The sequence below is a fragment of the Desmodus rotundus genome, chromosome 6 (genome assembly GCF_022682495.2).
Source record: "Desmodus rotundus isolate HL8 chromosome 6, HLdesRot8A.1, whole genome shotgun sequence".
Lineage (NCBI taxonomy): Eukaryota > Metazoa > Chordata > Mammalia > Chiroptera > Phyllostomidae > Desmodus > Desmodus rotundus.
In genome coordinates, this window is record NC_071392.1 from 45,064,970 (window position 1) to 46,037,525 (window position 972,556).

General features: G+C 37.5%; 2 protein-coding genes, 1 long non-coding RNA gene and 2 pseudogenes across 6 annotated transcripts; 1 reads left to right on the forward strand and 4 right to left on the reverse strand.

Moving 5' to 3' along the window:
* Positions 1–408: 408 nt before the first annotated feature.
* RELN (reelin) lies at positions 409–581,905 on the reverse strand. The gene is made up of 64 exons (XM_024557430.3): positions 581,437–581,905; positions 495,214–495,324; positions 387,288–387,423; positions 327,059–327,129; positions 302,343–302,375; positions 299,608–299,683; positions 280,434–280,530; positions 274,473–274,524; positions 245,223–245,319; positions 242,524–242,764; positions 224,619–224,764; positions 202,747–202,898; positions 186,333–186,445; positions 184,806–185,014; positions 183,955–184,083; positions 182,688–182,797; positions 179,971–180,037; positions 168,663–168,896; positions 167,823–167,984; positions 163,114–163,350; positions 149,494–149,686; positions 148,610–148,722; positions 132,287–132,424; positions 131,220–131,406; positions 120,994–121,199; positions 117,988–118,159; positions 117,333–117,533; positions 111,068–111,300; positions 104,657–104,814; positions 103,317–103,524; positions 101,437–101,513; positions 95,578–95,736; positions 95,204–95,392; positions 94,389–94,662; positions 91,770–91,910; positions 91,487–91,664; positions 80,387–80,471; positions 79,433–79,615; positions 77,187–77,358; positions 76,981–77,083; positions 75,073–75,302; positions 69,648–69,868; positions 67,744–67,891; positions 65,229–65,487; positions 64,131–64,380; positions 56,530–56,698; positions 41,178–41,318; positions 39,757–39,934; positions 38,230–38,423; positions 36,460–36,716; positions 33,454–33,608; positions 32,213–32,427; positions 29,523–29,700; positions 26,473–26,648; positions 26,215–26,321; positions 23,577–23,819; positions 22,811–22,986; positions 18,748–18,821; positions 17,481–17,642; positions 16,581–16,738; positions 13,601–13,820; positions 11,343–11,540; positions 10,255–10,353; positions 409–1,510 (listed from the first exon to the last, which is right to left on the reverse strand). The coding sequence occupies exons 1-64, from the start codon at positions 581,660–581,662 to the stop codon at positions 1,414–1,416; spliced, it is 10,374 nt and encodes a 3,457-aa protein (XP_024413198.2). The 5' UTR covers positions 581,663–581,905; the 3' UTR covers positions 409–1,413.
* Positions 581,906–582,070: 165 nt separating this feature from the next.
* On the forward strand, positions 582,071–583,723 carry LOC139441012 (uncharacterized). Its single transcript, XR_011651385.1, has 3 exons — positions 582,071–582,178; positions 582,516–582,771; positions 583,475–583,723. It is a non-coding gene; the product is annotated as an uncharacterized lncRNA (long non-coding RNA).
* Positions 583,724–720,588: 136,865 nt separating this feature from the next.
* Positions 720,589–725,222, reverse strand: LOC112302384 (large ribosomal subunit protein eL34-like; annotated as a pseudogene).
* A 40,227-nt stretch (positions 725,223–765,449) lies between these two features.
* Positions 765,450–861,606, reverse strand: ORC5 (origin recognition complex subunit 5). 4 transcript variants are annotated; one of them, XM_045193795.2, is made up of 15 exons: positions 861,422–861,499; positions 859,069–859,149; positions 857,504–857,596; positions 854,359–854,559; positions 841,474–841,548; positions 838,397–838,508; positions 832,987–833,117; positions 822,719–822,767; positions 822,543–822,633; positions 810,498–810,550; positions 805,334–805,446; positions 804,343–804,390; positions 799,085–799,195; positions 774,605–774,717; positions 765,450–766,225 (listed from the first exon to the last, which is right to left on the reverse strand). In XM_045193795.2, exons 2-15 carry the CDS (start codon positions 859,084–859,086, stop codon positions 766,180–766,182), a joined length of 1,254 nt encoding a protein of 417 aa, XP_045049730.2. In that variant the 5' UTR covers positions 859,087–859,149; positions 861,422–861,499; the 3' UTR covers positions 765,450–766,179. The 4 variants fall into 4 exon arrangements, 3 of the variants coding, with proteins under 3 accessions (XP_045049730.2, XP_024414580.2, XP_045049733.2); XM_024558812.3 differs by lacking the exon at positions 859,069–859,149 and having other exon boundaries at positions 861,422–861,606; XR_008427091.1 differs by lacking the exons at positions 765,450–766,225; positions 859,069–859,149 and adding an exon at positions 784,353–787,264 and having other exon boundaries at positions 861,422–861,606.
* A 106,276-nt stretch (positions 861,607–967,882) lies between these two features.
* On the reverse strand, positions 967,883–968,553 carry LOC112302374 (large ribosomal subunit protein bL9m pseudogene; annotated as a pseudogene).
* Between the last annotated feature and the right edge of the window lie 4,003 nt (positions 968,554–972,556).

Here is a 972,556-nt window from a genome sequence, read left to right on the forward strand (position 1 = left end):
TTTATTTTGTAGATGCTAAAAACAAAGAGGGAGAATGTCTCAGTCACTATTTTTATCCTCAGCACTTAGCACAGTGCCTTGCACAGAGCAAGCACTCAGTGGACATCTGCCGAATGAGTGCACAAGCGCTTATTAAGACCTGGGCACTGCATTAGCAGCTAACGAGGTCCTCAGGAGTTAAGTAAGGTTTTCAACTCTCTGTTGGCTTTTCTTACTGTAATTACAGGTACTGAGTGATTAATAGAAAACCTGAATAGGGGAAAATGGCTAAATTGAAAGTTATAATTGTTATTCCCAGTGATAAAACACCAGTAAATATATTTGACACTGCTGTTTGCACACCTGACCAGGCTTACAAACCCTACACAAAATTTAATATAGAATGAAGAAAGACAAATGAGCTTCAAATGACTTATGGACATAATTTTTATTTAAGCATGGGCTTTAGCTTGGTTCACCCTAGAGTGCAACCTTTTAGTTAAGTTAATAAAGAGTTCAGGGCTACAGGTCCATTATAATGTTGCTGGTGTTGGTACAACTTCATCAGAAAGTATGAATATGACCTGCAGGAAAAAACAATCCACAAAGAGAACACAATGAAAACATCCACTGTTTTACAAATCACTCTGTTACCACAGACACAGGATGGCAGTTACTGTTAGTAAATCAGCCACAGAACACTTGAAAAAAATCTCCAGACAAGGAAATGGGAACTCCTTGGTGGGAGACAGGGTTTTTATCCACAATTTTTAAGTAGAAAATATTTCAAGGTCGAGCATTTTTCTTATCCACAAAACAACGCTAAACCAACATACATTTTAAGGAGTATATTAAAGCAGATACAATATCTTTACAACTATCTTCTTGAGTAGGTATTTCAATGAATTTTCTGTAGAATATAAGTAGCCTGAAATTCAGCAGCAAATATTGCAACATAACAAGTAAATACAGCGTCGATGTGTTATATTGTAGAAGAGAATACACAAAAGGACATTGATAATTTAATCATATAAAACATGACAGATAGCTGAAATACAGTCCACTTAAATAGCTTTGTGACCACGAATGTTAAATACTGCTAAATGCCATTTTAAACATAAAATCTCTTACATTTTTGTGCTTGAACTTTTTTCTGTTAAACTATCTCTTATTTTCAATACTGCCACTGTAACTGATATTACAACAGATCACAATTTTCACAGACACATCAACATGAAGACATTTACTAGTGAGAAAATAAGTCACTTATTAGTTCACAGTGTGGGAAAGTGGTGTACACTTGGTCGTGGGAAGGGCTTTCAGTTAATTGCTAAGTCCTCCACAGAAATTTCCTGATATCAGATGCAGTGAGAGATTTAAAAGAACAAAAATCAACACATCACATGTTGAGAGGAAAAATAACATTTTGATTCTTCATGGGTATCGTCTAAGTGACCTTCGTCTTCTGTTGTAGAAGTGCCTGAGCCCATGTTGCCGTGAAAAATTCATCATGTAATTTTGTTTGCGGGTGCTGTTAAAATCAGAAAGGACAGAGGCAGAGAGGGGAAGGAGAGAGAGCACGTAAGTCCAATCATTGAAAGTACAATCTAATCCAAGTCCTAAGAAACCCTGATATTTATTTGAAAATTTTCAAGGTTAACAGGTTGTACGGACAGTTCTATCCCAGGACAGAAGGTTGACAGTTGTATTCACTGCTTTGGGCCTTGAAGAAATCCCCTTTGATTCATGTGTGAGCTCCAAACGAGAAAAAAAAGGCAAATTCTCTTTATTCATAGTGAAAGTGGACTGAAATTGTTCTGGGATTTTTAACTTTATTCTTGAGCCTCTTCTGAAAACACTTACTTGGGTGAATGTCACTTGAGAGACAACGTGTGCTGTTACCCATTACTTCATGTAAATACATCTTTAACAGGTAGGAAACATAATTTGATTCCTTTAGTAAACATTTTTACTGAAAACTTAAAAAGCAAAAAGAAACAAAGGAAAAACAAACTTGTTAGCTGAATCAGCTTGACATTCCTATTGTACGCAGTCTCGAGGCAAATGAAGAAATGAGTTTTTTCCTGATTGTTGGATTCCACCGCCTCCCTCAAGCAAGTATCAGGAGTAAGAATCCTGTTCCCTCTTTAGTCACAAAATATTCGGACTAGCACTGGCTGTCCTCCTGCCAGCCCCATAGGTCGCCTGTGGGCCTTTCCCTGAACTCTTACAGAGGCCCCTAAACTAGCCTCCTTATTCTCCCCCCTTATGAAACACCACTGCAAAGAAACGACAACATACTAAGACATGTAGTTGTATCTGTGTGTGTGTGTGTCTTCCCACATACACATGCAGTGGATTTTTAAAAATTGGCTAATGTTCTACTGATTTGTAGGAATGCAGAGTGTGCCAGGAGGTTGGAGAGCAGGTGCCCATTGGTCCAATCTTTCTGAAATGCTGCTCAGCAGGACCTCCCAAATGTCTTTTTCTTTTAAAAAATTTTTCAATTATAGTTGACACCCAATGTTATATTAGTTTCAGGTGTACACAATAGTGGTTAGACATGTATATAACTTATGAAGTAATCATCCTTATGAGTCTAGTACCCACCTGGCACCATTCATAGTTATTGCAATATTACTGACTGTATTCCCTATGCTGTACTACTCATCCCTGTGACTATTTTGTAATTGCAAATTCATGTAGTGGGCTTTGGCACACAAGTTTCAGTAACTTTCCCTCAAATCCTGGCTTTACCTTGTTAAAAAGCCATTCATAATCCTCTTGTCTGCGGAACAACATCTAAGTCAATTTAGCCAGATATTTCAAGTCCTCTACACATTTAATCCTATTCTCTTTTTCCAGTCTTTCTTCCACTGATCTCTACACAGAATGCTCTATCCACATTCACCTTGAACTTCTTTCATCTGCCTCATCTGCCAATCCCCAACATCACTTTCTGAATTTATACTATTTTTTCAAGTATTACTTTTATTTATTGCTCACGTCCTCCAGAATCAATTTCCCCTCTACCTTGAACTCTCAATAGTGCTTATTTTCTGCTTTGAATGGAGACTATTTGTGGTCACATCTTGGCTCCCCATGACTAAACTTCTGTAGCAGCCTGTCTCCCAACTCCCCACCCCCACACCACAACCCTGAGCCTCCTGCCTCACCAGTGGGTGGTCAAGGCATGTTTGTTGAACTTTTGATGACTTACTGATTGGATTCCTGTTGTAAATCATTACTCTTTAACTATAAAGAATAATTGCAAAGTTAAAGCAATGAAAATTATTCTGTTGCAAACATGTTTAAAGATAAAAGGTACTCAAAGAGAATTTAAAACAGTTAAAATATTTTACATGAAAAAAGATAAACTCAGAACACTCAAGATATTTAGTTATATCAATGAAACAAAAGAACATTTAATTTAAATAAAAATTGATGTGCATGTTTAATGGCTTTAAGGGAACTTCTCCATATAACTATTTATTATGGATTGATTTAAATTTTCCATTTTTATATGTGAGAAAATACATATTAACAGGTTTTACATTATTAATACCTTGCCCAGTATGGAAGCTTATATCTAATTTAGGGGCATTTTGATTTACTGGATACCTTTTAATTTTAAATAAATTTATATATCAGCAGCATATCTTTAGACCTTTGTGAATGTTGGTATGCACACAGCATCTGCTGTAGATGTTTGCAATGGATGCCTGGTGTTTATGTAGTCACATTAAAAATGGCCACATTTTCAAAGCATCCTTAAAGTTGACTAGTGATTTCTCATGTAAAACATAAATATCTTCGGAGTCAGGTTGGAATCTAATGAAGCAGCCTTTTCCAGTTCATAAGCTTTTTAAAATCAAGTTCTGTGGCAAGCTGTACCACAATGCCGCTCTGCCTGTAGGGCCGTTTAACAAACTGACGAGGTTGTTAAATGATGATTGTGGCTTCTAAACTGTCCAACTTACACAGTTGGGAACTAGGAAGATTTTAAATAAGTCTGAAGATATCATGTTTATTTTCTGTGTGGAGCAGATGTGTGAGCCTATTTTTGTTTTTGATACATATAGATGAATATAGATGGATAGTTATAGATAATGTTGTAACCAAAATAGTAGTAAGTTTGATAGAATTTTAAAGAATTATTTCTTCACCACAATTATTGGGAAAGTAATTGTTATCAGTCTAATGAAAGCAGATAATTTTCATCCCAATGCATATCAATTATGCTACTTGACATGAATTTGCTTTGGCTCTGGATAGAACTAGGCCTATTTAAAAATTCTCTCATTAAGAGTAAGTCATTGAAAGAAGGGAGAATGAACACCAATGGCTTCTTGGAAATGCTAACTTAGATTTCTGTGACCAAGTAGGGAGGTTGGGAACTTGGCATATGAAATGATAAAATCCTTGTCTTTTTCTGCATAGGAAATATGGGTATTGCCAGATCTTTTAAGAACTAGTGACTCTGTGCTCTTTTGAACTGTTACTCTTCACTGGAGCCACTATCTTAAGTCATTTATTATTATGAAAAATTCAATTAATTTTTAATATATTCTATAGGAAATGGGAGAGTCTTGGGAGACATAATTTGAACTCATAGAAATTTAGGCATTTTTACTAATTAGTAACTAATTCATTTATCATCAAAGCATATGATCCAATAAATAACATTGTATATAAATGCAGACACAGGAATCCAGAAGACTGTCTTTCAGGTAAAGACTGGTGACTGCAGGATGGAACGCTGCTATTCGAGCTCATCCGTGCGACTTGCCTGCAGAGAGGACGCCGCATACTTTACTTTCAGGGCCATGCATTTTCAGGAAGAGGACAGGTAAATGGGTGTGGGCTCACATAGCTCACAAATTTAAAGATTTCATATTCCTTTCTTCTGCTAAATGAGAAGAATATCTAATAATGCATACCTCAGGGAGTTGTAAGGATTAAATGAAAACATAGCATAATATGCAAATGTTTAATAAGTGATAACCATTTTACCTTCTTTCCTAAGTATCTCCATTAGGTAACAAATGTAAATATATGTTAAAGAAAGCCAATCGTACCTAAGGATAAAATCTAGAACTCACAAATATTATAGATAAATCCACTCCCTTCTGCCAATTCATTTATTAACTTTGAATAGAATTGAGAAGTAAGGCACCCTTCCACATCTGCAGCAAGTCGATCTTTTAAAAGACGTCACATTTAATCAGACACCTAGCTCCTTTGCACACATTCCTGTTTTCACTTTGCCCTCGTTACAACTGTATAAACTGTGACCACTTCAAGAGCACCTAATACAGTCCCAGGCACAGAGTCAAGTTGTTTCCCACTGAAGGAATGCTGACTAGCACTCCTGTCTACACTGCTGTGCCCAATATCGTGTACAACTGAGAAGTGTCACAGTTTGGCTGAACTCTGCATTTACATGATACAGGTTTCAAACACTCCTGCATATCTCGATATCATCTATAACTTTGTTTTCATAGTTTTTTCAACTGCAAAGGTCTTCAACAAAACTTCTTAGTTAATGCAGGTACGGTGAGGAAACTATTAGTAAACATACCTCAGAATTAGTAAGAGGACTTACCTTACTCTAGTGGAAAACCAATGACAGCAAATAATGAAATATAACACAAGTTAAAAAATGCCTTTCAATACATGCAGCACTGTGATTAGTCATAAAAGTCTGATCAGGTTTAGACGCAATATAGGACTTTTCATCTCTTTTGAAAATAAAAATTAAAGATGTTATTCCTTATTCTTCTATACCTAATATATACAGATACTTTACTTTTTAATGTAATGCAACATGCAATATTTGCTCATAACCATATGTCAAGGTACATGTAGCTATAGTACTATATTTGGCATAAATGTTGCATACAAAGTATAAATATAAAATTACTGGCTTAATAACTACCATTAATTTTATTATCTGATTTTTAAATTATTTACATTTTAGAAAATACTTATTCCTGAATATATTAAGGAATGGGATTTTAAGAATATAGAAGTCCTCTATATTAGATAACAAATTTAATAAAGGACAAATATGCTTTGCAACAAATGTAATCTCCTCATCTCCATAAATCATTTGTGCCAAAAATGTGACAGTATCTTGATAATGAATAGCTTAAAGAGATGGTCATGATGGAACACATATAATTAAAATCTGATAAATGCATTTAAGGTCATAGTTAGCAACATATTGGTTTTCAATTTCCAGTAAATGTGGTAATAATTTACTTTTTTGTAAATCAATTCACACAGGCTCTTTACTGAGCAATTTGCTTTCAAGGTACACATGCAAAAATTGGCCCACTCCATTATACACACGACAGCGTGTGACTTAGACACGTACACAGGAAATGTGATGTGGAAATGAAATGCATAGTTTGGTGAAGGAGATTCTTAGGATAGAAGTATGAGTGCCCAATAAAAGAAATGAAGACAAAGAAGTCTCTTTTATCCTAAGAAGAACCTCACCAGCATGGATCTTGTGAGGGATCTGCCCAAATGTATTCACAACATTTACTGAAAAACATATGTTCTGTACTAGCAAATGAATTCCGAGAAATTGGTTTCTGACACTTGTCAATGATTGTGTTATGCTACATCATTCAGACTTTGCAGAATGAGGACTTTTTGGTAAGCTAGTGAGGCTGGAAAAAAGTGATCTGTCAGTTTAGTTCATCTGTTCTATGGCAGATTAGGAGGGCTTAATCATCATGAAATGCTTTTCACGGGCAGGTTTTATTGAAGAACATCAGAGTGGGAAGATTACACTCTCAAACAAGCATGAGACATAAGTGACTTCGCTTGTTAAATGCTAAATGGTGGTTTTTATCTCTATGGGGGGGGGCTTGTCATTCTGTATATCCATATTTATGAAACTCAAATCCTTTTGCAGAGAGTATTTTAAAATTAAGCCATTAAATTAAAAACATTTTATGTATCTTGTTCATTTAGGATGAATTCCTAAACCTTGAAATACTTACAAAAGTGCTAAATTTGTTCTCACCAAATTCATGTATCTTCTCAGTTAAGCTAATACGGGCAGTGCTGAGGTTAAATCCAAGATACCATGCGTGACCAGTCTTTCCTGCTGGGGATTTTTAGCATGTGTCCTGAGTGCACGTGCACAAAAGTGACACTGTGGCAGTACAGCTAGGTTAGGGCCAGTCTCCACGCAGAAAAGGAAATACATTTTAAAAATGTATACCCCCAACCATTAGTTGCAAAAACATATCAGTATGTTCAATTAGGTAGGGCTTGTATCTCTTTAGATAGGGACCTCAGTCTCCTCCTCTCCCCTCCACACCTGAGAAGTTAACATTACTAGTTTATATAACTAAATGTTATCATATAAAAGTATAGTGAATGGAGATGATGTTTTGAATTAATAGGAATTTCTGGAGTATTCGCCTTTCTATTTCTAAATACACACCTGTAGTAGCAAAGCTCTGATTAGTAATGTTGTGAACCGTGACATGAACCTCGGCTAGCTTCTCTGTGCCTCATTTGGGTGAAAGACACTCTGGAAAATGATTATATATATTTTTTCTAAATTCTCTGGAATTTTCATACTTTTAAGCTCATAAAGCGATGAATTAGAGCAATTCATCGTATAGAGTGATTATTATGTATAATAATTAGAATGATTATTTTGTATAGCTACCAAGGGCACATTAATTAGTGAATGCCTTAAAACTTTTTGTGACTCTTCTGAAAAGAAATACTTTGAAAGGGTACAGTGGCATAAAAATGTTAACTCCTAAGGCAAGAGCAAAACATCAAAAACATATTTCTGAAAATATGTATTCTTTGTATTGAATTTTTTAAAGAATTCATTTATTGAACTCAGCTTCGTGAAGTATTTCTCTCCAAAAAGAAAAAAAAATAAAGTCCTTTAATTTTAACAAATTTTTGACTTGTCATTAAAGAATAGTATCTACTCTTAAAGTTATGTGAGTAATATGTAAATAAAATTATATGATTTAAAATTATACAAAATTACATTTTGTATAAAATTATACAAAATTACAGTATCTACATTGTTCACTGAAAGAAGATACTGACTACGACTCTCATCATGCAGCAGTGATGTGTGGCGGTGCTCTTTTATCATGTGAAATGTTTTCATGTCCTGACAGTTTGAGACAATAATGTAGAATAAAAGCAGAGAGGTGCCTGTTAAGTTATAAATTCTTCAGAGTATTAAAATTCTGGAGCTGGATAAAAGTGAAGTCTTTACAAATACAGATTGCCCCAGAAAAATACCAGAAACAACAGGTATAATCAATGTGATAGATTTCATATCATCTGAACTTGATTTTTGTACTAATATCATGATGCTGGTAGCTGCTTATAAAAATTAATAGCAACACCAGGTATTCCATAAGGCTTCTCTGGGAGTTGCACGGTGAAGTGGTGTTCTGAGGGCCTCAGGGGTAGCAGGTCAACAGGGAGCAGAGAACACAGTTCTGCTTCTTAGTTGTGAAGAAGTTATTTCACACCAGCAGAGTATATTTGCACTTCTGACCCCACCTACTCTTTAACTGTAGTCCAGGGGAGGGACTTATGGTGATGATACACCTCTGAAGTTCTAACTAGATAACTGCAGTTGCTCGGCTGGGTGGCAGGCGAAGAAATGTCTGCTCAAACATATGCTATACTAAGCATTGTTATGTCCAGCACGGGGCAGTATTAGCATTCTGACTTCATCTGAGGACTGTTAGTGTTGAAGTTTCCATACGAGGTGGCAATGCTTTGTCTGGCACAGGAGCCCACTAATGTAAACTGTCTTAGCAAGAGACTTGAAAGATATAAAGTGATGTAAAATTTGATTCTCAACCAGTTTATCAGTATCACCCGAGGTGCTTTAAAAAAGACTGATGCTCAGGTCCCACTCCAAATCAATTTAAATCAAGTCATCTGTAGGGGTGGGCCTGGGCCTTGGGACATTAGCGATGTTTCCAAAAGCTCCTGAGGGATTCAACCAAATTGAGAAGTTCTGCTCTAAAGAAAAAGCAGCCAGGGCAGAATGGCTCTAGGGATGGTTTTTGGATTATTTGAATATCTCACTCTGGTCTTACCATATATTTATTCATTTTAGAAACCAGGTTATTCCATTCTCCTGGATTAATGTAGCCTGAGGAAATCAATATCAAAGTAAAACATCAGCCTCATATATAGATTCAAGTGAGTCTGGACTTTTATTTTAAACTTCAACTATGTCTTGTGGAGGCAGAGCCCAGCAAGTTGTCCAAAGCAGCAGAGCGCACAGTGGGGGCTTGTGTAGGGACCGGGTTGCTCTTGGATTTGGGATTGATATGGATGCCATGCAAGCAGGTGCCTCAGTGAAACTAAGACAAGGGCCAACTCAAGACTGAAAAATTCAGCTCATGGCTATGACCGAAAGAAAACAAAGCTGGTAGTTTTCCTACCAATTAATTGTTTAAATTTGCTTTCAAAATGACTGAAATCAGCCAAGGGACTGATTTCATTTTCGATTTGGTAAACAAAATGAACATTTGAACCTATCTACCGAGAAGATTCGCCTCTCCTTGCCAACCACTTGGAGCCACCAGTCCGAACCCGTCGAGACATAAGCATTCCAGTTCTACAGGAACTAGATTGTTAGAGAAAAAGCAAGTCATCTCTTTGTGGAACAGTCAACCCAGCTAGGTGAGGGTGGTGCCAACCTTATCGTATGGGAGAAACCAAAGGGGAGCGCCCTTTACTTGTTAGGTGCTGGGACTGGTCAGGAGGAATCTGAAACTTCAAATTCTTTGTTCTAGTTGCAAGCATGTCATTAATGGAAGAATGCCTCAGGCATCTGTGGCTGAAACAGGTGTTTGTAATTAGGCACATTAACTAGTAATACTCTGCAGATTAACCAATACAGACCATTTCCCTTTTCAGGATGTCATTCCATTTTATAAGGCAACCAGCTCTGGCAAAGGCATTGTTTTCCATTTATCTGGAGCCATTTGTTTGATCCAATTTAACTAATATTGTCAAATCCTTAAATAAATCTTTTGCTAATTGAGTTTTCTAAGGTACATCAAATTACATTCAGGGCTTTATTACTTCACATCGACTTGAGTAATAGATTGCAGTTGCCAAAGAGTATAAGCCAAAGTCCCGAGGGCATTTCTTCAGGAACAGTTCTTACTGAATTAAGGAGCATGCCATATCAAAGGAACTTCAAACCTTTCTAAAATGAACATGGGGGGCTATGAATCAGATACTCACAGGACGACCTCCACATGGTCCAAAGCCCATTGATCATGACCTGTTCCATTGTGGCGTGGTTGCCACCAGCGCAATAAAACTCCTTTCATCCGTGCCTCCCTAGGTCACAGATAGAAGGACAAGGAAGGTAAACAGCAGAAGACAGAGAGCTTTCTGGTATATGACTTCCAGACTTCAAATATTATAGGTTAATCTAAATCAGCACAACTTTGGGTATGGAATTCAGGTTTGCTTAGGTCATAGTACTCTCCTGAGCAGCATTAAATTTATTGGCTACTCAAGGACTTGGGATACTCGTACATCTCTCTCCCTATTCCCCTCGCTACACTAGTACTGGGAAGAGCCACACTTTCAGCCAACAAACATGGTGTGCCTCCTGTGTGGGCATCGTGCTAGAAGCTAGGGGTACAAAAGTGACAAAAAACTAAGTGAAAATGACATAAGTGCCTATCTTCACAAAATTTTACATAAGCATACCCAGCAGAAAATTTAGAATGCTGTTTTCAATCCCCCACCGCCCTTGACATCACCACACTGTTGTCTGTGTCTGTGGGTCATGTATGTTCTTTGGCTAATTCTTTCACCTTGTTTCATCCCGTCCCCCCTTCTGCCTCCCCTCTGACCGCTGTCAGTCTGTTTCATAAGTTCATGCCTCTGTTTCTATTCTGTTCATCAGTTTATTTGTTCACTAGATTCCACATATAAGTGAAATCATATGGTATTTGTCTTTCTCTGACTGGCTTATTTAACTTTACATAATAATCTCCTGGTCCTTCCATACGGTCACAAAAGGAGACACCTGTAATAATGTTAGCAATAAAAAATAAAGAAAAAAAAATTTTTTGCTCCTCCCCCAAAAATAAAAATAAGAAATGTTGGTTTCTAAATGACGAGAAATACTGGTGAGAGTATTTTGCCTGTTGTTCTCATAGGAAACAGTAACACGACTTTGGAGATCAGGGCTACTCTTGGTTCTGCCACTACCTACGATTGTAGTGTAGATCCAGCAACTTCACCAAACGTCTAGCTCAAACTCTGATTCTCAGGGATCTCCTGTGAGGCAACCCCTCTCTACTCGGGCCACTTACAGGGGGACGTTGTAAGACACTCTCTGAGCCTGCAAGAAGTCCTTGGGCTGGTGCTGCGCGATGACGTGCCAGGTGATCCCGTTGTTGACGCTGTACTGCAGCAGCACGGCCTTGTCCACTGCGTGGGGGCCGCTCAGGTCACTGTTGCAGCTGTCTGTCTGAGAAGTGCTCCCAATTTGCAACACAAACATGATTTTGCTGGAAAACACAGGGAGAATTATCTTTAAACAAGAGTCTGGAAGTATTAAAGGAGTTATACTTTCTAATTTAAATATAATTCTTGTTCCTAAAGTCCATAATTCCCTAGTTTATAATATAGTATGAACAGAAGCATTCAGCCTAATGACTAAATCACATTAGTAGTAAAACATGTTTATATTATATTTTATAGTATACATATGAAAAATAACCCCCAAAATGCTGGTTTTCTTTATTTTCTAAATTTTATTTTTGTTCTTAGAGAGAGGGGAAGTGAGGGAGAAAGCGAGGGAGAGAAACATTGATGTGGGAGAGAACATTGATGAGTTGCCAGACACATGTCCCAACCAGGAACTGAACCGGTGACCTTTTGATTTGCATGATGATACCTACCCAACTGAGCCACATCAGCCGGGTGCAAAGGCTGGTTGTCTACACAAAGAAAACAATTCTGACTTTCAAAAGTCTGTCCTCTTTTTCATGATGTTAGAAATCTTGTTAGAGTATTTCACCTGAAACACCTTCTATTCTCTGAAAAGTATTATAGGCCAATGGGCAGCAGAGGACATGAGAGAACAAGGAGTTGAGCCACAATATTTATGCTACATAGTTTTTTACAAATACAATGGCTCCAAGGTGGATAGCATCTACACAGGTGCTCCAATGGGTAAGTCATCATGCCTATTTTAGGAAAGGGTGCCTGGAGAGCAGAGCAGAGGGAACAGTGAGTTGGACGTACAGGCTCTGGACTACGCCTGCTCTTTTTTGACCTGTCCTTTTGCTCTTCACAGGCATTCTCGCCTGTAGAAGACATAGTTTTAAACATAGGAGATTTAGCCTCAGTGATGAATAGAGTAACCCCACTTAGGGTAGGTGGTCAAATAAAGCACTAGACTTAAAATTTGTAAGTGCATAAATTAATTTAAAACAAAGTTACTTATACAAGATGATGTGTAGTGTTAACTAAGCAGCTAGTGTAGCTCTATATGGGATCAAGGAGAACGTTAAGTTGTCTCTAAGCACATCTTTTTGGTAGGGAAAAAAGGGATGGAGGGACACATCTTTTGGCATCCCCATGGTTACCATATAAGAATTAATTTTACTATATTTTAATTGTTTATCATATTGAAGACCTCCAAACCTGCCTTTCTGCCTCTGAAAATATATTACTAATATTTTCCAAAGAAAACATCTACATTTTTATTAACCAAATACCTAATTCTCAAGTATATTTATAGCTACTGAACACTTTTCAACATTCAGGTAATATTCTAACCCAGTACTTTGCAACCTTCAAAGAACCTTGGAATCTCCTCTTGAATTCTATAGACAAAAAGCTGTGCGTTGCACTGGCTGAGTGGCCGAGCTGGGTAGGGCAGGGAGGGGCACGTAGAAATCCAACCTTCCTGGGGTCTCTTTTTCTTTGTCACTTTCCTAGTTGATGTATGGTCTCTGTTCACTATATTCTGCATTCACATGCAGCTCCTACAGCATGCAGATTTTTAAAGTTCTCATCCATCATCCATGTTCCATTTCTGTCCATTGTATCCAGCATTGTAACTACATATGCTGGATACAGATCCATGTTTGTGTGACCACAAATCTACCTCTCATACACATTTACATTTATATGCTTGCAAATGGTCAGTATTAATTATCTATATAGATCATCCATAGCCACCTCATTATTTTACTTATTTTTCAACTTTATTGAGATATAATTGACATAAAACATTGTGTAAGTTTAAGGTGTACAATGGGTTGATTTGACATACTTATCAACTTTTTATATTTGGTCATTTCTCTAGGCTTATGCCTATGTCACCACTACTAAGTATATGTGAAGAAATATAAGGTTATGCTGTAATAAATGGAAACAAAGCATAATTCTGGGTTGTGAAAACATACTGCTTCCTCATACCAAATTCAAATGACAGTTAGGTTTCCACTGCTCAGTAATGCCTGTGCATTAAGTTCATGGTCGCATCTGACAGAGAGTGGACAATGACCAGTCGTGCGACTGATTCTATGTCTGAACTATGCCACAGGAGTGGTGTTACCTTGCGCGAGTAAGATCCAGAGGTTTGGTGGCAGCCTGCCTTATCTGACAGCCATTGAAATAGAGCGAGTCTCCGTGTGCGTAGGGTGCCAGCTGCCCACAGCCACTTCCTATCACTCCACCTTGGATGGTCTCCCAGTTTGCCTCAGTGACTCTTGCTGACTCAAAATTATCCTTAATATAACTGGGAAGGTCGTGACTAAAAATGGAGCAATCATCACCTAGAGGGAAGGAAATAACCACACAGATTAGCCACAATGAGCAGAACCATCCAGCAGAATCATTAAGAACAAGTGTTCGATTTCAGATTTAATCCATTGTTGTAACTGCAAGAATGACAAAATACCAAGCAGGTATAAACTCCTTGAAATAAATGTTTTTCTTTATTTTAGCAATTATTGGCTAACATTGTTGAAATAAATCCCATTATCTCTGACTCGGTGTTTGCTAAAAAATGTAGTTGCTAAATACTTCTTACTCATGTAAATCTGTTACTTAAATGCCACAGCATCTGGCCGGGACTGCATGTTTACCAATGATAGGTCTCAGTAGGGAGCTCTCACCCTGGCATGAGAAGCCAACCTAATATCTTTTCCCCTAGCATGATTTTGTAGCAGAAAATAAGACAAATCATGTTCTTGTTCTTCTAGCTCTATACTTGAGGATTCTTGAGAGCAGAATCTGTATTTTGTTCCTTATTGGACTCTAGCACCTAGCACAATACTTAGCACATATGATATTCAGTAATGAAGATGGGATAAATAAATGCATAATGAATAAACTGGAAGCATCTCTCAGAGACTACTGAGCTGAAATGCTGGCATTTAAGTAAGATGCTACATTAGCAAATGCGTGTATGCTTGTGTTTCCCCTTGATTTATTTGAATAGCCAACTTTCCTGAATGTCCACAATAGTTTAAAATCATAAGGTTATAACAAATTAACAAACAAATGTTGGAGAGGATGCGGAGAAAAGGGAACCCTAGTACATTGTTGGTGGATATGCAGACTGGTGAGGCCACTGTGGAAAACAGTTTGGAATTTCCTCAGAAAACTAAAAATGGAACTGCCCTTTGACCCAGCAATTCCACTGCTGGGATTATACCCTAAGAGCCCTGAAACCCCAATCCAAAAGAACCTATACACCCCAATGTTCTTAGCAGCACAATTTACAATAGCCAAGTACTGGAAGCAACCTAAGTGCCCATCAGCAAATGGGTGGATTAAAAAACTATGGTACATTTACACAATAGAATTCTACGCAGTAGAGAGAAAGAATGAGCTTATACCCTTTGCAACAGCATGGATGGAACTGGAGAGCATTATGCTAAGTGAAATAAGCTAGGTGGTGAGGGACAAATACCATATGATCTCACCTTTAACTGGTACATAATCAACAGAAGAAAAAAGGAAACAAAATATAACCAGAGACATTGAAGTTAAGAACAATCTAACAATAGCCAGAGGGGAGGGGGGAAGGGATAGTGGGGAGAAGGGTTTTCAGGAACTACTATAAAAGGACACATGGACAAAACCAAGGGGGAGGGTGGAAGCAGGGGAGGGAGGTGGGTTTGGTGAGGGTAGGGTATAGGGGTGGGGAGAATATGCAGACAACTGTAATTGAACAACAGTAAAATAATTAAAAAAAAAATAAAATCATAAGGTTATAGAGGTCTGCTGGATCAGGGAGAGGGAAAATTCCAGACATCTAGGACTCCTTGTGAGACATCTGATTTGTTCATTTGCCTAAAGATCAAATTCTCCAGCTGATATACAGACGGACCAAGTCAGTCTCAGCAGTAATGAGACCAGGGGAAAAAGATGACCATTAGGTAATTTCTAAAATCAGAGATATGCAGCAGTCTACATTAATCACACTCATTTCATTTGCAGGAAAGGAAGTAGCATCAACCAAGAAATATAACCAGATTCTGCTCCAGAACACAAATATAAGGATTCTTTCATTGTATACTTGGGAAGTTGCATAATTCTGTCCCCTTTGGATAAGTCACAGAACTATGAGAGACAGCGAGGCTGATGGGAAAGAACCACCTGAGCACCAATCTTCATTCTGACACTTACTCTCTGTGATCTTAGGCAAGCCACTTAACCTCCCTGTCTCAGTTTTTTTTTTACCTGGAAAGTGGGAATAATTATATTAGCTAATTTACGGGAATACCATAAACAGTAAATGACTCTGCTGAATGATTGGTAGATACTGTGTAAATAGTAAAGCATAAGACAATGTAAGAATTCATTCAAAAGAGATTTGTTGGGCATTGCTATATGCCAAGAGGTAGGCTCTAATAGTCTGAGAATATAATAGTAATTACATAAAGTGAACTTTGTAACAATAGAAGCAGAAACCTGTTAGAAACATTGCATCAGAGGAAAGCAGGGCTGCAGGCCTCCTGACAGGCTGACAGAGCAATTTCAGGAGTGGAGCAGATTCTCTGTCCTAACTATACATAGCTCCTAGAAATGCAAGCACTAAAAACTTTCTTCTTTTTCTTTTTTTTTTTTGAGTCATGAAGGGCTTTTTGGTGATAGAGTGACTTGGGAAACAGAACATCTTGAGTTGTCAGCTACATCTTGGGATGGCAGTGGCAGCTGCTGTTGGGAGAGTCTCTGGGAGAGAAGGAGTGCTGGCAGCTAGGCCAGGAAGGAGAGAGGCCCAGGAGTGGAAGTATGGGGATCAGGGGTGCGGGCAGGGAGTTATATGGAAGATGGGAAATATGAGGGACTACAGAATTCCTGAGTAGATAAAATCTGCATTAAAAATACCTCAAGGAACTTGGCATTAAATTGTCCTTGAAAATTCATTCCAAAGGTAAATAACTTTGTGATCAAAGAATATGTCATCTATCCCAAATCCCTCAGGCTGGGGTTTCTATCCATTGCCTAGTGGCCTTTGCATTCACATTGAGATAAGGAGAACCTCATGGTCTCCTGTATTAGAAATGGCAGTCTGGGATCCAGACCTTGGAAACTCTCATCACAGATGCAGATGGCGCCCGTGGTGCAGTATCCGTGTCCACTGCAGAGCTTGGGGCAAGCCTCTCCGATGTACACATGGTCAATCGCCCAGCTTTGCTTCTCGGTTTCTTCCCCCTTCTGGATCCAGCGGAACTGCGTTGCACTGAAAGTCCCACAGAGAGCAAGAGAGATTCAGTAGGTTGTTATTTCCCACGGCTGTGTCCAGCCTCTAGCCCTGGGAATGGGGACTATTTCTGGGAAAAGGGCTTCCCAAACTTTTCCTTCAAGCACTGACTGGCAGAGGAGAATGAATGTGTACTCCTTAGGCTTGGGGAGTACACTGCAAAATGCTATTCTGGAAGCTTGTGGCTTCCCTGAAAATTTTATGTGATTTCCTGTGTTGTTCTGTAATTAATCTGGGCCCATTTTTCCTACAGTGATATATCATTTTCTAAATCTTTCAGTAAAATGAATGCTGTTCTAGAAGACTGCACTCCATTATGTTTACCCTGCATCTTTTCATAACCCAACCGACGCTGCACACCCCAGAGGGCATTTGTGTCTGGCATGAGTGCAGCCCTCGGGATCACAGAACACTGGGGCGGATATGGTGCCAGCTCCAGGTCTTTGGGGATCTGTGATTTGGGGCCTGTGATTGAGTTTGGCATGTCCTGTGGTATTTAGTCAAAAGAAAATTTGAGATCTGTGAGTCATTTACAAATGTGACTCTATTTCTTCCTCTTTCTTCTGGGGACACGATGAGAGGAAGAACAGAAGAGGGGACATGGTACTAGGGTTGCAACTAAAACTCCAGCCTCATTTTATCAGTTGTTCTCAGGTCACTGTATGAGCTCTATAGAGTTTGCCAGAAAAGTCTGCAAAGTTTACCTTAGGGTGCACCCTACCTGGAGGAGACATGATCAGGCAGTTGAATGGTGATTCTCTTCCAGCTCGAGCTGTTGACAGCATTGTAGATGGTGGCTTCATGGAACTGGAAGGGGGAACAGCCGATGCTGTTTGAAGAGGAGGGGAGGCATTGGCTCTGAACAAGCTGCCAGGAATCAGACCTGAAGAAACCGAAGAGGTTATAACAAATAAATAAATGACCTGATAAATATATGACCTGTCTAATGTGAACATAATGTTTTGTGTTTGTGTTAAATAAAGATTTTTTTAAATATTTTGTTTTCTTCTTAGTTTTTGTTAATTATGTATAACAATATTGGTTACTTATAGAATGACCATCCTTAAAATAAAGATATTTTAATGTGACTTCCCTATTTCCTATACATATTTATAGTTATAGGCAATAAAAATAAAACTTGAAAATAATTTCACACAGATATATTCTAACTCTTTACAAGTACGTGAATACATTCACAGGCAATAGAATAGAGCAGTAGCATTCATGGTGCTGTGTTCTAATGACTTCCTCCTACTGATGCTGTTATCAGAAACATACCTGCGGTCAACCGACAGAATTCTCTGTCTTACCAAACTTAACTCACTATAACTCACTTCTAAAAGTGGTGGTGGTAGACGGGCCTATCAACATCATAAGAAAGTAACTGAATTGTGTCCGACTTTCTTTGACGTCACTATTATGTTTAAGAGATGTGACCCTGGCTGAAGCGTATTCAGATCTTTCGTTGACTTAAATTTTCATGCAGCGTGGTTGGAAATGAGTAAGATGAATAAAAGAGAGTTCTACTTTGATGACAAAGTGTAGTGTCTACTTATTTTAAAATGTAAAGTTTGTAAGAAAATCAATTTTTCTTGGTTTAAAGAAAAAAATTGAAAATAAGACGCATAGATTTTATGTGAATGAAATTTGTACATGTGAAATATACATGAACTGACTTTTTAAAAATTCTCGCCTGAGGATATTTTCTATTATTAATTTTACAGAGGGGTAGAGAGATAGAGGAACATAGATCTGAAAGAGAAACATTGATTGGTTGCCTCCCATATGTGACCTGTCCAGGGATCAAACCTGGAACCTTTTGGGACAGGTTTGGGACAACCCTTCACCCAACTGAGTCACCCAGCCAGGGATGAACGGACATTTTTAATACAAAATATTGTTCCTTTGTAAACAGTTGCCTTAAAAGTAGACAACCATTCAAAGTATGCATTCAACTTTGGAGGACATGTAAAAATTTTTTCACGAACCTTGCATCCTTAGTGTACTCCAGCAGTACGGAATGAGGGTCACCACAAGCTGTGGCTTCACAGCCCACTACAATCTAAAACGAACATAAACAATCAGTATGTATCAGGCAGATTAAATAATGTCTATCATTAATTGTGGGGGGGGGCTCTACCCACAGCCCCCCCCCCCCCCACCAAGGATGAGAGAGACTAAGTCTATGAACACATGATCTGCTTGGGGAGGAAAGGTGGCTGATCTCTCAAAGGAGAAGGGCCAGGAGCCTGCTCCTCAATGGGCTTTTATTGGGTTTAACTTGCATAGGAATACAGGGCGTGTATATATATGTAAAGCTCATCAATCATTGTCAGGCAGTAATGATCAAACAATAGACAACATTCACAGAACTCCCAGGGCTTATTCTGAGTCAGGGTCAGAGAGCTAAAGGGCCATAAAACTTTGAGGAACAAACTCATTTCATGCTTGGACCCTTATCATTTAAATTGAGGGTGTTAGCAAAGTAGGTTTCATAGGATTTTATGCATTCTTTCTTAGGCCTGATCGCCCTAGGGAACCTGCCCTTTCCAGCACAGGGCCGTACCTACCTCTGGCATTGTTTTAGGCTTAAGGCATTGTTTCAGGCTTAAGTCAAGCAGGGGAAGTAAGGCAGCCAAGAGATTAGGAGACTTCTTGCAGACAGAATGAGGACTCAGGCTATGTCAAAGCTGAGGGGCGAGGGTCCATCACCCCCTTTTTCTATAGCCCCTCAAGTCCTTCCCTGAAGGCTCCTTCATGACCGTGCCTGTTTTAGGTCATCCCTCCCTTGAGGAATCTTACCCGTCATTGGCTAACCAGTCATCCACCTGGGGCCAAGAAGGGTGAAGTAAAAGGGGACAGAGGTGGCACCCCTGCCAGGATGATAAGTTTTGTCTCCTAAGTGGCTTATGGTCCCAAGGTCTTTTTACTCAGCCTTAGCCATGAGGGGTTACAGTTTCTGAAACCAGGCAGGGTGGTTTCCAACAATTAATTAGAAATCCCATCTGTCTTCATGATGACTCTGATCAATAGTCAAAAATATTCACAGAAGCATTTACAAAGCGGCCTTCCAGACACCATTCTTTTGACTTCAGCTAAAGACGTGCAATTTTGCATGAAGGTGAGAATTAAGGTTAAAAAAGTATTATTCCTATTTACTTAATTAGTATAACACATTAATCATAAATTTGGAGAATGTAAGTTAGCCAAAAGGAAAGTAACATTTGGAGAATTAATGGATTAATGGAAAGAAACTCAAAGTATTACAGGTTCAAAACATTTTCATTGATACCCTAATCCTTGATGCTACTATTTTTATTTGTAATTAAAAATAGCAATTTTAAATGACTTAATATTTATTCTTTGGGTCCTTTTATCTCCAAATGAATAAAAGCTTTCCATATGATATGTGATTAACTATTTGAATAATCAATAATGCACAAATACTATAATAATTTGGTGATTCAAACTCAAGTCCTAATCACCTACTTAATTAATAAGTCCTATTTTAGGGTTGATACTGGAGAAGGTGAGTGATAAAAATTTCAGGCCATACACTCATGAATAAAACAACTCTGGCTTCAGAGAGAGAATATGAAGCATATTCTAATAATGGAAATAGAAATCATAAAAAATTACAAATAAAATGCTGTGCTGTTTCATAAGAAGGAGAGATTGTGTTTAAGAAATGATAATTATGTGACATGCTAGAGGTGCTGGCTATTGCTATAGTGGAAATCACATTACAGTATATAAATGTATGAAGTATATAAATCTATCAATGTATCATGTAATGTAACTTTACATGTTATATGTCAAATACATTTTAATTTAAAAATTCCTCAAGTAGGGTACATGTGAGCTGCTCCTGAAGCATGGGCAGAGTGAGAGAGGTAGAGATAGGAGAGAAACATTTAAGTAGAAGAAGGACTGAGCTTGGTAAACCATGAGGTGTAATCTAAGGTGTTCGGCCTTTATTTGGTAGGCAAGGAGGAGTCATTAAAGACTATGAGCAGTGGAATGATGTGCTCAGAGCTGTGCTTTCTGAAGATAAACCTGACTGTGCTGCTGAAGACAGGTGGGAGAGGAAGAGAGGATGCGGAAAGGCTAGTTAATGGACTATTGATTTTTTATGGCCAGAATGGAGGTGGTAACAGTGCAAACAGAGAAGATGGCATGGGTACCAGGAACATTGAAAATTCAAATTAAAAGGATGCAGTGAATGATTAGATGTGAAAAGTGAAAAACTAAAGACTTCTTAACATTTAGAGTTGGTGAATATGTGGAAGGTAGTGCCATTAATAAAAACAGGAAAATCGGAAAGAGGAGTTGGTATAGGTAGGGAGATATAAAGTTCACTGTTAGGCTGAGTTGAGACGTCAGTAAGACAAAGATGTGGAAATGTACACAAGCTGTTAAAATACTGAATTAATTGTGGTGACCAAGTCAAGGTTGGCTATGACAATTTGAGAGATGGTCTTAAAGATATGATATCTGAAGCCAGGGATGAATGTCTATGGTGGGAGAAGAAAGTCGAGGAAAAGTACTGAGAAATCTGACATTTAGAAGGTTGAAGTGAGAGCAGCCAAAAAGGAGAGAGAAGTAGATACAAAGAAGATAAGAGGAGAACTGTCAAGAACCCAGAAGCTAAAGGGAAAGAGAATGTCATGCATGGGCTGGAGAGGGCAAGGACAACAGTATCAAGTGGTACAGAGAGAAAAGGAAAGGTGAGGAATGGATGAAAGTTGTTGGACATAACAGTATTTAGAAAGTCTATGGTGACTTTAAAAAATGTGGTTTTAGTGATACTTCATTAAATTTCTGGAGACAAACTTTTTAAAACATATTGATTTGCTTAGAGAAGAAAATGTCAGTCTCTTTAGGTTAAGGTTGATAGAGGCAGAAAAAGAGGAGGCCCCAGTCAACTTAATCAAATACGATGACTTTGATATGGGCCACAGCATGGATGCAGTGAGGGAGAGCCTTCACTCTTAAAGGATGTGGGTTAGAATGACGGATGGGAGAACACTGGTATGATATATGACCTTGAACATCTCTTATGCCAGTAGGTTAAAGACAGGGACTTTCACCTGAGGGACTGGTATTATTTGGGGATCTTGCTCACCCTTCAGTCTCTGAAGGAGAATTTAACATAGAGCTGAATAAAAAGAGCGAATACTGTTTCTCCAACAGATCTGAAGAGTTTTTCCATCTTAAAAAACTGGAACTGTGTACCCATTAAACAATAACAACTCATTTCTCCTACCAACTGTCAATACATTTTTATTCCTTCTAATAAGGATTCTTTCTATTAACCATCATTGTAGCACATCTTTTTAAATAAGGGCATTAGAACAGCTGATGTTTGTCTTTAAAGTGATCTAGTAATGGAGTGCATTTCTGTAATGCCCTTTCTTTTAGTGTGTTTCACAATGATAAAGACATCAATTGACAATTGCCTTATCTTTCTCTCTATGTTACTATTAATTACTGAGTATGTCTTCCTTTGTGTCCATCTATATGAATACATATTCACCTAAAAGGCCTGAGAGTACTTTTAAAATCTTTGAGGATTTGGGAGTTCCAACTGGCGTAACATACAGGTTTGTGTTTGGAAATTAGAGATGAAGGAAAATGAAAAGACATAATAAAAATGGATAAACAAAGAAGCTAAGTGGCTTGATATATGAAATAGATATAGAATAAGAGAAAGGGGGGGTAGATAGACAGACAGACAGAGACAGAGACATGCAGAGGCATGTATTTGAGCTTTTGATTTCTAAGCTTTGAGAAAGTGAACTTCAGATTACATATCAGAGGCATAAAAATAGTTATATTTCTTGCTATGTCCCAATATACTTATATTTTATTATGCTCAAATAATCCTACCTGATAAAGGCCTTTGTGAAAGATTATTTCTTTTACTCATAAGATAGTCTCTTTTAATAAATGAAATCAATCATTTCCTTATTCTTGAACAAACAGACATTCTCTCCCACCCTCTCCCCCAAACAAGGCCATCCTCTGTTCGGAAGAGCCACTTCCCCTTACCTTAAACTGCATCATATACCCGGGCTGTATAATGAGTTCTCTGGAGGAGAGCACATTGTGGGTCTTGTCTTTCTTTTTATTTGGCCAGTAGAGGTGGAAGGATGGATTGCCACAGAATCCTGCTGTCCTTACTGCATTAGGGTAAAAACTCCAGTTTTCTTCATGGGAAGTGCCTTCTGTTAAGGTAAATTGGAAGTAATACAGTATGCTATTCTTTTGAACTCACTGGCTTATGGCTGAATTACTTGAATACCTATGCTCTAGCTTTTTGCTTACCCTTTAGGATTTATTCTTATTTTATTTAATTGGTATAAATATAAATCCAAGATAAGAAAATCAAATCTAGAAAAGATTATTAAGTGCTAGTACTATAATTATTCTCCAACTTTTAAAATGTAATTGCTAGTCTGTATAATTTTCACCATTGCAAAATTATTCTTGGTCTGCTTCTAAACCAATGCAATGCATATCTTTGCAGTACAGAAATTCCTAAAGAAACTAAAATTATTTGGGTATTGAAATTTCAAATCATATTTACAGCTAGACATTTTGTCTTTAACAGGGTTTATTACATTCTCAGTTGACACTTCAACAAGCCGCCAACCTTGAAGATTTATAAACCACTGGGCAAAACAATAGGTAACATTTGTTAAGCACTCAGTATATGCTAGGCACTCTTCTAAAGACTTTTCATGTAGTAATTCATCCAAAGACATAAATAGACAAATGACTCACAGGAAAGACTGTTCAAGGTCTTATTTCTTACCATCATCAAAAGTGTCGACCAGTTGACTGGGATTAATTTCTGCTCCGCCAATCAAAATGTTGTCTAGTGCCCACTGAGCACGCTCCACCCCGGAGACCACAAGTCCATTGCTGATCACAAAAGGCTGCCACCAGCGAAGTCGAGTTGTATTGGTGAGGGCATCCTCGGGAAGAAGTATGTAGTCGTGTCTAACAGAAATGTATTTCTGATAATCCATCTCATGGAGCAAAGTCCAAGTAATTCCTATAATAACAAATCAACAGAGTAACACATCTGGGGAAAAAATCCCACAGCTACTGCAAGCTCCCCCCTGCCCCCAATCTTCAACCAGATAATGAGAATTGATTTTACTGACTTTATCATTTTTATTATTATTTTATTTTTAAGTATATGTTATTGATTATGTTATTACAGTTGTCCCAATTTTTCTCCGTCTGCCCCTCCATCCCATATACCCCTTCCCTCCAGCTCTTGTCCCCTTAGGTCATGTCCATAGATCATGCATGCAAGTTCTTTGGCTTCTCCATTTCTTATACTATTTTTAACACCCCCCTGTCTATTTTGTACCTATCATTTATGCTTCTTATTCCCTGTACCTTTTCCCCATTACCCCCTTCCCCCTCCTGGCTGATAACCTTCCAAATGATCTCTATACCTATGATTCTGTTCATATCCTGGTTGTTTGCTTAGTTTGTTTTTTTTAGATTGTTGATAGGTGTGAATTTGTTGCATTTTTTAATGCTCATAGTTTTGATCTTCTTTTTCTTAAATAAGTCCCTTTAACATTTCATGTAATAATGGCTTGGTGATGATGAACTCCTTTAGCTGTACCTTGTTTGGAAAGCATTTTGTCTGTCCTTCCATTCTAAATGATAGCTTTGCTGGATAGAATAAACTAGGTTTTAAGTCCTTGCTTTTCATCACAGAATACTTCTTGCCAGTCCCTTCTTGCCTGCAAAATTTCTTTTGAGAAATCAGCTGATAGTCTTAAGGGAACTCCTTTGTAGGTGACTTTCTGCTTTTCTCTTGTGGCTTTTAAGATTCTCTCTTTATCTTTAACCTTTGACATTTTGATTACGATGTGTCTTGGCTTTAATGTAAATGCTCAATACTTATATTGTTGCAAAATGAGACTGATGTTATGAGGGGAAGGATATTAAGAAGTACTTGGCCAAAAATAAAAACTTTAAATAAAATTTATATATTTTCTGCTGTTAAAATTTTGTTCTAGATTCCTATATGCAATATTTCTCATGAATGATGAGAAACACCCAGGTCTTTCTGTTTCTAGACAAGAACTTGTATTTTAAAATATAGCTATTCTAGACGGAATTGCAGAGCATTATGCTTAGTGAAGTAAGCCAGGCAGTGAAAGACAAATACCATATGATCTCACCTATAAGTGGAACCTAATCAACAAAACAAAAAGGTGAGCAAAATAGAACCAGAGACCTGGAAATAAAGAACAAACTGACAGTGACCAGAGGGGAGGTGGGAGGGGATAATGGGGAAAGAAGGGCAAGAGTCATCAAGGAGCATGTATAAAGGACCCATGGACAAAGACAATGGGGGTGGGGGGGAGGGAGGATTCAATGTGGGAGGTGAGAGTGGGTAGGGCAGAGGAGAGTAATGAGGGGAAAATGGGGACAACTGTAACTGAACAATAAAAAAAAGAAAAAAGCCAAGAAATATAGCTATTATAATACTATGCAATTTGTGGCTCTTTGGACTGATAAGAAGTTTCCCTCTTAACAACTGATAAGAGTGTAAGTGGTATGTTTAAATAACTTAAGAAACACCTTTTGAATAGCATAAAATAGTTAGGGCCATCTATTTGCTAGTTATTAAGGATATCTATCTGCTAAAGCTGATTTTCTAAAGACCTCGTGGTTTTATGGTATTACTTCTGGTTTCAGGTACTTCAAAGTTACGAAACAGAATTTGGTGAAAATAGTGCATGACACTCACAAATTCAGACTATCTTCTTTCACAATTAATAAAGTTTTCTTGAAGATTCTCTTAGCATTTATTATATGCTTGTTCACATGAAAGCTTTTTAAAATACTTTAAAAGCCTCATTTTGTAACAATATCAGTGATGAGCATTTTTAAATTTATATTTTACTTGGAAAAGTATACAAAAAGTTACTAAAATTATTTTTAAATTGCATCGTTTATAATCTAGCTTCAGTTAAGCATAAAGATTATTTTCTTTGTTCATAAACTTTGGAGCTTATTTATTTATTTTAACATTTTATTTTATTTTTCTTTAATTTTTAAAATTTTAAAATTACAGTTGCCATGCAATATTATATTGATTTCAGGTATACAGCACAGTTGTTAGCCATTTATATAACTTACAAAGTGATCTTTAGATAAGTCTACTCCCTAATGCCATACAATTTTTTAAAGGTGATTTCTCTCTTGTCCCCACCTTTTTTTTTTTTTTTTGGTAGATTTTGCTAACACAGAAGTTACATGTATGGCATGTATAACGCAACTAACATGCTCAACTTTCTCTTTTTAACTTTCACTATTAGCATTGCAACATCAGCAAAGCTTTGCAGAGACTTTTCTGAGGGGTACTGGATGGAATTTGGGAACCTGCTGCAAGGTATGGCTTTCACCCTGAAACGTGCCTCCATCAGTAGAGTAGTCCAACAGCACACCTTCCTTCCGGCAGACGGGCCGATGGCAGGAGGTCATGTTGTTCTCACTGCCAATGCGCCCCCAGTATTGCAGGAATCTGAATGTAAGCACATATTATACATCAGAATAGTTATATAGAACAAGCAGTCTGTCTACTGAAGTCCTGGATAAAAACTTCTTCCACATGTGTTCCTTGCTTTGGGGCCAGTTTGCTAAATTGTGATGAAAATAACCCCAAATTGACTTACTTTGCCCCTCGGAGATCCAAATCTTGAGTAATAGCTTGTCTCACAGTAGATCCCCCAAAATAGAGTGCAGTGTCCTCGGCAAGAATCCCACACTCGGTACAAGTACTCCCACCTTCTAAGGACATCCATAAATCAGGCTTGATCTCTTCACTGTCAAAGCGTTCCTTCAGAAAAGTCTGGAAAAAATAAGTGGCATGTCATTAAAAATAACAATTTCAGATAATCATTTCAGATAACAGCTATGTATAGACAATACAGAATTACATCTTGGACTTTAAAAAGTTAGATCTGGTTTTAAATGCTTTTCCAAAGATATTTTAAAAAAGGATAGCTTCACCATGTTCTTTTCCATCATTGAGTAAAGATAATTTAAACTTAAATAATGTTGAATAATTAGAATTTAATATCCAGAGAGAATCTTAAAATAATTAGAAGGTTGAGTAGGTAATACTCCTGTTTGTAAAAAGTTACTTAAGCATACATATGAGGTCTGTCGAAAAAAAGTCCAACCATTGTTAATTTAATTGGCCATTGTCCAGCCAGTGCGATGCTGATGTAACCTGGCAGCCAAAAAGAGTGGACTGGAATGAGCATGTGTGAACAATGATGACTTCCTTGAAGTAGTCAGTGGGGGCAGTAGGCCCTGTTGAGTGAGCATGTGTACTGTGTGGCTGTTGCATTCATTCAAAATGACTGAGAGAGCAGAGCAACGAATCTGCATCAAATTTTGCACTAAGCTTGAACATTCCTCCATGGAAACTATTTGGATGATTCAGAAGGCTGTAGCTATGGGCAACTGCTGACTGGCAGCTTCATCAGACAACACGCCTGCTTACACATCACATCTGTTTGGCAGAATTTTTTTGCCAAACATCAAATCACCAGGTGACTCAACCCCACTACAACCCAGATTTGGCACCCTGTGTCTTCTGGCTTTTTGTAAAACTAAAATCACCTTTGAAAGGGAAGAGATTTCAGACTGTTAATGAGATTCAGGAAAATATGATGGAACAGCTGATGACTACTGGGAGAGTTGTGCGAGGTCCCAACATATCTATTTTGAAGGGGACTGAGGCGTCATTGTCCTATGTACAATGTTTCTTGTATCTTGTATCTTCTTCAATAAATGTTTTTATTTTTCAAATTACATGGCTGGATATTTTCTGAACATACTCGTACTCCCAAATTATGTTTGTTTATTTACATGGTATATAAAAGTACTCTTGTAATTTATTACAATATTATGAAATGCACAATAAATGAAAATTCAAAGAAATAAGATAAAGCATAACAAATGTGCTAGCACTTTTCCCCCTGGAGTGTGTGGCCTCACATTGGAGACCCCTTTAGGCTACCATGACCTTCAGTTTGCAGCACAGAGCAAACTCTGAATGCCTATGAGATTCAGTAAGGGTATTTGAAACCAGACTTTTCCATATGAAGTCAAAAGAAGACCAACCTTGGGAGGCATTTTGAAAGACTTTTCATATATTTTTCAGGGCCAAGGTTCAGGACAATGGGGAGAAGTACTCAAAGTCCAGAATAAAGTACTTTCCCTGAGTCTCCAGTTTATCCTTTTAACTAAGAATAACCAAAAACCAGGAATAGTCTGTTTTCCAAAGTGAGTAGATAATTAAATATTAGGGCTCATTACAGCTACACATTCTGTGTAAAATTACTTCATCCCCTCACATCACAGCAAGATACTGATTACTCATTTTCCCCATAGTATACTCATTTTGTCCACAATACAGTTTGCATCAGGTTGAGGCGCCCAGTGTTTTTTAATGGTGTAACTATATCATGAAAATGATTTGTAAGAGTTGTAATTGCAGTAATTACATAGAAAATCTGTATACTTCTTCACTTACCTAAGAGAGTTATCTAGTTGCTATCTTACTGTGTAGTTAAAATGATTTAAACAGGCCCTCTTCAGTCTCAGAACATCACCACCTCTACGGTCAAAGACATGTAGTCATGTGTGAATCTCACCTTATCTCACTGATGGTAGCAAATAGGTGCAATTTAAAAAAAGTTTTACATGTAAGAACACTAGAGTCAGAAGACATGGATCACTAACCATGTAAACTCTCATTAGAACAATTTGAGTAAGTGCTTAATTTAGATTGTACAATTTCTAATCCAACTGAGGAATGCTAATGAAATTTGAATGCTGTGAAAGAAACTAGATTTTTTCTTAGTTTATTCATTACTTGTGACTATGTTTCTTATGTTATGATCTCATTTAACAACAAATAGACTAAAAGCTTCAGATGCAAGTGAGCATTGGTCGACTTTTATTTATTTATTTTTAATTTAGCAGTTCCAAAGTTGTTGAAATGTTATGGAAAAAAATCAACAGAACAGGTTTTGTTTACATTGTTTGGTCCTTATGTGTTTGATTTCAATCATTGTGCTTTTTTAGTGCAGACATTTTTCTGTTATTGGAATGACAAATGCACTGTATTTATTCACAGAAATAGAATGCACATATGGCAAATGTGTTGGGCAACTGTATGTGCTTTGCATATTAAATAATAATATAACAGTTAAAGTCCCCAAAAATGACCCCTCTATTCCTAATAGACAACCATATTTCAGCAGTTACCAAGTCAGAACTCTGAATTTTCTGAACAAAAATTTAGGTACTGCTTAGTCCTTTTTGAAATTTTTTTTGTGATAATGTTATTTGCTTTATTGCATAGCAACAACGGTATTCTCCTTCAACCTTGCATCTCCTGAAAATGTGATGTAAAGAATGCTCAAAACTGACTTTAAATAAAGACTCTGCTAAAAATAAACAGTATTTATGTTCTTTAATCCATATAGTTTGGTGTATTTGTGAATTAGTTAAACTGTGCTAGAACCTATCCTAATATTCTTGTATCTAAGAAACCTAAGAAATTTTTTTTTAGTTTCCATCCAAAGAATTTGTTTACTTGGGGGCTCCAGAGAACATTGTTATAAATGATTAGTCTCCCACTTAAGTTGGTTCTTAAGGCAGGACCTAGAATTCGAGTAAATGCCTTCCGTCGGGGCTTTACCATTACCTTCAGAGTGTGAGTCAGGTAGCAATTGGGCCCAAAGTACCCTGGATCACAGATGCACTGTTCCTTTAAGCAATCTCCATGGCCTCTGCAGTTGTCCAAGCATCCAGGGCCCAGGTAGAAGTTATCGATTGCCCATTGCATGTCTGAGTACTTTTGATAGAACCTAAATCTTACTGGGCTATTCGCAACACAAAAGCAAAGGGATGAAAAACAGAAGTTAACTTCGTTCAGGTTCATTTTCCTGTGTGTGCATTCATCATGTGCAAGAAAAAAACATTTAAGACAGTCTGAAAGGATGAAACGGATTAATAAAACATGTTTTCTGACTGCCATTATTTTTCCATTTCTAGTCATTGAACTTTAGAGCCAGTTTCATTTTAATTTTATAACACGTGAGCAAACTTGTAAAACACAATGAAAACACAGTGAAATCTCTATTTCAAACAATGAGAACATTTTAAAACACAAAATTATCATAAATCATGTTGCATATGAACTGGAATCCAGTGATTGCCTCGCAATTTAGATTCATTAATTGAAATTCTGAAATTGTACAGAAGGGGAGTGAATCCTTTGACAGAGCCTTGTTAGCATGCACCCAGCCCTCAGGTGGTTGGGAAACAGAAACTTTTGAATTCTCCAAAGATAATCAATATTCTCAGAGTAACTATGCTAATTAGAAAACAAATTTGAAAGGGTTATATTAAAGGATATTTCTCTGAGATTTTAATTTCATCATTGTTCTTCTCTGCCTTCTGGGGAAAACACAAACCTCATAATTAACCTTATATTAAAATATTCCACACCATGTTGGTATAAAGAGTCCAAAGTCCATGAGGGAACTTAACAGGGTGATAAAATGTTCTGTATCTTGTTTCATGTGGTGGTTACATGCATTACACAATGGTAAGAGCTCATTGCAATAAACAATTAAGAAATGTGCATTTTACTGAATGTAAATTATACTTCACTATAAAAAAGAAAAGAGAGAACAGGACGGGGAAAATGAAGCAAGGACATCGTGGTGGCTCCCCAGCATGCATTTTACCCCACATGAGTCATATGAGGTAATCATCATGATATAACTCCCTTAACTACTGACTGAGTCAGGAAAGGGCATTCTTGAGTTAATTTGTACCAAGGGGATGCAAGAAGGTGCTTGCTCTGGCTCTCTTTGAAAGAAAAGCAACTCTTTCTCTCCCATGAATGTAGGTAAGAATGCATTCTGGGCCAGGTTTCTGAAAGTCATCGATGTTCAGGGGACCCAGCCTGAAGTCTGAGTGTGGCCCAGGTGTGGACCGTGGAAAAAAGGGTTAACGATGTCCTTGAAGACACTGTTGAGCTTAGAGGAAATCAACTAATCCAAGAATCCATTTATCTTTGCATTTTTTCATTATAGGTATAATAAATTTCATTTTTTATTGATGTTCAAATACAGTTGTCTCCATTTTCCCACTACCACTTTCCCCCACCCTACCCTCCCCCACCTCCCACCCTCAATCCTACCCCCTTTTGGCTTTGTCCATGGGTCCTTTATACACAGCTAGTCTGAACTGGGTTTTCTGTTACTGCAGCTGAAAGCATCTTGATGTAGCTTCCTAGCAGATTAACAGACTAACCCCTTTAGGTTTGTTCCAGAAAACTGTGAATGCTGATATGGTAAATGACATCTATGGGACCCTGGAAAGCTGTGTGGGAGCTCCTCATTCAAAGGCTCTGTGTGTTCTGGTCATGTATCACAATTCTGTTTTACAAGAAGGTTTTTCATTTAGCCACACTCTATGATTCATATGGTGGAGGCTCACCTATCATTTTCATTAATGTATCTTTTTTCCTAATTTTACAGCCAAAGAGAAATCTTTTGGAATTGCTTTAAATTAACTCATCCACAGGCTTTTCAGAGTATAATTTAATCATTTTGGCTCACATTGCTCCAAACTAATTACTTATCACTGCAGGTGCCGAACATAAGGCTCTGATAAGAGAAAAATGAAACCTACAAAACATACTTGTACAAAAAGTATGAAGAGTTAAGATTTGTACAAACAGCAAGATGAGTTAGGATTTTGCTCCTGGCTCCGTGTATCATGGATTGACAAGGCCTTATGTGAAAAGCATATGGTGTGTGGTACTCCACAATCTACAAGTCCCATAAGGTAACATACATCTTTTCACCTGGCTCCATGGCCATCATTCTTGCTCTGTGCCCATTCGCAGATACTGGAGTATGGAACATGAAAGGGCCTGCCTAGGCCCATCTTGACAAATCTGAGAATAACAACCTGAGGTCTCCTTGAGTTAGCTCATCATGGAGCTCACGAATAGAGAGCCTTTAGAGTTAGGGAGGAAGACAGCATTTTATCCACAATTACACAGAATTTCAGGCTCAACTACAGTGTCCTTAATCTGGATTGGAGCCAGGCTTTATTTTATTTTTTTAAAGATTTTATTTATTTTACTTTATTTTTAGACAGAAGGGAAGGGAGGGAGAAAGAGAAGGAGAGAAACATTAATGTGTGATTGCCTCTTGTGCTCCCCTACAAGGCACCTGGCCCACAACCCAGGCACATGCTTTGACTGGGAATCAAACCAGCAACCCTGTGGTCCACAGGCCAGCGCTCTATCCACTGAGCCACATCAGCCAGGGCATGGACGATTGGAACCATGCTTTATTTTAATTTTCTACTTACTTTCCTACTAAACTTTCAGGGAGTGGGTAGGTGATCCTTTTCCATCCTTTAGTTGGAAAGAATACAGATGGCTGAGAAACACTTCCAGAGCATTTTGGGTCTGCAGGTAAGCATTGAGGGACCAGATAATTCCAGCTCACACCAAAGTCAGTAGAATACTGTACATGAATTTGATTCTGGGCAACTTTTTCAGACACTTTACATCCAACAGAGATCTAATAAGCAGAAAAGCAAGATTATTATTATGTTAAACCCTATTACATTTCTATTCTAAGCACCTGGCACACGAAAGTTGCTGATCACTTGATAGACACTGCACCGCATCTATTCTGTATTTTCAGGTTCATTATTTGTTCTGCTGATGGGTAGGAAAGTTGCTCATGGTGACAAATTATAGAAAGTGCCAAATGTATTTTGCAGGGAGTTTGGAAAGAAGCTGAAACCTATGCTTTTGCCATGGCTGGCTGATTGCCTTGGAAGGCCTGGGCTGTCGCTTACAAATTGTTTGTTGTGCTAATGGTTTGACACTTCTATTTGGCACAATGCTGACCAAGAAGGATTGCTAACAGCTTTCCCAAGTTTACTATTTGTCCTACAATTTATGACTCTCAATAAATCACTTTCTACTATATGTAAGACACAAAGAAGTAATAACAGAGGTAATTTTAATAAGGCCCAGCAGCCTTTGTTGATGGAGGTAACCATAATGCCACATTTATTGCTAATGCAGTGGGACTAAGGTAGACAGAATGAATTGGTTGACATAAAATCTTGGCTAAAGTTGACATTAGCATTAATGCTATTCATGCCTTTGTTTTCCATAATTTTATTTCTTCAGAAACATTAAAATGATCTGGTAAAGAAAAAAGTAGATATAATCATAATAGCTTTATTCTTCTCTTAAAAGACTGTGTAAGCTGTATAATGATTTAACTCAGGGAATTGGAATCAGTACCCTACATATTTATTATCAATATTTGTTCTATCAGAATTTAACCCTGAGCAGAAAGACATTATTCTTATGAAAGGTTAACCTTGAAATAGTTCAGAAATAAAATACTTTAAATCATTAAGTTATATAGTGTCAAGTTCTATATTACCTGAATATTAAATTTTGCTTTCCAAAGTACATATTAAGTCAATGAAATACAGTATTAGAGGATTTTTGTCTCTACAATTATTTTTCATTTTTATATGCTAGTATGTGGTTATTTGTGCAGTCAAGACTATAACATTTTCACCTTGAACTGCATGATCCAGCCCTCAGTGGGAGTCAAGTCGTGAGTTACAGCGTACACTTCTCTTCCATCGTGACTGCCGCAAAGCATGACACCATCAGGGGAGTCACAGAATCTTTCCACTGTACAATCATCATGGAAGAGCCAATGCTCACTCACTTAAGAAAATAAAAGACAAAAATTTTATTACAAAAATACTTGAGGCAAAATTTCACTTTAAGCAAGATCTAGAATTAAGTACAAATCTCTGTGATATATATCACATACAATCCACAGACAAAACATGAATGTAAGCACATTGTTTTTGGAATACTTCCTTCCAGCCCCTTCTTGCCTGTAAGGTTTCTTTTGAGAAATCAGCTGATAGTCTAATTAGAACTCCTTTGTAGGTAACTGTCTCCTTTTCTCTTCCTGCTTTTAAGATTCTCTCCTTATTTTTAATCTTGGGCAATGTAATTATGATGTGCCTTGGTGTGTACTTCCCAACTGCTTTGGGACTCTCTGAGCTTTCTGGACTTCCTGGAAGTCTATTTCCTTTGCCAAATTGGGGAAATTCTCCTTCATTATTTGTTCAAATAAGTTTTCAATTTCTTGCTCTTGTTCTTCTCCTTCTGGCACCCCTATGAGTAGTACGTTGGAATGTTTAAAGATGTCCTGGAAGTCCCTAAGCCTCTCCTCATTTTTTCGAATTCTTGTTTCTTCATTCTGTTCTGGTTGAATGTTTATTTTTTCCTTCTGCTCCAAACTGTTGATTTGAGTCCTGGTTTCCTTCCTGTCACTGTTGGTTCCCTGTAGATTTTTCTTTATTTCACATAATGCAATCTTTGTTGCTGCCTGGGTCTTTTTTATGCTGTTGAAGTACCCAGGGAGTTCCTGGAGCATCCTGAAAACCAGTGTTTTAAAAAACTGTGTATCTGATAGGTTGGCTATCTCTTCATCGTTTAGTTGTATTTTTATTAGAGCTTTGAATTGTTCTTTCATTTGGGCCTTTGTTGTTGTTGTTGTTGTCTCAGTGTGCCTGTTACTTAGTAAGGGGCAGAGCCTTAGGTGTTCACCAGGCTGGGGCAACCCATGTGGCTATGTTGTGATGCTGTATGTGAGGGAGGGGTCTGAGAGGGAACAGTGATGCTTGCTCTTCTCTTTGCCAGTTTTCAGTCACTTCCCCTACTTCCCACAGTCAAATTGGGCCTTTCTGGTGCTGATTCCTGGTGAGTGGGTTTGTGTATGTTCTAGGACCCTGTGGGTCTCTCCAATTAACTCTCCTGTGAGGCTGGGAGTTTCTCCAGTGGCCACCTCAACCCCCACAAGTGTTTTCAGTCAGAGGTTTTGAAGCTTTATTTCCCTGTCCTGGAGCCCTGGGTTGTCCCCTGGGTGGTCTGTCTTGCTCCCTAGTTGTTCCTCCTGGTTTATCTGCATGTGAATGTGGGACCGCCCAGTCTGCAAGCCACCACCTTGCCTGCCCCAGTCCTCCAGCTGCCACCTCGCTGCTAGTCTTCTCCACCTGATTGCCCATCTCCACCCCTCCTACTGGTCTGAATGAATGTTTCTTCTTTAACTCCTTGGTTGTCAGACTTCCATACAGTTTTATTTTCTGTCAGGTCTGGTTGTTTTTTTGTTTTTAAATTTGTTGTCCTTCTTTTGGTTGTGCGAGGAGGCACAGTATGTCTACCTACACCTCCATCTTGGCTGGAAGTTCAATTTTGTTTATTAATTAATTTACTCATTAAAAATATCCAAATGTCTTCTGAATATAAGGGACTCATCCTAGGCCTTTTTTCATAATAATTGCTGATAATTATGCTTTGATCAGCACCCTGCTGAAGTGGACAGAGTTTAGTTGACCCTGGCAGGACTCAAGTGTGAAGTACCAGCAGTCAAAATGATATTTTCAAAGATACTTAAGGACATGGGAAAGTGATCAGAATTTAATTCTAAATGAAGAAAAGTAGGATCCAAAACATGTGTAATTTATGATTATAATTTTGTTAAAAATATCTTTATATAAAGGCATACAAAAAAGAATCTAAGAAAAATACCAAAATATTGATGATGATTATCCTCTTGGGTGATTTTTATTTTCATCCTCATTGTATTTTCTCAATTTCATACTCTGAATATGTATTGCTTTTATAATAAAACATTAATAATTAAGTATTCTAAATGATTAAAATTCCTCAAATTTCAAAAAATTTTAAGCATATGTTTCATCCCTCTGAAAGGTTCTTATCAGTCTCATTATTGTAAAATATATCTACTTTTCTATGCAAGAGTCTAGAATCAAGTTGCATGTGATACAGTCTCACCATCTCATGAATGTATGGTGAATATTCTATCTATTTTCACTGTTTGGGTAAATCTTGCAGTGTTGGTGAGATGTACAGTTAAACATGTCTACTTGACCTGAAGATACTATGGAGTGTAACCACGGATATGGCATGACAAAGCCACATACTTAATATAAGACACAACTTTAAAAAAAGGTGACCAAGATAGTGTTATGAAATGCAAAGAAAGCAATACATTGATGATAAGAATAGCATGAAGAGATCCTTGCTAGTTCACCAGGATCACTGTGCCGTGAGCATGAAGAGTAATCAGCAAGACCTTGGACGCTCTGAAACTGCAAGTGCCATCACAAATGCATCCAACAGGCACGATAGCTAACAAAACACCTGTCTTCTGATACTAAAACAAATGACCAGCAAGTGTTGGCTTTCTACCCAAAGTAGAAAATGGAAACAGAAATGGAGAATTTTCTAACAAAATAAAATACTCCTGTTAACAAAATTATAGAATGTTATTTATTAAAAACATAGTTGATAGCTTTAGAGAAAGAAAATAGTTATAATGTAAACTAACAAGGATGAGAAAAACAAAAGGGTGACCCCTTACTTTCACTGCTCCTGTATCATTTGAGAATCTGTAAAAGGTTTCACATTCCACTCTTTTGTAAAGAGCCAAATCCAAACTGCATTTCCACTGGATTTTTATTTGTTATGAAAAATTTACCTGCAGTTTTATCCTCCATAAACATGTCAAAAGCGATTCTCCCGACAGGGCCGGCATCTGCAGGCGAGCGCTCATGCTGGGGCACGGGGGCACTGCTGAAAGTGTCCAGCATGACAGTCCTCTGGTCGGCAGAGCCTGAGATGAGGACATTGTCGATGGCCCAGTCATTCTGATCTGGGCCGTCATGTCTTGGCTGCCACCAGCGGAAGCGAGTACCAATCTCTTTAGCATCAGGGGGGAGAAGGATATTCACGAACCTGTGAGAAAATGATGGTGGGGCAGGGGAAGTCTTGTCAAATGTCTCACGTAAGTAAATGATTTATAACCATGTCACAGGGTGAGTGAGGAGAGGACATTGACTAAGATAATCTTTAAAAACCATGATGAACTGGCTTGATCTTATGAAGTCTCTCAAGTCACTAAACTGGGGAAATATAAAGTAAACAATTTAAGTGTCCAGGAATTACCAACTTACTCAATGACCCCTGGGTAGCTTCAGATGAACTCCACAGTTTTCTACTTGCCTGGGCTGCCTTCAGATCTGTAGGCCTAGAGTAAATGTGTATGCACTTGGGTAGATATAACCAACTGACATTTTTTTGGTCACCTTGGAGTTAGTTCATTTGTTTCTTTCTCCTGGCTCCATGATTTCAGTCTACTCCCAATGAGTTCCAGCAATTTCCTCGAAATATGCACACTAGATTGTGGCAGGATGTTTGGACGCTCCTGTGTTGATCATGGCAGTAGAACAAGGTGGAAGGAACCTGGGTCTCTATGCTTTTGTGCAACCACTGGAGTAGCCCTGGGCTATTTACATAAGAGGGGAAAAACCCCTTTTGTTTACATCATTTTGGGTTTTCTGTCATTCACAGCTGAACCTATTCTTAACTAATATGTTGAATTTAAACGATCATTTACAATATTTTAAAAGTTTTTATTTTACCTAATTTGTAGCCTATACCTGGTCTTCCATGCACTGAGGTATTATCTACATATCTATGTTTTCTCTCCTCCTCTTCCTTATTTTTTTTTTTCCCCAGTGCTTTTCCTTATTCTTGATTGGGCTGAATTTACCTGTCCCCCCCTTCCTCATCTTTCCCCTCCTTTCCTCTCTGCTCTCCAGTCCTCCAACTTTCTCCTTTTCTTTTCTCGCTTGTCTTACCCTCCTTTTCCCTCTTCTCCTCCTACTTTAATAAATATGCTCTCTTCCTTTTTTACAAACTATTTGACTTTCCTAATTAGGAACATTGATTGCTTTCTGCCCTTCAAGAATATATATTTTTAAAAATGATCCATGCACTGGGTTTATTCAGGATTTTTAAATAAGGAATTTAAAACTAGACTCTAGGATCCTTATGGATATTTATATTTTATTGTGTTTATTTTCTAGCCCTCAATTCTTTAAAATGGAATGAACACTATATAAATAAATATATATATTTTTTAACATTTTCCCAAAATGTTGTTGAACTAAATTATCACAGTGTCATGAATTTATATGGGTTTTTGTACTGGATATATTCATTACTGGCATTGTGATAGTGTATGTTACCTTATTCTGAATTTGAAAACTAATTGGTCTTAAAAACCCAAACCAGCTGTTTATCCATCTCAAAAACGTTATCTTCATGTCAGTCTTGGAAGCATCCTTTACTGATGAGTAAGGTCGAGGTCCCCTTTGGTCCCTGTGATAGATTAACTGGCAGGTCTGACCAAGAATCTTTGATAATCATACTAGTTAATAGAGATAAGATAAAGTAGAATACAAACCCAGGTTTACTGTACTGGTCATAGAAAATTTCCATGAGCAGATTCCAGGTAATGCCTCCATTGACAGAATATTCCAAGAGAACACCTTGGTTACGGTTGTTTGGTGTAATCAGGCATCCATACATGAAGTAAAACTGGATAAACTCAGCATTAGTGAGGTTTAGATCCACGGTGACTAATAGTCGACTGCAACCCTAAGGAAAAGCAGAATGCAACAGACAGTGGTTAGGAATTGGGATTGCAGGTTATAGGTTTTCTCTGGCTTCCATCCTTTTTGTTTTCCCTTTGTAATACAAGTCACACAGTATTATAATACTCATTTTCTTATCATCTCTCCTGTTATACTCACTCCTAACATGGCCTCTGGCATAGAGTAGTTACTCAGCAAATATTTGCTGAATTTTGACATTTCAGTATTCTTACTTACTTACAAGGGCAATGTATTTTATTCAAGGAGATTCTCTTCTATTTTCCTATAAGCAAGATAAGAGCTGGAATTAAAGTAACTGTTCTGTTTTTACTAAACTATTCCCAGTTATTCACAGGCATTTATTATAACTAGAGATGATAGTTATAATGCTTTTTATTTAAACTTTTATAGTTGATTTTAATGTCACTAGCATTAATTAATTAATGTAGGTAGGTAGAGATTTCTTGGTTGAACATAGGAGGAAAACTAGGCCTCTTTAGAGTTCCACCTAAGCTAAGCAGAGTATTATGAACAAACACTGTGCTCTTAGTCAGAGTTGCTGATTACAAAATCTTATACACTGTATGTTCTCTTCTTACTCTTGGGCCTAAAACACTGGATATAAGTAATATACTTCGTTGGCACGAATGTGAACACTAAGGTGGGCATGATAGGGAAATAAAGAGCTGACAGTGAATTTATAATTTTTAAAAATTAAATTGCCTATGAAGGGTATTTAACTATGGTATTGGAGAAATGCTATTTTTAAACAAGTCATTTTTGGCAGCAATGTAGAATGAGTATAAATTTCTGAAAAAATTTCTAACATTCACAAAATAATTTGGTATAAATATAAGTATCTAGTAATTACTGACAATTATTCTTTCATTAGTAATTTACAGAAAGGATTAATTGTTATTAATTCAGGAAACAGTGAAGCGCATTTTTCAGATTTTGGTTCTGTAAATCCAAAGTCTGTTGCAAGCTCGAGAGTTTTCAATTACAGCACCATCAAGATGGAGGACTCTCACATATTGTGCAAAAGCACTCTCTCCCAGGATGGAAATTCATTTATGTCCTAAAAATGTGTACTTAAATATGCATCATCCAGGCACTACCCTGCATAATTAAATTGTCTCAACTGATTTGTGATAGGAAAATGAGGCAAATAATCAGTGTTTTCTGATGCATATAAAGTTGCAAGTTCAGATTTGGGTTGTGTGTTTAGAATGTGTAACTCTGCATCTCAATCTGCCAGTTAAACTTCAAAAGAGACTCAGCCATTTGGGGAAAACTCAGAGGATGAAGAAATGAATAACCAGTAGCCAAACACTTACCCCACTGAAATGGAGAGCCATTCCTGAAGCCACAGCTCCACACACGGTACTTAATTTTCCTCCGTTCACAGTAAGCCAGTTCTGGTTGGATGGGGCTCGATTGAAGTTGTCTTTGAGCTGAGTTGGAAGGGAGGTCTCGGGCTCATCACAGTACAGTCCACCCCACTGCTCATCACAGCTGGGTATGGAGAAAGAGAAAGGAAAAGTCAATATCAAACAAAGCCCCCACACATGTGTTCTCAAATCAGTAAAGCCAAGTTTTTCCTAGTTCATGATGATGACAGGTGACTTATCTTCACAGAGTTTGCCAGAATTCTCCTGCTCTTCTTAAGAGGGCTTTAGGTTAAAAATAAACTGTGAATTGAATGCCTCTGGACTTTCTGAAAGTAGTGGTGTGGGTTTAAATGGGGAGAGAGGGAAGCAACTTCAAGAAATTTACTGAAGCCCTGTCTCTATATGACACAGCTCTGGATGGGTGACAAACAATTGCAGCTGCCAAACTAAATCGGTAGGCCCTAATAACTTATGAAATTGGTCTTTTTAATAGAGCCTTTGGGCCATTTGGGAATCCAAGAAGCCACGTTCAAAACAGCACAAGGTACTTTGGATAGCATCTGCCATCTCTGACCAAAGAACTGACTTTTTTGTTGGATGTGAGAGTGAATATATGAACACAGAACTGGAAGGCTCTAGAGTCTCAGAGATCATCCTGGATATGGGCTAGAGTCATTGAACAAAAGAAAGACTCCCCAGGTGTGTAGAGATTAGTGAAGAAGGGGCTATGAATTCTCTTTCAGCATCTTCATTTATACCACTTCACTGAACAGCATCATCTTTGAAAATAAAGCAAGAGGCCTGTAGTACACAACACATTGACACATACCTTATTTAGATCCTTCCAAAGATGCCAAGGATCTCTAAAAGTAAAATACTAGGCCTCTCCATCCAATATGCCTGGTAAATTGATCAGGCATTTATATACTTTCTTATGCAAACAACAGGGGAATATCAATTAAGCCAAAGAACGTATATCATTACATACGAGTATATTTAGACCTATGTGAGGAAAATACTAATGTATTATTTTTGGTCAGAACATACTGAACTCCTGAACCTCTCTCTTCTACTGTCCACTTCATGGTTCTGGTATATCATAGAAACACAGAAGGAAATAAAATACAGTCAATTATATATAATTCAGTCTTCTCCTGACAAGGTGGTCATTGTTCAGTTCCTAATCTTCAAGCAAGGATGAAGATATAACCGCCATAAATTCCATAGTTTGCTCAATATCAGATTTTAGGAAAAATGTATAACCTAAGGTAGCTTGGAAGTGATTAATAAACCAGTTTCAGAAAAGTCTGCTGGCTGGAATGTGAACCAGGAACTTCCTGCAGAAGCAAGAAAACAAGTCTACTCACACACAGTTCCCTTGCATGCACCGTCCATGGCCACTGCACATGTCTACACAGCCATCCCCGATATAGACGTTATCTATCGCCCATGTCTGCTGCTTGTCAAAAGGAGCTGGCTGATGCCAACGGAAACGAGTGGCTTGGGACCTTGTAAGAAAAAGAGAATTACAATAAAGGATGTGGCGAAAAAGAAGAGGTGTTCTGGTATGTTTGAGCAAGTGGATGGAGGAGTGTTAACACAAATGCATGGACATCCCCATTTGTATTCTGCAAAGAGCATTCATTACTGCAATATTCTCTGCAAAACTTTGATGAAAAAACCAAACCTAACTGAATGGAAGTAGCTTGAGAATGTATTTCGGGCCAATGATCTTTCTGAGCCTTGTAAAAACAACAGACTTAAACAGAAACTAAAACTAATTCTAAAACCAGTAGCTTCAGGACAACAATGAACACTCAGTTTTGTGTGGGAACCACTGACTAGGGGCTGCCACTAACTTATATTTGCAAATTAGGAGAAGATGCTGGTCCTGGAGCAGTCACATCCCCTCTGCATTTGACTTGGAAGGAGGACATAGGTTGGATTTCAACTCCTACTTGCTCCCTAAGCCAGACACTTTTCTGCAATGGACATGCTGGTCTACCTCACGTGGCATTTGTGAGGACTTTTCACAATGAAAGCCGTAAAAAGACAATAGGAGTGCAAATCAGAGGAATCAGTGAAACCCTAGATAAGTGGACATATATAAGAGAGAGGGTTATAAATAAGAGTAATTTTATATCAAGTTAAGTGCAATATAACTAAAACCAGAACAGACATTCTTGCATTCCAGAAGCAGAAGTGTATTTGCTCAGTTGTACAGTTTCAGGGAGTGTCTTGTTCAGAAACACAAATAAATTTATGTTTTCAGAGACACTAGATGGCAGTAAAATCCAAAAAATGCCTGAGGCTCAAGCAAGTTTGCATATTCAAGATTCATAGAGAAACTAATCAGCCAGAACCAGTTTTGTTTTGTGGACTCATATATGTTTGCCATTAACAGGTTGTTAAATACTTGACTAAGATAGATCTGTTTCAGGCAGGGCAAAAGACCACACAACAGCAAGGTTTTCATACTTTCTAACTGAAGACATTTCTATTAAATCTAGGAAATAGAAAAGAAACAGATCAAAATCAAAATCTTCACACTGAAAATAAATAGTTCAGGTAGATATTTGTTACTGTGCACTGACAGATTTCTCCACAATCCCTCTTGCTCACCAGCCTTCGTGTTACTCCCAGTACAGACATATCTACCTAACTCCCTCCTATCACACTCTACTGCATATAACTTCCACCCCAAACTCGTGGGCTCCTTGGCCCACGAAACTCTGAATGTGGTGGGTCCCTTGCTCTAGTCCCTCCTCCTGGCTACTCACTTCTGGAGCACTGCCCCTCCTCTCCATCCCCAAAGCTCACAAACCTTCTGCCTGCATAGTTTTCCTCTATTGGCCTGATTAATCCCGTGTGTCCTTCAGGTCTGAGAGGAAATGCCAGGTACTCGTAGAGAAATTTTCTTTCTGATCCCTTTCAAAATTACATTTCTTCCTAGCAAACTATTCTTTTCCTTGTATAGTATTGAGCACAACTGTAGTCATATATGTATTTGCATATGTATTTCTTAAATGTCTGTCTGGTCCTCAGAAGGGTAAGTTTTAAGGGAGCAGGGTTAATCTCTTTTGTTCAACATTATATATCAGTGCACAGTGCACAGCACTTAGTAGGTGCAGGAGTTGGTATCCAGGGGCCACCATTCTCACAGGAAATTATGTGAAGAAGGCCCCTGGAATTGTGCAATTCAGTGGCTCTGCTGATCACTTAACTTTTAGTGACTAAGGTTATGAATAGCTATGGCTATTTATGCTCAGCAATGTCTTATGAATAACATAATGGACTATCATACTTCCATAGCACATCGTCACTTGGATTCTTACAACAAATCAAACTTATATATTTCTTCTGTGCTTCTTTAGACCATAAGCTTCTGAAGTGGAGGGAATATCTCTGTATTCCTTCAGGGAATACAGTTTTATATCTTTAGTGCTTATAGATAGTGGGCAAGTAATAAAATTTCCTTGTTCCCCTAATGTTTTATACATGCTCCATTAAAGGCATATCACCTTGTATGAAAAGTATCTATTTATGTGTAATTTCCTTTGTTAGATTATTCTCCTTATTTATCATTTTATTGGTGGTGACACCTATAGACTGGGCTTCATAAACATTTACTGAAAGAATATTAATTTAACAGCAATAAAGATGACCAGGAAGAATAAAATAAGAGATGTCTTATAGACGGGTGGGCAGGGGCTGGCAGTCACTGTGGAAGGGACTGTGACCTGATGTTAAACGGGAGGGAGGACTTCTTTGCCATTGGGAGGTGACATGGGCTGCCAAGCAGGTGGTGGCTTTCTAATCATTGGTTGTGTTTAATCACATTGGGCAGCCACTTAACAGAGAGCTTGTACAGAAGATTTAAAAGCCAGATGCACTGTTGGGGTTGATAGCTTTTACGGAGACTTCTAGCCATGACATTTTCTTTTTTAAAAAATATATTTTATTGATTATACTATTAAAGTCCCATTTTTTCTCCACTTTATTCCCTCTGCCCTGCACTCCCACCAGCATTCCCCCAACTTAGTTCATGTCCATGGGTCGTACATATAAGTTCTTTGTCTCCTACATTTCCTATACTATTCTTAACCTCCCCGTCTATTTTGTACCTACCATTTATGCTTCTTATTCCCTGTATCTTTTCCCCTATTCTCCCCTCTCCACCTTCCTGCTGATAACCCTCCATGTGATCTCCACTTCTGTGACTCTGTTCCTGTTCCAGTTGTTTGTTTAGTTTGTTTGTTTTTTTTAGGTTCAGTTGTTGATAGTTGTGAGTTTGTTGCCATTTCACTGTTGATATTTTTTATGATCTTGGTTTTCTTAGGTAACTCCCTTTAACATTCCATATAATAAGGGTTTGGTGATGATGAACTCGTTTAACTTGACCTTATCTGGGAAGCACTATATCTGCCCTTCCATTCTAAATGATAGCTTTGCTGGATAGAGCAATCTTGGATGTAGGTCTTTGCCTTTCATGACTTTGAATACTTCTTTCCAGCCCCTTCTTGCCTGCATGGTTTCCTTTGAGAATTTAGCTGATAGTCTAATGGGAACTCCTTTGTAGGTAAGTGTCTCCTTTCCTCTTTCTGCTTTTAAGATTCTCTCCTTCTCTTTAATCTTGGGTAATGTAACTGTGATGTGCCTTGGTGTGTGCTTCCTTGGGTCCAACTGCTTTGGGACTCTCTGAGCTTACAGGACTTCCTGGAAGTCTATTTCCTTTGCCAGATTTGGGAAGTTCTACTTCATTATGTTTTCAAATAAGTTTTTGGTTTCTTGCTCTTCCTCTTCTCCTTATGGCACTCCTATGACTCAGATGTTAGAATGTTTAAAGTCCTAGAGGTTCCTAAGCCACTCATTTTTTTTGAATTCTTATTTCTTTATTCTGTTCTGGTGGAATGTTTATTTATTCCTTCTGCTCCAAATCCTTGATTTGAATCCCAGTTTCCTTCCCTTCACTATTGGTTCCCTGTATATTTTTCTTTATTTCACTTTGAATAGCCTTCACATTTTCCTCTATTTTGTGACCATACTCAACCATTTCTATGAGCATCTTGATTACCAGTGTTTTGAGCTCTGCATCTGATAGGTTGGCAATCTCTTCATCGCTTAGTTGTTTCTGTGTCACTTTGATCTGTTCTTTCATTTGGGCTATATTTCTGTCTCAACACACCTGTTACATTAAGGTATTTGCCAGGGTGGGATAATCCATGTCACTGTGTTGTGGTGCTGTATGTGGGGCAGGGGTTTGAGAGGGAACAATGCTGCTTGCTCAGCTCTGGGCCAGCTTTCAGTCACTTCTTCCACTACCCACAAGGAAATTGGGATCTTCTGGTGCTGATTCCTGGGTGGGTGCGTTTGTGTACATTCTAGGACCCTGTGGTTCTCTTCAATGAAATCTCCTGTGAGGCTGGGAGTTTTTCCCAGTGCTGCAACCCCCACAGATTTTTACAGGCAGAGGTTTTGAGACTTTCTTTTCCCTTGCTGGAACCCTGGGTTTTGTGGTCTGCCTCACTTCCCAGTTGTTCCTCCTGGTTTATCTGCACACAAATGTGGCACTGCCTGGTCCTCCAGTTGCTGCTTTGCCATGTGACCTCTCTGCCCTGGCTGCCCATGTCCTCCCCTGCTACTGGTCTGAATGAATGTTTCTTCTTTGACTCCTTGGTTGCCGGACTTCCATACAGTTCAATTTTCTGGCAGTTCTGGTTATTTTTTGTTTTAAAATTCATTGTTGTCCTTCTTTTGGTTGTGCAAGGAGGCAAAGTATATTTACCTATGACTCCATATTGGCTGGAAGTCCCTCATGACATTTTCAAATAAGGGCTCTGACCTATACTCTGATACTTGGTAATTCTATGTTCATGGTGAGTAACTTAACATATATAATGAGAGGGTTAAATTAGATGATTTTTAAGGCCTCATCTCAAATGTGATGATTTTATATCCTTGGGAATAACTATAGCCGGTAATTATATACCCATAAAACAGGAGTACATATGCTACCCAGTATTATTATATAAGAAAAGGAAACACTTTCACTAAGAGGATGAATTGGAATAGAAATTAAAAATGAATGTCTGAGAGTGCATTTTGCCTTTCCACTGAAGACTGTCTCTTCCTCCTTGGCTGAGCTAAAACACCAAAGATGCCTCCCTGGAGCACAGAGTGCAGACCACTGAGGAACAGAGCAGAGCTGTCTAGCTGGAGAGGGTCCTGGCTCCTGGGCTACCTCTCAACTGTGCTGTATCACAACTGAGCAGTTCTCCAGCAGTGCGGCTGTGAAAAAGAAAATCAGGTTTGGAGGTTGAAATGCCAGGACATATTCTTCCCAGCCCTGTGACAATTTCACTGTGTAAAGGGGCCAAATCACTTATGTTTATGTGCTGACACTTCCCCATTCATAAACCTAGGAAAATGCTATTTCCCATCTCACAAGAGTGTTGTGATAATTAATTAGTTCATGTTTTCCATGACCTGTGAGTATCTGAAGTCCCTTGGCAGGTGTCATCATTTATCCTGAAGCTTCCTTATAATGATGCCACCACCAGCTGCTGCTTCTTGGGAGTTGGGAGGAAAATGATCTTGGAACAGATTTCTCCGTTTTTTCATATCCTTGAAATGTCTCGCCTTGGTTCTTTTCTGAGTTTATATCATTTCCTCTCCAACTACAGCACATAGCAAGTGCTCCTAAGTGTTGTTTAATAATTATACACTCATTTGTAAGCAGTTTAAAAATGTCTCTGTAAACAGTGTGGTTTCTACCACTACCCTCCCTGGGAACCTTTCCTCTACACCTTTTAAGGTTTTGAAACACATTCACATTGCAGCCCGAATCTTTCTATGAAGTCCTTGTTGTCATCATCATCAGCAGCAGCAGTAGCAGCAGAAAAGCCCTTGATAGGGAACCATATGTATATTTTTTAACCTTTTCCCTATTCCTTGATATTTCCTTTACTCTCAAAGAGATACGTAAAATACTTAGAAAATATTGCCCAACACTCCCCCTCTACCAAAGAAGAAGCTGAGGCCCAGTGCCCTCAGTTACACAGATTCACTCACAAAACTGAGGCAAGGCAAGGATTTCTTGGTTCATTAATAGTTTGCATTCTCATTCAGTAAATCCTTCAGAACTCCATCTCCATCTCTACAGAACAATCCTACAGCTATCACAACTCCTAAATATGAGCAGTTGTTTAGCTACAGAAGGCTGCGTGCCCTGCTGCTGTGTGTACGCACATGTCTATTTATCTTGACTTCTGCAAGTCAATGTCATGGCCGAAGCCTGTGAACCTCTGTTTTTGAGTTACAGGCTCTGCTCTGTCTGTTCCATTTCAAAATGTGTCCTATATTTGCCTTATCCAAGATGCTGCCTTTATATATTGACATAAAATATCTGCAATTATCCTATTTCTTTCTGTTAAACAAAGTGGAGAATATTCCAAAGAAGATATATAAATGATCAATAAATGCATGAAAAGACGCTCAACATCATTAGTCACTAGAGAAATTGAAATGAAAACCACATGAGACACAACTGCATAACCTCTAGGATTGCTATGATAAAAAAAAAAAAAGAGCAATAACAAGTGTTGGCAAGGATATGCAGAAATCTGAACCCAAATACACTGTTGGTGGGAATGTAACATGGTGTAGTTGTTGTCAGTTTCTCAAACTGTTGAACATAGAACTACCACCATATGATCCAGGAATTCGACTCATAGGCATATACCTGAGAAAAAGCATAGGTCAGATCAATTGAACAGAGGGTCACAGCCCATGACTTACAGACAAGAGGTAGAGAAAAAGCAGGCTCTAGAAAGGAAGCATGAACTTTGGCACCAGGAGTGTGAAAGAAGTACTTATACTGAAAGGTGGGACACCTGACAAAGGACACAGAGTCCCTGCTGTGGGGGAGATTTTTATGAAGAAGACACTGAGCTATGAACAGAAGAAGGAAGCCACACTTTGGGGTTGAGGATGACTCTTAGAAACTGTTTGGTACAATGGACTCATTTCACAGGTGTTAGGAATGCCAGTCCAGTAAGGGGGCATGTACAGTTTTTTAGTTTAGAACTGAATCCAGACCCCACTATCTCCTGACTGAGCACACTATTGCAGTAGTTGATGTTTTACTGAGAAATCTGGTTGTCCTGGATGGAGGCAAAGCCTGGAAGACCATAGATTTGGCAACTAGCAGGGAACACTTAATTTAGGCATTTGAGATCTTTGGGTAGAAAATTATCTTAGTGATTATAGTATGTTACCACTTAATTTTCCTTTCACTTAAATGTCTTATTAAATACAATGAGGTCTGAAAACTGGCACGAGAGGAGAAAGTGTTTGGACTACAGGTTATGACGCCAGACATATGGTAAAGGTCAGGCACCCTCATAAGGTGACCTAGATCCTTCATGATATCTCTCTGGGACCAGGGTGGAAAGCACATCAGAGTTAGCAGTAGAAGAATGTAAACAAGCCACCGCACGTGGCTTTTCATTCTTCCTTCACTGAGAACAAGTGGGGAATGTGGCTATAATCCTCCTTTGGCCACTGTCTGTATGTCTGTGGGGAAAATCACATAACTTTCCTGTGTCTTATTCTGCATCTTAAAAGGTAGGCAGGGGAACCTCCAAGTTAAAGGAGACTTAAGAGACATATCAACCAATTATATCAATCTGGATCCTAATTTGAAAAAAATGTAACACATTTTATGAGATAAACAGGGGAATTTGAATGTTGAATACTAAGTATTGAATAAAAATGATTAACTTTTAGGTGTGATGTTTATATCAGTTATTTTTTTAAAAAATCATTTTTAGAGATATTCTAAAATATTTAAAGTTGAAATGATACAATGTCTGGTATTTGCTTGAAGATGGGGGTAGGAGTGAGTGGTGCTATTAATAAAACAAGGATGGTCTTGAATTGATAATTGTTGAAGCTGGGTGATGATTAAATGAAAGTATAGTTTACTATTCTCTTTAATTTTGTATTTTCGGATGTAAAACAGATAAATGTGAGCCAAAAATAATCTGTGGTCACTTCATACTCACTATAAAACTTTGATTTGAGGATTTTAATAAGAGAATGGCTATCTTTTTTAGTAAAATAAGGTTTTATTATTTTTGCTGATAGTTATAGTCAGTAATGATAATAAAAACTAGTGTTCTGAATAAGCCCACTGAGGCATCGAATACACTGGCCCATTCTTTAAATAACGGGAATTTCCTATAACTTACAAAATACATTATCAATGGAGAATTACTTTTACTTAATTATTAAAACAATCTTAAGAATTCTTAATAATCCATACATAGCAATATGTACTAAGAAAGCAAATCTCAAATTCTCAAAAACTTTGGCAACAAGGTTGACAACTGATAAAGCCTAGAGGTAATGCAGAATTTCTGGAAATAGTTTTAGTTTTTGCTGTAGTAGGATGGAAACAGATTTAATTTGTTTTAATATAATTCCAAAATATGTGAAAATCAATGGTACAATGGTTTATACCAGAAAAAATTATTTTATGTTCTGCAGTCCTAAATGACTAGCAGAAATTTGGTAAAGTTATAGCAGTAATGCTCAAAGTATCAAAATAATGCATGAACAGATGGATATGTAAGAGAATTCTGAGACTTCTGGCAAAGATGGAGGTGTAGGTAGAGACACTGTGCCTCCTCACACAAATAAAAGAAGGACAACAACAAGTTTAAAAACAAAAAACCAACAGAACTGACAAAATCGAACTGTCTGGAAGTCCGACAACCAAGGAGTTAAAGGAGAAACCCTTCATCCAGACCAGTATGAGGGGCAGAGACAGGCAGATGGGCAGAGAGGACTCCTGGCAAGGCAGTGGTTAGAGGAAGGGGCAGGTAAGGTGGCAGCTGGTGGACTCTGTGAGGTGGTGGATTGCGGACTGGGCAGTCCCACATTTGTGTGCAGATAAACCGGGAGGAACAACTTTATATATGAAAAGTGAAATAAAGGAAAATGTACAGGGGCCAACAGGGAAGGAAACTGGGACTCAAAATCAATGGTTTGGACCAGAAGGAAGAAAGAAACATTCAAGCAGAACAGAATGAAGAAACAAGAATTCAAAAAAGTAAGGAGAGGCTTAGGAACCTCTAGGACATCTTTAAATGTTCCAACATACAACTCACAGGGGTGCCAGAAGGAGAAGAACAAGAGCAAGAAATTGAAAACTTATTTGAACAAATAATGAAGGAGAACTTCCCCAATTTGGCAAAGGAAATAGACTTCCAGGAAGACCTGGAAGCTCAGAGAGTCCCAAAGAAGTTGGACCCAAAGAGGAACACACCAAGGCACATCATAATTACATTGCCCAAGATTAAAGATAAGGAGAGAATCTTAGAAGCAGCAAGAGGAAAGGAGACAGTTACCTACAAAGGGGTGCCCATAAGACTATCAGCTGATTTCTCAAAAGAAACCTTGCAGGCAAGAAGGGGCTGGAGAGAAGTATTTGAAGTCATGAAAGGCAAGGACCTACGTCCCAGATTACTCTATCCAGCAAAGCTATCATTTAGAATAGAAGGGCAGATATACTGCTTCCCAGATAAGGTCAAGTTAAAGGAGTTCATCATCACCAAGCCCTTATTATATGAAATGTTAAAGAAAAAGAAAAAAAATATGAACAGTAAAATGACAACAAACTCACAACTATCAACAAGTGAACCTAAAACAAAAACAAAAACAAAAACAAACTAAGCCAACAACTAGAACAGGGTCAGAGTCACAGAAATGGAGATCACATGGGGGGTTATCATTGGGGAGGGGTTTGAAGGAGAATGGGGGAAAAAGGTATAGGGAATAAGAAGCATAAATGGTAGGTACAAAATAGACAGGGGGAGGTTAAGAATAGTATAGGAAATGTAGGAGACAAAGAACTTATATGTATGACCCATGGACATGAACTAAAGGGGGGGAATGAGGGTGGGGGGGTGTGCAGGGTGGAGGGGAATAAAGGGGGGAGTGAGACAACATAATAGCATAATCAATGAAATATATTTAAAAAAATAAATAAAGAGAATTCCAAGGCTTCCTTGACTGGATTGAAAAATTAACAAGATAATCAGTAATGTGAATGCTTGTAAAAAGATACTGTTAAGTTGAACATAACAATGGAGAGAAAAAAAATATCAGAACAAGTTTAAGGAATCTTTCCATCAAAAAATAAACTTGTAATTCCCTTGAATATTTCTCCGTGATGAGCTGAGAAAATATTGTGCTTAGTTATTTGGTTTTTCCAAATAAGACTTTTTCTTTGTTTGCAGTTATAGTCGATGGAAATATCATTGAAAAATATTCTCCCCCCTAAATTTGTTTACCTACAAAAAGCTATAGTTTCCTCCACCCCCATCCCACCACCCCAGTTGCTCTGCAGTCTTCTTGCCCTTTTATGTGCTTATCACCCTTAGACTTCCTGCAAACAGTAAGTATGTTACATGCTGTGGTTAAAACCACCTGGCTTCCAAAATGTTGTAGTTTATCTTTAAAGACTGTGGTATCAGCTAGGTCATTAGGGATAGTAGAAGGGAATGGATCATGTTCAAAGAGCGACTTAAAATAGCCAAGTCACACCTGAGCCTTCCAGTAGCAGCTCCCCCCTCTACCTTTCTGGGTGGATTTGAGTTACCTGCCCTTCCAATGACTTACCCTGGTTATCAGGTGACACTTCAAAAACCCATGCCACTTGAGCCACCTGTTATTTTTAGCCCGGGGTTAGTAAAGAAGAATAGGCAGATTCAGATTAAGGCCTATGAAATTGATTTTGACATCCTCCTATCTTCCTTTCAGCCTCTCTCAAGTGTTCCTAGCATTCTCCCTTCCTATGTCTCCTAGGACCATATCTCTAGGCAAGCAATAAGTAGTTATAATACTAATATAGTGGTTAAGCCTATGGGCTCTGGGGCCAGATGAGCTGTATTTATTTTCAGTATCTTACTGACACTGTTCTTTTGAAGGTCACTATTTCCTTAAAAAATTCTAGTAAATTTATTGTGAAACATTTTTCCTCATGATTCTCTGTAGCATTTGTCACTGATGACCACCTCTTCCTGTCTGACAGCCTCTTTTTACCTGGCCTTTGGATACCATGTTATTCTGATTCTTCTTCTACCCCTCTGACTGCATCCTCTCAATTTCTTTAATAGTTATTTCCACTCATTCTATTAAATTTAGAGATCTTTCTTTTCTTTTTAAATGCTCTCCTGTGGAGAGCTGATACAATTTTATAGTATTGCATATCATCTCTATGCTCATGCCTCCAAAGTTTATCTTTCCTTGTTTCCAATCTTCGTATCTCTGTCAAATGGATATTGGCATTTTTGCATTTGTATTTCCAGCCATTGTATTCAATTCAGCATCAATTGATTAAATTTGCCATATTGTCCCTCCTGGAATCAACTTTAACTCTCTTCTCACTCCTCACCACTCTGTCAGGTTTCAAACTGTAGAGTCACTTCTTGATGTGTACAGTAGAGAAGAAACTGTTACTTCTCTTGAGTTCTATCAAATCTTTCTTTGAAATGTCCTGTAGTATCCTCCTCATCCCCTCCATGTTGTCTGTAGCACAGACCCTTGTTATTTCATGTATAGTCATTATCACAATGCCTTTGCCACTTTCCTCTTACTTGAGTCTCTCTGTTCTCCCCATTTTTTTTTCTTGGAAGAATATTCTCGGTTTAAAAATCCACCATAGTTCATTTTTCCTGCGAAGTCTAAACTCCTCTGCCTTGCATCAAACTTGCTATAAGTTAACCCAACTCCATTAACAACTTTCCACAGATTGCAGATATGCACCCTCTGCTTCTATCAGCAGTTCCTATGCTGTACCTAAGACCATGTGCCCTGTTCACACTGTTCCTCTTATTTAGAATGTTCTTCTCTCTACCCACCGAATTCTTAGCCATCCTTTGATGGCCCATTTCTTCCACAAGAGAGTGAGGTTTACCTCTCTAACTCTGGCATTTAACACTGTCTTCTATTTCTTAATACCTACAGCATTTCTAGCCTATTCCTTAGTGAAGCTCTAAATTACATACATTGTGTGTTATTTTTAAGTTGTTTCTTTGGTATACTTCTCATTTCCCCCAATCATATTCTAACCTCCTACAGAGCAGAAACTTAATATAAGGTCCCACCATTACCATGGGCTCACTCTGGTTAAGCTAGTTTAGGAAGACTTCCTAATCTGACTAAAGTTTAAGTCTGATAATAAACTAGATTGTGTGGTTAACTTATAAAAATTAAAATGCTATACATTTTAGTAAATGTTTATAATGTCCCAAACACTTCCATGCACATTTACTCAATTATCTTATGGGAAAAGTATCTCCATCTTTCAGGTAGGGAAACTGAAGCTTTGGGATATGAGATGATGTGCGTAAAAGCTTACTGTGCTGAAAAGCTAGAACCCTCCACTAAAGTACAATGCTTTATGTTCATTTTTTTTCCTTCCAGGAAGATCTAACTTAACCAGTGTATGTGGGAAGGAATACATGCCATGATTCCATCTTCCCAATTTATTTAGGTTTTAATATAATAGTGTTTGGAGTAGAGTGTGATGTATCTTGTGTTTAGTCTCAGTGTTCCCTTCCCTGCGAAAAGCACTAGCATGCATTCAGTTTCACAGTTCAGAAACCAGGGAGTCATCTTCAACAATGCCCTTTCCCTTACCCTTCCACATCCATTTCATCATTAAGCTCAGTCAATTTTATTGCTATTATTCTTCAGTTTCTCCACTCTGTTCATGTCTGCTGCACCTTAGTCCAAGCTCCTAGCACTTACTGAAGGTTAAGAGTCTCCTCATATCTACGCTTAGCCTCCTCAATTTATTCTCCAGTTAGAATAAGCTTTTCTGAGTGCAAATCTGATCATGGCTCCCTGTTTCCAAGCACTTTAGCCGGCTTTTCATTGTTCATATAACAAATTCCCAAATCTTCAATACAACTTACAGTGATCTTCATGGTCTCACCATCTCACACCTCACTCCACTCTTTCTCTTTGTCTCTGATCCATCTTCCAGTATCTCAAATACCTGTTTCCTCCTACATAGGCTGTTATCCTTGCCTCCAACTCTCTTCTCCTTTCTTTTTACCTACTTAACTCCCATGCATTCTTCATATCTTATCTCAATGACCTTTGCTCAAGAAAGCATTCCTTGACTTTCTTGCCTACTGTAAACCTACCTATGACATACAATGTCTTAGCATCATGCGACTGTCCTCCATCTCTCATCACAGCTGAATTTTATATTTACTTGGTGATTAATGGGGATTTCCGTCTCCCACTAGACTAAAAGCTCCTTGAGGCAGGAATAAGTTCAGCCTCTCACATGAAACTAGCACATAATTAAACATTTCAAAAATATTTGTTTAATGAATGACTAAATGGTTGAATAATCACTACTGATGACTACTGGCCATTTTGGTTTGGCTAATGGTTTGATATTAATCTGTGGACCACCAACCTCAGTTAACTTGTCACCATTGTACCAATAATACTGGGATCCTAGCTTGTGGTTGCAAGTGAGTGATTGGACAGACCTACAAGTGGCACATTGTCACACCCTATTTAGCACATGGCTTTAAGTTGTCAGATCATGTTTGTTCATAGGGAAGAGCAACAAACGAAAATTCTCAGTTCTGTCCTGGTGGGTAACATAAACAGTGATGTCTCAACACTTCACAGATGTTGAGGCAGTAAGTTCAACTCAAAACAAGGAAACACCACATTTAAAAAGTAAGTGAATATAAGAGCAGATATAGTATAGATATGCTAATTTGCATTGGAGAAAAAGTACTCTTAGGCTGGTGCATTGTTCTACTCTTTGGCATGTGGAAGAGCATGATAAGAAGTGGGTCTGGCTTGAGCTCCACCCATACACATTTCTTTCTGAATTATCCAAAGGGCATTGTTAATTTTGAAATCATTGTACAACATGAGCTTTGAGGGTAGTATAATAAATGAACTGCACATTTTCAATATAATAGCAAGAGAAAATAAATGTTCATCATATTTTTCAAATATCATTTGAAAGAGTCAAAATTCTTGCAGGTATGTATAAAAGACAATTAAAAATAGACTAGAAGATGAGGAATAATTACTTTTCTTGAGTAAAAGATGTAAGGGGATATGACTAGCAGCAGTAAATCTTAGGATGTTTCTTATTTGCAAAATGCTACCAAGTAGCTCGGTAATAATTCACAGAATGCATAAAGACTTAAAAGACTGCTGCCTTAATGGAGGTTTATTTTTCTATTTTACTTATTAAGATCATCTCAATAATTCATGCATGGCAATACCTTTAATGAGCAACAAAATCTCACGTATCTCATTTAAACTTGGCAACTGTGCTGACAGTTAATATAGCCTCGCACCTCTGAGCCAGCAATTGTGGAGCAGCCCTGGGCCGTTAGTAACTGAAACCATCCCATTTTTGATAATCCTAAGAACCATTATGTCATTAGGTGAATGGTTGAATTTTATGGTCATTTTCTAGGAAAATTTATTCATTATTCATTTGTGGGGAGGCGAGAGAACAATAATGAGCCCACACTGTAACTTCTGTTGGTCATACTGAATCGGTTGCTTTGCTTCTTTTGTGAGGGCAGCAACTGATTACCATTATCTCGGAGGGAACAGGAATTCCTATAAAGATTTTACAACTTTCCTATGCTTAGCACCTACTCAGGTGATGAAAAGTAGGATAGTGACACTATCCTACTAGACGAGGTGAATTCTCTGCTTTACTCAGACAGTTGCAAGTACACAGATAATGAGACTTCTTACCTGCATTTACCAGGCACTTTTATTAAGCCACCATCATATCTTTTCTTTTTCATTTGTCTTTTTACTATTCCTCTGAAGCAAAGCCACCATTATTTCTTACAGATACAATAAATAAAGTATTTACAATCATTTTTCACATAAAAATGCTCCAGGTGATAATTTTCAAGATACTGTTTGAAGTAAATTTTCAAAAGCCGAGACTAATTTTAATACACATTTATGATAGTAAATGTTTCATTTATATGACACCACTCACTGCTGTATTTACAGTAGTCTGACTGATACAAAAAGATTCCATTTAAATCCATTTTGTATCCAATGTGCCTGTTTTAAATTTGAGACTTGTTCTTGCCCTGGATGGCGTGGTTCAGTTGGAGCGTTGACTGGTAGACCAAAAGGTCATGGGTTCCATTCCTGGTCAGGGCATGTACCCAGGTTGCAATTTGATCCCTGCTTGGGGTATGTACTCCACTACAGGTACCAATTGATGTTTCTTTCTCACATCAATGTTTCTCTCCCTCTTGCTCCCTTCTCCTCTCTCTAGAAAGCAATAAAAATATGTCCTTGAGTGAGGATAAAAAGAAAGGGCTTGTTCTTGCCATAGTGAATTAAATTGGAGAAGCTCACTGATCCAGGCACTAGTTTCTTGCATATGCCATTCTTTAAAAATATTAGAGTTAAAAGTCAGTAAAAGCCTGCATTTGGGGAAAAGAAAGAACATATCAGTATAAAAACTAGCTTCTATTTTACATATTAAGATCACCTTAATAATTCATGTGTGGCAATGTCATCAACAGGTAACAAAATCTCATGTATCTCATTTAAACTTGCTGTGCTGAAATCTGACATGCGAAATTGCATTACATTTGGGTTTGCTACATGCAGAAGCATCCATACCTGATATAAGGAGGGAGAGGCAGAGTGATTCTGGTCCACTTGTTGAAAGTGTCTGACACCAGGACCCGCTGCAGGTGATAACGACTGCATTCGACATTGGTAGGCAGACAATCCCTTACCAATGGATGCCACGATAATCCAAGATCTACTGAGTATTCTAATTCAATAGCTGAAATAGGAAGAATTATTCTGATTAGAAATACATATCTATAGACTCAGGAACCATACTTACTTATGTTTTCATTTCAATCAAATGTCAATTTGATTTTTCCCCCATGCAATGTTTCCTAGTTTGAGATGTCTCCAGGTTTGATTTTTCCCTCTGTACATTACTAGCTATTATTTTTGACTTTCCATATTAAAATAATTTCTTTTAAAGGGATATAACCAAATAAAATGAAATGTAAGTAAATTTTACTGAATCATTCCTTATACTGAGCAACTTTAAGAACAACCATAACAAAGCTATTGCTTGATATACAATTAAAGCAATAGTCATAATAGTTATAAGTTATGTATATTTGTGATTTAATCTAATAGTTATTCAATACATATTACGTAAGTACATCTTTCTCTGCTGTGCGATGGATACACAGGGACTCAGAGAGGCGCAGGAGGTAGCTGAGAGCCATGCAGTTTGGGCCGAAACATGCAGTCAGCTTTGGGGCTTTGGAAAGATATTTCTTTTCTTTCTCTTCTCCTGAAACATTCAACTTATACTCCCTATTTTATATTTTTCTCTCCCTATTCCCTTTTTGAGGCTTTAAAAACTGCTTTAACCCTCACCTCCCTACTGAAATTACTTTCTTTAAGGCTGTGATTCTCAATCTTGGCCACACACTGAAATCAGTGGTTACCTGTAGAAACTACTGATGTCAGGGTCCTCCCCTCAGTGATTGTGATTTCACTCCTCTGGGGCATGGCCAATGAGGCAGGAGCTTTAACGCTCCCCAGGTGATTCTCAGGTACAGCCAGCATGGGATCACTCACTACCCTAAACAATAGCCTGTCTCAGTCTTCACTGTACTTGTGCTCCCCACAGCATTGGACATTATTGATCAAGCCCTGAGTCTTTAAACGTCCTTTTCTTTGGGGAGATATTATTCTGAATCAGCTGTCTTACTTTCCCTCTGACTCCTGTGCTAACTAATGCAGCTATGGGCATTCTTCCAGATTCCAGTTCTGGTCTTCTATTCTATGTGTCTACTCTTAGGGCTTCAATTATTACTTCTCTGACAAGTTTTATGTCTCAGAATTGAGTTTACTTATTCAACAAATGTTCATTGAGCTTGGCATGGCGCTGGGTGCTGGCATATCGTCATGCACAGTATAGACAAAGTCCCCACTGTCCATGGAGGATGGAAAGTCCTCCTCCCTAAGGAATATCTTCACTCCACATGACTTTTACCCAATAAAAGAGACAGTCATCATTTCCCCTCATAAGTAAACATCTTTTAAACTACTAAATTCTTACAATAACAATACTTTTGCACTAGTTTTCTAGGTTCAAAATTTAGATATTATTAAAAAAATTTACTTTTCTCTTTACCCTGTTCAACTTGCCACCTGGTTTTGAGATCTGCTGATTCTTTCATTTTTGTCTGCATTGTCTTGCATCAATTTTATCCATTCCATTTCTCTCCATGCCACACAGGGCAGGTCTCCATTGCCTCCCACGGAGATTACCACTGAGGCTTATTCACTGGGACTCTTCCTTACCCACCTTCCCCAGACCCTGAGTGAATATCTCTAAAACATACCATGGTACTCCTCAGCACTTGTGCCCCCTTACTCATGACCTTGTTAAGCACAAATTCCCGTGACTATTTTTTAAGGACACTGTTGCCAACTGTGCTCATCCACTCTCCTCTTTCATTTTATTATTCAGTTCAACCTCTCTTAAAAGATTGTACCAAACTACAGTAGAAAGTACACATGGCTGAGCTTATAGGGCTGAATGTCAGTTCTGGTGCTGCTGTGGGCTGACCTTGTCATACATTACCTCCTTGAGTTCTCATTAACCTCCTATGCTATAAGGGAGTAGGTCTCTTGGACCTTAAGGTCCTTTCCTGTTTTCAAATTCAGCACTCTGCTCTCTCCTCCATTAGATGCAAATATTACCTGTTCAAGAAGGTCTGCTCAGTTTTCCCCATAGAATAGGAGAGCTCCCACCTCTGTGTCTTTGCTTATACTGCCAGAGAACATGGGGTGTTCTCTCCTCTCCATTCACCCTTCAAATCTACTTTAACAATCAATGCCATTTGAGACTTAGCTCCTCTGTGAAATCTCACCAAACTCCTTGAATTGACCATTCATTGGTCATCTCTCTCTCCTTTGAACTCCCATCGCATTTTGCATCAGTACCCCTCCATGAAGCATTTGACTTAGTCATTTCTTGGACTCTTCACTTTTTTGAAGTATCCCCTTGACTAGACTGTATCTACTGAAGACAGGGTGTGTACCTTATACTTTTCCAAGTTCCACTACTACTGTGGGATTCCCCCTAAGATATGTGCATTAACTTTAAACTAATGAAAATATGAAAAATCTGGATTTTGCAGGGCCTTGGAAGTAACCAAATTCCTCAGAGTTTGGTGCCCCAAGAATCTAAAACAGAACAAGGTCTTTGTGAACATTCCAGTTTGAATCTCTTGGAAGCAGAGTGACATGGGGTGGTGAAAGACTAGGAGGCCCCCAGAACCCTGATAAGTTTGCAAATTCTGATAGGTCTCCAAGAATTTAATGTTTTTATTTCTCCTAAGATAAGACCATGAGTGTGCGTGTAGGGTATGTGTAAGTGTGCGTGTGTGTGTGTGCATCACAACTTAGAAGACACAAGCTGGTCACCATTAATGACTGTGGCTTAGAATATGCTATAACTCAGGATGGCAAAGAGTAAATGAGACTCTTGCCATCATGAGTCTTTGGCTAAATGAGAACCATATTTTATGATTCCTGGGGAGAAGTACAGGAAATAATAACTGGATCAATCTAAAGCCCCATGAGTTGAAACTCATGTATATATAGATTTATGTGAAAATCCTACTGCTTATTCTGGCATTCTCTATGTGTTTAGATTCCTTTACTCCATATTTCTGATACTAAAAAAATCTGAATTTATAAAAAGTTATAAATTGGGGGTTATTATTTATATATAAAAGAAGTCTATATACATACGCTTAAAAATAAGTTCAACATTCTTGTGCTTTAAAAAGTAAACTTCTAGATACACTTTGCCTCCTCATACAACCAAAAGAAGGACAATGACAAATTGAAAAACAAAAAACAACCATAACTGCCAGAAAATCAAACTGTATGGAAGTCTGACAACCAAGAAGTTAACATAGAAACATTCATCCAGACTGGTAGGAGGAGCAGAGATAGGCAGCCAGGCAGAGAGGACTCTCAGCAAGGCAGTGGCTGAAGGACTAGGTGGGTGAGGCAGCAGCTGGCAGACTGAGGTAGGCAAGACAGCAGCTGGCAGATCAGGTGGTCCCACATTCATGTGGATAAACTGAGAGGAGCAACTGGGGAGCCAGACAGACCACAAAACCCAGGGTTCCAGGGCAGGGAAATAAAGCCTCAAAACCTCTGGCTGTAAAAACCTGTGGGTGTGGCAGTGGCGGGAGAGACTCCCAGCCTCACAGGAGAATTCATTGGAGAGATCCACAGGGTCCTAGAATGTGCACAAACCCACCCACCCAGGAATCAGCACCAGAAGGGCCCAATTTCCTTGTGGGTAGTGGGGGAAGTGACTGAAAGCCAGCTGAGAGCTGAGCAAGTGGCATTGTTCCCTCTTGTATCTATCCCCCACATATAGTGCCACAATGCATTGACATGGGTTTCCCCACCCTGGCAAATACCTTACAATGTAACAGGTGCTCCGAGAGAGAGATGAAAGAACCCAAAATGAAAGAACAGATCAAAATGACACAGAAACAACTAAGCAATGAAGAGCTAGCCAACCTAACAGATGCACAGTTCAAAACACTGCTAATCAGCATGCTCACAGAAATGCTTGAGTATGGTCACAAAATAGAGGAAAAAGTGAAAGCTATTCAAAGTGAAATAAAGAAAAATATACAGGGAACCAACAGTGAAGGGAAGGAAACTGGGATTGAAATCAATGATTTGGAGCAGAAGGAAGAAATAAACATCAACTGGAACAGAAGAAACAAGAATTCAAAAAAATGAGAAGCTTAGGAACCTTCAGGACAACTTTAAATGTTCCAACATCTGAATCATAGGGGTGCCAGAAGGAGACGGGGAAGAGCAAGAAATGGAAAAGTTATTTGAAAAAATAATGGAGAACTTCCCCAATCTGGCAAAGGAAATAGACTTCCAGGAAGTCCAGGAAGCTCAGAGAGTCCCAAAGAAGCTGGACCCAAGGAAGCACACACCAAGGCACATCATAATCACATTACGCAAGAGTAAAGATAAGGAGGGAATCTTAAAAGTAACAAGAGAAAGGGAGACAGTTACCTGCAAATGAGACTATCAGCTAAATTCTGAAAAGAAACCTTGCAGCCAAAAGGGGGCTGGAAGGAAGTATTCAAAGTCATGAAAGGCAAGATTACTGGACCTACATCCCAGATTACTCTATCCAGCAAAGCTGTCATTTAGGATGGAAGGGCAGATATAGTGCTTCCCAGATAAGATAAAGTTAAAGGAGTATATCATCACCAAGCCCTTATCATATGAAATATTTAAGGGACTTAGGTAAGGAAAAGAAGATCAAAAATATGAACAGTGAAATGACAACAAACTCACAACTATCAACAACTGAACCAAAAAAAGCAAAACCAAAAACAAACTAAGCAAACAACTAGAACAGGAACAGATTAATAGAAATGGATATCACATGGAGGTTTACTGATGGGGAGGAGGAGGGAGGAGAATGGGGGAAAAGGCACAGGGAATAAGAAGCATACATGATAGGTACAAAATAGACAGGGGGAGGTTAAGAATAGTATAGGAAATGGAGAAGCCAAAGAACCTATATGTATGACCCATGGACATAACCTAAGGAGTGGGGGGAGTCTGGTGGGAGGGCAGTTGCAGGGTGGAGGGGAATAAAGGGGAGGAAAAAAGTGGGACAACTATAATAGTATAATCACTAAAATATACTTAAAAATAAAAAAATAAACATCTAGACATCAATATTATGACTAAACCGAAGAACAACCATCATTTAGAACCACTTGAAATCTAGCTGAATGGAAATCCTACAACTACAGAATTAAAGAAGCCACAGTGGGATTGGTAGGAGGGAGCAGAGATGCAAAACAGGCTGGTCCCACACCGATGTGTGGTAGATAAAGATTGGAAGAGATATCTAAGCTGCAGAGGTACTCTGTGAGGAGGAAGGGGTCCCAGCCCCACAGCAGTTCCTCCAGCCCAGGGTTCCAGGGCCAGGAAAAGTCTCTGTAACTTCTGGCTGTGAAACTGGGGGATTGTGTCTGAGTAAGACTGAGGGCTTCTGGAGTTCCAAGCAGTTCCTCTTAAAAGGCCTGGGCATGAACTTACTCAGAGTCTGAGCTCCAACACTGGGGCAGCAGATTAATGGAATCAGATACATACAGGGAGGAAGTGAGTTGACTGGCATCAGGGTGAGAGATGGGGACACAGCTTTCTGCCAGACAAAAGTGCCAGCATAAGCCATTGTCCCTTTACCCTTTATCCACAGAGCCAGCAGTGGGTGCCATGTCTGAGACTCCATCAACCTGGCTCACACTATTTGTCCCACCCTAGTGATTCCCTGAGACCTTGCCCCACCCAACTTGTGGGTCCACCCAAGCTGTTTCCAGTGGCTTATCCAGGCAAATGGCCTATCTTGGCTCATGCTTCAGATTTTCCTAAAAATCCCTCAAACAAGCAGCATCTGGCTTCGGTGTGCCCCACACCTCTTGCTAAGTGGCCCCAGGCCTGGCCCTTGTGGCAGTCAGCCTTGGTTCAAATCTTGGCTTCACCTGGGCACCTCCAAGCCCGGAACAACTAGCAGCCATCTGCAGATCACTTTGTAGCCCATGCCAGTAGCCCTAGGCAGAACACAGGCAGGGCTGACCTTGGCTGGTACCTCCCAGGAGGCTCCAGAGACAGCACACGTAGTGAACAGCTTCAGACTATATCCAAGTACCACCTCCAAAAGTGACACACTCAAGGGTGGACTCAATGGGCACCAGAGCCTGACCAAAGTAAGTTCTGCTCTGTGGGGTGGGGCCCTGCAGAGTGGATCCTCCACAGTGGTTGGAGGTTGTGTTCGGTGGTTGCAGTCAGTACTTGCAGCTGATCCACCTGGGGGTAAATCCTTCCCATTGATGTGCCAACAGTAATCAAGGCTCAACTACAACAGGAGGGTATACACAGCCCACATGGGGGTTGGGAGGTCGGGGTACACCTGGAGTTCCCAGCTTGGGTGATCGAGGAGGCTGTGCCACTTGACCCTACAGTACACCTACTAAATTAGGCCACTTTACCAAGCCCATAAGACATAGCAGCTCTAGCTAATACACAGAAACAAACACAGGGAGGCTGCCAAAATGAGGAGACAAAGAAACATGACACAAATGAAAGAACAGATCAAAACTCCAGGGAAAGAACTGAATAAGATGGAGACAAGCAATCTATTAGATGCAGAGTTCAAAACACTGGTTATAAGGATGCTAAATGAACTTAGTGAGAACTTCAATAAAGAAATAGTAAGCATAAAAAAGGTATGCAAACCAAACAAGAACCAGTCAGAAATAAAGACTACATTAACTGAAATGAAGAATAATTTACAGGGAATCAACAGTTGAGTAGATGAAGCTGAGAATCATATCAATGATTTGGGATATAAAGAAGCAAAAAACACCCAACCAGAACAGGAAAAAGAATCCTAAAAAATGAAGATAATGTGAGAAGCCTCTGGGACAACTTCAAGTGTACCAATATTTGTATCATGGTGGTGCTGGAAGGAGAAGAGAAAGCAAGAAATTACCTATTTGAAAAAATATTGACAGAAAACTTCCCTAATCTGCTGAAGGAGATAGACATAAAAGTCCAGGAAGCACAGAGAGTCCCAAAGAAGATGAACCCAAAGATACGCCCACCAAAGCACATGATAATAAAAATGCCAAAGGTTAAAGACAAAAAGAATATTAAAAACAGCAAGAGAAAAGCAGTTAGTAACTACAAGGAAGCTCCCATAAGACTTTCAGATGATTTCTCAACATGAATGAAAAAGGTGAAGTTATTAAGAAGTACAAATTGGTTGTTTCAGAATAGTCATGGGGATATAAAGTACAGCCTAGGGAATATAGACAATAATATTCTACTAATTATGTATGTTGTCCAATGGGTGCACAAGATTTATCGAGATGATCACATAGTAAGTTATATAATGTCTAATCACTAGTGTATACACCTGAAAGTAATATAATATTGTATGTCAACCGTAACTGAAAAGGAAGATTAAAAAATAAACTTCTAAAACTCAGTTTACATACATTTTTCAAGACTGCAGTTATGGTTTGGTTTAGAGGGCACCTGTGTTTTTTTACAGACTTATCAGAGACTCCCATTTACATACCTCTGTCCCTATCTGGATATGGAATACTTACCGTAACAAGAGTCTGTGACTGAGCAGGAGGCGGCAAAATCTAGCTGCAGAAATGAGTCCTCATTCACAGCAATGTCTGTGGTGACTACATAACGGGTGCTGGCCTTTTCGATGAAGACCAGGGCATCTCCGGTAGAGCCACATACAGGCATCTTGGTGCCTCCGGGGTGAAGTAGCCATTTCCTACTATCCAGAGTTGTAAAATCATCCTCCAAGACTGTATTACCAGAAATATTTCCTCCAATAAGAATCTGGAATGTATTTTAAGAAACCCACAAATTTTTAACTTGGTTTTAAGATATAAGAAACTACAGTCTTTTTTGTTTGTTTTTAGCTGTTAGAACAGAACTGGCATTATACAGCAAACACAACTTTAGGGGCCCTTTCAGAATGCTCTTGTTTATGTGATCTGCTTGCCCATCTGGCAAGAAGCTACAGAAAACAAATCGAAGGATTGACAAAACCATTCACAGCCTTCGTGAGCCAAATAGTGCCTTTGGAAACTACATGTGCCCAAGCTGGGAAAGCAAAATTTGGCTAACGTGATTATTTTCCATGTAAAATTTCTATTTAAGGACAGTTGTATCCTAAGGCATTTAATTTTAATTCTTTGTATGGATTCTACTGTTCGTTAACAGATTCTATTTGATATGCATTTTATTATGTATGAAGATCCTTTAGAGTTGTCCATAGGATGTTAGGGAGATTTATTATTTTTTTCTTCAAAGGCTAGGGAAGAGGATTTGGGAGTTATTGCATGTGGCACCAATGCTAATTTGCACATTTTCCTTTTCAGAGAATTATAACCTTGTCTCACGCTTGATAAAGTCCTTCTATCTATCCATATGGCAGAATCCTCTCTGAGCAGGAACTAGGCCCTCTTTTGTGTCCTTTATTTTTGTAGGCCCAGGCAATTGGAGGAAAAGAGAATGAAAGGAAGTTAAATGCCATATCTAATTTAGTTGTGTGCCATGGGGCTAGTCACTCAACTGTCTGTCCTGGGCTTCCTCTACTGAACTAAGGGGTTGGACTAAGCGCTATCTAAGGCCACATTCAGCTCCAGTGACAAAATTATAGCAGTTACCCTAAAGGGACTGACCTGGTCGATAACCCAGGGACTGTAGAAGTGCCCATTTTCAGATGGTTGCCACCAGCGAAGGCGAGTGGAAGCAGAACGGGCTTTCATGGGTATCTCCAGAGCGATGTACCTGCCCACGTTGCTGGAGTTGCTGAAAAGGAACTCTTGAAAGAGACTCCACGAGAGGCCGCCGTTGAGAGAATATTGCAGAAGCACAGGTTGGCTCCTGGGATCTGGAACACCTTTACCGCATCCCAGTCTCATGAAGAACTGCACAAATCTGACATGAGTAAATTTACTGTAGATATCTACTTCAGCGAGAAATTCACACCATTAGCAAAAGACAAGCACACAGGGTAATCAGGGAATGCATGGCTTACTGAATATAATGAATGAATGAATGTCCAAGGAAATAATTTCAAAGCCCGATTTTCCTTTTTAACATGAAAAGTAGTTAATAAAATGTGAAATCTGAAAAAAGGCAATTCTTCACCGGCATTTACATTTTTGCGCCCCTCCATAGAGGTAAGTCTGAGGAAAGGAGCATTCACTGTACCTTTTGGCTATTCTATAAGTAGATGGGAGGGGTTCAGCAAGTTTGGGAGTATGCATTGCTATCTACTTAAGATAAATTTGGATTCTTGTCCTTAGTATCTTAAACTGGGAGAATATAATCAATGCAGTTTATATCATTTATTGGCAAAATTGTTCATTTTCAGGTTATACAAGTAGTTTTTTAGATTGTACATTATTTGTTTTGGGAGACACATTTAAATTCACCAGTTGTTAATGCCTCTTTGTAAAAAGTCAGGCATCTTTTGTCAAGAGGTGTGTGAAGCTTGGGCCTGTTTTCTGCCTTTTTTTTTTTTTGGCCAGGGGCAGAGGAGCATGAGTGTGGAGTGGTGGTGACAGTGGGCCGTGCCAACTTCTGACTACTGCTGGGTCTGCGATGCATGGTACTGGCCATCAAGAACTGTGGCGACCAGCCAGTGAAGGCTGTCCAGCTGGCAGGGAGGTAGACAGAGTGGCAGCAAGCAGCTGGGGTGCCAATAAAAACTAGCTCACATGTTATCACTGTCAGGCAAGCGGCTGGTGCCTGGTCTGGCTGCTGTGCTACCTGGTAATGCAGAATAAATTTCATGTGTAACCCAACACACACACCCTGTTAGGTATGCAGGTCATGCATATGAAATATATTGGGGCTTATAACAAAGGTTATAGTTCCATATAAAGCCATGCATTCTTTATGGGTTCCTCCTCTCCCCTATCTCCATTTATTGGGTATTCATTTATCATAACCTGAGAAAATTGGGATTTTACATGGAGCATTCTGAGGTTAATATATGCAAATCCTACACAGCATGCTACAGAGATGAGATAAATAATGGAGCTTTTAACATTGGATTAATAAAAAAAAACATGGTTAGTGCCTAGTGATGTTTATATCTATAAAAATAATAATCATTCACAGAGAAAAACTTTTAGCCAATTCTCTACTTGTATTGGGAAAATGTTTATATTAATTTAGTCATAGATAAACCATGTAAAATTATTTAGAAAAACCTAATAATTTTTAAATTAGACAACTCAGCTGCCAAAGATAAATCTGAAATAAAGACCATCAAATTAAATCATATGCACTAAAGTAGGATGGTGATAAATAAAATCTTGCTTCTTCTAACTGTAAAATTATTATCTCACAGATAGAATTGTATTTTCTATGAAGCATAATCAAATTTATAAATCCAATAAATAAAGATTTAGGAGGAAGAGAAGGATAATATGTTATGATGTATTTTTATTTACTCTGAAATGTTTCAAAAAACATCAGTTTTTTGTTCACTTGCAAAAATAGGTCAGGGTTCCATTTTAAACATGTAAATTCTTTTTTTTTTTAATTTTCCTGGTTAAGTGTTTGGTGCATCAAATGGTCAAAGGATATACATTTTGACAGGACATAATCCTCTGAGTGAGTTTAAAATGTTTGTTGCTGAGTGACTGTGCTCAGCTTAGAAAATGAGTGCTTAGTATGTATGAGTGAACCATTGGAAAGAAATGTTTTTAAAAAGTAAGGCCACAGTTCAAATGCTCTTAAATTGCTAATGGATGTAAATTAATTGTGAGTAATTTGAGGATGTATTATATTTCAATTAGGCTTTCTACTAAGCATGGCGTAAATAATTTCTACACAGTCCAAGTGTTAATGAAAAATATTCTATAGAAGATGGATAAAGATGTAACATTATTTTTCTGAAGTTAAAGTTAAATATTGTCATTTCCTAGTCACCATCTTGAAAAACACCAGATATTAACTTTGTTTATTTGTATTTCATTTCTGATCTAGTTATTGCACAAAGCTCTCCCAGTTTTAGAATGAAAATTGTGTAAATTGTGTTTTAATGGAGTTTTTGATAAGAGAAAAAAAGCATTTCCAATGGAAGACCTTGTCTTTGAGATCTCTGCTTCTTTCTGATTCAATTATTTTCTGCCATTGTACATTATATGTAATTTCCCAACAGCATTCAAAAGTGATTACCTAGCATGTGACAAATCCAGATCTCGTGTCATCAACATGCGCAAGCCCTCTTCATTGAAAAAGAGGTTGTTTCCACTGGAAAGGATTCCACACTTCCGAGATGGCTTTCCACCACTCATTAATAAGAATCTATCAGATTCTAGCTGACCTGAAAAAGGTGAAATATATGGTTTACCTATGACTCCAATTACAGTCATATTATTTTTAAGGAATATAAGTGCTTTGTATAGTTTTAAAATATGAAGTCATAAATATCAAAGTCATAGAGTTTGGGATAAGAGGTCTCTTCAAGATTTAAGCATATTTGAATTGTTTAACCTTGGCTTTATAATTCAAGGGTTCACCTGACAAAAGGAGGGGGCCCTTTCCTGGGTATCTATGGTCCAGCCAGATGGGCCCCTCCTTTCTGTGTCTCTACACCTCAGAAAAAGACACTGGCTCATCAGTGAATGAGGGAGTGTAATGTGGCCTTTCCACAGGCTTCACTGTGTCCCTGCTACTGTGAGGGCAGACAAGTGTTACATAAAATAAAGAACAAACTGACAGTGACCAGAGGGGCAGGGGAGGGGGATAAGAGGGGAAAGAAGGGGAAGGGTCAAGTCAAGGAACATGTATATAAAGGACCTACAGAGAAGAAGAACGGGGGTGAGGCGGATTGAATGTGGGAGATGGGGATTGGGCAGGGCAGGAGAGAGCAATGGGGGGAAAATGGGGATTATTATAATTGAACAACAATACAAAAATTTTAAAAACCCCACAGTTTTAATGGGAGAAATTTTAGTATAATTTAATATTTTCAATTAAACAATATCTTTCAAAACTAGCTCTCAGATCACCTCAGATATTCATCTTAGATCTACTTCAGTTTTTTGATTATGGTAAAATGCACATAACAGAATTTACCATTTTCATCATTTAAAAATGAACAATGCATCCCCAGTGTTGTGTAACGATCACAGCTACCTAGTTCCAGAAATTTATCAGCATCTGTAAAGAAAACCTTGTCCCATTAGGCAGTCACTCCTCATTTTCTTCTTACCCAGTCCCTGGTAACCAGTAATCTGCTTTCTGTATCTATAGATTTGTCTATTTTCAATGATTCATAAAAATGGAATCATACAATGTATGGCCTTTTGTATGTGACTTCTTCATCTGCATGATGTTGTCAAGGTTCATCCACATTGTAGTAAGTACCAGCATTTAATTCCTTTTTATGGCTAAATAATGTATTGATATATCTAAATATAATGTTAGAATGTTCCTTAAAACCATAAATATAACAATTTTATACACTACTTGGGAAAAAGAAAAAATCTTTAATCCCACTATCTTAGCATAGATAGTTATAACATTTAAGACTCTTTTATGAGGATATTTCCACATAGTTTTATCAGAGTGCATATCCAAAGAATATATAATTGAGAATAATTTCAATTATTACATCATATACATTTTTTTATGTTTTAGCCTTATCTTCACATATAATGACATTAGATTCTAGGTATAACTGAGATACAGAAAGTGGTAAGAGGCTACTTAATGGGTTGATGATGAAGCAATTAAAGGAATTTATACTCTGGAAACTTGTTCCCTTCACCCAAGAAGATTAGCCCTCCATAGAAATCTTATAAAATCAACATTAATGAGAAATTACATGTGAAAGAAAGAGTGATGAAAATAACCTTAGTTTTTCTCAATTATGTTCTTGTTCACTCACAATGGCCATTGTTTAAAAAATGGAACCCTATAAAATTCAGAACTAAATGAAGACTTGGGTAGTTTCAATTGTAGAGATAAATAATGAAATATTAGAGTAGAACTTAATGATTGCTTCTATATTACAACTTATGTTTAATATGTAAATTCCTTCACAAAGCTACATATAATTTATAAGAAAAGATAACCTTCAAAATCATCCTTGAGAAAATCAGGATTTTTGGTGCTTATTTTACAGGTTGGACCTGAGTAGCCAGGATCACATATGCACTTGGTTCCATTGATACAACTCCCATGTCCATTACACATCTCTTCACACTGGGGACCGATGTAGACATTATCAATGGCCCATGTCACTGGCTGAGAGCCAGCAGGGTAAAATCCTTGGTACCATCTGAAACGCACAGATCTGGAAAAGAGGTACAAGTCTTTCAAAATCTAATCAACAGAACAACATACCTTTGAAGTAAGCACATCTGATCAACGAGTAGTCAGCAGTTACTACCACTGCACCACACTCAAGACAGAGAAAACGTAATTCAACGTGTCAGGGACACCAACTCCATTCCTCAGTGGGATTTTGCCAATAAGGTTCTTGCTTCCAGTAAGCTCTTCCCAATTCTATCACTATGTCAAAATTCCAACTTTTTCAATATTGACTTTTCTGGGTGAAGCTTTCTCCATCCTACTATCTACACTCTGCATACTTATCTTTTATTTTAATTGAGGTAAAATTCACATAACGCAAAGTAACCATTAACTATTTAAAGTATATAATTTGGAGGCATTTAGCAGATTCACAGTGCTGGCCAACTATCACCTCTATAGAGTCCCAAGACATTTTCATCACCCTAAAAGGAAACGCTGTGCGCCTTAAGCAGTCCCCCTACTCCCTGCCTCTGGAAACCACTAATTTACTCTCTGTCTCTATGGATTTACCTATTCTGGGTATGAACTCATACAATATGTGACCTTTAGTGTATGGCTTTGTTCACTTAGCAAGATGTTTTCAAGGTTCATCGATGTTGTAGCAAATATCAGAATTTCACTCCTTTTTTTGACCAAATAATATTCCATTGTGTGAATATATTGTTGGTAACTGCCCTGCTTGGTTTCAGAAGCTGTAACCCCCCATGGCTAAGGCTGAGTAAAGGACCTTGGGAACATAAACCACTAAGGAGACAAAGCTTATCTCCCTGGCAGGGGCGCCACCTCTGCCCCCTTTTACTTCACTCTTCTTGGCCCCAGGTGGATGACTAGTTAGCCAATAACAGGTAAGATTCCTCAAGGGAGGGATGACCTAAAACAGGCACGGTCATGAAGGGGACCTCAGGGAAGGACTTGGGGGGCTATAGAAAAAGGGGGTGATGGACCCTTACCCCTTGGCTTTGACATAGTTGAATCCTCATTCTGTCTGTAAGAAGTCTCCTAATCTCTTGGCTGCCTTACTTCCCTTGCCTGACTTAAGCCTGAAACAATGCTAAATGGTAGTGCAGCCCTGGGCAGAAACAGGTGGTTTCTTGGAGCGATCAGGCCTAAGAAAGAATGCATAAAATAGTGCTTCTGGGAACATTCATGAGTGAGTATTTGCTTAAATACTGGTTTTCAATTCTTTTGGGTAAAGTAGTAAAATTGCTGGGTCATATAGCAAATAACTAATCACTTAATCAGTCTCTCTTGTTCTCTCTCTTCCATAATTTTGATGAAATTTCCATTATTATAGTTACCACAGGTGCATGTATTTAAAAGCATACCTATTTTTCTTATTGGCTGTGAACTCTTAGGGGCCAATCTCCACACCTTTTTCTTCTTTGCACCTTCCATGGTGCCCCGTACAGTGTGTCAGATTCACTGGGTGCTCAATAAATCTTTGTTATGTCATTTGTTATGAAAAGCCTTAACAGCCAAACTAAGGTGTTTTGGATTTTATTCTACTGGCAAGAGAGAGCCCCAAAAGATTATTTTAAAGAGAGGAGTAACAAAATCAGATTTATTATAGACAGATGTCTCTTATTTCTTAATTTCTTTTTGGATCAAAGGTAATTTTTCTTTCTATTTGCAAGTGAATTGTCTTATATTATTGATGATAACTTAGCCCTTTGGAAATAATCTACATACTTAGGTAGAAGCCCAGAAATAGTTTAGCATATTTTATTATGTACAAAACTCAGTTCAGAGAAGAAGGATTTACTTTAGAGGGGTCAGATGTAGAGATGACATGTATATTCATTTTGGAACCCTGTGAATCTGTCCAATTTTCAATTATTATAGAAACCAAATACAGAATAAATTTTAAAACAGAAATTAGAAGTCAGTATTAGAAGACTTTATTAGATTTCTAAGGTTTAGTAGAGAGTAAAGCAGAAGGAGTCAAGTTCTCCCATATAATTTTAACCCTCCTTTCACTGTTTATAGCAAGACTCTAACTATATTAAGCTGCCCCCAAAATGCCAGTTCATAATTAAATTTTACTTTCAAATACTTATCAGAGTTTAGTCTTGGCAAGAAGATTTTCCTACCTTTTGAACTTTCAGACTGCTGAGTTGAGGGAAATGGCTGGAGTTTTCCTTTGAACAAAAGCCTGCATGGACTTTTTAAAAACTTCTTATTTATTCAAATGTTCTGAATACAAATGAGCCACCTTGGTTGGATATTTATTATCGTTCACCTGCTTTGACACAGAAACTGCAAGTGCTATGATAAACGGGCTGAAAGGTCTGGTCTCACCGTGGTTGCCTTCTGCTGAAATCTTATTTTGAAAATTTCTCACTGCCACCCTCCCTGCCGAATGTCAGCATCTGTTCTCCTAAGCCAGTGATATTCAAAAGGATCTGTTCTTTAAATGTAAACTTAAAGTTTCAAGCACACAACAGTGCTTTCATTAAATAGGGATTTTGGTTGGCTCATTATGAAGCTGTATAAAGCAAAAGCAATTAGGAGTTTTAAAGAAAAAACACTCCAGACAAAAAGGACACAAAGGGGATGTGAATAAAATTCAATGGAAGCTCAAAACTTATACTTCAAATGTGAATTGACTGCATATGGAGGCAAAAATGGCATTTCTGAACATGATAACATTTAAAATACTTTTTATGGTGCCCATTGTCCAATAAATGCACAGAAAGGGGTACTTTAAACATGGGTTGTACATATTTTTTTTTTAGCATCTAGCACTTGTTCCATTATTATGTACCATGCTGAATACGAAACAAGGGATGGTTCACTGAGTTGGAGAAAATTTAACTTCTGCCTTCCAGCAATTCATGCCTGTGTGGGTTTTAAGAAGAGTGTTAATTCTTTTCCTGAAACAAGGGCTAGACAACATTATGGAGGCAAGTTCTTCCTTGCAGAAATGGTTGAAGGCAGTTTGAAAGATAGCTTTATACCATTGTGAGAGTGGGCATGCCTCCTTAACAGATTTACTTTCTTTTCATAGAAATAGAAATGACATGGAATACAAATAATATGATGGTCTAAGTTCTGTGCCTTTATAATTGGGGGAGGTATTTTTTAAACTGACACCCTGTACCAGTCAGTGAAAATACGGATCTCTGCATTGCTCTTGTTCAAATTGCCAAATTACATCACCATGCTTTATGAGCAAACATAGCCTGGTGGACATAACCAAATGCTGAGTGAGGGAGGCTCCATGACATCAGGGCACTGTCCTGGAATGGGTCTCTTCACTCAGAACCTCTGATTGGCAGATCTTTGTGACCTTATTTCCTGTTCTTTTAAATAGTATTATTTCCATATGGGAACTTACTGAAGCAAGTCTCAGTTGTCAAAACAATCTATAACCCATACATAGGATTGTTTCCTATTTAATGTAATGCTTAGCTGGGCAATTAAAAGAAATTAGAGGTCCATTGAATTAAAAACTTAGAGCTTCTCATACTATAATGGTCATAGTATTGGTCATAGGTGCCCAAGTGATTGGCTCTCCAGGCTTTTTCCTGCCTACACTGCCCATAAGCAGGGATTCGGGGCGGCCATCGTTCTGTTGCAATACTTGGCTTTCTGGCCATAGCTGACTGGTTCAGATTTTCTTTTCTAGAAGTGTGGAATCATGAGTTCCAGAAAATGAGAGCTGTGGTTGTGAATGATGTTAATATCAGCGTGATAAAAACGAGTATCACTTTTGTTGCTGATGGCCTCATACTTCCTGAGTGGAGTTGATATTATTACCCCCTAGCATGTTTCAAATAAATTCTTCCACTTTTTACTATGCCTCTCTATATTTCTTGTAACATATCATATTGAATAATACAACTGATTTTGGATGAAAAGTTTTTCCTGAGTTGCCCATGCCCAATTTTTTTTATAGACAAGCTTATCCTCCCACCCCTATAGCAGTTTTCTGGTTGTGCTGGCTGAGTCCACAGCTCCACCTATTCTTATGGTCTCCAGAGACTCTCCTTGCCTCCTCAGCTCCCACTTTTAAAGATCCTTGAGGACATTTTTCTTAGTATTGCTTTTTCAAAAAAACAGGTCATCTCTTAGAATAATATTCTGCTGCAAATAGCGAGAATTAATAAATAATATATTCAACAACACAAAATATTAAAGCCCTTTACAATTAAATTATAAAAATTATGCTGATTATATGAAATGTAAATAGATTTAAGTTAAAAAAAAACTTCAGACTTTTGAAAATTCCCTTTGGCCCTTTTGGAAAAGTACTAGCAGTTTTGCTTGAAGACCCAAGACTTCTAATCATGTTGTTTCATACTAGGAATGTAAATCTATTTCCATCTTGAGGGTATGATATTAATACTTTCTTCTTTTTTTGACATACCCTGAAATTATAAGTTCTTTATTCTGAGGGCAAAGACAAATTTTTGGCAGGCTGCTTTATTGACTTCCTCTCTTTATTCACTTATACTATTAGTTTCATTTTTTTGAACTATCATTTTCATTTCATTTCTGTTAGAATTGAAGTCTTTCATCTCCAAATAGATTTTCAACAGAAGAGTCAAATACCGGATGGGGCAGAAGTAGGTTTACAGTTGTTCATATAGAAAATTATATAATAATTAATAACAATACAAAAATAAACTGTTTCATGTACTCATAACTGTAAGCTTATGTTTGCCCACCCTGTATATGTAACAAGAATGCTGAGAGAGGTTGAAAAACTAGAAATGCCAGGGGGAAGAATGCTAACAATTTTTTATGAGACACTGGAATATTCTGTGGGCTTCTATTCTCCACGTGTGTCTTCTCCTGGGGTGAGAAACATAGGTAGGTATTTGAAAGTCATACAATTCTAACTGCATTTATATTGTGAAGGAGAAGGGAGTGGGGAAGGGTTACAGCATTAGGGGAAAACCATCTTTCTGTTGCTTCCTAATTTATCTAATAAAGACCCATGGGGACATGAACCCCCTGACAGAATACAATCCCCGTGCGCTCTTTTAAATCTATCTCCAAACTATTCGTTAGTAGTGTGTTAGCTCAATGTCCTATGTTTTAAACATACATCGGTCTGTTTTAAGTGGAGAACTGAAACAGAAATGTAAGGTGGAGATTTCCCCCTGATAAAGTCAATGATGATGTCAGGAAAAAACTGTCAATGAAAAATAAATTTGGCACGAAGCAGCGGGTCCTTACCCACAAAGGTGCAGTTTCCCGAAGTGCACAACCTCTCTCCTCCAGCCCTGGGTGGTCCCCGCGTAGTAGGTGCTGCTTGGGTGGTGCTCAGTGGAGCACAAGGAGCTGACGTGGCTGCTGCTGTGGTAGCAGAGAGGGAGTAGCAAGTGCCAGGTTGCCCCAAAGTCCCTTGAAAATTCCAATCTTACTGGATCAGCAGATGAGCTATCAGTTGAGCACCCAACATTGATCTTGGGGAAAAAGAAAAAATGATATAGATTACCTCAAAGCAACAAGCCTTGAAATGATTCACCATTTCATTACTTCTTGAGTCCATTTTCCTGGGAACTGTCTTGCTGAAATAGTTAACACTATGAGATTCTGTTTTGCTTGTATAATATAATATATTACCTTTAAATAATACTTTTTCATAAAGAACCTCAACAGGTCTCATGAAAAATTTATTTCCCTCATTTTATAAAAAAACTAGAAAGTGGGTAAGGCAGAGGCTGGCACTGAATTCCAAATCTTACCTTTGGCCTACTTTCATAGCCAAGCCAAGCAAATAGTTATGAAAAGACTATTTCCCTAATTCTAACCATGAGGTTTTTTGAGTCTGCTAGACAGGAAGACTTTCTATTTTCATTCTGGTGACAACTTCAGAATACATGTAATCCCACTTTTGTACAAGGAGAATCTTCAACATGTCTTTAATATTAAAATGCCATTTCTCTGGCATGGGGAGAGCATCCTCAGAAAGACCTTTTTCACCATGGAGGAAATAACCATTCCATTCCATTTCTCATGTAAATTAAACTAAAACTTAATTAAATAAATGCATGTGACTTTGTCTATGAAATGTTTTCCTCTACGCATTCGGTTTAACATTTTCTTGCTTATCATAGCAACCAGATCAGACATATTTATATCTATATTTATATAACATTAATTGTTGTTGATTGTCCTCTTACTTTCTGGTGAGTAAACTGTTGAGATTTGATAACTTTTTCAACTATAGGCATTGGTTTCTCCCTGCATTCTTTAGATAACAGGACCCTTAAGGACCATAGGTGCTACTTTTTACTAATATTGAAAGCATAACTAGAAAATATAACAGAAAGTTATACAAGTACGATAATAAAATCAGAAAATATAACAGAAAATTTAGAATAGATACAGAATAATTTCTTTGCTAAGGCATCATTTGGTCCCTGACTTTTAAGATGAAAGAGACAACTCTAATTTAGAGAATACAGAGAGGTAATCTAAAGTAAGTATTTAAACCTGTGTCGAAGCCATTAGACACTATGTTAAGTCTGCCAAATGGCTGATATGACACAAGTATCTCTGGGAGTTAATACTATTGAACATTGGTGTAATGCACCTTGGGTTTTGCTGCTTTTATCTAAGATTTTGAAATACACAAAGGGTTTTCAATACACTATTAATTTGCTTTCTTGAAAAATATAGTTCATAAATATTAATGAAATAAACAGAAATTATAAAAACAGCACAGCATTATTTTATCAGTAAAATTCATGACACCATGGTAAACATTAAATGCACGTGTTGGCATAATATAGACTATACTTACATTGACTTGGGTCCTAAATAACACATAAAATTATGAAAATAATAATACTAAAATAGTGTAGTTCTTTTTATAAGGTTTAAAATAATTTATTTCAACAACTTCCCATTATAGTACATGGGGAGATTGTGTCATAAATAAAGGAAAAAAATTAAAAAATAAACCTTACAATGATAATTGGTTCTGCTAATAAAAATGAATTATGATATAAAACCTCTTTAGTCCTTATATAAAAACAGAAAGCCATGATGCACGAAATTATATGAGATTTCCCTCCTCTTTCCTAGGTTTGTACAAGATAAAATTTAAAGCATTTCTGTTGGAACAAAGCCACATACCTCAAACTGTATGATGGTGTTCTCATTTACACTGAGGTCCCGAGTGGTAATGGAATGCTCACCCACTTCATTTGAGACAAACACCATGGCTGAATCTTCCTCGCTGTTATACAAAAGAAAACAACAAGGAATCCCTTTCGGTAAGAGTTTATTGTGATTTGTATGGAGCAGGGGTTTCATTTTTAGTTTCTGCATTCAATACTTACGGTGCTCCCTTTGAAGAATATGGGCAATAGAGACCAATGTTACCACCAGGGTAGAAAAACCAATTGTCTTCTCTGGGCCCAAAGTCAAAGGTATCCAGAAGCATTACAGGGTTGTTTAAATTATTCCCATCAATAATGAAGTCATCAATGATCCAGATTTCTTCTTTCTTACCTAAGGCATTTTTGGATAAAGCAAGTTTTTTCAATGGTGAAAATCAGATGGACATTTTTTTCATTGGAAGAAAGTAAAGAACAGAAGGAACTCAGTAACAACAGGTTAAACATATGCCTCTACACAAAGAAATACTAACTATATTACAGTGTATTTACAGTGATTATACTAACAGTGTGAAACAAATTAAGCTTTCAATCATATTAAGTTGAAAGAATGGAGCAGCCTTTTAAAAATTATTTTATTTATTTATTTCTAGAAAGAGGGGAAGGGAGGGAGAGAAACATCAATGTGTGCTTGCCTCTCATGCGCCCCCAAGTGGGGGCCTGGCCTGCAACCCAGGCATGTGCCCTGACTGGGAATTGAACCTGCATCCTGGTGTTTTGCAGGCTGGTACTCAATCCACTGAGCCACACCAGTCAGGGCAGTATGGAGCAGCCTTATTGATTCAAGAAAGATGTGACAAACAGCTTGTGAAAGTACGCTGTCTTTTTTGTCATAGTAGTGCTACGGACCCTCCCACTGGCAAGAGTGAGCTTTGAGTTTGTTTTCATGCTTTGGGGGAATATATAAGACATCTGGATCTGTGAGCATGGGCAGTCAGCCTGCAGGCTTAGAACAGGAGGTACACTACCTAGTCTGTTCAAGGAGCAACTTATGACTTTTTAGAGTTAACCTATGGTTTAACATCATACTTTTGTCACGCTAAGGACCATGGTTATTAAAACACTGCCTAATGCATAATTTTATTTAATTATTAAAAAAGACACAGAATAAAATACTCTGTTATATATCTTATTTTTTCTTAATGCTTTTCAAAACATCTATGTTTATTTAAAGATATGTAGAATATACAGAAAACTAGAATTTGATTCTGTGACTTAGGCTGGGTGTTTAAGGAAGATATTACTAAATAGATAAGAAAGGCAAATCCAAGCCGCTTTTGTAAAAAACAAAACAAAACAGTATTTACATTGAACTGGAAATAAGGTGATAAGACCATGCCAGGCAGAAACCTCAAGATTTCCCAATGTTGGTTTTTCACTGATTCCTACTTTTAGTACAATTCTTACAAAATATAAAAAAAGATCTGTAAACAGGAGCCTGTGGAAAGAACTTGATGATTTAAATGGTCATTTCTCTCTCTCTCCATATATATATGTTTTGAAAGCAGTTGGTGAAAACAATAAAGAAAAATCAGATAAATTTTCAAACATAACACAAAGACAAAATCTTCTGGATTGTGAAAGTGGTTATATTCTTTTTAGGATTTTTATTTGGTCTAAATATAAATATAAAAGGTACAAAACATAAAAGATTATGCTATCTACTCACAAGAAGTTAAAAACACTTATTTTGACTTATTAGTTATAAAGGAAATACTCAGGTTAAATTTTAGAGAAGGCAGCACATTGTTCTTATTTATTTCTGTGTTACCTCTGCAAAGAATCTACTTAATGTGGTACCTCCATGCTTATACAGGCCATTAATGCATAATTTGGTAGAGTCTGGTCCTTCATAAAAATATAGGATGTGATAAACATTAAAAATTTGTGAAATCATTTTCTTTAACCATTTCAAAATGCTATTAAATTATATATACCCTTTGACCTATGAACTGAAACAAATATATATGATAAAATATTTCATCCTTCTGCATTATCTACTTGGGGTAAATCCCTCTCACATTGTCATAGCAATTTGTTATAATATTCTATCTCACTAATAAAATCCCACACTCAAAGAACTATGTATTCCTAAGTGATTTCAGCAAAAATGTAGTTACAGTTGATGAGGGCCTAATGGTAATGCTGGATTACTTTTTAGAAACCTTAGATCTGTGACAAGATTCACCTATATTTACATCATCAAGAGAACTTATGAGTCAAATATGAAGAGATGATAAAGATACACACAAAGCTAAATATTCTTTGGGACTTCTAAAAAGTGAAGCATGTAAAATGTGTGTGATGAATAGCTAAACTACTCAGTTGATACATACTTCCTCCCACCGTAGAAACAAACTTGTTAACATGCCAAAGTTTTCATCATAAGAGAACATATGCATTTTTACCATTATTATAAGGTTGCCAGAGCCTGAATCTTGTAGCATTGGTTTGGGCAGTGTATGGCAAAGGAACATTAATGAAAAGTATGTTGGTCATTTGAGGGAAATAAAATTCATCCATCAGGTGCCAAGTGATGCCCCCATTGACAGAAAATTGTAATAGAATAGAGTGCGACCTCTCTGGAGTACCTAGGAATAAGATAACAAAAGTATAAAATAAATTGTGCTAAAAATGGGAAAACAGTATGCTCTTAGACTATTCTTTTGGTATCAATGCATAAGCTAACTTATATTCACATAGAGGTTGTATAGTCCAAACACGTAAGAGGCAACTTAAAATGATGACAGGTTAAATTTTCTGTATGAATATATCTCAAAAAACAAACCAAATCTTGGATTTTCACACAATAGTATCTCCCTCTTTCCAGCTATAAACACACATCTTTCTGTGTTTTATTTAGGAAATATTACACAAAAGATTTTTGATTCTATAGGCACCACAACTTTACAAAGGGTCAAACATTTAAAGATCAGGATACAATAAAAAATCTACTTGAAAATTTATGTTAAAAAGTTATATTAGTTTTTATAACATAATTTTTATAAGTTAAAAAATTTTAAGTTGTATAATTTTTAACTTAATTCTTACAGCTAGAAAGTAGTGGTAGAAAAAGACTCAGGGACATGATGATAAATTTAACTACCACAGAACTAGCATGATTACTATAGCTATATGAAGTTATTATAAAATCACTAATTTTACCCTTACATTAAGATGAATTTTATTATAGAAAAACATTTGTGAATACTTCTGTATTCAAATTTGTTAGCTTTTCCATGTAACAAAATTGATGGACCCCAAATACATTATTTTTTTTCTGGATGAGGAATTGCACATGCATGCATGGGGGAGTTTTCTTGAAGGGAAATAATAAAATCATACCCTTAGAAGTGACTTACCTTTTGCTATAAATCTAAGTGAAAACTGGACATACATGGTATTGGTACAGTCTAGATCTCTTGAAATAAGCATCCTTAGTCCTTCCTGAAAGCAAAAGCATGTATGTTAAGTAATCTTATTTCATTTGAAAAATTATTTTCCTTTAATTTTTCCACGCCTAACTTGGATCGGCTAAATAACTGACATGTAACGATTAAGAAGCCATATTTGGTCCAGTTTAAAAAGAAAAATGGATTGGGAGATGTGGACAGCTACATACAAAAAATGAAACTTGACCACTGACGTACACTATACACAAAAGTAAACTCAAGATGGATGAAAGAAATATAAGTCACAACACAATAAAAGTCCTAGAAAAGAACATAGGAAAATTTCAGATATTCCACGCAGCAATATTTTCAGTGATATGTCCCCTAGAGCAAGGGATATAAAGGAAAGAATAAACAAATGAGACTACATCAAATTAAAAAGCTTCTGAACAGCTAAAGAAAACATCAGTAAAGTGAAAAGAGAACCAACCATATGGGAAAATATGTTTGCCAATGATACAAGGGTTAGATCTCCAAAACACATAAAGAACTCACACAATTGCACACCAGGAAGACAAATAATCCAATTAAAAATGGGCAAAGGACCTGAACAGACACTTCTCCAAGGAGGACATACAAAAGGCCCAGAGACATATGAAAGGATGCTCAGCATTAGTAGCCATCAGAGAGATGCAAATTAAAACCACAATGAGATACCACTTCACACTGGTCAGAATGGCCACCATCCAAACAACATACATACATACAATCAACAAACAACAAGTGCTGGCAAGGCTGTGGAGAAAAGGGAACCCTAGTACACTGTTGTTGGGAATGCAGACTGGTGCAGCCACTGTGGGAAACAGTATGGAATTTCCTCAAAAAACTAAAATCTGAACTGCATTTTGACCCACAACTCCACTGCTGGGATCATACCCTAACAAACCTGAAACACCAATTCAAAAGAACCTATGCACCCCAATGTTCATAGCAGTGTTATTTATAATGGCCAAGTGCTGGAAACAGCCTAAGTGCCCATCAGTAAATGAATGGATGAAAAAAACTGTGATACATTTAGAATTCAGGCCAAGATGGAGGCATAGGTAAAAACACTTTGCTTCCTCTCACAATCAAAAGAAGGATAACAACCAATTTAAAACAAAAATCAACCAGAACTGCTAGAGAATCAAAATGCATGGAAGTCAGACAACCAAGCAGTTAAAGAAAAGTTCATCCAGACTGGTAGGAGTGATGGAGACGGGCAGCCAGGGCAGAGAGGACTAGTGGCAAGGCGGTGGACCACGTTGGCAAGTCAGGGGCTGACTGACTGGGAGGTCCCACATTGCACATGGATAAGCCGGGAGGAACAACTAGGGAGAAAGACAGACCATGAAACCCAGGAATTCAGCAGCAGAAACTAAAGACTCAAAACCTCTGGCTGTAAAAACTTGTGGGGGTTGTGGCAATGGGATAAACTCCCAGTCTCACAGGAAAGTCCGTTGGAGAGGCCCACAGGGTCCTACAATGTTCACAAACCCAGCCACCCAGGAATCAGCATTGGAAGGGCCCAATTTGCTTGTGGGTAGCAGTGGAAGGGCCAGAAAGTATGGCGAGAGCTGAGCAAGTGGCATTGTTCCCTCCCTGACCCTTCCCCCACATACAGCACCACAATGCAGTGATGTGGGTTGCCCTGTACTGGTGATTACTTAAGGTTCTGCCCCTCAAGACTTAACAGGTGCACCAAGACAAAGAAATATGGCCAAAATGAAAGAACAGATCAAAACTCCAGAAAAAGAACTAAGTGACGAGTAGATAGCCCATCTATCAGATGCAGAGTTCAAAACACTGGTAGTCAGGCTGCTCATAAAAGTGGTTGAGTATGGTCACAAAATCAAGGAAGAAGTGAAAAAGTAAGCTAAAGAAAAATATACAGGGAACCAAGAGTGAAGGGGAGGAAACCAGGACTCAAACCAAGGATTTGGAACAGAAGGAAGAAATAAACATTCAACTGGAACAGAATGAAGAAACAAGAATTCAAAAAAATGAGGAGAGGCTTAGGAACCTCTGGGATAACTTAAAACTTTCCATTATCCCAATCATAGGGGTGCCAGAAGGAGAAGAGGAAGAGCAAGAAATTGAAAAATTACTTGAAAAAATAATGAAGGAAAATTCCCCAATCTAGCAAAGGAAATAGACTTCCAGGAAGTTCAAGAAGCTCAGAGAGTCCCAAAGAAATTGGACCCAAGGAAGCACACACCAAGGCACATCATAATTACATTACTCAAGATTAAAGATAAGGAGAGAATCTGAAAAGCCACAGAGGAAAGGAGAGAGTTACCTACAAAGGAGTTCCCATAAGACTGTCAGCTGATTTTTCAAAAGAAACCTTACAGGCAAGAAGGAGTTGGAAAGAAGTATTCAAAGTCATTAAAAGCAAGGACCTACATCCAAGATTACTCTATCCAGCAAAGCTATCATTTAGAATGGAAGGGCAGATAAAGTGCTTCCCAGATAAGGTCAAGTTAAAGGAGTTCATCACCAAGCCCTTAATATATGAAATTTTAATATAGAATAATATAAAAACTATGAACAGTAAAATGACAATAAACTCACAACTACCAACAACTGAACCTAAAAAACAAAAACAAAAAGTAAGCAAACAACTAGAACAGGAACAGAATCACAGAAATGGAGATCACATGGAGGGTTATCAGTGGGGAAGGGGAGAATGGGAGGAAAAGGCACAGGGAATAAGAAGCATAGCAGGGAGGCACAAAATAATCAGGGGGAGGTTAAGAATAATATAGGAAATGGATAAGCCAAGGAACTTATATGTACAACCTATGGACATGAACTAAGGCAAAGGGAATGCTGGAGGTTGGCGGTTGTAGGGTGGAGGGGTATAAAGGGGAGAAAAAAATTGGGACAACTGTGACAGCATAATCGATAAAATATACTTAAAAAAACAAACAAAACTGTGTTACATTTACACAATGGAATACTATGCAGCAGAAAGAAAGAAGGAACTCCTATTCTTCATGATAACATGGAAGGAACTGGAGAGTATTATGCTAAGTGAAATAAGCCAGGCGGTGAAAGACAAATACCATATGATTTCACCTATAAGTAGAACCTAATCAACAAAACAAACAAGCGAGCAAAATAGGACCAGAAACATGGAAATCAAAAACAAATTGACAGTGGTCAGAGGGGATGGGGAAGGGGAATAATGGGGGAAAGAAGGAGAAGGGTCAAGTCAAGGAACATGTAATGAGGACCCATGGAGAAGACAAGGGGGGATTGAATGTGGGAGGTGGGATGTGGGTACGGCAGGGGAGAACAATGGGGGGAAAGGTGGACAACTGTAATTGAACAATTAAAAGAAAGGAAAAAAAAGAAAAATGGACAGTTTCCACTTTCTTAAAGGCTTTCCTTTCCTATGCCTGAATGCACACAATTTCATTATCTCAACTCTTAATCACACTTTGCTGTGACTATAAAAAGCAGTGCAAAAAACCCAGATAATATTACATATCTGCAGACCTTTTTATTTTTTATTTTATTCTAGTGAGTGGGTTATTTATTTATTTATTTATTTTTTCCATGACCGTATATCCCCCATTTACCCTCTTCCACCTCCACCCACCTCTTCCCCCTGCAATTACCCCACAGTTGTCTGTGCCCGTAAGTTCTCTCTCTCTCTTTTTTTTTTTTTTTAAATAGCCTCCTCTGATCACAGCATGCCTTGAGAGGACTAACGAGGAAACATGAAAAATGTGCTAAGTGCTCCTGCTGGAAGCTGGGAACTAATAGGTAACTTTTTCAGGGTTCCAAGGAGTCTTAGGAACTTATTACCCCTTTGCACACTCTGACAACCCCAGGAGCTCTCATTCAGGCTGTCACAACCCCCTCCAGTTGGTCAAGTTAAATAAGGCATAACTAAGCAAGTCCTTGTACCTTGCTTGTAATTGCTCATGCAGAGAAACCAAAGGAGGAGGAAAATGATCACATTAGCTTTTGTAATTTTTTCTGCTAATTAACTATTTCTGGTTGCCTGGGATTGAGAGCTCCATAGCTTGTTTTCTCCATGCATACACAGGATTGCTGTGACATCCAGTAAAATAAAATTTCACTATGCAAATGTCCTATGGTCCAAACGGGCCTTTAGTTTCTCATCTGTGACTTCTGCATGAAGTGACTCCTCAGTGGTGGAGGGCTGTGTGATACTGAATGGACACTGCCAACTGATTTCTTCATTATCAATTAACAAATGCCAAGTGCAGTTTTAGCTAGGCAATGCAAATTCTTCCTCTTCATAACATTTACTATAGAGCACATTCCTCAATAGCTGACAAATTTTTTTTAATATATTTATTGATTATGCCATTACAGTTGTCCCATTTCCCGCCCCCCTCACTCCACTCATCCGGCGCACCCCCTCCCTCCCACATTCCCCCCTATAGTTACCCTCCCCCTGTCTATTTTCCACCTATCATCTATGCTACTTATTCTCTGTACCTTTCCCCCCCTCTCCCTCTCCCACTCCCCTATTGACAACCCTCCATGTGATCTCCATCTCTATGGTTCTGTTTCTGTTCTAGTTGTTTGCCTAGTTTGCTCTTGTTTTTGTTTTAGGTATGGTCATTAATAACTGTGAGTTTGCTGTCATTTTTACTGTTCATATTCTTTATCTTCTTTTTCTTAGGTAACTCCCTTCAACATTTCATATAATAAGGGCTTGGTGATGATGAACTTCTTTAACTTGACCTTATCTGAGAAGCACTTTATCTGCCCTTCCATTCTAAATGATAGCTTTGCTGGATACAGTAATCTTGGATGTAGGTCCTTGCCTTTCATGACTTGGAATACTTCTTGCCAGCCCCTTCTTGCCTGTAAGGTCTCTTTGGAGAAATCAGCTGACAGTCTTATGGGAAGTCCTTTGTAGGTAACTGTCTCCTTTTCTCTTGCTGCTTCTAAGATTCTCTCCTGTTTAATCTTAGGTAATGTAATGATGATGTGCCTTGGTGTGTTCCTCCTTGGGTCCAGCTTCTTTGGGACTCTCTGAGCTTCCTGGACTTCCTGGAAGTCTATTTCCTTTGCCAGATGAGGGAAGTGCTCCTTCATTATTTGTTCAAATAAGTTTTCAATTTTTTGTTCTTCCTCTTCTCCTTCTGGCACCCCTATAATTTGGATGTTGGAACGTTTCAAGATGTCCCGGAGGTTCCTAAGCCTCTCCTCATTTTTCTGAATTCTTGTTTCTTCCTTCTTTTCTGGTTGGATGTTTATTTCTTCCTTCCTTCTGGTCCACACCGTTGATTTGAGTCCCAGTTTCCTTCGCATCATGATTGGTTCCCTGTACATTTTCCTTTGTTTCTGTTAGCATAGGCTTCATTTTTTCATCTGGTTTTCGAACAAATTCAACCAATTCTGTGAGCGTCTTGATAACCAGTGTTTTGAACTGTGCATCCGATAGGTTGGCTATCTCTTCCTCGCTTAGTTGTATTTTTTCTGGAGCTTTGAAGTGTTCTGTCATTTGGGCCATTTTTTTTTTTTTTTGTCTTGGCGCAGCTGTTACTTAAAGGGGTGGAGCCTTAGGTGTTCTGGGGTGGGGCGGGGTAATGCTGGTCGCTGTGCTGTGATGCTGTACATGGAGGAGGGGCCGAGAGGGAGCAATGGCGCCCACTCCCCTCTCCACCGGATTTCAGTCTTACACTCTGCTACCCACAATCAAACTGGGCCCCTCTGGTGCTGGTTCCCGAGTGGGTGGGCTTGTGCATGCTCCAGGCCCCTGTGGGTCTCTCCAACGACCTCTCCTGTGAGGCTGGGAGTCTCTTCTGCTGCCGCCCCAACCCCCACGGGCATTTTCAATCAGAGGTTTGAGGCTATATTCCCCCCCCCCCCACCGCGCTGTAGCCCTGGGTTGCGCAGTCTGCTTTGCTCCCCGCCGTTTGTCCGGTTTATCTGTGCACAGATGTGGAGACGCGGGGTGCTACCAGCCACTCTGCCTGCCCCGTTCTCCGCCGCTCTGAGTCTGGCCCTCTCAGTTTATCTGCACGAATGTGGGGCTGCAGGGTCTGCCAGTGGTCATACTGCCTGCCCTGCTCCTCTCACACTCCGCCAGTCTCGGTCCCGCCATGGCCATGAGAGTCCTCTCCGTCCAGGCTGCCCAACTCCACCCCTCCTACTGGTCTGGATGAATGTTTATTTTTTATTTCCTTGGTGTCGGACTTCCTTCCAGTTCGAATTTCTGTCAGTTCTGGTTGTGTGAGGAGGCGCAGTGTGTCTACCTATGCTGCCATCTTGGTTCTCCCCTACCTGACAAATTTTAAATAGAACTGATTTTGTAATAGCAACCATATATTGTCCATAACATGCTATGTTCTAAAATTGACACTCACTTCAAGCACCTAGCCCTCCTAAGGGGAAGGTATTATTATCATCACGCTGCAGGTAAGAAAACTGACACTCAGAGGGAAAATAACAGTTTATAAGTGTGATGGCAGGATTTGAACCTAGACATGTCAGATTCTGAAACTTATCCTCCATCCTTTATAGTATCAGCATTTTGTTTATTAAATCATTTCTTTTGGTTTTAGAAGAAGACATCCACATAGCATTAAATTTAGATTTTGATAATTATTTGATATTATATGAGAAAGCAATGCATTTAAACCCACCCCTAAATTTCACAAAGCATAAATTCAATCTTCCAGGATTGAAGGTTGTCATGTAAAGAGCCTTAGATTTCCAGTCTGTTTTTCTTTTATCCCAATAACTCATTGTCTACTGTCTATGACACCTAATCAATGCCTGTTCTTCATGTCAGTGTCATCACAATCTCCCTCATATGCTTACAAGCACTGAGCCCTGGAGGTTTTTACAGCTTGTTTCCATGTGGAGGTTGAGGTTATGGAGAAAGTTGGCTTCTTCAGCTTCTAAGGAAAAAGCTTTGAGGTGGTTAGTTGATAAATCCAACTAATAAACCTTCCTTGCTAATATCAAGATAAAGGAATATGAGTGCCCTTCTCCTTTGATTACAGAATGTGAGTATAAGTTGATCCTTAAAAGGACCTATTTTACACTACATTTTGTAGAAAGTGGGTATGATCTATCAATAGATGCAGAAAAAGCATTTGATAAGGTACAGCACCCATTTCTGATAAAAACACTCAGCAAAGTGGGAATAGAGGGAGCATTCCTCAACATAATAAAGGCCATATATGAGAGACCTACAGCCAACATCATACTCAATGGACAAAAACTTAGAGCTTTCCCACTAAGATCAGGAACAAGACAAGGAAGCCCTCTCTCACCACTCCTATTCAACATAGTATTGGAAGTCCTAGCCGCAGCAATCAGACAAGAAAAAGCAATAAAAGGCATCCAAATTGGAAAGGAGGAAATGAAACTGTCACTGTTTGCAGATGACATGATAGTGTACATGGAAAATCCTATAGACTCCACCAAAAGACTACTCGACCTAATAAATGAATTTGGCAAAACAGCTGGATACAAAGTCAATGCTCAGAAATCAAAGGCATTCCTGTACACCAACAATGAAACTGCAGAAACAGAAATCAGGAAAAAAATCCCATTTGATATAGCAACAAGAAAAATAAAGTACCTAGGAATAAACCTAACCAAGGAGGTAAAAGACCTGTACTCGGAAAACTACACAACATTGAAGAAAGAAATTAAGGAAGACACAAACAAATGGAAGCATGTGCCATGCTCATGGATTGGAAGAATTAACATCATCAAAATGGCCATACTACCCAAAGCAATTTATAGATTCAATGCAATCCCTATTAGAGTACCCATGACATATTTCACAGATATAGAACGAACATTTCAGAAATTTATAGGGAACCATAAACGACCCCGAATAGCTGCAGCAATTTTGAGGAAGAAGAACAAAGCAGGAGGGATCACAATACCTGATATCAAACTGTATTACAAGGCCACTGTAATCAAAACAGCCTGGTACTGGCATAAAAACAGGCACATAGACCAATGGAACAGAACAGAGAGCCCAGAAATAAACTCAAATCTATACAGTCAATTAATATTTGACAAAGGAGGCAGGAGCATAAAATGGAGCAAAAACAGCCTCTTCAACAGATGGTGTTGGGAGATCTGGACAGCTACGTGCAAAAAAATGAAACTTGATCACCAACTTACACCATACACAAAAATAAACTCAAGATGGATAAAAGACTTAAACATAAGTTGTAACACCATAAAAGTCCTAGAGGAAAACATTGGCAGGAAAATCTCAGACATTCCACGCAGCAACATCCTCACAGACATGTCCCCTAAAGCAAGGGACATAAAGGAAAGAACAAACAAATGGGACCTCATCAAAATAAAAAGCTTCTGCAAGGCTAAAGAAAATAGCACCAAATTACAAAGAGAACCAACAGTATGGGAAAACATATTTGCCAATGATACCTCAGACAAGGGCCTGATCTCCAAAATATATAAAGAACTCACACGACTCCACTCCAGGAAGACAAACAACCCAATTAAAAAATGGGCAAAGGACTTCAACAGACACTTCTCCAAGGAAGACATACAGAGGGCCCAGAGACATATGAAAAGATGCTCAGCATCACTAGCCATCAAGAGATGCAAATTAAAACCACAATGAGGTACCATCTCACACCAGTCAGAGTGGCCAGCATAAACAAATCCACAAACAAATGTTGGAGAGGATGCGGAGAAAAGGGAACCCTAGTGCACTGTTGGTGGGAATGCAGACTGGTGAGGTCACTGTGGAAAACAGTATGGAATTTCCTCAGAAAACTAAAAATGGAACTGCCCTTTGATCCAGCAATTCCACTGCTGGGATTATACCCTAAGAACCCTGAAACACCAATCCAAAAGAACCTATGACCCCAATGTTTATAGCAGCACAATTTACAATAGCCAAGTACTGGAAGCAACCTAAGTGCCCATCAGCAAACGAGTGGATCCAAAAACTATGGTATATTTACACAGTGGAATTCTACACGGCAGAGAGAAAGAAGGAGCTTATACCCTTTGCAACAGCATGGATGAAACTGGAGAGCATTATGCTAAGTGAAATAAGCCAGGTGGTGAGGGACAAATACCATATGATCTCACCTTTAACTGGAACATAATCAACAAAAGAAAAAAGCAAACAAAATACAACCAGAGACATTGAGGGGCGGAACAGTCTAGCAGTGGCCAGGGGGCAGTGGGGCGGGGACAGTGGGTAGAGGGGATTCCAGGAACTATTATAAAGGACACATGGACAAAATCGGGGGCGATGGTGGGGGTGGGGGAGGGAGGTGGGTTCAGCTGGGGTGGGGGGGAGGGAAGGGGAGAAAAGGCATACAACTGTAATTGAATAACAATAAAAATTAAAAAAAAAAGAAAGTGGGTATGATCTACAACATGAAAGTATCTTTCCTTTATATTTGCAATATTTGTTTATACTTCAGTACTTGACATTGATAATTACATGGTAAATCTCTCAGGCCCTGCTTCTACCTATATTCTAGTTCATGTAGGTATGTTTCCTCTTTCATTCTTTTTCCAGGTTGACTAATGCATTTGTGCTAAATGTGAGGAATTCTTTCTTGTTTAAACCAGTAAGATTTTTTTCATTGGTTTGAGAGAGAGGAAGGGAGGGAGGGAAGGAGGGAAAACCAGAGAGACAGAGAGAGAGAGAGAGAAAGAGAGAGAGAGAGAGAGAGATTTGTTGTTTCACTTATTTATGCATTCATTGGTTGAAAACTGTGAGGAATTCTTTTGCATCCAATAAGCTATTTTAACTGATACTATTCCTGAATCTGTAAACATTAAAAAGAGACTATCATTTCATTTTTCATGAAAGAATGCCTTTTTAGGTCAAACTCAGCCTACTGAATGGCACACACTGAGCCCTCTCTACATCTTGCAGAGCTGATGGATAATATGTCTAAGACGTATAATGCTTGGCTGCCCTTGCATTTGGATGGCTAAAGGGGAATATAAAAGACTGTGTCTTCCTTGTTTATAAGATCTAGGTTAATTCAACTGTTTAAAATTTTATCAGGGAAAGGTATTTGAATTATGAAAATTCACAGGGCTTCTCCTTTATGGTCTTATCAACTGCTTCAAGCATATCAGAATTGAGCTAGTGGTAATGATAGCTAAAGCCTCAGACAAGACTAAAAACCGAACATACCAGTCACAAACAATACAACAGCGATAACAAAACCCCAGTTCTTCCCACTCTGAAATGTTCTATCTCCATTTCCTTGGTTCCTTTGTAACACTTAGGGACTTGTAAATCTCTTAGACTCCTTAAGCATTTTTTCTTTCTCATCCCAAACTTAAGAAAACTCTGAATTTAAATAAGGCTGATAGGCATCATCTATTAACTATAATTGAAAAGGTTCCAGGGTGTCTAATTTTCAAGTGTTAGGTGTTAATCATTAAGTTGCACAGAAACCTGTGCTGAGTTTCGTTAAAGATTTCATTTGCACACCTAGATTAGCTGATCTTCCCATGCTGAGCGAGACTTGATACAGCATGTATCTACATCTGAAGATGTGCCAGCTCAGCAAAGGGTATCACCCAATTGCTTGTTATTTCTCTAACCAGATATCTAGGATGAAATACAAAAAATACTGACAATGCTTGAGAATACTGTCTAACTTGATTTAAATCTTTGGTTTTCAAGGTCACAAAATTGTTCTATAAAGAGAGCAAAGACCTTTCATAAAGCCACTTAAAATATTGCAAGTTAAATATTCAATAACACATAAAGTATTATATCCCAGAAGTGAAAATTCTAGAAATTGCATCTGCATAATTTTTATATCTATAATTCAAGAAGAAAGTAAAGAAGTCTGATTATCAAAGCAGAGGAAAAATTTTATGCCTAACCAATCATAAATAATGCACTGAATAGAAGAGGAAAAACGGTTTGGGCTAGAAGACAATAATTATGTATAAAATAATACATCATCTGAACAGATTCAGAAATGCATCTGTGTGGAGGAAAGACTGGAGAAAGGAATTTTAGTAGTTGTTTAGAGAAGTAGAATCTTGTCTGACCCCTTTAAAAATGAGAGATGTTCCAGATTTGATGGTTTCACCATTTAGATTCCCCCGCTCTGCACCATATACTTCGGGCCAAAGGTCAGGATGCAAGTTCCCATTGAAATCATCTTTAAGAATCGAGGGAAGAGGAATGACAGGAACACAGTAGGCTCCACCAAAGCCCTGGTCACACCTAAGGAAAAAGTGAGTGGAGAAAAGGCATTATTTGTGCTGAGTTCAAGAAGCCATTTTTATTTTTGCATTATAAAAAAAGAAATTGCCAGTTTTATTCACTTACACACAGCGTCCAGCATCACAAATCCCTCGTCCTGAGCACATCCAAGGGCACCCTGAGGACAGTACAACATTATCAACAGCCCAGGTGTCGGCTCCCACAGTGTAGTTGGCCTGAATCCATCTGAACCGGGTCCTGGGAGATCTAACCAAGGAAAACACACTGAGTTTGACAAGAAACCTTGAAAGCATGAGATCATTTATTTTTACTCCTTTTGTTTTCAAGTGCCCTCCTCCAGGTTCCAGTTCCCTCTTATTTAAGAGATTTGATTTTTGTACCAAGTATTGGATGCTGTTTCCTCTTACATCACAAACAAGAGAGTAAAAACAGACTTTTAAAATATTTCACCATTTCTTTCATATAAGAGCCTCCAGACACATGTGTCAGGTGGGGAAGTTACTTTGAACTATCGATTTGTTGTGTGTTGGAACTACATACAGAACTTTAGCTTTTGCTTTCAGGCTTTCACTGCTATTCAGAATTGGGAAAGAGACTCAGGATGATGAACATGAGGAAAAGTTGAGACCCTATAAGGTTCTTGCCATGAGGTCCCTGTTCTACTGCCCCTAAATGGTTTGTGAGAGAGTAAATGGAAGTCCTATTGGACTTCCACCTCTGATTTGCTCCCTAAAGGTGAGGACTGGAATGATGTGTTACAATAGAATATCTCCTATTATACTTGCAACCAGTTATTTGGAATATACTGTCAGAAGACCACTTTATCCAGAAATGCATATGGCCTAACCAAACAGCAGTAGCAGCCTCTCATTTAGGAACAGATTATACAGCAGAGTCTTAGTCATTTGGAATTTGGAACACAGTCTGCTTTGAGTAGAATTTCAATAGTAACTGTTCAAGTGCTATCGCTTCCCCTACAAAAGTTCTTCAGTGCAACAGAGCTGCTAGCACAGTGGCTCTAAAATGGAAATCTAATCACGTCACCCCTCTGCTTAACACCTCTCAAATTGTTGCCCAACACATGCAATGTTAAGGCCAAACTGCTTCAGAAGACACACATGGTCCCTTCTTCATCTGCCTTCTTCCCTCACAATTATACTCTGACAGCAAGGAATCCTTGAACTTCCCCATGAACTCATGATTTTTTTCTGGTCCCTCCTATGAGCCCTCTTTGCTTGGGGCTCTACTCAATAAGCTCTACTAAATAAGCTCTACTCACTTATTTATACTCAGCTGAGACATCAGTTCCTCTGGGAAGCTCTCTCCACTCTCCCAAACTGAGTTGGGTAGCACCCTTCTATTTTAATATTATCCCTGACTATTTACCTGTTATCATTTAATATCATAAACAACTGCTTAGATGTCTGTTATCCTAAATAATATATTGTGTCCTGGCATCAGCTTATTTGTGTTGTATCAGAAGTTGAAAACACAATAAAGCTTTAATAAATGTTTGTTGAATAAAAATAAAGTGAATAAATCAGCTACCTTTAAAGGAAGCATCCTTTAAAGCTCTGGGGTCCATAGAAAACTATATTAGGTTAAATTTTAAATGCTTTGGTTTCATGTATTTTTTTTCTGACATTTGGTTGTGCTTCTCTGAATCAAAATTCAACCAGGAAAACAAGAAACACTGTAACTATTTAATACAGAGAGAATTTGATGCAAAGATTGTATGCACAGTTAGTGTCAGAACTGAGAAGCCAAGAAGCCAACAGGGTCAGTGAGGAAATCAGAGTTTATCAAAGTCAGGTAGCCACTACAAGTACAAAGTTGGAGGGATGGAGGGAGGAGACGTTGCTGCTGTCCAGGGGTCAAGGTCACATGAAGGGCCATCTGCAGGGAGTTGGAGCCACTGAAGTTGGCCAACATGCATTGAGACACAAAAGAAGAGGGAGGAATATCCTGGTTTATCTCTACTTCCACCCTCCAATCTCTTGACAGTTTCTGCCACTGTCTAAATCTATCAGGAAGTCAGCAGATAGAGGAGGCTGGCAAATGCAGCCTGCAGAGGCCAACCTGCTTGCAATTCAGAACAGAACAGAGGAGGGGAAAGGCAGGGGCCTGGGGGAGCAGTCCTGGATGGCACAATGTCCAACCAGCCACCATAGTACACCTTAGTGCCTAGAAAGATCCTAAAATATCCAAATGCCCAAACTACAAAAGTAAGAACCTGCTACAGGCCCTAGTACCACTCTTGAATGTGATCTGAAATGCTGGTGAGGGGCAGAAAGAGGTAAAACAATATGAACATTCCCAAAGAACCAACCTTTTATTCTTATTGCAATACTGAGAGTTCAAATAAACGGACAAAAAACTGAAGATACTTTTCTATATGTGATGATTTCACATACTGTTTAGTGTGCATAAGTATTTGTCTGCTTATGGGGAAGATACTTGTGTTTATAATAGTTTAAAAATGAAATCTAGTAGGCAGGCTTCATGTTGCTGATGAAGAGCAAAGTTCAGCCTTGAAAAACTTTTAGAACTCCTAACCATATTTAAAAATTGCAACCTAAAGCACCTTGCACTTTTTTTTCCTGGCACATTCTGTGCATAATTTTCATGAGGAAATAATAGAATTGCCAAGTGGAATCACAATTATTTTTAAATTAGGTGACAGAAACCTAAAGTTCTGACATGTAGCCAAATGACAATTCTCACATGGTGGAGGGTGGAAGGTAGACAGTGATCCGCTTCCAATTCTGGAATCTTTCCGAGGTGTAAATTGAACTTTCTGTGTAGTGCAGACAGCCAATGGTTGGAGGAACACACTCTTCGGTGACAAGATGCCAGTCCCTGCCATTGTTCAGAGAATACTGGAGCTGTATGCTGTGGGAGTCACTGAAGGGCTTGCTACAGCCCATGCTCATTTCAAACTGCAAGAAGGTCGATGCTGACACGTGAAAGTCCCAGGTCTCAGCATAACGAGGTTTTCCTACAAAAGGGAAAAATTTAATGGGCAGTGTATAATTGTGCTCTCTTTTCTTATTTAGCATTTGTGCTTGTCATGGACACTTTCAGTAGCAAATGAAAATCATGTCTTATTAATGCCTCATATGTGCTTTGGCTTTATGTCTTATGGTAAATATTTTTATTTGGTTGGCATAGACTTGAAAATATGGAAGGCGGCTAACTGCAAACACTTTACTACCCTGAGAAGGGCTAACATGGAATCTCAAGTCTGTAATTCTGCAAATTAGGAAACACATGAATGTTTCCAGATAGACATATTTTGCTCTTCTTTTAAGAAACCTCAGTGACATTATGCATGCTCTGTGAAAGACACTTCCAGTGAAAACTGTCATTGGGCACACCGAGTTATATTAGAGGCCAATACACTTTCTCCCCTTCACAAGCCTCCCTCAGCACAGGCAGTTATGCACGCAGTTCTGCATTAGAGAATCTCCTCTTGGGTTTTAGTTAATTTAGTCCTTTAGTTAATTAAATATTCTCCCTTATCTAGTGAAAATACATACCCATGTTTTCAGTGAATATCAGAGCAGTATCCATAGAGAGACAGTCAATGCCGACTTGACCTCCTTGGATTCGATACCAGTTGGCCTGCAAATCTATAGAGCCATCAAATTTGTCTTGAAACCCAGTTTGAGAGCTGTCATTCATTCCTATAAGGACATCATCCAAGGCCCACTGGGCTGAATGCTTCCCTGAAATCAGATGAAGAAAGGTAGTTAGAGAAAGTTCATTATATACTATAGATGTATCTTTATGACCGAGCTTTAAAAACAAATTGTTTAGAAATTGATAGCAAATTAAGAAACACATAAGGCAATGTAGCTTTAACTATATAACCTAAATGGTATCAGGAAAGTTGGGGTGAGCAGTAACTTGCCATGTTGGGGTTGCCACCATCGAAAAGCCGTTGCGGGTGTCTTAGCCTCCCGTGGCAGGTCAATGGAAATGATCTGTGGTTCCAGAAAGGACATGAAGTCCAACTCTCGAAGCAAATGCCAGACTATTCCATTGTCGTGTGAATACTGAACAATAAGCCCTGAGTTAAAAGACATAAATCCAGTTACTTGGACAGCTTTCCTAGAGGCAAAAAAGGCAACGAACAGTATTTTCTAAATGGCAAGACTGCAGCAGAAACTTCAAATTGCATCTCATAGAACAAGGACACATTCATCTAAGTTCCAAGGAATGAATTAGTAGACCTGAAGGCTCATCAATTTCCTGACAGTTTCTAAGGCACCACCTCCGAGCAAATGGAGAAAAAAAATACATATGCTCTTTTAAAGATCACTCAGCTTTGTATGAGCAATGAGTAGGTTGGTAAGGGGAACATAAAAATCTACTCTAGATCGTGTATTTGAATTTTAGATTCTGTCCTGATTATTACAGACTCATATCCTTATTATATACTCAGAGGAAATATCTCAATCTCCCCAGCACAAAATCTAGTAGTGCTGTTTTCTGCCAAAGCCCCAGATAGTAAGCGAGGCCAGATTTGAAATTCTATTACACAGAAGGATCCTTTGCTGGCATTTCACACTTTGTCAGACCTTGGCCACTGAAGTCTGAACGAAGCCAAATTATTAAACTGCAAAACAGAAGACCACACTTGTCTGTGTTACCCTTTCCCCTTTCAATTACCCCCTCCAGCCAACGTCCTTCTGCCCATCACCAGAGTGACATGATTTAGGGACCTGCACATTAAAGTTTATGGGACCTCATGTGCTACCCCTGCTACTTCTCCTGGAAATATTTTGATTTTAAAAAAGAACATAGGGAAAGGGTAATGTTGAATGCAAAGGAAAAGTTGCTAATGATGAAACAGTGAGAATCAACAGGAGATATATAAATATATATATAGATTTGACATCTATGTGATTGCCTATTCTATAAGTGATCCTGAAGTAGACACTCCATATTAATAATTATGATGGGATACTAAAGTAATTTCTGAGTATTCACAGAAGTTGTGTTTAGTAAAGTTGTATTTGTTATATTAACTTTATTATATTCTAATCTTTTTTTGAAAATGTTTAATTATTCATGGTGCATACAATAACTTTTTAATTCCCTCATTATTAACTAACCAGAATATTTCAATCCTTTATCATGATGGATAACAAAGGGTTTACTAAAATTAAACTTAAAGAAATATTATAATAAAATATAAACAAAGCCCTTTAAGGCTAATCGATAGCACATGGGATTATTTTCACCCTATCCAACAAGAGACGAATGCAGGAACAATAATGCCCAATATGCAAAAAATTAGAAATCTCAGGAGAATCAATTCTGTCATATTTAATATAGGAGAAATCATCATTTTTAGTGAGAGGATAAAAAGAGCTCAAAGAATAGGAACTCTTGGGGAGACAGTATGCCATATACAGGTGTAGAGATGGGCAGGTAACACTTCACTGGGTGGAGGTAAGACCCATGCGCTGGAGAAGGGAGAGAGTTATATCGAGGATCTTGAAGAAAATGGAAGTTAGGCTGCTTCTAGTGTTTATTCTTGTTAAGTTGAGGAGAGTCTGACAAAACTCCAATCTCCAACCCTTGATGCTTGCTCAAAATATGTCCTATGTGTTTTTAATATGATTTTCGGTGGCTGAAAGAGCAGGTACTTTAAAATTTAGTTTTACTTGTGGCTATCAATTTGTGTGGCTATGGTTTATATTTAATAAGGTGAGAGGGGGAGAGAATAATTTAGTTATCTGGGTGATCTATTCAGGAGGTAGACTATAGTACCAGAAATTAAGCAACATGACAATAAAATCCTTTTTAATACCTTCTACCTGAAAGTATTGTCCAAGGACCAGAACCTGCAGCACCTGGGAACAGGCCCTACCTGTGGTGGTTTTAAAACATGTCCTCAAATTCTTTGACACTCCTCCTTTCAGGAAGTGGAGCTTAATTCTCCTCTTTTTGAGTGAGGCTAGATATAGTAACTTGCTTCTAATAAACAGACTATGGCAGGGATGACAGCATGAGACTTTTGAGACTAGGCCATAAAAGGCATTGTACTTTCTTCCTGGCTCTCTCTCATGATCTCTCACTCTGAGGAAAGCCAGCTGAGAGGTAATAAGGACACTCAAGCAGCCTATGGACAGGTTCACACAGTGAGATACTGAGGCCTCTTGCCAACAGCCATGTGAGTCATCTTGGGAATATTGCAGATCCTCCTGCCCTAGCTGAGTGTGCAGATGACTGCGCCCCGTCTGGCCTTTCTCTTGTGTGCAACCTCATGAGAAATCCTGAGCCAGAACCGCCCAGCTAAGCTGCTCCCGAATTCCTGACTCACAGAAATTGGAAGATAACAAATGTATGTTGCTTTCAGCTGCTCAGTTTTGAAGTAATTCGTTATGTAGCACACCAGCCCAGTCCTAAGGAATCAGAATCTGTATTTGAACAGGACTCTGAAGGGACTCAGATGTACATTAACATATGAGAAGTATGGCTCATGAGGTTGGTACTCCATTTGGTTGGTTTGTTGCCTTTTCCTCATTACTTTTTTTAGGAGAGTCACAGACACCTTCAGGCAGTAATACAGTCTGCAGCGATGAGGACCCCCAATTCCAAAGGACAATAAAGAAATGCCTCCCTGATAAGTACAAGAGTGGAGAAGTGAAATAAGGGGAAACAGCAATCAATATCCATATTTTATGTCGATTGCTGAGCCTCATTAGCTGTGTCATCTAACACTGCACATCTGACCAAGCCAAGCTATTTTAGCTCATCTACTGAGAGTCATGCAAAACATTTCTCTTTTAAAATTACAACTCCATCTGCATTCTTCCCAGTCTTACTGAAAATAGCCTAATTTTGACTTTAATTCCAAATATGTAAATTGAGACTTCAGCTTGAGTAAGTAAAAAATCTTTACTTTTATCACTGAAAAAGATTTGTTCAAGGATTTAAAAAGAGTTACATTTTAAGAATGAGTATTTAAAAAAAAATTTCAAAGATTTTTATTTATTTATTTTTAGAGAGAGGAAACAGGAAGGAGAAAGAGGGAAACATCAATATGTGGTTGCCTCTCACATGACCCCTACTGGGGACTTGGCCCACAACCCAGGCATGTGCCCTGACTGGGAATTCAACCAGTGACCCTTTGGTTTGCAGGCCTGTGCTCAATCCACTGAGCTATACCATCCAGGGCTTAACAACTGGTTTTTAATAAAAGGCTAAAAAATACCCGTGGGATGTGAATTATATGGCTAGCAGTAAGTTCAAGAAAATGACTCAAGAGTAGCTGAGCAAAAGTGTCTTTTTCCTAAAGGGATCCTAAGGGACTTCCCGCCAAAGGGCATGTAACAACACCATAATCAGACATTAAGTAGGAAGGAGAGCCTTATACCCATGAAGAGTAGATGCTTCCTGTTACATTTTGCTCAGAGGTCTTGTTTGTTTGTAGCTCATATACAAATGAGGGTATGGATTTGTAATTTTCAGAAGAGTTATACACACAGTTGCTTCACTATCCCAACCACAAACTATTTTAAAATAGTAATTTCACTAGAGGGGTTAAAGAAAACATCAAAATACTCTACTGATCAGGAAACAAGGTCCTGAGGACAGGACTCTGTCCTGTTTTGCACTCCTCACAGCTCCTGTCTCTGCATGGGCAAAGTATGTGCTTGAGAAATAGTCATTTGTTCAAACTTCGTATACTTTGTGTAGGGTAGTCTTGTAAAAACTTACCATGGTATATTGCTGGCTGGCCTAAAAACCTTCAGTTGGTTTCCACACACATGGATTCACACCCCGTCTCCTTACCACGTCCAGCAAGACCCTGCATGGCTCAGCTCCTGTCTGCCCCTTATACAGACCACTCTTACAGACCAACCTCTTTGAGGGGCAAGCCACATTGGCCTTCTTTCTGTTTCTCCAACACCACAGTTCTTTTCCACCTCCTGGCTTTGCTGTTTCTTCTGCCTGGAAAATTTCCCTTGAGCTGTGCTGGCTCCTTCTCATCCTTTAGATTTCTATTTAACTGTTACCTCCTCAGAAAGCCCCCATCCCAGACCATTCTATCTAAATCAACATCTCCCCCTGTATAAGTTTACTTTCCATCTCATCAATTTATTTATTTTCATCTAGCCCATCGATCTAACTCCTGCTTATTTCTTTTCTTTATTGTTTATTTCTAACTCCTCTCACTAGAAATCCCCCTCCTTAATGGCAGGAGTTTTGTCTGCTGTGGTCAGTAGTGCCACATTGGTTCTTCCCGTTCTGGCACATGGTAGCTTGCACTTCTTCTCCCTGTCAACACACTCTCTCTTTCCATTTGCTACATGGCTGACAATATCCAGAATCTACCCGGCAGCTGCTTCATTACTCTGGGTGCTGCAATGAGGACCTCAGATGACCCATGATGAAAACACAATGAAAAGGAAAAATCTTTTCATTTTTGTTTTAATCCACTGAGATTTATTTAGAGGGCTGTTTGTTATTGCAGCACAACCTAACTTGTCATGACCGATGCATCAGTGTTTGGTGACACTGTATCTGCAGCACACTAGAACAGTGTCTGGCTTAGAGCAGCTTCTTAATAAATAATTGTTGAAGAGATTAGAGAACACAGAATGGTCTATAAAAGTTTCTAGACTGCTGCTTCAGTAAACGAATGATCTGGATAATTACTAGACTAAAAGTACTGGGATACTCAGAAAAAGTCATGAAAGCTTTCAGTTAGTGCTGATATGGCCAAGGACGTTTCGAATGGATGAACAGAGCTATCAGTAGCTTTACTGGCTAACAGGTACTGCTTAAGCCAATATGTTTTACAAAGTCATGCCTGAAAGAATAACAAAGTTGGGAGCTGAAAAACTCTTCACATGCCATCTATGAGATCAAGGTTTGGAGGAGGACCCATCTGAGGGGCCGATGGATTTTGTGCTAGGAGCCGATTCACATTCAGAGTCCTTTAAGAAACCTTATCATATTTGTAGAGCTCCTGAAGGCCACTTTGTATGCTTCCAGCCTTCTGTATTTCTTTCAGAACTGACTCATTGAGGCAGAAGATGGTATGGATGCCTAGAGAGAGTAGAGGCCTGGGTAAAGAGAGAGGCAGTATAGCATGGTGGTTAAGTCATGGAGCTAGTGTGAGTGGTTTGAATCCCTGTTCATCCACTTACTAACTGCATGATCTTAGCTTACTTGATGTCCCTGTGCCTTAGTTTATACATCTGTAAAATAGGACTATTAATAGTACTTATAGCAAAAGGGTATGATAGAGATGAAATGAATTGGCACAGAAAAAAACACTTGGAACAGTGCTTTGCATAAAACACATGCTCAGTTAAAGTTAATGTCTGTTATTACCAAAAATTGCTCCTTCTACCCAAGGATTCTAGTAGCCCTAGGATGTTTATGGGCAGAAAGTAGCATTTCATTTGCATTCAGTAATGCACTATACAAACAAGTTTGTAGCCCCCATGCCACATGTAAAAGTCTCTGCTATTCTTTTCTCTCTGTAGAAAGTTATAACTGATCAGTGTTTCCTAAAACAAATGTACTTTGACCCAGGACAGATATGATGCTTTTCAGGCTTAAGGATCTGGATGAGAAATCTTGGAGACCATGACTCCATGCAGCTACCAATTCAATGATGAGGGAGCGAAAAGAAGGAATAACTCAGGGGAGGGGATCAGTTTGCAAAATCCTGGCCCAAACTTGGGAGGAAAAAGAATTAATTTGCCATTAGAGGCTGTAATTTCTATCACATATAGCAGCTTACCTTCATTTCTAGCTCTTGGTTTGATGCAGGTAATGCCTGAAGTTTTGCTTCCAATTTGTATATAAAACTGAATGAGTCTGGCAGGGAAAAAAATCTAGTTTACTTACAAATAGGTGAATTTATGAGAGATTTAACCTTTTGTATTTTGACACACATAAAAAATCCTATAATTCTTATTAAGCATTACGTTTAAACATAAAGGGCATACGACCTGCAGAAACAAGAGAGATTATATAGTAAGTTATTCTGTAACCATTAAAAATAATTCATATGAACATTAATTTTTATTTTGTAATAATGATTTTAACAATAGGAAACAATTTAACCCCACTTCATTTCAACAGTCTGATATAATTAAATGAAATCACTGAAATGGGAATTCCTTAAGTCAAGATAACACCATTGTTGGAAATTGAGGATGAAGAAAAAATCTAACATTAAGAAGATGAGCTCTTTGGTCTGGGCCGCAGAGGCAGGGTGAGGAAGGGATCGTCACCGTTGTGCGAGCCCTGCAGCACGACGCACAAGCTGTGCCGCTGCTGTGGCTCCAAGGCCGCTCACCTGCTGCAAGTGCAGTGACCCCAGCAGTGGAAGAGGAGGTGCAACTGGAGTGCCACGGCTAAAGGAGGAAACACCACTGAGACTGGTCTGATGAGGTACCCCAAAACTGTGTACTGCAGATGCAGATTCAGGCATGGATTCCCTGCAGGAACAACACCTAAGCCCAAGAGGGCAGCATCCAGTCCATCTTAAGAATTCCAATGATTGATTAGTCGTGAAATAACCGTTCAGGGTTTTTTTTTTTCCATTTTTTTAAAAGAAGAAGCTGAATGCTGCATTTGTTTAAGGACAGGTAGTTACTCATATTACTGATTAGACTGAGATGGACTCTGTGTGAATAAAATTATGCCTCAGTCCCCGGTTAAACCAACAGAGTGCCTGCGGGACAGGCACCCTTCTGAGAGGAGGATTCAGAAGGAAGGGCAAAGCTGGAAAGCGGAAAATATGACACAGAACCCTAGATTTTAGTGAGAATAAGGTCTTAAGGTTTCCAACATTTATTTACTTTCATTTCTCCATTTCTCAAATAATTTAATTGTCTTTTAAAAAAAAAGCACAGTTTTATTTTAGGTGTGCTACTATTATTTCATTTGACCTTAAAACCAAGCAGTTATTTATTTTACCAGTAGGTGTCAGTGTAGGTATTTTAAATTTCTGGAGCAGTTTTTATTATGTGAATACAAATAAACTTAAGTCAACAGGATGCATCATTTTCAGACAAAAAATGTAAAGTTGAAAAAAAATCGTTGTCTTGCCTGGCATTAAAAATAATATTAAATTGTCTTCATAATAATGCAGAACTTTAGAAAACCAAGGCAACACAAGCCTATGTGATGAATATATACTGACTACTGAATTGTGGAATAAATTTTGCAGAAATTACCTATTTTATTACAGACTTGAAGTTATGCTTCATTTTTATTTATTGGCATCTACATAGAGAAACATTATCATGTAAATCCTCAATAGCAGAACAGAGTGCTTTAGGTTACATGCCTGATTTTCAACCTTTGTCATCTCACGGCACACATAAACTAATTACTAACATTCTGCAGCACACCAAAAAAAAACCTTTTTGGTGATCTGACAAAAAATACGTATAATTTTGATTCATTCACACTAGAGTTCTATTGTGTTGGCTATGCTCATTTTTTAAAATTTGACAATCTAAGGGAAAAGAGCTCAGTGCCCCTGACTAAATAGCCCAGTATTACACATTTTAGAAATTCTTACAGCATACCTGTTGAAAATTGCTGGGTTAGACCATATGGTGTGGTAAATACAATGCTCATGGAGAAGTGTACTAATTAACTATTTACCTGATATTCCTGGTGTCCAGAGGGACGGTCTGCGCTTCCCTTTTCCCTGGGCCATTGAAGTAGAGGGATCTGCCATCGTTAAGTGTTCCACAGCCGGTTCCAACCTGGCCCCCCGTTATCTTATACCACAGAGGGCTGAGCTTCCCCTCAAACCTATCGAACATCTCACTGTGATTAGGCACATTAGACACACAGGTTCCTTGTGCGGCTTCCGAGAAAAGAAATACATAGAAGAGAGGCTTTGTTGAAATCCTTAACCATTATAATATACACTTGAAAGAAACCACATGAAAATTTGTATCTCACAACTGTCTGTCTGAAATGCAGCCATCACTGTGATCATCCAAACACTACTCTGCCTCTATATTGTTTATTTTTTAATAGGGAGACATTGGGAACCCCACATTTCCACGCCTCTTGCTACACAGAGATTTCTACAAACTGAGAAATAGATTGTGTCCAAAGTAGTTGGTGTGTGTGCTGTCCTTCTACTGGAGGGCCAACAGGGGGACTTAACCCTCGGTTTACAAAACCCACCCTGGACCCCAAGTGGCAGCACTCTGCACAGAAGGCCTGAGACAACACTTGTCTCTGGTCGCGCTCCACAAGGGCAGGCACTGAAAAGCTGGGAAGGATTCTTCTGAAGTTGCTTCCAGGAAGATTATAAAAAAGATTTTGAAGCTTATAATACTTTAATTTTACTTTTGCTTATAACAACATAGAGGTTGACTATGGTCAGAAAATACTTTTCTTTTAAAGTTTTCCTTGGTCATCTTGAATTTATCATTTCCTCAGCTGGTTTTTACTTTAAAGGTATAAAATTACATTTCTTATAAAAAGCAATGTATAGAGCACAGGCAGCCCTTACAGCCAAGTGAGTAAAAGCTTGGGCTTGGGTTTTAGAAAATGACTACACGGGTTTGAAGCCTAGCTCCAGCAAGTCCTAGCTGTGTGGCCTGGTCAGAGTTACTAAATCTCTCTGTGCCTCAGGTTCCTCAAATGTAAACAAGGACAATAACAGTACTATTGCTAGCACGGGGTTATTGTTAAAATTAAATGAGGTGAAATAAAAGGCACTTACTATAGTGCATAGCGTGAAGTAGGAACTCAAACAATGTTTATTATTATTACTAATAAAAATGTGTGTTATGTTTTTCTTCCTTAGGAAGCTTAAAACTACAAAATACTTTAGTACCTCGTGGGCTTAGGTTGCAAATTCTTACAACTAGGACTTAAAGAAGAATAAACTTAGAATCTATTTCCTTGGAAGAAGTGACATGAGATGTAGTGACTGAAGATACATATTTTACAAACAATCAGACACATGTCTGAGGCCTTACCAGTGTACCCCAGGTCACAGAAACACACTCCTGAAACACAGTCCCCATGGCCACTGCAGTAACTGGGACAAGGCTCGGATATGTACACTCCATCCAAACCAAAGGGAGGGACATTCTTCTGGGAGCTGCTCTCCTGGATCCATCGGAATCTGATCTTACTGCTGGGAAAGACAACAAGTGTTTCTTGTACCAACATCTCATAGCTAAGCACTTGATACAACAGTTACAAGAACTCAAGAGAGATTAAATATTTACTTGCAATATTACTGTGATTGATTGAACATTTAACCTTTATAAGGTGTCTCAGATCTTTCTCAAAACTTCTTGATTTCTTCTTCAGCATAAATGTTTCAATATCACGATGTCAGGTGCAAAAGATTTTTGATGTCCAGGAACATATCATAGCTTTTTACTTCTATATTCTTAAGAGGCTATTTGGAAATTTTTGCAGCCTCTGGATAGAATGTTCTTTGCTAGGACATACAAGGGTGCTCTGGCTATTTGCCAGTGGCATGATTCTGGTAGGAAAGAGTGAAGTTTGTGTTGACAGCTTTATTCCCACCTGTTGCCTTCCTCTTCACTTTTCATCTTCAAATCTCCAAGAAGCTCATTCTATGAATACTTGGCAACCAGCTGGGCTGCCAGTGGACACTGGTAACTGCCAAGGAACAAAGGAGGGACCTGGGACCAGTGCTTCGAAACCCTGGAACACCATGGGCTGGGCTGCTGCCCAGTCCTTCTCCCCCCACAACAGCTCTGAGGCTGCCAAACTAATACTTGCCCTACTTGCTTTCCAATCTTTTCAACCCTTTCAATATATCCCTTCTCTTTTTCAATATATGGAAACCTGCACACATATATAATTTTATACCAGGAAAATACATTGTCTTCTTCAGCTCTACTCATATCAAAGAGGGAAGATGGGCTATGCTATCTACATTTCAATTAATTTTGCTGCCAATATTTACAGACTTTGGAGTGAATCATTAAACAAGAGTAAAGAATCTTAAAAATTTATGAAGATTGTCAAAGACAACTATAGGCAAAGACGTTTCCTTCTCTCTCTTTTATTGTGAAAATAATATGTCAGTATTTGAACACATTTCTTTTAGCCTTTTCAAACAGCTTTGGTAATTTGGCAACAATGAACTATAACTATGGCTTTTTCTTCATTGTTTTAAGTTACTTGCTTTTAGCAAATTTGCAAAATGTAACCGACAGTGTTGTTACCTAGGAGTAAAGTGTTCAGAGATTATTCATCTATTAACACAAAGTCTTAACAAATATTCTCAGTATGTTAAGAGGAAGGTGAACACATTTCTTATTTTCTTGGGAGCTAATTCAAAATACATTGGTCTTATTTTTAAAGGCAAAAGACAGTTGAATTAAATATTAGAAAAACAAAAACAAAAAAAAAGCACAGAAAAGAAAAAAGGAAATACAGTTGTAAAGTCATGGACCTTGGGAAAATTCCTTCCATTGGGATTATAATGTTATTTACCCTGTGAGGATATTTTTCCTCTCAAAAGAAGTAAATGGAATTGATGAACAGTAGCTTCTGCCAATTTCTCTTAAGGAAAATGATAAGGCCTGTGTCCCTTCCAAAATATAGGCTGCGTATCTATAATACAAGAGGAAAACACACTAGTTCCCTGATATAAGTCTTATTTGATTAGAACACATATGTGCCTTTTCTTTTTATTTTTCTATAATAGAACCTAGAGAAACATGGGTCCACAACTTCTACCCTATGGAAAGTTAAAAACAAAAGAGGTAGGAACAACTTCTTTTCTCCATGCAAGCTCTCCCACCTGGGCAAGATGACGGCATCTCTCCATCAACTACCCTGCTTCATGGAAGGAGCAGCCTCAGATGGAGGCCCAGACGCATTCAGAAGACTGAAGAATCCTACCTTTAGGTAGAATTCTAGAAGCTTTAGAAATTTGATAGTGGATGAAGGGCAAGTGAAACCCTTTGACCTATCTCTGATTCTTGGGGCCTATAATTTTCATTATAACAACAAAAAAACCAAGGTCTAATTTGGCCAGAGAGAAGGTGACACCCCTGTTTGTAGACCCTAAGGCTACTACAGAACCAAGAAACACAGAGTGCTGTTAGATATTTGAGAAGGTGCAGAACCTCAGGAGCTCAGTATTAATGAGTCCGTATTTAGATATTTAAAACAAAATAATTAATCATTTTGTTAATAGGGTGAGTCCAGGCAGGACATGGCGAATCAGAGCTGAGAGTCCTTGCTGGAAACCTATATTCCAGAGTGAAAGGGCAAGAGTTGGTACCTCTTCCCCTTCTTTTCATCTTTGCTAGTTGCTTTTTAGTGGGAAGGTGCAAATCAAAGCAACAGAGGTTACACTGATCACAACTTAAGCAAGATTTACTTCATTGAAATTTCTCTAAGTTGTGTCCGGTTCCTATGCCTATTGCTATTCTGTTCTTTCAGTAGCACAATCTTGGAATTGAGCGAGAGTAATTTAGCAACCTCTGGGTTGCTGAAATAAAAGGAAGAGTTAGTAAGAATTTACTAAAAAATATAATCATAGAGAGAAGAAGGAAGGAAATAAGTCAGCCAAAGTTAAGCTAATAAGTATGTCTAGGTTCCACATAGTTTGCCTTTTTTTCTTTTATTGTTGTTCAAGCACAGTTGTCTCCATTTCCCCCACCACACCCCCAGTTTGCCTTTAAAAAAACAGAGGAAATATTGCTTTGAAATTATGAATATTATTAATGTGTGGGTGCACATGTGTACATGTGCTTTTGTGCCTTTTCAGAGACACAGTAGACTTCAGGACAATGACTTCTTGCTGAATAGCATTAAATTTCTTTTGGAAAACATACTTTTAAAAGGAGGTGTCTCCAATGTGGCTAATCACTGATTGCTGTCCTTATTCCTCATTCATCATCCCTCCATTCAACCAACATTTACCAAGTGCCTACAACATGACAAGCACAGTGCCAGGGCTATGCGTACAACGGGAAGCAGAACTCCTACGTGGTTCCTGTCGTCATGCAGCCCACAGTTGAGTGAAGAGACACACTTGATCAAACCCCTGCACGAAGAAATGTAAATGTGCAGCTCTGATAACTATCACCATTAAGCAGGACACAGAGCTGTGACAGTATGTAACAGAGGTCTTTGACCTGACAGGAAGGTCTGGAAGGGATTTGAAGGAAATGATGATTGAGGAAAAGACAAAATTTTATCTTACTAGCAATAAACTATGGTGTGGTTTAACTTTTCAAATTATTGAAAAAAATTTCCCCTTTTTCCTGCATGTCTCAGATAAAGAAGAAATAAAAGATGAGACTCGAGCTTTGTTCCCTTCACCAATTACCTTTGTTCAGAGGATGCCTGAGTGACCCAAAGAATTGGCATTACACTACCCTCTTCACCACCACACTACTGAGAAGTGATACGTTGGCATCTCAAACAAGGAAGGTTCCTGTGCAGAAGTGCACAGGTGATGGATGGTAGTGGAGGGGACATTCTGCAGATTACTAAGTAAAGGTGTTTTTAGCCCTCCCCAGAGATACCAACATTTTACATTCTGCATAAAGAACCTAGAGCAGGCTGTATGGCACACTGTATGGTTGGGGGTGCTGCTGAGAGTCAGGAGGGATGAATCAGCTTATATTTCCCACCACTGATGTCTCTCTTCTGTGAGCAAGAGCCAAGAAAATTAATATGAGCAGACACTGTTCCTTTGAGAATTCAGCTTAGAATTATTTGTGAAAAAGCAATGTTCTAGGCAACTACTATAAGCATGTTGCTTTGTGGCAAAATAGCTCCAACTTCTGACAATTTTCACACTTAGAATTCTCAGCTTTCCAACATTTAATTTAGAGAAATCTGAGTTTAACACACTGTAGAAGGAACAACAACAGCTCATTTACTTGGGTTAAAGTAGAAACATATTTACTATTCTTCAACATATTGCCCTTCTTCAGGAATGCCATTAAGCAATAAGCCAGATGTTATTCAAATTAACCAAGAAGCTTGATTCTAATGGAGAATATTTCTTCTACCAAAAGCTGAGGTCCAAGAAAATATTGATACATTGGTAGCCTCACAATATTGGCTCACTTTGTGATTTTAAGGACAAGTTCCTCTTATTTCTCACATGTTGCTTTATCATTCGCGTTATTATATCCAACATCAAACAAACTACAACTTCAGGTTCTCACATCTGGCTTTGGGGACTCAAATGAGATGTGTTTTCTGGCTCTTGGTTCTGTTAACCCTTTTTGTAGTGATGTCTTCCAGCACCCTGATATTCTAGTCACTGTAGCAAAGGTGTACCCCTGATGCTCCCAACTTCACGGTGTGCTGTGCCTATCTATTTGGAAGAGTTGTGATTGGGCCAGTTTCAGAAAAACAAGTGGAGAGGAAGGCAGTGATGGAGGTGAGGAATGCAAAGGCTGCATGTCCAGCTCCAGATGTGCAGAAAGCAGGATGAGATGGCTATTTAGTTGCAAACATAGATATGAATTTGTGGAAAAGGAAAGGCATTTCAGAGGGTGAAGCCTAGAAAGTAGAACCAACAACTGAGAAGAACAATAGATTGGGGAGCAGAACTCTCTTACTTGAGGAAACTTTCCTGTTCTGGACATTATTTCATGGAAGAGGGGGTCACTAGTAACAAGTATTTTGCTGGCTTTCAGAATTCCTATAGCCAGTGGCTGCTATGTGCTTCCCATTCTTACTTACTTTTTTTTAGTGGGAATGTCTATTGTGGTTATCCTGTCATGGTCTCACCAATGTTGGATATGGGCGGGGTAGGTAACTTGTCTTTTTAGTTTACAGGCCTATGGATCCAGAGGAGCCATATCCAGGGAGCCATGTCCACACCCTGACTTGATGCAGATCATGAGATTGGCAACTTAGTGCTGATGCTGTGATGGCAAGTTTGTCTACTGAAGCCTGTGGTGTAAAGTTTTGAGGGATGCACATCTAAGTAACAAGGGAGGCAGAGAACACAACCAACTTGTCTAGCTAGATGATGCACAGCAATTTGATGATCAATTTGGTGGAAGAGTCACAAACACAATGGTCTCCAAGAACTTTATGAATAAGCCACTCTTACAGATCACTAAATTTTTATCATTGCATCAGTCAGGATGAGATAAGTTATGCTGTGGTAACAAACAGTGCCCAATCTCAATGGCTTAACCCAACAAAAGCTTATTTCTTGATTATGCTGTATGTCCAGTGGAGGCTAGCAAGTAGAGGTCTGCTTCTTGTAGACACTCAGACACCCAGATTAATGTACGCTTCATCATAAAACATGTTTTTATGAAGCAGTGAACATGACAAAATGCACATGGGCTCTTAAAGTCACATGCTTCATTTTCACTCATATTTCATTAGGCGATGTCAATCTTTGAAGGGAGTGGGGATAGAAGAATCCAACAATATTCTAGGAAGGAAGCAAACTAAATATATTGCTAAATGGCATTAATGAGTATGCCAATCACATAGTGAGTTAAATCTACAGAAAGCCACGCAAATACACTTACTGCATTATGTTAGCTCTACACAGAAATGCCTTGATTGAATCACAATTTAATGTTACATTCTATGATTTAATTAAAAAGTATCCACATGAAAAATGTTCCTTTATCTTTCATAAAGTGACAGTTAAAAATACTGATCTATGTGTTACCTACTCTACCTGGCATAAGGATACATATACATACTATATATTTATTCTACAATATTGAGCATGGAAAAAACTGTATCTTTCTAAAAATCAGAATGTATACATTTTGTTTATTTTTACCCAACAATGAGCACTAAATGATCATATATTTTCCCTCTTTGTCCTAACTGCCAGGAAACTAAGGGTTAAATTTATTGCCTTATTAATGAAACAAATTCATTTTAAGTTCTTGATCCATTTATTTCATTCCTCTGTCAACTGAATTTTAATCTTTCTCACTATTGTTTTAATATTTATTGTAAGGGTCATTTAAAGGGATCTTTTATATTATGAGATATTTCAAATTGTCTATACAGGGAGGCACTAATTTATCAAAAATCTATGTAAAGTGTAAACTTATATAAAATGTCATAATTCGTTTAGCCTTTAACATCTTCTGTTCACAGCTGTACTTCCAGTGCCCAGAACAGTGCTCAATGTGCATTTCCTGAACAGATGAATAAATGAGTGAATTTGTTTCACAAGAATAAATGTGCATGTGTACACACACACACACACACACACTCTGGGAATTTTGTTCCAGCGTTCTTTTCCTCGACAGTTATTACTTGAATAGATAAAGCTAGATTATACAAATTCTTTTAGGTTATTAAGATGCATGAAATAAAGATATTGAGATAAATTTATGCTCCCAAGAAACAGCAGCTATGGCACATAATAAGAAAGATGACTGTACCTGGCTGCAAGGGACCTTGGAATAACAATGGTGATTCTTGTCCATTCTTCAAAGTCTCCGGTGTGATACACTGTGGGATCACTCAGTTCTCGGGAGTTTCCTTCACATCCTTTGCCTGCAGAAGCTGGGTAACAGCCTTCTTTCACCAGAAACCAGGACATACCAGCATCATGAGAGTACTGAAGAAGAACTGGGGCAGCACTGCTGAACTGACTGGCACACCCTATGTTTAGCTATAAAAGGAAAGCCAGAAATATACAAGATTTTAGATCCAAGACATCATTTAACAAATTAAGCGCTACAGCAACCAGGGCCCTTTCTACTGAGACTGCATTACACTGACAATGATGAGACCTGAAGCTCAGTTTCAATCAAGACCCTTCCATAGGTTCTGGTAATCTTTGTTTAGGCAAGCAATAGGTGCTTTTTAATAGAAAGCTGGACCAATTGCCTATTTTGTGATTTTTTTTTGGTATTATAGGGGGAAAGAGAGAAGCACAGTATCTGTGATATTGGAACCTTGGACAAAAGCCAAGAAGCCAAGAAATGTTTTCTCCTCCTTTCCCAGATGGTATAAACAGAGGGAAGCAGAAGATGAAAAGCTGCCCTCTTCAGAACATGAAGGTTACCTGAAGAGAGGGCTGTCCTCTCTGCTTTAGTGGAACAAACATCTTTATTCAATTCTGTTGCCAAAGCTCAGTAAGAAATCACTGTCAACTTACATGAAAGAGCTTAGTTTTTGATACAGCATCAAATAAGCAAAATAATTCAGAAATAAAACTGTTATCACTCTGTGCACTTATGTAGAGGAATATCATCATAAGATTAATGACATAAAAAATTAAAAATGCAACCTAAATCCCAATGTCCTAGCAAAAATATTTTATTTATCTATTTTTTAATCTTCTAATCTTCATAAAGAAGTATGATTTTGGTCATATACTCAAAGTTATCACATTTCTAGAACTTTCTTCCTATTTTCTATTTAATATATTGTTTTATTATTATATGCAGCATTGCAAAGAATGTATCTTTTTTCTTCAATTAATTTATTATCACTAGATAAATTCCTAGGTACAGTATTACTAAGTCAAATATAGACACTTTTTAAATTTTCTATTTATATGTGTTCACTGTTAATTGGTTTCAAATGAGTCAGTTTTACCGTAACACTAAGTATTATACTAGTCAAGACAGTTTCTTTCTAATTTAATAAATGTATAAATTATGTTATGTCTTTTGATAATTATAAATGTTAAGTCTTTTTCATGATATTTATTTAATTAGATGTTATCTTATATAAATGGTCTATTCATATCTTATTTCATTTGTTACTGGGAGCTACCATAGAATTTTACCTTATAAGACTACAAAAAAAGAACTAAAATTTTATAGAAAAAATTAAAGTAAGGACTCAAAACAACACAATAATTATCAAAGAATAAAGGATGAAAGAAAGGTAGGGCCATAGGCAAATGATATTGGACTAGAACTCTAAGGCCAACCAGTTCCTCCTTATGATTATCAGTAGCGGACTCAGTCTTTCAAAAGAAGATTCCATACTTTCCTTACTTCCATTGTCAGACCTGGAAGCATCTCTCAGAAGGATTTACAATTTGGCTAGTAAAAATTTTATTGTGATCCATAAATCCAAATTTATATGATGGGGGACCTAAAAAACCCCTGGAATTATCTTCTAGAGGGTGGGCTCCTTGTAATACAGGCTTCCCTCACTAGGTGAGTGTTCTAGGAACCCATCTGTATCAGTGTACCAGCTGGTGGTGTTGTGAGAGGCTGCCTTCGGCTTCAGTGATTTTTTTGAAGACTCTTTCAACACATTTTCCCATTTCATGATGGGTGATTTATGATTTATGAGTGTACTTGCCACAACACACTGAGCGTTCAGCAGTTTTGGACCAAAAATGGCATGAGCCCCCTGCCCCACCCTCCCTATTCACCCCATCTCACCCTGAGTGACTTTTTTTTTTGTTTCCCTAGATGAAAAAACCCTCAAAGGGAAATGTTTTTCCGATGTGGAAGAGATGAAACAAACAAAATGGCAGAAGATCTAAAGGGTATCAAAATCAATGAATTCAAATCTGTTTTGAGCAGTGGAAAAAATGTGTCAATAGCTGTATTGCATCAAATGGAGAGTACGTTGAAGCTGACTGAAGTTTAAACATGTCAGAATAAATACACAATTTTTAATAAATTTTGGGTTTTTTGGGTCCCCCCTCATATAGTTAAAAGTCAAGAATATCAGTAAAGATTTGGCACTTTCAGATGTGTGATTCAACTCTTCTAATACAAATTCCTTTTAATATATTACCCATTAGTAAGCACAGCCTTTGGTTGCCATGTGGTGTGAACAGTCACACTGGGCACAACACATAGCATTCTGTCTTACACTTACTACAAATGCCATTGTGTCTAATGTAGGCAAGTCAATGGAACTTACAGTTCTGTAACAAGTTGGTGTTTTTTAAAATTGATCATTTAGCCTGCCTCTTAGCTGTTGATGTTTTGTAGGATTCAATTGTTCCTATCTTTTTACTCTATACATGCTCATAACCTCACTCACAATCATAATTTCAAATTCCACCTGAATACCAATGACTTGCAGATACAGTCTCTCTCCAGCTCTTGGACAATGTCCATTACTGCTTCCTGTGCCTTCCCATTTCAACAGTTCACAGGCAACCATAGTTCCACAAGTCCACACCTGTTCTCAGCATCCACCACCCAAATGCTCTTCTTCCAGTATGAGGAGGAACCCCCAAAACAGGAATCTATAAAAAACTGTGTGTTTATTTGTACATGTTTAAACTTCAGTCACCTTCAAAGTACTCTCCATGTGATGCAATATACCTATCAAGGCATTTTTTCTACTGTTCAAAATAGTTTTTGAACTCTTTGATTTTGATGCCAGTTAGTGCTTCTGCCATTTTTTTTTGTTTCACTTCTTCCACATTGGCAAAATGTTTCCCTTTGAGGGTGTTTTTCATCCACAGAAACAAAAAAAAAGTCACTTGGAGAGAGATTTGGTGAATAGGGAGGGTGGGGCACGGGGATCATGCCATTTTGGTCAAAAACTGCTGAACACTCAGCCCAGTGTGGGCAGGTGTGCTCATAAATCACCCATCATGAAATGTGCAAACGCTGGAAGAGTCTTAAGAAAAAATTCACTGAAGCTGAATGCAGCCTCTTACAATATCACCTGGTACACTGATACAGATGGGTTCCTAGAACACTCACCTGTATTACAAGGGATTTTAATCTTTCCTTGTATACCTGTATTACAAGGAAGCCTGTATTACAAGGGGTGCACCCTCCAAAAGATAACTCCAGTTTATTTTTAGGTCCCCCCTCATATTTCCAGTTTTAGTGACTGGAGCCAAAAATGTGGGAGTCATTCTAGAATCCATTTTATCACCCAATAGGTGACCAATAAATCACTTGTTGAATAGACTCCTTTAACATCTCTCAGATCCACTTACTTATCTTTACAACCTTATGCTATGTCTTCACCTGGATTCTTATTTCTTACATTGATGGCTGCCCTTGCATTCTACTTTATTCAAAATAACTCATAGTCTGAGCACTTTTCTCTGCCTCTTCCACGATCACACACATCCAAGTTTTCATCATTTTTTACTTGGATCATTGCAACAGTAGCCCACACAGCCTTTCTGTCTCTGACCTTGCCTCTGCCATCGTACCCCTAGCACAGTCTGCCAGAGTCATTCTTTAAAAGCCTAAGTCAGGGTAGGTCATGCTTCCATTAGCCGTTTTATTCACAGCAGAAGTCAAAGACTGGCCTTATTTTCCCTATCTGTCTTCCTTTTCTCACTGTCTTTGCTATAGCCACAAAGGTGTCCTTATGATTTCTTGAACTTTTCCAAGCACACTCTTATTTGAAGGACTTTGTGCTTTTCGTTCCCTGTGTCTGGAATGCTCTTTCCCAGATAGTTGCATGACTCACTCCTTTACTTTTTATAAGCCTCAGCTGAAAGTAATTTAATCAGTGAGGCTAACCTGACAATGGTAACCACCCTCTAACACTCTAGTTCACACTCCCTATTCCTCTCCATAGCCTAGAACAGACTCTGGTACATAGTAGAGGCTTTATAAATATTTGCTGAATAAATGAATGAATCAATGTACTTGCTGATTCCAGTTTCCCCTTCTGTTAACCCCATACTGCTGCCAGAATGATCTTTCTGAAATACACATCTGATCTTGTATTCCATGACTTATTGCTCTTGGGTTAATGTCCCACTGGCTGAATGTGTCATATAAAGTCAATTAGGATCAACTTTGTCACCTGTGTGGTACACTTGGCAAACTCTTTAAAGTGTCCAACTTTTCCATTCTCGTTTGCACTTTCATTTATTTTCATATATTTGCACAATCTCTTCCCTCTAACTGGAATTCTGCCCCCTCCATTGTTCAGCTGGCTAAGTCTCTGTATTTCCAGAGATTTCCAATTTCAATCCTTCCTTCCTTCCTTCCTTCCTTCCTTCCTTCCTTCCTTCCTTCCTTCCTTCCTTCCTTCCATCCATCCACCCACCCATCCATCTACCCATTTGTTCAACTAACACATTTTTGGAGCACCTGCCACATGCCAGGCACTATGCTAGGTACTCTTGTAGCATCCAGAGCCATTTTCTACAACAATACCGGTACTACTGTGACTGTGTTGTGACTATTCACTTTTCTGGCTCACTTACTTGTTTCTGAGACCCTTGAGGGATAGGGCCATATTGTTCTAGCACCTAGGGTTTAACATGCACATAAAAGGTACCAGCACTGAATGTTTTTGTATAAATGACACCAAGTTCTTCTTACAGATGTCAAATATATATTAATTGTCAATCCCCAAATGACCCATATTACATATCTGTTATTAACTAGCAGCCACAAATCAATAGTCTGCTGGTGTGATTCGAGAATTGAGATTTTTCCTAGGCATTATTCATTCTTACTGGTTGTTTAAATACTTGAAACATTTAATAATGTTTTCTTTATTTAGATTTTGTAAACTTTAGAATACTATCTTGCAGAATTTAACACCTATGCCACCTTGATTTTATGACTTACTAAATAAAAGAAGGTGTCAAATGAGAAACAGCAGAGTATTCTGGAAATGTATTTGCTATTGCTGTAACTTTGTTGGCACTTTAGGCAGTACCAACATATTAATATAGAGTCATATATTGTTATTAATGGCTTTTCCATTGCAGTTTAGCATCACGATCTAGACAGAGGAAAACAGTTCACTAATCAACTTCCTTGTTTACAAACCTGTGGAAACTATATTTGAAGAGCTGCCTATATACATCTGATCTCTTTAATAATTCCATTTGTAAATTATTTAGCATCTGCACCCTGCTGTATGTAAGGACATGTAGTTGTGCTAGCTCATTAATACTGCATTACTTCTTACCCCAGAATTCACCAATGGGATTTTATCATAAACACAATGAAATTTTGATTAGGCTTCTGAAAACAAGACCTTGTCAAAGTAAACCTTGCTATACATGTTGACATGTTATCACAGTGCTGAAAAACAATAAGCTTTTAAGAGAACAATAATAATTAAAGTAAAAATTGACAGATCAAAGGAAGAGAAATTGTTTGATAATGCTGTGGTACAAACATAAAATAACTCACAAGTCCTAAAAGCACTAGTAAGCTGAAGGAGAACTTACCTATTACCATTAGCATGGAATTCATTAAGTCACAGATTGAAATCCTAAGAGTCAATTTTCTTTTTAATTCTAGTGCAGTTCCATGAGCACTTGAAATACAATGACATAGCTATAATTTCTAGGGCTCATTAAAAAGTGATAAGCTGTTTCCTTATGAGCAGAGCTAAAAAATGGCCATTTAAAAATATTGAAACTTTGTTTTAGTCCCTCCTTTAATAGCATATAAAAATTTGCATCCTTTGTCAATTTCACTTTTTTTTAGATCATTTCTTGGTTAAGATTTTATTTATTTATTTTTAGAGAGAGGAGAAGGGAGGGAGGAGAGAAGGAGAGAAACATCAATGTGTGGTTGCCTTTCATGTGTCCCCCACCGGAGATCTAGCCTGCAGCCTAGGCCTGTGCCCTGACTGGGAATTGAACCAGCTATTCTTTGGTTCTCAGGCCGGTGCTCAATCCACTGAGCCATACCAGCCAGGGCTATCAATTTCACTTTTTAAATATGGAAGCCGTTTTGCTCCTTGACCTGCCCTGGGAAGAAGTTTGTGCATAAATACCTTGAACTGTAGCACATATCCAGGTTTCAGAGTCAAATCTCGAGTTACTGCAAATCGATCCCCATCTGATTTTCCAAATACCATGGCTGATGGCGTGGCAGAGCAGAAAGTTTCATTTTTAACCATTCCTTCATTAGCCAACATCAACCACACGCTCATCTGGTTCATAGGGTAATCAAAAACTGGCTTCTCATAAAAGTTCTAATAGAAACAACACAAACAACACAGAAGGGTAATTTGATAGCTTTGAAAACAAGAAAGAAATGTTCAGTTCATGACATGCAGAACCATGTGCCATTTGTATTTCTAAGAAAATACAGCATGATCTCTAATTTAACTAATATTTTATTGCGATGAATTTCTTCTTCTGATGATATAATAACTGAAAATATTTTGCCACTGCACATCTAATTTTATAATCACACTAATAATCATGTTGATGACTTGGCCAGACTTCATAGGTTTTTTATTTCTTACTGGGAACTAGTAGCTTAAAGAAGTAACAAAAATTAAGTGCAAACAAAAAGAAATTAAGTGCAAACACAGAAAATTTGTATCACATGTTCAAGCACTAAATCCTTGGGGAAGTAAGAAGTTCTTTAATCCCATCCACTTTGATAATTCTCTTCTTGGAGTTCAGACATGGAGAAAATACCTGGGGTAAAGTTGGGTTGACAACTGGGATGATCTGCTTTTGCTTTTCTGACAGAATGATGATGTCATCGACTGCCCACTGGTCATAGTCCTCCCCAGAGAACACAGGCTGCCACCAGCGGAACCTGGTGCAAGGGGTCTTGGCAGCAGCTGGAAGCTCCAGATAGACAAATCTGCATAGAAACAAATCACTTATGGTTAGGAAAGGAAAGCTGTGTCTTTCTTAGCAGCTGTTACAATCACAAGAGCGGCAATAAGAGCAAGTTTAGTTTTGTTTGATCTCTTGATATTTTTGAAACATTTCTAAGTTTAATAGATCAGACAAGAGGTTTAAAGTTGTAGGCTGCTTTAGTTCTCGTCATGTTTATTCCATTTGCCACTGTATTTTCGGAGGTGATATTTTAGCTGTTTTTGATTCACTAAACAATGTCTTTTGACTACCATGGTAATGGTCATAACATTTTCAAGAAATACCTGGGAAAAAACTGTTCCTTTGTATATTACTACATTAAAATAGCATTCAAAAATTTTCAAAGCCATTGATACTTATTGTGGGAAAACATAAATATGCACTAAAATGAAACATAACTCACCCATAATCTACTGTATGGGGTTGGCCTCTGTTAAAATTTTGATGCATAAAGCTTTATCTATACTTCAGTTTATTTCTTAAGGTAAGATTCCTAGAAACAGAATTACCAGGTCAAATAAACTGTCCATGTTTAAGGCCGTTGATTTTTCCCAACTCCTTTCTGGAAGGGTCGTAACAGTGTGCAGGATGACGTGAGAGTGCCTGCCTTGCTGCTCCCACGTGCAGAAAGCACTTGGCATTATCTTTTAAAAATGACCATTTTACTGTTGAAAATGATGTTTCTTATTGCAAAAGATGTTGGATATTATTGATGTTTTATTATACATCTGTTTCCTCTTCTGTAACATCTACTCATTCCTTTTACCCATTTTTCTGTTGGGACCTTAGTGTTTTTTGGTAATTTGTAGAAGCTCTTTACAGCAACATTGGCCCTCTGTTCCTCATAACAGTTGCAAATAATGTCTCGGTTTGTTACATCTGTTTTTGAGCTGTGACATCTCTTTTTCATATATACATTCTTATATATCTGAGTCAATTTCTGGGTCATCAGTTTGGCTTCATTGTCTGTTCTATCCATGAATCACTATATTCTATTTTAATTATATTTATATTCTAATTATAATTATATTCTATTTAATTTAAGTTATATAACATATTCTAACAACGTGTAGGGCATCCCTCTATTTCTTTCCCCAAAAGTTTAAGACAGTTTTGCCAGTTTGTATTTCTAGATATATAGTTCCAAAAAAACATGCCTCCAGGATTTTGATTGGGCGGCATTAAATGTAAACTAAAAGATATTCATATCACAATATTAAGTTTTCCTGTCTAGGGATGCTGTATAATTTTTCCATTTATTATTTTTTTAAATCTCTGAAGGTAGTTTTGAACTTTTCTTTACAGGATTCTTAGAGTTGTTAAAGTTATTTTTATACTTATTTATGTATTTTCCACCAATAATGGGGGCTTTTTCTGCTGCCTTCCACCTCAGAGTTTCTCAGCCATTTCAGTGTCATAAAATCCTTGAAAATCTGGTGAAATATACTGACCCTAAAGACAAATCCTCAGAAAAATAAAGCTCAATATTTTTGGAACTTGAAAAAGCTATTACATTTTTGTTTATTTATACTGTAATCTAGTCATTTTATTGAACTCTTAATAATCTCCAGATTGATAATGATGTTACTTGGAAAAATAATTTAAATTATTTTAAAACCAGTTTGGCACCATTATGGTTTCCTCTCTACTGTGCTGGGGGAATCTCATCCGCATCCACCTCCCACTCACCATTCCTGACTTTCTCCTTGGATGTTGTGTTTTGTGTTTTACCCAGTTGCCTCTCCTCTGGCTGCTCCCTCTTGCATATGTCCTTAGAAAAAATGCTTTTGGTTGGTCTGTCTGTATGTCTATTTCCATTACGTTATAGAAAGTCATGTCACCTTTAAACTACTCAATGTTTTAAAACAATAAACATATAAACCTTCAGTCTACAAAATAGCTATGTTATAAGTATGCATTTAAAAATATATTTAATTTATAAAAATTGAATCTAATAATGTTTTTTTTCAATAAACCAAGGTTCAGTTGTAAAATGTAAAACAGGGACAATTTTAGTATGTGAAAATTCAATAATGATTGGTCAATGTACATAAAGACAAATTTTTATCTTTGTGTGAAAGTGCAAATACAGAGATTATAAAAAGGAATACTCTAAAAGTACAAATACAGAATTTCAAAATACTACATCATAACTGCAAAAAAAATCCCAATTTAAATATAGATAAATATACTGATTGCCTGGCACAAATATTAGCATTTTCCTGAACTCCTTAACAGTCATTACTTAGGATATTTCATTAAATATATTCCCCATCCATCAAAATAAAGACAGGGATGGACCAGTGAACAATTTCAGAAAATGCAAGCTCCACAGAGTGATTCATATGTTGTCCAGGACTAGCACTAGGTGCAGCCACATGAAGAGGTTTGACAAAGTCCGTCTTGCTGTTAAATCTAACAGATGAACATATTTCATGTGTGTATTAAAAAAATCCCAGAAATGCTTGGAATATCCCTATGTCACCGAGTTTCTTTGGGAAAACAATGGTCAGTTGTCTCACTTTTCTCTAGTCACATTTTTTCTCAAATTCTTAAAAAATTCAAATATGAATACAAGTGCTTTCTAATGGCTGGGGTGGAGGAGAGAGGTGGAGAGAAAAGGCAGACAACTGTACTTGAACAATAAAAAAAACCTTAAATGAGATGAAATGTTTATATATTAGGCTATCATTCATGCCAGATATTTACGAGTTTGCCTATTTTTGCAACAGTTAACAACATGTTAGAAACACCTCAAGAACAGTGTAATCCTTACCATTCCTGGAAATCACTGGAAGACCATCAGGGTTTGGTTACCTGGGTTTGCTGAAGTCTGAGAAGTACATCTCTGCCAGCAGGTGCCACTGGATGCCCCCGTTGTTGCTGTACTGAAGGAGGACGCCCTCCTCTCTGCTGTCGGGCTTGTTGCATGCAGCACTCTCTCCGCCTATCTGGATGTAGAACTGGACAAAGTCCACCCAAGAGGTGTCCAGGTCCCAGCTCACCAGCTGTCTTTTCCCAGCCTTTCCAAAGGACAGAAACACCACAGATTCAATCATCTGGGGGCTCTCAGGCCTTTGTTGTTTCAGTTACAAATTCATATGAGCATCCTAGCACTATGTGGAGATGGTTGTGTCCCATTTATTGTTTTTTTATTTTTTTGATTTAATCTTTATTGTATTTTTTCATTACCATTTATTATTGGGAGGAGCAAGCTATGCCATTTAATTGTCTCTGCTTTGGTTATGGTAACTGTTCCTGGACACATTCGATTAGTCTGCGTTACTGATTGCCAGATTTGGTCATGAGATCCTTGGGAACTGTTAATCACACCAAAGAGTATTCAAAGGTCTTTAAAAGTAAAATAAAATTAATTTAAATTAAAACACTTCCAATGTTTGCTTTGTGAATCTCCTCTAGGCAGAGTAAAGGAGAATCTGAAAGACCATGTAGTGGAGATCAGCTGGAGCTGGGTTTGAATCTCAGACCATTATTCATGCTGTTTAGCTGTGTGAGCTTTCTGAGATTTTATCTTCCTCAAAGGTACAATATGGGTAATAACGCCTTCCTTACAGGGTGTTGTGATAATTACATGAAATAACATTTTGCATGAAACTTGCTTAGCACACTGAATGTCTTCCTGAGAGGTACCCTTGGACCCCCTCCTCCGTGGGAATGAAAATAAAACAGGTTTAAGATAGAAACTTGACACAAAGAAAGAGTGTTTGAGTATTAGGCTCCTAGTCAGTGTGTCTGTCTCTGTCTGTTGGCCTCTCTCTTGGAAACAGAGAGATTGGGAGGGATCATTTAAATAAGTTTTTGCTACCACTACATGGTCTCTTTGTGTCTTAAAAATTCCATCAAATCCAGCAACTTGCTTCCTTTGCTTAGTGTATCCTGTGCTTGTCACAGTCCTGTTGGGCACTGTTAGATACAAATTGACAAGGTTTGTCATGATTCCTTTTGTGTATAAATAGTTTCAGGCTAATGAGATTGAAAAAAGGTTTGAGCATGAGATTCTTCCACTCAGAGTCTGCCCAACCTAATGCATGATCTGCTCTGAACCCGTCTTGGAGAGCTCCCAAGAACTTTAATAAAAGTTGGGAAGAAAAACTATGATAGGATAACCAATTTAGAGAAAAACACCTCTCAGACTTACAGTTTAAACCCTACACAAATTCACCAAGTTAATTAAGAAAGGGTTTCTGTTATAAGTCACAGGGGAAATACTTGGGGCTAATTAAAAGGGTACTGAAAAATCTAAAGCCAATTAAGAGATTTCCACCTCCTCTCGTTCCCACAAAACAGGGTTCCAGTGAAATGAGAACTGAAATTAATCCTGACACAGGAATTTATTCTTGAGAACTCTCAATTTTAAGTATGTATTTGAGGAAATCTTAAAAGTAATATGCATTTTCAGTGTGTTATATGTGCTTTCGATTTTTCTTGTTAATTTGAAATAGTGCAAGTGTGAAATCCCTCAGAGATTATTATAATCTGGCCCAGGATCGTTACAGGAAGAATGATTCTGAGAAAAGAACCATAGAACCTAGCTGCTTAGTTCCAATCCAGCAAACTCCTATGAAAAACTTGACATGTGGAACTAAGCCAGAAGGATAAAGATCTAAGGTGAGGAGAATTACAAAAATCCAATTACCCCAATTAGCTGGTGGAATGATTGGTTTACTGTGAAATTCATTGAGCAGTGTTATTTTTCCAGGAGATGATGGTGTTGGTCATCAGAGGCTTTGGAAGGCTGTTTTGTGGGATTTTTGTAAATGGTGGAAAATACCATACAAATGTTTGCTTTGGCACTGAAGATATTTTTTCCTGGAGAATAGCATAAGTCGTTTTCTTTTGTTTAGTGACCTGAAACGCTGAGTATTATTTTAAAGGAAGAAAAAAGGAAAAAGGAAATGGCTCATGACAAGCTTTTTGTTAGAATTTAGAATTTGATGTGACACGTGCTTTGCAGTTTTTCTATTACACTCTGATGGGTGCACCTGCGTGTGCGGACATCAGCACACACAGTGTGTGCGTGCATGCATTGGAGTAATAGGTTAAGGATCTCCTCGCTCCTGGAGTGTGGAAAATACCTTCCAATTTCCCTCCAGCATTCTAGGCTAAAATGGCTTACTGTTTCAAGGATTTAGATAAAAGAACACAAATTTTAAAGGAAATGCCTTTAGACTTTGGAGCCTTTAAAGCAAAACTTCTAAAACACTTCATAAAACTTCACCTTTTATCTCCAATTAAAGCCTTTTTAAATCAAATGCCAGTAGAAAAAAATTCTACTATATTTATTTAAAAATAACCATTTCTTTAGACCCTTCTGCTGTTTTTCAATACTCATTCGTTCATTCATTCATTCATTCCTTTCTTCAACAAATATTATTGGGCACCAATTTTATCAGGTATAATACCATGTGTTAGGAGAACAAACCTAAAACAAGAATTCACAGATATGTGTGTGCGGTGTCAGTAGTGACAACTTCGGGCTGCAGGCCAAGTTCTATTCATTCTTGATCTCATTTAGTCCCATGGTCATTTATCAATTCTCCAATCTTTTCAGTCTCAAGAGTATTTATTGATATGTAAATGCCTAGCACACGGCATGCATTCTGAATTGTGCACCTTATCTAGAGTTGGCTCAGGTAGTAGGACTTGCATCTTCCTGGTTACTAACAGAATAAAAATATAACTCTCTTTGTATAGAACACAGATAAGAGAGAAATTCAAAAAAAGAAGATATTAGTGTAGTTTGCCATGGTTCCAGAAAGCTCCGTGGAAGCAGCAGGATTTGATCAGGGTGCTGCAAGGTTTAATGGATGCAGAGACTATGGAAGGCAGAATGGTAGGCAGTGGACACTAAGCAAAGACAGGGAGATTGGAAAAACCTGGAATGAGGAGGAGAGTTTCTTTGGGGGGGCAAAGGGCTTATGTTTAGAAAAAGAAAATAAGTTATATAGTTAAGGCAGTAGTACTGGAGACCATCCTGAATGTTTGCACTGGAAAAGGGACAGGATAGAATAATGTTTCCAGATAAATTAATCTAGGGCAGTTACCTTTGGGTTACTGACCCTTCTCTATTCCAATCACGCTGGCTGGTGGGGGTTGCTGAACTGTGTATCCCATCTTTGCCAAAGCAGTGAGGCTATGCAAATCACAGCCCACCATTCCCCAGGACACTGTGACTGGCCAATCAGAAACCTTCCCCAGAATTTTCTGTGGTGCTGCTTAGAAAGCTCTGTGGCCATAATTCCAATCTCATAATGACCCCTGCCTTGAATTGAAAATAGAGTACTCTCAAGAGAGCTCTCGGGCATCTGAGTGTCAGGTTCCAGATATCTCTGAGGTCAGTTCTGACTACGGCATTCCTGTGTTTTTCAAAAAATATATTTTACTGATTATGATATTACAGTTGTTCCAATTTCCCCCCCTTTGGCTCCCTCTACCCAGTACCTCCTATTCCCTCTGGCAATCTCCCCCTTAGTAGTTCATGTCCATGGGTCATGCATATACATTTTTTGGCTACTCCCTTTCCTATACTGTTCTTAATATCCTCCAGCCTATTTCGAACCTACCAATTTGTACTTCTTAATTTCTTCAGTTTTTCCCCTATTCTCCCCCTTGCCCCTCCCAACTGGTAACTATTCAAATGCTGTCCATATCTATGATTCTGTTTCTGTTCTGCTTGTTTGCTTAGCTTGGTTGTTAGATTCAATTTTTGATAGTTGTGAATTTATTGCCATTTTAATTTTCATAGTTAAGTCCCTTAAGCATTTCATATAATAATGTCTTGGTGATGATGAACTTCTTGAGCTTTACATTCTCTGGGGAGCATTTTCTCTGCCTTTTCATTTTAAACGATAGCTTTGCTGGATGGTTGTAGGTCCTTGCTTTTCATCACTTTGAATATCTCTGGCCAGTCCCTTCTAGCCTGCAAAGTTTCTTTGGAGAAATCAGCTGGCAGTCTTATGGGAACTCCTTTGTAGGTATCTCTCTGCTTTTCTCTTGCTGCTTTTAAGATTCTCTCTTTAACCTTTGGCATTTTAATTTTGATGTGTCTTGTTATGGTCTTCTTTGCGTCCATCTTATTTGGGACTCTCTGTGCTTCCTGGACTTCTATGTCTATTTCCTTCACTAAATTAGGGAAGTTTTCTTTCATTATTTTTTCAAATAAGTTTTCAAGTTTTTGCTTTTTCTGTTCTCCTTCCAGCACCACTATGATTCAAATGTTGGTATATATTTGAAGTTGTCCCAGAGGTTCCTTATCTTTTTTATTTTTAATTCGTTTTTCTTCCTGCTGTTCTGATTGATTTTTTTTTCTTCCTTGTGTTCCAGATTGTTGACTTGATTCTCAGCTTCATCCACTCCCCTGTTGATTCCTTGGACATTTTTCTTTTTTTAATATATTTTATTGATTTATACTATTAAAGTTGTCCCATTTCTCCCCCTTTATTCCCCTCTGCCCTGCACACCCCCTTCCTCCTCTTTAGTTCATGTCCATGGGTCGTACATACAAGTTCTTTGGCTTCTCTATTTCCTATACTATTCTTAACCTCCCCTGTCTATTTTCTACCTACCATTTATGCTTCTTTGGGTTCACAGGCCAGTGCTCAATCCACTGAGCCATGCCAGCCAGGGCCTCATTTATGCTTCTTATTCCCTGTACCTTTTACCCCATTCTCTCCCCTCCCTCTCCCCTCTGATAACCCTCCATGTGATCTCCATTTCTGTGATTCTGTTCCGGTTCCGGTTGTTTGCTTAGTTTGTTTTTATTTTAGGTTTGGTTACTGATAGTTGTGAATTTGTTGTCATTTTACTACTCATTTTTGATTATCTTTTTCTTAGATAAGTCCCTTTAACATTTGATATAATAAGGACTTGGTGATTATGAACTCCTTTAACTTGACCTTATCTGGGAAGCACTTTACCTGCCCTTGCATTCTAAATGATAGCTTTGCTGGATAGAGTAATCTTGGATGTGGGTCCTTGCTTTTCATGACTTTGAATACTTCTTTCCAGCCCCTTCTTGCCTGTAAGATTTCTTTTGAGAATTAAGGTGACAGTCTTATGGGAACTCCTGTGTAGGTAAGTGTCTCCTTTCCTCTTGCTGCTTTTAAGATTCTCTCTTTATCTTTAATCTTGAGTAATGTAATTATGACATGCCTTGGTGTGTGCTTCCTTGAGTCCAACTTCTTTGGGACTCTCTGGGCTTTCTGGAATTCTATTTCCTTTGCCAGATTGGGGAAGTTGTCCATTATTTTTTTCAAATAATTTTTCAGTTTCTTGTTTTTCCTCTTCTCATTCTGGCACCACTATGATTCAGATGTTGGAATGTTTAAAGTTCCAACATTTAAACATGGAGGTTTAAACTGGAGGTTCCTAAGCCTCTCCTCATTTTTTTGAATTCTTGATCCTTCATCCTGTTCCAGTTGATGTTTATTTCTTCCTTCTGCTATAAATCCTTGAATTGAGTCCTGGTTTCCTTCCTGTCATTGTTGGTTCCCTGTATATTTTCCTTTATTTTGCTTTGAATAGCCTTCACTTTTTCCTCTATTTTGTGACCATACTCAACCAATTCTGTGAATATCCTGATTACCAGTGTTTTGAACTGTGCATCTGATAGGTTGGCTATCTCTTCATTGCTTAGTTGTATTTTTGCTGTAGCTCTGACCTGTTCTTTCATTTGGGCCATTTTTTTGTCTTGGCACACCTGTTACATATAAAGGGTGGAGCCTAAGGTATTGACCAAGGCAGGGCAACCCAGGTCACTGTGTTTTGGCACTTTATGTGGGGGAGGGGTCCAAGAGGGAACATTGCTGCTTGGTCAGCTCTCTGTCCACTTTTAGTCACTTCCACTGCTACTCACAAGCAAATTGGGCCCCTCTGGTGCTCATTCCCCAGTGGGTGGTTTTGTGTACATTCTAGGACCTTGTGGGTCTCTCTAAGGAACTCTCCTGTGAGGCTGGGAGTTTCTCCTGTCACCTCAACCCTCACAGGTTTTTTTAGTCAGAGGTTTTCAGGCTTTATTTCCCCACACTGGAACCCTGAGTTGCGTGGTCTGTCTTGTTCCCCAATTGTTCCTCCTGGTTTATCTACATGCAAATGTGGGACTGCCTGCTCCACCAACTGACGCCTTGCCCAGTCCACCAGCTGCCACCTCTCCTGGTCTGCCAGCCTCCTGTCTTGCCCACTCCCATCCTCCAGCCACCACCTTGCTGTGAGTCCTCTCTGCCCAGCTGCCTGTCTCCACCCCTCCTACTGGTCTGGATGAATATTTCTTCTTTAACTCCTTGGTTGTCAGACTTCCATACAGTTCAATTTTCTGGCAGTTCGGTTGTTTCTTGTTTTTAAATTTGTTGTTGTTCTTCTTTTGGTTGTGTGAGGAGGCACAATGTGTTTACCTATGCCTCCATCTTGCCTGGAAGTCTGTAAATATTTGTTTATTTCACTTAGTGTAACCTTCATTTCTTTCTGGGTCTTTTTCATGCTGTTGAAGTACCCAGTGAGTTCCCTGCATATCCTAACAACCAGTTTTTTGAACTCATCTGATAGGTTGCTTATCTCCATTTTATTTAGTTCTTTTTCTAGAGTTTTGTTCTGTTCTTTCATTTGGGCCATATTTCTTTGTCTACTCATTTTGGCAGCCTCCCTGTATTTGTTTCTATGTATTAGGTAGAGCTGCTTTGACTCTTTGGCCTAGTAGCATGGTCTATTTTAGAAAAGCACACCCATAAGTTGGATGGGGCAGAGTCATGGGTATTTGCTAGGGTGGGGAAACCCATGTGAACTAGGTTGATGGTATCTCAGATATAGTGCAGTAGCTCTGTGGCTCTTTGTAGGGGGGGGTTCACAAAAGGGACAATGGGTGCTGCCTGGCTCCTGGAGTTTTGTCTGGGAGGAAGCTGTTCACTGGTACTTGCCCTGATGCCAGACACTTTGGTTTCTCCCATATGCCACTGGAGGCCTTCCAGCTGCTGCCCCAGTGTTGGAGCCCAGAGGGAGTGAGTCTGCGTAAGTCCTAAGTCCATTGTGGGCCCTTTAAGAGGAGATGCCTGAGAATCCCACAGTTTATTCTGCTGTCTCAACCCCCACTGAATTTTATAGCCAGAAGTTATGGGGACTTATCATCTTGGCACTGGAACCCTGGGCTGGGTGGTCTGGTATGGGGGTGGGATCCTTTGCTCCTGAGAAACATCCCTCCCAATTTTTATCCACCACACATGGGTGTGGAATGGTCCCAGTGGCATCTCAGTGTTTCCATGTCTCTGTGTCTCTGTCCCTTCTACCTGTCTGAATGAATGTGATGTCTTTAATTCCTTGGTTGTCAGACTTCCACACAGCTCAATTTTCTTACAATTTTTGGTGATAGTTATTTTGTAATTTAGCTGTCATTTTTGCTGTAGATGTATGAGTAGGTGAGTCATGTTTACCTACGCCTCCATCCTGACCAGAAGTCTATCCCTGTGTTTTGATTACATAAAAAAATTTTCCTCCTTCTTTGTTTAAGCTAGTTTCTCTCACTTAGAATTTGAAACAGATTTGACTGATACAAGAGAAAAAAGTAAAAAAAGGTGATCCTCAGATATTTTGATAAAAATTTAGGGAGAAAGCTGGGTTGAGCTGAGAGGAGAATCATTTTACTTTTGAAATGCTGATTTTAAGTTAGTGGCAGGGCATGTATAGGGAAATATTCAATGATAACAATTTGTAATTTAGTCTCATAAGATGTGATTATGTTAGCTAACACTTATTGAGCTATTTCTATTTATTCTTTACCTGCATTAACTCAGTTAATCCTCCCAACATCCCACTTTATAGTTGAGAAAACTGAGATACATAAAGATGTTATAACTCTGTAAGGTGAAGCAATTATTGAGGTTTAGAGCCCAAGTACAAACCCAAGTGTAAGAAAGAGTGATTATAACTTTATATGTTCAAAATATCTCTGTGTGTGTACATACACATGTTTATTGGTGTGTTTGGGTACACATTGGTTAAGAATTCATAATCTTGCTTTAAAATTGAAACTTAAGGGAGACACAATCTTCCCATTTCTGCCCAATTATACAGTACATCTGGATCTATGCAATATATACGGTCACTTACTAACTGTTATCTCTCACAATAAGATCCTGGGGATTTTCAATGCCAATGGATAGGAAATATTATCAAATGGAATCCATTCCTGATTTTCTATAATTCTCTATCTTGTTTACTTGCTGATTCTTTCTTCTGCACCTGCATCAAAACAAAACCTGTACCTATTTTTGCATATGCATAAATTAATTTGTTTTGGATTTCTGCCCAAATTCCTCAACATATCAGCCTTATGGTACAATACTCACACCTATGTGCTTCTTATATGATGAAGAGTGACACATTTCCAATTGTCCTAGAATTGGTGGTTGTAGTCCTTGCTGGAAAGAAGTGGTGGTAAGTACCCCACATTCTAAAGAGAGCTGCCAATAATTGGGCTTGGACACATTGCTCAGGTTGGAGAATGGGAATTGCTTCCCCTCCAGTCCTTTTGCAGATGATATGAAGAGATGAATTGGAGGAGGAAGGAAGAAAAGAATGTCGTGTCTAGACTGTAGCAAGAGAGGTGGTTCCCTCTCCCTTATCCCTAACCAAACAACATGTGTTGGAGGTGTTCCTAGATAATTAGTCTTAGAGATTCAGGCTGACACCTCAGCCCCTAGTTGGTGTATGTTGACCTGCCTGCCTAACCTGGTACTGCCACTGGGGAAGTTGAACACCGCAAGAAAAACTTCTGTGCAGGTCTCTGCTATGTACTTCATGTTTGTGCACCCCAAATTCATATTTTGAAAGCCTAACTGCCAAAAGGATGGTATTAGGAGGTGTGGGGCCTTTGGCAAGTAATTGGGTTTTAAGGGTGGAGTCCTCATGTTGGGATTAGCGCCCTCATAAGAAGAGACATAGGAGAGCCTGCTTTCTCTCTCTCTGTTATCTCCACCATGTGAGGACACAGAGAAGACAGCATCTCTGAACTAGGAAGTAGATCCTCAACAGACATCAAATCTACTGTGTTTTTATCTTCTCAGCTTTCAGAACTGAGAGAGACAAATGTATGCTGTTTAAGCCGCCCAATGGTATTTTTTATGGTATTTTTGTATGTTGTATTTTTGTTTTAGTAACTTGAGTTGACTAAGATCCAAATCAGCAGATGCCAGCAGCAGCCACCAAACTGAGCCAAAATCAGACTAAAGATGTTTGCTCACCATGAAGAGCTGATTGGTTCCCTAGGAACAGCTCTGCACACTTACCATTACTCCTCCTTCCAATCATACTCTTGAGGTTAATAGATTGATAAATTTAATAAACACTTATAGAAGTGCTTTCTATGTATTAGGCACTGTCCCATATGATTACAAGTATATCAATGCATTAATCTGCCCAATGACCCTAATGGGGAAGATATTCTTATTATCTCTACTTTATAGATGAGGAAGCCAAGTCAGAGAGAGGTTAAGGGATTTGCTCAAAGTCACACAGCTAGGAAGTAGTGAAATCAGATTGAAGCAGGCAGTCTGGTTCCAAAGTCACTGCTCTTAACCTCTAAACTCCACCACCTCCACCACTACTTACACCCTCACCTACAGGCCTCCATGTTCACACACCCTTCAAAGGCTGGGGTGAGAAGTGACCAGGACCCTGCCCACTCAAAGACTCCCACGACACAAGGCTGGCTGGCTCTGGAGGAAAGGAAAGCAATGAGATTTAAATCAGGTATAAGAGGGGCAGGATTTTTAAACTGGCCTATCCTGGATTTTTAGTAACCAAAAACAACCAGAAAACTATCAAAGTTTCCCAGATGTAGTTAAGGGATAGGAATTTGACAAAGGCCAGTAAAAAGCAGGGAATGTGGGAAAAAATAAAACCTTCTCGTATTTATACCTTCTGAATTCAGACTGCTCCATAAATCAGCCACATACTGCAACAGCCATTGCCCTGACCATTATTTCCATGCTTTAGTCATGACTCAGCCATCACTGCTTCTCAGCCCTAAGTCATACCTTGCTGAAATACAGAGATGATCCAGAAGATACGACCCCACACCCTTGTTCTGGTGTTACAACTTCTCCCCCAATAACTTCTTGCCAGTCAGACTCCCAACCATTCTGGTTCTCAAAATCTGACATAATTGTAGACGGAAGAGCAGCTTCTGGGTGGCATTCAGTGCCTTGATACCCCTGGTCACACCTAGAGAGAGAGAGGGCCACATAAACAAGTCATAGTTTCATCTGTGATTGTCACAGCTGTGTGACATGGAACATTTCCTATGTCTCACTTTTGCTTTGGTCTCAGCATTCACACTAGATTTTTCTCTACAGTGTAAATCTGTATAAGTGATAGTAACAACCTTCAATTACTCACACTGCAAAAAAATGAATAGAATCCTTTCTTAAAAAAATAGTGCTGTAACAGTAGAATTGCGGCATCACATAGTAATGAAGAAGGATATGGGTGTGTGTTTGTGTGGGTGTGTGTGTTGGGCAGGAGGATAGAGGGATTTTCCTGTAGCCTTAAAAAGTCACATATAAATGCTTGCTCCACCAACATGTAACTCTGGCCATGATTTATAGTTGTTCCTTCTCATTAAATTACATCTCTGTTCGAGTCTTTAAGTATTCAAGTGTGTTCCTATTTCACCCTCATTAGCTATAATCACCAACTCCCCTTGTATGCAACCTTGAGCTTCTGGTGAAGTGGGGTAGGTAGGACAGCCTGTAGCAGCTGTTTGACTGGTGCTTTAAGACTGTCAGGGGAAAAGAAGGGAAGTCATCGAAAGGCTCTTTTAACACCAAAGAGAACTTTGGAGTTAATTAATAAACTCTGAAATTTAAACCCAAGAGGCCTGTTTGAAGTTAGATTTTGAAGTTTAGAATATATGGCTTTATACTAATTTAAATGTAACAATGTCTTCTACATCTACAATAAGAACAGAAGGGAGGTCATTCTCTCTTGGCTACTTCATTATCTGTCAGTCTATCCATTCAACTCTGATGCCAACGGCTGTAGCATCCCTGTAAACACAAATCCTGAGAAGCAGAGGATCTGTCACACTTTCTGATGCATGTACCTGCACATGCCATGGTCACAGGAGCCATGTCCGTTGCACATGTTTGGGCACTGCTGGCCGATGTAGATGCCGTCTAAAGCCCACTCATCTTGGGCGGTGTAATAGCTCTGACTCCACCGGAAGCGGGTGGCACTGGACCTAGAAACAGGTACAGTAATAAAAACAGTATTTTAACTGACACATGGTAATATAGGCAAAGAATGTTTGAGTTCAGATAACCAACTTTCTGGAACTTGTATTTAGCTGCCAATCATTTTTCTGTAGCAGTTTAATTTCCATTCAATTACTACCCAATTCAACAACTCTATCATGAAGGAAAGTTAAAAATCTTCTTATTTTGTATATACCCCATTTTAGTTTAATTTGAGACATTTTAAAGAAAACTAATTTTTTCATATTTTTTATTGTAGTTGCACAGAGATTTGACGCTAGGAAAACAAACAAAATAAGAAAGAATATTTAAGCAAAATAAAGATATATACTAAAAAACCTGTTTCATAAATGAAAATGTTAAGTGTTTAACTTAGAGTAGCACAATTTCTTATAATAAACACATTAGTAGTTATTGGAAGACTTTATATTGAGTTACCTCTCAATATAAAACTAAAGTTTTGTTTGGGGGTATTGTTTTGGGGGTGAGGGAACATGCTACAATATTGCAAGTATGAACATCTGGGTGTTAAATTCTGCTTATTATTTCTGACACATTAATGTGCTTAGCTTTCATGGACAAGCTGATGTTAAGTAAAGGTAAGTTGAACATCCATTACACATAGAGAAACACTAGGGACCTTAATTCATTTAGCCCAGATATAAACTCTAAAAAAAGAGAATATTTTGAGAGCAATATCCAGGTTTTTCTTTGTGAATGATCACAAAAATTTTTAAAAAAATTACATCACATTTTTCAGTTATGGACATTTTCAGGGATCCATGATTACTTCTTTTTGGTCAAAGGGAAAAACAAAGAACCCCCCTCCCCCAAGAAAAAATGTGGAATTAATGTGAGTGCTCAGTTTCATTGATTAAACCTTCCCCAAGCACACCATCTACAGATACACTTGATCTTGACAAATGTGAATCACCCGTTAAGGTCTACTGCATCAATTTCCCACATATTAAATACTCCCTAGGTACACACCAGACTGCTAAAATCCAGACTAAGTCCTTACTGTTTATTTTACCAATGATCTGTGACTAATAGGTTGCATTTTCTTTCCTAGTAGGGTATTTCCGTATTCACTAAGTGCTCCTAGTTGACACAGGTTTGCTGCATTTCAGAGCTCATAATCAGATGCAATTCCTTTATGGAAACAGCTTATATTTGTAACCTAACAGCCATCACAATTTTCACAGTCCCATTAAAAAATGGCTTTTAGAAAAGCCTACTATAAATATAGGTACATTGTCTTACAGCATAGAGCCCTACAGAAGAGAAGTAAATTCAGACTTGTGCACCGGTGTCATGAAAAGGAGAGACGGCTATATTCTTTTAAGACTCATAATCTGAGTCAGGTCTAGGGCCACAGGTGACTGACTAGGCTGTGAGCTCTTTTGGGGACAGAGATATCTTTTGTCTCAATAGTTTGCACGGGAACAGAAAAAAATTGTTGTACAAAAAATTCTGCTAAAAAAATGAGTCAATGAGTAAAGTGACAGGCCAAGAAAGGGCAGTCTATTTCTGACTTCTGGTAGGTAACGAAGTGAAGAATGTTCTAGGAGTTAGGGGACCTGACCCAGACGTTGGCTCTGCAATTTATCATCTGTGTGACCTTTAGTGAGAAATGTAAGCCTTGAGGGGCTACTCGTTCCTCACCTCTCAAATAAAGGGATTGGGCAAACCGATTTTTAGGATCCCTTCCAGCTCACAAATGTAATGATTGCTTTGGTGGTTTGTTGACCAAGGTGACAGTTTATTTCCTTTATAGTCACATGCCTGCATAAAACCCACAGCACACATTATTTTGAAGTTTTGATATTTCAACATTAAAATGCAGTTGGAGGGTTTTAGCAACCTGTCTTAGATCTCTCAGTCTATTTATGCTTCTGAACAGTCACACATGGACACATTCTAAATTCTTTTTCTGAGTAAACTGATCGTTACAATGTCTTATAAACTCTTGAAAAAGATAATATTTTCTCAAAATAAGAAGCTTAAAGTGGATTACTTCATTTAAAATTATAATCTACAGTTTAGTATATTATGTTAATTAACAGAAAAGGAAGCAAAAAGAGGTAGAATATTGGCTTCATATTTAGTGAGAAAAAAATTAGTCATGTGAGCAACCTCCAGCAGGTCACACGTGAGAATACGTGGTGTGATGTCACTGGTTTGTAGCTGCATCACTGATAAATATTTCCCTCAATACAAATATTTAATTTGCCAATCCTCTCTCTCTCTCGGTCACATTCTTAGGAGAAAAATCTTATGCATTTAAAAAAGTGGATAATGTTTTAATTGTTTTAGGTAAATTTTTTACTGGAGTCAGGTTGACTGGACTTCACAACCATCTAAGGACACTTCTCGTACCAACACTTTTTAGTGCTAACTAGCTCAGTTCCACTTCTTCAGAAATATACTTAGCCATCAACTGGAAAGCCACTGTCTAAAAATGTAGTACTATGTGTGGAAATAACTCATAGAACTTCTTTCACATCTCTTCCATATATACCTGTTAATAAAGGTACTCTTCCTTGAAGGATCTTAAACTTCAAACCAGAAGTCTTTTTATGAAGTCAGCTTCCATGGAATGATCAAGCCTCATAAAAGTCACTGACAGTGTAGACATTTTCACAACCAGCACAGAACTGAAGTTTTTATAAGATTGTTTTAAAGATGCAGATGCAAATGTCTGTACTTATGAAAAGAGCATTATAGAGAAAAAGGCATTTTAAGGGGATGGTACCAGCCTTTTGCACTTTGGACTGAGTCTGAAAGTGGGAATACTGAATCGTGAAATGAAGTTGACTTGCATTTAATGGATTCCCAAAAGCAACAAATCTTGACAGTCCTTTCTTCATTTGATCTCCTGCCCACCCAGTATAAACTTCCACACTAAAATAACATAAAACTGAGTCATCTCTTGATAGGTAACCTAAGGAATCAAAGTAAATGAGACTGACCAGGTATTGTATTTTCTACCTTCAGAGTTACTGTAATTCAATTTACCCAATTATTCTGAAACTCATTCAGTCTTTAAGTGTTGATTTGTTTATAGAGACAGCAACTAACAGCTGTTTCTGTCCCATTAGAGCCTGTTCTTATGTAAATGTCTCTCATAAAAACAAAATTAATTTTCATTGGGTAACAAATGCTCAGTCATATACAATAAATTTCTCTGAGCAGGTGTATACATATTAAATATTTCCACTCTAAGATGCCCTGTCTGGAATATTTTCTGAAGTTAACAGATCTATGATGATGCAGAGACCACATTTGCTTGTATGCATTCAATTTATAGTTGCATATGCTTACAACACAGTAGAACTAAGTGTTGCCAAAGGGAATAGAGCTTCAAACTAAACTTCACTCTCTTTCCCCAGTGTGTGAGGAAAACATGCTATTTGCATAAGTTTGAAATGAATATAATAAATAAAATTATCAAGAATGCCAAGGAGAATAAATGTACTTTATCCTTATAGCAGAGCTTTTAAACATAGATCCAAAACAATGATAATAACCAGTTGAAAACTATTTTTTTGAAACATAGTGATAATGTTTAGTTTAAGTACTAGTCAGTAGGAATGTTCAAATAAATATCCTATAAGGTTTTTTGTTTTAAAAAATATTTTGACATTCTTCACACAGGGATTGGAAAGATATTTGGAAAACATGATTCAATTATTTACCTACATGTATTTTAAGGCAAACAGTTGGAGGAATAATCTAGTCAATTTATTTTCTGTTTGCAAAAAGAGATACCTTATAATGAAACAACTCTTTAGTTCATTTAGACTTACAGAATTATAATTCTATTTAATTTTCCAACATTTAATGAGCACCCCAACTATGCATATAACAAAACAGCTTAAGAGTCAATTAATATATTTCCTTGCAAGTGTCTAATAAACATTGATGAGAACTGATCACCAAATCATTCAACTCAGTGAAAATAATAATGCAATATACAATCTGAGTGTAAAATAATCTGCAAAGATTTTTGGATAAATAATATTTTTGGATATAGCTTAAACTACATAAATTAGGAATAATGGTTTATGAAATAACGTCAGAAGAATGGAGGTTCCTCTGGTCTCTCCCCTTGAAGTTGTAACAAGTTGAACTGCTACAATTCAATAAGGGATTCCCTGCTGGAAATCTGTGCACTGGAACATCTCACAGAGGATGAATTATAGCGATGGGGGAGGAGGGAAGGGAGAAGAGCAGATACCAGTGCCTTGAAGGCAGCTGGGAGCTCGCGGTGGGTCTGAGAGAGGGGAGGAATAAGGTTGTAGCCTGCACTTCCTGCTGCCCCAAGAACAGAGAGATACAGGGAGTATTCCCGCTCCAGTGATGGGTACGCGCTGTGGCTGAGCCCAGTGAGAACGAGGAGGTGCCCTGGGGTTGTCTGGTGGCCTCCCCTGCCAGGCAGAAAAATAAAAGCCTAGAGCGTGGCTGCCTCTCCTCACCCTCCCAGAGAGAGCAGCAGGGCCCCAGAAGAAGCTGTTTTGGTGAGTGTTGGGCTATAGGGCACATTATCTGCAGCCCTGAGAAATGGAGAGGCAGAAGCATTTTTCCCTGAGTGGCAGGCACACGCTGTGGCTAACACCAGCGACGGGGGTGGGGATACAGGTGAGGCAGCTGAGGTCTGGCTGTCGTCATTACTGGGAGCAGAACAAAGCCACAAATGCACCTGTTGGCCTTATACAACCCAACTCACCGCAACCCAAAAGGGCTGTACTGCCAGCAGGGCCTGGTCGGAGGGGACGGAAATGAGATTAGAACCGCATCACCTACCACATTCCCTCATGGGGGTGGTGCCCTGAGACTGAGACGATCTGGTTACAGAGGAGACACCCACCTTCCCAAGTAACATTAGGCGTTTTCCACCACCTGGCAAAGATCTCAAAAGCCGGAACAGTGCACAAGAAACTAAAAATCTTGCGCTTTAGTGCCACCTTCTGGTTAACAGAGAAAGACTTCTTATCAGCACACTGGGGAAGTACCACACTTAAAAAAAAAAGGGCTTATTTCATTCTCATAGATGCTCAATCTATCCATCAAATACCATGAATAACCAAGGTAATGAGGCAGATCAGAAAGGAAGTAAAAAATCTCCAGAAAATAAACTTAAAGACATGGAAGACTGCAATTTAAATGACAGAGAATTCAAGATTGCAGTTCTGAAAAAACTCAATGAACACAGAGGGGAGGTTTAATGAACTCAGAAATAAAATCAATGAACAAAAGGACTACTTTGTGAAAGAGATTGAAACTTTAAAAAAACAAAAAGAATTTCTGGAGATGAACAACTCATTTAAAGAGATGGAGAATTAACTAGTGAGCTTAGGAAATAGAGCTGACCAGATGGAGGAAAGAATTAGTGATATTGAAGATAGAAATCTAAAAATGATGTAAATGGAAGAGAGATTTGAGAGTAAAACAATGAAATAACTCTACTATCTAGAGAACTACTTGACTCCAAATGAGGGAGCAATGTAAGAATAATGGGTATACCTGAAGGAGAAGAGAAAGTGAAGGAAACAGCCTATTCAAATGAATAGTTGATGAGAACTCCCAAATCTATGGAAAGAGATGAATCCTTGATTCTAAGAAGTGAACAGAACATCTAATTATCTCAATCCAAAAAGGCCTCTCTAATGTACATTATATTAAAACAGTCAAAATTAATGACAAAGAAAGAATTCTTAAGGCAGCCAGGGAAAGGAAGATGGTAATTTATAAAGAAATGCCATTAGATTATCACTGGATTGCTCAACAGTCACTCTACAAGCTAACAGAGAGTGGAATCAAATATTTAAACTATTAAAATAGAGAAATCACCATCCAAGAATACTATATCCAGCAAAGATTTCCTTTAGATATGAAGGAGAAATGAAGACTTTTCCAGGAAAAACCACAAACATGTGGAAATTAAACAGCATGCTACTAAAAAAACAACTGGATCAAAGGAGAAATAAAAGGAGAGATCAAAAGAGAAATAGAAAGAAATGAGAATGGCAATATGACATATCAACACTCCTGGGATGCAGCAAAAGCAGCAATAAGAAGGAAGTTTACATCCTTACAGGTCTATCTGAAGAAACAATAAAAATCCCAAATGAAGAACGTAACATTACATCTTAAGGAATTAGAAAAAGAAGAACAAATGAATCCCAAAGTCAGCAGAAGGAAGAAAATTAAAAAAAAATTAGATTAGAATGAAATGAAATAAAGAACAGAAAGACTATACAAAAAAAAAATAATGCAACAAAGAGCTAACCCCCTGGCTGGACTAACTAAGGAAAAAAGATAAAACACATATATAAACAAAATCAAATTAAAAAAGAGAAGAAATAAGAGAGAAGTTGCGACAGACACCTCAGAGATGCAAAGGATCATGCGAGAATACTATGAAAGATTATACACCACCAAATTCAATAACATAGGAGAAATGGACAAGCTCTCAGAAATATATAACCTTCCTAGACTGGAAAATGTAAATAGACTGATCAACAGTAAGTAAATTGAAACAATTATCAAAAACCTGCCCAAAAAGTAAAAGTCCAGGACCAGAGGGCTTCACTAGTGCATTTTACCAAACATTCAGAGATTTAATTCCTATCCTTCTCAAGCTCTTTTGAAAAGTTGGCCCTGGCTGTCGTGGCTCAGTTGACTGGAGTGTCGTCCCATAGACTGAAAGGTCACAGTTTTGATTCCCTATCAGGGCACAGGCCCAGGTTGCAGGTTTGGTCCCTGGTTGGGGTGTGTAAGAGAAGGCAACCAATTGATGTTTCTCTCTCACATCAATGTTTCTCTCTCTTTCTCCCCAACTTCCTCTTTCTCTAAAATAAATTTTTAAAAAAGTCCTTGGGTAAGCATAAGAAGAAAAAAGAAAAAATTCTTCCACAAAATTGAAGAAGAGGCAATACTTCCTAATGCATTATATGAGGCCAATGTTACCCTGGTACCAAAACCTGGCAAGGATAACACGAAAAAAGAAAAATACAGACCAATGTGTCTGATGAATACAGATGTAAAAATCCTAAACAAAATACTAGCAAATCAAATACAACAATACATTAAAAAATAATACATCAGGATCAAGTGGGGTTCATCAGGGGGCACAAAGAGGGTTGAAGATATGCAAATCGATCAATGTGAAACACCACACTAACAAAATGAAAGAAAAAAAATCACACGATCACATCAATATATACAGAAAAAACATTTGACAAGATACGAGATCAATTTATCATTAAAGCACTCAATAAAATGGGTATAGAAATAAAATACTTCAACATAATAAAGGCCATATACGACACACCCTCAGCTAATATCATACTCAATAATGAAAACCTGAAAGCTTTCCTTCTAAGATCAGAAACAAGATACAGATGCCCACCCTCACCACTCTTATTCAGCATAATATGAAAGTCCTGCCTAGAGCAATCAGGCAAGAGAAAGAAATAAAAGGCATCCAAATTGGAAAGGAAAAAGTAAAATAGTCGCTTTTTGTAGGTTACATCATTCTTTCTATAGAAAACCTTTAAGACTCTACCAAAAACTATTAAAAGCAATAAACAAATACAGCAAAGTTGCAGGATACAAAACCAATGTACCCAAATTCATTGCATTCCTACATACTAACAATGAAATGTCAGAAAAGAAATAAAAAACATCTTTTTAAATTAAAAAAACAAACAAAAACCCATCTCCTTTTAAAATTGACACACACAAAAAATAAAATACCTAGGAATAAAGTTAACAAAAAATGTGAAGAACCTATACACTGAAAACTACAAGATATTATTAAGAGAAATTGAAGAATACACAAAGAAAAAAAGATATTTTGTGTACATGGATTGGAAGAATCAACAGTTAATATGGCCATATGATCCAAGGCAATACACAGACTTAACAATCCCCATGAAAATCCCAATGATATTTTTTAAAGAAATAGAAGAAAAAATCATCAGATTTGCACAGAACCACAAAAGACTCCGAATAGCCAAAGTAATCTTGTGAAAAAAGAATGAAGCTGGAGGCATCAAACTCCCTCATTTCAAATTATCCTACAAAGCAACAATAATCCAAATGGTATTGGCAGAAAAACAGACACACAGACTAATGGAACAGAACCGAGAGCTCAGAAATAAACCCACATGTTTATGGGCAAATAATTTTTGACAAAGGAGCCAAAAACCCACAATAGAGAAAAGAAAACCTCTTCAATAAGTGGTGGTGGGAAAATTTGAAAGCCACATGCAAAAGAATAAAACTAGACTACAGTTTGTTCCTATGTACAAAAATTAATTCAAAATGGATCAAAGACCTAAATATAAGATCTGAAACAATAAATTACATAGAAGAAAACATAGGCACTAAACTCATGGATCTTGGGTGTAAAGAAGATTTTATGAATTTGACTTCAAAGGCAAGGGAAGTAAAAGCAAAATTAAATAAGTGGGAGTACAAAAAACTAAAAAGCTTCTGCCCAGCAGAAGAAACCGCCTCAAAACAAAAAGGCAACCAACCAAATTGGAGATGATATTTGAAAACAGCCCATCTGATAAAGGGTGAATATCCAAAATTTATAAAGAACTCATACAACTCAACACCAAAAAAATAAACACTCCATTTAGAATATGGGCAGAGGACCTGAACAGACACTTCTCCCAGGAAGGCATACCAATGGCCAACAGATACAAGAAAAGATGCTTAACCTCACTAGCTATTAGCGAAATGCAAATCAAACTACAGTGAGATACCATCTGTTAAAATAGGTATTATAAACAAGACAAGTAAGTGTTGGAGAGGTTGTGGAGAAAAAGGAACCCTCATTCACTGCTGGTGGGAATGTAAACTGGTAGAGACACAATGGAAAATAGTACAGAGGTTACACACACACACACACACACACACCTTAGCAGAGTGATTACCAGAGGGAAAAGGGGGTGGGGGAAGGTAGAAGAGGGTAAAAAAGTAACAAATGGTCATGGAAGGAGACTTGATTTGGGTGGTGAACACATAATACAATATACAGATAATGTATTGTAGAATGGTACACTTAAAACCTACATAATTTATTAACCAATGTCACTCCAACAAATTTAATATGAAATTTTAAAAAGGAGTCCAAAAAAGTCATTTAACAATAGAATTACCATATGACCCAGCAACTCTTCTTCTCAGTATCTACCTGAAAAATTTGCAAACATTTATTGGTAAAGATATATGTACCTCTATGTTCATTGCAGTGTTATTCATGGTGGCCAAGACACGGAAATAACCTGTGTCCTGTGATAGAGGATTAGATAAAGCAGATGTGGCACATATATACAATGGAATACTACTTAGCCATTAGAAAAGATGAAATACTGCCATTTGCGACAACAAGGATAGATCTTGAGAGTATCATGTTAAGTGAAATAAGTCAGTCAGAAAAAGCCAAGAATCATATGATTTCACTCACATGTGGGATATAAAACTGAAAGTAACAGATGAACAAGCAAACACAAACTCAGACACAGACAATAGTATGGTTACCAGAGGGCTGGGGGCTGGGAGGAGGTAGAAAAGGATAAAGGGGGTCAAATATATGGTAATGAAAGAAGAGTTGACTTTGGGTGGTGAACACACAATGTAATACACAGAAGATGTATTACAGAATTGTACACTTGAACCCTATATAATTTTATTAAACAATATCACTCCAATAAATTTAATTAAAAATAATAGTTTGTATCATTTCCAGGGATGAAAAGATACCTCTAAAATATACTACCAATATTATCTTACCATCATAATTTTGAAATAGTACCCACATGTCAATGAACAAAAATCAGCATATTTTAAATAATGAGGGTAATATACCTAATGGTGAAATAATGAAAAAAATAAATCTTAGTAGCTTTGTAGCAAGTTTGACCAGTATTTCAACATTTTGATGTGTTGTTTTGTATCTTGATAGATGTACTTGTAATATCATTGAAATTAAATATGTCTTGATTATATTCCCAGCAGGAGACATAAAAAAATAGGATGTTACAGAAAGTGGCTATTTATTATACAAAGCATGAACAGAGTATCCAGAAGATGGCTCACAGTTGGATATAAAAAATCTGTGGAAATAAAATTTCAAGCAGACAACTGACATAATAATCAATCCTTAAAAATCATCATGAAGGCATTCTTCTATAATGCAATAATTCAATCTTCAACTAAGGGAGGTATAATAATTCTAAGTTATTATTTAATCATTTTAGTGTAGAGCCTAACCTTTATATAATCTAAGAAGAACTTGGAAGGCAGATACCTTAGAAAATATTATTCTTGTCTCTTTTATGCTTTTTCTATTACACAGATCACAGAATCTTAGAGTTCCAGAACTGTAGGGACCTTTAAGATCAACCAATGAAACACCTTTATTATACTGATAAGGAATCAATCTTGAAAAGGTGAACAATTAAAGTCATGTGGTTAATTGATCATTGGCAGAGACATACTGAGAATTCAGGCCTTCTAATTTCTAGTCCAAAGCTCTTTCCTAGGCAAGCTCAACCTGTCTCAGGACTTTCAACAGTATTCTGAGTGTTTAACTCTTCAGCCCAAACCTCTTTACTGAGCTCCAGATTCATAAGTACAATTGGCTTCTTGACAGTTCTGCTTGGAAGATAATTATCTCAAACTTCACATCACTTAAAAAAAATTAAAGTATAGCTGACAATAATGATATATTAGCTTCAAGTGTTGTATAACATAGTGATTCCACATTTATATATCTAATGTGATCACCACAATAAATCTAGTAACCATGTCACTATGCAAAGTTTTCATGCTATTATTGACTACATACCCCTTCATCTTTTTAAAAATTGTATTTTATTGTCTATGCTATTACAGTTATCCCAAATTTTTCCCCCTTGTCCCCCTCCTTCCGGCCCCCTCACTCCCTCAGGCAATCCCCACACTGTTGTCCATGTCTATGGATCATGCATATGTGTTCTTTTGGTACTCTGTTTTCTCTGCTGTACTCCGCATCCCCATGGCTATTCTGTAACTACCAATTTGCATTTCTTAAAATCTTCCATTTTCACCCACCACCCCCGTGACCCAGCTTCCCATCTGAAAACCATCAAAATCTCTGCACATATGATTCTGTTTCTGTTCTCCTTGTTTGTTTGTTTTTTAGATTAAATTGTTGATAAATATGTATTTATTGCTATTTATTGTTCACATTTTTGATCTTCTTGTTCTTCTTCTTAAAGAAGATGCTTTAGATTTCCAGCCAAGACGGAGGCATAGGTAGACACACTGTGCCTCCTCGCACAACCACAAGAAGGACGACAACAAATTTAAAAACAAAGAACAAGCAGAACTTCCAGAAAATTGAACTGTATGGAAGTCATACAACTAAAAAGTTAAAGAAGAAACATTCACCCAGACTGGTAGGAGGGGCAGGGACAGGCAGCCATGGGGGAAAGGGTATGCGGCAAGGCAGCAGCTGGAGGACAGAGTGGCTGGCAGTGGCTGGTGGATGGGGCAGTCCCACATTTGCATGTGGATAAACCGAGAGGAACAACTGGGGAGCAAGACAGACCACACAACCCAGGGTTCCAGCACAGGGAAATAAAGCCTCAAAACCTCTGGCTGTGAAAATCTGTGGGAATTGTGGTGGAGGAGGAAACTCCCAGCCCCAACAAAACAGGAGAGTTCGTTGGAGAGACCCAGAGGATCCTAGAACATACACAAGCCCACACCCGGGAATCAGTACCAGAAGGGCCCAATTTGCTTGTGGGAAGCAGGGGAAGTGACTGAAAGCCACCCAAGACCAGAGCAAGTAGCATTGTTCCCTCTCTGACCCCTTCCCCAAATTCAGCACCACAATGCATTGATGTGGGTTGCCTGGGGATTACCTAAGGCTCTGCCCCTTACTACTTAACATGTGTGCCATGACAAAAAAATGGCCCAAATGAAAGAAGAGATCAAAGTTACAGAAAAAATACAACTAAGCAACAAAGAGATCCAACCTATCAAACGCAGAGTTCAAAACACTGGTAATCAGAATTCTCACAGAAATGGTTCACTATGGTCACAAAATAGAGGAAAAAATGAAGGCTATGAAAAGTGAAATAAAGGAAAATGTACAGGGAACCAACAATGAAGGGAAGGAAATCAGGACTCAATTTAATGATTTGGACCAGAAGGAGAAATAAACATTCAGCTGGAACAGAATGAAGAAACAACAATTCAAAAAAAATGAGGAGAGGCTTAGGAACCTCTGGGACAATTTTAAATGTTCCAACATCTGAATCATAGGGGTGCCAGAAGGAGAAGAGGAAGAACAAGAAACTGAAAAATTATTTGAAAAAAATAATGGACAACTTCCCCAATCTGGCAAAGGAAATAGAATTCCAGGAAGCTCAGAGAGTCCCAAAGAGGTTGGACCTAAGGAAGCACACACCAAGGCACATCATAATTAAATTACTCAAGATTAAAGGTAAAGAGAAAATCTTAAAAGCAGCAAGAGAAAAGGAGGCACTTACCTACACAGGAGTTCCCATATTACTAGCAGCTGATTTCTCAAAAAGAAAAAAACCTTACAGGCAAGAAAGGGCTGGAAAGAAGTATTCCAAGTCATGAAAGGCAAGGACCTACATCCAAGATTGCTCTATCCAGCAAAGCTGTCATTTAGAATGGAAGGGCAGATAAAGTGCTTCCCAGATAAGGTCAAGTTAAAGGAGTTCATCATCGCCAAGCCCTTATCATATGAAATGTTAAAGGGACTTACCTAAGAAATAGAAGAAGATCAAAAACTATGAACAGTAACATGACAACAAACTCACAACTATCAACAACTGAACATAAAAAACAGAAACAAAAACAAACTAAGCAAACAACTAGAACAGGAACAGAATCACAGAAATAGAGATCACATGGAGGGTTATCAGCAAGGAGGGGGAGTGGAGAGAATGGGGGGAAAGGTTTAGGGAATAAGAAGCATAGATGGTAGGTACAAAATAGACAGGGAGAGGTTAAGAATAGTATAGGAAATGGAGAAACCAAAGAACCTGTTGTATGGCCTATGGACATGAACTAAGGTGGGGGAATGTGGGTGTAGGGGGGTACAGGGTGAAGGGAGTAAAGAGGAGAAAAAAGGGACAACTGTAATAATAGCATAATCAATAAAATATATTAAAAAAACAAGACCCTTTAACATTTCATATATACTGGCTTGGTGGTGACAAACTCCCTTAGCTTTTTCTTGTTTGGGAAGCTCTTTATCTGTCCTTTGATTTTAAATCATAGCTCTGCTGGGTAGAGTAATCTTGGTTATAGGTCCTCACTTTTCATGACTTGGAATACTTCTTTACAGCCCCTTCTAGCCTGCAATGTACTTTTGAGAAATCAGCTCATAATCTTATGGGAGTTCCCCTGTAGGCAACTAAGTGCTTTTCTCTTGCTGCTTTTAAGATTCTTTCTTTGTCTTTAACCTTAGGCATTTTAATTATGTTATGTCCTGGTGGCCCTGGTGGGCCTCTTTGGGTTCATCTTGTTTGGGACTATCTCTGCTTCCTGGACTTGCATGTCTATTTTCTTCACCAAATTAGGGAAGTTTTCTTTCATTGTTTTTTCAAATAGATTTCCGATTTCTTGCTCTTTTCTCCTCTTTCTGGCACCCCCATGATGTGAAGGTTGGAATGCTTGAAGATGTCTCTGAGGTTCCTTTCATTATCATCATTTTTTGGATTGTTTTTTCTTCTTCTTGTTCTGATTGGTTGTTTTTTGCTTCCTTATGTTCCCAATGATTGATTTTACTCTCAGCTTCATCCACTCTACTGTTGTTTCCCTGTAAATTGTTCTTTATTTCAATTAGATATCCTTAGTTTCTGACTGGATCATTTTATGCTGTTAAGGTCCTCACTAAGTTCCCTGAGCATCCTTATAAACAGTGCTTTGAATTTGCTTCTTATAGATTGCTTATCTCCATTTTGTTCAATTATTTTTCTGGAATTTTGTTCTGTTCTTTCTTTTTAAATTTTTTTCATTTATTTTGTTCTTTGTTTTGGCCCATGTTTCTTTGTCTCCTAATTTTGGCAGCCTCCCTGTGTTTGCTTCTATGTATTAGTTAGAGTTACTACATTTTCTAGGCTTGACAGAGTGGCCTAATGTAGTAGGTGTTCTATAGGGTCAAGTGGCACTGTATCCCCTGTCAGCCAACCTGGGTACTCAAGGTGCACCTTCCATGTGAGCTGTGTATACCCTCCTCTGACTGCTGTTGGCACATCCAAGGTTAGCCACCACCTGTGTTCTGTCTTGGGTGACAGAGCATAAGCTACAAAGTGATATGCAGATGGCTGCTACTTGTGCTGGGATAGAGGTGCCAGGAGAGGCCAAGCTGTGAACCAAGGCCAGCTGCTGCTAGTTCCAGGCCTGGGGCAACTTTGCAAGTGGTACAGGGCTCACTGAAGCAAGTGCTGCTTGTTTGAGAGAATTTAGGAAAATCTGCAACATGGGCCAAGAGAAGCCATTTGTATGGAAAAGCCATTTGAAACAGCCTTGGTGGGCCTGAATTTTGGGTGGGCTAGGGCCTCAGTGAATCACAAGAGTGGGGAAAACAGTATGAGCCAGGTTGACAGAGTCTCAGAAATGGTGACTGCCTGCTGGGTCTGTGGCTCTGTGGCTCTGTGCAGGGAGGGTTCAGAAAAGGAACAAAGGTCTCTGCCAGCACTTCTGTCTGGTAGAAAGCTGCCCCCTCCCCCCAGGTCTTGCCTTGATGTCAGACAATTCAGCTTATCCTTGTATGTCTCTGATGTCTTCTCATCTGCTGTCACAGTGCTGGATCTCAGGAGGAGTGAGTTTGAGTAAGTCTGTGTGTGGACCCCTTAAGAGGAACTGCCTGGGATTCCAGCAGTTTCTGTCTCCTACAGTCTCAATCCCAGCTGGTTTTTATAGTCAGAAATTATAGAGACGTATCTTCCTGGCACTGGAACCCTGGGCTGGGCAGCCTGGTGTGGGACTGGTATGCCCAGCTCCTGAGATATCCCTCTGATTTTCATCTGCCACCCACGGGTGTGGGACCAGTCCATTCCACATCTCTGCCCCTCCTACCAGTCTCAATGTGGTGTCTTCTTTAATTCCGTAGTTGTAGGGCTTTCATTCAGCTCAATTTCTGATGGTTCTGTATGATGGTTCTATAGTTTAGTTGTAGTTTTGATGTGGTTGTTCAAGGAGGTGAGCCATGTTTACCTATGTCACCATCTTGACTGGAGACCCCCTTCACCTTTTTTTTATCCATCAAAAATAGTACTCTTAGTTTCCTGCTCTAAATCTATTCCTTCTTCAGTCTTCTCATTTCAGTCAGTGGTACTGCCATCCAATAATTTTCCCAGGTCCAGAATTTTGAAATTGTTTTTGATTCTTTCCTTTCTACAATAGACCCCATCAAGTTTATCAGCAAACCCTATTTAATTAATGTATATTTCATGAATGATGGCTCCTTCCATGTCTGCTACAGTCATATTCCAAGCCACCTAAACATCAAATGCCTGAAATACCCTAACAGTTCTCCCTGTCTTCACTTTTCTCCTGTCATCTCTTCTTCATATGGTGCCCAGAGTAATGAATCTAAAATGAAAGGATCGAAATTTTGTGGTAAAAAAGTGCTTTTCTCTTTCACATTACCAAATGTTTAACTTTCTTCCTAGTTACTTAAGTTTCTGCTTCCTGGGAGATGATTTTTATTGTTGCTGAAACAAATACGAATAGAGAAAAAATATATTTTGAGCTTTTGAAATAAAAAGTAGGGTTTTACAATAAGAAAACAGCTTTGCAACCAAAACTATCTTGACATAGAAGTTTTCAGATTCCTATATCATTCCCTTGGATATGTCAAACCTAAAGGAAAAGGCTCATAGAGTTCTCCCATAGAAAGAACAGTTGTGATAAAATAGGACGGAAAAGCTATGATGGTTTGAAAATCAAATTTTCATTAGCTCTATTTTTTAAATATCCTCAGGATAAAAGAAAGATCAGAGACTTTCTATGACAAAAATATGAATGCATCTCGCCATTGTGCTTAACCTTTCTTCATATTCAAGCCATGCTAACAGAGATAATAAAAGTTAATGTGACAGCCATGTTCAGAAATGTTGTCTCACCAAGTTTTCTGGGGAAGAAGCACTATGACTCTTCTCCACTGTGTGAACTCACTGGCATGGTAGATACTTGACGATGTAAATTCCTGACAACTCGGCATACTTGGGAGGCATTCCTAGAAGAGAATCAGGCAAAAATTAAACAGCCTCTATTTCCTCCTGGGGCAATATGTTTACTTGATCCTCATAAGTGAAAAAGACCTGAAAGAAATCTAATGTCATATTAACCATTTGCAATGTGATGCAATCCATGATTTTTCCTTCTGTGAAGATAAAATATTTGGGAAATGATTAAAATGAGATGCCACAATGGAATTAAATGTCTTTGAAGTCTCACATGTAAAAACAGAAATGGATTAGGATCCATTTTTTTGACCTGTTATTATAACACTGGATTTTGTACAATTATTCTATTTACTATGATATTTATGCAATTTTTCAATGTCAGATTATCAGTGTAAAACAAAGAAGTACATTTGATTCTAAGAAAGTGAATCTATGTATTTCTTTTAGGCAAGAGAAACCATGTTCTTTATAAGATCTATATACAGGTAAAGAGACTTAGAACAGATGAAGACAAGCTATCAGGAAAGAAGAGAGACATGTTTACAGAAGAAGAGGGTTGGAGAAAATAATATTCAAAACACCATGATAGAGTATCTAGTCCTGAAGTTATTCCCATTTTTTTTTCATTTTCAATTACCCTTTAGTATCTGATAGTGCAGAATGAGGCATCCTTATAATTTGCTGCTGACTTTATGTCAATTCTGTAATAAATAACATTGTTCCTTTTCAACCACACCTAAATTTTTAGAATTGTAATTCTTTGCTTCCTGTGCAAAAAGGAAGAGGCTACCTATCACCAGCTTTACAGAAAATAAACTTACCTCTTGGACAAGGTGCCAGGTAAGGCCATGGTTGGTTGAATACTCCAATTTCACCTGGTTGTCCATATGTGGAGTGTATTTCTGGCCACAGCCCATCACCAAGCTGAACTGAATCATATAGGATGCTCCTATCTGCATTGATTGGGTTTCCACATAGCGCATACTTGAGGCAAGTTTAGAATCTCCTGTAAAACTGAAAGACAGAGATAGAAATCAGAAAATTAAAAGCAGCAATGGATTAGGGAAAAATTAAGCTCTTCACTTCCTATCATATACCAAAATAGTTTCATTTTACTTACTTGAACCTTATAAGTTCTAGAATATATTTCAGTTAATAAATTCAACTTAAAACAACCTATTAAAGGTACTATATATATATAGGTAGATAGATAGACATAGATATAAATAGTTAATACCTAGAGTTGTCAAATGTACTTGAAAATGGGTACTCAATTCACTGACATATTGTTCATGAATATAAACCTTTTGACTTATTAATCTCACTTCTCAGAATCTATACTAGGAAATAAGCCTAAATTCAAAGTCAATTTTATAAAATATGATGAACATTGCTGGTTTGCTGATAGTAGTAATTTGTAACCATTTCAATGTCAAACTATAGGGAAAATGGAATGCTTAAGGAAACTGGTATAGCCACTTGACAGATTATCTGTATTTCAAATATTTATGAAGGTAATTAATCAAATTAACATGCATATGATAAATTAAGTATAAAAAATCCACAAAATTGCGCATAAAGAAAATTCACCAGAATATTTTCAGTGGCTGTGTTCAATGGTGGAACACATTTTCACTGTAGTTAACGCATCATGTGCAATTTTTAGCAATATTACAAAATAAAAGAAATCAACATAGAACAAAAATGCTTTTAAGCTATACAGGCACAAACTTTCTATACTTTCAAGTCAGCAAAAAATCCTGACTGCTTCTCATTGTGAGAAAGCAATGCTTTTTTTAGCTTCAAGGGTTAAATACTGTTTCTCATACCCTTTTAGAATGATAATTAGAGGCAGCAAACTAGGCTTCATTTGATTTGTTTAAAAAATAATTATTTTCACAATTAGCCCCTTGTAAATTCCTCCCTGCTGAGATGTTTAGTGCCCTCTAAATTCTATAGAGACAGAAAGAAATGTTGTATTTTATAAATATTGCCTGCACCTGACTTTTGCATGGTAACAAATTAACAACTTGGTTGAAGGGAAGAAGTACTCAAACCTGAGGAAAAGTGTGTTCTCTATGAGCTATCCTGAGATTTAAAGGTGCCAAGATACCAAGCAAGGAACAAGATAAAAATTACATAAAAGGACAAGAGGTGAAATGAGAACAACTAAATAGTGACATTTTTTTTACTTAGCACGAATGTCTCCATTGGCACTTGTGGCATATATTGTTGGGTAGGGGGATCCGGCTGCCATCCATGGTCTCTTTCCTCCTCATTTACCACCTAGGGCTGGTCTACATCCACAATGAGTTCTCACGAATGGGACATAAGTAAAAGAAGCTAGGTGGATTCACTCATTCAGCTTTAATATAAGCCTTTTAAAAGACACAGATGGACTTGGATGGCATGCTGTTTGCCTGTTGCCCTTAATGTCTTCCTTCCTACCTATTAGGCCACAGGCAGCTTGTGACAATAGTGGTACAGCATTCAGATGACGTCTCTCAACTGAGGAGGCAGAGCAGAGAGCCTGGTTCCCTGACAGCCTCGTTAACCTGCTTCCCAGACCTGGACCACATATCCTACAACTGCTCATTACAAATGAGAGATGAGCCTCTTTACTTGGGTTTTTGCCATGGTCAGTCTTTTCTGGTTGTTTTTGTTGTCTCAGAGCTGAATTTGTTTCTAACTGCTATACCTGCCATACATCATGGTACTGCATGATACCTGTCCTGATGTCTTAATATGAAGCGAAATGACACATGAAAAGCACAGACGTCAATGCCTTAAAATCTTGACCATTCATAGTATAAATTCACTTGGCTGTTTAGGATTTATTTAACACTGGCTGAAAGCCAGTGATATTGGAGCTATTTTTTTTTTCTTTGAGAACTCTGAAGCTCAAACTCAGTTGGAGTTTTAGGGGAGAGAATCTCATAGACTGCTATCTTTTAATTGACAAAACTGCCTCTCTTTGCTGCTTGTCTAAATAATGGTATATTTATAAAGGCAAAAATAAAGCTGAACTTCTTATCTTTTATAATCATAAAAATAAAAAAAGAATAGTTCACATCCACATTCTGGGAAAAAGTTCTGGAGACAGAATGCTTTGGGAATTATGCAGCTTAGTTTTAGTAACGTTGATTTCCAAGATAAAAAAAATAAAGGAACAGTTAAAAAGCTCCTGCATCTAATTACAAAATTTAATGAGAGAATGAGAATAACTGTTCCCTCTAGGACAAGGGCATTTTCACTTCCACCTTCCAGTGTCTTCACATTTCCGCCTCCAACAAGGCCAGCAGGCTCTCTGTTATGACCTTGGTAAAACGGATACTTAGCCCACAGTGCAGCTCCTGCACCTCCCTCTCCCTCGCTTCTTTTCACGTATTGCTGAGGATCTGCTTTCCTGACCAGGTCGGAAGCCTCTCACATGCAGAGATCACATCTCGTTTATCTCTGCATCCCCTAAAGCACTCAGAACCTTGTGATGGTGGATGCAGGACATTATGATTTTCCAACAGCTGGATTACCTCGTTTGATCTTTGAGTCAAGACCATTTGGAAGACATCAGAGATCCTTAACATCATGTTATGGAGAAGGAAGACTGAGAGGCTGAGTTGCTGGCCCCAGGGTCACACACAGACTGAAAACCTGGAAACTAGGCCTTCTGATTTCTACTTTGATATCCTTTCCACCATGCCAAGCCTATGAAGGGCACTTAAAGAATGTTAAATAAAATGAGCACATGAGGGAGGTCTCTCAATTGGGAAAAATGCAAGTTTTACAAAACGATAGTTATGCTGTAATGAACAGAGACCAAGTTTTGAGGTTATCCTCACCCTTTCTGCATTTCCCTAGAGCCTCTTTGCCATCTCTAGAAAAAAGGCTCTTTTACATGAAAGGCGGCTACACATAACCAAAGTGAGTGGGAGTATGAACTCTGCAGAGCTCATTTCCAGAGAAAGAGAAGAGCAACACAAAGCTGTTCTTGGTTTGGTGCCATTCAGAAAGTTCATCTGCAGAAGGACATGTGAATAAATCTAAGCATCTCTAAGGTCATCTTTTGGGGAATTCTGTTCTTGTTTTGATCATTAAAGAAGTATTTCTTAGAGTTGATAGAAACATTTGTTGATATGGTATTAAAGGTGGCATTTTAACTCATTTGTTAATTATATAATATTATATATCAAAACGGAAATAAACATAATTTTAGTAGAATATATAAATTTTACTTTTATTGGAAAAAACAATCTGACAACATAGAAGCGTTTTTTAAAGTAAAAAAGTCTGCAATTCTCCTACATAGAGATGACTGCTGCTAAAATTTTGGTATAAATACTTTCAGACTTTCTTATGCTCACACACAAATATACACACATACACACTCACTTTTCTTTCTTTAAAAATAATTATAAAATCATCAACCTTCTCTATTTTTTCTTTTAAAAAATTTTTATTGTTATTCAATTACAGTTGTCTGCATTTTCTCCCCATCCCTCCACCCCACCCCAGCCAAACCTACCTCCCTCCCCCGCCTCCACCCTCCCCCTTGGTTTTGTCCATGTCTATTTTCTCTTTAAAACTATTTTATTGCTGTCTTTCCATATGGAAAAAATATGGCGAGGCACTGTCAGTTTTAAGAAAGAAGGCCAATCTCCAGTTATGGAAATCTTTGGAGGTTGTTTCCATCTTTCACTGTTATAACCAATGCTTCTATAATATACATCTTTGTATATCTTGTATGTTTGTCCAATTATTTCCTTAGGATAAATTCCTAGAAGCATAACTGTTTACTCAAAGAAAATTTTTAAAATGAACACACTGCCAAGTTGTCCTCCAAAAATCTTGTACCAACTTACATTTACCAAGAACATTACCAATGACTGAGTTTCCAATTCCTACCACTTGTCAATACTAAACATTGATGATATTTTCATTTTAGTTATTCTATGCATATAGTATTTTACTATACATTTCTTTGATTATTAAAGAATTTAAAATGCTGCTCATGTTTATTGGTTATTTGTAGTATGTGTGTTTTATTATGTGTAGTCTTTTCATGTACTTAGCCCATTTTTTAAATTGAGATTTATCTTTTTCTTACTTATCTGTAAGAGTGTTTCACATATTGGCATAAAGTCATATAGTCTGTCATATATGTTGCAAATATTCCCCTGCTCCCAATTTGTTATCATATTTTGTTTTCAGGAAGCCCCTGCACTCCAATATAATTAAAAAAATTTAAGTGGTGGCCCTGACCACTGTGGCTCAGTTGGCTGGGTGTTGTCCAGAAAAGCGAAAGGTTGCCAGTTCAATTCCCAGTCAGGGCCCGTGCCTTGATTGCAGGTTTGGTCCCCAGTCAGGGTGCATACAAGGCAACCAATCAATGTTTCTCTCCCTCCCTTTCTCCCTCCCTCCTCCTCTCTCTAAATATAAAGAAAATCTTTAAAAAATTAGAAAAAATAAAAAAATTAAGTGGTGGAATACCTGACTTTTATGGTCCCTGCTTTTGGTGCCATGTTTTATTGGTATCTATTGAGATTGCCTCTGAGTCGAGTTCATAAACATTTTTTGCAAATATCCAATGGACATTGAAAGGAATATATATGTATATATATGTGTATATATATATGTATGTGTATGTATGTATTTTTTTTTACCTGTAGGATACAATTTTTTTTTATATATTAGATCATCCTGGTTAATTACCTCCATACTTTTGTCTAGTTCCTCACTTGTTTTTGGTTTGCTTGATCTATCAGGAACTTAAACAAAATATTAAAGTCATACTCTGAATTATGGATGTTGTAATCTTCCTTCTGTAATTCTAACTGGTTTTGCACTATGCTTCCGGTTCTACAGCTTTCAGTGTTTCAAGGACCATGCCTGTTCATCTTTCTATGGACCTCTGAGCCCCATGGTACCACCTCTCTTACTGGTTTCTAGCCCCAGCTTCAGACTAGAAGAGTTTAGTGGGGCCGGGGGTAAGGGAGCCACTTAACTTTCACTCATTCTACTGTCATCAACATATTTTCCTCCAATGCCAATTCTTTTAGAAGCTTATTAAAGTTTTAATTTCCAAAAATGGCGTTTTCTCTGTTGTATTGCCTGGATCACCTAAGTAAAACACATGGGTTTAACATATCTTCTATGAAAAGTTGATATATTAATTTCCCCCTTGTTTTTTATTTTTTACTATATTATCTGAAGCAGTATCTCAACTGAACTATCTATATAAGAACTTTCCAGGTACCAAATTAATTTTATTAAAACCATTTTTACTCACTTCATTCAATCTACAGCTTCAAACAAATTGGAATTTCTGCACATATTGCTTTGTCATGTATTTATTCAATGCTTCATTTAAAAAGTCCTTATGGATTTCTAAGTGCTAGACTAGTCTTTGTTGAGTTGGCAATTGAAGGTATTTTGGAATACATGTCCTAGTTGACATGTATTTTAGGTTCCTTTTATATGTTTGTCCCCAGCACCTGCTTCATTTTGCTTATCTTTGCCATTACTAGTTAAAGTACATAGTTTATGTTTTTAGGTTCTTCATTCTCATTTCCATTTTCTCAGTTTAGAAATTTATACATAATTCTTCAAGTCAGGAATAGAATCTTACTTTAAGGTAGATAAACTCTTAGGTGATTAAGAAGCATAAGTTGAGCTGCTTGGCTGCTGTTGATTCAGCTTTGACAGAATGCAGCCTCTTTGCAAACAAAACTCATCATAAAATTGGGCACTTAGCAGTTTTCTCTGATGGGTCAGATAACTCCACATGTGAGAGATAGAATTTGGTGTAATCTGTCCCCTAAGTTAGAGACTCAGGCTGTTAGTACACAATGGCCATGTCCCAAAATGAGCACTGTCTTCTCTTTCTTAAGCGGCTATCAGGTCAGGTGGGCGGACCAGACTCCTGGCTCTTCCATCCTTCGTTAGGAGCCCATATGTGAACCTGCAGCTGCCACCAGCCTTTGTCTCCTGTGGAAATAGCCCAATTCTCCTGAAGTCTTGATGCCAGCAGCTAATTCCAATAACTTCATCAAAAACTTTATTAAGTTTGTAAAAATTTGTTGGCAAGACATGACTATTTAAAAGACTCCTCTCGAGTTTCAGTTGAATCTTCATTTGCCCACTTAACAACATTTTAAGGAAATGTTCAGTAGCTGGAGTAAACTATATATATATTTTTAAAGGGTAAACTCTGCTGGGTAAAAGTCTGAGTGGGGAGTTGGCACAAAGCAGTCAGGCCTGTGGTCGCCAAGGAGAGATGAAGGGAAAAGGAAGTCTGCAGGGCACAGAGGGGACCTACTGTCAGAGAGTGCAGAGTGTAAGGACCCAGGGGAAAATAACTTCTTTCAACTCTGTGGAGCCTGCCAGTCTCTTGTCAGGAACCTGTGGGTGTGAGTGAGTAGTTAAGTTGTCGGGGCCCTTTCACGAACAATACTTGCCTGTTACTTAGGAGGAGAAGAATCAGCAGAGCTTTAGTTGTTTCTGTAAAAACTTCAGATCATCTCAGATTTTTGGTTTTCCAGAACCTCCTTACTCCTGTTATTCTTACTTTGCATCCATATTAATTCCAGAATCAACTGTGGTTGACATAGACTTGCTCAGACCACATTTACACTATATATAATTAGAACTTGCCTTTTCAACATACTCCTGTTGTCTTACTCCTCACTAGGCCATGTAGTTAGGCCTGGTAGCCCTGACTGAAATGTTTAGCATGGAGGGAAGAGGTGAGGTGAGAGAAAAACCTTGAGGAATCTTTGAAATTCTCTTTTTCTTTATCCTTCTAACTATGTGCAGTCATGTTTATTTTTTTGGCACATACTCAAGCAGGGCCATTTAAAGTCCTTTTATAGGACCTTGATACTTTTAATTTTAGGAACTCTATTCATACTGTAACAGGGTGCAGCCAAGGCAGGGAGCCAACTGGGATTTGTAATAGGGTCCAGAACTCAGGGTATCCAGGAAATATTAGAAAAAAAATTATAGGATATCTTCACCCCCACAAGTCTGAGCTAGGGGATGGGACGCATGAAGCAGGGCCATTGAGAGCCGTTTTGAATAACAACCGTTTTGCAGCTAACCTCTAGAATGGTCATTTAACATATCTATAACCTCTAACTGGTTTCACAGATATGTTAAATAGCTGTGCCCATGCTTTGAGCCAGGGGGATGGGAGTGACTTCAACCCATGATGCAACTAGGAGGCAACTCCCCCTGGTTATAGCGCCTGTGCGAAAGCTTGGAGAAGGTTGGCTCCACACCATGGAGCCACGCCTGCCTGGACTTACTATGGCAGCCCAGTAAAGCTGGAAGAATATGGGAATGCTGGCAGGTGTAACTGATTGTGGGAGGAGTTGGAAATGGTGCTGCAGAGGAAGATGGAAATGGGATTTAAACCCAGACGAGGCAGCCATGCTGGGGATTTTTGGGGCCACGCAGGTTTGGCGAAAGTTGGGATTGTGCAGCTTTAGGGTGCTCCCTTTTTGCCACATGCCTTAGGAAGCAGGAGAGACTTTGCCTGGAAGAAAAGGGGTGAAAGGAGTCTTGCTGGTGGGCCATGAGAAGGTGCCACATGGTTTTGGATTAACTGGAGATCATGGCAGTGACACAGCTGCCTGAACCATGGACTTCTACTGCTTTTCCTGAGATGGTACCCTGGACTGGGCAAAGGGGAGAAGGAAGGACTGTGCATCTGTGGGTATTCTAAAGACTTTAGTATTTTTAATGAAGATATTAAGTCATTACTCTAAGTCTGTATAACTTTTTAAATAAATAATCCCTTTCCTTTTTACCAATCTCTGGCATTGAGAGACATTTTCCCTGGTGGTGGGCAAGGTGAACCTAGTACAGGGTGGGGACCCCTGGAGCACAAGGGTGGGTCCATTCGGTAATAGTATATCATTCGGCCCCCACCCTCGGTCTGTTCTGTAACAATACATCATAGCAAACATATTGAAATGCACTCACATCCCACATTAAATATGTACTTTTTGTTGCAAAAACTTTCAAGTGGATCTTATAATATTGTCTTTAAATTTTATTTGGTTTCTAGTAATGCATATATTATACATTTGGCTGTGATTCCTCAGCATACTCCAAAAATTCTTTTCAATAACATAAAATTTGTGAATATTTAGATTTAGCAATTATTGAAGCTGATTATGTTTTATAAATATCAAATTATCATTTATTAATTTTACTTTTGCAATTTTCTTATGATTTTTGAGACAGTATTCATTTTTCTAGTCCTTGGATTTTTCCAGTCTCCTGGAAAGCTTATATGCCCTGGCACTTTCCCAAAATGACTACTGAAAGGACTTTCTAGGAAGAAGCATAGTGAATGCAAAGGTACTGACAGAGGAAAAAACTTGGCTTGTTGGAGTAGTGAGAAGGAAGACCAATGTGGTTGGAGTAGACTGCATAAAAGGCAGGAGGCAAGAGAGGCCAACCAGGCCAGATGACTCATGGCCTGCCATGGAGATTTTGTGGATTACTCTCCATAGAAAGTAACTGTCTCAGCCACACATACCACATACCATGACTCTAAATAGTGAAACGTGGATTCCTCTTATTGATTTGCTTAATGGTATGTTCTCTTACTTCTGAGATATCACTTAGCTACTTAGTTCAAAGGGAGATTTTAGGGAAATATAACTTTGGAGAAATAAATGACTCAAAAGTCAACTGTCTGGATATCAGCAGGCTATTCATCTTAGAACATAGCCATTTTTATCCATTCATTTGGAAGACCTAAGACTTTGTCCACCAATATATATCTTTAAGTAGCCTATTTCTCCACTGCCATCATCCTATTCCTAGCACCATTACAAGCACATGCAGGTGGCACCACTAGCCTCTGAGCTGAGCTCTTTCTACTGCATCTCCCATTACCTTCTACCATCTGTTCTCTACATAGCAGCTAAAATTACTCTTAAAATATGTGTGATCACATCACTCCTTTGTTCCAAATTATCCACTGGGGTCTCATAGCACTTAGAATAAGATCCAAAATCTTTATGTTGCTCTATAAGGCCCTAACATAACAATGTTCATTGCTTACCTCAGGGTCTTTGTTCTTGCTGTTCTCTCTGCCCGCAATACTTCCCTTGCACACTTTTACCTGGTTGGCTATCACCATTCTGGTCTTTACACTTATGCCTCCCAGGAGGGCTTCCCTGACCATCTTACCAAAAATAGTCTCACTCGACTTCTGCCACCCAACACTCCATTCCCTTATCTTCACAGCACTTACCAAAGCCTGAAATATTATTATGAATTTCCTTACTTGTTTACTGTTGTTATTCCCTGCTAGAATGTAACCTCCACAAAAGACTTTTCTATCTTCATCTAACACCAACTGCTACACCTCCAGCACAAATAGTACCTATAGTGAAATTAATAAACAGTTTGATATATAAATTAGTTTATAAATGAATAAAGAATTTCAGGTGATAAAATCCTCATGATGAAAAAGCCTAATAAATAGGCTCTATTTTAGAAAGTCATTTATCAACCTATTTGGGGTTATTCCATTGTATTTCCAATTTTATAAAGGACTGGATACTGAAAAAACTTTAAAAAAATTATTTATCTCTCTTTTTTTGCTGTTGTTCAAGTACAATTGTCTCCATTTTCCCCCCACCACTCCCACCCACCCCCGCCATCCCCACCTCCCACCCTCAATCCTATTCCCCTTTAGCTTTGTCCATGTGTCCTTTATAAATGTTCCTTGATGACCTTTCCTCCCAGCCCCCCATTTATCCCCTCCTATTTCCCCTCTGGTTACTGTCAGTTTGTTCTTTATTTCAATGTCTCTGGTTATATTTTGCTTGCTTGCTTGTTTTTTTGATTAGGTTCCACTTATAGGTGAGATCATATGGTATTTGTCTTTCACTGCCTGGCTTATTTCACTTAGCATAATGCTCTCCAGTTCCATCCATGCTGTTGCGAAGGGTAAGAGCTCTTTTTTTTCTTTCTGCTGCATATGGTACATTTACACAATGAAAATACTCTTTTAATAGTTGTTGAAAATAATAGTAAGTGACTTTTCAGTTTGTCACTCAATATAGGTACATTACTCATCTGCTAAGCTTCCTAGAATGATCACCTATTGAGAAACAGTAGCTGAAATGGCTTTTGGGAGCCAGCTCACCCCAACTGACATCCTATAGCAGCACAATTTAAGTTGACTTACTGTTTTTTTAAGAGTCCTTGTAAAAATAAAATCCCAAGAATAGTCTAGGTTTACTTATAAATTATTTAAAACAACAAAATTTCTATGTAAGTTATAGATGAAAAATCTTAAATTTACTTGGATATTTTTTTTCTACAGGTAGGTTCATCTTATAAAGAGATAGTCAGGAATTTGTTTTTCTGGAACCTAAGGGATCAGGATTGTTTAAAATTTCAGCTGGTCACTAACCCAACCTGTTTACCAATGACATATCCCTTATATTATTATCAGGCAAATTCCTTGACTAGTTTCATAAGAATAGTGCAGAGCAATAAAGATTTGCATGTTGTAAAGACTCTTGACTCTTAACGCCTTCAAACACACATTCCTATTTTAAAAATTAACCAAAAAGTAGCAGAAGGTAAGGTAGACCGTCATGAAAAAATGTTTGGCCTGTTGCTTGCTAAATGTGTATTAGATCTTCCTGTGGGCCTGCAAGTTCCCACTGGTGCATGTTAGGTCTATGCAAGCATGAGCTCTGAAGGTTTTCTCCAGAGCAACCAGAAATCTTTTTGTGTTATCCATTACTACATATTATTGACTCCCCACGGTTCTTATAACCTAGTAGTGCCTAGGTCATAGACCCTCCTGTCTATCTTCAAACACTTTTCCACTCATTATTTAGTTCTGCTGTGTTATTATATAACTATTATATAACACTAAATTATTGGTTTTCTTTATTTGTTAATAGAGTCACAGTACTATTTTCTATCTCTTATTGCAAGCGAACTGTATTTAATTTATATTATGAAATAAACAGCATTTAAGATTTTTATTTTGCCTGGGTGACTCTTGCTTCTCATAAAATATACAAATTATTTTTCCCTGTCCATGCTTATAGATGCCCCATGAAATATGGACATATACTTTTTGAATATCCTGAACACATAGTCATTTGTCCACTTCCTCTGACTTGGGCCACCCACTTTGCAGCTGTGCTCCTCTTATACCTCTACTTTCCTATATCTGCTGAGCTGACAATGCCCATTGGGTGCAATGCCCATGTCCTTATTAAAGCAGTTAGTGTCTTTCTCTAGTCTCATTACCACTGCCAGAGTGCTCTCTCTGTTGTTTCATAACCAGGACAATTCCTTTTCATTTCAGAGAAGATCAGAAAGTCAAATCTGATTGCTCACATGTGGTTGTTAATAAAACTCCTATTGTGCTGCTCAAGGTACCCATGGGGGTTGTACAGTTATTTATATTTTCAGATAGTTTTCTGTAATTATTGTGATTGTACTTTCACAAAGTAAGTGTATCTCCACCAATTAAAGCGGTGGTGGGTTAAGAATATTCATCAGACTATGTGAAAGGAAAGGGTTTTTTATCAAAGCGCAGAAATTAAATTGCTGTTACCATGCATTCAGCCCAAGTGTTAAATTAAAATGCTCAGCAACTTTGGAGTTTATTCAAGCAGATGTTAACTGTTTTTGAAAATAAACATGACACAGGACTTCCATTCATGACATGATTCTTTGTTGTATTAAAAGTGCTGAAAAAAACAACTACATAATTTGAAGGGATACGGTTTATGGTATATGACCAATTTGATTACTATTAATCCAGGTCAGCTCAAAATTTCAATCACAAAATTCCAAAAAAAATCTTATTTTGGTTTATATCTTTGTATATTCTTTGATTCACCCCTTTATTTTCTTTGAAGGCTCCAGGACTAAGAGAGAATATCCATGAAAAGAAGCATCTGAGGCTATCAAGTAGAGAAAACATACTTTGTTATATAGAAATTTCATTGTAGCTAGTTTGACAGTGCTTGTAGCAAAAGTGATCAGCTTTACTTCCATTCCATTAGCTGTCATCCTGATGCTAGACTTTTAGCCTGCTGTGTGTGAGATGTGACTGTCGTGCACAATTCCCATCAAAGGTAATTTTCTGTGCAATGGTGTGTAAAATTTACCTCTAATTATGATAAGATCACTGATGGGTCACTTATGATATGCTCTCTGGAGACAAGAATAGCTTTTGGCAAGATTCATCTGGAGAAATTAAATTGGTTTGACCATGACTCAATAGAAAATAAAAGTCTCTTAGAAAATTATTCCTCAATCATATTCAAAGTCCTAAAGAAATCCAGAGATGGGGGCAGTATGCACAGTGGTGAAGGCTATGGGTTTTAAATTTATGCAGACTTGAGTTTTAATCCAGGATTGCTGAGCCTAGAGGGCCCTACATGATCTGGCCTCTGCACATCTCTTGGCTTCTCTTCCTGACATTTGCTACCTGGGCTCCATCACAACTGGTGTCCTTCCTGGCCCTTGAACATGCCATGACCACTCTTGTTTTGGGGAGTTTTTGACCACAAAGTTTCCTATTGTTGGATTGCTGTCCCTTCAGATCTTCATGTGGCTGGGACTTCCTTGTTCTTTCACTTTCCAATCAGTGGAATGTATCATATCCACTATTTGAACTATCTGAAGATAGCTTCTTCCTCTCTACTTAAAGTGGCCAACCCCCGACTCAATCACTATTGTGGCATCCCAATGCTGTTCTTGAAGTACTAATCATAGTATTAAATTATTTATTTACTGCTTAATGTATTATACAAGTAAGTTTGTTCAATGTATAATTAAGTTTGCATATGGCCACAGTGGGGAAAATATCTCAGAATGGAAAGTATCTCGATGGGGATATCCCAAAATCTTGCAACCCCACTGACATTAGCTAGCTGAGTCACTGATCCAAAACTGCTGAACAATGGATTAAAAAGGAGATCCTCATCAACAAGTTAGGGATGGAAGAACTTCGTGGACTTTATGTAAAACAGCATCAAAACAGAATTAATTATTAGAAAAGAGCACTAGTTATTATTTCACTAAAATAGCATTAGTGATTCCACATTTCACTATGACCATGGAGGGTCTCCCTGAAGGGAGCATATGTTATTCACTTTAGTTATTAATACTTTTTGGGTAGAGTTTTTATATGTAATGGTAGTAAATAAAAATTAGATTAAAAATATGGTGAAATTTTGTATTTATTTAAATCTATCAGTATTTTTTTTAGTCTTCCTTCCCAAGATACCATACTTGTAGACATAATAACAACTTTTCAAATGGTTCATGTGCAGTAAATATTTGTCAACAAGTGACTAAGTGCTCAATGCACTGGAAGATCCTACTTGTGTTCTAATCCTCAGTGCAAACTGTAACAACAACAAGGAAGATAAAATCCTTACCACAGGGTCCAGTCATGGCCACAGTAAGGCTGTACATTTCCAAGGTAGAATCCCAGAGACTGAGTGACCTCCACAAGATTGGTAAAGTCAAGGCTAATGCTGTTGAAAAGGATGGATGTCATGATGATCTCATCAATGGCCCATACATCTTCTCCCTGGGAAGAATGGTATGGTTGCCACCACCTGAACTGAATCCCAAACTGTCTTGCGTCATCTGGTAATTCTACGGAGATTATTCTAAAGGAGAAAAAAATAGAAATTCAGATTACTTTGACATCTTAAAATACAGTTACAGCAGGGTTTTCTTCTGCTCTATAGTACTTAAAAAAGTAGTTCTCCCACTATTACATTCTTCTGAGATTTCCAATTTCCTGTTTGACTCCAACAAAGTCTTCCAAACACATCTAAAAATGTGACTTTGCTTTCCCTCATCTGCTCTCAGAAAAGCTAACTCAGTAAAATACAGTTCTCAAAGTGGTAGGATTTGTGTCGGTCTGGTAAAGGATCTTTGGCAGCTTGTTACACAAATTAGAGTTTGGGGCTAGTTGGAATCGTGGCCCTTCCTTATTCCCATGAGTTTAGCATAGTGTGCAAGGTCACTTGCTGTGTCATGCAACTATGACAACAAACCTTTATCTGACAAATGGGGAAGAAAATTAAGAATAATATCTAATTCCCCAGAGCAATTATTGTACACAGCAGCAGAAACCATACATTAATTGTCACTGCAATGACATCTGCTTGAAAGCTCCATAAATCACAGTAGCATGCTGCTCACACCCATACACAAGGTTAGATGTGAAGCAAATAACAAATGCAACATTTGTCTCCATCAGTATGCAATTAAAGACCAGGAGAGGTGTTTGCAGTAAATGCACACTGAAGGGGCTGAATCTTTTTCTAGTGAGCAAGGAAAAACTCTCAAGACAGGTGACTAGTTGGATAGTTTAGAAATAAATTATTTTAAAAGTGTAATGTCTAAGGATGATTTACTAAGAAATTACATTAATTTTAATATTTGCATTATATTATCTTTAGTTATTGTGTAAAGAAATGTTAAATCATATTTGGAAATATAATTTTTATACACTGAAAGTTATTAAAATATTTATTTTCTCTTTAAATAATTTGTACATGAAAATATGGATATAATAACATGACTATTACCATTGATTATACAAACTACTAGTAAGAAACTAATAGAACTTTTTGCAATATGAGAAAACATACTTTATAAATAATAAAGATATCAATATTCAAATAGAAAAATATAAATTAAAAAACAGTTCTCAATTTTTAGCTTGAGAACATAGCTATAATATGTTTATGGTTTTTAAATACTTTTCATGTCTGCTGAATTGTTTACCAATGTGAATTTGTTAAAAGAGTAAAATTTATTTAAGTATTTTAATAATTTTCACCTTAATTTTTCTAAATATTAACTTGTTTATTAAATATTAAATGAGCATATTATTAATATTAACATCAAACATATAGAATAAAACAAACTATACTTAAATTGGCTCAACAATGGAAATATACATTCATTTAATAATTTAATTTATCATTATTAAAAATTATAATTTTCCTTTATATTGATAAGAGCAGTAACTATTTTGTCTGGTTAAAATATAATTTTTAAAAATAATTGAAAAGTAGAATTTCTTGGGTGACTTTATAGGAAAATAAAGTGCATACATACATATGACAACAGTAATTGAAAATACCAATATTTTCCCTGGCAGAGATATTAAGACTGTGGGTCTGTAACCAGACTCTTGGGTAGAGTCCCTGCTCTGACACCTAATGGTTAATAACTTTGCAGCTGCAAGGAAGGTACTTAACATCTGTGTGCTTCAGCATCTTCATCTGTGAAACTGGGATAATATCCTTATGGCAAAGCCAGAGACTTTTTTCAGTTTCTCACTATTCTGTCTTAGCACCTAGAACAGTACCTGGCACACAATAACTTAACAAATAACAAATTCTTGCTGCATGAATGAACTACTATTATGAGTGCCCCCTTTTAGAGATTTTAAAAATATGAAGGCAGCTTTTCAGTGACAGTGCCAGGATCTAGACTTTAGCAGCATGGCTGTCAAGCCTGTGCTCCTGACCTTCACTCCATGTCTTGAGGCGGAGTGGCAGTTTTCTTTCACCACTCTATGCATATTACAGTGGCTGGTTAGAATAGCTAGGGAACCAATGCTAAGAAAATCCCTAGACGAGAACCCAGGGTCTTAGGTCAACTGTCTGTATCAACCTTCCTTTTTAAGGTAGGTACTAAACTCATATACTTCTTGTTATCAAACACAATAATCAAAACAAAAATAAAACATAATTAGGCTTCATAATAATTTTAGAAAATAAAAATCCCCTATAATTAAGAAAAATCTAGAATAATTTTAGTCTCATCAGTGATACAAAGTTTTATATTAATAGAAATACCAATTACTTCATGACATTTTAATCAGTTTGAATTAAAAGATTAACTTAAATATATTCACAGACTTCAAACTTTATAAATAAGAAGCACATAGAGTTCTTTTATTTACTGATTGAATCATAGGCAAGCAAATTATTAGAAACTGGCTAGAAGAAAATAATGGCTAGCCAATTAGCATATCTAATTTATGGATCACAGTTCATTTTTAAACAACCGTGACAGAAAGGAACAATATGGAATTCATAGCAATTACAGGCAGAACTTTATGCTGAAGAAAATACAGCAAATGGCTAAAGGCATCAAGATATATTTAGCTCTCCTATAAAGAATTTACATGGTTTATATTATTTATCATATAAAATATAATTTAGTATGTAGAATATATCAAATCCCACTTTTGTCAATCACTTTTTATTAATATCTGTAAGAGATAGGGAGGGCAGAAGATTATCAGGGGCAGAGGTACATATATAGAAAATGAAAGTGTTATTCCCACTTCTTTAAAGAAAAAAATCTGCACTCTGATCTTAATCTTTCAAGCTATGCACATACCTAAAGCTGAAAAGCCACTTTGATCCTGCTTAGAAGAAAAATGTTATTGTCAAATGGCAGGCAAGATTAAACACACCTTTCTAATACCACGTTAAATGTGTAATTATTTTTCATATCAACAAAAATTAATTAAGTATCATGAGATAGACTGATTACTGAATTTTGGAGCTATCCATCCTTGTTAGAAGAAATTGTGTCTTAGACCCAGTTAACTTAGGATGGGGATATTTTCTTCATGTTTTCATCATTATTATTATCACCTTTATTTTTCTTTCATTTTCTTTTAATGTTCATTATCGAGAGCCTATGAAACATTTCTTTAGGATTCATATGTCTCTATTGAGTGAGAAAGTTGAGTTTAGCCTTACATTTACCTTTAAGGAAAAATACTCCATACATCTGGTGTGTTCTTAAAATCTGATAAAGTATAGTGTTTATAACTCATAATAGTTGTTAACTATAATCTGTTACATTATTTTCTGTGAAAATGACAGTTCTCATCAATTTGTAAATACTTAAATCCAGGGACAGCGTCAGGAAAAATGCTAAGCTGTGTCAAGTCTATCAGCAGTGCCCCTGCCTGTCTGCCATGGTGCCAACGCAAACCTCAGCACCCAAAGCCCTCAGTCTTCACATGTCCCCATGATCAACAGGTACTTCCAGGAAGGCAAGTAGCGTTAGTTCTTTACATCAGACTGGGAATGTTAGCCACAATGTTAACTCCTCCAATGGTATTTTCACTTTTCCAGTCTCCTCTTTTCTTGATATTTTAAAGGATTTTCAGTGAGCAGATCAATAATGTTCTAAAAGGGGTAAGGATGCTTTGGATACTTCTGAAATTATACCATTGTTTGTGATTACTACTCTGCCGACATTGAAGGGTAGCCCTGCTTTAAGTGAAACTTAAATCTCATGACTGTGACTATAGATTATGAAATAAGTAAGCTAAAGAAAAATAGAAGGGGCCTGAATAAAGGACTTGAAATATATCCTCACACTCCACCTTTGCCAGGGACTCTATATATGCTAGAAAAATTTCTTTGTATTCATTACTTAATTATTTCATGAAAACTTTATTAATTATCAGATTTTATAAGTTACTATCTCATATAACTTATTATAACATATTATAATACTATACTGCTAAAATATTCAGTAATAGCAGTTATAATTTACTATTATATTAAAATCACATCTAAGAGTTTGCACTATAGTTAGATAAGAAAAATAGTAATAAGTATTTTTATCTTTCCTAGGCATCAAAATATTTCCTGCCCTGGCTGGTGTGGCTCAGTGTATTGAGCGCCAGCCTGTGAACTGAAAGGTCACTGGATGATTCCCAGTCAGGGCACATGCCTGGGTTGTGGGCCAGGTCCCCAAGTTGGGGGTGCATGAGACGCAATTGATTGATGTTTCTTTCCCTCTCTCTCTCCGTCCACACTCCTCTCTCTAAAAATAAATAAATAAAATCTTTAAAAAGTATTTCCTTACATGCACATTTCAAAATATGAAACTAAACTTCTTCAAATTATCATAAGTCAATAAAGCAAATGGATTAGAATAATATGGCTTGCTAATTTTTCATTGCAAGACACATCAATCTTTGTCTTCACCAACTTTCAATGGAAAAATATCTGGAATCTTACACCATTTGAATTTCCCCAGGAAAGAGATACCATTCTAACCATTTTCCAAATGATTTCCAACATACCTGGGCTCATGATAGTTGAGATATGAATAGTGCTCCAAGAGTTTCCAAGTTATGCCATTATCATAAGAATAATGCAATAAAACTCCTTCTCCAGGCTGGTCAGGGGCTCTGCACGTGCTCAGAACAGACTTGCTTCCCAGCCTCAATGTGAACTGGAGAAACCTAGACATGAATTGTCTATAATTAGTGTGTGCATAAACATTTTAAATCATACTGTTAATTTTGTTTTTTAAAGAAATTCAAACAAGTTTAAATGAACTACCCAAAAGCTGTAGATCTCCACCAATCCCTCTTTTATAAAATGTAAATAATTTCACTGTGAGGTGTATGAATACGTGTAGAAGATGTGGTCAATGCACCTCTTTAACATACAGATGCATCCATACAAATATAACTATATATTTACACATATTTGTATACTATGACTTACGTATGTACACTTAAAATGCCAATCATTCCTTTACTGCATTATTTATTAGGTGCTGGGAGTAGGGAAGATGTAGGGTAAATCTAATCAGCCTCTGCAAGCTGTCAAATAAATAAAACTACATAAATAATTAATTAGCCCTTGGCTTGAGAACACAGTTTTGATGCTAACATTTCATATTTTTAAAACTCTAGTCAGTCATTAGTATCTTAAAGTCATCAGGGAGCTTTTTAATTTATTAAAAATTAGGACACATTAACACTCTATAAACTATAAGCTCCCTCTCATCCTGGTTAAAAATGGGAATATGTATATATCATGAAAAAAAAAGAAAAGAAAAAAGAAAATTAATAGATCTAAATTCAATCATTATTATCTGATTTCAGTATGTATTCCACCTTGCCTTCACTCACCTGGATTGTGAGCTGTCAAGGAAAGATGTAATTAGCTGACGCCTCCCATCTTTGTTGAAAACCAGGGCCTTACCACTGGCCAACACACCACAGCCAAAGCTGACTTCAGCACCACGGATAGAGTAAAAGTTATGGTAAGAGGAGAGCCTGGAACTGCCAAAGCTTTCAGAAATAAACATTGGGAATGTCTGGGATGCCATCTCACAAGCTGGGCCGGAAAATCCAGGGTCACACCTGAAAGACATCCCATGAAATTAAATCTTAAACTGATAGTCCTTTCAGAGTTTCCTGAATCTACTCTGGGGAGGAGGAAGTCCAGAGGTTAGGATCTGATTGAATGGTAAACAAGACTCATTAATCTTTGGAGAATTCTGAATCTGAAAACTTGGTAAGGGAGAACTAATTGTGAATATTCTAGAAGAACACAATCTTTGCATACGTCTGCTGCAAAAAGCTTATGATTAAAACAGTAATTCACTACTCACCTTCAACCAATGCCAGTGATTTACCTGCAAATAGATCTATGTTCATGTACATTTCCAACTTAAAATCATTGTAAAAGGTATATAATTTTATTCATAACTATGATCATTAAGTTTGTAAAAGAAACAATATAAAATGTTTCTATAAGATAACTAAAAATATAAGCTATATTTGTGATTGGAGTTACTTGAAATATTTGAAAAAGTTTGAGAAATAAATTTATCCTTAACTATTGCAAACTTAGATTGGCATTTTAAAGGAAATGCTTATGCCCTTGTCTTAGATAGATGTCCTTAACAGAACTGTGTTGCCTCTCAGTGGAATCCACAATTAGTAGTGCTCAAGAAAAAGAAAAAAAGAAACCCACATAACGACTTGCCTGCTGCCATGTAAGAACACACTGTATTCATGTTAGCTGACTAGAACATATGAAGGACTCCTTGAGTCTTCTGTCAGTCAAAAAATCTCACCACAGAAAACTCAATAATTGAATTATCAGGTCCTTCCTATATTTAAAGAAGTTTATTCATCAAGAGTTAGTTTCAAATTCCTTAATTTTATTGTACTGTTTCTCTCTCCCTATATTTACTATCTTGCTCACTACAAAATTAAATTAAACTGGCATTTTTGGGGGTGGCATGGGGGTTCTCATCAAAACATTCAAAACTTCCTAGAGTCTGAAACAAGCCTTTTATCATAATTTCATAATTCAGAAGGCTATTCTTTACCAGTAGTGCTGAAACTAGGATTTATGCTGGCATCAGAGAGGGTTTAAGGAATGTGTGAATGTACTGAAATCAAATGCCAAATGTTACGTGTACGGGATATTCTGAGGGAGAAATCTTATAGTAATCATCTGATTATCAAAGAAGTTGGACTCTAAGTTGCCAAGAACTACTTTAGAGTGAAGTTTGAGGGTTGTCTGGCATTAGAGATGGAAGTGGGAAATAAAAGCAGTATTTCACAGAGCATGTAAAATGAGCCTCACAGTTTGCTTCTTTCACATGTTATCTCACTGACTTAGTCAGACTTCAATTAGCCAAATAGTTTCCAAAAAGGATTTAAAAATTAGCTAAAGAGGACACATTTTTTTTACATCAGGAAACTGAATATGGCAACCAATTGGAATTAGTGTCCATCCCCCTCTCCCACAAGACTGTCTATTGCCAGAGTGTATTTCAGGGCAAATGAGTCTTTGTGTATCTTAAATATGTCTTCACAGAGCTAGCGAATGGGAGAAATTGGTGACCATTTAGAGATGACTCACACTGGAATCAGTTCCCATTTACTGGTGTTGAAAGTGTACTTTTAATCCAAACTTACACAATTGGGATAGGATGACAATAAGGATTTCCCCTCATATATTAAGAAGCTTTTGGTTTTTTTGTTTTTGTAGCTTTTGTTTTGCAGAACAGAAGGGTAGCAAATACTGGTGATTTCCGGAGTAACCTGAAGCTCTCTTGCCTCCAAATATGTCCCCCTACTAGTTCAATTACTGGTCCTTAAATGCAATATTTCCCAATCAGAAAAACTAACAAACAAAAAACTCTCCCCCTCTTAAGATACATGGCCGACACTTGCGAAGAAAGGTTTATAAGCTCTCTGTCCTCATTAGCATCTCTAACATCTCTAACAGGGAGCTTATCAGGATAGTGAGTTGTCAGTTTAGATGCCCCGGCCAGAGGATTATACACAGGCAAGAAAGTGTTAGGGAGCAAGAGAGGTGGAATCCTGGTAGCAAATAATGGTAGTGATGAGGGGAGGAAACTGGGGAGAAATACACAAAGCTGCAGAGCCCCCAAACTCGAGGATTTGTTTAAAGGAAATAAGTGTTATTGAATATGAATTTCTTTTCCATGCAATTTTGTTCAAACTAGAGAAGGTGCATATTGCTGGAAAAGAATGCGGTGGCCAAACCTTTAGCTCAGCCACAAGTGAACAAAGCCAATGAATATTACATAAAATATTATCAGTAATAATAAAATAACTAAATTTCCAACTTGTGAAAATATTCTGTAAAACTTCAGAAGCAGGTGAAGGATGTGCTTATTCAGCGTAACATATAATGCCAGAAGAGAATGATGCCCAACGACATAAAATTGCCGTTCAGATTTCTGTTTGCATCCATCATGAGTAACAGAGATGGCTGCCATAATAAAACTATTGAATGCTAAGAGGGATATTGTGCACAATAAATAAAGTATAACTATTGTAATTGTACATAGGTCTTTTAGAAATGGCACTTTCTATTTTTATTAATAAAAGCAGCTGTCATTTTAGATAAGTTATTTTCAAAACATTTTAGGAAAACTTTGGGAATTACAAAAATGTCTGGGCTCCTTGGGTTAATATTTTCTGAAATGCATTAGACAAGAGGATGTTTGGTTATGGAAAATGAATAAAGATAACCACTTGAAGAAAATACAAGTCAATGTTTCACAGATCTAGAGTCAGTGTTTCTGAGTGGGAGTTGGTGGTTTTATTAAAAGCACAGAAATGCATATTAAGTTTTAAAATATGAGTAGGAATTTTTCAATTCTTTATGTATTTAATAAAATATTTCTATTGTGCAGAGAGAGTTCTGTTAATGAAATTCATTGAAATATAGTTAGAAAGTTAACCTGACACTAATCTCAGTACTGCCAAGTGTCTTGCATCTTAATATAATTCACAAATGATAAGTTCAAAGGTCTTTATGAGTTCTCCATTAATGAAGTAATTGGCTAATTATAATTACTGTTTGAAGACAAAAACAGACTATTAACCTTTTGTTGGAAACTTATCTGTATAACAAAGATTGTCTGTGGTTTCAGGAATTTCCAGGATATTTTACAATTAAATATTTAGATGAGAATGACATAAATATGAATATCTATCCTTGTTATAAACATAACACAATGCTCCAGCGGTACCTAGATATTACATAATTTATGTATAATTTTACACTAATATCCAACATCATTATTATGTAAAATACTTTATATTTCATTCTGAAGACATTTTATTTATTTATTTTTCTTTTATTATTGTCATTCAATTAAGTTGTCCCTATTTTTCCCCCATTACTCTCTCTTGCGGTACTCACCACCACCTCCCACATTGAATCCTCATCCCCAACCCTGTTGTCTTTGTCCATGAGTCCTTTATATGTTTCCTTGACTTGACCCTTCTCCTTCTTTCCCCTGTTATCCCACTCCCTCCTTGTCACTGTCAGTTTGTTTGTTATTTCTATGTCTCTGGTTCTATTTTGCTCACTTGTTTGTTCTGCTGACTAGGTTCCACTTATATGTGAGATCACATGTCTTTCACCACCTGGCTTATTTCCCTTAGCATAATGCTCTCTAGTTCCATCCATGCTGTCCCAAAAGATAAGAATTCCTTCTTTCTTTCTGCTGTGTAGTATCCCATTGTGTAAATGCACCACCGTTTTTTGATCTACTCATTTATTGATGGGCACTTAGGCTGTTCCCAGCACTTGGCTATTGTAAATAATGCTGCTATGAACACTGGGTGCATAGGTTCTTTTGAATCGGTGCTTCAGGATTCTTAGGGTATAATCCCAGCAGTGGAGTTGTGGGTCCAAAGGCAGTTTGATTTTTAATTTTTTGAGGAAATTCCATACTGTTTTCCACAGTGGCTGTACCACTCTGCATTCCCACCAACAGTGAACTAGGGTTCTCTTTTCTTCACAATCTTGCCTGCTCTTGTTGTTTGTTGATTTGTCATTCTGATGACAAATCATCAGAATGGTCATTCTGAACAGTGTGAAGTGCTATGTCATTGAGGTTTTAATTTGTATGTCTCTGGTGGCTAGTGATGCTGAACATGTGAACAGAGGGCTCACATGTCTGTGGGCCCTCTGTATGTCTTCCTTAGAGAAGTGTCTGTTTAGGTCCTTTGCCCATTTTTTAATTGGATTATTTGTCTTCCGGTGTGGAGTTGTGTGAGTTCTTTATATATTTTGGAGATTAAACTCTTGTCCAAGGTATCACTGTCAAACATATCTTCCCATAAGGTTGGTTCCCTTTTCATTTTGGTGATATTTTCTTTAGCCAGGCAGAAGCTTTTTAAATTGATGTAGTCCCATTTGTTTTTTCTTTCCTTTACATCCCTTGCTCTAGGGGACATATTGGTGAAAATATTGCTATGTGGAATATCTGAAATTTTCCTGCCTAAGTTCTCCTCTAGGACTCTTATGGTAGCACAACTTATATTTAAGTCTTTTATCCACCTTGAGTTTATTTTTGTGTATGGTGTAAGGTGGTGGTCAAGTTTCATTTTTTTGCACGTAGCTGTCCAGATCTCCCAACACCGTTTGTTGAAGAGGCCATTTTTACTCCATTTTTATGCCCCTGCCCCCTTTGTCAAATATTAATTGACCATAGAGACATGGGTTTATTTCTGGGCTCTCCATTCTGTTCCATTCTGTCTATTCTTATGCCAGTACCAGACTGTTTTGATTGCAGTGGCCTTGTAATACAGTTTGATATCAGGTATTGTGATCCCTCTTATTTTGTTCTTCTTTCTCAAAGTTGCTGAGGTTATTCAGTCATTTATAGTTCCATATAAATTTTTGAAATATTTGTTCTATATCTCTGAAATACGCCATTGGTACTTTAATAGGGATTGTGTTGAATCTATAAATTGCTTTGGGTAGTATGGACATTTTGGTGATGTTAATTTTTCCAATCCATGAGCATGGTACATGCTTCCATTTATTTGTGTCTTCCTTAGTTTCTTTCTTCAGTGTTCTGTAGTTTTCTGAGTACAGGTCTTTTACCTCCTTGGTTAGCTTTATTCCTACATACTTTATTTTTCTTGTAGCTATAGCAAATGGGATTTTTTCCTAATTTCTGTTTCTGATTTTTCATTGTTGTTGTACAAAAATGCCTTCAATTTCTGAATATTGACTTTGTATCCTGCTGTTTTGCCAAATTCATTTTGCCTAAGAGGTTGAGTAGTTTTTTGGTGGAGTCTATAGGATTTTCCATGTACACTATCATGTCATCTGCAAACAATGACAGTTTTGCTTCCTCCTTTCCAACTTGGATGCCTTTTATTTCTTTTCCTTGTCTGATTGCTATGGCTAGGACTTCCAATACTATGTTGAATAGAAGTGGTGAAAGTGGACATCTTCATTTTGTTCCTGATCTTAGTGGGAAAGCTTTAAGTATTTGCCCATTGAGTATGATATTGGATGTAGGATTCTCATACATGGCCTTTATTATGTTGATGTATGCTCCCTCTAGTCTCACTTTGCTCATTGTTTTTATCATAAAAAGCTTATCAAATGCTTTTTCCACATATATTGATATGATCATGTAATTTTTGTCTTTCCTTTTGTTTATGTGATGTATTACATTTATTGATTTACAAACATTGTACCATCCTTGCATCTCTGGGATGAATCCTACTTGATGGTGATATATGATCTTTTTAATGTATTGCTGGATGCAGTTTGCCAATATTTTGTTGAGGATTTTAGTGTCTATGTTCATCAGCAATATTGATCTGTAGTTTTCTTTCTTTGTTGTGTCTTTATCTGGTTTTGGATTAGAGTGATACCAAACTCAGAAAAAGAGTTTGGGAATCTTCCCTCTTCGTAGATTTTTTTTTGGAATAGTTTGAGAAGGATAAGAGTTAGCTCTTCCTTCAATGTTTTGTAAAATTTTTCTGTGAAACCGTCCGATCCAGGGCTTTTGTGTGTTGACAGTTTTCTGATTACTGCTTCAATTTCATAGCTGCTATCAGTCTGTTCAGGCTTGCTACTTCTTCTTGATTCAGTTTTGGAAGATTATATGTTCCTGTAAATTTGTCCATTTAATGCAGGTTTTCAAATTTCTTGGAATATAATTGTTTATAGTAATTCCTTACAATCCTTTGTATTTCTGTGGTATCAGTTGTAATTTCTCATTTTCTTGATGAGTCAGGGTAAAGGCTTATTGATTTTATTTATCTTTTCAAAGAACAAACTCCTGGATTTATTGATCTTTTGAATTACTCTTTTAGTCTCTATGTCATTTAATTCTGTTCTGATCTTAACCATTTCCATCCTTCTACTTGCTCTGGGCTTTGTTTGTTGTTGTTCCTCCAGTTCTTGTAGATGTAGCATTAGCTGGTTTATTTGAAATGTTTCTGTGTTTTAAGGTAGGCCTGTATCATTATGAACTTCCCTCTCAGGACCGCCTTCACTTTGTCCCATAGGTTTTAGGCTGTTGTGTGTTAATTTTCATTTGTTTCCAGAAACTTTTTGACTTCTTCCTTGATCTCATTATTAATCCACACATTGTTTATGCTGTTCAGTCTCCATGAATATGAATGTTTTTGAGTTTTTTCCATGAGGTTGGTTTCCAGTTTCATTCCCTTGTGGTTGGAGAAAATGCTTGATATGATTTTAATTTTCTTGAATTTGTTGAGGCTTGTTTTGTGTCCTATCATGTGGCCTATCTTTGAAAATGTTCCATGTACATTTGAAAAGAATGTGTATTTTGCTTCTGTGGGATGAAATGTCCTGTATATATAAGTCCATTTGATTTAGTATGTTATTCAGTGCCACAATATCCTTGTTGATGTTTTGTTTGGAAGATCAATCTATTTTTGACAGTGGGGTGTTAAAATCCCTTACTATAATTGTGTTGCTGTTACCATCTTGAAGTCCTCCAAGATTTCCTTATATATTTGGGTGCTCCCATGTTGGGTGTACATATGTTTACAATGTTTATGACTTCTTGATGGATTCTTCCCTTGAGTATTATGAAGTGTCCTTCTGTGTCTCTTTCTATGGCCTTTATTTTTTAAGTCTATTTTGTCTGATATAAGTATTGCTACCCCAGCTTTTTTTTACTTGTCCATTTGCTTGGAATATTTTTTTCCAACCTTTCACTTTCAGTCTGTGTAGGTCTTTTGTTCTGATGTAGTTCTTTTGTAGGTGACATGTGTGGGTCATATTTTCTTATCCATTCAGCTACCCTATGTCTTCTGATTGAACACTTAATCCATTTACATTTGAGGTTATTATTGATAGGTACTTATTCATTGCCATTTCCCCCTTTGTACCTGTGTTTTTCTTTCTCTCACTCTTTTTCTTCATCTTCTTAAAGCAGTCCCTTTAGCATGTGTTGAAATGTTGGCTCTGTGGAGGTGTTTTCTTTTAGCCTTTTGTCTGGGAAACCCCTTATTTCACCTTCCATTTTAAATGAGAGCCTATGTGGGTAGAGTAGTCTTAGTTGCAGGCCTTTGCTTTTCATCACTTGGAATATTTCTTGCCATTCCCTTCTGGCTTGTAGTGTTTCTGTTGAGAAGTCAGCTGATATCCTTATCTGAGCTCTCCTGTATGTAATTTCCTGTTTCTCCCTTGTTGCCTTTTAGATTTTCTCTTTGTCTTTGAATTTTGCCATTTTAATTATGATGTGCCTTGGAGCGGGCCTATTGGGGTTCATCTTGATTGGGACCCTTTGTGCTTCCTGGAATTGTGTGACTTTTTCTCTCATCTAATTAGGGAAATTTTCCATCATTACTTTTTCAAACAGGTTTTCTATCCCTTGCTCCTCTCCTTCTGGTATCCCTATTATACAGATTTTATTATGTTTTGTGTTTTCCTGCAGTTCCCTTAACCTTTCTTCATTCTTTTAAAGTCTTTTTTCCTTTTCTTGGTCTTTCTAGGAATCTTTTTCTACCTTGTACTCTAGCTCACTGAATCAAACCTCTGCTTCATGTAGCCTGCTTTTGATTGCTTCTACTATGTTCTTCAATTCAGATATTGTATTCTTCATTTCCTCCTGGCTCTTATTGATAGTTTGTATGTCCCTTTTCATGCTGATGTAATTCACAGTAAGTTCCTTGTAGCCTCCCTGTAGTTTTCACAATTCTCACTGAGCTCATTGATCTTCCTTATAACCATTGTTTTGAACTCAGTAGCTGAGAGTTTACTTGTCTTTACTTCATTTAGCACTATTTCTGATGATTCCTCCTTTCCTTTTAATTGGGGGTTGTTTCTTTGTCTCCCTATTTTAGGGGAGACTCTTTTATTTGCTCCTGCTTCTTAAATTGATCTGCTTTGACTCCTTGTCTTTGTAGTCTGAACTTCTATGGTGGGAGACCTGTGAGATTCAGTGGTGTAGTCTCCTTGATCCCTGAACTTGATGTTCTTGGGATGTCCTTTATGACATTTATGTTGGCTCTCAGATGTAACTGGGTTTTTGTTGTTGTTGGATGATTCTTTGGTGGGTCCTCCCCTCCAGCTTGTTGACTGAGCATCACTCCACTCTACTCCAAGATATCTTGTATGCTGTTATGCAGATGCTGTCAGAATAAAACCACAAAGCCAAGGAAACAAACCCACACCCACAAAAATCACTCCCATCTGCAATCTCAGTGTCAACAGGAAATGAACCAATATCAATAAGGGTGTAAAATGATTAAGAACATTATAAGAAAGGAGAGTGAATATGAGATAACCTATTGAAAGAAAAATTATTTTGAGAGGGTAGATGGTGGAGCACTAATAAGAGTAGGGAAACAGAGTAATGCAAAGAGAGAAAATAAAATTTACATCATAAATAAAAAAGGGGAATGAAAAAGGTGGAATGGAGTAAGAGAAGTATTTATATTATTAGGTTTAAGTAGAAATTTAAAAAAAATAAAATAAAGTGAGAGAGAAAAAGAAAAAAGAAAAAAAGTAAATAAAAAATTAGGGACCAAATTGTAGAAAAAGATCGATCATAGTACTATCAACACCACATGGGCTAAAATCAATATAGGTGGGATAGGAATAAGGGAGAATAAAGAAATAAAGAAAAGCTTAAGTGATGTCTAGAAGAAAGGGAAGTAAGTTTGAGGTTATAGAGGTACAAGGGGATACTAAGAGTGAGGAATGAAAACCAGGCTAAGACAGGGAAAAATGAAAATTTGAGATGAAAAGAAAAAGAAAAAAGATAGGATGAAAGAGAAAAAAGAAAAAACAACAGGCTAATACAGGGATAAATTAAAATTTGAGATGAAAAAAAGGGTAGGAGAGGGGAACAGAAAAATTTGAGATTTGAAATACAAAAATAGTGAAGATCTAGACACAAAATTGAAAAAATACAATAACTACCCTATCCACAACCAATGAGCAAAGATTGTTAAAGGTGGAGAGAGAATGCAGGTATTTTAAGAATGGGAAAAAGAATGTGAGATGACCATTGACAAGAAAATTGTTTTTGAGAGGCTGGATGGGGTAGAAATAGTAAGAGTGCAGAATAGAAACAAATTGTAGCAAGAGAGATAACAAAATTTAAAACAAAAATAATAAGAGGAAAGAAGAAGATAAAATGGAGTAAGAGAAGGGAGGAGTAAAATATGTGAACTGAAATAAACTATAATATAAAATCTAGTGCCTTAATATGCAGAAACTTGAAGAACAAGAAATTAATGTTAAAAAGCTATACAGGAAAGGAAACATCACAAAACATGTAGAAGACCACAGCGGATTTCTTCTTGTAGTATTTAGTATTTACCACTGTTTTTTCTTTCTGGATCTGCCTCTGGTGATGGCAGATGTTGACCCCATCTGGCCTTAGGCAGCAGGTTCCATACTTCCAGAGATCTACTGTCTGTGGCTGACTTTTCAGTTGATAATCTAGTCACTATGCACTTAGCAGTCAGGCTTAAGTTCCACAGGGTGGGACTCTCCTGGGGGCAGGGCTATTTCTTCCCCTCAGGCTGTTGCTATGTGGAGGGGAGTGGTCTGCCTGACCAAGATGGCTCCTGTAGTATGGGGAATGACTCAGCACAGGGAACCCTTCTACTCTCTCAGTTCTCTCCCCAAAGCCTCCATCCCCAGTCTGTCCTCAAGTGTCTCCAGTCCACTCTGCCCCCACACTTTGCCAGAGCCCAGGGTAAGTGGTTGCAAATGAAAATTTATGTGTTGGCCCTTTAAATGGCTCTTTGCAGTTGCAGCCATCTGTCTCTAGCAGAGAAAAATCCTGCCACTTTTTACACCTGGAAGTTATCTGTGTATTGTTTGGGCTCTGGTGCTCTAAGGTGGTTTAGACCCCATACTTCTCTGGGGGATTCAACCGGCCACTTAATTATTCCTCTGGTAATTCAGCTGCTGCCTGTGGGTGCCCAGCCAGCCCTCTCACGGCTCCACTGCACTCTCTACCAGTCACCTTGTGCCAAATCTGCGTCTTCTGTCTGTCTGTGGTGATAAGGCTTCTTTCTCACTGTTATTCAGTTGTTTGTTCTGGATGATTTCTCCACAATCTAGTTGTGATTCCAGATTGGTCCTGGGAGGAGGTTAGTATAACTTCCACTCACTCTTCTGCCATCTTTTACCTCCCACAAAGTTATTTTAAAGTAGTATTTTCTAGTCAAATTTGATAAATTTGGCTCACTCAGTTTCCTTTAGCATTGGGTCTATGGGTCAGTATGGATTTTTGTAACTCATTTACAAAGTATGCTAGGAATTAAAAATATGACTCATGGACACTAGAACAAGTTTATGGAAAAATAACATTAAAGAATGTAACTAAAGACAAAAAAGGAAGTCATCAAGCTATGAGGAATTCAAGTTTGTTCACAAATTTATATGAGGTATGCTCAATATATTCACAATTTATCTTAGTAGAAAATTAATTTATCCATCAATTTCAACTTACAAAATATACTTAATATTCTATTACACTTAAATTCCATTTGGGGTATCCTATTTTTGGTCTTAGAAGACCTCAAAACTCTAAAATGGAAATTAAAACAAATTAAAATGACTTGTGACTTCAACATACAAAGTACATATCAAAAAAGAGAGAAGTGAGGAGTGTAAGTATTATTTTAAAATGCTTACTTGCAACCATGTCGAGTGCACTGTCCTCTGCCAGAACAGAATCTGAGACACGAAGGACCGATGTAAACTGCAGGGCAGAAAATAGCATGTTCAAATGGCATACGAATTGGAAAAACCAACAATACCACCAGCATATAAAACAATTTTGTGAAGCAATGCCCATGAAATCTAGCCCACTGTATATACATTGTGCACTGGAGTCCAGTGTGACATATGGAATTGCTGTGTGACAAGGTAGTGCTTAGTTACAAGTCTACTGTTTTAACTTAATGCTTTCAAGATTTTAATGTTTCATAGCAACAAAAGTAAAACATGTGATTTGGGTTCCTTAATAGAGTTTTGAGCTAAAATGATTTCAGGAAGAATATTAATGCTTTTGTCTTGAATTTTATACATAGTTTAAAATTCATAGTTTAATTTCTTTAGGTAGTAATAAAGAATTTATGAAGGATCAATTTGCTATATCATGAAACAGAGGGTTATAATTTAATTTAAAACTATAAAAAAATAACTATAATTTCCATTCTTATCTGGGAATATAACATTGAAGATGATTGTTATGTATATTTCTAAATATTAATTACCCTTCTTTTAATAAGGAGTTAAAAATCTGTTGTTGAGCATAACATTTTCTCTATAATGCAGATCTTTTCCTAAATAATTGGCTTGACTGATAATGATATTATAAACCTAAATTGTAATTTTTGGAATGCTGGGGAAAAGGGCTCCTGATTTACAGTGAACCTGTGCATAGTAAATGAGGACCATCCTCAATGTAATGTGCCCAGAAAAGCAATAAAAGCCTGTCCAGGCAGGGGTCGGTTCTCTCTCTTGGGCTCTCTCTAGTTCTCTTGCCCTCTTTCATTTAGAGAGTGGCCATGCCGTCCCTTTTTCTCCTCAGGATTTCTGTAGTCCATGTGTATTTGTCTACTGCTGCCACAACACAGGATCCTGCTGGCCAGGAACATCACTGATTGTTGAATGGTACGTTCTGAGATACTCAGGCTCAAATACATTTAAGATATTAAGCCGTTTGATAATTAGCACAATCAATCACACCAAATAGTGTAAAAGTGGAACAAAACCAATAAGGAATTAGAGATGCAATGGTTGTTAAGGCATCACATATTCAATTTCAGGCAAAAACAAACTTAACCACCCATGATCATTTTCTTCTCTGCTGTGCAATCACATCAAAATTAAATGATTTTATTTTAAAATAAACTTTCCTGTGGCCTGTGCTCCTAAAAGCACTTGCTCTCTGGAGCCAATGAACAGGTACAGTAACTCAAACGTGATGCAAAGTGGGCCAGGAAAAACCTGCTGGAGGAAACTGATAGTTGTATATATATATATATAAATATAAATAATGAAATATAATAATATATATCATTATATATTATATATATTATACATATATATAATATATATAATGAAATATAATATATAATGAAATATAAGTTCATTATAGGACCTTTGAAAAGTAGGACAGCAGGCAAAAGTTATCCATATCCCACTATGTAGAGGCACATACTTACTCCCTAGAGCTAATTAACAACTGTAGTAATTAAAATACTATGCAAAACGTCCTCCAATGGAAAAACTCCATTTTAACAAGCTCATCTTTAGATGTTTTGCAAGTGCACTGTCTATGTCCATATAACTCAGGTGGTCTTTGCAGTCTGGAACTTTTATTGGTCTTTGAATACAGATTATTTAAAGACTATATTGCCTCGTTAACAAAGTATCTTCCCTGAAGTTATTTCTGAGTTTTAAGAATCTATTTAATTAATTGTATATCAATTTCTAAATTATTAAAAAAATAGCAAAAAGATGAAGACATGGAAGATCAGCATTAAACAACAGTGTAGGCTTTTCCTACTTTGTAAAATCTACCACAAGTCAGTGGCTCCACTGAATTTGCTTAAGTATTGACATTTTGTTCCTCCCTTATTCCATCCCTGTCTACTTCATCGTAGTATAACTCTTTTATACAACAAATTTACATAATCTCTGAAAATAGGAAATCTCTAAATCTGCCTATAATTAGAATTATTAAAAACCAGAGAGTTGCCTATTAAAAACAAATATAAGAAGTTTATGGCCATGCAACACAAAATATCTTTTCTCATGTGCATTTATCATGTGATAAAATTAAACAAAAATTAATAATTCACTTAAAAATGAAACATAACTATTTTATGTATATCTAAATTTTTCTTTTATACTCTTTTGTGAAAAAAGAGGTAGAAGTTTTACTTCATAAGTTTCATTTTAGAGATGATGTTTCCTTATATGTGCTGTCTGCATCTAAAAGATAATCATTCCAGATGTTGTCGTAGTTACTAAGAGAAGAATGGGCTTTATTTTAATACATGCAGTATGGTAAGTATTTATGCTAATTTTGTATAAAACATCCAAAGAAAATGTTAGAATATCTCTTGTCATCAATGTGAATTTGAGTTTCAGGGCTTTATGCATTTTAAAATTATGTATGTTGAAACATTCTAGCATCTAATATTGCTGACTGCATTGCCTTATTTTTTCTGATTGTGCATCCTTGGGCTTCTAATGAAATGCAAAGGAGAAAGGGAAGAAAGGGTGTTTAATGAATCACAAGACCATGACTTAGAAATGTGATTAAGTCTGTGCTGATGAACAAAAGCACAGGAAGACTCTCCATCAATGGCATGTGATTAAGACAGGCATAAACTAACCATTATCAATTGCCCACATGTTTCCAAGGATTGGTCCTGTTTGTCTCCAGCGAATTCTGGTGTCCCGGGTTAGTGCTGCGTTAGGAAGGGGAATCGTTATTCGGTTCCACCTGCAAGAAATTTAGCACAAAACAGCTCCACAACACTGTTTAGATTTATTTTACATGCTTTTGATATTCTAGTCTCTGTGTGCTTGGGGTGGCACTAAAGTTTGGTAATAAACTTTTTAATTCACTTGTAGACTTTATTTGTTTATAGTTTTAAAACAAACATGTCACTTTTAAAAACATCTATATCACACTAGAATAGTGGGTTTGTTCTTAGTAGCAAATAATATTTATTTTGTTTTTAGACATTCTGTTTAGAATTTTTTTTGCATTAACACTCAGAGGTTAGATAGTAATCTATGATAAGCATCTGTGCAGAGATGGGTACTAATTAACACTGATTACTTTTCTTTTGCTATCCCATATCTTAGATATGTTGGGTTGGCAAAAACGTCTGTTTAGTTTCTTCCATAAAATAAAAGACACATTTTTCATTTTCACCAATAACTTCATTGATTTGGATATTTTGAGTATGTTGGCTACCTCTTGTGTGGTTTAACATTGATTGCTCTCAATTAATATCTCAAATGTTCTCTATCATCTTCTACTGTGGAGCATTGTCCAGAGAGAAATCTCCAGCACAAAACTTTGCAAGTCACTTTTGAGATATTTGATCAATTACAGCACCTTCTTCATATACTGCACAGGTCTTTTTTGCATTTCAGTAATGTTTTTACCTTTCTTGAAATAATAAAACATAATATGCTGAAAATGTTGCATATTCTCTTCCATCTTCAGTATTAAAATAGCTACACAAAAATTCAACAGTTTTGGTAAGTTTTTTTTAAATGCACACTGATATGACAGCTGTCACAATACAATCTAAAACAATTGTTTTAAATGAAGTTGAAGACAACTAAGCGTTACTAGAGCCATCTTATGGAAAAAAACAAATGAACGTTTTGGTCAACCCAATAGCAGAGTTAGTCTTTTTTTTTCTTTTTTTCTTTCCTTCCTCCTCCCTCCCTCCCTCCCTCCCTTCCTTCCTTGCTTGCTTTCTTACTTTTTTTTTTTTTAAACAAGATCACTTCTAAATTAGCTGAAAAAGAGAGGGCAACTTCCTTGCCTATTAAGCCAAAAAATACTAGTCTCAGGCTAACTCATTGATTTTTGGTCTGAAACATGGATTAAAATCTCTTGATGTCTCAGAATTTACTCACCCACTGTAGTTTTCAGAGGAGTAGATAGTGCTGTGGGGAAGGTGTGGTCCGGCACAGATCTCAGGTAAACATTCAGTGTGGAGGAGGGACCAGGAACGTCCATGGTTGGTAGAAAACTCTAAGCTAACACTGATAACACAGAAACAAGCACAACATGAGAGAAGCAAATATAAAAAATAAAATGTAATTACTCATTTCTTGCTAAGTACATTAAACACCTGTAGAACTAGGAGAAGATATTTTAAGATGCTGTTTCTGAAATGATTGTGTATCACTTCCAGTAAAGTCTGACAAGCTCTCAAAAGGGCAAACAGTTAAATTAGTGACAGAAACAAACTCTGTTTTAAAGACAGTAAATGGTAACTTGACTTTGGGCTCCTGTGTTTGATAGATGGCAAGGCAATTACCATGTCTCACACTGCCACTGCATCCTGTGACTGTGAATGACAAAGTTTTTAGAAAGGACAAGAGCAACACTTCAAGTGAAACTGAGAAATCATAGCTGTTGAAGTGCTAATTGATTCCTGTTCCTATTATTAGGGGGTCACTAGCCAAGATGAGTTCAAGCTTTTTTCAATTGTTTTTTCTTTTCTCAGCAATCTGTCGGAATGGATGGCTGCCACAGTGCGTGCAAACACCTCTGATACCGAAGACCAACCTCTTACAATATAGTCATTTCTACTTAAAATCTATCCAATCATGCTCTGCATGTTAACTGAAAGTGTGTATTTTATTAATGGGTCATTTATTAAAAATCCAGCTAAAACCTACTGAGATGTTGCTCTGATTTAATAACCAAGACAATGTGTTCTTTTTAAATTAGTTCACAAACTCAAAACAGGGCTTCCTACCTGTTACCAGGTTGATGTGTTCCACATCCCAGATTAATTGAAAACTGTATCATGTGTGACATTGTAGAAGGGAGAACAGGTAAGACATGGAAAAAATCTACAGCCCAGACATTTGTATTATGTCCTTGATGATTCTTTTGCTTGAGACAAAATTTGGTAGCAGGAGTCTGAAGTTCAGGATTGATGACTACTGAAACCAAAGATGGAACCTTCAAAACAAAGGAAACCAAAATCACTCGTAATTCTCTATATGTGAGTCCGTGTGAATTTTCCTAGATTCAGTCTTGCAACTACAGTGTACATTCTGCCATTTTAAGCACCAGGCAATGTCCTGTGTGTTCCATTTGTTATTTCATGTAGAAAATGCTGTCCTCAGAGAGTCATTCACTTTAGTCACACAGACTGCCTCCTTTGCAGACACCTAGAACTCTCTGTGTGTGACTGATCATGCCCTCTCTTCCTGAAGATAAGTTGGTGTAAGGTCTTTAAAAGTTATTAAACCATATGTACCCATTTTATATACCTTAGCATAAGACAAAGGCAACTTGACATTCACACTTATCATCAGTCCCCTTTTAAACTGAATTTAGTATAGTACTAATAATGGTGTGCCAAAGTAGGTATTCTGAAAACAGGACTGTGAGCAGAAACAGCCAGAGCCAATGAGTGAATCCATGATGACTTACACAATTGATGTGGTATGAGTCATGCAGATGTACATAGCAGGTGGAGCCCTACTGAGTCACACCTAGAAAAGTAGTCCACCATTAAATACTGAGTGGTGAAACTTGGGTGACCCTACCATGTGATAGTTCCCTATTCTATACTCAGTGTTTATTTGCTGTCTTCCTAACTGAAACTGTGAGATGCTAGATGCTGGCTGTGTTCAAGCTCTTTAAATTATCTAGGATACCATCAATGTGGAGAGGAGGCTAACTAATAATGAATGTGTGAGTTTAGTCTCAGTACACATAAATCTACTATTAAAAAAGAGTAATTCTATACCTTACAACAAGCATCACACATAATTCTGAAGATGTTTGTAAATACTAGTGCCAACCCCTGTTCTAATCCAGAGGGCAAAGAAAAAAGGTCAAGTTCAGTGGCTCTAATTAGCAAAGAAAAAAAGCAGAGGCAATAAAAATCTTTACTTTTTAATGTCTTCTTTCTAGGAAATTTCAAAGTGCTGTATAAAAATTCATTATGCCTGATAGCAAGACTGAGAGGCTAAATAATTAGAGACACTTTCAGGGCTTCCTTGGAAACAAGAGTAACTGTCAATTCATGTATTGGACTCCGCCTTATTGTCTCTGATGGGCTATAATTCATTCATCCTCATTAAACTTCATTTTTCATTTGTATCAGGAAAAAAATGTATGTTAAAATGACCATGCCACTTTTAAAGAAATCTGATAACTTTCAGCATTGCTAGAAGAGAAAGTGATTCTCTGTATCTAGCTTGGTCTTAGTGAGTTTGAACTTGACCTCTAGGATGGGGCCATTTGGTGCATGCATTGTCATGTGTACCTTATATGAAGAGTAGGAAAGGGTATCCAGAGTAATGTGTTCTTTTCTTCCTTCAGTCTTTGCATACAGGATGATATCATTTTCATGAGAATCTCCAGGGTCACAAATTCCTCCTGCACAAAATAAACATTTTAAATTGTTAGTACCAACTTATACCCATAAACATGTCAAATATATTGTTAAACTTCAGAATATAAGTATAGAACCCAGATGTTATTTAAGAATAAACCTAAACAAAGATAACCAGACCTAAGGAAAAAAATATGAAGAGAGTTCAGATAGGCCATGCTAAAGATAAGGACATTTGTGAAAACCAAAGTAAATATCTGCTTGATGACATTACTCAAATAATATTCTGCAACAAGCTATGACCACATATCCATATTTGAACCATTACTTCCTTTTATTTAAGGTCTTTATGGCCAGAGTTCAGAAGCTATTGATTATGGTTTAAAAAAAAGAGTGGTGACTCACTGAATCAAAGATTTCTAAAGTAGCATTATTTAAATTGTTGCATGTAGTATCTTTAATATTTTAACACATATTAGATATTTGTGTTTTAAATGTACTTCTTTCACATTTTTTATTTTTACTTTTGGTACCTCATGTAATTGTTGTGCACAGAGTAGTTTATTGCTTATCACTTCTCTTTAGGGTCATAGAAAATGACTGAACATTAGAACTGAGAGGTAATTCAGAGCATCCTGATGATAAAACTGATAATAGAGCAGGTACCTGAAACTAAAGATCATTAACTAGTGGAAAAGCCACAATTCAATCTTATGTCATTTAGCCCTTGACCCTCTAATCTTCTTATTACTGCATTCAGCCAATAATCATTACTATTTGTGTCTTCTATCAACTGTCTGCATAACCTGTATTTGAAAGAATTGTACATCTAAGTAGAAGTCTCTCACCACCACTATTATCCTTCATTACAGAACCAACCATAATAGCAGGAATATAGGTATGTACATGGATTTCCTGGCAAATATTCTATCCCTAAGGTCCAAAACTTATAACACTAATTTTTTTATATTGTCTTTCAAAAAAAAAATTCTTCCAATCACCATCAATGTTAATTTTTATCTATAAGCAATTTCTATTGTTAACAATCTATAGTAACAGTAAGGCCACCTCAAATCTCTAAAATAAGGTTACCATATGAGAGTTAATGTAGTGAAATCAACCAATAACCATAGAAATTCACCATCTATATAAGAAAGCAAGTAAGTAAATAAATAAATAGTCAATTATCATAAATGTCTGGATAAATCTCAACCTCGGTAATTGGGGCCTATCTTAGGGAAATGTCACTGATATATAATGCTAAGTAAGAAAGCTAGAATCTAATCAGTACAAGAAAGATCATAGTAACAGAAGTAACTTGGGCTTCTGGCCAAGATGTAGGCATTGGTAGACACACTGTGCCTCCTTGCACAACCAAAAGAAGGACAACAACAATTTAAAAACAAAAAACAACCAGAACTGATGGGAAATCAAACTGTATGGAAGTCCAGCAACCAAGGAGATAAAGGAGAAACATTCAGGGCTTTTGGGGAAGATGGCGGCAACATAGGTGGGAGCGGAGTCCACTTCCCCTCAACGCCAGGGAAATACCTAGCTGATCTGAGGAGCAGAGCGAACAGCCAACAGTATTCCAGCATATACGAAGATCAGAGACCAAAGATAGAGGACACTGAAAGATCTGACGGTAAGAAGAGTGCTGAAGGACAATAAGGTCCACGGGACCCAGGACCGCGCGGTACAAGGGCGGCAGAAGCGCCAGCCCTGGCGCAGGGGCTGCGGCAGGAGTCTTGGGAGAGGGCCAGGCTGCGCTGTGAGCAGCCAGGTGCTTGATTAGACCAGGGGGGCTTGAAAAGGAGGAATTTCTCAAAAAGAAAAAGAAAATAGAGACACTCGGGGGCTAATTAGAGAACTCTCGGTAGTAGCCGAGGCCCCTGGCGCCCCTCCCCCTCCACCCCTGGACTGCGATGCTCACCTGAGGTCCGGTTGCGCGAGCGAGCAGATTAGCGAACGGGACCCACACTTGAAACCCCGGAGGGGTGCCCACACCTGAAACCTCCGAGATAATTTGGACCAGAGTCTAGCTGCTCCACCCACAGGCCCAAAACCTCGGAACCGAGTGCCGCGTGATTCAGTCCCAGGGCGGCCCCGCCCGCCCGAGAGACTCAAGCCCAGGGAGGCTGGATCGGGCCCCCAAGCACAGAGCCTGTGGCTCAGCGGGCTGCGCGCGCTCACCAAGCACAGGGCCGGCTGGGTGCCTGTTTTCTAAATACAAAGCTGCTGGCGAGTGTCCTAACCCCAAGGCGGCTGAATCCGCCACCTGCGCGCCAGCGTTCCAAGCCCTGGCGGCTCTATTGGTCCGCCGGCTGCGCGCTCAGGGAACAAAATAACGTCACAGACCCAAAGCGGCTGGATTCCCCTGCTGCGTGCGCACGCGTCACAAGCCAAAGCAGCTGGATTGGCTGATCAACGGACTGATTGACTGCCAGGGACCACACTTACAAAACAGCGAAGAGTGTGACCCAGGAAGAGAGAAAAGTGAAACCAATCCTTCCAAACACCCCCTCCCGTTGCACAGACAGGACACCAGCAGAAATAACCTGACCGGTTTAAAGCCAACAGAAGGTTTTTTTTTTTTTTTTTTTTTTTTTATCCTTTTTCTTTTTTTTTCCTTTCCCCCTGAATTCCTTCTTCCTCTCTCTTTTTTTCTTTTTTTTCATTCCTTCTTCCTCCCATCCTTTACCATTTTTATGTCTTCTTCCTGCCTTCTTTTATCTATTTCTATGTTTTAATTTTTGCTAAAATTCCTTCTTATCTTGCCTCCGATCTTTCTTTATTCCTTCTTCCCTCCTTCCTTCCTTTCCTCCTTTCCTATTTCCTTTTTCCCTCCTTCCCATCTTTCTTTTGGTTTGTTGTGTGTGTGTGTGTGTGTGTTTTTTTTTTCTTTTCTTTCGCCCCCCCTTTCTCTTTCCCACAGGTGAGACAACAAAACCTGGAGTGCTGAAAAGACTAGAGTTAGACCGTGTTAAACACATAAACGTCAGCTCAAGACCAGTGAGCACAGGAGAGTAAGGAGACAGCACCACCGAATCCCATTGGCATTCTACCATAGAAGTTCATATCATAAATCCAGGGAGTCAGAACAAAGCAATTTAAGACACAGAGGCCAACAAGAAGAACCTCACAAACAATGGGAAGACAAAGAAACAATTCCCAAATGAAAGGAAAGGAGGAAGTCTCAGAAAGAATACTAACCGAAAAAGAGGCAAGTCAACTATCAGATACTGAGTTCAAAGCAATGGTCATCAGGAAACTCACTGAGCTCTCTGAGCTCAAAGAGAACTACCAGAAACTACAAGGAAACTACAATGAACTCACTGCAAACTATATCAACATGAAAAAGGAAATAGAAAATATCGAGAACCAAGATGGCGGCGTAGGTAGACACACTGCGCCTCCTCGCACAACCAGAACTGACAGAGAATCGAACAGCAAGGGGGACCAACACCAAGAAAATAGAAAATAACCATTCATCCAGACTGGTAGGAGGGGCGGAGACGGGCACCGGGGTGGAGAGGACTCGCGTGGCTGTGGCGGGACTGAGACTGGCGGAGTGTGGGACAAATGGTGCAGGCAGTCCGAGCACTAGCAGACCCTGCGGCCCCACATTTGCACAGATAAACCCAGAGGGCCGGACTCAGAGTGGCGGAGAGTGGGGCAGGCAGAGCAGCGGGTAGCACCCTGCGGCACCAAATTCGCCCACAGATAAACCTGACGAACGGCAGGCAACGAAGCAGACTGTGCAACCCAGGGCTCCAGCTCCGGGAAATAAAGCCTCAAACCTCTGATTGAAAGCACCCCTGGGGCGGCAGCAGGAGAGACTCCCAGCCTCACAGAAGAGGTTGTTGGAGAGACCCACAGGGGCCTAGAGTGTGCACAGGCCCACTTACTCGGGAACCAGCACCAGAGGGGCCCAGTTTGATTGTGGGTAACGGAGTGAAAGATTGAAATCCGGAGGACAGTGAGGCGGGCGCCATTGCTCCCACTCGGCCCCTCCCCCTCGTACAGCGTCACAGCTCAGCGACCAGCGTTACCCCGCCCTGGTGAACACCTAAGGCTCCGCCCCTTAAAGTAACAGACGCGCCAAGACAAAAAAAAAAAAAAAAAATGGCCCAAGTGACAGAACACTTCAAAGCTCCAGAAAAAATACAACTAAGCGAGGAAGAGATAGCCAACCTATCGGATGCACAGTTCAAAGCACTGGTTATCAATATGCTCACAGACTTGGTTGAATCTATTTGAAAAACAGATGAAAAAATGAAGCCTATGCTAAGAGAAACAAAGGAAAATGTACAGGGAACCAATAGTGATGAGAAGGAAACTGGGACTCAAATCAATGGTGTGGACCAGAAGGAAGAAACAAACATCCAACCAGAAAAGAATGAAGAAACAAGAACTTGGAAAAATGAGGAGAGGCTTAGGAACCTCCCAGACGCCTTGAAACGTTCCCACATCCGAATTATAGGGGTGCCAGAAGGAGAAGAGGAAGAACAAAAAATTGAAAACTTATTTGAACAAATAATGAAGGAGAACTTCCCTAATCTGGCAAAGGAAATAGACTTCCGGGAAGTCCAGGAAGCTCAGAGAGTCCCAAAGAAGCTGGACCCAAGGAGGAACACACCAAGGCACATCATAATTACATTACCCAAGATTAAACGCAAGGACCTACATCCAAGATTACTGTATCCAGCAAAGCTATCACTTAGAATGGAAGGGAAGATAAAGTGCTTCTCAGATAAGGTCAAGTTAAAGAAGCTCATCATCACCAAGCCCTTATTATATGAAATGTTAAAGGGAGTTACCTAAGAAAAAGAAGATCAAAAATTGGAACAGTAAAAATGACAGCAAACTCACAGTTATTAACGGCCACACATAAAACAAAAACGAGAGCAAACTAGGCAAACAACTAGAACATGAGGGTTGTCATTAAAGGAGTGGGAGGGGGAGAGAGGGGGAAAGGTACAGAGAATAAGTAGCATAGATGATAGGTGGAAAATAGACAGGGGGAGGGTAAAAATAGTGTAGGAAATGTAGAAGCCAAAGAACTTATAAGTATGACCCATGGACATGAACTATGGGGGGGAATATGGGAGGGAGGGGGGTGGGCAGGATGGAGTGGAGTGGGGGGGGAATGGGACAACTGTAATAACATAATCAATAAATATATTAAAAAAAAAAGCAAATATCAACAAGAGCCAAGTGGAAATGAAGAATACAATTTCTGAATTGAAGAACACAGTAGAAGGAATTAAAAGCAGACTTGATGAAGCAGAGGATCGGATCAGCGAGCTGGAGGATAAAGTAGAAAAAAACACCCAGAAGGAGCAAGAAAAGGAAAAGAGGCTCAGAAAGAATGAAGAGGCAATAAGGGAAATGCAGGACAACATGAAACGTAACAATATCCGTATAATAGGAATACCAGAAGGAGAAGAAGAAGAGCAAGGGATAGAAAACCTGTTTGAAAAAGTAATGATGGAAAATTTCCCTAATCTGAGGAGAGAAAAAGTCACCCAAATCCAGGAAACACAGAGAGTCCCAAGCAAGAGGAACCCAAAGAGACCCACTGCAAGACACATCATAATTAAAATGGCAAATTTCCAAGACAAAGAGAGGATCTTAAAGGCAGCAAGGGAGAAAAAGGAAGTAATATACAAGGGAGCCCCAATAAGGTTAGCAACTGACTTCTCAATGGAAACGCTCCAAGCCAGAAGAGAATGGCAAAAAATATTCCAAGTACTGAGAACCAGAGGCCTGCAACCAAGACTACTTTACCCAGCAAGGCTCTCAATCAAGATAGAAGACCAAATAAAGAGTTTCCCAGACAAAAAAATTCTAAAAGAATACAGCTCCATCAAACCAGCTCTGCAAGAGATGCTAAAGGGACTGCTTTAAGGAAAGGAAGGAAAAGAGAAAGACAGAGGAACACAGGTAGGAAATAATGGCAATGAATAACTACCTATCGATAATAACCTTAAACGTAAATGGATTAAATGCTCCAATCAAAAGACATAGAACAGCTGAATGGATAAGAAAACATGACCCACACATATGCTGCCTACAAGAAACCCATCTCAGGACAAAAGACTTACACAGACTGAAAGTGAAGGGCTGGAAACAAATTTCCCAAGCAAACGGACAGGAAAAAAAAGCAGGGGTAGCAATACTCATATCTGACAAAATAGACTTCCAAAGAAGGGCCATAAAGAGAGACCCAGAAGGTCACTTCATAATACTCAAAGGAAGAATCCACCAAGAAGACATAAACATTGTAAATATATATGCACCCAACATAGGAGCACCCAAATACATAAAGAAAATATTGGAGGATTTCAAGAAAGATATTGACAGCAACACAATTATAGTAGGGGATTTTAACACCCCACTATCAAAAATGGACAGGTCTTCCAAACAAAAGATCAACAAAGATATTGTGTCACTTAACAATACCTTAGAGGAAATGGACTTAACTGATATATACAGAGCTTTTCATCCCAAAGAAGCAAAATACACGTTCTTTTCAAGTGTCCATGGAACTTTTTCAAAGATAGACCACATGATAGGACACAAAGCAAGCCTCAACAAATTCAAGAAAATTGAAATCATATCAAGCATCTTCTCTGACCACAAGGGTCTGAAACTAGAAACCAACGCCAAGGGTAAAAACCCAAAACACTCAAAAGCATGGAGACTGAATAGCATGCTATTAAACAATGAATGGGTCAAGAACGAGATTAGGGAAGAAATCAAAAACTTCCTGGAAACAAATGAAAACGAACTCACAACAACCCAAAACCTATGGGACACAGCAAAGGCAGTCCTGAGAGGGAAGTTCATAGCAATACAGGCCTACCTTAAGAAGTTAGAAACAGTTCAAACAAACAACCTAACCCTATGCCTACAAGAACTGGAGGAACAACAACAAAGACAGCCCAGAGCAAGCAGAAGGAAGGAAATAACCAAGATCAGAGCAGAACTAAATGACATAGAGACTAAAAGCACAATTGTAAGGATCAATGAATCCAGGAGCTGGTTCTTTGAAAAGATAAACAAAATCGACAAGCCTTTAAGTAGGCTCATCAAAAAGAAAAGAGAGAGGATCCAAATAAACAGAATTAGAAATGAAAGTGGAGAGATTACAACTGATACCACAGAAATACAAAGGATCGTAAGAAATTACTATGAAGACCTGTATGCTAAGAAATTTGAAAACCTAGATGAAATGGACACATTTCTAGAAAAATATAATCTTCCAAAACTGAATGAAGAAGAAGCAGAAAACCTGAACAGACCAATATCAGCAAAGGAAATTGAAGCAGTCATCAAGAAACTCCCATCACACAAAAGCCCTGGACCAGATGGTTTCACAGGAGATTTCTACAAAGCATTTAAGGAAGAACTAACCCCTATCCTTCACAGACTATTCGAAAAAATCCAAACTGATGGAAGACTCCCAAACTCTTTTTATGAAGCCAACATCATCCTAATCCCAAAACCAGATAAAGACACAACAAAGAAAGAAAACTTCAGGCCAATATCGCTGATGAACATAGACGCTAAAATTCTCAACAAAATATTAGCAAACCGCATCCAGCAATATATTAAAAAGATCATCCACCATGACCAAGTGGGATTCATCCCAGGGATGCAAGGATGGTACAATATTCGCAAATCAATAAACATAATACATCACATCAACAACAGCAAAGACAAAAATCACATGATCATATCAATAGATGCGGAAAAAGCATTTGATAAGATACAGCACCCATTTCTGATAAAAACACTCAGCAAAGTGGGAATAAAGGGAGCAGTCCTCAACATAATTAAGGCCATATATGAGAGACCTACAGCCAACATCACACTCAATGGACAAAAACTTAGAGCTTTCCCACTAAGATCAGGAACTAGACAAGGATGCCCTCTCTCACCACTCCTATTCAACATAGTATTGGAAGTCCTAGCCACAGCAATCAGACAAGAAAAAGCAATAAAAGGCATCCAAATTGGAAAGGAGGAAATGAACTGTCACTGTTTGCAGACGACATGATAGTGTACATGGAAAACCCTATAGACTCCACTCAAAAACTACTCGACCTAATAAATGAATTTGGCAAAACAGCTGGATACAGAGTCAATACCCAGAAATCAAAGGCATTCCTGTACACCAGCAACGAAACTGCAGAAACAGAAATCAGGAAAAAAATCCCATTCGATATAGCAACAAGAAAAATAAAGTACCTAGGAATAAACCTAACCAAGGAGGTAAAAGACCTGTACTCGGAAAACTACACAACACTGAAGAAAGAAATTAAGGAAGATACAAACAAATGGAAGCATGTACCATGTTCATGGATTGGAAGAATCAACATTATCAAAATGGCCATACTACCCAAAGCAATTTATAGATTCAATGCAATCCCTATTAGAGTACCCATGACATATTTCACAGATATAGAACAAACATTGCAGAAATTCATATAGAACCATAAACGACCTCGAATAGCTGCAGCAATTTTGAGAAAGAAAAACAAAGCAGGAGGGATCACAATACCTGATATCAAACTGTATTACAAGGCCACTGTAATCAAAACAGCCTGGTACTGGCATAAAAACAGGCACATAGACCAATGGAACAGAATAGAGAGCCCAGAAATAAACTCAAGTCTATACGATCAATTAATATTTGACAAAGGAGGCAGGAGCATAAAATGGAGCAAAAACAGCCTCTTCAACAGATGGTGTTGGGAGATCTGGACAGCTACGTGCAAAAAAATGAAACTCGATCACCAACTTACGCCATACACGAAAATAAACTCAAGATGGATAAAAGACTTAAATATAAGCCGTAACACCATAAAAGTCCTTGAGGAAAACATTGGCAGGAAAATCTCAGACATTCCACGCAGCAACATCCTCACAGACACATCCCCTAAAGCAAGGGACATAAAGGAAAGAATAAACAAATGGGACCTCATCAAAATAAAAAGCTTCTGCATGGCTAAAGAAAACAGCACCAAATTACAAAGAGTACCAACAGTATGGGAAAACATATTTGCCAACGATACCTCAGACAAGGGCCTGATCTCCAAAATATATAAAGAACTCACTCGACTCCACTCCAGGAAGACAAACAACCCAATTAAAAAATGGGCAAAGGACTTGAACAGACACTTCTCCAAGGAAGACATACAGAGGGCCCAGAGACATATGAAAAGATGCTCAGCATCACTAGCCATCAGAGAGATGCAAATTAAAACCACAATGAGGTATCATCTCACACCAGTCAGAATGGCCAACATAAACAAATCCACAAACAAATGTTGGAGAGGATGTGGAGAAAAGGGAACCCTTGTGCACTGTTGGTGGGAATGCAGACTGGTGAGGCCACTGTGGAAAACAATATGGAATTTCCTCAGAAAACTAAAAATGGAACTGCCCTTTGACCCAGTAATTCCGCTGCTGGGATTATACCCTGAGAACACTGAAACACCAATCCAAAAGAATCTGTGCACCCCAATGTTCATAGCAGCACAATTTACAATAGCCAAGTACTGGAAGCAACCGAAGTGCCCATCAGCAAACGAGTGGATCCAAAAACTATGGTATATTTACACAATGGAATTCTACGCAGCAGAGAGAAAGAAGGAGCTTATACCCTTTGCAACAGCATGGATGAAACTGGAGAGCATTATGCTAAGTGAAACAAGCCAGGAAGTGAGGGACAAGTACCATATGATCTCACCTAAAAAAGCAAACAAAATATAACCAGAGACATTGAAGTTAAGAACAATCTAACAATAGCCAGGGCGGGGGTGGGGGGTGGGGGCGGGGATAGTGGGAAGAGGGTATTACAGGAACTACTATAAAGGACACATGGACAAAACCAAGGGGGAGGGTGGAGAGGGGGGAGGGAGGTGGGTTCACCTGGGGTGGGGTAGAGGGATGGGGAGAAAAGGCATACAACTGTAATTGCATAACAATAAAAAAAAAAAAAAAAAAAAAAAAAAAAGAAGAAACATTCATCCAGACCAGTAAGAGGGGCGGAAAGGACTTGCAGCAAGGCGGCGGCTGGCAGACCTAGTGAGGTGGTGGATTGTGGAACGGGGCAGGCCAGGCTTCAGCTAGCAGACCCCACAAGGTGGTGGATGACAGACCCTGCAGCCCCACATTTGTGCATAGATAAACCGGGAGGAAGATGGGGGAGCGAAACAGACTGAGCAACCCAGGGCTCCAGCTCAGGGAAATAAAGCATCAAACCTCTGATTGAAAACACCCGTGGGGGTTGAGGCGGCAGCAGGAGAAACTCCCAGCCTCACAGGAGAGTTCCTTGGAGCGACCCACAGGGGCCTAGAGTATGTACAAGCCCACCCACTTGGGAATCAGCACCAGAGGGGCCCAATTTGATTGTGGGTAGTGGAGGGAGTGACTGAAATCCTGCAGAGAGTGGAGCAAGTGCCATTGCTCCCTCTCAGCCCCTCCCCCATGTATAGCGTCACTGCGCAGTGACCAGAGTTACCCTGCCCTGGTGAACACCTAAGGCTCCACCCCCCTTTACGTAATAGGCACGCCAAGACAAAAAAAAAAAAAATGGCCCAAATGACAGAACACTTCAAAGCTCCAGAAAAAATACAACTAAGCAACAAAGAGATAGCCAACCTATCAGATGCACAATTCAAAACACTGGTAATTAGGACGCTCACAGAATTGGTTCAATTTGGTCGCAAATTAGATGAAAAAATGAAGGCTATGCTAAGAGAAACAAAGGAAAATGTACAGGGAACCAATAGCAATGGGAAGGAAACTAGGACTCAAATCAATGGTGTGGACCAGAAGGAAGAAAGAAATATCCAACCAGAAAAGAATGAAGAAACAAGAATTCAGAAAAATGAGGAGAGGCTTAGGAACCTCCAGGACATCTTGAAACGTTCCAACATCCAAATTATAGGGGTACCAGAAGGAGAAGAGGAAGAGCAAGAAATTGAAAACTTATTTGAACAAATAATGAAGGAGAACTTCCCCAATCTGGCAAAGGAAATAGACTTCCAGGAAGTCCAGGAAGCTCAGAGAGTCGCAAAGAAGCTGGACCCAAGGAGGAACAAACACACCAAGGCACATCATAATTACATTATCTAAGATTAAAGGTAAGGAGAAAATCTTAGAAGCAGCAAGAGAAAAGGAGACACTTACCTACAAAGGGGTTCCCATAAGACTGTCAGCTGATTTCTCAAAAGAGACCTTATAGGCAAGAAGGGGCTCAAAAGAAGTATTTGAAGTCATGAAAGGCAAGGACCTACATCCAAGATTATTGTATCCAGCAAAGCTATCATTTAGAATGGAGGGGAAGATAAAGTACTTCTCAGATAAGGTCAAGTTAAAGGAGTTCATCATCACCAAGCCCTTATTATATGAAATGTAAAGGGACTTATTTAAGAAAAAGAAGATAAAAAATATGAACAGTAAAAATGACAGCAAACTCACAGTTATTAATAACCACACCTAAAACCAAAACAAAAGAAAACTAAGCAAACAACTAGAACAGGAACAGAACCACATAAATGGAGATCACATGGAGGGTTATCAACAGGGAGTGGGAGGGGGAGAGAGGGGGGAAAGGTACAGAGAATAAGTAGCATAAATGGTAGGTAGAAAATAGACAGGGGGACGTTAAGAATAGTATAGGAAATGTAGAAGCCAAAGAACTTATATGTATGACCCATGGACATGAACTATAGGGGGGGAACGTGGGAGGGAGGTGGTGGGCAGGACGGAATGGAGTGAAGGGGGGGAAATGGGAAAACTGTAATAGCATAATCAATAAATCTTTTAAAAAAAAGAAGTAACTTGGTGGTTTTTGTGAAGCATTAAAATCTGGTATGTTACACTGCTAGACATGTATAACTTGGCATACAACAAAAATTTACTGATTTAAGTAATCTGAACTGAGAACAGAGAAGCCATGTACGGTGACAATGTAGACCTCATCCTGTAGAGAAAATATTATGATTTTGACATCTGATATCATATTTTTTAGCATTTCATTACACACTTTTATGTTGTAGAGAATGTAACTAGTTAATTCTCCAATGGCAGTCTGTTGGAGAAAGATCTACATGAAAACTAAATTTCCATTTAAAAAATGTAACTTCCATATGGGGTACATATTAAAGATTTACCAAAAAGAACAATACGATGTGAGAGGTTACAGGCATTGTAGGTTTAAAGCACCACACCCAAAGACATAGGAAGTGAACCCTCAGTTCTCTCTAATTTAATTAATTGGTTCCTTATAAATCTTGTCTGCTGTCTTAAGAACAAACAGTTTGTGTACTGCACCTGCCTTTCAGAGAGAACTGAAGCACAAGTGGGAGCTCATTCAGCCCAGAATGACAGAATAAGAAAGTCCGAAAGGAGCCAAGACTTTAAAATGATGACAGACTTTATCTGAAAGATTCCCTCTGGGGGCAATTTATCAATTCTGTGAAGTTTCAGTGACAGCAGCTCCTACAGAAAGATATGGATTCTTCAGCTTCGTATGTTTTGATGTATTGTAGAAAGGTATGACTCAAGGGGCATTTTACACAGCAATTAAAGTACAGAAAATTTCAATAAAAACTAGATGGGCAGTCAATTTAAAAATATTTAAAACCATGTTTTAAGTAGCTTTTAAGGCATTTGTACTAGGAAAGTTATTTTCTTATTTACTATGTGCAGGGTATTGGGTTAGAAGGGGAAATACGTCCTGACCACAAAAAGTTTGTAAGACTGATACACATGAAAGAATGTAAATTGTGTTGTGCTGTCTTAATTGAGGTTAAAATTCGAAGAAAAGAGACATAAGTGTTGGCTTAAAGAGCTGGGCATACAGGAGATGCTCAATAAATATTTGTTGATGAAATAATAAAGGAATGATGGGTATTAGGTTATTTTTGTCTTCACTGCATCTGGCTCTAAGAACAGTGCTGGACACTGGCCTTCAATGAATTTGTGTTGAATAAGTGAATATACAGATGAAGGAAATAGACCTTGAACCAAATTTTGAAAGTTGAGCACATTTTCCAGAAGTGGTAGCCACAGTAGAAATTTGGAAGAACAAATAGGCAGGGCCTAAAAAGGAGGATTGTAATCTGATATAAATAATCAGCCACTAATTTTCTAAGGAGTCATAATTAATGAAGGATCACTTATAAATTGTCTAGCATACCTTAAATCTCTTCCCATATTGCTTTCTTCTGCATCAGCTACTAAAGTTTTAAAGTCTTTTCTATAGGTCCAGTCTTATCTTACCCTACTGTCCTGCTTTCTCCTCAAGATCCATACCCTACTCTTCTGTTTACTGATGCACTTCTTGAAGGCACAGTCCTCTTTCAGTGACATGTGTCTTTATTTCTTTTTAACTCTATGGCCTTTGGCTTCTGAGGCACCATACCATGGGGCATCACTGGTGGGCTCTTATCCCTCCTCCAGGTTGACCTCTCTCTGTGGTGAACACCTCCCTATCACCTTACCCCTGAACAATGTTCTCCCCTTTCTCCTTTAGGGGAGAATGACACCTTCCTCCTGCATTTCTTCATGTCCATTCTGTGTTCTTTGTCTACTCTTTTCCTTCCATGTACACCTAGATGAGTGTCCTCCCTAAGAATTTTTCACGTCCTTTGCTTACTTTGCCTTCTGTTTGGGAGAACACAGAGACTCCAGGGGCTCCACTTATCACCTGTATCAGACTTTCAAATCTGATTCAGATCCTCAGTAGAATCTCTACCTGTATATGGCCTTTCAGAAGCCTCTACCTCAATATATGTAATATAATAAAAAACCTACTCCACACTTTCTCTTTATTTATTTACATTTTGGACATTTTCTATTTGGGGAATAACCGCATTCTTCTAGTCATCTAGGAGAGAAATCTGTGTCCTCTCCAATACTGATGCCATAATCCCACAGTCAATTGGGTGTGAACCACAGTTGGTTCCTTTTCTTCAATTATTTATTCTTTACCCCCTTCTTCACATTGTTACCACCATCAGTGCCATAATTCCTTTGTTTCTTGAACTAGTTCAGTACCCTCCTAACTTTGGGATGTCAGAAAAAAATACATTGCATGAACAGTACGTAATACAAAAATTATTCACTGTTTATCTGAAATTCTAACTTAAATAGGCTCTCCTCCAAATCTGGCAACCCTACCCTGACTGGTCTCTTGTCTTCTAATTTCTCATTGTTTCAGTCTTTATTACATACTCCTAGAATTATCTATCTAAAACACAGATAAGAATATGTTACAGAACTGACAGGGGTCATCTGATGGCTCCATGTTACCCAGAAGGAGAGAACCCAAACTCCTTGGTGTGACATTAAAGAAAATCACTTCTCTGGCTCTAGTTCGCTTCTCTACCTCCATTATGTATCTTTCCATTCATCTACATTGGGAAAATCACCCAGCTCCAAACAAATGATATACTTTTATACTTGTGGTTTTTCTCAAAATGCTGGTTTAGATTCTAACTTCTCTCTTTAAATTTAACTCATGTCCATCCTTCATGACCAAGTTCAAATGCTAGCTCCATGAGGCTTTACCCTAATCCCTCCACTTCAATTACCCAGAGCTTTTTCTGCACTTTCACAGCATTTTCATTCCATTACAGCCTATTGCATTCTCCCTTATAGTCCAGATGTTACCTGTGGGTAAGAAATCTGTCTATAGCTTTTATAATAATAAACCAAAGGTATAGTGAGTCTTAACTATTTATTAGTTACTGCTTTGAGGACTTCTTATGTATTGACTCACTATTCAACAACTCTGATTTAGGTACCATTTTCCCCAACTGTGTCCTCCATATATCCTAGTTCAGTGCTCTATAAATTCAATAGGAATTCATTAATTTTTAAAATTGAAAGAAGATACTTTTATTTGGGATAATGTACCTTGGGCTCATTCAAATGAACTTTTACTTCACAGTCAATATTATTTCATTGATTCATTAATAATCTGCTTTTTTACCAGAAAGAATTAAAGATGACTTAATCTCATATAAAGATGACAATATCTTATTGTAAAGGCACTGAATTGAGTTGATATACTATAATTCATTATGAAAACAAAAATCAAGAATTCAAATACATTATGTCAAAATGTTTAAAAGGGAAAATACTTAAATTAGGCTGGCATATTAAATGTTTATTAAAATTTTTTGGCAGGGGGAAGGCTTAAGGTTTCCCAGGAATCACTCTTAATAAAATGAGAGCCACTTTGAATTCTAATTATTTAAAGGAAATGAGCTCTAGGTCTTTAAATACACAAATCATTTCAGAATCAAGGTGAGGATATCCTCATGGTAGGAAGATTACATTTTATACTTTGTATAATTTCCCTATTGTCAAAGAGATTATTGGATATGAGGAAGCATCACAAAGGTAATGTGTCTGAGAGCACTATACACTCTGAAGTTCACCATGCTGCTCAGAGCTGTAGGAAGTAAGGAATGTGAGAGCAAGTAACAGCCAGTGCTCAAGCTAGCACTCAGGAGGCCTGTTTGTCCTGATGAACTGACATCTATACCAGTAAGATCAAAGGTTGACAATGTTTATTTCCTGTTTAACTTCCAGGTGTTGCCTGTGCTTTTCCAGTCACTCAATAAAAGAAGGCATGTGACAGCTACTCACAGTTCTGGAACGACATTCAGTGAAAGAATTTGTAACTGTGCTCTTGTTGACTAAAATGATAAATTTGAAAGGTCAAAAATTTCAACCCCTTAAATCCTCCTTGAATATTTTTTCCAAATTTCTAACTCTTTATTTGCTCTACATAATTTGAAGAAAAACCTACATGTCTTATGAACACTTGTTTTTCTTTATGTGTTGGCCAATCTATTAGAAAGTAGATAATATTATTAAAGTACTATGAAGTATTATAAACCTTTTTCTTTCTTAGCTTCCCATAACAAAAGAATTATGCCCCATGAAAACAAATGACTCACCTGGAGGACTGGTTTTTGGAAGCTAGGACATTGGACAGGGGAGTTACTTTGTTCTCAGTTCTTTTCCATTGTCTTTTCAGCTATGACCACAAAGGAAGTGATGAGGAAGGGGTTATGGCATTTTGTCTTCAGGCCTAGTCATGGCATGCCAAAACTAGCTCTCTTACAGGAAGGTTCCAGCAGGGTTCATCTGAAGCAGGTGTGAGCACCACAGGCTTTTGCTCAACAGTAGAACTCATATTTCCTGAATTTTCATTTTATATTGTAGATGACAAACAATTTTACTTCCTCAGGAATAGGTGCTGGCCTAGAATTTGCCCTAGGTCAACGAAATTTGTTCAAAATGTACCTACCCATAACAAAGTAAAACCTCAGGTTCCCGTAACCAGTAGTGTCCATGTATGGAGTACATAATTTCCTCTCTCCATCTTTGGGGAAGACCATTGATAAACCGGATTCTATTGTTCCACATTCTGTACCAATGACAGCTCCCAAGATGTCCCATCTTAAAAAAAATGAGAATCATTAAGAATTAGAATATTATGTCAAATCCTCAAAAAGTATAATTTTTATTTTAATAAAGAACAGAGTATTGAGTAATTCTGAAACAAAAATATGGAACTGCAGATTTTAGGTAATGAACAAAGTTTTAAACATACTCTATTCACAATTATGTTCTTTTCCATAAAAAGATAAATTTAATCAACACATTGTATATAGTGTTCAATAATAGTGTTAATTCTCAAAGTACTTACCATTGAGGTGGGAAATAAAAAAAGAAAACAGGAAACCATAAAAAAGCAGTATCATAATGTCATAAGTACTCATGTGATGTTTTGCACATTAAAAAAATACCTGCAGAATGAAAAGGTATAAAAGCTGGCAAAAAAAAAAAAAAAAGACTACGGAATTTAAACTGGGTCTTGTCAAATAGGTATTTGTATATGTAGAGAGAATAAAATATTTACTATTTAAAAATCTTATTTCTCCTTAGTATTTATTTCTGGTCATGTCTAATGTGGCCATTGTTAGTCGTACAAGTAACTTGCCTACAGAAGGAGAAAACTGGGACATACTGAGATAAGTGACTTGCCTAAGGCTAACCACCTATTTGACTCTAAAACTAAGATCTTCTGAGTCTCAGTTTTCTCTTAGTTTATTTATTTATTTATTTTTCACATTTTTTATTGTTGTGCAAGTATAATTGTCTCTGTTTTCTCCCGACCACTCCCCAAACTGCTGTTAGTTTAGTAGTTACATTTCTAAAGAGGGTAGTATGTCAGGATGATTATGTTGAAGTATTCCAGTTTATAATAGATTTGTGACCAAAGTGTTTACAAAATGCCTACTATTTTATATTTTAATAGATTATATCAATCATTCAGGAGCACCATAAATAACTTTTTTTGAGGAAGCTCTTAATAGTACTGGCCAATTGTAAATTAATCAGGAAGCTCTCTTGACTCATACAAGAAAATTTCACACTGGTTCATTGATCTTTTACTTGGTCCATTATTCCAATTAAACCACTCAGCCTGCTGATCCACAAAACAAGTTAAGGTTATAAATGATGCATATGATGACTGCTTTTAGTCATCTATATATTTTAGGCCATTTATAAAGTTAAACATTAAATTAAAAAGATGGAATTGTCACGGGCTAAAAGAACCTTCTATTCAAGTGAGAAATGAGATCAATAGTCTTTTTCTCTTAATTATTAGTTGTAAGTGAATAACTCCTCTAGATTAATCAAATAAATTATTTTCATGACCTCTACCACAGAATTGTGTCAGATATAATTCAGACTGTATAGTTCTTTTCAATCTTTACTTCAAAGTCCAACATATTCTAATTTTACTCTACATTGGCCTTTACTTCTCTGCTATTTATTGGAAGATTACCAAATGAAGTTACTTTCTTTAGAAACCCAAATATTTAAAATCAAGTGAAATGAAAAGCTTAGTTCATTTTGAAGAGAAAGAAACAGAGAGAAGTCTGAAAATCATTTTGTATAAGTCTCATCACCTTGAATAAATTATCTTATACTTATTAAAAATTCAGTAGGAGCCTGTTGTAGCACAAGCTCATTCATTTATAAATTTGTAGAAGCGCTGGCTTGAGCTCAGCTAAAGGCAAAGTATCCTAAAGGGGATCTCAGATCTCCATCAACTACTGAGGGGCTTGGGGAGGGCCTTTCACTCCTGGACTTTACAGTTCTGATCCCTAAGGTTGCAAAATTGTGGTTAATTCCAGTTATAAAATGATATGATCTCTGTCTCTCTCCTAATATAACAATGACATGAAGTAAAATTATAACTAAACCTTTGAGGCCAGCAGTGGTAATGGAGGAGCTTTACAATGCTAGCAATATCTAGGATGACATGGCGATTTCTCTGAAAAGAATGTTAGTTCTCTACGATTTAAATTATGTTTTCTCCAAGGAAATGTGGTTCTATGTGAACTGCATTTGAAGAAACGTCTGCCTATGGGAGAGAGAGCTCAGTACAACATAGCAATGTATATTTATTCTTTGATGACTAATTCTAAAAATAAAGACCCCAAATTATTTATTATAAATACAGTGGTAGCTATTATTTATTATAGAGTGGGATAAGTTGGAATACAAAAAATGTTTAATAATCAATAAAATGCCTTAAGGCAACTTTTTCCCTTAGAGGTAGCAAGATCACAATAATATTTAATTTATATATTTAAAATACAACTTTCTACTTTTTATGTCAAGAAAAATAAATGTTTTTTGCAAACAAAAATAATTTAAAGAAATTTCTTCACTGGAAAAATTTTTTTTTTTTCTTCACTGGAAAATTGATGGTTCCCCTACCAGCTGTTTTGGTTTGAGAATAAAATTGTTTTAATTGGATCAAACTTTATTCCTTTTAAGAATGATATTAGAGAATAGGACTTAAATGTTATTAACAAAAAAAAGACAGAGATAAATATGTCAGGCAATGATGTGTCAATAAATGGAGGAAATTCTTTCACAATATATACATATACCAAATCACCGTGATGTACACTTTAAAGAGTTTACAATTTTAAATTTCTCAATAAAATACAAATAAGGGAGACTTCCGGCCAAGAGGTAGGCATAGCTAGATATACTTTGCCTCCTCCCACAACCAAAGGAAGGACAACTACCAATTTAAAAGCAAAAAACCCCCCAGAACTGCCAGAAAATCAAACTGTATGGAAGTCTGACAACCAAGTCATTAAAGAAGACACATTCATCCAAACTGGTAGGAGGGGCAGAATCAGGCTAGGCAGTGACTGGCAGTCCCACACTTGTGTGCGGATAAACCAGGAGGAACAACTGCGGAGTGAGACAGTGAAACCCAGGTTTCCAGCATGGGGAAATAAAACCTTAAAACCCCTGACTGAAAAAAACCTGTGGCAGTTGTGGCAGCAGGAGAAACTCCTAGCCTCAAAGGAGAGTTCTTGGAGAGACCTATGGATTCCTAGAATGTACAAAAACCCACCCACCTGAGAATCAGTAACAGGAGGGCCCAATTTGCTTGTGGGTAGTGGGGGGAAGTGACTGAAAGCAGGGCGAGAGCTGAGCAAGTGGCATTGTTTCCTCTCTGACCCCTCCCCCACATACAGCATCACAACACAGTGCAGTGGGTTACCCTGCCCTGGGGAATAATATATAAGGCTCCACCCTTTACATGTAATAGGTATGCTGAGACAAAGAAATATGGCCCAAATGAAAGAACAGATCAAAGCTCCAGAAAATGAACTAATCAATGAGAAAATAGCCAACTTATCAGATGCAGAGTTCAAAAGACTGGTAATCAGGATGCTCACAGAATTGGTTGAGTACAGTTGCAAAATAGAGGAAGAAGTGAAGGCTATGCAGAGTGAAATAAAGAAAAATACACAGGTAATCAAAAGTGAAGGAAAGGAAACTGGGACTTAAGTCAATGATTTGGAGCAGAAGGAAAAAATAAACATTCAACTGGAAGAGAATGAAGAAACAAGAACTCAAAAAAATGAGGAGAGGCTTAGGAACCCCCAGGACAACTTTATACATTCCAACATCCGAATCATAGGGGTACCAGAAGGAGAAGAGGAAGAAATTGAAAAGGTATTTGAAAAAAATAATGAAGAACTTCCCCAATCTGGCAAAGGAAATAGACTTCCAGGAAGTCCAGGAAGCTCAGAGAGTCCCAAAGAAGTTGGACTCAAGGAAGCACACACCAAGGCACATCCATATTAAGTTACCCAAGATTAAAGATAAGGAGAGAATCTTAAAAGCAGCAAGAGAAAAGGAGACAGTTACCTACTAAGGAGTTCTCATAAGACTATCAGTTGATTTCTCAAAAGAGACCTTACAGGCAAGAAGGGGCTCAAAAGAAGTATTCAAAGTCGTCAAAGGCAAGGACCTATATCCAAGATTACTCTATTCAGCAAAGCTATCAATTAGAATGGAAGGGCAGATAAAGTGCTTCCCAGATAAGGTCAAGTTAAAGGAGTTCATTATCACCAAGCCCTTATTATATGAAATGTTAAAGGGATTTATCTAAGAAGAATAAGATAAAAAAATATGAAGAGTAAAATGACAACAAACTCACAACTATCAACATCTGAACCTAAAAACAAACAAACAAACAAACAAAAAATTAGCAAACAACTAGAACAGGAACAGAAATGGAGATCACATGGAGGTGTGGCAGTGGGGAGGGGAAGAATGGGGGAGAAGTACAGGGAATAAGAAGCATAAATGGTAGATACAAAATAGACAAAGGGAGGTTAAGAATAATATAACAAATGGAGAAACCAAAGAACTTGTATGTACAACCCATGGATATGAACTAAGGGGGAGGGGGAGAAGTACTGATGGGAGGGGGTGCAAGGTGGAGGGATATAAAGGGGAGAAAAAAATGGGACAACTGTAATAGCATAATAGAATATTTTTTAAAAATAAAAAATAAATCATATGTCAATTTGAATTATATCAATAAAGCTAAAATTAAACAAAAAATTTCCTTCATGAGCTTAAAATAAGTATTGTATATATTCTTTGAAGGGAAACTTGGCAGTGACTACCAAAATAAAGATTACATATATGCATATATATGTATATGTATGCATACACATCTGACTCTTCAAATTTCCTTTTAGAAATTTATCTTTCAGAAATACTTTAACAACTATGCAAAATATTTTATTACAATGTTCTTTGTCTATTAATAGGGGTTGATATATATATAAAATTGATATATATACACGAACGCTTTAACAGTAGGAAATGAGATTCGCATAGGGATTTTGATTTTTATTTTAAACATTTGCTTTGAAATAATAAAATAATATTCAAGTAAAAAGAATTTTAAAAGGCATTTAATTTATATGTATCATAATTCAGAATGAAAACCTAAATGATCTCATTATAGTTTGATGAAAATACTAAGAATGTTAACATAGGCAATAAAGGTTTTATATTTAATCAGATTATTTCTTACCATTATCGGCATAAAAAGTTGTGAAGGTAATGGAACATTTTCCATTACCTATGAAAAACTGTTTTATTATAAATTCCAGAATATATTAAACCAATTGGCAACCTTAGGTTTGAACTAAAATATAGAAGAAAGCCTGGCTATAAGATCCTGCATTTGCCAAATTCATAGATTTTTAATCTACTATGAATTCTCTGAGATTAAGTAAATTCATTATTTCCATAAGGTCCCTATTTGGGATGAATTTTCTGATATTTAATAAGGGATGTACTAGAGGTAAAAACCCTTCCTCATTAATTTATATTCATGAGGTTCATCACCAGTATGAGTCCTGTGATGTCTAGCCAGGTGTGTACATTGACTGAAGGCTTCTCCACATCCATTACATTTACAGGTTTTCCCTCTATCAGGACAGCTTAGGGGAAGGTAAAGGATGAGCTCTGTTTGAAAGCTTCCCTGAATGTACTGATTGCATTACAAAAAGTGATGTTCTTCATTTGGTTCTACTGTAGTTCACTTAATTTTATTTTAGGGTTTTTATTACACATGTTTCTTACGCTCTCTTTGGATTAACATTAATAAAAATATTGGTTTTAGAATGGTAAACAGCATTCAGCTTTCTTACCAATAAGACAGAAATATGACCTACTCCGGAGAATGTTGACAGAAAATAATGTATTGCTTGGGACATTATACTATCAATCAACGTTAGTTTCCTTTTCTCCCTCTCTATAAACTGTAGTGCTATTTTCAAAAAATATTATAAATGAAAGTAGAAATTAAGATGAATTTCTAAGATATAATAAGTGTATATTTTTCATACTAGAATGAGCAGAGAAACAACCCTGGACAAAGTTGCAGTACAGTATGTAAGGTGTTTTTCCTTAAATATCTTTAAGCAAAGAGATACTTAGCTGAAAGCTTGCATTTTATCTATCTGTGGGTCTGCTGTATTGAGATTTTGGTCCCAATCTACCTGAGCCCCTGTTAACTGCCTGTCAAAGTGGGTTTTGCTTTAATAAAAATAAACATGCCTATTAAAAATAAGACCCATTTAATACAATGTTAATTTAGACTGGCAATCTATTTTCAATTTACTTACCCTGAATTATAAGCTTAAATAAAATCCCTCTTTAGCTTTATAAGGATTTTGTAAAAAGTATTCTAATCAGGGGTAACATAATTCTGGGTAGGACAGAGGGAGTAATTTATAGAAAATAAGAAGAAGATGCTCAAACTGTTCTAAAGAGTTCTAAACTTAAAGCCTATTTTTAATAAAATAATCAACTTACATTGAAAAGGCTATAATGGAGCTACTTTCTTTGGTCTATATGCAGTTTTAATTTTCAATGGTTATATGTAAGATTCTTTGGTACAATCTCTCTAGAACAAGGAATACAATATAAAATCATTTTATATTACTTTTTTCTTAATTTTATTAGAGAGCATTCAATTTTAAGAAAGACATTTTGTCCCACTTTGCAAGCAATGTCTTTAAAATATATAACTAATATTTGCATTTTGGTCTCTTTATTAAATCACCTATCAGACACTAAGTTATGGTTGACCTGAGGAAACCATTGTCTGTGCTAAAATTTTTTCCATAATTTTAGTTTAGTTATTTTTAAATATATTTCTTGAAAGAGCCTCTTCAGAGAAAATTTATAAAGCAGTTATCTTAATAGAGTGTAGATGGTAGTAGAATGGGACTATTAGACCGGGAGTTGGAGGGAATTGGAAATAAGTTAGCAGTTCAGAGATTACTCTCTCTGACCATTTGAAAAGAGTCAGCAAGGCCAAAGATGAGAAAGGACATTTGGTCCTAGGATAAATCATGTTTCTCCTCTGGCATCTTTTCTATGTCTTGCTGGTGCGTTAAAATTCTAGGTATTCTTTCACATGTGGAAAGTATTTGCCACTACTAGCTTTTTATTTTTATTTTTTATTTAGGGAAAGACTTCATAGAAGTGATGGCTATGGCCTGAGAAAAGACACTTGCATAAGTCATTCTAAAAAAGTACAATTAGAAATATTTTTTGAAGTTTATTTATTATTATTTGATTAAGTATATTTTATTGATTATGGTAGTATGATTGTCCTACTTGTTTTCCCCTTTTCCTTCTTTCCCTGGATACCCCCATTCCCTCCATTAATTCCCCCCCTTAGTTCATGTCCATGGGTCATACATATAAGTTATTTGGCTTCTCCATTTCCTATACTATTCTTAACACTCCTCTGTTTATTATTATTATTTTTTAATTGTCACCCAAGGATATGTCTTTAAAAAACTGATTGGAGAGAGAGAGAGAGAGAGAGAGAGAGAGAGAGAGAGAGAGAGAGAGGAAGAAACACCAATGTGAGACAGAAACATCACATTCATCTGTTACCTCCCACACTCATGATGATTGGAGATCGAACCCCCAACCTAGGTATATGTCCTGACTGGGAATTGAACCTACAAACTTTTGGTGTATGGGATGACACTCCAACCAACTGAGACACCCAGACAGGGCTTTTTGAAGTTTAAAGAAAGAAATTCTATTTGTTTTTTATTATGATAACAATATTCTCAATATTGAAAAATTGGGAAATAAAAAGACCAGAAGAAAAACATCGCCCATAATCACACTATTCCAGAGACAAAAACAAATAATATTTTAGTATATTTGCTTCTTATACTTTTACACATATATTTCTAGAGAGTTGTAATAATACTGTACAAATGTTTTTGTGTTGTGCCCTTTTTCACTTACATTAATAATGCACACATTTTCCAGGTTATTATTAACACCTTGTAACAGGCCATATAATATTTTATTATATACATGACAAGCTATAGTTTTCATTATTCTATTATTGAATTTCAAAATATAGTAATAGATAATTGAATTATTTAGCCTACTTTGTGGGCCGGAGGAATTAAATTTTCAGTTTCCTAATGCTCCTGGATATGTTTTAGAGTACAGACAACCCCAAGCTATTCTTCCTAAGACATCAGAGTTTTGTTCTTCACATAAACTCTTGCATATTCAGGATTGTCTTGTGGCCTGTGTTGATCAGGTGAACAACCAAGGAAGGAATATGGAAAACAAAGACATATTGAAGAAGTGGGCATATGGACATTTTGGTGCCAGCAACCTACTCTGATATTTTCAACAGAAAAATCCTATCACTGGCTGATGTTGTCCTAGGATGTCAGGAATCAAATCATTTAAGAAGAATTCAGATTTCATCCTCCTTTTCCATATGACTTCAGTAAAGAAGGTCCTCCCAGATAGGGAGCCAGTGGCTATATTTTGGATGCTCATTTGGACAGCTGGTTTGTAGAGGGGAAAGGGGCCACTAACCAATTCAAGAATGGCAGCGCCAAGGGCAAACATGTTGTGTAAATGTGCTGCAAATTAAAAAAGGGTTTAGAATTCATATGAAGGAGTTCCAGAATAATTTTAGCACATCTAACTAATCATATAGAACTTTTTTTAAATTTGAAAACAAACACTTTATATTTTTTAAAGATAAAAATAATTTGCTTAAATAGAAAGCAATGTTAAAGAGGGGTTCCAAGATGGCTGCAGGGTAGCTGGAAGTTCTGTCCACTTGCTCCCAGTCCTGGATTGGTCTTGCAGCTAAACTACAGAGCAATCAATTCAAAAGTCCACTTGAGTGTGAGTGAGGGCAGGAGTGAGTGAGTGTGAGCACGGAGTGTGTGGGTGTGTGTGTGAGTATGTATGTGTCTGCCTGCCTGCAAGGGCACGCAGGGGCAGGTGGCTTGGGCTCTTCTGGTGGAGTGGCTGCCGCTGCTGCCCAGCCTAGTGTATCTGGCTATGCAGATTTGGAGCAGGAGCCAATTTGAGGAAATTACAATATCCTCCTAGGGAAAAAGCCACCACAGTGGCCACACCTTGGTGCCTAAACTTGTCTCTGTGCCCTCTGCCCTGGGCAGGGCCTTGCACCCTGATGGCCACTGGGAGCCAGGGTCTGTGGGCTGCGGTACAAGCCAGGGAGGGGGCTATTACCTTTCAGGACATGGGAGCTGCGGGAGTTGTGAATGAGGCAGAATATGAATGAGGAGGCTGTGGTTTGGCTGAGGAGCTGCGAGCACTGGGGGAAGAGAAAGGTGGCTGGGGTGGCACTGGCTGCAGAGACCACGGTGGAAGAGCAGCAGCGGGAGCCCAAGATTGAGACTCACTGGAGGGAGTGACATGAGGGCCCTGCCACCAACTAGTCTTACAATTTTGCTGCTGGACACTTCCTTCCTTCCCCCACCCTATCAAGAAGATATGAGACTTAAAAGAAGATGATGTATACAGGATATAATCTATGGATTTGAGAGAGAGGGGGGGAAGCATTGGTGTAAGATAGAAGCATCGAGGGGGGGTGGGCAGGGCAGGGGAGAGCAATGGAGGAAAAATGGGGACAACTGTGATTGAACAACAATAAAAAAATTTAAAAAAGAGAAGCATCAATAGGTGGCCTCCTGTATGTGCCCTGATGGGATTCCAGCCACACCTAGAAGCCAATTCAAGGCAGAGGTGGTCCTGGTAGGGGTTGAGCCCCTTAGCCAGACCGGGAAAAGTTCCCATCAATGAATGGATGAACAAAAATCAGGACTCAAATATAATAGGGGGGTCCACAAAATCCACACAAGGGACATCCCTAGAACATCCAGATCAGAAGATCAAGGATTCTGACCATGGGTACTCTCTGCTCTGCAGAGAGACGAAAAATGCTGGAGAAAAATGCACTACCTCTTTTTTAAATTCCTTTTTTCCTTTTCCTCAAAGGGGCAAATCATAGGCTTTGTGTTTGTGGCTACCCACCTTGGACCCTAGCAAGGGGAGGGTGGTGTGGACTGGAGCTGTGTGAGGCGAGTCTGGAGTGGGAGGCACTGGGGAGAGTCTTGGTGGAGCAGCTGTGGGATTTGGGGGCCCCAATATACCTGAGCTCCACAGCAGCCATTTTTCTTGAGAAGACTTAGTTCTTCCCAGGGGAAAATTAATTACCTTACTGTGTGGGAAATTGCTCCCCACACTCCCCGGAAATCCCCTTGCCACAACCTCTGAAATCCTGTCAGCAACTTTTTTTTGGTATTTTAAAAAGTTTTGTTTGTTCTTTTCTTTCTTTTTTTTCTTCCACCCTACATTCTAACCTGTGCTGAGGAGACAGCACAGGCTCAGGGTCATCGGAGACTGGCGGAAGGTGCAGCCAATCCATACACTATCCTGGGAAACAGACTGGTGCTTTCCCCTCATGGGAATGCCACAGAAACACTCTTCTGGCATGCGGAAGACCCAAAATCTGTGATCTGGAAGCCTACCTACTAGGGGCCCTGCCCTACCAAGTACAGGGAAATATCCCAGACAGACTCAAACTAGTGGCTCAGAAGAAGGGGAACACACACACCATCTTGCCTGAAGTCTGAAAGGCACCTGCTGTGGGAGATCCAGAAATCAGCTCCCTGTTTCCACCAAAAGCTCTCTCAGAAATAGTTAGGTCTGTAACTAGTCTAAGATTGACAGCAAGCCAGCAGGCAGAGACAGGCAGAGGTGGATCCTGTGGTGACTTGGGACATTTGCTGACACACCCCTGGCTCCAGTGCTGATAAATGCTAGCTTTTCAGAGCAGCTTGGCCCACCCTGGGAGCAGCCACACCCGGAGGAATCAGCCACAAACAGTGGATCGCCTGCAGATTTGAAAAGACAGCCAAGGGCCAGATGTGGACATCATCTGACACTGGCTTATAGCAGACTCACACATCAGAGTGATACATTAAAGAAATAAAATTACAGGACAATATCTCTGATGAACAAATGCTAAAATCCTCAACAAAAAACTTGCCAACTGGATCCAACAACACATAAAAAACATCATACACCATGAACAAATGGGATTTATTCCATAGATGCAAGGATGGTACAATATTTGAGAATCAATAAATGTGATACATCACATAAACAAAATGAAAGACAAAAGTCACATGATTTTATCAGTGGATGCAGAAAAGATATTTGAAAAAATCCAGCACCCATTTATGATAAAAAGAATCAGCAAAGTGGGAGCAGAGAAAGCATACTTCAATACAATAAAGGTCATATATGAAAAACTTACTGACAACATCATACTCGATGGGCAAAATCTAAAAGCATTTCCCTTAAGATCAGGAATAGGACAAAGGTGCCTGCTTTCATCAATCTTACTCAACATAGTACCAGAGGTCCTAGCCCCAGTGATCAGACAAGATGAAGAAATAAAAGGCATCCAGATTCAAAAGGAGGAAGTAAAACTGTAATTATTTGAAGATGACATGATAGTATACATAGAAAACCCTATTAACTCCACCAAAAAACTACTCGACCTGATAAGTGAATTCCACAAAGTAGCAGGATACAAAGTAAATTATTCAGAAATTAATGGCATTTTTGTATAACAAAGATGAACTATCAGAGAGAGAAAAATAAGAAAAAATCCTATTTACAACTGCAACAAAAAAATAAAGTACCTAGCAATAAATTTAGTCAACAAGGTAAAAGACCTGTGCTTGGATAACTATAGAACAGTGAAGAAAGAAATTGAGGAAGATACAAATAAATAGAAGCATATACCCTGTTCATGCACTGGAAGAATAACGTCATTAAAGTGTCCATACTATCCAAAGCAATTTATGGATTCAATGCAATTCATATTAAAATGATGTTAATCATTAACCAATGGCATATTTCACAGATTTAGAACAAATACTTCAAAAATTTATATGGAACCAAAAAAGACCATGAAAAGCCACAGCAATCATGAGAAAGAAGGTCAAAGTTAGAGGGCTCACAATACCTGATAACAAATGATACTACAAGGCCACTGTAATAAAAACATTCTGGTACTGGCATAAGAACAGGTTCATAGATCAATGGAACCAAACAGAGAGCCCAGAAATGAACCCATGTCTCTATGGTCAATTAATATTTGACAAATGGGGCACAGGCATACAATGGAGTAAATATAGCCTCTTCAATAAATGGTGTTGGAGAACTGAACTAGCACATGAAAGAAAAATGAAACTAGACCACCAACTTATACCATATACCAGAATAAACTCAAACTGGATAAAAAACTTGAACATAAGTCATCACACCATAAAAGTCCTAGAGGAGAACATAGGCAGTGAAATTTAGGATACCCCATGTAGCAATATTTTTGTCACTATATCTCCTAGGACAAGGGGAATAGAGGGGAAAAAAAACCCTAAACAAATGGGACTACATCAAATTAAAAGCTTTTGCATGGCTAAAGAAACCATAAGCAAAATGAAAAGGGAAATAACCATATAGGAGGACATATTTGCCAATGATACATCAGATAAGGGTTTAATCTACAGAATATATAAAGAACTCATATGACTCAACACCAGGAAGACAAACAATCCAATTAAAAAATGGGAAAAGGACTTGAACAGACACTTCTCCAAGGGGGACATACAGAGGGCTCATAGGCATATGAAAAAATGCTCAACATCACTAGCCATCAGAGAGATGCAAATTAAAACCACAATGAGATATCACCTCATACCTGTTGGAATGGCTATCATTCATAAATCAACAATGAGTACTGGTGAGGATGAGGAGAAAAGGGAACCCTAGTGCACTGTTCATGGGAATGTAGACTGGTGCAGCCACTGTGGAAAACAGTATGGAATTTCCTCAAAAAATTAAAAATGGAACTGCCTTTTGACCCAGTAGTTCCACTGCTGGGACTATACCCTCAGAATCCTGAAACACCAATTCAAAAGAATTTATGCACCCCTATGGTCACAGCAGCACAATTTACAATAGCCAAGTGTTGGAAACAGCCTAAATGTCCATCAGTAGATGAACAGATTAAAAAACTGCAGTACTTTTACACAGTGGAATACTATCCAGCAATAAAGAAGATGGAATTCCTACTCTTTGTGACAGTGTGGATGGAACTGAAGACTGTTATGCTAAGTGAAATAACCCAGTTGGCGAAAGAAAAATACCTTAAGATCTCACTTACATGAGCAATCTAATGAACACAATAAACTAATGAGTCAAACAGAACCAGAGACATGGAAACAGGGACAGACTGACAGCTGCCAGAGGAAAGGGAGTGGGAAAGATTGGTGGAAGGAAGGGGCAGGGATTAGTCAGAGAACATGTATGAATGACCCATGGGCATGGACAACAGTGTGGGGATGGACTGTGGGAGCGGTGATGGGGGTTGGGACTAGACAGAGGAAGGCAAAGGGGGAAAATTGAGACAACTGTAATAGAATAAACAAGAATAAAAAGATACATAATAAAAAAGGAAAAGTAAAAAAATAAAGCAATGTTAGAACCCAGGTCAAAAGCAAAACAGAACAAGTAAGAAGTAGTATGTGTCTTTTAACAGCTTGCAACAAGTTTACTCTGATCCAGTTTAGCACTTTCATGGTTTTAATAGATACCCACTTATCATTTTAACTAGCATAATTGTCTTTTTTTCCTTAATGACATTTAGGGATTTCATTGGCCCATTTAATTTTGTTTGTGTTTCTTTTATATCTCATTAGAAAATGAGCAAAGTTTCTTGAGCACTTTTCTGGTCATGTCCCATTACTGATAGTAATTAGAGTTGGAATAACAACTAATGTTTAAGTTTTTTTTTTTTTGCTAGCTTATTATGTGCCATGTGTTGTGCAAAGTGCTATAATATATTGTTGCATAGAATGCCCCTTTATATGGGATACATTTTATTTAATCTGATTTAAATATCTGATTTTAATATGCCTCCTTGCTTCTTTTATTGAATTTGCTTAGTATATTAGTTTCTCTTCTTTGACTTTCAACTTCTTGTGTTATTTTAGTTTGGGTCTCTCATAAGTGGAGTATATACAGCTGATTTAAAAAAAACTTACTGTGAGAATCTCATTTAGTAAATGAATACAAGTCACACAAATGTATCATTACTGATATGTTTACACTGATTCCTGCCAAATTGTTCTGCTTCCTATTCACTGTGTTATTTATTCACTTTGTTTCACTTTCCTGAAATTTGCTGGACTAAGTCCTCTGTTCTGAGTTAACCTAATGTTTTTGAAGTTCTATAACCTGTGTTGACTTACCTGATTTTTTAACATACATATTTACATTTACAGTTTTGTATTAACATTACAAATTAACCAAGATGTCTGTCCTCACTCCAGGCAAGTTAAGAACTTTGGCAGTATTTTATTTCCTTATTCTCCCTCTCTTTTTGTCAACTTCTCTTTGTACCTCTCAACTGGGCTTAATTCCAAATTTTTATTAAAATTTTTTACTAACAAGAAGGTGAAGGGATTAACCAAAAAAACACTCACACATAGCACACAGACACAGAGAGCAGTGTGGTGACAGCTGGAGTGAGGGGGTGAAGGGTGGGTGGAGGTGGGCAAAGGGGGAGAAGCTGTGGTGGGGGGGATGGAAAATCTTTGCTTGGGGCAATGGGCACACGATGCAGTGTGCACATGATATTTTGTTGAGTTATACACTTGAAGCCTGTATGGAACCAATGTCTCCCCAATAAATTCAATTCACAAAAACAAACAACCCCCCCCCACCCGCAAATGTTTATTTAGACTGAACTACAAACTTAATTTTTTACTTGGTCATTACTCTTTGTTTGACTCTCCCATCTTCCTCTTGGGTTAAACTTCCAGGCATACACACATCTTCTAGCAATTCTCCCACAGGGTAAACTTTCTGAACCTTGCACCTCTGAAAAGGCTTTTATTTTCCATGGAAAGAAAGACATTTTTCCAGAGAATTTTATGTTCCAAATAATTCCTTTCAGAAATTAAAATAACTACTTCATTTTTTAAAACTTATGCTTAGTGCTACAAAGGAAAGTACAATGAATTTCAAGTAGAAGCTTTCAGAATTTCCTCTGTTAGTTTCTCCCAGATGCTCGAGGACTGGGAATTTCTCCACTCGTTTTGCTAAATGTTTTGATTCAGAGGTCTTTTCTTTCTTCTTCTTTTGTAAATTTCAGGAACTTTTCTTTAATAATAAATATTCTTTGAGTATTTCATTCAATATATTCCCTCTGACCTTTCCTTCTGGAAGTCTTATTATTTCTAATGTTAAAAGTCCTATTATTTTAATGTTTAATTCACCCACCCATCATTTATATCTCTTTCTTACATCTAATGACCTTAGTTTTGGAAATATATCAAGACTCAAATGTCCAGCTCGTTAATTTGTTCTTCACTTATGCCTATACTGATACTTAGGGGGAGAAAATTCTTCAAGTTTGTTTTCTCACATATTTTTTATTTCATTACAAAATCTGTTTTAACTTCATAAACACTGTATGCTCTCTGATTCCTCTGAGGATATTAATTATCCTCCTCATAAAGTCTCCATTTGTTAAGTCTGTTACTTCCATTTCCTCAGCTCTCAGTTTTTTAGTTTGATGTTTATTATGGAGTTCATTTTACTCAGATTTGATGATTCTAGATCATTTTTTAAAATTTGTTTCTACTATTCTCTCTGTTTGGGTACATAAATGGCTACCGATGGGGGTGGGGTAAGATGAGCCCTTGGCTGTGGACGACCTCGGTGGCTCCTCATCCCTTTGAGGTTTCCAGTTTCCTAGCATTGCCCTGCTTCTCCTTTCCAAGTGTCCACATTCACTGCTTGTTCCTGGGGACAGACCTCTGCTGGGAGGTGGGTGTAGGGAGGGCCCATCTACTTGGCAGGGCCTACAGCAGCACCTCAGGGTGCCATCCTGTTCTGCGTCCAGCATCGCTGATCTGGAGCAGCACCGGGACATGTTTTCTGTGTCTTATTCAATGCGTTTTGGGCTACAGATTCCTCCTTCCATCAAATTCCTTACTCTTCTGTATTTCTTTTTTGTGTAACCCTTAATTTCTGATCCAATTTGGCAACACTTTCTTGCTTTATAGAGTTGTTACAAATTAATTTGCTCATTTTCTGTAATTTCTAAGCATTGGGGCAGGTGGGGAAGACTGGAACACGCTGTCTTTATTCAAAAACTCTAATATCCATTGCACCTGTGGAGTTGTTCTTTAACATGAATACTCTGGTGACAGCAATAAAAAAGATATTTTAAAAAGGAATCTGAATAGTAAAAACATATAATGTTTCCATTGGAACTGAATGACTATAAAAATTCCATATTACAGCAATGCATTTTTCTTTATTTTATTTTTCTAAATATATTTTATTGATTAGGCTATTGAAGTTGTCCCATATTCCCCTCTGCCCTGCATACCATCTCCCACCTGCATCATCCTTCACCCCCTTAGTTCATGTCCATGGGTTGTTGATATAAGTTCTTTAGCTTCCACATTTCCTATACTATTGTTAACCTCCCCCTGCCTATTTTCTACCTACCATTTATGCTACTCACTCCCTGTACCTTTTCCCTCATTACCCACCCCCTTCCCCACTGATAACCCTCCCTGTGATCTCCATTTCTGCGATTCTGTTCCTGTTCTAGTTGCTTGTTTTCTTTTTTTTTTTTTTTTTAGGTTTGGTTGTTGAGAGTTGTTAATGTGTTGTCATTTTACTGTTCATAGTTTTTATCTTCTTTTTCTTAGATAAGTACCTTTAACATTTCATATGATAAGGGCTTGGTGATGATGAACTCCTTTAACTTGACCTTATCTGGGAAGCGCTTTATCTGCCCTCCCATTCTAAATGATAGCTTTCAAGGATAGAGTAATCTTGGATGTAGGTCCTTGCCTTTCATGACTTTGAATACTTCTTTCCAGCCCCTTCTTGCCTGCAAGGTTTCTTTTGAGAAATCAGCTGATAGTGTAATGAGAACTCCTTTGTAGGTAAGTGTCTCCTTTTCTCTGGCTGCTTTTAAGATTCTCTCCTTATCTTTAATTTTAGGTAATGTAATTATGATGTGCCTTGGTGTGTGCTTCCTGGGGTCAACTTCTTTAGAACTCTCTGAGCTTCCTGGACTTCCTGGAAGTCTTTTTCCTTTGACAGATTGAGGAAGTTCTCCTTCATTATTTTTTCAAAAAAGTTTTCAATTTCTTTGTCTTCCTCTTCTCTTTCTGGCACCTCTATGATTCGGATGTTGGAACATTTAAAGTTGTCTCAGAGGTTCCTAAGCCTCTCCTTATCTTTTGGAATTCTTGTTTCCTCATTGTGTTCTGCCTGAATGTTTATTTCTTCCTTTTGCTCCAAATCATTGATTTGAGTCCCTGTTTCCTTCACTTCACTGTTGGTTCCCTGTGTATTTTGCTTTATTTCAGTTTGCATAGCCTTCATTTTTTCCTCTATTTTGCAACCATATTCAACCATTTCAATGAGCATCCTGATTACCAGTGTTTTGAACTCTACATCTGATAAGTTGACTATCTCTTCATTGCTTTTTTGTATTTTTGGAATTTTGATCTGTTCTTTCATTTGGGCCATATTTCTTTGTCTTGGTGCACCTGGCACATTGTAAGGGGTGGGGGCTTAGGTATTCGCCAAGGTGGGGCAACCCAGATTGCTGTATTGTGGCACTGTATGTGGGGGAGGGGAAAGAGAGGGAACAAGGCTGCTTGCTTGGCTCTTGGCTGGCTTTCAGTCACTTTGCCTGCTACCCACAAACAAACTGGGCCCTTCTGGTGCTGATTCCCATGTGGGTGGGTTTGTGTACATTCTAGGACCCTGTGGGTCTCTCCAATGAACACTCCTGTGAGGCTGGGAGTTTCTCCCATCCCCTCAACCCTCACAGGTTTTTTCAGTCAGAGGTTTTGAGGCTTTATTTCCGTGCTGGAATCCTGGGTTGCGCGGTTTGTCTTGCTCCCAATTAATCCACACACAAGTGTTCCTCCCAGTTAATCCGCACACAAATGGGGTACTGCCTGTTTCACCAGCCACCATCTATCTACCTATGCCGCCATCTTGGCTGGAAGCTAATTGCAATGCATTTTCCTACAAAGCCCCCTCCCACCTAAAGACAACCTCAGCTAGGTGTGAGATACAGTAGTTGTTAATTAAATGATGTGTTTGTAAGGTTAAGCCAAAATTCAGAGTCACATAAATTAGCAGTGTATCTATTAAAGTTTCTCTCTTGCAGAAGTAACAGATGTGGCTTCTTTAGGAAAAAGAAGAAAGGCTTTAAAATCCCACTTCAGAAGACTAAACCTATCAATATTTGATTTGGGACAGTGTTATGACATGAAAGGCAAAATACTCTGATTCAATGGTAGGAAAACAAGGATATTTGAAAAGGTGGGTTTAAAAAAATGTCATAATGTCTTACTGGCTTTCTTTTTTCTTGCTATTCAAATGAAATGTTTTGAAAATATTATTAGAGAGGACTGCATATTCTATTTTCTCTCTCACATTTCTTATGAGAGGAAAACATAGTTAAATTGTTTTTAAAAACTGACCTCGAAGCTATAGAATTCAATCAATTCCATTGGTCACTCATGAATATCATCTGTTTTCTGTTTTAGCCTATAATGATAAATTATCTGTGTGGGTGGTGATGGCCAAGGAGAAGAGTGAGACAAATATTCTGTAAACCTGGTTGAGAAAACAAAACACATCAAGAATTTCAGTATGAGATTCCTAATGTGTTTTTCTTTGTCAGCTTTTACCGAAGGAAAAAGTTCTTCACATTGATTTGGTTTTGTGACAGAATTTTCCTTCTGAAGTTGTGATAGAAAATTATTATACAGCATTCTTTCCAATAAAGCAGCATTTGGGACTGGGTGGGTGTGGGGAGGGGACACACATATACACACATACTACTACAGACTAAACCAGCATTTTTATCATCACCCCAATTGCCGAAAATACTGGGTCCTATCATTATCCTTTTATACCTTTAGAATATAATGTTAGCTTAATAACTGAGCCAACAGATGGGAGCATAAGTGAGGTAATTCTGGGGGGTGTGGCCTGATATCCTAGGGGAAGAGCAGTAAGTAAACCAAGGTGTGGTTGCTAGAATAAACTACCTTTAGAACTTAGATGAATTAATTAATGCATAATGAATGTATACCAATTAGAGTGGCACAGGTGTTTTTGTCAAGCACATTACCCTATGTTATTGGAACAGAAACCTGCTGACAATGCCGTAGCCTGAAAGTATCAGCCTCTTCACTGTGACTGAGCCCTGAAACATCCTTAGTCCAGAGAAATGGCCAAAGAGCCTAACTGAAACCACCTGAGTCACGGAGTGGCTGGCATTTGCTCTGATGTTCCTCTCTGTCCACATTGATTTTAGCTCTTTCTTTTTTAGGCACAAATACTTTCAATTCTTTTCTTGTTTGTGTGTTTTGAGTTGAAAGATGAATGATTTGGTTTAAGCATAAATTATCTTCTATCATTAGTGCTCTGTGAAAATGAAATGTCTAGTCTGTTAATTGAAATAGATATATAGTCAGCTGTTTCTGGACTAGTACATTAATTTTCTAAAATATGTTTAATTTCTTCTTTATCAACTCAACTGCTTTCTAAGCTTAATTCAGGAATGAGTTTTGTGTGTTTGTCTCTGCTGTTACTAGCATAGAGGATTTCTTCTGTTCTTTTTTAAAAAGAGGAAGAGGGCATTCTGGGAGAGGAAATAGGTGAAAATAAATTTTCTCTGTCCTCAAAAGAAAAAGAATAAATGGCACTGAAGACTAAGTTTTCCTGGAGAGAGAGGGAGAGGACGTGAGAGAGAGAGAGAGAAAGACAGAGAGAGATAGGTTGATGTGAAATGATACTACTGGAGGTGAAAAACCTGTGTTTCTCTCTCTGCCTCAGAAGGATGAGGGCAGATCATCTGAGTCCCCAAAAATGCAGGTCTCACTGAAGAGGATGATTTTTCACTACTGCATGGATGATATGAGCTTGGAGAAATGAAGGGGTGGTCTCAACAAATCTCTTCTATTTCAAAGTGTGGGACCCTCTCATAGGTAAGCTACATAATCAAGAAGGGTATTTGAATTGGGGTCAGAAAGAAAGAACTGATTTGCTAGTGATGGATCCTTTATCTCCAGAAGATAGGTGAACAAACCTTGTGTATGTTGTCAGAGTTCTGGACCCATCAAAGCCCTTTCATCTGTGAGTTGAGTAGAATGAACCCTGTGTATTGTAAGGGTTACCAAAAAAGCAGCCTAATGCCTGTGTTGATCCTGAGGTGAAAAAGAGAAACAGCGGTTGCTGGTTCCCCAAGGAGATGTGGAGAAATACTGGGTACTTCAGGGGTGATAGGAGCCTAAGAGAAAGACTGTGGACTGAAGGGCCTGAGCATCGGTGCTAGGCCCAGAGAGGTCAATGGTAGGCCCTGGGAGGGTGGGGACCCTCAAAGTGTCACCTGCCTTCAGAAGCCATAGTGGCCAGTGCCACAGTCTGGACCTGATAGACATCCCTGGGGCAAGGAGGAGCAGAGCTGTCAGCCACAGCGGAAATCTAGCTTTTAGCAGAGAAAGACCCCCATGTGGCTGCAAGGGGTAATAGCAGTGGCAGCTCAGGCTGCAGGTCAGACCTCCCTCTTACTGAATACGAGTGCACTTCCTGGGCAATGCCAGGAAGTGGGGAGCCCAAGAGAACAATATTCACCTTGCCACTCGGGCAGAGAAGTTCCATCCTGTTTTGATTTAATTTGTTGTGATCAGAGAGACATACCTATATCTCAAATGTGTTATGGAAAAGTTTCTCACAATTAACAGTAAAATTACTGCTATTTCATATTCATTATGAAATTATATTTAATTTTATTTCATTCATCCTCATTGTAATATTAGAAACCATATAGTAAACAATAGGACCTGGTGTTCTGAGTACATGTATTTACTGCAAAAAGAAAACCAAGTAAGAACCAAGACATTTCTAGAATTTTTCCCCCCTTATACTACCCTATGAATTTTGATTTTCTGAACCTATTAATATTTTTAATTTGAACTTATGAAAGTGCTACTTGATTAATAGAACATATCTTAGGGACATAGGACCCAGAAGAAAGCACACAGCTCAGAACGGCCAGAAAATACTACCACCAAACCGTTCTCATTGCTTCGGATCTCTTGTACTGTAATCTCAGTCCCATATTTCTCTTTTAAAAATATTTCAAAGATAGGCACTGGCTAGTGTGGCTAAGTAGATTGAGTGCTGGCCTGCGAACCAAAGGGTCACAGGTTCGATTCCCAGTCAGGGAACATTCCTGGGTTGTGGACCAGGTCCACATGTGAGAGGCATGTGAGAGACAACCACACATTGATGTTCCTCTCCTTTTCTTTCTCCCTCCCTTCCCCTCTCTAAAATAAATAAATAAATCATAAAAAATTTAAAAAATCCCTTTCCTTAAAAAAAATCTCAAAGATAAATTTTATCCCCTAAACAACTTTTAAAGATCAGAACCACATTCCACTGAAAATCAGATAATCGATAGCTAAATCTCAGATTCCAGGGAGACAACTGAAAGTCTCAATGTAATAGTAGTGAAAAGATTTCATATTCTATATAGTTTGAAAAAAAAAAGCTTTCTCCCAGTAAAAGCTGAATAAACAAAAATGAGATAGAAGTGATTGAACTGAAGATAAAAGGTATTTACAATCACAAATGTTTAATATGCATAAAATGGTTGATTACTAATAAAGAATGTTTAGGTTAAGTGTAACACTTTTGGCTTTTCTATTCTAAGAATCATCAGTATTGATTTATCTATGCTTTGCTATATAACAATATGCATTTAAAATATGTCCAGTGGAATAAATGTAAGTGCTATACACAGCATGGGAGATAACAATTACTTACCCTGTAGGCTGGCTCTCAAATTCTTCTGACCATTGCTCTTGAATATCCTCTGTAGAAAGATCTACATCCTGGGTGGTGGCAAAATTAAACTCACTGCCTTCATTTCCATGGAAATAAATGGAGTTCCCATCTGACTGACAGCTATGCTGTAGATAAAAAGAGAGCATGGGGTGGCTGTTGAATTGGTTCTGTAGCTGTAGCTGTCTTACTCATGTATAATTAGAATTTTTAGAAAAGTCATTATATTATTCCTTCTAAGATGGAGTCTCAAGTCAAAAGAGCTTGTTACCTCTTTTTTTGTCTTAATTCAATTACAATTTCTAATTTATTAAGTTATTATAAAAAAGAAGTCAAGAGGCCATTTGAGCTTTGCCATCTCAGCCTTCAGTATGAAACAAGAATATTTTAATTAGAGTAATTTCCCATCTTGAACATAGTCCTTGTTTTAGGAATTAGATAATGACTTGTCATATATTTTCAATACTGCAGTTATGGGCTAAATTGCACTGACCTTTTCAATATTCCATATATTTCTAGATCGTCATTCAAGCCTTTCACAAAGCTTGTAAATGGGATATGAGTAGAATAGCCAGCTAATCAAAACATGGAATACAGAAAAGGTCAAAGCAATCCCTGATATGATCATATATTCTCAGCTACCTTTTGAGTAAAAGTTTCTGACCATACCTAAGAAGTGCATGATATCCCCAATGAGGAGCTGAGAAATCACAAGCTTTGTTATTCTCCAAAGGAAAACGAGTTTTGTAAAAATTTTTTTAAAATTTCTTGTAATAATTTTTAACCTATATATTTTTCAGCTTAAAGTGGATAGTCTAAGACAAGAGCAAACTGCGAAGCTGAGTAAACTGAGTTCTTTAAAAAAATATGATAAGTTTTCATTAGTCATTTTTTGGTTATAAGTCATCTATAAAGAAATGCTAATAAATGAAAGATCAAACATCCTTTTAAGATACATACTTTTAGAATGAAATAGATATGAAGTGAAATAGTTGGGCAGAAAATATCAGTTAGGCCCAGTGACTGTAAGTTCTGTAGGGCAGGGGCCACGTCCATTTTATTCTGCATTGTAGTCCAGGTTCTGGCACAGTGCTTGCCATATAGTAGGAATTCAAATATATTCTTCGAGTAATTCAATAAATTAATGAATGAATAATACAGTTATGCCTTTTCAAATAGTCAGTCTTTACGGAGAGCTCATTATGTGGAAAGCATTAGGGAAGGTACTGGGAGGAAGGGGTTTATAACGAAGTATAATAATATATAATCTTTGCCCTCAAAAAAAATCCCAGTCTAGCTGAGATATATCAAAGATAGGTCTCCATCCTAGGCAACATATGGTAAGTGCTGATGAGTGAGAGAGACTAGAAGTCACTGTGTCCAGGGCTGATCTAGGTGAGAAGTTTCCATAAATGAGCAGGACTTTAACAGGCTTTAAAATAAAAAATAAAAATCCAAGTTCGATGACAAATATGAATAAATGACAAAGGTGATAAGTAGGCTTGATTTTCAGAATTAGACTGTAGACTTGATAGTCTATAGTCTAATGGATCTTAAATGGTAGTCTAAGAGATCTCTACAATATCCTTGGCATTGTATACTAGAATGGAGGAAAGATGTATGCAAGAAAATGCTTTATGACAATTAAGCTGGTAAAATTAATTGGGGAGGAATCGGAGTACTACAATGAAAGAGTAAATAAAGCTTTCAGAAATTCCTGTACATTCAGGTCAAAGTATATTATCTTCAGGGACTCATTTCACAGCATTAAGATGTTAGCTATGTTAGCATTAAAATATGTTAATGCTATTTTGCAGCATTAAGATATGTTAGCATATCAAGTGGGCCTATATCATCTTAGATATACTGTAGTTTGTGGCATGTATCATCTGCCTGAGAAACTTCTTCACACCACAATGAATACAGGTTACTTATGGATGTGAAACTGAGCTCATTATATGTACTCTTTAACCCATACACCTTGATCAAAACTAGGATTCAATTTTACTTAATAGTAAATAGAAACTGTCAAGTTATGAAAATGCAAGTATCCTCTATTACTGTGCATCCTTTAAAGATAATAAATGCTAAGTAGAATAATACAGATAACTTTCTTAATAATAAATCCACTGAGCTGTAAATTTCACAATTATCTTCACATTCTGGAATCCTGAACAACTGTGGCCTGTGTCTGGAAGAAATATAAGGACTCTGATGTCAATGCAAACAATGCATTATCAGTATCCCAGGAAATGGCACACATGAAAGACTTATGCATGTGAACACAGTATAACTTATATTATAATTTAGAAGGGTATATTTGTGTAATAAAAATAATGACTAAGTTAACATGAAACCTTGGTTATTTCTGGCTAAACATCAATTTAATTATTTCAATTTTGATTCCATTTACTTTAGAATTGTGTAGTATTTTAAGACTGTGTGATACATAATTATGTTTCACTACTCCTCCAAAATTAATATTATTAACATATCTGATACATATTTTAATTTAGTTGAGATTGAAATTTTATGTAAAAGACCAAATCATTATAAAACTGGATAGCACATTGTTATACTTGCTTCACAAAATTAAAATGTCTTGATGATTCAGAAAACTAAAACTATATTTTAAATGATATTTATATTAGTTACTTTGCTGCTACAAAACACATTTGGTAGTTGAATAAAACATTTGTAATTGTCCTATTGAAAATTATCTATTAAATATACACTTTTGTCACTATAACTGCAATAGCGCCAGCATAGGAAGCACAAGTAATATTTACCATTCCAAGTATGAAGAGAGCAACCTGGAAAAATTTAACACTCACTTTGAGTATTAACTAATTTTCATACTAACAGTGTCTAAAAATTAGTAGGATCTGTCTTTGGCAAGTTTCCACGAAGGATAAATGGTTTACTTTTGTGGTTTTATTATTTTTATAGGGAAGAAACTGCTCTTTACCAATCTGTAGTAAAAGAACCATACTCAATACCAAATCTACATTCAAATGAACAGGGCAGTGGTTTATACCAGTGTTCATTTTGCACTGAAAACATCTTAATACTACCTGTCAAGTTTAAGGGCAGACTTATAGTTAGCTTTATTATCCATCCTCATCTAGACCCAACGTCCTTTGGGTGTCAAGGGAGAGAAGTATTGCTCTTTGAATATTCTCGTCTTCTTCACAGTCTTTGTGCAATGCCGCATTATCAAAGTCGTGACGCCCAAAGTAAACAGCCACAGTTCAGGAGGAGGTGGCTCAACATTTTCTGTCTCATAGTAAGATAGGGCTGTCATTATCTGGGTAGCAGGACGTGGAGATGAACAAAACCTACACCCAGGGGGCTTGCTCTGCTCCCCACCACACTGAGATCAGGTAGGATTTCTGTCTCAGCCATTCTAAGTAAAAGTCAATGTTTTCAAGTTTGAAATAAGGGTAATGTGAAGCAGCAGGGTAATATTAGGACTACAAAATAGGGAACAGTCTGTGAAACTGGTGAATTCCTAAGACATCTGATCAGGAATGGGCCAACTGAGAAGCTCACTGTATATAGCACTTGTACTCAAGAATTTTGTGAAGGGTAGGGGACAGTTCAGGGTTCTCATTCTGATGGTTCGTTCATAAAATCATTACAAGGCAAGTTAGAGATTCATATTAATTCTATTTGAGGGTGGGTCACAGGGGGCTTAATGTTTTAGAAATGGCTGGTCTCCCAGATCTCCCCAAACTAAGAATTTACGTCTGAATGCATTTGGATTGAGATGGAGTCCCTAGGTCTCAGCTTGCTTGATATTGCCTCTCTGCATCTGAATGGGAATCATGGCCTGCTTGGTTAGGTAGGGGTTATTTGAACTTTCTCCTAGAATCTACCTCAATTAATTCAGTACTTACATGAATCAAGCTGATAAAGACTGGGAAAGAACAAAATGCTAGAAAACCAAAACAATCAAGATAACAAAGAATGAAAACTCACTCACTATCCACAAGGAGTTTGGGGATTGGAATCAAAAGGCATGTTCCAGTACTTTTTTCTGCTTAATGGCTACATGATTTTGTACAAGTCATTTACTCCTCTAGGTCTGTTCCCAGGCTGTAGAATGGGACCAATGATATCTATTCCCTAGAGATGGTGTTAGAAGAACAAACAATATTATATGTGGAAGTGTTTTTTTGAAACTTCTAAGTGTTATAATTGTTATTTTATTTCTGAATATGTGCATTTTTTTCCAAAAATAAGCTATTATATTCCAAACTCTTAGCAGTAGGCAATAGAGAAATTGAAGGCTATTTAAATCTATTTTTATTTGTGTTTATCATTAGAATAGTCATTAAAATTCTTCAGATCAACTTAAAACCTTTAGTGAAATGTAAAAGAATATTTTCCACATTACAATACAGTAAACATACTGCATACACTCATTCATTTTCTGTGCAGCTAGACCATCAATTAGAAATCTAAAAGCTCTTCAAATTTTGGCAGATTACCAAACTTTCTCCTAAGATAGGAAAACTTAATAATGCAACATGTCTGTTGTCACTTCTCTTACTGATGCATTGTCTAACATCAGTGTACTATGTTGAAAATCCAAACAAAATGTGCATTGAAAGTATGAAAAGAATTTCAGAAAATTGCTCTCGGTAATTTTACTACCCAGATGTTTTTGTTCGGCATTTATGCATGCTCATGTCATTTACAGGCGATGACAATCAAAATCTAAACAACTTCAAAAGACAGTTAAATGAGCTCTTGCTATGAAAAAAAGTGAGAATATTTTGAAATTGAGGACTATTTTATTTTGAGTACAGTAAAAATTATCTACCGGTCTCCTTGAGAAAATTATTATAAACAGCACGTGACTTCCTGAGTCATAGCTTTTGATGGACTTGTGGTGAGTATATAATAGGTAACTAGCATTTATACTGGGTAAAGTGAAAGTATAAATCCTATAGATGGCTCTAAATATTTCTATTTCTAGACCTCCTAATGTACATTAATTATAATTATTTTTACTTTGTTGCATTATTCTAGCATTGATCAATGACATACAAGTACTGAAGTTGCCCAATTATTAAAATCCCTCAAATATAGTCTTTATTTGTTTCTATTTGTTAATCAAAAATATTTTCCTAGTTTGTTGTTTGTGGGTTTCCTTTACTTGAAAAGCAGAACACAGTGTAACTAAGTGACAAGAATTTGCCATTCAGAAAAGCATCAACAGGAAACATCAGTGCAAATTCCTCAATATAACAAGTCCTTGGCTGCGATTCAGGATAGCATTTTTCTAAGGTTGTTCCCTATACTCTGCTGAAAATGTTAATGACTTCACCTCTGTACTTGTAAAAGTACTTGCAGTCACCTCCACCATAGCTTAATTAGGTTTTCATCAAAGATGAACACTAAGGCACCTCTTAATATTATCTCCCTAGGGTATTAATGGCCCTGATGATTCTTTCAAGCATCTGTAGCCTTGCGATTTATTTTTCTACAATATCCTTTTTTGTTGAAGTGAGTATATTGGGCATTGGGCAATGCCAGGTTGCAGAGAGCTGGTGGCAGATGGAATGAAATCTGCCTGGTATGCTTTCCCCTCCACATGAGCAGAGCGCCATCCATTTCCTCCATTAAGGAGTTGTCACTCAGCCCACCCAGCTGGAAGACCGTTTTTGATAGCCAAGCTGGCTGGTGGCAGACAATTCAAATACAAAGTGCACTTTAAAAGGAAGCTAAAACATCATTTGTAGGAAAATTGAAAATGCATGGCTTCCACCACAGCCAATTTTTTAATGACTGTAATACTTTAAGTGATTATTTTTGCCACTTCAGATTCCTCCTTAGAGAGGAGAGGTTTTTTTTTTTTTAATTAAAATCTAGGCAATGCAAACAGATGAGATATGAGGAGCAGAGAAAAGAGAAATAAGATAAATAAAATTAATTAAAACAGCATTGTTGGCAGAGCCATAAATTAGCCACTATCTCACTGGAACTAAACTCGTATATTGGTATATGAATTTCTGGATTCAAGTGAGATGTGAGATTGAGTGACTGGAAATTCACTGACTGACAGCCTACCTATCATTGTGTTTCCCAAGCCTTTCACTATGCTATGTAGATTTACCGTGTGGAAATACATATCTCCTCTTTCCCTGTTCAATGGTCTTTAAAGGTATAGACTTTCGTACTATTAAAAAGACCAAAATAGGAGGAGAATGATTTCCTTCATGAGGTAAAATGAATTTCTGTCATTTTTCATATTTAATTTCTAGGAAATGTAATGCTGTTTAAATAACTGAAAACTTGGCTATGAACACAGTGCAGGGGCAGGTGCTGAAGTGCATTTTCTCTGGTCAACACACTAGATCAATCATGGTGCGTGAAATTTGGGGCCTAAAGAATATTTTTTCTTATTATTTCTGGATTCATTAAACATTCACATTTGAACCACTTTATACTGAGATTTATAAAGATTCAATTTATAATATATTTTGTGACAAGTGTATAATTACTTGGCAATAGTTATGACAACTCTAAAATAGCAATAGTGACAGATTTAAATTGGAGTAATGAGAGGAAGAATAACAATGTAAAACTCCATAGGGCAGTTGTTAACCTTGTCGATGGGGATCAACTTGATTTTCACCATGTCCTAGGTTTTCAGACTTGCCTTCTCAAATTAAGGCCAAGCATGCCAAGCACAACATGGAAGGCTGCAACATACTGAAGAATAAAAGGACCTGCTTTGTAGTAAATATATTTGTCTATGAAAATGAAAGCTGTTTGATCTTGAGGAAGCTACTTGATCTCTCTGAGCCTGTTTTTCCATCTGTGAAATGGGGGCAATTGTGAGAATTAGATGAGATATTGTGGGGAACATGCCTACTAAAGATTGGCAAATCTTAGGAAATCATTCAATGTTAATCCCTCCTGTGTTTTGCTCCATCTTCATTCATGCATTTAACAAACCTTACTTTAATGAGTGTCACTATGCAAGTTATTGCTCTGCGTGCTGTCTAGGTGCAAAGCTGATGGAAAATGTTACTGTGTTTTTGATGTTCATATAGAATAAAATAAATTTCACTTACTGATTATTTTATTAACTTTAGTGATTATGTCAGTTTCAAATAAAAAACAAACAAAACTGGGTACATTAGGTAGAGAGGCTCTTGGGACTTGTTTGAATAGTTATTTTTAACAGAATTTATCAAATGTATTTGTTTCTGTATTATTGCCACTCATGTCATGGTGATTTGGCTCCATTCCATGCATGTTCCACTAATGCTATTCTACATTAATTACTGCACAAATAGGTTGCATTGGGGGGACTTGTGAAAAACATCCTACTTACATTTAACCCTTCATCCCCAAAGTACTCTTATTAGTTTAACAAATTATATTCTGGCTCGTTCTACAATGTTGTGTACCCAGCTCTTGGGGGAAACATGACAATAACAGTAATGTGATCCAAAGTGAAGAACATCCCAGGCAAAGGGAATTTAGGTAGACAGCATGCAATTAACCACGCTGGAATCTGGCCAGAAAACCATAGTTAACATTCCGATTCTTAATGGAAAAAGACATGGGAACATGGGCTAGCTACAAGTCTTACTGAGCTCAGGTTTATCCTCATTACAAAGACAGGACTCAAATCCCTCAAGTTACAGACCAGATAGTTTCCAGTACAATGATTTGCAAAGAACATTCCTGAAAGCATATCTGATTTCCTCCTGTTTGTCCTTACATTCTAAAAGCATCATAAAATAAATTGTTGAAACCATTTTCTGGGGTGATTAATTTCTGAGCATTATAGTGGGTAGATATCACTCTGCCAGGGGATTATATTCCAAAACAGCATGTTTAAAAATGAATTCTGCTTTGAGTGTGATTATCTCTTTCACTATCTGCCTTAGATTTTTTTCATTAGCCTCAACTTGCACTAAGTTATTTATGTTTTCATAATTTAGATGTATTGACCTTTATTCTCCACTAATGATTAAATAATTTGTGGCAATAGTATTAGACAGGTGGCAGCAGAAACCCAGATTGAAAGATTCGATTCTTATTTAGGACTGGAGATCCACCTAGTGTCCTCTGGGACCATGAATTTGGCAAATGCATAATGTATACGAGCTATAAGAAAATTAATAAACTCTCCTGTTCTAACTAAATGCTTCTTCTTAATGGGTTGTTGATTTACCTAATAGCTGTTGTCTTAATTAGAGCCTTCAGTGTTTGTTAAAATAGGAAATTTGTCATTATTGGATATTTATCAACAATAAATGTAGGAAAGAGAAAGCAGCCTGTTTAACTGAAAGTATAGTTGTAGAGAGAAGGTTAAGATATGATCCTTCTAAATTCTGTATACTTAATTACTCCAAATTCTTGGCATAAATTTGCAAAATTTAATAAATTACTTTTTTAAGCAGACTACTTTTAAATACATGTGATCAAATCATAGCCTATTGTAAAGGTAAACCTTTATAACAGAATCTGTAACATTTAGCACTGATTCACTTCTCCACACAAGTTGACATACATGTGTAGAAGGTATAATCTGGAATTCTTTGCTATTAACACAATGAACTAGGATAATAAAAAAGAAAAGATTAGCACATACAGGCACAGCAATCAGAGTGGAAAGATTTCTTAAAAATAAAAAAAATATGAGTAACAGCACCTATCTCAAAGTTATCTGCATTTAATCTGTGGGTCAATTGCAGAGTTAACAGAAGCCAGTGGTTTACGCCTTCACAAGCTGAGAGTAACCAGGGTAGCTGAGCAGATATAAACATGTATTAATGGTGAGTGAGCAAAGCACTCTCTCTCTCCCTTACACACACAGGCACACACAAACAGATACCAAGGAGTCATAGATCATTCATGCTTGCAAAATACAGATTTTGGCTACCACTAAAGATGAGAATGAACAAAGAAACAAAAATAAAGCAGCTACTTGCCAATATTCACCTCCGTGGCATACCAATCCATTTGGAAACTGCTTCATGGGGTACTACTATTAAAGGATGAGGGTGAAAAACCCACAAACTAAAGTCTGCTCACAGCTCTTTCCTAATCATTTATCCCTGGGTTCTCTTCTTTTTCTTCTTCTTCTTCTTCTTCTTTTTTTTACAGGAGGCAATAGTATATTGATTTTAATAAGGATAATGTTTTCATGTGAACCAATAAATGAATGGTAAATGTTTTATCCAGTTCATCATACAATGATTGAATACATGAAGAAAAGTTCTTGTCTGAAGTAGAAATTATTTGGCTGCAAGTAGCATATCAAATGAGATCTAGCATAAGCAAATAAGGGAATTTATTGGAAAGCCAGAATATCTTGTCTCAGAGAGAAGTAGAAGTGAAAGAGATTAGACATTAAGCCAAGTTTCTCCCAGAATTTCACTTTCTGCTCAAAGGTTTTTTGTTTTTTGTTTTTTAAACTTGCTGCCCAAATTATAAACTCTACCAAGAACAAAATTAGCTTCCCTCAAAATGTTTGTCAGTTACTTCAGAAGTATTGAGTTGAGGTTTAGGGTTTAGCAGCATGTGAAGGGCCACCTTCATGCTTTTGCACTGTTGCTCTAGCTTCTTGGGCCCCATGCAAAATGAGAACAGCACTGTCCTGCACAGTTCTTTGGCTTGGATGTATGGCAGCTTTGCTTGGCTCAGAGTTTTACTAGACCTCTTGGGAATTATTCCTCAGCTTCAATAATTATGCAGAATTCTAGGTTTCTCCTAAAATTTCATCTTGAAATCCAATGAGCTCATGGCAAGTCCAAGCAAACCAGAAACCTTCCCATCCCTTTAATATTCTACTTTTCTAGGCGCTTTACCCTCCTCCTATCAAAGATCCTGTGAACTCTTGTTGTAAGCAGGTTGTAGGTAAGGAGCCAATCATACATGCATGCGCTTTGACTCTAGGAAGTAAGTCATTGTTACTGAGAAAAGATCTTTCCTGTTGGATAAGAGAAAACTTCAAAATGCAGGTCTCCTTTCCTAGACAGTAGTGCTCTTGCCCTTATTAGTGTCACTTGCTCCTTACACAGAAGTTGGCAAGGCAATCAGTTATGCTAAGTCCTGACTTCTAAATCCTGACACTCAGAATGGGACTGACAGTTGCCTCAGTCAGAACACCTTCTTAGTGCGTTTTCATCAGTGGTTGGTGGGTGATCTGCGGATTAATTCTGATCAATGTCCTGGATAAACGTATACTTGATTATTGATCATTTCTCTGACTGATAGGTTCTTAAATCATTTGATTTTCATGATGTACATTTCATTGAACAATGTCTTAGATCAAATGAACTTAACTGAAATATATAGAGCCTTTCATCCCAAAGAGGCAAAATATACATTCTTTTCAATGTACATGGAACATTTTCAAAGGTAGACCACATGATAGGCCACAAAACAAGCCTCAACCAATTCAAGAAAACTGAAATCATATCAAGCATTTTCTCTGATCACAAGGGACTGAAGCTAGAAATGAATCTCAAGGAAAAAACTAAAAGCACTCAAACTCATGGAGATTGAATAGCATGCTATTAAACAATGAAGTGGTCAAGAATGAGATCAAGGAGGAAATCAGAAAGTTTCTGGAAACAAATGAAAATGAACTCACAACAACCCAAAATTTATAGGACACAGCAAAGGCATTCCTGAGAGGGAAGTTCATAGTGATACAGGCCTACCTAAAAAAAAAAATAAAAACATTTCAAATAAACAACCTAACCTACACCTACAAGATCTCAAAGAACAACAGCAAAGACAGCCCAGAGCAAGTAGAAGGAGGGAAATAACCAAGATCAGAGCAGAATTAAACAACATAGAGACTAAAAGAACAATTCTGAGGATCAATGAATCCAGGAGCTGGTTCTTTGAAAAGATAAACAAAATTGACAAGGCTTTAAGCAGGCTCGCCAAGAAAAAAGGAGAGAGAGCACCCAAATAGACACAATCAGAAATGAAAGAGGAGAGATTACAACTGATACCACAGAAATACAAAGGATTGTAAGAAATTACTATGAAGAACTACATGCCGAGAAATTTGAAAACCTAGATGAAGTGGACAAATTTCTGGGTTCTCTTCTGAGTATTTCACTGATTTCTGTAGCTCTTCTCTTTGATGGTGAGTCATAGAAAGTAGGCAGCTGCAGCAGCTCCAGGCTGATCCTTCAAAAACCTACATTTAGTGTTTTCCCTGAACTTCAAATTAAGGATATTCTCAGACTGCAGGACGTGTCTGAACAGTTGGAAAAAGATGACTTTGATGAACTTGTCCAGATGTTTCAAGAGTGACTAAGGAAAATGAAGCAATAAACATCCAGAGACCTAACAGATACCCAATGTTCATCTACTATAGATAAACCTTGAATGACAGGGTCTTTCTCATTGTACTGGCATCTAGAAAGCAGTCATGAAATGCCATCATGACTACTATTCACATTATTATTATCACTATGATTACTATTATTGTTATTATTATTATTTTTATCATCCAGTATCCATGCTACTGAAAGTATCATTCCTGGCTATGAGAATCCTACCCAAGGTGAAATGTTGATTTTTGATTTTATATGTCTTAAATGGAAGGGCCCAAAATATCAGTTCATTTCCTTTAAACTCTGATGGCAAAACCAAGACCACTGTCAGTGAGTTGGAGCACCAGAACTTGCCCTGAGATTATTCATTGTCCCACTTCAGGCAGGAAGAATATGCCTCCCATTCTTTTTTTCCCCTAGGACACTGAATTGGAAGCTCTCTTCACCAAAACTTTTTCTTTCTTTGTTTTCCTTTATTTTTTTATTTAAATAATTTTTATTTTTAAATTATAGTTGACATAAAATATTATATCAGTTTCAGGTTATGCAGCAGTGATAAGATTACTCTACCCAGCAAAGCAATCATTTAGAATCAAAGGACAGATAAAGAGCTTCCAAGACAAGAAAAATCTGAAGGAGTTCATCACCACCAAACCAGCATTATATGAAATGTTAAAGGGTTTTTTAAGAAGAAGGAGGAGGAAGAGGAGGAGGGAGAGGAGGGGGAGAATAAGGAAAATATGAACAATAAAAAGGCAATAAACACATATCTATAAACAATTGAATCTAAAAAACAAAACAAACAAGCAGAACTGAAACCAACTGATAGAACATTTTCACGGCTGCCAGATTAGAGGGGGGTTGGGGACATGGGTGAAAAAGGTGAAGGGATTAAGAAGCACAGATTGGTTGTTACAGAATAGTCACAGGGATGTAAAGTACAGCATAGGGAATATAGTCGATAATATTGCACTATGTATGGTGTCAGCTGGATACAAAATTTATAGGATGGTCACTTATTGAGTTATATAGTGCCTCCTAGTCTACAATGTGGCACCAATGTTCCCAGCCATCTGACACAGAGAGGTACTGCCAGGGATGGTAGCCAACGTAGCAAAAGCTACTCTCACAAGGCAAATGAATGGGCAGAAACCATATTGAAAAGTTAAAAATGAAGAAATATTCTGTAAAAGAAGGCAAAATCATCACACCAATAATTAATAGAGCTGGTTCAATATCAAGAGGCTTTCAGGCTCCTTGCCTGCAGAGTCCATGATCTGCTTACTCTGGGAGACTGCTAATGAGGGCGGTGCTCTGGGGAGCTTTATGACTTGCAGCACTCTATTTATTGGCATTTAGAGCCCCGCCTACTTGGTCATGAACAAAGGGCTGCTTAGGGATTTGTGGGAAATGAAAAATCATGACGGTAATTAGAAGCATAAAAGTGTGGTGTGCCTTTTCTTCCATGTGGGCAAGTTCTGTGAAAAAACATCGGAAGACGAGTCAGGCAAAGCCACAAATTTGTGAGGAGAATGGAGGAGAAATGCAGATGGCTGTATAGGAAGAATATATTACTTCTTTAACCTTTACAGTCCTCCAAAATAAAAAAAGTACAACAAATATAAGGCCAGGTCCAGTGTTAGAAACTGTTGCTGTTATACATCTATTTTGTATTAATTACTAAAGAGCCAACAGATGGTAACGGCCTTCTACTGATCCAGGGCAGCTTTAAACTGATGACCTATAATTGCAATTCCCCAGATCACATAAACTCCGTAAGTTAATTACTCTATTTGGTATTATATCATTCTGCCCTACTTGACATAAACAAGGATAGGCTTAGATGAAATGGATTAAATATTCCCAAGAAAACTGAAAAAGAAATGTAAAAAAGACAAGGAGAAATATGAACTCTGAATACCAGTGACTCACTTGTATCTTATTTTACTTGACATTCTCAAACATTATTTTCAAACTCATCAGCTAGACAGTTTACATACTCACTACTCTCTATTCTCTTGTTTTATAAATAGTAGAACTTAAAATCATTTGTTGTTTATAACAAAAACTACTAATATTAATAATTCAAATTATGAGCATGGCATTGAAACAATTCCAATGGAAATTATTTATTTTTATTGCCAAAGATTACAAATATGGGCAATAGTTGTGTCCAGGGTTTTCAATTTAGTGCATTTCATTTTGATGTTACTTTAATGGCATGTAAGGGTGACATAATTTGTGAAGTCTGTATTTTCTGTACCCTGTTAATTTCCCCTTCCTCATATTAGGGGCTGTCAGCTTAATCCTTTGTCTTCTATTCATTTTCCTCTGTATTAACTTCCTTGTGAAACTTACTTGTTCCTAAAGTTTTCAGTTAAAAGGACATGTATTTATTAAGTCCTTTCTACATGCCAGATACTATCTTAAGGGTTTTATATGTATTTTTGATTTAATTATCATGACATTAGTTGCATACTGTTATTAGTCCTGTTATGGGTGAGGGCACTGAGGAATTGAGAGTTTAAATAACTTGCCCAGGACCACGTGGCTAAAACTTGTAAATGGTGAAGCCAAGATATGCACCCCTAGGGTTATGTCAATTTTCTTAATACTTATGCTATATCCAGTCCTATTCACAATATTTCTAGCTGCCTTCAAGTCATCACTGAATGTGAAATTCATTTTCTTCCCCATAAACTAGGTTGTCTTCTTATTTTTTCCAACTTTTCATCCAAGTCAATTAACACCTAATAGTCTAGCATGTGCTACACACTGGGATTCAACAATGGTTTGGAATAGTTCCTGAGCTTAAGAAGCTAACATTTTAACCAGGAGAAGAGAAACATAAATAAAAAATAAAGCAATGTTATAAATGCTCTCATACAGGTGTATGTACAGTATAACAAAATGTTGAAATGGAACTAATTTTGCTTCGGTTTTGGTTGAGGCTCCAAGAAAATAGGTGACAACTCTTCCACATTCCTAAGTGAGGTGATGGATTACATATAAGGATCTAGCAAAAGAGGTGGTAAAAGGGCTCAGTTATCACTCACATTGAAGGTATGCAAGCTTGCAGATGATGGGAGTAGGCATCTGGACAATAGAGAGATGACTTCTTTAGAAGGTGTTGGTGAGCTATGAGTCCCATCCATGCCCATGTCAGGGGAGGAGGGTACCTTTTCCACAACTTATGCCTGGTGTATAGAACTTCAAGAATCCCACCTGGAGGCCATGCTGCTTGGACTAGTGCCTGGAGCTTCCTGGCAGGTGGTTAGTTAGGAAGAGGGCTGGCTGCATTTAAAAGTAACTACTCTCCTCCCAATGACAGATCCAAGATGACTGTTCACCATAGACTAGGCTTAGGCCTGTGCACACAAGAGACAACCTAGTTTGTCTAAGACCCTGTCCCCAAAGCACTTCTTGAGGGGGTAAGGAGCCCTCAGCAGAAAAAGCTTGCAATTAGCCAGAGGTCCCAGTGGATAAGAGTAGAAGCATACAAGAGAGATGCATGGGAGGACTGCAATCCAGGCTTCGCAAGGAGTGGGGAGATTTCCAAAGAGCCTATTGGTAGGTTCAACAGCCAGCCAGTTTTGACCACTTGCCAGGATGAAGGATCAATACTTTTGGCTTACAACAATATCTCCATCTTGTCTCTTCCTTGGAGGGCTCAGAGGATGAAACTCGTGGGGGTTGGTGAAAAAAGAGATTACCACTGTCTGCATTCCCAAAGCAGCAGACCTAAGTGGGATTACTACAGTGAACTGGTCATATTTGTTATTAAACCAAGACTGTTTAGAAGACTGAAGTTATTGGATAACATTTTTGGTCTACCAGCTATTTTAGGACAGGCCTTAGTTTTTGTGCAAAGAAGGCAGAGATGAATTTGAATGGTCACTTGGGAAGAAGAATGGACCTCTTTTCTACAGTCAAACCCCACCCCCAAGTCCAGTTTGTTCAATCTAATGGTTACACCAGCACAGAGAGGAGGAAGACATTAAATATAGAAAACTTCACATGGACAGACATTTAAACTGGGCCCTAAAGGATTATGTGGAATTGCTAGGCAGAGAAAAAAGAAAGGTGGGAAAGCATGTATAAAGGGGTGGGGAGTGTGAACTTCTGTGCTGTATTTGTGACACTGGAGCAGAGTGGGGCAGATGAAGATGAAGAGTTAGGTTGGGCCTGGACTGAAAATGGCCTTGAGTTCCATGCCAGGGAGTTTGTCTTATATCTTTCAGGCCTACACAGGAAGCCATCAAAGGTCTTGAGTATAGAGGGAGCATAATGGAATTTCTACTAAGGAATGAGGCTGGAGTTTTGTTGGTGGCACCCCTTTGTATGGGCCTTGGCTTTTAACATCCTTGTCAGAGGCAGTCTGCTACCACTAGACTGCTGATTTCTCTTTCTTTAGTGTCTCCCCATTCTCACTCTATTTCACCTCCCAGGCAGGTTACTTAAAATGTCTCCTGCCTCCATAAGGGGAATATTTTAATAGTCCTATCTCAAGTTCACTTTAGATTAGAAGTCAGTACTTGAGATGGACCAGTAACTAGGATCAGCTGTGGAAACAAAATCAGCTGTGGAAGAGAAGGAGACTAGAGTTTGATCTGAACTTACTAAATTCTAATGTATAAAAATCAGATCAAGAAATATGAGAAAAACAAGAATCTTTTCACTTAGAACCAGAAAGTGATGGGGAAAAAAATGAGCAGATAATTAACAAATGGATGGATGTTGAGAAGAAACAGGAGAAACAGAAGCACATCAGTGTTTATTTACTACTTATAAGAGCAAAGTCATGTGGTGGCTAAGATCAAGACCAAGTCAGTTTCCTGTATTTGAATCCTGGCTCTGCCACTGGTGAGAGGTATATTTTGGACAAGTTATGCAACACTTTTATGTCCACTTTCAACATCTGTAAAATGGAGTTAATATAGCACCTTCCTTGTACGTTTATAAGGACCAAATGATATGAGATGGTATATATTGGATTGGCTAAAAAGTCCATTTAGTTTTTTCTGTAAAATAAAAGATACATTTTTCATTTTCACCAATAACTTTATTTATTTGTATATTTTGAGTATGTTGGCTACCTCCTACTATTGGCTTCTAGTGGGTAGAGGCCAAGGGTGCTGCTAAACATCTTCCAGTGTGTAAGACAGGCCTACAGCAAAGAATTATTTGGCCAAAATGTCAATAGTACCAAGAAGCTTTGTAAACCACTTTTGACATTTTCCAACAGTCACAGCACTTTCTCCATACACTACACTGCACAAATCATTTTTCCATTTCAGTTGAGTTTTTACCTTTCTTGAAATAATAAAGCATAATATGCCTTAAATGTCGCATATCTTCTTCTGTCTTAAATGTTAAAGTGAATGTACAAAAATTCACCAATTTTGATTTTTTTAAATGTATGCTGATATGCCATTATAAATAATTCAACAAACAACAAGTGCTGGCAAGGTTGTGGAGAAAAGGGAACTCTAGTACACTACTGGTGGGAATGCAGACTGGTGCAGTCACTGTGGAAAACAGTATGGAATTTCCTCAGAAAACTAAAAATGGAACTGCCTTTTGACCCAGCATTTCCACTGCTGGGATTATTTCCTAAGAATCCTGAAACACCAATTCAAAAGAACCTATGCAACCCAATGTTCATAGCAGTGTTTTTTACAATACCCAAGTGCTGAAAGCAACCTAAGTAGCAACCTTTACTAATGGACTAAATGTCCATTAGTAAATGAGTGGATCAAAAAACTATGGTACATTTACACAATGGAATACTATACAGCAGAAAGAAAGAAGGAGCTCCTACCCTTTGCAACAGCATGGATGGAACTGGAGAGCATTATGCTAAGTGAAATATGCCAGGTGGTGAAAGACAAATAAATACTATATGATCTCACCTGTAAGTGGAACCTAATCAACGAACCAAACAAGCATGCAAAATAGAACCAGAGACATTGAAATAAAGAACAGACAGTAACCAGAGGGGAGGGGGTAGGGAATAACAGGGGGGAAAAGAGGAAGGGTTGTCAAGGAACATGTATAAAGGACACACGGAAAAAGCCAAAGGGGTGTAGGGTCAAGGGTGGGAAGTGGGGGTGAGTGGGGTGGGAGGTTGAGTGGTGGGGTTAAAATGCAGACAACTGTACTTGAACAACAATAAAAAAATATGCTAATATGACAGCTGTCACAATACAATCTAACGAAATTGTTTCGAATGAAGTTAAAGACAACTAAGCACTACTAGAGCCATCTTACCAAAAAAACTAAAGGAATTTTTACATTAAAGGGAGAAATATATCTGCTTTTTTTGTGGTTATGTTCTCTAGATTCAGTCCGGCACAGTAGCTCCTCAAAAATACTTGTTAAATGGATGAACAAATGTTTTTGTAACAGTGACTTGCTATCCTTAAAGGAGAAGGTAACATAAAAAGAACATTGCCTATTCCTTTATTAGTAGGTTTAGTAAGAATAGTTATCTTAAAACAAATTGGTTTATTGAGCTTTAGGTATTAGATGAGAGAGAAGGAACAAAAGAGAAATCAAACCTTAACTGTAGCTCCTGGGAAGAAAAGCCAGTTGCCCGTGTCCACTGGATCAAGACTGTCTTCTAAAATGACTTGTCTGTGAGCTGAGTTGATGATCAGGATGTTATCTAAGGCCCAGCAGGCTTCATACACTTCACCTACATGAAGATTTTCCTGCTTCCACTGAAACTGGACGTTCTCCCCCTTGGCATCTTCAGGAAGGTAGAGGATGTGGATGATTGTGCTGACATTGGAAGGGGCTCTGGAACATATCATGAGATGAGAATTACAGTCACAGTTAAAGAACTTCAGATTCATTTTGTTTCTTAATTAAGACTGTAGTTTTATTAACTTAAAAATAGTATATACATTACAGATTAAATACAATTCCATGGTCCTTCAATCTTTTAGTATATACTGACTATTAAGATGCTCAGATTAAGTGATGACAGTTTAAATATTAAATATCTTCAATAAGTTTACCTTCAACACAAGGCAAGCACTAAGCTAGTAAAGGAAAAGTTGAAGAGAAAGTATCAGACACTTTCATGGTGCTTGTAGAAAATCACAGTGTATCCAGCACAGTTTTTTAATTTGATACTAAGAAGAAAAAAAGGAGAAAAACTATAAAATTATCTTAATTTTGGCTCTTACTTTGAAATTTGGATCTATTAGAGACAATTGTTTGCTATGATTCATAATCAGTCTTTATGTGATATTTTATTTCTACTAACCTGATACCTTTTTGTTTTGTTTATATGAGATGTGAGATTTGCCATGAGAATTAAGTGCTCTATAATTATTTACAATTTGATGAAGATCAATGTTTTAAAATTTGATATAATTTAACATTATTTTTATATTGAGTGTGTTAGAATCTAGGCCTTTCTGCTATATAATAATGTATTTTTATTAAACATTTCATTCTATCAACATAGAAACCTGTTATAGTAAATATTACTGGTTTAGCCAAGATTAAAAGTGGTACTAAATGCAAACTAGTAGCACTCTTGGCTTACTATAAATCTGTTTTGAAAGGAGTGCAGAAAAGACATTTTTCATTTGCCAGCGAAGCACATATATATCTGTAGAATTGTCAGTATAGATTATAGATGGGGTACCTTACCTTTAGGGGTAATCAATTTCCCCTTGTTTTAAAATATTTCATAATGAATATGTCTTTGGCTTCAAAAGAATTTAAAATGATGAAAATAATATGTTTTACTTTTCAGAAGGGATTGAAAATACATTCATTCTGGTCACTAAATGGTAAGGAAAATTTGCATATAGTAGTTTTCATGACCTAAACTTGAAAATCTCATATAGTAAAAAACCACATGAAACCAGCTGAATGTGACCTTCATATGTTTTAATTAAATGTATGTGTACATTCATTATTTTTTATATCAAATCATTCAGTTCTTTTTTAGCGAGAATTTCAGCTACTACAATTTATCTAAATTATGATATACAGCTATTAGAAAGAAAATGGAGGTCTGGGTAAAATTTCCAATATTTATGGTGCTTTGCTAATGCCATTCATACAAATAAGTGTTTAATATCAATGTATTTTCATAACCACTAAAAATAGAAAGAATAGCAAAATGTTCTGTTATAAAATTGGCACATCATATCATAGCTTGGTTTATACCAGGTATCTATAAATTTTATGTTATCCTGGTACAAAGGAAGAAAATCTATTAAAATCCATGAATTGGAATCACTTTTCTCAGTTTTTGGTTAGACTACAACTTAGATTTATAAAAATTTTTGTATTATAAATACAACTGAAAACTTTGGATGGGATGATTTGGTGTTAAAGACTAAGAACCTAATATTTGTTGTTCCCCCTACATAAATCATTTTCTCAATATGGAACTATAGTATGGAAAATAACATGTGAAAAAAGAAAACTACAAAACTTACAGAAAATGTTCTACTTGTGTTATACTAACTTGAGAACTAAACCAATCAGAATAACTAATTTATAAAAGTTCAAGGTATCTTTTTCCTTTTTATATCTTACCATACTTGAAATAAAACATCCACTATGAATTTTGATTTATGATTTAATCTATGCAGAAGTAGTAAACATAATTTGATTCTTGCTAATTTAACCACATTTTTTCAACTTGAATGAACTTCTTCAAGCATCCTACTTCCTCTTCTTATTGAAGGTTTTTTTTTAAATAAAGAAAATATAATAAATGATTACAAGTTGCATCATAATTATGATGATAGAGTTTTAGAACTGGCCTTAGGGAAGTTAGAGGGAAAATGACAGAACTGGGTATTAGATGCCAAATGTCCAGTGGCTACTAACTCACTATCACCACAGACTAGAAGGAGGTTAGGTAGGATCTGACAAAATCCTAGGCCTATAAACAGGCCATAGTCAGGCCACCTAGAGAAATGGGTGATGTAATTTTGTGGAGGACTCCATCATAAAGGTTATTATCCCAAATATGTTTTTACCAGAAAATAAATAACTTGTTAGAGCTACTACTGAACAATGGGAAGTTCCAAATGGAAAAAGGACAGTTTTAACAATACATCTTCAAATAGGGTATATCATGATACGTGTGCATCCACGCCATTTAACATAACAATCAGAGTACATTTAACCATGAAGAATAAAGTCAGTGGTAGAATGAAGGCAAGCAGGGAAGGAGAAACCCACCTATGTCAGAATTTATGAAATACTTTAAATGATAACAAACCTAATTGTCTCAAGCTGAATCCAGTCTGCAGTATTATTCTTGGCATATGATACGATGATGTTGGGGTCTGAATAACTAAAGCGACATGAACCTGAACCTGTAAACAGCAATACATTTCACAGTTAAAAAAAACAGTGTAATTACATATTATCCATAAATATTTAGATGATTTTACAACCATTTGGATATTTATCTAATTGTTTCCTCATTCCTTCTAACTACGCTAAACAGTTCTGATGAATATTATTTGATAAATAATTTTAGGAATCAGAAAGAAGAACAAGGTGAGTTGCAGATTTACTTAGAAACACACAAACTTCTAAATTAAGTTATAAAATAAGCACTTAATCCATGTGTCCTTTATACATGTTCCTTGACAACCCTTCCTCTTTTTCCCCCTGTTATTCCCTACCCCCTCCCCTCTGGTTGCTGTCAGTGTTCTTTATTTCAATGTCTCAGGTTGTATTTTGCTTGCTTGTTTAAGGGTGGGAGGTGAGGATGGGTGGGGTGGGGGTGTGGTGGGGTGAAAATGGAGACAACTGTACTTGAACAACAATAACAAAATAAATAAAATATATAAGCACGTAAGCTCTATGCCAAGTATCTAAATCTTATAGAAAGGTTAGTGTATTATAGTTCTAGCAAGTTCATATAATTACCATATTTTGCCATGTATAATGTGCATTTTTTTGCCCAAGTTTTTGAGGAAAAAATAAGGATGCACGTTATACATGGGTAGTACTAATTCCATAGCTATATAAATGTTTTTAATTCTTTTAATTATGCTTATGTGTTAAAAGTGTAACTCTAGAAAGCAATAAAGATATCTGTATGCAAAATAATTCCCTGGAATATGATAATTGGTGTTAAAAAACAAGTATCTAAATATAAATAAATAAATACTTGAATTAAAAAATTAAAATGAAAGATTTTTTCCTGAAAGTTTGAGCCCAAAACATGGGTATACATTATATATGGCAAAAATACAGGTAATAGTGATTGCATTAAATGGTACATAAGTTGTTACATTGAATGAGGAATAAAAACATCCTCTACTGTGTGTGTGTTATTTAAGTGATGAGATAGTATGTGAGAAACTAAAGTATTGTAAAGAAAATTCACGTACTAAATGAATGAGAGCTATGGAAGATATGACATATTATTCTACTATAGTCCAACATTAAAGATTTAAAAGAGAAACATTGTGACCTGTTGTGACGATTTGGTGATTATTTCCCATTTCTATTTTCAATATTGGAAATATTAACACCAAGAAAGTTTCAAAACTCGGCTAAAAATTTGTTTCTACATGTTTAATGAATTCATATAATAAGACATAGTATGAGTGTAATTTCAAAGACCTTTGGGTACCCCAAACAGTCATGAAACATATGCCGAAAGTCTATTGTCATTGAGTACAGCGGCATTTTAAATACTATATTAAAAACAAATGAACCAAAAGAAAAAGACGTGGTGCAATTTATGTCAACCTTCACCCATCTGCTAGAGGAGCCTCAGCTTCAGCAAATGGCATCTGCTGAGTTTTTATATTTGTAGCACTCAAGAGTTTCAAGCTTTAATCAGACTCATTTTATTTCAGTGGTGTTTAGTACAACACCAGTTAGTTTGCAATCACCAAAGCTGGCAATGTGCTTAAAGGCCAAACAAGTTTTCCTAGATTTATTCTCACAGCCAAAACATAGGTAAAAAAGCATGAAAGGAAAAGTATTCAAAGGAAAGCTGCCCAGCAACCCTGAGCTCAAACAGAAACCCACCTTATACCATTTTGATCATTGCTAAATTCTACCGTTCATAAGCAGCTGCTTAAAATAAATATCAAACTGTGGGACTCGAAATGGAAACTGCCAGGATTATGTGGGACAAACTTCAACACAAACAAGAATAAGGTCTGGCAGACAATCTGTTTAATTCAAAAGAAAATTCAAATTAGCCTAAGAATTCAAATGGCATTTATGTGCTTCCTTTACGCTGCATACACTGTAAGTACTCAAAAGCAAATGTATAAGGTGAATCCCTGAAAAAGGAAAGGATAAAACAAATGATAACTAAAAATGTTCCTTACAGAATTCAATTCCTTGTAAACTGTTTACAAATTGAGAAAAGAGAAGGAAAGCTGGTAAATATCAAAGTAAAAATGTGTCCGGAGATGACCTTGTTAGGTCATCTCTCCTATCTATTTTCTTGTGCTACTCTCTCAGTGTTGCAAGATTAAATTGACTATGAACCCATAAAACAAAAAGGAGCCTAGGAGGCGTCTCACCTTTCCTTAGTCACTTAGTCATTACATCTTTCATATCTAAAATAGTAACACCTTTTGCACCCATCTCCTCCTCACCACTGTCAATGAACCTCATTAGATCTTGCCAGGACTTTGCAGTAGTTGGTGTCCCAGTAGTTGGTGTCCCAGTCTCTAGCCTCACTTGTCCTTATTCAGCCACACTGTTGCTAGTACTCTTCCTACAACAGAACTGAAATCATGTTACCTCCCTGCTTATAATTTATCCTTCAACAGTTACTCAGGATAAAAGCTTTATCCCTCAGGACAAAGCTGCACTTCCACCCCCAGTGGGACAAAGGTGCACAGTTCCTAGAGATCAAATGCGCACCCTGGGAAACAGAACTAGCCCAGGGTTACCTTAAAGTATTCCCATGTGAAGAGACGGTCAACAGGACAAAGGGACTCTGACATAGGGATAGACACCTGGAAGACCAGGGCTGGGGTACAGTGTATAAATGGCTAGTCGGTGAACTGAAGTGGCAGGTTCCAGCTGGAAGCAGCACCACTCAACAGAAACAGTGAGCTTTGGATATCTGCCTCACTCTGAGGCAGCTCCCACCAAACTACCTTTCCAAATGGCACCAGTCCAGTGAATAAATGATTCCCCACACCCACTCCAATTGTAGCTGTTCTACATAAACTAGGAGAATTTTTTCTTCACATAAACCCTCCTGAATCACAACCACGCTGTCACATAGACTTCAGTGTGCAAAATAAGATTGTCCTGGCTTAGCTGACAATGGTTACTTGACTCTGAGATGAGGGGATGTCCATGGGCCCAGGTGACTAATGCCACGCCAACTCCCTGCTCTCAGATGCTACGGTGTAGAGCTCTCACATCCCTCAAAGCACCTCATATGCAGTGAGGGGACAATAACCAGGTGCCATGTGCAATAGCTACCTCTTTCATTCCCCTCTTAAATCAAGGCTCTTTAATTGCTAAAGCTGATATTTAAAATCAGAAAGGAAAGAGAAACCCAATGTCAGATGCAAAATACCCCCCATTTTTGCAGATCCATTTTCTCCCCTTCATATAACTTCCAATGTAAGCTTGCACTCTAAAGCAGCAATTTTGCAGAGATTTAAAGAATTGCTGAAGGAGAAAAGATAATTTAGAATCATGGGTATACAAGCCTGGTCTGAGAGCCACTGATGGACTTAAATTGATCTAAAAATTCAAACACTCTCTTTAGTTCTTACATACATATGAGGATTTTCATTTTTACCACTAGCAAGAGTACAAGTAATCTACAAAGTGATTAAGGATTCCTAAAGTTTGATCCATAAATAAAATAAGTGAAATTCTAAAACTTACTGAGGACCCCAATCCAACAGACTATGAAATATATATGGCTGTCATATGTAGAGCTACACATACAAAGGTTACTGAAATATCCACAGTTTGGGAAGAATGTGATATTTTGTGTTAAAAGTGCCTCCTCAGTACTGATTCCAGTTGGTCTTTATTGTCAAATCTTGATTTTATATTGATGAATAAACTAATAAATGATAAAGATAAACATATAGCTATTAAAGTAACTACCATTTACATTATTATTGGTTATTTAGTCAACCCCATAGTATATAATGATGCACATTTTTAATATAATACAATATTTGTAAATAAATGCATTGTAATATAAATACAAGTCATCTCTACTCCTATGCTAAGGCAGATATCTACAAAATACCCTGAAACTATCCTGAAACAAATTGTTTTGGTGCTTTTCTCTTCTCTTATCTACATTGCCTCCTTTGGGGATCTTACTCAATTTTAAGACTTTAAATAACATCTATAACATATACTACCCAAGATTACATCTCCCATGAGATTTACACTTATAATATCTGGTACTTGCCATCTCTCATCAAAGTCACTAAGTCAACATTACAAGTATTAGGAGATACAAGATAATGGCAGAATAGGTGGATGTTACACTCCCCTCCTTCCAGTCCAAACTGGAAGTACAACTACAACATAGAGTAATTGACCTGATGTTCATAGCAGCACAATTTACAATTTCCAGCCAAGTGCTGGAAGCAACCTAAGTGCCCATCAGTAAATGAGTGAATCAAAAAACTATGGTCATTTACACAATGGAAATGAAAGAAAGAAGGAGCTCCTACCCTTCCTGACAGCATGGATGGAACTGGAGAGCATTATGCTAAGTGAAATAAGCCAGGCAGTGAGGGAAAAATACCATAGGATCTCACCTGTAAGTGGAACCTAATCAACAAAACAAATAAGCAAGCAAACTAGAACCAGAGACATTGAAATAAAGAACAAACTGACAGTAACCAGAGGGTAGGAGGGATGGGGATAATGGGGGAAAGAAGGGGAAGAGTTGTCAAGGGACATGTATAAAGGAACTATGGACAAAGCCAAACTGGGGTAGGATTGAGGGTGGGAGGTTGGGGTGGGTGGGGCAGGGGAAAGTGGTGGTGGGAAAATGGATACAACTGTACTTGAACTACAATAAAAAAACAATTGACCTGAATAACTAACTGAAGACTAGCTGATCAGAAGTCTTACAACCAAGGATTTACAGAAAAAGACACATTCAGACAGGTAGGAAGGGCAGAGACATGAAAAGAGCTAGTGCTGCTCCCATAACAGGCTGGCAGCTGAGATCCTTAGGTATCTGTGCAAATATCACCTCCTCAAAGAAGCCTTCCCTGAGCACTCAATCTAAAGAAGTCTATCCAAAATCTCCAATCACCTTCCATTTTATCACTCATTTTTATGTTATTCATAGTACTTAGCATTTAAATTTATCATATTTACTCGTGTACTTGCCCATTGTCCATCTCCTGTTAGGATACAAGCTCCATCAGAATAGAAACTGTATGTTTTGTTCACTAATTGTATCTTCAGTACCCAGAACAGTGCTTGGTACACAGCAGAAACTCACTACACTCTGGATGGATTATAAATAAACTTGCTGCAGTTTGTTTATTTTAAATTCTCCATTTCTTTGTTTTTACTGAGTTATGTTTCTACTAAAAGGGGAACTATAGTAGTAGATAGAACTTGAGGACTTTTGACTGGCCTGAGGAGTCAAGGTGATGTAAAACTCTGACAGCCAAGCTTTAGAATATGTGAACTGCATGTATCCTTACCACACATTAATTTTGGTACCATTTGGTATAGTCAACAGGGCAATAATTCCTCCAGGTTAATTAAAAATGCCTTAGATAGTTACATAATCTAGTTTGCCTTTGGAATAAAAATATCATAGACAAATTACATGAGTAATTTTGGTACATTTTTATCAGTCTGATAAAGTAATGTGAGGAATAATGATATCCAGATGAATTATTTTACTTAATAGTAAAGTCTTATTAGAATGGCCCAGCATAATTGAAAATAAGCAATCTGCAAAGTAATTCAAAGTAGCCATAAGCCACACAGAATATCATCTCCAAGGCACAAGTTCTGACCTCTCCATCAGGAATCATTTTCTACTGCATTAAAAAGTTTCTCAAATGTAATATCTTCTTGATCCTAAGACATTATCTTGTCTCTTTAAGTTGACTTATTTTATTTGTTTAAATACTTTATTAGATTAACACACTGCTCTTATGGAAAAAAAAATACCCACTTGTAAGTTTAGAAAGAAACCTAATAAAATTGTAATGTTAGAAAAATGTAACTTTAAATTGTAATATTATGGATTAATGAAAAAATCATGGATGGTAGGTACATCTTATAATGTATCATATATCCTCAAACAGATCATATTTCATTTTTATCTTATGAGGCAACTCTATATAATAAATTCAAGGCTTGTTAGCACTACTGATAATTCTATATAAAATTTTTCCTTCACTTTTTAGACTGAAACTTCCTCTGATGTAAGTAAGCTATCTCCCAGAGAGAAAGCATCTGAGGATTCAGGAGAGTGAACAGTGGAGGCAGGCTGCCAGGGTTGCAATCTGGGCTTTGACACTTCTTAGCTGTATGACCCTGGGCAAGTCACTTACTTTTTCTGTGCACAATTTACACATTTGTAAAAAGTGAATAATAATCTCTTTATAGAACTGTTGTAAAGATTGAGAAGTTAATACATGAAAAATGCCTAGAAAAATTTTTAGCCCATATTATTTAATAGATTTCAGCTATGATTCAATATTTTTGTTTCATTTCATAAATTCATTTACCCTGGAAAAAGAAGCAAATTTCTAACTGTACTTAATCATGGGCTAAATACTAAATTTAATTACTGCTTATCAAAGAACTATAGCATGTTTTTTTCTCTATAGTTTCTTTTACTTTGGGCCATTTCTTGACTCTTTAATGCAAATGCTGTAAGTTAAACATTGAAATGAAAACTGAAACCTGAATGAGTTATCTGTTAACAACACTGGTAATTGTGTGAGTGGGGCAGAGATGGGTTTCCTTGGTAAGAAAAAGAAGGTGTTCTGAAAGTAGGATAACAAGACAAATTAGTGTAGAGATACATTTCATAAGGTCCATACAATTGCTAGAGTGAAGCTGAAAATTTGATTTTGCAGTTCCTGGCATCCAAAAAACCCCCAGAAAATCTGATTAGTTATTGTTTTAATAGCACCCATAAAGAAAAAAAATCCAGTAACTCAAAGGAACAATTATGGTTGCTATGAATAGGTCTATGTGCATGCCCACTTTACAAGTAAGGAAAGAAACAGCGGCAAAAAGAAGTTAAGAAATTTACTCAGGGACGAATGGGATTTAGAACTGGACAGACCAGAGAGAAGTCATGTTTTTCACCACTTCACTATACTGCTTCTGGGGCACAAAGCACATTTATTTTTTTCTAAATAGTGCTACATTTTCACATGGTCAGAATATGCTGGGACAAGGTTTTGTGCCATTACTTCTACTCAGGTTCATGATTTGTAATAGCTGTAATAGATGCTGTAACAGCCCTGTTTTAGTAAAGAAAAACCTAAAGGACTGAACCCCTCTCCCCTGTATACCCTGCTAGTCATCATCTCAGCTCTCTCTCAGGTTTTACTGTTGGACAAGATCACAGTAATTATGGTCTACTCGGGCATCACCTTCTCTGCTCACTCTTCTCCTTTGCTTGCCCTAGCAGCCAGCCACCCAAACCTGTGGACCCTCCTCCTGCATATTCATTAAATCTATACTTTTCCTTTACCGTCACCACCACCCCTTCAGACCATGTGTCATCCAGATCAATGTGATAATCCCTAACAGGACCCTCAGAACAAACACAAAAGGTTAACCTTCTAAAAAATTTCTTTGTCATTTGCTTAAGAAATCTATAGAATGGCATTTTAAAAGAGATTTTAAAAATTAGTTGCATTCCAAATAAAGCAATATTCTATTTCCTGACTCAATTTTAATTGTGTGAAAAGTTTTAACCTGATGTAATATTACAATCAGGGTTAAATTTAAGATACCAATGGAGTCCACATTTGTATTTTAAATAACAAATTCAGTAAGAGCTTATAAATCTGTTTCTGAAACAATCATTTTACTATAGAGAAACAATAATATTTAAAAGTATAAAACAAACCTGTTACTTTTTATTTGAAAATAAAGTAATAAAAAGAATGAAAAAGCTTATTTCTATCTTGTTGCTTTCTTTTATTGTCAGAGTCTGATCACTATAATTCTAATAAATATTTTATTGCAACATTTTAATATTGGTCTATGAACTAGTCTACTGAATTTAAAATTACAATTGGAATTGGTATAAACTTTTATCCCTGGTTATATTTAAATAGTACTATCCCTAGTATGATTTAGAAAAAATATAGATAAATAACTTTTTACTTTTGTTATAGGGAGTTAAGCCAAGATGACTGATGTATCATTCAACCAATTAATCAATAAGACAACCAATTATTAAAAATATTGCTTATGTCAGCAGTACATGTGAGCTTGAAAGCCTAGTTACTTTCTTGTGATTCAGTCCAACTTCTCTTTGGCTTATCATCCAGGAAAAACCAGGAAATGCATACCCTTTGAATAGCTTTTCCCACTTAAGAAGTAAAACATCATTTAGTATTGACATTTACATGAGGCTCCTCTGGAGAAACAATGTCCGTCCAGTCTGCATGGTTCTTATGTTGGCTGTATCTTCTGCCAACCCAACTCTCTTACACAATTCAGGCCTCTGCTCAATGGCTACAGCTTCCCCTGACTACCTTCAATACAATATTACCTTCACTTGCTGACTCCTGATTTATTTTCTTCATTTCATGTATTACTCGCTGACATATTCATTTGTTTGGTGGTTGCCTCCTCCCATCAGAATATTGGCTCCAACAGGGCAAAGATTTGTTTCACAAATCCTGTCTCCCCAGTGCTTTGAGAGCTGCTTCACATAGAAGGGGAGCTCAGTAAATAGGTGCTGAATGAATGAATAAAATAAATCTAGAAAAGACTTAGTTAAAAGTCTAGGAAGTGGGTCTTTTGGAAATACAATAATACCATTGTTGTTACTATCTCTTTTGTACACTGCTTTTCAGCAGGATATGCTGGTGGACCTAGAGCCTCTGTCCACCAGCATAGAGATGTATGCTCTTCTAGAAAGATCCAGAGGATAGCACATTCAATCTCTCATGCTGAATATTGTTTGAGGAACAACATTACCTGGCTCAGCTGATGCTGTATTTCTGTTCCTCTATTTTGTATATTTCCCTGGTGACAGAGCAAGCTATTAAGTATAAATTTAATTACAATTGGTTGAATAAAGATATGGCACTTTGATATTTCTTGCAGGCACTGCCTTAACTCAACAGACAATATCATAACCATGATTTCAAATAAAATGTATTCCTGGTGAACTCATAGTTCATTCTTATTACCCAAGTTCTATGATTTAAGACCACAGTGGGAAGACATTTAAGAGATAATGAAGATGAACACTCTCACTTTACAAATGAGTTGCCAGAGGTTCAGACAGGCTCTACCACTTAGCCAAGGTTATGAAGCAAGGAAAATTGGCAGAGAAAGAACTATATGGCTTGACTCCCAATCCAGTGCTCCTTTCCCTTCCCTGTTTATACTAAGAACAAAAGTTTGTTAAAAAAAATCAGAATGACATAGAAACATTCTGAATGTAAAAAAATACATGATGGAAAATATATGAAAATACATGATTGAAAAAGGTATCATTTTCCATTAATGAGTCTTATTTATTGGGAATCAGAACACTAGCTGCAGCAGTATATCAAAATCTCTTGATCCCTACATACGACTACTGAAGTAGGCAAAAGCAATAGAGTATTAATAAAGAGAAGGTGATAGAAGTGACTGGTATTTGGAAGGAAAAGATGAAGGAACTTGTAGGAGGATATGAAATAAGTTTGGAAATGACAATAAGTTTATCAAATGTAAACACATGCATCAATACAACATATATAAATGTAATGTGCAATTCTAACATGTTATTGTAGACAGCAGACAGTGTAGACAGAAGCAGATTCACCATAAAGCAGATGAAACATAAGCTTCAGGACCTCTCCCTTGGATGAGCACCTTCCAAAGCTCTGGGAGGATCTCTAGTAATGTGTTCATGGACCATGTTTATATAACATTTGCAACTGGTTAAAACCACTGTTTCCTTTCTGACTACTCCCTCACCATATTCCCTTCATGTTAGGTGATGTTGGAGTGGCCATGCTGCTTTGAGATCCAGCTGAGGAGACGTTGAGTTGTAAATACATTATTTTCGGTTAGTGTGTTATGTAGGTCACTTTTATTTTATAGTGTAGTGTTCTCAGTGTAAAAAGAGATTCCAGGAACACTTATACCTGCCACTGTGCTGACACACCTGGCATCATGACTCAAGGACAATGATGATAAACTGTTTAATGAGTGATGTCAATTGAAAGGGTAGTTAAGATTAGTCACTGCACAAGAAGTTAAAATAACCTGAAATCTTATAGTTCCTATTTGAAAGAAGTAGATTTTTCAATTTGATGATGATCCTAAGCATTTAAATGACACTATCAATAAGGATTTGTGAATGTAATATATTAACTTAAAAAGCCAAAACTTTGATCCACCAAGCTAGAAGCAGAATTATATTTCTATTCTTTCTATAGAAAATATTATAACATTGTCGTATGAAGAGGTTATTTAAGAATATGCAGCCAAAAATTATAAAGAAAATTTATTAGAAAGCATCTTGGTTTAGTTAATTAAGATGTTATACTATATTTCTGGATTTTTAGATGTTTGTGGTATCATTAGCTTTTAAAAATCTGTAATCTGTTGTGATTTCTTTTCTCACTGTAAATATTCACATTTTACCTAATTTTGAATATGTTTTTTTTCCTTAAAGAGACCATAGCTTTTAGCCAAATTGTATGAGCTTCAAATATGGACCCACAAAACCTGGAGCAAGCATATACTGTGTGTACATTCTTGCATTTCACAGATGTCCCCCATTTTCCATCCCTTTGCCCCCTCCATGCAGCTCCCACCCTCTGGCCTTCACCACATTGTTGTCTGTGTCCATGGGCTATGCTTGTATGCATATATGTCCTTTGGCTAATCTCTTCAAGTCTCCTCCTACCTCCTCCCCTCTGGGTACTGTCAGTCTGTTTCATGTATCCATGCCTCCGGTTTTATTTTGTTCATCAGTTTATTTTGTTTATTACAGTGTACATATGAGATCAGAGGGTATTTGCCTTTTTCTGACCAGATTATTTTACTTAGCATAATGTTCTCCAGGTCCATCCATGCTGTCTCAAAGGGTAAGAGTTCCTCGTTTTTAAAAATATCCTCACCTGAGGACAGGGCCACTGATTAGAGAGAGAGGAAGGGAGGGAGGGAGAGGGAGAGAAACATCTATCAGTTGCCTGTCACATGTATATGCCCTGACCAGGAACGGAACCCTCAACCTTTTGGTTAATGATGATGCTCCAACCAACTGAGCCACACTGGCCAGGGTGAGTTCATTCTTTTTTACAGTCACATAGTATTCCATTGTGTAAATGTACCACATCTTTTTTATCCACTCATCTACTGATGGGCACTTGGGCTGCTTCCAGATCTTGGCTATTGTAACTATTGCTGCTATGAACACAGGGGTGCATATATTATTTCTGCATGGTGTTTTGGGATTCTTAGGATATATTCTCCAAAATGGGATCACTGGGTCAAACAGCATGTCTTAAATCACAGGTCCTGAAACATGAAGTTCAGATTACATAGTTCATTTTCCAATTTCCTTAGCATGGTACATTCAAGTGATAAATGTATTTTAATGCAGGACAACATAAAAAAGAGAATAAAAAGTTGTAATTTCCTTCTCTATTACTTAAAGCAGATTTGGCTCAATTAAAATATTCTTAAAAGGAAATAATCACATTACAACTGAATTAACATTGATGAAATGACTTTTAAGTAATTGCTTGCGTACACTAGAAACATGTTGTTCATTTTTGGACTACATTGGAGATGAGCCTGAATGAAAACTACATTGACCCTCACAACCCTCAGGGACTCAACAAAAGTCAGAGAGAACCTGTAATTTCTGAGACTTGCTAGCTGGAGTGCTTCTGTGCAGTGCTGGTTGGAAGAATCATAAAGGGCTGTTATAATTTATAATGCAAAAATATACAAGCACATGAACAAGTAGCGATTATGTGCAAGTCAATGAAGCCTGTAATAAGTACAATGAAAACCTGTTCATTGTGCAACAGCCTATTACCATAATATGCATGTATGGAGATTATAAGTACCTGCTAGGTAGAAGTTTCTAAAAACTCACAAATAAACTTCTTCCTTTATCCCCATCGCTCTTGGGTAGTTGCTATAAAAACTAACAACTTAAAGAATAGCTTGATTTGGTGTAATATCAAGGCCATTTAAAAAATAGAAATATTACTAATTTTTTTTATTAATAATTCAAGACTTACTCCCTTCCCCAGAACAATGGCCGAACAGGTTAATAATCCTTTGGGTGAAATCAATTACAGGATCAAAATTATTGACTTAGTTAAAAAATTTCAGAAAGGTAATATGTAACAGATACCATATAGTATGCAACAACACTCTATAATTATATACAATGTTTCTGCAGTGAAATGCAGAAAGATTCACATAAGTAGTACAAATAAAGATTATAAATAGCCTTAAATCATTTCAAGTCATTTCTTTCAGCCAAATGAATTCAGTTCACGTAAGGCTTTGCCATCACATAAATGAAAAAAATGAAAAGGTTTGTTGCTTTCTGAGTTTTTTTTTGTAATAAGGAATTACAGATTAGGAATCGTGAGCCTCTATCTCCAGTAGTTCTCTCTGTTTCTTTTTACTTTCATAGTAGAAGGATTAAATCATATGGTTTTAGTCTCCCAAGGCCTGGGTAGTTTTATTTTTATCTGGTTATGCCCTTCTCCAGCAAGCCCAGGACTTTTCAAAGTAAATCGGAACAGAAACAATAGAAGGAGCTACTGTCCTCCTGGGGGTTCAGCAGTGGTTGCCGGTAGAAGCCTCTTTCCTTAAAGCCCTGCTTGAAAAACAAGCTGCCTTTTTAAATGTTCCACAGGGCCACGAAGGAGGAGAGAACTGATTGTGCAGAATTTATAGATGGGGAAAAGTGCTGCCTGAAATCATGCCTCTAGATTGCAGAGCAGGGTCCATAAATACTGAAGGCTGAGGAGTGTCTAGACAGACCCCTGCTGAGGATTCTGGCAGCTCAAGGGCTGCCACTACTCAAAAGTAGCCATTACTCAAAAGTCAGACCTCAGGGACAAGCAGGGTTCCAGGAGCTGCGTGGAAACAACAATATTTGATACAGAAAAATCATCAAGTTATGAAATGCATGTAATGTGGCTACCTAGAGCTCCCTGCTGTGACTGGTGCAAATTTTAGCAGGATCAACACATCTTTTTATCTTTTCAAGGCAGATAACTGGAGAACAGGACCATTAACTGGACACTGTAGTGAATGGAAAGAACACTGAATGGCGAACTTTTAGAGACGCTTCTAAAAATTTAGACACTTTCACTCCTTGGGGATATTAGGTTAGTGCACTCAAGAAAGAGACTCGTCTCATTCTAAATTGTGAAAAAGATGATGAACAACATGAAGATATTGGTAAAATAAGCAGTTCTGGCAATTATTTTGGAGGATAGTACTATTCAATAAGGAGAAAATAATTTCTTTGAACCCAAAAGCATCAAGAAACACAATGTTTATTTGCTATTTGCAATTCTTTTTCTTCAAAATAATTCTGCTACAGCAAGTCATGGACTATCATTAGACAGACGATCAATGTTTTTCTAGTTTTACAAACTTCTGTTCAAATATTTCATTGGAAGCAGCTGTGCATGTTTACTTTCCAGTAACAACAATGGTGTTGAACAATGATTGTATTATACTTAGATTTTTATTTCCTTTGTTACTGAGTTTGCCAGAAAAATGCTAAGGGCATTAACTCATGGCATCAAAGAAATCTACTCTAACAAGAACAACATTTTGATTGTATGGCAAGTATAGAAGTACCACCACCTGATGAACAACACCTAAGTTTAAACTATATCATGCTGTAATTTACAGGATAACTGGTTTAGTGTGTTTCTTAGTTTTCATGTTTATTTTATTCCTCTCCTAGTTCAAAACCTAAACTTTGTAAGATTTTATACATCCATACATAGTGTTTTATAATGTGGCATATCTATATAAACTTGTTCCATTGGTTTGTAAATTTAAAAAATATAATCAAGTGCATATTCTTTTTTTTATTATTATTCAAGTACAGTTGTCTCCTAATAGTGAGCTAGCTTCTTGCCTGATATACTTTGAAGCAAATTGTTTTTGGTACTTATTACTCTCCTGTACATCAGTTATCTCTGGAGTAATTTGGAATGTAGGCTTCAAGGAAAATGGAGAAAACATCTACCTAGGAAGATGAGAATTTGGCCCCATGTGGGCTATTTACCAACTCTCAGAGCATGGCTGAAATAAATGCGTGAGGAATGGCTGAACAGGGAATGGCGCTCTGGGCTGAGCCCACAGTCTCCCCCAGCCCCCTGTAGGCATTCCCTGAGCTGTTAGCCCCATGTCTGATCGTGCCTACACATCCTGTCATGAGCTGCTTCAGGGTCTCATAAAGTACAGGTTCAAGTCACCCGGCCTGCGCCTGCACAGAGACAGCAGCTCATGCCTTGTTCAAAGTTCAGGAGCTGTAACCAAAGGGACAGCAGTCTGATTCATTCGTAAGAGGCAGGGAAGGAATAAGTGGTTACTGTATCAGACAATGCTTTGTGGCAGCCTGGGCAGAAAGCATCCTGGGGCTTCTGAGTCCCAAATGACAGGGATGGGAATTGTGACTGAAAGGAGCCCACAGATGTGAGTTTAATTTAGGACAGTTCCATTCCCCACAAGAGGAAATCCTCAAATTGCTCTTGGATCTGTCAAGGGCAAATTAATACAATTTTGGTAAAATATGATGACTGAAATTGAGATGGATAAATATTTTATCAATGAAAATTGTCAGCTTACAGACATCAACATGCACAATATCTTTGTCCTAAGAGATCAACTAACCAATTATTTGAATATGGAAATCTAGGGTTTATGTCTATACCTCTGTTTTGCCCACTATAAAAATACCCTTGGGAGAATTTGGCATATTTGTAACTGAAGAAACAGATTTCAAAGACAGTGTTGTAAGAAGAACCACTATATGGAAGTAAAATTTCCATGTTAAGCATTTGCTAAAAACTGATGAATAAGGAGTAAGAGAGGTCAAACAAAAGAGAACATTAAAAGTCCTCAAAAATGTTCTATACTTACACTAAAAACATACTTCCTTTAAACTTGAAAGACCTCTTTCATAGAAATGGAGAAAGAGCTGGGTTTTAAAAGCAATAGCTTTTCACTTTCTGTTTTGCATTTGTTTATTTAAAAATGAGGCTACTAGTAATAATTTCTGTTTTGACTTACTTTATTAGTAAATACGTTATTGGATTTGCAAAGCTTTCTGAAAAAATATGACAGTATGTGATTTATTATACTTAATATTTTGTCCCTTTAGTGACTTCCTTGGCTGAAATTCCCAGACCTCATTAGGTGACTCCTTCCAGTTTATGGCAGATGGACAATGACCACAGGATATAAAGTGAACAGCTGTCCTCCTCCCCTTTTGTACCTTTCTCCCTTTCAGTCCTATCCCTATTCCCTCACTTTCAAAATATTTGTATTTCTTCCTTTTCATTGCCACTCCTATCACAAGAAAGAAAGGGACCAATTCTGTTTCAATTTATGCAATGCCATGCATTTCCCGCCACTTTCAGGTGCCCAAACTTTGCAACTCTCCTTCCAAGCCACAGCATAGAACTTTTATTAGAACCTAAGCTGGGAGAAACAAACACAAGGGAAAAAATGCAAAATGTGCAGGCTTTGCCAGATTCCCTGCCAAGCAGCCCTCCTATACCCAGGACCAAGGCCATATAACCCAATCTCAGGGTTCATGCTTGACCAATTTTCTAGGAGGGCCAATTCCCAACTTAGGCAGCAGGTGTTAAGTACAGCCCCTCCCCATCCCCTGCAATTCGGAGACTTAGCATTACTACTCTTATTGCTGGTCTGGCTCTGACCTTGGTCTCAAGGCCTGGAGTGGCCCCTGCCTTGTCTCCCTACAGAGTGCCATCTGCCTAATCTTTGCTGTGATGCTGACCCTGTGGAGGGGTACCTGCTCTTGTCAATCTCTCTCCCAAATGATGAAGTCCTGCCATTGGAACTCCTTTATTCCTGGACATTCCAATAAGCTGTGCTCTCACTCTCTCTTATTTGCACACTTAATTAGCCTTCCTCATATTTTTTTCCACATGTGAACATTTTTCATGACCTATTGATAATAAACTCCTTGAAGATTGGGCAGTGTCTTAGGTTTTGCTTTTTCCCACAGTGGATGCAGGGACATCATGATATATATGGCATATTCTTTTTTTAAGTTTTATTTATTATTATTGCCTTTTCTTGTATTTTTATCCACTAACATTTATCCCCCCATACCCTCTCCATCTCTACATATACCCATCTCCCTGCAATCACCACACTGTTGTTTCTGACCATCAGCTATTTTTGTTTTGCTCCATCTCTCCACTCCTCCCAACCCCCTCAGAGCTGTCAGCATGTTCTCTATCTAGGAGTCTGACTCTATTTTGCTTGTTAGTTCAGTTTGTTCATCAGATTCCACATATGAGTGAAATCATATGGTATTTGTCTTTCTCTGGCTGGCTTGTTTCACTTAGCATAATGTTCTCCAGGTTCATCCACGGACACTTGGGCTGCTTCCAAATCTTGGCTATTGTAAATAACACTGCAGTAAATGTAAAGGTGCATATATTCTTTCAAATTTAGTGTTTCAGGTTTCTTTGGATATATTCCCAGAAGTGGAAATTCTGGGTCATAGCGCAGTTTCATTTTTAATTTTTTGAGTCAACTCCACACTGCTTTCCACAGTGGCTGCACCAGTCTGCATTCCCACCAACAGTGCAGAAGGGGTCCCCTTTCTCCACATCCTCACCAACATTTGTTGTTTATTGATTATTTGATCATAGACATTCAAAGGTGTGAGGTAATATCTCATTGTGGTTTTAATTTGCATTCCTCTGACGATTAGTGACATTGAGCATCTTTACATGCGTCTATTTGCCATCTGTGTGCCCTCTTTGGAGAAGTCTTATTCAGGTCCTTTGCCCATTTTTAAAATTGGATTGTGTATTTTTTAAATGTATTTTATTGATTATACTATTACAGTTGACCTTTTTCTTTTGCCACTTTATTCCCCTTTGCCCTGCACCCCTCCTCCCACCCACATTTCCCTACCCTCCTTAGTTCATGTCCATGGGTTGTTCAAATAAGTTCTTCAGCTTCTACATTCCTTATACTATTCTTAACCTCCCCCTGTCTATTTTGTACCTACCATTTATGCTACTTATTCCCTGTACCTTTTCTTCCATCCCCTCCCCTCTTTCTCCCCACTGATAACCTCCATGTTATCTCCATTTCTGTGATTCTGTTCCTGTTCTAGTTGTTTGCTTCATTTGTTTTTGGTTTTGTTTTTTTAGGTTTGGTTGTTGATAGTTGTGGGTTTGTTGTCATTTTCACATTCATAGTTTTGATATTCTTCTATCTCTTAGGTCAGTCCCTTTAACATTTCACATAATAAGGGCTTGGTGATGATGAATTCCTTTAACTTGACCTTATCTGGGAAACACTTTATCTGTCCTTCCATTCTAAATGATAACTTTGCTGGATAGAGTCATCTTGGATGTAGGTCCTTGCCTTTCAGGACTTTGAATACTTTTCTCCAGCCCTTTCTTGCCTGTAAGGTTTTTTTCTTTTTGAGAAATCAGCTGACAGTCTTATGGGAACTCCTTTGTAGGTAACTGTCTCCTTTTCTCTTGTTGCTTTAAGATTCTCTCCTTATCTTTAATCTTGGGTAACTTAATAATGATGTGCCTTGGTGTGTGCTTCCTTGGGTCAAACTTGTTTGGGACTCTCTGAGCTTCCTGGACTTCCTGGAAGTCTATTTCCTTTGCCAGATTGGGGAAGTTCTCCTTCATTATTTGTTCAAATAAATTTTCAATTTCTTGCTCTTCCTCTTCTTCTTCTGGTACCCCTATAATTCGGATGTTGGAACATTTAAAGTTGTCCCAGAGATTCCTAAGCCTCTCCTCATTTTTTAAAATTCTTGTTTCTTCATTCTGTTCTGGTCGAATGTTTATTTCTTCTTCCTGGTCCAAACCGTTGCTTTGAGTCCTGGTTTCCTTCCCTTCAGTGTTGGTTCCCTGTACATTTTCCTTTATTTCACTTTGCATAGCTTTCACTTTTTCCTCTATTTTTCGACCAGACTCAACCATTTCTGTGAGCATCTTCATTACCAATGTTTTGAACTGTGCATCTGATAGGTTGACTATCTCTTCACTGCTTAGTTGTATTTTTTCTGGAGCTTTGATCTGTTCTTTCATTTGGGCCATTTTTTTTTTTTTTTGGTCTGGGCACACCTGTTATCTGTAAGGGGCAGAGTCTTAGGTATTAGCCATGGTGGGGCAACCCACATCACTATGTTGTGGAGCTTTATGTGGGGGAGGGAGCTGAGTTGGAACAATGCCACTTGCTGGCCTCTGGGCTGGCTTTAAGTCACTAACTCCACCACCTATAAGCAAATTGGGCCCCTCTGGTGCTGATTCCTAGGTGGGCGGGTTGTGTATGCCATAGGTCTCTGTAGTTCTCTCCAATGAATGCTCCTGTGAGGCTGGGAGTTTCTCCCACCACCGCAACCTCCACAGGTTTTTTCAGTCAGAGATTTTGAGGCTTTATTTCCCAGCTGTGGAACCTTGGGTTCTCTGTCTATCTTGCTCCCCAATTGTTCTTCCCAGCTTGTCTGCACGCAGATGTGGGACTGCCCACTCTCCACCAGCCATGGCCTTGCCTAGTCTGCCAGCTGCCGCTTTGCCACGTGCCCCCTTGCTGCACACCTCCTTGCCCGGCTACCTGTCTCCTCCTCTCCTACCAGTGTGAATGAATGTTTCTTCTTTAACTCCTTGGTTGCTGGACTTCCATACAGTTTGATTTTCTGGCAGTTCTGGTTGTTTTTTGTTTTTAAATTTGTTGTTGTCCTTCTTTTGGTTGTGTGAGGAGGCACAATGTATCTACCTATGCCTCCATCTTGGCCGGAAGTCAGATTGTTTGTGTTTTTCTGGTGTTAAGTTCTTTATAAATTCTGGATATTAATTAACCTCTTATTAGGTGTATTGGCAAATATGTTCTCTTATTCAGTGGTTTGTGTATAATTTCTTTTTTTGTGTGTCTTTATCTGGTTTTGGAAATAGGATAATGCTGGTCTTGTAAAATGAATTGGGAGTCTTCCCTCCTTTTGAATTATTTGGAATAGTTTGAGATGGAGAGGTGGCAGTTCTCTGAATGTCTGGTAAAATTTTCCTCTTGAGCCATCTAGTCCAGGATTTTTGTTTGTTGTAAGTTTTTTGAATACGGCTTCAATTTCACTAGTTGTAATCTGTCTATTCAGATTCTCTAATTCTTCCTGATTTAGTTTTGGAAGAATATGTTTCTAGGAATTTATCCTTTTTGTCTAGGTTGTGCAATTTGTTGGCATATAGTTGTTTGTAATATTTTCTTACAATCATTTGTATTGCTTTGGTGTCAGTTATTTCTTTTCTTTCACTTCTGATTTTATTTATTGTATCCTCTTTTTTTTCTTGATGAGTCTGGTTAAAGGTTTGTCAATCTTGTTGATCTTTTCAAAGAACCAGCTCTTGGATTCATTGATCTTTTATATTGTTTTTTTCAGACTTTATTTCATTTACTTCTGCTCTGTTCTTTATTATTTCTTTCTATTCACTTTGGGCTTTGTTTGTTCTTTTTCTAGTTCTTTACTTAAAAGAAATAATGACACTTAATAAAGATAGATTGTTTATTTGAGCTTTTCTCTTGTTTCTTGAGAAAGGACTGAAATGCTATAAATTTCCCTCTTAGGATTCCTTTCCTTGTGTCCCACAGATTTTGGGTTGTTGTGTTCTCAATTTCATTTGTTTCAAGATATCTTTTGATTTCTTCTTTGATCTTGTTGTTAACCTATTCACTGTTTACTAACATGTTATTTAGCTTCCATGTCCTTGTGTATTTTTCAGTTTTCTTTTTGTAATTGATTTCTAGTTCCATAGCATTATGGTTAGAGAAGATGCTTGATATGATTTTGATCTTTTTTTAAAAGAGTTTTATTTATGTACTTCTAGAGAGGGGAAGGGAGGGAGAAAGAGAGGGAGAGAAACATCAATGTGTGGTTGTCTCTCGTGTGCCCCCTACTGGGGCCTAGACACAAGCCAGGCATGTGCCCTAGACTGGGAATTGAATTGGCAACTCTTTGGTTCTCAGGCTGGCATTCAATCCACTGAGCTACACAGCCAGGGCATGATTTTGATCTTCTTAAATGTACTGTGACTTGTTTTGTCTCCTAACATGTGGTGTATCCTAGGAAATGTTCCTTGTGCACTGGAAAAAATGTATATTCTGCGGATTTGGGGTGAAATGCTCTGAAGATATCAATTAAATCCATTTGATATAATGTATCATTTAAAGCAACTGTCTCATTATTGATTTTCTGTCTGGAAGATCTATCCATTGAAGTCAATGGGGTGTTAAATTTTCCTACTTTGACTGTATTTCTGTCCATCCCTTCCTTTATGTCCATCAAGATTTACTTCACATATTTAGGTGCTCCTATGTTGGGTGCATAATATGTACTAGGTTATATCTACTTGTTGGATTGTTCCATTTATCTTTATGTAGTATTCTCTTTGCTTCCTAATATAGCCTTGGCTTTAAAGTCTATTTTGTCAGTTATTAGTATTTCTACCTGATCTTTTTTTCCTTTCCATTTGCATAAAGTAAAGGGATGGACTTGTGTGTCTTTTTCCTTTACCAGGTGAGGGTGGTTTTTGATCATTATTTCTTCAAATAGTTTCTCAATTCCTTGTTCTCTCTCTTCCCCTTCTGGTATCCCTACAATGTGAATGTTGTTATGCTGTTGTCATGTTTTCTCAAAGGTCTCTTAAACTCTCCTCATTTTTTAAAATTCTTTTTTCTTGTTGCTGCTCTGATTTGGTGTTTTTTCCCAGCCTGTTTTCCAAATCACTGATTTGATCCTGTGCTTTATCTAAGCTACTGCTTATTCCTTCCAGTGCATTATTTATTTCAGATATTGCATTCTTTATTTCTGACTGATCCTTTTTATGGTTTCTATGTCTTTTTTAATGCTGTTGAACATCCTTATTATCATTAGTTTGAACTCTCTATCTGATAAATTGCTTGCCTCCATTTCATTTAGCTCTTCTTCTGGATAATTATCTTGTTCTGTCATTTGTGGCCTGTTTTTTTTCCTATTTTGGTAGCCTCTTGTGTTTGTTTCTATGTATTAGGTAGATCTGCAAAGATTCTGGAGCAAGCCTATGTTAAATGCTGCCTGACTAGCCTTGGGCAACCTGTTTTGAGCTATCAGCTTGTGGCTTCTCTGCTGGGTCTGGGTGCATGGTGAAAGAACCAAGTGCATACCAAGTCCAGCTTTTACCATCATCAAGTTGGGGGCAGTCAGCTAAAGTCTCAAAGCACTCAGAGATCCATCTCTGCCTTAGGCTGTCTGTTAGGCTCAGTCAATTAAAGAGCCTCCAATTGTACTCCTGAGCAGGCTGAAGCTCCACAGGGTGGGGAGAGGGGGTTTCCTATGGGTGGGGCTATTACTTCCATCCAGGTTGATATCTCATGGCGGCGAGTGTTCTGTCCAAGAAAGATGACTTCTGCTGTATGGGGAATGACTGAACACAGGGATCCTGACTGCTGACTCTTCAGCTCTCTCCCCATCCTCCAGCTCTGCTCCCCAGCAGCCTAGCTTAAGCTCCACAGGGTGGGGAGAGAGGGATGGCTATTGCTTTCCTCCAGGCTGACGCTGCATGGAGGGGAGTGCTCTGCCAGAGAAGACAGCTTTTGCTGTATGGGGAATTACTGAGCACAGGGATCCTGATGGTAGGCCTTTCGGTTCTCTCCCCAGAGCCATTAACACAAGACTCTTCTCACATGGCTCTAGTTTGCTCTGCTCTCCCTCTGCCAGAGCCCAGGGAAAGTGGCTGCAAATGAAATTTTGTGCATTGGCCCTTTAAGAGAGTGGCTATGTCTCTAGCCATCTCACCCTGGCAGACAGAAACCCACAGCTTTTCATAGCGAGATATATGTTAGGTGCCTTTCCCAGTTCTGGTGCTCTAGGTTTGGGAACACAGCTTGGAGTTTAGATCCCACACTTTTCAGGGGGAACCCCCCTGGCTGATGAACTATTCCTCTGGAACTTCAGCTGCTGCCTGTGGGAGCCCAACCAGTCCTGCTGTGCCTCCACACTTCCTACTAGTCTTGATATGGTGATGTGGTTTCTTCTATAAGTCTTTGGTTATCATACTTCTTTCAGCTAGTCTTCAGTTGGTCATTCAGGATGATTTTACTATAATTTATTTGTAATTATGGTTTGGTCCTAGGAGGAGGTTAGTGTAGCTTCCACCTACTCCACTGCCATCTTGGATCAACCTCTGATTTTAAAAGGACATTCATGAAGATGAAGGCAGGGATGTAAAACAAAAGGAAATGAATACAGATCAACACAGATAACTGTATATAGCATATTGTAACGATCTCTCTGATAGAAGAATCCCTGAATAAGAGTCCTTAGCTGATAAGTAAAAACTGCTGCCTCAGATCAAGTTCTGATATTACCCGTTGAGCTCATTCAGCACACTCCTTGTCTTAGCAGTCAACAATAAGTATAGTATTGACCACCAATTTGAAACATCTCTAAATCCCTTTCTTGACCTATGACGTTCATTAAATTCAGTTCATATTTATTTAGTTATATTTATAAGGAAAATTCTGCCCTATTTATGGAAAGGAATATGTGTATACTCCTTAGCCCAAGGAAACATTTGAGCTTGAAAGTGGATATGCAAAAATGACCATTGTATAAATAAAAGCAGAGTGAAATAAGTGCCATAAAATACGTACAGAAAAAGTAGGAATTCAGAGATACCAGGTTGGGGTAATGGGATGAGTTTTTATGGAGGAGAAACCATTTAGTCTACATCAATAATCAATTTCTTCTCATTGTATGGTTCACTGCTATGTCCCTTCTATAAGATATATACATATCATAACATATTTATGAGTGAATTACTGACAATTCTTTAAGTTTCCTCAAAATGAGTGATAATGAATTAAATATTTCAAAAGAGAAAGGTCATAGTATCTATTTTCAATTTTATTTTAATTCATGTAAAGATAGCTATTATCAGTTTTAACAATTTAAGAAACCTGAAATAAATCTCAATAATCTTTTTTTCCTTTTTATTGAATTTATTGGGGTGAAACTGGTTAACAAAATTATATAGGTTTCAGGTTCACCCTTCTATAATACATTTGTACACAATATTGTATGCTCACCACCCCAACTCAAGTCTCTGTCCATTATCATTTATTCTCCTTATACACTCCTCCACTTCTCCCCACTTTCCTCCCCTCCAGCAATCACCACACTGTCGTCCATATCCATGAGTTTTTTCACTCTCTCTTTTTTCCTTTTCTGCTTATTATTTACAATAGCTAAGATTTGGAAGCAGCCCATGTGTCCATCAGTAGATGAGAGGATAAAAAACCAGTGGTACATTTACACAGTGAACTACTACTTGGCCATAAAAAAGGAAGGACATTTTACCCTTTGTGACAGCAGGGATGAACCTGGGAAGAATTATGCTAAGCGGAATAAGCCAGTCAGAGAAAGACAAGTGCCATATGACTTCACTCATAGGTAGAATCTAATGAACAAAACCTCAGTAATATTTTACAGAAGCTTATGCTTAGAATTTTACAATATTTCAGAATATTCCCTTTTATTACTTAAAATAGGACTTAAGAACTTGGGGGTGAGGTGGATTTGAAAGCACCCCAGTTCGTTTAAACTGGTCTCTTAAAATATACATTCCTTAAAAAAGGAATAGGTGAACTTTAAGATCAAGCAGGGAAGCCTGAATTATAACCACTTCCCAACCTTTATTTATTAAATTCAGATAATATAGAAATGTTCTATATATAAATATTTCAGTTTTGTGCTAATATAGATCTTTGAGAATCTAAGAATAATCATAAGCAAAACTTATTATAATATCTCATATCCAAGAATCTTACATTCAAATAAAACATATATTTAACCTTATAAAACATATGTATTAAGTTAATTTTATAATTAAAATGTTCTAAGTTCTGTTTTTTTATATTTGTTTTGAGTCCAAGTCACCAGAGATTTTGCTAGTCTCATACTGGAGATTTTCATGTTTCCAGAAGAAGTTTTCACTATTTCATAACAAATTCCCCAAGGCCTTACTTACCTAATAGAGTGACTCCTGAAAACAACAAGAGTCTGGCTTAGAAATACATTTCTTAAGTTCACGGAGGAAATGAGCAATAATTCACATGAAGATATGGAGGGATCAATTTCTCCTCCCTCTGAATTAGCTGTTCTAGTAGAGTTGAGGGAGAGTTTACTGAATCAATTCTGAATAATTAAGAAGTATATGAATTAGGTTTGAGGGGAAAACCTGCTTCCCTTTTGCTGAATGCAATATAATTACTGTTACAAGTGGCATTTTATTTATTATATCTCTTTGAGAAAAAATAATGCCAGATTTTTTACAAATCAATCTTTCAATTTATCAATAAGAACATCTTTTACCTTTTATAATTTTATAATTTTAATTTTTCCAAATATATTCACACAAAATGAGTAGCTCAGACTCTGCAGCATGTATAGTACATAAGAGAATTCAGGCCTAAGAATATTTTCACATCTTAATCTGTAAATATAAAACATCTATTATTTAATAAATTTTTTCTGTCTTAAGATGATTGAAAACAAACAAAACAGTAAAAAAAATAAATATACATATATATATAAAACCCCAAATCTTGAGGATATTCATAAGTAAAACCAAAGAAAAAAGTACTAATTTTATAAATTATGGACAAGTAACAGATCCTAGCTAGTTCGGTAATAACAAGGTGCTAAACACATGGATATATATTTTTGTATACTGGCTTCACCAAAGGCATTTTTTTGATGATTATCCATTTCCTCCTGAGTCATTTTTTGCCTTGATTAAGGTCCTCAGATCACCTCCCCTAAATCCTCTCTTGGCACAGAATGTCTGCTTCACACCAATTCAGCACTTGGTTACATGCTATTATGAATGTCTCTGTAATAGCTATTTATCACTCAGGCAAGAAATACTTATGTGCAACTAGTTATTTTGAGTCCCTTGGCTAGGGGCTGAGGACACCATGATGGACAACACAGATTTGCCTCCTAAGCCAAACTGTTCTTCCTGGCATATGTTTTTAAACGCTTTACCTTTAATCCTCATTTTGCTGATGAATTCTGTTAATCTGGACAAAGAGTTGGGCTATATTGAATAAGCATAAATTTATTTATTGCTCAAGAGAGAAAGAAGCCATTTATGACCTCTATTGCCTGTTAAAGAAGTATAAAAACCCAGCTGATGCAGATTAACTCTTCAGACAGACACAATTTTATCTGACATTGCTTGTAGCTATCCCTGGCCAGTCCTGCTGCTCTGCAGTGCATGTGCATTCCAGTCTTATACCTTGCTTATGTCACTCAGTCCCTCACCTGGAACACTTGTCCTTTCCAGTGACTCACGTTGTGGGCTTTCAGAGATTCTTTTTTTTAATGCTGTAACACTGATAATTATATTGAATGGAACTGTTACTCTTGACAAATAGATATATAGTCTATGGCACGGTGCTAAAGATAATAGCCTACAGATTTGAGTGGTTGGTAAAAGTCTCCCTTACCTGAGAATTCCCAGGTATCCGTAGGCAACATCTACCATTTAAGGAAAAAGAGGCCTCCCTGGATTGCTGAATTCTGCAAGAACTAGCTGCAACCTCTCACCATGGGGACCTGTACACAGGCCCATCTTTGCTTGTAACAATCTGGTAGTTCTCTAGAGGGTTCATGCTCTGTACACATCCTGAACCTTCTACCACAGTGCGAGGTACTGTAAACGTGTTTTGTTTGCCCTTCTCTTGTGTCTTTTCATAGTTCAAGTTAGCTCAGGGCAATGCTGGACACACAGCAAATACTCAGTGAGTTCTTGTTAAGCGAGTGACAGATACAAAGCACTACCAGCACTTCCCTGGGACACAGTACCCTGCCTGGGAAAGAGGATTTGGAGGCATCTGTAAGATAATGGTTTGCAAGGGCGTCATCTCAATCTTTCTTCCTATCCCAGAGGAAATCTAAAGGAAATGAGTAGTTGCCCCTGAGGCTACAACCATAAATTCCACAACTTGAATCTAATGAATCAAGTGAGGCTTGTAAGAGATCAATGCCTCAGCACAGAAATAGATATGAGATCTTTCATTGGAATGGAAAAATGAAAAGTTCTAAGATTATTTTAGAATACTTTTTAAGATGATTTAGATGTTGATAACATGATTGCATTTTTAGGATGCTTTAATTTTAAAACTCATTTAGATCAGGTAGTCTGTATATTTATATGTATCTATATATGTATGTGTGCATCCATATATTATTTTATACACACACAGAAGAGTTGGGAGGGCTTTGCTGCATTGAGACAATAGAGTTAATTGTGTCACTCCTTAGTAATTCAAAAAATTTCTGTACACTTATCTCTGAGGTACTTGGGGCTCTTGGGTAATGCTTATCATGTAGTTGAAAATGTTTACAAGAGTAATATAAAAACATTAGGGCAATAGTTTATTCAATTGTGGTTATATATGCATAATTATAAACATAATTCACCATTGAAGCCATAAATAATGATAGAATTCCATAGAAAATTCCCATGTTAAGTCTAAATTATCACATCAAACAGCGAACATTGAACATCCTAAAGGACTTTGTGAAGAGTGATACTAAATCTGACCGACCATATTTAACCACATTCCTTCTACAGATTCGGAGAATTCCACAATACATAAGTAAACATAAAATGTTGAACTGTTTTTTATAACACACTCAATATAATTTTCTAAACTGACTGTAAATACAATGGCTACTTGACTGTGGTTGCTATTTTGTTATTTGGTTATTGTAGGGCTTGCAAAGCTCAGGATGAACACACATGACACTACATGTCTAAAATTCGTGTCTGTGCTCCAGTCTGGCCTTCACAGCATCCATGGAAACACAATAATGTCACTCCAAGCACTCATAATGAGATACACAAAACTATTGCTGCAACGTTCTCCCTACTGTACTCTCTTTACCATTCAACACCACACACACACAGCTGATGGGCTGCCACTACGTTGTTTCTTAGACATCCTAATCTGTTTAGTTCCCAAGAATTTTTATTCTCAAAATTCAGTAAGCAAATTTCCTAATGAAGTCTCTAAGCAATAAATTATATATATTTTTCTAAATATTTTCTGTTGCATCCCAAAGAATGACTATTGAATTTCACCTTTGATTCTAAAACTGACACTCAAATTTTTTTTCTAAGTTTATTTTTTAGTTATAAACGGCCTATCTACCCCTCCCACTAACCCCCTACCCCCTCTGCTTTTCGTCTTCCCTGATTCTATTTCTCTTCCAGTCTTCTCACCTAAAATTCAAACCCATGCTTTAAGTAACACAAGCAAATCTGTCCTGGTAGACTGCAGTAAGCACTCTGGCTTGTGTGGGAATCAAAGGCTCTTGCTAGTGCCCCATTTGGGTCTAGTTTCAAGACCTTGGGAATGGTATTTATTCTGAGTTTTGGCTCTCAGATGCCAAACACTGCATTATCTCAGTAACTCCCTTTCTTAACCCTTTTTCATTTATTTCTATTGTTCATAGTAGGGTCACTACAGTATATTCGTTACTATTCACAAAAGTAGACCTTTGTATTTCCTTTAAGGAAGAATAATTTAATTGATGCTGAATCTCTCTAACAATGACTAAAATTAAAATAGTAACAGAATTATGAGGAATTCATTTTAAAGTGAATTATTTTGTATTGTTTAATTGCTAAAGGATAATATTTGAAATTAATATTCATTGCTTTAGCAAAAAGGAAGAATACTCAGAATACAGATAAATAGGAAAACATTACTCAGCTTATTATTTATATTAATAGCATAATGAATTTGAATGTATTTGTTCTGGTTAAGAACTTCTAAGTTACTTGCCGGTCAAGCTAGAGTTTTAAAATTTTGTTTTTGTAGTACTAGAACTTTTAAAAAATGAACTTTATTTTTTCTGATTATAAGTGTATTATATATACACTCATTACAGAAAGCTTACTAATAATAGATCAGAGAAGACACTCAAACAAACTCATTATTTTGTTTTTACTAATGCTTTTTCTCCTGACCACGTATGAACTTCTGAATAGTATGTGCATTGTTGTAGGTGATGTCACCAATGTGAGAAGAAAATAACCGGAACTGTAACCAAGCAAGTCTCACATGATACATACAGAAACTGAAGCGAGGTGCGCTGACAAAAAAGTGACAACTAAATGCCTTGAAGAAAATTGCTCTTAGGTGCAAAAGCCACAGCAGGTTCCTGGCTGTGAGAACACTGGTGTGAGACTAGGACTAGGAGGCCATCGAGGAGGGGCGGATGGTAGAAATTTGAGGGTGCTGTCCCAGTCCTTGCATCAGGAAGAGGTTTTCATGTTATGGCTCCAAAATCAGTGAAGCTAGCCTCCACCTAAAAGGCATTATCTTTCTTTCCCTAAAACATTCCCTTTGGAGACATATACAGGTAATTTATTACTATACGCCTATGAAAATCAGAATGGAAAGTAATATGATACGTAGTGAAACTATAAACATGTGATCAAAAGATACTTTATTTTACTAAATCTTTGGGTAGGAATTTTTAGTTTTAATGCAAAAGCACTTTAAAAAAATATTGCCAGATACAGTTATTTTTAATTATCCACATCTGAGTTAAACATAGATTATTTATGTCAAACATGAAGCCCTAAATGGTTTCTCTCAGCCACCAATAACTATCTCTTTCATTACTAGTCAGTAAGAGTGCAGGAAATTTAATAATTTCAATTTTAATCTGAGCAAAACATAATTAGTAAGGTAATTCTGGTGTAACAGAATAATCCAATACATTTTAAATCCATATGAAAATCCCTTTAAAATATTTTGGATTATTGGTATTATTTTTAAATATCACTTGCTGTAGGAGAGAAGTGGGAACAGAAAATAACATTTAAACATTATTTATTTCACTTTAAAAATGTTTTAAATTATTTACTGCAAGTTGAGACTTACTTTTCTCTAAATTTAAAAGCATTTGGCGCTATAATCCTGAGGGTACATATGAGTAAAACAAACATTTCCAAGTTAAATTGCTATAATTGCTAAAAACACTTACCAATGGAAAATTGGAGTACAGAGGCTGTTGTTGTATTAAGGACTCTGGTGATCTAGAAAAAGGAATATACCAAAATAAGACAAGATAGAGAGGAAGAGAAAGAGGTAAAAGACATCCAGAGGAGGGAAGAGAAAAAAACAGGAAAGGAAGAAGTCATAAACAGAGGTTGTATTTATCCGGTGGTTAGCTTATTTTTATTGGTATGTCTGAACACATACATTTTGTTTCTCTATGGGGAGCAAAGCTGTGAGATCCCGACTGAGGCACTCTTACGATATTTCTTACTGTATGTGGAAAACTGCTTGCAGGGCAATCTTGATCTTGTGAGGGCACTAACCCAGCCCCTCGACTCACACTATCTCCTCCCCTCCATCCTACAGCAACAGATCCGGGACCCAAAGCAAATGTCAGAAAAAGGTTAACAACCAAAAACTGGGAGGTAAATTAAAAACAAATGGTGAAAATAAGATTATTTTGAAAAGTAAATAGCATTATAGCAACTAATAGTACAGGATTTCTTTGGGGGTAATGAAATGTTCTAATATTGATTGTGGCAATGGCTGTATATTTTTATGAATAAACTAAAAACCATGAACTGTATGCTTTAAAACAGTGAATTGTAGAATATGTGGATTATTTCTCAGTAAAACTGTTATTCCCCTTCAAAAAAAGTAATCATGTTATGGGCCTAGATATATCCTTCCCATATATTTGTTATTTTCCCTTAGTTTCATGAAGAAGCATGCTTAAATAATTCCCCCCTTTCTCATAAGAAATGATACCTTGATTTTAAAACAATTTAACTTAAAAAATTTTACTTATATATTCCTTAGAGCACTGACTTTGATCCACACCAGCTCAAATAAGATGAGAATTAAGGTTCTCATTTTCAATGACTCTCTTGTTGGGTTCCTGACCCTGTAAGCTAAAATACGGGATACTTCCCATCACTGTACTCTGTACAACTGAAAGCGTATAACTGTGTTTTCACCTTGGCAGAAGCAGTAGGCTGTCTTGCTTTCACTTCTTGTATACCACAATGACATCCTTAGCCTTATCCCTGTACTTTGTTAGTTCCCATGTGGTTAAGTCCACAACTGCAGAAGCGTCAAGAGATACCCAGTGCATGAATTGTGGTAGGAATTAGTGGAAAAATGAGTGAGCAAGCCTCTTGTTCTGCCACATTCAGCTGAGATTCGAATATCAAAGGATCCTGCTTGGCAAGATGACTGAGCACGTGCTTTAAATACGTGGATTCAAAATTAATGAGGAAGCAAGAAAGGTAATACAAGAGAAAGCAAGAGGGGCATTTTACAAGTTGTCCAGGTATCAATAGAGGTATCGGCTTCTAAATGATTCGAACCATTGCAAAAATCACTGCTGTGCAGGTAGAAGAGGAAATTCTTTAATCGAAATCTTTCATTATGACAGATTACCTGCTCAAAGAAAACTGGCCCATCATGCCCAGAACTCATTTCCTGCTCCCTTCCCCTCACCAGAGTCGTTGGAGTAAAATGCACTGATGGAATTTTCTTTTAGTAACTAGCTCCTTTTCAAAATTCCTTTAAAATAAATCTATTTTTTTCCCCCCAAAGCTTTTAGAATATGCTCAACTATTTGTCCTCATGAGCTTCCACTTGGATAACTTGATGTTAAGTCCAAAGAGTACATGGAAATTTAAAACTTTTTCACATAATCTGAATGAAGACTCTTTCATTCTCTGATTTTATGTAACTGAGGAGATTCCTGGATGAATCACGAAACACTCCCGGATATAGGTTCTCTGAAACAATGGTAGTACATGAGTTAAAAGCATGATGGTTATTACTACTGTTAGTGCGTTAAATATATAGAGTCCTATCCTGGTGGTGTAACAAATGAAGCTTGTGTCACTTACATGATCAGGTTCCACAGCTGTGGCCTCTGCTAGCAAACAGCAGGTTGCTTGAAATACTGCCAAATTTAAAGTTACATGTGCTGAGGGTGACCCTAGACTTTGATTAGTCATTGATTCTACTTTTTTTTTTTTTCTTCACCAGGAAAGTTGAGAACTGGTATAGTGGTTGACTCTCATTTCTGTACATTTACCCATTTAGTTTATTAGTAAAATTGTCAGCTACAAGAAAGAATAGGAAAAATGAAGAGGAAAAATAATGAGAAGCATTGCCTATAAAATCTAAGCATCTATATTTTCATTTGGGTGTTATAAATTATTTATTATTCTTGAGTTCAGATTCATAATTTTAGTCTGCAAAGTTATTAAGCCTTTATATCTGACATTCTGAAAACTAAAGGGCCTCTTAAAGAGCTTTTGATAAATAATACAGCAACTTTGAATGTCTGGCAGAGAATTTTTTTTCTACCAAATCTCAGTGCTCTTAAATGATCAAATAGATTCCAAACTATAGAAAATTAATATGATCACTAGAATGAATCTGAATAATTCTCTACAGGCTGAGGGTGTTCATTCTGCCCATCTTTCTTGCAAATTTTTATTGAATTTGATCCCATTTTAGCCCAAACTCATCCTTGTACCTAAAATATATTTCCAAATATGTAAGAATAATTCAATAGATATGAGGGGGGAATTCCCCAAAACCCAGAATTATCTTCTGCAGGGTGGGACCCTTGTTGTATGGGCTTTCCCCACTGGGTGAGTGTTCTAGGAACCCATCTGTATCAGTGTACCGACTGGTGGTGTTGTGAGAGGCTGCATTTGGTTTGGTGAGTTCTTTTTGAAGAGTCTCTCAGTGTTTGCCCATTTTATACCGGGTGATTTACGAGTGCACCTGTCTACACTATGCTGTGTGTTGAGCAATTTTTTTACCAAAACCAGAATGACCCCCATGCTCCACCCTCTCTATTCACCTGATTTCAGCCCAAATGACTTTTTGTTTTCTTTTCCTCGATGAAAAAAAACTCCTCAAAGGGAAATGTTTTCCCAATGTGGAAGAGGTGAAACAAAAAATGGCAGAAACACTAAAAGGCGTCAAAATCAATGAGTTCATAAACTGTTTTGAGCAGTGGAAAAACATCATGATCGGTGTATTGCATCAAATGGAGAGTAGTTTGAAGGTGACTAAAATTTAAACATGTAAGAACAAATACACAATTTTTTGTAAACAAATTCTGGGGTTCTTTTGGGTCCTCCCTCGTACTTTTTTTTAAATGGATGTAACATAACTAATTTTGTTTTAAGCTCTCAGAGGGCACATTTTCTCTTAGAGGAGTGGGTAAATGCATTCCTCATTAATTTGGTTTCAGACTAGCAACGTGAATAAAGTTAAGTGCCACTACCTGAAATGTGGAGACTTCACTAAGTTAAATAAAATTTGTGAGGGCCACATATCACAGCAGCAGTGGAAACTAATACATGATGTGCCTCTGTGAGAGCAGATGCCATCTCTCACTGACTTCAACTGAAAAGTAATGAAATGGGCCATTTGCGTAACTTCACAAAACGGAGATGCTGTTTTTCATTAAAAAAAATAAAGTGTCAGCCTAGTAAGGGTCTTGGCCTATGGTTCTTTGTTTCACCACTTCATTAAGAATTAGATTTATAAAAAATAAGAAGACATATTTCTTTTTTCTTTTTATTTTTTAAAGATTTTATTTATTTTATTTTTAGACAGAGGGGAAGGGAGGGAGAAAGAGAGGGAGAGAAACATCAATGTGTGGTTGCTTCTTTACGTGCCCCCTACTGGAGACCTGGCCCGCAACCCAGGCATGAGCCCGGACTGGGAAATGAACCTGCGACCCTTTGGTTTGCAGGCCAGTGTTCAATCCACTGAGCCACACCAGCCAGGGTGGCATATTTGTTTTTTAAAGAAGTTTAAGTGCTAATAATTTTCCTCAGTTCTCATTCACAAGTTTTGACTGGATTCAGTTCTGAGTTCCACGCAAATATTTGAATTTTGGCAAACATAGTAGCATGTTAACAGGAATTCCTCACTTTTTATTTGGTTGATCTGTCTTCTTTTAAACACAACTTGGATAAAAAATATATTTTTGCTCCTCGGACACCAATACAGTATAACAATTATTAAAAATTAAAGTTGCTACGGTGTAAAATGTGACTGCTGTCCCTATCTTTGTTAATACGTCTTCATTGTATTCCCTTGGAGTCTGCAACACAATGTATCTTAGGGAAGTACTTATGATGGCAATATATTATAAATCTGCATATGCTTTTTTTCTTTCTCAGATGAAGATAGTTATCTTGAACATTTTCCTTTTTAGTTTGAAGGCTTATCTCACATCAATTATGTAATACAAGTCAAGATTAGCCTATTGGAGGTATAAACTCTAATGTTAAATAAACTAGGATATAGTGAAACAGTCAGGATTAAATACACATGGGATCAAATAAAGTAGATACTTCAGTTTTTATGCAATAGAAATAGGAATTTTGCATTATATTCTTAGGTATGTTTACTTCCTATTAATAAGTATAAACAAAAATGAGTTTGCCAGGCATTTCCAGAAATATTACTGAATGGGAGAACATTCTAAAACAGGCAATTATTCTAAGCTCGATTAACTACCGTAAAAATTTAATTTTGTTTTAAGGCTTATAGAAAATTAACTCAGTCATGGTACATTGTTTTAAATGTACTAGCACATCTACTTTTTCAAGAAGAACTACACTATCGGAATCGTATTTGTCTGCAGGAATATTGTAACACCTTGTGAGACTTGACTTATGAGCACCTATTATTTTAATTTACATCCAATTAATTCTGTTTGTGTTCTAAATTTCAACTAAAAACTCTTCAATTTATCAATGTTCTGAAGCTTGTATCTTTAATAAATTAAATGTATCCATTGCCATAAAAGGTGTATTCAAGCAGCATAAAATAAGAACCATGTTATAAAAATTAATTGACTTTCACATTTTGATAACTAAATCTTCTTTTAATTGCCTAGCTAAGTGTCCCCCCCTTTATAGTATGGAAGCAAGTCATTTGACCACTTTTAAAGTTAATGAATTTGAAATACAATGTGTGACATAGGAATGAAAAATATAACCTGTTACTCAAAACCCCAAGATAAGGAAGATGTGGGAGAGAAAAGGAGAAGCATTGTAGGTCAAGTCAAAAGCAGAAAAACAAACCATAACAAATGTTGTGAGAAGAGTATTAGGTGCAAAGAAATTGGGCCCGAATAATAATTGCTCTATATCCATTTTCAAGAATGTGAAATGAATGGGCTCTTAATGCCAGAAAGAAGTACCAAGTAACAGCAAAAGGCCCATTAGCCACATGCTGATGGCTAGTGGTTTCACTGTTTTCAATTTAGAATGCTCATTTCATTTTACATATGAGTATAATTCAAGAATGTGTCTTTGGCAAGCAAAGTCTAATCAGTCTAAATTAAAGGAAAGTAACCTGCTGCTGAACAATTTGGCAACAAAACTTTAAAAACTGGTTTATTCAGTATGCTCTTTCACTTACAAATCATTAAAGTTAGGAAACAACTTTAATGTGACAAAATTGCTCATTTAACATTTCTTGCTTGCAAGGAGAAAACAACTTTAGCACTGAAGTTTTATACAAGAACTTATAAAGTCATTAATGATTTATGACATATGTGACACATATATCTATATATTTAAATAGTATATGTTTAAGGAATGTGTATAATATGTCTGACATGTCATGTTGCACAGGTCAGTGCGTATCATATCCATATTTTTAAAAAGCCATCTAATCATAATGATATACCATGTTTAATGAGATCACTGATGCTTCCAATTTTATTACTGAATTCTTAATTTTTGCATTTGAAAATAAATCATAAAATCATTGCCCCCAATTTTCAGATTTTGTAACAAGACTCATCATATAAATAATACTGCAAATTTTCATCTGAACTATAAAAGCATAAGAGAACCTTTTGTTGGCGTAAAGCTCAGTAAAGACAATGTATTTGGAATAATGTACATAAACAGCACACACTTACCAATTCTCTTGGACCATATGGCTCGCAGAAGGTGACAGCACTGCCATGCATGATCGCACCACACTGTTCTCCAGTCTCACAGTTGCTACATTCAACCCTGTGGGAACACAGAATGCAACCCCAGTCTGAAAACTAAGTAGCACACAGTGGTTTATTGCTCAGGTAAGGAAAGATGTAATAGTTATGGTTGTTCATGTCAAATCAACATTTTAAGGAAAATAATGGTATTTTTGTATTGTGATATGTTCTTTAACATGTCACCAGAAAGACAAACTTAAATCCCAGTTCTTTCAGTTACTTGCAGTGGTGGGTAAGTTACTTAACCTCCCAAAGTTTCAGTTTTCTTACCTGTAAAATGAGGATATAATATGGACCTAAACTCACATAGTTATTGTGCAGATTACATGAGAGAGTGTATATAAAACCAGGAGTACAGAAGCAATCCCATAGTAGGCAGATGGAATTATTATCAATAAATATGTATAATGTATACATCCAATAAAGGACATTTAGCAAACATTAAAAATAAGCAAAGTAATATACTAATATAATGAACTAAAAACCTGTATCTCTGAAATCAAGTTGTTTTATAAATTTTAAATATCTTTTGAGATATAATTAGTATAACTGTTTAAAATTGTTGTTCTCAAATAAATTTTGCATATCTACAAAATATACCATGCTAAAAGTAATGGAATCAGATTATATTTAATCCATGTATGAATATAAAATATACACATATTCTAATTCAAGCAAAGTTTGGATACTGGGTTAATACATTAACTTTGCAAATAATTTAATTAGCTGCTTTCTTTATTACTGAAAATGAAGTGGTTAATAAATAATTATGACAGGATTTCAAAAATAAGCTTATCCATGTTTTCAGTAGAAAATGAATTTATATATATTCAGGATTTGACTTTGCATATTTATAGCAACAGTTACAATGCTCTGCATCAGGACATTTCAACCTACGACCATTACCTACCTAACATGCAGAAAGATAGATCTGCTTCCTCTGTCTGAACCTCAAACACCATAGGAGCTGTATTTCATGCAGAAAGAATGTTTTCAAAGGCTTTCACATTCCAGGTGGCAAACACTGTGGAAAGAGCACAGTGTCCATTGTTTTGGAGATCACTGCACTGTGCCCTTTCAGTAGTTTGCTAATTTTAGAGAAAGAAGTAGGAACACCCATTCAAATAGGAAGATTGGGAGAACCAAGATGGAGGCGTAGACAGACACACTGCGCCTCCTCGCACAACCAGAACTGACAGAAAATCTAACCACAAGGAAGTCCTACACCAAGGAGATAAAAAAGAAACTTTCATCCAGACCGGTAGGAGGGGCGGAGACAGGCAGGCAGGGTGGAGAGGACTCCCGTGGCCATGGCGGGACTGAGACTGGCAGAGTGTGGGACAAACAGGGCAGTTATTCCGACCACCAGCAGACCCTGCGGCCCCACATTCACACACAGATAAACCAGGAGGAACAGCGGGGAGCAAAGACTGCACAACCCAGGGCTCCAGCATAGGGAAATAAAGCCTCAAACCTCTGATTGAAAACACCTGTGGGGGTTGGGGGGGCCAGCAGGAGAAATTCCCAGCCTCACGGGAGAGGTTGTTGGAGAGACCCACAGGGGCCTGGAGCATGCACAAGCCCACCCACTCGGGAACCAGCATCGGAGGGGCCCGATTTGATTGTGGGTAGTGGAGGGAGTGACTAAAATCTGGTGGAGAGTGGAGCAAGAGCCATTGCTTCCTCTCGGCCCCTCCCCCATGTACAGCATCACAGCCTAGCGACCAGCATTACCCCGCCCCGGGGAACACCTAAGGCTCCGCTCCTTCCTGTAACAGACGCACCACAGCAAAAAAACCCAAAACCAAAACCAAAAACAAAAAAAGGCCCAAATGACAGAACACTTCAAAGCCCCAGAAATAATTCAACTAAGCAGTGAACAGAGAGCCAACCTATCAGATGCACAGTTCAAACCACTGGTAATTAGGACGCTCACAGAATTGGTTGAATTTGGTCGAAAACTAGATGAAAAAATGAAGGCTATGCTGAGTGAAATAAAGGAAAATGTACAGGGAACCAATAGTGATGGGAAGGAAACTGGGACTCAAATCAACGGTGTGGACCAGAAGGAAGAAAGAAACATCCAACCAGAAAAGAATGAAGAAACAAGAATTTGGAAAAATGAGGAGAGGCTTAGGAACCTCCAGGACATTTTTAAATGTTCCAACATCTGAATTATAGGGGTTCCAGAAGGAGAAGAGGAAGAGCAAGAAATTGAAAACTTATTTGAACAAATAATGGAGAACTTCCCTAATCTGGCAAAGGAAATAGACTTCCAGGAAGTCCAGGAAGCTCAGAGAGCCCCAAAGAAGCTGGACCCAAGGAGGAACACACCAAGGCACATCATGATTACATTACCTAAGATTAAGGAGAAGGAGAGAATCTTAGAAGCAGCAAGAGAAAAGAACACAGTTATCTACAAAGGAGTTCCCATAAGACTGTCAGCTGATTTTTCCAGAGAACTTACAGGCAAGAAGGGGCTGGAAAGAAGTATTCCAAGTCATGAAAAGCAAGGGCCTACATCCAAGATTACTGTATCCAGCAAAGCTATCATTTAGAATGGAAGGGCAGATAAAGTGCTTCTCAGATAAGGTCAAGTTAAAGAAGTTCATCATCATCAAGCCCTTATTATATGAAATGTTAAAGGGACTTATCTAAGAAAAAGAAGGTAAAAAATATGAAGAGTATAAAGGACAGCAAACTCACAGTTATTAACAACCACACCTAAAACCAAAACAAAAGCAAACTAAGTAAACTACCAGAACAGGAACAGAACCACAGAAATGGAGATCCCATGGAGGGTTATCAGTAGGGGAGTGGGAGGGGGAGAGTGGGGGAAAGGTACAGAGAATAAGTAGCATAAATGATAGGTGGAAAATAGACAGGGGGAGGGTAAGAATAGTGTAGGAAATGTAGAAGCCAAAGAACTTATAAGTATGACCCGTGGACATGAACTATAGGGGGGGAATGTGGGAGGGAGGGGGTGGGCAGAATGGAGTGGAGTGAGGGGGGGAAATGGGACAACTGTAATAGCATAATCAATAAATATATTTTAAAAAAAAGAAAAAAAATAGGAAGATTAAAGTGTGAAAAGATGTCAGGTAGCCCTTAAAACCTAGAAGCAGAAGCACAATATGTAAAAACTGGCAAATAATTGCATTTCCTACATGTATATTACATGGAATGAATGTTATCCTTCCAATCTTTTGAGCTGTGTTCCTACACCAGGAGATACCAATGGTCAAGAACCTTTGATTTTTTTGTAGAATAAACAGGGAACAATTTGTGATGCTACTGTCACTAATATCAGTAGCGGATTTAAATCTTCTCTTGATTACTGTGAAGCAACCTTTTTAACATTAGAAGAGATAGAGTAGTAGCTTCATAAGGAAAACAAACATGTCTCTTGTTCACCATTTTATGCCTTGCATATTGTATTCTGTAAAATTTGTTGAATGAAGGAATGAATATAAGACAATTTCATAAATATAACTATTATTAAGGCCTGAGTTCCAAAGCTCTTAGAATAGCAAGAACAATGTGTTAGTGTGTGAGTTATTATTATTATTGATTTCAACCATTTTTATCCAGAACTCATATATTAGTTCTTTCCCCCTTCAGAGAACCTATTACATGAACTTTTTACTACTGTTTTTCTATTCTTTAAACTGCACATTATTTTTTTTCAAGGATTTGTGATTGTAATAAAAGTACAGAGAAGGAGTACAAAAATTATAGTGGTATTCTCACTTAGTGATTGATGAGGATTATTTGGCCTCTAGGTCATTGTAAAATGGCTTAAGAAAAACATCAATGTTGACAAAAAAATATTAAAAGAATTTTCAAACCTCACAATAGCTATCTGCCATTTCCCCCCAATAACTCTAAACTAAATGCATCATTGTTGATGTGTAGTCCAAGGCCTGATGTTGAAATTCCCATAGCAATAATCCCATCTATAAATATTGATTAGCAGTCCCCAAATCAACTATATATCAGAAAAATAATATCTGTATAAAATATATGAATTACAGTCCTCCTTCCCCCACTGTTTTGATTAAATAGGATTCAGGTGAATCCTAGATACCTGTATATTGTTTAAAGGTGACTCTAACATAGGAGGTCAATAGTCTGGCATTGGGAACCAGAGAATAGATATCAGATGTTTGATGTGTTTGGAGAACCACTTCTATTTTGTGGAATAACAGGAGTTAAAACACCAGTAAAAAAAAAAAAAGCAAACAGATATAGTCTTGCTCCCCATTTGGCTCAACAATCCCTCTAGATCTTCTCTTCTTCATTGTGTTTTATAGCTCCAGAAACTTAAAATAAAATTTCTAAAGGCATTAGTACCATCTTGAAAGTTAGGGATTTAGAATTAGCAGTATTTAGAATTACTCACTGGGTTGTTGTTACTTGGAGGTACAATGGCTTCACCATGGATTGATGGAACAAATCCATCAGCTTCCTGCCAAGGTCTTTTTTGTCCTTAACTTGAATTTCTCACAGTCTGACTGGGTTTGTCAACATAATTTATTATAATTTAAATCTGAATGCTCATCCATCTGGATGGTCAAATAAGCCCACTCGTAGCTGCCAATGGTGTTATTTATTCATTCATCATTCATTAATTCATTTTTGAAATTAACAAACTGGGTTGAGAACCCATAGACACTGTGGTGAGCGTTAGTGGTACAAAGCAGCATCATTTTCTTCCAGGAATTTATACTCCAGAAGGAAAGGCAGAGAAACAAGCACACAATTGCAATGTAGGGTGCCAGAGCAATGATAGCTATTTGTTGTATTCAGTGACGTGCCAGACACTCCAAAGCCCATTAAAATATCTCAGCCACTCTGTAAGACAGTTATCAGCACCCTCATTTTACTAATAAGAAAATGAGCTTCAGAGAACTTAAGCATTTACTCAAGTCAGACAGCTGTGAAGTTGATAGCTGCTATTTGGACCCAGGACTTACTAATAATTCCAACAACTATCATATTTTCCGTAGCTCCCCATCCCTTATAACAGGAGTACTCTGGTTGTGATGGTACCTAAGTCAGACTGAGGAAGAGAAAATACCTAAAGGAGGAAGTCCCAGACTAGTCCTGAATGAGAAATAGGAGTTATTCAAGCAAGGAAGAAAGGTGTGGTTGTAATAGGGCACAAAAGATGCAGAGATTACAACACAAGTAGAAATGCTACTTCAGTGCATTAGTATGGTTGGAACCATACTGGTACATGGAAGAAGGGTGGCAAAGGATGGGGCTGGAAAGTGGGAACCAGTACATTAAAGGTTTAAAGGTTTCACGTACCACTTACCATGTAATATGTACTGTACTAGAAACTCTGCAACTAATGCCTCAATTAATTTATGTAAAACTCCCCCCTCTATTTTCATCCCCATTTAGAGGGTGTTAAAACTGAGATTTAGAGATATTAAATGATTGCCCAAGGTTACACAAGTTGAAGCTACAGACTGGGATTCAAACTACCATTATCAGCCATGATACAAATCCAACTTTTAGGGAAATTACTTTAGCAAATGATGGATTGGAAGTAGAAAAGACAGGACTATTGATGAAACCCAAGTAAGACATGATAGTGCCTGAAATAAAATGGAGGTGGAGAGAATTTGGCACACTCTAGATTACTGCTATTCAATAGAAATGTAATATGAGCCACATGTAATTTCCAACTTGCTAATGGTTATATTAACAATGATAAAGGAACAGGTGAAATTAATTTAATAATATTTTATTTAATGCAAATTATATTTTAACATTTAATTAATATAAAGTTATTAATGACATAGTTTATATTCTCTGTTCACAATAAGTCTTTTCAAATTGTGGGGTGTATTTTACCCTAAAAGCACACTTCAATTCTGACTAGCCACATTTCAAGTGCTCAACAGCCATGTGACTAGCGACCACCATATTGGACAGCATGACTCTATGGAATTACAGGGCTTGGAAACCGACTGCTCTCTGGTTATGCTGACAACTGGTGATGACATGCTGACAACTAGAGATGACCAGCTCACAATGATTATATGTATCTGAACTTCAGAAAAAGGAGAACAGAACTGGCTTGACAGTTTAAGATATGGTTTAAATCATAGGAGTGCATATTATTGGGGCTCATGGAGAAGGGAAGATATACAAAGTGAGAAAAGGAGCAGTTCCAAAATGGACTTCTGGGAGAAATCATATTGTCAATAGTCTGGTTTCTGGAAAGCTCTAACTGTTATCATGAGTCTTCAGTGCATATCAATCTGCGCCTATTTCCACTTACTTTCCCAGGATTGTTGGTAGTGGATTAATTTTTATTCATGCTCCTCACAATCTGTGCTTCTCATCAAGGTGACTTTCTTAATAGTGACTCTACAAGATGACCTTCCTAATATTTTTTCTATCATTAAATTTAACTATTGTACAACTATACACACTTATACTATTATCATAATGGAAAAGATAAATCGTAATATCATGATGAACACAATTATCTTCATGGAGACAAGATCATAAAATGGGCAACTAGCGGTCATGACTTTGCAGAAGAAAATGGTGATCCATGTCAGAAAGACAAGGTGAGTTTTAAAAACCTACAGATGTAAATAAACATCCATATTCCAAGAAAAGTAATTTCCCAGAATTTAAAACAATGCCTAAGTGTTAGTAAAGTCCTATGCTCCTCTCTTCTTCAAATTGCCTCTGGGTCTAACAATTTAACTTGGTTGAGTAGAGCTAGGTACTTAATTCCAATGGGTGCTCTCTGTGACTAGTAGTATTATGAAATCCCACTCTTTCCTTAGGGAAAATTTCTATGAGTTCCTAAGAACTGGGGTTCAGTTTGCTGAATGATGAGAAGTACAATATTTTCAGGCTCAGAGAAATAAAATGCTGATTTTCCCTAACATTTAAACTGTGGCCTCACAATAGAATTTTCTCAGGAAAATGATGAGCTTTGTAAAGTTAGATAATATATTCTTCAGACATTGGTAGAAAGAAGGAAATTTTAAATATTCCCAGTTGTACAAACTTTTGTTTTTCAATTTAAAAAGGAATAAGACCTCCCAGGTTAAGGTCTGCTTCATAGGAAAAGTAATACTGAATATTACTTTAATCTAAATAAATATATGCTTTCTCCTTCTTTTTCTTTTTACTGGTAGAAAAAACAGAACCTAAGAATCTGATAAATACCATGGCTCATCATAGAAATCACCCACCTCAAAATATATTCTGCCATGAGCAGTATGATTAAAAGACATTTTAAGTGAAATGCTTGCTGTCCCCAAAGACCATGCAAAGCCTGAATTTATTAAACTCTTGCCGAACCTATTTATCACACACTTAGGTTCCACATGAAGCTTATCTATTACTAGAGTTCACAGATCATTGCACGTTTGAGATAGAGGGCACCTAAAATATCACTGAGTCTCATCACCCCCTCATTTTACAAATGATGGAACAAGACTAAAATTCAGGTTCATTGGCTCCTTGTACAATATTCTTTCCAGTCCACTGTAAAGCAGCCAGTAAGAGAAAGGAACACTGATTCTGTAAAAACAAAGTGCATTTCAGAGAGCGTTTGTCATCTTTTTACTGTTAGAGTTTATTTTGAAAAGCTAAAATGACTTTTCTTAAAATTTTTCTCTTTTATAGAAGGATCTTGTTTTGCTAGTAAAAATGTACAAGAAAGAGAAAAATGTTATGGACTTTACAGAAAATGTTAAGAATGAATTCGCTGAACTGTAGGACATAATCAAATTCAATATTCCTTTTCTTATGTACCACCTTAGATAACTCATTACTATTTTATACATATACTACAACATTATCATTTTTTCATTAGCAAAAACATAAAAGAATCAGTAAATATAAAGGCAGGTACTTGTTGACCAAGAGAACTAGGATCAAACCTTAAACATAAAAGAAAAAGAAATGCTTTCAACCAAAGTTTTGTTTTTCACTATTACAAGCTCCTTGGCAGTTTGAAAATTGTTATTTTGGTGTCAATTTTCTATCTTTGTTTTTATTTTTTAGGTGGCTGGGTTTCTTTTTTTTTTGATGTGGGATAAAGAAATATATGTGATGTACATTTGTGCTGTAGAGATTACACTTCTGAAGGTATAATTATATTTTTAATCCAGATTTTTAAATTATTAAGCTGGAAAACATGCCAAAGCACCCACTCAGAATGCACAGAGGAAGATAAAGTGAAATGTCCCTGGAGTCCAGGGGCCCCACATATTGAAGTGACTCATGCAGGAATTTCAGGATTCAGGAAAGAGGAGGAGAATTAGTAAGAAAATTGGGCACCTTCTCACAAATGGAGATTTATGAATCGTTGGTGGTGACATCATCCTGATAACAATAAATAAATAACAAATATTATTTTCTCAAGAGCAGTCTAATTACATGGGTCATTCTTATTAGATCACTGGGAAATCACTCAGCCTTTAGTCAGGCACTCTGCTGAAACAAGTTAATCACCTGGAAACTCACTGACAATCACTTACTACCAAATTCTCATTTGAGATGCATGCCATTTGTCCCCAAGACTGAGGACATTGTATTACTTGTTCATAATTTATTGCCTCTGAAGGAGTCAGTGTCTGGGGCTCAGCCTCAGAAGAAGCAATCTAGCATTCTATGAGCCAGACTTGTCTATTCACCAGCATTTCTGAATAGAGATATTGAAATAACTTCAATATTTTTTCTGATTATAAAAAGAACTTTAAAATGGAAAAAAAAAAGGAAAGGAAAAATATCTTGTAATTTCCTGACCGAAGGAAAACTCGTTTCTTTCCCCACATGCTGACATTGCATATGCTGGCAAAATCTGATGTGTGAGTTTGTAAAACCAGGATAGACCAGGGGCAGTGAACCCCCAAAGGAAATGGGGCCCTGCCAGCCATTTCGTAGTAGGGCATTCAGCTGACTTCTGGAGACCACCTGAGCTCCTTGTACCTTTCCATTCAAACCTCAATGACCAGAACACTCAACTTCATCCCATAAAGAGATAGTTTTATGAAAAAGAGGCATGACTATTTACTTGTAAAAGATCAAGCTTTTTTTTTTTGGTCTGCATTTTATTTTAAATTTTTCTTTCTTTCTTTCTTTTTCCTTTCTTTTTTATTGTTGTTCAGTTACAGTTGTCTGCATTTTCCCCCCACCCCTCCACCCCACCCCAGCCAAAACCACCTCCCTCCCCCACCTCCACCCTCCTCCTTGGTTTTGTCCACATGTCCTTTATAGTAGTTCCTGAAAACCCCTCTCCCCACTATCCCCTCCCCACTCCCCTCTGGCTATTGTTAGCTTTAACTTCAATGTCTCTAGTTATATTTTGTTTGTTTTATTCTTTTGTTGATTATGTTCCAGTTAAAGGTGAGATCCTATGGTATTTTTCCCTCACCACCTGGCTTATTTCACTTAGCATAATGCTCTCCAGTTCCATCCATGCTGTTGCAGAGGGTATAAACTCCTTGTTTCTCTCTGCTGTGTAGAATTCCATTGTGTAAATGTAGCATAGTTTTTTGGTCCACTCATTTGCTGATGGGCAATTAGGTTGCTTCCAGTACTTGGCTATTGTAAATTGTGCTGCTATGAACATTGGGGTGCACAGGTTCTTTTGGATTGGTGTTTCAGGGTTCTTAGGGTATAATCCCAGCAGCAGAATTGCTGGGTCAAAGGGCAGTTCCATTTTTAGTTTTCTGAGGAAATTCCACAGTGTTTTCCACAGTGGCTGCACCAGTCGCATTCTCCCCAACAATGTACTTGGGTTCCCTTTTCTCCGCATCCTCTCCAACATTTGTTTGTTGATTTGTTTATGTTGGCCACTCTGACTGGTGTGAGATGGTACCTCACTGTGGTTTTAATTTGCATTTCTCTGATGGCTACTGATACTGAGCAAAAGATCAAGCTTTTAAAAAAGTCTCATAAAAATCCTCTTTGTAAATGTGAAATATTTTTTTTATGTTTAAGTATATTTTATTGATTATGCTATTATAGTTGTCCCATTTTCTTCCCCTTTCCCCCCTCCACCCTGCACCTCCCTCCCTCCAGCATCTGCCACCCTCCCCCCACCTCCCACCCCCTTAGTTCATGTTCATGGATTGTACATATAAGTTCTTTGGCTTCTCTATGTCCTATACTATTCTTAACCTCCCCCTGCCTATTTTATGCCTACCAATTGTGCTTCTTATTCCCTGTACCTTTCCCTCCCATTCTTGCCATCCCTCTTGCCTCTGATAACCCTCTATGTGGTCTCCATTTATGTGATCCTGATCCTATTCTAGTTGTTTGCTTAGTTTTGTTTTTGTTTTTTTAGGCTCAGTTGTTCATAGTTGTGAATTTGTTGTCATTTTATTGTTCATGGTTTTTTTTATTGTTGTTCAAGTATAGTTGTCTCCATTTTCCCCCCACAACATCTCCCACCCCACTCATCCCCACATTCATAGTTTTTTTCTTCTTCTTTTTATTGGATAAATACCTTTACCATTTCATGTAATAAGGTCTTGGTGATGATGAACTCCTTTAACTTGACCTTATCTGGGAAGCATTTTATCTGCCCTTCCATTCTAAATGACAGCTTTGCTGATTAGAATGATCTTGGTTGTAGTTCCTTGCTTTTCATGATTTTGAATACTTCTTTCCAGCCCCTTCTTGCCTGCAATATTTCATTTGAGAAATCAGCTGATAGTCTTATGGGAACTCGTTTGTAGGTAACTGCCTTCTCTTGCAGCTTTTAAGATTCTCTCCTTATCTTTAATTTTGGATAACTTAATTATGATGTGTCTTGGTGTGTTTCTTCTTGGATCTAACTTCTTTGGGACTCTCTGAGCATCCTGGACTTGCATGTATAGTTCCTTCGCCAGACTGGGGACATTTTCCTTCACTATTTTTTCAAATAAGTTTTCAATTTCTTGCTCTTCCTCTTCTTTTTTTGGAATGTTTAATGAGGAGAGGCTGAGGAACCTCTGGGACAACTTTAGACATTCTGACATCTGAATCATAGGGGTAAATGTAGAATATCTTTGTAAAAAAATAGCAAGGAAAGTTCCCTCTATGAGACTGAGAAAAATATCACCTTCAATGATGCCATTACTTATTTCTATGGAGTTAAAATGTGGTCTAAACTTGAAAATGACAAACTCCATTTATAGCTCATCCTTTCTCATTATTTCTCACTAGGAAGGTAAGAAAACTCTTCTTATTTCACTAGGGAGTTTTAAAATTTGATCTCTCCTTTGTTAACAGGTACAATGACAAATATTATTTGGATTAAAATAAATCTTCTGATGTGCTGCTACTGCACACAATATTCTGACCCACTACTATGGTGAACTCTACTAATGCTGCTTGAAGAAATATTTTCTCACTTGTTTCAAATGTGTTTGACATTTAATTCCGCTGGGTGAGTTCTTGTTTCTGTCATCTAAAACAGAGATTAAAGAAGGAAGTAATATGCCTCCAGATTCACACCTTATTTTATTAGTGGGCCACATCCTGGATAACTTTTCTATTGTAAATAAAGCTTTACCCCAGAGCAATTACATCATGGTAAGAAAAGTAAGAAAAGCAAGAGAGGAAGGTTAGAGGAGAGTTTTATAATAAGAGAATACAATTATTAACAAAAGAGCAAAGGATGATATATGGTGGAACAAAAGCAAGGAAGTAAGAGAAGTAGAGAAAGATGAAAATACAATCAGAATGTTGGACCATCAAACCCAATACATCAAATTATAATTCCACAACCTCAAAATGTGCATAAATATTACAGGTTCTAGAAAAGATATGTCATCAGAGAAAACATTTTAGCTTGCCTGATTTTCCTTATTCACAATCTCCTTTGGTTACCTGCTCTTGAAAAAAATGTAAGGTTTATGCTCCATGTTCCATGTAGAAAGCTTATTGTCATATGTCTTCTAAGTGATCATCAGTACAAAAAAATCCCTTGGAGACCCCTCAGCAGTGGTGTGGAGACTGTGGTGTCCACGGCTAGTGCTTCCCTTCAACCAGCAGTGTCTTCCAGGCTTACTGCTTATGTGCCTGCTGGACACTGAGCAAAGTGCATGCACTTTTATCCAGTTTCCTTCTCAGGGGCGTTACCCATCACTCTTACTTTCTCTGATTACTTGGAAACTGCACTTAATTGTGATTCTCATATTTGGCTAGTAAATTGAGTCCCCTCTGTTTTTGTTATTTGTGGGTGATCCAAGGCACTAAAGAACTATGAGGTAGTTTTACTGCATGCTTGTCTTCTTTTCTTTTCTCTTATGGACTGTTCTGTCAGTCACTGAATAAAACTCCAGCTAGAATAACTCAACCCCCATACTAAAATCTCAGTCGTTTCATATCCTTTGTTGAGACAATTATTTTTTGTCAAAGAAAATGAACTGTAATAAGGTGAATCACCAATCTTTTTGCTCCATTTCAGAATAACTACTCCAATAAATTATTATTTTCAAGAAAATACAAAATGTAGCCGTCTGTAATCTCTATTTCCCTGATCCTGTAGTTTCATCTTTTACATGCAAAAATGGAAATGTTCCAGTCTTTTCTCCACACCCTCCCTCAGTCTTTTCTTGATTTAAGCAATACTATGCAATGCCAGCCATGGCTTTAGCTTTCTTAGCTGTAAATTGTGGGCTTTTTGAATGATAAGCCGACTGACAATTCACAGTGGTCTTCGCATCCCATAGGATCAGAAACAACTTCACTTGTGTCTTTCTCCTTGATGTCTCATATCCCTATTGGCATCACAACTTACTTATCTAAGATGCTTCTTCTGAGGAGTGATTCCTGTTCTTCCCTGATCTCTGCTGAATAGGACATCTCTGCTATTATTATTGTGCTGGAGGGGAAACATCTGTTGTCATCTAGTTGCCATTTATCATCATGTTTTCTAGTAGTCCCAAGTTTCCCACTAGAACATCAGAGCCTAGTGATGTTATAACTCTGGATACCTTCTGTGATCTTCAGAAAACAAGCATTAAAGGGATAATCTGCTAAGCACAACAAAGATTTCTTCCTGATTTTATACTTGCTTGGAGGATAAAGGCAATTTTTAAGAAAACAAATTGTTTTTAAAGTATTTATTCACTTTTTAGTTCCTTTAATTATCTCTCTCTCTCAACTTCAAGCTACAAATCAGAAATGTCTCCTATTTCATATTTTTCTCATTGTTAAATTTTTTAATGTATTGATTTTAGATAGAGAGAGGAAGGGAAAGTGAGAGAGGGAAAAAGAGACAGGGAGGGGAAGGAGAGAGAGAGAGAGAGAATAGTAATTTGTTGTTCCAATTATTTATGCACTCATTGGTTGATTCCTGTATGAGCCCTAACCAAAGACTGAACTTGCAACCTTGGTGTATTGGGACAACACCCTAACCAACTGAGCTATCCAGCCAGGGCTTATTGTTGAAAAATTTTATTGAGTAAATTTGCACACAGTGAAATACACAGATCTTAACTTTTGAGAAATGCGTACATCTATGTAACCTATGCCCTCTGAAGATATATAATATGTTCATTACCCCCAAAAGTTCCTCATACCACTTTCTAGTCAATCCCCCATCCCTGAAATAACTACTGATCTAATTTCTATCACCTTAGGTAAGTTTGCCTAATCTAGATGTCATATCAATGAAACCACACAGTAAAAACTACTTTGGGCTTGGCTTCTTTTATGCCACATAATAATTTTGAGATTCAGCCATGTTGTTTCCATTATCAATAATTCATTCCTTTTTATTGCTGAGTAGAATGCCTTTGTATGGGTGTATCACTGTTTATCCATTATTTTGTTGATGGATGCCCAAGATATTGCCAGTTTTTGGCTACCGGGTATATTTATTTTTAATAAAAAATTATTTATCTGCATTTATATGAAATACTGGCAGTGTTTATATCACACTAAAATAGTTTAATTCATAAAAAGAAACTCTGAAAGTATGGTTAGTATACAAGTAGTAGATGCTTAAGTGAAATGTTAATGAGATAAAGCATACTTATAAGTCCTTATATTCCATCTAAATTTAGTTACAAGAGGTTTTTCTTCCCACTTTTTTTTTTTTTTGGTTAGGGTGTTGTCTCCATATGAATAAGACTCCACTGATTGTCTACATCATCAATAGTACAATTGTACTGAACACACTTGATAATTGGGATTTGTCAGCAGTAATGATAAATTGGTGTTGTTCCATCCATATTCTCTCTAACCCTCTGGTATTTAATGGTACATTTGAAGTGATGAAGTTACTCTTGTTGTCCACAGGTATAACTGTGTGCATCTGAGCATCGGGGCAAAGTCAGAGTGAAGAAGCCTCACTCTCACCAAGCCTGAGCCAACACTGTATTTCCATGAAGGGTTTTTGTTCTTTTTACTTGTAACTTCTCATCTCTCATTCAAACACAGAATCAGACCCCCCCTGAGAGAGTAGGAAGATAAAGGGCCACTCCTTAGCAACACCCAGAGAAACTGGGTTGGGGGGGGAGTTGCAAAGAGCAGAAGAAGAACTCTATGCTCTACATTTCAGGAGGCAGAAGGACCACAGCTCCATGATAGCACACCAGAGCACAGCATCACACAGATGCCCATGGCCTAGGTCCAGGAGCAGCGGAACAGCTTCCATGCCTTTAAACAGGGCTTAAAACAGAGCCACTGCCCTGAAGGAGTGGTTAGCAGAGGGATGAAGACTGTCTGTGTGGACCAGTCACCAAAGACTAGGTGAGCTAGGGAGGACTCAGTGAGTAGCTACAGGAACAGATGATGGCGGGACCAGAGAAACATCCTCCCCAGCCTCCTGCTTTTGCACTAAGTCATCTGAAACTTAGATACATCAGAAAAATTGGAGAGGGAAAGCCAAAGTTGACTGAAATTAAGGTTCTATCCCTGGCAGAAAGAGGACAATAAAAAGAAATTAAGGTAGGTTATGAAAGAATAAAGAACATTTTATTTCTCTGATACCCAAGTTTGTGAACAGAATTCATAACTGTTAGACTGTGTCTGCATAAACAATTTTGGAAGGACCGGCAGAAATGGTTAATGGTGTTGCCTCTGGAGGAAGGGTATATGGGTCTAGTGTGGGAGTAAGGCTTACTTTTATTATTTTATTATTATCTTGGACTTTTCACTATATACATTTACTAATTTTTGCATCAAATTGAATATTTAAATTAAATAGATAGTACATTCAATACTGAGTTGATGTAAAAAAGTTTCTTGTTTCTATTACAACTGCTGTCACAAACTTGGAATAGTAACTTGGCTGTTATGCTCATTCATAATAGTAGTAACATCATTTTGTGTTCCTTATTTTTACTCATAGTCACTTGTACATGATGTCAGAAACTTGGATATTAAGAATTACATGAAATGGAGTGAAAGTTGATTTCATTGCCTAAAGTTAATGGAAGCAAATGTTGTAAGTGATTAGCTTTTAAACTGATCTACCTCTCCATCATTGTATAGACATAACTTTGGTATCTTAATTTCTTTTTGCTTGTCCTTAAAAACTAAAAATTAAATAAGGTATATGATGCTTTTTGAACCCTATGGAAGAAATATGGTCATAAAAACAGCACATTTTTCTCTTGCGGAAAATAATTTGGTGATGCATTTAGTCATGGGAATTTGGCCAAAAGCAGCACACCAAGGGCTTTGTTTCTACCTGGTGGGTGGCAGCAGCACAGTCGTGGTGCTGGCAGCAAGGATCCTCCTTCCACATGGCCACAAAGTTGCCCAGTGGTTTCTAACTCAGATGAGTAAAGGGAATTAAAGTCAATATCATAAAGACAAAATTCACATGCCAATATGTGTACCAAGAAAACAGAGATTTCAAGAAAGTGAAGACTGTCTATAAAATTATAAAACATAGTTGGCTTTGTTACTATTGAAAATATTTCCTGAGATACCTGATTTTACTGGGTTCTGGTTTCTGACTTTAGGAAGTTTATGTCTATTTTTCAGGGGGGTTAATGTGGGGAACTGTTCCAAGCATGGGAAATGTGGCTCAGCCCCCACTCTGAAAAGCCAGTGGGGAGCGAGGTTGGTGGGCAGGACCCACGTCCATGGATAGGTTCTCCAGTGGGAAATCAGGCCTGCGTTGTACATAGGCTGCTATGATACTTGCTCTTGCTAAAACTCCCTCACCCTGAATTGAGGCAGCAAATGTTTACTGAGTATCTTCATCTTCCTAAAGTCTGTGCTAAACCACCCAAGTATGGAGTGTGAGCAACTTCCCCCTTAAGCTGTAACATCCTTCTCTTTGAAGTAATTAGCAGTGTCCTGTCCTTTGTCCTCCTTAAAAGGTAATCACCTGTGGTGAATCTGTGCATGGTAAATGAAGATCGCCCTCAATATAACGTGCAGAGAAAAACAATAAAAGCCTGTCCAGGTGGGGAGGGGAGTGGTCAAAGGCCCTCTATTTAACTTGGAGAGTGGCCACGCAGCCCCTTTTTCTCCACAGGATTTCTGTAGTCCGTGTGTATGTGTATTTGAATACTGCAACCTCAACAACAGATCTTGCTGGCTGAGATCTGTGTCAGTTTAAGGCATCCAATATCCTCTTTTCCCCCTTCTCTATGATTCTGCTATATTTTCATTATATTCCAAATGTTATATAATACAGATATATTTCATTTGATGTCTGTTTTTCATCCAACTGCAATGATGGAACATTTGGAGACTCATTTAAATAAACTTGCTGAAGATTATTTTAATAATAATGTTTTTTTGTTCATATCTGAGCTTACAGGAGATAAGAAGACCAATGTGCAAATACACCAGAGGATGAAGAAAGAAACGAAGGGAAGGAAGAAGGATGGGGAAAAAGTGAAGAAAGAGAAAGGGAAAGATAGAATAAGCAAGGGAGGATGGGGGTGAAAGAAAGAAATGTAGGAAAGGAGAGAGAGAGAGAGAGAGAACGAGGGAGGGAACTAACTTACGTTGAGCACCTATGGTGCCAGATCTTTTCAGACTTATCAAACTTTAAAACATGTGTAAGGGTAGTATTAGTCTTACTTTTACTGACAAGACAATGGGGCTCAGAGAGGTGAGGCAAACTTTTTGCTTTTCTCAAGGTACCTAGCTGGCAAGGGCCTAGTTCAAGAGTCAAAGCAGACTGGCTGGACCTCAGAAGCCCTGCCACCTTCTGTTCAGCAAAGCCATCTCTCAGATGATGAGAGTTTCATGTTTTGTTTTGTTTTTTAAATATTAAAGAGGCTAGATGAAAGAGCTGGTTGGCAATGAGGGATAAAGTAAATTTACTCTGAAGCATATTTGATAGAAGACAGAAATACATGGGTTTTAAAGTTTTTTTTTAAGCAGGAAAAACCATACCTTAAGTAAAAGAGACACAAAATCCATAGCTTTGTTCAAGAAAGCATAGATCAGTCATAAAGATGGGTGAAGCAAAATCAATCACATTTTATTGATTTTAAAAACAACAAAATTTGAACCACATAAAAGTCACATTTTGTATATGTCAAGAAAACTCACCAAAGAAAATGAATTAGCTTGATAGAAATGAACTTGCCTTGAAAGAAACAAATCATCCAATACCATCTACATTAATGGAATATAAAAATGCCAAATGTCAAGAGTAGTAGAGAATTTTTCCTGGGTAAAGGCAGTGCTTAGAAAGTGGGGTTTTTTTTTTGCCTTTTTTAATAAAAATTTCAATGTATTTTAAGAAATTTATATTTATGTTCATAGGAAAGTAAAGTTTTGTTGGTAAGTTATTTCTTTAAATGGCATATAAATTATGTGACTTTATGACTCTGTCTAGTCTGATTTTGTGTATTTACACATATAATATCTAGATCTCTACTTCTTTCTAGAAAAGACATAAAAAGTTCCCCTCTAGTATTTAAGCACCAATACTCTCTATATGACAAAGGCCATTTTTTTCCAAGAAACTCCCACAACGGTCATCTCTCCTTTTTTGGAACTAGTAAGTTTATATATCTCTAATCCAGGATTTGTATCCTGGATTATAAACTTTTAAAAAATGTTTTTCGTTTTCCTATACTAAACTACAAACTACTTGAGAGAAGAAACAATATCTGCTTTTAATTTACTATATAAATAAAATAATTATTGTTTAATATTTGTTGAACAATAAAAATAAACAAAAAACAGAAATGGATATCAAATGCTGACATTTGAGGATAAAATGGTTATTCTCTTTCTAGTCTCGAGTATTGGGTGATTTTGGTTGCAACTTGAAAGTTTACATTAGAACTTCCTCTATTTTATCTTGAACTCTCAATGGTGTGGAGAAAACCATTTAGTATCACAGAAAACCCACATTCAGATATTCTCTCAAATTGCGCAGACTGATTGTAGCCCTGGTTTAACAGGCCTATTTCTCCAAAGTCAGCAAAAATACAATTGCCAACAAATTCATGCATCCATTTATGTATTCAGTTTTTAACAAATGAGTTTTGGTACATCATTTCTTTGCCTTCAAAAATCTCATGAAATTGCACATAAATAACCTTTGAAGAAGTGACTGGAGTACAATAATGAGGTGACCTAAAGACTTAGAAGTTATTTAGAAGTATGATTCAAACCATCTGTCATTTCAGATAAATCATTTCCCTTTTTCACGTGGCATAAGTGCAATAATTAGACATATTAAAACTTTATGTGGTTTGGACGTTCAGACATGAAAGGGATCAGTTACTAGTAAGCTTGTTTTTTTTTGTTTTTGTCTTTGCAATAATACAGATATTCTCAGAGGACTTCAACCCTGTGTATGACTAAAGAGGTATAAGATTCCATACAATTATTTAAGGTTTATTTTTATCTCATTAAAAAATCATTGATGTTTTCTGTGTTAAAACTTAAATAACTGGGGAAAAAACCCCATCTAGCCACACCCATGGATTTGAGGAGTACCTAGGTTTCAGTTCACGAAATAGACAACACACCATCTACATTAAGCCCAGGTCCCTAGTAAACAATTCTCACTGATACCTTAGTGCTATAGAACAATTTAATTTTATATAACTGCTTCAAGGGAACATAAACATCATATCTTTTTTGCACTAAAAAAACCTAAGTGGGACATATTCCTGTAACTTACCATATATTTGGATTCAATTCCAGTTGGTAGGAATCAAAGTCATCTCGCAGGATAATACTGTCGCTATGTATTTCAGCTAAAAGAAAAAAAGTATTTAGAAAAAATTATACCAAACAATAGATTTAGCTACAGAAAAGAGTCAATGTGCTACATTTATGAGAAATAATAGTGTTTTAAAAAAAGTTAAAACTGAATTTTAAATGGGCAGCTGATTATATTTATTTTGTCCCTAAACTACTAAGGGAAAAAAGTAAAGACTCTGTTCTTTAGATACATCTGGAAACCAGAGCCCCCAAAGGGAAACCAAAGTGTCACCAGACAGGAAAGGCAGAAAGGCCAAGGTCAGCACTAACCTATAGGGAGAGGTCACACAAGACTTGCCTTTCATAGCTCCACATGCCCAGGAGAGACTCAGTGTCTAGCTCACTTTAAAGTATAGACAGAACAGAACATTCTATTTGTTATCAGCTAACATTAGTGGTATTTACTAACCCATTTTATCTTTCCTACACTATCCCTCTTGCCCTAGCTTTCTTTCTCTCATTTCCTATATTCACTCATTTTTTATTTAATGTGTCTCAAATTAACTTCCCTCCCCCCACTCAGAGCTGCGTAGGAGAAATCATTGACATGAATAAGTAAAACTTCCAAATAAAGTCATTTTAGGAGTCAGAAGGAATACCAGGGAACCATCCATAGTTTTCATTGTATTATCACTACACTAGAGATTATATCAAACATGCATTTTTTAAGCTCTAGAACTTTGGGCCCACTAAGGGCAAACAATATTTTCATAGCTATATAGTATGTGATATTTCCACTGAATAGAGGGTGAGTGAGTAAAAACAATTTCATGTCCAGATAAAATGTAAGTGGACTGATTTTTAAGGTTGTGTGAGAAACAATAATTATTTCTACTCAAGGTATAAAAAATGAATTTTGTGCTTATAAACTCACTCATATGCTTCCCATGATTTGCTTGAGAAGTTTGTCTCAGCTAATGTAAATTCTCTGAGCTTATAACAATTTTGTCTGAACTAGTTTACATATGCTTTTGGAAAAGTTAAAATCATTTGATCTAATCAACAAAAAATAACTACCCTAGTTTTTTTCCAAAGATGATATTTTACCTTGTCTGGGGGGTGGGAGGCTCATTAAACTCACTGAATAATTAAATTCAACTCCAAATATCCGAAAGCACACTTGTAAATTCTCTTTGGTGGTATCACCATCTATAGCCATCCTCACCCTCTTTATATCAGGTATGTCAGCAGGTAAGCAGATAACAAAGTCTGGGAAACCAGTGAATCAGCATGTATTGAGAGGAATGGCTTTAGATTCAAAGCCTTAGGATGATAACAGGGAGAATATGGATTTACACTGGAGAGAACACTGTGATGTATTCTGTGCATGGGAGTGATTTAATGATTCCTCTGAGCAATTAGACACAGTGCCTGAAATGCCTACAGGGTACAGCTCTCTCAAATACCCAAGGTGACTGAGACTTGAGACTCGGCTGGGCCACTGTGAGTCACCAGCCTGCCTCTGCTGCCAGAAGGCACACTTCTAAGTGCTTATGTTTGTCTGCCAAAGAGGAGCAGCCCCAAGCTGCAGCATTACATAAAAGTAGAGGTTCTCGAGGCAGATTTTCCAAAGAGAAAAATAAATTAATTGGGATTATAGGTTGAAAGGAAAAGCCCAAGAGACAAACCACTGACCCATCTGCAAGTCCTATAGTGAGAGACATCTGAAAAGGCTAGAGTCAGTTAGAATGACTTCTTTCCATTCTTATTAAATAGTGCAGGGTAAGAAATTGCTTTTAAAACAAGCCTTCACTGAAAAAGAACGAGAAATTTAACTCTTAAAGATCTTTTGTTTCATACAGAATTTTTTACAAAGGCATGAGAAAGCCTCAATGGTGACGTGCTCATGTATTTACTCCAACAGCGTTATATCATTGACTGTATACTGTACAAATGTGAATTCAGTTCAACCTCTTAACAGCCCTAGGAGGTAGGTACTATTATTACTTCCACTTTACAAATGTGGAAACTGAGGCACAGAGAGGTTAACTTGCTCGATGTTACATGGCTAGAAAGTGGTGAATGTGAGACTAGGCAGTTTGGCTCTGGAATCTGTAGTCCTAACCACTACATAATTCTGCCTCAAGAATGGTGGCCCATGACGTGACTGGCACTATGGAAAGATCACGAGAAAAACGAGAGTGGTGGTAATGTTACATGGTGACATTAAACAAAGCAGACAATTATTTAAACAGTCTTGTTCAAGTTTTTGAAGAAATGACCAAATTACTTCTCTTTTTACAACGCAGGACTAATCTGAGCAGAAATCTCAAATCTGAAATGATATAAATTTCTCCAAGTTCATAGCTCCTTAACCATTGCTTCTGTGTTGTGTTTACAATGGGTAGGAGATCTAGGGAAAATTCAGCATAAGAATACTCTGACAAATGGCCACACGCAACAGGATCCTAAGGATGAATGTGCTAACAGGTTTGAAAGTCCTCTCATTAGCCCTCAGCTGGGCTCCTTGGTGAGTTGCTATGTTCAAGCATAATTTGGACCTGACTCTAATTACAGTGAATCATCAGTAAATCAGAGAAGGCAGAGAGTTTCCTCACCTCTGTATCACCTGCCCACATAGCCAGAAGAGTGAGACAAGTATTTAATAGATTGAGTAGTAAGGTTAGTGACATCAGGGTCTTAAACACTTACCCAGATGTAGGTGCATAGTGGCCTCTGTGGGAGCTGAACGGAAAGAGAGAAAGGGAAAGATGATTGATCAGCAACAAAAGCAAAATGCAGTAATAAATGATCACAAATGCAATTATAAAACTTAGGTCATGTAAAAATAAAATGGTGAGAAGCTTTTTAAAGGAGTAAGAAGAAAGTGCCAATAAACATCATAAAATAAGACATCTAATTCTCTAGCTATATTTAAAAGTAACACATTACTCTTAAAGTGTAGAACACAGGACACATTTATTATTCAAGTTTAGTCAGGCATCCCTTGAAAGACACAATATAAATGTGATATGATAGTAGTTCAGGAATATGCCAAAAACCTTTCTGAGCACTTATTACTTGCCAGGGGCTATTCTGGGTGTTAGGAAAATAAAGGAAAAAAGCACCATCCTTGCCCTCAAATAGTTTCTCATCTGGTGGAGGCAACTACAATATACAATGGAGTAGGTGCTATGTAGAGTGTCCAGGGAGGCTCAGTTGAGAAGCAGGGGAAGGGGGGGATGACCAAGAGAAGGGGATGCCAGGGGATGCTTTCCAGAGAAGATGATTTCTGTGCTGAGTTTGACTACTAGGAGTAAGAGGTATGGGGGGAGGAAGAGGAGAGATGCTCTTCTTCTGGAGTAAAAGGAATGGCACAGAGAAGTAAGAGAAAATGGCCAATTTGGGAGAACTACAAGTTTAGCATGACTGGATGAATGTTTAAGAGGAGGGCATAGAAAAGGGGAAGTTGAGAAGACTGAGAAGAGAAGATCATGAAACTGAATTTTGGACTTTACCATGAAAGCTTAATGATCTGAACATTGATGAGCAACGGAATGAATGTTCAAATACACATTTCAAGAAAGGACACTCTAACAAGAGTTTGAAAATAAGGGACACTGCCCAATCAATACTTTGGTTATATTTTTCTCAAAAGACTTCCAAATTTATGAAAAAAATTTTTTTTAATTCACTATCTAAAAATCAGAACTCATGGAATAATTTTACAATCTTTTATATCAGTTAAAGAAGAATTTCAGTTAGATATGAAAACATTTGTTTCTATCATAATAGTCTGTGCTTCAGCTATGTTAGATGAAAAATCCAGACTTGACAGCATTTTTTTTTGAAATAAAAATTAATGTTATTCAATTACAGTTGTATGCCTTTTCTCCCCATCCCTCCACCCACCCCAACTGAACCCACCTCCCTCCCCCACCCCCACCCTCCCCCTTGATTTTGTCCATGTGTCCTTTATAGTAGTTCCTGAAAACCCCTCTCCCCACTATCCCCTCTCCACTCCCCCCTGACTATTGTTAGATTTTTCTTAACTTCAATGTCTCTGGTTATATTTCGTTTCCTTTTTTCTTCTCTTGATTATGTTCCAGTTAAAGGTGAGATCATATGGTATTTGTGCCTCACCGTCTGGCTTATTTCACTTAGCATAATGCTCTCCAGTTCCATCCATGCTGTTGCAAAGGGTATAAGCTCCTTCTTTCTCTCTGCTGCATAGAATTCCATTGTGTAAATATACCATAATTTTTGGATCCACTCATTTGCTGATGGGCACTTAGGTTGCCTCCAGTACTTGGCTATTGTAAATTGTGCTGCTATGAACATTGGGGTGCATAGGTTCTTTTGGATTGGTGTTTCAGTGTTCTTAGGGTATAATCACAGCAGTGGAATTGCTGGGTCAAAGGGCAGTTCCATTTTTAGTTTTCTGAGGAAATTCTATACTGTTTTCCACAGTGGTCTCACCAGTCCGCATTCCCACCAACAGTGCACTAGGGTTCCTTTTTCTCCGCATCCTCTCCAACATTTGTATGTTGATTTGTTTATGCTGGCCACTCTAACCGGTGTGAGATGGTACCTCACTGTGGTTTTAATTTGCATCTCTCCGATGGCTAGTGATGCTGAGCATCTTTTCATATCAGACTTGACAGAATTTTAAGACTATAGAAACTGATGTTTGTTGTATTACTTCATACCAACATATTATACACATTGAACATGCCTGTGCTCAATCATTTGAAACAGACTCTATGGAGAGTGTCATGAATACAGTTCAGTATATATCTGGAATATATGTGCAAATGCTCTGAATCATCACCAGCTTATGGAAGTCTTCAGGAACACAGAAGAAAAATTTAATAATCTTGTGCTTTGTGTCAATGCTTATTGGTCAAGCTGTAGAATCTTTTGTTTTACAAAGATTCACTGAATTGTTACCTCTAATTTAAGATTTTCTGGAAACAAAAGGAGTAATTGCCAATTATCCAATAATCAATGACAAAAACATGGCACAACGATGTACAATATGTTCCCTCAATATTGCACTGCATATGAATGAGTTCTATTTGTAGTTTTGAAACTGATATGCTTTTGTATCGAGTGAAATCAGCTCTTCTAAAAGAAGATGAACAGATTTTGTCCAGGTGCATGTAGATATTAAAGGAAAATAAGTTTTTGATATTTGATTCAGTTACTGGAAGACAATTAAGTACTAGGTATAGGACACTTGAATATGTAAATCTAGTTTTCAACTGTAAATTTTATGAAATCTTAAAACAGACTAAGTACTCCAATACTTAAGATGTGCTGTAAGTATAATATATACACCAAATTTCAGATACTTAGTACAAAATGTAAAATATCTCAATCATAATCATAAATATCTCATGATTTTATGTTGACTGTATTATATTGAAATGTTTGGTATTTTATATATTCTGTGTTAAGTAAAATACATTATTAAGTTAATCTATTTCTTTTTGCTTTTTAAATGTGGCTACTAGGTATTTAAAACTGTACCTGTGGCTCTCATTATACTTCTATGGGACAACGCTGAACAAGAGCTAGGAGGGAGATCTGTACTGAATATCAGTTAGGGAATCCTTATCACACAGCGGGTGGTGGAGTCATGGAAGAAGACTGAGTCACTTAGAGAAAACAAAGTGTATAAAGGTAGTAAAATGAAGGTGTGAATGTGCATATAAGGGACATTCTGATAGAAGAGGAGCTATCACAGGAGACTGAGAAACAGTGTGTTTCATATGGAAATAAGGAAAAGAGAGTTTTAAGAGAGAAGAGGGTTGAAGGAGAAATTAAAGTCATCCTAATACATCTGATATCTATTGAGAACATCTGTTATCAAGGCACTGCGTTAAGCAGGGACTGTACGTGAACCCAGAGAATGGCCTCGGAGGCCATGCTTTCAACTACTGTACAGACTGCTCTTTCAAGAAAGTTCACTGCAAAGACAAGATATGAGATTTTGTAGCACCTAATGAAGATAAAGTACCAAGGGGATTTTTTTTGTTTGCTTTTTCTTAAGATATTATGATAGCTTACCATGTCCAATATTATCTGCCTTACAAAAGTAGCTCTTTGTATTCATGACATAAATTTGTTAAGAGGTGGGAAAGTAACACTTATGTATATATTTATATAATACATAGAGAGAATAATAATTTCAAAAAGCTGGGAAATGTTAGTTAAATTATATGTAAAATTTATGGCAAATATCAATTAGAAATATTTACTAGTCAATACAATGATTAGATAAGTATAACAAAATAACTGCAGAGACAGCAATTAAATTACCTATTTTATTTACTTATTTTGCTTTTAAATTACAGTTTATATTCAATATTATTCTGTATTAGTTTCAGATGTATAGCAAAGAGGTTAGAAAATCATGTACTTTACAAAGTGGTTACGTACTTGATTTTAAATAACTCTGATTAGGGCCTGGACCCAATAAAGAGAAAAAGTTATAAGACATTTTACTCTACTTTAAGGAGTCTATCCAAATTGATACTAATTTTTAAAAATTATTTTGGCACGTAGCATCTTTCACTGAACCACCTACAACATAACCAGGGGAGAGCCATTGAAAAAAGACCCATGGAATTAACATCTCTGGGAATGCATGCTCAGAATTTGTATTTTTAAAAACCTCCCCAGGTGATTCTGATAGAAAGCCGAATTTTAAAACCACTAGCCTTAATCATATAATCCAACCCTCGCAGGGGTGTCCAACCTTTTGGTGTCTCTGCACCACTCTGGAAGAAGAGTCGTCTTGGGCCACACATTAAATACATTGTGACACATAATCACAAAAAACCTCTAATGTTTAAGTAAATTTACTATTTTGTGTTGTGCCATATTCACAGCCATCCTCATACACATGCAGCCCATGGGCCACAGGTTGGACACCCCTGTAGCATTCAGAACTGTTCTCTGTATTAAGTGTATGTTTTTTCTCTGAAGAAAAAATAAGTCCCTCAAAGAAAGAAAATATGTCCACACAAAACACCAACCTAACCTAGTAATAGATTTTCAGTAAATACTGAAGTGAATTGAAAGCTCATTCTTAGTGGTAACATATTTTATGATATTTTGGAAAATAAATAATTAAAGATCCAAACTCTTGAAAAATGTCAAAACATACCCACAGCTTTGTCAAAAGGTCCTTTAAAATAAATAGTTTGGGTAGTTAAAACACCTAGTAAATGTCTACCTAGATTTAACTAAACATTTAAATCATATTTTAATCACTAGTTAGGAAAACTCAATTCGATATTTTTAACAAAAATATCCAGTGCCTGAGATAATTAAACATTATTTCCTCAATAAAAGGGAATGCACTTTGTACATTAAACATGATAAAAGGAAAAGTGCAGATTTCCTTGAAAACAGGTATGGTGTAAAGATAGTCAAAAATCTAGTAAAGTACTGGCCCTGGGAAACTTATTTTAATCATTTCTCACCAAGTGGCTACATCAATCTAGTTTTATGTAGTAAAACAAAATTTTCTAAGCTTATAGAAAGTTTACCATCTTTTTCACATTTATCAGGGTAAATATACCACAGAAAAATTAGAATAAATAGCCTGAAGAAGTATAATATAGTTCAACATCATTTATTACACTCCCACTTGGATAGTACCTGCTTTGCCTCATAGTACTAACATGGATGAATTACTAAATTCCTGAATTATGTAAATTTGAAAAAAGTTCTTTTCCTTTATTAAATATAAAATGCATACTCCAGAGAGGTCTTTATGTGTCATGTAATACCTACTGGCATCCTCCAAGTATACCTTTCCTGCTCCTTTGCCATTAAACTAGATGTGACTCACCTTTCTAGATTGCTTTAATGTTTTTATCTCAACTTTTTGTTGATCTGTTGCTGATTTACTGCCTCTTTTCAGGACTTCTCCACCCCGCCCCACCCACCTGGATCCAACTTCCCAGTTTCTTTGAATCAGAAATTGCATAAACCAACTCTAGCTACCCCATAAAACTGCTTAAATGGCTTATACTGGGGAGTTTTGGTTCTAAGAATGAGAAAACAAAAATGTTCCTAGAGAAGTAGGCTTTGGCTTTGAAGAAAACAGGATAGAACACATCTTTAACAGAAGTGTAAAGGACATCTCACTTTCTTCCAGGTGTCTCTTCATTGTGATAAAAAGACCAGGTCAGATGCTGACTATGGATATACACAGGGGGATATACTGTGGGTGGTGGCCCTGCTAGTTGTCAGTGCAGATTGAGTTGGAGAGAGTGAGTAAGGCAGCCTGGAGTGGCCTCTACCCAGAGAAGCCACTGTGGGAGAAGGCACATAAAATGGTCTTTATTTAACTTCATCGATGAGCTCCATGAGACTATACATAAAGGACAGACAAAACTTTACACTATGAGGAACTCACTTTGTATCCTAACACAGAAATGTTCACAAATGTGGACATTCCTAGATTTACAAAAATGGATAAATGTACATCCTATACTATGGAAATAATTAATTCTGAGGATACCAAGAGTTCACTTTAGTTTACAGAAAAGTATTCATTCTATTACTTAATAAATCATTTACTTTCCCATAAATGTAGAGGCAATTCAGCTTAACATGAAGTTTCTGCCAATAAATTGTAAACTCTTATAAACCGTGCAATAGTTAGAGGCCAAACTTTCAATGGTGTTTTTCAATTAAAATACAGTGATCATGATATACATATCCTGCATCTGGGTTTTATGGATCACTCCAAGGAGATCCATAAACACTGGCAATGCATAAATAAACCCGACTTATAATTCTGAAGATCTATTAGTTTGTCACTAGTCCTAGGCAAGATTACAACACTGCTTTCGGTGTTAATAGAACACATGAAGGGTAAATGAATTTGCATTTCAATGAACTCTAGATTGCACTCAGAATAAGCACACATTTCTGTAATCTTCACTCACAAGCGTAATGTCATTGAGATCCACAGAAACTATGTTCTTTGTAAACCTTGGTCATGTTCAAGTAATTTGACTGAACTGGAAATTGAACTTAATTATATCCTGATAACTTAAGTAGTATGTCAAATATCATCAAAAGGGATCAACTTAGTAAAAACCACATATAAAATATGAAATGATAAACAGGCAAGTTAAAATAAAGATTCTACCTGAAAAAGGTAAAAGCGAGGCAACAGAAGGTAAAAATCATGATAAGAGTCTCATTAAAGCTTCCATGTTTTTTAAAAACCCTGTTCCCAGCAAGAAGTGAGGATGAAAGCCTGGCATATTTTGAAGTGTTTTTAGTTAAAAAAGCCAAAGACCTTTAAAATTTAAAAATTATCAGCAAAATTGGTAGCAACTGTACCAGGAAAGTCTTAATAAATGAAGGTCTAAGTAATATTGTTAGTCAAATGTCTCCTGAGCGAGTAGGTGAACAAGAAAAAAATGGGAAACTTTAAAAGTTTTAAGCATAATAAAATCGTTTCATACTAGATAGGTAATAAATTGTTCTTAAAGAGTGTCAAAGTCACTCATAAATGTGCCCTTTAGTTTATTTTACAGATTTCTCTTGATGTTTTTGATAGTGCCACTTCAAAGTTATTTGTCCTCCAAATTCTCCAGCAGAAGTAGAATACAAAGCTTTAGATCAATAATGAAATTCAGTGATATTCTAGATCTTTGCTTAGCCAAAGATTTTGTTAGATAGTATGGAACAATTAAGTGATCTGAAGATTAGGTATATAATTTTACTAATATTTCATTGAACATGTAAAAAGTACAGGAATAAAGTTTTTAAGTTGATAAGCTAATATAGTTCAAAAAAAAGAAACTTGAATCATTGTTTTTATAATATACTCCAAAATTTGTTTGAAAAAATATATACCCATTGTAGAGCTTCCTTTTTATTCAGCTGTGCTATTCTTGCAATGGTTTACTAATCTTCATTAGCTACCATAAGAAAAAGACTAGAACTGTCTTGATTGACTACAAGAAATCCATACTAATGCAAATTTGATAAAAACAATTATGCCAGGAACACTGAAGGTGAATGATTATTATGTGACACAGTTGTAAAGAGACCCAATTCACGTCAAGACAGGCAATTCACATCACAAAGATTAAGTAGGCACAATGTGAAAATGAGTAAATTCTGTACCAAATGTTCTAAGAAAAACATGTTTCTTGGTCTCTTTAAACAAAGTTAGTATTTATTTGTTTAAAATAAAAGTAGGAAAGCATGCACTCACACTTTTTTGAATAAATGAAAAAAACACTTATGCCATATATGTAAAGACACGTGTGTTGGTGCTGGGTCTAGATTCACAGAGTAGCAGGTCCCTTTCTAAGGAATATTTTTATTTTGGGGAGTGAGATTTTTTTAAATAGCTTATTATTTTCCACTCAGTGTGAGTTAATCTGACCACTATTATGTTAAAATAACTACTTACCAACACCTTTCCAAACTTTTATTTTTTCTTTTCTTTTCTTGTTTTTTATTGTTGTTCAATTACAGTTGTCCCCATTTCCCCCCCCATTACTCTCCCCTGCCCTACCCACCCCCTCCCACATTCAACCTTTCTCCCTGCCCCTTATATTTGTCCTTGGGTCCTTTATACATGTTCCTTGACTTGACCCTTCTCCTTCTTTCCCTCCTGTTACCTTCCTCCCTCCTCTCCTCTGGTTACTGTCCATTTGTTCTTTATTTCCATGTACACAAATAATGTTAAATATCTATTATTGTTTGGCATTAGACAGAGTTACTCTGTGAACATTACCTTTCATTTACTAACTATATTTTCTCTATTATCTAGAGTATCTCACAGGATTTAATTAATAATTTCTTTTTATGACACTGGCAACAGAGCACTGGCTGAGTTTTGCAGATAGAAATTAAAGATCAGTTTCTGTATACTGAAACAGGAAGCAAACACCTCCAATTCCACATTAGCCTTTATGATATCATTTGGATCCTAGAGCCCGCAATCATGTTTTTCTTAATTACATTCTAATAGCATAAATCTTTGTGTGATTTTTAGCAAATATCATAAACATGGATCATTATATGGTTTCTCAATGTTAAACTGAAGTAGGAATTCTTCATTCATCAACTGAATTTGTCCAAGATACAAATTACATGCTGAAAGTAAAGAAAAGCTTCATTTTTAAAAAAGCATTTCTGTGTTTATGCTCTTTCAGAAGTTGAGCTCACCAGCACCTCATAAGGACACATTAGAATGAATGAGGTCATGTTGCATTCCCCTAAAGGTTGTTATTTTGACAAAAATGTTTGTTAAACTGACTACTGACTTATATTGGAAAGAAACTTTTAAGTAATCATGTAACTTTAAAATATATTTCAGCCAACTTGTTCAACAAATTAGTCAGTACAAATGGTGGAAATTTCAATATGCTGGGCAGAAAAAAAGGGATGTCTAAAAAACAAATTGAGGAAGTGGTTAATGAACTTTGTGTTAATATTATTGGTTACTCAAAATTAAAAAAAAATCCTTTGAGTCAGACAAGCACTATATATACACACACACTAGATAGATAGATAGATAGATAAATAGATGCTTCTTACAAATAAAGGTATTATATTATGGGAACTATAGTTCCTGAATTGTTTTAGAATTCAAAGGCCCTAGGTAGTTTTGCCTCAGGTATTCCTTCACCTAATTTGAAATTCAAATGTATAAAACTTCTGAAGCTAAATATGACAAATTAGACATGATTCGTGAAGTTACCATTTAATGAGCTATGAACCTAGATTTTCATCTCCCCAGGAATAATTTCTTTATTACTTTTTGTATTTTATTGCAATAAAGTACCATTTGACCTTCAAGTATGATAATTAAGCTTCTAAAAATGTTATAAATTTAGAGTGAAAATAGTTCTCCCTGCATACAGTAATATACTTATGGTCAGTATAAAAGATTACTTAATATTTAAAGACAGTTAAATTATACACAGAACCAGCAATATTAGGAAGTATTTTTCCTCTTCCCTTCCTCCCCTATTTCCCATTCCAATTTGATTTGTGTCTCATAACAACTTATCATCTTTCACATTATAAAATAAATGAAATAGGAGCAAAACTAAAATATATCTTTATAATCTACAAACGGGGAACAGTGAACTCCTTCAGGTAAGATTTATTCTACTATGAGCTGTCAATAATGATATCTTAAGCACTAAAACTTATGACTCATGCTCATGCCCTCACCTTTTCTGGAGTGATACCTACCTATATTTCAAAACTTTGCCTATGATACAAATAAAAGTTTTAAGTGAAAAATCAGAATACAAAATAATATATTATTTGAATTGATGATGAATTGTTATTTTTTAAAATATGACTGTGTAGCAATTTTTAAAAAATCTTAGACCTTTGAGAAGTTCAAGAGATGAAATTCATAGATGAAGTAGAAGAGAGGAAGTACAGCTATAAACTGACCAATAGCCTGAGAATATATACATAACTTTTAAATAGCATTTAGAAGTATGAAGGAAAATCAGGATCATCATCATCATCATCAAATAATAATAATAAAAATAATACTAATACTACTATTTCTAATAAGAACAAGAAAAATCCTTGTTGCCAATGTTAGCAGAAATTTGTTAGAGGTCTATGAATACCTGTTCTCCCCTTCTTTATTTTAACTGGACTGGGGCTCCCAGTTAGAAGAATATTTCTCAGTATCCCGTGCAGCTTCCTGCAGCAAAGGAATTAAGTTCTGTCCATAGAAAGGTGAGGATAAGTGACCTGGGTAACTTTCAGGACTGTGTCATGCCCTGCAAAAAATGGGCATGCTGTTCTGGCCTTTTACCCTTCCTGCTGCTAGAACATGTCAGTGCTGGAGCATCCAGCTTGGCCCCTGGATATGGAAGCTGTGTGTTGTACATAGTAGAGCCACTCCACAAACCTTGGACCACCTACCTCTAGACTGGTTTATGACTGAGAAATACACTTCTATTGCTTACAGAAGCTTAGTCTATACTCTAGAAGATGGTGAACACACAATACAGTATACAGATGATGTATTGTAGAATTGTGCACCTGAAACCTGTATAATTTTGCTAAAAAGTGTCACTGAAATAAATACAATTAAAAATAAAATAAATAAAATAATTTCCTGTTGTCTGGGGAAGAGGTTCCTTTTGGGGAATGGGATCCTCTCTGTATCTCAGTCACAAACCTAAAGGGCAGAATGGAAATTAGAGCTGATTAGACTGTGACTAGAGACTCTATGTTGTATATCTCTACACCCCTATGCCTAGCACAATGTCTAGCACATAGTTGCTCCAAAAATGTTAGATGATTGGGTACCAATAACTTCAGCAAGACATACTGCTAAAACCATTGTAATTAGAAAATTTGAATGTTCTAATGTTCTCTTCTGTTCTCTCCTTTCTTAGTCACTGCTACACAAGCTATTATCTTCATTTTTTTTCACTTTCCTTTACCCACCTAAGAATAAATTGTACAATTTGTCTTGTTCTAAAATAGATATGAGGCAGCTTACAAAAAGGGCAAACAATTGAACAAGACAATAAAGAGGAAAAGCAAAGACGATGACAAATGAGGGACAGAAAAATGCATCCAGTTGAGATAAGTATGCAACACGAATGCAATGACATCTCAAGTTTGGTCCGAAGCTATAAAGCTACAGAAATCAAAGAGTTCATAACATGAAAGAACACACATTGCTCAGGAGAAGGGTGGCTATTATACAGAGACTTGAGAAAAGCTTCTCCTGTGATTTCTTAGAAAGGGGACACTGAGCAATGCAATAAACATCATTTGAAATAACATCTATCCAACTGTGAATCTTGTAGGGCTACTCCTAATAAAGTCCGTCAATGCAGAAGGAAAGAGTACATAATGATTAAATGCAATTATAAAAAACAGTTCTTGGGGCACAAGAGGTGTACATTAGCTTTCAATTAAAGAAATAATAGTAATTAGACAATTTTGGAAAGGTATGTCTGCTATATGTGGTTCATTCATTCCCTCAGCTAATATTTGAGTGCCAGGTACTATGTCTGGCACTGGGAACATAAAAATGACCCAATCTCTGCTGGATCAAGGGGTTCAAACTGCAGTGGGAAATACATGTAGAAGTTAACACGTGACAATGCAATGTGGTAAATTAAATTCAATTAGTAAGTATAAGGTGGAATAATGATAAAAATAAAGATGAGAAGGGGAAGGGTCATTAAGGAACATGTGTAAAGAACCCATGGACAAACCAAAGGGGGTTAGGATTGAGGGTGGGAGATGGGGGTCAGTGGGGCAAGGGAGAGCAGTGGGGGGAAAATGGAGACAACTGTACTTGAACAACAATAAAAAAATAAAGATGATAGAGGAGGAGAGATTTGAGCGGGATCTTTAAGTATAAGTACAACTTCATGGGTAAGACACAGGAGGGGGTAATAAGGACAGTATTCCAGGGAACGGAATTGAAATATATATAAGCTACAGAGGTAGGGGCCATAGTGACATACTTACTGAAATCAGTGCTAATTACAGCTGAAGTAGAAAACCTGGTATTAGGTGAGGGTGGGCAGTGTGGAGAGAGCCTAAGTGCAGAAATGAGGTTGGAGAGAGAGGCAGCGTCAGATCACAGAGGGCACTGAAAGCCAGGCTGAACAGGGCAAATGACTGTAGTTATGGCATTTGAGGCTGGCAGTTAAAAAATGAGGTTTGTGTTTAAGAACACTGATATGTGTGGAAGGCCTGAAACAAAGAAATGGCTGTAGGTGTGGGAAGAACAGTAATGGTCTAAGAAATATTAAGAAGATAATATAAATTGGTCTTAGACACATTGGCTATATATGTGGACAAAAGAAAGGAATAAAGAAAGTAATGTTTACCTGTTTCCATTTACTGACTGGGTTGATTAAATCACTAATCAGAATTTCAATAAAAGAGTCCAGATTTTGGGAAAAGTTAAGTTCAGTTTTAAATATATCGTGTTCAAGGTACCTAAATGACATCCAAATGTAAATGTGTAGTAATAATGATGATAACTAATACTTATAGGGTAGTTAGTTACGTGCAAGCCAATATCCCAAGAACATCATTATTACATTTAATTCTCACAATTTTACTATGTTCCTTCTGGGCACAGAATATTGTGCTGGCATGGGCAAAGCCAAAGTGGGTAGGTTCAAGGGTGAGAAGCAGGGATGGGTGGGGTAAAAATGGAGACAATTGTACTTGAACAACAATAAAAAAAAAAGAGAGAGAATATTGTGCTTGGCTCTTGGAAATGGTAAGAGACAACCAAAAAGGTAGCTAATATTATTTTTGCCAATTTACAGTAAAAATAAAATAGAAATTACATAGCTAGAAAATTCCAGAACAGAAGTTCAAATCCAAAAGTAGATGGCTCCAAAGTCCATGCTCTTAGCCACTTTGCATTCCTGACTCTCTGAGAGCAGGGGATGGTGAAGAGGAAGAAGTGATGATTTGAAAAAGAGAGGTCAAAACTGTAGAGCAAGTCCTCAGAGGAGATGGCAGGACTGCCAGTCCATTGAGTTTACATTTTTCTATAAATGTGCTTTTTGGTCTTTCTCTTCTAGATCTGCACTAGAATATCTATATTATAAGCTATTTAAGAAAAGGTTGTGAAATGGCTTTATTTGCCACACAACTATCGTATATCTGGTCCAGTGTTCCACATATTTCCCCTGGGAACATGGCACAATATGTGTTGACTGATATTAATGAATTCCAACTCTTAAGAACATGATTGTGAAAATCTGTATTAATTACTATATTAAACAACTGAATCTTCAAGTATAAAAATAAGGTTGGATTAATAGGTTTGTGGAGAGCAGGACTGAACTAAGATGGTGTCAATCCTGTCAACTAAGAAGCCAGGTTTAGGGCATGCGCAGTAGAGCAATGACTCAGAGGGACGATGCAACCCCTTGAGCATGGGCAGTACATTGTGGTACACAACATGTGCTTACCTGAGGGGTAACACCACCCTCTCAGAGGATGTGCAGCAGAGCGACATAATCAATGTGCTTATTGAGGTGGCACAAAACAAAACAAAACGTGTTGATCAATGGTTGATGCAACATTGTATCATACTAGAATATGAAAGCAAAAGCCTTCAAACAGACAGCTGAGACAACTGAGAGGAGCTGAGATGGCTGAGAGATGTTCCACTGCTCTGATCAACCCTGCTCGAGCCTGACTCTGAAGCCACCACAGACTCTGCCTTGCAAGATGCTGACTGGCTGCTTCCCAGATTGGATGTGATCTTGACTCTTGAGACTCGGGTTCATTATCCCCCAATTCTCTTGTGTGATGTTATTGCTGATTGTTTCTGAGTAATTATTATTGTTATTGGGTTATTATAGATTTGGACTGAACCTGCATTAATAAAAACTGACTGAATAGCATAGTCACCTGTGTTGACTCATTGTCATTCTTTGGTGCTAGTGTTGCCTGTAGGGCTGTTGGCAGTATATGTGGCCCAGCACCTCCAGTCCCTGACAAAGCCTGGAAGCTGGCTTACAGGAAAGACTATAGTGTGGATACTTGTATAGTTAGAGAATCATTCATGACATAGGTTGCATGAAATAATATTTCACAAGCCAAAATAAAATAATAATTTAATGTGTTTAACCACAGCTTTCTTGCCCTTCTCCAAGTAATTATATAGATCCAAATTTAGACTTTGTCCTTCAAAATATGGCAGAATCCAGCAGATTACATAGCAGCTTGAGTAGAAAGCATACTTCTATGGACATCCAAAAGAACTAAATGTCAAATTCAAGCAGGCATAATTCTTGATGTTTTGACACTGGACTAGATAAAACTGTCAAGTAGAAATGCATATAGCCCTAACAACTGAAAAAAAAAGCTATTTAAATCTATTGTGTTCAATTATCTCAGGGAAAACAACACCAATCCAAACCACTGATCTTGAGAAAATTTAAAAAGTAGTCAGACCCACTTAGAGCCAGCCAGTAGCAAGACATTTTACTGTGGCCCCAGGGAGTCACCTCTTTTTCATTCCCCTTAATCTGTCTGTTGTAAGGATCACTTAGGGACACTTTTTGCCAGCCACTGGCCTAGGAGAGCTGCAGTTCCTTCCCCTGTAGGGTAGTTTGTGAGACCATGAAGCAGGACTGAGGTCTCCTGGAAGGTTTTACCTGAGCCTCCTAATTCAGCTCCCTTTGATTATAAATTACAAAGTTCAGTGATGTCGGGACTGGTAATGTAACTGCTAAACTGGAATGTAAACTGCAAAATATAGCCATGGGGAAAACACATGTCTTTGACTAGCAAAAGTTTGAACATTGGGCAAATTCAAGTGAAATGCTTCTTTCATTATTTTTCACTTCAACCATTAAAGTAGAATAGTAAAACCCAATTCTGACTGGTTTATTAGTCAATTCTGACATGTTTAGTCTGAATTAATTTAAAAAATGCATTTTAATGAAAAATTGTATTTGGAAAGACACTGAGATAAGCTACTGAGATCTAATCTACAATTCATACAATACTTGGGTATAAAAGCTATCCCCCTTCCAGCGATATTGAGATATAACTGAAAAATAAAAATTGTTAAGGTATACAACTTGATGGGTTTTTTTTTTTTTATTGCTGTTCAAGTACAGTTGTCTCCATTTTCCCACCACCACTTTCCCTCACCCCTCCCACCCTCAATCCTTCCCCCTTTGGCTTTGTCCATGGGTCCTTTATACATGTTCCTTGAAGACCCTTTCCCTTCTTTCCCCTGTTATCCTCCTCCTCCACCCCTCTGGTTACTGTCAGTTTGTTCTTTATTTCAGTGTTTCTGGTTCTATTTTGCTTGCTTGTTTGTTTTGTTGATTAGGTTCCACATATAGGTGAGATCATATGGTATTTGTCTTTCACTGCCTGGCTTACTTCACTTAGCATAATGCTCTTCAATCCATCCATGATGTCTTGAAGGGTGATGTTTTGATATATGTCTACATTGTGAAATAATCACCACTCCCAAGCTAATTAACATATCAATCATCTTACATTAAAAGGTATTCTTAAAGTACTAAAAAATATCAAGGTAGGTTAAACACCTCATTCACTTTATAGATTTATTTATTGAACTTTTTATCTCCCTCCATCTCACAGTTTAAATAAAATTTCACCAATTCTTATTATAAAAGGATTAAAATATTCCAAAGACTTTGGGGACTGAATGACAGAAATACACTGCCTACTACCATGATCCTATGGCCATTAGAGAGCATAGCCACACTTTCTACCACTCACTGTTCCAAGGGTGATGACCAGCAGAAAAACTGATGAGCCTGGCAGAAAGCAGCCAAGGTTTCCTGCTCCAGCTGTGAGCCTGACCCCTTTCCTCCTGACATAAAACATTTGCCTCTAGTTATACCCACTTCCATCATCCCAACAACAGAGAATTCCAGCATGGTTTATAAATGGCATGTACTCTTTCGGGGCACTCTCGGGCATGACCGCTGTTGGCTGCTAAGCCTGCCATCTGGCCTTGCTAAATAATCAATGTACGTGTTTGAAGAGGGCATGCCAAGAAGCTCAGAGGCCAGTAAATATACACACAAGCCATTATTCTCCCTGCCCCAGCCTCCACCATGATGTATGCACACTGGTGGACCAGCAGCAGCCATGCTGATGTTCAAGGGGAGACCCCCCAAAACCTGGCATTTATTTATAAAATATTGTGTGTTTATTCTGACATGTTTAAACTTCAGTCACCTTCAAGGTACTCTCCATTTGATACAATACACCTATCAGGATGTTTTTTTTTCCACTACTCAGTTTGTGAACTCGTCAATTTTGATGCCTTTTAGTGCTTCTGCTGTTTTTTGTTTCACTTCTTCCACATTGGCAAAATGTTTCCCCTTGAATCCTTTTTTCATCCGGGGAAACAAAAACAAGTTACTCAGGGAGAGACTGGGTGAACAGGGAGGGTGGGGCATGGGAGTCATGCCGTTTTGGTCAAAAACTGATGAACATTCAGCATGGTGTAGGCAGGTCCACTTGTAAATCACCCATCATGAATGGGCAAACTTGAGTCTTTAAAAAAATTCACTGAAGCCGAACACAGCCTCTCAAAACAATACCAGCTGGCACAATGATACAGATGGGTTCCTGGAACACTCACCTAGAGAGGGAAACCTGTAGTACAAGGGGCCCACCCTCCAGAAGATAATATTTTTTTCTTTTGAGGTCCCCACTCATCAGCTTTACACTTGTGACTTTTGTTTTACAAGAGCTCCAAAAGTTCACACAAAACACGAAGTTTTTTCTTGTATTATTATTTGTTAACTATTATTTTATTTTCAACACATACAACTGAAACCTACTTTTGCCCCACTCTATATATAACAAACTCATATTAACATTTTCAACATTCACAACTTTTTATGTGATTCTGAGGAATATGGATTAGGTGTATAGCTTTCTCTAGATTGTTCAATAATAATTCCTGAAAAAGACTGATTTCCTCTAGTTCCATTTGGATTTTCAGTCTATTCTGAAATCTCCTCTATCCTTTGCTTTGATCACCTCCAACAGTAGTTCACACAACACTACCACATTTCCCTTTAAAATCACTTTATGACATCCTGGACAGTCCCACAGACAGCAGCTTGGATAACTCCCTTAGTCTTCCTTGGTTTTTGCTCTGGTGTCACCTCCGTGAGGCCTGCTTATCTTACCTGCTACCTTATTTAAAATTGCAATCTGCCTCTTCCCCTGCCACACAACCACACAGTCCTAGCTATTTAGTTTTTATCTTTTCCTACAGTATTTGCCAACTTCCATCATGGTATCACATTTAATCTTTTGTTGTATCTCATTTATTGTCTCCTTTCCACTGGAATGTAGGATACCGTAGGGCAGGGATCTTTGCTCTGTTCATGTATCCCAAGATCTAGCCTAGAACAGTGCCTGGCCCATGCTGGGCATTCAATAATCCTTGTAAAGTACTGAATGTTAAATAAATCAACTTCTTTATTTTCTACTGCTGGTGAAAAAACCTAGCACCTTCCACATTTCACAACAATTAGGAGTATACAACCTAGTACCTTCCCACCCCACCCCACCCCAGACTTGAAAGGAGAATACCTTGGTTCCTCCTCTGTACATGTCAACAGAACTCAGCTGGAGATGTGTTTACAATTACTTAGGAACTCAGAATTCAAAGCGAAGAGCTAAAATCCCTGAATCTGGTTTATATTCTAGGAGCACTGAGGGGATTCATTAGTGTTTAGATAGTGAACAACTTTCAGATTTCTTAGCATGACGGTTCATACATTTTCAGCCTGAGGTCAGTGTTAGGAATGTTGCTTTGGTAATAGCCACACAGTCTCATGGTGTTGCACAGCAAGTTTCGGGGTTAAAGAAGGTTTTTTAGAAAGGGCAGTGATTCTTCAATAGTAAAGTGTTTAAGGTAAATATTCAAACAACATTTATAAGAGTGTCTGCATTATGGCAAACATTGTTGGATGTTATGAACAAAACATTAATCATAGTTCATGCCTTCAAGAAGCTTGCAGTTGGGGAACATGAGTAATTGAACAAATAATTATGACACAGCCAAGATCAATCATATTAAGAGATCAGGGAAATCCTTACACAGGAGGAAACAGGGAACTGTTACTGAGAATTTACCTTCAGTTCTTACAAGTCATTTATTCCACCTGCCTCAGTAGAGTTGTCCCATCTCCTTCATAACTATAACCCTGTACTTGTTATTTTGAGGGGAAGCTTGCATTTATTCTTTATAACCCAAATAATAGAAATTCACTATAAAAATAGAAAATACAGAAAATTTTAAAGAAAATAATTAAGCAACCACAATATCACCACACTGATCTACTTAGGCCTTTTATTTCATACTCTTTGACCTTGATTATTAAAACTTTGCTCCAGGAAGATCCCTTCTTTTTATCATTTACTGAGCCTGTACTTTGTGCTGGTGGCTTGAGAGTAAGGTCACACAGAGCCTGGAGCCAGGCCTACTTTCTCCGGAACACAATGTCTACTTTCTCTATGATTCCAAAGTCCCCATGAATCCAAAAGTCAATGACTGCGCACTAGCATCCTTTCCTTAGCCTCAAGAGAGGAATCCAGGAACGGGCCTGGCATGTACAGCAGGGCCTCCTTGTTCTCCTGCTGAACATAAATGATTTCATAGATCATCAACTTCAGACAAAGCCACTCTGTGATTGAGATGGATCAAGACAGGACCACTTGGTAATCATGTCTGAACATAGGTACAACCTGCACATTGCCCAGCTCACAAAAGGCCAGGCATCCCCCTCTCCTGGCTGCTGGGAGTAGCTGCTCCTTCTTTGCCAATTACAGTTCTAGCCTCACTCTAGTCTGCTTTCTCTCTAGATAAGTTATTGAGATCCCTAACCATAGTTTCATCCCCACTTTCTGACAGCATCCAATGCAGAGCAAAGCCCCAATTCCTTAAACCCTAGTTTAAATCATGAAATACAGGCCCAAATCTCATAATCCTTTTGTAATATCCACTTATTGAGATGCCCCACAGTTTTCCATGATGTGCATTCTCTCATACTGGATCAAGTTCTGAACTTAACCTGCCAACTACAGGTGTGTTCCTGGTGGTCTTTGGCTGCAAGGCATTGAAAGCCTATAAATACATTCTGATTTTTGAGAGAGGGAGGGTGGGAGGGAGGGAAGGAATGAGAGAGAGAGAATGAGCCCATTCATTCTTCCTCTGAGGCTGCTTTCACCTCTGGTTGCCTGCCCCCCTCTCCTCTTGTCTTTAACCCTAGGTTTTATTTCAAAGCCTCAACTTTAAATACTGCTTTACTTTTACTCTTCAACTTACAATAATCTCCCTTTCTTTGACTCCAAAGCCTGGGCAAGAATTTTCCATACTACAAGGCAGCCTCAAATGGTCTGGCCTCTCCTAAAACCATCCTAATTTATAGTCAAAGTGCCAATTATGTTCCAAATGCAAAGTCCTAAAGCCTGTTTTCATACTTCATCCTCTGCCTTTTCTCAGAAGCCTTTGTCACTGTTGAACAACTCTTCCATGTTGAAGTGTCTTCTCAGAGTTCACCCCACCTCTGAAGCTCACCCCTTCTCCAGAATTCCCTCTTCCTCCTTCTCCTGTACAATGCCTGGCATTCCACACTCAGACCTTCTCTCTTGTTCCAGGGCTCTCCCTGGATGAACACATTCCCTCTTCAGAATCAATATGCTGATGGCTCTCAAATCTGCCTCTCTTCTCAGAAGGCTGCTGGAGAGCTCTCTGGGACTGAAAGCAACTTTGCCAGAGCCAATTATGTCAAAGTCCAATTTATTATCTTTTCTTTCAAACATCTCTAACATTTTCTTCACTTCTTCATTCAGTTCCTGGCATCATCAACCACCCAGTCATCAAGGCCAGAAACCACAGAGTCACCCTGGATTCTCTCCCCAGCTCATACTCCACATGATACCTCTCTTGTTTCTTTAACATATCTGCTTCTTTCTGGTCTCCAAGATCTAATTTTAATTTACCTTAAAATTCAGTTCTCATCAGGATGACTACACTATCCTGCTACTGTGTTTAGCTGTCTCTAATTCCTAACCTCGGTAACCTGTTCTACCCCTATCCCCAGTTTTCTTTCTAAAACACAAATTGTTCATGTCACTCTCCGGATTCTCACTGCTTACAGAACAATGTTCAAGCTCCCAAGCACAGGGCCCTTTATACCAGCTCCACTTAGCCTCCAAGCCTCATGGCTTAGCTGTAATGAGTTGTCAGTAGCTTCCTCTTTCCTACATCTATCAAACTAATTACTTCAATTGTTCCTTCATTCATCCAGTACACATTTACTGAGTGCATACTATGCAACAGACACGTAAGAGGCTTTATAAATTCAGTAATAAAAAGCACAGTCCCTACCCTAAGAAACCGATATCTAATGGCAGATAAGGCACATGTAATGATACTCTTATTACAACATGCCTTAATAGTTGTTAAATGAACAAACAGATGATCAAATAAGAGACTTTGAAAGGCATTGTAATTGGATGGCTATACCAGGAGCCACTGGACAAACTGCCTTTGCTCCAATCCAGCTCTACCAGTTTCTATTTGTGTGACCTTAAAAAAGTTATTCTCACTGTACCTTTGTTTCCTCATCTATAAAGTGGGGATCATAATAGTTCCTTCTTTAGAGGGATGTTGTAAAGATTCAATGAGTTCATGCTTGTAGAGTGCTTAGAATAGAGTCTGGCACATAATAGTGCTCACAGTGTTTCCATTTGTGTTACTGCTGTGACTTGAGAGTTATGTCACCATGTTTGAGAGTTGCCAAGACCAGATTGAGCAGCTTGAGGGGGATCAGAGATATTTTTCTTAGAAGGAGTTAATACCTAAGCAGTATCTGAAAGCCTGACTTGGCCCAGTGAAGAAGACCTAAAAGAGTCATCCAGGTAAAGAAAACAGGGACGGTATGGAGTGCAAATAACACTTGGGTGATCAAGTAAGGTGCATTCCAGGAAATCTAAGGAGAATGAGAGGATGACAAAAATGAGGCGAGGAGGAAAATTAGGCCATATGGTAAAAAATTTTCCTTGTATGCTGTAATAAGCAGTAGGGATTACTCTGAAGATAAATTATTACCTCCAAGTGAAACACTGAAGGGTTTTAAGCAGGAAATGATAGAATCCTATTTCCATTTTACAAAGCTCATTATACAGAGCTTTATGAGGTGTAGAGGAAGCAGGAGCAAGAAAACAGGCAGGATGCATTTAAGTAATTCCCAAAGGAAGTGATGGCACATGGTCTAAGGCAAGTCAGTGGGAATGTGAATAGGAGAGAGGTGGAATGTTCCTTCCTTTTTCCTTAAATTGCTGCTGACCCTTCAGGACTTGCCCCCTTGGATGCCTTTCCTGAGAACCACAGGCAAATTTAGCTACCTCTGTGATCCAGTGACCTGCCATTTATATCCTAGCCTTCAAGAATAGGAAGAGGGTTTTCACTATTATATCAATATTTAGCACTATGAGTTAGGACAGGGTCTTCCGGGTGATGGTACATGTTTGCAGAATAAAATCCTTCAGTGAATGTCTTTTAAGGAAAGGGATCAAGATTGCAGACTATCTAAGACATTGCTAGTATGTTCTCTGATCCTTTCACTTTTCCAATATGCCTAGCTAACAATATAGTCTTGTAATAAAATAGCTGTCCTCCAGCTCCACAAAGGAAAATTTGCTTTATTTAAATTGCTTAATTTGATTAAAATCAACAAATGTACTGAGTGTGTTATAATTGAAAGGCATTGTGTGTGGTATATAGAGACTGTCATATTTTTCTCTCTAACATATGTATATATTGGATAATCCTCATCTAATGCAAAAAATTACTACATGTTAAATTTATATTATTTTTTGAAGTGATAATTAATGTGTTAATTAAAAGTAGATAGGGTCAAAATAAATATGTGGTTTATACCACCAATTGCTTCCCTTATTATTCCTGACAGCAGGAAGCCATCACTCTTGTTAATATTCTTTCCCCGTCCTATCTTGGGTCAATTGATATGATTTCAGTTGTGTAGTTGATATTGAAAAGCTCAGTGTTTTCCTTTGGTTCTGGGCTGAAGAGCATTTTTAATAACATCCATGTCTACCATCATGTAAATCATGTTCTTATGCAACACTTTTTTTCTCACTGGTTGAGAACTTTTTCCCAGTGATTTTTTTTGGCTTTTTCTTTTTCTATTTTTTTAAACATTTTGTTTTATTGTTGTTCAAGTACAGCTGTCTTCATTTTCACTCCAACAAAGCCCCCTGCCCCACCCATCCCTGCCTTCCACCCTCAAACCTACCCCCTTTGGCTTTGTCCATGCGTCCTTTATACATGTTCCTTCATGGACCTTCCCCTATCTTCCCCCATTATCCATTTCCCTCCTCCTCTCTGGTTACTGTCTGTTCTTTATTTCAATGTTTCTGGTTATATTTTGCTTGCTTATTTGTTCTGTTGATTAGGTTCCACTTATAGGTGAGATCATATGGTATTTGTCTTTCACTGCCTGGCTTATTTCACTTAGCATAATGCTCTCCAGTTCCATCCATGCTGTTGTGAAGGGTAGGAACATCTGCCTTCCTGCTGCGTAGTATTCCATTGCATAAATGTACCATAGTTTTGGGGAGCTTTTTCTTTTCATTTTAAATAAACCAATCTCAACAATTCATTTACAATACAAATGATTAAAAGGTCTCAAGCTTACAAGATCAACTTTTAGATAATAACAAATGTTATTAAATTTAGACATGTGTTTCTAACACAATGTAGTTTTGGAGATATTAATGTTCACTGCTATATGGTGTTATATATTTTCAATAATGTGAACATTTTCATAGTCTGAAAGTTTATTTACCTTATGATAGATTTCTTGAGCCTGCTATAAAGGCAATGACATTTTTTCATTCTCAGAAGTCACAGAATAAAAATCTGCCTAATGCACAAATACTGAGTGATTATAAGGTTGAAACTCTAATTAGAATGGGGTTTTCTCATTCAAGATTTATGTATGTAAACTAGTAGCAGTTTGCCAGTAATAATTATCAAGTGTCACAATTACTTGTGACAACTGATGATGTATATATTACTACAAATAATAAATGATATTTTCTTAGGCCTTTCAAAACCAATATGATTTTTCTTCATTCTCTCCCAAGTCCATTAGACTGTCTTTAGCAGTGTGATAGCTATTACAAATTTCTTTTAAATTCAATACTGTAATTCCTACATTAATAAATCTCTCCAAAACTTATCTCTGTAAACAAAAAATGATAATATGTCTATGCTGATGATGTAAAGGGCATGACATTGATAAAAACTGGCTTCAAATATATTCATTGTCAAGGTGCTTAAAAAGCCAAATCAGAGAAAGACAAATACCATATGATTTAACTTAGATGTGGCATCTAGTGAACAAAATAAACTAACAAACAAAATAGAAACAGACTTATAGATAGAAGGGACAGACTGATAGCTGTCAGAGGGAAGGGGGTAGAGGGGGCTGGGTTAAAAAGGTAAAAGGATTAAGAAAAAACAAAACAAACAGACAAACAAACAAACAGAAAAACTGCATAGACAAACAGTATGGTGATTACCAGAGGAAAAGGGGAATGGGGGAGGTAGAAGAGGATAAAGGGAGGATAAAAGGTGGTGGAAAGAAGCTTGACTTGGGGTGGTGAAAACACAATACAATATACAGATGATGTATTATAGACTTATACACCTGAAACCTATATAATTTTATTAACCAATGTCAATACAATACATTCAATAAAAAAGAAATAGGTGTATGGCTTAGCAAAACTCATATTTAATCCATCAACATTTTTTCTGAGTGTCTGTTGTATGCCAGTCACTGTGCCAGGTTCTGAGGAACCAAAGAGCACTCGAGAAGCTCAGTTTCTCAAAAGTGGCATGCATCACTTTTCAGAAGAAAATTATGTGAAGTGGGAAATGCTACATGAACATACAAGTTGGGTGGAAGCTCAAGAGGTAGAGGGACTGGATTTGTGTGAAGACATGGATCCTGGTCTTTACTTTTTCAGTGTGCATGTGTGTGTGCACACGTGTGTGTATACCTATGTGTATGTGCATCTGTCAGAGTTTGGTGTGGGTGAGGGCTTGGACATACATGAGGCAATCACAAAGCAGAAGTCCTTTAATGTGAGTACTTATGTATACTTAATCTATCTAAAATAATGCAGTATCTGCCACAAGTCTAAAATTAATAGTGTATACAGCTGTAAAGGCAATAACATATAACATGATCAAATATTAAAAGTAATAAATCAAGTTGATAGAAAATTTAAGTGGTAAATTAAGCAGATATGGTTTGGCAGCATTAAGTGTTTTTGCAGAATTCTAAAATTACTGAGATCTACATGTATATTTCCAGTACAACTAAATGTAATTTGAGAAAAAAATTATGAAAAGAAGATACATTTTTTTTGTTCATACTTAGTATTTTCAGAAGTCTACAGATATTTATCAGTAATTGCTAAGGAATTGTTAGGGGTATGAAAGGGTCAGTAATTCAATTTTTAAAAAATCCTCACCAGACGATATGTTAATTGATGAGAGAGAGAGAGAGAGGGAGAAAGAGAGATCTCAACTGGTTGTCTCCCAGACACACCATGACCAGGGATAAAACCAGCAGCCTAGGTATGTGCCCTGACCGAAAATCAAACTGGCAAATTTTGGTGTATGGGAGGGTACTCCAACCAATGGATCCACCTGGCCAGGGCAGTAATTCCATTTTTAAAGCATCATGGTCAAGTAAGATTAATGAAATGCTTACTCAGCACATAGTATGTAAGACCTACCATAAGTAATTTTGACACACAAACATGCAGAAATCAAAGATAATTCTTACCTCCTTGTTCACACAACTGCTGGGCTAAAGCATCTTTGAAAATAATCTGGCCCCTGTGTGTTGCTGTAGCCCTGGAAATGAATAGGAAAATGTTATTCAAATCTTACAATAGGTTCGGTGATAACTTACATATTTTTTAACTTTTTAAAAGCCTCATTTTAAAACATTATTGTGTGGACTTGATTTTAAAAAATGGCCCTGGCTGGTGTGGGTCAGTGGATTGAGTTCCGGCCTGTGAACCAAAGGGTCACCAGTTCAACTCCCAATCAGGGCACATGCCTGGGTTGTGGGCCAGGTCCCCAGTAGGGAGTGTGCAAGAGACAATCACACATAGATGTTTCTCTCCCTCTCTTTCTCCTTCCCTTTCCCTTTCTCTAAAATAAATAAATAAAATCTTTTCAAAAATGAGTACATCTGAACACTGAAAAAATTCACAATAGAGTCAAGGCTTAAACCAAGGCACCTGGGTTATGAATTATCTTTTGGTTTTAGTTTGAAAAAATATTGTGATGTTTGTGGACCTATTCTGAAAACTGCAGATGTGAGCAAATCCTGAACAGAAGAAAAAAGCATGGAAAGGATGCTTTTAAAAATTTCTTCTTTCAGGAGGTCTTGATATATAATGTTTTGTGGAGCAATAATGAAATTTGCACTGGAGAAGGATGCTCTTCATGTACTTTTTTTCTGAAATCAATATTCACCATAACACAAAGAGAGGTGAGACAGAGAAATACATTTAAAAGTATTTCTTTTTTAAAAAGAGGGCTATTCAAAGCTTTAATAATTATACAATCTGTCATAAAATGTACCTTTCCTCCCCGCCAGGTCTAATTCACCATTTACAGGAGATATGTATCTTTTACCTCTTCTAATCAGGGCTGTGCACATGGAACAATGAAAAAAATAACATCCTCGCAGCAGGTGTATTATTCCATGTCTATAATAGAAACTGCCTTAATACCAGAAGAATTATTTATGCTTTATATTTGAAGAGTTTTTCCTAAAAAAGGATTTTTCTGGCACAAAATGTATTACTAAACAAATTTAAAGCAGAAAATCATGTCTCTTTAAGAAACCTTATTTTTGAAATAAGCTATACAAAATCTTTTTTAATAACTAAAGAAATATTAACATTAGATCTCAACTTTAGCTCTAGACAAAACTACCATAAGGCAAAAGTAATTTGGTTCATCATTTACTGAAGATGGATTATGTATAATGCACTGTGCTTAGTCACAAGAGAACAAAGTTTGGCCTCTGCATTTTTCCTCCACATGTGAACCCCTTGGTCAACATCTTGTTCTTTGTGGGGTCCAATAGGAGCTCGTGGCTCCCAACAGCCCCCCTCTAGTCTCCATGTGGATGTACCTTCCTCCTCCAGGCTGCAGACCTTTCTGATATCTATCCCCCATGGAGTTATTGCTGTCACTAGTATCAGTCCCCAAGGACCCAACTATGAAAGTAATCTGATAAACTTTGCCATGTTAAACTGTTAATGGGTGATGTTGCTCCAAACTAACATATTTCAGCAATGACACTGAAAATATACTTTAGTGCACACACACACAGTGGCACAATAGTGAGAGCTTTGAATGGTGGAAAAGAGATATAATTGGAGAGAAAAATCTTCGGCAGCATTCACATACCATATGTGAAGTACATAAGGGTAATGAGCCCTTCTTCTTAAATATTAATCATTATCAAAATTACAGATAAACAGATGCTACCAGTCTGTCTACATTCACATGTGTTTATAGGTTTCCCTTTGCTCTTAGCAAGCTGAAAATGAGGAGGTATAAACATAGGGACATCTAAGCCATAAACATGGCCTACAGACTTACTAATCAATTATAGGTTTTATGTCCACAGGGAACATGTTAACTTGATTTATGTAAACGCAGTTAATTGTTCAAATCTCAAGCATGTTCGAGAGCTTCTGAATTCACATACACTTCTAACAGTAGTATAGCAAACAGAAATGTAGAATTTTAATTTGACATTTTCTTTGGAAGGGACATATTTTCTTCTCCCCCCTCCATGCCCCCCACCCCCGGCCCAGAGGGTGTATTGTTTTGCTTTAGTTTGGTATTGCTTAGTAAAGACCACTGGCTTTGGAATTAGATCTGGGTTGAAATCCTTAATCTTCCATTTAGCAATTGTGTGGCTGTGGACTACTTATTTCAATTTTCTAAGCCTTAATTTCTCATAATATTAAAACAAACATGCTCATATGTGATTATTATAAGGATCAAATGAGAAAATGATAAGGACTTAGCTAAATGGCCAGTCCACAGTTAGTGCTAAATAAATAGTATCTATGATTATTATCAAGGTGGATGTTGTGGACTTTATTTATTCATTTATTCACCCATTTATCCAGTTATTATATTGTACAAATTACAGCAAAGCTATTTCCCTAGGCACTATGGGGAAACAAAAATGATTGAGACACCCTCTCTGCTTTTACTAAATGAACATATGTGTGTGTGAGATTACTTATAGTGTTTTATTTTTAATTTTTAAATTTTTTAAAGTTTAATATCAACAATTTATTTTTATTATATTTTTTCCATTACCATTTATCCTCTTCAAAACTCTTCTACCTCCACCAACCCCCTCCTCCCCACAATCACCACACAGTTGTCCATGTCCATGAGTTTTTTCTTTTTTGCTCCATCCCTCCACCCTCAACTTTGTCCCCCCAGAGCAGTCAGTGGATTTTCTCTCTCTGAGTCTGTCTCTATTTTTACTGTGAGTTCAGTTTGTTCATTAGATTCCATATATGAGTGGAACCATGTGGTATTTGTCTTTCTGTCACTGGCTTATTTCACTTAGCATAATGTTCTCCAGGTCCATCCATGCTGTTGCAAATAGTAACATTTTCTTCTTTTTTAGGGCAAAGTAGTATTCCATTGTGTATCCACTCATCTACTGATGGACACTTGGGCTGCTTCTAAATCATGGACCTTGGAAATAATGCTGAAATGAACATAGGGGTCCTTATATTCTTTCGAATTAGTGTTTCAGGTTTCTTCAGATAAATTCCCAGAAGTAATAAGGCAGTTACATTTTACATTTTTGTCACAAGTCCATACTGCTTTCCACAGTGGCTGCATCAGTCTTCATTCCCACCAACAGCACAAAAGGATTCCCCTTTTTCCATATCCTTGGCAGAACTTATTGTTTGCTGATTTATTGATAAAGCCACTCTGACAACTGTGAGGTGATATTTCATTGAGGTTCTAATTTGCGTTTCTCTAATGATTAGTGACATTGAGCAAATACAATCATAATAGGGAATTTTGACACTCCACCGGCTTCAATGGATAGATCTTCCAGACAGAAAATCAAAAAGGAGACAGGAGCCTTAAATGAACACTAGATCAAATGGATTTAATTGATATCTTTAGAGCATTTCACCCAAAGGAACAGAATATACAAGAAAAAAACTAGAAAACACACAAAGACATGGAAGCTAAATAACATTTTTAATTATTTAATTATTTAATTGTTTATTTATTTCTTTATTGTTGTTCAAGTACAGTTGTCTGTATTTTCATCCTACCATGTCCCGCACCCCATCTATCCCCACCTCCCACCTTTGAACCCACTCTCCTTAGCTTTGCCCATGTGTCCTTTACACATGTTCCTTGATGGCTCCTCCCCTATTATTCTCCAGAGGGATAAATAACATATTAGTAAACAATGAATCGGTCAACAAGAAAATCAAGGAAGAAATCAAAAGATACATAGAAACAAATGAAAGTGAGAACACAACAACCCAAAATCTGTGGGACACTGGGAAAGCAATCCTAAGAGGGAAATTCATAGAATTACAGGCCTATCCCAAGAAACAGGAAAATCTCAAATAAACAATCGAGCTTTACATGTACTTAAAGGAACTTGAAAATGAACAAAAAACAAAACCCAAAGTGAGTACAAGGAAGGAAATAATAAAGATCAGATTAATAAATCCAAGAATTGGTTCTTTAAAATGATAAACAAACCTTTAACCAGACTCATAAAGGAAAAAGAAGAGAGGACCCAATAAATAAATTCAGAAATGAAAGAAAAGAAATGAAAACTGACACTAAAGGAATACAAAGGATTGTAAGAAAATATTATGAACATCTAAATGCCAACAAATTGGACAACCTGGATGAAATGGATAAATTCCTAGAAACATACAATCTTTCAAAACTAAATCAGGAAGAATCAGAGAATCTGAAGAGACAGATTACAATTAGTGAAACTGAAGCAATAATAATAATAAGAAGAAGAAGAATAAGAATAAGAATACAAATTCCAACACACAAAAGTGGTGGACCAGATGGCTTCACAGGTGAATTTTACAAAACATTCAAAGAAGAACTAATACCTCTATTTCTCAAAAAATTCCAAAAAAATTCAAGAAGAGGGAAGACTCCCTAGCTCATTTTATGAGGCCATCATTATCCTAATTCCGAAACCAGAGAAGGACATTACAAAAAAAAGAAAATTATAGGCTAATATTCCTGATGAACATAGATGGTAAAATCCTCAACAAAATATTAGCAAACCGAATACAGCAATACATCAAAAAGATCAAACACCATGATCAAGTGAGCTTTATTCCAGGGTTGCAGTGTTGGTACAACATTTGCAAATCAATAAATGTGATCCACCACATAAACAAAATGAAGGATGAAAATTACATCATATCAACAGACACAGAAAAATAATTTGATAAAATCCAGCATGAATTTATGATGAAACTCTCAGCAAAGTGGGAATATAGGAAATATATCTAAACATAATGGAGCCCATATATGATAAACACACTGCCTGTGTATTTTTAAAAAAACTTTTCTACATACTTAACTAAGCAAACCATGGTGATATAATAATTTAATGGCAGAATCCATGCTATTTTTCTTTTCACTGAATTTATTGGGGTGACATTGGTTAAGAAAATTTACAGGTTTTAGGTGCACAATTCTACAACACATCTGTACACTGCATTGTGTATTCACCACCACAAGTCGAGTCTCTGTCCATCACCATTTACCCCCACCCATGAACTCCTCCACCTCCCCCACCTCCTTCCCTTCAGCAACCATCACCCTGTTTTCTGTCCATGAGGTTTTTCTTTTTTGTTCAATCCTTCCATCCTCCAACCTAGCCCTGCATCCTGACAACTATCAACCTACTCTGTATCTATCAGTCTGCCTCTATATTTCTTTTTTTTCAGAGGTTTCATGTATTACCTTTTTATTATTTTTTTATTGTTGTTCAAGTATAGTTGTCTCCATATTTCCCCCACCACACCCACCCACTCCAGCCATCCCCCACCTCCCACCCTCAATCCTACCCTCTTTTGGCTTTGTCCATGTATACTTTATATATGTTCCTTGAAAACTCTTCCCCCTTTTCCTCCCATTATCCTCTTCCACTTCCCCTCTGGTTGCTGTCAGTTTGTTCTTAATTTCAATGTCTCTGGTTCTATTTTGCTCATTTGTTCTTTACATTAGGTTCCACTTATAGGTGAGATCATATGGTATTTGTCTTTCATCGCCTAGCTTATTTCACTTAGCACAATACTCTCCAGTTCCTATCATGCCCTCTCGAAGGGTGGGAACACCTTTCTTTCTGCTGTGTAGTATTCGCTTGTGTAAATGTACCACAGTTTTTTGATCCACTCATTTACTGCTGGGCACTTAGGCTGTTTCCAGCACTTGGCTATTGTAAACAACACTTTTATGAACATTGGGGTGCATAGGTTCTTTTGAATGGGTGTTCAAGGATTCTTAGGGTACAATCCGAGCAATGGAATCACTGGATCAAAAGGTAGCTCCATCTTTAGTTTTTTTGAAGAAATTGAAAACTCAGTTTGCTTTTGTTTTGGTTTTTTTAGGTTCAGTGCCTGATAGTTGTGAGTTTGTTGTCATTTTATTGTTCATAGTTTTTATCACCTTCTTTTTCTTAGATAAGTCCCTTTAACATTTTATATAATAAGGACTTGGTGATGATGAACTCTTTTAACTTCACCTTATATGGGAAGCACTTTAGCTGCCCTTCCATTCCAAATGATAGCTTTGCTGGATACAGTAATCTTGGATGTAGGTCCTTGCCTTTCATGACTTGGGATACTTCTTTTCAGCCCCTTCTTGCCTGCAAGGTTTCTTTTGAGAAATCAGCTGACAATCTTATGGGCACTCCTTTGTAGGTAACTGTCTCCTTTTCTTTTGCTGCTTTCAAGATTCTCTCCTTATCTTTAATCTTGGGTAACTTCATTATGATGTGCCTTGGTGTGTGCTTCCTTGAGTCCAACTGCTTTGGGACTCTGAGCTTCCTGGACTTCCTGGAAGTCATTTTCCTTTGCCAGATTGGGGAAATTCTCCTCCATTAGTTTTTCAGAAAGTTTTCAATTTCTTGCTCTTGTTCTCTCCTTCTGGCACCCCTGTGATTTGGATGTTGGAATGCTTCAAGCTGCCCCAGAGGTTCCTAAGCCTCTCCTCATTTTTTTTGAATTATTCTTTCTTCATTCTGTTCTGGTTGAATATTTATTTCTTCCTTCTGCTCCAAATCATTGATATCAGTCCTTGTTTCCTTCCCTTCACTGTAGGTTCCCTGTATGTTTTTCTTTTTTCACTTTGCATAGCCTTCACTTCTTCCTCTATTTTGTGACAATGCTCAAGCATTTCTGTGAGCATCCTTATTACCAGTGTTTTGAACTTGGCATCTGATAGGATGGCTATCTCTTCATCACTTTGTTCTATTTTTGGAGCTTTGATCTGTGCTTTTATTGGGCCACATTTTTTTTTTTGTCTAGGTGTCCCTGTTACATTATAAGGGATGGAGCTTTAGGTATTTGCCAGGGTAGGACAACCTATCTCACCACTCTGTGGCACCCTATGTGGAGGAGGGGTCCAAAAGGGAACAATGGCATTTGCTAGGCTCCCCTCCAGATTTCAGTCACTTCCCCTGTGTCCCCCAAGCAAATTGGGCCCTTCTGGAGCATATTCCCAGATGTGTTGGCTTGTGTACATTCTAGGATTCTGTGGGCCACTCCAACACTCTCCTGTGAGGCTGTAAGTTTCTCCCACATCCCCAATTCCTACAGGTTTTTACAGCCAAATATGTTGTTGTTGTTGTTGTTGTTGCTGTTGTTCAAATACAGTTGTTTCCATTTCCTGCCCACTACTCCCTTGCACCCAAGCCATACCCATCTCCCATACTGGATCCTACCCCCTTGGCTTTGTCCATGTAACCTTTAACATATTCCTGACAACCCTTCCCCCTTTTCCACCCATTAGTCCCACCCACCACCCCTCTGGTTACTGTCAGTTTGTTCTTAATTTCAATGTCTCTGGTTATATTTTGCTTGCTTATTTGTTTTCTTGATATGATTCCACTTATAGGTGAGACCATAAGGTATTTGTCTTTCACCATCTGGCTTATTTCACTTAGCATAATACTCTCCAGTTTCATCCATGCTCTTTCGAAGGGTAGGAGCTCCTTCTTTCTTACTTATGTATACTATTCCCTTGTGTAATGTACCACAGTTTTTTGATCCACTTGTTTACTGCTGGGCACTTAGGCTATTTCCAGCACTTGGCTATTGTAAATAACACTGCTATGAACATTGGGGTGCACAGGTTCTTTTAAATTGCTGTTTCAGGATTCTTACAGATTAGTCCCAGTAGTAGAATTGCCAGGTCATGAGGCACTTCCATTTTAGTTTTCTGAGGAAATTCCATACTGTTTTCCACAGTGGCTGCACCAGTCTGCATTCCCACCAACAGTGTACTAGGGTCGTCTTTTCTCCACAACCTTACCAGCCCTTGTTTATTAATTTGGTTATGATGCCCACTCTGAATGTGAAGTAGTATCTCATTGTGGTTTTAATTTTAATCTTTCTGATGGCTAGTGATGCTGAGCATCCTTTCACATGTCTCTGGCCTTTCTGTATGTCCTCCAAGAAGAAGTGTCTGTTCAAGTCCTTTGCCTATTTTTTTAAATTAGGTTGTTTGTCTTCCTAGAGTAGAGTCATGTGAGTTCTTTATATATTTTGGAGTCAAACCCTTGTTAAAGATATCATTTGCAAATACATTTTCATATATGGTTGGTTCCCTTTCCATTTTGCTAATGTTTTCTTTAGCCATGCAGAAGCTTTTTATGTTGATGAAGTCCCATTTGTTTATTCTTTCCTTTATAGGGGACATATCAGTGAAAATACTGCTGTGTGGAATATCTGAGATTTTCCTGCCAGTGTTCTCCTCTAGGACTTTTATTTTTAAGTCTTTTATCCATTTCAAGTTTATTTTTGTGTATGGTGTAAGTTGGTGGTTGAGTTTCATTTTTTTGCATGTAGCTGTCGAGATCTCCAACACCATTTGCTGAAGAGGCTATTTTTACACCATTTTATGCTTCTTCTCCCTTTGTCAAATATTAATTGATCACAGAGACTCGGGTTTATTTCTGGGCTCTCTATTCTATTCCATTGGTCTATGTGTCTGTTCTTATGCCAGTACCACACTGTTTTGATCATAGTGGCCTTGTAATACAGTTTGCCATCAGGTATTGTGATCCCTCCTACTTTGCTCTCCTTTCTCAAAATTGGCGCAGCTATTCAGGGTCATTTATGGTTCCATATACATTTTTGAAATGTTTGTTTTATATCTCTGAAATATGTCATTGGTATTTTCATAGGGATTGCATTAAATCTATAAATTGCTTTGGGTAGTATGGACATTTTGATGATGTTAATTCTTCCAATCCATGAGGATAGCACATGCTTCCATTTGTTTGTGTTTTCTTTAATTTCTTTCTTCAGGGCTGTGTAGTTTTCTGAGTATGAGTCTTTTACTTCCTTGGTTAGGTTTATTCCTAGGTAACTTACCTTTCTTGTTGCTACATCAAATGGGATTTTTTTCCAGATTTCTGCTTCTGATATTTCATTGTTGGGTACAAAATGCCTTTGATTTCTTAATATTGACTTAGTATCCTGCTGTTTTGCTAAATTCACTTCTTAGATCAAGTAGTTCTTTGATGGAGTTTATAGGACTTTCTATGTACACTATCATGTCATCTGCAAACAATGACAGTTTTTTTTCCTCCTTTCTAATTTGGATGTCTTTTTTTTTTTCTTGTCTGCTTCCTGTGGCTAGGACTTCCAATACTATGTTGAACAGAAGTGGTGAAAGCAGGCATTCTCATCTTGATCTTAGCGAGAAAGCTTTTAGTTTTTGTCCATTGAGTATGATGTTGGCTGTAGGTTTCTCATGTATGTCCTTTGTTATGTTGATGTATGCTCCCTTTACTCCCAAGTTGCTGAGTGTTTTTACCATAAATGGTGTTGTACCTTATCAAATGCTTTTTGTGCATCTACTGATATGATCATGCAATTTTTGTCTTTCCTTTTGTTTATGTGATGTATTACTACTATTGATTTGCAAATATTTTACCATCCTTGCATCCCTGGGATGAATCCCACTTGATCATGGTGTATAGTCTTTTTAATGTATTGCTGCATGGAGTTTGCCAATATTTTGTTGAGGATTTCAGTGTCTATGTTCATCAACTATATTGGACTGAAGTTTTCTTTCTTTGTTGTATCTTTATCTGGTTTTGGGATTAGGATGATGCTGGCTTCGTAAAAAGAGTTTGGCAATCTTCCATCTTCTTGGATTTTTTGGCATAGGCTGTGAAGGATAGGGGTTAACACTTAAATATTTTATAAAATTCTCCAGTCAAGGGCTTTTGTGTGCTAGGAGTTTTTTGATTACTGCTTCTATTTTGTCACTTATTAGTCTGTTCAGGCTTTTTGCTTGTTCTTCATTGAGTTTTGGAAGATTATCGTTTTCTAGAAATTTGTCCATTTCACTTAGGTTTTCAGATTTCTTGGAATATAGTTGTTTATAGTAATTTCTTACAGTCCTTTGTATTTCTGTGGTATCAGTTGTAGTCTCTCCTCTTTCATTTCTGACTGTGTTTATTTGGGTCCTCTCCCTTTTTTTCTTGATGAGTCTGCTTTAAGGGTTGTCAATTTTGTTTATCTTTTCAGAATCACCTCCTGGATTTATTGATCCTTAGAATTTCTCTTTTAGTCTCTATGTTGTTTAATTCTGCTCTGATCTTGGTTATCTCCCTCCTTCTACTTGCTCTGGGCTGTCTTTGTTGTTGTTCCTTGAGTTCTTGTAGATGTAGGGTTAGGTTGTTTATTTGAAATGTTTTTATATTTTTTAGGTAGGCCTGTATTGCTATGAACTTCCCTCTCAGGACTGCCTTCACAGTGTCTCATAAGTTTTTGGTTGTTCTGAGTTCATTTTCATTTGTTTCCAGAAATTTTTTGGTTTCTTCTTTGATCACATTCTTGACCCATTCATTGTTTCATAGCATGCTATTCAATCTCCATGAATTTGAGATCTTTTAAGTTTTTTCCTTAAGGTTGGTTTCTAGTTTCAGTCCCTTCTGGTCAGAGAAAATGCTTGATATGATTTCAATTTTCTTGACTATGTGTATTTGAAAAGAATGTGTATTTTGCTTCTTTGGGATGAAAGGTTCTACATATATCTGTTAAGTCCTTTTGATATAGGGCATTGTCCAATGCCACAATATCCTTGTTGATATTTTGTTTGGAAACCTACTCATTTTTGACAGGAGGGTGTTAAAATCCCCTTGTATAAGTGTGTATCTGTTATATCTTTCTTGAAGTCCTCTAAGATTTTCCTCAGATATTTGGGTGCATATATGTTTACAATGTTTATGTCTTCCTGATGGATTCTTCCTTTATGTGTTATGAAGTGTCCTTCTAGGTCTCTTTTTATGGCCTTTGTTTTGAAGTCTATTTTGTCTGATATAAGTATTGCTACCCTGGGTTTTGTGTGTTTGTGTGTGTGTTCATTTGCTTGGAATATTTTTTCCAATCCTTCACTTTCAGTCTGTGTAGGTCTTTTGTTCTGAGGTGGGTGTCTTTTAGGCAGCATATGTGTGGGTCATGTTTTATTATCCATTCAGCTACTCTATATCTTTTGATTGGAACATGTAATCCATTTATGTTTAAGGTTATTATTGATAGGTACTTACTCATTGTCACTTTACTCACTTGTTGCCTGTGTTTCTCTCTCTCTCATTCTTTTTCTTCCTTTTCTTAAAGCAGTCCCTTTAGCCTTTCTTGCAAAGCTGGTTTGGTGGAGGTGTATTCTTTGAGGCTTCTTTTGTCTGGTAAGGTCCTTATTTGGCCTTCCATTTAATTGAGAGCCTTGCTGGATAGAGTAGTCTTGGTTGTAGGCCTTTGTTTTTCATTACTTGGAATATTTCTTGCCATTCCCTCTGGCTTATATTGTTTCCATTGAGAAATCAGGTGCTAGTCTTATCGAGGCTCTCTTGTATGTTACTTCCTGCTTCTCCCTTGTTGCCTTTAAGATTCTCTCTTTCTCTTGGACTTTTGCCATTTTAATTATGATGTGTCTTGGAGTGGGTCTCTTTGGGTTCCTCTTGATTGGGATCTTCTGTGCATCCTGAATTTGTGTGACTTTTTTCTCATCAAATTAGGGAAGTTTTCCATCATTACTTTTTCAAACAGGTTTTCTGTCCCTTGCTCTTCTTCTCCTTCTGGTGTCCCTATTATACAGATATTATTATGTTTCATGTTCTCTTGCAGTCCCCTTAACTCCTGTTCATTCTTTTTGAGTCTTTTTTCCTTTTCTTGCTCTTCCTGGGAGTTTTTTTTTCCCTACCTTGTCCTCCAGCTCACTGATTTGATCCTCTGCTTCATTTAGCCTGCTTTTGATTCCTCCTACTGTGTTCTTCAGCTCAGAAACTGTATTCTTCATTTCTTCCTGGCTCTTTTTGACAGTTTCTATTTTCTTTTTCATGTTGATATAGTTTGCAGTGAATTCCTCATAGTTTCCTTGTAGTTTTTGGTAATTCCCAGTGAGCTCATTGAGCTTCCTTATAACCATTGTTTTGAACTTAATTGCTGATTCTTTTGTCTGTCCAAAGTTATAAGGCTTCTCTTTTGCTATTGTTCAATTGTTTGTTCTGGGTGATTTCTCCACAATTTTTTCCAGTTCCAGATTTGTCCTGGAAGGAGGTTAGTGTGGCTTCCATTCATTCCTCTGCCATCTTGCCATCCTACAGCCAGGGTTTTGAGGCTTTATTTCCCTGTGCTGGAACACTGAGTTGTTCAGTCTGTCCCCAGTTGTTCCTCCTGGTTTATCCACATGCAAATGTGGGACTGCCTGGTTCTCCAGGAGCTGCCTTTCCACGCATCCTCTCCACCCCAGCTGCCCATCTCCACCCCTCCTAGCAGTCTGGATAAATGTTTCTTCTTTAACTCCTTAGTTGTCTGACTTATATACAGTTCAATTTTCTGGCAGTTCATATTGTTTTTTGTTCTGAAATTTGCTGTTGTCCTTCTTTTGTTTATGGGAGGAGGAAAAGTGTGCACCTATGGCTCCATCTTGGCTGGAAGTAGGTGACATGTTATTCCTAGAAAATACTAAGGAATCTACAGGAAAGTTATTGAAATTGATAAGTACAACAAGATTCTAGAATACAAGACTAGTATATAACAATAATTTTTTTAATATACAACTTATAAATAACCTACTTATACAATTTTAAAAGCAATAGCATTCACAATAGAATAAAAATGAATAATATACTAGGAATAAATTTAGCAAAATAAATATAAGATTTATACATGAAAAACTACAAAACATTGTAGAAAATGACTTAGGAAGATCTGAATACAAGAAAAAAATGTCAATGTTCATGGATCAGAAGACTTAATATTGTTTAGATGCCAATAATATACAAACAGATCTATATATTCAACACCACACCTATCAAAATCCTAACTGTATGTTTAGGAACTTTTAAGTTGACCCTAGAGTTCAAATGGAAATACAAGGGACTCAGAGTCACAATAATCTTGATAATGAAGAACAGAGTTGAAGGACTTGAACTTCCCAATTTCAAAACTTACTGTAGGCTTACAATGATTAAGACACTGTGATATTGCCATAAGAACAGAAATACAGATCAATGGGAGAGAGTTGAGAGTTCAAAAATGAACTTTCATAGAAATAAAATTTGGTCAGAAATGAACTTATGGTCAATTCATCTTTGACAAAGGAGTCAGCACAATTCAATGAGGAAAGAGGTGTTTTCAATAAATGGTGTTCAGTCAACTGGATATTCTCATGTAAAAGAATAAAGTTGGACCACTACCTCATACCAAAAATTACCTCAAAATGAACAGAGAGTTAAATGTAATAGGTAAAACTCTTAAAAGAAAACATAGAGATACATTTTTATGACTTTAGTAATACTTTCTTACATATAAAAAGCATAAGCAAAGGAAGAAAAATAGATAAATTGGACTTCATCAAAATTAAAATTTTTTCTGCAAAAGACACCCTCAATAAAGTAAAAAGACAACACAGAGAAAGAGTGAAAGTATTTGCAAATCATATATCTGATGACACTTGTATCCAGTGTACATATAAAAACTGCTGTAACTCAATAAATGGGAAGTAACCTAGTTTAAAAATGAGCAAGGGATTTGAAGAAACATTTATCCAAAGCAGACTTACAAATGGCCAATAAGCACTCAAAAAGATGTTCAACATCATACTAGGGAAATGCAAATAAAAACAAAAATGAGATAACACTAGACCCCCAGTAGCATGCTAAACTAAAAAAAAGACAATAATAAGTATTAGTGAGGATGTGGAGACCTCATATATTGCTGGTAAGAAAGTAATATGCAGTGGCTGCTTTGGAAACAGTTTGGCAATTTCTCACAATGTTAAACACTGACCCAGTAATTCCACTTGTAAGTGGAGAACTGAAAATATATGTTCACACACAAAAATATGAATACATGTGTTCCTAGGACATTATTCCTAACAGGCAAAAGTGAAGACAACCCAAATGTCCATCATGAACAGGTGGCTGAATAAAATATGGCATGCCATACAATGGAATATCATTCAGCCATAAATGGGAATGAAGTAGTGTTTATCTATAACATGAAACTTGAAAACATGCTAAGTATAAAAAGCCAGCCACAAAGGCCTACATGTTGTATGATTCCACTTTCATGAAATCTCCAGAATAGGCAAATCCATAGAGGTAAGAAGTAGCTTAGTCATTGTCAGGGGTTGGGGAAATGGGAGGTGACTATTAATGGGTGCAGGGTGTCATTTTAGGGTGATGAAAATGTTCTGACATTTTTGGTGATGATTATACAATTCTGTGAATATACTAAATATCACTTATTGTGTACTTGTGGTATGTGAGTATCTCAGTGAAGCTGTTATTAAAAATAAAATTGAAATATATTCTAGAAGGTGATATATAAGCTAATATTAAATAGACTTATAATCATTATTAAGGTATGTTTTGGGTATATCTTTTTTCTTGAGGCTAAAGCTAAAATAGACAAAAGTGTTCTGTTACTTGTACTATCCAGAAAACAGAACCAAATTAGTATTTTTTTAATGCTGTTATCCTTCAATGCTTTATTAAAAATAATGCAGTAGGTGGCCCAAGGAAACTATAAAGCCTCAAACTGCAACCAAATTTCAATTAAACCAAAGTTTAATTTCTTCATATTACATGCAACTTTAAGCCCAGGGAGAGAGTAATTTTTCTTCTGCAATGTGTAAGTAGTGCTTCTTCTACCTGCCTAAGGGCACATTTAGATGAAAGGAAACACATTAAATTATTGATGTAATGATTAATTGAAAGTCCCCTTAATTATCTAGCATACTTGTAGTATAACCATTTGGTCCTGTGCAGGCAAAACTACAACTCTTACAAGTACATTCAAAAGCAGTCGTGTGTGCCACTTTGGTTTTGATAAATTACGGTGTTGAAGTAACCAGGATGAATTCTTAGGATGTTATCTACATGAAAGCTGATCTTTTTTTCCTGTGCACTCCTCACCTAGAAACACACTTCCTTAAGTTAACACAGAACCATACCAGGACTGGATCTCCTCAGTACTTCCAGTGCTGTCGTGTTGCTAGGTAAAGTGTCCAGGTGGGATTCCTGGTGATATCACTAGTTCTGTCATTAGTGAGTCTGATTTTGGAATAGCAGAAGTCTAATAAGAACCATTTGCTAGCCTAATAAAAAACAGACAGTGGTCCCAATGAGAAATATAAAATTCATGCAAGTGCATTTTCAGGGAAAGTGAAGGGAATGTGATAGGAAAACAGGCAAGAAGAGTGGCAGAGGTCATCGTGGGTAGGACAAATAAACATGTTAGATAGCTAATATGTTTTGTTACAAGAGTGTTTAAAATGCTGATTCTAAACCATCTAGACTAGTGATTCTAGAAATGGGAAGCTTTAAAAAATATACAGAGTTTCAGGCCACATTCTCAATCAATTTATTCAGAATCTTTGGGCACTGGGATCAGGTACATGAGATTCTATTTGTAGTCAGCCTTGAAAACTACTGATTTGAACAGATACACTGTATTTATTTCCCTATGAGTCAGAAAGTTTCACCCTCCCTCTTGGTAACATCTTTCATTCTGGTTACAAGTTGTTTCATTCCTTCTTTCTTCAATCAAGGGCCTTTGGTAAAAATGAAAGTTTATTCTGTTGGTCTTGGCAGAATATTGTCCCTCACTTCTGCTTGATTTGACACTGTATTTAGTATATAAGAATAACGTGTATATTTAACTCACAACAACAGAAAAAAACCCAGAAAAAGTAATTCTTCAATGAGGTGGGATTCCCTTATTAACCTGAAGGGATGCTGTATGACAAAATGCATTTAGAGAGCTGGTCTGGTATAGTCATTCACAAGCTGGTGTGTAGGCAAGATTTCTCAACCTCAGCACTAATGATCCTTGAGCTGGATAATTCTTTGCTATAGGGGGCTGTCTTGTGCATTACAGAATGTTTAGCAGCATCCCTGGTCTCTAACTGCTAGCTGTCAAGTATGACAACAAAAAATGGCTCCAGACATTGTCAAATGTCCCCTGGGAATATAGGCAAAATTGACCCTTGTTGAGAATTACTGGTGTATATAGCTTTGTAAGAACTCAGTGCATATCAAAATTATAATATTTGCACTGAACTTTCTTTTTCCCACATTGAATACCACACTTATGCTATGAAAAATATTTCAAATTTGGTTCATACGTAGAAGTTTATATATAATACCTCCTAATGCCAACAACATTTCCTATTGAAGTCAGTTTCTTTGGATCAGTCATAACCAGCTTCCTGTATCACTTTGGGCAAAAGAGAAAAGATCCCCTCACACACATTCTGTAGTAGATATCTGTATGCATGGTCTCTGCTGACTCAGGCTAAATCTCAGCTTTAGAAAAGTTGTTTTGTCTGACTCACATGTTTTTTGTGTGTGTTTACTCTTTGACTAACAAGCCCTTGGGGCTGGGAAGTTGAAGTATGTAGTGTTTTTATTTAAAAGGCCTTCCCTGGAATTCAACACAATATTATTAGAGAAAAGCCATTGTGGATAAATGGGAGTTGATGAAAGTATAAGATATAAATATCCAAGTTCAAAGTGAAGAATTTACCACAAAGATCAGGGATTCCCTAACAGAGCAAAGAAGATTACATCAATTGATCCTAAAATTAGATATTAAAAAAAAATCTCACCCAAGGACAATTTTTTGTTGCATAAAATTAAGTATTTTAGTTGAATTATATGCTTGATTTTCTCTCCCTTTTGCTGGGAAGAAATGAAAAATTCATCCAATTTCAGGAACTTAGCTAAAAGAAAGCTTTTATTGCAAACAAAGACAGAGAGACAGTGTAGTTAAGAGTAAAAAGTCAGTCATGGAAAATGAATATTTTAAAATTCCTTGGGAATGACAAGGCACAGCCCCATGACTAATAGCACGAAATGATGGCCCATCTTTGCAGTTTTGCCCCAGTAAACATGCACTGTTTGAATTACATTCTGGATACATGAGGTACAAGGAATGCCATTTGACCAAGCTTGGGCTCTTAAAATGTCATTCTCTGCCCACGAATATTGCATTTTTGTATAAGGCTAAAGAAATCACATTTTCATTTTTCTGTAGTTCATTATGGCTCATTGCTGTAGCAACTGCCAAACCAGTCAGTCTGTATAAATAATAGAACAAGCTTCTACTGTCTCTCATCTGACACAGTGCCAACTGGTTGGTCTACCTTTTCCAACAGGAAAATCATGTTTTTAAACTCTTTATCTAATTTTAATGTTTCTGGGTTATACACAGTAAATTATTTTGGAACACTGAACTGAGTGTATATACTCAAGCACTTATTCCTTTAAATTATTTATATAAAGACTACTGATTTCCATGTTGCCATTAAACAACAAACTGAGTATATTTGAAAGCCCAAGTGAATCTGTTTTCCTTCTGCTATTTTAAAATGTCAATTTAGTGATTTAGTTTTTTCTAAATTACTCATCTCCCAGCACATCAATTAATATATGCCTAATTCAGATTTCTAGAAACAATCACCTTTTCCTAAAGAGGAAGAAAAATGGCTGCGTGCTTCTTGATTTGTAACTTTAATTCTCAGCATGCTTTTGTCTTTCAGCATCCTATACTGCAATGAGAAGAATAGGTACAATCTTTTTACCCTGGGTACAATATATACCATCCAAAATTTACAAAAAGAAATATTTGCTGGTTAAATATGCTAAGGGCGTGTAGAAAGTAAATGGGTATATAGCCATAGGGTCATCCTTACATACCTATATGGTATGACCCACATGCCTGAAATTCTTAATTAGAGATTTATTCCTTTGAATGGAAGCTGATCTATTTTTAAGACCTTTTTGCTACTTTAAACATTTTACTTGGGGATAATTTTAGGTTTATGGAAAATTTGCCAAGATGATACAAGAGAGTTCTCATATACCCTCCATTCAAATTTCTCTAATGGTTACTCTTCATGTAAACATGGCACATTTGTCAATACTAAGAAATTAACAGTCAGATTTTACTAGTTTTTCAGATAATGTTCTCTCCCTGACCCGTAAGATCCAATCCAGGATACCATGTCACATTTAGCAAGACCCCTTTAGTAAATACAAAAATTTCCAGGCAGTGTAATTTATTAAATTACCAACCAACCCTATTATGAACTCATTTATTATATCAATTTTCTTCTGGGAGGAAAAGATAAGGGCAGCAGAAAAAGCCTGGGCATGTGAGGGTCTATAAAGGAATTGTGAAGGGAAGAAAATGCTGCCAAGAAAGGAGGTAACAAATCAAAGCCAAAGACATCCCATTTTGCCTGGAGCAGGCCCTGTGCAGCTATGTGTAATTAGCTTCCTTAATTACTAATCTGACAAACTAATTTTCATTTGAGAGGAAACAACAAATCATTAATTATGCTAATAAGACATGGATTAAAATCTATGATTCTACATGCACTGTGATTTGTGCCCTTGGTCAGCCACCGTTCTGCTTTCTCAGCCTTTCCAGCTCCTCACTCCTGGGAGTCCTGTGTGAAGACATGTCTGATTGCCCAGCCCTGGGCAACACTACTCACTGCCTCTGCAGAACCAGTTCTGAACCAGCTCTGCTATTGGATACACCTCTTTGTGATGCCTTTAGTAGCTTACTGTCACGTTCTGATAGCTACTTGAAAGCAGTTTCATTTTTAACCAGAGACACTGAAATTAAGAACAAACTGACAACCAGCAGAAGGGAGGTGGGAGAGGATAATGGAGGGGAAAGGGGGAAGGGATGTCAAGCAACATATAAAGGACACACAGACAAAGCCAAAGAGGGGTAGGATCGAGAGTGGGAGTTGGGGATGGCTGGGGTGGCGGGGAGTGGTGGGAAAGGGAGACACCTGTACTTGAACAACAATAAAAAAAATAAAAAAGAAAGCAAAGGTGTATTTTAAGAAGCTACAAAGTATCGTGACTAAGAGCATGAGCTTTGTAGACAAAACTGGGTTCAAATCTTAGCTACCACTTAATAGTCTTGACCTTGGGCATATTAACCACTCCAAGCTTCAGTTTATTCATGTGTAAAACAGGCAATAATAGGGATTAGATATTTTTGTTGGGGGGACAAGATGAGATGATTCTCATGAATATGTGCTTGGCATACAGTCATCCCTGGCACCCATCATGTCAATTTTATCTCTGTTATTAAACCAATCCCAGAATTAGGAAGGACAAAGGACATAATGTCAGCCCTGTCATCCAGGGAGGTTTAGAATACAGCTATGTCAACTGTGGACTGTGATCTCAGTGATCAACCATGATTCTTGAGAACCTATGTTGTTCTTTATCTCCTTCACTACTAGGCAGATCTGGGAACTTTTCCCCACATGGACATCCTTTTTATGCCTTCCACATTGTCTTGATGGATTTCAGACTTCTACCTAGGTATCTGCTCCCAAGACTCCCAGTTATAATGCCAGGCATTACTCTAGGCACTGGGGCAAAGCAGCAAGTGAAAAATGTTTTATACCCTCAAGAAGTTTATACCATAGTCATCCACAACTAGAGTTCCAAACCAAACCACCCTGTCTTTGGTTCCCAGCGTTGGCTAACCAGATCAGTCACTGGGCTCCAATTAAGAAAAATTACAATGTCAGTGCACCTGGCCTATGCTGCCCTCTGTCAGGCCCAGAACCTATAGTCATTCTCTGCCATTCTCAGTTTCCTGAGCATTAATGTCAGACCTATTTCCTCTTTCTACTTGCCTTTCACATATCATGGGTTGCCATGACCACCACACCTAGTAACAGAGTTGCAATTTAAAAGAGCAATAAAATCATCCATGAGTTACAACATTAATAGTAGTAATAAACTGAAACTGTGTCAAAATTATTCACCTGAAGTAACTGGTTTATAGATTCAAATACTTTGTAGCTCTGGGTCTCTTCAGTCTTTTTTTTTAATCCTCACCCGAGGATATATTTATTGCTTTTGGAGAGAGACAAGGGAGGGGAAGAGGGAGAAGGAAGAGGGGGAGGGGGAGGAGGAGGGAAAGGGAGAGGGAGAGAGAGAGAGAGAGAGAGAAAGAGAGAGGGAGAGAGACATGGATGTGAGAGAGAAATATTAATTGGTTGCCTCCTGTGTGGGATTGAATGCGCAACCTTTTGCTGTATGGGAGGATGCTCCAACCAACTGAGCAACTTGGCCAGGGCTCTCGTCAATCTTGAGTGGGAAACACACAGGGAATCACACGGCTAGTGATATTTCTAGTTTCAAATCACACATTGTCTATCAATAACTTGTATTTTTATATAAATAAATCTGGTCACACAGGAAGCAACTACATTTAGAACAATGGCAAAGTTCTAATGTTCAACAAATTACGCCTCGGTGGGGAGAGAGCAGTGCTTGATAGTGCATGCTGTTGTGCCAGTTTTCTCTCATTAACCTACCATGTTTACAGCCTAAGGCCTACTTTCAATTTCCCTAGCAATCTAACCATTTCCTACCTCAGGACATGTGCATGTGCTGAGCAATTATTTTTGTGGTGATTCTCTACCATAGACCAACTCCTAGTAATCCCTAGGCATCTTCTTAAATGTCTTCCTCAGCGAGGCCTTCATTATCTTCTAGACTAAATCAAATTCCTTGTTATATTTGTTCATTATAGCTTTTGCTTCTCCTTCATGGCATTTGTCACAACTATTATTATTTTATCTGTGGGAAGTATAGTAGAGAGATCAAGATTGTGAGCTCTGGGATATGAGTACCTGACTTTAAATCTACTTATTACAATAAATCACATGAATAAATGGCTTAATTTCTGTGTACCTCACCAATTATAGAACCTACTTCACAGGGTTATGGTGAGAATTTAAAGAAATTATCCACATAAAACACTAAGCCTGGTATACAGTAATCTCTCAGTAAATGTCAGCCACAATATTTATTATTATTATTAATAATAATAATAATAATAATAATACAAGTTCTATGGCAGGGACCACTTCTATTTTTTTTACCAATGCATATTTCTAGGACTTGGCCATCGCACATAGTAGATGGTCAATATATCTGCAGAATTACTTAATGAGCAAGAAACAAAGTAAATACAGATCAGGTTTCCTTTTGGTCAGATTTTACAGTTTAGAGGCAAAAGTTGTTTGTGTGTGACATTAAGTAAAAACACAAAGGCAAGAGCAATATGAGAGATGAATAACTTTCACAAATTTAGGAGGGAAAAAATAAAATAAATAATTTATCAAAAACAAACTTTAGCCACCAATTCTTGAAAAACTTTGTATAGCGGAAAAACCCCAAAATGACTATGTACTAAAAATTATCATTTCCAGTAGCAAAATATAATTAAGATATGACTAAATAAACAAAAGCAAAATTGACAATTGCCTTTAACACATGCTGTGCACACATTCCTGCAAAGGTACATGATGGCATTCATATAGTAAACGCACAGAGGGAGGTTGCTGGTTACAGAACTACGATTGTGAGAGAAATCACAAACCTCTAACTGGTCTTTTTCTATAAACTTGGATTTTCACATATTGGATTTAGTTTTAGACCAAGGTTCATCAGAATTTAAACTAATTTAAATATAGACATGCTATAAAAGTCACATAAATTCAAAATACACAAATGTGAAATCCAGAGAAGTATTTTGTTTAGCAGTAAAGGATAATATTAGCACCGTGCATTAAATCCCTAGGAAAAGAAGTAGGCTTCTAAGTACCAATATAATTGCCAGTCTCCTTATGAAATCAGAGTGCCAGTCCCATTTAAAGGCTTGGATTGGCTCCAGGGAAAAAGTGTATAACTACATCTGAAATATCCAAGCAAGGACTTAAAAAGTATACCTTTCATATAAAGTGTAGAAACAAGAATTCCAGCAACGTTTGTTTTACTGACTAAAACAAAGACAAGTGATCATAATCACAATGTAAAACTATTTTAAGAATGCTGGCACTTTCTGAAGTGAAGTAAACCAACAGCATTTGTTTCATAAGGTGATACATCCTACAAGGTGTTATGTTCATATTTCCAATTGCTACGTGAGATGAACATTCCCAGGCCCTATTTCTAAGTGAATTTCAATTTGGGTCAAAATGGAATTACTCAATAGGTAAATAAAAACCAAAGTTTTGAGTCTCTTTAGTGAGTCAAGAATAAATCCTTCCCCGCTTCATGATTGCAGTAGTAAAATACTCCATCTTTATTTCTACCTACTCAAACTCACATTGTGTGAACAGATTCCCAATTGTTGTTTTACATCTGCCATTTCACTAAAGGCATTTCATCTTTTGTTCATACTAATGTACTCACAATAATGATTAAACCACTTTAATATATCTAGCACTGTCAAATACATATTAACTCTTATTTAATTCATATCTTCATTTAATGTTTCTTCATATGCTAGGTGTATTTAATATACTTAATGGTCTTTCTTTATATAATACACTCTGAGAGGTTGGGGACCAGGTGATTAACAGTATCAGATAATAAAAGACACCTGAATGAAGTCATAGTAATTGAAACTTTATATGACTAACTCCATAATTTTGCCTAGCACTCCAATGATTGATTCAAGAAATACTCTTTTTTATATAATTTATTTTTTATTGTTATTCAATTAAGAAATACTCTTTAGCACTTACTAAGTATAAGGCTTCATGCTATGTTCTGTGTGGGATAGATACCTAAACCTGTTATCAAATTGCTTAGAGACTGCAGTTCGATATCTAGCTTCTAAGGCCAGAATAAACTTAGAGGCACATAAAATTTTCCAGGCACTTCTGCAAATTATAATGGCTGAAGATCATTATGAGACTTGATGACAACCTTGACTCTTGCATTTCCAGGACAACAGGAATTGTCACGGTTACAGATCCTAGGATGCTGTCATTTTTTCCTTCTGCTCCTCTCCTAGCAACAGATGCAGTTACAGAAAATGTTTTAGAAATTGGGGTTCATTACCTATTTTAAAAGGTGTAAATTTTTATAAAAGATGAAAATTGTACCCAAAAATATCTCAAGGCTATGAAAACCACTGAGAATCTTTGAGTTGTCTGTTTAAGATCTTCAAATGAGGTGCAATCGGAAAGGAGAACTCCATCATGTAATTGGCTTCACCTTCACTCCTGCGGAGGCAGATGGAGTCTATCACATCCATTTATTTCCCCTCTTGTAGGGGAAAAATTCCTACCATTGGTCTAGTTTTAAAGTGTTCACATCATATCTTTGAGGCTTGTATTTGTTTATTGACAATTTTACAAAAATTTGAGGTTAGGAACAAGATTATTTCAAAGACATAAAAATTATTTGATTCATTTGGGGTTAACAGAAAGGTTATTTCAAGGACACACAAGACTTTTTCTCAATTATGTCCAACTTAACCATCTTGATTGATAACAAAGCCAAAATGTGAATGAGGAGAAACCTCGAATTTCATCTTAAGTTGCTCGACATCTTTTCTATATAAAATAGAATGGCACTGAATACTAGTCTGAAAAGAAATCTGTAATTTATGCTCTGAATCTCTGACAAATTAGGAATAATGTCTGTTACACTATGCAGGTCACAGCCTGTCAGGTAAGCATTTCTTACTGTGTGGCAGAGACAAAGCATATATTAGCTATGTAAATGTGAATTCTACACATGATTTCCAGGTTAGAATAAATTTAAAGAATATGATTATAAATAATGTGTAGTAATACCAAGCTTGATTCTGCAATATCTGGGCATCCACAAATTAATTTATAAGGAATACAAACAAATCTTTTAAGTAGAGTTAATAAAGTAATACATGATATCACTATGAAATAATGCAGAACATAGTAATAGGTTATCTCTTGCTAACAAATGAAACTCCTAAATCTTAGTTGCAAAAAATGAGTTAGAAAACAGCTTCCTCAAATTATTCAAAGCAGCGTGTCTTTTCATGATGTGCTTTTTCCCCTTTTTCTACTACATATGACATCCAGCCAACATATTTTTAATTTGGGGAACAAATAAATGACCCTGGATGAATGATGTGCAACTGTCGCCGATCAGCAAACACAGCAGGGACTTGCTTTTCATGAAAGAATTTAAAAGTGCTAACCATGTATCTAATGTATATTTTTTCAGGTTAAATGAAAAAACAAAAAGCAAAACCTCTCCCAATCAAGAAGTAATTCACGGTCTAAGAAAGACAACTAGCCTCTACTCTCAACTTTGCCACTAACAGTCTGGGTGAATGAAGCTGATCGACTACTATAACTTGCCTAAGAACTACATTTTTCAATCTGCAAAATGGGAACAATCCTAGCAATGGAATTGCCGGGTCAAAAGGCAGATCCATTTTTTGTTTTCTGAGGAAATACCATACTGTTTTCCATAGTGGTTGCACTAGTCTGCAATCCCAGCAACAGTGCAGTAGGGTTCCCTTTTCTCCACAAACTCTCCAACACTTGTTGTTTGTTGATTTGTTTATGATGGCCATTCTCACAAGTGTGATGTGGTATCTCATTGTGGTTTTAATTTGCATCTCTCCGATAGCTAGCCATACCGAGCATCTTTTCATATGTCTCTGGACCCTCTGTATGTCCTTGGATAAGTGTCTGTTCAAGTCCTTTGCCCATTTTTTAATTGGGTTGCTTGTCTTCTTAGAGTGGAGTCATGTGACTTCTCTATATATTTTGGAGATTAAACCCTCGTCTGAGGTATCACTGGCAAATATGTTTTTCCACACAGTAGAAACACCAAACCAAAAGAACCTATGTACTCCAATGTTCATAGCAGCACAATTCCCAATAGCCAAATTCTGGAAGCAACCTAGGTGCCCATCAGTAAATAAGTGGATCAAAAAACTGTGGTACATTTACACAATGGAATTCTTTTTTTTTTTTTTGGTTTTATTTTATTTTATTTTTTAATTTTTATTTATTTATTTATTTTTTAATTGTTATTCAATTACAGTTGTATGCCTTTTCTCCCCATCCCTCCACCCCACCCCATGTGAACCCACCTCCCTCCCCCCTCTCCACCCTCCCCCTTGGTTTTGTCCATGTGTCCTTTATAGTAGTTCCTGTAACCCCCTCTACCCACTGTCCCCGCCCCCACCCCCCACCCCCGCCCTGGCTATTGTTAGATTGTTCTTAACTTCAATGTCTCTGGTTATATTTTGTTTGCTTTTTCCTTCTATTGCTTATGTTCCAGTTAAAGGTGAGATCATATGGTATTTGTCCCTCACTTCCTGGCTTATTTCACTTAGCATAATGCTCTCCAGTTTCATCCATGCTGTTGCAAAGGGTATAAGCTCCTTCTTTCTCTCTGCTGCGTAAAATTCCATTGTGTAAATATACCATAGTTTTTGGATCCACTCGTTTGCTGATGGGCACTTCGGTTGCTTCCAGTACTTGGCTATTGTAAATTGTGCTGCTATGAACATTGGGGTGCACAGATTCTTTTGGATTGGTGTTTCAGTGTTCTTAGGGTATAATCCCAGCAGCGGAATTACTGGGTCAAAGGGCAGTTCCATTTTTAGTTTTCTGAGGAAATTCCATATTGTTTTCCACAGTGGCCTCACCAGTCTGCATTCCCACCAACAGTGCACGAGGGTTCCCTTTTCTCCACATCCTCTCCAACATTTGTTTGTGGATTTGTTTATGTTGGCCATTCTGACTGGTGTGAGATGATACCTCATTTTGGTTTTAATTTGCATCTCTCTGATGGCTAGTGATGCTGAGCATCTTTTCATATGTCTCTGGGCCCTCTGTATGTCTTCCTTGGAGAAGTGTCTGTTCAAGTCCTTTGCCCATTTTTTAATTGGGTTGTTTGTCTTCCTGGAGTGGAGTCGTGTGAGTTCTTTATATATTTTGGAGATCAGGCCCTTGTCTGAGGTATCATTGGCAAATATGTTTTCCCATACTGTTGGTTCTCTTTGTAATTTGGTGCTGTTTTCTTTAGCCATGCAGAAGCTTTTTATTTTGATGAGGTCCCATTTGTTTATTCTTTCCTTTATGTCCCTTGCTTTACGGGATGTGTCTGTGAGGATGTTGCTGCGTGGAATGTCTGAGATTTTCCTGCCAATGTTTTCCTCAAGGACTTTTGTGGTGTTACGACTTATATTTAAGTCTTTTATCCATCTTGAGTTTATTTTCGTGTATGGCGTAAGTTGGTGATCGAGTTTCATTTTTTTGCACGTAGCTGTCCAGATCTCCCAACACCATCTGTTAAAGAGACTGTTTTTGCTCCATTTTATGCTCCTGCCTCCTTTGTCAAATATTAATTGATCGTATAGCTTTGAGTTTATTTCTGGGCTCTCTATTCTGTTCCATTGGTCTATGTACCTGTTTTTATGCCAGTACCAGGCTGTTTTGATTACAGTGGCTTTGTAATACAGTTTGATATCAGGTTACACAATGGAATTCTATGCAGCAGAAAGAAAGAAGGAACTCCTACCCTTTGTGACAGAATGGATGGAACTGGACAGCATTATGCTAAGCAAAATAATCCAGGTGGTGAAAGACAAATACCATATGATCTCACCTTTAACAGGAACCTAATCAACAAAACAAACAAACAAGCAAAATATAACAAAAGGCACTGAAAATGAGAGTGGGCATTCTCCCATTCTCAGTGACTGGAGGGGAAAGGGGAGGGAATTTCAGGAGAAAGGGGTGAAGGGTTTGCAGGAGCAATTATGGGGGACACATGGAGAATAACCGGGGGGGTGGAGATGGGAGGGAGGTGGGGAGGGCTAGGGGGGAAGGCATAAAACTGTACTTGAACAACAACAATAATAAATAAATAAATAAACAAATAAATAAAATGGGAACAATAGCTGGTCTGCCTAGCTCATAGGTTGGCATGAGGATCAAATAAGGCAACAGACATGAAACTGTTTTGTAAGCCATAGAAGACTCAATACAGGGAGAGAATGAAAATCTGATTTCCCAAGAATTGATGCTTTTTAAAACAATTTTAGATATATGAATGTGTGTGGCATGTGAATCCTATGTGTAAGCACATACATGTGTAAAAGCATACAAAAGGCAGTTGTATGTGTTGCCAGCTTTCAAATTTGTAAGTCTTTCATCAATATTTGACCTCTGTACTCATTTTTGATGTTCTCTTCCTCTGGTCTCAATATTTAAAAGAATGTACCAGCGTGTGTATTAGAGGAAGGAGTGGGTACAACTATAAGTCCTCTCGAATACTCCAGTCAGCTTGTAGCTAACTGGATTTTAATCTAAGGGTTCTTCTATTAGCCATTGATCTGATGGCTTAATCTTCAGTGTTGGGAAGATTGTTCACATTTCCCTGGGTCATGTGCTCTTTCAATTTATCAAAGTGTGCTTTAATTGGTCACATAGCCATTTTAAAAATGAAGAATAAGCCAAATTGGTTGGCTTTTACTTAAGGGACATGCGAACATGATCACAGTAGTGTCTAGAAAAATGCTGGATCAGTAAGGAGAGACAGAAGAGAGACTGGAATACTTTCCCAAGGGTCTTTCTCATCAGCTATTCCATGGGAATAAATACTGACCCACTATGATGTATAAAACTTTTTTTCAGCTCAAAAGAGAAAATATGTGGAAGAGAACATGTGTATTTTGAGTTCCTAAGTAATGAGAAATCAGAGTTTTACATCTGCAAGGGTTTTTTATCCATCTTGAAGAAAAATGCTCTACCTATTGCTAAGGAAAATATAGTATATATCTTTTAACATTTTAAAATAAAGCCATGCTTAATTTTTCAGGTGAGAAGGGCACAATACTATAAGAGAAAGAATCAAACATTTCACTAACATCTTAAATAAGTGCTAGATAACTGGGGTATCTAAAATTAGTAGAGAGAGGAAAGAGAGGATTTCAGTTTAGTGTATGATTAAAGTAATTATCCTTAGTATTAAGAGGGAATGGCGTTCCCTGTAAGTACTTTCTTGTAATCACAAAATATAATTTACCTCTTTTATGTTTTTAAAAAAGAACAAAAAGACCCCTAAGAATTGAATAACCATCAAAAGAATCTGCAAAATGAATTATATCTCTTTAAAAAAAACAAAAACAAATTTATCTTTTTCTTGGCTTTAAAAATCAAGTAGCACTGCAACTGAGAGTCAGTATAATCTTTTTAGAATAGATTAAGTCAAGAAAAGTGTCTCTTCCTCAGTATCCTAAAATCAATGCTCATTCATTATTTTCTGGCTCCTACTATGTTAGGGACTTCTTGCAAGTGCTAGAGATACTAGGACAAATAATACATAGCTTTCAAGTGAATGACTTCACAGAATAATAGTGAGAGACACATGAAATGACAATGACAATGGAATGAGATAAATGCAATGGCAGCACAAATAAAGGACACATAATCTGACCGAGGAGACTGAGGGGCAGTATCTGAGCTGAGTTCCAATTGGTAACTGAGAAGTTCTCCGGGTTTAAAGATGGTGGAATGAATGCAAACATCAACTTCCACTCCTTCCTGAAACTTCACTAAAATACAATAAAGGGTCTTTTTAAAGGGCATAAACCCAAAGAGCCAAGAAGACAGAGAGATGACAACATCAAAATTTAGGAAAATGGAAAGCAGATGGAGGAACTGCAACTACCCTAGTAACACACCAAAACACTGAATCCTGAGTCAGAGTGGAGTAAGCTGAACAGTCTCAGAAATTCGTTGTGCATGGTGCTTTCTGAAGTTAGGGTGGAGATGAGACTGAAAACAGAGATTCTTTGTTGAAGTTTATTTAAGAAGCTTTCGTTACTTCTATGGAGCTCATCACAGGCAAGGCTGGAGGTTTTATTCTCCAAAGACACCAGGCACGTTTGTGGGTAGGGCACCATGCTGAAAGCAGGGATAAATGAAAGTTTACACACTTATTAAGACTCCTCCCCAGCTTTCTTTCTTTTATTGGCTTGCATATGGCTGGTAACTAGGTGTATACCCTCTCTCAAGGGATTGGAACATCCTTTTTGGAAACTGACCTCCCTCAGGGAGAAATCTAAAGATGCTAAAATCTAAGACCCTCAGGGAATTAGCCAAGCCAGATCAATCCAAGGTGAAGACAACCACAACCAACCTCTCTCATCACCCGCCACACTAACTCCACAGAACTTCTGGGTAAGTTTGTAGGGTCCTACAGCCCAAGTTCACTCTACCTTTAAGGAAACTGTCTATTATGAAAGAGAGAATAAAACAAATAGGAAGGAAAAATATAAAGGAAATCAAGTTACACATGGGTACAGAGAAAAATGATGATGTTAAAATATTTCTATAAAAACATTCAAAAGGAAAAATGTATTGGAAGTCTGAGATATTATAGCAAGCTGAAAGACCAGTGAAAGATTTGGAAGATAAACCTGAGGAAATCACTCAGGAGGTAAAACCAAAAGACAAAGAGATAGAAAATAAGAAAGAAAGAAAGGAAAAGAGAAGGAAAAAAACTGGAGGATCTGTCCAGAATGTCTAATGGCATGATAGAGGCATTCCCAAAAGAGACTAGAGAACATAGGCATGGAAATGGAATGCATTCTCAGTGACATAATTCAATAAAATTTCTTAGACCAAAAGAATACCAGTTGCCAGTGAAAGAACTCAATGAGGTTCTAGCAGAAAACAATGTATATATCATCATGAAATTCCACAAATCTACAAATTTGTAAAGAACAAAATTTTCCTGTAAAGGGTGAAGCATTAGAATGGCCTTGGTCTTGTCATGTTTCACTGGGTGCTAGAGGGCACTGGGGCATTGCCTTCTAGTTCTGTGGAAAATTATATCGAACTTAAGTTTCTATATACAATCAACCTATCAATCAAGAGGGTAGAATTAAGACATTTTCAGACTAACACATTTTCAGACTAACAAAGTCTCAAAACTTTTTTTCTACTCAGGAAATTATTCGAGGATGCTCTCTTTCAAACAAGAATGACAAAAGCTGAGGACGGGTTCAGGGAGACATTAAGAAAGAAGAATATGTAAAATAAAGGAAGCTGGAGAATCAAAGCAAGAACCAGAAAAAGGGAGATCCTAGGGACTACAGAGCAGCCAGTCCAGATTAGAACAGGCCAGAGGCTCCAGGAAATATTTCCATATAAATTTTAAACTGATGGAAAACCTAAAGGGTTTGAATGTGTTGAAAGAAGGTTTAGATGATTAGGGGAGGAACACAGAATAGAAAGCAAATGAAAAAGCAAAGCAATTATTAATTCCAGGGAAAACAAAAACTTAGTCTGGAAAGGAAAAGAAATTATGGTACAGTATGTGACTCAGCTATGAATGGTGTTTACATAATCAATACTATAAACCATTAATACTGATCCAACCAAAATCACAAAAGAACAATTTAGTCTTCCATTGTGGAAAGTCAAGATATAAGGCCTAAAATAGGAAATCCAAGAACTGGCATGTTATGTAAAGATATGAAAAATTCTGAAAAAATCAGCTAAAACAGGATCCCTGTTGTGACCACGAACAGCAGACACCCACACGACAGGGTGATGTGCTTTAATTGGGCACATAGCCATTTTTAAAATAAAGAATAAGCCCAAATGGTTGGTTTATACATAAGATACATTAATGACTTCTTGGGGGAGCAAAAACAGATTTATATTTTTTTAAGTCACTGAAACTTAAGTTTTCTCTTGTGTGTAATGGAATCCTACTCCTAAATGATACAAATTCCAGGAAGTAGATTTTCTGGTTGATATTGTTTACAGAAATTCTCTACTTTTATAAATTTTTAATCTCACAATTCATACCAAAAGGAACTAATCATTTATCCTGCTGTTACCAACCACCCTTCTTTAGTGATTTTTCCCCTCTGAGGAACCCTGTTCCCCAACACTCATGTGCTTACTTCCTTTCTCCTCTGCTGACATGCCTGGGGCTTCCTCTGCTCTCATGCGTACATTTACTCTGCCCTTTGCCCCAAGCGTTATGAAATCAATTACTTATTACACTGCTAAGTAATGTCATTTCCTCTCATCCTTTTGTCACTTGGGCTTTGAAAGCAATAGCTCATCCATCTTCTTTTCAGACCAACGCACAAGTAAGTGGGTCTTAAAATCATCATGACCTCAAGTTAGGTCTAATAAGTTGGAACCAGAGGAAGGAGGAGAAGACATTTGTGTCGGTTCCTTGCATATGTTGGAATTATTTTCTTTGGCAGAAACATGTCACATTCTTTCTTTGTGACAGTCAGCAGAGCTGATCACAGGACTACACAGGGGGCCAGTGACTGAGCAGGAGACCCCGGCAATCTCACCATTATCCCAGCGCCCCTGGTCACACTGCTGGAGCCAGATTACCCTTCTCTCCAGGAGAAAAACTCACATCTTCTGCATGGATTACAGTGCACTCGCAGTGTTTGGTTCAAAGAATAAATATTGGGCATTGTGGCAAAAATGCTAGAGAAATTCTCATGACACTAAGAGTGTTAATTTTTTTCTCCCCGTTTTTAGGAAACTGACATATAAATATATTGTGATTTCTGTTTTCTGTATAATTTTTTATTTCCAAACAATTAACGGACTGACTTTCCTTGCTATATATTAAACTATCATATTTTCCTTTTCTCGAACTAGACTAACAAGGAAAGATAACCAAGCCCATTCTCCCAAGTTAGTTATTTTTAAAGTTATTACTGAAAATAAACTATTTTGACTCAGTATAAATGTTCAATTACTCTATTTTTAAAACCATATGTGTTAAAATAAAAAAACATGTTAAAATAAATTGTAGTTATTAATTCATATTTACTTAAGGAACATACAAGAATTATGAACTTAAAGTAACTGTTTTTTCATTATTCCTCTCTGTGTTATTGTCTAAAATATATCCCACTTGTGGGGCAACAAAAGAAACCAATCATACTTAAATTAAAAAAACTGCATTTATCTGAAAAATGGCATAGTGTAGAGCAACCTATTATTTTTACTTGGTGCATAGAGTTGCACGGAAGGGCCTGAGTTTAATCACAAGAGGTACTGTAAAACACATCTGTGACATCCTCTAACCTAACTCACGCCTACATGAGAGATTGGTACATCTTATGAATTAAACATAAGTCCTGATTTATGTTCGGTTATCCCTCATATCAAAAACTACAGTAGCAGAGCTGTGTCACTGTGAATTCATTTAATGATATTGATGAGACAGCCAGCACAGAGACTGCAAAGTAACTGCCAGTGCATAGCACGAACCTATAAATCACTTCTGCAGAGTGGTTCAGCAATAAATAACAAGTCATTAATTCACGGTAAGTTATGCTAAGAAGCTCAAACTACATATGTACCAGACTGTAAATAAATGCCTCTGATACAATATTCGAAACAGGAAATGTTTGGCATTAAAACAATTTTATAAGAACAAAAATTCATCGAGCAGAATTAATTCATTGTGGAATTCCCTTGGCAGACATAAATCAACAGAATTTTTTAGAAAATTGACCCCAAAACTTCCTCCATCAGAAGGAATTTTTTGTGTCCAAATTATGAACCCAGCCAGTGAGTGATACAATGGTCCTATCATAAGCCCTTAAATAAGTTAATAGCATTCCTATAAATAAGCTGGTGAGAATGAGGCTAGCTTTTCAAACGTTTTTGTCTTGTTGCAGCCGTAGGACCTGTAGGATAATAGGTAGCTGTGGCCACAGCCACTTTGCTTTTTCATGTTAATCAGAAAACAGTTGAGTTCAAGTGACTTTCACTAATCTCCTCCTTCGCAAGCAGTTACTGCCTACTAAGCGTTCCCTAACTACCCTGTCTCCAGAGGCCCTCAGAAATGAGTCTCTCAAGCTGCCTAAGGTGACACCGTCTGGCCCCACCTGGCCCTGCTGACCCTTGTGTAGATCCCACGCCATGCATTCATCTGTCCTGCCTCTACTACTCCCAGTCCTGCCTCTGCCACAGGACTGCTAAAGTCTTCCAAATAAATTCATTTCCATATTTAGTCTTCACAGGTAATCAGTGGATAATTTAGTGGGAACAGTTGGAATAGCAATGTAACTGAAAGTGGCGATTCTAAAGATAAGGACCTCATGCACTGTGCTTCAGATGGTAAGGGGCATATTTTGAGGAAAAGGGAGCTTTTTGTTATTGTTGCTTGCAGCTGGCTAGCACTGAATTTTCCCAGGATGTAGAGTATTTGTATACCTATGACAAAGACTAATCTTTTCTTTTTCTTACTCCTTTGTAATCTGTAAACAAGGAACTCAAAATGAGGTCTCATCAGCAGAGTCTTTATCTGATCCTTTATGTAGAATCTGCATACAAGGGTTCTAAATACAGTAGTATTTTAACTATATTATATTTCAAGCTTATATTTCATTTTCTGCTTCATATCATCTTGAAGTTTCTTTTGTCATTACTGAATTCTAATTCTACCTTATCTAATACCAGTGTTTAAAATTACTTCATCTCTAGATAAATTTACTTGCATTTTTAAGCTTCAATTTTGTTATTGCCTATCTTTAACATTCTCTAGGAACTTTTTGAATTTTGTCTTGTTCACCACTTCACTGGTATTTAGTAACAAACACCTCTCCATTTAACATCATCTGAGAATTTAATTAATTAGCTGTTTTCCCTTGTTTAAGGTCAATAACGAGTATGTTAAAGTAGATGTGACATTAGTCTCCCTGAAAAGTCACTGGAAACTTTTTCTCTTGCTACATGAATGGCCAGTTATCTTATATGATAAGTGTTTTCTTTTGTTTTATTTCCTATTATGGGTAACATCCACATCCCTATCAATTTGAAGTTTCTCAGTAAACTGCATGGGAATTAAGAAAAGATAACAGACAAGAAACAATGCTTTGTTTCTTTACAGATACTGACACCCAGGAATATCAAGAAGCCACACATGCACGGAGGCAATTCTTTAAGATTTTCTTCTAAATAAAAGTAACTTTATTGTCATATGGGGAGACTGAGGCAGAGAAGACAATAACATCAGAACTTTAACAAGCCAACCCTTATTTTAAGGGGAAGATACATACTATTTTTAAAAGTCACTGTATATACACATACAGACAAAATAATGCTTCATTATCTGGATATAGTTGGGAAATTGGATTTCCACATAAGCAAATTTTCCAGATTAGTCCAAAAACATGAAGCTTAGGCCATGAACATAGTAAGAAAATGCTAAACTTGGAGTATAAGTAATATATCAGGAAGAAGGTCTTTAATAAAAGAGAAAAGGCTTGAGGATCTCTGTGTTCTGTATTTTTCTCATCTTTATTTTCTCTGTTTTTCTACTGTAACATGCCAGTTTTGACTCCTTTGATAGATCAGAAGACCATGTTTTTCTCTTTTCTTTAAAATTTTTAATTTCTCTTTCCCCCTCAATATTGTTTTTTTCTAAACACTCAAAACAATGCTTATGAATCACTATTTCTATATAAGTAGACTTTAAGATATAACATTTAAAATAAGAGTTTCTTGTTTTTCTTGTGTTCTTGTTCCACCTTTACATATAGTAGTAATCAACTTTGTGTGGTTATTGGAGAAGCATTGATTAAAAACCCAAATTGGGAGCAGGGGGCGAGTGGGGCAGGGGAGAGCAATGGGGGAAAATGGAGACAACTGTAATAGAACAACAATTAAAAAAATTAAAAAATAAAAACCCAAATTGGCCCAGGCTAAGCCTAAGCTACATTGAGGCCTCTACTAGGAATATAAACTAGCTGTATAATGAGCAGCTGTTTAAGTGTTCAAGTCTCTGATTCTTCATCTGTAAAATGGGGATGATAATTGCTTATTTCATAAGACTTTTGTAAAAGTAAATAAGAATAATGAGATGAAGCACCTAGCATAGTCGATGGCACACCAAAAAATTCTTGAGGAATCATATATTCTTAAATAAGGATGGATAATCTGGCAGAAGTTATTTTTCTGATTTGGGAGTTTGTCCTGATTGACTTATAAACAAATGAAGGTTGAATTTTATATTTACTAGTTAGTTCTACACATTTAACAAATGACCTTATTGGAAAGAATATAGTTACCTGAACTTGAGCCTTTCCAGAAAACCCAGAATATGTCTATGTAGCTCAATAAATCCAAGTAAAATATTCCCATTTTCATCAGCAATCAAGGCTCAGTATTATGATATTTAAGTGTAACACTTCACTGTCTTTGCTGCATTATTAACATGTGAAGGATAGATAGAAAGCAGAAGGGTGGAACTCAGCTGACAACACCCTCTGAGGCCCCAGACAACCAATGAGCTGAAGGATCAGCTTAGTGTGGTGAGGAGGGAAGTAGCAGACTTGGATTCTTCTGTGAACTTTTACCATTTAGCTCGGTAACACTGAATTAACATCTCTGGGTCTCAGTTTCCTCATCCTTAAAATTAAATATTGGGTCCTTCTGGCTACTTTTAGAACTTAAAGTTATACCATGCTAAGAAAACTTTGCTTTTATCATTACACCTATGTGACAATGTTTCCAAAAATGTAGCATTATCCAAATTAATTTATATGTCTTTGACTGTCCACAGGAATGGCTACTTGCAAAGGCAATTAAGGATGGAAGTATAGAAAAAACATAAGCAATATTTATGATAAAATACATAATATATGTTGGGATCTATCCATTATCAAATTTCAGTTGTCCAATTGTTATATATTATGCAATTTAGTATACTGAAAAGATTTGTTAATGAAAGTAAATGAATTTGTGGAACCACAAATACTACATTAGTACTATTTATGAGTTGAATTTCCTATGGATTCCCCCCCCATTTTCATATATTTGAGAAATTCAACCCTCAGCCATACAATCACATTTTGGTAACTATTTGACACTGTAAACCTTACACATTTGATGTTATCGTACAAAATTTTTACTCTTTCCAGGGAAAGAAAGCAAATCTTTCCCCATGTGTTGAAGTTTCTAAGACTGGCAGCTGGGTAGATGTCCGTAAGATGTAATTTTCTTCAGATTTAAAGTAAAATCATGAGTTTGACTTGAGATATCAAGTGAAAAGTAAGTTATCTATGAAAGTTTAAGCATATGAATATGATTATTATTTTTATGAATATGGTTATTATATTAACTACAGCTTTATTAATTTAAACATTTGATTTGCCAGTGATTCATATTTCTTGATCAAATACTGTTATTGGACATTGTGATAATTTTATACTTAAAAATAAAACTTCTATTGTAGATTAGCATTATGGGTTGTGAGAAGTCATACCTGTGAACTGGCAGAAATGCAACAAATGTGCTATAATAATAACAGCTTTGGTAGTTCCTTTTTAAGTCAAATGTATAAACCCAAAACCTTTTTTTAAAATGGCACATCAAAGTATTTTACTTTGAAAATCTCCACAAGAACGCAGCATTTTCCACACATACTTATTATTCAAGTTCATCCTCATCCCTGATGTTGTTATGATGGAAAGCTCTATGTAAATGGATTTGAAGCAACAAAAAAATATATTTCAAAGGTATTTTTATACTTAAATCCTGATTAAATCTTTCACAAAAATTTACATTTTTAAGTTCCCATGTATAAATGTCCTTTAAGTTGAACTGTTATATGTCAAATCCTCTTTTAAAAAATGACTAGCATAGAATCAGAAAGATAGAAACATGGAACAGACTGACAGCTGTAAGAGAGGTGGAGGAAGGTGGGGACTGGTTGAAAGAAGGTGAAGGGATTAGTCAAAGAAAATAGATGCATGGCCCATGGACATAGACAATGCTGAGGGGAATGACTACAGGAATGGAGGGTAGGATGGGTGAAGTGGGGGCAAAAGGGTAAAAATATTGGGACAGCTAGAACAACATGAAGAATAAAATATTTAAAAGGAAAAAATGGTACTTCTGTGTGCTCTAAATTTTCATCTTCATATTTTCAATGTAGAATTAGCAAAAAGGGACTACATAGCTTTCAGATAGGCATCATCACACATAAAATCAAGAAAATATAAATAATCTTTTAATTTGCATAAATATATAAAAAGATCCTATGCAGGAAGTTATCCCCAAAAAGAAAACAAAGTGATTTACAGTGGTTATCCAGCACTTCTTTCTCTGGAAATGCAGACACACACAAACACTTTCCAGGTCTTTCTTTAGCACTGATACATTATAGACTCAACTCAAACGTAAAATTTTAAAGTATATTTTATTGATTATGCTACTATAGTTTTCCCAATTTTTTCTCCCCTTAATCCCCCTCTGCCCAGCACCCACCACCCTCCAGCATTCCCCCCACCCTTAGTTAATGTTCATGGGTTGTACATATAAGTTCTTTGGCTTCTCCATTTCCTATAGTATTCTTAACCTCCCCCTATCTATTTTATGCCTACTAATTATGCTTCTTATTCCCTATACCTCTTCCCCCCATTCTCCCCCTCCCCCTACCCACTGATAACCCTCCATGTGATCTCCATTTCTGTGATTCTGTTCCTGTTCTAGTTGTTTGCTTAGTTTGTTTTTGTTTTTCTTGGTTCAGTTGTTGATAGTTGTTGTCATTTTACTGTTCATAGTTTTTCGTTCATAGTTTTTGGTTTATAGTTTTTGTTCATAGTTTTTAGGTTCAGTTGTTGATAGCTGTCATTTTACTGTTCATAGTCTTTGATCTTCTTCTTTTTCTTAGATAAGTCCCTCTAACATTTCATATAATAAGGACTTGGTGATGATGAACTCTTTTAACTTCACCTTATCTGGAAAGCACTTTAGCTGCCCTTCCATTCTAAATGAAAGCTTTGCTGGATACAGTAATCTTGGATGTAGGTCCTTGCCTTTCATGGCTTGGGATACTTCTTTTCAGCCCCTTCTTGCCTGTAAGGTTTCTTTTGAGAAATCAGCTGACAGTCTTATGGAAACTCCTTTGTAGGTAACTGTGTCCTTTTCTCTTGCTGCTTTTAAGATTCTCTTCTTATCTTTAATCTTGGGTAACTTAATTATGATGTGCCTTGGTATGTTTCTTCTCGGATCCAACTTCTTTGGGACTTGGAGCTTCCTAGAAGTCTATTTCCTTTACCAGATTGGGGAAGTTTTCAAATTATTTTTTCAAATAAGTTTTCAATTTCTTGCTCTTGTTCTTCTCCTTCTGGCACCCCTATGATTCAGATGTTGGAGCACTTAAAGTTGTCTCAAAGGTTCCTCAGCCTCTCCTCATTTTTTAAAATTCTTGTTTCTTCATTCTGTTCTGGTTGGATGTTTATTTCTTCCTTTTGTTCCAAATTGTTGATTTGAGTCCCGGTTTCCTTCCCTTCACTGTTGGTTCCCTGTATATTTTCCTTTATTTCACTTTGTATAGCCTTCATTTCTTCCTTCATTTTGTGACTGAGCTCAGTCATTTCTGTGAGCATCCTGATTACCAGTGTTTTGAACTGTGCCTCTGATAGGTTGGCTATCTCTTTATTGCTTAGTTCTATTTTTGGAGCTTTGATCTGTTCTTTTATTTGGGCCATATATCTTCATCTTGGTGTATCTGTTATGTTTTAAGGGGTGGAGCCTTAGGTAATCACCAGGGCGGGCAACCCTCTTTGTTGTGTTATGGTGTTGTCTGTGTGGGAGGGGTCAGAGATGGAACAATGCCATTTCTTTGGCTCTTGCCCCACTTTTTGTCACTTCCCTCTCTTCCTTCAAGTGGATTGTGCTGCTTCAGGTGCTGATTCCCAGGTGGATGGGTTTCTGTATGTTCTAGGACCTCATGGGTCTCTCCCACGGACTCTCCTGTGAGATTGGGAGTTTCTCCCACCTTCATAACTCCCACAGAATTTTACAGCCAACAGTTTTGAATCTTTAGTTTCCCACACTAAAATCCTGGGTTTTGCAGTCTGTCTTGCTCCCCTCTTGTTCCTCCGGTTTACCCATATGAATTTGGAAGCATCTGGTCCACCAGTCCCCATCTCGCCAGCGTGGTTTGCTGCTTTGCAGCAGGTCCTCTCCACCCAGCTGCTTATCTTCACATCTCCTACCAGGCTGGATGAATGTTTCTTTATTTCCTTGGTTGTCAGAGTTCCATGAGGTTTGATTTTCTGGCAGTTCTGGTTGTTGTTTGCATTGGTTGTTATCCTCCTTTTGGTAATGCGAAGAAGCAAAGCTTTTCTACCTATGCCTCCATTGTGGCCAGAACTCCCAACATAAATATAATTTTATCTAATGTTCTACCACTATTCTAGAGATTATTGCCTTTGAGACCATCATTGTCTCTTCTCTTTCCAAAGACCCTTGAAAGCATTCTCAGGATTTGTGGGGATCATGTAAGCCACAAAAACACTTTCTGGTTTCTTCAAGGTATAATCCATAATTGCTCTTTGAGTCTTCCTCTTAGTATAGAACTGATAACTAACTCGTAGACTGTTATTTTCTAATAACAGCTCAAGTTATTTTTCCTTGCTTATATTTCTCTAAATTGGTCTATATATTGATACTGAATTTCCCTCTCTTCTGCTTATTCATGTACCTAATATCATCCTACTACTTATTTACATCTAGTTAGCATTTCCCTCCCTGAAAATCTAGTGTTACTCATAAACTCGAATATTTCACTGTGAATTCTCACTTCTAGGTGTTTTATAAATCAATGATATGAGACTAAGGCCAGACAGATATTCAAAGCAGCAGGCCAAGGTTCTAAATATGTGGCCAGGCCCTCTCTATTTGAGGTCATACCCTTTTTTTTAATGTAGCAGAAATAGAGATAAAGGTGAAAAAATACTTTTTACCCAGGTGAAAAGGACATTAGCTTAAAGATTCTACAGGGTTAAAGTGGTCAATATTAACCACACTCATTTGTGTTTGTACAATAAACCTTAAGAATGTAATCTTAAGAATTAGTCAGTATGATTTCCTTTGGCAAAACCTTAAGGATGTTTATATAAGAATTTACTTTCCCAATAAAACTAAGTAGAATATGAAAGAATGGATAAACAATGACAATGCCATAATAAAACAGCATTAATAGAAACATATGTATGTTATCACTTCTGATAATTTTAAAAACTATAACCATTAAATAATTAAGAATTTAGAAAGTGAATATTTATATAATATACTAAAGCCAACTTTCATTTACTAGTGAAATTTATATTCTCTCTTTTCCTTACAAAATATAGAATAAAACTGTTACATTCAAATTTTACATTTGAAATGGCAATTATTATTTTTAAAACATAAACATTAGACCAGGAGGCTTACTCACTACTGGTTACTCAGGTGAAAGACTGTATTCCAGGGAGCATGGGGAAAGGGACAGAATGTGTTGCTTTTCCATTGAATTGGTTTGCCTTATAAAACTGACATTAAAAAGACATTTATTAAAATTTAACAATAGGACAATTTAACAATAGAACAAAAAATTTTGTAAAGTGAGAGATGTTTTCTTAAAGCAATGAGTGGGTAATTAGAACACTGACAAGGAAACTGGCATTTATCTTAACCTGTGAATAACTATCAAGCAATATTTTACAGAACCATTATTGTTGAAAAGTTAACTTCTATTAGTCTTTGAGATGTTAGCCTTAGCACAAAAATTATAATATAATTTTATTTTAATTTGATTGACTGCATAGCTTAGCTTTTCATTTTAATCAGGTTGACTTCACAATTAACTCTACTATGACAATAATATATTTTCATAATTAAGAGTGTGCAAAAAGCATTAGCTCTCAGGTTGTTTATCATAAAGCTGTTACAATAGTGAACATTGGAAACAAGCAAAATATCCATAAATAAGGGATTGATTAAATACACTATAGTGCAACGATATAATAGAATACTATCCAGATGATATTGTAGGTGAATTTTATTATAATGACATTGATAATGTAATGTTAGGTTTAAAAAATGCTAGATTAGAAAATAGACTGTATGGTAGAACCCCAATTTTATAAAAAATAAAATTGAACAAATAGGGTGGGACAAAGTAGGATTCCATTGTTTGTATGAAAAATACAATATTTAATAAATAGTAATACAAGAATAAACTCCGTGTTTTATATACTGACAACCATAAAGCCACTTTTCCCCACCCTGTATACCCACACCGAGAGAAACATACACCGAGATACTTGGTTTCTTGTTTCTGGGAGAGCGGGAACGTGCATGGCTGTGTGCATGCAGGGGTGCAAGTGTGACTGCAGATGCGCGCGCGTGTGTGTGTGTTTTCTTCAATAAATGAGACTACTTGCACAATCATAAAATACAATTATTTTAAAACATTTAAAAAAGAAGTAGTATTTACTGTTAAATTTAAATGTAAACAGCAATGCCTTTTTGAGGCATATATTTGTTTACTGTAATTCTTTTAAATTTGTAAATCCAAGTTAAGGAATTTTACATTCTGATCCAAGCATGAAACATAGAAAGCCAGAAATGATGACATTTTTACAAAAAAAAATCTCAGAAAGAGAATGTCCGAAACAAACAGCAGGAAAAAAGTGTATGTTCCAAGTAGAAACTTTGAATTAAAAAATATAATATGTATTTTTTCAAAGTCTTATTTGGAGTTATCTAAGTGCAATATGGAATTACAGAATAAACACCCCTTGAGAGAAAACTCTGATTCCCTTTGAACTTAGAAGAGGTCATCTCATCTTTCTCCAAGTGAGCTGTTTAGAAATCTCCCCTTGCTATTTATTTGTATGGGATATCTGTACAACATAATTAAGATCCATTTTAGGAAATAAAGAAGCCTATGTTTTAGTTGCAAAATATAAAATTGAAAAATCAGGAATTATTCTCCTTGCACTGATGACTTAGCACAGTTATTTATACTCTCAGCTTTTTCTAATAGGTTTTTATTTTCTTTTAAATCCATAAATATTGCCTTAATTCCTATATACAAGATATTTAAATAGAAACAAACACCAAACCAATTCTTTTATGTATAAGTCCTGATGATAAATAATAAAGATTCAATTGTTCATTTACAATATACACAACACAATAATCTCAGTAAAACTATCCATTTCAACCTATTTAAAAAAAATCTACAATGTGGCATTTATTGTAAATTAGAAAGTCCAAAAGATATCAAATATTTTATTTAATTTTTAGAGTCAAATGCAACCATTCAAAATGTCCTAAGATACATTTACTTAGATTTCTCTACCAAAGTATAAAAATACTAATAGTATTTTATTTTAACACTAGAAAATAATGAATATCATAGTTGATACAGTATTTGAAAGACAATGTTTTCACCTAATTTGATTGTAGGTACATTTTTCTGTTCCATCTTTTCCTCCCCGACACAAAATGATTCCATGCCAAATCCCTTAAATTCCTCCTTTGAAGTTTAAAATTAAATCCCATGGTGGCACTTCTATAATCCCCCATCTTTTAAAATATGCAAAATATGCTTATACTATTTGAGAAATCAGATGAAATCCCAAATATCCTATATAAGTATGTGCTATGCCTTTAAAAATAAAAGCCACATTCATTCTCAAAAATATTATTCATCAAGGAGTCTAATTCTATAATTAATATGAACAAGGTAACAGTTTCTTTGTGTCCATTCATAATGTTAAATCAATGTTAGATTCTTAAAAACTTCCATGGAAATACACAAGACATGCACGTTGATTTTGATGAAATTCATTATGAGCAATTCTATTATACTGAAGGCAAATGAATTCTTATCAACTCGGCACCTGATGCAGAACTGGGGTTGAGAAGAACACCACTTAGCTTTACTTTCTGATAATATTATAGCAAGTAACTGATGAAGCACATATATTTTTCAACTTGGAAGGAAAGATTGAAAAGAAATGGAAACCAAACCTTTTTAATATAGTCTGTTTCCTGTACAGACTTGTCAAAGGTTTTGCTCTTTTGTAAGCTCACTTTGCCCTCACCATCAGAAGTCCATAACAGATGCTGGAATAATTAAAAACCTATCACTATAGACCCTTCCATCATACTACAGACTAGGAAATGAACGCAGTTATAGGTGTCCTTGTGTCACTTTATCCATCTCTCCGGGTTAACATGTAGGCTTTAATGTGCATCCTTGCACCTCTCCTCCAGCATAAAGCCTGTCTCTGGGGATCACTTGCAGAAAATAGGACATTGAGTCCATAATTAAAGTAATCTCTTTCCAGGCAGATGCTGCAGTTGGCTCTGTTATCAGGTATTACAAAAGGCATCTTGAGAGTTATAAAATGTGCAGCAAATAGCTTTGCAGATGAAAAACAGCAATTTTTCATCTAATTTTGATCCATAGACATGTAAGTACTGTATTGCCACTTTTTTGGTTTTGAGCCAAATAACTATTATGGTGCTGAGATGAGCCAGGCAGTAACCAAAATTAAAGAATACTTTAGCTTTTATCCTCAAAGTGAGAAAAGCTCTTTTGTAACCATTTTTTGTGCTTAGCAAATAAGGATGCCATCTCAAATCTGAGCATTAACGCCTGCAGGCAGAGTTAGAAGAAAGGCTTATGCAGCTTAGCCTTACAGCCATACTTTCAATATATTTGCTTAAGTTAAAACCAGGGGTTGATTAAGGGACCAACCATCTTAGCTCCTTTGCAAGTACAGTGTACATTTTTAATCTGAAGCAATTCTACTGTTTTATCTTCTGTATACTATTTAAGGATATTTCTCTTTGAAATATGTCAGCTGAGATAACTAATATGCCCATATTATTCATAATCCCTTCTATAAATGCTAGTAGTGGAAACAAATGCAGATATGACTAACACATTTCTGTTTCCAGCCTAGAACTTGTCAACGTGATAACCAAAACCTGACCTCGATTTTGTGAATTGCCAAAATGGAGAAGGAAATGATTTTAATATTTATTTTTTAGTACTAAATAAGACAACATCTGAATATGAACTGATTCATTTTTAAAGAGGTTATCTTAGAATTCCAGAAAATATGTGCTTTAAATATTTTATTTCCTCAAAATGTATTTTTTAAATTTTAACAATGAAGTTTTGCATAGACTTGGGCCTTTCAATTTAAAAATTACCATTAGTAATATTAACCTTTACATTTTACATTAGTCTAAATAAAATTCAAAATAAGAAAAATCTTGCTTAATCTAATTGACACTAGGAATGTTTGTATTCCAGCTGTTTAAGCTTTCAGAAATATTAATTAAAAGAGGCATTTACATAATAATACTTTAATTATTAGATAAGAACAAACTACAAATCAAAGTTTTAAATTATTGATAAAATTTTGCTAAGTGACCAAATTGGTATTTACAGAGCAGCTAAAATATTATAAAGTAGGGTGTCACCAGTACATGCCTGGAAGTTTAAATAGCATAGTTCAAACCCTAATTCTCTAACACAATCTTCTGGTATATTCATGCATTCACACATTTTTTCACTCATGTATTCATTTATACATTCATCTATTCAGCCAATAGAGAATTTTTGTCCAAATACTACATGTATTTAAAATATTAGAAAATATATACTCAGTATTCTGCCACCACAAAGGTGGTTTTCAATTTTGCATGTTTCTTTTAGCTGTCTGTATGCACATTATTTTGCTAGCTAATTATACTTTATCCCAAATATTACTAATTTTTATTTGTTTTGTCTGATATTATTATAGTGACGTAAATATTCTTTTGGTTAGCATTTGCCCAGTATGTCTTTTTCCTCTCTCAACTTTAAATGTTTTTATGGTATTATGTTTAGGTTTGTCTTTTGGAAGCAATATATTGCTGGGTTTTTGAATTTGCAGTATGAAAGTAACAGTATTTTAACTGGTAAATGTAACCTGGTTACATTTATTGTAAATATATGTATGTATTTATATGATATTTTATATTCCTATGCCTTTTATATTTGCCTTTTCTCCTTCTAATGAATTAATTTTTGTTTAATCTTTTTACTATCCCCTCCTGTATTTTAAAAGTTATACTTTATTTCTGTTCTATACATTTAACTTTTTTTTAATATATTTATTGATTATGCTATTACAGTTGTCCCATTTCCCCCCCCACTCCACTCCATCCTTCCCACCCCCCTCCCTCCCACATTCCCCCCTATAGTTCATGTGCATAGGTCATACTTATAAGTTCTTTGGCTTCTACATTTCCTACACTATTTTTACCCTCCCCCTGTCTATTTTCCACCTATCATCTATGCTACTTATTCTCTGTACCTTTCCCCCTCTCTCCCCCTCCCACTCCCTTAATGACAACCCTCATGTTCTAGTTGTTTGCCTAGTTTGCTCTCGTTTTTGTTTTATGTGTGGCCGTTAATAACTGTGAGTTTGCTGTCATTTTTACTGTTCCTATTTTTGATCTTCTTTTTCTTAGGTAACTCCCTTTAACATTTCATATAATAAGGGCTTGGTGATGATGAACTTCTTTAACTTGACCTTATCTGAGAAGCACTTTATCTTCCCTTCCATTCTAAGTGATAGCTTTGCTGGATACAGTAATCTTGGATGTAGGTCCTTGCATTTAATCTTGGGTAATGTAATTATGATGTGCCTTGGTGTGTTCCTCCTTGGGTCCAGCTTCTTTGGGACTCTCTGAGCTTCCTGGACTTCCCGGAAGTCTATTTCCTTTGCCAGATTAGGGAAGTTCTCCTTCATTATTTGTTCAAATAAGTTTTCAATTTTTTGTTCTTCCTCTTCTCCTTCTGGCACCCCTATAATTCGGATGTTGGAACGTTTCAAGGCGTCCGGGAGGTTCCTAAGCCTCTCCTCATTTTTCCAAGTTCTTGTTTCTTCATTCTTTTCTGGTTGGATGTTTCTTTCTTCCTTCTGGTCCACACCATTGATTTGAGTCCCAGTTTCCTTCTCATCACTATTGGTTCCCTGTACATTTTCCTTTGTTTCTCTTAGCATAGGCTTCATTTTTTCATCTGTTTTTCGAATAGATTCAACCAAGTCTGTGAGCATATTGATAACCAGTGCTTTGAACTGTGCATCCGATAGGTTGGCTATCTCTTCCTCACTTAGTTGTATTTTTTCTGGAGCTTTGAAGTGTTCTGTCATTTGGGCCTTTTTTTTCTTTTTTTTTTTTTTGTCTTGGTGCATCTGTTACTTTAAGGGGCGGAGCCTTAGGTGTTCACCAGGGCGGGGCAATGCTGGTCGTTGCGCTGTGACGCTGTACATGGGGGAGGGGCCGAGAGGGAGCAATGGCGCCCGCCTCGCTCTCCTCCGGATTTCAATCTTTCACTCCGCTACCCACAATCAAACTGGGCCACTCTGGTGCTGGTTCCCGAGTAAGTGGGCCTGTGCACAGTCTAGGCCCCTGTGGGTCTCTCCAACAACCTCTCCTGTAAGGCTGGGAGTCTCTCCTGCTGCCGCCCCAACCCCCACGGGCGTTTTCAATCAGAGGTTTGAGGCTTTATTTCCCTGAGCTGGAGCCCTGGGTTACGTGGTCTGCTTCGCTCCCTGCCGTTTGTCCGGTTTATCTGTGGGCGAATGTGGTGCAGCGGGGTGCTACCCGCTGCTCTGCCTGCCCCACTCTCCGCCACTCTGAGTCCGGCCCTCTGGGTTTATCTGCGCAAATGTATGGTCGCAGGGTCTGCTAGTGCTCAGACTGCCTGCGCCATTTGTCCCACACTCCGCCAGTCTCAGTCCCGCCACAGCCACGTGAGTCCTCTCCACCCCGGTGCCCGTCTCTGCCCCTCCTACCAGTCTGGATGAATGGTTATTTTCTATTTTCTTGGTGTTGGTTCCCCTTGCTGTTTGATTCTCTGTCAGTTCTGGTTGTACGAGGAGGCGCAGTAAGTCTACCTACGCCGCCATCTTGGTTCTCCTCTACATTTAACTTTTTAACAATCATATTTAACTAAGCCAACGATGTTCTTCCAGAACAATTGGAGGACCACAGAAAACTTTAATACCAATTTCCCTACAATTTACCTACTGAAGTTTCTTATTATTGTAGTTATTCTTTGCCTTAAAATTCTATCCTAAAATAGATATTGGTGTATAGTTCATAAATAAATAATTTGTGTTTTCAGTTCCTAGAGTTTCTAATGCGCTTACTGATTATTATTATTGTTAATTATTACAACAAAATTTCACACCGTAATTTCATTTATCCTACATATTTCTTCTGAGTTTTGTTTTTTTTACTGAAGTACATTCTTTAAAAACTTGCTTTAAAATGATGTATGTACAGTAAAAATAAGCAACCCTATTTTTTGAAAGTGTCTTTTTTTTCTTAAACTGATAACTTATCTACGTACACAATTCTAAAATGACAATTACATTCCTTCCCAAATTTGAAGATTTATTTAATTGTCATCTGACATATCTTGTTGCTGATGAGAAGATGACACCAAATTTAACTTACAGGTAATTTGTCTTTCCTCTTTGGTTGCCTTTGAGATTTTGTTCTCACTGTCTTTGATATTCTGAAGGTTACTATGATCTATATCAGTGCTAATTTATTTTATTTATCTTTTTTAGCTAGCAAAGACTGTTTCAGTCCACTCTCCTTGGCTGCCAGGTTACATACATCAGTTCTCATTATATTAACAGTGGCTGTACTTTTCTGGGCACACTATATATACATTTTTTTCTCATTTTAGTTAAAGGTTCACAGGTTCTATGTGATTTCATTGGAAAGAATTTCTGCCATGCCAACTCAGTCTTCAGTGATGCCAGAAGTCCTCTGGAAAATTAATTCTGATGTGTTTGAAGTTGCAGAAATGAGTTTATGCTTTTGTCACTTAATATTGCAGACATCTCCCAAATTGCAATACTATCATAATTATGATTTTAAAAGTGACATAGAATGGTAATAAGGATAATAGTTAAAAGGACACATTTTGGGTCCAACCAGACCTAGTTCTGTGACTTCTTTAAGCTCTTCCTTTAGTAATAGTGATTCTGGGAACATAGAGGAATTAGTAGGTGGCTTAGTACACAGGTGCTCAATAAATGGAAGTTGTATTTTTTACTACTACTATCATCATCGTCATCAAATGTTTTTCTAAATTCCATTATCACTCATTTTCTTTTTTTAAAAATTTTTATTGTTATTCAATTACAGTTGTCTGCATTTTCTCCCCATCCCTCCACCCCACCCCAGCTGAACCCACCTCTCTCCCCCACCTCCACCCTCCCCCTTGATTTTGTCCATATGTCCTTTATAGTAGTTCCTGTAATCCCCTCTCCTCACTGTCCCCTCCCCACTCCCCCCTGATGATTGTTAGATTGTTCTTAACTTCAATGTCTCTGGTTATATTTGTTTCCTTTTTTCTTCTGTTGATTATGTTCCAGTTAAAGGTATCACTCCTTTTCATAATAATGATTAGCTTTCTAGCCAGGTAACTAAATATTAGGCACGTGGTGGCAAATTTTCATGGGGTAAGAGCGTAACTGTAAATGCCCTGAATTTAAAGCATTGTGGCAGGGAGTAGAAGGGGGATTGGCGGGGTGGGAGCAGGGACCGTGACCCAAGGGTAGGGGCAGGGATAGGAAAGGTGCTTTAGCCAGGGGAAGTCAAAGAGCAGCACTAAGCCTTGAGCACTCTATGGGAAAATAGCCAGAGGGAATCCTCACCTGTCACCTATGATTGCCCGTAAAGATAAGGACCAGAGAGGTTGCTACACTGACAAACAACATTAAAATGAAAAGTTAGGTAACTAGCTTTTACATAAAACTGCCCTACTGGCCAAATTAGCAAGATGCATGTTAACAGGACAATTGCAATATACTAAGATTTACTCTATTTCTTCTATATGTCTTTTAAAGTACATGGTTACATTTTGTAAATGTGAAGGTTACACTAGAGAAAAAGATAATCCCTTGGATTTTCTAAAACAGTACGACATGCTAGACCTTTCTATAATAGAAATATTCTAGATTTATGTTGTCCAATATAATAGTAACTAGATACATGTAGATATTGAGAACTTGAAATGTGGTTAGTGTCGTGGAAGAATGGAATTTTTAACTTTATTTTACTTTAATTAATTTAAATTTAAATAGCTACACTTGTGTTTTATAGCTACCATGTTAGAGAGTACAGTTCTAAACAACTTTAGAATATCTGTTTGTGTACATATGCATATACATCTGTGTGTGCCTTCTTTATATCCTTATAGAACTTCTATTCAGGTAGTTTCAGGAAGTTTTGAAGGATGGTTGTTTTGTAGATTAGTTGTAATTCTGATGTGGTTGTGGGGGGATGCATATACCTCATTTACCTAGTCCACCGTCTTGACTGGAACTTCTCAGTTTTGAGGGAGTTTATTCAGGTTAAATTGTCACTAATTTGGGCACAAATTTGATCCTCTATGTTGCATTTTATTCTAATAATATGCTAGCATATCTGTCTTAGTGGTTAAACCTAAATCTAACGGTGATAAATTTTGCCTTCAATTCACACATTCCTTCCCTATCTAGAATTCTCTTGTGACAAAGAATGACATATCATCAGCATTCAATGAATGGATCTACATCATACATATCAAGATGAAACACATGTTTCATCTAATGTGTTTTCCATATTTCAGAAGTGTAGATCAGTGCCTCTCGATATTTGAATGAGGATAGGAAACATAAAGGCACTTTAAAAAGTGGAGAGATTTTGATACCACAATGCAAACTCAATTAATTTTCACTGTATCAATATCATGGGTATTTTACCCCAATAAAACAGGTAAGTGATCACTTTAGAGGTAATTGCAGTGAAGTGGCAAAAATCACCTGCTTGAAACTGGACTGTCTTCTGAATCCAGGCTGCCATTCACTAGGCGAATTACATTAGGAAATTATTTAACATTACTGTACTTCAATTTCCTCATCTGTAAACTGAGATAATAACAGCACCTACTTTATAGAAATTACTATGAGAATAAAATGGATCAAAAGATGTAAATTTAGAACAGTGGCTGACACATGGTAAATTTTTATAAATATTATTAATAAATGTTGCAATTGGTATTTTACAACCCCCTTTTACTGGCAGCTTCTCACTAATATTTAGGGTTGGACGACTTGGGTATTTTCTTCATTCCTTCCTTACCTCCCTCATCCCCTTGCCATGTCCCTACCCTTTTGCCTCCTCTCCTCCTTCTCTTCTTACTTTTCTTCCTCCTTCTCTTCTACTTCTTTCTCCTCTGACCTTCCTCCTTTCCCTCCTCTTCCTCTTTCTCATCTTCATCCTCCTCCCCCTCTTCTTCCTCCACCTCTTTTCTGCATACCCCCTCTTCACCACTAGGATTTTGGATGGCAATATACATCCAAGAAGTTTGGATAATTAAGGGCCTGTTTTAACTTGAGGCTTACTAGTCACTAGAGACTAATCAAATATAAAAGTAAAAACAAACTATACTGTTATAAGATCTGTATACTAAGCAGATCTCTGAGTGAAATTACCACTTGAAATGTTATCAACAGGTGTCATGAAACTAATGACAAAAATAATTGTAGTTACTTATCCATTTTAAACATCTGTACCAGTACAGCCAGCAGGTTTACCCTCAGGTTATCCTTTCCTCTATATCTCTCACTTGATTATTTTTAACGAGAAAGGCAGTAAAAAAAAAGATGGCCCAAATTACTATGTGGCTAAGTGGTTTAGCAATAAAACCTGGTCTATTCATACGGTGTGCTCTTCTTTGGGAATGGCACACACAGCACATTATGTAATTGTTTGGGATTTCAGTTCAAATGTTCCATTATTCTTATTATGAGACTTTTAAAAGGATTTAAGTAGATAAGTTGGTTTTAAGATCACGGAGTTTGCATCATACACTGGCTGTTCTAATATGAGATTACAGAATTAGGGACAGTGTCAATTCAACTGACACTCTAGGGAGACCACACATGGTAAATAACAGATATTAGTTGCTGAATTTCTTCAAATCCAAGACACTATCAATGGTAAGACATTAAAAAATAAAGTAAATGCTGCCAATTATAAGATGCAACTCTACTTTAGAGATATGAAAATATTTAAAAAATCTGTATCACAGAATCAATGAAATATGATATAATTATGAGCTATTAAAATTTTTATTGAGGACCTTCTATTGTCTGTCATTCAGTATTAGGAACTATTAGGTATGAAAACACCTAACATGACCTTGGAGGATTTAAAATCAGTTAAAAAAGAAAACTCATATATGAAAAATTAAATAATGATATGACAAGTAACAACAAGAAAAAGTTATACAAAATATATGACAAAGGTATAAAAAATGGCTGGAGTTCAATTTCTAAATAGCATTTCTTCCTATTTAAAGAGTGAAAGCTTTAATTTTTGAGGTTAACCCTAAAAGAGAGAATCATGATATATTAACTTTCAAATGCCATAGGTTTATAGGTTATTTTATTTTGGTTTGATGCTTAAAATTAATGTCGACAGATCCAAGATGGCAGAGGAGTAAGTAAGCAGAAGCTATGCTAACTTCCTCCCAGGATCAATCTGGAATTACAATTAAATTGTAGAGAAATCATTGGGAATAACCAACTGAAGATGAGCTGGGGAGAAGCCTTATAACCAAGGACAGACAGAAAACCACTTCATCTCAATGAGACTGGCAGGGAGGGCAGAGGAGGCACAAGAGGGCTGGCTGGGCTCCCATGAATGGCAGTTGAAGTTCCAGAGGGCTATTTCAGTGGCCAGGTGGTTCACCCTGAGACGTGTGGGGTCTAAACCCCAAACTGGGCACTCCAGCCTACAGCATCAGAGTCTGAAAGGAACCCAGATAATACTCAGCTGTGAAAAGCAGCAGGGGTTCTGTCTGCCAGGAAGATACAGCTGGAGACTCAGAGAGCCTCTTAAAGGGCCAATGCACAACACTTTGTTTGTAGCCACTTTCACAGGCTCCAGCAGAGGAAGGACAGAGGGGATTAGAGACACTTGAGGAGAGGCTAGGGTTGGTGGCTCTGGGGAGAAAACTAAAGAAACAGCTGCCAGGATCCCCATGCTCAGTCATTCCCCAAACTGCAGAAGCCATTTTTTCTCAAGCAGAACACTCCTCTCTAAATTGAATCAGCTTGGGGGGAAGCAATAGGTCTGTCCATAGAAATTACTCTGCCCTACTCTGTAGAGCTTAACTCAGGCTGCAGATTACAGCCAGAGGCTATATCATTGATTAGTTTAAAAACTAAAGCTGATCTCTGGGAGCTCTATGAGACATCAGCTGACCCTCTCCAATGCCCTGTGTTGATAAAAGCTAGCCTTGGTGCACAGCCTGGTTCTTTCTGCACACAAACAGGCCCAGCATAGGGAAACACATGCTGTGGGTCACTGACAGCTCCAAACAGGTTGCCCAAGGCCAGTCACAAGCAGTATCTGACAAAGGCCTACACCAGACTCTTTGCAGATCTACCTAATACATAGAAACATATACAAAGAAACAGCCAAAATGGGAAGACAAAGAAATAGACCCTGAATGAAAGAAAAAGAGAATTCTCAGAAGAAGAATTCAATGAAATACAGGCAAGCAATTTATCAGATAGACACATTAGAGTAATGATTATAAGGATACTCAACAGGATTAAAAAAGATATAAAAACCATAAAAAAGGACCAGTCATAAATAAAGAATGTAATATCTGAAATAAATAATACACTGAAAGAAATACACAGTAGGTTAGATGAAACAGGGGACTGAATCAGTGATTTGGAAGAGAGGGTAGAAAAAACACCCAGGCAGAGCAGCAAAAAGAAAAATGAATTCTAAAAATTGAGGTGAGATTAAGAAACATATTGGACAATGTGAAGCATAATAACGTCCATATCATGGGAATACCAGAAGGAGAAGAGAATGAGCAGGGATTGAGAACCTATTGAAGCAACAATGACTGAAAACTTCCATAATCTGGTGATGGAAAAAGACACACAAGTCCAGGAAGCTCAGAGAGTCCCACAAAAGTTGGACCCAAAGATGCCTACTTTAATTATGATGAGACACATCATAATGAACATTTCAAGGCTTAAAGACAAGGAGAGAATCCTAAAAGCCACAAGAGAAAAGCAGGTAGTTACCTACAAGGGAGCACCAATTAGACTGTCATCTGATTTCTCAACAGAAATATTTCAGGCCAGAAGGGAGTGATGTGAAATATTCAAGGTGATGAAAAGCAAGGACCTACAACCAAGGCTACTTTACCTGACAAGGCTTCCCTTAAAATTGAAGGGAAGTATAAGGTGCTTCCCAGACAAGAAAAAGCTAAAGGAGTTTGTTAATACCAAACCAACGCTTCAACAAATGTTAAAGGACTTGCTTTAAGAAGAAGAAGAAGAGAAAAAAAAAAAGAAAGGAAAAAAGCCAGAGGAAAATAGTCTAACAATAAAATAGCACCATTTACATATCTATCAATAATCACCCTAAATGTAAATGTCTTAAATGCTCCCGCCAAAATACATAGGGTAGCTGAATGGATAAGGAAACAGGACACATCTCTAGCTGTTCCCAAGAGACCCACTTCAGACTGAAAGATACACACAGACTAAAAGTAAAGGGATGGAAGAAGATATCTCATGCAAATGGAAAGGAAAAAAAGCTGGGGTAGGTATTTATATCTGACAAAACAGACTTTAAAACCAAAGCTATAGTAAGAGACAAAGAAGGATACTATATAACGATAAGGGGAACAATCCAACAAGGGGATACAACCCTAATAAACATTTACAAACCCAACATAGGAGCATCTAAATATGTGAAGTAAATCTTGGTGGACATAAGGGAGAGATTGACAGAAATACAGTCAATGGATAGATCTTCCAGACAGAAAATCAACAAGGAGACAGTGGTCTTAAACAACATGGTAGATCAAATGGATTTGATTGATATCTTCAGAGCATTTCACCCCAATGCAGCAGAATATGCATACTTTTCAAGTGCCCATGGAATGTTTTCTAGGATAGACCACATGTTAAGACACAAAACAAGTCTCAATAAATTTAATAAGACTGCAATAATACTAAGCACCTTTTCCAACCACAATGCTTTGATACTAAAAATCAATCACAAGAAGAACACTGAAAAACACTCAAAGACATGGAAGCTAAGTAACATGTTATTAAACAACAAATGGGTCAACAAGATCAAGGAAGAAATCAAAAAATATCTTGAAACAAATGAAAATGAGGACAAAACAACTCAAAATCTGTGAGACACTGGGAAAGCAATCATAATATGGAAATTCATAGCATTACAGGCATATCTCAAAAACAAGAAAAAGTTCAAATAAACAATCTAAATTCATACTCAAAGGAACTTGAAAAAGAACAACAAACAAAGCCCAAAGTAAGTAGAAGAAGGAAATAATAAAGATCAGAAAAGAAATAAACAATATAGAGGCTTAAAAAATGATAAAAGATCAATGAATCTAAGAGCTGGTTCTTTGAAAAGACAAACCAGAATGATAAACCAGATTGACAAACCTTTAACCAAATCATCAAGAAAACAAGAGGGAGGACCCAAATAAATAAAATCTGAAATGAAAGAGGAATAAAAACCCATGACACCACAGAATAAAAAGGATTGTAAGGAAATACTACAAACAACTATATGCCATCATACCAGACAACTTGGAAGAAATGGATACATTTCTGGAAACATACAATCTTCCAAAACTAGATCAGAAAGAATCAGAGAATCCAAATAGATAACACCTAGTGAAATTGATGCAGTAATCTAAAAACTTCCAACAAACAAAAGCCCTGGACTGGATGGTGAATTTTACCAAACATTCCAAGAAGATCTAATATCTCTCCTGTTCAAACTATTTCATAAAATTCTAGAGGAGGAAAGGCCCCCAAACCCATTTTTATGAGGCTAGAATTATCTTAATTCTAAAACCAGTTAAAGACACTACAAAAAAAGAAAATTATAGGCCACTATCCCTGATGAACATAGACACCAATGTCCTCAACAAAATATTAGCAAACCAAATATAGCAATTCATCAAAAAGATCATACATCATGATCAAGTGGGATTTATTACAGGAATTCAAGTTTGGTACAACATTCACAAATCAATAAATGTGATTACCCATATAAACAAAATGAAGGATAAAAACCACACAATCATATCAATAGATGCAGAAAAAGTTCTGGATAAAAATCAGCACACATTTATGATAAATACTCTCAGCAAAGTGGGTTTAATTGGAACATACAGAAACATAAAAGGTCATATATGAAAACCCAGTGCTAGCATCATACTCAATGGTCAAAAATCACAAGCATTCCCCTTGAGACTGGGACCAAGACAGGGATGTCCCCTTTTGCCTCTCTTCAACATAGTACTGAAAGTCCTGGACACAACCATCAGAAAAGAAGAAGAAATAAAAGGTATCCAAGTTAGAAGGGAAGAAGTAAAACTGTCTTTATTTTCAGATGATGTGATATTGTACATAGAGAAGCCCAAAGATTCCACCAAGAAACTACTAGAACTGAAACACGAAGTCAGCAAAGTATCAGGATACAAAATTAATACCCAGAAATCAGTTGCATTTTCTATGCCAATAATGAACTAATAGAAAGGGAAATTAAGAAAACAATGCCATTTACAATTGCTACAAAAAATAAAATACCTTGGAATTAACCTTACCAAGGATATACAAGACCTGTACTAGGAAAATTATAAGACATTGAAGAAAGAAATTGAAAATACAAATAAGTAGAAGCACATACCATTTATAGATGGGAAGAATTCACATCATTAAAATGTCCAGTCTACCTGAAGCACTCTATAGGTTCAATGCAATTCCTATCAAGATTCTAATGACATATTTCACCAGTCTAGAACAAATATTTCAAAAATTTATATGGAACCACAAAAGGCCCCACATACCAGTAGCAATCCTGAAAAAGAAGAATAAAATTGGAAGAATCACACTATCTAATATCAAACTATATTATAAGGCCATAGTAATCAAAACAGCATGGTACTGGCATAAAAACAAACACATAGATCAATGGAACAGAATACAGAGTCCAGAAATACCCACACCTTTATATTCAATTAATATTCAACAGAGAAAGCAAGCACATACAATAGTCTATAGATAGTTTATTAATAAATGGTGTTGGCAATATTGGACAGATATGTACAAAAAAATGAAAGTAGACCACCTTTTTTAAAAAAAATATTTTATTGTTGTTCAATTACAGTTGTCTGTATTTTCTCCCCAGCCCTCTCCCCCACACCAGCCAAACCCACCTCCCTCCCTTGCTTTCACCCTCCCCCTTGGTTTTGTCCATGTGTCCTTTATAGTAGTTCCTGAAAACCCTTCCTCCCACTGTCCCCTCCCCTCTCCCCTCTGGCTATTGTTAGATTGCTCTTAATTTCAATGACTTTGGTTATATTTTGTTTGCTTTTTTCTTTTGTTGATTATGTTCCAGTTAAAGGTGAGATCATATGGTATTTGTCCCTCACTGCTTGGCTTATTTCACTTAGCATAATGTTCTCCAGTTCCATCTACCTTCTTACACCACACACAAGAATAAATTCAAATTGGATCAAAGACTTAAATGTTAGAACAAAACCATAAAAATCCTAGAAGAAAACATTGGCAGCAAAATCTCAGACATTGCTTATAGCAATATTTTATTGGATATATCTCCCCAGGCAAGAGAAACAAAAAAATAAATAAATGAAACTAAAAAATTTTTGCACAGCAAAGGAAATCACCAACAAAATAAAAATACAACCAACAGAATGGGAGAACATATTAGCCAATATATCTGATAAGGGCTTAATATCCAAAATTTATAAAGAACTTAAAAACTCAAAACCAAAAACACAAACAGCCCAATTAAAAAATTGGCAAAGACCTGAATAGACACTTCTCTGAAGAGGACATACAGATGACCAATGCGCATATGAAAAGATGTCCAATGTCACTAATCATCAGAGAAATGCAAATGAAAATCACAATGAGATATCATTTCGTACCTGTCAGAATGATCATCATCAATAAATCAACAAACAACAAGTGCTGATGAGGATGTGGAGAAATGGAAACCCTTTTGTACTGTTGGTGGGAATGCATATTGGTGCATCCACAGTGGAAAGCAGAAGGGAGATATCTCAAAAATTAAAAATGGATCTGCCTTTCAACCCAGTAATCACACTTCTGGGAATATATCCCAAGGAATCCAAAACACTAATTTGAAAGAGCATAAGCACCCCAAGTTCATTGTAGAATTATTTACAATTGCTAAGTTATGGAAGCAGCCCAAGTGTCCATCAATAGATGAGTAGATAAAACAACTGTGGGTCACCTACACAGTGAAATACTACTTGGTCATAAAAAAGAAGAAAATTTTACCCTTTGCGACAGTCTGGATGGACATGGAGAACATTATGCTAAGTGACATAATCCAGTCAGAGAAAGGCAAATACCATATGGTTTTACTCATATGTAGAATCTAATGAACAAACTGAAGTAACAAGGAAAATACGGACAGACTCAGATGGGGAGCAGGATGACAGCTGGGTGGGGGAGGCTAGGGATTGGAGGGATTAAGCAAAATAGAAAAAGGACTCATGGACACAAACAACAGTGTGGTGATTGCTGGGGGAAAGGGGTATAAGGGGACTAAATGGTAATAGAAAAAGTAGAATAAAGATTAAATTAAAAAATAAAATAAATTTAATGTTGAACATTAGCAATCCTCTTCAAGTATTGCTGGGCACATATGAATTACAGATGCTAACTCTATATAGCTCTACTGAACACATAATAAATAGTGTAGTAAGGAACAAAGGTAAGAAATTGTAAGACTTTATTTCAGAAAATTTGAAATAAGTTACTTAGTGGTCCGTGTTCAAACTTCAGTTTTCCTGTCCTTTGTCACATACTAATTAGCAAATGAAATCAGCCAAAGCATCTTGCCCACATAAGAAGCAGCTACTCTAAGCAACATAGTCATGGATTATGTTAGCAGAGACTTAATGTTATTAAGAATGCTAAAACATGCAAATTCCATCATCAAAATTTTATTGGGAAATGTGAATGAGGGTGTATAAACTTCTTTGCAGTCTGCAAAAGCTAATTCTGACCACACTGTACTTTTTTGACCAACTGCTAAGAAAATATTCCTTGAGGTTAAGACTTAAAATACCTAAGTTATTTCTCATCAGAAAATAGAGTTTGATGTCCGAGGAAAAGTGAGGCCATATGCCATCAAATATCATTTTTAAATAGAGTCAATGAAAAGCAATATTATTTGGAAGTAGGTAGTTCTATATTGTTGACATAAATTTATTACTTTGTGTTCTTCCAAAAAATAATTCTTGTTTTGAATTAAAAAGTTATGCATGAGAAGAATTTAAATTATCCTTCTAAGTGCCAACATGAGTAAAATAAGAATGCAAAGAGAGTCAGGGATTACTATTCAACTAAAGGAAAAGACAGCGCTGAACACCATATAATTCAAGGTGCATTTTCCATGATTTCTCTGTTTGAGGTATTGTACCAACTGTGGAGGAATCACAAAGCAATAAGCAGTTGTCCCTGTCCAATCTAATCTAACAGAAAAGGCAAGAAATTAACTCAAATAAGTATACAGTAAAATATAATCAGCACTATAATCGAGTTACAAGCAAAATGTGACATTACACATCACTGCAGTTATTGAGGTCTTGGAAATCATTATGGAAGAGTTAGCATTTTATTTATTTATTTATTTATTTTTAAATTACTTTATTGTTGTTCAGTTACAGTTGTCTGCATTTTTTCCCCACCACTCTCCTCCTCCTCAGCCAGTGGGGGGAAGGGTTTTCAGGAACTACTATAAAGGACACATGGGCAAAAACCAAGGGGGAGGGTGGAAGCAGGGGAGAGTTAGCATTTTAAACAGTTCTTAAAGAATGGGTAGGATTTAAACAACTGGAATTGAGAGAGAAAAAAGCATTCTGGGCTAAGGAAAAAGGATGGGAAGAGAAAGAATATCACAAAATGTTTAGGAAATTGTAGGAAGCCTCATCATCAATTAGTGTCCTATCAGGAGGTACATGCTATGGGAGATAAGAGAAGACAATAAACATCCAGACTGGGAAGAGCCTATCGAAAGGATAGCCTTCAGATGGAAATTTGGGAGCAAACAAGTTTTGAGTGGTGAAGGTTTTACCTTAGGAACATTAGTTGGATGACAATGTTCAGGATGGACTGGGGGAAAAATAGGCTAGAAGTGAACTGATCAGTTAGGAAGATATTGCAATCAATAATCTTAGCAAGAGGTACTGGAATGAATGAGTTCAAGTATGACAAACATCCTGAGGGAGAAAATGATGGGATTATATGTCAACCAGATGGGTGGGATGAATCTGATGTTTGCATTCCCTAACCCAGAGGATAGGCAGAAGGAGTATATAATCAGTGATGTGGGAGCCATAGGAACGCTTGACTCTGAACTGTATGCTATTAAAGGAGAAGTAAAGTTAGTGGTGAATTTTGGAGTATGAATATTTTATGGGATTTTGTTGTCTGAACAGAAGGTTGGAATAGAAAACCATTTCGATAAGCCATCCAGCTCTTTTACCTGACTGCCATAGAATGCTGTTTCTGAATTGCCTTTGACCTTGTTCCATTAGCCTATTTATTCATTCAGTAATATTTAGTGAATGCTTAATGTATATCAGGGACTTGTTTAGACAGTTGGGGCAAATCCGTGAACAAAACAGAAAAGAAACTTCTTGCCTTCAAGAAATTTGCATTTCAGCAGAAAGAGACAATGAATATGCATAATTAAATATATATTATATCATATGTTAGAAGTGAAAAAGTGATATAAAAAAAGATGACTAATGAAGACAAGGAGTGGTGATTCTGGGGCAGTGGTAGGGGTATAATCTATGTTGAGAGATGTCATAAGTCACAGCCTTTGAGCCATAGTGCAGTGTTTATCTAAGGATGCTATTGAAGCATTACTCATTACATTTCCATTTCCTCTCAATGAAAGCACATGAGAGAGTTATTAAGTTTCTACAGAGTCCCTGACTTCTCATCATCACGAATCTCTTAACCAATCACATTCCCTCTTAATTGTCAGAAAACAGAAAGCTAATTTTGTGGTCTTCTTCCAAAATGTATATGAAGCCTCATGGCATTTTTTAATACTTGTTTTCAACTTATTTTGTAAACAAAAATTTCATATGGCATTTATTTCTTCACATATTTTGATCTTATTGTGTATTTTTGTCAGCTAAAATTTAATTTAGAACTCTTGAGATATTAATAAATATTAAAAAATAAAGTTACTTTTTAAAAGTTTTCATCTTTTTTTTGACACCAAAATTAATTGCTTTATAGTCAAACTTGTTAAAGTAATACATTTAAATAGTTAGCCAGTATGTAACCCAATGAGAGGCATATTTGCCTTCCGCGCTGGTCTCAGACACTGTGGGTACTTACATGAAATTCACACAGCCTGTGCCAGCAGGTGGAGCAATCCAGACAAAGCTGAGGTTGGTTGTGGGCAGATGACTCACATGAGAGGCCACCACGCTGCACATAAACTGGTTACCAAACTGGTGGTCAGACATGATCCCTGAGAGACAGAAAGGAAGGGAAGTTTGTGATTAAAACAACAAAATGAATTATTTCTTATTGTGGTATAACAATATTTTCTGAACATTTTTCTTTTATATTAAGATTCATCATGCTGTTGGGCTTCTCTGTAAATTGTGCAACTTTCTACTTTCTATTGTTAGAAGCAAATTAATCATTTAAAGCATTATTGTTAAGAAATAAACTAATAAATCCATTGCTACAGTATTGGCTTTGCTTTGATTTTGTTGATTGGTCTTGTACATCACCAAAGACCACGAGGATCCCACCTGCAGTTGGATTTACTGGAAGTGTTTACAGTAAAGGAGAACAAATTTCATCACAAACTGGAAGGTATCTCAGAGAGAGGATGTTAGGAGGGGCTTGTTAAAATATCTTGGCTTCTGTTACATTATTTTAGAGAATAGGGTGATCAGGTTGGCCTCAGAATTTCCCAAGTTTGGTACTGAAAGTCCTGAATCTTGGGAACACCCCACCCATCTCTTGCCCAGTCCTGTTGGGGAAGTTACAGGGAAAGATGGCTTCACTTCTGGATGTGGTGCTACCAGAAAGTGAGGGCAATTTTATCACTAAGTACCTTAATTTTTATTAGGACATATGAGGAATTAAGTAGGGCTAAATCTGTGATTGAAAAAGAGCAGCAACAGTTATGTTAGCATGAAGAGGAAAATGGTCATTTTGGTAGTTTGTGCCAGGTCCTTGCTTTTGTCTATGTTCAAGCATGACTACAAGGTGGTCTCATTTTTATACCAAATCATCACAGTTTCAGAGTGATTTTGTCTGGTGTTGATGCTCTGAAATTGCTTGTGTTCAACACTGAAACCATGATGCCTCCCAGCTAAGCTATCAAGAGATGCTTTTTCCCTCTTTTCAGTAAGGTGACTGCCTCACGTTTACCTCAGATACAAATGACAATACTAAGAAAATAACTCAACATTTAAAAATGGGCAGAAGATCTGAATAGACACCTCAACCAAAAAGACACACAGATGGCAAATAAGCATATAAATAATGTTCAACATTTTATATCATTAGAGAATTACAAGTTGAAACAGCAATGAAATGTCACTACATACTTATTATGGCCAAAGTTCAAAACACTGACAACATCAAATGCTGGCTAGGATGTGAGGCAACAAGAAAACTTATTTGTTGCTGGTGGGAATGAAAAATGGTATAACCACTTTGGAAGACAGTTTGACATTTTCTTACAAAAGTACCGTATTTTGCCATGTATAATGCGCACGTTTTTGTCCAAATTTTTGAAGGAAAAATAAGGGTGTGCATTATACATGGGTAGTACTAATTCCATATCTATATAAATGTTTTTAATTCTTTTATTTATGCTTATGCATTGAAAGTGTGACTCTCAAAAGCAACAATGGTATTCATATGCAAAATAATAGAACACGATAATTAGTTTTGTTTCTAAATATAAACAAAAAATTGAATTAAAAAATTAAAATGAAACACCTCTTTTCCTGAAAGTTTGGGCCAAAAATGTGGGTGTGCATTATACACGGGAGCACATTATACATGGCAAAATATGGTAAATATACTCTTACCATATGATCCAGTAATCACACTCTTTACTATTTGTCCAAAGAAACTGAAAATTTATGTCCACACAAAAACCTGCCTAGGGATATCTATACTAGTTTTATTCATAATTATCAAAACTTGGAAGCACCCAAAATCTCCTTCAGTAAGTTAATGGATAAATGAACTGTGGTAGAGCCAAAAAATGGACTCAGAGCTAAATAGAGATGAACTATCATGCCATGAAAACACAGGGAAAAAAATAAAATAGATATTACTAAATGAAAGAAGCCAGTCCCAAATGGCATAATACTGTATAGTTCCAACTATATAACATTCTGAAAAAGGTAAAGCTATGGAGACAGTAAAATGATCCATGTTTGCCAGGGGTTAGGAGTGAGAGACAGATGAACAAGTGGAGCACAGAGAATTTTTAGGGCAGTTAAATGAATTTGTATAATACTACAATTGGGGAAACATGTCATTATGTATTTTTCAAAACTCACAGAATGTACAATACAAGTGAACCCTAACGTAAACTATGGACTTTGAGTGATAATGATGAGTCAATATAGGTTCATCTGTTGTGATGAGTGTATTGCTGTGGTGTAGGATGGTGATGGTATGGGAGATCGTATGTGGGGGTGGGGATGAGGGTATATGGGAAATCTCTGTTCTTTCCACTCAATTTTGCTATGAACTGAAACTGCTCTAAAAATAAAATGTATTAATAAAAATAGTATTAAAAACATTGCCAGTAATGGGCAGTTAAATAAAACATCCATTTAATGGTTTTGTGAAGTGGGCAAATGACTTATTCTCTCTGAGATCCTGTTTTCTTGCCTGTAAAAATGGAACACCATGCCCCTTGTGTCCTGAAGTTATAGTGAGAATTAAAAGGTTCAATGCATATGACAGTTTGTAGTTGAGTAGCCCCATGTTTGGATAGATGCCCATGTTGTCATAGCAGTTCATACAATGCATTCTTCCATCATTGCACAAGAAGCCTGTGATGGACTAGGTCTTTTATCTTTATATTCCAAGCAACTATCACAGTACCTGACACATCACAGATAGCCAAGAAATGTTTTCTCAGTAACTACAAGAATAATATAACTATAAAAATAAAAGATGGGAATTGTAACAAATATGTTACATTAACTAGTGAAATAGATCTTCTAGAATAGGAAGTTGTTCAGAATAGTAGGTCATATTGGCCAAAAAAAGAAAAAAAGAAAAATAAGTCTTTATTTTTATATTGCATAAAAATGCTCTTCTTCTCATTCAAGAATTTATTTCTTTTAAAGCTGCATCTTGAGAAAAAATTCTTCAAGCCAGAGAAAGTACAAGGTTAGAAAGGATAAGAGATTCCCAGGGAAATCACACAGTGCTGAAGGTGACTCAGGAATTGCCACTCCCCTCTGGTCAGGTATAAATCAGAGAACCAGTGTGTAGAAAATGACACATCTGTAGGAGTCAGCCTGGCCAAAAAGGAAAACACAAGTTCCAGCCACAATCACTGTGGGAAGGGAAATGAAACAAACAAAATAAGGTTTCAGGGTCTCAGAGCCTTGGTAAGAGGATTCACATTCAAGTATCTCCTCATTCCTCAAAACTCTTAGAAAACAAGTCAATGTCTAGGCTGCATATTACATGACAGAATTTTATAAGGTAGCTATATTGTCATAATTACCATATGCCATACCCTGGATAAATGTGTCACCAAACAACAGTCCTGCAGCCTAACAGGCTGGCACAGTAATTCCCCAACATGGAACTACTGAAGAGACACCTGAGGAGACAATAAATATTGGTGCCAGAGATTCCGAGATAACTGGTTGGGGTAAAGCCTGGGTAATGAACGTTTTTTGTTGTTGTTGTTGTTGTTTTTTTAAAGCTCAACAAGCACCCTGGTTGGTATGGCTGAGTGGATTGAGCACCAGACTGTGAACCAAAGGTTTGCAGGTTCGATTCCCAGTCAGTGCACACGCCTGGGTTGCCAGCCAGGTCCTAGTGGGGGTTGCTCAAGAGGCAAGCACACATTGATGTTTCTCTCCATTTTTCTCCCTTCCCCTGTTTAAAAAATAAATAAAATCTAAAAAAAAAAAACCCTTCACCAAGCAATTCTTATTTGTAGCCAAGAACATGCACTAAAAATATGTCTGAGTAGGCAAATGTGGGAGAAAAAACCAAGATGGAGGCGCAGCACAACCAAAAGAAGGACAACAACAATTTAAAAACAAAAAACAACCAGAACTGACAGAATATCGAACCACATGGAAGTCCGACAACCAAGGAGTTAAAGAAGAAACATTCATCCAGACAGGTAGGAGGGGCAGAGACGGGCAGCTGGGGCGGGGGACTCTCGTTACCATGGCCAGACTCAGAGACATGGCGGATTGTGGAATGAACGGGGCAGGCAGTGTGACCGCTAGCAGATACCCGGGGTCCCACATTCGCACATAGATAAACCAAGAGGAATGGTGGGGGAGCGAAACAGACTGCACAACCCAGGGCTCCAGCTCGGGAAAATAAAGCCTCAAACCTTTGAGTGAAACACCTGTTGGGATTGAGGTGGCAGCGGGAGTAACGCCCAGCATCACAGGAGAGTTCACTGGAGAGACCCACAGGGGCCTAGAGTGTGCACAAGCCCACTCACATGGGAATCAGCACCAGAGGGGCCCAATTTGATTGTGGGTAGCAGAGGGAGTGACTAAAATCCAGGGGAGAGTGGAGCAAGCACCAACGCTCCCTCTTGGCCCCTCCCCCATGTACAGCCTCACAGCTGCAGCGACCAGCGTTACCCCGCCCCTGAGGAACACCTAAGGTTCCGCCCCTTCATGTAACAGGCTAGCTGAGACAAAAAAAAAAATGGCCCAAATGAAAGTACAGATCAAAGCCCCAGAAATAATTCAACTAAGCTGTGAACAGATAGCCAACCTATCAGATGCACAGTTCAAAACACTGGTAATTAGGATGCTCACAGAATTGGTTGAATTTGGTCACAAATTAGATGAAAAATGAAGGCTATGCTAAGAGAAACAAAGGAAAATGTACAGGGAACCAATAGTGATGGGAAGGAAACTGGGACTCAAATCAATGGTGTGGACCAGAAGGAAGAAAGAAACATCCAACCAGAAAAGAACGAAGCAACAAGGATTCAGAAAAATGAGGAGAGGCTTAGGAACCTCCAGGACATCTTGAAACGTTCCAACATCCGAATTATAGGGGTGCCAGAAGGAGAAGAGGAAGAACAAAAAATTGAAAACTTATTTGAACAAATAATGAAGGAGAACTTCCCTCATCTGGCAAAGGAAATAGACTTCTGGGAAGTCCAGGAGGCTCAGAGAGTCCCAAAGAAGCTGGACCCAAGGAGGAACACACCAAGGCACATCATCATTACATTACCTAAGATTAAGCAGAAGGAGAGAATCTTAGAAGCAGCAATAGAAAAGAACACAGTTATCTACAAAGGAGTTCCCAGAAGACTGTCAGCTGATTTCTCCAAAGAGAGCTTGCAGGCAAGAAGGGGCTGGCAAGAAGTATTCCAAGTCATGAAAGGCAAGGACCTACATCCAAGATTGCTTTATCCAGCAAAGCTATCATTTAGAATGGAAGGGAAGATAAAGTGCTTGTCAGATAAGGTCAAGTTAAAGGAGTTCATCATCACCAAGCCCTTATTATATGAAATGTTAAAGGGATTTATCTAAGAAAAAGAAGACAAAAAATATGAACAGTCAAAATAACAGCAAACTCACAGTTATTAACAACCACACCTAAAACAAAAACTAAAGCAAACTAAGCAAACAACTAGAACAGGAACAGAACCACAGAAATGGAGATGACATGAAGGGTTATCAATAGGGGAGTGGGGGGGGAGAGAGGGGGGAAAGGTACAGAGAATAAGTAGCATAAACAATAGGTGGAAAATAGACAGGGGGAAGGTAAGAATAATGTAGGAAATGTAGAAGCCAAAGAACTTATTAGTATGACCCATGGACATGAACTATAGGTGGGGAATATGGGAGGGAGGGGGTGGGCAGGATGGAGTGGAGTGAAGGAGTGGAAATGGGACAACTGTAATAGCATAATCAATAAATATATTTTAAAAAATAAAATAAAAATAAAAATGCAAAAAAAATGTGTCTGAGTAAAGTGCTGTCCAGAATTCAGGGCTTAGAATAATATCACTAGGGTATCAATACACAATTTGAAAGTATCTAGTAGTGTCTTACATAATTACTCTGGCAATAACACAAAATATCCTATCTTCTTATCCACTACTCCTAAAACCACCCTAAGTATGTATTCTGGGGATTTTTTAATGTACCTTCAAATACTCTTGAGTAGGTAGTGGTCTTTGCTTTTTTTATTTTTTAAACAGAGCACTAGCATATTATACTGCTATCATATTTTAATTGGCATTTTTTTAGATCTTCTAAAAGCTTGCCAGAATTGCAATTATTAGAAATCTATCTATCTTATCAACCAGCAGGGAAAAAAGAACCAGTATTTACAGAGTCCTTATTTTACATCAAACACTGTATTAGGCCCTATGGAGGTACACAGAAGAAATACAGAACACAGTCCCTACCCTGAAATGACTTGAGCTGGGAAGAGAAAACTGGAGTAAACTAACATTCTAAATAAAACAGCTAGAAAATAATGCTAACTTAGTGCATCCATGAAATTATAAAATAGGAAAGAGTGATTAACATGGACAATTATAGTAACTAATGCTTGTTGAACACTTATATGACCTTGCATTATTCTAAGTGACTTGTGAATATTAACTTTTTCAAGGCTCTTAACAACCCTATGAGGTAGGAGCTATTATTTTCTCCATTTTACCAAATAGGACCCTAAGATAATGGAGATAAAAGAACTCATTTATGGTCACAGAGCAAGTAGGCAGTATAGCCTACATTTGAACCAGTGCCTTTGCTACATAGTCAGAAATGACTTTATTGACGTGGGAGACTGAGACTGAGTCTTGAGGGAAAAGCTAAAATTTCCCACACTTTCTTTTTTTTGTTTACATGTGGGAGCAGGACATAATCGAGAGACTGTTCCCTCTCTCTGCCCCAGACTGCTGTATGACTTTGTCTGGGCGCCCTCTTTCAAGCTTCAGTTCTAACATCTGTAAGCTGCATGTCCATAATCACTAAGTTCCACAGCTGAGTACAATATAAATGAACAGGAGAAAGATGGGAGGACATTACACAGAGGCAGACACAATGAGCAGAGGTGCACATGTAAAGTGAGAACTAGGAAAATTAGAGTAGGCAGAATCAGCTTCTAGTGTTCTCTGAAAACAATTTACTGCATCAGCCATGGTGATCTTCTTAGTGGCTTTTGTGTCAGGGAAGACATATATATATACTATCTGATAAATATGTATGATTTGGAAACTTATTTTTGTAATAACTAAAACTTGTTTGAGAATGAATTTAAATTTATGATGGTATTTTCTCTGCTGCATGCTGGATAATACTACATATTGAATTTTTAATATAACTTAAAAAAGGGATAATAGGATCTATAATAAAAGAATTTAATTACACTTCATATTTCAGGGAAATGCATTTAAAACATATGTGTGTATAATAAAGTAACAGAGGAAGATTTGTTTTGGGGTGGTAGGCACACATTGCAATTTATAGATAATGTATCATACAATTGCACACTTAAAACCTTTATAATCTTACCATTGTAACCCCAATGAATTTAATTTTTTGTAAAAAGATTTTATTTTCATTGTTATGTGGGATTTCTTCCCCAGAGAAAGAAGCTATATTTTTCCCAAGATAATTGACTATGTAAGTAAGCACTTCAAAGAAATATGGCTCTTCGACCTACTTTTGGTCAAAGAAAGTAAAGTATATCCTGCAAACTCTTAAGTTTCACAAGATTGATAACTGTCTTGATTTTAGCTAGATTTTAAAGCATACATGTTATTAATGCCTTTTCTTTTGAATACTATGTACACACATTTGAGAATCAGAATATTCATATTCTAAGTATAATTTTGACATCAAAAAAATCAATATAACTCTTTAAAACAATGATTCTTTTGACAAACTATGGGTGTTTGGAATTCATTAAGTCATTCAATCCATTGGATATGTAGTTAAAAATATATAATATTTATTTTCTTAATCAAAGTTGTGGTCAAAAAATAGGTATCTGTATCAGAGTTTTTTTTACCGACCTTATACTTCTGTAAAATTAGGCTCACAATGTCTTTAATTGTTCTAAAGTTGCTTCCATGATCCGTTTTAAGACAGTGATACACATATCTGCGCCTTCTGGGATGTCATTTTCCTTGACAAGTCTTCAGTTATTTTAGGTTTGTGATTAAACCTTGTATGAACTCCACTTTCCCTCAGGAATACTCTCTATGCTTTTAGTGTGCATACCTCGGGTCTTCAAACTGTAACTAGAACTTCTTTGATCCCCATCTTTAAAATAAAATGTATATATCTTCATAAAAATGTAGAACATTCACTTCCAAGACACACAGTGAAGATTTTATTACTTAGAATAACCAAAGTGGTGGGAAAATTATACATTCATGTTGGGTTTATTCTATATTTTGTAGATTAAAGATGTGAATGACTCAAATCTGTTTAGTTTGTAATTTGCCATGGTTAGTGTTAATGTGGGTAGAAGATAGTTTATTTTTCATGGATTTCAAAAACTAAGACATCTATGGATGGGATATCACCAAAGGGGTAGTACATTAATATTTTTGTTTGTAAAACATGTAACCTTCATATTTTAAAATGATGAAACCTTAGAGTAAATACTATTTGATTACTTCAAACATTTTCAGAAAGTTTGAAAGAATGTTTTGTGTGGAAGTTTAATAAATGTATTCATTTATGTCTACATAAGAAATTTAAGATAAGACAAATATTTAAAATGATTTCTATTTCCTTTTATTTTTATCAATTGCTTTTTCATTAAAAGTGATATCTAAAGGCTTTCATTCATTTAAAAATGGACTGTTCTGAAAATCTAGTTTAGAAAGTTAGTGTTATAATGTAAATGAAGAGAGAAAATGAATTATGGAGTTTCTTTTTTGTCATTGTTTAATCTTTTCATTTGATTCAAATATGAGTAACTGTTTACTTACAGAATTTGATTTGTCTATTATTTGTCTTCTTTGCAAGGTCGATGTACTCAAATGTTTCAACAAGGCTAGACATGATTTTATTTGCTGAAAAGTAATCGCAGAACTTCCTGAAAACATCCTTATTGCAGCTTATCTGTGAAGCGCAAGCCTGATGAAAATGGATATGAAAAGACTCTCAAGTAGTGCTACAAGATAATGAATTGTATGTGTACACATTCACATATATCCACTGGGTATGTTTAATTTTTAAAGCACTTATGTGAAGGCATTTGGTTTCATATTTAAGTTAGAAGTAAAAAAAATACTAAAACCCCTTTTAAAATCATTCTGGAATTGTATATCTATGGGCATAAGTTAGAAAATGTATGAGGGTCCATGCTATTTCCACACCTTTTGTTGGGTATGTTAAAAAAAAAAAAAGAAACCTATTCAACCTGATTCTTTCCTCACTCAATGCAGGTACGAAGATGAGAATTCTTGCTGTTCCCTTGCCTCTCCATTTCTCTACCAGCACTACCAATTACCAAATAGCTCCCTGTAATAAGTGTTTTCCCATATTATTATCTTACTACTATGGGAAAGGCAGTAGAAGAAGAAGGTTGAGAACAGATCCTGGAGGCAGTCTGCCTGGGTTCAGATCCTTGCTCCACTACCAAGGAGTTGTGAACTGTTGGGCAGGTTACTCACTCTGTCCCTCAATTTCCTTCCCAAGAAAGCAGAGATGATAATAATAGGATGGCTGTAAAGAATAAATGAGTATATGACATATATTGGCACTACATGTGTTAGTGATTATTGTCACTCCCATTACAGAGTTAAAGCGTAATTATCAAGAACCAGAGAGTCTGAGTGACATGCCAAAGATAAGAGAGCTAGTGAATAGCAACTTAAACACAGGTCCATCTTCCATCTTAGACCGTCCACTGGCCTCTTCCCTCCTTGTATCCTTAAGTGACAGTACCTCAATTATGAGACAGACCCTTGTCATGAACAATAGAAATCCTCCCCACATACAGTCTTAGAATACAAAGTGAGCAGGTGAGAGTAAGCAGGAAGAGGGCCCTTCCTCTAGGCACAGGCTCTGGTCTTCTCTTCCTCTCTCTCTCTCCTCCCTTTCCCCCTTCCTCTCTACACTTCTTAATTTCTTATCATACAGTTACTAGATGCCATTTGTCATCTTGGTACACATAACTTTGTATAAGATACAGATTTAGTGAGACATCTTTAGGTCAAAAGTGCTCCCCTAAGGGGCAAAGCCATCTAGTTACACTTAGGTATTTGTGGCCACTGAGTTTCACAGAGCAGAATCCTGTCCACAGAGCTGAGTCTGTACTGTCTTTAACTGAAGCTCTCTGATACACTGTTTTTTCCCCTCCTAACACTCTCTTAACAGCTGCCGGGTGGTAGATAATCACTACACATTCTGCCTCCAGCCTTTCCAAACTAGCCACACCATGCCGGGTTCAGGACTATATTTTGCTTCAGTACCAGGTGCCTGCTGCTTTGACTTGTCCTGGTGTGTGTTAGATTCACAGCACAACTTCTAGTTTAGAAGCTGGATTTTACTCATATGTAGGCTAAAGAAATCCAAAGAGGAGAAGGCTTTAGAGATATAAACCCAGCCAACATAGGAGGCTGAAAGATCTTCATCAAAGCTTTATTTAAGAAATAAAACATCTTTCACTGCTTTCACTATGTCAGTGTATGGGAGAACATTTTCACCGATGATTTATCTGACAAGGGTTTACTCTCCAAAATATACAAAGAACTAATACAACTCAACACCAGGAAGACAAACAACACAATTAAGAAATGGGCAAAAGACCCAAGACCCACTTCTCTAAAGAGGACATACTGAGGGTCTGTAGACATATGAAAAAATGTTCAACATCATTAATCATCAGAGAAATGCAAATTAAAACCTCAATGAGATATCATCTTATACCTCTCAGAATTGATATAAATCAACAGACAGCAAGTGTTGGTGAGGCTGGTGGGAATGCAGATTGGTGCAGCCACTATGGAAAAAAATATGGAGTCTCATTTAAAAATTAAAGATGGAATTACTTTTTGTTATTGTTCAGTTATAGTTGTCCCCATTCCCCGCCCATTGCTCTCCCCTGCCCAAGCAATTCCACTTCTGGGAATATACCCCAAAGATCCTGAAACATCAATCCAAAAAAATATGCACCCCTATGTTTATAGCAGTGCTATACTTACGATAGCCAAGATTTGGAAACAGCCTAAGTGCCCATCAGTGGATGAATGGATTAAAAAGCTGTGCTACATTTATACAATGAAATTTTATGCAGCAGTAAAAAAGAAGAAACTTACATTTTGCAACAGCATGGGTGGACCTAAAGAAAATTATGCTAAGAGAATTAAACCAGTCAGTGAAAAAAAAATTCCACATGATTTCACTTACATGTGGAATCTGATGAACACATTAAACTAATGAACAAGATATTAACAGAAGCTCAGATAGAACAGACCGACAGCTGCTGTAAACGGGGTGGGGGAAAGGATGAAAGATGGTGAAGGGATTAACCAAAGAACATTCATGCATAGTCTATGGACAAGGACAACATTGTGGGGGTGGCTTGGGGTGGGGAGAGGATGGTCATGGGTGAGGGACGGGAAGGGGAGAAAAGTGGGAACAACTGTAACAGCTTAAACAATAGTAAAAAAAAAAAATCTTGCATAAATGAAACTATATCCATTAAAAGCAACCCTTCATTTCTCCCTCCCCTACAGTCCTGGCAACCACCATTCTATTCTCTGCTTCCATGAGTTTGACTATTTTAAACACCTCATGTAAATATTGGGTTGGCTAAAACGTTCATTTAGTGTTTTCCACAAAAATGAAGATATATTTTTTATTTTCACCAATAACTACTGATTTGGATATTTTGAGTATGTTGGCTATCTTCTGCATGGTATAATGTTGATTGTTTTCCATTAATGTCTCAATTTAATTGCAATCAACTTCAATGGATCTACCCAACCATGGAGCATTGTCCAGTGAGAAATCTCTGGCATGAAACTTCACAAACCACTTTTGACACATTTGACCAGTCATAGCACCTTCTTCATACACTGCACAAATCTTTTTTTGCATTTCATTTGCGTTTTACCTTTCTTGAAATAGCAAAGCATAATATGCTGAAAATGTTGCATTTTTCCTCCATCTTCAATATTACAATGGCTACACAAAAATTCACCAAGTTTGATGTTTTTTAAAATGCATGCTTATATAACAACTGTCACAATACAATCTAACAAAATTGTTTTTTTAATATATTTATTGATTATGCTATTACAGTTGTCCCATTTACCCCCCCACTCCACTCCATCCTGCCCACCCCCCTCCCTCCCACATTCCCCCCCACAGTTCATGTCCATGGGTCATACTTATAAGTTCTTTGGCTTCTACATTTCCTACACTATTTTTACCCTCCCCCTGTCTATTTTCCACCTATCATCTATGCTACTTATTCTCTGTACCTTTATCCCCCTCTCCCCCTCCCACTCCCTTATTGACAACCCTCATGTTCTAGTTGTTTGCCTAGTTTGCTCTCGTTTTTGTTTTATGTGTGGCCATTAATATCTGTGAGTTTGCTGTCATTTTTACTGTTCCTATTTTTGATCTTCTTTTTCTTAGGTAACTCCCTTTAACATTTCATATAATAAGAGCTTGGTGATGATGAGCTTCTTTAACTTGACCTTATCTGAGAAGCACTTTATCTTCCCTTCCCTTCTAAATGATAGCTTTGCTGGATACAGTAATCTTGGATGTAGATCCTTGCGTTTAATCTTGGGTAATGTAATTATGATGTGCCTTGTTGTGTTCCTCCTTGGGTCCAGCTTCTTTGAGACTCTCTGAGCTTCCTGGACTTCCCAGAAGTCTATTTCCTTTGCCAGATTGGGGAAGTTCTCCATTATTTGTTCAAATAAGTTTTCAATTTTTTGTTCTTCCTCTTCTCCTTCTGGCATCCCTATAATTCGGATGTTGGAACGTTTCAAGGTGTCCTGGAGGTTCCTAAGCCTCTCCTCATTTTTCCAAGTTCTTGTTTCTTCATTCTTTTCTGGTTGGATGTTTCTTTCTTCCTTCTGGTCCATACCATTGATTTGAGTCCCAGTTTCCTTCTCATCACTATTGGTTCCCTGTACATTTTCCTTTGTTTCTCTTAGCATAGGCTTCATTTTTTCATCTGTTTTTCTAACAGATTCAACCAAGTCTGTGAGCATATTGATAACCAGTGCTTTGAACTGTGCATCCGATAGGTTGGCTATCTCTTCGTCGCTTAGTTGTATTTTTTCTGGAGCTTTGAAGTGTTCTGTCGTTTGGGCCATTTTTTTGTTTGTTTGTCTTGGCGCGTCTGTTACTTTAAGGGGCGGAGCCTTAGGTGTTCACCGGGGAGGGGTAATGCTGGTCGTTGCGCTGTGACGCTGTACGTGGGGGAGGGGCCGAGTGGGAGCAATGGTGCCCGCCTCACTCTCCTCCGGATTTCAATCTTCCACTCCGATACCCACGATCAAACTGGGCCACTCTGTTGCTGGTTCCGGAGTAAGTGGGCCTGTGCACACTCCAGGCCCCTGTGGGTCTCTCCAACAACCTCTCCTGTGAGGCTGGGAGTCTCTCCTGCCGCCCCAACCCCCAGGGCCGCTTTCAATCAGAGGTTTGAGGCTTTATTTCCCTGAGCTGGAGCCCTGGGTTGCGGAGCGGTCTGCTTCGCTGCCCGCCGTTTGTCCGGTTTATCTGTGGGCGAATGTGGTGCCGCAAGGTGCTACCCGCCACTCTGAGTCCGGCCCTCTGGGTTTATCTGTGCAAATGTGGGACCGCAGGGTCTGCTAGTGCTCGGACTGCCTGCGCCATTTGTCCCACACTCCGCCAGTCTCAGTCCCGCCACAGCCACAGGAGTCCTCTCCACCCCGGTGCCCGTCTCCGCCCCTCCTACCAGTCTGGATGAATGATTATTTTCTGTTTCCTTGGTGTCAGTCCCCCTTGCTGTTCGATTCTCTGTCAGTTCTGGTTGTGCGAGGAGGCGCAGTGTGTCTACCTACGCCGCCATCTTCCGATCTCCAACAAAATTGTTTTGAATGGAGTTAAAGACAGCTAAGTGCCACTAGAGCCATCTCATGGAAGAAACCAAACATACTTTTTGGCCAACCCAATAGAATCATGCAGCGTATGTCCTTCTGTGACTGGTTTATGGCACTTGGCATACTGTCCTCCAGGATCACACATGTTGTCACATATGGCAGGATTGCCTTATTTTAAAAGGCTGAATAATATTCCATTGTATGTATATATCACATCTTCTTTATCCATTCATCCACTGATGGACATTTATATATCTTGGCTATCGTGAATAATGCTGCAATAAACTCTCTGCAATTCTAATTTCAATTCTTTTGGAAAAATGCCCATAAGTGTGATTTGCTGGATCATATACTACTTCTATTTTTAATTTTCTGAGGAAACTCTAAATTGTTTTCCATAGTGGCTACACCTTTTTACATTCCCACCCAAAATGCATAAGGGTTCCAAGGTCTCCACATCCTTGACACCAGTTATCTTAAAAAAAAAATCCACCCTAACAGGTATGAGATTGTATTTCATTGTGGTTTTTATTTGCATTTCCTTTATGATTAATGACATTCAGCATCTTTTCATATACCTTTGGTCATTGATACATTGTCTTTGGAGAATTATCTATTCAAGACCCTTGCCAATTTTTAATCAGGTTATTTGTTTCTATACTATTGAGTTTTAAGAGTTGCCATTCAACAGATATAAAATTTCGGTTGTGCAGGATGAATAAGTTCTAAGAGTTCTGGTATATAACAATGTGCTATAGTTAACACTGTATTGTGCACTTAAAAATGTATTGAAAGTAGATCTATGTTAAGTATCCTTAACACAATAAATAAGTGAATGAGTTTTAAAAATGAATAAATAACAAAAGTAAACACTGTTGCTTTGTTGGAATACCTCCAGGCCCCAAAAGCCACCTCCAATGTTTTTCAGGCCATTTCTCATCTTCTTTCCTCATTGACAAAGAATTGCTCAGTAGACCTGTATAGGACATTTAATGCAATGCCAGAATTACTATCCCGTATCCTAGGTCAGACTTCTGCCTATCTTAGTGTTTTTTTTTTTTTTTAAAGAAGAAAAAGAGAAGACCCTGGAGAGGATAATAGCTAATATTTTCTGAGTATTTGACGATGCAGAGTTCTGAGTGATTGCAAAGCTTAACTCATTTATTTATTAAAATAATGAGAATTATTTCTATTCACATTTTATAGATGAGAAAACTGAAGCTTAAAGAAATTAAGTAAGTTTTCTAAGTCACTAGTCCCTGGAGAGACCACAAGTCACTTGAGATCCAGTCCTGTCACTTTGTGATGGTGCAATCTTGAGCAAGCTACTTAAATTAATTGTTAAGATTATTCTTATATAATATGTAAGTAATAATATCTACTTAATAGACTGTGGAAATGATTAAGTAATAATTCATATTATGAAAATTAAATGTTAAATTGCATGTGAACTGACTATGAGAGTGTTCAGTAAATATTGAAATTTTATTTGCATATTTAAGTCCTTTTGTTTCTACTACACTACACAAAACTCCCCTTTAAATAATTAAATGAACTGCAGATCACCCAGGCTTAGCATAAATCTCAGGCCAAAGCTACCAACAGGAACATGGTAACACTTGGCTAACCCCATTAAAGTGTCTGCATATAAAAATAAGATCTGACTAACTATCCCAAGATTTGCTGTCCTAAAAGAATTGTCTATAGTAAGGCTATCTGTAAATAACTAGAGACTGTTGACATATATATAGCTCCAGGTCCCATAGTCTTCAAGCTTCAAATGCCCACCATCTTAAAGTAAGAGTGAATCCTTCCCTCTTCTTCCCTATCTTGACCATCAAAGCCCACACTGTCACTGTAATATCTGTGAATTGACCTTGTTGCCCATTTAGTCTATGATAGTATTTCTCAACTTTTTAATTTTTAATCACTCCTCTAAGAAACTTTTTAACACATTTTCCCCATCCCCTGAAATTTTATGTAAAATGTAATATTATATAACTGAAGCCCTGGGTACATCTATTGATGTTCTCAGTTACAAACCATAGAATACAATCTAGTGAATTAAAACAATTTTTAGAAATATTAGGCAATTTCTCTGGGGGGCACATACAGAGACATAAACTTGCATACTGCACAACAAGGAGTGATGTCCACCACACCACTGGACTGGCGCAACATAAAAACAACAGCTGCTACCATCCACTCCTTGACATCAACTACCTTTGGAGTGAAATCACAAAACTCCACCTCAGCTATTCCAAAGAAATATAATGTTTCCACTACTTTGTTTGATTGAATATGGGTTTTCCCATCAGTCCCCACCTCATAATTCACTCTTCTACACCCGAGTCTCGTGAGGGTGAGTCTCATGGGTAGAAACTAAATTACATGCCTTCACCCTAGAGAGGAAGTATGAAAATTCTATTTGGGGATAGTGGTACTCACAATGTGGGAAACTATATAAAAAATGTTTGGCAATCATAGATGGTATATGTCTACTATAAAGGGGCAAGTTCAAAATCTATAAAGTCCTGGATTTCTTGATCCAAAAATAGCTAAAATAACCCATAGTCTTAAAATGTCATGGCTTTTAGGACTATTTCCATGAACCTATATATTGAGTTCCTTATCCCGTACCTTGAATGGGTATCTGCCACAGATAAGCTATTACTTGTAGCAGTAAGTCTATTTGATGGACAACAGCAAAAACTCCCCATACTCTTCCTGGATGGCATAACAGATTTCCCAAAAAGCTACATCAGGATAGAAGATGGGCCTCTGCTTTCTGACTCCAGATGGTATAAATCTGGAACAAATGGCAGAGATCCTTTAAATAATCAGTGTTCCTGCTAAAGGAGAAACATCAATGAGTTAGCATAATAATTATTGTCATAATTAAAGAACACTATGTAGTCCTGTAGTAATTATTGACCACTATCCCCATTCCAGTAAATCAATCATTAAGTCCTCCTGATATTTTAGCTGTGCTCCCTCTTCCCTACCCCTTCCACTATGGACTTATTTCAGGCTGCTCCCTCTTCCCTACCCATTCCACTATGGCCTTATTTCAGGCTGCTCCCTCTTCCCTACCCATTCCACTATGGCCTTATTTCAGGCTTTCATCTTCTGTTTTTTGACCAGTGCAAACAGTTCCCTAATTGGTCTCTTGGAGTTAACTTTTGCTTTCTCAGATTAATTCTCAATATGGCCATCTTTCTAAAATGTAAATCTGATTTTATCATTCTATTGACTTAAGTCTTTCAACAACAATCTATACTTATAGAAGTAGCCCTGAGTTCCTCAACATGACATTCTGCATTTTTTCTCTCTCTCTGGGCTCATTTATCATGACCCTTAATCAAAATTTATACTCTGTTGTGACCAAATTGTATATAGTTTCATGTATACATCTGTGGTTTTTGTCTTATCTTCTCTGCCTAGACCAGCAATCAGCAAACTATGGCCCTTATGTTAAATCTTGACCATGGCCTGTTTTTGTACAATCATCAAAAAGATGTAAAACAAAAAGAATGTGCAGTAGAAATTTACTCTTACAATCTGAAAAGCCTAAAATATTTACCTGTCCATTTATAAAAAGTTTGCTGACCCCTTTATTCCTCTGGCTTGGCTAAACACTTACTCATCACTTACTGCACAAACAAGATTATAAACCATCCCCTTCAGGAAATTTTCTGTATAAATCCTTCCTGTATCCAAGGTTATGTTAGGAACATCTTCATGCTCTCAATACCCAGAGAATAGTTCTGTTGTTGAACCTACTCATTGCTTTATAGAGTTAATCTGCCTTCCCCATTGGACAGTTATGTGTAATGAATTTTTTCATCCATAAAAATCTGTAATAGGCACATAATAAATGTTTATGGAATGAACTGTTGCTGAATAAAGGCATTACAATTGACATATGGTATCAAAGTATTTAAATTATAGGAGCTCTCTGTAGTACTTAAGAGAGACTGCTCCTTCCTATGGGATGCACAGAACCTTATGTTTTGTTTCTCATTTACCTTCACCATACTCTATCATGACTTCATTAATTTTTCTGCTACTTTGTAGTCAATTTCCCATAGAGTCGGTTTCTTACTCTTTTTCAACTCTATTCTGCTTCAATTTACTGTACATATGCCCCCCCCATACTTTCTATCCTCTTTGCAGTTCAAGGGGACCATGTGAATAATTTTGAGGATATGAGCAGAAATAAAGTATACTATTTCCTAGTTGGAGCACAGAATAGAGGATGTGAGTCCTCTAGGTTTCTTTATGTCCTTGTCTTGATGGCAATGGAAGCCACACACAAAGATAGCATAGCTATTATATGGAAATATATATTTTTTACAGATTTTATTTATTTAGTTGTAGAGAGAGGGGAAGGGAGGAAGAAAGAAAGGGGGGGAATATCAACATGGCCCGCAACCCAGGCATATGCCCTGACTGGGAATTGAACCGGTGACCCTTTGCTACACAGCCGGAACTCAATCCACTGAGCTACACCAGCCAGGGCCCTTTAATAGAAACTTTATCATAGTTTGCTTACTTCTATTTTCTTTATTAGATTGTTTCTTTTTGTAAAATACTATTTTTACTTTTTTACTTAACCTTTATTATATATTTTTTCATTACCATTTAGTCCCTTGACACCCCCTCCCACAGCAATCATCACAATGTTGTCCATGTTCATGAGTCCTTTTCCTTTTTATGCTCAGTCCCTCCGCACCCTAACTTCCCCACTAGCTGTCACCTTGCTCTCTATCTATGAGTCTGTCCCCTTTTGCTTTGTTAGTTCCATTTGTTCATTAGATTCCACATATGAGTGAAATCATCTGGTATTTTTCTTTTTGACTGATTGATTTCACTTAGCATTATGTTCTCCGGGTCCACCCATACTATCGCAAAGGATAAAGTTTTCTTCTTTTTTACAGCCCACCAGTATTCCATTGTGTAAATGACCCATTGTTGTTTTAACCACTCATCTATGATGGACACTTGGGCTGATTCCATATCTTGGCTATTGTAAATAACACAGCAATGGGAGAACCAAGATGGCGGCGTAGGTAGACACACTGCACCTCCTTATACTGACAGAAAATCGAACAGCAAGGGGGTCTGACACCAAGGAAATAAAAAATAAACATTCATCCAGACCAGTAGGAGGGGTGGAGACGGGCACCTGGGTGGAGAGGACTCGCGTGGCTGTGGCGGGACTGAGACTGGCGGAGTGTGGGACGAACGGCGCAGGCAGTCCAACCACTGGCAGACCATGTGGCCCCACATTGGCGCACAGATAAGCCCAGAGGGCCGGACTCAGAGTGGTGGAGAACAGGGCAGGCAGAGCAGCGGGTAGCACCCCGCAGCACCACATTTGCACATAGATAAACCGGACAAACCGCTGGGAGTGAAGCAGACTGCACAACCCAGGGCTCCAGCTCGGGGAAATAAAGCCTCAAACCTCTGATTAAAAACGCCCGTGGGGGTTGGGGCAGCAGCAGGAGAGACTCCCAGCCTCACAGGAGAGGTCGTTGGAGAGACCCACAGGGGCCTGGAGTGTGCACAGGCCCACCCACTCAGGAACCAGCACCAGAGGGGCCCAGTTTGATTGTGGGTATCGGAGTGAAAGATTGAAAGCCGGAGGAGAGTGAAGCGGGCGCCATTGCTCCCTCTCGGCCCCTCCCCCACATACAGCATCACAGCGCAACAACCAGCATTGCCCCCGCCAGGGAACACCTAAAGCTCCGCCCCTTTAAGTAACAGATGCTCCAAGACAACAACAACAAAAAATGGCACAAACGACAGAACACTTCAAAGCCCCAGAAATAATTCAACTAAGCTGTGAACAGATAGTCAACCTATCAGATGCACAGTTCAAAACACTGGTAATTAGGATGCTCACAGAATTGGTTGAATTTGGTCACAAATTAGATGAAAAATGAAGGCTATGCTAAGAGAAGCAAAGGAAAATGTACAGGGAACCAATAGTGATGGGAAGGAAACTGGGACTCAAATCAATGGTGTGGACCAGAAGGAAGAAAGAAACATCCAACCAGAAAAGAATGAAGAAACAAGGATTCAGAAAAATGAGCAGAGGCTTAGGAACCTCCAGGACATCTTGAAATGTTCCAACATCCGAATTATAGGGGTGCCAGAAGGAGAAGAGGAAGAACAAAAAATTGAAAACTTATTTGAACAAATAATGAAGGAGAACTTCCCTAATCTGGCAAAGGAAATAGACTTCCAGGAAGTCCAGGAAGCTCAGAGAGCCCCAAAGAAGCTGGACCCAAGGAGGAACACACCAAGGCACATCATAATTACATTACCCAAGATTAAACGCAAGGACCTACATCCAAGATTACTGTATCCAGCAAAGCTATCATTTAGAAGGGAAGGGAAGATAAAGTGCTTCTCAGATAAGGTCAAGTTAAAGGAGTTCATCATCACGAAGCCCTTATTATATGAAATGTTAAAGGGAGTTACCTAAAAAAAAGATCAAAAATAGGAACAGTAAAAATGACAGCAAACTCACAGTTATTAACGACCACACATAAAACAAAAACGAGAGCAAACTAGGCAAACAACTAGAAAAGGAACCATAGAGATGGAGATCACATGAGGGTTGTCAATAGGGGAGTGGGACGGGGAGAGGGGGGGAAAGGTACAGAGAATAAGTAGCATAAGTGGTAGGTAGAAAATAGATGGGGGGAGGGTAAGAATAGTATAGGAAATGTAGAAGCCAAAGAGCTTATATGTATGACCCATGGACATGAACTATATAGGGGGGGAATGTGGGAGGGAGAGGGTGGACAGGATGGAGTGGAGTGTGGGGGGGAAATGGGACAACTGTAATAGCATAATCAATAAATATATTAAAAAAAGAAAACAAAATTAAGTTTGCCATTTTAAGTAGAGACCAGAATGGCAGAAATACTACAAAACAAAGAACGAGGAAAAAAAACTGACTCACTAATTAACACTGACAATTTATCACAGTGAACTAATGCAACAAGATCCACCCCATGTGCCAGACATAGCAATCTGTGCTCCAAAAAAAAATAACAATAATGATAACAAAGAACAAAGCATTATGAATTTAGAAAAAATAATACAAGAAAAATTAAACAACCTATTTACTTTTTTAAAAAAGTACAGAGCTGGTGGTAAATTTAAGGTCATTAAAGAAATAAACAATATGAGAAATAAACTTAAAAAAATAACACAGCAATGAACATAGGGGTGCTTATGTTCTTTCCCAATAGTGCTTTGGGTTCCTTTGGATATAGTCCCAGAAGTGGGATAGCTGGGTTGAAAGGCAGAGAAGTGATTTGATCTTGTTAATTTTCCACCCCCTCACTCAGTACTTATTTCCTGAGTGAATGAACAGACTTCAAAGTCCATTTTCCTCTTTTTCATGTTTCCTACTCTCAAAAGGAACAACAATGTTTATTTTACAGCAAAAAATTGTGATGAGTGTAGACTGTATAGTAACAGTCAACAGCAAACACTCAAGAGCCAAACTGTCTGTCTAGGTGAACATCCCAGGTCTTTTTAAAAAAAATTTTTTTTTATTATTTTTGTAATTGTTGTTCAATTACAGTTGTCTGCATTTTCTCCCCATCCCTCCACCCCAACCCAGCCACAACCTTCTCCCTCCCCTGTCTCCACCCTCCCCCTTGGTTTTCTCCATGTGTCCTTTATAGTAGTTCCTGAAAACACCTCTCCCCACTATCCCCTCCCCACTCCCCTCTGGCTATTGTTACATTGTTCTGAGCTTCAATGTCTCTGGTAATATTTTGTTTACTTTTTTCTTTTGTTGATTATGTTCCAGTTAAAGGTGAGATCATATGGTATTTGTCCCTCACTTCCTGGCTTATTTCACTTAGCATAATGCTCTCCAGTTCCATCCATGTTGTTGCAGAGGGTATAAGCTCCTTCTTTCTCTCTGCTGCGTAGAATTCCATTGTGTAAATGTACCATAATTTTTTGATCCACTCATTTGCTGATGGGCGCTTAGGTTGCTTGCAGTACTTGGCTATTGTAAATTGTGCTGCTATGAACATTGGGGTACACAGGTTCTTTTGGATTGGTGTTTCAGGGCTCTTAGGGTATAATCCCAGCAGTGGAATTGCTGGGTCAAAAGGCAGTTCCATTTTTAGTTTTCTGAGGAAATTCCATACTGTTTTCCACAGTGGCTGCACCAGTCTGCATTCCCACCAACAATGTATTAGGGTTCCCTTTTCTCCGCATCCTCTCCAACATTTGTTTGTGGATTTGTTTATGTTGGCCACTCTGACCAGTGTGAGATGATACCCCATTGTGGTTTTAATTTACATCTCTCTGATGGCAAGTGATGCTGAGTATCTTTTCATATGTCTCTGGGCCCTCTGTATGTCTTCCTTGGAGAATTGTCTGTTCAAGCCCTTTGCCCATTTTTCAATTGGGTTGTTCGTCTTCCTGGAATGGAGTCATGTAAGTTCTTTATATATTTTGGAGATTAGACCCTTGTCTGAGGTATCATTGGCAAATATGTTTTCCCATACTGTTGGTTCTCTTTGTAATTTGGTGCTGTTTTCTTTATCTATGCAGAATCTTTTTATTTTGATGAGGTCCCATTTGTTTATTCTTTCCTTTATGTCCCTTGCTTTAGGAGGCATGTCTGTGAGGATGTTGCTGCGTGGAATGGCTGAGATTTTCCTGCCAATGTTTTCCTCGAGGACTTTTATGGTGTTACAACTTATATTTAGGTCTTTTACCCACCTTGCATTTATTTTTGTGTATGGTGTAATTTGGTGATCAAGTTTAATTTTTTTGCACGTAGCTGTCCAGATCTCCCAACATCATTTGTTAAAGAGGCTGTTTTTGCTCCATTTTATGCTCCTGCCTCCTTTGTCAAATATTAATTGACAGTAAAGCCTTGGGTTTATTTCTGAGCTCTCTGTTCTGTTCCATTGGTCTATGTGCCTGTTTTTATGCAAGTGCCAGGCTGTTTTGATGACAGTGGCCTTGTAGTACAGTTTGATATCAGGTATTGTGATCCCTCCTGCTTTGTTCTTCTTTCTCAAAATTGCTGCAGTTATTCGGGGTTGTTTATGGTTCCACATAAATTTCTGAAATGTTTGTTCTATATCTGTGAGATATGTCATGGGTACTTTAATAGGGATTGCATTGAATCTATAAATCACTTTGGGTAGTATGGCCATTTTGATGATGTTAATTCTTCCAATCCATGAGCATGGTACATGCTTCCATTTGTTTGTGTCTTCCTTAATTTCTTTCTTCAGTGTTGTGTAGTTTTCTGAGTACAGGTCTTTTACCTCCTTGGTTAGGTTTATTCCTAGGTACTTTATTTTTCTTGCCGTTATATCAAATGGGATTTTTTTCCTGATTTCTGTTTCTGATGTTTCATTGTTGGTGTGCAAGAATGCCTTTGATTTCTGAGTATTGACTTTGTATCCAGCTGTTTTGCCAAATTCATTTATTAGGTCGAGTAGTTTTCTGGTGGAGTCTATAGGAATTTCCATGTACACTATCATGTCATCTGCAAACAGTGACAGTTTTGGTTCCTCCTTTCCAATTTGGATGCCTTTTATTTCTTTTTCTTGTCTGATTGCTGTGGCTGGGACTTCCATTACTATGTTGAATAGGATTGGTGAGAGAGGGCTTCCTTGTCTTGTTCCTGATCTTAGTGGGAAAGCTCTAAGGTTTTGTCCATTGAGTATGACATTGGCTGTAGGTCTCTCATATATGGCCTTTATTATGTCGAAGAATGCTCCCTCTAGTCCCACTTTGCTGAGTGTTTTTATCATAAATGGGTGCTGTACCTTATCAGATGTTTTTTTCCACATCTACTGATATGATCATGTGGTTTTTGTCTTTGCTTTTGTTTATGTGGTGTATTATGTTTATTGATTTCCAAATAATGTACCATCCTTGCATCCGTGGGATGAATCCCACTTGATCATGGTGTATGATCTTTTTAACATATTGCTGGATGTGGTTTGCCAATATTTTGTTGAGGATTTTACCATCTATGTTCATCAGTGATATTGGCCTGAAGTTTTCTTCCTTTGTTATGTCTTTATCTGGTTTTGGGATTAGGATGATGTTGGCTTCATAAAACGAGTTAGAGAGTCTTCCATCTTCCTGAATTTTTTGAAATAATCTGTGGAGGATGGGGGCTAGCTCTCCCTTAAATGCTCTGTAGAATTCTGCTGTGAAACTGTCTGGTCCAGGGCTTTTGTGTGTCAGAAGCTCTTTGATTACTGTTTCAATTTCATCAAGTGTTATTGGTCTGTTCAGGCTTTCTGCTTCTTCTTCATTGAGTTTTGGAAGGTTATATTTTTCTACAAAAATGTCCATTTCATCTAGTTTTTCACATTTCTTGGCATATAGTTCTTCATAGTAATTTCTTACAATCCTTTGTATTTCTGTGGTATCAGTTGTAGTCTCTCCTCTTTCATTTCTGATTGTGTTTATTTGGGTCCTCTCTCTTTTTTTCTTGATGAGCCTGCTTAAGGGCTTGTCGATTTTGTTTATCTTTTCAAAGGACCAGCTCCTGGATTAGTTGTTCCTTACTATTGTGCTTTTAGTCTTTATGTCATTTAATTCTACACTGATCTTGGTTATTTCCTTCCTTGTACTTGCTCTGGGTTGTCTTTGTTGTTGTTCCTCTAGTTCTTGTAGGTGTAGGGTTAGGCTGTTTATTTGAAATGTTCTGCTCATAGCTGTATCGCTATGAACTTCCCTCTCAGGACTGCCTTTGCTGTGTCCTATAAGTTTTGCATTGTTGTGAGTTCATTTTCATTTGTTTCCAGAAAGTTTTGATTTCTTCCCTAATCTCATTCTTCAGCCATTAATTGTTTGATAGCATGCTATTCAATCTCCATGTTTTTGAGTTGTTTGGGGTTTTTTCTTGAGGTTTGTTTCTGGTTTCAGTCCCTTGTGGTCAGAGAAAATGCTTGATATGATTTCAATTTTCTTGAACTTGTTGAGGCTTGCTTTGTGTCCTATCATGTGGTCTATCTTTGAAAATGTTCCATGTACACTTGAAAAGAGTGTGTATTTTGCTTCTTTGGGATGAAAGTCTTTATTTATATCAATTAAGTCCATTTCATCTAGGGCATTGTTCAATGCCACAGTATCTTTGTTGATATTTTGCTTGGAAGATCTGTCCATCTTTGACAGTGGGGTGTTAAAATCCCCTACTATAATTGTGTTGCTGTCAAAATCTTTCTTGAAGTCCTCCAAGATTTTCTTTATGTATTTCAGTGCTCCTATGTTGGGTGCATATATATTTACAATGTTTATGTCTTCTTGGTGGATTCTTCCTGTGAGTATTATGAAGTGACCTTCTGGGTCTCTCTTTATAGCACTTTTTTTGATGTCTATTTTGTCCGATATGAGTATTGCTAACCCTGCTTTTTTTTTTCTTGTCTATTTGCTTGGAATAATTTGTTTCCAGGTCTTCACTTTCAGTCTGTGCAGGTCTTCTGTCCTGAGGTGGGTCTCTTGTAGGCAGCATATGTGTGGGTCATGCTTTCTTATCCATTCAGCTACTCTATGTCTTTTGACTGGAACATTTAATCCATTTACATTTAAGGTTATTATTGATAGGTACTTATTCATTGCCCATTTTTTCGTACCTGTGTTCCTCCCTCTCTCACTCTTTTCCTTCTTTTTCTTAAAGCAGTCCCTTTAGCATCTCCTGCAGAGCTGGCTTGGTGGAGGTGTATTCTTTTAGACTTCTTTTGTCTGGGAAGCTCCTAATTTGGCCTTTTGTCTTGATTGAGAGCCTTGCTGGGTGGAGTAATCTTGTTTGCAGGCCTTTGGCTTTCATTACTTGGAGTATTTCTTGCCATTCTCTTCTGGCTTGGAGTGTTTCCATTGAGAAATCAGCTGCAAGCCTTATTGGGGCTCCCTTGTATGTTATTTCCTGTTTCTCCCTTGCTGCCGTTAACATTCTGTCTTTGTCTTAGAATTTTGCCATTTTAATTACAATGTATCTTGAAGTGGGCCTCCTTGGTTTCCTCTTGATTGGGACTCTCTGTGTTTCCTGGATTTGTGTGACTTTTTCTCTCATCAAATTAGAGAAGTTTTCCATTATCACTTTTTCAAACAGGTTTTCTATTCCTTGCTCTTCTTCTTGTCCTTCTGGTATCCCTATTATATGGATATTGTTATGCTTCATGTTGTCTTGCAGTTCCCTTACCACCTGTTCGTTCTTTGAGTCTCTCTTCTTTTTTTGTTGTATATGGGAGTTTTTGTCTACCTTATCCTCCAACTGACTGATTCGATCCTCTGCTTCATCAAGCCTGCTTTTGATTCCTTCTACTGTGTTCTTCAGTTCTGAAATTGTAATCTTCATTTCCTCTTGACCCTTGTTGATAGTTTGTATTCTTTTTTCATGTTGATATAGTTTGAAGTGAATTCATTGTAGTTTCCCTGTAGTTTTTGGTAATTCTGTGTGAGCTCATTAAGCTTCCTTATAACCAATTCTTTGAACTCACTATCTGATAGTTGACTTGCCTCTTTTTCATTTAGCATTGTTTCTGAAAGTTCCTCCTTTTCTTTCATTTGAGGATTGTTTCTTTGTCTTCCCATTGTTTGTGAGACTCTTCATGTTAGCCTCTGCTTCTTAAGTTGCTCTATTCTGACCCCCTGGGTTTATGGTGTAAACTTCTGTGGTAGCATACCTGTGAGATTCAGTGGCACAGTCGCCTTGATCTCCCGATCTTACTGATCTTGGGCTGTGGTTTATGTTGGCTCTGTGTATGTCTTTGGTTTTTCGTTCTTGTTGGGTCTGTCTTTGGTGGGTCTTTCCCACCAGCTGGTTATCTGAGGGTCAGTCTGTCTCTCACTTCTTGTTTTCTGTTGTGCAGATGTGTGCGGGTTGTGTTGGAGCTGCTTCTTCCGTGTGTACAAGGTTTTGAGGCTTTTCTCTTGCTCTTTGAACATCCCAGTTCTGACATACACCAGCTATGCCCTCAGCAAATTATACGTAAACTCTCTGTGCCACAGTTTCCTTATATGTGAAATGTGGAAAACAATAGTATCTTCTTCATTGGGTTACATGTAGAGTATTCAGAATAATTCCTAGCACATAATAAATACTATATAAATGTTGACTGTTACTACAGCATTAAAACTTATTTTTAGCAATCCTACATTTCTATCCATGTCCCTAATGACTTTCAAAATCAATAATACTGTTTTCTCGTAAAGGTACTTCATTCACTAACTCCTGACTTTGTTTCCTTATATAATCAATAAAGTAAAGAATATTTAATCACATGTGGTATGAAAAAATTATAGTTTAAATATGTATAATATGACAATAATTACAAGTACTTTATCTATTTACGTAATGGAGCAGCTTATAAAACCATAAGAAACCAATGAAAGTTAATGAAAGAATTCTGATGATGAAATAGATTTCATTATGTTTTCAGTTCATCTGATTCCAAATCAGATAAAAAGAAATATCAATACATTTTTAAAGACAAATCACAGGGAAAATGTTTTCAAATATGATGCATACTACTTTCATGTAAATTTTATTAAAAGTCACACTTAACTGGGGCAATAATTTGAATATAAGATCGGAAAAATGAATGTTTCATACTCCTTGAGGCTAAATGATTACAAAATAGTCTTAGAAATTCTTCAATTCCTTTCATATTTAAAACACATTAGGAATTCTACACAGTCAAAATGGCAGTGTAGGTAAACACAGCAAGCCTGTCCTATAACAACATCAAAATTACAAATAAGCTTTGGAACAACCATCATTCGGAACCACCTGATCTCCAGCTGAACAGGTCTCACAACTAAATGAAGAGGCCTCATCAAGATTGGTAAAAGGGACAGGGATGTAGAGCCAGCTAATCTGACACTCACATGTGGCTGATAAAAATCAGGAGAATTATTTTGGCTGCAGAGGTCCCTTCCACCACTGAGTTAAGGGTCCCAGTCCCACACCAGGCCACTCAGTCCAGGGTTCAAGTGCCAGGAACAGAAGTTCCCATTATTCCTGGCTGTAAAAACCAGTGGAGATTGTGGCTGAGTGATACAGAGGGCTTGTAGAGTCCTGGGCACTTCCTCTTAGAGGGCCTGTGCATGGACTTACTTGGATTCACTCCCACTGAGCTTCAGCACTGGAGCAGTAGCTTGAAAGGCACCAGAGACATATGGGGAGCAGCTGAATTGTCTGGCATCAGGGCAAGAGCTGGAGGGTCAGCTTTCTCCCAGACGAAAGTGCTTGCAGAAGCCATTGTTCCTTTGATGAGGCTTCCCCTCACAGAGCCAACAGGCAGGCACCACATTCCAGTCTCCATCAACATGGCTATCACTGTTTGTGTCACCCTGATGATTCCCTGAGACCACACCCCTCCCAGCTTTTAGGCCCAATATGAATGGCCTATCTTGACTCATGCTTCAGACTTTAATCTGTCAAACAAGCAGCTTCAGTGTGCCCTGTACCACTTGCTTAGTGGCCCCAAGCCCAGCACTAGCCAGCAGCCAGCCTTGGTTGACAGCTTGGCCTCTCCTCAGCTCCTCCAAGCCCAACACTATAGCCATTTGCAGATCACTTTTTAGCTCATACTGGGTGGCCCTGGGTGGAACATAGGTAGTGACTGACCTTGGCCTATAACTCCTGGGAGGCCCCAGAGCCAGTGCACCCAGTGGACTACTTCAGATCATACCAAAGAGCCAGCCAACCACCTTCACTAGCAACATACTCAAGGGGCAGACTCAGCAGGCATCAGAGGCCAGCTGAAGTAAGTCCTGCTCTGTGGGGTAGACTCTTGCACAGCTGATACTCCACAGTGGTTGAAGCCAGTTCTTACAGCTGATCAGCCTGGGGCTAAATCCCTCCCATGGATGTGCCAACAGCAATCTAGGCTCAACTACAAGAGGAGGATGTACACAGCCACATGTTGGGGAGGCATCTGGTGTGTTCAGTTTGGGTGATTGGGGAGGTTGTGCCACTGGACCCTGCAGAATGTCTACTATATCGGGCCACTCTACCAGGCCCCAGAGATATGGCAGCTCTACCCAATATGTAGAAACAAAAACAGGGAGGCTGCCAAAATGAGGAGACAAAGAAACATGCCCTAAAATAAAGAACAGAACAAAACTCCAGAAAAAGAACTAAACAAAATGGAGACAAGCAATCTAGTAGATGCAGAGTTCAAATCACTGGTTATAAGGATGGTCAATGAACTTAGGGGAAGAGTAGAAGAACTTAGAATTATAACAGCATAAAAAAGGACATGGAAACCATAAAAAAGAACCAGTCAGACATGAAAAATGCACTAAATGAAATGAAAAATAATTTATAGGGAATCAACAGTGAAATAAATGAAGCCAAGAATCAAATCAGCAATTTGGAATATAAGGAAGAAAAAACACCCAATCAGAACAGAAGGAAGAAAAAAAATAAAAATAAAGATAGTGTGAAGGACCCTCTGGGACAACTTCAAGTGTACCAATATTTGCATGATGGGGATGCTGGAAGGAAAAGAGAGAGAACAACAAATTGAAAACCAATTTGAATAAATAACCTGGTGAAGGAAATAGACATACCAGCCCAGAAGCTCAGAAAGTTCCAAACAAGATGTACCCAAAGAGTCCCACACCAGAACACATCATATTTAAAATGCCAATGGTTAAAGACAAAGAGAGAACCTTAAAAGCAGTGAGAGAAAAGCAGTTACTTACAAGGGAGCTCCCATAAGACTGTCAGCTGATTTCTCAACAGAAACATTACAGGCCAGAAGGGACTGGCAAGAAATATTCAAAGTGATGAAAAGAAAGGACCTACAACCAAGATCACTTTGTCCAACAAAGCTAACATTTAGAATCGAAGAACATATAAAGTGCTTCCCAAACAAGAAAAATTTAAAAGTTCACCACCACCAAACCAGCATAACATGAAATGTTAAATAGTCTTCTTAAGAAGGAAAAAATCAAAAACATGAACAATAAAATGGCAATAAATACATATCTATCAACAATTGAATGCAAAAAAATAAAAAAGCAGAACAGAAACAGACTCATAGATACAGAGAACATTTTGATGGTTGTCAGATGGGAGGAAGGTTGTGGAGTTGGGTGAAAGAGGTGAAGGGATGAAGAAATAAGTTGGTAGTTATATTATAGTCATGGGAATTTAAAGAGCAGCATAGGGTCAATAATATCCTAATAGCTATGTATCATGTCAGATGGGTATGAGGTTTATTGAGATGATCACTTAGTAGTTGTACAATATTTAATCACTGGGGTATACACTAATGAAACTAATATAATATTGTATGTCAACTGTAACTGAAAAATAAAAAAATGACTTAAAGTAGATAAGGAAAAGAAAAATAGACAAAATACAGCTATTTTTAAATTGTTATAATCTTTCAACTTTAAGCAGATCATACTGATTTGACTAAAGAGTGATACTGAAATTATCTGAATTCACACTCACTTTAATGATCACAAAAAGGTTCTTAATAAAGCAAGTTATTTGTTAAAGGCAAACTTAATGTTGTTTCTCCCCTGTAGTTTTAATTTCTTTATAATTAATCATGGCTGTTTGAACCCTTTGATGTTTCTTCTTTTTCATTCAAATCTATCATTCCAAGCATGAACCTGAGTGTTTATATTCTTATTTTATAGCTTTCCTAGACTTTATATATAACACATTATCTTTAATGTGAACTTATAAATATATATTAGTTTTTATATTATTGGTAAAATTTACATCATTTCCAGTATGGATTCTTTCAGGAAAGCAAGTTTAATTTAGATTTAGAATAAGTTTACCTACACTTTCTAATTGAAAAGGCAATCACCCAAACATTTTTTAAAAACTCATTTATATACCTCTATTTATCATTGGAAAGAAAATATTAGAATTCTCATACTTTAATGTCAAGTTTATATGTCCTACAATATATTGCAAAACAAAGTATATAAGTATAGGAGTATGTATACATTTATAAATTAAAATGAAATACATAAATATACAATTATACATGTATGCTTTTACTATACATATATGTATATACACAATTATATATTGTTTAGAATATATTGTTTTATTTTACTTGATATTGAATTTTATTTTAAAAGTGTCATTCTATATGTAATCTCCTTCCACTCAATTTTATATTGTTTAGATGCATCAATATTATTTTGATACTTTAATATTATAAAACAAAAAACTTTTATTTATAGAGAAATCCAGTTAAAAATAATTGCTACATTTGGTTTAGAGAATTTCACTAGGTCAAGGAGGAAATTCATAGATTAAGAGATATGGTGTGAAAAATCATTTCCCTTGTGACTTTCTAAGATGAGCAAATTATCAAATTTTCAACTTATCTTCCAATGGTCAGTAAGAAGATACCTATAGCGAAGGGAATAAGATCAGAAAAGGCTTTTACTGGAGTCTATTGCTGTATTCTTCAAGGGAAGGAAGGGGAGCATGCTAGGATGAGCACAGCAGAAGCCTGAAGTCAGCAGAGTGTGTTTCTGGTTGGTCATTTATGGAATTAAGATCTATCCAGAGGATGCAGGAATTCTGACAAAGGCTCAAGATGCCTTGAGGGCTTAATACAGTGGAAGATTTCTGCACAGATACTGATAATGCAAAGCAGTTACTCTAAGTACCATAAAAGAAGTATACATTATTTTGTGAGCCCATAGAGATAGCAAATGCATCTATTTAGGACAGAAAGTCAAACAATTATAGCTGCATTTGAGACTGGTTTCAAAGGGAACATAATCAACAAAAGAAAAAAAACAAACAAAATATAACCAGACTCATTGAAGTCAAGAACAATCTAACCATAGCCAGGGGGGAGGGGGGAGGGGACAGTGGGAAGAAGGGTTTTCAAGAACCAATGTAAAGGACACATGGACAAAACCAAGAGGGGGGGGTGGAAGCAAGGGAGGGAGGTGGGTTTGGATGGGGTGGAGGGGAGGGGCGGGGAGAAAATACAGACAACTGTAATTGAACAATAAAATAATTTTAAAAACAAGTAAATAATTTAAAATAGCAATAAAATAATTTTACATTAAAAAAAGGAAGTAAAAATTTTGGGGGGGGGTTGCATAAGGAAAAACATGCTCTAAGTGGAAAAGTTCTTGTCACACTAAGAGAACTATCGAGAAGTGAGCATCTAGAATATAATGGTATGCACAGCAGGCACAAGGGAGAAAAGGACTGGAAAGGCAAAAAAAGGCAATAGAAGGCCCTTGAATGCTTCACTCAATTTGTACTGCTGCAGGCACAATGGTGAGTGATCATTAGAAGTTTGTGTAAATAGAAGAAAATAGTAATGTGGTAGTGGTGTACAAAATGAATGGGTGCAGACCAAAGAGCATCAAGGATGCTGGAAAATTGCTGCAAGAGACAAGGTAAGGCATGAGATGGGTTGGAATTCTAGTGTTAGGAGAAGGGTTTTTTTCTTTTAATTCATTGCTTTATGACTCATTAGTTTTTCTAGGATTGTGATAACAAAGTATCATAAGTTGGGTGGCTTAAAACATAATTTATTGTCTCAAAATTCTGGAGACTAAAAGTCCAAAATCAAGGTGTCATCAGCAGGTTGGTTTCTACTGAGGACTGTGAGGGAAATCTGTTCCATGCTTCTCTCCGAGCTTCTGGTGGCCCTAGGCATCCCTTAGCTTATAGGTACATCATTCCTATATTCCATCTTCACATGGCATTCTCCCTGTGCCTCTGTGTCTTCATATGGCTGTCTTCTTATAAGACCACCAGTCATATTGGATTAGGAGCCAACCCTACCATGACCTCACCTATACTTAATTATATATTCGGTGACCTTATTTTTAAATAAGGTCACCTTCTCAAGTATTGGGGGTTAAAACTTCAATATATCTTTTGAAGAGACACAATTCAACCAATAATATGCCTCAAGGGAATGAAGAGAAACATGAGGAGCTGCAGCCTTCTGTTGGCCATTATGAAATTGTGGATGGTATTCTGTGACTTGGAAAGACAGAAAGGCTATGCTTTGTTAATATTCTATAAAATAAAAGTAACACACTTTCTACAATTGATTTTACAATTCAAACTTGCCTAAAATACAAAATAAAACAAAATAGAACATGACATAAAATAATGGGATAGTGAGAAGAGTGAGCAGCAGGAGAGGGAGAGATAATTTACATTAAAAAAAGGTTGACAAAAACTTATAGAAAAATTCCTAGCTTTCAATTAGAAATTGCATGCAGGAGTCCACATGACTTTTTGAAATTAATATGCATCTTTAAAGAGAGGGAGCTCATTGTCACCCATACTTTTTTAATATTGAAAATCACTGGCTAATGTAAACTCTAAACTCTAAAAGAACATATAAACAGTGACAGTATAATGGTCATTAAATTTTTCATTAAAGACCTTCAAATAGGAAAAAGTCAATGTACCAAGCAAAAGTTATTAGTAAAAACTATCCTAGTTTATTTGCCAAGGCAATTAACCACCCCCTCCCTGTCCAACATATGTTATCAATGAGAGACAGGCAGAGTTTAGGCTTACATTATAATAATGTGGTTCCTTATAAAGATGTCACAAGAGGTGGCATCAAGATCTCTTTCCAAAGACTGAATGGCTGGAAAATACAGCTAATTAACTATCATTAAATGTAGATTGTACAATTTTTTTTAAGAAATAAGGAGCACTCCATAAAAGACTGATTGCATTTCCTGAAAGAATATATAATTGCAAAAAGCCCACCCACACACAATTTTTCTTTCAGAGAAATTGGACTTTCTCTGAAAGTCCAATTTTCAGAGAAATTTAATCTGGCCTATTTTAGCAGATTGTTTTTTTCTTCCATCCAATGTACAGGGTTGTAATTTAGTCTCACCTGGGTGAAACTAAAAACAATTCCAATTACAAAGAACAGGATTTGCACACATAACAGCCTGCCCAGATTGCTACAAATTCACCTTCTAATTTGCAGTGTTGCCTACAGATGCTGAGGATTCTGCCCACATATGGTGAGTGCCTGGAAGCCTATGCCCAGTGCACCAGGTGGGAAGTACTGGAGCTCACAGTCAGGGAGGCTGAGCAGATGATTTACAGCTGATGTCTAAGAGCTCCGTAGAGAACCGCCAAGCACTGTACTAAATGCTACCAATCAGGCAAATCCAGTCATGGTTAACAGACTTGGCATTAACAACAGAAATAAAATATGCTAATCAGTTGTTCTAACTCCAGGAAAACAAGTCATCGGGGAGGAAGGAGGGGGTAGAATCCACATCTTTAAGGCTTTGCAGAGGGTTTTGGTTAAATCTCTGCATTTGCCTCTATGACTTCACTAATACTCCTATTCGATTTACAACACAGTAGTTGAAACCTTCAATTCCCATCTATGCTTCCCTGAGTTAACTATAGCATTTAAATATATATATATATATATATATATATATATATATAATATATCACATCTGCTTTATTTTCAGATATTCTCTGTAGGATGCAGTTAAGTACAACAGGGCTGGTGGTAGACAAGCTAAATTCAAATCCTTCTGCTGCCGTTAAATAGCTGTGTGAACTTGGCCAACTTTAATTCTCTAGGGCACCATTCCCTCACCTATTAAATGGGACTATAACAACACCTGATTTTTAGAATTGTTGGAAGAATTAAATGAACTAATATAAGCAAAACTCTTAGAACAGTACCTGGCACATAGTTAGTGCTCAATAAATGTTAGCTACTGTAATTCAATAGACTATCTGTTGACCTTTCACATAATTGCATTCTTAATAAATATAACATTTTAAAATTTGAGTAACCATACCAAATACTTTCATGGTTTTTAATGAGGGCTAGGAATTAGAAATACTCAGAAATAAGATATTTTTCAGGGAAGGTTAAAGGGTTGTCTTGGGGGTTGTTTAATTATGAGTTGTAAGTATACAGTTACAAATCCTAAACATCATGAAAAAAAGTATTTGATTACATTTAGCTTATTCACAAGAGACTTTCTTTTCTGACCTTCACCAACACTGTCATTAGTGTATCCCTTACTATACATCCTATTTCATCACCTTGTTTGTCTGATGCTTTAATAAACAAAACACAAAGATACTCCAACAATGTAGCAATGGTGCTCCAACAGCTTTTATTCTTTGTTAAAGAAAATGTTAATGAAGTAATGCATATTTTATTTGTTAATTAATCAATCCAACTGGCCCAAGAAATAAATAGTAGCCCTACACAGAAAAAGAATCCCTGTGCATTTTGTCACCCATTATAAAGATGTGAGCCGAGGCTCACCTAGAAGACACAGAAAATAGAAGAGTGACGATAAAAGAACTCAACTTATATTTTCAAGTCTTTATGACTGAGGGCCAGTCACTAGAGAATGTGGCAATTATTTGATCCTTTTAGCTTTAAGACTGGAAGGGTAAAAAAAAAGGTCAGGTGAATGGGTTGAAAGAAGCAGATTACAGAAATTATCAGATTAGCTTTAGTCTAAAAACAATGCTTGTTTTGTGCACTTTTCGAATGTGTAGATAACTCTGATATTAATACTACTCAAAACAAATGCCCACTTCAATTTCACCATAATAGTGCTCTGCACGGTTGGTATCTTTAAAGATTCCATATTTAATCTTAGAAGTACTAGAGTAAATATAACGTAAGTGTAATATTAATTGAATTTTTATTTGGTTGGCCAAAAAGTTTGTTTTTTTCTGTAAGATGGCTCTAGTAGAGCTTAGTTGTTTTTAACTTCATTCAGAACAATTTTGTTAGATTGTATTGTGACAGCTGTCATATCAGAGTGCATTTTTAAAAAACCTATCAAAATTGGTGAATTTTTGTGTAACAATTTTCATATTGAAGGTGTAAGAAAATCCACAACATTTTCAGCATATTATAATTTATTATTTCAATAAAGGTAAAAACGCAACTGAAATGCAAAAAAAGATTTGTGCAGTGTATGGAGAAGGTGCTGTGACTGATTGAATATGTCAAAAGTGGTTTGTGAAATTTTGTGATGGAGATTTCTCACTGGAAGATGCTCCAAAGTCAGGTAGACCAGTGAAAGTTGACAGCGATCAAATTGAGACATCAATTGAGAACAATCAATGTTATACCATGCAAGAGATAGCCAACATACTCAAAAGATCCAAATCAATAACGTTATTGGTGAAAATGAAAAACGTGTCTTTTATTTTATGGAAAAAATCATACAGACTTTTTGCCCAACCCAATAACAACATGGCACACAATCTATTCAATTCCATGTGACTCCCTGGTGAAATAACAATTGCTCTTGAAGTTTTTCTCACAAAACCTAGAGTTCTAAGCTTGATTTTGTTTTTGTGACAAATCTTTAGCAAGTTTCCAAAAATCTGAACAAATGGAGCACAGGGGTTTCAGAATTTGTTTGTCTTGCCCTCAGCTCACTGAGACAGGGTTACATAGGGAAGAGAAATTACCCAATTCAAGACACTGAAACCACTTCCAATGTTCTTTCAAATGTGCACAATGGCAACAATTAACATTCTTCAAATCCCCAAGAACAAAATGTCAAAGCAATGTAAGTAAACTAGTGCTACACCCTTTAAAGACATTAGTGCAATTATTTGCTTTATTGGCTTTAAACATTCAAACCAAACCACAATAAACAGAATGGGGCATATGTTGTTCCTTATATCATTAGTATAAATCAAAATTTTTAATATTGTCCCAGATATTTCTATCAATAGCAGGAGGTAATTAATGATGAAAGACTAAAAACCCCAACTCTGAATAAGTTTATTCTCAACACTGAAAACACTTAATATTCATAATATTATGAAATCTGTGAGGCAAATACATGAACACTTCTTCACTATATTCCCTAAGGGATCAAATTTTAAGTTTTTATTTTAATTATAATGTGTAGTAAGCCAATTACATGGAGTAAGTCAGTGAATTGGATCACACTGCTTTATGGGTCTTCTGGTAGTGCTGAGCACTGAATGTTTAGATGCAGAAAAACATGTAATGAGGAAGAACTTGTGGAAGGACTCCCTCAAGTGAGAATGAAGTCTAATTAGCCTAGAAATAATAACAGTAAGAGCTACCATTTATTGATGTTTACTATATAACCTACACTCTTTTTTCCCCTATAAGTCCATACTACAGACCTATGAAATAGCAGCAGTAGTATAGTAGGGCTAGCTTATACTGGCTAGAGAATGCTTATTGTACATACCTCTTCCCAACTTTTCCCAATTCAGTGACATCACATTAGTAACTTGAAATTGGCCATAACATGAGTATTTACATCACATAAATTAGCACACACTACAAATCAGGCTTTGTCCCCACCCAAGAGCTGGTTCTTAAATATTTACCAGCATACCACTGAAAATAGGTACAGTTATTTGCACACTATAGAGGAGGTAACTGATACTTAGCAAGATTAAGTGATTTCATCAAGGTCACAAAATTCAAGCCTGACATTTTGCCTCAATCAATCCAAAGGAGAAAAGAAATATGGAGAATGATACACATAAAAGAAGATTGGCTCTGAGTTGAGGATTGTTGAAACTGGGTGATAGATGCATGGAGTTCATTGAGCTATTATGTCTAGTTTTACATGATTAAAATTCCATAAGTAATTTAAACACACATACATATGCACCCACACACATAACATTGACACTTGGATAAAAAAATCAATCCAACATAATAAAGACCCACTGACTCAGGAATCAAAGATGTAGGGATCAGTAAATTTTTTAAATGCTAAAAGAAGATAACCAATACTCTACACAACTATTCTTTATAGGTTAAAAAACCTACCAAAAAAAAAAAACAAAACTAAAGCAACCAAAATGGTCATTAATAAAGAGTGATAAATAAATATAGGACACACAATAAAGTACTATGCAGCTATAAAAATATAATAGAAATATGTCTACAAGCTACTATTGATTGGTTTCCTAGAAATGTTAAAATTTTCAAAAAAAAGCAACAGAGATATATAAACTATATAGGTTAGAGCTATTCATCTTATATATATCTGCTATAAAAGGTTACTGCTATTTATATCTGTTATTAAGATATATAAATATAGATAATGATGTAAATATAGATATATACAAATATAAATACATTTGCTTATATTACAAAACAATGGGAAGATAAACCATAATTTTTAAAATCCTCACACAAAGATATGTTTATTGATTTTAGAGAGAGAAGAAGGGAGAGAGTAAAGTTGATGTGAGAGAGAAATACCAATGGGTTGCCTCCCATATGTGCCCCAACCAGGGATTGAACACACAACTAAGTACTATATGTCCTGACAGGGAACCGAAACCGCAAACTTTTAGTTTATTGGGATGATGCTTTAACCAACTGAGCCACCTGCCAGGGCTGAACCATAATTTTTTAAATGGTTATGTGGAGGGAGTGGTATGAAATAGGGTAGAGATATAAGGAGAGAAAATAGATCTCTTAGAATAAATATTGTTTTGTGAATTTTATGGACACTCTGCAGTCATTAAATTATTTACCTAATTCTGAAACAAATTTAAATAAAAAGCAGTCCCTAATAATTGGAAGTAAAATTAAGCAAGTTAACTCAATTGTATGTCTACCTGGTGTTACAATTACAGAGAATTCTTCTTCTACATTAATCCAAATATGATAGTTTGATTCTACATCCTTAGTGATTTAAAAGGTTTAAATCAACAATAATGGAGTCATTTATACCACAAAAAATTGGCAAACACTACAAATCAGGATACCTGCCCATCACCACTGCAGAACAGTTACTAATACTGAATTAAAGTAGAGAACTAAAATAAGTAGAAAAGTTGTAAGCCTAAATTTGAAATGGAAGTATCAGTAAGAACTTATGATACATTTTACCTTATACACACACACACACACACACACCCCAACACTTAATCTTAGCCAAAAGGCCAAGAAGTACTACACGTGTAGTCCTGAGCTCTGTTTACTGAAAAGGCCTAGAAACAATAATCAACCCTGAAGCAACACCCAAACAGTATTGTCAAACAGCATTTCCAATGAAAAGAAAACAGAGTTTCTAGAGAACAAAGGTCTAGATGAGCCTGGAACATTTTGTCATACCAGAAAGCAAGCAAGTTACCAAGGATGCACGGCTCAACTTGAATAGACTTTCACTCACCAAAAATGAGACAATTTGAGCATCAGTTAAAACAATGACCTCAGTTGACGGAAACACAGTAAATATGTGTGTGTGTATATATATATTTTTTTTTGTAGGCACTACAATTTATTTATTTTTTAAAATTAGTTTATTGTTGTTCAATTACAGTTGTCGCATTTTCTCTCCACCACTCCCCCCAACCCCAGCCAAACCCACCTCCCTCCCTTGCTTCCACCCTTCCCCTAAGTATATTTAAATCATGCTTAAAATAATACTTTAAAAACATACAAAAATAAATTGGACATTACTGGAAACTACAGGAAACTAATTCATTCCTGAAAACTGGAAATAATATTGCTTTTCATATTGTCAACTCTACCTCAGAGTAACCGAATAGTTGATGAGGGGTTAAAAATGTTTAAGAAATTATTCTAATTAATAAATTATAAAGGAATAAAAGAATAAAAGAAAAAGAAAAGAATTTTATAACCCATAATGAATTAATGGAACTAGGCAATAATCAATAATCATCATGTCTACTAATATCACAAAAAGAGAGAAGCAAACATTACATACTTCCTGATGGAAATTCCCAACACCACTTATGAAGATGTTTTGCCAAACAATGTCAATGCCATTCAAGCTTCCAGATCTAACAAAAAATACAGGAGTAAGAGGAACACAACAGATGAAAGAAAACCACAAGGATATAGTTAGCATACTCCAAGACAAAAATATGGTTTCTTCAACAACAATAACAACAAAGCAAGAGGAAACAAAAAATGAAGGAATAGTCTGTAATTAAAAAGAGATTTGAGACATCATCTGTATATTGTATTGTGTGTTCACTACCCCATGTCAAGTTTCCTTCCATCACCAGTTATCCCCCCTTTACCCTCTTCTATCTCCCCCTCCCTCTGGTAGTCACCATATTGTAGTCTGTGTCTATGAGTTTGGGTTTTTTTTTTGCTTAATTCCTTCACCTTTTTCACCCAGCTCTGCAACACCCCTCCCCTCTGACAGCTGTCAGTTGGTTCTCTATCTATGAGTCTGTTTCTATTTTGTTTGTTAGCTCATTCTGTTCATTATAATCTGAACAGAATTCAGATTTCATACAGTATTTCTTCTCTGACTGGCTTATTTCACTTAGCATAATACCCTCCGGGTCCATCCATGCTGTGCAAAGGGTAAGATTCCCTTCTTTTTTGTGGCTGAGTAGTAGTCCATTGTGTAAATGTACCAAAGCTTTTTTTATCCACTCATCTACTGATGGACACATGAGCTGCTTCCAAGTCTTGGCTATTGGAAACAACACTGCAAGAAACACAGGGGTGCATATATTCTTTTGAATTAGTATTTCAGTTTGCTTCAGATATATTCCAAGAAGTGGAATTGCTGTCTCATAAGGTAGTTACATTTCTAATTTTTTAAATTTATTTTTTACTGTTGTTCAAGTACAGTTTTCTGCCTTTTCCCCTACCCCAGCCCAACACCCCAGCCCTTCCCTCCTCCCTCCCCTGTTTCCAACCCTCCCCCCTGTTATTATTGTCCATGTGTCCTTTATATTTGTTCCTGCAAACTCTTCCCCCTTTTAGAAGACACAGCAACTGGAAAAGAAACCTAAGAGCACTAATTACATTGGAGGCATACATAGAAATCTAAAATCTTCCTCATATTTCTTTTTTTGTCTTTTTCAAGAGCTTTGAGATATAATTTACATGCCATAAAATTCAGCTATGTTAAATGCAAAATTCAGTAATTCTTAATTTTACAGAGTGGTGCAACCATCACCAAAATCCACTTTTAAAATATATCCATCACCCCCAAAAGTTCTCATGTCCATCTTTCTTCTGATTTCTATACAAGTTCCTTTTAAAAGTGAAAATGCAGAAAGAACCAACACTGGGCCTTTGTTCTATTATTTGTATCTATATTTTTCTAGTCAAAGCAACCCATGGGCTCATTTCCAGAACAGACTTAAGATCTATTTTAGGGATTATAGGCTATAAATAAGCCCCAGTATCTCACAATAGCAATTAAAATTCTTAGGAATTCCTAAAAATTCTAATTTCAGGATAGTTAAATATTTCGTGGAAAATGCACCAATCATAATTCTAAAACAAACAAAAAACATCATAACAAGGCCATATAAAAACACTAAAATGCAGTGGTTATTATTTTAATTATTATTGAAATGATAAATGATTTACTGACTCTTTACCAACACCCTTAAAATAAGCAAAAGCATGTCATTGATGTGAAAATTTTGTAACACCCTAGGGTTAATTCTACCATGTGTTTAGCATGGTGAAAACTAATATCGATGATATAGATATAAAATACAAAGCTCCGGATAACAAAGATCTTATACCTTAAATGAGGAGATGAACAAACATTAAAGCACCAGACACAAGATGAGAGTTAAGTTATAAATGCTCAAGTAATGTCAGAGTAGGAGGTATTCTCTTCTTTTGCATAAAGGGCGGAGGGACTGCTTAAAAAATACTTTTTCCTGATGTACAGCGTTGACTGAAGGTGCTTTAAGATTTCTAAAAGCTGGTGTTAGAACATGCTTTCAGTTTTCTGGAGACTCCTTTATCTCAAGCAACCACACATATTATCCAAGTTAAAAAAACAATCGTCCTAAATCCTTAGCATGCACTTGGGGTTCACCTTTAGGAAAGAATACAGGGTATTACAAATGAGTACACTGTTATCAGCCCAAGAAGGGAAAGGGAAGAAGTGGGATTTAAACCTGGAGGTTGGCAGAATCTAGGCCATGAGTTATAATATTTGCAAATAGGTATGTTTTAGTTGTCTTGGTGAAAGATTTTTTTTAGTAAGTGGCACTCTGTCTGACTGCATTTTAGATAACATATGGTTTCTGTAGTAAGACTGGTCATAAACAGTTATAGAAACTCCTGCTCACTAATAAGAAAACCTGTTTATGTTCCACAGCAAAAAAAAAAAAAAAGAAAAGTTTTAGATATAGAGAGTGACCAACAGTGTCAAATACTGACAGGAGACCTGGAAAGATGAGATTAAAAATTGGTCATTGGATTTGACTAAGAATGTCAATGTTGACTTTTATGAAAGTAAAATCAGTAGTAATATGGGCAAAAGAAAGCTCTACAATAAAGTATTGAGTGGTGAGTAGGAGGTGAAGAAATGAAATTAGTAGTAGAGTGCTTTTATATGAAGTTTAGCAAGGAAGGAAAGTTGGGAGTTATGATGATACTTTGAGGGGGAAGTAAGATCAGTCTTTTGAGCATGTTTGTAAGCTGAAAAAAAGGCAGAGAGAGACTGAAAATAAAAAGATGGAAGTATGCTAACTACTCTTAGGGCTCTTCCACAGAGTCACAAGAAAAGGATTTTGGGGACCCAAACAAGGGAGGATGAGATGTAGTGGTAAGATTTATTGAAATAAAACCAAAGGTGCCCAGTATCTCATCCACAACCAGGTGGCTTAGCTACAGTTATGGAAGAAGTCCAACCTTGTCTTCACCAAGCCCAGAAGAAGGGCCAAGGTCTAAAGCTGTGCTATTACCTGATATTGACAGGGAATCCAAAACTCGTAGTTCAGTTTAGTCCATGCCAAAACTTAGTCCTGCCCAGTCTCTGACCCAGTCCTGCTAGCTTAGTCTCTGTTCCCTGCTGTGCCCAGGCCAGGGCTGCACTGCTGCACCCAGACCTGCACTGGGAGCCTGACTGAACTTGGGTCCTCACAGCTGCAATAAGACAGAATACACAAATGAATGAATGTGTGCCACTGAGATGGGCCTTTGTTAATGCTTGATTACATTACCTCAGGCTTGGGAAGAGATAACCTTTCTTCCAAACTAAACAATCTGTTTTCCTGGCATTTTGAGGACTTGTGTTGGGTCCTCCCCCAATCCAATCCCTTTCCTAGGCCTTCCAGGGTTTCATTCCCTCATCTAATCTGATGTTCTTCCCAGGCTGGAGACGTCCCCTTTATGGTCATCATCTTGGCTTCTACTGCAAATGTGCCAGCAGAGGAATTTTCCCTTTCCTGTTTATTTTCCCTCCGTAGTCCAGGCAAGTGGACCCATTGCACACTGGGGAGATTGGAAAGCTGGTCCTTCCTCCCTACACAGGAGGGAAAGAGAGGTGTTAATCCCCTTGGTAGGAATTTGGCTATCCCCTGGGGTATCTGAAGCTATAACTTCCAGACTTCAGCCTGATTAATTGTAACTTCCAGCTCAATCGTGGCCAGCCAGTCTAGCTCCCTTCTCTTTTATTAATTCCTGGTTGCCTATGTTAACAGTGGTATTAATTCCAGTGGAGGGCGGGGGGGGGGGGGGGGGGGGGAGTAGGGATTTCCCCAAACATCCAAGCAATTCTCCAGACTCCAGATGAGTATAATTTAACTCATTTCCCACAGATTAAGGGTTCATTCCTACAAGACTGCTCTCCTAACCCCACTTCAGCTATCAGTCATAGGACCAGGTTATGAGCTTCTGGGAGACCAGCTATAGATTGGAGGTTCCAATGTCCCCCTATCCTTGGACTTCAGCCACTAGTTTTGAGTCTAGGTTGTTACCTGTACTTTTGACCAACTGATATAAATCAGAGATTTCTATCACCCACTCCACGGGTTTGATTAATTTGGTAGAGCAGCTCACAGAACTCAGAGAAACATATCTCTGAGATCACTAGATCACCAACTCATTGTAAAAGGATAATACTCAGAAAGAGCCACACCGAAGAGATGCAGTGAGCAAGGTTTGGGGAAAGGTCACAGAGCTTCCATGCTCTCTGACATGTTCATCAACACAGAAACCCTCTGAAACTTTTGGGTTTATATGGAACCTTCATTGCATAGTCATTATTGATGGAATCATTGGTAATTGGTGATTGAGTCAACCTCCAGCCCCTTTTCCCTCCCAGGAGGTTGGTCAGAGGAGGAGGATACTGACAGTTCCAACCCTCTAATCACGTGCTTGGTTCCCCTGGTAACAAATCCCCACCCTTACTACCTACCAGCTTTCTAAAGTCATTAATTAACATAACAAAAAACACCTTTATAGTTCTTACCATAGGAAATTTCAATGATTTTAGGAGCTTTGTGCCAAAAACTAGTTCAAAGACCAACTATATATTTCTTATTATATATCACAATACCACATATGCAAAAATAAAGTCTGACTTTGACAGTGAGGGACTCATGAATTAATTCAGTGGCTGTCCATCATGTACAGTTTACTGTGGTTATAATTTTAACTGCCTTTGATGAGGCCTAGATGTATGGAATCCAGGAAGCAGAATGGAATAAAATAAGTACAAATTTTATCACTAAAGAAGGAAACACTGATTTTTCAGGCAGTGCAGAATGGCTGATCCTTTGGTATATGTATCTGAAAGTGCTCGGCCGTCAGTGAATTTGAAATATTGCTGCGTTGTCTGAAAATTTGTATGTGATTGGGTTGATATATAGTTCAGAAGGATAAAAGGCAGTGTTATAGTTCAGAAAGATAAAAGACTGTGTTAACTGAAAATTAATTTCTAATTATAATATTAGCCATACTATTGTGGCACTGGTCTCCTCTACTTTTGCCTTTATCTATTCATCTATTTATCTATGTATCTATGTCATGTCTCAACCTCTTTCTCTCTGTCTTGTCTACCCCCAATTCCTACCCTGTCTCTCAGTCTTTCTGTCCCTTTCACTTCCATGCCTCTTTCTCTTATTTGTTTTCCCATTTTTCTTTAGCATTTCCACCTTTCTGGTTTTCTAACTTATAGCTCCTATTTTCAAAGCATGATACATGATAGGTCCTCACTACATTCTACTGAAATAAAGAACTCAAATTATACTCTATGAACTCTTTATTTAAAGTCAAGCATGTTATAACTTCTAGACAATGGTCCTGGAATGAAGGGATATGACTGAAAGGCAGAAAGGTCAGGAGTTGAAATATAAAGGTGAGAAGAAAAGAAATCTAAGCCTTGAGCAACCACAGGCATCCATGATGCTATATTCCAGCAGATAGGTGGCAAAAACCTTTAATCTGATCCAAAACAAGCAGGAAATAAGATAACAGCCATGGCTATTCCCCCTAATTAAGGAATGTAAGGATTTACTTTGGGAGAGCCACATATTTAAGAGTAAATATCTAATCAAGTTCATATCAATACTTACTGAGGGTGAGAATGTCCAACAGGCTAAGCAACTAGAGACTTGAAACAGCCTGAACACAAAGAGGGTAAAAGGAAGTAGAGCTTTAAGAACTCAGCCATCTACTACTCAAATAATAATGCCCAGCAAAAGAAACTGGAAGAATAGGTGGCAACGTGGGTAACCAGTAATGAGCACCTTGGCAACTATAAAAAAAGAGATGGGTCATTTTATATGAAGGTGTAATTATGAATCAAAGAGGAAAAGACATAATGCATAAAAACAGAACAAATATTTATGATCATTATAGTCTCTACCCAAAAGACAACTGTGACACTGAACTATATGAGGGAATCATAGAATGTTAGAGCTGAAAGGGGCCCTGGAAGCATCTGACTTAATCTCCTCCTTTTACAGATGAGGAAACTGGGGGTCAGTTGAAGTGATTTGTTCAAGAACATAGAAGTCATTAGTGAGAGAGTTGAGATTAGAACACAGCTTTGAGAGGTGCAGGCTGCCGTTGTCAAAACCCTGCACCCCTGTAAAGGGGGCGGTTTTTTCAATGGTTTCAATTAGTGTTTTCTTCAACCCACTGGACACTAATTCTGGGAGTTTCAAGGAATATTTTTATTAAAAAACTATGGAAAGGGGCTTAAAGTGGAAGCATCTGGAGGACCAAGTTGAATTATGGAATACAAAGAGTGGCAGATTTTGCCCAATGGGATTAGACCAAATAAAACATCCAATGTCCTATATCTGTATAGTGATTTTTCATGATGCTCCTCTGTACATGTCTGCATTTCCTCCGTCATTGATAACATGGACATTATTAGCCCCATTCCACAGGCAAGAAAATTTTACTCTAGATGAAGATTTCACACTATTGGAGTCACACAAGAACACAGACAAACGGAAGCAACAGCAGATTCACATCCTGCATTTCACCTTCCCTCAGAGGTGTGTGCTTTTTGGATAGGAAGAGAGAAGGGGTCACTTGCACCATTTATTTTTATTCTTCTTTCTGCCTCCCTCAAATTGTCATAACTTAAACACATATATGACACAACTCTAAGAGGCTAGCCAAGGTCACAAAACTAGTTACTGTCATTTCAGGCCTTTATGTATATGGTATCATGAAAAGTTAATGAAATGTGTTTATTTTGAAAGGCAGACCATGAAAATCCGTGAACTTGGAGTTAAGCACCTGATTTAGCATCAACACCTGATGTTTGAAAACCATGGAATCTTGACCAATTTATCCAACCACTTGATTTTAGTTTCTCTACCTGCAACATGAGATTGATATTATCAATCTTTTATTTATAGTATGCTATGTAGATCAAATGGACCAATGCTAGTAGGAATATTATGTAAACTGGAAAGCCATAACAAATGCAAGAATTATTGGCATTTAAAAATATCAGTTGTTATCTTTGGAATTGGTCTTAGAAATGTGATAAACTCTGTCTATTACTAGAAGCAAGCAATGAGTTCTATTTCACATAAAAGAGCACTATAGCTTAAAAAAAAAAAAACCCTTAAACCCTGATTAAAGTTGGGAGAAAAAAATCAAAACAGATTTGTTTTGCCTCAATGGTTTTTCCAAACAGAGTCAAGGTGTGTTTTAAAACTCCACATTAGGACATGTTTGACAGCAGATGTGAGCTTGCTCCTTTTTAGGGATGGCTGTAGCAAGGAGAACTCCATCTATTAAATGCATACTTGATTATATTTTTTAAAAATTGTATATTTGTAATTATACCCCTGAAATCTTTTAGACCCCAGTAAATCATTTAGGTAACCAAAATAGATCATTTACAAAGTAGTTATTTTTCTCCTATTTTCATATTTTAAGTGAAAAGGAAAGATGTTGTGATTAGATCAAAAATTAATCATCACTATCAAATATTTTTGGGACTGTATCCCAGTATGTATATCTTTATTTTATAAAACATATACACTTTTTACTATACTCTTATATTATACACAGTATAAAATATACCCTAAGTTAGAAACTGCAGGACAGGACAAAGATAAAAGAAATAATATAAAAATAGAAGCTCTCATATTTTCTTCACATCATCCAATGGATCATCCTGTCTCTATGACATATGGACAGCCTCCCCATCCCCTGGCACACACACACTTTAAAGACATAGAACTAGGTGGTTCTTTGTTCACTAATTAATTAGAGAAGAAATTATTACTATTCCTAATTACCACAACAATAAGTAAATATATTTCCCCTATTAAACACAACCAGGTGATACATAAAATATAATCATATAGTTTAAATTAACCCTAACCAAAAATGAGAACTGGTAACACTGAAATTAGATTGCTTCAAACACACAACTATAACTGGATAGATTTTACATAAGTTCTGCAACAGCTAAATAAGTGACAGTTAATATTTACTTGAAGCAATTTAAACATTTCTGTGTGGATCTTGTCATAAAATATATCATTTCTGTACTCTTATTGTTGCACATTGCCTTCAAACCATGAGGCAGTACCTTCATTTAAAAAAGAAACTCGATGAACCAGACCATTTATATTTCCCAGTTTGATAATAGTATCCCTAAATGTCAACCATTAAGAGAAAGATTAGTTCATTATATTGCCTTACTGAAAAAAAAATACCCACAGACAGGTTTGTTATGTGTCCTTTGGGCACAAAAATATGAAGTTACTGAAGATTCTGTGCTACTTTTTGTTTTGGAATATATAAACCACTTAAAATGTGCTGGATCAAAGTTGCTGAGCTTTCTATGCAGCTATTATATGTAAATAAGAAAATTTAAAAAATTAACTAAGAATATCCAAGAACATTTCCTAGAAGAAAAATCAGTATTTCTTTAACTGTTAATTTTTGGCTCAGAATTCTTACCTTTAAATATGCTATTTAAAAAAAATATTTGGTGTTGCTCCTGATTTAGCATATTTTCCTCTCTGTCATCCTGAAATTCAATCTCCTCTTGACTGCAGGAGGCTACAAATGTTTAGTAACTATATAAGCAGATATACTCCTGATTTCACTTTACAGAATAGTAACTTGGGGTGGGGGGGGGTTACCAATTTTCTTTGTGTGATAAAACAGTGTGTACCAATCACAAACTGCCTAATTCATATTCCAAACCAGAGTAGACCCCAGGCAACGCTGTGAAGTCAGCCAAATTTGTCCACTGTGTCTTCCCACCTCCTTTTTCAATGCCTTTTTTCCTCCTGGCGCCAAGTGCCCTCCTGCTCTGTCCAAGTACTTGACAAAATTCAAAGTGCTATTTTTTTAAATTGGCCCTACCCAAAGGCACCCCTAAAGCCACCTCCATGCATAAGTGGGATGGTGCTCCATATGGACACAAATACAAAGACAGCGCCTGAATTTTCACAATGAAATATCCACCTACATCTCCATAACCTAAAGTCCATGGATTTCTTTTTAATGAGTAAAGCAGGATATCAGGAACCAATTTGAAAACTCAGCCTCAGACTAATGAAGCTAAATGCTTGGTTAAACCATCAGATATCCAAAGAAAGCTTCTAAGGTCATGTTAATATTTTTAGCTTTCCTAAATTCTATTTCTGTATTGAAATAAATAAGTCTAAAAAGGCAAAATAATGTTATCAAAACCTATCTCCGTAACAAGGTGCAGCCAAGAGGGGGAGGCCCAAATAGGAATTTGTAATGGGGTCCAGAACTTGGTATCCAACAGATATTAGAAAAATATATATATAGGATGTCCTCACCCCACAAGTCTGAGCTGGGAGATGGGACACATGAAGCAGGATCATCCAGAGTTGTTTTGAAAAGCAACAGTTTTGCAGATAACCCCTAGAACGTTCGTTTAACATATCTATAACCTTTAACTGGTTTCAAAGATATGTTAAACAGCTATGGCCATGCTTTGAGCCAGGGGGATGGGAGTGACTTCAAACCATGATGTAACTGGGAGGCAACTCCCCCTGGTTACAGAGCTTGCATAAGAGCTTGGAGATGATTGGCTCCACACCACAGGGCCACACCTGCCTGGACTTACTACAGCAGTCCAGTAAAGCTGGAAAAATATGGGAATGCTGGCAGCTGTGGCCAATTGTGGGAGGAGTCGGAAATGGTGCTGCAAAGAAGATTGGGATTTAAATGCAGGTGCTGCAGCCATGTGGCGTCTGTTTGGGACCACGGGGCTTAGGCAGAGAAGAACCACGGACTTCTACTTCTTATTCTGAGACACGGCACCCCAGACTGGGCAGAGGGGGAAGGAAGGACTGTGCGTTTGTGGGTATTCTAAAGGACTTTGGGGTCCCAATGAAGACATTAATTTATTACTCTTAAGTTTGCATAACTCTTTAAATAAATAATCCCTTTCCTTTTCACCAATCTCTGGAATTGAGAGACGTCTTTCCCTGGTGGCGGGCAAGGTGAACCTAGTGCAGAGTGGGGGACCCTCGGAGAACAAGGGTGGGTCCATTCGGAAATAGTATATCGTTCACCCCCACCCCCCAGGTCTGTTCTGTAACATCTCCATACAGAAATCAATTCAATCTATTATTAAATTTCATTTATAGAAAATGTAAAATAAGAAACTCCATTTGAATATTGTTTTATGTTATTTCAGAACTTTAACCTACTAAGAAGGTATCCTTAGTTTAATATCTATGTCATAAATCCTCCATCCCCAGAACTTAGTGCTGGAAAAAGTCCATCCATCCACATCACTTCCCACTAATCAGACAGAAGTAGATGACAATTATGTTTCCCTTTCTGTTTGGTATGCTGTGGAACTCAGAGTTAAATTTTAAATCTTTCACTATGATTTTGGATTCATCTATTTCTTCCTTAGTTCTTTTAGTTTTGCTAATGAATTTTGAGGCTCCGTTGAGCCTTGAACAACAAGGGTTTGAACAATGAGGTCCACTTACATGCAGGTTTTTTTCAACTATAAATGCATTTTCTCTTCCTTACGACTTTTAATAACATTTTCTTTTCTCTATCTTTACAGTAAGTATATAATTCATGTAACATACAAAACTGTGTTAATCGACCATTTATTTCAACAGTAAGGTTTCTCGTCAACAGTAGGCTATTACAAGTTAAATTTTAGGGGGGTGAAAAGTTGTATGTGGATTTCTGACTGCGTAGGGAGACAATGCCGCTAACCCCAGCTTTGTTCAAGGGTCAACTTTATACGTATTTAAGATTATGATGACTTCTTATGAATTGCACCTTTTACCTAATTAAATGTTCCTCCTTATCTTTGCTTTGCTATTTTGTCTCATATTAATATAGCCACGCCAGCTTTTTACATGTATTGTTTGCATGGCTATATTTTTTCCATCCATTTACTTTTAATCCATTTATATTTTTCTATTTAAACTGCCCCTGTTGTGACAGAATACATGTAGATCTTGATTTTAACATTCAGTCTTACAATCTCTGCCTTTTATGCCATATTTTGCACATTATACATGTGCACTTTTTGCCAAAATTTTTGAGGGAAAAATAAGGGTGCACATTATAAATGGGTAGTACCTGAAATACCTTGTATCTGTTCTTGTGTTTGTAATTAGTTATATAAAATTTCTTATACTATAATATATTAAAAAAATAAATGCTAAAATTCCTCTATAATACAAAAACCAAGAATCAAAATATAAATAAATAATTGAATTAAAAAATTAAAACAGAATTTTTTTTCCTGAAAGTCTGGGCCAAAAATGTGGGTGTGCATTATACACAGCAAAATATAGTAATTAAGTGTTTATTTATTTTCTTTGTGATTAGTGATATCCTTAGGTTTAAGCCCATCACTTTTTCAACTGTCCCTTCTGTGCACAAAGGTTCAGAAGCAAGTAATAACTTTATACATTTTTTAAGGTGTGGAATGGGAAGCTTAAAGATAATAAGTTGAAAATGTGAATAAGGCTATATAAGGGTCATATGTGAAGTGGTATAATAAATGGGCATTTTAAACCCCACATTTTAATATTATTGTTTCTTCTTGCTTTTTTAAAATATATATTTATTGATTATGCTATTACAGTTGTCCCATTTCCACTCCTTCACTCCACTCCATCCTGCCCACCCCCTCCCTCCCACATTCCCCGCCTATAGTTCATGTCCATGGGTCATACTTATAAGTTCTTTGGCTTCTACATTTCCTACACTATTCTTACCCTCCCCCTGTCTATTTTCCAGCTATCATTTATGCTATTTATTCTCTGTACCTTCCCGCCCTCTCCCCCTCCCACTCCCCTGTTGATAACCCTCCATGTGATCTCCATTTCTGTGGTTCCCTTCCTGTTCTAGTTGTTTGCTTAGTTTGCTTTAGTTTTCGTTTTAGGTGTGGTTGTTAATAACTGTGAGTTTGTTGTCATTTTTACTGTTCCTATTTTTGATCTTCTTTTTCTTAGGTAAGTCCCTTTAACATTTCATATAATAATGGCTTGGTGATGATGAACTCCTTTAACTTGACCTTATCTGAGAAGCACTTTATCTGCCCTTCCATTCTAAATGATAGCTTTGCTGGATACAGTAATCTTGGATGTAGGTCCTTGCCTTTCATGACTTGGAATACTTCTTGCCAGCCCCTTCTTGCCTGTAAGGTCTCTTTTGAGAAATCAGGTGACAGTCTTATGGGAACTCCTTTGTAGGTAACTGTGTCCTTTTCTCTTGCTGCTTCTAAGATTCTCTCCTTATCTTTAATCTTGGGTAATGTAATGATGATGTGCCTTGGTGTGTTCCTCCTTGGGTCCAGCTTCTTTGGGACTCTCTGAGCTTCCTGGACTTCCTGGAAGTCTATTTCCTTCGCCAGATAAGGGAAGTTCTCCTTCATTGTTTGTTCAAATAAGTTTTCAATTTTTTGCTCTTCCTCTTCTTCTGGCACCCCTATAATTCGGATGTTGGAACGTTTTAAGATGTCCTGGAGGTTCCTAAGCCTCTCCTCATTTTTCCGAATTCTTGTTTCTTCATTCTTTTCTGGTTGGATGTTTCTTTCTTCCTTCTGGTCCACACCGTTGATTTGAGTCCCAGTTTCCTTCGCCTCACTATTGGTTCCCTGTACATTTTCCTTTGTCTCTCTTAGCATAGCCTTCATTTTTTCATCTAGTCTTCAACCAAATTCAATCAATTCTGTGAGCTTCTTGATTACCAGTGTTTTGAACTGTGCATCTGATAGGTTGGCTATCTGTTCGCTGCTTAGTTGAATTATTTCTGGAGCTTTGAAGTGTTCTGTCATTTGGGCCATTTCTTTTTGTCTTGGTGCTTCTGTTACTTTAAAGGGGTGGAGCCTTAGGTGTTCCCCGGGGCAGGGTAATGCTGGTTGCCGCAGCTGTGATGCTGTACATGGGGGAGGGGCCAAGAGGGAATAATGGCACCCGCTCCACTCTGCCGGATTTCAGTCACTCCCTCTGCTACCCACAATCAAACTGGGCCCTTCTGGTGCTGACTCCCGAGTGGGTGGGCTTGTGCACGCCCTAGGCCCCTGTGGGTCTCTCCAACGACCTCTCCTGTGAGGCTGGGAGTCTCTCCTGCTGCCACCCCAACCCCCACAGGCGTTCCCAATCAGAGGTTTGAGGCTTTATGTCCCCAGCTGGAGCCCTGGGTTATGCGGTCTGCTTCGCTGTTCGTCCCGGTTTATCTGTGCTCGAATGTGGGGCCGTGGGGTGCTACCCTCCGCTCTACCTGCCCTGTTCTCCGCCACTCTGAGTCCGCCCTCTTGGTTTGTCTGTGTGCGAATGTAGGGCTGCAGGGTCTGCTAGTTGTCAGACTGCCTACCCCATTCGTCCCACACTCCGCCAGTCTCGGTCCGCCCTGGCCACGAGAGTCCTCTCTGCCCCAGCTGCCTGTCTCCGTCCCTCCTACCGGCCTGGATGAAGGTTTATTTTTTATCTCCTTGGTGTCAGACTTCCTTGCTGTTCGATTTTCTGTCAGTTCTGGTTGTGCGAGGAGGTGCAGTGTGTCTACCTATGCCACCATCTTGGTTCTTCTCCCTTCTTGCTTTTCTTTTAAGAGGTTACAAAATGAAAAAAAAAAATTCCACCATGTCTTATATTCACCCACTTTCATACCATTTTCAGTGCTCTTCTTTACCCCTTTGTTACTGTATGTGGATCCAACTTACCAGCTGCCATTATTTCCCCTTAACTGAAATAATGTCTTTTAGAATTGCCTGTAGTGCAGATCTGATGATATTGAATTATTTCACCTGACGCTTAACTGAAAATATCTTTTTCAAATTTATTTGGAGGATTGTCTATGCTTGATATAGAATACTGGACTGACAGATGATGTTTTTTATTCTTCACATCAGTGAGTCCTTTCAAGACCCTGACTTTCACAGTTTCTGGTAAGAAGCAAGAAGTTGCTTACTTAAGTGTAAGAATCTTCTTTCTCTGGCTGCATTAAAGTTTTTCTTTTGACCTTCGGTTTTTAGCTGTTTGACTATAGTGTGCTAAGGTATGACTTTCTTTTTATTTATACTGCTTGGGATTTGTTGAGCTTACCAAATATATAAATTAATGTATTTTTCATTTATCAGATTGAAGGCCACTATTTCTTTAAATATTTTTATGCCCAACTCTCTCTTCCTCTAAAATCCTGTGATTCTTATTTTAAACTACTGGCCTATAGGCACCTGAAGTTTTTCTTCACACTTTGTCCTATTTGATCTTCAGATCGAACAATTTCTATTAATTTGTCTTGATGTTCACTGACTCTTCTGCCTTCTCTAATATGCTGTTAAGTTCATTCAAAGAACTTTAAATTTCAATTGTACTTCTTAATTCTAGAATTTCCATTGGCTCTTTTATTATAGCTTCTCTCTGTTAAAGTTCTCTCCATATTAAACTCACTAAGACTATGTTTTCATTTAATGCTTTGATTTGAACATATTTTCCTTTAGTTCTTTGTACATTTTCATAATAGCTGCTTTAAAGTCTTTGTTAAATCCAACATCTGGGCCATCTCAGGATTGGTGTCCACTGACTGCTTTTTTTCTTAACCATGAGTCCCATTTTCCTATGTATTTACATATATTCATTATTAATGACACCATGTAGAAACTCTGAATTTTGTTATTTTCCTCTGAAGAGTTTTGATTATTGTTCTTGTAGACAGTTCAATTATTTACTGATCATCTTAAGTTGTGGAAGCTTTATATTATAAAGCTTTATTAAGCCCTGGCTGGTATGGCTCAGTGGACGGAGTGCCAGCCTGTGAACCAAAGGGTTGCTGGTTTGATTCCCAAAGGCACATGCCTGGGTTCCAGACCAGGGCCCAGTGTTGGGGGAGCATGAGAGGTCACCACAAACTGATGTTTCTCTTTCTCCCTCCCTTCCCCTCTCTAAAAATATACAAATAAATAAAAAAAATTTAAAAGCTTTGTTAGGACAGATCTATAGATTGCCCAAATGAATTCCTCAAGTCCCTGTAACTTGACAGGATTCAGCATCCAAACTCTATTATCCTTGAGGATCTTTGTCAAGGACTGGTGATTCTAGAGGACCTCTTTCTCTAGGTCTTGTCTTTGCTCTTAAGGAATGTCCTCTCTGGCCTTTCTGGTATCTCAGCTGGATGCCAAGAGTGTTTTAAAGGTATTAACATGAGCTCTCCATTCTGGCTCAGCTGGACCTTCAAAGTCCTCCGGCACTACACACCCTCTCTTATTTCTATTCTGTTCTCATCCCTGTATGAGCCTCTGTCAGGCAAGCATCATGAGGGCTCATCCTGTACTTGTGCAGCCTAGTCACCAGCTCATGAGCAATCTTCAAAAGACCTTAGGGCCCTCCTTCTGAATAGTTCCCTCCCAGTGTCCTAGCCCACAGATACATGCTCATTTACTGGCCGGAAACTCTGATCTCTGCTTCCTCATCTAAGCAGGACCACCTCCTGAGACCACCTGCTGCTTGGACTCCAGTTTACTAATCCATAGTTAGGAAACTGACTGTAGGCAGAAAGCTGGGGCAATCATTAGGCTCATCTCTGTTTTACGCTTCTCATTGTTCATTAAATAAAAACAGGCTCTGCACATAATTTGTCCAGTTTTAAGATTAACTGTAGTGGGTCAGCTACCAGTATGAGACCTCCATTATGGCTGAGGTGGAAATGCCTCAGAGTTAACTTGCGTACTCAACTAAAGTAAGTAACTCAAGAATCAGGGAGTTATCTATATTCTAAGTGGTTTCTTGCCATTTTTTACCTTGTAAATTCCTTTTTGTAACCCAATGTTACAAAAAGGAACTTAATGTAATGTAACTTAATGTTTTAAGTCATCTAAAATTATTTTCATAAATAGGTAGTTGTATATCACAAATAAATAAAAAGAACCAAACATATTTTTATTACTAATCACACCAACTCTTTTTAGTAATATACAGAAAACACACACCAGACAATTTCTAACTACCAGGAACTTATTTCCAAAGCAAAAGGCTATATTTACCATATTAATATAGAGCAGTCAGATTTTTAGCACTATGGTCTAGTGATTTGCTCTGTTTATTGACTTACTATAGACTGTGCAGTGAAGGGGTGGAGGGCAGCAGTGAGTGAGCTCGCCCATCAAGGGGGACAACACCAATGGGGCATGGAGAAATCTTGTGTAGGGAATATTTTTACTTTAGGTATCAGGCATAAAGTAAGAATAAACTAGAATTGAGTGGAAGAAGAGAAGAGCAAAACATTGTAGCAGCCACTATGTCACTATGATAATATCAGCTCATCTGTGGACGGGAGGGCAATCCCAGCTTTATAGCCTGGCTTACTCATTTATTTCAACATTACTATATTGCAAGATGTGGGGAGTGGCAAGAGGCTTTAAATATTAGAATCTATATTAGACATACTATATCCATTTGTACTAGTATTAGAAATTAAACCAATGAGATATAATGCTAATTCAATAATTTATTATTTATATTTCTAAAAATATATAAACATATTTTTGAATAAAAATTTCAAATGTCTTAAAAGACCACATTTTGAAATATTATCTAAATATTAAATATAGGTTGGTACAATATTTAATAAAGATTTAATGTGTAATCACCCTCCCCCCAAAATGCTAGATATTAACTAAGCAAACTTACAATGTCTTGTTAAACTTAAAAAGTAAATATGCTCTCTCTGGGTGGCTTAGTTGGTTGGAGCATTGTTCCATACACCAAAAGGTTGCAGGTTCAATCCCCGGTCAGGGCAGATATCTAGGTTGCAGGTTTGATTGGTTGCATATGGAAGGCAATTGATTGATGCTCTTTCACATTGACATTTCTGTCTCTCTCCCCCCACCCCAAATTTCTCTCTCTCTCTAAAATCAATAAATATATCCTCAGGTGAAGATTTTAAAAAAATTATAAAGTGTATCTAAATCTATGACTTACTTAGTGAAGACCAAAAGAATTAAAATAATACACAAGACTTAGAAATTTTTCCAACATAATGTGGAAGTGTCAAAGATCACAAACAGTTAAAATTCAAAACCTTGAATATCTCCTTCATAACTGGTGAATGGAAATCACCTCAGGTCCTAAATAAAATTTCCTTTCACTATGATGATCCTAAAGAGATTGAAAAGGCTTAAGGCATAATTCATATTTTAGATACATATGAGAGGCAACCCCCAGAGTCAATGAAACAGCACATAAAAACCACTTTCTAGCCAAAGAAGCATTCTAAAGACAACATAACAACATGAATTTCCACAGTAACTGAGATGTTCTTATTTCAGGACAGCCATTTCTTTGATTTTGTACTCATAAGGGACTATTGATTTTGATTTCTGTCTTTCACTTTCTTTAACAATTTGCCAATATTGATACTTTTTTAGGATTAACTTGTATAGAAAGGCTGAAAGAAAAGCATTTCATTAGGGATTCAATTAAGATGAAATGTCAGAATATATCTTTTTTATGCCCCCCATACATGTTTGCTTCATCCTCTGAATACATATATATATCTGTGAAAAGTTGTGTGCAAGGGTAAGCTAACACAAGACAAAGATGTGGAGCATTAAATTTTGGATTTACCATATTGTAGAAAGCTCTGAACACAAATAATGTACTGTTTTCCTAAATCACCATTATCTACTGTATCTCAAAGTATTTATTAAATTACAAGATTTTTCATGCTTAAACGTAAGTATATAAAAGTACAAAATTATACCAAATATAACTTATTGCTATTATTTTTATTGCTTTTGTACTCTCTATTGACATTAGTAATACCTTACATTAAATTTCACTGAGTATTAACAGAATATAGCCAGATGCATGGTTATATTTTCATTGTGTAAACTAATCTGTCTAAAAAGTTTAACAATGTATACTTTTTTCAGAAATATACCATATGATACTTAATGTTACCTGAAAACCTTTTGATTTAAAATATGAAAAAATTATCAAATTTTTACATGCTAAAATTTCTGCTATTAAAATAGTCTCCCTGGTTGAAAACCAACATTTCAGGCTTCAAAATAGAAAAACAATTTTAAAGCAGTTACATTTACTTATTATTTTAGCACTTGAGAAATTTCTAGACATAGACGGTCTAACTCAACATCATCACTATCTCTGCCCTGCTAAACCTTATGGGCACTTTTCAGGTTTTACTTCACTTGACTTCTCCACAGTTTTGACCTGCTGACATGCTCAAACCTTCTGGAATGCTTTCTTCCATTGACCACTGGGGTACTCACCCACCTGATGCCTCCTAACTCTTCCCATCTCTTCTTAGGGTATCTTGTATGTTCCTTTTTTGCCCCTCTCATAAATATTAGTATACCTCAGAGTTTAATCTGTTCCTCCCTTCTCCCTTCCCTCTGCTAGGGAAGATCTCAACCACTCTTATGGCTTCAACTGCCATCGATAGAAAATAGACCATTTCCAATTTTTGTCTCAAGCCCAAACTTCCCATTAGCTCCTTATTGTTGCATACTGGACAGTTCTGTTTGAACATGTCTGACTCAGCTCATCATCTTCAATGTGTTCCCTGTCAGAATGGAAACCATCACCTTCTACCCAGGTCAATAACCTGAGTGTTATCATTGACATGTGTCTCTCCTTCAACTCCAACTTCCAAACCTGTAGATTCTATTTCTCTAATATCTCATAAACAGATGCACTGCTCTCCATTCCCTCCATCATCACCTCTGCTTTGCTCGCATCATTTCTCTCCTAGATTACTATCAAGTGTATCCTTCCTCCATTCCTGCCCTTCTTGAATTGATTCTCCAGATCCTGTGTCCAGTGATCTTTCTAAAATGCAAATTGGTCATATGACTGCTCTGATGAAATATCCTCAACTCCAGACTCCCTAGTATGGCCTCTATGACCCTTGGGGTCTGACTCCAGCTTTCTTCCCATGTTCTCATTTTTCATTTCTCTAGTCACACTAAATTTCTTCCAGTTATTCAAAAATGCCATATTCCCTCCTACCTCCAGGCCTTACCATATACTGGGCCCCCATTCTGGAATATCTCCCTTCTTCCTAGATCCTTCAGTTTCATACACATAATTAAGCATCATCATGCCTCATCATCATGAAGAAGACATTTTGCCTCACTTATAAGCTCCCTTAGTGTTATACTTAGCCCAAACTTTGTAACTATAGCACAGTCAGTTTACCCTCAGACTAGGATTGTGATTCATTCAATACTGCATTTCTAGTGTTTACTTCAGTAAATATTTATCAAATTGTTGGTGTTTGCCCCCATCTTCTTTCAACTTTTGGGTACACACATCTTAGAGCTGTTCCTGAGAAATGACTCATCCACTAATGTGACAGAGATGTCTCTGCCTACTCTGAAAATAAGAGTAGGTGGAGATCATTAGAGACTCGACCCTAATGGCTGCCTAGAGGTGGTGAATGGGACACCCCCCGCTGCAGGGCCTGGCACACTAATGGAAATGCATGACAAAATTTCCTGCTTCAAAAGTTTTGCTCTAACTAATCATAAAAACTGCACAAACGTTTGTGCCCAGGACCAAGGTGGGATGTTAATGTACTAGAACTCAGTAAAGAAATAATGCTGAATTTATATTCCTGTCTTCATGTAAGATAGATTCACAAAGCCCTTTTTAAAAATATCTGTCCAAATGTTTGTCTCCAACAGAATATATGCTTCTGACTACTGACCAAACCCAGATTGCTTTTTTATTATTTATGTCTTTCCCCACAGGTGGGCAGATGATTGGGGTTTGACTCTACTCTTGGTAAATTTTCAAACATGAGGCTTGGAGTCAAGTCATAACTCAAGTCAAAGTGTACCTCAGGCTGAGACCCTAATGCTCAGTAAGTCAAGGGGTAATAGACATGTCTAACCTATCTTGAATTTCAAGCCATCTGTAAAATATCACCAACCATATCTTCTTTTGACATGAAAAAGCATATAATTTTATGATTAAGAGGTGAGCTCTGCAGTTAGACTGACCCAGATTCTGTTCTCAGTATTGCCTGTACAACTTTGGGCAAATCACTGAAATTTTCCTCCTTTAATTTCCACACAGATTACATGCTTTTCAAAGCATTTTAAATAGAATTGAGCTAATATATGCAAAGAGCTTAACACAATGTCTGACACAAATAAGTATTAGCAATCTTTAATAATATTGCTGCCATTCCTTCCTCTTCTGTTTTACAAGTCAGGCAGAGATCATGGGAGCTAGCAAGGAAGGGGAAAGGGAGAATATCTCTTGGTTTTACATGAGCTAATGTTTGTTTTAAATGTTATAAGATTGCCCATTCCAGTGACAGAACCACACCATACTGCCTTATTCCATTGGGAGGATGGTGTATCATATGCAGGCCTCTAATGCCAAAACTTCTGTTTCATTTTGATTCAGATGGAAGAGAATGAGTTGCCAAAGCACCAACAACTATCCGTCCTGAAACACATGAATTTCTGTGATAGGTGTCTCGATTCCAAATACTGACCAGGCCAACACTAACTAGAACAGATGGCCCAGTTGGCGACATAGGCATTTTCATCATTTTGCAGTTTCTCACAGGTGCTAGGAGTGGGTGGTATAACTCAGTGTTTTCTAATGTTTTGATAACCTTGCTTGCTCTCTTTCCCATGGGCCAATTTTGTTCTGAACATATTTCTCATTTTTATTTATTGACAACTGAAGACATCAATAGGAAAAATAAAAATGCTTTTCTAAAAACTGATCTTCCACACATATAATCATATGTCTGACTCCCTCCCAAACATTATTAATTTTCTTTCCCTTGAGCCATTTTACTCACCAATATATCATTGCAATGTTTGTCAAAATATCAGAAAAAACTGCTTGTAAGCATTTTCCACAAGCAGGAGTTTAATACTGTAGTGTATTTAAATTAAAAAAAATTTGTCCTTTTCTGAAATGAAAAACTACAAAAATATAATTATTTTTCCCAACAGTAGCCAAGGCCAAGCCCAGTCATTTTTCATTTATGTTACCTGTAGACTACAAACAGATGGCTGATTTAAGAAGCAGGCAATTTTAACATCTACAATCACAAGCAGACAGGTGCCATAGCACATCTAAGAAGAAAATCTTACACATCCTAGGTGTAATTTTTTGTAGGTGTAATTTATAAGTAACTTTTATATAGAACTTGAAAAAAGTAAAACACATAATAGATTTTTATATACACAAGTACTTTACATCTTTTTAAAGCTATTTTTAGCTATTTTATTTTTAGCTCTGTTGTGAAGTAGACCATGAATCATTACCATGATGAAGTAACTATTTCAAATGTAAGAAAATTAAGGCACCAATAATTGTATAAGTGCATATATACAATGTCCACTTCATTAGTTAAAATTCAGTGGAAATATCCCTCCTTTACCATAATCATTATCATTGTCATTATCATTATCATTGTATATAGTGGTTAAGAGCACAATGGTTAAGAATATGAGTTCTGGAAAGTGAGCAATAGGTTCAAATCCCTGCTCCTTCCCCCCTTCAGAGCCATACAACCTAGAACAAGTTGCTTAATTTAGCTGAGCTTCCATGTCTTTATCCAGGGACATAAAATGCAACCAATAAATGTATTTTTTCTGTTATTTACCAGTTACTTTTCATAGTATACCAAGGCCTTTCCCATCTTAAACAACCAAACCAATTCTCTTCATTCCCTTTTCCCTTTGGCTGCTGTCCTCTTTCACCTCCCTTCCATCTCCTTACTTCCTATTAAGTGCTCAACTCATTATAATTTGGTTTCTGCTTCTACTAAAACTGGTTTTACTGAGGCCAACAACCACTATTTCTTTTTGCTAAATCTAACAGACACTTCTTATTTGTCCTCATCTTCCTTGACCTCTCTATAGTATTTGATCTGTTGATCATGTTCTTTAAATTCTCCCCTGTTTTGATTTTGATTTCTGTGATAACATTCTCTCTTGGTTTTGTTTCCTACCTCTGCCTGCTCCTTCTGATTTCCTGTAAACTCATCTTCCTCAGTAGACCCTTAACTGTTGGCATCATCAACATCCTCTGTTTAGGTTCTTCCTTGTTTGACAAATATGATCCTTGTGATCTATCCCTGCTTACTCCTGTAGCCTTAGTTCCTACAATTAACTACATATTCCTTTTTCTGTTCCCCTTCTTCTGGCTCCTTCCTGCATTCACCTACTCAAAGTTCTCTGAATGCATCATATTAAATATATTTCTCAGTCTTCCATATATCATTTCTTCCTTTTTTTTAAAGTCCTTTCTCCTCCCTCCCCTTGTCCTGCATATTTCTCCTTTAAAACTCAGCTCAAGTATCACCTCATTCTCCAGACATCCCAGCTTAGTCACCATATTTTTGAGCAAAAAAGTCAACTTGGATGTTTCATCCTCAGAAGTGCCTTGTTAATAAGAGATAAATTTCCCCCATGAAACTAGCTAAATTACAGAATCATGAACAAATAAATGATTGCTTTTGCTTTAAGCAACTATGTTTTGGGTAGTTTATTAGACAACAATAGATATACAAAATACAGCCCACTAGATTTTACTTTCCTCAAAGGCAAAATCATGTCTTATTGAATACAGTATTCAAACCAACATATTCCCTGGTCCACCAAGTTTCCATGAATGAATTAATGAATGAATCAATCAATTAACCAACAAACCAATCAGCAAGTCCATCAATAAAAGGTCCCTAAATTTAGTATTTTTCCCTTGTTTAATTAAAAGTTTTTATTTGCCCAAGAAAGCCAACAAAGTGGGGGATGGGAAAGACAGATGAAAAGAACTAATGCTACTTAGTTAAATTCATGTCCTTGGAGGGACCTCCAATCTAAAGCTCTAGCTCTGATCTGCTTCCGCAGTCTTACTTCTAGTTGCTACTGCATATTTCCAATCAGGTCTGTCCCCTCTTTTCCCTCTGTGAAGATAAATAAACAGAAATCACATTTAAATTGGAGTTGGGAAGATCTATAGGGGGAGCTCTCATGCCCTACCACTCATCATCAATTACCCTAAACAGGAAGAGTGGACTTTCCATCGCCAACAGGAAGATGTTTTCCTATGCTACTACCCCAGCAGAAAAAAGGAGTATTTTCTCCTTGCCACTAACCACTCAGCCAATGAAAAGCCACTACGCTTCAAACTCCCAGTTTCTTCCAATGGACTCTTTGTTTACAACAGGCCCTCTGAACTTCCCCTTTCCTCTATAAAAGAACATTCCTTTCCTTTGTTCTTTGGACTTGCATGTGCTTCATCATCAGAGAGCATGTCCCAAATTGCAATTCATTCTTGCTCCCTAATAAACCCATTTTGCCGGGGAAATATCCAGCTGTCTGTTGATGGTCAACATCTCAAACTGAACTTTTACAAACCCTCCAAACCAGGGCCCCATTTGATCATTCTGGCTATATTATTATCATTGTTAATGATCTAAATCCCACAGTTATCTTTGACTCCTCCCTTCATATCCCCATCAATATATCTAGTCTGTAGTTCCCACTAATTTGGTTTGGCTACTTTTTTTTTTTAATTCATCACATCTTTTTAAATTGTTCTGTCTTCAGCCTTTTTCAGATGCTCACCACCCCACCCTTGTATTACTTTAATAGCTTTCTAAATGTGTGTTTGTAATTTTTAAATGTCTTACAATAAAATACATTGAGAACCTTATAGTTCCATTTCCAAGTCACAGGTGTGTCCAACCTGAAGCTTTTTTTATAAAATGAACATTTACTGTCAGGCTAATTAGGTTTTTTGTTTTTTTAGGGAAAAAAATGGTGATTATTTCAATAGCCATTATGCTCTTCCAAAAAGAAATTATGTTATTTTTAAGGATGGACATAAATAGATCTTAAATATAATTTCTGTAAAGTAAATAAATATTAGAGCTTATTATTCAATGAGTTTTATCAATGAGCAATGCCATAGAATAGGTGATAGATGATGCTTGCAGTAAGAAAGCAATTTACTCTTGCTTTTATCTTAAAACCAAAATGAAATAAATGGGCAAAAGAAAAGGAAAAAACACAAGTTGGAATTCCATTTGTTTGGCATACATGAGTTCGACCTCTGTTAATAGGATAGGGAATTCATTATCCATATTAAGAGGAAATGGACAAACATTTTATGCCTGATAAGATTTTTTTCTTTATGCATCAAATACTTTAAAAGATATCCAACAGAAAGATATTTTTCATCATAGGAAGCTTGAAGAAGGGATTTATCTATATGCTAAACTCTATGAAAGCTATTTCCTGAGCCTGTACTAACAGAAGCTAACCCCAATTAGCCTTTTTCAATCAAGGGATTATCTTTCATGTACAAATTAATGCACATCTTGATTTTAAGCTATGATGAATTATTTGTTTTGTGGGAACATGAAAGTCATTTTGATATTCAGAATGGAAAAAAAACTAATTCTAATTAAGCAAATCCCATAATGTTATAATCTTATCTAGAAACAGCTGTACTAAGGATAACTGTTTATGAACTAACAATTGTGATAACAATTAAGGTCACTTAAACTTACCACTCCCTAATGAAATGTCATATTTTTCCACCATCATAATGAATGTATCTTGTCACCAATAATAATTTATACCCACAACATAGCTGTCTTCATATTAGGTACTATGGAGTTTATACTAGTCAGCTGCCACCCTTGAACTCATTTGCTAACAGTCTAGTAGAAATATAAAGTGGACAAGGAATTAAGAACAGGAAGAAATAAATAATGTAACAAAATAATGTACAAATTAAGGCAAAACAATGAAGAGAATAATATGAAGACTAGTACAAGATGATTTCTGTGTCCCATGCAATTGTTATATATATCTAGATTACTTTTGAGGGGTCTTTATTAATTAATAAATATTTCCTCCAAAACCTCTGCTTGTTCCTATCCCAGGATCCTGGCAATGATTTAATTGTCAGAAAAAAAGCGTGTCAGTTGTGATATAGGTAAACTGCTGAAGAGCTAAATGGAGGTTGGGGGAATTCAGAATCTACTTCCTCTTCCAACTTCAATATTTGGCACCCTAGAAAACATCACTGTTTACATACCAATATTGGTATTGGCTGACTAACAGTTATACAGAAGTGAGAGTTAGCAGAATACCCTATGATGGGTCTTAGGTGGATCTAGGTGAAAAGAAGAATGTTGCTTAGCCATCACACCCAAAAGTGTGCAGAATAGAAGAGTTTTGTCCTGATGCAATGAACAAGAACAAACCAAATGTCAGTTGCAGGAGAGAGGTGAAGCTTGTGTGGACAGGAGGATACCAACCCAAATGTTAACAACTAGAAGGGAAATTATGTAAAGAAGAGCCAAATTGCTAAAAGAGGACTGGGTACCCTATGCAAAAATAAGTCAAAAGAAAAATGAATGGAGGGTATAGCATGATCAAGCTTGTGGTCTACTCTGGCTGTGGAGGTTGGGATGGGGGGAAGGGATGGAGAACTAAGAGTTGGATGTTATATGATTAAGAGGTTTCTGTGGTCAGACATGAGATCAACACAGTCTAGACAAGAAGGACATTCATGGACTGTCATGTGGAGAAGATGTGCTGTGTCTTTGCTCTAATTAAAGTGTTTTGGTGTGTACAGGGTAGAAAGAGATGGATGGTTGTATTTAATGAAGAAGCACCAGTATTAGAAAAAAATTATTTCCCTATTTTTGCCTTAGACATTCTCAGAGAGTTCTAGGAAGAATATGGTCATCTCTCATCATATACACAGACATAAAATGGCAAAATAACTAGGAATGAACTAGCTCACAGGGTTCTGGAGAAAACTCTCAGTGGCATGGATCAACTGTGCTCCTTTTGTTCCAGAAGCTACCAGTAAAACAGTGACTAGTTTCAGATCTCCAGCATTTTCAATGCTTTATCCTGCTGTGTTGGCATCTTCTATGTTGGCTTCTATGGCATCTGAGGACATCATGAAAGTTCTAAGCTCCCCTTCTGATCTGTCCCAAAATCTCACACACATTTTCTTTCCCCAAAATAAAATCCCCTGGTCTTCCAAACGGACATCTGGACCTGAGCTCTCATCTACCAACTTATCTAAGAAAAGGAAACAATAACTTGAGAATGTGAAAGCAAATAAGTATTTATGACATGAAGGTATAGAGAGACCTAAAGAGGAATCACATGGAATTGCTGCTGCTCTCCCCACCTCACCAGGGATCTATCTTCATAGCTTCTTCCCATAGATAAAACTGGGACCAGGACCTCTGAGATTGGCCGCTGAAAAACATAGAGACTCCCAAAAGCTGAAGCAAAAATTGCTTTAGGGTTTAAATTTTCTTGATGTTAGTACATTAACAATATTTGGCATTGCATAATCCTATCTACACACTTAAATTTTCTAACAACCAGTTATTATTTTTTTTTATTTTTTTTTAATTGTTATTCAATTACAGTTGTGTGCCTTTTCTCCCCATCCCTCCACCCCACCCCAGCTGAACCCACCTCCCTCCCCCCTCTCCACCCTCCCCCTTGGTTTTGTCCATGTGTCCTTTATAGTAGTTCCTATAATCCCCTCTACCCACTATCCCCGCCCCCACCCCCCACCCCCGCCCTGGCTATTGTTAGATTGTTCTTAACTTCAATGACTCTGGTTATAATTTGTTTGCTTTTTCCTTCTATTGCTTATGTTCCAGTTAAAGGTGAGATCATATGGTATTTGTCCCTCACTTCCTGGCTTGTTTCACTTAGCATAATGCTCTCCAGTTTCATCCATGCTGTTGCAAAGGGTATAAGCTCCTTCTTTCTCTCTACTGCGTAGAATTCCATTGTGTAAATATACCATAGTTTTTGGATCCACTCGTTTGCTGATGGGCACTTCGGTTGCTTCCAGTACTTGGCTATTGTAAATTGTGCTGCTATGAACATTGGGGTGCACAGCTTCTTTTGGATTGGTGTTTCAGTGTTCTTAGGGTATAATCCCAGCAGCGGAATGACTGGGTCAAAGGGCAGTTCCATTTTTAGTTTTCTGAGGAAATTCCATACTGTTTTCCACAGTGGCCTCACCAGTCTGCATTCCCACCAACAATGTACTAGAGTTCCCCTTTCTCCGCATCCTCTCCAACATTTGTTTGTGGATTTGTTTATGTTGGCCATTCTGACTGGTGTGAGATGGTACCTCATTGTGGTTTTAATTTGCATCTCTCTGATGGCTAGTGATGCTGAGCATCTTTTCATATGTCTCTGGGCCCTCTGTATGTCTTCCTTGGAGAAGTGTCTGTTCAAGTCCTTTGCCCATTTTTTAATTGGGTTGTTTGTCTTCCTGGAGTGGAGTCGTGTGAGTTCTTTATATATTTTGGAGATCAGGCCCTTGTCTGAGGTATCGTTGGCAAATATGTTTTCCCATACTGTTGGTTCTCTTTGTAATTTGGTGCTGTTTTCTTTAGCCCTGCAGAAGCTTTTTATTTTGATGAGGTCCCATTTGTTTATTCTTTCCTTTATGTCCCTTGCTTTAGGGGATGTGTCTGTGAGGATGTTGCTGCGTGGAATGTCTGAGATTTTCCTGCCAATGTTTTCCTCAAGGACTTTTATGGTAACAACCAGTTATTTAACATCATGCTAAAGAGATGGCCTCATTGTCTTTATCTACTCATTCACTGGTGGAAACTTAGGGTGTTTCCATGCCTTGGCTATTGTGAATAATGCAATGAACATGCTACTATAGATATCTCTTGGAGATCCAGATCTGAATTACTTTAGCTATCTACCCAGAAGTAGTATTGCTGGATTGAATTATCACTATAATTTTAATTTTTTGAGAAATCTCATATTGTTTTCCATTGTGGCTGCACAAATTTACATTCCCATCAACAATATATAGGGTCTGGTAGAAGTAATTCCTGCTCAAGCATGGTTGGTAGGGTAATAATATGGTTGTAACTTAGAGTTTTAATTTGAACATTTCATCTAAAATATAATATGGTGTGCTTCAGTGTGATATTGTTATGTTACAGAATTACATGCTTATGATTTTGTAATAAGAGATTTCATAATAAAAAGGGTATTATTTGTGTTGGACCTTGTACCTGGGTTCATTTTTCTCCACATCCTCACCAATACTTGTCTTTTACTTTTTTATTAATAGACATATTGACAAGCATGTAGTGATATTTCATCATAGTATTGAATAGCAGTCCCCTGATGATTAGTAACATTGAGCACTTTTTCATAAAATGTAGTATTATTTAGCCTTAAAAAGAAGGAAATCATTTCATTTGTGTCAACAGGGAGTGACTGGGCAGACATTATGCTAAGTGAAATAAATAAGACACAGAGACAAATACTCCATGATATCATTTATATGTGGAATCTAAAATAGTCAAACACACAGAAGCAGAGAATAGAGTGGTAGTAGAGTCCGGGTGGAAGGGAAATGAGGTGGTGGGGATAGAGTGCAAAGTTTCAGTTATACAAAATAAATTCTGGAACTCGGCTGTAAAAAAGAAGAAAATTTTACCCTTTGCAACAGTATAGAGGGACCTGTAGAGCATTATGCTAAGTCAAATGAGCTACTCAGAGAAAGAAAAATACCATATGATTTCACTCATATGTGGAATCTGATGAACAAATTGAACTAAGCAAAATAGAGACAGACTCATAAATAAAGAGAATAGGCTGACAGCTGTTTGGGAGGTGGGAAGGGGACCTGGGGAGGTGGGTGGGGATTGAACAAAAAAGAAAATAAAAGAAAAAGAACTCATGGACACAACAACATGGTGATTGCTGGGGATGGGGGAGTAGGTGGAGGTGGATGGAGGAGGGTATAAGAAGTATAAATGATGATAGAGGGAGATGAGCTGGGGTGGTGAACATACAATACAGTGTACAGATGTGTTTCAGAACTGTACACCTGAAACCTGTATAATTTTATTAACCAGTGTCACCACAATAAATTCAATAAAAAGGAAGAAAAAAGAGCTTTCTCTGGAAACTCTGATTATTTTTAGATGAAGCCAAATGACCTTGATCTATTTTCACAGAAATCTATTTGTCTTTACATGGACCTTTTTGGTATTAAAATTAACAATGATTATTAATAAATTTTTATAGACCCTATCAAGACAGAAATACTTGAACTGTCTTTCATGTAAACTCTTTTGGGATAAATTTGAAATGAACCTTTGATACATGATAACAAAGATTCTCTCCTTGATCAGTCTCCCCTGAACTTTTCAACAAAACCTCAACTTTTGGATTTCTGTGTTTGTCTCTTGAATGCCCAATTTTAGCAAGAATCTTGCTAAATCAGTTTAGCCATAATCCCTGCCCCACCTCTATATCTGATCACCCTTGACATCTAATCAGGTTCCTCACTGTTCACCACCCCCTCAGGTAATGTCTGATCACCTTGGCCAGCCTTCAGTAAGGATCCTATTAGGTTGGTTTGACCAGAATGCCCCGTAACCCTGATGTTTCCTTTCAGTAATTTTCCATCCACTGACCCCTCATCCTGAGCCTTGGCTAAAAAATCCCACTTTTTGCTGTTGAATTCATTGTTGAATCTAATATCTCTCCCCCATTGCCAGACCCCATTGCAGTGGCCTGTATGTTTATGGCCATGCCTCAAACCCCTGAATAAAGTATTCCTTACTGCGCTCAAAAATAAATGCATAAATCAATCAATTAATTATGGAGATTTACTGTAAAAAAAAGATGGCTTCAAATTATACTACGAAAATTCTCTGGCAGAGCCACTGCTAGCCTATCCTTGGTCTCTGCAGAAAACAGAAAGACACATCCTCTGGATGGATGAAGCCCAGTGGTCCCACAGCTTGGTAATCCATGAGTGCTTTCTTTTGGAAAACACAGTGCTGCACCAAAGTACAAGACTTGATGAGCGTAACATAAGCCAGGTTTTAGCCTCCCTTGCCAAGGGGCTTTGTGTAAAGTAAAAATTGCACAGCCGTTCACAGCAGCTCTGTTGCCCAGATTCCAGCAACTTGTCTGCATCTTTGGATGGCTCTTACTGACTCACCCTTATCATTCTGGTTTTCTGGTTCTCAGATCCTGGGAGTGCTCTGACAGTCTCACTTTCTCTCTAGGCCATTGACCCACAAGCCATGACCTCAATATGCCAAAGACTCAGGAGTTGCAACTCCTTGTTCTGATCCCTTGTCACCTGGCTCTGATTATGACAAAAAAAGAAAATACAGAAGCCAAACAGCCTATTTTGTAGGCAATAGTGTCAAGAGTGGAGTAATATAGTTTACACCATCTTTTAACTATTCCAAGGACTAAGATCCCAGATTGCTTTAGAAGGTGAAAACAATCTGTACTTTATGTAATGTAAGTAAACTATACTTGCTTTCCTGATATTACATCTTTAGGAGGTAGTTTTGTGGAGCTACATGGGCATTTTGGTAGAAAGAAGGCATCTGGTTCTACCCATTGAAAACACTGACCTCAGAGGACTGAGGGTCTGTTGTCCTTATTTCTCTTTTGAGAATGCTACCAAGAATTTAATGTGTAACATATGAGCTAATGTACACAACTCATAGAAAGTGTGAAAAGCCATATAAAATGTTATTCTTAGAGACAGAAGGGTTAGTGAGCATAGGCCTGATGGAAGGTTTTTGAAGGAGAACCTTATGCTTTTCCCACTCTTTAGTCACTATCAATAGGACGAGGCTGAGATAGAGCCAGAGTCTCCTCCAGAAGATTCTACTTCTTTTCAGGGATTACCTTATTCTTTCCACATGGCAGAAACGGATTGAGAGAGAAAGAGAGGCAGACAGACAGAGGGCAGGCAGAAGAAACACTGAAATTACAAGTGGGGATGATGTTGTAAAAATTGGTGAAGGTTCTGTGAAATGGGTAAATTTTCCACAGTTATTTACAAAGATCCAAACACTTCCATGCTAGAAAAGAATACAGCACTAATTAGATGCACCAACCTAAAATCCTTGTCAACAGGCTGGCACAAGAAACATTTTCCCAGCCTCCTCCAAGTAGGTAGCACAACACAGAAATTGTGCCAGCTAAAAACGTGACCTTTGCAACACTGATTTAGCTGGCACTTGTAGTGTGGACTTTGCAAAGCAGTGGCCAACTAGTTACCACCAATTCAATTCTTTTTTTCAATTCAATGACCTTTTTGTTAATGCACTTCTCAATTCTCTTATGTTTCCTTGACTTCACTCCAGTTCTTCCCATGGCACCTCTGGCAATAGATTTTGTACTCTGTTGGTCACTGCCTCTGATTTCCCTCTTCCTGTGTCTTTTACATACTGCAACTGTACCTATGTCTTTATATCTGCTTAGACATAGTGGGTAACACTCAAAACTTTTTAAAAAAGGTTTCTATTTCTACTTAAACAAGACTGTGTCATTTTATCTCATTGCAGCTTTAGAGCAATGTGTGTAACAAACTGTAGGAGACTGTCTTTGGGATTCACACTGTGAAACTCTATTAGAAGGGACATGAAGCCCCTTTTGGTATTTGAGCAATCAAGCTCCCTATATAAAAAACAAAGCACTACCAAAAGTGTATGATATTTGAGTCCCATTCATTCTCTGAAGAAGTGGGCAGTAGCAACTGAAAGTGGAATTCCATAAAAGTCTTTATCTTCTTGTGAAGAAATTAGTAACTGATCTAACTTGGTCATCCTTCATTTATCTCTAAAAATCTTCCTTAGCCACTCTGCCTGAGCTAGAATAATAAACTCCTTTTCATCTTGAAAACAATGCTGTGTTCAGTTTAGGCACTTTAAGGCTTACATTAGTGGGATTATATGCACAAGAAAGGTTTGTAAATTGTAGCATATCATACAAATGTGCTGGTTAGGGTGGTGATTCTCATCTGATTGTGCTATATGTGGTAATTAATGTTGATGGTGAGACCCAATGACTTAGCAGCATCAGACCAGTAGTCTCCTCTCTAACACAGCCCCTGACATAATTGTGAGTGTGTTTAATGTTTACATAGATGACTCCTCTTACAGCCTTTCCTTCCAGCTATAAGGCAAATTCAATGCCAGTTACCATCTCCTCCTCTCCACTTCAGCAACAACTCAAAGGCCACACTGGACCTTTTCCTCACCTGGAATTATTCCACTTGTGAAGTATTAGTTCCCTACATCTCAACTCTGACCAAATGGTCCTATTCTTTCAGTTCTTACTACCTTATGCCTACCTCATTGTTCATTCATTATTCACTTATTCAACTAGTATCTACTGCCTTTAGAAACCCAATGAGCCCTCTGATTCCTTTACTTCTCTTGTTAATTCCAATTTCTAGGACCCTTCAGGCATCAGTTCCTTTCCCAATGAGTTCAGAGAGTGCATAACATCACATACACATGGACACTCTTTTGCCAGCATCCTAGATTCCTTTACTTAAGACAAGGGAAATAGAATGAACAAGAGAAGGGAAGAATATAGCATGCTGGGAGAGAGGAAGTATGTATCAAAGGCAGCTCACTGTCCACCAAATGTCATGCCCCCTGACAGAGAACAGAATTGTTGCTCTCATAGCAGAGCCTCTTTCAGTCACTTAATTCCTGAATGGCACTGAGCAAAGCCTCCATGCCAACCAGACACACCTACAGTGGGGCTGATATACAAGTGAAGAAAGAAATTCTATATTTTTAAGCCACTTAAATTTTGCAGGTATGTATAACAGCATCTAGCAATTCATTAGCAAATTTAAAGGGTGAAAGCCGAGACATGAAAACAATAACTGAGAGCACATGTTGTATGCCAGGTAATTTTTCTCTATAATTACATCCAATTCTTACCACAGCCATGTGAAGCTATGTCTATTTTATAGACATGTATTAGGAAACTCGGGCAACTTTTCTAAGATCACAACCAACCCTGCTCAGGTTTGTTTTGAAGTCCTTAAGAATTTTACAGGACTAATACATTTGTGATATTTGTACTTTGAAATGTTTGAAACAAAAGTTATGAACAGGGAGTATAAAACCTTAATCATTTTAAATATGCTTTAAAATACTTTAAAATATACCTTTTATAGCCCTAGCTGGTGTGGCTCAGTGGATTGAGTGCTGGCCTGCGAATCACAGGGTCACCACTTTGATTCCCAGTCAGGGCACATGCCTGGGTTGCAGGCCAGGTCCCCAGTAGGGGGCGTGCTAGAGGCAAGCACACATTGCTGTTTCTCTCCCTCTCTCCCTCCCCCCTCTAAAATAAGTAAATAAAATCTTTAAAAAATATTTAAAAAATAAAATATACCTTTTATAATGTTTTTTATTTCAACACATTTAAGTATATTTATAAATTTGTTTTATATAAATAAACATTTTTTTTCACCTGACAATGCCTCACAATTTTAGTCTTTCACCTAGGGCTACCATTTCTCAGCAAACCGCTTGATGTACCTTCATAAGTCTGCTCTGCTCCTGACATAACGTAAACACAGGACATGCTTTCCTTGAGTATATAAAATATGAGAGGAACTTAAATAGTATCACTCTGCATCATCAAGTGAGAAAATGTTGTTACATAATGAGTGAGGGAAGGGATTAGGGGACAGAGTAGAAAGTGAACTTAGGCCAGCAGAAAAAATACACTAAAGAGAGAAGAGGAAAAGTGGGAACAGGGACAATAGACAAGAGAAATATAGGATCAAAGGAAGGATAAAAACTAACAGGGAATTGAAATAAATGAGTAACCACCTAGAAGGAGAGGGAGGGAATATAAGTAAAAGCACTGAAGGGAAGACTAAATGGAAATCAACAATATGAAAAGGCCATCTACTGAATGGAGGAAAATATTTGCAAATCATTTATCTAATTAGGGGTTTATATCCAAAATCTGTAAAAAGCTCATACAATTCAACACACACAAAATAAAAAACCCAATCTGACTTAACCAATTGGCAGAGGATTTTTGCAAAGAATATATACAGATGACCAGCAGGTACATGAAAAGATGCTTAATATCATTAATCATCAGGGAAATGCAAATCAAAACCACAATGAGATATCACCTTATGCCTGTTTGAATGGCCATCACCAATAAGTCAACAAACAACAAGTGTCATAAGGATGTGGAGAAAAGGGGACCCTCATGCACTGTTGATAGGAAGGCAGACTGGTACAGCCACTGTGGAAACCAGTATGGGGGTTCCTCAAAAAATTAAAAATAGAACTAGGATATGATTCAGCAATTCTACTCCTGGGTATTTATCCAGGAAATGAAAACACTACTTGAAAAGATATACATACCCCTTTGTTTCACTGTGACATCATTTACAATAGTTAAGAAAACAACCTAAGTATCCCTAAATGAATGAATGGATGAAGGAAATGTGGAAGATATATTCAATGAAATACTAGTCATAAAAAAGAATGAAATCTTGTCATTTGCAACAACATGGGTGGACCTTAAGGGCATTATACTAAGTAAAATAAATCAGGGAGAGAAAGACAAATACCATATGATCTCACATATATACAACCTAAAAACCAACCAAACACATCATGCTCCTATATACAGAAAATACACTGGTGGTTGCCAGAGGTGGGGGCTGTAGGGGTACAAAATGGGTGAAAGGTACAAACTTCCAGTTATAAAATAAATGTCATAGGGATGTATGGCACAGCATGTTGACTGTAGTTAATAATACTATATAGTATATTTGAAAGTTTCTCAGAGTACATCTTAAAAGTTCTCATCAGAAGAAAAAAATTGGGTGACAACTGTTAACTAGACTTAATTGTGGTTATCATTTTACAACATATATAAATATCAAATTGTCAAGTTAAAGACTTGAAATTAATATAATGTTATATGTCAGTTATACCTCAATAACATATTTTAATAAAAAGAAAAGAAAAAAGAAATGAGCAACCACCAAAAGCAAAGGGAGAGAGAGTAAATGAAAGCACTGAGAGGGACTATAAAAAGGAGTTTAAAAAAGAAGACAGAAAAGCCAAAATCAGTAAGACAGGGCAGAAATTTGAAATGAAAGAGAAGAAAAGAAAAGAAAAGAAAAGAATAAAGAGTACCAGTAAAAGTCATCATGCCTCTCACAAGCCTGGTGTAATCCTTTCACCAGCTATGAGACATCCTCCTCTCCCTCCACCGTCCCTCCTCACTGCCCCAGTGCCCTGTCTCTTCTCCAGGGATCTGTCTTATGTGGAAACTCTGAGGGGAATGTCAATATATCCATCTCTGAGACAGTCCTTTTCCCTATAGAAAAATTGTATTACTATGTGTTTCAATTATCCATAAGATAATTAAAAATGTGAATTTTAAAAAATTTCGGGGACCAAACCACTTTTTAAAAATTTAAGTTTAGTCACATATTCAGTTTTTTTAAATGAGTTCAGTTCAACAAATCAATGCAGCCTTCAAGACTGTAATTCACTTTGCTAATTTTTTTCATGCCCTAGCACACAAGTTAGTGTCTAGTTTAAAACTAAAATCACTATGTCTTGCCAGCATAATAATGACTTTTCATCTTATCATTCTGAAAGTAGGATTGCTTTAGGAAATTCGTATATGTCCATAGGAAATGACATAGTTCAGAATATACCTGCAATCAACCATTAATCTGTATGTTAAATGTATAACAGGAAAACTGATGGCTTAGTCATAGGGGTCTTTAGTTCTGAGTCCATCATGGGAGTTTCCAAAGAGAAGAGACAATTTGGGGCAGATTTCAGTGACTGGCCATGTAGAAATGACCTTGGAGGGAAGGCAGAAAAATCTCTCTGCACAGCTCAAGTGCAAGGGCAGAGCAGGGAAACATGCCACACAGGCAGCGGGGAGGGGGAAAGAAATTAGTTTCCCTCTTGGGCTCCCAAAAGTTGTGTCCACAGGTGACTCCATGTGAGGATGGAATATAGGGATGCTAGCACTCAGCTAGAGATGAGCAAGCCTCCCCAGAGATTCCTACATGATGCAGAAACCCCAAGTGGGACCCATAAGGTTAGAACCCCAGGAATGTGAGCATCAGGCCAAGACTCTTCTCTTTCCCTTCATGTTCATCTCTAGCTCTAACAGTTATGGTAATTTTTACAAAGAAATAAAAGTTCTTATCACTTCCATATGCATAAGAACAATGAGAAACACAAAAAATGCATTGAAATATGGATACTGAGTGGTTACTCACCAAGTCGTGAAATGTGTATCATTCAGTTTTGTGCTTTAGCTGAACAACAATTATTACATGATCTTGTTCTATCATGAGGCTTACTAATCAATGATACTACAAATGTTAAATTTTATATGCTGAACATCTAATGCACATGCACTGCAGCAACCACACAGTGGTACAGGGACCTTGTAAAGCAATGAAAGCAGTGAAGGCTTTTCAAAATTTTGGTCTTATCACAACCTAGCAGAGAATATACTTTTAACTTCATAACCAGGGACACATAAATATACACTCAGACACCCACAAATAAAAAAAATCATGAAACGATGTGTATCTCTGTCATGATATGTTGAAACATTAATTAAAGAATATAACGTATCTCAATGCTGAGGATCATTAAGATATGGGGATGTATATAAAAAAAAGTAAATTGGTTAAATGATTCACTATCATAAAAAGAGCAGACTAATGAAAATGAGGTAAAACGAGCACACTGCACTGATTCTCCTTTTTACATTTTTTAAAGACAGACTACTCTTGGGTATGGCTGAAGTCTGAATATAAGGGAATAAATTATAACATTAAAATTCCTACTTCAATAATGTTTCCCAAACTTTCAAGATATTAAGTGGAAGTGTGTGTACAAGGGTTAAAATGTTCCTACTACAAAGTTTTCTTTACTCACTTTCATTTACTTCAAAAGAAATTAACAAAAACATTCATTTCCACCATAATCCATGAAGCCATAGATTTACCAAGTGTTATATTACTTTCTTATCTTTTGAACAAGTCAGTATTTTATTATTTACAGAACTTTAAAATTCTACAAGATTTTTTAACCTATAATGCACTCTTCACTTCAGTAAGAACTTTGCAAAAAGTTTTAATAAAAAATATACATTCATTAAGAAATCATTCAATTTTTATTTTTGGCCCAGTGATTAAAAGACTCCCAAACAAATGAAATTTTAAAACATTTAAATCTTTGAACAGTGTGTATTAAGTGCTTGTCATTAACCAATCATTCATTAGCCTAAATGAAAAAAATTAAAAATAGATTTAAAAGCATGCTATTCTTTAATGAAAATGTTAACTTTTTAAAAAATGTCTTAGTGTATGTGTTTTCCAATATTTTTGAAGAACAATATAACGGTAACTCCTACATTAACAAAAACAAAGGAAATTGGCAGTCAAGTGAAGTTTTTATTCTCTTCTTTGTGAATCTCCAGCTACCCATTTCACACACTCAAGTCTAACTCTAATAAGCAGAAAAACACAGAGGAGGATGTGCCCAATTTCATGAGGATATTTTAAGGCTGAGAAAGCCCATGCAATTATTAGGATCAAGAGAAAAGCAAATTAATGAAGCCTCATATCTTAGGTGTAAGCAGAAGAGTAGCAACCATCAATTGGTGGTGTTGATATTTATTTAGAGCCAAAGAAACACTAATTCTTTCTTGTAATGACCATCTGCCTTGAGCACTGTAATGCTAAGCCTAGGTCACACAGTCTTTACTCTACCCATGCTCTGCTCTGGCTCAGTGATGTGATTTTACATATTTCTTTCTTTGTTTTACAAGAGAACTTCATCTGTAAACTTTTTAAACCATCATTAACTTGCACCAACTCATCAGTTAATTAACTGTTAACAAATTCTTCTAGCTATGATTGCTACACAGATATTTTATCTTGTTGTTAATTAGTAATTATGCACTGGCAAGAAAAACAGTGTTTCATTCCAATTACCCCAGAACTCAGTGATTATTTAAACTTGGCTAATTAGCATTACAGCACTATACATCTTCTGGGCAAATTGTGTTTGATAATCCCTATTAAAATATACATGGTGGTTGTTGACTTGTAACAAGAAAAAAAAAGTGGCAGTTCAAAGGGTATTAGATAGAGAACGAGGCAAATGGGGGCCCATTAAAATTTCCCCAACTGCTCTAATGAGAATGCCGAGGGTCATTTCTGCCTAGTTCACCATCTGTTTGACTTCTGGCATGTGTCTTTGGTATGGAAGGAGTGTCCTGAAGCCCATTTGGCTTATCACAAAGTAATCCAGGAGTCTGAAGCAATTTCAGTCCTTTTTAAAGTGGCACATTAAAATCAGGAGCTTACACATGTGGAATAAAAAACTTTTAAGTGTAAAAATGATACCACATAATGGAAAATGCCCTGACATTTTTTAGAAACAAGATGGTAATGCTTAATGAGAAACTTTTAGAATATTGTTTATGAATTTTAGTATGTGCTTTCTACTCACCCAATGGCTGTGAAGATTGAAAAATACCTACATACTAGGCCCCATCACCTAGAGTACACACTAAAAAAATTGTATGTGCATTAAGGTAGTTAATGTCTTCCAAGATAGAACTCAGACAGCAATAAACATAAAAAGAAAAAAAATGATAAGTTAGAGTTCATCAAAATTTAAAACATCTATGCATTATAAGAATCCATTGGGAAAAAGAAGAGGCAAGCTATGAATGGGAGAACAGATTCACAAAACCTACATCTGACAATGTACTAATATCTAAAACTCCTATAACTCAACAGTAAGACAATTCAATTTTTTTAAATAGGCATAGTATTTGAACAGACATTTGACAAAAGTGACCAATAAGCACATGAAAAGGTGCTTAACATCATTAGCTATATGGGCAATGGAAATTAAAACCACAGTAAGGTACCACCAAATACCCACCAAAACAGGTAAAATTAACAACACTGACAACACCAATTGTGGTGAGGATTCAGAGCAATTGCAACTCCAACAGTGTGTTGCTGAGAGGGCATAAAGGTGCAACCATTTTGGAAAAAGGTCCAGCAGCTTCATATAAAACAATACCTAGCAATGTCACTAATAAGTATTACCTAATAAAAATGAAAACATATATAGTTGTCCCTTGAAGAACATGGGTTTGAAGTGCATGGGTCCACTTATCCACAAGTTTTTTCAATAAATACCTGTACTATTTTTGATCCATGATTGAGAGTCCAAAGATGCAAAGGGATGACTGTATGTATTGATCTATATACCATTTAATAATAGGGAATTGAGTATCTGTGGATTTTGGTACCTGTGGGGTCCTGGAACCAATCCATTATGGATACCAAGGGACAATTAAGTTTTGGGGAAGTTAAAGTTACACAACGATTTTCAACTGTGCAGGGGTCAGTGCCCCCCACTTGTTCAAAGGTCAACTGTAGTCACAAAAAGACCTATACAGTATGTTCACAGCAGCTGTTCATGCATAATAAATAAAAACTAAAAATAATGCAGGTGTCTAATAATGGGGGAAAGAAGGGGAAGGGTCAAGTCAAGGGACATGTATAAAGGACCAATGGACAAAGACAATGGGGGGAGGATTGACTGTGGAAGGTGGGGGTTGAGCAGGGTAGAGGAGAGTAATGGTGGAAAAATGGGGGCAACTATAACTGAACAACAATTTAAAAAAAGGAAAAACGAGGGAATGCTACTAAGCAATAAAAAGAACAAACTACTGATACACATAACATGGGTAATTCTCAGATATATTATGCTGAGTGGAAGTCTTACACAAGAGTACATACTAAATGATTGCATTTATACAGTTCTAGAGCAGACAAAACTGACCTATGGTGGAATAAAATGAAAACAGTGGTCACCTCTGGGAAGAGGGAGTGAGAGTTGGTGGAGGAGAGGCATGAGGGAAATTTCTGGCATTAAGGTTCTATATTTTGATATATTTTGAGAGGGGTTTGGGTTACACAGATGTGTACATTTATCAAATTGCATGTTTTATATCCTTAAGATTTGTGTATTTTATTATTAAAAATTTTACCTAGATGGTGGGTCTTCCCTGCAAAAATTCTTGCAACTTTAATGTATGTTTAAAATTTTTCTTTTTTTAAAAAATTTTAAGTATAGTTTATTGATTATGCTATTACAGTTGACCCAGTTTTTTCTTCCCCTTTTTTCCCCTCTGCCTTGTCCCCACCTCCAACAAGCACTACCCCCACTTAGTTCATGTCCATGGGCCGTATATATAAGTTCTGTGGCTTCTCCATTCCCACATTATTTTTAACCTCCCCCTGTCTATTTTGTACCTACCAATTATGTTTCTTATTCCCTGCACCTTTTCCCCCATTCTCCTCCTCCCTCACCATCAATAACCTGCTATGTGATCTCCATTTCTGTGATTCTGTTCCTGTTCTAGTTGTTTGCTTAGTTTGTTTTTGTTTGTGTTTTTTAGGTTCAGTTGTTGATAGTTGTGGGTTTGTTGTCATTTTACTGTTTATAGTTTTGATCTTCTTTTTCTTAGATAAGTCCCTTCAACATTTTATACAAAAGGGCCTGGTGATGATGAACATCTTTAATTTGACCTTATCTGGGAAGCACTTTATCTGCCTTTCCATTCTACGTGATAGCTTTTCCAGATAAAGCAATCTTGGGTGTAGGTCCTTGTCTTTCATGTCTTTGAATACTTTTCAGCCTCTTCCTGCCTGTAAGGTTTCTTCTGAGCAATCAGCTGATAGTCTTATAGGAACTTCTTTTTAGGTAACTCTCTCCTTTTCTCTTCCTGATTTTAATTATCTCCTTATCTTTAATCTTGGATAATTTAATTATTATGTGCCTTGGTGGGTTCTTTCTTGGGTCCAATTTCTTTGGGACTCTCTGGGCATCCTGAACTTCCTGGAAATCTATTTCCTTCAGCAGATTGGGGAAGTTCTCCTTCATTATTTTTTCAAATAAGGTTTCAATTTCTTATTCTTCCAATTCTCCTTCTGGCATGCCTATAATTCAGATGCTAGAATGTTTAAAGTTTTCCTGGAGGTTCCTAAGCCTCTCCTCATTTTCTTTTTTCTTTTTTTTTTTTTTTCAATTCTTCATTCTGTTCTGGTTGAATGTTTATTTATTCTGTTCCAAATCATCAATTTGAGTCCTGGTTTCCTTTCCTTCATTGTTGATTCCCCATATATTTTTCTTTACTTCACTTTGCATAGCTTTCACTTCTTCTTCTATTTTGTGACTGTACTCAATCACTTCTATAAGCATCCTGATTACCAGTGTTTTGAACTCTGCATCTGACAGGTCGGCTATCTCCTCATCGCTTAGTTCTTTTTCTGGAGTTTTGATCTGTTCTTTCATTTAGGCTATATTTCTTTGTCTTGGCACACCTGTTGTGTTATAATGGGCAGAACCTTTGGTATTCACCAGGGCAACCCATGTTGCTGCATTGCGGTGCTGTTGTGGGGGGTAGTCAGACAGGGAACAATGCTGCTTGCTCTGCTCTCATCCCACTTTTAGTCACTTCTCCTGCTACCCACAAGCAAATTGGGCCCTTCTGATCCTGATTCCCAGGTTTGTGGGTTTGTGTATGTTCTAGAACCCCGTGGGTATCTCCAACAGTCTCTTCTGTGAAGCTGGGAGTTTCTCTCGCTACTGCAACCCCCCCAACAGATTTTTACAGTCAGAGGTTTTGAGGCTTTCTTTTCCTGTGCTGGAACCCAGGGTTGTGCAGTCTATCTAGTTCCCCAGTTGTTCCTCCCAGCTTATCCACATGCAAATGTGGAATTGCCCAGTCTGCCAGCTGCCACTTTGCCTGCCTGGTCCTCCAGCCCCATCTGCCTGGTCTACTGCCTTGTTGTGCATCCTCTGCACCCTGGCTGCCTGTCTCCGCCCCTCCTACTGGTCTGGAGGAATGTTTCTACCTTAACTCCTTGGTTATTGCACTTCCATACAGTTCAATTTTCTGGCAATCCTGGTGTTTTTTGTTTTTAAATTTGATAAAATTTAAAACAAAATTTAAATTTTGTCCTTTTGTCCTTCTTTTGGTTGTCCTCCTTTTCATTGTGTGAAGAGGCAAAGCACTGAAAATTTTCATATCAAAATGTTAAAAAGTAGATTGAGATTATTTCAACTCCTTATCAAATTACTTTAAAAAATAACTTCAGCCCTGGTTGCTGTGGCTCAGTGGATTGAGCACCAACTTGAGATCAAAAGGGTCGCTGGTTTGATTCCCAGGCAGGGCACATGCCTGGGTTGTGGGCCAGGTCAGGTCCCCGGTAGGGGGTGCACAAGAAGCAACCACACATTGATATTTCTCTCCTTCTCTTTCTCCCTTCCTTCCCCTCTGTCTAAAATAAATAAATAAAATCTTTAAATAATAACTTCAGTTCATTAGATGAGTAACATAACATAAAACCATGTAAACGTAACTGTGATTGCATGTCTTTCACCAATTCATTTGGTCATATCCACCTTGTACATGGGGAAGGAGGTGCCACTGCTTTTCTGTTTGATTTTGTGCTTCCAGAAGCGTGCTTATCTGGTGTGTCTTTATACATGTGTTTATGCAGTGTGTGCCCCCAAATCTGTTTATTCTACTTGAATCTGTTATTATCATAACAGAATTTCATGAAATGCTATATAAACTAATGAGAAGTGAATACTCCTAAGAAAGAGATATGTTGTGTATATACAAACTAAGTTGAATTCTATGTACAGACTTGATAAAAAGAGGCTAAAAGTAATTCTGTTTTTAGGTAATAGTAGAAAATATACCTGTAAAAGATTAGAAAGCAAAATCATAAATATCTAGAAACTTGCACTCAGACTTATTCACAAGTTTGTTATGTTCTTGCTGCATTTTTTTTCATTTTTAGTATTTATTTTTTAACACCCAGAAGGTTATTATGATATATTTAGACCCATGGGATGCAAGAATGCCTTCATTTTGCAAAAGAATATACTGAGGCTGGAAACAGAAGTGTGCAAAAGATAAATTGTGCATATGTACATCAGGTCATTAAATCTGGGGGGAAATTAGAGAGAAATTCAGGGAAAAGTGTTAATCATAACATCATTCATAAGTATTTCGAATATGGACACATTAGTGGTGTTTTTCTGCTAGTCTTATTTTATATGCAATTACTTTTTAAATTTATGGTGTTTTTTGCACTTGTACTGTTTCCGCATACTGTGTGAATTCTTACACTTTTAGATGATGTAAAAAACAAATTTTATATAAATTACTTATTTTGACAATAAAATATTTTCATGAATGAACATGCCCTCATTTGATAAATGATTTTCCTGATTTTTCACTTTTAGATGGTTTCTAGTGTCACACTAACATAATGAATCGTTCTGTGTTCAAATCTTTGCATTTGTTTTTGTTTTTAAAAAATTGGTTAGTCCTGTCCAGGCAGTTGAGTTGGTTTTGAGCATTGTCCCATTCACCAAAAGATTGCAGGTCTATGCCTGGCCAGGCCACATACCTAGGTTGCAGGTTTGACCCTGGTCAGAGCACATACAGGAGGCAACTGATCAATGTTGTTCTCTCACGTTGATGTTTCTCTGTCTTGCTCTTTCTCCCTTCCTCTCTCTCTCTCTCTCAAATCAATAAAAACATCCTCAAGTGAGGATTAAATAAATAAAGTGAAAAATAATAAAAATACTAAATACAACCAATGCTCTGGAGAACTTTTAGATTAAGATTTGTAAACAATATTTGAAAGTTATTTTTTTAATGTGTTGCATGAAAATTCTGTTTCTTTTTTCTTAATTAATTAATTTATTTTTATTCAGTTACAATTGTCTGCATTTTCTCCCCTTCCCTCCACCCCACCCCAGCCAGTCCCACCTCCCTCCCCCACCTCTACCCTCCCCCTTGATTTTGTCCTTGTGTCCTTTATAGTAGCTCCTATAGACCCCTTTCCCCACTATCCCCTCCCCACTCCCCTGTGGCTATTGTTACAATGTTCTTAATTTCAATGTCTCTGGTTATATTTTGTTTGGACAAATACCATATGATCTTGCTGCATTTTAAAGAAAGCAAACTGGAAATGTTTTTTTGTAAAAAAAAATAAATAAATAAAACAAACCCCCAAAACTAAAACTTCAACCAGTGGATCCAAATTTACACACAGCCTTTAGCTGACACCTGAAAATATAAAAATTTAAATTTTCAACTTAAAAATTTATTATCTGATCATTGCATTTAATATCAAAATTCACACAAGTACTCTCAGTTACCCACTCCCTAGATTGACTGTTTTTAAACAAATTATGTTAGTCATTCATAGAAAATAAACAATAAAAATTTCTAACCAATTTTTTAAACTGAATTAATACCAGTACTGGTCATGTCAAATATTAGGGTTTCTATAGTTTTCTCAGTATGTGAGCATGGATGAATAAGTATTTGTGAAAGCAAGATGAATTTCTGTAAACTACATGTGTGTGTATAGTTTCCTGTGGATATATCTGTTATACTGTAACCATTTTCACATGCCATTAAATATTATTCACAAATACAATTTTAGGACTTCCAGTCAAGATGGAGGCATATGTAAACACTGCTCACCTTCTCACACAACCACAGAAAAAAATTACAAGTAAACCACAAAACAACTATCATCCACAATGATCAGAAAATCAAGCTGTATGGAAGTCCAACAAGAAAGGAATTACAAAAGTCACATTCATCCAGACAGGTAGGAGAGGCAGAGATGTGAAGATGTGAAGACACAGAACAGGCAGTGTCACACTCATGAGTGGTGGATAAAGATCAAGGGGGACATCTTGGGAGTGAGGGACCCCAGCCCCACACCAGATCACCCAGCCCAGGTTTCCAGTGCCAGAAAGATAAGTCCCCATAACTTCTGGCTGTGAAAACCAGTGGGGTTTGGGGTGATGGAAGAAACTGCAGGATTCTCAGGTGTCTCTTCATAAAGGGCCCACAATGGACTTAGGACTTATGCAGACTCACTTCCTCTGGGCTCCAGCACTGGGGCAGCAGCTGGAAGGGCACCAGTGGCATAAAGTCAGAAACTGAATTATCTGGCATTAGAGCAAGTGCTGGGGGACAGCTTCCTCCTGAACAAAACTCCAGAGGCCAGGCAGTGGCTATTGTCTCTTTCCTGAACCCTCCCTCGTACAGAGCCACAGAACCACACCATATCTAAGACTCCCTCAACCTGGTTCACACAGGTTGCCCCACCAGGTGATTACCTAAGCCTCTGTATCATCCAACTTACTAGTGCACTTTCCTACAATAGGCCATGCTACTAAGACAGGTAGTCAAAGCAACTCTACCTAATACATGGAAACAACACAGGAAGGCTGCCAAAACTCCAGAAAAAGAATGAAAAAAAAATGGAGATAAGCAATCTGTAAGATGCAGAGGTTAAAATATTAGTTATTAGGATGCTAAGGAACTCATTGGGTACTTCAACAGCATAAAAAAAGACCAAGGCCAAAATGAAGGTTACACTAAGTAAAATGAAAAATTTACAGGGAGTCAATAGTGGAGTAGATGAAGATGGGGATCAAATCAGTGATTTGTAACACAAGGAAGAAAAAAAAAACCATTCAATCAGAACAGCAAGAAGAAAAAAGAATCCAAAAAAATGAGGAGCCTCTGGGACAATTTTAAATGTACCAACATTTGAATCATATAGGTGCCAGAAGAAGAGAAAGAGCAAGAAATTTAAAACTTATTTGAAAAAATAATGAAGGAGAACTTCCCTAATTGGGTGAAGGAAACAGACATACAAGTCCAGGAAACACAGAGCCCCAACAAGATAGACACAAAGGGGTCCCAACAACACACATCATAATTAAAATATCAAAGGTTAAAGGTAAAGAGAGAATCTTAAAAGCAACAAGAGAAAATTAGAGAGTTACCTACAAAAGAGTTCCCACAAGACTGTCAGCTGAATTTGCAAATGAAACTACAGGCTAGAAGGGATTGGCAAGAAGTATTCAAAGTGATGAAAAGCAAGGACCTACATCCTAGATTATTTTATCCAGCAAAGTTATCATTTAGAATGGAAGGGCAGATAAAGTACTTCCCAGATAAGGTCAAGTTAAAGGAGTTCATCATCACTAAACCATTATTACATGGAATACTAAAGGGACTTATCTAAGAAAAAGAAGATAAAAAATATGAACAGTAAAAATGACAGCAAACTCATAGTTATTAACAACCATACCTAAAACAAAAACAAAAGCAAACTAAGCCAACAAGTAGAACAGGAACAGAACCACATAAATGGAGATCACATGGAGGGTTATCAACAGGGGAGTGGGAGGGGGAGGGAGGGGAAAGGTACAGAGAATAAGTAGCATAAATGATAGGTGGAAAATAGACAGGGGGAGAGTAACAATAGTGTAGGAAATGTAGAAGCCAAAGAACTTATAAGTATGACCCATGGACATGAACTATAGGGGGGAATGTGGGAGGGAGGGGGTGAGCAGGATGAAGCGGAGTGAGGGGGGAAAATGGGACAACTGTAATAGCATAATCAATAAATCTATTAAAAAATAAAAAAGTATGAAACTAGAAGCCAATCACAAGAAAAAATGTGGAAAACAATTGAGAAACATTGGAAGACATGAAGGCTAAATAACATGTTACTTAACAATGAATGAGTTAAGAATGACATCAAAGAAGACATCAAAAGATAACTTGAAAAAAATAAAAATGAGAACACAACAACCCAAAATCTATAGGACACTGCAAAAGCAGTCACAAGAGGAAGATTCATAACATTATAGTGTCATCTCAGGAAAAAAGAAACATCTCAAAAAAACAATCTAACTCTATATTTAGAGGAACTTGAAAAAAACATAAACAAAGTGAGTACAAAGAAGGAAATAGCAAAGATCAGAGCGGAAATAAAAATGAAGTCTTAAAAAGCAATACAAAAGACCACTTAAACAAAGGAATGATTCTTTTTAAACATGAACAAGATTGGCAAACTTTTAACCAGACTAATCAAAAAAAAAAAAAGATAGGACCCAATAAGTAAAACCAGAAATAAAAGAGGAGACATAACAACTAACTCCACAGAAATCCAAAAATTGTACAAAATTATTACAAACAACTATATGTCAACAAATTGGACAACCTGGAAGAATTGGACAAATCCCTACAAATGTATAATATTCCAAAACTTAATTGGAAAGAATCAGAGAATCTGAATAGACATATTACCACTTGTGAAAAAGCAGTAATCAAAAAACTGTGGTAAAAACTGCAGTAACCAACAAACAGAAGTCCTGGACCTTCACAAGTGATTTTTACCAAACATTAAAATTATCGTACTCAAATTAGTTTTTAAAATTCAAGAGCTGGGAAGATTCCCAAGACCATTTTACAGGACTTGTTTTATCCTTATTCCACAATCAGATATGGACACTACAAAGAAAGAAAATTATAGGCCAATATCTCAGATGAACATAAATGCTAAAATACTTAATGAAATATTAGCAAACCAGCTCCAATAATACATTGAAAAGATCATACACCATGATCAAGAAGGACTTAGTCCTGGAATAATTGAGTGAAGAAAAATGTGGTTTATTCTAAAATGTTTATTTTAAACATTTATAGAATGGAGTACTACTTAGCCATAAGAAGGAAATCTTATCCTTTGAGACAGCATGGACGGACCTGTAGAGCTTTTTGCTAAGTGAAATAAGCCTGTCAGAGAAAGAAAAGTATGATTTCACTTATATGTGGAATCTAATGAATAAAATAAACTAACAAACGAAATAGAAACATACCCATACATACAGAGAACAGATGGACAGCTGTAAGAAAGGAGGGTGATTGCAGGGCTGCATGAAATAGTGAAGGGATTAAGCAAAAAGAATTTCAAAAAAAACTCAAACCCCCTACCCTGCAAAAATCTCAACAATATGGTAATCACTAAAGGGAAAGGCGGATTGGAGGTAGGTAGAAGAGACTAAAAGTGGGATAACTGGTAATGGAAAGAGTCTTGACTTGGGGTGGTAAACACGCAATACAGTATATAGATGATGTATTATAGAATTGTACACCTGAAAACTATATAATTCTATTAACCAATGTCACCCCAGTAAAATCAATAACAGAAAAAGTAAATGTTATGTTATAGGAATTATATCTCAAAAAGAAAAACAAAAAGAGCATATTAAAGTCTCTAAGAAGTACTGTTTAACTTTGTTTAACTAGCATATTCCAAGCTTTATGCTACTGTAATACTCTTTTTCTGTTTTTAATTTTTTTTAAATTTTTATTGTTATTCAATTACAGTTGTCTGCATTTTCTCCCCATCCCTCCACCCCATATAAAACTTATTAACACTCTTGAGACACTAATGTTTGCAAGAAGCGGTGTGGGAAAAGCTGTTATTAACACAATATTTTAAAAGTCACTCTAAGAGGTGGCTAATAACAGCTCCTTATTGAAGATGAGACAAGAAGAGAGAGAAGGGGTGTGCTAGGGGCTTGAAAGATAAACTTTATCAACCTCACAATTATTCAGTGAGCTGCTCACTTGTATGATTCTCTGGAAACAGAAAGCCAAACCCCTGCTGAGTTCTTCATTTTATAACAGATTTTTCTCGATTTTTGTTCTTATTATTAGAGATGTTATCAGATCATATAGGTTAAAGTCAGATTTAAAAAATTCTCATAATGAAAATAATTATTTTAAAAAGAAAAAAATTAAGGATAAACTGAACATCTCCCCAGAATATGATCTGATATAGCTCCATTTACTTTACGTTTAACTTGCTATTTGCCAGAGTTCACGTGGAGAGGAACTCTTCTGAAAGAGACCCAGAATCAACACAGTTAATTAGGTGATAACACATGGTTCTGATGTATGAAAACATGTAGGAGGAAAAGCAGGAGGGAGCTCAGTCTGAACTTTTACCAAAATATTAACAATTTTTGCTATTCTGTTTTCTAAAATGGCAACACCCACACTATCAAATATCTTTCCATTCAGACATTCAGAGTCCTGAAAACAGTAATTTACTTGTGTGCTTGCCTCAGAGAGCAGCCTACATGTCTATTTGGCTACATGCACAGACACTCAGCATCAGAGGGTTGAATACAAACAAAAGAACAGAAGACAAGAGTGGAAACAGAACTGGCATGTGGTGAAATGTCTTTTTTGGACTCCTACATCCATTTTCAAATTCATATGTTGCATCCAGATCTATTTTCTAGGAGATGTCAAGAATTACTCTCACTCTTTTTAAAGACTATTTCAAAGATAATTTATTAGAATTACTTTTAGGAAGTAATGACATTATAAAATTATTTTAAGTTGTCGGATTTAACTGCCAGGAAAGATGCCAACTTTATCCAAGAGTATTTATAAATCAATTATCATGAACATGGAACATAAACTCATTTATCATTATCTGGATATCCAATAAAGAAGACTAGAAAACCTCAAAAGTACACCACATTAGAAGCAAAACGACTGCTGAATCAGAGTCAGTCTTTGAAGTTTATTCTTTTAAGCATATACTTCGATCTTATCTGCTGTTAAAATGGATACTCTGGCATTGTCTATAAAGTGACACTTCTTTTTTTAGATTCAGTTGTTGATAGTTGTGAGTTCGTTGTCATTTTAATCTTCATGGTTTTCATCTTCTTCTTTTTCTTAAATAAGTCCCTTTAACATTTCATGTAATAATGGCTTGGTGGTGGTGAACTCCTTTAGCTTTAATTGTCTGGGAAGAATTTTATCTGCTGTTCCATTCTAAATGATAGCTTTGCTGGATACTAAGCAAACAACCAGAACAGAAACAGAATCATAGATATGGAGATCATTTGGAGGGTTATCAGGAGGGGTAAGGGGAAGAATGGGGGAAAAGGTACAGGGATTGAGAAGCATAATTGGTAGGTACAAAACAGACTGGAGGATGTAATGAATACTACAGGGAATGGAGAAGCCAAAGAACTTCTATGCACTACCCATGGACAAGAACTAACAGGGTTGTATTTCTGGAGCAAAGGGGGATGCTGGGTGGAGGGGTCAAAGGGGAGAAATTGGGATAACTGTAATAGCATAATCAATTAATATACTTTAAAAGTGACACTCATCTACAAAACAGTATTTCTTATCAGCAAAGGCCCACAATTGCTAATTGGATTTTTATTTATTTTTTATTTTTTTATTTATATATTTTTTGCTCAGGGGCAAAATAATTGGATTTTTAAATTATTGTTTAAGAAAGAGAGAGAATGTATTCTCAATTCTGTTTTTATCTAGTGAGGGATAAGACCTCATTTACAGAAAAATATTTTCCAGAATTCTTAAAATCTCTGGCATATGAAAAAGTACCCACAAACAAGATGACCTAGTGCTCTACCCTTGTTTGTTTGGAGCTAGTCTTGGGAGCAAGTATTTTTTAAAATAACAGAAGTAAGGTTTATATTTGCCAAGGCACAATAGATTCTTCAGAAACAATTTTTAACATTGACAAGCAAAATTAAAAAAATAATAATTTCAAAAACCATATATTAGATAATATAATGGCAACTTCCATTAGAATCTGCTCTAAAAATGTGGATTTCCTGATGTTCTTGTTTATGAATAACCAGTGTGCTGTGATTCGGAGAACATAGATCTGAGCAGGAATAAGGAAGAGAAAGGAATTAGAAGAAATCTACTTCCTATTACATTTTTTAAGTACTTAAAGTGGTTTCTAGGCACATATCTTATCAGGGCTAAATTTCACTATCTAGAATCTGTGGAGTGTCCAGGGAACATTAACAAATAATTTATTAAGATGCTATGCTATAAGTCATGATACAATAAAAGTCCTAGAGGAGAACATAGGCAGGAAAATCTCAGATATTCCATGCAGCAATATTTTTACCAATATGTCCCCTAGAGCAAGGGACATAAAGGAAAGAATAAACAAATGGGACATCAAAATAAAAAGCTTCTGCATGGCTAAAGAAAACCTGAGCACAATGAACAGGGAACCAACCACATGGGAAAATATATTTGCCAATGATATCTCGAACAAGGGTTTGATCTCCAAAATATATACAGAACTCACATGACTCCACTCCAGAAAGACAAACAATCCCTATTAAAAAATGGGCAAAAGACCTGAACAGGCACTTCTCCAAGGAGGACATACAAAGGGCCCAGAGACATATGAAAGGATGCTCAGCATCACTAGCCATAATGCAAATTAAAACCACAATGTGATACCACTACACATGGGTCAGAATGGACATCATAAACAAATAAACAAACAACAAGTGCTGGCAAGGTTGTAGAGAAAAGGGAACCCTAGTACATTGTTTTTGGGAATGCAGACTGGGGCAGCCAATGTAGAAAACAGTATGGAATTTCCTCAGAAAACTAAAAATGGAACTGGCCTTTGACCTGGCAATTCCACTGCTGGGATTATACCCTAAGAACTCTGAAACACTAATTCAAAAGAACCTATGTACCCCAATGTTCATAGCAGCACGATTTACAATAGCCAAGTACTGGAAGCAACCTAAGTGCCCATCAGCAAAATGAGTGGATCGAAAAACTATGGTACATTTACACAATGGAATATTATGCAGCAGAAAGAAAGAAGGAGCTCCTACCCTTCCTGACAGCATGGATGGAACTGGAGAGCATTATGCTAAGCGAAATAAGCCAGGCAGTGAAAGACAAATACCATATGATCTCACCTGTAAGTGGAACCTAATCAACAAAACAAACAAACAAGCAAATATAACTAGAGACATTGAAATACAGAACAAACTGACAGTAACAAGAAGGGAGAGGGGAGAGGGAAGAGGGAAGAGAGATAATGGGGGAAAGAAGGGGAAGGGTCATCAAAGAACATGCATAAAGGACACATGGACAAAGCCAAAAGGGGAAGGACTGAGGGTGGGAAGGAAAGTGGTGGTGGGAAAATGGAGACAACTGTACATGAACAACATTAAAAAAAAAAAAGATGATATGAGATGGATTCTTACGTAGTGTTTTTTTTTAATTTTTGGATTTATTTTTGGCATAAAGGAAAGAAAAATAGTGGCAATTACTTTATAACAAACATTTACCATGTTCAATTATATAAGAAATTATATGAGAAAAGCATTGTAGTTAAAGCAAGACATTACATATATGTACCAGAAAATCTTCCTTAATGATCTCACTTCATGTAATCTTAGAATATGTTCCCAAGAAATTATAGAGTGCTCATTTTTTAAAAAACATAAGAAATAAAATAAGAACTTAACCTCATGTATCATTAAGACATCAACCTACCCTAAGATACCAGGCTGTACTGAACGATCTTGTTCTTTCTATGCTCTTGATTGTGAAGAAGGCACTTAAGTCAATCACTCTCCTATCTGAAGGCACTGGTGCCTGCCACCTCCATGAGAGAAAGGGACAAAATGATAGGCAAGATACATTTCCCCAGGATCTCTGATGATAAAGTTTACATATGTTTGTATTGTTTTAAATGTATGTATTGATGTATGTATGCACATAGATTCAGAAATATCCTTGAACTTAGATAGTAATACTCTCTCTCTTATCCATACCAGCACACTTGTGCACAAACATGAATTTATCAACACCAACTCTAGTAGTAAAATACTCTATGAATCTTCAAAGATTTTTTATTGTTTTTTATTCAATAAATATTTATTGAGCACTTGTTATATGCCATGACAGTGAAGGTAACTAGACTACCTGTTATTTTTAAAGAGGTATAAAAGTTTTTAAACAAGTAAATTCAATAGATTGTTCGAGATGACTTGTAGAGGTCAGAGAAGAGAGTGAAGCATGGAGGAGGGAGTAGAGAGTTCCATGGAGGTGGGGGCCAGGGAGAAGCAAAGAGGAGAAGTCGTAAAGGCTTAATAGAGGAGGTGAGTCAGGATAGAGGCACTAAAAGATGGCTGGATGTTTACCTAACTGACAGGGCCAGAACGAATTCCAAGCACTTACAAACAAAAGCATAGAGATCTTAAGCAGCAATGATTTTGGAACTGAGTATGGGTTATTAAGATTTGTGTATGGGTATAGATGTGTGCATGTGGTATGAGTAGGTTACTGAAAAAAAATTTTTTTCAGTATCACCAAGCCCTTATTATATGAAATGTTAAAGGGACTTATGTAAGAAAAAGAAGATAAAAAATATGAACAGTCAAAATGACAGCAAACTCAGTTATTAACAACCACACCTAAAACAAAAACAAAAGCAAACTAAGCAAACAACTAGAACAGGAACAGAACCACAGAAATGGAGATCACATGGAGGGTTATCAATAGGGGAGTAGGAGGGGGAGAGAGGGGGGATAAGTACAGAGAATAAATAGCATAAATGATAGGTGGAAAATAGACAGGGGGAGGGTAAGAATAGTGTAGGAAATGTAGAAGCCAAAGAACTTATAAGTATGACCCATGGACATGAACTATAGGGGGGAATGTGGGAAGGAGGGGGTGGGCAGGATGGAGTTGAGTGAAGGGGCAGAAATGGGACAACTGTAATAGCATAATCAATAAATATATTTAAAAAATATATAAGGAGGCTGGAAGAGATGAGGGGAGGGACAGACAGGGAAAGAGCACAGAGGGCCTTTTTTAGTCGAGGTTCTTTTGGTTGTAATAGGAACTAACTCAAGCTGTCTTGGGCTGTAATGGGGAGCTTATGAGAGGCTACTGAGGCAGGATTGAATTATGGCTTTGCAACTCCCTTCATGTGACTGTAGATAAATTACTCTCTCTCTGTGCCTCGGATTATTTATCTACAAAATGAAGATAATTATAGTAGGATTTTTATTAGGATCAAAAGAATTAATACCTGCAACACACTTAGCACATAGAGAGTGCTTGATAAATGTTGGTTATTTTTCTTTTTGTTTCTTAGAACTGGAGACTATCTGAGCCTGGTGGAAATGAATCCTAAACAGTAGGGTAAGCTCTAGTACCTCAGGCAGCATTCTGCCCCTCTCTCCTTCTCTTCATCATGCAGGACATCCTCTGAGCCATTGTGGAGGATGCTGCCCAGAGCTCCTAAATGTTTACATGTGCTTTTATCCAGCTCATGAATATTGGACTGGGACTGATGAGTCTTGATTCCAAATTGCTGTACTAGTAAATTACATCAACTCAGCTTTGCCTGTGTATCTCATGGTCTAAATTGAGGCCAAAAGGTTAGAGTAAAAACATGCCACAGTGGCCTACTTCTTGAATGGCAAAAAGGAAGGCAGAGGAGTAATTTGTCTTGATTTCTAATTTTAACCATTTTCAGGTTTCAGCCATAGAATAGGCTAAGCAATTAGGATCTTCAGAGGTTTTAGAGTTACTGATGAAAACTTTAGGAATTTGGTGGTCCCAATGCTTTACAGCCCCCTTAAACTTTTCCCCCCATTTGCTCAGACCTAACTTCTTTAAGTACCTTGGAGCTGCCAAATGTCCCTCCACTAAACCAAATCTCATATATCCATAATGGAAAATTATTTAGCTATAAAAAGGAACAGAGTACTGATACATGCTACACTATGGGTGCCCTTTGAAAACATTATGTTAAGTAAAAGGAACCAGCCACAAAAGGCTATATATTGCATGATTTTATTTACATGAAATGTCCCAAATAGTCAAATCCATAGAAAGTACATTGGTGGTTGTCAGGGACTGGGGTGGGAGGGTGAGAAGAGGGGTTGGGGAGTGACTGCTAACGGACATGGAATTTCTTTTGGAAGGGATGAAATGTTCTGGAATTAGATAGTGCTGTTGGTTTCACAACCTTGTAAATATACTGAAAGTCACTAACATGTAAACTTTAAAATGGTCAATTTTATGGTATGTGAATTGTATGTTTTTAAAGTATCAGAATATGATCTCAGAACTGGTTTTAGTTCTCATGTTTCCATTATGTTATGATAAGCCACCACTTGCTCATTCTAAGCCTTGCTCCCTTACCTATACACTGGGACAGGACTGAACCAGGCTGTACTAAAGGTCCATTTCTGCTGGGCACATTGCCCCCCTCCAATTTAGAATCAACCTCCCTCTCAAACCTCTGCCACTTGGCCCATTTTCTTAATTGTGTTTCACATTTCAAAGAAAAAACTCTCATTTCTGAGTCTATATATAATACCTATTAGGAGCATATATACTAGGCACTTGAATAGATCATATCATTTTAGCCAACAACTTTGTGAACTAGGCACCATTGTTAGCACCCTCATCTTACAAAAGCAGACACTGAGGCTGAGGGAAGGAAAGTACATGGCCCAATTTAGCAAGGAGCAGAGCCAGACATGAAACCTGAGCTGGCTAACTCCAGAGGTCATGTAATGAATGACTGCATTGAGCTGCCTTCCTCCACTAACTCTTTCACTTGGCCCAAATCTCATGCCCCTCAACATCTGCTTTAGCAATTTGTTGATTAATTTAACAGCTTTACATTCATCATGCCCACTATTCTTTTCAAGCTAGTTATTTAGGAATTGGAAAATATCCCTAAGGTCTTTGTCAAATGACTGATACAACCAAGATAATACTATTTCCTAATGAAGATAATGCTGATATATCCAAATGGAATGAATAAACACCAAATTAGGGTAATTCCTTGTAAATAGGATAAATTAATATAAATTTCATCTCTTGTCAGCTATATCCCCTGTACCACTGCTAGAGTAATCTGTTTAATTAACCTAGAGTCTTCTTGTTATAGATCATTTATGATACCCAATAAAAGGACATGCCTTTGTACCTCTCGATATGTTTAAATTTCCTCAAGTACATTAAAAAGCATTTATTTGTAAAGAGACAGGAAAAATAATTTAGCAAGATCATTCTGAGTAACTTAGCTTAATTTAGGCTAGTAAGTAAATACCACTACTATATAGGACCCTACAATAAAATTGTTAGTGGCGGGCCCCTCTTTACAAATGTTAAGTCTTACATATGTGCATGTATTCATTATCACAAGTGCGTGTCTCTTAGTCACACAGACAGAACACCTAAGATTGAACTGCAGCTCATACTTAGGGATGTGGGGGTCCTGGTGATAATTAGTAAAGTTGCAAAAGGTTCTACTTAGTCTTAGGCTCTACTTAGTTTAAAGTTTAAAAGGTTCTACAAAGGTAGCTTAAATACACACTATATTTTTATTTTTAGTGACAATTTCAAAAAGTAGTAGAAAAATCTTTCATCCAGGCAATGCAAGATTAACATGCTATCTAAATCTAATAGTAAAGTACATGTTTCTACTAAGTAGTGACCAATATAAGATTTAGTAAGATTTGAAGTCTTTTATAAAATATTCAAATAATTTGTTTTATAAATGTATTTCTATTCATCTGAAGTTAGAATATCAAATCACACTGGAAAAAATCCAACCATTAAGTTAAAAAATTATAATACAATGCTTTAAATGTAATATTGAAAACATTAAATTTTTATATTAGTCACTTATTCTCTACTTAAAATATGATATGATTAACTGGATATTAGGGAGAAAGGATTAAAAGGAAAAAATCTTAGATCTATTCATAATGCTTTCCCCCAAACCTGGATTTCATCAAATCTTGCCATCTTAAGAGTTGTATAATTTAACAAGTGATTGGATTGAGGATGCCTAATTATTATAGAAAAATAATAAATGAAACACATAGGAAATTACAAATAAGCAAAAAAACTGCTAAAATGGTTGCTGTATTAGCTGAGTAAAATTAGCCCAGAACTGCAAAGCACAAAAGTTTAATTTATGCAAGCTCTAACAATTTGAAGTGTGACTGCTACTAATCAGACCTGCAAATGCAATTCTCAGGTTTTAGAGCCAGAATATCAAGAATGTAGTAAAATGCTTTTAGGGCCAGAATACTAAATATTGAGTAAAATGCATTTCAGCCTCTGAAAAATGAACGATTTTGTATGAAAGAATATTCAAATATCCCTTTATTGAGCAACCACAATGAGCCTTGAAGATTTACATGATTGAACTGGAATTCAATGCCAAAGACAAGAGGGAAGTATTTTTTTTTTCCTGGGATGCACAAAGAGATATCCATAATTAAACATCACACTTCCCTAGGGCAGCATGATTTCTTATATTGACAAGCAAAATGAGGTATTTCAAATCACACTTTGCTGGCATACAGTCATCTTTTGCATAACTATTGTTTTAATGTATTTCTGGCTATTAGGCATTTGTCTGTATTTGGTCAGTGAGGCATGCATTTTAAAGACTGTTGGTTTTGCATAAAAGGTTGTAGTTGTTAGTGGAATTACATTTATGCAACAGTATCTTAAGAATAATTATGGCCTTATTTTGGTTCATCATACACATATTTTATATTGAAAGGAGTGTGGCTATAACTTCAGTGAAATTAGTACATTAAAATTAACTCGAAGTGGAAAAACTTTCAGAAGTACCTTTTTAGATTCATCTCTATGCTTTTTTACTTTGCCTTATTTGTCACAGCTACTTAAACACATTAACATCACGCACTAATCCTATGATGTGTTGGGAAAATGCCAAACAAATCATGTTTGCTTTACATTCCATTAAAGTCAGAGCCTAATGATAGATTATTCAATAACTCTTTTGTTCTAGATCAAAGAATGCCACATTATTTCAGCCTGACCCTACTACAACTACTGAAACTACCAAAGAACAGCATACTTTGACATTTTACCTTCTTAAGAGTTTCCTTTACTTTCTCACCAGCACCTAATCAAATTATATCTTTTCATTTTGTTCTTAAATTGTAAAGAATGTATTAAACTTAAATCAAATACCAAAAAATCAATGTGCATTTGTTCCAAAAAATGACCATTTATCTAAAAAGACATTTTCCCTCCTGCTAGTTTTTGGGTGGGGAGATGCATTCTTTCTTCTTTTATAAAAGGTGGTTAAGAAGAGGCTTGCTGACATGCATTTGTGCAGAAACCTTGAGAAAGAATGCATAAGAGTACATTTTTTGAGACCTTACATGCACTGAGGCCTTGCATGTTTACTTTAATATTTAATATTTAGTTCATCTTGGAATAGAATTTTTTCCATTACCATGTATCCCCCTTATATCCTCTTCCAACTCCACCCACCCCCTTCCTCCCTCAATCACCACACTGTTGTTCATGTCCATGAGTCCTTTCTCTTTTTTGCACAATCCCTCCACACCTCAACCTCCCCTCTGGACCCAGAGCTGTCAACCTGCTTTCTATCTATGAGTCTGACTCTGTGTTGCTTGTTAGTTCAATTTGTTCATTAGATTCCACATATGAGTGGAATCATATGGTATTTGTCTTTCTCTGACTCACTTACTTCACTTAGCATAATGTTCTCCAGGTCCATCCATACTGTTGCAAAGGGTAAAATTTTCTTCTTTTTTATGGATGATGGCATTTCATTGTGTAAATGTACCATGGTTGTTTTATATACTCATCAAAAACATTATCTATGAATATGCAGACACGGTTCACCTTCTCATGCAACCACAGAGAGACTTACAACTATTCCTCAAAACAAATAACAACCAGAAGCATCAGAAAATTGAGCTGTATGAAGTCCCACAACCAAGGATTTAAAAAAGCCATATACATCCACACAGGTAGGAGGGGTGGGGTCGTAGAGACAGATGGAAAAGCACAGAGATCTAGTGTGGTGTGGAGGGGTGGCTACAGTGGTGGTAGAATGGGCAAGCCCACATTCATGTGTGGTGGATAAGAATCAGGGGGAATACCTTTGGGGAGCAAGCAACCCCAGACCTAGGCCAGACTGCAGAGTCCAGGGCTCCAGAACCAGAAAGATAAATCCTAATAAATTTTGGCTGTAAAAATCAGCGGAGGTTGGGGTGGTGGAAGAAACTGCTGGATTTTCAGGAGAGTCCTTTTAAAAGGCCCACATAGAGTTAGAATGTATGAAAACCCACCCACTCTGGGATTCACCTGTGCAACATCTGGAAGGGCACAAGTCACATAAAGGAAGTGGGTGAAATGACTGGAAATAGAGCAAGTTCTGGGAAAACCTCAAGAAGCCAGGCAGCAGCATTGTCCCCTCTCTGAGCCTTCCCCCAAAATATAGTCACAACGTGGTGAAGTGAGTTGCCCCACCATGGCAATTACCTAAGGCACTGTCTCACAGAATTTACAAGTATCTTTTACAGAGAGTCAATGCAGCTCTACCTAACACACTGAAACAAGCACAGGGAGGCTGCTGAGTTGAGGAGACAAAGAAATATGGCTCAAATGAAAGAACAGAACAAAACCCCAGAAAAAGAACTAAACAAAATGGAGATAACCAACCTATCAGATGCAGATTTCAAAACACTGGTGATCAGGATGCTCAAAGAGTTCATTGAGTACAGCAAAAACATAAGGGAAGAAATGAAGGTTATGCTAAGTGAAATAAAACCTACAGGATACCAAGAGCACCATAGAATCAAACCAACAGTTTTGGAACACAAGGAAGGAAAAAGCATTCAATCAGAACAACAGGAAGAGATAATAATTCTAAAAAATGAGGATAGGCTTAGGAACCTATGGGACTTTAAACATACCAACATCTGAATCATAAGGATGCCAGAAGGAGAAGAGGAAGAGCAAGAAATTGAAAACTTATTTGAAAAAATAATGAAAGAAAACTTCCTTAATTTGGTGAAGGAAATAGACATACAAGTCCAGGAAGCACAGAGAATCCCAAACAAGTTGGACCCAAAGAGGACCACAACAAGACACATCATAATTAAAATGCCAAAGGTTAAAGATAAGGAGAGAATCTTAAAAGCAGCAAGAGAAAAGCAGAGGGTTACCTACAAACACTACCAATTGATTTCTCAAAAGAAACTTTGCAGGCAAGAAGGGACTGGCAAGAAGTATTCAATGTGATGAAAAGCAAGGACCTACCACCTAGATTACTCCATCTAGCAAAGTTATCATTTAGAATGAAAGGGCACATAAAGTGCTTCCCAGACAGGGTAAAGCTAAAGGATTTCATCATCACCAAACCATTATTACATGAAATATTGAAAGGACTTATTTAAGAAAAAGAAGATCAAAACGATGAGCATTAAAAGGGCAACAAATTCAAAACTATCAACAACTGAATCTAAAAAAAAACACCAACAAACTAAGCAAACACCAGAATAGGAACAGAATCATTGATATGGAGATCACATGGAGGGTTATCATGTGGGGAGGAGGGGAGAGAATGGGGGGAAAGGAGCAGGGATTAAGAAGTATAATTGGTAGGTACAAAATAGGGAGGGGGAAGTTAAGAATAGTATAGGAGATGGAGAAGCCAAAGAATTTATATGTATGACCCATGGACATAAACTAAGTGGGGGAATTGATGGAGGGAAGGGGGATACCAGGTAGAGGGAGGCAAAGGGGTAAAAATTGGGACAACTGTAATAACATAATCAATAAAATATATTTAAAAGCATTATTTATGAAGATTAACTGTTTAATAATATTCAGGTATTTATTAAATTTATTTTTTATTTTTATATTTTTAATATTTTTATATTTTTTATTTCTTTTCACCTTAAAATTTTTTTCACATTTTTTTATTGTTGTTCAAGTACAATTGTCTCCATTTGCCCTCACCAATCCCCCCACCCCAGGTATCCCCACTTCCCACCCTTGATCCTATCCCATTTTGGTTTTGTCCATGTGTCCTTTATACATGTTCCTGAAAACCCTTCCACCTTTCCCCCCCATTATCCCCTCCCACATCCCCTCTGGTTACTGTCAGTTTGTTCTTAATTTCAATGTCTCTGGTTATATTTTGCTTGATTGTTTGTTTTGTTGATTAGGTTCCACTTATAGGTGAGATCATATGGTATTTGTCCCTCACCGCCTGGCTTATTTCACTTAGCATAATGCTCTCCAGTTCCATCCATGCTGTCGCAAAGGGTAGGAGCTCCTTCTTTCTTTCTGCTGTATAGAATTCCATTGTGTAAATTCACCATAGCTTTTTGATCCACTCATTCACTGATAAGCACTTAAGTTGCTTCCAACACTTGGCTATTGTAAATTGTGCTGCTATGAACATTGGGTGCATAGGTTCTTTTGAATTGGTGTTTCAGGGTTCTTGGGGTATAATCCCAGCAGCGGAATTGCCAGGTCAAAAGGCAGTTCCATTTTCAGTTTCCTGAGGAAATTCCATACTGTTTTCCACAGTGGCTGAACCAGTCTGCATTCCCACCAACAGTGCACTGGGGTTCCCTTTTCTCCACATCTTCTCCAACACTTGTTGTTTGTTGATTTGTTTATGATGGCCATTATTACCAGTGTGAAATGCTATCTCATTGTGCTTTTAATTTCATTATCAAGGTAATTTAGCACTATCATGTTAATACACAGTTATTTGGATATCACTGAAACTTTAAAAAGGTCTCATGTATCTATCCATCCACATAAAAATCATGTCCTATAAAAATGGCAAGTGACCATATAAAAATGGAAGGACACCTGAACATTTGATTATGGAAGTCAGACCACCATCAAGGAGCTTCAAACTCAGAACCCTCTTCAGACCATCTCAATAACCAATGATGGGAAGACTGTTTAAAATTTAAGCTAATCAGAATACATTCTAACTGAAGTGAAACTGCCTTTATAGCTTTCAGAGTCACCACCACACAAAGTATCTTAAAGCCTGGGTGTCCTAAATAATTTCTAACATTTCAATCTTAGGTTTTTGTTTGGCTTAACTAGCTGAAATCTGAGGCAATGTGATACATTTATTTCATATGTTCTTCCAAATGTGATTACAACATGCTTATGAATGATATTTAATGATTTTTCTTACTTAAAGCATCCATTTTGACAAATGATAGTTACTTCATTTGGCCAAGTCTTCTCAAAACATATGGATCTGTAAACTCCAGATTAATTCCACCTGAGAACATTTCTTTTTCCTCAAAGAAAGAATATAAAAGTTCTGGACTGGGAAAATCAGCTGCTTTGGTTATCAAGATTTATAATTTTGGAATACTGAGTTTTACTGAGTGGTTTCTATGTGCTAGGGCTTTATATAAACCAACTCCTTTAATCCTCATGACTACTCAACATGTTATGAAGCAGGTGCCATTATCATCACCTTTTCACAGATGAGGAAATTAAGCTTAGAGAAGTTAAGCAATTTGGCTGAGGCACAGGGCTAAAATAATTGGGGACTGAATCTTCAAGCAGGTTTGTATGACTCCACAGCCCAGACTTTACCCTTCCATATACCGTTCCTTCTTATTGCCAATGCCAGCCTCCACTTGGACTCCTCACATACCCTACCACATCAGAACCATTCACCACATCAGTCTTTTTGCATTCATTCATGGACCCTACAGCCTTCAGTTTGTTCTCCATGCTGACCTCAGAGTGATAGTTTTAAGATGAAAACCTGCCCAAGTCACTTCTCAGGCTAAAGTCCTCAATAGCTTCCCTTTCTCAAGATTCTGAATGGTCTGGCTCTGGCCTCCTATCCAGCCTTATCACTTCCCTCTTGATGCCTGACCCAGTTTGAACATAGCTAGTCTCTTCCTACCCTGAGACCTTTAGATCTACTCTTCCCTCCTTCAGGTATCCTGTGCATCAACTTCCACAGACTTTTAGCTAACTAATTCCTACTCATTCTTCACATCTCACCTCAATACCACTTCTTCAGTAAAGCTTTTACTAACTACACCCCATTTTAGCCCAGGTTAGATCAGTTTCTCTGTCCTACCCTTTCCCAGCATTCAGTACTTCTCCTAGCTACTTAGCCTTTAGCAAGATTTACTATTATATATTTACATGGTCATTTAAATATTATAAATATATTATATATTTATACATATATATAAAATTCAAATTTAACTGGATGTCTAGTAAATTTTTGTTAAATCTGGCAATCCTACTAGTGGGTCCTGTTGTAACACAAGAGGTAGTAGTATGTTATATACAGGGTAGGACAAAAGTAGGTTTACAGTTGTGAGTACAAGAAATAAAGTTTATTCTTGTATTATTATTTATGATTTACTATATTATTTTCCATATAAACAACTGTAAATTATGTACCTATTTTCCCACCCTGCATATTACTTACCTATATAATCATAACTGAACTTTCACCTCTGCATAGCACAAAAAGAGTGGGGCTAAAAAAGTGGAATTTTTAAACCTAAGAAGAATTTTTCTTATTATTTTTTTGTTATTTTATTACAGTTGTCCCAATTTTTCCCCCTTTGCTCTCCTCCGTCCATCCCACATCCCTGCTCCTGCAGTCAATTACCATACTGTTGTCCATGTCTGTGGGTCATTCATATGTGTTCTTTGAATAGTCCCTTCCCCTTCTTTCCACCACTATCCCCCTCCCCCCTCCCCTCTAGCCACTGTCAGTCTGTTCCATGTTTCCATGCCTGTGGTTCTATTTTGTTCATCAGTTTATTTTGTTGATTAGATTCCTCTTATAGGTGAGATCATATGGTATTTGTCTTTCACCATCGGACTTATTTCACTTAGCATAATATTCTCCAGTTCCATCCATGCTGTCACAAAAGGTAGGAGTTCCTTCTTTCTTCCTGCTGCATAGTATTCTATTGTGCAGATGTACCACAGTTCTTTGATCCATTCATTTACCAATGGGCACTTAGGCTGTTTCCAGCACTTGGCTATTGTAAATAATTCTGCTATGAATATAGGGGTGCATAAGTTCTTTAGAATGGTTATTCGGGATTCTTAGGGTATATTCCCAGCAGGAAAATCACTGGGTCAAATGGCAGTTCCCTTTTAAATTTTTTGAGGAAATTCCATACTGTTTTCCACAGTGACTGCACAAGTCTGCATTCCCACCAACAGTGCACTAGGGTTCCCTTTTCTTTACATCCTCACCGGTGTTTGTTTCTTGATTTGTTAATGATAGCCATTCTGACCAGTGTGAGGAGATACCTCATTTTGTGGTTTTAATTTGCATCTCTCTGATGGCTAGTGATGTTGAGTATCTTTTCGTATGTCTCTGGGCCCTCTGAATGTCCTCCTTGGAGAAATGTCTATTCAGGTCCTTTGCCAATGTTTTAATTGGATTGTTTATCTCCCTGATGTTGAGTCATGTGAGTTCTTTATATATTTTGGAGATTAAACCTTTATCCAGTGTATCATTGACAAGTATGTTATTCCATATGGTCAGTTCCCTTTTTATTTTGACAATGGTTTCTTTAGTCATGCAGAATCTTTTTAATTTGATGTTGTTCCATTTGTTTATTTTTTCCTTTATTTCCCTTGCCCTAGGAGATATATCAGCAAATATATTGATACATGGGGTATCTGAAATTTTCCTGCCTATGTTTTACTCTATGACTTTTATGGTATCGTGATTTATATTTAAGTTTTGTATCCATTTTGAGTTTATTCTGGTGTATGGTGTAAGTTAGTATTCTAGGGGGTTTTTGTTTGTTTGTTTGTTTTTACATGTACCAGTCTAGTTCTCCCAACACCATTTATTAAAGAGGATATTTTTATTCCATTGGATGCTCCTTCCCTATTTGTCGAATATTAATTGAACATAGAGTCATGGGTCTATTTTTGAGCTCTCTATTCCATTCCATTGATCTATGTGTCCATTCTTATACCAGTACCAGACTGTTTTGATTACAGTGGCCTTATAGTAGAGTTTCATATCAGGTATTGTGATCCCTCCTACTTTTTCTTCTTTCTCAAGATTGCTGAGGGTATTTGGGGTCTTTTTTGGTTCCATATAAATTTTTGAAATATTTGTTCTAGATCTGTGAAATATGCCACTGATATTTTAAAAGGAATTGCATTGAATCTATAGATTGCTTTGGGTAGTATGGACATTTTAATGATGTTAATTCTTCCAATCCATGAACACAGTATGTACTTCCATTTATTTGTGTCTTCCTTCATTTCTTTCTTCAGTGTTCTGTAGTTTTTCTGAGTACAGTTTTTACCTCCTTGGTTAAATTTATTCCTAGGTACTTCATTTTTCTTGTTGCTATAGTAAATGGGATATTTTTCTTAGTTTCTCCTTCTGATGTTTCATTGCTGGTATATAAAAATGCCATCAATTTCTGAATATTGACCTTGTATCCCACTATTTTGCCAAATTCACTTATTATGTCTAGTTTTTTTGTAGAGACAATAGGATTTTCTATGTACACTATCATGTCATCTGAAAATAATGACAGTTTTACTTCCTGTTTTCTAATTTGAATGCCTTTTCTTTTTCTTGTCAGATCACTGTGGCTAAAACTTCCAGTACTATGTTGAATAAGAGTGGTGAAAGTGAACACCCATGTATTGTTCCTGATCTTAGGGGGAAAGCTTTTATTTTTTGCCCATTGAGTATAATGTTAGCTGTAGGTTTCTTGTATATGGTTTTTATTATGTTGAGGTATCCTCCCTCTATTCCCACTTTTCTTAGTGCTTTTATTGTAACTGCATGCTGGAGAAGCTTTTTTTCTCGAGGATTAGACCATAGAAGTAGTTACCAATAGACTGTACATCTTACATGGGAGTTTTTTAAAATAAGGCAAATTCTCAATGTCAAGTAATTTAGCATGATGAATAAATGACTTACAGATTCCTTTAAGCCCTAAGCTATGGAGTTCATCTTGGGCCAGCAGACTGACAATGCAGCATCAACATTATTACTCTGGCATAACTGGAACTGACACACACAGAAGAGGTACTCTTTCATGTATCAAAAGTAGTATAAATTATTTATTTAATAAATACCCCAGAAAAAATAAAACTTTGAACATATGACCACCTTTGAAAATGCAATTCTTTCTTCTCACATCAATGTAGGAAGTCTTGTAAAGCTTTCCAATATTAGAGTAAGATCAGGGATTTCATGTCTTATATAGAGTAATACAGTAAATTTCCATTTTTATGCTTAATAGGGTTTGTTTGTCATGTTTACAGGTATTACAGATTATGAGTAAAGTAAAGATTTCCAAATTGAAAAATCAATAACCATTGTATAGCGTCCAGTCTCTCCACATAAAGTAACCTACTGGAGAGTTGTGGCCAAAATGGAGGTGTAGGTAGAAACCCTTCACTTATTTGCACAACCAAAAGGAGGATAACAACCAATTTAAAATCAAGAAACAACCAAAAGCACTAGAAAATCAAACTGCATGGAACTCTGACAACCAAGGAATTAAAGACAAAATCACCACAGCAACCAAATGGGTAAGGTGCAGACCGAGTGGGCCAACTCAGAAATACCTCCATTACGGGTGGACTGTGAGGGCGGGGCTGGCTGCTGAGCTGGGTGGCCTGTGTGGGAGGGCTTGACTTAAGGGGAAAACTGAGACCCAGAGCTGACTATGGGCTACAGCTGGGGATGCTGCACTGGGGGTTCTCCCAGTCTCACTTGAGAGTTCATTGAAAAGTGCGCTAGAGATGAGCAGGCAGGCAGGCCGCACTGTTCCCTCTCTGCGCACCCCCCACCTACCCCGCAATGCTGTAGCTAGCAAAGTGGGTTGCTCTGCCTGGGTGAATACCTAAAGCCCCACCCCCGTACAATTTAACCAGTGCCCTAACAAAGAAATAGGGTCCAAATGAAAGAACAGAGCATAACCTCAGAAAGACAACTAAGCAAGGAGGAGATCGCCAACCTATCTGATGGAGAATTTAAAGCCATGGTAACCAAAATGCTCACAGATCTGATTGAGCTTGGTTGAAAAATGAAAGAACAAATGAAAGAAACCCAAAATGAAATAAAGCAAAATATTCAGGGAACGAACAGTGACAGGAAGGAAATCAGGACTCAAAGCAACAATTTGGAACAAAAAGAAGAAATAAATATCCAACCAGATTGGAATGAAGAAACAAGAATCCAAAAAAATGAAGAGAGGCTGAGGAATCTCTGGGACAACTTGAAGCATTCCAATATCTGAATTATAGGGGTGCCAGAAGGAGAAGAACAAGAAATTGAAAACTTATTTGAACAAATAATGAAGGAAAACTTCCCCAATCTGGTGAAGGAAATAGACTTCCAGGAAGTCCAGGAAACCCAGAGAGTTCCAAAGAAGTGGGACCCAAAGAAGAACACACCAAGGGACACACCAAGGGACACACCAAGGCATATCATCATTAAGTTACCCAAGATTAAAAACAAAGAGAAAATCCTAAAGGAAGCAAGGGGAAAGGAAAGAGTTACCTACAAAGGGGTATGAATTAGGATATCAGCTGATTTCTCAAAAGAATCCTTGCAGGCAAGAAGGGGCTAGAAAGAAGTATTTGAAGTCATGAAAGGCAAGGACCTACATCCAAGATTACTCTATCCAGCAAACCTTTCATTTAAAATGGAAGTGCAGGTAAAGTTTCCTGCACTTCCCAGATAAGTGCAGCTTCCCACATAAGGTCAAGCTGGAGGAGTTCATCAGCACCAAGCCATTATTATATGAAATGTTAAAAGGACTTATCTAAGAAAAAGAAGATAAAAATATGAACAGTAAAATGAAAACAAATTCACAACTATCAGCAAATGAACCTAAAGGGAAAGGAAAACGATGAAAACAAAAACTAAGCAAAGAACCAGAACAGGAACAGAATCAGAGAAATTGATATCACATCAATGGTTTTCAGTGGGGAAGAAGAAGGGAGGAATAGGGGGGGAAATGTACAGGGAAGAAGAAGCATAATTAGTAGGCATAAAATAGATGGGGAGAGATAAAAAAAAAAAAGGTATAGGAAACAGAGGACTCAAAGAACTTATATGTACAACCCATGACATGAACTAAGGGGTGGAGGGAATGCTGGAAGGTTGGGGAAGCAGGGTGGAGGGGGAAAAGGAGAAAAATTGGGAAAACTGTAATAGCATAATCAATAAAAAATACTTTAAAAAAAGTAATCTACCATGCCTCTGATTTAAGGACAATGGCTCCATATAAATGCCTTAAATATTAAATCACATTCTTTTATGAATACTCATGGAATTCAATTATTTAAATAATTATTACTATCTTCTATGTGTAATACTGAATGCTTACTTGCCAAACTTAACACAACACTTTTCACCCACTCCAGGATTTTAGGAACTATTTATAAAAATAGGATACTGAATAATTGCATGGGCATCAGAGTGAATTCCAATTCTAGCAACCTGAATGACAGCACAGAGAATATTCCATGAACCCACAGGGCCAAGGGTAATAGTGGCAGAGGAGGGAGAGTGGGATCTAGATGGTCACACCAAGATCATGCATGGTTGGCTGCACATTTACGTGGCTTATTTCAAGTCACCCAACTTCAAAAGCAAACACAAAAAAATCACTTCAGATTATTTTCTCTAAAATAATAAATTCATAATATTTTTAAACAGATTATTTCAAAAATAAGATGTCTAACTGTATAAAATATTGATTATTGATTTCTTATATCAGGATAGCTTACCAAATCCAAAAGCATTGGAACCTCCGATGCTCTGTGAAGCCTGCACACTTGTAGATGTGTATAGTCCTGTCACCAGCAAGCCATCAAAAAAGGTGCTTGTTGAAATAGTCACTGAAATACAGGGGGAAAAGAAAAGAAACCTCAATTAATACAGTCAGAATAATGAGATACATTTCTGAAGTGTTAGACATTGTCAAAATTTTTACTCATATTAATTTTTATGCTACCACTAATTAGTATTTTCTTTCCGCATATTACAAATTACAGAAGAGCAAGATTAAGCTCAGAACTCCATGTCTATAATTGCTAGTCCTAAATTTAGTACATCAGTCTTATCTGCATTCATTTGCACTTTTCCTAGCTATGTGCAAAATCATCTAAAAATAATGGAGTATTGAATAGCTAGTTTCCCCACCTCCACCAACACCCCTAAAGGCAGTCAAAGACATTGCTGAAGTTTTGGCATTGTGATGAAACACTTTTTGTTTTAAGTATTCTATACTGTGGGAAACAATCTTACATCAGCTGAAAGAAGATCAGTAAGATGCACTTATTGAGAGTCCACATTTCATAGATGAGTCCCTGCAACTTTTTGACAAAAGCAGACTAATTTGCATAAAGACGACCGGCCCTTTTCCTTATCAAAACAAGAGAGAAAGACCCCTATATTTTTTAAGTTTTATGCCAAAGTCTACAAAATGAGTCCACGAGGATTCATAACCAGAAAATAAGGGTGTTCCTGGGAAGAAAAGGTTTAAATTAAATGTATCTGTATGATACTCAGGTTGGATTTTAAAGATTTTATCTTGCTTACCACCCTAAAAAATTGATCATATTTTCCTCTTTGACATAATATTTTCTCCTGCATTGGTTTTATAAGACCAAGATGATGCCATTTGTAGGAAGCAGCTGCGAGAGAGTAATATTATTTTGGTAGTACACAGTTCAAGGCTATCATCAATGCTTGGTGGTGATAAGAAGAGTCACATTAACTTTGATGAGAATGTTTAAATTAAACTCCAAGAAATCTAGTGAGTACAGCTGAACGGTCTGAAACATCCATATTATGAAGAATAAAACAAGACACATATATCATTAGAATAGCCTGACCTCATGCTATCTCCAAAATGACATTGGATGTTGGAGTAAATCACCTTCATGTCCTTTAATAATAGCTAGTATTTTGAGTGCTGGCATGTTAAACTACAAGTAAACCACTCAGCTAGGCCTGGAGCTGAGTAGTTAACATGCATTATCTCATTTCATTATTGAAACATCTTTATAAAGGGGGTACTATTGTTATTCCCAGGATACAAATGAGGAATTTGTGGCACAAAACAATTAAGAACCTGTCCAGGGCCATCTGATACTATCTAAAATGGTATCTAAAAAATTTCTGATGCTGTTAACTTGTCTTCTCTCCCATTTCCTCTCTGTGTCCCCCAGATCCCAAAGGGGCAAAGTGGCTGCGGCCAAACCCTTATTTAATAACTTCTTTCCCAGATTATTGACATTCATGAGGATTATTTGAAGAAAAGGAAAGTGAAAACAATAAGAGTTAATATCACCATTATCAGAGAGAAAGAGGACCACGGACGGATGGCCAGGAGGTGACCCCATGTCATGGTGTACAAAGCCCTAGGGTGGGTAAGAGATGAATCTGCACACTGGGCATTCATCTGCTGCCACACGTTCTTGAGCAAAATTGCTTCATCTCTCAGAGTGTAAATCTCATCTACAGAATCACACCCTAATCATCAGCCCTCTGATTTGTTTACCCCAGATTCGCACAACTGGTCTACTGATGCCTTCATCCTTTGGTTCAGTGAGTTCACCTTGACTTAGGTAAAAAGAGTTTAAACTGTTTCTGTGCCCCATCTAAGGGTGTTAGAACCAAGTCACTTCCTGTTAAAGACTTCTGGACTCTAATCATAGCAGGTCAGACTCAATCTGCAGTTTCTCACTATGGACACATGGGACTCTGCTTTTACCCACGTCCTTTCCACTCCACTCTAGTCCAGTAAGATGGCAGCCACCATGTACTAATGTACAAGCACAGCCCTTGTGGACTCCTCTCCATTTCTGTATGCTTCTACTGTGGTTCTTATTTCCAAATCTGAAAAGTGTAAGGGTTTTGTGGGTTTATTTTATTTTATTTCTTTAAATTACTTTACTGTCAATTACGTTGTTTCTATTTTCCAATCCCACCTCCCTTCCCTGCTTCTATCCTCCCCCTTAGTTTTCTCCATGTGTCCTTTATAGTAGTTCCTGAAAACCCTTCCCCCTAATGTTCCCTCCCCCCTCCCCTCTGGCTATTGTTAGATTGTTCTTAATTTCAATGCCTCTGGTCATATTTTGTTTGCTTTTTTTGTTTGGTGGGTTTAGAAGTGAAGCAAACCTAACTTCAGTCTTATCCCCCTCTACCTCTGATCAGTGTGTGACCATGGGGCAAGTCTAAGATTCCTCATTTACAAAAGGGAATGATAATACTTTCAGATTTATTGTAAGAATGAAAAGAAACATATCCATCATCCCTCTATAAATGTGTCTACCTACTTAACATACTATCATGAATATAGCAACTAATCAATGGAAGTTAGTTCCCTTCCCCTGCCTTTCTCTTCCCTTCCTGAGACGAGGAATCCTTGACTGAACTCCTGACATCTGCCCCACCAGATGCCTGCACATACGCAATCACTGCACTGCCCACACCTGAGTTCTGCTGCCTGCCAGGATTCTCCACCTACCCCCAGTCCCCACTTGCACTGCTTCATTCTGACCACAGTCCACACCGAGCCTGAGCTGTGATCTCAGCGGGCCCAAGACAAGTGGCAAAGTGGCATCCCCAGCTTGTTATTAATTTGTGCACCCATCTTCTCAGTATCAATTTAAAACAGAGGCTAAATACTCTTGGAGAAAAGGCTGAGAAAAAAAAAAGAAGCATGTGTGGCAGCTCTCGGTCTTTCCTAACAGTTATTCAGTTCTCGTCTCAAACAGCTATTCTCTTCACAGCAAAACAAAACCCCTGCCATTCTACCATAACAACTGATAAATTCAAGTTATTGATGGCTTGCATATCTAGTGACGTTTCACCTAGGAAGAGATGTGCACCTAGGAAGCTGTCAGCATGGCCTGTAACTCACTTGGGTACTGAGCACATTTGGGTCTGCTGTGCCCCTAACATGTCCATCCAGGCCACTAATCCCTTGCCTGACCTCCCCTCTCATCTGCCACCCAATAGACCTCCAGACCCAGAGGATGAAGCAAACTCTGATCTTAACTCCTCCACACACCACAATGCCTGTTTCAGATCAGTGCTCTTCTTTACGTAGATGTTTGAGTGCTGAAGCACCAAGGTCTAGTGAAAATATCTCAGGAATAAGAAGACTGGATTTTATTTCCAATATTATCAATTTGCTAGGTCAGTTTGGGCAAGTTTTTCTCTCTGCTTGGTTCTATTCCTAGCAGTACAATTATTTGCTAACCTCATGACAAGGTGAGCTTAAATATGTGAGAAATAATGTTTAAACATTGACTGGCTTGGAAAAATGTAATTACTAAGAAAAAACACATTAATTTTAGTTTCTTTGCTTTAAATACCATCCATAAGCTGACTACTCCCAAATTTCAATCCCTAGTCCAGATCTCATCATATATCTGCTCCTCAACATCTCCACTTGGATGTCCAAGGAGACATCTCAACCTCAGCATAACCAACACTGAACACCCACCCCCTTCCTCAAGCCTGCTTTTGCTGTGGCCTTCCCTAACTCAGCTGATGGCATCACCAGCTTTCCTGCTGCTCAGACTAAAAACCTGAGCCAACTTTGGAATCACCTTCTCCCATACCCTACCTAAATCTAGTCCATCAGTGAATCCTGTTGGCTCTGCCTTTAGGTCATATCCAGAATCTCACCACTTATACCATGTTGTGAGCTACCAACATCTCTCCCATGGATTATTGCATTAGACATCAATGTGGTCTTCCTGGTTCTACTCTCCTCTCTCCACAGCCTATTTTCAGTATAAGAGTCAGAGAATGGGGGAAAAGGTACAGGGAATAAGAAGCATAAATGGTAGGTACAAAATAGACAGAGGGAGGTTAAGAATAGTATGGGAAATGAAGAAGCCAAAGAACTTATATGCACGACCCATGGACATGAACTAAGGGGTGGGGGGGAATGCTGGTGGGAGGAGGAGTGCAAGGTGGTGGGAAATAAAGGGGGGGGGAATGGGACAACTGTAATAGTATAACCAATAAAATACATTTTTAAAAGAGTCAGAGGAATTCTTTTAAAATATGTGTCAGATCATGTCACTCCTCTGCTTACAACTTTCTAATGCTCTAAGTCAAAGTCTTTACAGTCGCCTACATGGTCCTATGTGATGGGCCTCCATTCCTTCTTTGTTCTCATCTCCTTCTGCCCTCCTCCTGGCTCACTCCACTCCAGCCACATTAGCCTCTGTGGTGTAGCTCAGATAAGCCAAGTCTTCACAGTAGTCCTTTCCTCTGCATTGGACTCTCACCCTTCACATACCTAAGTGCCAATTCCCTTACCTTCAAGTCTCAGCTTAAGCCTTAACCACACTATTTATAACTGCAAATAACCCCCTGTCTCCCTGCCCCCACAATCCCTACATTCCCAAAGTCCCATATTTGGTTCTACTTCACCCTTTTGTTTCTGTAATTATTACCTTTAACACATTATACTGATTTACTTGCAATGGGTTTTGTTTTTATATTTATTGTCAGTCTCATTCTGCAGAATGTAAACTCCACCAAGGCAGATAGCTTAAGTGTCTGGAACAATTTGTGACAATTTTGGGTGTTCAAAAATATGTATTAAAATGTTTATTAAGGAATAACTCATTCTTACAAAAGTGTACAAGTTTGTCTTATATACCACTAATTTCCAGAGGAAAAATATGTTCTGAATCCTAGACTTTATATGTCACATGAATCCCACTTGGAAAAGCCACATGGAAAGAAAAGAAGACAGAGGGAAGTTGGTTATTTATATGTTTAAAATGTTTTCCAGAATGCAAGACGAATCAATGCAGAGACCAAGAGACAGCCAAGGAAATCTGCAAAAACAGCAGAGCAACTTAAGTACTTGTGTACATGTTCTCACATGCTGTATGTTTATACAAACCATCCAGAGAAAAGATTCCCTGTTAGAAACTGATTATAATCTATTTCTGGACCTGCTAGAGTTGAGAATTCAATGTATTTTGAAGGAAAAGTTATGTTTGCATTTGGAAAATGGTTGCTCTGTTGACACTGTGGAACAGCATCCCTTTCCCCCCTGTATATGGAAGTAATGCATAATCCATATGTGAACTGGTAATGAGTATCTTTTCACTAAGGAAGAGTCAATGTTGCCCAGACTCATAAGATGCAAGACATTACCTTCTAATCACCAGGTTTTCTTTTACTCAAAAAGAGAATGGGTCCAATTTCTGTATTTTAAAAACACCTGACATAGATTGGATTCCATGCTAGTTTGTAGGAAACTCCAGGAGATCTGAAGCCCATATATTTTTTTGAGGGTTTTATCAGGAAATATTTATTCAAATTTGAAATACATACAGCTTTTGATCTATTAATCTCCCTCTGGAAAGCCCATTCCCATGAAAAGAAAACTATTAGTATTTAAGGTTATAGGCACAATGATGACTATTTCAACATTGTTTCCAATAACAAATTTTGTTTTGTTTTTTTAAAACATTTTTTATTGTTGTTCAAGTATAGTTTTCTGCCTTCCCCCCCTCCCCACCACCCCAGCCCTCCCCACCTCCTGCCCCTGTTTCCACCCCCACCTCGTTATTGTACATATGTCCTTTATAGTTGTTCCTACAAACCCTTCACCTTTTCCCCCATTATCCCCTCCCTTCTCCCCTCTGGTCACTGTCAGCCTGTTCTCAATTTCAATGTCTTTGGCTATACTTTGCTTGCTTGTTCCTTTTGTTGATTAGGTTCCTGTTAATGGTGAGATCATATGGTGTTTGTCTTTCACTGCCTTGAAGCCCACATTTTTTTATTGACTGGAGCACTAGTAGTGAACACATGAGCAATCTGAGCAAGAGTTTATGCCAAGGATACTCTGACTTTGAAACTGTCAGGAGCACCCTTCTCTCTGCTTTTCTCTTTCGCTTTAACAAATGCTTCCACTTACCTCTATTTGCTGCCTCTGGTTAGTCTGTCAGGGTTTAAAAAGAAAAAAAAAGCCCCATAAAAACAAGTCATTGTTTCAGGTTTTGGGGCTGCTCTGGCTAGCTCTCCTTACCAAGTAATTCTGCATCATCAACTCCTGCCAGTTCTAGTTTTCATTTGGGGCCTCTCCCCTTGCCCTACCAAATCTTCATCTTTCCTCTCGATCAAGCTTCTCCAGACCCTTAACATTCACTGGCTGTTACTGTTCCTATGTGCCCTGACTTGATTTTTTTCCCTCTAATTCCACTGGAACTCACCCTTCAAGCACTATTTTAGTGTCTCTAGTCTTAGCTCATCATTTACATCTACAAACTGGTGCCACCCAGGCAATTGGGATAATCTTCTTGAAAGCAGAAGAGTGGCTTATGATAAAGGAATGGTTTACTATACATAGTACTAACATGGTCCATGATAGGAAAAAAAAACCAAACTGAAGCTCACATTTCTGAATGTAAAGTTATTTTAAAAATTATTTAAATATTTTAAATTTATATTTTATATAAACTAGACGGAAAACTTACAACTTTCATGGTTACCATACTATTTGGCCCATTAATGAAGCCAACTAAATAAAGACAAAGATATCTGTATCTAGTATTTTAAATAAACTATACATGAATCATAGGATTTTGTGTATATGTGTGAACAGATATGAATACTCATATGCAAATGCAAAATACACTGTCCTAATTCTCACTATAGATATTTTTGTAAGTTTTTGATATTCTGATTGTTACAGTCCCAAACTGGAGAGTTTCAAATGTGCCAAAGCTAATGTCATTTTAAAATGTTTTCTTTAAGTCCTGGCTGGGTGGCTCAGTTGGTTGGAGCATTGTCCTGTACACCAAAAGGATGCAGGTTCAATTCCTAACACATCACATAACTAGGTTGCAGGTTTGATCGCCGGTTGGGGCGCGTATGGAAGGCAACCGATTGACGTTTCTCTCTCATGTTGATGTTTCTCTCTCTCTAAAATCAATAAACATATCCTCAAGTGAGGATTAAAAAATGCTTCCTTAAAGGATTAGAAATATTTTATGAAACTACATTTGCATAAACAAAAGTTGCAATTAAAACATATAAGTTTGGGTACAATAGGGGAAAATTGCACAACATTTTTATATTTGAACTATCTTTAAGATAAACATTTGTTAGGACTACTTGTGTCTAATTGATATCTAACTAGCCCAGTTAATAAACAAACACTCCATTCTCTTTTCAAGATCATTAGCCAAATGCTCTAACTAATGTTAAGATGGGGAACAAATAATGTTTACAAGTGCCAATTCCCTTTCAGAGAAATGTACTATAAAGACGAATAACTGCTGAATGTAGGTGATGAGTATACAGGTAGACATTGTCTACTCTTAACTTTCATTTCAGAAAAATTTCATATAAAGATTGAGGTAAAGAAAGAAGTTTATCATAAACATGTATTATAAGCACACTTAGGATGAAGTCTAGAAGGTACATAATACATTCAGACTTTAAGAACTAAGCTATAAATAAAAACCTCTGTGAGCCAAGAACTGTTAGCACTATAATTTGGATTTTATTAATTAAAATGCAAAAGGAGATATTTAGAACTACTTCCCTATTAGTAAGATGTTTATAAACTCTACCTGACATTTTAGCAATTCTAAGTATTTTATACAAATTACAATATATCACTACATGGGATAGAACCCACAAAATCAGTTACCCATTTAGACACCAAAGGTTTATGCAAAGTCATAAAGTAATAGATTAGTGATTTTAAATAGGTAAACACCTAAACAATTCAGTCTGTCACATGACCTACTTCTTTTCATGGTTTTATAAATTTTCATGAAAAGTTTATAAAATTCTTCCCCAGAAAACGTTTTTGTCATAGAGTCAATTTTTATATCTTTTTATATTTTTGCATTAAAATGTTATACAAAAAAAAACTAGCTACTTCAATTATAGAGAAAAAAGCAGTATCAATATTTTGGATTGCAAGTAGAATTTTGAATTTACCAGCACAGAAATAAAGCAGTTATATTATTACCTGTAATTACAAAGCAAATGTGTCTTATCAGATCACAACATTCCCTTGTTCAACAAATATCTCTAGCTTCCTATCATACAGATTAAAATCCTGTTTCAATGCAGTTTTAAAGATCTTCAGTTTGTGTCCAGGATTAATCCCTCCAGTCAAATTTCCCCATTTCACCTGAAAACACCCTTTGATCCAGTTAAACTAGAACATCTTTACTTCCCTATCTCCTTGCCTTTCTTTAAAAAGCACCCCCTTTTTCCTTTGTTACAATCCTACCCACTCTTCAGTTACAGGCTCAATAATCTCTCACATGAAGTCCTTCCTGACCTCCTGGGGAAGCCCCCTCAGCCTCCTCAGTGATCCCATAGTTTTCAGGAATGGGGAACATTTGATCACACCCCACCTTCCACAGAGCTGGCTCAGAGGAGGTGCTCCATTGTTATAACATGAAAAAACATAAAAATAAAGTAAAAAATAACTGAGGATATAGTGTAGCAAACGTAACTGAAGTTGTCAAATTTAACATCTCTTCCACCTATACAAAAAAGACCAGTGTTATTTACAGAGGAATATGAAAATGGAGGTTTCTCCTGAAACAAAACAAAAAATAATAATAATTTTGAAATACAAAAGTGATAGTACTCAAAAAATCAGAAATGTCAGAGAAAATTTTGGTTAAATTTTACATTTAATCATAATTGTGTTTTTTTTGATATATATACTTTGTGGGTGAATATATATGCGTATTTTATGTATATACCAAATTAATCTTCCAGTAATTTTGTCACAAGACACTTATACCCTTATCCTCATTTTGAAGTTACTCTGCCATTTCCTGAAATAAAAAATAAAAAGGGATCAAAAGGCTGAGGAGGTTGTACATATCTCTCCCACATCTGTGTTAAATTGGCAATGAGCTTAGCGCCAGGAGTCTATGAATATGAATTGCTGGGTTGTGACAGCAGAATGAAAACATGATGTAGCGACACAATTCAATTCTTATCAGTGGCTCAAAGAGTACCTCTGTCTTGAAATGACTAATTACAGAGTCAGTTATTATCTATTACAGCTTATATTAACTGTTCCCAATAAGACCCTAATATCATTCTTGCAGAAAATCACTGTAAGATGAAAGTCTGAAGGAAAATAAATTTAGGCATTTAAAGCTGTTTGCATTTCATCCTAAAGCTTCTGGCCTGCAAATGCTCTATGGTCCATTAAATTTTGATCACTTCAAGCATATTCCATTACTACTCTATAGAAGAGACTTTTAATATGTGCAGAAGAGAAACATGTAAAATATGAAATGATGTTTCCATCCTTTTCAAGATGGCAAACATCAGAGGACAGCAAATTACAAAAATGTTGAAATTAAGTATTAGTAATGATGCACCGATTGCAGAGCTTCCATTTCTTAGTTTTATCTATTTTGAAAATGAAAAACACCAGCAGAACTAATATTATCAATATTTTTAAAATGCCACATTTTGCCTTGTGAACAGAAATTCATTTGCCTTTTGAATACAGAACAGATTAAATAGCCTGAGGAACAAACATATTACTCTGAAAATGAAATGAACTGAGTTTATTTGCTGCAAAATTTTATCAACATGGTGTGTTCAACAACTGATTCTTCTTTAAAGTGCTACCCATTCTGTGTACCAAATACAAACCATCTAAAATACATTATTATTTACATTCAAAACCTCTATAAGAACCTGACTGCTGAACTATACTTCTCATTGAATCCATTATTCCATTATGACATGGTTTTTATGCAGTTTTCAAATAGTAAACCAGGCATTTCAATAATATACTGAAACCAACAACAACCAATAAAAAAATACAAGTAAATATGTAAAAGAAATGACTGGATGTCAAGATTCACCAAGGGAGGGCATGAATCTACAGTAGTGAATCAGAGAGATCTTTAAAAATTAGACTAGGAACAGAAGGACTCCAGTTAGCCTTTTCTGAGGAGTAGAGAGAGAGCACCCATGCCTTACCTATTTATTCTAACAATACCCAAAATGGGCATGATCGGGAAGGAGAGGGCTGCTGCTAGCATAGCCCCCTGCCGGTCTTTGGTCTCTGAGGACTGCTAAATGAACAACACTTGCCCTTTCCTGCTTCCCTGAGTCTTCACTGACCTAGATCATCTCTAAGAGCTCTTTACTCTCAGATTTAATAGACACCTTCACAATAAGAATGGTAATAATAACTAAACAATACTATTGTGTCTTTTGTAGGAATTAACTTATTTAATCCTTTCAATATCCCTATGAAATAAGTACTATTATTATACTCTTTTACCCATGAGAAAGCTGAAACAAAGTAGGGTTGGTTTAAGTACCTTGCCTTAAAGCACATATAAAAGGTGGCTCTAAGAAATGGAAGCCAAGCTCCTCACCTTTGACTGAATTAAACACAGCAGCCTCCATCTCCCTGAAGCCTAAGAGAGTAGCAGGGCCTTGGCTTTTCTCTTGGAAGGCAGTGGTACAGGGGTACTTCCAAGTCTCAGGTACGTGGGTGTAGCCTCCTGGGAGTACGCCCACCAGGCAGCTCTGTAGAGTGCATTTAACCTTAGGTCTGCTGCATGAATCATTATCGCAGCCCTTTATTATTGTTAATACTACTCCTCTTCTTCATTTTATACAGATTTGTACTGTTGCTTGGAGGACAAAGAAGGCAGAAAGAACGATCTCCAGGGAGCACTAAATGCAGTATGATGCAGGACTAAGCTGAAGATCAACATACTAAGGTCAAAAGAGCCCTGGATCAGTCTACCTCTAAAAGCAGGGTGGGGTGGGGAGGGGGGCACAATGACCTGCAAGCACCCTCCTAAGTTTGTCTCCACCTGAAAGGAGAGGAAAGACCCAGCATTATCTGGAAATTGTTACAAGTACAGGAAATTTACTCATATATGCAAAATTTAATGATGTGTTAAAACATTTTCTAAGGTCTGCAAAAATGCTCTTTGCTGGCTGGAGCAGGGATCCAGCATCTCTGTGGGAGACTATTATGATATATTTATTACAGATTCAGAGATTCAGATGAACTACACGTAGTCTCTAAGTCTTATCTTCTGGCACCACCAGTAATAAAAGGAGAGCCACTGAAATGTTTTCTTCCTTTAAATTCTTCTTAGGAGATAAAACAGGTGCAGCCAAATGTGGTCATGAATTTATTATTTTAAAGTTAAGCCGTTTGGAAGTTTAAATGACAGGGGTGAAGGTAAAGTAAATCATCCTGTTTCTTCATCTCTTCACATTGCCTTTCTTCTTTATTCCCTAGGTCTCTCTCTCCCTCTCTCTCACACACACACATGCACACACACTCAGTATTTATGAATACACTAATCTTTGGGGTAAAATCTCACATATTTTATGCAAGTGAAATCCCTTTCTGAAGTTGGAAGACCTGTGTGAGAATAAGCACCTGAGATGAGATCCTGAAGACTATTTTGATTGTCCAATTTATGCAAAATGCAAATCCCTTATCAAATGATTTTAAAAACGAAGAAAAATACAATTATACAATGCTGTACTGTACTTGTAGTTTAAAATAATAATTTTTTCATCTACTTTTGGCTTTCATAATGTAATTTTGAATTTTTAAAAATTCTTGAAATGAAAAAAATTATTTACTTTCTAGAACCAAAAATATTTATTTATTTTCTTGATGACTGATACTTTATTATTATAATTTAGAGAATTATAGCCAAGAGTCACTGGTATTTGTGACTTATCTCTGACCTTATTTTTCATGTGTTACTTTTATATGAGGCTGGATTATACTCAAACATGAAAATTTCATATTGTTGGCCCTGCACTCAATAAATTATTAAAGTGATGTGAATAGGAATGCAGTATTCAGGTTTTCAGCAATTTTTTATCCTTTTGTTCCTGCTTTTTAAAGGAAAAAATTACCTTGTCTATAACTTATCATAACTTTTTAAAATTTAAGCAAAGATTAGCCTTAAAAAATATTTGGGGAGATTTATTACCCCCAACCTTCTCAAAGAATTTTGAAGAATTTTCTTTTCCTTAACACATGGATGTTAATTAAGCTTTTCTAGGATGAGAAAAATAAGTCTAGTAATTATCATAAGTACATGTACAGGTAAATATGTTACAATCAAATGCACAGATGCTTAGAGAAAAAAATACTTGTTTAATTTTTTACCAATATAATCTAAATGTTGAAAGCCATTATAAAACAGACCTGTGGTTGTTTTGTTTTTATTACACTTTCTTCGATTTATTTCTTTCTAATAAGAAGTGCCTCCAGATTCCTCCAAAAGGTGGTTTTGACTGAGGGTAACTAAAGACAATTTGAACTCATGTAACCAATCACAGGGTGACTCCTAATAGTGCTCCCAAGTTGTTCAAACATAAGTATTTGCTTTTGTTTGTAGTTTTGTTTGGTTTGATAGTAGACCATTAAAAATATTCAAAATATTTTCATGTTTGCAAAAACTGTAGTTGTTCAAGAACAAGCCAAGGGTGACATCGCTGGTATTCATGGATATGTCATATCTCTATATGTTACGTGATGGAGATATATCTCAGTTATGTTTGTAAACTGGCTAAATCAGCATTAATAATTGACAGAGCTCCTAATAGACACAGTTAAACTGCATGTAGCTGTAAAAGTACTTTATTTTTTAAAAAATATTTTTTTCACAGTATTCTTGTTTGGCACTTCTGGATGTTCATTTCAATATACTTCACTAATTATAAGCTACTGTGCTAAAATCAAAAAATGCATTTAAATACATATTGAGAAAATTACACATATGGCATACATGTGATTAAACTATAAAACTCTATAACTAACTTGCATAGGACAAATATAAAATTCTCATTTACTTTATGATCAGACCTAATGTTTGTGTGCATGTATATCTTGCTCAACTTATTCATTCATAAACAAATATTTATAAAGTGCTACTACTTGATACACTGCTAATATAATCTGAACCATCTGTATGTTTATAAAAATAACATTTAAATAAGTGTTCCTGTGTCTTTTCAGAAGAATCCTTATTCCATATTTCAAAATCCAATTCATAAAATCAAAAATTGCTAACATTAAAATTCACAAAATAATGTCAAGCAAATAATGCAACAGAGAAATTCTCAGGTATGAGCACAGCTAGCTGCTCTTCTAGTAATCTACAACTAAATGCTTTTAAAAAATTTTATATAAGAATAATAACTATATAAGAATATAACTAAATGACATTTACATAAATAGATAGCATCTATTATTTGATCAACTTACAAGAGAAATAAATGCATAGCTGATTTGAATAACATCAAATTGTAATTACATATGCTATTTTTCCTATGTGTAAAATGGAAAATGTCACACTTTATGCTTTACAACATGACATTTAGTAGGAATCTTAAAATCCTTCTTAAAATAACAAAATCTTTTGTAGTTTAGTGAAAATTTGCATTTTCAATATAACTGTAAGACAATCTTTCCAAGGATAGAGATAAAAAAGAAAAAACCCTCCAGGTATGAATAATTATCAGAACTGTCTCAAGGATTAGGAATATAAGAAAAAGTTAACTAATTATGTAAAAATTATTTAAATGAAAGGAGTTTGCAAAGGACTAAATATGCTTTGCACCTGTGGTATTCCTTACTTTCTGGTACAGGATTTCTAAGCAAATCTTAGCACATACTTGTTTTTGATTTGTTGATTTTTTTTGAGAAAATTTATCTAAATTCCTCAATTGAAGACTTTCCACAAGAAAACTAGAGGTGGATAAAAGGCAAACTTGAATATTGATAGATTTTTATAAACTTGTACATCTTGTTTGCAAGTATTTGTACATAGAAATGCTTACCTAAGATAGAACTCCAAACAGAATTTAAAATATCAGTTACAAATGCTAACCTGGTATATAAAATTATTACTTTTTAGTCAAATAATGACTATTTGGTAGAACAATTAACCAAATTAATCCTCCCAAAAATTAAAATTCAGATTCCTCCCCTGAGCCCATTTCCCCCAGGATTCTGATGCTGTAGAACTGGGAGAAAGCCCAGGGATTAACATGTTTAATAAATGTCCATCCCAGGTAAATTTGTGTAGGTGGTCCTGGGATACACCAATTACAGCAACATAAAAATCTCCAGATTGATACCTAATGGGAAATGGAATTTCCAATGAAGCCTATCCATGGGACTAAAAATTATAATTGAGTTGAATCCAAATCATATTAAAAATTCCACTACAGTTAAAAGCAATTTTTGTATTTTATTGTACTTCAGTTTCCTCCTAGTGCAAATGATTTTTAACAAGACAAAGATATAATGGGATACCTGTTCTTAGGAGACCTCATGTGTGCCAGTGAATTTTCTGTGACTGATGAAGACTAAAATAAATCCAGATCGAGGGTGAGCAGCCAAGGTTGCAGTGGATTTGGGATGAGCACTATAGAGCAATATCAGAGCCTGTGGTCATGTTTTTGGCAAATGGAGGCCATTATATGTTCCAACTATGAATTAATAAAAAAAAGAAGCTGTTTCCTGAATTTGGCAGATATACCTTTAAAGAACATTTACTAAATATTACATCGGCTATGAATTCACTTCCCCTACCTCAAAAAAAAAGAGGTGAGATGGTAAGATTAAGTTAGAATATCCTGAATGCTATGGTGCACCCCTCTCTTTTCTGATTGCTAGTAGGTCATTAGAAATTCTAGAATTTACTAATGAACTGACATCAAGTTAAATGGTCTGTGGTTGCTGAAATCTTCATCGGTAGTTGTACTTATTGGGGTGATTACTTCATAAGTTATATAAACGTCTAATCACTAGTCATGTTCCATAAAGCCAGCATGAACACTGAATTAGCTAATACTAAACCCTTGTTCTGAAGGGACACACTGGGTTAGGTCCCTTTGAGCCTCTGGTGACATTTTTATCAACTCATCATTACATAACTGTGTGTGTGTGTTTGTCTCAAGACAACCTTATTTAGTATATATTATGAATTCATTAACATTCAACTTAAGGGCAACAGCACTATAACTCATGTCTAACAAGGCTTACATAACACATCTTATCTATAAGGCACATCATAGCTTTCCGCACCATAGCACTACCACTTGGGGGTCATTTTAAAAAGAAAAGTCACCAACAAAAAGCACAAAAATGAAAAAAATATATGGCACTGAATAGACTGTGAAAAGAGCACTTGTTTTCACTGTGAGGGCTGAAACGAGATGGCAGAGCCTTCAACCTCAGCTAGGAGAATACACATCTGGGAACTTAATTTTTTTTGGCTCTGAGAATGTCTGTGAATGACTGTAAAAGTACTGCAGGTATTGATTTGGGGTATTGCAAATAAATTTTAGCAAGTAAAAGCAAAAAATATGGAATCCAGGAAAAGTGACAATCAATTCTATCACCTGCCCCAGATGAAGGCCCCACTCATTGCTTACCTCATGCCAAGTATATTAGTTTTCCAGGGCTGCCATAACAAAGTATCATACACTAGATGGGTTAAACAACAGAAATTTATTTTCTCCCAGTTCTGGAGGCTAAAGTTCAAATCAAAATGTCGACAGGTTTGGCCCTTCTCTCTGGCTAGCAGATGGTTGCCTTCTCATTGTGTCCTCCTCTGGCACACACAGGCCTGTTGCCCAAATTTGCTCTTATAATCATCTAGTCATATTGGACTAAGACCACCCAAGAGATCTCATTTTAAGTTAATCACCTCTTTAAAGGCTTTAACTCCAAATCCAGTCTCATTCTGAGGTACTGGGAGTTAGGTTTCAGCACATGAATTTGGAAGAGTGTGCAAGTCAGCCCACACCACCATCAATGCCTTTCTAGCACACACCACTTCTCTCCAAGTCTCCGGTCACTGCAGGCTTGAGCTTCCCCAAATCATTCTTCAGGTGAGGCTTCTTGGTTGTGTGTGTCTCTTTGCCTTTTTAAAATGCCTTTTGAAATCCAAGCTGATCAGGGCTCTCTTTCCTTTATTCCTCATAACAAGTTAGAAATTCTCATTAGAACTGACTGTCCCTCTTGAGTCTTATAAAATTCTCTTTTGGAGCCTGTGCCCAGAGGGTCAGACCATTTACATAGTTTCTCTGCTTCTTGAGCACTTATTATATTAGAAGACATACCAAGATTCCACAGAATGCCATCCAGGCCTCCACAACCTGACTCTTATCTGCCCTTACATATGATTCCACGTTCTTGTACACCTATATTTCCAAGAACATAAATACAAGGATTGTTTTACCAATTTGGGGCCTTTGTTCTCACCATTCCCGCCACTCAGAATTCCTTTCCTCTCCATAGCTCCCTGTTGAAACCCCTCCAGTTCCTCAAGGCCTCATCTACATGTCACCTCCTCACCATGTTCCCTATAACAGTGATAATTAATTTCAATGTGTGGGAGGATTTTCTCACACCACCAAGCAATTCTCCAAAACCACACCAACTGGGTGTCCTACAACTAAACTCAATTCTAACACTATCTACCCAGAGTTAGCATCAGATTCTACAGGTTAAGGGCTCAGTCCCACAAGACTGCCACCCATTTCAGATGCTGATCACAAATCTGGGTTGTCATTTTTGCTTTTAACAAAAGAATACATCTGAGCACTAAACATCTGAGGTTCCATGACCCCCACTTTGGGTTACATTAATTTGTTACAGCGGTTCACAGAATTCAGGGAAATATTTTGCTTACTAGATTACCAGTTTATTACAAAGAATATTAAAGGATATGAATCAACGACCAGATGGAAAAGATGCATAGGGTAAAATATGAGGGAAGAGGTATAGAACTTTCATGCTCTCTCTGAGCACCATTCTCTCTGAATATCCAAGTGTTGAGCACCCTTGAAGCTCTCTGAATCCCATCCTTTTGAGGTTTTATAGAGGTTCATTATATAAGTAGGATTGATTAAATCCTTGGCCATTAGTGACTGAACTCATTGTCAAGCCCCTCTTGCCTCCCTGGAGGTCAGGGAGTGGAACTGAAAGTTCCAACTCTCTAATCCCATGGCTGGCTCCTGTGGCAACCAGCCCCCATCCTTAGGTGATTTCCAAAAGTCACTTCATTAAAACAACACCTTATCACTTAGGAAATTCCAAGGTGATACCTAAGGCACCACCCCCTTACAACTTAACAGGGGCCCTGAAAAAAGAAATAGGGCCCAAATGAAAGAACAAAGCAAAACCTCAGAAAGAGAGGTTTTGAGGATAAGCAATGAGAATACAGCCAACCTATCTGATGGAGAATTGAAAGCCCTGGTAATCAAAATGCTCACAGAACTGATTGAGCTTGGTCGAAAAATGAAAGAAACGCAAAATAAAATAAAGCAAAATATTCAGGGAACCAACAGTCACAAGAAGGAAACCAAGACTCAAATCAACTATTTGGAACAAAAGGAAGAAATAAACATCCAACCAGAACAGAATGAAGAAACAAGAATTCAAAAAAGTGAAGAGAGTCTTACAAACCTCTGGGACAACCTGAAACATTCCAATATCCGAATTATAGGGGTGCCATAAGGAGAAGAACAACAGCAAGAAATTAAAAACTTATTTGAACAAATAATGAAGGAAAACTTCCCCAATCTGGTGAAGGAAATAGACTTTCAGGAAGTCCAGGAAGCTCAGAGAGTCCCAAGGAAGTTGGACCCAAAGAGGAACACACCAAGGCACATCATCATTAAGTTACCCAAGATTAAAGACAAAGAGAGAATCTTAAAAGCAGAAAGAGGAAAGGAAAAGAGTTACCTACAAAGGAGTGGCCATAAGGCTGTCAGGTGATTTCTCAAAAGAAACCTTACAGGCAAGAAGGGGCTGGAAAGAAGTATTTGATTCATGAAAGGCAAGGACCTACATCCAAGATTACTCTATCCAGCAAAGCTATCATTTAGAATGGAAGAGCAGATAAAGTGCTTCCCAGATAAGGTCAAGTTAAAGGAGTTCATCATCACCAAGCCCTTATTATATGAAATGTTAAAGGGACTTATCTAAGAAAAAGAAGATAAAAAATATGAATAGTAAAATGACAACAAACTCACAACTATCAACAAATGAACCTAAAAAAATAAAAGAAAGAAAAACAACAAAAATAAAAACTAAGCAAACAACTAGAACAGGAACAGAATCAGAGAAATGGACATCACATGGAAGGTTTTCAGTGGGGAGGGAGAGGAGAGGAATAGGGGAGAAAAGGTACAGGGAAGAAGAAGCATAATTGGTAGGCATTGAATAGATGGGGAGAGGTCAAAAATGGTATAGGAAACAGAGAAGTCAAAGAACTTGTATGTACAACCCATGGGCATGAACTAAGGAGAGGGGAATGTTGGAGGGTTGGGGGTGTAAAGGGAGGGGAGATAAAGGGGAAAAATTGGGAAAACTGTAATAGCATAATCAATAAAATATAATTTAAAAAAATAAAAGGAAAAATAAAAACAAATTCATGTTTACTATGTATCTTTTTCACTGTGTTTTTTTCTACTTCTTACTTGGTATCTTCCTTAAACTTTTTTTTTTAGATTTATGTAGGCACTTGTCTCCCACTTTCTCAAATTCAGTGAGAATCATATGCCGGCCACACACCTTTTCTTCATGAGATCTACTTTATCCCTTGCCAGAAGCCCATTGGTCTCATAGCTTAAGTCATTGCTAGAAATCTAAATTCTGTTTTTCAATACTTATCTATGTAGCCAGTGATTATATCCTATAGTCCCCTCTCTCTTCTAAATTCAGCTTACAAAAACAGTCAAGCTTCCCAGCCTCAGAACCACAACTTCCAAAGGTGACATGGAAGATCCATGTAATCACTGTTTCCAGTAAGCACCTGGAGCTAGAATATAATGTGCCCACATGCTGACAGAAATCAGCACCCCCCTGCCACCCGTTGCTAGGCAACATGCTGACTGGCAGCACAGATGTACTCCTGTTATTCCACCTGGTGGTGGTGGCAGCACTTATTCACCAGCTTTGGGGTGAGGATGGCTGGCAGCAGCAGGTGAGGGCACTTCACTGACAAGACTCCCATTAATCTAGAGACATAAAACGTATCTCAAGATGTCAATGAGAAATTGATTCCTCACCTGCTCCTGGACAGAATCACAATCTGTCAAGAAGTAACCATCCTGGAAAGGGCTCCATAGACAAAAGCATTTTAACCTATATACTTACTAACCCTTTAATATATAATGACTAGTGGCTGAAATGCAAGGCTACACATATCTTCTATCACAGTGGCTACACAGGGAGGCAAAAGCTATCAGTGTGACTCATTTATTTCTACAGCAAAGGGCCTGGCACACAAAAAAAAATGCTCAGTGAATGTTTGGTTATAAGTAAATAAAATTTCTCTGCATCCTAAGTATTTATGTTAAAGTACATTCCAATGTCCCTAATTCCCATTTTTCTGTGTTGGTCTATAATCATATGTTAAAAGTAGTCAAATATCCTCACCCTTTGCCTCCAAACTACTGCCTCCCTTCCGTAATCTCCTATTCACTTCATCAATTCCAGTCTAACCACTACCTGAAAGACACCAGTAGAGCAGCTCTCACTGAAGTCACAAATGACCTCCATTTTGAGTTCCCACCTTACTTGACTCCTCTGTACCATTCAACTCTCTCTTCCCTTAGCCTCTCTGGGCCTCAGTTTGGGGGTTTGTTTTTTTTTTACATAACTAGAAATGCCCTCTCATCCTTTTCTGGCTGACCACTCCCCAACAGCTAAAGAGTAAAATTTAAGGCTCTGTCCTAGGCCCACTCCACTTCTTATTCTACCTCCTATGCCTAGGCAACCTCAGCATGTTCTATCATCTATGTGTCAATGGATCTCAAGTCTCCCTCCTTCAAGCTCCAGCTTAGACTACATAAGTCTAGACAGCTAGTTAACATCACTACTTGAATGTCTCAAAGATATTCTAATTCAACCTGGCCAAAACTGTATGCATAATTCATTCCTGTAACAAATATTTAGTAGGTACCTACAATGCACCAGAAACTGTTCTGGAGCCAAGGGACATCAATGAATGAGGCTGTGCTTCTGATCTTATGAAGCATAAAAACACTCTCCATTCCCCCATCTCCAATTTAATTCTTTCTCAGTGTTCCCCACTTCCCTGAATGGCACAGCTATCCAAACATGTGCAAAATCCAAGGACTAGAATCATGTTTTGTTTGTTTATTTGTTTTTTACCCTCATCTGAGGACATTTTTTTCATTGCTTCTAGAGAGAGGAAGAGAGAGAGGAAGGGAAAGAGGGAAATATTGATGCAAGAGAGAAGCGTTGATCAGTTGCCTACCGTACATGCCCCGACTGAGGATTATACCCACAACCAGGTATGAGCCCTGACCAGTAATTGAACCTGCAACCTTTCGGTTACGGGATGACACACCAACCAACCAAGCCACTCTAGCCAGGGCTGGAATCATGTTTAATGTTTCTCTCTCTTACAGCTCCCCACACCCCCATTCCCAATACTGCCAATTTTATCTTAAATATATTTGAAGTCTGTCCACATCTCAAATCTGTTCATCTCTTCTATTACTTGACTATTCCAAGCTTCTATTGATTCACATGCATCGCTTCAACTGCTTCTTTTTTAAAAAAAAAAAACAAAGGATTCATTTTTTAATTTTTTAAAAAATATGTTTACCAATTTTAGGGAGAAAGAGAGAAACATTGACTGGTTGCCTTCCATATGTGTCCCATCCAGGGATTGAATCCACAACCTAGGTATGTGCCCTGACTGGGAATTGAACCTGCAACCTTTTGGTGAAATATATGATACTCCAACCAACTAAGCCACACCGGCCAAGGCTCAACTACTTCTTAACTAGTCCTTCAGCATTCATTCTAGTTCACCTCTCCACACAATAGCCAGAGTGGTCTTTTCAAAGGCAGATTTGATTGTGGGACCCTCCTTTTCCACCCATACCTCCAGTTTAAAACTTCTCTTTATTCTTTGGATATAGGACAAATCCATAAGCAATGGCCTACAAACCCTTGCTTAAAATGTTCAGCCTCATCTTGAACAATATATCCCCTCCCTGTCTATTTTAACCATACTTCCTTTCTTCCCATCACAGAACCTGTGTACTTGCTGTTTCCTTTACTGGGTACCTTCTTACAGACTTACATATGCACACACACACACACACACACACACTTACCTCTGCCTGGTAAATAAAGTATCTATTCCTACTTCAAACCTAGCAGATAAACCTTCCTAATTTCCATATGTTCATTCAGTTTACAACTATATTCTTCTTTTTGAGCTATGTCCATGGGTTTGAAAATCCAAAAGACTATATGATTCCTAAGGTCCCTTCCCACTATAAAAATCACCTATGTCATTAATATACATAAAAATTGTTACTTATGAAACATTATGAAGAAATTGGACTTGGTTGACATGAAAATGTACAGCAAATATATAACATGTAAAGTTCAAAATTAACATCGAGGTTCTCTGACTTGTAGAGAATATTCTGGCAAATTTATTTATTTCCTAAAGAGAAAGAATGGCTTAATGCTTGTAACATCTGGAGATCAGAATTCTAACATAGGGATTAAAACACACATGTTAAAAAGGCCTCAACGTAATAGGCTTGGGACCACAGGTTATTTGTTATATTGCATGAAACACAATGAAATCTGCCAGTCCTCACAGTCTCTGCTCAGCAACGAGGCTCCGGGCAGAACCAGAGGCAAGTGGAAATATACTTGACAAGGAAAGACTGACCTCCCACCTCATCCTCATTTTTGTAAATGAATTCTTATTTTATTAAAATTCTACTGTCTTCATGTAAAAGCCACTTTAGAAAATCCAGTTCCTGAAATCATAAAACTTCCTATACTTTAAGTCTCTCAGATAGAATAAAAAAATCAAATATATCTTTAAAGCCTGATAAACAACCTTAATATCATAACTTTTTCATGTACTGAATAACCAACTATAAAGCCTTTGAACAAAAAACAAGCTCATGGTGGTTACCAGAGGGAAAGAGATGAGGGTGAAATGGGTAAAGGGGTCAAATATATGGTGATGAGTGAAAACTAAACCTTCGATGGTTAGTATGCTATAGAGTATACAGATATCAAAGTACAATGTTGTACACCTGAAACCTATAAAATGTTATTAGCCAATATTATCTCCATTTAAAAAAAGAAAAAAAATGTGAAAGGAATAAAACATTACCAGAACCAAGTAGGGGAAAGCCTTTGATATGTATAATTTTAATTGCAATTTTATTTACAATCCTTCTTAAATTTCAGAAATGGACACAGCTTTTTCTCAAAAACCAGTTACTATATGGATGCTTTGAAAAAGCAAGCATAAAGAGAAAACTTATTGCTTCACTTCCCCAGATTTTTATGAACTAAAAAAAAGATTTATATGCTTTTATGTCCCAAGGAAATGTTGAAAAATTAAGGAGTAATTTTGTAGTTTTATTTTAATTTCTATTTAAAAGAAATAGAAAAATAAATTAGCATGTTAATATGTGAAAACATTAACCTCACTAATAATCAAAGAACATTCAAACAGTGGTCAGATCATCAATTTCTGTCTAACAGTAGGCAAAGATACACACGTACACACACACACACGAAGAGAACACTCAGTATTGGAATGTGAGCATTCATGAATTCTGGTAGATTGGCATAGCCATTCTGTGGAGTAATTTATCAAAATGCATCAAGAGCCTTAAAATATTCATGTTCTTTAATATAGCAATTGCACTTCTGGAAATGTGTCTTAAGGAAATAAGATACAGTCAGAGATTTATGTTCAATGCCATAATCTACAACATTATTTTTAATAATGAAAACCTGAAACAGTCTAAAAATCCAATATTCAAAGAATAGTTATATAAATTATTGTACACCCACTTGAAGATCTATCATGCAGCCATTAAGAAGCTTGTTTTTTGAGAAGTCAGTAGTAACATGGGGAGTATTTGCCAATAAAATGTTAAGTGGAAAAAGCAGGATGCCAAACCCCAGATAACAGCGGGATCAAACTCTGCTTAAAAGTATACCTACAAAGGCTCTGCTTGTTGATCTGGGTAAGATAACACAGGTTAAGTTCAGTTTGTGGTAGTTCAAACAGCTATATGTTTATGCTATTTGTTATTTTTCTGTAGGCATAATAAACATCAATAAAATGCTGTTAAAGTTTGATTTATTGTGTTTTATACAAATACTCAGGCCACAAAAAATGGAAAAAAAATACGAAAATAGGAAATTCAATCTCCCCTGTATTTGACTTGATAACTTATTAGGGTCGAAGGAAGGCCTGTCTAGAAAGCAGAAAAGGAAAATCTAAAAAGCAAAATAGAATTATAGGAACTAAATAAGATGCTATATATGAATTTTTTAGAATATTCTCTGGTACATGTTATGTGTTCAAAGCTGTTAGATTCACTATCTTATTTATAAAACTACAATTGAACAGGACTTGAATAATTCTTAGTGATAATGAGGATATGGAAAGAAACCACTAAAAACACAGATTTGGAGAGAATACTGTGCTACTGTTATCAACCTCCTGCCCCACAATTGTCACTGTTACCAGAGCTGCTATCATTTCCACATTCTTCTCCTGGTGGTTCCAAGCTCTCATTCCTTATAGCACCCTATAAACTTCTAGGGCCTACCTGGGAGCACCCTGAGGCATAAACTCTCATTTGATCCCTGCGAAGATAAACAGATTTTAAGTCTAAAGGATAATCAAATTGCTTTGTCTCCAGATTCAATAAAATCACTTAATTTGTTAGTGGGTAGCCAGATGATAGATTAGATAATGGATTCAGAGAAGAGATATCTAAAACCAAAAATTTCCACAGTGGACTTTAACAATGAAGTAATCTTACAGGATATCAGCTGTGGCTAACATTTCCTTCCTTTGTGAAACTCTTGTTTATTATCAGCACCTTGATGGACACTTGGATCGAATCCTAGCCAGGAAACTTCATTGCTAAATTAATAATAAACTTTTTTCCCAAAGGTCAATAATAACTTAAAATTAGCTTCTAATCAATAAACATTCGAGGCCCAAGTTCTTCCCCCTGGTGATATTACTCCCTAGGTCACCTTCCCATTCCTGCCTCCATACCACCAAGTCCAAACTATCCCCTCAGAAGAGATCAGACGTCCATAACTGTCACCTTGGGAGAGTTTTCATACAGATGAAAAAGAGTAAAACATACTGAAATTTCTACTGAATTTACTCAGACCATAAATCCTGGGCCCTCCTGTGTTTCCTCTAAAGTGGCTTAAAACACTTTTTGACACTCTGGAACTTATTAAGACAAATACAGGTTTTCAAGATTGTCCAGAAGACATAGAAGAATTCAAGCTGTTTCTTTCCTTTTAAAGGAGACTGGCGTTCTACTCCTTCAGTCAAACTCACAACAAAACCCAGAGCTAATTGATCTTTGTTTTCTTTTCTGAAATCCCTTTCTATTTTGTTTTCAGTTTACCCCATTGATTATTTTTAGTTTCTATCTCCAAACCATATCTCACCAGATGAAAGCTCTTTTTCACTTATTAAAACTAAATTACACTTTATTTATAAATGAAATGCCTACTTACTCTAAAATTTTTTAAAAATATTTTTGAAAAAAATATAAAGTCACCTGAAATACCATTATCCAGAAATCACCACTGTCAACATTTTGTTCCAGGCATACATATAAAGTTATGGCATTTAACAAAAGGACCTTTGTCCACTACTTCTCTGATAATCATAGAGGTCATGACTTTTTAAAAAATATATTTATTGATTATGCTATTACAGTTGCCCCATTTCCCCCCCTTCACTCCACTCCATCCTGCCCTCCCTCTCCCTCCCACATTCCCCCCCTATATAGTTCATGTCCATGGGTCATACATATAAGCTCTTTGGCTTCTACATTTCCTATACTATTCTTACCCTCCCCCCATCTATTTTCTACCTATCATTTATGCTACTTATTCTCTGTACCTTTCCCCCCTCTCTCCCCCTCCCACTCCCCTGCTGGTAACCCTCCATGTGATCTCCATTTCTGTGGTTCTGTTCCTGCTCTAGTTGTTTGCTTAGTTTGCTTTTGTTTTCATTTTAGGTGTGGTTGTTAATAACTGTGAGTTTGCTGTCATTTTTATGTTCCTATTTTTGATCTTTTTCTTAGGTAAGTCCCTTCAACATTTCATATAATAATGGCTTGGTGATAATGAACTCCTTTAACTTGACCTTATCTGAGAAGCACTTTATCTGCCCTTTCATTCTAAATGATAGCTTTGCTGGATACAGTAATCTTGGATGTAGGTCCTTCTGTTTAATCTTGGGGAATGTAATTATGATGTGCCTTGGTGTGTTCCTCTTTCGGTCCAGAGTCGTTGGGACTCTCTGAGCTTCCTGGACTTCCTGGAAGTCTATTTCCTTTGCCAGATTAGGGAAGTTCTCCTTCATTATTTGTTCAAATAAGTTTTCAATTTTTTGTTCTTCCTCTTCGCCTTCTGGTACCCCTATAATTCAGATGTTGGAACGTTTCAAGATGTCCTGGAGGTTCCTAAGCCTCTCCTCATTTTTCTGAATTCTTGTTTCTTCATTCTTTTCTGGTTGGATGTTTCTTTCTTCCTTCTGTTCCACACCATTGATTTGAGTTCCAGTTTCCTTCCCACCAGTATTGGTTCCCTGTACATTTTCCTTTGTTTCTCTTAGCATAGCCTTCATTTTTTCATTTATTTGTGACCAAATTCATCCAATTCTGTGAGCTTCCTGATGACCAGTGTTTTGAACTGTGCATCTGATAGGCTGGCTATCTCTTTGTTGCTTAGTTGTATTTTTTTGGAGCTTTGATCTGTTCTTTCATTTGGGCCATTTTTTTGTCTTGGTGCACCTGTTACTTAAAGGGGCGGAGCCTTAGGTGTTCACCAGGGTGGGGTAACGCTGGTCCCTGCACTGTGACACTGTATGTGGGGAGGGGCCGAGAGAGAGCAATGGCGCTTGCTCCACTCTCTGCCGGCTTTCAGTCACTCCCTTTGCTACCCACAATCAAATTGGACCTTTCTGGTGCTGATTCCCAAGTGGGTGGGCTTGTGCGCACTCTAGGCCCCTCTGGGTCTCTCCAAGGAACTCTCCTGTGAGTCTGGGAGTTTCTCCTGCTGCCACCTCAATCCCCACAGGTGTTTTCAATCAGAGGTTTGAGGCTTTATTTCCCCGTGCTGGAGCCTTGGGTTACGCGGTCTGCTTCACTCCCTGCCATTCCTCCTGGTTTATCTATGCATGAATGTGGGGCCGCAGGGTCTGCCAGCCACCACGTTGTGGGGTCTGCTAGCTGCAGCATGGCCTGCCCCATTCCACAATCCACCACCTCGCTCGGTCCACCAGCCACCACCTTGCCACAAGTCCTCTCTGCCCCAGCCGCCCATCTCAGTCCCTCCTACTGGTCTGGATGAATCTCTTTGGTTGTCAGACTTCCATACAGTTCAATTTTCTGTCAGTTCTGGTTGTTTTTTGTTTGTAAATTGTTGTTGTCCTTCTTTTGGTTGTGCAAGGAGGCACAGTGTGTCTACCTACGCCTCCATCTTGGCTGGAAGCCAAGGTCATGACTTTTTAATAAGTTTTTTATCCTCATCAAAGGACATTTTTTTCACTGCTTTCAGAGAGGGAAGAAGGGAAAGGGGAAGGGAGAGAAAGAAAAACATCAGTGTGATAGAGAGAAGCATCAATTGGTTGCCTCTTGTAAACGCCCAGACCAGGGATTTCATGCACTGGGACTAGGGATCAAAACTGCAACCTAGGTACCCTGCAACCTAGGTATCCTAGGTGCCCTGACTAGGAATCAAACCAACAACCTTTTGGTTATGGGATGATGTTCCAACCAACTGAGCCACACTGACCAGGGCAAAGAACTCATAACTTTTTGAAGCTAATAAGCTACAAGTGAAGCTATGAGTCTAGTGATGATGCTACCAGGTTGTTTTGAGGATTGACAGAGAACACTAGGCCACTGGGGCAAAGAGAAAGGACTTTCCCAACAGGAGTATCTCTTTAAGTAAAGCTGATGTGTACACATCGTAATTTAAAATACAGTTGACCCTTGAACAACATGAGTTTGAACTGCATAGGCCTACTTACATATGGAATTTTTTGAATGAATACATACCATCAGCCCTTTGTATTCCCCAGTTTTGCATCCATAATTTCAACCAACCACAGATCAAAAACAGTTTCAATCTGTGGCTGGAAATCCTCAGATGTGGAGAGTCAACTGTATGCACTGTTCTATGCCATTTTATATAAGCATCTACAGATTTTGGTATCCTCAGGGGTCTTGGAATCAATCCCCTGAAAATACCAAGGCAAAACTGTAGTTAAGTTTTGAGAAAGTCAAAAGTTGTACGTGAATTTTTGACTATACTGAGGTTGGTGACCCCCACCCCCACATTGACAAAAAGTCTACAAATATTTCTATTCTAAAAAGCAAAAACTAAATTTATTAAGGAACATATTTCCTAACCCAGTGATTCTCACAGTGTGGCCTGTAGAATACATTCTATATAAGAATTACCTAGGGGACTTGGTAGTAATGCAGATTTTTAACACTTACCAAAGATCTAAGAAAATAGAATTTCTAGGCATTAAGTAAGAATGACAGAGAAAAAGTCGTGGGAAATATGCATGTTTAATAGGTACTCCAAATTATTCTTAAAAGTGCTAAAGTTGGAAAACCATTGCTTTGTCTCTTAATTAACAGAAACAGCAAGTGTGGTTGTTCTGAGAATGAAACTTAAAGGAACACATTTACATTTTTTAGTATCACTGTACAGACTTGGCCAATGATAACTGCACACTTAATATTATGTATTTACAATAATGACTTCTCCTAAATTGAATATAATAAACAATATGCGATGAGTTAAAAAGAATCATACCGTTGCAATCCTAATTTTTCCCTTTCAAAAGAGTAAGGCTTCTTCTCTCTGACTAGAAATAGTTGTTAGATAGTTGGTAATGATAGTTGTTAGAGGGGTGGGTCCCCAGCTGGTGATAAGATGGGGCACTGAGCACAACCTGGATTAAAATTGTGAAAGGGGCCCTGAGCCAGAAACACATTTTTATCCTTACCACAATTACTAATTTCCTTGCCATTTACATAGACAACAGTTTCCTTAAAATTGAGAGGACTATTTTGGATGGCAAGATAATATTGAAGCTGGTAAGACTGGTTTAAGGCTTCAGTGATGCAAACTGGCCAAGAGCAGACCCTGAGAATTCAATGGAGGCTGTGGGACTTGCAATCAAGTAGACATTAGAACTCTTGGGATGGACCAATTGCCTCCAAAAACTTGAGAAACTTTTACTGTAAGAGATTGGAGAGAATACTGTGGCAAGTTAGAGTAGTAACCGTGTAGTTTTAGTACTAATAGTGGTAGTCATTCTTAATAGTAAATTAATAATCATAGTTAATAACCCTTAATAACAACTCTGATTTTTCACTAAGAGTTACAAGAGTGTAGCAGACAATGGGTGGATAGTGACTGAGATTCTTAGGCTACTCCTCTAACTTCGGTGAGCTCAGATGAGAATGCATGCTCTGACACCATGTCCTCCCAGGAATAAATACTGCAATTGCGCATCTGCCAAGGCATGACTGAACAAGATTTGGGGACCCAGAAGCAGCCAGGCTAATTCAAGTTATGGTCATTTAAGTCAGGACTTGATACACGACTTGGTTACATAATGACCATTAAAGAGCCTCTGAATTCTCACTTGTGCTAACACAAGGCTGAAAAGAAAAAGAAGGACACTTTTGTGCCCACCTTGCAAGTGAGGACTTGGGAAGCCAGATGTGATACAGCTATGCCTCTGTTTCTTGAAGATGAATCTCTGATGTGTAGATTTGCAGGTTCTCAGGTAATGGTTTGAGTTGGCTTCCAAAATGGCAAGGAGTTCCATAAGTGGGGACCTTTAGCTGTTCACCCATGGGGTTTGAAGACTCCAACGTCAGCAAATAAACATTGAAGACCCCAACACTGGCTGAGCTTTGAGTATTGGAAATGGCCCTATGCTTGTTGTGGTTTGGGATAATAGGCCCCTATTACTTCTTTACCAAAGGCATTGGAGGAAGCGACCTCCATGGTTGTGCACCGAGAAGTCCAAGTTCCCAGCCCCCAGATATATTTTTTTAAAAACCTATGAACTGCTTACAGCTCTAGCTGGCAGCATCTCTAGTTCACTTCCTAACAGAATTATAAGAATTATGATTATTCAATTAGAGTTGTCTACATTTTCTCCCCATCCCTCCACCCCACCCCAGCCAAACCCACCCCTCTCCCCCACCACCACCCTCCCCATTGACTTTATCCATGTGTCCTTTATAGTAGCTCTTGTAAACCCCTCTCCCCACTATCTCCTCCCCACTCCCCTCTGGCTATTGTTACATTGTTCTTAATTTCAATGTCTCTGGTTATATTTTGTTTGCTTTTTCTTTTGTTGATTATGTTCCAGTTAAAGGTGAGTGAGGGAGGTGGGTTTGGATGGGGCGGGGGGGGGGGGGAGAAAATGCAGACAACTGTAATTGAACAACAATAAAGTAATTAAAAAATAGACCAAACACCTATAAAAAAAGAATTATGATATATAACACTTAGGAACATTCATAGAAAGAGAAGACAGCAGAAAATAGCAAAAATTTCTGAACTACACTGTCAAATATTAAGAACTCCCAGTGTTCTCAAAACACTGACCAAGGGAAAGTACAGCAGAACAAAATTGACTGATGTGAGCAAGTTCTCCCATCTCCAACTCTGCAAATGAAATCTTGTACTGTTATTCCTTCACCTAGGTTAAGTCTTGATCATGAATACTGATAATCCATTATTACAAACTGAAATTACATGACTGATTCTACTTAGAGAAAAGAAGTACTCATAATATTACTTTGGACTTCAAACCTGATTCCATTTATCCCTCTTCCAAAAACACAGACCTCAAAGATTTTCTTTGTGGTCTCCTTACCCAGAATGCTCCCCTTCCAGCCCTTGCCCTGGCCAAATATTACTCTGCCTGCAAGTCAAATCATAATTGCTTTTCCCCAAGGAAGCTTTCCTAATAACCCCCTGACCTGATTGTAAGCTCCATTAAACATTCCCACAGAATCTTACACTCCTCCTGCTTAGCACTTACCATAATGTAAATACCAATAATTAAATATTATTTGAGTTATTACTTGTTCAATCTCTAAATTCCTCAATAAATCATAAGTTTCATGAAAGCATGACAGTGTCTTTTTCATTGCTCACTGTTACTCTCACATTGAGCACATAAGAGATGCTAAAGAATATCTACTGAAAGAATAAAAGAGCACCCTAAAATTTAAAATCAAGGTCCATTAAGTTACTTTGACTTTATTAATACTGTGCAAACTGAACCTCAACTACTGTTTTAAAAAATAATTACAGAAGTATCCAAGATGGTGGCAGAGTAGGTGGAAACTACAATGCCTCCTCCCAGGACCAAACTGCAACTATAACTAAAGTATAGAAAAATCATCCTGAATAAACAACTGAAGACTAGCTGAAAAGAAGTTCTATAACCAAGAATTTATGGAAGAAGCCACATCAAGACTGGTAGGAAGGGTGGCATAGCAGAAAGGGCTGGCCCACTCCCACTAGTGGTGGCTGAGGTTCCAAAAGAATACCTCAGCTGCAGGGAGTTCCCTCTGAGAAGCGTGGGGTCTAAACCCCAAGCCAGGCTTCTCAGCCCAGAACACCAGACCCAGGAAGAGGTGCCCGCCCATACAACATCTTGCTTTGAAAAGCAGAGGGGTTTCTGTCCACTAGGGAGAGGCAGAGTCCACTATAGACACAAGCATCCCCTGAATGGGCCAACTCACAAAATTTCACTCACCCTGGGCTCTGGCAAAGAAAGGGCAGAGTAGACTAGAGTTGTGTGAGAAAAGGCTGGGGCTGTGGCTCAGGGGAGGGAGCTGAAGGGACAGACACCAGAAGCCCTCTGCTGAGTCCCTCTCCCACACGGCAGATGCCATCTTTCTTGAATGGATCACTCCCTTCTGGCATCAGCCTGGAGGAAAGCAATGGCCACAACCATGGTCCCCCACTCGCCCACCCTGTAAAGCTTACACCCTACTCAGGAGTACAGCCAGAGGCTCTTTCAGTGAATGAGCCTAACAGACAGCTAGCTGGTGAAGGATGGCGGAGGAGGATCTGTGGTACTTTGGGGCTTTTGGTGACCTGCCCCCAGATCTGGTGCTGGTAAAAGCCAGCCTTAGTATGTAGCTTGGTCCTTCCAGCATGCACCCAGGTCCAGCAAAGGCAGCCACAAACAGTGGATTGCTTGTAGCTCTAAGTTGCCCAGGACCAGTCACATACGACATCTTACATTGGTGTCCCAAAAGGCCCAGATCCAACACCTAGTGGCCAGCTTCAGACAACATCAGAGCAGGATCCAATATGCTTTACAAGCAGGAAATCCAAAGGGAGGCCTCAGCAGACACACCTACTAAGGTGAAGTCCACATCATGTGGTTGGCACCTGCACAGCAACTCACACTCTATAGTTAGGGTTGAGCCTCATATTCAGCTAGCCTGAGGGTTGATCCTGCACATGGATGAACCATAGCAACCAAGACTCAATTACAACAAAAGGACCCATATAACCCACCCAATGGACCTACCAGGAGCACCCAGTTCAGATGGTCAAGAAGACTGCATAACTGGATCCTACAGGACCTACAACACAAAGCCACCCCGCAAAGATTGGGAGTCAGGGAAGATCTATCTAATACATAGAACAAATACAAAAAGGCAGCCAAAATGGGGAGACAAAAAACTGGCCCCAAAGAACAGGAGAAATCTCCAGAAAAATAGCTAAATTAAATGGAGGCAAGCAATTTATCAGATATAGAATTCAAAGTAATGGTTATAAGAATTCTTATAATAGGTTTTGGGGAAGATGGCGGCAACATAGGTGGGAGCGGAGTCCACTTCCCCTCAACGCCAGGGAAATACCTAGCTGATCTGAGGAGCAGAGCGAACAGCCAACAGTATTCCAGCATATACGAAGATCAGAGACCAAAGATAGAGGACACTAAAAGATCTGACGGTAAGAAGAGTGCTCAAGGACAATAAGGTCCACGGGACCCAGGACCGCGCGGTACAAGGGCGGCAGAAGCGCCAGCCCTGGCACAGGGGCTCCTGCAGGAGTCTTGGGAGAGGGCCAGGCTGCGCTGTGAGCAGCCAGGTGCTTGATTGGACCAGGGGGGCTTGAAAAGGAGGAATTTCTCAAAAAGAAAAAGAAAATAGAGACACTCAGGGGCTAATTAGAGAACTCTCGGTAGTAGCCGAGGCCCCTGGCGCCCCTCCCCCTCCACCCCTGGACTGCTACGCTCACCTGAGGTCCGGTCGCGCGCGCGAGCAGATTAGCGAACGGGACCCACACTTGAAACCCCGGAGGGGCGCCCACACCTGAAACCTCCGAGATAATTTGGAGCAGAGACTAGCTGCTCCACCCACAGGCCCAAAACCTCGGAACCGAGTGCCGCGTGATTCAGTCCCAGGGCGGCCCCGCCCGCCCGAGAGACTCAAGCCCAGGGCGGCTGGATCGGGCCCCCAAGCACAGAGCCTGTGGCTCAGCGGGCTGCGCGCGCTCACCAAGCACAGGGCCGGCTGGGTGCCTGTTTTCCAAATACAAAGCTGCTGGCGAGTGTCCTAACCCCAAGGCGGCTGAATCCGCCACCTGCGCGCCAGCGTTCCAAGCACTGGCGGCTCGATTGGTCCGCCGGCTGCGCGCTCAGGGAACAAAATAACGTCACAGACCCAAAGCGGCTGGATTCCCCTGCTGCGCACGCACGCGTCACAAGCCAAAGCGGCTGGATTGGCTGATCAACGGACTGATTGACTGCCAGGGACCACACCTACAAAACAGCGAAGAGTGTGACCCAGGAAGAGAGAAAAGTGAAACCAATCCTTCCAACCACCCCCTCCCGTTGCACAGACAGGACACCAGCAGAAATAACCTGACCGGTTTAAAGCCAACAGAAGATTTTTTTTTTTTTATCCTTTTTCTTTTTTTTCCTTTCCCCCTGAATTCCTTCTTCCTCTCTCTTTTTTTCTTTTTTTTCATTCCTTCTTCCTCCCATCCTTTACCATTTTTATGTCTTCTTCCTGCCTTCTTTTATCTATTTCTATGTTTTAATTTTTGCTAAAATTCCTTCTTATCTTGCCTCCGATCTTTCTTTATTCCTTCTTCCCTCCTTCCTTCCTTTCCTCCTTTCCTATTTCCTTTTTCCCTCCTTCCCATCTTTGTTTTGGTTTGTTTTGTGTGTGTGTGTGTTTTTTTTTTTTCTTTTCTTTTGCCCCCCCTTTCTCTTTTTCCCACAGGTGAGACAACAAAACCTGGAGTGCTGAAAAGACTAGAGTTAGACCGGGTTAAACACATAAACGTCAGCTCAAGACCAGTGAGCACAGGAGAGTAAGGAGACAGCACCACCGAATCCCATTGGCATTCTACCATAGAAGTTCATATCATAAATCCAGGGAGTCAGAACAAAGCAATTTAAGATGCAGAGGCCAACAAGAAGAGCCTCACAAACAATGGGAAGACAAAGAAACAATTCCCAAATGAAAGGAAAGGAGGAAGTCTCAGAAAGAATACTAACCGAAAAAGAGGCAAGTCAACTATCAGATACTGAGATCAAAGCAATGGTCATCAGGAAACTCACTGAGCTCTCTGAGCTCAAAGAGAACTACCAGAAACTACAAGGAAACTACAATGAACTCACTGCAAACTATATCAACATGAAAAAGGAAATAGAAAATATCAACAAGAGCCAAGAGGAAATGAAGAATACAATTTCTGAATTGAAGAACACAGTAGAAGGAATTAAAAGCAGACTTGACGAAGCAGAGGATCGGATCAGCGAGCTGGAGGACAAAGTAGAAAAAAACACCCAGAAGGAGCAAGAAAAGGAAAAGAGGCTCAGAAAGAATGAAGAGGCAATAAGGGAAATGCAGGACAACATGAAACGTAACAATATCCGTATAATAGGAATACCAGAAGGAGAAGAAGAAGAGCAAGGGATAGAAAACCTGTTTGAAAAAGTAATGATGGAAAATTTCCCTAATCTGAGAAGAGAAAAAGTCACCCAAATCCAGGAATCACAGAGAGTCCCAAACAAAAGGAACCCAAAGAGACCCACTGCAAGACACATCATAATTAAAATGGCAAATTTCCAAGACAAAGAGAGGATCTTAAAGGCAGCAAGGGAGAAAAAGGAAGTAACATACAAGGGAGCCCCAATAAGGTTAGCAACTGACTTCTCAATGGAAACGCTCCAAGCCAGAAGAGAATGGCAAAAAATATTCCAAGTACTGAGAACCAGAGGCCTGCAACCAAGACTACTTTACCCAGCAAGACTCTCAATCAAGATAGAAGACCAAATAAAGAGTTTCCCAGACAAAAGAAGTCTAAAAGAATACAGCTCCACCAAACCAGCTCTGCAAGAGATGCTAAAGGGACTGCTTTAAGGAAAGGAAGGAAAAGAGAAAGACAGAGGAACACAGGTAGGAAAAAATGGCAATGAATAACTACCTATCGATAATAACCTTAAACGTAAATGGATTAAATGCTCCAATCAAAAGACATAGAACAGCTGAATGGATAAGAAAACATGACCCACACATATGCTGTCTACAAGAAACCCATCTCAGGACAAAAGACTTACACAGACTGAAAGTGAAGGGCTGGAAACAAATCTTCCAAGCAAACGGACAGGAAAAAAAAAGCAGGGGTAGCAATACTCATATCAGACAAAATAGACTTCCAAAGAAGGGCCATAAAGAGAGACCCAGAAGGTCACTTCATAATACTCAAAGGAAGAATCCACCAAGAAGACATAAACATTGTAAATATATATGCACCCAACATAGGAGCACCCAAATACATAAAGAAAATCTTGGAGGATTTCAAGAAAGATATTGACAGCAACACAATTATAGTAGGGGACTTTAACACCCCACTATCAAAAATGGACAGGTCTTCCAAACAAAAGATCAACAAAGATATTGTGTCACTTAACAATACCTTAGAGGAAATGGACTTAACTGATATATACAGAGCTTTTCATCCCAAAGAAGCAAAATACACATTCTTTTCAAGTGTCCATGGAACTTTTTCAAAGATAGACCACATGATAGGACACAAAGCAAGCCTCAACAAATTCAAGAAAATTGAAATCATATCAAGCATCTTCTCTGACCACAAGGGTCTGAAACTAGAAACCAACGCCAAGGGTAAAAACCCAAAACACTCAAAAGCATGGAGACTGAATAGCATGCTATTAAACAATGAATGGGTCAAGAATGAGATTAGGGAAGAAATCAAAAACTTCCTGGAAACAAATGAAAACGAACTCACAACAACCCAAAACCTATGGGACACAGCAAAGGCAGTCCTGAGAGGGAAGTTCATAGCAATACAGGCCTACCTTAAGAAGTTAGAAACAGTTCAAACAAACAACCTAACCCTACGCCTACAAGAACTGGAGGAACAACAACAAAGACAGCCCAGAGCAAGCAGAAGGAAGGAAATAACCAAGATCAGAGCAGAACTAAATGACACACAGACTAAAAGCACAATGCTAAGGATCAATGAATCCAGGAGCTGGTTCTTTGAAAAGATAAACAAAATCGACAAGCCTTTAAGTAGGCTCATCAAGAAAAAAAGAGAGAGGATCCAAATAAACAGAATTAGAAATGAAAGTGGAGAGATTACAACTGATACCACAGAAATACAAAGGATCGTAAGAAATTACTATGAAGACCTGTATGCTAAGAAATTTGAAAACCTAGATGAAATGGACACATTTCTAGAAAAATATAATCTTCCAAAACTGAATGAAGAAGAAGCAGAAAACCTGAACAGACCAATATCAGCAAAGGAAATTGAAGAAGTCATCAAGAAACTCCCATCACACAAAAGCCCTGGACCAGATGGTTTCACAGGAGATTTCTACAAAGCATTTAAGGAAGAACTAACCCCTATCCTTCACAGACTATTCGAAAAAATCCAAACTGATGGAAGACTCCCAAACTCTTTTTATGAAGCCAACATCATCCTAATCCCAAAACCAGATAAAGACACAACGAAAAAAGAAAACTTCAGGCCAATATCGCTGATGAACATAGACGCTAAAATTCTCAACAAAATATTAGCAAACCGCATCCAGCAATACATTAAAAAGATCATCCACCATGACCAAGTGGGATTCATCCCAGGGATGCAAGGATGGTACAATATTCGCAAATCAATAAACATAATACATCACATCAACAACAGCAAAGACAAAAATCACATGATCATATCAATAGATGCGGAAAAAGCATTTGATAAGATACAGCACCCATTTCTGATAAAAACACTCAGCAAAGTGGGAATAAAGGGAGCAGTCCTCAACATAATTAAGGCCATATATGAGAGACCTACAGCCAACATCACACTCAATGGACAAAAACTTAGAGCTTTCCCACTAAGATCAGGAACAAGACAAGGATGCCCTCTCTCACCACTCCTATTCAACATAGTATTGGAAGTCCTAGCCACAGCAATCAGACAAGAAAAAGCAATAAAAGGCATCCAAATTGGAAAGGAGGAAATGAAACTGTCACTGTTTGCAGACGACATGATAGTGTACATGGAAAACCCTATAGACTCCACTCAAAAACTACTCGACCTAATAAATGAATTTGGCAAAACAGCTGGATACAGAGTCAATACCCAGAAATCAAAGGCATTCCTGTACACCAGCAACGAAACTGCAGAAACAGAAATCAGGAAAAAAATCCCATTCGATATAGCAACAAGAAAAATAAAGTACCTAGGAATAAACCTAACCAAGGAGGTAAAAGACCTGTACTCAGAAAACTACACAACACTGAAGAAAGAAATTAAGGAAGACACAAACAAATGGAAGCATGTACCATGCTCATGGATTGGAAGAATTAACATCATCAAAATGGCCATACTACCCAAAGAAAATTATACATTCAATGCAATCCCTATTAGAGTACCCATGACATATTTCACAGATATAGAACAAACATTTCAGAAATTTATAGGGAACCAAAAACGACCCTGAATAGCTGCAGCAATTTTTGAGAAGGAAGAACAAAGCAGGAGGGATCACAATACCTGATACCAAACTGTACTACAAGGCCACTGTAATCAAAACAGCCTGGTACTGGCATAAAAACAGGCACACAGACCAATGGAACAGAACAGAGAGCCCAGAAATAAACCCAAGTCTTTACAGTCAATTAATATTTGACAAAGGAGGCAGGAGCATAAAATGGAGCAAAAACAGCCTCTTCAACAGATGGTGTTGGGAGATCTGGACAGCTACGTGCAAAAAAATGAAACTCGATCACCAACTTACGCCATACACGAAAATAAACTCAAGATGGATAAAAGACTTAAATATAAGCCGTAACACCATAAAAGTCCTTGAGGAAAACATTGGCAGGAAAATCTCAGACATTCCGCGCAGCAACATCCTCACAGACACATCCCCTAAAGCAAGGGACATAAAGGAAAGAATAAACAAATGGGACCTCATCAAAATAAAAAGCTTCTGCATGGCTAAAGAAAACAGCACCAAATTACAAAGAGTACCAACAGTATGGGAAAACATATTTGCCAACGATACTTCAGACAAGGGCCTGATCTCCAAAATATATAAAGAACTCACTCGACTCCACTCCAGGAAGACAAACAACCCAATTAAAAAATGGGCAAAGGACTTGAACAGACACTTCTCCAAGGAAGACATACAGAGGGCCCAGAGACATAGGAAAAGATGCTCAGCATCACTAGCCATCAGAGAGATGCAAATTAAAACCACAATGAGGTATCATCTCACACCAGTCAGAATGGCCAACATAAACAAATCCACAAACAAATGTTGGAGAGGATGCGGAGAAAAGGGAACCCTTGTGCACTGTTGGTGGGAATGCAGACTGGTGAGGCCACTGTGGAAAACAGTATGGAATTTCCTCAGAAAACTAAAAATGGAACTGCCCTTTGACCCAGTAATTCCGCTGCTGGGATTATACCCTAAGAACACTGAAACACCAATCCAAAAGAATCTGTGCACCCCAATGTTCATAGCAGCACAATTTACAATAGCCAAGTACTGGAAGCAACCGAAGTGCCCATCAGCAAACGAGTGGATCCAAAAACTATGGTATATTTACACAATGGAATTCTACGCAGCAGAGAGAAAGAAGGAGCTTATACCCTTTGCAACAGCATGGATGAAACTGGAGAGCATTATGCTAAGTGAAATAAGCCAGGAAGTGAGGGACAAGTACCATATGATCTCACCTTTAACTGGAACATAAGCAATAGAAGAAAAAAGCAAACCAGAAGAAAAAATATAACCAGAGACATTGAAGTTAAGAACAATCTAACAATAGCCAGGGCGGGGGTGGGGGGTGGGGGCGGGGATAGTGGGAAGAGGGTATTACAGGAACTACTATAAAGGACACATGGACAAAACCAAGGGGGAGGGTGGAGAGGGGGGAGGGAGGTGGGTTCACCTGGGGTGGGGTAGAGGGATGGGGAGAAAAGGCATACAACTGTAATTGCATAACAATAAAAAAAAAATTAAAAAAAAAAAGAATTCTTATAATAGTTATAAGGATCCATGAAAAAGGACATAAAACCATAAAAAGGACCATTTAATAATAAAGAACACAACATCTGAAATGAAGAATACTCATGAAGGAATAAACAGCAAGATGGATGAAGCAGAGGATCAAATCAGTGATTTGAAAGACAAGGTGGAAAAAAAAAAAAACCCAATCAGAGTAGCAAGAAGAAAAAAGAATTTTTAAAAATGAAGATTGTTGAAGGGAGCTTTGTTTGGGACAACATGAAGTGTAACAACATTTGCATCATAGGGGTATCAGAAGAAAAAGAGCAAGAGATCAAGAAACTATTTGAAGAAATAATAACTGAAAACTTCCCTAACTTGGTGAAGCAAAAATAAACACATGTCCAGGAAGCTCAGAGAATCCCATCAAGACAGACCCAAAGAGGCCCACACCAAGACACATCATAATTAAAATGGCAAAGTTTAAAACAAAGAGAGAATCTTACAAGCCACAAGAGAAAGACATTTAGTTACCTACAAGGTAGCTCCCATTAGACTGTTAGTTGATTTCTCAGGCCAGACAGGATTAGCATGAAATATTCAAAGTGATAAAAAGCAAGGACCTACAAAAAAGGCTACTTTACTCAGTGTGGCTCTCATTTAAAATTGAAGGAGTATAAAGAGATTCCCAGAGAAGAAAGAGCTAAAGGAGTTTGCAAAACCGAACCAGTATTACAAGAAATGCTAAAAAGCATGCTTTCAGAATAGGAAGAAGAAAAAGAAAAAAACCCAACAAAACAACAGAAGAACATTGTTACCAACAGTAATACAGTCATTGTAGGGGATTTTTTTCTTTTTTTCCTCACATTTTTTTTTTATTGTTGTTTGAGTACAGTTGTCTCCATTTTCCCCCCACCCAAGCCATCCTCATTTCCTACCCTTGACCCTACCCACCTTTGGTTTTGTCCATATGTCCTTTATAAATGTCCCTGAAAACCTTTCCCCCTTCCCCCACCCCCATTATCTTCTCCCACCTCCCCTCTGGTTACTGTCAGTTTGTTCTTAATTTCAATGTCTCTAGTTATATTTTGCTTGATTGTTTGTTTTGTTGATTAGGTTCCATTTATAGGACTTTAACAGCCCATTGACATCAATGGGAACTCTTCCAGATAAAAAGCAAACAAGAAACTGGTGTCCTTAAATGGAACCCTAGATTGTATAGATTTAATTGATACCTTCAGAGAATTTCATTCCAAAGTGGAAGAATATACATTATTTTCAAGTGCACATCTAACATTTTCTATGATAGACCACATGTTAGGACACAGAATAAGTCTCAATAAATTAAAGAAGATTGAAATCATATCAAACATTTTCTCTAATCACAATGGTAGGAAACTAGAAATCCATCACAAGAAAAAAGTGAAAAACACAAAAACACAGAGTTTACAATAACATGTTACTAAATAATGAATGGGTTAACAAAAATATCAAGGGAGAAATCAAAAGATATCTTGAAACAACTGAAAATGAGAACAAAACAAGCCAAAAAACTATGGAACACAGCAAAAGCAGTCCAAAGAGGAAAATTCATAGCATTACAGGTCTATCACAAGAAACAAGAAAAATCTCAAATAAACAATCTAACTTTACACTTAAAAAACTGGAAAAAAACAACAAACAAAGCCCAAAGTGAGTAGAAGGGAGGAAATAATTAAAGTCAGAGAGGAAATAAAAGAAACAGAGTCTAAAAAAATATAAAACATCAATGAAACCAAGAGTTTGTTCTTTGAAAAGATAAATAATATTGACAAACCTTTAACCAGACTCATCAAGAAAATAACAGAGAGGACCCAAATAAATACAATAAAAAATGAAGCAGGAGTGGAAACAACTGACACCAAAGAAATACAAAGGATTGTATGAAAATATTATGAACAACTATATGCAAACAAACTGTCTAGAAGAGATGAATAAATTCCTACCAACATACCATCTTCCAAAACTGAATCAGGAAGAATAAGAGAATCTGAATAAACAGATTACAATCAGTGAAACTAAAGCAGTATACCAAAAGCTCCCCCAAAAAACAAAAGTCTGGACCAGATAGCTTCATAGCTGAATCTTACCAAACAGTCAATGAAAAACACTTCTAGTTCTCAAACTATTCCAAAAAATTCCACAGGAGGGAAGATTCCCACTGATTCTACTAGGCCAGAATTATATGAATTCAAAACCAGATAAAGACACTTCAATCAAAGAAAATTATAGGCTAATATACCTGATAAACATAGATGCTAAAATCCTCAACAAAATATCAGCAAACTGGATCCAGCAATACATTAAACAGACTGCACACCATGATCAAGTGGGATGTACTCCTATGATGCAAGGTTGGTACAATATCCACAAATCAATAATGTGATACACCACATAAAAACTGAAGATTAGAAACCACAAAATCATATCAATAGATGCAGAAAAATTTTTGATAAAATCCAGCACCCATTTATGATAAAACTCTCAGCAAAGTGGGAATAGATGGAACATACCTAAACATAATAAAGGCCATATATGTCAAACCCACAGCCAACATCATACTCAATGGGCAAAAACTAAAATCGTTACCCTTAAGATTAGGAACAAGACAGGGTTGTCTGCTTTCACTCACCACTCTTATTCAACATACTACTGGAAATACTAGACATAGCAATCATAGCAGAAAAAAGATATAAAGGACATCCAAATTGGAAAGAAAGAAGTGAAACTGTCATTATTTGCAGATGAAATCATACTGTGTATAGAGAACCCTAAAACTTCCACCACAAACTACTAGAACCACAAATGAATTCAGTAAAATAGGATAAAAATAAATATCCAAAATCAAATGCATTTTATACATACCTAATAAACTATCAGAAAGGAAAACTAAGAAAACAACCCTATTCACAATTACTTCAAAAAGAATAAAATACCATGAAATAAATTTAAGCGAGGATGTAAAGACCTGTACTCAGAAAATTATAAGATACTGAAGAAAGAAATTAAGAAAGATACAAGTAAGTGTTCATGGATATGAAGCATTAACATCATTAAAATGTCCATACTACCCAAAGCAATCTATAGATTCAACACAGTTCCTATCAAGATACCAATGGTGTATTTTATAGAACTAGAACAAATATTCCACAAATTTATATGCATTTCCAAAGACACCCGAATAGAAACAGCAATCTTGAGAAAGAACAACAAATTTGGAGGAATCAGGCTATCTGATATCAAACTATGCTACAAAGCCATAGTAATCAAAACAGCTTTGTACTGACATAAAAGCAAGACATAAAGATCAATGGAACAGAATAGAGAGCCCAGAAACTAACCCATGACTTTATGGTCAATTAATATTTGACAAAGAAGACAAAAACATACAGTATGGTAAAGATAGTCTATTCAATAAGTGGTATTTTAAAAACCAGACATATAAGTGCAAAAAAATGAAACTAGACCACCTTCTTATACCATATAGAAGTATAAACTGAAAATGGACTAAGGATTTATATGTTAGATTCAAAGCCATAAATATCCTAGAAGAAAACATAGGCAATAAAATCTTACACATTCTCATGGCAATGTTTTTTCTGATGTACCTCCTTGGACAAGGGAAACAACATAAAAAGTAAACAGATTAAAAAGTTTTTTCACAGCAAAGGAAACCATCAACAAAATGAAAAGACAACCCACTGAATGGGAGAATATATTTGTCAATAATACATCTGATAAGTGGTTAATATCAAAAATTTATGAGGAACTTATAAAACTCAACATGCCCCTCAAAAAAAAAAAAAACAATCCAATTAAGAAATGGACAGAGGACCTGAACAAATAGTTTTCCAAAGAGGATATTCAGATGGCCAATAAGCATATGAAAAGAAAGGTATCAATGTCACTAATCATCAGAGAAATGCAAATTATAATCACAATGAGATCACCCCACACCTGTCAGAGTGGCCATCATGAATAAATCAACAAACAAGTGGCTGGTGAGGATGTGAAGAAAAGGAAACCCTTGTGCACAGTTGGTGGGAATGCAGACTGATGCAGCCACTGTGCAAAGTAGTATGAAGTTACTTCAAAAAATTAAAAATGCAACTGCCTTATGACTCAGAAATTCCACTTACGATAATTACCCAAAGAAACCTGAAACACTAATTTGAAAGAATATGTGCACCCACCCCTATGTTCACTGCAGCATTATTTCCAATAGCCAAAATTTGGAAGCAGCCCAAGTGACCACAAGTATATGAGTGGGTAAAAAGTTGTGGTACATTTATACAATGGAATACTACTTGGCCATAAAACAGAAGGAAATCTCATCCTGGGGACAGCATGGATGGGCCTGGACAGCATTACGCTAAGTGAATAAGCCAGTAAAAGAAAGAAAAGTACCATGTTGTTTCACTCATATGTGGAACTGAATGAATAAAATGAACTAACAAGCAAAACAGTGACATACTCATAGATAGAGAACAGTCTGACAGTTGTCCTGTGGGGGCTGTGGGGCTGGATGGGGGGAAGTGGAAGGATTGAACAAAAAAGAAAAAAAGAAAAAACTCATGAACACAGACAACTGTGTGGTGATTGCAAGGGAGAGGGGATGAGGTGGGAGGTAAATGAGGATAGATACGGGATAAATGGTGACAGATGGAGATTTGACTTGGGGTGGTAAACATACAATACAGTGTAGAAATGATGTGTTGTAGAACTGTGCACCTGAAACCTGTATAATTTTGTTAACCAGTGTCACCCCAATAAATTCATAAAAGGAAAAATATAAAGATAATTATGGTTTAAAATATTTAACAGATAATTGTAAATCCTGAATTTTTCATTCTGTCCTAGCTTATGAAACAATGAAAAAAATGGTGAGAAGTTCAAAATAATATTTTTCTAAAATAAAATAAATCATTTTGTAAACTGGGCCTGCAAATAAAAATGGTAACCAGTAGTCCTAAAGTGACCATGATTCCAGTTAAATAATATCCAATCAAGGCAAGATATGGATATTAAACATTAATGAGCTGCTCAGAATATTATGAATTAATCAGTGCTTCCTCATTTAAATGTTTAATATTTAATGCTAGTGCTTCTATAATCTCTTGAAATTATTACACTTCACTATTCTCTTACAGTCAAATAACAATTGAGTTGATACATAATACCTGAGAGTTTGGGTTCTATAGTAATGTGTACATTAAAGGAAAACATGACTGCAGTGTATTAAGCTTTTGATGAAATTCTCAACACATTTATCTCAGATGCAAAGAGATAATAATAATAACAACAAAAACACTCATGATAAGCAAAAGTAAGTGCTTGTGGGATGTTACTGCCTTTCATCAATGATGAATTATTTGTAGAAGCTTACTAAAAATATGGCTTTAATGAACTCCCCTAGACAAATGTAAACAGTATGCTAAAGGCATTTTAGAGAATACGAAGTATTCATGCTTGCATGTTAGTCTAGCAAGTCTTCTAAACACTAGCTGTGGAAATAGAATAATAACCTCCCCCCAAAAGGAATTCATTCATTTCAAGTCCTCTCAGGCATCTTAAAAGTAATGTTGCATTTAAAAATTCAATAATAGCCATACTGTTTTATTCTTACATATACTCTATCACTTAGAAATCTCCCAGAAATTAACTGACTCATTATGGCTTTAAAAATATTCAGTTCCTTTAACCCTAGTGGGGATGCACCTTAGTGCATCAAATACAAAACAATGGTTACTGTTATGCGGTGTATCGTGCAAACCACCCCACCAAATCATAGTTGAAATCCCAACCTCCAGCACCTCAGAATGTGACCTTAATAGGAGACAGGGTCTTTACAGAGGTAATCAAGTTAAAACGAGGACATTAATGTGGACCCTAATCAAATACGACTGGTGTCCTCACATAAGGGGAAATTTGGACACAGAGACAGGCATGCGTAGAGGAAGCACTGTGTGAAATAACACACAGAGAAAAAGGACAAGAAGAGAGGTCTAGAATACATCCTCCTTCACAGCCCTCAGGAGGAACCAACCTGGCCCCAAAGATTTCAGCCTTCTAGCCTCCAGAGGTGTGCAACAATACATTTCTGCTGGTTTTATTTTTTTTCATTTCTGCTGTTTTAAGCTGCTTTGTTTATGGTACCTTCTTACAGCAGTCCTAGAAAATGAATATAGTGACAAAGTAAAATATTTTGCATTGCAACAGAAATATCTCATTCAGAAAATACAGAAATTAAATTTCCCAATGAAGCTGAAATTTAACTTTAGCACACATAATGTAGTAACAAAAGAAATTATTATATACTATAAGATGTTATTTTTTGCAGTGTCAATGTTACTTAGGACAGTTACAGTTGTTATGACACTTGATCCTCTGAAATTTCTAACTTTTTCCAAATTGATGTAGATTTTTAGTATGACATCACCTTTTTGTCTTTCAAAATAAAGTATTTATTTCTGTATATCTACCTATAACAAAACTAACTATAAAATATGGTCACTTTCGTCAGATAAATAACACTACTTGCCACCAAGTAAAACAAATTCAGAACAGATACACAATTGCATAAGCAAGTTTATCTACATGTATATTAACATCTAGCATTGTTAATGCCGTGACCATTATGATCATTAATGTATTAAGAATATTAAATAGACATGAGAAACTTTTTAAAACAGTTAATATCTCTATGTATTTTGCTTGGATGCTTTATACTAGAGCTACATTTTGTGACTGAAATTACATTCTGGGTGCTCTAAGGAGTCTTCTATGTAAAGAAACATTTGGTGAATAAACGTATACACACACATACATACACACATACTTCCTTCTTTATATAATCATTATATGTGTGCATTTGTATGCATATTTTATCAACTTTCTTCATCCTACTGTAATTCCTTTTTTAAAAAATAATTTGAGCATTTCATTCATTGAGCATGTCAAATTTGTGTAAATTGGAATGTATATTCATTTTTAAATAAGTTTAATGAACTTAATTCTCAAAATGCCTTTGTTTGAAAAATCGAGACAAGATGGTATTATTTATAATCAGAAATTTCTACTGAGGGGAAAATAGTTTCTCCAAGATTATAGTTCAAATGCCAAGTCTGGAACTAGCCTGATTACATGGAAGGAAGAGGGATAATGATATTCTACGTTACATCTCTTTCATTATCAGTGGACAAATTAACTAGTGTTGAATTCTGAGAATATAAATTTGAAAAGAACATTTTGTTTTCTAGTATGCACCTCTCATATGCTCTATATTCAACATTTAGCTATAAGATGTATGGTTAATGCCCGGAAGTTCAGTGAGCTGCATTTATACTTCTGTACCAGAATGCTACACAAAGCAACTTATAGCAAGTTTTTGGCATGCCTATGCATATAGAGATATATAATCTTTATATATATGTATAGATATATATCTTTATATATAAATATAAATATAAAGATTTTGTTTATTTATTTTTAGAGAGAGAGAAAGGGACAGAGAAAGAGATGGAGAGAAACATCAGTGTGTGGTTGCCTCTCACATGTGACCCCCACATTGGGAACCTGGCATGCAACCCAGGCATGTGCCCTGCCTGGGAATTGAACTGGCAACCCTTTGCTTTGCAGTCCCGCATTCAAACCACTGAGCGAGCAACACCAGCCAGGGAAGCATATATATTTTAAAGGAAATCATGTTCTTCAGGCATGGCCAAATTTAAAATAATTAACATAATAATCTACTAAGGTTCTATAAAATACAGCATATTCTACAATAAAATTTCAAGAAGCATATGGAAAAGTAAAACTATTAATAAATTAATTCACAATAAACTAAGACATGAAAAAGAACTAGCAGCATGAATTTAGTTATCCAAGAAAAGGCATATAAAATGCTAAATCTAGACATGTTTTCTAACGGGACTCCTGAGAGTTTGCCCATTTTTTGAAAATATATAAACTTTAAATATAAATACCAAACACTTCTGACATAAAATATTACTAAATGATTATAACATCTGCCCTATTCAGTAATTTACAGGCATTTCCGAATGTCTTCTACTAAGAAGAGGAAAAAATTGAATTAAATGTTTTACTTAAAGATTCCTTATAAATGCTTTTGAATTTAAAGAACAGTTGTCATAAAAATATTTCCTAAGTTGTATACAAACTAAGAAAACTTTTAATATATGAATCTTCTATGATTTTGTTAGTACTATTCTATAATTACCACCTGACTATTATGTTTATTTCAATCATTGTTACAATTTCCTACATTGCATACTGCCTGATGATATATCCCCATTTCCATATTAGACTGCTGACACATTATTGAAGACATAATTTGGGTAAATGATATTGAAAAGTTCCACAAAAAAAGAATCTCCAATGTTATGTCATTAGAATTGTGGCTGATTCTTTAAACCAGTGTGTTCCCCAGTCATCTCCCAAGTCTACAGCACTCAGAACAATTAGCCATCTGACACCGTTTGCACCAACTCGTTTATTGGCTTACCAACTGTGAACGATCAAGTACTTTTAACTGTAAGCCAATAATATCTATTTCAATACATCATCTCTGGATTATATTTAAAAGAAATAGAGAAGGAGAAATAATATTCTAGAGAGTAAACATGGTACTTTTTAGGGGAATGAAATACTATGTTTTTAAATTTAAATCTTGGAATTACCTTATCGTTATATAATTACTACTTTGGATGTTGAACATATCACTTAATCATAGTCCTAATAAGGTACACTTAAGGGGTTGGGAGTTATATACTCTTCTCAATTTTTTTCTACAGCGACCCGCTTTAAGGAGACATTCTTTTTACTCTGGTACTTAGCCTGAACTTTTACCAAATCTTCCAACACGCCTTACCATGAAAACATTTTCATTTACATCTTTCTGTGTTTTTATGTGATTTAGCTCTCTCAAGTGTCTATGTTCTAGGCCTTTTTAGACTTTTGAGCCCCTGAATTCAAAACTCTAATGGATTTATATTCACATTCAGATACCAGTTCCTACTTGATGTCAAACATTTTTTCATTTTAACTGTCAACTTAATCCAAATGTAAATCATTTAGATTTGGTACTATTGCTATTTTTTGCTTTTTAGGGCTTGTTTAAAGCCAGTGGTTGCATTGTTTTATTTTGTTTTGATTTTGTTTGTTAATTATTTTATGAACTTCAAGGCAGTAGAGGGTTGAGTATAAGAATCAGTGAGAACCTTAGGTCTGATTCATCCTACAGTCTATTTGCAAAGTAAGAAAATATAAAATGCTAATTTTTAAAGTATGTAAGTTATGTACAAGTATGATTCTTGACTTTGCTAACATACTATATAATACTAATTTTTAAGTAAATTCATTTAAAATCTTATTTTTGGTACCTAAGCAATCATGAGTTGACAACTTTGCTCTCAGCCCTTTCCAGGTTTCAACTAAAATGAATATTTCTCCTGAAATAAACCTTTCTTTAAACACATTTTCTGTACTCTTTCTCCCTCTCTTCTGATGTAAACTTGACACTACAAGAAAATTTCTAGTGTCTGAAAATATGTCACTGGAAATAACCCCAAATGCAAAAATCTATGAAGTGAAAGGAGACAGGAAGAACCAGTATCTTCCCCATATAAAGCATTAGGGAAAGGTGCACTAAAAAGCACACACAGTAGCTGTTTACATTCAAAAGTTCAGGAAAAGAGTTTTAAATTAATGTTGTTTAAACAGTAAGGATGCTGAGCAATACCACAGTGTCTCTGACACTGTCCCAGAAAGATGAAAGAAATATTTAGATAAAATGCTGCTTTGTTTTTTTAAAAAGAAATCCATCTTCAAATTTCATCTTACTGAAGAAAATGGGATTTTAACATGGAAATGAGCTCCGACCTTATTAAAAGGTGTTTCCCTCCACTAACACTTCATTGTGTGATGTCATATTCGTCTATGATGGCACAACCAATGGCCTTCTGGTGGAGACCAATTATCAAGGCTTTTTTCCTCTCTTTCTCTTTCTCATCCTGTGTGTTGACCCAAGCTTCAAGACTCTTGCTGACTCCCAAGGGAGATCTGCTCCAAGATCAGCATGGCAGGGGAGAAATCAGGGAAAGAAAATGTTTCCAAAGGAAGACAAACTCTTGAAAGTGTACCCAACTCACATTTATTGCAAAGTTTATTTAATGAAAAAGTTAAAATACTGCCCTACCTAAACTTCACAATAATGATTTAAAGGGTTCTCATTTTCTGTTTGGTTTGGAATCCATAATGCTTAGCTTACTGCAATTTTTGCCATAACACATCAACAAGACTCGGGGAAACTTAGACAATGTAACTCAATCATCAGGAACACATCAAGTGTCTAAAAGCAGTTGAACGTGCTCTTGACAAATCATGTTTTGACAGCACTGGCATTTTTAAGGCACTGGTTGGGGGAAATACACATATATCCAGAGACAATTTCATGTAAAACTATTAAATATACTGATCTACATATCAAATGGGAATGTAATCTGAACTAGGAGCTACAGCGAATTTGTTTTGGTAAAAGGAAAATCAAAACCCCACTAGCCTTATTTAATTCATATCCTACTTTGACCTCTTCTGCTTGTTAAGCACAGTTGCCAAGTATGCTATGGTGACAGGCAGCTAACCAAACACTTTGGAAGAGAATTCTCTGCATATATGTGGCAGTGGGGGTGGGGGGAGTTATTTACTGCAAATTTCCAAGATCGGGAAAAGAAGATGCTCTTCATATGTCCTTTGAAAATCTACTGACAATCATTTTCCACCTGTAGGTTACCTGAAGTAAGGTCTGAACTGGTACAGAAAAAAATACACAAGAAATACTAGAATTTCCAAATATGTACGTTAACATTTTTCTGTCCTATTATTTTATCCAGCATTTAACATGTCTGGAAGGGCAGTGGGGTTTTTCCCTTATGAGTTCACCCTCTACCTACTGCTGTATCTGAATTATACACAGACAATAAAGGGCTATATCCCTGGGAGTCCCTTGGGTATGTGAAAAAATGCAGGTGCAGTATCAGTTCTACTGACCATGCTGCTGTTAATCATCAGTCACCTTAATATGTAGAAGAGCCACCACCTGAAATGAATACATTCCCTGAAAGACATGAGAACCTCAAAAACCTGATTTTAACATTAGAAGTGTTCAATAAGGAAACAAGGTAACGATATTGCTGAATCAATCTCCTGTAAATAAAAGATAAAGCCAAACATAATTTAAGAAACATCACCAAAAATGAATTTTAATTAGTGTGGCATTAAAGTATATCCTTACAAAATAATTTGGGATATAATAAAAATAATCTTATGTAAAAATCTCTCCTTTAGGGTAGCTTTTAAAGCTTTTTAATTAGAAATCATACTGATATACTGTAATCTTTGAATAGAAGTTTGCCTAACAAGGAGAAGATATAAAGTTAGAATAAAAAAAACATGTTTACATCTTTTCCCAAAATGGATCATTACCAAGGACTTAAGAAGCTTAGAAGTACTAAAATATCAGTGTAGACTTCAAAAGGAGGTAGATGGTAAAGATGAAGCTGTAGATGGCAGGCACTGCTGTCCTGGCCCGAAATAAAGAAGAATGGAATCACTGGAGTGTTAAAAGAGAAATGTCCTGGCAACTTTACAACTTGTACTTAGAAATGACAGTCAAAGAGGAACGTGAGAAGAAAAAAAGGAGGGCGGGCAATGAATGAATGTTTTTGGTGTCTTGGGATTCTCTAAGCCAGAAAGAAGATTAACACTTTAAAGTTAGAACTGGGAGCATAAACACAGGTAACAGGATGCTAAGAAAATTGCCATAAAGCAGGAAAGAAACCTGGCAGTGTAGAGGAAAGGATGAATGACTCATGCTGCAGAGGTGTCACTGGAGGGGCACTGGGCTGTTTGCCTTGGCTTTCTCCAGCCATTCTCATTGGAAATATCTCTGGAATTCTGTCCCTCGAGTTTAGAAAGAGAGAGAGAGAGAGAACTCTGAAATCTGTCTCAAGTGAAAAAGGATTTTTTCAAACTTTTCTCATCACTCCAGAAGAAAATTAATATACAAAATAAAACAAATTACTCTTTTTACATACAGTTTGCTGAATAAAACAGATGAAGTTACAATAATTACATCAGGGATTGAAAGTAGAAGAATAAGTCCCTAGTTTTTAACTGTAAAAACTTATCTAATTCTAAGAGAATTGACTGAACCATAACAGTAGTCCTTTACATGCCGTGTAACTCATCACAGAACACCGCCTCATGTCTCAGTCAACCTCCACAGTGCCCTTGTATCGCATGCATGCACATGTGCACACACACACAGCAGGGCCTTGGTCTGTTAACCTCCACAGTGCCCCTGTATCGCACGCATGCACATGTGCACACACACACAGCAGGGCCTTGGTCTGTTAACCTCCACAGTGCCCCTGTATCGCACGCATGCACATGTGCACACACACACAGCAGGGCCTTGGTCGGTTAACCTCCACAGTGCCCTTGTATCACATGCATGCACATGTGCACACACACACAGCAGGGCCTTGGCGTGATGCCCACTCACCCCTCTTTTGTCCCAGGCCCCCATACTCCTCTACAGTAGCCCCCTCTCCTAAACACATCTGTATTGGTTTTACACATATTGAATGTTTTCAAATAGGGCTTTTTAGATTTCAGTCATTCCTGGATTGTTGACTGAGTAATATGTGTTTGTGTGACAGAGAGGACATACATTAAATCTGCAGACAACCTGCTGGAAGGCAGAATACATACCTTAATGTGGGTTTGGAAAAGCATCAGTATGTGGCCCAGTTGTCACCTGAGCATTGGAAACACTAGAACAGCAGACGATGGTCAAGTACCAGCACAGACTTGGACCTCTTCAGACTCCCCTAGGCAGGCCCACCTCTCTAAATTTGGCTCGCCCGACCTGCACACCTCAAAAATACAATGTGTGTCATAGGACAACATGAGCTCTGAGGCCCCAGAGTGCTGTTTGACTCCTAACTCCTAAATTTAACAGCTCTACTAATGCGACTCAAGGCAAAGAAGTTAAGCCTTTTGTGCCTCAGGTCCTCATCTAAACAATGGATAAAATACTATCTACTTACCATGTTCATATAAAGATTAACTAAATCAAGATAATGCACAATAAGCATCCAGCAGTGCCCACAGGGATTATTAAGTACTCAATAATATTCCCCTCCCCTAAGAATAAGTCACTTTTTACTAGCAATTTATGGAGTATATTAGTCTTTCTGGAACAAACAAGACCTAGTGCCAGTCACTGTTCCCAAAACTTCTTAAATCTTTTACAGATTTGGTACACGGACTTGCTATTTCCAGGAAACATGGTAAGATTCATGGGCTGAGATTGCTGAAATAACAGTTAAGGTCTGACTTGTGACTGCATGTGTACCACAGGGTGCTTCTGGGCCAACATGAAGCAGCCTCACAGGTAGTTTTCTACCATTCACTGTTCTCTCAGCCACTTGGCCACCTGAAAGATCAAACCGATAGAGAGAGATCATCAGACTGTGTGTCTGTGTGCATGTGTGTACACACCTGTGTGTGCACATGCTTTGTGTTAGAGCTTATGTTTGGACAAATGAAAAACTAGGGTCAGAACTGGTATCTGTGATTAGTCATGCACAGATGACTCATTATTCAATGGCTCTCAGAAATAATCTTATTGAACCAAGGTTAACGCATCTGAGCTGATCCATTGCCAAATTGAAAACTGAAAAAGCTCCAAAACATTAGACTTTTTTAGAAATGACCAGATGATGTAGTCCAAAAAAAGGATGTCTGAGGCTATTTACTTTCCCATTTTACAGACAAGAAAATTGTGTCTAAAAACAGAGCTTTGTTCAAGGTCACACAAACTTCCAAATACACAACCCAGTATATTTTTCATAATCATATGTTGCTCTTTTCCTTCCTGAATTAGAGTAAATTCCCATGGACTTCGTCTTCTAACCTCACTTACTCCCTTATGATACCACTTACATGCAGATTTATATCCCCAGCCCAGACCTCTTCCCTGAATTCCACATTTGTTCCCAACTAGCAATGCGCACACGTGTGTCCAACAGTTCCCTCACACTTAACATGTCCTAACCTGAGCTCCTGATACTCTGCCTAAACCTCCCCTTCCTGTAGTCTTCCCCACGTCAGTAAAGGACATCTCCATTCCCCAAGTCGCTCAAGCCAGACCTCTTGAGGCCCTCATGACTTCTCCTTTTCCCTCCTTCCCTCCCTATTTCCCTCATCTTCCTCTCTATTTCTCTTCCTCTCTGCCTTTCTCTCTCACACACACACACACATTATCTTCAACAAATTAAACTCGGATACCACCCTAGTCTAGTTCATAAGTTACAATGGCCTCCTAACTCCTCCCTGCTTCCATACCTGCCCCTCTTATAGCTCATTCTCAATTCAGCAGTACAGGATGGTCCTTTTTGTAAGGAAGAAATTAGATGCAGTTGCCCCTTGGCTCAAAACCCTTCAAAAGTTTCCCTTTCACTCAATCCCTTCCAAAAGACAATGAAAACTCTGTCGGTTCTGTCTTCCCTGCATTCTCCTTACCTCCCTCTATTGCATCCCCTTAAAACCCAGACACACTATCCACCCTAGCTGTGACTGACATACAGAGGGAGGCTTCTATGAATTTATCGTTGCTTATGCATGGAAAGCTCTTCCTCCAGACAGTTGCAGAGCTTACTCCCTCTTCTCTGTCTTTACTCGTCATCTTCTCAAGGGGAACATCCTCACCACTTCCCACCTTATACATTTCCTACACCTTGCCTGTCTTTTTTTCTCCTTATTTTTCTCATCTGACATACTGTGTTTTTCATTTACTTCACTTATTATTTTCTGACTCCCTCATCTTGGCTACAATCTCCATAAGGACAAAAAATTCCTGATGTATATGTCTACAATATCACCTTTAAGTGGAACCTAATCAACAAAACAAACAAGCAAGCAAAATACAACCAGAGACAGTGAAATTAAGAACAATCTGACAGTAACGAGAGGGGATGTAAGAGGAGATAATGGAGGGAAAGAGGGGAAGGGATTTCAGGAACAACTATAAAGGACACACGGACAAAACCAAGGGGGTGAGGGAATCAGGGGAGGGAGGTGGAGGGGATGGCTGGGGTTGGGGAGAATGGTGGGGGGGAAATACATATAACTGTACTTGAACAATAATAAAAAAATTATAAAGAAAAAAATTCCTGATGTATTTGATGAGTGAATGAATAAATCAATAAATGAAATAGTAGAATTCTCTCTAAATAAAACTGGTTCCCAAACCAGGATTAGAGTGACTAACCACTAGGAAAAACTAAAGCTTCTATTAAACATGACTATATGTCTTTATTGATCTTTGTGTATACATATGTCCATGCCTGTGTGTATGCATTTACTGTGAAGATTCCTATGGATAAGCCAAGTTGGCATTGCAATCTGCCCCCTCAAAATCCTTTTTTATATGTAGGAAACAGTGTTGTAAAACTTTTCTGAAAGAAATAGCAGAGCTATGTAACTATTAAAGACTGCTTTAAGGTGCTTTCCTCACACACAAGCCAATTTTACTCTCCAGAAATCACTAACAAGCTTGGGCAAGCTTTATGGATAGCTGGTGTTTTGGAGGTGAGTGTGGTGTACAAGAGGGATATGTAAATTGTTAGGGCAGATGAATTTCTTTAAACACAAATGTGGACTATGTGTTTGGTCAGCAAACTGCTAATGAACAGGGGAATTCAAAATGTTGCTTGTGCAAGAAATACAAAATAGGAAACATGTGTGATGGATTCCTGTGTTCCTGCCTAACTAAGGTAAACAGATGACAATTTTGAGAGAAGACAGAATTAAGAAGATACTACAACTGTTCCAAGTCCTGATGAAGAACCAATTCAATTTTTCTCAAACTGTATCTTTTTAGTATGCTTTAAATTTTAAGGAATTCAAAACTCATCTTTAAAATTTATGGTTGGCAATAGCCATCCAAGACATGTTTAATCTACTTTTGCTTCACCTACAGAGCAGCTAAACCGAGACTTAGAAGTCACAAACTAATGAATTTAAGTTCCCCCACCCCCAACCCCTTTTTCAATCATTTATATCCTTGTGGTCACTAAGAAACAATAAAATGGGCAAGATAAGGCCAAAAAAGAAAGAAAGAAAAGACAACTGATTGGATAATGCACTCAACAGGTGCCAGCTAATTCACTCACGCATAATGGAAACTGGTGTAAGCTCAGGAGCAAAGCAAATCTAAACATAATGTGCGGCTGAAATAGTTTCTGTGGTTTTTGTTTGTTTGTTTATTTTACTTTGAGAAAAATACATTAAATGTGATTCAGGATTGTGAGTCCAAGCTCTAGAAATCATTCTCCTGGGTTTGAATTCTGCTCTGCCACTTGTTAGTTCTATGACCTTAGGCAAGTTACTTAATTCTCTTCATGTCTCAGTCTCTCCATATGTAAAATATGCAAAAGGAGTGTTACTTCAAACAGTTGTGAAAATTAAATGATAATGTATATAAAGTACAAGTGTCTGTAAGTAAGAAGCATTATGTAAATATTAGCTACTCTTTAGTAATGATAGTATTTAAATCCTGAGTTCCCCAGTGTTGAAAGGGGTCCTTTTATCCCTCTCCTTACCACCAGAAAATAAAAGTTCTTATTTTAAAACATTTAGGGGGAGACCTTCCCAAAGTTCACTCTTCTTTCTGAATAACTAACTTATTTCCTCCCTTCCTCCCTCCCTCGCTTCCATTCTTCTTCCCCTCCTTCCCCTCCTCCCACAAAGAGCCACAGAGCAGCAGATGGTACTGTATCTGAGATTCCATCAACCAGGTTCACATGGGTTGCCCTGCCCTGGCAATTAAATAAGGCTCCACCCCACCCAACTTACCATGCACTTTTCTGCATTAGGCCATGCTACTAAGACAGGGGATCAAAGGAGCTCTACCTAATACATAGAAACAAACACAGGGAAGCTGCCAAAATCAGGAAACAAAGAAATATGACCCAAATGAAAGAACAGAACAAAACTCCAGAAAAAGAACTAACAAAATGGATATAAGCAATCTATCTGATGCAGAGTTCAAAACAATGATTATAAATGCTTAAGGAACTCATTGGGTACTTCAGCAGCATAAAAAAGACCCAGGCAGAAATGAAGGTTATACTAAGTAAAATAAAGAAAAATTTACAGGGAATCAACAGTGGAATGGATGAAGATAAGAATCAAACCAGTGATTTGGAACATAAAAACATTCAATCAGAACAGCAAGAAGAAAAAAAGAATCCAAAAAAATGAGGGTGATGTAAGGAGCCTCTGGGACAACTTCAAATATACCAACATTAGAATCATAGGGGTAGTGAAAGGTAAAGAGAAAGAACAAGAAACTGAAAACTTATTTTAACAAATAATGAAAGAAAAATTTCTTAATATGGTGAAGGAAATAGACTTACTAGTCCAAGAAGTACAGAGAGTCCCAAATGAGATGAATGCAAAGAGGACCACACAAACACATTATAATTAAAATGCCAAAAGTTAAAGACAGAATCTTTTTTTCTTAGATTTCTTAAAATTTTTTACTGTTGTTCAATTACAGTTGTCCAAATTTTCCCCTATTACTCTTCCTGCCCTGCCCACCCCTCCTCTCCCACATTCACTCCTCCCTCCCCCATTGTTTTTGTCCATGGCTCCTTTATATGTGTTCCTTGACTTGACCTTTCCCCTTCTTCCCCGTTTTCCCCCTCCCCTCTGGTCACTGTCAATTCTTTATTTCCATGTCTCTGTTTCTGTTTTGCTCACTTGTTTGCTTTTTTTGAATAGGTTCCACTAATAGGTGAGATCATATGGTATTTGTCTTTCACTGCTTGGCTTATTTCACTTAGCATAACACTTTCCAGTTTTATCCATGCGGTTGTAAAGGAGTTTCTTCTTTCTTTCTGCTGCATTGTATTCCATTGTGCAGACCAACCATAGTGTGTTGATCCACTCATTTACTGATGGGCACTTAGGCTGTTTCCAGCACTAGGCTATTGCAAATAACGCTGCTATGAACATTGAGGTGCACAGGTTCTTTTGAACTGGTGTTTCAGGATTCTTAGGGTATAATCCCAGCAGTGGAATTGCTGGGACAAAAGGAAGTTCCATTTTTATATTTTTTGAGGAAATTCCATACCGTTTTCCACAGTGGCCACACCAGTCTGCATTCCCACCCACAGTGGACTAGGGTTCCCTTTTCTCCATAACCTCACCAGTACTTGTTGTTTGTTGATTTATGATGGCCATTCTGATGGGTGTGAAGTGGTATCTCACTGTGGTTTTAATGTGCATGTCTGTGATGGCTAGTGATGTTGAGCATCCTTTCATATGTCTATGGGTCCTCTGTATGTCCTCCTTGGAAAAGTGTGTGTTCAGGTCCTTAGCCCATTTTTTAAATTGGATTATTTATCTTCCTAGAGTGGAGTCATGTGAATTCTTTATATATTTCAGAAATCAAACTATTGTCTGATGTATAATTGAGAAATATGTTCTCCCATACAGTTAGTTCCCTTTTCATTTTGCTGATATTTTCTTTAGCTATGCAACAACTTTTTAATTTGATATAGTCTGACTTATTTATTCTTTCTCTTATATCCCTTGCTCTAGGGGATAAAGTGGTGAAAATATTGCTGTGTAGGATATCTGAAATTTTCCTGCCTAAATTCTACTTTAGGACTTTTATGGTGTTGTGCCTTATGTTTAAGTCTTTTGTCCAATTGAGTTTATTTTTGTGTATGGTATAAGTTGGTTGAGTTTCATTTTTTTGCATGTACCTGTCCAGATCTCCCAAAACCATTTGTAGAAGAGGCTATTTTTACTCCATTTTATGCTCCTGCCCCCTTTGTTGAATATTAATTAATCATAGAGACATGGGTTTATTTCTGGGCTCTCTATTATATTCCATTGATCTATGTGTCTGTTCTTATGCCACTACCAGACTGTTTTAATTACAATGGACTTGTAATATAGTTTGATATAAGGAATTGGCATCCCTTCTATTCTGATTCTTCTTTTTCAAAATTGCTGAGGCTATTCAGGGTCTTTTTGGTTCCATATACATTTTTTAAATGTTTGTTTTATATTTGTGAAATATGTCATTGGTATTTTAATAGGGATTGTGTTGAATCTATAAATTTCTTTGGGTAGTATGGGCATTTTCATGATGTTAATTCTTCCAATCCATGAACACATCACATGTGTCCATTTATTTGTGTCTCCCTTAATTTCTTTCTTCAGTATTCTGTAGTTTTCTGAGTACAGGTCTTTTACTTCCTTGGTTAAGTTTATTCCTAAATATTTTTCTTGTTGCATGGTAAATGGGATTTTTTCCTAATTTCTGTTTCTGATATTTCATTGTTGTACAAAAATGCCTTTGATTTCTGAATATTGACTTTGTATCCCACCATTTTGCCAAATTCATTTATTAGGTCAAGTAATTTTTTGGTAGAGCCTATAGGGTTTTCTACATATACTATCATGTCATCTGCAAACAATGACAGTTTTCCTTCCTCATTTCCAATTTGGATGCCTTTTATTTCTTTATCTTGTCTGATCACTGTGGCTAGGACTTCCAATACTATGTTGAATAGAAGTGGTGAAAGTAGAGCCCCTTGTCTTGTTCCTGATCTTAGTGGGAAAATTTTTAGTTTTTCCCTGTTGAATATGATGTTGGCTGTAGGATTCTTGTGTAAGGCCTTTATTATGTTGATGTATGCTCCCTCTACTCCCACTTTTCTGAGTGTGTTTATAATAAAGAGAGAATCTTAAAAGCAGCAAACGAAAAGCAGATAGTTACCTACAAAGGAATTTCCATAAGACCGTCAGCTGATTTCTCAAAATAAACTTTGCAGGCTAGAAATGATTGGCAAGAAGTAGTCAAAGTGATGAAAAGCAAGGACTTAACAACCTAAATTACTCTATCTAATGAAGCTATCATTTAGAATGGAAGGGCATGTAAAATGCTTCCCAGATAAGGTAAAGTGAAGGGAGTTCATCACTAAGCCACTATATATGAAATGTTAAAGGAACTTATTTAAGAAAAAGAAGAACAAAACTATGAACATTAAAATGGCAGTAAATTCATAACTATCAACAATTGGAGCTAAAAAAACAAACTAAACAAGCAGAACAGAAACAGAATCATAGATATGAAGATAATTTGGACGGTTACCAGTTGGGAGGGGGAAGGGGGAAAGGGTGTAGGGATTAAAAAGCATGATTGGTAGTTACAGAATAGGCAGGGGGATATTAAGAACAGTATAGGAAATGGAGTAACCAAAGAATTTATATGCATAACACATGGACATGACCTAAGGGTGGAGAGGATTGCCAGAGGAAATAGTTGGTGCTGGGTGGATGGGGACAAAGAGGGAAAAATTGGGACTATTCTAATAGCATAATCCTAAAATATATTTTAATAAAAAGAAGCACAAAGGAGAAAGGAGGACACTTTCCAAAAGAACAATCGAAGCTTGGGATGTTCCATTCAGAAGTCATCATAAGTGTGCATATGTGTGTGTGTGTGTGTATATATACTATATATATTGTATGATATACACTGTATATAATATACTATAAAATATATATCGTATATTTTATATATTTATAAATAAAAGGATAGGAAGACATTGTATATTTTGCCCTAATATATATATATATATATATATATATATATATATATATATATATATATATGATAGATGGACTAATGAAGTCATCAGTCTGCTATTACCAAAACATAGCAGGACAACTAAGAATTAGTTTGAATGTCACAGAATACATTTTGAAATGATAGTCTAACCAGAAAGGATAAAGTAAATTAAAGTAAAAAATTATTACTTCATCTTCATAATAAAGAAAGCTATTATGATTACTTCAGCTGATTTTAAAAACTTCTGAGTGTGTCTATGAAAATAAGGTAAAATCAGCAATAATATAAAACTTCATTTATACTGTCTAAGGACATAGTACCACAAACCAGTGAGAACAGTGAGGTAAGGCTGAGAAAGTCCAGCTTTCTTAGGTGGGTTAGAGACAGATCTAGCACTAACCACCACTTGATGTTACCCCCCAAATATTACCTCATCCTGGATGGGTGTCTCAGCTAGTAGAGCATCATCATGTACACCAAAAGGTTGTGGGTTCGATTCCTGCTCAGGGCACTTACCTAGGTTGCAGGTTCAATACCTGGTCAGGGCACATATTGGGGGCAACTGATCAATGTTTTTGTCTCACACTGATTTCTTTCTCTCTCTCTCTCTCTCACACACACACACAGCCCTTCCACTCTCTCTAGAGTCAAAAATTAATAATATCTCACCTACTCAAAATACTTAGGGAAAAATGTATAATTATCACAATAGTTACTCCTGTGAGTCCACTAAATAAATTATTTAAATCAATGATACCTAATTTGGGGCTGTGTAAAGAATTAGAAACTTCCAAGTTACTTACCCCTTTGTATTATCCAAAAATAAAAAATAGAAAAATAAAACTGCAGACATAAGCACTTATCATCTGCCATTTTACTCATCTTTATGCAAAGTCACTACTTTACAGTAACCAAGGCACTCTCAAATACTTTAGTTCCTGTGCTCCTCTGTAAAATGGGACTACAAGAAGAGTAATGTTGAACAGGGCTACATTGATAGAGGACATAGCCAGGGATTTAAAGCTAGAGACCTGGGCGTGTATGCCAGTTCCACCATTACAAGCCATGAGACTCTTGACAAGTCACCCATACTTTCTGAACTTCTATTTTGTTGTCTCTAAAATAAGAATAATAATGCTACCTCAAAGATTTATTATAAGTAACAAATAAAATAATTTATATTAAGACACATTGAAAACTTTGAAGCATTGTAAAAAAGTAAAGTTTTATATATATAAATGTTATTTAAAACACATTTTCATATCAATGCACTGTGCTGTATAAACTCATGACCAGAGAACCTTTAATTACTTTATAGACCTTGGAGCCAAGATTTTTCAGACTTAGTGTTTTATAACATCTATCTTTCAATCAAAATGGTAGGAATTTTTTTTTTATAATATATTTTATTGATTATGCTATTAGTTGTCCCATTTCCCCCCCTTTATTCCCCTCCACCCTGCACTACCCCTCCCACACACATTCCCCTGCCCCCGGCCTTTAGTTCATGTCCAGGGGTCATACATATAAGTTCTTTGGCTTCTCCATTTCCTATACTATTCTTAACCTCACCCTATTTTCTACCTACCATTTGTGGTACTTATTCTCTGTACCTTTTTCCCCTCTCTCCCCCTCCTACTCCCCTGCTGATAACCCTCCATGTGATCTCCATTTCTGTGATTCTGTTCCTGTTCTAGTTGTTTGCTTCATTTGTTTTTGTTTTTGTTTTAGGTGTGGTTGTTAATAACTGTGAGTTTGTTGTTATTTTATGGTTCATATTTTTTATCTTCTTTTTCTTAGATAAATCCCTTTATCCCATATAATAAGGGCTTGGTGATGACGAACTCCTTTAACTTGACCTTATCTGAGAAGCACTTTATCTGCCCTTCCATTCTAAATGATAGCTTTGCTGGATAGTCATCTTGGATGTAGGTCCTAGCCTCTCATGACTTTGAATACTTCTTTCCAGCCCCTCCTTGCCTGCAAGGTTTCTTGTGAGAAATCAGCTGATAGTCTTGTGGGAACGCCTTTGTAGGTAACTGTCTCCTTTACTCTTGCTGCTTTTAAGATTTTCTCCTTATCTTTAATCTTGGCTAATGTAATTATGGTGTGCCTTGGCATGTGCTTCCCTGGATCCAACTTCTCTGGGACTCTCTGAGCTTCCTGGACTTCCTGGAAGTCTATTTCCTTTGCCAGATTGGGAAAGTTCTCCATTATTTGTTCAAATAAGTTTTTAATTTCTTGCTGTTGTTCTTCTCCTTCTGGTACCCCTATGATTCAGATGTTGGAACATTTAAAGATGTCCTGGAGGTTCCTAAACCTCTCCTCATTTTTTTGAATTCTTGTTTCTTCATTCTTTTCTGGTTGGATGTTTCTTTCTTCCTTCTGGTCCACACTGTTGATTTGAGTCCCAGTTTCCTTCGCATCACTATTGGTTCCCTGTACATTTTCCTTTATTTCACTCAGCATAGCCTTCATTTTTTCATCTAATTTGCGACCATATTCAACCAATTCTGGGAGCATCCTAATTACCAGTGTTTTGAACTGTGCATCTGATAGGTTGGCTATCTCTTCGTTGCTTAATTGTATTTTTTCTGGATCTTTGATCTGTTCTTTCATTTGGGATTTTTTTTTTTTTGCCTTGGCACGCCTGAAACACGAAAGGTTAAGTGCCTAAGGCAGGTTCTGCTGAAAGGACTGATGGGTCCGACTGTCTTGGAACATGCAGGTAAAAATGCTGGAATAACTTGTCCCAGTGTAAAAAGCCTACCCACATGCACACAACAGCGGTTCCTTGGAAGAAAGTACATTCTCAGTGGAAGGGATCACAGCTCTTTTGTTTCCAAGTTTTCCGCCTGCTACATTTCTTCCCTCCCAGGAATTCTTTTCAATGGTGCTTATAGCTATATTCAGAGGTGACTGAACACAAAGTGCATTAAATAAATGTAGGAAAATTAATGTCACCAGAAATGCTTAAAAGAAACCAGAATTTAAAATCAGTAAATTACCTTTGTCTACATGAAAAAATGATTTCCCTGAGCACTTCCTTCAACATACATGGTAGAAAATACATGAAAGAGTAGCCTTTTTAAATGACAAATTAAATAAATAAAACCGAATTCTGTAGTGTTGTATTCTTAAAATCATGTCTTTGAATAGAAACAATATAATGAAACCATATCATTTTTATATAATTTAAGGACTATTTCATATTTTAGTTCTTGGTCTTTTAGTATTGTAGAGACTAGAACTCTATTCTAAATAATCCATTTGGACACAGAAAATTTAATCTTGACATTAATGGCAATGAACACATTTTATTCATATATTTCCCTACTCACCTAGCTGGATCAATGTGATTCCTAGGCCTGTTTTTTCTTTCTTTTCTTTTCTCTCTTTTTTTTTTTTTTTTTGCTAGCATAGCAGAGTCCTTTGTTTCATATAAAGCTAGGTTACTTACGTGAACAGCATTCAATATTTGTAAAAGATTTTTATTTTACATAAAATTTTTCATTTAAAACTAAACAATTACTTAATTTTATGAACTAAAGTAAGAATTTACCTGATCTAAACCAATATTCTTTGTGCTTTTCCTATTCCTAACATATGAATTATTTTCACCTATATCTATGTTTACCCTGTCAAAATCTTATATTTAGAATTTATTAAGAAAATTAAAGTTTTGTGCATAGCATATAACAATAAAAATGTAAAACATGAAAAAGTCCACTATGATTCTTTTTACAAAGTATAGATGAATATTTCAGATTACAGATAAATGTACCAGAAGGTAGGCTATATGACCTCCTTCATTTTCCAAATGTAAGTACTGGATGAACAAACTAAACAAACTGCCAGTTTTAGAATATTTGGTTGTCCTACAATAACTCACATACTATTCCCCTGAGGGAATATGCCGAATGCATCCATGACCTCACACAAGAACCTGCATGGCTTTCCAAAATTTCTCCTTCACTCAGTTGCTACTGCTTCCACCATTTCTTCAACAACCGGATGCTGGGATCACTGCTGATTCTGCCTTCTGTTTCTCCTCTGCACTCAATTAGTCAAGCCTGCTAATCCTTCCTCTATAACCTCCCAGTGACCTTTCCCACCCTCCTCTTTGCCAGTGTCCCAGTAATAACTAACATTCATTGAGCATTTACTATATGCCAGAGAATAAACTAGGCCCTTTACATGCCCTTACTAAGAGATTATTTTATAGATGAGGAAGCTGAGGCTATTATTTTATAGATGAGGAAGCTTAGTAGTGGTGGAGGCAGACCCAGACCAACAACAAAGACCACCCTCTTACTCACTCTGCCAGACTGCCTGTCCTCTTATAGCTATTAACTGGTCTCCCTCCCTCCCTTCCACAGCTCCAGTCCACTTTGTACAGTCCCACAAGAAACCAAAACACTTCCCATGGACAAGAGGAGCCTGTTATCTTCGGCCTCACTGATCACCAGCTGATTAAGGCAGTTATTCATGCTTCCCCAGGGAATCCGAAGGCTGCACCCACCAGCTGTCCTCAGATGGAACAGGCCTTTATTCTAGACAAGTCCAGGAAATCCCAGACAGTCTTTCAACGTGCATCAGTCTTCCCAGCTGATAAACCTTCAGTGGTTCCCTACTGCTCACACACTAAAAGGAGGATGCCTCAGTCTGGGATGCAAGGCTCCAGCATCAAGTCAAACCTGCTAAAATCAACTATACCACCTGGCTTCCTTTTAATGAATTGTTCTGCTCCAGCAGACTATTCATTCACTGTTCACTAAATCTTTCCTAGAAGTCTCTACAGCCTTAATTTGCTCATGCCTCTCCTCAGGCCCAAGGTACAATTTCTCTTTCCTTCCCTTCCATGAGCTTTGCGGTCTATTCCAAAACATCTCTGATTGCTCTGGGCCAGAGGGATTTCTGTATCTTAAGTTGGATGGCTCATGTGGCCTGTGTGAATTCTTATCACATCATTTGTTGTTTGGTGTTTGCACGTGCCATTTGGTTTTAATTTAGGCCATTTATTTCTTGCACTAGTTTACAAATTCCTTAATGGCAAGAAAAAACATTTTTATTTCTTTCATTGCCCAACCAAAATACTTTTTACAAAGCAGGCCATCAAGAAATGTCTACTGATTTTAAAGGAAAATAAAATCTCTTCCCTCAAACAAAAAAAAAATGGGAGGTTAAATATCACTTTATGATGAATGACATGTAATTGTAAAGCAAATGGCTGTGAAACATGGCTGAAATTCTATTTACTATGAACTCAGAAATGAAAGGAGTAGAAGAAGAGTGTATTGGATTATCCCAGAAATGGTGCCTAGAACACTGATTGCTCTTTTATCAATCTGTTTGACTCCCAGGTCTGCAAGCATCAGTAGTTGCTACTAAGTACTAGTTGGTGTCCCATAATAAATAACTAAGAAGGAATAGAGAGATCCATTGTATGACAGCAATGAGTAGTTGGCCCCAATCTCAGGTGTCCTGGCAGAAAACTAGTGTGGAAGGGCCTCCAAAAGTACTTTCCCTGTACAATTTGCCCAATCCCTCCAAGATTAGATGGAATCATTGCCCTAAAGTGATTTAGATAAAGTCTCTGCACTTAGTGTTTTTATTCCTAATGTGGCCAATTCCAAACTGCACATTTTACTAAGATGGAAAACAAAGTACAGTTGAAAACTTGTTTAAAAATTAAATATATAATGAAAATAAGAGGGGAAAGAAAAAAGAAAAATTAAAAATATGACATAAATTTTAAAAGATACGTAGATATAAAGAAGAAATATCTCTTCAACTAAAGATCCAACACGGCAAAGGATATTATTGCTTCCTTGTTCAAATCTAATCTAACCATTTAGTTAATTCTTTTCACTAAACTATTTCTGTAAGTCATTTGCAAATGGAGATAAGAGGTACTCAACTATTAAAAGCCAGTTAGAAAAGATCAACCAAAATTGCTAAATGATGTCAAATTTTTATGTTCTGCCGAAAAATGAAAAATAAGTGTAAAACCTCATAACATTGAAAAGAAATTGATATGAATTATCATATTCTTCATTGAAATACATATATATTCATTGATATATAAAAAACTAGTCATATCAAATTCAGTTAAAATTTCTTAATCATGGGAAATAAGATGACTGATTTGGTTTGATATTTTACAGATTCCAATACTTCTTTGTACGTCCATTATGCTAACCGTAAAACAGGAATGACACTAGTACCTATCTCATAAGGTTCACCTATGAATAACTGAGTTAGTTCCCCAAAGGGTTCAGAGAAGGGCCCAGCACATGGTAATAAGAACTCAGTTACGAGCTTGTGTTATTTTTGCTGTCTCCCCTGCTGTGAGTATTCCTAGCATCCTGGTTTTCCCATCCACAAAGTGGAGGCATTTACATTCACAAAAGAGATGTTTCTAAGACTAATAACCTAAGGTTTTGAAACCCTTCCAATTCAAGTATTCTAAAATTTCAGTGTACTATTTTTTCGCTAGAGACCTTTTGGAAATGAATTTTATTCAGTAAGTTATGAAATTAAGTTGTTGCAACCCATGTCTGGTTTGTATACAATCTGTCCTTTTCCTTCATCTTGCCGTGTTCGTTTTTTAATGCCTTAAAAATGCTTCCTAAAACTGGAAGAAAATTTGTAAAAACTTTGTAAAAAAGTTTTTAAAAATAACATTCAGAGAGTTCAACAAGATGCCTACATATAAAATATATGAAAATCAATAACATTCTTGTATACTAGAAATGGCTAATTATACAAAATGGAACACTACTGGGCTGTAAAAAAGAAATAGAGGAAATCTTACCTTTTGTGACTGCATGAGGGACCTGGAGAGTATTACGCTAAGTGAAATAAACCAGTCAGAGAAAGACAAATACCACATGATCTCACTTACATGTGGAATCTAATGAACAAAATAAACTGATGAACAAAATGGAAACAGAGTCATGGATACATGGAACAGACTGACAGCTGTGGGAGAGAAAGGGGATTGGGAGACTAGAAGAAAGAAAATGAATAGATGAATCAAAAAAAAACCCATATATATAACACATGGACACGGAAATAGTGTGGTGACAGCTGGAGGGAAAGGAGTGCTGTGGGCAAAGGAAGTAGAAAACGGGTACAGAAAGAGACTTTTCTCAGGACAATGAGTGCACGATGCTGTGTGCAGGTGATGTTTTATTGAGTCGTATACTTGTAATCTGTATGGTTTTGCAAACCAATGCCACCCCAATAAATTCAATTAAAAATAATAATAAAATAAAAAAAGGGCCAGATAACCACTAGCAAAGGGGCACCAGTGAAAAGATTATTTTACCTCCTGGAATCTGTAACAAAACAGACAAAGTTTAAACCCAGGCTCCCCAGGATTAGAAAAGGGGATGTTTAAGTACAGAGGGTATCCCTATATTATTGTTATATTATTGCAACCCCTGCCTGGTTTGTATACAATCTGTCTTTTTCCTCCATCTTGCCCTGTTATTGTTTTTGTTTTTACTTTTAACATCCTGCCCTCACTTTGGCAGGTGGTAAAATAAAGAGCTTTGCCCCCTTTCCCCCCAGGCTCAATTTTACCAGAAAAGGGAATGTGGCATTTCCAAAAAAAGAGTCAATGCCAAGGTCTGAGACAAGACAATGTATCAGTGGGCTCCTGGTGCCACACCCAACCCCTGAGAATGGCCAGTGCGCATCAGGATCAGGGTGGGTAGGTTTCCATGGAAAACTGCACACATCTGTAGAGGTGATCATTGCCACCACCAACCCCTCAAGAACCAGAGGAAGAAATGTTGCCGAGGAGAGAAGCCCTCTATCAATCCTATCTGATGACATTTCTTCCAAAAGATATCCTGAGTTGGCAAGAGGGATTCAGAGTGACTGACCAGTCATTTTGGAGTTCAGGTTCATACAACTGAAAGTCACAGAGCTAAAACATTCCAAAGTTCATCTAAGCAATCCTTCCTTTTTCCAGACACTTACACCATGAAAATGAATGGCCAATGTCACCCAGAGTCCAGCGGCACAACCAGGACTCCACCCCAGCCTTCTACTTCCATGTGCTTTTCTGGAACACCATGCTGCCTCAATCACAACCCTCCCCAACCTCATCTGGGGCCACCTACCCTAAAAATAGCATCAGTGTTTCAATTCATTTGACAGGGAACTTAGTTCTTTTTGCTGAGTCTTGTAAAATCTTTGCTGAAATAAGGACGTTCCAAGGGGCCACTGTCTGCAGGGCTGGGACTTGCTTCCTAATATGTGAGATGTGAGACTTGGCTGATGAGAGTCATTTAAGACAGGCTGATCTCAAGATGAGTGGGTTTTAAAAGGGTAAAATAAAATGCTAAACACACATACAAACAAATACATAATTTAACAAATCACTTGTACTATAGAATAGAATAATTAAAAATTGGTGGGAGAAAAAAATTTTCTATTAAATAAATGGAACTGGGAAAATCGGTAGAACATATAGGAAAAAATTAAATCAGTACCATCCTACTTAGACACGAATGACTTACAAATAAATTTGAGAGATAAATGCAAACACTAAACATTTTTAAAGTACTAAGAAAATGTGGGGGGGGAGGTAGAAGAAGGTATAGGGAGGATAAATGGTGATGGGAAAAATATTTTAAATTAAAATAAATAAATAAATAAATAAAATGACATAAGAATATTTATATAATCTGAAGATTTATGAAGCTTTTTAAAGTTATATTTATTGATTATGCTATTACAATTGTCACAGTTTTCCCCCCTTTGTCCCCCTCCACCCAGCACCCCCCACTCACTCAGGCAATCCCCACACCATTGTTCATGTCATGCCTTGTTCATATAAGTTCTTTGGCTACTCCATGTCCCATACTGTACTTTACACCCCTATGGATATTCTGTAAGTACCAATTTGTGCTTCTTAATCCCCTCATCTCTTCATCCATTCCCCCATATGCTCCTCCCCACTTGAAGAGTAGAGGGATTAAATATATATGTGTACACCAATACAATGTAATACTACCGATATTTAGCCACTAAACAAAGATGAAACTGCATTCACTGGTGTTGAAAGATACTTAAGACATAGCTGAGTGAAAAAAAAAAGACAACTGTGATAGGTATAGCTTGATCTCACTCATGTCTGCATGTGTATATATGGATAAAAGACAAATTGCTTACAAGTAAGACATTAGATTTAGAGATTAGCTTCCTCTCTCACATTAGAAAGGCACAGTCGTGAAGACAATTTCAAAGAAGATTTCATTGGCTCTCATAAGGAAACTTCCTGAATTTTCCCACTGAGTATTTCACAGAATTACAGGGCAAAGAGGTATGACTCTGCCTCACTGAGAAGTGCTGAGAAGGTGGAATGCAGGAGTGCTATTGGCAGATCCCACATCGCAATTACTGGCACCAGTCACTTGACTTCTGCTTGAAATAGAGGGGGCAGTCATCCTTTGGAGATTCCTAAAGATCAACACCGCTAGATTTAGGAAAAGAGAAGACCATGATAAAATACAGTGCAACACTGTCAGAAAGGCTTACAAGAAAAGATGAGAGTTGAGAGCAACAAGAGTAACTTGAAAGCTAAATTAGAAAGAACAGTTTGCATTTCATATTGTTCACTTTCTGGTTATTAACATTTTCTTTGATAAAAAGTTAGATACTTCACACACTGCTAATGTATAGATGAGGCATGAGACCATATATATGTGCTACAAGATTAGATAGAAATGCTTTTATGATTGGCACCCCAAAAAGTACCATCAGCAAGAGTGCATTTATGTCAGCAGTTTTTCTATCCAGTGGTGCTTCACAAATGAAAATATTAGAATCCCAAAAAGAATTGTGTGCAGGAGAGTGAACTCACCCTGTTGAAAGAAGCAAAGGTGCCTAAGGACTTAAGTAATGGCATTTGGCATTGGCATTGAACTACCGCAGTCAGTAGCAATAATTCAGTCCACATGGTTCCTGGGACAGCTCTTTCAAGAACATTGCTAATAGTAGCTAAGACAAAGCAGGTAATAGCAGAAGGTGACTGTAACAACAGAGTGCACCTCTACAGTTCTAGGGGAGCTACTCGCTCCACAAGAAAAGAAACATATACAAATGAGATCAAGGCACTAACAGTGCATGTAATTCAGGCAAAATATTTATGTGAATATTTACCTAGTCTCTAAGTAGGAAAACACTCGTCAAGGACAAAAGCAATATCAGAGAAAAAAAGAAACAAAGATACATCTGTTTTCACATGTACATTAACATTATGTGCATATACAAATCCATAAAAAAAGACCTCAACTTCAGGGGAAATTTTTTTGCCAAAATTTGAAAGATGTACAAAGATATTCATTATAGTGTTAATAACAGTGAAAACAAAATGAAAATGCCCAAAATGTCAAGTACATATGTTTATAAATCACACAACTTACAACAGAATATTATGCAACCATTGCCATTGTGTTTTTAAATGTCAATACAATGAGCACATAATGTTAAGGGAACAAAAATTATAAGCCACATTATTGTAAATATAGATCCTCACAGGAAGAAAATCAGAAAGTATGCCACAATAATAATACTTAACATTATTTTCTTTGCCAAGCATTGTGTTGCTCTGTGTGTGCACTATCCCACTGAAGTTCCATAACAAACCTATGAGACAGCGACAATCATCAGTGCTCTTCGGCAGAAGAGAAAACTGAGACACAGAGAGGTGAGGTCACCTGCTCAAGGCTACATCGCTTGAACACATGACGTTGGAAATGAACCCAGACAGTCCCCTGAGCATATGTGCTATATACCACAAGGAAACTGTAAGGATTAAGTCTCTTCTGATTTCAAAGGATCATAAATTAAAATATTCAAATATGTTAGACATAGAGTGGGAAAAAATTTAAATCTTATCTATAAGACCTGAGCAATTCTCACAAACAACTCCTAGAAATACTCACATCAATATCCACAAGTTTGGAAACATGGATCCACACAACTAAGAGAATATCAATAAATTCAATGAAGATTCAGAATTCTTAGCTGTTGTTTCCTTTGTAGATTGATTTCTGACCAAATATAATTCTCTTAAAACGTGAAATCTTTTAGGAAATTTTATGAGTGTCCCTTTTGGTGTATTTTCTATAAGGTTATTACATACCTCTTGAGTGTGGAGCCAAGCTATTTCAATCTCTGTTCTTCCCATTATTTATTCCCATTCAGATGAAAATTTAAATACAAACTAGCTACCCATTCATCAAAATTGCTTCAAATTTATTTATGGTGCAGCATAGAGGAGCTTCTGGGAATAAGAGCTTAAAGTCTATTATAGTTTCTATTAATAATTATAGTCACTAATTGCTATGAGAACTTTTCTGGATATGCTAACATATAGTTAAAGCAAAGCCAGCCCAACAGACTGCTATAAATAGCATTACACAGTCTCACAAAAGTCATGAGAATTTTGTAAGTTTTGAGAGTGGGAAAGTAGAAACATGATTTTCAGATTTTTTTAAACATTGTTATCATGGAATCAAAAAGCCAAAATTTAGAAATTATACTCACAAATCTCTTTATAAATTATTCTCTTAATTACTTTATTTTGGAATTATCACTTTCAACAACAACTTTAATGTAACTGAGATTTGACAGGGTTTTAGTGCTATTTTTGCTCACTGATTCATTAAATCAAAAGTGCCAGGAAAGTGCCAGGAACTATTGTAGGCACTGGCAACAGAGTGACGAATGAAACAGACAACAATCCCTACTTTGGTGGAGCATGGAGGCATTATACTGATGGTACACAGAAAGCAAACAAGGTAAAAAGTAAAATATATAGATGATAAAAAACAGCTATGAAAAAAAAATAAAGCAGCCCATGGGCATATGGAATAGTTTGAAGAAGAGGGACCACAGTTTTAAACAGTGTTGTCAGGGAAACCCTCAATGAGGAGGTGGTTTTTTAATATGAGCCTGAATCAGGAAGAGAGGGAGCATGGGGCTATCTGGGGAACAGGAAGTGCAAAAGCCCTGAGATGACACTGAGCCCCTTCTGTGATTGAAGGACAAAAAAAAAAAGGCCCTCATGGTTTCAGTGGAAGAGTAAGAGGAAAGTAGTAACATTGGAGGTCAGAAAAGCAGAGAGGAGCCAGGTGCTACAGGGCCTTCCTTATAAACCACGTCAAGGACTATCACTTTTTCTCAGAGAGAGATGGGGACCAATGAAAGGGATGGATAGAATTATGATAAAATTTGTCATTCAAATTGGGGCATCTTTGCTAGTAAAAATGCTAAACTGGATGGGACACTGGGAAAACAGAAGCCTCCTGGGCCTGTTCCAAGCACTTTGGTGGAATGCACAATTGCCCTAGGTAAGGAGCAAAGGAGTGGTATGATTTTCATTTTAACAGGATCACTCTGGCTGCTGTTTTATGGCTAGAATGAAGGTAAGCAAGTGTTGAAATAACCCAGGTGAGAGGCAGTGGTAGCAATGTCAGATTCTGAGTATGTTTTTAAATGTAAAGCCAGTAGGACTTACGGATGGATCGGGTTTGGGGTATTAGAGAAAGAAGGTTTGGGGACTGAACACTGTAAGAACTCAGCAATAATGGAGTTGAGGAGACTCAAGGAGCTACTTTGCAGGTGTCAGGGTGAGGGGAAACAAGAAGCTCATTTTCGCGTATATTAAGTTTGAGATGCCAGTAGACATCCAAGTGGAGATATTGAGTAGGGCGTAAGACATAGGAGTCCAGGGAGTCATCAGCATGCAGATGACACTTCAAGCAGCAGAGCAGATGGCATACCTAGGGAGATAGGGCAGATGAAAAGAGAAAAGGAACAAGAGCAGAGCCCTGGTCAGAGAGAAGAGGAAGAAACAGCAAAGGAGGCTGGGAAAGGAGGTAGGAAGGAACTAGGAACGAATGAAATCCCAGCAGCCAAATGGTAAACGTGTGTGTCGAGAAGAAGGGGTGGTCAACTCTAACAAGTGGTGCTATGGTTCTGATAAGCTGAAGACTGAGAGAAGCACTTTGACATCTTCCTAGCAAATGTAGAGATGGTTTGTCTATAGTGACACATGAAGGCAGAGCCTTGTATTCACTAATTTACCTTTGATGTTCCCTTGCAGGTCACTGAATGTAAGTTCCCTGGGATTTGAAGTGAAGATAGACACTCACATCCCAGAGAATCTGAGCTTCATGTACAAGGATAAGCAGTCTGTACTGCACTGTACAGACTTCAGAGAATTAGACACTTCACAAAATTACAAAAGCATGATGAATCACTTTTAGGCTAGATATTCATATGTAATAAGAGGACAGTTTTGCTCCCTGTCCCTCCTCACAAAAAAATCACTAAAATCTTCACATTTGATAAAGGATGCTATAGGACCCCAGAGACTAGTGCTTCTTTCTCCACATGGCTTGTGTTGTCAACAGTACCTTGCTATCCCAGAGAGTGATCATTCTGCATCATTTTTTTCTTAAACGTATATACTGAATACTGTGGTAGCCATCTGGTGTTTTTGCCTGCCCTACACTCACTACCACTTCTTTGGCGTAACAGCACCTCAATTTTTCCGTTGGAGATATATCCCTCCCACCCCAACATCCATCTCAGTGAGATGGCAATGAGACCTGTGGTCCCAGGAATCAGAATTCCAGAAAAACATGGTTTTTACCACCACTATTCCTTTAGTAGTAGTTGATCACTCCTTCCTCCTTCATATACTATCATAATTTCTAAGTCCAATGTTTGAAATTTCCTTCCATTCTGCAAGTTACCCCACTACCTGTTAATCAATTCCTATCACCCAAATTAGTCAAAGTATGTTTCTGTGGTTGGCAACCAGAGTACCCTGATATAACAACTAGTCTCCAAACTGTACAGCTCTGTGATAGCAAATAAAACTCATAAGTCTCCAAGTTATGTTATTTTTCCACAATAAGAAAAATTAAAAGTTTAGAAGCTGTTATCATATTGGCAAAATAAAAGCTTAAGATATTCTTTTATTTAGTAATATTCCAATAACCACCCTTAATTTCTTATGGTAAATATTTCTTTCACTGACAAACATTTCTAAGAAGAAAAATTATTTGTATTCACTGTAAATATTTATTGGTTTGTAATGAATTAAAGTAATAGACTTTTTCTATGGCTGTTTCTACAGGATGGAAACCAAGCATGTGCCTCACCCAAGATTTCCTATTCCATTTCTGCAGGACTTCCATGTTTTTCATTATGTTGTAAAAACACCTGGGAACAACTGGTATAGGTGGGACAAGACAAACTTGTTTGGAGCAAAAATCATGCAGGTCAAATCAACGAGTAATATTTTAGCATCTGTGAAGAGCTTGATCTTCAGAGCATTTGCATTTTATTTCAGTGAATATAGACAGGTATCCCTTGGGTACTCATTAGTGATACCAATTTTGAATTTTCCTTTCTTGTAGTTTTCTGTATGTTTAACATATTTCATAATTTATTTGGAATTGAAGTGTTTGCCTCACAGTTTCTGTTAAGAGACTGACATAAACTATTTGTGTTTGAGAGAAATATTCTAAAGGGTTTAATACCTGCATCAGGTCAGCTTACCAGGTACACAGTCCAATAGCTTCCTACTGCCACCCTTGAGGCTCACAGATTTGCCCACTAGAGCTACAACTTGGCACTGCTCACTGACAAATGTAAAAGGGGAAACGATCTGGTTTGTCCCACCTGAGAAAAGGAAATATCTATAGGTAGACCTCTTCTACAGTCTTTTGTACTATCTTTATAAAGGCCACTATGTTTTTGATAAAGCCTACTGAGGCAAATTTTTCTCTCCTACTGAAAGCATAGGCCTCCCTTCAGGCCCTCTGAGAACCTCTGTGGGTTCCGAACAGGAAGCTGTCACCATGAATTTGTCTTCCACTCTCTGATTTGGCTTCTACCAGGTGTTAGTAGACCTCAGTTCACATCTGATGGCAAACTTCGGAATAAACTATAATGGTGACAAATGAGTAAACATTCATATTACTAATGTAACTATGAGACAAGGGCTGATGCCTGTTTCTCTACACTAGGAACTTACAGCCTGGCAATCTCTCCTGTGTCGCCCTCGCCTTGTTGCCACAAAGCCTAGGGCTGACCTCTGCCCTAGGTGATGTAGGCAAAGGCAGGAAAGGGTGCTTAGCAGTTGCTGTTATTTTCTCATTCAAATGAGTTCAACATAAAGTGTTTTTTAAAGATCTGATCCATTTACAAAAAAATAACTATATAAAAGCAAGTAAAAAACAAATGTTATGCCATTGCTATCGTATCACTGTAAGAGCCGGCCCGTGACTGGTGAGCAGGTCTGACACCACAGAAAGCTCTGGGTTATCACCTGAACTTTCATTGTGTACCACATCACTCAATTTTGCAAGCTATACCTCCACACTTAAAACACTTAAGAAATTGCATATATGCATGTATATGTATATGTATATGTATATGTATAATGAACAAATAGATGAGCATCAATGAACTGGTTAAAATATTTCTCTAAGTTTATAATTCTCTTCTTATATTCAGTCCTACTTAAGTTCCATTGGTGAGTCAAAGAACAAATTTACTATTTACTTTAAAATTTTAATAAGGTATATTCATCAAATGTTAAAAATAAAGTTGAATAAAACTTGCAAATCACTTTGTTATATTTTTATTTGTCATCATACTTTGAAGGTATGTTAACCGTTTCCAGTCAACAGTATGCTAAATGATATTTTTGCTTTGTGCTTTATCTAGAATATAATGTCTAATCAAGGAATATTTAGGACTACACAATTCTGGCCTTGTTAGGTATGGATATCAACTTCCTGGTTTGATTTTTCAATCTCTATTTTAAATAGCAAAATTAAATTTTACTTTTCCTTGTCTCTTTCTTAAAATTTCTCTTACTGCAAGACAAGTGCCATGTGATTTCACTTATATTTGGAATTGAATGAACAAAATAAACTAACAAACAAAGCAAAGACAGACTCAAGGATGCACAGAACAGACTGACACCTGTCAGAGGGGTGAAGTTGGGGGCTAGGTAATAAGGGTGGAGGGATTAAGCAAAATATTCCCCAAACTAATAGACATAGACAATAGTACCGTAATTAGCAGAAGGAAAGGGCGTGGGAAGAGGTGGAAGAGGGTAAAGGGGGGATAAATCGTGATGGAAGGAGACTGGACTTGCGGTGGTGGTGAGCACACAATACAATATACAGATGATCTATCACAGAATTGTACACCTGAAAGCTATGTAATTTTATTAACCAATGTCACCCCAATAAATTCAATTTTTAAAATTTTTTTAAAAATAGTAAAGGTAAGACAAAATGTCTGTTACTATTTCTTATTATCCCTTTCTTGAAATTAATTGTCATTTCTAAAAATAAATGCATACTAGTTAATAAATGCATAAGTATGGATTCTTATCCATACTTGGCCCCGGCTGGTGAGGCTCAGTTGGTTGGAGCATTGCCCCATAGACCAAAAGGTTGCGGGTTCAATTTCTGATCAGGGAACATACACAGGTTGTGGGTTCCATCCCCAGTCGGAGCACGTACGAGAAGGGCATATTGATGTTTCCCTCCCTTCCTTCCTTCATTCCTTCCTCTCTGTGTCTCTCTTTCTCTTTTTCTCTCTCTGAGCAATGAAAAAATGTCCTCAGGTGGGGATTTTTTAAAAAAGTATGGATTCTGGAGCAACATGAACTACATAATAGCTTTCTGATCTTGCGCAAAACATTTACATCTCTATGAGTCAGTTTCTATATCCATCACAGGAAGATAATAGTACCTACCTCATGAGATTGTTCTGAGAATTACATCTATTAATATATGTAAAGCATTTAGATCAGTGCCTGGCACATACTTTATGCTATTTAGTATTTGCTGTTATTAGTGTTGTTGTTACTAATTTATTTCTAAGCCTTTGAGTTGCCTTTTAAAAAACTGTTTGATAATATCATGGCTTCAAATGGGAATGTGAACACATTTTTTCTAAAAGAGCCTAAAACCAACTAATTTCCTTATATTCCTTTATCACTAACACTAAACATATTACAACTTTCTGCAGGATGAGAATGCAGGAAGTGTTTACAGAGAAAAGGAAGTAAGAAAAGAACTGGAACTATGATCATAGGATAGTTCAACATTCATAACGAAAGTGGCCTAAATAAAAAGGTTACATGTTCCTGAAGGTAACACTGAGACGCCTGTTTCCTCTGTTGATATGTAACAAGCGTGAGAAATGACAATGTTGGATTTGGTCCTAGAGGCTGAGCCATACATGACAAATAAGGTTAAGGTTGGGGCAGAGCTCACATTTACAACTATCTCACATATCTAAGGACTTTAAATGTCAACAGGATTTACATATGGTGACACTGCATTTTTGAAAGATAGGACTGTCAGGAAACAAAGTTCAGTGAAGGAAACTAACTAGCATAAATTGTCAGTTATAACAAACTCCAGAAATTGGGGGTCAGGCACAGGTTACTTTCTCAAAGCATTACTAAAAAAGTTAACATAAAATGCACTATCTTGCCACCTACAGTGGTTGCACAACTTGAGAGACAGTTTGAAAATATATTATTAAAAATGTCTTAGGAAACATCCTACTTTTATCATGGTGACCAAAGGCAATTCTATGGGAGGACTGGAGCAATTCAGAGCTTGGTGTACGTGTGACTGACCTAAAAGAGAATGTAAACCGGGCCACACTGTGTGCCTTCAAGAAATCATTAGGATTACATTCAGCCGTAAATACAGTAACAGGAACCTGACTCATTTTCTTGTGATACAAGAAGTCCAGGAGAGGTGTTTCAGGGTACAGCTGGTCAAAGGTATAAATAAAGGCCCAGGCTCCTTCTAAACTCCTAGCCCACCATCTTTAGCATGTAAGCACTATCCTCAAGGTCACAAAATAGTTGTATCACATCCTGATTAGAACAAATGGGGAAGAGGAGAGCAAAAAGCAAATATTTGCTGAGTCTTTTTAAAAATCATCTTTATCAATAATCTTTCTAAAGACTCCACCCGGTTGATTTCCACCTCTCACTAAATTACATGACAAGGGAGCCTTGGAAGTGAATAATTTTAAGTGGACTCATAGTTGTTCTCAACAAAATCAGTCAGAAAGGGAATTTTGGTAATGACTGGATAGACAACAAGCAATCAATGCCACATAACAAGGCATTATCCATGGAGTCTAGAAGCAGGACAATCTTCCTCTGTTGAGGAAAGAAGATGCCATCCAGCCCAGCTGACGTGAGCCGTACAGACAAGCTTTCCTAGATGCTGGAGTCTGTCATTGAGATCATCCATGCTCCCAAGCAACCTAGCAGTCATTTGCCCACCCATATGAGCTTTGCTACAGTGGACAGACAGAATGCACTGGCCAGCCAATGCTTTTACCCTAAGAAGTATATTTTTATTTTAAATGTAGTAGCCTTCCACTTCAGTTCCTGAGGACCTGGTAAACTCTGGATCCACTATCAAAATAATCTCTCTTAGCTCTACTTTGGCTGAAAGATTTTGTACTTTTAAATTATTTACATGGGGTCGTAGACACATAAATTATAGGATATGATAAAAAATATTAAACTGAGGTTGCCATTTACTTATTTTGACATCTTTCTTAGACGAACACCTAAATGTACAAAATTTGGTTGTTATCATGACTATCAATTTAGAAAGAATATTCAATTTAGAATAGGAAGCTTTGACTTAGGAATTGTTTGACTTCGTTTAATAAAAGTTTTGGTGGGACTAGAACTATAACTATTGCCTTTCAGTTCTAGGCAAGTCATATTATTTATTTTGTCTTGGAAGCAATTTCTGATTATAAGTATGTCATGGTGGGTTGATTTTTTTTTTTTTTACTTTTGTGACTTTCCTCAATATACTCATTTTGGAATTTCTCTTGAAAACTGCTACATAGTAATGAGGTACAAAGTGAACAGACATGATTGAATAGCTTCTGTCAGTATATACATTGCTTCAGATATCCTTACCTAATGTTGTGGGATTGTACCAGATGATAAAAACTATCTAATAAGCACCTACTTATTAGATAAATGCCAGGTGCTTTATATGTATTACCTTATTTAATAATAACTGTAGTCGTGAAATAAAGCTATTATTATTTGTAGATTAGAAATGAGAAAACTGAGGCTTGGAGAGAATAGGTAACTTGCAAAGGGCACACAACTAAAAGTGGCAGAGAACAGATATAGTCTCTGTGCTGCCAAAGTCTGAACTCCTTCTACTATAACACTGTGCCTCCCTGGATCTCTCTTTTTAATGTAATAAGTCTAAGCTTTCAGCCAAGAAATCTTTGAATTTTTGAGCTGGAATAGACATTAGAGTTCACATGATAAGAACAATAAAATCAATATTGTTCAAGAAAGACTCTGGGGCTTACCCTAGAACCACACACCTCTCTTCCTGACTCCCAATCCAGTGTTTGCCTTATACCAAGGTCTTCCAGCCTCTTTTTGAGCTCCGTTAAGGGCCATCTACTTAAAAGGTGGCAATCACTATTTTATAGCTTTGTAACTACAATTATGAGCCTTGGCAATGAGACCAGCAAGAAAGTGAGATGACTTGAGGTGACTAAGGTGTTGACAGAGATAGTCTGTCATTAATTTACTAGAAGAGACTTATGCATTCAAGGTACCTCAAATTGATCTGCCTTCAAATTCAAGCTAATTCATTGTGTAGTATTCTAATTTCTACAACTCTCCCCCATGGTGTATAAACGTGCTGCTGTGCATAAACATCAGATTCTGCAGTTTGACCACATAACTGACAGTGGGGAAAGGAGCCCACTCAGCATTAACCAGCTACGTGCTTGAAAGTTCTGCAAGATTTTACAGTGTAGGAAGGAGGGTCCATTTTTCTATTAGTAATAACTAACCCATAGTTTTCAAAAGGGCAAATGCATGTCACAGAAAAAATAACATTAATTATTAAGAGCAATACAAAAGCCTACGCATCCATATCTATTATTGCAAATATCTAATGAGTACAATAATTGATATAAATGTACTGGTATTTTTCAGAAGTGAGAAAATGAGTAGAAATGGTGATAGAAAATCTGAAGGCAAAAAAGAAAAAAGGAACAGAAAGCAAAGAAACGGAGTTGTAAAGAAGAAAAAAGGAGAGGAAAAGCAAGGACCTGTGCATGGTAGAAGGTAGCAAACGAGGAAAGACAATGAAAACATTCAGAAAGAGGAAGAGTGGGACCCAGGAAGAAAGCAGGTGAGATACAGATGGAAGGCAAGGCAGGGAGAAATGATTCTGAGATGAGTGTAGCAGTTATTGGTAAACTATTATCACTCCTTCTCTAAGTCACTTGGTACACAGGCACCAATGTACACCAATAACCGGTCCTATTGGAAACACTCATGAGCTCTCCTATAGTTTCAAAGAATCCTCTAATCAATAAAACTTATTTTGTTTAAAAAATAAAGTTTTATTTACCTAAGAAAAGCTAATTCAGCATTAAAAGATAACCTGGGTTTTCACCGTTTACTTTGGAACTTCGGAGTTCCCATAACTATCTTTGTGGCATACAGAACAATCTAATTACCTTAGCTTTGATTTTTGAGTGATTAAGGCTAACTTAAACCACAAATCAAAATTTGTACTGATCCTTCTGCACACCCCCAAATCCAGTTTCTATAGTTGGTTCCCACAGGGGATCACATAAGGAAAGAAAAAAATGTATTGCTTTAGAGAACCACACATTTTAGAAATAACTGGTTAACCCATAGGCACAGTATTCAGCCCTTCAGACGCTCTGCCTTCAGTGAGATGGGCATGGCAGGTGACCGTGGCGAAAATCACTCTCTGAGCTGCACAATTGACAGCAAAGGATATCATGTCATGGGGAATTTCCTGAGAACAAAGAATAATTAAAAAACAAAACAAAACACCATTCCTGTGTTTGAAAAGTCATTATAGGATCGTCACATTTGAAAATTCAACTCCAATTGATGAAAATGTATTTTTAATACTTCTTTGCCTAAGGTTGGTGAGATTAAAATTATACACTTTGGTTCTTTTCTAAATGACTCTAAAGTTGGGGGTTGGACTAATCACTCAAATCTTTCTTGAAGCCAAAATATTTAGGTAAATGAACTTCCCACTTGGTATGTATGTCATAGCATCACTCACACACAGCCTAAACCACTTCTCTCTGTCTGTAGTGAACCTGCCCATTCCAAACAAACACATTCTGCCTTCCTTCTTTTCCTGACAGAGTGCAGAGCCAAACATGCTTTCTATTTCTGTATGACACAAATAATCTTAAGTTAAAAAAGAACTTCATATTTTTGAATGAGAATATATATAAGTTTTTAAAAATGTCAATTTTTCAAAAAGTACTGGTCACTCAATTTATATTTTTTCAAATGTAAATAAGTTGAAATAAAAGAGTCAGTGCATCAGCACTATATGTGAAGATTAAAGGCAACAAATAAGTGTCAAAGTAGCATTTGAAATAATCAGAAGAACAATAACAGCTTAATATGCAGCATATCCTATATAATTGACAATGCAAGATTCCAAGATCATTCAATGAACTTTACCAGTTTTGGAGAGGAAAAATAAATAAATCAAAGATAGATGTTAGACATTTCCCTTTGAATGAAACTAAGTTAGGAAAAAAATGGAAGTTAAAAGTATTGACTATAAAATCTTATTAAAATGCCTATCACCTACTCTTTAAAGATGAAAAGAAAAATCTGACTGACAGTTCTGTAAAAAATATACTTATAGATTAAATGATACAACTTTCTTATTTTAGTATTTAACAATTTTAATGAAAATAAAATTAGTTTAAAAGATTCATCAAAATTTGAGAGATACATTCTAATAAATAATTTCTTGTAATGAAGTGTGGTGAATAAAGTAAGAATATCTGCATAGATGAGTTGTTTTCAGTAATTCTGAAGACTTGATATACATCTTTTTAGTTAATGGCTGGGACTGAAACTCAGGGAATATAAATTAAAGCAACATTTATTTGATTTAAGAAACAATCTAAACCAAGTCAGTAAAATGCATTGAAATAAATTGTAGAAAGTGAAATGAAATACATGACAAGTAGAGCAAAATGCTTTAAAATGTTTAATTTTCATAGTCAAATACAAGAAGGATACAGCTGCAGTTCACTTATGAATTGCATTGGACGAGTGGTTCTGAAAGTTTAAATATACTGATTTTGGAATCTGAACTATAAAGGATAAATAACCATACACCTTATAAACAGCTACCTTAGCCATTGCAGATTACTTTAATTTGATATTAAAAACAGTCCTTTGAACAGAATTTAATCTGGAGTATATTACCAAAAATTATGTCTGACATATATATCATTCCTGTATCTGAAAGGTCATTACTCTGAACTGCCTTTGAACAGTGATTTTTAAATAACCACCAATTGATTCCAGAACATGCATATGTATAATAGTAATACTAGTAACTGTTACAACAAAGCGCTCTAGATACTTAATCCTGATTATATGTTTCTTTTTTTTTTCCTTAGGTACATATTCAGTTTTAGCAGTAGGAACTGATTTTCCCACCCACTCCACAATATGATTAAATAAATAATGGAATGGAAATGTAGCATGAAAGAACTATCAGTGGTGGGATTTACAAAATACAAAAGAAAAAAAATCCCCTTTTAAAAGCATCATGCCATATCACCAACTTATTTCTACTTAAGGCAGAATTTTTTTCTCTCAATCAGTATTTTAGAGCATATTTTGCATTGTAACAGAACATTTCCCCCACCGTATGGCACCATAATAACAGAGAATCTAATCACCTGAAATTTATATGTTATTAGCCAAGGTCACTGCAATTAAAAAAATTAATCTTTAAAAAATTCAGATAAAATGTCTCACCACAGCTCAAGCGCTTTGGATAGACTCATATACCTATGCTTGGCTTTCATAGACTTTTTTCCTAATGTCTGACCTCTACTGATAGTCACTGAGTACAGCCAGTCGTGTGAGTGAATGGGTCCTTACTAACGTGATTTCAGTGGTATCTAGTCTTTTTACCCCAAAATGGTGCCAAAATTATTTTAAACAAAAAGGAAAAAATCTCTCTCCAGAGTTGTAACCGAGACTGTGGGAGAATTTAATATTGACAACTATTGGCATATTCACTATAAATTGAATGGGAAAGGGGGTTGCAAACAACAACAAAAAATGGTAGATAGAAACCTGAGGTACAGGGGTAAGAGAGAGGGATTATCTTGGAAAAGGAAAGGTGTAGACATCAACTCAACTTTTGCTTGTCTCACAATAGGTCCTGAACCCCTACAAGAAGAAGCAGTGAATCACCAGGCATCGCTGGAAAGGAGAAATGGCTACCTGACTGGATAATCTAGATTTCCATTTCTTATTTTCCCATCATTTGCAACTTTCTACAAAAAGAAAAAAAAAATCAGGTTGGGTCTTGGAAACCATGTTGTGGCAACTGACAATATTTTGAGATTTGTGCGAACAGAGAAAATTCTAGAAAAAATTCTGACCCTAAGACCTTTCTTTTTAATTCAACAGGATGTATATGAGGCCTCTTTTGGCTGAGTTTCTGCATTGTGGTGGTGTGGTGGATTCATGTAAAGGCACCATGGTTCGTTGCAACTAAGAATGCTATCTAAAGGGAGTCATAGACAACAGAGTTTAAAAGATACAGGAAGATGACAACAGGGGTGCCGAATGACACTCTTTACTTAAGAGATAAGAACTAGCACAAGTAACCATGCACTGTTTACAGGGTTGCCAAAACTGCAAATAGGTGGATATACTACTTAAATTTGGAAATATGTAACAATTCTGTTAGACACACAAGCTTCAAATTCTTTAGTATACTTTGGTTTAGCGTTTTTCAAAAATTTTCAGTGTAAACTTCTAATAAATATGATACATATACAGAGCCGTAATTTTGAACCACTCTCATACCAGACCGACATTTGCCTCTCCATTTCACATGCCAAGCTCTGTCACACAGCGCAAAGCTCAGAGGGCAGCTGGCACAGTCTCATTTACAGTAACGTTCTGTGTTAGGTGCCGTTGTACATACCATCTCTACCTCAATGCATTGTTTTAGGGTGAAAAAAGAGGTAACCATTAGCTGCATCCAAATTCCATTCCACCAAATGCTGAGTTCAATGTAAATCATAGACAAGATGCATTTTTTCCTGACATATTGCTATGTTTTAAAGATTCAGAAGGTTAAAAAAATAGTCTCAAGCTAATATTTTAAAGATTTCTTAGCTTTAAAAATTTTGGACCAAATGACCTTCTGTTTTGTTCTTGTATAAAAGGAGTCAACCACAAAAATATATTAGGTAAAATTTTCAGGAGTTATCAGCAATCTAATTCTTTAAAGATACTATGTAATTAATTTTTAACATTCACTTTTAAACCTCGAAGAGAGAAAGGGACACGTAAGCATCGCTTCATTTTTAAACATTTCTTCTACCTGTAGAACATTTTACAGGGAAAAATTCTTACTGAAGGTCTGTACCTACAGCCAATTTCAAAATCTAAATATTGATAAAATAGGTAACAGGAATTTTAAATATGACATTATTCTCAAACCTTATAATAATTTGATCTTCTTAAATTTACATAATAAAATTTCTCTACCTTTTCTAGTAGCGGAAAAGAAGTGTAAATCGAGACATTCCTCCTAATGTCCACCTTAAAGTATTACACTTTATTCTTACTCTATATCATTCATTCCTTTCCAGATTTAGGGATGTAATTATGGCCAGTCTTAGGGTGACTTACATTTGTGAGATTTATTGCAAGAGCAAATACTATATCATATTCTGATATTTTTAAGTTTTCTATGCTGGCACCTTACAAAGGATGTGGAAAACAGAAAAAAAAAATAAGGATTTGTATTATCACATAATCTTCCATCACAGCCTGACAATCGTACCTTTTAGCCCAGCCTTGGCTCACTTACCTACCACTCTCACTTGGAACTGCCAACAGACAAGCACCTTTGCTAAGGGTTACACAGACTGGTTCAATCAGTCTTGGGGGTAGGTCTGGGTTGCTACATTGCCTGGTCTTTCCACTTAAAACATTCTCATGACCCCAGAAAAACACCAAATTGTTCTTGGGAAAAGAATGTGGTTAAGTTCTTTTATTAAGAGGGACTAATTACAGAAAATTAATTTTCCAAAGTCTAAAATTCCACCAAATTAAACTGCTCTACAGACAAGGCTGCCACCATGCCACAAGAAAGTTGTAAAAACACTAATTTAAACATCTAGAAAGGATTTATGCTAAACATTTTAACATAGGTATCAAGGTTTTCTTTTTTTAAATGGAAACTTAAGGATTCTTATCATTTTTATATGTATGGTTGTCTGAATGCAGCTGCTGCATGGGTTATCTCCTGCTATGTAAATAGTTTTTAGCCTACAAGAGATGGAAACTATATATGAGATTACTAGACCATAGTTTCAGTTTAGTTAGGTATAGTATTTTTTGCCTTGAAATTCTTATCAAATAGTACCTGTCATGGCTTAAAAGCTCCATGGAAGTGAAATATTCAGAAGGTCCAGCAGAAACACAGAAGACAGAGAATAGCTTTCTATTTTCCCACAAACTGTATTTACTAGTTTAAAATATTAAAAATACATGCACCACATAAAATTGTATTTCTTGGAGCTAAATTTTACTTCTTCAATAATATTTCATTTTGATGAAGGACTCCATATGATCCTTTTTTTTTAAAGGTACCTTTAAATTATAAGGGCCTTCCTGCCCCTACCTGGAAATTAAAGCTGTATAAATAAAAGACTAAGTCATTAATAAACATCGCACAGATCATTCTAAATCTAAACAGCATGTTAAATGTAACAGAGGAATCAACTACTGATATTTAAACACTTTTAAAAGAATAGAGAGCTGGGAGCAGCCGCTACCTTTCAGAAGGCTTTGGACACTGAATAAAATGAGAGGGACCCCTGGCTGGTGAGCAGCGGGAACTTTGCAGCGGGCTAGCGACCGCGCGAGGCGGCCAAGGACTAGGGCGCGTCAATCTGTCACCAGCCCGTCCAAAAAGCCTGGTGCCAGCCCCGACGTCACCCGGAGACCCTTCAGGGGGTAACCAGGAGCAAGACAAAGGTCTGGAATCCAAGTACTAGGGTTAGGGAAACAGGATGCGCGGGTTCATTCAAAGTGTCAGCTGCTCGGAGGAGGGGGAAAGACCCGACCCCCGAGAATTCTCAGACATATCTTACAAATACCAGCTCCTTACGATGCGTGAGGGGAATGTGGTTTGCGTGAAGAGTAATTAATAAATTCCAACTCGCGATTCTATTCTCACTAACTTTGTTCTGTGTCCCTCCAAAGGGCGCAATATTGAGGGATGGGATGGTTCTTGTTAAATGGCCCCTTGGAAAAAGGAAAAGAAGAAAACGCTGCGCCCACGGGCGCACCAGGACGGCGGCGAGCGCGGAGATGCCGTGGTACCTACCATGATATTCTTGTCCCGGTACGTAGTAGGTAGGGTTGCCCGAAATGTGCAGGGAAATGAGCACCTCGCCTTGCTCCCCATCCCCTTCCAGCTCCCCGTGGTGGGTACACAGGAAAAAGAAGGGCGAGAAGCGGGGGTAATAGCCCACCGCTGCGCGCACCCTCAGCGTCGCCCCCAGCAACAGCGCCAGGAGGAAAGTCCGCGCGGCCCAGCAATTGCGCTCCATGCCGCCGCGCTCTCCGAGCGCCTCTCGCTCATTCAGTTTTGGAGACGCCGGGATGGAGAAGCCACGCGGGGGGAAGGCGAGAAGCGGCGAACGGGAGCAGAGCGGCTCGGGAGCGGAGCCCCACAGGGAAGTTCGGCGGGAGACCGCGGCTCGCAAAGTTTCTTTGGTCCGCGCGAGAGAGGGGCCAGGGCTGCGGGCGCTGAGAGTCGCCCAAGCCACTGCGAGCCGCAGCCGCCGCCGCCGTGCGCGACGCCCCTCGGCCAGTCCTGGGAAAGCGCCCGCCCCCCTCCACACCTTCTTAAAGCCCCGGGCGCCGAGTGCCTCCCCACCCCACCCCCACGCCGCCGCCACACGTGTCCCGGCCTCTCCTCCGCCTCGGAGCACCGCCTCCTCCCCCCGCGCGCTCGCCCGCCCCGGCCCTCCTGAGCTCTCGCGCCCGCACCTCGCTCGGTGCGGGGCGCAGCCTCCGGGGGCCCAGGCGCCTAAGCCCAGGTCGCACACAGAAGGGCGGCTGAGGTGCGCGAGCTGGAGGGGTCGGCGGGCACTGTCGGGGTCACTGGGTCCGCGAGGGACGTAAACGCCTCGGAGAGAACCTCCTGCCTAGCTCTGTGGAGGAGCAAAAGGAGGGGACCATCCCCTTCGGCGCTCAGACTTCCCTCTTTATCCTGAGGGGAGGCGCGGGGAAAGGAGAGGCAACGGGGACGGGAGCTGGCTCGGGCTTCTTTGTCTGCGCCGGCTGCGCTCCGCGCCCCTCGGGGCTCTCCCGCCTCGGAGCCCGGGCGCCCCGCACTTGTTCTGGGGATCTCCCGCGGCCCCGAACAGCGAGGGGCCTCTACGCTTCCTTCCTATCCAGGCCTCGGGTCCTTCCAGCTGCCCGCCCCCCCGCACGGCTCCTCACTGCTGCAACTGAGCCTCATCTGTAGCCGGATTTAATGTGAGATTAAGCGAAAGTGGAATTGACAGCCTCGAATAGCGCCTGGAAATGGTGATTTGTGCTGCTCGGGTGTGGGGATCGTGTGGCAGGAAGGGCCAGCAGAGCTGAGCCCCGACAGGCGCTCTTCGCTGGGCTGTTCTGTTATTCATTGCTGCCGGTTTCTTCAGGCGAGAAGGTTGTAATTTTTTAAAATCAGTGTTTATTTCCTTTAAATGTCAGCTATGACCAGTGTCCCTGAAATGGGGGAAGGGGAGAACGTTCTGGGGAGATGCTGGCAGCGGTGATTGAATCGGGTGGTAATGAGCTACTGCACAGGAGACTGCGGGCAAGTGAAATAAAAAGCACGTTTTTAACCGAGGACGGCTGGCAGGAGCCCTGCGGCATTCGGAGATGGGGAGTGGGGTTGCCAGGATTTAATGCCTCTCCCCACCCACCCTTGGCTCGCCACCAAGCCCGGATAAACCCGCACATACAGAAATGAGTAGATTATAAAATTGGAAGGGATGATGTCTTTGCCTACATTTGTAGGTGGTGGGGGTAGGGGTGGGGAGAAGGAAAGGCAGAGTCCAGGAGGGGGCACCTCTGTAGTCACTTACTTACAAAAGGAAGAGATTGTTTTCATCCTCTTACCCAGCCTCAGGTCAGGCAGGTGGAAAGGGCCCACTTCTAGCTCCCTTCAAAATCCCGAAGGGCTCAACTGCTATGTTGATGATTATTTTATATATATATATATATATTTTATATTTATATTATTTATATATATATATAATAATCGTCACCACTGCAGCTCTGTGATGGGTGAAAGCTACCTGAGCTGTAGTTATCTCATTTAATCCTCAAACCACCTAGAGAAGCAAAAATTATCCCCATTTCTCAAGGGAGAAGACAGTGAGAAATGTTAATTTGCCCAACGTCAGTAAGGAAGGCTGGATGCAAGGCAGCCTGGCTGTTGGCTCCAAAGTCCCTCACCCACAACTGCGCTGCAACCATCGACAACCAAAAGGGAAGGGAAGCTACCACCACTGCCTGTTCCCGGGAGACAATGTTGTCCCAAACAGGATCACAAGAAACTCACCCACAGCTGGCAAGACTATTACCACATCTCCCTGCCCAGTTATGTGACTATAACCTAGGACAAAATAAATCACTTCTAGAAAGAATCCAGAACTATTGAACGTTTTTATTACTTTTTAAAATTTTTGTTTAATTTATTGGAGTGACATTGGTTAATAAAATTACACAGGTTTCAAGTGTACAACTCTATAAAACATCACCTGTATATTGCATTTTGCATTTGCCACCCAAATTCAAGTCTCCTTCCATCACCATTTATTCCCCCTTTACCCTCTACTATCTCCCCCCTCTATTGAGCATTTCTAGTTAACACTTTAAAAATGTCTACTATGTACTAAGCACTGTCCTAAGTACTTTATATTCTTAATCTTCATAACAGTCCTATACTATTGATATCCTCATTTTACATATAATGAAACTGAAGCACAGAGAGGTCAAGTAATTTGGCCAAGGTCACACAAGTGAGAGGGCTATGCCTTGAACAGTCCGATTCCAGAGTTGCAGCCCTTAACCCCAGAAAACACCTCTAAGGAATGCATGTTGTCATTAGAAGAATGGGAAGAGAACCATTCTTTATCTAATGTCAGATTACCTCATTTAGTCCTACATTAGTCTGTGAAGTAGGCATAATTATCCTCGGTTTTTTTAGAAGAGAGAGTTGAAATTCATAAAAGTTGAGTAATTTGTCAAGGGCACTCAGAAGAGAAGTCTGGGATCAATTCTGGCCGTGCTTGATCCCAGGCCACTGCTCAAATCATCTTTAGTAAAGCACTACTACTTGGTCCAGGACATAACTAACATATAATTCCCCGAAGGTCCCCAGGTCCCAGGAGGTCTCCCTCTTTCCACTCTGTAACAAGTACTCTCTTGGGCATCACTCACCATGGCTTTCTTAACATTCAATTTATGTGACCAAGTTTATTCTTCAGTCTCCCTTTTTTTGTTGTTTTTTTCTTAACTCCTTTACATTACTTTGCTACGTGCATTCAGGTGACTTTTATACTCTTAACTACTCAGGCTCCAGTCTCTGACTACAGCCCCATGGTTGTTCATTAACAGAGACAGAGACTGTTTAAATAATGACTTCAGTGGTGTTGAGCTACTTAAGAAGAGGATAGATGTACTTAGTAGTTCTGTACACTGGACTATGTATCACATCTCTGAAACTTTCTTAATGGAATCTAATTCAACTAGTTATTATTAATACTTTTCAATAATCCTAAAGATAAATCAGAAAAATGTATAAAATGCATGTAGAATTACCTTGAACATTAGGCATAGCCTCACCCTACTAGAGCAGTTTACTTTGTCACACAGTAAGATGACATCTAAAACTTTCAGCTTCCCAGCTCTTGTGTTCAGCCTTAGATCTGACTTCTATTTAGAGAACCATAATAAACATCTACAACAATATTTATCTGACAACAATAACAACAAAATAAAACATATACATGGTCTAATGAAAAAAAAATGGGCTTTTGAGAAGTCAGGTCTTATCTATTACATAAAAAAGAAATTGGTCCACAAAAGTCTACACACCTTCAAACTAAATGGAAAACTAGAGAAGTGCTTTTCAAGAAAAGTCAGTTTATAGTTTTAAAAATCTTTAAAAGATGATGTCAGGGGTGAGAAATGAGATGAGATTTCTTTATAATTAAAAGCTTTGAAGTGGTAATTAGTATACCAAAAAAAATTACACTTAAGCATCCTTAGACTATAAATCCTTTCTTGAGGATAAGAAATTACCTCCTGGTATTAAATCTGAATAATCATAACACAATGGGAATTAAATATCATATATAATACCAGACTATATAGATCAGATGTGCAACTTTCAAAACATTGGGAGATTATGAATCTAAATGAAATACAAAAGAGATATTGAATTACATTTAAAAGTTGCAAGAGCTCACACATTATCTGCCTTTCATTGATTTTTTTGAACCAAACATTTTAATATGTATGGGAAAGTAATTTCTACCCTTTTAAACAATTTTACATACTTTCTGTTTTACTTTTACATAGTAAATTATATAATGCAAACATGGAGAGGGTGAACAAACTGAAATCAGTCAACTCTTTAGGTTCGAAAATGATAAAAGGCCAAATAAGAGGAAAATCTTTCTCACACAGCAGTTAGTAAACATAAAAATTGAGGCTATTAAGTAAAATCAAAATGTTAGCTAAGTCTTTAGGGAATGAAACTTCACTGGGAAACGTGGGGTGTTTGAAGATTGGCTCTGATATGCACCTCCTGCCATATTGCATCCCAAATTAAAATACTGAGATGAGATGAACCCTGGGTCAATAAAAAGTCATTTATATCATAAAATTTCTGAAAAATAACCCAATTCCTCAACACTAAAAATCTCTTTTTTAAGTCTCTCTGTTTCCAGGGATTTGCAAATGCTGTTTTCTCTCTCTGGAATGTCCTTCCCATTTCTTGTGAGTTAAATGCACACCCTCACTCTTCCCCTCCCCCACCTCACTCCTCACCTGGATTCCATCAACTGGTCCTCCAAGTCTCTATTTACATGTCTTTACCTCTGAGAGATCTTTCCTGACCAGCAATCCCCCTTTATTATGTTAGGTTCTCTAGAGCTGCACTGTCCATTTTGGCAGGCCCTAACCTACAAATTGAAATTAAATAATATTTAAAATTTAGTTCCTTAGTCACACTAGGCACATTTCAAGTACTTGATAAATATCAGTCAGAGCACTTTTAGACTTAATAGTTAATTTTGTGTGTCAACTTGTCTGACCTAGGGGATGCCCAAATAACTGGTAAAACATTTCTGAGTGTGTCTGTTAGGTGTGTATGATAGAAGAGATCAGCATTTCAGTTGGTGAACTGAGTAAAAAATGGCTCTCTCCAATGTTGGTGGACATCATCCAATTTGTTGAGAGCCAAAATAGAATAAAAAAGTTGAGGAAGGGTTAGGGTTAGTGCTTCCCAGACAAGGTAAAACTAAAGGAGTTCATCATCACCAAGCCATTACTATATGAAATGTTAAAGGGAACTATATAAGAAAAAGAAGATCAAAACTATGAATATTAAAATGTCAACAAATGCACAACTATCAACAACTGAATCTTAAAAACAAACTAAGCAAACAAGCAGAACAGGAACAGAATGATAGGTATGGAGATCATTTGGAGGGTCACCAGCTGGGAGGGGTAAGAGGGAGAATGGGGAAAAGATGCAGGGATTAAGAAGTACAAATTGGTAGGTACAGAATAGGCAGAGGGATGTTGAGAAAAATATAAGAAATGGAGTAACCAAAGAACTTATATGCATGACCATTGGACATGAACTAAGGGAGGGGATTTCTGGAGGGAATAGGGGTACTGAGGAAAGTGGGGCAAAAGGAGAAAAACTGGGACAACTGTAATAGCATAATCAATAAAATATTTTTTTAAGTTGAAGAAGGGTGAATTCACTCTCTCTGAGTGAAGACATCTATCTTCGCCTGCCCTCAGACATCTGCATCCTTGATTCTCAAGGTTTTGGACTCAGATCAGGACTTATACTATCAGGTCCTCAACTCAAACTGAATTACACCACTGGCTTTCCAAGTTCTCCAGCTTATAAAAGGCAGGTCTTAGGACTTCTTGGCCTCTATAACCACATGAGCCAGTTCCTATAATAAATAAACAAACAAACACATAAATAAATTTGTTTCATTAGATATTTTTTAATTTATTTTTTATTATTATTCAATTACAGTTGTATGCCTTTTCTCCCCTTCCCTCCCCCCCACCCCAGTTGAACCCACCTCCCTCCCCCACCCCCACCATCCCCCCCCCCGATTTTGTCCATGTGTCCTTTATAATAGTTCCTGCAATCCCCTCTTCCCAATGTCCCCACCCCACTCGCCCCTGGCCACTGCTAGACTGTTCGCAACCTCAATGTCTCTGGTTGTATTTTGTTTGCTTTTTTCTTTTGTTGATTATGTTCCAGTTAAAGGTGAGATCATATGGTATGTGTCCCTCACCGCCTGGTTTATTTCACTTAGCATAATGCTCTCCAGTTTCATCCATGCTGTTGCAAAGGGTATAAGCTCCTTCTTTCTCTCTGCTGCATAGAATTCCATTGTGTAAATGTACCATTGTTTTTTGATCCACTCATTTGCTGATGGGCACTTAGGTTGCTTCCAGTACTTGGCTATTGTAAATTGTGCTGCTATGAACATTGGGGTGCACAGGTTCTTTTGGATTGGTGTTTCAGGGTTCTTAGGGTATAATCCCAGCAGCAGAATTACTGGGTCAAAGGGCAGTTCCATTTTTAGTTTTCTGAGGAAATTCCATATTGTTTTCCACAGTGGCCGCACCAGTCTGCATTCCCACCAACAGTGCACTAGGGTTCCCTTTTCTCCGCATCCTCTCCAACATTTGTTTGTGGATTTGTTATGGTGTGAGATGGTACCTCATTGTGGTTTTAATTTGCATCTCCCTGATGGCTAGTGATGCTGAGTATCTTTTCATATGTCTCTGGGCCCTCTGTATGTCTTCCTTGCAGAAGTGTCTGTTCAAGTCCTTTGCCCATTTTTTAATTGGGTTGTTTGTCTTCCTGGAGTGCAGTCCTGTGAGTTCTTTATATATTTTGGAGATCAGGCCCTTGTCTGAGGTATCATTGGCAAATATGTTTTCCCATACTGTTGGTTCTCTTTGTAATTTGGTGCCGTTTTCTTTAGCCTTGCAGAAGCTTTTTATTTTGATGAGGTCCCATTTGTTTAGTCTTTCCTTTATGTCCCTTGCTTTAGGGGACATGTTTGTGAGGATGTTGCTGCGTGGAATGTCTGAGATTTTCCTGCCAATGTTTTCCTCGAGGACTTTTATGGTGTTACAACTTATATTTAAGTCTTTTATCCATCTTGAGTTTATTTTTGTGTATGGCATAAGTTGGTGATCAAGTTTCATTTTTTTGCACGTAGCTGTCCAGATCTCCCAACACCATCTGTTGAAGAGGCTGTTTTTACTCCATTTCATGCTCCTGCCTCCTTTGTCAAATGTTAATTGACCGTAAAGACTTGAGTTTATTTCTGGGCTCTCTGTTCTGTTCCATTGGTCTATGTGCCTGTTTTTATGCCAGTACCAGGCTGTTTTGATGACAGTGGCCTTGTAATACAGTTTGATATCAGGTATTGTTATCCCTCTTGCTTTGTTCTTCTTTCTCAAAATTGCTGCTGCTATTTGGGGTCATTTATGGTTCCATATAAATTTCTGAAATGTTCGTTCTATATCTGTGAAATATGTCATGGGTACTCTAATAGGGATTGCATTGAATCTATAAATTGCTTTGAGTAGTATGGCCACTTTGATGATGTTAATTCTTCCAATCCATGAGCATGGTACATGCTTCCATTTGTTTGTGTCTTCCTTAATTTCTTTCTTCAATGTTGTGTAGTTTTCTGAGTACAGGTCTTTTACCTCCTTAGTTAGGTTTATTCCTAGGTACTTTATTTTTCTTGTTGCTATATCAAATGGGATTTTTTCCTGATTTCTGTTTCTGCAGTTTCATTTTTGGTGTACAGGAATGCCTTTGATTTCTGAGTACTGACTTTGTATCCAGCTGTTTTGCCAAATTCATTTATTAGGTCAAGTAGTTTTTTGGTGGAGTCTATAGGATTTTCCATGTACACTATCATGTCATCTGCAAACAGTGACAGTTTCATTTCCTCCTTTCCAATTTGGATGCCTTTTATTGCTTTTTCTTGTCTGATTGCTGTGTCTAGGACTTCCAATACTATGTTGAATAGGAGTGGTGAAAGAGGGCATCCTTGTCTTGTTCCTGATCTTAGTGGGAAAGCTCTAAGGTTTTGTCCATTGAGTATGATGTTGGCTGTAGGTCTCTCATACATGGCCTTTATTATGTTAAAGAATGCTCCCTCCATTCCCACTTTGCTGAGTGTTTTTATCAGAAATGGGTGCTGTACCTTATCAAATGCTTTTTCTGCATCTATTAATATGATCATGTGATTTTTGTCTTTGCTGTTGTTGATGTGATGTATTATGTTTATTGATTTGCAAATATTGTACCATCCTTGCATCCCTGGGATGAATCCCACTTGGTCATGGTGGATGATCTTTTTAATGTATTGCCCGATGTGGTTTGCCAATATTTTGTTGAGAATTTTAGCGTCTATGTTCATCAGAGATATTGGCCTGAAGTTTTCTTTCTTCAGTTCGTTGTGTCTTTGTCTGGTTTTGGGATTAGGATGATGCTGGCTTCATAAAAAGAGTTTGGGAGTCTTCCATCAGTTTGGATTTTTTTTGAAGAGTCTGTGAAGGATAGGGGTTAGCTCTTCCTTAAATGCTTTGTAGAATTCTCCTGTAAAACCATCTGGTCCAGGGCTTTTGTGTGTTGGGAGTTTTTTGATGACTGCTTCAATTACCTTTGCTGATATTGGTCTGTTCAGGTTTTCTGCTTCTTCTTCATTCAGTTTTGGAAGATTATATTTTTCTAGAAATGTGTCCATTTCACCTAGGTTTTCAAATTTCTTGGCATACAGTTCTTCGTAGTAATTTCTTACAATCCTTTGTATTTCTGTGGTGTCAGTTGTAATCTCTCCTCTTTCATTTCTTATTGTGTTTATTTGGATCCGCTCTCTTTTTTTCTTGATGAGCCTACTTAAAGGCTTGTCAATTTTGTTTATCTTTTCAAAGAACCAGCTCCTGGATTCATTGATCCTTAGAATTGTGCTTAGTCTCTATGTCATTTAGTTCTGCTCTGATCTTGGTTATTTCCTTCCTTCTGCCTTCTCTGGGCTGTCTTTGTTGTTGTTCCTCCAGTTCTTGTAGGCGTAGAGTTAGGTTGTTTGTTTGAAATGTTTCTATGTTTTCGAGGTAGACCTGTATTGCTATGAACTTCCCTCTCAGGACTGCCCTTGCTGTGTCCCATAGGTTTTGGGTTGTTGTGAGTTAGTTTTCATTTGTTTCCAGAAAGTTTTTGATTTCTTCCCTAATCTCGTTCTTGACCCATTCATTGTTAAATAGCATGCTATTCAGTCTCCATGATTTTGAGTGTTTTGGGTATTTTCCCTTGGGGTTGGTTTCTAGTTTCAGCCCCTTGTGGTCAGAGAAAATGCTTGATATGATTTCAATTTTCTTGAATTTGTTGAGGCTTGCTTTGTGTCCTATCATGTGGTCTATCTTTGAGAAAGTTCCATGGACACTTGAAAAGAATGTGTATTTTGCTTCTTTGGGATGAAAAGCTCTGTATATATCAGTTAAGTCCATTTCCTCTAGGGTATTGTTAAGTGACACAATATCCTTGTTGATATTTTGTCTGGAAGACCTGTCCATTTTTGATAGTGGGGTGTTAAAGTCCCCTACTATAATTGTGTTGCTGTCAATATCTGTCTTGAAGTCCTCCAAGATTTTCTTTATGTATTTGGGTGCTCCTATGTTGGGTGCATATATATTTACAATGTTTATGTCTTCTTGTTGGATTCTTCCTTTGAGTATTATGAAGTGACCTTCTGGGTCTCTCTTTATGGCCCTTCTTTGGAAGTCTATTTTGTCTGATATGAGTATTGCTACCCCTGCTCTTTTTTCCTGTCCGTTTGCTTGGAAAATTTGTTTCCAGCCCTTCACTTTCAGTTTGTATAAGTCGTTTGTCCTGAGATGGGTCTCTTGTAGGCAGCATATGTGTGGGTCATGTTTTCTTATCCATTCAGCTATTCTATGTCTTTTGATTGGAGCATTTAATCCATTTACGTTTAAGGTTATTATCCATAGGTAGTTATTCATTGCCTTTATTCCTACCTGAGTTCCTCTGTCTTTCTCTTTTCCTTCCTTTCCTTAATGCAGCCCCTTTAGCATCTCTTGCAGAGCTGGTTTGGTGGAGGTGTATTCTTTTAGACTTCTTTTGTCTGGGAAACTCGTTATTTGGCCTTCTATCTTGATTGAGAGCCTTGCTGGGTAAAGTAGTCTTCGTTGCAGTCCTCTGTTTCTCATTACTTGGCATATTTGTTGCCATTCTCTTCTGGCTTGGAGCGTTTCCATTGAGAAGTCAGTTGCTAACCTTATTGGGGCTCCCTTGTATGTTACATCCTGTTTCTCCCTTGCTGCCTTTAAGGTCCTCTCTTTGTCTTGGAAATTTGCCATTTTAATTATGATGTGTCTTGCAGTGGGTCTCTTTGGGTTCCTCTTGCTTGGGACTCTCTGTGTTTCCTGGATTTGGGTGACTTTTTCTCTCCTCAGATTAGGGAAGTTTTCCATCATTACTTTTTCAAACAGGTTTTCTATCCCTTGCTCTTCTTCTTCTCCTTCTGGTATTCCTATTATACGGATATTGTTACGTTTCATGTTGTCCTGCATTTCCCTTATTGCCTCTTCATTCTTTCTGAGCCTCTTTTCCTTTTCTTGCTCTTTCTGGGTGTTTTTTTCTACTTTGTCCTCCAGCTCACTGATCCAATCTTCTGCTTCATCAAGTCTGCTTTTCATTCCTTCTACTGTGTTCTTCAATTCAGAAATTGTATTCTTCATTTCCTCTTGGCTCTTGTTGATAGTTTCTATTTCCTTTTTCATGTTGATATAGTTTGCAGTGAGTTCATTGTAGTTTCCCTGTCGTTTCTGGTAGTTCTCTTTGAGCTCAGAGAGCTCAGTGAGCTTCCTGATAACCATTGCTTTGAACTCAGTATCTGATAGTTGACTTGCCTCTTTTTCAGTTAGCATTCTTTCTGAGACTTCCTCCTTTCCTTTCATTTGGGAATTGTTTCTTTGTCTTCCCATTGTTTGTGAGACTCTTTTTGTTAGCCTCTGCTTCTTTGATCTATTCTGACTCCCTGGGTTGATGGTGTGAATTTCTAGGGTAGAATGCCAATGGGATTCGGTGGTGCTGTCTCCTTAATCTCCTGTGCTCACTGGTCTTGAGCTGACGTTTATAGGTGTAACACGGTCTAACTCTAGTCTTTTCAGCACTCCAGGTTTTGTTGTCTCACCTGTGGGAAAAAGAGAAAGGGGGGAAGAAAAAAAAAAAAGAAGGGAAGGAAGGAAAAAGGAAATAGAAAAGGAGGAAAGGAAGGAAGAAGGAATAAAGAAAGATTGGAGGCAAGATAAGAAGGAATTTTAACAAAAATTAAAACATAGAAATAGATAAAAGAAGGCAGGAAGAAGGCATAAAAAAGGTAAAGGATGGGAGGAAGAAGGAATGAAAAAAAAAAGAAAGGAAGAAGGAATTCAGGGGGAAAGGAGGAAAGGAAAAAAAAAAATCTTCTGCTGGCTTTAAACCGGTCAGGTTAGTTCTGCTGGTCGTCCTGTCTGTGCAACGGGAGGGGGTGGTTGGAAGGATTGGTTTCACTTTTCTCCCTTCTTGGGCCACACTCTTTGCTGTTGTTCAGCCTGCAGTGTCCCCTAGCCCTGCAGCTCCCCTCTGCTGGGTGTTCTGCCTTTGTCCTAGAGAGCTAGTAGGCCCTGCAGGGCTCTGTGCACAGGTGTTAGGTAGGAGTTGTAGGTATGGTCCCTGGCAGGCAGTCACACTGTTGATCAGGCAATCCAGCGGCTTTGTGCTTGGGTCGTGCACAGCCGCCCTGGGCTTGAGTCTCTAGGGCGGGCGGGGCCACCCAGGGACTGAGTCACGCAGCACTAGGGTCTGTAGTTTTGGGCCTGTGGGTGGAGCAGCTAGCCTCTGCTCCAGATGCTCTCCCACTTGAGGTTTCAGGTGTGGGCGTCCCTCCGGGGTTTCATGTGTGGGCCCCCAGTTCGCTAATCTGGGTGCGCGCAACCGGGCCTCCCGTGAGAGCTGGGGCTGCTTATCCCGTGCTGGCAGTCCAGGGGTGGAGTGGGGATGGGCGCCAGGGGCCCCGGCTGCTGGCGAGAGTTCTCTAACTAGCCCCTGAGTGCCTCTATTTTCTTTTTCTTTTTGAGAAATTCTTCCTATTCAAGCCCCCCTGGTCCAAACAAGCACCTGGCTGCTCACAGCTCAGCCTAGCCCTCTCCCAAGACTCCTGCAGCAGCCCCTGCGCCTGGACTGGCACTTCTGCCGCCCTTGTCCAGTGCGGGTCCCGGGTCCGGGGGACCTTATTGTCCTTAAGCACTCTTCTTACCGTCAGATCTTTCAATGTCCTCTATCTTTGGTCTCTGATCTTCATATATGCTGGAATACTGTTGGCTGTTCGCTCTGCTCCTCAGATCAGCTAGGTATTTCCCTGGCATTGAGGGGAAGTGGACTCCGCTCCCACCTATGTTGCTGCCATCTTCCCCCCCGATCATTAGTTCTTTTTCTCTAGAGAATGCTGGTTAATACCCAGATTATTTCCATCATTGCAAAACGTTTTTATTGGACAAAATTTTTCTATATTTAATCAATATTTATCAAACACCTCCTATGTGCCAGTTAAATTGCCAGATGCATTGGACACAGCAGTGAATAAAACTAATACAGTGCCTGCCATCATGGGCTTTACAATCTATAGTGCTGAGGATAGAACAATCAACATTACAATAAAGAAAATAATTTCTGCAACTGGTAAATGTTATGAAGAAATAAAACATAACAAAGGAAGATGTGGTAGAGAGTGTCTGGGACACGGAGGTTCCTTTAGACTAAGGATTCAGGAAAAACTTCTCTGAAAGAGTGAACTTGGAGCTGAAGCTTCATGAGCAAGGAACAGCCCACCACATGAGCATGTAGGGGAACAGCAGTCCTGCCAGAGCATATAGCTAGCGTAAAGGCCCTAAAGCAATACTATGCTTGGGATGTTCAAGGCTCAGGAAGGGCAGCATAAGAAGGGACAAGCAGTGTGAGAGGGGCAAGGCAGGCAGATCACATCAATATGATGGGGAGATTGGGTCAGGGAATAACATGATTTAAAGAAACTAACTAAGGAATAGAATATCTAGGAGTGCCCAAAAAGTTTTGCAAAAAAAATTCTAGTAAGTTTTCTGCAGGGTTTAAATAAATGTTTGGCGTAATAATTTAATGTAATTTTCTCAAGCACAGTTTCTATTACAGTATAGCAAAGTACATCCATTCATTCATTTCCTTGGCAAATATTAATTGAACAAGTATTAAACTGTGTTAAGCACTGGGAAAATGATAGTTAACAAAATGGATACAACTCCTGCTCTTAAAGCTAATATTTCAGTGGGCGAGACAGATATCGCCATCAATTACTACAGTCAATGATGGAGTCATCAAAGCGATGCATGCTCTAAAGGGAAATAAAGGATGACAAGAAAAAAAGAACAGAACAGTGGAGGCTTAACTGAGGAAGAGGTTAAGATCTACAAGTAGTTAGTTTGGTAAAAAGTTCTGAGGAAAGGAGGAAAAACAATTTCAACCAAAGCACCTGCATGTAAGAAGGAGCCTACATGGAAAGGAATGCATCAGGTTCGAGGCCTGAAAGAATGTCAGCTCTGACGGAGTGAAGGACAACGAGACTGGCCCTGATGAGCTCCTAGCATTGGCAGTGGACAGACTGGGCAGGGCCCTGCCAGCCCCAATGAGGATTTTGGTCTTTTACCTGAAAGAAATGGTGAGGCATGGAAGGCATTTTAAGCAGGGACACATAGCATAGTCACATTTGTGTGTTTAGAAGATCATCTTGATTACAGCAGTTTGGAGAGCAGTGAAAGTAGAGGCAGGAAAAGGATTAGGATGTGGTACAAAAGCGCAGGTGAGAGACGATGGTCTGGAAAGGAGATGGAGAGAAGAGAAGGGAACTGAGAGTACTTAAGACACAGAACTATACAGGACAGGGTGATAAAACAGATCATCTACTGGACGAGGGGTAAGGGAAGAGAGAAGTGTTGAAGACGACTTTCAGGCTTTTGTAGCTTCTTGACTATTGCTCTTGGATAAGCTTTTGAAAAGTACTTTTTATTAAGTGGACTTTTTAATGAAACATAAACATGCACAAAAAGGTGAACATATCATAAATGTCAACCTCAATGCAATTTCACAAACGAACAACCCATGTGAACAGCATCTACAGCAGCAGTCCCCAACCTTTTTGGCACCAGGAACTGGTTTCATGGAAGACGGTTTTTTCATGGACCTGGGTGGGGGAAGCGGTTTTGGGATGATTCAAGCCCATACATTTAAATTCCCCTCCTGCTGTGCAGCCCAGTTCCTGCTGTGCTGGACCAGTACCAATCTGTGGTCTGGAGGTGGGGGACCCCTGATCTAGAGAACATGAGGCAGAGATGGGTGTGATCCCTGTGAGCCATCACTCCTCCCAAGGCATGCAAGGGATTTTAAGCAGGGAAATCACATGTCTTCAGGATGGTTAATCTTGCCTGCTTTTAAACTTTAGATGTAATTATACAATATATATGATTTTATTTCTGGCTTCTTTGGCTCAACATCATGTTTGTAAGAATCATTACTATTATTGTATTATCAATAGTTTTTTCATTCTTATTACCATACAATATATGGGGTGATTATAATTTATTTATTGTTAATAGAAATTCTGGCTCTTTTCAGTTTGGAGCAACTATGAAAAATATGGTAAAAAATACTTTCATGCATGCCTTTTGGTGAACATATGCATACATTTCAATTAAGAAGGTGAGCATTGCATCATGGGAGAATGTCTTTTAATGCATTACCAAGTTTATGAGGTCTAAGTGATATATTTAGAGGTCAAAATGAAGTCAGCATAGAAGTCCAGAGATAAGCTGGTGAGTGCCCAACCCACCCAAGACTCTGTGACATCTGCCCATTTCAATAGACCTTACACTTCTATTTTAATGGCCATGTGGGGTGTGGAAATAAGTGATAAAGCTTAGGGCCTGCCCAAGGTGGGAAGAATGATAGGATAGTGCTACTCTAAGTGGGGTTTGTAGATCTGTCTACAAATTATCTGTTGCCAATCCATAGATTTGAATAGAAATTGAGAGTGTTTAGAAATGTAAATGTTTCTAAAGAATAACTTTTTAGTCAGTAACATCCAAGCAGTATTCCATTTTTCTAGTAACTCATTTTAGTTGTATTTTACAAAAGTATCTATCCATGCTAGTTCGCAAACAGACTGTGAAGCACTGTGACAGGAAAGTCATGTATAAATATCGACCTATCCTCAAGAGCCAGACTCTCAATGTAAAGGTGAACAAGAAAAAAAATTTCTTAATTGTCTCAATATTGGCATAGGATACCATTGGCAGGGGAATTCTTTCAACAAAGATTGATACCACAATCTGGATCTTAAGAGTTTGTGGCCCAAATTATACCTCTGTTTGATTTGAAAAACCTCCAGCCAAGAATTAATTTTAAAATGGTCCTGGATTTAAACTGCTCCCAGGCACTTGGCAGAAACAAATTCAAAATGTCTCTAGGAAGAAAAAAAACTCCTATGAATCAGGCTTCAAAAATTATGACAGATACAGATGCATTGAACATATGTTCGTAATCAAAAATCACGAGTACTGTGAGAAAACAGGACCCAGTGAGTCAATAGAAACAGCAGATAACCAGAATCAGACCTACAAAGATGACACATATTGGAATTACCAGCTACAAAATACAAGATGTATATATTTAATAAATTTAGAAAAATGAAATAATGTTTCAAAAATATAAGTAAGAATAAGGGACCATTAAGAATGACCAGACATTCTCAAAATGAAATATATAATAACCAAAATTTAGAACTTTAAGTACAGAGACATTTGTGTCTGACAGTATAGAGTAGTATACATTCATGGAGTCCCTCTTCCTATAAAACAACTAGATCCAGCGTAAAACATATTTTTCCTGCATTATTGGGTTTATAGAAAGTAAAGGAAATTGCTAAGAGACCAAGACCTTTTAAAAAGGAACCAACCATAAGGGGAAACCAGAACCATGTACAGTGAACACATATAAATGTGGATTCCCAATTATATTGGGAAACTCAATGTATTAGCAGGTGATAGTGCAGACCAAAAAGAGAAAAAAAATGGACTTTTCAATAAGTGTGTTGAGGCCATTGGTTATCCATACAGAAAATAGTAACATTGGACCTCTGCCTCCTAATAAAGCCACAAGTTTAAGTATAGGGCTTTTCACTTGTATGAGCCCAGGGTGGGGGTTGGGGTAGAAATGGGTTCACATGGTCATGTTTTTGTAAAATTTGAGAAGATATTTTGACCACATTGGTTAAGTCCACTGCCCCCTTCTATTCTAACTACCTCTTCATCACATTTCTCTGTGTGTAAACTGGTACTGCAGCAGCTGCGAGCCTTTGGGGGTGGGAGGTGGGGATTATGACTAAAGGGAAGAGAATTTGGAGATTCACTGCATTTGAGTTTACTTGGGTAAATTTATGCGGTTTACACTCAGTGTTTGTTCACTTAAGTTATTGCTAGCTTCTGTTTCAGTAAAGAGTGATGTCCAGAAATATTTTTGCTGTCTACTATGTGAGCCTAACTGGAGTCATGTTATGTAGGTGTCAGTTAGAGGTTACGTTACAGACTGTGTCCTATGGCCTCCAGCATCAGACTATGTGGATAGTGGAGGGGTAAGAGGGTTTGAAATGTATAGAGCCAGAAGCTAGTTTGTGGAAAATTCTTCCAATCATAAGTTTTCTTCTGTTAGAAATATATGAAATAATGCAGTGTTTACAATGATAATGATATATTTTTGATATGACCACCTGAAATGGAATTTAACTTAACTAGAATTTCTATATTTGAAGGACATAGACCTATAGTACCACTACAAACAGCAAATACATCTATGAATGGAGTCTCATGTTTCAAAATTGCCAATCTATTAAATTACATATTTAGTGCACCTGACGCCCTTGCTCTGACAGTCTTACGGTTCCAGAAAGAGAAATACACAAACTTATCACCAGTACAGTAAAATGGCCTGAAGAATTAAGTGTTCTGTGGCAAATTTAAACATATTTATCAGTATAATTAGGTATGTAGTATTAGTATGAGTAATTTGGTTGTAATTGCATTTGACAGCTTTTGGTATGCTTTAAAATTAACTTTGTTTTTCAAATTATTGATCACACCAAATTTAAATATGATGAGGAAAAAGTATTCTGAAGAGTGTCAAAAACATAAAAAAAAATTTCTTAAGTGGTGTAAAGTTTTACAATGTCAAAAACTATCTTACAACAACAGAACCAAAATCTCTGATAATCAATGTCCTTAAGGCAAAGAAAAGAATTAAGATAGCCAAGAATATATAGATGATAATAATGAAAATAGAAGAGATAATGAAAATGAGAATTATTTGATTATTATGAGAATTAGTGCCCTCTCAAACATGGAAAAAAGATTAGAAGATGAAAATAATACAAAGAAAATTGCAGTTTATATGATCAATAGAACATACATGAAGGTCTGAAACATTTAATGTGACAAATTTATTGCACTAAAATCCAACTAACTTTGTAACTCACATATTCATTATATTAGTTTGTATACTCATATTTCACAAGTGATTTGATTACCTACATGGAAAACAGGAAAAATATAAAATAATACTACTCAGAGCAGCACAACAACATAAGAACAAAATATGCCCTCTGGAAATAAGTTAAAACAAAAATGTGAAATTACTGGGTTGGCGAAAAGGTTCATCACGTGTTTTCCATAACATGGCTCCAGTAGTGCTTAGTTGTCTTTAACTTCATTCAAAACAATTTTGTTAGATTGTATTGTGACAGCTGTCATATCAGCAGCATACATTTACAAAGACATTAAAACTGGTGAATTTTTGTGTTGCCATTTTAATATTGAAGATGGAAGAAAATAAGCAACATATTTGGCATATCATGCTTTATTGTTTCAAGAAAGGTAAAAACACAACTGAAGCAAAAAAAGATTTGTGCAGTGTATGGGGGAGGTGCTGTGGCTGACTGATCAAATGTATCAAAAGTGCTTTGTGAAATTTTGTGCTGGAGATTTCACACTGGATGATGCTTCATGGTCAGGTAGACAAGCTGAAGTTGATAGCGATCAAATCAAGACATTAATTGAGAACAATTAACATTATGCCACAGTTAGATAGCCAACATACTCAAAATATCCAAATCAAGCATTGAAAATCATTTGTACCAGCTGGTTATGTTAATTGCTTTGATGTTTGGGCCCCACATAAGTTAAGGGGAAAAAAACCTTCTTGACCACATTTCTGCATGTGATTTTCTACTTAAACATAATGAAACATTCTGTTTTTAAAACAAATTTAATAGGCCATGACAAGTGTATCATGGGGCAAGCAAAATGAACCACCACCACACACACCAAAGGCTGGTCTTCATCCAAAGAAGGTGATGTTGTGTATATGGTGGGACTGGAAGGGAGTCTTCTATTATGAGCTCCTTCAGGAAAACCAAACAACCAATTCCAACAAGAACTGCTCCAGATTAGACCAACTGAAAGCAGCACTCAACAAAAACATCCAGAATTAGTCAACCGAAAGCGCATAATCTCCCATCAGGATAACTTAAGACTGCATGTTTCTTTGATGACCAGGCAAAAACTGTTACAGCTTGGCTGGGAAGTTCTGATTCATCCACCATATTCACCAGACGTTGCATCTTCAGATTTCCATTTATTTTGGTCTTTAGAAAACTCTCTTCATGGAAAAAATTTCTATTCCCCAAAAGATTGGAAAAGGATCCTGGAACAGTTCTTTGCTCGAAAAAGCTAAAAAGTTTTGGGCAGATGGAATTATGAAGTTGTCTAAAAGATGGCAGAAGGTAGTGGAACAAAATGGTGAATATGTTGTTCAATAAAGTTATTGATGAAGATGAAAAATTTCTCTTATTTTTTTCATAATCATTACTCAAATTTTAAATATAATACATTCTTTTTTATTTATTTTTTAAAATTTTTATTGTTATTCAGTTACAGTTGTCTGCCTTTTCTCCCCACCCCTCCACCCCACTCCAGCTGAAACCACCTCCCTCCCCCACCTCCACCCTCCCCCTTGATTTTGTCCATGTGTCCTTTATAGTAGTTCCTGTAAACCCCTCTCCCCACTATCCCCTCCCCACTCCCCTATGGTTATTGTTAGATTGTTCTTAACTTCAATGTCTCTGGTTATATTTTATTTGAAAAACCAAATGAACTTTTGGCCAACCCAAAATATATGGATAAAATTATAAAACAATTTCTCCAAGTTGCTTAACTACTAGTAGAACCATAGATAATAGTAGAACTATAACTCAAGTTTAGTCTGTTCTATAGCCACTAACCACTACTCTATTCTGCCTTGAGTCAAAGAAGGGGAAATACCAGTGTCTCATATCAGATGACAAGATGTTGGAAAGCAAATTAAAACAAGACACCATTTTATACCTACTAGATTGTCAAAAGTTAAAAGTCTAACAATAGCAAGTATTGGTGAGGCTACGAATTGACAAAAAGTCTTACAATTGCTGTTGGAATATAAATTGTTGCAACCATCTGGAAAGCAGTATTTCAATATCTATAGTAAAGTTGAAGCAGTAAAGTAATTTTGCCTTTAACTATACATCAGGCAGATGTGCCCAATGGGCACAGAAGGAGAAATATACAAGAATGCTCATGGTAATATTGCTATTATTAGCAAAAGCAAAAAATGGAAAACACCTAAATATCCATTAATTGAAGAATAAATAAATGATCTAGTCATTCAGTGGAACAAAGTTTCTTGCTTTTTTAACAGCTTCAGTGAGTTTTAATTTAAATACCATCACTTTAATCCATTTTAAGTGTACAATTCAATGATTTTTAGTAAATCAATAAAGTTGTATATCATCATCACAATCCAATTTTAGATTTCCATTACCCAGAGATAGATCCCTCCTGCCCATTTGCAGTTAATCCCATCTTCCTCACCCCTAGCCCCAAGCAACCACTAATTTACTTTCTATACACAGAAATTTTCCTTTTCTGGACATTTCATATAAATGAAATCATAGCACTTGTGATCTTTTGTATCTGACTTCTTTTACTTAGTATAATGTTTTCTAAGTGCATCCATGTTATAAAATGTACCAGAAATTTTTATTGGTGTTAAAATTTTACATTGTTATTGTTAAAGAAGTCTCCAATGTATGACTAGATTATTCACTTTTTTGGCTAATGCTGTTTTGAACATTCACATACAAGTCTTTGTATGGACGTATGGAGGGGCATTGCATGGGAGCAGAAGTTCTTTTTTAAAGATTTTATTTATTTATCTTTAGAGAGAGGGGAAGGGAGGGAGAAAGAGGGAGAGAAACATCAATGTGGGGTTGCCTCTTGCACTCCCACTACTGGTACCTGGTCCTAAACCCAGGCATGTGCCCTGACAAGGAATCGAACTGGCGACATTTTGTTCACACTCTTGCACTCAATCCACTGAGCTACACCAGCCAAGGCTGTAATGCCTTTAAATAAAATATATAGGATAACAAAGAAATAAATTATATTAAAGTATTGTTATCAACATACTAAAAAGTTATGATAATATGTCTTTACTAACCCAGTAAATAATTCGATATTGCATCAAGACAAACAGCTAACAATTTCAAAGCAACTAAGGAGCTTAGTCTATATTTCAAGATATCTATATTAGCCATAATGTGATATGGAAATGTCTCTGATTTCTATTGGTGATAAAGTTACATTACTATGGTAGGTTGCCTGCTTCGTATTTGAAGGAAATGTTAAGTTTCCATTAGGTTAGTGAAAATTCTATTTCCTAGATTATTTTCCACCCTTGCTGGATTCTCAACCTATGAAGAAACTAAAATATAGTATTATATTGTGAAAATGAATGAAGGAGAGATAATCATTTCAAAGTGAATAAATCTTACAAATATAGTGTTTAATTTAAAAAGCAAATTGCTGGAGAAAATATACACTATTATGTGAAGCTTAGTTACCTGCTAAATAACACTGTTATTTAGAAATTTATACTTCTTTGGTAAAGTATAAAGAAATAAATGGGAGTGAAAATAACCAATTCAGAATTGTAATTACCTCTAGGAAGGAGGAAGAGAGATTTTTCCAAGGAGGGAGTATCAGGACTTCAACTTTACTTGTAATGACATATTTCTTAGACTGATAGGTACACAGGTGTTGGTTATATTATTTTATATGTTTAGATTTTGTTTCCAATATATTTCCATTAGTATGAAATATTTCATAATATTTTATTCTTTAATTTTTATTGAGTTTATTGGGGTGACATTGATTAATAGAATTATATAGGTTTCAGGTGTATAATTCTATAATACACTTGTATATTATACTGTGTGTTCACTACCCCAAGTCAAGTCTCCTTCCATCACCATTTATCTTGCTTTACTCTCTTCTACCTCCCTTCTCCACCCTCTTCCCTCTGGTAATCACCATAGTGTTGCCTAGAAGGGTTTGGGGTTTTTTTTGTGTGTTTTTGCTTAATCCCTTCACTTTTTCATCCAAAACTCCTCCCTTCTGACAGCTGTCACTCTGTTCTCTGTATCTATGAATCTGTTTCTATTTTGTTCATTAGAATTTGATGTAAGTAAAATCATATGGTACTTGTCTTTCTCTGACTGGCTTATTTCATTTAGCACAATACTCTCCAGGTTCATCCATGCTGTCAACAAAGGCAAGATTTCCTTCTTTTCTATGGCCAAGTAGTATTTCATTGTGTATATACAGCAGCTTTTTTATCCATTCATTTACCAATGCGCACTTGGGCTGCTTCCAATTTTTGGCTATTGGAAATAACCCTACAATGAACACAGGAATGCATATATTCTTTCAAATTGCTGTTTTGGGTTTCTTTGAATATATTCCCAGAAGTGGAATGGCTGGCTTATAAGGCAGTTGCATTTTTTATTTTTTTGAGGTAACTCCATACTGTTTTCTTTTTAAAAAAATTTAATTTATTTATTTTAGACAGAGGGGAAGGGAGGGAGAAAGAGCGGGAGAGAAACATCAATGTGTGGTTACCTCTCATGAGGCCCCCACTAGGGATCTGGCTGGCAACCCAGGCATGTGCCCTGACTGGGAATCAAACCTGTGACCCTTTGGTTTGCAGGCCAGCACTCAATCCGCTGAGCCACACCAGCCAGAGCCTCCATACTGTTTTCATTGTGGCTGCACCAATCTGCATTCCCACCAATAGTGCATGAGGGCTCCCTATTCTCCACATCCTTACCAACACTTGTTGTTTATTGATTTATTGATGAAAGCCATTCTGATAGGTTTGAAGTGATATGTCATTATGGCTTTAATTTGCATTTCCTTGATGATTAGTGACATTGAGCATATGTCCATTGGTCATTTGTATGTACTCTTTGGAGAAGTGCTTATTCAGATCATTTCCCCATTTATTAATCAAATTGTTTGTGGAAAATTTTTTGGTGTTGAGTTATACAAGTTCTTTATAAATTTTGGATATTAATCCCTTATCAGAAGTATCATTGACAAATATGTTCTCTTACTCAGTGGACTTTTTTTTCATTTTATTGATGGTTTCATTTGCTCTGCAAAAACTTTTTAGTTTGGTGAAGTCTCATTTGTTTATTTTTTCTTTTGTTTCCATGGTCCAAGGAGATATATCAGGAAATATATTGCAACAAGAAATGTCTGAAATTTTATGGCCTATGTTTTCTTCTAGGATTTTTATGGTTCCAAGTTTAACACTTAAATATTTAATCCATTTTAAGTTTATTCTTGTGTATGGTGTAATAAGGTGGTTTAATACCATTTTTTTTTTTGCATGAATCTGTACAATTTTCCCAACACCATTTATTGAATAGACCATCTTTACCCAATTTTATCTTCTTGCTTCTTTCATCAAATATTAATTGACCATACAGCATAATGGTGTGAGTTTATTTCTGGGCTCTCTATTCTGTTCCACTTACATCTGTTTTTATGCCAGTGCCATGCTGTTTTGCTTACTATGGGTTTGTAGTATAGTTTCATATCAGTAACTTAGTACTTTTTCATGACGGCTGTGGCTATTCAGGGTATTTTGTAGTTGCATATAAATTTGTAGAATATTTGTTCTATTCTGTAAGATATACCATTGGCTTTTTAAATAGGAATTGCATTGAATCTATGGATTGCTTTGGGTAGTATGGACATTTTAATGATGTTCATTTTCCTATTCATGAACATGGTATATGCGTCCACTTATTTGTATCTTCTTCAATTTCTTCAGTGTCTTATAATTTTCCAAACACAAGTCTTTTAAACCCTTGGCTAAATTTATTTCTAGGTATTTTTTTATTGTTGCTGCTATTGTAAATGGGATTGTTTTCCTAGTTTCCCTTTCTGATAGTTCATTATTGGTATATACATGTATAAATGCAACTGATTTCTGGGTATTTATTTTGCAACCTGCTATTTTACTGATTTTATGAATCAGTTCTAGTAGGGTTTTTTTGTGAAATCTCTAGGGTTCTCTATATACAGTATCATGTCATTTGCAAATAATGATAGATTTACTATTTTATTTCCAATTTGCATGTCTTTTCTTTCTTCTTTTCTGATTGCTGTGGCTAGGACTTCTAGTACTATGTTGAATGAGACTGGTGAAAATGAATATCCCTGTCTAGTTCCCAATCTTAAAGGAATGCTTTTAGTTTTTGTTATTGAGTATGATGTCAGATGTTACACTATGAGTTATTCAGAAAATAATAAATGTAAGTGGCTAATAAATATGAAAAATACTCAAGCTCAGAGAGAATCAGAGAGAATGAAAGTTAGAACAACAATGAGATATACATTTTTTTCAGATGGCATATTTTTTCTGTCAGGCAGAGAAAGTTGTGCTGGCAAAAATGAGGGAAAATATAGCTCTGTTAGTAAACAAACAATTTAATAATATAAGGAGTTTTGGGGGTGGCAATTTCACGTCTTAGATCAATTAAAATGAATAAATTATTTGTCCTAGAAATTTCACAGAGGTTTTTACTCTGGAGAAATGTTGGTATACTTTGATGAAGACAGATCTACTGTTTGTAGCATAGGTTTGATCCATTTTGAATTAATTTTAGTACATGGTGTAAAGTAAGGGTCCAACTACATTCATTCACATGTGGATATCCAGTTTTCCCAGCTGCATTCCACAGCTCCTTTCACTATTTAATGTTCTTGACACTCTTGTCAGAAATCAGTTTACTAAGTATGTAAGCCTCTATTATATGTGATGTATGGCTTTATTACACTGAGGTATGTTTTCTCTCTTCCCACTATGCTGAGAGTTTTATCATAAATGTGCACTGGATTTTATCAAATGCTCTCTCTGCATCTATTGATATGATGCGATTTTTATCCTTAATTTTGTTGCTGTGGTGATCCACATTTATTGATTTGTGGAATTGTACCAACCTTGCATCCTTGTAGTAAATCCCACTTGATCATAGTGTATGATCTTTTTAATGTATTGCTGATACTTTGTTGAGGATTTTAACATCTACGTTCATCATAGATATTGGCCTGTAATTTTCTTTCTTTGTTGTATCTTTAACTGGTTTTGGAAGTAGGATAATGCTGGCCTACAAAAATGAGCTTAGGATCTTCCCTCCTCTTAAATATTCTGGAATAGTTTGAGAAGGATATGTGTTAGTTTTCCATTGAATGTTTGGTAAAATTAATCTATAAAGCTGTCTGGTCCAGGACTTTTGTTTGTTGGGAGCTTTTGGATTACGATTCAATTTCACTAGTTTATTCAGATTACCTGATTCTTCCTGATTCAGTTTTGGAAGTTTATATGTTTTTAGGAGTTTATCCATTTCATCCAGATTGTCCAATTTTTTTTGGTATACAGTTGTTTGTAATATTTTATTACAATCCTTTGTCTTCTTATGGAGTCAGTTGTTATGTCTCCTCCTTTACTTTTGATTTTATTTATTTGGGTCCTCTGACTTTTTTTCCCAATGAGCCTGATTAAAGGTTTGTCGATCTTGTTTATCTTTTCAAAGAACTAATTTTTGGTCTTATTGATCCTTGTATTTTGTTTAAGATTCAATTTCATTTATTTATGCTCTGGCCTTTACTATTTCCTTCCTTCTGTTGACTTTAATTTTTGTGTATTGTTCTTTTTCAAGTTCCTTTAAGTGTAAGGTTAGATCGTTTACTTGAGATTTTCTTGCTTCTTAATATAGGCCTGTGATGCTATGAATTTCCCTCTTAGGACTATTTCACTGTTTCCCACAGACTTTGGGATACTGTTTTCTCATTTTCATGGTATCTTTTGACTTCTTTATAGATTTCATTGTTAATCTATTTATTTCTTAGTAAAATGTTATTTAATATCTGTGTCTTCATGTGTTTTTCATTTTTTTCTCTTGTGATTGATTCCTTGTTTCATACCATTATGATTAGAGAAGATGCTTGATATGATTTCAATATTATTAAATTCCTTAAGACCTGTTTTGTGACTTAACATGTGGTCTATCTCAGAAAATGTTCCATGTTCATTTGGACAGAATGTATGTTCTTCTATTTTGGAGTGAAATGCTCTGAAGATATCAATTAAATCCATGTGATCTAATGTCTTATTTAAGGCCACTGTTTCCTTACTGATTTTCTGTCTGGAAGATTTGTACATTGATTTCAATGGAGTGTTAAAATCCCTTACTATGACTATATTACTGTCAGTCTCTCTTTTTATGTTCATCAAGATACACTTTACATATGGGTGGTCCTCTGTTGAGTGCATAAATGTTTACAAGGGTTGCATCCTGTTGTTGGATTGCTGCCTTTATCATTATGTAGTGTCCTTCTCTGCCTCTTACTATAGGCCTTATTTTAAAGACTACTTTGTCACATGTAAGTATTGCTACTCCAGCTTTTTTCTTCTCATTTGCATGAAATATCTTTTTTCATCTTTTTACTTTTGGTCTGTGTGTATCTTTCATTCTGAGGTGGGTCTCTTGAAGACAGCATATATATAGGTCTTATTTCCTTATCCATTCAACTACCCTATGTTTCTTACTGAAATATTTAAGCCATTTACACTTAATGTGATTATTGATAGGTATGTATTTATTACCATTTTATTCTTTCAACTATGTTTCTTCTTCTTCTCCTTCTCCTTTTTCTTCTCCTTTTTTTTCTTCTTCTTCTTCCTCCTCCTCCTTCTTTTTCCTTCCACTTCTTCTAGAAGACACTTTAATATATCTTGTTATACTGGTTTGATGGTTTGGTCATAACAAACTCCTTTAGCTTTCTCACCTGGGAAGCTCTTTATTTCTCCTTCAATTTAAAATGATAACCTTGCTGAGTAAAATAGTATTGGTTGTAGGTCCTTGCTTTTCATCACTTTGAATATTTCATGTCAATCCCTTCTGGCCTAAAATGTTTCTGTTGAGAAATCACCTGATATAATCTTATGGGAGCTCTCCAGTAGGTAATGAACTACCTTTCTTTTGCCATTTTTAACATTCTCTCTTTGTCTTTAACTATGCCATTTTAATTATGATGTGTCTAGGTGTGGGTTTTTTTGGGTTCAACTTGTTGCTCTGAGAAGAACTCTGTGCTTCTTGGACTTTTGTGTCTTTTTTTTTTTTTAACCAGGTTAGGGAAATTTTTGGTGATGATTTCTTCAAATAGGTCCTCAATCCCTTGCTCTTTTCTTTTCTCCTTTTGATATCCCTATGATGTGGTTGTTTTTACACTTCATGTTATCCTAAAGTCTCTGAAACTATCCTGATTTTTAAAAAAAATTATTTTTCTTCTTGCAGCTCTGATTGTTTTCTGCTATCTTGTCTCTCTGTGCTTCATCATGCCTGCTGTTTATTCCTTCTAGTGTATTCTTTTTTAAAAAAGATTTTATTTATTTATTTTTAGAGAGGGAAAGGGAGGAAGAAAGAGAGGGAGAGAAACATCAATGTGCAGTTGCTTCTCACACCCCCCCCCCCACTGGAGACCTGGCCTGAAACCCAGGCATGTGCCATAGACTGGGAATCAAATCAGTGACCCTTTGGTTCACAGGCCAGCACTCAATCCACTGAACCACACCAGCTCCTTCTAATGTATTCTTTATTTGAGATATTATATTCTCCATTTCTTACCAGTTATTTTTTATGGTTTCTATGTCCTTTTTTCATGCTGTTGTAGTTCTCGCTAAGTTCTCTCAGCATCTTTTTAAGCATGTTTTTGGACTCTCTAGCAACTTGCTTGCTTCCATTTCCTTTAATTCTTTTTTGTAGAGATTTCTTCTTTCATTTGGCACATTTTTTTGTCTCTCCATTTTGCTGCATCTTTGTGTTTGTTTTTATGTATTAGGTAGATCTGCTATGACTCCCAGTTTTGGTAAGGTGGCCTTATATAGTAGGCGTTCTGTGAAATCCACTGGCACAGTCTGCTTGATCACCTGAGTTGGGTGCTCTAGGAATAATTTTTATGTGGGATATATGGGCCCTTTTAATTGTAATTGATTATTGGTTGTTACTGGCCCATTCATGTGTGAGTTTGACCCTTAGGCTGGCTGACTGGGAGGATCAACCCTGATCACAGTTTACGACCTGTTGTGCAGGTGCTGACCACATAAAGTAGAATTTGCCTATCAGGGTCTGGTGCCTGCCAAGATCTTCCTTTAGATATGCCACTTGTGAAGGTAATTGGATTCTCCTCTGCTGTTGTCTGAAGCCTGCTACCGGATGCGTTGGATCTGGGGCCTCTTGGGAGGGACTCTGGTGCAGACCAATGTCAGATGTTGTCTCTGACTGGCCCTGGGCAATTTGTTTAGAGCTACAAAGTGATCTACAGTTTGTAGTTGCCTCTGCTCAGCCTGGGTGTGTGTGGGAAGGACCAAGCTGCATACCAACACTGGCTTTTAGCAGCACCAGGCCTGGGGCTGATCTGCAAAAGTTCCAAGGTGCCTTTATGAGATCTGCCTCTGCCTACCTCAGCCTGCCCACTGCCTGTTAAGCTCAGTCACTGGAAGCACCTCTGCTGGTACTCAATTTGCATGAGATAAATTCTCAGTGAGTCACCAGGTGGGCAAGAGTAACAGTCATCAGGTAGGTACAAGTTCAAACTCGGTTGTAGTGCTGGGTCTGAGGCCACTCAGCAAATGTCTCAGGGTATACCAAGTCTAGCTGCCACCTGCTGGGTGCTTGCAAACCTTTGTGGTAGGGGAGAGTCCCAGGAAGTCATTAGGGTCAAGCCAGCAGAGGTTATCAGGTCCAAACTAATCAAGATTTGGCTGTGTATAGGGGGAGCTTTATATCAGGTCATGAGTGTGAGGGGAAAATGGCTCCTCTCCTAGAGCCTTACAACTCACTCTGTCCAAGATTCTGCTAGGAGCCCAATCTCAGCAGGGCCTGGTGGCTGGTAGTCTGCAGGGTGGGGCTAGTGGATCTCCCATGGGTGAGAGGCGCCTGTAATGCTTGGGGGAATGTGGGAGGAGTAGCCCTCACCCCAGAGCCACACAACTCAGGCTGTCCCAGATTCTTCCCAGACCTCAGCCACCAGAAGTCAGTAAGGTAGGGCCACTGAGAGCACAGAGAGTGGAGCTAGCAGATCTCTTGTGAAGGAGAGGCGCTATTCAGATTACAGGAAAGTGGAAGGAGTGATCCTTGCCCCAAAGCCACACAACTCAGTCACTAACACCTCCTGAGTCTGCCCAGACCTGTACAGCCTGGGCCAGACAGTGGACTCCTCAGCAATGCTCAAGTTTCACAGGATGGGGCAATAGGGATTCCAGAGAGTGGGAGCTATTGCTTTTTTCCAGGCTGATGCCATGTGGAGGGGAGTGCTCCACCCAAGAATGATGATATCTGCAGTGTGGGAGAATGACTCAGCACAGGAATTGTGGCAGCGTTCCCCTCAGCTCTCTCCCCAGAGCCACAGACCCCATTATTTCCTCATGAGACTCTAGTCTGCTCCACCCTTTCTCTGCTGTAGCCCAGGGTGAGTGACTACAAACAAGATTTTGTGTGTTGACCCTTTAAGAGGGTGACTGTGTCTGTAGTGCATTCCTGTCTCTTTTTGGTGGACAGAATCTCTGCTGATTTTCACAGCCAGATGTTATGTGAGTTCCTCTTCCCAGTTCTGGAGCTCTTGACCAGCTTGGGATTGAGATCCCACACTTCTCATGGGGAACACCTGCAGCTGAGATTTCCCTCCAGAATCTCAGCGGCTTCCCATGGGAGTGGGGTCAGCCCTTTTTGCATGTCCATCCTTCCTACCAATCTCAATGTGACTTCTCTTCAGGTGGTCATCAGCTGGTTATTCAGGTTGCTTGCTCTATATTTTAGTTATAATTCCAGAAAAATAATAGTCTCTATTTAAATATCAATGCCTGAAATATGACCAAAATAGTATGCTATACTCAAAATTGTGAAACTAAAAAATAAAAGTGAAAATATTATAATACTTTTGCATATTTCATTTCTACTTGAGAATTTGTCTAATTTTGAAACCAACCTTAAAGTCTTTCAGAGATGTTTGATATTCATTCTCTTTATGTTTTCTTTCACTCTCTATTACTTGAACTCTCTGGACCTTCTTCAGACATCTGTTCCAGATAATGCTTTAGTTTTATTACATTATCATCAGAGTTAATAGAATCTTGTGGTTGTAAGCAATGGAAACCCTACTCAACTTAGTTTAATAAAAAAAAGCTATTTATTGGCTGAAATAACTGAAATATCCAAAAGAAGTTCTAGCTTTAGGCATAGATTAAATAATTCTGCCTGGACTCCGCTCACTCTCTCTTCATCTCATAGCTCTGCTCTTTCCTACAATGACATCACTCTCAGGCAGGCCCTGTCAACATGGCGGCCCTTGGCAAGTCCAGGCATACTTTATCATTACAGAGTTGAGTCTCATTGGATTGGCTTAGAGTCATGTGTCAATCCCTGAACCAGTCACTGTGATGGAAATGCAGATTGTTCTAGTGTGGGGCATGTCTCCTGCAGCCTAGTGTGAGTGAGTGTATTCAGGCCCATTGAAACAAAGGGACTATGAGGGAGAGAAAGGTGAATGCACAAAAGAAAGTGTTATCAAAACAAGGGAAAATGAATGATAAACAGAACAAACTGCATCAAGTGAAGAATGAAATATCCTTCCATTGTCTAGCACTGGAGGTTCATTCTGATGCCATTTATTTCTCCAATAACTGCAACTCTGACAATATGTCTGATGGATTCTTTTGTTTAATGATAAGTGCTGGTCAGGGATGGTTTTCAGAGGAAGCATTCACAGTAAGGTAAATTTTAACTTGATCAAGAAAAGTCTGGACCATTGTAAAATAGAGGTCTGAATGCCCATGCTCTATAAAACTTGATAACATTAATGGTGTTTCCTATTCGAGTGCTCAGTTTGCTACCTCCATGATAAAGACCTACAATAAAAACTTATAATTCTGTAAATCTTTCCAGTAAAGTTAAATAAAAAAGAAGGATTTGTTTAATACTGTTGGATTCAATGCTGTGTACTGAAATGATGAGAAAATTATTCAGGAAAATTTCATTTTTAAGAAAATACTGTTCACATTATCAATGCCTTGATACCCTTAGCTTATAAAAAACTGTACTCCATACTTTCTGAGCACATGACCTTGTTGGCAGCTTTTCATCACACACACACACACAAATTTATCTTGGAATCCAATAGCTATTAGTGGTGCTCAAAAAATAAGTTTTCTGAGACAAGGATATAACTGTAGATGTTATCTACCCACTTTCTTTTCACAGTATTCAAGGAAATTTTCTGAGGAGGGTTCTCTACTTATAAACATTCCTCACATTGAAATAGATAGCCAGTATTTTGTTTATCAGGGATTAAACTGAAGAAGATTAATAAATATTCATACACTAAATAGTGGTCACCTACAATATGCCAAGTACCATGCTGAGCCCTGAGGATTTACAACTGAAGAGAGACAATCTAAACTCTCAAGGAGTTTATAGTTTAATGGAGAAAGCATACAGATAAGTAATTATAACATAGTGTGACAAATACTTTGATAAAATTAATAATATGCATTGTGGTACTTAAAACTGAGGATCAGCAATAAATAAATAAATAAATGGAATGGGATGGGAGAAGTATTGGGAATGCTTTGGTGGGCACTAAATGTCTTAGGAGAGGCTTGGGCTAAGTCTTAAGGACAAGTAGGAATTATACAGATACAAGGGGCGGGGTGGGAATGGGTAAGCAAAGTAAACAGAAATGAGTAAATATAGTGAGTTCAGCTAACTAAAAATAGGCTTAAGTGAAGGGTGTATGTAATTGAAGATGTAGGCATTTCCTGATAGACCTTAAGAACAATACCTACTAAAAAAAAATCTGTCAAGTGCCCATTGAGATTTTATTCATATAATTGCAATTAACTTTGTCTTAAATAAACATTTTAATAAGTTGATATTCTCAGGGGTGGTTACAGGAGAAATGTTAGTCATCTATATCTTAGTCAATTAGTTTAATCCATTTGGTTTAGATCAAGGGTCAGAAAACCTTTTGTATAAAGGGCCAAATGGTAAATATTTTTGGCTTTTCAAGCCATACAGTTTCTGTTGCAACTACTCCTCTCTGCAGCTGTGTCATGAAAGCAGCCATAGGCAATACATGAGGAAGTGAATTCAGCTGTGCCCCCAAAAGAATTTGATTAGCAAAATCAAGAGACCTTGATTCTCCAAAAATAGACTTTGCATTCCAAAAGTAGTGTTCCTTCTTAGTCATGCTGACCCTCAAAACAAACATTGGACTTTGAGTATCTTCCTGGACAAGCAACCTTACCCCCTCATTTTTCTTTTAAATGGCCACTCCTTTAGAGGTTGTATACATTTTCTTCATTTGAAAAATGATGATTGGATGAAAAAGGGTGAGGGAATTAGCCAAAGAACATATATGCATGAGCCATAGACAAGCAACAGTGTGGTGATGTTGGGGGGCCATGAGGGGAAGGCAAGAGTAGGAGGTGGGTAAAGGGGGATGGGGAGGGAATGAGGATGTCTGGAATAGTGTAAACAATAAAAATAAAGTTCAAAAAGCCTATTTAACACATTACATGGTAAAATATGGCATTATTTCACTACTAAAAGTTCTGTCATGTTTAGTAAATGTGTGTCTTGAGTCATGAAACTCACTCTGAAAGGCATAAAAATAAGAACCAGGAATACGAAGCCTTTTGGGAGGGGAAAACAAGAATAAAACTGGCTACCTTTAATAATTTCTTTCTCTCATTCTTTATACTCATTTGAATTTGAGAAAATATTTGATGCTTAAAGGGGAGTTATTCATGCCAAACAATTATCACTATGAATTCCTTTTTTGTGCACTTCACATGTCAAAGACATAAAATAATACCACCAGTACTTGCCAATGGCATGAACTTTGATCTCAAATGGGTCATGGGCCAGTTCAAACAAAGCACTAAATGTGAAATGATAAGCAACTTTCATGCCTATGATATTACGAGATTTTATTTTTCACAGAGTGCACACAATGGCATATTTTTGTCTTAATTTTTCAGTTAATGACTACAATGTGGATATTGCTCAAAGTCAGGGACAGGTCTAAGAATTTTATTGAAGACATAAACTTCTCAGCATTACACAATCCAGTATAATACATCTTATTTCCTAATAGTTAAATGGACATTTCATTGTTCAATAATATTCAAGAATTAATCAGAGAAAGGCCACTGACAAAATTTGCCTTGTAACAGAAAATCTAACATTTTAATAGTTATAAATTTGATCACTGTTAACACATGATTTCATAAAGTTGTTTCCAAAGCTGCAGGTACTAATGCAGAAAGTAATTATTTTAAAAGCCTTAACTTAGCCAAATTCTCTATAATTTATATAATTCATACAGGAAGTGTTAAATAGCACATATTTTACATTAAAATGTGAGGCAAGACACTTATAACAAGACAAATGCTGTAGCTTCAGTATTAATATATGTAAATGAATTTGGACTCATGACCAAAAGTACTCAAATTCAGTTGGTTTTGTAAATAATTAAGTGGTATGAGTCATGTGACTATAGCATTAGAGTTTGGGATTGTAACCAACTATCTCTAACAAAACCCCTACTTCTTTTGCATGCACTGCTAGCCCTCTGTGGTTTTGATTATTCTAGAGAGTTTGGGAGTTTTGTTTTATGAGGACCCACAAACATAAGAATCCAATAATGACGTTCTGGTCTAACTTAATGTCTACTAACTATAAGTTATACACTCATTTTAAATAAATGGCATTTATGTTTATTTTTAAAATATTATTTGACTACTATATGAAAAATATATATGTATGACAGTTGGTCAATATTGGAGCCTTTAAAATTATAACTATTATTATTTTGCACTAGTATGTGAAGCATGAGAAGCAAATGTGTACAACCATGTCTTAACAGTAAGTTTTATAACAAAGTTATATTTCTCAGCTATAAGATAAATTTTGATAATGGCTTTTCTCTTACTAAATTCTTTTTAATAAGAATCACAGAATTATTTATGACATTGTTCCTCCTTTCTGGTAAGACTCATAGTTTAGTTCATTAAACAGCCTTCAAGGTGGGCTTACAACTTTTTAAATTTACTTGCAAGTGTTTATTCTAGGTATCCTTTATTTAAAGTGTTTTCAAAATATTGATGACCACAAAAATCTCCTTCCATTTTATAACCTTAACTTAATGTACACACAATAATAAAAACCACTAGCTGCTTGTCTTTTCAGTTAAGGTAGAATTCAAGTCAAAGGCATTAAGCATTTTATAATTCTTTTCTCTGTTCAATATGCTTAGTTTTATATCTTTGGGGTATCATAGACTTAGAAAGCTGGCAAAAACCCCTACATTTTATGCTTTTATAATGTGTAGCTCTCAGATATTGCACTGAACTACTCCCAGAGTTAAAATATCTATATGTTTGAGACTGGCCATCAAATGTGTCACATGTAATAAAAGGGTCGACTTCCTAATTCTCCTTTACTTTCAAGAACACAATCTGGCCACCCTGCTTTATTTTGCAGAAGCTCTTCCACTAGGCCAACCATGGTTCATCCAAAAGTCACTTAACATTCCTGAGAGAGGATTTTCTCTAATAATGGGCAGTTCAGAGGCTCCACATGAGGTGAAGTCAGAAATTCTTCCCAGTTAGAAGGCCCAGGGACCAGATGCCCCATAGTGAGGATGACATGCCCCTCTGTAAAGTATCCATGCTCTCTGACCTGGGCAGACAAGCCAACCCATACACAGGGTGACAGAGGCTAGTGAGTTATTAAGCTCAAGCAGCTTTGCTAGCTGACACGAAAAACCTAAACTTTGTATGTCAATAAGCAGCACATTCTGGGAACTCAGTAATGGGTTTCCACCACAGCCCTCTCCCTGCCGCTGTTAATCATTGAACTCTCTTTTTCTGAATTTGAGAATGAGTCATGGCTTTAACTCTAGACAGCCTGATAAAGGTCCAGCATCAATGACCTGCCCTGGGATTTCCAGGTCAAAGGAAAAGGAAAAAGAGGGGAAAATGACAAAAACTGCCAACCTAAGAGAGGCCCCTTGACAAGTGTTAATTGTTGAAAAATAACGTTGACCTCAAAATGACCTCACTACCACAGTACTCCCTGCTTATGGGTAAACTGAGCCTAGACTAAAGATATAACATCTAAAAAACAAGGATGAAGCTCCTTTAAAAATTTTTATTTATGTATTGATATTTAGAGAGAAAGATGAAGAGAAAGAAAGAGAAGAAAGGGGAGAGGGAAATAAAGAGAAAGAGAAATATCAACCATTTGTTTTCCTTGTTTATGCATTCATTGATTGCTTCTAATATGTGCCCTTACCAGGGATTCAACTCACAACCTTGGCATATCGGGATGACATTCCAACCAACTGGGCTGCCAGGCCAGGGCAGGATGAAGTTTCTTTTATCCACATTTTGTGTTTTGCTAATTATCAGTTTAAACAGCTCATTGATTGGAACAACTATTGTCCTGACTCATATAAAAAGCAACTGGTTCGCTGAAGTTTAAAGTGAGCCTGTATGACTGATTCTTTTAGAGAGGAAATCATAAGTAAACCCACACAGATTTGCAGGCCCTGGCTTAAAGATTGCACCTCCCAATACTTACTATTAGTAAAACTGGTATGATCTTGTTTTGGAGGTATTTATTTTGTTACAGTCATTTTAGGAATTCAATTGTTAGTATTCTTTGTTAACAATTGAAGTCAAAATGATTTTTTTTTTTTGGTCAAAGTAGATACAGACAAAGAAATCTGAATTTAGGGAAGGGAAATATTACATTTCAAAGATTCAATAATCAGAATAACTTTCCTAATAATCCAGGCAGACTATTTTAAGACCCCAAATGAGAGCAGAGTAAGTTAAATTAGGTGAACATAAGGTTTTATTTTCAAAGATATTGTTTCATGTAATTACTAAATTTAAAAAATATATACAAGATTATAGACATAGAAACTCCAAGAAACTAGTTTGATAGGTTAATAACATTTTTAAAAGTAGATTTGAGGTAATATGCAAAAATATTTTGTTCTCTTTATCCTAGCAATAACCAACAGAATAGCATAGCATATTTATAACAGATAGAAACATCATTCATGACAAAATATACATGGAGAAAAACAAAATCATACTAAAGAGATTAAAGACCTGAATATATTGAACAATATACCGTGATCTTGAAGAAAAACTTTAACATCATAAAGTGTTACCTTTTCAAATTAATACATAAATTTGATTCAATTCAAATGTACATATTTTGGAACTTAGTAACATTTTTTTTTAATTTTTATTTTTTAAAATTTTATTGTTGTTCAAGTGCAGTTATCTGCCTTTTCCCTCCTCCTCTCTCCTCTCCCCCAACCCCAGCCATCCCCACCTTCCTCCCCTGATTCCACCCCCCTTGGTTTTGTCCATATGTCCTTTATAGTTGTTCCTAAAAACCCTTCACTCTTTTCCTCCCATTATCTCCTCCAACATCCTCTCTGGTTACTGTCTGTTTGTTCTTAATTTCAATGTCTTTGATTATATTTCACTTGCTTGTTTGTTATGTTGATTAGGTTCCACTTAAAGGTGAGATCATATGGTATTTGTCCCTCACTGCCTGGCTTATTTCACTTAGCATAATGCTCTCCAGTTCCATCGATGCGGTCGCAAAGGGTAGGAGCTCCTTCTTTCTTTCTGCTGCATAGTATTCCTTCATGTAAATGTACCATAGATTTTTGATCCATTCATTTACTAATGGGCACTTAGGTTGCTTCCAGCACTTGGCTATTGTAAATTGTGCTGCTATGAACATTGGGGTGTATAGGTTCATTTGGACTGGTGTTTCAGGGTTGTGAGTGACATTTTAGATGTCAATGAAAAGCATCTGAGAAAAGCTGAGAAAACTCTGACAAAGAGAATTTTGATAAGAAACTTGCCTTGCCAGATATTAAATGCAATATAATGCTACTATAATAAAAATAGTAGAAATAGACAATAAAATAGGGAGTAAAGGAAAAACCACCAAGTATAGATAAATGACAAAGGTAGCATTGCATTTATAGGAGACAGGAGAGCTTATTTAGTATATAGTGTAAATATAGTATGCTACTTATCTAGGAAAAAAAACAAAATTTATTTCTATCTCATTACATATACAGAAATAAATTATAGATGAATTTAAGTTTAAATGAAAAATAAAGCTATTAGTTTGCATAATTGTGGGGCAGAGGAAATCTTTATAAGACAGGAAGCTCAGGAACCATTAAGCAAACTAATAAACATAGATCCTATAAATTTAAAAGGCTTTTAGGACAAAATATATTATAAAAATAATATTAGCAAACAAAAATATTAACTTACCATTCACCATGTACTATCCTACATTTTACAACTCATTTAATCCTCATCCCACTGTATGAATTAGATACTACTATCCTCCCCAGATTTCAGATGATGAATCTATAGCTCTAGATCGCATAGCCAATAAATAGAAAACCTAGAATTTGAACTCAATCTGGTCAGAAACTGGGCGCTACACTAAATTGCTTTTTATATCACTGATTAAGAATATATATGTGCAACATATATTACTACCAATTATATCACCAATATACAATGAGTTCTAAAAATAATAATAATAATCAAGCAACTCAATAGAAAATTGACAAAGGATATGAATGGTTAATTCACAAAAGACTAAATTCATTCACCAAGAATAAAAGAACACTCAATCAAGTGGGCAAATATAAGTCAAAGCAGTAACAAATTATGAAGAATGATTAAATCCAGGGATGTCAAGGAAGTGGGAAAAAAATGTTACACTCAGATATTGCTGGTAGGCATTTGAGGATGAATTGCCACACTTTTGAAATCTAGCCTTATCACTGAAACTGTAACATATACATATCCTTCTATCCACAAATTTCACTTTTGGGAATCCATCTTATTAAGTAAAAACATGAGAATGTAAGGCCACTTATGAGGATATTTATTACCATATTGTTGTAATTGTCATTGGTTATGATATATTCATTCTAAGGAATATTGAGTAGCTGTTAAAAAGAAAAAAAGTAAGATTTATATCTGTTACTCTTTATAGATTTCCATGTATTGGGTGATAAAACAATTAGCAAATAATGTATGTAGTATCTTCCCATATGAAAAAATCAGACATTATTATATATTACTTGCTTTTATCTGGGCATTAAGAAATGCTGTTAATATCAGTTTCTCTGATGTAAATAAAGGAGGCAGTTATAAAGGAAAAGACTTATCTTTAAATATATGGATTGTCCCACTTGAAAAAATAAAATCTGGACTTAATACTTGCATATACAAAGATAATTTCTGGAAGACAGCAAAGAGTGGAGTAGAATTTGAGTGTGTGTGAGGGAAAGAAACTTTTTATTTTTATAGCCTTTTCTACTTTTTGAATTGTTTTTTGCATAAAGAACACATATTCATTTTTGAAAATCTGATAATTTCAGTGATTGAAAGTAGCTTTGTTTCACCCTTCAAGGACATTTAAATTTTAATGAACAACTCAGAACTCTTTATATAAGAAGAATGTCCACTTTATTCCAAAGAGATCATCAAAGCCAATAGGAGAGGAACCCCAAATCATACCATACAGACCCATTAACATGGTAAATATACACACAACTCTTTCCAACTATTCCCTTCTTTTGTGTAGATCTTCACTTCTTGAACTTAAAAGCTTTGATGCCAGGATCCCAAGGAAGGTAGGAGAGACACATTTGGTATTAGGATAATAATCCATGAACTTTGGAGGGAAGAGATTGGTAAACATGATATATGTCTATTAATTCTATTCCTATCATTCCACCATATGTCATTTTTGTGTGTGGCAGGCTGATTCACATCAGAAAGAACAAGAAACCTCTGTGTGCCAAAATTATTTGTTGTGTACATGTCTCAAGGAAACCTGAAGTTGGTGATTGCATTTCACAAGGACACTGTGAAAAGCCATTTGTAGCTTTCTAGCTTTATGTTACCGACAGAAGTAGATGTTGATCACATAAAGAACAGATGGCAATACTGAGAGAATAAATATTCGACTGTTATTCCTATAGGCAGGTCCAGCAGGCAGAAATTACAATAATTAATAAAATGAGATGCCATTTACACACATAGGGCATGCCATAATATTGAACTGGTTAAATGTGGGAAAGCACAAAGAAACACTTAAAATTTATTTATTTCTTGAAAGTCCTCAGGTTCAATTTTTTCCTCTTTACATTGTCTTAATAAATCACACATCAAAGGAAGGAAAAAATTAAGTGCAATTAAAGTTCAATGTTAGGTTGAACAGGAAAACTTACTTGGAAAGTTATGGTCTTTAATGGGTGACACTTCTAAGGGAAGTTATCACTTCCTTTTTCTCTGCCATCTCAGTCCCCAACCCAAAGTGATAATGGCTGTAAAAGTAAAATAGTTCTGAATACACTGATAGTTTTTTTTTTTAACCAAGGACTATAAGTAGCAAATTTCAACACCTGATGAATCATGTTATTTTTCATCTTACTTAACAAATTCTACTAGGCAGCTGAAAGTCTCTTACTGGTGTTCATTTATTTGAGTACAAAATGTTTGAGATTGAAATCTGGCCCAGAAAATGGAGCAGAAAGATCAGGAAAGGGAAATTATATAACTGTCATCACAAATAATATTCTGTTCTTCTGGACCTGAGTCATAGCATTTTCACCATGAATGCCTATATTTTCTTCTCAAGAAAAAAAACTTTAAATCACCAAAATTTAGAAATTTAAATAAAATGTAGACAAACATTGAATGTCCTAAATGAACTCATTGTGAGAGAGATAAAGGAAAATGAAAAAAATGAACTAAAGGGTTTTTTTTTTTGCATAAGTGGAATAAAGACTTGCAACATTTACACAATGGACAGAAGACAATTGTGGTCAATTAGGTTATATTCCTACTCCCAAGAAAATATCTTACAGGCCAGGAAATGAATTCTGAGATCCTTCCTGTATGTGGTAATACATCCCAGTGAGCCTTATTGTCTATTAAATGCACTACTTTCACACAGTCTAGGAGTGGATATGCATTTTCTTTTACTTTTATGTACCACACCTCCTGTCCCTAAATAGACTTAACATAGCTTCACAAGACACATAAAGTGTGACAAGACCTCATAAATTAAAAGTATCAGCAAAAAGAAAGAAAATATAGATGGGAGCATTAATGGAGCCAAAACATAAGGCCAAAGAAGACATATTATAATAACCTTACTCTTGTTATTCATGGGCCACAGATTTGTTGCCAAGTTCTCTAGCAGTGACTGAGAAAGGGAAGACATCAAACCCTAAAATATCCTTATAAAAGGAAAAAAAATTCCAATGAACACTCAATTTGGCTTATATTATTTTATTTGTAATAGTAGTAAAAATATAGTGGTAGTAAAAGTCGATCTAACTCAGAGAGTGTTTACTATAATTTCAGGTACTCTTCTGAATATATTACATGTATTAAATCATTTAATCCTCACAAAATCTAGTGAACTAAATAATAGTACTATCCTTGGTTATAGATCAGGAAATCCAGGAACAAAGAGGTCATGCATCTTATACAAGATCATGTGCCTAATGAGGGATAAGGTGAGATGTTACTAAATGCACACTTAGATAAACAAGGTATAAACTCTGTGTGCTTAGAACTTTTATGTTTAACTATGTGAAACAAATTTGGTTAAATATAATCAAAAGCTGCAAAAACAAGTCAACTAGTCAACTACCAACTGTAATATTGTATGATAAATGATGCTTGAAACTAAATCCTCTTTGCAACATTAATATGGAATCAAATGTTCTATGGAAAGTTCATTTAAGTTTGCCATGCTAACATTTGATGACTCAATTTCCCTCCATTTTTCTCTAATTAGACTACTGAGAAACCTAGTTCACATGGCTTGTTGTAATACCCTTCGATTTTCCTTTGGTGAGAAGACATCTTCAACGTATCAAGTACACCAGTGTTCTTTTCTCATTCGTTGGCAACAGTTCAAGAACTACCACTTGGCATCAACTCTATTGGAAGCACAAACAGGAACACAGGCAGTGAAACTTTCAAGCAGTTTTTTATTATATGATACAAATGGTGCAAAATATGCTTAAATTAATTTGCCAGAATTTCATTTAAATAAAAACATAAATTTAAGTGTTCTTGTGACTAACTCTCAAGTCCCCTTTTTTGGGAAATACTTTTTAAAAAAACATACTTGACAATGTTTTTAATTTTAAAATAAATAAATTGTTCATGTGTTACTAATCTTCACACTAGAAGACAGTTATTTCTCATGGGAGGGGCAATATAAAGAGAAAACAGTATGGAATTAAATTAATAATATTTTGGCACTTTTACAAGAAAAATAAGAACCTTGAAAATATGCTGATAAAGACTTCTGATTAAGATGGCAGAGTAGATAAACACTGTGCTCACCTTCTCCCATGGTCACATCAAAATTACAACTCAATTATAGAACATCCATCCTTGAGAAACATCTGAATACTGGCTTAAAAGAATTCCTGTAAGTAAGGATATAAAAAAGAAGCCATGCCCTTGCCAGGTAGCTCAGTTGGTTAGAGCATCATTCTGATACTCCAAGGTTGCAGGTTTAATCCCCAGTCAAGGTACGTACAAGAATGAACCAATGAATGCATAAATAAGTGAAACAGCAAATCTCTTTCTCTCTTTTCCTTTCTCCCTCTCTCTCTAAAAAATCAATAAATTAAAAAAGAAGAAGCAGATATGTTAAGACTGGTAGAAGGGACAGAGATACTGAACAGGTTGGTCCCACACCCTCCAATGGCAGTTAAAAATCAGGAGGGATAGCTCAGGTTGCCCCTGAGGAGAAGGGGTCCAAGTCCCACACTGTTCTCCCCAGCCCAGAGCACCAGTGTCGGGAAGAGGAGTCCCTACAACATCTGGTGGTGAAAACCAGCAGGGATTGTGTCTGTGAGACAGGCTTCTGTAGACCCACATGTCCTTTAAGGGCCTGTGCATAGACTTACCTGCTCACAAACACTCATCATAAGCTCCAGAGAAATAACAGCAGCTCAAAAAGTGTCAGGGACATACAGGAAGGAACAGAATTTTGTGGCTTCAGGGCAAGGGCTACAGGGGCAGCTCTCTATGGGACTAAAGTGCTGGCAGCTGCCATTGCTCCTTTGTTGAGCCCTCCCTGAACACAGCCGGCAGGCTCAAGTGGATGTTAATCTGAGTTTCCATTAACCTGGCTAATAACACTCTCATCCCACCCTAGTGATTCTCTGAGACCCCACCACATCCAGTTCACTGGTCAGCCAAAATCTCTGTCAGAGGTTAATCCACATGAACAGCTGACCTGGGCCCACTTTCCAACATTCCTAAAATCTCTCAAAGGCTCACAACCCCAAACAAGCAGTAGTTGACTTCGGCATGCCCTGTACCTTCTGCTAAGTGGCCCCACACTAGTAGCAGCCAGCCTTGGTTCACAGCACAATTCCCAAGCATTTCCAAGCCCAGTCCAGGCAAATACTGACTGAAGATCACTTTATAGCTCCTACCAGGTAGCCCAGGACAGACACAGGCAACAGAAAACACCCATTCAGAGCAGCAAAAAGAAAAAAAAAAGTTTAAAAAAGTGAGGATAGTTTAAGGGACCTTTGGGACAACATAAAGCATAACAACATCTGCATTATAGGGGTACTAGAAGGAGAAGAGACAGAACAAAGGATCACACACTTCTTTGCAGAAATAATAATTGAAAAGTTTCCCAACCTGTTAAGGAAAAGACAAAAAGTCCAGGAAGCGTAGAGAGCCTCAAACAAGATGAACCTGAGTCTCACACCAAGACACATCATAATTAAAATGGCGTAGTTAAAGACAAAGAGAGAATCTTAAAAGCAGCAAAAGAAAGACAGTTAATCACCTACAAAGCAGATCCCATAAGAATGTTAGCTGATTTCTCAACAGAAACATTTCAGGCAAGGGATTGGTATGAAATATTCAAAGTGATGAAAAGCAAGGACCTACAACCAAGACTGCTTTACCCAGCAAGGCTATCATTTAAAATTGATGGAGAAATAAAGAGCTTCTAAAACAAGAGAAAGCTAAAGGAGTTCATCACCACCAAACCAGTATTACAAGAGATGTTACATGGACTTCTTTAAGAAGGATAAGAAAAAATTTAAAAATATGAATCAGAAAATATCACAAAGAATTCTCACTGACAAAGACAAACACATAATAAAAGCAGTGAATCAACCAACTTAATTATAGAACTTTTACTAAAGCTAGTAAAAAGGTTAAAAGTCAAACTTAGAATGATCATGTGTAATTCCAGCAGTAAATACAGGGACACACACACACAAAAGAAACAAAAACACAGAAACATAAATGTGGAGGGGTAGAGTAAAAATAGTAATGAGTTTATTTTTTAAGTATATTTTATTGATTATGCTTGTTTTCCCAATTTTTCTGCTTTTGTCCCCTCTCCACCCTGCACCCCCCAACCCTTCAGCATCCCCCCTTCCTTAGTTCATGTCCATGGGTTGTACATATAAGTTCTTTGAGTTCCCTGTTTCCTATACCATTTTTGACCTCTCCCCATCTATTTAATGCCTATCAAGTATGCTTCTTATTCCCTGTACCTTATCCCCCCTATTCCTTCCCTCTCCCTCCCCACTGAAAACCCTCCATGTGATGTCCGTATTTCTCTGATTCTGTTCCTGTTCTAGTTGTGTAACAGGGTGCAGCCAAGAGGGGGACCCCAAATAAGGATTTATAATGGGGTCCAGAAGAGCTTGGAGATAATTGGCTCCACACCACAGGGCCACACTTGCCCAGAATGCTGGCAGCTGTGGCCAATTGTGGGAGGACCCAGAAATGGGGCTGCAGAGGAAGATTGGTGCTAGGGTTTAAACCCAGGTGTGGCAGCCATTTGGTGTCTCTTTTTGGGACCATGTGTCTTTTGGGGGGCCACTTGGCTTTGGCAGAGAGGACCATGCAGCTTTGGTGTACTCCCTTTTGCCACATGGCTTAGGAAGCAGGAGAGACTTTGCCTGAAAGAAAAGGGGTGAAAGGACTCTTGATGGTGGGCCATGAGAAGGTGCCGCATGGTTTTGAATTCACTGGAGATCGTGTTGGCGACACAGCTGATGGTGCCGGGAGCCTGAACCCCAGGGAATTGTACTTTCCTGAGATACAGTACCCCAGACTGGGCAGAGAAGGAAGGACAGTGTGAATTTGTGGATATTCTAAAGAACTTTAGTCTGTATTATTTCAAATAAATAATAAATCCTTTCCTCTTCATCAATCTCTGGCATTGAGAGACGTCTTTCCTCTGGTGGCAGGCAAAGCCTACCTAGTACTGGGGAGGAACCCCTGGAGAAAAAGGGGGGGGTTTATATCATTCAGCACTCCCTGGGTCTGTTCTGTAACAGTTGTTTGCTTCATTTTTGTTTTCATTGTTTTTCTCTTTTATTTTTTTAGGTTCATTTGTTGATAGTTGTGAGTTTGTTGTCATTTTACTGTTCATATTTTTTATCTTCTTTTTCTTAGTTAAGTCCTTTTAACATTTCACATAATAATGGCTTGGTGATGATGAACTCCTTTAACTTGACCTTATCTGGGAAGCACTTTATCTGCTCTTCCATTCTAAATGATAGCTTTGCTGGATAGAGTAATCTTGGATGTAGGTCCTTGCCTTTCATGACTTCTAATACTTCTTTCCATCCCCTTCTTGCCTGTAAGGTTTCTTTTCAGAAATCAGCTGATAGCCTTATGGGAATTCCTTTGTAGGTAACTCTTTCCTTTCCTATTACTGCTTTTAAGATTCTCTCTTTCTCTTTAATCTTGGGTAACTTAATGATGATGTGTCTTGGTGTGTTCCTATTTGGGTCCAACTTCTTTGGGACTCTCTGAGCTTCCTGGACTTCCTGGAAGTCTATTTCCTTTGCCAGACTGAGGAAGTTTTCCTTCATTATTTTGTTCAAATAAGTTTTAAATTTCTTGCTGTTGTTCTTCTCCTTCTGGCACCCCTATAATTTGGATATTGGAATGTTTCAAGTTGTCCCAGAGGTTCAAAAGTCTCTCTTCATTTTTTTTTGAGTTCTTGTTTCTTCATTCTGTTTTGGTTGGATGTTTATTTATTTTTGTTCCAAATCATTGATTTCAGTCCTGGTTTCCTTCCTGTCACTGTTGGTTCCCTGAATATTTTGATTTATTTCATTTTGGGTTTCTTTCATTTGTTCTTTCATTTTTTGACCAAACTCATTCAGTTCTGAGTATTTTGATTACCAGGGCTTTAAATTCTCCATCAAATAGGTTGGCTATCTCCTCATCATTTAGCTCTTTTTCTGAAGTTTTGCTCTGTTCTTTCATTTTGGTCCTATTTCATTTTTCAGGGCCCCTGTTAAGTTGTAAATGGGTGGGGTCTTAGGTATTCACTGCAGCACTATCTGTGGGGGAGGGGCCAGAGATGGAACAATGCAGCTCCCCTGCTTGCCTCTAGCCCACTTTTCAACGGACTCTTGTGTGAGACTGGGAGTTTCTCCCACTGTGGCAACCACCACAGTCCACAGACAGTTCTGTGTCTCAGTTTCCCCTTAAGTCAGCCCCGCCCCTATGGTCTGCAGCTTCACCTCGGGTTCTCTCTGTCCGTCGCCTTACTGGTCTGGTTGTTCTGTTTGACTGTTTCTTTAATTCCGTGGTTGTCGGAGTCCCATGCAGTTTGATTTTCTTGCACTTCTGGTTGTTTACTGATTTTAGCTTGGTTGTTATCCTCCTTTTGGTTATGCAAGGAAGAGAAGGGTTTCTACTTATGCCTCCATCTTGGCTGGACTCAGTAATGAGTTTAGAATATGCTCAAACTTAAGTGACAATCAACTTAAACATCTTTAAACATAGTGTGGTATATAGGAAGTACATGATAACCACAAACAAAAATTCGACAACAGATATACAAGAAATAAAAAGAAATGTATCCAAACACAACACTACAGAAAGTCATCACCATAAAAGATAAGAGAGCAAGAGAATAAGAAAGGAACAGAGAAAAACTATAAAAACAATCAGAAAACAATTAATGAAATGTCAATAAGTATATACCTATTAATAATTACTTTAAATGTAAATTGATTAAATATTCCAATAAAAAGACAAATAGATAAAGAAGTGATACATATATACAATGGAATATTATTCAGACATAAAATAAAGAATGAAATCTTACCATTTGCAACAACATGGATGGACCTACAGGGTATTATGCTAAGTGAAATGTGTCAGACAAGAGAAGTAGCGTATGATTTCACCTATATGTGGAATCTAAAGAACAAAAGAAATAGATGAACAAACAAAACAGAAACAAATTCATAAAGACAGAACAAGCTGATGGTTGCCAGATGGTGTTTGTTGTTGGGTGAGGGAGTGGACTTGGTGAAAAATGTGAAAAGATTAAGAAATACAAATTCGCAGTTACAAAACAGTCATGGGGATGTAAAGTATAGCTTAAGGAATGTAATCAATAATATTGTCATAGCTAGATATAGTGCTAGGTGTATACAAAATTTATTGGGGAATCACTTTATAAATTACACAAATGTTTAACCACTATGCTGTATACCTGAAATTAATATAATATCAAATGTCAACTATAATTGAAAAATTTTAAAAGATAAACAGAACAAGGTTATTAGGTCCACTTTGCAAGTGGGTAAATATTGGCTTAAAGAAGGATTATATTATACTTGTAAATCAATGACTATTTCACACTTTGGAAAAAGAAGCAAACACCAAGCATATGGGTAAAATGTTGTTTTTATATATTGCAAATAATTTTCATGACACTGCTTGTAAAATCTAGAAATAAGAGCAGAGGCTTTCCTCATTTGTTTATGCTTTATATACTGTCTGGCTTATAGTTGATACTCAACAAATGTTTAATAAATGAAAAAGAAGAAGAAAATGCAGTGATGACATCACACAAATAACTATAATGACCTGGTCTGATTTGAGGATATATTTTTAAGTAGAAGTAAGCCAAGCTTTGGGAATAGTTTGTGGCAATGAACTCAGACATGTCAAAATACCTAAACCCACAACCCCAAACAAGCAGCAGTTAACTTCAGCATGCCCTGTACCTTCTGCTAAGTGGCCCCGCACTAGTAGCAGCCAGCCTTGGTTCACGGCACAATTCCCAAGCATTTCCAAGGCCAGTCCAGGCAACTACTGACAGCAGATCACTTTATAGGTGCTTGAATATAGACAGACCCATGTTGTTGCTTGAATACTGACAGATCCCACAGGCTTTAACATCAAGAAGCTCTTGTTTAGAAAGCTAAAGAGCCCAAAAAGAAACTGAACCTGAATAGATCCATTCTGTTTCTAGTCACAAATGGGCTGAGACAATATTCCATGGAACTGTCCCATCCAAGAAGGTATACCTATATAATGTCCTTAAGCTTAGAAATCAACAAGGCTTTAAAGATTCACAATAACTTCCTTTGCTTCCATTTTCAGTACTGTTAACAAAATTTTTCAAACAGACTTAAATAGTTATAAAATTTATTTTCTCATATAATAAAAAGTCTAATGTAGGTAGCATGTTAGGGTTGGCTGATTTAACAGCTCAAAGAAGTCCAGGCCCCATGTTATTTTCATCTCAGTCATTTGCCTTCCACAATGTGGACTTCCTCCTACAACAGTTTTCCCCAGTGATTGGAGAATGGTTATCAGAAGTAAAAAGGGTACATAATTCCTCATTTATGTACACCAGAAAAAAACAGAGTTATTCGGCAATTACACAATAAGATTCCTTACTTTCAAGCTGATTGGCCCAACATAGGTTCCACTACTAAGAGAGTGCCATGAGCTGATTGCTTAAGCCAGGTTGCTAAAACCAACCCAGGTAATAGACACCACGATTGCTTTAGGTTAGTTATAGCCCATCCAGGTGCTGGGATCACCTTTCCCTAAATCACATGGGTTGCATTTTGTGGATGCTTGCATAAGATCAGAGTTCCACTGTGAAGGGGGAGGTGGGGATAGGATGCTGGGTAGACAATCAACAGACCTTCTGGCAATAAAACCTGAGAATGTTGAGGCAAAATATTTTGTATGCTCCCTGATATATACTGTATGGACTATAGGAGGCAGAAGTGGCTCAGTACTCAGTGAATTTTACTCTGTGCTATAGTGAGGGACACTTCTCTTGAGATGTGTTTTCCTTTAAGAGTCATATAGCATTTGCTGTCAGTAAATCATAACTGATATTTTCATCAATTAAAATCACAGCTACTTGGAGTTGAACTCATAGAAATAATGACTTACTTTCTGTACCTTTGACTTAACTCACAGAATGATTAGAGTTAGCAAGAATGGTTTATGCATTTGATCTTTTTTCCCTACCAACAATTTGCCTGCTGTATGCTATAGGATGGGTAAACAGGCAAAAGATACTTCTATGTATTTATTCTATATACAGCAGCATGGTTAACATTAAACTCAATGCTAAAAATGTTAAAAACTTAGCTAATAAACATTCCAACTTCTGATTTAATCAGGAAGGCCTCTTGAATGAGTTAGACTCTGAACTGGAGACGTGTAAAAGGCTAAGACAGAGAGGGAAGATAATCAGGCTCCAGGGAACAAAGAAAAAAAAAGCTAAGCAGGATGCTATCAGGAAGATAGTAGTGGATGGAGGATGGAAGGAAGAACTATGGAACTAGTTCACTGATAACTTGAGTGGGATTCTGAATTACTGGGTAATAAGAAAACTAATGAAAGAAACAGGAATAAAACTAACATCATTTGTTGCTTGTCTAAAATGTGCCAGACACTATGTTGGATGTATAATCTTCACAAGAACCTAGCAAAGTAAGTTTTATCATGATTACTGTCTTTTCATGGGTGAGGAAAACTGAGGATCAAAGATGTTAAGTAAATTGTCCAAGATCACACAGCTGGTAATTTGCAGAAGAATTTTAATCCAAATCTGTTTACTCCTAATCCCAAACTGCTCCCATTGCCTAATGTCATCTCCTGTTGGAGGAGATAATGATATACCAATAATCTTAGCATTCAGGATTGACCACAGGCTGTTGGAGAAAGACCTGAGAAAAGTACCCCAATAACCTAAAAGCGGGCATGGTGGCTATCAGACAGAGCTTGCACGAAATGTCTGATTATAGAGATTTAGATGAGATTACTCACAACCAGTTACATATATGAGGCAAAAGATTCTAAAGTATCACCAGGTTCTGTGCTTGGTTAATTGGTCTAATGAGGCTGTTTGCAACCAAAATACAGAAGTCAGGTATTGATTGTTATTGATATCAAGAATAATGATTGAGTCAAGTAACATTTGGAAGATGTTTTTATATGTATCCCCATGGGCAATATTCCACGGAATACTCGCTTAGGAACACAGTTAAATTTCAAATTTTCTTAAAGTGAGCTTAGTACCCAACACACTTGCAATTTGTTGTAATTTGGAAAAGGATTAAATTAAGTTTCCCTTTCTCTTTTGTAGATTAATGATATAAGAAAGATATCTAAAAATCCAAATTATCTTAGTTTAAAGATTAGCATCTAAATAAACAGTGTATTGTTCAAGGTTAATTGACAAAACTAACTACAGGCTGAATATTCACATTATAATACAATTCATGATAATGCTCCATGAAAAAGTTCTTATCAACTTTAAATTCATATTCAGCTCACATGCTAAAGTCCTATCCTTTTTTTTTTTTTTTTTTGATTCCATGTTACAGATGAGGTTCATTTGCAGGTCTGTTTTTCTCAATAGGGAATTTCAGGGCAGAGAGTCTGTTTTTACTCACCTTTGAATAAAACTTATTTACTGATTTAATTTAAGAAGTACAAGGTAATGCTTGTTGAATGACACCATGTTCGTTTAAGATAAATTTAATATTTTGTATTAGTAATGGTGGAAAAGAAAGAGCTCCTGACTCCTCTGCTTTTTTGCTGCTTGACTTCAAACAAGTTCTTTAACATTCTATGCATTATCAGTGATACCTACTGAACTGCATTGCTGTGAAGACAAACATAGCAATATATGCAAAACCACCATACAAATATTATTCACATTTTGAAATAAATAAGTTACAACTGTGTGAATATTTTAGACAGCATGCTGTTTAGTACCTTAGCATGTCAACAAGGCAAACCTTGATAATTTACTCTGAGGGTTTGATAGTAAGTAAAAGACCTTCTCTCCCAACATATTCTATAATCTGTTCTATAAATTCATACTGGTAACACTCAAAATATTCCTTCTTTCCACTAAAATGAAGTTTAATAATACTAAAAAACAAACACACAAAAAAGACCTGAGAAACTGATACATGTTTTCTAGAATATCAGAGATTTCCCCCCACTTTTTGCCTTGTCTATTGACATTCCCTTGAGCAAAGAAGCTATTTCTTTAGATGTTTGCAGTGCATCCACTCTACAACTCAAGTCAATGATCATATAACTCCCAAATGACTTAAGTAAGTTTTGGACTAAAAACAAATGTCAATGTTAAGAGTATAATATATAAAGAAGGACTCTACTGGGGGAAGAACCAAAGGTCACAAAGAAAGAATGATGGGGATAGCTAAATCTGTGGTTTCAGGCTCAACTTGGAGGTTTGGAGGGTAAGGGAACAGAAAAAAAAATCAGAAATGCTATTAATTCTAGAACATATAGCAACAGTCCCTTCAATGAATTCTAAAAAGTGATTCCCTCAGACACAAATGCTGCTTCAAACCTCCATTGTTCTCAGGTGCAATGCAAGAAAGTATTGTTTAGACATTGTCTATAGGAGCTACTGTGGTGCTAGGAAACAAAGAATAAACAGAATTAGATCAAAGATGAACATCTTTTGCATATAGGCTTAAGCAATACTACAAAATCCCTACTCGTGACCTTGCCCTGAATCTGGACCAACGGACATAGCAAAAAAGAAAAAAGGGAAGAGGAAGAGTCAGAAACCTTTGGCTGCGATGGTCCTGAAATTGCAGGTTTTCTACCATTCACAAATTAAGGGGGCTACAAATTAAACTAGATATTAAAATAATCGAGTTTAATGCAGATGAGACTTTTCTGAAGACATTATTGGGCGTTAAAGGCTTTACCAAGGGGCTCTATTCCCTCTCTTCCCATCACCCTGAGGGTGGTTATTCTGTCTCTCAGTTCTTTGGGTAAGAAAATACAGTAGGGTAGCTGTTCAGAACTCAAGGACTGGAGTTATACAATTGTAGGACTAAATCCAATGCGACTACTTATTAACAAGGTAGTGTTTAGGGAGTTACCCAGTCTCTACGCCTCAGTTTCCTCATATGAAAAGAGATAAAATAACAGTACCTGCCTCATAGAATTGTTGGGAGTGTTCCTGAGCTCAGTACCTGACATGAAAACGATTCAATAAATGTGACCCTTTAATATTAAACATATTCCCTATTCACAGCGTAGGAAATCAAGGGGCTGTTCAGTTAGGAAAATGTGCCTTGCCTTGAAATGGTGCACCAGCATGTGGAGCACAAAGGGAAGATGTATGGTGAGACTCTATCAGGAATTCCTGGATTGGTTGGATCAGTTATTGGAAAAGAACCCCAGAAGTGACAGCTCCACCATTCCCAAGAAGGGCAGAGAGAATGCATCCTGCCCGTAGTTGCACTTCCTTGAATGTACATTTCTGTGAGCAGCACAGTAAGCTTAAAATTTTTGCTTTTAACTTTTAAAGCTCTTGAAGGACTGCTTTCACATAAGCTTTGCAAACTTTGGGCCAGCCCTTTCCTTCAGGATGTTTGAGGGAATGGAGCTCTGGACTTTGGGACTTAGCCAGATATTAAAGGGATTATACATCTCTTTCCTTATGCAGCTCCCAGACAGAGAGGATCATCTCTCATTTTAAAAAGCTTTCATTTTTCAGGGCCCCTTGGCACTGCAGATTAATTTTATACCTTTTTTAAAAGTTTTATAGCTGTTATTTGTTAATTTTGGGGTGGTTTGCATTTATCTTTTTTATACTTTCTTCTTGCTCTCTCTTTTCAGGTATTGTTTTTTGACAATACTTTTCACGTTGAAGCCCAGCTAATATGCACTATTGACAAGAACAACTGCTGTGAATTTTTGAAATTGATGGATAATAGATCAGCAATTTAAATTTTTTTTAAACACGACTTTAAAAAGTATTTATTTATTTATTTATTTTATTGTTGTTCAATTATAGTTGTCTGCATTTTCTCCCCAAACTATTTTTTAAAAAAGAGAACTAATGGACACAGACAACAGTGTGTTCATTCAAGTGAGGAGAGGTGAAGAAGGGTATAGGAGGAATAAATGGTGATAGGTGGAGGCCTGACTTGGGGTGATGAACACACAATACAGTGTAGAGTGTAGAATTGTGCCTCTGAAACCTGTATAATTTTGTTAACCAGTGCCACCATAATAAATTCAATAAAACAGAAGAAAAATTAAGTTAAAGATATAGATTTGCGAAAAAGCTGAGGGGTGGATTAAGATGGCGGCAACATAGGTGGGAGCGGAGTCCACTTCCCCTCAACGCCAGGGAAATACCTAGCTGATCTGAGGAGCAGAGCGAACAGCCAACAGTATTCCAGCATATATGAAGATCAGAGACCAAAGATAGAGGACATTGAAAGATCTGACGGTAAGAAGAGTGCTTAAGGACAATAAGGTCCTCGGGACCCGGGACCCGAGTGGTACAACGGGGGCAGAAGAGCCAGCCCAGGCGCAGGGGCTGCTGCAGGAGTCTTGGGAGAGGGCCAGGCTGAGCTGTGAGCAGCCAGGTGCTTGTTTGGACCAGGGGGGCTTGAATAGGAGGAATTTCTCAAAAAGAAAAAGAAAATAGAGGCACTCAGGGGCTAGTTAGAGAACTCTCGCCAGCAGCTGCGGCCCCTGGCGCCCCTCCCGCCTTCGCCCCTGGACTGCCAGCGCTGGATAAGCAGCCCCGGAGCCCCGGTGCTCACCTGAGGCCCGGTTGCGCACATGCAGATTAGCAAACTGGGGGCCCACACCTGAAACCTCGGGTGGGAGAGCATTTGGAGCAGAGGCTAGCTGCTCCACCCACAGGCCCAAAACCTGGGACCCGAGTGCCACGTGATTCAGTCCCAGGGCGACCCCGCCCGCCCAAGAGACTCAAGCCCAGGGCAGCTGGAAGGGCCCCCCAAGCACAAAGTGGCTGGATTGGCTGACCAACGGCCTGATTGCCTGCCAGGGACCACACCTACAACGCCTACCTAACACCTGCACACAGAGCCCTACAGGGCCTACTAGTTCTCTAGGACAAAGGCAGAACACCCAGCAGAGGGGAGCTGCAGGGCTGGGGGAGACTGCAGGCTGAACAACAGTGAAGAGTGTGGCACAGGAAGGGAGAAAAGTGAAACCAATCCTTCCAACCACCCCCTCCCGTTGCACAGACAGGACGACCAGCAGAACTAACCTGACCGGTTTAAAGCCAGCAGAAGATTTTTTTTTTTTCCTTTCCTCCTTTCCCCCTGAATTCCTTCTTCCTCTCTCTTTTTTTTTTCATTCCTTCTTCCTCCCATCCTTTAACTTTTGTATGTCTTCTTCCTGCTTTCTTTTATCTGTTTCTATGTTTTAATTTTTGTTAAAATTCCTTCTTATCTTGCCTCCGATCTTTCTTTATTCCTTCTTCCCTCCTTCCTTCCTTTCCTCCTTTTCTATTTCCTTTTTCCCTCCTTCCCTTTTTTTTTCTCTTTCTTCCCCCCTTTCTCTTTTTCCCACAGGTGAGACAACAAAACCTGGAGTGCTGAAAGACCAGAGTTAGACCGTGTTACACCCATAAACGTCAGCTCAAGACCAGTGAGGAGAGGAGATTAAGGAGACAGCACCACCGAATCCCATTGGCATTCTACCCTAGAAGTTCATACCATAAACCCAGGGAGTCAGAATAGAGCAATTTAAGAAGCAGAAGCCAACAAGAAAAGTCTCACAAACAATGGGAAGACAAAGAAACAATTTCCAAATGAAAGGAAAGGAGGAAGTCTCAGAAAGAATGCTAACTGAAAAAGAGGCAAGTCAACTATCAGATACTGAGTTCAAAGCAATGGTCATCAGGAAGCTCACTGAGCTCTCTGAGCTCAAAGAGAACTACCAGAAACTACAGGGAAACTACAATGAACTCACTGCAAACTATATCAACATGAAAAAGGAAATAGAAACTATCAACAAGAGCCAAGAGGAAATGAAGAATACAATTTCTGAATTGAAGAACACAGTAGAAGGAATGAAAAGCAGACTTGATGAAGCAGAAGATTGGATCAGCGAGCTGGAGGACAAAGTAGAAAAAAACACCCAGAAAGAGCAAGAAAAGGAAAAGAGGCTCAGAAAGAATGAAGAGGCAATAAGGGAAATGCAGGACAACATGAAACGTAACAATATCCATATAATAGGAATACCAGAAGGAGAAGAAGAAGAGCAAGGGATAGAAAACCTGTTTGAAAAAGTAATGATGGAAAACTTCCCTAATCTGAGGAGAGAAAAAGTCACCCAAATCCAGGAAACACAGAGAGTCCCAAGCAAGAGGAACCCAAAGAGACCCACTGCAAGACACATCATAATTAAAATGGCAAATTTCCAAGACAAAGAGAGGATCTTAAAGGCAGCAAGGGAGAAAAAGGAAGTAACATACAAGGGAGCCCCAATAAGGTTAGCAACTGACTTCTCAATGGAAACGCTCCAAGCCAGAAGAGAATGGCAACAAATATTCCAAGTAATGAGAACCAGAGGCCTGCAACCAAGGCTACTTTACCCAGCAAGGCTCTCAATCAAGATAGAAGGCCAAATAAAGAGTTTCTCAGACAAAAGAAGTCTAAAAGAATACACTTCCACCAAACCACCTCTGCAAGAGATGCTAAAGGGACTGCTTTAAGGAAAGGAAGGAAAAGAGAAAGACAGAGGAACACAGGTAGGAAAAAATGGCAATGAATAACTACCTATCGATAATAACCTTAAACGTAAATGGATTAAATGCTCCAATCAAAAGACATAGAATAGCTGAATGGATAAGAAAACATGACCCACATATATGCTTCCTACAAGAGACCCACCTCAGAACATAAGACCTACACAGACTGAAAGTGAAGGGCTGGAAACAAATTTTCCAAGCAAACAGACAGGAAAAAAGAGCAGGGGTAGCAATACTCATATCAGACAAAATAGACTTCCAAAGAAGGGCCATAAAGGGAGACCCAGAAGGTCACTTCATAATACTCAAAGGAAGAATCCACCAAGAAGACATAAACATTGTAAATATATATGCACCCAACATAGGAGCACCCAAATACATAAAGAAAATCTTGGAGGATTTCAAGAAAGATATTGACAGCAACACAATTATAGTAGGGGACTTTAACACCCCACTATCAAAAATGGACAGGTCTTCCAGACAAAATATCAACAAGGATATTGTGTCACTTAACAATACCCTAGAGGAAATGGACTTAACTGATATATATAAAGCTTTTCATCCCAAAGAAGCAAAATACACATTCTTTTCAAGTGTCCATGGAACTTTCTCAAAGATAGACCACATGATAGGACACAAAGCAAGCCTCAACAAATTCAAGAAAATTGAAATCATATCAAGCATTTTCTCTGACCACAAGGGGCTGAAACTAGAAACCAACCCCAATGGACAAAACCCAAAGCACTCAAAATCATGGAGACTGAATAGCATGCTATTAAACAATGAATGGGTCAAGAACAAGATTAGGGAAGAAATTAAAAACTTTCTGGAAACAAATGAAAACGAACTCACAACAACCCAAAACCTATGGGACACAGCAAGGGCAGTCCTGAGAGGGAAGTTCATAGCAATACAGGCCTACCTTAAGAAGATAGAAACATTTCAAACAAACAACCTAACCCTATGCCTAAAAGAACTCGAGGGACAACAACAAAGACAGCCCAGAGCAAGCAGAAGGAAGGAAATAACCAAGATCAGAGCAGAACTAAATGACACACAGACTAAAAGCACAATGCTAAGGATCAATGAATCCAGGAGCTGGTTCTTTGAAAGATAAACAAAATTGACAAGCCTTTAAGTAGGCTCATGAAGAAGAAAAGAGAGAGGATCCAAATAAACACAATTAAAAATGAAAGAGGAGAGATTACAACTGATACCACAGAAATACAAACGATTTTAAGAAATTACTACGAAGAACTGTATGCCAAGAAATTTGAAAACCTAGGTGAAATGGACACATTTATAGAAAAATATAATCTTCCAAAACTGAATGAAGAATTAGCAAAAAACCTGAACAGACCAATAACAGCAGAGGAAATTGAAGCAGTCATCAAAAAACTCCCAACACACAAAAGCCCTGGACCAGATGGTTTTACAGGAGAATTCTACAAAGCATTTAAGGAAGAGCTAACCCCTATCCTCCACAGACTCTTCGAAAAAATCCAAACTGATGGAAGACTCCCAAACTCTTTTTATGAGGCCAGCATCATCCTAATCCCAAAACCAGAGAAAGACATAACGAAGAAAGAAAACTTCAGGCCAATATCTCTGATGAATATAGATGCTAAAATTCTCAACAAAATATTGGCAAACCGCATCCAGCAATACATTAAAAAGATCATCCACCATGACCAAGTGGGATTCATCCCAGGGATGCAAGGATGGTACAATATTCGCAAATCAATAAACATAATACATCACATCAACAACAGCAAAGACAAAAATCACATGATCATATCAATAGATGCAGAAAAAGCATTTGATAAGGTACAGCACCCATTTCTGATAAAAACACTCAGCAAAGTGGGAATAGAGGGAGCATTCCTCAACATAATAAATGCCATATATGAGAGACCTACAGCCAACATCATACTCAATGGACAAAAACTTAGAGCTTTCCCACTAAGATCAGGAACAAGACAAGGATGCCCTCTCTCACCACTCCTATTCAACATAGTATTGGAAGTCCCAGACACAGCAATCAGACAAGAAAAAGCAATAAAAGGCATCCAAATTGGAAAGGAGGAAATGAAACTGTCACTGTTTCCAGATGACATGATAGTGTACATGGAAAATCCTATAGACTCCACCAAAAAACTACTCGACCTAATAAATGAATTTGGCAAAACAGCTGGATACAAAGTCAATACTAAGAAATCAAAGGCATTCCTGTACACCACCAACAAAACTGCAGAAACAGAAATCAGGAAAAAAATCCCATTTGATATAGCAACAAGAAAAATAAAGTACCTAGGAATCAACCTGACCAAGGAGGTAAAAGACCTGTACTCAGAAAACTACACAACACTGAAGAAAGAACTTAAGGAAGACACAAACAAATGGAAGCATGTACCATGCTCATGGACTGGAAGAATTAACATCATCAAAATGGCCATACTACCCAAAGTGATTTATAGATTCAATGCAATCCCTATTAGAGTACCCATGACATATTTCACAGATATAGAACAAACATTTCAGAAATTTATAGGGAACCATAAACGACCCCAAATAGCTGCAGCAATTTTGAGAGAGAAGAACAAAGCAGGAGGGATCACAATACCTGATATCAAACTGTATTACAAGGCCATTGTAATCAAAACAGCCTGGTACTGGCACAAAAACAGGCACATAGACCAATGGAACAGAACAGAGAGCCCAGAAATAAACTCAAGGCTTTACTGTCAATTAATATTTGACAAAGGAGGCAGGAGCATAAAATGGAGCAAAAACAGCCTCTTCAACAGATGGTGTTGGGAGATCTGGACAGCTACATGCCAAAAAATGAAACTTGATCACCAACTTACGCCACACACAAAACTAAACTGAAGATGGATAAAAGACTTAAATATAAGTTGTAACACCATAAAAGTCCTAGAGGAAAACAATGGCAGGAAAATCTCAGACATTCCACACAGCAACATCCTCACAGACACATCCCCTAAAGCAAGGGACATAAAGGAAAGAATAAACAAATGGGACCTCATCAAAATAAAATGCTTCTGCAAGGCTAAAGAAAATAGCACCAAATTACAAAGAGAACCAACAGTATGGGAAAACATATTTGCCAATGATACCTCAGACAAGGGCCTGATCTCCAAAATATATAAAGAACTCACATGACTCCACTCCAGGAAGACAAACAACCCAATTAAAAAATGGGCAAAGGACTTGAACAGACACTTCTCCAAGGAAGACATACAGAGGGCCCAGTGAAATATGAAAAGATGCTCAGCATCACTAGCCATCAGAGAGATGCAAATTAAAACCACAATGAGGTACCATCTCACACCAGTCAGAGTGGCCAGCATAAACAAATCCACAAACAAATGTTGGAGAGGATGCGGAGAAAAGGGAACCCTAGTGCACTGTTGGTGGGAATGCAGACTGGTGCGGCCACTGTGGAAAACAATATGGAATTTCCTCAGAAAACTAAAAATGGAACTGCCCTTTGACCCAGTAATTCTGCTGCTGGGATTATACCCTAAGAACCCTGAAACACCAATCCAAAAGAACCTGTGTACCCCAATGTTCATAGCAGCACAATTTACAATAGCCAAGTACTGGAAGCAACCTAAGTGGCCATCAGCAAACGAGTGGATCCAAAAACTATGGTATATTTACACAATGGAATTCTACGCAGCAGAGAGAAAGAAGGAGCTTATACCCTTTGCAACAGCATGGATGAAACTGGAGAGCATTATGCTAAGTGAAATAAGCCAGGAAGTGAGGGACAAATACCATATGATCTCACCTTTAACTGGAACATAATCAACAAAAGAAAAAAGCAAACAAAATACCACCAGAGACATTGAGGGGAGGAACTGTCTAGCAATGGCCAGGGGGGGTGAGGTGGGGACAGTGGGAAGAGGGGATTGCAGGAACTATTATAAAGGACACATGGACAAAATCGGGGGGGATAGTGGGGGTAGGGGAGGGAGGTGGGTTCAGCCGGGGTGGGGGGAGGGAAGGGGAGAAAAGGCATACAACTGTAATTGAATAACAATAAAAAAAAAAGATATAGATTTGCAACGTGTACTTTAGTCATTTATTTTCACATATGTGATTTAAGAAATGGCAACATGTGGGGTATTCTTAAAGCTTTTTATCTGAAGCCCTCTGAATAAGCTTTTATTGAAGTAAGTCCATGGGTTCAATTTATTATGTTGAAAACAGAGATTCCAAGAAGGTAATAGAATTACTCAAGACCATGTAATAAATTGTAGTCAATCTAGAAATGTTGTCCAGGGCCCTTGACCAGGGCAGGGTCCTGCATGCTCACCAGAATGACAGAAAAATCTTTTCCGACATGAAAGTTTTCCCATCCCCATGCTGGGAGAGTCCATTTCGAGAATGTGGGAGAGGGCTCAAGAATATTTATTTTTATAGTTCCATATATTATTTTATATATTATTATATGTTATATCCTTCTATATGTTATTTTTAATAACCCTGAGGCGGTTATTGGACTGGTGGTTCATGGACCACATTTCAAAAACTATATCTTTAAATCCAGTTCAGAGCTCTAAGACAGTGAGAGAATTTTTGGATTCAGGATCCATTTAAACTTTTAAAAAACATTAAGAATCCCCAAAAGCTTTTGTTTTTGTAGGTCATATCCATTAATATGTATTACACTAGAAATTTAAATGGATACATTTAAAAGTATTTACTTATAAATTTATTTAAAAATAACAAATCTAGTAACATGTTAACATAAGCACACATTGGTTACGAAAAATTACTATATTTTCCAAGACAAAAAATATTGAACAGAAAGAGTGGCATAGTTTTACATTTACGCAAATCTTTTTAATGACTGGCTTAATTAGAAAACAGCTGGATTCTCATATTTGTTTCTGCATTCATTCTGTTGCAACATGCTGCTTTGGGTGTAAGTATATGAAGAAAATCTGGCTTCACACAGATAATTGGAAAAGAACTATTTCATTAATCTTTTTATGTAATTGTGGAAATTCTTCTCTATTACTACAGCAAAACTCAACAAGTAGAAGTTTCTTTTCTATTCTTTGAGTTTAATTACCAGGGCATGGAGAATGGTGTTAGCCAGGTTGATGAACACTGAGAGATGACACCTGGCAACTTTTAAGCTGCCACCGCAGCACTGGAGCTTAGAGTGAGTGACTCTGAGTCAATGTGTGCATGGGCCCTTTAAGAAGAAACCCTGGGACTCTAGAGGCCCTCTGTCTCATTCAGTTACCATCCCCACTGGTTTTCATGGCCAGAAGTTATGGAGACTTATCTTCCTGGCACTGGAAACCTGGACTAGGGAGCCTGGTGTAGGGCTGGGACCCACCGCTCTCGATCTTCAAAGGGGACTACCAGAGCAGAGATATCCCTACCAATTTTTTAAGCACCACGCATGGCTGTAAGACCTGCCCATTTCTCATCTCCACCCCTCCTACTAGTCTCCACCTGTCTTCTTCTGTAGATCTTTTGTTATAAGACTTCTGTTCAACTGTACTTCAGGCAGTTCTCAATTATGTTTGTTCTTTAGTTTCATCGTAATTTTGACGTGGTTGTGGGAAGATGCAAATCCCATTTACTTCCTCTGCCATTTTTCCTGGAAGCCAACAGGTAGAAGCTTCTTAAAAGCTGGTTGCAATATGAAATCTGAAACCATGCCAATGAATTTTTCATACTCAGTCATGTTAAAATCCACTGGTCTCACTTATATTTTGAATACTGTTTTTACCCATTCCTGATTTTATAAAATTTCATATTAGTCATTTGGAAAATATTGTTTCACTGAGTCATACATATCTTCCACATTTTGACATATTTCACTATACATTATCTTAAAATCACACTCATTAATATCACCACCAATATTGTCATAAATGAGAAGTATTGAGAAGCTGTGCAGCGTATAGTGGCAAACATGAACTTTCCAAAATCCTAATACTCACTTTAAAGCTTAAATTTCATCACTGCCAACAAATGTCTAAAGTTAGAATGAAGAAGTACTTGGTCTATTTATGCAAAGTCTAAAATGCTGTATTTTATATGTCAGTTCTTTATTCAAATTAAAATAGTTTTCCATGAAAAAGTGGCTAGTTCAGCTCGTAAGTCAAACAATTGTACTATTGCTTTACTTTGAGACAATAACTGGACTTTGGTGCACTGTGATTACTTCCCATTTTGCCATACTAGATTAAAAAGAAATGTTCTCAAAGACTGAGTTGTTAATTTTTATTGTTTCATCAGGGACATTCTTAATTAAAACTAGATTTTGCTTGTTTGTTGAACTGAAAGTGTGCAATATCTACTAGTGCAATTTGGTATCATTGCTCTGATTTGGGCCAAGGTGCCACAGCCTGGTTTTGCAATATCAAGACAAATATCAACCCTGGAAAAAAGGAAATAATATCTTAGTGTCTTTATGAAACTAGTTTGACCTTGCAGACCTTTGACAAAGGTATCCAGGACTCCCAGGGTCTGTGGACTACACTTTGAGAACCAATGCCAAAAAAAAAAAGTTTGCTAGTATTTTGGTATAATCCAGGTTGAAAAAATAAAAACACAAATTTAGAAGGCTATCTTTATTTTTATTGGTTCATCTTCCCCAAAAGAAGTGGCACAAGGAATACAGTTAATTGACCTACCATTCCCATTAAACCATCTAAAATAATTGTGACCTAGATATGCACAAAAATGAAACTAGACTACTTTCTGACACCATATATAAAAATAAACTCAAAAATGGATTAAAACTTAAATGTAAGACCTGAAACCATAAAATTCCTAGAAGAAAACATAGGCAATAAAGTCTTCAATATCTCTTTTTAGCAATAATATTTTGAATACGTCTACTCAGACAAGGTAAACAAAAGAATTAAATCAACAAATGGGACCACATCAAACACAAAAGGTTTTGCACAGCAAAGAAAACTGTCACAAAATAAAAAGACAACCTACTGGGTGTCTGGGAGAGTCCAGGAGAGAAATTCTGGCTCATAAGACTGTTGGAGTTACCTGCAGGCTGTGGCCAGCCCTTACTGAGAAAAACTTTTTGTATTTTGGGGAAGTGGAGTGCATGGAGATCCAGGGAGTAGCTCAGAGTGTCAGTGTGGGTGCCACAGAGGGTCTTTTTTAAAGAGGGGAGTGAAGGCAGGGCTGAGCAGGGAACCTGTGTGCACATGCAGCTGCCCTGCTAGCAAAGAGGCCAGATTCAAAGTATAGTTCATGCCCACTGAACACAGCTGGCCAGGAAGGGTATAAGGCTGCACAGTGAATGGTTTGCAGGGTCCCATCCAATGTGGCTGCCATGTGTGGGAGCTGCACGCAGAAGAGAGGTTTTGGGACTAAGCCTGCAGTGAGCCAGGAACTGGATGGGCTAGAACTGAGTGCCTGCGATTCTTTGCAGCCAGGAATGGTCAGGGAAACCACAGAATACAATCCTCTGGGAAGGGGAAGGCATGCCCATCCCCCACCTACAGGATTGCAAACTCCTCAAGGTCAGGCTGAAGAACCCCCTGCTGGGCGCATTATGCAGGGGAATGAAAGAGAATCCCTGAAGGAACCCTTTATAAACTTTTATCAGATGCTGTGCTAGCTCCCCCCACCCCCCTGCCCCATTCCACTGAACAGCGGAGCAGAGAGATTAGAAATTGGCACAGCAAGGGGTATTAGGAAGGCTGGAGAGGTGGCCCTGTCCAGCCTCACCTCTCACACAGAGCTGCCATCAGCACCAAGAGGGAAAAAGCTGACGCTTTTACACAGATTGGTCCCTCACATAAAATAGACACTTAATTCATCAGAAACGATACATTAGTGAAAATAATCTAGAACAGATGAAGATTTGGGGTGCAGGGTAAGGAACCCACCTACCATCTTCCCTGAAGGCTGAACAGCGCCTCCTAGGGGGTGATCCAGGGACCCCAAACCCCTGGCCATACCAGAGGTCCCCTCTAGAGGCAGGTGGAGGTGGTACATGTAGTGCTGTAAGACATTAGATGAACCAATCTTGGCCCTTGTGCTGATAAAAAACCAGCAGGAGAACGGCGGGGAACAACCTGAAGGAGACAGTCAGAGACTGTGGATCATTTGTAGTGGCGAACAGGCTGCCTAAAGCTAGACTGGGACACCAGTTGACCTCAGGAATGGATCCTGAAGAAGTCACTAGGTCAACAAATACAAGACTCTGCTAAGATGAAATCAACCTCATTCTTTTTCATTATCTGGATTTTTCTCCTGCTTAAGTGTTTTAACATTTGTTTCTTTGTCTTCAGTTTTGTTCTTGTTATTTCATCATTTAATTTTTAATTTTATATTTATAGATATTTCTTATTTTTACCATTTTAAATTTTCATTTTAGCTTTAATTCCAATCTCATATTTTACTCTTCCCTTCTCTTACTCCACTTTGCCTTCATCCTACTCTTTCTTATTTTTGTATTAAATTTTATTTTTTCCCTTTCTATACCTTGTTTCTATTCCTCATATTTACTATTTTCCTCCTCCTATCCTCTCAAGGTCATATTTCCTTCCATTAGTCATCTTACATTCTTTTTCCCTTATAATATCCATAATGGCATTCCACCTTTATTAACATTTGCTTGGGTATCACTGATATTGGGGTTGTTGTTGCATTTCTTCAATTCTATTCCTAGGTGTTTACTATTTTTTATTTTAAATCTCATCTTTTACTGTTCCCCTGTCCTACTCCATTTTTCCTTCCTCTTCCCATGTCTTATTTTCATTTTAAACATTATTTTCTCCCTATTTTAGCTTACTTTCTAAACTTTCCACTTATTATTTCTCCCCACTCTATCTTCTCAAAATCAGTTTTCTTTCCTTTAGACATCTCACAGTCTTTTTTACTTTTCTTTATCTCAATATGACTATTTTCTTTCCATCTTTATCAATCTTTGCTCCTTTGTCATGGATATCATGGTAGTGTTTGTTTTTCTTCAATTTGGTTCCTATTTTTTCACTATTCTTTTCTCCAAAACCTCATATTGTACTCTTCCCTTGTCTTACCACAGTTTGCTCTATTCCATCCCTATTTTATTCACATGGTAAATTTTGTCTTCTCCTTTTCTTTGCCTTGTTTCAATTCCCTATTCTTATTATTTCTCCTCCCTGTATCCTTTCGAAATCATTTTTTCCATTAGTTACCTCACATTCATTTTCCTTTCATATAATATTCTTATTCTCATTCCACCTTTATAAATTATAGCTAATTTGTTGTTGATATTGTGGTAGTGGTTTGGGGTATATTTGCTGGTGTGGGTTTTGTTTGCTGGGTTATTTAGTTTTGTTCTGGGAGCTTCTGTACAGCAAATTCAAGACATGGTAGGAGTTGTTAATCTTAGTCAGCCAGCCAGAAGGGAGAACCCACCAATGAACAAGCCAACAACAACAAAACCCAGTTATAAGAACCCACATAAAATTTTGTAAAGGGCATTGCTAGAGTAACCATCTCAGGAGTGCAGGGGGACTGCACATTGAGTCTCAAGGACTCCTACCATAGAAGGCCAACCCATGAAGATAAGGGGTCAAAGCAGATTAATCTAATACACAGAAAAAAAAATGGGACACCTAAAATGGGGAGGTAAAGAAACAATCCCCAATTGAAATGCAATGAGAAATCCCCACAAAGATTGCTAAATGGAGGTGAGGCAAGCAATTTATCAAACATACAGTTCAAAGTAGTGGTTATAAGGATGCTAAGAAACTCAGTGAGGACTACAAGAAACTTAGTGGGAACTACATCCACATGAAAAAGGACATAGAAACTATGAAGAAGAACCAGGATAAAATGAGGAATACAATATCTGAAATGAAGAGTACACTGGAAGGAATTAAAACCAGGCTAGATGAAGCAGATGATTGAATCAGTAAGTTGGCAGACAAAGTAGAGCAAAACACAGTCAGAACAATAAAATGCAAATGAAGATAGTTTAAGGGAACTGAAGAACAACATGAAGCATGACAATATTCACATCATAGGGATTCCAGAAGGAGAAGAAAAGGAGTGAGGGACAGAAAATCTGTTTGAAAAATTAATGACAGAAAACTTCCCTAACTTGGTGAGGGAAGAAATCACACAAGTTCAGGAAGCACAGAGGACCTCAGTCAAGATGAACTCCAAGAAGCCCACTCCAAGACACATCACAATTAAAATGGCAAAATTTAAAGACAATGAGAGAATCTGAAAGGTAGCAAGGGAGAAATAGCTAATAAAATACAAGGGAGCCCTGATATAACTATCAGCTGATTTCTCAACAGAAAAACTACAAGTAAGAAGGGAATGGCATGAAATATTCCAAGTAATGAAAAGCAAAGATTGCAACCAAGACTACTCTACCCAGCAAGGCACTCATTTAGAATGGAAGGTGAAATAAGAAGCTTCCCATACAAAAAAAAAAGTTTAAAATTGTACATCTCCACCAAACCAGCATTGCAAGAGATGATAGAGGGACTACTTTAAGAAGATGAATTGAGAGAGAGGGGTGTGGGGAGGAATACAGGCACAAAGGCAAAAGGGTAATGAATAAATACCTATCAATAATAACCTTAAATGTAAATGAATTAAATGCTCCAATGAAAAGGCATAGGATAGCTGAATGGATAAATGATCTGCATATGATCTGCATATATGTGGCTCTCTGGAGTCCCCACCTCAGAACAAAAGATCTACACAGACTGAAAGTGAATGAATGGAAAATATATTCCACACATGGGCATGAAAAAAAAGCTGGAATAGCAATACTTATGTCAGACAAAATAGACTTCAAAACAAAGGCCTTAACAAGAGGCAAAGATGGTTACAACATAATATTTAAGGGAGTTGTCCAATAATGGGATATAGCCCTTGTTCATCCAACATAAGAGCACCTAAATATATAAGAAGGAATTTAAGAAGGAGATCAACAGCAATACAGTCATCATAGGGGATTTTAACAGCCCACAGTCAACAATGAATAGATTTTCCAAAGAATCAACAAGAATATTGTAACATTGAACGACACACTAGATCAAATGGATTTAACTGATATATATAGAACCTTGCACTGCAAATAAGCAAAATATACATTCTTTTAAAATGCACATGGAACATTTTCCAAGATAGACTACATGGGAGGACACAAAACAAGCCTCAACAAATTCAAGAAAATTGAAATCATACCAAGCGTTTTCTTGGGTCACAATAGCTTGAAACTAGAAACCAACATCAAAGAAACTTAAAAACATTCAAATACAAGAAGATTGAATAACATATTATTAAATAATGAATGGGTTAAGAGTGAGATCAAGGAAGAAATCAAGACATACCTGGAAACAAATGAAAATGAACACACAACAACCTTAAACCTATGGGACACAAGGAAGGCAGTCTTGAGAGGGAAGTTCATAGCAATACAGGCCAACCTAAAGGATATAGAAAATCTCAAATAAACAACCCTACATCTAAAAGAACTAGAGTAACAAGAACAAGCAAAGCCCGGAGTGAGAAGAAGGAAGGAAATAATCAAGTAAAGCAGAATTAAATGACATAGAGACTAAAAAAATAATTCAAAGGATCAATAAATCCAGGAGCTGGTTCCTTGAAAAGGTAAACAAAGTTGGCAAGCCTTTAACCAGACTTATCAAGAGAAAAAGAGAGAGGACCAAAATAACTAAAATCAGAAACAAAAGAGGAGACATACAACGAATACCACAGAAATACAAAGGACTGTAAGAAATTACTATGAGCAACTATATGCCAAGACATTGAACAACTTGTGCAAAATGGATAAATTTCTAGGCACATACAATCTTCCAAAATTGAATCAAGAAGCAGCAGAAAGCCTGAATAGAACAATAACAACTACCAAATTGAAGCAATAATCAAAAAACCCCCAATACATAAAAGCCCTGAACCAAATGGCTTCATAGGTAAATATTACCAAACATTCAAAGAAGAACTAACTCCTATTTTTTTCAAACTATTCCAAGATTCAAGAAGATGCAAAGCTCCCAAACTCTTTTTATGAGACCAATATTACCCTAATTACAAAAGCAGATAAAGACACAACATAGAAAGAAAATTTCAGGCCAATACCTCTGATGAACATAGATGCTAAAATCCTGGAAAGAAACAAAACAAAACACTGGCAAACCAGATCCAGCAATACATTGAAAACACCATAATGAAGTGGGATTTTCCCAGGGATGTAAGGATGGTAAAATATTTGCAAATCAATAAACATAATATACCACATAAACAAAATGAAGGACAAAAACTGCACGATCATATCAACAGATGCTGAAAAAGTATTTGATAAAGTCCAGCACCCATTTATGATAAAAAAACACTCATCAAAGTGAGAATAGAGGTAGAAAAGGCTATATCTTAGAAACCTACTGCCAACATCATACTCAATGGGCAAAAAATAAAAGCTTTTCCCTAAGATTAGGAACCACACAAAAGAATACAAGAATTTGGCAAAGTAGCAGGATACAAAGTCAATATTCAGAAATATATGGCATTTCTATATACCAACAATGAACTATCAGAAAGAAAAACTAGGGGGGGAAATCCCATTTACTATAGCAACAAGAAAAATAAAGTACCTAGGAATAAATTTAACCAATGTGGTAAAAGACTTATACTTAGAAAACTATAAAACGCTGAAGAAAGAAATTGAGGAAGATACAAATAAATGGAAGCATATACCATGTTCATGGATCAGAAGAATTAACACCATTAAAATGTCCATACAACCCAAAATAATCTATAGATTCAATGCAATCCCTATTAAAATACCAATGGCATATTTCACTGATTTAGAACACATACTTCAAAAATTGATATAGAACTGAAAAAACCCTGAATAGCCTCAGCAATCTTGAGAATGCAAAATAAAATTGGAGGGATCACAATACCTGATATAGCACTGATGCAGACCCTGACCTGCAGGGTCTGTATGTTGTGGCTGTGATGAACAAATTCACACAGACTACAGAAGTCCTGTGGAGAAAAAGGGATAGCATGGCTGCTCTCTAAGTGAGAGAGAGGGACCCAACCCCTGCCTGGACAGGCTTTTATTGTTTTTCTGGGTACATTACATCGAGGATGGTCCTCATTTACTATGCACAGGTTCGCTTTAGGTGGTTACCTTTTAAAGAAAACAAAGGAGAGGATGTTGCTAACTACATCAGAAAAAAAATGATATTTGCAATTGCAAAGGGAAAAGTGGTTGAACTGATTATACTCCATACTTGGGAGGTTTAGCTCAGCTTTTAGAAAGTTACTTTAAAGATATACAATAAGCATTTGCTGCCTCAATTCAGGGTGAGGGAGTTTTAGCAAAAGCAAGCCTCATAGCAGCCTAAGTACAATGCAGGCCTGATTCCCCATGGGAAAACCTATCCATGGGCATGGGACCTGTGTGCTGACCTGCTCCCCACTGGATTTTCTGAGTCAGGGGCTGGGCTACATTCCCCATACCATGTGGAACAGGTCTCTATATAAAACTATACTGCAGGCCACTGTAATTGAAACAGCTTGGTACTGGCATACAAACAGACACATAGATCAATGGAACAGAATATACAGCCCAGAAATAAACCCATGTCTCTATAGTCAATTCATATTTGACAAAGGGGCATGAGCATACAATGTAGTAAAAATAGTCTCTTCAATAAATTGTGTTGTGAGGCCTTGGCTGGTGTTACTCAGGGGATTGAGCATGGGCTGCAAATCAAAGGGTTGCCAGTTCAATTCCCAGTCAGGGCACATGCCTGGGTTACAGGCCGGGTCCCCAGTGGGGGCCATGTGAGGTGAGAGGCAACCACACACTGATGTTTCTCTCCCTTTCTTTATCCCTCCCTCCCCCTCTCTCTAAAAATAAATAAATAAATAAAATCTTTTAAAAAACAAACTCAAGTAATAACATTATAAAAAAATCAAAAAAATAAATAACTTGTGTTCTGAGAACTGGAAAAAAACAAAGCTAGACCACCAACTTACACCATAAACCAGAGTAAATTCAAAATGGATTAAAGACTTAAATGTATGTCATGCTACCATAAAAGTCCTAGTGGAAAACACAGGAAATAAAATTTCATGTACCCCAAATAGCAATATTTTTTATGATATATCTCCTAAGGTAAGAGAAATAAAGGAAAAATAAACAGATGGAACTACATCAAATTAAAAACTTCTGCACAGCTAAAGAAACCATCATCAAAATGAAAAGGGAACCAACTGTATGGGAAAACATATTTGCCAATGATACATCAGACAAGGGTTTGATCTCCAAAATATATAAACAACTCATATGATTCAACACCAGGAAAACAAACAATCCAATTAAAAATTGGGCAAAGGATCTGACTAAACACTTCTCCAAGGAGGACATACAGATGGCCCATAGACATATGAAAAGATGCTCAACATCACTAGCCATCAGAGATAATGCAAATGAAAACAACAACAAGATATCACCTCACTCCTTTCAGAATGGCCATCATTAATAAATCAGCAAACAACAAGTGCTGGTGAGAATGTGGAGAAAAAGGAACCCTGGTACAGTGTTGTTAGAAATGCAGACTTGTGCAGCCACTATGGAAAACAGTATGGAATTTCCTCAAAAAAACTTAAAATAGAACCGCCATTTTACCCAGTGATTTCACTGCAGGGAATATGCCCTAAGAATTCCAAATCACCAATTCAAGAGTACTTATGCACCTTTACATTCATAGCACCACTATTTAAAATAGCCAAGTACTCCCAGAGACATATGAAAAGATGCTCAGCATCACTAGTCATCAGAGAGATGCAAATTAAAACCACAATGAGGTACCATCTCACACCAGTCAGAGTGGCCAACATAAACAAATGTTGGAGAGGATGCAGAGAAAAGGGAACCCTAGTGCACTGTTGGTGGGAATGCAGACTGGTGAGGCCACTGTGGAAAACAGTATGGAATTTCCTCAGAAAACTAAAAGTGGAACTGCCCTTTGACCCAGCAATTCCTCTGCTGGGATTATACCCTAAGAACCCTGAAACACAAATCCAAAAAAGAACCTGTGCACCCCAATGTTCATAGCAGCACAATTTACAATAGCCAAGTACTGGAAGCAACCTAAGTGGCCATCAGCAAACGAGTGGATCCAAAAACTATGGTATATCTACACAATGGAATTCTACGCAGCAGAGAGAAAGAAGGAGTTTATACCCTTTGCAACAGCATGGACGGAACTGGAGAGCATTATGTTAAGTGAAATAAGCCAGACGGTGTGGAACAAATACCATATGATCTCACCTTTAACTGGAACATAATAAATAGAAAAAAAAAGGAAACAAAATATAACCAGAGACATTGAAGTTGAGAACAATCAAACAATGGACAGGGGTGAATGGGGAGGGGACAGTGAGGAGAGGGGATTACAGGAACTACTATAAAGGACAGATGGACAAAATCAAGGGGGAGGGTGGAGGTGGGGGAGGGAGGGGTTTGGGCTGGGTTGGAGTGGAGGGATGGGGAGAAAAGACACACAACTGTAATTGAATAACAATAAAAAATTAAATTAAAAAAAATAAAATAGCCAAGTACTGGAAACAGCCTAAATGTTCATCAGTAGATGAGTAGATTTAAAAACTGTGGTACATTTACACAAAGGAATACTATGCAGCAGAAAGAAAGAAGGAACTGCTACCTTTTGCAACAGCATGGATGGAACTGGAAAATATTTTGCGAAATAAAATAAGCCAGTCGGTGATAGACAAATACCATATGATCTCACTTATAAAAGAAATCTAATGAACAAAATAAACTAATGAACAAAATAGAGCCACAAGCATGAAACCATGGAACAGACTGACAGTGGCTAGAGAGGAAGGGGGTGGGCGATAATTGTGTTAAGAAGGGGAGAGGGGCTTCCCGTCAAGATGGAGGCATAGGTAGACATACTGTGCCTCCTCGCACAACCAAAAGAAGGACAACGACAATTTAAAAACAAAAAACAACCAGAACTGACAGAAGATCTAACCGCACGGAAGTCTGACAACCAAGGAAATAAAGAAGAAACATTCATCCAGACCGGTAGGAGGGGCGGAGATGGGCAGCCGGGTGGAGAGGACTCACTGCAATGCGGCCTGACCCAGAGAGTTGGGGCAGATTGTGGAACGAATGGGGCAGGCAGTGCGACCCCTAACAGAACCCCCAGCCCCACATTCGCACTTAGATAAACTGGGAGGAACAGCAGGGGATCAAACCAGACTGCGCAACCCAGGGCTCCAGCTCAGGGAAATAAAGCCTCAAACTTCTCATTGAAAATACCTGGGGGGGGTGGGGTTGAGGCAGCAGAAGGAGAGACTCCCAGCCTCACAGGACAGGTCATTGGAGAGACCCACAGGGGCCTAGAGCGTGCACAAGCCCACCTACTCGGGAATCAGCACTAGAGGGGCCCAGTTTGATTGTGGGTAGCAGAGGGAGTGACTAAAATCCTGCAGAGAATGGAGCAGGCGCCATTGCTCCCTCTCAGCCCCTCCCCCACATAAAGCGTCACAGTACAGTGACCAGAGTTACCCCGCCCTGATGAACACCTAAGGCTCCGCCCCTTTATGTAACAGGCACGCCAAGACAAAAAAAAAAAAAAAAATGGCACAAATGAAAGAACAGATCAAAGCTCCAGAAAGAATTCAACTAAGCAGCGAAGAGATAGCCAACCTATCAGATGCACAGTTCAAAACACTGGTAATCAACTGTAATTGAATAACAATAAAAATTTAAAATATATATATATATAGCATTGGGGGAGAAAAGGCATACAACTGTAATCAAATAACAATAAAAATTAAAAAATATATATATAGCATTGGATGAAAAATAAAATTAAGGAAAAATTCCAAAAAAAACCCCCAAACCCACAAAACACTGGTAATTAGGATGCTCACAGAATTGGTTGAATTTGGTCACAAATTAGAGGAAGAAATGAAGGCTATGCTAAGAGAAACAAAGGAAAATGTACAGGGAACCAATAGTGATGGGAAGGAAACTGGGACTCAAATCAACGGTGTGGACCAGAAGGAAGAAAGAAACATCCAACCAGAAAAGAATGAAGAAACAAGAATTCCGAAAAATGAGGAGAGGCTTAGGAACCTCCAGGACATCTTGAAACATTCCAACATCCAAGTCATAGGGGTGCCAGAAGGAGAAGAGGAAGAACAAAAAATTGAAAACTTAGTTGAACAAATAATGAAGGAGAACTTCCCTCATCTGGCAAAGGAAATAGACTTCCAGGAAGTCCAGGAACCTCAGAGAGTCCCAAAGAAGTTGGATCCAAGGAAACACACACCAAGGCACATCATAATTACATTACCTCAGATTAAAGAGAAAGAGAGAATCTTAGAAGCAGCAAGAGAAAAGGAGACAGTAACCTAAGAAGGAGTTCCCATGAGACTGTCAGCTGATTTCTGAAAAGAAACCTTGCAAACAAGAAGGGGATGGAAAGAAGTATTCAAAGTCCTGAAAGGCAAGGACCTCCACCCAAGATTACTCTATCCAGCAAAGCTCTCATTTAGAATGCAAGGGCAGATAAAGTGCTTCCCAGATAAGGTCAAGTTAAGTGAATTCATCATCACCAAGCCTATATTATATGAAGTGTTAAAAGGACTCATCTAAGAAAAAGAAGAAGATCAAAAATGTGAACAGTAAAATGACAACAAACTCACAACTATCAACAACTGGACCTAAAAAAGCAAAGTAAGCAAACAACTACAACAGGAACAGAATCACAGGAGTGGAGATCACATGGAGGGTTATCAGGAGGGAGGTGGAGTGGAGAGAATGGGGGAAAAGGTACAGAGAATAAAACCCATAAATGGTAGATACAAAATAGACAGCAGGAGGTTAAGATTAGTACGAGAAATGAAGAAGCCAAAGAACTTTATGTATGACCCATGGATGTGAACTAAGGGGGTGGAATGCTGGAGGGAGGGGAAGTGCAGGGCAGAAGGGAATAAAGGAGAGAAAAGAATGGGACAACTGTAAAAGCATAATCAATAAAATGTACTTAAAAAAGTCAAAAATAGAACACAAATGGCATATGATTTTATTCATACGTGGAATATAAAACAAAATAAATAAAAAAACAAAATAGGAACAATATATACAGAGAACACATTGATGGTTACTAGATGGGAGGGGAATTGGGAGAAATGGGTGAAAAAGATGAAACAGATTAAGAAGTAAATAGTTGCAGTTACAAAATAGCCAAGAGAATGTGAAGTACAGCATATGGAATATAGTGAATAATATAACTATTTATGGTGTCAGGTACTAAACTCATCAGGATAATCACTTTGTAAAGTATACACATGTCTAATCACTATGTTGTATAGCTGAAAGTAATATAATATTGCACGCCAACTGTAATGGTGTTGGGAGATCTGGACAGCTACAATCAAAAAAATGAAACTCGACCACCAACTTACACCATACACAAAAATAATTCAAGGTGGATAAAAGACTTAAATATAAGTGGTGACACCATAAAGTCCTAAAGGAAAACAAAGGAATGAAAATCTCAGATATTCCACACAGCAATATTTTCACTGATACCTCCCCTACAGCAAGGGATATAAGGAAAGAATAAACAAATGAAACTTCATCAAAATAAAAAGCTTCTGCATGGCTAAAGAAAATATCAGTAAAATGAAAAGGGAACTAACCATGTGGGAAAATATATTTCCCAATATCTCAGATAAGGGTTTGATCTCCAAATTGTAACCAGAGACATTGAAAAAGAGAACAAATTGACAGCAACCAGAGGGGAGAGGGGAGGGAAATAAGGAGGGAAAGGAGAAGGGTCGTCAAGGAACACGTGTAAAGGACCCATGGACAAAGCCAAAGAGGGGAAGGGTTGATGGTGGGAGGTGGGGGGTGGGTGGGGCGAGGGGAGGGAGTGTGGAGACAACTGTACTTGAACAATGATTTTAAAAATTAAAGAAAATAAAGAAAAATAAATTATAAAAAATAAAGAAATTAATATATAAGTGAGAGTACAGTGGCTCTTGAGACTATTTCATCACAAAGGAAAATATATTCCTTAGCTAGGCATGCATTGTATACCATAAGCAATACCTAAAATACCTTCATCCATGGGCATAAGTGTCCTGAATGTGTAAAGGGAATGGTTGAGGGAATTGCTATTGAAAAGATAATAGTGTGAAGGGAGAGAGAAAAATAAATTTCTCTTTGCCCCTAAGGCATTCATCTGCCAATGACTGGATGTTACCCTTGTATGCCTTTCTCCCTTTAGGCACAAATATGGAAAAGTGCTTCAAACTCAGAGTAAAATTTAAATAGGCCAGACATCTGCCTTCTAGCTATACAGTTATAGCTATAACTTTTGACACAGCCAAAACTGCTAACGACTTTAGAGTTACTTCCATCTGACACATTTTACCACAACTGCTAACATTTAATGTGTATTTTAGAAACTGAGAATAAATTTAATGACTTTGTAGTCAGTTTTCAGTAATTGTCTTTAGCCTGTGGGTCAATGGTTTGGAGAGAAGGTAAGAGCCATTGCTTTCCCATGTCCTCACTAACTAGTTGTATGACCTTGTGCAAGCCTCAAGTCTCCCATCTCATATGTTCATATAATGAGGGGGCCTGGGCTCTAGAATGCACAAAATCCTGGAATTGGAAGATCTTTGGAGAATACTATCTACTTCAATCCCCTCTTTTTGGATCAAAAACAGCCATTGCTAATTTACCACTTACTATAGCCAAGTGTTATTTTTAAGTGTTTTATGTATATTAACTCAATAATTAACCTTATGATGGAGATGGTTGCTGATATTATAGTCAGTGCTACTATAACCATGATCTTTGTGTTCCTAAAAATCACCACTCTGTGCAAATCAGGCAATGAAACACAGGACTTACAGTAGAGTGAGTTTAGGGTATAATACTCAAAAAATTTTCAATGGCACACTTTTAAAAAGGTGCACATAATAAAAATGGTAGCACATTTTTATAGATGTGAAATAGTTAATACATAATTACTACAATAAATACTGTACTTTACCTTGAAAAAGACCTGCAGCTTGCTTGTGGGGGGTAGGCACCTACAGTGCCATGACCTGCCCTCCTGCTCTGTTTGCCACCCTGTACGAAGATAACAAAAGGAACACAGGAAAAGAGTAAGAGAAAAGATAGAGAAAACAGAGTGGAGAGAAAAAAATACAAAATAGCCTGAAAAGAAAGCAGGAAAATTAAGAGAGGGAAGGGTGTCTGATTGTGTGGCCCACAATAAGACTCTGCTTATTATTGTGAAGTGGTGGGAGAAAGGTTATCAGAAATTGAAGGGGAAGCTCTAACACCAGATGTGGATGGGCGTGCCTTCTTGTCTGAGCCAGGTGTGTGCACATTTGTATAGTCTGCTGAAGCTGGGTGTAGTATTCTGCATGCATCTAGTGTTCCTTGTATACCAACCAGGGTGTTGTGCTTAACTACTTGAACAAATTGCTCTGTTCTTAACAGTCCTTACAGCAGAACTGACTGTATCTGCACCTTACTTATAAGGAATCAAAGGAGCACAAAGGTAAGTAAATAGTTTTAAGATTAGGCAGCTAAAAAGAGGCAAAACCAGTACTTGAACAAAGGCCATGTTGTCACATGGTGCCACAGTGCCCTCCCAGCTCAGGGAGGAAATGAGTGCTCCTACAGCCTGTGCAATTCAGTTCCCAGATCTAAGATCTCAAAGCAGGAAAGGGAAATAAAGGAAAAAAGGAAGGAAGGAAGGAAGGAAGGAAGGAAGGAAGGAAGGAAGGAAGGAAGGAAGGAAGGAAGGAAGGAAGGAAGGAAAAGGTGGCAGCTGATAAATGGTTCAGAGAGAAAGAGAAAGAAAGAACAAGTGATCACATAACTTTGACCACTATTCATCCTCCATATAGTGGATATATTTATTTCAATAGTCTACTCAGAGACAAACCCTGGGAAGCTAAAGTCCATGTTTCACATTCCCATATACACCTTCCAAGCCATTATTACTCTCCTTTTCCCGCAACTAAGAAATTGTGGTGTGCCTCTTAACATTTTGAAAGAACATAGGAAGGACAAGTATTTTCTGTATTAGTACAGAATATTTTCTTAGCATGGCTGAAGAACAGGGTGGACATTACTCAATGCACAGGGACAGTGATATACTGAATATAGGGCACAGGGGAGAGCCCTAATTTGTAGCATCTGCCAAATTTGTGGAGTAAATACTCCCATCATTGCCAATTTCAAGCTACTAAGATTTATAACCAGTGTGCAAAAGCCCTGAATATTTAGTATTCAGCTCTTCCAGCCAGTAAAAGCAGGTTGACACAAGCCTGGAAGTTCCCTGACTCCCAGTGTTAATGGAAACTATGAGCAGGGCCAGACTCCAAAGCAACCAATACAACCACAGCTACAGTTATAGCCAAATCATAAAACCAAAGAGATGAATCCCAACTCCACTGTACAAATTAATACACTGAGGCCCAGAGAGGTTATTTGATTTCCCATGATTACACAGTAGGATGATTAGATTGGTGGTGTTTACACTCCTGGTACACTTAATAGTGTAAAGCAGTAGTTCTCAAATGTTCACTCCCATTAGAATCACCTGGAGGACTTGTTACTACTCCCCACTACTACTCCCCACTCCCAGAGTTTCTTTTTCTTTTTAAGCATGTGAATAAACCTCAAAGGCCAGAATATAAATTTGCTTTGAATGTTTGCTATCAGTCGTTTTCTTTTTTTTTTCCACATTTTTTAATTGTTCAAATATAGTTGTCTCCACTTCCCCACACCACTGCCTCCCACCACGGACATCCCCACTTCTCACCCTTTATCCTACCCCCCTTTGGTTTTGTCCAAGTGTCCTTTATCCATGTTCCTGAAAACCCTTCTCCCTTTCCCCCCCATTATCCCCTCCACCCACCCCATTATGTCAGTTTGTTCTTAACTTCAATGTCTCGGTATATTTTGCTTGCTTGTTGATTTTGTTGATTAGGTTCCACTTATAGGTGAGATCATGTGGTATTTGTTTTTCACTGCTTGCCTTATTTCACTTAGCATAATGACCTCCAGATTCATCCATGCTGTTGCAAAGGGTAGGAGCTCCTTCTTTCTTTCTGCTGCATAGAATTCCATTCTGTAAATGTACCATAGTTTGGTTTTTGTTTTTTGTGGGGTTTTTTGATGGGTTAAAAGTTGAACTTTGAACTTGGTGGTACTTAAAACTTTTTCTTACAACCATAACAGGTAGTTCACCCTATACAACCAAACTGGTAAATAAAAGACACCCTAATAAAATGTTGAAAAATATGAACCCATCATGAGTATACACCAAGGATTACCATAGTTTTTTGATCAATTCATTTACCGATGGGCACTTAGGTTACTTCCAACACTTGGCTATTGTTATTTGTGCTGCTCTGAACATTGGGGTGCATAGGTTCTTTTGGATTGGTATTTCAGTGTCCTCAGGGTATAATCCCAGCAGCGGAATTGCTGGGTCAAAGGGCAGTTCCATTTTTAGTTTTCTGAGGAAATTCCGTAGTTTTCCACAGTGGCCGCACCAGTCTACATTCCCAACAGTGCACTATGGTTCCCTTTTCTCAACATCCTTTTCAACACATGTTGTTTGTTGATTTGTTTATGATGGCTATTATCACTGGTGTGAAAGGTATCTCATTGTGGTTTTAATTTGCATCTCTCTGATGACTAATGATGCTGAGCATCTTTTCATGTCTCTGGGCCCTCTGTATGTCTTTCTTGGAGAATTGTCTGTTCAAGTCCTTTGCTCATTTTTAAATTGGGTTGCTTCTCTTCTTAGAGTGGAGTCATGTGAGTTGTTTATATATTTTGGAGATCAGACCCTTGTCTGAGGTATCATTGGCAAATATGTTTTCCCATACGGTTGGTTCTATTTTACTTTTAATGCTGTTTTCTTTAGCTGTGCAGAAGCTTTTTATTTTGATTAGATCCCATTTGTTTATACTTTCTTTTATGTCTCTTGCTCTAGGGGACATATTGGTGAAAATATTGCTGCATGGAATATCTGAGATTTTCCTGCCTATATTCTCCTCTAGGATTTTAATGGTGCCATGACTTATATTTAAATCTTTTATTCACCTTGAATTTATTTTTGTATATGGTGTAATTTGGTGATCAAGTTTCATTTTTTTTTGCATGTAACTGTCCAGATCTCCCAACACCATTTGCTGAAGAGGCTATTTTTACTCCATTTCATGCTCCTGCCTCCTTTGTAGAATAAAAGTTGACCATAGAAGTTTGGGTTTATTTCTGGGCTCTCTATTCTGTTTCATAGGTCTATGTGTCTGCTCTTATGCCAGTACCAGGCTGTTTTGATTAGTATGACCTTGTAATATAGTTTCATATCAAGTATTGTGATCCATCCTACTTCATTCTTCTTTTTCAAAATTGCTGCAGCTATTCAGGGTCATCTGTGGTTCCATATAAATTTTTGAAGTGTTTGTCCTATATCTCTGAAGTATGCCATTGGTACTTTAATAGGGATTTCGTTGAATATATAAGTTGCTTCAGGAGGTATGGCCATTTCGATGGTGTTAATTCTTCCAATCCATGAGCATGGCACATGCTGTCATTTGTTTGTGTCTTCCTTAATTTCTTTCTTCAGTGTTTTGTAGTTTTCTGAGTACAGGTCTTTTACCTCCTTGGTTAGGTTAAATGAAGTATTTATTCTTAAATACTTCATTTTTCTTGTTGCTATGTCAAATACGATAGTTTTTCCTGATTTCTGTTTCTGATATTTCATTATTGGTGTACGAAAATGCCTTTGATTTCTGAATATTGATTTTGTATCCCACTGTTTTGCCAAAATCACTTATTAGGTCAAGTAGTTTTTTGGTGGAGTCTATAGGATTTTCTATGTACACTATCATGTCATCTACAAACAAGGACAGTTTTGCTTCCACCTTTCCAATTTGGATGCCTTTTGTTTCTTTTTCTTGTGTGTTTGCTGTGGCTAGGACTTCCAATACTATGTTGAATAGGAGTAGTGAGAGAGGGCATCCTTGTCTTGTTCCTGATCTTAGTGGGAAAGCTCTAAGTTTTTGTCCATTGAGTATGATGTTGGCTGTAGGTCTCTCATATATGGCCTTTATTATATTGAGGAATGCTCCCTCTGTTCCCACTTTGCTGAATGTTTTTATCATAAATGGGTGTTGTACCTTCTCAAATGCTTTTTCTGCATCTATTGATATGATCATGTGATTTTGTTCTTTCCTTTTGTTTATGTGATGTATTACATTTATTGACTTGCGAATATTGTACCATCCTTGCGTCCCTGGGATGAATCCCACTTGGTCATGGTGTATAATCTTTTTTATGTATTGCTGGATGCAGTTTGCCAATATTTTCTTGAGGATTTTAGCGTCTATGTTTATCAGCAATATCGACCTGAAGTTTTCTTTCTTTGTGGTGTCTTTATCTGGTTTTGGGATTAGAATGATGTTGGCTTCATAAAACGAGTTTGGGAGTCTTCCATCTTCTTGGATTTTTTGGAATAGTCTGTGAAGGATAGAGGTTAGCTCTTCCTTAAATGCTTTGTAGAATTCTCCTGTGAAACCATCTGATCCAGGGCTTTTGTGTGTCTAGTTTTTTGATTACAACTTCAATTTCATCAGCTGTTATTGGTCTGTTCAGGCTTGCTGCTTCTTCTTCATTCAGTTTTGGAAGATTATATTTTTCTATAAATTTGTCCATTTCACCTAGGTTTTCAGATTTCTTGGCATGTAGTCGTTCACAGTAATTTCTTACAATCCTTTGTATTTCTGTGTAACAGTTGTAATCTCTCCTCTTTCACTTCTGATTGTGTTTATTTGGGTCCTCTCTCTTTTTTTCTTGATGAGTCTGCTTCAAGGCTTGTTGATTTTGTTTATCTTTTCAAAGAACCAGCTTCTGGATTTATTGATCCTTAGAATTTTTCTTTTAGTCCCTATGTTATTTAATTCTGTTCTGATCTTGGTTATTTCCTTCCTTCTAATTGCCCTGGGCTGTCTTTGTTGTTCTTCCTCCAGTTCTTGTAGATGTAGAGTTCGGTTATTTATTTGAAATCTTTCTATCTTTTTTAGGAAAGCCTCTATCACCATAAACTTCCTTTTTGCAGTGTCCTTGCAGTGTCCAATAAGTTTTGGATTGTTGTGAGTTCATTTTCATTTGTTTCCCATAACTTTTTGATTTCTTCCTTGATCTCATTCTTAACCCATTAATTGTTTAATAGCATGCTATTCAATATCCAGGAGTTTGAGTGTTTTTGAGTTTTTTCTTTGAGGTTGGTTTCTAGTTTCATTCCCTCGTGGTTGGAGAAAATACCTGATACGATTTCAATTTTCTTGAATTTGTGTCCTATTATGTGGTCTATCTTTGAAGATTTTCCATGTGCATTTGAAGAGAATGTGTATTTTACTTCTTTTGGATGAAAGGTTCTATATATATCAGTTAAGTACATTTGATCTAGGACATTGTTCAACTCTGCAATATCTTTGTTGATATTTTGTTTGGAAGATCTGTCCATTTTTGACAGTGGGGTGTTGAAATCCCCTACTATAAGTGTGTTGCTGTCAATATCTTTCTTGAAGTCCTCCAAGATTTTCTTTATATATCTGAGTGCTCCTATGTTGGGTGCACATATGTTTGAAATGTTTATGTCTTCCTGATGGATTCTTCCCTTGAGTATTATGAAGTGTCCTTCTGGGTCTCTTTTTGTGGCCCTTGTTTTGAAGTGTGTTTTGTCCGATATGAGAATTGCTACCCCAGCTTTTTTTTCCTGTCCATTTGCTTGGAATATTTTTTTTCCAGCCCTTCACTTTCAGTCTCTGTAGGTCTTTTGTTCTGAGGTGGATCTCTTTTAGGCAGCACACGTGTGGGTCATGATGATCTTACCCATTCAGCTACTCTACGTCTTTTGATTGGAGCATTTAATCCACTTACATTTATGGTTATTAATGATAGGTACTTATTTATTGCTATTTTACTTCCTTCTTACCTGTGTTCCTTTCTCTCTCACTCTTTTCCTTCCTTTTCTTAAAGCAGTCCCTTTAGCATATCCTGCAGTGTTGTTTTGATGGAGGTGTATTTTTTAAGCCTTCTGTCTGGAAACTCCGTATTTCACCTTCCATTTTAATTGAGCATCTGCTGGATAGAGTAGTTGCAGTTGCAGGCCTTTGATCTTTATTAGTTGGAATATTTCTTGCCATTCCTTTCTAGCTTGTAGTGTTTCCATTGAGAAGTCAGCTGCTAGCCTTATCGGGGATCCCTTGTATGTTACTTCCTGTTTCTCCCTTCCTGCCTTTAAGATTCTCTCTTTGTCTTGGAATCTTGCCATTTTAATTATGATGTGTCTTGGAGTGGGTCCCTTTGGGTTCCTCTTGATTGGGACCCTTTTTCTTTCTGGATTTATGTGACTTTCTCTGTCATCAAATTAGGGAAGTTTTCCATTATTACTTTTTCAAACAGGCTTTCTGTCCCTTGCTGTTCTCCTTCTGCTATCCCTATTATATGGATATTATTACATTTCATGTTGCCTTGCAGTTCTCTTAACACCTCTTCTTTCTTTTTGCGTCTTTTTTTCTTTTCTTACTCTTTCTGGGTGTTTTTTTCTACCTTGTCCTCCAGCTCGTTGATTTGATCCTCTGCTTCCTCTAGCCTGCTTTTGATTCCTTGTACCGTGTTCTTTATTTCAGAAATTATATTCTTCATTTCCTCATGGCTCTTGTTGATAGTTCCCATTTCCTCTTTCATGTTGATATAGTTTGCAGTAATTTCCTCATAGTTTTCCTATAGTTTTTGGTAATTCACAGTGAGCTCATTGAGCTTCCTTATAACCATTGTTTTGAACTCAATATCTGATCATTGACTAGCCTCTATTTCATTTAGTATTCTTTCTAAGGCTTCCTCCTTTCCTTTCATTTGGGGATTTTTTTTTTTTTTTTGTCTTCCCATTGTTTGTGAGACTTCTTGTTAGCCTCTGCTTCTTAAATTGATCTGTTCTGACTCCCTGAGTTTGTGGTGTGAACTTCTATGGTAGGAGACCTGTGAGATTCAGTGGTGCAGTCTCCTTTATCTCCTGAACTTGCTGCTCTTGATATGCCATTTATGTTGGGTCTCTGGATGTAATTGGGTTTTGATTGTTGCTGGGTCACTCTTTGGTGGGTCCTTCCCTCCAGCTGTTTGACTGAGAGTCACTCCACATGCCACATATTGTATGCTGTTGTGCAGGTGCTGCCAGAAGGAAAACACAAAGCCCAGGAAACCCACATCCACAATAATACCTTCCCCCACCCTGCAATCTCAGTATCAACAGCAAATGAACCAGTATTGATAAGGGTTTTAAAAGATTAAGACTGTTATAAGAACGGAGAGAAAAAGTAAACTATAGTATAAATTGTAGTGACTTAATATGCACAAACTTGCTGGACAAGAAATGAATCTTAAAAAACTGTACAGGAAAGAAAATATTGCTAATCATGGAGAAGACCACAGTGGATTTTATCTTGGTAGCCTCTAGTATTTACCACTATTTTTTCTTTCTGGATCCACCTCTGGTGATATTAGTTGACCTCGTGTGACCTTAGGTAACCTGCTCTGTGACTGCCAGAGAACCTCTATCTATGGCTGTCTCCTTCAGTTGTTAATGTAGTCACTTTGCACTCATCAGTCAGGCTTAAGCCTCATAAGGTGGGGTGGAATTCCTCTTGGGGTTGGGGATATTGTTTCCCTTCAGTCTGCTGCTGCTCAGAGGGCAGTGGTCTGCTTGAGCAAGATGGCTCCTGCAGTATGGGTGATGAATCAGCACCATATCCCAGCAGCCACTCTCTCAGATTTCCCCCCTCAAGCCTTTGTCCCCAATCTCTCCTCAAGTATCTCTAGTCTACTCTGCACCCCATTGCCCGGGATCTATGTCTGTGGCTGACTCCTTCAGTTGTTAATCTGGTCACTCTGCACTCAGCAGTCAAGCTTAAGCACTACAGAGCCCAGGCAGAGTCTCTCTTGGGGGCAGGGCTGTTGTTTCCCCCCTGACTGCTGCCACTCAGAGGGAGTGGTCTGCCTGAGCACTGATGGCTGGAACTATTTGGGGGAAGACTCAGCAATGGGATTCCTGTGGCTACTCTCTCCCCACTCTCCCAGAAGCTTCCATCCCCAATCTCTCCTCAGGTGTCTCCATCCCACTCTGCACCCATCTTTGCCGGAATCCCACATAAGTGACAACAAATAAAAATGTGTGCATTGGCCTTTTAAATGGCTCTTTGCATCTCCAGCTATCTGTCTCTGGCAGAGAGCAATCCTTCCACTTTTCACCTCCAGTTGTTATCTGTGTACTTTTTGGGCTCTGGTGTTCTAGGCTGGGGATCCTAGCTTAGGGTTTAGACTCCATTCTTCTCAGGGGGATCCATACTGCCACTTAATTATCCCTCTGGCATTGCTGCCTGTGGGTGCCCAGCCAGCCCTGTCGAGTCTCCACCACACTCCTTAGCAGATAGGTTGTGCTGAAGGTGATTATTCTGTCTGTCCGAGATTATAAGGCTTCTGTCTCACTACTGTTCAGTTATTTGTTCTGGGTAATTTCTCCACAGTTTAGTTGTAATTCCAGATTGGTCATGGAAGAAGGTTAGTGTGGCTTCCACTTACTCCTCTGCCATCTTGCTGAATCTCCAGAGTTTCAGATGTAGTTTCACTACATCTTTGTGGGGCTCCAGAGGATTCCCACCGCCTTATGTGCATACCGTATAGGATATCCCTGTGAATATTGGTGGGATTGGTATATAATAGGATTTCACTCCTGTAATTATACTATGTCAGAAGGTAAAAATAAAGGGATTTTACCAATATAATTAAAGTCCCTAATCAGTTGACTTTTTAGTTAATAAAAAAGGGATATTATTTTAGATGAGCCTGATCTTTATTTTTTTAATATATATTTTATTGATTATGCTATTACAGTTGTCCCATTTTTTTCTCCCCTTTATTCTCCTCCACCCTGCACCCCCTCCCACCAGCATTCCACCCCCTTAGTTCATGTCCATGGGTTATACATATAAGTTCTTTGGCTTCTCCATTTCCTATACTATTCTTAACTACCCCCTGTTTATTTTGTACTTACATTCTTATTCCATGTACCTTTTCCCCCATTCTCACCCCTCCCCCTCCCCACTGATAACCCTCCATATGATCTCCACTCCTGTGATTCTGTTCCTGTTCTAGTTGTTTGCTTACTTTGTTTTTTTAGGTCCAGTTGTTGATAGTTGTGAGTTTGTTGTCATTTTACTGTTCGCATTTTTGATCTTCTTCTTTTTCTTAGATGAGTCCTTTTAACATTTCATATATAATATAGGCTTGGTGATGATGAATTCACTTAACTTGACCTTATCTGGGAAGCACTTTATCTGCCCTTGCATTCTAAATGAGAGCTTTGCTGGATAGAGTAATCTTGGGTGGAGGTCCTTGCCTTTCTTGACTTTGAATATTTTTTCCAGCCCCTTCTTGTTTGCAAGGTTTCTTTACAGAAATCAGCTGAGAGTCTTATGGGAACTCCTTCGTAGGTAACTGTCTCCTTTTCTCTTGCTGCTTTTAAGATTCTCTCCTTATCTTTAATCTTGGGTAATGTAATTGTGATGTGTCTTGGTGTGTGTTTCCTTGGATCCAACTTCTTTGGGACTCTCTGAGCTTCCTGGACTTCCTGGAAGTCTATTTCCTTTGCCAGATTGGGGAAGTTCTCCATTAATTTTTCAAATAAGTCTTCAATTTCTTGCTGTTGTTCTTCTCCTTCTAGAACCCCTATGATTCAGATGTTGGAACATTTAAAGTTTCCCAGAGGTTCCTCAGCCTCTCCTCATTTTTTTTTGAATTCTTGTTTCTTCATTCCATTCTGGTTGAATATTTATTTCTTTCTGTTGTTCCAAGTCATTGACTTGAGTCCCATTTTCCTTCCTGTCATTGTTGGTTCCCTGTACATTTTCTTTTATTTCACTATTCATAGCTCTCACTTTTTCCTCTTTTTCGACCACACTTAACCATTTCTGTGAGCATCTTGATTACCAGTGTTTTGAACTCTGCATCTGATAGGTTGACTCTCACTTCATTGCTTAGTTGTAATTTTTTCCTGGAGTTTTGATCTGTTCTTTCATTTGGGCCATATATTTTTTTTGTCTTGGTGAGCCTGTTACGTAGTAAGGAGCGGAGTCTTAGGCATTCACCAGGGCAGGGCAACCCACATTACTGCGTTGTGGCTGTATATATGGAAGAGAGGTCTGAGAGGGAACAATGTTGCTTGCTCAGCTCTCAGACGGCTTTCAGTCACTTCCTGCACTAGTGACAAGCAAATTGGGCCCTTCTGGTGGTGATTCCTGGGTGGGTGTGTTTGTGTACATTCTAGGGCCCTGTGGGTCTCTCCAACAAACTCTACTGGGAGACTGCAAGTTTCTCCCTCGTGCCACAATCCCTGCAGGTTTTTTCAGTCCGAAGTTTTGTGGCTATATTTTCCCCATGCTGGAACCCTTGGTTGTGTTGTGTGTCTTGTTCCATGTTGTTCCTTCTGGTTTATCTGCATGCATTTGGGGGACCACCTGCTCCACCAGCTACCACCTAGCCCAGTCTGACAGCTTTGCCTCACCTGCCCCTGTCTTCTAGCCACTACCTTGCCATAAGTCCTCTCTGCCCTGGCTGCCCTTCTCCACCCCTCCTACCAGTCTGGATGAATGTTTCTTCTTTAACTCCTTGGATGTCCATACAGTTTGATATTCTGGCAGTCCTGGTTACTTTTCATTTTTAAATTTGTTGTTCTTCTTTTGGTTGTGTGAGGAGGCAAAGTGTATCTACATATACCTCCATCTTGGCCAGAAGTCTCTAGGTGGCCCCGATCTCATCAGTGAGCCCATTTAGAGAGAGAGGAATGGAAAAGAAGAAAATGCCTTCCTCCAAGGAGAATTGAAAAGGTTACTGGGAAGAGAGACTTGGTCTGGACCTTTGAAGTGAGGGGAATCTATAACAAGGAGCTCACAGGGCAGAGAGAGTAAATTGAATGAAGGACAAAAAATATGAGGGTGCAGAGGAATTTGTGAAATAAAAAGCAGGCCAAAACAATTGGTAGAAAAAAACTGTATTTTTAAAAATATTTTATTAATTGTGCTATTAGAGTTGCCCAATTTTCCCCCTTAGTCCCCATCCATGCAGCAACACCCCCCCCCCGGCCCCACTCCTTCAGGCAAGGTCCATACCTTTGTTCATGTCCAAGGGTCATGTGTTTAAGTTCTTTGGTTACTCCTTTTCCTACACTGTACTTTACATCCCCATGGCTATTCTGTAACTACCTATTTGTACTTCTGAAGGCCCTCATCTCTTCTCCCATCCCTCCAGATGCTCCTCGCATCTGGCAACCATGAAAACACTCTCTATATCCATGATTCTGTTTCTGTTCTTCTTGTTTGCTTAGTTTGTTTTTTAGATTCATTTGTTGGTGGATATGTATTTATTGCCATTTTATTGTTCATATTTTGGTCTTTTTCTTAATAAGTCCCTTTAACATTTTATATAATAATGATTCGGTGATGATGAACTCCTTTAGTTTTTTTCCTGTCTGAGAAGCTCTTTATTTGCCCTTTGATTCTAAAAGATATCTTTTCTGGGTAGAGTGATCTTGACTGTAGGTCCCTACTTTTCATGACTTTTAATATTTCTTGCCAACCCCTTCTAGCCTGCAAGGTTTCTTTTGAGAAATCAGCTGACAGTCTTATGGGAATTCCCCTGTAAGTAACTAACTGCTTTTCTCTTGCTGCTTTTGAGATTCTCTTTTTATTTTTAACTGTTGGCATTTTAATTGTGATATGTCTTGGAGTGGGCCTCTTTGCATCCATCTTGTTTAAGACTCTTTGTGCTTTCTGTACTTGCATGTCTATTTCCTTCACCAATTTAGGGAAGTTTTCTTTCATTATTTTTTCATATAGACTTCCAATTTCTTGCTCTTTCTCTTCTCCTCTGGCACCCCTGTAATGCAACTGTTGGAATGCTTAAAGTTGTCCTGGAGGCTCCTTACGCTATCCTCATTTTTTTTTAATTCTTATTTTTTCTTGTCATTTTGATTCTCAGCTTGTTATTTATCTGATTCTCAGCTTCATCCACTCTACTGTTGATCCTTGTAAATTGTTCTTCATTTCAATTAGTGTATCCTTCATTTCTGATTTGATCTTTTTATGCTGTTGAGGTTCTCACTAAGTTCCTTGAGCATCCTTATAACCAGTGTTTTGAACTCTGCATCTGATGAATTGCTTATTTCCATTTTGTTTAGTTCTTTTTCTGGAGCTTTGATCTATTCTTTCATTTGGGCCATGTTTCTTTGTCTTCTCATTTTTCCAACCTCCCTGTGTTTGTTTCTATGTATTAGGTAGAGCTACCATGACTCCCTGTCTTGGTAGTGTGGCCTGATGTTGTAGGTGTCCTATAGGGTCACATGGTACAGCCTTCCCTATCACCCAAGCTGGCTACTCAAGGTGTGCCCTTTGTGTGTGCTGAGTATGCCCTCCTCTTGTGGCTGAGGCTTGATTACTGTTGGCAGGTCAGTGGGAGGGATTTACTCAGGCCAGTGAGTTGCAAAGACAGGCTATGACAACCGACCACCAACATCCTCCTTCCATAGAGGACCCACTGTGCAGGGGCAGAGTGGTGGTGCTTTGATGTGGTCTGTAGCTGTCCATTGGATGTTCAGGCTCTGGGGTTTCCCATGTGGTGCTGTCCAAGGTTAGCCAACACCCATGTTCTTCCTGAGGCCACCCAACATGATCTACAAAGCAATCTGAGGTGGCTGCTACTTATGCTGGGCTTGGAGGTTCCCAAGTGAAGCCAAGCTGTGAATCTAGGCTGGGTGCTTCTAGTTCCAGGCCTAGGGCCACTTAGCAAGAGGTTTCGGGGCTGGGAGCTCACTGAAGCTGACTGTTACTTGTTTAAGAGGATTTAGGAAGATGTGAAGGATGAGCCAAGACTAGCCATTCATATGGAAAAGTCACTATTAACAGCTTGGGTGGGCCTGTAGATTGGATGGGATGGAACCTCAGGGAAAACAGTGGAGCCTGGTGGATGAAGTCTCAGATATGGCTCTTGTCTGCCAGCTCTGTGGCACTGTAGGGGAGGGTTCAGAAAAGGAACAATGGCCTTTGAGTGCCATTTGTTTGGGACAAAACTGTCCTCCGGCTCTCACCCTGATGCCAGACATTTCAGTTTCTTCTCGTATGCCACTGATGCCTTTCAGGTTGCTACCCTAGTGATAGAGATCAGAGGGAGTGAGTCTGAGTAAATCTGTGTGCATGTCTTTATTAGGAATGCTTAGGAATCCAGCAGTTTCTTCCACTGACTCAATCCCCACTGGTTTTTACAGCCATAAATTATGGGGACTTATCTTCCTGGCACTGGAACCTTGGGCTGGGGGACCTGGTATGGGCCTGGGACCCCTCATTCCTGAAATATCCCTCCCAATTTTTTATCCACTACACATGGGTGTGAGACCATTCCATATCTGTGTCTCTACCCCTCCTACCAGTCTGGATGGATGTGGTTGGATGTGGTTTCTTTCTTTCTTTCTTAAAAAAAAAAGATTTTACTTATTTATTTTTAGAGAAGGGAAGGGAGGGAGAAAGAGAGGGAGAGAAAAATCAGTGTGTATTTGCCTCTCAACTGTCCCCCACTGGGGACCTGGCCCACAACCCAGGCATGTGCCCTGACTGAGAATCAAACTGGCAACCCTTTGGCTCACAGTCTGGCACTTAATCCACTGAGCTATGCCAGACAGGGCTAATATGATTTCTTTAATTCTGTAGTTGTCGGACTTCCATTCAACTTGATTTCTCACAGATCCGAGTGATGGTTGTTTTATAGTTTAGTTGTAATTTTGATGTTTTTGTGTGATGAGGAAAACCATGTTTACCTATTCCTCCATCTTAACAGGAAGAGAAGATTGTATTTTGACATCCCAAGTTTGAGGCTTCCTGCTTTGCTTGCTCATGGAGAAAGAGGCCTGAATGTTGGGAGGAAAATCAAGGATGGAGATATGGATATCAGAGATAGCTATGCAGTAACCATTGTTGAATCAGTGAACATTGGTGAGATTATCAAGTAAGAGAAGAAAAGGGCCAAAGAAGAGCCTTGAAGAAAAACCACATTAAAAGTCCAAGGTCTTTTCTTAGATGTAGATTAAAAATGGCATCTAACCAACAATCAATGACTCACTACATTAGTATAAATTTCATACTTATTTGTTGAAAGGAAAAAAGACCTGAGAATATGTCCTACCATGGCAGGCATTATTCACTTCTAAGTATTCAATGTGTTAAAAATTAGAAGGTGGTATTGTAACAGTGGTCTCTAGACAAGAAACCTATAGAAATGCAACTTGTCAGGCCTCACTCCAAACCCAAAGTTTGCTAGTAATCTGTTTTAACTAGCCTTGCTGGAGATTCTGTTCACCCTAAAGTTTGTTCACCCTCAGTACTGGTTGCAAAGAGTAAAAGGATTGTCTGATCTAAGGAATGTTGGCTATTGGGTTATCAGAAAAAAATCAATTTAAACATAAGATCAAACACTGATCATGTTGAAAAAAGTGTTCTCAGAACAAATACAGATTCTTTGCCTCAAAATGTGTTGGTTATTTGAAAATCTACAACTAAATGTGTATAAGAATATTTGAAAACAATGGTAGTAAAAGAAGACCAGGGTGTGATTGAAAGCCATCAGTTGATCATTATTCTACAAAAGTTCTATAGCTGGAAAACCCCAGTTTTATCATAAGGTGGGAAGAGTAGATGTAGCCACATCTCATCCTCTAGCATATACAGATGAAATATAAAGCCCAATAAATTCTGAAAACCAATTTGTCACACATAAGCTTAGAATGTGTGTTGTATGGCAGGGATTGTCTCTGTTGTGATACTTGGATTAAATAATTCACTTGCAGAACCTCTTTGAAAGTTTGTTATAGAGAAACATAAAAGGTCATCAGTCTTTCTGATATGTTGTTGCTGATTTATTGTTGTCAACAGTTTGTATCAGAGAATGTTTTTGGCTGCAAGTGAGAGAAAACCCCAACCCAGGCAGCTGAAGCAGTAGGAAAATGTGAGTAGGAGCTCAGAGGTAGGGCAGCTTCAAGCTCAGCACCACACGGCTCGCGCTTCCCACCTTCCTCTTGTATTTGTTCATTCACAGGCAGGCAGCAAATGGCCCCAGCTGTTCCCATCCTCACATCCCAGCATGAAAATGTCCAAAAGAAAAAGAAGGACAAGCTCTTTCTTGCAGCTCTTTTTCAGCAGCAAAGAAATCTTTCCCAGAAACTACCCAACAGCCTTTTGCTCTTATCTTACTGTCCAGAATTGGGTGACATGTCAGTTGTTGTCTTACTGACACAGTTCCCACCAAAAGAATTCTGCATATTTGGGTATTTATTTTATGAAGAGGAGTGTAACTTTCCAGATTCATGGACCTTCTAGCTTTCTAGGTTTCCCTGGGATGTTTACCAAGTAAAGTCGGCATTTAGGCCTTTTAATAAAGCTATTGAATCTATTTTCATTTTTCTATTGGTAAGGATATAGTTGGTCGCAGTAAGGGTAATTGTATGTCCATGATGAGCTCAGATCAACTCTGTTTTGTAAGAGATATTTGGAAGCCAACCACTACTATTCCAACAAATAATAATCTTCGCTAACACTTACTATATGTATTTTCTATTGTACTAGGGACTAGGCTAAACTCTTTGCACATATTATGTCATTTAAAATAAATTCAGAAGGTATATAGTTGTAATAATTTCATGTTCCACCTGAGGAAACAGACTGAGGTTGTTGAATCACTTCAAATTATACAACCAGTAGATGCTGAGCCAAACACAAGACTAAAGATCCTTCTAAAGACCTGTCTGTTATGTGGAGAGAATACATTTAAAATTACTTTGTATATTTATTTTTTTAATATTTAATTTATTTTTTTTTAGAGAGAGGGGAAGGAAGAGAGAAAGAGAGAGAAACATCAGTGTTTGGTTACCCCTCACATGCCCCCCACTGGAGACCTGGCCTGCAACCCAGGCATGTGCCCTGACTGGGAATTGAACAGTCCACCCTTTGCTTCGCAGTCCAGTGCTCAATCCACTGAGCCATACCAGCCAGTGCTACTTTGTAAATGTAAATGCACTAGTCATACATGAGGACTATTTTCAAGGAAGCATAGCCTAAACTTCAGAAAAAGGAAATAGGAGGGAAGATACCAAATAAGTGTGAACTTCATTAATTTTAAGTGCATTCAATCTATCAAACTTTAAAAATTTTACCCGAAAACATGAAAATAATCTGTGTTTGTGGCTTTTGTGATGTCATGGAGAAGAAAAAAGTGCCCTAAAACCAGAGAAAATCAAATGCCTGAATTTTGAAGAAGTGAAAAAGTAGATTGTGAACTGAGTAACAGCCTACATCTATTGAGTGCTCCCTCTATGTCTGAGATTGTTCCAACAATTTTGTGATGCAGAATTATTATTCTCTGCATGTTATACATGAAATACTGGACTCAAAGGGTTTCTCAAATGATCAAATAAGTGGGTAACTAAGTAAAGTATTTAGAATAATTCCTGGCACATAGTAAAGCCTTCCATAAGTGTAAGCTGTTATTATAGAGAAATCAAAGTTGTCTTTATGCCTGCAATGCACTATTTTTAGTTATTTCATTTATACTTACTTATAGCTGTTATTTTCTTTTCTAACTATTTTTATTAGCAATATTTTCTATCAATATTGTATATCAAAGGAGTATACAATGTTAGTAGTTTCACTTTGCAGAAAAAGAAATAAAGGCAAGCAAATTAAGCAATTGATGTAAGATTCTGTAATCTGTTTACTGGTTGAAGCAGGGTTAGTACCACTAACATTAGGAGCCAACGGCACTTACAGCTCATATATCTGACTCACCAGTATCAACTACATCTGAATTTAGCCTCTTCAGCAGTCTGGTACCTAGGAGCTGAATTCTGTAGCTGAGCTTAAATTGCTGATCTGTTATTTACTGAACTATTCTTTTTTTCTTCCCTTTGTCTTTCTGGCCTTTGTCTGCCAGTAGTCATAAAAGTTTCATATAATGACAGGTAAGGGACTGAGAAAAGATGCAGGCATATGAAATCTGACACTTGAAAGATGTATTTGTCCTGGAATATGCTTCAAACAAAGCATTTTTCAGGGCATTAAAACAATAACAATGAAAGAAACCCAGCCCTTGCCAATGCTGAATTATTTTGGCACAGGAGTCATTTTGCTTTACCTCATAAAAATAGGTGTGTTTGTTTCTTACATACATTAAGTCATTGGTGTGCCTGAATAGTTTGAGAATGAGAAGTTTTGCAAATTCTGAGATGTGTGGGCAGTGGTTTTATTTGTCTATTAATGCATCCATCCATCCATTCAAACATCCATCCATCTGGACAGGAATTTATATCTATTTCATTGTGGGTCTTACTAGCAAACAATTCCCACTAGATGGCTGCAGCAAATCTTTGAAGATTTATTCTACTAGGAAGAGTGGATGCCAGGTTCATGGACCCCTACTTTTTGTAGGACTCCCTGGGATATTTATCACGGAGAATTGGCATTTGGTCATTTTATAACATTACTGAATATTTTTATTTTTTGTATTAGATAAAATATTAACTCTAAATTAAATTCGTTTCTTTTCTCCTAATCTGAAATCAATGTGTTAAATCAAAATGTATTTGTTTACTAATGTAATCAAGGACCACCTCATAAAGGAGACTGAAAAACTGATCCCCATATATGTGGAAACCATGTGTAAGTGTGTGTGTGTGTGTGTGTGTGTGTGACTGTGATATGGATAATATAAATTTTTAAAAAAATGTTTAACTTTCATCTCTTAATTGAATTTATATTATTATAAACAAGAAAGAAGATCTTTTACCAAGGAAGGGGAGGTTGATTGGTCCTACTCATGGCTCTCTTCACCTCCTTCCCTTAATATGAAAAATCAAAGAGCTTCCTGGTATTGTGGGAGTAATGGTAAGAGTGACTCATCCAATTCTTCAACCAATTAAATACAGGTACAAAATCTCATCGACTGTTTTCTGTTATTACACCAGAATTAAGAAATATAGTTTTCCAATCCATCCAGGGGCCTTGAGGTGTCAATGATTTGCAACTGACTTTCTTCATCTATTTGGGTTGTCTCTGATTTCCAGTCTTAGTCACAGTGCCTTACTCCTAGATTCTAAGAAGCATCCATGTGAGAGAGAAACATCAATTGGTTGCCTCTCACAAACCCCCAACCCAAGATTTGCCACCACCCAGGCACTAGCCCTGACTAGAAATCAAACCCACAACATTTCTGATGTACAAAACAATGCTCCAACAAAATGAGTCACCTGACCAGATCATCATTCATATTTCATTTTATTTTTTAAAGGTTTTTTATTGTTATTCTATTACAGTTGTCTCCATTTTCCCCCCTTAGTCCTATTCCTCCCAGCCCACCCCCACTCCCACAGTCAATTGCCACACTGTTGTCCATGTCCATGGGTGATTCATACATGCTATTTAACTAGTCCCTTCCCCTTCTTTCTACCATTATCCACCTCCTCCTATCCCTTGGCCACTGTCATTCTGTTCCATGTGTTCCATGACTGTGGTCCTATTTTGTTCATTAAATTCCTTTTATAAGTGAGATCATATGGTATTTTTCTTTTACTGCCTGACTTTTTTCACTTAACATAATACTCTCCAGTTCTATCCATGCTGTCACAAAAGATAGGAGAGCCTTCTTTCTTTCTGCTGCATGGTATTCCATTATGTAAATGTACCACAGCTTTTCGATCCACTCATCTACTTATGGGCACTTAGGCCATTTCCAGCATTTGGCTATTTCAAATAGTGCTGCTATGAACATAGGGGTTGTTAAGTGGGATATTATTAAGTGGGATACCTGAAATTTTACTGCCTGTTTTCCTCTAGGACATTTTATGTTATCATGACTTAGGTTTAGATCTTTAATCCATTTTTAGTTTATTCTGGTGTATAGTGTAAGCACTTTTGAATTGGTGATTTGGGATTCTTAGGGTATATGCCCAGAAGCAAAATCACTGGGTCAAATGGTATTTCCATTTTAAATTTTTTGAGGAAATTCCATACTGTTTTCCACAGTGGCTGTATGAATCTGTATTTCCAACAGTTCACCTTTTCTCCACATCCTCACCAGCACTTGTTGTTGGTCTGTTTATTAATGATGGCCATTCTGACATGTGTGAGGTGATATCTCATTGTGGTTTTAATTTGTATCTTTCTGATGGCTAGTGATGTTAAGCATCTTTTCATATGTCTATGCTCCATCTGTATGTCCTCCTTGGAGAAGTGTCTATCCAGGTCCTTTGCCCATTTTTGAATTGGATTGTTTGTCTTCCTGGTGTTGAGTCATATGAGTTCTTTATATATTTGGGAGATCAAAGCCTTGTCCGATGTATCATTGGCAAATATGTTCTCCCATATAGTCAATTCCTTATTCACTTTGATGATTGTTTCTTTAGTCGTGCAGAAGCTTTTTAATTTGATGTAGATCCATCTGTTTATTTTTTCCTTTATTCCCCTTATCTTAGAAGATATATCATCAAAAGTATTGTTAAGTGGGATATCTGAAATTTTACTGCCTATGTTTTCCTGTAGGACATTTTATGGTATCATGACTTAGGTTTAGATCTTTAATCCATTTTGAGTTTATTCTGGTGTATAGTGTAAGTTGGTGGTCGAGTTTCATTTTTCTTTTTGTGTGCACAAATCCAGTTCTCTCAACACCATTTATTTAAAAGGATATTTTTACTCCATTGTATGCTCCTGCCTCTTTTGTCAAATATTAATGACCATAAAGGGACATAGATTTATTTCTGGCCTCTCTATTCTATTCCATTGATCTATGTGTCTGTTTTTATGCCAGTACCATACTGTTTAGTTACAATGGCCTTGTAGTATAGTTTGATATCAGATATTGTGATCCCTCCTACTTTGTTCTTCTTTCTCAAGATTGCTAAGGCTCTTCAGGATCTTTTTGGTTCCATATAAATTTTTTGAAGTATTTGTTCTACATCTGTGAATTATTCTATTGGTATTTTAATAGGTATTGTATTGAATCTATAGTTGCTTCGGGTAGTATGGACACTTTAATGATGTGAATTCTTCTAATCCATGAACATAGTACATGCTTCCATTTATTTCTATCTTCCTTAATTTCTTTCTTCAGTGCTCTACAGTTCTCTGAGTACAGGTCTTTTACTTTTTTGGTTAAATTTACTTGTAGGTACTTTGTTTTTCTTGTTACAATACTAAATAGGATTTTTTCCCCCTAGTTTCTCTTTCTGATAGTTCATTGTTGGTGTACAGAAATGCCATCTATTTCTGAATACTGACTTTGTATCCTGCTACTTTGCTCAATTCGCTTATTAGGTTTAGTTTTTCATGGAGACCATAGGGTTTTCTATGTACACTATCATGTCATCTGCAAATAATGACAGTTTTACTTCCTCTTTTCTAATTTGTATGCCTTTTACTTCTTTTTCTTGTCTGATCAGTGTGGCTAGAACTTTCAGTACTATGTTGAATAAGAGTGGTGAAACTGGACACCCTTATCTTGTTCCTGATCTTAAGAGGGAAACTTTGATTTTTTTTCCCACTGAGTATGCTCACTGCATATAACGTTGGCTGTAGGTTTTTCATATATGGCCTTTATTATGTGGAGTATGTTCACTATATTGGCACTTTCCTGAGTGTTTTTTTTTATCATAAATGGATGTGGGATTTTATTAAATACTTTTTAGCATCTATTAATAAGATCATGTGATTTTTGTACTTCATTTTGTTTATGTGGTAGTTATGTTTATTGATTTGTGAATATTGTAGTATCCTTGCATCGCTGGGATGAATCCCATTTGATCATGGTGTATCATCTTTTTAATGTATTGCTGAATCCAGATTGCCAATATTTTGTTGAGGATTTTAGCATCTATGTTCATCAGAGATACTGGCCTGTAGTTTTCTTTCTTTTTATATCTTTACCTGGTTTTGGAATTAGGATGATAGTGTCCTTGTAAAAAGACACTATTGGGAATCTTCCTACTTCTTGAATTTCTTGGAATAGATTGAGGATAGGAGTTAGTTCTTCTTTAAAAGTTCGGTAAGTTTCACCCATGAAGCTATCTAGTCCAAGGCTTTTTGTGTGGGATTTTTTTGATTACTGCTTCAATTTCACTAGTTATTATTGGTCTATTCAGGCTTTCTGATTCTTCTTGATTCAGTTTTGGAAGATTATATGTTACTAGAAATTTGTCCATTTCACCAGGTTGTCCAATTTCTTGGCATATTATTGTTCATAGTTATTTCTTACAATCCTTTATGTTTCTGTGGTATCAGTTTTAAATTCTCATCTTTCATTTCTGATTTAACTTATCCAGATCCTCTTTATTTTTTTCAAGATGAGTCTTGTTAAAGTTTTGTCAACTAGATCCTGGATTTATTGATCCCATGAATTGTTGTTTTAACCTCTATCTCATTTAATTCTGCTCTGATCTTGATTATTTCCTTCCTTCTGCTCACTCTGGGCTTTGTTTGTTATTGTTCTTCTAGTTCTTTAAGATGTACAATTAGGTTGTTTATATGAGATCCTTCTATATTCTTTACTAGGCCTGTATTGCTACAAACTTCCCTCTCAGGACTGCCTTCACTGTGTCCCATAGGTTTTGGGCTGTTATGTGTTCATTCTCATTTGTCTCCAGGTATGTCTTGATTTCTTCTTTGATCTCACTGTTAACCCATTCATTATTTAATAACATGTTTTCAGTCTCCATGTATTTGAATGTTTTGAGTTTTTTACTTGGGTTTGGTTTCTAGTTTCAAGCCACTGTGATCAAGCACATGCTAGATATGATTTCAAATTTTTTGAATTTGATGAGGCTTGTTTTGTGTCCTCCCATATGGCCTATCTTTGAAAATGTTCCATATGTGTGTGAAAAGAATGTATATTTTGCTTCTTTGGGGTGAAAATTTCTTTATATATATCAATTAAGTCCATTTGATCTGGGGTGTCTTTCAATGCTACAATAGCCTTGTTGATTCTTTGTTTGGAAGATCTATCCAATGTTGACAGTGGGGTGTTAAATTCCCTATGATAACTGTGTTTCTGTTGATATCTTTCTTGAAGCCCTCCAAGATTTTCCTTATATAGTTAGGTGCTCCTATGTTGGGTACATATATGTTTATAAGGGTTATATCCTCTTGATGGACTATTCCCTTAAGTATTATATAATGACGTTCTTTATCTCTTGTTATGGCCTTTGTTTTGATGTCTATTTTATCTGATATATGTATTGCTACCCCTGCTTTTTTTTCATGCCTTTTTGCTTGTAATATTTTTTTCATCCCTTCACTTTCAGCCTATATAGATTTTTTCTTATAAGGTGGGTCCCTTATAGACAACATATATATGTGGGTCATGTTTTCTTATCCATTCAGCTACCCTATATCTTTTGATTGGAACATTTAATCCATTTATATTTAAGGTTATTATTGATAGTTACTTATTCATTGCTATATATTCTATACCTTTCTCTCTCTGTCTCTCTCTGTCTCTGTCTCTCTCCTCCTTCTTATAGCAGCCCCTTTAGCATCTCTTGCTGTGCTGCCTTGGTGGAGATGTACTTTTTTGGCCTTCTTTTGCCTGGGAAGCTCTTTATTTTGCCTTCCATTTTAAGCAAGAGACTTGGTGGATAGAGTAGGCTTGGTTGTAGATCCTTGCCTTTCCTTATTTGGATTATTTCTTGCAAATCCGTTTGGGCTTGTAGTGTTTCTGTTGAGAAATCAGCTGATAACCTTATTGGTGCTCCCTTGTATGTTGATAGCTGTTTCTCCCTTGCTGCCTTTAACATTCTCTCTTTGTCTTTAAATTTTTCCATTTTAATTATGATGGCTTGGCACGGTCCTCTTTGGATTCATCTTTATTTGAACCCTTCATGCTTCCTGAACTTGTGGGACATTTTCTTCTCACCATGTTAGGGAAGTTTTCTATCATTATTTTTTCAAACAGATTTTCTGTTCCCTTGTTTCTTTTCTTCTCCTTCTGATATTCATATGATGCAAATGTTGTTTTGTTTCATGTTGTCCTGAAGCTCCCTTAAAATATTTTTGTTCTTTTTGAGTCTTTTTTCATTTTGTTGCTCTGACTGGGTATTTTTTCTACCTTGTCTTCCAGCTCACTAATTTGGTTGTCTGCTTCATCTGGCCTGCTTTTGATTCTTTCTAGTGTACTCTCCATTTCAGATATTGTAGTCTTCATTTCTTCCTGGTTCTTACTCAAATTTCTAGTTCTTCTAGTTATTCATGCTGCTGTAGTTCCCACTAAGTTCCTTGTAGCTCCTACAAATTTCCTTATAGTTCTCACGGAGTTCCTTGATCATCCTTATAACCATTATTTTGAATTCTATGACTGATAGATTGCTTGCCTCAATTCCATTTAGGTCTTTTTTTAAGGATTACTCCTTCCTTTTCAATTGGTGGTTATTTCTTTGTCTGCTTATTTTAGGTGACTCCTTTTGTTTGATTCTGTGTCTCAGATTGTTCTGCTTTGACTTCCTATCTCTGTGGGGTAGACTTCTGTGGTAGGAGTTCTGTGGGACTCAGTGGTGCAGTCTCTTTGGTCTCTTGATCTGGATGCTCTAGGGATGCCCTTTATTCAGTTTATGTGGGCTCTCTCATTGTACTTTGGCTTTGATTATTGATGGCTCACTTGCTGGTGGGCTCTCCCCTCCCTCTGGCTGACTTGGAGTCATAACCCCCACCATGCCTTTTATGATGTTGTACAGGTACTGGTTAACAAAGCAATATTACCCAGAAAACCAAACCCACACCAGCAAAAAAAATCCCCCCACCACATCAGCAATATCAACAACAAATGAGCAAAGACTAATAAAGTTGGAAAGAGATTAAGAATATTATAAAATAGTAAAAAAGAATATGAGATGACTAAAGGAAAGAAAAATTACTTTGAGAGAGAAGAGGGAGGAGAAATAATAAGAGTAGGGAATAGAAACAAGGCAAAAGAAGGGAGACTATAACAGTTAAAACATAAGTAAAAAAAGAGAAGGGTGATGGCAAAATTGAATAAGAAAAAAGAAGAGTATAATCTGATATTTGAAATTAAATTTTAAAAAATAGTCAACCAATAGAAACAAAAGTGAAGAAAAGCAATAACTGGGTCAATAACAACAAAAGATGAGAAAAGGTTAATAAAGGTAGAAAGTGAATAAGAATATTATAAAAAAGAGAAAAGAGAGTATGAGGTGCCTACAGTAAAGAAAAAATGATTTTGAGAGGATAGAGGGGTGAGAAATAATGAGAGTAAGAAATAGAATCCAGGCTAAGAAGGGGAAAAAATAAAATTCTAAACTCAAATAAGCAAGAGCTGGAAGAAGGCAAAATGGAGTAAGAGAGGGGGAGAGTAACCTCTGACATTTGAAAAAAAATGAATAAATAGGAATAAAATGGAAGAAACACAACAATAACTACAATATTCACACCAAAGAAGCCACAATTAATAAAGGTGGAAAAAATATAAGAATATTATAAGAACAGGAAAAAAGACTGTCAACTGACAAAAGGCAGGAAGAATGATTTTGAGAGGATAGAGGGAGAAAAAGTAGTAAGAGTACAGAATATGAACAAGGCATGGGGGGATATAATTCACAATGAAAATAAGAGCAGGAAGAAGGGAAAATAGAGTCAGACAAAGGAAGGGTGCTATATGAGATTTGAAATAAAAGTAAAATAAAATAAAATACATAAAATCTAAACAAAAAGTGAAAAATAAAAGACAAAAATAGTGTATTAGTTGGAATACACTTGAAGAAAACAAAGAAATGTTAAAGGGCTATGAGAGAGAAAAAATATAATGCAAATTCTGAAGAAGAATGAGGTGAAATTTGTCTCGGCAGAGTTTGGTGCTTTCCTTCTTTCTCTCTTCTCCTTTTGAATCCACCTCTGGCTTTTATCAGCTCAAGGTCCAGGGGTGGATCATCCAACTTCTAGCAGCACTGCATGTACCACTTTTACCTGCCTCTAGAGGGGGTTTCTATGGTGAGTGGGAGGGTGGGACCCCTGAGACTCCCTTGGGAAGCACTGTTCAGTCTTCTGGGAAAATTGTGGTCATGTTCCCCTGCTCCTATACCACCAGTCTTGGTCTGTCCCAGCTTATTTCCAATAATGTATAGTTTCTGGTGAACTAGCTGTCTGTTTCAAGGGAGGGGCCAATCTGTGTAAGAGGGTCAGATCTTTCCTGGTTGGTTCTGTTGGCAGCTCTGTGTGAAAACCCAGGCTCAGCGGGGTCCTGATTGCCCCTTGCCTCACTGATTTCTGATCTCTCTGCCCTGCTAGCCTCAGTGAAATAAGGCTCTAGGAACCAGTGTATTTTGTCTCCCTGAAAGACGTTCAAAATGGGTCCTTTCGGAGATTCTTTTCCTGCCTTTCTCCTGTGGAAATGCATTCTGCAGGGAGTTCTTGAGCCTGTCCTGCCTGTTCTGCTAATCCTGCAGGGAGTGAGGGCTGGGTAGTCCTTCCTTTCGCATAGGTTTGATTTCTGCTGGGGATGGGGATTCTGCCTGACTGTAAAGGCACTCAGGCACTCAACTCTTGCCCATCTAATTTCCAACCCACTGCCCTTGTAGTAGACACAGTCCGGACTCCCCATTTTGCATAGTCTCTGGACTTGTTAGCCACACTGGGCTGGGGACAGAAATATCTTTGCTGTTCGATTTTCTGATCTCTCTGCCCAGCTGTATTCAGTGGGAGAAAACTGCATTTTCAATCTTGTCCCTTTGTTGGCAAGGCAGCTGTGCATGGAGTCCTTGCCCAGCATGCTTCAGCTCCCTTTCAAAAAGTCTTTCTGTGGCACACCCACTATAGCACCAACTCACTGTTGGGCTTTCTGCCCACACCACCTCTCCAAAAAGCCAGAAGTCTCTTATGGACATGGCTAGCTGTAGCTTACCTCTGCCCAACCCAGATGCAGATAGAGTCCCCCACCCCTCTCTCTGGCACTCTTCTGGTTAGCATTTGGTGCTGCAGCTATGGATGATGAGCTGCTTGGCTGTGTGTGTGTAGCCTGGATCTCCCTGACCTCTCACATCCTTCCAAGTCACTCCTGGCCTCAGTCTGTGGGCTCCCCACTCAGAACTGGGCCCCCTTCCCTGGGAAGAGAGGGAGCCACAAAGCTTCAATTCCTTATCAGTCTTTCCACATCTACAGGCACTAACATGAGGTATTTCCCCTTCAACTTATAAAATCATCTTACCACCCATTGTGAAACATCTTCTGTACTTCTTGCCTCTAAAGTTCATATCAGCTAAGATTCTGTTGATTACTCAGGTTATTTCTCAGAAGATCAGCTGAGATTCTGAGTTGGGGTCTAGAGCAGGTGGACTCAGCTCTCACCTACTTGGCTGATATCTTCCCCTCTATCCTTATTATGTTAAAAAGAGCTTTATGAAATATAACACCTGTGATGCCTTTCACCATTTTAAATTGTACAATTCAGTGGCTTTGAGCATACTCACAGTCGTGCAACCCTGCTATCATTAAATTTTAGAATATTTTCACCACCCAAAAAGAAACCCCATAACTACTAATACTACTCATTTTTTCCTCCCCTAGGTCTTGCAACCATAATATACTTTCTGTTTTTGTGGATTTGCCTATTCTTGACATTTTATATAATGGAATTGTGTAATACATGGTTTTTTGTTACTGGCTTTTTTCCCTTCTTATAATAATTTCAAGGTTCATCCATGCAGTAGCATGGATCAATACTTCATTCTTTTTTATGACTGAATAAATATTCATTGACTAATGTACCACCTTTTGTTTACCCATTCATCCAGTGATGGGCATTTGTTTTTATTTTGGGGCTATATGAATGCTGCTACCATGAACATCATGTACATGATGTGTTTTCAGTTCTCTTGGGTTTATACCTAGGAGCAAAAATGCTGGGTCATATGTTTACTTTATGTTTAATGTTTTGAGAAACTGTGAACTCTTACAGTATTTTTCATTCTAATCAACAATATGTGAGGGTTTCCACTTTACCACATTTTGCCAAAAATTATTATGATACATTATTTAGACCAGGGGTGTTAAACTCATTTTCACCAGGGACCACATCAGCCTTGCCATTGCCTTCAAAGGGCCAAAATAATTTTAAGCCTGTATAAATGTAACTACTCCTTAACTGTTGAGGAGCTGAAATTACATTTGGCTCTTTGAAGGCAACCGTGAGGCTGATGTAACCCCCAATGAAAATGAGTTTGACACCCCTGATTTAGACTATAGACATCCTAATGGGTGTTACATGGTATTTTATTGTGGTTTTGGTGTGCATTTCCCTGCACACTATGTCTAATGATGTTGAACATCATTTTATGTACTTGTTGGACATTTATATGTTTTCTTAGGAGAAATGTTTATTTATATCCTTAGCCCACTTTTTAATTGGATTATTTGTCTTCTATATCCTGGATACAAGTCTCTAATCAAATATATGATTTGCAAATATTTTTTCCCATTCTGTGGATTGTGGAAACCTTTCAATCTTGCAGTATTAAATCTGGTATTATCTGTAGGTTTTTTGTAGACCCCCTTTGTCAGATTGAGAAAGTTCCCTTCTATTCCATGTGTTGTGTGTATTGTGAAAGTGTTGAAATTTTTCAAATGATTTTACTGTATCTGTTGAAATGATTATGTTGTTTTTGTCCTTTATTCTATAATATAGTATATTATATTATTAGAGTTTTGTATGTTGAATCAGTTTGCATTCCTGGGATAAATACCACTTGGTCATGTATAACCTTTGTTCCCCCCACATTTAAAAAAATTTATTTAATGTATAATCTTTTCATACAGATTCAGTTTGCTAGTATTTTATTGAGAATTTTTTTATAGCTATTTTCCTAAGACAGACTGGTCTGTAGCTTTCTTATGATATTTGTCTGGGTTAGCTATCAGGATAATACTGGACTCATAGGGTAAGTTAGGAAGTGTGCTTCCTCTTCTACTTGTTGGAAGTTTGTGAAGAATTAGTGTTAATTCTTTTATAAACATTTCAAAGAATTGATCAGTGAAGCCATCTGGGTGTGGGATTTTCCAGATGGGAAGTTTTAAAATGACTAATTTAATCTCTTTACTTATTTATATGTCTCTTCAGCTTTTCTATTTCTTCTTGAGCCAATTCTAATAGTTTCTGTCTTTTTAGAAATTTGTCCATTTCATTGAGGTTATCTAATTTGTTTGGATGTGCTACATCTTATGCACAGTTCCATGCTCTAGGATAGGGGTCAGCAAAAGAGACAATCCTTTGCCCTTCTGGAACATATATTCTCTCACAAGAAAGGCAGGCAAAAAGTAAAAATAAAAGTCATATGATACATAATATAATGTCAGGAAGGCTTTTGATTATTGAGTACAGTTTAATAAATTACAGCTTATCAACCCATTGGGCATTATATTATAATTATAAGTTAGTAAATCATATTATAAGTTAATATAACATTCTGATAAGATGACTATTTGGTTAAACAGATTCTTATAATGAATTTTCTTTCATACATCAAAATCACAAAACTGAAAATAATTTACATATGCATTTTATTTTTAAAATTATGGTGTGCTCATAAAGATACTAATTGGTAAATTAAAACAATTGAGTGGAAGGACAAATCAGATCAATGCATCTATCTTCTTAAGTGGCTAGTTATTTTGGTGGCACTTAAGTAGTTTGTCAGTGGTCCAACTTCAAGTTAATAACAAAGATGGCCCTACCTAGATTAACCTGGCTGAGTGGAAGGTTATCTACTTGATAGATTGTACATACCGTACAGCTCTAGATAAGCCATTTGCATTGCTCATAATGTGTCATAATGGACTGATTCAGAGTTTACCTCAGGACCTCGGACAGCAGCTGGTTAAACTCATGTTAGCACATGCAAAAAAATTAACTTTAATGACTAAATTATGCTAAACATTTTATGAACATAATCACATTATCTATAATGACACTGTAAGATAGATATTTTCTCCTCCTTATAGATGGAGAAACTGAGGCTCTGAGATATAAAGTCACATAGAGATGGAATTTGAACACAGGAAATTTGAATCCAAGCCCATATGTTTTACCACTGTATTATCCTACCAACCTTATAAGTAACAGATTACATAGGTAAAAAGTATTTACTTTGTCAGTTACATGTAGCTAATCTCACTTTCCTCAAGTTACACTCATTAATGAAGAAATTTGCATATGTAATTTACAAAAATTAAGTTCATGTCTATAAAGCTATAAATTAGTCAACTAAGAGAATTCAAGGGGTGGGAAAGGTACAACAAGTGAAACAGCCATTTCTATCTAAACCACTTCTTCCTAAACAGCCATATGTCCTTATCCTTGTACCCATCCTCAAAAGAAGAATACTCACGGACTTCCTAAGAAGACATGATATGCTAGACATTGAGATGAACTAGGATAATGGTGAAAGTAATGGACAAAGCTCAAACACATTAGCAATTCCTAGACCTGCAGACAATCTATGTGAATTTAATAATATCCTAACCATCTTCAGCTATGACAGTATGGAATCATCAGATTTTCTCCATTAAAACATAATAAGGAGATTCAAAATACTATATTTAATTATCCATAACATCTAAAAATGGAATAAAATCACTCCAGCTATGTGTTTCTGAAACACACACACACACATACACACAAGTTCTGCCCAAGCCATGTAATATTAAAAATAGAGATATTTATTGAAGAAGATACAAGATACAAGAAACATTGAACAGTAGATAATGACCCCTCAGTCCCCTTCAAATAGGCACCTTGAGACCTCACACAGTTCTTCCAGCATCTCTTCCACTGTTCAAAACTGCAAAATCCTTTGTTGGGATTGCCATCTGCTGTCCCATCATATTTTCCTGAATCTCATCAATGGTCTGAAATCTCTTCCCTTTCAAAGGTGATTTTTAGTTCTGGGAAAAGCCAGATCAGTCCCCAGATAAGCTTCTAGTTCTCACACTGTCATTTGCCGATCTCCATTGATTGCAGTCCATACATAGTCAACATTCTCAGGTGTTCTGCTTATTGCAGGCCTCCAAAGTGTGTATCACTTTCAACAGGTTCTTGACCATCTTTGAAGCATTTGTGCCACACTTTTATTTCCATTGCACTCATTGCACAGTTCCTAGAGGCCTTCTGAATCATCCAAATAATTTCCGCAGAGTAATGTTCAAGCTTAATGCAAAATTTGATGCAGATTCATGGCTCTACCAGCTCATTTTGAATGTGACAGCCACACAGTACACATGCTCAGTCAATGGTGGCTACAGCTTCCAACTGACCACTACAGTGAAGTCATCATTGTTCATGCATGTGCATTCCAATCCACTCTCCTTGGCTGCCAGGTTACATCAATGTCATGCAAACAGTGTTCATTACATTAATAATGGCTGGACTTTTTCTGGACTTTTTCTCACCACTTAGAATGAATCTTATTTTCACTATATATAGTGAATATATATATTCATATTTATATATGTATAGATTTATATATCTGTATATTTATAGATATATATCTATAGATTTATATGTGTATCTTTGTATCTACAGATACAGATATATATATAAAAGTGATTTACTGGTAACCTTTTTTGTCAATTTGAGTTTCTTAAAAAACAAAGATGGGGTGGCTAGTGTATTTCTAGAACAATTAAGAACAGTCTTGCTGAAGGCCTGCTTATCTGTTTTTGTCTTTATTTTTAACAAATTCAAAGTTTTTGTAACAACAGAGGGGAGATGCTTTCTCCAAAATATTGGAGAACAACACTCAGTACATGTCCACCTTCAGATACTATTGGTAAACAAGTGAATACAAATGCACACTTGAGGGCTGAAACAAAGGGAACAATCTGACATCAGACCACTTCTTGGGATTCTTATGCTGAGATGCTCAATTCCACCTAGAGCAAAGAAGGCACTGTTTTCATATGTGTATTGTGCTTCCATTGCCTGTGTAATTCACATTACCATAATAGGGGCACTTGGTTCTCTGGCTGCACTATGACAAACGTATGTGATGAACTTGTGGGAGAATCAAACATCATCAGTTATTGTCTAGAGATTTATGTTCTACAGATAGGATCGACAGTTTGTTCCACACTGATTATTTTACTTCTAGGCTGAACCATCTGTCTCCACCCAAAAATCTTAAAGATTCTTAGATAATGTTGCAGGATCATCTTATAAGAAGCATTATCAATGTCCCTTCAACCCATTTTGACAAAAGCAAAATTGACATGAAAGCACTAGCCAGAGTCACACTGGCTTTTACTAACAGATTTAGCAAAGGGGAAAAAATGTATGCTCACAATATATGAAGATTAAATTAGACATGCCAATAACTACTATACTCGCAGATTTAAGGGTGTGAAATGTAAATTCTAAACACAGTAGTACTGCCTTACTAAAAATAAGTGACTGCCAATTTAAAAGATGGCCTGAGAACTATGTTTAGCTACAGTGACAGAGACAATGCTTACCAAATACCCACGTGCTCTCTCCATGATAGTGCCTTTAAAAATGACGCTGGGTATAACATTATTTGGGTACTTTTTCCTAAAGATAAGCCTACACCTGCATACTGTATTTTCCAATCCCCCTGCAGTTTGGTTGGGGCCATATGACTAAATGGACCAATGGGCTCTGAATGTGTCCCTTCCAGGCCAAGGCATGTAGGAGCTGGTATCTTTTCTCTACCACTCTCTTTCCCAGTGGAGGCAACCTTGGAGAGTGTGCACAGATGTCAGAGAAAATGGAGGATTGCTTGGCCAACATTGAGCTGTGATAAAAGTGAGAAACAAACATTTATGTGTTAAACCCTTGAGATTTCAAGCCTGTCTGTTGCAATTAATTACTCTGAATAATACAGCCACCAATATCAGATGGCATTGAGATTTCTCACCACTAAGAATGAGTCTTATTTTCATTATCAACTTGGGCATAAATCTACAAAAAAGTTTTTCTTTTATCAAAGGAGTAAGTTCTGTAGCCATTCTAGTTCTATGCTATTACCTTTAAAAAGTATGCTGATCACAATGTTCTCTGGCCTACACCTTTCTAAAGATCAGCCTACACCTTAATTATGTTGAGAGGTGTTCAAAATAAAGATCTCTGCCTAGTTATTGTTATTTTAGTCTTATTTGCAGGCTGGAAGAACACCTAATTTCAGTACCTAGGGCTACCTGTCCCAGTGGCTTCTAAACTGAGGTAGGCCACTTCCCCTGCAAGACCTTTAATGTCAATACTTCCTTGATTCATCTTTTTAGGTTAGGCACATCATATTAACTGCCTGGACTGAAATGAAGTATGGACTGGGTGGCCAGGAGAGAAGGGCAGAAGACCCCAAGCTTTTAACAAGCTGCTGTCATGACCTATCTGTCCTAGAAGAATGACTTTTATGGAGAAATTTCATTGTTACTGCAGAAGACAGCTGTCACATTGTTTTAGCCACAATAGATGAAACACAATGAAGCAATTGTTTGTAAGAAGTCCTTGGCCATAAGTTGCATTTGGTGACTCAGAATTAATTACAGTTTTGTAAGGGTTGTAAAAGACTGTGGCGTGTGTAAGAATATTGCCTGTAAATCATCAAAGGCAATCATCTGTGACATGTGACTAAGACGTTTTCATGAGAAGTTTATATATGTCAACTTTCTATACATATTCTAGATGAAGAGATCTCTATTTTTTTTAGAGTAGGTGCTATATAACAAGTGAACTCTTCTTGGTTTCTCATACTCTTCTTCCTTACCAGATATTTAACATTGTCTACACAGAAGCAACCATCATTGTAATTTAGAATGCATCCTTCTGCTCAACATTTTCACATATTGTCATCCTATGTTCATCTTCTATAAATGGCCTCATGAGATCATTTGTCCAGTTTGTATTAGGTCAGTTTTTTCTTACAGATTCGTAGGAACTGTTTATATTCTGAATTTCAAAATTTTATCTTAATGTTTGAGTATATTCCTCAGTCTTTTGTTTTTGTTTATTCTATCCTTTTTTGGCATAGAATATTTTAATTATGTGGGCAAATTTATAAGACTTTTATTTAATGGGTTGCTCTTCATGTGTATTCTGTTTTAAAAATCATCTTTTTCCTGCAAAGTCACAAAGAGATTCTCCATAGAAATCTCCATTTTAAGAGATGTCCAAAAATGTTTTCCCATTATTCACTGACTTTTTGTATGCCCACTTATTTCCATAATGGCAGCCTATTGCTTCATTAGAGCAGACAAAACGGGATCCCTGCCTCTATGTATTAGAAAGACAGAGTAATTAATAAGGAATCAGCAACTTTACCAGGCTTGTGGGACTACATAGGAGCAAGTATTACTCCTTCTGTAGGCTTCTGTCTTTATGGAGGAACTCTATTGCATAATACTCCTGACTCTCTCACCCCTTCTTCATTCCCACGAAAGGAGGAATTTCCTATCTGCTGAGTGACTTTAGGAACAAGGACTGTGACTACCTAGCTTAGTTCCTTCTCCCCTCTTTTCTATTTAGAATGTGTTTGGTTGCAGAGAAAATGTGCCACAAGGTAAACTTAGTGGTAAAGGCTTTGCCACTGCACAGGGAAGTCACAGTTTTCCAGTGCTACCTATGATGGGTAGATAAGTTGGTAAAATTCTGGGGTTCAGCATTAGGAAATTCTCTCTCATCACACATCTAAGTTATTGTATGTCCTCTGATTCAACAGTAACCAGCAACAGGCCTAATACCTTTATCTTCAATTGCCTGACTCCTTTATCTCCTGGTTCAGAACTTGGTATGGCGGGGTCGGGGGGGGGGGGGGGGGGGGAGGAAGTGCATCAACCCAAGCCAGAAACCTACCACTCAAACTAGGGGAATTTGTCTACAAGACAGATGATATTAACAACTAGTACAAATCCCTCTGATTTGTAGTAGTTGTTAATATCATCTACCAGATAAAATTTCTCATCTGTTAGTAGGCCCCTCCAGTACATTGTCCTTGGGAAAAGTTCTAGGAATTGGTAAATAATATAGTTCAAATACTCCATACTAGCCTGTGATGACATTTGTTTAGTAATGTAAAAGATGGCTCATGGCAGGGGCGGGTACTTCTCTACAGCAGAATACTTTTCAATGAGAAGAGATTGTCAATCTGTTTTTGTGGGTTTGGAGGCATGTCTTGTGGGGAACCCTAGAACAAATGAGGGAGAAGAAATGCTATTTTTGTTAATTTGTTCCTACAGTTTTCTCCATTCCCCATCTGGAAGATTGATGTTTTCCTGAGACATCTAGCAGCCCCATCAATTCCAAGGTTTCTCATTATTTGAAATAACAAGGAAAATGCACTGCAGATATTATTTCTTCCTTAATAAATGCAGCATCTTGCAATGGTTGTAGCACTTGAGATATTACTGTGGCTTCATTTTCCTGGGAATATTTCTTATTCCCTATTTTGAGATACATAGTTCCCTTTGATCCTTAGGACCTTCACTCACCTAGGCTTCTAGCAGCACTATAAAATCAGGAGAAAAAAAACTTCAGAAGTTGCAAAACAGATGATTAACAGTAGTTCTGTGGCCTTATTAAGTTAAGGATCTCACGCTGTTTATCCATTCACACATGCTTATTGATTTAATGTTTTGTAAATTTAGCTCTCTTCTGTCTCAGCTGATGTGTGGGTGCATATACCAACCAGACTGATATTTATGCTATAAGTGCGAATAACGTGATAATTTATGAGTGGTGAAACCCAAAGTTAAACAGGTTTTACCTCAGGAAAGGAAAAAACACATGCAGCACATTTTAGACAACTCTCTTCTTAGGCACATTCACTTTAAGAATGCATGTACTTTCTGGTGGGATGGTTGGAAAGAGGATTATGCAATTCAGCCAGCCCACATTTTCCTTTATGAACTGTCTGTGAGAGAAATGTTCCTGATTGATGAATTGTTTTCTTGCTTTTGCTCTGTTATTTGTGCAGAGGCTGGGCCTGCACTAATGAGGACATCCTGGAAATTCAGGGACCACTTTAGGGATGTCTGAGGGTGGTTACTAAGTGTCTGGCCCATGGAGATTCCATGCTGAGGTAATAATTAGTATGGCCTTATGCATTGTCTGATATGAGCACTCCTTTTCATATATGCCTTGTGTTTAACAAAAGAGCTTTATTTTTTTCTTTTATTTTAAATCAGGGAAATGGATTTGGATACAAATGGGCAAAAGAAGTTCTTCCATTGAAGAAAAGGACACATAGCAGTTTGGGAAGGAGATGTTAGAGATTTGCTTGAAAGTCCTCTTAGAAAGACACCCAAACACACACATACACATACTCACACATGCTTGTTCACATATTCATGTTCACATATATGTATTTAATGATGAGAAAGATGGGGAATGCTGAAGGCAAAAAAAGGAGGGGCCAGCTGGGCATCCCTGTCCTCCACAAACTTGCTCTCCTTTGGTTTGGAGATGTCTATGGCAGCCCAAGAGCATCGGAGCCAGACAACTGATTTAAAATACAATAGTTTGTGTCTATAGCTTATTTCCACAGCAGCATAGATACCTCAGTGACCATGGGCATCAATCAATGCAAGCCAGAAGGTGATTTGGCTTTGTTTTGCTTCTGACCGTCATGGGGGAGAGAGAAGACTAGAAGACAGGAAGCTGATTGAAAGATTGAAACTGGAAAAGGGGAGAAGCACAAAGGGAGGCAAGTAGCTCATTAGTCTGTAGTAATGCTGGAGAACATTCAGGCACAGGTTACTTTCTTGATGAATACCCAGGACTCTTCCTTAGCTCTCGACTGTCAGTTCAAGCTGACAGTGCTTCCCAAGCACGAGTCTCTTAAATATTCTGGGATTATCCATCAATCATATTAAGTTTCAATCTTTTTAAGAAAGCCATGCTTTCAAATCTCTTTAAGAGAAACTCTCTCCTATCCTGCAGTCCTTATGAAGCTGCTGTGTGACAATCCCTTAAGATTCTAAGAAGCCCCACTGTTTAACAGAGAGTCTGTGAGGCACACCTGAGTTTTAGGACTTTTGTGTGTTTAAAAGAGTCTGTGAGGTGGCATCTTAAATCATTCTGAGGCTTTAAAAAGGAATCTCAAAAGCCCATCCTAGATTTGATCTTTGCCTGGAAGCCATTTTCCCTTCCTTCCTTCCTTCCTTCCTTCCTTCCTCCCTCCCTCCCTTTCTTTTTATTTTAAGATTTTATTTATTTTTATAGACTGACAGGAAGGGAGGGAGAAAGGGAGAGAAACATCAGTATGTGGTTGCCTCTTACATGCCCCCTACTGGGGACCTGGCCTGCAACCCAGGCAGGTGCACTGACTAGGAATCAAACCAGAGACCCTTTGGTTTGCAGGCCCATGCTCAATTCACTGAGCTACACCAGCCAGGGACTCTTTCTTCCTTTCTTCATTCTTTCTTTCTTTCAATTCATGCTGAGAACATAACATTATTTTTCTCCAAAAAAGCAACACAAAAGTAACAGGCTGTAATAATTTAACTGTGTACCTGACTCTCTTCATCAATTCTCCCTTTTTTGTTTTCCTTCCTCTATATTTCCTACCCTCCTCAAACTACACCTAGGCTTTAGTGCCCTATAAGAAATGAGACAAAAGTAAAAAAATAAGACAAAGCTAGTGCTAGTAATAATCAATAATTACTTACTCAGCATTTGCTATGTAAAAACTCCTGTTTTATTTATATTGTATTGACTCATTTAATCAGAAAAAGAGCATAATGAGATACACTTCCAGCCAAGATGGAGGTGTAGGTGATACACTGTGCCTCCTCATACAGCCAAAAGAAGGGCAACAGCAAATTCAAAAAAGAAAAACAACCAGAACTGCCAGAAAAATGAACTGTATGGAAGTCCCCCAACCAAGGCGTTAGAGAAGAAACACTCATCTAGACTGGTAAGAGGGGCAGAGAAGACTCGAAGCTAGGTGTCAGCTCACAGACAAGGCAAGATGGTGGCTGGTGGACCAGGCAGTACCACGTTTCCATGAGGATAAACTGGGATGAACAACTGGGGAGCAAGACAGACCACACAAACCCAGGATTCCAGTGAGGGGAAATAAAGCCTCAAAACCTCTGACTGAAAAAATTTGTGGGGGTTCAGGGGGTGGGAGAAACTCCCAGCCTCACAGGAGAGTTCATTGGAGATATCCACGGGTCCTAGAACATACACAAACCTACCCACCCAGGAATTACCACCAGAAGAGCCCAATTTGCTTGTGGGTAGTGACAGAAGTGATTGAAAACCAGCAGAGAGCTGAACAAGTGTCACTGTTCCTTCTCAGACTCCTCACCCACATACAGCACCACAACACAGCGACTTGAGTTGCCCCACCCTGGTGAATACCTAAGGCTCTACTCCTTACTACATAACAGGTGTGCCAAGACAAAAAATATGGCCCAAATGAAAGGACAGATCAAAGTTCCAGAAAAAATACAACTGAGTGATGAAGAGATAGCCAACCCATCAGATGCACAGTTCAAAACACTGGTAATCAAGATGCTTACAGAAATGGCTGAGTATGGTTGCAAAATAGAGAAAAGAGCAGGCTATGAAAAGTGAATTAAAGGAAAATGTACAGGGAACCAACAGTGACAGGAAGGAAACCAGGACTCAAATCAACGGTTTGGAGCAGAAGGAAGAAATAAACATCTAACCAGAACAGAATTAAGAAAAAAGAATTCAAAAAAATGAGGAGAGGTTTAGGAACCTACAGGGCAACTTTAAACATTCCAACATATGAATCATAAGGGGGCCAGAAAGAGAAGAGGAAGAACAAGAAATGGAAAACTTAGTTGAAAAACTAATGAAGGAAAACTTCCCTAATCTGGCAAAGGAAAAAGACTTCCAGGAAGTCCAGGAAGCCCAGAGAGTCCCAAAGAAGTTGGATCCAAGGAAGCACACACCAAAGCACATCACAATTACATTACCCAAGGTTAAAGAGAAAGAGAGAATCTTAAAAGCAGCAAGAGAAAAGGAGACAGTTACCTACAAAGGAGTTCCCATGAGACTCTCAGCTGATTTCTTAAAAAAAACTTTACAGGCAAGAAGGGGCTGGAAAGAAGTATTCAAAGTCATGAAAGGCAAGGACCTCCATCCAAGATTACTCCATCCAGCAAAGCTATCATTTAGAATGGAAGAGCAGATAAAATGCTTCTCAGATAAGGTCAAGTTAAAGGACTTCATCATCAGCAAGCCCTTATTATATGTAATGTTAAAGGGATTTATCTATGAAAAAGAAGATCAAAAACTATGAACAGTAAAATCACAACAAACTCATAACTATCAACAATAGAATCTAAAAAAAAAACACCCCAAAACAAACAACTAGGACAGGAACAGAATCTCAGAAATGGAGATCACATGGAGGGTTATCAGTGGGGAGAGGATGGGGGGATAATGGAGGAAAAGGTACAGGGAATAAGAAACATAAACAGTAGGTATAAAATAGATAGGGGGAGGTTAAAAATACTATAGGAAATGTAGAAGCCAAAGAACTTATATACATGATCCATGGACATGAACTAAGGGGGTGGCAGGAATGGGAGGGAGGGTGGGTGCAGGGTGGAGCGGCATTAAAGGTGGGAAATGAGACAACTGTAATAGCACAATCAATAAAATATATTTTAAAAGAACATAATGAGATAAATAATCCCATTTTACAGGTTTAGAAAATAAAAGGCAGAGTGTTTTAAGTAACTTATTCAAGATCACACAGATAGTAAATGTCAGGGCCAGAATTCAACCCAAGCAAGTTAACCACTACACTATACTGCCTCAAATATGTATTAACAAAGAAGCTAACTTTTTACTTTTAGCTTGGAAGCCATTAATTTGAGAAAGTTTGCCATTTTAAGAAATTAAGAAAATATATACTTTTATTTTCAAATCTAAAAAGTCCTGGCTCTTTATATTTCTTCAAATTTTGCTTAAAAATTAAACAATTGCTGTATTAATTTTCACAAATTTAATAGCTTAAAGCAACACAAATTTATTATCTCACAGTTTCTGTGCATCAGGAGTCCAGCATATATTCTCTGGATCCTTTGCTCAGGGTCTCACAGGATAAAATCAAGGTGTCAGCCAGGTCTTCTCAACTTCAGGCTCAGCTGGAGAAGATCTGCTTCCATTCTCCCTTGGATGATAGCAGAATTCATTTCCTTGGACTGTATTGCTGAGGTCCCCATTTCTTGCTGCTTTCAGCTGTTGACACCATCAGGTTCTGACCACATGGACTTCCCATGGACCTCTCACACTGCAAATCTCTTCACAAAGAGGAACAATTCTCTTTTAAGGGCTCAACTGATTAGGTCAAGCCCACCTAGCATAATCTTCTTTTGATTACCTTATAGGTAACTGATTTGGGACACTAATTATATCTGAGAAATTCTCACTGCTGGATAATGTCACCTAATTATGAGTGCAGCACCAGAAGGTGGAATCATGGGGCTATCTTAGAATTCTGCCTGCTACAGGTCCTTTCTGGTTCATCTCTTCTCCCATTTTATTATAAGTAGCTAAAAAATCATAAGCAGAACCATCAACACCCTTCTTGGAAACTTCCTTAGCTAGGTCATCAAATTTATTATCATATTTTCTATTTTCATATTCTGTTACTACATAATAAGGGCTGCTGTTTCTCCAGCTTTCAATAAGATTTTTCTCTTTCTCCTTTAGGTCCTACTGACATCTTCCTTGAGGTCCTTTTAGATTTCTGCAAACACTCTTCTCAAGGCTCTTTAAGTTTTCAGTAACGTTTTCCTGGTGTCCCTTCCAGCTTCCACCGACCACGTGGTGCCAAAGTAATCACATGTTTTGTGTTTTACTTATGGCAGAAGTACCCAAATCAAGCACAAGTACCAAAATCTGCATCATTATCTACAGCACTATAGTAAGCCCCTCTGAAACTTAGTAACTCAAAACAAAAACAATTGTTTTTTTAGTTCATAAATCTGCCAGGAGAATTCCAGACATAGGTTTGTGTTTACTGAAGCAATTAACACATAAAATGAGATGAGATTACTATGTTAGATTAAAATTCTCTGGTCTAAAAGTTCTAATCTTTAGCTATCAATAGTTAGTTATTTGGACCAAACTCCCCACTGAGAACTAGAAAAGCTGGAAGACACACACACACACACACACACACACACACCACAACAATGATGACATGTAGGGAAAATATCTGAGGGAGAAGAAGGAAGACCAAAAGTGAGTCTGGCATTTGGTGCCACTATTTTTTCAAGAGAGATGGCTTCTCACAAGCAGTAGATGAGAAGTTGAGCAGAGCTTTTAGCAGACACAGGCCTAGGAGGCAAAAACTGAATTTCAAGAGTTGTCAAAGAAAAGAAATCTATTTATAGAGGCGAGTTGGGACCTCAAAGGGATATACAGTTACAGTAGGAGTATACTAGAAATAGACCAGCTCTGGCAGACACTGACATTAAACTTCAAATCATTCAACTTCTGATCATAAGGTCACATGGAGGCCCTCGCTCAAGGTCAACTTCCAGAAATAAAAGAAAAATTTCTCTGAAGGAAGGTAACACTATCCAGAGATTGAATTTCCTCTCCATTTTTTATGTACAGTGTCTGGTACCCAATCAAAAATGCCTGGGTACTTGAGAAGATGGAACTTAACTAAAAGCCAAATAAAAAACATATGTTAGATGTTTATTATTTTGTCTGATGCTGTCATCAGCCATGAACTTCAAAATAATATCTAAAAGGAACTAAAAGAACAAAATAGAGATTTTCAGGAGAAATGAAAAAGAAGAAAATGGATACTCTAGCTGGTAAATCTTAACATTAATAATAACAGATATTAAGAACTTGATGATTAATACACATGACGTAACTTCCATAAGTAGAACAATGCACCCAGCAAGTGTAGAATCATTTATCAGAATCGAATAATGCTAGTTCATCAGTGACTCTAACAAATTTTATAAGATTAAAATCAGAAAGTAGGTCTCAGGGGAAGATGGCAGCAAGGTAAGTGGGAGTGGAGCACAGTTCTCCTTGTGCCCAGCTGGAACACCTAGCCAATCTTCTGAGGAACAGAGTGAACAACCAACAGAATCCCATATGAAGTTTTGAGGCAAAAAATTGCAGAGGACATTGAAAAACAGACAATGAGGAGAGTGCACTGGGATGGTAAGGTCCCTGGGATCTGCACGGGGACCAAGGCTGCTGCAGCCCCCAGCCTGATGCCTGCTACAGGAGACAGGGAGGAGAGTTAGAGCATCAGCTCTCTCCTCTACCACAGCAGGGAGGGCAGCCCAGCACTAGGAAGGACCTGGGTGCTGGAAGTCACTGGGGGAAGTAAAGATGAACTGGGAGACACACAGAAGCAGTACATGTCAGCTGGGACTGTGGACGCTGGCACCAGAGAAACTGGGGTGCCAGGCGATACCTGGAGAAGGGAGGAGTTGGGCCAAGTTGCAGCTGAGTGGCTGATTTGAGTTTGGCAGCTCACGGAAGACCTGGGCCAGAAGCCGGGAAACTGTGAATAGTGTGACCCAAACCTGGTCCCCATCCTCTCAGAATCAAAGGAAGGGAGAAAAGCGAAGCCCAGCCCCCTCTTCCTGTGGCATCTAGGAAGACAAGCAGAACTCACTGAACAGGTTTAAAGTCAGCAGGAGGCTTCTTATTATCTATCCCCCCCACACCGTTTTCTTTTGGATCATCTCTCTTCCTGCCCCTCCTTTTTTTCCTTTTTTTTCTTCTTCCAAGTGAGATGATAAGATGCAGAGTTACAAAGGGCCCAGAGACATATCGAAATGGGCAGCACAAGGCTAACCCCCAAAACTGAGAAACTGAGACAAATGTCACTTTGCTATCGCACAGAGCTGGCATTTTTATTGTATATGTGTATTATTATTATCTTGCAATTATTTTTTGTCACTTTTATTTTATTAGTATTTTTTATTTCTCTTCCTTATGTTTAGTTTTACCCATTTTATTTCTGTGTTTAATTGCATTGCTTGACTAGTTTTCCTTATTCTCTCTGGATCATGTTTTAATTTTCCTTCTTTCACTTCACCCGTGTTCCAATAACACACAACTGTTGATCAGGTACTTTCTATTCTGGTTATCCAAATCATATATTTCTTGTCATATTGTTGATTCTTTCACCTTTTATAAAAAGTGGCTAATTGGGTGAAATATCACAGTTAATGCCATACTTATCCAAAGACTCACCTATCTCTTCTCTACTTGCTGGTACATTAAATCCCATAAAATACTCCCCTGCTCTCTTAATCCATTTTGCCTACCTCCTGCCACTGATCACATTCAAGAATAGATGGGAGCTGTGAACACCAGTATACCTGCTGGAGGAGAAAAACAACCAATAAAGAAACCACCAAAAGGTACAAACCCAAGTACAACAAGAGAGCCCACACAAACAGAAGAAAGGGCAAGCCTAGAGTGTCCTGTCAGGGAGATCAGAGACCACACCACTGAACCTCACAGAATTCCTAACATACAAGTTCACCTTACAAAGACAGCTAACAAAGCAAAACATCAGGAAGCACAGAAACAAACAAAAAGAGTCAACTAAAATGGGGAGACAAAAAAAGAAAATGCAATCAAAGGGAATGGAAGACTCCCCACTAAAAGAGCTAAATGAAAAGGAGGTAACCAAACTATCAGATATAGAATTCAAATTAATGGTTATAAAGATACACAAGGAGCTCACAGACAACTACAAGGAACTGAGTGAGAACTACATCAGCATGAAAAAGGAAATAGGAACTATAAGCAAAAACCAGGAAGAAATGAACAATAAAATCTCAGAAATAAAAAACATATTAGTAGGAATTACAAGCAGGCTGGATGAAGCAGAGGATCGAATCAGAGAGTTAGAGGACAAGATAGACAAAAACTCCCAGACAGAGCAAGAAAAAGAAAAAGAGACTCAGAAAGAACGAACAGGTGGTAAGGGAACTACAAGCCAACATGAAGCATGACAATATCCGTATAATAGGAATACCAGAAGGAGAAGAAGAAGAGCAAGGGATAGAAAACCTGTTTGAAAAAGTGATAATGGAAAACTTCTCTAATGTGATGAGAGAAAAAGTCACACAAATCCAGGAAACACAGAGAGTCCCAATCAAGAGGAAACCAAGGAGGCCCACTTCAAGATACATTATAATTAAAATGGCAAAATTCTAAGACAAAGAGAGAATGTTAAAGGCAGCAAGGGAGAAACAGGAAGTAATATACAAGGGAGACCCAATAAGGCTAGCAGCTGATTTCTCAGTGGAAACACTCCAAGGCAGAAGAGAATGGCAAGAAATACTCGAAGTAATGAAAGCCAGAGGCCTGCAACCAAGATTACTCCACCCAGCAAGGCTCTCAATCAAGACAGGAGGCCAAATAAGGAGCTTCCCAGACAAAAGAAGTCTAAAAGAATACACCTCCACCAAGCCAGCTCTGCAAGAGATGCTAAAGGGACTGCTTTAAGAAAAAGAAGGGAAAGAGTGACAGAGGGAGGAACACAGGTACGAAAAAATTGGCAATGAATAAGTACCTATCAATAATAACCTTAAATGTAAATGGATTAAATGCTCCAGTCAAAAGACATAGAGTAGCTGAATGGATAAGAAAGAATGACCCACACATATGCTACCTAAAAGAGACCCTACTCAGAACAAAAGACCCACACAGACTGAAAGTGAAGGGCTGGAAACAAATATTCCATGCAAATGAACAGGAAAAAAAAAAGCTGGGGTACCAATACTCATATCAGACAAAACAGACTTCAAAACAAGGGCCATAAAGAGAGACCCAGAAGGTCACTTCATAATACTCAAGGGAAGATTCCACCAAGAAGACATAAAATTTGTTTATGCACCCAACATAGGAGCATCCAAATACATAAAGAAAATCTTGAAGGACTTTAAGAAAGACATCAACAGCAACACAATTATAGTAGGAGATTTCAACAACCCACTGTCAAAAAAAAGACAGATCTTCCAAACAAAATATCAACAAAGATATTGTGGCATTGAACAATGTCCTAGATCAAATGAACTTAACTGATATATATAGAGCCTCTCATCCCAAAGAAACAAAATAAGAAACAAAATACACATTCTTCTCAAATGCACACTGAACATTTACAAAAATAGACCACATGATAGGTCACAAAACAAGCCTCAACAAATTCAAAAATTGAAATCAAAACAAGCATTTTCTCTGACCACAAGGGACTGAAACTAGAAACCAACCTTAAGAAAAAAAACTCAAAAACGCTCAAACTCCTGGAGATTGAATAACATGCTATTAAACAATGAATGGGTCAAGAAGGAGATCAAGGAAGAAATCAAAAAGTTTCGGGAAACAAATGAAAATGAACTCACAGTAATTCAAAACTTATGGAACACAGCAAAAGCAGTCCTGAGAGGGATGTTCATAGCTCTACAGGCCTATCTAAAAAAAGTAGAAACACTTCAAATAAACAAACTAACCCTACACCTACAAGAACTCAAAGAACAACAACAAAGACAACCCAGAACAAGTAGAAGGAAGGACATAACCAACATCAGAGCAGAATTAAATGACATAGATACTAAAAGAAAAATTCTAAAGATCAATGAATCCAGGAGCTTGTTCTTTGAAAGGATAAACAAAATAGACAAGTCTTTAGGCAGGCTCATCAAGAAAAAAAGAGAAAGGACCCAAATAAACACAATCAGAAGTGAAAGAGGAGAGATTACAACTGTTACCACAGAATACAAAGGATTGTAAGAAATTACTATGAACAACTATATGCCAAGAAATCTGAAAACCTAGGTGAAATGGACAAATTTATAGAAAAAATATAATCTTCCAAAAGTCTATGAAGAAACAGCAACAAGCCTGAACAGACCAATAACAGCTGATGAAATTGAAGTTGTAATAAAAAACTAGACACACAAAAGCCCTGGATCAAATGGTTTCACAGGAGAATTCTACAAAGCATTTAAGGAAGAGCTAACCCCTATCCTTCACAGACTATTCCAAAAAATCCAAGAAGATGGAAGACTCCCAAACTTGTTTTATGAAGCCAGAATCATCCTAACCTCAAAACCAGATAAAGACACCACAAAGAAAGAAAACTTCAGGTCAATATCACTGATAAACATACATCCAAAGTCCTCAAGAAAATATTGGCAAACTGCATCCAGCAATACGTTAAAAAGATCATACACCATGACCAAGTGGGATTCATCCCAGAGATACAAGGATGGTACAATATTAGCTAATCAATAAATGTAATACATCATATAAACAAAAGGAAAGACCAAAATTGCATGATCATATCAATAGATGGGGAAAGAGCATTTTATAAGATACAGCACCCATTTATTATAAAAACACTCAGCAAAGTGGGAATAGATAGAGGCATTCCTCAATATAATAAAGGCCATATATGAGAGACCTACAGTCAACATCATACTCAGTGGGCAAAAACTAAAAACTTTCCCACTAAGATCAGGAACAAGACAAGATTGTTCACTTTCACCACTTCTATTCAACATAGTATTGGAATTCCTAGCCACAGCAATCAGACAAGAAAAAGAAATAAAAGGAATCCAAATTGGAAAGGAGGAAATGAAACTGTCACTGTTTCCAGATGACATGATAGTGTACATGGAAAATCCTATAGACTCCACCAAAAAACTACTCGACCTAATAAATGAATTTGGCAAAACAGCTGGATACAAAGTCAATACTCAGAAATCAAAGGGATTCCCGTATACCAACAACGAAACTGCAGAAACAGAAATCAGGAAAAAAATCCCATTTGATGTAGCAATAAGAAAAAAAATACCTAGGAATAAACCTAACCGAGGAGGTAAAAGACCTGTACTCAGAAAACTATACAACACTGAAGAAAGAAATTAAGGAAGACACAAACAAATGGAAAGATACTGTGTTCGTGGATTGGAAGAATTAACATCATCAAAATGGCCATACTATCCAAAGCAACTTATAGATTCAATGCAATACCTATTAAAGTACCAAAGGCATACTTCACAGATATAGAACAATCAATTCAAAAATTTATATGGAACCATATACAATCCCAAGTAGCTATAGCAATTTTGAGAAAGAAGAGCAAAGTAGGAGGAATCACAATACGTGATATCAAACTGTATTACAAGGCCACTGTAATCAAAACCACCTGGTATTGGCATAAGAACATACACAAGGACCAATGGATCAGAGTAGAGAGCCCAGAAATAAACCCAATTCTCTATAGTCCATTAATATTTGTCAAAGTGGGCAGCAGCATAAAATGGAGCAAAGATAGCCTCTTCAACAAATGTTGGGAGAGCTGGACAGCTACAAGCAAAAAAATGAAACTCAATCACCAACTTACACCATACACAAAAATAAATTCAAGGTGGATAAAATATTTAAACATAAGTCATGACAACATTAAAGTCCTAGAGGAAAACACAGGCAGGAAAATCTCAGATATTCCATGCAACAATATTTTCACTGATATGTCACCTAGAGCAAGGGACATAAAGGAAAGAGTAAACAAATGGGATCTCATCAAAATAAAAAGCTTCTGCACAGCTAAAGAAAACAGCATTAAAATGAAAACAGAACCAACCCTATGGGAAAACATATTTCCCAATGATACCTCAGATGAGGGTTTCATCTCCAAAATATATAAAGAACTCATATGACTCCACTCTAAGAAGAGAAGCAACCCAATTAAAAAATGGTCAAAGGACTTAAACAGACACTTCTCCAAGGAGGACATACAGAGGGTCCAGAGACATATGAAAAGATGCTCAGTATGGCTAGCTATCAGAGAGATGCAAATTAAAACCATAGTGAGATACCACTTCACACTGGTCAGAATGACCATCATAAACAAAGCAACAAGCAACAAATGTTGGAGAAGGTGTGGAGAAAAGGGAACCCTAGTGCACTGTTGGTGGGCATGGCGACTGGTGCAACCACTATGGAAAACAGTATGGAATTTCCTCAGAAAACTAAAAATGGAACTGCTTTTTGACCCAGCAATTCCGCTGCTGGGATTATACCCTAAGAAGCCTGAAACACCAATCCAAAAGAACCTGTGCACCCCAATGTTCATAGCAGCACAACTTACAATAGGCAAGTGCTAGAAACAACCCAAGTGCCCATCAGTAAACAAATGGATCAAAAAACTATGGTACATTTACACAATGGAATTCTACACAGCAGAAAGAAAGAAGGAGCTCCTACCCTTTGCAACAGAATGGATGGATCTGGAGAGCATTATGCTAAGTGAAATAAGCCAGGTGATGAAAGACAAATACCATATGATCTCACCATTAACAGGAACCTAATCAACAAAATGAACAAGCAAGCCAAGTGTAGCCAAAGACATTGAAATTGAGAATAGTCTGACAGTGATCAGAAGGGAGAGGGGAGGGGATAATGGGGGATAATGGTGAATGGTTTACAGGAACAATTATAAAGGACATATGGACAATAACAAGGGGTGTGGAAAGAGGGGAGGGAGGTGAGGAGTGATGGGGTAATGGGGAGGGGTGGGGGAAAAGGCAGAAAACTGTACTTGAACAACAATAAAAAAAAATTGAAAAAAATAATCGGAAAATATATTCTTTGACCATAGTGGAAATAAGTTAGATATCAATAGCAATACCACCACAAAAAAGAACTAGAAAACTCCCATAAGTTTAGAACTTAAACAATATAATTCTAAACCCATGTAACCCAGAAGAAATCATAAATTGGAAGTGTTTGACCTAAGTAATGTATGAGACATTATTAAATTTGTGTGATGCAACTAAAGCAATGCTTAGAGGGAAAGATATGAAAGTCAAATATATATTAGAAAAGCCAAGGGGCTTAAAATACATGATTTAAATATCCATCTCAAGAAGCTACAAAAATAAAACCAAATGAAACCCAAAGTAAGTAGAGGCAGGGCAATTATAACTACAAAAGCAGAAATTATTTTAAAAGAAATGCATATGAGAGAACCAAGATGGTGGCATAGGTAGACACACTGTGCCTCCTTGCACAACCAGAACTGACAGAGAATCGAACGGCAAGGGGGTCCGACACCAAGGAAATAAAAAATAAACATTCATCCAGACCAGTAGGAGGGGCACCGGGGTGGAGAGGACTCGCATGGCTGTGGCGGGACCGAGACTGGCGGAGTGTGGGACAAACGGCGCAGGCAGTCCGGCCACTAGCAGACCCTGCGGCCCCACATTCACGCAGATAAACCGAGAGGGCAGGACTCAGAGTGGCGGAGAACAGGGCAGGCAGAGCAGTGGGTAGCACCCCGCGACCCCACATTCGCACATAGATAAACCGGACAAGCGAAGCAGACTGCGCAACCCCGGGCTCCAGCTCAGGGAAATAAAGCCTCAAACCTCTGATTGAACATGCCCATGGGGGTTGGGGCGGCAGCAGGAGAGACTCCCAGCCTCACGGGAGAGGTCATTGGAGAGACCCACAGGGGCCTAGAGTGTGCACAGGCCCACCCACTCGGGACCCAGCACTAGGAGGGCCCAGTTTGATTGTGGTTATTGGAGTGAAAGATTGAAAACCAGAGGAGAGTGGAGCAGGCGCCATTGCTCCCTCTCGGCCCCTCCCCCACGTACATACAACGTCAGGGCGCAGCGACCAGCGGTACCCCACCTAGGTGAATACCTAAGGCTCCGCCCCTTAAAGTAACAGATGTGCCAAGAGAAAAAACAAACAAAAAATGGCCCAAATGACAGAACACTTCAAAGCTCCAGAAAAAAATACAACTAAGCGAGGAAGAGATAGCCAACCTATCAGATGCACAGTTCAAAACACTGGTTATTAAGACGCTCACAGAATTGGTTGAATTTGTTCGAAAACTAGATGAAAAAATGAAGCCTATGCTAAGAGAAACAAAGGAAAATGTACAGGGAACCAATAGTGATGCGAAGGAAACTGGGACTCAAATCAATGTTGTGGACCAGAAGGAAGAAACAAACATCCAACCAGAAAAGAAAGAAGAAACAAGAACTCAGAAAAATGAGGAGAGGCTTAGGAACCTCCAGGACATCTTGAAACATTCCAACATCTGAATTATAGGGGTGCCAGAAGGAGAAGAGGAAGAACAAAGAATTGAAAACTTATTTGAACAAATAATGAAGGAGAACTTCCCCAGTCTGGCAAAGGAAATAGACTTCCGGGAAGTCCAGGAAGCTCAGTGAGTCCCAAAGAAGCTGGACCCAAGGAGGAACACACCAAGGCACATAATAATGACATTACCCAAGATTAAACACAAGGACCTACATCCAAGATTACTGTATCCAGCAAAGCTATCATTTAGAATGGAAGGGAAGATAAAGTGCTTCTCAGATAAGGTCAAGTTAAAGAAGTTCATCATCACCAAGCCCTTATTATATGAAATGTTAAAGGGAGTTACCTAAGAAAGACAAGATCAAAAATAGGAACAGTCAAAATGACAGCAAACTCACAGTTTTTAACGACCACACCTAAAACAAAAACAAGAGCAAACTAGGCAAACAACTAGAACAGGAACAGAACCATAGAGATGGAGATCACATGGAGGGTTGTCAATAGGGGAGTGGGAGGGGGAGAGGGGGGTAAAGGTACAGAGAATAAGTAGCATAGATGACAGGTAGAAAATAGACAGGGGGAGGGTAAGACTAGTGTAGGAAATGTAGAAGCCAAAGAACTTATAAGTATGGCCCATGGACATGAACTATAGGGGGGGAATGTGGGAGGGAGGGGGTGGGCAGGATGGAGTGGAGTGGGGGGGGGAATGGGACAACTGTAATAGCATAATCAATAAATATATTTTTTAAGAAATAAAAGAAATGCCTAAAACAAAGCCAAAGACTTACTCTTTGGAAAAACTATGAAAATTGATAACACCTTGGCATAAATGATCAATGAGAAAAAGAAAGAAGGCATGAATAACTAATAATAAAAATGTAAAAGGACTATTACCATAAATCCTCTTCATGGTAATAGGAAAAGAGGAAAGATAATATGAAGATATTAGAATTATGAGGAGAGATAAGAAATTAAGTAAAATGAAAATATTTCTAGAACATAATTTCTACAGTTGACACCAAAAGGTAGAAATTAGTCAACTGATTGTAAAATTTATATGGAAATAGAAAGGACTAAAAATAGCTGAAATAATCTTGAAGAAAAAGAACAGAGTTGGAGAAGCCACACTACTGACTATCAAGATTTGTTATAAAGCTACTATAATTGAGACTGTAGTATTGGCACAAGAATAAATTAAGAGATGAAACAAAAGAGAATCTAGCAAAAGACCCACATATGGGCAATTGATTTATGTGAAAGGTGGCACATCAGAGAAGGGGGAAGATGGTCTTGCAAATAGTGTTGGGCCAATTAGATATCCATATTCTTAAAAAACTAATAATATAAAATTCAGCTATTATTTTACTGTTCCCACAGTCATGGTAGAAAAGCATCCTAAAAGAAAATGTAGAAAAAATCTTCATAAAGTGAGGTTAGCAAAGATTTCTTAAATGGACACAAGAAGCATTAACCATAAATGAGATTAATAAATTAGAATAAATTAAATTTAGGAACTCCTATTCCTAAGGGAAAATACAGTAATAAGATAGTGAAAGGCAAACAACAGAGAGGTTTTTAAAATATATTTGAAATTTGAAAAACATAACAAAGGGCTTGTATCCAGAAGATATAAAACAATTTCCATAAGTCTATAAGAAAAATATTGACAATCCTATAGAGAGATATTCAAATGGCCAATAAACATATGAGAAGATTCTCAATATTATTACAAATTAGGGATATATGCAAACTGAAATCAAAGAGATACCACTACACCTCCAGGAGAATGGCTAAAATTAAAAGACTAACTGTATCAAGTGTAGGCTAGAATATAGAAGAACTAGAATATTCCTGCTTTGCTGGTGGGACTGAAATTAGTGCAGACACTCTGGAAAAATTTACATTAGTTGTACACATATCTTAACCTGAACTAGTCCTCTACAAGGTTTATATTAAACAAAAATGCTTACATATATGAACCAGAAGACATGTATGAAAATATTCATAGCACAATTATTTGTAATAGCTAAAAACAGAAAATGATAAAAACCAAAATTCCATTACCAAATGATAAATACTGTGTATAATAAAAGAACATGTAGCAATGACAACAAATGTACTACTCTGACACAACCGGAATCAATCTCAAAAACATAAGGTCAAACAAAATAAGCCAACCCCCCAAACTACATATAATATGACTCAACTTTTTAAAAAGTTCCAAAATAGGCAAAAATAATCTTGAGGGGTTATTTGAAGAAGTAGAGATTGGAGGATTGGTCTTTCCCCAGGCTCATGGAGTTTCAACACACATATGTATACACAGGTCACTTACTCAGCCAGATTCAGGGAACCCTCTGCTAATCTCCAGAACTTTCTTTGTACAACTTCTTCCTCTATAATACTCTGGCCCATAAATCCTAGCTACCTTAGCCTCCCAGAATCCCATGCTAAGACCCTCAGGCTCTGTTTGAGTTCCCCCTTCCTGAGCTGAAGCCTGGGACATCCTCCAGGAAGGACGCTGGAGCAATTGAAGGGCTCACCTCATCATTTGCTTTCTTCCATGGATCCCAGTCTTGCACAATTATCCAATGTCTATAATCCATACTTTATATCTTTTCCACTTTTATAGTCGTTTGTGACAGGACTGCAGTATTAAAAGTGCAAGTATTTGGATTCTATTCTTGGAAATTGTGATTCACTAAGTCCAAGATGAGGCCCAGACATCTGCATTTTGAAAAAATATGTAAAAATGATTCTTCTACAATTCCCCAGTTGTCTATGATGAAAAAGAAGCCATTGCCATTATTGACAAGTCTATGGTTCCCTATTTGGAATACTGATGGTCACATTAACATGCATAAACATACACAGTGTACATATTCAATTAGCATAATCATCATTTCAATTAGTATTTATAAACATTATTTTAACTATACTGAACATTATGAGCCTATAAATTTGAATTCTAAAATAAAGATATATTTACTATTTTAAAGTACAAAATCAAGCTGACTAATTTTTAAATATCATGTTAGATGTCCCTACACAAAAGACAACTCTGTTCAATGATTTTCATGATTTATTGACCTTTTAAGAAATTGCTTAGCCAACTTATATCCAGATTCTGTAATGCGTAGCAGTATTTAGATTATGTAAATGTATACACACCACAATTTGCACACATTTTTAAATAATATAATAACATTAATAGCTGACATTTATTGAGCATTTAAGTGCCAGACACTGAACTAAATGCTTTATATTAATTATATAGTTTGAAAGTAAAAATCACCATAAAAAGTAGGTCTTGTCATTATCACTTTTTATGGAGGGTATTATTGTGCCCAGTGCTAGGCAATGACAAGTTGTAGAACTACAATCAGCTCATGTTTGTGACTCCAAACTCAATGCTTCTAATAACTATGCTGCAAAATCCATGCAGAATTAGAAAAATTCCCTCAAATATTTTGAGAATAGGAAGTGAAACAGTGAAGAAATTTAGGCCAAATTCTTAGATTATTAACATTTTTGAAATAAACCTCTTTTGTAGGAAGAAGTAGAATAAAAAATTGACAAATTGGAATTTTTCTAGTGATAACCTTTTTCCTACAAGTAAACAATGACCTTTCAAATCAATATTTACTGTTATTGATTGAAGCCCAAACATACAGTAAATTCAACTGAAAAGGGAAGTTTTGCCATATCAAAGAACTTTGATGTAGATAAAAAAGAAAATGATTAATCTTGGGGAGATCAGAACTTTGATCCCATGTTTACTCACAGGTGAATGGCAGCAGACACTTCACTAAAGAAGAGTCCTTAAAACGAATCATGACTTCAGGAATCCCTTGAATCAATCCATTGCTTCCCTAAGAAGGAAAGGATTTCCTTCTGGTTTATAGAAGTCCTTTTGTCTCTGTGCAAAGTAGATGGGTTCTGTTCAGACATCTTACAATACAACACATTCCCTGCTCAGAAAAGCCAGAAAGGCTGAACTCAAGATAGTTCAGGCATCAGGTAAGGTATTGTCCCATAACTAAAATAAATGTCTTATTAACTTTCACTAAAAACACTAAAGTGGTCTGTGCATATGTGCTTAAGAAATTTCCATAAAAGGAAAGAGCAGGGGATATTTTTCAATTACTTGTTCTTTTTTTTAAAGATACGCCATCTTCTTCTCCTTTGCCCTTCCACATCAGAAACATTTGCCTGTTTCATAAAACTCAGGTTAAAGAAACTTGGGTTAATGAACTCCACATGAATAGAAATGATGTCCAGGTTTCCATAATGAACATTAGGGTTGTTCATCTTCTCCACCTCTTAGAGTAATTGCAAAGTGGGAGTTATACCAGCCTGGAGGTCTAATGAGCACCTGCTTCATTTACTTGTGATATAACTCGAGCTGCTGCAAAAATCACTTTTGCAGATAAGATGAGAAATGATAAACAATTCCTCCTCCCAGAGGTATAATAGCTTATTCATAACTATTACTTCATAAACAGATTCAAGCCAATTCTTATCTTTTGCTGTCTCAAAGGAAAGCATTACCTGCCTTGGAAAAGGGTAGGAAAACATATGCTCTATCTCAAACTACAATGGATTTGCATCCCAACACAACCACCTGCTAGCTGTGTAATCTTGGGCAAGTCACTTACCCACCCTGTGCCTCACTCCCTTATCTGAAAGGTGAGAATAACAAGAGTACCTATCCAACACGGTTGTTGTGAGGATGAGTAGGTTCTTTTTAATGGTAAAATTCAGCTTTCTTTGACTGCTCCCATGGTCATTGCAAGAATGAATTCTCCAAATATATATACTCTTATTTTAAATAAGACAGACAATATCTGATAGAGTTAAGAAATCTCTAAGTCAACCATATTCATAATATACTCTAGCTAATTTCATTCAGTCTCAAGACCTTTTACAAGTCACCCCTACATACAGAAGCTTCCATAAGGAGCCTTGACCCAAAGTCATCACGCATATTCCTCCAAATTCCCAAATCACTGTGGTTTATCATATAGTCTTGTGTTTATAATTATACTTTTTGCTTATGAATTGTCTTCCTAACAAAAATGAGAACTACTCAAAGCTGGGAACTTTTATAGTTCTTTGATTCCACCTTTACATTTAGCAGTAAGAGCATTGTTGTCATCAAGATCATCATCATCATCAAATCTCCTATTATGTCACCGTCATCAACATTGTATCTCCTCTTATATCATCATCATTATCATCATAACTCTTCTTATCTCTTCAGCTTAGGCAATCTCTGAAGAAAGCTGACATATGAAGACTGTCTGCTGGTAGCACTCCCAATATCCAGGGTATTTAATCCTTTGTTCCTGAAAAGGGACATGGATGGTCCATCAGAACATTCACTAAAACATTCAAGATAGGGGTAGGTATAACAATGGAAGGCAGAGCCAGATCTCGTGCTTGGGCACATGTGTCCTATCTGTCCCTCGGTAATAGTGTTAGGTGCAAATTTTCCTAGGGGGATAGACTGGATGACCTCTGAAGGATGACCTTGTCTATTATCAACCCATAAGCCAGTAAGAGTTGAGAGGCTTCCTTAGGCAAGCAATTATTTTCCTAGCCAATCAGAATGTCAATAACAAAACATAGGTATCTTTTTGAGCAACCACATTAAATTATAGGTCCAAGGAATTCCACTAATGATTCCCATCCCCAAAGTAAACCTAAAAGAAGCTAAAGAAGAGATCAGAGCTGGCTACACAACTTGAAAAACAAAACACATCAAAAGTAATGACTCTTTGAGAAATATAATGTGGTTGTGGAGTGGGTAGATGATATGAGGTATGCTTTAAAGCCCCAAGTGGGGATAAGCTGGTAAGGCATTCTCGGATAAAGCTCTTTTCTCTGCCCAGGTTGTTCTGAGCAGATCATTGTCTTCTCTGTTACAAGCACAGGGACAATAAGACAATATCCTAGGACCTGCGCAAGCTACAGAGGTAAAGAATAGACAGCATAGGTGCGGATGAGCTGGCAAGCACCTAAGCACCTTGCTCCTCTTCAAACCACTATCATAGTTTGAGCAATTGAAAAATTTTGGATAAAAGCAGTTCCTGGGAAGAGGGACTGAACTCTCAGGGTGTAGAGAATGGTGCAAAGGTGGCTTAATCCTAGATTTCAACACAAGGGCCTCTCTGCATGGGGCATTCCCCCAAATCACTTGGTATACTGATTCATACATCTTCAACCACTTGGAGAAACACTGTTCAGGTCCTAATAAGCTTTTGCCCCTCTCTCTAGGTAGATATCACAAGCTGAATATCCTAGTCAGGGTTCTAACAGGAAATGGTGGCATAATCAAACTAATTTGTGGAAACCTCCACAATAAGACATTTATATAGTTTTGTGGGCAGCATAACAGTATTAAAGTGCTGATAACAGGCCTGAAAGGGGTAGGGGTGTTAGGAGGTATCAGAATCACAGGGAGAAAGTCATTTGGAGAGGGTTTTCTTGATAGGAGTTCTGATCTTTATTCAAGGACACAGCCAACACCCTAGGGAGTAAACTGAGAGGGTAAATACCCTTGACCTCACGTTCCTCCTTCCCACCATTCTTCTGCTTGGTTTCCCTGGTGGCTGAACCTAATGGGAGCCAGATGACAAAGGAGTCTGTTGACGTCATTGGTATAGTTCAGCATTCAGGGACACTGAGCAGGGTAAGGAAGGTGAAAAGTGGATCAATAAATTTTCAATATAAGATTAAAACAAATAATGAAAATCTTGCCTCCCAAAAAGCAGACAACATAATAAATAGAAATTTAAAATAAGTAAATAATACTCAGAGGTATAAGGAGAGATATTAGAAACATAAAGCAGAGGAAGCAGTTATGAAAAATAGGCAATAGAATGTATTGTGATGGAGAATAAGACATGAAATAGATTTAATAGCAGAATGATTATAGTCAAAGAACAAATTAGTGGGTTGGAAGATCAGGTCAAGAAACTCTTCCAAAAAGTATTAGGAAGGGATAAAGAGATGAAGATAATGCAAGAGAAGTTAAAAACATGGAAAAAACCCCCCTCAGCATTCATCTGGTGGGTGCCCCAGATGCAGATAAGAATTAAATGAAACAAGAACATACTTAAGGAAGTAATGGCCAAGAGTCTCCCAGAATTGAAAAAGACAACCAAAACTCCAGGATTTAAACTGTTGAATAGGGCACAGAAGGAAAAATCAACTACAGTGAAATTCGAAAACATCAAAGAAAAAGAAAAGCAGATTTCTTAACAGCAAAACTGTGTAGAAGACAGATATACAATCTATTTAAAGCATTGAAGGAAAATAACTTTCAACCTTGAACTTTATCATTTAAATGTAATAATAGAATAAAAATACTGTTAGGTATTACATGTCTCAGAAAGTTTACCACACTAACACTCACTTCAGTGAACTCTTGGAGTATGTACTCCATCAAAAATGGACATTAACACAGGTGGAAAAAATAAGATATGAGAAGAAAGGGTGAATAAGGAACATAGTTAGATTTATTGTTCTTTAGTTAAGCCTTGGCCAAGACAAACAAGAAAAAGTATATTTATAATAATCCAGAACTAAAATTGGCTGGTTGGGGAAGGGTAGTGTGTGTGGGTAGTGGTGGAGGGGCTGTCAAGGAGAAGGAAATGATAGTATGCTAAAGTTCCTGTTTGCTTTGTTTCTTGTTTATTCATAATTTCTCTAGATAGTGATGGAGAAAAATAAACATAAGTGAGGATTTAATAAATTAGGACAAACTGTTGTAAAAATAGTAATAGATGGTTAATATTCAGTTTTAATCTATTCAATGGAAGGTAGGAAACAAATATCAGAAAAGAAGCATTTATGTAAATAAGAGAAATCAATAAAAATGGAACAAACTCACTGAATAATCTGCAGAGTTTTACATTAAATATTGAGGTAGTCTCCACTAATAAATTGTTTACAACAGTTATAAACTTAAATTGACCTCACAGATGTAGGTAAATGAGAAAAAATCATGTTAATAAATGCAGAAAAGGTACTTGGTAAAATTTACATCTATTTTCTAGTGCAGGAGCAGACAAATAAAACAGTGTGGGGATCCTAGCAATAGATACATTTGTGTCTATAAGAAATTAGTACATGATAGAGGTAACATCATAACTAGTAGAAAAAGGACAAATCATTAAGTAGATGGGTTTGGAAAGACAGGCTCAGTAGAGGGAGAAAAATAAGGTTGGCTCTTTACTTTATGCTATGTTGGTTAACATGAGTTTTAGCTATACATACATAAACAAGAAGTAAAAATTAAAAAAAACAGAGTGGCAATGGTTAAATAAGGTAGAAAGTTATTTCCCTCTCTCATAACAGAAAATTCAGAGGTATTATGCAGGGCTGCTCCTGCAACTCCATAGTATCATCAACGCATTCCCAGCTATCTGCTCTGCCATACTCAGCATATGGCATCCATCCCCAAGGTACATTCATAGCACAACACATTGCTGATATGCCAGCCATCATTTCAGCAGTCCAGGCTGGTGGCAGAAGGAATCAAAGGAAGAAGAGGAGGAACTTGCCTCTTTCCTCTTAAAGAGTGTCTCCAGACCCACAGAAAAAGCCAAAGGGGGAAAGATTGGGGGGTGGGGGACAGGGGAAATTGGTGGTGGGAAAATGGAGACAACTGTACTTAAAGAACGATAAAAAAAAAAAGAGTGTTTCTAGCAGCCTCCCACATAATTTTGTGTATATCTAATTACTGAGAACTAAGACATGTGGCCTCACTTAACTATAAGGAAGGCTGTGAAATGTCATGTTTTTATGGGTAACAATATGCCTCTCTAAAATCTGAGATTACATGCCTAAGGAGCAAGAGGAGAATGAATATTGAGAAGTAACTATCCAATAATGACTATTAAAAAAGAAACAATTTCTAAATCGGTTAAAGACATAAATTTGAGAGATATAGAACCAAATAAATAATATAAACAGCCAATGAAATAATATAAACTTAAGAAGATAAAATGTGAAAGAATATCTTTGTGATATCGGGGGTTGGTGGGAAGAGGGTGAATTTCAGAAACTGAACAAGAGAAACAAAACCATATTAGGAAATGGACGAATTATGCTACAGCAAAAGTACACATTCTTGCTTTTATGAGGAGCACTATAGATCAAGTTTTCTGTGGGAGAGGTGACAGACTGGAAAATGATATTTCCAAGAAAGCAACAAGGATTAATGTCTAGAATATACAAAGAACACACATTATCAAGCAAAATAGGACAATAGGTAAAGTATTTACATAGGCATTAACAGATGCGCAAACCTAACTGGTTATTAAATATATAGAAGATCTTCAACTTTACTAGTAGTCAGAAATAGGCAAAACAAAACACAGGATAATTTTTTGCCCATTACACTGGAAAATACTAGAAAGTGGTATTAAGTACTGATGATGATGTTAGGAAAAAGGAATCCTCATCCACCAGCTGCAATGATTCTGAAGCAGTCTGGAGGAACTTATAGTTAACATGTGTATACTCTGCATCCTAGCAAGCCCATTTCTGCTACATAATCCAGAGAATGTCTTGCACAGGCCCACAAGGAACTATGTGTGAGCATCATTGTTCATGAGTGTGAAGAGTTTCAGACAAACTAGGGGGTCCATCTCTTGGGGAATGGATAATATGGCATATTTCATATAATAAACTGCCATAAATCACAAACTAGATTACATATCATAACATAGATCTTAGAATGTTGAAAGAGAAAGAAAAAATAATGAGCTATAGAATATGTTATGGGTTGAATTCTGTTCCCCTCAAATTCATATATTGAAGTCCCAATTTCCAGTACCACAAAATGTATCCATATTTGAAGGTAAGGTCTTTAAAAGGTGAGTAAATTAAAACAAGGGCATTAGGACAGGGCCTTAATCCAATCTGACTCCTTATAAAGAGAGGAAATTAAGACAGACAAAAAGATAACCAGGGATGTGTGTACATGGACAGAGAAAGAGCCATGTAAAGACCACAGCAACAAGGCAGACATCTGCAAGCCAAGGAGAGAGGCCTCAAAAGAAACCAAAACTGACACTTTCATCTTGGCCTTCTAGCCTCCAGATGTGAGAAAATCTGTTTGCTTTTTAAGCACCCCATCTATGGTATTTTGTTTATGTCAGCCTAGCAAACTAACAGTGCACAATACCACTTACTGTGGTATTTAAAAACACATGCTGCAAATCTTTAGATTTTTTTCAATGAAGCACATGTACCTAAATAAAATAAGAATAGTTTGGAAGAGTATACATATACAAGATCTGTCTATAAAGTGTCCAGCCATGTAATATGAAAAATAGAGACATTTATTGAAGAAGATATAGGATACAAGAAACATTGTACATAGGACAATGACACCTCAGACCCCTTCAAAGTAAGCACCTTGGGATCTCACACAGTTCCCCAATCACCATCAGCTGTCCCATCGTTTTTTCCTGAATCGCATTGACAGTCTGAAATTTCTTCCCTTTCAAAGGTGATTTTAGATTTGGGAAAAGCCAGAAGTCACAGGGTGCCAAATCTTGGCTGTAAGGAGGCTGAATTACCTGGGTAACTTGATATTTGTCCATAAAACTGCACAAGATGTGATGCATGCGCAGGCAGATTGTCATGATGAAGCTGCCAATCACAAGTTGCCCATAGCTAAGCCTTCTGAATTATCCAAATAGTTTCTGCAGAGGAATGTTCAAGCTTAATGCAAAATTTGATGCAGATTTGTTGCTCTACTCGCTTGGTTACTTTGAATGCAATGGCCACACAGTACACATGCTCACTCAATGGCATCTATCACCCCCACTGACTAGTACAGTGAAGTTGTCATTGTTCAGGCATGTGCATTCCAGTCCACTCTCCTTGGTTGCCAAGTTATATCAATGTCATGCAAATCATTCTCATTATATTATGAGATATAATATATATTCTCATATTCTCATTGTATTAACAATGGTTGAATTTTTTCCAGGCATACCTCATATATATACACAGTAAGGATATTTAAATAGATGAATGGGTATAAATAGAGAGGATGAAGGCAGAAAAATGATCACATAAAAGAAAGCAAGTGATGGCCTTGAATAGACTAATGTTAGGATGCAATGAACTGAAGAGTATAATCAACTCAATTCTGTACTTCTGAGTCCATATCCCACCCACCACACCACCAAGGGAGGAAGGAAATTCCAAACGAAAAATAATGAAAAAGAAGGAAGAGAAAAATTAGAGTGTATTATAATGAAATGAAAAGTAGAGGGCATATCAATCAATCCCCTTTATAATTCAGGTAACCAGAGCCACAGCGTTAGCCAGAAGAATCCCTCTATGAGTGGTAAAGAAAAGATGCCCATTGGCAAAGATAAGGTATTCCCAAGAAGGAGGCTCTGGGAACACTGATTTCCTCATTCACACACATAGTGGGACATTGGTGAATGTCAGTAAGCCATGGGTCAATTGCTGAGACTGGTAATAGATGTGCAGAGATTTATTGTTAGGCTAGGACTCTGGCTGATGACAGACTGGGGTTACAAGCAAAGAGAGAGCTGGACCAGAGTATCTCTGTCTTGTCACCAAGGCCAGAGTATCTTCCATGTACTTCCTTTTGTCTCTTTACCCCGAAACACCATACTACCCACTCTATTAGCTTTCACCAACTCCATTCCAAATAGGGAAGGCCAAAATTGTTTCCAAAAACCGACAAAGGGAAGTCCTCAAGTGACCATAAGGTCTATCAGTAACTGGAATTCAGAGATAATGTAGAGGCTAGATCAAAACCCTCAACCTGAGTATGAGATGTTGAGTGGAAGAAAATGAACTAGAATGAACTTATTAGGCACAGTAAATTTGCAGTCAGAAATTTGACTCTAACCACTGAAAAAGGTAGATTGTCAGAGCTTAAAGAAACCTTACGTATTACCTGGCTTGTAAATCCATTTGGTTATCAATTCATTCAACAAATATTTCATGAACACCTACCACGTTCCAGTCATAGTGTTTGACTCTAGTGACACACCGATAAATCAAAACAGATAGGTCTCTTGACTTCACTAAGTTTCAGTCTGGTGGCAGAGATAGTCAAATTCTTTCCTCCCTTTGAGCCTTCACAAACGATGTTTCTTCTGCCTACAAGGATGTTTCTTCTTGTGTTTAAATTCAAGTCTCCTTCTCACACTTTAGGATGTAGCTGAAATGTTAGAGGGCCTGTCCTAACAACTTTGTCTAGGCCCTCCCCCTCAACACACACTGGCATTGTCTTCTATCATAATACCCTATTCATATCCTTCACACCACTTATCACTATCTGTAATTATATTTATTGAGCTACTTTATTCAATGCCTAAAGTTTACAGGTGGTAAACCGAAGTCCAGAGAAATAACTGGGCATTCAGCAAGTCAGTATCAGAATCAGGATTAAAACTCAAGCTGTCTAAGTACACGGAAACCTTAAGAAGCTATGTGACTTACCTGAATCTCAGTTTTTTAATTTATAAAATGTGGTCAATAATATATCTTACCATGGAAACTAGGCAAGAAAAGATATAAAAGGCATCCAAATTGGAAAGAAAAAAGTGAAACTATTTCTATTTTAGATCACATAGATGACATAATATTATGTACAGAAAATTGTAAGAAATCCACACATATTAACAAAAACAATTAGAGCTAATAAATGAATTCATCAAGGTTGCAGAATACAAGATCAATATACAAAAATCAGTTTTGTTTCTATACACCAGAAATCAATAACCTGAAATAGAATTAAGAAAATAATTCCATTTACAATAGCATTGGAAAGAATAAAACACTTAAAAATAAGTTTAACTGAGGAGCACAACTTGTACACTGTAAGCTAAAAAATATTGTTCAAAGAAATTAAAGAAAAGCTAAGTAAAGAGAGAGGCATCCCACGTTCATGCATTGAAACACTTAATATTGTTAAGATATTAAATGTTTCAATATCTCTCCTACAGATTTAATTGACCTACAGCTTCAATGCAATCCTTATCAAAATCTCACATGACTTTTTTTGATATATTTATTGATTATGCTATTACAGTTGTCCCTTTTCCACCCCTTCACTCACCTCCATCCTGCCCACTCCCTCCCTCCCACATTTCCCCCCTATAGTTCATGTCCATGGGTCATACTTGTAAGTTCTTTGGCTTCTACATTTCCTACACTATTCTTACCCTCCCTCTGTCTATTTTCCACCTATCATTTATGTTATTTTTTCTCTGTAACTTTCGCCCCTCTCTCCCCCTCCCACTCCCCTGTTGATAACCCTCCATGTGATCTCCATTTCTGTGGTTCTGTTTCTGTTCTAGTTGTTTGCTTAGTTTTCTTTTGTTTTTGTTTTAGGTGTGGTTGTTTATAACTGTGAGTTTGCTGTCATTTTTACTGTTCATATTTTTTATCCTCTTTTTCTTAGGTAAGTCCCTTTAACATTTCATATAATAATGGCTTGGTGATGATGCACTCCTTTAACTTGACCTTATCTGAGAATCACTTTATCTTCCCCTCCATTCTAAATGATAGCTTTGCTGGATACAGTAATCTTGGATGTAGACCCTTACCTTTAATGATTTGGAATACTTCTTGCCAGCCCCTTCTTGCCTGTAAGGTCTCTTTTGAGAAATAAGTTGACAGTCTTATGGGAACCCCTTTGTAGATAACTGTGTCCTTTTCTCTTGCTGCTTCTAAGATTCTCTCCTTATTTTTAATCTTGGGTAATGTCATTATGATGTGCCTTGGTGTGTTCCTCCTTGGGTCCAGCTTCTTTGGGACTCTCTGAGCTTCCTGGACTTCCCGGAAGTCTATTTCCTTTGCCAGACTGGGGAAGTTCTCCTTCATTATTTGTTCAAGTAAGTTTTCAATTTTTTGTTCTTCCTCTTCTCCTTCTGGCACCCCTATAATTCAGATGTTGGAACATTTCAAGATGTCCTGGAGGTTCCTAAGCCTCTCCTCATTTTTCCGAATTCTTGTTTCTTCATTCTTTTCTGGTTGGATGTTTCTTTCTTCTTTCTGGTCCACACCATTGGTTTGAGTCCCAGTTTCCTTCGCCTCACTATTGGTTCCCTGTACATTTTCCTTTGTTTCTCTTGGCATAGGCTTCATTTTTTCATCTAGTTTTCGAACAAATTCAACCAATTCTGTGAGCGTCTTAATAACCAGTGTTTTGCACTGTGCATCCAATAGGTTGGCTATCTCTTCCTCGCTTAGTTGTATTTTTTCTGGAGCTTTGAAGTGTTCTCTCATTTGGGCCTTTTTTTTTTTTTTTTTTTTTTTTGGTCTTGGCATGTCTGTTACTTTAAGGGGCAGAGCCTTAGGTGTTCGCTGGGGTGGGGTAACGCTGGTGGCTGAACTGTGATGCTGTATGTGGGGGAGGGGCTGAGAGGGAGCAATGGCATCCGCTCCACTCTCCACTGGGTTTCAGCCACTCCCTCTGCTTCCCACAATCAAATTGGGCCCCTCTGGTGCTAGTTCCCGAGTGGGTGGGCTTGTGCACACTCTAGGCCTCTGTGGGTCTCTCCAACGACCTCTCCTGTGAGGCTGGGAGTCTCTCCTGCTGCCGCCCCAACCCCCACAGGCATTTTCAATCAGAGGTTTGAGGCTTTATTTCCCCGTGCTGGAGCCCTGGGTTACATGGACTGCTTTGCTCCCCTCCGTTTGTCCCCGTTTATCCGTGCGGGAATGTGGGGCCCCAGTGTGCTACCTGCGCTCTGCCTGTCCCGTTCTCCGCCACTCTGAGTCCGGCCCTCTCGGTTTATATGCGTGAATGTGGGGCCGCAGGGTCTGCTAGTGGTCAGACTGCCTGCCCCGTTTGTCCCACACTCTGCCAGTCTGGGTCCCGCCAGGCAACTCGAGTCCTCTCCGCCCTGGCTGCCCATCTCTGCCCCTCCTACCAGTCTGGATGAATGTTTATTTTTTATTTCCTTGGTGTCGGTCTTCCTTGCCGTTCGATTTTCCGTCAGTTCTGGTTGTGCGAGGAGGGGCAGTGTGTCCACCTACGCCGCCATCTTGGTTCTTCTGGTCACTTGACTTTCAAAAAAATTTTAAAAATAAGAGCAAAGTAGAGGATGCACACTTCCCATGTCAAACATTACTACAAATTTACAGTAATCAAGAGTGTGGTACTGGCAAAAGTATAGACATATAGCTCAATGGAATAAAATTGAGACCCAGAAATAAACCCATATATTTATGTTCAATTGAGGGGTTTTTTTAGCATTTTAATTATTTTTATTACTCAAAAAAGCTTCATTTTTTTATTTAGCTTTCTGACTCTGTGCTTGTGCCTTCAATACTTTCACAACAATTTTCTGCTCCTCAATAAGGAAAGCACACTTGATCCTGTCACAGACACATTTAGCACACACGGATCCACCATAGGCCCTGCTGACATGTTTTTTAGTTTTAGACAACCTCATTAGAACTTTAGGTCTCACAGCACAAACTCCACGAAGTCGGCCTGGGCACACACCACATGCAGATTTTGGTGCTTTCTCTTTTTGGTATAAAGGTAAACAATTCTATTGCCAGGGGTTCGGGACAGTCTAGTTTTGTTAGAGGCTGTATTGTAGGACAGCCTGCGACGGTATGTCAAACGCTGGACTATTGTGAATACCTAACAAGGCCGTTCCCGGAAGAGCTTCAATTGAGTTTTGACAGGGATGCCAAGATAGTTCAATGGAAGAAAAAATAATTAGTTTTTTCAATAAATGATGCTTGGACAACAGGGCATTCACATACAAAAAAAAAATGAAGTTTGACCCCTACTTTATGCCATATACAAAAATTAACTCAAAATTGACCATAGACCAAAATGTAAGAGTTGAAACTATGAAACTCTTAAAAGAAAACATAGGGGTAAGTCTTTGCACCCATAGGTCAGACAAGTGTTTCTCAGATATGACACCAAAAGAAAATATTGAATGTCCTCAAAATTAAAACCTCTTCATTTCAAAGGATACTATCTGGAAAGTGAAAAAAATGGGAGAAAATATTTGCAAATCATATGTCTAATAAACACATAGTATCCAGAGTTTGTAAAGAACTCTTATAACTCAACAACAAAAAGGCAAATAATCTGATTTAAAAATGAGCAAAGAATTTAAACATACGTTTCTCCAGAGCATATACACAAATGTCCTATAAGCACATGAGAATATAGTCAAACTTACTAATCATTAGGGAAATAGACATCAAAACCACAATGTATATTATTTCACATATTAGTATAGCTATAATGAGAAAGACAGACAATTACAAGTGTTGAAGATGTGGAGAAACTAAAAACCCATATATTCCTGGTGGAAATGTAAAATGGTACAGCTGCTTTGGAAAACAATTGGGAAGTTCCTCAAAATATTAAACCTAGAGTTAACATATACCCTAGTAATTAAAATCCTAGGTATAGACTCAAGAGAGTTGAAAACATATGTCCACACAAAAATTTGTATATGAATGTTCATAGCAACATTATTCATAACAGCCCCAAAGTAGAATCAACCCAAATGTCCAACAACTGATGAATGAAAAACAAAATGTAGTATATCCAGTTAGTGGAATATTATTGAGCTATAAAAAGGAATAAGGTACTAATTCATGCTACAACTTGGATGAAACTTGAAAATATTATGCTAAAAGAAATAAGCCTGACATTCAAGGCCACATATTGTATGATTCCATTGGTATGAAATGTCCAGAACAGACAAATCCATAGAAATAAGAAGTGGGTTAGTGATTGATAGGGGCTAGGAGAGGGGAGAATGAGGAGTGACTGTAAATGGACAAAGGTTTCTTTGGGTGGAGGGGGCGAGAAAATGTTATGGAATTAGATAGCAGTGATAGTTGCACAACCTTGTTAATGTACTAAAACCCACTGAATTGTACACCTTAATTCATGGTATATGAAATATAACTATGACAAAGTTTTTAAATCTTTCCTGATATAATGCATATATATCAACTTCTCACTCTCCATGACCCTGTTGTTCTTGAACTCACCACACTTTCCACCTCCCATCCTCCACCACCATCATCATGGGATATCTAATAAGATAATCATGTTTTTATAAAACCCTACTTCCTGGCCTCCATCTATTGGTCCTTATAAATCTATATTAATTAGAATCTTTCTACAGGATTTGAAACTTGGGAATGACAAATAAGCAGTCAATTCTTCATCAGTGTGAGAAGTGATTACAGTTAAACATGTGAAACATAAGTTGAAATCTGAAGTTGTTACATACTATGCCAAGAAAGTTATTCCACAGTGAGAGGCAAATTTAGCTGATCTCTGAACAGAAAGAGGCAGAAATGAAAAACAAAGAACATGTCCTGGAGACATCCAAGTCCTGATTCCAGAGGTCCTAGACACCAGATACAGCTGGGACCTTCCCATAGTTTTGGGTGTCCAACTTCCTTGGGTTCCATGAATTAGTAAGTTGTCTCTCTGCCTGAGCTAATTCTATCACTGGATATCAAATCAATATATCTTAACACTACAAACCTTATTGTGAATAACAAATGAATGTAGTTATGAAAAAGAAAATAGTACTAAGAGTTAACATTTATGGAGACCTTCCTCTGTGTCAGGCACCATTTTAAGGGCTTCAAGTGTCTTAACAAACTCAGTCCTCACAAGATTCTTAGGAGGCAGGTGGTAGTCTTATTCTGATTTACAGATAAGGAAACCAAGGCACAGAAAAGGCTAAAAATCTTACTCAAGGTCACACAGGTAGTAGTTATCAACGTCAGTATTCTTAATCATTGCACTATGTGACCTTATATAGAGTAAAACACTATGTGTATGTAACACTTTCCTGTTATTCAGAAGAAATTAACATAGCAAGTTTCCATGTTATTGTGATTAAATAACTATTCGCAGATGTGGGTTTCTTTTAGAAAGCAGCTTCTCGTCTAGAAACTTTCAAGAACTATTCATGACATTTGATACTTCTAACCCATGTTCTCAGTTTTTTGACTTTAAATACTTCTATTACTTGCATCCAAACTAACTTTTATAGTGGCCCCGTTATTATGGGTAATTGATAACAGCATTTTGGTTTATAGAGCCACACAGCTGCCTCAGAGTCTGCCTCTCTATTATGTTCCCAAAGAAAGAAATGTTCATATTCTGTTTTTATTATCAAAAGAGTCATTAAGTGATCTACACAGAGTTCACACTAGAGCCATAGAATTCGACCACATCATCTGAAATGTGCATGGTCTGCTATTGCAGCTGTCAATCAGAAAGACCACACATGTGTTGTTTGGTTCTCCTGGTAGGAACATCTGTACATTCATATTAAACTTACAAGCTGCTTTCTCGAGATGATCAGAAAATCAAATTCTGAATCCTAATATTTACCTAATTTATCCCCAGCAGAGTTGGAAAGTTGTACATTAAACTTTAACTATCCTTTTCCTCAGGCTTTCTTACTAAATCGTGTGTCCATGTTTTGTTAAAGGAAGTACTCAAGGGACAGAGGCTTTTTCCTCCAGGCTACTCAGTCCCCTATGTCTGATTTCCTACAGAGTGCTAATTATTGGTGGAAACCTGTTAGAAGGAGTTTGTGCATTGGGAATCTTTGTCCAAGGAATAGGAAATGAAATTACCACTTCATTTCACATAAATATCAACTTGTCACCAAGAAGGCAACAACAAGTGCCAACTTCTGAGATGAACTGGTGACCCCCTGGGAGCATGCTGACTTTAGATGTAAGTTAAGAAGGGTGCTGAAATGGGTGAGGAAACAAACTGGCCAGAAAATACTTTATCCTCTTGTAAGAGGAAGTATCTGAAATTCTGTAGTTTGAATTTCAATCCTCAGTTTAAGACTTCACTGGGTTATTGAATTGCAATTAATCTAAGGTAAGGAGACATTTTAAATTTTATCATTTTTTTGTATCTTATTGTGATTGAGTTTTAGATCCTACACTGTGGGTATGTTTTAGGAATGGAAAGAAGGAATAAGAACATACCTCAGAAAGGAGAGAGAGGGCCAGGAGCTTAGAACAAACCCAATGTTGTCTAAGTCCTACCATCTCTGACTGGTCAGTGTCTCACTGGGTCCCTTAGTCACTGAACCAAAAGGGAATCAGAAGTCTTGGCCATTCCACACGAGGAACTGGGAAGAATTCTTTCATAATGAGGAAATCACAGTAGACCTCAAGGCAAGAGGAAAGGAAAAGGGAGACCCTGGTGACATGGTGTTGTGTTTGCTAATTGTTTAGGTCATAAGTCAACATGTTTGATCAAGCATAGTGGAGTAAGGGCTCTGGGCAAAATTTTTCTTAAAGTTAGTGAATGAAGGAGAATGAAATGAAACACAAATGGAAGAACTAAGTGCCCTCATCCTTTGAAAACCCAGTAAGAAAAATCACATAGACCCACACAAAACAAGTAACTGCAATTCAAAGCAGCATGTCCGTTAGTACAAATTAGTAAAACAAGGAGAGTATGTAAGGGAGAGTTGAATCTAAGCAGGATTGATCAGAGAACACTTTCTGCAAAAGAAATACGAGCCTCACCAAAAGATAATATCAGGCACAAGTCATCAGGAAAGAGGCCATTCCTAGATATTTTTGTTCTTGTTTTTTAAGAGCTGTCGAACAATGTACAAATGAGTAAAGACACTGGTCAGCTGGGCCTCTGCATTTCTATTACACTATTAGAATAGAGGCAATTGTTCAATGAAGGAAACCACTCTTGCTGTCACTAAAAGTACTATTATAACTATAGATTGCAGCTTTGGGAAGTTTTGTTTTATTTTTAAGTCAACCTACCTTCTGTAATCTCAAGATACCCAATAACATCCCTTCCATTCTACTTCCAATATTATAATAATCCATTATGGCTGTTTTTCCCAAGATGTGGAAAGTTCTCAAGGGCCAGGATCATGTCTTATTCATCCTATAACAATAGTACCTACATAGGATATACTACATAGTTGGCAGTCAGTAGTACTCATTCATTCAATCAATATTAATTGAGTACCTACTGCATGCCAGATGGCATAGAGCACTGAACAAGATCAATGGGATTCTTGCTCTCATAGTGCTTCTATGCAATGCCTGCCAGTGAGTGGGTAACTGCATAAAGGAGTGAATGGATGGCTGTTGTGTATTCAGGTAAAATAGATGTTGAGAGGACACTACAAGGTCCATAAGGCCTTTCATATTTCTTTTTTTAAAAATTTTTATTCCTATTCAATTACACTTGTCTGCCTTTTCTCCCCATCCACCCACCTCCCCCCCAACCCCAGCCTTTCATACTTCTTTTTTTTTATAATTTTAATTTTTTATTGTTATTCAATTACAGTTGTGTGCCTTTTCTCCCCATCCCTCCACCCCAACCCAGCTGAACCCCCCTCCCTCCTCCATCTCCACGCTCCCCCTAGATTTTGTCCATGTGTCCTTTATAGTAGTTCCTCTAATCCCCTCTCCTCACTGTCGCCTCCCCACTCACCCCTGTCCATTGTTAGATTGTTATTAACTTCAATATCTCTGGTTATATTTTGCTTGCTTTTTTCTTCTATTGATTAAGTTCCAGTTAAAGGTGAGATCATATGGTATTTGTCCCTCACCGCCTGGCTTATTTCACTTAGCATAATGCTCTCCAGTTCCATCCATGCTGTTGCAAAGGGTATAAGCTCCTTCTTTCTCTCTGCTGCGTGGAATTCCATTGTGTAAATATACCATAGTTTTTGGATCCACTCATTTGCTGATGGCCACTTAGGTTGCTTCCAGTACTTGGCTATTGTAAATTGTGCTACTATGAACATTGGGGTGCACAGGTTCTTTTGGATTGGTGTCTCAGGGTTCTTAGGGTATAATCCCAGCAGCGGAATTGCTGGGTCAAAGGGCAGTTCCATTTTTGCTTTTCTGAGGAAATTCCATATTGTTTTCCACAGTGGCCTCACCAGTCTGCATTCCCACCAATGGTGCACTAGGGTTCCCTTTTCTCCGCATCCTCTCTAACATTTGTTTGTGGATTTGTTTTATGTTGGCCACTCTGACCTGTGTGAGGTGGTACCTCATTGTGGTTTTAATTTGCATCTCTCTGATGGCTAGTGATGCTGAGCATCTTTTCATATGTCTCTGGGCCCTCTGTATGTCTTCCTTGGAGAAGTGTCTGTTCAAGTCCTTTGCCCATTTTTTAATTGGGTTGTTTGTCTTCCAGGAGTGCAGTCGTGTGAGTACTTTATATATTTTGGAGATCAGGCCCTTGTCTGAGTTATCATTGAAAAATACGTTTTCCCATACTGTTGGTTGTCTTTTAATTTTAATGCTGTTTTCTTTCGCCCTGCAGAAGCTTTTTATTTTGATGAGGTCCCATTTGTTTAGTCTTTCCTTTATGTCCCTTGCTTTAGGGGACGTGTCTGTGAGTATGTTGCTGAGTGGAATGTCTGAGATTTTCCTGCCGATGTTTTCCTCAAGGACTTTTATGGTGTTACGACTTATATTTAAGTCTTTTATCCATCTTGAGTTTATTTTTGTGTATGGCGTAAGTTGGTGATCAAGTTTCATTCTTTTGCATGTAGCTGTCCAGATTTCCCAACACCATCTGTTGAAGAGGCTGTTTTTGCTCCATTATATGCTCCTGCCTCCTTTGTCAAATATTAATTGACCGTAAAGACTTGAGTTTATTTCTGAGCTCTCTGTTCTCTTCCATTGGTCTATGCGCCTGTTCTTATGCCAGTACCAGGCTGTTTTGATTACAGTGGCCTTGTAATACAGTTTGATGTCAGGTATTGTGATCCCTCCTGTTTTGTTCTTCCTTCTCAAAATTGCTGCAGCTATTGGGGGTCATTTATGGTCCCATATAAATTTTTGAATTGTTCGTTCTATATCTGTGAAATATGTCATGGGTACTCTAATAGGGATTGCATTGAATCTCTGAATTGCTTTGAGTAGTATGGCCACTTTGATGATGTTAATTCTTCCAATCCATGAGCATGGTACATGCTTCCATTTGTTTGTGTCTTCCTTAATTTCTTTCTTCAATGTTGTGTAGTTTTCTGAGTACAGGTCTTTTACCTCCTTGGTTAGGTTGATTCCTAGGTACTTTATTTTTCTTGTTGCGATATCAAATGGGATTTTTTTCCTGATTTCTGTTTCTGCAGTTTCATTGTTGGTGTACAGGAATGCCTTTGATTTCTGAGTATTGACTTTGTATCCAGCTGTTTTGCTAAATTCATTTATTAGGTCGAGTAGTTTTTTGGTAGAGTCTATAGGATTTTCCATGTACACTATCATGTCATCTGCAAACAGTGACAGTTTCATTTCCTCCTTTCCAATTTGGATGCCTTTTATTGCTTTTTCTTGTCTGATTGCTGTGTCTAGGACTTCCAATACTATGTTGAATAGGAGTGGTGAGAGAGGGCATCCTTGTCTTGTTTCTGATCTTAGTGGGAAAGCTCTAAGGTTTTGTCCATTGAGTATGATGTTGGCTGTAGGTCTCTCATATATGACCTTTATTATGTTGAGGAATGCTCCCTCTATTCCCACTTTGCTGAGTGTTTTTATCAGAAATGGGTGCTGGTCCTTATCAAATGCTTTTTCTGCATCTATTGATATGATCATGTGATTTTTGTCTTTGCTGTTGTTGATGTGATGTATTATGTTTATTGATTTGCGAATATTGTACCATCCTTGCATCCCTGGGATGAATCCCACTTGGTCATGGTGGATGATCTTTTTAATGTATTGCTGGATGCGGTTTGCCAATATTTTGTTGAGAATTTTAGCATCTATGTTCATCAGCAATATTGGCCTGAAGTTTTCTTTCTTCCTTGTGTCTTTATCTGGTTTTGGGATTAGGATGATGCTGGCCTCATAAAAAGAGTTTGGGAGTCTTCCATCAGTTTGGATTTTTTCGAAGAGTCTGTGGAGGATAGGGGTTAGCTCTTCCTTAAATGCTTTGTAGAATTCTCCTGTGAAACCATCTGGTCCAGGGCTTTTGTGTGTTGGGAGTTTTTTGATGACTGCTTCAATTTCCTCTGCTGTTATTGGTCTGTTCAGGTTTTCTGCTTCTTCTTCATTCAGTTTTGGAAGATTATATTTTTCTAGAAATGTGTCCATTTCACCTAGGTTTTCAAATTTCTTGGCATACAGTTCTTCGTAGTAATTTCTTAAAATCGTTTGTATTTCTGTGGTGTCAGTTGTAATCTCTCCTCTTTCACTTCTAATTGTGTTTATTTGGATCCTCTCTCTTTTTTTCTTGATGAGCCTACTTAAAGGCTTGTCGATTTTGTTTATCTTTTCAAAGAACCAGCTCCTGGATTCATTGATCCTTAGAATTGTGCTTAGTCTCAATGTCATTTAACTCTGCTCTGATCTTGATTATTTCCTTTCTTCTGCTTGCTCTGGGCTGTCTTTGTGGTTGTTCCTCGAGTTCTTATAGGCGTAGGGTTAGGTTGTTTGTTTGAAATGTTTCTATCTTGTTAAGGTAGGCCTGTATTGCTATGAACTTCCCTCTCAGGACTGCCTTTGCTGTGTCCCATAGGTTTTGGGTTGTTGTGAGTTCATTTTCATTTGTTTCCAGAAAGTTTTTGATTTCTTCCCTAATCTCGTTCTTGACCCATTCATTGTTTACTAGCAAGCTATTCAGTCTCCATGGTTTTGAGTGTTTGGGGTTTTTTCCTTTGGGGTTGGTTTCTAGTTTCAGTCCCTTGTGGTCAGAGAAAATGCTTGATATGATTTCAATTTTCTTGAATTGTTGAGGCTTGCTTTGTGTCCTATCATGTGGTCTATCTTTGAAAATGTTCCATGTACACTTGAAAAGAATGTGTATTTTGCTTCTTTGGGATGGAAAGCTCTCTATATATCAGTTAAGTCCATTTCCTCTAGGGTATTGTTAAGTGACACAATATCCTTGTTGATATTTTGTCTGGAAGACCTGTCCATTTTTGATAGTGGGGTGTTAAAGTCCCCTACTATAATTGTGTTGCTGTCAATGTCTTTCTTGAAGTCCTCCAAGATTTTCTTAATGTATTTGGGTACTCCTATGTTGGGTGCATATATACTTAGAATGGTTTTGTCTTCTTGTTGGATTCTTCCTTTGAGTATTATGAAGTGACCTTCTGGGTCTCTCTTTATGGCCCTTCTTTGCAATTCTATTTTGTCTGATATAAGTATTGCTACCCCTGCTTATTTTTCCTGTCCATTTGCTTGGAAAATTTGTTTCTAGCCCTTCACTTTCAGTCTGTGTAGGTCTTTTGTCCTGAGATGGGTCTCTTATAGCCAGCATATGTGTGGGTCATGTTTTCTTATCCATTCAGCTATTCTATGTCTTTTGATTGGAGCATTTACTCCATTTACATTTAAGGTTATTATCGATAGGTGGTTATTCATTGCCATTTTTTCCTACCTGTGTTTCTCTCTTTCTCTTTTCCTTCCTTTCCTTAAAGCAGTCCCTTTAGCATCTCTTACAGAGCTGGTTTGGTGAAGCGTATTCTTTTAGACTTCGTTTGTCTGGGAAACTCTTTATTTGGCCTTCTATCTTGATTGAGAGCCTTGCTGGGTAAAGTAATCTTGGTTGCAGGCCTCTGGTTCTAATTACTTGGAGTATTTCTTGCCAATCTCTTCTGGCTTGGAGCGTTTCCACTGAGAAGTCAGTTGCTAACCTTATTGGGGCTCCCTTGTATGTTACTTCCTGTGTCTCTCTTGCTGCTTTTAATATCCTCTCTTTGTCTTGGAAATTTGCCATTTTAATTATGATGTGTCTTGCAGTGGGTCTCTTTGGGTTCCTCTTGTTTGGGACTCTCTGTATTTCCTGGATTTGGGTGACTTTTTCTCTCATCAGTTTAGGGAAATTTTCCACCATTACTTTGTCAAACAGGTTTTCTATCCCTTGCTCTTCTTCTTCTCCTTCTGGTATTCCTATTATACGGATATTGTTATGTTTCATGTTTTCCTGCATTTCCCTTATTACCTCTTCATTCTTTCTGAGCCTCTTTTCCTTTTCTTGCTCTTTCTGGGTGTTTTTTTCTACTTTGTCCTCCAGCTCGCTGATCCGATCTTCTGCTTCATCAAGTCTGCTTTTCATTCCTTCTACTGTGTTCTTCAATTCAGAAATTGTATTCTTCATTTCCTCTTGGCCCTTGTTGATAGTTTCTATTTCCCTTTTCATGTTGATATAGTTTGCAGTGAGTTCATTGTAGTTTCTCTGTAGTTTCTGGTAGTTCTCTTTGAGCTCAGTGAGCTTCCTGATAACCATTGCTTTGAACTCAGTATCTGATAGTTGACTTGCCTCTTTTTCAGTTAGCATTCTTTCTGAGGCTTCCTCTTTTCCTTTCATTTGGGAATTGTTTCTTTGTCTTCCCATTGTTTGTGAGACTCTTCTTGTTAGCCTCTGCTTCTTAAATTGATCTATTCTGACTCCCTGGGTTTATGGTATGGACTTCTATGGTAGAATGCCAATGGGATTCAGTGGTGCTGTCTCCTTAATCTCCTGTGCTCACTGGTTTTGAGCTGATGGTCTAACTCTGATCTTTTCAGCACTCCAGGTTTTATTGTCTCACCTGTGGGAAAAAGAGAAAAAGGAGGGGGGAGAAGAAGGGAAGGAGGGAAAAAGGGAATAGAAAAGGAAAGGAAGGAAGGAAGAAGGAATAAAGAAAGATCAGAGGCAAGATAAAAAGGAATTTTGAGAAAAATTAAAACAAAAGAATAAATAAAAGAAGGTAGGAAGAAGGAATAAAAAAGGTAAAGGATGGAAGGAAGAAGGAATAAAAAAAGAAAGAAGGACAGAAAGGAAGAAGGAATTCAAGGGGAAAGGAGGAAAGAAAAAAAAAAAAGGTCTTCTGCTGGCTTTAAACAGGTCAGGTTAGTTCTGCTGGTCTTCCTGTCTGTGGAACAGGAGGGGGTGGTTGTAAGGATTGGTTTCACTTTTTTCCCTTCCTGAGCCACACTCTTTGCTGTTGTTCAGCCTTCAGTCCAGTTCCTCAGGGTCCTTCTGCTCCCCAGCAGGCCTTTAGTTCACCAGTTGTGCTGTCCTTGAGTTGCACCAATTAGAGGCAACTCACACTCCCCCTTCTTGCTCTTTGCTGTCTTAGATGCTAGGGGCTCTCGGTGCTGCTATGGGGTAGTTCAGCCCCCTACTGGGTCGAGTCTGTCTGGGGAATGCAGTCTTCCCTAGCCCTGCAGCTCCAGTCTTCTGGGTGTTCTGCCTTAGTCCTAGAGAGCCAGTAGGCCCTGCAGGGCTCTGTGCTCAGGGGTTAGTAGGAGTTGTTGAGAAGCGTGCTTTTAGGTGTGGTCACTTGCAGGCAGCCAGGCCTTTGATCAGCCGATCTGCCGCTTTGGGCCTGTGCGTGGGGTAGCTAGCCTCTGCTCCCCGTGCGCACCCACCCGAGGTTTCAGGTGTGTTCCCCCAGTCTGCTAATCTGGGTGCACACAACCAGGCTTCAGGTGAGCACCGGGGCTGGTTATCCCAAGTTCACAGTTCAGGGGCTGAGGGGGGAGGGGTGCCAGAGGCCGAGGTTGCTGCGGAGAGTTCTCTAAGTAGCCGCTGAGTGCCCGTATTTTCTTCTTCTTTTTGAGAAATTCTTCCTATTCAAGCCTCCCTGGTCCAAACAAGCACCTGGCTGCTCACACAGCCCAGCCTGGCTCTCTCCCAAGAATCCTGCAGCAGACCCTGCACCTGGGCCGGGGCTTCAGTCGTCCTGGTCCCCGACTGGTCCCAGGGACCTTATTGTCCTTAAGCACTCTTCTTACCATCAGATCTTTCAATGTCCTCTATCTTTGGTCTCCGATCTTCATATATGCTGGAGTACCGTTGGCTGTTCACTCTTCCTCAGATCAGCTAGGTGTTTCACTGGTGCCAAGGGGAAGTGGACTCCGCTCCCACCTATCTTGCCACCATCTTCCCCCAATCCAATAATGTGTTTCCCTTTCATACTTCTTGAAAGATGTAAAAACCCTTTAGTTGAAAATGTCTTTGTCTTACCAATAAAGGTGTCCATAAAGGTGCAAAGCTTCCTCCTCTCTATGGCAGAAGTGTTTATGGTTGAATGGGTCAGAAAGATGCTGTCGAGAGTAGATGGGCTGGCAGGGAGACAGAGCCCAGGATAACAAGGCCCGAGGGCTTCACCACCGAGAGAGCTGTTTCATAAGCCTAGAAGAGGTTTATGTATACACTATTTTGTCTAAGCTCTCTCTCTTCTTACCAGTTCTTGATTCAGTCAGCTCACCAATCCTATTTACGAGATGCCTAAAACTCGCTTATGTGCTGTTCCTCCAAAGAATCCTATGATGTGAGTTTCTAGCTACTCCAATGTTTCTGTTCTAACTCTCTGAAGCCCACCCGGATGCATTTTACCCCCCAGCAGCTCAAAAGATAAAGTTAGTCATCAAAATAATTGGTGCTAACTACTCATCACCTAACCCTAAATTGGCCCTGAATTTTATAAAGCATGTCTTAAACTTAGAAAATAAATGAGTCAGGGTAGAAAACTGACTTATGAAATAATAGCTTTGATTTGTCACAATTTACTGGTAAGAGACACTCCAATCTCTAAAAATGCAGTTTTAAAATAGAAATCATTAGAATCTGTATAGCATTAAACAAATTACCTTTTGATTCTCACAACCAACCCATAAAGGAGAAAAGAATGGTACTTACTATGTGACAAATGATGAAATTTTAGGGAACTATTTTTTTTACCCCACCTCATTATATGAAAAATTTCAAATAAAGTTAAAAGGAAAGTATAGTGGATACTCAGGTACCCACCACTTAGATTGAACTATTGTTAATATTTTTGTTAATTTTGGACCCATGAACAAAGACTATAGGGGGAGGATTGAAAGTTGAATGTGGGAAGTGTGTAAGGCAGGGGAGATTAATTGAGGGGGGGGGAATGAGGACAATTGTAATTGAGCAACAAAAAAAATTTTTTTAAAGAAAAAATATTTTGTTAATGTTTCATTTATACATATATAAAATATTTGTCTTTTGCTGAACCACTTGGAAACAAGTTGCAAACATCATAAGCTTCACCCCTGGACATTTCAGAATTTGTTAATTAAAAATGATGACATTTTTCTTTTATAGCTATTTTCAGACTACAAAAATTAGAAATTATTCCCTAATATTGTTTAATATTTAGGCCATGTCTAAATTTTCTCAATTGTCCCCTAAAAGGTCATTTTTATTGACATATAATCACACACTATAAAATTTATCTTTTCAAAGTGTACAACTTAGTGTTATTAGTGTACAATATCATGATTGTCTAATTCCAGAACATTTCCATCCCCTTAAGGAAATCCCTTACCCATTAGTAGTCACTCTTCATTCCCTCCTTCCTCCAGCCCCTGCCAACCATTAATATAGTTTTGTCTCTGTGGATTTGCTGTTCTGGAGATTTTATATAAAAGGAATCATAAAGTATGTGGCCTTTAGTCTAGCTTCTTTCATTTATCACAATGGTCTCAAGGTTCATCCATGATGCAGAATGTGTCAGCACTCCATTTCTTTTCATAGTTGAATTGCATCTATCCATTAATCAGTTGATAGAAATTTGGATTGATTCTACTTTTTGGCTATTATGAATAATATTGCTATAAACATTCAGGTACAAATTTTTGTGTGAACACGTTTTCAACTTCCTTGAGTCTATACCTAGGAGTATAATTGCTTGGATGTATTACAACTGTATGTTTAATGTTTTAAAGAACTTCCAAACTGTTTTCCAAAGCAGCTGAACCATTTTATATTCCCATGAGCCGTGAATGAGGGTCCCAGTTTCTCCATACCTTCACCAATACCTGTAATTGTTCATCTTTTGATCATAGCCACCTTAATGCATAGGAAGTAGTGTCTTACTGTGGTTTTGATGTGCACTTATCTAATGACAATGATACTGAGAATCTTTTTATTTACTCCTTTGGGGAACCATCTATTCAAATCCCTTGCTCATTATAGTAGGTTATTGGCCTTTTATTGTTGAGCTGTAAGCACTCCTTAACTATTCTGGACATCAAACTCCTATCAGATGTATGATCATTAAATATTTTCTCCCATTCTGTGAGTTGTATTTTCACTTTGTTGATGTTATCCTATGAAGTACAAAAGTTTTCATTCTTGGTGATGTTTACTCAATTTGTTCTTTTGTTATCTGTTCTTTTGGTATCATATCTAAGAAAAAATTGCCTTGCCCAAGGTCACAAAGATTTACCTCTGTGTTTTCTTCTAAGAGTTTCATAGTTTTTGCTTTTACATTTAAGTCTAATTTTGGATTAATTTTTGTATATGGCATGAAGTAGGGATTCAATTTCATTTTATTGCACATGGATATCCAGTTATTGAAAAGACTATTCTTTCCCTATTGAATTCTCTTGACACCCTTGTCAAAAATCAGTTGCTCATAAATGCATGGGTTTGTTTCTGGACTGTCAATTCTATTCCATTGACCTATATGCCTAAACATATGCTAATTTTTTTGCCAGTCTTGATGACTGTAGATTTGCAATAAGTTTTGAAATTGGTAAGTACATGTTCTCCAACTCTACTCGTCTTTTCCAAGATTGTTTTGGCTATTCTGGGTCCCCTTTATAACCATATGAATATTAATATCAACTTGTCAGTTTCTACAAAAAAAAGACAGGTAGAGTTTTAATAGCGATTGTGTTTAATATTCTAAAAAATTACATTGAGTGACTTTTAGGTGATAGCCAATAAGCTTTTCTCAGCAAATAGGACAATCACTTTTAACTATGGTAATTGTTTAAAAGGACTAAATGTGAGATATTTATTCCCATTTTTAAATACCTTCATTCATTTTGAAAAAAACTATACTGAATAGATGCAAAACTGAATTTCAAAGGGTGTTCATGAATAAAGATGTGTGTTACTAAGTAATCTACAGCACTCTTACCAAGAACTGGTGCTCTTTAATCAGCAACTTTTAAAAAAAAGATAATTTTGCAAGGGATTTTTTTTCTTTTGAAGAAATCTGATTGCTAATTATTAAAGAGAGTACTACATAGCTCCAACAAATGAGGAACAGACTGAAAGATGAATTTTCAGCAAATGAAAATTCAAAAAGCAGCAACCATACTTCAATCTGTTGGTGTAAGCTCTTAAATGTTATTTTCTAGAAGCCTGATTGCCTGGGATTTCATTTAGTGATACTGTCATAGAAAAAGATTTTTAAATGCTTCCCCTATGGGTTTGCATGCCAGACCCTTGCAGATGATTTTGATCACTGCTTCTTCTCTTCCTCAATTGTTCTCATCACTCACCCACATCCTCTTCACTGAGTGCTTCCTTATTTGGGGAACTTCATGTCTAAATTTTTTAAAGTATATTAAATAAAGTTATGATATGTTATAACTTAAATAATTGATTTTCTTAAATCCAGGTCATCGTTGGCACATTCTACATCAAAATCTTGGGTTACATCCTGAAAAGTGGCAGGAATCTGGCTGGAGAGTGTATGGATCAAGTCAGGGGAGCGTGCACACGAACACCAAGACATGATGTTATTTACCCTACACTGACTCTACATGTAAAATTTCCTAATAAAAAAAGCTTGGTACTTCTAAAGCAAATTCATCTTAAATAGGGTTCAACATTAGAAAAATTAAATTTTTCTCTACTGAAAATATTATGTAATAGAAGAAAATAATAGTCAAAGATATGTGTCATAAATGTAAATTTTGCCATTTGCAAAAACTCTTAAAAATAGCTCCTTCATTGATTATATGAGGCAAATTTTTACCTCAAAGTGGCAACTTTCACTCAGTTTGCTTCTGTGACCCACCTTCCTCTACTGTCAGAGATTCTATGTGCAGAGAAGAAAGTTCATTTTAATACAACTATATAGAAAATATAAATAGTGAAGTATATATAGAAGGAAAGCTCAAGTACCACATTCCAAAATGAATACAAGTGATATTTTTGTCTAGTATTTTGAATTCAATCATCTACAAACCTCCCATGTATTTTCCTAAATCATCAAAAGATGAACATATGTAAATTTAATGTATCTGGGCTTCAAAAGTTAACATGTGTTAAGTTAAATACTCACTCACAAACAGATACATTCACCCTCACTGGTTTTACTGAAAAGTGTAACCTGTCAGATATGTGCAGTTTCTTAGAACATCTTTGTTTGGTCTGGTTTGAAACAATTCAAGCCTGGGCTCTTCCTATCACAAAATTCTGTGGAAAATTATTATAACAAAGCATGCTTTACCAGAGAATTGCTTTCATTTTTAAGTTGTAACTTGCTATTATTCAAGAAAGTACTCTATGACAGTAGCATTGAAACTTCTTTTCTGACCCACATAAAAAATGTATATTGCAAGTCAACCCACCCCACTGATTTCACAACTTAGTGATGGTTTCCGAACTGCAGTTTGGTAAACACTGCTCAAGGATAGTCTTAGAATAATCCAAGAACTGGACCTGAGTTTGTGGCCTGATAACCCCAGCTTTGACTCAGCTGCTACCATGTACTGCAGGTAAATACAAACATGCACAGAGATAAGACTTAATAATCTTGTAGCATCAGTCACAGGATTAAAAAAAACAAAACAAACCTTCATCTTGGCAAATACCATATGATCTCACCTATAAGTGGAATCTAATGAATAAAATAAACTAATCAGCAAAATAGAGACAGAGGCATAGAAACATGGAACAGACTGACGTTTATAAGAAGGGAGTGGGGAGGAGAGCACTGGATGAAAGAAGGGGAAGGGACTATCCAAAGAACATCTATGAATGACCCATGGTCATGGACAACGGTGTGAGGATTGACTGGGAATGGGGGGTGGTCTGGGTGGAAAGGGGCAAAGGGGAGGAACTGGGACAACTGTAATAGCATAAACAATAAAATATTCAAATAAAAAAACCCTCATCTTAAACATGACAGTCTATAAAATTGGTGATTATGTAATCTGCAATCCAGAGAGGAGCACATACCAAAGAAGAAATAGTCCCACAAAAGTAAAACACACAGTGTTACTGCTCTACAATCTGCCTTTCTCTCAACTCATTTTTTATCCTCTGTCCTTCCTAATGTCAATTTTTTGCTCGGTAAGTAGAATACAGTTGACTTCTGTGCCCTAATGTCTGCTTCTTTCCCAGAAAGTTGCTTTTCTGTTAGACTTATGGCAGCCTTCCATGCAGTCTCTCCCCATCCTTCTCTTGCACTCTCTGAATAATGGAAGCTCTTTTCTTCCATCCAAGGCACTAACTCTCACTTGACTCCTCACCCACTAATCAATCACTCACTGCCCAAGGATTCCCAGTAAACTCTGGCTCCCCTGTCTCCCTTGCCAGAACGTCTTTTTAGCTTTCATCAAAAAAAGGCACATGATTACATGGTCAACCTAGATAAGAATAATACAAAAGAGGGGTCGAAAAAATTATTTCATTGCAGACAACCTTGTAGTCTATTGGGTAGATATTAGTCCTTGTATCTACCCAGTGTAAGATAAAGTTTTATTTGATTTACCCAGGGATCAGGTGAATTAATTGACTCATAGGGAGTTGCCTGCTCCAGCTGTGGCTAGAAGAAAATTCCCATTAGCAGTCTCAGCCTTTCTGTTTAACTCAAAATATCACCTTACTAGTGAGGCCATGTCATTTTTCACCTTCCTTCTCATCAGTTGTGGGTTCTGTTAATTACTTTAACTTTTTCTACAATGAATTTTTCTTTTCTTGGTGCTTAGATGGACAAACTAAATACAAATTAAACTTGTAACCTAGAGTAGAGTAGCTGTTCAAAAATGTTTTAGCATCTACCATATCATCTTTTTGGAAGTCATATTTTGCTATTATTCCATCTAAAAAGAGATGATCTGGATAATATTTAGTACCAGGTTCAAAGCTAAAAAAAATAACTCAGTTGACTTTTTACTTTATTGCTTTTTCTCTGATTTTAACTAACAGATATCCACATATAATTTTTCCAATATTACATAAAGGTATATAGATAAAAGTAAATATCAACCATCATTCCACCACCTAGAAATAACCACTGACAGCACTTTGGCATATATCCATGGAGATGCTTTTCTCATATATATATCACACATGCACATACAGAAGTACGATATTGTAAAAAATCTCAAAGCATTTGGCTTTGGGTGGTTGGATTAGCGATAATTTTTTCCTACTCCTTTATATCTTTCTCTGCTCTCCACATTTTTAAACAATGTCCATGCATTGGTTGCAACTCACAAAAAGAGAAAATAAAACACTAAAAAGACTAACCTGGGGTCCCTGGTAATGAGAAGTCCCAGGTCGTATGGCATCAGGGGACAGTAGTGGCAGGTAGGGTGAGTAGGCATGGGGAGAAAGTGCAGGTGGGACTGGGGAAGGGTCTGCAGGGAAGGGCATTTCAACTAATCACACCAGTTTCCAATTCCTCCTGCTGTTCTCTCAGAACTTTCACACTTAGGCACTTCCACGGTCACTTGCACATGTTTATGCTTTCCAGAACTTTACTAATAAGAGCTGATAAAAAGATTACCTAGACCTTTTGTCAATGTCAAGTAGTGAAGAATAATTCAAAAGTATTTCCTTAACTTCTGCTGGTTGGATCACTATGAAAAGCCCTGCTCGTAGGTAGGACGTTGCTGGCAGGAATATGTGATTATTATCTGTGTTCCTCCATTAGGCTCCGGGAGGAGGAAGTGCACTCATCTCTGCAGGGCTAGAACTGACTCCCCACGGGCCACTATTTCAATTCAACTCTGTTAAATTACACTCCCTCACCAATCCCAGGAAACTCCTCTCTTTCCCTAATGAAGCATTCATCACCCTCTCCACACTGAATCTCCAGCCCGTTCCCTCTCCTGCACCTTCATATCTCAGCCCATCCATCTCCTCCCTTTGTTTTACTTTAGGAGGGAGGATTGTTATATATTGCTTGTGTAATGCTTTAATCATGGATTATGAGTTACTTTACAGCTCCCTGAATGCCTTAGCAAGGTCTCTACATAAATAAAATTATTATTATTAAAGTCAATTAATCAGAGACACAATTCACTTTTCAGTGTCTGACATCCTGAAAGCTTACTGATGTAGAAAAGTCTTTTTGTTTACTTCCAGTATAACAACATTTTGGGGAATCAATAATATAGAACATGCTACTGTAGAGGTCTTTAATTAAATTGTAATTTGTACACACATATGGATGCACTTCTTTTTGTTGACTGTTAAGGATCAATGATTGATCAGCAGTGAAATAAGATATGGTACTGAGTAATTATGTTTAGGAAGTGCTGGTGAGACTTGTCATATAATTTGCAAGTTATTTTAATGTATACTCAGCAAAAGAAAGAAAGGGAGAAGCAGCTTCTCATATAATTAGAATCTCTCATCCACCTCATCTCTTTTGATAGGTTTTCTGACTAGAGTAATTATTTGATTTTTCTTTTTAGTAAGCTTTTCACTGAAGCATACATAAATACATACAGAAAAGTATGCAAATCATAAATGTATAGCTCAAACAATTTCACAACGGAAACAAAAAAAGTACCACTGAGATCAAGCACAAGAACATCACCCCTCCTCAGCAGCCCCATCACACCACCTCCCATTATCACCTGTACTCAAAAGTAGTCCTGACTCCTGTCCCCAGATCAGTCTGCCTGTTTTGGACATTTCTATAAAGGCAGTCACACAGGCTGCATTCTTGTATCTACCCAATGATTTGACTTCAATGGTACTTAGGTTTTGAATTAAGGACATGCCATGAGGCAGGAATTATATGAAGGGCCATGGCTATAAAAACTTATGAGAGATAGTACCTGTCCCTGATAGTACCTGTCCCAGAGTTTTTCACTCTGGTGGGGTGGGGAGTGGAAGGGTGGGCACAGAGGTGTACACAGCTTGGGAGTAGTTATCTTTTAGTGGTTCCGTGAAAGAAAACAGTGGGGCTCTATCCCATTAGGGCTCAGAAGGTGAGTTAAAAAGACTTCCCACATGTCTATCTTGATACCTATTATGAATTTTTAAATTCTTTAAGGACTTAAATAAAGAATAGGAGGGCATAGGAGTGTCATTTGGACAAATTATCCTGGGGAGACTTTCCGGGTTGTTGCTGGAGTTCTTCCTTTTCCTTTTTTTAGTTTTTCCACCCCTGTCCTTCCCTAAACTTCCTCCCTCTGAATTGCCCTTCTCCCTCTCTCCACTTTCTTGGCCTTCCTCCCATAAGAATCTATAGGTTCTTGCTCCACATCTGCTCTAGATCCTTCTCTCCTGACTGACACTTGCTTCCAGGATGAGAGGAGACAAAAGCTTAAAGCCTCTGTGCTCGTGATGGCCTGCATTTTCTACCCACTCACCTTCCCCTGTGTTTTCCTTGGGTTTAGTGGGCTCAGAGCATTCCTGGTGGCTGAAGCCTGAGCAGGTGGAAAGGATAGATAAAGGGAAGGATAGATGTAGGTGGAGAATGAACAGAAGAGACAAGCAAACCCATTTTAATCAATTCTATTTTGTTTCCCACTTTGAGTCTTGTGGTCAATTGAATTGGGTTTAGCTGATTTAAGATTTATTGTTCTTCTTGTACCATCGCCAAACACTATTCAATTTTGGGTGTTGACAATAGAGTTTTGTTTTGTTTTGGCTCCTATAAATCCATCCTTCTCTCTGAAAACCGAAAAGGTGGTTTGTGGTGATTGCTGGTCCACTGAAGGGATGCTGCACTTGGGTCTCCTGCCAGAGGGAAGCTCTATGTTCAGTGTCAATAAGAGACCATTTAAAATACCAGCAAAGGACCTGGACTTCCACCTCATATTATGGCAAAAATCCCCAGCCTGTATTTTTTTTCTGATTCTGACAGGGTGGTTTTTGTGTTTTACTTGCTGGTTGCCTAAATTGGAGACTGGGCTGAAAATGAACTGGCTGAAGTTCAATCCAGTCAAGATGAATGCCCAGGATTGGTAAACTATAAAAATTGGAAAAGATAGCCTTTTCACAGGATTTTCCTTCAGGGGATGTTGGAATTTCAGAGGACAGAATGTGACTATCATTTGGCAAGTGTTAGGTTATGTTAAGCGGCAAAGTACTGAGATGGTAAACATTAAAGGGCTTTGGATCAAACCATCTGAGTTTAAATCCTGGCTCCATCAACTAGCTGGGTGACCCTAGGCAAGTAGCCTAAACTTGAAGGCTGTTTACCAGTCTTTCACTTGGGCTGGTACAGCAGGCCTCACAGGTGCTGGGCTGGAATAAGTGTGATCCTGTATGGGAAGGACTTGGTGCATGGTCTGATACAGCTAATTATGTCTTTATCTCTTCTGGATGGGATTCTGTTTTTAAACCAGAGGATGCTCTGGTACTACATGCAGAAGCTTGCTGATGAAAGGCAGATTTTTGAACAGGCCAGATTTCAGGTCCCATTGGAGGTTAGATTTCAGAGGGGCATGGTTGTAGCTCTCTGGTTTGGATGTCTGATGAACAGATCATATAGAAGGCCAGAGGTCCCATCACCTCTACAACAGATAGAGGGTAAAGTTCTTCCAGTCTCACTGAGCTGATACTAAGACCCAGACCTTGAATGATTGAGAAGTGCTTCTAGAGAAGCATCTCCGTATGCTTCTTTGAGGTGGAAACTTAATAAAAATCAGAGATAATAACTTAGCCAATATAACTGCTTAAGCTGCTTACACTTCCACTGGGAGGTAAAACTCATTGTATTAGAATAAATATCATATGGATACTGATGTAGGTACTTACAAGATAGTAAGTAATAATAGAGTGCTGGGGTTATTTGCTGGTTATTTTCTCAAAGGATGTATGGGAGAATTACATGCATGTATCATGTGTATAAATAAAAATATAACATCTTTTTTATGCTATAAAACATTTATTTAGAGCCTGTACCTGGAATCATGTCTTATGCTGGAGTTAGATATGGGAAAAAGCAGCCTCTCTCCCAAAGGCTGCCACAGTCCCATGTTTGAATTTACGGATGTTCCTATGAAGAATTTATAATGGTAGGGGAAAAAATGAGACCAAACAATTGATATCTCTCTTTCTCTTATACACTACATCCCTGTAGGTCAGGAAATCCATAAAAATATAACTAGAATCTACCACTTCCCACCTCCTCTCCTCTATCACCTCGACCAAGCCATCCTCATCCTCTCTCACTTGGAATAAGCTCCTAACTGCTCTCCCATCACATGGTTCTAAACACAGCAGACCACCCCTGTACTCAAGGCTCTATGCTCTATGTTTCTTACTTCACTCAGAGGAAAAGACAAAGTCCTCACAGTGGCCCTCATAGATCTAGGATCCCATTCCCTCTCTGACCTCATCTCCTATCACCTCCCCTTGACCTCTCTGCTCTCCTACACCTTGCTGCTCCCTCATCCATCATCCCAGCTACCTTGCCCAGGGTCTTTGTGAAACTCTTCCCTCAGCTGGGACCATTCTTTCCCATAAAGCCATATGACTAATCCCTCATGTTCTTCAAACTTTTATTCAAATGTCACCTTCTCAATGAGGCTTGTCTTTATCACAGTATTTTAAATCATGTCCCTCTCTCCCTGTCTCCCAGTCTGTCAGTCTCTCTGTCTTTCTATCACACACACACAACAAAAACAACTCTAGCACTCTGATACACCTAACTTGCATTTCTATCATCTACTTACTGCTCTACATTTGTGCAATTTGCCCACTTATTTTGTTTATTGTTTATTCTTCTTCTCCTTCCACTAGAATGTAAACTCCATTTTTACTATCTTTTTCACTAGTGTATTTTAAATACTTGGAACCCTTAACCACATATTTGTTAAATGGATGAATTAATCACACAATCAGGGTAAGGTATAGATTACTTCTATACCTTAGAAGTAATCTGGCCTCTTCTATCTGATACCTCCAATTTCTCAGGATGCCTCTAATCACAAACTGAGGACAGTCTGTACTTCTACGCTCTTGATTCAGTTCTGCTAAGACTGCACTCCTGAGCAATGGATTCATTTACAGAGTCCAGTTTGATTTCAACCAATGCTTCTAAAATTATCCGCGGTGAAGGACCCTTAAAAAAGTTGCAAATTGCAATGGATCAATACTTTTATATATTACAATAAAAATTAATTAAATTAATTAATTCTAGAAACAAATTGTTTAATAGATGTATAACAATAGTAATAATAAATTAGTAAGGTATAATGCAATATTACAAGATTCAATAGAAACATAAGTACTCTGTGAAAATCCTATAAAAAATATTCTACATTTAGCCTTAATTTTTATCCTTATGTCAGGGTGGGGACATAACAACAGTTAGAGAGATAGACTTTGATGAGGACCAGTGTAGATTCTGCTTCAAGGTTCGCTCTTCTCTCCTGCCCCTCCCAGGCTTTCAGCATGTTCTCCCCCTTCATGCCCTCAGGTTCATGAGGTTGACCAATGTGTTTTGCTAACTCTGACCACAATTTTTTCTGGGGAAGGCCTCCGGAGGCCTGCTACGGAATCCTTCAAAATTCTAGTTTAACAGAAGCCTAGTGAATTGAACCTTGGAATGTGGAGCAAAGCCTTATCTTTTTAAAGTGGTTTCTTCTTTTTTTTTAAAGATTTTATTTATTTATTTTTAGAGAGAGGGGAAGGGAGGAACAAAGATGGGGAGAAACATCAATGTGTGGTTGCCTCTGGAGTGCTCCCTATTGGGGGACTTGGCCTGCAACCCAGGCATATGCCCTGACTGGGAATCAAACTGGCAACCTCTTGGTTTGCAGGTAAGCACTCAAGTCCACTGAGCCGCACGAGCCTGGGCTGTTTATTCTTCTGTTGGGGCATGGCAAGGCCACTTTTTAAAGTTTATTTTACATCTTATTATGCTCACTGTTAATAAAATTTCTTAAAATGAACATGGTTAATATGGTTTGTATATGTGGTACCTGGGATCATCTAAAAATAAATCTAAAATTATATCCATATGTGTGAATGTAGTGAACAATATATTTCTCTTATTACAGAGCATTTAATAGACTGTTGTCTGGGCCAGTAATAATAAGAATTGTATCCATAAAAAAGATGTGACCATTTAAACTGCCCAATATATTTTGGGAAAGGAAGTTGAAATATAATTTTGAAAAAAAAAGGCAGTGAACTCATATTTCTCTAGACATTTAAAAAATATGACATATGAAGCTGAGTTCACATTTCAGTGTGCTGAGCTTTCTCCTCTTAACAATACCCTGACTGAGCTTTTAGTTACCAGGCATTTGTTTTCAGGTTACGTACAGGATTTCTCCATGGAGATACGTCTATAACATGAAGGCATCCAGTATGGAAAATGACATGCAATGCCTTTATTCTTCCAGTTTAAATAATGCCGTGACAACCTCTTGGCAGAGACTGCAGTGGGGAGGAGGCCTCTGCAGGGAACTGCAGGTTATAAGCAGTAAGGAAACTGTCAAACTGCTCCTGGGATCCAACATATCAAAACCTGAAGCTAACTTTGCAGCATAACTGGAGATAAATTCTAAGGAGAGCAAGCACTTGCAAAATTAGGTTGTTTGGTCTAACAAAGAAGAAAGCTGATACTGGTAGAACTTGCAATTTTTGATGAATTTCAAATGTCTAGAAAATAGATTTCCACCTTAAAAAAAATCCTAAGACCTGGCCAGTATAGCTCAGTTGGTTAGAGCATCGTCCCCATTTGCCTAGGTTGCGGGTTTGATCTCAGTCACGGCACATACAAGAATCAACCAATGAATGAATAAATGAGTGGAGCTACAAAAATCAGTGTTTCTCTCCCCCCGCCCTGCCACATTCCTTTCTCTCTCTCTCTAAAATCAATTTAAAAATGGAGTGGGGGGCAAGTTTATCTCACTATAGGAGCTGTGAGCTGAGTGGTGTGATCACAGTTACGTGAGGCTCTTCTGCCAACCAGACACCTCTCTCTCTCTTCTGGAAGAAGGCATTAACATCTTCAGCATTAACATTCCCTTAACATCTTATTGGTTCTTCAGTGCCCAGGCCACATGCCACTGTATCCCTTGTATGCTGTTCCTACACAATGAACTGTCTCTATTTTGTCCAGCTGAATGAATTGCCTTCCTACTCCTCCACTCTGTGTGGTCTATCACAGCACTTACCCCAACCAGGAGAAACGAGGCCTCCCTTGACCCCCAAGTGGATGTGACCTTTCCTTCTCTGAGACCCTTAGCACTTCCCTTGGTCATGACATAACATGCTGTTTGCACCCTGGTTCCATCATCCTTACTAGATGAAGCTCCATGCGGGCATGATGGGGTCCTGCTCATCTGTGTATGCCCTGCACAGTGCCTGGATAAAGAAGTGGGTGTTTGATGAATACCTGTGTATGGTAATATAGCTACTTTTCTCCTCAACAAAGAAGAGTCCTCATAATACCTTATGATAGTGGCAGGCATAATAATAGCTCCCCAAAGGTGTCCACATCTTATTCACTGTGAATATATTGCCTTACATGGCAAAAGGGACCTTGAAGGTAGGATTGAGTAAGGAATCTTGAGATGGAGAGGTTACTCTGTATTATCTGGGTGGGCCCAATGCAATGCTAAGGGTGCTTATAAGGGAGACAGGGTGGCAGAAGAAGCAGAGATGTGATGATAGAAGGGAAGGACAAGCCAGAGTCAGAGAGATTTTAAGATGCTCTGCTGCTGGCTTTGTAAATGAGGAAGGGTCAAAGCAAGGGATGAAGGAAGTATCTGAAACCATCTGGAACCATCTGGAAAAGGCAAAGAAACAGGTCTCTCCTAGAGTCTCCAGTAGGAACTCAGGCCTTCTGACAGGTAGATTTTAGCCCAGTGAAACCCATTTCAGACTTTTTACCTCCAGAAATGTAATATATTTGTTTTAAGGCCCTTAACTTGAGGTTATTTATTACAATAGGAAACTAATGCATTCCATTGCTCTTCAGCTGGCAGAGGCCTCTCCCTCTGGGGCATGTGAGCCCCAGGGCTGTCTCCAGGAACACTGCCTTGAACTTGCCTCTTCAGCATCAAGGCATGCCCATTGCATTACCTTCCAGGTCCTTTTAAATGTCTCCACAGGAACAGAGGCCACATCCTCCCCACCTCCCCACCCTACCACCACCATTGATATTAGAGTTTGCTCAAAGTTAGAAGCCAGAATTTAAGGAAAGCCCCATTTGAGAATGAACAGTTTTTACTCTATACATTGATAAACCCAGAAAAATTCCCACATTGTGTGCCCTTGTAACAGGGTGCAGCCAAGAGGGGGGCCCCAAATAGGGATTTGTAATGGGATCCAGAATTCAAGGTGTCCAGGAAATATTAGAAAAATATATATAGGATGTCCTCACCCCCACAAACCTGAGCTGGGGAAAGGGACAAATGGAGCAGGGCCATTCAGAGCTGTTTTGGGTAGCAACAGCTGTGCAGCTAACCTCTGGCATGGTCATTTAACATATCTATAACCTTTAACTGGTTTCATGGATATGTTAAATAGCTGTGGCTATGCTTTGAGCCAGAGAGATGGGAGTGGCTTCCACCCAAGATGTAACTGGGAAGTAACCCCCACCCCTGGTTACAGCACCTGCGTGAGAGCTTGGAGAAGATTGGCTCTTCGCCATGGGGCCACAACTGCCCGGACTTACTATGGCAGCCCAGTAAAGCTGGGAGAATATGGGAATGCTGGCAGGTGTAACTGATTGTAGGAGGAGTCGAAAATGGGGCTGCAGAGGAAGACTGGCATTGGGATTTAAACCCAGGAGCAGCAGCCATACCCGGGAGAGGACCACGCAGCTTTGTTGGAGTAGGGGGAGAGAACCACGTTGCTTTGGCAGAGTGGGGACCCCCGTGGTGGTGACACAACTGATGGTGCCAGGAGCCTGAATCACGGACTTCTACTTCTTTTCCTGAGATACGGTACCCCAGAGTGGGCAGAGGGAGAAGGAAGGACTGTGTGCACCTGTGGGTATTCTAAAGGACTTTAATATCTTAATGAAGACATTGTAAGTCTGTGTAACTTTTAAATAAATAATTCCTTTCCTTTTCACCAGTCTGTGGCATTGAGAGACATCTTTCCTCTGGCGGCCCGCAAGGCGAACCTAGTAGGTGCGGGAGGGGGGGTGCCCAGAGAGAAAGCGGGCATCCTTTTGGTACTAGTATATTTGGTACTAGTATATTGTTCACCACCCCCTCCCCCCACAGGTCTGTTCTGTAACACTTTCACCATGTTATTGACTCCAAAGGGCTTCCCGCCCCTCAGTCACCTCTGTTTTCAGATCAACTGCCAAAGTATCACAGAGCTTGTTTTTAAGTAACATTTATTTCATATAATCATGGCCCCAAAGCAATTCATATAACTTTTATTACAGTATATTGTTATAATTGTTTTATTATTAGTTATTGTTACTCTCTTACCATGCATAGTCTGTAAATTAAACTTTATCACAGGTATGTATATATAGTAAGAAACATAGTATATGAGGGTTCACTACTATCCATGGCTTCAGGCATCAACTGGGGGTCTTGGAATGTATCCCCCACAGATAAGGAGGGACTGCTGTAATTACATGTCCTCAATACCAAGCTTTATGCCCCCGTCCCAAGTATAACCTTCATGAATGACATTGTGCCACTAGGTGACAGTAAGGTCAATTACCTGTTTGCCATCATACAGCATGTATTTTGGTAATACAGTATTTTGGTATTATTATTTTTGGGGGGGGGCTTCTTGCTTTCAACAAATAAATACTCAGTAGAATTTGGTTATAAAGACACTGTCTACAAGGGACATCTTTGAATTCTCCAAGGACATGGCTGGATGATCCTCAGAGTATGTGACTGTCAGATAGAGAAACACTGTGGTGGGTACCCCTTTTTTTGTTGTATTTTAAATGTGGTTGTTATTGTTTGTATTGCTTATTTTCTACCTTTGTATTGCTTAATTTAATTTGACTGCTGGTGACACTGATTTACAATCACAATAATTATCAAATGTTGTTAATGTACCATCTGTTCCATAGAACATGTTCACAAACCTACTTCACAGCCTCCACTGAGCACTCCCCATCCATTAGTATATCGGTAATGATTGACCTTCTATTTTAATCAGTATACTTTCAGATATATTAGTTTATAAGAACTAGTTTGAAAAAGGCCTTTTCCCAGAAGATTTTATTTTAATATAGACATCTAATGATTCTTCTTATTCATTAAGTTTGAGAATCTACAGATACAAGGCTAGAATGTTCAGTAAATAATTTTCAAACCCTGGCTTTGTTCTTAATAAGTTCATTATATTGTCTCAGCATCACAAGTCATAGATTTTTAAAGTAGCATGTTATGCTCAGTGCATATTCTTCTCACTGTTAGCATTTCAAATAGATTCCCATGACAGCTGAACCCCACAGGGTCCCCACTGGCTGCTTCTGACTTACTGGAAGACTGCAAACCCAGCTGAGAGGATTGTGGGGTCACAATCTTCAGCGGCACCCCTCACCATGACCAAGAGCATTTCCAGGGACAAGGAGACATGACTGGCTTAAACCTGTCAGCAATGCCCACCCCTCCCCACACGTGATTCTTCTTGATTGTACTCCCTCTCTGAGCTAATCGAGGGCAAGGCTTCAAAGGAAAAACAGACCAGCTCCTCACCACAAATATTCTGGGGCTCCTTGGAATACAATGCAGTGCAAAGATGCTGACTCAGTACTTGGCAAAGGTAAACTAACAGACCCTGAAATTGATATTTGTGGTACCTATATTCCCATTAACTAGAATTGTCAAGCACTCAATCTGTGACAGACACAGTTTGTAGAGAACAACATTATTGAAACAATACTGATCGACCTACATCACCAAAATTGTAGGTATGATATAATGGCTTGAGTTCAAAACTTGGCTCTGTATCTTGCTTCAATGTGCTTTAGATATACCTGCAAACCCTTCACCCCCCCAAAAAAACTGTGGTTTCTTCATTGATAAAAAGAAGAATAATGTCCCTCTTACAGAGTTGTTGAAAATGTAGTAGAATTTGTAAAAATTGAAAATTTAAACCTAGGATATGCTTTCCCCCTCATTTTTCTTTTTTGCCTTTTCTTTGTTTTATTATTATTAAAACCACTAAAAACATCCAAGTACAGCTGTGTTTTTGTTTGTTTTTATTGTTGTTTTGGTGGATAGTGGTTTTTATTCCTCCTGAATAAAACCTTAGGAGAATTGCTGGGGTGTGTGGTTAATGCATGTGAAACTTTTAAAGAAACTGGTAAACTCTTTTCCTAAGTGGCTGTACCATTTGGCATTACCAGCAACATCAACATGAGACAGTTCTGATTGCTCTGCATCCTTGTCAGCACTTGGTATTTTCAGTTTGTTGCTGTTTGTTTGCTATCTTCAGTTAATCTAATATGTGTGTACTGGTATCTCCCTGTATACTGGTGGCATCTTCCTACTTATTAATGATATTGAGTGTCTTCCATGTGTTTTCTGCCATCTTCATATATATGTTTGATAAGGTGTCTGTTGACATCATTTGTCAAATTTTTAACGGGTTATTTTATTATTGAGTTGTGTGAGTTCTTTACATAATACCAGCCCTGTGTTATACCAGTCACTCAGTCTGTGCCTTGTGTTTTCATTTTCTTAACTGAAGAAAAATATTTTAAAATTTTGATGAAAAATTACTTATCACTTTTTCCTTATATTGTTTGCAATTTTTGTGTCCTAATAAATCTTTGCCTCATCCAAGATAACAAAGATTTTTTCTTTTTTCCTTTGGGATTTTTATAGTTTTAGGTTTTAAATTTAAATTTATAATACATTTTAAGTTACTTTTTATATATTATCCAAGTTATGCGTCAAGGTTTTTGTTATGCTTATGGATGTCCAATTGTTCCAGCATCATTAGTTAAAACAACTATCCTTTCTCCACTGAATTATCTTGGCATCTTTGTCAAACATCAATTGATTTATCTATCAATCCATCTATCACCTACGTACCTATGATCAACTGATTGAACACAGGTGCTAAGATAGTTTAGTGGGTATATATAATATATACCATATATAAGAATATATGTATAATTCTGGAGTCTGTATTATGTTCCCCTGGTCTTTGTGTATGTACTTTCAACAATACCTCACTATCTTAATCACTGTAGCTTTATATTTGGTATTCAAATCTGTTAGTGTAAATCCTCCAATTTTTTTTTCCTATTTTTGAAAAATTGTTTTGGCTATTCTACTTCCTTTGCATTTCCATATAAACTTTATAATCAGCTTTATCAATTTGTTTCCCCCCAAAATCCTGCTAGGATTTTAAATATTATTACATTAAATTTATATGTAAATTTGGGGAGAAGTAACTTAATGTAGAATCATTCAGTTCATGAACACAGAGTATATCTCCATTTACTTAGGTCCTCTCATCATTGTTATTTTGTAGTTTTCAACATACAAACCTTGTACATTTGTTTATCTAAGTATCTCCTGCTTTTTGGTACTACTGCATTTTTTATTTGTTTCTTTTTTTAAAAGATTTTATTTATTTATTTATTTTTAGACAGAGGGGAAGGGTGAGAGAAAGAGAGGGAGAGAAGCATCAGTGTGTGGTTGCCTCTCACATACCCCCTACTGGGGACCTGGCCTGCAACCCAGGCATGTGCCCCAACCAGGAATCAAACCAGCAACCCTTTGGTTCACAGGCCAGCACTCAATTCACTGAGTCACACCAGACAGGGCTTATTTCAATTTCTGATTGTTAATTTCTAGTATAAAGAAATACAATTGATTTTTGTATATTGTCCTTGTATTCTGTAGCCTTGCTAAAGTCACTTATGACTTTTAGAAGTTTGTTTTACAGACAACTTGGAATTTCCTGCATAGTAAATTAGGTCTCTGCATTTAGTGACATTTTTATTTCGTGTATTCCAGCCTGCATGATTTTATTTCCTTTTTCTCTGTTATTGCATGGGCTAGAATCTCCAGGATATTTATTTATTAGAGTATTAATAGGAATGGTGAGAGTATATTTCATAGAAGTAGTGAGAGTAGACATCTTTGCCTTATTCCTGATGTTGGAGGGAAAGCACTAGATCTTTCAACATTAGCTGTGATGTTAGCTGCAGGTTTTTCACAGCTGCCCTTTACCAAGTAGAGAAAGTTCTTTTAATTTGTCATTTGCATGGAGGTTGGTTTTTTAAAATCATAAATGGGTGTTGGATTTTGTCAACTGATTTTCTTTACCTATTAACCATGTGGTTTTCTTTAGTCTGTTGACTGGTGAATGATATTGATTGACTTTGTGTGTATTAAATCAGTCTTGCTTTCTTGAGAAAACCTCACTTGGTTATGATGTATTATTTTTTTATATATTCACGGTCTTTGATTCATTATTTTGCTGTGGATTTCTGTATCTATCTTAATGAGGGATATCGGTCTGCAAGTTTTCTTATTATGTCTCTGGTTTTGGTATCAGACTAATGCTGGCCTTGTAAAATGAGATGAGAAATGTTCCCACTTCTTCTTATTTTCTGAACGAACTTGCATACAGTAGTTATTATTTCTCCCTTCAATAAATGTTAGAATTCTCCAGTGATGTACACAGCTCCTTAGGTTATTACTTCTTGAGTAAGTTTTGGTAGTATGTGTGTTACAAGGATTTGGTTCATTTCATCTAAATAATAAAATTTATGGGCATAAAACTATTCATAATATTTTATAAGGCCTGTCCAGAAAAAAGCCCAGCTATTGCTAATATAACAAGAATGGTTTTCGCCACGCTAATGAAATCTAGCAGCCAAGGAGAGTGGACTGGAATGCACATGCATGAACAATAACAAATCTGCATCAAATTTTGCGTTAAGCTTGAACATTCTTCTGTGGAAGCAGAAACTATTTGGATGATTCAGAAGGCCGCACCTATGGGCAACTGGTGATTGGCAGCTTCATCATGAAAATGCACCAGCTCATGCATCAGGTCTTGTGCAGAGCTTTTTGGAGAAACATCAAATCACCCAGGTGACTCAGCCCCCCTACAAGCCAGAGTTGGCACCCTGCGACTTCTGGCTTTTCCCAAAACTAAAATCACCTTTGAAACAGAAGAGATTTCAGAGCATCAATGAGATTCAGGAAAATATGATGGGGCAGCTGATGGTGATTGGGAGAACTGTACTTTGATGGGGACTGAGGCATTATTGTCCTATGTACAGTGTTTCTTGTATCTTACAACTTCTTCAATAAATGCCTCCATTTTTCATAGTACATGGCTGGATACCTTCTGGACAGACCTCGTATTTTTCCTTACAATGTCTGTGAGATCAGTGGTTATATCCTTTCTATTTTACAGTTATTTGTGTCTTCTTTTTTCTTGGTTTATCAATTTTGTTGATCTTCCCCAGTAGTAGACAGATTTATTTCTCTGTTCCTTTCCTCTGGCTGCAATGTGTCCCCAATGATTATTAGATTTGTTTCCTTTCTGCCAGTGGTTTATGGCTTTTTTTCACCTGTAAGGAGGTTGGGAAAAGACATTTGAGTGGATCTTCATGCCTTTCTCCAGCAGCTGTTTCTGCCCTCACCCAAGTCTGCACAATGAAGGAGAATTTCTTCAGTCTTTTGCCCTGCCTTCCATTTTTCTTGGGGACATCGGAAAAAAGACTGTGAATACATGCAAATTCACTTTTTGTCTGCATCTCCCAGGAATTCTATATTCTCATAATGGCTCACATTCAGTCTTTAGCAACTTGTTAAAAACTTTAGCTGTATTATTTTTTCCAGCTTATATGATACCTGGCATCTGGTCCAGGGTAAGCAAATGTTCGTTTCTTGGTTTTCTTTGATTTCCAGTTACCTATCTTTTCTTAAATCTCTAGCAAGTTGGTTGCTCTGCCACCTCAGCTTTCTGATGGGCTAAGAGAAGTCATTTTTTGTAGAATTATCTTTTCCTTGCTGTAGGGTTGAAATGGTTTCTGACTTATTTCACACACAGCTTTTGATCTAGCAAATACATTTTCCAATGCCCATCAGGAAGCAGAATCACATGCATTTCTTATTTACATACAACAGACAGTTATATATATTCATGATCTTATTCCAGGGTTATGCTAATTCTCCTGCTCTGTTACAATATACCCAAAGGCACCTGAGCCATCTGGATATTACATAAAACATCATGTTGGTCCACTGTCGATGACATGGTATTAGTGGGTCTATTAAGCAAGAACCTACAAGGAATCTGGATGCATGTATGGTATGACAATGCATGTGGATGGGAAATAAACCTCAGGATGATTCAGAAGCCTTCCACATATGTGAAGTTTTAGGGGTTGGTGGTCTGGGACAGGATGTGACATCCTTTCCAAAGTAAAGGTAAGTTACTGCATGTGTATGTCCTATTGCTAACAAAGGAAGAGTGCTTCATAGGCTTCTTCAGATTCTAGAGGCACCATATACTACTCCTTTCCATTTACAAGTGATGTACAGGACTGCTATTTCTGGGTGGGGAGCAGAGCAGGAAAGAGGTCTGTCATGGATATAGGCTGTAATACAAGTAACCCTCTCTTGTGGGCTGTATAACCCAGTAGTTCCCATGGTAATAGAGACCTGTCAGAGAGAAGGATGCTGTGTGGATCCTCTGGAAAATCCCAATGTGCAGAGGGGTAGCAAAGTCCCCCTTTAGGCCGAAGCAAATAGTTCTTGGTATGCTATAGTGTCTTGGTAAGAGTAAGCATTGAACAATGAACATCAAGGGTCACATGGCCAAAATTATCCGTTATGATGAACTGGGTACTCTCAGACCCACCAATTTACCAGCTTACATCCATTTTCAAATGGAAGTGATACATCATAGATCAATCTCAAATATGTCCAGAAAACAAGAAAGCACAAGAACAGGTGGCCCAGATCCACTGTTGCACCAGTGCCTGTCCCTCAGGTCAGTCCTATGGCTTCATTGTGGGTTTCCCCATAATCAACTCACGCAAGACAAAAAAGGCTGGTTTTGCTTCAAGGATGGGTAAGCTCTGTATGTTCGTGCAAGCTGAAAATGGACTGTTGCTGCAGTAGGGCCCTACTAGCAGAAGTGAAAGACGGTGGTGAGTGGAAATCCTCTCAGTGGGCAGTTTTGAGTAGAGAGAGAATTAAACCCAAGTAAGGTTACAGTCAGACTCAGGGGCAGTTGTGAATGGCTTGTCAGGTTGGTCAGGAGCCTACAAGGAACAAGATTGGGAAATCAGGGACAAGGAAGTCTGCAGAACAGTCGTGTGGACAGCCTTATGAGAATGGGCACAGCCTGTGGGAAACTTCTGTATCCACTTCAGAGGATGCACTAACTCACCAAGTGAAAAGAAATACTGGGTCAGACAATGTCAGCTGGCCTTTGTCCTCAGCCATTCCATTGCCTGCACAATAGTCTCATGAATACAGAGTGCAGCTGTGCATGGGCCTAACAACATGGGTGGAGGGAAAGGAAAAGAATCCTGGGAGATCAAGTTCAAACTACAAAAGTCTGAGTTAATCTTGAATTGGCCTGTTAATTTCTACCGCCAACAGAACTGGGGGCTCAAAAGCTAATTCATTTATAAAAAATAAAACATGATACTTTTTGTTTGGACTGGTCACATCCAAGATGTACCTGAATTCCTTGTGTAAAGGGAGGAGCTTGAGGTTTACATTCTCATGGTCACTTCTAATCCATTTCTTACTTCAACTAAGTTTGTGGTTTCCACTTGGTATTTTGTAGACTTTAAAAGCAACTTACTCTAGTGTTAACCCATTTGTAAGAGATAGCCTCTTTCCTACAAATCGTCTTTCCCAAAGCATGGCTATTGCATGTGACAGACTATTACAGAAAACTTATGGGTTCTAAAAAATGGTCACATCTTGAAATGTAAAGCAATAAGTCAAAATTTCTCCTTGGTTATATCACCCACCCATAGAAGCTCTTGTTTGGTGCCCTTGTCTTGATCCTCAGAATCAAAAACAAAAATTTTTTTTTTATGCAGAAGAGTTCAGCCATCTTTATGCTGCCTTACTTTTTCCAAGGAAGAATTCAAGTCTCATCTTCTTGCCCTTTCTGTATCTTCTTTCTCAACTTCTGTTTCTAACTATCCAACAAGGTATTTTCTTCCCTAAAAGGTATTCTGCTGTCAACTGAGTGAATACATTTTTTTTATTCAAACTATATAATATGAGCATTACACATAATGTATGTGAATTGTCCATTACAGTACCAGGCACATAGATGTGCAAGTAGTGGTTATCATTATTACTATCATATAGTTTTAACAGTGAAAAGTATGAGGAAAAGAAAAATCAATTTCCATCTAATGGACAATGTGTACCCAGTAATATGACTCTTGCCCCCATCTCCCTTACTCAGGTAGCTGTTAGTTATTGTATGATAATGATGGAAACATCTTGACAGTTTTAATCATTATACAGGCCTGCCAGTTTCACTCTGTTCTGCCTCCTATAATTGCCTTGCTAATGACCGCCATTGTTCACGATGGAAATTAAGAGAAAATCAGTGCAAACCAATCCAACATCTGGAACCATAACTGCAAGCATGCCCTCTACTGAGTGCGATTCAATGGTTGATGTGTCATGATTATGGTAAAAATACGACAAAAGACAGATGGATATTTTCTGGAAAAAAGTTAGATACTAATTAACAAATAATCCACACTTAGATCTATTTAGAAGAAATTTTTCTTTATAATGGAGAAATTCATTATTTCTAAAATGGAGAGAAAATAAATATATAGTAATAAGAACAGCTCTAAAACAATGGGCTTTTGACATTTAAATAGCACATTTTATCTGTGAACTCAGGATTTAGAGGCCATTTTGTGCAGACTGGGCATAAAATATATTATTATATCTAAATGAGGTACTCACTCCTTTTCTTTTTTCTTTTAATATTCAAAGACCAGTTAAAAGTCTTGTATTAAAATTTAGTATTTTAAATTTTAGTCTTTAAGTGAATCCTATCTTCCCACAGAAAAACTGACCAAGGTTCCTCACAGTTTAGCAGCAACTCCCCAGGAGGAAAGTCCCCTTCTAGAGGTGCTCTGAATGCTGCCAGGCGGAGTTCAGCCAGCAAATAGGACAAATTTTCTAACCCAGAAGAGTCAACCACTGTTCCTTTATATACACTGTTCCATTACATATTTCCATTTAAATAGTGACAACCCTACCTGATTACCCCAGCCTGGGCTTCTGCCCTGAACATCAGTCTCGTCTAACTGCCTCCTTGACATCTCCACTTAGACCCTTTGCAACAGTATGGATGGGCCGGGAAAGCATTATGCTAAGTGAAATAAGCTATTCAGAGGAAGACTAATGCCATATAATGTCACTCATGTGTGGAATCTAATGAACCAAATAAACTAACAAAATAGAAACAGACTCAGACAGCTGTCAGAGGGGAAGGGGGTTGTAGGTCTGGTTGAAAAAGAAGGAATTAAGCAAAAACAAAAAAACCTTTTAGACACAGACAACAGTATGGTGATTTCCAGAGAGAAAGAGCAGTGGGGGTGGAGTAGAAGAGGGTAGAGAGGGCATAAATGGTGATGGAAGGAGACTGGACTTGGGGTGATAAATCCCCAATACAAGATGATGTTTTATCGAATTGTACACTTAAAAGCTATATAATTTTGTTAACCAATGTCACACCAATAAATTCAATTTAAAACCAACAAAAAACCAAGGTTCTCCAGTGTCCCACAAGGTCACACATGACCTAGCCGCATGACTTCTTTGATCCCATCTTCACCACAGTTGCTTTTGCTTCCTGTGCTCCAACCACATTGGCCTCCTTGTAGCCACAGCTCCTATGCTTTAGAAGAGGGAAGGAGAGACACCTGTTGAGGGTGGAGGGACAATCAGCAGTCACTGCCACACCCACTCAAATTTTGAAATGACATAAAATAAAGCATGTTTGCAAATTCTTTGACTCTCCTTCTATCAAGAAGAGGGTTTAATTCCCTTCCCTTTAAATATAAGTAGGCTATAATCACTGCCTCAAACTCAATGCTGCAAAAGTGATGCAGTATGACTTCTGATGCTGGATTAAACAAGGCCATGAAGCACCTAATGATTTCTCCTGGGATGCTGGCTTTCTGAACCTAGTCATCATGTCCTGAGGAAGAGCAGAGAGCACACGGAGATCACACACAGGTGTTCCAGGTAAGAGGCACCAGCTGGCACCAGCCCCCAGACCTGAGGCAAGCCTTCATGGAATCCCAACTTGAGTCTCAAGCTGCTGTTTGGAGCCAAGACCAGCCCAAACTACAGTTTCATGATCAAAATTGTCTTTAGGCCATTAAGTATGGAGTGGTTTGTTTCCAGCAATAGAGAACTGGAACATCCTGTTTCTGTGCCATTTTGATTAAAATTTCTGTAAGTTATCATCTATTTCATTGCCTTCCTCCTTCTATACTTCATTTTTTTTTACTCTTTCCTTACTTTTCTGTTTTGTTCTTCCTCCCATTTAATATCATGATAAGCATTTTCAATAAGCAATTCTACTAAGAGACATATTGGCCACACATATTTGAGAGTTTGTTTTTGATATTTTTATTATGTAGATTAACATTTCTACTTGTATATAAATGATTAAAAAAAACTGTTGTCACTCTGGCAGAAGAAGCTCTAAGGGGACTAAATTGTAATGGAAAAACTACAATAAAGATTACATTAAAAAAAAAAAACTTGTCACTGTAAACATTTTTGGTGGAACTTCAAACATTATTGGTGAAACTTCAATCTTAATTCTCCTACCAATCATATTTCACAGGCTGCTGATTGCCTTTGGTCCACCTGACCTGTCTTTTCTTTCTCAATATAAAACACAATAATACTTTCTGTTAAATTATAAGAACAATATAGTAATTAGAAGTAAATATACCAAAACTTGTGCTAACAGTAACCATTTTCAATTAAATAAAGCAAGACTGATGCATAAAACATCAGGAGTTTCTGTTTCAGCATCTTTTCTTGTGGATGTTTATGGGTTAGTGCATCTTATTTCCTCTGAGGCTCTCTTCATTTCCAAGTGAATGAGTCTTATGATGTGAATCTAAAGAGGGATTTAAAAAGTCCACAAACACCTGAGCCAGAGAAATACCTCTATTACAGTTGACCCTTGAACAAAGCAGAGGTTAGGGGCCAGCAACCCCGAACTCCACCCCATGTGGTCGAAAATCCATGTATAACTTCTGACTCCTCAAAAACTTAACTACTGTTGACGGGAAGCCTTGCCAATAACATAAACAATAGATAAACACATATTTTGTACATATGTACTACATACTGTATTCTTAGAATAAAGTAAGCTAGAGAAAAGAAAATATTAAGAAAATCATAAGAAAAAATGCACACATATTTTATGCATTTCTGACATATCTTTTTCTTAATTTTCTCAGTATTTGTAGGTTACGCAGTTTGCCAGTTTTTTCAAGTTGTTGCAAATCTCAAAAATATTTTCCAATATATTGAAAAAAACAGCAACATATAAATGGACTTGCACAATTCAAACCCATTTTGTTCAAGGGTCAACTGTATTGTGAAAGCCACCCCAAAGTGATGAAGTTGTGTTTGGATCTAACATTCTCCACAGAGCTAAAACTCTAACTGGGCTTGGTTTTTCCTTTTGGGGCCATATACCACATGGAATTTAGCCCAGGTCTCTTACTGCGGCTTCACATACTGAAGGAAATGAGGTTACATGAATAGTGGAAAATTGTTACTTAAAAAAATTTAACTTTCAGTTGAAGAGCAATGGTTATAACCACCTTCTATATATATATATTTTATTGTTGTTCAGTTACAATTCTCCTGCCTTTTTCCCCATTGGTCTCCCTTGGCCCCCCCCACTCCCACAGTCAATCCCCCCTCTATTGTCTGTTCCCATGAGTGTTTTGTGTTCCTTGGCTTGTCCCCTTCCCTTATTTCCCCATTATCCCTTTCCCCCATCCCCTCTGGTCACTGTCAGTTTGTTCTTTATTTTCAAGTCTCTGGTTCTATTTTGCTCATTCATTTGTTTTGTTGATTAGGTTCCATTTATAGGTGAGATCATATGGTATTTGTCTTTCACCACCTGGCTTCACTTACCATAATACTTCCCAGTTCCATCCATGCTGTTGAGAAGGGTAGGAGCTCCTTCTTTCTTTCTGCTGCGTAGTATTCCATTGTGTAAATGTACCACAGTTTTTTGATCCACTCATTTCCTGATGGGCACTTAGGCTGTTTCCTTCACTTGGCTATTGTAAATAACATTGCTATGAACATTGGAAGAACAATAGTTATAACTACCTTCTATGTATTTTCTTTAATTCATTTCTCATTTCAAGATGGCTTCTCCTTCACCAAGCCATGGAACTACTTTAAGAACTAAGACTTCTAACTCATTAAATAGTCACCTGTATTCTGATGACTCCCACATTTATTCTTGGCAGTAACTCTGATCCCTAACCTAAATCCAGCTACTTACTTTACATTGCTCCTTAAATTTCTTAAAGCACATCAAGGACAACAGGTCTAAAATTGAACTCATGACCTTCCTCACTCCACAGACCTAACTCCTCCTCCAGGATTTCCTACCTCAAGGAATGGCTCTGCCAATGCTGACAGTACCTATTGCCCAGGTCAGAAATCTGTATCTCCTATATCCAACACAATGCCTGCCTCATAGCTGGTACTTAGTATTTGCTGAATGTTTATTGAATACTTTTATGGAAACTGCTGTTAAATCAGACTCTCAACTCCTTTATAGACCAAGAAATGAATGATGGTTTATCTAACATCCAGGCAGATCTTTACTGACTCTAAAAATCCAGGCTCTTTCTATCATGCCAAAGCTACCAGTATTTACTCCAACAGCTGAATGCCTTCTAAAATTCCCATCATTACTGTGCATCAACATGCAGTTAAATGAATGGATTGATTATAATTTTCTCTGCTCTACCAAATTTCTAGTTCTCATACTGTGCCTCATGAATGTGTCACTGTTGGAAAATGAACACTGTGTATTCAGGGCATTTAATGGCAAATTTGAGTGAAAAGTTGATATCTTGATAGGAAAGATTTCTCTGAGCTCTACGAAGCATTTTTGAAAGCAATTTTTTTCAGCAGACTAAAATTACATGCAAAATTATCTAAACTATTCACATATAATAGGCAGTCACACTTTGTAGCAGATGAAGCTTTCAAAATGTAGGAAACGAAGCTGAATAATATCAACTTCTGGTCTAAATACCTCCACGTCTCTGTTCATGGCTAAAGGCATGAAATGCAAACAATTACAGTACACAGTAGTGTGAGGCATCAGGTAACAAGAGAGGACACCATCATAGCCCTGAGCATACAGGGCAGTTGCTGCATTTTATCTACTATTTTAGAGACCTGCTAAGTATGTGATAAAGGATGCATTATTTCTAGATTTAGTCCATTATTTTACCTTTTTTACTTCAATTTTTTATTTATTTATATTTAGAAACAAAACCAATTATTGTATTCTAGGGTATTATTTTGCATATGGATATCGTTATTGCTTTCTAGGATTACATTTTTAAGTATACTTTATTGATTATGCTATTACAGTTGCCCCATTTTTTTCTCCCCTTTAAACCCCTCTGCCAGGCACCCCGCCTCCCTCCAGCATTCTCCGCACCTCCGCTTAGTTCACAACCATGGATCATATATAAGAATTATTTGGCTTCTCCATTTTCTATACTATTCTTACCCTCTCCCTCTATTCTTACACACCAATTAAGGCTTCTTATTCCCTGTACCTTTTACCGCACTCTTCCCCCTCCCCATTCCGGCTGATAACCCTCCATGTGATCTCCATTTCTATGATTCTGTTCCTCTTCTAGTTATTGGCTTAGTTTGTTTTTGTTTTTTTATGTTCAGTTATTGATAGTTCTAAGTTTGTTGTCATTTTACTGTTCATAGTTTTGATCTTATTTTTCTTAGATAAGTCCCTTTAACATTTCATATAATAAGGGCTTGGTGATGATGAACACCTTTAACTTGACCTTATCTGGGAAGAACTTTATCTGCTCTTCCATTCTAAATGATAGCTTTGCTGGATAGAGTAGTCTAGGTTGTAGGTCCTTGCTTGTCATGACTTTGAGTATTTCTTTCCAGCCTCCTTCTTGCCGGTAAGGTTTCTTTTGAGAAATCAGCTGACAGTCTTATGGGTACTCCTTTGTAGGTAACTGTGTCCTTTTCTCTTGCTTTTAAGATTCTCTCCTTACCTTTAAGCTTAGGTAATGTAATTATGATGTGCCTTGGTGTGTGCTTCCTTAGGTCCAACTTTTTGGAGACTCTTGAGTTTCCTGGACTTCCTGGAAGCCTATTTCGTTTGCCAGATTGGGGAAGTTTTCCTTCATTATTTTTTCGAATAAGTTTTCAATTTCTTGCTCTTCTTCTTTTCCTTCTGGCACCTCTATGATTCAGATGTTGGAACATTTAAAGTTGCCCCAGAGATTCCTAAGCCTCTCCTCATTTTTTTGAAGTCTTCTTTCTTCATTCTGTTCCAATTGAATGATTATTTCTTCCTTTTGTTCCAAATCACTGATTTTAGTCCCAGTTTCCTTCCCTTCACTGTTGGTTCCCTGTATATTTTGCTTTATTTCAATTTTCATAGCCTTCACTTTTTCCTCTATTTTGCAACCATACTCAGCCATGTCTGTGAGCATCTTGATTACCAGTGTTTTGAACTCTGCATTTGATAGGTTGGCTATCTCTTCATTGCTTAGTTTTTTTCCTGGAACTTTGATCTGTTCTTTTATTTGGGCCACATTCCTTTGTCTGGGTGCACCTGTTAGGTTGTAAGGGGCAGAGCCTTAGGTGTTCACAGGGGTGGGGGATGGCAACGCACTTTGCTATGTTGTGGTGTTATATGTGGGGAGGGAACTTTCCTCGCTTCCCACAAGCAGATTATGCTCTTTCCGGTGCTGATACCCAGGTGGGTGGGCCTGTGCATGTTCTAGGATCCTGTGGGCCCCTCCAACACACTCTCCTCTGAGACTGGGAGTTTCTCCTGCCACCATAACCCCCACAGATTTTTACAGCCAGAGGTTTTGAGGCTTTAGTTTCCTGTACTGGACCCTGGATTGCATGGTCTCTCCCCCCATTTGTTCTTCCCTGTTCATCTGCACACGAATGTGGGACATCCTGGTCTGCCAGCTGCTGCCTTGTCATGGGTCCGCGCTGCCCCAGCTTCCTGGCCCCACCCCTTTTATCTATCTGGGCGAATGTTTCTTTAACTTGATTGTCGGACTTTCATATAGTTCAATTTTCTGGCCAATCTTGTTTTTTGTTTTTGAATTGGTTGTTATCTTTCTTTTGGTTGTGTGAGGAAGCAAAGCTTATCTACCTATGCCTCTAACATGGCCCAACTACTTTTCTTTGTGTAGTACAAGCAGAGTGGGGCAGACTTTGGAGGGATTAAGGAAACTTCTTCTTACCGAGATTTCATGCCCCAGACTACCTTAATTTCATTAAACAGTTGTTGGTTAACTATAATAAATCCACTGGAGGTGCACCACTGTCTAGTCATCATACCTTGAGGGCAAACAATGTAATTTCTCAGTCACCTGTTCTTTGAGTCAATCATTCGCAGCTGATGCTTTTGAACTGACTGTTCAACAAGATTCTGAACAATAAGTAATGAAATCTGAATGTGGATTAGAACCCAGTAGATAATCCTTCCATTCTAATAATAAAAATACAGCCCCGACTGGTGGCTCAGTGGACTTGGCATTGTGGGCATTGTCCCACAAATGAGAGATCGCAGGTTCAATTCCTAGTCAGGGCACATGCCTAGGTTGCAGGTGTGCTAGAGACAACTGATGTTTCTCTCCCTTTCTCCCTCTCTGCCCCTCTAAGATACATAAATTTTAAAAATCTTTAATAAAAATAAAAATACAAGGTACTGTATCCATTTGAATAATTCCAAAATTTTAAACAAGAAATAATTTTCATAGGTACAGTTTGGTCAGAGTACCTCATCTTTTTTTAGTTATAAAGTTACCACATTCTCTCACTTAGCTTTTTTCCAGGCCACAAATATCGATAAATATTTTGTGATAATAGCAATACCTAATATTTATTAAGCACTTATATGTGACAGGTACCTTACTTAATTCAGTTTCTCAACCTCGGCAGTATTGACACTTTGGACCTGGTCATTGTTGTGGGATATTGATCTAGTATGGTTAGCAGCATCCCAGGCCTCTACCCTCCCTTAGTTGTGACACAAATTTCTCCAGAAATTGTAATCATTCCTTGAAGGGCAAAACTGCCCCTGAGAACTATTGCCTTAAATGTATAATTAATTAATCCTCTAAACCAGGAGAGTCAAATTCATTATTATTAGGGGCCACATCAGCCTCGCGGTTGCCTTCAAAGGGCTGAATGTCATTTTAGGACTGTATAAATGTAACTACTCCTTGACTATGGGCAAGGAGCTTGGCACTGCCACTGGGTAGAAACAAGGGGCCAGGCCGGATAAAACAAGGTGGAGGGCTGGATTCTGCCTGCGGGATTTGTTTGCCACCTGTGCTCTAAATTCCTTAAAGATTCTATTCTCCACTGTACAGGTGGGCAAACAGGCACAGAGATTCAATAACTTGCCTAAAGTCATACAGCTTGTAGAGATATAGTCGGTATTTGATCCAAGATAGTCTTACTCTACGGCCCTAATATCCATATTAAGCTTGGTTAGTCTTCATTTACAAAATTAATCAAATTAGTGAGTCATTTAGCAAGTCATTAGAAAGTAAATTACAAAACAAGAAATTTCTGATTGATGGCTCCGTCAGAGGCAGAGGAAATCTGGTTACAAGGTATTTTGCAGCACAGCTCAGTGTGGGGCATACAGGATAGGCATCGTGCTAGGCGGTGGACAGTTGGCCAACAATCAGGTGAAGCCATGGAGAGTCACAACAAACTGCCTCCTTTCTGTCCTTCTCCCTTGTTCCCTATTTGACATTATCTTCCCTCTCTGATACTCTAGAGTTCTCTCCTTAAAATGCAGACTGGTCCCAGCCTACCCAACAAGACTGCACAGCAGACCCACCACTTTATAGCAAACTATGAGGGCTGAAACTTCCCTAAGTGGCATTGTTCTTCCTGAAATCAGCTACCCAAACTGTCAATCAAGTGTAAATGAATCTGATTTTGCTGAAAAGTCAGATTCATTTGGCAGTTTTATTCAATGATCTAAGGATTTGCAAATCAGGTAACACCCAGAGTGTTCCAAAGAAAAGAGAAAAATTAAAGAGTTCTTAATAGTAAAAAGTACGTTCTTGAGAAAAAGATCAGCCCTGCATTCTTAGCTTCTGGATTGGTCTGATGGTAATCTTTGTATGGTTATCTGGATAATGCATGTCAGGTGGTCTGGATAACACAAGTCAGGTGGTCTGGACACATGAACATTCTTTCCTAAGTTCTTCAGAGGATTATCTATAGGATATATATATATATAGGCATTGATGTACAACCGAAAAGTTCAAAAAGGTTACATTCCCAGGCCAGTTAAAGCAAGGATACGATTATTTCCTCAGCCTCAACCTACTTTATTTTAGTAATTTATCAGCTTGACTATACCGACTCCATTTTTTTTCTTTACTCTTTCCTCACTACTGTAATGATACATGAATTTCTATGTGCAAGAAACCTAAGCTTGAATTTGCAATGCACATGGCTTTCTCTGGATGGTGACTTCTGTAAACACAAAATTTTACCACCTTCTGTGGGACAAGAGACTCAGGGTAAGGGAGCTCTATCATCCTTTGTGGATGCCATCCTTTGGGCAAGAAAGTCTTCCCTCGCTGTCATATGTAGGGAGACAAAAGGAATTCCAGTCTTCTCCCCCTACTCATTACCTCTAAATAAATGCAAGGAGACAACTACTTGTTTTCTTTGACCCAGAGAGTGTTATATAATCACGTTTTTAAAAGCCTTCCTATCTGGGAGTGCCCAGTGTGAGAATTTTTCTTTAAGATGCCACTGAAATTTAAACTAGTTTCTATAATTGAGTACTTTAAATCTGCTCAAAACAATTTTCAATTATTCAAATACTAACAGAAATCTTCCTTAAAAATATAAACAGACAAGAAAATCAGACTCAAGGTTACACTGATATAACAGAAAAAATTTTTATTGTGGAACTATAAAGGTCAATGGTTAAAAAAAGAAAAGAATCATGTGGATTACAAAACTAGGTTGGGTGGTTTAATTGCAAGAATGACCAGATGAACCTCATACACTAGCTATCAAGCAGGCTTGAGGGTGGAAAGTTGGCCTATTTTTAATCAAACTACCTTGTCTTTTGAGAAAAGCAGAGTGAAAAATAAGCATATACAAGCTTGGATTTAAAAAAAAGGCTTCTATTTATTATTTTTTGCAACTATGATCTTTTAAAACAGGGGCCTTAGGAAAATCTGCTTTGGCAAGCAACTGCAAAGGCTCCTGTTGAGAGGAAGTGAAAAGACTGGGCTTATATACAAGGGCTGCTGGCACCTTCAAAGCACAGGGGATAGTTCACAGCGAAATGTAGTCCTAAGTAAATGGGTTTCAGGCAATTTCAGTGTTAAGATAACATCATTAAGAGTAGAACAGATTGTGCTCAAACCCTGCTGTTTATAATTAACACGTTGCTTCCAAATACTCCAGGGTCTCTGGTAAATAGTCTTCTGCTCACATCCACCCAGACCAATCAGAGTATTTTCATCAGATTCCATGCTGGGACAGCACCTGTCTGGACAAATCCAATAGAGCCAAAGAACTCCTCTCCCTGGCCAGCTAAGTAGTTGGATGAACACAGCTTGGCTTAGTCATTGTCACAATGTCCATATGGCTTTGAAGCTTGTTTTCACAAGAAATCATACAAGTATTTTATTATGTCAAAGTTCACCGTCCTATAAACAAAAACAGATAATAGGTTAGCATCCTCACCCCCCAGACTGCTCAGCTTTGTATGTATGACTCTGTGAAGCATATGCAAAATAATTCACAGCTGATGGTAAATAATTCTATAGTGCTGTCAAAAGCACCATGATAAGACTGACATTAATTTTTCAAAATGTAACCAAGAAAAGTTTCTTTAAAAAGTTTATTTTCCATTCAAAGTTTGTTTCTCTGAAAAGGACAAAGTTAGAACTATTCAACATTGTGTATTTCAATTATACTACAGAAAGTTTAGACTTCATCTGAAAGCTATTTGCTTTTTGTCTAGTAACCAGAATAAAGTAATTAGAGATGCAAAAGTATTTAAATCTTTGCTTTTGAACACTGTTTATCTTCCAAAACACCTGTTTTATCATTACAGAATGCATAGCTCATCTGTCCTCATTTGAAGTTTTCATTCTTTTCAGTCTTTTAACACTGGCTGACCTGTGTATGTATTGTAACTAAATCTGTGTGATCCAAGAATACGATACAACAGACTGATGTGAATGTATATTTTTGTACTCTGACAGCAGGCAGAATAAAATAGCAGGGAGAGAAAGACATATAATTATTTTCTTTTCTCCAAACTCATTTTTCACTATAAATATTCAGACTTGGAGGTTTATTATTTGAATAAATGGTCAAAATAATTAGATATAATGATCTAGCAATAAGTATAAAATTAAAGCCTTAAAGTATTCAATTCTGCAAAAATAATCATCCATGTGAGAACAGCCTTTTAAAGATTCACTAATTGCATGCTCTTATTTATTAAACCATCATCAATTAATGTTTTTGTCTATCATTTTGTAATATACTTTCTAAAAACGTTTCTAAGCAAATGACTGACATCTCAAATATTTAAAAAATTTGGAATGTGTAATTATAGATACTGCTTATGAAAACACATTTAAAAATAACTGAAATGAGATGCTATAGCTATTGTGGTACCTAACAGAGGACTGAAAAATACCTTAATTGCTTCTTTACAACTGTGCCTCTCTGACGAACATGCACCCTTTCCAGATGCACACAACACTGCCAAAACAATCCTATTATCACCAGAAGTAATAAAACAACTAAAAATAGGCACTAAAATTAAAAAAAAAATCTTATCTCAGACATAAAAACATAAAAGGTATAGTTATATATCATAAAAGCTATTTTATTTTTATGTGTCTTTCTTCATTGAACTCTGGGACACTCCCACACCCCTGACAAATCCATCAAAAAGGTACCACTAACAAATCACTTTAAAAAACAATCATGATATTGGTTGAAAAAAAATCTTTTTAAGAAGATCTTAGAAGAAAACAAACATAGTAGGCTATTTTTAACCACAAACAAAAAGGGCAGTGAAATTTGTACATCTCTCCAGGCACATTTCCCTATAATGACTTTGGGTTTTAAGGTTATAAACCTAAAGTGACAATGTAAAGTGAACTTACTGTTAACTTTCAATGTTATTTCTTGGCATTGGGTGAAAAAAATAGTTTAGAAGAAGCTAAGACTAAAATAATTAAAATTCCAATACTATGGGATTAGAAGACATTATTTGATAGAATATTACATAGCCATAGAAAATGATCAATATGAAGAGATACCTACAATATTACGAGGGGAAATGAGAACAGAGAATTGCACCTATGTTGTAACAACTAAGAAGAAATGTTTGTATAATGAATTAAAACTAGAAGAGAATATAAACAAATGAAAATACTATGATGTTATTGGCAGGACTCCTTTACTTTATTCCATAATCTATTTGTGTAACTATAGCATAGTTGGTGCAATAAAATTTCCTTTAATGGAATGACCGAACTGATTCAAAAACTAAGCAATTTAAATGTATTCATTTATAAAAGCTTCACTACATTCTACTTCTCTGCTTTGCCACTGCGAAATACTCAAGAATACTGAATCATACAGTTAAAATTTCTGGACTTTTTATTAAAAACTAAATTATTCAGGAACTGAATATATAAGATCACTATTTAAAAAAAACATTTCCTCCTCAACAAGTATGACTACCTTTTTCTATCATCCCTCCATCCCCCAACATAAACAGGTGACCTGCCAATGGATCCCCACATGTATTATTCTAAGACATGGCAGAATAACCACAAGGGCAACATCAAAAATTATGTAATATAGTCCAAAGAAAACTTTTTTGCTTTAAGGACCTGGAAACAAACAATTTACTTTAAAGAAAGTTTTAACTTACAAAGGGACTCATGTACTTTGCAAGTGCTTTCTCTAGTTTTTCATGGCTTCAGATGCATATTAGGTTTATAGGAATATATTTTTAAGATTTTGGATAGTTTTCATATACTACAAGATTTTCTCCCACAGAACCAAAATGAATTATTTTCTACAGTAAGCATCTAGAAAGAAATAGGATAAGCACAAACAGTGTTGGTGGCAATTTGTCTAGGAGTAATTTTTAAATCAGAATTTAGAATATTTTAATATGAGTTAATTACATATATAGCTAAGGAAATAATTTGTCTTCATCCTTTTATTTCAGTTTGTTGATTCTTTTATGACACCAAAATACTTCTTTCCTATGGGATATGTTTATTTCCTTTTACTTTAGTGGGCAATTTGAGTTTGAATTTTTTTTGTTTGTTCTCCTGACAATTTGCAACTGTACAACTTCAAGCTGTAACCTTAAGTTATCTTGTTGTGTCTTCCTGCTGACTAAGGAGAAAAAACAAATTGGAAACTTAGAGCTACCTTTCACACAAAAACAGTCCAAGGGCAATATTAAGTAAGCTTCTCAGTCATCTGTCTTTTCCCATATTCTACCTGTATATTCTGTGCGCCCTTTCTACAACAAGTCTCCTACTGCTTCTTTGAACAAATCTTTCCACTGTTCTCTATGACCTCTATCTCTTCAAGGAACTTGTTTTTTTCTTCTGGGCTAACTGAACAATGGCTCCTCATAAGGACCAACCCTCCCCTTCAGCTCTGACCAACACAGTTAGATTCACTCCTGTACTCAGGTAGTCCTGTCAGGTGGGGTTGGTGTCCTCACCCCAAAAAGCTTCCTCCTCTGAGACTCAGACCATTCCATTCACCATCCTTATTCCCTTTATCACCATTTCTTACTCACTGAATAATGTAGCACCAGTTTAGTCTACCTTTCCATCCCAAGATCTACATGAGCCTTAGTGACTTCTCTGCACACTTATCTTTTTAACCTTCAATGGCCTTTCCAACTCTCTCATGATCCACAATCAAACTCAGAAATGTCCTACCTCCAAAAACATAAATGTGTACATTTCACCCTCTCACCCCCATCTCTTCCTTTAAGCTGCCTGGAACAACTTGAAATAACCAGTTCATAAACCCCTTCATTTTCTCCTGATCAAATACTTACTAAGTATCCATGTACCAGGCACTGAACTGTTAGCCATCTACTGACTTTACGTTTTTCCTGCCCTTCCTAGCTTAAACTCCAGTTTGTCCCTTCAAGCTTTCATTTGTTAGCATTCACTGAATTCACCTGGCAAAACCCCAATCTGATGTGATTTCAATTATATCCTTTTGCTGCCCCAGAACCTAGCATACTTCCAGAATGCTGTTGGAGAAGACCACAAATTTCAGATTCGTGTCACTGTAAATTCAAGGTCAGGAACTTCAACTAGACCCTCAACACTCCCAGCAAGTTGCTTTCCTTTGTCAGTACTTTCTTCCATTCCCCACAGCAGCTATTTCAAACATCTATATTCCCCTCCAACTGCTACCACTTCTGTCATTAGTCTCAATTTTGCCCCCTCCTTTACAGGTAAACTCGTAGTCATCAGATCAGAATTTCCTCAACTTCCTGCTACCAAAGCTCAACACTCAACTCTATCTGCACCCTTTCCTCTTGTTTTAATACAAAAGGATTCCCCTCCTCATCCAAGGCTATTTATTTCTAAATTCCATGCTATATGCCATTTCAAGGTCCTCATGCTTTAAGTTAATCTCTTTTGTATCATTAATTCCCCCTCTCTAGCAGTCCTTTCCTGTCAGCATTTAAACATGCTGAAATCTTTAAAAAATAATGACCCTCTCACAACACCTTTCGTAGGTAATAATCCTCTCTCTTTATGGCAAAACAATCTAAAATATAGGGTCATGAGCATAGCACATAGATCTATTATGTTTGTTACGATGTTGCCAAAGCCTAGCATAGTGATTATAATGGGCAACACAATAAATGTTAAATGAATGAAGCCATTCTTTCTATCTGCTGCTTCAACTTTCTTAGAAATATTGTTTAAACACACTATAATCTGACTTCTACCCCACTGTACTCCTGAAAGTATTCCTGATAGAGATACAAATGACTGCTTTATCATTAAGTTGGGTGGACTCTGCTTTATTTCTTGGTAGCAATTGACAATTTTGACCATTAATCCCTTAGGTTTTCTTGTATATACAACTTTATAAATAACTCCTTTATCTATTTAAGCTCATAATTATCCATTTGACCTCATGTGGTTATCCTTCAATAGTATGATTTTTAATAACTATACAGTGGTTTTTAAATAAGAATTTACAATAAGTTACTAACCCATTCCCTTATTGGACATTTAGGTTGTGTTCTGTCATCTAATTGTTGGTTCTCTGCCACAGACATCTGGAACTAGGCCTACCTACCTCTCCCTTGGTAACTATCCTTGGGATAACCATCCTTGGAATCTCCTCTCTCCACTAGGCCTAGATTTGGAAGGAGACTTTGTCTCTTTAGCTTCCTTCTTCTTGCTGCCCAAAAGACAAGCCCTTTCATCTGAGCTTTTACTTTTTCTCACTATAGGAAAATATGTGATATTTATATATTTGGCATATACTAAGTTTAAAGCATTGTGGTAGGTTTGAAGTAAAGTAGAGACTGACACAAATACCATCTCTGTTTTGAGCTTTATGGACTTATGGAGAAAGAAAGATGAATTCTCATTGTTAAATTAATTAAAACTATGATAAGTATCAGAACACGTCAATGGAACCTGAATGACTGTATATGCATGTGTGTGGGGGGGCATAATATGATGGTTGTCAGGGTATATTTGAGGCTTCTTGAGCAGTAAGCTAGACAAAGGAGAGAAGGAGTTGAAAGTGCTATATATATGCAAAGATGGCAATCACAACAGTGAATACCAAGAACTGAAAAAGCCAGACAGGCTGAAGTACAAATACCTAGGAGAGAAGTGTGTGCCAGATGTGGCAGGGCATGAAGGCAGGGGCCAGGTCACTGGGGCCTTCTCAGCTATTTCAAAGATTCTGTTGTTATCCCAATTTAGAGTTAGGAAAAACTTTTCGAGGCTTAAGTAGGAGGGTGACATTAAATTTTTACATGATCATTTTGGCTATGGTGTGGAAAACAAATTACAAGGGGATGATAAAAGTAGATAGAAGATCAATGAGGAGGCTATTAGAGAAGATGATGGTGGCTTGGTCTATAGGGATAACAGTAAAGTGACAAAAGTGAATGATTTTGTGATCTATAGGTGGGAACTGTAGGCTCCACAGGACTAATGCTTGGATGTTGGGAGTGTGAGAGAGAGCAATGTCAGGAATCTTGGGTTTCAGGCCTGTGCAACATGGCAGAATACAGTGCTAATTGCTAAAATAAACACTGGAGGAAAGTTGAATCATTCCATTTTTGATGGCAGGTGGAAGTAGAAGAATTCCTGAGTTCGGCTTTGAAAATATATTGATGTAGCTGGGAAACATCCAATAAAGGTAAGGAATACAGAAGAAAAATCTTGCCTTTACAACGAGGGTTTATTAATATATAGGTGTTGTTGAAGTCATGGGTATAGCTAAAACTGACTAGGAAAAAACAGGAAGCCTCAAGGACCAGCTACACTTAAAGGTTAGGTAGAGAAGATAAGCTAGCAAATGTGTCTTAGAAAAAGCAGCCAAAGAATAAAGAAGAAAACAAGAGATTGGAACCATGGGCTTTAACAGAAGAGAGTTTTAAGAAAGACAGAGCGGTCAACAGCCTTAGGTGCCACAGAGTGGACAAATAGCCTGAGGAATAAAAATTGTTCTAGGGAAATGGAGAAAATGGAACTCAAAGCAGAGGTGGAAGAATCCACCCTAGGTAGAAAGAGGCACGTCCCTAGTGAAATAGGAAAGAAGAGATGGATACCAATGCACACAACTGAAGGAATACTCAACTGCTTGGTTTTAATTTGATCTGTGAAACAGAGTGAATGCTGAACAGAGTGAATACAGATGTTAGGATTTGTAGTTTGAATAGAGTCAAGAATCTAGGTTGAAGTCTGTGAAGCACATGCTGCAGTCCTTCAATACATGAAGTAGAATGGTTGCGAGGCTGATGGAAGATAATCACAGGAGAATAGGGAAATAGAGCCATTGCATGAGTCTCAAGATTTGGGGGTTAGTAACAATCTGTAAGTGGCAACAAGAAAACAGGATGGCACTCAAAGTGCCTGCAACCCTGACTGGGGTTTGAGAAATAAGTAGCTACCACTACAGAGAACTCCAGGGAGAACTAATACCCCCAGATAAGAATCAGGTTTTCATTAAGGCAGAATGTTAGGAAAAGACAGAAGAATATGGGAGAAAGGGAAAGAACAGAAAGTTAAATCAGCAAAAAAGAAGTGGAAGGGGGCAATGTGGGACGACAGAGGTAGTTACTCTTTGGACACTGTCCATGGAAACTGAGAAGAGTCAGCAAACAAAGGTAACGAAGTAGGTTACAGAGTTGCCAAGTTCTACAGCAAAATTCCAGGTGTACAATTCCTGCTCCCTTTTGAAGTGCATTCAAAATAAAGACGTGCATTTCTCTGGATGTGTCTAATATCACTGATGCTGTGGATTAAGTAATGCCCAAGTCACTTTGGTTCACTGTATATTCACCATATCGGGCATTGACAAACCTGTGTCCTGTTCATGATTATGTTGGGGCACGGCCCCACATATTCACAGTAATTACAAAATCCCTGAAATGAAGGTATTTCATTCAACGGTTATGTCTAAGAGACTTTGATAGAGTCTCTTAGATATAGAGTTATTAATATTGTAGTTTGGAAAAAGAAAGTTACTGCCTTATGGTCATATTGAATACATTCAAAAAAATATTTTGCTCAATTTCTTCTGTGTAAAAATTTGCTCAGTTTTATCATAACAACACATTTCAAAATCTTCATTTTATGTTTTTAGAGTCTATGCACCATCAAAATATTTCAAATTCCTGCATCATATTATCACTTTTGATTCACAAGAGGCTTTCAGGGTACAGGCTGCCAAACTGTACACATCAGAACTTCAAATTAAAGATCTGCAAATCCATATGTCAAACTGTGTGCATTGAATAAATAATGTGTCATGCCTATATGTTATTAATTTTTAATTTTTAAATAAATGTAAATTATTTTCATGATTCATTTAAAAAGGATATTAAAATAAATTCATATTCAAAAAGGCTGGGAAGCGCTGTCTTATGGGTTGTCTTATTGCACACACCAGGCTACATACACAATCACCTCTTCTACCACAAATCCTAACAGGTTGTTATCCAGCTGCAACCATGAGATGGAGTTATTTATTCATATAAATGGCTAGAACATTTCCCATAACAGTAAATACACCTCTTTGTGAAGAAACTCATTACATTTTTAGACAGGTCTCATTTTGCCAGTTCTTTCCTAGAACTTCTAACACTCTACAATTACTCAGAATTAGTTTCATCCATTTTGCACAAGACAATCCTGAAATACTTGAGACAGTTACCATATCCTTCCTAAGGCGTTTTTCTCACACCGCATCCCTCAGTCAGGGATGTGACATGGTTCCTCATTCTAACACTGTCCTCATGCCTCCTCAGCATGTACCTCTTTGTCAATGCCCCTCCTAAAACTCCAAGCCCAGCGCAGCACACCAGATTTGACCTGCCTAGGGCAACACACAGTAGACAGACCTATTATATCCCTTAAATGAGACACCAGCATTTTAAAAACCTTATAGTCAGCTCAAATATTAACTTCAGCCAAGCCTCCCCCACCCTGTTTGAGTACATATGAGTTTTTTGTAGTAAACTGTCTGTTAAATCCTACCTTGCTATTATGGGACCATTATTCCATTCTGTTAAGGTCGTTCAGAATCTTGATTTTTGCCATCTAACATATTAGCTAATTCTCCCAGTTTTATGTCATTTGTAAATTTGATGAGAAGATTCATTCTACAGTGAAACTTGTTCATTTTTGGCACTTCAATGATCTTTTCTTGCTTAAATGACTAACTGCATTTGGAAGAACATTAATTTTTATATTTAGTATATAATTTACACAATTCAAGACATTTTATGGTCATCACCATTCTATGATTACCTTGCAATAGCTCTGATGAAGTCCAGAGACACTGTGCATTTGTATTTTGGTCCATCAAGCTGGTCGTCATGGCCGACCAGGGTCAACAGCTGCAGGGTCACTAGAGAGGTGATCTAAACATAAGAAAGCATTTTTATGAGAAAATGTTGCAATGAGATTACACGATGTCCTTTTTCTAAAACATTTTATAGTTCCTTTGATAAAGACACATAACTAAATTCACAAGAATATCTGCAAAGAATGTTACTACTTTGAAAAATGTATACACAAATTTGTAGATATGCTTCAAGTCCTAGTTAATCAAACAGTCTTTAAGGATTTCAGAGGAGACAGCTTTGTTTCATTAATGACTCATACACTACTGCTACCCTTTAAAAACTACAAGTAAAGCACATTCCTTCTCTCTACATAAGGATTTTATGGAGTTCCTATCTAAACATCTCAGAATATCAAATCTATATACTCCCTTGAGAATCAAGCAGCAAAAGTGTAAATGTGGGCCTTTTACAAAGTTAGGTAGCCGGTTACATGAACAAAAAGTAATACATTCTTCAGACCTTGGCTTAGTCTTGCTTTAAAAACTGTTCACTAATTAGGTAGTCAGGAAAACACCAGAAGATTAATCCAAACTAAAAACCACCAAAGGTTTGTTATTGCAAGATCCCTACTCAAGGAAATGCCTGAACTGCACCTCCAGGTGAATGTGATCCCAGTTAGAAGGTCTGATATATAAGGAATGAAGAATGAAGAAACTGGTAAATATGATGGTAAATCTAAATGAATTTGCCTGTATAGATTGTAACAATAATGTATTATGTGTTTAAAGATAAGATACTCAATACCAGTAATATATAAATTACCACTGGAGAAAATAGTTTAAATGTTCTAAGGTCCTGTGGCATCTGAGAGAAAATTAAAAGTACTCATTAAAAATTTCAACTTTAGTAATTTAAGTACGAATATGTACTTACATTATACTTTTTAAAATAACAACTAAGAGAATAAAACAAGAGTGTGTGCTTCTTAATTAGTAGAGGGGGAAAAACTGAATTATAAAAATAATCCCCCCCCCATAAAAAGAAACAAAAACAGGTTGGACAAATATGAAATATAAGACTTCCAGTCAAGATGGTGGCATAGGTAAATAAATAAGGCTTGCCTCCTTGAACAACCACATCAAAATTGCAATAAAACTGTGGAACAACCATCACTCAGAATCATCAGAAATTGAGTTGAGTGGAAGTCTGAGAACTACTGAATTAAAGAAACCACATCCATCAGACTGGTAAAGGGGGCAGAGATGTGGAATGGGCTGGAACTACATCCACACACGGTAGACAAAAATTCGGGAGGGATATCTTGGAAGCAATAAGTCCCAGCCCCTCACCACCCCCCAAGCCTAGGGTTCCAGTGCCAGGAATATAAGTGTCCACAACTTCTGGCTGCAAAAACCAGTGGGAATTGAGTCTATGGAAGAAATTTCTGGAGTCCCAGGGAGTTCCTCTTAAAGAACCAATACAAGGACTTAGTCACTCCCCCAGAGCTCTGGCATATCATCTTGAAAGGAACCCCTGGCATACAGGGAGGAACTGAAGTGTCTGGCATCCAGGTGAGAGCCAGGGGACAGCATTCTCCAGACAGAAAGGTGAGAGGAGGCCATTGTTCCTTTTCTGACCCCTCCCTACAAAGAACCACAGAGCCGGCAGGTGGGTACCATATCTGAGACTCCATCAACCACACTAACACTGTTAGCCCCACCCAAGAGATCCCCAGAGGCACCATCTCACCCAACTTACAGGCCCACCCAAACTGTTTACAGTGGCTTTCCATATGAATGGCTGGTCTTGGCTCATGATTCCCAACTTCCTAAATCCTCACAGCTTGGCTTCACCTGGGAATCTCCAAGCCCAGCACAAGTAGCAGCCATCTTAGATGCTATGTACCTCAGGCAGGGTAGCCCAGGGCAAAAAACAGATGGAGGCTGACTTTGATCTGCACAACCTGCAAAACTCCAGAGCCTGTGTACCCAGTGGACAGCTACAGACCACATCGGAGCACCACCACCCTGCTGCCTCCACAGAGGGCAGAGTTTGGTGGTCAGCAGTCATGGCCTGTCCTTGCAGCTGACCTGCCTATAGCAATCAAGGCTCAACTACAAGAGGAGGGTATACTCAGCTCACACAAAGGGCACACTTTAAGTACCCAGCTTGGGTGATAGGGGAGTCTGTGCCACTGGACCCTACAGGACACTTACAACATTAGGCCACACTACCAAAATAGGGAGTTATGGCAGCTCTACTTAATACATAGAAACAAACACACAGGCTGCCAAAATGAGGAGACAAAGAAACAGGGCCCAATGAAAGAACAGATCAAAACTCTATGAAAAGAGCTAAACAAAATGGAGATAAGCAATCTACCAGATGAAAAGTTCAGAACACTGGTTATAAGGATGCTCAAGGAACTTAGTGAGGAGGACCTCAACAGCATTAAAAAGATCCAGTCAGACATGAAGGATACACTAATTGAAATAAAGAGCAATTTACAGGAAAACAACAGTAGAGTGGATGAAGCTGAGAAATCAATGATTTGGAACATAAAGAAGCAATCAGAACAAGAAGAAGGAAAGAGAATCCAAAGAAACGAGGATAGTGTAAGCAGCCTGTAGGACAACTTTAAGCAATCCAACATTCGCTTCATAGTGGTGCCAGAAAGAGAAGAGAAAGAGCAAGAATTGGAAATCTATTTGAAAAAAATAAGAAAGAAAACTTCCCTAACCTGGTGAAGGAAAGAGAAACACAAGTCCAGGAAGCACAGAGTACCAAACAAGATGGATGCAAAGAGGCCCACTCCAAGACACATCATAATTAAAATGCCAAAGGTTAAAAGTAAAGAGAGAATCTTAAAAGCAGCAAGAAAAAAGCAGTTATTTATCTATAAGAAAATTCCCCTAAGACTGTCAGCTGAGGAACTTCCGACCAAGATGGGGGTGTAGGTAGATATGCTTTGCTTCCTCACATGACCAAAAGAAGGAAAAAAACCAATTCAAAAACAAAAACCAACCAGAACTACCCGAAAATCGAACTGTATGGAAGTCTGACAATCAAGGAGTTAAAGAAGAAACATTCATCCAGACTAGTAAGAGGGGCAGAGATGGGCAGCTGGGGCGGAACGCTGCAGGGCAAGGCAGTGGGTATGTGAGACTGGGCATGTGAGGCAGCAGCTGGCAGACTGGATAAAGTTAAAGGAGTTTATCATCACAAAGCCTTTACTATATGAAATGTTAAAGGGGCTTATCTATGAAAAAGAAGATCATAACTATGAAGAGTTAACTAACAACAAATTCACATATCAACAACTGAACCTAAAAAAAAAACAACAACTAAGCAAATAATTAGAACAGAAACAGAATCACAGAAATGGAGATCACATGGAGAGTTACCAGTGGAGAGGGGGCAGGAGGAAAATGGGGAAAAAGGTACAGGGAATAAGAAGCATAACTGGTAGGTGCCGCCAAATAGACAAGGGGAGATTAAGAATAGTATAGAAAATGGAGAAGCCAAAGAATTTATATGTATGACCCATGGACATGAACTAAGGTGGGGGGAATGCTGGAGGGAATGGGGGTACAGAGTGGCGGAGGGCCAAAGGGGAAAAATTAAGACAACTGCAATAGCACAGTCAATAAAATATACTTAAAAAAAAGACTGCAAGCTTGATTTCTCAAAAGAAAGTTTGCAGGTTAGAAGGGACTGGCAAGAAACATTCAAAGTCATGAAAAGCAAGGATCTACAGCCATGACTGCTCCACCCAACGAAGATATCATTTAGAATTGAATGTAGTTTCCAAGGCAAGAAAAATCTAAGGGGGTTTATCATCACCAAACCATTATTATATGAAATGTTAAAGGGACTTATTTAAGAAAAAGATCAAGACTATGAACAATAAAATGGCAATAAATACATATCTATCAACAATTATAAAACACAAACTAAGCAAAGAAGAAGAACAGAGACAGAATTATGGATACAAACAACATTTGATGCCTGCCAGATGGGAAGGGTGTATGGGGGAATGGGTGAAGAGGTGAGAGGATTAATTAGTATAAATAGGTAGTTGTAGAATAGCCATGGGGATGTAAAGTACAGTGTAGGAAATGGAGTAGCCAAGGAAATTATATGCATGACCCATGGTCATGAACAAGTGTGTGGGGATTGCTTGAGGGAGTAGGGAATGCTGGGTAGTGGGGGGCAATTGGCAAAAAATTGGAACAATTATAATAGCCATAATCAATAAAATAAAAAATTTTAAATATGAAATATAAAAGAAGGTAATAGATATAAACAAAATTACAACAGTAATTATAAGTAAACTAACTAAATGCTATAAGTAAAAGACAAATATCAACTGATTGAAAAACTAAATCCAACTATATAATCCTTAAAGAGATACATCTAGAACAGGATATAGGAAGATTAAAAGTCAAAGGACAGAATAAGATCCTTTTGTTAGTATCCTGATTGTTAGTATTTGATGGCAAACACTAACAAAAAGAAAAATGAAGGTATATTAACACAGACAAAACCGATTTAAGAGATTTAAAGAAAGGTTCACTTAACAATGATAAAATACAAGCCTTGAGCTCATATCTCTTACAATATGAGTTGTCTGAGGTCTTTACTATGAAGGAATGAGACAGAAAAGGATGGGAAGCCAAGGAATAAGGGAATCTTTGGGGGAGAGTAAGTATTGCTGAAAAGTCAAGACAAACTTCTATCATTCCCAGTTTAGAAACAGGTAGGAACCATGATGAAAGCAGGCCTGAAATTTTAACAAATGGGAGACAGAGAAAAGCATTAATACAATCTCTCCTATGGCAAAATATATTCATTAACTTCAATCCTTCCCATTTTTCTATAAGGGATTCATGTGCTAAAGTAGGTTAATAATAGTCATTTGAAACTCACGCATTAATCTCCCTTTATTATTAAAGGCAGGTTTCTTTAGTAGTTCTTTCTCTATTAATATAAAAGAAACCATTGATTACCTTTTATTTTGCCAGTGGCATTTCTGTATATTATTCTTATGATTTCTACTTTCCTGTGATTCAAATACCCTCATATATTTAATCAATTATTTAACTCAAATAATGTACTGGGTTACTCTTCCATGTTTTTTCAAAAACTCAAAATCTGCCCTTAATTAAGTTAAAATTTCAAGAGTATTTTCAGATATCACATAGTTTTATTACTTTTACCATATTAGTTACAACAAATTTCCAAAGACAGTAAGTTGAACTAGACAGTCCCTTGAACTCACTCAGCTCTACCAGAATTCCATGGATAAATTAATCATGTAAACTGTGCAAAGAATACAGTATCATTTCAAGATGTAGAGGTCAAAAGGCATTTCCAAAGTACTAGGATAAATGCTCAAGTTCTGTGGGGGAAGGGTCTGATTTAGGAAAAGCTAATACACAAAAAATTTAAACCAAAATGAAGCAATTAAATTAGGATGTGGTTTTTCACATTAAAAAACATCAATTTCAGAGATTTGTTATTCCTTGGTCTTCTCATATGAACAAAAACAACATGCAAATACAGAGTTGAGGAGAACATTACATGGAAACACTGTACAAATGTATCAACAATGTAAAACTACTTTGCCAGTTTATTAAAATATTGCTAGAGTAAAATTTTTTTTAAAAGTACAAAGATTAACTTATGGGGCCAACATTTTGAAACTCAAAAATTAATTTATACCTATATAAAAAGTTCTGGAAAAAATATATACAACTTTGGGAAAATTATTTCTATATGTGCATAAGTACAAGAATATTCACCTTCCTCTCAATTATCTAATCCTTAAAATTATTTAATTTTTTTTGCATTTGCATATTAACTCTTGAGGACTTGCTCTAGGTACTATGCATTCAAAGATAAACAGATCACAAAAAATATTGATTTATTTCCTTGCCCAAATTTAAATGTTCATGACAATGTGATGAAGTCATATCTCCATACTGGCATTAATACCTAAACAGCTTGGTATGGTCTGTAGGCACATGGTAGAAGTCTTTAGTTAGTGAAGGTATTCAGGGCCAGATTCTTAGTGGTGTCTTGGTTTTGTATGTGTGCATGTGAATGCAGAATGTGGAGGTGGGACCAGAGTCTTTCCCATCTGCTGCAGTAACCATTCCTGTTGTTAGGGCCTCAAATGCAGAGAGATGATTTAGAGTAAGGCTCTAGTCCCAGTAAAGAATAATTTGGAATATTTTATAGCCAATAAAATTAATGCTTTAGAATGACAGTCTTTGGTGGAGAAAAGCTCTCTGACGGTAAAACAGCCCTGGCCGACGTGCCTCAGTGGACTGAGCGCCGGCCTGCAAACCAAAGGGTTGCTGGTTCTATTCCCAGTCAAGGCACATGTCTGGGTTGCAGGCCAGGTCCCCAGTAGGGGGGACACAGGAGGCTACCACAAACTGATGTTTCTCTCCCTCTCTTTCTCCTTCCCTTCTCCTCTCTCTAAAAATAAATAAATAAAATCTTTAAAAAAAACAACATGGTAAAACATATTTGAATATGCTGAATTGTTTTTTAGCACCTAGTTATAAAAGGCTTCTCATGCAATTAAGCTTTGAATTACACTGGAATATATTTCACAAATACTAAACCTAAATACTAAACTAAACCCAACCAAACTAATAACTAAACTAAAGAACCTAAACTGAAGGGTTAGAAAGAGGAGAAAAATACAGGAAGTCTTTTTCTCCAGACAGGATGGCACAGATTCTTCCCTGCTAAGCACAACTACACACCCTACAACTGACGTTAAGAGACAACCAAAGGAGGGCTCTGTAAGGTAGAAAGAGGAAGGTAGACTGCATAGGGACCTAAAACTGGAGGAAAAATGTAGAGGGAAGGAATCTTGTGACTCCCCATCCAACAGCATAAGGTGACCCAAGCCCAGTATCCTTCAATCCCCAATTCAGAAGAGAAAGCTACCCAGGTTAAGTTCATTCTTCCCCTGGACTGAACAGGAATCCTGCCAAAAAGAAATGGAACTTGTGAATTCTATATCTGAAAAAACTATCCATCTTCAATAAAGTAGAGAAAAAAAGTTCTCACGAGAAAAAACTAAAGAATCTGCCACTAGTAGACCTACATAAAGAAAGTTCTTCAAACAAAAGGAAATGATAAAAGAAAGAACCTTACGCATTAAGAAAGGCAGGTTGGTAGAAGAGTAGAAATACGGATTAATCAAATAGACTATCTCCTCCTAAGTTTTCTACATCATATTTGATTAAAAAGTAAACCACTACCTGATACTCTTAAAAAGTGGAGACGTAAAGAAATCTAAATGGAAGTGAGGGTACCATACTTCACTGGAAGTGGAAAAACATTGATACCACTTATAAAACTAAATATGCAATTACCATATTGCCCAGCAATTGCACCCTTGGGTATTTATTCCAAAGAAGTGCATGTTCACACAACAACCTGTACATGAATGTTCATAGTAACTTTATTTGTAATAGCCAAGAAACTGGAAAGAACTCAGATGTCCTTTGATGGGTTAAGCAAACTGTGGTACATTCATATCATGGAATATTTACTCAGTAATAAAAAAAGAATAAACTATTAATATACACAATAATCTAGATGAATATCAAGGAACTTAATTATACTGAGGAAAAAAAACAACCTCACAATTTACTTACTATATAATTCTGTTTATATAAATTCTTGAATTGACAAAAATTTTAGAGGTGGTGATTAATAGCCACCAGGGATTGAGGGCAGGGGCAGGAGGAAAGGGGGTGTGGTTATCAGAGGAGGGTCCTTGACAGGGAGAGCCCTGGCCTGTACCTTGACTGGGGTGGCAGATAAGCAATCTTACACATGAAGTAAAATTTCACATAACCAAATATGTACACACATATACAAAAGTAAATACATGTAAAAGTAGGAAATTTGAATAAGATCAGTGGAATGCATCAATGCCAATTTTCTGGTTGTGATATTATAGTTTTGTAAGATGTTACCATTGGGGGAAACTGAGAAAAGGGGACACAGGAAGAGAGAGCCTATATTATTTCTTACAACTGCATGTGAATTTACAATTACTTCCAAAACTATTTAATTAAAAAATACAGAAGAAAAAAATTTTTAACTTACATGGTGATGCATGTTAACTAGACTTAGTGTAATGATCATTTCACAATATATACAAATACAGAATCATTATATATACACTTGAAACTAACAATGTTATGTCAATTATTACCTCAATAAAAACATAAACAAACTGATAAAATATACAAAATACAGAGGGCTTTTAGAAAGACCTTACAATGTGCCAGAATAAATTCTACTCAAAATGTTTATATATCTATGAAGTTACAATAATTTACTTATAGAAATAAAACATTTTTTGACCCTAATTTACAGGGATTTTAAAGAAACTACTTGATAAAATATTGCTCAATGTGGGCAAATGAGAAGGTTCATTATTTCATATTGATATGTTACTGGGGTGAGGCGATATGGGTTTTAAAAGTTTATAGATTTTTATGGATTTTCTTATTGAAAAGTCAAATGATTACTTATGACTTGTGGTTCAGCCGCAAGAGGGGTTTGTAACTGCTGGTTTCATACTGTGAGCCCATAAGGCCGCTACAAACATGTGGCTTGTACAACTTATCTCTATAGAATAGGATTATGGCAAAACTATTATATAAATTCAAACCTGAGTGTTACTCTATTTTCCCAAATTCTACTATTTCTTTTCCTTTTTTCTTTTAAAATAGCATAAGGTTTTTTTTGTGGGCTATAAAAATCAACTACATTTCAAATTTATTAAAAACTGAAAAGTTCCAATATAAAAATTATTACAAAATAAAATTCAGAGCTAGCCTATCAGGACTAGCTAAAAATCAATGACTCGTTTTACGGATGAAAAAACACACATCATAAAAGGATAAATGACATTACCAGTCCCTATTCAGTCACCCCAAACAAATAGGTTGAGGCACTTAAACAGATGCTTCAAAATTATTTAATCCAAAAGCCCCAATGAAAAAAATATAGTACATTTACCATGCTAGAAAATAACAACTTTAAATTAAGCACTGAATCTTAAGAATGTTTAACATATTAAAACACGTAACGCCTCATTTTGGGTGTTGATGAGTATTAAAGATGGTCTGCCAAGACTATTAACTACTGGACTAAAGACTGCAGTCAGTGCTTTTTTATTCTATTGCCCTTCAAACACATATGTAGTCTTGTATCCACTCCTTCCCTCAGGATCTAGCAGAGGACATGGACAAAATTTGAGAGAGGGGGTAAAAAAAGCGAGGAGAACTAGTTAATATCAGGACCATTGGTAATTAGCAGTATAGCGATTAGAATTTATCCAGGCACTACAGAGCAAGTCACTACAGACACTGATAGATCTCCATCCCTAGATTACAGACAGACATTGTGCTAGGCACGTTACAGTTGACCCTAGAACATGGGTTTGAACTGAGCAGGTACATTTATATGCAAATTGTTTTCAGTAAATATGTACAGTACCATAAATGTATTTTCCTTCATGATTTTCTTTTCTCTAGCTTACTTTATTGTAATAATACAGTATAATACATATAACACACAAAATATGCATTAATCAACGGTTTATGGTATCAGTAAGACATCCAGTCACAGCAGGCTATTAGTAACTAAGTTTTGGGGAGACAACTTACATGTGTTTTGACGGTGGGGAGGGGTGAGAATCCATGCTCCTAACCCCTGCATTGTTTAAGTGTCATCTGTAATTTCTTCACTCCTCACAACAACTCTGCCATGAGTTAGGTACTAAAAATAAACCTATTTTTCCAGATGGGTAAACAACTTCAGAAAGGTTAGTAAATGCTCAGGGTCACTGAGGTAACAACAGCTCTGGATTTGAATACCAACTGAATTCAAAGACCATATTCCTCACACCACCCCAAATAGAGAGCTGCAGAACCCAGGCAAGAGGTAACTTTGTTGGGAGAGACTAAGAAAAGCTTTATGGAACAGATGAGTAAAATGACAGCTCTGGAAGCATTCCACACTGAAAGAAAGGGGTTACTATGAATATGCGGGAGGTTAGAAATCCAGCAACACAGACAGTGTAGGAAAAAAAAAACTTAAATAAAAGTGTAGGAAAGAGGATAAGAAAATATCTCAATATAGGCAAATATCATGCGCAGGGACAATCCTGTGAACAAAATAATCAGATGTGAGGGATCTGATGTCACCAAAGTAAAATACTAATGTGACTGTTCATGGAGGACATACAGAGGGCCCAGAGACATATGAAAAGATGCTCAGCATCACTAGCCATCAGATATATGCAAGTTAAAAACACAATGAGATTATCACCTCACACTGGTCAGAAAGGCCATCATAAACAAATCAACAAACAACAACTGTTGGAGAGGTTGTGGAGAAAAGGGAACCCTAGTACATTGTTGGTGGGATTGCAGACTGGTGCAACCACTATGGAAAACAGGATGGAATTTCCTCAGAAAACTAAAAATGGAACTGCCTTTTGACTCAGCAATTCCACTGCTGGGATTATACCCTAAGAACCCTGAAACACCAATCCAAAAGAACCTGTGCACTCCAATGTTCATAGCAGCACAACTTACAATAGCCAAGTGCTGGAAGTAACCTAAGTGCTCATCAGCAAATGAATGGATCAAAAAATTATGGTACATTTACACAATGGAATACTATGAAGCAGCAGAAAGAAAGAATGAGCTCCTACCCTTTGCACCAGCATGGGTGGAACTGGAGAGCATTATGCTAAGTGAAATAAGCCAGGCGGTCAGGGACAAATACCATATGATCTCACCTTTAACTGGAACATAATCAACAGAAGAAAAAAGCAAACAAAATATAACCAGAGACATTGAAATTAAGAACAAACTGACAGTAACCAGGGTGAAGGTGGGAGGGGATAACGGGGGAAAAGGGGGGAGGGTTTTCAGGAACATGTATAAAGGACACATGAACAAAACCTAAGAGGGGTAGGATTAAGGGTGGGAATTGGGGACAGCTGGGGTCGGGGGAGTGGTGGGAGGAAAATGGAGACTACTGTACTTGAATAACAATTTTAGAAAGTTGAAAAAAAATAAAAGCAAAAAAAAACAAGTTGCACACACACACAAAATAAAATACTAATGTGAAATGTATTCACTTAAAGATTTCACTTTTCATAAATCAGATTGCATATTATATTAGACACAAAATTATTGTTTTTAAGGTTTAACTTTTAAAGGATAAATAAATCAAGGAGGGGAATGAAAGCACAATTTCTTAAAATCTGAAATTATTAGACAACACTGAAAATGTTCTCCCAATGCAAAATTTCTTACACGTTTTTGGATTAAAGATCATTTACAAAAAAACTTGTGACTATATATCACACAAAGTATACTAATGATTAAATAAATTAGGTTAGTATAAATATTAACATTTAAAGAAGCAAAGGCAATAAAAAGGTCTTTTCTGAAATACTGGTATAATTTTAATTATTTTAATTACTTAAATAAATTTAAAAACTTGTGGGGAAATTATTACAGCCTTTCTTGGTTTCTGTTACCTATGAAGATATAATCTTTTGCCAATCATTAGGGCTTTAGGGTTTATATACTGTTTTCCACAGCTGCTTTCTTATCTATTGTATCAAGTTCAAATTCAAATTAATGAAATTCAAGTAAATAAGAAAGTAGCCTAGGCAGTAGATTTTCTTTTTCAAAGTGAGGATTTAGAATTTGTGCTAGGAAATACCAAATAAAGCTTTTTTTTTTTAAAGCTGTACTGAAAGTCAGTGACTTCACCTCTAAGTTTTAGTCATATATTTCCATTGATGGTTTTCCTCAAAACATAAATTCTGGTTTAGAGTTCTTGGTTTAAAAATAAACAAAACTCCCCAAGATCTTAAGCATCTTGCTATCGGAAAGAATGGTATTTCCCTATATTTTTAAAAAAAAATCATTATGGTATTTTTTTCAATTACCATTTAATCCCCTTATACCCTCTTCCCCCCAGCAATCACCACACTGTTGATTATTAGCAGCATACTGACACTAATTAAAAGATTTTATTATACTTTAGCTTTAAAAATCAATCTAATTCAAAGCCAAAGTATTTCCCTCTGACCAGCTCCTATGGCATGACTGATGCATTCACAAAGAAAAAGAAAAAAATGAAAACTTCCTTATACATAGGATATTTTTAAATTTAGACCTTAAATGGGGTTGTGCAATATTTGCTTCATTAATCTTTATTCTGTGTACTATTATGTTCTTTGTTCTCATCCGTGTAGGGGATGAGCTGATTAGTCTTAACAATAGGAGTTCATGTACCACAGTGAGGATTTTTTTTCTTAATCTGAGAGGCAGTCACTAACAAGCTTCAGCTGGAAGTAAGTGCTTGATGTTAAAACAGTGTGAACCTGTTCCCAGGCTAATAAACTATGTTCATTCTGCCAAAAAAGAAAATCAATTTACAACTGTAATTAATTTTGAACATTCTCATTATTTTTATACTTGCATAGGTTGGTATATATGTCAATTGATTTGTGAAACAGTCTATCCTGCTTGTCCTGAAGGAGCTTGACAATCTGAAACATATTAAATTATTTGAATTAAAAAAACCCTTAATGTGTGATATGTCAGTGTATGAAGGTCAACCCAACAAGCACTACATTTGATCTGATTTCAGGCGATGTGATAGTTCATGAGTATGTGGCATATAACAAGCAAGTTCAAATGACATTTTTACACTTACAAGGTAGAGGTGAGGAGTGCAGCAATGGAAGAGATAGGCAAATGCTGTTAAAGCTATCCAACTTATAGTCATCACCTCTGGAAATTCATTTTTTCAATTTCTAGTCCCCCCCCCCCTCAAAAAGGCAGGAAGTAGACTGTTAGTCTACAAACATGCTCAGATAGAAGACAAAAAGTGAAATATACATTATACAGAGGTAAATTAAATATAACACCTCTCATCTCTGGAACCTGTTAGCATACAAATGGCTGTAAACCTCTAGTACCCAGAAAGACCATAACGACAGGCTTAACAGAATAGAAAGTCACTGAGTGAGTGAATCTAGTGTTCAGGCACTGTGCCAGAGTCACAAAAATTAAAAGACAAGGTCTTTGCCCTCAAAGAGTTCAAGGTACTGGGAAAACAAGGCATATAATAAATGGCAATAACTATGTGAGAGTTATGCTAGAGATATGTATAAATGCAATTATGTGATTATAGAGAAGAAAATGACTAAGAGGGAGGGAGGCAAATGTAAATTCATTGAGAAATGACATTTGGGGGATGAACTCATTGAAGCATAAGAGAGCTCAACAGTGGTAGAGAAACAACACGTGTAACAATACAAAAGAAAAACTTGTGAGCTTTGGGGAAGAATCAGCTTATTGTGAATGGTATCTAGGGTGAATGAAAGAAGTGGCAGAAAATGGGGCCGGTCTATGAAGAATATTACAACAAATGCTATGGAATGTACACTTGATTTTATAGATAATGTGTCATTTAAGAAGTAAAGTAAAAAAATGAGACCAATTTTTTAAAAAATTTACTGATGAATGTATGGAAGATGAATTCAAAAGTGTCTGTTGACAGGCAGATCAGATAGGATGCAGTGCAAGTCTAAGAAATAATGATGCTATGGATTTAAGAAGTGGCGGTGGGGTTGGGAAGAAAGGAATAAGTTTAAGAGACATTTGTATTTAGGAGGAAAAATAGATTGGACTTGTCGACCAACTAAATGGAGTGAAAACAAAAGAGAGGGTTCAGAGATAATTTCCCCATTTAACTAAACTAAAAACTAAAAACCAGGTATTTGTTTTTCTAGCACCTAACTACATGCCACAAAGTATGCACTTAGTAAAGAACGAGTAATAATGACTAGGTTTGAAATCTGAAAAAAACAGGAAAATGTTTCCAGAATAATTTGTTTTGGCACAGTTAGGTATTATTGTTCATGTGGCAATTTGGGTCCAGAGCAAGAGGATATGGGCTAGAAATACAAAATACAGAAGATATCAGTGTACACTTATCATGTGTAGCCAGGGGAGTAGGTAAGGCAGATCCGGATAAGCCTAGTTACTTTTCTTATTCTTAGCTATAGGGACATGATTACTTTCTATTCTAAGAATTCAACTCTCTGTCACCATTCACAGTACCCAAGGTGAGGGAGCAACTAGGTTCTATAGAGACTTAGGACTGAGGACCCTAATTTCTCACCTAGGGAAAATGACAAGGACTTTTCTGCAATACCAACTACTGAAATATGTCTATGTATACACAGGTGAGGCCAGTCTCCCCCAAAGAACTCCAATTAGTTGTGACCTGACAAGGAATGAAGATAAGTTTTCATTGGAAACCATTTCCTTAAGCACCAACACTTCTTTTAATTATCTTTTTTTTAAAAGATTTTATTTATTTATTTTTAGAGAGGGGGAAGGCAGGGAGAAAGAGGAAGACAGAAACATCAATATGTGGACGTCTCTAGCATGCCCCCTACTGGGGACCTGGCCCGCAACCCAGGCATGTGCCCTGACTGGGAATCGAACCAGTGACCCTTTGGTTTGCAGGTCAGAGCTCAATCCACTGAGCCATGCCAGCCAGGGCTCTTTTAATTATCTTTTTATAAGAATATTTAAAAATGTAGCACACTTCCATAATGTAGAATTTTCCAAATCATTTATCTAACTCATTTTGTTAAAACTCCTTTTCTAGGCATAAAGCTCCGAGGTTTGTGTTTGCCTATACAGTCACTATACTGACAGTACATATTTTCCTAAGTAGGCATGTGCAAGCTCACATTCACACGAATTTTTTTTGTGTGTTTTCAGCAAAAAATTTGCCAAGTCAAATGAAACTTATTGATGTTAAAAACATTTCCTCAAAAATGTGAATAAAAGGGATACATTTGGTATATTTATTAGAAACAAACTTTGAGAAAGACAGTTATAAAATATTGTCTACGAAATTAAGTTATCAATGTATTATTTATTCAAAAGTTGAAAGCCTAATTTATGCATTTCTTTAATGCCTTAAGCAGTATTTTACATGTCAACCTTAAGCAAAGGTTCTATTTTTCCAGAGTTCAATGAAAAATGCCTATTGCTGGACTGATAGATTCACAAAAGGCAAAGTGGACACACTGAAGAAATTTAACACCAGATTTAGTGGAGAGTAGGAAAAAACGCTGTTCTTTTAAAAATGAAAACAAGACAGACAACTTTTTACTATTAGACAAGAGAGTAAAATATACCCTCTTTTTTCTTTTTTTTTGGTAATGATTAGTATTAGTATCCCTTACAACAGAAGTGCTGCAAGGGAAAAATCATAGATCAACTTTATCCTTTTCCAATATGAAGCATCCCAAAACAGTTTTAAAAATTCTCCTGAAACAGGCACCTATGGCACAGTGATGTGATAGCAGAACAGTGATGCATCCACACCAGGGATAGGAGGTTACAAATCTACTGCCCCAGTGGACACTGAGCATAAGAGCACTTTGCTGCGAGAGAAGGGCCTGCCTCTCTCAAACAACACCCTTGCTGACCTATTCATCTGCCGAGTAGGTATTAAGGAAGGCTTCTTTACCATCTTTGGAATGGAATGACTCACAATCTCACTAGTGGTAAAGAGAAAAAAAAAAACCGTAATATGATTATTAGAAAATGTCAGCATTCAAGATACCTCCTGTGATTTACATAATTTACCTTAATAGCATAAAGTATTTAAGTTGGATATTATTGAGACAGTGGAATACTAGCACAAGCCAAATGACACACAGAGAAATTGAAAAAGAATAAAGAGTGTTTCACCTTTGCAAATATACTAGCGTCCAAGGAATTTGTTCTCAGGAAAACTGTCCCATTTGTTTGCCAACTTTAATACCTATAAGATAATTCTCATACCCGAATCACTTTATATGAATATATTATAGCTAGATTTTAGGATGTTACACTTTGTGTTTAACAGATTCAAATTCTTATCTGACCAACATATAAGGTCTGTCTGGAGAAGTCCAGTCATTGTTAATATAATAAGAATGGTTTGCACGACATCGATGTAACCTGGCAGCCAAGGAGAGTGGACTGGAATGCACATAGGTGAACAGTGACAACTTCACTGTACTAGTCAGTGGGGGCAGTAGATGCTACTGAGTGAGCATGTGTACTGTGTGGCCATTGCATTCAAAATGACTGAGAAAGTAGAGCAATGAATCTGCATCAAATTTTGCATTAAGCTTGAACATTCCTCTGTGGAAACTATTCTGATGATTAGTTATGTGGGCAACTGGTGATTGGCAGCTTCGTCACGATAATGTACCCAGTCATGTATCACATCTTGTGCAGAGTTTTTTGATGAAACATCAAATCACCAGGTGACTCAGCCCCCCTACAGTCCAGAGTTGGTACCCTGCGACTTCTGTCTTTTCCCCAAACTAAAATCACCTTTGAAAGAGAAGAGATTTCTGACTGTTGATGAGATTCAGGAAAATACGATGAGGCCACTGATGGCAATTAGGAGAACTGTGTGAGGTCCCAAGGTGCCTACTTTGAAAAGGCATCATTGTCCTATGTACAATGTTTCTTGTATCTTCTTCAATAAATGTCTCTATTTTTCATATTAACTGGTGGATACTTTCTGGACAGACCTCATATGCATTCGATAGTATTTCATTAACTATGATCTCTGATGTTATATAACTAGCATTTAATAAATGTTTTTTTAAATAAAATATAAATCAGGCATGTTATATAACATATCAAAATAATTTTTTTAGGGCAGAGAAAATCATAAACAAGTCTATAAAATCCGTTATTTGGCTGAAGTACTTTTGGTTAAAAATCTATAAAAGTAATTTGAAATACTATATATAAAAGTGATATAATATTTAATCATAAAGTATTTGAAATATAGTCATGTAACTTTTTAAGAGCCAATTAGTTTGTAGTAGGTCACACACAATACACTAATTATTTGTCCATACCTTAAGTTTCAAGTCTTAATATACCAATAAACATAACTAACTAGTCATAAATAAATTTAATTGATAAGCAGCAAAATTTAGTTACGACATAGGTATCAAACAATTATGCTACACAACACTAAGTTCAAGGCATGTCAGAAGGAAACATTCAACAAAAAAAGATTTATTATTTTACTCAGAAGAAGACACTTAAATACATATATTATCAAATAACAGGGACTACCAATGTGAAAAATCCTACTTTTACTCAGTTACTTTAAGTATTTAAGTGTTAGCTTTCACTTAAGTATTCAAAGCAGCTACTTCAGCATGTACGTCCTCTCAGTAAATACATATACACACCACTACCTCTCATACAAGCTATGATCTGGCAACCACACCAAGTACAAAAGAAGGGCAGTGGAAGCCACAGACTGACTGTAAGATCCTTGAGGGCAGGAACTCCATTTTCCTAACTTATGTATTCTCTTTACTTAACACAGTACCTGGCACACAGTAGGCCTTCAATAAATATCTGTTAAATGGAATGTTAAGTACAGAAAGAAAAATTTAATTTCATCTAGGAAAAAAAGTAAAAGCTGACTTTGAATTTGAAGCTTGAATTAGATTAAAATATTTTATATTAAAATATTTTTGAATTAAATAATATTCACAAAATCCTCTACTTTAAATTGAAAACTGTATAAATTTACTATACATCAACCTATATTTGAAGGGAAAATCCAAAAATCTGTTTATGATTGAATAAAATGTTGGCTGCCCTAATAAGCACAGCAAAAACCTCTTCCTACAGCTATGGTAGAGATAAAGCATTTCCTTTGAAAAACTCTCCTAGATGAAATAACTAATCATTTTGCTTTCTGATTAATGACAAATTCATTTGGAAAGTATAAAAATAATTAGTTTAAATATATTCTGCATGGCTCATAAACCAACACCCAAATGAGCAGAAAGCATAAGGTTATCTAAATGCTACTACAGTTAATGTTATCTTTGTAAGAAAAGATCAAGTTGATTCATAACTAATAATTAAAATGATGTAATAAAATTAGTCCAAAAGGTATTCCAATATCATGATTTAAGTTCAAGAGCAGAGAAATTATAAATGGAAATGTATATTTTTGAAACAATATATTTGTACATTATACGTTACTCCAAAATGCACTTTATACTTTTAAAAAAGAAAGTATCTTTACAAGGACATTTAAATTTAATTTTTTCTTATTAAATTATGTAAGACTAAATATGAAGCCATTCTGAAACTAGATATTAATCATTAAAAAAAGTAACTTGTCAATAATGTACAAAGAACTATTTTTTAAGGCACTATGCTCCTTTTCTTTTAGCTATTTTTTAATATTAATTCAGAGTACACTGTTTCTTATAGTATAGTAATAACATTATTTTAAAACTTCTAAATTATAGAATTACAGTGAATGCCTTCAAAATTAATTTTTCAAAACATTAACTGATTAAATAAGTTCAATAATAATATGTGATATAATACATGTCCCTAAATTTTTAAAAGATAACTCTCCTTCTAAAAGTCACTTTAGAAAGCTGTAGCAATAATCTTAGAAATAAACGCCAACAATTCTATCATCTGGAAGAAAATAAAGCATTATGGCTTAATATTTTAAACAAGTGAAATACCTGATGACAGTCGTGAAGTACTGTGTGTACACTACTGCCTTCAGCTAACTACCAGACTCTGGACAGGGTGGGCAACAATAATTAAGAGAGAATACAGAAATCACACAAATAAAATATATTAAAAATCTGCAAATAAATTATAACTATTCTTCAAGAAAAAAGTAAAAAGGCATAACCTGTTCTAATATACCTCTGGAAAAAATAAATTGTCATTTTTCTTCAAGAAAAAAGGTATAACCTGGTTTTAACATACCTCTGGGGGGGGAAAAGACAACTCAATAATAATATTTCTTTTAAAGATGATAAAAGCTCTTCGATAATATATATGATCAAAGTGTTTTGAAAGTAATAATCTTTACCATTTCCTGCATGTAAATAGCATAGTTTATACATTCTATCCATGCTGAGAAGGAAAAAAATGAAAACACCAGAAATAAAGCTTTGTCATTCACAAGTCCAAGTATATATGGGACTACATTTATTTTATTTGAATGAAAAGCTTTAAAATGATCCATGGTCATGACTGTAAAACTGCAGTAAATTGCAAAAAGCAAAAACTATCTTACAAGCCTAAAAAAATTTAAGAACCACATTTCAATTCAGTAAAAGAGAATTATTATAACGTAAAATTTAAATGTACTAACATCCTTGTACTTCTGAGACTAAAAAGTTAATGATAATTTTATTCAAAATTGAATTAAGAATAAAGAAATTCTGAAGAATATCAACTATAATATAGTGCTACTATTACTAGTACTGCTATGAATCTGAATATTATTCTTAATTGCAATTTTAATAAATTTAAATATCCCTTATACTACTATTTTTATAAGCTTATTACAGAATAGATTTAGATGAAATGAAATGGAAATAAACTTATGCTTCACGAGATATTGAATATACCACATTTGATAAATTGATTATATTTTAAAAATTATAAATAATTATGTAACTGGTAAATCAAGCTATCCAATAACATATTGCTAAACAATAGAGCCTTAAAACAGTTGATATAAAATAAACAAACAGGAAAAGTAAGGATTATCACATACAAACACAGTATAGCCAATAAAAAGAAATTTACTTCTAGGTGAAAAATGCTTATGTAAACACAATACCTTACCAATTTTATTTACATTTTCATGAAAGTGTGCACAGCACCCACATATATTATCATTAAATATCTCCAGTTAATTTTGTTTTATTCAAATAAACCAATGTATTAAATTAGCAAACAGCTTTTCTAAATATCAAAAACAATATTAACAAGTTGTTTCCGACCTCGTCTTAAAGCTAAATGTAACAGTATTGCCATCTAGTGTTCATATCAAATGAGCACTTCCAATACATATGTCACACTTAAAATTAAGTGCGCCCAGGTTAAATACAAACTGCCATTTCTATTGACAAGAGTATAGTTTTGACAGATGAATAAAAGGAGAAAAACAGAAAAGGTCACTGGGAATCAATGGAAAGAAAAGGAAAGTAAGGCATATGGGAGAAACACCCTTCCTATATATATGCGGTTTCTGACACACTTGGTTCTTTTATTAATTTTTTATTTATTGATTTTAGAGAGAGAGAAAGGGGGAGGAGAGAGAGAAAGATATGTTGTTCTACTTGATAAACACAGCTAAGGTCCACATTTTGTTCCTAAACATGGTATGTATGTGACTTGATTGTCTTGTATATTTTATTGACCAAACAAAAGCAAAGGACAACACCTTACTGTTAGCTGCATCATCCCTTTGTAGCCCCCTCACCCTTTGTATGGCAAATGGCAATCAGGTGAGATCAAGTCCTAAGTAATTTGTCAACAAATGAATCTCAATTCATAAAGCCAAATTCTATACAAAGTTTATAATTTTGATTACTACTAATCAAAAGAGATAAAAAAGTAAAAACTTATTTTAGGTTGTTAGAGTCAAATAGAATATCACTATTGTTAAGGTGGAAAACAATTTAACTTGGTTAAAAAATAGAAAGACATTTTGGGCCAAACTGCTTCTTAATTATAACATTAAAAGCATTGTTGAAAACAAAGAAAAGTAAATCCAACCACCTCCACAAATATCACACTCTAGAGGCAAACTCAGTGGGCACCAGAGCCCCACTAAAGTAAGTCCTGCTCTATGGGGTGTGCCCCTGCAACAGCTGATGCTCCATGGTGGTCAGTGGTCACTGCCAGCAGTCACTTGCAGCTGGTCGGCTGGGGTTCAGGGGCCAGTGGGTGAATCCCTCCCATTGACATGCCAACAGCAATCAACTACAAGAAGAGGGTGTACATAGCCCACCCAAGGATGCACCTCAAGTGTCCTGCTTGGGTGATCAGGTAGGCTGTGCCACTGGATACTATAGAATACCTACTAGTTTACCAAGCCTGGAAGACATAGCAGCTCTGACTAATACATAGAAACAAATACAGGGAGGCTGCCAAAATGAGGAAACAAAGAAACATGTCCCAAATGAAAGAACAGAACAAAACTCCAGGAAAAGAACTAAACAAAATGAAGACAAGTGATCTACTAGATGCAGACTTTAAAACACTGGTTAAAATTATGCTCAATAAATTTAGTGAGAACATCAAAAGCATAAAAAAGGACCAGTCAGAAATGAAGGACACACTAACTGAAAAAATAATTTACAAGGAATCAATGGTAGCAGTAGTGTAGATGGAGCTGAGACTCAAAGCAGAGATTTGGAACATAAGGGAGCAAAAAACACAAAATCAGAACAGCAAAAAGTAAACAGAACCCCCCCCCCCCCCCAAATTAAAATAGTGTAAGGAGCCTCTGGAACAACCTCAAGCATAACAACATTCCCAGCATGGGAGTATCAGAAAGAGAAGAGAGCAAGAAATTGAAAACCTATTTAAAATATTAATGACAGAAAGCTTCCCTAACCTGGTGAAGGAAATAGATATGCAAGGAAGCACAGAGAGTCCTAAACAAGATAAATGCAAAGAGGCCCACACCAGACACATCATAATTAAAATGCAAAAGGCTAAAGACAAAGAGAGAATCTTAAAAGCGGCAAGAGAAAAACCATTAGTTACCTTCAAGGGAGCTCTCCCATAAGACCGTCAGCTGATTTCTCAACAGAAACTGTGCAGGCCAGAAGGGATTAGCAAAAAATATTCAAAGTCATGAAAAGTGGGGACCTACAACCAAGATTCCTCTACCCATCAATTTAGAATTGGACATATAAAGAACTTCCCAGACAAGAACAAGCTGAAGGAGTTCATCACCACCAAACCGGTATTATATGAAATGTTAAAGGGTCTTTTAAAAGAAAAAGTGGAAAAAAAAGATCAGAAATTTGAATGATAGAACGCTTTAGTATATACATTTCTATCAACAACTGAACCTAAAAACAAAATGAGAGAACAAAGAGAACAGAAACAAACTTTCAGATACAGAGAACATTCTGACAGTTGCCAGATGGGAAGCGGTTGGAAGGGAAGGATGAAAAAGGTAAAGGGATTAAGAAGTACAAACTGGCAGTTACAGAATGCTCATGGAATGTAAAGTACAGCATAGAGAATATAGTCAATAATATTTTAATTACTATGTACAGTGTCAGATGGGTATGAAATTTATTGGGATGATCACTTAGTAAGTTATGTAATGTCTAATCACGGGTATACATCTATAACTAATATAATGCAGGTCAACTGTAATTGAAAAAAATAATTTAAGTATGGGAAATAAAAGTAAAAAGGAGATAAAGAAAGCAGACAGATGACATTGTTCAATTATAATCAAAGCCTGCTGCTTGAAAAATCTTCAAATCTGGATGCTACCAGAAATTTGCTACATAGCCTTGTACAAATCTCTTAGGCATTATGAGTTTCAGTTTCTTTTCTTTAAAGATTAACTTATTATGTGACAAGACTATAAAATGCAAAATGCCCTACCAATTGTAAGGTACCAACAAGCAAGGTATGATGGGTGGTGGTAGCACTATTACCATTTACTAGATTGCAATAATGACTGCTACCACTACCACAACATAATATACTTTTCAATCAAACCAGCTTGAGAGTTCACAAATGTGTCTTGTTTCTTCCTAATCCTATCCCTTTGGTCATATTATCCACCCCTCATAAATCTCTAGTCTACAAAAGTCTATCTACTGGAAATAAGGTGTTAGCTAATTTTATGTATCATTTTTACTTTGTATTTACCCATTCTCTCATTTCTGTATAATGAGAGTGAATCACTATATAAATCAGAAGTGTTAAAGAAAAAAATCCCACTCATTCTCCTCAACTCAGCTCCATTTTTCAGCTTTTCTGTGAAGTCATCTTTCTTGCACCCTGCCCAATCCAGAAGTGATCTCTCTGTTCTAAATCTTTCAGAAGTACTAACTAGGATTCATTTCTAGCCATAAAACATTATTTTTATATAACTGTTTTATCCCTCAAGAATACATTAAAAGCTCTCTAAAAGGGAAAACCATTTATTATCCTTCTTTGTATCTCCCACAAAGGTAATTTTGGGGTACCTGATAAGTACAATCACATGTACTTTAAGAGTACCTCACTTCCTTAGGCTTTAGTTCTCAAAGATTGACATGAGTCACATTGATTGGCAGCATTATTTAACCTCTCCCAGGCTCAATTCTTTACGGTAAAAACTGTAATTCCTATTTTACAGTTGTTGTAACAGCAAAAACAAACAAAAAATTTAGGTATCGAATGAAGAAATCTAAGGATAATGTAAAATTTGAAAAACATGTAAAAAATATATAGAAAAAATCTCTAGAACAGATTAAATCTGAATTGGAGTTTTTTAATTATTGGCATTAAGGCTACCAATCTATCTACCTATTAGTTATATGCATAACCTAATAAATGATTACTTTACCTCCTTTCAAGAACATAGTAAAGGTAGATGAAATTTTTTAATAAATACTGACATAAAAATTATGTAACTTAAATGTTGAGTTAAAGGAAGAATTAAAAGTTACTACCACACACTAGATTATAATGGCTAACACCCATTCAGGAATAAAATTTATTTGCAGTGAATTAAAATGCAAATGCTATTATTTATATATTCTTCAACCTAAAAATTTAAACATAAAACAAAATCCTCATTGCAACATATTTGCTCTTCAATAAATACTAGTCATGTCATTTGCCTTTTCTTCTGTTTTTCTAGATCATTTAAGAAATACTACAACTATATTTCTAATAAAGAGGTTTTTCTAAAAATAGCAACCAAAAATCAACTTTATTAAATATGTCATGGTTCCTATTTTTAATACTACTGCTGCCATCTAGTGAAAATTTTGAGAACTTAATCATTCTAGAAATAGGAGCACTTAAAAAAAAAAAATGCATGCTATCAACCTGAAAGGAATATATGTGAAGAATATTACTTCCTTGCAAAAAAAAGTTTTAAAATTTTATTTTCATTAAATTATATTTCTATATTATAATTCATCAATAATCATGAAGCCACTTGTTTGTTTAATCAAGATCATTATCATAATTTAAAAATTCCTTTATTAAAAATAGGAAAAAAATCCAGTAACACTGAGCTGTTTTTATCATCTAATTATACTTATAAGGAAATTCAGTGGTACCCTAAAGATTTGGAATTTTTAATTACTTACCAAGAACAAATTTTCATTACATAGTTAAAAGAGTAACACCTACTGAGCAAAACTCTGTATGCCTAGAAGTCTACCAACTCTACTACCTGAAAAATTCCATAAAAATAAAGATGATAGATAATAACCTATCACAAAGCTTACCTGGGAAAAGACATTTGCTGTTGGAGCAACTCTGCTGTCCACAATACTATATAATATTGCTAATAATCTATCTAGTGGAAACATTTTTGGTCCAAGGAGATGATTGCTTGTCTGTAAGAAAAAAGAATATGGATTTTCTTCTTATAGCAGAGGACTCACTTTCTGTATTATAAATTCCCAGTAACAAAATATTTATGTCCTATAGTTTCCCAAAGATGCTACTAAATCTAACTTGCAGTCCGTACTTAAAAACTTTACCTGATATAATCATGATTAATCCCTGAGCACTTTCTTCAAGATTATCTGACTTAGCATCAACAAATATTAATTAAAGAACTCACAAGTCATCCAGACTAGACCTAAACATCTCCTCTATTTTGCTGTTGTAACCAGATGTTAAGTGACTTAGACACATCATTAGTAAAGACAGTACATAACAAAAAGCAGGGTCGAGGTCCTAACTCCTAGCCTAGAACTTACTACTTTCTTCTCACCATTCGGCTTTGTGTAACAGACTGGAAAATGTACTCATTCAACATTAATAGTTCAAAAAACATCAGTTATAGCACATACTACATCAGAAAACTAATAAAATGTTTCATAATTTGTGAATAAGCTGTTGGCTTAAAACAATGCAAAAGTCATAAAAAGTTTAAAGACTATAAAAGGTTCATTCTGGTATACACAATCATGTGATACAACTACTTGTCATTAGAAAGCTGCAATGTTAAGTGCTTAAGTACTTTATATTAGCAATAGCAAAAAAAATGAGAAGCTACATTTACATGCACAAAAATAACTATTTCTTTAAAGAATGACTGTAGAGGAAAACATTTATTTAGAATTACAAAATGAAGATGTATTTACCTCAGCAATTTATATTTAAAATATAGTTCAGAAAATATTTTGCAAGTTTTAAACTTTATATGCTTTCGTCAATAATTACTTCAAACATTTAGAAGGTAACGATAAAACAATTAGTACCAACGAAACCTCAAATTTTATCAAACCCTAACATGCAATACGTGCAAAGAAATAAAAAATTAGGTCACATTACAGATAAGCTGAAGCTCCCTTTCACTCCTCTCACATCCAATTCTCTCTTTCCCTCCATAAAAGAAACCACTACCCCAATTTGGTGTTTTTATCAACTACCATGACAGTTTTTATACTATATATGTGTCCACAAACAATATACAGCATTGAATTTCCCATCAAGATAGTGGGGTAGGTAAACAAATGGGATATGGCCTCCTCCCACAATCACATCAAAATTACAGTACAACTACAGAACAACCATCATTCAGAACTGACTGAAATCTAGCTGAATGGAAGTCCCACAACAGGGATTAAAGAAGAGGCCACATCAAGACTTGTAAAAGGAGCAGACACACAAATGAGCTGGTTCCTTGACCATGTGTGGTGAATAAAAACTGGGAGGACTGTCTCAGCTGCAGAGATCCCCCCTGAGGAGCAAAGGGTCCCAGCCCCATACCAGGCCCTCCAGCCCAGGGTTTCCAGTGCCAGGAAGAGAAGTCCCCATAACTTCTGGCTGTAAAAACCAGATACAGAGAACATTCTGACAGTTGCCAGATGGAGAGCAGTTGACATCTAGTGGGTGGGGGAGGTTATTGAGTGGAGGGATTGAGTAAAAAGGAAAAATGACTCATGGTGTGGTAAATTCTGGGTGGAGGGGGTAAAAGGGGATTAAATGGTAATGGAAAAAATACAATAAAGATTAAATAAAAGTAAAAAGAATGACATTGTAAAAGCTATTGACAGAGTTTTTATTTTCACTTTTGTTTTTATTTTATGATTAGAAAACACATTTCCAAGTTAAAAATAAAGTGTTTTAGTGGCATCAGGACATATGATACTTATTTTCATCACTGAACTGTATGTGCTATAAATGCAAACTGACCTCCCACCTAGAGAGGAAGGCAGTCTGAGAAATACTTCTCTAGTTCCACTATAGGTCATTGGAGACTAGACGCCCATAAAAATGGAAGATACAATCAAAAAATGAAACCAAATAAAACAATTTTTGAGAAAGCAGAATATGGAATGAAAATTGGTGTCAAATAAAGAAAAATAGCCTTGGCTGGTGTAGGTCAGGGCTGAGGACCAAAGGGTTGCTGGTTCAATCCCCGGTCAGGACGCATGCCTGGGTTGTGGGCCAGGTCCCCAGTGGGGGCCAAATAAGAGGCAATCACACATTGATATTTCTCTCCCTCTCTTTTTCTCTCCTTTTCCCTCTCTCTAAAAATAAATAATAAAAAATCTTAAAAAAAAAAGGAAAAAATAGTGACAGCAACATAAACTTAAGTTATGAATATTTATGTCAGAAAAACTAAAACTAGAAACAGTTAAAAGAACTTGTCTGTGGGGAAAGGGACTAAGGATGAGGAGAGGAAAAAGACCATTGCTTTTCCATATAAATTAACTAGCAAGTAATCTGGTACAATATACATGCATTTATTGAATTAAAAAGTAAAATATTAAAAAAAATCAAAGTTCACTGAGGATACACAGTGAAAAAGAATTATATAATTGAAGATAGATAACAGATTTAAAAAGCAAACATGTGGTTTGCTTTTTAATGCTTGATGCCTGATTAAATTTAGAGCTTCATCAGGGTAGAGAGAATGACTATTTTGTTCTCCACTGTATCTGTGGCATCTAGCAGAGTGCTTGGGATAAAGTAAGCATTCAATCGAAATTTCAGGAACAAAGAGAACAAAAATATAAAGAAACTTGTAATTGCATACAGGGAGCTTTCAGTTAAGTTCAGATTTTAAAACATGAACCAAAGACAAAAAGAGGCCACTACTATAAAAGTCATATTTAAGAATAACATCAGAAGAACTAGAATTCATCTAGAACTAGAGACATGTTTCTTCATTATGTCTTTGCTCAGACAGCTCCCTCGGTCAACACTGTCTTTTTCCTAGTTTTGTACAAATTTACCCATTCTACACAGATGGTCTAAAGTGCCAGCTCTTTCACAGTCCTCACTCATCATCACTCTGTATCTCCCTTATCAAATTTCTTAAATGATTCTCTGTCTGAAAGATAAAATTCTTAGTTTTATATTCATTCTTTAATTTTCTTCATTCATTCATTAAATTTATTTTTTTTTTCAATAAATATCACCAAGTGCTATAAGACACAGAGGTGAATAGATGGGCTTCCTTCTCTTAAGAAACTGGTCAGTTGAGGATATTCCTCCACAATTTGACTTCAGTTGACCTTTCCCTGAAACTTACCATATATGACAGCCAATTATATTTCATTATTTATTTTATATACCCTACACTTCCTCACATCTGCTTCTTGGCTTAACTCATTTCGCCAATTGAAATGTCTTCCTCTCCCATCACTACATATCCAATCCTCACCATTCCTGAGCACCCAAATGCAAGCCCAATCACAAATCATTCCCTGACCATTCTAGCTATTAAGTATTCTCTTACCAATCATTTATGATCCAAAGCAGTCACAAATGTATAAAAAAGGGTACAAAATCAATAATCTGCCTATGGTGGAAAGCCTAATTAAAGATGTCTCAGTTGAATGGCATACTAGGAAAATCTTTCCATCCTAAGCAAATGGATTTATTAATAAAAATTCCCTTCTAGACTCTGGCACGTTGTAAAGGGAGGAAAAAAGTCTTCCCTGAGAATTTTAACTAGAAACTAGGGCTTAAAATGATGTGGGGGCAGAATTCACACTCCTTGTGGTCTGAAAATCACCAGGTGAGAACTGAATTTCCAATGATACTAGGTTACTGGTGTTCCTGAGTGCCCGCGCAGAAGTATATGTAAAACCTTTTTAAATGAGCACACCTCAGGTCTCAAAAATTCTAAAGATTAAGTTGAGCAAACATCTAAACATAACAAATGTTCAATAAACAAGGCATAGATGCCTAAGTCAGAAAAAATGGAAAATGTAGAATTAGATCACCAAGGATCTAATACTGGGTAAGATACAGAATATAAAATAGGTGTTTTCATGTTAAAAAATATTACTAGAAAAAGTATAAAAGTGAAAAAACTTGATCCAATAAAACTTCTAAAAATTAGAAATAAGATTACTGAAACTACAAAGTTAATATAAATAGACAAAGAACAGAGAAAACCAAAAAGAAACATCTCAACACAGAACTGAAAAAATTACTCAGAATATAGTATACAGAGACCAAAGGGAATGAAGAATGAGGACTTAAAAAAGTTGGGCAGACTGAGAAGACTTACCAATATATCTAATCAGTACATCATAAAGACATGTTAGAATGGAGAAGCAATATTTGAAAAGTTAATGACAGAGAATTTATGAGAACTAAATAAAGGCATCATTATTCAAATTCAGGAAGCAAAACTAATTCCAGGTAAAGAAAACTTCAATCCAGACACACCACAGTGAAGCTATAAAAACACTAAAGGAAAAGGAGAAAAGAACTTAAAAGCAGCTAGAGAAAACACAGATAAAGAAATGGAAAAAACAAACAAACAGACTTTTTAAAGCAGGAACACCAAATTCAGAAGACAGTAAAACAATGTCTTCAAAGTCCTAAGAAAACACTATCAATTTAGAAGTATATCCTGAGTTTTTAAGAATAAGAGTGAGAAACAAAAGTCAGAGCTTCTATAGTGCCAAGTTTATAGTTCAAACTTCTCAATCTTCTGCCAACAGAGGCAGCAGTGGTTTAGATATACAAAGTGGAACAAAAATGCTCCTTTAAACTGCCCCACACCTCCACCCTCAAAGGTAGTACTCAGCGCCTTTAATTCCTATGCATTTCCAGATTCCTCAGGTCAAACCCCCTTGCACTGGGGTTTAGGTTTCATTCAGCCTCTCTGGTCTGCTTAGTCACCTGCATATCTATGTACTATGCAAGTCCAAATTTTGTGGGTCTCTCATCTGCTTATCTCTTATGTATTTACCTTTTTATTTCTTCAATGCCACTTTTGTGGATGTCTCAAAGAAGAAAAGAAGAAAATCTGCTGTGTTTAATTAAAAACTCCAGGGTGATCTTTTTCATCTATTAATTCACTACAAAAAGTTGTCAACTTTTATCTCTAGTAACAGCTCCCTTGAATGTACCTTCAATCACTGTATTCAACATAGCAAAATACTAGTACTGTATTAATAATGGTACTGTATACTATGTCCAACTGACAGATAAAAGGATGCATTATCCACTTCCCATAGTATCCTAAATTCATGAGTTTTTCTTAGAGAAATTAAAATGTAAATACCTTTTCATGTTTCTTTAGAAAATTGGTTTTCTTGATTTTCCCATGATGCTGAAATTAAGAAAAATAATTTTAAGATTAAAAAAAGATAGTATTCCACAAAACCAGAAACACAATTTGTTTAAAACATGGCATGGATAACACTAATTTATGCATCTTGAACTTTTTTATTTTATTCTGCTTATGACCTCAGATATCACCTTAAAATATCAATATATTTTAGCCTGAGGTGACTGAGATTTTGATTGTATAGATTACTTTTATATGTAAGGAAAAAGCTCTTAAAATAGTGATACTTCCTAAAAGAACTTATTATATTAGTTTATTATAGTATATTTATTTTTATAGAAACAAAAATTCTAAAGATAAATGGGTTTTTACTCATCCCTTAAGGTAGGCTGTTAATTCATTAAAAAAAAATACTTAATTGAGAACATTTAATTAAGCACTTGGGATTAAATAATAGCAAAAAAAAAAAAATAGATGTTGTCCTTGTCCTCATGAAATGAAAGATGTGACGGAGATGGGCAAAAAAAAAAAAGTTTATTACAAATATATTTAATAATATATAAAATTGCATATAATTTTTTCAAAATGAAAAGAATTCTAAAATGGGATTTCTTCAGCTAATATATATATGCAGAAGGAGCTCCTAATTTTGTAGATAATAATGTATGGAGTGTACAACATTGTAGCAGTTGTGCTACAATAAAGAAGTTACCATCCTTAAAATTATTCCCATCTCTCATACTTCAAACAAAATCTTACATATTTTTAAAATCTAGAATTATTACCTTAAGTATACTTGAACTCTTCTGTGATACTATTTTTCCCATTTAGGTTGTGATCGTAATTTAAAGCCTTTAGAGGATGAGTCCTATTTACATATTTAGTAGTTTCTTATTATAATCTCTGCCCCTTAGAAACTTACAGATATTGAAAAATTTCAAACTATTCAAGGGATCTAACAAAATAAAAAAGAAGTAATTATTACCTTAAGGAAGAACCTCTTGTCAGTTCTTGCTGGATTATATGAAGCGAGGTATGCAGCAATTAGAATGAACTTAGAGTAATATGGAAGTTCCACATGAGTGTATGTTGAGATACCTACACAACAAAAAACTTTTATGAAGGTATTTAACAGGCTACCATTAGATTTTAAGTATCTCATCTTTTCTCACTTATCTTTTGACTTCCACATGGCATTATCTCATCAAAATGACCTTCTTCTTGGGCTTAAAGCACCATGATAATGATGGTGGTAGTAGTGATTATTACTGATATGCTTTGCTCATTCAATTATTCTTGTTTGGCTCCTGCTTGCTATTCTGAAGTCTAAATCCTATCCAACCTACTCTTCTAAGCCGCACCCTCCATGTAACCTTCCCTGATGCTCCCCTAACATACCAAAAATGGAAATATCTGTCTCTACTATGAACTCCTACTTTGTGTTTTTCACTTAGGGCCCACGTAAACTTATACCTGTATTATTAAAAGTTAACTATACTGAAATTATATTTCTTACCAAACTGTACTATTCACTGAAGGAGCCATGTCTAATATTTTTTTTTGTACCCTTACAGTGCCTTTCACAAAGGAAATGATGAATGAATGGATAAATAAAACAACTGGGTCACTCAAGCAGCACTGATTTTTACAGAAAAGAAGGAATCTGATATTTATTGAAAATACAGTAGGTGTCACACATCGAGCTAAGTATATCTGAATCTTTTCAGTAACTTAAAGCTAGATATTTTTCCCGTTTTAGATGAAGACACTGACTGAGTTAGGCTCAAAATCACACAATTAGGGAGTAGTGCAGACCAATTATTGCAGATGTTCTAAGTCCATTATCTATTTCTTTCCATTAAAACACACACCTAAAAATCACTTGTATAATATCTAGAGCAGTGAGAAACCAAATCAGACAAAATGCAATCTTAGTACTACTTCATTCCAAATCAGTTTCCCCACTAGCCACTGGTCTATTTTTTAAATAAGAATATTTTAGATATTCGCTTATTTTTTTTAAAACTAACGCTGTTCTACCAGGATAAAACCAAAGTAACAGTTTCTTTAAAGAAAACAAAAGCACAAAGCTTTTAAAACATAACCAACTGAAATGTATCCCACAAACAGGGATTAAATTGAACTTTATTCCATGGAACTAATGAAATACATACATACCAAGATGAAATTGTCATGTAACTGTTTTAACAAAAGCATTTAACAAAATAGAAACCTGATTTTTGCATGACAAAATTCCAACATTCAGAAAACAGAAAACTAGTACACTAACTTTACCTCCTCCTATTAAATTGGAGCTTCACTTAAAATATCATCATATTTTTTCCCTAATCTCATTCTTCACCCATTCATTGTTTAATAGCATGCTATTCAATCTCCATCTTTTTGAGTGTTTTGGGGATTTTTCCTTGAGATTTGTTTCCAGTTTGAGTCCCTTATGGTCAGAGAAAATGCTTGATATGATTTCAATTTTCTTGAACTTGTGGAGGATTGTTGTGTGTCCTATCATGTGGTCTATCTTTGAAAATGTTCCATGTGCATTTGAAAAGAATGTGTATTTTGCTTCTTTGGGATGAAAGGCTCTATCTATATCAATTAAGTCCATTTCATCCACAGCATTGTTCAATGCCACAATATCTTTGTTGATATTTTGTTTAGAAGATCTCTCCATCTTTGACAGTGACAGTGGGGAAGAAATCAAAAAGTTTCTGGAAACAAATGAAAATGAACTCACAACAATCCAAAACCTATGGGACACAGCAAAGGCAGTCCTGAGAGGGAAGTTCATAGTGATACAGGCCTAACTAAAAAAAAAATAGAAACATCTCAAATAAACAACCTAACCCTACGCCTACAAGAACTCGAGGAACAACAACAAAGACAACCCAGAGCAAGTACAAAGAAGGAAATAATCAAGATCAGAGCAGAATTAAATGACGTAGAGACTAAAAGCACAATTGTAAAAATCAACAAATCCAGGAGTTGGTTCTTTGAAAAGATAAACAAAATCGACAAGCCCTTAAGCAGGCTCATCATGAAAAAAAGAGAGAGGACCCAAATCAACACAATGAGAAGTGAAAGAGGAGAGACTACAATGGATACCACCGAAATACAAAGGATTTCAAGAAATTACTACGAAGAACTATATGCCAAGAAATGTGAAAACCTAGATGAAATGGACACATTTCTAGAAAAATATAATCTTCCAAAACTCAGTGAAGAAGAAGCAGAAAGCCTGAACAGACCAATAACACCTGATGAAATTGAAACAGTAATCAAAAAGCTTCTGACACACAAAAGCCCTGGACCAGAGGGTTGGACGGGAGAATCTACAGAGCATTTAAGGGAGCGCTAACCCCCATTCTCCACAGATTATTTCAAAATATTCAAGAAGATGGAAGACTCCCAAACTCTTTTTATGAAGCCAACATCATCCAAATCCCAAAACATGATAACGACATAACAAAGAAAGAAAACTTCAGGCCAACATTGCTGATGACCATGGATGCTAAAATCCTCAACAAAATATTGGCAAAAATGTATTGAAGGATTGCCAAAATACTGGCATCCAGCAATAAATTGAAAAGATTATACACCATGATCAAGTGGGATTCATCCCAGGGATGCAAGGATGGTACAATATTCACAAATCAATAAACATAATACACCACATAAACAAAAGCAAAGACAAAAACCATATGATCATATCAATAGATGTGGAAAAAGCATTTGGGAAGGTACAGCACCCATTTCTGATAAAAACACTCAGCAAAGTGGGAATAAAGGGAGCATTCCTCAACGTAATAAAGGCCATATATGAGAGACCTACAGCCAACATCATACTCAATGGACAAAAACTTAGAGCTTTCCCACTAAGATCAGGAATAAGATAAGGATGCCCTCTCTCACCACTCCTATTCGACATAGTACTGGAAGTCCTAGCCTCAGCAATCAGACAAGGAAAAGAAATAAAAAGCATCCAAATTGGAAAGGAGGAAATGAAACTGTCACTGTTTGCAGATGACATGATAGTGTACATGGAAAATCCTATAGACTCTACCAAAAAAATACTCGACTTAATAAATGAATTTGGCAAAACAGCTGGATACAAAGTCAATACTCAGAAATCAAAGGCATTCCTGTACACCAACAACGAAACTACAGAAACAGAAATCAGGGAAAAAATCCCATTTGCTATAGCAACAAGAAAAATAAAGTACCTAAGAATCAACCTAACCAAGGAGGTAAAAGACCTGTACTCAGAAAACTACACAACATTGAAGAAAGAACTTAAGGAAGACACAAACAAATGGTAGCATGTACCATGCTCATGGATTGGAAGAATTCACATAATCAAAATGGCCATACTACCCAAAGCGATTTAAAGATTCAATGCAATCCCTATTAAAGTACCCATGACATATTTTACAGATATAGAACAAACATTTCAGAAATTTATAGGGAACCAAAAACGACCCTGAATAGCTGAAGCAATTTTGAGAAGGAAGAACAAAGCAGGAGGGATCACAATACCTGATACCAAACTGTACTACAAGGCCACTCTAATCAAAACAGCCTGGTACTGGCATAAAAACAGGCACATAGACCAATGGAACAGAACAGAGAGCCCAGAAATAAACCCAAGTCTTTACAGTCAATTAATGTTTGACAAAGGAGCCAGGAGCATAAAATGGAGCAAAAATAGCCTCTTCAACAAATGGTATTGGGAGATCTGGACAGCTACTTGCAAAAAAATGAAACTTGATCACCAACTTACGCCATACAGAAAAATAAATTCAAGATGGATAAAAGACTTAAATATAAGTGGTAACACCATAAAAGTCCTAGAGGAAAACATCGGCAGGAAAATCTCAGACATTCCACGCAGCAATATTTTCACCAATATGTCCTGTACAGCAAGGGACATAAAAAGGTAAGAGTAAACAAATGGGACCTCATCAAAATAAAAATCTTCTGCATGGCTAAAGAAAACAGCATTAACATACAAACAGAACCAACCGTATGGGAAAACATATTTGCCAGTGATACCTCAGACAAGGGCCTGATCTCCAAAATATATAAAGAACTCACAGGACTGCACTCCAGGAAGACAAACAACCCAAGTAAAAAATGGGCAAAGGACTTGAACAGACACTTCTCCAAGGAAGACATACAGAGGGCCCAGAGACTTATGAAAAGATGCTCAGCATCACTAGCCATCAGAGAGATGCAAATTAAAACCACAATGAGTTACCACCTCACACCAGTCAGAGTGGCCAACATAAACAAATCAACAAACAAATGTTGGAGAGGAGGCAGGGAAAAGGGAACCCTAGTGCACTGTTGGTGGGAATGCAGACTGGTGAGGCCACTGTGGAAAACAGTATGGAATTTCCTCAGAAAACTAAAAATGGAACTGCCCTTTGATCCAGCAATTCCGCTGCTGGGATTATACCCTAAGAACCCTGAAACACCAATCCAAAAGAACCTATGCACCCCAATGTTCATAGCAGCACAATTATCAATAGCCAAGTACTGGAAGCAACCTAAGTGCCCATCAGCAAACGAGTGGATCCAAAAACTATGGTATATTTACACAATGGAATTCTATGCAGCAGAGAGAAAGGAGGAGCTTATACCCTTTGCAACAGCATGGATGGAACTGGAGAGCATTATGCTAAGTGAAATAAGCCAGGAGGTGAGGGACAAATACCATATGATCTCCCCTTTAACTGGAACATAATAAACAGAAGAAAAAAGCAAACAAAATATAACCAGAGAAATTGAAGTTAAGAACAATCTAACAATGGGCAGGGGGGAGTGGGGAGGGGCTAGTGGGGAGAGGGGTTTTCAGGACTACTATAAAGGACAGATGGACAAAATCAAGGGGGAAGGTAGAGGCAGGGGAGGGAGGTGTGGTAGGCTGGGTTGGAGTGGAGGGATGGGGAGAAAATGCAGACAACTGTAACTAAACAACAATAAAAATTTTTCAAAATAATAAAATATAAATAAAATATCATTATAGCTTACAAAGTAAATTTACTTTTATAACACTTCTGACTGGTGTTATCTGTATTAACTTCAGTATCTTGCTTATTAGTAATAAAACAGTCTTAATATTTTCTTAATACCTTCCAGTTGTCCTGGATCTACATCATCTTTCTGTAGCTTTTCCCACTGTGAACTGAAAGAAAACAGAAAAGCAATAATGGGTTGAAAATACACAAAATCAATATACCATACTTAAAACAGAGTCCTAGAAAAACTAAAATTTATGTACAAAATATTCAATTTCCCTATAAACAAAACACATTCATACAATATACATATTTGTACCTCTACAAAATCATATAGAGTATATTAGAACATAAACTTATATAACAATACCCACATACTAATTATTTTAAGAACTTTTTCTTTGGTCATAAGTGTAAAGCTATCAAAAAGTATCAACAAATAAATAATACTACCTGTCATTCAGTAAAATGCCCAATGTTCCAGTTACTATATTAAATAACGATTGTTATACACTATGTCTAATTCAATAACAATTCTTAAAATAAGCATAATTCTATCAGGACACTGAGGCCTGCAAGTTAGGATGCTAGAACTGAATCCCTGTACGTGTCTGCAAAGTTCATGCTACTTCCACTGCCCCATTCTGATCTTACTTGCAATTAAAACTATTTATTTTTTTTAAAGATTTCATTTATTTACTTTTAGAGAGAGTAGAAGGGAGGAAGAGAGGAAGAGAAACATCAAGTGTGGTTGCCTCTCATATGCCCCCTACTGGGGATCTGGCCTGCAACCCAGGAATATGTCCTGACTTGGAATCAAACTGGCAACCCATTGGTTCACAGGCCGGTGGCACTCAATCCACTGAGCCACATCAGCAGGGCATAATTAAAATTAGTAAACAGCCCCAAATATTATTAGGACTATGAAGTGATTAACATGTCAAATCCAGTTCATAAGGAAATATACCATAGTATAGTGAAAAGACTGCCCTGGGAGACCAAAGACTTAGTTGTATGACACTGAATAAATCAATAACCTTCACATCAAAAATTAAGGCAATTAGATGCATTGATCTGTAAGGACTTCCTCTGACTTTAAAACCCTCTAATAAAGCTCTTAAAATGCTAAGTGAAAAGGAAATGCCAGAACAATTAAATATACTAAAACAAACTAAGGAGTTTTTCAAATCTATAAGCACAGCTGAAAACTCTAGGAATACAGAAAAAGGGAAATTTTGATTGGCTTCTAGTAACCTATGTGAAGAGCGAACCTAGTCTAACAAGCTGACTTTCAAAATAGATCATTTCTAGCCCTGACCAGTGTGGTTCAGTTGGTTGGGCATTGTCCTGCAAGGCAAGGAGTTCCAAGTTGCATCCTGGCTGTTTGATTTCTGGTTGGGACGCATAACTGGGTTGAGGATTTGGTCCCCAGTTAAGGGTGCGTTCAAGAGGCAACCGACCAAAGTTTCTCTCCCACTCTTTCTCCCTCTCTTCCCCTCTCTCTAAAAATAAATAAATAAAAATTTTAAAAAAACAGATCATTTTTTCTATCTCACAGTTACTTGATAACGCATCACAGATTAGAAGGCATTTCCACCTTTCTTACTTCTTATGAATGGAAATAAAAATAAATTTTACCAGTTACAATATTATAACTCAAGCTTTGAGACAGTTTAAATTAATATGATTTTCTTATAAAATAATTACCCATTTGAGGTTGTTATTTAATCTCTCAAAGTACAATGGGAAGAGAGGAGATTAAAACATTTATTAAATGTCTACTATTAACCCAGCTCTTAACATGTCCTATTTAATCTTCATAACCTTATGAGATAGACTATCATTTCTTCTTCTTTAGTTTTTTTTACAAATGGCAAAACTGAGAGTCAAAGGGGTTAACAAATTTGACAAAGGTTGCAAAGGTACTATGTGGTGCAACCAGCTTTCAATTAAGATTTGACTAAGAAGTCCATCAACGTTCTAAATAAATATGAACTATCAATTTCCAGAGGCGAATCAGAGTGACAGAGTACAACTTTATTAATTGAGATGGAATAGGCTAAATTCAAAGCCCCGACTGGGTAGCTCAGTTGGTTAGAGCATCATCACAATATGCCAAGGTTGAGGGTTCGATCCCTGGTAGGGGCACATACAGGAACCAACAAGAGAATGCATAAATAAGTGGAACAACAAAAATCGATCTATCACTCTTTCTAAAAATCAATAAATACAAATTAAATAAAAAGAAACAGTAGGCTAGAAATCATAATTGTCCAAACTGCTTATAAAAGTTATATAAAATCAATATATATTCCATCAACAGCTTGTTGAGTCAGAATCTAGCCTTCTATGACTATTCTTTTTCTTCTGCTTATTCCAAGTATTTAATATTAATTAGAAAATATAAAATACGTGGTTATTATTTTTTAATTTAATAAAATTTATTTTACATGAGTAAAGGAGGTCAGGGATATTGCGGGAGGGAATGGGCGAATCATTTAACTTGAAGCAATTTAAACACTTTCAAATAGATAAGTAGATATCAACAATCTTAGATGGAATGTCTCACTGGTTCTTTATGCCACAGTGTGAGAAAATAAGGGGACTACGGGCATTATGTATAGTATGAGTAGAAAGGTAACCAGCTGGAATCAAAATGAAAACTGTCCTAACTACCAAAACTTTTTTTTAAAAAAAAGACAAAGGAAATAACCACATAAAGAAATTCAGCAAATTAACATGACAAAGTTACAAAACATATATACTTCATATCAATAAATACAAATGAGTATAATTCACCCATTAAAGGTTTTAAGAATGCTTCAGTGAGACAGGTCAGATCAGCAATGTTTATTTCTGTGCTTTATACCTTTTTGTGAAAAAAGCATATTGCAGATTACATATTATTACAAATTGCAAAGGGAAGATGCTTGTGCACACATAAAGGTATATACGTACATATATGAGCTCTTTTGAAAAAAGATAGAGAATAGGCCTGAAAATCTACGTGGTTAGTAGGAAAGAGTGAAAGGGATACAGACAGATATGTGGCTTCTTGAGTTTTAACTTCTGATTTTTTTTTTGGTACCCTTCTCTTCCTTTTCCAATAATCAATGAGTTTGTTTTCTTTTGTCCTTTCTTTCTCCCTCTTCTTTGCATTTTTTAACTTTGAAATTGTGTTATTCCTATCCTGTTAGAACATGTAATATATATATAGTATTCTTTCAACCTTTGTTCCCATCTTTTAGGTTTTCTTTTAATTTTTATTGTTATTCAATTACAGTTGTATGCCTTTTCTCCCCATCCCTCCACCCCACCCCAGCTGAACCCCTCTCCCTCCCCGACCTCCATCCTCCCCCTTGATTTTGTCCATGTGTCCTTTATAATAGTTCCTGTAATTCCCTCTCCTCACTGTACCCTCCCTACTCCCCCCTGCCCATTGTTAGATTGTTCTTAACTTCAATTTCTCTGGTTATATTTTGTTTGCTTTTTTCTTCTGTTTATTATGTTCCAGTTAAAGGGGAGATCATATAGTATTTGTCCCTCACCTCCTGGCTTATTTCACTTAGCATAATGCTCTCCAGTTCCATCCATGCTGTTGCAAAGGGTATAAGCTCCTTCTTTCTCTCTGCTGCATACAATTCCATTGTGTAAATATACCATAGTTTTTGGATCCACTCGTTTGCTGATGGGCACTTAGGTTGCTTCCAGTACTTGGCTATTGATAATTGTGCTGCTATGAACATTGGGGTGCATAGGTTCTTTTGGATTGGTATTTCAGGGTTCTTAGGGTATAATCCCAGCAGCGGAATTGCTGGGTCAAAGGGCAGTTCCATTTTTAGTTTTCTGAGGAAATTCCATACTGTTTTCCACAGTGGCCTCACCAGTCTGCATTCCCACCAACAGTGCACTAGGGTTCCCTTTTCCCTGCCTCCTCTCCAACATTTGTTTGTTGATTTGTTTATGTTGGCCACTCTGACTGGTGTGAGGTGGTAACTCATTGTGGTTTTAATTTGCATCTCTCTGATGGCTAGTGATGCTGAGCATCTTTTCATAAGTCTCTGGGCCCTCTGTATGTCTTCCTTGGGGAAGTGTCTGTTCAAGTCCTTTGCCCATTTTTTACTTGGGTTGTTTGTCTTCCTGGAGTGCAGTCCTGTGAGTTCTTTATATATTTTGGAGATCAGGCCCTTGTCTGAGGTATCACTGGCAAATATGTTTTCCCATACGGTTGGTTCTGTTTGTATGTTAATGCTGTTTTCTTTAGCCATGCAGAAGATTTTTATTTTGATGAGGTCCCATTTGTTTACTCTTACCTTTTTATGTCCCTTGCTGTACAGGACATATTGGTGAAAATATTGCTGCGTGGAATGTCTGAGATTTTCCTGCCGATGTTTTCCTCTAGGACTTTTATGGTGTTACCACTTATATTTAAGTCTTTTATCCATCTTGAATTTATTTTTCTGTATGGCATAAGTTGGTGATCAAGTTTCATTTTTTTGCAAGTAGCTGTCCAGATCTCCCAACACCATTTGTTGAAGAGGCTATTTTTGCTCCATTTTATGCTCCTGCCTCCTTTGTCAAATATTAATTGACTGTAAAGACTTGGGTTTATTTCTGGGCTCTCTGTTCTGTTCCATTGGTCTGTGTGCCTGTTTTTATGCCAGTACCAGGCTGTTTTGATTAGAGTGGCCTTGTAGTACAGTTTGGTATCAGGTATTGTGATCCCTCCTGCTTTGTTCTTCCTTCTCAAAATTGCTGCAGCTATTCAGGGTCGTTTATGGTTCCCTATAAATTTCTGAAATGTTTGTTCTATATCTGTGAAATATGTCATGGGTACTTTAATAGGGATTGCATTGAATCTATAAATTGCTTTGGGTAGTATGGCCATTTTGATGATGTGAATTCTTCCAATCCATGAGCATGGTACATGCTTCAATTTGTTTGTGTGTTGCTTAATTTCTTTCTTCAATTCATCTTTTACTTTTGAGCTAAAGTTAATTAAATAGTGCTCACCATAAATCCTTCTGGTAGTTTTCCCCAGTCATCTCTGTTGTACCAACAGAGTCAGTAGAAGACTATTCTTAAGGGGTTTGTGAGCATAGTGTTCTTTGAGTTCTTACATTTTTAAATCTGTTTTTCTACAGCCCTGATACTTGAACCAACAGATTGGCTGGATATAAAATTCCTTGCCTGAACGAACTCCTCTCTCCTTGAGTTTCTTGAAAACGTCGTTCCACTTGTCTTTATCACAGATTCACTTTCCTTGGTAAGTGAACTTACTTTTCTGCCTGGAAGCTCAGAGACTTCCTTTTTTTCTTTAATATTTATTTTTAAAGTGAAAAATATAAAAAGATCTCATCAGTAGGCTGAGTAATAGTCCCTAAAGATGTCCATGTTACAAGCCCTGGATCCTGGGAATGTTACCTTACATGGTAAAAGGGACTTCTGAGAGTCTTGGGATGGGGATGGTAACCCAATGCAATGACAGGATTCTTTTAAAACAAAGATAGCAGGTCAGAGAGAAGAGAAAATGATACATTGCTAGCTTGGAAAGCAGAGGAGGGAGCACAAGCCAAGGAATGCAGATAGCCTCCAGATGGTGGAAAAAGCAGAGAACCAGATGTCCCTAAATACTTCAGAATGGATGCAATCCTATGCACCCATTTTAGACTTGTGACATGCAGAAATATAAGACAATAAATGTGCCTTGTTTTAAGCTACTGATTTGTGGTAATTTGTTACAGAGTAATGAAGTAGGACAGTCTCAGAATTGACTATTGTCGGTCAAATGGAGAGATGAACCCCTTAATATATAGAGTTGTCTTTTAACTCCTGGAAAAGTATTCTTGGAGTATAGTTTTAGATCTTAATTCATATCCATTGTTTTATTTTATTTTTTCAAGAAGTCCAATGATACATATATTGAATCTTCTTTGCCTATAATATTTATGACATTCTACTTGATTATTTTTATGTCTTTAGGTTTGCCCTCCTGGTTTTCATTTCCCTCCTCAATATCCTTTATTATGTAGTGGAACCTCTGTTCTTGAACTTAACTTATTCTGGAAGACTGTTCAAGAAGTGATTTGTTTGAAAACTGAATCATACACATACTCATGCATCCTCTCCTTCGTAAGTCACCTGAGAGACATGTGACTAATAGTACAGGTATCAGCACAAAAGGGTTGTTGTGTCAAGAACCAAAATTTTGTTCAACAACCAAGACAATTTTTCTGTAAACAACTTGGTTCGAGATGGGAGATGTCAAGAACCAAGGTTTGACCATTTTCCCTTGGAAATCTTAAAATTTCATTTTCATTTCTGAGACGATTAATTTTGCTTGAATTACATTCATGAGTTTGGTTAGTTTTTGTTTCCCAACCTCTTCGTTGGCCATTTTTTCTGAGTTGTTAAATTTCTAAATTTAAAGTATTTTTCCACATCTGAAAATGCTGGTTTAAAATTTTTATATCAAGTTGGAATACTGTGTTACATCTTCCTCTACTTTATTTTGGGTGCGAAGGGGCAATTTCATCAGCTAAAATGTTTTTATTCACATATTCTGTTCCTTCTTATAATAACCTTTTCATGGCTTTTCTATTTTGTTTTCTCTTCACTTCGAAATGCCCAAAGTTTGCTTGGATCAGCAAACAGATGGTTCTATAAATGCAGGTGTGAAGGTTTTGGATGACTTAGTAGATTTCTTAATTCTAAAGTACTTTTTTTCTTTAAGAATAATGAAGTACAGTTTCTTTAATACCGGTATAATGCCATTTTAACTGGGAGAGATTGGCTTATCTTCTGATTTTTTAAATTATCTTTTTGTTTGACAGAGGTGGGGATAAGGACTGGTGAGGGTGTTAGCCTTAATTTCTACCCCTTGCTTCTTTCTTCACTACCAAGCCTCCAGCGGATGGCATGTCCTTCCAAATCATCTCTTAGTTTCCCCTGAGAAACAATACTTTCCCAAGACTGCCATGCTAATTCTTGTCCTAAATAGTCTTAAGACACGTCCTTCCTTTGGATTCTCTAATAGCCAGCACTCTATGCATAGGGTCCAGACCTGTTCTCAACATTTACCAATCAGGGATAGACTCTCTTTCTAGAGGTGATTTCACCTGTATTTCAGCACTACTAGATAACCCTATCCAAGGCCTGCACTATCCTCTCCTCTTTTCCATACAGTCTTTAGCTTTTCACTTCAGCATGAGCTCCAAAGCTGGCTCTGCAGACTTCAGTTACTTCACTATCCGCATATAAGTTGAAGTTTTCAGTCAACTCTACAGACTCCTAGTATGCTGCAGGAAAGGGATACCCTTGCAGGAAAGTGGTGTTCTTTGCTCTTATTATCGATCTGTTGGAGAGAACTGGATTAGGTGGCCATCACTATCCTATGGAAAACTACAGTCCTTTCTTTCATTGTTTTGTAAGAATTATTATAACAAGCAGCCATTTTTTTTCCACCTTTAAAAGACCACAGGGTTTTCTATCCCACGACTTCTAAAACCTCTCATGAGTAACTTTTTATAACTGAAAAGAAGAATAACAACTGGAGAAGAACAACTGGACCAGCCGGCTGGCCATGGGCTTATTAAGAGATTTCCAGCCAAGATGGAGGCGTAGGTAAACACTGTTTACCTCCATGAACAACTACAACAAAAATTACAACTAAATTACAAAACAAACATCACCCAGATTTGTCAGAAAATTGAGCTCTGTGTAATCCGACAACCAAGGATTTGAAGAAACCACTTTCATCCAGATGGGTGCCTTTTCTACATAGGCTATGCTATGAAGGAAGTCAAAGCAGCTCTACCTAATACACAGACACAAACACAGAGAGGCTGTCAAATTGAGGAGACAAAGAAATATGGCCCAAATCAAAGAGCAGAACAAAACTCCAGGGAGAGAACTAAATGAAATGGAGATAAGCAACCTATCAGATGCAGAGTTCAAAATGCTAGTTATTAAGATGCTCAAAGAAACCACTGTATACTGCAACTATATATGAAAGACCCAGGCAGAAATGAAGGTTGCATTAAGTGAAATAAAGAAAAATCCACAGGGAACTAATAGTGGAGGGAATGAAGCCAAGAATCAAATCAATGATTTGGAACACAAGGGAGGAAAAAACATTCAATCAAAACAGCAATAAGAAAAAAGTATTCAAAAAACCAAGAATAGAATAAGGAGCCTCTGGGACATTTCCAAATGTACCAATACCTAAATCATAAGGGTGCCAGAAGAAGAAGAGAAAGAGCAAGAAACTGAAGACTGAGCTCCAGCCAAGATGGAGGCATAGGTAGAAACCTTTCACTTCCTTGCACAACCAAAAGGAAGATAACAACCAATCTAAAATCAATAAACCACCAAAAGCACAAGAAAATCAAACTGCATGGAACTCTGACAACTAGTCTCACACGAGAGTCACTCTGAAAGTGCAGTAGAGACAAGCAGACAGGTGAGCTGCACTGTTCTCTCTCTGGCCCCTTCCCCACAGGCAGTGACAGCAGCAGCAGCAAAGAAGGTAACCCTGCTCAGGTGAATACCTAAGGCCCCACACCCTTACAACGTAATCAGCTGCACCAAGATGAAGAAATACGGCCCAAATGAAAGAACAGAGCAAAACCTCAGAACTAAGCAATGAGGAGACTGCCAACTTATCTGATGGGGAATTTAAAGCCCTAGTAATCAAAATGCTCACAGATCTGATTGAGCTTGGTCGAAAAATGAAAAAAAACAAAGGAAGGATATCCAAAATGAAATAAAACAAAATATTCAGGGAACCAACAGTGACAGGAAGGAAACCAGGACTCAAAGCAATGATTTGGAACAAAAGGAAAAAATAAACATCCAACTGACACAAAATGAAGAAACAAGAATTCAAAACAGTGAAGAGACTCTTACAAACCTCTGGGACAACCTGAAACATTGAGATATCCAAATTACAGGGGTGCCAGAAGGAGCAGAGGAAGACCAAGAAATTGAAAACTTACTTGAGCCAATAACGAAGGAAAACTTCCCAATCTGGTGAAGGAAATAGACTTCCAGGAAGTCCAGGAAACCCAGAGAGTCCCAAAGAAGTTGGACCCAAAGAGGAACACACCAAGACACATGATCATTAAGTTACCCAAGATTAAATATAAAGAGAGAATCTTAAAAGAAGCAAGAGGAAAGGAGAGAGTTACCTACAAAGGAGTGCCTACAAGGCTATCAGGTGATTTCTCAAAAGAAACCTTTCAGGCAAGAAGGGGCTGGAAAGAAATATTAGAAGTCATGAAAGGCAAGGACCTACATCCAAGATTGCTCTATCCAGCAAAGTTATCATTTAGAATGGAAGGGCAGATAAAGTGCTTCCCAGATAAGATCAAGTTAAAGGAGGTCATCATCACCAAGCCATTATTATATGAAATGTTAAAGGGACTTATCTAAGAAAAAGAAGATAAAAAATATGAACAGTAAAATGACAACAAACTCACAACTATCAACAAATGAACCTAAAATAAAAGAAAAACAATGAAAACAAAAACTAAGCAAACAACCAGAACAGGAACAGAATCAGAGAAATGGACATCACATGGAGGAATTTCAGTGGGGAGAGGGAAGAGAGGAATAGAGGGGAAAAGGTACAGAGAAGAAGCATAATTAGTAGGCATAAAATAGATGGGGAGAGATAAAAAATGGTATAGGAAACAGACTACTCAAAGAACTTATATGTATAACCCATGGACATGAAATAAGGCAGGGGAGGGAATGCTGGAGGGTTGGGGGGGCAGGGTGGAGGGGGGATAAAAGAGGAGAAAATTGGGAGCACTGTAATAGCATCATCAATAAAAAATACTTGAAAAAGAAAAAGAAGAAACTGAAAACTTATTTGAAAAAATAATGCAAGAAAATTTCCCTAAGTGAAGGAAGTAGACATTACAAACCCAGGAAGTACAGAGAGTCCCAAACAAGTTGGACCCAAAGAGCACCACAACAGGACACATCATAATTAAAATGCCAAAGGTTAAAGATAAAGAGACAATTTTAAAACCAGCAAGAGAAAAGCAGAGAGTTACCTACAAAGGAGTTCCCATAAGACTGTCAGCTGAATTCTCAAAAGATACTTTGCAGGCTAGAGGGAACTGGGAAGAAGTATTCAAAGGGATGAAAAGAAAGGACCTACAACCTAGATTACTCTATCCAGCAAAGTTATCATTTAGAATTGAAGGGCAGATAAATTGTTTCCCAGACAAGGTAAAACTAACACAGTCCATCATCACCAAGCCATTATTATATGAAATGTTAAAGGGAACTATATAAGAAAAAGATCAAAACTATAATATTAAAATGGCAACAAATGTACAACTATCAATAACTGAATCTAAAAAACAAATTAAGCAAACAACCAGAGCAGGAGCAGAATCATATATATGAAGATAATCTGGATTGTTATTAGCTAGGAGGGGAAAGGAGAGAATAGGAGAAAAGGTGCAGATATTAAGGAGTGCAAATTGGTAGGTACAAAAATATGCAGGGGGAGGTTAAGAATAGTATAGGAAATGGAGTAGCCAAAGAACTCATATGCATGACCCACGGACATGAACTAAGGGAAGAGATTGCTGGAAGGAATGGAGGTACAGGGTAGAGAGGGGCAAAGTGGGAAAAAGTGGAACTGTAATAACAAAATCAATAAAATGTATTAAAAAAAGAATAGTATCTTTGTAATGTTCATATTTATTTAGAAACTATTAAATTTTAACCTTAAATATTAACTATTAAATTTTCATTAGCTAATTAAACTGAAAACAGAGTTAGTAAACAAGCTTTGAAAATAAGGCATTTATGAGAGAAAAATAATAAAACAGACTAGAAAGTGAGAACAGATAGCATTAATGTTTTTAAATTTCCTATGTAACCTAGGAAATTTATTTCCTTAAATAACCTAGGCTTCATTTAACACCTATAAGGTACTTTATATTTCAAAACTCATTTTTACATTTATTATTTAAATCTTCTAAAGACTGTTATAGGAGGAAGCTGAGAACTGGCATTTTTAGGTGACTTGCTCAGACCCCCATAAGGCAAAAAATGACTGAGCTGGAAATCAAAATCATGTTCTTCCTACAGCACTATGTGCCACCATGTCTCTTGAGCATTTTCATTGCAGTGAAATTCTAATCAAAGACAAATACAGATTTATAACTTGATTTACACATTTCTTTAATGATCACATTTTCATGATACCACTCAAATATCTCACACAAATATAAAGAACAAAGCTGTAACTGATTTTTCTGCAGCTATCCAGATTTTTTTAATTTTACAATAGCTAGATATACAAGCTCTGTCAAGAAAAAGTCCAACTACTGTTAATATAAACAAGAATGTTATGAGTGACATCAATGTAACCTAGCAGCCAAGAAGAGTGGACTGGAATACACATGTGAGAACAATGAGAACTTCACTGTACTAGTCAGTGGGGGCAGTACATGCTGCTGAGTGAGCATGTGTACTGTGTGGTGACTGCATTCAAAATGACTACAGGAGTACAGCAATGACACTGCATCAAATTTTTCATTAAGCTTGAACATTCCTCCATAGAAACTATTTGGATGATTCAGAAGGCTGCAGCTATGGGCAACTGGTGATTGGCTGCTTCATCATGACAATACACCCACTCATGCATCACATCTCATGCAGTTTTTTGGCGAAATATCAAATCACCCAGGTGACTTAGCGCCCCTACAGCCTAGATTTGGCAACCTGTGACTTCTGGCTTTTCCCAAAATTAAAATCACCTCTGAAAGGGAAGAGATTTCAGGCTGCTGATGAGATTCAGAAAAATACAATGGGGCAGCTGATGGTGACTGGGAGAACTGTATGAGGTCCCAAGGTGCCTACTTTGAAGAGGCTTCATTATCCTATGTGCAGTGTTTCTGGTATCTTGTATCTTCTTCAATAAATGCCTGTATTTTTCCTATTACATGGCTGGATACCTGCTGGACAGACCTCATACACCTCATGTCAAATTATGTCCTTCCCTAAACAACAAGAAATAATTTAAACCTCTAGAGTTTTTTCCCAATGTGAACAAGGTAAAAGAAAAGTTGTATACTATAGTAAACATCCCAAATAAATATATGGAAATAATATACCTACTAAATAGAAAATTACCTTGATATTTCCCTGAGATAAACAGTCTGCATGGCTTTCTTCAAATGAGGTTCAATATTTCTCCAGAGTTTGCGAGTATCACGTTCACTTGCTACCACAAAGGGAAGAAAATTTCAGTACTTTAGAGCTTACAATATTTTTTTCAACAAAGTTAGTAAATAAAATTATATAGTTACCTTCTCCTTTAACCACAGGTTCACAATATTTAGGAAAATTAAGTACTGCCTGTAAATAACAACAACAAAAAAGTAGTTATCTACCACAATTAAGAACTATTTTTCAAGTAAAATTTTTTTACAATTCAGGCTACTTTATTTTGATATAATTGTTCAAGTAAAATGTTATTATAGATTACTACTGCAATAATAAAACAGCAAATACCAATAATGGTACTAAAATATTATGTAAAATATTTAATTGGCTAAATCCTGACTAATCTATTGGCCCCTAGATATAAAACAATACAACAAAGCATAATTTGCCATTCTGGATCATAATTATGTTACAAAGGACCATAAAACACAAATGAAATACCCCTAGCCCAAAGAATTAACCTGTTATTTGCCAAGGTCTCTTCATTCTCACAAATTAAACGTCATCTAGTTTTGTATAACTCAAACTATTTTGACTGGCAGCACTGCCAAAGACTGATATAAATTCAAATTCTTAACACCATCAGAATCCTGGGGATGAGGCCCAGGAATCTATGTTTTAACAATCTCACTAGGAATTCTATGTATTCTAAAGTCTAAGAAGCACTAATTAATCATAATTAGTAGTTTTCCATAAATCAACACTGAATTCTACTGAAAGGTAGTTTAAAAATTGATTACATGAGTTGTCCAAACACAGTCTCTATATTTAGGTATACCTATAAAACCTAGCCCTTACTAACAAGCAGAATTTTAAAAACAAAATATTTGTTAAATACAAAATACTTTTCACAACGTTGGTTACTGACACTTAAATGTGCTCTCCAACATTATGCCCATTTCTCCTATACCAATCCTTATACATAGGCAAATCCCCACTTCCTTATATTAAGGTTATTTACAACGACCCAAAGTACCAGAACACTGGTATTTTAAACTGCCCTCTCAAATACTCAGAGAATGAAAATATATAGGATATTAACAAAATCACAAAAATATCCAAACACTAAACAGAAATAATTTTTATGACTTTTTTATATTATGAATTTTTAAAACCACTATACATTCTCCCATATAACTTCCCATTATTCCTTACCATTTAAGTATATAATTTACTCTTAACTAGTCTCATTAATGTAAAGGGGGGTAGGAGAGATATAAGTTTACTAAGAAATGACCAAGTGCTCAAGGCATTTTAGTACTCATAACAGTAACAGAAGGAGCATAATTATCAAGTTAATTATGGCCACTTGTTCTCATTACTGACAACTAAACTTCCATTATGCCCATTTGTCAGCTGAGGAGATAGAAGCAAAAATTTGCCTATAGGCACACAGAGATTCCATTGCCTGAATTTATGATTGTGAATCTGTGAGATGTTCTGGGAATTTACCTCAAAATCAGTAAGATGTCATGTTATCAGGCCTGATTCAGGTGAAACAGAATACAGACATCTCTAGTTTTATTGTGCTTCACAGATGTTCTGTTTATTACAAATTATAGGCAAGACTGTCTACCGGCCAAAAAGTTAATACTGGCTTTATTGCAAAACTGCAATACTTAATTGTGGTGATCTCCAACCCAATCTGCAGTATCTCCAAGGAATAGCTATATTTCCCTTATGTTGTGAAGAAAAGCCTGCATTACTTTAAGAAGCAAAACAATCTGTGATGAGTTCTGAGTAGGTTGCCACAAGATAGGACAGGCAATTTGAAAAGCTTTTCTAACTCTTTCTCAGTGAGAGTTTCAGAAAGCCCTCATTATTGTATTTGAAATTATTTGTTAGAAAATAATCTGATACATGTACATTGTAATAAGCAAAATTGTAAGACAGACCCCAAGACTCCTGGCCCCTAGTGTACACACACCTTCTGTTACTCAATCAAACACTAATTTAGGCACTGCTGTGAAGGGATTTTGTAGATACATATAAGGTCCCAGAGATTATACAATGCTATTTATGGAAGAGTTAAAATAAGGAGGTAATCAGATAAATCAGAACTAATCACATGAGCCCTTGAAAAGCAAAGTTTCCTCTGGCTGGTCCCAGAAGTCGTCAGAGATTCAGTGTATGAGGATTCAATGTGCTCTTGCTGGTTGGTAGATGCAGAAGACCATGTGGCCAAGAATGTGTGTGGTCTCTAGGTCTGAGAGAGACTCTTGGCTGACAGCAAGCAAGGAAACTTGGGACCTCATTCTTACCACCAAGAGGAACTGGATTCTGTCAGCATTCTGAATGAACTTGAAGAAGTTTTTCTCAAAATGGGAGAATTTAGTTCTGCCCAAACTTTATTTTTAGCCTTGTGATATCCTGAGCAGAGAAGCCAGCAACACAGTGCTTGGATTTCTGACCTGCAAAGCTGTGAGCTAATAAATGAGTGTTGTTTTAAGCTACTAAATCTGTGGTAATTTATTTTGCAGAAATAGGAAACTAATACATACATCAAGTAGAAATATAAAAACATACTCCGTGGCTAAGCACAAGTAATTTCTCAACTGTTTTGCCTTTTTTAAGAATACCTACATTTTATTTCAAACACATGAGAGGAACAAAAATCAGAAGTGAAAACATTCACATTAACATTAATTTTTAGAAATTTTCATCAAGCAATGAGACCTTACAATGTGCCAGGTCTTCCTATTTTAAGTGCTCTATATGCATTAACTTATTTAATCCTCCAAATGATGCTATAAAGTAGACATTATTAATCATCCACATTTTACAGAGAAGTTAAATTATGCTTCAAATCTCTGCCTTCCACTTCTTTGATCAGCCAGAGAAAACTAGCCCCTTTTAAAGGACTCATGTGATTAGGTGAGAACCACCTTGATATCACTGTCTTAAAATAGGATATCCTGAAGCCAGAATGATATAAAAAAAATAAATAAGTTGAAGTTCAGATGAGGAATAAGATATTTACAAGGTTTCAAAGTACCTTCCCACAAAATACCACCTTAATCAAATAATCAAAATGTACATTATCAAAAATGAGATAAAATCAAATCTTGTAACACCTGCCAGGATGCAATGAGAACACTGCATCATTTCTATGATATTCCTGTCAGATATTCCTGTCAGATACATAACCTGAATCCAATCAGGAATAAACAGCAGACGAATTGAACTTGAGGGAGCATCTACATACAAAACAACTAGCCTGTAACCTTCAAAGGTTTTAAGATCATGAAAGTCAAAGACTGAGGAACTGTTCCAGATGAAAGTTCAAGAGACATGACAACTAATTGCAAAATATGATTCTGAAGTGGATTCTTTTGCTGAATCTGATGTATACAGGTCTGTCCAGAAGGTATCCAGCCATGTAATAGCAAAAAGAGATATTTATTGAAGCAGGTACAAGATACAACACTATACATAGGAAATGATGCCTTTTCAAAGGAGGCACCTTGGGACCTCATATAGTTCTTCCAATTGCCATCAGCTGCCCTGTCATTTTTTCCAGAATCTCATCGGCAGTCTGAAATCTCTTCCCTTTCAAAGGTGATTTTAGTTTTGGGAAAAGCCAAAAGTCGCAGGTTGTCAAATCTGGGCTGTAGTGGGAGCTGAGTCACCTGGTGGTTTTACGTTTCACCAAAAAATTCTGCATGAGATGTGATGCATGAGTGGGTGTATTGTCATGATGAAGCAGCCAATCACCAGTTGCCTATAGCTGCAGCCTTCTGAATCATCCGAATAGTTTCCACAAAGAAATACTCAAGCTTAATGCAAAATTTGATGCAGATTCATTGCTCTACTCACTTAGTCATTTTGAATATGATGACCACACAGTACACATGCTCATTCAGCAGCATCTACCAGGGTGGTGTGTGTGTGGAGGGGCCCACTGACTAGTACAGTGAAGTTGTCATTGTTCACACATGCGTATTACAGTGGGCTCTCCTCAGCTGCCAGGTTACATCTGTGTCATGCAAACCGTTCTCATTATATTAAAAATGGTTGGATTTTTTCTGGGCAGACCTCATATTATTGGGACAACTGGACAATCTTGAGTAGGGTGTATCAGATTGTAGCAATAAACCAATTTTCTAATTGTGAAGGTTGTACTGTAGTTACGTAGGCAATGTCTTTGCAGAAAATTGCACGCTAAAGATTCAGGGGTGATGGGGCATTGGTCACAAACTTTGAAATGTTTTGGGGAAAAAAGAGGAAAAGTTCTTTTTACTATATTTGCATTTTTTTAAATATTAAAATTACTTCCAAAATTTTAAAATAAATTTTAAAAACATCCAATACTTTCACTATTTTGAAAATACCATACCTAATAAAATAACTAGAGCAAATTATTAATATGTCAGTACCAATGAATGTGGTTATAATACAAAAGAATTCTTAATTATCAAGGCCATAAATAAAGGCACCCTCTGCAGGCCTAACTAGGAAAGCTGTCTTAAATACCACTTTCTGCTTATGTCATGTCTAAAGACTATGTGACCTGTCAGATATGCCAGAGGCACATTCAACATGGATGAATATCACAAATAAAATGTTGAGCAAAAGTAGATAGATAAAAGAAAAGTATGCTATATGTTTATATTTGCAGATAGTTCAAAAACAAGCAAAACTAACCTTTGATATCATTAGAATAGTAATTACTTCTGGGGAGCTTCAAAAACAAGCAAAACTAATCTTTTATTTTTGAAGTAAGAATTATGATTACCTCTGGGGAGGAAAGAAGAGGCAGAAATTGGAAGCATGAAGTAGGCTCCTGAGATGTTGGTAATTTACTACTGCTTGACCTGGATTATATTTACACAAATGGTTTTACTTTGTGATAATTCATTGTGATACATACTTATGGTTTCTGTGCTCTTCTTTATGTATGGATACTTTAATCAAATAGTTAAGAAAAAAGAATAGAAAAACAAAGCTTATTTCTCCTAATTAAAGACTCCCTCTCTCCCTGAAGTACCCTTAGCCAAAGAGTAACTCTTCTCTGTGAAAAAGTCATTCTCATGCATAAAGAAATCAGTACAGTATATAAAAGGGTGCTAAAAGACACCCATTTATCCAGCCATCTGTCAGGCCAACTCTGACAATCGGTGGGATGGTATCTCTTCTTCCAGATCACCCTCAAACTTCACATGACTTTAATATCTGATACAAACCTTCAGCAGGTATTATCAGTCTCCATACTTGGGCTCTAGTTTATGTTGTTGCAGCTAGTAAAATCTCAACCTATTTTTAAGCCCATGACCTCAGCAGAAGGAAGGAAACTAAAATTAACTGATCCCCAACAGGTTACCAGGCATTTTACCTGTGTTCCTTTCTTTTTACTTCACAATATATCTACTTAACAGAAGAGAAAAATCACCTTCAAAAAGGTTAGGTAATTTGGCCAGATCACAGAGCTGGTAAAGGAAGAAGTTTCTTCATCTGTAAAATGAGGATTCATGATAGTACTTTCCTTCATGGGGTTGTTGTAAGAATTGATTGAACAAATAAAGGTAAAAAAGTTTACAACAGTGCCCAGCACACAGTGAGTACTCAGTAAAGGCTGGCTCTTATTTAAGAGGCAGTATAGTATAATGCTTGTGAACTTATGCTATGGAGCCAGACACTATGTTTCTTTATTCACAAGCTTCTATAATCTTTTTCATTTCAGTTCTCAGGAAGCATTTTCTCCTACATCCAATACCATGGTAAATAAGCAAAAATAACTGGTATGTACAGAAGCACTTTAGTGTATATTGTTTTTATGAATCCACTGATAGCTGAAGGAGAAATCTGCAAGCATTTCAGAACAATCTTTGCCTCATCAAAAATATTGTTTAAAAAAATACATGAAAGAATTTGAGATCTGAGAATGTCATGATATCATTTGAACTAGCCAGAGATTACCTTGGGTTGGTCAGGTGCATGCGAGATAGCTAAGTTATGTGTGAGACATCAGAAGTCTCTCTGTACTTTATGGAGCTTCTCTGTGCCAGCTCCTTCGCTGTTCTGCTGCCTAGTGCCCGCACCTACTCTTCTAATATCCAGGAGCCCATCTATCTACCCCCATGCTCAAAAAATGAATGCAAAACTTCTATTCCCCAGGAAATGCTGGGTCCTGGCTATAAAAAGCAACTGTATTATTTAATTAAAATAATTCACCAAATATCAGTGATCCTCATAGAAATTATTTGTATTTTAAAAGGAGAATGAATATTTATTCAAATGAGAGTATTATCAGTAATATCACCTAATATCTTTATATATATTCTTTATAAGCACTTTAATGTAGAGCATTTCATTTTACACTCATAAAAATCATGTGAGGTATATATTCTTAGTCCCACTTCAGAAATGAGAAAACAAAAGTACGGAAAATTAAGTATCATACTCTACATGACACAGCTGGTAAGCAGGAGAGCTAAGGTATTTCAATTTAAGTCCTCCGCTCATTCTACCATATATACGCTTCAATTATTTGGCATTTTCTTATTAGTCACTATGTCACTAGCCACTACTACCAGCCACAAGGCCAAAGAAATCAACGACAACAAACAGGCATCAGAAACTTGGAATTGCACTCTAAAAGACTGCTAAGCTCTAGCTAAGCAATTCATTTTACTGAGTAATTTCTAAGAAAATTATTTTATTGGGGGTAAAAGGTTTGAAATATAATAAATATAATGCATGAAAGATGTTTAAAAATATGCAAAACTAAAATTTAGAAAATAAATTATTCTATGGCATTTATATGAGTATAAAAATAACTTCTTCAATTAAGCTTTTGAAAAATTATACTTACTATTTCTTAGGAATAATACATGTAATGTCAGAAAAGACAAACCTAAATGAATACTCAGAGTACTACTTTAACTCTTCCTATCTTGTGCTACCTACAGAACTAGCATCCAAAAAATAACCCTTAATGAAATGCCAATTCCTAAAGCAAATTTAAAAGCACACAGAAAAGATGACTGAAAAACAATCTTTTGCAGGTGATTTATTAAACTTTCAAGAAATATGCCACTTGCAAAGTTTGAAGTAACACTATCCATTTGAAGGAAAAAAAGGAAATTATATCTTTATTCTCCTATGTTCTACATACGGAGAAAATAAGAACACTTATTTTTCCTCCAATGGTTAAAGATAATTTTTTAAAAATTTACTAGTATTACTAATAGTAATAAAGGCTTAGACCATACTTCAAGCTTCAAGTTTATGAATATGATGTAATAACAAGAAAAGCTGTAACCTTATCCCTAAAAAGAAATCATTCCTCAGTGAAACCTAAAGGACTTTATAAAATACCATATTTAAATATATATTTTTTTCCTTTTCCTTTTACATTTTTTTTTCTAGAAATAGTTTCCCTAAATAATTCTTCCTTCTTAAATAATCTAGTTTTAAATGGCTGCCATCACAGATTCCCACTGGTTTCAAGGACATCAGCGCTAAGGAGCGGAAACTGCCAGTTATTTCCCAGGACAGACAGTGGATGAATATTTGCTCCCAACTCCATCTCACCCAAGGAGAGCTCTCTCCTCTCCGTAAAACCCTCTGCTGTCATTTCCCTTGGGCACCAGGGATCCAAGACATTCAAATTCTGGAGAGATGTTAGTGATTGGCTTGAATTACAACTTGTCATTTGTTTGTTCCTTACCCACAAGATGCTTGAATCTATATCTAAATCAGAAAAGGCCTAAAATCTGAAATTTCTGAAAGGTACTAAATGTGAACACAAGTTTTAGCTGGTCATCTTCTCTTAATGCTGTCTCAAACACACAATAAATCCTTCCCAGTAATACTTCAAAGGAAAAAGAAAAAGAGCAAAGCAAATGTGCCAATTAGAATTTGTTACTTTAAAAGTAACTGTTTTCCCACTGGTTATTAAGACGCTCACAGAATTGGTTGAATTTGTTTGAAAAGTAGATGAAAAAATGAAGCCTATGCTAAGAGAGACAAAGGAAAATGTACAGGGAACCAACAGTGATTCAAAGGAAACTGGGACTCAAATCAATGGTGTGGACCAGAAGGAAGAAAGAAACATCCAACCAGAAAAGAATGAAGAAACAAGAATTCAGAAAAATGAGGAGAGGCTTAGGAACCTCCAGGACATCTTGAAACATTCCAACATCCGAATTATAGGGGTGCCAAAAGGAGAAGAGGAAGAACAAAAAATTGATAACTTATTTGAACAAATAATCAAGGAGAACTTCCCTAATCTGGCAAAGGAAACAGACTTCCAGGAAGTCCAGGAAGCTCAGAGAGTCCCAAAGAAGCTGGACCCAAGGAGGAACACACCAAGGCACATCATAATTACATTCCCCAAGATCAAACAGAAGGAGAGAATCTAGAGGCAGCAAGAGAAAAGAACACAGTTACCTACAAAGGAGTTCCCCTAAGACTCTCAGCTGATTTCTCCAAAGGGACCTTACAGGCAAGATGGGGCTGGCAAGAAGTATTCAAAGTCATGAAAGGCAAGGACCTACATCCAAGATTGCTCTATCCAGCAAAGCTATCATTTAGAATGGAAGGGCAGATAAAGTGCTTCTCAGATAAGGTCAAGTTAAAGGAGTTCATCATCACCAAGCCCTTATTCTATGAAATGTTAAAGGGATTTATCTAAGAAAAAGAAGATCAAAAATATGAACAGTAAAATGAGAGCAAACTCACAGTTAATAACAACCACACCTAAAACAAAAACAAAAGCAAACTAAGCCAACAACTAGAACAGGAACAGAACCACAGAAATGGAGATCACATGGAGGGTTATCAATAGGGGATTGGGAGGGGGAGAGAGGGGGGGAAAGGTACAGAGAATAAATAGCATAAATGATAGGTGGAAAATAGACAGGGGGAGGGTAAGAATAGTGTAGGAAATGTAGAAGCCAAAGAACTTATATGTATCACCCATGAACATGAACTATAGGGGGGGAAATATGGGAGGGAGGGGGTGGGCAGGATGGAGTTGAGTGAAGGGGCGGAAATGGGACAACTGTAATAGCATAATCAATAAATATATTAAATGTTTAAAAAAAAAAGTAACTGTTTTCCAAGGAGGGATAGAATCAGGGGAGGGAGTTAGGGATGGCTGGGGTGGGGGGCAGTGGTGAGGGGAAAAGGCAGACAACTGTACTTGAATAAATAAATAAATGAACAAACAAACAAACAAAAGTAACTGTTTTCCAGCCTTAAATATGTTTCTACTTTCTGTTATACGGAGAGATCTTAAGTATTAATTGAAGGTTTCTAAAAGGAAAGCCAGACGTTCTTGCCTCCTTTCTTTCTCATCGCCACAATTAAAATTAAAAAGTTAAAGAAAAAAATTAAAGTAAATACACGGTCTGGCAAAAATAACGCCCCTTTTTACTACAAAATCTTTTATTACAAAATCATAAGCATGTAATTCTGTAACATAACAATATCACACTCAAGCACACCATATAACATTTTAGGTAAAATATTCAAATTAAAACTAAAAATTATTACACCCATGTTATCACTCTACCAACCCACTCAAGTAGGCCTTACTTCTGCCAGACCCTGTATATTTTCTAAACTGCCTATGAAATTTAAACAGCTTTTCTAATGTTTAAAAATACTGCCCTGGCTGGTGTGGCTCAGTGGATTGAGCGCGGGCCGGCAAAGCAAAGGGTCATGGGTTCGATCCCTAGTCGGGGCACAGGCCTGGGTTGTGGGCCGGGTTCCCCAGTGAGGGACGTGCAAGAGGCAACCATACATTGATGTTTCTCTCCCTCTCTTTCTCCCTCCCTTCTTATCTGTCTAAAAATAAATAAATAAAATCTTTAAAAAAATACTTACGTAACATTTTCTATAAATTATAAAAGTAATATGTTTTATAGATTAGTAACTCAAGGTCAATGGCTAATGAAAGACCTATAATTAAAGCTTCTGAACATTTTCAAGTTCATCTAGATTCCAGACTGCTATCACTAAGATACATAAAACCTGAAAGCTATTTCTTACAAAAAATTATCACAGAGATGTAAAATTGCTTGTTAAGTTTTTACACCTTTCTGTTACTTTTTATTTTCATTTTCAGAGTTCTACATTTTCTGCAACTAGGGAAAAAAGAGAAAGCCGGAGGAAAAACACTCCAAAGGACAAGTGAAAAGACCTAACTAAAGATAAATGGAAGTTTTCTAATCAGGTCGAAATTTGTACTAACCTATAGATTTCTTTCTTTTTATGGTGTATTAGTCTCAAAGGGCCAAATCGAAATTTCCAGAATAAATTTTTAATTTCCAACCTGTCATACACCATTTCTTCATGTAAAAATCTTAAAAGGCATACTTTTCTTTATAACAAAATGCTCACTCACCAAATGACTGAGCTCTTTCAAATCCCGACAGACAGTGTAGAAAACTCCAAGAAGAATATTAATGTAAGCAGCATAGAAATCAGCAGAATACTCTGGAGGATGATCGTGGGACAGGATCTTTTGAAGGTTCCCTGTTCCCAGGACACAAACATAGAATGATTATTACAACACCCTATTTACATCTTTCAGCATTTTATAACAAAGGTTTAAAATAGCAATAATTAAAGAGTAATAAAACTGCTGTGATAAACAAGTAATGCAAATCCTGAAACTGACATAAAACATGTTCTAAAAAAATTATTAAATGTTACTTGAGACAAGTATTAAACAATGATATCTAAAGAAAATTTCAAGAACCTTATTACTGGCAAAATCAGTATCAGAGACAAAAAATAATACATTCAATTTTATTTTTCTGCCTATTAAGGATAGCAACTTGTGAAAACAAGAAGGGGCACTACTTAAACTAGGAGTACTAACACTAAACTAGAAAATGCTCATTTTTTTGTAAAACTAAAAGAATTCATAAATATTTTAATGACAATCATCATACTTACTTTGTCATTCCCCTTTTAACAAACGGTTTTCTTCCTACAACTTTGGTATCTTAACTCTGTATCTCCTCTATCTTAAAGCCTTTATATAATATCAAACATTTAGAGTCCTAAACTTGTATTTATTTATTTTTAATATTTATTGCTTTTAGAGAGAAAGGGAGTGGGGGAGAGAAACATCAATGTAAGAGAGCACCCTGACCAGGAATTGAATCTACAATGTAGGTATGTGCCCTGACTGGGGATAGAACCTGAAACCCTTTGGTGGTGGGATGATGCTCCAATGAACTAAGCCAAACTTGTATTTAATCCTGCTAGAAATATTATATTATAGAAGTGCAGTTAAAATTAAAAAGAAACAACCACCTATTATTCAAAATTTCCCAGCTACAGTAATGAATCAATTCCTTATTGCAATCCCCTCTGACTTCTTGGTGCAATGGTCTTTTTTAAATTAAATTTATTGGGGTGACAATGGTTAATACAATTATATAGGTTTCAGGTGTACATTCCTTCAATACATCATCTGTATACTGCACTATGTGTTTACCACCCAATGCAATGGTTTCTTTACATTTCTCAATTAAGAGCTCTTTGAATTTGACTGATACTTTAAACAGTTCCACAGGGTTCAAGACTTTTGCAATACTTCCAAGTAAAAACTCTTACAGGATGTTCTGATCAGGTCAATTCCCTTTTGTTTAATGTTCCAAACAAGTGAGCATTTTTACCATGGTTAGTATGCCATTTACCAGTAGCCCCTCACTTTAACCATTCTCTTATTCTCTTGTTCTTTATAATGAGTTAGACATAGGTGCAAGATCAAACAATATATGTGGACTATCAATAGCTTTTCATAAACAAATTGAGAAAAAGCTATATTCAGGGTATCTTTTAAACAAGGCAGTGATTTTAAAAAAGACTTACTTGATTCACATTTCTATGTCACAACTACTATAAAAAATACACAGAGGACAAAGCTTGACTTTGGAGTCTATGTATTTTTATATTCTAATAACAAAATGTAAATCTAATGTCACTAAGCTTTTCTAGCTATGCATAGGAAAATATTTGATACACAGAAAATTTCCAAAGATACCTTAAAACTTGGAAATATATTTTCTAATAAAAATCACCAAATAACTGGATAGATGGAAGGAAGGAAGGGATAAATGGTCAAACAGATGAACATACACAGGCAAAAAAGATGGTCTATGGATACATGGATGAGGAAATTTGGAGAAGAGTTAAGTCTCCAGCACAGACTGCACTCCTGAGTTCCTCCTGAACATCTCTATCTAGCTATTCCTTACTGGTGACCCTCAGTGCCATGTGTGAAAGTTGATTAGATGTTACCACTGGCCCATTTCAATCCTGATGAAAGTCCTGTAAGAATCAGAAATCTTACTGTGTTGCTGTAAAAGTAATGAGCTGCTCAGTTATAGGCCATAGACAAAATCTGAGAGTACAACTCTGCGTAAACCATGTCAGCTCTAATAGTCTAGGGCTATTCAAACTTATTCAAAAAATACCCCATCTCTACCAGGAAACTAAAAACAGTGCACTAACTAGCAGTAAATAACGGGACGGAAAAAACCCATTTGACTGGTCTTCTGGTGTCTTAAAATTTCGCTATCAAATTACCGTTTCTAACTTGGAGAGGAACTTCTGTTTCCAGTCATGAGGGCAGAAGAGGACCCAGAAATACTATCCTATAATAAACAAGTAATAACTGGACAAAATACAGAAAACAACTACTTTCAGACCCCAAACAACAGGCAGTAAGCGGCTGTGATATGTGAAAAAAGGGAAACAAATGAGACAAGTCCCACCATCAGAAAGGCTTTCTAAGTACAGGTAATTTTAGAAGTCTATTAATCTCATTGAGTTAAAGAGACAGAGCTGAGAGTCCAGGGAGCTAAGGTAGCTAGAATTTGCGGAGCACAGAACATAACAGAGCTATGTAAGAAAGAGCTCCAGAGATCTGCAGAAGTTCCCCTTGAGTCTTGGTTGAATACCAATGTGTACATGCACAGAGTAAAACCCACTACGAGGAAAAACAATTATTGGAGACCTGTAAGTCAAACAGTTCCCAGAGCTCACACATGTGAACCATTCATGTTGCCACCAGTCAAAATGGAGAAACTGCTGACTACTTGAGGCATTCAGCTGAGATCCCAGAAGGGCTACGTCCTGGAAGTGGAGCTAAAATTAGCCATGGAATAAAGGCTACGTTCTGTCTGTAAAAAACCTTAAAAAATAGCCCTGAAAGGGTCAAATACAGCTTCAAGTAATTTAAATGCTTACCAGAAAAAAGTTCAACATGCAAAAACAAAAAACACAATTATCATACAATCAAAAATTGCTAACCACATGAAAAAGCATAATGATACCGTAGCAGAGAAAAATTAGTCAATAAAAACATACCCAAAATGAAAGAGGTAATAGAATTAGTAGACAAGACCATTAAAACTATTACAAATACGCTCAAGGATATAAAGGAAAACAAAAGTATAATGAGATCTGAAATGAAAAATTCCACTGGATGGGATTAACTGCAGATTAGATAAAAATCAGTGAACTTTTAAAGACTAGAAACAAAAACCATCCCAAATAAGACACAGAGAAAAAAGTATTTAAAATTAAAAAATAAAGAGATTTAGTGGGACAATATCAATATAATGCAGTCTCAGAAAAAGGGAAGTGGTACTTAAATTTTTGAAGAAATAATAGCTGAAAATTTTCCAAAACTTACAGAACTTTACATGCATGTATCTAAGAAGCTCAACAAATCCCAAACAGAATAAACAAGATTTTTTTCTTCCTTTTTTATTTCTTTAAAGCCCAAACAATAAAGTATCATAGGATTTATAATAAATGTATAAGTAAAATGTAGGGCAACAACAGCACAAAGGTGGTGAGGTAGATAATTACAAGTCATTGAGATTTTCATATTATTATTAGAGCATAACTTATCGTGATACAATAACTAAACCAAAAACCTGATCAACTGCATTATCATTCACCTTTAGAAAAGAAAAATGCATTTCTAAAAGATGAGCAATCTTCATGTGGCAGAGACCAAAAAACAAGAATTCCAAATTTTGCCCCTAGCCTCTAAGGGGAGAGGGTATCCTCAGTATCAGACACCATATTCCTAAAGATGGCATATGTATCAAAGTATTACATAATTAGGTGGCTTAGCCACTAAGATTATCTTCTTGCTCTGGTTCCATGCTTACTTATTCTGACTCCAATTTGGCTTATCAATTAATGCTTCCTTTCTGAATGCCTTTTTATGTGACTTGGTATTTTTGCTCTAAAAAACACTTAAAATGTAAAAGGCACTAGAATTTAATACTTAGACTAAATTAGCCTCATTATTATATACTTTTCAAAAATCTATTAGCTCAAAATTTCTAAAATTGACAAGATCACTTTAGTAATTTAATTATGTCCTTAAATTTTCTCCATCTATGCTGCCTTGTATTTTTTCACTGTTTAAAATTTTAATCAAATTCTATAATTCATTATACCATACTTTAACTAACTTCACTAAGATGTAGAAAACCAGTATTTTTATAATCTTAAGTATTCTAAATAATTTTTCAATACTAAAGCCTAAAATGGGTCATGAAAAAACTTATCTTCAAACAGTGATGACATAGGTATAAAGAAAATTTTTTAAAAACATTTTATTTATTTTTAGAGAGAGAAGAAGGGAGGGAGAAACAAAGGGAGAGAAACATCGGTATGTGGTTGCCTCTCGCACACCCCTAACTGGGGACCTGACCCACAACCCAGGCATATGCCCTGACTGGGAATCAAACTGACCCTTTGATTTGCAGGCCAGCACTCAATCCACTGAACCACACCAGCCAGGGCAAGAAAACTTTTTAATGAAATCCTTTGATTTATTCTTTTCTTCCTATCCATTTCTCTTCTTATTTTGTGATTTTCATGAAAGAGAAGCTATTAAATATAAGGGCTCCTATCATCTATTTTGGGTTCTTTTTTTTTTAATCTCAAGTTAATTAGTTAAGGCAGGAGGTGTTTTTGATTGCTGTTCTTGTGAAAATAGGCAAAAATGTGTTGATCTAAATAATGAATGTTCACAGCTGATTAGTTCAAAAGGCTGGTGTTAATGAGGCAAAGGTCAAGGAATACTATTTTTTTCAGAGCCTGCTAACCACCTTGTGCTTCACAGTTATAATCTTTGAATCAGAAGTACCATATTTGTATAGTGATGTCACAGTATTAATCTACAAAACTATTCAGGGACACAAAAAGCTACTGTTTTCTCCAAGATAAAATCATCAGAATCTAGGAAATGTAAGATTAAAGACACATCAAAAAGGAATAAGAAACTCAAAGGCTAGCAACTGGTACTCTAAGAGTCACAGTAATAAAAAATGAAATTTACAAAAAGAAAAATACATCTAACATAGTTCTTAAACCAAGTTCATGGTAAATAAAGATTTCAATACAATTTTATGTGCTTTGACAACCTGATCTGATCTTATTTGTATGAGTGTTACAATGGCAATATACACATCTAAATTACTAGCTAAAAAATGTAAAAACACACCATTAGCACAATATGTGAGAAACTGCTTATTCAAAAAATTTTAGTTATTACACAAGAATTACCCCTCAGAGTTCCAAAATAAAACCTATATAAATGCAGAAACATAAGCAACATTTTATTTGAGACTAAACATAAACTTTAAAAATTTAAGACATTAGAGTATTGAAAAAAATGACTTAAGAGTACTCCCATCTGAACATGCTAGCTCGATCTTCCAAAGATTACTTTACTAAATTATCACTTGTCAAAACAATGTTTTAGAATTTACCTATGCTATAATCAGGGAAATACAAGACAAATGGCTCAAAGCATCCAGTATTAGGACGAAACTTTTCCCAAATAATTTCACTGAGAAAGATTACAGTCACATTTCTGTCACACTGAAAAAGAAAAAAGAAGTAACTTTGAAACATTTAAAAATCTTAATCAGAGCAGTAATTCCATTTGAATTTTTTTCAAATAAATCCAGCAAAGTTGCAACATATAACAAATTATTTGCATATTAATATGCCATATTTAGAAACCTAATCAAGGAGTTCATCCACTTGCAAATTTTCATACATAATTACTTGGAATTTCCATAAAACTTTTAGGTTAATCAACATTTCAGTTACCATGAATGTTAGGACTTATTTCATAAAAATTAAGCAACACATTTGCTTAAATAATTAAGACAAAACCTTTTTATGGTAATTTTCGAAGAAATTATCAAAGATAAAACTTAACATCTCTCATCATTAAAATGGTTAACAGCAACCCAGAAAAAAAAGAAATATGAGTTGAAGAAAAACAGATAAGCCATATTATATAACCACATACCCATATTATTATTAGAAAAATTTAAAGTTTTTAAAGGTTATTTTCACACAAATTAGTAAGTAAAACTGGCTTTACATATACATTAAAAATATAGCAAGTATGATCTAAAACACCAGCGTTAAGTAACCAGACATCTTTTGAAGTATATTTAGAAATTATAATTAGTATAAAAAAAGACAACTAAGAGAAGAGACCCCATGTATGTTATCCTTCTTCAGAGTGACCACGAATACCCTATAAATGCTAGTTAGAATCTATCACGAGACACCTCTGCATTCTCAACATAAATTTTAGTTTTTCCCACATTCTTTTAAATCACCCAAGCTGACAAGCAGCTTCAACAACAATTTTCTTTTCTGGTAGAGTAGAGATTACTGTGCATCTTTTAGTTTTTCTTAGTTTCCATAATTAAAACTAAAAAATGAAAACTGTTTTGTTCTGTAACTATTCTTAGGGCCCTATTTCATAAATAATTTATACTATACTTTGATGGTGATTTACTATGAATTGACTCCTAACTTATGGGTAATCTTACATTTCAATTTTCATTATTTAGAAAATACTATTTTGGCTAACAAAGGCAAGTTGAGTTCAATAAATTAGTAATTCCACAAAAACCTAGCATCTCATAAAATAAAAGATTTTACTTTCAAATGCTCTGTCTTACAACATTAATTTTTAAGAATCCTTGAATTTACTTGTATAGGGATAAAAAAGTATACTCTAAACACAATCTCAATTCAAAGCATTAAGTTGTTTTGGCTTTAAAGTAATTTCCAAAGGTGATAAATGGTAATAGAAAAAATATAATAATAAAGAGAATAAATTAAGATGATTATCAAAAAGCATTTTATAAAATCAGTTAAAATACTGAGAGATTTTTAAAAATGTATTTTTCAGTATGAAAGGACTTTAAGTTGGTAATGTTCTCATCTGTTCATCTGAAAGTATTTCATTTCACTCAGATAAATAATATAAAAAATGAGAGGTACTTTTGCTATATTTCTCTTAAATGAAATACATTTTTTAAAAAAATCAAGCATGTTTTCAAAAATGTCAAAACAACAATTCTCTTTTCTGCTAGAGTGAAGATTACTGTTCATCTTTTCATTTTCTTCAGTTTCCATAACTAAAATATAACTAAGCGAAAGGCCTAACTACCATGAAGGGACGCAAAGTCACCATTACTGCATTACTGCACAGGAGGGGAAAAACGGGGTAAGCTATACTGGAAGGGCAAGAAGATAGCAGGAATGCACTCAGGATACCAGGATAGGGAGTCCGAGACCAAAGCAATGGGAAATACTGGATGTGGATGCAAACACAACAAAATAATAAAAGAGAGGAGTCCCTAATCTCAGTAGTAAAATGCTCAGAGTTAATAAAACTGAAAAAGGCTATAGACTGTCTGAGGAAACTTCCAGGATAGGCCACCAGGAGCAACACTTATGGTAATACACTTAATCTCTTCCTGTCCTCTCCATATTGGCCCCAGAAAACTATTACTAAAAGTGAATTTTAGGAGTTGGCCTTAGGCATACAATAATTTCAGTGGCACTTGGAAAGCCTATCTGAACTTCTGGCAGTTTCTCAAATTTGAGTGTGTTTAACTTTTCAAAGGTGGAAATGCTCTAAGCATTATCTCCCCAAGTATGTACTTAATTTGTATTATAATGTTACTTAATACTTAAATAATATAGACATAAAACTAAGTAGATATAAACTATTTATGCTCAAAGCAACTTACAAAATTATAAATTTGTAAGTTAATGCAAAACCAGAATATCACTAAAATTTAAATTGGCATTAACTAAGACAAACAATACTGTTGGCTCAAACTAAACTTTTGCTCGCTTTGTGAACATGGTTCTAACACAAAAACGGCCATAGTTCTTTTGAATTTAGCATACCTATACCAACTGGTATTGGTGAACAATGAGTTCTCTCACCAATTTTCTTTATTTAAACTACTGTAAAACCCCATTTTTTGCCCTAATAATATTTGGCTTTCAACTGACACATACTCACATGAAAAAAGATGCCTGCTCTTTTGCCAGGCCACAACAATTAGAGTAGTATAATATTATTCAGTGCCAACACAACTGAAAATTGAAATATAAAGCTGGTTCTATTGCTGAGTAAATGTGATATAGAACTCAAGATAACCCAGAACAGACATACCATTCTCATTTTAAATTACTAAAATGAAAAGAAAATATTAAAATTCTTGCAAGTTTAATTAGTCTAGCCACTGCCATTTAGTTTAGCAAACACCTAAAATCTTTTACTAGAAAGCAGTGTTAGTCACTTACAATTAGAAATAAAAGCTAAAGTTGAAGAATAAGTGTTATCAAGTCACAAATTGCTATGACTTTGAAAAGAACGCTAGTATCACTCATAACAGATAAATGCAAATAATGTATCATGATATCATTTCTCATTTATCAGACTGGCAAAAGGAAAAATGTTGACAACACAATCTATTGAGTAGGCCATAGGGAAAAGAGACTCTCATAAATTACTTACCAATTCTTGTAACCTAAGAAACCCAGGCAAAATATTCGCTTCCATATCTCTGAGATACTCTGCTTTATCAAGAACCTTACAAGAAAAAAATGCAGCACCAAAATCAATCTGCAAAGCTCTTTACAAAACATTTACAATTATGTTACAAATATTATAAATATTAATGTACAATTCAAGAATTAAAGTTTCCATATTAAAAAATTGTAATTTTTAATTGCTATTTACATTTGTAGAAGATATTTTAAATAAGTTAAAAAAATGGACTATAACATGTTTTAACTGAAATTTCTAAATAGAAAATGAGTCATTCTGAGCTACATTAATGTTTACTTTACAGGTTTACTATTAAAAAGATATTAAGATGCTCTAAGGACATTTTCTTAGGTTTCCAAGAAATACAACCATGTACATTTTTTATTCCCCTTGATAAAAGATAAATGTACACCGTGAATCGAAAATTACAGTTTTGACTTCTGGCCAAGATGGAGGTGTAGGTAGATACACTTTGCCTCTTTGCATGACCAAAAGAAGGACAATAACAAATTTAAAAACAAAAAATAACCAGAATTGCCAGAAAATCAAACTGTATGTAAGTCCGACAAACAAGAAGTTAAAGAAGAAACATTCATCCAGACTGGTAGGAGGGGTGGTGACGAGCAGTCAGGGAAGACAGAACACTGGCAAGGCGGCGCTGGCAGGCAGGGTGAGGCGGCAGCCGATGGACCAGGTAGTCCCATGTTTGCGTGTGGATAAACCAGGAGGAACAACTGGGGAGCAAGACAGACCACACAACCCAGGTTTCCAGCACAGGGAAATAAAGCCTCAAAACCTCTGACTGAAAAAACCTGTGCCAGCTGAGGCAAGAGGAAAAACTCTCAGCATCACAGGAGAGTACACTGGAGAGACCCACAGGGTCCTAGAATGTACACAAACCTACCCACCCGGTAATCAGTACCAGAATGGCCCAATTTGCTTGTGGGTAGCAGAGGATGTGACTGAAAGTCTCCAAGAGCTGAGCAAGCAGTATTGTTTTCTCTCCAACCCCTCCATCACATACAGCACCAAAATGCAGCAACGTGTATTGCCCCACCTCTGTGAATAATACCTAAGGTTCCGCCCCTTACTACATAACAGGCACACAGAGACAAAAAAAAAGGCCCAAATGAAAGAACAGATGAAAACTCCAGAAAAAACACAACTAAGTGATGAAGAGATAGCCAACCTATAACCTATCAGGTGCACAGTTCAAAACACTGATAATCAGAATGCTCACAGAAATGGTTGAGTATGGTTGCAAAAGAGAGGAAAACGTGAAGGCTATGAAATGTGAAATAAAGGAAAATGTACAGGGAACCAACAGTGAAGGGAAGGAAACCAGGACTCAAATACACAATTTACAGGAGAAGGAAGAAATAAATATTCAACCAGAACAGAATGAAGAAACAAGAATTCCAAAAAAATGAGGAGAGGCTTAGGAACCTCTGGACAATTTTAAATGTTCCGACATCCAAATCATAGGGGTGCCAGAAGGAGAAGAGGAAGACCAAGAAATTGAAAACTTATTTGAACAAATAATGAAGGAGAACTTCCCCAATCTGGCAAAGGAAATAGACTTCCAGGAAGTCCAGGAAACTCAGAGTCTCCCAAGAAAGTTGGACACAAGGAAGCACACACCAAGACACATCATAATTACATTACCCAAGATTAAAAATAAGGAGAAAATCTTAAAAGCTGCAAGAAGAAAGGAGACAGTTACCTACAAAGGAGTTCCCCTAAGACTCTCAGCTGATTTCTCAAAAGAGACCTTACAGGTAAGAAGGGTCTGTAAAGAAGTATTCTAAGTCACAGAAAGGCAAGGACCTACATCCAAGATTACTCTATCCAGCAAAGCTCTCGTTTAGAATGGAAAGGCAGATACAGTGCTTTCCAGATAAGGTCAAGTTAAAGGAGTTCATCACCACCAAGCCCTTATATGAAATGTTAAAGGGACTTAGCTAAGAAAAAGAAGACCAAAAATACGAAAATAAAATGACAACAAACTCACAACCATCAACAACCAAACCTAAAAAAACAAAAACAAAAACAAAAATGAAGTATGCAAACAACTAGAACAGGAATAGATTCAGAAATAGAGATCACATAGCAGTTATCAGCAGGGAGGGGGGGAGGAGAGAATGGGGGAAAAAGTACAGGGAATACAAAGCATAAATGGTAGGTACAAAATAGACAGGGGGAGTTTAAGAACAGTATGGGAAATGGCAAAGCCAAAGAACTTATATGTATGACCCAAGGACATGAACTAAGGGGAGGGAATGCTGGTTGGGAGGGGGTGGTACAGGCAGAGGGGAATAAAGGGGAGAAAAACTGGGACAACTATAATAGCATATTCAGTAAAATATATATATATTTAAAAACTACAGTTCCTTCTGACCTGAGACACACAGAAAATTCTGAATTTCATCACGTAAAATTTTTCTTGACTGAATTTTAGCATCATGCTAAACCCTGTTTAACTAGATAATGAATCATGCTAAAAAAAAAAATAAAATTTTCAGTGTTAGCACAATGCTATTGGCACTGTCTTTTCAAAAAAAGGTACTTATCTATTAGAGACATAGAGTAGAGTACATGTATACAGATTTATGAATCGAATATATACAATATACATATATAGTAGATATATAGCGTAGATACAATATATACATATATTTTTATGGACTGATGTAATTCAGAAAACAATGAATGAGGTACAGGTGACACAAAAGTCTGGCCACATGTTAGTAATTACTGAAGCTGGATAATGGGTTCATTTTGGTATACTATACTATTCTTTTTATATTTTTGAAATTTTCCTTAAAAGTTCTTCAAATTAAAAAAAAAATCTGTTGAAGATGTTATAGTCCATCAGTCCATAAAAAAAATCAAAGTCCTAAAAACACTATTAAAAAATTTATTCTAGCCCTGGTTGAAGTGTTGTCCCATACACCACAAGGTTGTGGGTTCAATCCCTAGTTGAGGCACATACCCAGGTTGCAGGTTCTATCCCCAGTCAGGGTGCGTGCAAGAGGCAACTGGACGTGGATGAGAAGCAAGTGATCGATGTTTCTCTCACATGATGTTTCTCCCTCCCTATCCCTCCTCCCTCCCTCTCTCTCTCTCTGAAATAAAAAATACAAATATCCTTGAGTGAGAATAAAAAAAATTTCACTCCAACATTTTTTACTTCGTTATGGGAACTAAAAAATATACACAAAGTTAGGGAGATTAGCACCAGGAATTCCCATATATTTCATCCAACAAACAACCAATAACCAATCTTGCTTCTTCTATTCACTTCCCACTTTTCCCTCTACCATCCTGCTGACAATTTAAAGCAAATCCCAGACACACCATTTTCCCTAAATATGCCAGTATAGAGCTACAATTGGTCAGTTTTTAAAAAATATAACTACAGTATCATTATGCCTAAAAACTTGAACAATATTCCTTAATATCATCTAATAACCAGTATTCAAATTTTCCCACTTGATCCATGAATGTCTTTTTTTTTTTTTTCTATCCACACCTCAGGACATTTTTTTTTGTTGTTTTGTTTTGTCTTGTTTTTTTTTAAAGAGAAAGAGGAAGGGAGAGAAAAAGAAAAACATCAGTGTGAGAGAGAAATATCGATTGGCTGCCTCCCATTCATGCCCGGACCAGGAATGGAACTCACAACCTCTAAGTATGTGTCCTGACCAGGAATGGAATCCTCAACCGTTCTGTTATGGGGCAACAATGCTCCAACCAACTGATCCACACCAGCCAGGGCCCATGAATGTCTTCTTAGAGTAAGCTTATTTGATTCAGGATCCAAGAAGGTCCAAACATTGTATTTATTATGTTTGTCACTTGGCTTATTTGTCATCTAAGTCTGTTTTAAATAATAACACTTCCACTGACCCTTCTTTTTTCCTTGCTATTTGTTAGAGAAACCAGGTCATCTGTCATGCAGAATTTTCCACATTCTGGATTGCCTGATTTCATTTCTACAGTGTCATTTAATGTATTCCTATGTACCCTATATTTACTGTAAAATAATAGGTAGATCCAGACTTTTGATCAGATACAGCTTTGAGTTTTGGGCAAGAATACTTCACAATTAATGCTGTCTATTTCTTACTAGAAGCATACAATACCTGTTATCTCTCTTTTTTGTCAATTTAGACTGACTGACAGGTTCAGGTGGTGTCAGCCTGATCCATCCATTAAGTTCCCGCAGCAGTGTTTCACCTAATGATTTCAGCATCAATTGATAATCATTGCCTATGTAAATTATTTAATTAGGGATGCAAAACTCTAATCTTTATGGTTCTTTCTGCATATATTAAAGGACATTCTTCTAGAAGGAATTTTCCCCCATTCCCTATTTGCCTATCCAGAAATAAAGTTTAAACAGGACAAAAGGGATTAATGCTTGAATCTTTCCCTTTATGTACCAATTTTTAGAATAGTGAATGTGTACTTGTGTTAGCTCTCTGTGGTTCCTATAACACATTACTACAAATTTGGTGACTTAAAACAGACAAAAAATCTATTCTTTTACAGTTCTGAAAGTCTAAAGTCTGAAATCAGTTTCACTGGGCCAAAATCAAGGTGTTGGAAGGGCCATACTCCCTCCAGCAACTCTAGAATATAATCCACTTCTTGCCTCTCCCAACTTCTGGTGACTGCCAACACTCTTTGGTGACTGCATAGTTCAAATCTTCAGGGCCAGCATCTTCAAGTTTCTCACCCTTGCTTGCCTCTGTTTCTGTTATCTGGCCACTGCTCTGTGTATGTGGTATAATCAAATTGCCCTCACCTCTCTCCTCTCTGGACACTTGTGATTATACTTTGGGCCTACCCAAAAAATACAGGTAAATCTCCCTATCTCAAGATTTTTAACTTAATCAAGTCTGCAAAAACTCATTTGCCAGATGAGGTGACATTTACAAGTTCCAGGGATTAGGATCTGATGTCTTCAGGGGCCACTTATTCAGCCTACTGCAGTGCCCTAGTAAACTCCCAGGGTAACCAAGGAGCTGGGGTTTTGTGTTTTTTATATAGTTATTATCATGAATTCATGAATTTTAACATAACTAATGTGCTAGCATCTACTGAATTCATTATTCTTTTTGATAGTCAAATTGCCCTATCTTTAGCCAGCTGAAGCCCCTTCAAATTGACTGTTTTTACCCCAAGCTTTACTGAAATATAATTGACACATGGCACTGTGTAAGTTTAAAATGTATGTGTTGATTTAATACACTTATGTATTGCAGAATGATTACCACCATGACATGAGCTAACACCTCTATCACCTACCTACCATTTCTTTTTTGTGGCCAGAATGTGTAAACTGCACTCTACTTACTTAGTAACTTTCAAGTATATATAATACAATTTTATTAACTATAATCACTATCTTCTACATTAGAATCCTCAGAACTTAAAGTCTGTACCCTTTGACCAACATCTCCCCATTTCCTTTTACCACCTAACTCCTGCTAACCACCATTCTACTTTGTTCCTATGAATTTAGCTTTTTTATAATTCCACATATGAGTGAGATCTATAGCATTTGTCTTTCTCTGACTTGTTTCACTTAGCATAATGCCCTCAAGATGCATCCATATTGTTGCAAGTGGCGGAATTTCCTTCTTTCTCATGGATGAATAGAACTTCATTGTAAAAAATAATAAAAACTGAGCCTTTTCAAAATGGAGCCAGAGTTGCAATTCCAGAGGAACTATCTAGCATTTCTCGTTCCTTGAATCTTTGTGATGGGCCAGACCTTTGCACTGGGTTAAAACAACATTCTTTTACGAACAATTGTTTGTAAAGCCAGCAGGAAAGCAGACATCCTGACCACAAAGACTGATGATTGTGCATTCTCTATCTGAAAACAGAATCAGTAACCAATCATATATAGCCAAGAGTAGCTCAGCGTGTTAACATCAATAGGAATTCCTTCTTCTTTTCAAGTCATTATTTTTTTTCCTTTTCTTATAAAAAACTCTTGTTTTTACCCTGTAACTGGGACTAAATCTGTACTACCCAAACTGTAATTCTTTGATCCCAAATAAACGCTTCTTCCCTCTCATTTCAGCTTTTTAATTTTATGTTAACACCATATACCACATCTTCATCCACTGACAAACATTTAGGTTTTTTCCATATCTTGGCTATTGTGAATAATGCTGTAATGAACATGGAAGTGTATATCTCTTCAAGATTCTGAGTTCATTTCCTTTGAATATACAAGGCCTGTCCAGAAGGTATACAGCCATGTAATAGGAAAAAGAGACATTTTTTGAAGAGGATACAAGATACAAGAAACATTGTACATAAGAAAATGATGCCTCAGTCCCCTTCAAATTAGGCATCTTGGGAACTCACACAGTTCTCCCAATTGCCATCAGCTGCCTCGTATTTTCTTTAATCTCCACCCACAGTCTAAAATCTCTTCCCTTTCAAAGGAGATTTTAGTTTTGGGAAAAGCCAGAAGTCACAGGGTGCCAAATCTGGGTTGTAGTGGGGCTGAGTCACCTGGTGATTTGAGTTTCCCCAAAATACTCTGCAAGAGATGTGATACAGGAGCAGGCATGTTGTCATGATTAAGCTGCCAATCACCAGCTGCCCATAGCTATAGCCTTCTGAATCATCTGAAGAGTTTCCACAGAGGAACATCCAAGCTTAATGCAAAATTTGATGCAGATTCACTGCTCTACTCGCTCAGTCATTTTGAATGTGACGGCCACACAGTACACATTGCTCACTCACAGTGTCTACCACCCCCACTGACTAGTACAGTGAAGTCGTCATTGTTCATGCACGTGCACTCCAGTCCACTCTCCTTGCCTGCCAAGTTACATTGATGTACCACAAACCATTCTTGTTATATTAACAGTGGCTAAACTTTTTCCACACAGACCTCGTATACTCAAAAATGAGACTGCTGGATCATACAGTAATTCTATTTTTAACTTCTGAGATACTTCCATATTGTTTTCCATAGTAGCTGCACCAATTTACATTCCCACCAATAGTGCAAGTGTTCCCTTTTATCACATCCTTGCCAACACTCAGATCTTATCCTTTTGATGCTTGCCATTCTAATAGGAATGAGGTGCTATCTCACTGTGGTTTTGATTTGCCTTTCCCTGATGATGAGTGATGTCAAAGGCCTTTTCATGGACCTAATGGCCACAGGATATACTGTATTTGGAAAAAATATCTTAAGTTCCTCTGACATTTCTTAAATCAAACTGGTTATTTTGCTACTGACTTGTATTAGCTCCTTATATATTTTGGATATTAACCCCTTATCAGATATATAATTTGCAAATTATTTTCTCCCATTTACAGGTTGTTTTTTCATTTTGTTCATGGTTTCCTTTGCTGGACAGAAGCTTTTCTTTTTAAAGTTTTTAAAAAAAAGATTTTTATTTATTTTTAGAGAGAGGGAAGGGGAGGGAGAACGAGAAGGAGAGAAACATCAATATGAGAAACATCGATCGGTTGTCTCTCATAATTACATGCCCTAACTGGGGACCAAACCTACAACCCAGGCATGTGCCCTGATGAGGAATCTAAGAGGTGACCTTTTGCTTTGCTAGACGATGCCCAACCAAGTAAGCCACACTGGTTAGGGCTGTGCAGAAGCTTTTTAATTGGATGCAGTCTCACTTGATTATTTTTGCTTTGCTGCCTTTCCTTTTGGTGTCAAACCCAAAAGATCAATGCCAAGAGTGATATACAAGACATTTTTTACTATGCTCTCTCCAAGGAGTTTTACAGGTCTTATGTTCAAGTATGAATCAATTTGAAGTTGATTTTGTGCATGGTATAAGATACTGATCTAGTTTCATCCTTTTGCATGTAGCTAGCCAGTTTTGCCAGCACCAACTATTGAAGACTCTCCTTTCCCCACTGTATATTCTTGGTTCTTCTGTTGCAAATTCATTGACTCTGTATATATATGTGAGTTTATTTCTGGGCTCTCTACTCTGTTTCAATGGCCTGTGTGCCAACTTTTATGCCAGTGCCATACCGTTTTAGCTTTATACTACAGTTTAAAACCACAAAGTATGATGCTTCCATCTTTCTCAGGATTTGTTCTTCTTTCTTAGGACTGCTTAGGCTATTCAGGGTCTTTTGTGATTCTATGCAAATTTTAAGTTTTTTTCTATTTCTGTGAAAAATTCCACTGGAATTTTCATAGGGATGGCACTGAATCTACAGATCACTTTGGGTAGTAAGGACATTTTAACAATATCAATTCTTTTGATCCATGAGATTCTTTGTCTTTTTTTTATATTTATTTATTTATTTTTATAGAGAGGGGAAGGGAGGGTGAAAGAGAGGGAAAGAAACATCAATGTGTGGTTGCCTCTCACATGCCCCCCACTGGGGACCTGGCCCACAACCCAGGCACATGCCCTTACTGGGAATTGAACCAGCAACCCTCTGGTTCACAGGTCTGCACTCAGTCCACTGAACTGCACCAGCCAGGGCAAGATTCTTTGTCTTTTTAAAGTAACCCTAGAAGTAGTTAATAGTTTTCCAGTTTTCTACCATGGCAGCATGTTCTAGGTTTCTCTTGTACATTTTCTTCCCAGAACTGAAATCACTCTTTTTCTAAAGAAAGCTGTTTAATCATTTATACTTTATTAATAAATTTTACTGCAAATTATAGTTATTGAAATTAGAAATAAATTGAAATGTAAGGAATATAATATTGTTTCCCAAAATGGTCCACACTGTTTTATATTTGTTTTATTAATAGACAAGTTTGAAACAGTATATGAGTAATCAACTTAAGATATTTCATCCTTAATTAATTTAGATGAAATAAAGCTAAAATTATTTATTGCTAAAAAATATAAATTAAGTTTCCCCACTGCACCGTCACATTATTCAATTTTCCCATCAGTCTCCATTTAAATAGCTCTCTAATGCAAGACACAGTTTAATTCAAATAAATTGGTCGATTTTTATCCCTATTTTAATACAAAACACAAAGCTGGAACCATAAATTTATAGTTCATTCTGATTTGATATAATTAACCCACTATAATTAATAATTTTATAATATTCTAATAAATGATCCTTCTTCAAAAGCAATTATTATTAGCCCTGGCTGGTGTGGCTCAGCAGACTGAGTGCCATACTGCAAACTGAAGGGTCACTGGTTCGATTCCCAGTCAGGGCATGTGCCTGGGTTATAGGCCAGGTCCCCAGTGGGGGGCACTCAAGAGGCAACTACATAATGATGTTCCTCTGCCTCTTTCTCCCTTCCTTCTCTGCCTAGAAATGGAAAAATAAAGTTTTTTAAAAATAAGGCAATTACTAGATAATAGAGAAATAAAAATTTTAATTCAGATCCAAATTATTTAATAATTTACATGAAGGCATTCTAATCAACTCTTGATTTGTAAAGTGGTTTACTGACTAGAATACATTTTCAGCCACCTTTCTGTGTTATTTCCTAAGTACTGAAGTTTACCAATTCATATATTAGATAGCTAAACAGTCTATATATTTACTATAACAGATGTTCTACACTAAATATATACAAACTTTTCCATCCGTAACATTTAGTCAACTAACACATACTGAACACCTACTTTGATCCACTTGGTTTGAAAAATGAATAGGGTCCGAATTACTCCTCGGCTATTTCTAGAAATTGATTTATTTTCCCTCCTCCCTGAAGACACACAGCTTTGAACTACTTGTTGAAGCCATCATATATTCTGGGGTTTCTGACTATCACTTCTCTAATACAACTCCAGTGATATTGTCCCCTACCTTACTTCAGTGAAAGACCATCTGTTTTTGAAATGTGATCTTGGCCCCTGGCAGTGGAGGGGGAAGGGGAGAGGCATGTCCTTGAAACCTTTACAAGAGGTTGGCAAGGTCAAAACTATTTTCATAATAATATTAAAATATGACTTTCCTTTTTCATTATGTTGACATTTGCACTGGTGGTGAAAAAGCAAGAGTAAGTTAAACGAGAGTCTTTTTAGCATAAATCAAGGTGGTAATGATGCCAGACTTTACTAGTAGTTGCCGTATTCTTCACTATGCACTTGCATAAAACTGACTTATGCTTCTGGAAAGATAGAGCAAATGTACTTTTTCCTATTCTTCCTCCTAAGTGAAATTAAGAATCTTGAATATTATATATAAATCAAACAGGGTTCTGAAAGGTGAAGAGAAGAAGACAGACCAGCTAGGAACTTCAGACCAGAGGAATGGCAACTCATGTCAAAGAGTAAACTGCCTGAGTGTTCTTCTGTCTCACGTATCCAAGATGTGGAGCTGAAAAGCCAGCAGCACAGAAAGGCCAACAAACATAGCCAAAAAGTCCCAACAAAAGTCTGCTCTCTAGCCAGAGGACAAAGAAAGGGCCGCTCAGCAAGACTTCTGGGACACTGCATTCTCCAAGTTTTCTTTGTACATCACTGATTTCTTCTGTCTCCTTGTTTGTTATCATTTGCCCATCCCTTAGCACTGGAGTGCTACAGTGCTCAGTCACTGCACATGCCTCTTTTCTAATTCATTCACTCTCTAAGTGACTTAACCCAGTTTCATAGCTTAAAGTACTACTCCCTATAGGCTCACAACTCCAAAATAGCACCTCCACAATGGACCTCTCTCATGACTTCAAACTCAAGTGTCCAAGTGCCAATTCAACATCTCTGCTTAGAATTAACATGCTCAAAACTTCTTATCACTCCTTTCCCCACAGAAAGACCCTACCTGCTATAGTTTTCACCAAATACTGACAACTCCATCCTTTCAGTACAAACTTTTCTCATTCTCTCTTCCTCCACACTCGACCTACCATAAAATTCTGTGAGCCTTACCTTCAAATATATCCATCCAGACCACTTCTACAACCTCCGTTGCTACTACCCTGTTCTAAGCCAGCATGATTTTTGCCTGGATTAAAATACCTCATAACTAATTGTATTAGTTTCCTAAAGCTGCCATAACAAAGCACCACAAACAGTATGGCTCAAACAATAGAAATTATATTATCTCACAATTCTGGAAGCTAGAAGCCCAAGATCTAGGTGTTGACATGGCCATGCTTCCTCTGATGTGCTAGAGAAAAGTTTGTTCCAGGCCCATCTCCTAGTTTTTGCTAGTCCCTCAGCCTGTAGCAGCATACATCCAATCTTTACATGGCACTCTCTTATGGGCATGTCTTTCTCCATGTTTCCTCTTTATAAAGACACCAGTCATAGTGAACTAGGGGCCCAATCTATTCTATTATGACATCATCTTAATTATTTACAACTGCAATAATCCTATTTCCAAAAAGGGTACATAGTCTGAGGTATCAGAGGTTAGAACTTCAAGGAATGAATTTCTGGAGGAAACAAGTCAATCCATAACATTACTCTACAAGCTTATATCCTTGCAACTTTCTGTTGATTCTCAACCTCCACCTTATTTAAACTATTTCAATCCCTAATATTCTTTGAATATAAAAGGCATGCTCCAATCTTTGTACTCTCATTTAAATCTCTGCTTGGAATATTCTTTTTTCAGATCTTCTCTGTCTTCCCTATTTAGAAAAAAATAACTACTCTCCCCCATCCACTGAATTTGCCCTTCCTCTACTAATATATCATCAGACATATTAATTGTTAACTTGCTTATTGTCTATTTTCTTCAACCAGACTATAAGCTATAAGAGGGCAGAAATTTTGTTCCCTGTTCTGTCTCTGGTATCTAGAACACTGCCTAACACACAGGAAGTGCTCAATAAATATTTGTTGAATAAATAAGTGAAATTAAAATCTGGAAGAAACTGTTTTATACAAGAATGAATAAGATTTGGTCCCTTCAGTTAGTTAAAAACTTAGTGTTTTGACAAGCTCCATAATACAATTCAATTATAATTAAGAGAGAATCATCTTTTTTTAAACGTTAGAGTGTTATAAAAAAATTCACTGATGTAAAATACATTTTACATTTTTAGTTATCTGCTGGTCATTTTCACACTGATATAACAACTACAATTCAAATGTAACCAACCTAAAATTAGTTGATTCATCTTTCCCCACAAACCTACCCCATTTGAGAACTAATAAGTTTGACCTTTGCTATCTCTTCCATTTATTCCTTTCTGTATCTCCTATCCCAACTCTAGTCCAGGCCCAAATTTTCTCTAATGTAAACAGCTACAAAAGCCTCAAAAATAACTTTTCTAGCCTGCAGTCTTTCATCCCCTCCAATCCACTTATTCAACAGGCTTTCAGAGTACTCTTTCTAAAGCATATTTGTTGCTCTAAAATCGTCACTACCTCCTCTCACCATCTAGAAAACAAAATAAAGTGCTTTAGTACAGTCTCAAGACACTCCAAGATCTGCCACCACCTACTTTTCTAGTCTTCTTTTTATCCCTTCATACTTATAACCCAATGAAACTAGCCTATTTGATATTCCCTGGCCTCCACTCCCATCTGTATGCATTTGCTTATATAATTCCTCCATCTGAAATTCCTCTTCTTCAGTTTTGTCCTATTAACACCCTAATCATTCTTTTAGGTCTCTCTCAAATATTACCTCTTGAAACTGTACCAGATGTGCCTAAGTCAGTATTTTGCATCTCGTGGTTATCACTTATCACATTCTGCCTACAGTCATACGCCAGTTAATGTGTCATAACTCTTCTATTAAACTGAAGCTCACTTTAGGTTAGAAATACAACTAAAACATTTCTGTATCCCAAAAGCACCTTGCATGGTGCACTGCACATAGTGAGACTCAAAGCAAATATATGGAAATTGAACTAGTAAACAAACCAATTTTCAAATAAGAGATGATATAATGAAATTAAATACTTACAATATATACAGTCTGGTCCTTGAGATTTTCAGCTTTGGTTACTTGTTTAAATAAGCGAACAAAGTCATTAAATGTATCACAGGTTATTTGAGTAGAACATACATCCTCTGAAGAACTAAGATGATTCAGCCTGTTTAAAATTTGTTCCAAAAGCAGCCTCAAGGTAAAGCATTCAACACAATTCACAAAGACATGTGGGAGCTGAAAACAAAATACAAAAAAATAATGTAAACAGAAAATACACACACACAAATATGACTCTGCTGGATATTTCCCACTGGCCCTTCTAGCCTTTACCCCACACTCTTCCAACCTGCTGTGTCCCAGGAGTCTGAACATTACACATTAAATTGCCCAGACTCTCTTACTTTCCTGCACTGATTGGATTCAGCCAATGGAAAGAACCAGCAGAGGACTGAAGGACGGTAGTAAGAGAAAAAAGCTGAGTATTTATTCTTTTGATTCCCAGCCCCATCCCTCAGAGGCCCACAGTTTGACAGTGGCTTTGACCTTCTACTAAAGGCCACACAGGTCCAGCCGGGGAGCCCTTAGTGGAAGGCTACAGGTCTTACTGGGGGCCAGTAACAACTCCTTCCTGTGGCTCACTCAGGTCTGGGAGAGATAAAGGCTATCACTGCTTTACTACTCCTTATTGGTTCCCTTAACATTAATTCAACCTTTGTAAAATAGTACCTTCATTAAATTCACTTCAATTATGTGAGTTTGCCATTTGTTTCCTACAGGGATTCAAAGCAAATCTGTACTTCCTTCAAAGAATTATATAAGGAAACCCATGTATACCTGAAGGTTAAAATCCTTAGTAGAAATTTCATATTTATAATTTTAAGATAATAACCTTAATGATGAATGAACCTAGATCAAAAAAAAACTTAAGAGTTAAAAACTCTATGAGGATTGAGAACCAGCTCTTCATTTAGAGAACTATCAAAATGGAGGTAATTTCTGAAGTAACAAGGAAATAAAAGCTTTGCTCACAAATAGTCTGTAATCAGGATGAAGTCACAAAAGCAGTACCGACAATTCAGAGGAAGATAACTTACAACATATGGCACAAATAATGGAACCTAAAACTATTTTTAGTAATATTCTATAAATCTCACCCAATAAAGGGGCTTTTCTTTCTTTGAGTAATGATATAACTAAGGTTACATTACATTTACTTAGGCACAGTTTTACCAACATTTACTCAAGGAGTTTGACCTCCTTTATCCTCATTCCTTTATGAACTAGAAGTTGCAAGCTCTCCATTATGAATGTGTCTTGCTTACAACTATGTCCTTGCACATGACCTTTTATGGCAGCATATTCTAAGTGTCTCTTTGTGTACCTGTACCAGAAACAGCAATAATCATTTAATTAAATGATTAAGTAGCAGCAAAAATTATGTGATAAAAAGTGAAATGTCTTAAATATGTAATTCCTTATTCAGTTTTCATACTTTTATTTAATATCTGTACTTGGACACTTCATACAAGGGGTTCTCAAATGCAAATGCCTGATCCAGGATCTTGTACACTCAGATTCTGAGTCTCGTATGAATGCCAGGTATCCACATTGTTAAAATGCACAGGTGTTCTTAGGTATCAAAGGCTAAAATTCAGAAGTTGGTACATGCCAAGCACTGTACTTGGTGTTGAGAATAACCTCAAAAAATTCACAGTCTTGAGCCAGCAAAACACAAATACAATAGCTAAAAGCACTATATATTATGACAGAATTAAGCACCGAATACTTAGGTTGAACAACAGAGGAGAATCGAACACACTTTAGGGAGTCAAGAACAGCTTCCCAAAGCATAAGCAGAAGAACACCTAGCGAAGTACATATGCATTTGCTAAGCAACAGGGTAGTAGAGGTCAAGTGAGTGAATACAGGGAAGCTACTCCAAGCAAAAGGAGCACTAGGTGCTAAGGTCTGAAAGTAAGAGAGATCAGGAACTATCAGTCGTGCAGTATGCCATATAAACTCGCACCTTCTGAGCTAGAGCTTAGGACTGGGGCTAGTAAACTACAGTCTGTGGGGCAATCATGTTTTGATAAAATTGTGTTACAACATAGCCACATCTATTCAGATAGATAATGTACACAGCTGCTTTCGTGCTAAGGCAGAGCTGAGTAGCTGCGATAGAAACTATATGGCCCAGAAGCCTAAAATACTTATCATCTGGCCCTTAAGAAAAAGTTTGCTTATCCTGGCTTACAACGTGATAGAGGGTGTGGCAATAATCATTAATAGTAGCAATTAACCTTTACTGAGTGCTTACTATATACTAAGTACTGTACTAAGCACTTTGCATGTATTAACTCATTTAATTCTTACAACAATTCCAAATGTTGTCAGTATTAGCGCTAGTTTTCAGGCGGGGAAAGCACTAAGTGGTAAATCCAGAAGAACATGAGTTTGCCAGAATGAGTCTATAAAATAGCCCAAATTCTTAGTGATTATGAAAGATAAACTGAATCCAGCTTATGAAGGGTCTTACATATCACACAAAGCATGGACTGCACTGCAGAGACTGTTACAGAAATACATGGAAGAAACAATGGTAACTGAAACTGAGTTAGTTATAGCTGTGATTGAAGGTACATGAAGTTAACACATTAACAATGTGGAATGAGTAGAACATATTTACTGGGTCGATTTACTTAAAGAGAGAGGATGAGGAAGGAGTAAATAGTAAGTTTTGACAACTATGTGAATATTGAGACCATACACTGTGATACACAATATGAAAAGAAAGGCAGAGTAAAGGTGATATATTCAGTTTTGCGTATGTGGAGATTCAGAATCATCAGTATCAATGTTCTAAATACAACAATGAAAAAAAAACAGATTTTAATATTTTTGAAGAATTTATCATCGTGTATTTTTTCCCAAATAGTATCAGCCAATTAAAATTAGAAATAAAAAATAACTTTCTAATATCAAGGCTAAAGTTATCTAACAATCCTTTCTGAAGCTTACAGTCTTTGAAGATATTCAAACAAAAGTTGGTCAGAAATGTTTTATGTATACAATATTGCTTCACAGAAAGGTAAACTGAACTAAATAATCTCCCAGATCCCTTCCATTTCTAGGACTCTGAGTACAAATCAATTAACACTGAGTATGGGGTTACTCTTACCTCTAAAGTTTTCAACAAGGTTTGTGTGACATAGGTCTTTCCACTGGCAGTATGTCCATAAATAAAAATTGAGGGAAAACTGAAATGATGTCTCTAGGGGAGGAGAGAAGGTTATCAGTCTGGAAAGTTGAACTAACTGAAAATTGAACAAAACAGAAAATTAACATTTATTGGCTTGCAAGAAAGTTTTATGTGGTAAAGTAAAATATTCAATCCAAATTATTTCAACAGTGAGCATACAATGGAGTCATCACCGCATCTTAAATTTACTTGACTCAAGTCTAAGCACTTCTTCTGTTAAGCAATTAAAATTTCTGAAAAATTTTATTTGGTTTATTTATTATATACTGTATTTTCATACTTTTTATATTATTGTACAAATTTATATAAACAAACTCATATTTTCAAAGGAGATTTAAGAAATTTTTCCGGAATAATTTTGACCATACTCCACTTTTATCTTAACTCTTTTGTAAAGAATATAATCCCACATAAACTGCAACTTCATTATACATTTTAAAGCTCTGAAACTAAATACATGTAATCAAAGGGCTAGAAGGATTTCAAAAGTCCTTTGTTCTTAGGAAAACTTACAGGATACTTTTGAGGTATGCACATTAAATTTACTTCAGCCTACATGTCATTTCACCAAATAAAATATGGTAAAATCTACAAAGCATATATTTCAAAAGACCGATTTCCAAGATTTTCCTGCAGAACATTAAGAGTTGGCTGACTAGCAAAAAGCAATTATTATAAATGTTTTAGTCATACAACAAACATTTATTAGACACCTATTAAATGCTGAAAACAATGATGCACTGAACAATATAAATATCAATTAAAGCCAAAACTACTTTGGAGAAATTCATAGTCTAGTGAGAAGACACACATTTTAAAAATAATTACAAGAAAATTGGAGGATGCAATTTTCATGAGAAAGTAGAGTATCTATGACCATCATCTACCACTACAATAATTATAAACATTTATTACATTCTAGCCACTATGTTATATATTTCCTTTATATAACCTATATATATTTCCTTTATATATTTCCTTTAACTCTTGGGGCTCGAAAATTCTGCCCCAAGTGTTAACCACATGCTTTCTGAGCATCTCTGCTATACAAATACTATATTTCACCTTTAAAGAAAAGCTCAAGATATCCTTTAGCCAATTTTTTCAAACTACACTAAAACTCTCCTTTTCTGGAATTCTGCCACACTTGTCTGCATCCATTATTTGGTGCTTAATAATATCTCACCTCATAACACATTTCCTATTGTTCCCTTGAATTAAACTGAACTCTAGCATTGTTATTTAACTTTTTACCTTATAGACCTCCCTAACATAAACTGCAATAAGCCAGGATCTGACCCAGTGCCTGACACAGAGAAGGTACTCAGTGAGTATTAGTTGTTGAACAAATAAATTTGCTTAAAAGTATGAACTATTTTTTTGTATGTCCAACATGCACAGCACCTTGCAGAACAATGGTATTAACACTGTTAAACATGATTTGCAGTAAGAGTAGAGTTTAAAACACTTTCTGTGGTCCATACCATGCTGATACAGTTCATCTCTATTTGCCAATATTCTCTTCAGGAGGAGCATTTCTGGTTGGAGTGATCTAGGTTTAACAACTCCAGGGAAGGAATGCATAGAGAATAACCAAGAAAACATTTCAGTGATAATATAGCTAACTGTAATTGAAAGCATTATGACTAAAATACTGAGGATGCAGTCATTGTCCCCTACTTCCCTAATGTGACCCTTAAGAAGGGTGGTATTTTTCCCCTAATACTTCATAGGCCACCTCAGACTGCCATCCAACATTACCAGTGGGATGAAAATACTTAAAGGATTTAAGAAGGCAAAACTGAAAATGGGGGATGGGAGGGGGATACAGATAGTAAGAGTAACTCTAAACTGTCATTTTCTCTCCTTATAGATAAGAACCAAGTCTGAGTAATTCCATGTCTAAATAATGCATATATAAAGATGGTATGAATTTTAAAAAAAGAAATACAAAGCAAAAAAATATATATATGGTATAAGTTGGTGGTCTAGTTTCATTTTTTTGCATGTACCAGTCCAGTTCTCCCCACACCATTTATTGACAAGGCTAGGGCAAGGGAAATAAAGGGAAAAATAAACAAATGGATCTATATCAAATTAAAAAACACAACAAAAGAAACCATCTTCAAAATGAAAAGGGAACCAATCATATGGGAGAACATATTTGCCAATGATACCTCAGACAAGGGCCTGATCTCCAAAATATATAAAGAACTCATACGACTCAACACCAGGAAGACGAACAATCCAATTCGAAAATGGGCAAAGGACGTGATATAGACACTTCTCCAAAAAGGACATACAGAGGGCCCATAGACATATGAAAAGATGCTCAGCATGACTAGCCATCAGAGAGATGCAAATTAAAACCACAATGAGATATCACCTCACACCTGTCATAATGGCTATCATTAATAAATCAACAAACAACAAGTACTGGCAAGGATGTGGAGAAAAGGGAACCCTAGTGCACTGCTAGTGGGAATGCAGGCTGGTGCAGCCATTGTGGAAAACAGTATGGAATTTCCTCAAAAAATTAAAAATGGAACTGCATTTTGACCCAGCAATTCCACTGCTGGGATTATACCCTAAGACTCTTGAATCACCAAGTCAAAAGAACTTAAGCACCCCAATGTTCACAGCAGCACTATTTACAATAGCCAAATGATGCAAACAGCCTAAGTTCCCATCAGTAGATAAATGGATTAAAAACACTATGGTACATTTACACAGTGGAATACTACACAGGAAAAAGAACGAACTCCTACCTTTTGCAACAGCATGGATGGAACTGGAGACTATTATGCTAAGTGGAATAAGCCAGTCAGTGACAAATACCATATGATCTCACTTATAAAAGGAATCTAATGAACAAAATAAACTAACGAGCAAAATAGAACCAGAGGCATGGAAACATGGAACAGACTGATAGTGGCCAGAGAGGAGCGGGGAGGGGGATAATTGTGAAAGAAGGGGAAGGGACTATTCAAAGAACAGGTAGGAATGACCCACGATCATGGACAGTTGTGGGGGTTGGGGGAGGGGGTTGCTGGGGAGAGAGGAGGGCAAAGTCGGAAAAATTGGGACAGCTATAATATAACAACTGAAAATATTTTTTAAATAAATAAATAATGCACATAAATCAAAAGCCCCCCCCAGGTGAGAATATAATAAAAAATAGATTAAGTTTTGAATTCGTGAATGCTACCTCCTGCCTATGAATAAGACTCCCCTAGCTGTGTCTGTGTCCATCCAGAGAAGATACTTAACCTCTTCTCTCGGACAGCATCCGAGGTACTAGTCTAGAAGTGTGGACTAGATCTCTTCAGAGCTCTTACAATTCTGGAAACGCCGATGAAGTTTTAAACATAAAGCACTGCTTTAGCCTCACGTGTGAAAACCATCACCTTTCTATCCATAGTTGACTTACGCCAACTAACTCATTGAAATGTGCGAACTAACATTTGAATAAGTAACATTCTTCAAACACTCCTGTTGTATAAAATAGTATTCCGTTGGGGAAAGATAAGAAACAACTACTATCGGCTACTGTGAGCTAACAAAGTGCGGCGTGTGTAAAAGAACATGCCCCGAGCCAACATACTGTAGAGCAGGCCGGTCCTTCCGGTGGCTTTCTTTTAAAGAGACTAACACAAGTTACTTTGGGTGGAAGAGTGGGGTAGACGTACAACACTCCCTATCTCAACGCAAAAGATGATTTACCGCCCCTCAATCCACACAATGGAAGTAAATAAATAAATAAGTAAACACATCGCAAGACCACAGAAACGTCTGCCCCCGGGATTTGGAAAAGAAAAAATAGTTTGACCATAATACCTCTCCAAATAGGGACTGCAACGTGGACACTTGCGACTCGCGACAAAGCACCATGTTTTCCAGGTGCGGCATTCTGGCGGCTCCCAGGGCACTGGGCAGCCCGCGGCCAGCTAGTCTCACCAAATTAGCCGTACCTTTACCTCCACTTAGTGGTACCAGCTCTCGCCGGAAACCAACCCGGCCGGGTTGTGGGTGGGACCGGCGTGGCCGTGCGTCTGCGTGACGTCAACGCGCACGAATACCTTTGCCCCGCCTTAGTCTCCAAGGGACAGAGGGATCTGTGTGTTCTTCCCTGAGGAATACTCTCGCTGAGGGTGCTGCCGTGGGGTGGACATCTGCCTGCGCGGCCTCTGCCACTCAAAGGCGGGGAGGACGCAGGGATACGGGTACAGAGTTGGGGCTGGAAAGCGCTAAGGAGGCTGTGTAGGCTCCCAATGGTCCGCGAAACCGTGGCTTCGATTTTCCCTGCTTAAGGCCTCAAATTTAGAAACTGAGTACCCGGGAGCTTTAGACAAGGAGCTCCACTGGAGGAATGGAAGGTGGTCGTGGAGCCGAGGCCCGCTGCCCTTCAGGGACTTCGCCTCCTTAAGGAAAGTCGGGAAGGCAGACTCAGGGTTTGGTTTCGTTTGTTAACCTGAGAAGGGGGTGGGAAATTAGTGACATCCCGGTCCAAAAAAAAAAAGTGTTTAATTGGCTGAACAAACAACTTGGAATTACTAGCCCTCCTGCAAGCCTGAAACCAGACCTTGAAGTTCCTCTACCCAAAGGGAGGGAATTCTAGTGTACTTTGGTTAAGGCGTGGCAGCAGAAGGTCTCCTTGTGCATTTATTCATGGGACACCTGCTAGAAACCACACACTAGAAGATTCTGGAAATAAAAAGATAAAGAACTAGACAGAAATGTGTGGTGAAAAGAGGACTTGGGGCCCTGAAACCCCTGGACTGGGGCTGCTCAATGACTTCTGAACAGAGGCCTTAGAAGAATCACTGAACCATTCATTTTGAATCTCAACTTCATTCTCTGTAAAACAGGAATAGCCCTGTAGCCCTGTTCGCACATTTCAGTGAGGTAGTTGGCGTAAGTCAACTATGGATAGAAAGGTGGTGGTTTTCACAAGTGAGGGCTAAAGCAGTGCTTCATGTTTAAAACTTTGGCCAGTGAGGCTTGGGTGGTTGAAGGGTCCTCCCATAAAAAAGATCGTGGGTTGGATTCCGGCGGGGGCACATACCTGGGTGGTGGGTTGGTCCCCATTGGGGTGCTGAAGGGAGCCAATAGATGTTTTTTTCTCTCACACATAAATATCTTTATCTCTCTTCTCCCCTCCCTCCCCCTTCTTCTTTCTCTAAAATCAATTAATACATCCTCAGGAGAGGATTTTAAAAATATGATAATAACATTAATAGCTGTTATTGCCAGAAGTAAAAGATTATATACTTAGTGTCTGGTACACCTAGATTTAAATTGTGGACATCATGATAAGATTTTTGCATTTGTGATGGGCCAAAGGGTCGTTTGATAATCATAAGCTCCTAGGACTTACTAGCTAATCAAAATCATATTTTTAAGGCAATAACTTCAATGCAGTTGCCTAAGTACTTTAAGAGAGAATTATAAAGGGTAAAATGGGACCATCATTCTTTCAATAGCTCTTCCTAAGGGAAACTAGCCCCACCCTCTTAAGACTCTTAGGCATTTTTATAAACTACATTTTTACAGCACTCAACAAAAGTATAACTAAATAATTATCTAACTGTTGGTCTCCCTCTCCAGATCCTTTATTAGAGCAGGACACCATGTATCCTTCACAGCTCCATTTCAGCATATACTGTAGTGCCTGGTGCATACATAATAAGTCAGTAAATGATTGTTGACTTAAGAGGAAATGCTTTTTTATTTTTTCATTGTTGTCCAACTACAGTTGTCCCCATTTCCCCACCACCACTCTCCCCCACCCCACCCAGCCCTACCCTCCACACTCAATCCTACCCACCCCACCCCTGCATTTTCTTTGTCCATGGGTCCTTTATACACATTCCTTGCTGACCCCGTTTTCCTGTTATACCCCTCTCTCTCCCCTCTGGTTACTTATCAGTTTGTTCTTTATTTCAATGTCTCTGTTTATATTTTGCTTGCTTGTTTGCTTTGTTGATTAGGTTCCATTTATAGGTGAGATCATTGTCAGGATAGATTTAGCAAAGTTTCCCATAGGAGGGAACCCGGAAACTGAATCTAAAGAAGGGTTCACAGGGACAACAGTATGGTGATTGTGAGGGGTATGGAGGGGATAAATGGTGATGGACAGAGACTTGACTTGGGATGGTGAACACACAATATAGTCAGATCATGTGTTGTAGAATTTTGCACCTGAAACCCATGTAATTTTGTTAATTTATTCAATAAATTCAATAGAAAGAAAAAAAATAAAATATATAAAATAAAGAAAGAAAAAGTGTTCACCTGTGAGACCACCAAAGGCATTCTAAGCAAGCAAAAGAACAAAAAGACAAGAAAAAGACAAAAAGTGGAAAATTGGCAATTCCATACGAGGGACTAGAAAAAAACTAGTGCATGGCAGGATGTCAGATTGGGGACAATTTATGTTATGCTAAAAGATTGTATCTTAAGGAAGTCACAGGGAGGCAATGAATTTTAAGCAGAGAGGCAAAAGATGAGACTTGACTCATAGAAAGATCCCTTTGGCTACAGCTTGGAAAGTGGAATCACTTTGACTTGTTAAAAAGACTATTGCAATGTTTAATTTATAAATCATAATGGCTTAAACTAAAGCAATAGGAATAGGGGTGAGAGGGAATGACAGTGAAGGTTTATTAAATATAATGTGGCAAGCACTGTGATATGTATATTATCCTTTTTAAGCTTCAACAATGTTATAATAGAGATATTGTTGTTGTTCACCAGATGGACAAACTACCCAAGGTTAAATAATTTATCCAAAGTCTCACAGTTACTGTATACTTGAACTTAGGTCTGGTGGATGCCAAAGACCTTAACCTTTCCATTATATGATACTGATAAAAGGCTCAATCTAGAGAAATTTAGAAATATATTTCATAGACTCAGTGGCTGCTTATATGAGATGGAGGGGTGAGTCACTAAGAATAGCGTTTAGGTCTGACTTAGGTGATTTTATGTTTGCCAGTAATTAAATAAAAAATAAAGAATGAGAATATTTATTGACTTAGTTTTATCTTTATGGGTTAAATTAAGTTTTATCTTTATGACCAAAGTGAGTTTGTTATATTAAATTTGAAGTGTCTTCAGTATAACCAAGTAGAGAGGTTGAGTAAAAATAAGATCTGGAGCTACGAAGAGTAGCCTAGAGAAGGCATTAACAGAAGTCATCACTATATGGGTAGTTGAGCCAGTGCTGGTTTAGATTACCCACAGAGAATGTGTTTGTTATTCAAATAATCCTTTAAAAAATATAGTAGTAGATGAAGTAGCATTTGGTGTTCCAGTACTATAAATTATTTTCCATCGAAAGAATCTGTTTTTAAGAAATACCCAATAGTAAGAAGCTCACTGAAATCCTCTGCAGTGTATTGAATAGCTATTGTTTTTCTCTACTGTACTAAAATTCAAGTTTTAGTTAAAGGAAAAGTCAGGAACACCTACCGTCATAAGTATATTATTTCACTAGGCTTTCTACTTACCAGACTTAATTTTGTATACCCAAAATTCTGACAATACATATGACCCTAGTTTAAAGAATATAAGAACAATAATGTAGAAATGGTTTCCTATAGAAAAGAAAAAGTGAACACATCACAAGCCAGGGATCGCCGATAGTTATACAGTAAGGATGTTCTAAAGGATCCTGAATATTGCCAAGTCTATCAATATGTAAACATGGAGCAAATAAGTATTGTATTTATAAATTAAAAAGATCTTTAACCCCAATTTTGATCTCTTAAATCTAAAACATTAAATAAATATGAAACAACAGGAAATTTTATTTTTCAAAACATAGCTCAAATGATGTATAGTAGTGAAAAGGAAATAAGTGAAACTGAGTTTTACTATACTTTTAATGCTACCAATAATATCTTTGTACTTTTTAAATATTTGATTACTTATCCTCTAGTTTTTAACTCACTGATTTGTTTACAAAACAAACAGAAGCTTTACTCCTAAAATATTGAGCGATAAAATGTGCTTTCAGGGTAATTTTTTTAATGCCATTTTGAAAGTCTGATATACATTATAATGTGTTGTTATCCTAGGACTAATAAAATACAAATTAATTGTTTAAAACGTAATAAGGTATACAAATGTCATAAAGTTGTACACCTGAAGTTTATTAATTAGCCAATGTTATCTCAATAAATTTAATTTAAAAATGTGGGGGGTGGGTAAGAAAAAAATCAAGCTGAAAGAAAATCTAAAAAAATTGTGCATCTTAGTAATGGTGTCATAGAAACTAAAGATAAGCCCAAAAGTAGATGGAAAACTTCAAGAAGATTTTATTTTAGCAAGTTAATAAATTAATAATATAATTTATGAAAGTAATTCCATTGTTCCCCTCTGCTCAAATCCTCTTTTCTCCCCTCCCCACCAGATCCTCACAATATGTAAGACAGTGTTACCCCAGGCCAGTGTGGCTCAGTAGGTTGGGTGTTATCCCACAAACTGAAAGGTTGCCAGTTTGTTTCCTGGTCAGGGCACATGCCTGGGTTGCAGGTTTGGTCTGTGGTCGGTGGGAGAGCATACAGAAGGCAACCAACGAATTGATGTCTCTTTCTCACATCAGTGTTTTACTTTCTATTTCTTTCTCCTTCCCTTCCTTCCTCTCTGTCTAAAATAAAACAATGCAAAAAAAAAAAGGTATAGAACCTGCTCCCCACCTCACCCCTTACTTCATCTGCTCCTCTCCCTTCATGTCATGACCCTTCAGCCTCACTGGCCGTATTGCTTTATCTAGAAAATGCTGAGTATGCTCCAGCTTTTTGTGAATCTGCACTTGCTGTTCCTCCTGGAATCTTTTCCTCAAACTTACTCCTATGGCTCACTTCTCAGCTCCTTCAGATGTCTGCTCAAATGTCATCTTGTTAAAGAAGCTTTGTTTGACCACCAAGTCTGCTACAACCCATTCCGTCTTTTCTTTGTTTTGGTCCACAGTACTTATCATCATCTCTATATTTTCCTTGTTTATTGTCAGTCTCCCACACTAAAATGTAAGCTGTCTTAGGAGCTTAAATAACCTAGAAAAGTTCCTGGTACAAAGCAGGCAGCAGTAAATATTCATTGAATTAATTAATGACTTACCCCAAATGACTGACATGAGTTCTGGCACAGACTAGGTGTTTAACTACATTTGTTTACTGAAATAGACTACTAGGGAAAAATTACTGATAAAGTTAAATACAAAAAAAGGTCCTAGTTTTAGTCGCAAAAATGATTGCTTTCTGTGTCTTTAAATATGGCATCCCATCCTTACTCAGCAGTCTGATTATTGTACTTATAGCCACTTTGAGGACTACCCTGAACCTAAAATAAAGTAAAAGATGGTTGTTGTGCAAAAAATAAACATAAATTAATACAATTGGGGTAAAGTTCAGATAGTTTGTTCTGAAATGAAATTACCTTTAAGTCCTTTGGCCACCTACTGACAAGGAAATTTGAATGTGAAGGACCATCATAGTCTTTAGAAAGTGGGTAATACATCCTTAGTACCATATTAGACATTTGTGAAATTCCGCCTAGATAGATGAGGACATTGTTTAGGGTATTATCTGAAAATAAACCAAATATTTTTTCCAAAATAAATATACTTAATAACATATAAATAGTTAATAAATAACAATTATCTACTTTGGGGAACCACCCTGCCTGGTTTCAGAAGCTGTAAACCCCCATGGCTAAGGCTGAGTGAGACTCTTTGGGACCATAAACCACTAAGGAGACAAAGCTTATCTCCCTGGCAGGAGATAAGCTTTGCCCCCTTCTCTTCACCTCTGCCCCTTTTACTTCACCCTGCTTGGCCCTGAGCCTGACCAGTTAGCCAATGATGGGTAAGATTCCTCAAAGGAGGGACGACCTAAGACAGGCATGTCTGTGAATGGGGCCCTCAGGGAAGGACTTGGGGGCTATAGAAAAAGGGGGTGATGGACCCTTACCCCTCGGCTTTGACATAGCCTGAGTCCTTATTCTGTCTGCAAGAAGTCTGCTAATCTCTAGGCTGCCTTACTTCCCCTGCCTGACTTAAGCCTGAAACAATGACAGAGGGCAGTGTAGCCCTGTGCTGGAAAGGGCGGATTCCCAGGGGTGATCAGGCCTAAGAACTAATACATAAAATCCTGTGAAACCTGCTTTGCTAAGAATGCCCTCAATTTTCTAATAAGTGTCCAAGCTTGAAATCAGTTTGTTTCCCAAAGTCTTATAGCCCTTTAGCTAACTGACCCTGACTCAGAATAAGCCCTTGTAGTTCTTTGTATGTTATCTATTGTTTGATCCTTCCTGCCTGACAATGATTGATGAGCTTTACCTGTATTCCTGTGCAAATTGAACCCAATAAAAGCCCATTGAAGAAAAGGCTCCTGGCCCTTCTCCTTTGAGAGATCGGCCACCTTTCCTCCCCAAAGCAGATCATGTCTTGGTAGACTTATTCTCATCCACAGCAGATGGGGAGCTCTGAGAGCAAAGCTCCCCCACAATCTATATTCACATATTAGGAGAAAACATGAAGTAGATTTAAAAGCATGTCATACTTAGGCAAGTTGCTGTATTATTACATGCACCTTCTCTAACATTATTATAAATCTCTCTTTAATTCAGTCTGAGCGTGATGTCCAACTTTCCCCCTCCCTCCATTTACCCCCTGTAGTAAGTAGAATGATTGCTTTCCAAAGACAGCCATGACCTAATTCCAGGACCTGTGAATATATTAGATAACATGGCAAAGGGGAATTCAAGCTGCAAATGGAATGAAAGGTATCAGCTGACCTTGAGATGGGGAGAGGAAACTGTGTTATCTAGGTGGGCCCAGTATGATCACATAGGTCAGTATTAGTGGAAGAGGGAGGCAGAAGGAGGAGAACCAGAGAGTGACAGTGTGAGAATGGTTTGCCCTGACATTCTTGCCTTGGAACTGGGAGGAATGGGGACATGAGCCAAGGAATGAAGGCAGCCTCTAGAAGCTGGAAAGGGGAAGGGACTGGATTGTCCCTTAGAGCTTCTAGAAAGAGATGCAGCCTGGTCAAACCTTGATTTTAGCCCAGTGAGAATTATTTTAGACTTCTAACCTCCATAACTATTAATATAAGAAAAAAATTATGTTGTTTAAAGCCACTAACTGTGTGGGGATTTGTAATAGCAGCAATGGAAAACTAATACACCACCTGTTACATTAGAATTCATTCTGATCTTGATGCTAGGACAAAAACTTATATATACTCCACTAATTAGTGCTCATATTGATTAATTTTCATAATAATCTAGTTTTGAAAAAATTCAGGGATACTGAAGTGATTAAAAAGGATATTTCTCTCATAGACTTCAACAGGATCATAATACAATATACCCTGAAGTTTTATAACTTTTTTATTGCATCAACAAAGAGAACAACTCTATTAGAATTACGTCAAAATATAAAAGGCAAAAAATGGTGGAAACAAAAACCAGGAGGATGCATACCAGACCATTGCTTGACCAGTTTCAAGAGATCTTGCCTGGGAGAGTATTTCCTGCTCTGCTCCTAGGAGTAGAGGGTTTTTTTCTTTTACCCTTCTTTCAGCTCCACAGCTTTTCACATGTAGCTTGAAAGTGACAATGTTTGCCGCCTTTCTGCCAAGGACTTAAGACCTTTTGGGCTCACTGCCCAATGTACGTAGAAGCTAATACTATGGTACTGGCTTTTGAGAAAGGAAAGAAATTTTATTGTGAAGTCAACTGGCAATAAAACAGGAGGCAAGGCTCAAATGTGTCTCCCTGATTCAGGGTGAGTTTTAAAGGATTAGGAGGAATAGGCTACTATTCAGAAGTGCTGGCAGGGCAGGTTTTGATTTGGAGTGCTTTGGAACTTCATCATTTATAATGAGATATGGTAAGTGGCTTCAGTACTGATCTTCCTGGACAATGGACTTTTTGTTTCAGAAAGGGTTTCTCTGTTCAAGTTCTAGTCGTGTCCTGGTCCTTTGGTTCCATTGTGGGGGAGGTCGGCAAGACTTTGGTTCCAGTTGCAACTAGAGGTCAAATTGCTCTCTTCTGTGCATGGTTTGGCTGTATGACCTGATGTTTCAGTTGGTTGTCTCTTAAAAGCAACTTAAGATCTTGTTAGAATCAGTTTGAGCTAGTTCTGCAGTTATAAATCCCCCATTTTTGCTGTTCAGTCCTTTATCTTGAAAGAAATAGGGCAAAAGGGTCCAGGCTCAGATAATGAGTGGATAGCTTCAAGATGGAGTCAGATTTGTTCATCCATTGTATTTTTTCATCCGGCACTTACAATCTCACATTCCTATCTCTTTCTTCCATGATGGTCCCTGAGCCTTACAGCAGGCATTCTGGGTGTTCAATTTGCAAGCAGAGACCACAGCAACAGTAGAGGTAGCAGCAGGCCAGGGCACCTGTACCTTAGTTTGAGATAAAGAAAAAAGAGTAACTTTTGTCGTTGTGTCCCACATGACCTGGACTATGACCATTGTGATGATCATTGTGGAGAAAGAAAATTTGAGGTTTGACAACTGCTTCCTGATGATTAGAATAGACTGTGCTGGTTTGCATGTAGTCCCCTCAACGTACTCTCAACCCCCACCCCTTGATTTGTTCTGATTTTCCTTTCCCTGTCTTTTCTTTGATTTTAGGTTACTTGGTTTCCCTCTCATCTTAGCTATCTGATGGGTTAAGAAATTTATTTTTAAGTTATCCAGCTGTGATATTGTTACCAAAAAAAGTGGGATTTGGCTGCACACCATTGAACACAGGCATAAAACAAAGATTGGTGGGGAAGGAAAAAGGTCTTTGCTAAAATGTTGCATAATTTGGGGGAGCAGAAGACTCCATGGCTCCAGGCTGCTCTCTCCTGCAAAACACAGAAAAAATTCATTTGTTCTCTAAAAGACTGAAACCCAAAATCAAGCCCACAGATTCCACTCCATTCCTATTTGTCCTTTTGGAGCATGAGGCTGCTACGCGGACCCAGCTTCATGCTCCCTCTCTGGAGTGCACGCATGTAGGGCTGGTGCTGCCACTGCCACACCATAGCTGATTACCACTCTGGGGACCTGGGGCCACTGCCAGCCACTGCATCCTATCATGAAGGAGCTCTGCCCATGAGGCCCAGCCTCCAAGGATGCCCCAGCCCCCAGGGCCAGTGAGCTCTCTGGCCCATGCATCTGTACAATGATCTCAGGGGAAGACAAGAAGGTGGTCCAGGACCATCCATGTAGCTAAAGATGCCACAGTATCCCGTGGGCCACTGCAGGGGCATACATCCCCAAGGCATGGCCCAGGATGTGGGACCGGGCCTTAGTGCAAGCCGGCCCACAACTTGGCAAGTGAGGGAAGGAGATGAGCAAGTCTCTGCCCTCTCTCCTTTTAAAAATCCAGGCCCCAAATTCCATGCACTCTGGAAGGATCCAACTTCCCTAGCCAATTTGTTCTTTTGCCAGATTTTACCAGCAGGTCTGCATTTTCTTCTGCTGTCGTGTTCTGGAAGGGAATAGCAGGGCCTTTACCTCCATCAATCACCCTCACCAGTCTGCACAAACTCCATACAAGGTCTCCCTCTGCTGCCATGGCCTGGACTAGCTCGGTTGCTGGGGTAACGTGATGCTTGCTGTCTTGCTAGATAATTTACCCATACCCAGGGGTAGGGAAATCTATCATGTGCCACACTGCAGCTTCAATCCTGCAGCCTCTGGTGTTTCCTGCAACCCTTTCCTCACTCTGGGGCCTGGGCAGTCACCAGTATCAATATTATGATTTATCTAGCACAACACTCTAAAATTCTTGGAATTTCCTTCATGATGAGAGTGACAAAGGTTTCTATTTTATGTTAATAAGATGACTTTTGGATTGTACTTAAGGATGGGGGCTGGTTGCCAGGATAACCAAACATGTGATTAGATGATTGGAACATTCATTCCCATCCACCTGATTTCCAAGGAGTGGTGAGAAGGCTAGAAGTCGAATCAATTGTCTTTGGCCAGTGACTTAGTTAGTTATGACTATGTCATGCAGCCACCATAAAAACCCAAAAGGACAGCTCATAGATCCCTTTTTGGATAGTTTGGGGAACCAGAACACTTCCAGAACAAAGGCTTCAAGCTCTACACTTCCCTTTTTCCATCTTGGATGGAAAACTTCAGACATAATCTTAACTAACCACCTACTTCACTGCTCCTCCCTCCCCAATTTCCTGTAGTGAGAAGACCCCCCCAAAAAAGTCACTATCTGGAGAGGAGGGACAAAGATGAGCCATGTTGGCAGTCACCCCACCAGTATTAGAAGCCAAGGACCACCCTATCCTCTTCTTGTCCATGTTTAATAAGAATCTTCACCCAGACCCCCTTCATCAGGGTGCCTTGTTCTCTGAGGTCACCGGCTCTCACTTCTCAGGTGTGTACTAACACTTTAATAAATTTACTGTGCTTTGCTAAATCATTTTGTCACATTCTTAAATCTTTTCTTGGGCCGTGATAAGAACCTGGATCCTGGGTTGAGGCCTCCTTTTGCCTCCCTGGGTGCCCTTCATTTGGGACCTCGCCCTATATGTCTCTTCATCTGGCTATTGATTCATATCATTTAATATCATTTTTAATAAATCAGTAATATAATGAGTGAATAAATGGGTTTTGAGTTCTGGGAGCCATCCTAGCAAATGAATCAAACTAGAGGAGTTCTGATATATAGCCAACCAGTCAGAAGCGGAGGGGAATTTGTGAAACTGAGCTCTTTGCCTGTGAAATCTCAGCACCCTGCTGGTATCCAGTGCTTGGTGGTATGAGGAAGCCTCCACACACACATTAACACTGGGTCCAGGAACACCTTTTCGCCAGTTTTTCTTGTTGTCAGGGTGGGAGTAATGCTCTTTCCAGATTTTTATAACCTAGATAGTAGAACTCGACTAGTTATTTTTTAGAACCAAAATCATATATGTTCTCTTATCTCATTTCCCTTTGTACTTATCCTTTCTGTTCTTCATTTGAACCTTCCATCTGAAAGCACTTTCATCATTGACTCGGGAAACTAAACCTAAGATATCCGCCTATCTTAAGTCCAAGCTCTAATGTTATGAAACTACCCCAATTTCCTCAACAAATTTTCCAGTGTCTAAAGTCTCATAAGATTTATTATTTACATCTGTTATAACACCTAAAACTCTCGACCTTGTATTATGAATATTTTTATTGTTGTTTATTGAACACCAACTGGATTAAAACACCCAGAGACATTAACTTCATTTGTTAATCTAGACTTTATTGAGGACCTATCATGCTAGATTGCCAGGGATGCAGTGTGACCAAGAGGGACATTGTACTCATGCTCATAAAACTTACAATCTTCTGGAGAAGAAAGAAAATGAAGATGTGATTAGAAGCTTATTGAGTGCTACAAATACCAAGTCTCAGTAAATAATAATAATTAATATAAATACATATAATAGATAGGTGTGTGGTTGAATAAATGTGTGAATAATAATCCCTTCTCCACAATTTCCCCCCTCTCTTTTTTATATTACTTTTAGCTTAAAATATGTTTCTTCTGGTCTCTGTCACATTATTTGAGAATTTCAGTGTATACCTCCAGGAAATATTTTCCACAAAACATTTTCTTTCATAAATAATCAAAAAGTAGCTCTTTCTTTTTAAAAAATATTTTATTTATTTTTTAGAGAGAGTGGGGAGAGAGGGAAAAAGAAACAGAGAGAAACATCAATGTGTGAGGACATACATCCATTGGTTGCCTTGAACATACCTGCAACTGGGGGCCTGGCCAGCAACCCAGGCATGTGCCCTGACTGGGAATCAAACTAGCAACCCTTCTATATGCAGGTCGGCACTCAATCTGCTGAGCCACACCAGCCAGGACAAAAAAGTGTCTCTTTCTTAAGTGTTGGATTTTCATTATAGGACCACAGTTTCAGTGCTTCATTCTCCCTGAGAGCTACTAACTTATGTTAAAAGTCTTTTTAAATGTTACATTAAGTAGGACAAATATTTTGAAATTCAACTCAAATTTATAATTTCTAAAATTATACCACAAAAGAAAAATAAAGAAATAGGGACATGTGATGCAACTATATTCAAAAGTAATTTATGTAGTAAAATATAAGAAAATCCAATATCAGAGTGAAATTAAATCAATATTAAGTTGAAAAAGCAATTCAGTTAACTTTCACACTAGCAATAGCCAAATCCATTATTTTTATATTCTTTTAAAACTTTCAATATTGCATTTCTAAGGAAAATTTATTGGATAGGCTAATTTGTCACTACTTAAAAGATATTATAGTCACTTTTACTAGTGAATATTCATGAATACATTCTTACTCAAAAGATAAATAATAAAGCATAGTCTCTAGAGCTAAATAAGCTTAATTAGAATCTTGGTTTCAAAACTCATTAACTATAACATTAGGCATATTACTTTTTTCTAAGCCTTGGTTTCCTCAACTGTAAAGTGAGGGGGAATAAAAATAATACCTACTTCACAATAGTAACTTTTCTGTATCTCCAAGGAGAGATTATCTCCACCCACATTGAACTTGCTCAGCATCCCTACTGTAGCATGCAAGCACCACAGTGGAAGGCAGAGATTTTGCTGGCAGTGTTTTATACTGTATCTCCAGCTCGCACAATAGAGACTAGCAGGTATAGGGTTGCTCAATTAATATTTTCAAATAAATGTATGTGATGTGTTTAACACAGTGCTCAGCACAAGGCAAATGCCCACTAAATATCATTATGATTACAATTATTGTGTTGAAATATTTCCTAATGTTTGACCAATAATTTTTCTAAAACACCAGGAATCAAAAAACTTTTTAAAAAAGAAAAAATAGAAAAAAGAATATTTTATATATCGAAAAAGGTTATATTAAATATATATTGCCCAAACAAAACTTCTAATTCTTGCCCTGCTGCTACCATAGTCATTCCATCTTAGTAAATTGGCACTACTTTTTTTTTTAGTTGCTTAGGCCAGCAATTTTGAGTCATATATATTTTCTTTATCTTCATATCTCAAAAATCCATCATAAATCCTGGCTCTATCTTCAAGATGTTGTTGTAAGACATATCCCATGGGTCTCTCACGTTTCTCCACATTTTGTGATCAAGGTACTGACTAACCATTTGTTACCAGGCTAAAGGGTCCATTTGCCTGGATGCATTAAAGCCCAGTAAGACACGAACAGAAACTTGCAGCAAAGAAAGAAAGGGTTTATTACTTGAAACAGTGGCACACACCTAGACTCACAGGAGAGATTATGCTCAAAGAACCGGCTCCCTGGTGGCTTCTAGGAATGAGTTATATAGGGGAAAAATCATTAATCATGGTGACTAGGGAAGTTAGGGTTATGGTCAGCATTGTGTTCTCTATTAATTGGTTAGTGGTAGGGTAGGGGGTAGTTGATCAGTGCATCTGGTCCTGATGGAAACGATGGCATTGCATTATCCAGTTCCACAAGATAGTCGGTGGGGTCATTCTGGAGCTGAAATACAACTCAAGCCTAGATGTTATCTTTAGATTGACTGAAACTCTGTCTATGTGGTCAACAGGACTAAGACAGGATAGTAAGAAGCTGGAAATTCCTTAGCAAATGGAATAGGGAAACTGAGATCACTGAACACAATATCCAAGCAATTAACAGCCAGATACAAAGGTCACATCCCTATAGATGACATCTAGGCCTCAGCTATGTTTCAGCTGCAGGCCCAGAAAAGCAGCAAACCCAGGTAAGTGATGGCAGAACCAACTGCAATGACTGTCCTGACTCTAACCAGTCAGAGGAGACCATGACCCTGAAAGAGCACACCTGAAGAACTGATGGCTATTCTACTGAAATCCTCCCCTGAGATCTCCCCTAAGATTCCCACCTGTGAAAAAGAGATAAAAGCCTCAAGACAAAAGCCCCAGCATGTGTGTGCCCTCTCTGTGGGGAGGAGCTGGAGCCATTCCCTTTCCTTTCTCCTGCCACTCCCCCACCCCTCCCAATTCCTTTCTTCACAGGCATGAGTCTCCTAAACTCTAAGGCAATAGGCAGCTGGCAGCTTGTCCCAGACTTATCCCCTGAACCAATCCCTAAGGCCTCTTTTCTGTACTTCCCAGAGTGAGCTAAGGCAGCCTAGCCTAGGCTCTCCTGTTGCTTCTTCTATGCTAAGCCTTTTCTAGCCATCTTTGGTGGGCCTGTTCTGTCCCTTGAAAATATACTAATAAAGCCCTTACTCATTCACTTTCATCTCACTGATCTGTAATTCTTCACTGTGTCAGTGAGAACCAAGCTTCCCATAACAAGGACCAAGGCTTTGTTCTTCAGGTTATTTGATGCTTACCAGAACTTCATTATTTTGAGGTCTTAATGATTAAGGGAGTGGGCATGCAGGGGAGAAGGAGCAGGGTTGAGTCAGGGTTGTATCTATGGCTAGTTTAAATCAAAGGAAAGAAAGAAGAAAAGATCATATTAAATAAATGAATTTTCTATGCAGTTACTGTATCTTCTCCAGTATGTTTATCTAGCACACAGCTTTGGAAGGTAGAGATAGTGTCTTTCCCTGGGGCAAAAGGGCAGACAAATTTTCTGTCCAGTATAATAAATATAATATCTCTTTCAGAAGCAAAAAGCAGGTATGTCTATAGCTAATTCTAAAAAAAATCAAATTCTTCAAGCTCAGGGTTTCCTCCTATAACAAAACTCACTGCATGGTTTTTGTCGTGTTGCGTGTGGAAATTAGGGCTTGGGCAACTCACACAAAAATGCTGATACTGAGACACAGAAACAAAAGTGCACATCATAGCCTTCTTTGAGGAAATGTCTGATATAAATGCTGAAATGTAAGTAAGAGTTTGCGAGATGAATAAGAAGATGTGTAAGGATCCAATGCTAGAAAAAGCATGAACACATGAGAAAAGTTGCAGATGTTTCAGTAGAGTAAGTGTTGGGTACAAGGTAGAAAGAAGAAAATAAAAGAAGATTAGGGAAGAATGTCCAAAAATATTGGAGAGGTAAGGGAGTCCTTGGCATTAAAGGTCATGAATGCCATGATATGGAATTTAGATATGATCTTGAAGATTATAGGGAGCCACTGAAGAATTTTAAACTGGGATATTTGCATCTGGGAAAGGTCACAGTGGCAGCAGTATTGAGAGCATTGAAATAGGAAGATGAAAACAAAGAGACCTTTTAAATCTCTGACTTAATAAACTGGTTTAGAATTTTTAAGGAATTCAAATAGTGAATGGCAGAAGCTGGGTCAGATTAAGGACATATATCTTGCAAGATTATGATGTTTTCAAGTTTCTCCCAATGTGAATTTCAAATAAAAACTTATTAAACCATAAAATATTTGTAAGTCAATTTAATTATGTTCTTATTTTCTTATATTGAATATAATCTTTTTTGATCATCAAACATTCTTTGTCTAATTTTTAATTAAATTTTTTAAAATTCCTAGTGTTTTAGAAAAATTATTGGCCAAATATCAGGAAAAACTTCCTCCTTATTGTCATGGAGTAAATTGCAGAACATTAAGTGACAGAATTCTAATGGTTTTTAAACAAAGTCTTTTTTTTTAATGTCTCTTTAATACTTTCTGTTAAATAATAATCAGAGATTATCTATGTTACCAAATTAAAGTGGTTGTTTGCCTGCATGCATCAAAGCCCAATAAAACTTGAACAGGAATGTGCAGCAAAGAAATAAAAGGTTTATTTAAGAAAATAGCATGAATCCCAGAGAAATAGGTGAGATGGGTAAGCTAGTGTCCAAGACCAGATTCCCCAATGGCTGCTAAGAGATAGGTTATATATAGAAAAAATATTAATCATGGTGACTAATGGAGTTGAGGTCATGGGTTCTACTGACTGGTTGGGGCCAAGGAATAGTTGATCACTGTATCAGGTCCTGATGTCAGCCATGGCTGTCATTCTGTCTAGAAACATGAAGGTGTGGTAGGTAGGGTCATTCTGCTTTCATGGGCCTGGAGCTGAAACACAACTGAGGTCAAGATATTATATTTAATTTGACCCAAACTCTGTTTCTCTGGTCAACAGACTGAGACAGTTTGATGCTGACCAGAACCAGATGTCCTAAGGACTTAATGATTCTGGAAGAGAGGGGACATGCAAGTGATGCCTGAGGTACATGTCTTTAGTGGGGACTCAAGCTCTGAGCCAAGAGGGTTCTTGGCTTGTGAAAGAAAAAAGTCAATAATGAGTGTTGGTGCAAATGGAAAAGTAGGTTTTATTGAACAGAGAGGACAAGCAAGAAATACCACAAATAGAGTAGTGTTCTTTCCTCATAAGAGAAGGAAGAGAGACCTCAACTGCCCCTAGAAGGTGAGCTTATATCTATTTGTAGTTTCTATAGAAAATTACTGGTATTGGGAAATAGAGGAAAAAACCCATTAGGTTTAACTTTCACCTTTACTATGTATATTTTGTGGTGTGTTTTTCTTTTATGGTATGAGTAATCTTATTTCATGACTGATTAGCCATGTTTTGAATTTGGTGGTATGTAGCAGGCTCTGAGTCTCACATGGCTTCACTTTGCTTTATTTGTTTAGTTCTCATGATCCTTTTCTATTTTTAGAAGAATCTGGTTGAAAAGAATAAAGTGTGGCATGGTGCTATTAGATAGGACAAGGCTAGTTTGATAAGGGAAAAGTCATATTAAAGAAATGAAGTTTCAAAACTGTCATTGTTTGCAGACGACATGATAGTGTACATAGAAAATCCTATAGACTCCACCAAAAAACTGCTTGATCTAATAAATGAATTTGGCATAACAGCTGGATACAGAGTCAATATCCAGAAATCAAAGGCATTTTTGAATACCAACAATGAAACATCAGAAGCAGAAATAAGGGGGAAAAATCCCATTTGATATAGCAACAAGAAAAATAAAATACCTAGGAATAAGCTTAACCAAGGAGGTAAAAGACCTGTACTCAGAAAACTACATAACATTGAAGAAAGAACTTAAGGAAGACACAAACAAATGGAAGCATGTTCCATGCTCATGGATTAGAAGAATTAACATCATCAAAATGTCCATACTATCCAAAGCAATTTATAGATTCAATGCAATACCTATTAAAGTACCCATGACATATTTTACAGATATAAAACAAACACTTCAAAAATGTATATGGAACCATAAATGACCCTGTAAATAGCTGCAGCAATTTTGAGAAAGAAGAGCAAAGTAGAAGGGATCACAATACCTGATACCAAACTGTATTACAAGGCCACTGTAATCAAAACAGCCTGGTACTAGCATAAAAACAGACAGACCAATGGAACAGAACAGAGAGCCCAGAAATAAACCCGTCTCTACAGCCAATCAATATTAGACAAAGGGGGCAGCAGCATAAAATGGAGCAAAAATAGCCTCTTCAACAAATGGTGTTGGGAGAGCTGGACAGCTATGTGCAAAAAAAATGAATGTGTATTTCTCCACTTCCCAGAAACTACCATGTAGGTGTTCCTTTTAGCTGTGCATGAGAACCATCTGTGAAATGTTTGTTACAATACTGATGGTCTTCTCTTACCCTCACTGCAGAGTAGCCTCATCAGAATTTCAGTGGAGTAGGGAGCAGCAGGCTTCTGTACATGAAAAGGCTCTACAAGTGATTATGGTATGTGCTGGGTGGTTAAGAACCACTGGCCCAGCCAAGTAGTTGGCTAAGAAATCTTAAATTTCCCTTCTTCCCCTCACATCTTCTGAGGCTTCACTACCAACTTTCACTACCTAAGTCTTTACGATCAATTAATGTTCCACAAAAAGGGCAGCAGCATAAAATGTAGTAAAAAATAGCTTCTTCAACAAATGGTGTTGGGAGATCTGGACAGCTACATGCAAAAAAAAAAAAAACTTGAGCACCAACTTACACCATATAGAAAAATAAATTCAAGGTGGATAAAAGACTTAAATATAAGTCGCGACACCATTAAAGTCCTAGAGGAGAACATAGGCAGGAAAATCTCAGATATTTCACACAGCAGTATTTTCACTGATATGTCCCCTAGAGCAAGGGACATAAAGGAAAGAATAAACAAATGGTATCTCATCAAAATAAAAAGCTTCTGCATGGCTAAACAGTTTTAAAATAGAAAGAGAACCAACCATATGGGAAAACATATTTGCCAATGATACCTCAGACAAGGGCCTGATCTCCAAAATATATGAAGAACTCACACAACTGCACTCCAGGAAGACAAACAATCCAGTTAAAAAATGGGCAAAGGACTTGAACAGACACTTCTCTAAGGAGGAGATACAAACGGCCCAGAGACATAAGAAAAGATGCTCAGTATGGCTAGCTATTTGAGAGATGCAAATTAAAAGCACAATGAGATACCACCTCACACCAGTCAGAGTGGCCATCATAAACAAAGCAACAAACAACAAGTGTTGGAGAGGTTGTGGAGAAAAGGGAACCCTGGTGCACAGTTGGTGGGATGGTAGACTGGTGCCACCACTATGGAAAACAGTATGGAATTTCCTCAGAAAACTAAAAATAGATCTGCCTTTTGACCCGGCAATTCCACTGCTAGGATTTTATATCCTAAGAACCCTGAAACACCAATCCAAAAAAGAACCTATGCACTCCAATGTTCATAGCAGCACAATTTACAATAGCCAAGTGCTGGAAGCAACCTAGGTGTCCATCAGTAAATGAATGGATCAAATAACTATGGAACATTTACACAATGGAATTCTATGCAGGAGAAAGAAGGAAGGAGCTCCTACTCTTTGCGACAGCATGGATGGAACTGGAGAGCATTATGCTAAGCAAAATAAGCCAGGCAGTGAAAGACAAATACCATATGATCTCACCTTTGACAGGAACCTAATCAACAAAGGAAACAAGCAAGCAAAATATAACCAAAGACATTGAAATTGAGAACAGGCTGACAGTGACCAGAGAGGAGAGGGGAGGAAATCTCACGGGAAAAGGGTGAAGGGTTTGTAGGAACAATTATAAAGGACACATGGACAATAATAGGGGGGGTGGAAACAGGAGGGAGGTGGGGAGGGCTGGGGGTTAGGCTGGGGTGGGGGGAAAAGGCAGAGAACTGTCTTGAACACCAAAAAAATTAGAAAAATTAAAAAAAAAAAGAAAAAGAAATGACGTTTCTATGCAGTTGCATCTACACACTGGTTTCTCAGTTCACTACTGGGAAGGATTTTTTCTTGGAACTATCTTATAATTCTAATAGTGAATGTCTCTCTTACAACAGGAATAGCTGATAAAATGATGCCTATTTACAATTATATAAACTCTGTGGAAATGACATGGTCACTTCTTCTCTGACTGGGGGGAGGTGCAAATTAAGCACCTCTGTCTTTTGTAATTGAGATGATTGACAGCTGGAATGTCTCAGCACAACTTTTCCTTTCTTATTTAGGACAATTCAGCATAGGCTTCTTTTATCATTTATTAAAAATAATACAAAGTAATAAAACTGGGTCCTAACACTGAAACCAGACCCTAATAGTTATTTTTCCTAGTCTTGAGTGTCTTTCTGGTGCTAACAACAGGCCTCACAGTGCTCAGACTACCAGATCAAGCTGAATCAGACTGGTCCCAGAGGCTTGAGCAGCAACAGTTTAGACATAAAAAATCTTAAACTGACCTCAAGAGCAATGTGGAACCAAACTCATGGAACTCATGAAGCAGAGAGAGACAGTGGCTATCACTCAGGTGAGGGATAGAGGGTAGAGAGGTTTTAGGAGGTGGAGGAAGATGAGTTCTGCTTGGGGTAGGCAGAATTTGAAGGGCCTGGAAGACATCCACATGGATGTCACTCAGCTGGCTAAATGGTTTTGGAGTTTAGGAAAGCCATTTGAGCTAAACACTCAGATTTGAGAGTCATTAACATTTAAATGGTTGTTAACTTTGTAAAATAATATTACCAGAGGGAAAAGGGAGTGGGAGGAGTTTTAAGAGGGTAAAGTAGAAATAAGTGGCAATGGAAAGAGACTTTGAAATAGGTAGAATAAATGTTCCCAAAATTTGCTCCATCGAGTCAAGCTTTGCCAGAACTATGGTGGTTATTAATAGGTAGTTAGTTAGTTATAAAACAATGGTCCAAGAAGTACACTCATTTCTTTTTTTTTAAAGATTTTATTTATTTATTTTTAAAGAGAGGAGAAGGGAGGGAGAAAGAGAGGGAGAGAAGCATCAATGTGCAAGAGAAAAATTGATCAGTTGCCTCTAACACACCTCAACCAGGGACCTGGCCAGCAACCCAGGCATAGGCCCTGACTGGGAATTGACCTGGTGACCTTTTGGTTCATGGGACAATGCCCAGCCCACTGAGCCACACTAGTCAGGGGTACCCTGACTTCTTTTAGGTTTGTTTTTCAGATCTAAAGCCAAGCCATCCATCACAGAAACCCATTCAATACCTGGTTGGTGAAGCCCCGTCCTGCATTCTTTAAATGCTGCATAATCCCCGAATGCTTTGATTTGGACACATATACCTGGACATTAGTGTTCCAAAAAAGGAAAATCCTGCCAACTTACTCTCTGATTGATTAACCCCAGCAACTTCCATATTCCCAAGCCATAAAAACCCCTAAGCCCCACTTTTGGGACACTTAACCTTGGAGCTTTCTCAGTGTTCTTGCCCTCTGCAAAGCCTCGATAAATCTGCCTTTCATTTTATCAGTGTCCCTGGTCTAAATTCTTTTATATCAGGAGAAAAATATACAAACTCATTGGAAACAACTTGACTTGGGGTGGTGAACACACAATAAAATATCTATAATGTATGCATAATATGGATAATGTATGCAAAATATATGGATTATAAAATTGTATTTCTGAAACCTATATAATTTTATTAACTAATGTTACCACAATAAATTCAATTAAAATTAATATCAACAGAGCCATTTCAAAATTCAGTTGGAGCTGTTATCTTAGAGGAACTGCCCTTGAATATCTTTTTTTAAAAGATTTTATTTATTTTTAGAGAAAGGGAGGGAGAAAGAGCAGGAGAGAAACATCGATGTGTAGTCGCCTCTCACACACCCTCAACCAGGGACCTGGCCCACAACCTAGTCATGGGCCCTGACTGGGATTTGAACTGGTGACCCTTTGGTTCTCAGGCTGGCACTCAATCCACTGAACCACACAAGCTGGGGTGGCTTACATATCTTACTCCTCAAACCCTTGGAATGTTTAACAGTGGGAAAAATAACTTTTGGACTGGGCCTAAAGCAGCATTGTATTCTAAAACACTGTTGGCAAAGCCAACAGGAAAGCAGATGTCATAAGTACAGGACTGAAAATAAAAGGCATTCTTTAGAATTAGCATCACGGTGCTAGCTTATCTGCACCTATAGAAATTCCTTTCTTAGCTTGTTAATACCTTAGAAATTTCTTTCTTCTATTCAGGCAATGGTTCCCCTTCACTTTCTCATAAATAGTTTTCATCTCCAATCAGAATGCTATTTGGAGAACCAAGATGGCGGCATAGGTAGACACACTGCGCCTCCTCGCACAACCAGAACTGACAGAGAATCGAACGGCAAGGGGGACCGACACCAAGGAAATAGAAAATAAACATTCATCCAGACCAGTAGGAGGGGCAGAGACGGGCACCGGGGTGGAGAGGACTCATGTGGCTGTGGCGGGACTGAGACTAGTGGAGTGTGGGACAAACAGCGCAGGCAGTCCAAGCACTAGCAGACCCTGCGGCCCCACATTCTCACAGATAAACCCAGAGTGGCGGAGAATGGGGCAGGCAGAGCGGCGGGTAGCACCCCGCGGCAACACATTTGCGCACAGATAAACCTGACGAATGCTGGGGAGGGAAACAGACCTTGCAACCCAGGGCTCCAGCATGGGGGGAAATAAAGCCTCAAACCTCTGATTGAAAACGCCCCTGGGCGTTGGGATGGCAGCAGGAGAGACTCCCAGCCTCACAGGAGAGGTTGTTGGAGAGACCCACAGAAACCTAGAGTGTGCACAGGCCCGCCCACTCGGGAACCAGCACCAGAGGGGCCCAGTTTGATTGTGGGTATCGGAGTGAAAGATTGAAAGCTGGAGGAGAGTGAGGCGGGCGCCATTGCTCCCTCTCGGCCCCTCCCCCATATACAGCATCACACCGCAGCGACAAGCGTTACCCTGCCCCGGTGAACACCTAAGGCTCGCCCCTTTAAGTAACAGATGCGCCAAGACATTAAAAAAAAAAAAAAAAAAAAATGGCCCAAAGGACAGAACACTTCAAAGCTCCAGAAAAAATACAACTAAGTGAGGAAGAGATAGCCAACCTATCGGATGCACAGTTCAAAGCACTGGTTATCAAGATGCTCACAGAATTGGTTGAATCTGTTCGAAAACCAGATGAAAAAATGAAGCCTATGCTAAGAGAAACAAAGGAAAATGTACAGGGAACCAATAGTGATGAGAAGAAAACTGGGACTCAAATCAATGGTGTGGACCAGAAGGAAGAAAGAAACATCCAACCAGAAAAGAATGAAGAAACAAGAACTTGGAAAAATGAGGAGAGGCTTAGGAACCTCCAGGACACCTTGAAACATTTCTTTTTTTTTTTTTTATTGTTGTTCAATTACAGTTGTATGCCTTTTCTCCCCATCCCTCCACCCCACCCCAGGTGAACCCACCTCCTCCCCAACCTCAACCCTCCCCCTTGGTTTTGTCCATGTGTCCTTTATACTACTTCCTGTAATCCCCTCCACCCACTGTCCCCACCCCCACCCCCCACCCCCGCCCTGGCTATTGTTAGATTGTTCTTAACTTCAATGTCTCTGGTTATATTTTAAAGGTGAGATCATATGGTATTTGTCCCTCACCTCCTGGCTTATTTCACTTAGCATAATGCTCTCCAGTTCCTTCCATGCTGTTGCAAAGGGTATAAGCTCCTTCTTTCTCTCTGCTGCGTAGAATTCCATTGTGTAACTATACCATAGTTTTTGGATCCACTCGTTTGCTGATGGGTACTTCGGTTGCTTCCAGTACTTGGCTATTGTAAATTGTGCTCCTATGAACATTGGGGTTCACAGATTTTTTTGGATTGGTGTTTCAGTGTTCTTAGGGTATAATCCCAGCAGCGGAATTACTGGGTCAAAGGGCAGTTCCATTTTTAGTTTTCTGAGGAAATTCCATACCGTTTTCCACAGTGGCCGCACCAGTCTGCATTCCCACCAACAATGTATTTGGGTTCCCTTTTCTCCGCATCCTCTCCAACATTTGTTTGTGGATTTGTTTATGTTGGCCACTCTGACTGGTGTGAGATGATACCACATTGTGGTTTTGATTTGCATCTCTCTGATGGCTAGTGATGCTGAGCATGTTTTCATATGTCTCTGGGCCCTCTGTATGTCTTCCTTGGAGAAGTGTCTGTTCAAGTCCTTTGCCCATTTTTTAATTGGGTTGTTTGTCTTCCTGGAGTGGAGTCGTGTGAGTTCTTTATATATTTTGGAGATCAGGCCCTTGTCTGAGGTATCATTGGCAAATATGTTTTCCCATATTGTTGGTTCTCTTTGTAATTTGGTGCTGTTTTCTTTAGCCATGTAGAAGCTTTTTATTTTGATGAGGTCCCATTTGTTTATTCTTTCCTTTATGTCCCTTGCTTTAGGGGATGTGTCTGTGAGGATGTTGCTGCGTGGAATGTCTGAGATTTTCCTGCCAATGTTTTCCTCAAGGACTTTTATGGTGTTACGGCTTATATTTAAGTCTTTTATCCATCTTGAGTTTATTTTCATGTATGGCGTAAGTTGGTGATCGAGTTTCATTTTTTTGCACGTAGCTGTCCAGATCTCCTAACACCATCTGTTGAAGAGGCTGTTTTTGCTCCATTTTATGCTCCTGCCTCCTTTGTCAAATATTAATTGACCGTAAAGACTTGGGTTTATTTCTGGGCTCTCTGTTCTGTTCCATTAGTCTATGTGCCTGTTTTTATGCCAGTACCAGGCTGTTTTGATTACAGTGACCTTGTAATACAGTTTGATATCAGGTATTGTGATCCCTCCTGCTTTGTTCTTTCTCAAAATTGCTGCAGCTATTCGAGGTCGTTTATGGTTCCATATGAATTTCTGCAACGTTTGTTCTATATCTGTGAAATATGTCATGGGTACTCTAATAGGGATTGCATTGAATCTATAAACTGCTTTGGGTAGTATGGCCATTTTGATGATGTTAATTCTTCCAATCCATGAACATGGGACATGCTTCCATTTGTTTGTATCTTCCTTAATTTCTTTCTTCAGTGTTGTGTAGTTTTCTGAGTACAGGTCTTTTACCTCCTTGGTTAGGTTTATTCCTAGGTACTTTATTTTTCTTGTTGCTATATCGAATGGGATTTTTTTCCTCATTTCTGTTTCTGCAGTTTCGTTGCTGGTGTACAGGAATGCCATTGATTTCTGGGTATTGACTCTGTATCCAGCTGTTTTGCCAAATTCATTTATTAGGTCGAGTAGTTTTTGAGTGGAGTCTATAGGGTTTTCCATGTACACTATCATGTCATCTGCAAACAGTGACAGTTTCATTTCCTCCTTTCCAATTTGGATGCCTTTTATTGCTTTTTCTTGTCTGATTGCTGTGGCTAGGACTTCCAATACTATGTTGAATAGGAGTGGTGAGAGAGGGCATCCTTGTCTTGTTCCTGATATTAGTGGGAAAGCTCTAAGTTTTTGTCCATTGAGTGTGATGTTGGCTGTAGGTCTCTCATATATGGCCTTAATTATGTTGAGGACTGCTCCCTTTATTCCCACTTTGCTGAGTGTTTTTATTAGAAATGGGTGCTGTATCTTATCGAATGCTTTTTCCGCATCTATTGATATGATCATGTGATTTTTGTCTTTGCTGTTGTTGATGTGATGTATTATGTTTATTGATTTGCAAATATTGTACCATCCTTGCATCCCTGGGATGAATCCCACTTGGTCATGGTGGATGATCTTTTTAATATATTGCTGGATGCGGTTTGCTAATATTTTGTTGAGAATTTTAGCGTCTATGTTCATCAGCGATATTGGCCTGAAGTTTTCTTTCTTCGTTGTGTCTTTATCTGGTTTTGGGATTAGGATGATGTTGGCTTCATAAAAAGAGTTTGGGAGTCTTCCATCAGATTGGATTTTTTCGAATAGTCTGTGAAGGATAGGGGTTAGTTCTTCCTTAAATGCTTTGTAGAAATCTCCTGTGAAACCATCTGGTCCAGGGCTTTTGTGTGATGGGAGTTTCTTGATGACTGCTTCAATTTCCTTTGCTGATATTGGTCTGTTCAGGTTTTCTGCTTCTTCTTCATTCAGTTTTGGAAGATTATATTTTTCTAGAAATGTGTCCATTTCATCTAGGTTTTCAAATTTCTTAGCATATAGGTCTTCATAGTAATTTCTTACAATCCTTTGTATTTCTGTGGTATCAGTTGTAATCTCTCCTCTTTCTAATTCTGTTTATTTGGATCCTCTCTCTTTTCTTCTTGATAAGCCTACTTAAAGGCTTGTCGATTTTGTTTATCTTTTCAAAGAACCAGCTTCTGGATTCATTGATCCTTACAATTGTGCTTTTAGTCTCTATGTCATTTAGTTCTGCTCTGATCTTGGTTATTTCCTTCCTTCTGCTTGCTCTGGGCTGTCTTTGTTGTTGTTCCTCCAGTTCTTGTAGGCATAGGGTTAGGTTGTTTGTGTGAACTGTTTCTAACTTCTTAAGGTAGGCCTGTATTGCTATGAACTTCCCTCTCAGGACTGCCTTTGCTGTGTCCCATAGGTTTTGGGTTGTTGTGAGTTCGTTTTCATTTGTTTCCAGGAAGTTTTTGATTTCTTCCCTAATCTCGTTCTTGACCCATTCATTGTTTAATAGCATGCTATTCAGTCTCCATGATTTTGAGTGTTTTGGGTTTTTTCCCTTGGGGTTGGTTTCTAGTTTCAGACCCTTGTGGTCAGAGAAAATGCTTGATATGCTTTCAATTTTCTTGAATTTGTTGAGGCTTGCTTTGTGTCCTATCATGTGGTCTATCTTTGAAAAAGTTCCATGGACACTTGAACAGAATGTGTATTTTGCTTCTTTGGGATGAAAAGCTCTGTATATATCAGTTAAGTCCATTTCCTCTAGGGTATTGTTAAGTGACACAATATCTTTGTTCATATTTTGTTTGGAAGACCTGTCCATTTTTGATAGTGGGGTGTTAAAGTCCCCTACTATAATTGTGTTGCTGTCAATATCTTTCTTGAAATCCTCCAAGATTTTCTTTATGTATTTGGGTGCTCCTATGTTTGGTGCATATATATTTACAATGTTTATGTCTTCTTGGTGGATTCTTCCTTTGAGTATTATGAAGTGACCTTCTGGGTCTCTCTTTATGGCCCTTCTTTGGAAGTCTATTTTGTCTGATATGAGAATTGCTACCCCTGCTTTTTTTTCCTGTCCGTTTGCTTGGAAAATTTGTTTCCAGCCCTTCACTTTCAGTCTGTGTAAGTCTTTTGTCCTGAGATGGGTCTCTTGTAGGCAGCATATGTGTGGGTCATGTTATCTTATCCATTCAGCTATTCTATGTCTTTTGATTGGAGCATTTAATCCATTTACGTTTAAGGTTATTATCAATAGGTAGTTATTCATTGCCATTATTTCCTACCTGTGTTCCTCTGTCTTTCTCTTTTCCTTCCTTTCCTTAAAGCAGTCCCTTTAGCATCTCTTGCAGAGCTGGTTTACACCTTGAAACATTTCAACATCCGAATTATAGGGGTGCCAGAAGGAGAATAGGAAGAACAAAAAATTGAAAACTTATTTGAACAAATAATGAAGGAGAACTTCCCTAATCTGGCAAAGGAAATAGACTTCCGGGAAGTCCAGGAAGCTCAGAGAGTCCCAAAGAAGCTGGACCCAAGGAGGAACACACCAAGGCACATCATAATTACATTATCCAAGATTAAACGCAAGGTCCTACATTCAAGATTACTGTATCCAGCAAAGCTATCACTTAGAATGGAAGGGAAGATAAAGTGCTTCTCAGATAAGGTCAAGTTAAAGGAGTTCATCACCAAGCCCTTATTATATGAAATGTTAAAGGGACTTATCTAAAAAGAAGAAGATAAAAAATACGAACAGTAAAAATGACAGCAAACTCACAGTTATTAACAACCACACCTAAAACCAAAACCAAAGCAAAAAGCCAACAACTAGAACAGGAACAGAACCACAGAAATGAAGATCACATGGAGGGTTATCAATAGGGGATTGGGAGGGGGAGAGAGGGGGGAAAGGTACAGAGAATAAATAGCATAAATGATAGGTGGAAAATAGACAGGGGGAGGGTAAGAATAGTGTAGGAAATGTAGAAGCCAAATAACTTATAAGTATGACCCATGGACATGAACTATAGGGGGGGAATGTGGGAGGGAGGGGGTGGGCAGGATGGAGTGGAGTGTGGGGGGGGAATGGGACAACTGTAATAGCATAATCAATAAATATATTTTAAAAAAAAGAATGGTATTTGGGTTTCTGCTTGAATCAATGCTTCCCAAAAGAGACGAGATTCAATAGAAAGCCCATTTGAGACAGCCACTCTGGCAGAAAGAAAGAAGGCATGTTTGAGAGAGAAAGCCCATTTGACCTGTGGATGTTTACCCCATTCCCTTAGGGTGGCCTTACCAATAACCAGGGTACCAGTCAGATACCCTGGAAATGGAATTACTCCACTCAGACAGGGAACTCTACTCCATGCCTGCCTGTGGATGTGTTATCATAGATGGTGCCATGATAGCAAATGATACTGACTTCATCCTTTCAGATCTTGACATGTGTTCAAAGATGTCCTTAGTTTAAAATCCTAGTATCAGAATTGTTAGGTCAAATTGTCTATAGATTTCGAAGACTTTTGGTATACTTACCAAACTGTATTCTAGTAATTTGCTTTAATTATCTAAACTTGGGACATCTGCATTAAACCCCAGAGACTAAAAAGAGTAGGTGGTCACAAGCTAATAATAAACTGGAAAAGTCAGTGCTCATGCTGCCTATCACTACCAGAACCAATAAGTGGAGACAAGGATTGCATCTTTATGGGCACTTTATTCAGATATCCAGTGATTTGAGGAGATGAGGGTTGTGTACCTTGAAAGACTATCTTACAAACTCTCAGCCTCACAGGAGAGTTTGTTGTAAAGACCCACAGGGTTCTATAATGTACACAATACCACCACCCAGGAATCAGCACCAGAAGGGCCAAATTTGCTTGTGTGTAGCAGAGGAAGTGACTGGAGAACAGTTTAGAGCTCAACAACTGTCTTTGTTCCCTCTCTGCCCCCTCCCCCACATTCAGCACCAAAATGCAGCAATGTGGGTTACCCCGCTCTGGTGAATACCCAAGGCTCTGTACCTTACTGCATAACAGGCACACAGAGACAAGAAAGAAATGACCCAAATGAAAGAACAGATCAAAGCTCCAGAAAAAATACGACTAAGCGATTAAGGGATACCAACCTATCAGATGCACAGTTCAAAACACTGGTAATCACGATGCTCACAGAATTGGTTGAGTATGGTCACAAAATAGAGGAAAAGGTGAAGGCTATGAAAAGCGAATTAAAGGAAAATGTACAGGGAACCAACAGTGAAGGGAAGGAAATCAGAACTCAAAATCAATGGTTTGGAGCAGAAGGAAGAAATAAACATTCAACCAGAACAGAATGAAGAAAAAGGAATTCAGAAAAATGAGGAGAGGCTGAGGAACCTCTGGGAAACTTTAAATGTTCCAACATCTGAATCATAGTGGTATCAGAAGGAGAAGAGCAAGAGCAAAAAATCGAAAACTTATTTGAAAACATAATGAAGGAGAACTTCCCTAATCTGGCAAAGGAAATAGATTTCCAGGAAGTCCAGGAAGCTCAGAGAGTCCCCCAAAAGTTGTACCCCAGGGAGCATACACCAAGGCACATCATATTTAAAGATATCTCCATAAAGCTAAGGAGAGAGAATCTTAATAGTAGCAAGAGAAAAAGAGGCAATTACCTACAAAGGGGTTCCCATAAGACTCTCAGCTGATTTCTCAAAAGAAAACTTGAAGGCAAGAAGGGGCTGGAAAGAAGTAGTCTAAGTCATGGGAGGCAAGGATCTACATCCAAGATTACTCTGTCCAGCAAAGCCCTCATTTAGCATGGAGGGGCAGATAAAGTACTTCCCAAATAAGGTCAAGTTAAAAGAGTTCATCATCACCAAGCCCTTATTATATGAAATGTTAAAGGAACTTATCTAAGAAAAAGAAGATTAAAACTATGAACAGTAAAATGACAACAAACTCACAACTATCAACAACCAAATATAAGAAAACAAAAACAGAAACAAAAACAAACTAAACAAACAACTAGAAAAGGGACAATTTCACAGAAACAGAGATCACATTGTGGGTTATCAGCAGGGAGGGGGAGGGGAGAGAATGGGGGAAAAGGTACAGGGAATAAGAAGCATAAATGGTAGGTACAAAATAGATAGGGTGAGGTTAAGAATACTATGAGAAATGTAGAAGGCACAGAACTTATATGTAACCCCTGGACATGAACTAAGGTAGGAAAATGCTAGTGGGCCGCGGGGGAGGAGTACAGGGCAGAAGGGAATAAATCGGAGAAAAAAATGGGACAACTGTAATCGCAAAATCAATAAAATTATATGTAAGAAAAAAATTGAAAAAAAAAAGAGAGAGTGTCTTACATTTCATCTCAAGCCAACATTTGTACAAGAAAGTTTAGGTAAAAGGGGTTTGGAGTTCAGGAAAATAAGTAGGTAAGAGTTTTGGAATTCAGGGAAAAGTTTAATCAGAAAAAAGTTGCAGTTCACTAGTTTTCCTAGCATCCTTTCATCTGTTGACTGATGATTACTTATGTGTCCTGGGTGGTGAACATTTGTCATTGGAGCACAATGGCTCAGACACCATCTTGATTGCTGCAGTCCTACCGGGGCACAAAAGTTAAATTGCTTGTGGTTTCCTGTAGTCAGTTTGTGTTATTCCTTCAGTTCCTGCAGCAATAGCTTTTTACATGTTTTAATTACTAAGCTTATTAACTATAACTTAACACTAAAATTTTTTCAACTCTTGAGTTCCCTCATCAATAATATCATCTGATTATGGACAGAAAAAAATGAACATCATCTATAGAGGAAAACATTTACGGACAGGATCTCCATAGATTAAGATCTACCAATCCCATGGCCTGCTTTGCAGGATAAATTGCTGTACTGACCAAAGAGGAGGGACAGTTGAACAGAATGGGATTCTGTTCTCTGAGCCTGATAGTGTGCCACCTGGACACAGCATGACAAGTTAGGAAAATCTCTCAACTGAGCAGTAGGTTTGTCAAGGAAAGTGATGTATTTGTGGTCCTGGGCAGAATTCTTTGGGTGTCTATGGGCAGTGGCAGCTGTAGGGTGAAGAAAGAGAAAGCCAGTGTACTGATAAAAAAAAACCCTGAATGGATCCACACAAGATGCCCAGTGGATGCGTAAATGGGAAAGAAAAAAGCTAGAGCAGTTTTAGGGGGAGAAAAACTTCTGGAAGGTCATTTGAAAAAGGAAAAACAGCCCTGGAGATGGGGAAATTCAATTTCTTTTAGAGATCGAGTCTTTGCCCTCCAAACCCCAGCCTCTCAGTCCCAGAATGTGAGGGTGACCACCTGTCAATGTAAGAAACATCCAAATCTGTAAGAGATTTTATGAGGTTTTTTTTTTTTTTTAGCCAAACTGATGACTATTGATAGGAAGCAAAGGCTCAATGGGTTCAGAATATGTCCTGGAAAATGGCAATTTTGCACCTTATTTTATACATTACAATTTTAAAAAATAGGAGGAATAGGGGGTTACATGAAATCCAATGAAGTTCGCTGATGCTCACAGCCAGGAGAACTCCACTTACCAGATTTAGTTTTGGGTCTTTGGGTCATGAATGCTTATCACATCTTCCCTTTGATGATTTTTAGTATGGAGGACAAGCCAAGTCTAACCGGAATGCAGTTCAAAATGGGCTGGAGGGAGCCAGACATCGCAAGTGCAGTAATGGCCACTCTACCCTGGCAGGAGCCCTGGTCAGTGGGGAAAGAGGACCTCAGCAGGTGGCTGAAAGGACTATATACAGATGGCTTCAGGCAGCTCTGCAGCTATTCTTCTCTGCCCCTAGATGTCGCTATTGGAGTCAGAATAACACCTGGATCTGCGAGAATCCCTGCAGCGCTCCAAGAAAAGTGTTCTGATTCTACCTTGTCCTCAGGGGGAATGACAAATCCAACTGGTTAATCTTAGATACATACACCACCAAAACTGAAGGGCTGTGAGAGTGGAAGTGAGGGGCAAATTAACTGCTCTCTTTCCTCCTATGTCAAATATATGAGGGGACTGGAGGTTAGAGGCTGGAAAAATGGTACAGCAATTGAATTGCCTGAGACTCTGGAAATCTGTTGCCTACACCATAAACTAATTTGAACTCAAGTTACCTCTTAACCCCAACAGCTTAGGCTGAAACTTCTTGTCATCTTCAAGACCTCCAAGGTGCTGGGCAGTTGGGTTTCCCAGAAAACTCCTTGTAAACAGCTGATATCTGAGTAATCATTTCTGGGAAACTAGGGAATCTCAGTGGTTGCCCCACCGAGATCATTCTCATGCTCCTTTAGTAAAAGGGAGGAGTGAGGGGGATGGCTCTCCACGGCAACAGCAACTTGGTTGTGTGGCTCATAGTGGCATAGATCTCTATGAGGTGGAGGAAGAATTGAGACCCTCAGGTCTTTGCTTGGTGCCGTTGGCTTGTGAATGTCCCCCGACAAAGTCTATATTTTACTTATGCCATGTGATATTCAGAAGTTACCTTTATCTGCCTTACCACACTGTAAAAAAGTGAAAACAAACAGGAGATCATAAAAACAGCCCAAGAAAGCCATAAACTTAACAAGAAACCACAAGCAGACTGGCAGTAGACCTCCTACTCAACAAGGAAGATGAAGAAAGGAAAAATATCTACCAAGAGCTGAGAGAAAATATCTATCTCAAATCATGTTCCCAGAAGAAGACTTCTTCTTTAGAAATCTTCTTTAAAGACTGAAAATAAGGGAAGATGGCGGCAACATAGGTGGGAGCGGAATCCACTTCCCCGCAACGCCAGGGAAATACCTAGCAGATCTGAGGAGCAGAGCGAACAGCCAACAGTATTCCAGCATATACGAAGATCAGAGACCAAAGATAGAGGACATTGAAAGATCTGACGGTGAGACAACAAAACCTGGAGTGCTGAAAAGACTAGAGTTAGACCGTGTTAAACACATAAACGTCAGCTCAAGACCAGTGAGCACAGGAGAGTAAGGAGACAGCACCACCGAATCCCATTGGCATTCTACCATAGAAGTTCATATCATAAACCCAGGGATTCAGAACAAAGCAATTTAAGAAGCAGAGGCCAACAAGAAGAGCCTCACTAACAATGGGAAGACAAAGAAACAATTCCCAAATGAAAGGAAAGGAGGAAGTCTCAGAAAGAATACTAACCGAAAAAGAGGCAAGTCAACTATCAGATACTGAGTTCAAAGCAATGGTCATCAGGAAGCTCACTGAGCTCTCTGAGCTCAAAGAGAACTACCAGAAACTACAAGGAAACTACAATGAACTCACTGAAAACTATATCAACATGAAAAAGGAAATAGAAAATATCAACAAGAGCCAAGAGGAAATGAAGAATACAATTTCTGAATTAAAGAACACAGTAGAAGGAATTAAAAGCAGACTTGATGAAGCAGAGGATCGGATCAGCGAGCTGGAGGATAAAGTAGAAAAAAACACCCAGAAGGAGCAAGAAAAGGAAAAGAGGCTCAGAAAGAATGAAGAGGCAATAAGAGAAATGCAGGACAACATGAAAGGTAACAATATCCGTATAATAGGAATACCAGAAGGAGAAGAAGAAGAGCAAGGGATAGAAAACCTGTTTGAAAAAGTAATGATGGAAAATTTCCCTAATCTGAGGAGAGAAAAAGTCACCCAAATCCAGGAATCACAGAGAGTCCCAAACAAGAGGAACCCAAAGAGACCCACTGCAAGACACATCATAATTAAAATGGCAAATTTCCAAGACAAAGAGAGGATCTTAAAGGCAGCAAGGGAGAAAAAGGAAGTAACATACAAGGGAGCCCCAATAAGGTTAGCAACTGACTTCTCAATGGAAACACTCCAAGCCAGAAGAGAATGGCAAAAAATATTCCAAGTAATGAGAACCAGAGGCCTCCAACCAAGACTACTTTACCCAGCAAGGCTCTCAATCAAGATAGAAGACCAAATAAAGAGCTTCCCAGACAAAAGAAGTCTAAAAGAATACAGCTCCACCAAACCAGCTCTGCAAGAGATGCTAAAGGGACTGCTTTAAGGAAAGGAAGGAAAAGAGAAAGACAGAGGAACACAGGTAGGAAATAATGGCAATGAATAACTACCTATTGATAATAACCTTAAACGTAAATGGATTAAATGCTCCAATCAAAAGACATAGAATAGCTGAATGGATAAGATAACATGACCCACACATATGCTGCCTACAAGAGACCCATCTCAGGACAAAAGACTTACACAGACTGAAAGTGAAGGGCTGGAAACAAATTTTCCAAGCAAACGGACAGGAAAAAAAAGCAGGGGTAGCAATTCTCATATCAGACAAAATAGACTTCCAAAGAAGGGCCATAAAGAGAGACCCAGAAGGTCACTTCATAATACTCAAAGGAAGAATCCACCAAGAAGACATAAACATTGTAAATATATATGCACCAAACATAGGAGCACCCAAATACATAAAGAAAATCTTGGAGGATTTCAAGAAAGATATTGACAGCAACACAATTATAGTAGGGGACTTTAACACCCCACTATCAAAAATGGACAGGTCTTCCAAACAAAATATGAACAAAGATATTGTGTCACTTAACAATACCCTAGAGGAAATGGACTTAACTGATATATACAGAGCTTTTCATCCCAAAGAAGCAAAATACACATTCTGTTCAAGTGTCCATGGAACTTTTTCAAAGATAGACCACATGATAGGACACAAAGCAAGCCTCAACAAATTCAAGAAAATTGAAAGCATATCAAGCATTTTCTCTGACCACAAGGGTCTGAAACTAGAAACCAACCCCAAGGGAAAAAACCCAAAACACTCAAAATCATGGAGACTGAATAGCATGCTATTAAACAATGAATGGGTCAAGAACGAGATTAGGGAAGAAATCAAAAACTTCCTGGAAACAAATGAAAACGAACTCACAACAACCCAAAACCTATGGGACACAGCAAAGGCAGTCCTGAGAGGGAAGTTCATAGCAATACAGGCCTACCTTAAGAAGTTAGAAACAGTTCACACAAACAACCTAACCCTATGCCTACAAGAACTGGAGGAACAACAACAAAGACAGCCCAGAGCAAGCAGAAGGAAGGAAATAACCAAGATCAGAGCAGAACTAAATGACATAGAGACTAAAAGCACAATTGTAAGGATCAATGAATCCAGAAGCTGGTTCTTTGAAAAGATAAACAAAATCGACAAGCCTTTAAGTAGGCTTATCAAGAAGAAAAGAGAGAGGATCCAAATAAACAGAATTAGAAAGAGGAGAGATTACAACTGATACCACAGAAATACAAAGGATTGTAAGAAATTACTATGAAGACCTATATGCTAAGAAATTTGAAAACCTAGATGAAATGGACACATTTCTAGAAAAATATAATCTTCCAAAACTGAATGAAGAAGAAGCAGAAAACCTGAACAGACCAATATCAGCAAAGGAAATTGAAGCAGTCATCAAGAAACTCCCATCACACAAAAGCCCTGGACCAGATGGTTTCACAGGAGATTTCTACAAAGCATTTAAGGAAGAACTAACCCCTATCCTTCACAGACTATTCGAAAAAATCCAATCTGATGGAAGACTCCCAAACTCTTTTTATGAAGCCAACATCATCCTAATCCCAAAACCAGATAAAGACACAACGAAGAAAGAAAACTTCAGGCCAATATCGCTGATGAACATAGACGCTAAAATTCTCAACAAAATATTAGCAAACCGCATCCAGCAATATATTAAAAAGATCATCCACCATGACCAAGTGGGATTCATCCCAGGGATGCAAGGATGGTACAATATTTGCAAATCAATAAACATAATACATCACATCAACAACAGCAAAGACAAAAATCACATGATCATATCAATAGATGCGGAAAAAGCGTTCGATAAGATACAGCACCCATTTCTAATAAAAACACTCAGCAAAGTGGGAATAAAGGGAGCAGTCCTCAACATAATTAAGGCCATATATGAGAGACCTACAGCCAACATCACACTCAATGGACAAAAACTTAGAGCTTTCCCACTAATATCAGGAACAAGACAAGGATGCCCTCTCTCACCACTCCTATTCAACATAGTATTGGAAGTCCTAGCCACAGCAATCAGACAAGAAAAAGCAATAAAAGGCATCCAAATTGGAAAGGAGGAAATGAAACTGTCACTGTTTGCAGATGACATGATAGTGTACATGGAAAACCCTATAGACTCCACTCAAAAACTACTCGACCTAATAAATGAATTTGGCAAAACAGCTGGATACAGAGTCAATACCCAGAAATCAAAGGCATTCCTGTACACCAGCAACGAAACTGCAGAAACACAAATCAGGAAAAAAATCCCATTCGATATAGCAACAAGAAAAATAAAGTACCTAGGAATAAACCTAACCAAGGAGGTAAAAGACCTGTACTCAGAAAACTACACAACACTGAAGAAAGAAATTAAGGAAGATACAAACAAATGGAAGCATGTCCCATGTTCATGGATTGGAAGAATTAACATCATCAAAATGGCCATACTACCCAAAGCAATTTATAGATTCAATGCAATCCCTATTAGAGTACCCATGACATATTTCACAGATATAGAACAAACGTTGCAGAAATTCATATGGAACCATAAACGACCTCGAATAGCAGCAGCAATTTTGAGAAAGAAGGACAAAGCAGGAGGTATCACAATACCTGATATCAAACTGTATTACAAGGCCACGGTAATCAAAACAGCCTGGTACTGGCATAAAAACAGGCACATAGACCAATGGAACAGAATAGAGAGCCCAGAAATAAACTCAAATCTATACGATCAATTAATATTTGACAAAGGAGGCAGGAGCATAAAATGGAGCAAAAACAGTCTCTTCAACAGATGGTGTTGGGAGATCTGGACAGCTACGTGCAAAAAAATGAAACTCGATCACCAACTTACGCCATACACGAAAATAAACTCAAGATGGATAAAAGACTTAAATATAAGCCATAACACCATAAAAGTCCTTGAGGAAAACATTGGCAGGAAAATCTCAGACATTCCACGCAGCAACATCCTCACAGACACATCCCCTAAAGCAAGGGACATAAAGGAAAGAATAAACAAATGGGACCTCATCAAAATAAAAAGCTTCTGCATGGCTAAAGAAAACAGCACCAAATTACAAAGAGAACCAACAATATGGGAAAACATATTTGCCAATGATACCTCAGACAAGGGCCTGATCTCCAAAATATATAAAGAACTCACACGACTCCACTCCAGGAAGACAAACAACCCAATTAAAAAATGGGCAAAGGACTTGAACAGACACTTCTCCAAGGAAGACAGACAGAAGGCCCAGAGACATATGAAAAGATGCTCAGCATCACTAGCCATCAGAGAGATGCAAATTAAAACCACAATGAGGTATCATCTCACACCAGTCAGAATGGCCAACATAAACAAATCCACAAACAAATGTTGGAGAGGATGTGGAGAAAAGGGAACCCTCGTGCACTGTTGGTGGGAATGCAGACTGGTGCGGCCACTGTGGAAAACAGTATGGAATTTCCTCAGAAAACTAAAAATGGAACTGCCCTTTGACCCAGTAATTCCGCTGCTGGGATTATACCCTAAGAACACTGAAACACCAATCCAAAAGAATCTGTGCACCCCAATGTTCATAGCAGCACAATTTACAATAGCCAAGTACTGGAAGCAACCGAAGTGCCCATCAGCAAACGAGTGGATCCAAAAACTATGGTATATTTACACAATGGAATTTTACGCAGCAGAGAGAAAGAAGGAGCTTATACCCTTTGCAACAGCATGGATGAAACTGGAGAGCATTATGCTAAGTGAAATAAGCCAGGAAGTGAGGGACAAATACCATATGATCTCACCTTTAACTGGAACATAAGCAATAGAAGGAAAAAGCAAACAAAATATAACCAGAGACATTGAAGTTAAGAACAATGTAACAATAGCAAGGGCGGGGGTGGGGGGGTGGGGGCGGGGACAGTGGGTAGAGGGGATTACAGGAACTACTATAAAGGACACATGAACAAATCCAAGGGGGAGGGTGGAGAGGGGGGAGGGAAGTGGGTTCACCTGGGGTGGGGTGAAGGGATGGGGAGAAAAGGCATACAACTGTAATTAAATAACAATAAAAAAAAAGACTGAAAATAAGATAAATAAATTTTGATAAATAAAACTTAGTTTGCCACCAGCAGATCAATACTTAAGTTACATGTAGAAGTTGTACTTGAAAAAGAAGGAAAGTTATATCAATGCAAGAAGCAATAGTGAAAAAGTGTTACACATAGAAAAATCTATAAAATTGCTTGCAAAAATATGATGATGATAGTAGACAGTATGAAAATTTAATTAAAATTATTTATCAAAGCAATAATAACAATAAAATAAGTTCCTAGCAATAAAGCTAAAAAAATAAGTAAGACTTTAAAGAAACGATGAGCTTATCACTCTAAAAATATACAGAGGTGTGAAAACTTTGAGCTATTTGGTCCCACCTCCAGTCACTTGGCACCAACACTGGCAAAATCTTCAGGACCACTTTCAGGAAGACCCTGGGGGATGGGAAGGGAGGGTGCTGAGGAGGCCTAATAAGAAGATGGATGTTTCTCCAGTTGCCCTCAACCATATATTGCTCTTTTTTCACAATACCCCCCAAACAGACAACTATGGCCCATTCAAGATATGGTATGATATCTGAAGAGTCCACTAGTGATTGTTCATAAGCAATATGCTACCACATCTTGGGAATGCCTCCCTAGTGCCTAAATATCTTTGACATATAATTCCTAAAGTTCATCCATCCTTCGCTTTTTTTTGTTGTTGTTCTCATAAACATAACATAGGCTGAGTGGGGTCAGTCATGGAGTATTGTTGCAGTTATGGAGGACTTTGTTCAAGACACTTCACGCACACTTACACTTGCCTACTGATATTCTCTGTCAGCCTAGCAGCAAAGAGGATAGATCTATTAAGTGCTCAAAGCATTCCCACTGTCAGTCTCTGCTCCCATTTCCCAGACTACATCTAAGAGAGGACACAGATGGGTTAAGGGTCTTAGGTAGAAACAAATGTAATTTTAACTGTTTGTTTGTTTTGGTGTTTGTGTTATAGAAGGTCACACTCAAGCTTCCAAATGCTCTATTCTTGCCTATTGGGTCATCTCAAAATCTGAGAAGAGATTCTTCCCCATCAAGCAAAGAAAAGAAAATGGAGTGGTAAGGAAGAAATGTGAAGAAGCTTAAAATGTAACATAGAGAGAATGAAAATATAAATCAAGCTGTAGTTAAAAGTGGATAGCAGTAAATCTAAAAAAGCAGCCAAGAGATAAGAAAGGCGAGATAAAGATGTTGGAAAATTAATGATGGCAAATATGAATCCACACACTTAGGTGCACATAATTATTACCTCACTTGAAGTGTAATTTAATATGACTTTGGTCCCAATCCCCATGACTAGGTTGACAGAAAGTACAATCTCAGTCATATTAGAACCTCCTGTCCCTCACCCCAATCCTAGGATTCCAGGGAACTTATAAAATATTATGGAGTAAAAAATATTATGGGGAAAATATTACAGCAAAATATAGAAAATATTCTAGCAAAAATATTATGGGGAAAAAATATTTCCCATCTCTAGTCCAACCTAGTTGCCACTAGTATTTCCATTGTTTTTTTGCTAGACCTTTGGAGGATCTTCTACTTCTTTGGGCATGTGAATTTTTGCCAGTGCTAGGTGACTATCTTAGTATGTTTGAGCTGTTATAACAAAATACCATAGAGTGGGTGTCTTAAACAATAGGCATTTATTTCTCATAGTTCTGGAGGCAGTAAAGTCCAAGATCAAGCACAGAAGATCTGATTCCCAATGAGGTCCTTCTTCCTGGCTTGCAGATGGCTACATTTCTTGCTTGTCCTCATATGGCAAAGAGAGAGAGAGAGAGAGAGAGCTCTGGTCTCTCCTCTTCTAAGGACACTAATCTCATTATGGGGCTTCCCTTTCATGAACTGTTCTAAAACTAAATACCTCCCCAAAGCTCTACCTCCAAATACCATTATATTAGGGGTTAGGGCTTCAACATATAAAACTGGGGAAGGGAACAAACATTCAATCCATAACATTAACCATGCAGCCAACTTCCTATCCAAGTTCTGACAACTTTCCCAACCTAGCCTCAGGTCCCCATTCTCTGGGGAGACTGCTGACCTCCAAACTCTTCCAAGTCTTGGAAAAATCCATTTTCTGTCCTTTTCTCTCACTTTTTGAAATCATCCACTTTTCCTTTCTTCCTAGTACAATTTCCTCAGGGATTTCAGGCTTTTGGAAAACAAATGGCAGGGAGGGAGGTTGCCAATGCAGAGGCAAAGGAAAAAAAAGGAGCAAGCTACTTTCTTGGAACCAGGGGATTAGGGAAAACACTAAGAAAAAATACAAAGTATTATCTCAACAAATTATCCTTTCACATTAAAGTAAAACAAACAAACAAACAAACAAATCTTGTATTTTTTCAGCCAGACTCAGTAGTTGGTTAAGAAACAAACAGCTCACACCGGAATGGGTCCTTGCACTTCCCAGACTCAAGAACAGGGAAGTTATGATTGGCTGATCCAAGACCCTTGATTCACAGTGCTTGTAATGCAACATCCTCAGCAGGTGATTGGCCATTCCTGAATAAATAATCAAGCACTACAATTGGCACCCAACCCATTATTAGCTACTGTCTGTCATACAGGTCTACAGTTCAAAAATGTAGAAAGTTCTGAAAAATGAAAGTTTTTTGGTAATTATTTGGAAGTAATATTTGGATTGTTCTGACTTGAAGCTATTCATAGTTACTACTTGCCTTATTTTGTGTGAATAGTCATGTTTTGCTAGGGAGATATTAATGTTGATAATAGAGATTTGTCTCAGCCTTGCTGGGGATAGTAAATAATTTATGTGGCCCATCCACCATATCCTCTTTATAAAATTTGAAAAATTCTGAATTCCAAAAGGGTAATGATTGTGGAATTTGTGCACTTTAATCTTACTGGATCACACATAGAACTGTTCCAGGATAGACTTCTCAAATCACTTATTTCTAACTATAGGGAACTATAACATCATGGTAGATCACTCCCAAGATCGACTCACTGAAGGCCTGGTCTCCCCTAAGGGTAGACAGGGAACGATAAAATGTGAAGAGAAGTAGCATGTGGCTGCGGTTCCCTGGCTCTCTATGTGGTGTGTAAGTCTGCTGGTCAAGGAAGCAATAAATTTGGCATAGTAGTAATTTCTCCCTATTGCCTGGGCTTTATTTGCACATTGGGGACTAAAGGGGAAGCTGTTCTATGTCCTTGAGGTGGAGGTGCAGAGTAAGAGGAGAGATGAGTTGGCAAACACTCTTACCCAGCCCGGAGTTTATTAGCAGAAAGGGATATTTGGGGGAACATAAATCCAGGTCTTGCAGCTTACCAAGATATTTTACCATGTAGCAACCACATGCTTATTAGATCTTAGATTTATATGAAAAAGATGTGGTTGGAAAAAGAAAGCAGTAAAGGAAAGGAAATAGGAAGTCATTTCAATAGGAAATGGTTTATTTCTTTACATGAGAAGATCAGAGCTAATACACAAAGAGGAAATTCTCTAAGAGGTAAAGATGCAGACAGGAGTCAAAGAAAATCAAGAGATAAGGTAGTGACATATGCAGGCCTCCTTGTAGCTGTTGTACAGTGTGAGAAGACATCTGGGGGTTATTTTCACAATTACAGAAAGCAACCACAATGTGAAGACTTCATTATATAAGAAAAATTCATATGAACTAGTTCAAATGCTTTACTGAACAAAAGAGGCTTACTTAAATAAATAAACGAGTATAATATAAAGTTATCCACCACAACATATATAAAATATCTTGGAGATGTTCAGTGTATTTCTTACATAATACTATTACATTGAGCTTTAAAGAGCTCACCATAGGATATGTTTGACTGGTTTAGAATCTTTCATCATCATTTGAGACTTGGCAACTTGTCTGTCCTGTAGAGATCCTTGTTAACTGCATTTATCAGAGTAATGTTTGCTCCATAATGCGCCTTCTCATGAAGAGGTTGCAGCAGAGGGGTGCAATCCCCACAGGCTGATTTACTCAGTAGATGTGGCAGGGTGGTCTTGGATCCCTCTGTCTCACTGGGGAGTACACTGGCAGGTTTCCAGCACAAGCTGTAGAAAGAGCCTCTGACCTACTTTCACAAGCTGCTTGTTCTCATTTGACATTACCTCCAGCGTCTTGCCAATTGTCTTCACTCCCAGCTCTTGACTGTTTTCTCACATTTTCTTGGCTGCCTCCTGGGATTACCTTCTGTTCACCCTTGGTTTGTGTTTTACTTCCTGGCTTTGGGATGTCATCCGTTTTACTTGTTTGTGTGGTTCTCACCTAGCATCATGTCTGGCTAGATTCAGTATCCCTATTCCCTCAGGCTTCTTCCTGAGAGATCTGTATTATTTTACCTCTAATTAGCCTCCTTCTGTGCCATACTGTTATCCATCCTCTTTTTGATTATTTACACATTTAGAGACCAGAGTCTGCCATATATGTCATTTAAATTCTGTATAATGCCTATCTTTTTAGTTGGACAATATTAATTGCTCATTGAATATTTGTCAAATTAAATATCAATCAAACTAGTTTTTACAATCTACTGTAGTCATAAAAAGACTTTGGTAAATCAGGAAAAGGATTTTTAAAAAATGAAGTAGAATGTGAAGAAATGAAAAATAGAATTGCATTGCAAGATAGAGTATTGTTTTGTGAAACTTGTGTTTTATAAAAGTTGGGGTCCTGGGATCAAGTTATTTTTTTTCTCACTGTAGGTCATGGTTAAAAACATTTGAAAGTCATGAGATTTCAGAGTGTGTTAGATAGATGAACTAGACATTATTTTTGTGTGACACCTTTTCCAGCTGAATTTCTAAGAACAGAACCACTTCCATTCCATGCTTCTTGGACAGACCCACCCACCCAGCCCTATCTTTAGAGAACTCCATCCCTGGGTCATGTGTTTTGCTAATGAGGCAGAAGCAAATGCAAGCAAAATACAACCAGAGACATTGAAATAAAGAACAATCTGACAGTAATCAAAGAGGAGGAGGGAGAGGGATAATAGGGGATATTGGGGGGGGGCGTCAAGGAACACGTATCAAGGACACATGGGCAAAGCTAGAGGGGGTGGGTTCAAGGGTGGGAGGTGGGGATAGGTGAGGTGGGGAGCATGGTGAGGTGAAAATGGAGACAATTGTACTTCAATAGCAATAAAAAATAAATTAAACTAAAAACAGAAATAAAGAACATATACACACACAAATAAATAAAGTGAAAAAAAAAAAGAGCAAATGGCACAAGCCAGGCTAATCAAGTGTTTCCTGGGTTGTGGTTGTTTTTCTTAAGCTATCAGGAAAAACTCATTCTGTCCACTGAAGTTGCCAAATTTGTAGAATATAACTTTTTAAAAATATATTTTATTAATTATGCTATTACAGTTGTCCCATTACCCCCCTTTATTCCCCTCTGCCCTGCACACCCCTTCCCACCTGCATTCCACCCCTTTTAGTTCATGTCTATGGGTCCTACATATAAGTTCTTTGGCTTCTCCATTTTTCATACTATTCTTAACCTCACCCTATCTATTTTGTACCTACCATTTATGCTTCTTATTCCCTGTACCTTTTCCCCCATTCTCTCCCCTCCCCCTCCCTGCTGATAACCCACAATGTGATCTCTGTTTCTGTGAAATTGTCCCTTTTCTAGTTGTTTGTTTAGTTTGTTTTTGTTTCTGTTTTTGTTTTCTTATATTTGGTTGTTGATAGTTGTGAGTTTGTTGTCATTTTACTGTTCATAGTTTTAATCTTCTTTTTCTTAGATAAGTTCCTTTAACATTTCATATAATAAGGGCTTGGTGATGATGAACTCTTTTAACTTGACCTTATTTGGGAAGTACTTTATCTGCCCCTCCATGCTAAATGAGGGCTTTGCTGGACAGAGTAATCTTGGATGTAGATCCTTGCCTCCCATGACTTAGACTACTTCTTTCCAGCCCCTTCTTGCCTTCAAGTTTTCTTTTGAGAAATCAGCTGAGAGTCTTATGGGAACCCCTTTGTAGGTAATTGCCTCTTTTTCTCTTGCTACTATTAAGATTCTCTCTCCTTAGCTTTATGGAGATATCTTTAAATATGATGTGCCTTGGTGTATGCTCCCTGGGGTACAACTTTTGGGGGACTCTCTGAGCTTCCTGGACTTCCTGGAAATCTATTTCCTTTGCCAGATTAGGGAAATTCTCCTTCATTATGTTTTCAAATAAGTTTTCGATTTTTTGCTCTTGCTCTTCTCCTTCTGATACCACTATGATTCAGATGTTGGAACATTTAAAGTTTCCCAGAGGTTTCTCAGCCTCTCCTCATTTTTCTGAATTCCTTTTTCTTCATTCTGTTCTGGTTGAATGTTTATTTCTTCCTTCTGCTCCAAACCATTGATTTGAGTTCTGATTTCCTTCCCTTCACTGTTGGTTCCCTGTACATTTTCCTTTAATTCGCTTTTCATAGCCTTCACCTTTTCCTCTATTTTGTGACCATACTCAACCAATTCTGTGAGCATCGTGATTACCAGTGTTTTGAACTGTGCATCTGATAGGTTGGTATCCCTTAATCGCTTAGTCGTATTTTTTCTGGAGCTTTGATCTGTTCTTTCATTTGGGTCATTTCTTTCTTGTCTCTGTGTGCCTGTTATGCAGTAAGGTACAGAGCCTTGGGTATTCACCAGAGCGGGGTAACCCACATTGCTGCATTTTGGTGCTGAATGTGGGGGAGGGGGCAGAGAGGGAACAAAGACAGTTGTTGAGCTCTAAACTGTTCTCCAGTCACTTCCTCTGCTACACACAAGCAAATTTGGCCCTTCTGGTGCTGATTCCTGGGTGGTGGTATTGTGTACATTATAGAACCCTGTGGGTCTTTACAACAAACTCTCCTGTGAGGCTGGGAGTTTCTTCTGCTGCCTCAACCCCCACAGGTTTTTTCAGTCAGAGGTTTTGAGGCTTTGTTTTCCTACTCTGGAATGCTCAGTTGTGCAGTCTGTCTCACTCCCCAGTTTTCCCCCTGGCTTATCTGCATGCATGTGGGACCATCCATGCTGCCAGGCTCCACCTCTCCTGGTCTGCCAGCTACCACCTTGCCCACCTCAGTCCTCCAGCCATCTACCACCTTGCTGTGAGTCCTCTCCACCCAGCTGCCCATCTCTGTCCCTCTTACCAGTCTGGATGAATGTTTCTTCTTTAAGTCCTTGGTTGTCAGACTTCCATATTGTTCAATTTTCTGTCTGTTCTGGTTGTTTTTTGTCTTTAAATTTGTTGTTGTCTTTCTTTTGGTTGTGCAAGGAGGCACAGAGTGTCTAACTATGCCTCCATCTTTGCCGGCGGTCGGTAGAAGGAATTTTAAGGCTACCAGTGGAAATATTGGAGAGACTTGGTGAAAGGCATTGCCCTTATCCCAATGTTACCACTGAACTTTTTCAGTGCATGAGCCAATAGACTTTCTTTTTGGCTTAAAGTAGTTTAAATTGGATTTTTTGTGTTTTTCAACCAAAAGAATTCTGGCCAATATAAAAGAACATGGAACGAGGAGTGGGGAAACCTGGATTTAGGCATAACAGTGTCACATGCTCTATGTATGACTCTTGTAAAATATGAAAAGCTGTATAGGTGTCAGTTTTCTCTTCCTCAGAAATAAGAGAAGTAGATCAGGTAGTAACTCAAGATCTTTATTGGTCATCAGAGTATCCTTTGGGGTTTTAAAACATACAGATGCCAGAGCTGCATACTAGATTTCCTGAATCAAAATCTGTAAGAATGTGGCCCTGGCATTTGTAATTTTTAAATAACCTTATGTAATTCTGATGCATAGTCACCATGGGTAAATGATGGACTAGGTCATCTCTAATGTGTTTTCTATCCTAATGCTCTGTGATTCCTCGGAGATCATCTGGTCTGATTGAATTTTCAGCAGTTTACATAGTGACAAATGCAGAATCTGAATTCATACTACTTTTGTTGACTGGCTTGAGATGATTAATGCAATGTAAATGGTAATAATTACTAATTAAGTTGTGCTATCACTATTCTTAATTAGCCTTACAGAGAAGAAACACCAGTGCATCAATCACTTTTTCTTAGTGCAGACACTCCCAGAGTGGTTTGCCATCATAATGAATCCTCTTTTTTTTCTGAGAAGTTGAGGAGGTGAGGAATATCAAAGTAAGAAAAAAATAATAATAGTAACTGCAAGAAAGTCAAATGATTAAGTTTACTGTGTGTCATTACAAATATTTCTAGTATCCAGAAGTGTCACATTTCAGTTCTTTCCTGTGTCAGAGCACAAGTGTAAATTAGAGATTTAAGACAAATGACAATACGATAGCTTCAGTGATCTTCTTTAAGTAATTTTTTTTCTTGCCTAATGATTTCATTCTGTATAGCAAAGGCATACTTTTCTCATTAATTAAAAAAAACCCACAGAGATAAGTCTTATTACCCTTATAGATTTGTGTCTATATTCCTTTTTAGTATGCTTTAAGATAATTCATCAGTGTTCAGTGTTTTTCACAGGAACGCTAAGAAGACTAGCAGACTTGAAATCCTTTGTCTAAAAGACTGATGTCTTGGTAAATTTTCGTTATGCTCCTCTCATTCTCATCCTTTGGTGTAAAATGCAGTGAATTATGGGATAGCTGCAGAGTTGTATACAATGCCTTCAAACACACATATTCAATTCAGTGTTTTGGGGTCTCTGGGGCAGTGGCCACAGAGGGAAGAAATATGTGTAGGTCTGTTCTTGAATGATTGATGATGACCTTTGGGAGGGAGGAAGAGGATGCATAGGGACAACCAAGTGGGCAGAATGGGAGAGGCAAGATACGAGACAATTTTCCACCTAAGGAAATAACTGTTTTTGAAATGTTAAAGTAGCCTGTCAGACTTGACAATTTTTTTTTTCAGATTCGGAGGAAACTAGAATGAGTAATTATAGGCAGTAACTGTCATTGTCAAGATAGTTCTGTAATTAGAGAAACACAAAATATGTCTCTTTTAGAGGTAACTCAAATAGAGCCATTTTAGCAGCCATCACATAGAAAAGGTTAATAAAGTCAGAACAGTCAGACGATGGTGTTGAAGCTGAAGAGTATAACAACATCCATGACAGGAGAGGACATTCTGTCATCCTTAAAGCATGGACTTATTTAAAAAAAATCTGGACAGAGCAGTCTGGAATGAGAAATGGGCTCGAGAATCTGCAGTAAAATTGAAGGGAGGACACAAAAGAAAAGCCTACTAAATTCCTTTCCATCAACTAGTAAGATTTTTATACTTATTTTTTTCTTATGTTAATGGAATAAAAATGTTTTGTTGGGGAGGAGGTAAGATTCTTTTTTTTTTAGACTCATAATACAGTTGGAATCCATTTTTGCTCATGTGAAAATCCAACAAAATGGTTTAAGTGAGGCAGCTCACTGTCTAAGTAGTCAATGTTTTAATAAGCATTGAACCAAAATCTTAATTACCTCACAATTTGGAAAAACAAGAATACTCTACCCAAGAAAGTGTGTAGGAAACAAATATGTATGAATTGAGGTGCTCCTTGGAGAGATATAATCTTTGACATTTGTTTCATAGAGAAAAGAAGCAGTCGGCTGAAGTTGCCTTCAGGCATCTGATTCAGATTTATGGGCCCAAGTAGACATTCAAATTGTAATAAAGGCACGTAATCAGAATAACTGATTGCATAGATAATCCTGTCATGTGTGGTTTTGTTTTGTTTTAAATTCAGAAATATCTCTCTTATTCTCACCACACCAATAAAAGACACTTAAGAAAAAAATCTATCTTTTTATGTACCAGTAGTCACATGTTTAAAATGATTTTCAGAATATAAGAAAAGTCAAAGAAAGTTTAAATTTCCCATAAAGCCAGGTAACAAAACTCTCCCTTCCTCCTTCTCCTCCTCCTTTTCTCTTCTCTCCCCTTTCCTTTGCATTTTATATTTAGGACATGAACTTTCTCGAAACTAAATCTGAGGAATGTGTGAAAATTAGGCTAAAATGAACTTTTGTTTAGGAAAGTTTTATCATCAGCCACAAATAGATGCAATCTTTAAATACATCATACTTTAATCTTGATGTAAGAATGATTTTAAAAGTCAAGTTTAAAAAAGAAAACCAAAGCATTAAGATTTCAATTGACTAGACTAAAGTGAAGATGTTTGTCCATATATTCTTTCATTCCTCAAGTATTTATTAAGACACTAGGATAGAGGTGCTGGGGATATAAAGATGAACGAAACATGGTCTCTACCATCAAGAAGCCCCAAATTTAGGCAAGAAGAAATTTACAAATACCTGTGTGTTAAGTTTAGACATGAAAATATTTCCTGCCAATGTTTTCCTCTAGGACTTTTAGGATGTTATGACTTATATTTAAGTCTTTTATCCACCTTGAATTTATTTTTGTGTATGGCATAAGTTGGTGATCGAGTTTCATTTTTTTGCACGTCGCTGTCCAGATCTCCCAATACCATTTGTTGAAGAGGCTATTTTTGCTCCATTTTATGCTCCTGCCTCCTTTGTCAAATATTAATTGACCGTAAAGACTTGGGTTTATTTCTGGGCTCTCTGTTCTGTTCCATTGGTCTATGTGCCTGTTTTTATGCCAGTACCAGGCTGTTTTGATTACCGTGGCCTTGTAATACAGTTTGATATCAGGTATTGTGATCCCTCCTGCTTTGTTCTTCTTTCTCAAGATTGCTGCAGCTATTTGGGGTTGTTTATGGTTCCATATAAATTTCTGAAATGTTTGTTCTATATCTGTAAAATATGTCATGGGTACTTTAATAGGGATTGCATTGAATCTATAAATTGCTTTGGGTAGTATGGCCATTTTGATGATGTTAATTCTTCCATACTATAAGCATGGTACATGCTTCCACTTGTTTGTGTCTTCCTTAAGTTCTTTCCTCAGTGTTGTGTAGTTTTCCAAGTACAGGTCTTTTACCTCCTTGGTGAGGTTTATTCGTAGGTACTTTATTTTTCTTGTTGCTATATCAAATGGGATTTTTTTCCTGATTTCTGTTTCTGCTGTTTCATTGTTGGTGTACAGGAATGCCTTTGATTTCTGAGTATTGACTTTGTATCCAGCTGTTTTGCCAAATTCATTTATTAGGTCAAGTAATTTTTTGGTGGAGTCTATGAGATTTTCCTTGTACACTATCATGTCATCTGCAAACAGTGACAGTTTCATTTCCTCCTTTCCAATTTGGATTGCCTTTTATTTCTTTTCCTTGCCTGACTGCTGTGGCTAAAACTTCCAATACTATGTTGAATAGGAGTGGTGAGAGAGGGCATCCTTGTCTTGTTCCTGATCTTAGTGGGAAAGCTCTAAGTTTTTGTCCATTGAGTATGATGTTGGCTGTAGGTCTCTCCTATATGGCCTTTATTACGTTGAGGAATGCTCCCTCTATTCCCACTTTGCTGAGTGTTTTTATCAGAAATGGGTGCTGTATCTTATCAAATGCTTTTTCCGCATCTATTGATTGATCATGTGATTTTTGTCTTTGCTGTTGTTGATGTGATGTATTATGTTTATTGATTTGTGAATATTGTACCATCCTTGCATCCCTGGATGAATCCCACTTGGTCATGGTGGATGATCTTTTTAATGTATTGCTGGATGTGGTTCGCCAATATTTTCTTGAGGATTTTAGCATCTATGTTCATCAGCGATATTGGCCTGAAGTTTTCTTTCTTCGTTGTGTCTTTATCTGGTTTTGGGATTAGGATGATGCTCCTTCACAAAGAGTTTGGGAGTCTTCTATCATTTTGGAATTTTGGGAATAGTCTGTGAAGGATAGGGGTTTTAGCTCTTCCTTAAATGCTCTGTAGAATTCTCCCATCAAACCATCTGGGTCCAGGGCTTTTGTGTGTCAGAAGCTTTTTGATTACTGTTTCAATTTCATCAGGTGTTATTGGTCTGTTCAGGCTTTCTGCTCCTTCTTCATTGAGTTTTGGAAGGTTATATTTTTCTAGAAATTTGTCCATTTCATCTAGGTTTTCACATTTCTTCTTCATAGTAATTTCTTACAATCCTTTGTATTTCAGTGGTATCAGTTGTAGTCTCTCCTCTTTTATTTCTGATTGTGTTGATTTGGGTCCTCTCTCTTTTTTTCTTGATGAGCCTACTTAAGAGCTTATCGATTTTGTGTATCTTTTCAAAGAACCAGCTCCTGGATTCATTGATCCTTACAATGGTGCTTTTAGTCTCTATGTCATTTAATTCTCCTCTGATCTTGGTTATTTCCTTCCTTGTACTTGCTCTGGGTTGTCTTTGTTGTTGTTCCTCGAGTTCTTGTAGATGTAGGGTTAGGTTGTTTATTTTAAATGTTTCTGTTCTTTTTAGATAGGCCTGTATTGCTATGAACTTCCCTCTCCAGACTTCCTTTGCTGTATCCCATAGGTTTTGGATTGTTATGAGTTCATTTTCATTTGTTTCCAGAAACTTTTTGATCTCTTCCTGAATCTCATTCTTCACACATTCATTGTTTAATAGCATGCTATTCAATTTCCATGTTTTTGAGTGTTTTGGGGTTTTTTCCTTGAGATTTGTTTCTAGTCTCAGTCCCTTGTGGTTTGAGAAAATGCTTCATATGATTGCAATTTTCTTGAACTTGTTGAGGCTTCTTTTGTGTCCTATCATGTGGTCTATCTTTGAAAATGTTCCATGTACACTTGAAAAAATGTGTATTTTGCTTATTTGGGATGAAAGTCTCTGTATATATCAGTTAAGTCCATTTCCTCTAGGGCATTGTACAATGCTACAATATCTTTGTTGATATTTTGTTTGGAAAATCTGCCCATCTTTGACAGTGGGGTGTAAAAATCACCTAGTAAAATTGTGTTGCTGTCAATGTCTTTCTTGAAGTCCTCCAAGATTTTCTTTATGTATTTGGGTTCTCCTATATTGGGAGCATATATACTTAGAATGGTTATGTGTTCTTGTTGGATTCTTCCTTTGAGTATTATGAAGTGACCTTCTGGGTCTCTCTTTATGGCCCTTTTTTTTGAAGTCTATTTTGTCTGATGTGAGTATTGTTACTGCTGCTTATTTTTCCTGTCCGTTTACTTGGAAAATGTGTTTCAAGCCCTTCACTTTCAGTCTGGGTAGGTCTTTTGTCCTGAGATGGGTCTCTTGTAGTCAGCATATGTGTGGGTCATGCTTTCTTATCCATTCAGCTATTCTATGTCTTTTGATTGGAGTATTTAATCCATTTATGTTTAAGGTTATTATTGATAGGTACTTATTCGTTGCCTATTTTTTGTACCTATGTTCCTCTCTCTTTCTTTTTTCCTTCCTTTCCTTACAGCAGCCCCTTTAGCATCTCTTTCAGAGCTGGTTTGGTGGACGTGTATTCTTTTAGACTTCTTGTGTCTGGGAAACTCTTTATTTGGCCTTCTATCTTGATTGAGAGCCTTGCTGGGTAAAGTAATCTTGGTTGCAGGCCCCTGGTTCTCATTACTTGGAATATTTTTTGCCATTCTCTTCTGGCTTGGAGTGTTTCCATTGAGAAGTCAGTTGCTAACCTTATTGGGGCTCCCTTGTATGTTACTTCCAGTTTCTCCCTTGCTGCCTTTAAGATCCTCTCTTTGTCTTGGAATTTTGCCATTTTAATTATGATATGTCTTGAAATGGGCCTCTTTGGGTTCCTCTTGATTGGGACTCTCTGTGTTTCCTGGATTTGGGTGACTTTTTCTCTCCTCAGATTAGGGAAATTTTCCATCATTACTTTTTCAAACAGGTTTTCTATCCCTTGCTCTTCTTCTTCTCCTTCTGGTATTCCTATTATACGGATATTGTTGCGTTTCATGTTGTCCTGCATTTCCCTTATTGCCTCTTCATTCTTTCTGAGCCTCTTTTCCTTTTCTTGCTCTTTCTGGGTGTTTTTTTCTACTTTGTCCTCCAGCTCACTGATCCGATCCTCTGCTTCACCAAATCTGATTTTGATTCCTTCTACTGTGTTCTTCAATTCAGAAATTGTATTCTTCATTTCCTTTTGGCCCTTGTTGATAGTTTCTATTTCCTTTTCATGTTGGTATAGTTTGCAGTGAGTTCATTGTAGTTTCCTTGTAGTTTTTGGTAATTCTGTGTGAGCTCATTAATCTTCCTTATAACCAATTTTTTGAGCTCAATATCTGATAGTTGACTTGCCTCTTTCTCATTTAGCATTGTTTCTGAGAGAAGTCCCCTTCCTTTCATTTGGGGATTGTTTCTTTGCCTTCCAATTGTTTGTGAGACTCTTCCTGTTAGCCTCTGCTTCTTAAGTTGCTCTGTTCTTACCCCCCTGTGTTTATGGTGTGAACTTCTGTGGTAGAATACCTGTGAGATCAGTGGTACAATCTCCTTGATCTCCAGATCTTACTGATCTTGGGCTGTGGTTTATGTTGGCTCTGTTTATGTCTTTTGGTTTTGGTTCTTGTTGGGTCTTTCTTTGGTGGGTCTTTCCCACTAGCTGGTTATCTGAGGATCAGTCTGTCCCTCACCTCTTGTTGTCTGTTGTGCAGGTGTGGGCAGATTGTGTTGGAGCTGGTTCTTCTGTATGTACAAGGTTTCGAGGCTTTTCTCTTGCTCTTATTCAGTTGTTTGTTCTTAGTAATTTCTTCACTTTTTAGTAGTATTTCCAGATAGGTCCTGGGTTGAGTTGGTGTGACTTCTACTCCTTCCTTCACCTTCTCCTGTTCTTAGCTGTTGGTGTTTCCTTTGTTGGTGGGTTTCCTCTTCCAGAAGGTATTCTGGTGTTCTTGGCTTCTACCTACTCTTTATTATGATAGGTTGTAGGGGTAAGGTGAAGTGGTTTAAGAGAGCAGGAGTGTGTTATGTGATATTTAAAGTACTAGCCCTTAGAGAAGAGATAGGAGATCCTTCTTTGGATATATATAGTGTTAACCATGATATTTCACCCACCTAGCCACTTTTTAGAAAGAGCGGAAAGAAGATAAGACTCTTGTTGTGTGGGGGAAGGATTGTGAGTTGGATCTAGAAAGATGTGAGCTTGTGGGAGGTCAGATTATGAGGTAAAGTGAGAGTAAAGGGTAGAAAATAGGTGTAATGTGTGGAGAATAGATTTAACCACACCAGTAATAAAGTTTAAGAAACAGTGAAGTGTGCTGAGATCTGGGAGAAATTCTGTGCAGTATTTACAGATGTATGGAACAGCTATTATTTACAATAGTAATGGAGCAACAATCATATGACAGACTCTATGTGATCTGGATAGCTAGAATAGGGAGTATAGTTCCTAGAGTAGTGTGCTAATGGAACCCAAGTGAAGTGAAAGACAGTTAATTAACAGTACACTGTGAAAGAGAGAACAAGGGGAAACCAGTCAAACAATGCAAATTAACCAGTCAAGTGAAGAAGACTAAACAGAAAGAAGAGAGATACAAAAATATTAATAAAATGAGTGATGTAAGGATAATGGAAACAAAAATAATAATACACAATATCTTGGAAGTTCTCTGGAGTAACAAAGTGAAATTTGTTTCACTGTCTCAGCTGTTGGGATGCCCCCTCTTTGGGTCCAACTTTGGTCTTTTCAGAGTTCCAGGATTTATTGTCTCACTTGTGGGGATTAAAAAAAAAAAAAAAGACAGAAGCAAGAAGAGATATAAAAGGAGAGAAAGAAGGAGTAGGACAAGAAAGAAGGAAAAAGAGGAAGAGGGTGTTAAAAGAAAGAAAAATAATAAAATAATAATAATAAAGAATTACTTAAAAAAAAAAAACCCCAACAACAACAAAAAACAAGCCTGCTGGCCAAGCCAGTTTTGCTGGTCTTTTTTGGCTGTAGCCAACTCAGGCATCCTAGCCCAGCTCTTCTCCATCCCAACCAGCACTCGGACAGCCTCCCACCCAGCTCTCCACTGGCCCCCGGACCCAAGGGTTCAGGCACTCACCCTCCTCCAGGCTATGTATGGGTGTGCGCACGCACAAACTGGGCCTTCCTTGATTCGCACTCTCCCCAGTGCCTGTGGTCTCACGTCTCTCTGAGTTGTATTCTCCCTGGCCTGTGGTCTCGGGTGGGTACTCTTCCCCTGGTGTTTAGGATTTGGGCTCGACATCCCCCAAACCCCCTTCTCCCGGGAGTGCCGGGCGTCCGGGTGGAGAAGAGACTGGAGCTGTTGCTGCAGTAGAATTCCCCAAAGTGCCCCCAAGGGTCTTTTTCTTTTTGAGAAAATCCTCCTGCTCAATCCTGCCGCTCCCTCCGTACAATGAAGGGCCTGTCCTCTCCCACAGCCCACCTCTCCAGGTAGACCAGGACTGGCCGGGTCAGGGCCCCACACGGCCCAATTCTCTTCTCTCCCTGGCTGGTGCCCAGGGACTCTGTGTGTTCACCACACTTTGTCCTTATCCCCTCCTTGCGACCTCAAGCAACCAGGTCTCTCTCGGTGCTGCTCGAGCCTCCTTTGGCAGGGGCGGTAGCCGTTAACCCAGCTCTCTCCCAGGAGTCTTGCCGCAGGCCCTGCGGGCATGGGCCTGGGGCAGCAGTCGCCCAGTTCCCCACACTGGTCCCAGGGACCTTTTTGCCCTGAAGCAGTCCCCTTACCATGTTTTTTCAGTGTCCTCTGTACTTTTGGTCTCCTATCTTCATAACTGTTGGGGTGCTGTTGGCTGTTCACTTTTTCCTCAGTAGATCAGCTAGGTGTTTCACCTGTGTGCAGGAGGAAGTGGACTCCACTCCCACCTATTTTGCCGCTATCTTTCCATTTATATATAAAGTGATTATTAATAGGTATGCATTTATAGCCATTTTCATTCTTTTTACTATCTTCTGTGTTTTTTTCTTCTCTTTCTTCTTCTAGTTCTTGAAGCATGCCCCTTAATATTTGTTGTAATACTGGTTTGGTGATAACAAACTTTTTTAGCTTTTTCTGGTCTGGGAAATTCTTTATTTCTCCTTCAATTTTAAAGATAGCCTTGCTAGTAAAGTAGTCTTGTAGGTCCTTGATTTTTATCACTTTGAATATTTCATGCCAATTCCATCTGGCCTGAAATGTTTCTGTTGAGAAATCAGCTGACAGTCTTATGGGAGCTCCCTTGCAGGTAATTAACTACGTTTTCTTGCTGCTTTTAAGGTTCTTTCTTTGTCTTTAACCTTTTCCATTTTAATTATAAAGTGTCTTGGTGAGGGCCTTTCAGGGTTCATCTTTTCAGGGACTCTCTGAGCTTCCTGGACTTATGTATCTTTTTCCTTTACCGGGTTAGGAAAGTTTTCAGCCATTGTTTCTTCAAATAGGTTCTCAATCCCTTGCCCTCTCTCTTCTCTTTCTGGCACTGCTATGATGTGAAGGTTGTTATGGTTCTTCTTATTATTACTTTTTTTGCTTCTATATTTTATTTTCGGACTATGAAGAATTGAACGGAATTTATAATTCTGAACAACATATTGTCTTAAATGCCCCTTGAACTATCCTCATTTGTTAAAATTCTTTTTTCTTTTTCTACTCTAATTGGATGTTTTTTTCTACCTTGTTTTCCAAATCACTGATTCAATTCTTTGCTTCATTCAATCTACTTTTTATTTCTTCCAGTGTACTCTTTTTTAAAGTATGTTTTATTGACTATGCCATTACAGTTGTCTCAATTTTTCCCATTTTGCTCCCCTCTACCTGGTACCCCACTTCCCTCCAGCAATTCCTTCCCCCATATTTCAGGTCCATGGGTCATGTGTGTAAGTTCTTTAGCTTCTCTATTTCTTATGCTACTCTTCACTACCCTGGTTCTTAATCCCCTGAATGCAGGGGAATCCCTGCATTCCCCTCTGATAACCCTCCAAAGGATCTCCATATCCATGATTCTATTTCTGTTCTATTGTTTGCTTACTTTTTATTTCCTTTTAGATTCAGTTGTTGATAGTTGTGAGTTTGTTGCCTTTTTAATGTTCATGGTTTTGATCTTCTTTTTCTTAAATAAGTCCCTGTAACATTTCCTGTAATAATGCCTTGGTGGTGAGGAACTCCTTTAGCTTTACCTTGTCTGGGAAGCACTTTATCTGCCCTTCCATTCTAAGTGATAGCTTTGCTGGATAGAGTAATCTTGGTTGTAGATCCTTGCTTTCCATTGCTTTGAATACTTGTCAGTCCCTTCTCGCCTGCAAAGTTTCCTTTGAGAAATCTGCTGTTAGTCTTATGGGAACTTCTTTGTAGGTAACTGTCTCCTTTTCTCTTGCTGCTTTTAAAATTCTCTCTTTACCTCTAATCTTTGGCATTTTAATTATGATGTGACTTGGTGTGATCCTTTTTGGGTCCAACTTATTTAGGACTCTCTGGTTCCTGAACTTGTATGTCTATTTCCTCCACCAAATTAGGGAAGTTTTCTTTCATTATTTTTTCAAATGTTTCCAATTTCTTGCTCTTCTTTTTCTGCCATCCCTATGATTCAGGTGGTGGCATATTTGGAGGTCTCTCAGAGGTTCCTCAGCCTCTCCTCATTTTACTGAATTCTTGCTTCTTCTTTTTATTCTGGTTGAATGTTTATCTCTTCCTCATGTTCCAAATTATTGGTTTGAATCTCAGTTTCATTCCCTTCTCTGTCGGTTTCCATTAGATTATTCTCTATTTCACCTAGTGTGACCTTCATTTCTTCCTTTATTTTTTTGCCATATTCAAGGAGTTCTCTGAGTATCCTGATAACCAGTGTTTTGAACTCTGCATTTGATAGGTTGGCTATCTCTATTTTGCTTAGTTATTTTGGGAGGTTTAGTTCTGTTCTTTCACTTAGGCTGTTTTTCCTTTGTCTCCTCAATTCAGCAGCCTCTCTGTGTTTGTTTCTGTGTATTAGGTAGAGCTGCTTTACTCCCTGTCTGAGTAGTGTGGCTTATGCAGAAAAGGCACCTGTAAATTTTGTGGGGTAAAGCCTGAGATAATTGCCAGGTTGGGACCACCAACTTCAATACTTTGTGTCCAAATGGGGAGGGCTCTAAGAGGGACAATGTTGTCACCTAGCTTCTGGCAGTTTGCCCAGCACTCGCCCCATTTCTAATCATTTCACCCCCTTCCTGTGTGCAATGGTGCCCTTCCAGCTGCTGCCCTATTGGTGAATCCAAGTGGGAGTGTTTGCATGTGTTCTAGGACTGTGCTGGCCTTTTAAATGGTGAAAATCTGTCAGTTTCTTCTGCTGTCCCAACCCCCACTGGTTTTTACAGATGGAGGTAATGGGGATCTATCTTCCCAGTACTGGAATCCTGGGCTGTGTGGTTTGGCCTGGGGCTGGGATCACTTGCTCCCAAGGTATCCCTCCAATCCATTCCACCACAGTTGTTGCTGCCACCCTTCCATGCCTCACCACCTCTCCACCCATCTCCCCAACTCCAATTTCCTACCTGTCTGGATAAATGTATCTTCTTTAAATTCTTGGTCGTCAGACTTCCATGCAGCTTGATTTTCTGATGGTTCTGGGTGTTATTTGTTTTGAGATCCATTTGTAATTCTTTCTATGGTTGTGCAAGGAGGTGAGCATGTCTACCTATGCCTCCATCTTGACTAGAAATCTTCCCAGTGTATTCTTGATGTGAAATATGGTATTCTGCATTTCCCACTGGTTATTTTTTAATGCTTTTTATGTCCTTTTTTGTGCTGTTGTAGTTTGCACTAAGTTCCTTGAGCATCTTTGTAATCATTACTTTGAACTCTCTATCTGATAAATTGCTTGCTTCCATTTCATTTAGCTCTTTTTTTGAGAGATTTCCTGTTCTTTTATTTAGGGCCTGTTTTTTTGTCTCTGCATTTTGGCTGTCTCTTTGTGTTTGTTTTTATGTATTAGATAGATCTTCTATGACTCCCAGTTTGGGGGAAGGGGGTGGGCTTAGGTAGTAGGTGTCCTGTGGGATCCAGTGGTGCAGTCTCCTGATCTCCTGAGCTGAGGGCTCCAGGAATATCCCCTGTGTGGGTTATATGAGCCCTCTATTGTAATTGAGTCTTGACTCTTGCTGGCCTATCCATGCTTGGGATCAACCCTCAGGCTGGCTGACTGTGAGGCTCCACTCTGACCACTACATGTGAGCAGGTGCAGGTGCACCTTTGTACAGGTGCAGCCTTGAGTTGGCTTACTCTGCAAATCCTTGGTTATAAGACTCCTTTTCAGCTAGCTTTAGTTGGCTATTCAGGATAATTGTTCTCTAATTTAGTTATACTCCAGTTTGGTCCTGGGAGGATGTGACCCCAGCTTTCACCTACTCCACTCTTTTGTATTGTTTTTTTAAATACTCTATTTCATTTATTTCCATTGTGATCTTTATTATTTCCTTTCTTCTACTCATTTTGTGCTTTGTTAGGTTTTTGGTGGGGTTTTTTTTTCCAGTTCCTTTAGGTGTAAGGTTAGATGGTTTATTTGAGATGTTCCTTGTTTCTTGAGGTAGGCCTTGAAGTAGATATTGCCATGAGTTTTCCTCTTAGGACTTCTGTCACCATGTCCCACAGATTTGGGGTTGTGTTTTCATTTTCATTTTTCTCAAGGTATTTTTTGATTTCTTTTTTAAGTATATTTTATGGGTTATGCTATTATAGTTGTCCTGATTTTCCTCCTTTGCTCTCTCCCTCCAGCACTACGTAGTCCCTCAGGCAATCTCCCCACCCTTGTTCATGTCCACGAGTCATGTGTGTAAGTTCTTTGGCTACTCCCTTTCCTATGCTGTACTTTAAATTCCCATGGCTATTCTGTAAGTATCTGTTTGTATTTATTAATCCCTTCACCTCTCACCCATTCTCCTACAACCCTCCCCCCATCTCTTTATCTTTTTAACCTTTGGCATTTTAATTATGATGTGTCTTGAGGTGGGCCTCCTTGCGTTTATGTTGTTTTGGACTCTGTGCTTCCTGGGGTTGTGTGTCCATTTCCTTCACCAAATTAGGGAAGTTTTCTTTCATTATTTTTTCAAATACATTTCCAATTTCTTGCTTTTTCTCTTCTCCTTCTGGCATCACTATGAACTGAATGTTGGATTGCTTAAAGTTGTCCCACAGGCTGCTTACACTATCCTCATTTCTTTGGATTCTCTTTTCTTCTTGTTGTTCTGATTGGTTGTTTTTTGCTTCCTTATGTTCCAAGTCATTAATTTGATTCTCAGCTTCATCCACTCTACTGTTGTTTCCCTGTGAGTTGTTCTTTATTTGAATTAGTGTATCCTTCATTTCTGACTGGATCTTTTTTAAGCTGTTGAGGTCCTCACTAAGTTCCTTGAGCATCCTTATAATCAGTGACTTGAAATATGCATCCGCTAGATTGCTTATCTCCCTTTTGTTTTGTTCTTTTTCTATAGTTTTGATCTGTTCTTTCCTTTGGGCCACATTTGTCTCCTCATTTTGCCAGCCTCCTTGTATTCGTTTATGTGTATTAGGTAGACCTGCTATGACTCTGTCTTGATAGTGTGGCCTAATGTAGTAGGTATACTGTAGGGCCCAGTACTGTAGGGCAAAGCCTCCCATATCACTCAAGCTGTGTACTCAAGGTGCACACTTCATGTGGGCTGAGTACACCCTCTTGTTGTAGTTGAGCCTTTGTTTCTCTTGGTCAATCAATGGGAGGGATTTACCCAGGCCATTCAGCTGCAAGGATTGGCTGTGACCATTTACCATCAACCTCCACTGTTTGTGGAGGATCATCTGTGCAGGGGCAGGGTGGTGGTCTTCCAACATGGCCTGTGGCTGTCCACTGAGTGTGCTGGCCCTGGGTTCTTCTGAGTGGGGCAGGCCAAGATCACCCCCCACCTGTGCCTTGCCTGGGGCCACCCTGCCTGAGTCATAAGGCAGCCTGAGATGGCTGCTACTTGTGCTGGGCTTAGAGATTTCCAGGGAAAGCCAAGCTGTGAACCTAGGTTGCTAGTTCTGGGCCTGGGGCTCACTGAAGTCAGCTACTGCTTGTTTGTGAGGATTTAGGAAGTTTTGAAGCATGAGCCCATATCTACCATTCATATGGAAAAGAAACTTGGGTGGGTCTCTAAGTTGGGTGTGGAGGAGTCTCTTGGGGGATCTCCAAGGCATAGTTGATGGAATCTAAGATATGGCACCAGTTGGCCTGATCTCAGGGGTGTGAGCCCAGAAAAGGGACAATAGCCTTTCCTCACCTTGATGCCAGACATCTCAGCCTCCCCCTACATGCCATTGGTGCTCCACAAGCTGCCACCCCAGCATCAGAACTCAGAGGGAGTAAGTCTGGGTAGGTGAGTCCACATGTGGGTTTTTTAAGAGGAACTACTTGGGGCTCCAGAATTTTCTTCCACAAAGTCAATCCCTGCTGGTTTTTGCAGCCAGACATTGTGGGGGCTTATCTTCCTGGCATTGGAACCCTGGGCTGGGGGGCCTGGTGTGTGGCTGGGACCCTCACTCCTGAGATATCCCTCCCAAATGTTTATCCACCACATGTGGGTGAGGGACCAGCCCATTCTGAGTCTTTGCCTCTCCTACCAATCTGGATGGTTTCTTTAATTTTATAGTTGTCAGACTTCCATTAAACTTGATTTCTGTCCATTGTGAGCAATGGTTGTTCTGTATTTTAGTTGGAGTTTTATTGTGGTTGTGCGAAGAGGCGAAACATGTCTGCTTATGCCACAATTTTGACCAGAAGTCTCTTGATTTCTTTATTGATATTACTGTTAACCCATTCATTATTTAGTAAAAGTTATCTAGCTTCCATGTCTTTGTGTGTTTTTCAATTGTTTTCTTATAATTGATTTCTAGTTTCATACTATTGTGGTTAGAGAGGATGCTTGATATGATTTCAATCTTCTTAAATTTATTGAGAATTTTTTTATGTGGCCTAGCATATGGTCTATGTAAGTTCCATGTGCACTTGAAAAGAATGTATATTCTGCTGCTTTGGGATGAAATGCTCTAAAAAATATCAATGATATCCATCTGGTCTAGTGTGTCATTCAAGGCCACTATCTCCTTGTTGATTTTCTGTCTGGAAGATCTATCTAATGCTGTCAATGGGGTGTTAAAGTGCCCTACTTTGACTGTATTATTGTTGATCTCTCCCTTAAATCCATCTATATTTGCTTTATCTATATAGGTGCTTCTGTGTTGGCACATAAATGTTTACATGGGTTATATCCACTTTTGGATTGATCCCTTTATCATTATATGATGTCCTCCTGTTATGCCAAATAACTCTTTAAGGATGGTGGCCCCAAGATGCTATTTCCACTGACCTATATTTAAGCACATTAATTAAGGAGGTCAGGGCTCAGAATCCTGGCTTTAGACAAGTGAGTTCACATTCGGCATTGTATAGTATACTCACATACTACTCTAAAAGGCTAGACTTCACAAGGAGACTTCCTGAGAGACAAGATGCTATACTGATAAACATCTCAGATAATCTTACTTGAGTATTAATTGCAACTTCTTAGGCAGATAGGATTGAGCTATAACCTCTGTTTTCTTGTCCATAAAAGAAACATAACAATCCTTGTTCAGGCTATATTACTGTTTCTTGTTCAAGTCAACTGAAAACATGTAAGTTCACTTCATAAAAACTAAAGCAGTAATCCAATCACCTCAGCCACATAGCTCAATGATGTGTTTTAAAAAAATTTTTTTTTTCAAATTTGGGTGCCATTAGAAGGATGACAGTTGCCAGGCTTAACACCTGGTAGGCTTCATTAATCTACATATATAAATGACCTGACTCTAAAGGCTTTTGAGCTTGTATTTTGCTTATGCAAATGTTTGTCAATGCTTTAAAAGAAACTCATAAGATTACAATGGTGCATACGCCATTAACAATGTCTAATAAACTATAGATTAGTCTCTTATCAACTGCAAATACATACCATTTGATGTGAACTCACTAAAGAAAAATGCAGTATCTTATCCATTATTACATTTCTGAAGCCTAAGACAGTGTCTGAGCATTGCAAATGCTCAATAACTAACTCCTTCTTAGGCCTAATTGAACCAGATGGCAGGGAAAGTGGGTCATTGTAATAGGGTAGATGTTAAGGAGAAGCAGGATATTAAAATGCAAAAAAAAAATAAAAGTATAGCTCTGGCTTTGTGCCTCAGTTGGTTGGAGCATCATCCTGTACACCAAAAGTTTGCAGATTTGATCCCCAGTCAGAGCACATGTGGAAGACAACTGATCAATGTTTCTCTCTCACATTGATGTCTCTCACTCACTCTCACTCTCACTCTCTCTCTCTCCCTCCCTTCCTCTCTCTTTAAAAATCAATAAACATATCCTCAGGTGAGGATTTAAAAAATAGAAGTATAATAACTGTGGAAATAATCAGTTAAGTAGAAATTGGGCTTCACCCCTTTAAAGGAAAAAATACTGAGTACTGAGGAAAAAACAACAAGTACTGAGAACCAAGTTGACACAGGGACACATTCAGGGCAGTTTAGACTCCAGGAAATGAGGTTCAGGTTCAGGGTCAGGAAAGACAAACAACTGAGAACTGTGTCTATCCTATAATAGTAGAGCAAAGTTTCTGAGTGCCATTGATTGGCAAGCAATATCTGGGCATGTTGGACAGATACATGCAGAGTTATGACGTCAGCTGCCTCTGCTGCTTACACAGATGCCTCTCTGAAGATTATGGTGTTCAGCTCACCTCTCTTCTGTATGCAAAGTGCCCAAGTTGGGATTATATCACCCAGTCCTGTCTGCGCAAGTGGCCAGATCATGGTTTATCAGTCTTCAATCTTTCTTCTTCCTTCAACCTCACATATGCTGGTCACGAAAGCTTTTGATCTCCTTCACTATAAGCCATAGACTGCACTGGACAGTAGACTTTAAGCACTCCATGCCACAGCCTAGATATTGGTCTAGATGCTTTTTGGCTTCCAGACTGCGACTTCTTCTTGCCTCAACTCTTACAACATTAAGTTTGTTGCTCCCTTTCCTAGTCCCCACTTGCTTTCCAAATTAAATTAAAATTCCAATTCCTTATCTCCCATGGAACCCTCCTGCTGTATTCATTCATGTATGTATATGGTCTTTCTTCCATTAGGCTTTTCTCATACTCTCACACTCTCCCTCTCCTAAGTCTGAACCTTTACTATTTTCCATTTGCAGTGGTCTCCCCACTTTTCTTAAACAACTATTTGTAATTTTAATTTAACTTTTTAATTTTGAAATGTAGACTTATTTGTGATTTTTGGACATTCTGGCACAGGAAGACATTGACTCAAAAAGTCATTGCCCCAAGCATGGCATATCTATCTGAGCAGATGATCTTGTCACTTTGGGAAGGACACACACCTGTAGTGAGGAAGAAAGGGGATTCCTACATATACCATCCTGCTGACCATCCATAGAAGGGTAGATATAGCAAAATTGCCTTCACTTGAAGCAGGCGTCAGCAAACTAGGGCCTGTTGGTCAAATCTAGCCTGCCACCTGTTTTTATAAACAAGGCTGTATTTGAACACAGTCTTATTCATTCTTTTACATATTGTTTGTGGTTGCTTTCATGCTATAATGGTTGAGTTGAGTAGTTGCAACAGACACCAGATAGGCCACAAAACCTAATATTAAATATCAGTATCTAGCCCTTTACATAATGTTTGCCAGCACCTGACTGAGTTTTCTCGCTTATTTTAGCCTGTCTCATTTCTTCTATTAGACTACAGCCTAATTAAGAACATGCCCATATTTCTCCCACTGAGACTTGTAATACATTCCATACAATAAAAAAGTTGAATTTCTGATTGAATGTCAGGCATTCATCCAAGAAACATTTTTAAGTGTGCAAGATAAGCAAGCAAATCTAGAGATGATTTATATTTTATGTGGTGGAAAAGCTATATCCATGCCTTCTCAAAACATTGATTTTTTAAAAAGTTTGCTCCACAGGGGCACCATAATAAAAATCATCTCAAACTTTGTTGAAATTGTTTTTAGGAGACATAGTGTCTGAGGAAAGGGACTGTCTCCTTCACGTGGCAGCCACATCCTCTGCAGTGCTTGGTACAGAGGAGATGCTGCACAAATATTAGTCCAATGAATAAACAAGGAATAAACAAGCTTCCTCTCAATGTTGGAAATAACTTTATTTAAAATATGTTGTTTGGAAACATATGTAAACTTGAATTTCATAATGCTCATAGCTCCACAATTAAGTAACATCCAGGCATATGTTTGTTTGGAGAATGCTGATATATGTGCAGGGAGATCATCTAAAAAATAAGCATTTTCAAGATGGTGACTTAGGAAGATCCTGAACTCAGCTCCTCCTCCATAAACACTCCATCTAAAGCTACATCTGGAACAATTGTTTCTTAGGAAAACCTAAAGGCTAGCTAAGTAAAAACTGCACATTGGTGAATCGAAGAAAACCACATCCAAGCAGGAGAGACTGGGACACAATCTTGCCATAAACCCCAACTATGATGTGGAGACCCATGACGGGGAGCAAAGGGTTTGAGCCCTACATAGGGCACCCCATTTTTTAAGACGTACACTTGAGAGAGGCGCTCCCAAATCACATAGCTTTGAAAACCAACAGAGCTTGCATGCACCAGCCCACAAGACTGAAGCGACCTGAGAAACTGCTTTTTTTAAAAAAAAAAAATTTATTGTTGTTCAATTACAGTTGTCTGCATTTTTCATTCACCACTTCCCCACACCCCAATCAAACCCACCTCCTTCCCTTGCTTCCACCCTCCCCCTTGGTTTTGTCCATGTGTCCTTTATAGTAGTTCCTGGAAGCCTTTCCCCCCATTGTACCCACCCCTCTCCCTTCTGGTTATTGTTAGATTGTTCTTAATTTCAATGTCTCTGGTTACATTTTGTTTGCTTTTTTCTTTTGTTGATTATGTTCCAGTTAAAGGTGAGATCATATGGTATTTGTCCCTCACTGCCTGGCTTATTTCACTTAGCATAATGCTCTTCAGTTCCATCCATGCTGGCACAAAGGGTAGGAGCTCCTTCTTTCTCTCTGCTGCATAGTATTCCATTGTGTAAATGTACCATAGTTTTTGGATCCACTCATTTACTGATGGGCACTTAAGTTGTTGTTTTAATGTGCATTTTCCTAATGACAAATGATGTTTAGCATCTTTTTATATGTTTCTGTGTAGTGTGTATGTATTCTTAGGTAAAGTGTCTGTATGTCTTTCCTAATTTTTTATTGAGTTATCACTTTTCTTACTCTTGAGTATTAAGAATTCTTAGTATATTTTTGCTCTGGCTGATGTGGCTCAGTGGATTGAGCACTGGACTGAGAACCAAGGGGTCACTGGTTTGATTCCCAGTCGTGGCGCATTCCTGGGTTGCAGGCCGGATCCTCAGTGGGGGGCATACAGGGGGCAGCCACACATTGATATTTCTCTCCCTCTCTTTCCCCCTCCCTTCCCCTATCTAAAAATAAATAAAATCTTGTAAAAAATAATTCTTAGTATATTTTTTACAAAAGTTTTTAACAAAAAGTATAGTCATACTTGGGATATATAGTAAAGAGTTCTCACTGAATATTGTTGACTAGGTCATATTGAAGTAGATCATATATAGTTATTTATTTTAAACACAATTATTTTATTCTGAAATTTACATGATTATGCAGACTTTTCTGCTTCATTTCTTTCATGTTTAAACTCATATCCACTAAAATTTTTTTTTTAAATTTTCTTCATTTAGAACAGCTAGAAAATAACATATCCTATGTGTATAGACAGAGATTGGCTGAAATTGTATGAGTAATAGAAAGGTAAAATAAGACATCCCTCCAAAATAATCTGCTTCTACAATATTCATTTATTAAAAATAGAAAGATAGAATTAGAGAAATTTAAGATTTGTAAAAAGGCATTTTTAAACATTGCTTTGAACAGATAATAATAAATAGATTTTGCTATAGAGCCTTTATTATAAGGCCAAAGGAATAGAGAATAAATGGTGGAAGTGCAGGAATAGCTGATAGTAGCAATTAATATTCATAGAAGCATCATGTGCCTATAAAATAATACTGATTGTTATAGCTAGTATATAAAATTCAATTGACTTCCTCAGGATTAGCACAGAAATTCCATTATTATCTGAAATCATGTTATAAAACTGTAATTATACTGACCTAAATAAAATGAGAATTTGTATCAGAAAAAAAATTTAATTCATTTACTCACATTTTGTATTTGACTTAACTGAAATGCCTCCTATGTAGATTGTACATCACATAATCCTATCAGAATTGTAAAAATGGAAGAAAATGGAAGCACCAACTAATGTGTCATCTTACCCCCACCCCAATTAAAGTTGGAGGAATTCTGAAAAAAAAAAAGAAAGAAAATGAAAATGTTAGTTACTGTGGGGATATCTGGTTAACAAGAAACAAGACTTTGGCTACTTTCTGGGATAGAAGACATGCAGGAGCAAGGTCCCAAAAAGCAAGGCAAACTATAGAATCAAAGGAGCTAGTTAATCACTATTTTTGAGTTGACTGGAAGGAGTAAATGCATGGTTCAGGTAAAGAGTTACCATCCTCATTTGTTCGTGATTTTATAATTTTCTGTGCACTAAATCAAATAAAAATATCATTTGCAAAAAGTTCTTTTACTATGTTTGAATTGTCCAGAGGACATTTTGATAAAATAAGAACTCTCAAAACAAGAAGTTAAGAGATTTGGGTTCAAGTCCAACTGCCAGTTACTAGTTGTATAATTTTGGACTGTGACTCTTAAAAGTGTGGCCTCTGGAAGCCAGCTCCTGGCCTTGAATTTTCTCCATTTCTTTCTTCCCAGTGCTTCTCCCTTCCCTTAATATCTCCTACCATTCTTTAGCTTTTTTTCCTATCAACATGTCCTTTAACTTCTTCCTTCTTCCTCTTACTTCTCTCTATCTTTCATCTTTGCCCTCTGTTTTTTCTCATTTTCTTTTTCCTAGTCACTATTCTCAATCTTTCTACTTCTATTTCTGAAAGATATTCACAAAGCTTGTTTTTTAAACCATTTACCAAATGTTAACAAAGTAGCTATTCAGATCTTTCATTAATGTCATTTTATTTTCATTATTGTGATTTTCATCTGTCATGTTTTCTTGCTGCCCAATTTGTTTTTTAATATCCTTATTATATTTGAGTAGTTTGCAGCTTATGAATTCAATGCCTTCTCCCTAGCATTCTTTGCAGCCAAAGCACAAGCATATGACTCCATTAGATTCCACCAATGGTACTTACCCACATGACACTTAAGATCTGGAAGAAGGTAACTTGGAAGAGTCTGCATGCTGGCAAGGCAAGGTGGCAAAGGTGTGGCAACGGTGAGGATACATGCCAGACATCCAGCAATGAGGAGCATAATTGACCACAGACCCCAGCTGTTGCCCTCTGAGAACCATTATAGCATTGGTACTGAGGCCACAGTTTCTACACAGCTGGTCAATGAATGATGCAAGAATACTCAGGAAGACCCATTCCTTTTCTCTGATGACCAACTTCAGCTGGAGAACTCCCTGAAGGACCTTCCAGAAACTTCCTTAGACAGCAGCAGTCTAGCACACCTGTAATCACCTTCCTTCTCTTTCTCCTTCACTGGCGGTCACACTTGGCTGGAGGTCTGATGGCTCTTCTCTCCTATTATAGTACTCTCTATTTTCTCTCGCATGGGCATTTCCCCTAATAGAATCCTTGCATGTGTAACTCTGGCTTGTTGTCTGCTTATAGGAGAATTCAAGAGGCTTTCAATTGTGAGGGAAGTCAGTGGTCGTAAGGTTGAGTCCCTGGCACTGAAGTATTGTAGCAAAGTGAGGGCTATGGTGGATGTTTCTTTATCAGATCAGTTCTAATGTGTGATTCTGGTATTACATGGCACACACATAGTAACAAAAGGGCTAATTAAATAATACAATTAATACCTACAACTATGTGGAGTAAAGTTCCCATTAAAGGCAAAACTTTTATGACCAAGTTCCTGCTACCACAGAAAAAAGAATGAAAGTGGTGAGGAATTTAATTTAAGGTCTGTAGGATAAGCTGGTTGCTTCTAATTGTGCTGAATAGCTTAAAAAAGAAAATTAAATCCTCAATTTATTAAATTCTCAGCACACAGAAAACCATGAAATATCTATGATTATGGTATAGAATTTCTTATTAAAAGTATTTGTAGGATGATACATCAGAAAACAAACTCAAAATTTGATTCTCTGGATTGCTTTATTATATCAGTTGAATTCACAGCTGTCTGTGCCTGTTCTCTATATGAAATTAAGGGAACAAATGGGACCCCAAGAATTGGAATGGGGACTTATGGAAAGATTTGAGTGACTCAGATTATTTCAGATTCACAAATCCTCCTGTGCCCTCTCTTCAGGAAAAGCCCCACTCACTCCTCTGTCCAAGGGGGTTCCTCCTGACTGTTCAAAGATGCTATGATTATCTCACCTCAGTTTCCCTGCAAGGGAAGGGCAGTTCCCCTCATGCCACTAGTACCATCTCCCATGTTCTCCAGATGTTTATCTGGAATTAGTTCCCAACAAGCCCAAATTCAGCAAATATGAGGTCACCCAAAAGTCAAAGATTCACACTCCAAAAGAACTGCAAGATTTTGTTAATTTGTGTTGATGAATGGAAGGAAATAAAGAAGGTAGAGGAGAAAGAAGAAAGAGAATATGTGTACTAATATGTTTTAAAAAGAGATAGACATGAAGAGGAGAATAAATAATTTTATATTGGGGAGAACCAAGATGGTGGCATAGGTAGGCACACTGCGCCTCCTCGCACAACCAGAACTGACGGAAAATCGAACGGCGAGGAAGTCCGACACCAAGGAGATAAAAAATAAACATTCATCCAGACCGGTAGGAGGGGCGGAGACCGGCAGCCTGGGCAGAGAGGACTCACGTTGCTGTGGCAGGACTGAGACTGGCGGAGTGTGGGACAAACGGGGCAGGCAATCTGACCACTAGCAGACCCTGCGGCCCCACATTTGTGCACAGATAAACCGGGATGAACGGCGGGGGAGCAAAGCAGACCACATAACCCAGGGCTCCAGCGCAATGAAATAAAGCCTCAAACCTCTGATTGAAAACACCTGTGGGGGTTGGGGTGGCAGTAGGAGAAACTCCCAGCCTCACAGGAGAGGTCGTTGGAGAGACCCACTGGGGTCTAGGGCATGCACAAGCCCACCCACTTGGAAATCAACACCAGAGTGGCCCAATTTGATTGTGGGTAGCAGAGGGAGTTACGGAAATCCAGCAGAGAGTGGAGTGTGTGCCATTGCTCCCTCTCGGCCCCTCCCCCACATACAGCATCACAGCTCAGTGTCACAGTGCAGTGTCACAGCACAGCGACCAGACCAGTGTTACTCCACCCCCGGGAACACCTAAAGCTCCGCCCCTGTGAGTAACAGAAGCACCAAGACAAAAAAAAAAAAAATGGCCCAAATGACAGAACACTTCAAAGCAGAGAGAAAGAAGGAGCTTATACCCTTTGCAACAGCATGGATGGAACTGGAGAGCATTATGCTAAGTGAAATAAGCCAGGCGGTGAGGGACAAATACCATGTGATCTCACCTTTAACTGGAACATAAGCAATAGAAGAAAAAAGCAAACAAAATATAACAAGAGACATTGAAGTTAAGAACAATCTAACAATAGCCAGGGGGGAGTGGGGTGGGGACAGTGGGAAGAGGGGATTACAGGAACTACTATAAAGGACACAAGGACAAAATCAAGGGGGAGGGTTGAGGTAGGGGAGGAAGGTGGGTTCAGCTGGGGTGGGGTGAAGGGATGGGGAGAAAAGGCATACAACTGTAATTGAATAACAATAAAAATTTTTTTAAAAAAAGCTCCAGAAATAATTCAACTAAGCAGCGAACAGATAGCCAACCTATCAGATGCACAGTTCAAAACACTGGTAATCAAGAAGCTCACAGAAATGGCTGAATTTGGTCGAAAACTAGAAAACTAGATGAAAAAATGAAGGCTATGCTAAGAGAGACAAAGGAAAATGTACAGGGAACCAATAGTGAGGCGAAGGAAACTGGGACTCAAATCAATGGTGTGGACCAGAAGGAAGAAAGAAACATCCAACCAGAAAATAATGAAGAAACAAGAATTCAAAAAAATGAGGAGAAGCTTAGGAACCTCCAGGACATCTTGAAACGTTCCAACATCCGAATTATAGGGGTGCCAGGAGGAGAAGAGGAAGAACAAAAAATTGAAAACTTATTTGAACAAATAATGAAGGAAAACTTCCCTAATCTGGCAAAGGAAATAGACTTCCAGGAAGTCCATGAAGCTCAGAGAGTCCCAAAGAAGCTGGACCCAAGGAGGAACACACCAAGGCACATCATAATTACATTAGCCAAGATTAAAGAGAAAGAGAGAATCTTAGAAGCAGCAAGAGAAAAGAACACAGTTACCTACAAAGGAGTTCCCATAAGACTGTCAGCTGATTTCTCAAAAGAGACCTTACAGGCAAGAAGGGGCTGGAAAGTAGTATTCCAAGTCATGAAAGGCAAGGACCTACATCCAAGATTGCTCTATCCAGCAAAGTTATCATTTAGAATGGAAGGGCAGATAAAGTGCTTCTCAGATAAGGTCAAGTTAAAGGAGTTCATCATCACCAAGCCCTTATTATATGAAATGTTAAAGGGATTTATCTAAGAAAAAGAAGATCAAAAATAGGAACAGTCAAAATGACAGCAAACTCACAGTTATTAACAACCACACCTAAAACAAAAACAAAAGCAAACTAAGCAAACAATTAGAACAGGAATGGAACCACAGAAATGGAGTTCACATGGAGGGTTATCAACGCGGGGGGGGGGGGGAAGGTACAGAGAATAAATAGCATAAATGATAGGTAGAAAATAGACAGGGGGGGGTAAGAATAATGTAGGAAATGTAGAAGCCAAAGAACTTATAAGTATGTCCCATGGATGTGAACTATGGGGGGAATGTGGGAGGCAGGGGGTGGGCAGGATGGAGTGGAGTGAGGGGGTGGAAATGGGACAACTGTAACAGCATAATCAATAAATATATTTTAAAAAGAATAATTTTATATTGGGTTAAAAATATGAGTGCCCTTAGTAGGGTTACTGGATTAATATTACATAGATATTATTTACTTTGTTTGCTAAGTTGGTTGACTGAAACCCAGACTCAGTAGTGTCTCTGAATGCTTATCAAATGTCCCTCTTAGTGATTCCCAGGATATAGGTAGAGTCTGTCAGACAACTCCTCTGTATGTCTAAGGCTTGCTTACTTGGTGGGCTAATGGAAAACATAACTAACTTCACCAGAGTCAGAATCTGTTGCTTAAACTGAAGACTCTGATACAACATATATCTTTAATTTTAAAAATTAAATACAAGGTGTATTAGGGTTCTCCAAATATATACACTCAAACGATACAGATATAGATTTATATATATATTACATATGCACACACATATACATATAAGTTATTTAATTTTAAATTTTTTATTTTAAGGAATTGACTCATGCTATTATGAATGATGGTGAGTCCACTCTGCAGAGTGGGCCAAGAGGCTGGAGAACCCAAAAAGACCAATGTCACAGTTTAAGAATGAAACCTATCTGCTGAAGAATTCTCTCTTGCTCAGGAGAGGTCAATCTTTTGTTTTATTCTGATCTTCAACTGATTGGATGAGTCCCACCCAATGGAAGCCACTCTGCTTTACCAAAAGTTCAGCTATTTAAATGTTTATCTCATGGGAGGTGATATTTGCAAACAGCAGCTCAGAAAAGGGGTTAATATTAAAAAAATATAAAGAACTCATACACCTCAACACCAAACAAACAACCCAATTAAAAAATGGCCAGAGAATCTGAACAGACACCTCTCCCAAGAATGCGTACAGTTATCAGATATCTGAAAAGATGTGCAACTTCAATAGCTATTGGAGAAACACAAATCAAAACAACAATGAGATACCACCTCATACCTGTTAGAATGGTTATTATCAATAAGACAGGTAATGACAAGTGTTGGAGAGGTTGTGGAGAAAAAGGATCCCTATTCACTGTTGGTGGGCATGTAAACTGGTACAACCACTAAGGAAGACAGTATGGTGGTTCCTCAAAAAACTAAAAATAGAGTTATTATATGATCCAGCAACCTCTCTTCTGGGTATCTACCTGAAAAACTCAAAAACATTTATTTGCAAAGATATATGCACTGCTATGTTCATTGTACCATTATTTATGGTAGCTGGGCCATGGAGGCAACCAACATCTTGTGATTCTTGTGATTGAGGATTCAATAAAGAAGGTGTGGTACATATATACTATGGCATACTACTGAGCCATAAGAAAAGATGATATGCTGCCATTTTTGACATGGAGAGACCTTAAGAATATTATGCTAAGCAAAATAAGTTAGTAAGAAAAAGCTAAGAACCATATGACTTCACTCACTTGTAGGATATAAAACTGAAACTCATAGATTAACAATATGGTGGTTACTGGAAGAAAAGGCAGGTGATAAAGTGGACCAAATACATAGTGATGGAAGATGATTTGATTTTGGGTGGTGGGCACACAATTCAACATATAGATCACATATCATAGAAATGTACACTTGAAACCTAAACAACCCTATTAACCAATGTCACCCTAATAAATTTAATAAAATAAAAAATTGTGTATCTTATCTAAAACATTCTCACAGAAACATCCAGAGTAATGTTTAGCCACATACCTGGGCACCGTGGTCCAGTCAAATTGACACATACAATTAACCATCACAGGAGATAAATAAAGCTTTTTATCAGAATACTGAGAATCTGCACTATAAATTAAGAATTATTTCTATAGATGACTCTCTTTGGTCTTTTTGTAAGTAACCCAAAAAACGAATGCCTAGGACAATGTAACTTAAGTCCAGTTTAAAATTCCAGTTGATTTTAAATGCTACAGAATTTCCTACTATACACCTTTTCCAATTGCTTGTTCTAATGATTGATGGTTAGAGTAAGAGGGAGCCAGTCTATCACGCTTGCTCTTAATTCTTTTTTCTGGGTCAATATGCTTTATTCAGGTATTCCAAGCAGGGAAACCTGGCATTCATGGCGCATACCTAAATAGAAGCCTCTGAAAGATAATGGATAGATATCAAGACTCCGAAGTCCTGATCCATGGGGTCATCAGGCTATCAGTCTTGCTTATTTATATTTGTTTTGCAAATGGAAATCCTAAGATATGTCACCTTAATGTGTTATTACTAGAAAATAACCTCAAATCACAGAATAGGTCACACACTTCAGTGAAAGGAGAACATGAAAATGATTGAGATTTAGAGAACATTTTCCCTTAGACAAATGGAGACTTAACAATAAAAGTATATCCTTTTTATGTAATTCAGTCAAGGTTATTTTTTCATGATGTTAGGGTGATAGAGGCTCTAAGAATATTATGAGATAATATTCTCATAAAATTTATCTGCCAAATATATACACTCAGATGAGATATTAAAAAGAATCAGAGAATTGTTCTATTGAAAGCAACATTTTTATAAGAAAAATCTGCAGAAAAATATGAATTAATATTATGCATTATGATATAATTATTTGACCTCTTTTGAACTGAGAATTGCAAAGTCTCTGAGAGCCAGACAAAAAGCTGTTTAGTTTCACTGAAGAGTTTATAAATCTCCCCTTTAAGCCAATCTGTATTCAAGGTTCAAGGTAATTATTACTTAGTGACTCACATCAGGATGTTCTTGGCCACTAACAGAAGTAGTACACTAAATGCACTAGTTTCACCCCAGGTTTCCCATGTCAGAACCCACAAGTGCTCCCCAATCCTGCTTTTGAATAAGCTTAACTATTCCAGAAAGTGTCGTAGAAGTGTATACATAAATTTGCCTTTTACAGTATAATATTTAATTATTATTTTAAATCATCTTCAACAGTTTAATGATATAACTGTGTATGGCATGGTAAAACATTTCTCATGCCTACTCTCAGTTCATAAAATGCCAGTGCAATTTGTGGCTGTTGCAGTAGATGGCAGTGTTTTAAAACTTCCTCCATTTGCAATTCAGGACTACTGGATGATTATCTTTAATCAGCCTATTTATATTATATATAGATGAGTCTATACAAAACTGTCATGCTTTGATTTTCACATTTGTTGCTTCCTGTGCAAATGCTGAAAAACAGTGAAACTTAAATTAGCAAACATTACTTGTGTAGTTGAGAGGTGCCAGGTGTTACTTGGAGAGTACATGAAATTGCCTGAGCCATGGGAGCAGGAAAAGTCACACTTAAATTGTGCTAATAATGGTTATCCACAGATGCAAAGAGAGCCTAAATAACATTAAATGTGTTTTTAAAAGAACCCAATGCTTACACAGGGGCTTACATCTTATACAATAGGCATATAGTAACCCCAGGAGAGGGGAAATTATTCTCCAGTGAACAATATTTCTGACTCTCAGATTTTCATTGAAAATCTTTAGAAAATGCTTTTGCTGAGTTTATTTAGCATCATTAATGTACTATTTATTTTCATTCACTATTTTAGAATATATGTCCCTGGATTTTACCAGCTTTACCTATAAGCAGTTATTTAAGCTTTGCTTTTTTTGTTTTTGTTTTTTGTTACAGTGCCTTTCACCATAGAGCTACATTGAAAATAATTAACCCTGAAAATAGGTAGAGGTTCCTATAATTGGAGGAAGGACTGTAGAAAAGCAACATAGCTCCTGATTAAGCATTTGTGGAATTCACTCTTCTCCAACCTGGCACTTTATTCTCCTCCAGCACTTCCTGAATGCAGAATATTAAACATTTCAACAACCAACACTGAGTAATGATCTGGAAACTCTGCTTCACACACACCCAGTAAGGGATTTTCCTATTTTAGATTAATCCCTGGTCATGCCCTTGGTCCCACTTCCCACTGCTTCCTTGGGAGATTTGCTCTGTGAATTATCTATTCTACCTTCCATCTCAACCTTTCCTTTTCATAGGCTTCCTCCTCTTAGCCTGAAAACATACTCAATCTTTCCATCCTAAAAAAAATAAAATTAAAAGCCTTTCCCTTGATCTAAGACCTTATTTTGGTTATTGCCTATAGTATTAGCACAGGCTGTCAAAATCAAATACCATAGAAGGAGGGGCTTAATAACAGAAATTAATTTTTTCACAGTTCTGCAGGCTGAAAGTTCAAGATCAGGGTGCCAGCATGATGGGGTTCTTGTGAAAGCTTCCTTCTGGGCTTGCAGAGAGCCACCTTCTCACTGTGTCCTGAGAAGGAGGGATCTACCTCTCTCTCCCTCTCCTTCTTCCTCTTCTTTTAAATCCACTAATCCCATCATGAAATTCCTATTCTCTCGACCTAATTTAACCTCAATTATCTCCCCAAAACCCAATCTCCAAATACCATCATATTGGTGTATTTGTGATGGCACCCCACATCACAACATATGAATTGGGATGAGGGGCACAAACGTTCAGTTTATAACATTGTCCCATCATCCCTCCTCTGGAAATTTGCTAATAACATTTTAGAAAAAATAACTTTCACTTGCAGCTCTTCCTCCTCACTTCTCATTTCCCCTCAACTCTCCACAGTTTGTCTTCTATCCTCATAATATGACTGAAATCATTAAGATTATCAGTGACCTTAATATTGAAGTTCAAATACTGGTATTCAGTTCTCATTTTATGTTTCTTGAGTGTCCAGTGCTGTTGATCATTTTATTTCTTCTTGGCTTCTTCCTCTGCCTTCCAAGACATGATGCTGGTTTCTGACTCTTCCTAGTTCAACAGTTTCTCCTTTGGATTGTCTTCCTCAGGTACCCCAATGTTAGGGCTCTATCTCTGATGTTCTTTATGTAATCCATATCCGCTCCTTCTACTCACTTATGGTCTTTTTTTTTTTTTTTCGCTGAGTTGCACATTTTATTTTATTTTTTATTTTTCTCTTGTATTTTTCCATTACAATTTAATCCCTATACATCCCTCCCCTGTGCAGTCACCACACTGTTGTCTATGTCCATGAGTCCTTTTTCTTTTTTGCTCAATCCCTCCCCACCCTAACCTCCCCATTCCCAATAGCTGTCATCCTGCTCTCTATGTGTGAGTCTGTCTCTATTTAGTTCAGTTTGTTCACTAGATACCATATATAAGTAAAATTATATGATATTTGTCTTTCTCTGACTGGCTTATTTCACTTAGCATAATGCTCTTCAGGTCCATCCATGCTATCACAAACGGTAAAATCCTCTTCTTTTTTAAGGCTGAGTAGTATTTTACTGTGTAAATGTCCCATAGTTGTTTTATCCACTCATCTACTGATGGACACTTGGGTTGCTTCCATATCTTGGTGATTGTAAATACACTGCAATGATCATAAGGGTGCTTATGTTCTTCCAAATTAGTGCTTTGGGTTTCTTTGAATATATTCCCAGAAGTGGGATTGCTGGGTCAAAAGGCAGCCCCATTTTTAATTTTTTAGGTATCAGGAATCACACTACCTAACATCAAACTATACTATAAGGCCATAGTAATCAAAACAGCATGGCACTGGCATAAAAACAGACACATAGACTAATGGAACAGAATAGAGAGCCCAGAAATAAACCCACACCTTTATAGTCAATTAATGTTTGACAGAGGGAGCAAGAATATACAATGGGCTAAAGACAGTTTATTCAATAAATGGTGTTGGGAAATTGGACACATATGTGCAGAAAAATGAAACTAGGCCACCTGCTTACACCACACACAAGAATAAATTGAAAACATATTAAAGGCTTAAATATTAGACCCAAAACCATAAAAATCCTAGAAGAAAACATAGGCAGTAAAGTCTCAGACATTGCTTGTAGCAATATTTTATCTGCTATATCTCCCTAGGCAAGGGAAACAAAAGAAAAAATAAACAAATGGACTGCATCAAACTAAAAAGTTTTTTCACAGCACAGGAACCCATCAACAAAATTAAAAGACAACCCATGGAATGGGAGAACTTATTTGCCAATACATCTGATAAAAGGTTAATATCCAAAATTTATAAAGAAATTATACAACTCAACACCAAAAAAACAAACAATCCAATTAAAAAATGGGAAAAGAAAATGAATAGACACTTCTCCAAAGAGGACATACAGATGGCCAATAGATATATGAAAAGATGCTCAACATCAATAACCATCAGAGGAATGGAAATTAAAACCACAATGAGTTATCATCATTGGCAGAATAGATATCAATAAGTCAACAAATGACAAGTGCTGATGAGGATGTAGAGAAAAGGGAACTCTTTTGCACTGTTGGTGGGAATGCAGACTGGTGCAGCCACTGTGGAAAGCAGTATGGAGATACCTCACTTCACCTCTTAGTCACTGCATCTGTGCTATTATAACTCAGTCTAGGACCTCTCTGACCATAATGCACATCCTGCCTGGCCAGGCAACCTGTATCACTGTCCTAGTTACTGAAACAAGTATTGTTTCAGATGGAATTAAAATCTCCCTCCTTACTGATCTGGTGTTGTGTGTGTGTGTATATATATAAAACAAATTTATTCTGTGTGTGTGCATGCCAATATAAAACAAGTTCATTCTCTCACATTTTTAGGAAAATGCTTACAATATATATTTTAAATCTCTATAATGGATTTTCTAAATTTTCTCTTATCAATACTAAGTAGCTTATTACCTTCTACTGTCCTCACTAGCTATGGTTTCCAGGCTGTTCCAATGACCTCTAGATACTTTATTATTTGTCAATTTCTTTCTTGAAATGTGCCATGACAAAGAATCAAACACAATACCCCAGAAGTAAAGGAACTATTTGTCTCATAATAGGGACGCTGTTTACTTTAAGATAGAATGATCTTTTACAAGATGTTTTCATGAAAAACAACTTGTTTCCAAACCACCCATCCAAGGCACACTCAAGGTTTTCTTTTTGTAATGAAAAATACACAAATTTTCATTTATTTCTATTGAATTTCACTCTATGTATTTTTTATCCAGTATTCTAGCTCACAGAAAAAAAAAAAAAACCAAATTGTAATTATATAATCTATTGTGTAGTTTGTTTTCATTGAATAAATCATCATTTCTAATTTTACATTTTGAAATTTGAATAATCTTGCTTTCTGGAACTTTCTCCAAGTTGCTAATATTGTTGAACAGGATGAAGTCAGGAAGAACCTCTAACTCTTTATTAAAGATGCTGCCTCACTGACAGTGCTGTGTGATTTACTCAGGGTTTGCTCTGGAAGTGGGCTGATCCACCCAGTGTCATTCATAAGCACCAACTGTGTTTTGTGCAAGCTTCCATAACACACCAACAATGCTCTCATGTCAACAATCCATCCATAAGGCTGTTGGGGAAATCTCCATCTAACATTTATTTAAAATCAGGATACGTTAAATGTCTATGATGTATCTGTGTTCCACCAAACTATAAGTCTTATCCAAAAAGGAAAATGTTCATTTAGTGTGATAGCTCTTGCTCAACTTGTTTTTGTAGCCAATGAGTACTACATTTTTCATTGAATACTCTGTTTTATCATATGCCTTGAATTTTATTTTAATTTTCAGACAAATTTTAATTTGCCTCTCCCATTCCTTTCTCATTTTTATACTTGCCTTGAGTAGTTAGGCCAGGTCACTGGCCAGAGAGAATTCCTTTGTTAGGAATTGCTTCATTGTTCTCTAGTATTTTGTTGACACATTTCTGCAGCATGGTTTGTCACAGTGATGAGAAACTCTCCATAACCTGAGAAATATGGATAACTCCTCTGAAGTGTTTTATCATTGTGTCACACAATTCCCCCCCAAAGTAAAAATGATTCTTTTATTGTCCCCAGCATATCAGTATCTCCCAAGTATGTTAGGGAAATTCAGAATGAGATTTTCATTCAACATTTTAATCCCAGACACATGAACATAAACATATTTCAGGAAATTCTGATTAGCTATATCATGGGTTTGTTTCACACTCAGTTATAAACCTTCTAAACACTTTGATTACAGTGGAAATGCTCAGTCTCAAAATTCTTCCACATTCTAAAATATTGCTTCAGAATTGATGCTTGGGAATCTGTTTCTCATGTTTTCATGGCTTTGCAGAGAAACATCTTAATCAAGCACATACACATGTATAAATGGCATCACCATTTATACCTCATTTATTCAGTTTTTCCTCTTCTTAACTTCCCCTGATCTGGTTGTCATTAGAGCTTTCCCCAGCAGAGCAAAATACCCTAGCTGCTCTCTTAGCCTTGACCATCTGTACTATCAGGCTGCATTTCCCCCGAACTTCTACTGTCTCTTGCTCATCACTAACAACCTCACACCCTCATTGCTGCTGCTTTAACTTTTCTCTTTCCAAGCTTATATAACTGACCCCCCCCCCCCCTGCCATGAACAGCACTTGCAGTTCTATTAAATCTCATCTACAATTAAGTTTAAATTTTTCAGGTGTTTGCCCTTGATTTCTAGCTGTGAAAGGAGACACTTTGATTCCTGTGAATACAATTTCAGGCCAGTCAGCAGGTAAATGAAAGTTTTTCTCCTGGTGGGAAGAGTTATTTTCTTCTTGTCCCTGAATCAGATTATGTCTAAGGCTAGCTATGACAGTAAAGGGTTTGGGTTTTTTTTTTTTTTTGCCATTTATTTAGTGTTCCTGCCATAAAGTGCACTTTGGTTAGAATGGGCAGTGGAGAGTCTGGGCCAGTCCTTTAAATCACCTACTTCAAGAAAACTACAAGGAAAAAATTTGGGAAAAATAATAAACAGTCCCTCCCCCCAGCTTTGGTAATATGTAGCAATAAATTTGACCAGTTATATAATTCTTAGACTGATAGTTATCTTAATCTGCAGAGCATTCCAACATAACAAAGTATAAAATATTGCTAGGGTCGACTGAAAGCTAAAATTACCACTTAACCTCTGGGATAGCTAAAAGAAAATGAAACAACAGATACCTCTTTCATAATTTTCTTGACTGTAATTTAATTCTGTAAGAACTCAATACCTGTATTGACATTATATTTTTGTTTCACAAGTCTCATGGTTTATAATGAGTTATTGAATAACATGGTGAGCAGCATGTGACTAAAGTTGATTCTACATAGGTTTGCAGTTGTGAGGTGTGTGAAACTGTTTATTCTTGTATTATATTTATTAATTATTGTGTTATTTTTCATATGAACAACTGTAAACCTACTTTTGCCTTTGTTTAAATATGACTGATAGAAGAACAAGTCCCACTTGAGGTCAATTGTAATTTTTTCATGAAAATGATTCATTCATGGCTGTTAGCAAGATTGACTGAGACAAAAAAATATCGGTCCCTCTGACATGTAGCCATGTTGGAAATAAAAAGATGATACTTTCAACTAAATTTGGGATTCTCTTGTATCACTTTATATAATGACAAGCTATTGGTGATTCCCCACATAAGACTAGTCTTAATCAGGAAAAAAGAAAGCAGAGGAAGTATGAAAGTAACCTTTTTTATAAAAATTCATCTATTTCTAAAATTAATTCATCATAAAAATGTAGTACCTCATCTGAAAAAATTAAATTTGAGCTTTTAACATTTAACATATTGAAAAGGTGATGTATTAACAAGGCTGACATTAGTGGAAGCAGATTAGTAGGTTGCTCAGATAATGCAGCCATTTCTGTGGATCTCACAAAAATTTTTTGCTTAGACATTTTGAGCAAATATCTTTCAAAATGGCCCTCCCTAGAATGAAAGGGAGGAGTTGCATACACAGATATATTTATCTTCATTCATTTATATTGGTATATTTTCAAGGAAATTGAAACCAGGGAAAGGTATGAAATCCATTATAAACATATGCAAGTACAGTTTTCAGTGAAATTGGTATTCTGTCAGAAGGTAGGAAATTGTCTAGCTACCTAATGTGAATGAATGAATGACCTGTTGACATATCTAATTTCACTTACATGAAACAGATGGCCTTCTCAGATTCCTCACTATCTCTTGGTCATCTTTCTTGTTCCCAACGAAGATTAATATCAATAGACTGAAAAAGATAGTGGCCTTCTTAATCTGTTTCTGTTGCTATGATGTTAGCTTTTGCACTTTTTCTCTCTCTTTTTTTTAATGTGACTTGTAGAAACTAGTCAGAAATCAGCAGTCTTCAGGTTATCTATTCCTATAAGAGTAAATACATTTAACCAAATAGAGTCACAAGTGTCTTATGCAACATTAGAGAACTCTGCACCAGAAAAAGCAAGTGGCGCAGGAAGTGGAATCTGGAAGTTCTTTGGTCCTCAAACTCTTGGGAACTTCTGGGTATGTAGTTTCATGTTTGGCATCTTCTATAACATTGCATTAAAATCAGATACTGCTGATCTTGCTTAGAATTTGCATTGTCTTTACACCAAAGCTATGACTTTGGGAAAGAGCAACAGCAGGGACCACAAATTGAATGACAATGAGAATATTGCTGAAAGCTTTCAGTGAAGGCAGACCATGAGGCAAACAATGTGTGTTTTATTTGATTCAAACTCTATAAATAGCAGTCCTTCCCAAGGCATACCTCTGCCCTGTGGGGAAAGAAGAGCTGATCACAAAGGACATTTTTGGCTTCACATGGGCTCATGTACTCAGGAGGTTATACTATCAGAAGCTGTAGCAGCAGCAGTAATAAGAACGTGGATTTGCATGCTGGTGCCTATGTGGTGTGTAACTTATATTTATGGATGAGATATATCTCAAGTTGTGGGTGAAGCTTATTCATTTAAGGAAGTGGCATCCAAGAAGTACTTTATTTTTCAGTAATCTGTGTTCTCCATTAATTTAAAAATAATCTAGTGCTTTCAGTAAAGACCCACTTTTCCGTGGAAAAAAAAAGCCAAGTTTGCATTTGGAGAGTCTTAAAATATGGCAGGTGATGAGGAAAATAGACTGGTTTGATACATAACTCCCAAAGACATGGAAATCAACATTTTTACCTCTTGAAGGATATAAGGAAAAGGAAAAAATACATTTAGCAATAGACTGTCATTTGCCATTACTTGTAACTCAATCCATTGCACATTGAAGAACAGTTACAGTCTTTCATGATTTATGTAACACAGGACCATTCATTTGCAAAAAGCTCATTTGATGTGCTGTTTGAAACAGCCCAGTGAAGTCATATTTTTCCATACAATTAACATTTGGTCTGAACTCCAAATTCAATCCTAGAAGGGACTGCAGGCAGTCAAGTACATTTGCTCTGGACATGAGCCATGTGAGGATCCCAAGCCTCCCAGAACCCAGGTCATAGTTACTCTGTCCCCTTTGGGTCCCATAAGGTTTCCTGAGCCTGCCCTCTTTATCAGCATTGTACCCTGGAGTCAGTAGTGGTAGCCACGGGGATGTTCCCCTGCCTACCATCCAGTCTCTCTTCTGTCATTTTCATCCCAGTTTTGCTCTGGAAAATTATCCTTGCCTCCTTCACTAGATGCAAAATTTATGGACATAATAATCGAGACATCCTGCCATCCTCTGGTCAAGGGGTAGGACTATGACCCAAGCAAGGCCATTAGAGACTTTCTTCTGGGAATCCAACTCTTGAAGTGAGGCTGATACAAGAAGCTGGTCCATTCCATTGATGGTGGTTAGAAGAGACTGTCCATTGGTACTTTTTATTGTGGTCCCCAGGCTGCTCTGGGCCCTGTCCTTACTGTATACTTGCTAATTTGAATTTGCAAGTCACCCCAACAACATTCTTTCTCCTTCTCCCTTTTGCTTAACTTAGTTATTTTTTCCTCTTGCTTACAAATGAGGAACCCTAACAGTTGAGCTATGTTTCTTAACCTGTAAAATCTTTCTTTCTGGAATACCTATCCCCAAGCCAATCTTTCCATTTATTCTACTCACTTCACAATCTCTAACTGACACTTAAAGAGTGATCTGCAGACTACTAAGTGGAGAGAAGAGTGTAAGAAGAGGAAAAGAAACAAGGATTTTAGTAACAAATATTTGGTATTTTAGATGTTAAATCCTCTTTTTTTCCTTAAGATTGGAAGTACTTCCTTATACATCTGAAACCCTGATATACTGAATTGGGATCCTACTTCATCAGCAATTCAAATAAAGATGTTTATCACGGACCATCAGCAATTCAAATAAAGCACCTGGCAGACTGCCAGAAAAGTCTGCACATCCTACTGTTCTCAGGAGTGGTTCCTGTTTATTTCTCTCTAGCAAATTGTGTACCAGGCAGGGTTTGTTGGGAGATTTCCCTTCAGCGATATCCTGGAAGCTACCTTGGTAGGAGCCAAATGTGCTCCTTCAAAACTTTCTCTCTACCCATATTTTCTCCTATACTTTCTTGTTCTTCAAAGTCTTCCAGCTCTATTCCATGTTCACTTTCCTTAACACCTAGACTCTGGCTTGGTGTACAGAGGGCTGGTATGAGGTTCTTAACCCAAAGACATTGTTTTTCATTCATTTTTAAGTTTGCTTTTTCTTCTTTTTCCTACTAATTAGTCTCTTTGGCATTCTGACATGTTTTCCAATGGTATTAGAACATAGTAAAACTTTTCTATTGTATTGAAAATCAAAAAATGTGTAAATCCTCATGACAAATCCTAAAGCAGTGTTCTTCCAACTACGGATCAAAATCCACTGGTAGGTTGTGAAACCAAGGTAGAGGTTGTATCCAGTGTTTTTAAAAAATAAAATAATATAGACTAGAGTAGAACTGAACTGAAAATATCATAGTACCTCACTCATAATAGAAATTTTTTAAAAACAAAAGCTTTGTCTGTGCAATGTGTAATTCATAGTAGGCCTCTTTGGACTAGGTCAGGACTCAATCGGGCTGTCTGACTGACATGATCTCCTCTTCTCTTTCACTCTTTGAGAACAGAATCTCCACCACATCCTCCACCTTGCCTTCTGGCCTATTGGAGGATGCAATATATCAATTTAAAGGTGGCACAACACTCTGGAGCTTTGTCTTCCAGTTTAATATAGTAAATTTGCCAATGTGGAGGATGAGGGAATTTAGGAAATCCTCTTTCAAGACCAAACCTGGTTGCTTAATTCTATTTTATATGTCAGAAGCTGAATTTCACAACATTACCATGTTTTTATGCTTCATTCCTTCTTTAAATTTTCTAACCTCTCAGACATATTCTCTTTTGCCCACATGTAGAAATTCAGGCTCAGTGGAGTAAAGGTTAAGTACCTGAGAAAGCAAAAGAGAAAACCATTCATTTAAGAACATTGTTAGGTTACACATATAAATGTTTCATGTAGTACCAAACTTGTAGTGTTACCATACTTCTCTAAATGAGAGTTTAGACTTGACAGCCTCTAAATTCCTGTTCAACTCAAGGTTCTACTATTCCAAGAACATCTGTACTATTTCCTCTTTGAACTCCCCACCTATCACCCTCTCCACCTTCCTAAGGGCCATGGGCCCTTTTGTTGTTTTGCTCTTCCTTTCTCCAGGTTCATCCATGCTGTTGCAAAGGGCAGAATGGCTGAATAATATTCCACTGTATATACAGACCACAATTTCTTTATCCATTCTCCTGTCACCAGACACTTAGGCTGTTTCCACATCTTGGTTACTGTGAATGATGCTTCAATGAACATGAGAGTGTAGATATCTCTTTGAGGTACTGATTTAATTTCCTTTGAATATATACCCAGAAGAGGAGTTGCTTGATCACATGATAGTTTTAAGTTTTTTGAGGAATTTTTATACTGTTTTCCTTTAGAATATAACCCTTTGAAATATGAACACTATTCTGAAAGGTCACAGACAACTTTTCAATTACTGATCTTTTCATTTCACATTCTACCTGATTTTTTCAGAGCATTTGATGCTGTTTTCCACTTTTTTCTTACAACTCCTTTCTCCTATCATGTTAATTACCATTTATTCATCAATAGATTTATTGACCACTTACAATGTGCCAGGCACTGTGACAGAAGCTGGGATAAATAGCAGTGAAACACACAAATAACAAAAATTCCTGCCCTTATGGAACCACTTCCCAGCAGTGGAGGAAATTTTTGTTTTCTTGGCTTCCTCATTTGTGTGACTCTCCTCCAAATTCTCTGAGAGTTCTTTAGGCTTTTTTTCAGCTTCACATTCTCTGCTCCTTCTTGACATGTTTATGCTCTACCACAGTTCCTCTCATGGACCTCCTCTTTTAATTCTCTATCTGCTCTCTCAGGGTAATTTTGCTCTATCTGATGACTTCAACTTCCACCTATATACATTAACATTTATGTTAAGATCACTATCATGAGCATCAGGTCAAACTTCGACTATTTATTGGAAATATTTACTGGAATATCCCACAGCTCCTCAAATTATATTTATTATATAAAAAGATTAACAATCTTTCCTTTCAAAACATTTTTACTCTCCTAAACTGGTTTGTAGCAGCACCATTTACATAGATCCATGAATTAAAAATCTTAAGTCATTTTTATGTCAATCAAATATTTCCATCAATCCCACTAATGTCCCTTTTCCATTACTACTTTCAATACTTAGGTTGTGGGTCTCAGAACTTGTCAACTGTCCCATTGCAACAGCCTCCTAACTGGCCTCTTTGTCACTCTATTATCCATTTTTCACACTGTCACCAGAGTATTCTGGGACAGAAATCTGATCATGGCATTCTTCTGCTTAAAAATGGCTAACTTCTTAGAGGATAAAATCCAAACTCCTTATGGCACACCTAAGGCATTATAGAATCTGTGTTAACTTTATCTCCCACCAAGATGCTGTACCCTTCTACTGGAGCCAAACCAAATGTCTGGCACTCCCATCAATCAAGCTTTGCACATATAAGTCTTTTTGCCTGAGGGAAAAAAAGGTAGCCAATCATCACTACATGTCCAGTATGTGCCAAGCATTGTGCTATCCATGTCTTCCTCCAATACTCCTAGAAATTGTTTTTTTCTATTTTTATAATGATAAAAATTGTGCACAGAAAAATTTTAAAACCTTATTTACATTAATAGAATGATTAAGAGCTATATCCTAGAATTCAAATTCTAGTCTTCTTGTTTCTAAAACCCAAATACACTATTTACTAAATGTGCTCTGGAACTCATCCTCTCTTTGTCCTTCAAGATCCAGTCTAAAATGTCACTTCCCCTATGAACCTTTTTCTGATCCTCAAGGCAGAGTTATGAGCTCTGGTACCACAGTGTACACCTTACTGTGTTTCTCATCACACTATTGTAGATATGTACATGTCTGCCTTCTCCTCAGCCTGTGGGACAAGGGCCATATCTAATTCATCAGCAAGGAAGCCAGCTGAGGAGGCTGAAACAGCAACAACTTGCCAAGAGTTTAATCCCATTTATATTATGGCCAATTTACTACCCCTCACAGAATTCCTTCATCTGCCCAATAGTGATAAGAATACTGTAGGCAAGGTTTCTAGTACATAGAAGGCTCTTGTAAATGTTGGAAGAAAAACTGGTAAGTATATTTGATAGTTTGGTCATCCTTTCAAGACATAAATTCACATTTCAAAGAATTTTTCCACACAACTTTAATATTGGGATTTTTGGTATTTGTGGGAGACCGGAAAGAAAGGTGGTTTGGGTCAGGTAGAACATTGGCATCCCACCCCCCTCCTTATATTTTGGTATTCCCAACCAATGATTGCCTTAGTAGGACAGATCTGACCCATAGTAGAAACAACTTATTCTTAAATCTGTTAGCATCTCTTAACAAGAGCCTGAGCCCGGCTAGCCCTTTACTAAATAGGTGTACCCACCAATCAACTGATTTGCTAATTGAAAACTCTTAGCTTTATGAAATAAAAATCATGTGCATTTCATTGTACATTCATAAAACATCCAGTAATAGACTGTTTCACAAAATATCTTTTAAGAAAAATGTAACCCCAAAATATCTTTTATAAAGCTAATTATTGTTTTAATATTTATGTGAATCCTTCTATCTAAATAGACTCAAAAGCATTTTGCAAACAGATTTATTACCTATATAGTGTGTTCCAGTCAATTAAAATAAAATTCAATTAAAATGCAGCCACCTCCGAAGTAGGGCACAGCAGATGTTTAACAGCTCACAGCGACACCTCACAGCAGTGCAACTTAAGCAATAGTTGACAAATGAAAATGAGGAATTACATTTTCTATTTAAGCTACAGGAGCAACAGAGAGAGGCAGAATGTAATTATCCAAATTAGATATTTTCTGTGACACTGAGGTCACCATTTCTGTTATTCACAGAAGGACCAAGAGATATTTATTGATCACATGCAGCCAAGAACACTGCTTTATGTTTCTGCTGATGGAGAGCCCTCCAGGCACATAGCCTCCAAATACCCCAGTGATGAAAATTCATTACAATGCTGAGAATGCTCTTCAGGACTTAAAAAGGTAGCCCCTAACTCCTTATTCTCCTATCACAGGGCTCAGAAAAGGGCTTGACCTCCACACTATCTACTGAACAAGTAAAATACAATGTAAAAAATGCAGCTATAGTGTCTCTTTTTGTCTAGTGCAGTGAGGATATTGCTCATATTCAACTCAATCCTAAATCTGGAGGGAGTGGAAAGTGTTCTGACCACTTTATTCTGTGATTTTCACTTTCACTGCTACTGAAGACTAAGGGCTACTGAGGTGGGTCAAGGTTTTGTCTACACATAGAGATGTAATTTGAAGAGGGTGACTACTTAATATCAAAACAGCCTTACAAAGAGTAAAAAAGCCAACCACTGGCCCTGGTCAAATGGCTTAGTTGGTTGGAGCATCATCCCATACACCAACATATTGTGGGGTCCATCCCCAGTTGGGGGGTTCAGAAGGCAACCGATTGGTCTCTCTCTCTCTCTGTCCTTCCTCTCTCTAAAATCAATGAACATGCCCTTGGGTGAAGATTTTTAAACAATTTTTAAAAAGTCACCACTATACTGAAAAATGCCTGGGTAGAGATTTGAATATGTCTCCCTTTCTTCCAGATGTAAACTTGTTCTGCAGCCATAAGCCAGCTTTATTATCCTATATGTACTAACCACATGCTTATTGTATTGCATTTAATTAAAATGCTTGATAGAATAGGTTTCCAGATAGAAATAAAAAAGAACAGCCTCTTGACTTCACTTTAGGTTGAACCTAATGATAATTTGACTCAGTTTTGCCTCTATCTGATAGAATTCTAAAATTAGAAACAAGCAGAAACATATTAATGGATTTGTCTCTGGGTCAAATTTCTACATCAACTAGCCATTGCAATGTTATATAATTCATTAATTTTGGTAATGGCCACCTGCAAACAACCTGCTGATACATATGGAATGAACAATTATGCTGTCTCTGCATATGAGGGACAGACATCTCTACTGTCTGAAGGAGAGGGGAGCCAGCAGCTTCTGGTAAAGGCACTCTTTACCTCTAAATCATGATCTTTTAGATGTTGTTATAATAATTTTACCCAAAAAGAAATATGACCTTATCTCTTGCCTATGGATTATAGAGATTAAATACTGAGATAGATATTTTCCTCCTGTGTAAGAAAAGTAGAAGTCTTCCTTAGGAGGTTTATATGGACTTGATTTTGTCAAGATCAAGCAGAAGCAAATCAATATGTTTATTATACACCCACTGTGAACACAACTGTGCTGAGCACTAAGGAGACATAAAAATGAACACAATGATCTCCTGAATCCTTACAATATCTCAGAAATCTAAGGAGATGAGAAGGAGCAAAAACTAAGAAACAAATTCATACAGAGCATTTATAGTAGACCCAGGAATCATATTAGAACTTCTTTTTTAGTCTAGTGCTTTTTCTCAGAAGACTTTTGGAGTAGGCCTTAGAAATTTGAAATTGTTTTCAAGAGTATTCATGAAAAGTGACGGAACCAAGTAGGTGACTTTCAAAACAGCAGAAGCAGAATCATTCCTAGTCACAAAGGGGAGACTAAATTTGGAGATTAAAGTGAAGGCTGCTCTCTCTCTCCAGATTGAGATTTATCCTATCACTTGGTAAACTTTATTCCATTAATGGTCTTCCTCTTCTATATCTACCAAGCCTCTCCTTGACCACCAAATCCTTCCCAGCACAGAATTTGATCAACTTCCTCATGTCTAAACTAATCATATAAATAAGCAAAATCTTATTTGAACCCTGAGTGCCTTCTGCATATCTCAATCTTTCTCCTTCCCTTCACAGCCAGACTCAGAAATGGAGTTGTCTGCACTTACTGCTTTTGCTTATTTATCTAAGTTTTCCTTGGGTACCAGCAATTTAGCACCACACTATTGAGATTGCTTCCCTAAGATCACTGACAACCACTTTCTGTCCTCGTTCTCAGGGCTGCAGTGATCCTGTTGACAGTCTCTATCTTCTTGAATCTCTCCTTATCACACTTCTGTGATAACACATTTTCTAATTTCCTTCCTCTCAGATTGCTCATTCATAGCTTGCTTCACAGACACATCTTCTTTCATCTACCATTTCAGCATCATTCTTTCCCAGGATTCCATTCTTGGTCTTCTTGCTTTGTCAATCTCCCAGAGAACCATGGAGAGTGGAAGTACTATAAGCTTCTGAGACACTTATTAGCTATATGATCTTGAGCAAGTTATTCGACTTCTCTGAACTTCAGTTTCCTTGTCCTCAGTAACATGGAGCTCATCACAACTCAGCAAGTCCTTCTGAGAAATAAATATGAAATCATAAATAAAGACACCACCTCAGATCTGCCTCATGGTATGTGCTCAGTTAATGTCTATTCTTGTTCACCTGCTAAGTCTGTTTATAATGCCTTACTTTATTTCTCTAGCTCAGACCTTCTCTCAGTGAAGGTAAACACACTATCAGGGCCTACAAGTCACTTTAGATTCTCTCTTCTAACTCATTCCCACATAAAGTCCCATTGCCCCTAAAGCTCTTGAATCAATTACTCTCTCATTTTTCACCTACAACTCTCATCTCCTCTTTTATCTGGATTATTGCAGTAGTCTTCCTATTGTTCTCCCCCCAGTCATTCCCACTACCATCCCCACTCCATCTCCCTTCATAGCTGCATTCTAATACATCTTCTCTACTGGAGAACCTTCACTGGCTCCCCATTGTCTAAAGAACAAAATTCACACCCTTTGAATGGCAGACAAAGCCTCTTAGATAAGGTTTTCCTTTTATTATAACTTTCTACCTTTGTCTCCAGCTCCTACCCACAGATATTTTGCTCCCATTCTTAGCTAATGAGTTTCCTAACTTACAAGTCCTTACATTCTTTCTGCCTTTTCCATGCTGATTCCTTTATCCCCTCTTGTTCATCCTTCAAACCTCAGATTACTTATCACCTTCTCTATTGAGTCTTACCTAATATTTTCCATTCTTTTAACCTTTATGCATTTTCCAGTTTAACATTTTTTTATTCAATGAATATTTATTGGCAATATTTATTTATTGGTAATTAATTATTACCTATCACTCCATAAAATGTCACCCCCAAATTTAGTGGCCTAAACAACATTTATTAAACAAAGTTGCTGTGGGTCAGGAATTTGGGCACAGCTTCGATCATTCTCTGGCTCAGTCTAGTTCTGTCACAGGCTTCAATAAGGCCACATCTAGTGCTGCAGTTGTCTTAAGTTTTGACTGGTGAAGGATTAACTTTCAAGCTTAGTCATGACAGCAGGATTGAGTTCCTGGACAGCTGTTGTACTGAGGGCCTCAATTTCTTACTGGCTGTGTGTCTAAGGTAGCCCTTAGTTCCTTGCCTCTCCATGAGTCACATCACAACATGGCAGCCTACTTCATCAGGGAAGACAAATGAGGGGTTGGGGCAGGGCGACCAGCAAGATGAAAGTTAGAAGTCTTTTATAACCTGATCTCAGAAGCAACACTCCCATTTAATTTAGCACTGTTTCTAGCCCACATATAAAGAGAGGGGATAACACAAGGGCATGACTCTAGAAGTGGGGATCATGGTGCCATCTATTACCAGTACTAGCTACTGCCAGTAAGGAACACCCAGTCTAGGAAGGGAGGGAAACATGGGTAGAAATAGTTGCAGCAATTTGAAAAGTGATGTAATGGGGTAGTACACAAGTGCTTTGACTAGAAAGGTGCTTAGCTGAAAGTTACAGAAATCTGACCACAGTGGATTACACATATAGAAGTTTAGTTTTCTGACATAATATGAAATCTAGAGGCCGATTATCATTACTATTGGTCTAGTGATCCACAATAGGAAGTTCAGAATCATTGCAATTTTTTCAGTCTTTAAATCATGCTTTTCCTACCTCATTAATCCATGATGGTTACTGCACCTTCAGATATCATGTCATGTTTAAGGCAAGAAGAAAGGGATGGAAGCATTAGACTTTCTCCTCCCATACCTTTCCTTTTGTGTTTGGGAAAGAAAGCTCTCCTCAGATTTTCCCCTGGAGACAAGGAAGTGTCACAGTTAACAGTATGGGTTTTGGAGCCAGACTCACAAGGCTGAAATCACATCCCAACCATTCATTAGTTATTTGACTTTGTTCATGTTACCTAACCAATCTGTATCTCACTTTTCTCATTTGTGAAATGGTTATACCAACTTACTTCATAGGATTATTGTATGGATTAAATTATTTGACTTACATAAAGATCTTAAATTAGCACCTGTGTACACTTTATATATCTTGCCATTATATTATTGACAATTTAATCAGCCAGAACTGTCACATGCCTACCCTTAGATGAATCACTGCCTAAAAAGAAGATCAGGTTCCGGCAAAGACGGAGGCATAGGTAGATATGCTTTGCTCCCTCGCACAACCAAAAGAAGGATAACAACCAATTTAAAAACAAAAATCAACCAGAACTGCCAGAAAATCAAACTGTATGGAAGTCTGACAACCAAGGAGTTAAAGAAAAAACATTCATCTAGATGGGTAGGAGGGGCAGAGACAGGAAGCTGGGGCAGAGAGGCTGCATTACAAGGCTGCAGTGAGTGGACCAGGGTGGGCAAGGTGGTGGCTGGTGGATCTGGCAGTCCCACATTTGCCTGTGGATAAGCTGGGAAGAACAACTGGGGAGCAAGACAAGCCATGCAACCCAGGCTTCCAATACAGGGAAATAAAGCCTCAAAACCGCTGGCTGTAAAAATCTGTGGCGGTTGAGATGGCAGGAGAAATTCCAAGTCTCACAGGAGAGTCCATTGGATTGGCCCATGGGATTCTAGAATGTATGCAGGCCCATCCACCAGGAAGCAGCACCTGAAAGGGTACAATCTGATTGTGGGAAGTAAGGGAAGTGATAGAAAGTGGGGTGAAAGCCAAACAAGCTAGCAAGTGGCATTGTTCCCTATCTGACCAATCCTGCACATATAGCACCACAACGCAGCAAAGTGGGTTGCCCCTCCCTGGCCAATACCTAAGTCTCTGCCCCTTACAATGTAACAGGTGAGCCAAGACAAAGAAATACGGCACAAGTGAAAGAACAGATCAAAGCTCCAGAAAAAGAACTAAGCGATGAGAAGATAGCCAAGCTGTCAAATGCAGAGTTCAAAACCCTGGTATTAGGATGCTCAAAGAAGTGATTGTATATGGTCACAAAATGACAGAAGAAATAAAGGCTATACAAAGTGAAATAAAGGAAAATATACATGGAACCAACAGTGAAGGGAAGGAAACCAGGACTCAAATCAATGGTTTGGAACAAAAGGAAGAAATAAACATCCAACCAGAACAGAATGAAGACACAAGAATTAAAAAAAAATGAGGAGAGGCTGAGCAACCTCTGGGACAACTTCAAGTGTTCCAACATCTGATGCATAGGGTTTCCAGAAGGTGAAGAGGAAGAGCAAGGAATTGAAAAACTTATTTTAAAAAATAATAAAGGAATAAAAAATAATGAAAAAATAAAAAAGTTCCCCAATCTGGTGAAGGAACTAGACAGGCAAGTCCAGGATACTCAGAGAGTCCCAAAGAAGTTGGATCCAAGAAGAAACATACCAAAACACATCACAATTAAATCACACAAGATTAAAGATGAAAGAATCTTAAAAGTAGCAAGAGAAAAGGAGACTGTTACCTACAAAGGAGTTCCCGTAAGACTATCTGCTAATTTCCCAAAGAAACCTTACAGGAAAGAAGGGGCTGGAAATAAGTATTCCAATTCAAGAAAGGCAAGGACTTACATCCAAGATGACTCTATCCAGTGAAGCTATCATTTAAAATGGAAAAGACAGTAAAAGTGCTTTCAGAAAAGGTAAAGTTAAAAGAGTTCATCACCACCAAGCCCTTATTATATGAAATGTTAAAGGGATTTATCTAAGCAAAAGAAGATCAAAAACTATGAACAGTAAAATAACAGCAAACTCACAACTATCAACAACTGAACCTAAAAACAAACAACTAGAAAAGGAATAGAATCACAGAAATGGAGATCACATGGAGGGTTATCAGTGGGAAGCGTGAGGGAAGAGAATGGAGCAAAAAGGTACAGGGAATAAGAAGCATGATTTGTAGGTACAAAATAGACAGGGGGAGGTTAAGAATAGTATGGGAAATGGAGAAGTCGAAGAACTTATATGTACAACCCATGGACATGAACTAGGGGCGGGGAGTGAAGGGGAGTACAGGACAGAGGGTGATAAAGGGGAGAAAAAATGGGACAACTGTAATAACATAATAAAATATACTTAAAAATTAAGGAGACCATATGACTGTTTTGGACCAGTGATTCATGCCCTAGGGCTGGATAGCAAGCTTCCCACCTAAGATCAAGGGACCCCACCTACCTGCTGAAGAAACTGGGCTCTATTGTCAGGGGGCAAAGAGGCAAGCAAAATACAGGATACTGAGAAGGCATATGTATCCTGGAAACTGTGGTAGGCAGAATTATAGTTTCATAAAGGTCCTGATGTACAAATCCCTGGAACCTGTGCATATATCACATTACATGTTAAAAGGGATTTTGCAGATCTTATTAAATTAAGGATCCTGAGATGGGAAGATTTTCCTGGATTATCATGTCAGATCAATAGAAAAATAAGGGTCCCTACAAATGACAGAGGAGAGCAGGAGAGGCAGAAGCATAGTCAAAGATGTGAAGACAAAAGTAGATGCTGGAGTAATGTGACTGCTCTCCTTGAAGATAAAAGGGAGCCAAGGAGTGTGGGCAGCCTCTAGAAGCCAAACAAGATAAAATATCTTCCTCTGGAGCCTCCAGAAGAAATACAGTCCTGTCAACAAATTGATCATAGTCCAGTGAGATTTATTTTGGATTTCTGACCTTCAGAACTTTATAAAATACATGTGTGTTGTTTAAGACACTAAATTTGTGGTAATTGAGTTACAGCAGTACTAGGAAACTAAGACAGGACAGAAAGGTGGAATCCCACCTCTACTCCTTTTCTTCTCCACTTGCATCCAAGGATCACCTTCACTATAGCACTATCAAATTCCTTTCACTGGACCAAAAAATCTTGAGGGCAAGTATAGTCTTATTTACTTTTGTATTCTTACAGCCTACCATAATTTATGACACATAATAGACACAACTGTTTTCTTTTTTAAAATTATATTTTATTGATTATGCTGTTACAGTTGTTCCAATTTTCCCCTTTCCCCCCTTCCACTCAGTACCCCCACTCCTTCAGGCAATCCCCCTACTATTGTTCCTGTCCATAGGTCATACATATAAGGTCTTTAACTACTTCATTTTCTACACTGTACTTTACATCCTATGGCTATTCTGTAACAACCTATTTGTGCTTCTTAATTCCCTCACATCTTCATCCAACTCCCAAACCCTCCTCCCATTTGGCAACCATCAAAATGCTCTTCATATCTATGATTCTGTCTCTGTTCTTGTTTGCTTAGTTTGCTTTTTATTTTGGATTTCTGATATCTATTTATTGTTGATAGATATGGATTTATTGCCATTTTATTTTTCATAGTTTCGATCTTTTTTTTTCCGTTACTTGTTTTTTTAAATTTATTTTTTATTCTTATTCAATTACAGTTGTATGCCTTTTCTCCCCTTCCCTCCACCCCACCCTGGCTGAACCCACCTCCCTCCCCCACCCCCACCATCCCCCCCCGATGTTGTCCATGTGTCCTTTATAATAGTTCCTGCAATCCCCTCTTCCCACTGTCCCCACCTCACTCCCCTCTGGCCACTGCTAGACAGTTCCCCCCCTCAATGTCTCTGGTGGTATTTTGTTTGCTTTTTTCTTTTGTTGATTATGTTCCAGTTAAAGGTGAGATCATATGGTATTTGTCCCTCACTTCCTGGCTTATTTCACTTAGCATAATGCTCTCCAGTTTCATCCATGCTGTTGCAAAGGGTATAAGCTCCTTCTTTCTCTCTGCTGCGTAGAATTCCATTGTGTAAATATACCATAATTTTTGGATCCACTCATTTGCTGATGGGCACTTCGGTTGCTTCCAATACTTGGCTATTGTAAATTGTGCTGCTGTGAACATTGGGGTGCATAGGTTCTTTTGGATTGGTGTTTCAGGGTTCTTAGGGTATAATCCCAGCAGCAGAATTGCTGGGTCAAAGGGCAGTTCCATTTTTAGTTTTCTGAGGAAAGTCCATACTGTTTTCCACAGTGGCCTCACCAGTCTGCATTCCCACCAACAGTGCACTAGGGTTCCCTTTTCTCCGCATCCTCCCCAACATTTGTTTGTGGATTTGTTTATGTTGGCCACTCTGACTGGTGTGAGCTGGAACCTCATTGTGGTTTTAATTTGCATCTCTCTGATGGCTAGTGATGCTGAGCATGTTTTCATATGTCTCTGGGCCCTCTGTATGTCTTCCTTGGAGAAGTGTCTGTTCAAGTCCTTTGCCCATTTTTTAATTGGGTTGTTTGTCTTCCTGGAGTGGAGTCGTGTGAGTTCTTTATATATTTTGGAAATCAGGCCCTTGTCTGAGGTATCATTGGCAAATATGTTTTCCCATACTGTTGGTTCTCTTTGTAATTTGGTGCTATTTTCTTTATAGCCTTGCAGAAGCTTTTTATTTTGATGAGGTCCCATTTGTTTATTCTTTCCTTTATGTCCCTTGCTTTAGAGGACATGTCTGTGAGGATGTTGCTGCGTGGAATGTCTGAGATTTTCCTGCCAATGTTTTCCTTGAGGACTTTTATGGTGTTACAACTTATATTTAAGTCTTTTATCCATCTTGAGTTTACTTTTGTGTGTGGCGTAAGTTGGTGATCAAGTTTCATTTTTTTGCATGTAACTGTCCAGATCTCCCAACACCATCTGTTGAAGAGTCTGTTTTGCTCCATTTTATGCTCCTGCCTCCTTTGTCAAATATTAATTGACTATAAAGACTTGGGTTTATTTCTGGGCTCTCTGTTCTGTTCCATTGGTCTATGTGCCTGTTTTTATGCCAGTACCAGGCTGTTTTGATTACAGTGGCCTTGTAAAACAGTTTGATATCCGGTATTGTGATCCCTCCTGCTTTGTTCTTCTTTCTCAAAATTGCTGCAGCTATTCGGGGTCGTTTATGGTTCCATATAAATTTCTGAAATGTTCGTTCTATATCTGTGAAATATGTCATGGGTACTCTAATAGGGATTGCATTGAATCTATAAATTGCTTTGGGTAGTATGGCCATTTTGATGATGTTAATTCTTCCAAATCCATGAGCATGGTACATGCTTCCATTTGTTTGTGTCTTCCTTAACTTCTTTCTTCAATGTTGTGTAGTTTTCCGAGTACAGGTCTTTTACCTCCTTGGTTAGGTTTATTCCTAGGTACTTGCTATTCAGTCTCCATGATTTTGAGTGTTTTGGGTTGTGCCCTTTGGGGTTGGTTTCTAGTTTCAGCCCCTTGTGGTCAGAGAAAATGCTTGATATGATTTCAATTTTCTTGAATTTGTTGAGGCTTGCTTTGTGTCCTATCATGTGGTCTATCTTTGAGAAAGTTCCATGGACACTTGAAAAGAATGTGTATTTTGCTTCTTTGGGATGAAAAGCTCTATAGATATCAGTTAAGTCCATTTCCTCTAGGGTATTGTTAAGTGACACAATATCCTTGTTGATATTTTGTCTGGAAGACCTGTCCATTTTTGATAGTGGGGTGTTAAAGTCCCCTACTATAATTGTGTTGCTGTCAATATATTTCTTGAAGTCCTCCAAGATTTTCTTAATGTATTTGGGTGCTCCTATGTTGGTTGCATATATATTTACAATGTTTATGTCTTCTTGGTGGATTCTTTCTTTGAGTATTATGAAGCGACCTTCTGGGTCTCTCTTTATGGCCCTTCTTTGGAAGTCTATTTTGTCTGATATGAGTATTGCTACCCCTGCTTTTATTTTTCCTGTCCGTTTGCTTGGAAAATTTGTTTCCAGCCCTTCACTTTCCGTCTGTATAAGTCTTTTGTCCTGAGATGGGTCTCTTGTAGGCAGCATATGTGTGGGTCATGTTTTCTTATCCATTCAGCTATTCTGTGTCTTTTGATTGGAGCATTTAATCCATTTACATTTAAGGTTATTATCGATAGGTAGTTATTCATTGCCATTTTTTCCTGCCTGTGTTCCTCTCTCTTTCTCTTTTCCTTCCTTTCCTTAAAGCAGTCCCTTTAGCATCTCTTGCAGAGATGGTTTGGTGGAAGTGTATTCTTTTAGACTTCTTTTTTCTGGGAAACTCGTTATTTGGCCTTCTATCTTGATTGAGAGCCTTGCTGGGTAAAGTAGCCTTGGTTGCAGGCCTCTGGTTCTCATTACTTGGAATATTTTTTGCCATTCTCTTCTGGCTTGGAGTGTTTCCATTGAGAAGTCAGTTGCTAACCTTATTGGGGCTCCCTTGTATGTTACTTCCTGTTTCTCCCTTGCTGCTTTTAAGAGCCTCTCTTTATCTTGGAGATTTGCCATTTTAATTATGATGTGTCTTGCAGTGGGTCTCTTTGGGTTCCTCTTGCTTGGGACTCTCTGTGTTTCCTGGATTTGGGTGACTTTTTGTCTCATCAGATTAGGGAAATTTTCCATCATTACTTTTTCAAACAGGTTTTCTATCCCTTGCTCTTCTTCTTCTCCTTCTGGTATTCCTATTATACGGATATTGTTACGTTTCATGTTGTCCTGCATTTCCCTTATTGCCTCTTCATTCTTTCTGAGCCTCTTTTCCTTTTCTTGCTCTTTCTGGGTGTTTTTTTCTACTTTGTCCTCCAGCTCGCTGATCCGATCTTCTGCTTCATCAAGTCTGCTTTTCATTCCTTCTACTGTGTTCTTCAATTCAGAAATTGTATTCTTCATTTCTTCTTGGCTCTTGTTGATAGTTTCTATTTCCTTTTTCATGTTGATATAGTTTGCAGTGAGTTCATTGTAGTTTCCCTGTAGTTTCTGGTAGTTCTCTTCGAGCTCAGAGAGCTCAGTGAGTTTCCTGATAACCATTGCTTTGAACTCAGTATCTGATAGTTGACTTGCCTCTTTTTCAGTTAGCATTCTTTCTGAGACTTCCTCCTTTCCTTTCATTTGGGAATTGTTTCTTTGTCTTCCCATTCTTTGTGAGACCCTTCTTGTTGGCCTCTGCTTCTTAAATTGCTCTATTCTGACTCCCTGGGTTTATGGTATGAACTTCTATGGTAGAATGCCAATGGGATTTGGTGGTGCTGTCTCCTTAATCTCCTGTGCTCACTCGTCTTGAGCTGATGTTTATGGGTTTAACACGATCTAACTCTAGTCTTTTCAGCACTCCATGTTTTGTTGTCTGACCTGTGGGAAAAAGAGAAAGGGGGGAAGAAAGAGAAAAAAAAGAAGGGAAGGAGGGAAAAAGGAAATAGAAAAGGAGGAAAGGAAGGAAGGAGGGAAGAAGGAATAAAGAAAGATCGGAGGCAAGATAAGAAGGAATTTTAACAAAAATTAAAACATAGAAGTAGATAAAAGAAGGCAGGAAGAAGACATAAAAAAGGTAAAGGATGGGAGGAAGAAGGAATGAAAAAGAAAAAAGAAAGGAAGAAGGAATTCAGGGGGAAAGGAGGAAAGGAAAAGAAAAAAAAAATCTTCTGCTGGCTTTAAACCGGTCAGGTTAGTTCTGCTGGTGTCCTGTCTGTGCAAGGGTAGGGGGTGGTTGGAAGGATTGGTTTCACTTTTCTCCCTTCCTAGGCCACACTCTTCACTGTTGTTCAGCCTGCAGTCTCCTCTAGCCCTGCAGCTCCCCTCTGCTGGGTGTTCTGCTTTTGTCCTAGAGAGCTAGTAGGCCCTGCAGGGCTCTGTGCGCAGGTGTTAGGTAGGCATTGTAGGTGTGGTCCCTGGCAGGCAATCAGGCCGTTGATCAGCCAATCCAGCAGCTTTGTGCTCCGGATGCGCGCAGGCAGCTTTGTGCCTGGGAAGCGTGCAGCGAGCCCATCCAGCCGCCCTGGGCTTGAGTCTCTCAGGCTGGCAGGGCCGCCCTGGGACTGAATCACGAGACACTCGGGTCCGAGGTTTTGGGCCTGTGGGTGGAGCAGCTAGCCTCTGCTCCAGATGCTCTCCCACCTGAGGTTTCAGGTGTGGGCGCCCCTCCGGGGTATCATGTGTGGGCCCCCCCCCCCCCCCCCCCCCCCCCGTTCGCTAATCTGCGTGGCGCAACCGGGCCTCAGGGGAGCGCTGGGGCTCCAGGGCTGCTTATCCCGCGCTTGCAGTCCAGGGGCGGAGGGGGGAGGGGTGCCAGGGGCCGCAGCTGCTGCTGGGAGTTCTCTAACTAGCCCCTGAGTGCCTCTGTTTTCTTTTTGTTTTTGAGAAATTCCTCCTATTCAAGCCCCCCTGGTTCAAACAAGCACCTGGCTGCTCACAGCTCAGCCTGGCCCTCTCCCAAGACTCCTGCAGCAGTCCCTGCGCCTGGGCTGGCACTTCTGCCGCCCTTGTACTGTGCGGGTCCTGGGTCCCGGGGACCTTATTGTCCTTAAGCACTCTTCTTACTGTCAGATCTTTCAATGTCCTCTATCTTTGGTCTCTGATCTTCGTATATGCTGGAATACTGTTGGCTGTTCGCTCTGCTCCTCATATCAGCTAGGTATTTCCCTGGCATTGAGGGGAAGTGGACTCCACTCCCACCTATGTTGCCGCCATCTTCCCGATCTTTTTCTTAAATAATTCCCTTTAACATTTCATACGATATGGTTTGGTGATGATGAATTCCTTTAGTTTTTTTCTTGTCTGGGAAGACCTTTATCTGCCTTTCAATTCTAAATGATATTTTTGCTGGGTAGAACAATCTTGGCTGTTTGTTCCTGTTTTCATGACTTTGAATATTTCTTGCCAGTCCCTTCTAGCCTGCAAAGTTTCTTTTGAGAAATCAGCTGACAGGCTTATGAGAATTCCTTGCAGATAAATATCTGCTTTCCTCTTGCTGTTTTTAAGATTCTGTCTTTATCTTTAACCTTTGGCATTTTAATTATGATGTGTCTTGGGGCAGGCCTCTTTGCATCCATCTTGTTTAAGACTCTTTGTGCTTCCTGGACTTGCATATCTATTTCCTTCACCAAGTTAGGGAAGTTTTCTTTCATTATTTTTTCAAATATATTTCAAATTTCTTGCTCTTGCTCTTCTCCTGTCACCCCTATGGTGCCAATGTTGGAATACTTAAAGTTGTCTCAGAGGCTGCTTATACTGTCCTCATTTTTTGATTCTTTTTATTCTTGTTGTTCTGATTGGTTGTTTTCTGCTTCCTTATGTTCCAAAACATTGATTTGATTCTCAGCTTCATCTACTCTACTGTTGTTACACTGTAAATTGTCCTTTATTTGAATTAGTCTATCCATCATTTCTGACTGGATATTTTTTATGTTGTTGATGTCCTCACTAAGTTCCTTGAGCATCCTTATAATCAGTGACTTGAAATATGCATCTGCTAGATTGCTTATCTCCCTTTTGTTTTGTTCTTTTTCTGGAGTTTTGATCTGTTCTTTCATTTGGGCCATGTTTCTTTGTCTCCTCATTTTGGCATCCTACCTGTATTTGTTTCTATGTAGAGCTGCTATGACTCCTTGTCTTGGTGGCATGGCCTAATGCAGTATGTATCCTTTGTCAAGTGACCCAGTCTTCCCTAACACCCAAGCTGGGTACTCGAGGTGTGCCCTTTGTGTCTGCTGAATATACCTTCCTCTTCTAGTTAAGTCTTGGTTGCTACTTGAAGACCAATAGGAGGGCTTTACCAAGGCTAGTTAGCTTCAAGGATTGTCTGTGACCACTTATCACCAACCTCCAACCTCCATGGAGGATCAGCTGTGCAGGGTAGTGGTGGTGCTCTGATGTGGTCTGTAGCCATCCACTGGTTGTGTTGGCCCCTGGGATTTCCCAGTGGTGCTGGCCAAGGTCAGCCCCTACCTGTGTTTTCCCCAGGACCACACTTCTCAGGCTATAAAGCAATCTGAGATGGCTGCTTCTTGCGCTAGGCTTAGAAAGTGCCAGGCACAGCGTAGCTGTAAATCTAGGTTGGCTGCTGCTAGTTCCAGGCCTGGGGCTTACTGAGCTGGCTGTTGCTCATTTAAGAGGATTTAGGAAGTTGCAAACATGAACCAAGTCTAACCTTTCATATAGAAAAGCAGCTTGAGTGGGCCCATAAATTGGGTGGGGCTGAGTCTCTGGGGATCTCCCAGGTGGGTCAAAGAGTGTTAGCAAGGTTGATGGAGCTGCAGATATAGCACCAGCTTGCTGGCTCTTTGGGGGTAAGGTTTAAAAAAGGGGCAAGACTTGTGCTTGCCTTGGTGCCAGACACATCAGTTCCTCCCTTTAAGCCACTGGTGCCTTCAAGCTGCTACCCTGGTGCTGGAGCTCAGAAGGAGTGAGTCCATGTGTAGGTTCTTTAAGAGGAACTGCTTAGGACTCCAGTAGTTTCTTCTACCAACCCAATCCCTTCTGGGTTTTGCAGCCAGAAGTTGTGGGGACTTGTCTTCCTTGCACTGGATACCTGGACTGTGGGGCCTGGTGTGGGGGGCTGGAACTCCTCACTCCCAAGACAGCCCTCCCCATTTTTATCCACCACACATGGGTGAGGGGCCAGCCCATCTGTGTCTATGCCCATCTTACCAGTCTGCATTGTGGTGGTTTTTTTAATTCTGTAGTTGTCAGACTTCCATTCAACTTGATTTCTGATGGTTCTGAGTAATGGTTGTTCTATATTTTAGTTGTGATTTTGATGTGGTTGTGCAAAGAAGCAAGCCATGTCTGCCTACGCCACCCTCTTGACTGGAAGTCTTCTTGATGATTTTATTCTTTCCATTTGACAGATTATTTTTTTCTTTGTGTATGTATGTTAAATGGAGCTGAGATTAACATGGATATTTTTGCTTCACTACTTTAATTTCTGAAACTTCTTATTAAAAGCAAACATCTTTAATTTGATGCTATACCAGCAATTAGGAAGGAAACATTTTTGTGACGGGAAGTGTATGTCTCACAGCTTCTGACTGTTGTAATTGTGAGAAAGAGAATAAATTCATTCACCTGATCTCATAAATGTGCTAGAAGTTTTAAATTAAGCAAAGACTGCTTCTCCTCTGTGCTGAATTGAAGAGAGAAGCTCAGAGTATTGATGCTCAATATAAGCCACTCCATCCCAGCCTTCACATCAACTCTGGTGGAAGGAAATGATACTCCAATATTCTGCATTCCTGGAAACAACCTTCACCAGTCCTCTTCACCTGCCTCAGGACAAGCCTCTCCTGCCTGCTCTGTTTTGATAACCCCAGCACTAATTTTGTATTTTCTTTATCTCATGTGAGTCCACAATGCCAGGTCATCTCTCCTTCCACCCACACTAGTCCCAAAGCAATTGTGTATGTCCTCCTTTTAGATTTTATCTTAGCCTTCTCTCTCCACCGGTTCTTTGAAACTCATGTTCTACCATTAGAAAATCTCCTCAATCTTCATGGAATGTTTCCTTCTCTTTCTTGCCCTCCCTGAAAGGTGGCAATCACTCTGTGTCTACTTTGGCCTTCTTAAATGAAGGCTGTTTTTTCTCCTACATTCTGTACAACTGGGAGTGGAGATGGTTCTTCCTTACTTCTCATTGTCTCCTGCAGGGCATCCTTCCTTTTTCCTCCTTCCTCCAAATACCAGTTAGAATTTTGAGTCATCAGAATTTGCCACTCACTACCTCTCTGTTGATATCACCCACTGACTCCCCCTAATTATTGAAGACTTTACCTTAGGCCTTATCTTGGGTTCAAGTTCCCCATGAAACAGAGTCTGGGATATTTGCATGCAGGAGGTTTATCAGGGAGTGCATGATGGAACAACACTTGTTAGGTAGTGAAATAAGCAGAATTAGACTAAGGAGAAATTGATCCATGATGTAGCTGCAAGAGAGGCCTCAGATCACTCCATGGAAAGCCTCAGAGTTGGGATTTTCCTTCAGAGTCTGCCCCAACTAATGGTGTTACCTGAATCTTTCTAAGGACCTACTTCTTCTGAAGTGAAATCTTTTAGGTTCAAAGGCAGGGTGTCCTCATGGTTTCCAGAGACTAATGAACTGTGATGCACCACATATTGAAGGTATGGAATAGATAAGGACAGAGCTTGTTGGTAGTAATGAAACCATAGCAGACATGGGGCCAGAAGTGGGCTCAGCAGGTGGCATCAGAGACTAGTTATGTTGGAGTCAGAACTGAAATGGTGATGCAAGTGGGTCACAAGTGAACAGTAATATGTACCTCTTCCAGTAGAAGTTGGAGCTAGCATCGCATGGGATGTAAGAGTCACTCCCATGGTCTATCCTCCTTACTAGGGCCAGAGCCTTATATGCTTCACCTTTGTCCCATCAGGACCTACCTAGCTCAGTTCTAGAATATATCAGGACAACAATGAACTCAAATCAATCAGGTATTCAGAGCACATTTGCATCTTATAACTCCATTTATATGGAATTAAAACATTTATCTGGACCTACTTTCTCAGACTTAAAAACAAATAAAAATGCAGATTTGAAAGCAAACAAAAAATAACAATATTAAAAAATGTACCTTTAAACACCAAACAGTTAAAATAGTGGGGAAATGCCAGACAAATTCTAAGAGAAAGCCAGATCCCAGAGAGGTAAGGAAAGTCACTGAGCAGCAATGCTGCCGAAGGCATCGGCCACTGTTAGGATTGATACCAGGAAACTGGAGCTTTGATTCAGCAGCCTCAGGGGTAGGGTGTCAGAAATCAAGTTCTTCACCAGAAAATTCTACCAAACATTCAATAATGAAATAGTTCAGTGATAAAGTCTTTCTGAAAAAACTCTTCCAGAGACTAGAAAGAGGGACTATTTCCCAACTTGTTTTATATAGTTAGTGTATCCTTGATTCCAAAACTCAATACGACTAGCATGCCAAAGGAAAAATTAAGGCTAATCTCAACATATGGAAATAGTTGTGAAACCCAGGCATGTGAGATTGGTTTAACATTAAACTCAATCGATGTAATTCATCACAACAAAAGACTGAAGTAGAAAAATCATAGACATGACTCAAAAAAATATATAGATTACACACACTATTAGAGCTCAATGAAATACTATACGCAAATGGCAGTGAGTTAACTCTAGCTAAGTGCCACAATATAAATGAAACTTACACATAATATTAGCAAAAGAAGAGAGAAATTAAAGAACACCTATAGTGCAACTGCATTGATATTTTTTTAAAAAACAGGTAAAGTGTAGTTATATTTTTTAGAAATGCGTATATAGTGGGTGAAACTATAAAGAAAAGAAATTTTTACTGTAAAGTAAATACAAGAGCACTGTTCTTTTTGTGAAAGAAATGGACTGAATTGGATGGGATACATGTTATGTACTGTCAATGTTTTATTTCTTGATTTAAGTGGTGGTTGCTCAGGTGTTCACTTAATAATTACTGTCATAGTTATACTTTATGGTTTATCCACTTCTAAATATTTATCTTACGGTTCACACCAAAAATATTTCTTAAGAAAACTTGCAAGACACACAGAAATGGAGCTCTCATGGTTGCATTTTAAGCACTGTGTCTCACAAGTAGCAGGAAAGATATTTTGGGGTAAGGTAAAGAGGTTCATACTCCCCTTGGCCACATTATATACCCAACTGTTTACCCTGCTACTCACACAGCAATCTCTTCCTCTACAATCTACCTCACCAGACTGGAAAGCCTGGTCCTAGTCATTTATGCTACTGCCTATTGATTTTGCCATATTCTTCCAGAACTAACCAAACTAGCATCATGATTACTTCAAACATGACACTTCTTAAATTTAAATTGAAGCACAATAATTATTTTCATGTCTTTTTAAAAATTTGAATTATACAAACCAATGAATGTAGTCCCAAAGCAACTAAGATGATTATTCATGCCTTGTAGTTTGTCTGGTCATGAGTCATAAGAAATAGGAAATAACACATAGTGGAGAAGTCAAAGACAGAAAACAATAATGCAAAAACTTAGGTTTTTTTTTTTTTTTGAATGATAGCAACAGCTCATCAGAGAGGAGCCTAGGAGTTGCCATGGCAACAGTGATACCGGAAAGTAAGTCTCTAGTTTCCAAGTCTCCTTTTCTTTCCCGTAGTGCTGGCACTAAATAGTAAAGAATGGTCCCAGATGATGTGTAAAACCCATAATGTTTATAAAGTAGTCTCAGTTAACTTGTACAATAACCTTGAATTTCTAAGCAAATAATATGCTGATGAATGTTGAGAGAGTAGAGATATCTCTGATGAATGTACAATGCATCCAGGTCCCATATGGTTGGGTTTACTAACAATCTCCTCGTATCAGAGCTGATTAGCATAATGTGTCATTTCAAGTTCTGAATTTTGCTCCATTTCTATGCCATTTTACTTTAATATATCTCATTTCAGCCTTCATATCCTTTGTCTCCAATCACAAACACTTAGCTAGCAGAATAGGTTGGTTAACATACTGATGTTTGGGACTAGATAGACCAAAGTTCAGATTCCAACACTGCCATTCATTTGCTGGGCAACCTTTGGTGACTCACTTAATATTTCCAAATTTCAATTCCTCATCTGTCAAATAGAGATAACTGTAATTATAATTATAATCCCTCTTATAAAGTAGTTGTGAGTGTTAAATGAGAAAATGTGCATAATAGCACTTAGCTCAGAACTTGGCACATATTAAACACTCTGAGTATTAATTATTATTATATATAAAATATGGTTCAAGGCCTATCTATAGTCATTGATATTTTAAGAAAATTTTTAAAATTATTTATTTATTTTTAGAGAGAGGGGAAGAGAGGGAGAGAGGGAAAGAAACATTGATATGTGAGAGAAACATCAATTAGTTGCCTGTCATGTGCCAACTAGGGACCCAGCCCAAAACCCAAGCATGTGCCCTGACTGGAAACCAAACCAAAAACCCTTTAGTTCACAGGCTGGCACTCAATCCACTGAGCCACACCAGCCAGGGCCATTGTGCATATTTATGTTGATGACTTGTATCAATATACCTAATGAGAGCAAGTTTTAAGGCCAGAGACATTACAGCTCATTGAGTAACTTGCCCACAGCAACTGTAGCCTGCAAATGTATCCTATTCTTCCTTTTTCGTAGCAAACCTTGGTGGCTCAAGAGGACATCCAATGTGGATATCCTGTCCCCAGTCTACTGAAGCACAGTAAACACCTAAAAAGAGTACAACCTCTTTATTTTTTCTTGAGACATAAATGTTCATTCACTTTGGATGATGAGGATGAGCCAAGTACTAAAGATAATAGCTAGCTCTTCCATTTGTCCCAATGAATTCCAATGGAGGAAGAGGAAATAGGATCTGGACTGTTTTAGTCTATTAATATTCAGCTTATCAAATCTATAGCTTGGTACTTCTTGAGCAGGACTACCCGGACAGAGCTAGATGTGATAACAGTAGAAGATGAAGATGGCAAGATGATGAATTCAACATGAATATACAGTTTCGTTCAATGTCCCCATATGCTCTCTAAAATTCAATTATTTGGTCAGAGCTGGCCCATCTTTGTTCCATGGTGCCTCAGATTCTGCTTCGCTGCTTTTGAGGGAGAGTGGGTAAGTTCAGATCGTCTGGGAGCTGGTGGAGGCCATTCTGTTGGCAGCTTGCTGAGCTAACCAGTGCTTATATCTTTTGGTCTTGGGCCACTCAAAGTTCAGCACAGACATAGGTACCCTTACAGTGTCAAGGCCATTTACCGTCACCTCACACCAATACTCACCCCATCGTGTGATGGGCTCTTCTGGTAACTTTAATGCATGTGGGGCTACCACAACACCCAGATTTTTGAGAAAGTGGTGGGCAACTATCTCAGGGTTTAGCTTCCATTTGACATTGTTCTTCATCCCCACCTCCAGGTGACAGCTTCTCAGAAATTTCACTGTCGCCTCACCTGCCTTGGTCTGGATCTTTTCTAATTTTCCTTCTTGTCTTTGCAATTTCCCCTCTTCAAATAACTTCTTGTTTTCAGGGGATGCATATACATCCTGCTTGAGGAAGCAGTTGATTACGGCCCACTGATTTCTTCACTGAAACCAGGTCACCCCGGACTCCAAGCTCCTCTACCAACTGCATGATGAGCTCCAGGTTCTCTTTGGGCCAGTGTTTCGTGTCCTCCACCAGCTTGTAGACAGGGTGTTGCCTGTGCAAGCGCGGTTTCCGTCCCTTCCCGGCCAGCGGCACCTTCCACCAGCGCTCCGTGATGACCATGCTCTGGCGGCCAGACAGGGAGCATGAGCAAGTCTTCATGCAGAGGCCAAGAAATTTTTATAATCACAGAAAAAGTAGAGTTCTTAGAATTGTAATTTTCAGTCACTTTACTTCTGTTTCTATTTCTGATTTGGTGTGTTTTATTTCTCATTTAATCCTGGGAAGCACTATTCAAAGATGACTTGGCCAACCTTCTTCTGTAGCTCTTGCTGCTTTATTTTGCTTCTGCTTGGGTCCCAACCTTAATGACAATTAAGAGTGGCAAGTTCTGAAGAACCAAGATGGCGGCGTAGGTAGACACACTGCGCCTACTTGCACAACCAGAACTGACAGAGAATCTAACGGCAAGGGGGTCAGACACCAAGGAAATAAAAAATAAACATTCATCTAGACCAGTAGGAGGGGCGGAGACGGGCACCGGGGTGGAGAGGACTCACGTGGCTGTGGCAGGACCAAGACTGGCGGAGTGTGGGACAAACGGGGCAGGCAGTCCAAGCACTAGCAGACCCTGCAGCCACACATTCGCGCAGATGAACCGAGAGGGCCGGACTCGGAGTGGCACAGAGGGGGGCAGGCAGAGTGCGGGTAGCACACCACAGCCCCACATTCGAACATAGATAAACCTGAGGAATGGCGGGGAGCGAAGCAGACCACGCAACCCAGGGCTACAGCTCCGGGAAATAAAGCCTCAAACCTTTGATTGAAAACGCCCGTGGGGGTTGGGGCAGCAGCAGGAGAGACTCCCAGCCTCACGGGAGAGGTCCTTGGAGAGACCCACAGGGGCCTAGAGTGTACACAAGCCCACCCACTCAGGAACCAGCACCAGAGGGGCCCAGTTTGATTGTGGGTATCGGAGTGAAAGATTGAAATTCGGAGGAGAGTGAAGCGGGCGCCATTGCTCCCTCTGGGCCCCTCCCCCACATACAGCCACACAGCACAGCAACCAGCGTTACCCCGCCCCCGTGAACACCTAAGGCTCCGCCCCTTAAAGTAACAGACGTGCCAAGACAAAAAAAGAAAAAAAAAATGGCCCAAATGACAGAACACTTCAAAGCTCCAGAAAAAATACAACTAAGCGAGGAAGAGATAGCCAACCTATCGGAATGCACGGTTCAAAGCACTGGTTATCAATATGCTCACAGAATTGGTTGAATCTGTTCGAAAAGTAGATGAAAAAATGAAGCCTATGCTAAGAGAAACAAAGGAAAATGTACAGGGAACCAATAGTGATGCGAAGGAAACTGGGACTCAAATCAATGGTGTGGACCAGAAGGAAGAAAGGAACATCCAATCAGAAAAGAATGAAGAAACAAGAATTCAGAAAAATGAGGAGAGGCTTAGGAACCTCCAGGACATCTTGAAACGTTCCAACATCCGAATTATAGGGGTGCCAGGAGAAGAGGAAGAACAAAAAATTGAAAACTTATTTGAACAAATAATGAAGGAAAACTTCCCTAATCTGGCAAAGGAAATAGACTTCCAGGAAGACCAGAAAGCTCAGAGAGTCCCCAAGAAGCTGGACCCAAGGAGGAACACACCAAGGCACATCATCATTACATTGCCCAATATTAAACGCAAGGACCTACATCCAAGATTACTGTATCCAGCAAAGCTATCATTTAGAATGGAAGGGAAGATGAAGTGCTTCTCAGATAAGGTCAAGCTAAAGAAGTTCATCATCACCAAGCCCTTATTATATGAAATGTTAAAGGGAGTTACCTAAGAAAAAGATAAAAAATATTAACAGTAAGAATGACAGCAAACTCACAGTTATTAACAACCACACCTAAAACCAAAACAAAAGGAAACTAAGCAAACAACTAGAACAGAAACAGAACAACAGAAATGGAGATCACATGGAGGGTTGTCAGTAGGGGAGTGGGAGGGGGAGAGAGGGGAAAGGTATAGAGAATAAGTAGCATAAATGGTAGGTAGAAAATAGACAGAGGGAGGGTAAGAATAGTGTAGGAAATGTAGAAGCCAAAGAACTTATAAGTATGACCCATGGACATGAACTATAGGGGGGGAATGTGGGAGGGAGGGGGTGGGCAGGATGGAGTGGAGTTGGGGGGGGAATGGGACAACTGTAATAGCATAATCAATAAATATATTAAAAAAAAAGAGTGGCAAGTTCTGAGAGACAAGGTTCAGTTTAATTCCTTTTCATGTATAGTTTAGTGAGATAAATAAAGGATATAAGTATATCATGTCTGTGAATATATAAAAAAATAGAAGATTGGCCAACAGCTAGCAAAAAGCTCGTATCCATAAGAATAAAGTGAGATGACAATCCCATGGCAAGAATTAAAACACTTACTCAAAAAGATATATGCATGCCTATGTTTATTGCAGCATTATTTACAGTAGCCAAGACATGGAAGCAACCTAAGGGTCCAAATGGATAAAGAAGTGGTACATATATACAATGGAATATTCCTCAACCAATAAAAAGAATGAAATCTTGCCATTTGTGAAAGCATGGGCAGACCTAGAGAGTATTATGCTAAGTGAAATGTCAGACAGAGAAATACAAATATCATATAATTTAACTTACGTATGTAATCTATAAAACAAAATAAATGAACAAACAAAAACAAACCCCTAGATACAGACAACAAATTGTTGGTTACCATCTGTGAGGGGTGTTGGGAGTATGGGTGAAAAAGGTGAAACGGATTAAGAAGTACAAATTCCCAGGTATAAAAATAGTCACAGGAGTATAAAGTACAGCATAGGGAATATAGTTAATAATGTTGTAATAACTGTGTGTACTGTCATGTGGGTTCCAGACTTATCCAGGTGATCACTTTGTAAGGTATTTAACTGTCTAATCACTATGTTGTACACCTGAAACTAATTGTATGTCATCTGTAATTGAAAAATAAATTTAAAAAAGAATTAGTCAAAAATGTGCAGAAAAGACTCAGTAAGGTCTAATAAATTGAAGAAGATTATTATTCTTTAAGGATTTTTTATTTATTGATTTTTAGAGACAGGGAAAGGACAGGAGAAAGAGAGGGAGAGAAACATCAATGTGTGGTTGCCTCTCTTGAACCCCCTACTAGGGACCTGACCTGCAACCCAGGCATGTGCCCTGATTGGGAATCGAACCAGCAACCCTTTGGTTTGCAGGCTGGTACTCAATCCACTGAGCTACACCAGCCAGGGCTAGAAGAGGATTATGATGAAGCTTATTGTGTCCACTTGTTCCAGAGGCAAAGTAAGCTCATAAACAGCCAACTGAGGACCCATTCATTTTGGTCCAAGTATTTCTGGTAGTACAACAGAGACAGATTTGAAGAACAAAGAGTGAGTTTCTTGACCCAAAAATAAAACCTTTCCAATTGTCTAAGAGCTATGGGTTAGGACTATAGACTTGAGCCAGGCTGCTTGCTTTTTTCTTTTTTTAATTGAAGTATTATATACATATAGAAGCATAGACAGTTTGTGTACAGCCTAATGTACCTACTTTCCAGAAAGATTTTTTTTTAAAAAGAACATTATCAGCACAACGGAAGCCTTCCTTGGGCCCCTTCCCAGTCATTACTGCTTTCAAATGTAACCACTCTCCTATTATTGTCAATTAGTTTGGTCTACATTTTAACTTTGTAAACAGTTTAAATATCTTTAAACAACGATATAGTACGAGGTCTGTCCAGAAAAAGTCCAACAATTGTTAACATAACAAGAACAGTTTGCACAACATTGATGTAAACTGGCAGCCAAGGAGAGTGGCCTGGAATGCACATGCAAAAACAATGATGACTTTCCTGTACTAGTCAGTGTGAGTGGTAGATGCCATTGAGTGATCATATGTACTGTGTGGCTATCGCATTCAAAATGACTTAGTGAGTAAAGCAACGAATCTGCATTAAATTTTGCATTAAGCTTGAACATCCCTCCGTGGAAACTATTCAGATGATTGAGAAGGCCACAACTATGGGCAACTGGTGATTGGCAGCTTCACCACAACAGCACACCTGCTCATGCATCACGTCTTACT

Excerpts from the sequence above, each read along its gene's own strand:
- ORC5 (XM_024558812.3), bottom strand. The coding sequence starts at position 861,493 with ATGCCGCACCTGGAAAACATGGTGCTTTGTCGCGAGTCGCAAGTGTCC. Across the intron at positions 838,509-841,473 it reads TTCTTAGGTTACAAGAATTG|TGTGACAGAAATGTGACTGT; the intron begins GTAAGTAATTTA and ends TTTCTTTTTCAG. Across the intron at positions 804,391-805,333 it reads ACAAGAGGTTCTTCCTTAAG|CATCATGGGAAAATCAAGAA; the intron begins GTAATAATTACT and ends TCTTAATTTCAG.
- RELN (XM_024557430.3), bottom strand. The coding sequence starts at position 581,662 with ATGGAGCGCAATTGCTGGGCCGCGCGGACTTTCCTCCTGGCGCTGTTG. Across the intron at positions 101,514-103,316 it reads CTGGACACCAGGAATATCAG|ACTCATTCAGTTTTATATAC; the intron begins GTAAATAGTTAA and ends TTTCCCTGCCAG. Across the intron at positions 26,649-29,522 it reads ACCTGACTCACACTCTGAAG|ACTTTTCTGAAGGAACGCTT; the intron begins GTAATGGTAAAG and ends TATTTTTTCCAG.